The sequence below is a fragment of the Phacochoerus africanus genome, chromosome 15 (assembly GCF_016906955.1).
Source record: "Phacochoerus africanus isolate WHEZ1 chromosome 15, ROS_Pafr_v1, whole genome shotgun sequence".
Taxonomy (NCBI): domain Eukaryota; kingdom Metazoa; phylum Chordata; class Mammalia; order Artiodactyla; family Suidae; genus Phacochoerus; species Phacochoerus africanus.
The window spans coordinates 70,012,938-71,037,670 of record NC_062558.1 but is presented as its reverse complement, the minus strand read 5'-3'; the positions used below and the strand labels follow the sequence as shown (position 1 = coordinate 71,037,670).

At 35.4% G+C, this 1,024,733-nt stretch overlaps 1 protein-coding gene and 1 non-coding gene across 2 annotated transcripts; both read left to right on the top strand.

Annotated features, from left to right (window-relative positions):
* Positions 1–135,972: 135,972 nt before the first annotated feature.
* LOC125116320 (catenin alpha-3) lies at positions 135,973–965,599 on the top strand (the record flags this gene model as incomplete). The annotated part of the gene is made up of 11 exons (XM_047761436.1): positions 135,973–136,050; positions 147,221–147,373; positions 304,581–304,673; positions 383,339–383,495; positions 493,177–493,377; positions 591,366–591,517; positions 758,628–758,720; positions 803,435–803,616; positions 887,898–888,003; positions 900,810–900,944; positions 964,240–965,599. Coding segments are annotated over 11 exons (1,638 nt in total), but the record flags the coding sequence as incomplete, so codon positions are not given.
* Positions 822,731–822,837, top strand: LOC125117168 (U6 spliceosomal RNA). The gene has a single exon (XR_007132526.1). It is a non-coding gene; the product is annotated as a U6 spliceosomal RNA (small nuclear RNA).
* Positions 965,600–1,024,733: the final 59,134 nt, after the last annotated feature.

Sequence of the window (1,024,733 nt, the reverse complement as noted above, 5' to 3'; positions counted from 1 at the left end):
TTCCCTTACAACCTGAAAAATTTTACTCTGAGGGCACTTTCATTTGTGTCTGAAGGCAGTGACCTTGTAGTCACAAAAAAACCACTCCTTGTTTGGGGTTGTTTGTCAACATGTGCAGGGGCCATTTGGGGACAAGCTTCTTATTTGGGGCTATTTACTCCTTCTCCTTACCCTTCATATTATCTCACGGGGGCCTTTTGCCTTAAGTGGGATTTCATTAAGAAATTTACTGGAATAGCTGTAGCTTAAAAACAAACTTGTCCACAGTGTCAAGAAGATTAGCTTTAGAAACCAGCTTGAAGAAGCCTGACCTAAAGGGCTAGTTGTAATCTGGCCCTTGTAGGTCTATTTTGTGTCAGTTCCCATTCTATGTATTAGAGGCAGAATTAAGAGAAAAGGCAGGAATTCCCATCGTTGCTCAGTGGGTTAAGAACCTGACATGGTATCTGTGAGGATGAAGGTTCAATCCTTAACCTCGCTCAGTGGGTTAAGAAACTGGCATTGCAGCAAGGTGTGGCATAAGTTGTGGGTGCAGCTGAGATCTGCTATTGCCGTGGCTACGGCATAGGCCTACAGCTGCACCTTCGACTGGACCCCTTGCCTGGAAACATCCATATACCGCAGGTTTGGCCATAAATAGAAGAAAAGAGAGAGAGAGAAAAAAAAGACATTTACTATACTCACAGTGTTTACAATCCAGAATGGCATACAGATGAAATACTTGTTACAATGTGGGTAGTGAGTGCTAAGCACAGGGTGCTATGTGACTTCACAGGAATGGCAGTTATCCAGGCTCAACTTGCAGAACCAAGAACTGAATTAAGTTCCAGCAAAGAAAAACTATAGTGATAGAAGTGCATTTTTTTTAAAGAAAAGAATGATTAATACATTTAGTCAGAGCAATATCGAGAATACTTTCTTATTCATTTTATAAATTCTCAGTTATACTCTGTAGAGATGGTTTGGATAAGTTACAAAAGTTAACCTAACTAGTATTCAACATGACCAGCACTTCTTAGTGAATACCTGTATCATATCAGTGAATGAAAAACTTGGCAAGAATGATTGGTCACTATCTTCAAAAATCCACTTCAAGGGATCTTTGGGAGTCTGAATCATCCATTCATCCTAAACATTCTTTAAAACAGATGAGGTTACAATGGTGACAGCTTGGATGAAATCCTTGTCCACAAATAGTCTAACTTGACTGAGACAAATGTGGACCTGTTGTCAGAAATAATTGTGCCTGGCAGCTTGTATGCTGCAAAAAAAAAAAAGCTCCAAAAAACTGGGATGGAGTCACATTGTCACGGCAGAGGCTTGAGGTCAAACCAAAAGCACTTAAAGTTGGTTGTGAGAGGCAGTATGCCGAAGGAAAAAGTTTTTATCCTATAATGCAAAATCAATGTAGGATCCTGATCCAATATTTTTTTTAAGTCTTTTCCCATGGGAAGATTAGGCTTCTTAGGCAGTTTATGCCAAGCAGCCTACCGTGTAGCATGCACTAACTTCCTTTAGACTTTTCAATATTGGAATCAATTTGAGGCCATCGGATAGAGCATCTAGCCAAAGCTTTCAAGCAGACAATTCCCACATGTTCTGTGTGTAGTGAAGCCAAGATAAAAAAAATCTTCTGGAATCAAAATGTAACTTTCCTACAAAATACATCCCTTCTGGTTAACACATACACACACCCCTCTTTTTTATGTTTTAAGATTGGCTTCAACATTTTTAGTCAGTTTCTCTGAGTCTTCTCCATATCCACTTTGTAACAAAAGAAAACTTGGGTTCATATTAATTTAATCATATTTCATAAGCCTGAAAATAAGAGTTAAGGAAGCCGTGTCTTAACTAATCTTCTGGTGGTAGTGACACCCATATTTTGATATGTGTTGGGGATAGATATTCTCAACTACTGGGTATTGATGGTATTCTCTGAAATACATTTGATGGTAGAGGATGAGTTGAGAATGTCAATCATTGTGCAAATCCATCAGCTATATTAATCTTGGAGTTCCCTATGTGAGTTATGTATGAAAGCTCCAGGTTGGTAGGAACATAGTACAAGTTTCCATTGGCTTTAAGATAGAAAACCTCAGAGTTCCCACTGTGGTACAGTGGGTTCAGGATGCAGCATTGCTGCCCCTGTGACGTAGGTCATAGCTCCAGCTCAGACTAGGATTCCATCCCTAAGCCCGGGAACTTCCATATACTGCAGGTGTGCTCAAAAAAGAAAACAAAACAAAACAAAACAAAAAAATAGTTCTGGTTGTGGCGCAGCAGAAACGAATCCAACTAGTATCATGAGGATGCAAGTATGATTCCTGGCCTCATTCAATGGGTCAGGAATCCAGAGTTGCCGTGAGCTGTGGTATAGGCTGGTAGCTGTAGTTCTGATCCCACCCCCTAGCTTGGGAACATCCATGTGCCATGGGTGTGGCCCTAAAAAGCAAAAATAAATAAATAAATTAAGCTATAAAAAAAGATAGAAAAAGCCTCTAAATATAGATCTCAGGAAACAACTTCAGGGGTATCAACTCTTTCAGTGCAGACCACAGCACAGTATTCTTTATTTGTACATTATGAATTATCCACCTGAAATATGAGATTAGATTAGATTAAAATTAGATATTAGATTGAAAATTATTAGGACCAGAAAGACAGTATCGTAACCAGAAAAATTAAAAAGTAAATATACAAATGCAATTTCTTCCTTTTTGTTTTTCTTTTTGTTTTTTTTGTTTTGTTTTGCTTTTTAGGGCCACACCTGCAGCATATGGAGGTTCCCAGGCTAGGGGTCCAGACGGAGCTACAGCTGCCGGCCCATGCCACAGCCACAACAATACCAGATCGGAGCCTTGTCTGTGACCTACACCACAGCTCACGGCAATGCCAGTTCCCCAACCCACTGAGAAAGGCCAGAGACCTAACCTGCAGCCTCATGGTTCCTAGGTGAATTTGTTTCTATTGCGCCATGACGGAAACTCTGCTTCCTTTTCGTTTTCAAACAGATTTTTGTTAGCAAAACAGAAAAAAAAGAGACTTGGAAATTATGAATTATCTCCAACTTACCTTAAGCAATGTGTACAATCAATCCTGGGAGAATAGATGCAAAAGTGAGATAACAACAACAAAAATGCCACCGAGGGACAGAATGGAGAGAGACACCAAGTTTCTGGACTGGATGGCTCAATGGCTTAATGGATCAAAACCTCAGCAGGAATTATTGTGTTTCATTCCGTGCCTTCATAATATTTTTCGTTTATAAGCATTCTATTATGTAAGTTTCCAAAGGAGACAAAAGCAGAGAGAATAGGTGTTCCCTGGTGGCTCAGCAGGTTAAGGATCCAGTGTCATTGTTATAGCATGTGTTCAATCCCTGGCTCTAGAACTTCTTTGTGCTTCAGGCTTGGCCAAAGCAAACAACAACAACAAACAAAAACAAAGTAGATAAAAAAAGGTGATGTACTTTACTGTACCTAAGACCCACATTCACAATTATTAGCACACGGCCAAACTTTGTTTATTTATACCTCTACTTAGCACTCTATCCTAGATGGATTGTTTTGAAGCAAATTCCAGATATCATATAGTTCACCTATATGTAACTCTAGAAGATAAGGACCCTTTAAAAAAGTACTGCTATGATGCAATTATCTCATTTTTAAAAAGCAGAAATTTGTAACTTCCAATCAAATACCAGTCAACATCAAATTCAATATGCATGCACACACACACACTCATATATGCATACATGAATGGTTAGAATTTTAGAATCAGGATCCAAATAAGACCCTCACTTTGCATTTTATTAATATGAGTCTACAATTCCTTTGAAATTCCCTATTGACCTAGTGGTTAAAGACTCAGAGTTGTGTGGCTTGGATCATTGCTGCAGTGTAGGTTAGAACACTGGTCCCGGGAACTTCCATGTGCTGTGGGCCTAGCACCCCTCCCCCCACAAAATTCCTTTTGGAGTTCCTGTCATGGCGCAATGGTTAACCAACCCGACTAGCAACCATGAGGATGTGGGTTCGATCCATGGCTTTGCACAGTGGGTTAAGGATTCGGTGTTGCCATTAACTGTGGTGTAGTTCGCAGGTGTGGCTTGGATTGTGCATTGCTGTGGCTCTGGTGTAGGCTGATGGCTATAGCTCCAATTGGACCCCTAGCCTGGGAATCTCCATATGCAGTGGGTGCAGCTGTAAAGAGACAAAAAGACAAAAAAAAATTTCTTTTCAAGTTAAACTCTCCCCTCCATTTTCCATTTGCACTTTATTGTAAAAGAAACTAGTTTACTTTCCTGTAGAACTTCCCATATTCTGTATTTTGCTGACTACTCAAACATTCCTCTGACCCCTATTTCCTATAAACTGTATCTAGACATAGAAGTTTGATTAGATACCGATTTGCTGTTTTTGGCAAGAATACTTCTTTCAGAATATTGGATCCCTCCCTTTGCACCACATTAGGAAACCCATCAAGTTTAGTATCTCTTCATTATGATAAGATTGATCCATAGATTTATGTGTGATCGGCTTGACTCATCTATTAAAAGTTTCCCTATTAAGTTTTCACCTAATGTTTTAGTTGTCACTGATAATTATTACATATACTATTTGTTCAAAAAGTATTGCAAAAGGGTAAGATTATAACATTCCTTTTTCACTTAATATAGCTGAAATTCTTCTCTAGAAAATAATCTTACTGCATCATTTGTTTATGTTGTTTATGTTGAAAGCCTGATTCTCTCCTTTAATTATAAGTTTTCAGTATAATAGTTTGTTTCTCTAAAATTCTCTAGATATGACTATTGAGTTGTGTTTATATGTCATTATAACCTCATGGATCTTATGTTTTATATTTTTCAATCCTTTGGTGTTATTATTCTTTATGCTTTTTAATTTATTTCATTTTTGCCAAAGGGAATCTGTTTTATTTTGCTCCCAGGTCCTTTGAAATCATCCCGGTAGTCATTGATACATCCTCAGTTTCTGGCAGGACAAGTAGTCCCAGGCTCTTTTATATTTTCAACCCAGACCAGGGTAGGTGATCTCTTTAATTCATTCAACAAACTTTCACTGCGAACTCAGTAAAAGTAGGTATAATGCTTTTATAATAATAAGACACAAAAACCATAGAATCTGTCACAGTGGAGCTTAGGATCTATTATCAGAGAGAGAGGCTTTTTATTTATTTATTTTTTTTTTAGGGCTGTACCCACAGCATATGGTTCCCAAATCAGAGCTCCAGCTGCCAGCCTACACCACAGCCACAGCAATGCAAGATTGAAGCCACATCTGCGACCTACACCACAGCTCATGGCAACACTGGATCCCTGATCCATTGAGAGAAGCCAGGAATTGAACCTGCATCCTCATGGATACTAGTTGGATTCAATTCCACTACACAACAATAGGAACTCCTAGAAGGAGACACTTAAACCTACAATTACTCTATAGTTGTAAGTGCTGATGGAGGTGAGCACAGAGTGCTGCCAAAGGAGCCCACAGGAGGGACACCAAAACCAGGGAGGCTTTGAGCTGAGTCCTCAAGAATGGGTGGGAGTTGGCCAGGTTAAAGGCGTGGGCAGGAGCATTCAGGTAGAAGGAGAAGCAGACATGGATTCCCAAGGGCCAGAAAATGAGAACCTGGACCCTTGAGAGATAATGCTAGAGAACAAGGTAGAGAAGGTCCTGACCAGTGGATTCTTTGTACTCTGAGCCATGGAGTCTGGATCTGGTCTTGAAGGGTCTCAGTAGCCTAGAAAGAATAGGACTTTAATATGGAAGTGTGGAGGAAGGAGTTATATTTTAGAAAGACCACTCTTCATTTGGTTGTTTACCAACATTATTTAAGAAATGATTTATAGTTCATGTTACTGCCAAGTGTGTTCTTAAATGTCACAACATAACCTATCAGATGTGTAAAATTTGTATGGGAAGTATGAAACTTTAATAAAACATCATTATTAAAGTCAACCAACCAACCAACCTGTGACCCAAGCACCTACCATCTGGCCAACCCCCCCAAACTTGTTATCTAAGTATAGATTCAAAGAAATAAAAATACGAATTATGTTTCATAGGACCCTTTACTATATAATATAGTCGTAGTCATTTAGACCTCGAAGGCAGGGTATGTTCAGTTATAAAGAACCTTAAAGTTGTTGTATTCTTTGTGGAGCAACATGCAATAATTACATTTAAATTTAAAAACATATATCTGATCTGGTGCTAAACTTGTTCCTACTGATTGTTACTGACTGAGTTTTGGTGTCACTGTTCTAGGGCTTTATATGTGCCACCTTCATTAATCCTCGTGACTTCCATATAAGGAAGCAGTTGTGCCATTCCCACTTTATAAGTGAGGAAACTGAGGTACAAAGAGATTAATTGACTTTACCAGAGTTATAAGTTGTTAATGGGCAGGGCTGTATTCATACTTGGAAGTCTGACTCCAGGGTCAATGCTATTAATGACTATATTATACTGCCTCCCTCTCGTGGAATACAGAAAAAGGAAGAAAGCAGCCAAATGAGATAACTTTATTGAAGAAAATATATGAAAGAACATTTTATATTAAGAAATGTCTATTCATTCATATTTTCCCAACTTAATTAACAAATCTTATATGAGTTTAAGATGTGATGATACATTTTGATCTACATCACAAAAAAATGTGAATATTCTTTAAGGATGTAGATGAAGGTCTGTTGATACCCACTGCTGGATCAATGAGATAGCTGACGGCTTGCAAGAGGTAGCTGGTTGGTGACAACGACAGGCCACAACCACATGCCCTCTGTTTCACATAATAAAGTGCGTACATTGGAACAGAGCCTTAGGGCCTTCAAGACCCAAAGAAAATTGTGATCACTCTGAAAAGACCGTATTTATTTCTAGACCCTTCTAAGTCCCAAAGAAGTGAAAAATGGAACTGAGGCCAAATCTGCTTCTGATGGTCACCACCATACATATTTCCAAACAGGTCAGCCTCACTCATCTCTCATGTTTCCCTCTTTAGCTGTCACAGATGGCACACAATTATTCAGAAATGTGGCTGCTCAATGAGCTGCTTCCAAATTTATTGTGAATTTCTCCATTTTTTCCAATGTTTATCAAAGCTCTGATCATTGTTCTAATTCTCTTGCAAATAAAAATCCTGTATATGTATGTGTATATGTAAAGTACAGTATTTGCAAAGACCTGCTTCAAAGGAAACAGGCTTGTTTATTTGATGCCACAGTTAATTGACTTCAATTATGTATAGAAACTGGAAACTGCTGAATCATATGTCTTTCCTTTCTTTGTTGAGAGGATGGTGCTTTAAAACAATTTCCATAAAAATATAAAATGGACTCAAAGTAATAAATATTATCAGAAAAATAATTGTGAGTCTTAATTAAAATATGAATCCACAAAAATACGGAGATTAAAAACTATTTTTTTGGTTACTATTTAAATAGGATCATAGTTTTTTATTATTATATATATTTTTTAATTCTCTGGGTACGAAAAGTTCATTTATGATAATATTAAATTGTCCTTGTTTTACATGTTTTTATGTCCTTCTTGTGTCTTTTCGATGACTGTCTTCATTTTTAAAAGTTTTATTGAAGTATATTTGATTTACAATATTGTGATTATTTCTGCTGTGCAACAAAGTGATTATTATAACATATACCTATATCCATTCTTTGATGACTTTTTAAAAATCTAATCTATGAAGAAACAAGCTTGACTAAAGTTAAACCATTATGTAATAGTTATTTGTACTTGAGGGAAAGGGTGAAGGGAAGGAAACATAAAATATAATAAATACTCATGAAGAAGACATAAGAAAGAAAAACTTTAACCTACAGAAAATCAGAATTATGGATAATCTTGATTACCTAGAATGCTAAAATAGGTAGAATATGGTTTCTGGTACCCAGCAGTCATGAGTTCTTTTCAAACTCCTTTACCCTTTTTTTTTTTTTTGGCAGCCCCAGAGAGGCAACAAACTCCTTTACTTTTAATACTCTGCTTAAATTATTAACTGTCTCTGGAACCCAGCTTCCTTATTTCTAAAAATTAACACATATAAAGTGCCTTTCCATTTAAGAACATTTGATGGCCAAATAGTAAATTCACGAATAAAGTATGTTCCTAAGTAATATTTTTGCTTTATTTGTATAAATTTCATCTAGAAATGATTTAGGTAACATTCAAAACTTTTTTTCTTTCTCTTATAATTTATTCTGCAAACACACTTTGTAGGTGATGCCACTTAAACATAAAATTTAAAGATGCATGCATATGTTAAACACCTACTGCTTTTCCCACAGCGTTATATGCAAAGAATATCAGGATGAATAAGAGAGCATCCTTATTGCAAGGAACTTGGCAGTTTTTTTTCTATCTGCCTTTGTCAGAGGGCCTGCTTCAACTTCATTTTGATAGGTTGTACTTTCAGCAATACCTATGTCAAATCAGAAAACTTAATATGTAGTCTTAGAGGAAAATAATTGCAGTATCTCATTCAGTACTGAAACGAGCCACCTTGTATTAGATTCTAGTATATTAGATTTCCACTATTTTTCTTTCCAATGTTTTCTTACATGGAACAAACTTAATTCTCTAATTTTATCCCAGAAATCTTGCTTTTCTTAGCCTTTATCATCATCCCACTTATTAGCAGCTAGTAAGGTAGATACAAGTCACTGCAGCTCTCTTGCAGTTACAAGTATACATTCCTGTCAGGCAGAGTGATTATGATTTTTATTTCTCCATAGTGCTTGTTTATAGTTCTGTTCAATTACTTTTCTGCTTTGAAATTTTTGCCTGCAATATTCTCTTGGACCATCTCCTTTAGAAAGTTCGTGCATTAATCGATCTTTATACTGATTAAATTCATTTTGTTCTTGATATTCTTATTGTTAAGATGGTTATACATAATTATTTGGAACATTCTACAAGAACCCAAAGATTCTTTTAAATTAGCATTCCTGTTAAAATGCACCTTCTTGGGAATCACTTGTTAAATCATTTATTTAGTTACTCTTCTGTATAAATGCACAATCAATGTATACAGTGAAAAGGTACCGGACACCTTGGTTCCTTCTGAATTTCAGAATATTCTGATGTCTTTTCAGATCATTCTACAGAGCATTTTAAAGATTATCTGCAATAGAAAACTGCATGCAAGCACCCAAGGGTCAAGCCTTTCCTCACCTAAGCTTAATGCTTTTGCTGTGTAAGCTAAGATCATTTATAAAACTCACAGAAGAGCCAATTCATCTGTTACCATGTATAGTAACATCTCAAAGAAACAACTGAACATGACAGTTGAGGGGATTTGCAATTGAAAGAGAAAATAACATGAGGAGAGTTGGGAGCCATATAATTATCCTCATTCACACTGTGACTCGATTTAAAGTGATTTATTCAAAATGGTTACCCATGTACTCTTAGTCACCTCCCTTTCTTGACTACGTGCTAATTCTGATCTTGGCATTTGTCTATAGAATACATTTGTTCTTCCTCTTGTAAGGGAATTGTGCTGCATTTTCAGTAGTGTTTAAATCAGTTAATCATATTTCCCAATTATCCCATAATGTTAGTTATTTGAATTTTAAGTTGCAATGTTCTTAGAGAAGGCTTAATATCTTCATTATATATACAGTCATGGTTAGCTAATTAGCATCCTGAATGTTGCAGTTTAACCTTGGATGCCACTATTTCTGGCTTCAAGCATATACTGAGGTTTTTTATTTTAAAAAGTTTAGAAGGAAAAACACCATTGTTGAATTCTGCTTAGTTTTTTTTTTTTTTTCAAATAAGAAACCCCCTTTGAAAGTGGCCAGACAATCTAAATCTATTACTGTTCCCATCTATTGGTTTATAAATAAAGCACTCTTGAATGTTTTCCAAAAGAGTAATGCAATTTACAATATAGTTAATGAAAATTAAGCTATATTGGTTTTCCTGGAGGAAAATTGCACCACATAATTAATTTTAAAAATCACTGTTTATTTCTTCAGTTTATTGGGAAACAAGAAACAGATTCAGAATAATGAAGCTAAGAGAACACATTGCGTTTTGACATTGTCTCTAATTAAAAGATCAATGCTTCGGAAGCAATTTCATCCTGTTTGAGTTGCCTTCTTAGTTGCCATTGTACTTAAAGTTTTTCTTCTCCTTTCCTTAAATAAGTGTTCCCAGCTTTTAAATAAAAGATGTGAAGGAACGGCAATTATTTCTGGTATAAAAATAAGTGTCTTATAATTTTATTAATTTTAACATACTACTTTTGATATTTTTATTTAGTAATTATAATACAGTGTGCAAAACCATAAATCAATATAAATCAGGGAGGTGCAGCGATGCACAAAAAGTTACACATTTGGCAACAGCCCAACTGGGTCTAACCCTTAGACCTCTGGATATCCTGTCTAAGGCTATTTTCCTTATTTGGACTTTTGGTGCCTTGAAATGTCCTGATTTGTGGAATCCTAGAAAACAGGAACATAAATTTTCTAGTCCAGGAGCTCTAATGAAATGGAAACTTCTTTGTATAATTCAGTGGTGACTTAGCCTGAGCTGTATTTACGTATAATTATGCCACACATTTGTGTAGCATTCTCTGATTTTAAAGTCTCTCTCATTACTGTCTCTGTCTCTCTTCTAACTCCTTTTCCCCTATCTCTTGCCAATCTCATTTGAGCATCATATAGTATTACAAATCTTTATGTGAGCCATATAATAATATTAATAGACTAGGAAAATTCTTAGAATCTCTTTGAATAGATAAGTAAACTGTAGTTCAGGGAAGGAGTAAAGAATTTTCTAAAATTGTGTAATTAGTAAATGGCAAAACCAGGATTTAAATCTGGATATTTGACTCTTAGTGGCTTATTCCATCACATGTTATAACCCAGTTATTAAAATATGCAGAAATAGGGTCTTTTTCTGAAACTCATGCAAAAAAAATCAAAGAGAGATTATGGAAAATGCACAGGAGTTCCTGTTGTGGCTCAGCAAGTTAAGAATCTGACTAGTATCCATAAGAATGTGGGTTTGATCCCTGGCCTCATTCAGTGGGTTCAGGATCTGGCAGTGCCACAAGCTGTGGTATAGGTTGCAGATGCAATTCTGATCCAATCCCTAGCCTGGGAACTTCCAAATGCCACTAGTACAGTCCTAAGAAAAAAGGAAGAAAAGAAAATGTACAAAAGTTATTATATGACATCTATAAAGGAGAAATGGTTATACTCTTTCAGGGAATTTCATATTTATTGATCTCTTACACTGAAGAAAAAGTTTGAAGTTTTTCAGAATAGGATTCAAAATTATAAATTATATGATCAAAATACTCTTCAAAATTCTTTTCTATATATTTGTATAAAAGTTGACCAGGCTTTCCATGATGAGAGTTGCTGTTATTAGACCCGTCAGACCCATTTTTCATGAAATTAAGGTGACTTAGGCTGACTTCTGAAGTAATACCTAATCCAGCATTTATTTCAAGTTCACTTTACCCTTTCATTGTCTCCTAAAATGTATAGTGAACCTTAATAGGTAAAAATAAAGTAAAATATATTTGTTCCTATGATAATAAATTAGATGGGCTACCATCTTGGAATGCACAATCAATGAAATATAAGCTGAAAAAGAAATACTAATTTCACTGGGATAAGTAATTTATTGTAATTTTCTACTATATCTTACAATATAGACTGGAGAAATGGTATCCCTTCTATTCATAAGTCCACGGAAGAAATATTGGAGGGTTAAGGGGTAGGTTTTAATTCTAACCTTAGGTTGGAGAAAGGCTTAGGGTCCGGCCAGAGAGCTCTTTCAGAACTGAAGAGGGCAGATCATGCAAATGGCTTTTTTCCTTCCCCTTCTTTTTTTTTTTTTGTCTTTTTGTCTTTTTGGGTCTGCACTTGTGGTGTATGGAGGTTCCCAGGCCAGGGGTCCAATCAGAGCTACACCTGCTGGCCTACACCACAGCCACAGCAATGCCAGATCCAAGCCGCATCTGCAACCTACACCACAGCTCACGGCAACACCAGATCCTCAATCCACTGAGTGAGGCCAGGGATCAAACCCGCAACCCCATGGTTCCTAGTCGGATTTTTTTCTGCTGCGCCACTGTGGGAACTCCCCTTCCCCTTCCTCCTTCCCCTTGTGCTCTGAATTTCACACGTTCAGTCTTTTACAAAGACTTCTGCATTCCTTCATTTGTGGCTTCTTCTTTGTGTCACTATTCCCTTCTACTGAATTATTTACATTAATATATCAATAATCTTCAAAATCTTACATCTTAAAAAAAATAGCCCATAGCCTTCCTTTGGACCTTCCTTTAACTATGATCCCTCATCTCTATTTTCCTCTATATCATAACCTTTTTGATGTTCCTACATCAACTCCATTTCTTATATATATTATTCACTCTTTGAACTACTTCCAATCTGTCTTTTCCCCACTGCATCAATGAACTTGTTCTTTTTGTCAAGATCTCCATGCTACCAGATCTAATGGCCACTTCTTTGCCTTCATCTTACTTCATCTTTTAGGTGTTTTGATACAGTTGCCTACTTTTTCCACTTTGAATCACTCTCCTCTCTTGCCCTTTTAGACATCATCCCATTTTTACAAAACATTTTATCAGTCCCCTTCTCTTTGATGTTCTTTTCCACTAGCTGACCTTTAAATCTGTTAATGCCTCCTATTCCTTCCTTTCCCCGTTGCTTCTCCTCCTCTCTTCTCCTCTTTTCTCCCCCCCGCTACACATTCTCTTACATTTATGTAAATAGGTGATATCATTCAGTTCCATGGGCTTAAAGCCACCATGTTGCTCAGCATTTTCTCTATAAGGATGCAGGTTTGATCCCTGGCCTCACTCAGTGGGTTAAGGATCCAGCGTTGCCACAAGCTGTGGTGTAGTTTTCAGATGTGGCTCAGATCTAGTTGTTGCAGTGGCTGTGACATAGACCTCAGATGTAGCTTTGATTTGACCCCTGGCCTAGGAATTTCTGTAAAAAGAAAAAAAATAAAGAAGGTATTGTTAATGAAAGAGGATGAGAGTGCCACTTTTCAGACAGAAGTTTGTTTTAAATTATATTTATCTACGTCTTAAGGATTTCTTTCCCATCAAATGTTAAACTCTTACGTGTCCATCTTTGCATGGAAAGTGAGCAAATATATATTGCATAACTGTTAACTAGCAAACCAGCAAAGCATGTGGAATTGAGCCAGTGGCATGACAGCTCTCCTGGTCTTGTGAATCTCCACAGATATCCATAACCTGGTATTTGAAGATGCCGTACAGTCTTTAGAAATGTCATTGCTATTTGGGACTGGTGAATCAATTAATCAATCAAAGTCCCTCTTTTAAACAGTAGAAACTTTTTTAAAAGACAAAAAAATTTGCCTCAGGATTTGATGTTTGATGGACTGAAGAAGAAAAGCTTTTCCCTGTTTATACTGTGAGAAAATGAGACTTTGGTTTGAATTCCATTACTTCACACTGACTAAGGGAAATGTGGTACCTCAGGAAGTGGCTTGATATAATATCAGTGGAATGAGACACCCTAAAATGGGGTAAGATCTGGAGTTTCCAATGTGGCTCAGCAGGTTCAGAACCCGACACAGTGTCCATGAGGATTTGGGTTCCATCCTTGGCCTTGCTCAGCAGGTTAAAGTTGTCGCATTGCTGCAAGCTGTGACATAGTTTGCAGGTGTGGCTCAGATTCCGTATTGCTGTGGCTGTTGTATAGGCTTGACGTTCAGCTCAGATTAGACCCCTAGCCTGGGAAATTTCATATGCTATAGGTATGGCTGTAAAAAGAAAATAAATAAATAAATAAATGGGGTAAGATCTGAAAGTTAAGGAAATGGGATGCAGGTGTGGGAGGAGATGAGGTTAGGATAATTCTAGCCTTTCTGGAAAAGCTAGCTACTGACAGCTGTGCTTGTTAAGTCTGTTGATTAGCTGAGAATATTCACAGAATAAAAGTGAATTTTGCCTGGTCCTGAGAGGAAAAGCCAGTGTGTTGATGGGGATTCAATGAACAGGCAATGGTGAGGAACAGACATCTCTACTCACTGGAAGTGGGGACATAGGTGAAGTGAGGCAATACTTTGCTTTTGAGGTTCTAAACCCAGAAAGAATTCAAGTATCATGAGTGTGATCCAAGTGGAGACTGGTCTTGGGAACAGGGTGAGGATACCTGACTACAAAACCAAATAACTTTAGGTTGACTTGCTGCTCAGACACAGATCATTGAACCTGATCTTCTTCAGTCCCTTCTTTCTGAGGCCATACATGGGTTAATCAGAGTGATATTATTGACCTACAGATGAAGGCCAAGGACCCCAGCCACAAGAAAATGAAAAAGCTATTCCAGAACATTCTCCAAAACTCTTTCCTTTTTCTTTTTCTTTTTTTGGCCAGACCTGTGGCATACAGAAACTCCTATGGATTGAATCTGAGCCACAGCTGTGACCTACACCACCACTACAGCAATGCCAAATCCTTAAGCCACTGCTCCAGGACAGGGATGGAACCCATGCCACCTCAGAGACAACTCTCAATCCCTAACCTACTGCGCCACCATGGCAGCAACTTCGAACTCTTTGTTTTTTGTTTTTAGGGTTTTTTTTTTTTTAACAAGAACACCTTATTTATATTCCCTTCTCCTCTACAATCTTATTTTTCAGCCCGTTTCTGTTCTTTCCTTTCCTTCTTTCATTCATGGTAAAAAGATTTAGCGGTTATGAGAATGGAGGCTGTACGAAGCGTATAAAAAGGGATGCTTCTCTTTGTTTTTAAACTTTGTGAAATCCTTCCACAGACATTTATATATATTTTTGAAAAAGTGTTGTTATAAATGATCACCACGTGAAGAAAGTTCTATTAACCAATGGCAAACAGAGATTGGATCGTCTGTCACTGATGTGATCAATTCATTTTCTTAAGAAAACAGGATGCATCTGCTCTTTACAGCATCAATTGCAATGCCAGAGGTGCATTACAAAGAATAGTTCCAAATTATTTTCTTTTCCCCATTGTATTATCCTTTATTCAGCAGGAGTTTATTCTATTTTTTCCTCTTCCTTGTGATTTTAAAATCTGTACTGAATGCACAAGAGGGCTAAAATACAACCTTTTCTTGGCATAGAGACTTGCCACCCAGCTGGCATTTTTATTATAAGGACAGTTACCTGGGGAGGTGATTTACTGGCAAGAACAAAATCAGTATATCCTGTTATCTCCCCAGTGTTTCCCTAACAGACTCGTTAGAACACAGTATATGGAACTGAGAGTCTAGAATCTGGACATTCCCCAACTGAAAACCTGAACAAGGAAAATTGAAATGCTGAACCTCAAATATCTGTATCTCTTTGTAGTAGATACAGTTATTTGTTAAGATGTAAATACCATTTTGCTTTAAGGTAAATGGGTATAGGGCTGAAGGTAAATAGGAAAAGGGCTGTTACATGTCATTTTTCACTCAGGTCAAAGCAGTCCACATTAATTACATCATATTCTTGTGAACTTAGTGAACTATATACAATAGAAAAAGGACTTTAGAAGTCCTGCTGTTTCAACCTTTAAGTATCATAATCCAAAGAGGACTATTTCTGAATCCACACTGATTTCAGAAACACAAACCTTGCCCGCAAGTGATTTTGACTTTCCTGCCTTATGTTTCCGTATACTGAGGGACATTTTTGATCCTCTGTGATTCAGTAGTCATATCTTGCTAGTAAGTAAATTGCTTGACTGGATGATGCGTTATTGCTTCAGGTGCTGGGTGCCTTTTAGTATGTCATACGAGTGCTGTCAAACTCTGTAATAATCCAGGAAAAGGAATTCACCCTTAAACCGGTATTTCTTTTTTCCTTCAAAAAGGAGTTACTATAAATAATTGATGACCCTTCTCACCCTTTCTTGACACCCACCCTTTCCCATGTCCTCATTCAGTGACCCAGTGCTCCCCTGGGATCTCTGGGTGCTTGGGATTGTTCATTCTTGTGCATCATTGAGCCTCATAATCTAGACATGTATTATCTGCCTCCCTCCATTTTTTCCCCCATTTGTTATCTTTTGCTATATAACAGATAATTCCAAAACCTAGTGGCTTAAGGTAATGCATATTTTTTTCAAAAAATTATTTCATAGTTTCTGTGGGTTGGAAATTTGGGAGTGGCTTATCAGGGTGTTTCTAGCTCTGGATCTCTCATAAGGTTTCAGTCAAGCTTTTGACGCAGCCTGTAGTCATGTGAAGGTTTGAATGGGGCTAAATGATCTGCTTCCAAGATGGTTCATTCACATGGCTGTTGGCAGAAGGCCTTTTGATAGTGCCACTGGCTCTTCCCAGAGTGAGCGATGCCTTTTATCACTGAGTCTTGGGAGTCATAGCACTGTTATTTCTTCCATATTCTAGTCATTGGAAGCAAGTCACCAAGTCCAACTCACACCCCAAAAAAAGAAAGTTAAACTTTATATGTTGAAGGGAGAAATATTGAAGAATTGGTGGATATAATTTGAAACCGGCACATCCCCCACACACACTTGCCTTTAATTCACCTCTCTCATATTTTATGACTTTAGTCAATGATGAAACTCTTAGCTAAATTCATAGTTGACAGTAGTTATGTTAACATATTTAACTTCTTTGGACAACATAATATAAAAATTTTTAAAAAGGCATACAGCAGATTTATATCGTGTCACTGCCATTTACTAATTATATGACCTCGGGAAAGTTACCTTACCTTTAAAAACTTCTTTTTCATCAAGGTTGAAACACCCTGTTGGATGAGTATTTTGATATCTGACTTGCAGAATGTAAGGCAGAGTCAAAGTCATGCATGTGAAACAACTAAGAGAGTTTTACATGTAACAGGTTCACAATCATCAGTAGCTGTAATAGCAATAACACTGATTATTATTTAGGGGGTGTGGTAACCTTGGTGTAACTCAAAGAAATTTCTGAATAGTGGGAATCCTTGTGGCAGATGGGTGTGAAGCAATGTTTATTATAAGAGCTTTCTTGAGTTCATAGGTGCACCTCTATCCCCACTCAGCCAGTCCCTAAGAGATCCTGCCTAGATGCTTCAGTGCATCTTAGTGAGAATGTCACCCAATAGAGAGTCCTGGCTCTGAACCTCTGCTCTACTGCCTATGAGCTGTATGACCTTAGGCAAACTTTTTGCTCTTTTAAAGTCATCTTTCTGCATATATAAATTTAGGGATACTTCTTTCTTTCTTGCAGCACAGTGAATGAGCTATAGTAGAAACTACAATGCTTCACACATTGATACCTCATCCTTTGGTACATTGTAATCTCCAGGAGTACTTAAAAAACAAACAAGCAAACAAAAGTTGATGCCTAGTTCCATCCCAGAGATTCTAATTTAATTAGTCTGAAGACCAGGTGATACCTACCCATCTGGGGTTTTAAAAAATTCCCTGGGGAATTCTAATATGCCAAGAACTACTGGTTTAGACAATAATTTTCTCTCTTACAACAATCATTAGACCAAATGATCTAAATTGATAAGATCACAGTTAGAATAGTCTAAAAACACTTATTTAAATCTTATCCTTCCATACTTTTGATCTTTTTTTTCTCCTTGATAAATTATCTTTTTTTTGTCAATTATACATTTGATCTGTTTGTTCCATAAATTCTTATTTTATTGTTTTTATTTTGTCTGAACCCCAAGCACCTTGTATGAAGGTCACATAGCATACATTTTACAAATAATAAGAAAGGAATATAGAATGTGTACATGCATGTTAACTGGGTCACCATGCTGTACAGTCAGTAGGAAAAAAAAATTGTATTGGGGAAATAATAAAAAGAGAAAGGAGTAAGCAAATATAAATTCATCTTGTTGCTTTTAGTTAGGTTATACTTCTCAAAGAAGAGATGATACCATATTGCTTGGGTAGAGGCATGTAGGTATCCTGATTGCCCTGTAAGAACCGCCAATGCACAGAGCTATTGGCATACTGGCCTATGTATTGGCAATGGTGTGAGTAACAGATGGGGACTGAGTGTAGGCAGTCAAGTGTTCAAACTCTGTCTCTGAATTGACTAATGGTTTTGATGGCAGAAATTCAAAGCCAAAGCACTGGGATGCCAGTCTATGTGTTGTATTGAATGTCTGCAATTAAAGCTAGAGGACCACTCCCTTTCTGCTCTAACTTAAACTTAATTAATTTTGAATTGAAACAAATAGTTTCCATGACTGCATGAGGTACAGTTTGGGCTTGGCTGCTCAAGATTAATGTAATGATGTCTCCACCCCTTGATTATTCCCCACAAAAGACCCCTAAGAAGCCAGTTTCAAATGCCGTCCAAAGTGGCATGCCGCTGCTAAATATTTTGATATGTATAGGACATTTTCATATCTGTGTCCTATGTAGAGAATCTGTAGGTGTCCTGTTGGAAAATGCCAGTGACCTAATGTGGCATAGAATCAGCCTGGGCATCTGGCACCTGACAACAGCTCCAAGAAGGTCATTTGTCAAGGCTCTCAGAACTGTTTCAGACCAGGTCTGGGTGTAAATTGAAGATATAGTCCAGATGCACTTTTCAGATGGAAATTTTAAATACTATCTTATCTGGTTATTTTTATCACAAGTAGCTCTATTGGTTAAAGCTCAGTCCTAATACATCCAAGATCATGGATTTAGTTTCCACGAGGTGATTTAGCTTTATTTTATTGCAGTATTACATATTGTTCTTTTAATCCTGCAAGGTGCCTTGCGATACCTTCTGTCAGGCAAAAAAAAAGTGTACTGTTGACTTTTGAATGACACACATTTGAACTGCATGGGTCCACGTATATGCAAATTTTTTGAAAAAAAATAAACACTACCTTTTACCACACAAACTTTGGTTGATTTAATCTGTGGATGTAGGACCTCAAGAATGTATAGGGAGGGCCAACTCTAAATCATATGAGGATTTTTGGCTCTAAGGGAGAGTCAGTGTCTCTAACTGCCCCCATTTTTCAAAGTTCAATTGTATATAATTACTCGTGGATGTTGTATGCCACATGCCTTGCATTCCCTACATTGGAAGACCAGGTCACTCAGATGACTTGGCTGATGTGTGGACACCAGTGTTTGATCTTGAGTAATATTAGAAGTGAGATAGTACAACTCTTACTTGTGTTGTTTTCATTGTGTATGCCTCTCTTAGAGACTCCAAAGGTAAAAATATTCGTGGGTATAGGAATTGGGTCATTATAATGATTGAGAAAACTTGCCAGTAGGTCTGCCAGAAGGCTGCCTGAGAATGTGTGACATGATTGATATAGAGTTGTAAACTGAGTGGCAGGATGAATCTCTACTTGCTTAATTCAATACCCCCTTGTACTGATATAAGTTGAAGAGGGTCTTGCAGCCTTCTCTTTCTATTCTGCTACCAATCTGCTATTATAGGCAGAAGACAGAAATAAATTTCCTAAGAGTGGTGAGTCTATGATGTCAGGCCTGTATGTGATTCTTCAGAGCCTCCAGTTTAGCTTTTTAGGGCAACTGCTCCTGTGCTGCTATTGCTGTATTGAAAGGAATTATATGTTTTGTTAATTAATTAATAGAATATTATGATTTACTAAAAAGACATAGTTAATCTAATGAAATAGCAGTGGAGGAAAAAAGTTGTCATGGCTTTCACTGAACAGCAAGTATTCTGTAAATATAATGTGTTAGTGCCATTATGTGCATCATTGGCAAATTCTGGCTTCCTCCTATTTCTAAGTTTGCTTTCAAGGCCAGGGTCTTCAGAGTCACTGAGCACAGCTATCAATTTTGACCCAATCATCTTTGTATTAGTAAGAAGAAATTAGGCTCTGTGTGAATAACAAACCCTAAAACATGAATAGCTTAACATACATAAATCTAGTCTATTCTCATGCAAAATCTGCTCTCCCAGGCAGCTCCCTTCAAGCAGTGACTTGAGGATACACTGCTGCTGTCTTGTTGCTCTGTCATCTCAACATAAGTAGCTTCTTGGTCCCTGCAGCAGGGAAAAGAGAGAGACTCGCAGAGCTTGTACCTATTTCTGCTTAGAGCTTGTAGTCCACAATGAAGTAGGGAATATGTGTCCTGCAAGAGGAGGATGGAAGAGGACCAGGAGTCACAGAAAAGTATTGCCATGCTGTCACTGTGGTCTCTTCACTTGCCTTCTATGGACTTCGCCTTGTATTCAAATGCTTGCAGTTATCTACAGGTCAGTCTTCCTGGCTTTAGTACATTTTCAACATTGCTGCCAGACTCATCTACCACTGCTTTCATCAGATCAATTCTCTGCTGCAACATCTTCAATGCTTTCTCTCTCACCATTAATTATGAACACAGTCTACATTCCTCAGTGTGTATCACGTAAGACTTTACAGGTTCCTCCTAGGCTATATTTACAGACTTACTGTGCATGTCCAACATCAACACCCGAATTCTCAATTCCAGCCACACTCATGGCCTTTTAAACGCACCTGGCCCAGCCCTACCTCTGAGTGATTGTTTTCACTGTGCCTTCCACCTTTATTCCTAAAATCCCCTCATCCAGGAACCCAAGGAGAAGGTTCTCTCTCTCTGCGGAACTCTCATACCATCTTTTATTTGTGGCACTCAGTTGGCATATGCATCGCTGATTGTCCTCATTATTTAATTCTTTGTGGCTATTTGTTTTATCTCTTCTATTAGGTCACTTGTAAGACAGGAGTGGTATCTATTCCTGCATGGTCCAAAGATCTAGGAAAATGCTAAGAACATAATAATGTATGATAAGATTTGTTGAGAAGATGATGGACTGGGAAGCTCTCATTTGCTTTATGTGATCCATAAGCTGTGGTTTCACATAGCAGTGTATTACCTTTATGATAGGATTTATATTCTTATTTCTAGTGCATGATGACAATGGGAAGTTGGTGGCTTAGAAGTCTTAAGATGGCTATTGCGCTTCCTAGAGATAATATCTTTGCCCGATTTTATATAAACAAAGTTTTAAAATCTCTTCATTAGTGATCCAGTGACTATTATGATTCATGATAGTGAAAGTTTGGTGCTAAATTCTGCTTTAAGTCAATGAAAGATTACCATAACTTGGAAGTGACCACACAGTAAAGAGTGAAAAGCTTTTAAGACAGTTTTGTGTTCAAATTGTAGGACTTGCAGCATAGGGCCGTGTGCCTTGGAGACTCAGCTTCTCAAAAATTAAAATAGTTATAATAGCTACTTGTATTACAGAGCTGTTGAGATGATAAAATGACAGTATCCTAGACACTGAGCACAGTGCCTTACAGATAATTCTTGTTCAAAAATAGTTAGCCCTACCCCTGATATTTATGCTATATATGAAAATATGTCAGAATTCCTATTGCTGCTCAGTGGTTTAAGAACCTGACATAGTGTCTGTGAGGATACAGGTTCAATTCCTGGTCTTGTACAGTGGGTTAAGGATCTGGCATTGCTGTAAGACGTGGTGTAGATTGCAGATGTGGCTTGCATCGGTGTTGCTGTAACTATGGTGTAGGCCACAACTGCAGCTCTCATTCAATCCCTAGCCTGGGAACTTTCATATGCTGCAGCATGGCCATTATATTGATATATATATATATGTATATATACATGTATATATCACTCAGGGTCTAAAAAGTAACACTGTTTCTGATGTGTATCTTCCTGGAGTTTCTTTCCAAAACCTATGCCGGTGGAAGAGTAGATTTATAGAGAAGGGACCATTCAGATGGATTTTGGTAGCAGGTGCCACCAAAGTTCATGTGGTGGGGTCACTGCACAGGTAAGAAAGAGCCTCCTCTTTGTGAACCACTAGGCTTCTGGAACTTTCCCTGCAGTGACTCCAGGGCTGGGTGGTTATAAGGGGGTATAGTTAATTGGAGGAGGCATCTGGGATGGAGCAAGGTTGACCACAGTTTCTCTGAGTTAGGTAAAACCATAATGGCAATTGACAGACAGAAGTCAGCTCCATTTACAACAGTGAAATAAATAGTCAGAAAAAGTAATAAAAAGAAAACACTTTTGGTTCATGCCCAGTCTTGTTTTGTTATGCTTCCTAGCAGAACAGCTGAATGATAATTTAATTCGTTGTGAATACTGGCAGTGTGCAGGAAAAATGGAATTTACAAATGTTTTGAATTATTGGGAAGCTTGTGAAATTGTGTGCCAATCCTGTTTCATACATTTTTATGTGTGTAATACCTTGTTTCAGCAGTGGGAGTGGAGGCTTCTATGGGTAGGATTTGAAACTCCATTGCTTTCTTAAAAATTCTACAGACTTATCTCAGCTCTAAGGGACAAAAGACTTCAGCAAATACATGAAACAAAAAGTGGCAGATTAGATCTGATATCAAATCCAAAATGTGCGTTCCCAGAAAAGGGAACATGAGATGAGGGGATGGTAGGAGTGGTGAGTGGCAGTGCTTTCTGCATCTAGTTTATCCCAGCTTCTGTTTTCCTTTCCTGACCTTTAAAAACCTAGTGTCCAGTGAGAACAGTCAAGGATTTCTTAAGCTACATTTTCTCTATCCACGATAAAAAGCTAATAATTCCTATAGTGGGGAAATTATTCAAAACACTAGTACCTTAACAGCTTTAACTATTTAAGCTTATATATATATAAATGTTTAAGTTCTAAATATTATAAATCCATACAGACTTGAATTATAAACAAACTTTCTTAATCTCTGGGTCAGATTTTGATGCAAAAATAGAATCAATTTTCTTGCATTTTTGGTAGGACTTAAAATTACCTACCTCAGGTTGGAACTTTATGTTTTTCCAGATCAAGGCAAGAATATAATTTACAGAAACAAATTGTAAAGTGAGTTCAAAGAGTCAGTAATTGAGAAATGATCATGAGGCTTAGAATAGGAAAGCTGGATTTATTTTCTTAAAACTATTTCCCCTCCTGCTATAGAGCCCAGGGTACTATATCCAATCACTGTGATAGAAGATAATGGAAGATAATATGAGAAGAGTGTATACATATATGTATGGCTGGGTCACTTTGCTGTACAGCAGAAATTTACAGAACATTGTAAATAAACTATAATAATAAAAAAATTTTAAAAATGGTTTCCCCATTGCTTTTCTAGGAGCCATATAAGTGGGTCTCTCACAGATAAATGATGAAAGACCCTTATCAGACTTCTATCTTCCTACCATCTAATATTGCCCCACTATCTTCCAACCAGTGCTCTCACCTATGTGCGTGATGGTTCATGAGACAGTAGAAGGGCAGCAGGCATGGATGAATGAGGTATTGGGGCTGGCCTCAGGGCTGGAGCAGACCCTGAGCCCCAGTCCATTACATGTCCACTTGAAGAACACATAGGAACCGTGCAAAGGAACCGTTTCAAGTGGGGCACTGCAGCTTCCCTTTTTGTGTCCCCAGTACATCCTGTTCTAACTCTTTAAAAATTCTGGAATTGGCATTACCTTTGGGTCTTTCTCAATCTATGGTTAAGACTCACTAAGAATAAGCCAGAACACAATGCCTTAGTCCTAATGTGCTAAAGTCTAGGCAGCGGTCAAGATGGGAAGGGAGGCAGGGTGTCTTTTCAAAATAAGCTGGCTAGCTGAGAAGTAGGGGCAAAAGAAGGGAGAGGTAGGTATCAGGTGAAGCAGAGGCAACAAAACAATCAGGCAGCCTAATCTGGGTCTCAGTCCTGAGCATCTTCAGAGGGAAGGCAGAGAGCAATCATGCCCTCTAGATTCTGTGTCTCAGAGCTTCCCAGGAGCCCCACCCTAGTCTTTAAAACAACAAAACAAACAAACCTGTTCCCTAGAAAAGCACAGGCTTATGCAGGGAACTTACTAAGAACAGGTCTCCTGAGTTCATTTGTCATAGAACAGCTGCTTATAGATTTCTCTTTTCCTCTTTATCTGTGCCTGGAGACTTTTCTTCCTTTTCTCCTTTTTCTTCCTACTCTCTTGCTTCTGCTTTCTTGCCTTTATTTGTATTTCTTCTCACCTAACAGCAACCATGGACTTTGCTGACCTGGCTAAAGTTAATATTGCCAGGGCTGAGTGTAGGGTTGTGCTATATTAGAAAAAGATTCCTGATATGTCCCAGATTTCAATCATGGCTTCAGGTGGATTGAAAACTAATATTTTCTATTTTTTAAAATTTTTTTCTTTTTTCCTTTTATGGTGGCACCAGTGGCATATGGAAGTTTAAAGCCTAGGGGTTGAATTGGAGCTGCCAGCCTATACCACAGCTGGTGTCAATGTTGGATCTTTAACTCACTGAGTGAGGCCAGGGATCTAACTGCATCCTCACAGAGACAACACCAGGCCCCTAATCTGCTGAGCCACAATGGGGACTCCCTGTTTTCTATAATTTGCCTTGCATAAGTATAAATGTGTATGAGAATATATCAAACATTATATTCTTTTTAAAATGATTTTTATTTTTTCTAAAACATATTCTTGATCAAGGTCATGGTAACGCATTACTGAAAGAACTATCTTAAATAAGGGTTATATATGATGGGGGCAGAGGTATCTTGAAATGGAACTATGACCCTTAGAAATAACTAGTGCCTCTTAGTAAACACCTGGTTTTCCCAAAGCTTTGAAAACAAAACTAAAAGCAAAGATACTTTTCAAGTGTTCCTTATCTCTTTTTTTTTTTTTTTTTCCTTTTCTTTTTTTCCCTAGGGCCACAACCGTGGCATATGGAGGTTCCCAGGCTAGGGGTCTAATTGGAGCTCTGGCTGCCGGCCTAGGCCACAGTCGCAGCAACACCAGATCCGAGCTGCATCTGCGACTTATGCCACAGCTCATGGCAACACCAGATCCTTAACCCACTGAGTGAGGCCAGGGATCAAACCCACAACCTCATGGTTCCCAGTCGGATTTGTTAACCACTGAGTCAGGACAGGAACTTCCAGGTGTTCCTTATCTTAATGACATTTATTTTCTTAGAAGATTTCATGACTGGCCTAGCATTGTTTGTTTCTTTGTTTCATCTAATACCTGCTTAGTTTTCTACTTTACTAGTTTGATGTTTTTGTTTTTACTAGTTTCTACTTTACTAGTTTGTTTCTTTGTTTCTTTGTTTCATCTAATACATGCTTAGTTTTCTACTTTACTAGTTTGATGTTTTTGTTTTTGCTAGTTTTCTACTTTATTAGTTTGATTTTTTTTTTTTACTAGTTTTCTGTTTTTGTTTGTTTTTATAAACAAGTTTGCAGCATGGATTTCTTGGGAATGTACACTGCAGCCATTCTGAGGTCCATCTTATCATGATCCAGCTCTTTCCCTGAAGACATAATAGTAAGGAAATTAGGAAAATCATACATATTCCTTCTTAAAGAAGATGGATATTTATTACATATCCTGTTTAGTAGCACCTCTCCCTGATGGGACTGAAGGCATGATCTCAATTTATCTTGAACAAGGTTCAGCCCTGCCTGATGTAAACTTTGGGGAATCTAGCACATCATCCAAGGAGCCACATACCACAAATCTACAACCACTTTAGCAGTGAAAAATAGCTAAGAGTTTATAGTGTATAAAAAGCTCTTAATGTGCTTTTTTTTTCTTTAAGGACTCTTTTGATCCATAGGGTGTCTTAGCAATGATGGTCTCTAAGCCAGTGATTGATTTCCTCTTTTTATTGTGCTTTCTCACCAATAACTGCAATAGCCCCATGATTGTGCCTCAGGCCCTGAAATAGGGTATAATTGTGGGTCAAATGACATTTTTATTCTTCTGCTCTGTGAGATGGGATTAACAAATTATTTAGTTGTATTATTGTAAAGCTTTATATTATGTTGTCATATTACTGAATAACCACCTTCCATATAGTCCAAAAATTAAAGTGGATATTGGATATTTCTACAGATAGAATCAACAAGAGGCTTAAAATAACACATTTTGGTAGTCTTGGTCATATTTGGAATGCTATTTAAATGCTGTTAGGTAATTTGCAACTAGTCAATTGACATTTTCCATTACTATGTTTCCTGTTATTTGCTTTCCTTTTTAAAAAAATCAATGATTAAAAGTAAAGATGACAAACTAGACAGTGATTATTCACTGAGTGTGATGGAAATCCAGGAGTGGGATTTGGGTCAGTTTTTCAGGTGTGGTCCTTTGGGGTGTAATCATTATATTCACACATGGCCCCTGCTAATTTTTTCAGCTGCTTAAACCCACTGTGCCAGGACAGAGATTGAACACAAGTCCTGCTGCAGAGACACTGCCAATCCTGGACAGCAGGAATTCTACTCCTACTTTTCTTCTCATGTAACTTCTCCCATTTCCTTCTTGCCACTGCTGGACCTTGCATATAATTTATTTCCTCTGCTTGGAACATCCTTTACTCTCCTCCCTACCTTATAAACTACTATTCCTTTATGGCTTAATATCATGATATCCAGAAAAGCCATTAGTGACTGTCCCACCTGCATCCATTCTGCCTGTGATGGGCTCTCATTATACATGGGACTTGTCTTTCATAGTACTGTGAAGATCACAGTTTCACATTTATTTTTTTTTTTTTAATTATTTTTTATATAATGATTTTTATTTTTTCCATTATAGCTGGTTTACAGTGTTCTGTCAATTTTCTGCTGTATAGCATAGAGATCCAGTTACACATACATGGATACATTCTTTTTTCTCACATTATCATGCTCCATCATAAGTGACCAGACGTAGTTCCCAGTTTTACACAGCAGGATCTCATTGCTAATCCATTCCAAAGGCAAGGACCTGCATCTATTAACCCCGAGCTCCGAATCCACCCCACTCCTCTGACTCACCCTTGGCAACCACAAGTCTGTTCTCCAAGTCCATGATTTTCTTTTCTGTGGAAAGGTTCATTTGCGCCGTGTATTCCAGATATGTGATATCATATGGTATTTGTCTTTCTCTTTCTGACTTACTTCACTCAGGATGAGAGTCTCTAATTCCATCCATGTTGCTGAAAATGGCATTATTTTGTTCCTTTTTTTTGGCTGACTAGTATTCCATTGTGTATATATACCACATCTTCCTAATCTGATCATCTAGCTATGGACATTTAAATTGTTTCCATGTCTTGGCTATTGTGAATAGTTCTGCAGTGATTATGCAGGTGCATGTGTCTTTTTTAAGGAACATTTTGTGTGGATATATACCCAAGAGTGGGATTGCTGGGTCATATGGTAATTCTATATGTAGTTTTCTAAGGTATCTCCATTCTGGTTGTACCCAGCTTACATTTCCACCAACAGTGCAGGAGGGTTCCTGATACTTTGGTTAATGTCTTTCTCCTTACTGGAATATAAACTGAATAAAGATAGGAGTGGTTTCTGCTTCCTCAGCATAGTGGCCTGGCATAGAATTTTGCATAACTTGTTTAATGAATATATAAATGAAAGAATGACAGAATGAATGAATGAATGCAGAATGTAAAGAAGTTTATATTTTTATTCATTTTTTAAGTTTTTTATTAAAGTATAGTTGATTTACAATGTTTCTTCAATTTCTGCTGTACAGCGAGGTAACCCAGTCATATATATATATATGTATATATATGTGTGTGTATATATATATATATTCTTTTTTAATACTGTCTTCCATCATGTACTAACCCAAGAGATTGGACATAGTTCCCTGTACTGTTTGTTTGTTTTTAAGAGACATGACCTATGACCTGGTCAGTCTAGTACCTTTACTTGTTCAAGTATCTCTTTTGGTAGAAACAAAGCAAATAATATTGATTGGTATATACCAGGAAAAATGTGTTTCAAAGACAAAACATGAAATTTAGTAGAATGATTCTTTAAATTCTAAACAGAGAAATTGAAACAAAATTCTTTTTATAGATGCATGTAGGTACAAGTTCATACATTCATGTATTTATTTGTACATGTACACATAGAATAATTTTGAAAATATTATTAAGTACCTACTATGGGCAGGTAATCCACTGAATGTTAGAGAAGATACAACTAAGTTTTTGAATAGTTCCTGCAGTAGGTATTTTCATAAAGTTTCTCATATTTAATTCCTTTGACATTCTAATTTTACAAAATGTCTTAGAGAGATTCAATAATGTTCCCAAGGTGATGAATCTTTTAAGTGGCCCAGTTGGGGATTCTTCCTTTTGTCAGTCTTAAGAATTCACCTTGCAATCTTCCAATTATGAGGAACCTAATTAACCAGGGTACTCACTGGACCAGGGTTTCCAGCTGCTTTGCTCTGAAACCCATTGCCATGTTTGTAACCATGCTCTCCAAGGACTGCTCCTAGCCAGTGACTGAGCCCAGAAGAGATTTTAATGTAGACCTCTTCCTGGGACACATGGGTCTCTTCATTGACTGATTTGGCTTGAGGACTCCCCAATGGTTTTATTAAGCCTTCTTTAGACTGTGCAATCTAAGAAGCTTCTACCTAAACTTCCCTCCCTGCCTCTACATCAGATGTGATGTCTGACAACTCTTCTAGCCTTTCTTCCCCGATCATAATTCTTACATGTTTAACCATATCTTGACATCTGCTTCTTGAAGGATCTAGATTAATACATCCTTCCATTAAGAAGCCCTTAAAAAAGGAAAGAACGAACATATGCAGAAACTATTGGAAGAGGGAAGTGAGGGAAGCCAGAAACTATATTTTCTAGGGGTAGAACTTCAGGACAGGGTTAGAATTTTGAATTTTCCTTTGAGAATTGGCACCTGCCTAGCTGAGTGGGAAAGATAACAGGAAACAGTATGGGGAAAAGAAGAAAATTTGCAAAACTTCTATTTGGAACATGGGGAATCAGACACTTTGACTAGAGCATAAGTTTGGTGGGGGAGGGAAGATAAATTGAAAAAGAGGAAAAGTGAAGCTCTGTTATATCAACTCAGGAGATGACATATAGTAGAGATTAAGAACCTGAGTTACAGAATCAGAAATATCTTAATTTGAGTTCTGGTGTTTGTAACAATAGCTGTATGAAATTAGAAAAGTTTTAACTTCTGTGAGTCTTGTTTTCTCATACATAAAATGCATTTAGTAACATATACATCATGGATTAAATGAGATAATATATGCAAGAGCAAAAACAAGAGAAATTGCTTCCTCAAATAGAGACAAATCATGAAGTTTAGGATTTAGGAGTTCAAGTGGGTATTTATTTTTCAGGTGGATATACATTTTAAGGGTATAAAACAGTAAGATTTTAAAAAATCATTTTCATGTGCTACAAAATTGATTTGACTGATTGTGTTTCAGTGGAAAATATAGTGTCAGAATTTGATTGCACAGTGCTAGAGTAGAGAACACTGCATACAGTTGTATGCAAAATTTATTGATTTGGATATTTTTGTGAAATACTTGAATGGAATTTATCATATAAAATGGTATGATAGTCATGTAATCGAAGGAAACTAATTTTCCTAAACTCTTGTACTTATGATTATTTCAGAATCCCCAGTAAATTCCAGTGTTGGGTGACTTACTCCTTCTGACATTTATCATTCTGTAGTTTTTCAGTATGAAGATTCCAAAATAGTACAAAGGCTTCCATGGCAAGCTATTCACTTAACCTTGTGGGTTTGTCCTTTTTATCTCTAAATTGTAATGGAAATTTTTTGTTCTTTTGTTTTTTTTTTGTATTGCTATTGCTTATTTTATATGTACAGTTATTCATTAAAGTGATTCATGATTGTGTATCTTGTATTCATAGAGAACAGAATTCCCACTTGAATTGAGTATCATGACTACAGATGCTAATCAATAAGACAGATAATAACAGGGAAAATTGTCAGAAAGAGAGCTAGTGGGGATTTTTTTCCCTTATTATAGAATTTTGATGCCTTGTGCTTGATGTAATGGTTCATTAATACTCAGGGATTATGGATATGGCATTGTTTTATCTATGTGAAACACCCCATACCATTAAATTAATATTGGGAACATTTTGTTCTTAGTTTTTCAGAGTATTTCTGTCTATGTATCAGAGCAGAACACCTTGTTTACTTGTTCTTTCATCAGGCCACTGTGGACTGAAAGTGTTCCTGCAGCCACTATCTTGCTAACATCTTCCTAGAAGTAGTGTTGATATATATTTTAAAATAAAGATGTGTACTTATTTATATTTTTATAAAATCATATTTTAAGTTTATATATTTTCCTTTAGAAGTTCAAGCTTCTCCCAGAACAATTTCTAAAGTTTTAACAATTTTAGTTTTGAAATAAAATGTTTCATGTGTGAGAAGGGCCAGGCAAGGGTGTCAGTGTAGGGTTCTTTAACTAGTGATCAGCTAGCTCCTTAGTCATTGCCTAATTTTTTTTCTTGCTCTCCAAATGCAAATACAATATAATGAAACCATTAAGCATAGATTATTGATGGTAATATAGAAAAATATGATCATGATTCTCCCTAGAAAGACACAGATTTTGAAACAAAACTCTTTAAGAGCAAATGTGCTCTTACAGCTTTCCTGTTCCTCAACCCTCAGGAGACCCTACATGTTCTGCAATCATCTTTAGATAATTGAAGCAACAGGAAGAAAACACCCATCACCTTTTTGTTTATACGTTTGTGAATTGCATGCCTGGGAATGGGAACTCTTACTCTTCTTGTTTAGCCTAAATTTGGAAAAAAAAAATTGTTCTTTGTAATTTTTTCTTCTTACTTTGGTAGATTTGTGGTATGTGCAATGTAGTAATCAATTTAATTAAGGCTATAGATAAAATTATTAAATTAGAAAGACAATATTTCAGATTTTATGTCTCTTTTATAATATTTTATCTGATTATATAATTCTATGTTTCTTTTAGGATGTAAAAGTAAGAAGTGGTTACATAATATATTTTGGAATACTTAAGAAGAGTAAAAAGAATTCATGACAAAACTTCAAATTATTACATTGGAAAAATACTATATTTTCTTCATTTAAACAGATATAAAAATGGTTTATCCTCAGTCATTATTGTGTCTTATAAATGGCTACACTAAAATATTATTTCAAAACCAAAATTCCAAATAGCTTTCTAGATAATCATATGGAAGGTTTGTCTTCATAATGCCTCCATTTGAGCCTGAGAAACACATAGACATGTCCGATATATTAAATAGCAAGGTGGGAGTTCCCTAGTGGCTCAACAGTTTAAGGATCCAGTGTTGACACTGCTCTGGCTCTGTTTACTGCTGTGACGTGGGTGTGATCCCTGACCCCGGAACTTCCACAGGCCATGAGTGTGGCTAAATCAATCAATCAATCAATCAATAGCAAAGTGAAAGTCCTAGTCTTCTATCTCTATTGTATAATACAATTTATTAGAGGAATCCAGATAGCAGAGGCTTGGATTTCTCGTGTGGCTCACAACAGATAGCAGAGGTTTGCCAGACGATTGTTTGGGAATTTCTCTAGTGAACACTTGTGTATCTTTCTTCTACTAAGGGAAGTGAATTTGTTTTTCCCTGAAATGAGAGGAAAATGCAATGATTTAAGTTTTCTATATATTTATGACTTTTTTGCGCCACACCCACAGTATGTGGGAGTTCCTGGGCCAGGGATCAAACCCAAGCTACAGAAGTGACCTGAGGCACAGCAGTGACAGTGCTGAATCCTTAAGCACCAGAGAACTCCCTATTTTTGACACATAACACCAATTAAAACTTCGTAGTTGTTGGCAAACTCCCTATGAACTTATGTCAGACAAGCTTAGTTTTGAATAAACTATTTGTATGAAGCAGAACAAAAGTTTAAATCAGAGAATGAAAATTATCTAATGATGCTTTCTTGATGTTTTTCAAGAATTTCTTCAGTAAAGGAGGGTTAGCTTTGCTGTATACTTCTGTTTTTGGCTCTGTGTTTTCTACTAATGAGTTTTATAAAAGTACTTTGGATTCCTAAACAAACAAACAAACAAAACCAAATAAAATCAGCAAAGGAAAGCAAAATAAACAAACAAAACCCTGTTTATAAAGTATGTATCAAACAGTTTTGTTGTTTTTTTTTTTTTTTTCTTTTTTAGGGCCACACCCATGGCATATGGAAGTTCCCAGACTAGGGGATCAAATTGGAGCTATAGCTGCTGCCCTACACCATAGCTACAGCAATGCAAGATCCAAGCTGTGACTTTAACTTATATACCACAGCTCATGGCAATACCAGATTTCCAACCCACTGATCGAGGCCAGGGATCATATATGCATCCTCATGGATGCTAGTTGGGTTCGTTAGCACTGTGCTACCACAGGAACTCTTTAAACAGTTTTATTAACATGTGAGAAATCAGCCAGCAGCTTCTGTCTTTAGTTCAAGACACTTCAAATGTGTGATGTGGTTTTCCTTGCACTTTTTTACATATTAGATTTTTAGTTCAGGACAGACACGTAAAGGATATTAGTGAGGGTGTCCCAAACAGAACCACTTATTACCTAGTTGTTGAATTTATGTAGCGGAACCAACAGGCAAAGAAACCTACAAATAAAAGCATAAACAAGTGTGCAGCAAAGGAAAAAAAATGAACTACACAGTTACAGTCATGGTTTCTGACATATTTGCTACCTCTGGGGTAGGATTTTGGCATCAATGTGTGAAGTAACAATAGGAACAATCAATGAACAGAGGAGAAATGCTAAAATTAGATTGAGCAGAAAAGCATGGCTGAAGCTTAGAATGTTCACCAATATTGTAAAAACTAAAATTTCTTCAATTTTCCATTGAAAACTATAAATTGTCTCACAGCTCTTGGGGTGACACTGAATTTGACTAAATATTTAATGAATGGGAAAAGTTTGGGCTCAAGTGAATATATTTTCAACATGGTTTTCCTTTGTTTGACTCATAGGACAAAGGAAATTGAATTATATTCGATTGTGTAGGGTAATGTATGCTATTGTAAATTCCCAGGTTTTGCAGTAAATTTAACATCACAATAAAATATTGCCCATTAATAGCAGTAGCAGAACATCCGTTGGTAGATTTTATTGCATTATTGCATTTTTGCAAATCTGAAATGGAGAACAAGATAGTAATGACTAGCATCAGAAGTAGTTTGTTGCTAATTTCCTAATTTACATAATGTATCTCTTACAAACTGGATTGTCAGTTTATAGGAGAGACACCAAATGTTCATATAATGAAGTTTAAAAAAAAAATTCTCAGCTGAAACACAGCCCTGTTGCCTGGCCAAAATGGGTGGCACTTTGTTTGCTTGGTATATTGCCGTGATAACTCTTACTCACGTATTTAAATACCTTTAATTGGAAAAGGTATTTAACCTTTTATATTAACTAGCCAATAATGTGTTAAAAGTGAATATAATGTTAGAAAATATCAGTATAGTCTTGATTTTTTAAATCAATACTCCATGATTACCAGAAATGTAAATTTAAGGAACAAACTAACAAAGCATCATTTCTTTGAGGTCTTCATGTGGTATTTGGCTCCTGCCACTTCTGAAACTCCTAAAATTGCATGGATTATACTTAGCAATTAAACTTTGGCAAAAAGATTCATTTCAATACTAAGAGAAATTTGACTTTATTCAAGGTGATGTACTTTAGGAGTTCTACTGTGGTGCAATGGAATCAGCAGCATCTCTACAGCACTGGGATGGTAGGTTCGACCCCTAGTCCAGCATAGTGGGTTAAAGGATCTGGCATTGCCCTAGCTGCAACATAGGTTGCAACAGCAGCTCAGATCTGATCCTGGGCCTGGGAATTCCATGTGCCTCAGGGTGGCTAAAAAGGAAAAAAAAAAACAACAAAAAAACATAATATACTTTAAACTCTCATAGCTTTGTACCTACAGCACTCTTTCTCTAATCTGCCTTCAGAATAAATGTAAATACTTTTGTTCATATCAGAAAATCAACTCCGATCTAACCCTATTTCATCTCTTCTACCATTTATCTCCTTCACTGGGCTTCTGATTGCTATTTTAAATTAAACTATATCTAGTGTCTCCACATTAGCTCACATAGGGCCTCTTGCCTTCTCATCTCTGCTCCTTTATTTGAGGAAATGACAAAGAAAATAAACACATGCAGTCCATCAGTATATAGTGTTTTATTGGCCTAGGTAGCATTTCATTTTTTTTTCAATTGAGTTAATTGACACCATTTCAAAAGTCAGGTTTTGTAACATGTCAAATTGGAATTCCAGATTCTTCCTACTCAGCAGTATTCAGCTGACTTTGCAGGCATTTGAACAACTTATGAGTCTATATTTTGTCCCTTACTCAAGGTCCACAATAAGTTTCATCTCCTCCAGGAAGTTTTCTTGTTTATCCTAGCTTTTTTTTTTTTTTTTGGTCACCCTGTGGAATATGGCATTTCTGGGCCAGGGATCAGATCTGAGCTGCCGTTGCGACCTACACCCGCAACTGTGGGGTTCTTTAACCCAGGGTGCTGGGCCAGGGATGGAACCTGCATGCTGGAGCTGCAGAGAGGCCTCTGAGTCCATTGTACCACTGAGGGAATTCCTATTCTAGCATTTTTAAAACATCATTAACAAGTCAACAAGAAACCAGTTTTGGAGAGTGTGTAGAAAAGGGAACCCTCCTTCACAACTGGTGGTAATATAAATTAGTACAACCATTATGGAAAACAGTATGGTGGTAATGAAGAAAACTAAATGTAGAACTACCATATGATCCAGCAATCCCTCTCCTGGGCATATATCCAGACAAAACATTCTTTCAAAAATATACACGCACCCCAATGTTCACTAAAGCACTATTCACAATAGCCAAGACATGGAAACAACCTAAAAGTCCATGAAGAGATGAAAAAGGGTTAAGAAGGTGTGGTACATATACACAATGGAATATCACTCAGCCATTAAAGTACAAAATAATGCCATTACAGCAACATGGGTGCAACTAAAGATCCTCATCCTAAGTGAAGTCAGTCAGAAAGAGAAAGACAAATACCACATGATACCACTTATATGTGGAATCTAAAATATGGCACAAATGATCCTATCTCCAGAAACAGATCATGGACATGAAGAGCCAACTTGTTGGTTACCAGGGAGAGGGGAGAGGAAGTGGGATAGATGGGAAGTTTGTGTTTGGTTGAAGCAAACTGTTACATTTGGAATGTATAAGCAGTGGGGTACTACTATATATAGCCCAGGGAATTATGCCCAATTTCTCAGGTTAGAACATGATAAAAGATAGTACCAAGAAAAAAAAAAAAAAGAAGGTACATATATGTTTAGCTGGGTTACTTTTCTGTATAGCAAAAATTAAAGGAACATTGTAACTCAACTATACATTAATAAAAATTTAAAAAACCCTCCTATGTGCTCATTTCTATCTTTTACTTCCTTTTCAATGCCTCAAAGCATTGTATGTATTTTATATACCATTTGGTCTCCCTGATGATTATAGCAAGCTCTTTGAGGGCAGCGACTATGTTCTGACAATTTGTATGAATGTGTAGTATATGCTAGTGTACTCTGCCTGGTGAACAAAATTTTTTTTGTAATTATATCATTATCGTGAATACTTAATATCTTCAAGGTACTGAGCAAAGCCAATCCTTAAAAATGTATATTTTAAGTATTTAAAAGCCTTTAAATTTAAAACAGCAAAGCATTTAACATTTTGCAATTCTTCCTACTGAGTTAAAAGACATTTTTAGTAGCACCTTGGCTTGGTCTCCAGCAGTGAGAGATTGGTGTGTGGCAGAAATGTGGAGAGAATGAGAATTGGAGCTATTCTTTTGAAATGTAAATACACACTTCAACACCAAAAAAATATTGACTTTCAAAAATGTAGCAGATGCATATTGCATGTTCAGAGTATTTTATTTTGTTCATTGTTACTTCCTATGTGTTCCCACTAATGACATGATGAGGCTTGAACTTAATCAAGGGATCTATTTTATATTTTGGTTTTGAGTAAAATAACTACCTACCTTAAGAAATACAGAGAAGAGAAATCAAAATTCCTTGAGTCTTCCCTAACCTGTAACTTCATCCTCTGAAACCTAAAGGGCATATGGAATGTGAGAGCTAGTGGAATCTTAGTTTATTCCTCCTTCTGTTTACTGTCTATAATGTCCAGAGTAATGCCTTATATATAATTTGCAAATTCTAGGGCAAAATGCTGTTAAGGGCTTCAAACTTGTCATTGATTTGGCACCAATCAATTATTAACTTTTTTTGTAAATTTCTAAATAGAAACCAAGTAAAAACAAATCTTCCCTGTGGAGCTTCCAGAACAGAAACTCCGAAGCATTTGATTAATATCCCAGTGCTAAGACACATGTGGTTTTAAATAGAGTTCTTTCAAACAGAAAATGTTGATGCTGCAGCTAATGAAAATACATATAGTAGTGTTAATATTCTACCAATTATACTATTCTTTTTGTTTTACGTCACTAGGGTTTGAGTTAGGATAATTTTGATATAAATAAAAGTTCATCATTTAAACATTTCTGCCGTGGAAGTGCCAAAGAATTTATAATACTCTCTTGCTTCTAGGAATACCCTATAATTGCCATCCAGTGTGAGTTTAGGGTATGTGTGCACATAGCAAATTGTTACATTTTATGAAGGCACATAAGATACAGTTCAAATACTTAATGTCTATTGTACAATAAGGTATTCAGTCAGCTGTCATTAAGCCAGTGTTTACTGTGTACCCACTATGATAGGTGAGGAGGCAAATTTTTTGTTTTTAAAGGTCAAGTTTGGAAAAAAAAAAAAGGCTTTGGAGAGCTCTATGTTGAGCAGTTGTGACTGTGTTCCGGGTACTCGGGCTTCAACAGAAAACAATGATGAGGATCTAACCTCTGTCTTCAAAGATGTCACAATCAAGGGAAAGACATACACACAAAAACAATCATTTAAATATAATAATTTAAGTGCTAAACTGAATATCCTTTTGGCATAGATGGAAAAAGCTCTGAACTGGCAGGCAGGAGTTCTGAGGTCAGCCTAAGCCCTGCTGCTAACTACCTTTGTGACCCTGTGAAGTTACTCGGGCAGGACCTCATTTTCTCAATGTGTAAAAACAGGTGGATATGTCCTAGACAACCTTTACATTTATTTTAATTTCTTTGATTTTTCTGGCTCCATGATTCTCAATTCAGATGGAGATAATTAAAGGTATAGATAAAACAAGAATGTGTATGACTAAAAGTGAAATGAATGTATTAAAAATCAATAGTATTAAGGGTAAAAGGAAAAAAGAAATTGTATTTTCCCTGAATACAAAACCTGAAAAAATTTGCATGTAACATAATTTTTCTTAGAATCTTCAACATATGGTATATGTTAATAATATATGATACCTATGGGAAATTGCTGTTAATTTTCATCTTAAAATTGAAAATCTTTAAAAAAAAAAAAAAAAGGAGGTCTTTTGTGAGCACAGGGTAAGGATCCGGCATTGTCACTGCAGCTGCTTAGATCATATACGATCCCTGGCCTCCTCCCCCCAAAAAAAGTTGTTAAGATCAGTACTAAATATATGGATAACTGGAAGCAGAAAGGAAAATGTCTTGCGTTAATACATCTTCTATGAATTTTTTCTAATGTTTATAGCTTTTACATAGTATAATTGCATATGGCAATTATTTGATTACATAAATTTTGCTAGCTACATAATTAGGTATAATTATGAAAGTATGAAAATTATATGCATAAAGTGACTAATTAACAAAAATTTATTTAAAGGAATAGAGACTATTCAACAAGAAAAATCACATTAATGAAACACTGTGGTTATGATAAAAGCACACATGTCAAAAATTACTATTCTAGACTGAGTATGTTTAGTTACTGATGAGATGCTAGAACCTATGTATTTATGCCTTTTTTTACCCTGATAACAGAGAAGCCTACTCCTCACCATATTTCTGATACATAGATTGCATAAAATATGGTCAATGAAAAATTTCCAAGAGTAAAATGATGCTTCCTTTCAGATCTGCACTAAAACCATACACACAAATATGTACTCATATTGAATCATAACATTCTTTTGTTGATGGTCTTGGCCCCTCCTGCAGCATGAAGAAATTATGGGTCCAGGGATCAAACCCAAGCCACAGCAGTGACAACACCAGATCCCCACCAGGGAATCCCTGAATCATAGCATTCTTTTTCTTTCTTTCTTTCATTTCTTTTTTTTTTTTTCTTTTTAGGGCTGCACCTGAGGCATATGGAAATTACCAGGCTAGGGGTTGAATCTGGACCTGTAGCTGCTAGCCTACACCACAGCCATAGCAACCCAAGATCCAAGCCACATCTGTGACCTACACCACAGCTCACAGCAATGCTGGATCCCTGACCCATGGAGCAAGGCTAGTGATCGAACCTCCATCCTCATGAATACCAGTCAGATTTGTTTCTGTTGTGCCACAATGGGAACTCCCTGAATCATAGCATTCTTAAATGTTAGAACCAGAAGGAACATTAGCAACTATGTATTCCTTTATTTATATTTTATAAATAAGGAACAATTATAACTTAAGAGGTTAAGGGAGTTTTTGATATCATATCAACAATGGCATAGGTGGGGCTCTTAGCCCTTTTCTCTTTCTACTGTTTTATAATTTCTCCTAAAAATATGCTATTCTCACTTCTAGGATGAAAAAGTAGAAAAATTCTATTATAGTAGAACTATAAAATATGTAAATTTCAAAAGTCCCACATTTTAGTATGGCAGTCATTTTTATATTAGCATTATATTGCACTTTCAGATATAAATGTGTTTTAGGTTTTCCATGTATGTTAAGAAGCTATTTAATTTGTCTATATCCATATGAACTATCTAAAAATTACCTCCATGTTATGCAGGACTTTTAAATCAAGAGTTTGGCTGTAGTAAAAACATATTGCAATGTTTATAACTTTGCTAAAAGAAACATTTTGTATAAATAATAAAACCAAAATAAATTATTTTAGATCAAGATAAAAATAGAGTCATATTACAAGTCAAGGTTAGCCTAAAAAGCATTATTATCAGAATAATTTCTTCAGCATATATTAGCATCAAGTAAATGTGTGTTAGACCCTTATAATCTGAAAACAATAATAAAGAAAAATTATAGTAGGTCTATTAATCCCATACTTGAATAGCTTTATTATGTCTCATAAAATGAGTGAAATGACCAAGGAAACAGTAGGATTTTGGCAGGAATTAACACAAAATAAATAGAAAAGCCATCAACCACCTTGATGTACATCAAGATGGTTCCTGTATTTTTTACTGAAATCTCTAAGACTATATTGTGTTGAGTGTTATGTTGAGTGTTGCACTGAATTATGAAACACTCCCTCCACCCATGTAAGATTACTCCCATTTTTGAAGGAATCTTCCATGTCTACATCATATCACTAGGAGGCCGCCCTGAGCTCTCTGGCTTTCAATGTTGTCTACATACTGATTCCAGCTAAATCCCATCCCCCATCCCTAGCTTCCTCTCTGAACTGCTGACTAGCCTGTCTAAGCACCTGTCACACCTTTCTGCTTTTGGGGGTCCAATAGATTTCTCAAAATAAATGTCTCTAAAGCTGGACTCTTGAGTTTTCCCCACAAACCTGCTCCTCTCCAGCCTTTCCATCTCAGAAAATAGAAACTCTATTCCATCAGTTGTGGCTTGTAGACAAAAACTCTGGAAATCATTCTCAAAGTCTCTCTTCTGCCTCTACTCCTCATCAGCAGATTCTGCTGGCTCAATCTTCAAATAGGTATGGAATCACTATTTCTCATTATCTCCACTACTATCACCCTCATGAAAGCCACTGTGTTGTTTCTTGCCTGGATTATCCTAACAGCATTTTAGTTGCTCTCCTGATTCTACCTTTGTCACAACACAGTCTGACCATGTGTATAGAGGGTCATCCTTTTAAATAGTTAGTAGATCATGTCACATCACTCTTAAACTCCTAAGCTGCTATTTTAGGCAGGATTCTCAAAGATAGATGATAGATAGATAGATAGATAGATAGATAGATAGATAGATAGATAGATGATAGAGGAATTAGCTCTGAGATTATGGAGGCTAAATCCCAAGAACTGCAGGGTGAGTCAGCAACCTGGAGCCTCAGGAGACCCAGTGGTTTAGTTCCAGTCTGAATCCAGAGGCCTGAAAACTAGGGAAATTGATGGTGTAGTTCCAGCATGAAGGCTGGCAGGCTCAGACTTTGGATAAGCCAATATTTCAGTTTGGGTCCAAACAAACACAAGAGAAAGCTCTGTCCCAGATAAGGCAGTCAGAGAGGAGGAATTCTCCCTTATAGGGGGTGGAGAGGGTCAGCCTTTTTGTTCCACTCAGGCCTTCAGCTGATTGGATGGGACTTGAGGGAGGGCAATTCTCCTCACTCAGTCTACCAATGGAAATGTTAATCTCATCCAAAAAGAGTCTCACAGAGGCATCTAGAATAATCCCCCAGGGCTCAGTGATGTTGACACATAAAATTAACCATTAATAGATCCCAAACTCTCTAGTTCCTTCTTTAATTACTCTCCTCCACTCTCATTCTGTCTTGGCCACTCTGGCCTCCTGCCTTCACCTCATTTTCTCTTGGTACACTTTAATCTCCAGGTTTTCTGTCTACTTTTACATTTCTTTCTGGAATGGTCTTTCCTTTGGTAATGGCCTGGATCATCTTCTCCCTACCTTCCCATCTCTGTCCCATGACCCCTTCTCAAAGATACCTTCCTTAACTGTCCTTGGAGTAATATACCCTGTCCCATTCACCATCTCCCTTAATGTGTTATTTTTCTTCATAGCACATATCTGACTTCTGTTTATTTATTGTTCTCTAGAAAACAATTTCTTTTAGTACAGTGACTTTGCCTTTGCTCATCGTGGTATCCTTAATATAGTCCCTAGAATAAAACTTTGTTGTGTGAATGACCTACCTTATAGCCCAATAGGGGAAAAAATTGCATATGATAGTTTAAGAAGATATGACTGCATTGATTTCCTCGAGACCCCATTTACAGAATATCCTTAGCCTCTTCCATGAGAGAGGAGAGGGCTAGTAAGTCGGCCAAACCGAGAAAATTAGAATTTGATCATTGCATTCTCTTGGCTGTGATATGGGCCTTTTAGCCAGACTGGCTTGTTAATGGGAAAACAACAGACAGGGTTTACAATGTGGTTACATTGAGGTATACACGAGTTTGAATATTTACAGAAGATTTATCTGAGAGGAAACCAGAGAGATGCAATCCTAGATTGTGCCTATAAAAATTTCATGTACTCTCAGGGTAAACAAATAATTTATGTAACCACAAGGGGAAAGGATTAGAGACAGTTTAATGGTTGTGATTGTCTTATGTATAGTAAATACTATGATGGCATAGATACTCATAAAAAGGTGAGGGCTGCTTATACACAAAAATAGAGAAACATGGCTTAGAAAACAACAAGCATCTGAGTAGACACCTGTCAAAACAAGAGCCACTGGGGAGCCTGATGGTAGCATTTTAATACCCCCATTACTTCTGCTGACTATAGAATTTGCCATCTGTTTGTTGAAGTTTATCCTTATACGTGCTATCAACCCATAAAGATATAAGGAGATATCCCCCATATCTAGGCCTCCATGTTGGAGGCAAGTTTTGATGTTTCAATAAGTTTTTCAGTATTTTGACAAGAAGCAAATAGATTTTTTCCTTCAGTATGATATTTCAGGAGGAGGGGAATTTCCTGCTGTTGGTGACATATTCTCTTAGACCATCTAAATTCCCTTAAATTTCTAAAAAGCCAGGGTGATTCCATACTCATTCCTTAGCAAACTTCAATATCCCTTTATTCATACTTACTATGAACCAAAGCATTTTTTCTTTTAGGAACATTAGCCAATTTAACTGCATAACTGTAGTATATCAATCATGTTACAAAATAACATGGTAGGACTATTGTAATGAACATGATAAAATTTTTTACAGTGTATTTCTATGTCTAAGATCTAGGTAAAACAATCTAGAATGTGGTTTTGAATATTAAAAATGTTGTTGATACCATTGCTTTGATATGGTTGGTAATAAGTCTGAGGATTATGTTGTCAATTTTGAATTTACTCTTGCCTGTTTTGCCTATGATCTTAGTTTTCAGATGTAGCTGTGCTTTGTTTTTCTCTTTCTTTCTTTCTTTCTTTCTTTCTTTCTTTCTTTCTTTCTTTCTTTCTTTCTTTCTTTCTTTCTTTCTTTCTTTTTTGTTTTCTTTTTATGGCCACACCTGCAGCATATGGATGTTCCTGGGCGGGCCAAATCACAGCAACAGCAGATCCAAACCTCATCTGTGACCTGAGCATCAGCTTGTGGCAATGTGGGATGCTTAACCCACTCAGCAAGGCCAAGGATTGAACCCATATCCTCACAGAGAGAGTCGTGGATCTTTAATCTGCTGAGCCACAATGGAAACTCCAGATGTAGCTGTTTACTCATTATTACTATGCTTGTGAACATGATATAAATATTAACTTTTAATAAATGAGACAGCTTTTGCAAAAGAAAACAAGAATTAAAGAATAAATATTTTAAATATTGCTATGTAGTATCCATCTAATATTGTTCTTCAGGTTGTCACTTTTATCTGTGGGGAATGGGAATAATATCAGTCAAATTTGCATTAATTCAGTAAACATCTATTTGCTCTTTACCATATCAGGTCCTGTGTTAGGTACTGGACAGGTCTTTGGACAAGCCAAAGAGTATGGCAGAGAAACAAAGACAGACAATCTGAAAACTGACATCTACTAATGTAGTTAAAGTAAAAATGATTCAAGTTATAATCATTAACTGTATTTTGCTGGACTTCTATACTTCTCATATTAATCGTAACAACTTCTCTCTAAAGCAATAGTGCTTTTCAACTCTATGCTTGCAAAATCCTGGGACACTTTTAAAAAAATACCATGCCTAGGCTCTAGGCATAGAGATTCTGGTTTAATTGGACTAAGGTGAAGCCCAGTCATGCCACTGTTTACAAAGGTCACCAGGCAATCCCAATTAAAAAGCATTAGTTAGCTCCCTGCCTTATTTTCGAAAAAATTCTTCATTCAAGATACTGATGACTTTGTGGTATTTTCCCATAGTTGGTATAATAAATTCTTGCCCAAATGTTCAAAATTCTTAGCCTATAATTCAATGTAAATTAACACAATAATAGGTATCATTTATTCAGCATCCGTAATGTGCCAGACATGGTGTTAGAAAATATGCATATATATATTTCTCATTTTTACAATGACCTTTTCAAGTCAGGTAAGTGTTTTTTTTTTTAGACTTGCAGTCAAGACTTAAGTTGTCCTAGTTTACCCAGATAGTCAGTATCTAGGGCCAGGATTCTAACCAGGACTTGTCTAAATCCAAGACTTTCTCCCAGACTACACTGCTCTCATATTCTGACCTCCAGCCAAATCTCTAGACTTAGCTAAAACTTGCTGCACTTAACACATCTAAGCTAAGAGTGAACAAATATCATTTTCTTCTTTACCCACAGATTTACCACATTCTCACCTGTCATTTGCACACCCTGTTAGTTTATGGAATGCCCTTGCCAGTCAATTTGATTTACCTTTCTTAACCATCCTTTAAGGTGCAGCTCAAATGCAGCCTCATCAATAAATCCCTTCTGGATCTTCCCAGCTGGAAGTAATCACTTCTCCCTCTGACCTTCCAAAGTGTCTTATCTATACCTCTCTCAGGTGCACTCATCATTTTCTACCTTGCAGTTATTTGTGCATATGATTAATACCGTTACATGTTTATGAGATCCTTGAGATCAGAATTATTCCTGATTCATCTTTTTTTTCTCTCTGTATAACACCCCGCACAATACCTACTCCACTGTAGATGCTGAAAAAATATTTGCTTAAGGGATACACAAGAAATGAAGCAGTTTGATTAAGGTCACCTACAAATCTATACTTGGGACAGGAAAAGAACCCAATTGCATGTATAATATGAAATACAGTGCAAGACACTCCTATTTTTGGAAATGCTTCTATTTTGTGTAAAATTGTTTGATTCTCAAATGTGTCAACTTTTTGAAGGGATTTTATGGTTGCTTCAATTTTACAGGTAAACCAAGAAAGTAAGTGACCAATAAATAAGAAATAAGGGCATTTCTCTATTTCTGGTCATTTGTTTAAGCAACTGGAAAGAGAACAGAAAAGTGTATATATGTTTGATGGTGCGGGATGATAGAATAATTGCAAATGGTTTAACAGTAGTAGTCTTTTATTTAGAACATCTCCTTTTCACATTTATGCAGAAGAATTTCATATTCAATGCATTTAAAATGCACTTAGCACATCTACAACTTGTATTCATTAAGAAAACACTAACGTAGGTTGCATACTTCTCAATATCTAGAAGAAACAATGCTTAGATATCTTCTACCAGCAAAGTAGGGAAAAAAACAGAAAACAAAAATATTGCTTAGGATGTCCTTGGTAGCTCTGAAGAATTTTTTTGCCCTAGAAGTTATTTAGAAAATCATTCTGATTCCCACAATGAGTGATTTCTTTCTATTTGTTTTAGATAGCATCACTTTGTACCTGTTAGAGATTATACAGATCAGTGATTTTTTTCCTGACCAGTGGGTTGTTGCTTGAATTACAGGTCACAACTAGTATGTGATATCATTTGTGCTGGTTTGTATTAAACGCAAAACAGTAAATGTTGTGAAAAAATTGGTCTTAAATAATGTTGTTGAATTATGAATTATAAGTTGAATATGTGCTTAGTTGTTTGGGGAATATATGTAACTGGAACATAGAATGTTATCTAATTGTACATAGAAGAAAGTCATTTGAAATTCACAACCTATTCTATAAAGCTTAATTATTTTGTTTTTCTTTTTCAGAAGTCAGGGATAGACAGACTTTTTCATGTGTGCTTTTTAGGGCCACAACTGCTGCATATGGATGTTCCCAAGCTAGGGGTCAAATTGGAGCTGTAGCCGCTGACCTGTACCACAGCCACAGTGACGCCAGATCCTTAACACATTGAGCGAGGCCAGGGATTGAACTTGTGTCCTCATGGACATCAGATTCACTTCCACTGAGCCACCACGGTAACTTCTCCTAGGGAGACTTTGTCTATAAAAGACTGGATACTAAATACTTTAGACTTTGTGAGTCACACACTTTCTGTTGCAAGTACCCCATAGCACACAAGTAGCCATAAACAATATATAAATGAATGAGCATGGCTCTGTTCCAATAAAACATTATTTATGGACATTGAAATTTGAATTGTGTATTTTGTTGACATGTCATGAAATATTTTTCTTTTGATTTTTTCTTTCAATTCTTTAAAAATGAAAAAACCATTCCTAGTTTGTAGGCCACACAGAAACAGATGATGAGCCACTTTTGGCTCTTAGACTATCCTTGTGCCACTTCCATTTAAATTCTAACTATATGCCCCAAAGCTGCTTTTTCTTGTCCTAAGATGATTTTGATTAATGGTAGATTTTTAGAATATTATAGGGACATGAGCTGAGCTAACAAAAATATCATTGCAAATATAATGCCTCAAAAACCCAGTGTAAAATTTTGAAAGATTATAAAACAAACTTAACCAACAGCAGGAGTCTTTTTTCTAGGAAAAAATTGAAGTTTACATTTAACTGCCAAGTACACTTATAGTTTATAAACTATAAGTGTTGGTAAATTTAAATTATCCATTTTACTGGTAACTATTCACATTAGAAAATAAACTACAGTCTATTCTGCAAAATTAATGCATTTTATTATTCTTCACATGGCTCCCTAGTGTTTTGCTTATGTTACTTCACTTTAAAAGTTGGTGACAGCACCAATGTGTTGAAAATCATATTTATCTTCCTTCTGAGACTGTCCAATTTGTTCCTGTACCTATGGCCTTTTAAGTGTGTGTTGGTAGTACAGCGGTGAGCATAGCTGCCTACCTATTGCCTTTTTAAAAATTCTATTTGGCTTTGTTGAGGTATTATTGACAAAAAACATAAAATGTTTAACTTGCACGTTGTGATGACTTGATAAACATATACATCGTGAAGGGGTTCCTTCCATCTAGTTCATCATCACCTCACATGTTTATATTTTTCTTTTGTTTTTTCTAAGAGCATTTCAGCTCTACCTCTTAGAAAATTTCAGTTATATAACACAGAATTATCAACTACAGTCACCATGTTATACATTAGAAACTAAGCTCTTATTTATCTTAATACTGAATATTTGTATCCTTTGGCATATTTCTCCCTATTTCCCCCACCCTGGCCCCTGATAACCTCTTTTCTACCCTAGTTTTTATGAGTTTTTCTCTTTTTTTAGATTCCACATGTAAGTGATACCATGCAGTATTTGTCTTTATCTGGCTTATTTCATTCAGCATAATGCCCTCAAGGTCCATCCAAGTTGTTGCAAACAGCAGGAATTCCTTCCTTATCATGGCGGAATAATATTTCATTGTGCATGCATGTGCATGTGTGTAAGTGTATATATGTATGTAAGTACATATATCACATTTTTTCTTTATCCATTTATCCACTGATAGATACTTAGGTTATTTCTGTATCTTGGCTTTTGCAAATAATGCTACAATATGGGAGTACAGATATATCTCTAAGAGATTTCGATTTTAATGCCTTTAGATATGTGCCCTGAAGTAGGATTCTGGGATCATATGGGAGTTCTATTTTTAAATTTTTGAGGAACCTTCACACTGTTTCCAAAAGTGGTTATATCAGTATACATTCCCACCAACTGTGCACAAGGGTTCCCTTTCCTCCTCACCCTGGCCTATACTTGCTATCTCTTGTCTCCTTGATAATAGCCAATTTTTATAGGTGTAAAGTTGTATATCATTGTGGTTGTGACTTGTGTCTGTTTGATGATTAGTGATGTCTGACACCTTGTTATGTACCCGTTGGTCATTTGAATGTCTTTTTTGGAAAGCTCTTTATTCAGCCCAGTTTTAAACTGAATCGTTTAGCTTTTTTGCTATTAGAGTTGTACTTTATATATTTTGGATATTGACTTCTTATCAGATATAAAATTTGCAAATATTTTCTCTCATTCCATAGATTGCTTTTCCCTTTTGTTAATAGTTTCCTTTGTTATGCAGAAGCTTTTAGTTTGATATAATCCCACTTGTTTATATTTGCTTTTGTTGCTTTTGTTTTTGGTGTCAAATAAAAAGCGTCATTGCCAAGACCAATGTTAATGGGCTTGCCCATATGTTTTATTTTAGGATTTTTCAATTTCAGGTCTCAAATTTAAGTCTGTAGTCCATTGAGTTTCTCTTGCATTCTAAAGGATCCATCCTTAAAATTTCATTTTCATTTTCGTGTATTCCCAATTGCAAGCACATTGTTTTCTTTTGGATTTGCACTCACTTTCCTGAACTCTAAATAGCTAATACCTATATTTTAACAATAAGTAACTCATGGTTTTACAGCTACAGATGGTACCATACTGAAAAGTATAGGAAGAATCAGAGAAAGTGTCCTCCATCAAGTTTTTTATGTTCAAGTTGTTCTATTATCGGCCATCAATTTCAGTAATGATATGTCACATTTTAAGAAATAACAGAAGATATCAAAATAGTATGTAGTCAAAGCCGTATAGTTTTCACATGGCTATTAGCTTCTTTGTAGTGGAAGCTGTTTGACCTAGCCAGTTCAAAATGCAAATAAGGATATTTGCAAGAAAATACCTAGCATATCTTTTCCTATGCTCCATCTTGACTTGGTCCCTCATATTCATCTTTTACTCAGTCTTTGAGTCCTACCTTGTCTCCTGTCTTTGGTATTTCAGTTGCCCAGTTGATCAAGCATGGGGTGATGGTCAGATGTAGAGGGAGTCTCAAGCAGGCAGTGAAAATATCTATTGTAAACATTAAATGCTAATAATGAATGATATTTTCAAATTTTTGTGAGCCCAATGTGATTAAATGTCAAATTCTGGGGCCAAGTATTAAAATCTGTGCATTCAAAGACAGCATAAGGATTAAAGGTAGGGAAACTGGGTGAATGCAAAGGGAGGCCAAGTTGAAACAGTGATACACATAGGGTGTTTTAGAAATAGTAAATGGGTAAGCTCAACATCATGGAGAATAGGGCTTGGATATGCAGTTCTAGAAGAGGAAATTGGAAAAACATTTTCTGTTCCAGGTTGTGGAGTTTGTCTTTGCAATAGTAAATGGAGTTGGCATTTTCTTTCATGATGCATTAGAAGCTATGTAGAGTTTTTGTTAGTAAGGGACAAGATGAAAACAGAATATAATTGTTCAGAAATATTAATTTAAATATCTGAAATGGTCATAGAACATGTTATTTGGCTGATTGAGAGTTGCTATGATGGCAAGAAATTTCCTTTTAATAATCTGAAGGAAATTTGAAACTCCCTTTGGAAGTAGAGAAGGAAATTGTAGAATTCAGAGAAAAGTTGTTTACCTGAAACTATATGACAAAGCATAATTTACTTTGTCAATGGCCTGAGCTCCTTAAAACTCAGGACTTGATAGGTTTTCAATTTTCAGCCTTGATCTTAATTGACTTCTTTCTTGTAGTTCACATACTCTACTCAGCTAGAAAAATAGAACAAAAATGGTTACCTTGCTATCTAAGAATAGTAACCCAAAATACAATGGTATTAAGGAAGTGATAAAAGAAAAAAGCATATATGATATGCTATTGCACTCAGATATACACCTAAATCCAATGCTAAGTGGTATTGCAAATTGATTAACAAAACACACCCGAGGAATGAATGAATCAGTGTAGAAGAGATTTTGACCTAATGAAAGATTAAATAAAATTTAGATTTTGAAAAAAGAAAACAAGCTTGCTGACTCTTAAATTTGCAGGGTAAAGTTAAATGTAATGATTCTTTATGCTTCTCTCCCCATCATAATCTTCTGGCTTCTCATAGGCAGGCAACAGTTTTTAAAACAGAGACTAAGGTCAAGTATTGATTATTATATGTTGATTGTATTAATTAATTTCAAACTTGAACTTAATGCCCTGTGAAATAAGATGAAATATTTAGATCAGCAAGGAAGCAGTAAAAGATTTTTTAAAATCTTTCTTTCTCCCTTCCTTTCTTTCTTTCTTTCTTTCTTTCTTTCTTTCTTTCTTTCTTTCTTTCTTTCTTTCTTTCTTTCTTTCTTTCTTTTCCACCATGGTCTATCCCAGGAGATTGGATATATTTCCCTGTGCAGTAGGACCTTGCTGTTTATCCATTCTAAATAGAATAGTTTGCATCTGCTAATGCCAGACTCCCAATCCATCCCACTCCCTGCCACTTCCTCCTTAGCAACAGTTACAAGTCTGTTCTCTATGTCTGTGAGTCTGTTTCTGTTTTGTAGATAGGTTCATTTTGTGTCATATTTTAGATTCCATATATAAGTGATATCAAAAATAAACAAATGGTACCTAATCAATTTACAAGCTTTTGCACAGCAAAGGAAACCATAAAAAAAAATGAAAAGACAACCTACAGAATGGGAGAAAATATCTGCAAATATGCAACTGACAAGGGCTTAATCTCCAAAATATACAAACAGCTCATATAACTCAACAAGAAAAAACAATTAAAAATAGGCAGAAGACCTAAAGATATTTTTCTGAAGAAGACATGCAGATGGCTAGAAGGCACATGAAAAGATGCTCAACATCAGTAATTATTAGAGAAATGCAAATCAAAACTACAATGAGGTACCACTTGACACCTGTCAGAATGGCCATCATTAATAAGTCTACAAATAACAAATGCTGGAGAGGGTACAGAGAAAAGGGAGCCCTCCTACACTGTTGGTGAGAATGTAAATTGGTACAACCACTATGGAAAACAGTGTGGAGGTTCCTCAGAAAACTAAATATAGAACTACCATATGATTCAGCAATCCCACTCCTAGGAATATATCCAGAAAAAACTGTAATTCAAAAAGATACATGCACCTCTATGTTCATAGCAGCACTATTCACAATAGGCAAGACATGGAAACAACCTCAGTGTCCAACAACAGATGAATGTATTAAGAATATGTGTAATATACATACAATGGAATACTACTCAGCCACAAAAAAGAATGAATTCATGCCATTGGCAGCAACATAGATGCAACTAGAAATTCTCATATTAAGTGAAGTAAAGGATCTTAATATCAGATATTAAATTTCCAGTTATTCCTTCTGAAATGTCTTTGGAGAACATTTCTTTCTCATATCTTATTTTTAAAAAAACTTTTAAATGGTTGATTTTGTCAAAATAGTGCCTAAACCCATTTTGGGTAGTTCAGGAATGTGGACTATGTGTAAATTTTTTAATGGGTTTTTCTTATGAGTCCAATTTAATTTACATTTTCTCAGTGCAGAAAAAGTTTTCATATCTTCAAAATTCCATGAGTTGAGTTTTTCCCAAAGTCAAGAGTTTAAGCTTTCAAAAGATTTCAAATTTTACATTCAATATATTTTACTGGCTGCATTAGTTTCCTAGGGCTATTTTAATAAATTGCTACAAACTAGGTAGATTAAAACAACAGAATTTTTTTCTCTGTGTAGAAGCTAGAAGTCTGAAATCAAGATGGCAACCTGGCCATCCTTCCTATAGTTCCACCAAATTTCTTTTAGATTTTATCTCATAATTGAATAATATTTCATTACTACTCTAAGATATTGACATTGCACATTGTTCATAAAATCCTGCACCAAATAACTCAGGAAAGCATGAACAAATTAGGAGTAATTCTTCCTTACTTTTTCCTAGTTTCTGTTGGTTCCCCATAATTCTTAGCATTTCTTGACTTGCAGCTATATCACTCCACTCTCTGCCATGGAATTTATTTCAAAATAATGTCATATTCTGAAGTTCCATGTGGATATGAATTTGGGAGGACACTTTACATCCACTACACCAGTGGATTTCAACATCTTAGTTCAAAATTACCACATAGGGAAGAAGTATAATAAGAATAAACTTTAAAAAAATACTAATGATTTGGCTACTATATTATAGGATTTACTACATTTTTATTACTTTTTCTCTTTTCCTTTTGCCTGATTATTTCTCAGTTATTTGAAAAATTTTCATACTGTGAATATTCAACCAGACTTTGCTAAACCATTACAAAAGAAATTATGCTTTTTGTCCTTTTCTCCTCATGAATGAAATATTCCATTATAAATGTGTCTGCTTTTTGGTTTCTTGATTTGAAGGTATGTAAATGTGTAATGGTTAAAATAAATAAAAAGAACAGATGGCAGGACCTTGAAGATCAAATTAGCTTTGTATCCATCTGGAATTTGGGGATGGCTTCATGATTTCCTTCTAATTTGTTCATCCTTTCCTGAATTGTCTGGTGGAGGATTTTGTGCACAGTTGCACAGTTGTGCAATATAGGTATCTTAGAGAAATAATAAGATATGAATCAGTTATGAAATAAAATCGAAAATAATTCTATGGTTCTCTAATAGTATCATTGTCATTATAGTTGCATTTGGTGGTTCTCCAGAATTAATATTGCAGTACAGATACTCCTCAAGGACACACCAATAATCTATTTAGTGTTCAAGGTATTTCAACATATATACTGATAACTTTCAAAGATGTCTTCAGCAAGTACTAAATTGCTGAACATTAACAGTGTCAACAGTTCTATTTTATTACTCTGATGAGAATCCTATAGAAGCTCATAAGTTGAAGTATATTTTATCTGAAAGAATTTAGCATTTGTTTAACAGCATGCATTCTTTTATTTTTTGCAAATTTTTTTTTTTCAATATAGCTGGTTTACAGTGTTCTATTATTCTTTAAACAATACTTAAGTCCCACAGATTGAGTATGGAATATTTTCATTGGTAATAATGCAAATGTATTTTAATGATGTTATCTCTGAAACTGTACTTCTCCTTTTTTTAAGCATTTTTTCAGTTGATTTATTTTTATTTCTTTAACTGTTATTTCCACAATACAATTTTTTTTTGTACTGTACAGCATGGTGACCCAGTTACACATACATGTATAGATTCTTTTTTCTCACATTATCATGCTCCATCATAAGTGACTAGACATAGTTCCCAGTGATACACAGCAGGATCTCATTGCTAATCCATTCCAAAGGCAATAGTCCTGCATCTATTAACTCCAAGCTCCCAATCCATCCCACTCCCTTCCCCTCCCCCTTGGTAACCACAAGTCTATTCTCCAAGTCCATGAGTTTCTTTACTGTGGAAAGGTTCATTTGTGCTATACATTAGATTCCAGATATAAGTGATATGTATGGTATTTGTCTTTCTCTTTCTGACTTACTTCACTCAGTATGAGAGTCTTTAGTTGCATCCATGTTGCTGAAAATGGCATTATTTTGTTCTTTTTTTGGTTGAGTAGTATTCCATTGTGTATATATACCACATCTTCTTAATCCATTCATCTGTCAATGGACATTTAGGTTGTTTCCATGCCTTGGCTATTGCGAATAGAACTACAATGACCATGCGAGGTGCATGTGTCTTTTTCAAGGAAAGTTTTGTGTGGATATATATATACCCAAGAGTGGGATTGCTAGATCATATGGTAGTTCTGTGTATAGATTTCTAAGGTACCTACATATTGTTCTCCATAGTGGTTGTATCAGCTTAAATTCCCACCAACAGTGCAGGAGGGTTCCCTTTTCTCCACAACCCCTCCAGCACTTGTTATTTGTGGACTTATTAATGATGGTCATTCTGACTGGTGTGAGGTGGTATCTCATGGTAGTTTTGATTTGCATTTCTCTAATAATCAGTGATGTTGAAAAGACCTACTACATGGAGACTAAACAACATGCTACTAAAAAGGCAATGGGTCAATGAGGAAATCAAGAAGGAAATTAAAAAATACCTCAAGACAAATGATAATTAAGACACAACTGCTCAAAATCTATGGGATGCCACAAAAGCAGTGCTCAAAGGGAAATTCATAGCAATACAGGCCTTCCTCAAAAAAGAAGAAAAGTCTCAAATAGGCAACTTAACCCACCACCTAAATGAATTAGAAAAATAAGAGCAAACAAAACCTAAAGCCAGCAGAAGGAAGGAAATCATAAAGATCAAAGAGGCAATCAATAAAATAGAGGTTAAAAAATAGATAAAAAATCAATAAAAACAAGAACTGGCTCTTTGAAAAGATAATCAAAATTGACAAACCTCTGGCCAGACTCACCAAGAAGAGGAGAGAAAATACCCAAGTAAACAAAATAAGAAATTAAAAAGGAGAAGTCACATCTGATACTACAGAAATACAAATTACCATGAGAGAATATTATGAACAATGTATGCCAACAAATTTGACAACCTAGAAGAAATGGACAACTTTCTAGAGACTTACAGCCTGCCAAAACTGAATCAAGATGAAATATATCAACTGATCAGACGGATCACTAGAAATGAAACTGAATATGTCATAAAAATACTCCCTACAAACAAAAGTCCTGGACCAGATGTCTTCACAGGTGAATTCTACCATACGTACAAAGAGGAACTTATACCCATCCTCCTTAAACTTTTTCAAAAGTTTGAAAAAAAAAAAAGGAACACTCCCAAAGACATTCTATGATGCCACCATCACCCTAATTCCAAAACCAGACAAAGATACCACCAAAAAAGAAAACTTTTCCTTTTAATGTGTGAAAATAAAAACTGATGGGAATGTGTCCTTCACTATCAGATAAGAGAGAGAATCTGGTATAGTGTTCTTTCATTTTACTCACACATTATTTATACAGGGCTGACTAGATCATTCCTATTTTAAATCAAAAGATGCTGGCACACAAACTTGTAGTTGCCTGGGTGTAAAATTATATCTATGGCCACTAAATAGTCAGATGATTTCTCAGCAACACTGGATACCAGAAGAGGGACAACATAAGTGCTAAGTGAAAGCTTGAATTTGTATTTTAATAAACCAAAACTAGTTAATATTCAGAAGGCCAAAATAAAAATATTTTCATACTATAACATGAGAGTATTTATCCCATAGAATCCACTTTCCTAAAAACACTATTCAAGATGCATTTAAGCAAGGAGAAAAATACAGATTGAAATCACGGGATGCAAGAAATAACATGGAGATCAAAAATTGAAGTTAAAGTCAACTACTATCTGAAAAATAAGAATAATTAGGGGTTTTTGGTTTAAAAAGTATTAACATTCAAGATAAAAATACAAAAGATCCAACAGTGTGTAAGTAATTTGAGCTTGGGTCCTACGTTTGAATGAAGAAAGAAATACTGAATAACTTTAGATACTTTGCTAGGAGAAATAAATTTATATGATGTTAAAAATTAAAGGCAATAGATATAGTCTTTTGATCCCAAATACACTGGGAAAAAATTATAACTTTATTAACCAAAATGGGAAAAGGAGAATAAAGGAAGGAAACAAGAAATTGCAAATCAGATCATAGAATTAAGTCCAAATATATCAACAATCATATTTGTTGAATATGAATGAAAAGACAGATAATAAAATTTAATTTTAAAATATCTAGTTATATTCTGCTTTTAAGGATCTCACTTGCAACAAGTCTACCCAGAAAATTTAAAAATAAATGGAATAAGATATAGCATGCAAATATCAATCACAGGAAATATTTTGTGTCTGTTATTAAAATATTAATATGATGATTATTAATATTATTAGTATTAGAAAACATTTAATTTATGAAAAACCTCTATAAATAAAGAGTAATTCAGCATAATAAAAAGGAAAAAACTTTATCAGAAAGATATAACATTGATAAATTTGTATGCATCTAGTGACATAGCTTTGAAATATGTAAAGCAAAAATTTACAGAGTTACAGGGCGAAACTGACAATAAACCATCAGAAGGGGAGAGTTTTAGTATCTTCTATCAGAAAATACTAGAAGTGGAGTTCCCATTGTGGATCAGTGGTTAATAAATCTGACTAAGAACCATGGGTTTGCGGGTTCGATCCCTGGCCTTGCTCAGTGGGTTAAGGATCCGGCGTTGCTGTGAGCTGTGGTGTGCGTTGCAGGCGCGGCTCGGATCCCGCATTGCTTTGGCTCTGGTGTAGGCTGGCAGCTATGGCTCCGACTGGACCCCTAGCTTGGGAAAACTCCATGTGCTGTGGGAGCAGCCCGAGAAATGGCAAAAAGACAAAAAAAAAAAAAAGAAAGAAAGAAAGTAAATGATAAAATAAAATGATCAATAAACAATAAGAGCTAGAGAATATTTAAGCAGCAAAAGTAGTAGTTTTTGATCTTGTATTTATTAAGAGAATATATTAGTAATGTTAGTCATTATTTCATATATAGGTCATGCCCACTCCTCATTTCTGTTTTTTTTTTTTTTTCCCTTATCCTTGCCTGGTATGTATATCACTTACTTCTCCATATCAGTGAAAACACTACTTTTTTAACAAAGCCTACCTCAAGTTTTATCTTAAAGAAAGTGTATCTCGTTGTTTATATGGATCTCTCTCTTTTTAAAAATTAAGGCAGCATAATCTGTATATTATTTTGCCTACTTAATTGCATTTTCCTGTGTGTGCTGCTAAGACCTGCGAATTTCTTAGTTCCACAAAATGCCTGTAAATACTATATTCAAAACCTTTTCTAGTTCTCATTCCACTCTTCCAGAACCCAACATATCCCTACTGTTTGAAACCAGATTTATTATGAACCAAATATAGGACTTAGGGGGAAGGAAACTTGACTCCTCAAGATGTTAGAACTAGTAAAGCATTATCTTTAAATAAATGTTGCAAACAACTGTTTGTGAGAGAATATGAATTTAGTCTCTGTTCTGCTACCAGAGAAAGGGGGGGATTACATTGTAAATCATGGACTCTATAATGTAATGAAAAGGAACAGCATGAAAATGTTTCCACTGACACACATGGTTTGATTCATGAAACAATTTCTTCATACCTCTTAGGCTACTGACTGACTTTTCAATATAAATCTTTGTGAAGATTTCATAAAGGAGTAGCCAATCACAGAGATGAAGAAAAACCTTTATATAAAACAAAATTCCAAGGTTTAAGCAAGAAACTGTTGCATGTAAAAGCAAGTGACATAAAGACAATAATTTGCAAGCAAAATTCAAGGAACTCTGGGAATTTCATTGAACACTATGAAGCTAAGTGGCTTTCTCAGTCATTAATTTTACAAGTCTTCACCAATCAATATTCTAGTCTGTTACCAATTAAATGACTTAGTGTTAAACAGCAGAAAGAATACACTGTTTTCACTCAGGTATCGGCTAACAATAACCAGGGAACAGAAGCATCCCCTGTAATTGAGTTGCCTAATGAATATTATTTGGGAAAATCATAATCTATTGAAAAGAATAAGAGTAGTGATTGGGAATAAATAAACTGAGGAAAGAGCCTCAATCCCTTTAAACAATGAAAATCAAGAGTAGACAGTAAATTCTTATTTAGAAGAAATTTAATCTAATTAGAAGAATTTATGCCTAAATTCAAACCAATGGCAGTTGGAAAGACTACTAGCCGGGTACACAAACTTGGTATTTTCTGACAAGAGGCAAAGCCAGGCTCTCCAGATCCTGCGATCTATAGCTATAAATTAGATTGTGTTATTCTCCAACATGAATGCCCTATCTGATATTAACAATTTATCAAACCAGCCAACCTACCAACCAACAAGCTGTTCTCTTACCTTCATCCTCCATTTGTGAAAATAGAATATTTCAAGTTCTCTTTCTAAATCAAAACACTGACCACTGCTGCACACCCTTCTCTACACAAATCAATATTCCGGAAGTAATCCATGTTAGAAGAAGAGAATGAATAAGAAAATAGCCTGGAAACCTGGTTGTCTGGAAAGAACAAAGTGAAGTAAAAGGGTCTTATCCTTCTCTATTAGAAAGTAATTTCCTGACTATGAGGCTAGGCATTTTAGAAACATACCCAAATTCTAGTCTCCTTTCATTTCTGTGATACTGCCTCATCATGGTGCTCTCTCCACCCTAAAATGCCCCTCCTTTGTCTCATTTATTGATCTCTTTCTATCCTCTGTGCTCACATCTCTTCTGTACATCCTCAGAAGTCTGCTCTTTTCTATGAACTCTTTCCTTTCAAAGAAATCTGTGTTCATGGCTTAATCTCATAACCCATTTGATCAATGACTCACAAAGCACAGTGTACTCCTGAAAAACAAATGTTGTTTGTCAGCCATGATATGTCATGTTGTCTGTCCTATCTTTTGCTCTGGATTCTTATGCCGTGATGTTTTTACAGCTATCAAGATGTTCCCTCGTGGTTCACTTTAATTCCACCTGCTTCATAAAACAGTATGCAGTTAATAGAAAGAACATGAACTTTGGAATGAAAGAGGTTTAGGTTTGAATCCTAAGAACTATGAATATTATGTGATCTTGAGTCTTTAACCTCTTTGAGCTTTGTTTTTTCATTTGTAAAGTAAGGATATCAGTTTTTTGACTCTCTTTCCATTCTTTTTAAAGAGTTTCTTATCTCACTTTTCATTTCACTGACTATTTAGGGCTATACCCACATCTCAGCTACTACAGAGAACAGTGGCTTCCTGACATCTATTTTTGTCTGGGGTACACGGCTCCCGCATAGAAAACTTCAGTCTGTCTAGCAATGGAAAGAACTAACTGGACACTAAGAGGTTCTTTAGTAGCTTCTGTTATGAGATCTTGCTTTCATCATAGCATTAATCACTGCTACCACTAAGCAGTGATTGGAAATTTGCCTTGCTCCTCCCCCTTAGCCAAGCTCTTTCTGCTGTTCTGGTCCAGCCATATTCAAACCTCTTAGGGCAGGCAGCTTAAATCATGTTTGGGTCTCTTCAATGTTTTCATCTCTTTTCTATAGACATCATCTTTTTTTTCCCCAATTAATTTCTAAAAGGTCAGTTATACATAGCAATTTCCCAAGTCTCTGATGCTCTTGGGCATAACATTAAAAAAAAAAGTTTAATTAAAATTAAAACACAACAATGACCAGAAGAAATTACCTGAGGCTACCCTTTGTAGTCATTTTCCCCATTATTAATGCCTAACCATCACTAATTGATTCTCTATCCCCATAGTTTATTCTTTTCTAGAGAGTAACATAGATGAAATTATACAGTATCTAGCCTTTGGAGAAAAGCTTTCTCTTAGCATAATACATTTGAGATTCATCAATATCTCATGTGTATCAATAGTTCATTCCTTTTTAATTGCTGAGTGGTATTTCATTGTATAGATATACCATAATTCATTGTCTATTCCCCAGGTCAAGGGCATATTTTTTTTTCAGTTTCTGCTAATACTACTAAAATTGTCTTAAAATTATTGAGTATTTGTGTGAATATAATTTTCATTTCACCTGGGTAAATGCCAAAGTGTGGTATTCCTTGGTAATTGCTGTGGAAAGCATATGCTTAACTTTGTAAGACATCATTTTCTAGAGTGGCTTTGCCATTTTGCATTCCCACCAGCTATGTATGAGAGTTGCTCTTGTTTAGTATCCTTGCTAGTACTTGCTATTCTCAATTAAAAAAAGGTATCCTATAAAACAAACAAAACACAATGACCCTACTTCTCTTCCAAGTGCCAATTAGATCTGCTATTCACAGCTTTTTGAACCCTCTTCCCATCAATCACACAGCACTTCAAATATCATCTTGCTCACCTGTAGCCCCTAATCAACAAAGCCAAGTACATTCTTCTCTACTTTGTGGTTACACAACCACATACTAACCGGTGTACCTTTGAGGAAATTTTCCCCATCTTTGCTTTCTACCTGGATCACTGGCATTTATTCATGATGTGATCCTGTTCTCTTCCATTTCTCAATATGGGACCTTCCCAGTTAAGCTTTCAAACTATTCCTTCCTGATTCTTTATGTCTATTCCTTATCCCTGCCTCCTATTGCTAGCAAGCTATTACTGTTTCTCCTTTCTTTTGTCATTCTTTCTACCTGACTGTATTTTAAATTTATTCTTCATTCCAATACTAATACATTATTTGAAAGGTTAATGTTTACATTAAGAAAAAAGTGCATGGGAAACTCTGTAAAACAGCTTGGCATATGGCAAAAAAAAATGGCTTCTAGTCCTATTTTCTGGCAGAAAGGTACAGTCTTTCCTAACTCTAAAGCTCATCATTGAGCTTTTTTCCATATATATCTTATGTCGATTCAATTATTGTGCTTTATATTATACTTGCTTATGTAACTGTTTAATTGTAAATTCCAAAAAAACCTAATTATCAGTGTATATTCCTATGCATTATACAATCATAGAAACTAGCACATTTTAGCCCTCAGTACATGATGATTGTTTTGAAATACTTTATTTACTCATCACATAAATAATGCTCCTATTCAACAAAATACTGCTATGAATGGATTTGTGTAGACAGACTTAAATCATGACAAATGCCCATTTTGTTGAGCTCTCCTTACATTCTGGGAAATAAGGATTGCCTATCTAATGCTCTTATTGCAATCCTGGAATTTTGATCTAATGGACATTATATCAACATTCTTATATTTATCATAGCTACTTTTTTCCCCAAAATGTTTTCATTTACCGTTAACATAATCAATTCTCCCTAATTTGAATGAATTAGAAGGGAAACTAATTAAATTGGTGAATACTTGCTTTAATTTGAATCCCTTTAAGGACATATAATAACTGCAACTGTTATAACTATTCAGACACTGCCTAGTGGAGTTTTAATTAATAGATAAGCATGATCCCTAATTAGCTCATCAAAACACTAGTCTGAACAGTGTCAACCCTACATATGTTGCAATTACATTGTTTATAAGTAAATAAATACTTCTAAAAACACTTAAAGACCAGTTTGCATTTTTAGCAGAATAGTGATGCCCTCAACCTTTTTTATTATATGGTTAATTTGTTTTGCTAGCCTTCTCTTCTTCTTAAGGGAGTAAATGAACAAATGAAAGAAACACAATACAGTAGCTTTGTCTCAGTTGATATTAGGACACATTCCAAATTACTGTAGTTCAAATTACTGTAGTTTCTTGAATAGATATCATATAACAGGTATAGTACAGGACTGTAGAAATACAAAGCTAGAGGAAAACCTTCCTCTTGGATCAATTATTCTAGCTATCTCATTTTATAGATGAAGGAGAAATTTATTTATTATATGGCTCCTATGATTAGTCTTGGGCCAAGCCAGGCTTCCTTCTCTCAGTGTCTTTGGAGTCCTAATTCCATGCTTATTGAAAAGGTAATGTGAATAATGTGAGTTAAGAAATAAAATAAAACAGAAAGAGAAATAGAGGAAGAGAGAGTTAAGTATCAATTTGATACAGTGACCGCATGCAATTCTAAATTAAAAGCAAATAAATTCAAAATTCTAATTCATGCATTCAATGAAAAAGATACTGTTATTCTGCAGAATATTTTGGCATACTGTGCTCAATGCTTCACCCATTCATTCAAATTGATTAGGATTTCTGTTGTTTCTTTGTTTTTCCAAAAGTGTGAGTTACTTTCAGCTGCTGGGGATAGAAAACAGATAAAACACAGGTGGTATAATAGAAGTTTGCAGAGAGTGTCATGGTGGTACTGAGGAAGGACTCCTAACCAAGGCTGGTGTGTTTGTGCATGAAAGGGGGCTTTCTGGAAGAGGCAATGGAGGAACTAAGTGCTTAAAGGTAAGCCAGAGATGGTCTGACATTGTCTATAACAGAGAAGGTAATATTCCTGAACCCAGGTTTGTATGCCTAGTGCACAGTGAGGCCAAACAGAAATATTGGAGTTTTGAGCAGAGAAATGTTTACTGCAGGGCCAAGCAAGGAGAATGGGCAGCTCCTGATCAGTAAAATCCAAACACACTGAAGGTTTTGGGGAAAAGTTTTTATAGGCAAAATTTGGGGTGGGGGGTTGCAGGATGTGTGACTGTCTTCTCATTGGTTGGTGGTGAGGTAACAACGCAGTGTTCCAGGAATCTTGTTCCCCTCCTGAAGTTACCATCCTCCATCTGGGGGCCTTACTTCTGATGAAGAACTCAAAGGTATTGTTCCATATGTCCTTGAGGAGGAACCAGGTCCTTGCCTCAAGGCTGCACCTTTGTTACTTGTTGCTTAACTGCTTCTCTCGCTTCCCTGATTAGCAACTGTTTGAACCTGCCCTTTGAAATTTAGAAAAGGTTAAGGAGGCTGAATAAAGCCTATTTCCTACACAACAGAAAGACTTTTGTGCCCAGGAGGTCCCCTTAGGGTCCTGATTGGTTTCAGAAATGCCAGTTGAAAAATATTTCATCTGATTTAGTTGGTCCATTGTAGTCGGAACACTGTTCAAAGAATTCTTCAGCTTTGGCTTCCCAAGTGGTCAATACTTAGCCTATTTGGGATAGTGTTTAAAGTAACATATACGTGTTCTCATCAAATAGTATGAGAGAGTTTCATTACAGGATTGCTTAATTAATAGATAAAACACCTATCAGCCCAAATTAGACACTTCAAACATCTAAACTTCCCAGACAATTGTGAATGAGGCTTAGGGCTGACATCTTCAAAATTGCAGGAGCTGCTTGCTGAGGAATATTGTCTGTAGAATTTTAAGACAGAGAGCATTATTTTGTGTTAATATGTGGAAAGAAATCCTTCTATTATAATTTGCTCTCTTTCTCTGTCCATATGTCTCTTTATTTTGTTTTTCAGTTAGAGCTTTCCTAAATGTTCTTTTTTGAGATGTTTGAGGAAATTAGGAGATTGACATCTGAAGAGTCACCATAAGCGCTTTCACATTTCACACTTCTTGCCATATGAGTGTCATGGAACAGTTGTCTATGTACACTTTTTTTATGGAACATTAAGTATTATTTTGGATTCTAGCCTAGGTAGTAAGAATGGATGAAAAATTTTATTATTGGGTTTTGTGTCTTTTTGCTTTGATAAGACATTTATTAGATTGCATTTCACTGAATGGCATGCTTAGTAGTTCCGTTCATTTTTATGACTTCTCTGTAAAAAAAATTCATATCTGTAAAATATGTCATCTGAGAGCTAGAATTTTTACCTTTTTTCTCATCTTCTAGGTTATACTTTCCTTTCTCTAGTCAATTTCTGACAGCTCCCCTCTTCCCTCCCTTTCTAATCACCAGTATAAACCTCTAGCTCAAATAGCATCAAGCAGGTGATCAGTAGTGGTCATTGACAAATGTCACAGAATGAGGAGAATCAGATTTGAGAGGCTCAGCTCTAAAAATGAAGCCAAAGATCAGAGTCTTATTTAAAATCTCTGTGGCCTTATGGCATTATCACAGTCCATTTTATTTCGTGCTTTAATAACTTTCAACTATTTTAAACATCAAAACTTTTCAGAGCTTCCTAAGTTTGGGTGTATTGACATATATTGATAACATAGGTCACAATTGTCTTCTTCAAATAAAAAGGAAGGCACAACGAAGTGATAGGTTTTGAAGCTGCAAAAGGACTTAGAAATTGTCATCCTGTCTAACCTTATATTTACACTGGCCCAGGATAGTTCAGTCATTTGTCTGAGGTTACTGATACTTGCTTTCATCAGCAGGTCTGCAGAACACACACCTCCTGCATTTTTTTCCAGCATTTATTCAGCTACATTTTAGTGCTTCTACATCAATGATTTCAATTTTACTGAAATTCACGAGGAAAGTTCCATGCACCAAGGATTGATAATACAGAAGTGTAAAACACGCCGGCACACACTTGCATATGTGTATGTTTATGCACAGTTGCTCTATTAAAGAAACTTAAAGTCTATCTAGTATCTTTGCAGAAGAGGTGAAAATGCATAACAAACACACTCTCCATTCTTACAGTAATTATCTCTAATTAAAGAAGGCATTCTTTTCCCCTGCTGAGTTTAGACATGGCTTCAGCAATCTGCTCCTATGTAACTCTCTGGGTGTTCACTATAATCTTTGAATATTGTCATGTACATTGAAACATTTTTTTCCATCAAGGAGTCAGTAGTTTCCTTAAAGAATTACCTTTTAGAAGACAAAGGAACCCAATATTAATAGTACTACTAATAAACACCATTTATTACTAAGTTGTAGGTTCTAAACACATAATAATTAAAGCAAAATTGATTATAAGTGAATAGCCTATCATCAACTCAGTGTGTTCTGAACTTTGGAAAACAAAATTCCTGTGATCTCTGCGTTGAGTGCTCTGTAAGTGATTTTGGCTTCACTCCTTCTGTTGGTTCTTGGGTCTTGACCTGCTTCATATTCTTGTTTTTAAAATTTGTTTTATTAAAGTGTAGTTGATTTACAATGTTCTTTGAATTTCTGCTGTACAGCAGTGACCCAGTCGTACACATATACATATTATTTTTCTATATTATCTTCTATCATGTTCTATCACAAGTGATTGGATATAGTTTTCTGTGCTATACAGCAGGACCTCATTGCTTATCCATTCTAAATGTAATTGTTTGCATCTACCAACCCCAAACTTCCAGTTCATCCCACTCTCCTTCCCCTCCTTCTTGGCAACCCTAAGTCTGTTCTCCATATCTGTGAGTCTATTTCTGTTCTGTTCATTTGTGCCATAGTTTAGATTCCACATATATGTGATATCATATGGCATTGGTTTTTCTCTTTCTTACTTCGTAAGAGAATCTCTAGTTGCATCCATGTTCCTGCAAGTGGCATTCTTCTGTCCTTTCTTATAGCTGAGTAGTATTCCACTGTATTAAGTCATGCATCATAAAAGACTTTAACTTTTGAGTTTTATATTAGAATCTCTACGTAAAAATAAACAAATCAGGTCTTATATTCTCTTGAATGTTTTGAAAAGTTTATCCTTGGTTTGGGTTTTGGATTAAGGAAGGGAATGATTCATATGGGTTTAAAAATCTCTGAGTAAGGATTAATCTGTAAGCAGAGCCATGAACAAGTGGATGCAGAGAGTAAGTTTTTAGGCCTGTACTAATTATATCTGCTTCAGAAACACAATGATATGGACATGGCACATAATGGTATGTGCATTGGAATCCAGTGACTCTTTCTCTTCAATGGGGCCTCCAAAGGAACTAAGTTCTCAGGATTCTAGCTTTCTCTGAATCTTTTGGAAAAAGAGAGGAAGCAAAGGGAATGAATGGAAGTGTAGTGTGAGCTGCTGACAGGAAATACATTTTATAAAACTGCTCCTTCTTGAATGGCAATTGAATCAACTTATTGTCATCAAGCTTTAAGTAAATGAGTCCTTGCAGTTGGCAAAATTGAATAGGAAATACTTTGATTTTGTTCTGGCTGTGGTCCCTTAGCTCTTGATACAAATATGGGTCAAAATTAACTATGTTCATTAGTACAGGGAGAAAATTATTATTCAAAGTGGGTGTCATTTTGCCTGCAGTTAAAAGGGCTTTTGATGGTTATTCATAATGGTAAAACTTCCAGCTGTTACATTTTCCATAAGTTTTACTGGAATTCATGGTCAGAAGAATCTGTTGGTAAGCAGATTTGAAGAAAAGCACTCTTTTAAAGGCACTTGGTCTGCTGATCCATGCATCTTAAGATCTTCTTCATCTTAATCAAAGAAACTTCTACCTTCACAAATCAAAAAAGACCTGGGGCATACTTTACTTTTATACTCCCATTTTGATTATTCAGTGTGAGTCATGCTTTTGACCAAACTGAAGTATTGGTCAGTTAGGGGAGCACAAATGGCATTAAAAAAAAAAAAAAGCTGTATGGGGGTGAAGGAGGGTGCCATGATTTCAAAGAATTTTTTCCAGAATGTATGTTTGGTTGGTTCAAAAGGAAAGGAAAGCCGAATATTGTTGTTTTCCTTTAAACTTCTCTTACTGGATGTTATTTAAGGTTTCCGAGTGTTTAATTCTAGGAGAATTTAATTACATATTTAAAAGGAACTGGGTTATTAGCTATATGCCACAGAGCAGTTTGACCACATTAAGTATTTGAGTTATTCCTTAGATGTTCATCACCTTCATTTTACTTTAGAAACCCCACTATAGGGCTTGCCTGGCAACACAGCTTTTGTATTTTCCCACTTAACTTTTATACTGTTCTCATTTTCTTTCTTCTTTTGTGACTTTTTAGGTCTGCACCTATGGCATATGGAAGTTCTCAGACTAGGGATCAAATCAGAGCTGCAGCTGCCAGCCTAGGCCACAGCCACAGCAATGCCAGATCCAAGCCATATCTGCAACTTATACCACAATTCCTGACAACACCGGATCCTTAACACATAGAGCATGGCTAGGGAACAAATCCACATCCTCATGGATACTAGTTGGGTTCTTAACCCACTGAACCACAATGGGAACTCCCCGTTCTCCTTTTCTAGTGAACAGTCTGCTGCCACGGCTATTTCCAAATAAATTTCTGAGTATAAATACTCAGGATGATCAGGATGATGCATCTCCATTTGGGGAAATTTTGTCATGAGAGATAATTCTTTCTATCACTCCCTTGCTGGAGTCAGTGACTCACCAATCAAAGAAGCGGAATTAACATGGAATATGTTGGACCCAGCAAATTCCTTCCTTGAGGAACTGTGGGATTTAAGCAGAGTGGTATTGTCATTTTCACGTGCAGCAAGCCCAGAGACATGTGAGGAGCAGTGCACTGGAGCTGGCTGGTGGAAGTGGACCTTGCTCTTCTCTTCCTCCTGACTCTGACCCTGACCTTGGTGACATCACATTGGTAGCTTGATGCTGGCTGTAGTTGGAGTATTTATACTAGAACCTTGGTAAATGCTACAAATAATTGCTGTTGTTTTAATCTGCTCCCTGGAGAGCAAATTGTTAAATGTTTACTAGCACAGCCCTGGGCCAGTGTACCTAAAATGCTGATTTTTTATTGTTGTTGCTGTTGTTTTCTAGAACTGGTGATCTCAGAGAGGGTTCCTTGGACTGTAGTGTCATCCTCACCTGGGGACTTGTTAGAAGAGAAAATTATCTGGCCCCACCCCTAACCCACTGAATTAGAAACTCCAGGGTTATGACTCAAGAAGCCCTCCGTTCCAGGTGAATCTGAGGCCAAAAAGCAAGAGATGTGAGTAAGTATGCTAACTAGCTTACCACATTTCTTCACTGGCTAAGAGTCAGGATTCCCTAGAGGGCTTATTAACTCACAGATTGCTGGATCCCACCCCCAGAATTTCTGATTCGTAGGGAGGGGCCTGCTAATTTGCATTTCTAAACATCTTCCCAACTGACGCTGAGGCTGCTGGAACCACACTTGGAGAACCACCCGCTCTGGAACATCTATTGAATGATGTGTTTCTGTGTGAGTTTCTGCTTCCTGGCTTTTTGTTCTCCCTTGTTCTACATTTAGCTTGGCTGTGATTTCTCCTCCGAGAAGGTAACAGCCCACATCATATGGGGCATGATTTTTAATGTGCAAGAGCCTGCTGAGCCCTCCATTTTCTGTCAAGATATTATTCAGAGTCATAATGCACTTTGTCATTTTCCTTCCTTCTCCTACTAAGTTTTTACAGCCTTGGCACTTTGCTATTGTGTCAGGATGAAGCTCAGCTGCTTCCTCATTGCTGTATTTGTGGCCTTATGATTCATACCTTTCACTGCCATCCGGATCACTCACTAGGTTGAACAGGGTATTTTTCCTCTTCTTTGAATAGAATTTATTTATTTCCTTGAATAGAATAATTTAATCCACCTGAGTTTCACCCTCTTCTTATTGACTCTTTTCAGCAGAACAGGAGCTCTTCCCAATGCATGAAAAACACGATTTAAAGTGTTTATGGGTTTAAACCATGATCTGGGGTTAAAGATTTAAAAGACTATGATGACAACAGCTCTGGGAGGCTTGTGTGTCTTATTGTTGAGATCAGGTGGGGTGCTGACATCTTTTTACTGAACTCTTATAAATGCAGCTTTTGAATAGGGGTGGCTAATGTCATTATCTGACTGTTGCCTTTTTTTAAAAGTCAGATTTTTGAATTACTTGTACATTTTCTCACTAAACTTGAATGAAAAGACTTTTAGTTTAAGATACATCTCGGTCACTCAAGTAGCTCTGTGACCTTGGGCAGATCATTTAGTTTCACTTTCTTCATCTGTAAAGTGGAAATAATGGCATCTGTGCTGTTTATTTGTGTGAGGATCACATTGATATCTAGGAGAATATTTTGTAGATTCTAAAATACTCTGTAACTGTGAAGCATTATATGTGCTCCTAATAATACTCAGCTTGGTCAGGGCACAGAATAGATCATTAAGATGTAATATCTGGCTTGTGTATGTGTGCCTGGGAATCTGCAGAAGCTGATCCTCAAAATGGTATCTGACACTAAGCCAAAAATGGGGTGCATATACAAAATTAAGTACAGAAGCTGGTTATTAGGTAGGCTTTAGGAAGCAGGAAAAACTAAGGATTGACTGCAGCTTTTAGAATTTTGCTTGATATTTTCATCCTGGAAACTAGGGCAATATCAAGAATTTGAGTGTGTCATTTAAATAACAGAAGTAATAGGGAAATGATACATTCTGTTGTTGCTGTTTGAGTGTCTTCCAATAACTTCTTTGGCCTGACAGATAGGTCTTTTTTCTTTACTGTAAAGGTATACTTACTGGGACAAGGGGCAGGATTGGTGGGCTCTATTAAGTGTGCAAAATAGGAAATGCCAAACTGGAGTATGTGTGTGTTTGTGTCTATGCCATTATGGTAAATATTGGAAACAGGGTTTGTGAAATGCTATAGAACCCATCTAGAGAAAACATGTGGACATTTTCTAAAAGATTCTTCTCTCCCTCTTGGGCTTTCGTAGTGTTCAGAAAATCAGATATATCATGCACTTGAGAGTTTGTAGTACAGTACACTGAAATTTATGTTAATCATATATTTAACAATCACCTATGCTCTCTAAATAAAATAGCATTAAAAAATACTGGCACAAGAGGATAGGGAAACTCTGCCTCAGTAGTGATTAGCTTGCTGATGATGGATAAATCAATTAACCCATCTGGGACTTAGTTTACTGATCTACAAAAAGGAACTAATAGTTATGGACTCATTTGCCATCACTAAGTTGCAGATGAAATAATAGATACAAAAATACTCTTGTCAACTATAAAGCATGCTAGAAATGAAAGATTTTACTTTCAAAAAGCTTATAGACTATAAGGCTTCATGTGTAGTCAATGCAATAGCATTTACAGGCTAGAAATACAGTGATTGAATGAAAGGATCTTTAGGTGACTTCAGGGCCTACTGAATAGCCACATGAAGTATTAGGTCTTGATTCATGTATCAGTCTCCTGGCAGGCAGGCTGGCTGCAGTTCTGCCCTCTTTGCAATGTCTTTTCTGTGACCTGAATTAAGACAGAGAAGGCATGGTCTTCATCCTCATGGGTGACTAGGGAGGAGTAGTTAATACCATGAAAACAGATCCAAAATTCAGATTGATCTCAAAAGGCAGGAACAATGATCTGAAAGCACCAAGATAAAATATAACATGGATATAAATAAAGTTCTTCTTTTTAGAGTAAAAATAATCTATTGCGCAAATTCAGGATGCGGGTGATTTGCCTTGGAGGAAGTTGATATGAAACCATCTGGGGGTTTTAGATGATGTCTACAAGCTCAAATAGAATGTGATGCATTTGCTTTGAAAAAAATACTGAATAGAAAAATACGGGTGCTCACTAGAGTGATCTGGTGTTCAGAAATCCAACCTCTGAATTATTAGGGTTCTGGTTCACACTGTGTTAATAGTTCACAATGTGACCTTGCTCAGGTCATTTAATGTTTCATGTTCAATTTATCTAAAATATAAAAAAGAATTTTGACTTAATTATTCAAGTTTGCTACCACCTATAGGTATCTGATTCTGAGTTAGGTCATATAAAACTTTTTTTGGGGGGGCGTATTGAGAATTGATATAGCTAGTTGAAATAGAATTCAATTACCGTGAAATAACTGAGATTTAAAATTATAATATATTTGTGTATATCTTTTTATTTTCTTAGTGATTGTGACTTTTAATATTGTTAGCTCAATCAATAGTCTTCCTAAAAATAATGCATTTATCAATTTATTTTGCTTAACTGGTATGCCTTAAGAATTTTTTTTCTGGAACTTCAAATTTTTCTGTGACTTTCAGGTACAAATCCCAGCAGGGTCCAGCTGGCTCACTTTCCTTCCAAGGCAGATAAATTGAGCCGTATGTGATTTTACAGTGTGTGGTCTTAGATGTCTAGCATGAGACTTTCAAAATTAAGGTCCTGTCTCCTGTTTATAGACATATACAGGGTCCCAGACCCCTCTTGGTTGAAATAACAGTTTATCATCAAAACTAAGGGGTCATTTTTGCTGCCAGAAAATGAGTGTTGCTTCTAAGTTACAGAAGTATTATTTCTTTAATGTAAGTTTTAATTGAGCAGTGAATGACTTCATAGTTTACTGTACCTCTTGAGTTTTTGGAATATGTTATGTTTTTGAGGAGGAATGGCTTCATGCTAGGCCTGTTGTGCAATGTTTTAATGCACCTGGTGACGTTTGCTCATTTCGTTATGTTATTCGTTGGATAAAAGATTTGTGCTATCTTTCATACAATTGAGTTTCTTGTGTTATTTTTATCTGTATTTGACTGATTCTCATTAATTTTAGAAACCTTGAATTGTGTTAGTTAATTAAGTGAATGGGAATTAATCAGAATACCTATTTTCTAATCATAGCAGATAACAAAAAGAATTTGTCGTATTAAGAGTGTTGTGTTAGGAAAGACAGAAAGTGAGGCTTCCTTCTCTCCATTCCTCTGCTTTCCTTCCCCTTCCTCTCTCCTCTTTCTCTCTCCCCTCCTTCTATTGTCCCTTTTGTTCTGTCCATAAGTATTTATTTAATTACCATGGTGCACTAGGCAGGCTGAGGATTTATCCCCTAGTAAGGTAGTTGCCTTCATGGTGCTGACATCCTGGGAGAAGAATCATTTAAGTAAAACATTTAGAATGCAGAGTGGTAGAGCAACCAGCTCCACAATGAAGGCCAGAGAGGATATCCCAGAATAGATTTCAAATCTGAGAGTTGAAGGTTGGTTTTTAGTTAGTTGAACCAAAAGTTGAGCTTGGATTGGATATGGGAAATGTTATAGAGGGAAAGTATTCAGTAAAAATTGAAGATGAGAAAACATATAGCACAATTAAGGGACAAAAAAGTCAACATGGCTGAAGCCTGGCTCACAAGGGGAGATTGGCTAGAGATAGAATTGGAGGGGCAAGACCTTAAAAAGCCTTTTGGATTATGGACCCAAAGAGTAATAGGGAGTCTCTAGAGGGTTGAAGAAAGAAAACAACAAGATGAGTTTTCCATTTGTAAAGGGCAACTTTTCCTGGATGTCCCTGGTGGCTCAGTGGGTTAAAGATCTGGTGTTGTCTGTCTCTGCTGTGGCATACCTGGCCCCAGGAACTTACATGTGCTGCTATGGGCATGGCCAAAAATAAAAGATGACTTTTCCTGCAGGCTGGACACTGAAATGGACTTGAAAGTCTCCAAGCTTGGTTACAGGATTATTGTTATTGTCCAGGTAAGAGGCAGTGATGATGGCGGTGATGATGCAGTTTTGGACTCTGTCTACAAGGTGGTAGATAACTGGAGTATCAGTTTCATCTGAACAAAACTCTGGAGTCTTTATTTCATTTTCAGGTAATTGTCTTTAAAGCTCTTGTTAAAAACAAAAATCTTTCTTTTCTCCTTCTTGATTTCTATTTCTGGTTTGAGGACACAAAGACTGCCCCCTCCCCCAATAGATTTATCACAACAGCTTTAGGTGTTCAGAGTAAATTTCTAGATGCCATGGCTGTGTTAATTTGAGTAGCAGAGGGTCCACCAGGATAAGGGTCAAAACCCTGAATTTGAAGTTGGAGTTTTGCTGCTAATGAGCTCTTTGACTGTGGGTAAAGAACTTAACCTCTCTAGGCACGCCTTTCAATTCTAATGTTCCATGATTCTGTGGATGCCTGTGTAAAAGAACTCTAGGGAGGAAAAGCATATAGGTGTTTATTTGCAGTATGAACATCTTAATACTGTTTTAATCCCCATATCAAAATTCTAGATTCAACAAATGAGAAGCCTTGCTAACAGTATCAGAAATCTGAACCTATTAAATAAGTAAATCTGGAACTAAAAATTAGACTCTCTTTCTCAGAGTTCCCGTTAGGGCTCAGCGTTAACAGGCTCGGCTTGGATACTAACGAACCTGACTAGTATCCATGAGGACTTGGGTTTGATCCCTGGCCCCGCTCAGTGGGTTAAGGATCTGGCTTTGCAGTGAGTTGCACTGTAGGTCACAGACATGGCTCGGATTTAGGAGGGCTGTGGCTGTGGCATAGGCCAGCTGCTGCCACTCGGAGTCAACGTCTAGCCTGGGAACTTCCATGTGCTATGGGTATGGCTCTAAACAAACAAACAAACAAACAAAAAGCACTGTCTTTCTGTTTTAAACCCTTGCTTGGAGACATGAGAGGAGCTTTTAAAGTTTGTGAAAGATGAGCCAGAGAAATTCTGAGGATAGAAATCTGTCATAATGAGAAGTAGGAATAAGTATATAGCTGCTCCCAAATGTGAGTCCACTGACTGCTTCCCATTTGATACAAAAAAGAAAAAGAAAATCCCCTGTAGGAGCTTGTTTAAAATTAGGGAGAGTAAATTGTAGAAGTTCTCATATTAAGAGGAAAAAAACTGTAACTTTTTGTGTTCTGAATGACAGTAACTAGACTTATTGTGGTGATCATTTTGCAGTGTGGACAAATATCAAATCATTATGTTCTATACCTGAAACTAATATAATGCAATATGTCAATTATACCTCAATAAAAATAAATAGTAAAAAAATTTACAGATCCCTGGTTTTTACCTCACTGCTTCTGATCAGTAGGTGGAAGTTTAAAACAAATTGAGAATGGGTGCTATATTCTAGGGCAGTGTCATTGGGAGTGATCCATGGGGATTACACTAGTATTGTAAAATGTTTCTTAAAAAAGTGTCTGTGGTAAAATTTGAAGAACACTCAAATATAGTCTTTCATAGATTAATGTGTTAGCATATTATAGGTTCTAAGATATCCTAATTGAAAGATTTTATTTAACTTTTTTTATTCCTGTGTTTCTTCGATTCAGTTGGTTCCTCAACCACTTTTGTTAAGTATCTATTAACAGCCCGAAAAATGGGAATTCCATGATGGAAATTCACAAGATATAAGAGAGTCATTTTGTTTGTTTTTTGTTTTTCCTTTTTTTTTTAGGGCTGCACCCTTGGCACATAGAAGTTCCCAGGCTAGGGATCGAATTGGAGCTGTAGCTGCTGGCCTATACCACAGCCACAGCAACGCTGGATCCGAGCTGCGTCTGCGACCTATGTCACAGCTCACAGCAATGCCATATCCTTAATCCACTGAGCGAGGCTGGGGACTGAACATGCATCTTCATGGATACTAGCCACATTCATTCCCATTGTGCAACAACAGGAACTCCTGAGAGTCATTTTTTTATAGTCACTGAAATATACTTATCCATGAAGTTGTCCAAGAATATTAACCTTTGTTTAACCAAAGGCACACATTTGTGAAATCTCTGAGGAAATAAGGATAAATATTTTGCTTGCAAAATAGGCTAATTTCATCATAACAAGCTACCTGACATCAGTACTGCTGTGTGGGTTGTACCTATTGCATTAAATAAATGACTATTAAAGTTTAGTCTAGGTGAATAGGACCTCGATAGAGCTGTGCAGTATGCAACCTGCCAAACCTGTGACTTTTCTGTCTGACAATTGTGAAAGTTAACCTTGCGACTTTGCTTTCACTGGCATCAGAAATCAACCATGTGAATGATCTTGCCCAGATATGACTCTGCGAATAGTAGACCCCTAAAACTCTGTCTAGAATAAGACTGTACAAGAGAATTGGGTTTCAAAAAGATAATGAGGTTGTTTCCATAAGTCTTGCATGAACATTTAAGTATTTTAAAATAAATGCATCTTTATTTGCTGTCCTGAGTGAAAGATGAGGTTCATCATCCGATATATTACTGGCCAAAGTGTAGTCCCTGTGTCATTTCATTACAATTTATTGATCACCATGTGGCAGGTGACATGCTTGGTACCAGGAGACACAAAGGAATTAAGGACGTGCTTTCTGATTTTCCAAAAGGGCAGCTTAAGTGGACCTGGCACATACATAGATGGTCATAGCACATTATGGTAATAGTTCCAATGGAGATAGGTTCAAGGGACAATTGGAGCATAAAACGCAAAGTACCTAAGTTGGCCTGGGGAAATCAAGAAAAAAATTCACAAATGAAACTGCTTTGGTTCAGTTTGGTTTCTGATTTTCTTCTGAAACCCTATGCTGACTCTGCTATTCAGTTACCAAGAGAAAGTTTAGATTTTGCTGCCTTGCATGTGCTCATATGCTTTTCCAAAATAAATTGTGTTTATGTAATAATTTTTACCTTTTCTCCTCACTCATCATTTCCATCCTGATATTACTTTGAATTATACCCCCCACAATAGTCTTAGTTTCAGCTGAGTATTCACATTTCTGGTACAGGCTAATAGAATTTTTCATTTGCTTTGGGTTTGCAGATGTTGAACACATGGCTCTTAAGCATAGCATTATTCTTAGAAGGATGACAGTCTTCAAACATTTTGATTAGTACCTCAATTTTATCCACTTCTCCATATTGAAGTGAGCTTGTGTTTTATATCTTCTCAGCTTCATCTCCGACATAAAGCTCTGGAATTCAGAAAGGCAATTTTTGTCTCTAGTTTTATATCTACCAAACTACTGTGAGGCTTTCTGAAAGGTTTGATAGCTTTTAGTTCCAGAAATGGAATGTTTTACCTAAATTTTCACAGAGCTCAAAGAAATAGACCTGCGTCAAAAAGAGATGCACATTGTCTATTTGCAATATCGTGCATTTGTATAGCATTTTACAGCTTGTGGGATATTTTACCTGCATTACTTAATTTAACTCTCACATTGCCATTTGAAATATGAGGGAACAGAGATTAGCGACATTTAGTGAGTTACTCCAGAGAATACAGCTAGTCAGTGACAGAACCAGGGCTCAGAGTCTTCAGCTTTCAATTATGAAGCCCTTTCCATGAACTTGCACAGCGTACTAGTCTTGCTCTGTAAGAGTTATAAAAAAAGACCAAAATGGACTGGAATTTTTTTTTTTTGGCAATGGAAATGAAAAAAATTGTAAGTGTTATTTTAAATGTTTTGGGTGAATGAGGTTATATATGGCATGAAAGAAAGTAATTTAATAACCATACTAGGTTGAATGTGGTAGGAGAGTTTGGTGAAGCAGGACAATAAAGCGGAGCTGATTTAATGTTTAAATGAGGCAGCACTGCAGCCAGCAGGACAGGTTAAAAAAAAATGTTAAAGGCACATGAGGCAGCAGTAGAGAAGATGGGGGGCACTGAATGGGGAATGGACCTGGATAGGAAGCTGGTCAAAGAGACTGAGCCCCAGTGTAGAGACTGTCACTGCCACCTTCACCTGAGGTTGGAACCTCTTATATTACTGATAACCCAGAGTCAAAGTTGATGCCACAGGTGCTAGTCAGTGATGAACCTGCAGTCAGATCTAGCCAGTTTTTGACAAATGATAAATTATTTGGTACAGTTCAGTCACATAAGTTAGGTCATTGTTTCCAGATAAAAACACACCAGGAGTAGTCACTGGAAAGCAGTTGAAAGTTTAGGTTAAGTTTCTTGAGGCTGCTATATGACTCTATGGTTCAGAATTGGTATTATGCCATACACCCATAGCAATGATCTGATTTGCTAACTTTTTAAAGAATTCATGCAATGTTAAGATAACCAAGAAAGCATAGTGGTACATGACTTTAAATTTCTCAATCCTTAACAGACCAATGGGATAAAATATATGTCTCAAATTACTTAATCGTAGAAAACAGTCCTTTTTTTTTTCACGTGGTATGTAATATTTTCAGAAGTTAAAATTTATTAGGTTTATTTTTGGCCTAAAATGCAAAAAATAATACAATTCATATTTTCATGTAATACCATAAATAAATTAGAAACCAAAACATTCAATCACATAGACATTTTAAACTACTTTATCACTTTATAATTTGCGACGAATTGCACATATGTAAGGTGAACAGTTTGGTAAGATTGATATACAGCTGCATTCATGAAACCATCACCATAGTCAAACAAGGAATGTATCGATCACTCTTCAAATTTTCTTTGTATCCTTTTTTCATCTCTCATCTCTAAAAAACACTCCTAAATGACTTTTGAATCAAAAGGGAAACTAAACATACGTAACTTTAGGCTGATCATTCTAAAGTAATTTTATATTCATATGTTATCTCTTCATGTTGAACTGACAAGGTAAATACTAGGAGCTCAGAGAAGGAAGATTTCAGGAAAATACAGGGAAACAGGGAGCCAAGGGATCTTGAGTTCAGCCTGGAACAGGTGGAATCAGTTGGAGAGCATTTTAGCTTTGGAACAAGAGGAGTACAAAGACAAGTTGGGAATGCAGGCCACATAATGCCGGGAGAGTGAGAAGACTGTATTAATTCAAACAGAAATAATATGCCGACTATCTGTGGAAAATAGAGTTTGACTAGTTTGTAGGGGCTCTTGAAAATGAAGCTGAGCATAGATTTAAAATATGAAGAACAGGAAGTTCCCTGCCAGACTAGGGGTTATGGATTGTCACTGCTGTGGCTTAGGTTCAATTCCTGGCCTGGGAACTTGTGTATGCCATGGGTGAGGCTGGGGGGGAAAAAGGGGGTGGGGAGAAGAATCACAATCCAAGACTTTTAAAATGATCATGATTTTTTTTTTTCCATTATAGCTGGTTTACAGTGTTCTGTCAATTTTCTACTGCACAGCAAGGTGACCCAGTCACACATAACATATACATTCTTTTTTCTCACATTATCATGCTCTATCATAAGTGACTAGATATAATTCCCAGTGCTATACAGCACAATCTCATTGATTATCCATTCCAAAGGCAATAGTTTACATCTATTAATCCCAAATTCCAAGTCCATTCCACTCCCTTCCCCTCCCCCTTGGCAACCACAAGTCTGTTCTCCATGTCCATGATTTTCTTTTCTGTGAAAATGTTCATTTGTGCCATATATTAGATTCCAGATGTAAGTGATATCATATGGTATGTCTTCTCTTTCTGACTTTCTTCACTTAATATGAGAGTCTCTAGTTCCATCCATGTTGCTGCAAATGGCATTATTTTGTTCTTTTTATGGCTGAGTAGTATTCCATTGCGTATATATACCACATCTTCTTAATCCATTCATCTGTTGATGGACATTTAGGTTGTTTCCATGTCTTGGCTATTGTGACTAGAGCTGCAATGAACATGCAGGTGCATGTGTCTTTTTCAAGGAAACTTTTGTCTGGATATATGCTCAAGGGTGGGATTGCTGGGTCATATGGTGGTTCTATAAATATTTTCTGAGGTACGTCCTTAGTGTTTTCCATAGTAGTTGTACCAATTTACATTCCCACCAACAGTGCAGGAGGGTTCCCTTTTCTCCACACCCTCTCCAGCATTTGTTATTTGTGGACTGACTGGTATGAAGTGGTACCTCATAGTAGTTTTATTTGCTTTTCTCTAATAATCAGGAATGTTGAGCATTTTTTCATGTGCTTGTTGGCCATCAGTGTATCTTCTTTGGAGGAATGTCTATTCAGGTGTTTTGACCATTTTTCCATTGAGTTGTTGGTTTTTTTGGTGTTGAGTTGTATAAATTGTTTGAATATTTTATGAAGTTCCTGTCATGGCTCAGTGGTTAACGAACCTGACTAGCATCCATGAGGATGCGGGTATGACCCCTGGCCACGCTCAGTGGGTTAAGGATCTGACATTGCCATGAGCTGTGGTATAGGTTGCAGATGTGGCACAACTCCCATGTTGCTATGGCTCTGGCATAGGCCAGTGGCCACAGCTCGGATTTGACCTTAGCCTGGGAACCTCCGTATGCCGCCAGTGTGGCCCTAAAAGACAAAAAGACAAAAAAAAAATTGTTTGAATATTTTAGAGACTAAGCCCTTGTCAGTTGCATCGTTTGAAACTATTTTCTACCATTCTCTGTGTTATATATATATAATATATATATATTATGGTTTCCTTTGCTATGCAACAGCATGTCAGCTTAATTAGGCCCCATTGGTTTATTTTTGCTTTTATTTCTGTTGCCTTGGGAGACTGACCTGAGAAAACATTTGTAAGGCTGATGTCAGAGAATGTTTTGCCTATGTTCTCTTCCAGGAATTTGATGGTATCTTGTCTTACGTTTAAGTCTTTAAGCCATTTTGAGTTTATTTTTGTGTATGGTGTGAAGGATGTGTTCCGGTTTCGTTGATTGGCTGTCCAGTTTTCCCAGCATCACTTGCTGAAAAGGCTGTCTTTTTCCCATTTTGTGTTCTTACCTCCTTTGTTGAAGATTAATTGACTGTAGGTGTCTGGGTATATTTCTGGGTTCTCCATTCTGTTCCATTGGTCTGTATGTCTGCTTTGTACCAGTACCACACTGTCTTGATTGCCATAGCTTGGTAATATTGCCTGAAGTCTGGGAGAGTTATGCTTCCTTCTTGGTTTTTGTTCTTCATGATTACTTTGGCAATTCTGAGTCTTTTGTGGTTCCATATGAATTTCTAAATTGTTTCTTCTAGTTCTATGAAAAATGTCATGGGTAATTTGATAGGGGTTGCATTGAATCTGTAGATTGCTTTGGGTAGTATGGCCATTTTTACAATTTTAATTTTTTCATCTCAGGAGCATGGAATATCTTTCCATTTCTTTGAATCCTCTTTAATTTGCTTGATTAGTGTTTTATAGTTCTCTGCATATAAGTCTTTTACCTCCTTGGTCAGGTTTATTCCCAGGTATTTGATTTTTTGGGGGTGAGATTTAAAAGGTATTTTATTTTTATATTCCTTTTCTAATATTTGATTATTAGTATACAGAAATGCTACTGATTTCTGAATATTAATCTTAAATCCTGTTACTTTGCTGAATTTGTTAATCAGTGTGAGTAGTTTTTGGGTTGAGTCCTTAGGGTTTTCTATATATAGTATCATGTCACCTGTGTAGAGTGACAGTTTTACCTCTTCTCTTCCAATTTCCATACCTTTTATTTCTTTTGTTTGTCTGATTGCTGTGGCTGTGACATCCAGTACTATGTTGAATAACTGTGGTGAGAGTGGGCATCCTTGTCTTGTTCCAGATTTTAGTGGGAAGGCTTTTAGCTTTTCTCCATTGAGTATTGTATTTGCTGTGGTTTTGTCACAAATGACTTTTATTATGTTAAGGTATACCCACTTTGGTAAGAGTTTTTATCATGAATGGATGTTGGACTTTGTCAAATGCTTTTTATGTATCTGTTGAGATGGTCATGTGGATTTTTACTTTTCTTTTGTTAACGTGGTTTATGATGTTGATTGGTTTGCATATGTTGAACCATCCTTGTACACCTGGGATAAATCCCATTTGGTTGTGGTGTATGATCTTTTTTATATGTTGTTGGATTTGGTTGGCTAAATTTTTGTTGAGAATTTTTATGTCTATATTCATCAAAGATATTGGCTTATAGTTTTATTTTTTGGTGATATCTTTGTCTGGTTTTTCTATGAGGGTGATGGTAACATCATAGAATATCTTTGAGGGTATTCCTTCTTCTTCAAACTTTTGGAAAAGTTTAAGGGGTATAGGTATATGTTCCTCTTTGTATATTTGGTAGAATTCACCTTTGAAGCCATCTGATCCTGGACTTTTATTTGTTGTAAGTGCTTTTATTATGTATTCAATTTCATTTCTAGTAATCACTCTGTTCAGTTAATCTATTTCTTTTTTGTTCAGTATTGGTGGGCTGTGAGTCTTTAGAAAGTTGTCCATTTCTTCTAGGTTGTCAAATTTGTTGGCATACAATTGTTCATAGTATTCTCTCATGGTATTTTGTGTTTCTGTAGTATCAGTTGTGACTTCTCCTTTTTCATTTCTTATTTTGTTTATTTGGGTTTTTCCTCTCCTCTTCTTGGTGAGTCTGGCCGGAGGTTTGTCAATTTTCAAAACTTTTCAAAGAACCAGCTCTTGGTTTTATTGAGTTTTTGTTTTGTGAATCTCTATTTTATTGATTTCCTCTCTTATCTTTGTGATTTCCTTCCTTCTGCTTATTTTAGGTTTTGTTTGTTCTTCTTTTACTAATTCATTTAAAGTCGATTTGAGATTTTTGTTCTTTTTTGTGAAAGGCCTGTATCACTATCAATTTCCCCCATGCACTGCTTTTGCAGCATCCCATAGATTTTGAGTGGTTGATGTCTTCATTATCATTTGTCTTGAGGTATTTTTAAATTTTCTTTCTTGATTTCCTCAAAAACTCATTGTTTTTTTAGTAGCATGTCATTTAATCTCCCTGTGGTTAGTTTTTTCTCATTTCTTTTCTTGTGGTTGATTTCTAGATTGATGGCATTATGGTCAGAGAAGATACTTGAAATAATTTCTATACTTTTAAATTTGTTGAGGTTAGTTTTGTGCCCCAGTATGTTATCGATCCTTGAGAATGTTCCATATGCATCATTACATCTGATTTTTTGGATGTAATGATCTGAAAATGTCAATGAAGTCTAACTTTTCTGTTGTGTCACTTAGGATCTCTGTTGACTTATTGATTTTCCACCTAGAGGATCTATCCATTGATGTGAGTGGGGTGTTAAAGTCTCCTACAATTATTGTATTTCCATCAATTTCTCCTTTTATGTCTGTTAGTATTTGTCGTAAGTATCTGGGTGTTCCCACATTAGGGGCATATATGTATTGATGATTGTAATGCCTTCTTCTTGAATGGATCTTTTTATTATTAAATAGTATCCTTCTTTGTCTTTTGTTGTGGCCTTCATTTTAAAGTCTGTTTGTCTGATACGAGTATTGCAACTCCTGCTTTCCCGTATTGTCCTTTGGCGTGAAATATCTTTTCCCATCCCCTCACTTTCAATCTGTATGTCTGCTTTGCCCTAAGGCAAGTCTCTTGTAGATAGCAGATTTTAGGTTTTTCCTTTTTTATCCAATCTGCCACTCTGTGTCTTTTGATTGGAGCATTCAGTCTATTGACATTTAAGGTAATTATTGATAAATATGTATTTATTGACATTTTAAACCTCATTTTCTAGTTGATTCTATGTTTCTCCTTTCTTCCTTTTTTTTTTTTTTTGGTTGGATGATTTCCATTTATTTTACACTTGTGTACTTTTCTTTTTAGTTTTTGTGAATGTAATGCTTAGTTTTGATTTGTGGTTTCCCTGTTTTTTAACCCCTTTAACCCTGTATATTGACCCCTTCCTGTATCTGCTTGCTTTAGCCTGGGAATCATATATGTTCAAACACATTAATAAAAAAAATAGTCTAGATTTTCTTATTTTCCTTCCCCACATTCTATGATTTCAAAGTCCTTTTTTAACATCTTCATGTTTGTTCTTTTGTTGTTTCTTGTGTTTATCATTGCTTTTACAGTAGTTTTTTTTTTTCTTCCATTTTTAGATCTGTATGCTGGTTTATTTAAGTGATTGCTTTCCAACTGTTGTTTCCTTTCTTCTTATTTCACAATCAAATACTTTTTTTAAAAAACTAGGGTAATATATCCAGATCCATTTTGTCCACTTATCATTCATTCAAAGATATATTCATTGAATAGTCACTATATTTCCAGTATTATTTAAAATGCTTACAAATATGCTTATAAAATGTGACCATTTGGAAGAGCACTGTGTGTGTGTTTGTCTGCGTGTCTGTGTTATATATTTGTTTTCATAAGCTTTAGTTCAGGAAATTTTAGAATTATAGAAAGATTGTAAGAATGTTAGGGATTCTCATATACCCTTCATCCATTTCCCACCATTGTTAATATGTTATATATTTATGTTGCATTTGTCAAAGCAAAGAAACCCCAATGTTATTATTAAACAAACTCCAGACTAACACTGTATTTGCTTAGTTTTTATCTAGTGCTCTTTTTCTGTTCCAGGATCCTATTCACGAGACAATATTCCATTTAGTATCATGTCCCCTTAGGGGCCTCAGACCATGATCATGATCATGCTCATCTTCCTTCTCTTTGATGATCCTGACAATTTGGAGAGTTACTGGTTAGGTACTTTGTAGAATTTCCTTCAATTTGGGCTTGTCTGATCCTTTTGAAATAACAAGTGGAAGTTTTATCCACAAATCAAAAGTTTAATTAACTTAATGTTTGGATTTTGCTAACTTTGAATCTTTTTTAAAAGATAAGTAACATTATCCTCAAATTATTTTCAAAGCATCTATTGCCTTAGCTATTCATCTTAGGTGTCACATTTTCCCATTCAGTCTACCAGGATTTCTTGGAAAGAGGAATTTCTAAGCAAATCAGTAAGGATTTGAACGGCAGATTTCAAGAAATTCTTCCAAGACCTTAAGGCCTTTGATAGTCACCTCTATGGTTCAATAACAGAGGCTAAATGCTTAGCTGTCCTCTGATCCATGACTCAAATCATCATATAATTTACATTGAACTTTGTGCAGATTTCTGGCTGGGGATAAAAGTGCACATATATGGCCACACAGGCCACTGTGCCATTTTTTTATGTATTCTCAAAACTTCCCAGGAATGGAAACACCCAAAGTTGAGTTAGGAGATCTTGAATAAGAACCCTGTACTGCTTTTCTTTGTTGTTGTTGTTGCCATTCCTACAGCATGCAAAAGTTTTCAGGCTAGGGATTGAACTTGCACCACAGTGGCGACCTGAGCCACAACAGTGATAACACTGGATCCTTAGCCTGATGAGCCACCAGGGAACTCCTATTCTGCTCCTTTTACACAACATTCCTTAACTATTAAGAAATGGACTTACATCCACTCCCAGGAAAAATAGGGTCCTGGTATATCCATATTTCTTCTGGGACTAAAGAAAGAACGGTCACATTTTCTTCCTATCTGTCCACTGTTTAACTTTGAACTAATTGTAACTTTCAAGACCTTTGAAGACAGCATGGTTACTTTTGAACTTTTTATTTCTGGATGAATATATCCCCTAAATTCAGACTTCTTAGGTTCTATCCCACCTACTCTGATTATTAGCAGTGTGGCCTAATATGTGTCACCTGGCCTCTTTAAGCCTTGGTATTTGGGTCCATCAAGGTTATAGAATGATGTCTACTTGCTAACTTTGATTTAGACTCAGTTGGGATAAAGTGCGCAGCTCAGTGTCTGACGCAAAAAACAGCCTGAATAGACATTAGCTGCTCTTATTATGGTTATTCCTAGTACCTGGCATGACAGAATAGTTTTATGCAACTGGATGCACCAGCCATGACTTTACTAATTGCCGATGGTAGCCTGACTGCCTTCCTGCCTCAGATCCTGCTCAGACATTCTGTCGACCAGTGTCCCACTGTGCCAGCCTCCACCTCCCTCCACAACTCCACACTAGCCCTTCTTGCAGATGAAAATGAATGTTTCCACTGTTTTAAAGAACAAATGTTTAAAAATGTTTTTAAAAATCCACATAAAACCTCTATTTGAATTATGAAATTAATCACAAAAGGCTTTTGAGTATAGGATTTTGCCTTGATGGTCCCATGGAGTTTATAAGGAAGTAAAATTTTATGACCATCAGCTTCGTCTTTCTCTTCCTCTTCTTCTCCTTCAAACCTGCTGGAGCTAACTTCTACCACTGACCTTCTCTGAGTCACCGTTCAGTTCTTACCACAAGGAAGGGGTGCAGAAAAGTTGTTGATGAATTGATTTTTCTAAAACCTAGATACAATTCTGTACTTGTTGGAGGCCCAGAGAGACTGGTCTGAGACTGTGCCACTACCAGAGCTGTGGCAGGGCCCCCTGCCAGGACACACAAATCTGTTCTTTGCAGGGAATAGTGATTTTAGTTGTCTTCTCAGTAAGCCCTGCCATAGAGCCTTTCTTGTTCTGTCTGGTACTGCCTCAATTAAAGAATGCATCTTTCTTTGTGCTGGCCTAAGGATCAGATGTTTCATAGCAGCAGAAAGAAGATAATCCCACACCTGGAGGAATGCAAAGTTTTTTTACTTGCTAAATCTATCAGCAGGACTTGTTCTGCACAGCCAAGGCAGCAACTTCTCTTCTGGCAGGCCTTGCTGACAAAAGGATTGTTCAGGAGTGCTCATCTACAAAAATTTATGTTTCTTTCCCCCTTTATCTTCCTAGAGGTGAAAGTAGTAACTTTATTTAATGGGACCTGTGCTTATGGTTTAAAATAGTGAGTGTTAATAGTCTCATACTGAAAACATTTAATTACATCCTACAGGAAGCATTGCTGGAGCCTCATTTAACGTGGCCTGGCAAAAGAAGGATTCTAGGGTGAATCAGGGCTATAATGGTGTGTTTTAGCAAAATCTTTTTCTTATTTATATGTTTTTATTTTTTTGCTTTTCAATTCTGCACTTGGGGCATATGGAAGTTTCCAGGCTAGGAGTCAAATCAGAACTGCAGCTAGAGCCTACGCTACAACCACACAAACCCAGGATCTGAGTCACGTCTATAACATACATCACAGCTCGTGGCAGCTCCAGATTCTTAATGCACTGAGAGAGGCCATGGATTGAGCCTGCATCCGAATGGATTCTAATCAGGTTCTTAACCTGCTGAGATATGATGGGGACTCCTATTTTTTAATTTGTTTAATTCAAGTATAGTTAGTTTACAATGTTGTGTCGATTTCTTCTGTACAGCAGAGTGACCCAGCATATGTATATACATACATATATATATATGCACACACACACATATTCTTTTCCTCATATTATCTTCTATCGTGATCTATCACAAGAGATTGAATATTGTTCCCAGTTGTATAAAGCAGGATCTCATTGCTTATGGAGAATTATTGATAGGTACAGGTTAAGGATTAAGTTTCATTAATTGCACTTGGAACTCCTGAAAAGCGATAGGTTTTGAAAGATATTCCTGAGAATGTTCAAAAGATCATGCAAAGCCAGCTCCACCTGATCAGTGGTAGAACTTAAGGACACAGGATGAGGATTCTGAAGACCCATTCTAAGTATAGAAAGAATGCTGTTATTGATTAAAATTTCTGCAATGTGTGTGGGACAAGGAAATGACAATTTGTATATTAAATGTTTATTATTTATACACTGCGCTGGACCAAAGCATGGCAACTATACTTATTTATACTGCAGACTGTGAACAATTTAAACATTGTGCTTCACAAACTATATAGGACATACATGTGAGTTACAGAGATAATACTCCACTAGTTTTTTCTTTCAGCTATTATTTGTTTAGGTACTACTATGTCCTAGATGCTATGGATCTAGAGCTAAGTAAGTTCTTGTGACTGTCCTGAAGAGCTTCTGTTGACTAGAGGAGATTGTGTAACAACTATTTCAGAAACAATAAATACATTATAATAAGTACAATAGTTATGGTATGTACTAGATTGAGTGTTCATTGAAAGAAGAAACAGAGGTAATAGTTAACTCTGCTTATGTCACAAGAAGTGCCTTCCAAGGGTGGCAAATGTGGTGTCCTTTTGGTCTCCAGAAATGATAAACACTTAGGAATCATTTTCTTTTACAGTGCAAAGCAACCCTAGTGAAAATGGATAGTGCCCTTTAGTATGTAGTAAAGCTCTGTGATTAAGGATGCTATTGCTTTTCTATTATTACAAATTGATACCCCTTTGAATTTTGAGTTATGGTGAATGCATAAATACTTGGGTTTCTCAGCTTATTTCTTTCTCTCACCACTTTCCCCAAATCAATTCTTATTAAATTTCACTTCTTTATTTTTTATTGATCTTTGTTGTCCAAATTCTTGTACTCACTTAGATATTTATAGTTGGAATATGCCAATAAGCATACAAGACCTGATGGCAAAGCATTATACATTTGGAAATAATTTGACACACCATACCTTGTATGGGCTTCTTGGTTTTCAAAATGGTTAACCTGTCATGTTTATATTTCCCTTAGGTTTAAAATGACAAGCACACCTAGTCACGGATTTTTCCCCCCCAAGTATGTCATAATAACAAAATCTTCGTGTTTGCTGCTTCTAAGTCCAGGAACCTATGTGTACAAATAGACACAGCTGTGTGTTTATAATTGTGTGCAGACATACGTGTGTATACAGATTTACATTAGCTTCAGCTGTATCTCAAAGTAAGTCTCTCTTTGCAAGCATATGTGCTGTTAATGTTCAAAAACACTTTGTAGTGGATGAAGATAGACTGAAGTAAGTTAATCATGGTGGAATTGAGACAAAATATAAATGAATGCTTTGTAGGAAAGATATATTCCCTTTTTTATTTGCCCCAATATTTGGACTTTTATTCCTAAAACTTGTTCCTTCCAGAAGATCTTTTTATACATACATTAACATTATTTGGGTCATAGCTAAGAACTGGAAGAAGTTTTATAAATAATTTTAAATCATACTTATTTGACTTTTTCTTATTATGAAAGTAATAAAAATTTTGAAATAGAAAACCATACCACAAACAGTAGAAGCTACTTATAACCCCATCACCAATCTATAACTAACATAGACATTTTTTTTTACTTTTTGTTTCCTCTTTGATGTATGTTTCACATATTTGTTCCTTTAGCCATTTCAGCCAACTTAACCAGTATTTACTAAGCATCTAATAATGCCCAGGTTTTATGTATATATTATGTGTTTGTGTGCATATTTATCTTTTATTTTTACTTGAAAGAAATAAAATTCACATGCCATGAAATTTACCCTACTAAAATATATAATTTGAGTTTTTTTTCCACAAAGTTGTACACCTGTCATCACTATCTAATTCTAAAATACTTTCATCACCTCAGAAAGAAACTCCATACCCATTAGCAATCACTTCTCTTCCTCCTTCCTCCACCTCCTAACATCTAATAATCTGTTCTGTCTGTATGGAATTGCCTATTCTAGGCCTTTCTGTAAATAAAAAATGTGGCCTTTGTTACTTGCTTCTTTCATTTAGCATCGTATTTTCAAGGTTGAGCCATAATGGCACATGAATCAAATTTCATTCCTTTTTATGCCTGAATAATATTCCATTCTGTGGATGTGCTACATTTTGTTTATCCTTTCATCAGGTACTTCTATGCTTCTGCTATTATATGGAGTGCTGTTATGAATATTCACATACAGCTTTTTGTGTGGACTTGTGTTTTTAATTTTCTTGGATACATAAATAAGAGTAGAAATGCTGGGTGTGTTGATACCTGTACGTTTAACAACTTGTAAGCAGCCAACCAGGTTTTCATAGCAGTTGCACCCTTTTATATTCTTATTAGCAATGCGTATGAGTTCTAATTTCTCCATATCATAGCCAACATTTGTTTTTGCTGTCTTTTTTTATTATAGCCATCCTAGTGGTTGTGAAATGGCATCTCACTATGGTTTTGACTTGCATTTTCCCTGTGAACAGCAGTGTTGAATATCTATTCATGTGCTTATTGGCCATTTGCATGTCTTCTTTGAAAAAGTATCTATTCATATCCTTTGTACTTACTTACTTACTTAATTAATTTTTTATTTATTGGCCATGCCCGTGGCATATGGAAGTTCCTGGGCCAGGAACTGAACCTGCATTGCAGTTGCAACCTGTGCCACAGCTGTGGTGGAAGTTCCTGGTGCAGGAACTGAACCTGCACTGCAGTTCCAACCTGTGCTGGATTTTTCACCTGCTGTGCCATAAGGGAACGTCCCTTTGTCTATATTTTAAATGGGTTATTTTTTATCATTGAATTTTTTAATGATTTTTATTTTTTCCATTATAATTGATTTATAGTGCCCTGTCAATTTCTACTGTATAGCAAAGTGACCCAGTTTTATATATATATATATATATATATGCTCCATCACAAGTGACTAGATACAGCTCCTTGTGCTATACAGCAGGATCTCATTGCTTAAGTTTGGAGTTATTACTGAATTTTAATAGTGCTTTATACATTTTGTATTATAATAGATCCTTATCAGATAACGACTTAAGTATTTGTTCTGTGCATTCTTTCAGTTTCTTCATAGTGTTGTTTGAAGCACAAAAACTTTTAAATTTTGAAGAAATTCAATATATTTATTCTATTGTTGCTCATCCTTTTACTCTCATATCTAAGAAACTATTAACTAGCCCAAAGTCATAAGATTTACATTTTTGTTTTCTTACATGTGTTTTATAGCTTCAGCTCTTATATTTAAGTCTTTTATATCTTTTGAGTTGACTTTTGTATATGGTGTGAGGTAAAATTACAATTTCATTTCGTATATGGATATCCTGTTGTCTCAGCCTGATTGGTTTAAAATAAAATTCTTTCCTCTTTAAATTATTGGTACCTACCCTTGTCAAAAATCAATTGACCACATAAAGTTCTTTGGTGGTCTAGGGGTTAAAATTTGATGCTTTCACTGATGCGGTCTGGGTTCAATCTCTGGTCTGGGAACTGAGATCCCATATCAAGTGACTACACACCATGGCCAAAAAGAAAAAAAGAAAAAGAAATGAAAATAAATTGATTGTAGATATTGGGGTTATTTTTGCACTCTTAATTTCATTTTATTCATCTATACAGTTGACTCTCAAACAACAGGGTTGAACTGCCAGGGTCCACTTATACATGTTTTTCTTTTTCTTTTTCAACAGTAAATACTACACTGTAACACAATCTGCACATTTGGTTGAATCTGTGTATACTGAACCATAGATATGGAGGGACCATGTGTGTGGAGGGTTAATTATAAGTTATACATGGATTTTTGACATCACAGAGGGTCTTTGTTCCTAACCTTTGCATTCAGTGGTTGACTGTGTACTCTTATGTCAATACCACACAGGTATTGTTGTCTTCTTAATGGACAAGAGTCAGAGTACCTAACATTTATTTTTAAATTTTTTTTTGTCTTTTTGCCTTTTGAGGGCCACTCCTGATGAATATGGAGGTTCCCAGGCTATAGGTCCAATCGGATCTGTAGCCATTGGCCTACACCAGAGCCACAGGAACGCAGGATCCGAGCCGCATCTGCAACCTACTCCACAGCTCACAGCAACGCTGGATCCTTAACCCACTGAGCAAGGCCAGGGCTCGAACCCACAACCTCATGGTTCCTAGCTGGATTCGTTAACCACTGAGCCACGACAGGAACTCCCACACAGTCTTAATTGTTGTTGCTTTTTAGTAAGTTTTGAAACTAGGAAGTGTAAGTACGCCAACTTTGTTATTGTCAAGATTGTTTGGGTTCTGGGTCTCTTGAATTTTCTTATGAACTTTAAGATCAACTTGTCAATTCTGTGAAAAACACACGGCTGGACTTTTGATCAGGATTGCATTGCCATTATAGATCAATTCATGGATAATTGCCAACATAACAACAATGTTTTCCAATCCATGATGTATAATGTCTTTCTGCTTATCTAAATCTTCTTTAATTTTTTTCTGTGATGTTTTGTTTCAGTGTACATGTCTTGTATATTTGTTAAATTTGTTACTAAATGTTATTTCTTGATGCCATTGTAAGTGGAATTTGTTTTCTTAATTTTATTTTTCAATTTTTCATTGCAAGTATGTAGATACACAATGACTAGCATATTGATCTTGCATCCTGAAACCTTGCAGAATTTATTTGCTAGCTCAAATATTTTTTGATAGATTCCTTAAGATTTTCTACATAAAAAACTGTGTCACCTACAAATAAAGATTTACCCTGGTTAGACTTTTAGTATGATGTTGAATAGAAGTGGCAAGAGTGGACATTCTTGTCAGGTTCCTAATCTTAGGGAGAAACTTTCAGTCTTTCACTGTTAAGTATATTCTTAATTGTGAACAGTTTTTGTGGATACCTTTTTACAGGTTGAGAAAGATCCTTCTATTCTCATTATTCTGCTTTTTTTAAAAAATTATGAAATTGTGTTGGGTTTTGTTAAATTACTTCCTGTGTCTATTGAAAAGAGCATGTGGTTTGGATCCTTTCTTAATATGTTATAGTGCACTGATTAATGGTTATGTTAAACCTTGCATTCCTGGGGTAAATATCACTTGTTCATAGTATAGAGTCCTTGAATGTTTTGCATGATAAAATTTGCTAGTAATTTGTTGAGAATTTTTACACTTACATTTTAAGAGATATTTGTAGTTGTCTTATGATATTTTTGTCTGGTTTTGGTACCAGGATAATGCTGGCTTCATAAAATGTGTTGGAAGTATTTTCTCTTCTTTCTTTTTATTTTTTAATAGTTTGTGAAGAATCGGTATTAATTCTCTAAATGTTTGGGAGAGTTCAGCAGTAAATCTATCTGATCCTGGGCTTTTCTTGAGGGTTATTTTTAAAAAAGTACTGATTCAATATCTCCATTTGTTATAGGTCTATTCAGTTTGTTTATTCTTGAGTTTATGTCTTTCTTGGAATTTTCCATTTTGCCTCTGTTATCTAATTTATTGACATGGTTGTAGATACTATTCACTTATAATCTTTTTCTTTTTACTTTCTGTAAAGTTAGTGGTAATCTCCCTGTTTTCATTACTGATTTTAATACTTTGAGAATTCTCTTTATTTTTCTTGTTTTTCTAGCTAAAGGTTTATAAATCTTGCTGATTTTTTTCAAAGACCAACTCCCCCCCCCCATTTTTAAAGAAGTCTTATTGAAATAGAGTTGATATACAAGTTGTGATAATTTCCTCTGTACAACCAAGTGATTCAGTCATACATATATACACATCCATTTTCTTCCAGATTCTTTTCCCATATAGATTATCAGTGAATACTGGGTAGAGTTCTCTGTGCTATACAGTAGGTCCCCATTGGCCAATCATTCCATATACCTCAGTGTGCACATGTCAATCCCAAACTCTCAGTCCCTCCATCCTCTCCCCCCTGTGTGTCCCCTTTGGTAACCGTAAGTTTTTCAAAGTCTGTGAGTTTGTTTCCTTTCTGCAAATAAGTTCGTCTGCATCTTTTTTTTTTTTTTTTAAGATTCCACATATAAGTGATATATTCAAAGACCAACTTTTGATTTTGTGATTTTTTTTTTGTCTTTTTGCCGTTTCTGGGGCTGCTCCCACGGCATATGGAGGTTCCCAGGCTAGGGGTCGAATCTGAGCCATAGCCGCAGGCCTACGTCAGAGACACAGCAATGGGGGATCCAAGCTGCGTCTGCAACCTACACCACCGCTCCCGGCAACACCGGATCCTTAACCCACTGAGCAAGGCCAGGGATCAAACCCGCAACCTCATGGTTCCTAGTCAGATTCGTTAACCACTGAGCCACGATGGGAACTCTGATTTTGTGATTTTTAACTATAGTTTTACTTTATATCATTTTTTTACATTCTAATCTTTATTATTTTCATTTTCTTGATTTGTGTTTAGTTTGCTTTTCTAGCCTCCTAAGGTGGAAGACTGCTATTGATTTGAGATCTTAATTATTTTTTAACATAAATATTTATAGCTCTAATTGTCCTTTGAAAAACTATTTTAGATGAGTTCCCATTGTGGCTCAGCACGTTAAGGACCCGTAGTGTCTCTGTGAGGATGTGTGTTCAATTCCTGGCCTCACTGAGTGGGTTAAGGATCTTGCTTTGCTGTATGCTGTTGTGTAGGCTGCAGCTCTGATTGCCACATGCTGCAGGTATAGCCATAAAAAGAAAAACAGAAGAACTATTTTAGATGCATCCAAAAAGTTTTGATATTATGTTTTTATTTTAATTCATCTGAAAGTATTTTAATTTCCTTTTTTATTTTTTCTCCTTTTGGTTATTTCATGTTATGTTTTTAATTTCTTCATTTGTAATTTCCCCAAGCTCCTTCTGTTATTGATTTTTAATTTTATTCTCTTGGATAGAGAATGTATTTTGTATGATTTCAATCCTTTTAAGTTAATTTGACATTTTAAAATTTGCAAACACACGGTCTGTCCTGTAGTTGTACATGTACACATGTACTTGAAAAGAATGTGCATTCTGCTGTTTTTGGATGATGTATTATATAAATAGCTATTAAGTCCAATTGTTTTATAATATTTAAGTCTTCTATTTCCTTTTTGGTCTTCTGTTTAGTCCTATCTCTTATGGAAAGTTGAAGATTCCAACTATTATTTTTGAATTCTCTATTACTTCCTTCAATTCCATCAATTTAATTAATGTGCCTTTATATTGCTTCATGTATTTGGTGCTCTTTGTCTATTGTTTACAAGATACAGTGACTCCTCCATATCTGCAATTATGCAATAGCAGATTCAGCCAACTCTTTGGGAAGAGTTCCTGCTGTGTCATAATAGGTTAAGAATCCAACTGCACTGGCTTGGGTCACTGTGGAGGTGCAGGTTTGGTCCCCCAGCACAGTGAGTAAAAGGTTCTGACATTACCACATCTGCAGCTAGGTTGCAGCTGTGGGTCGGATTCAGTCCCTGGCCCTCGAACTTCTGTATGCTGTGGGTGTGGCCATGAAAAAAGAAAATATTTGAGAAAAATTCTAGAAAGTTCCAAAAATGTAAGACTTGAATTTGCTGTGTAGTGGCAGCTATTTACATAGCATTGACATTACATTTACAGCTGTTTACATTGTACCAGGTATTATAAGTCATTTAGAGATATTTTAAAGTATATGGGGAGTTCCCATTGTGACTCAGCAGGTTAAGGACCCAGTGTTGTCTCTGAGAGGATGTGGGTTCCATCCCTGGCCTCACTCAATGGGTTAAGGATTTGGCATGGCTGTCAGCTATGGCAGATGGCAGATGAGGCTTGGATCTGGTGTTGCCCTGGCTGTGGCATAGGCCTCAGCTGAAGCTCTGATCCAACTCCTAGACAGGAATTTCCATAGTCCACCGGGTGTGGCTATAAAAAAACAAGTATATGGAAAGAGGTTGGTGGCCAACATGGCAGAGTGGAAAGACCTTGAGTTTACTTCCTCCCATGGGCACACCAAAATTACAACTATTTACAAGGAAAGTATTAATGATTAAGACTGGAAGACTAGCAGAAAATATCTTCTACAATTAAAGATATAAAGAAGGAATCACAAAAAGATGGATGGGAGGGGCAGAGATGCAGTATAGTCCCCTGGGTTGGTGACTCACAAATGAGACAGTGATTACAATTGCAGATGTTATATCCAGGGGGAGAAAGGAGAGAGCCCCATATCGGGCTCTTCATTCCAGGTGTCCTGCACCAGAAAGATGAACCTCCAGAACATTTGGCTTTGAAGGCCAGAAGAGCTTGGTTTTGGAGAGCCAGAGGGCTTTGGGAAATACACTTCACTCTAACAGGAACACATAAAATCTCACATGCTCTGGGACCCAAGAGAAAAACAATAATTTGAAAGGAGACTGAGTTAGATCTACCTGCTGATCTAGGAGAGTCTCTCAGAGAGGTAGGAGGCAACTGGAGCTTTCCCTGGGGACATGGACACTGGCAGTATCAATTTTGGGGGAGCTTAATCTATACTGATGCGAGCAAGTGCCATTTTGAAATCCCCCCTCTAGCTTATTAGAATTGGAAACTGGCCCCACCCACCCACTTGTTGGCAACTATCTGGGCAGGACATGGCCATGCTCACCAACAGCTCAGCTGCCCAAAGGCCCCCTGAGCCCACAGCACAAACCCCAGGGTCTCCAGGGTCCTGTACCCAGAAACCCCAGGAACCAGCTCCACCCACCAGTGTGCTGGCAGTAGGTCCAAGAGCTGGATTCATCCACCAGTGGGTGGGCACCAGCCCTGTAATCACCTGGGCCACAGCTCCACCCACCAGCCAGCGGACACTAGCCCCAGGACCACCATGGTCCCATGGTCAGGAAATAGCCCACCCACCAGTAGGCCAATACTATTTTGGGGGCAGTTTGGGCCCCAGAGCTAGCCACACAGAAACTGGCCCTATTTGCCAGATGGCTGAGGCCAGCTTTGCAACACTATTGCCCCTGAAGAATAACCAGTAAGCTCAGAATAATTTATTTAATTTATTAACTAGTTACATAAGATTTCCCCCTTTTATTGAAGTTACTATTTCATGCTGAATGGAATAATTCATATAAAAGCAGAATTTGTAAGTTAAACTTTCCTAGATCTAGTGGAAGTTCAGATGGTTGACAAGCATGACTTAAACCATAGATTTCCTATCATTTCACAAATTGAGTAGACACTTGTTATCACCAAATAAAATACTGAAATGCTTTTAGTGATAATGAATAGGAGGGGGAAAAGATACTTGTATGCTTTATTAGACAAGATCCCAAAGAGGGAGCTGACAGGATAAAATGAAGCAATTGGAGTGTAGATTTTGCAGAAAAAGCCGTCTTAGATTAAGACATGAAACAGGTATTTCATGAGCAAGTCTCTTAGAAGCTCAACAAATTGAATATTTCAAAACTCTGAACATGTTGTACTTGCAAGTATTACATATTTTCCCCTTCTTATTAATCAAACAGCAATGGTAGCCAGTTTGCACTTTGTGTTCCTTGGGTGGGCAGCTACAAAGGCTAAACCATGAACAATAGTCATAAGGTGTTAACAGAATCAATTAGTTCAAGGAACAACCAAAAATAACTACTGCTTAGGTGTCAGCAAAACAGTGATGTAAGACAAAGGTTCTATAAATGTTCAAAAGGAAATGTGCAACTGATTATAGATGTCTTTATTTTGATGCATCAGTGAGATATTACACAATGAAAATTATTGGAATACAAGAATTGTGATGAGTTTGTATTTATAAAACTATAATTTCTTTTTTTTTTGTCTTTTTCGTCTTTTTGCCATTTCTAGGGCCGCTCCCACAGAATATGGAGGTTCCCAGGCTAGGGGTCGAATTGGAGCTGTAGCTGCCAGCCTATGCCAGAGCCACAGCAACAAGGGATCCAAGCCGCATCTGCAACCTATACCACAGCTCACTGCAACACTGGATCCTCAACCCACTGAGCAAAGCCGGGGATCGAACCCGCAGTGTCATGGTTCCTAGTCGGATTCGTTACCCACTGAGCCACGATAGGAACTCCTAAAACTGTAATTTCTGAACTGGCTCTTTTGAACCATTCTTTGGTGACAAGGAAGAAAACAGAGAAATAAAAAATTTTCTCAAGATAACAAACAGCAGAATTGGAATTATACAGTTTCTTTGAAATAACAGTTAAAGATCATAGAGAACTTTTAATAGTCTAGAAAATATTCCAAGTACTTTCTTTTTCCTTTAACATTTTATGGCCGCACTCTTGGCATTTGGAAATTCCTGGGCCAGGAATTGAATCTGAGCCACAGCTGCAACCTATACCACAGCTATGGCAATGCCAGATCCTTTAACCCACTATACTGGGCTGGGGAAAGAACCTGTGCCTATGCAGCGACAAAAGCCACTACAGTCAGATTCTTAATCCACTGCACCACAATGGGAACTCCTCTAAGTACTTTTAATGTATATATTTAATTCATACCATATAAAGTAGGTACCACAATTATCCTATTTTGCAATGAGGAAATTGAGGTATAAGAGGTTGAATAACTTACCCAGAGTCAAAATTAATTAATGGTCAAGCTAGGATTCTAACTCATATTATCTATCAATAATAACTATCAATTCATGAATATTTAAGCATTATATTTTCTCTTTTGGCTCAATAAATTAAGATTTAGCATGATTTTCAAAGCAGAATATCATTTAATTATATTTTATGGTAACCAAATCTTGGACTTTCATGGGCTCTCAGTACTTGGCAATCGAAATTAAGATATTTTCCTAGAATATTACATATAACCAATAAACATTTCCTTGCACAAAACTAAAATATGACTCCCTTTATCCTCCATTTATTGATTTCAGTATTGGCGTGTATATGACATCAGCTTTCTTGGGTGGAGCAGGTCTCTGCCTGTGGCACATGAAAATTTCTGGGCCAGGAATCGAACCCAAGCTACAGCAGCTACCAAAGCCACAGCAGAGACAATTCTAGATCCTTAATTCACTGTGCCACAAAGAAACTACTGACTCCAGCTTTATTTGCTTTATGATCTTTGTCAAGTTGCCTCACTTCTCTCTACTTAAACTACTTGATATATTTTAATAAGGAGGGACTTTTTGCATGCTGTTCCATGGTAAGGCTGATCTATAGTGAGGCCAAGCTAGGGATGAGTGGGACATCAAAGTAGTTCATCAAATTGTGGTAGAGCTACCATAGGATATATATTCAGCTCAGAAGGCAAAAACCTGAATGTGAAGAGTATGGTCATTGAAAATACTTGGAAATAAAACCAATAGTTAGTACCTCAGAAACTTAATACATTCTCAGCTGAATAGACAATGAAATCTATGAGAAATCTGAAGGTGTTCTGTTCAAGACAATAAACAGACAATCCTTCTTTCTTTCCTTCCTTCTTTTTTTGTCTTTTTGGAGCTGTACCCACAGCATGTGGAGATTATGGAGGTTCCCAGGATAGGGGTCAAATCAGAGCTGTAGCTGCTGGCCTATGCCATAGCAATGCAGGATCTGAGGGGTGTCTGCGACATACACCACAGCTCATGGCAATGCTGGATCCTTAATCCACTGAGCAAGGCCAGGTATTGAACCTGCATCCTCATGGATGCTAGTCAGATTTGTTTCTGCTGAGCCACATCAGGAATTCTGCATTTCTTCATCTTAATGTGGAAACAGTCCCTTGCTTGGTTATTGAGAGAATTAAAGGATATATTAAAAATATCTTGCATACTTCTAAGAAACAGTGTAAATTTCAGGGGTCCTTAAGTGAAAGCATTTGTAAATAATTGAGAAAAAATTTTGAGGTAGAATTGGTATATAACAATATACAAATATCATGTGCACAATATTATAATTTGAAATATGTACACATTATAAAATGATCACTACTAAAGATCCAGTTAGCATCCATCATTGCACAATAGACCTTCTTTTGACCACCTCCCCCAATCACCTTTCTCTCTGGCAACCACCAATCTGCCTCTGTATCTATAAATTAATTTTATGCATTTGCTTTTTAAATTTTGCATGTAAATGAAATCATATGGTATTTGTCTTTCTCCATCTGACCTTTTTTGCTTGGCATAATACCCTCAAGGCCAATCCATGTTGTTGCAAATGCAAAATTGCATTCTTTTTTATGAAAAGTAGTATTCCATTGTGCATATAGAATCACATCTTTTTATCCATTCATCTGCCAGTGGACATTAATGTTGTTGCATACCTTGGCTATTTTAAATAATACTGCAATGAACATAAGGGTGTATACATTTTTTTCTAATTGATTTTTTTTTTCTTTTTTTGCTTTTTAGGGCTGCACCCACAGTATATGGAGGTTCCCAGGCTAGGGGTCCAATCGGAGCTACAGCTGCTGGCCTACACCACAGCCACAGCAATGCCAGATCTGAGTTGTGTCTGCAAACTACACCACAGCTCATAGCAACGCTGGATCCTTAATGCACTGAGCAAGGCCAGGGATCAAACCTGCAACCTCATGGTTCCTAGTCAGATTCGTTTCTACTGCATTATAATGGGAACTCTTCTAATTGGTATTTTTGTATTCTTCAGATAAATACCAAGAAATGGAATAGCTGGATCATATGGTAGTTCTGCTTTTTAATTTTTTGAGGAATTTTAATTTTTTGAGGAATCTCTATACTGTTTTCCATAGTAGCTGCACCAATTTAATTCCCACAAGCAGTTCCACATCCTCTCCAACACTATTATTTCCTTTTTGATAATATCCATCCCAACAGGTGTAAGGTGACATTTTATTGTGGATTTATGTGCATTTTCCTAATGATTAGTGATGTTGAATATCTTTTCATGTGCCTGTTGCACATCTGAGCCTCTTTTTCAGAAAAACATCTGTTCAGATCCTCTGTACATTTTCAAATCAGATTATTTTTTTGTTGAGTTATATATTTTGGAAATAATTTTAATTTTAATAATGGTTTTCCTCACAATGCTGAGCTTTTTATTTTTTTATTTTTGGCTGCATCCAAAGCATAAGGAAGTTCTGGGCCAGAGATCAAATCTGAGTTGCAGCTGTGACCTACACCATAGCTGCAGTGACGATGGGTCCTTAACCTGCTACGCTGGCCTAGGCGTCGAACTCATGCCACTTCAGAGACAATGCAGGATCCTTAACCTACTACACCACAGAAGGAACTCCTGAAGCTTTTTATTTTGATGTAGCCCTATTTATTTATTTTTTCTTTTGTTTCTCTTGCCTTGAAGTCAGGTCCACAAAACCATTATTAAGACCATTATCAAGGAGGTTATTGCCTATGTTTTCTTCTAGGAATTTTATGTTTTCAGGTCGTACATTCAAATCTTTAATTCATTTTGAGTTACTTTTTGTGTACAGTGTGAGACAGTGGTCTATTTTTATGTATTTATTAATTTTTTGGTGTGGGGCTGTCCGGTTTCCCCAACACCATTCATAGAAGAAACTATTCTTTCTCTATTGTGTACTTTTGGCTTCCTTATTATAAATTAATTGTTCTATATGTTTGGGTTTATTTCTGCACTCTCATTTCTGTTCCCTTGAAATTTGTGTCTGTTTTCATGATGATACCATACTATTTTGATTATTGTAGATTTGTAGTATAGTTCAAAATAAGGGAACTTGGTATCTTCCAGATTTGTTTTTCTTTTTAAATGTTACTTGGTTTTCAGGGTATTGTGTATTTCTAGACACATTTTTGAATTATTTGTTCTAGTCCTGAGAAAAATGCTCTTAGAATTTTCATGGGGATTATATTGAATCTGTAGATTGATTTGGGTAGTATGGACATTTTAACAATATTAATTATTTTAATTCATGACTCCTCATTTATTTTGCCTTCAATTACTCTAATCAGTATTTTATAGTTTATAATGTACAGGTCTTTCACCTCCTTAGCCAAATTTATTCTTACATATCTTATTCTTTTCAATGTGATTGAAAATGAGATTTTCTTAACTTTTCTTTCTGATAGTTGTTATTATAGCATAAAAATATCACAGATATCTGTGTATTAATTTTTGTATTCTGCAACTTTACTGAAATCATTCATTAGTTCTAATACATTTTTTGATGGAATCTTTAGGGCTTTCTATATATATTATCATGTTGTCTGCAAACAGTGACAGTTTACTACTTTTTAAATTTTATGTTTTATTTTCTTGCTATATCTTGGATGTCTGATACTATATTGAGTAAAAGTGGTGAGAGTAGGCATCCTTATCTTTTTCCTGATTTTAGATGAACATCTTTCAACTTTTCAACATTAAATATATCAGCTTTGATTTGTCATATATGGCCTTCATTATATTGAGATATGTTCCCCCTCTAACCTCTTTGTTGAAAGTTTTTATTGTAAATGGATATTGAATTTTGTCAAATGCTTTTTTCTGTATCTATTGAAATGATCATATGATTTTTGTTATTGTTAATGTGGTGTATTATGCTGGTTGATTTGCAGATGTATTAAACCATCCTTACATCTCTGGAATAATTTACCCTTGATCATGATGTATAATCCTTTAATGTCTCTTTGAATAATGTTTACTACTATTTTGCTGAGGATTTTTACATCTATGTTCATCAAGGATATTGGCCTATATATTGTGTGTGTGTGTTTGTGTGTGTGGTCTTTTCCTTGTTTTGGTATGTGAGTAACACTGGCTTCATAAAATGAATTTGGAAGTTGTCTTCTATTCAGCTTTTTGGAAGAGGTTGAGAAGGATAGGTATTAAATCTTTGAAGATTTGGTAGAATTCACCACTGAAGCTGTCTGATCTTGGACTTTTGTTTGTTAGAAGGTTTTTGATTACCAACTCAATCTCTTTATTAGTAATCAGCCTATTCAGATATTCTATTTCTTCGTGACTCATTCTTGGAAAATTGTAGGTTTTTATAGGAGTTGATCTATTTCTTCTAAGTTGTTCAATTTGTTGATATGTAATTGTTGATAGTAGCTCTTGCAATTCTTTGTAGTTCTGTGTTATCAGTTTTAACTTTTCCTCCATTTCTGATTTTATTTACTTGAGCCCTTTCTCTTTTTCTTGGTTATCTTGGCAAGTCTAGCTAAAAGTTTATCAATTTTGTTTATCTTTTCAAAATAGCAGCACTTAGTTTCATTGATCTCTTCTATTGTGTTTTTGGTCTTTTTAAAAATTTTGTGTATGCTTTGTTCTTATTTCCTTCCTTTTACTAACTTTGGGCTTTGTTTGTTCTTCTTTTCCTAATTCTTTCAGATGTAAAGTTTATTGGAGATTTTTCTTGTTTTTTGAGGTAAGTCTGTATTGCTATGAACTTCCCTCTTAGAACTGATTTGTTGCCAAAACAGATTTTGGTATGTTGTATTTCTGTTTTCATTTGTCCCTAATTTTTTTAATTTCACATTTGATTTCTTCATTGACTTACTGGTTTTTCAGCAGCATCTCAGCTATGGTACTTTCTTACCATTTCTAACTCTTGAAGTTCTCGCTGTGTTCATCCCATTCTTCTGAGCATTCTGTGAGCATTTTATTACCACTACTTTGAACTCTATTAGGTAGATTGCTTATCTACATTTCATTAAGGTCTTTTTTTGGGGGGAGGGTTGTCTTGTTGCCTTATTTGGAACATATTGCTCTCTCTCTTCATTTTGTTTGACTCTGTGTTTGTTTCTTTATTAAGCAAGTCACCCATCTCTTCCAGTCTTGATGGGGTGTCCTTGTGTAAGACATGTCATGTGGGGTCCAGAAGTGCAATCTCTTCTGACCTTTGGGATTTGGCACCCAATAGGAGTCCCCTATGTAGGCTGTGTGCACTTGTCTCCTGTGGTACAGGGGCGGGTGGGGCTTTTTCTCAGAAGTGAGGGCATTTTTGATTGTCCCAGTGACCTAGGACCACTAGAGGATTTTTATGTGTGGGAATCTGAGATGTTAAGTGTTAGGAAATTCACTTCTATTTAAGAAATACTGGGGAAAGCTAAAAAAATATATAGCTATTTTATTACTATGAACTTTGTTATATGGATGAAAATTCCTTAAATTCCTTTTGCCTAAGATGAGAATGGTTCTTCATTCTGTGATCTGTGATTCTATTCCTTTTCTTCTCTTCAATTCTACATTGAAGACTCTAAGTATTAGAGACAATTATTCTGTCTCTTTTATTTTTTTCTTTTTTCTAGGCTTAACAACTTAATTTCCTGAAGCTGTGTTGTTAGTCCTCTGTTGATGTGAAGCATCTTGAAAAGCTTGTTATGTGCCCTTGTTGGCCGAGTCCTCACCATACTGCCTTCTCTGGACATAATCTAATTTTTCACTGTTTTGTTTAAAATATATGTGCTTATTCTAGTATAGTATACCACATGGAGTAGCACCTGCCCAGTGTACTGTGACTTTGTTTATTTTGACCTTTAGTACTAAGTTGGAAATAATGACAGTCATTGCTAAATTTAATTTGTTCATCCAAAGTTACAATATGTACATTCAAACCCAGTTGAGTTTCCAAATTGCACAATATGCTCTTCCAAAGATTGAGGATTCAGAGGTGAAATGAAAAGGAGTAGGAAAATCACTAAATTAATGGTCTAAGAGCAGCTTATTCTATGAGAGTGGTAATCAGGAAAGATTTCTTTCAGGGAAGGTTACAAGTGAGTGGAGGCAATTTGAAGGAGGAACAGGCAGGAGGCTGATTAGCAAGGAGGATGAAAGGACATGAAGCTGCTAGGGAGCACTTGAGATCATGGTGAGTATGGCGAGAATACTAACATATTTTCTGTCCCTACTGCATCCATGGTTTTACATGCATGGGGAATAGAATAGAGGCAGATACAGGCAAGGGTGAGGGGCAGATTATCCAATGCATTATGTACCACTTTGAAGAGTTTGGAAACCATCTTATTTATGAGGAAACAATGAATAATTTTAAGCCACAATATGTCATACTCAGTTTCTAACTGAAGTGTAGGAAGTATTTTGGGGGTGTGGGAGCAATATGGGAGACCACAAATCCTGTTAGAAATCTCTAGCCAAAATGGTAGAGATATTGAGGGGCTAAATAAATCAATAGATGGGGGAATCTGGAATGATAGATGTTTAGGAAGTAGAATAAGCATATTGTGTGGATAGATTGGATGTGAGAGTCTATGAAATAGAGTGATCTAATGTAACTATGATGTTCTGGTGGCCAGAGGTTATCATATTTCAGAAAGGTAGGAAGGAGTGGTTTTAGGGATGTAGGGGAACTGATGATTTAGCAAGAGCTGCTGCTAGGCCTGAACACCTCCATACTGTATTTGTACACTTAGTTCTTAGAACTATAATTCTGACTTTGTTTAAAATGGTATATATGCAATTGGTGAATATACTGATATTATTATATTAAAAGAGAATTACAGAGCAAAATCATATGATTGTAAAAACACAGACATGAAAAACATGTGATAAAAATCAGCAGCCTTTCTAGGTAAAAATATTTGTATATAAAACAGGAATTGAGGAGTTCCTATTGTGGCTCAGAGGAAATGAATTTGACTAGCATCCATGAGGACACAGGTTCAATGCCTGGCCTCACTCAGTGGGTTAAGGATCTGGTGTTGCCATGAGCTGTGGTGTAGGTCACAGACGTGGCTTAGATCTGGAGTTGCTGTGACTGTGGCATAGGCCTGTGGCTATAGCTCCAATTGGAGCCCTAGCCTGGGAACCTCTATATGCCGCAGGTAGGGCCCTAATAAGACAAAATAAAATAAAATGAAATAGCAGTTAATATAAACATATATTAAATAAATAATATATAAAATTATCATATTATATAGTATAATGTATGAAATAGGTGTATAATATATAAAATAGGAGTAGAAAACTTCCCAAGTTTACCAAAGATCTTCTAACACCAAACCAATAGCATCATATAGTATGAAGAAATATTAAGTACTGATCCTTTAATATGACACAAATCAAGGATGCTTTCTATCATCATGATTATTCTACATTGTTTGGCACATATGGTTAATAACAAGTAAATGAAATAAGACGTAAATAATGGAAGAAAATAAATCAATCATTGTTTCCAAGTTATGTGATGGTAAATCTAAACAATTCAAATAAAATCTATTATGAAAACAAAAATAAAAATTGAGTGAGGAGCCCATATACAAGAAAACATTAGGAAAGTGTTACTAATTGAAAAAGAATGTCTCTTAAAACTAGCAACAAAAACATAAAATAACTAGGAGTACTTGTAAGAATTACATACTTAAACCTATATTTTAATAATCATTCATGGAGATAAAATAAGAATTATATAACTAGATATAAATACTATATCACTACATGGGAAGACTTAATATCATGAAGATATCATTCTTTGCCAAATAAATATATAAATTTATTTCAGTCCCAATCACATACATATCCATGTGTATACATACACACACACACACACACAACACAATAATTTTATGTAGGAGAATAAATATTTGAGAATTTCCAAATGATATCAAAGTCAATTTTAAGAATGAAGATTTTATAAAGTTCAAGCAAGAATAATATGAGGGTTCCCTGACATAATGCATTGTGGTTTAGGTGACCAAATGCTAATGACTTGTTATTGTAACAGCCAGTAGAACCACACTCATGCTGCAAGAAATAGTTTGATTTCAATAAAGTAGCCTTGTTTATCAATTTAAAACATCACATTTTTTTCAAAATAATATTTGCTTTAAAATTTTGCCTTTGTTGTCTTTTTATACTTTTAAATGAGTTATAAGCAAATAACTCATTATACATTTTTGGTTATAAGTAATTATGTAACTTTTATACTTAAAATAATTAAGCGAACACTGGGAGTACTTATGAAATTTTTCTCTATAAAGTAGCCTACATATTGTTTGAGTAACTATTTATTAGAAAGTAACACTTGGTCTTGAGCAGACACGTGTCTTTGTAATCTAATATTGATTGTCTACCATGAATCTGTCCTTTTGCTAAGCACTGAGCATACTCGAATGTCTGTAATAGACCTAACCCTTCTTCTAGAGTTTACATTCTGTGGGGGATCTTCCAACAAATAGATAGACACATATATAAATTGTGTACCAGCATTATGTTCTGTGGGGAAAATAAAACAGGCTGGCAAGACAGAGGACAGTGTGCAGGGGAACAACTTTCAGTCTATGGATAGGGAAGGCTTGTCTGAAAAGGGGATGTTTAAAGCTTAAGCAATAAGATAGAACCAGAGAAGCAGCAATTTGGAGAAATACTTTGCAGGCAGAGGCCTTAGCTCAGACCAAGGCCCTAAGGGAAAAATTCTGTTATATTTGAAAACAGTGAGAATGAGTCAGGGTGGAGCCTAGTGCACCCAGGAATGATGATGGCATGGTATGAGATAAGGACAGAAAGTTCTGGACCATGTAAGGTATGGTAGAGGGTTTCGATTGTATTCCAAGTATAATAGAAAACCACTGGAGTGTTTTGTCAGGATGATCATTTAATCTGGTTTACATTTTTTATAGATCACTCAGGTTGCTTCGTAAAGACTCTGAGTTTTATAGGAAGAGGGTAAATGTGGGAGTAGCAAGGCCATTTGGAGGAACTGGCATATACATGCACCTCAGAAACCACCATTAAAACAGAAAAACTAATGTTTCTAAATCCCTTGAGTTCCCTCATGACCCTTTGTAATCCATTTCTCTTTCTAACCCCACTCCCAGGCAACCACTGATCTGCTTTCTATCAATCACTATTGTTTAGTTTGTGATTTCTGGAATTGTATACAAATGGAATGATACAGTAGGTAATTTTATTTTGGGCGGGCTTTCATCACTTAGCATAATGCTTTATAAATTCTTCCATGTTTTTACATGCATCAATGTATGTTCCTTTTTACTGCTGAATAGTATTCCACTATATAGATTGAACATAATTTATCCATTCACCTTTTGACAGATGTTTGGCTTGTTTCCAATGATTATTACAAATAAAGCTGTTATGAAAATTTATTTACAAATCCTTTTGTAGACTTGAATTTCATTTGTCTTAGATAAATAATCTAGGAGTGAAATGGCTCAATTACATGAGAGGTATATGTTTAACATTTTAAGTAACTGCCCAACATTTGACAAAGTGATTGATATTTTCCATTCAGATCAGTAGTGTCACATATTTGCCAACACTTGATATGGTTAGATATATATTCTTAAAAGTGAGATTTTACTCATTGAACACAATATTCCATGTGTGATATAAAGAAAGGGGTATCTGATTAAATTTATGAAACACTTGTTGCCTGGCTGGTCTGCAGTGTTCTGAGTCCTTCACTACAGATGCATCCTTTGTTAAGGTAGGAAGTATATGCCTTTGAATGCAGACTTTGTTGTTTTTCTTACCTTTAATTAGAATGTAGTTGAGCACACTTTTTACGGAGTCACAGAACACTATTTAACCACATTGAACTTACTGTCTAATAAAGCCTGTGTTTCTATTTTTACACATTTTTGTTGATGAGATGCATCTTTTTTTTTTTTAATACTCAGTTAAGGCAGTACATTTCATAAACCTTTTATATTTAATATATTACAGAAGAGAATTTGCAATGGCTTATCATGAGATCACCAAATACAATAAAATAACTAAATTAAGCATACTGAAGCCAGAACCAAGCAAGCAAGAGTGATGAATTGATACTAATATAAAACCTAGACTAAAGGAAGCTTCTAAAAATAGTTTTTTCTTCATAGCTTAAGTCAAAATGGATATGAGAGGTCATATAGCTCCTATTAACAAATGCAAGAAAGCATATCAGAGCATAGGAAAACTCAAACTTCTTTCTAATTCAATGCTTTAAAAAAAATTAGGCCCAGAAATAAAGTTGCCTGATGCCTGTTTGGCTCTGTATTTTTTTTTTTTCTCTTTAAAGAAATAGATCCTGAGATTTCACTCATACTGAAAGAAAAGTGTTTTTGGCTAATGGAAACAGGTCTAATTATTCCATTGAGCTAAACATGAGTCCTCCAAGTACAGGAACAAAATTTTGGCCTTTATTGCCAATGGGGATGGGTGCCAACCTAAGATTTCTGGGTCTAGAAAATAGATTTTAATATTTATGAAAATTATTTTTGTTATCCTTTCTTTTTAGCTTTTCTGCCTGCACTGCTTAGTGTTTGTTGTTTTTCTTACCTTTAATTTTAGCCCATACTTTTTCAGACCACCTCTCTCTGTATGTCTATGTTTTGGTGGTTTGGTCTGTATCAACATAGACACCTCTAGTTCATGAAATGTTTCTCCGTCAACCCTAAGTAACTATGACCATTCAAAATGCTTCCAAATCATTCGAAAGAGCCATAGAGAATGTGGTCTTAGGAAAGCCTTAGGTTTTTCTTGGCCATATCTGTTGGTGGAAGGAACAGTATTTTGTTCTGTGAGAAAAGTTAGAATAGTTTAGTTTTGGTTGCTCTACCCAGTTTTAGAACCTTATAAAACTACAGATTTGGTAAACAAGCCCCAATTTTTATCATTATTTTGAGAAATATTTGTATAAGTCTTGTCTTTAAGTTATAACATAGTATAGCGGTTAAAAATTTGGATTCTGTTGTTGGATGACCTGGCTTTGGATTCCAGTTCTCATACTCAGTGTATGATTTTCAATGACTTTTATTTATCTCTCTGAATCTCTGCTGAAATGGGCTTTATGATAATATCAACTGTACCTTGGGGTTGTTGCAAAGAGTAAATGAGTTAATACATAAAATAATGTCTGGCATGTCATACATACTATGTTGTCAGGAATTGTTATTTATGCCATGTTCTAACTTCAGCATTTAATACTTTAGGACACTTTTGTCTTGCTCCTCTATTTCCCCAAAACACTTGTATAATCAAATATGTGTTTATTTGATAGCTCATCATCAAACATTTCATGATACTTTATCAGAATGATCTTTTCTCCCTAATTCTCCATTTTATTGCTTTGAAATAGTCTAAATTACCCTTGTGAATGGTACAAGATGAGGCATGTCACTTAATCCATTAAATTAGAAAATGAAGAGTGTGTAGGAAAGCTGAAAAAAATTTTTTTCGGCACTCTCCATCACTCAGTTAATACAGTTTTCTAGTTCCCACTATACTGATAACATTTCATTCTTTCTCGCTGAGCCTGGTACCAACACACAAATGTATATTCCTTTTCTTGGAAAATAGATATTATAAGTCCCTCAAAGCATTACTTCCTACTGAGAATGATGGTCATTTTCAAGGAACCAACTGTTGAGAACTCCAACTAGTATTTTCTGACTGTTAGCTGTATTTGTTGATTCCTCTTAGCAATTTGAGTTACCGATGAATAAGTGAAAGTGGTGGCTTGTATTTTCTGGTAAAAATAAACATCTCAGAACATCTTATATTTTACTCCTCCTTAAATTGCCATTATTACTTAATTGAATTATGAAGGATACTGTGGAAGAGTATATTTTTAAAAAAGCAATCTAGAGACAAAGAGTAGAAAAAATACAGCAAAATAATTGTCTTCAAAGGAAGGACATTTTAAACTAAATATGATCTATGTTTTTATTTTTTATTTTTTTGAAGAATAAGACTGAAGACTAACTGTGTTGAGGATCCTCAAGACCACCCCCCCAGCTGGGACAGTTTGCTAGGAGGACCCACCAGAATTAGGATATGGTCATATTCATGGGCTATGCCTTATTACACTGAAAAGACACAAAGCAAAATCAGCAAAGGAAGAAAATGAAAGGAATAGAATTTGAGACTAGGTTTAAACTTCCAGAGGTGGAGTGAGACAGGACACATTTAATTTTTCCAGCAACAAATTGTGGAGATATGTATGAAATATTATCTATCGGGGAAGGCTGGCTGAACCTAGAAGTCCACAGTTTTTATTAGGACTTACATACCAAAATTCCAGACTCCCAGAAAGAAAGCAGGTCTTCAGTATAAACCGTACTTTTTGTACAAACACTTGGGAACAGTGAACTACTCTTTATTCATTGGGAAAAATTCAATATTGGCCGGGGGGACTGTTTATCATTCAAGTTCTTAGATTCAAGCCAAAAGTCAATCTTGCAAATAGGCCGTTTTTAGGGATTGCAGTCTCGGGCCTATGTTAACTCTTCTTTTGCACAGGAACTGAATCTAGCATATTCTAATTCTGTATAATCTTAGAAAATTTTGTATTCATGATAATTGCTATGGAGCAGGTTTAGGTCTGAAAAATAACTGAGGAGAGCATTCTAGATTTTATATTAAGGAATTTTTTTTTTTAATGCTTTTTAGGGCCGAACCTGCACCATATGGACATTTCCAGGCTAAGGGTCGAATTGGAACTGCAGCTGCTGGCCTATGCCACAGCCACAGCAACACCAGATCCAAACTGCATCTGCAACCTATACCATAGCTCAAGGCAATGCTGGATCCTTAACTCACTGAGTGAGGACAGGGATTGAACCCACATCCTCATGGATACTAGTTGTGTTTGTTTCTGCTGAGCCACAACAAACTCTTTAAAGAAGTTTAATAGAGTTCCCATTGTGGCTCAGTGGGTTAAGAACCCAAACATTATCCATAAGGATGCGGGTTCGATCCCTAGCCTTGCTCAGTGGGTTAAGGATCTGCATTGCCGTGAGCTGTGGTGTATGTCACAGGTATGTCTTGGATCCCGTGCTGCTGTGACTACGGCCTAGGCCTGCCACTGCAGCTCAAATTCAACTCTAGCCTGAGAACTTCTGCAGGTGTGGCCTTAAAAAGACAAAAAAAAAATGTTTAATAAAATTTAGTATATTCATTGTCCTTCTGGGAAAAGATATCAATTCCATGATTATCTCCCTTTAATTTGATAATAAGGAGTGATCTTTTTAATAAGCTTCTCAGAGATTCTACAACAGGAAAAAAAAATAGTTTATATATGGGCATAAAAGGGCCACTATGGAGTGTGTGGAATATAGGACAGAGGATTTGATGTTCATTCTGTTACTGAGAGAGCAGGGAACAGAATGGTGCCAGAAGAGACGCAGAAGGAAAGGACATAGATGAGAGCTTGTAGAGATGATGCTCACATTCACTAATGAGAAGTTAGGGCAGCTGGAGACACCAGGGCCAAATTCACAAAGCCCAGTGATGTAATAAGCAAAGCAAAACAAGCAACTCAAACGGATCTGCTTGAAAAATGAAACCAGAGAGTTTTGGGATAATCAAACAGGGTTTCAATATTTTGGAAGCAAGTTTAAGAGCTTGTAGTATATTCTTTCTGTTTCTTTGGGTGAACTGCAGAAATCTAGCTAAGATACAAAACAGTTTTCATGTATATACACAGTTAATTAAAACAGGTGGTAGATGAGAAAAATTAAATCAGATGAGTGGAGGGAGGTCTGAGAGTACACTTTTACCTGAATATAGCTACAAATGTCAGTATCAACAGATGAGAAAGAAAAACAATACATACACAGTCTTGTTTAAAAAATTAAAAAAATACATTTCTGGCATCTGTGATTGAGAATGGCTTTTATTCCTCAGTGTCATAAGGAATACACAATTTTTTTTGCCAGTTTAATGCAATTATTGTTTAATGTCTGTTATTTTTTCATAGGGGATCTGGGAGATGGTTAATCCTAGACAGTGATTAAGAGCATGGATTTTGGAATCAGAGGGACCTTAGCTGAAAGTTTATCATTCAACATGACTATTGAGGGGCAACCCATTTTCTCTATGCCTCAATTTGATCATCTTAAAATGAGAATTATGCTGAAATTTAAATAAGGTATTTAGGAGAGGTATGTGTGTCTGCTTCAGGCATAAAGTATCTATTCAATAAATTGTTCATGTTGCTGTTGCTACTAAATGGTAGGTGGTATAGGTCTAGTCCCTACCGGTAAAGTCTATATGCAGTGAAAGAGACATGCAAATAAATTATTGAGATGTTCAATATGCAGTGATAAAAGCTGATGTGAGGTGCAGAACTGAAGTAAATGTTATTACTCTGCCTTTCCAAAGCTATTAACTTCCTCACCAAAGCCTTTCGTACATGAAAGACTTTGGAAAAGAAGTGAAAACTCACTGCAGTCTTAAAATTCACAAGTGAAACTTCTGTAAGTGAAGGAGGAGGGAAAGGACATTTTAAACTGAATTCATGTGCAAATGATAAGCAGTTGATATTGCTGGGTTGTAAGATATGCAAGTTAGAGGCAGGAAAAGAGATAAATGGAAAACCAGAATCACACCAAAATGAACTAATAATAATATCCCTTCTTGAAAAAAAGAATAGAATATGTATTGTAAGAAAATAAATTTTTTTTTTTTTAATTTTTGCCTTTTAGGGCCACACTTGTGGCATGTGGAAGTTCCCAGGCCAGGGGTCATATCAGAGCTGCAGCTGCTGGTCTGAGCCACAGCCACAGCAACACCATATCCTCAACCTACTGAGTAAGGCCAGGGATGGAACCCACATCCTTGTGAATACTAGTTGGATTCGTTTCCACTGTGCCACATGGGAACTCCTAGGAATGGACATTCTTGTTTTATAAATTTAGAAGAAAACAAAACATTTGGTATTAGCTTAGGTTTATCTTTGACTTGATGAAGCTTACTTCTATTCATAATTTGCTGGGAGATTTTATTATGAATGGGTATTGAATTTTCTCACGTATTTTTTTCTGCAAATATATAAATGATCTTATAATTATTTTCCTTTATTATGTTAATGCAGTGAATGATATTAATTCTGAATATTAAGCAAATCTTGCATTCCTGAGATAAACCTTACTTGGTTAAGGTATCTTATCCTTTTTATATAGTGGTAAATATGACTTGCTAATATTTTGTTAAAAGTTTGGATAAGTATAATTAAGAAACTGGACAGTGTGGTTTTGATATTAGGGTTATGTTGGCATCATACATTATTTAGAGAATATTCCTTCTTTCTGTGTTTCTGAAAGATTATAAGATTAGCATGACTTTAAATTTTTGGTATAATTAATTCACTAGTGGAGCCATCTCAGTCTGAATTCTTTTGTGTGTCTGAAACATGGTTATATTTTATTTAGGAATATTTTACATCTGTTTTCATAGATGAGATCTATTATATCTTTTTGGTTGTTGTTTTGGTGGTACTTTTATCAAATGTTCTTTAACAAGCTTATACTAGCAAGTAAAATGAATTGAGAAGTATCTCCCTTTTTTCTTATTCTATAACACGTTAAATGATTTAAGAGGTTTTTTTTTTTAAATATTATTTCTTAAAAGTTTAAAAGAAATAACCCATTAAGCCTCCTGAGCTTAAAGTCTACTTGGATTACTTGGAAATATTTTGGCTACTTCCCTAATTAGCCTATTCTGACTTTTAATATTAAGTTAATTTTGTCGTTTTTTCCCATAATGTCATCTGTTTTATTGAATTTTTTAAATAGTATAGACATAATTGCATATGTTACAGTACTTTAAAAAATTCCAATTTTCTATATTCTGAAAGAAATTCAGAGCCTAAGGATTATATAGTATATAGAATTTGTAAAAGTTAATGTATAAATCTGTAGAGGAATAAGTTATAGCATAGAAGATTTAATATAATTTAAGAAATCTTTATTCATTCAATTTTTATATATTTGTAGTTGCTTGATTATATTTGTAGCTGCTACCTTTTCATGACAAATCGTTTTTTTCAGAAATTAAAATATTTGATAATCAAAAATTTATTAGGAACATTTGAAAATGACTTATTTATTCCACTTTTTTTTTGGTCTGATTTATTTCCATTTTCTTATAGCTAAACATTTCAAGTATTTGTCTATATCATTGTTTTATATCCAAAGAATTTTTCTTACATTTCTCTCTTAATTCTACAGTTAGAATTTTTAAAGTATTGTTGTGTTTTATCAAACCTATGCTTCAATGGACAATATGATACATCATTAACTTATCACAAAGAAAGTCAACAAAACATTGCCAAATAAGTTATGATACAGTGCTTCTTTTACCACTTAGGCTTTTTATATTTATTGAAAGAGCCCTTTTGAGTAACTTAGCTTTTAATTTATTTATTTTTTAATTTTTGGCCATTCCTGGGCCAGGGTTTGAATCTGAGCTACATCTGCAACCCACTGAGCCAGGCCGGGGATTGAACCCACACCTATGCAGTGACCCAAATCACCATAGTTGGATTCTTAACCTACTGTGCCACAGTGGGAACTCTAATTTAGCGTATTTTAAAAATAGTTATCACTATTTTGTGTGTTATCCAACTTCTACAGCTTCTGTTAGAAAGGCAAACAACATAAATATAATGTCTTTATTCTCTGATTGCTTTTAAACTTCTATCTTTAACTTTGTTTTAGTGAAATTAGACTGTGATGTACCTTGTTCTGATTTTCTTGAGTTTATTCTGGTTTGGGCTAACTGAAGTTCTTGAAACTCAGGGGCTAGGGGCTGGGGGGTTCTTCCTTCAGATTTGTATAATTACTAGCCATCATTATTTAAAATATTGCCTCAGTCTTATTTTCTGTCTACTCTTGTTTTGGGACGTCTATTAAATGTAAGTCAGACTTTGAGATCATATCCCACATTTCTCTTATGCTCATCCCTCTGCCCCTTCCCCCAACTCCTGTACTTCAGTTTATATATTTTGTATTTACTTTTCTTCAGGTTTATTAATCCCATCTTCTCATATTTTATCTGCTATTAATCCTGTACAATGAATTCTTAACTTCACATATAATATTTTTCAGTCCAAAATGTTTATCTGATACTTTATAGACTCATTTTCTGTGGAGATACTCCATATTTTCATACTACTTATTGTGCTTGAAGTACTAATCATAAATATTTTGAACTATGTGTCTGTTAACTCCATTACCTGGAAAACCTCTGGCTAAAATCTATTTCTAATGGCTACTTTAGTTTTTATAATTGACCTTTCCCACTCCTTCTACATGCCTATTTAGGTTTTTTTTGTTTTTGTTTTTGTTTTTTTTGTTATTTCCCCAACACACCTCTTTTTTTTTTCCCCACTGTACAGCATGGGGACCCAGTTATACATACATGTATACATAATTTTTTCTCCCATTGTCATGCTCTGTGTTATAAGTATCTAGACATAGTTCTCAGTGCTACACAGCAGGATCTCATTGTTAATGCATTCCAAGAGCAATAGTTTGCATCCATTAATCCCAAACTCCCAATCCCTCCCACTCCCTCCCCTTCCCCCCAGGCAACCACAGTCTATTCTCCGAGTCCATGATTTTCTTTTCTGTGGAAAGGTTCATATGTGCTGTATATTAGATGCCAAATATGAGTGATATCATATGGTATTTGTCTTGCTTTTTCTGACTTATTTCACTCAGTATGAGAGTCAACATTCTGGGTCATATATTTTAGAGGCTCTGGATTATTTTATTTTCCTTTAAGAAGGTTGAATTTTCTTCCAACAGTGAGTTAAATCACTGGCAAATCATCTTGATTCTGTCAAAACTCGGTTTATGCTCCCTCTGTAATTTTTAAGCCATACGTATTTTCATTTCCTTTTTACTCCATGAGCAAGGAAATCTCTATAGTGGCTTAATGTTTATTAAGAAACAATGTATTAGTCCCTTTGAATTATCCTCTGTTTAATTGTACACTTTTCTAAGCTGGCAGAGTCCCCCTTCAGAACTAAATACGAATGACAGATTAATACATCATGTTTATAAAACAATTATAGATGTCTAGTAGGCTTTCGTCTAATGTGTCTTAACAGGCTTGAAATATTTTTATCACTATACTTTGGCTTTCTGAGAACTTGAACAGGTAATGTAGCAAAATACTCACTAGAATCTTTTTGTATGACCACTCCACTTATAGTTTCCCTGTTTGGCCTTTAATCCCTAGATTTCCAGGTACTATCTCTAGTTCCCTCCATTTTCTACCCAGTATTTTCTGAGATGTGGAATCTCAAAGTCGATGTAAAAAAAGCTGTTATTTAAATTGTATTAGACAAAGCTTTGCCTACCTAAAAGAGTTATATCTACAATGAATTACAGTTTCCTAATTGATTAAGCCTAATACTATTCAGTAATTTTAAACATAGGTTAACTGCAAGACATGCCATGTTTATCAAAATTGTTCTTTTCAACTTCTTTCATATGTTTTCATAGGTATCTTAGTGAAAACTTAGAGACTGAGTAATATGTGCTAGCTAAATGAGATTTGATCTTTCTAAGCTTTAATTTCTTTTTAAATATAATTTAAAATTTTTATGCAAGCTTTCATTCTTATTTGACGAGATGTAAGCAATTTTTGAAAGTTCCACTCTGCAAGTTTATAGTTCGTCTTTACTGAGCTAATTATTAAACATATCAAGAAGAAAGTAGGTAAAGTGTACAGTGTTAATAGTCTTTTATAATGAGATATGTATCAGAAGCCAATCTAAATACATATATGAATAAAATTATAATAATTTACAAGGGCTCTAATAGCTGGCCTGTTAACCTTACAAGATTGAGGGAAGTGTTAAATGATGTAATAATATGAAATTATTATGAAAGTTTACATTTCAAATAATGGTTATGTTAATTTTCAGCTTAACTTACTTTGCTTACTCCCTGAGCTTAATTTGTAGCTGAGGGAAATACAAATTTCCCTGCCCTCTTTTTCCAAATTGAGCTGCAATAAATAACCTGATGCCTAGGACAGGGACAACATGGAAACTTTGAGGAGAACAATCCCCAGATCTTGGCTGGCTTTCCCTTAAAAAAAAAAAAGTTTTCAAAACAGGAAAATTACACACACACACACACACACACACACACACACACACACACACACAGAGCTATTGACAGTGTCAATATGTATTGCTTGCTTTATACCAAATTCAAGGTCACAATGGCACTGTTCTCTCCCAGCTTTACCTAGGGAAAAAAAGTTATTAAGAGGAACAAATAAAAGGAAATTGAATGGTTCTGGGTTAAACTGCTGGAAAGCACTTAAAGGGTTTCCTTTATTTTGCCATTTATTCATGCACAATGGCTTTAGTATTTAAATGTGTTCCTTTTTATTGCTGAATCCATTGAGGCAGTGAACTGTATCTTTGCGGGGCCGCTTGTGTGGTGTAAATGCAGGATTGTCATCCCGGGAACCATAATTTAACCACCATATAGGCATCATCTAGCTGAAGGCATTTTGCCACAATGCAAGTATTGAGGTGATATATTTAAATTATTTTCTAGCTTCAAGAAATATACCTCCTCTGGGACTTTGTTTGGGTCTGAGGAATTGGGAAATACAGAGAATAAAGAAAGAAAAAATAATCACTTGAGGCACTTCATGGTCAACAAATTGACTTTGTTGCCCTTGCTATTCAGTAGGAAATAACATATTTCCAAACTCCACCAATTACAGTTGATTTTTCCTTGAAATCGTGTCAACAGATTTTAAACCCAAAGAATAGTTATAGGAAATACAAGAGGGAAAAGATAATGATGAAGGATAATAAAATGACTATAATGAAAATACCTAGATAGCTTAGAACTTGTGGGCTAGTTAAGCATTGACACTTTGGCCGGATCCCCCTGCTGTAATCAGTTTTACTTTGTCAGATGGCTCATGACCTCAGAAGTCTTTGTGCTTTTGGATACAGCTAAGGTTTCATTCATTCATTCATTGTTAATATTTACTTGGTCTTTCAAACTGCTATCATTTAGATTTGCTTAACACTTGATTTTGACCTATGACATTTCCCCAACACATTCAAGTAAGGAGTGGATGTTGTTTAAGGCCTAAAAGTTGATGCATTTAATTGGAGTTGGGGGTAGGGGTAGTAAGCTCTTCATTTCTGGTTCTTTTACCTTGTTATCTTTGTGCCCTTCTAGGCCATGGCCTAATTTTACTTTAACCAGGTTTTTCAGAATCTATTTCTGGCTATGAAATTTGATCTTAAATGCTTAGTGTTAAAATGCACTAGCCTGCAATTACATAGTTGCCTCAACAGATCTTTAGTGACTCAAAATTCCACATTTGCCTGTGTATTACTGTATTTGTGATTAATGTCTCAAGAATCAAGCTTGATAAAATTCCATTAAGGGGAAAGATCAGGAATGTGATCCCAATACAGGGAATACATATATGTGCTCTTTATGTGGTTGCAAAAATATTATTGTACTGACACATCAACAGATCAGAGTCAGATGTCATAAACTTATTTAATAGGCATGTAACAGCTCAAGTTCAAGGAATGCTACAATAAAAATATTGCAAATGCTGATAAACATTTAAAATAGGTAGTATATAGTATAAAGAATGTGGACTCTACCACTCATAGTTTTTTAAAATGTATTTGACTTAATGTCATCTTTTTTAAAACATAAATAGTCATATTCTACCTCAGAATGGCTACTGAAGTATATTAGATACATAATTAGAGATCAGCACATTTCCTGGGACACAGTGGATACCTGACAATTAGGTAATAATTTTTGTCCAGTTCTTTTTAAAATTTTATTTATTGATTGATTTTTTTTTTTTTTTGGTCATGCCACGTGGAACTTCCCAGGCCAGGTATTGAACTTGTGCCATAGCAATAACAATGCTGGATCCATAACCCACTGAGCCACCAGGGAACTCCTGGTTCTTTTTTTTTGTAATTAAAGTATAGTTGATTTACAATGTTATGTTAGTTTCGGGTATACATAAAAGTGATCAATTATATATATATATATATTTCAGATTTTTTTTTTGTTATAAGAAATTTCCTCACAAAACATGGGAAGAATTAGGGTAAAAATTATCCATTAGCTTAGAGAAATTATATGATGTAGGGAAACAAATAAACCAACAAAAAACATGAACAAAATATCTGTGGGACTCAATGTTGAGATTCAGTGAAAAACAGTGATTTTTTTTAAAGATTATTTTCCATTATAGATCATTACAAGATACCACCTATAGCTCCATACAGTTAATCCTGGTTTCCTATCCATTTTCTGTGTAGTAGTTTGTATCTGTTAATCTCATACCCTACTTTATCCCTCCTCCACTGTCCTTCCTCTTTGCTAACCATAGTTTTTTATCTATATCTATGAATCTGTTTCTGTTTTGTATACAGATTTATTCGTACCATTTTTTAGATTCCACATATAAGTGATATCATATAATGTTTGTCTTTATCTGACTTACCTCACTTAGTGTCCATCCATGTTTTTGCATATGGCAGTATTTCATTCTTTATTATGGCTGGGTACCTTCCACTGTATGTATATGCATATACATACCACATCTTCCTAGGTCAATCATCTGTTGATGGGCACTTGGGTTATTTCTATATTTTGGCTATTGGAAAAGAATGTTGCTATGAGCATTTGTGTTTATGTGTCTTTTTGAATTATAGTTTTCCTCTTTTTTGGATATATGCCCAGGAGTAGAATTGCTGGGTCACATGGTAGCACTAATTTTAGTTTTTCAAGAAACCTCTTTATGTTTTGCACAATGGCTACACCAATTTACATTTCCGCCAATGGTATAGGAAGGTTCTTTTTCTCCACACCATTTCCAATGTTAGTTTTGGGGCATTTGAATGATGGCCATTCTGACTGGTGTGAAGTGATACCTCACTGTGGTTTTGATTTGCATTTATTTGGTAATTAACAATGTTGAGCAACTTTTCATGTGCCTATTGGCCATCTGTATGTCTCCTTTGTCCATTTTTTGAGTTATTTTTTTTTTGTTATTGCGTTGTATGAACTGTTTGTATATTCTGGAAATTAAGCCCTTGTCACTCTCATTGATTATATTTTTATTTTTCTAACTTTTAAATTTTTATTTTTATTATAGTTGATGTACAATGTAGTGATATGCTAATTTCTGCTATACAGCAAAGTGACTCAGATATATCTAACTTTTTATCTATCTTTCCATCTATCTATATACATATATATATATATATTCTTTTTTATATTATTTTCCATTGTGGTCTATCCCAGGAGATTGGATATAATTCCCTGTGCTATACAATAGGACCATATTTTTTATCCATTCTAAATGTAATAATTTGCATGTGCTAACCCACAACTCCCAGTCCATCCCACTCCTTTCCCTCTCCCACTTGGCAACCACAAGTCTATTCTCTGTCTGTGAGTCTGTTTTGTGAATAGGTTCATTTGTGCCATATTTCAGATTCCACGTATGAGTGATATCATATCGGTATTTGACTTTCTGACTTACGCAATTTAGTATGAGAATCTCTAGTGCATCTCTGTTGCTGTGAATGGCATTATTTCTTTCTTTTATGTCTGAGTAGTATTCCATTCTATATACATGTACCACATCTTCTTAATCCATTCATCTGTTTATGGACATTTAGGTTGTTTCTATGTCTTGGCTTTTGTGAACATTGTTGCAATGAACTTAGGGGTGCATGTATCTTTCTAAATTATAATTTTGTTCAGATATATGCCCGATAGTGGAATTGCTGGATCATATGGTAATTCTATAGTTAGTTTTCTGTGGAACAGCCATACTGTTTTCCACAGTGGTCGAACCAATTTACATTCCCACCAACAGTGTAGGTGGGCTCCTTTTTCTCTGTCCCCTCTCCAGCATTTGTTATTTGTAGTCTCATTGATGATGACCATTCTGATTGGTATGTGGTGTTACCTCATTGTAGTTTTGATTTGCATTTCTCTAACAATTAGTGATGTTGAGTGTTTTTTTTCATGTGCCTAATGGCCATCCTTGTGTCTTTGGAGAAATGCCTGTTTAGGTCTTCTGACCATTTTTTGTGTTGTTTATTTTGTTGTTGTTGAGTTGTAGGAGTTATTTTTATATTTTAATATAAAGCCTTTGTTAGTTGTATTATTTGCAAATATTTTCTTCCATTCTGTAAGTTGTTTTTTTATTTTTTTCCCTTGGTTTGCAAAAACTTGTAAGTTTGGGTCCTGTTTGTTTTATTTTTGTTTTTATTTCTATTGCCCTGGAAGACTGACCTAATAAAACATAGTATGATTTATGTCAGAGAATATTTTGCCTATGTTTTCTTCTGAGAATTTTGTGTTGTCATGTCTTATTGTGTCACGTCTTATGTTTAAGTCTTTAAGCCATTTTGAGTTTATTTTTGTGCATGATTTGAGGGTGTATTATAAGTTTATTGATTTATATGCAGTTGTCCAATTTCCCCAGTACCACTTGCTAAAGATACTGTCTTTTACACATTATTTGTAAATATTTTCTTTCTTAGTCCATAGATTGATTTTTTCATTCTGTGTATGGTTTACTTTGCTGTGCCAGAGCTTACAAGTTTGATTAGATGCCATTTGTTTATTTTTGCTTTTATTTCTATTGCTTTGAGATTTTTTTTTATCATGAATGAATGTTGCATTTTGTCAGATGCCTTTTCTGCATCTATTGAGATGATCATGTTTTTTTTTTTTTTTTCCCCCTTTGGCTTGGTATATATCACATTGATGGATTTGTGTATGGTGAATAATCCTTGCAACTCTGGAATGAATTTGACCTGATTATGGTATATGATCCTTTTTATTTATTGTTGGATTCAACTTGCTAATATTTTGTTAAGGATTTTTGCATCCTGTGTTTGTCAAAGATATTAGCCTGTATTTATGTTCTTATAATGTCTTTATCAGGTTTTGGTGTCATGGTGATGGTGGCTCATAGAGTGAATTAAGGAGTGTTCCCTCCTTCTCAATCTTTTGAAATAATTTGAGAAGTATCAGTATAATGTCTTCTTCATATATTTGATAGAAGCCCCAGGGAACCATTTGATCAATTTCTCATTTATAAATGAGGGAATTTATGTACCCATTTACTAAGATACTTTTGCTTTATATATTTTGTTGATGAATGGAAAGCAATAGTAGGAGAACCCTTCAACACTCTTGTGAACTTGTAGAAAAGATCATTACCTAGGTAGAACAGCTTTTAGGCAAACTCCTGTTCATACTTGGATGATGAGGCAGTCTTTAAAATCCTGTTTTAGAATGCTGTAATTACTTCTCATAATATCATCCATGATTTTGCCTAATATTATAGCTACTATTTCAGGATAGATTTTTATATTTCAACAACAGGTGGGATAGGTTGCTAAGTGATGATTGACCTTTGATTTTTGGTATTGATAACATTAATTTGATTGTATATATTTGTATGCCAGAATTCAAAGCAAAAAGGAAAACAGAAAGAAAATGTTGGGTATCTGAGCGGTGTGGGATTTAGTTATGGGTATTTGATTTACTCTATATCATTGCTATTCAATGTATGGTTCATGGACTTCCTGTATCAGTATCACGTGGGAGCTTGTTAATGCAAAATTTCAGGTCCCACATAGACCTAAAGAATCAGAAGCTACATTTTAACAAGATCCATAGGCAGTTCTTAGGGACACTAAAGTTTGAGAACATTGTTCTGGGGTTCTTAAAACTTAAATTTATGCCTTATATGAATTAGCAATACTGGGTCACAAGTTAAAATAATGAAATATGAGGAATATTAATAGATATCATGACAATACTTGTTCTTATAAATGATTGTTGACTTCAAGAAACTTTTTTAACCTTGAAACAGAACAAATATAAATTATGCATTATCAGAAAAAATAATTACTTGATAAGCTAAATGTTAAAGAGGTTTTATATATATAAAATATGTAATATAATATATACAATATAAAATTAAATATATATATTTTTAGAAAATAAGATATTTTAAGTCAGCATTTGGCATATAAAAGCTACACGGGCAACTGGTGAAATAAAACTAAGAGGTAAATATGTCATTATAATTTATCATTTCTGAGTGTAAAGTTATCAGTCTTTTAAAATTATTTCACAAAATAGCTCTATAGAAGTATTATTTTTCCTTTAAATAGTGTGCCATCTTCCCAGTGAAATCTTGCATATTTTGCATGTGCAAGTTAAAAATGTGTCAGTTTATATAGCGGATTAATATAAAGTGTAGCCCACCCATATGGAAATAAACATTGGTAAGATAGTATTTTTCTCAGAGTACTTCTTAGACAAAAAAATATTAATTGTAATGGGGTCCACTCGGCCTAAATAGTCTTATAAAACACCTATTATTTTAAAAATATGAATAATTAATTCATAATTATTCATAATTCAATGAATAATTAATTCATTAGGTTATGCAATAGTAATTATTGCACATTATAAGTGTCAAGCATATACTAAGTGCTTGGGAGAGTGGTGAACACAAGTGACTCAACTTTTTGCCCTCTAAGTATTTCCAGTCTATTTACTGGGGGAGATAGACAATCGATTCCAAAAAAATGAATAGGCTATAATAAGCTGTACAATGAGTCTTGCAAGGCTTTCTGGCAAAAGCAGCATTAGAACTGAGCTCTCAAGGATGAGTAGGAAATGCCCAGGATATAATTACAGGGGGTAGTGTGGGAAGAGAATTTTGAGTTGAGAAAACAATATGAACAGAGTGTCCAGTGGAGAGGGAGGAAGTGATGTTTAAGAATCTGGAAAACATAATGGTTGGAACATAAATAGTAAAGAGGGGCCTGAGACAGAGCTGGAGAGATAGTTAGGCAGAGGCCAGATCATGGCCTTAAGATATGAGACTTCAGGACCTTTAGGATGCAAAGATTTGGGTCCCTGTTTAAAATCTTTTAAAGGGAAATCATTGCTAGATCTTAAGGTGGAGGATGTGATATGAAGGCAATTTCTGATTATTTACTTCAGAATCACACTGAATGTAGATTAGAGAATGCATTGGCCAAGCGTCTGGGAGGGTGAAAAGTTATAAGTGGATCAGTTAGAGAATGGTAATAGCAGAACAGGGTTATGGTAGTGGCAGTGGTGGAAGTAAAAGTGAATGCCTCCCAGCATTCTAAATAAAAGGCCTTGATAAACTATTGGCAGTAGAAGGAGGAGCGGGGGTGGTACTTGCCTTTCCAGTGTGTGGCCCTTCATGGCTGGTGGTAAAGAGATCTAAGTTTGAGTGGACAGGTTAGGAGTTTTGGACTTGAAGGTGTTCTTTTGTGCAAATTTTATTCAGACAATAAAATTATTTGATTAGGTTGACCAATCTCATAACTTTAAGGTGAGAGTAATATATATTTAATTGGATATTAATTATGGTATATCACAAAATGTGTAAACTTTCCAGTGGTTCTTTGATATTTAACTCACATTGCTTTGCACCAAGGATGCAAAGAAATTAACTTTTATTTTGTATGAGATTGTGTCCTCCTTCCATTGCCTGGTGGTCCTCTTTTTTTGATGTTGTTATTTGGCTGCCCCATAGCATTTGGAGTTCCTGGGCCAGGGGTCAGACAGTTCTGAGCCACAGTTATGACCTGCACTACAGCTGCGGCAATGCCACATCCTTGATTCTTAACTCACTGTGCCAGCCCTGGGGATCGAACTTGTGTCCTAGGGCTCCAGATAGGTCATTGATCCCATTGTGCCACAGCAGGAATTCCTGATGATCCTCTCTTATGTCTGTCACTGCTCTTGTCAAGCATATTCTTTGCTTAGGTATGGCTCTTTGCATGCAGGTTCTTTTTAGTCAATATCTGCTACTCCAATAACTTAAGTTGCATTTTAGAACCATGCTTTTAGCAATATATGAGAAAAGTAACATGGGAATTGAAACCTCAGGAGTCAAACATATCTGTGTCCTAAGCCTGGCTCTATCACATAGTAGCTCCGTGTTCATGAGGAACAATTTGCTCCTCTAAGCCTCAGTTTGCTTATTTCAAAAGCAGACAGTAATTATTTAATAGGGTCATTGAGAGGATTCTATAAAATAATGTCTGTCAATCCTGTCCTTGGTACATTATAAATTATTAATGTTGGACATTATTGTTGTCATGTTATTGGTATTAGTTAAGATTTACTTCTCTTCCATATACTCTGTAAAATATTGGCCATGGGGAAAAAAAATATTGGCCATGGCTTTACTTTTTACTTTTGAAATAATATTTTTGTCCATTAGCTCTCTTTCTCTTTAACTTGAGTATTTCTAGATGGTAGGGTGAAGGAGATGGGAGTAGGAAACATTCTTTTGGGTAGGGATGCCTCCTAATTGAGGCACAATGCCTGTAAAATGTCACCAGGTATGCCTTGTAATTGCTATGTATCAATTTTAGTATCTTTTCTCCTTTCCCTCTCCAGAACAAGTGCTGCCAAGCTAACATTCAGTGTCCTGCCCCAACCAGAGTACTGATTATTTAAGTATGTAGGTACTTTCATACCAATAAGCAATAACTCGCACTATGCTGCTTCTGGCCCCAAAGTGCCCCTGCCACCATGCTGAAGTGCTTGTGCGCATGCATTCCTCCTTGTCAAATATTTTGAATAATGCCACTCCTATCCCACCACACATTAATGTTTATAACTGCCTTGTGAACACCATTAGCCCATGTCACCACAGAAAATATTCCACTTCATTGCAGTACCAAGAACTCACAAGAACTTTTGTTCTCCCGCAAGTCATTATAAAAATTCTTGGTTTAGTGGATTGTATACTTACATTGATTTAGCAAAAGTAATTCAGAAATTTAGATGCTACTGATCTATAAACCTTGGCTTTAGTTTGTTGTCATAAGGACAAAGCAAATAAATAGAGCAAACATATTTTATTTATAAAATGGTAGAAGAAAAATATTTTTCACATACTTGTAACAAGTAACGCACTTATTATTTATTATCCCACTGAACTCTAGATGTGCTCATTACATATGATTCTTAAATATTTAATTAAGTGCCTATTAAACCCTTAAAGTCATACATCAGTTTCAACACTATATTTGCAATGGAGTTCCCACTGTGGTACAATGGATTAAAAATCTGACTGTGATGGGTCGGGTCACTGGGGAAGTGTCAGTTTGATTCCCAGCTCCGTGCAGTGGGTAAAGGATATGGTGGCGGCAGCTGTGGTGTAGGTCAGATTTGATTCCTGGCCCAGTAACTTCCATACACCGTGGGTGCGACCATAATACAAACAAAAAATCAACCAGTGTATCTGCAGTTATGCTCAATTTGCTCCAAATTGATTAACAAAAATTTTCATGAAAGTCAACTTTTATTTATTTATTTTTATATATTAAGTGTGAGAGAGTGATCCAGGTAAATTATTTGAGCTCTTCCCTTTAGTGCTTGCTCAGGTGGTTCTTTAAATGCAGTATGTGTTCTGCTTTTTTGTTAACCTGAAATGTTCCTGCTGCATCATGTTAAATCTGTATTTGATGCCCTATGATTTCCAGCTAATTCATTTAGTTCTGTTTCCAGAGATTGATAGAAGGAGGAGTTAATATCCTTGGTTTTTTAGCAGCAGACATTGAAAAGGATCACTCCTGTCTGTAACGTTCCCAGTTCCCTAAGCCACACGGCAAGAAATATTACAGGCAAGATAGTTTCATTTTCAATTTAGACACCCATTATTTGCTGTTTACAGGCCATTCCTAATTCTGAGTCCAGAATTTATGGTTTGTTCTGGGGATTATCATCACAGCAATCTCCTGCAACTCAGCTGTGCCTCATTGGAGTTTTGCACTGCTTTATCAGTCATCCCTGACATTTGGAACAGATATATAGCGCCATGTCCAAATCACCCCCGCTCAGAGAACCTTGCTTTATGATTCCCCAGATGTCGGCCTCTTCCAGTTTGCACAGTCCCAGTGAGGGCGAAGGTTGACCCTTGGGAAAGAGAGCAATGGTCGTTAAATAAAACCCTAACATTTAAGTCTCCAGACCCCTCTGAACCAAACAAGGTGACATCATTAAGTTAAAACTACTGAGTTTTCTACAGGGCTAAATAAGAATGAAGCAAAGGTGTTACCCAGTTCTGTCTTGCAAACTCAACCGGGGAGTTATGTAGGAATCTCCTAAAAAGATGGTACAATAGTGGAGGTAACTGCTTTAGATTCATAAGCACACTTCACATGATGATTTTACAGTTTCCCTTTTGAATATAAAGTATTTAGTTTTGCCTCTCAGACATTTGGGTGTTTCCAAGCCTCTGTATGATAGCATTCACTAAAGCTTAGAGAAGGAACTTGGAAATCTCTGTGTGTTGATCATCCACAGAAGAATCACTTGCTAACTCTGCATTTTTGAAAAGGTGTGGTAGCTCAAGTATCTGTTACACATGACATAGGCCAGAAAACATTTCATTTCATTTTCAGTCTTTCTAGACTGAAAATGAGGGTATCTTTTGCCACCAGTGCCCATCTACTTTTGTGCATCTGCTGTGGCCTGTCCCTTGTCCCTCCTTCCCTTTGGGAGAACTAGAACTAACAAAACTAGACAGGAGACTGGGCTTGGTCACAAAAGAGCTTCCTGTTCCTTCTTCCCTAAGGGAAGGACTGTTCAGCACTTTCCTGAGAATTCATCTTCCGCCGTGGAGGAGCCACAAGGCAGAGACAAAAACGCATACTAGAGAGGGCTGTGAACGAGTCCTCCCCACCTTATGTATGAAGAAGCCTGCCTGACAGGAGCTGTGTTTTCAGGAGAGGAACTTAGTCGACTTAGAGAAGCCCCTCAGAAGAGCAACCGGAAAATAAACACCCCAGTCTTAAGTCTACTCCCATCTTCCTTGGCCTTCTATTGGCCAAACCCACTTGAAAGCAAGGAACAAGAGAGTATCTTTATATAATCTGGGCTGTGGGCTTAGAGAGTGTGATGAAAAAGGGTGGTGAGTGGAATTAGAAGGGAAAATGGACAAAAAAAGAATCTGGCATCAGCAATTTCATGGGCTCCTTAAATGTTCCCATTTCACCTGCATTTCCCTTAATGTGATGGATACTTCTGCAACTGACTGCAGAATAATTATTTGAGAATAATTCTCAAATCTCAGTTTCTAGAACTCTCTCAGCTTAGCTTTATTTACTAATGAAGGCAATAATCTTGAACTAAAACCAAGCTGACCCCACACCAGCTTTCTTTTGCAAGAGGCTCATATCTGGACCTCAGAAAATGGTCAAACATTACAATTCAGTCACCTCTTCTTGTCTACTCATCAGCAATTACCCAGCTATCTCTTACCAGGTAGATTTCTCAGGAGTGAGTTTACACTTGCCCACTGAACCTCAGCTGCCAGGGACTCATATCACATTTCATAAATGATCCTATTTAAACCTGAGTAAGTGAGGATGTGGGCAAGAGGGATGAGAATCTCAGATTAGCTTTGACCGTATAAATCCCCGCCAAAAAAACTTCCCTAGTCTCCACACATTTTGACCTTTGTACTTTCATTATATATGTAAGGTTAATTATTTCTTTTGGGAATCATTACAAAATGATGTAGTGAAATGCCTATGTATATCCTGGTGCTTTAGTTAAAGGCAAACATTTTAAATGTGATAGAGAAATGGAAAAATTTCATATATTTGGTAGAGTCTAGGAGTAGGGGCTTGGGAGGGAGAGAATATTTTCAAGCTCAAGCCCTTGGTGCCTTTCAAATTGTACCATATAGCTCACTATTTTTTATGACTACACATAAATTAGATATTCTGAAACTTTTTTCTGTTAAAGATTTGTGTACAAATCAAGTTTTAGAACAAATACTATTTACAATAGAATAACTGGACTTGACATAAAAAAGAATATGCTTATTGTCTTTTATTTGTAAGGGAATTTGAATTGTAAAGAAAATTATTACCTGTGAATTAATTTTGATGAAAAGGAATTTTATATTCCAAGCGTCTTCAAAGTGGAACCTATCTTTAATTTTCTTCAATGCTGCAGAATCTGAAACTTTTTTTTGTTGTTGTTGTTGTCTTTTTGCCATTTGTAAGACTGCTCCCACGGCATATGGAGGTTCCCAGGCTAGGGGTCTAATCGGAGCTGTAGCTGCCGGGCTACACCAGAGCCACAGCAACGTGGGATCCGAGCCACGTCTGCAACCTACACCACAGCTCACGGCAACACCAGATCCTGAACCCACTGAGCAGGGCCAGGGATTGAACCCGCAACCTCATGGTTCTTAGTCGGATTTGTTAACCACTGAGCCACGACGGGAACTCCAGAATCTGAAACTCTTTGGATTGTGAACTTTGAAAGTTTTAATTGAAGGTAGCAGTGATAGAAAATATTTATTTTAATCAATAGAGATATATCAATTCTATTACTAATTTAGTGTTAAAAATAAAAATGTCTGCAAGACATAAATTGCTGTTGATGGTGATAGTGAAAACAGTAATAGAAATGGAGCTTCTCAGACTAAGCGAAATAAGTTGGAAAGAGAAGGACAAATACCATATAATATCACCTATGTGTGGAATCTAAAATATGGCACAAATGATCCCATGATTCAATAGAAATAGACTCATGAAGCTGGAGAACAGACTTGTGGTTGTCAAGGTTTGGGGGAGGGAAGAAGTGAGATGAACTAGGTGTTTGGGGTTTGTAGATGGAAACTATTACATTTAGAATGGATAAACAATGAGGTCCTACTGTATGGCATAGGTAACTATATCCAATCTCTTGGGGTAGAACATGACGGAAAATAGTATGAGAAAATGAATGTGTGTATATATGTATGGCTGGGTCACTATGCTGTACAGCAGAAATTGACACAATGCTGTAAATCAATTATACTTTAATAAAAATCAAATAAACAGAAACCCCCCCCAAATAACACAAAAATGATAGTGATCTCTCTAGTCTAGATTTCATACTATGGGCAATGGAAAAACTTAGACTATGACAGAAACTCTGTAAAGCTCACTGTTGGCTGAAGTTTGATAGATTGAATGTAATTAATCTATGAAAACTTGGCTTAGAAAACAAAATGAGTAGGAATTGAACTTAAGAAACGGGAGGAAAGGAGTTCCTGTCCTGGCTCAGTGGTTAACGAATCCAACTAGGAACCATGACGTTGCAGGTTCGATCCCTGGCCTTGATCAGTGGGTTAAGGATCCGGTGTTGCCGTGAGCTGTGGTGTAGGTCAAAGATGCAGCTGGGATCCCGTGTTGCTATGGCTCTGGCGTAGGCCAGCAGCTACAGCTCCAATTGACCCCTAGCCTGGGAACTTCCATATGCCCCAGGAGCAGCTCAAGAAATGGCAGAAAGACAAAAAAAAAAAAAAGAAAGAAAGAAAGAAAGAAAGAAAGAAACAGGAGGAAAGACAGGTGATGAAATTTTAATGAGATCATTGTTGTTCTTCTAATAGTCTACTTCCCAAAACAGAGACAGAAAAATTGCTAGAGAACAGTGGTTCTGTTTATGACAGATAATAATTTATTTGGTGTATGTATATAATGCTGTATCATTGCATATTAAGTTCTGACAGTGGTTTTGAATATCATAAAAAAGCCTTGGCTGTAAGAATTCAAGGTATAATTGACAATACAAAGTATTGCATTCCTCTACTTTCTTACAGCCGCTTTTATTTTCATAGCACAGCTATTTTCTCAATGGATAGGCACTGTCCTGAAGATGACTACTGGGTCAGGCACCACAAAATCAAAAGGATTTCTAGAATGAACCAGCTCTCCTTCTGAAATATGCTAGCAACTTCGGAAAATGATGCAATAAAGGGATTTTGGAAATTTTGGAAATTTCAATGTCAGTAAAGACATAATGCACAACTTAATCATTAACTGAAATTAGAGGATTTTGTGTACTTCAACCTAAATAATGATATTTTGTTTACATTGACTGTCCTGAAAATTATCCTATTTTCAAGGGCTCAGTGTCCCAGGTAGCAAGATCTCTTACAATCTTTTTGTTGAAAATAGGAAAATATTACTCAGATCTATGCCATGGTTCACATGTTCCTTCATTCATCAGTTCAATAATTTTTTTATTCATTCAAATCAATCAATACTGAGCATCTAGTATGGACAAGGACTGGAAATATAGCAGTGAACAAAGTAATTTGTTCTCTCTACGCTCAGCGATCTAACAATTATTTTTATTGCTGATAAGTTACTGCCGTAGATGTTTTATGTACATTATCTCATTTAAATCTCATGACAACACCTAAAGCAAATATTGTCGTCCTCACTCTGTGGATGAGGAGACTAAAGTTCAGCTTACATAACTGGATATTGTCATCTTGCTAATAAGTTTTGGCACTAAGATTTGAAGAATATCTAAGTCTACTATTATACCAACTGTAATAGCAGTTTAGCATAAATGCTATTTTCACTGCAATGCAATTTACATAATATGTCCTAAACAAGCTGATTAAATGAGTCCAGTTTCAAAGCACAGAAATCATTTTTATCTCTGACGTTATTGGGCATGTTCAGGGTGGTATGGCCATAGACTAGAAATTATTATTTTTATCTCTGTTTAAATGCCAATAGCATAACTAGCTGAATTTTGATTGTGATATTAGGCAGATTTCTAATTTCATTGTTTTAAAACAATGATTCTTAAAGCTATTTTATTTATTTAAACAGAAATAAAACCAAAGCACATGCATGCACACACATGTACGTGGGTGTACACACACACACACACACACACACACACACACACACACACACACACACCCTATGAGACTGGCCAAAGGTTTTCTATTATTTTGCTGTCAACTAAAAATATTATGTGCCATTAAATAAAACCAACATTTTATAAAAGAAATGACCAAAACTTTAACATAAAAATGGAAATACTCTCAGATTAGATAGTTCTTATTGTTAAATAGATTACCTCTATTTTGTATTTTCAATGCATGAGCCTGAGACATACATTTAGGTACAATTAATGTACACAATATCTTTGGATTCTGCTCTGAACCTAAGAAAACCTTTAATTCTGAACATATTTCTTTTATTTCATTGTAACCATAGCATGATTTATAGAAATAGTCACTGACCTAGGAGCTGGCAAGATCTGAAAAATCCATTAGAACAGGAGTCACAGCAAGTTTAGTTTAATGCTGAATCACTGAAATTAGTAAACTCTGTCTTTTCAATTTCTTATTATTAAGAACAGTGTCAGTTCCAGAGTTTGCTGGTCTTTCGTGGAGGTCAAAAAACTCTAGTAGCAGGAGAGGAAAAATGAGAGGCAGAGATCGAGGCAAGTTATCACAAAACAGCTTGAAGTGAGAATAGTTTTACTGTTTCTGATTTTGTCTGTGCCTGTGACATGCATAAACTCCTGAGCCAGGGATCAAACATGTGCCAAAGTAGTGACCTGAGCCTCTGTGGTGACAGCACCAAGTCCTCAACCCCTGAGCCACACGGGAACTCCTCCAGTCACTTTTAAAGTTACGTTTTGGTAACTGGGGTAAATCTTTGCATCTGCACTTGCCTGTATGTAAGATTGATTTTCAATGGCAGCGTCATTAAAAGGGAAGGCCATGGTTTACACCCATGTCTGAGATTCAAAGGAAGTAACATCACCAGTAAAATGATTTGATGTTACTACAGTACAAACCGAAGAGTATTTCTCTCATGCTTGGGGCATATCAGTTGAAATCACAGGATCTGGCATAAGATAACTGGTCTGAGAACACATCCAAACACTGTGTTCAACACAGTGAAGTGTTATGTTCTCTGTGCTTGACTGGATACTTACTAGACTATACATCAACAGAGAACCCTAGAACCACTTGTTCTTAGAGCTAGGAGGGACTCTGGAGGTCGTTTAGTGACCTCCTTTCACAGATAGAGAAGAGAACAAGAGAGGTGTTTCAACTTAGTTAAGGTCACCCAGATTGCTTATTTCAGAACTCTCATTTTCTGATCCACGCATTAGTTTAATCCTCATGCCAAATTTGTTTTACCTTTTTGTAGAGAATAATGATAACACTATTTGAATAAAAACACCGATTGAGTGGAATATCTGACAGCTATTGGGATAATTGCTAGTTTCATTTAAAAGATAAAAATGTTTTTATTAATAAAACATCTGAATATTATTTACTATTAATAAAAGTGTGGTTAATCGCTTTTCTCTTTATGTATCTCATCTGCAGCTATTAATTGAGTGCCAAGCTCTGAAGTGATATAAAAATTATAGACTTAATGATATAAAAAATTGTGTCAGAATGTAAATAAAAGATGACAAGAAGCTTCACAGGTAGTATAATTGAAATATGCAGAAAAATTAGGGGAAATGAAAATGAGAGGGGGTTTAGTTTTTATATCTTACTTTATTATTGTAGTGTTTAGGTTGAGGAGAATCAGGAAAAAATGATTAGGTGCTTGGACTGAGTTAGAGTTCTGAATGAAAAATTTTCCTGTTGAATAAGAACTGATCAGGGCATCCCAGCATAAAGGTTTAGTATCTGGAAAAGCATAGGGAAAGCAGCAGGGTGGTGTAGTTCTGGAAAAGCAAGCGTTGGTAACAGTGGTGACACTGTTGATACGTACGGTGACAACTGCTTAACCTGCCTTGAGCCTTACTATTTGCTAGAACTTGTACACCCTTTATTTCTGGATTCCTTGTAGTAACTATGATGTAGTTGCTATATTATCTTCATTTTAGAGGTAAGAAAAGGAAAATGCGGAGAGGTTAATTAACTCATCCAAGGACACATAGCCGTCAAGAGATGGAGCGCAGATTCAAACAATTTTCTCTGACTCCACAAACTTCTATGCTACTCTGCTCATTATTTTTAAGATATAAATTTATATAGAATCCTTTGATCCCTTCCCCAAGAACTTTCATATACTGAAAGTGCAGCAAAAAAAAAAATCTTAAAAAATTAAAAATAAATAAATTATTTGGGTTTACAGCTCATTCAAGTAGAGTAGATAAAACATGAGATTACAACTTAGCTCAATTTGATCCTATCACCTCCTCTATTTCCTCTTGGGGTAAGTATTTAAACTTCCTGAGCGTCAGTATCTTCATGTGCAAATATGTTGAGTTGTTGGTGAATGACATTTGAGAAGATATATGGAAAACAGCTGTGGTAGATATTTGACAAAATTGGCTCCCCCTCAAGGACTTCCAGCTCTATGACAGCAGGCAACTACACCAGGAGCAGAAAGCTTCCTACTTTCCCAAACTGTATGAAAGTTCAAGACACTTGCCATTTTCAGCCTTTTTCCCTCATAGCAAAGTCGTTTTGTTCTTCAAGAGCTATTTTTAAAAACCTCCTCATTTTAAGTTTCAATGTTAATTTTTTGTTTGTTTTAATTTCATTTTCAGAGCACAAACCTCGCTTCAGGAAGATTATTTAGGATACCATGTGAATATCATGCCATTCAGCAGAGTGGCAGTCTGGAAGAGAATTCATTTTTTTATGCTTATCTATTTGTATGTCTTTCATGTCTGAAAAATATAAACTGGAATCTCTGCTCTGCTGTGTGTTAAGCATAAAATATTTTTAAAAGCTATTTCTGCAGAGAGGAACTAATTTAAGGATATCATAATTCATCTTTACCATGAAATAAAGATTTCCTTTTTAAAGGGAAATGTGTCATTTTAAAAGGTTGAGTAAAATGGCTCACATTAAAAAAAAAAGAAAGAAAACATGACAAAACAACAAAAAACATTTTTTCTTACTTTTTAAACTCCATACATGACTCCTCTCTGCACTGATAACATTTTCTTTTGACTATCAGTTAGATAAATTGTCATTTGCTTTAAACCTCATCCCTTAGTAACTTCATAGGTTTTGTGCAGTCATCATCATGGCTTTCCTAGTTCAAATGTCTTATTTGTACCATTGCAGATTTATATTATGTGTGTATGTTTCCAACACATTTTTAACAGCTGTTTATGCAAGAAACTGTACAATAAAAGTAACATATTATTCTATAATTACTTTTTAAAGAGAACATGGGCCTTTTATAGAATTTTAAATTTGGTAATATAGGAACAATTTAGGGGAAATCTTCATTTTGTGGGTGTGGAAGTTCTAGAAATGTTAGGGGGTTTGCCAAAGATTATCCAGTCTTTCTTTTCTCTATTTATTCTACAAATGACTTGAGCTTCTACTTTGTGCAAAGCAGTTTTAGATGCTATGAGGAACAAATCCCATGTAAGAAATTTCTCTCCTTCAAGTACCATAGAGTCTAGTGAGAGGGATTTTTCGTTTCTTCACCCTCAGCTCTGCCGGTTGTCATCCTACCCACTTTACCCTTTTGGACTCCTTAAGTCTCGTTCCCTCATACTGACTGCCACTGCATTCATTTTCACACTTTTCATCTCTCTAGTGGACTGTTGCTGCAACTATCTAACTCTTCACATGTGTCTCTATTCTTAATCTCCTCAATTACATTGTGCTGGCTCCATCCAGCCAGACTGATGTGTTTGAAATAAAGGTCTGTTTGTGTCACTCACCTGCTCAGAGTTGTGGCTGTACTGCCTAGAAAATAAAGTACCCATTAAGGTATCTCATTCGTGTTCAATAAGTAAATATGGGAGTAGATCTTGTAGGGCCTTAAGCAAGATGATCGAGAGTTGGTTTTTAATCCCAGTAGCAATAGGAATACAGGGGAGAGTTTTAGAACAAAAAAAGGACAGAATTAGATCTCAGATTTCCTTACTAAACAGCTTGAGGATTGGGAATTTTTTGTTTGTTTCTATTTTATTCTCAAATGAAAGTGACGTGTTAAAGTAGGAACTCATTATACATTTGAATATACAAAGATAAATTTTAGAACAGTGCTGTTCAATACATCCTTCTTCCCCCCCCCCCTTTGGCTGTACTTGTGGCATGTGGAAGGAAGTTCCTGGGCCAGGGATCGAACCTGTGCCACAGCAGTGATTCAGGCTAAAACAGTGATGACAGATTCTTAACCACTATGCTGCCAGAGAATTCCACATCTTTTTAAGATGAGATAAATATTCTGTATCTGTGCTGTTCAGTGTAGTAGCCACTGAACACATGTGGCTATTGCTCATTTTGAATTAAGGAACTGAGGAATTGAATTTTTAACATTGTTTAATTTTAATTAATTTCCATTTCCATGTAAATAGCCACATATGACTGATCACTATCATGTTGGACAACTCAGTGTTAGGGAGTTCTCCCTAGGAGGGTCCCAACAGGAAACAGATGGAATGCTTACATTCAGATAACTCAAGGAGAGCTTATTTATAAAGAGACTTTTTCCAAATGTGTGGGCAGCTTGAAGGGAAACACATGAGAGAGTGCAGTTAACTGTGATAATTATATGGGAGAGATGGCGAGGCAGACTTGATGGAAAGACTCATAGTTAAGATTTATAATCTGAGATCACACTGGGCTGGTATTTATAATATGCAATAATAATTTTAATGAAATTTCATTGAATAAAATCTCTGCTTAGAAGTGTTCTTTTAATATAGTCTTTCCTGGCAGTATATTTACTGATGAAAAATGTGATTGCTTTCCACATACAGTGCTGATCTGTGCTGTGTTTTCTGAGTTTTTTTCCTGGCCCTTTACTGTAAGTGGTACCTTTTCCATTAGCAGGGCTGTGCTGACCTAACAACGGTGTCTGTTAAGGTTTCCTTTGAGGAGCGTCTTCTCTTCCGAGCACCTAGAATGTAGGCAGGCTTTGACTGTTATCCCTTTGCGTCCCTCACCTCAGCACACAGAGTCCTAGCTCATTGCCTGATGATTTGTTAAGTCTTTGAAAATGGAAGCAATGGGGGCTTTTAAGCAGGCTGGGGCTATTTCTCCTTGCTTTATTTATTTTTATGCCACACAAAAGGAATAAAGATGCATAAAATGGCTTGACTGAAGCCAAATAAATCTGGATAAATAGAGCAAGGACCCAACAAAAAGCTGGAGATAAAGAAGAAAAGGGGAGGGGGACAGGGAGAGATGGAAGAAAGCAGGGAAAACTCTATACTTGAAATGAGAGCGACTGTTTTTTATTACCTGGAGAATAAAATATCTTTGACCCAGTGAGACCTTTAAACTAAGGTTAAACTGGGTAGAGATTAGGAAATCATCTTTATAGTCCTTATTGAATCTCTTCCTGCTGTCACCCCCTGTCATCCTTCATTAAAGTTTTGCTGTTAGCTCTGAGAAGGTTGACATCGTTTCATTGTTCTGATGAATCACATCACAGAAGCTAGTGAGTTTTTAGAACCAACACAACACGTCTTTCCTGTTATTTCTGATGCTCTGTGTGTGTTGTAAGTGGGAAGTTTCTCTTTGTCCTACTCCTGCCCCCTTTTGACTATGGAAAGAGACAACCAAGAGCTAATGCTGCATGAGTGGAGGATAAAGTAAAATTAGAAACTGTCTTATAGCCCATTGTGTATCGGTGGCATTCTGAGTAATTATCACTGTTGCTTTATTTCTCTGACATGCAGAATTTTATTTCTTGCTTCTTTTCTCCCTCTTCTCCCCTCTTCCTTTACTAGACTCAGTCTCCATCATACACACAGTGCATTTTCACTCTCATAAGAAAAAGGTGGTGAAGGACTTGACACCCCTCTGCTGTGTTCCCCCTAGGAGGTATCTGGAAATGGGTGGGGCCACTTTTTAGCTCTCATTGTGCCTAGGTGTTGTTATTGGAATTTAGTAGATAGGGGTCTGTGGATGTGAAACATTTTGCCATGTACAGAAAGGGCTCAAATGATGGTGATTTTCCAATCAATATCAGTGATGCTACCGCTGAGAAAAAATAGGTCTAGCTGAAGTTTAGGTGGGTACCAACAACCTCAGTTAACAGAGGATTTTAGCTGTGCCTTGGTGAGAAAATGCTAAAATCTCTTTGAGAATTTGTAGGTCCTTAATAAAACTATGTTGTGTTTTGAATCAAGTTGTTCATTTATAAACAAGTCAACACTATTTAATAAGTTCTATACAAATCACTTTCAGGAATAAAAACAAATAAAATATACTTGCTAACATGATTCTAATAGTATTATAAGTGCAATGAACACATACAGAAACAGAATGAATATTTTAGGAAATTTTCAAAATACTATTGGAACAAGGAGAGGTGAGGATTGACTTGAGCAATCAATGGGAGGTAGAGAATTCTTTGCGGAAACCATTGAGAAACAGGTAGGATTTTAATAGGGAGTTACATGGGAAGACACTTTTTTCAGTCAAAGGTACATTATAGGTAAGATGAGAGGAGAGAGAGAAAGGTGTAGAAATATCATTACTGTAAAGGATAGCACTTGAAAAGAAGTAGCAGAAGATAGGACTGAAAACATAGATGAGGGTGGAGTATAGATAGTCTTGAACATCTTGTAAAGGAGCCTTCCCGTTTAAAGGTGTGGGCTGAGTGACTGGGAGTAATATATGGCATGCCACCCAATGGGCTACAGTTCATTTCAGTGTCCTTCTTCAGATTCCATACTGTAAACCACCTCAGGTTATCAGATGCTTAAACTTGCCTTGCTGATTTTCAAGGTCTCCTCTCAAGAGTTCTTTTCAGTTTATTATTTTAAATAGTAGCAATATTCCTAGAGGTGAATCACATAATGATTTTTTTCAATCTCTTTTATATAAGATATCACTGGAAGAAGTATGATTAGATTCAATTCAGTTGTCTCCCACAAAAGTAATATGTGGAAAATACCAACCAAGGTGACTCTCTGTGTGCTTAATAGCCTACAGATGTAGGTTAAGGATGTAACAGAGAGAACTGTTCTGCTTAAAGAATGAAAAGGTACTGCACAAATTATCTCAAAGAGCCAAAAACAGCGTCCAGTTTTTACTTGAAACAATTTGTTCTTGGAATATTGTCAGCTAAAATTGTGGTCAACTTTTGCAAATTGTATGAATTTGCACTGCATATTTTATTGAGTGTTTAGCAAAACTCCAATATGGTTCTGCATAACTTACACAATACACCATGAAAATGACTTCAGAAACTCCCACAGAAGTTGACAAATTGGGCATCTAATGCTTTTAAGCTAATTGCATTTTTAGCAGTTAAAGAGTCGCCTTGTTAAGAATGAAGATTAGACTATCTTGGAGATAATGGTCTGCCTACTGCCATGATGAATGCAGCCCAACCCTGTATCAGAAATATTACAGAAATATAAAGAAGAAAACAATGTGAACTTTAATCACCATTTGTGAAATATTCATGAATCATATGCACTATCATACCAGTTTTGAAGCCTATTCTTGAATTTTCAAGCTGTTATTTTCAGGAAATTTAGAAAGCAAACTGCTAAGTGATAAAGAGTAATTCAATACCATTGCTTATGACATTGTTGTTGTTGTTTTTTTCCTCCCTTGCAGACTGGAAAAAAGGAAAGAAGTAACACCCTGAATATCGCAATAGAAAACATGTGCAAGAAGACAAGAGACCTTCGCAGACAGGTAAAGGAGGAGAGAAATATGAACCAAGCAGAAGAGACATTTTTATTTTTTTTGGAGCTAATTTAGAACACAAAATAAGAATAATAAATATATACTTTCCACATTTACACACCTTAACCTTTTTGTGGCAAATGTAAAATAGAAGAAAGGCAGTTACATATCAGGCAGTTAATATCAGGCAGTTACATTCAAATGCTGGCCATGCAATCATCAGCTCTGTGATTTTGGGACAGATTTCATCTTTCTGAGCCTATAAAATAGGAAGAATAATACACAGTATACCCGTGAGGTGTAAATGAAATGCCTTTCAGTGCTTGGTACATAGTAAGGTTTTGGAGAATGTTGGTAAATTAATTCTATTACATTAAAAACTGAGTTTATTATCCAAATGATCAGAGCAAAGAGCTCGTAATTCAGAGACACTACCAATTTCCCCTTCTAATTCTTTCCAGGATTCTTCAAAAATTTAGTTTCTGTGTATGTGAAGGCTATTTCTAACCTTAGGTCATCAGGAACATAGGATTAGAAAGGATTTCATTAAATAATTTCGAAGTTTAGTATTATGCTACAAGTTAAATTTTCCTCCAGAAATATGAAGACATCTATTTTCAATGACGTTTGCTTTCCATTCCTTTCCCCTATTTAATAACCAGAATTCTTTTTCATGCCCAACTTTGAATTAGTTACTATTACCTCATGAAAGAGGGACAAAAACTTTTCAACCATAAGGTTATTTTTTAGTTTTATTGAAGTGCACTTGATTTACAAGGTTGTGATAATTTTTGCTGTACAACAAAGAGATTCAGTTGTACATAAACACGTATCCATTATTTTTCAGATTGTTTTCCCATCTAGGTTATCACAGAGTATTAAGTAGAGTTCCCTGGGCTATACAGTGGATCCCCATTGACCATTCATTCCATGTATGATAGTGTGCCTATGCCAATCCCAAACCCCCAAACCCTGTCTCCCCCACACCTGTCCCTGTTGGTAAGACTCCTACTGTCAACCATAAGTTTTAATGAAATATATTATTGTGCTTTAATGGGGAGATTTAGTAAAATGGCCTAAGGAATCGTTTAATTCAGAAGTAGATTTGGAAATGGAATAAAAGAGGAATCCCTAGCCTGGTTATATTAGCTATGTAAAAGCACAATTTTTAAGGCTGGGAAAATTCCAATTTCTCAACTTTATGGCCTTAAGGCGAATTCTATTTCTGCTGTGAGCACTTAAAATCACAGAATGTAAGAGCTGAAAGGAGCTTAGTACAACCCATCTTATGATGTAGACAAGAAAGCAGGCCAGTGTGGTGAGGTATCCTGCCCATGGAAGAAGGGGCATTGAACCTACACCCAACTCAGGAGTTCTCACCTTTAGGTCTGTCCTTTTGGTTAGTTGTGGGGTTTTTATTCTCTACCTTCTTCATATTTCTATTACATCTGCTCCTCCCAGGACTTGGAAATGTTGTTACTATGAGCTAACAGAAAATAATCTGAAAAAAAAGAAGAAATATATGTGTGTGTGTGTGTGTATATATATACACACACGCATATATATACACATATATATATATATAATCGAATCACTTTCTCTATACCTGTAATTAACACAACATTGTAAATCAACTACACTTCAATTAAAAAAAATAGAACTGAAAAAAAATTACCTAATTGTCAAGTATCTACTATGTACTGGGAACTGTGCTTTTCTCTGGGTATGTATCTTATCTACTTCAGTAGCCACTCTGAGGTAGAATATGATTATTTACACTTTAAAGAAGAGGAAATAGAATGAAATACATTTTTTAAAATGATGAGTGTTGAGTGGTAGAGTCCCTATTCTTTATAGTATATACCAACCATTTTATTTTACTCTATTTTTTAAGGTTTTTATTTTTCTATTATACTCGATTTACAATGTTCTGTCAATTTCTGCTATACAGCAAAGTGACCCAGTCATATACATACATACATACATATATATGTGTATATATATATATAAATACTGCTTTTCTCACATTATCCTTCATCATGTTCCATCACATCCATCATCATGTTCGCTGTGCTATGCAGCAGGATCTCATTGCTTATACCACCTATTTCAAATGTGTATCAATTTTTTTTTTTTAAATTTTATTGTAGTACCCTTTGAACTTAAGCTGTTATTTACATGCCTGTTCAATAGGCTCTTGACATATGGCTCTGCTCTGTTGATGTGTCAGTACAGTAATATTTTTGCAACTACATAACGAGTGCTTCTATTTATTCCCTGTATTGGGATCACATACCTGACCCTTCTCTCTACTGAAGTTTTATCAAGTTTGGATCTCACATGAGACATTAATCACAAATACAATTGTGTCTTTCATTCCAGTCGCATCCCTCTGGACCGTCTTCAACAAAGTTATGCACAATGAGCTGATGTACATTTATACCTCCAAAGCTTTTGAAGTCATTATTTTTCTTAAAAAATGAGAAAAAAAAATAAAGCAATCCTCTGTGTGTAGGATTACCAGATTTAGCAAATCAAAGCACAGGATGCCCAGTTAAATTTGAATTTCAGATTAACAGCAAACAAATATTGCATAGGACATAATTGTGTTTATTTGAAATTCAGATTTAACTGGGAACCTTGTATTTCATTTTGCAGTCCTACTTTTATTTTCATGTCATCAGTGAGATATAGAAAGAGCAGGAGGGATTACTAATACTTTTCTTCATAGTGAGGCTATGTTTCTAGCCCAGAGAGAACTGCTGTGTTTCAGGGTTATGAAAATCCCCCATGGTTTCACAGGTCAACATCTTCATTTTCTTTTTATTTGGTTAAGTATTGCTGCCTAACAAACTGCCACAAACAATAGCAACTGTTTTATGATTCCATGGATTGGCTGGGAATAGGAGGGCCAACTGGTCCATTTCTATAGTATATTTACTTGTGGTCTCCAGGCTAGTGGTGGATCAAATGGTGTCTGGGTTCAGGGCTCAGTGTTTGAGGGCTCATTGCTTCCTCTTTTCCCCTCTCCATGTGTTGTATAATCTCCTGAGGTCTCTTTGTGAGGCTTCTGTCTCTAGCAGGGAAACCTGGATTTTTTACACATTGGTGCAAGACTCCAGAAAGGAGATATGGAAGCTGACAGGCCTTCTTAATGCCTAAGTTTCAAAATCACTAATATGTTGTTTCCTCCACATGTTGTAAATCAAAAGAGTCACAAACCTCGTTCCAGTCTATAGGTGCAAGTAAAAACACTATCTTTTGTGGGGAAAGTAGCATGTGTGTATAAGATGGGACTGTTAGGAACGGTCTTTGGAGACATCCATAGTCTTCAGTGCAAGTTGAGGTAGTTGCTATGATTCATTCTCATTATCCTTACTTGCCCTCCCAGTTACTTCATTTTCCATTCTGATTATTATGCTCGTGACAATAATAAAATCTAGTTTAGGAGTTCCCTGATGGCCTACCAGTTAAGGAGTTATCACTGCTGTGGCGGGTTTAATCATCCCTGGCTTAGGAATTTCTGCATGCCGTGGGCATGCACCCTACCCCCCCAAAAATCTTGAACTTTAAACAAAAGCATGAATCATCTCTACTTCATACTCTTACTAATTTTTTTTTTTTTTTGGTCTTTTCTAGGGCCGAACCCACAGCACATGGAGGTTCCCAGGTAGGGGTCTAATTGGAGCTGTAGCCATCAGCCTACACCAGAGACACAGCAATATCAGATCCGAGCTGTGTCTACGACCTACACCACAGCTCATTGGCAATGCTGGATCCTTAACCCACTGAGCAAGGCCAGGGATGGAACCCGCAACCTCATGGTTCTTAGTTGAATTCATCAACCACTGAGCCACAACGGGAACTCCACTAAATTTATTAACCAGTTTGTTTTAAGCATCTTCCTTACACTTTTCGTACAGGAAGGAGAAAGTCTCTACCCCTAAAGTATTTTTCTTTGGAATGTTTAACGTTCTTTTCTTGTTCTAGATCTGTGTTTATTTGTTGGTTTTTAGTAAAAAATCAGCAAAGTCCAGACTTGCTCATTCATCTTAATCCCTTTGCGTACTCATGGCTTGTCTATCAGAAATGCAGATATATTTCAGCTTTAACTTAGAGAATCAATGAACTTCATCTGTGAGAAATGAAATAAATTGCTTAGACACAGCGAGAAGAAGCGAATTATACATTTTTGGGGCAATGAGATAGAATATTGCACAGGTGACTTGTGGGTTTTTTTTGTTTTGTTTTGTTTTGTTTTTCAAATAAACAATTGTTTTTTTCTAGCTCAAGGACCTCTGTTGTACTAGAGAACAAAAATAAACGTCCTTGTCATGGTGTTTCAGATTCCCTGTAATTTGGTTTCAACTCAATCCCCATAATTCTTTATGTTCCTTCTCCTTTCACTCTCTTCCTCAGTTCTTCCTCCTCGCCATACCACCACGGTAACCTGTTCTCTGACTAGAGTCTATTTACTATTTATCAAATTTCCCACCATTCCCCACCCCACCTCCAGACACACGTGCATCTTTGTACATATGGATTATTCAACTTGGTGCTTCTCCTGTTCCCCTTACTCCCCATACCCAACCCCTAATTGACTGAGGAAGTTCAAGACTAATGGAAAATGCTCTTTCTCCCATGAAACTTTTGCCGTTTTCACAAGCTGGAATAACTCTTTTTCTTCCTGGGGCACTTACAGTAATGGTATTCTGCTTGTCTTTTCCTTTTTTAGTGAAATTTTCTTCACACTGATTTAAATCCTTAAAAAGATAGTTATGACCACACCTTCCATGTAGTAAATACTTTCCATAACTCACTACCTAATGTTGCCCTTACATTATTGGTTTTTAGTCCTGACACACGAAGTAACGCCACAGTATGACTGTATCAATTTTTTAGGTGAGTCAGTTTACTGAACATCACTCTTTTAACAGGTTTGAGATCTGGTCCTTTTAAGTCTAGCCTAAATTTGTAACCACTATGCCAGGAGCCAGGGATAATGGACTGTTCACCTTTACAATTTCTAGTGTGTAATACAATGATTTTTACTGTTAATACAGTTTTTTTCTTCCTTATTATTTTTATACTTTTTTGTTTCAGTTTTCTTTTTTCTTTAATCTCTTTTCTCATCATTTATTTCATAACAGCATACCTACTGAAATTCTTAAGGAAGGTGTTTCAAACTCTTTTACTTCATTAGAACATTAAAACAATCAACTATATTTCACTTCTATATTATGTGGATTGAAACAGACATTGTGTTAAAGGCAGATGATTGTGTTTGTTTGTAGATACTGAGAAAGAGTCATGTATTTCATAAATGCCAAAATAAATACTCAAATAAAACATGATTCTGGTGAAAACAAAGAAAACAAAACTTAGTTTAGTTGATGAATTTGCTATATTCACCTTTTCTCCTTGCTGGTAGCACCAGTGACACCCTCAGAAAAAAAGGTGTAGGCTCTTATACCTCCTTCTCTTCTCTTTCATCATCAAATAATATTAAGTATCCATAAGATATACATCTCATTAAATTAACAGAATAGGTATATGCAAAATTAATTTTTAGGTGACTTAGTTCCTATTAGTTGAGTTTTGAAAGTCATATTTTGCTATTTGACTTAAAATTAAAATGACATTAATGTACACAAATATATGTTTTTATAGTTCTCTGAGAAACCATAAAACACTTGTTCTTCTTCCCATTTTTATTACACTCACAGTTTCTTTTTTTTTTCTTCCCTCATTTGGTGGGGGTGAGAGAGTGAGCAGGACTTTCTTCCAGTTTTCACATAAAACAGCTCTCACTTTTGGGTTTCCATTGTAGAGAAATGTGTTCTTTTATTTGAGATCCCAAACCACTTACATCAGTGGGAAATAGAAAAATTGATGTCTCAAAGTCTTTTATTAAACTGTAGTGAGAAAAGATGGAAAGCCCCTCGATTTGGTTTTGTGCCTGACAGCTTTCATGCCTGGCCACAAACTGGTATTTATTGAAAATACCTCCAACTCCTCTTGTCCTCCCACAAACTTCAGATTTGAGTGCTGTGGCTTGTAAGTTAGTCCTATTTTTACATTGGCATGTTGGGTTCTTCTTTACAGTTTTTTGAAAATCACTCAAGTGAAAGGAATGAGTTCCACTGGGTAGGAAAATAATATAGAAATGAATAAAATAGAAGCTACTTTGTTATTATACATGGATATAGATGACTGTACAATTTAAATAAAAAAAACTTATGAATATGTCAGAACATATGAAGAAATTTACTTAGCTTTGCATTCAGAGTCTTCTGTATCTTGTACCTATGTTCATTTATCATCCTATCTCATAATTCCTCTTTCACAGTCGGAATAATCCAAGAGATTGCAGGGTTAAACCCAGTGGTGTACAAAGCATAAATGTCAAAGTGTGATCATCATTGGGTAGTTTATGGAAGACATCAGAGTTGGTTGCTTCCTACATGAGTTTATCTGGTGTTACTGTTGGTAACACTAGATAAATATGTCTACTTTATATTGAATTTTTTGGAAAGTAGATCCCGAGACTGGGGCCTTTATTCAGGTTGTTTATTTGAGAGGAGATGCCCAGAAGCAAGTGTAAGAGACCATCAAGCATATGAGAAGAGGCAGGAAAGGAGGGAAGGATATACTACTGTGGTCGCCACTGTAGGTGATGGGAGCATAAGGACTTCTGAGAAGGGACAGAATGCCCCCAGAATTTTCTGACCAATGGATGGAAGTTGAGTATTTTATCCAGTAGCTCCCCTTCCTATTGGATGAGGGTTACTCCCAGTGATGTTGATGCTCCAGAACTTTCAATCTGTTTGTTTTTGAGCTGAGACTCTCATAGAGTCTTGGAGCAGGCCTTGAAAAGAATAACCAAAAAAATCCAGAAACCAAAACCAAACAAACAAAAACATTGAATGCCCTAGAGGTGGGATGTTTTGGGAGGACTTGGTATTGTCTCCATGGCAACAGTTGAAATCAGGGACTGGTCCAATGAATGGGATATAAAGGACAAAAAACCTCTAATGTAGGCTATAATAGCTGTGAATATTATGGTAAATGATCAGGGATCAGTAAAAGAGATAATCTGGTGAGAAAGCCATGGGTTGATTGTATTAATTGTACTCTTTTGTTGTTTGCATGAGCTTAAGATGCTTTCGAAGGGGAAAAAATATCTCCCTGCCTAACTATATTACCTCTTAAAGGCATCACTCATATCTAGCACAAGTCACAAACTTCTAGCCACTCCCTTCTGTCATCTCTTAATCTTTTTGTCTCAGTTTTATCCTTTTTCACTTGATAAACTTTTCCTTACTTCCACTGTGCATAATGAGATCTTATTTCGATCTTTACCACCATGTTCCAGTCATACTAGATACTTGCAAAGTCTTGAGGATCCCTCTGTTTTCTTTGCTTATGATCACCTCTATTCCTAGAATGCTATACTTCTTGCTTCCCAACTCCAACTCTTAACATCCTATTCACCTTTTTAAATGGAATTACAAATGTCTTATCCTTACAGGAGTCTTGTTAAGCATGGCAATAGATTGTTTATTTGTTTGCACTTCTTTGTGCATCTCTGATTCCCTAATATTTACCCTGACTTTGCTGTCCTGGCATTCCTCAAGTTGCCTAAAATGATGTGTTGCCCATTAGCTTCGATAGAAAGATCAAAATACATTTGTTAAATTGAATGAATATATATACAACTACAGAAGATTTGTTTTGCTCATTATATTTGACATTATCTTATGTCAGGTAATTTCAGCTCATTTTCCAACAGTATTATGAAAATATTGGCATAGAACTTATTTGAAGGCACATTTTCCAGTCCTTCTGTCTTGTCCTACAAAACACAATTATCACACATCTGTGATACCTTTTTCTCATTTACAATGTTATGTCGTTAGCAGCATGCCTTAGGAAAAAGCAAAAAATGTGTTCCTAATTTGATTTAGTTTTTTTTTAAAGAGTTAGAGAGTTCATTTATTTACTCAATTATTTAGTAAATCAGCTCTACCTCAAGCCTCAACTTTGCCATGTATCTCACCATTTGTGTATGGGATGTTGGACTCAATGAATAGTAGGAAAAATATAGTTGAATGCCTTGAAGAAATAAAGAAAGGACAAGGGAATAAATATCATTAAAATGAAGAGAAGACAACAGGTGGAGCCACTGAGGAGAGGTGCATGTGCCAGAACAAATATATTTAATGCTGGAAGAAGATGGCTATAATTATTCAAGTATTTACAAAAATTGGCACAATCCAAGACAGTAATTATTTTTATCTCTATTGATTTTTATATAGTTGTAAAATGTATTTTTTTCTATTTAATTTTTTTTTCTTTTTAGGGCCACACTTGTGGTACATGGAAGTTCACAGTCTAGGGATCAAATCGGACCTGCATCTGCCACCCTATGCCACAGCTTGTGGCAACAGTGGATTCTTAACCCACTGAGGAAGGCCAAGAATGGAACTGGCATCCTCATGGACACTATGTCAGGTTCTCGACCCACTGAGACACAACAGGAACTCCAAAATGTATTTTTTAAAGCATGAGAGGACAGTCTGACTTTCCAAGTTTAGATGTAGATGGGTACATTAAAGTCTTTTATATGGGAAACGATCCTTCTTTAAACCTCTGTCCCAATGTAATACCAAGTCTTACTTCTTCATGTCACAATTGAATTACTAGAAACAGGAGTTTATTCTGTCTCCACTTTACTCTTAACTCCCATTCACTCTTCAAACCACAGCAACAGGACTTCTGCTCCCACTTTTCCACCAAATAACCTCTTAGTGTTCAAATTCAATAGAGGAGTCTTGGTTCTTTTAATTTTCCTTTAAAATAAGATTCCAAACCCTTTTATCTTCTTGAAATTTCTTTGCTGTCAGTCTCTAGTTTTCCTTTTTTTTTTGTAGTATTTAATTACTTTCTCTCCTCTGCTGGATTATAAGGGACCAGGTGTTTCCAAACTTGATGTTTCCCACAAAATTCCCTTGGTATAAATGTAAGGAAATGGTGTTCAGAGATATTTGTGGAATTGAATTAAATCAAACGCACAGCAAAGATTCAACACATCTATAATATGGGTATTATAATTGTGTTTGGTACAATAAGATCATTTGAAGAGCATTGATCAGAGAGTTATTTGGAAGTTTCTCTTTTAGCTGTTGATTATTCATTCACTTTGATTCTTGGCCATCATCTCAGTCTCTTCTTAGATCCTCCTCTTCCATCTAATGACTCCCATAAATGGTAGTATTTTCTAAGATTTTATTCTTGAACATCTCAATGCGGACCTCCCTCTATATGATTCTATTCACCTCCTTGTCTTGAATTACCCCCTATAGGTAGGCTGGCTTTCAATCACATTATCTCTAGTGCAAATCTCCTCTTAGCCTTCCTTCTTTATGTCCTTGTTACAAATGAAAGAAGTATAAATGGATGTATGGAGAGATATGGTCATTGAAAACAGCTCCCCTCTGAGAGATTTTTTTCTACTTTTGTCATGTGTATCTGGAACTAACACAACTTGTACTTCCCAGTTCAGCCTTAACTTGTGATCTCTTTCCTGACTTCCCTGGTCTACTCTTTATGCATGTCAAAGAGTTCATTCACTCAGGGTCTTCCCCTTACTTTGTAAACACTTTGCATTCTACACCTTGTCCTCATAAATGCTCAGGAAATATTGATTAGCTGATATTAGTGATTTGCCTTTCTGCATACCAAGCAAGATCTTTCCTTGAGAATCTTCCTATAGCCTTTGTGAAATTGTTGGTAGCTACAGAATTTCATACTTCTTTTGAAAAAGCTCCACTATCTCCAGCAAAGTTATTTTTCTCCCCTATATCTATAACCATCATTGATTTATTATCCTATAATTGTTAGAGGAGGAGAGTGTGTTTTTTTTTTTCATGTAGCTGCTTCAAAAATTTGAAATGTATTATTCTCATATAATCTAAAACTGTAAAAAATGTCTACTGGTTTTAAAAAATACCCTAAAATAGAGTTCCTATTGTGGCTCAGCAGGTTAAGATTCAACATAATGTCTGTGAGGATGCAGGTTTGATCCCTGGCCTCACTCAATGAGTTAAGGATCTGGCATTGTCACAAGCTGTGGCTAGGTTGCAGATGCAGCTTGGATCTGGTGTTGCTGGTGTTGCGTAGCCCTGAAGCTGCAGCTCCAATTCACCCCCTAGCCCAGGAACTTCCACATGCCGCAGGCGTGGCCATAAAATAAAAACAAAAACAAAGCCCAAAAATATAATTTTCAGAGACGGCAAATTACAAATTTTCTGTCTGATAGCTATTCATATCTTTGTTTTATTACAGAGGTTATTAAATTAAGTGAGGGGGTTGACCAAATGTGTTGGAGCTATTCATAGTCATTGACATTGTTAATAAAACATTTCAAGATATTGTGATTCTTAAAGACTCAATATTATAGAAATACAATGCATTAATTTTCCAATTCAGTTTTATATTTCAGAAATATCTGCTGAGTAGAGTAATTGCCTGATTGTCATTTATGAGTTTACATATAATCTAATTTAAAAGAACTAATTGTAGCAGAATGTTATACTTGTTCAATAATTTAAGGTGTGAGGGCAAGAGCAATTAATGCAAATGGAGAAAATTGGACATCAAACTCATTTATTATTCTCCTTGCTCTATTAATCTGTTATCAGCTGGCATAATCGGTGATCTAACTTGGTTTAATTACCATGAAGTCTACAATTTAGCTAATCAAAATTTACCATGAGTTCTTCTAACAAGGTAGAAAACATTCTATAATTTTGTAATTATGAAAATATACGATGTACAATGTTGTCTGTACACATGCATAAACATTATAATAGTGCGGTTTCTTTGAAGGAAAAATGCTGTACTATCACTTATAATCTGACTTCTGGGTAAGTACAATTTAATTTAAAAAAAAGTATGTTTTGAAAGCAAAAGAGTTATTGCTCAATGATATTTTTTTCTTGAACCTTTTGCTGGCTTTAAATTTGTAAATGATATTCATACACAGTCTTAAATATGATTTTAGAAACTGTGCAAAAATATATAACATTAGTTTTGTAATTACCAGGATTATAAAAATAAGAAATAATATGAACTATTTCCTGAGAAAAAGTAAACTAATTTTTTTATTTTTTCTCAGCTCCGTAAGGCTATTATAGATCACGTGTCAGACTCCTTTTTGGATACAACAGTCCCACTTTTGGTTCTCATTGAAGCTGCCAAAAATGGCCGGGAAAAAGAAATAAAAGAATATGCTGCAATATTTCGTGAACACACCAGCAGGCTTGTAGAGGTAAGTGTGCTAGAACTGAAACTACTCTAAATCCGGAAGAATAGGGCTCTCATTCTCCATTCGCAGCTGAATTGGACTCACAGACAAATCTTTGCCCACTTATTGCAAATGAGGCAGAGCTGGGTCCAAGTAATAGAAAGGTATATATGTCAAATTTTATGAACTATCCACCATTGGCTTGGAAAAGGAGCAATATATTTAGAAAGAATTATGAAAATGTGATCAATATATTTTAATGTGTATTTTTTCAGAGCTACACAAAACACCTGGTTAGATTCATGTTTTATCTTTATAAATATGTTCTTGCCATTCTAACATAAAGGTATGAAATGCTCTATCTCATACAATTTTATTGTTTCTCCACCATCTTTTCATGGTATATTACTCCTTTAGTCTTTTAAATCATAGTCAACTACATACCATGACTATAGAACAAGAATATAGGGTATGCAGGGATAGAGAAGTCCAGAATAATTTCCAGAATAATTAAGTAGGGATAGTGGATTGGTCCATGTCCCAGTCGATGCAAGTGGAAATGATAATAATGATTAATTCTGTCCTGCTTAGAAATTGGAAATAGGGAAATGCCCCATGATTGTGGGGGGGCCAGGTAGCCTGTTGCTTAGGGAGTCATGAATGGCTGGCTGATTCCTAAAAGATAGATACTGAAATACCTTGTATTGTGGGCATCAGTAATGCAGCTGTAGTATAAGTGAAAGTCTGAATGAAAGAATGCCTAACACCAATAAGGTGACAAGTAGTCACAAGGCCAGAAACCCCTGGCAGAAAGGGACCAATGTGGTTGACCAGATTTATATACCAGGGCTGAAGCATTGCTGGTACCCATTAGTATGATCATACCAGCTGCTTATGGCTGGTTCTACATTCATTTTCAGTGCTTATGTGATGTTTATTAACGACATGAACTGGGTGGTGAAATATGTGTTTGGGGGGGGGCAAATTGCTTGTAAAACTTGTGTTAGAAATAGTCATCATCTGAATTCGAATCACAGCATCCTATACAACACCTATGAAAATAGAGGACTTTTTCCAACATCTTTAATGTGGATCCACTGGGAAGGAAGTTTCCAATGGGGCTAGCACTTTCTCTATAAACTTCCTGGATTCTAATCTTCACATCTAGAAAATGAAAGGAGTGGATAAAGAAGTGATAACTAAAATCACTTCAGTCCTCAAACTACCCCACCTCCAACCTTTGAAATCTTTCTTCGTTTTGAGAACTCTGAGACAGGGCAACTGTCATCATTCACATTGGCCTTATATGGAAATAAAGGTAAAAAACCTGAACCAAGCTAGAGAGTTGGAGTTGATTTTGAGGTTTACATTGTTAAACTAATTAATTCAATTATTTATAACTATTTGGTTTTATTTATTCCTTCTTATACTTATTCTTCAAATACTTATTAGCCATTCCCCAGGAAAATGTTAAAAATTAAGAGAGCAGAGCAGAAACAACAGGTCATTAAAGGCACCTAACTAAGTATAGCCCCTGAGAATTATAAATGCTTTGTCTAGAAATGTGTTTTCTAGCCAAAGGCACACCAAATTATGAAAACAACTTTTTGGTGAAATATTCTGAAATTTCAAGTTGGTTTCTACTCATAAAGTTGCATCCTCATTTCTAGTTTTTAGTTTAGTTTCTAATGAAATATAGATTTTATGACGTGCTCATTAAAGAAAGACTCCTTAATCATACAATTTTGGGAAAAATTTCTATTTTTCTTCTTGGAAATTTTACATTTCTCAAAAATCCAGACCTCTTTAATTTAACTTAAGTCAGAATCTCCCCAAATACTCTTTTCTTTCATGACACTTATTACTAAGGTACTGCCTTCTAGGAACACTTGAGAATGCTACCTTAATTTATTACTAAATGATGTTTATTAGTGTAGACAGAGCTCTAAGAATCTATTTTAAATGTTTAAAAGCTTTGAAAATTCTGTATTTCATGTGACTATGAAAAAATAAAAGATTTTGCAATTTTGAGCTACTAGGGGACTAGAATAGGTCTTATTCAACTCTCTTTGTTCCCTTAACACATTATAATGTAATTATGCTGGCTTTGGTGTCTTCCAGTTCTCTCACTCTGGTATTACTCAGGAACTTGTCTTTGGTTCCAGTTAGCTTTTACTGCATAACAAGCTATTGCCAAATTTAGTGGCTTAAAACAGTCCTTTATTATTCTCTCTCTAATCTGTGGGCTGACTGAGAAGCACTAGGCTGTTCTCAGGTAGGGTCTCTCATGTGCTTGCTGTTAAATGTTGGCTGAGGATGGAGCCCTATGAAGGTTTGACTAGGTTAGACATACAAGATGGCACATTCCCATCACTGAAAGTACATAGTAGCTGTCACCTGGGAGCTTTGCTGAGGTTGCCGACTGGCATGCCAACCAATACGTGGCATTTCAACTTGACTTCAGCTTCTCACAACATAATTTCTGGGTTCTGATATAAGAAGTTCAGAGAGAAAACCAGAAATAGGAAGTAGAGCTGACATTCTTTTAAGGCTTGGGCTCAGAAATTAGCACAGTGCAGCTTCCACTGTATTTTATTGGTCGAATCAATCAGAGCCCGCCCAAAACCAAGGCGGGAGGAGGGGGCGTGGGACTCCATCTCTCAATGGAAGGAATAGCAAAGTATTTGTGCCCCCTTTTAACCACTCTATTTCTCTTCTCAGGGCTTCCTCTCACTTAGCTATAAAGTGAAGGGTAAACAAGTTAACGTCTAAGGTCACTACTGGTTTCGAAAAATTGTATGATCCCACAGATACTTTTTACAACTGAGACACTTCTAACTTTCTAAGAAATAAAGACATCGGAGAAAATAAAAACGGTTTTTAGGTATCCAGCATAAACCTAGGTTGTTTATATATTTATCAAGAGAAAAAAAAAGAGTACTACATTTATCTCCCAGGAACATTTGTTTTTGAAAGCAAAGTCTAACCAAAGCAGCAGAGAAAATCATTAATTTCCTACAAATGTTGAGACAGAAGTATCTGGGACAGAGTCTGAGGAAATAGGAGAGCTTCAATATATCAGTTGCAGAGGACATTGTAAGTTCACTTTAATGGATTACTTACCAGTCTTCCACTTCCCTTTTCCAGACAGCCCCCTGCACAGACATGCACATAGACCCATCTTATTACCAAGCTGTTTGACTTAGCAGGGCAGAAAGTCTTAGATTCTAGATGACTTCAAGAAAAAGCTATTTTCAACATGTCTGGGTTTGATGCCCAACTATGTTTGTCAGAGAAATCTAAAATCTAAAAGTGAACTTGTTGAAGTCAGAGTTAAATGGAAAAAAAAAAAAAAGTCCATTTTGAAAGAATTCCTATCAGACCTTTGAAGAAAAATTCCATGCCGTTAAAGGAATGCTTTAGATAAAAATTAACGTATAACTTTTACAAAAGGGATGGTAAAAGGTAGAACTGAACACAAAGCAAAAACACAAAACATTAAGAAATTCTGTGGGAAATAGTTAGAAAACCAAAAGGATTTGGGGTGTTAGAAGAAATGTCAGTGAGGATCAGAGTGACCAATAAATTGGTCCTGAACGTGCCCATTCTTGAGTGAAGTCATGTCTCTTTTATTACCATGCAGTAAATTCAGCATAAAATTCCCCTAGCACTGGAACTCTGTCTAGTCACTTATGATGGAACACTTAATGTGAAAAAAAAGAATGTATACATGTATGTGTAACTGTGTCACCATGTTGTTCAGTAGAAAAAAATGTATATATAAATAAATAAGAAAAATAAATAAAATAAAATTCCCGTGGATGAAATGGTTGTAAAAGCCTGGACAGTGCCGATAACTAAAGAATTATGTCCTCGTGGCTACTTTTACTTTATTTATACTGAATGAAGTAACTATTATGCAAAGTTTTTCCTACTTTGAATATCCAAGTTACCCTGTGTTTTTAGATCCACCAAGACACAGGGGGAATGAGAAGCAGGAGTCAAGACACTGGCATTTAAAAAATTAAGTTCACAGTAGGATTAGCAATTAATGACAGATTGTGATCATTGAATTATGCTCTCCAATATTTTGTTCTTTAACTGATGGTGTCTTAGGGCACCTTTAACTCTACTGGTTCCCACCAACAATACCTATTAAACAAGAAATATAAAATATTAATTGTACTTTTAAAATGTTCAGTAATTCTAGAGAGTAAGAATTTTATTTTTTTGAAATTGCTTTGAGCCTCCTCTAATAGCAGTCTAGAAGCTAGTTCTCAATAAATCTGCACTGAATGAAGAAATGCATTCATGACACCAACTCAGTTCTCTTTCTCTCTAAAAGGTTGACTTTGGGGTTTCTAGATACTGGACCTGAAATGTGCACCTGATCCCAATTATTTAATAGAGTACCTCCCTACTCTATTAGATATGAATACTTTAAATTAATATTTCATAATGAAACTAGCAAATGCCTTTGTCATTAAATATCCAGAGCAGACACTGTAAACCCTGATCCAGATCCCCTTCAGAAGGAGTTTGTGACAATTCGATAACATCTTTAAAGAACGCTGCCCACTTCAGAGATACGTAGTTTGTAACTTTAATGAGGTAATACAACTATTATTCAGGATAGTGCTATTATATTCAATAAATGTGTTATTTTTATAATAGATATTATTTAATATTTCTCTAAAATTTCTTAAAATGCTACTTTTATTTTTGAATCATGTTTTCATTTGTTCTCAACAAGTCAGTTCAGGCTGAAGACTACAGTTGCTACCAATTAAATGGTAAAATCTCCTTATATGCCCTTGGTTTTATCATATTAATTATTATTAAGCATGCCAGTTAATGATCTAGGCCTGAATATTTTCTATGAATTAGAGAAGTTTCTCTATGTAAAAGCCAGCTTTGTCAGTGCTTTGACTTATTCATCAAAAATTCATCTGTCTTGATGCAACTTATTTTAGTAAGTTTCATGGGAGCCTTTCATCAAAAAGGAAAAAGTGGGTGGACATTTAATTATAATACTTCCCTCCAACCTACAAAGCTGATTGTTCCCACTCACAAAATGGCGAGCCAGATTTAGCAAAGCCCCAGCGCCAAGAGAGCAGACTTTAGAGGGGACTCTTGCTGTTTGCAAGAAGTGCTCGTTGCTGTCAGCTCCACTAATACTGTTGCTTTTGGACAGAATGCTGTTCAAGCATCACATGTTGCTTTAATTGATCATCTGTTATCAAATAAGAATATGTTAGGTTACAAATAAATAAAGCTTTTAGAGCCCCATCCCATTCTTCCTCCTCCCCTCACCCTGAGAAGAAAAAATGAAAAATAAAAAGAACAAACCATATTTACACTCGTACACAAAGCAACAACTGTTCTTATTGAGCATCTTGGCAGCTCTCATCTTTTGGTGGGGAAGGGATGTGATAGCTAAGTCAGAAATGCTTTTGCATCTATAGAATAAAGCACACAGGTGGGACTGCCCACTCCCTGCATTAGAAACTGCTCAGCACTTTAATCTTCTTTTAGCTAAAAGATGTGATGGACATGATTCTTAAAAGCCCAGCCTCAAAACACAGTGAGTGACCTTTTTGTGTTTTAGAAGTTTCTTTATAAATTTTCTATTCGCGGTCCTAGGAATACAGAGAAAGGTTACTGATGCAATTACAGACAAGTCAGAGACTTTCTACAATTGAGTGTAGGTATTTTTGAGTGAAATATTAGTGTTTTAGAATTAAGAGAAGGGAGAAAATTTTATGAGGTTAGAGTAGTTTGGAAATTCAGTATGAAGTAAGCAGTGTTTACATTAAACATTGAAAACTAGGCAGGAGTTGGGTTTGAAAAACTGAAACTCCAAGTGGAGATAATGGCATGAATAAAGGCAGAATTCTCATGCCTGTTTGGCAAGAATGCAGAAGAAATGAAATCTTTATTGTTAAATTGGCGGAAGCATGAAGCAGGATAGCGGTGGTTGATGAACATCCTTGAATATTTGAAGGCCTGGGTGAAGAGGCTAAATTTCATCTTATAGAACTGGATGCAGTAATGGATTTGGAAAGCAGTAGTTGCCTCTTACAAGAGAAGGATCTCAAGGCAAGTCATATTTTAGGAGCGTTTGCGTGTGGACTCTTTTGCTTCTGAATATAAAAATTTCTAACCTCCAGTAATTGATTTGAATCTCATGAACATAAACTCGTGTTTAAAAATGACTGCATTTAAAACCTAATTTATTATCATACTTAGAAGAAAACTAGTTTTAATAATGAAATTGGATGGAAAAGTAAGTGTCCCAGGACTTAACAGCACTATGTTGATGTCAGTGAAAATAGAAGGCAGGCCACATAATACAACTTTAAATTTCCTAGGTGCCATTATAAAAATTGTAAAAACAAACAAGTGAGCTAATTTTAATAATGTTTTATTTAATCCAGTGTACCCCAACATTATTATTTTGACATGTAATCAAGATAAAAACCATACATGAGATATATCACTTTTTTTTTTTTGGTCCAAAGTCTTGGGAATCTGGTGTATGTTTTATAATTATAATCTATCTTAATCTCAACTAGCCACATTTTAAGTACACTATTGACATATATGGCTGGTGGCATGTTTTAGACAGTGCAGTTCTAGATAGATGGCTATCAAGTTGAGGACAGGAATGTATTCATTTGTTTACTTAATAAACATGTCTTCAGGGCCTATTGTGTGCTCTGTCCTGATATACAGTAAGTGCAGCATTCAATAAATCATTGTTGGGTGAATTCGTGTATAAACAAAAAAAGTAGAATGTCTGTCAATCCTCTAGGAAATCTCAAAGGATGATAAACAGTATGACTCATTGAATAAAGTGTGAAATAGGGAGATTTGCTTAATGTTCTGGGGAAAGTCATTCAGGATCTCTTGTATCTGCCCTGTAAAGGACATGTTGCATTGTAAAGTAGTAAGTTTGGATAGGTTGACACATTAAAGTACTACATGATATGGATATTATTGTCCAGTGAATATTAGTTTTCTTCCCTTTCCTTTTTTCAATATTTTTTTTTCAAAATATTATCTGGAAAGAGTTTCCTTTAATCCCAAATACCCCTGGTGGGCAATGAAAATTTCCTTTTGAAACATTCATTTTACAAGGTAATTGTGAATATGCTATATTTGTTCAGCCTTTGTATACAACTTCCAAATATAAATAAAAATGTTTTTCAAGAACATTAACAAGCCAGAAAAAATGGCATGTGTAAAATATCTCCTGCTGAAATTGTGTACCCAAAGTTTTGACATATAACTGATTGATGTGTAATACTTCTCTGAAAATGAAAATTTCAGTATATTACTCTCCATGATGGTATTTGGCCAGAAGTTAACAAGCAAACATGCTGACAACTATTCCTGAATAATCCCAGGCTTAGAAATCGAACTTTAAAAAAAAAATCAGCAGTCTGATTATGCAAGTGTGTTTAATCAATTCACTCTTCCACTCAACTGAAAAAAACAAAACAAAGAAAAAACAAAAGACTGTATAGTAAGTCCCTACAACATGGACCTATAGATCTCATCTATACAGAGCTCTCCTGTTTAAAACTGACTTTATTTTTGTCTTTTCTGGTTTGAAACATAGGAGTTCTACTCCCCTGCTTAGATGACTTTAGCAACTTAACCTTTCTGGAATTCAGTTTCATTTTGTTTAAATGGAAAATAAACAAGTAAATAATCCTACCCTTTCCTGACATTCAAAATTATAGAAACCAGTGAGAAGACTTCTTTTATTAGATTTATTACACATAGGTAACTTGGTGGTGGATGGAGGAGGCTGGCTAAATAAAAGCATTGGAGGAATGGTTATTTTATGGACTTCACAGGGCAAGAATAACTTTTTTTAATCATAAGAAGAGAAAAATGTGGGAAGAAAATAAAGGAAAATAAATATTTAGTAATCTGTGCAAGCATGATGCAAAGCACTTAAACTTATTTATTTCACATCATCAGTGCTCACAATGGAATTGATGCAAATATTTTTATAACCATTTTACTGATACAGTAACCCAAGCTGAGAGTAATTAAGCAACTAGCCCAACGTCACAGATCTAATAAATGACAGAGTAGGGAATCAACTTGCTTTTGTCAATGGTAAAGATCAAAGAAAGAGAGGTAGCATAATAAGTCTAAAAATGGAAAGTGAGTACAAGTTTTCCTTATTTAATTCCTTAATGGAGAAATGAGACACTTTTCTGAATGCTGTTATATGAGAGACCTGCTAAGTGGCTCAAATTGCAAAAGTTCCAAGAGTTGATTTCATTTCTTTCCCTGAGACTCATTCTCTATCTTACTCCACTTTCCTTAACTAGAGAAGCAGAAAGCCAGAAGCACACATTTTTATCCATGAAATTCTTCTGCATATGCTCATTCTTCATGACCCTTAAGCAACTGCTTAGCCAGTGCTTAGTGGTTAGTCCAGGACATAAGACCTAAGTGAGATCACACATCATCTTTTTCTTTTTATTAAAATATAGTTGATTTACAATATTGTGCCAATTTCTACTGTACTGCAAAGTGACCCGTCATACATATATATACATTTATATATACACTTTTTTTCACATCATCCTCCGTCATGTACACAGATATAGTTCCCTGTGGAGTACAATAGGACCTCATTGCTTATCCATTCTAAATGTAATAGTTTGCATCTACTAACCCCAAACTTCCAGTCTGTCTCACTCCCTTACCCCCTTGGGAACCACAAGTCTGTTTTCTATGTCTCTTGAGTTTGTTTTTGTTTTGTGGATAGGTTCATTTGTGCCATAGTTTAGATTCTACATATAAGTGATATCATATGGTATTTGTCTTTCTCTATTTGACTTCCTTCATTTAATATATGAGAATCTCTATTTGCATCTATTTTGCTGCAAGTGACATTATTTTGTTCTGTTTTATGGCTGAGTAGTATTCCATTGAATATATGTACATCTTTTTAACCATTCATCTTTTGGTGGACATTTAGGATGTTTCTGTGTCTTAGGTATTGTGAATAGTGCTGCTCTGAGTATAGGGGTGTATGTATCTTTTTAAATTTTTTTATCATTTATTTATATATATATATTTTTTTCTACTGTACAGCATGGTAACCCAGTTACATATAACATGTATACCTTCTTTTTTCTCACATTACATGTTCCATCATAAGTGACTAGAAAGCGTTCCCAGTGCTACACAGCAGGATCCCATTGCTAATCCATCCCGAAGGCAACATTTTGCATCTATTTAACCCAACCTCCCAGTCCTTCCCACTCCCTCCCACTCCCTCCCCTTCCCCCTTGGCAACCACAAGTCTATTCTCCAAGTCCATTATTTTCTTTTCTGTGGAAAGGTTCATTTGTGCTGTATATCAGATTCCAGATATGAATGCTATCTTATGGTATTTGTCTTTCCATTTCTGACTTACTTTACTCAGAGTGAGAGTCTCTAGCTCCATCCATGTTGCTGCAAATGGCATTATTTTGTTCTTTTTTATGGCTGAGTAGTATTCTATTGTGTATATATACCACTTCTTCCTAATCCAATCATCTGCCAGTGGACATCTGGGTTGATTCCATGTTTTGGCTATTGTGAATAGAGCTGCAATTAACATGCAGGTGCATGTGTCTTTTTCAAGGAAAGTTTTGTCCAGATATATGCCCAAGAGTGGGATTTCTGAGTCATATGGTAGTTCTGTGTACAGTTTTCTAAGATACCTCCATACTATTCTCCATAGTGGTTGTAACAGCTTACATTCCCACCAGCAGTGCAGGAGGGTTCCCTTTTCTCCACACCCTCTACAGCACTTGTTATTTGTGGACTTATTAATGATGGCCATTCTGACTGGTGTGAGGTGGTATCTCATGGTAGTTTTGATCTGCATTTCTCTAATAATCAGGGATGTTGAGCATTGTTTCAAGTGCTTGTTGGCCATCTGTACATTCTCCTTGGAGAAATGTCTCTTTGGGTCCTTTGCCCATTTTTCCATTGGGTTGTTGGCTTTTTTGCTGTTAAGTTGTATAAGTTGCTTCTATATTCTTGAGATTAGGCCCTTGTCAGTTGCATCATTTGAAAGTATTTTCTCCCATTTGGTAAGTTGTCTTTTTGTTTTCCTTTGCTGTGCAAAAGCTTGTAAGTTTGATTAGGTCCCATTGGTTTATTTTTGCTTTTATGTCTATTGCTTTGGGAGACTAACCTGAGAAAACATTTGTAAGGTTGATGTCAGAGAATGTTTTGCCTATGTTATCTTTCAGGTGTGTGATGGTGTCTTGTCTTCTGTTTAAGTCTTTCAGCCATTTTGAGTTTATTTTTGTGCATGATGTGAGGGTGTGTTCTAGTTTCATCGCTTTGCATGCAGCTGTTCAAGTTTCTGAGCAATACTTGCTGAAAAGACTCTCTTTTTGCTCATTTTATGTTCTTGCCTCCTTTGTCAAAGATTAATTGACCATAGGTGTCTGGGTTTATTTCTGGGTTCTCTATTCTGTTCCATTTGTCTGTTATGTCTGTTTTGGTACCAGTACCACACTGTCTTGATGACTGTGGCTTTGTAATATTGCCTGAAGTCTGGGAGAGAGATGCCTCCTGCTTGGCTTTTTTTCTTCGGAATTGCTTTGGCAATTCTGGTATATTTTTAAATTATAGTTCTGTCCAGATATATATCCAAGAGTGGAATTGCTGGACCACATGGTAGTTCTATATTTAGTTTTCTAAGGAACATCCACTGTTTCTGTTTTCCATAGTGTTTGTACCAATTTACATTCCTACAAACAGTGTAGGTGGGTTTCCTTTTCCCCACGTCCTCTCCAGAATTTATTATTTGTAGACTTATTAGTGATGGCCATTCTGACCATTGTGAGGTAGTACCTCATTGTAGTTTTAGTTTGCATTTCTGTAATAATTAGTGATGTTGAGCATTTTTTCATGTTGCTGCTGGCCAACCGTATGTCTTCTTTGGAGAAATGTCTATTCAGGTCTTCTGCCCATTTTCAATTGAATTATTTGCTATTATGTTGTTGAGTAGTATGAGCTATTTTTGTATTTTGGAGATTAAGCCCTTGTCACTTACATCATTTGCAACTATTTTCTCCCATTCTGTGGGTTGTCTTTTTATTTTTTTAGTGGTTTACTTAAACATCATCTTCTGATGAGATAGTACAAGTAGTTCATGTGTAAGTGATTGGTTGGAACTTGACATATAGTTTGCCTTATAATCAGTGTTATTTACATTATTTAGCTCACTTAGTCCACAGGAGCCTATTAAATTAAAAATTGCAGAGCATTTTAATAGGAATATTCTTCCTAACCTAAAATGCATTTGGAGGTGGCTTCCTTCACTCAGCCCTTCCTTCAAAGCATTGTGTGCAAAGCAACCCTAAGGTAGGGGCAGAAAATTCAAATGCTTACAGTAGGGGACAAACAAGCAATGAGTAAAAGGTCTTCATATAATGAGGTTCTGATGAAATGGCGAACATAAACCGTATCTGAAGGATTGACCTCAACTTATTTTTGGTTAATTATTGCTGTGCATGAATTCAGGCCCCGTGTCCTCAGACATTGCAATTTCTTAAAACAAACCAGAAATACATATTTTTAATGTAAAATCATTTGATTTCTAGGTATAGACAGCTATATCCATTTCGAACAAAATAAAAGCAAAAACACAATCCCATTGTTTGTACCGAAACATAATGTCAAGGACCACTAGTTTTTCATTCTCTGCTCTGAGGTCAAGTTTTGAAGGGCAAGCTTCAACAATATGGATTTTCGTAGGTGACGTACATAAGATCTGGAGGATGTCCTGACTGTAAAAATCAGGTGTTGAATCTAGATGATAAAATATAGGAAAGGCAGTTGCTTTGGGTAAGTGTGTCCTTCGAATTTTCATTGCTATATTGGTTAACCTTGAAATAGGAAATGAATTGAAAGGGGTTAAGAGCACAGAGTAGATCAGCTATTTCCTCTTATTTCATCTGCTGCTTGGAAGCAGTTCTAGGGTAGGAGTGGGAAAAGAGAAAAACAGATGTTGTCAAAGGATATTTCCTATGTATGCTAGACCCAGTAAAAGCTATAGCTGTGTATATTCAAAAAATTCCTTTCATAAGAAGTTGGTTAGGCTTGGCATTTTCTTCAAGATGGAAATGTTGCATTTGATGCTTTTAAAAAAATGCTCCCATTATTGAAAAACAAGTCACATTTACTCTGCTTTACTTTGATCACTTTGTCTGAAGTATAAGGAACATGAAAAGAGACTTAGGTTTTATAAATCATTCTTTGACATGTTTTTGAAATTATGCATGGGGTTCCAAAAGAAAAGTGGAACATCCTTAGAGCATTTGACTTAGAGTATCAGTCTGGTAAATGACTGCCACAAATTCCTTTTCTCTCCTCCCCCACATTTCTATCATTTTAACTCTCCCTCTCAGCCTTTCACTCCAACTATATTGGTATAGTCTATTACTCATGTCAAAGTAGAATAACTAGACGCTTTAGTTTTCCTTTACTAGCAACATGCTATCTAAAGAGGTTGCATTGTGTTTGAAAAAGGCCATATGTGTGTGTGTGTGTGTGTGTGTGTGTGTGTGTGTATACATATATACATATATATAGGTATGTGTGTGTGTGTGTGTATATATATATATATTTTAGGAAAGGGGCTATGCTTGTGCTGCGGATTCATCACAGAGAGAGAAAAGATAGACTCCATCCTGTTGGAGCTTACCATTTAGGAGAAAATAAAGAAAAGTAAATGGAAATTATGTATAGTTGTAATAAATAATGTTATGGTAAACCATTGGATCATATGGGCATGTTTATGGTTATTAGGTGGTTTAGGATAAAAGCATTAGAATGTTGAGGAATTGGATTCTAAACTATAAATTTATTTATTTAATAGTTTTTTTAAATTAACGTGTAGTTGATTTATAATGTTTCTTCAGTTTCTGCTGTACAGCAAAGTGACCCAGTCACACACAGTAGTTTGATCCACCTTCTAGAACAAGCTGTAAATTTAAAAGGATTTTTTGGGTTTAAAAGTTGAATTAGGCAAAAGAGATGGGAAAGGAAGGATTTTTTTTTTTTTTTTTTTGCTTTTAGGGCTGCACCCAGCCACAGGCTAGGGTCCAATTGGAGCTATAGCTGCCAGCCACAGCCACAGTAACGCAGGATCGAGCCACGTCTGCGACCTATACCACAGCTCATAGCAACACCGGATCCTTAAACCCATTGAGCAAGGCCAGGGATTGAACCCGTATTCTCATGGTTCCTAGTAAGATTCATTTCTGCTGTGCCACAACGAGGACTTTGAAAGGAGAGATATTTTAGAGACAGAAGAAATGGCACATTTAATGTGCTAGACATGAAAACTATAGATTTTTCATGGAGTATATAGGTAGTCATATGGTACATGCACATTTAATTTTGTAAGAAACTGTCAATTTTTTTCCCCAAAATGGCTGGACTATTTCATATTCTTTTCAGCAATGTATGTGAGTTCCAGTTGCTCCATATTATTGCTAATAAGTAGTACTCTCAATTTTTTTTTGTTTTATTCTTGCCATTCTAATGTATGTAGTATTATCTTATTATGGCTTTAATTTGCACTTCCGTAATTACCAAAGATGTTGAATATCCTTTATATAACGCAGTTATCAGGATATAATTAATTCATATACCATACATTTCACCTATGTAAAGTATACATTTCTTTATATATATATATATATATAATGTTTTTTATTTTTTTTCATTATAGCTGGTTTACAGTGTTCTGTCAATATCCTACTGTATGGCATGGTGACCCAGTTATACATACATGTATAGATTCTTTTTTCTCACATTATCATACTCTATCATAAGTGACTAGATACAGTTCCCAGTGCTACAAAGCAGGATTAAAGTATACATTTCAATGATTTTTAGAATATTCACAAAGTTGCACAACCATCACAATCAACTTAAAAACATTAGTCAATCACTAATTTATTTTCTGTCTCTATAGGTTTGCTTATTCTGGATGTTACATGTAAATTGAATCATACTACATGTGGTCTTTTGTGACTGGCTTCTTTCACTTAATATAATGTTTTTAAGGTTTATCATATGTAGCTTGTATCAGTACCTCAATCTTTTTTATGGATAATTCTGTGTATGGATATATCACATTTTATTTATTTTGTGAGTTGATGGGCATCTGGGTTGTTGCCATATTTTGCCTATTATAATAATTTTGACAACATTTTTATACAAGTTTTTGTGTAGGCATATACTTTTGTTTTTCTCACGTGTATGCCTAATGGTGGGATCCCTAGGTCATATGATAACCCTATATTAAACATGTGAGAAACTGCCAAACTGTTTTCTTGTGATACTAGGATATACCATTTTTATATTTCCACTGGCAGTGTATGAGGTTTTCAGTTCTCATTCTTGTCAACATCTGTTATTACTTGCCTTGTGAATGTATGTCATTTTAGCTTTGATTTGTATTTCCTGATGGCTATTTATGTTGTATGCAATTTCATGTGCTTATTGCCTATTTATATGAATTTATAAGATAAATATTAGTTTGGATCTTTGGCCCATTTAAAACATTTGATTTTGTCCTTTTTTATTCTTGGTGTATGGTAGCCCTTTATAGTCTAGAGGCAAGTCTCTTATCAGATATGTGATTTGCAAAGTTTTTTCCCATTATGTGGGTGGTCTTTTTATTTTCTTGATGGTATCCTTTTAAGCACAATAAGTTTTAAATATTGAAGTGCTATTTACCTTTTTTATTTTGTTCCTTGCACTTTTGATTTCATAGCTAAGAAACAATTGCTTAATTAAAAGTTATGAATAATTTGATGTACAGCAGAAATTGTCAGAATGTTGTAAATCAATTATACTAAATTTTTTTTAAAAGTTGTGAAGATTTTCTTTTATGTTTTCTTCTAAGAGTTTTACACTTTTAGCTCTTACATTTCTGTACATGATGCAAAGTAGAGGTAAAGGTTTATTGATTGATTGATAAATTGATTGATTATGGATGTCCAATTGTTTCAATATAATTTGTTGAAAAGTATATCATTTCTTCATTGAATCATGTTTGCACATTTGTGAAATATCAGTTGACCTATAATGTGGGTATAATTCTGGCTTATCTGTTTTATTCCATTGTTCTATGTGTCCACATTTCACCAATGACAACCTTGTCTTGAAAACTGTAGTTTTTTAAATAAGCCTTGAAGTCAGGTATTGTGAGTCCTCTAACATTGCTCTTTAAAAAGAATATTTTGGCTACTCTACTTCTTTGCCTTTCTGTGTAAAATTTTGTATGATCCCATCAATACCTACAAAAATGGTGCTAGAATTAAGATTGTGATTGTGCTGAATCTATAGATCAGTGTGCACAGAATTGACATCTTGATATTACTGAGTCTTCTAATCCATAAACATGAGATAGCACTACAATTATTTAAGCTATCATTGAGTTTGTCATCAATATTTGTAGTTTTCAGCATCTAACCACTTGAATTACTGAATATTTAAATAACAAAAAGTTTTAACTTATTTTTTATATTAAAGCAGCCCATTGTGAGTTTTTCTACTTATTTTGTTAATTTATAGGGGTTTTATGTGTACACGTTTGTGTTTGTGAGAATTCCAGAAAATGTACCTATTAATTAGCTTACCTGATTTGTAAACTAAATAAAAACTTTGGTGTACTTTTAATATTGAAACTTGTAAGGATCTTAGAAGACGTTAAAGACTGATGCAGTAGGAAAGAACATAGAATCCGACAAATTCTGACTTCAGTACCTCTCTGGGCTTCAAAGCGCTCATTAGGAAGATGGATGTAATAGCATCCTTATTCATAAAGATTTTGTGAGACTTCAGTAAATTAGTTTCAGTAAGTCTTTACGAAAAGGCCTGACAATAATGTTGCAATAAATATTAGCTTCAAATTCCAGGTAAGAAAGGTGTAAATAAAACTGTTTTGTTTCACAGATGACAAAATTATCTATGTGGAAAATCTGAAATAATTTAAAAATACCTCCTAGAACTAATAAGCCTAGTATAAGTATTAGTATTATAGTAGAAGTATAGTACTAATAAATATAGTACAACTTCAAGTCAAGAAATTTGATTTTAGCAAAGTTAACATACAAAATTAATCATTTTTCTATAGCCAGGAATGACCAAGTGGAATTTGAAGTTAACATTATTAAATTCAGGTGCCTAAATATATAAACAAATATTAAGATACCTGAAATGAGAAATAGACAGCAACATAATAATAGGAGAGGACCTCTTCTTTCACCACAATTTCAAGAATGAATAGATCATCTGGACAGAATATCAATAAAGAAACATTGGACTTAAAAGTACGCATTACATCAGATGTGTCTAACAGATATATGCAGAGAATTCCATCTAATAGCCATAGAATCCACATTCTTCTCCAACACACATAAAACACATAGAACATTCCCTAAGATGGATCATATGTTAGGAACCAACAAGTCTCAATACATTTCAAAAGACTGAAATTATATCAAGCATGTTTTCTGACACTAGTGATATAAAACTAGAAACCAATTACAGAAAGAAAACTGGAAGTTTTACAAAAATATAAACAAATTTTTAAAAGAATAAACAACAGGAATTCCATCATGGCTCAGTGGAAAAGAATCTGACTAGGAATCATGGGCTTGCAGGTTCGATCCCTGGCCTCACTCAGTGGGTTAAGGATCCAGTGTTGCCATGAGCTATTGTGTAGGTCACAGACGCGGCTTGGATCTGGCATTGCTGTGGCTCTGGCATAGGCTGGAGGCTCCAGTTCTGATTTTACCCCTAGCCTGGGAACCTCCATATGCCATGTGTACAGCCCTAAAAAGACAAAAGAAGACAAAAAAAAAGAATTAACAGGATACTGAACAGGTTACTCAATGAGTCAAAGAGGTCAAAAGAGAAATAAGGATTTTGAGACAAATGATAGCATATATACAATATGCCAAAACTTAGGGGATGAGGCAAAAGCATTCTAAGAGGAAAGTAAAAAGCAATAAATGTCTACAGTAAGAAAGGAGAAAGATTTCAAATAAATATCCCAACTTTACACTTCAGATAACTAGAAAAAGAGTAACAACTAAATAATAACTAAGTCTGAAGTTAACAGAAGGAAGGAAATAACCAAATATTAGTAGAAATATATGAAATAGAGACCATGACAATAATGAAAAGATCAAAGAAACTAAGAGCTTTTTTTTTTTTTTAAAGAAACAAAGTAGACAAGTCTTTAGCTAGACTCACCAAGGAAAAGAGACAGTGGACTCAAATACATGAAATTATAAATAAAGGAGGAAACTTTACACCTGATACCACACAAATTCAAAAGACCATAAAAGACTTCTGTGAACAATTGTATGCCAAAATCTGAACAACCAAGAAGAAATGGATAAATTTCTATAAAGATAAAACCTAACAAGACTGAATCATGAAGAATTAAGGCGATTGAATCATTATCAAAAACCTCCCAACAATGAAAAAAATCAGTCCCAGATAGTTTTACTGGTTAATTCTGCCAAACATTTAAAGAAATAATACCAGTGCTTCTTAGACTTTACCACTAGAGGAAATGAGATCATTTTTAAACTCATTTTAGGAAGCCAGCATTACTCTGATACCAAAACCAGTCAAATTCAACATTACTTAATGATAAACCTCTCAAACTGGTGTAGAGAGAACAAACCTCCATATAATAAAGGCCACCATAATAAAGGCCATATATGGCAGGTCCACAATGATGCACCACTGAAGCTTTTCCTCTAAAATCAGGAATAAGTCAAGAATGCCTACTTTTTCCATGCTTGTTCAACATAGTAAGTCCTAGCCAGAGCAGTCAGGCATAAAAAGAAATAAAAGCCATATGAACTGGAAAGGAAAAAAAGTAAAATTTTTCTACATGCTGATGGCATGATATTAAACATAGAAAACCATAAAGATTCTATCAATATTTGTCACAAATAATAAACAAATTCAGTAAAGTTTCTTGATACAAAATTGATATGCAAAATTAGTTGCTTTTCTATACACCAACAATAAAACAGAAATTAAGAAAAATCCTTTATATAAGAGCATCCAAAAGAATAAAATACTTAGGAATAGATTTAACCAAGGACCTGAAAGATGGTACTCTGAAAACTATAAGATATTATTGAAAGAAACTGAAGAAGCAACAAATAAATAGATACATTGTGCTTATTGATGTGAAAAATTAATATTGTTGAAATTTCCATGCTACTCTAAACACTGTATGAATTCAATTCAACCTCTATCAAAATATTAATTCCATCTTCTAAAGAAATAGAAAAAAAAATCTCAAAATTTGTTTGAAACTACAAAGACCCCAAAAAGCCAAAGCAATCTTGGTGAAGGACAGGGCTGGAGGCATCACACTTCCTGATTTCAAACTATATGACAAAGTTATAGTAACCAAAACATCATGATACTGGCATGAAAACAGACATATAGATCAATGGAATAGAACAGAGAACACATAAATAGATCCACATCTTTACGAGGAACTAACTTAAGACAAAGGAGCCAAGAATAATACAATGGGGAAAGACAGTCTTTTCAACAAATGGGTTAGGAAAACTGGACAACCACATGCAAAATAATAAAAGTGGACCATTATCTTATACCATAAACAAAATTTAACTCGAAATGGATTAAAGATTTGAATGTAAGGCCTGAAACTGTAAAATTTTTAGAAGAAAACATAGCCAGTAAGCTAATTGACATTGGCCTTGTTGATGAATTTTTTAAAATGACACCCAAAGAAAGGCAACAGAAGGAAAAATAAGTAAGTGGGACTACCTGCAACTTAAAAGCCTTCTATACAACAAAGGAAACCATCAACAAAATTAAAAGGCAACCTACCATTTGGGAGAAAACACTTGCAAATATGGTCTTTTTAACAAATGGTGTTAGAACAACTGGACGTCCACATGCAGAAAAAATGTATCTAGAAACAGCCTTATAACCTACACAAAATTATCTCAAAATGGATCATAGATCTAAATATAAAATGTGCAACTGTAAAACTCCTAGAAGATACTATAGGAGGAAGCCTAGATGGCCTTGGGTATGGTGATGATTTTTTAGATACAAAACCAAAGGAACTATCCTTTTAAGAAATAATATGATGGACTTCATTAAACTTAAAAACATCTGCCTTTCAAAAGGCAGCATTGAGAATAAGACAAGGCATAGATTTGGAGAAAATGTTTGCAAGAGACATTTCTGAAAAAAAGACTGTTATGCAAAATGTACAAAGAACCCCTAAAACTCAACAATAAGAAGATAAACCCTATTAAAAATGTACAAAAGGGCAAAAGAATGAACAGACACCTAAGCAAAGAAGATGGACAGATGGCAAGTAAGTAAATGAAAAGATGTTAACATATTATTAGGTAATTGTAAGTTAAAACAACAATGAGATACCATTACAAATCTATTAAAATGGCCAAAATCCAAAGTACAGACAACACCAAATGCTGGTTAGGATATGGAACAATAGTAATTCTCATACATTGCTGGTGGGTATACAAAATAGTATAGACATTTTGGAAGACATTTGGCAATCTCTTAAAGAAGTAAATATACTCTTTTACCATAAAAATTCAGTAGTCATGTTCCTTGGTATTTACCCTAAGGAGTTAAAAATCTGTGTCCATCACAAAAACTGCACATGGATTTTATAGTAGTTTTATTCATAATTTCCAAAACTTGGAAACAAACAAGATGCTCTGCCATAGGTGATACACTCAGGCAATGGAATATTATTCAGCATTAAAAAAGGAATGAGCTCCAAGCCATGAACACCATAGAGGAAATTTAAATCCTTATCGTTAAGTGAAATAAGCCAATATGAAATACTTCATGCTATATGATTTCATCTATATGATATTCTAAAGAAGGCAAAACTACAGAGACAATAAAAAACATCAGTGGTTGCCAGGGGTTGGGGGAAAAGATGAATAGGCAGAGCACAGAGGATGTTTAGTTCACTGAAAATATTCTGTATAATACCATAATGATTGATACATGTCATTATACATTTGTCCAAACTCATTGAATGTAATACACCATGAGTGAGCCAAAATACAGAATGTGGTTTGCATTATGATTTGTGTAATAATATATGTCTGTGAAGGTTCATCAGTTATAGCAAATGCACCACTCTGGTGTGGGATGTTGGTAGTGGGAGAAACTATGCATGTGTGGGGGCAGGGGTTATAAGGGAAATCTCTGAACTCCACTCATTTTTGCTATGAACCTAGAACTGTTCCAGAAAATAAACTTTATTTTGCTAATTACTAGTTATTTTATTATTTTTAAAAGTCCCAGGTAAAAATAAGAATATGGTAATATAAAAAAGAAATTCTAGCGAGTTCCCACTGTGCTGCAGCAGGTTAAGGATCAGGCATTGCCACAACTGTGGCGTAGGTTACAGCTGGGGCATGGATTCGATCCCTTCCACGTGCTGCTGGTGTAGCCAAAACATTTTTTCCTAAGATATTGTCTTATTTTAAAATGTCTTTTCTTGGTGAAAATTTTCATTTGTCTCTGATCAACAGTTGATTAATATTATTTAAATGTTTTTGTATACACACTATAGCCAGAATTTCCAGAATATTAATTAGACAGGAGCTGTAATACATCTGTCAACTAGCAGCATATCAGATATAAAGTACACCTAGGAAAGCAGCCACAAGGGAAAATTCACATTCATATTAGCAGATTTATCTGATTTCAAAAATTCACGTTTTTAGCAACATTGGCAGGGACCAGAGGAAAAATATTGAAGATATATTCTTCTTTAAAAAGATAACTTGAAGTCAGTGAAAATGGCCATGGATTTGCTTTTGTAAGTTTGGAGAAATACAAATGGATCTGGCATTCTTGTTCTGAGAACTGCAAAGGCTTTTAATCCTTAGATGCATGCATTTTATATCATCCCATTTTTCTGCTTTCCAAAGCCCCTTAAACGTTAGATTCTCTTATTTAGGTTTGGCATGAGGTGGTGCAGATTGCTTTGATGATCGAGATACTTTGATGAGCTCTGTGGTAAGAACTGACAGCAGGAGGAAGCACAGTCAGCAGCTTCCTTTAAGAAATGGACTGTCACCATCAATTCTTCTGTGTAGACATCTGGACTGTTGTCAGGATAAGCATCCCATTTGACCTATGAGTTCATGCAGGGAAAAAAGGAACACCCTCACTGTATACCAAATTTTATTATTTTTATGGTTGTTATAAACCTTTTTTTAAAAGCAAGAGGAAGATAAATGAGAAAAAGCATAGGGATCACCCAAGACCCATCTATTTTTGTGATTGTTTCTAGGATACCTTCCTCCCTAAGAATTGTAGCAGAACAACCCACACTAGAGTAGTTATTCATCAAGGGAGTCTTTTTTTAGAGTCCTGTTTTCTAAATCTTCCAGAATATGAAAAGCACATTTCATGACAAACCACAATGTCACTTCTGGAATTTGTGGTCAGTTTCAGACATTTCTGCAGGGAGCTAATAAAGATTAGACCTCAACTGTGACTGGCAGACAGCCAAGTGATGGTGTGTAGATCAGTTTTCCATAATTGAATCCGTGTTCAAAAGATTCACAGCCACAAATCTACCTGCTAAATTAAAGAAAAGGACTATAGTGCTATGCTGACAGTGTGACCTGAAGGCTGTTTTACAAGAGCCAAATAGAGAAGTTTCAAGGCTTCATGGTGTGATCATTACATAAATGTGGATTTATCAATTTTCTATTCACAAATGTGGCATGATTAACCATTTATTCCTTAAGAATTTCTACCATTTGTATTATTTTTTAAGAATGGGAAGGATTTTTTTTCACCTTATTAACAGATTGAATGTGATCTGTCTCCAAGATGTGGACCACAAAAGAATTTAAGGCCCCAGGTGGTAGATATTTTCTAACATTGTAAGCAATGTTCAAGTGGTGTAACATAAAAACATTTCAATGTGCTTCTATTCCTGACACTGCCAGTGGACTCTGGACACTATGATATTGGGTACCAGAGTTTTGTTTCTGTTGTGACTTTTCTACCCTCATCATCTTAATGAAAGGAAAGTTTTTTCCTTTGGATAATTCTTTGAGATTATAAATCAAAAATGTACAAAATAGGCAATTGACAACCCTTCTACAAGTCACAATTCCATGATAATTTTTAAGCACATGTACACACATGCTCACACACCACAGTCCATCTACTTTCAGCAGTGTGTAAAGGGGAGGTATTTAAAGTTGTGGTAATAGGACAAACTTTTTGTAAAATTTAATTTTTATTACAGTATGGTTGATTTATAGTGTTGTGCCAATTTTTGCTGTACAGCATAGTAACCCAGACATATATACATATACACATTATTTTTCTCATACTATCTTCCATCATGTTCTATCCCAAGAGATAGGATATAGTTCCCTGAGCTGTACAGTAGGACCTCATTCTAAATATAACAGCTTGTATCTACCAACCCCAAACTCCAAGTCCATCCACTTATTTCCAACAAGCTTTTAAATATAAACTCTATTGGGATGCAAATAGTTGTGAAAAATTTGACACTCTTAGGGAGTTAGGGAACTTTCACTTTAGACTCTCTCTACCTCCATTTTTATCCAGAGAGATACAGAAGTTTCCTAACATGCCCTGTGGCAGTGACTGAACTTCTTTGTGATTCAGTTTCCTCAACTGCAGAATGGGATTGATGCTGCCTTACCAAGTATTGTGAAGATAAAATTATATGGTTAACATGCAAGGGCTTAGAAAAGAAAAAAAATGTGTATACCATGAAGATAATACTTACAGTAATAGTTATCCTATATAAGTGCTTTTGTGTGTCAGGAAATATTAAATGGGTTATCTCCTTTAGATATTATTTGTGTCATTTTACAGAAAGGAAGTTTCAGAATAGTGAGTCAGCTTACCAATGTCACACAGTTGTAAGACAGCAGAGAGTGGATTCAAAGCCCGTATTTTTAAAAAACTCTATTATACCTTTTATAAAATATCCTTCTTTGTCTTGAAAAATGATTTTGGCCTTGAAATCTCTTTTTCTAAAATTACCGTTTTAGAAAGATGTCATTTATTCCAAATGACAAAAATCAACTTTATTATATCTGACTAAACAGGAGACAGCCAAATAGAAGAGGCTAGGAGAACTTATAGTCTGTATTCTTTATTTTGCAAATGGGAAAATTAAGGAGCATACCTAAGGCATGCAGTTAGCTAGTACAAGGGTGATAACCAGAGCCCCCTCTTATAATGCGTTAACATGACTCATGATCTCATCTCATCAGAGAGTGCATTTCTGTGTCTTTTCTATCTAGCTAAGTCATCAGTGTCTAGAATTCTGGCTCTATGCATTACCAGATCTTCCACATGTGGGGCATATTGTCACCATTCTGTAATTTAATTGAATGAGTGAATAGATGTGAACACATATGGAGCACACCCTTTAGCAGTTGGCCTAGCTTTTAAAGGATGGTGTGCAGATACTCTAGTCTTTTAGATATTCTGTGCATCTTGACAATGTGTTTCCAAATGGTAGAGTTAATGCCAGCAGATGATCATGACTGTGATCGTTCTATGGTGTGATTGTTACCAAGTTTACTGGTTCACCTTGAGCGACTGAAGAATAATTGAATACAAGATACATCTGGATTTTTTTTTTGGTAAGTTTTAAAATATTTAGGAGCTAATGTTGATATTTCTGCAGATGCAAAACTAGAAGAGGGATTGAACTTGATGATAACAAATGATAAGATACACTGAAAGGAGAGCCACAGCCCTTGTTGTGACTGATTACTAGGTACATGGAGATGACAGTATGGTGAAGGAGAGCCATGGGGTGCTGAGGGCAGAGCTGACTGTGAGCAGATGACTGAGTTTGTGCTGATCCATATAAACTAACGGAGGATTCCAAATTGTCACTCTTGACTTTTAAAGAGCTTCTGCGCTAGATTGATTAAAAGAATTTAGCACTTAGAATTGAAGTAATATATTTCAGAGGCCATTAAACAACCACTTGGAGGAGATTATTTCTGAAATATTTTATTGTAATTCATTTTGCAATGTGAAGGAACCCTTAGGACCCCTAAAGACAGAGTGGTTTTACCTAGGATTCAAGAATAAAATCAAAGGAACAGTTTCATTTATTGAAATACAAAAGAAGCTTAATTATGCTGATTATTTTTCTCTGTGTTACTTAGTAAGCATTTTGTTTGGGGTCATGTGTAAAATAATCCTATTTTTATGAAATGGTATTTGAGATTTTGAACTAAATAAACTGTTTACATAATAATATGATATCAAATTTTAAAAATATAAATCCAAAGCAGATAACTTTTCCTTACTAACCTTTGAGCAGCCAATGACCACTAGATAATAACTAAAAAGAGGTGATATGGAGCAGTAGAGTGTAGTGTTGAGGCACAAGACAGACCTTCTGTCCTCACCACTTCTCTCACTAACCAGCTGAGTGCACTTGATCAAGTATTAACCATCCCACTAGATAAAGATGTGGTGATAGATTATTTATAAGATGATTATAGCACTAAAACTCTACCACTTAATTATGACTCAAGGAAGAATGACATATGCAGATGACATGATTTTTTTTTTGTCCTCCATAATAAACTTTCTCTTTTTGGAATTGAAACATAGAATCTTTCAAACCTGGGGACCATATGTCTGTGAGCCTCATGGATTCTATGTCGGTGTGGCATCTTTGTATATATTAGGTTTTTCATTGTCACTAAAAAACTATTCACATAGCAGCCTCAAGTATAATTTCTTTAGTTTTTTAAAGGGTATGCTGTTCTTCTTGTTGATTGAGTAAATCTCATCACTCTTAGAAATGGAACTTTCAAACATGGGCAGGACTGAACAGCACTGTTTTCTTTTTAATAATGTACCAGGGGTTTTCTTTAGTACCCAAAGCAATATATAGAAATAGTGATGCAATGTCCCACAGTTCTGCCCTTGAGACATAAATTTCCAAAGGGTAAGAATCTTGCCAGCCTGGAATAAGAGGCCTTTTCCACCCAATTCTCAAGTCTTCCCAGGCATGCTTGTTGTAGCCTCAGAAAGGCTGGGTTCTTTCTGTTTAAACACAGCCAGAAATTAGAATTCTCCTTTGTGTCTTCCTTTAACAACTTTCATATATATAAATCATATATATATATGTGTGTGTGTGTGTGTGTGTGTATATATTCTTCTGGGCTGAATTTTATCTTAATGTAAGAACTTTTTTTTTTATTTTGCCCCCCACTGCAAACCAGTTTCCTCCAGATAATACTGACCCCAGAAGTAGTTTTGAAAATTAAACAGCCTTAACAACTTATGTTGATGGCTCTAGCAGAGAATAAAACACAGCATTTTGTTTCAAGCTAGTCCCTTTATAACAATATATATGATAATTTAAAAATAAACTTAATGATAACTTAATGAAAATTAAAATAAGAATTATAATTCTATATTTTAACTAAATCACTAGCTATGGATGGTTAATTCTCCTATCCTTACCTGAACATGGAAATGCCTGTGAAATTACACATGCTGATGCAAAATTGAAAACATTTTTTAATCGCTAATTGACCAGTCCCTTGGGAGAATTGCTCTAAATTAGTGATTATCAAATGTGGTCCTCAGAGTAGCAGCATCAACATCATCTTGGATTTATTAGAAATGCAGACGATCAGGCCCTATATCAGTCTTATTAAATCAGATGCTCTGGGAGTGCAACAATAATCTGTTAGGTTTTATTTTTGTCAAGCCCTCCAGGTAGTTCTTATGCACACTAAAGTTTGAGAACTACTACTTTAAATGTAATAGAGATGGCATGGATTAATATGTAATTAAGTGAGTGGTAGACATCTGATTGGACACCTGAAGTGTTATGGTCCAGTAGGAATTCGATAGATGTCTTGCACTCATCCCACTCTGGTTCTTTTGTTCAGAGATTAATCATTTGTGCATGAATTCGGAGAATCTGGTCATCCAGGTCTATAAGTGATTTAGATAACTGAAATAGTTTTCTATCTACTTCCATATCCCCCAACCACATCAGCATCACTTTTCTATATTCATTCTGGAAATTGTAACTCTGAGGATACCTCATGATCCAGTGTGAAATGCATTGAGACTTTAATGCTTTAATTCATTTTGAGTTGATTATTCTGTATGGTATAAGACAGGGTCCAGTTGTATTCTTTTGTGTGTGGGTATTTTCCCAACACTATTAATTTAAAAATATTTTACTTTTTCCATGTGTATTCTTGGTACCTTTGATGAATATTAGTTGATTGTATATTATTGGGTTTATTTATGGGTTCTCTATTCTAGTCCATTGGTCTCTGTGTCCACTTTTATGCAAGCATTGTAGTGTTTTAATTAGTATAGCTTTGTAATATAATTTGAAATCAGGAAATGTGATGCTTCTAACTATGTTCCTCATCAAGATTACTTTGTTCAGGTTCCATATGAATTTTATTTATTTATTTATTTATTATTTATTTATTTATTTTGCTTTTCAGGACTGCATGTACAGCATATGGAAGTTCCCAGGCTGGGGGTTGACTCAGAGCTGCAACTGACCTATACCACAGCTCACGGCAATACCAGATCCTTAACTCCCTGAGTGAGGCCAGGGATTGAACCCAAATTCTCATGGATACTTGTTGGGTTTGTAACCCACTGAGCCACAACAGTAACTCCAAGTTTCCATATGAATTTTAGGATTGCTTTTTTGATTTCTGTGAAAAATGCCTTTGGAATTTTGGTAGGGATTATGTTGAATCTATTAATGCTTTGGGCATAATGGATACTTTAAACTGTAAATTACTTTGGTTAGTATGTACACATGAGCATGGATACCTTTCCATTTAATTGTGTCTTCAATTTCTTTCATCAATGTCTTACGGTTTTCATTGTGTAGAGCTTTCATCTCCTTGGTTAATTTTATTCCTAAGTATTTTATTCTTTTTGGTAATAACCTAAATGAGTTTTTTTTTCCTTGATTTCATTTTCTGATAAACCATTGTTGATGAGAAACAAAGTGATTTTTGTATGTTTATTTGATATCCTGCACATTTGCTGAATTAACTTATCTGTTCTAATAGGTATTTTGTTCATTTTTGGTGTGGATTTTTTTAAGGTTTCTTATTTATAGGATCACACCATCTTCAAACAGAGATAATTTTACTTTTTTCTTTCTGATGTGGATTTATTTTATTTTATTTTTATTTATGTATTTGATTGCCTCTGCTGCTAGTATTTTCAATACTGCAATGAATAGAAGTGGCCAAAGTGGGCATCCCTGTGTTATATCAGATTGTAGAAGAAAAGCTTTCAATTTTCCCTACTGATTGTGATGTTAGCTATGAGATTTCATAAATGGTCTTTATTGTGTTGAAGAAATTTTCTTTTAAACCTAGGTTTTAGTAAGTTGTGTCTTCATTTTTGTCTATCTTGAGGTAGTTTTAAAGTTCCTTTTTGATTTCCTCATGACTTAAAGGTTGTTTGAGTGGTTGTTAGTTTCCTTGAATTTGTAAATTTTCCCATTTTTTGCTCTTACTGATTTCTGCTTTCATTCCATTTTGTTTGGAAATGATACTTGGTATGGTTTTAATCTTTTAAAAATTTTTAAGGCTTGTTCCGTGACCTAATATGTGATCTATCCTGGACGATGTTGAGAATGCTTGAAAATAATGTCTATTCTTCTGTTGAGTGAATAATTCTATATATGTCTGTTAGACCTTAAAAGCATAAAACTTCTAGAAGAAAACATGGAGAAAAATCTCATTGACATTGGCTTTGAACATAATATTCTGGGTATACCACAATCTCAGGCAACAAAATTAAAAATAAGCAACTGTGACTACGTCAAACTTAAAAGCTTTTGCACAGCAAAATGAAAAGCAGACTAAGTATTGAGGGAAAGTACTTGCAAATTGTGTATCCTGTAGTAGGCTAATATCCAAAATATATAAGTATAAAAATCAACAGCAAAAAAAACAGCCTAATTAACCATCTGATTAAAAATAGGCAATGGACAGGTATAGATATCTTTCTGTAGAAGATATATAAATAGTCAACACATATATGAAAAAATATTCAATATCACTAATTATCAGGAAATGAAATTAAAAACCATGATGAGATGATACCTCATACCTCTTAGGATGGCTACTTCAAAAAGATAAAAGATACAAGTGTTCGTAAGGATGTATAGAAAAGGGAGCTGTTGTACACTGGTTAATAGGAATATCAATTGATGCAGCCATTATGGAGAACAGTTGGAGGTTCCACAAGATAGTAATACAGAACTACCATATACTCCAGCAATTCCACTTCTGGGTATATACTTAAAGGAAATTAAATTAGTACGTGCAAGAAGTATGTGTGTGCCCATATTCACTTTAGCATTAGTCACAACAGCCAAGAAGTGGAAACAACCTGAGTATCAACTGACAGACAAATGGATAAATAAATTGTGAAACTGGCAGTTTCCATTGTGGCTCAATGGTAATGAACCCAAGTAGTATACATGAGGATGTAGGTTAGAATCCTAGCCCTGCTCAATTGGTTAAGGATCCAGCATTGCCATGAGCTATGGTGTAGTTTGCAGACACAGCTTGGATCTCACATTACTGTGGCGGTGGCATAGGCTGGCAGCTCCAGCTTCATTTTGACCCCTAGCCTGTTAACTTCCATATGCCGTAGGAAAAAATTTGTGAATACGTGAGATATGTATCTTCTCAACAAAGAAGACTCTGCCATTTGCAGCAACATGGATGAATCTGGAGGTCATTATGCCAAGGGAAATAACAAAGAAAAAAATCCTACTTGATCTCACTTATTTGTAGAATCTAAAAAAACTTGATTACATAGAAGTGAGTTCAGCAGTGAAAGGACCTTGGTCCTTGTCTTCCTTGGGGAAGGAATTCAGGAAGGAGACCAAGACTGTGAAGCAGGTGCAGAGTTTATCAAAAACACAGTATGTGTGAAAGAACACACATGGGCAAGCTTACAGAATGAGCTGTGTGCAATAGGGGTGGCTTAGTTTCCTTTTATGGGGGGAAGTCCTCTGGATTGTCAGCATGGGGGGTTGTCTTTAGCCAACTACCTTGTTTGTAACCATATTTGGTTTGACTCATGGTCCTTCCTGGTGGGTGTGCATATCTTTTAGCCAAGATGAATTTCAGTGTGGTTTCTGGGAGGTTGGCAGGACATATTATGGGATGACAACCCTCTTTCCTTAGGCCCCCTCCCTAGACTGAGGACCTCTGCACATGTACTGAACTGGAAAATCCCTCTGAACCAAAGTATGGTGAGAGGAAATTGTGGTCACCTTCCTTCACCTGACTGGGGAGCCTAATGCTTCTGAAGTTTTATCTCAAAAGTGTCATTGGGAGACTGACTGCAGCTGCTCAGCCTGGGGCTCAGCAATATCCTGCCTCAGAAGCAGAATAAAAAAGATGGTTCCTAGAGGCAGGCAGGGAGTTGGGGGAAATGGGAGTATACTGGGCAAAGTTTACAAAGTCGGAGTAATTTGAGATGAATAAGTATAGAAGTATAATGTATAGTATGATGAGTATAATTAGCAATGCTGCAATGAATGTTAAAAATGTGCTAAGAGAGTAAATTTCAAGTACTCTCACCCCCCCCAAAGGATAACTATGTGAGGAGAGACATTTTCATCAGCTTGACTATAGTAGTCATTTCACTATAAACACATAGCAAATCATCATGTTGTTCACCTTAAATACGCACATTTTTTATTGAAAATAAAATGATTTTAAAAAATAATTTGGAAAAACATACAACACATTAAATGAAATAAATTTTAAGGAGAACAGTAAAATACTACTGCTATTGAAAAAAAATAATGCTGCTCAAAGTTATTCAGAAATAAATTCACCAATTTTTCTTAAAGGATTAGGGAAGCAAGAGAAGATACAACCTCTGTTAAGCTGGGTTTCATTGATGGGATCAGAAGAGAATATCAAGCTATACTCTGGTAAATAGTGATGGAAATTAAAGGAGCATGTATATCCGTTAGTATGAAACATGTTGGACTTGGATAGAGATCTGCTCATACAAATTGATAAAAACCTAATTAGTCTATTGAAAGAGTAACATAAGAAGGATTTTGTACCTAAAGATTACAAAAATAAATAATTATTTTAGTAACAGAATGTATATTCCTTTACCTTCTAAATGAAGAAACAGAAAACACAGAATCACTGAAGAGATGAAAGATGATATAAAATGGTAATTGGCACAAGGTCTCTTATAGTGCAGCAGGTTAAGGATTTGGCCATTGTAACTGCTGTGGCTTGGGTTGCTGCTGTGGTGCTGGTTCAACCCCTGTCCCTGGAACTTCTGAATGCCATGAGGGTGGCCAAATAGATAACATGATCATTTGCAGAGATAAAGTTTCTAGCATAAAAAATATTGTTTAGGGAGTTCCCATTGTGGCTCAGCAGGTTAAGAATCTGACTAGTATTGATGTGGATGTAGGTTCAATCCCTGGCCTCACTTAGTGAGTTAAGGATCCGGCATTGCTGCGAGCTGTGGCATAGGTTGTAGATGCTCCTTGGATTTGGTGTTGCTGTGGCTGTGGTGAAGGCTGGTAGCTACAGCTCCAATTTGACCCCTAGCCTGGGAACTTCCATATGCTGCAGGTGTGGCTCTAATAAGAAAAACTATACATATAGTCATATATATATGTATATATATATGATAAAAGGAAAAATTATAAAAATAAAAATACATGAAAATGATAAAAATATTCATTGAAGCTGGTAAAAACAGAAACGGTTAAAATGAGAAATTCATCTAATGACTTAGAGAGACAAGTTAAAAATGCAGATTGATCAAAGATAAAATTAGATATGTGGGAGAGAAAACAAAGATGCAATTTAGAGATAGCTGACAGTCTTTGAAAATTGAACGAAAACAAACTGATCAAAAAGAATAATGAAATCATAACAACTATTTTCTGAACTAATAAATTTTAAGTTTCTAAGTTTAAAGGATCACTATGTATGAAATATATGGAAAATCAATGAAAAAAAGACCCATGTCTAGAAATAAACTACTAGATTTAAAACTCCAATACTAAAGACATACCCTTCTTTATGGGGGAGTAAGGGATGTTATTTAAAAGGCACACAACCATTAAGTCAGTATCACATTTTGTTTGCACTGTAACAAATGTCAGAAGAAAATAGAGGCACTTACATGGGGTCTTATAGGAAACAAAAAATTGCATTTCAGTAATTTTTCATGTAGCCATGTTGTCATTTGTATGTGAAGATAGTCTTTAAAATGCAAGGATTAAAAAAACATATCACTGATGCATCACTTTTGAATAATACTGCCTGAAAGTATTCTCCAAGTGAATGTAAAACAAAGAGTGCTTGACAACTGAAAAATGGAGAATTCGATAACATATAAATACTGGTGTGGGCATGATCCTAGTTCAACATTAAGAATTAATTCATAGGAATTCTTTGTAAAACTAGGCACTGAATATATTGCAAATGTTTAAAAAAGTCCAAGTAACTATATGATTATTTTGAACATAAAATAATCATAATAGTCATAATCAAAACCTATAATTCCAAAATATATTGTGCAATATTAAGATTCCTGGAAATTAGATATTCTTCTATATTCTTTATTTTACTTTGAGTTAGGGCAGGGGCATGTACTGGTAGGCTAATATTATTGTATTTTTCTTAAATTTGCTAATCAGCTTTAAGATGTGCTTTAAAACATAGGGTGATATGAAAGTTTTATTTTGTATCTCTAAAGAAAATGAAAACTAAAAAAAAAAGAAAGAAAATGAAAACTAACAATGCAGAATTATTTCTAACTTGTCAGTCATAATATTAAAGGCAATTGATCTGTCTCCTCAGTTAAATCCAGGTTTTTAGATTAAGTTAAAAAATATCTAAATAGAAAGTGTCCCTAAAGGAAAATAAATTTTATTTTCAGCTATTTATAAAAACAGTTTTAAAATATATTGGAGGCCACAAAGACAACCTAAATCTATTCAGAAAGAAAACTCATAAGGCCATATGTCTCTAAAAATATAGTAATAATGCTATAAGTGAATAATATTAAAAATAACACACATGTAAATTTTAAAAATGTATTTTAAGTATCTGTTAGGACAAATAGAAACAATAACTACAATTTCATACTTTTAAGTTTTATAAATGAGAATATAAAATTTCTAACATGTTAGCAAAGTTAGGAATTCCCGTTGTGGCTCAGTGGTAACCCAACTAGTTCCATGAGGACATGCGTTTGATCCCTGGGCATCATTCAGTGGGTTAAGGATCCGGCATTGCCATGAGCCGTGGTGTAGGTCACAGACAAGGATCGGATCAGGTGTTGCTGTGGCCATGGTGGTGTAGGCCAGTGGCTACAGCTCCAATTCAACCCCTATTCAACTTCTATATGTTGTGAGTGTGGCTCTAAAAAGAGCGAAAAAAAAAAATGTTATGCTTAGTGTCACAATTTTTGTTTTTATTTTACTAAACAGGAAAAATGGAACATAAATGAAGCAAGGGAGTTCCCTCGTGGTACAGTGAGTTAGGGATCCAGTGTTGTCACTACTGTAGCTCAGGTGGCTGGCTGCTGTAGTGTGGGTTTGAACCTTGAGCCAGGAACTTCTGCACACCATGGGTGTGGCCAAAAGAATAAAATAAATAAATGAAGTAGGATTTCAACTTACTGTGATAAAAAAGTTAATATAAAATTGCATCAGTCACTTTTCACTGGGTCACTTTGCATGGCAGCCTGCAATCTCAGTGGCTACCCTAAAGATGTATTTCACTGCAGGTTGAGGAAGCGAGGTTGGATGGTGGTCAAGAGCTTCAGCTCAACTCCAGTCTGCAGGATAAGTTCTCATCTTCTCCATGCACCCTCTCTTTTATTTTTGTTCTGGTAACTGAAGGATTACCCTCTATGTGGAATATATGTTCCTAAGGCAGAGGGCAGACCCCAGGACACACAAAGAGGAACACACAGAATGCTTCCTAAAGCCCCTGCTCAGACCTGGCATACTTTCTCAGTTTCTCTTCTACCTACATTTTATTGCTAAAAGCAAGTCTCATGGTCAAACTTAAGTCAGTGGAGTAGGGAGTTGACTCTGCCCACAGTAAACCGTGGCAAGAACGGGAGTAAAGGAGGAATCCGAAGAAATGATTTCATCTTCAATCTCCTCTCTCATTGGAAAAAAAAAAAATGAAGAAAAGAATATGACAGAGATAAAAGCAGGTATTTACTTATTAGAAACACTCTCAGAAGAATTTATATATACATTAAATCTGGTTATTTAAAGCAAAGACTGACCCACAGCAAATCAAATAATAAAAGCTAAATATATAAAGTTATAAATGTGATAAATTAAAATAAGACTATTTTGAAGTTTATTTTTTCTGAGGTAATACTATGCACAACTAAATTTTAGTCTATTTGAATGTCCCATAAGCAATTTTATGAGAAAATACACATTAATAAAATTGAGCCAAGAAGTAAAAACATTCTACATGTCATTAGTCATGAATAATATTAAATATTCTCAAATAATTACATCCAAATAAGATATATGGCCCCAGAGTTTTTAGACTTCTAAAATAACTTATTATTCCTATGCTACAGAATTTGTCACAGAGCATGAAAAAAAAATGCTACCAATTCATTTAAATATCCAGACGTAATTCTTATAGCAGAGCCTGACCAAGATAGTACAAAAGTGATAATTATGGAAGATATTTCTTATGATTATAGATGTCAAGATCTGATATAAAATACTAGAAAAATGAATCAAAAATATTCAGGAAACTTTTACCATTTCTTAGTCAAACAGAAGAATAATGCTTTAATATTATGTAATCAAAAATGCTAATGTATTATAGCAATAAGAGATAAAAGTTAAAAAACTGATCATTTTTGTAGATGTCAAAAAATATTGATAAAATAGAACATCCATTTCTGGCTATAGATGTAAAAACTTATTCACTAGCACCACCAACAAAATACTTTTGAGAAATATAAAACAAAAGGGTATTTCCTTAAAATGCTAAAAAAAATTGCCAACCTTACATTAACTAAAGGTAACTGCTTCTGTTTCCTCCTCCTCCTCCATTTCCTCTTCCTCCTCTCCCCGCCTCCTCCTCTTTTTCCTTGCCTTTCTTCCTCACCTTTTTATCCTTCTCCTTTTTCTTCTTTCACATAGTTAGGTAAGTTTGAACTTCTGTGAGAAGAAGAGAAATAAGAAAGATAATTACAGTGTTATAAAATGTTGGCTATGTTCCTCGTGTTGTATAGTGCACCCTTGAACTTATCTTAGGGGTGTGGGAGGCATAGTTTGTGCCTCCCACACCCCTACCCCTATATTGTGCTGTATTTTAATTATAAATATGAGAAAATTTAAAAATAACTGACAATCAATAATTTTCCTATTCATTAACAAAGTATACATATACCTGATTAAAGTATATATTATATCTATGTATACCTGCATGAAATTAAGTAAGCAGGCATTCTCCTATTAGATGGAAGGCAATTTGTTTCAACCCCTGGGGAATAGACTTTGACAGTTCAAATGAAGCATCTTAAAAATATATTTATTTTTTGACTCAATAATTCTATTCCTAGGAAAATATTATTTGCAAAGATGATTATCTACATTATAACTCCTGATGAGGAAAATAATTAAAAATATCATGGTATATCCTGCTATTTAATTTTTTATGAGAAGTTGGTAATGACACTGAGAACAAATGAACAGAAATAGTGTAACTGCAACTCGATATGTGTTAAAAAAAAAAAAACTACACACAAGAAAACAAAAAGAGAAACTATCTGAAAAGAAATAAACGTCTTAGCAGTATTTGTTTTAAGGAAGAGAGAGAATATTTGTTTTTCTTTCCAAATTTTATTTTAAAGAATATGTCTTAGGTAAATATAATAAGAAAGAATATTTAAAAAGATAAGGTTTTGCTCGAGGTACAAAGCTAAATAGATGGCTTATCAAAGGCGGATGCTCTGAATTTGAGTCTGTGAGTACCGTGGCAAATTAGAGGCAATTTGTTCCTCCTTTGCTAGGACAAGATTTTAATGATAATTTACAGAAAGAGCAAGGTCTGTCTTTTCTTCTGTGTAGCTGCCCAGCTTCAACTTCATAGAGGGCTGTTCACTGCTTTTGTTGAGTGAATAAATGCCTGGTCTAGCTGACTCAAGTCTGTGGAACATTTTTGTGAGACAATTTCTCAAAGCCCCCTGATGGCACAGGGAAGGAAGAGGTAAACTAGAATCAAATATTTCCCCTGAAGTTAAATTCAAGATGCTATAAGCAGCTCTTATAAACTTTATTTAAATTTAACCTAGTAGCAGGATGAGCGTAAGAGTTAATTTCTGAGCTTTACCTCTTGCTTTGAGGAGAATATTATCTCTTATTGACTGGATAACTTACAGTTAAGCTCATCTGAATCCTAGCCAATAGGAAAGCAGAGCTCTCTACAGGAACATATTCTTTAGTTTGGAATGTCATGCTGAAATGTTTCTTTCCTAATGTAGATTAACTTTGATAAACAATTACTGGTAATCAAGTGCCAAATATAGTCCCCCCCCCGTTTTTTTTTTTGCTTCTGCAGAGCACAGTGTATCTAATAGCCTATGATAAAGCAATTGGATAAGTATTAAAGCTTGAGAAAACACAGCTTAGGTTTTACTCTATCTCTGAAAGCTAAATTAAAAATTTCTCATAAAACTGTTTTGTCAGTATTAGTATGTTTGAAGAGTTTTGTAAAACAAAACACTGTAGGCACTTACCTGTTAAGGACTGTAGCAGCAATTTGCAAGTAAATGGAGACTGGCAACTTAAGTACCAAGGTAATGTTCAAACGCCCCCATTTGAAAAAGGGCTGGCAGGAAGGAAGGAAGTTGGGAGGGATGGAGAAGGCAGGAAGAAGAAATTAAAGGGAAGGAAAAAAAGTGGGAAAAAAAGAAAAAAGAAAAAAGAGAATACTCCACTGGGAATTTAAGAATATTCACTGGAGCTTGCTTTAACTTAAAAGTGCTAATTGAACTAAGCCAAACTGTCTTCTCTCTCAATTCATTAGCAATATTGTAATTAAAAGAGCACCTTCAGTTCCAGAGGGTAATGACCTTTTTAATTGAACTTAGGGATTCAGATTGCTGCTGAATAGTAGTGGATTTAAATGCTGAATTCAAATGCCAAATTTTCTTCTGGTAGATGTACAATTAGGAGTCAAATATGAATTGCCCTAGCAATTTGCTTCTGTTTTAAATATATGGCTTTTCTTGGATTTCAGAGGAAGATAGAATCTATTGAACTATTATTTTATGTTCGATTGATACTTGGCTGATCCATAATAGTTGATTTCCCCAAAGAAATTTTGTTGAAAATATTTATCTACTTGATAAAACATTACCTGAAGCAGTCACTATTTATACGTTCCTAAGGCATCTTGTCATTGTATCATTATATAAATATATTTTTCAATTTTTATTTTTTAAATTTTTTAAATATGATTTTTATTTTTTTCCATTATAGCTCGTTTACAGTGTTCTGTCAATTTTCTACTGTATATTTTTTAGCATAGTTCTATTCATTTATTTATTCTTTTTGTCTTTTTAAGGACGTACCCATGGCATATGAAGCTTTCCAGGCTAGGGGTTGAATCAGAGCTATAGCCTTTGACCTACACCACAGCCACAGCAATGCCAGATCCAAGTCACATCTGCAACCTACACCACAGTTCACCGCAATGCTGGATCCTTAACCCACTGAGGGAGGCCAGGGATCAAATTTGTGTTCTCATGGATGCTAGTCAGATTCATTTCCATTGAGCCAAGAAGGGAATTCCTGCATAGTTTTTTCTAATCAGAGTATTTTGTTAGGCTCAAATGCTAAGCTGCTGTAACAATAACCATAAAAATAATCCCTTGGACTTTTTTGTTTGTTTTTTTAGGGCCGTACCCATGACATATGGAGGTTCCCAGGCTAGGGGTCTAATCAGAGCTGTAGCCGCCTGCCTACACCACAGCCACAGCAACTCCAGATCCCAGCTCCGACTGTGACCTACACCAGAGCTCACAGCAACGCTGGATCCTTAACCCACTGAGCAAGGCCAGGGATGGAACCCGCAACCTCATGGTTCCTAGTGGGACTTGTTTCCACTACTCCACAATGGGAACTCTAATCCCTTGGACTTTCCTGGTGGCCTCAGTGGTTAAAGATCTTGCATCATCACTGCTGTGGCTCAGACCACTGCTATGGAGCAGGTTTGATCTCTGGCCTTGGAATTTCCCCATGCTGTGGTGTGCAGCCAAAAACAAAAGCCTCCAAATTCAGTGGTTTAAACAAGAGAGATACAAATGTAGTTTTCTTACATAACAGTCACAAATGAATATTTCGGATTAGTGATGCCTCTGCTCTACACACTTAGGCTGATGGTGGCTCTGCCTTCTTTACTGTGTGGTGTCTAAGGCCAGTCTGGTTTTTAACCTTGCAGTCTATAGGAAGGGATGAGGGATGTGGAGTAGATAGAGTAAGTCTTAAATCTGTCAGTGTCATGCATCACTTCTGCTTACGTTCTATTTATAGTAATCACAAATCAATTACTAGTGAGGAAGGAAAGACTGGATTTTATGGATAGCTACTGGTTGGCTCTCTCATAATGCATATGCAGTTTTATCTTTTTCTTTCTCGTGTAATATTGTTTTATAGTCCCTTCATTTAGTGGAGGATATGATGCAAGGGCCCTACTATTCTTTGATATAAATTTTCCTCACATATGTATAGTTAAATTTTAGGGAGGTTCCCGGGCCAGGCCAGGGATTGAATCTGAGCCATAGCTGCAGCAGCTGCAACAACATTGCATCCTTTAATCCACTATGCCTGGATGGGGATTGAACCCACACCTCCAAAGTGACCAAGCCACTGCAGTTGGATTCTTAAAGCAAGGTGCCACAGTGGGAACTCCATATAATAAAAAATTTAATGAAAAAAGTAAATGACTTTTTCATGGTCTGAATGAATCTATAATGTCTCTTGTATCACCTTTGAATTAAAAGTTTTCTATTTGTTGGAGTTCTTTTGTGTTGCAGCAGGTTAAGGGTATGGCATGACTGCTGTGACTTGGGTCGCTGTTACGGTATGGGCTCAGTCTCTGACCGGGAACTTCCACATGCCACAGGTGCAGCCAAAAATACCAAGCAACCAAACAAACAAAGATTTACATGCATTATATAAACCTCATACCTCAATTTACTTTTGAAATTTCATGATAAATATTATGTACCGTTCAATGTACATAAGTTCCTAACAGTCTGGGCTACTGGTTAACAAGCTATTTTCTCTTTTTTCTCCATGATATATAGTAGATGAGTCCATGGCATAAATCATAGACACTGGTGAATTCAACATTCCACTCATTTGTTTACTCAAACTCCTTTCTACGTTTTGCTCTACATCATTGCTTTCTTGAATTTATTCTATTAGTTAATTTTTAGAGTAATCATTTCTTAAAATAAATATATCCTTAATATAAGTATCAAGGAATGGGATAAGTAAGTTGTTGTGTTTGATTATTGTCAGTGTATCATCTGAAAATGTAGAACTGGTCAATAACATCTGGGAAAGGAAGATAGGTTTGTTTAATGTAGCATGATCTGCATTGCATTGGACTAATTTCAATTTTCTCTTGACAAGTGTAAAATGGACTACTATATACCTTGACTCTGATGGGAGATAGAATAATTTTCCAAATATTTGTCAATTGGGGATTACTCTTATAAAAATATTTATTGTTATTCCATCTATTCTCCAAGATTTGGGTTTTGTTTGTTTGTTTAGAATCAAAAGATCTGAACATTTAGGGTTAGAAGGAATCCTGAAAATAAACTAATTCCAGATTGTAAGCTGTGCTTTTGTCTCTCATGTTCTGCCAAGTGGTTATTTAGCCTTTACGTAAGCAGTTTCTAGGATGGGAGAATCACTGTTTCCCTCAGTTAGCACTCAATTCATCTGTGAGCATCTTTGACACTGGACTGTCGGAAACAGAAAGAGATTCTCATTAAGCATCTATTAAGTTCAAGGCACTGTGCTAGTGCTTTTATACATCTTCCCTCACTTAATCCTTATGCCAACCTTATTAACATTCTTTACAGTTTAGAAAAAGAAACTCAAAGACATTTAACATCCAGTCACATTATTATTTAATGGTACCTGAAACTTTCTACTAGATTTGTTGGTTCCCTTATTTAGTCTTTTTGCCAAAAATATGACTCTTCTACACTTTAATACATTAAAAAAAATCTGTTGACCCACTATTACTCTATTGCTTATGTTTTTTCCCCATGATGACCTTTAAGATATCTGAAGTCAGCTTTCCTCTGTTTTATACATACCCTCTTCTCCAGGGTAAAAATTTATGGTCCCTTCAGTGGTTACTTATAGCACTTTTGTTGTCAGAACCACTCTTCTCTGAATACTTTCCAGTTTTTTTTTTTTGGTGGTACCCGTCTATGTGAGTCTCAGAATGGAATGAAATATTCCTGGGTGACCCAAGTAGCATAATAGAGTGTGTGACTATCATCTCTTAGATGGGCACTTAATTAATTTAGCCCGATTGAATTAACTTTCAAAACCATGTTATAATATTCATTTGTATTAAGCTTAATGCCAGTATATAGTTTTTTATATATTAATAAGCTTTTGAATTACAGGCTTTAGACGTTTAATTATAGCATATTTATTTTTCCTCGTGTCCTAGTTTATTCTATGAAAAATGCCTGTAAAATCCTTTGGCGAGTGTCTAATTTTTGTGTCCTAAAATTTCTGTCACTGCCATTAAAACAACAATTAAAGTATGGTTCCACTCAAGAAAGGGAATATCCCTAAAATAATAAAGCACTTTGCTAAAGCATTTAACATATATTATTTCTAGCTCTTATGACTACACTATAATGTGGGTATCAGTGTATATATTTTATTCATTGAAATGGAGTAATTTGTCCAAGTTCATAAAGAAAGAAGATTAGAAAAAATATAAATCTAACCATGTCTGTTTTTTTTTTCCCCCGCAATGTCATAATGCTATCAATGAATATATTTAGTCTGAATGCCTAGCTAATCAGGAAAAAAATAATAGAAGGGACTCAGTGGTATTTCTTAGCTGAATTTGAAAGGGTCTTATACAATGCTTATACTAAAAGTGAGAGAGGTTAACATTGTTGTATTATCAAGTCTCAAATAAATATGTCTGTGAATTGTAAAACAAGTGGGATTTGCTTTCCATATCCACTTTTGAATGATTATTTCCAAACATTAAACTATCAGGTACTTTACTCAGCTAATGGACTTTAAAATCTTCATATCTTCCTGGATGACTAATTGTCTATATTTGTCTGAGGTGTCCAAAGTGGAGTAATTAAATGATATGACTATGCCAATTTACTTATTTTAATTTATTTACTTTTTATTCATATTGATTTTATTAAAGTATAGTTGATTTATAGTGTTGCATCAATTTCCACTGTACAGTATAGTGACCCAGTCATTTATATATATAAATATAATAATTATATATATATATAATTTTAGAACTGCTAGAAGATATTGTTACTCTTAATTCTAAAATGAGGGAAGAGAGGTAAAGCTCCACTTCATGGTGCTTCAGCAAAGATACACGGGTCTATGGTGCTTATAAACTTCATTTACCTAAAATTCAGATACCCTATCTCACCTTCCTTGACTTTGTTCAAAAAGGAACCCATAATTACTATTGTCTCCCCCACATCAGCAATTTAGTTCTGTAAGAGATATTATAAGAGAGTGACTATCTATAGAAACAAGGCAGTTATCAACTAGAGCACATCAGGAATGGGTCTCTTCATAGTTCTCCCTCCATATTTTTAGATCTTAAGACAGAAAATAGATTATATTTCTTCAAAACCTTTCACAACACCAAGTCCAGCACTCAGCATAAAGTATGCACTCTACATGTGTTTGTTGATAAAGGGTGGTTAAAGGTTTAACTTTTTAATTTATTAGTCTCAGGAAAAATGCTTCTCTTTATGTTCTCATTATTGTTCTTTTCAGAGAAACAATGATAATATGAATTAGCTGGTAGATGACAAAATTTTCACACATAATTTTAACTCTTATTTCCTCATATGTTCAAGATTTTTATTCTAAATGTATTTACAGTGGCAACACACATGCACACAAATTATTCAGGGAAGCTTTTAAATTCCAAGATGATTTTCCCTCATCACTTAGCATATTACTTCTCACTGTCAATGGCTGTGTGCTAAGGGAATGCAAATTAACTGTATTATTAATTTAAGTAAGACATAATTAGTAAGGTAAATCTTCTGCCAAAAACCACATAACACATTCCAAAGCCAAATATAAATGAGCTATGATTAGCCTGCTGCTCCCCTTTATTAGTACAGATTAATGGTATATTTGCTGTGGGTATAGAGATGCATATACATGTGTGTTTTCTAGGAGTTTTAGGATCATTTGTGAATTGCAAAGGGAATTCACATCTCACTATTTTGTGGCAAAATCCCAGTATTTATTCGATGTAAGGAATCAGGTTTGGTTGGACAAATGTCAATTGATTAAAAAGCATGATTAGCTTTGGTAGGCAGAACTTTTAATGAGCTAAGTAACTTAATTTCTCTGTCAGTCAGTGGCAAACATGTGTTCTCTTTATGCAAGTATCTCAGTGTTTGTGCTTCTGCCATGGATCATTATCCAGACTGTGTGTAGCATTGTTGCCAAAGAATACTTTTAGAAACATTCTTAACTAGAGGAAACACAGGGAGTAGCAGCAATCCATTAATGAAGCAGATTCACAGGGATTAATCACATTCCACTTCCTCTGTTCAGGCCTGAAGTACAACTCCAGGAGGGAAAAAATATGATGCAAGGAAGAGAAAAGCCCTCAAATTAAATTTTCAAGTCTGATTTATGAGACCACTTCCACCTCTGAAAATCTAGGGGTTTTTTTGTTTGTTTTTGTTTTTTAATTTCAATTATTTGTTTCCTGCTTCCCTGACTATACTTCTATCACAACTCAGTTTTTGGCTTTTTGCCTGTATTATTCCCTTCTTGGCTTGTGCTCATTACAGCATTCTGCCTGATTAGAGTGAAGACCCTTGAAACTGGGAATCCAGACTATGTAGAGCAAAACCTATTGCTGGCAATGGGCAGTTAAGAGACCACACAGGCTGTTAACTTATGCTGTTGTTTTATGGTAGCCATTGCAGGGCACTGCATGCATGCCCTTATTCACAATCAGGGTCACCCTTCTGGTCCCTGGTGGGATTTGTTTTTATCAGGAACTAGTAAGTTTTCTGTAGAACGTTCTTTGCAGTGAACTGGCATTTAGGATGCTTCTGATGACCTTGGCTCTTTGCAGTTGTGTCCTGTGGCTATAACGCAAAGTGCTTTAGGCCTGTGCATGTGCACAATGGCAGAATTTGAAATATTAGCTATAGTGCTATTGCTTCTATTTGTAGAGGATTGTAGGGTTTAGAAACATGAGGCATTGGGGAGAGTGGTAGGAGGGTAAGGCAACAGTAAAATAAATAAGTAAACAAAACTACAAGAGCAGTGCAAAGAGAAAATTTATGAGCTTAAACTACGAGTAGTAGGAAATTCACTCTAACTGAAGAATAAAGTAAATGCTAAAAAAAAAAAGTGAGAAAGAGCTCTAGAAATGTAACTAAAACCAAATTTTGGAGGGCCTTTCTGAAGAGTTTGGAGTGTATTTTATAGGTAATGGGGTCATTATGAAGATTTTAGAGGAAGGGAAGTGGCAACACTAATGATGTACTCCAGAAAAAAATTATTTCTCTCAACAGGAGGTAAGGAATAGTCAGTTCAAGAGATAAAATTCCAGTTGGGAGTGATTGCAGAGTGGAAAGAAGTTAACAGTAGAGACTGAAGAGAGGCACTGACAAGATTACACAGCTAATTTGGTGTTATTGAAAGAAGAGAGGAATTCAAGATAACCATGGATTTTCAAATATGGGTGACTCAGGGTATCATGACTTCATTATCAAATATAGGAAAGCAGGAGGATGTACAACTTAGGAAGAAAAATGGTAGGTTTGATTGAAACATGTTCAATCTGAAACATTAGTGTGATACAGATATATATTAAGTCCCATGAAATAATTGATTGAAACATACAATAAATGGTGAGGGTCAAAACACAGATTTATGTTTCATTCATTAAGTTAGATGCTGTCATCAAAGGAAGGAATGCAAAGATAGAAAGGGAAACTTCTCAGGACAAAACAGGGTATTTAGCTGGTGGTAGGAGCATCAAAACAGGGAAGAAGGGGAACAGTTAGAGATGGAAGAACAAGGGACTCAGACACTGAACTAGTTTCAAGACAAGAGATGGCCAATTATAACAAAGATGTGGCTCTAAGGTCCAAGAGTGGTGTGGTCCTGGGCAGATGTTTGAGGATTCTGAGTTTAAGGAAGTAGTCACCAGTTTTGGTGACTGAAGTTAGGACTTTTGACATTAGAGGGTATTGACCTAGGAGATCCAGGTAAGGAAGGAAGGCATGTTGGATGGGTTTTATTCATTTACCCAATCTAGAAATACTTAGTGATGATCTTTTATATGTTAGGCAATTATCTAAAGTCTGTAAAATCAGCAGTGAGTAAATCAGGTCCAGCCCTTTCTCTCGTGGAGGTCACTGTCTGAAGGGAGAGGAAAGACAGTCAGTGTCAGTGAGAGATAGAAGTAGTTCCAAGAAAGTCTGGTGGATCAAGATTCAAAGGAGCTTTGGGGATTTGGAGAAGACTATAAAACAATATTTGGGAAGTGACAAGAAGGAGACAAAACCCACCCAAGAAAAGTTTGTAGGAAGTATCTTTAAGGGGAAATCCAGTATCAGAGCAAGATGTTGAAAGAAATGTTCAGATTTTGCTAATGATTTCCAGAGAGTATGGTGGAAGGCTTGTGAGTAGTTAAGTAGGGGTTGGAAACTGGATCAGATTAGAGGATCTGCATAGCATGATGAGTCCTGGCCTTCGCATGGTGTCTAAAATAAGCAAGGACAATAGACATTTCTCCAAAAAAGACATATAGATGGCCAGTAAGCACATGAAAATATGCTCAACATCACTATGAGAGAAATGCAAATCAAAACTACAATGAGGTACCACCTCAGACCAGTCAGAATGGCCATCATTAACAAGTCTGTGGATAACAAATGCTAGAGAAGATGTGGAGAAAAGGGATCCCTCCTTCACTGTTGGTGGGAATGTAAGTTGATACAAACACCATAGAAAACAGTATGGAGATACTTCAAAAAACTAAATATAGAACTACCGTATGACCTAGCAATCCCACTCCTGAGCATATATCCAGACAAAGCTTTCATTTAAAAAGATACATGCACCCATATGTTCATAGCAGAACTATTTACAGTAGCCAAGACATAGAAACAACTTAAATGTCCATTGACTGATGAATGGATTAAGAAGATGTGGTACATGTATACAATGGAATACTACTCAGCCACAAAAAAGAACAAAATAATGCCATTTGCAGCAGCATGGGTGCAACTAGAGATTCTCATACTAGGTAAAGTAAGTCAGAAAGAGAAAGACATATATCACATGATATCATTTATATGTGGAATCTAAAATATGACACAAACAAACCTATCTACAAAACAGAAACAGACTCACAGAAAGAAAAAAGACTTGTGGTTGCGAAGGGGGAGTGGGGAAAAAATGGGATGAATGGGGAGTTGGGGGTTAGTAGATGCAAACTATTACATTTAGAATGTATAAACAATGAGATCCTATGGTTTATCACAGGTTTATATATATAACTGGTTCACTTTTCTGTACAGTAGAGATTGACCCAACACTATAAATTAACTACACTCTAATAAAAAATAAATTATAAATTAAGCAGGGACGAATGGTTTTAGGAAGTTAATCCTTAAGTTTCCTCAGGAAGTTTGGGTGATAAGGATTCAGTTTGAGTGAGGAGGATTGACATGAGCAGGTATAATTCAGTCTCTAGTGATGTACAGATACGTAGTATGGGTGCTTTTACTGACCAAGGGTGACATAGAACCAGGTGAAGATTCAGTTAGCTCCATTGTGACATGAAGATAGAAGTGAAAGAAAAAATGAAATTAGTGAGATGGGTAAGAAGAAGATGTAGATGGCCTGTAGAAGAGGTAAGAAGTTTATAAATGCTTTTAGAAGCTAAGTTGGTAAGAATTCCCTCCATGAGAAAGTGAGGTATAAGGTGATAGAGAAAGGCAGAGCCTGTGGCTCTTTGAATATATAGAGAATGCAATTTCATTTCCTAAAGAAGTATTTCCTAGAAAACCAATTAATATTATACCTAATGTAAAAATTAAGTAAGATTTGAACAGGAACTTATTATTGATTCAGATACATGTGGAACACCCTTATCAGAAGAATGGAGAGAATGACACAAAGATTTTCCAAAGAGCATGGACTCGGCCTCAAGGCATGTTGGCGACAGGTTGTTGCCAAAGATGAGGGAATGTAATGCAGCTGCAGAGCCTAGCTGTGACAAGCAGTTGAGACATTATGGTCAAGTTGAGATAGTACAGTCTGTGGGTAAGGCACACATGGAAAGATGCCAGGAAGTAAATGGGGAAGAGATGAAACAGTTTTATGGTATCTGTCTGTTGGTATCTGGGACTCCAGACAGTGATCTGGAACTTGGGGAAGAGATTCCTCCACTCCATCCCTGGGATCTTCTCTTGTACAGGAAAAACAAAACAAAGCAAAAAAAACCCCCACAAAACTAGACAAACTCTAAGACCAAAGACAGAAAGACTGAGTTAAATTTAGGCTCTGATTCTACAGAAAGAAACTGGGCTAGGAGGAAGTTATGGACTAGGATCAAGGCAGATACTGTGGCCTGAAACCTGGACCCAGCTATGGCTGAATCCTAGAACAGTGCAACTCAACCACTCCATGGAAACTCAGGGCTCATTGATGGCACTGTAAATCCCAGATTTAGTTGAAATACAACAACTTAATTGCAAGTCCTGCTGATATATTTGTTAACCAAACCCACCATGATGCTCACTGAAGCAGTGAGGAGTAACTAGAAGCCTGAAATGGTCCTGGGTATGCAGGTGAATTTCAACAGTCCAGCCACATTGGTAGAACTGTGGAGGAGAGAGACAAGCAGGGGTGAATTGAGGTGAGGTGAGATGAGGTGGGAACTGAAGAGAAGAATGAAGGCAGTAGAGGGATGGAAGGAAGAAGTTCTGATAAACCCAGGCAAAATTTTCTTGGGTTTAAAAAAATCTGCTCATAAAACATTTTTATTTTTTAATTTTTTAACTGGGAGAGGAAACATCAGATGCTCACTGTGTGTTAACTTGACAAACCAACTTGCCCACGTGAAGTCTGTTTCTCATATAATCTCTTTTTGTGTCATGGGAATATGGATATTGAAAAGATAAGTTGAAATGTTCGCGTAGGACTTGAAAATTTGTAGCTTTGAAGATACATACACAGATATTCCATTTGAGAGTAGAAAGAACTGCTAAGGTTTTTCCCTGCAGGTCTGAATAAAGGCACTAAGCCAGAAGCTCTCAGACTGGCAGATAATTTCAGACAGGAAACTTCTTTCGACAGTCTCTGTGCTTCTTTCCTTGAAGAGACACCTTTTGTTCCTCTAAGAGCAAGATCTTTGTGTCTTTAGGCTGTGTGATGCATGGAATTTAAGCAACAACAAAAGTCACATTGGCAATATCAACATCTTCCCAATGGTTTTAAAAATTTCAAAAAATTAAAAAAAAAATGAGAGAGTGTCTCTAAAAACAAGTGTCATGTAGCTAGCTATATCCTGCATAAAGAAAGAAAGAGCTGGGAGTTCCTGTCATGGCGCAGTGGTTAACGAATCCGACTAGGAACCATGAGGTTGCGGGTTCGGTCCCTGCCCTTGCTCAGTGGGTTAATGATCCGGTGTTGCTGTGAGCTGTGGTGTAGGTCCCAGACGTGGCTTGGATCCTGCGTTGCTGTGGCTCTGGCATAGGCCGGGAGCTATAGCTCCAATTCGACCCCTAGCCTGGGAACCTCCATATGCCATGGAAGCAGCCCAAGAAATAGCAAAAAGACAAAAAAAAAAAAGAAAGAAAGAGCTAATTTTATATGCAAATAGACAAGTAATGATCAGTTTGGTCAGCTCTTTTCCATGCCTTACTTTTCCTTTTTAAAATTAAAAATAAACTTTTTTTTTTTCTTGCTAGACCAGAGCAGAACAAAGAGAAAGTACATAAAAATCAAATGGAATGGCCAAGAACCTAGAATGTTAGAGCAGAAAAAAAAACCTCAGGCTGGCAGATAACTTGATCTCACTCCACGATTAGACAGAAAGAATGTAGACCTTGCTGAGGTTACACTTCACACCTGAACACTGAAGCCAAGTCTGGATCTATTCAACAGTTGCATTGTTCCCTCAGGACACATGTGACCCTTATTGCTCTGCTGACACTTAACATTCCCTTCAAGTTCACTTTTTGTTGTTGTGCCTATAAGTAAAGGCTTAAAATGAAGATAGCCCTGGAGAAGTACCCTTAGGAGTTCACTGTTGCTATCAGTGCTTTTAGAACCACAAGTTTGGATGGAGGGTCCTGAAAAGGGTGAACACTGGTGCAGAGTGCACTTAAAAATGTGTACATGTTTGGGAGAGGGGATTGATAAACTTGGCTTTCCTCTGTAATGGAAAGAATTGACTTTGGCTGGAGGGCCCAAGTCTCATAGTGGATGTCACACTTCTCCTAATGTGGATGTCATACTTAACAATTGAAGCAATCTAGTCTCTTGACTTGATAGCTTAGGAAGCCAGCACCAGTTCCCTTGTTACAAAGGCATTGGACAAGGTTTAGGAATTTACTTTTTATTGAAGTATAGTTGATTTACAATATTATATTAGTTTTAGTTGTACAGCATAGTAATTCAATGTTTTTATAGATTAAATTCCATTTAAAGTCATAAAATATTGGCTATATTTCCTTGTTAACTATTTATTTTATACACAGTAGTTTGTATCTCTTAACCTCATAGAACTATCTTGCCCTTTGCGTCTTCCCTCTCCCGCTGATATCCGCTTTTTTTTTTCCTGTATCTATGAGTCTGCTTCTGTTTTTTTACATACATTTTTTAATTTGTTAGATTCCACATATAAATGAATATATACAGTATTTTTCTTTCCCTGTCTGACACATTTCGCTGAGCCCAATACTCTCTAAGTTCATCCACATTGCTGCAGAATTTCATTCATTTTTATGGCTGAGTGATATTCCATTATGTATATATACATATAAAACATTTTCTTTATTCATATATCTGTTTATGGGTGCTTGGGTTACTTCCATATCTTGGCTACTGTAAATAGTGCTGCTATGATCATTGAGGTGTATTATCTTTCTGAGCTAGTGTTTTCATTTTTTTTTCAGATATGCGCCCAGAAATAGAATTTCTGAATCACATGGCAACTCTATTTTTAGTTTTTTGAGAAACCTCCATACTGTTTCCCACAGTGGCTATGCCAATTTGCATTCCTACCAACAGTGTAAAAGGGTTCCTTTTTCTCCACATCCTTACCAACACTTATTTGTAGAGGTCTTGATGTTAGCCATTTTGACAATGTGAGGTGATATGTCATTATAGTTTTGATTTGCTTTTCTCTAATAATTGGTGATGTTGAGCACCTTCTCATATGTCTATTAGTCATCTGTAAGTTGTTTAGGATTTTAATTAAAAGAAAATATTTCTGATAAACATGAGTTGGTCATGTTATAATGTTCTGAAGGACTATGATATGTATTTGTTCTCACAGAGTGTTTCCTAATATCACTCATGACCTGTGCTTTTGAGACAGCATGACGTAGTATTGAGAACATTGGCTTTAGGGTAAAGTATCCTTGTTGTACCACTTACTGTTTTGGAGCTTTTTTTTCTTCATCTGTAACATAAGCATGTCCTCATGAGGATTAAAGCTGGAAAAGTTGTTGGCACAATGCCAGACCTTACCAGGCGTTAGTTGCAATTGTTTTTTCTGTTGCTATTGTCCATAGTAGTGATACAGAGGCCCTCCTGCTATTTCCATGATCTCACCACCATTCCCAAACACATCTGACTCTTTTGCCATCTTTGGGCTTATGGTTTTCATTTTGTTTCTTTTTAATAGAAATTCAGGATATTTATCATTCTTGCCAGACACCTGGGTGGAAGAATCCACCAATTCCTCTCTGAATTTGACCAGTTTTACAGATTTATGAGCAGATGACATTATGGAATGATGGCCTTTCTTCAGAACAGTCGTTTCCCAACTTTTAAAATTACTTATGCCTATAAATATAATATTATCGAAGATATATCTTAATACATAGTTTTAAAGTTTGTAAATAATATATATATGTATAGTGCTCTATTAGTAAGTCAGGTATATCTTAAAACACACACAGAAGGAAAAATGTTAATGGGAAGAAAATATAAATAAATTCACTTATTTTCTTCCATATTCTCATGGGTCATCTTGCACAATCGCTGGAGTGCTCACCTTGAAAACCACTGTTCTAGAAATGTATCACTTATTTTGTAAATCAAACCACCTCACTCATAAAACAAGTACCTAAGTCACTTTTTAGAAAATTCATTTCACCAACTGGGATTTCTTTCCACCAGAAAAGCCAATAGCCTTGCTCTGCTTTGTGGACCTGATGCCTGAAATCCGCCTCTCCTGCTGCCCTATATCCCAGTGTTTCTGTATCTTGTCTGTACATTTGACTAACCTAGGGAGCAGTTAATAAAAGTCTAGGGACCCTATCTCAGACCAAGTAGATAAAAATCTCCATGAGTCTAGCCTTGGCTGATGAGGAACTCCTGATTTCTTCAATAGCTTTGGCTCTGGGGTAAGCACTTTATTCACCAAAGGTCCTAGTCAACCCCATGCTGGGAAGCTAGGGCCTCAGAGGCTCCTGGAGAAGATCTGCTTTGCCTTCCCTTCCTTCAGGTGTCCTCAGTCCCTTGAGGGAGGGAGAGCCATGTTCTGAATTCTCATTCAGTGAAGGCAGCCTGATGTAGTGTTTTCCTCAGAAGCCCGTCCAGCTGCCCAGCAGCAACCGTGTCTGCTAGCTGCAGGTGAAAGGATGGCATGCCTTTGTTCTTCCAAAGATGAAGTTTTGCTTTGTTCTCTAACTGTGTAAGTAAACTGTGGGATCCAACCAAATACAGTGGATGACTGTCAAGAGGAATGGAATGAGAAGAAACACTCAACATGAGTTAGGGATCACGCTAAGCACAACAGATACAGAAATTGGTAGACAGATAGATACACACTTAATACAAGTCAGACACTCCATACATGTCTATCAATACACCAGGCTCTGTGCTATGGAAACAACTATCAAAGAGGTATAGATTTTATACTCAAGGATCTTAGAATCTGATCAGGAAGGAGACCACAAGAAAATAGTGAAAATGCAATACATTTTAAATGTTAAGTAAATATTTAAAATAAAGGGAAAATAAAGTTCCTTGAGAAAACCTGATACCTGAGTTGGCTTGAGGGATCAAAGTCCAAAAATATAGATGTAGATGAGAGCACAGCATTTGTGGACAATGTTGAGTGATTTGATGCTCTGAAAGCATGCTTGATAGCGTGGATCATGAAAGATTATATATAGTGTTTAGAAATAAATGTAATTTTACTAATGAAGCATCACACACAGACTTAATTTATGTTACTTTGGTGGTATATATGTTGCTGAGAGAGAAATTTAATTTTTTTTTTGACCATACCAATGGCATGTGGAATTGTTCCTGGGCCAGGGATTGTGCCTGAACCACAGCAATGATCAAGCCACAGCAGTGACAATGCCAGATCCTTAACCAAGATAACTCCTTTAAATAGTTCTTTAAAGTGATTTTCCCTATTCATTTAACAATTATTCATTGATTGCTGTCTATAGGCCCTTGGGGTACATCAGTGAACAAAACAGATGAAAATCTCTGCCCTCATGAAGTTTACATTCTCTTTATAATAGATTTTAAATCACTATGTACAGAGATACATACATTAATATTCAGGGTTTATTATATAATAAAGAATGTAATATATTTATTTGTTGGGTGAGTTAGGACATATTTAATATTAATTTTGAGTAAAATGTGATTTTTTTCCTTTTTCCTTAAAACTTAACTCTGAATAAGATTAGACTCTACCACATTCAATTACCAACTGGAAACATTTATTTATTCTTTATTTTGTTTTTTAGGGCTGCATCTATGGCATATGGAAGTTCCCAGGCTAGGGGTCAAATCAGAGCTGCAGCTGCTGGCCTATGCCACAGCCACAGCAACGTGGGATCTGAAGTGCGTGTGTGAACTACACCCCAACTCATGGCAATGCTGGATCCTTAACCCACTGAGTGAGGCCAGGGATGGAACCCACATCTTCATTGACACTAGTTGGGTTACTTACTGCTGAGCCATGGTGTGAACTCTAGAAACTATTGAAAATTTTGAACACAGGAGTGAAATAATATTTGCATTTTGCAAAGAGGACACAAGCAGTGATGATCTTGTTACAGACTAGGTTATGCCTAACGCTGGCACTGGGGAGACCCATCAGGCTGCCGCTGCATTTAAAAGAACTAAGTAAACAAATAGGATATAAGGCAACCCTTAAGGATGACTTATATAGGGGAAGGAGGACTTCAGAATCAGAATTCTGCCTTAGGTAATGGGATAATAAATACAGAGAATTAAAAAAAAAGGACAAGCTAGCAGAGGTAAAAGCATTTTTACATCCCTTCATTCAACAAGCACTTATGGAAACTCTAATGTGTTGTGCCAATGTGAGCATTTACCACTTGTTGGCTTATGCTTTTATTCATAACTTGGAAAGACATTTTAGTGCTATTCATAATAGATGATCATGCCATAAACCTGATTACAAGTTTCACTGTTAAAGAATCACACTCTGGCTACCTTCTCATTCATTACTCACAGTCACAGCCTGGGTTCATAAGGACAAAGGTTATAGCCATGTCTAAGTAACCAGACAATCTAGAGCTGCTCTCAGCAAATTGACTTGTCAGCATCCTTTTAAGGAAATCACCTGCTAGCTTATTAAAGTTAATTGTTTGCAAGTACTAAGTTCCTTAGCCAGAGTTATCAAAAGCACTATGAGAAAGGTGCTTAAGATTATGCTGGGACCTTGGGAAAGCTGGCTGAGTACCATCTCATGTGGTATCTTAACTCTAGGGAGAGTTTCTTTCCTTCCTTCCTCACTTCCTTCCTTCCTTTCTCCCTTCTCTCCTTCCTTTCTTCCTTTCTCCCTTTCTCCCTTCCTTCCTTCCTTGCTTCCCTCCCTCTCTCTTTCCTTCTCTCTTCTCTCTCTTTCTTTCTCCCTGCCTCCTCCCTCTCTTCCTCTCTTTCTCCTATGCTCTACCACATGACAGCTGATCTAGGTAACATTAATTTTGCTCATCTAATATTTGGCAAACATTTATTTAGCATTTATTAAGTGACTGTCAATTTCTAGCCTTGAGAAATATAATCATGAAAAACACAGCCTCTGCACATAAAGGAACTTACTGTCTAGAATAGGAGATAGACTTTTAAATCTACTATTACACAGCATATTGCCATAAATCCTAAAGAGAGTGTTTGTACAAATACTATGAAAGGTAAAAAGAGGAGGTAGATAGTACACAGATATGTTTACATTTTCTTAGTTATTAAGTAATTTGGAGATTAGAATAAAACAAGAGGATGGAAATATCTATACCAGTCAGGGTTCTCAGAAGAGATTAGTTTATGTGATTATAGGCAAGTCCTAAATCTATAGGACAGACTGATTAGAAACTCAGACAGGAGTTCCTGCTGCAGTTTTGAGTCTGAAATTTGTAGGGCAGGCTGGAAACTTAGGCAGGATTCCTGTCTTACAGTCTTGAGGCAGAATTCCTTCTTCTCAAGGAAATCTGCTTTTGCTAGTAAGGCTTCCAACTAATAGAATGAGGCCCACTCACATTTTGGAGGGTAATTTCCTTTATTTAAAATGAACTGATTGGGAATGTTAATCATGTCTACAAGAAATACCTTAATAGCAGCATCTAGAAAATTGTTTGAGCAAACAACTGGGGACCATAGCTAGCCAAGTTGGTAGATGAAGTTAATCATCACACTTCCTATATGTAAAATTATTCCCCTAAAAATTTCTATATCCCTTTTATATTCTTTTCATATATATGGCCACAGGGATATGAAAGTCAGAGAGTGATGATGCAGAGTGATTATGTTTTGGTTTAAATATAATGAATCAAATGATAAATGTACCAAGGCCCTTAATTACAAAACTATGCTATTTTATTAGACATGACCATTTTTATTAAACATATTAAACATAAAGCATTAAATATAAATCTCTTGGGATATAATGAGATATTTCTTCTCCACCTTAGAGGACAGTTAAGTAAAAAATGAGACTCCCTCATTTGATATCACCATCTTTTAGGATGGGGGTGAATAGAAAATAAAAGCTTATTTTGCTCCAATAGATCAAAGGTGGAGGAGACCCAGCAAATGTATAAAAGTTGTAACTTCTAGATGAAGTGGAGTTATTCCCCTAGAATAGCACCTTAAAAATCAACCCTACTCACTCTTCTGATGGTGGCTGGAATTAAGACATCAAACACCTAAGTAGTACCCCACTTAGAACCAAAGAAGAGGGGTCTCTGTCCTGGGCCCCATGTGTTAGATGCCCCTCCATATGAAAGACACAATAATATAAATGCCTCTGTCATTTATATACGGCCTTTAGAACTGGCTCAGTGCAATCTGGAACTCTAAGCCGAGCCTTCGTGATTAACGTAATACAGGCCCCAGGAAAACTCTCTGTATCATTTCCTCCATCAATGAAGCAAAGGACAACAGAGCTCAAATGCGAAGAAAGTGTTCAGGTTGAGATTCTGTGAACATCGATTGGAGAGAATTGCTTTGGAGTCTGGGGAAGTGGTGAGGCAGATTTGAGCAGTATAAGAGAGATGATAAATCAACTTTGAGATTCCTTGTCTTGGGATAAATGCACAAAATCTTTGCATAACCAAGAATCATTTCCCTTGGTAGAGCTGATCATTGATTTGCTTGCTCTGTTCATGTTTTGTTGGTAGATTTGAAAGTATATGCAAATTATCTTAAGTATTTTCACATGGTGACTAAGAGATATTGCATTATTGAAAAATTCATGTTACTCTTATATTTGTTTAAGTGTAAAACTAGAGAACAAGAGAAGAAATGCAGGCAACATGCTATCAGTTCTTTATATTGGCAAGCAGGTGGCAAGCAATGCTAAATGAGACTTAAATATGAAATTCAGCTTTTTTTTTTTTTTTTTTTTTTTTTAAGGACTGCACCTGTGGCATGTGGAAGTTCCCAGGCTAGGGGTCAAATCAGAGCTGCAGCTGCCAGCCCACACCATAGCAACTCAGGATCTGAGCTATGTCTGCAACCTATACCACACCTCATAGCAATGTTGGATCCTTAACCCACTGAGTGAGGCCCGGGATGGAACCTGCATCCTCATGGATTCTAGTTGGGTTCATTTGTTGAACCACAATGGGAATTCCCTGAAAAGATCAGCTTTAATGAAATATTCTGGAATGAAAATTTTATATTTGTTATATATATCTTTTTTATTTAAACTTTATATTTGTTACATATATATTTTATTAATAGACAATTTTAATTTTTAAGAAAACAGAATTTTAAAACAATTTTATTTTTCAGTGTTTATTTTGATAAAATATTTTTGATAAAATATAGTTGCATTTTCTGCCTCTTAGATAAAATTGCATTTTATTTTAAATTATTTGGATTATCATTGTAAATAATACACAAATTAATTGAAAATCTTAATTATAACTAATATTTTGATAAAATAAAGAAGTTAAATTTTATGAAATACACACACCTAATAGTTTACGAACTGTTCATTTTCATCACTCATATGAATATTGCCATCTCATCAACAGAACACCCAGATATGTACAATGAATATTAATTTTTTTTTATGGTCACACCTGTGACATACGGAAGTTCCTGGGGCAGAGATTGAATCTGAGTCACAGCTGTGACCTATGCTGTAGCTGTGGTAACACTAGATTCTTTATCCCACTGTGCTAGGCCAGGAATTGAACCCATGCCTCCACAGCAGCCTGAGCTGCTGCAGTTAGATTCTTAACTCACTGTGCTACAGTGAGAACTTCCTTATATTAAATAGACTATTGGATTTAGTGTCTTTGATATTTTCTCAGTTTTAAGCATCTAAAAAATCATTGCTTTACATGTTTTGTCATTAAGGAATTACATTTTTAAGGTAATTCAATGATAGAATGTATTTTGAATGTCTTAATTTTATTTATAACTTTCAAATATTGAGACATGTGGTATGTGGGTGTTCATTTGTCCTCTTGCCTGGGGTCCTGAGAATGTAGATATGTGATCACTGCTAAGCAGTTGAGCCAATGTCTTGGAGAAGCCACCAATATTCTCAAGGAAACACAACTATTTCAAGAGATGGATGACAATCTTTAAGTCTTGAACCAAAGTGTGAGTGGAAGAGGAAATAAACACTATGTTTCTATCTCTACCTTTGTCTCTTTGTATCCAGTAAACAGACTTTATTTCTTTCTTAAGAGGTGGATATCTAAAAATGTTAATTCAGGAAAATTATGTAGGTAGGCCTAAAAGAATTGGAATAGGCTGTAAGTTATTAAAATTACTCCTCAGAAATCATTCTACCAGAGAGGACATTTTGCTGGATCTGGAAAAATGAATAGAATTCCTCCAGGTGGATAAATTGTGTGTGGGAAGAGGTGCACTAGGAAAAGGCATACAAAGCAGGGTACATTTAGAATATTTCAAAATGTTCAAATGACTAAAACACTGGGTGGGAGGGAGGAAGTAGAAAGAGAAGGGCTGAAAAACTAGAACAGAAAAGGGCATTATACATCTTCCTAAGAGCATGGACTTCATCGTTTATATGGGAGGGAATCGTTAAAGAGTTTCAAGCAGGCAAGTGACATGATTGGCTTTTCCTTTTTAAAATACCACTCTAAAACCTTGGTTTTCAAGTTTTATCATGCATGGTAATCACTTGGAGGACTTGTTGGGACACAGATGGCTGGGCTCCACCCCCGAGTTTCTGACTCAGGAGGACTGGGGTGGAACCCAAGAATTTGCATGTCTAACAGATTCCTTAGTGAGGCTCTGCTGCTAATATGGGAACCATACTCTAAGAAGCCCTGCTCAACAAGAGAAGGATAGATGGATCATTCAGCAAGGTGGAACTAGAGAGAATAGATGAGATAAGGGACGATTACAGTGCATCAGGGAACAAGGATAAGGATTTTATTATAGAAGTAGTGATGAGGGGTCTCAAAGAGTTTTAGGATAGTGACTTGACTTGGTGACTGACTGACTCTGGAGGTAAGAAAAATAGAGGTTTTGAGGATTACTCTGTATCTGGCCTGTTGGGCTTTGGATGTGTGAAAGAAGCCAAGTTTGCAACTTATGTAGGGAGACAGAGAGAGAATAGATTTCTATTTTCATTCCACTTCATTAGAGTAAAGGTAAATTTTTTAACTCAATGAATTTTATTACGTTTATTGTTTTACAATGATCATCACAACCCAATTTTATAGCATTTCCATCCCAAAGCCCTAGCCCATCACCCCATCTCCCAACCTGTCTCCTTTGGAAACCGTAAGTTTTTCAAAGTCAGTATCTGTTCTGTAAGGAAGTTCATTGTGTCATTTTTTAGATTCCACATGTAAGTGATAGCATATAACATCGGTGTCTCACTGTCTGACTAACTTCATTTAGCGTGATAATTTCTAGGTCCATCCATGTTGCTGCAAATGCCATTATTTCTTTCCTTTTAATGGCTGAGTAATATTCCACTGTGTATATATACCACTTCTTCTTTAGCCGCTCCTCTGTCGATGGACATTTAGGTTGTTTCCATGTCTTGGCTATTGTATATAGTGCTGCAATGAACATTGGAGTACATGTATCTTTTTGAGTCATAGTTTTCTCTGGATAGATTGGGATTGCTGGATCAAATGGTAGTTCTATTTTTAATTTTCTGAGGAATCTCCATACTGTTTTCCACAGTGGTTGCACCAATTTATATTCCCACCAACAGTGTAATAGGGTTCCCTTTTCTCCACACCCTCTCCAGCATTTATTGTTTGTAGACTTTTTGATGATAGCCATTCTGGCTGGTGGTAAAGGTGAAATTTTACCAAAGATTTTACAACTCTGGATCACCTAGCTTTGGGCATGCTAAGCCAAAAGAGAAGGAAGGTCACTCAACTACAGAATACACTGCTCTGTGAGCAGAGGTTGAAGTAAATACTGTTAATTTGTTAATACTTTATTTATGATAGTCAACATACCTTCACAATGATATCATTTTTAGTGTGGTTAAGGATTGATCTCCTTTTGACACTGCCTTAAGTCTGTGGCATATTTCTTCTAAGATGCAGTTGTCACACTTCTAGGACAGTGTGTCTTTCTCCTTTTTTTATATTACTTTAGGTTTAGTCACATTTAATATTATTCTTTTCTGCAGGAGGAGGGAGATAAGCTGGCTCACCCTTAACATTGGAATGGATGGGGACAAAAGTATAAATGGAGGCTCTTTGTTTGTCTAAATATGTAAATGTTATAAACCAAGCTAACACATTCTTAAATAAAATATGTTCTAGTTCTCTACCTTTGCATACCCTCACACACATAGATTTATACAACACCAAATTTTAAAACTATGTGTAAGTTACTGTTTGTTGCCAGTCTCAGCCTATCAATAACCTGTGTGGTTGAAATGGCCCTTGTGGATCTTATTATGATTGCAGATGCCCTTTCACAATAACCATCAGGAGACTTTGACAAAAAATAAAGGTTTATTACTTACAGGATGTGGAAATTACATGGCACACCTGGGGCTACACAGGTATGTGGAGAGTAGAAAGTGTGCGTGGGCATGGGGTTCTGCTTTTACTGGAAATGAGGGTAGGGCCTAAGGTTTTAAAGGTTCACATTTTATTGGTGAATTTAAAATGTAAGAGTGGGAACTTAAAGCATATGAGGAGAATAAAACAAGTTACCCATATGGTGAGTTATTAAAACCAACCAACAAAGGAGACTCACTAGGGGAAGGCAGCCTGGCTTTTTATCTAGTTGTGTGGCTGGCAATGCGCTTACTTGAGATAGCCATCTTTGATGTTGATGCCCTTTCTCAGCAGATATCTTGAGATTTGGGGCTTATACTACAGCTATGCCTTTTCTGTGATTTAAAATTGGAAGTACATCAAAGATGAATGAATTTGCTTATCATTATCATCTCTCTGCAGTTTTGACTGATGGGCTTGTGGTGATTGTATGAAACACAAAATGTGGACAGGAGTTCCTGCTGTGGTGCAATGCGATAGCCTGTATCTCTGGAGAGCTGGGACGCAGGTTTGATCCCTGGCCTGGCATAGTGGGTTAAGGATACAACATTGCTACACCATGATATAGGTTGTAACTGCAGCTTGGATCTGATCCCTGGCTCAGGAACTTCGTATGCCACAGGGCAGCCAAAAAAGAAAAAAAATGTGGACAAACATGATTTGATTTGCACATGTTATAACTTAATTCCACAGTATTTTTTGTCTTTTTAGTGAAATTACTAGATTTTATTAACAAGCTTTTATATAATTTGTATTCTATTGACAGTAATGTTTTAAGGGATTGAAGTAGAAAACAGTTTTATTCAAGTGTGAAAACTTTAAATATACTTTAAATGAAAATGCCTACTTAAAAATGTAAAATTAAAAAAATTAGGATTATTTTTCACTTGTTTCCTAAGATTTTTCTTTCAGTATAACATTTGAAACAGTACGAATTATAATTAATGCATGGAGTTCCCGTAGTGGCACAGTGGTTAACGAATCTGACTAGGAACTATGAGGTTGCAGTTTTGATCCCTGGCCTTGCTCAGTGGGTTAAGGATCTGGTGTTGCCGTGAGCTGTGGTGTTGGTTGCAGATGCGGCTTTGGTTCCACCTTGCTGCAGCTCTGGTGTGGGCCAGGAGCTACAGCTCTGATTGGACCCCTAGCCTGGGAACCTCCATATGCAGCAGGAACGGCCCTAGAAAAGGCCAAAAAAAAAAAATGCTATCGACCCTTAAAATTACCTAAATAAAACTGAAGCTTTATCTAAATCACTTAGTACTTTTATATTTTATAGTGTTCAGTGTTCATTGAATAGCTTACATAAAAATTTGATACCAGAATTCATGAATTATATATCTGTATCTATGTAGTTACATGTTTGAGAGGCATATGAATTAATATTGAAAAATATTGCTTAGTCACCTCCTGGCACTGTTGTGACTACTGTAGGGACCTATGAAGCAAAGAATTAGAGCAAGAGGAGAGAAAAGGAAATGGATTCCCTGTTCACCTGGGAAACAATACTGAACAAAGTATTGCATTCATCTGAGAGGATGATTGGACAAGGTCATTCATTTATCTTTTCTCTTCCCTAAGCACTTCCATTTCTCATATTCTCTTCACACCTGGGGAGCAGTGTCCTTCTTCAACCTAGACAGCAACAAAATACACTTCATGTCCTTTAGGCACACTCCTTTGTTTTAAGTTTGAAAAGACATTAGTGAAATGGGAAATATTTTGGAAAACATTTCTCTGAGGCTTCAGTGTTACCATGGAGGGAAGCCAGTGGGTAAGCACACAGAGGTGCTGTTCCAGAGAGCAGGGATGGAAGGGCAGAACGGACTGGAGTGGCTTTACATTTCAAGTACTAATACCATTATTTTAGATACTTTAAAAGGGAAACATACTGAATTATGATTTTCTTTTTTTTTTTCAGCACCTTCCATTTGGCTCTCTTCCTCTCCACCAAGTTTGATCTCCTAGAAGTATCTGTTATTTGGTGGAACAGGTGCTCTCAGTAGGGATTCAAATGAGAGAAGTCAAATAAGGGATACATTACTTACACAATTACAGTGTTTTTGTACCAGCACACAATTAAAGACAGGCCCCAAGGAGGTAGAGCTGAGAGCAGGGGAGGGAATTGGAGATACCGGCCTGAAACAGGAGAGTGTAGTGAGGAGGAGACCTTGACAGGGTGTCTAAGGGGACTGTGAGAGGGGAAAGAGGGGGAGGACCATGGGAGTGGATGGAGACAGAGAAGGAAAGAGGAGGAAATGAATAGGAGGAATATAAATGGAGAGGGGTATGGAGAAAAAGGCAATTAGGAATTTGTGATGTATGTTTAAGAAACCAGAAGGAATCCAGTGTCACTGCAAAGGAGTGAATGAAGAGAGAGTAATAGGATTTGAGGACAGAGAGATATATCAGGGACTGGGTGAAAAAGGGCCCTATACCAGTGCTGAGTACCTGGAATGATACAGGATGCCATTGGTGGGTTCTGTTGAGAGGAGTAACTTGGTTTTAAATGATGATTCAGAAACTGGGGGATAGAATACAGGTGGGAAATGTGGAACCAGGAAGACTGGCTTAGCTTGAGTCTGGAGTCCAGACATAGCAGTAGAGTGAGACTGTGGTGAACTGAGGGTACTCCAGGGCAGTTTTGTGACGGTGTAGAATGACAATGTGGCCAGGATGCAGTCCATTAGCAGAGGATTGATCACCCACTCTGTCAACGGAGCTTCTAACTCAGGACAATGTTTTCATTCACTTCTTTTAGATCTTGAAGACAAAGTAAACAACAGAAATCCCTGCCAGGAACCAAACTAGAAAACACTTAGTATACCAATCTCTTCCATATTGTCAAATAAGAGAGATTCTTTGGTTTGAATTACTTTTGGAACCAAAATCCAAAAGGAAAATAGCCACTAGTGATTTTGAAGAAAGAAGGTGAGGCAATTGTGGGAACTAAGGTGAGGCTCCCACTGGTTAATATTGATAGAGATACAACTAATTTTAAACATTTGGAATTTAGTTCTGTCTAATAGGGAGAGGAAATAAGATATGGGTGGGCAAGAGAGAGAGAGAGAGAGAGAACTGCAGATCATAGCACCCTGCTAGCTTGGAGGTTCTCAGGCCTGCTGAGTGGAGTTAGAGTTCTGTTGTGTTGAGGGTTTTGGAGAAGCATATGGAGGACTCCTTGGTTAAGACAAGAGTTTCCCAATAAAATTTACCTGGAGTTTCCTATTTGAGCATCCAACTTTTCCCAGTATCCCCAGGGAGATTGCCCTGAGAGTGGTTTCTAAATTTTAAACAAAAGTGGAGAAATAGGAAGGAACAAGTACACAGATAATTCTATGCTTTCCACAGTTGTTATTATCATATAGACACATGCTAAAAGTACGTGCTTATCTGGGGTGCAGTCTAGCATAGGAATCTGAATGTGAGATGGCTTTTCTATTCGCATCAGAGGAAATGTAAAATAAAGTCATTCAGCATGAAAATGTGTTGCTCAACTTTAAACAAGGTTTTCATTATGCTACCACCGAGCTCCAGAGGGAAAGAACCCACTGTGGTGTGTCATAACATTTGCAGGTAAAGAAGAGGTGACGTTGTCCTCAAATGTGTTTTGCCAAGGTATGGGGTGTGTGTGTGAGTGAGAGAGAGAGAAAGAGACTTTTATTTATTGTTTACTTTGATGTGTTAATAACTCCTCCACATTTTTATATCTGGAAAAAATGCTAATAACAACTTTATTAGATAAAGTTAGACATTTTATAAAACTGAGACTAGCTACCTTCTTATGCAGTATTGACATATCAGAGCTAAAGGCAGCTCTTTGGGACAATAAAATTCTTACATAATATATAGGTCAAATGTTTACCTTTAATATATTTCCTTCATCTTTTCTTGTTGGGAATTAGAAAATCCTGTGCTTTAAACTTCCTATGGAAAATTACTGATTATAATTTTTAAGTTCATATGTTTTTGGACATTCCCTGGATTGCAAATATCAGTTTATATTACATGTTTGCTATTTAGCATTTGAACATCTTCAGAGAATTCACCACCAGTCGTTTCTTTCTAAGATTTGTGACTAATAAGCACCAAGTTAGAGGATATAAGTAACAACACTGGCTTTATTTCAGCTATACCAGTATTGTAGGCATTAAGGAAACTTATTTTTGGTATAAGGAAGGTTGTGACTTTGTCAAGATAGATGAGGCCAGAAAAGGTGGCTGAGTGTGGGGTTGGTGAGAAACAATCAGAAAGAGTAAAATCTATCAGCCAATCTAAAGAGTAAAAATATGAACAAACTAAAATATTTATGTAGAAAGTAAGGTAGACCAATAATTCTAAATTGTATTGAACAGGAAAAGCAACATAAACAAGGAAGACAAGAGCAGATCGAATGACAAAAGATGTGACTGTCAGACACTAAACCTCTGTTGTTAGAAGGGTCAAGTGCTTAAATCTGTATAATTCTTGAATTTCATGATATATAGCTGGTTTATTTATACTGTTTCAATCCTTTTTGAAGTTTCTGAAGCTAAAGGTTAGGAGGTGTTTATGTTCTTTATCTTGTTAAAGTTTCTTGAAGAGACCCAAGTCCCATAACTTGACTGTACAAAGAATGTGTAGTTCTAACAAATAAATCACTTTGAGGTTTGTGTTAATTGGTAGAAAACAGTACTATCTGCTTCCACTACAACTGTCTTTCAGAGTAGGTTTACGCATTTTCGCCATCAGGTAGCTAACCCTGAATTCATTTATCTACAACTAGAAGAAAAACATTTCAACATGAACTGTTAAAAACTTTTACAGGTTCTATGATAAAGGACAATAAGATGAATAGTATATTAAGTGACATTCTACAGATAGAAAGTGGTAAATATTTGAAGTAGTATCATTTACAACATATCAGATGTAAAGAGAATTCCAAAACTAATAATCAGTGCAATTACATAACTGATTTTATAATTTGTTTCAAACTTGAACTACAAGTAACTCATAGTTACTTTGTCTTCATCTCAAATTATTTCATTATATTTTAAACCTATTTCAAAGATACATATTTTAAATTATATATTCAAAACACACTTTCAAAATATATATGAAATTATCAAGAGGTAACATCAGGAAAAATACATGTATAAAATCATTTACATTTCATTATGAATGCTTTGGGAGCTGCAAAATTTAAATAGGTAAATGTTTAAAAAACACAACTTATACTTGAGGTTTTTTGTTTTGTTTTTTTGTTTGTTTAATACAGAGTTCATTATATCCTAAACAATCTGTGCCATTCCACGATTCTGTCAGCAGAGCATGTCATTAGTGATGAAAACTGAAAAGCCAAAGTTTTTATCAGAAAATCTTTTCTTAAAAAAGGAAAGCTAAACTTCTGGGATTAACAAGTGTCTTATTTTCTCCTTCACAATCATAAATCATTTTAAATAGTTTGCATGAGTGTCGATCATGAAATTGCCCTTGTAGAAGAGTAAGAAAACTTTGAAGAAGTGATTCTATTCTGACCTTGAGAAAGGTATGCAGAAAAAGCAGGGTGTGAAGACATTGTCTTTAAGACTGGATCTTCCAGCAACTGCTATTGACCCAAACAAATCTTTTAATGTTTCTGGATCTCAGTTCTAAAACTTGTTAATGTGAGTCTGACCAGATTGTTTCTAAGAATCTTTCTAATTCCAACATTCTCTGTTGCTACTGTTGACATTAATCTCAGACACGTGTACTTTATTTTTATAACAGCTTTATTGACAAAGTGAGCAGCATATTGTATTATTAGATTTCTTTTTAGTTTTTAATACTAGGCATTTCAATGATCGAAACGTAATTTTCATCCTCATAATAGTGAAATTTTACACATTAGGGTTTTGATTAGGTTACTAAAGAACACATTGTTGAGGCTTTTAATTGCCCATGTTTGTTGATTTATTTTCAAACCTCTTAATAGATAGGAAGCTATATTTTATCAGCCTAGGAAGCCTTAAAGAATAGGCATTGAAATGACTGTGCAATACCCATGCATGAGCACATATATATATATACTTTTTGCAAATATTTTCTCCCGTTCTATCAATCATCTTTCCCTTTTGCTTATGGTTCCCTTTGCTGTGCAAAATTTTTTAAGTTTAATTAGGTTCCATTTGATAATTTTTATTTTTATTTCCATTACTCTAGGAGGTAAAATCAAAAAGATATTGCTGCAATTTTTGTCAAAGTGTGATTTTCCTATATTTTCCTCTAGGAGTTTTATCTGGTCTTACATTTAGGTTTTTAATCCATTTTCAGTTTATTTTTATATATGGTGTTAGAGAATGTTCTAATTTCTTTCATATATAGCTGTCCAGTTTCCCTAGCACCACTCATTGAATAGACTATCTTTTCTCCATTCTATATTCTTGCCTCCTTTGTCATAGATTAATTGACCATAGATGCAAGGATTTATTTCTGGGCTTTCTATCCTGTTTTACTGTTGTCTGTTTTTGTGCCAGAACTATACTGTTTTGATGACTGGCTTTGTGGTATAGTCTGAAGTCAGGGAACCTGATTCTCCAGCTCTGTTTTTCTTTTTTAAGATTGCTTTGGCTGGAGTTCCCAATGTGGCTCAGTAGAAACGAATCTGACTAGTATCCATGAGAATACAGGTTCGATCCCTGGTCTTGCTCAGTGGGTTAAGGATCTGGCATTGCTGTGAGCAGTCACAGGCACGGCTTGGATCCCATGTTACTGTGGCTGTGGTGTAGGCCGTGGCTACAGCTCTGATTAGACCCCTAACCTGGGAACCTCCATATGCCATGGGCGTGGCCCTAAAAAGAAGAAAAAAAAAAAGATTGCTTTGGCTATTTGAGATCTTTGGCATTTCCATACAAATTTTAAAAATGCTGTTCTAGGTCTGTGAAAAATGCCATTGATACTTTGATAGAGATTGCATTGAATCTGTAGACTGCCTTGTGTGGTATAATCATTTTAATAGTACTTATTCTTCCAATCCAAGAACATGGTATATCTATCTTTCCATAGTTTATGTAGTCTTTAATTTCTTTCATCAGTATCTTATAGTTTTCAGAGGATAGGTATTTTCCTTCCTTAGGTAGGTTTATTCCTAAGTATTTAATTCTCTTTCATGCAATAGTAAATGGGATTGTTTCTTTAATTTCTCTTTCTGATCTTTCCTTACTACTATATAAAAATGCTAGATATTTATGTGTATTAAATTTGTATCCTGCAATTTTACAGAATTCATTGATGTGTTCCGGTAGTTTTCTGATACTATTATTAGGGTTTCCTATGTATAGTATCATGTCATCTGCAAACAGTGACAGCTTTCCTTCTTCTTTTCCAATTTGGATTCCTTTTATTTCCTTTTTTTTCTTCTCTGATTGCCATGGCCAGAACTTCCAAAACTATGTTGAATTAAAGTGGCGAGAGTGGACATTCTTGTCTTGTTTCTGATCTTATGGGAAATGCTTTTAGCTCTTCACCATTGAGAATGATATTAGGGGTGGGTTTGTCATATACAACCTTTATTATGTTGATGCAGGTTCCTTCTATGCTCACTTTCTTGGAAGTTTCTTTTTCTCATAAATGGATATTGAATTTTATCAAAATTTTCTACATCTATTGAGATGATCATATGGTGTTTATTCTTCAATTTGTTAATGTGGTGTATTACACTGAATGACTTGCAGATATTAAAAACATCTCTGATTTCCTGGGATAAATCCCACTTGATCAAGGTGTATGATTCTTTAAATGTATTGTAAAATTCACTTTTCTAGTATTTTTTTGAGCAGTTTTGCATATATGTTCATTAGTAATATATATTTTTTTCTTTTTAGGGTTATATTTGTGGCATATGGAATTTCCTGGCCTAGGGGTCAAATCAGAGCTGCAGCTGCCAGCCTATGCCACAGCCACAGAAATGCCAAATCCAGGCTTCATCTGTAACCTATGCCAAAATTCATGGCAACACTGAATCCTTAACCCACTGAGGTAGGCCAGGAGTTGAACCTGCATCCTCATGGATATTAATCAGGTTCTTAACCCATTGAGCCATAATAGGAACTCCTCACCAGTAATATTAGCCTATAATTTTCTTTTTTTCTTTTTTTGTGGTATCTTTGTCTGGTTTTGGAATCAGTGTGATGGTGGCTTCAAAGAATGAATTTGGGAGCATTTCTTCCTTTGCAAATTGTATTTTCAAGAAGTAAAGGTGTTAGCTCTTCTGTAAATGATTGGTAGAATTCTCCTGTGAAGCCATCTGGACTTTTGTTTGTTATGATTTTTAAAATCCCAGATTCAATTTAAATATTTGTAATGGGTCTATTTATATTTTCTATTTTTTTCTGGTTTAGTCTTAGGAGATGGTACCTTTCTGAGAATTTGTCCTTTTTTTTTTTTTCATTTTATTGGCTTGTATTTTCTTACGATTCTTTGTATTTCTTTTTTCATTTCTAATTTTATTGATTTGGGTCCTCTAGTTTTTTTTGTTTTTTTATTTGTTTGTTTTCTTGCTGAATCTGGCTAAAGGTTTATCAATTTTGTTGATCTTTTCAAAGAACTGTCTTTTGTTTCATTGATCTTTTCTATTGGTATCTCCAACTCCCTTTCATTTATTTTTTCTCTGATCTTTATGATTTCTTTCCTCCTACTAATTTTGGGTTTTATCTCCTTTATTTAGTTGCTTTAGGATTAAGGTTAGGTTGTTTATTTGAGATCTTTCTTGTTTCCTGAGGTACAATTGTATTGCTATATACTTTCCACTTGGAATTGCTTTTGCTGTGTCCCATAAATTTTGGATTACCATGTTTTCATTTTTATTTGTCACTAGCTTTTTTTTTTTAATTTCTTTGATTTCTTCAGCAAGTCATTGGTCGTTTGGTAGCATTTTGTTTAGACTCACTATGTCTGTGTTCTTTGCAGTTTTTTCTTATACCTGATTTCTAACCTCATAGAATTGTGATCAGAAAGGGTACTTGATACAATTTCAATTTTCTTAAATTTAGTGAGGCTTACTTTGTGGCCCAACATGTGATCAATCCTGGAGAATGTTACATGTGCACTTGAAAAGAATGCATATTCTGTTCCTTTCAGATGAAATGCTCTATACATGTCAATTAAGTCCATCTGGACTAATGTGTAGTTTAAGGTCTGTGTTTCCTCACTGATTTTTTGTCTGGATGATCTGTCCATTGATGTAAGTGGGATGTTAAAGTCTCTCACTGGTATTGTGTGAATGGGAGAAAAAATTTACAAATGATGTGACTGACAGGGGATTGATTTCCAAAACATACAAAAGCTCATACAACTCAATAAAACAAACAACTCTATTGAAAAATGAGCAGAAGACCTAGAGAGATATTTCTCCAAAGAATATGTACGGATGGCTAACAGGCACATGAAAAAAATGTTCAACATTGCTAATTATTAGAGAAATGCAAATCAAAACTACAATGAGGTGTTACCTCACATTGGTCAGAATGATCATCTTCAAAATGTCTAGAAATAATAAATTCTGGAGAGGGTGTGGAGAAAAGGGAACTCTCCTACACTTGAAATGTAAATTGTTACAGCCACTCTGAATAACAGTATGGAAGTGCTTTAAAAAACTAAAAATACAGTTACCATATGATACCACAGTCCCACTCTTGGGTATATATCCAGGGAAAACTATAATTTGAAGAACTACATGCAGTCCAGTATTTATTGCAGCACTATATATAGTAGCCCGGACATGGAAGCAACCTAAATGTCCATTGAAAAGGAATGGATAAAGAAGAAATGGTGCATATATACAATGGAATACCACTCAGGCTAAAGGTGAATGAAATAATGCTGTTTACAGAAACATGGATGCAATAAGAGATTATCATAGTAAGTTAAGTAAATCAGACTGAGAAAGGGAAAAATCATATGTTATCACTAATAGGTAGAATATAAAAAAAAATGATCCAAATGAACTTATTGAGAAAATAGACATAGGCCCACAGACATAGGAAACAAACTTAAGGTTACCAAAAGCATAAAGGGAAATAGGGATAAATTATGAGTTTGGGATTAACATATACATATTACTATATAAAAAACAGTTAATCAACAAGACCTACTGCATAGCAGAGGGAATTACAGTATATTTTGTTATAATTTATAAGGGAAAAGAATTTGAAAATTATATGTATATGCATATATACATATATCTGAATTACTGTGCTATCTGCTTGAAAGCAACACAATATTGTAAATTAACTGTACTTCAATTTAAGAAATATATCTAAAAAATAACATATATGTATACTAATTAATCTAATTTAATTCTTGCTTTTAATAACCATTGATAACTTTAGTATAATCCACACTTTTATAGCAATATAAGTTAGTGGAGAAGTATTGAGAAAGACAAATATTTGTTCACATAAAAGTACTCATAAACTCAGGTATTCAAACAACTAAATTTTTCCTTCTGTATGGCATTTGTTTTGAACCTAAACGGCCAAAATTAAACCTCAGCCATTTTTGAACTCTCTCTACTTTTCCCCTATGGTTCCAACTAATTTCTGGGAGTTTCTGTAGTGCCAAGGGATGAGGATTCCTGGTCTCAGATTTCATGTGACATTTGCTAGTTCTTAACCTATGCCAATTGTTGCTGGGTCAACACTTATTGATGTCCTCAGAGATCACATTAGCTTACATCAGCTATTTCAAAGCCCCTGCTGGGTAGACAAGAATCATGTTCCTGTGCCACAAAGAGACACATAAAATTCTGTCATGACTGTTAGGTTCATCTGAGAAGGCACAGATCCCAGCCATGCTACCCTGAGATCTTTTTACTTCCCTATATTCTTCCTCAAGTCTATATAAGGTCTCTGCAACTGATGTTTATACTTTTGGGAGGAAATGTGGCCTATGAGACCACATATGCCAGGTCCTTCCTGATGGCCACAGGACCTAGTCTTTTTGACACTCAGCAGTGACTACTTTGAACTTTACATCATCTCCCTGAGTTATGTTTAGAATCAAGGCTAAGTATAGTTGGAGAAGAAAGAAAATATCAGAGATAGAAAAGGGAAAATGAAAAAAAAAAAAAAAGCACATTGGTTAATAATTCCAAATACTATCTCACCAAATAAATAACTCTCTACATGAATGGCATTTATTTTATGGGAGTGGTAAATTCCCTGGTTAAGGAAGCAAAAGCTGGCACTAGTTAGGGAAGCTTTAAAAGAGATTTCTGCAGTGCTTAAGTGGTTAGAAGATAAACTTTTAGGTGTTTTCCAGCTCAAAATTCAGTGATATTAAGTAAAAATATTATCTGAGAGAATTTTATCTTTCCTGGAATTTCCTGACAGCTCTCTGGCCTCTTGTTATGAAATGAACTGCGTGCTCTCCAAATTCTTATGTGGAAGCCCTGATCCCTAGTATCTCAGAATGTGACTCATACACAAAGCATATAAAGCCTTTAAAGAGGTGACTAAGGGAATTCCCGTCATGGAGCAGCAGAAACGAATCCGACTAGGAACCATGAGGTTGCAGGTTCAATACCTGGCCTTGCTCAGTGGGTTAAGTATCCGGCAGTGCCGTGAGCTGTAGTGTAGGTTGCTGATGTGGCTCGGATCCAGCCTTGTCGTGGCTGTGGCATAGGTCAGCAGCCGTAGCTCCAATTCAGCCTCTAGCCTGGGAACGTCCATATGCCATGGGTACGGCCCTGAAAAGACAAAAGACAAAAAATAAATAAATAAATAAGTAAAGAGGTGATTAAATTAAAACGAAGCTGTTAGAGTTGGCCCTAATTCAGTACAACTGGGGTCCTTATAAGAAGAGGAAATCTGGATACACAGGGACACTGGGAATGTGTATACACAGAGGAAAGGTCATGTAAGGACAGAGTGAGAAGGTAGCCGTCTGCAGTCAGGGAGAGAAGCCTCAGAAGAAACCAAACTTACTGACACCTTGATCTAAGATTTCTAGCTCCCAGAACTGAAAAAAAAAATACATTTCTATTATTCAAGCCACTCAGTCACTGGTTTTGTGCTATGCAGTTCTGTAAAACTATGACACATGTGTATAATGGTCACATCCTTATATTTCTCAGTTTAAACCTTGTATACACCAGACCCCAGAATAGAGTCTTGCTAGGGTTAACGTTCAGCAATATTGTGTATGCTTTCTAGTTAGTGGCATTATCATTTCCATTACATGCTTGGGATGTTTCTGTAAAGCTTATTTTTACCTTTTATAGTTCTACAGAAATCAGATACCTGGCAAGACCCTAGGTTGTATGACTTTGACATTATAATATATGGAAAGTTTGTTATTAAGTAAATGTAACATGATTAACATTTTTGAGAAGGTGTAACTGCATTTTTAGTATGCTGGCTACAGATGTTTTTCTAAGTAGGTACAATTGAAGACTTGAAGAGTGTTGTCTGTAGTGGTTGTCTGCATCCACAGTAGTTGCTGAGTTAGTTAACACCAGCTGTCCCATGGAATATATTTCTGAAATAAGCAGCTCACTCTTATACACTTTATTGCTTCTTTATCATCCATGGACTTTCCTCCTAAGTGATTGATACTTTGAGTTAGTTTCTTTTCTACTAAGGGAAATGTTTCTGTTATAGTCTCTAATTCAAGGATGTAGTCTTAAGGATACTTGGTACTCTCTATGGGCTGGAATCAATGAGAAGAAATGAGTGAATGTCTGCAACTAAGATTAACAACTACGGAATAAATCCACAAATCTTTATTTAATATCTACTATGCCAGATGCTTTATTTAATATCTACTATGCCAGATGCTATATATGGAAAAGAGAGCCCCAGTCTCAGAGCTTAAGATCTGGCTGGGAAAAGAAGGTAAAAACATTAAAATGTAATTATGACATAATGCTATGAATATGGTTATAAGCAAAATGCATTGTGCCCCTCCTTGTTTAGACATCCATTCCGTAGCTCCTATTTTTCTCTATATTTCATATATAAGGTGAATACTGACCTAATGAAGATGAATCCAGTCTTCTTAGACATTAATAAAATAATCAAATGGTGAGCTGGTCTAACTGAAATAAACGACAATAAATAAGTACTTATGTATTATTTATATACATAAATTAAAAAACTAGCTGAATTTTTTTTATCAATATGAACAATACCTCTATAATGTTCTTGGAACTTTAAAATGAAGAAGGGATTTTTCTTCCTTTTTATGGCTTCACCTGTGGCATATGGAAGTTCCCAGACTAGGGGTAGAATTGAGCTGCGCTTGCAGGGCTATACCCCAGCAACACTGCATCCGAGCTACTTCTGTGACCTACACTGCAGCTTGTTGAACACCAGATCTTTAGCCCACTGAGTGAGGCCGGGGATTGAACCCACATCCTCACAGAAACAACATGGGGTCCTTAACCCGCTAAGCCACAGTGGGAACTCCAAGAAGGGATTTTTAAATAATAGTTTATTCTTTATTTAAGTAGGAATCATTAAATGCTTAAGTTGGACCTATCTGCTTATTTATTCTTATTTATTTTAAACATTCTCTTCTATTGATGTCTATTTTTATCATCGATCTATGTGTCTCTTGTCATCTCTACTAGTTCTGTCAACTATGTACATTATAGTCTTTTGTAATATCTTTTTCTTAATTTTTTTTTTTTATATCTCAAAACTTTGCAGGTTCTCCTCCTGCAAATTTCACACTTGATTCTACCGCCCTGTCATTACTGTGGCTTCAAAACTTTTCTTCCTTTTTGTGTAGGCATCTGCAGACAAACTAAACCTTTTCTTCTATTTATGCTTTGGTGAGCTCCCACTTTTCATATGGACACTGCATGGTGGGAAGTTCTATTTATTTATGTATTCCTCATAATTCATTATTGTTTTTTGGAGAAAAAGATTATCTTTTCTACCAGGGCTGTAATGAAGACAATTCCCCTGAGAAGCAAACAGTCTTTTCTCTTCCTATTTTCATCACTTTAAAAGTCAGATTCTTGACCATTCTCTCATAATTAATAGAGGCGGCAGTAGTTTCTGTATTTTTCCTTTTTTAACTCACTGTTTCTCAGTGTCTTTGTGTACACAGACAATATGCTCTGTCTTTGAAGACAGAAAATCTTCATCCAGAAGCTGGGCTAAAAATGAGTCTTGCAGGAATTTCATTGGGAAAGAGATGAGCTCACATGGTCTAAATAGAAAATATAAGCTATTTTCTGAGGAAAAAAGAGTAGATTATTTACATAGAAGCAGATAGTTTTAGAGAGTGTCAATATTTGTTGAAGGGAGAAAATAAGGAATGGAAAAAGGAAAGATGGAGGGAGAGCAAGAGAGAAAGAAAGGAAGAAAAGACAATTAGCTTAGAATCTGAATAAAGACTGAAGAGTTTAGTCCCTGCTTTGTAGGCAATGAGGAACCTTGGAATGAGCGCTGATGGTATGCATATTACTTTTATAGGCACTGAAGTAGTTTATCATATAGCTTAAGATGTCACAAATGAATTAGTCATGCACTGACAGCATAATGGAGCGCAATACACTAATTGAAGATTGAACTAAGGTGTATTTTATGTAAAAGGGTGTCACAGGTGACTCTAGCTTGAAACAATTTGTGTTTAGAAGGATTGTGTTACTTATGATTGAGAGGGATGCCCATTTTATTGAAAAGAATGAGGTATTTTGTTTCCAGAAGGAGGTAGAAAGCCCTAGTTGGCCTAGAAATGAAGAGATGAGGAATTAAAAAAAACAAACAAACAAAACCAGTATAACCAGAGGTGCTATTTAGTACTACCAATATCCTTAAAAAGAGCAAAGAATATGATGACAAAAATAGAACAAGAGAAGATAAAATAATTTTTTTAAAGGAAGGAGACTTTTTTTTCCTTCCAAATATAATGGAGTAATAAACATATCTCTATTGTATTTTGAGATTTTTAACAGCTTACTCTCATTAATTAATAGAACACTTGGGGGAGCTCCCGTCATAGCGCAGTGGTTAACGAATCCGAATAGGAACCATGAGATTGCGGGTTCAATCCCTGGCCTTGCTCAGTGGGTTAATGACCCAGTGTTGCTGTGAGCTGTGGTGTAGGTTGCAGATGCGGCTCAGATCCTGCGTTGCTGTGGCTCTGGCATAGGCCGGGGGCTACAGCTGCGATTCGACCCCTAGCCTGGGAACCTCCATATGCCGCGGGAGCGGCCCAAGAAATAGCAAAAAGACAAAAAAAAATAATAATAATAAATAAATAAATAGAACACTTGGACCAAAAATTCAGTAAGGATTTATTTGACTTGATTGACACTGTCATCCAACTTAATCCAACTAATTTTTATATAATTGTGCACTCAAAACAGTAGAATATAAATTATTTTCAAGTGCCACAAAATATTTACTGAGATAGGCCATATTTGAGGCAATAAAACAAGTATCAATAAATGTAAAATGATTTGTGTCATATAGAGTATATTTTATGAACCAAGCTAGAAATCACTAGCAGAAATTTTCTTAGACAAGCTATAAACATTTGGAAACTAAATAACATACTTTCAAGGAACCTATGAGTCAAAGAACAAAGCAAAAGAGGAATTAGAGTATTTGGAAATGAATGAAAATTAAAAAATATCAAACTCCAAGAAAAACTTAGAGGAACACTTGTAGCTCTATATTAGAAGGAGTTCTCAAATAGATGACCTCATCTTTTACCTTAAGAAATAAGGAACGAATGTGCAAATTAAATCCAAAGTAAACATAAGAAAGAAAATAATGAATATCAGAATAGAAATCTATGAAATAGAAAACCAGAAAACAATAAAGTCAATGAAACCAAGAGCTGGTTTTTTTAGAAAATCAATAAAATTGATTAACTTTTATCCAGACTTATCAAGAGAGGGAGAAAGGGGGGAAAGGGAGAGAGAGAGGGAAGGGAGGAGAGGAGAATGAGCTAGCCTTATCAGGACAGAGAGAGGGAAAGGAAGAGAGAGCAGAGAGAGAGGAAGAGCGAGAATGCAAATTAACAATATCAGAATAAGGGACAGTATTACAGATGCTACAGGTAGTAAGAATAATAAGGTAATATTTACAATGGCTTTTTGTCAATGAATTTGACAGCTGAGAATAAATACCTTGAGAGACACAAACTATTGAAGCTCATTCAAAAAGAAATAAATATTCAAATACTTTTGTGTCTATTAAAGAAATTGAATTCGTAGTTGAAAACCTTCACACAGGAGTCCCTCCTTTGACACAGTGTGTTAGGAATCGGACGCCAATGACTCTGGTTGCTGCAGAGGTGTGAGTTTGATCCCTGGCATGGAAACTTCCATATGCCATGAATATGGCAATAAAAAAACAAAAAGCCAAAACAAAAAACCTTCATGCAAAAAATTTCCAGGCTTAGATGGCTTTGCTGGTGATTCTATCTAACAAGTAAGAAAGAAATACAACCAACATTATAGAAACTCTTCTAGTAAATTAAGAGGAAATACTTCCCAACTCATTGGTTGAGGCCTGTATTATCCTGACACTAAACCCAAAAACATCACGAAGAAAGAAAGAAGAGAGAAATACAGAAAGGGAACAGTATCTTTTTTGAACATAAATGTGGAAATCAAAGCCAACAATGACTAAGAAAGCTGGTGCATCATGAAAAAAATGTGATTTATTCCAATAATAAAGGTTAACATAAAAAATTCAATGCAAGTTCACCGTATTAACGAACTAAAAAAAGAAAAACCATTTGATTATCTTAATAGACAAATACATGATCAAATTCAACATCAATCCTTGAGATCAAAAAACTAGGAATGGAGGAGTTCCCGTCGTGGCTCAATGGTTAACGAATCTGACTAGGAACCATGAGGTTGTGGGTTCAATCCCTGGCCTTGCTCAGTGGGTTAAGGATCCGGCATTAGCCGTGAGCTGTGGTGTAGGTCGTAGACACGGCTCGGATCCCACGTTGCTGTGGCTCTGGCGTAGGCCAGCAGCTACAGCTCCAATTTGACTCCTAGCCTGGGAACCTCCATATTCTGTGGGAGCGGCCCAAGAAATGACAAAAAGACAAACAAACAAACAAACAAAAAAACTAGGAATGGAAAGAAACTTCATGTTGAAAAGAGATATGTATGAAAGGATGACATCAAACGTATTTAATGCTGGTAGACTGGATACTTTCCATCTAAGACAGAAAACAAGACAATGTCCATTCTTATTACTTCCATTCAACATTATATCAAAGGGTCTAGCTGATGCTATAAGGTAAGAAAAAGAAATAAAGACTTCAGGATTGGGAAATAAGAAGTAAAACTTGGTATATGAAATGATTACATATGCAGAAAATATGATAGAATCTGTTAGTTCTATATACTACAATCACAGACTGCGTTTTGCAAGGTTTCAGCATATAAGATTAATATATAAATATCAGTTGTATTTTTATGTACTATGAAGGTAAATAAATTAAAACAATAGAACCATTTGAAATAATATAAAGTATGAAATATAAATATGAAAAATTAATAAGGCTTGTACACAGAAAACACTGTCAAGAGAAATTAAAGAAAACCTGAATAAGTTGAAAAATTCACCCATTAGGTGACTTAATAGTGTTAAAATATTCATTCCTTCCAGATCAGTCTTTAGATTTAATTCAGTTACAACCAAAATCCCAGAAGGCATTTTTGTGGAAATTGAAAATTTGTTTTTAAAATTTATATGGAAATCATGGTATTATCACCATCAAAACAACTTTGGAGAAGAAGGATGAAATTGGAGGGTTAACAAGACATGATTTTATCATTTATATAGTTACTGTAATCAAGATGGTGCAGTGTGAAAGGAAAGTTAGAGTAATAGATCAATAAAAGAGAATAGAAGGTTGGAATAGATAAGTGTATGTAAACAATGAAAGTGAAAAGATAACTCAGTGGATAAAGCCTCATGATTTCAAAAAATAGTGCTGGAACAGTTGATTGTCTATATATAGAAAATGAACTTCATGTATCAAACTGTACACTTTAAATATGACTAGTTTATTGTATGCAAATTATACATTAATAATGCTGTTAAGAAATAGTAGGAAGGTATGAGAATGGAGCCAAAGTACATGACAATGAAAAATTGAATGAATTCACTACATCATGTGTTATATAAGGCCTGAGATATATAATATGGCTCCACTACATCATGTGTTATATAAGGCCTGAGATATATAATATGGCTTCTGGAGTTCCCATTGTGGCTTAGTGGTTAACAAATCCTACTAGGAACCAAGAGGCTGCAGGTTTGATCCCTGTCCTCACTCAGTGGGTTAAGTAAGGATCCAGTGTTGCCTTGAGCTGTGGTGTAGGTGGCAGACGTGGCTCGGATCTGGCGTTGCTTTGGCTCTGGCGAAGGCCAGCAGCTGTGCTCCAATTAGACCCCTAGCCTGGGAACCTCCATGTGCCATGGCTGCGGCCCTAGAAAATACAAAAAAAAAAAAAAAAAGGCTTCTGCTCTAGCACGAATTAATGTATTCTAGATTACAGGTATAGAATTAGGTAAGTGATGTTGCAAAATGGACAACTTAAACTAAAGCATATATTTTCACTCTTATAATCAGCTTAGAATCACTTAACACATTTAAAATAAAACCAAGCCTGAAAGCTCAGCCGGTTAAGAACCTAACATTGTCTCTCATCTCACTCAGTGGGTTAAGGATCTGTCATTGCTGAAAGCTGAGCATATATTACAGATACACCTCAGATCCAGTGTTACTGTGGCAGAGGCTGGCAGCTGTGGCTCTGATTCAACCCCTAGCCCAGGAAGGCTGTGTGCCTTGGGTAAGGCCATAAAAAGAAAAGAAAAATAAAAAAACAAGGCCACCCCCAACAACGAAACAACATAGATTCATAATTCCTGATAACCTCTATACCATTTGAACATTCATTCTTAGTTTGAATTTTTTTTTTGCTTTTTTATCTTTTTAGAGCCATACCCATAGCACATGGAGGTTCCCAGGCTAGGGGTCCAATCGCAGCTGTAGCTGCCACCTGTGTAGCCACAATAAGGTGGGATCTGAGCCATGTATGTGACCTACACCACAGGTCATGGTAATGCCAGATCCTTAACCCACTGAGTGAGGCCAAGGATCGAACCTACATCCTCATGAATGCTAGTCAGGTTTGTTAACCACTGAGCCACAATGGGAACTCCCATTAGTTTAAATTTTTAATCCTGAAATTAAAGTAACATATTCTAGGACTTTTTTATGTGCAATATTTCTTTTCATCAGAACTCTTCAATGTGGTTTTGCAGGCCTTTTCATAGATTGTTTAACTGAAAATTCCCAGCATTCTGAACATTATTTCAGAGACATTGTTTGTTGTTTGCAGGCCTGAAGTTGCCCAGTCTCATGTGTGTTATTCTTGAATATTTTCTAACTTGCTTCTGATATGAGTACCTTCAGGCTGACTACATAACCTAGCTGACTGAATCTTTATTCACTGCTGCTTCTCTAGCGCTGCTCCAGGAAATTGTTTCCAGTGTAGACCACTAAGATATGCTCTTGGTTTAACAAGGATTTGGGACAGAAGTATCCTGGAATAGTCTTTCATGCTGATACCAAGTTCAAGCCTATAATCTTGGTTTGCTGCCCACTCTGTTGTTCAAAGTGTTTTGGAAGAGTGGCTGGTGTTATCAAATGAGTTTTGGATTATATTTTTAACATGACCCTATTAGATTTCCCTTTAGGCCACAGCAAAGGAACATCTATTTGATTAAATCCTGAAATTCTTATTTGTTAAGTAAAGAAAGAGCCATTTACCAAAGCTTAACCCTTCTAGTATTAATCTGTATATACCTTCTGCATCACAGTATATTCTCTCACAATATTTTATATTATTTCTTTGATTTTTTTTTTAAGCTTGAGAGGAATATTTGAAATCTGTTCAGTTTCCTCCACCTTCAAATCCTTGTCCTTCTTTAGGGCTTGAATAACTCCTACTCTTTATTGCAGCTTTCCCTTCAGTTGAGAGAATGTGTAGCATGGGTTAAAGCACAGAGCTTTTGTAGTCTGGCTGCTGGTACTCAGACAGTTGCTCTACCAGCTACAAAACTGTAATGCTCATCAGGTTGCTAAAACTCTTTATGCCTCAGTTCTTTTATCTATAAAACTGGGTAATACATGTATAAATCAAATTTGTTGCAAGGATTGTCAACATATATAAAGGCCTTTGATTGAGGCCTGGTTCACAGTACTATAAATTTTGGGAAAAACAGGCCTCAATTTTATTTATTAAAAATTAAATCTTAGAATTACCCATGTGAAATATAGATGGACCAGAGTATATTGTATATGTGATTATATGTGTGTGTGTATATAATATGTACTTTATATATAAATATACACACATACATATATATGAAGTATATAGTCTGCTACTCAAGCCAGTTATTTGATTTCAAAACAAGTGGAATTCTTAAAATGGTCCAACAGAATAATAATGCTTTTATTAGTGTCCTCATATCTAGATACTCTCAGACATCAGTACATTGCTTGAAGCATAAATCTTGATGAGTTTCTTGGATGTCTTTCTTTATCTCTTGTGCATTTTTCTTTTTAGCTAATGTAATCATGAATTTAATGCAAGGCTCTATCTCTAAGTTTCTGTCTCCCACCTTTTATCTCAGTAATATGAGCTTTAAGGCCTGATATCAGTTCACATCTGTTTGTTAGCTCAAGGTTTCATTTTGTCAGAAGATTTTGCATCTTAGGTAGACTAGTTTTTGCTCTTTCTGGACAATTTCTTCTGTTATCTCAGAACAGTTTTATCTTTTGAGATTGATAACACTTGTGATACCGATGAGAATTATGAACCTTAAGCAAGAATCTTCACAGCCCACCACCATATGAAATGCCACTTAACATTTTTTATAATTGAGCCACAGGCATTTCAGATTTCATTTCTCACGCCTCCTGCGGGTAATTCAGGTAGGTGATAGATTGAAGAGTTAAGGATATACACATTATAAGACTGAATTAAGTGCCTGGACAAATATGTCAAGAATATCAAGTCACATCAAAAGTGGGATGTCTATGTGAACAGAAGCAGATGTATTGTTTCTCAGTGTAACTGCTTATGCCACTTACAGAGAAAAATACCTCACCATGTCTGGAAAGCTCAATTCTTACTAGACCACTTCTCATTTTTTCTTGGGGCATTGCATCTGGAAGATTTTCACATTAAGAACATATGTGAATCTGTTTAGCGAGTGTTTACAGAGAGCAAGTTCTATTTACTAAAAAAAATGATCATTAAGGCCTCAATAAGACACAAGTAAAAGGTAGAGCTGTTTTCCATATATCTTTGGATTTTTTTTTTTTTTGACTTGTAGATTTTCAAAATCAGAAGACCCATTTCCTTGTAATGGCAGTCAAAACAGTCAACTGAAACTCTACAATGTGTTATGGTTCTAAAAGAATTAATGTTTTAGGGATAAAAACATCATATTAAAAGAACCATCGGCTTGAGCAAGTCTAGCAATTCTTATGATGATTGGAACCAAAGATGCTTGATATGGTAGCAGAGTTTATACAGGCAACTCTCTTGTGCAGTTTTATTGCTCACAGTATTGGTTCATAAACTTTTGAAAGTTACTTCAAATAGGTGGTCTCAAGACAATGTCTTTTCATGTTCAGGGAATGCAACTTAAAAAAAAAAATAATATATTTTTGGAGTTCCCATTGTGGCTTAGTGGGTTAAGAACCCAACTAGTATCCATGAGGATTCTGTTTCAATCCCTGGCCTTGCTCAGTGGGTTAAGGATCCAGTGTTTTTGCAAGCTGCAGACTAGGTCACAGATGCGGCTCAGATCTGGCATTGCTGTGGCTAAGGTATAGGCCTGCAGCTGCAGCTCTTACTCTATGCCTAGCCTTGGAACTTTCATATGCTACAGGTACAGCCCTCAAAAGAAAAATATAATATATTTTAATTTATGCTCAAATTAAAATTCATAGGGGAGCTCACTGGGCTTTTTTAAGTCATAGCTATCAGCTGTATAATGTGCTACTTTCTGCAAATTTTTCTGAAGTAGTTTCCAGGGTTTGATTAACAAATGTATATTTTCATTCTTTCTATACATATACACACATATATATTATAGATATATAACATAGACATATAGAATATCTATATCTATCTATCCACACATACAACTCATCATATTCTGTGTATGGATATTGTGTATATATTTTTTCTACAAATTATTTAGGAGATTATATATATACAATCACTTTTTCTAGAATTTATTTTTTCATACCCAATACAATTTCCTCAAATTTCCATCTGACTAATGCAGGTAAGTTTTGCATTCTGATGTTTATGTATATATGTATATGTCATATATAATTATGTGTGAATTATTATATAATATATATAAGATTAATTTTTTTGAAGGGAAGACTTTTTTCTTTTTTTTTAAATATAGTGAATTAGTGAATGAAATATCAGGTTCTCCAGGTATATTTTTGTGAATGAGCAATTTTTTTTTCTAATAATTCCATCTGGGTGTTGGAAAGTTGAACATTAAAAAAAACCCTGAAAATTGCATAGTTGAATTGATCTAAGCAGAGAGAAATCTGACCCCCAAGAACACTTTAGATGATTAAGAGGCTATCTTATCATTCCAACTAGAATTAATAAAATTTTTCCCCTATCACTGTATCTTTTGCCCAAAGGAATATCCCTAAAATTTCACTTAGTAATGGGATCACAGCAGGAGGTAAGCTAACAATAGGGAAAATAAGTTAGCCTTAGAGGTGTTCTCATATTTATTACATCATTATGTACCAAGAGGTTTTTATGACTTATTATTTAAATACGTATTACCAGCCTAGAGGTTTAAATAGTAAAAAGTCTATGAGATATTATATTATCAATTTCTCTGTCTCCTTCTGACATTATTATATGCCTATCAGAAAGGCTAGAAAGTGATGTCATGAATAACATTTCTTTACTATAAAACGAAAGGAAAAGTTCGTTTCTAAAAAGGTTAGAAAACTCACACATTTTGATATTTTGTACTTAAAAGTTGTGTTGGTTTCTCTGCTGAAACCATGATTTCCATTTTGATGTAATTGTTTACCTTTTCCCTGAGATTTCAAAAATGTTACCCATCTATTAATTTTCTTTACGATGTAGTTCAGAAGTGGCCATATTTTTTTATAAGTGGTAGTGCCATCCCAACTTCTTAATGACCTGGCAAAGATACTGCTCAATTTGGGAGTAAGGATGCTTGAAAACTAGTTATTTTTAGAAAAAATATGTTTTTATCCCCACCCCAACTCACTTCTCTTTCACTATATTTTTGAATGGACCAAACTGTTGCTTTTAGCTTTGAACTACACAAAAAGACCCCAGGATTTGCATTGCACTGGTTCTCTTGAGAAGAGAAAACCTCTCCTGTTTCATGCTATGAGTTAGTACTGGATTTTTAAGCAGGGATCTAGTTTTTAGGATCAGATGAGCCAATAACATATTAAAGGAAAAATACTTTGTTTTCCCTTCTACTTCTTTCTATCTCAATATGCTTGTGATGGGGTCACTTCCTTCCTTGCCACAGATTCTGGAAATGAGTTTTATTATAGGTTCTAGAGCCGTTCTCAATCAGCTCCTAGGCTGCTGGGTCATCTATGCCTATTCCTCCTTGTATCACAGAGGCTATTTGAGGAATAGTAATCAATTCTACACATTGTGCTGGCTATGTGAATATTACATATACTTCCTCATTAATTTTATTTAAACCTCTCATTTCTCCTGGGAATTAGAAAGTTTAAAGGTGAGGAAACTAAGTCTAGTTTTCAGTGGAGAAAAACCTAAGACTCCATTTTGCCCAAGACACATGCTCCGTAAGTAGTAGAGCCCAGGTTTTGCCTGATTCCCAGCCTTGCTTCTTTTATTTTCCCGCCACAGTTCCAGGAAGGCAGAAGCCAAACATGCATCTACTTGCATTTCCTTTTTGGGGAAGAACAGATAATGTGTCCAGCATTATATAGAAATCTATTTAATTCACTTCTTTGGAAAGGAAAAGAAATCCCTTGAAATATCTCTGGCATTTTTTCAATGACATTGATGTATGAGGACATTTGGGAATAACAAAATAGCCAGCTTTTTTTTAATGCTGAAGACCTTTCACTGGTTGTGTATTTTGTAGTTAGTACCTAGCCAAATGCATTTTTTTTTTGCCACAGTTCAAAATAAAATCACTTCAATGAAGAAATATCATATTGAAACAATCTTTGTACATTAATAATAAATGAATTCTGAGAGAAATTTAAAATAATTTCCAAGGAGCGCAGAGAAGGAAATATCAAATTTCAAAGCAGCATTTCCTATCTGTTGGCAATAGTAATAAGAAGTTATTGTTTCCTTATTGCTCTCAGTTCCCATTGCACTTTGCCTCTTTGTGATCCCTTGATGTCTACACTTGTAGATGATGGAATGCTATTGTTTATAGAAGGAGCAATAATGGCCTGTGGGGCCCAATCCACCTATTTTTTCTAAGTCTTGCAACCTAAGATTTGTTTTAATACATTTTTAAATGGTTGAAAAAAAGTCTAAAGAGTAATATTTTGTGACACATGAAAATTATATGCAATTCAAAGTTCAATATCCATAAGTGAAGTTTTATTAGAATGTAGCCTACATCCAAGTCCCCCCTACAACATAATTCTAAAGCCATTGATAAACCTTTACAGTTTCATTCAACATGTGACTGTGCACATACCCCCACCTGTACAACTGTACATGTATGTGCACATGCAAATTCCCATGTACACCTAGTGTTCCTTATTCTGGAAGAATATTTTGCAAAGCTTTGAGGCTCTTTTGTCTAAATTCCCTTTTAAAATTTTCTCTCAGCCTAGTACTCATCAGCCTTGTCCTTTTATCCTTTGCAGTTTCAGTGCTCTCCTCATTCCTTTAATTTCTTATTTTTGAGTTCCCAAAGTTTTAAAACAATGGTAAAGAAATGCGGATCAGTAAAATTGTGCCTTCTTGGTGTTCTTTCTACAGTTGATCCTCCTTATATGTGGGTTCTACATCACAGATACAACCAACTACAGATCAGAAATATTTTAAAACTTCAGAAAGTCCAAAAAGCAAAACTTGAATTTGCTGCATGCTGGAAATGATTTACAAGGCATTTTCATCATAGTAGGTATTGTACATAATCTAGAGATAATTTAAAATATATAGGAGGTTGTGCTTAGGTTATATAGGAGGTTGTGCCATTTTATATGGGGGACTTAAGCATCCTCAGGTTTTAGTATTTGCAGGGGTCCTGGAACCAGTTCCTCAGGGATACCAAGGGACCACTGTATATTTTGTTTGTGGGACTAAGTCACAACTATTGGAAATCCTGTGAAACTCCAGCTGCATTAATGTACTTACTTTCTCAGTTTTTTTTCTCTTTACTGCATTCTCTTTTATTGGCTATCTCATTACCTTTTGGCTACAGCAGTTACTCTCTTATTATTTAGTTGATTCCACCTGTTATTTATGATTTTGGAAATTATTAGGGCTCTTTGTTAGGACATAAGGTGATATTCAATATTATAATTTATCAAAGAGCTTCAAGATATTCTAAACAGTCAATTTTCTTTAAATTGCTCCAAGGACAATTGGGCCGCTGGAAGACTGACCACAATGTTTTAATATGATCCAGTTCATATCATATAAGTTTCTAGGAGATAATCACTTTTTTCCATATGTTCTGATTTTTGGAGTCTAGCTTAATGAATATTATATGAATGTATTAATGAAAACAGGAGATAAGGATCATGGTTTTTCGGGTGAGAAAAGAGGGAGAAGAGTTTAAGATAGTTCATGTTCTCCTGGCCCTCTCCTCTTACTTCCATTTTGTTACCTGTTTGTAATTCATTTAACAATTATTTTACTATGCTCTTTTTTAGTCTAGGGACTTAGCATAATAATGTAGGATATACCTTAGTAAACAAAACAAGGATCACTGAAGTCATATTGCTTACATTCCAGCAGAATGGGGAAAGAAGAAGATTTAAATGTATTTAAAATGTTATTATTGTATTAGGATGGGTGTTTACCTACTGAAACTCACTGGGAAGAAGGGAGAAAGTAGAGAGAATGAGGTAAGAAAGAACATACAGATCTTGAGTGTTTTAACTTTGAAATAGATCATTTTTTCCTCTTTTCTGCATTAAGTACTTATATTTTCCTCTCTTTTTCTCCCATATTCAGATTTCAAGTGCACTTAGCCCTTTCTTCTTACTATTCTCTTAGTACACACACACATTTTCCAATTCTGTGTTCCACAGTATTGAGCAATACATATTTACTGAGTATTTGTTAACCAAAAGTATTGTTGAGTTCTTTAAACTTAAAATCTTTCACAGATCTGAATGTAGTGTATAATTATAACATATTAGGCACTGATTATGTTATGATAGAAAAACCAACCTAAAGTAGCTTAACTAAGCAAATAAAGGGGATTTATGCATTTATCTTCCATAAAGTCTCAGTTTTCTTGCTGTTATTTTTTCAGGGACTCAAATAGTATCCTTGTTATTTGATATATTTCCATCTCTCTGCCCTGATTGCTGGTTTAGTCCTACAAATATACATCATGGTTTCCTGTTGTTCCAAGCACTCCCTTCCCAGTAACTTAACTGGTTTCAGGGGAAGACATATCATTCACACCATTTGAGTCTGTGTATCACATTTCCTTGACTATAGTCATTGGTTCAGAGAGGTGCCTCTTATCTAATCAAAGCAAATGGAAAAAGAAGCTGACTTTTGCTAGGACAGTAGTAAGAGAAAGACATGTTCATCTTTTTGCTGGAATTTGGAACTGAGAAGACTTGTTCTTACAGCAACAGGGAACCACTAAGTACATTTTGAGGATTAAACCAACAAAACATAAAACAGAGTTGAGAGATGATGAGAAACCAAGAACTGAGGATGCCATTTGCATCTGTGGGACAAGATCTAAATAGTGATAGAGAATTTTTGGAAGACAGGCCAATAAATCCCATTATTGGCTTCAGTAAATTTGAGTTATTTTTTTCTGTCATAACATAAATTGCCCTACTGAGATAAAAATTATAAACTGTTGTTTATAATTTATAAATTATAAACTGTTGTATCCTATATGCACATTAAAAGACTTTGAAGATCAAAGTTTCATAAAATCATAAAAAAGTATAATTGGGAGAGATTTACCTTTAATCCCCACTATTTACAGATAGGTGGATGTGGAATCAGTGAGGTTGAGTAACTTACTCAACATCTTAGAAACAGCCAAGGCGAGCGGAAGAATCCAAGAGTCATGACTTCCTGTTCTGTACTGCTTCCAGTTCTCCATACTTTAATTTTGGTAAAAAGATAAGCCTATGGATATATAAAAATCATTCCTGCTCAAGTTCCCCCCCCCCTTGGTCTTGTTTGCAGTGGCAAAATGCAAAAGCCATTATTCTTTTAAGAATGTCTTATTTTAAACTCTCCCTGCTTTCCATCTGAATATTTCATTTCACTCATTTTCTTTTAGAAAAATTTTAAAGGTAGCAAATGCAATAATTCAAACCATCAGTTTGCAAAACATGTACTATTAGCCATGATAGAAAATTTATGAACTACATTCACATTACTTTTTTTCACTTATTTTTCTTGCAAATGTCAACAAAGATTATAAAATAAACTTTTAAAAATTGTCACCACATGTCTATTCCTATCTAATTATTAATATGTGCCAGTTCATTTTTTTTTTAATTCTATGTGGCAAATCAGATAAACTTCAGTTAGAAGAAGCAAGGAAATGCTTTGTAATAATGTGCCCTGATTCTTGTATCATTCATAATGCTACTCTAAAATTTAGAGAATAACATTCTTGTTTTAGAATGATTTATTAGTTATGTGAGCTGGTTTATGTTTATGATGAACAAAAATCAATTTGGAAACTGGGCATAGGGAGACCTGGGATTTAGATCTGATTCATTGCATGGCCTTGGCTCTTAGCTACTTCCTCTCACTGACACATTCAGAAAGAAACTCTTCAGCACTAACATTCCATTTTCGGCACGAATAGAATAACTAGCCTCCAGAATTGTGCATATGTATTTTTAATTTTATTTCAGACTTCCAAGAAATGTTTATAAATAACATCTCTGAGGGAGAAAAACCTTCTAAATTCATATCCGACAAATTTTTATCAGAAAAAATTAATAATCTCATTGAGCTTTATAACTTCTTCTGAAAAGTTTAGGGAGATAGTTCATTTTTTTGCATTCATTATAAGAAGGCCACTAAATGTTAATTAATTGAAAAAAGCCTATTGCAATAGAAAGCACTAAGTCTATTATATAAATTAATCTCATTTTTATGCCAAGTGCTTTATAATTAAAACAAAACTCATGTGGAAGAGAAGCTTAAGCAAAACAATAATGTTAATAAAATATTTATTTTTTTACACTGCTCTCACACTGAAGGTGACTAAGTCTTTATTTATCCCTTAATATACTTTTAGGGTAGTTTCCGCTTAAACATGGTTTTTTGATCTCAGTATTACTGACTATGGGGCAGATAATTCTTTGTTGTGGGGGAATGTTCTATGCATTGTAGGATATTTAATAGCATCCTTGGCTCCTACCCACTAGATTCCAGAAGCACCACCCTCCTCCTATCATGACAAGCTAAGTAAGCCAAATATTCCTGGTAAAATTACCACCCCCACTCTCTATCCAGTTGAGAAATATACATATTAAGACAAAATAAGAGAGGCTGTTTTATTTTATGGTACGTCAGATGACTAGTCATTAACACAAATATTTTTAGAAGCCATGTCTCATATCTCCAGTTCTACAAATTAACTTTACTACTGACCAAAATTCTTTTTCTATTTTTTTCTTTGGGTGTATTTTATTTTATTTTTTAATTTTTAATTTATTTATTTTATTATTATTTTTTAATATTTATTCCCCCAATACATTTTTTTTCTACTGTACAGCATGGTGGCCCAGTTGCACATACATGTACACATTCTATTTTCACACATTAATCATGCTCCATCATAAATGACTAGATATAGTTCCCAGAGCTACACAGCAGGATCTCATTGCTAATCCAGTCCAAAGGCAATAGTTTGTATCTATTAACCCCAAGTTCCCCCAACCACCCCACTCCCTCCCCCTCCCCCTTGGCAACCACAAGTCTATTCTCCAAGTCCATGATTTTCTTTTCTGTGGAAAGGTTCATTTGTGCCCTATATTAGATTGCAGATATAAGTGATATCATATGGTATTTGTCTTTCTCTTTCTGGCTTCACTCAGTTTGAGAGTCTCTAGTTGCATCCATGTTGCTGCAAATGGCACTATTCCATTCTTTTTTACGGCTGAGTAGTATTCCATTGTGTATATAAACCACTTCCTAATCCAATCATCTGTCAGTGGACATTTAGGTTGTTTCCATGTCTTGGCTATTGTGAATAGAGCTGCAATGAACATGCATGTGCATTTGTCTTTTTTAAGGAAAGTTTTGTCCAGATATATGCTCTTGTGGTGTATTTTAGATCTACTGTGTATGTTTTAGTTATTGTGGTCCTTTACTTAAAATCCATTGATGCTAGAGTTCCAATATGGCTGAATAGGTTAAGAATCTGACATAGTGTCCTTGAAGATATGGGTTCAATCCTTGGCCTTGATCAGTGGCTTAGGGATCCCTCCAGCATTGCTGCAAGCTGTGGCATAGGTCACAGCTGTGGCTTGGATCTGGTGTTATAGTGGCTATGGTGTAGGCCTGAAGCTGTAGGTCTGATTTGACCCCTAGACTGGGAACTTGCATATGCTATAGGTGTAGCCATTAAAAAAAAAAGAAAAAAACAAACAAACTGAAACACTGATGCCTTCTCCTATCTATTCCACCTTTGTCATACAGCAAGGAGTTTTGTCAGATTATCATTGACTTTAGAGTATCCTAAATCCCTGTGCCTACCCTACATTTCCTATCCTCATTCAAACCAGCTCAAAATATACAAGAATTGCTTTTTTTTACATCAGCCTGTCATTCTAGGTTTTACCAAGTGTGACAACTTAGCAGTTTGCTCAAACTTGAATGAATTTCACTTGAAAGAAAAAAATATGCTCTCATAGTATGATGCTTATTAAAAGTATTAAAAGTTTGATTGAGCATTCCCATAGTGACAACTTCCCCAGCACATTACTGCATTCATGCAAATATTTTTGCCTGTTATGCATTAAATATGGAAGAGATCTGCAGTATCATTTGGTTCACTTTGCTACCACTGAAGCATTGCTTCTCCGTAATGCATGCTGGCCTACTGTTCCCAGTCCAATTTAAACTCTAAGTAATGACTGTGTATTTCTACTTCCTTTGGGAAAGCATTACAAGATTTAATTTACTATTTCCTAACCAGTTGTAATAGTATTGGTAGTTAATCTTCTTGAATTCTGATGGTGGAATTTTCTGCTAGTCTATTTTTTCTCTCTTAGGGGTGAAAATTTTAATATCATCAGGTTTTTTCCATACCCATCAGCTTTATTTTCTAAGATTATAGAATGTGTCTAAAGTTTTGCCATTTCTAGTTAACCATAATCTTTCTTTTCTTCCACAGAGTTGTTTGAATAGGTTTGAAAGCTTTATTTTTGATGGTATCTTATACTTCAAAGAAGATGCTGAAATCACCTTTCTTGGTTTTTATAAGATCACTTTGGAAGTAGGTAGGCAGCAACAGAGCTTTATTTTGTAGATGAATATATAGAATCTCATCAGAGTTAAGTAACTTTCCTAAGTCACTAATATTTATATAGCTCTTTAAGAGGTGGAGATGATTGATCTATACTCATTACCTCATTTGTTCCATAACCCTATGAAGCAAGGTCAGATATTATTATTTTCCAGACAATAGAGAAAACTGAGGCATAAAAGAGTGAAGTGACATAGCAAAGCAGTTATGGTAGCAAACAATTTACCTCTTTTATTATTGAAAAGGCTTTACAGTACAGATGTGGGAGAATGAGAATTACACCTGCATTCATAGATAGTAAAATTCAATGATTTAGTGAAAGAATCTTCTGAGAAAATGACTTTTTACTCAACTTGTTTGTTGTTTGCATAAAAAATATATAGTATTACAATCATTCTCATAATCCTTTCTTTCCTTTTTTTTTTTTTTTTTTTTTTGGTTTTGAGGGCCACACCTGCAGCATATGGAAGTTCCCAAGCTAGGGGTCTAATCAGAGCTACAGCTGGCCTATGTCACAGACACAGCATTGTGGGATCCGAGCCATGCCTGTGATCCACACCGCAGCTCAGCAACACCAGTATCATTTGGTTCACTGAGCGAGGGCAGGGATCAAACCTGCATCCTCATGGATACTAGCTGGATTAGTTTCTACTACGCCACAACAGGAACTCCCAATCCTTTCCTCTTTCCATCCTTTCTTCCTTCGTATTTTAATCTGGGGCCATCCGAGACTCACTTTTAAGGAGAAACCCTCTATATTTATTTTGCATTAATTTTGACATAGTAACATTTGTTCTTCTTTTTTAAATTCATATACATGTGCATTATATAACCCTACATGAAAAGACTGGTTTGGGAAGAGGAGAAGAAATACTTGTAACAAATCCAAGGGGTCCTTTTAGAGCTGTCCCTACATAAAAAGTCTGACAGTGCCTCTTCGATTACTCACATTTCATGGAGTCTCTTACCATGAACGGACAAATGGGCAATTCTGGAAGAATTTTCATCAAAGCTGAAGAGCTGACATACTCTGTGAAACTTACTGGGATCAAGCCTCCTCTCTGTCCACTTAGAAACTAGGCTCATGCAAGTGGTACTGACACCCAGGACCCAAGCCTCCTTCTGGTGGCCAGTTGCAGAAGTCTTGCACTACTGCCATGCTGCTGTGGAGAAAATTGCCATTTGCCTGGGAGGGAACACACTACAACGACAATTAAAAAAATGATACACTTTATAAAACAAAAACTCATTTTTAGATTAAAATGAATCTTTGATAAATAGGAAAATGCGAATCTTTTCAGAAACCCCTGAAGGTTCCGCTTTCAACTACTGGCAAAAATTCAGTTTTATTTAGAATATTGGGATGCCTGGCTAAATGAAAGGTACAGAACATCGTGTCCTTATTGAATCTTTTAGCAGCAGAAAATGATAAAAGTCCTCCTACTACAAGAGCCTGGGATGATTGAGGAGGCATGCAGTAATCAACTACTTTCTTTAAGCAAGGGCATCAGTAGCCTTCTGTTTTTTAGTTCTGAATATGATTTTTTAAATAAGTTCACTTTTGGACCACCTATTCCAATTTGGCTTTTGTAAGGACCAGTCAAGTTATGTTAGATTTCATTTTCTGGAATATATATTCCTACATGGAATAGAATGATCAGTTTAGAGTTTGGGTTCCCTGGTATTTTCCCTTAGGGTCTCAGAATTTAGACCTGCCAAAATCAGGTTCAAGTGGGTTGAAACTGGGCAGTTCTCTAAAGAGGACATTGCATATCAATGTGAAACGAGTCAAAATAACAGGTAGCTGTGCATCAAAGTCTAATTTGGAGGAAACACTTAGAATAAACAAGTGGGTAGGAGTTCCCGTCGTGGCGCAGTGGTTAACGAATCCAACTAGGAACCATGAGGTTGCGGGTTCGGTCCCTGCCCTTGCTCAGTGGGTTAACGATCCGGTGTTGCCGTGAGCTGTGGTGTAGTTTGCAGATGCGGCTCGGATCCCACATTGCTGTGGCTCTGGCGTAGGCCAGTGGCTACAGCTCCGATTCGACCCCTAGCCTGGGAACCTCCATATCCCACGGGAGCGGCCCAAAGAAATAGCAAAAAGACAAAAAAAAAAGAATAAGCAAGTGGGTAATTTCTTCTAAAAAAACACTCATGATATATTTCAAATATAGCATCTGGTATATCAATAAATCAATATGTATCCAATTTGTCCAGCCATAATTAAAATTATTTTATCAATGAAGTTGCACAAAATTTACATAGACACTGAAGATTACCTCTGTGGCATAGACACAACTTAGGTTACATATGATACCTGCCCCTGGGAATATTAAATTTATTTGCAGAGATTAGGGATATCGATAAAAATCCTTCAGTGTTCTGCTTATCTCTTTAGCCTCTTCTGTCATCATTCCTACGGACTTATCATTTACTTTGTAGCCATGGTATATTGTCTGCACTCAAAATTTTTCTTAGCTTAGTTTCTTTGTGTATCCATCTGTCTGGAAATGTTTCTCTTCCTATCCTGTATCCTACCTTGTCTGTATAATTTCTAAGCATCCTTTATGACTGAGTCTTCCATGAGTCCTCAGTTCTTTTTATTTTTTATTTATTGAATCTATATGTCACAATCACTGTACTTACCATTAGAGAAAATTGTGTCATTCCTTAGTTCAGAATTTTCAGTGGTTCTCCATGACACTCAAAGGAGAAGCCAATGTCCTCACAAAGACATATAAGTCTCTGGCAATCACCAACCTACCACCACCACCATCTCTGACCTCATCTCTTACAACTTTGCACTAGAAATAGTTCATTTTTGCTTCACTGCCTCAGGACTTTTGCACTTGTTCTCTTTTGTTGTTGTCTGAACTAATCTTGCCCAAATATCTAGGTGACTTGTTCCCTCATTTCCTTTTTTCTATCAATCAATCAATCATATACATATATACACACATATATACATATATGCCCACATATGCATATATTGTATATACATATATATATATATTATTTATACAATTTTTGAATCTCCTCCTGTGAAACATAGACTCCAGGAGTACATCCCATCTGTTTTTTTTTTTAATGTTTTGTCTTGCTAATGCCTAGCAGAGTGTCTGAGCCCCAGGGTAGGTACTCAATTAGTATTTATTGGAATAATGATCAACTCTACTGTTAGTCTTTAAATTGTTAGTACTTGGAGGGCAAAAGCACTATCTCAATTTTTTATATCACTAGCCTCTATATATCATCTTATTCAATAAATTGTTAATTTGTTCAAAATATTTGTTAATTACTTTCCACCTTGTCATTTAAGTCACTGGATTTAAAGGCTTTATTTAAATAGTGTTAATTCCTTTATAAATTTTAATTTTAATTCAGAAGGTCATTGAATATTGAAAGTGTCTTGAATAAGATTGTGGATCTTCAATAGTGAGAAGGTGGGTGAGGTCACACCAGTCCTAGTTTGTGACATAAAAATATTTTTAGATGTATTATAGATGAATACTTGAAGGAAATGTAGCTGTCCACTCCTACATACCACCATACCTAGGCTCTAGGGGTGAATTGCACTATTTGCCTTTCTCCTTCCTTTGAATCGCCTTTACTGTAGTTATAACATCACCCTCCATTGATGGACATAATCATAGTTATATGCTTCATCTTTTATTCACTGTGAGGTTTTATTAAGAACACTGCTTATAATATTACAATGTTTTTCTTTAGAGGACGTTTTTCTAAATTCTTGGTACCATAAATAATTACACTTCTGAGAAATTAGTTTACTTTTATTTTACGGGTTTTATAAAAATATATAGTTTGCAACATCCCCTTTGAATTGCTGATTGAAAATCCTGAGCCAAAAACGTGACCTCACCTGGGAAGTAAACAGTATCTAGTGGCGTGTACCTTGGGTGTGAATCTCAGTTGAGCTTTAACTTTATTGTTGACATCATTTACCCATTAGCTTATTTTCCCACTTAATTTTTTAAATAAAAAAGTGCATGTTTTTCTATAACTCTTATTACCCTTTGGGCGAATAAAAGGGATAAAAACCATCTATCCCCTCGCCCCTTTTTTTTAATTGAGCTATATTCACCCATTTAAAGGGTATAATTCAGTGTTCTTAGTATATTCACAAGGTGGGTAGCCATCATCACTTCTCAAATCAAGAGCACTTTTACCAAAGAATCCCTATACCCATTAGTTGTCACTCCCCACTCCAGTCCCTCCAAACCCCTCAGCCTCTGGCAACCACTGTCTCTATGGATTTATATTTTCTGAACATTTCATGTAAATAGAATCATAAAGTATGTGACCTTTTTTGTTTGGTAAAAACCACCTATTATGGAATAAAATAAATTGTTTTGGAGTGGAATGAATTTCCTCAGGCAAGGCTTGTCAAAGTGACCACACCCATTTCATGTCTACAATTACTGCTGACCAACTTTTCTCTCTCCAGCCCAGAACTATCTCTGAACTACAGACTCCTATTTCAAACTCCCTATAGACACCTCCATTTCAACTTTCTACAGATACCTTGAATTATTGAACATATTCAATTCTAAACTCTTTTGCTTTCTACTCTTCATCTTGCATCTAAAGTGGAATTTTCTCTTTCAGGTAATGAAATCACTAACCTCCAAATTGCCCAAGCCAATATCAAAATCATTCAACTGTCATTGCTAGTAATTCTGCCTTGTTGGTGTCTTGTAAATATGCCCCGTTCTTTACATTCCTAATGGCTACTGATTCCTTCCAGGACGTTATGATTCCTCATCTGAATTATTAGATGAATCTCTTGGCACACTCAGCTGCTCACCTCCTAGATATCCTTCACAGAGCTGCCAAAATGTTCTTTTTAAAACAAAATATTGATTTATCATCTCTTACTTAAAAACCTTTAAATGAATCTAAAAGACCTCTGGATGAATCCAGAATCCTTAGGAGGATATACAAGAAGCTTCATGACCTGGCCCTTAGTGTTTCCAGCCTTATCTCTCACCACTTGCCTCACCCTCCCTACCACATTCTCTGATAAATGTGTATGTCCTCATACCTTTCACCATTCACTTTACCTGAATGCTCTTCCTGAGTCTTTGCTTATCTCCCACCAAACATACAAGATTAACACAAGTATATACACACACTTTCTTTTTTGGTCAATTAGTGCACTCTTAATCAAAGAAAGATCTACTCTCTGGGAAGGATATACTTTTTAATCAGACATGTAGCAATAAAGAAGTGGTGAGCTACAAACACTAGTCCAATGATCATACTAAACTTCTCTGCTATTAGAGCACCAAGTAGTCCTGGCTCAAGAAGAAATATTAAAAATAACTTATGAAAAAACTTTTGTGACCTTCCATTCTAACTTTGCTGTCTCTTCATGGAGTTCCTATTGTGGCTTAGTAGGTTAAAAACCCAACTAGTATCCATGAGGATGTGGGTTCGATCCCTGGCTTTGCTCAGTGGGTTAATATCCAGGGTTGCTGTAAGCTGCACATAGGTCACAGATGCAGCTCAGATTCTGGCATCACTGTGGCTGTGGGGTAGGCCAGCAGGTGCAGCTCCTATTCAACCCCTAGCCTGAGGAACGCAGGTGCAGCCCTATAAAAGAAAATGACAACAACAATAACTTTGCTGTCTTTTCAACATTGTCCCCTCTTCCTTCCTCAGTTGTGATTCTTAGCACAATGCACTTATAAAAACTATTATGACCTGAACAACTTGAAAGCAGGGGCCCATAGTTTTTTTCTTTTGTTCCTTTCCTGGATAAAGCAAGCTTTGAGTGCCTAATAAATGCAATGAGGAGTCTTGCATAAAGCTGTAAATATAAAATTGTGTAGAGGTTGGTAAAGCCTTTCCAAATCTGGGTAATCAAGTGAATGGAGAAGCATAGATGAGGGAACTAGTAGGTCAGGTAGCAGATGGTTGGGCTCTGTGATAATTAGTTCTACGGGCTTTCCCTTCTCTTTACCCTTATTGTTCAGAGAACATGAGTAATCACAAGTGACTGGGGGAAACATTTTGTTGTTGTTGTCATTATTATTTATAATCTTTTCTTTCTATGGAAGACAGACCTTAATTTTGTTCTTAGTGCGATAACATGTTGGGTTGTATGATTTGGGCAGGAGGAGCTAATGCAGAATGGATGTGAGGAATCTAGATTTCATATGGAAACTTTCAAAGTTAGGACTGGAAGGAACCTTAATCCAGTTTCTACCTAAAGTGTGGTTTGTGAAGTAGTACTGGTCAGTCCATAACAATTGACCTCAGTTGATGAGAAGCACTTAGAAATTTTTAGTGACTTAACAGCAATTTTATATCTTTAATATAAAAATGTTGAGTTCTTTGTTATATATATTCATTTTATTAATTCATATATTGTATATATTTTTAAAAGCACTGGTTCATAACAGATTGGAAATTTAAAAGAACCAGTTCTTCAGTCCACAGAGGAGCACTACTTGAATGCATATCTTTTCAATAAACCTTAAAGGATCTGATGAACAAAATTTCCCTTACAATTCGAGTCTCTTTGCAGATCCTCATCAAAATCAAATGTAGACCCCAGGTTAAGGATTCAATAGAGCTAAAACCAGTCATCTATAAACAAGAGAACTAAACTCAAGAGAAGTGATATTATCTATCTAAGATCTGATAGCCAATTGGCACCCAATACTTAGTTTCCTCCACCAAAATGATATCGTCTTCGTGTTTTTAAATGCCCCATTTATACAACTTAATACCCCAGAACAAAGTTTATGTTTTTGCCTCTCCAACTTTGTGGGGCACTGTACAGTGGCATGGGACTTTGGGGAGAGTAACCTACTCTAACCACCAGCTTAAAATAACATAGGCAATGCACTTATTATGACACTGTAGCAAAATGAAAGCATGTAGGCCAACCTGTGCTGCTGGTTTAACTATTAACAGTTGATTGCAAACCTGTTTTTGATGTAGTTTACTTAAACCTTTATTGAAGAATCATAACTCTTGACTGGCAGTTTTGTTTGTGGCAATTGCCTTTAATCTAGAGCTTGGTCATACTACCTAGAAAATATAGACATTGCCAACATTTTATTTTGTTTTAATATGTCTCATGACTATAAATGGTTGCTACAAAAAAAAAAGGAAACAATGAGAAATGGTGTCTCTGAAGTTTGAAGTCTGATGTGAGAGGAACTCTGCAGAGTCACAAATGAAAGCATCCAGACAGAAAAGTTATCTTTGGCTTCCTTGTCATGCATGATTGATGCTTTCCCTTTATCACCTCAGCTCATGTGTCCTAGCATTTTTTTTCTCCTGATTCCACAGTCATAATTAATGATTAAGGTACATAACTAGTATAACACCTGGCTCTTAATTTCAAGAAGTAGATTGAGGTGCACAGCATTTGACCTCCCAGACACTCAAGGCAAGTTTGTAGAGCTTCTTTCATTGCATAAAGCTGAATACCATCACTTTCCCCATCCCAGATACAGGTTTGACGACCTGCCCACACTTGAACAAGTCAGTCTAACCTCTCTCTGTGTCACTATTTTTTCTAGTCCATTTCACAAGCTGGAAGGAATAAGATAAATTGTAATTGGGTGTGTGTATTAAAGGTGCTAAATACAACCTGTATAAATGCCATTATTTATGTTAACAGTAAATAAATCTTTTCATTGGACCAAATGTTTTCTACCAATGATATAGATGTGACTGCTTTTATGTAAACAGTGTCTCTGAAATATTGACCTGGGAGTTCCCATTGTGGCCATTGTGGTGCAGCGAAACAAATCTGACTAGTATCCATGAGGTTGCCAGTTTGATCTCTGGCCTCACTCAGTGGGTTAAGGATCTGGTGTTGCCATGAGCTGTGGTGTACGTCACAGATGTGGCTCGGATCTGGTGGTGCTGTGGCTGTGGCGTAGGCTGGAGGCTACAGCTCCGATTAGACCCCTAGTCCGGGAACCTCCTTGTGCTTCGGGTGCAGCCCTAAAAAGACAAAAAGACCCCCCAAAAAAAGAAAAAAAAATGAAGTCTTGCATTTTTCTTTGGCCCCTTTGGTTTTAAGTACAGTTAACCTCTGACCTCTCTGTTTCTAGATTTTAATACTTGGCTGTGTGGCCTTTTTTTCTCTAGATATTCCCTCCTGGATATTCTGGGTAATAGGCACTATGATTTAAATTTTATTTTCATTAAAGCCTGTAGATAAACATAATTAGAAAATCAACTGTAACCCAAACAATCACATAATGGGGGTATTTGCCAATAAAAATGATTTGGGGTGATTTTCTTTTTGAGTAGTCCACGTCACTACCCTTGACCATAAGCATAGACATTTTAGAGATGAACTAAATCTTACTAATTAAGTGGTTAAGAGGCTGAAGGAAGTAAGACTATGACATAGCTCTCAAGTTAATTAAATTCAGATTGCCAATAATTTTAATCATGTTGACAGCTATTTACTTTGCATCATTTTAGTAAAGTAAGCAACTTAACATGACATTACTCTGTAGATTCTGTTCCTCAGCTAACTTGACTGCCACAGTAAAAATGAACATCTCAATTATTTCAATACCTGAAATAGATTTCCAGCTTCAGGATGGGAAGTAGCCCAACCATATTCCTTTCTTTCCCTTCATCCTCTAATACCATGGAACTGACTAAAGAAGGACCAAATGAACAAAAGAAAATCTGTAACCATGCTGGAAAACAGGGTTGGGTGACAGCAATGAGCAGATATTTTCAGGAATTTACTTTTTTAAAATGAGGAATTTGGGGATTTACTCAGGAGCTGACAATGTTTTTGTTTGTTTTGTAAGCCCACTATCAGTGAAGTAGGAACTCTGGGAGACAAGCAGGCAGATCTCTCCAACAGAAAACTTGTGGAAACCCAGATGTGGGAAATTATAACATTATTTAACCCCTGTATGGAGAGATGGTTATATCATGACAATCACAAAGTAGGGCTCCTAGAATTTATCAGAGCTCTGCAGAAAGATCTTAAATTTTTTTTTTTTTTTTTGCTTTAGGTCTTCCTCCAAGTGCTGTTATCAGCATCCTAAATGCAGTTAGAGCTTTTCTTACCCACCTCACTCTTGATTTTTCTCTTTGGAACAAGTTGGTTAGAGTTATTCCCAGTACATGCACCTGGAAGGAAATCTGACTTTATGATTCTTTCTGTTCCCTGAACCCACTGCAATTTCATATCAAATGTTGGCCCAATCATACGAAGACATGCCAGCCACAAACCTATAAACATAAAAAGATCATGAAGTAGCCAGTCATTAGGGAGAAAAGAAGGAAAGCTGGAAATAAGAGCAAATGTTCCCAATGGAACACATGAAAACATAGATATTGCATGTGGGTAATCAGAAGAGCAGTATTTACATTTTAATTAATGTCCTCATTGATATTTGAGAAGTTGACTATTTTGTCTCCTTTCACTCTATAAAATAATACAATGCTAAGTAAAAAAAGCAACGGGATGATTTTATTGAAAGATTACTATTTACCATGCACTGTTCCCTGATATTTACAAAGACTAGCTCATTCACTCCTCACAAAGACCCTTTGGAAAATGTGTTATTATTATTATCTCTATGGAATGAGAAAACTGAGGCATAGTTAATGTACCTTGAATACTAATTAAGTTGCTAGGCCAAGGCTCAAAAGAATCTAAGTCCTGACCCATGCCTTTAATTATTACTCTGGAATGTAGCTATTGTTTTAAAGGAAAATAAAAAGGCAAACATACAACCTCAAAAGAAAAAGTAAAAACAAGAACAGCTACCAGTAAAAACCAGAATCAACTCACAGTATTATCCTTATACCTTAGATTTGAGAACAAGGAGTTGGAAGATCTTAGTAAATATTAGAAACATGGAATTTAGATACAAAGATCCAATACATAAAATCTTAGAAAGATAAAATGAGTTGATTGAGAAGAATCAATCCTCACAGGAAAGTATATCCCTGAGCCAAAATATATCCTTGAGACTACAGACTTAAAAAATTAACAAAGAACTGAGTCAGTAATAATGAAAGAAGACTCACACCTAGATATTATTGTGAGGTTTCTGAATTCCAATAATAAAGAAAAAAGCCTGTAAATTTCCTGATCGAATGCAAAAATATTTACAAAGGCCAGAATCAAACTGGCATTGAACTTGCAGTCTGGCACTCTAAACCAGACAATGTTCTTTGAAAGTGCTTGAAATAAGCAGAAAAAAATGCCCCTGTTAATTTTTTTCAGTTGTCGTTTGATGATTATTTTGAATTATGAATATAATGAGGTCCATGTGTAATCTGCACTGCCTTCAAGATTTCTGCAGTCTATTCTTTGATGATATAGCTGTATTTGTTTCATCTAATTGTAAGAATTTAATTTTTGAATAATTGGAAGCTTACTTATATCATTTTCCATCAATGAAGAGATTCTTAATAAACACGTGTCTGGAAATTTTGTAACCCAAATGAAAAGAAAAAAAATCAATATTCAATCAAGCCTGTTTTATTAAGGTGTTGTCATTTTATTTTGTGGCCATTAGTTTTATAATGTTGTAATGTGATTGTTTCTTTTGATTTGAGGGGAGAATAACACAGACTGACATAATTTAGCAACATTTAATGAATCTTTTATTCTTTTTCCAATAATTTTTAGTGACTTCCACCCCCAATATCAAGGTTTAATTTCACTAATGTGTGTAATTCGTCTATATGATGGTTCAGTGAGCAAAAATCTTTAACAAATAAAAAAGCATGAAATACATAAACAAAGGTAGTACACAATCTTATTAAAGTGATGGTAAATGATGATAAATTCAGTTTTCAAATATTTTGCATGTTATTTGTTATCAGCTGTGGACATTTAATGCCTCATTAGCCATGGATTGACTCACTAGGTTAGAATCTATTCTCAGCAATAGTAAATGCCCATTACATCCAATTAGGATACAAACCAATGTGGAAAGAAGTCAAAATAGGAATGGGAATTAGGGTCCAGCTCTGGCTTTGCAGCTAGCCACTTCTGTGGCCTTTGGAAAAGTATTCAAATATTAAAAAAAAGAAATAAAAAGAAAATAATTATATTAGATATTAAATTTTACTTCCAAGCTTGAAATTCTAAGGTTTTCAGAATATAGGCTGCATGAGAGAAAGTTGATCAATCCTAGGAGAGTTTTGAGATCTAATCTGCTGATCTGAAAGGAGTGTCCTGAGATCTCCTGAATGTAAGTGAGTTCGTAATATGGTACCTGGTATTGAGATACTGTTAAGGCTAGGATAGGGAGAGGAAGGGCAGATGTGATGGAGAGTCTTTGCAGGAATGTGGGAAGAAAACGATAATTTGTTTCCTCTCCCCATCTATAACCAAGTGCTTTGCAGGAACTTGAGACACTGTGTGTTCTCTCTGTAGATGTCTTTTGAATTTTTCTGTTTTAATAAAAATGTGAATGGCTATGTGGTAAGAAGAGTTTTAAGGCATTTTGATATGATTCTGCGAAAACATTGATAGCATCTCAACTTCTATATCTCATGATATAATTTTCAATATTTTCACCCAATTTTTTATTATTTTAAATAGAAAAATGGCTATCTTGTTAAATTCAAAAAAATGAGACAGAAAAGAAGGATGCCTTGGGGCTACCAGTGTGTGTGTGCAAGACTATGAACTTCATGAGGGCAGAACATTTCATACTCATATTTGTATCTCCACAAAGTCTGTGACATCATACATGGTTATTAGTTTGTTGATTAACAATTGAATGACTAAAATGAGTGGTTATCAGAATGAGGGCTGCAACACCAATAATATCTTCTCAGCAATGCAAACATAGCTGGCTAGTAGGAGTGTAGAACTGGTTGTTCTCTTCTTCTGTCTTCTCCATTGACCAGGTGGGTTCATGACAAGAGCATTTCACTGAGGCCAAGGCTGTGCACTTGTGTATTCTAAAGGCAAATAGATTTGAATAGTGTAGGTCTTGTTCCCAGTCTGGATCCTAATGATGGACATCCCTTTAAGAATAATAATAACTAATTGACTAAGCCCACTTTACGTGCCAGCAGTTTTAAAACTTTATGTGTATTTTCATAGGTATTATTTATTTCATTCTTGAAACAATTGTAGGAGGAATATGATACAATTTTTTCCCAATCTTATAGCTGGAAGTTGAGACAGAGACAACCTGAATAATTTCCTTCAGGACACTCTGGTGATAAGTGACAGAGCTGGATTTGAATCCAAGTAGTCTGAATTTGGAGTCTTATGAACTCCATCATTTCCTTCTGCTCCCTGATGTATCAGCAGAATATATGCAACTGTGAAACAGTTCCATTGCCACTCTTGTGGAGGTCACTGACTAAGAGCATTTTACAGCTTTTTTAGCTAATTAGAGTTTAACGAGATAAGATTAATTTGATTGATCATTCTATATTTTAAATAGAAAAATGGCTATGACTACAATAAGTAAATTCATTGCAAAGGAGAATCTGGAGGCTTAGTATCTTTACTTAATTGATATTTCAAAAAATTAGCTTTCTCTTTCTTTGACAATACATAGATCTTGAAAGAGGCAACTTAATGCATTCCAAATATTAATAAAGTAATTTCAATAATGGTTTTCAGCAGTTGTACAAAATTAATATTGATTAGATCTTAGCTAAAACTTCTAATAAAAAGATTTATCGTTAGCCTTGAAGTTACCCACTCGTGATCAAATAATATTTTGAATGTATTCAATAAACTTTAATATTTACATATCAAAAACATTACATATATGTATATATGTGTGTGTATATAAATGTGTATAGTATATGTATGTGTGTATATATATACATATATATAAAATTCAGTTTTCTAAATGAGAGTTTGTCGAAATGAACGCAAGATCAAGTGCCATGTTTTGTGTGTGTGTTCATCATTTATAAATCCCCATTTATAACAGGCAAATATCTATTCAAGTGTATTCCACTGCTTGTAATTATTTTTTTTCTTTTTATGACCACACCTGTGGCATAAGGAAGTTCCCATGCTAGAGGTCATATCAGAGCTGCAGCTGTAAGCCTATGCTACAGCCATGGCAACACTGGATACTTAACTCACTGAGCAAGGCCCAGGATTGAATCTGCATCCAAAGGACACTAATGTTCTTAGTCCACTGAGCTGCAATGCAATCTCCCACTGCTTGTAATTCTAATTTGCTTTGAACCTGGTGGGCATACTCTGTGGTAAGCAGACCTCTGAAGATGTCCTCTCAAGAGTCCCATTTCTGGTTACAATCAAACACTAATAAGGTACCACTGTAAAGGAATTTTGCAGATGTAATTAAGATTATTAATTCATTGATTTATTTTTTTATTTTTTAAGGATTTTAAAAATTATAGTTAATTTACAATTTTTTTTCAATTTCTATTGTACAGCAAAGTAACCAATCATACACAGTTCCCTGTGCTGTACAGTAGGTGCCCATTGCCCATCCATTCCAAATATAACAGTATGTACCCAAAACCCCTGAACTGCCTATCCATCCCACTCTCTACCCCCTGGGAACCATAAGTCTGCTCTCCTTGGCCATGATCTGTTTTCTGCTTTTTAGAAAGGATCATCTGTACCATATTTTTGATTTCATATTTTACTATGTCATTTAGATTTCACAAATAAGTGATATCATGTGGTATTTGTCTTCTTCTTTCTGGCTTACTTCACTTAGTATGAGAATCTCTAGTTCCATCCATGTTGCTACAAATGACATTATTTTATCTTTTTTATGGCTGAGTAGTATTCTATTACATATATGTACCACTTCTTCATAATCCATTCATCTGTCAATGGACATTTAGGTTTTTTCCTTGTCTTGGCTATTGTGAATAATGCTGCAGTGAACATACAGGTACATGTACTTTTTTCAATGAAAGGTCTGTCCAGATATATGCCCAGGAGTGGGATTGCTAGATCATGTGGTAGTTCTACATTAGTTTTCTAAGGTACCTCCATACTGTTTTACATAGTGGTTGTATCAATTTACATTCCCATCAACAGAGAAGAAGGGTACCCTTTTCTCCACACCATTTCCAGCATTTGTTAATGACGGCCGTTCTGACTGGTGTGAAGTGGTACCTCACTGTAGTTTTGATTTGCATTCCTCTAATGATTAGTGATGTTGAGTGTTGTTTCATGTGCCTGTTGACCAACCATATATCTTCTTTGGAGAATTGTCTATTTAGGTCTTCTTCCCATTTTTCAATAGGGTTTTTTGTTTTTTGTTGTTGTTGAGTTCTATTAGTTGCTTGTATATTTGGAGTTTAGGCCCTTGTCTGTTGCATCGTTTACAAAGATTTTCTCCCATTCTGTGTGTTGTTTTTTCATTTTTCTTTTCATTTTTTTTAATGATTTCCTTGAATGTGCAAAAGCTTTTGAGTTTCATTAGGTCTCATTGGTTTATGTGTATCTTTATTGTCATTATTCTAGGAGATAGCTCAAACAAGGCATTGCCATGATTTATGTCAAAGAGCATTCTGGGAGTTTTATAGTATCTGGCCTTATATTTAGGACTTTGATCCATTTTGAGTTTATTTTTGTGTATTGTGTTAGATAGTATTCTAATTTCATTCTCTTACATGCAGTTGTCCAGTTTTCCCAGCACCATTTATTGAAGAGACTGTCTTTCCTCAGCTATTATGTTCTTGCTTCCTTTGTCACAGATTATAGACCTTAGGGGCTTGGGTTTATTTCTGGGCTTTCTATCCTGTTCCATTGATCTATATTTCTGTTTTTGGGTCAGTACCATAATGTTTTAATAACTGTAGCTTTGTAGTATTATCTAAAGTCAGGAAGCTTGATTCTTCCATTTTCATTTTTATTTTTCACTATTGCTTTGTCTTTTTGGGGTATCTTGTGTTTCCATACAAATTTTTAAATATTCTCTTCTGGTTCTGTGAAGAACATCCTTGGTGATTTGATAGGGATTATATTGAATCTGTAGATTGCCTTGGGTAGTATAGTCATTTTGACAGTATTGATTCTTCTATTCCAAGATCATGGAATATCTTTCCATCTGTTTGTGTCATCTTTGATTTCTTTCATCAGTGTATTATACTTTCAGAGTATAGGTCTTTTGTCTCTTAGATAGGTTTATTCTTAGGTGTTTTATTCTTTTTGATGAGGTGCTAAATGCGATGGTTTCTCTGATTTCTCTTTCTGATCTTTAATTATTAGTATATAGAAATGCAATTGATTTCTGTGTATTAATTTTGTAGACTGCAACTTTGCCATATTCATCGATGAGTTCTAACAGTTTTCTGCTGTTTCCTTTAGAGTTTTCTATGTATAGTATCATGTCATCTACAGTGATAGTTTTACTTCTTCTTATCCAGTTTGGATTCCTTTTGTTTCTTTTTCTTTTATTGCCATGGCTAGGACTTCTAAAACTATGTTAAATAATAGTGGTGGAAAAGGACATCCTTGTCTTGTTCCTGATCTTCGTGGAAATGTTTTCAATTTTTCACCATTGAGAATGATGTTAGCTGTGGGTTCCATTGACTTTAAAAAATGGAGATTATCCTGTATTTTGCCAATGGGATCAATATAATCACATGCACTCTAAAAGCAGAAGAGCAAGGCAGAAGAGTAAAAGAGATGAGCACAGACAAAAGGAGGTGGAAGAGGTCAGAAAGATTCAAAATGTGAGAAAGATTCAACCCATTGATGCTGCCTTTGAAGATGTAGGAAGGGGATGATAATGCAGAGAATGTGTGCTGTCTCTAGAATGTGAGAAGGTCTTCCAGCTGAAAGCCGCAAGTAAATGTAGACCTCAGTCTTGCTTGACATGAAATTGAAGCCAGATGATAACCTGAATGAATCTAGAAGTGGGTTCTTCCTCTAAGCCCCCAATAACAGTCTAGGCTGGCCAATATCTTGCTGTGGGCTTTTTTAGGGAACCTCCGTATGCCATGAATGTAGCCCTTAAAAAAAAAAAAGGTGCAGTGCATAAATAGAGCAGTTTAGCAAAGGAATAAAACTTTAGAATTTTTTGTTTCTTTTTAGTATCATAAAACCCTACTGTAATACTTTATTAAGAAATATTTTAGATATAAAACAAGGTTTTTACAAAAATATATAAACACTGTTGTTATCACCAATCTGAGTAAGAAAGAAAACATAAACATAATGGTAGCTCCAATTTTTTTCTTCCTAGTCATTATTTAATGCTTTTATTATTTTTCTCCCCGTTTAATTGAGATATATTTGACTTAAAACATTGTGTATGTTTAAGACATACAAAGTATTGATTTGATACACATATATTGAGAAATGATTACTATCATATCATTAGATAATTCCCCAATTACATCACACGAGTATCATTCTCTTTTGATGAGAGCATTTAAAATCTGCTCTTTTAGCAACTTTCAAGTATGCTTTGATCAATATCTCCCCATTTATATCATCTGTATATATATTACTTGCAAATATTTTCTTCCATTCTAAAGGTTATTTCCTTTGTTGTGTAGAAGTTTTTTATTATGATGTAGTTTCATTTGTTCATTTTTGCTTTTGTTGCCTTTGCATTTTGTGTCAAATCCAAAAAATCATTATCAGAATCAATTATAATTTTATAGATGGACTTCATTACATTAAGGTACATTTCTTCTATATCAAGTTTGTCAAAATATGTTAACATGAAAGGATGTTGAATTTTGTCAAATCCTTTTTTCTGCATTTATTAAGATAATATGATAATTATCCTTTGTTGTGTTAATGTGGTGTATTGCATTGGTTAATTTTTAGGTATTGAAACATTCTTACATCTCAGGAATAAATACCACTGAATTATAGAATATGATCCATTTAATTTATTGTTGAATTTAACTTGCTTATATTTTGTTGAGGATTTTTTGCATCTATGTTCATCAGGGATATTGTCCTAATATTTTCTTTTCTTGTAGTGTCCCTGTCTGGTTTTGGTATGATAGTAATTCTAACCTTGTAAAATGAGTTTGTAAGCAATCCAAAAAAATTTATTTTTTTTTTTTTGCAAAGCTTGACAAAGATTGGTATTAGTTCTTCTTTAAATATTTGGTATAATTCATCAGTGAAGTCATCTGGTCCTGGACTTTTTGTTTGGAGGAGATTTTGGATTACTGATTGAATTTCCTTACTTATTATTGGTCCAATTAGATGTTCTATCCTTTATGATTCAGTTCTGATAAGTCATATGTTTCCAGGAATTTATCCATTTCTGCTAAGTTGTCCAGTTTATTGGCATATAATTATTTATAGTATTCTCTTATGTTCCTTTGTATTTCTGTGATATCAATTATACTATCTCTTCTTTCATTTCTAATTTTATTTGAGTCCACTCTTTTTCCCTTCCTAAGTCTAGCTCAGGGTTTATCTAGTTTTTTCTTTTTCATCTTTTCTAAAAAAGCCCAGATTTTAGTATCATGAATTTTTTCCATTATCCTTTTAGTCTCTGTTTCATCTATGTCCACTCTGATCTTGATTATTTTCTTTCTTCTACTAACTTTGAGCTTATTTTGTTATTCTTATTCTAATTCCTTGAATTATAATGTATGTGCTTATTTGAGAATTTTCTTTCTTTTTGATTAAGGTAGGCAATTGAATTATAGTGAATCACAGTGTGGGTTTCTTGGATTCATCTCCTTTGAAACTTTCTGGATTACTACATTTGAACATTTGTTTCTTTCCCAGGTTTGAGACATTTGCAGCTTTTATTTCCTCGAGTAAGCTTTCTGTTCCATTTATCTCTCTTCTCCTTCTGGTTCTCTTATAATATGTATGTCAGTCTGTTTGATAGCAGCTACAAATCCCTTAAGCCATCTTCACTCTCTTACATTCTTTTCCTTTCTGCTCTTCACATTGGATGAATTCCACTGTCCTGTCTTGAGTCTGTTGTTAAACCCCTCTGTTGAATTCTTCACCACAATTACTATATTATTTAGCTCTATGGCTCCTATTTGGAACTTTCTTAAGTTTCCTATCTCTGTTGAAATCCTCACTTTGTTAATCAACTCTTCTCCTGACCTCAGTGATCATCATTATGACCATTAGTTTGGACTCTTTAGGCAAAGCACTTACCTCTGTTTCTGGATTTTTGTCTTGTTCTTTTATGTGGAGTGTATTTCTGTTTCTTCCTTTTCCTTGACTCTCAGTGCTGGTTTCTATACATTAGTAAAACAGCCACCTCTCTCAGTCTTGAAAAAGTTCTATACATCCTATTCAAGATGAACCTTGTCAATCAGCCCAGCCATGCCCATGTGGTCTCTTAATCCTTTGTAACTGTTGAAGTTGCCATCACTGTTCTTAGTGTCTCCCAGTGTTTGAGGGTGTGCCAATCCCTAAAGGGAGAGAAACTCAGTCAACACTTAGATGCAGGCCAGCTGGAAACTGAACCTGCGGGCAGTAGCTGGGAATATGTGTAGTTAAGTCCTTCTAGGGAGAAACTCAGAGTTGGGTACTTTTGCCTGCTCCTTCTGTGCTGCGCCTGGGAGGAGAGTCATTACTTGGTGTTGGGAGTGGTGGGATGCTCCTGGGGCTATTAACTCTTATATGTTTGCTGCAATTTTATGGGACTTCTGAATTCAAGCTCATTGGCTATCAGAGCCAGGTAATAAGGGAACCATCCTTCTAATGACATTCACAAAATCTGGAGTGCAGATGTGTTTACAAGCTCTTGCTTGGGAGATACTGGTGACTTAGGGAAGGAAGAGGAGGTGTCTACAACCGTCTTGGTCTCTGGGGAGTATTACAGTCAACCCCTAGATACCCGGTCGAATTAGAAGTTTGACCTTCAGGCTGCAGGTTTGAAGTATTATGCAAATATACTCCTTTCAGGAAAGATTAGGAGATGGATATTCTTGCCTGCTTCCTCTGTATTGGGGCCCAAGGTGTAATCCACAGGGAGTGCCAGCACCCATTAACAGTTGCTTTTTTGTTTTTTATAGTGTTGCGGATCTCAGGGATATAAGAACTGTTGTCAGCTTTCAGAACCAATTATCTTGAGACTTGTGCGTTGGAAGGGACCTCTAAAAGTTGGGACTTTAGATATGGGGTCCAAACCCTTCACTCCTCAGGAAGAAGCTAAGAGTTGAGGGTTCTCTTCCAATTGTATGGTGTTGTCTTGGTGGTAGGGTTTATGGTGAGAATATATCTCAGCCTTTCCTATCCATTTTGATATGGGTATTTTCTTGTTCCCTCACTCAGTGTCTAGGTGTTGCTCAGCTAGTTTCTACCTTTCTTTCAAAGGAAATTGCTCTGTGTATACCTGTTCACTCAGTGTATATATAGGAGAAGAGGAGTTCAGGAGTCTTCTATGTTACAGGCTGCCACCCACCTGACCATTTACTATCTTCTTTCTAATAATTATATGATGTCCTAGATTTAGACTATCAAAACATGTACATGCAGAATAATATATATGACATAAAAATGCACTATCACCAAATGGCAAACAAATTGCTTATTTAGGTAATTTGGTACACCATTTTTCAACTAAACAAAGTGTTTTTAATGTAGTCAAAATATTTAATTTAAAAGCCTCACCCCAGAGCTGTATGATAACTTAAATACATTATACATACATACTTAATTTTAGTCAAAAAGGTATTAGGAGCCTTCCCTGATATGTCCATTTTTATTTATTTTTATTTTTTATTTTTGTCTTTTGTGTTTTTTAGGGCCGCACTCATGGCATATGGAGGTTCCCAGGCTAGGGGTCTCATCAGAGCTACAGCTGCTGGCCTACACCACAGCCACAGCCACAGCAACAGCAACACCAGATCTGAGCTATGTCTGCAGCTCACAGCAATGCTGGACCCTCAACCCACTGAGTGAGGCCAGGGATCAAACCTGAAACCTCATGGTTCCACTGCACCATGACAGGAGCTCCTGATATGTCTATTTTTAAAAGATATTCATTTGTTAACATGTAAGGAGGTTCCCCACCCTAAGGAAATATCCTATATTTTTTGCATATATGATCTAGATAGTTTTCTTCTCCTTTCCTGCAATCAATTTTTAGTTGCCCTATTATTTAGTAAAAATGTTATTTTCTAGTGAGAAATTAGTAAGCTGAGAGTTAAATATGGGAGGAAACTATTTTCATATTTTCTTATTAGTGCAAGACTCTAAAACAATCTAAACCTAGTCTTAAAGTGTGGGTATGGTTTATGAGCTTTTCATTTGGTCTGATTTGACAGTGAGTAGAAACCAACTGTTTATTAGTCAATTGAACAGTATATTTGTATTATCATCTAAGATACTTTGGTGGGCAACCATGGGGAATATGTCTTCAGCCCGAGGCATTTATAATCTTTTTGAAAAGCTAAGACATATATCCATAAAAACATAATAAACAGAGTAAGAATCAACTGAAAATAACTGACAAATGCTATTATTACAAGAAAAATAATAGAATACTCAACCCCTGCTGTACAGAGGTAGCTTTATAGATTATTATTAGAGAAAATGAAGAAGTAATCATCATGAGCTAACACAGGTTTATTAAGGAAAAAATTTAAAAAGCTAAACTTATTTCTTCTTCTCTTTCTTCCTCTTATTTTTGGGGGGGAGGGGGTTAAGGTTACTAAATTGTCAGAAAGTATAATAGAGCCAGGATATCTATGAGACATTTAACATAGTTTCTCACAGTGTACAAAGGAACAAAACAGAAAACTGTTGATTTTGTGTTGGAAATATACAACTAGTCACATTGATAAGTGCATGAATAAATGTTTATTAAAGTGTAGTGATTAGTACTTTAACACAAAATGGAAGAGCTGTGTGTAGGACAATATTCTCAGCCCTGTCCTTTTCAACATTGTATCTGTAAATTATTGGCATGAGTAGTCTAGATGATAGGAGATACAATATGCAAAAAATCAAAGCTTGAAAGAATAATGACTGTATTAGTTGTTCTAAAATATCTGGATAGACAGTAAGAGACAAAACCTAACAAAGACAATTTTATCAGGAGTAAATTTAAACTTTCAGTCTTGTATTAAAAAAACAAAACAAAATCAGCCACTCCCTAAAAACAAAAACTAAACAAATTAAAAAAAAAAAAAAAACAGCAAATGCTCTGGAAACCACAAAATAGAGGAGATACCTTTCAGCAGCAGCACAATTGAAATTATCTTAAGGATTTTGTCAATAGATAAGATGTGTGTGTGTGTTTATATATATATACACACATAACCATACATATATATGTATTATACACACACACAATGGAATATTACTCAGCTATAAAAAAAGAATGAAGTAATGCCATTTGCAGCATTATGGATGGATGCAGAGATCATCATACTAAGTGAAATAAGTTAGAAAATGACAAACATCATATAATATCACTTAGAAGTGGCATCTAAAAAAAGATACAAATGAACTTATTTGCACACAGAAACAGGCATACAGATTTTAAAAACAAATTTATAGTTACCAAAGGGGATACATGGGGGGAGGGATGCACTGGGGATTTGGGATTGGCATTTGCACACTGTGGTATATGGACTGATTGGCCAACAGGGACCTGCTGTATAGCACAAGAAACTACCCAATATTCTGTGGTAAACTGTATGGAAAAGAATCTGAAAAGGAATGGATGTATGCATGTGTATAACTGAATCACTTTGTTGTCCAGCAGAAATTATCACAATATTGATACTATACTTCAATAGAACTTTAAAAATAAAAAAGTTAATAGTATGATAGTGTTATAAAACAGCTGGTGTGGTCTTAGGCTATGTCACTGTTTCTTTTTTTTCTTTTTTTTTGGTCTTTTTGCCTTTTCTAGGGCCAATTCCTGCAGCATATGGAGATTCCCAGGCTAGGGGTCTAATTGGAGCTGTAGCCACCAGCCTACGCCAGAGCCACAGCAACGTGGGAACCGAGCCGCGTCTGCCACCTACACCACAGCTCATGGCAATGCCAGATTGTTAACCCACTGAGCAAGGGCAGGGATCGAACCCACAACCTTATGGTTCCTAGTCAGAGTCGTTAACCACTGAGCCACGATGGGAACTCCAATGTCACTGTTTCTTAACCTTTTTTTCATTATTGTCCCTCTATGGAGTACTTTCAATTTTTTTCCTAATAATTTTCCCAATGAAAATATAATGGCACAGGCATACTCTATTATCTCTTAATGTACTATATCTATATCTGTGCTTTCTACATAAAAAAGAGTATGATTTTTTTTTACAAGAATTAATGTTCACCTTCTTATGGGCAATATCACTGTCATTGAGCATGGATAGGTTTTATTAATAGGGAATATCTACTGTTCTTAGCTGTGTTTAATGTTTTTACTTCCGAATACCACATTTTAAAGACATATTTCAAAATTAGATGGTATTCAAAAGAGAACAATTAGGATAGTATGGCATGAAGGAATTTTAAAGGGCAAGGAATTGTTATTATTAGGGAAAGTGAAAGAGAGCTAATCCCTATACATATCTCTAAATATATGAGAAGACATTTTATGACAAAAGAGACCAATTACTGAGCAGTTACTTTAGAAAAATGCATTTGGCTAAATACTATAGTAAGTTACCTAGTTCCCAAGTATCCAAAGATGGAAAGGGTTGTTTCATTAGGAACTTTTTTTTTTAAGGGCTGCACCGTGGCATATGGAAGTTTCCAGGATAAGGGTTGAATTGGAGCTACAGATTCTGGTCTACATTATAGCCACAGCAACACGGGATCCGAGCCACATCTGTGACCTATACCACAGCTCATGGCAATGCTGGATCCTTAACCCACTGAGCAAGGCCAGGGATCGAACCTGCATCCTCATGGATACTAGTCTGTTTTGTAACCCACTGAGCCACAACAGGAACTCCAGGAATGATTTTCTTTATCACTGGATGTGTTATGTCATGCATAATCCTGTATGCATATATGTATATAACCATGCAGTGACCCTGTAGTGGTGGTCATGGAAGAAAAGCTTCAATCCCTACATTTTTAGGATTAGCATCTATTTCATTCCTTATTTAATGATACTGGGCAGTAGGAGATGAATTGAAACTTGAAGGAAAAGATGGATATGTTTAGATTATAAAATATTCCAAAAAAGACATTCTGTCTTCTTAGACATGAAACTTAGGGCATGCAGAGGACTTCTGCTACTTGCTTTTTCTAAAAATCACTGTCTGGTCCTAGTAAGTCACTAATACCCTTACATGCAATATTGTAGACATAGGTGACCTTTATCTTCTTAGTTCTAGAAACTAGATTCTATAACAGTAATTTATGATAGGAAGATAATGTTTCTAGTGCCCAATCTTCTCCATCAGCTTGAGCAATTCAAAAAGTACTTAGAAATCATAAATTACAAAGCTGGGACCTTGAGTTGTCATATGAGACACACATATCATATTTTAGAGTATGATCTCAGGGAGAATAGGAGGGAAAGAAACTTCATTACCCCAAAGAGGTGTTTTATGGTAAAAGGTGGAAGTTACTGTTATACAAAAACATTGCTAATCAGAGTCTCTGCCATTATCATCTCTCCATAATTGTGTGTCTTTTATACTTCTAAAACATCAGGCATTTGAGGATTTTTTGGACAAAGGTAATTATCGGCCTATGTTGGCATTAACCTAGGTTGCTCAGGGAGGTTAGACAGGGTTTAGAAGATTTTTGAAACTAATAATTGAGTTATTCTCAGATGTATGCTCAGTAGAAATCTTAGTGTTTGTGGCTCAGCAAGTTAAGAACCTGACATAGTATCTGTGAGGATATGGGTTCAACCCCTGGCCTCCCTCAGTGAGTTAAGGATCCAGTGTTGTTGCAAGCCGTGGTGTAGGTTGCAAATGTAGCTTGGATCCAGTGTTGCTGTGTCTGTGGCTCAGGCTGACAGCTGCAGCTCTGATTTGACCCCTAGCCTGGGAACTTCCAAATGTTACAGGTGTAGCTATAAAAAAACAAAAAAGAAGAAATCTAACCCTATGCATAGAATGTCTGAAATAAAAAGTTGTCATTTGAAAAGACTAGAATAAAGTTGTGTGGCTTTTGCATTTGTGGGAATTGTCGTTGAAATTAAAGTTTAAACAGGGGTTTCATGCACACAGTATCAAAAGCATTGTTTTAATTTTTAAATTGACAGTAGTAGTGGTAGTAGTAATAGTAGTAGTAATGGCAGTAGTAGTGTTTGCCTGATCTTCTTGCCTCAGTTCTGAAAGCCTGAAGTATCTGGTAGCTCTCTAACGCCAACTTAGGCTGTCAGAATTGGGTGACTATAACATAATAATGAATTAGTCTTCCTGAACCATTCCTACTCCTGCTTTATTTCCCTTTGCTTGTATTTGTCTCCTCTGAACTCAAGTGTACTTCATTAGCTGAAAAGGAAGAAAAGATATGTGTGATGGGGGTGACTGGGGAGGTTGGAAGGGGCACCACGACATAACTGAAAGAAAATATCTTGTGTTGGCCATGTGACCTTGGAAAGCTTACTTACTCTCTGTTTATTATCCATACACCAGAATAACAAAAGGGTGCAGTCCACCTCTCTTACATGATTCTTAATCCTTATTGTATGTTATTGTGCACTGGAATCATTGGGAGTGTCTATAAAATAGAGACATGTATGCCCTAACCTAGTTTGTAGAAGGGCCTGGATATTTATTTATTTTAAAAAATCTCTTTAAGTCATTCAAATGTGCAGCCAAGTTTGAAAACCAAAGCTCTATAGTATTGTTGTGAGGACAAAATTGAATAATAATGTAAATGAGACTTAAAACGGACTATTCAAATGAACATTTCCCAAGGGAAAGTTGGGTGAAAAATTTTTCCATGGGATTTTCCTTTCTAATAACAGCAGTGTTTCAGCCGATTGATGTTTTCTACCCCCACCAGTAGACAGAACATACTTAGATGATTCCACTCAGCTAAAAATCATGCTCCCAGATACTGGGCCTGTCATAGTCATGGCAACAAAGATGACCATTCTGTGCTTGTGGTTTCCCAAAGGGTCTGGCAAGGCTGAGAATTACCACCCGTCTCCATTGACCTCACAGATGGATCAGAGGCCAAGAGATATTCCTCTCTGCACAGAAATGGGACCAATATCCATAGAGGTCTCTACTAGTTAACTACCAATTCCAAACATTCCAAACATCACTCCTTTATGATTGGTGAATTTAGGGTTCTTGAGCTACATTGAAACATAAGACTTGATTAGAGCTATAAAGCTGATTGACACATTTTTTTTAACTATTTGAGATGTGACGGGCAAGAATATTATGGGATTTCATTTTATCACTCAATGTCAACCTTATAAATATTCACGGAAAAATATCTGGGGGAGATTAAACTTCTGATAAGTATTTAATAGGACAGAGACTAAAGATTAACCTTTTGTATAAAAGATTAACCTTTTGCATATGATAAAAGTTTAATATAAAATATAAAATTAGTACCAAAGACATTTGGCAGAAGAAGTATAAGCTGAATTTGCATGCCGAAGTGACTATACAAGTTGTAATCTTCTATTAAGGGGAACAAGAAATGAACCAGCAAAGAACGTCACTTCTTAAGGTGAGAGAGAAGAGAATATATAAATAGGAGTTTTTTTCCAACCAGAAAAGATTCATTGGAAGCTAATAATAATTTTAAAAAATACATATATTTAATTACCATAGTACAATGAACTTTAATGACTTCATAAGTTTTGACAGTTTTCTGATTTCTAAATTACAAATTTTATTTATTTTGTTCAGTTTAAGCATTGAGTGACCATAAGACACTGAATTTGGTATACAGCATGGAACTCTGTTTAACTTTTGAGTTTCTAAAAGTTTGATTCATTGACTCCTTATTTCTACAATAGTGGTTGGGGGAAAAAAGACAAAGATCTTGATCTTTTTAGAATTTATTTTCCAGGAGAGAGGATGCTAATATATCAGAGATGTGATTTTATTAATTTGTGGTGTTTTGGATGACATTAGGAATACTATGAAAAATAGAACAGGAAAGGAGTGGTAGGGGTCCTGGTAATGGGTTGCTTTTTTTTTTAAAAAAAAAAAAGGAAAGTTTTTTCAGTGAAGACCACACTATGTGGGTATTGTTTTAGGGAACTAAAGGGATGAGCAAGGGAGAGGGAGAGAGAGAGAGAGGCATGAAGTTATCTGGAATGAATGTAGAGGAGAGTCCTCCAAAATGGGAAGAGTAAGTGGTGAGGCATGCAAGGGGAATAGCGTGTTGATTTGGAGGTCAGTGGTCATGGGGGAAAGGGCTTTTAGGCCCTGGTAAGGACTTTGTTAATTACTCTGAAAGAATGGGGGGGTAATTAGGGCATTTTAGGCTGAGTAGTAATGTGATCTGGCTTTTTCAAAGGATGCTTCAGGGTTCATTGTTAATAATTGTGATACACACACACACACACACACACACACACACACACACACACAGTGGAATACTACTCAGCCATAACAAAGAACAAAATAATGCCATTTGCAGCAATGTGGATGCAACTAAAGATTCTCATACTAAGTGAAATAAGTCAGAAAGAGAAAGATAAATATCGTATGATATCACTTATATGTAGAATATAAAATATGGCACAAATGAACCTACCCACAAAACAGAAACAGATTACAGATATAGAGAACAGACTTGTGGTTGCCAAGGGGGAAGGGAGAGGGAGTGTAATGAATTGAGAGTTTGGGGTTAGTAGATTCAAACTATTCCATTTAGAATGGATAAGTAATGAGGTCCTTCTGTACAACACAGGGAACTATATCCAATCTCTTGGGATAGACTATGATGGAAAATATAAGAAAAAGAATGTACGTATATATATGACTGGGCCACTATGCTGCAAAGCAGAAATTGACTCAAAATATAAATCAGCTATACTCAAAAATAAAATAAAATTTAAAAAAATGAATGGATTGTAGTAAAGTTAACCTGGATGTATGGAAACCTATTAGAAGCTATTATATTGGTTTAGGGAAGATATCCTGTGGATGTGGAGAATGTGTTTTACCCATGAATAGCACTGCCATAAAAATATAGGACACCTTGTCAATTTGAATTTTAGATAAATACTAATTGTACTGCATGTGTTTCCTATTTGCTAACGTTCCTGGATTTTCCATCTGCAAAAGTAGGGGGGGGTCACTTCTGGTGACTAGACTCTTACTAATTTTGTGGTATGTATAGATGGTAGGCAAAGTACCACTTTTTGAAGGAGAGTCTTTGAAACTGTATGATTTTTCATAAACTAATTTCTGGGATGAATTTTAAATCTGCCAAATGTTAATTCAACTATTCAACATTTTCACTAAGAAATAATAAGAAGTGTAGATTAACTGATATATATTACCATGCTGCTTATACCATCTCTCTGGAAGCAGACTTTTAGCAATTCTGTGTTAATCTCTTCAGTGATAAAGGTTGCATTAACAACCTTCAGGCTAATAAAAGTTAGTCCTATAGCAGAAGTGGGCAATGTATGCATAGGTTTTCTTTTGAAGCATTTATCTAAGCCCTGGAGACAAAGCAGCAACGTTTTATCCCTGAACACTTATTATTTTCTGCCTTATGAAGTTATTTTTGACCAATATAAATCTTTACAAATTAAAAATAAAAACAGAATTAGATCTTAAATTGGAACTGTGAAATTGATATGAAGGATCTAATAGGACCAATTGTTGAACACTAAAATATATAGATATATTTATATATGCACTGATTCAGTTGGTTCTTAAGTAATATCATATCCATGATTTATTCAGTAATTACTGTGTACAAGATTCTGTATTGAACATTTATACTAAATTCTAACAAAAATATAATGGAAACTAATGAGTTAATTCAACAAATACTGGTTGAACTAAGGCTTGGAAATAGTGAAAAATAGATACAAAAATCTCTGACCCCATGGAATTTACATTTTAATGGGTAAGAGACAACAAAAATAAATGAGTAAATAAGATAACAGACAGTGAGAAATTCTTTGGATAAAAATAAAGCAAGAAATGGGAATATGGGATAATGACAGTAGAGAGATCAGTTTTAGACAGGGAGCTTAAGGAAGACTTTATTGACACTGGAGCCAAAATATGAATGGGGTAAATAAGTGACACATGTGGTTATTTGAGGAAAAAACATTACAGGGAGAGGAGACAGCTAGTACAAAGGCCCTAGGAGGAAAAACATACTGGCATGTTGACTCAATAGGCCAGGTATTCAAAGGAGGATGAGCAAAAGAGAGATAAAGAAAATATTAAGTCAAATGGAGGAGGGAGTACCACTTGGGGCTTTTTTGGTCACTGTAATATCTTAGTTTTTACTCTGAATCAATTGGGAAGACACTGAAAGTGTTGAATAGCTGAGTGAACTGATTTAAGTTTAATTTTGAAAAGTTCACTCTGGCAGTTAAGAATAGACTGCTGGGTATCAAAATACCCATGACATTTTTCACAGAACTAGAACAAACAATTCTAAAATTTATATGGAACCAGAAAAGACCTTGAATTGCCAAAGCAATTTCGAGAAAAAAAGATCAAAGTTGATATCACCCTCTCAGACTTAAGAATATACTGCAAATGTACAGTAATCAAAACAGTATGGTACTAGCACAAAAACAGACACATAGATCAATGAAACAGAATAGAAAGCCCAGAAATAAACCCATGTACCTATGGTCAATTAATCTACAACAAAGGAGGCAAAAATATACAGTGGATTAAAGATAGCCTGTTCAACAAATGATGCTGGGAAAACTTGACAGCTACATCTAAAACAGACTAAAATAGTTCCTCAAACCCTATAAAAAACCAAAAAGAAAACAAAAAGACAACTTACAGAATGGGAGAAAATAGTTTCAAATGATGCAACGGACAAGGGCTTAATCTTTAAAATATACAAGCAACTTATACAACTCAACAGCAAAAAAGCCAACAACCCAATGGAAAAATGGGCAAAAGACATGAATAGACATTTCTCCAAGGAATAAATACAGATGGCCAACAAACACATGAAAAAATGCTCAACATCCCTGATTATTAGAGAAATGCAAGTCAAAACTACCATGAGTTACCACCTCACACCAGTCAGAATGGCCATCCTTAATAGGTCCACAAATAACAAATGCTGGATGGGGTGTGGAGAAAGAGAACCCTCCTGCACTGTTGGTGGGAATGTAAGCTGGTACAGCCACTATGGAGAACAGTATGGACGTACCTTAGAAAACTAAATATAGAACTACCATAGGACTCAGCAATCCCACTCTTGGGCATATAGCTGAACACTTTCCTTAAAAAAGACACATGCACCTGCATGTTCATTGCAACTCTATTCACAATAGCCAAGACATAGAAACAACTCAAATGTCCATTGACAGATTGGATTAAGAAGTGGTGTGTGTGTGTATATATACACAATAGAATACTGCTCAGCCAAAAAAAGAACAAAATAATGCCATTTGCAGCAACAAGGATGGAACTAGAGACTCTTATCTTGAGTGAATAAGTAAGAAAGAAAAAGACATACCATATGATATCACTTATATCTGGAATCTAATATATGGCACAAATTAACCTTTCCACAGAAAAGAAACTCATGGACTTGGAGAATAGACTTGTGGCTGCCAAAGGGGAAGGGGAGGGAGTGGGATGGATTGGGAGCTTGGGGTTAATAGATGCAAACTTTGCTTTTGGAAGGGATTAGCAATGAGCTCCTGTTGTGTAGCACTGAGAACTATGTCTAGTCACTTATGATGGAGCATGATAATGTGAGAAAAAAAAAAATGTATACATGTATGTGTAACTGGGTCACCATGCTGTAGAGTAGGGAAAAAAAAAAAAAACTGGGGAAATAACAATAAAAAAATAGAGAAAAAAAAGAAAAAAAAAGAAACTCAAAATGGATTAAAGACCTAAATATAAGACCTGGAATCATATAACTCTTAGAAGAGGATATAGACAGAACACTCTTTGATATAAATCTTGGCAATATTTTGTGAATCTGTCTACACATGCAAATGAAATTAAAAAAAAAACCAAATGGTACCTAATTAAACTTAAAAGCTTTGGCACACCATTGACAAAATGAAAAGACAATGGAATGGGAGAAAAATGGGAGAAAATATTTTAAAATGATATAACCAACAACGAGTTAAGATCCAAAATATGTAAACAACTTAACACAACTTAATATCATAAAAACAAACAACGCAATCAAAAAATAAGCAGAAGACATGGGTAGAGAAGGCCTACAGATGGATAATAAACACATAAAAAGATGTTGAACATCACTAATTATTAGAGAAATGCAAATCAAAATGACAATAAGATTTCACCTCACATCTGTCATAATGGCTGTCATCAAATGACTACATATAACAGATGTTGGAGAGGATGTGGAGAAAAGAGAATGCTTGTGCACCGTTTGTAGGAATGTAAATTTGTGCAGCCACTATGAGAAACAATATGGAGGTTCCTTAAAAAAACTAAATGGAATATTTAGTTCCATTCCATTTAATATTCCAAATTATGTGGAATATTACACAGCCATAAAAAGAATGAAATTCTGCCATTTGTAGCTACATGGATGGACCTGGAGAATATTATACTTAGTGAAATAAGACAGAGAAAGACAAATAATTTATGGTATAATGTATACCATCTTTAAATTAATATAAACGTATACGGAAAAATGGAAATAGAGTCACGAATATAGAAAAAAATACTAGAGGGGAAAAAGAAAGGTGGAAGTAAAATTAGGAATATGGGGCTAAGTATAAAATAGATAAGTAACAATGATATCTTTTATAGCACAGGGAAATATAGCCACTAACTTGTAATAACTTTTAATGAAATATATTCTATAAAAATACTGAATCACTATTCTGTACACCTGAAACTAATATGATATTGTAAATCAACTATACTTCAAGTAAAAAAGATAGACTGCTAGGGAATGGGGGGAGGTAGAAAGGCCAGGTTGAAGGCTGTTTTAACAATCTGTGAGAGAGATACCATAATCCAAGGCGGGAACCAAAGAATAGTGAAAAGTGACTGGATGCTGAATGTATTTTAAAAGCATACTGTCATATTAGTTGTTTTATTGAGTGAAGGGTATAAAAGAAAGAGATTTGATTGACTCTTTAAGTTTTTGACTTGAACAACTATAGGGCCAGGAATTGCTATTAATTGCAATGAGGAAGATTTCAGGGGGAGTGGGTTTGTTAAAGACAATCACAGATTTTTTTTTCTCTTTCTCTTTCTTTCTTTTTTTTTTTTTTTTTGGCTGCACTGTGGAGTATGGAGTTCCCAGACCAAGGATCAGATTTGAGCCAAAGTTATGACCCACATGCAGCTATGGCAATGCCAGATGCTAAACATACTGTGCTGGGTTAGAGATAAAACCTGTGTCTTGGTGCTGCCGAGATGCCCACTGATTCCATTACACCCTAGCAGGAACTCCAAATCATAGATTTTGTTTTGAACAAAATGAGCTTAAGTTGCTGTTAGCCAAAAAGTTCAGGAGATAGCTGAACATCTAAATCTGGAATTTGTATTGTAAATATAAATTGGCGAGTTTTATTTAAAACTGTAATATTGGTTATTATCAAGAAATTAGTAAGAATAGAGGAAAGAAAGCTTAGATATATAGCTCAGCCCTGCAGGAGTCCAGTGTTGAGTAGGAAGATCAAAGGGAATAAATAAATGAGACTGGGGAGAAGCCAGCAAATATCAAAACTGACTGGGAACAAAACCAAGTTTGAACCCAGGACTCTGGGTGCCTCTATTAATATAGCTTTAAACACTATTCTGCATGGCCACATTTTGTTGTGGTGAATATTAATCTATATTACTTTAAAGCCCTATTCCACTTCTAGAAAAAAAAATTCTAATTGGTACTTAAGATACCAAAATGAGTTAAAAACTCCTCAAAAAACTAAAATATGAGAATAAAAGTGATAGGTATTAAGAGCTTTATTTTGTATGGCAAGCATTATGCCTGGGTCATTGTAGATAATATTTCATGCTCATTTTTGGTATTATGTTCCCCATTTTGCAGAAGAAGAATTTGAGGTCAGCACAGTAAATGGCAGAGTTGGAATTTCTACCCAGTTCTTTCTGATATTTTCTACTTACCTGCATTTCATGATCCATACCATCTTGACTTGAAGAGAAAATTTTGCTGCAAAAAACATCAAAAAGTATAATAGATATACACAGTAACTGTTTTATAGAAGAGGCAAACTCTTCATGTGACTATTGCTTGTATCATCCTAAATAAATCTGGCATTATAAAACTAGATTATAGTTCCCATCATGAATAAAACATGCTTGGATTCTAAATTTAGAATAAATTTTCTATGCATTCACATTCTCTTATCAGGGCCCCTTTGTAACCAACGACTTATTCCTGAGATGGCAAGTTTGTCACTGATTTCTGCAAGCTTCATCCCATAACCTTTCCTCATGATCACAGGTCTGAGAGCCATAGCACTCTGAAGACTGTCCCTAAGGGATTATAGAGAAGAACTCAGCTACCCTTACCTTTCAGACTAGCAGTTAGGAGCATATCACAAGGTAGCCAACAGTGACGATCTCATGAATCAAAATACACATTAAAAGAATATCAAGCAATATTTGAATATTTCAAAGCACCACACTGGTGCCTTGAGATGTACAAGTCGACAGAGAAAGAGCTTCTCCACTACTTTAGTCAATGCTCAGTTACCATGTATGTGGCCAGGGAAGGTCCTAGAAGCCAAATGAATGGGCTAAATCTCTATTCTCTCATAGAACCAGGAATACTACCATCATATTTTTGTTCCTAGAGGTACTCTATTTTTGTTAAATTCTCTGGTGTCCATTCATTTAAATATACCTTGAAAGTGCACACTCAATAAGTCTAACACCAAATATAGAAAATATAATGGGAGCAAAGATTTCAGTCAGTAAGTTGACAAAACTTAAACTCCTTCCAGAAATCTTTCTGTGATTCTTTCTTTCCCTTCCTGTAAGTCTCTGCTCAAAGTCACCTTCTTGGAGAAACATTCTCTGTCTTTATCTAAATAGCCTCTCTCCTACTCAGTATTTATCTCATTATCCTGCTTTAATTATTTTTAGGCATTGTGTATTTATCTGAATTAAACTATATATTTAAGTATTTTCTTAATTATTAGTATTTTGCTTACCTAGATGTAATTCCACAAAAGGTGAGGAATTTTCTTGTTCAATAGCATATCCACAGTTTCCAGAAGAGTTGCATTTACATTGTAGGTATTCAAGAAATATTTGTTCAATGAATACATATTGAATGAATGAAAAGAGGAAGGGAGGAAGGGAGAGAGAAAAAAAGATACTGTGAAGAAATATATTCAGAAATGGTCAGGTTGCAAATGCTCAGGGTAATCTCCATTTGTCACATTTAGTCCTTTAAGAGCTTTATATCCATTTCGGGTTGACATGTTAATTCCCAAATGCTGGCACTTGGCTGGACTAGTCCATTGACTTGATTTGCCAAAAAGATACAACACAGAAATTACCTTTCTCTCATATATTCTCAGTAAAAATTCCCTCACTGAATTGTTCAGGGATTTAAAAAAGATAAATTTATTCTCCCATATCCTTTCAGGTAAATATTCCTGATTATCATATCACTTACATATTTATTTATTTATTTCCTTATTGGTCATCCAGAAATTGAATCTCATAGAAACAGAATTTAGAGAAGGATGGAATTTTAGGGATTATCACATCCCACCTGATTTCACAAATGAATAAATGGAGACAGAGAGAGGGAGAAAGAGGATGCTTTGTTAGCACATGTTGACAGTGACAGAGACAGGATTCAAGCTTTCTGATAGGTCACCCAGAATAAGGTAAAAATGGTAAACATACCAAAACAAAACAAAAAGAAAAAGAAAAAAACAGTACACATCTCTCTTCCTATCCATTAGACAGATTAATGTAATTTGAAAGGGATACATATCTCCGTGATGCATATATGCATCTCCATGTTTGTTTTCTATAACAGTTACTCAGTGCCAAAATTCCTGATTTGATTTACTTCCAACAATTGGCAATAAAAAGGATAGGAACTCAAATGTAAATATTTCAGTTGTGATGTTACGACGGGAAATTTCCCTCTAGAAATTTTTAATAACAAGGGCCTAATTGCATGACTGTCTCTACTATAAATAGCTTTGTAATGATTTAAAGGAAAGAATAATCTGATTTCCAGGTAGCAAAATGATGGAGATATTTAACATTATTTTATGACTCAGATGACTATATAATATGTTATTGATAAATGCGTGGAAGTCTATGTTCAATTAAAATAATATGCAGGTGTATTGCTCAACAATGTAGGGGCAGATTTGAGAGGAATTGCAAAGATAACAGCTTCTGGAGATGGAGCCAAATGAAGGAAAAAAGTTCTCTGTAATGTCAATAGTTTGTCGTTTGTTTCTAAATATGGTACTCATTTTTGCAAGATTTACTTACTATACACAGTAGTGGTTGCATATAATGCCTCTGGGTCATGATGGATTGGCAAGATGACTGTGTGTAACAGTGGTGTCCTAACATCCTAAACAAACAGATAAACAAATGAAAGTCTCCACACTAAAGAATAGAAAAAAAGAACCCAGTAATGTGCTATAAGATTGAAAAACAAGATATATTTTATAAGGAAAGAGTATCTAAAGGAGGGCAGGGTCAAAAACTCAAAATTTGCTATCTGGAACCTATAGAGAATGCTCATTTGTTCAGTAAAACTTGCAGCCAATTCAAGGCTAAAAATGTTAAATAAAATATAGTATTGGGCATTCTCTTGGCTTCAGGTCTAGGCAGAGAGCATCTTCTTTGCATATAGCTTCCTTGTGTCATCTCCCAATAGAGAAGGAAATCTCATTAAAACTGGCACTGGGCCAGAAACACTCACCTCTGTTCAGAGAAGAGCTTCAAAACCTTTAATTTGAGCTTTTGGGCAAATATAAATGTGCAAGAGTATGAAGAAGTGCAATATGGATTATCTTTTAAAACTTCAAAAAGGATGATTTTGGCAGGCAACGGTTTTGCAATTGTCTATAGAATACGTGCTTGCTCTTGGGAAGAATCCTTGCAAGCTAAAAGGATTTTTTATTTCTCTCTCTTAATCTCTTTCTTTCTTTTCTTCCCTTTTCCCTCCCTCCCATGTCCCTTCCTCCCTCTTTTCTCCCCCCATCTTTTCCTCTCTTTCTCATCTGAATTATTAGGGCTTTTGAAGCACTTGAAAGCCCAGATCTAGCAGACTTGGCACAGCAGTATTTCGTATCTATTATATCCAAATGTTGTAACAGTGATCCAAATGTTTTATGTATCTGCCAAATGGTCTTACTCAGGGGAGAAAATAAAACAGTAAATGTGTATCGTGGGTTAATAAAATGCACACTAGAGGGAGACTTTATGTGTTAGGGTGTTGGGCTTCATCTAGACCAGCCTGTCCTGTCTGCCCCTAGATCTGGATGCCTTCCCCAACACTTCTTCGCTTGGCTATAATGCCTGCCACTAGAACTTCACTTGTGGAACTACCCCTTCTTTTTCACCCATATTTCCCATGGCAGCAAAAATCTTAACTCTTTCCAGCTGAAATCTACCTCCTTGCAGCTTCTGCATATAAGTTTAAGTTCTGTTCCCTGAAGCTACGTAATATTGAAGTCTAATTCTTCTTCCGTATGGCAACTATTAAAGTACTAAAGTAAGACTTATTTGCTGCTGCCTGTCTTATTTAGGGAAAATATCTTCAGTTATCACATTCTTCCTCATATTTTGGAGATTCTGGACCCTTTGATGTCCTGTTCATTTTCCTCTGAGCATGACTTATATTCTCTGTTCTAAACTTCTGCCACTTAGTGGACGCTTTACCTTAGGAAAGTTAATCATATTTTCTGTGCTTTTGTTTCCTCGTGAGAACATTGCAAATATTAACAGTCATGACCATCTATGTACTATAATTCAAATAATACAATTAAAACAAAAAAATTAAGTTTACTACTGCTACTACTATTCCTATGGCAGATATGAGCCATATCTTTGCTTCAGTGATTGTCCTTCTATTCTGAATATTGCGGAGACCAGCTCAGCAGGATGGGGCTGAAGAACAGGTGCTGTGAAACTTAAGGAATAAAGTTAACATAAAACAAGACCCAGAGACATTTATCTTAAGTAAAGGTGGGAACCAGGGGACTCAAGGTCTCAGGGACCAAGACCACCGCCTCAAAAAACCACACTGCTTTTATTGTGCTCTTTTGGATGAGGTCAAATCAGAAGGGGCTATGGGCGGAGGATATAGGGTTTGTTTACTATTTTATAAGTTCTTTTATTATTTTAAAAGCCACTTAGCTGGTAGAAAGTTAAGCTTTTACTCTGACCTTTAGGCTCATAACAATCATTAGCATTTGAGTTAGCTATGCATAGCATTCCAGAGAAGCCTCACTGTGCTTCCTCAAATGGCATGCCTATTTGTGGCAATCAGGCATACCTAGGTTTACACCTTGATTCTCGTTGCTAATGACCACTCATCCACTCATAAACCACTTGGCCATGAGGTTCCTCTTTGTCTTATCCCTTAGAGGACATATCATGCTTGTGCAAACAGTATGCCAATCTGCACAGGTCCGGTGTGCCTAGACCAGCATTATGTCCTCATTCAGCTGACCCTATGAATAGCTTATGCCTTTAGGTCTTTGTTCTTAAGCTTAAGTTGTTTAGCAGCACTGTGAGTGTATTTCAAGCAGGAAGATGGAGTTTTCAGCAAAGAGGCTAAGAAAATACTGTAGAGACATGTCTCGTGACAGAATACCATTTTCTTTTCTGTATTTTCAACATTCTTTTGGTTGGAAGAGAACATAAAGGTAGTCCATGCTATCTGCCATCACTATTCCTAACATTGTACTCAGCGTTCTAATTCGGGAAACATATTGGGGCTTAGATGTCCCTTGGTGACTCTTCTATAATTCCCAATCAGTTTTCTCTCTCACATTCTCCAGTACTTTCAAATCTGTTCCACTCTCTCAAAGTTTGAATTCTATTATTACTTCCTTAGTTTCAGACTTCTCCTCCTTCAACAAGTAAAGCCATTAGACAAGAGCTACCTCCTTACAGTATCATCAAACCTCACCTGTCACTGCATCCCTTTTCATGCTTTCTTCCCTTCTGCCTATTATTCTGAAATTCTCCCTCCTCATAGAGCAAAGCTCAGGTTAATTCTTCTACCTTCCCTGCTTCCATTGCAGGTACCTTGCCATATTTTAATAATTACCATTTTCTCTCTCATTTAGTTTTCACCATCTTTCTCTTTCCTAGATTCTCTTTATTAGAACTAAAGTGTTGACATTTCTCCCTTCTTAAAAAATATCTACTTGAAACTAACCCACCTTTTAAGTCAACTATGCTTCCATAAAGTGTAATAAAAAAATAAAAAAGGAGGGAAGATCAACCCGATTTTCTGATTAATCATCGTATGCTACTTATGAAGAGGCAGTATTTCATGGGCAAAGGCCATATATTTTATCTTGCTATATATGTGGACCTAGAAAAATTAAACTGAAAAATAGCAACAGAAAAAAAATATATATATATAAGTTCCCTTGTGGCACAGTGGATTAAGGATCTGGCATTGTCACTGATGTGGCTCGTCACAGCTATAGCGTGGGTTCAATCCCTGGTCCTGGGAACTTCTGCATGTCATGGGTATGGCCAAAAAAAAAATCTAAAGTTTAGTACCATATCATATGTATATTATGTTTCAAAAAGAAAGAGAGAAAGAATCTTCTTAATCAACCTTGCAAATGTCTTTAAAGGGGTAACTGTATTTACTTTACCTGCTGTCCATACCTTAATCTATTATAATCAGATTTCTCCCTTACCCTCCATTAAAACTGTTGCAACATTTGACAACTACTGTTCAGTCATTCCTTTTATAAACACTCTTTATTCTTGACACCCTTTATGTCATACTATCCTGGTTTTCTTCCTACCTGATTCCTATTAATCTGACTGGTGGATATTTTTCTTATTTCCATTTTTAATGGTCTTCTAAATTTTTTCCTAGACTCTCTTCTCTCAAAGAAATGTCTACAAACCTTCCCATTCCTGTGACTTAAAAACCCAGCTCAATGCACATAAATCTCAAATACATATCTCCCATATGTTTTTTTTTTTCCTCCTCCTGAAGTACTCCAAAGGCAACACATTCACATGTGACCTTGTTATGTTTCCGTCCAGTCTCACTGCCAAGACGGTGCTTTTTCTTCTATTACCTTTCAGTAAATGGTATCTATGTTCAGGTGGTTTTCCAAATACAAAAAGGCTGGGGATCATCTTTGTCTTTCTCCAATCTTTCTTTTTTGATACAACTAGGATGATTATTATAATACACACATCTTAAATTGTTAGTGCCACCCAAAAAATTTCTCAGTAGTTTCCCATTACACCTAGTATAAATTTAGAGTAAGAGTTATTTGTCTCCAATCTTTAGGTGGTAGCATTCACATGGTTAAAAGAACTTTGCTACAATGTACAGAGCTATTTTAGGTGAGTTTTTTGTTGCATGATGTTATGTGACTTATTAAGTTCTGAACTCATGTGGAACCCCATGACATTAATTCTTTCTTTCTGATATTTGTTTTACCCTCTTCTGTCAGACATTCATTCACCATGGCAGGCCAGAGTGATTTCCCACAGAGCTTTTTAAGAGCATCAGTCACTGTGGGTGGCACAAGGGTCCCAACCCAGATCAATTGCATCAAAATGCCTGGAGGATCGACCCATACAAATTTTTTTTGTAAAAGCTCTTCTAATGAGCTGCCAGGGTATAAAAACCACTGGTTGAGAATTACTAGGCTAGAGGAGGATGCATAAAAGCAGTCAAGGGGGTGGAAATGTGGGATGGAAGGGGACAAGGAGAACCACATCAAAGGTGAAATATTTTTACCCTTTGAAGTGTTAGCTATCCCAAATTCTTATAGGGTGCTTGAATCTCTGGACTTGGCCAAGGAGGGTGCAGTTCAGCTCTCTGAAATCTATGTGGATAGTTTATGTGTTTGCGATTTCTCTGACCTCATTAACATTTCACCAGTGGTTTTTTAAACAGCATACACCTTTCTTTTTATGCTGTGAGCTTAGCATAAGTAAGTAAATAACCCATTCATTATTTTACCAAAATATGAATTGAGCACATTGTATATGTGATGTCCTTATATGGAGTTAGCAATGTAGCCATGTCATTGAACTTGTGTTTTCCTGCTTATGATGACAGATTTTTTTCGAAAGCCTTTGAAGCCTCTCAGTCATCTTTTATAGAATCTGAGGCCATGAAGTTATACCTACCTTTTTCTGAACTTTTTAGAGTCCACCATTTCTGTATTTCTGGCTACTATAGACTTTAAAGTAACAACGTCACTTTGCCCAGGGTTTCTACTGTTTCAATCACAATTTTTTTTTTTCCTGATTTGAATTTCTCTTGTTTCTGTCTTTCTATCTGAGCAGAACTTGTCAAGGACACTTTTTGCCAATGGGAAGCCAGTGGCTGAAGCTCATATCTCTGCTCTGTGCTACCTTTTTTCAGTTGCAGAGTCTCGATCAGGAAAGCCACATTTTTTCCCCTCATTTTTGCCTGAAAATTGAGAGTCCACTCTAATAAGATCACTTAATTTCCTCTCTCCATTGCCCTTTAGAAGTAGATGGCTTTATACTAGTTGAACAAGAACCCTCCATTTCTTTTTCTGTTATGTAAGATGAAATCATTCTACAGATCTGCTGCACAGCAGAGTTCCTGGAGTCCCCGTACTGAGGTGTGTCCCTAAACACTTGTCAAGAGGATAGATTTCAAATTAAATGTCCTTACTCAATACACATAATACACATGATAGAAGGAGACTTTGGAGGTGGTGGATGTGTCTATTTCCTTGACTGTGGTGATAGCTTCATAAGTGTGTTCATTTCCAAACTCATCAAATTGTATACATTAAATATATACAGTTTTTATATATCAATTAGAACTCAACAAAGATGCTTTAAAAATATTACCCATACCCTTGAGGTAATAAAAAAAGAAAAATAGATGGCTTAGCAGACTACTAACCCCAAATGAATGTATCTGCTTCCTACCTTCCTCCCATCACTGTCCTTCCCCCAAAAAACGTGAGTCAGTACCTTTATAAAAGAGCCAAGCCTTCTATTGCTGTATTTGAATTAGAAGTTTTATTCCAACACTCTACTGACTACAGTAACTTTTAACTCTTTGTGCAAAGTCTCATTTATTCGCTTGTTGCTGACGAATTCATTGTGCTTTGGTATACTGCCTCCCCATGCACACATCCACAAGTTTGATTTAAATAGCTGTCCTATTTTCCATATCAATTTTTTTCATCCTGAATTAGTTTATCAGTGTTATTCCAATGCTATATCATTTTCTGTGTCTGCTGTTTCCTTCTCCAATTTCAATTTATAGTCCCCATATGGATTCATAGGTTTAATGCAATAGCTTAGAAATCCCAGCAAGTTTTTGTAGACATAGATAATATTATTTTAAATTTATATGGAAAGGCAGAAGCCTTAACATAGCTCACAGACTCTAAGCAAAGAAGAATCAAGTGGGAGGAATTATTCTACCTGATATTAAGTTTTTAGTATATAGCTACAACAATCAAGACAGGTGGCACTGGAAGAAAGATGGATATATAGACCAGTAAACAGAATATAGGATCCAGAAATAGACCCACATACATGCTTAGCTGATTTTTTGACAAAGGTGCAAAACCGTTTCAATGGAGGAAGGATAGCCTTTTGAACAAATGGTTCTGTAGCAATTTGATATTCATAGGCAAAAACTTGAACCTTGAACTAAGTCTCAAACCATACACAAACATAAATTCAAAATGGATAATAGTAAAATGCAAACAAAACTTTTAGAAAGAATGGTAGAAAATCTTTAGGCTCTAGAGCTAGGTAGCATCCTTAGACCTGATGCCACAGCCGTGAGCCATGAGGGAAAAACTGATAAATCTGATAGATGTGGCAAAATTAAAAACTTTTATTCTGGGAAATCCATGTGAAAAGGATAAATCTGATAGATGTGGCAAAATTAAAAACTTTTATTCTGGGAAATCCATGTGAAAAGGATAAAGCTACAGAATGGTAGAAAATATTTGCATTGAAGTTCAAACATATCATAGGATCCTAGTCAATAACAATTAATGGACTGTTGAGTCACATAACAATTTGATGAATCTCCAGGGAATTACGCTATGTAATCCCCCCAAAATAAACCTAAACAAAAATAAAAAGAAACAATCCCAAGAGGTACATAGTGTATGATTCCATTTATATAACGTTTTGATTTTTTAAAAGTTTATTTGAAGTGTAGTTGATTTACAATGTAGTGATAATTTCTGCTGTACAACAAAGTGATTCAGTTATACACATATTAAAAAACATTTTGAAGTAATAAAATTTAGAAACGAAGTACTTATTAGTAATTTGTGGAATGTAGGGACAGGAGGGGGATGTGTGTATTTGTCAAAGGGCAGCAGGAAAGATTCTTGTGGTGTTGGAACCATTAAATATTTTGACTATAGTTGTGAATATACGAATCTACCCAGGTGACATAATTGGTATAGAACTTAATTCATAGCTATGTACCCATTGCCTACACACAAAGAGTACAAGTAAAACTGAAGAAATATGAATAATATTAGTAGATTATATCACTGTCAATATCCTGGTAGTATAGTTTTATAAAATGTTACCATAGAATGAGGAAAGTTGACAAAATGTCTAAGGCACATCTCTGTATTATTATAACTGCATGTAAATTTATAATTACTTCAAGAAATGTTTCAATTGAAATTTATTTTAGATAGTTGTATGAGCACATCGTATTTTTTTTCATTTTCTTTTTGTGGAGCAGTTGAAATATACTCTACTGGGGATAATACTTTAAAAAAATTTTTGGAGTGTAGTTTATTTACAAAGTTGTGTTAGTTTCAGCTGTATAGCAAAGCAAATCGTACATATATTCATGCTTTTTCAAATTATTTTCCCATATTGGTTATTATACATTATTGAGTAGATTTCTCTATGCCATATAGTGGGTCCTGGTTACTTAAATTTATTTGGTATATGATAGTGTTTATATGTTAATGCCAACCTCTGAATTTATCCTTTACCCCTCCCCCTGCACTTTGGTAATCCTAAATCTTTGAGTCTGTTTCTGTTTTGTAAGCTCTTTTGTATAATTTTTATTATATTCCACACATAAATTATATCTCATATTTGTCTTTCTATGACTTATTTCACTTAGTATGATCATTTTTATATACATTTTTGTTGCTGCAAATGGCATTATTTCATTTATTTTTATGGCTAATATTCCATTTTATATGTGCCACATCCTCTTTATCCATTCCTCTGTTGATGGGCATTTAGGTTGCTTCCATATCTTGGATGTTGGAAATAGTGCTACAGTGAACATTGGGGTACAATAGTCTTTTGGAATTATAGTTTTCTCTGGATATATGCCCAGGAGTGGGATTGCTAGGTCATAAGATAGTTCTATATTTAGTTTCTTTTTCTTTTCTTTTCTTTCTTTCTTTCTTTCTTTTTTTTTTTTTTTTTTTTTTTTTTGCTTTTTAGGGTTGTATCTGCATCGTATGGAAATTCCCTGGCTAGGGGTCAAATCAGAGCTATAGCTGCTGACCTATGCCCCAGCTACAGCAACACAAGATCTGACTCACATCTGCAACCTACACCACAGCTCACTGTAATGCCAGATCCTTAACGCACTGAGTGAGGCTAAGGATCGATCCCACATCCTCATGGATCCTAGTTGGGTTCCTTATCACTGAGCCACAATGGAAACTCCCTATATTTAGTTTCATAAGGAACCTCCATACTGTTCTCCATAGTAGTTGCACCAGCTTACATTCCCAACAACAGTGTATGAGGGGTCATTTTTCTCTACACTCTTTCCAGCATTTATTGTTTGTAGAGTTTTTCATTATGGCCATTCTGATTGGTGTGAGGTGATCATTGTTACACACAAAGAAAAAAAGTTGACGTAAATTTTTCTTTGTTCTTTGTATGCAATTTATTTGAATATATCATGATTTGTGAATAAAAATATTTGGAAGTAAAAAAAAATAGATATAACCAGTGTGGAATAAAAACAATGGACTCTTTATCTTTTTTATGGTGGTCATTTTTTAATTTATGAGGAGCGATAGCAAATACTTTTAATTGTTAATGAAGTGAACTAATAAACATTAATTTACAACAGATAAAAGAAAGGTTAAGATAAAGGTTAGACTCTTATTAATTACAACAGATGAAAAAATAGAGCATAGGAACTTGGGAAATTGTCAACCAGTTGTAAAAGGAGATGATTTAGACTTGATACCTAATTCCACCTACAAGGTTTAGTAATACTGATACCACCTCTTCTAGAAATAAGAAGATGCCCATAAAGTGTCCTGTATAACTTATGATGCAAGTATAGTTATGCTTAATTTTTTTTTAAGTTCGAAATCAAGTGTTGTCAAGGAATAGATTAATTTAAGGAACGAGAATTTTATTTATTTTATTTTATTTTATTTTATTTTTTGTCTTTTTGCCATTTCTTGGGCCATGCCCGCGGCATATGGAGGTACTCAGGCTAGGGGTTGAATCAGAGCTGTAGCCACTGGCCTACACCAGAGCCACAGCAACATGGGATCGAAGCTGCATCTGCAACCTACACCATAGCTCACGGCAATGCCGGATCCTTAACCCACTGAGCAAGGCCTGGGATCGATCCCGCAACCTCATGGTTCCTAGTCGGATTTGCTAACCACTGATCCACGATGGGAACTCCCCAGGAAAAAGAATTTTAAGTACATTAATATTATGCCTTGAGTCACAAACAAGTTTATCAATTACCAGCGGTGCAAAGGTAATATCATGTCATAGACTAGACGTTCCATTTAGATCACCATAGAGTTAAGAAAGAAAATATTTTCTACTTGAGAATTAACTTTTATTTGAATATGAGGATAAGGTGGACTCCCAACTGTTATTGGTAGGATTTACAAGTTCATTTCATAAATTATTTGATGATTATTGTTACTATTATTTTAGCTGCACCCACTGCATATGGCAGTTCTCAGACCAGGGATCAAATCTGAGCCATAATTATGGCCTTGACCCAGTACACCAGGCCAGGGATCAAATCTGCACCTCAACTGTGACCTGAGCTGCTGTAGAGACAACACCGGATCCTTAACCTGCTGCACTACACCTGGAACTCCCAATTATTGCTGTTTAAATCACTCAATTTGGGAATTTTTTTTTTATTCTTCATTACTTGACTGGAACACCTATGATTTAGTGTGATCTTTAGTATCACCTGATTATCTATCAATCTACCTCTCTATCTATCTATCAGTAAGGCTTCCCTTTACATCTAAGATTTGAAAAAGTCTTTTCAATGGTCTGCTTAATGAGCTGGGTATAGACACAAGTTGTTCCATGAATAATCACTAGGACTTGGGTGGGTATGCCCTGGGGATTCTAACTCAGGGCCTTGAACAGCTGAGATATTGACATTTTCATGTTATTGAAGAAATCCTACAAGGACATCACTGCAGAAGTAATAACTCCAGTACTTAAGAGCCTGCTAATAATTTTCCTGGCCCGTTATTCTCTAATCCATGTACAAAAAAGCTTATTGTTAACCATAGGCTTTCAAGGTATTTCAGGAATGTTTATTACATGTACTTTTGAAAATGGCAAGAATTCATATTTATCACTATGTTTGGAAATATTTCTAGCCAAGGGAATAGTTGAGCTCAGGTGAACATGCAGGCACTTGCATTACAGTTATAGTACACTGAGTAGCTGTGGTAGGTTAAGTGCATCGTAGCAAATTGAAAAGTGGAGATATGCCAGTGCTGAATATCTTGGCAGTGATTCAGACTCTGCCACATTCTGTACAACTGGTATGTAGGTGAGTAATTTTCTACTTGACCTGCTGATTTTCTGTGAATAGATTTGGCATTGCTTAAATGAACTAGTCATATTTTCTGGGTGGAGGGAGTGTAAAATTTGATTTCAGGTGTGTGTGTGTGTGTGTGTGTGTGTGTGCGCACATTTCAAAGAAATATCAACAGTTTTATTGGAGATTTTTCTGAAGGAAAAGGAGAATTTCAGTTTTCTTTATTTTACAATGTTTTAGTTTAAATGACATGTGGGAGGTTGGGGATAGATGAGTCTGACTGCCCCCCCACCCCAAAAAAAGTCTAGAAGTAAGCTGCTTTCTTGATCTTTGTTGCATTTTATCTGACAGTGTGGCCTTGAAGTGTAGGATATCTGCTGCCCATTTACCTACCAAGGTGCTTTTTCACAGAAGGAGGAAACAGGCTCAAGTAAGTTCTGTAGTCTCAAATCTTAGGCTAGAATTACCATTTTTAAAGTTTTACTTATAAATCCAGTTGTATTCTACTGTAGTTTTCCATTGTTTACAGAGTTCCTGTAAGAAATGAGAAGTCTTTTGGTTAGAAGAAATAATAGGAGTTCCCATTGTGGTTCAGCAGGTTAAGAACCCAACTAGTATCCATGAGAATGTGGGTTTGATCCCTGGCCTCTATCAGTGGGTTAAGGATCCAGTGTTACTGCAAGCTGTGGTGTAGTCCTGCAGCTATAGCTCTAGTTTAACACCTACGCTGGAAACTTCGATATGCCTTAGGTGTGGCCCTAAAAAGGAAAAAAAAAAAAAGAAATAATATATTTGGGAACAGATTTTTTTTTTTTTTAGGTATTTCTTGGGCCGCTCCTGTGGCATACAGAGGTTCCCAGACTAGGGGTTGAATCAGAGCTGTAGCCACCTGGCCTACACCAGAGCCACAGCAACTCGGGATCCGAGCTGCGTCTGCAACCTACACCACAGCTCACGGCAACGCCGGACCGTTAACCCACTGAGTAAGGGCAGGGACCGAACCCGCAACCTCATGGTTCCTGGTCAGATTCGTTAACCACTGTGCCACGATGGGAACTCCGGGAAAAAGTACTTTTAACAGAGGGATGATAGTGTTGATCATTACAGTTTTGCCAGATGCAGTTTTAACTGTGAAGACTCAGTCATAATTCTAGGGTAAGGGAGTGCCCTCTGTTGCTTAGCAGAAACGATCTGACTAGCATCCATAAGTATGCAGGTTTAATCCCTGGCCTTGCTCAGTGGCATAAATTTACCCGGCGTTGCCGTGAGCTGTGGTGTATGTTGGATCCAGCGTTGTAGTGGCTGTGGTGGAGGCCAGCAGCTGTAGCTCTGATTTGATCCCTAGACTGGGAACCTCCATATGCTGCAGGTGCAGCCCTAAAAGACAATAATAATAATAATTCTAGGGTGAGGGTCATGGGTTCCCCCCCCAACAAGCTAATCTTAAGGTATTTTTCATCACAAAGAGCAATGCCCATATATTAAATATGTTTCAAATAAAACTATAAACTTTTCTGCAGTTTTCAAGTTGAAAACAAAATCTGTATTTTGAAAGATTAGGTAATAACTGAGATAATCCACAGACATTTTTGTTATCTAATGGTGCATAACAAATCATTTCCAAAAGTAGTGGAGACAACCATTTATTGCCTTTTTTGTTTTCTGTGGGTCAGGAGCAGTCACTGGGATTCAAGGTGAGGGAACATAGGCCCCACCCCTCTGTAGAAAAAAATCATAGACTCATTCTTAGAAGAACAAATGAGCTGAGATATATGTTACTGTGGCCATCTTTAGAAAATACAGTATGTCGCAGCAGGCAAGTTTATTTTTCCATAAAGAAGCTTCATAAGATTTCTGACTTCATCAAGCATGAATGCGTGTATGTGTATAATGGGACTTATTTCTGTACATTTATTATGGCATCCAGAACATTACTCAACAACATTAAATCAGTCCTTAAAGGAATTATTTAAATGACCATAATTTTCTTCCTAAGGTTAGGCCAAAATTTACCATTTACAGAACTGTTTCATTTCTTTGTTGTAAATAACACTTGACTACATACATGCATGTATTTCTAGATAGAGTGATTCCTTAATTGTAATATTTAAGAATTGTATTTGGCTACAAGTAACAATTGACTTTAAACAGAGGGTTTTCCCCACGTATCTGAAAGTGTAGGAGTTGGCGATTCCTGGCATAAGTTCTTTTACTCACTGGTGTGTTGAAAGTCTGAGGTCTCTTGCAATGTTTGCTGTGTTAGCTTTGATATCACTGCCCTCCTGTTATCTTGCCTATATCAAGGGTGAGAGGAGGACAAAAGGGAAAAAGTCAAATACTGCCTAGTGAATCTTGATTATGAATGGAGGGAAAAACAATTATTCCCTGGGAAATTGTGCCTAATCACACTGGCACATGACCAGGCTGAACAACAAGGAAGATATAAAAAGTATTTTGTTAAGAATTTTAGTTTTCTTAAGGTAGGTCCCTTGGACATTGACTATGATGCAGAATATTGCGCACAGAAGTTTCCTGGGGGTGTGATCCTGAGAGATAAACCTATAAGCAAAGGAGGAATAGAGAGAGAAGCTAGATTACAGTGTGGTTGCAAGTGAGACCTCACTTGATCTGTTGGGAGTTCTAGAACTCAGATGGCCTTTGGGAGTTGTCACAAATGAGGCAAGGGGGCTGAACTTTCTATCTGGCTCAAGCTGTCATTAATTGCGAATGCCTCTGGGAAGGGGCATTGCCTTGTGAAAGGTAGTTTCCTACAACCAAGGGCCTGTTTCTACTGAAGGACTAAGCCACTGATGGTCAATAGCAGATACTCCTGGCAGCTGGGAGATGGGTGCATCCATTCTGATGAGGACATCTGGCTAGAGATCCACACTGTGCACTAGAGTGGTAGAAATGCAAAAGGAAGGAGGAGTTGAGAATAGGCATTGAGTGAGCCAACTTATCCATACTGATAGTGTGTGTTTATTCTGCTATATTTAAGTGTTTCCCAAATAGTTTATATTAAGCCCATATTAATTTTAAAATCATTACTCCTTGACTATTTAAAGTAATATGTATGTTTACATACACACACACTCACACACACACACACATATGTATATATGCTGAGTTCATCCATAATGTGATAAGTATTATAGCAAAGAAGTCTTTGAAATATCCAGAAGTTTCGTGTGATCACAGTGATACATTAAAGGTGACGTATATGAAATAGAAAATTTGACTTGGCGAAATTTATTAGGTCACTTTTTTTCCACATATGTTTTTATTTAACCATTAAGTGGCACACAATATTGGAATGATTCTTGTTCCAAATTATACCTCTTTCTATATGAAATCTCTTGGGATAGAACATGACAGAAGATAGTATGAGAAAAGAATTTATATATGTATGACTAGGTCACTATGCTGTACAGCAGAAATTGACACAACACTGTAAATCAATTATACTCTAATAAAAATAAAATTAAAACCAACAGCAGCAACAAAAAAAAAAAAACAGTTGTGAACTCCCAAACTATTATATGCACAGTGACTTCTAAATAGATGCTTCAAAATTATTTTTTTAACTGGCGATTTTGGAAGAGCGGTGAGTTGGAAGGATTTGAATTTATATTATTGAGTAATGCCCTAAGAGATAGGATGTGTTGCCGCTAACTTAATGTAGGGCATTACATGAGGTTGAACTTTATGTAGGGCATTACAATAATGAGATCTTTGAGGTTAGTCATCTGCATGGCAGATGATAAAGTAAAATACCAGCTAATAGCAGAGAGAGTTCAGCCTCTGTATCCCAACATTCTTACTGCTATTTCTCCTTTTTAAAGCAGACTGCTTCATTACAGAGCAACCGCTATTTCATCTATACCTATTAACAGAATATCAACAAACCCAAGTACTTTACTGGACCCACTTAAAAAAAAATGTCGTGTCACTAGGATGCAAGTCCTGCAATAATATATTTTTTTTCAAAACTAGCTAAAACAGGATAACTCATAGTAATATTTAACTACATAAGCAATTATAATTGGTTACTTCTTCTACAGTTTAACCATTCTACCATAGCATTTGCGTCTTGCCCCTCAGAACTTCATCACTCCCAAAAGAGTGATTTCCAGTATACTTAATGCATTATGACAAAATATTCTACTATTCAATTGACTGAACACTGATGTAAAACTAGCCCCTGGCTCACAGACTCTATTAGCAAAACAATAGGAAATGAATTATTCACTAAAAGAGAAAGCAGATAAATATGGTATTTTTAAAGTACAAAGAGAAAAGACTCCATATAGAGTATATATTATATTTCCCTTACCATAGAGATGGTAAAGTAAAAGAGCAGAATGAAAGGGAAATTGTGAAATAATCTGGAAGATGGGAGAATTGGAGAGAATGGGAAGAAACTGTGTAGAGAATAGGAGTTAGGGGAAATAAAAGAAAGAAACAGAATAATAGTCAGAGCCCAGAAATCAATAAAGGTAGCTCAACTGTGATGACTGGACATTCCATAATGAACCAGGTGTGATTGTGGCTGTTCAGTTTAAGAAAAGAGAAGATGATAGGGTTGGCACTCGAAAAAGAAGACTAGGTGTACAAGATGAATGAGGGAAGCTAACAGGGTCTGGCATTAGGCTACTTATGAGGGAAGAAAGAGCAGTAGATTTCGAGGTCCATCGCAAAAGGAGGAAAGGAAAAATACTATATCTTTTTGAAATAAATAGGTTGAATAGAATGTATGGGAGATAAAGAATAGCACTTGAGTTGCCAGTGACTCTGAGAGATGTCTGAAAAGCAAATGTAAAAGTAAGTCATTTTCAGAAGTGATTTCTAGTTCTTAATATAATTCAGCATTTAGGCAAAAATTATGGACAAAGATCACAAGAAGGATTTTGCTAGCTAAAACCCGCTGTGGAGGAAGCTTATAATGGAATTACTTCGATATAAGCTTTTTCTTGAAAATGTTAAGAAGTGGTGCAGGTGACAGTCTGGTCTTGTTCCTGCACTGGTGGAGGTGCTAATGAGCAGTAAAAGTCCCAAGGGGAAGCTGCTGGAAGAAAGAGAGACACCGTGCCTGGACAAAGAGCATAATTAGCCCTCAAGTTATCCTGTGACGGGGCCATCACTTAATGCAGGGAGGACAGCTGCCCATTAGTGTTAATTAACCAACAGGAGAGAGAGAGAGACAGGTGTGGGGGTGCTTTCTACAGCCTGGCAGCCTGAGGTGGGAGGAATCCACAGTATCAGAGGCTGAGGTAAAGTTGGACTCTAACGGTAGCAGCAGAAATTGGACAAGGCTTTTTATGTGTCATTCTCTCTCTCCGGCTACTAAGGGCTTTGTCCTCTCCTTTCAGTTCCATGAGGGTGGCACTCATTAAGTTTACTATCTCATAAATGAGAAAACCCATTCTCTGCCCTAAGAGCCAGGAAAGGAAGCAAACTGTCTACTGATTTCTGGAACAAAACTGTCTACACTGAGCAAGGCCAGAACACACTGGGATTTCATTCTTCACAGGCTGAGTCTGACAATATTTAGAAAGGCTCCAGGTGCAGTACAAGCAAGCCAGCTTCCCAAAGCAGGGTCAATAACTGGACGAAGTGTTGCAAAACGCCCTTCAATTCCTTCGGCTGTGATTGAAGACCTAGAAGCCATGCTGGTGAGGAGCCAGCCCTGGCTCCTCAGCCATGGGGAGCCATAGAGCTGAGGTGCTCAGAGCTACCTTCAGTGCAGCACTGTTCTCTTGAATTTGATTCAAGTTTTATGTTGCTTGCTATGAAAAACAGCTAAATACATAGGAATTACTCCATTTCTATCTTCATAGCAATAGAAACATTAAACTTCGGGTTTTTGGAATAATGCGAGCTTTCATTAGACCATTCATTAGTTAATAGTTTTTTAAATTTTATTCAGAAATTTCTGATTTTTATTATCCAGAAATCCTCTGATACTGAGATTTGTTAAAAATTTTGTCTTCTATTAACACACACCCTTTAACAAGCTGGTTCTATTCATAGTTTAAAAAAATAATTTGTTTGATGTAGAAACTTTTTTAAGATTCTTTAACATAAACCAGCTAAAATTTTTAAAGCTTCATTGCATTATTTCTTGATTCCGTAGCCCATTAGCAATTAGTTTTTCATTCATTTGTTATATTGTTTTGTGTATTTACATCTCAACCTTCCTTTTCTTGAACCTTAGAAACTATTTTTTCCCCAATCTTCTATTCTCCTTTAAGTGTTGTTAGCCCTCCGTACACAGTAATCATGAACTTTGTAGAGAAGGCAATATGAAAAATACTTTATTTGCAATGTTGGCTTGAATTCATCCATTTTGACAGATGGTATATGAGCAACCTTGCTTTCAAAGTCTTAGAACTACCAAGAGGGATAAGATGATTTCTGCTGTCAAGTATTTCACAATTTAAATTTGTGCAGATAGAATAAACATATTGGTTTGCCCTAATTAGGGAAAGTTAGTAAAATAATGTTACCATTAACTTTCTCCTTGGATCTTCCTCCTCCCTTCTAGAGGTATGGGAAACTTCAATTAAGGGGTAGATAAGATAAAACCTATAGTAACTCATATCTTTGCCAAATTGATAGAGGCCTAAATCTTTTATTTTCTTTTCATACTATATCACATCCTTTAGTTTAACACCTCTATTTATCTTGTAATTTAAATCCAGAGAGCATCAAAGAGCCCTCATAAGAACTCGGGAAACCAAAAATGAGGGGATATAGAAATCATGATATTTAATACTAGCATGCTGATTTGCATATTTTATTGGGACTGTCCCACTCATATACACATATACAAACATGCTACCCCACTCTCACTTCTCTGTACACCTGTATACACACACTCTCTCACATGAGCATTGTGTTCTTTCAATTTGTCTTATTCACTATGAGTTATTTATGCTGAGATAAGTCTCTCTCCAGGTATATGTAAGTCTAGTATTTTTTTTTAATTTACCCAATACATTATTTTTTTTCTACTGTACAGCACAGTGAAAGTCTAGTAATTTTAAAGCTTGTTTGCCTATTGATCCCAAAGTTAAATTTAATCATAAACAGATACCTGCAACAAAAAAATGTAGCTGCACAGTTACTGTTTTGATATCTTCAAAAATAAAAGCTGTCAGACAATTGATTACCAACTGTCACTGTACTGAGAGATTTCTTTTTCTCTCTTTTTTTTTTTTTGGAGATTCCTTCTTTCATGAAGTAAGGAATGTGTCTGAATGTGAATGTCTTGAATAGTTGGGGAATCAGTTAGTTTTGACTGTCTCATACATATACTCAGAGTTTATACAATACAATTCAACTAACTTTGCAGTGTATGACAACTTCTGTTTCCATCATGGCATTTGAATAGAGTGATATGTACCCAAATGTTGGTTCAGAATTAAACTAACTGAAAACTTTATATTAGCTGTAGCACATTCTGTCTCTCTTTAAGAAAATCAGGAAGTCCCATTGTGGCTCAGTAGTTAATGAACCTGACTAGTATCCATGAGATTGCGGATTCAATCCATGGCTTCACTCAGTGGGTTAAGGATCCAGTGTTGCTGTGAGCTGTGGTGTAGGTCACAGATGCGGCTTGGATCCTGAGCTGCTGTGGTTGTGAAGGCCAGCAGCTAAAGTTCCGATTCAACCCCTAGCCTGGGAATCTCCATGTGCCCTAAAAAGATAAAAGGCAGGAAAAATAAAAAAGAAAAATTCTCATTTAGGGTAGAACATGGTAGAAGATAGTATATGAAAAAGAATGTGTGTGTGTATATATATATATATATATATATATATATATATATATATATATGTATGATAGGGTCACTATGCAGTATAGCAGAAATTGACACAACACTGTAAATCAATTAGATTCATATAAAAAAAAAGAAAGAAAATCAGTTCTCTTTCTGCCATTCGAGAGGTCAGGTCACTGGCTATAAAATTGCTTTGAAATTTGATGTCAATTTCAGTGATAATGAAGACCAATTATAATATTTTTGGACATGTGCCCTTTACAAACTGATCTTGTTAATAAGGACTTACTGGACTTGCATGCTTCATTCTTATGCTTAATCCTCAGCAGACAACAAAGTATATCACTAGTTCAAGAAATAACACTTGATCTTGTCTTTAATTTATAGTTTAGATTTGTTTTGTCTCTTTGGTAGTTAAATAGATTTTATTTGGTGTCATTTTTTTATATTGCATTAACTTGGCAGCTGGCACATACTTTTATTCTTTGGGTGGTGATTCTGAGGTGAATAATAGCTTAATTTACAGAGAGACCTTGGGAAAACTGTCTAGCTGGTTTTACCCTTATAATTTACATTGTATATCAGTATGGTATATCAGTATTCATATATAGTTAGATATTGTTCCAAAATAAAAGATGAGAAATGTTTTTGGTAAAATAGGACTCTTAAAGCAGTATACATTGTGGTCCTCAATTTAGGCTAGGTAACACATACTTCAGATAAGTTATTAAAGACAATACTCTTAAGATCCAAGTCCTGTTTTCATCTCATTTGTTTCTTTCGTGATGGCACATTCTGACACAGCATTCTAATGCCTGCTTTTTAGAACAACATTGACATGTGTCCACTTATACAGATGAATATTTTCATCTTTAATGACTCATTGGAGGGGAACAAGAAGTTCAGATACAAATTTGAACAGAACTGGAAAGCATGGGTAGGATAAGAAAAAGAAAGAAATCTAGGATTTATAATCCCTTAATCATAAATCATCACCTCATATCTATTGCATATACACACAGACACATGCACACAGGCACGCACATGCCATGCATGGAATGACTTTAGCATTCCAAACAAATTGAATTTTAATTCGTTGTTAAGATCACTTTTGTGTGGTCTGATTTTGTCATTGGCAATGAGTTTTGACTCACTTGATATTTGCCACTATGTTAAATAAAACTTTAGGTAAATAAAACTAGTGTCTGTTTTCCCTATTTTGAATTACCAACCATATTTGTGAATCATCCTTTTAAATAAAACAGTTATGAAACAATACAAGCTACTTTCTCCCTTGTGGCCCTTTAACATTATATATTTGCATTTTCTGGAGATTTTGTTTTTAAGTGGTTTCCAGTCCTCAGATTTTGCAGTGTCATGATTAATATGATCCTCTTGATTGTGGTATTAAAAGTTCATATATAGATATAGAAAAATTTTATTTGAAATGGAAATTATTATTTTTTTCTGCTTATACAAATGATTCATTCTCATTATAAAGACCCAAACATAATAAAAATTTTAAGGTATAATAAAATAAATTTAAAATTGTCTTGAATCTTACCCCTCAGAGATGACCACAGATACTATTTTGGCGAACAATCTTTTTGATATCACAGTTGCATACACACACACACACACACACACACACACACACACACACACGTGTGCTCCCATTCATCTTCTTTAATAATATCATGTTATACATTTTATTTGTCATTGGCATGTTTCCAAGTCAATACACATAAAACTATTTCATCAATCACTTTTTTTCCCTAATTAGATAACTATACAATGAAAAATATACTTGGAAAAATTTCAATGTAGAAACATACAGTTAAAGTGGGCTGCCTCTCTTCATAGCGAAATTGATCCCACTTCTTTTCCCATATAGAATTCATGTTAAGAGTTAGGATTTATCACTGCAGACTTTATTCTTTGCACTTACACAAATGTGTACATACATATTTCATTTAAATAGGAACACACTTTACATACATTTCATAGTATTTTTCATTTAAAATTATGCATTTGAGATGTTTTATGTCAAAAAAGGTTTTTTTCTTTTTTTCTTATACAGAACTGTAGTATTGCATAATTTATTCTTCATTAATAAGTATTTAGATTACTTTTTACTCTTGCAGATACAATTGCAATGAACCTCCATGTGGCTGTATGTTTGTTTACATAACAAAGTAGTTCTGAAGAATGGATTACATTAAATTGAATAGTGGCAGTTTTGCCAATTTTAAATTTTCATAAATGAGACTGAATTTCCCTTTGAAATGTTAGCCATTTACTTTTTATTTGCTTCCCCATATCTTTAGCAATACTAGATATTATCAAACTGTTTAACTATTGATAAAATGACAAGGAAAAAATGTCATTTTCTTGCTTTAGTTACATTTCCTACACAAAGATCAAGAGGAAGACTGGGAGTCTTTTCATGTACTTATTAGTCATTGTATTTCATACGTGAAATATCTGTTTAAATGTTTTGTCCATTTTTAATAGCATCTTTTTCTTTTTTTTTTTTTCTTTTTCTTTTTAGGGCTGCACCTAAGGCATATGGAAGTTCCCAGGCTAGTGACTGAATCAGAGCTGCAGCTGCTGGCCCTATGCCACAGCCACAGTGAAATAGGATCCAAGACACATCTTCGACCTATGCCACAGCTTGCAGCAACACTGGATCCTTAAGCCAGTTTTGGAAGAGGCCAGGGATTGAACCTGCATCCTCATAAACGCAATGTCGGTTCTTAACCCCCTAGGCTACAAATGGGAACTCCTGACCTCTTTTTCTTATTGATATTTAGGAGCTATTTATACTTTATGGACAATAATCTTTTAGAGGTTATTATATCTAACAAATACTTTTGCCTATCTTTTGAATTTTGACTTTATGTTTTCATTATTTTGAAATGTAAACACTTTTCATGTAGTCATACATTCCAGACTTTTTATATACATTGAACTCTCCTTCCCTCCACCCCAAGAGTAGCCATTTGAGCCATCATCATTATTTTTGTTGTTAAATTTGCAAGTTTTAGTTACTTACTCATATCCTTTTCTTCATTCTTTTTTGTATATTGTCTTTGTTATTCTTTCACATATTCTTCCAAAAGTACATTAAAATTAACCTAAGTTCAATTAAATCTATTAAATTGGTAGACAAATTTAGTGAGAGTTGAGATTTTAATTTACAATTTTGAATACTCCCATCCAGGAATATGATATTCTCCCCATGCATTCAGTTATTATTTTATGTCATTAATTAAAATTTAACATATGCACATATGTATAATTATATGCATATATAATACAGTTATATCTATTTCTTAATAGGTATATATACTATGACATTTATAACTTTAGTTGCTATTATCACAGAGACTGCATGATTAAAACCTTTATTTTGGTGTTAGCTCCTGCATAGAAAAGTAATATTAGTCATCCTGTATTAAGCTGTGTTATTGAACACTCAGTAGTAATAACAGCTTTTCAGATACATCTTTCATTCAGATATAAATATTTCCTCCTTCTTTACAATATTTGCAGCTATCATTTCTTTTCTAGGTTTATTTATATTGACTAGAACCTCTAGTAAAATATTGATTTACCTCAGTGATAGAGAATGCTTATCCTAATCTTGACTTTTGAGCAGAATTCTGCAATTTTCTTTAATTTTCTCTAGTTTGTACTGTTTCAGGTTAAGAATAATTTAATTATATTCATAGCTCACCAAGGTTTTTGTTTTAGTTTTGTTTTAATTTAGTTTTGCTTTGCACTGATAAGAAGAGGCATAAAACTTTATCAAATGATTTTATAAATTCTGTTAAAGTATAGTTAAAAAAAAGGAATTTTTATGGGTAGCGTTTTTCAATCATGAGCCATAGGTTTATTCCTAGGATAAACTACATTGTCTTGCTGTATTATTATTCTTTAATTACATAATTGGGTTTAATTTGCTAATATTTTATTTAGAAATTTGATGCTTAAATTAACAGGAAAATTGCCTGATGGCTCTGCCCCAGTCTATTCTTATCTAATTTTGTCATCAGACTGCATAATCAGTAATATGTGATTATTGAAATGGGAGGGGGACTAGCAGTCAAATAATTAATCAGCTTCTTTCATAGATGGATAACCAAGATGGAGACGTAAATGATTACATTAATAAAACTAATACCAGAGATAGGATTGTGTGATTTACGATTTGTAAAGTTTGGGAGGCAACCTGAGAAGCAAAGACCAAGAGAATATGGGTTCCTTGGCAATAGCTTATTTCCATGAAACACTCTGACTGCAGTTACCACTAGGAAATTTGCCTACTTCTAGCTTTCTACTGTACATAACAACTACAGTTTTCTTCTCTCTTACATGTTTCCCATTAAATAGTTGTTTTGTGAGGTTTGCTTGTATTGTCTTTGAGTTCTCTGGCAGTTCCCAGACCACATAATAGGTACATAATCCATATTTGCTACTTGATGAAACTGTTTACGTGAATCTTGCCGTGCACTTTTATAGCACCCTTTTATTAGTTAAATATTCTGCAAAACTCCTAATTTGTGGTCATTTCTTATTACTGCAAGGAACATCATTGTTTCACCAGGAAGAAGAGAAGGGCTGGCATTTCTTTAGCCAGAGATTGCTTTGATGCCAACACTAAGAGATCACAGACCCCCTTTTACATTTTCACACTCAGTCCCAGCCTCTGAGCTAGGCTTTCCTGGAAACAAAGCATGCATTGTATTATGTTCTGCTGGAGACATGAAAGCTCCTGGGTTTGTTCATGGGAGTTATGTGCCTCTTTCCATCTGCCATACTCACCAGCATTTGGCAGCCAGCTTGGGTCCTTTGAAGAGTTAGTTTGCTTGATTAAAAATAAATAAATTAAAAAGCTAAATTGGGAGCTAGTCAGTTATTCCCAATTTGACGTCTTAAGTGAAAGTAAAACTTGAAAGAACCTTCCCCAACAAGCTTTGTTAAGTATGATGACCAGACTAGAAGAAAAGTGTATTACTTTTCTTTGAAGTCCAGCTGTCTAAACCTTTGTGGAATATTGCAAATGAATTTCAAAGGGAAATTTCACTTCTTTTTCTCTCTTGTCCTAAATTTCTGCTGCTGTCTCCTCCCTCTAAACTCAATTTTCCATTCTCTCTTTGGGGATAATTCATGCATTTATTCATTCACTGAGGAATGGTTTTTTGTTTGGCTACCACATATTAGGTGTTAGAAAATGAGAGTCCAAAGGTGAGCAAACATAGGTAAGGGCCCTGCTTATATAAAGCATAGGAAATGGTCAGTAATCAAATAATCTCCTCAGTAAATGTATAATTACAAACTGAGAATCAGGCTCTGAAGGAGAAAACTGACTTGGGTATGAGGAGGTCTCACACACACACATATACACATACCATGTACATACTCATACCTGAGACTGGGTCCCTATGCTGTCAGCAGAAATAGATGCAGCACTGTAAAACATCTATACTTTAATAAAAAAAAGTCTGCAATCAGACAAAAAGATAAATAATGAAAAAAATTACTTTTGAGTAGAGACCTGCCATTAAACATATCTAAATGGTATAAAGGTGGCAGTGAAGAAGAAAGAGGAACACATTACATGCTAATATTTAAGAGCAATAATACTCAACACTTAAGAGCATATGCAAATATCCTGTGGCAGAAGGAAGCATGGATATCTGAAAATAGGTTGATAAAGTTGAAGTAAAGGGAGAAGAAAGAACTATGTATGATGACCCTTGAACAAGACTCTACAGCACCTTGTAGGGAAGGGAATATGGAGTAAGGATGAGAGATATGATGGAAACAAATTTGGCTTTGAAAACATTGTCAGCTGCAGTATGATGAACGGAGTGGAAAGAAGTCACAGTGGCTAAGATAAAAGCTAAGACTTGACACAAGAATGACAAAATAAAACTGAACAGTCAACTTGACTAGAGTGGGTGGCAAGAGAAGGAGATGATTCAGGAGATATTTGACAGACAACATAAAACAAATGGATTGACACAGGAGTGGGAGTGGGTATTTTCTAGGCAGCCTCTAGCTCTCTGCTTTGAGTCACAAGCCACACGGGTTTTCCTCACCACCTACACTGTCCTCTGTCCACACTAGGTGAGTTTGACCATCATCATTCTTCCCAAACGAACAATGGCCCTCAATGTGCCTGAATCACTGAGTGATTTCAATTTCACTTACTTACCCTCTCATTATTGGACATTTGAGACCTTCTTGAAATTTCCTCTTCTCCCAGCCTCTATGACATCAGAGTGCTGTGGCTAACCTTCTCTACCTCTGACCACTTTTTCTAAGACTCATCATAGGTTTCTCTTCTTTTAGCTGTCTAGTAAATACTGGTACCTTAGCTACTCTTCTAAGAATATTCATTCTCTTCTTAAACACATCCAGTTGCTATTAATAAGCTAGTGACTTCCTAACTAATATCCTCTGTAGACCCTTCCTAGCCACCTGTTGGTTAAATCTACTATATGTATCAATAGCCACTCAACTTCAGAGTATCTAGTTCAACTCTGAATACCTACCAAAGAACTATTAGTGTGCCTTCAATCAGTGATTTGGCCAGTGACTTATGATTTTGCTATATACTGACCTGGCCAAAGGACACAGGCTTTTCTTTTCCTTCTTCATAACTCTTTACAAGCTGTTGTGAACCTTTATATTTTTCTAAATTCAGAAAGCAATCCAATCTTTTTCAAATGCCAAGTCACAAATAAATAATTTTTGCTGTACTGTTTCTGTATCCTTACTCAAAGTTTGCCTGTATTTATTTGTATCTTTGCTACAGATTTGTCAGATTTTGATGTTCCCAGTATGCAAACACAGTCAGACTGAAATCAACTCAAGGCAATTAAGTTTAATGACCCATGGGCTTTCTTTCCTCAAGCATTTTTCTTCATAACTTAAATTAATGATAGTTACCTTTATACTCATATGATACAGAATCAAAACCTTTTTAAATGAGGAGGCAGAGGAAGAACAATTTTCAATGAATAAATTAAATTCTACTAAGACCTCTAAGAAATACAGTTCAATGAATGTACTAGTTTAAGACATAATAGAAAATCATATCTGTTCATGATAATTCAATTTCTAGGTGAACAAAAATAAACTATTATTTTTATTTATTTACAAGGACTAAATTCTATTTTTAGGATGCTTGGCCTAATAAAAAATGCTTTTTAAAAAGATTACATTATTGTCTTTACCTTCCAGCAGTTTACCATCTGAAATTTAGGTAAGTGAGTCTAGGAATAATGAAGTATATGTTACAGTTGTGGGAGTATGAAAGGCAGAGGTGTGAATTCTGATTTTGGGTGTTTGAGAGGGGTCTGTGGAGGAGATGATATTTGATCCAGGCCTTTATGTATAGACATGAATGTAAGAGAGCCTATGGAAGGACTACTTTCAGACATAAATGACAAAAGGACATTCTCTCACGCCATACCCACTCAAAAAATAAACTCAAAGTGGATTAAAGACCTAATGTAAGCCCAGATACTATAAAATTCTTTGAGGAAAACATAGGCAGAAGAACACTCTTTGAAATAAAGTGTAGCAATATCTTGTTTGATCCACCTCCTAGAATAATGACAAGGGATCAATCGCCAAAATACACCAACAGCTCATACAACAGAACAACAAAACAGCCCAGTTGAAAAATGGGAAGAAGACCTAAATAGACATTTCTTCAAATACATACAGATGGACAGAAGGCACATGAAAAGATACTCAATATCACTAATTATTAGGGAAATGCAAATAACAACTACAATGAGGTACACCTCACAACAGTCAGAATGGCCATCATTAAATCTACAAATAACAAATGCCGGAGAGTGTATGGAGAAAAGGGAAGTCTTATACACTCTTGGTGGGAATGTAAATTGGTACAACCAATTACCAATTGGAAAACAGTATGGATATTTATCAGAAAACTAAATATAGAACTACCATATAAGCCAGCAATCCCACTCCTGGACATATATCAGGATAAAACTGTAATTCAAAAAGATACCTGCATCCCTATGTTCATAACAGCACTAGTCACAATAGCCAAGACACAGAAACAACATAAATGCCCATTGACAGATGAATGTATTAAGAATATGTGGTACATGTATACAATGGAATACTACTCAGTCAAAAAAGAATGGATTAATTCCATATATAGAATGTAAATGCAACTAGAGATTTTCATACCGAGTGAGGTAAGCCAGAAAGAGAAAGACAAATACCATATGATATCACTTATATGTGGAATCTAAAATGTGACACAAGTGAATGTATCCTTAAAACAGAAACAGACTCACAGACTATAGGACAGACTTATGGATGCCAAAGGGAGAGGGGGAGGGAATGGTATGGACTGAGAGTTTGGGGTGACCAGATCTGAGCCACAGCAGTCAGATTCTTAACCCACTGTGCCATAGTGGGAATTCCATTTCCTGAGGATTTTTAGTTTTAGACTTTTCTTTATTTGATACAGACTAAATACTTGTGTCCCCCAAAATTCATATGCTGAAATCATAACTTCCAAGGCAATGGTATTGGGAGATGGGAACTTTGGAGGTGATTAGGTAATGAGCGAAGAACCCTTCTAAATGTAATTAGTGCCCTTATTAAAGGAAGCCTCAGAGAGACATCCTCACCTCTTCTGCCATGTGAGTTTACAGCTAGGGGACTTAGGGTATAAAGCAGGAAACTGGTGCTCTCCAAACACTGAATCTGTCAGCACACTGATCCCAGACTCCCTAGCCTCCAGTACTGTGAGAAATAAATTCCGTCATTTATAAGATAAGCAGTCTATGGTACTTTTGTTATAGCAGCCCTCGTAGTCTAAGCCCTATTTCCCAAGGAGTAAAATGAATCATTATTTCTTAACTCTCATTTGTTATGCCTTTTCTATAATTTCCTAGCCTCTTCCATATTATTCAATTTATACTTCTCGTAGATTTGCACTGCTTCGCATTAATCTCTGGGAAGGAGTGTCTATCAAACAAATGAAAATCAACCCAAAGTCTAAATATGTTTCTATATTTTATGTGTTTGTGTGAAGGGTGGTATATCAGAATCACCTGAGACACTTTTAAGAATTGAATTAAACATATATTTTATCTTTTCTAACTTCTACCCATAGACATACTTAATACATCAGAATATCTTGGCAAAAGGAAATTGGACTTTTAATAACTATACTGGTGATTATATTATATTCACCATCTAACTTATCCTTCAGATTGAGGACTACTAAAATAGATTTCCTATAGACCTAACCTCATTTCTGTTATTGAAGATATTTGACATTATAGATTCTGTGACTATTATGAGAAGGTTGTTGAGAGAAAGATTTTACCTTTTTATACAGAAGAACTTCTTTTTTTTTTTTTTTTCTTAATGTATATTTTTGACCACTTTGTAGCATATGGAGCTTTTGGGTCAGGGATCAGATCCAAGTTGCAGCTATGGCATATGCCACAGATCCTTAACCAACTATGCTGGGCCAGGGATTGAACCTGTGCTCCAGAGATTGTGCCGATCCTGTTGCACCACAGTGGGAACTCAAGAAAGAAGTTCTTGGAGTTCCTGTCATGGCGCAGTGGTTAAAGAATCCAGCTAGGAACCATGAGGTTGCGGGTTCGGTCCCTGCCCTTGCTCAGTGGGTTAACGATCTGGCATTGCAATGAGCTGTGGTGTAGGTTGCAGACGCGGCTTGGATCCCGTGTCGCTGTGGCTCTGGCATAGGCCGGTGGCTACAGCTCCGATTCAACCCCTAGCCTGAGAATCTCCATATGCCGCGGGAGCTGCCCAAAGAAATAGCAAAAAGACAAAAAAAAAAAAAAAAAGAAAAAGAAAAAGAAAAGAAAGAAGTTCTTAACTTGTGTAACTTTCGACTACCCTGCAATGAGAATAGGCTGCTCTGCAAAGCAGTAAATTCTGTCTCTGAAAGGTTTGCACAGGAATTGCATAACCATCTGCCAGAGAGGAAAATGAGTGAAAATGAGACAGTGACCTTTCTCCCACACTGAGAGTTAAGATACTTGGTGACAAGATATTACAATTAACTATCTGAACATATATAAACAATGAGTATGCAATGATGGCAATCTCACCAAATATTGAAGTTTGCTTCATGTTCTTGAGAAATCATATCCCTGGTAAATATCTGTATGAGAACTCCTCAGTGACAGAATCAATGATGTATGATGAGCAGCTGTCCAAACAGTGAGCTTATTCCTAGAAACAATACCATTCAGATGTCCAAGATGCCTGAGAGAACAACTAGTGCTCCTGAGATGTCAAATAACACTTGATATTAGAGTGCTCAAACATACCATGCTCTGGGATTCAGTATTTTAAAACTGCAATATATTTACCAGCCCAGAACAGAGTAATGATAAAAAAAAAAAAAAGCAGGTGTAAGCCTATAGCATGGTAGACTGATTTAAAGGCCACTAAAAATATTCCCACTCCCCAAATATCTTGTTTATAGCTTTTCTTGGCACTGCCATTAGTGAGTCATTCTTTGGGGTCAAGTCTGGCCATCTCCCTGACCTTAATAGAAAGTGAGGGACAGATCTAGCCTAGCCAGCAGGTTTTACAAGACCAGTTTCCAGAACAGGGAATTTCTCATTTAAGAACATGGGTAAAGGAGGGAGGAGTACCATGTTCTTTGCCAGGTGAAAGGGAAGGACCACAGTCCAAAAGGTGGCAAAGATGGCAGGAACTTTCAAAATTGGTATACATGATTTGAACTCGGAACCAGGAAGAAAACAAACATCAATGGTGGTAATCGAGGTGAATTCGTTCCCGAATTGTCTGGCCAGGCTTTGTTGTCTACAACTTTTTTTTTAAACTAATCTGAAAGGGTGGTAAATTCAAGTGTCTAGAATGGGATAGACATTTATTTCAGAGGGCAGAAGTATGATGTGAAGGAAAGAGGCTCAAAAAAAATGTGCTGATGTTAAAAAATCCCTCCTCTTTGAGTAGCATGACAACATATCCTAGTAGGAAGATTTTTTTATTTGACTTTTGCAAATCTTAGAGGATCAGTAATGAATTTAACCTTTGGTAAAAATAAAAGAACATTGTGTTCTGGCCTTTTGTTGTTGATAAACTTATGAATTTACCTGAATACCTTTGGTCCCATTTATTTAGGATAACTTAGACCCTGATTTTCTTGGTCTTGGCTAAGAATATAACACAATATCAATAAAAAGTCTGTCATTTCATTTCAATGCAGAACACTTCATAACAATGATTCAGGGTGGCATAAATAGCATACACACATAGCCCTGGTTAATAGTCTCCCTGTCATTGGATGGTTTAAGTATGCTTCTTACCTCTGTTTGAATTTGTTTTCCTATCCATGCAATAGAGGATTAGAGAAAGGTATCAGAAACCATGAACTAGTGAACATTGAACTACAGTAAGCCAGTAGACTGTTAGTTTGGTCAAGGCAGAGAGTTTTTCCTTATATTCCAACTTGTCCTAATGAGTTTTAATGCCTTTAGGCAGGACATACACACTTCTGTTTGCTTGGGGACCCAGCACCACACCCCACCACTAAGTCACTTCTATATTCCATATTTGTATTCCCTGCATCAGCCATGAAAACATTTGAATCTGTGGCTCTTTGATTAGATATTTTTTCAAATTTGTTTAGGCTCCTAAGTTTTTAAATCTATAAAACTCTTGAGAGAATTAATGTTTTTTCTCATTCCCTCCCCCCCCGCCCCATTAGTAGAGCAATAGATGAGCTGGAAGGGAATTCATGTATGGCCAGGGCTCCCTAGTATCAGGCCATCTTAATGCAGATACTATCACACCCATCTTATAGGTGACAAAATTGTTCTCAGAAATGTCAACTTTGCCCATGGTTAGAAATCTTATGTGGGAATCAGGTTAAAACCCATATCTGTTTGTTTCCCAAACCTCTCTATGATTTATTTCCCTTAGTGGGCAGATGTCTTTCACAAGGTTGGGTGGAATAATGAAACTTTACAAAGACCTTTGAAAACATTATTAATTTTAGGTATGTAAAAATGTCAGAGGAGTTCCCTGATTGCAAGATGGTTGTCATTGCTGTGGCTTAAATTGCAACCGTGGTGTGGGTTTTATTCCTGGCCCAGGAACTTACACATGCTATGGGTGCAGCCAAAAAAAAAAAAAAAGTCAGATGTCCAAATATGTCAGACTCTTTTACAAAATATTTTATTTGTATGCTGCTTTCTTTGACTAATAGTGAGCTGCCTTCATCCTTGGTACTTATTTGACTGTCTGAAGAACCACACAGTATTTAGGAATATTGTATAGAAGAAATCTGGCTTTCATTTACACAGTGATGTGACTTAGAAAATATGTCACAAATCACTCAAATTAGAACTGTAAAGTGATTTTATTCCTATCACATAACTTCATCTATTTTGTCACAGAATACTAGCTATCCTATAAATTCAAATTTGTTTGTACAAAATATTACAAAGTCTCCACAGGAAATTGTATGTGATTGGGTCTCTTGGTTATACAACAGAAATTGAAGAAACATTGTAAATCAACTATACTTTAATAATAATTTAAAAAAAATTCCACATGCTTCAATCTGGAAATAGTCCTGGATCATCCAGAAAATCTAACAGACTTAGAAGAGTTCTGGGAAGAAGTTCAGATATGTCTGAATATAGGAAGACAGAAAGAGTGAAAGAGTATTACTACAGTCATTAATTGAGCAGAAGACTTTATTGTGTTATATTTCAATTGAGAGTTTTGTAAATTTTAAGTCTGTTAATATAAAAAAAAATTGTGTTTAGGATGATTTTCATGTTTCATTAGTCACCGAATTGGCTACAATAAACATGGTGGCCAGCAAACATCCAGAACAAGAATGTTTGTTTTTAAAAGGGAAAAAAAAGAGAAAGATGATACACTAAAAATAAATAATGTTGCAGTTTCCGTCCTGGCTCAGTGGAAATGAATCTGACTACCATCTATGAGGACGCAGGTTCGATTTCTGGCCTTGCTCAGTGGGTTAAGGATCTGACGTTGCCGTGAGCTGGGGTGTAGGTACAGACTTGGCTCAGATCATACCTTGCTGAGGCATAGGCTGGCCGATACAGCTCCAATTTGACCCTGCAGGTGTGGCCCTAAAAAAAAAAGACAAAAAAGACCAAATAAACAAGTAAATAAATAATGTAAAAGATTGTCTATATGGAGAAACTCTCTGTAATTTTTTAAACTTTTGATTAACCAGCAATTCATCTGATTTGATTAAGATTTAATTAATAAAATGTGCCTTTAATGTGCCTTCATGGCGCAGGGGAAACAGATCTGATTAGGATCCATGAGGAGGCAGGTTCAGTCCCTGGCCTCGCCCAGTGGGTGTTGCCCTGAGTTATGGTGTGGGTGGCAGACATGTCTCAGATCCCCCGTTGCTGTGGCATATGCCAGCAGCTGTAGCTCCAGTTCAGTCCCTAGTCTGGGAACTTCCATGTGCTGTGGGTGCATCCCTAAAAAGAAAAAAAAAGTTGAATGAATAATTTGAAAATTTTACTTAAAATAACAAAGGCTCAAATTTACAGATAGATATTCTCTGCAAGTGTGGTGCAAATAATTATAAGATATATTAAAGCAATTAGGCTGCTAAATTTTACTTTCTGGGATTGGGGCCTTGGGGGGAGTCACCGAAACTGCTGCCCTTTTCAAATAATTCACAAATGTGCTAATTATGTGTCAGATGTGAAACTTGAGGCATTGTGACCTTCAAGCCAACAAAAGACCTTTTCAAGTAAGCCATTTCCACATACATTAATAAAGTGAACAATGTCCTTCCACAGCTAAATAATGTATGGCTGTTATGGCTGATATTTTATTACATGTAAATGCAAACCAAGGAGTTGTTTCACTATCAACATATTAAAACTCATGCTATAAAAAAGGCAAAGTCTATCAATCCATGTAAGTAACATTTTGTGTTAGTTTACAAATGGTGATCCAAGGATATGTTTGTGGTTTGCGTCCATTATCTGCTGTTTAACTGTAGTCTCTCACAGCTGAATGCATATGGGATTTGACCAGTAAAACCTGCCATGTGTTAAAGTATGTAACACCTAACAGAGACATAATTAGGAAAATGATTGTTGGAAAAGTGATCTTGTATTGATGAAGACAATAATGTATTTTGAGGATCAGAGAAAACACCGCCTCTGTACATAAGCACACACATGCTAGCAAGGGAATGGTGAATAAGAGCATGATTCAAAGAAAAAGAAAGGAATTCCATGATCTTTCTCATGGTTCTTTCATTTTACAAAGAAACAGTTTATAAATATTACATTTAGGGAATGGACATGAAGGTAATTATTTAAAAGGGCGCTCACTTCTCTGGAAAAGAACAGCAACATGGATGCAACTAGGGATTCTTGGAGGTGAAATAAGTCAGAAAAAGAAAGACAAATACTATGTTATCACTAATATGTGGAATTTAAAATATGGTACATATGAACCTATCCACAAAACAGAAACAGACTCACAGACATAGAGAACAGACTTGTGGTTGCCAAGGGGGAGGGGGAAGGGAAAGGGATGGACCGGGGATTTGAGGTTGGTAGATGCAAACTATTGTATTTAGAATGGATAAATAACGAGGTCCTACTGTACAGCATAGGGAGACATATTCAGTCTCTTGGGATAGAACATAATGGAGGATAGCATGAGAAAAAGAATGTGTACATATGCACGACTGGGTTACTAGCGGTAGAGCAGAAATTGACACAATACTGTAAATCAACTATATGTTAATAAAAATTTTTAAAAAAGGGAAAAAAAGAGTGTGAGTTTCAAAAGCAATAATGTATAAAAACATGTGGATGTAACTAAGGCTTTAAATCAAACTGACCCCTGGAATGTCAAACAGGGTCTTTGAAGTTGTAGTAGAAAATCATGAGCAGGATGAAGAATTTAATTATCTTATATTTGTCCAGCTTTGTAGTGTATTTGATGCTGAATAAAACATGAACAAAGATTCATTCATGCTTACTGAAACAAGTATGTGTAATAGATCTCTGGGAAATAATAAACCAATTACAAACTTAAACCACCATCATATGCGATTCTAAGAATCTATTAGCATTTGATCCGTAGATGAACTTTTTTTTTCAGTCCCATAGGAAACTAATAGTTAGCATCTTATTGTGGATTAGACGTTGATATCAAGAGACTATATAAGGTTTACCAATTCTCTCATTATTCTTACTTTTGGTTTTAAACAATTGTCTATGGCCCTTTGTTGTTATGTAATAGATTCTCTGAATGTGTCCATAAAACAGATATCAGTGACATTTATGAAAATGCTGTTGTTTGTCACTGAGATTCTCAATGAATGTATACATGCTCTTCCTTGTTTAGGATAACACATATTCCTGCATTTCCTTGGTAATCCAAAATAATTTCCATAATTTTGGATTGTATTTAAGGTGGCAAACCTTGCTTGTTCCATGTCCACAAATGAAGATGGGATTAAAATTGTCAAAGTTGCAGCCAATCACCTGGAAACCTTGTGTCCTCAGGTATGATAAGTTACTGTCTCTTTCATTAAACTTATAAAAAATATATGTAATGTTTCATATTTTTATACATATAGAAATGTATTAAAATATTTATTTTAAATACAGAATATGACTCACCCTAAGGTCACAGTTTATTTTTTTACTAAGCACCTCGTTCTTTATTTAACACCTGGTTGTTGTAATATTTCCTGAGAGACTATATAATAATTTTGCGAGAGAAAGGTATAGTTTGAAGTCAAAGCAGTACTTCATCCAAAAGATCTGATTTATTTTTAGTCATTATTTATTCTGAAATCTCAAATCATCTGAAGGGAATGGATTTTCCCTCATATAAAAAGAAGGCATGAGTTTGAAAGAAGCAAGAAATGTTATGTTGTCTTAAATTCAGGATTTTTTAAAATCCAGAGAGCAACACATTTTTTAGAGATTTATTTCTAGGTGACATTGTCTTGAAGTCATGAATTTGGTTATGCATAAGGTCAATTTTAAACATCTTCCTTGTCTTAGAATAAGCAATAACTAATGTGGATAATTATTTCCTATTAAAAACCACACGTTGTAAGGATGTGAAATATAATAATGATTAGAAACTTCAAGTCTCTGAACATCTGCTGAGATTTCTAATTTTACTAAAAGTAGAGTATGTGTTAAATTCTTGATTTGCCCTGCTGACAATTTCATCTCTAAGAATACTGAGGAAACAGTAAGGGAAGCTGCTTCTTTAGATTTAATAATTATCAAGTGAAAACTTGCTGAAGAAATGCAGCCTAGAGGACCTGCAACTGAGATCTCTGAACTCATACGTCAGTTTTCTATGATGTTCCACAGAACAGAACGCTACAATGAGGTCTCTAAAGTGGCTGAATAACTTACACTCCCCTCAGTAGCCTACGAGAGTTCTCATTTCTCTACACTATGGATAACACTTGATGCTGTCACTTTTGAAAATGTCTTGAATATGAATAGTATTCAATATATCTCATTGGTTTCAATTTGTAATTTTCTGATTACTCAAGAGAACATTTATTTCAAACATTTATTAACCATTTGGCTTTTTAATTCTCTGAATTACCTAAGCACTTTGGCAATTTTTTAGTTTTTTTTAACTGCAATTACTTAGGTTTATTAAAAATATCTTCTGTTGGAGTTAGCATTGGGGCTCAGAGGGTTAAGAACCCAACGTAGTGTCTACAAGGATGAGGGTTCGATCCCTGGCCTCACTCACTGGGTTAAGGATCTAGAGTTGCTGCACGCTGTGGTGTAGGTCACAGATACTACTCAGATTCAGTATTGCTGTGGCTGTGGTATAGGCTGGCAGCTGCAGCTCTCTGTAGACCCCTAGCCTGGGAACTTCCATATGCCACAGATATAGCCTAAAAAGAAAAAAAAAATCTTTTGTTGACTATGGCTTTTCTTTTATCTTGGAAAATACTATTTTAATCTTAAAGAATTTTAAGAACTTTAACGTGACCATATGATCCCATATTTTAATCCTTAAATAGATATTTGAGCACCTACCCTGTGCCCTGATTTGTTGGTTTGTGCTTTGTCCAAATTTTTTTTCCAACAAAAATGTTATGTAGTTCCCCACATTTTCTTTTTAAAAGGTTGAAGTATTGTTATTTGACATTTAGATCTCTGTTTCATCTGAAATTTATTTTAATGTCTAACATGAGGTAGGAATCAATTTGTTTCTATAGTGCTACCCATTGGTCAACCATCATGTGTTAATTAGTTGATCCTTTTTCAATTAATGTAAAATGCTATCATTTCTCACACACACATACACATACAAACACACTTTTTAAATGTTTCCATTGTTTTATATGTATTTGTGTATATATATATATATAATAAACTATAACATGCATAACACATGTATACATATACATTTTTTTAAGGTATTATATATGATACATACATATCAAATTGATATATTTTTTTACTACTAGTTTATATGTAAATGTAGATTGATAGATAACTTGAAATGTATTCCAAAGTATACAAGTTTCTGGGAGCTCTATTTTACTCCAATGACTCATTTCTTTACCCCTACAACAGTATTGTGGAATCCTTTTTTTTTTCTTTCAGTTTTATTCCAATGTAATTAACATACAGAACAAAGTTTAAATTATACAGTATAATAACTTGACTTAGATACATCATAAATGATTACCACAGTAAGTTTAACGAACATCCCTCATCTCATATAGATAAAAATAATGAGAAAAAATATTTTTTTGTGTGATGAGAACTCAGGATTTACTCTTTAAAAACTTTTATTTATAATATACAGCAGAATTAATTTTATTAACCATTTCTGTATTACAACCCTAGTACTTATTTATCTTATAACTGTAAGTTTGTAACTTTAGACCACTTCATCCAATCTCTCTCCCCACCTCCCACCTCTAATAACCACAAATATTGTTCTTTAATCTGTGTTTTTTTGTTTCTGAAGTATATTGATGTACAACACTATGTGGAGTTCCTGGTATATGACATAATGATTGAATATTTCCATACATTTCAAAATGATCTCATGATAAATCTGATTACCATGTATCACAGTACAGGTATATGACATTATTACTAATTCCCCACACTGTATATTTCTTACCCGTGGCTCATTTATTTCATAACTGGAAGTTTTCACCTCAGTCTTCCTCACCTATTTCTCTTATCACCCCATCTCCTCCCTTCTGGTAACTACCTGTTTGTTCTCTGCAGGTGTCACTCTGTTTCTATCTTGTCATGTTTGTCCATATGTTTTGTTTTTTAGATTCCACCTATAAGTGAAAGCATATTTGTCTTTCTCTGCTTGACTTACTTCATTAATCCTTATAGGTCTATCCATGTTGTCACAGATGATAAGATTTAATTATTTTTTTGTGGATGAGTAATATTCCAGTGTGTGTGTGTGTGTGTGTGTGTATATATATATTTCACATCTTTATCCCTTTGCTTATTGATGAGTACTTAGGTTGCTTTCATATCTTGGCTATTATGAATAATTTTGCAATGAACATAAGGGTGCCTATACCTTTTCAAATTAGTGTTTTTGTTTTCTTTGGGTTAATGCCCAGGAGTGAAATTGTTGGATCCTATGGTAGTTCTGTTTTTATTTTTTTGAGGAATCTCCATACTATTTTTTATAGTGGATGCACCAATATACATTCCCATAAACAGTGCACAGAGATTCCCTTTTCTCTACATCCTTGCCAACACTTGCTATTTGTTGTCTTTTGGATAATAGCCATTCTAACAGATGTGAAGTGATATCTCATAGTTTTGATTTGCATTTCCCTGATGATTAGCAATGTTGAGCATCTTTTCATGTGCCTTTGGGCCATCTGTACACCTTCTTTAGGAAAATGTCTCTTCAAGTTTTCTGTCCATTTTTAAATAAGGTTGTTTCCTTTTTCATGTTGAGTTGTATGAATTCTTTGTATATTGTGGATATTAACCCCTTATTGAACATATTGTTTGGAAATATCTTCTCTTCTCCCATTCAATATGCAGCCTTTCCATTGTGTTGGTGGTTTCCTTCACTGTGCAGAATCCTTTAGGTTGGATATAATCCCATTTGTTTATTTTTGCTTTTTTTGTTGTTTCATGATGAGAGATATCCCCCCAAATATTGCAAAGGCTGATATTAAAAAACGGTCTGCCTATATTTTTTTCTACAAGTTCTATGGTATCAAGTCTTACATTTAAATCTTTAATCCATTTTGAATTTATTTTAGTATATGGTTTGATAAAATTGTCCAGTTTCATTCTTTGGAATGTATCTCTCCATTTTTTCAAGCACCATTTATTGAAGAGGCTGTATCTTTCGCATTTTATATTCTTGCCTCCTTTGTTATAGATTGCCATATAAAGGTATGCTCATTTTTCTGGGTTCTTTAATATGTTCTGTGTCTGTTTTTGCTCAGGTACAATGCTGTTTTGATTATCATGCTTTGTAGTATAGTCTGAAATCAGGGAGTGTGATACTTCCAGCTTTGTTCTTTCTCAAAATTGGCAATTTGAGGGTCTTTTGTGTTTCCATAGACATTTTAGAATTATTTGTTCTAGTTCTGTGAAAAATGCCATTGGTATTTGGATAGGGATTGCATTGAGTCTGTACTGTATATTGCCTTGGGTGGTATGGTCATTTTAACAATAATTCTTTCAAGCCATTAACATGAATCTATTTGTATCACCTTCAGTTTCCTTTATCAGTATTTTATAGTTTTCCTAGTACAGAACTTTTACCTCCTTATGTAGATTTATCCCTAGTTATTGTATTCTTTTTGATGCAATTGTAAATTAAATTGTTTTCCTAATTTCTCTTTATGATAATTTGTTGTTAGTGTGTAGAAACACAGCCAATTCCTATATATTAATTTTGTATCCTGTAACTTTAATTCATTGATGAATTATAATAGCTTTTTTGTCAACATCTTTAGGATTTTCCATATATTATGTATTGTTGTCTGCAAACAGTGACAGTTATACTTCTTACCATACAGGTTATATTTCTTTCATTTATTTTTCTTGTATGAATGCTGTAGCTATTTTTTCCAATTGTATGTTGAATGAAAGTGGCAAGAGTGGAAATCTTCATCTTATTCCTAATCTTTGAGGAAATGCTTTTAACTTTTCATATACTGCAAATTATGTTAGCTGTGGGCTTGTCATATGTGGTCTTTATTATTTTGAAGTATGTTCCCTCTATACTCACTTTATTGAAAGTTTGGGGATTTTGTCATAAATTGATATTGAATTTTATCAAAAGATTTGCAGCATCTACCGAGATGGCCGTGATTTTTATTCTTCAATTTGTTAATGTGATATATCATGTTGATTGTTTTGGAAATATTGAACTGTCTTTCATCTCTAGGCTAAATCCTACTTGTTCATGGTGTGTGACCTTTTAATGTATTAGTGAATTCAGTTTGCTAATATTTTGTTGAGGATTTTTTTCATCTATGCTCATCAGTGGCATTGATGTGTAATGCTTGTGTGTTTCTTTAAACTGTTGCTGTTCTACTTTTTGCTCTTTTATATAACATTCATGATCTACCTATAAAGTTTTATGAAAATACATGTTAAATTTTTTATTAAAATTGTTTAAATGTTTTAGATTTTGGATTATTTTAGGGAATAATGGCCCCTTCAAGATATTAAATATTTCCATTAATCAGCATGTTTTATAGATCTTCATAACCAGATTTTTTCAATGTCCTTGAGGGAATCTTTAGTATTCTTTTTATTATTAATTATAATAAATTTCATGAGTACATACTGATGGTATCAAAATTTTTCTCTTCAGGTCAGACCTCTTTCCTATAGACCAGACTCAAAAATTTAATTTCCCCTTGACATTTCTAAATTGCTATCTAGAAGACACCTAAAATTTATAGTCAAAATAGAATTCCTGATTGTTCCATCCCCACCTCATTCTGCTGCTTCTTCAGTCACCGATTTTAGTTAATGGTGTGTTCTTTCACCCATTGCTCTGGAGAAAAACCTGGAGATTTTCATTTCTTTATTCAGTAAATACTTATTGAACATATACTTTGCTAGACATTGCTTATGCAAGGGGAAGTAAGTAGTAAAGAAAACAAAAATCAGACAAAAATCCTTGCCCTTGTAAGACTTATATTCAAATAAGTAATGACTGCTTTTCCTATTTAATCCATTAACAAGCCCCATTAATTTCACCAAAAGTATTATCTTGAATCTACGTACTTTTTTCCCACCTTGTTTGTCAATAAAATATCTATGCTGCCATAGTCTCCATCTTTGACTACAGAAATATCATCTTAGAAGGTTTCCACGCTTATACTCATATCTCTCTAATCTACTTTTTATTTAAAAGCCAAAGTAAAATTTAAAAAATATTTATCATAGGAATTTCTTTCCTTAGCACTTTACTATAAGATGCAAACATCTTTTAATGGCTTATGCATATTTATATGAAATTCCTCCTGCATAACTTTCAGCCCCACCCATAGTATTTTTATTTTTATTCATTAGATCTCTGCACATTGGCCTTTCTGTTTCTAGAACACAATAAGCTCCTTCCTACTTGAGGGAGTTTGCACTTGGTAATTACCCAGCACTCTTGTTTCTTTTTTTTTTTTTTTATGGCCATATGGCCAGCTTCTGCCATGTTCAATTTGTGAGAACTAAGCTCAAATATCATCTTCTCAGACATCAATCTCCCTGTAACCCCTTCAGCTATAACCTATTATGTCACTATATTTATTTCTTTTAAAGTCTCTACTACAGTCTGAAATTATATTTTATATTATTCTGTTATTCTACATTGTCCACACTCAAATATAAAGTCCATGAAGGCAATGATTTATTGTTCCTTGTTCACTGCTTATATCTCCCATACCTAGGAGAAATGCAGCATATATTGCATGTTCAATAATTATTTGTTCAATATGTAAGTGAATGATAGAGTTTCTAGAATGTTGAATCATTCTGTATTCATAGAGGGTAGTGAAAATCTTTGCAACATCTTTTATGATACATTTTCTAAAAGGGCATGTCTTTTTTTTTTGACAATGTGAAAAAAAATATCTTATAATTAGTTTGAGTTGTAAATGTTGAAAAGAAATCCTTAAAATGACTGATTAATGGATATTTGCTAACCAAAGATGAAAGCTCTATTGGTGGACTCTAATTTGCTTTTGATCTAGCTCATTTCAGTGTTGTTTAAGTGACAGGGATAAAATTATATTCTTAAATTATTCAGTTAAAAATAAGAGTATCAAGGAACTGTATTAGCTGAATGAGTTCATTCACAAAGAATCTGAATATTTAAAATATGGACTAGATACCAGTATCCAGATGATGTATAATAAATATAAATATTAAATGACATATGTTGAGTGCAGTTAAACAAATTTAAAAATAAAGAATGTAGTAAATAGGCTTAACAAAAATTTATTCTCCAAAAGGCTTAGAAGTTTTAGTTGATAGTAATCTCAGTGTGAATCTCAGGGTGGTGTAGTTGTCAGAAAAGACTAATATGATTTAACATTTTTTCATCAAAGAAGTTCTAAAACTTATTCTCAGCCTTTTATTTTCAACCTCAAAATTAATTTTTCAAACTGTATCTTTTTTTATATGGCACATTTTGAAATTGGAATTAGTGAGTCTTGAGTGCACCCCAATTTTGTGTGTGTGAGTGTGTGTTGGTGCACATGTATGAACTTGTGCATGTCTGCATAAGTTCCATTTTGACAGTATCTATTGAAATGAAATATGCTAATATACTTATATCCACTAATTCCACTTCCAGCAATATATAGGACAGATATATTTGTGCATATGCACAAAACCTTACAAGCAAATTTAAAAGAAATTTGAATTGAATTACATTGGACAGAGAATATTGTATAAGTTTCAGGTACACATCTTGGTGATTTGGCATTTTTATACATTATGAAATGTTCATCACAATAAGTCTAGTTGCCATCTGTCACCACACAGAGTTATTACAATATTATTGACTATATTTCCTATGCTATGCTTTATAGCCCTGTGACATTTATTTTACAGCTGGCCATTGTAACTCTTAATCCCCTTCACCTATTCTGCCTATCTTCCCTTATTTCCCCTCTGGTGACCACCATTTTTTTATGAGCAAGGTTTTATGCAGTCTTATCTGTAATGGCAAAACCTAGAACCAACCTAAATGTTAGCAGAGAATGTTAAAAGTTGTTTAAAGTAATAAATTTGTTCAGTATGTGTTTTGGTAGGGAAAATGCTCAAGATAATTGAAAAAGGTGTTTTTCAATGAGTATCTATATTATCCTATTTATATTAAAAAAGGAAGATTGAGACATACGTTTATATAGTCATAGGAAATGTTTCAAAAACATGCTCATGGAAATTTAGTAGTGTTACTTCTAGGAAATGAGTCTAGAGACAAAGAACAGGAAGAATACTTTCACATTTCATTTTATTTCTTTAAGATCTCTTAGTTTACCTGAAATAGGTATTTTTTAAATTTCTAAACAAAACCCAATACATATTAATTGTGAAATGTGTCAGGTTGAGAAAACACAGGGCCAGAAAGAGCTGTTGAGAATGCACTTAATTCCTGTTTGTTAAATACAAATTGAATTCACCTAGGTTTTATTTTATTTTTATTTTTTTTTTTTTGTCTTTTTGCTATTTCTTTGGGCTGCTCCTGTGGCATATGGAGGTTCCCAGGCTAGGGGTCGAATCGGAGCTGTAGCCACTGGCCTACTCCAGAGCCACAGCAACTCGGGATCCAAACAGCGTCTGCAACTTACACCACAGCTCACAGCAACGCCGGATCATTAACCCACTGAGCAAGGGCAGGGACCGAACCTTCAACCTCATGGTTCCTAGTCGGATTCGTTAACCACTGCGCCATGACGGGAACTCCTCACCTAGATTTTAAAATTGAGTCACCCTGGTTCTTACCTTGTTGAGGACTGCAACCATTATTATTTGCCTATTACTGATGTCAGAATTTATAAAGAATTATCACTTGCAGCAGACTTAGCAGAGAATATCTGAAATAGTGACATGACTTGAAACTATGCCATATAGAAAAAAAAAAAAAAAACTCAGAAAATCAACCGGGAATTTTTAGCCAGGAAAAGGTAAGACATGGACATTTCACTGTCATTAAATCTTCGAAGGCCCATCATGGGAAAGACTTGTTCTGAAAATCCTTAAGGAGCAAAACTACAGTCTATGAGCAAGAGCTAGAGGATGCAGGAGTTCCTGTTATGGCTCAGCAGGTTAAGGACCTGACTGTGTCTCTGTGAGGATGCAGGTTCAGTCCCTGGCCTCACTCAGTGGGTTAAGATCTGGCATTACTGTGAGCTACAACATAGGTCACAGATGCAGCTTGGATCCAGTGTTGCCATGGCTGTGGCATGGGCTGGCAGCTGGAGGTCCAATTCTGCCCCTGGCTCAGGAATTTGCAGACACCACAAGTGCAGCCATAAGAAGACAAAAAAAAAAAATAGCAAAAGATCTAGAGAATACAAATCCCATCTCAACATAGAAACAGAATTAATTTTCCAAAGGAGCTATCCTGAAAGAAGTTAGACATTGTTGAGAAGGAAGGATTAGGAGTTTCTCAATGCCACAGACATTTAAATATACAAATGTTGACCTTTAGACCAAACTATTGTGTAGAGGGCAAGAGGTTGGCCTACAGGCTTTTTAATGCCCAATTCTGAGATCCTTTAATGGATCTGTCTTTTATATAAAGGAAAGGAATGTGATCTGGAAGATAGCATTGCTGGAGTACCACAGCTATTTGAACTCAAACCTGTCAGAAAGATAAAACTATCACTGTTTATAGGGCTTAATCTTTTTTTTTTTTCTTTTTGGGGCCACACCTGCAGCATATGGAAGTTCTCAGACTAGGGGTCAAATTGGAGCTGTATCTGCAGGCCTAGGCCACAGTCACAGCCACAGCCACAGCCACAGCCACAGCCACAGCAACACTGGAATCAAGCTGTGTCTGTGCCCTACACCACAGCTTGTGACAAAGCCAGATACTTAATCCACTGAGCAAAGGCAGGGATTAAACCCTCATCCTCATAGACACTTCATAGGGTTCCTAACCTGCTGAATCACAAGGGAATTGCAATCTTTGTTCCATATAACATTTTGGAAGTAACTTTTTATATTTGTGTATAGCAAAAAATGAGATAGAACTCAAGGTTCTAAAATATGTTGATAGTTTGGGCTAATGTTTGAAAACTCAAACTGAAATTTAATAAGGGTAGATATAAATTCAGGACCTTAGGTTAAATAAAATCTATTGTACAAGAGGATACCCCAGAAACACCTGGGGTATCAGGAGTTGAATGAAAGGGACATTTGTTATCTACTTCAATGAATTCCAAACACTGGTCCATGAAACCATTTTCATGGCCTATAATGATATTAGGTCAACAGGGTTAGATTTTTTTATAAAGTAAATCTTATTCAACATTTTATTCAAAATATGTATTTTCTACTTGTTGGATATTCATGAAAAATATAATTTAATTTTATATTGGAGGATAGTTTATTTACAATGTGTTAATTTCAGATGTACAGCAAAGTATTTTATTCATATACATATATCTATACTTTTTCAGATTATTAGATTATTACAGAATAATTATTAGAGTCTTCAGTTCTAAACAGTAGGTCCTTGTTTATTATCTGTTCTATATGTAGTAGTGTATAAATGTTAATCTCAAACACTTAATGTATCCCTCCTATCCAACCTTCCACTTTGGGAGTCATAAATTTGTTTTAGGAGACTGTGAGTCAGTTCCTGTTTTGTAAATAGGTTCATTTGTATCATTTCTTAAGATTCTACATGTAAATGATATCATATAGTATTTATCTTTCTTTTTCTGACTTGTTTCACTCAGGATAAGAATCTCTAGTTGCATCCATGTTGCTCCCAATGGCATTATTTCATTCCTTTTCATGGCTTAGTAAAATCCATTCTATATATGTACCACATTATCTTTATCCATTCCTCTGTTGATGCACATTTAGGTTGCTTCCATGTCTTGGCTATTGTAAATAGTTCTGCAATGAACATTGTGTTTCATCTTTTTGAATCATGATTTTCTCTAGATATATGCCCAAGAGTGGGATTGCTGGATCATATGGTCCTTCTATATTTAGATTTTTAAGGAATCTTCATACTGTTCTCCATAGCAGTTGTACCAGCGTACATTCCACCACCAGTATTGGAGGGTTCCCTTTTCTCCACATTTATTGTTTGTGGACTTTTCAATGATGGCCATTGTGACTTGTATGAGGAGCTATACTCCACTGTGATTTTGATTTGCATTTATCTAATTAGCAATGTTGAATATCTTTTCATGTGTTTTTTGGTCATCTGCATATCTTCTTCAGAATAATATCTATTTAGATAGTCTACTCATTTTTTGATTGGGCTGTTTGTTATTATTTTTTTTTTTTTAGTCTTTTTGCTATTTCTTTGGGCCGCTCCTGCGGCATATGGAGGTTCCCAGGCTAGGGGTCGAATCGGAGCTGCAGCCACTGGCCTACGCCAGAGCCACAGCAATGCAGGATCCGAGCCGTGTCTGCAACCTACACCACAGCTCATGGCAACGCCGGATCGTCAACCCACTGAGCAAGGCCAGGGATCGAACCTGCAACCTCATGGTTCCTAGTCGGATTCGTTAACCACTGCACCACGACGGGAACTCCCTGTTTGTTATTTTGATATTGAGCTGCATGAGCTGTGCAAAAGCTTTTAAGTGTGATTAAGCTTTATTATTTTTATTTTTTAAGCTTTATTTTTGTTTTTATTTTCATTTCTATAGGAGATGAATCCAAAGAGATATTGTTGCAACTTATATCAGTGTGTTCTGCATTTGTTTTCCTCCAAGAGTTTTATATGGTATCTGGTTTTATATTTGAACCTTAATCCATTTTGAGTTTATTTTTGTATGTTGTGTTAGAGATTGTTCTGATTTCATTCTTTTACCCCTAGCCATCCAGTTTTTCCAGAACTGCTTATGGAAGAGATTATCTTTTTTCCATTTTCCATTTTTGCCTCCTCTGTTTTAGATTAATTGACCATAGGTACGTGGGTTTATTTCTGAATTTTCTACCCTTTTCCATTGAAATATATTTCTCTTTTTGTACCAGTACCATATTTTTTTTTTCTTTTTTGGCTGCCCCAGGGCATATAGAGTTCCTAGGCCAGGGATCAGACCCAAGCCATAGTTGTGACCTCTGTCACAGCTGTGGCAATGCTAGATCCTTTAACCCACTCTGCCATACTGGAGATTAAACCTGCATCTTAGGTCAGCAGAGACACTGCAGATACTGTTGTACAATAGAAGGAAATCCAGTGCCATATTATTTTGATAACTGTAGCTTTTTAGTATAGTCTGAAGTCAGGGAGCATGATTTCTCCAGCTCCAATTTTATTTATTAGGATTGCTTTGGCTATTTGGTGTTTTTTGTGTTTATGTACAAATTTAATTTTCTTTGTTCTAGTTCTGTGAAAAATGTCATTGGTAATTTGATAGGGATTGCACTCAATCTGTAGATTGCTTTGAGTAGTGTAGTAATTTTGACAGTATTAGTTCTTCCAATCAAAGAACATTGTATATCTATCTGTGTGATCTTCAGTTTCTTTCATGAGTGTCTTATAGTTTTCAGAATACAGATATTTTGCTTGCTTAGGTAGGTTTATTCCTAGATATTTTATTCTTTTTGATGCAGTAGTAAATGGGATTGTTTTCTTAATTTCTCTTTCTGATCTTCTGTTGTTAGTATATAGAAATGCAAGAAATTTTTGTGTATTAATTTTGTATCCTGCAACTTCACTGAATTCTTTGATACACTCCAGTAGTTTTCTGGTACAATCTTTAGGATTTTATATGTATATACATTTGTAAACAATGATAGTTTTAGTTCTTTTTTTACCTGTTTGGATTCCTTTTATTTCCTTTTCTTCTCTGATTGCCATGAATAGGACTTCCAAAACTATGTTGAATAAAAGTGACTAGAGTGAACATCCTCTTCTTATTCCTGATCTTAGAGAAAATGCTTTCAGATTTTCACCATTGAGTACAGTGCCAGCTGCGGATTTGTTACATATGGCCTTTATCATATTGAGGTAGTTTCTCTCTATGCCCACTTTCTAGAGAGGTTTTGTTTGTTTGTTTTTAAATCATAAATGAATGTTGGATTTTGTCAAAAGCTTTTTTTGCATCTATTGATATGATCATTTGGTTTTTATTATTCATTTTGTTAATGTGGTGTATCACACTGTTGATTCACAGATACTGAAAAATTCCTTCATCCTTGGGATAAATCCCACCTGATCATGGTGTATGATCCTTTTAGTGTATTGCTGTATTCTGTTTCTAGTATTTTGTTGAGGATATTTGTGTCTATGTTTATCAGCAGTATTGGCCTGTAATTTTCTTTTTTGTAGTATCTTTGTCTGGTTTTGGTATAAGGATTGATGGTGGCCTCAAATAACAAGATTGTGAATGTTCCTTCTTTCCAGTTTCTTGGAATAATTTCAGAAGAATAGGCAGTAACTCTTCCCTAGATGTTTAATGAAAGTCACTTGTGAAGCCATCTGGTCATGGACTTTTGTTTGTTGGAATTTTTTTAAATCACATTTTCAATTTCAGCACTTGTGATTGGTTTCTTCAAGTTTTCTATTTTTTCAGTGCAGTTTTTGGAGATTGTACCTTTGTAAGAATTTGTCCATTTCTTCTAGGTTATCTATTTTATTGGCATATAGTTACACATAGTAGTGGTTTATGATCTTTTGTGTTTCTGTGTTGTTCATTGTAACTTCTCCTTTTTCATTTTTTTAAGATTTTTATTTTTTCTATTATAGCTGATTTACAATGTTCTCTCAATTTCTGCTGTGTAGCAAAGTGATCCAGTCTTATGTGTGTGTATATATGTATACACACACACATATGCACACATATATACATATACATGTGTGTGTGTATTCTTTTTCTCACATTATCCTCCATGATGATCCATCACAAATGACTAGATATATATCCTTGTGTTGAGCCCTCTCCCTTTTTTCTTCATGAATTCTGGCTAAAGTTTTATCTATTTTGTTTATCCTTTGAAAGAATCAGCTTTTAGTTTAATTGATCTTTTCAATTGTTTCCTTCTCCTCTGTGTCATTTAATTCTGCTCTAACATTTACTTTTTTTTTCAAGGCTGCACCTGAGGTATGTGGAAGTTCCTGGGCTAGGGGTCAAATTGTAGCTACAACTGCAGTCTAAACCATAGCCATGGAAACATGAGATTTGAACCACATCTGCAGCCATAGATTGTGGCAATGCCAGATCCTTAGCCCAAGGCGTTTGAATCTGCATCCTTATGGGCACTATGTTGGGTTCTTATTCTGCTGAACCACAGTGAAAATCCTCTGCTGATACTGATGACTTCTTCTTTCCTTCTACTAATTTTGGGTTTTGTTTGTTTTTCTTTCTCTAGTTGCTTTAGGTGTAAGCTTAAGTTCTTTGTTTCAGATTTTTATTGTTTCTTGAGGTAAGATTGTATTGCTATAAACTTTCCTGCTAAAAGTGCTTTTGCTGCGTCACATAGGTTTTGTATTCATGTATTTTTGTTTTTCACTAAGTATTTATTTGATTTCTTCTTTGACTTTTTCAGTGAGTTGTTTGTTTAGTAACATATTGTTTAGTATTCATGTTATTTTTTGAAAATTTTTTAATAGTTGATTTCTGGTCTTATAGCATTGTGGTTGAAGAAAAGGCTAGATACAATTTCAGTTTTCCTAAATTTCCTGAGACTGCTTTATAGCCAAGAATGTGACCTATCCTAGAGAATATTTCATGTTCACTTGAAAAGTTTATGTATTCTGCTACTTTTGGATGGAATAATCTATGCATGTCAATTAAGTCCATCTCATATAATGCGTCATTTAACAGTTGTGTTTCCTTATTGATTTTCTATCTAGATGATCTGTCCATTAGAGTGTGTGGGTTGTTAAACTCGCCCACTGCTATTATGTTACTGTCAATTTCTCCTTTTATGGCTGTTAAAATTTGCCTTATATATTTAGTTACTCCTATGTTGGATGCATATATGTTTACAATTATTATACCTTCTTCTTGGGTTAGTCTCTTGATCATTATGTAGTGTCCTACTTTTTCTTTTGTAACCATGTATATTTTGAAGTCTATTTTTTTCTGATATAAATATTGCCATCCCAGCTTTCTTTTGATTTCCATTTGTATGGAATACTTTTTTTGTCCTTGAAGTAATGCATTTTATTTTTTAAAATTTTTTATTATAGTTGATTTATAGTGTTCTATCAATTTCTACTGTATACAAACTGACCCGATTATATACACACACACACAGACACACACACACACACACACACATATACACACACATTCTTTTTCTCGTATTATCTTCCATCAAGTTCCATAGTTCCCTGTGCTATACGGCACAACCTCATTGTTTATCCACTCCAAATGCAATAGTTTGCATCTACTAACCCCAAATTCCCAGTCCATCCCACTTCCTTCCCCTCCCCCTTGGCAACCACAGGAGGGTTCTCTACGTCCATGAATTTGTTTCTGTTCTGCAGATAGGTTCATTTGGGAAATATTTTAAGTTCTACATATAGGTGATATCATATGGTATTTGACTTTCTCTTTCTGACTTAGTTCACTTAATATGAGACTCTAGTTCCATCCATGTTGCTGCAAGTGGCATTATTTTGTTCTGTTTTATGGCTGAGTAGTTTTCCCTTGTGTATAGGTACCATATCATCTTAATCCATTTACCCATCAATGGACATTTAGGCTGTTTCCATGTTTTGGCAACTGTGAATCATGCCACAATGAACATAGGGGTTATGTATCTTTTTGAATAAAAGTTTTGTCCAGACATGTGTCCACGAGTGAGATTGCTGGATCATATGGTATTTCTATATTTAGTTTTCTGAGGTCCCCCTAGACTGTTTTCCATAGTGGTTTACCAATTTTCATTCCCACCAACAGTGTAGGAGGACTCCTTTTTCTCCAGTATTTGTTGTTTGTAGACTAATTAATGATAGCTATTCTGACCAGTGTAATGGTGCCTCATTACAGTTTTGATGTGCATTTCTCTAATACTTAGTGACGTTGAACATTTTTTTTTCACATACTTGTTGGCCATCTGTGTGTCTTCTTTGGAGAGGTGTCTATTTAAGTCTTCTGCCCATTTATTAATAGGGTTTTTTGTTTGTTTGTTTGTTTTGCTGTTGTGTTCTATGAATTGTTTGTATATTTCAGAGATTGCACCTTTGTCAGTTGCATCATTTAAATTTATTTTCTTCCATTCTGTAGGTTGTCTTTTCGGGTTTGTTGTTGTTGTTGTTTTCTTTGTTGAAAGTTGGATTAGGTGCAATTAGTTTATTTTTGTTTTTATTTCTGTTGCCTTGGGTGACTGCCCTAAGAAAATATTTGTATGACTGATATCAGAGAATGTTTGTCTATGTTCCCTTTTAGGAGTTTAACAGTGTCTTGTTTTATGTTTATGTCTTTAAGTCATTTTGAGTTTATTTTTGTGCATGGTGTAAGTGTGTTCGAATTTTCACGATAGCTGATTTACATGCAGCTATCCAGTTTTGCCAGCACTGCTTGCTGAAGAAGCTGTCTTTTCCTCTTTTATATCTTGCCTCCTTTGTCAAAGATTAATTGACCATGGATGTCTGGGTTTATTTCTAGGTTCTTTATTCTTTTTTTTTTGTCTTTTTGCCTTTTCTATGGATGCACCTGCAGCATATGGAGGTTCCCAGGCTAGGGGTCTAATCGGAGCTGTAGCCACCGGCCTACACCAGAGCCACAGCAATGCCAGATCTGAGCCACATTTGAGGCCTACACCACAGCTCACAGAAACACTGGATCCTTAACCCACTGAGTGAGGCCAGGGATTGAACCTGCAACTTCATGGTTCCTAGTCGGTTTCTTTAACCACTGAGCCACTATGGGAACTCCTCTCAGTTCTCTATTCTAGTCCATTGGTCTGTATGTCTGTTTTTGTACCAGTACCATGCTATCTTGGTTACTGTAGCTATGTAATATTGCCTAAAATCTGGAAGAGTTATGACTCTTGCTTGGTTTTTGTTCTTTAGGATTGCTTTGGCAATTTGGGGTCTTTTATGATTCAATATAAATTTTTGGATTGTTTCTTCCAGTTCTGTGAAACATTTCATGGGTAGTTTGATAGGGATTGCATTAAATCTATAGATTATTTTGAGTAGTATGGCCATTTTTGTTTGTTTGTTTTTGTTTTTGCTTTTGTTTGCTCTTTAGGGCCACACTTGTGGCATATGGAGTTTCCCAAGCTAGGGATCTAATCAGAGCTACAGCTGTAGGCCTATGCCACAGCCACAGCAACACAGGATCTGAGCTGTGTCTGCAACCTACACTACAGCTCATGGCAACCTGTATCCTTAACCCACTGAGTGAGGCCAGGGAATGAACCCTCAACCCCATGGTTCCTGTTTGGATTCATTTCTGCTGTGACACAACAGAAACTCCAAGTATGGCCATTTTAATGATATTAACTCTTCCAATCCAGAAGCATGGGATATCTTTCCATTTCTTTGAATCCTCTTTAATTTCATTGATTAATGTTTTTTAGTTCTCAACATATGTTTTTCACCTCCTTAGGTTTATTCCTAGGTATTTAATTTTGGGGATGTGATTTTAACAGGTATTTTATTTTTATATTCTTTTTTTAATATTTCATTGTTAGTAGACAGAAATGCAACTGATTTCTGAATGTTAATCCTGTATCCTGCTACTTTACTGAATTCATTGATCTAGAATACCTTTTTCTTTCTTTTCTTTTCTTTTTTTTTCTTTTATTTTGCTTGTTAAGGCTGCACCTGTGGCATATGGAAGTTTCCAGGCTAGGGGTAAAACAGCTGCTGGCCTACACCACAGCCATAGCAATGCCAGATCTGAGCCACATCTGCAGTCTACACCATAGCTCCAGGTAATACCAGATCCTTAACCCACTGAGTGGGGCCAGGAATCAAACCTGCATCCTCATGGATACTAGTCAGGTTCATTTCCACTGAGCTACAACAGGAACTCCAAAGATTGCCTTTTTCTATCCCCTCACTCTCAGTCCATATATGTCCCTAGATCAGAAGTGGGTTCTTATAGACTTATATATGTTTGTGTGTGTGTGTATGTGTGTGTGTGTGTGTGTGTGTGTGTGTGTGTGTGTGTAGTTTTTGTAGCCATTCAGAGAGTGTCTGTCTTCTGGTTGGAGCATTTAATCCATTTATATTTAAGGTTGTTATTGATATGTGTGTCTTTAGGGCTATTTTGCTTTTTTTTTTTTCTGGTCTTTTTAGGGCTGCACCCTCAGCATATGGAAGTTCCCAGGCTGAGGGTTGAATCAGAGCTGCAGCTGCTGGCCTATGCCACAGCCACAGCAATGCCAGATCCAAGCTGCATCTGAAACCTATACCTCAGCTCAGAGCAATGCTGGATCCTTAACCTACTGAGTGAGGCCAGGGACAGAACACACATCCTCATGGATACTAGTTGGTTTCATTACTGCTGAGCCACAGTTGGAACTACCCATTTTGCTGTTTTTGATTTGTTTTCATATTTTGTTTTTCTTCCCTTCCTCTCTTGTCATTTGCTATCTTTAGTGTTGTGTTTTGATTAATTCTTCTATTTTTTATGTGTGTCTACTGTAGATTTTTGGTTTGTAGGTACCGTGAGGTTTTGTTATAGCACTCTTTCTCTCTATACATATAAACACACAGAGACAGACAAGTTGCTGGTTTCTTAGTTTCAAATGCATTTCCAATATTGTGATTTGTATTCTCTTCTTCTCATGATTCCTGGTTTTGATATCATATTTGTGTGTGGATGATTTCCTACCTTTACTGGGGAGCTTTCCAATTCATATTTTTCTTATTTCTAGTTGTGGCTTTTTCTTATCTTCCTAGAGAAATTCCTTTAGCATTTGTGGTAAAGCTGGTTTGGTGGTGCTTAATTATTTTAGCTTTTACTTGTCTGTAAAATTTTGATTTCTCCATAAAATCTGAACAACAGCCATGGTGGGTAGCATAATTTTGGTTTTATATTTTCCCTTTAATCACTTTAGGTCTATCATGTCACTCCTTGCTGGCCTGCAGAGTTTCTATTGAAGAATCAGCATATAACCTTATGGGGATTCCCTTGTATGTTATCTCTTGCTTTTCCCTTGTTGCTTTTAATAATTTCTCTTTGATTTTAACTTTTGTCAAGATGATCAATATGAGTGTCAGCCTATTCTTCTTTGGGTTTATCCTGTATAGGACTCTCTGCACTTCCTGGACTTGAGTGATTCCTTTCCCATGGGAGGGAAATTTTTTACTATTATCACTTTAAATATTTTATCAGGACCTTTCTCTCTCTTTTCCTTCTGAGACCCATTTAATATGAATGTTGGTACATTTAATGTTGTCCCAGTGGTCTATTAGACTGTCCTCTTTCCTTTTTATACTGTTTTTCTTTATTCTGTTCCAATGCAATGATTTCCACCAGTCTATCTTCCAGCTCACTTATTTGTTCTTCTACTTCATTTATTCTGCTAATGATTCCTTCTGGTGTATTTTTCATTTTACTTATTGCATTGTTCATCTCTGTTCTTCAAATTTTCCAGTTCTTCGTTTACCATTTCTCTGTCTATTCCTCCAATCATTTTCTGAGATATCAGATCACTTTTACTATTATTATCCTGAATTATTTTTCAGTTAAATTGCCTATCTCCACTTCACTTAACTTTTCTTCTGAAATATTGTCTTGTTTATTAATCTGGAACCTATTTCTCTACCATCTCATTTTGTCTACCTTTCTGTGTTGTGGTCTCCTTTCTGCAGCCTGCAGGATCAAGGTTTCTTTTTTTTTATTATTACTCAAATGAATTTATCACATCTGTAGTTGTATAATGATCATAACAATCTGATTTCACAGGATTTCCATCCCACAGCCCAAGCACATTCCCCCCCCCCCGCCCCAAACTGTCTCCTCTGGAGACCATAAGTTTTTCAATGTCTGTGAGTCAGCATCTGTTCTGCAAAGAAGTTCAGTCTGTCCTTTTTTCAGATTCCACAGGTCAGTGAAAGCATTTGATGTTGGTGTCTCATTGTATGGCTGACTTCACTTAGCATGATAGTTTCTAGGTCCATCCATATTGCAAAAAATGTTGGTACTTCATTCCTTTTAATGGCTGACTAATATTCCATTGTGTATATGTACCACCTCTTCTTTATCCACTCCTCTGTCGATGGACATTTAGGTTGTTTCCATGTCTTGGCTATTGTATATAGTTCTGCAATGAACATTGGAGTACATGTCTCTTTGTGAGTCATAGTTTTCTCTGGATAGATGCCCAGGAGTGGGATTGCTGGATCAAATGGTAGTTCTATTTTTAGATTTCTGAGGAATCTCCATATTGCTTTCCACAGTGGTTGCACCAATTTACAATCCCACCAACAGTGTACTAGGGTTTATTTTTCTCCACACCCTCTCCAGCACTTATTGTTTGTAGACTTTTTGATGATGGCCATTCTGGCTGGTGTAGGGTGGTACCTCAGAGTGGTTTTGATTTGCATTTCTCTAATAATGAGTGATGTTGAACATCTTTTCATGTGTTTCTCGGCCATCTGTATGTCTTCTTTGGAGAACTGTCTGTTTAGATCTTCTGCCCATTTTTTGATAGGCTTGTTTGTTTTTTTGGTATGGAGCTGCAGAAGGTGTTTATAAATTTTGGAGATTAATCCCTTGTCAGTGGATTCACTTGCAAAGGTTTTCTCCCATTCTGTGGGTTGTCTTTTTGTTTTGTTTAGGGTTTCCTTTGCTGTGCAGAAACTTTTAAGTTTGATTAGCTCCCATTTGTTTATTTTTGTTTTTACTGTCATTACTCCAAGAGGTGGATCTGAGAAGATGTTGCTGTCATTTATGTCAGAGAGTGTTTGGCCTATGTTTTCCTCTAGGAGTTTGATAGTGTCTGGTCTTATATCTAGGTCTTTAATCCATTTGGAGTTTACTTTTGTGTATGGTGTTAGGAAGTGTTCTAATTCCATTCTTTTCCATGTGGCTGTCCAGTTTTCCCAGCACCACTTATTGAACAAGCTGTCCTTTCTCCATTGTATATCCTTGCCTCCTTTGTCATAGATGAGTTGGCTGTAGGTGTGTGGGTTTAATTCTGGGCTTTCTATCCTGTTCCACTGATCTATATGTCTGTCTTTGTGCCAGTACCATGCAGTTTCGATTATTGTTGCTTTGTAGTATAGTCTGAAGTCAGGGAGCCTGTTTCCTCCAGCTCCATTTTTCTTTTTCAGGATGTCTTTGGCTATTTTGGGTCTTTTGTGCTTCCAAACAAACTTTGAGATATTTTGTTTGAGTTCTGTGAAAAATGTCCTTGGTAATTTGATAGGGATTGCATTGAATCTGTAGATTGCCTTGGGTAGTATAGTCATTTTGATAATATTAACTCTTCCAATCCACAAACATGGTATGTCTTTCCATCTATTTGTGTCATCTTTGATTTCTTTCATCAGTGGCTTATAGTTTTCAGAGTACAGGTCTTGTCTCTTTAGGTAGGTTTACTCCTAGGTATTTCATTCTTTTGGATGTGATGGTAAATGGGATTGCTTCCCTAATTTCATTTTCTGCTGTTTCATTGTTAGTGTATAGAAATGCCATTGATTTCTGTGTGTTGATTTTGTATCCTGCGACTTTGCCAAATTCGTGGATGATCTCTAACAGTTTTCTGGTAGAATCTTTAGGATTCTCTAGGTATAGTATCATGTCATCTGCAAATAGGGATAGTTTTACTTCTTCCTTTCCAATTTGGATTCCTTTTATTTCTTTTACTTCTCTGATTGCTGTGGCTAGGACTTCCAGAACTATGTTGAGGAGTAGTGGTGAGAGCGGACATCGTTGTCTGGGATCAAGGTTTCTTTTGCTTCTGGTGTCTGCTGTCTAGTGGGTTACATTGGTCTAGGAAATTATACAGGATTCCTGGCAGGAGGGACTGGTACCTGCCCACTAGTGGGTCAAGGTTGTCTTGTCTCTCTGGTGGGCCAGCCCTTATCCAGAAGTGCATTTAGAAGCAGCTGTGGACTTGGGAAGACTTTAGACAGCTTGTTTTTGATGGGTGAGGTTGTGTTCCAACCTGTTGATTATTTGGCCTGAGGCATCCCAGCACTGGAACCTGAAATCTGTAGGGTGGGGCCATATCTGGGTGCCAAAATAGTGACCTCTTAGAGAGCTTATACTGATAAATATTTCCCAGGGCCTCCACCATCAGTGACCTGCTCCTAAAATGAGCCACAGGCCTATCCTTCCTTTCCAGGAGAAACTCCAAAACTAATAGGTAGGTCTAGCCCAGACTCTGTCAAGTCACTGCTTTGTGCTGGGTCCCAGTGAACATTATAGCTTGTCTCTGTCTTCCAAAATTGGAGTCTGTATTTCCACTAGTCCTGTGGATTTCCTGTACTCAAGTCTCAGTTGCCTCAAAACCAAATGCCCTGGAGGTCCTCCTCCCAATTCCAGACCCCCATGCTTGGGAGCCTAATCGGGGGCTCACACCTCACCTTGGGAGGAACTATGCAATATAATTATTTTCCAGTTTGTGACCCACCCATCCAGCAGGTAGGGAATTTGATTATTTCACAATAGGGCCCCTTCTACCATGTGGTTGTGGGGTTTTTTGTCTTTGGATGTAGAATATATTTTTTGGTAGGTTCCAGTCTTTTTGTTGGTGGCTGTTCAGCAGTTAGATGTGATTTTGGTGTTTGCATGAGGGGAGATGAGCACCAGTCCGTATACTCCACCATCTTGTCTCCTCCTGAAAAGCATTTGATTTATGAAATAATAATGAAAGTACATAAGAGCTTTTCATATGGTTATGTCTTAATTGGCAAAGTTAAAATATCCTAACCCCATGTCTGTTATTTTCCTTCCCCCTCAACCTACTTATACTTTCAAAAATAGTTGTGGCCTGAAAAATCCAGAAAATTAAAAGTACAAAGTGACTTTTGCATAGGTGACATAACTATGTCAGTAGCATGACATGGGGACCATTGTACATCTTTAAAGTGGTTGCAGTGCTTAGATTATGAAATATGGAATACTCCCAGTGAACTTCACATGATGTGTACATGTCTTAAATGTCATGTGGATTCAAGCCCCATAGTTTAAGGGCTGGGTAGAAAAATAATTAGTTGTTTTAAGTCATAATGAGCTATTACCTAATCATTAAAAGTGATTTTTTAAGAAGCAAATTTCAAATAGTCTATGCCATGTTAAACATATTGAAAAGATACTTTCATTATTGATCACTAAAAGTATTAGGTAGTCTTAAATAAAATTCTTTCATTAGTAAAAAACATGGGAGAAAATCTTGGTTATTTTCCCTTATGGTAAACACACTTAGACTCAATTGGGCAGACTCTCACAGGTGCTTAGCTTTCTCAAAACAAAGTCAAGTTTTCGAATCTCTGTCATGCTTGAATTAATACATGGTACAGATTTTTAATATCATCTTCTGTTTATCACTTTCATCAAATGGTACCCAAAGACCTGACAACGATCACCTGAAACAACCTGCAGAGACATCTAGTTTACTTTGCCATATACTTGGGGATATATTTTCATGAATTGCTTATTGGAAATCTGTAATTACTTTCTAAAAGATTTATGTATTAGGTATGTTGAAATGCAGGGAGGTAAATCAAGACTGCCCACATAGAAGCTTATTAAGTATAAACATAACAAAATACCTGGGCGAGTGTGTGCACTGAAGAGCACCTTATTTGCATTTAAACATGGAAAAGTTAAACCTCAGTAAGGGTAGGAGTTTTTGTTCCCCTGGCATAGCCTCAGAATGATGCCTGACACATAGTAGGTACTCAGTACATATTTGTGGAGTGAATGATTATATCTGCTTGAACTTATTTTCCTTTGTAGATGTTGCTAAATAGATAATGAAAGCCAACACTTTTCCTCATACTTATTTGTTTTCTATTTGTAGAAACTCCCAATTTATAACTGCTTCTAACCAAAGTGATAAAAGGTCCCAATATGACACTTTGTTACTTGAAATACAAGTCATGTGGAGTGACTGGCATTATCTCTTTCTGCATGGACAGGATTTCTTTTTTATAACAGCAGCTTGTTCTGATTAAGTTACGATGTGTGCTGTATTTAGTACATGCTTCGGTAAGAGCATTGGGATATCACTTTCAAATGGAAAACCATGTCCTGATTTGTATGGTTTTTTGGGTTATTGTTGGCTTTTTTATTTTTTTATGAATGAGAAGCTATCATATCTATGAATTGAAAACACAATTTTCTAGGTATCATACTCTGAGGAAACACTTATGTTTTCTTTCATCTTCTATAGATGATGATGATGGATGTTTTGTTTGCAGCTAAATAATGTAAGACACAAATAATTTTTTAGGAATCCTAGGGTATACCTATGGGAGTTGTTACAGGATTTTTACGATTATACCTGATTTATTTATTTGCAGATAATAGCAAAAAAAAAAACAAAAAAAAACAAAAAAAAAACACACTCTAAAATTTTAGAAGCCAAGAGTCATGAAAGACTATAAAAAGGCTGAAATGAGGTGATCATTTTTAAAAAGCCAAATTAGGATTGGCTTGTTGATCCTTAAGAATGTCGAGGGTGATTTCAATCTGGAAGCATTAGGATCATCTGTTCCCTGCAATGCTGTGATATTTATATGGAGAGACAGTGCCTGAGAAAGCTTTGAACACTTTTGCTTTGTAAGCCTGGACATTAAGCTGTGTATTATTGTAGTACCATTGTTTTATATCCTGTGCTTATTACACAGTCAACCATACTCCCTCATTCCAAGGATCTCTTCATTCAAGAAATATCTGATCACCTACCAGGAGCATCTGTGAAACTAGAGAAAGGCAGGAGCAAGGGGTAATGATTCATGAGGTACCCACTGGAGCAGTTTTCAGGAGTAACAAGGTTCAACTAGGCGTGATTTAGCTAAGAAAATTGGGAGTTGCGTGTTCCCTGTAAAAAGAAACAGAAGTTGTAGAAGTCATAACCATTAAATTTAGTGGGGATGTGGTGTCAGAATGTGATAATGACTTAAATGTAAGTAGTCATAACAAATTATGATTAAAATTGAAGTCTGAGAAAATAATTTCAGAATTATTTACAAATCAGAGAGTCTATGTTGGAGCCCTCATTTACATTCATGGTGTGTGCTGTAATATTAAGCCTGTGAGTATAAAGGATCTGTACAAGCCTCTACAACATTCTAGTCATAGGAGAAAACAAATGTGGAGCTTTATTTACATTACATTTCCAATGAGAAGGCAAAACGTATTATTGAGGTAGAAACAAAATAATGTTAGAGAAGAATATATGAAATGCCTTGAGAGTTAGAGATTCATGTCAGGGGATTCAGGGAGGGCTCTCAGAAAAGTGACATTTTCTATAGGACTTAAAGGATGAGCAAGATTTGGACATTTGGGAAAATATGAAAAGGGCATTCTAGGCAATGGAAAAATACATAACAGAAATTGAAAAAAAAGTAAGTAATCAAATCTGTCTAAGGCACACTCTTTCTTAATGTAAGTTCCTGTCATTTTGAGTGAGACAGTTCTTTACTGCATGGGATGCTCACAGTGGTGGGGTTCTACATGTGAGAAATCTCAGAATCTAGGGCACTAAATATACTACCACCACTCCCCCAGCCCAGTCTTTGGGATAACCAAAACTACCTCCACACATTTCCAAATGCTTTCTAAGAGACATTGCCTCATTCAAGAACTCGTTGGGAGCTATAATCTAACGGGAGTTTGGATGCATGATTGAAACAAAGGTTGGAATTGTTACTGCCAAGTGAAAGAATTTAGATTTGGAATTTTAGTAGAGGATGGTGAGTTATTACAGTTTTAAGTGGGAGAATGGCATCATCACAGCTTTGTTTCCTTGGAATTAATCTAGAAAATATGTGTCAGTTGAGTGGAAAAAAGGATATCAGGACCAGTTAAGAGGTTACTGAATATTATATACAGAGGTCAGAATTTGAATGAGATGTAAGAATAAAACATTACAGATTTAAAGAAATTGTAAATGGACTATGTAAGTTGAACAGAAATTGAAAACAAATTAGATAATGGTGACTATGAAGGAAAAAGAGGATACATTTTTTAGCTTGTGCCTGGGGGGATGATGGTCTGTTAGAAAAACGAAATGCAATGGTAAAGGAGTCACTTTAGGGCAGAAATTAATATATTTAAAGTACTTCCAGAATACCCAGGTACTACTTTAAATATATTTAAGGTACCTTCAACCTAAGGTTGAGATTATAGCAAACAACATGTGCAAGAACTTGAGATAGCACAGCTAGATATGGTCACCATTCATATAGAGGTGATGGCTAGAACCACATATGTAGAACAAGATTGCTAAAGGGCAAGAGAAAATAAAAGAAAGGCAGAATCTTAAGAAAACACATTAGGAGATAAGAGGAAGCTGAGAGAAAGCAATCATCAAAGTAAGAAGGAATTTGGAAATAATGGCTTGGTGGAAGCCTGGCACATCAGCACAATGGACAGCACTGCAGCATGCTCCAGACAGCAGTGGAATGAATACTGACAAGTCTCTGGTGGGGTTAGAAATTAGAAGTCAGCAGTGAACCTAACAATAAGTCCTAGTGCATTATGGGAAAGGAGGAGAGAATGGGGGCTGGAATATGTATTTCCAGATTTTTTTTCCCCCTTAGGAATTGAGAAGTAAAACTAAATGGGGGGGGAAGCCCCACTTTACCGACTTTTACTATAGAGTCCTACCATACCTTGTACTTTCTGTTAATTTTTCAACATCATTTTTCATCCCCAGAATCTATAAAGTGAACTAGATTTTTAAGCAATTTCAGTGATGTACTCTGGATTATGCTTTTATTCAGTGGGCTAAGGCTCATGGAGCAAAATATTAACAGGATCTATCACAGATTTTTGGTAAGTAGGAAATAAGATTCCTATATTTATAGGTAATTAACACTTAAGTGATCTTAAATACATAGATTAAATAAAACAACTTCATAGCTTAAGATAGTACTATGCAATTCAGGAGGTAATATTAGTGCTGAAAATATTTGGTTGGTCATACTATTTTTAAATGTGAGTCTGAAATAAATATGTCAGTACCAGGATATTTAGCCAAATGGATACTATCTGTGACTATTTCTTTCTAAGAAGTTTGTCTTGAGCATTAAATGAGCATTGCTTGTAACTGTGTGTCCTGAAAACTGTTGCACCCTCTCATGACAACCTTAGTGGCCAAAGTGCCATGTACAGATCTCCATACAGATCTAAGCAATCATTCATCCTTGTCCTTGTGCTGTGACCAAGATTCCAACTTATAGTCCTATAACTGAAAAACTCTAAGTGCTCATTTTCTGCTTTATAATTGGCAATGCCATTGACCCCTACATCCTGATTTAGATTTAGAGGGATTTTCTGCATTCTTGTCAAGATAAAAGTGTTCCACTTCCACACTCAATCAGAAGCTTGGGACTGTCAAGTGACCCCCAGTCTCCTGGAATATAAAGAGTAACTGAGTAGAGCAATGACCTGGGAAAGGCAGTTTTAGGAGAGCAATGGAATAGACTTCATAATGAATGTGAGAAAAATATATGTAGACCAACAATTTTTATTTTAAAATTTTGATAGTTTCTGTTCTAAAGCTACCTTTGCAGACAGTGATCTGTAAAATAAAATAGTGTGTTATTTTGAGTGACCCAGGGAGAATGGGACTAGGAAAACTGGAAACAATTTGAACAGACTTACTATTATCTCATGTACTCATTGTAAATGGAAGTATGCAGATATTAGATGAAGGGAAGGGAAACACAATTGTGTTGAGGTCTAGAAGTTATAAGATCACTGCTCCATAAGATAGAATGAACTAGGTTGGGGAATTTATAAGTCAAAATGATGTTTCCAGTAAGTAGCAAGATTTCAATAAAACATTAAATAGTTTATATTTTTGAAACTAGATTCAATCCCTGTTTTGTCCTACTCTTTCATAAATAAGTCACTGTACTTATTTATACTGAAATAAAATTGTACTCTTCATCTAATGAAGACAACATGAGTTAAGTATCACACAAAATAAACATGCCTTTTTTTTCCCTAATTCCTTCTCTTTGAAAACTACATTAAAGCCCTGGGTCTGCTTTTGAAGATACATACACCTTCTGAATATGTAATACTTGATAGCAAAGTCCATTGAGGAAGAGATGGTTATCTGTCATGTATGTCATGTATCTGGAAGGTGCTTTACCAGGGTTTTCCTACTTAATTCTTGTGACAGTCTTGTGACATTGAGTTATTTTATAGGAGGGGGAAGAAATGGAGATGTTAAGTAAATTGCTCAAAGTGAAGGAATAAAAAAGTGCTTTAGGACTTAGATACTAACATTCTTCTTGGTTTTAGAGGAATTATTTCAATAGTCAGAGTTTTTATCTATTCATATGTGTGTAATTATCCAAAGAACAGATATTTTTTTCTATATCTCCTTGCTGTAAAATAGGTGGTAAAGAATGTTTCCTAGGAATCTTTATTTTCAACAATGCATTTGTAATACTTTTTGACTCTCATGTATTTAGGGCTTACTATTTCAGAATTCTAGCCTTGGCCTCTTCACAAAGAATAAAAATGCTATTTCATATTGTGTATCATTTTATTATTTAAAACAGGCTTTGTGATTTCTTTAAGCTATCCCACTCAATTAGGTTCAATTCGAGAGAGTATGACTAGAGAGTTTGTAAGATTACACAGTATACTGGGGGAATAAGTTATACTATAGTTCTTATCCTCTAAAATCACTCAGTTAACTCTTTTTCTTAACAGGATGAGCAAAAAAGGGTAGACCAGTGTGTTAATCTTGTCTTCCTGCTATAGTATTTTCAAACATTTAATAGTCAAAGCTTTTAGTTGAAAATAAAAGGATAATTTCTATGGGCAGGTACCTGGGTATAAATGTATTTAAGATAATAGAACAATATTTGGTCCCTTTGAACCCATACATGGATAGTGCCAGAAAGAATAATTTGAGTTTAAATGAATTGTTTCAAGACATATATTCTTATTTTCTTGGAAAAATACTCTTATATTTAAATCCCTGGTTGAGGGTCCAGTCAATATACTTATTCTTTAAAGAAATTACTCTCAGAGTTCCTGTCGTACCTCAGTGGCTAGTGAATCCAACTAGGAACCATGAGGTTGCGGATTCAATCCCTAGCCTCGTTCAGTGGGTTAAGGATCCAGTGTTGCCGTGAGCTATGGCGTAGGTTGCAAATGCAGCTTGGATCCCACATTGATGTGGCTGTGGCAAAGGCCGGCAGCTACAGCTCCGATTAGACCCCTAGCCTGGGAACCTCCATATGCTGTGGGTGCAGCCCTAGAAAAGGCAAAAAATAGAGACAAAAAACAAACAAACAAAAAAAGAATTTATTCTCATAAAAACTCTTGAGCATTGGCTCTTTCACCAGTTAATGAAATTATGTAACTTCATGTATTTGCCTTTAAGTAATGATTATAGGTGAGTTCATACCAAATTGAAGGTTTATTTTCAGTAACTAAGTTAGTCTTGATATTGGTTGAATTTGCTTCTTCTTTCTGCTTTGTTAGTATTATTTATTTCCACATCAACTGTGACTTTGTACGCCTATTATTTTGAGCCATTTCAAATCATTTTTCTAATCTGGAAAGTTATTAATTACAAATGAATATATGAATAAGACATAAATATGTCCCAAAGGCTTTAGCTCCATTCCTAGATGTCATTGTGACCCAAAGACAACATACTTACTGTCCCTCACATACAAGTGCTATTGAATATTTTTGGTGGTGATGCTGAAGATATTTAAATGACATTGGTAGAAGGTAGAGGTCAGAAAAGTTACATTAATATACAAACAGGCAGGATGTAATTCTGGAAGAAATGATGGCAAACTGGAAATGCTTACTTGCTACTAAGGATTTCAAATTCATTTTCTAAAAGTTTTGAGGCCACCCCTACAAGCACTACCCCCACGAAAAGGGAAGAAAATATAGAAATGCACTTGTAGCCAGTTTTTAGAACCTTATTCTAGTAGAATATTTGATTTCTATTTAGAATCTGGTTTGTTTACTTATTTGTTGGTTTTTCCTGTTCAACAACTCTGTAGTTGGCAATAGGTATTATTGCATTTTCCAAAAAGCATTGTGTAAATGTAGTTCATGGATAATACAGTTGTGAGATAAACCATTTTAAGGAAAGAGGCTTTGGTCTCCAGATAGGTCTGGTACCAATGTGAGAGTAGATGCCCTCAGGTAGAAAAGCAGACTGTAGTCTGAGGCAGCTTAGGGGAAACAAGTCAGAAATATGAGGGTGTATCACAGATCATGAGTGCAAGACTCCCTGTCCACATTTCAAGAAGAATTCATGGTTGTGCTCTCAAGCAAGTCGGTGACCCGGGAGGAAAGTGCCTACTATCCAAGCTTTACTGATAAGATAATAAAGAGATGCCACCCAGCTGCCTGTTGAAATTCTTGCTTCCTTGTGCTTAATAAGTTATCAAAGGCCAATGCATACCAATTATGATTTCATTTCTTACCAGATATCTCCTATATATTACAAGATGCAAAAACAAATATTTGAAAGCCATTTGGATAAACAAAAGAATGATCGAAGTGAGGTCATTTGTTAGTTTTTCGTAGTACTTCTTAAGAGAGTTTTCATAACGATAGTAGAAAGATTTTTAACTTACTTTGTGTGTAGGTAAACAGGTTGTGTCTTTTGGGAATCATGCCACTTAACACAGAAGATCCACTGATTCATTCTACAGATGTTTGTTGAGGACCTGCTTCATATTAGGCACTTTTCTAGGCACTGAGGATACTACAGTAAGCACAATAGTCAGAGTACCTGTCCTTTTGGAGCTTACATCCTATAGGAGAGAGAAAGACAATAAATATGGAAACAAATGTATAAATGAGATAATTTGGGGATAATAATAGCTAATATGTAGCTTTTGTTTGTGCCACACTAATTCTAAATACTTTTTATATATTAATTCATTTAATTCTCACAATAAACCTAAGTGGCAGATATTATTTACACATTTTTACTGATTAGGAAACTGATGTCCAAACATTCATGTAACTTGTCAAGTCAGAGAGAGAAGGAGGTAGGGTCTAGAATTCAAAACCAAATGGCATTATCTAACCCATGTTGTTACCCACCGTGCTGCATGCTACACTATGTGGTAAATCAGATAAGTTGGGGTAGAAAGGGACTATGGCAAACAATGCCTTGATGCAGAAGTGATTTTTGAGTTGATAGTTTCACAGTAAGAAAGAACATGCCATGTGAAATTTTGAAGACCTTTTCAGAGAGAAGAAACAAGTCTAAAAGCCCCTGGATGTGGATTAACTCAACCTGTTTTTTTTTTTTTTTTTTGTCTTTTTGCCTTTTCTAGGGCCGCTTCCACGGCATATGGAGGTTTCCAGGCTAGGGGTCTAATCAGAGCTGTAGCCACTGGCCTACACCAGAGCCACAGCAACTCAGGATCTGAGCCATGCCTGCAACCTACACCACAGCTCATGGCAATGCCAGATCCTTAACCCACTGAGCAAGACCAGGGATCGAACCCGCAACCTCATGGTTCCTAGTCGTATGCATTAACCACTGTGCCACGACGGGAACTCCTAACTCAACCTGTTTGAGTGAAGAGATGAATAGCTATGTAGGAAAGAAAAGGGAAGGGCAGGCTTAGATCTTGTTGGTTCATGTTAAAGAGGTCCTACAGTAATACTGGAGGGATTTAATCAAATTAATGGCTGATGTGTGGCAAGTGGATTCAAGAGATACAAGTGTGAAAGAAAAGTAATGTTAGGACACTGTCATAGTTGTCTAGGAAAAATAATAATGGCTCAACCTATGGATATGTGATTGAGACAGTGAAAACTATAACATTGAGAAAATATTTTGGAAGTGGTAGTGATAGGGTTTATTGGACGTGGTAGATGAGAAAAGAGCATAATTAGGTATGGACTCTGAGGTTTGAGGTCTAAACCACAGAGTGAATAGTGATGTCATTTACTGAGCTGGGAAGTATTTGGGGAGATGTCATGTGGGAAGGTGAAAAAATGGGTTCTATTTAGGCAATACTCAGAATGAAAACACCAGGTGTAAGTGTGAGGTGCAGGAGAGACATCCAATGTGATGTCTAGAGAAGAGGTTTAGGGAGAATAATTGAGAATTATCAACATATAGGTGATATTTAAAGCCCTTGGATGGGATGATATAACACAGAAGTAGAATTTAGTTTTTAGAAGGAGGAAATAAGGTTAAAATTATGGGGTGCTGTGACATTCAGCTTAGGGCAGAGGAGAAACCTGCAAAAAGCAACCGAGAAGAAATAACCTGAGAAGCAAGAAGAAAACCAGGAGATTGGCATTCCCCTTGCGGCTCAGTGGGTTAAGAACCTGACATCGTGTCTGTGAGGATGTGGGTTCAACCCCTGGTCTCTCTCAGTGGGTTAAGGATCCAGCATTCCCACAAGCTGCAGCATAGATATATCACAAATGCGTCTCAGATCTGGTGTTGCCATGGCTGTGGTGTAGGCCTGCAGCTTCAGCTCCCATTTGAACCCTAGCTCAGGAACTACCATATGCTGTAGTTGTGGCTAAAAAAAAAAAAAAAGAAAGAAAGAAAGAAAGAGAGAGAGAAAGAAAGAAAGATAAAAAATAGAAAATGTGAGATTGTGGAGTAGTGGAAAATTAGAGAATCAGTTTAGAAAATGAGAAATACTAAAATTCTGTTTAACTTATGTCATTTATTGCTTGAGACTCAGGGAAGTTGAGCCCTGAAAACCACTCTTTAGATTTTGGTCACAAATGGATGTAGTAGACAAAACTTGATTTGATAGGATTTTAATAATTAAGACTCTTTCTTGCTTGCCAATTACATTTCTGAATAAAGTGATCCAAGGGACCTTTAAAGTAGTGACTCTCAAAGTGTGGTTCTTAGACCATTAGTATCAGCGCTACCTGTAAACTTATTAGAAATGCAATATTTAGGCCCCACCCCAAACTAATAAATTAGAAACTATGATTATGTGGCCCAGTTAAGTTTTGACAAGTCTGAGAATGATTCTCATACATGGTACAGATTCACCTAGAACAGTATGGTTTTGCTGTAGTCTAGTACAGGGCCTGGAGAGCTGATTATGTGTATCTGGCACCAATTCCGTGTCCCTCATGGCCTGAAATTGGCTATGGTCAGAGTATATGTACCAGAGAGATGAGAAATCTCAAATGCTACAAATCAGGGCTTTCCCCCCATACCCCTCCCTCCATTTTTTTTTTTCTTAAGAGCTTATTATTAAACATTTACCAGCAAACCACTACTGGTAAATTCAATAGATTGGGGGTGGAGCCTGCAAATTGGCTTTTCTAACAAGTTCTCGGGTGATGTTGATGATACTGGTCCTGGGCCCCCACTTTGAGAGTTATCAAAACTAAATTTGTTTTATTCTTTCATAAATCTCAAATGTTCTTTGACTGATAGTTATGCATTTCTAATTGCATTACCTTCAAAATTCTCTTTCAATTTGTTTTCCACTTTATCTGAATTCAGAGTAAATTTTCACTCCACTGTCATTACCATTATTTCAATCTCTGTTACTTCTGGCCTCTGTTACTTACCATAGCATATTTCTTAGTTAACTGTCTAGCATTGTTACCCTGTGCTGATTCTTCACTCCTCCCACCTTGGACATAAGGCCATGCAGCAGCTGCTATTGCTTCCTGCATTAATTTCAATTTCCTTTTGTGCTTGAAAACCAAGCACTAATTACCCATGTTTTCTACCTCATACAAACATATAGCAATGCCTTAATCTTTTGAAACAACTTACTATATTCCTATGTCTAGGCTTATGTTCATAATCCTGTGAGACTGGACATGCATTTTTTTCTTTCTATCCCTCTCGATCCTCTATGTATATTCTGTATTTCCTACACATCACATTCTACCTCAATGATATATTTTACCAACATGTATTTGACAAGGTCTATAATCATGTCTCTGTGTCCAACACAGAAAAATGGAAGCTGAATGTTGGTATAATTAGGGAAAATTGTCACAGGTTAACACAAAGAGTTTCAATAAAGAGGTCAGTTTTATCTCCGAGGTCCTGTACTTCTTTATGTCTATTTCAAATATTTATTTTCAAGAGAAGAAAAGATCTAAAAACATTTGTTGAACAAATATTTTCTAAATATTAATATAAGCATTTTCCTTACATTATCTCATTTGTATTCTCACAATTCCATGAAGAGATATTATTGTAGGGTCTCCTAAAAACCCAAAAATGTGTTTATCAAATGTATTGAGTCACCATAAATGTATTGTGAGTCACCATCTCTTGTCAAGAGATTATGAGTCACCATCTCTTGTCAAGCTAGAACAATGAGTCAAAAAATCAATAAGGGATATTTAACAGCAATAACTATAAAATTTACATTCAAATTATAATGTGTACACACACACACACAGAGATTCTTATTGAATTTGCTTTACTGAAGTTTATGCGATATGTCAAAGAAAACTCTCTAAAACTTATTTTGAGCTGTTGAAATGCTATAGGTACTAATAAAGCTAATATACTGTTATTTTTGTAATCATTGAAATATAGCATCCAGATCACGGAAAATTATTCTTCCTTATGTTCTCACTAGCTAATACTCATTTGGAGTATTGTGTCACTTTTGCATAGTACGTTTAAGAGGATTTTGACAAATTATAGAGCATAAAATGAAGAATACTGGAATGGTGCGTTTATCATAGTTGGCAGGATAAATGGTGAGTACTGAGTGGCAATATTATTATTTGCATTGAAATTCTGCAGCATGGAGGGGCTGAAACAGCTGTGACCTGAAGATAGGCAGGTCAATGGAAATGAAAGAGGGGGAGATTTCAGCTTAATGTAAAAAGAAATTTTCCTAGCATCAGCCAGAACAGCCCAACAGTGGAACCGACAGCCTCAAGAAAGAGATGATGTCACATCATTGAATGTGATCAAGCAAAGTATTTTCTATCTTTAAGATTAATCTTTAAGATTCTGGGATTTTATTCTCTTTCATTTGCCTTCAGGCTACTCATTCAAAATGATCTTTCCTCTTTCTGATTTGTCATTGCACCCGATGAACCACAGTCATTAATTAAAGCACTTAATTACACTTTTATCCATGTGCATTGGAATTATTTTTCAACATCTCTTCTCCCACTAAAGTCCTCAATAGGGGGAAACAACTGATTATATTTTATAGCCCATTCAGAGCTGTTCTGAACACATACCTAGGATTCAAAAAGTTTTTGTTTGACTGACCAGTAATTTTCCAACCTGCTGAGGCTGCTCTCTTTAGCAAGGGCAATTATAAACATTTTTAGGAGCCAACTCAAGTTCTTAAAATGATATGGATGATGTTCTATGCTTTCCTACTTGAGTAGCAATCACACAGCAGAAACCACTGTCAGCAAAAAGGGACAAAACTGTTATTTTGATTTCCTTAATAAGAGAAGACAAGAAAATAATTCTCATTTAAAACTGCTCCCATTCAGTTATAAACTGTATTAAATTGTACTCTGCATGCAGAACCAAGTCCTGTGTTTTTAGCTTCCACAAACAACTTAAGTGCTTCAAATGTATTAGCAATGCCATCTCTGCACACACATAAGCCCTTTTTCCTCCTTTTCTCTATTAATCAAATGCATCATTAATCAATGGTATATTCTACAGTCCTTATAAGTACTATTTCTTAATACTATTTTTTTCTCTGTCTTTAGAAGTGTGGCAAACTGCATCTAATTTTAACATCATCCCTGTATGTTACATGATTATGTTAATGAAGCAGCAATTTTAATGAAAGAAATTGGTCTCACTGATCAGATACAAGATTGGCTTTCTTATTCATTGTCCTTGTTTTTCTCATTCCTGTACGTTTTCTTCATTTATTTTTTTTTCTATTTTAAAAGAATCATAACTAGTAGGTTTGTATCAGGATGGATGCATACAACTTTATGTTCATGCCTTAATAAGTGGTAGAATAACCTATATTTCATTTTTCTTTCTCAAAATGAAATATGTAGCATGTCTTTTTCTCTTATCCACCTATCCTTTATGGGTGATTTAATATTTCATGTATGTCAAAAGTAGGAAAACAGTGGTTTCTAGTCTGGAAAAGGGCACTCTAGTCTTCAGCACTGATTAACTGTGTGGCTTTAGGCAAGGCGTTTGAAACTTAAACTCTGAGGTTTTTAGTCTTTCTGTTGTGAGTGGGTAGATTTAAACTAGATTTCTAAGATCCCTTCTAGATCTAAAATCCTACAATTTCTGGAAGATTTTAAAATGTTGTACCAGTATACCATGTCTTAAACATTTAGCAAGTATTTTACATTACAGTTTTTAACATAATGAAACAACATTCTTCAATCATAAGTTCATAACCTTCAATATGATTTAAACATTTTATACTACTAAATTTTTTCTTCAGAAATATGACCCCTTTCAATATTTTTTGCCTACTTTAAGAAGAAAGTAATTTTGTTCTACTTCATTGTTAAAAAGTAGTTAGGGAAACATTTGTGAGGAGAGAAACAAAAATCATGTAACGTTAACACTAAGCTCACTTGTTTTGTTCCTTTCTTTTAATGTAATGATGACTGTTCCCCATAAGTGTTCTCTAAGGGCAAAGCAGGGAAACAAATACTAGTCAAAGCATGTTAAACCAGCTGTTTTAGAATAAACAGCTGCCATTCTTTCCGTTAATATTAACACATCTCACCTTGTATGCTATTTCTTAATTTCGAATGTATATCCCACTCTTGAAAATAGTAAAACGGAATCTCTACTTTTTATCACTAACTGATTAAACCCAGTCATACATGTGTTCTAGTTTCCCCTCCCTGAGGGAGAGGAAATTTCTGCTGTTGTTGTTGTACAGAAATCTATAAAGCAACAGCATATGTGTTTATTGTAGAATAAAAAATATTGATGTAGGAAATAGTTTTCTCCCATACCCATTCCATCCCTTTCCTCAGTACCATGGGATGTGGAGGGACTGATTCACTCAAATAAATAATTCCCTGCTGGGCATGTGATGTATATTTTCACAATCAAAGTGAAACTGAAAAGTTTCATTAGCTAGCTGGTGGACTTCCCTCCTCTGCCTTCCTCCCCAGCCCTCCTCTTCCCTCTCCCTCTCTGTCTCTGAAAGTGATGTGACCAAGGATACTTAATAGACCTAAGAGCTACCGACAGCCTTTTTATAACCACAAAGAAAACCACCTTAAGGACAATGTGAAATTCAGAAAGCAAAGTACAAATCAAAGGAAGAGAAAAAACACACTTTCAGTGTCATTGTTGAACTGCCAGATCACTCCTCACTTGAAAACCACTCACAGCTAGAATTTTTTTTTTCAGTTACATGAGCCAATAAATTTATTTAGTTGCTAATCTTTTTAAGTTGAATTTCTATTTGCAATCAAACACAACTTAACTAATACAGCTTGATTTAGAAAAAGCATTTTTTCTTTTCCACTGCCCTCTCATTCCAATCCCTATAACTCAGTTCATTAAAATAAATTGCCTTTCGTGTCCTTAGAAGCAAACTTTTTCCCTTCATGCCTTGAATTACCTAAGATTCATACCCATAATATTTGATGCTCAAGAACTCTCTCTTCTTTATTTTCCATCCAAATCTGCTTAGGCTCCTCTCTGCCTTTCTTGCCTCTGTTTTGGGGATTATGAAAGAACTAATGTGATAATGAGACAAATTAAGTAAGGCTAATGTACAAGTTAATCTTCAAGCCTATACTTCAATATCAAGCTGCACTAAAATAGTGTAATGAAAAAGGATGCCAAATTGCAGGTGTTTTAAGAATTTTATTAACAGAAAAGAACTTGCCTGTGGATTTAGCTACTTGGCTTAAAACAAACAAACAAACAAAAAACAGCTTCTCTTTTTATGTCATTCATTCATATGGCAAAAGTTTGTTGAAACCACACTGTATAAGATGACATATTTGAGAAGGATGCAACAGAGTCAGGGTCTCTGCCCTCAGGAAACCTATACCCTATCAGAGAAGACAGATAATGAACTGATATAGATGATAGTACAAAACCCAGGGTACAATGGGCAGAGGAGCAGAGGCAAAGCATGACCCAGATAAGGGATATGGAGAGGTTTATTAGATGAGTGGATTATAAACTATATGAGCACAATAAACACATCTTATTCAACTTCATAAACCTTATTTTTAACTAGGACTTAAATTAATTTGCATATTAGAATCAATTATTGGGTTCCCTGAGCCAAGAAAGAAGCCATGGTTTGGGGGGTTTCTCCCCACAGAAAAATTTTCCTTACTAACAGATTAGAATAAGGTTTAAAATCTGTGGAGTTTTCTTGTGGCACAGTGGGTTAAGGATCTGGCATTTTTACCACAGTGGCCCTGTCACTGCTGTGGCATAGGTTCAATCCCTGGCCCAATAGCTTCTACATGCCACAAGTATGGCCAAAAAACTAAAATAAAATCTGATAATATTTACTAACCAAGCACTGTCAGAGCCTGGTGTGGTATCCTCATTGATAATGATGAAACTGAAGTAATTCATTAAAATCGCCTACCACAATTTTACTTCCAGGAAAGATAGAATAGATGTATTTTTTCATATTAATTCTATTGTGTTCAAATAAACACACTGGACGTTATTATATAAAGCAAATATAAGAAGACTCTGAAAGGAAAAGAGAAGGCGGCAGTCTTTCTAGGGATCCTGAGTCCACAGGAATGACATGGTGGTAAGGATCCCTGGGTTTTCTTTTTACTTCACATATCCCGCAAATGGAACTAAGGAAGTGAGCAACCCAGAAACAGGCAAACAAAAACAAACCAACACAACTGCCGTAAAAGCCTTATCTTTCTAGACAAAGGATCAGGAACAGGACAGCTCAGGAAGACAGAAAACTTTTAAACCACTCTACTCCAGAAAAGAAATGCAGAATAAATGGTGGCCCCATTCCACCTGTACCAGCAAAGGCCGAGTGGGGAGCCTGGTCTTCCACCCAAGAAGTACAAAATAGAAATATTAGAACAAATATTACAAAAACTGAAATAATAATTTAAAAAACCCTCAGTAGATGGTTTCAATGACAGAATGGAATGGACAGAGGAAAGAATCAGTCAACAGAAAAAGATAAAACAATAGAAATTATCAAACTTGAATAGGGAGAAAATAGACTGAGAAAACACCTGTGTGCATGCACACACACAGAGTCCTAAGAATATGTGGAACTATAATGGAAAATCTTTTTGTGTCTTTGGAAATGCTGGAAGGATAGGAGAAAAAGAACAGCTTAAAAATCACTTGAAGGAGTTCCCACTGTGATGCAATGGGATTGATGGTGTCTCTGCAGTGGCAGGGACCTGGGTTTGATCTCCAGGCTGGTGCAGTGGGTTAAGGATCCTGCATTGCTGCAGCTGTGGCCCAGGTTGCAACTCTGGCTTAGATTCTATCCCTGGCCCAAGTACCCCATATGCCACGGGGCAGCCAAAAAAGGGAAAAAATAAAAACATTTGAAAAAATGCTAGCTGAAAACTTCTCAAATTTGGCCACAGCCCCCATAACTTAGAGACACAAGAAGACAGGAAAACCCCAGTCATTGTAAGCCCAAAGATATCCACACAAGATTCATTAGAGTCAAACTTCTGAAAACCAAAGACAAAAAAATAAAATAAAAGCAGCCAGAGGGAAGTATCCCATGTCATACAGAGGGACATCAATTTAAATGACATGGAATTTCTCACTGGCAAACATGGAGGCCAACAGAAAGCGATGCAACTTTTTTTCAGGTGCTGAAAGGAAATAACTGTCAACTCAGAATCCCATCTCCAATAAAAAGCATCCTTCCATAAGGCAGGAGAAATCAAGACATTCTAAGATGCAGGTACACAAAAAGAATGTGTCATCACCTGAACTATGCTAAAAGAATGACTACCTTGTTTATTTGGGAATTTAATTAAGATAATTCATTATATTAGGTTTGCTATAATATAGGGGAAAAGTAAATACTTTCTGGTGAATGTAGCAAATTGATTCCTTATAAGGTATTTTGTTTTTACATCGCTGGACGCCCAATAATGAATCTGTAGTGTATATAAGCAATATAAATGGCAATATAGAGAAGTCCATTCTTCTGACTTTTAAGACTTCATAAAACAGGGCACACATGTATCACAGTCTGTCATGGTTATGGGAGTTCACTCTATAGCTGAGTTTGAGCGTAGCCAAGACTGCCTTGGACCCAAGTCAAGGGAATTAAGTTACTGAGTGTTGAGAATCTTGTTACAAAGCAGTCTCCTTTTTTTTTTTTTGATTTTTTAGGTCCACACTTGCAGCATATTTGAAGTTCCCAGGTTAAGGGTCAAATCAGAGCTGCAGCTGAGGCCTACACCACAGCCACAGCAACACGGGGTCCAAGCTGCATCTGTGTCCTACACCATAGCTCATGGCAATGCCAGATCCTTAACCCATTGAGTAGGGCCAGGGTTCCAACCTGCATCTTCATGGATACTAGTCTGGTTTGTTACAGCTGAGCCACAACAGGAATTCTAAGACTTTAACTTGTATTGTGCATTTTTCTCACCAGACTTAGTTTAATGTTGGATGCTTAACCCTAAAACTCCCTCTTCTACTAGATCGGGGTCCTTGTAATGGCGTCCACAGACCATTTATGCCGGAATCAGCTGTTACGTTTATAAAATGCACATCCTCTTGCATCTTCCTGGACTTACAGGATCAGAGTCTCAAATGATGTGGCAATGACACTTTATTATTAACAAGCTCCCAGGTGACTCTCATCCACACCAGAAACAGACCCGAAGCACGAGATTATACAAGGGACCTTTATCAGAACCGCCATCCTTGGGCTGAGGGGAAGGGTTTCTTCATCAGCATATAACACTGCTTTGAGCTGGGCTTCCTCGCACCCCTCTCTGACTTTTCTAATGGCATTCCTTTGCTGTTCTGCCCACTGCAGCCTAGCACCTTCCGACAGGTGAGGTATCCAGCTGAACTTCACTCTGCTTAGCAAGTAAATACACTGTTGTTTTCACAAGGGTATTTCTGGGCTGTGTATTCAGCCTGATTCAAGGCTCCCCAACCTTGGATTCCACAGCTGTGATGGCAGGTTTAAAAGTGCAGCTCTGTTTCTTTGACAGGCACCCATTTTTCATTCTTGTTCATTAACCTGGTCCACAGGGTACAGAGGCAAGAGACTCAGAAGTCAGATGGGCCTGGATTTGAGTCTCTGCCTGGCCGTGTTCTAGTTAACAAGAAGCATTCTCTCTGAACCTATGTTCTCATTGAAAACAGAAGAGATTCCTGAACTCAGAGGTTGTTAGGACTTGTGGAGGGAAGGCAGAATGGAATAGTGAGGAAGGGCTCAGGCTCTGGAATTCAGAGAGAGCTGTTGACAATTTCGCCTCTGCCTCCTGCCAGATGTGGGATGTGGGGCAAATGATTTTTACCTCTTTAAGCTTTGTTTTCAAAATGAGGATAATACTCCCTTGACCAACATTGTTAAGACTAATTGATTCAGACAAACGGTAAGTGCTCAGTGTTATCACAAGTCTTATTATTTTCAATTTGGGGAAAGAACTTTGCACAGTGGCAGGGAAGCAGGAGTTTTTGCCTATTAGTATTAATAATATTTCAAATTTCTGATCAGAATTATCAGCTGTCCCCCTGTGAAGTGGACTTCAGAGTCATGCAGACTTGGGATGAGTACCTGCCCTAGAATCTATTACCTCTGTGGCTTTGGCACAAGTTGCTTAATTTTTCTTGGTTTCATGTTTTTGTAAAGAAAAGGTATAGTGATATTTACCTCAGCACTGGTGTTTTCTTTAAAAGAGTTTACTGTGCCTTTTTTCCTTCTTTCCTATCCCCCTCTGCCTCCCCAGTCCTCTTTGCACAAGAAAAAGAGAGAAAGAGAGATAGCAAGTCGCAGGGGTGGCAGGGGCGGGGGGGAATAGATACTGGCTAGGACAGTGTATGGATTTTAAATCAAGTTCTGGTTAAAAATACTGATATTTAATTTATGACTAAGTCATGATTGGGGCTTTTAAATGATAGAGACCGAGGACTCTAATCTTTTCTGACAAAAATTGATATTGTGATTTTTTTTTTTCTGGAAACCTGTTCATCATGCTTTCTAGGTTTTTTTTTTTAATTATATTTTATTTTTATTAGAGTATAGTTGATTTAGTGTTCTGTCAATTTCTTCTGTACAGCATAGTCACCTAGTCATACACTATACATACATTCTTTTTCTCAAACCATCCTATCATCATGTTCTATCCCAAGAGATTGGCTATAATTCCCAGTGCTCTACAATAGGACCTCATTGCTTATTCATTGTTTTCTAGATTCTTGAATTGACAATCACACATTTAGTTGAGTCTCTTCCTAGGACATCAACCCATGTAATATGGTCACCATTAGAAGAATGAATGTGGTTAATTTCAGACTCTAGTTCAATCTAGAATACAGACCAAGAGTCCTTTCTTGAGGATAAAGTGTGGAATGGGCATCCTTGCATCCATAAACGGCACGGCTGTTTTTGGAGGGAAAATTCATAATGAAAAACTTGTATTTGAGGAAAACTCAAAGTAACCATGGAAAATAATATTTCTTATGTTTCTTACACTTTACCTAGTACTCAATAATTTGATTGCTTGGGGTAGTATCAAGCTAGGAGGAACATTATTAGATTACTTTTCAACTGGATTTCTCTTCAGATGAATTGGAAAATACTTTTGAATGACAGATCTATGATTTGCATTTATAAACTAAAACATATTACCCAGATAAAAGGAACAAGACATGTCCTCTTTCTTCTGTTCTAATTTCTTCTTTTTCATTTCTTTTATTTTTCCATATTTTCATTGGTCCTCTTGACTCTATTTCCCTCTAATCTTTCAGTGAGCTATTCTTTCTGCACTAAAACCAAGAAGAAATTTTGCTCTCATTCCATAACTTACTGGATTTTTCAATGACAGGTGACTAAAACAAAGTAGTGATTGCATTTTCACTTTCCTCTTGACTATGTCATAAATCGTTGTTGTTTATCTTTTTTTTCCCCTTTCTTTATACCCTGTTCCACTGCACCCTGGATTATCCCTGTAGTAGTATGGGGGTTATCCATAATATTATGGATTGTCATCTTCATAGTATGCGGACACTTTTTTTTTTTTTTGATCTTTTTCTAGGGCTGCTTCTGTGGCATATGGAGATTCCCAGGCTAGGGGTCCAATGGGAGCCATAGCCACCGGCCCACGCCAGAGCCACAGCAATGCGGGATTCCAGCCGCGTCTGCAACCTACACCTCAGCTCACGGCAATGCTGGATCCTTAACCCACCGAGCAAGGCCAGGGATCAAATCCGCAACCCCATGGTTCCTAGTGTGATTCGTTAACCACTGCACCATGACAGGAACTCCCGGACACTTCTGATTTAAATTTACATCAGTATAACAGCAGCAGGAAAGAGAATTAAACTGTGTATGTGGGTACTAGGTTCATTTGTATTCAGGTATCTGAATTGTCTTGAAATCATACATGATAATCTTTCGAGGAAGATGTTGATATTTGAGATCCTGCTGTGTAGCACTGGGAACTATGTCTAGTCACTTATGATGGAGCATGATAATGTGAGAAAAAAGAATGTATACATGTTTGTGTAATTGGGTCACCATGCTGTACAGTAGGAAAAAAAATAATGTATTGGGGAAATTAAAAAAAAAAGAAAAGAATGATATTTACTCTGAATAACCTCCCCGAAGTTAAAAAAAAAAATCCTGAAATGGTATTAATTTCTATTATGTCTTATGAGCATATTACACATTATACTATTATCAACATAAAGTACACTAGTATTACAGTTCTTTGAAGAATGTTATTCAATTGATACTGTTGATGGTGATCCAGTGCCCAATGTCATCCAAAAAAGTATTACCTGAACTAGAATTAATGGTGTTATCTATTTACTAATGAAGTGGTTTTTGTTATATAGAAGAATATAATTAATACCTAATTCATTATGTCAGGAAAATTCTAAGAAATTAAATGACTAAACTGTATTTTTTAAATTGAGAGTAGGGGGTATGAAAATAGAAAGGGTATTTTTATTCCTGTTAATATTCATCTTGCTAAAAATTGTAGATTCTAGGCAGGCAAAAATGAATAGGCAATTCAGTAGAAGAAAGTCTTAAAGAAGAATTTCTCATATGTGTTTTTTATGCAATGATTTTGTTGAATTTAAGTAAAATTTTGTGAAGCACTTTGTGTGAAACACTTAGAATTTTTCCTGTAATCCTGGAGTGTTACAGTTATTAATTTTAAATTGAAAATGCTGTCTCTTTTCTCATTAATGGTGAGAGACAGACGCTGTACCTGAAGTTACGGGATGGGAACAACCCTAGTAGTCAATCACATCATTCCTATTAGGTTGGGATTGTGCTTTTGACATTTGCTTATTCAGAAATAATGCACTTCATTAGAATTTTTACTGTGATTGCGTTTTTAGTTGATGTACTCTGCTAGACCTAACACTGAAATACCGTGCATGGAACATCAGTGGATTCTCTAAATTTTGTGAAATATATATCACATTCTGAACTAAGAGGTTTTATTTTATAGAAAGTACTTTATCCTTTTCTTTAACCAATGTAAGATATATAAGGCATTTCTCTTATAATCACTGTTCCTATGACTTTACATAAGAATGTGGTATCAGTCCAGTGCCTGTATACTTGTCATCAGAGCCCTGTCTTTCCATTTGTCATTAGAGGAAACACATGGGAAACTGTGCAATTTGGACTCCACACATCTGATAACCAGATGGTAAGTTAGCCTCCATGTACTGCAAACATTGTCTGTTTGCAAGGCTGATATTTGCACACACATCTTTGGCAGATGACGGTAAAGCATTGCACAGAAGAATCATGTCTCTTGAGTCACACAGAAGGAACATCTTCCTCAAATCTATTTTCTCTTCTCTTTTTGCAAAGGCTGATGGATTCTTTTAGATACAAAGATATTTTGAGGAAGATTTTGAAAGTTAAATGTGGAGAGGTATGTCTCCAATCTGGGTAGCTTTTCTTTTTTTTTTTCCTCCCCAGTTAAGGCTTAGAATATCTCACTCATCTAGGTTTGTTTTTTTTTTTAATGGTCCAAATGAAGTGATATCCATACCCAATGAAATCCTCAGTCATCCTCAAGTCCCATTGTATAAGATTATGTAAATATATAGAGATAGATAACTTACATCTATGCCTCTGCATGCTATGTATTTTCACAGACTCTTGTACATTTTTTATTCATATTTTACTATAGGAGGCCATGCAGTATAATGAGAAATTTTCCATGGGATTTGGACTCTTCAGAGGCAGTAGGTAGAATGGTTAAGAACATGGACTCTGAAGTCTAAATTGCCTCTTGATCTTTTACAATTTTAAACTCAGCTTCCTCATCTGGAACATGGCAATGACGAGTACTACCCCATAGGCTTGTTATAGGATTACATGAAATAAATGTATGAAGTTCCTACAAAAGAGGCTCTCAGATAAAACATGCTAGAAAGTTAGCTTTCTATCTGTTAGTCTTCTACCTGTACTCTACGTTTCAGCCAAAAGACTTCAGATTGTGATTTTAAAGCACTCGACCAATATGTGTCTTCCTGAATGGGGCCCAGTTATGAGTGAGAGGTCCATAACTGTTCACCCAGGCCACCTTAAGTAAGCTGCATTAACTCTCCTAAGCCTGTCTCCTCATCCATGAAATGGGAGCAATAATTGCTGCCTTGTTCTCCTCACAGCGTTATTATATAGACTGAATGAAACAGTTGGTATGAAAGCATGTGTTTAGTTTGTAATGCAAAGGAGAGAGTTGTCATGCCTCAGGGGAAAGTTTGTCTACAAAAAGGAATGAGGTGGGAGTTCACATTGTGGTACAGCAGAAACGAAAATGACTAGGAACCATGAGGTTGCGGGTTTGATCCCAGGCCTTACTGAGTGGATTAAGGATCTCGTGTTGCCATGAGCTGTGTTGTAGGTTGCAGACACGGTTCGGATTCCGCTTTGCTTTGACTGTGTCCTAGGCCGGTGGCTACAGCTCCAATTAGACCCCTAGCCTGGGAACCTCCATATACCTCAGGTGCGGCCCTAAAAAGAGCAAAAAAAAAAAAAAAAAAAAAGGAATGAAGTAACTGATTTAGGATTGCTTCTAGCTGTATTAAAGTCAGAACATGCTAACACATCAGAAAGTTCCAGAACAAGAGCTTTGGTAAAACTCAAAATCTGGAAAAATTATTTCTGACTGAAAATGTGGCAGAGAACACTCATCAGCCAATCCTAAAATACATGTTCTGATGTAATTTTTGAAATTCTCTGTTACCTTGATTATTATCTCGCTTAAATAAAGTTTTATTTAGAGCTAGATCCATTGGGAACATACACTTAAAGCAAAGGCAATCGCAACACTGGGAGGGATTTTATTTCTTGATGTATTTAGAGAACATCAGGACACTTTTTTGAGAGCTCCTCCCTTAAAACTGTTTTTATCTGAGAAAGTTAAAAATGTATGCTCACAGACACTTTGCTCAAGGCATTTTTTTTTTGCAACTAGGAAACATTTGGTTCTTTCTTCTTTTTAGGATAAAAGATGTATTTTACAAACTCCTGTGGTTCATAATATTTCCATCAGATTATATAAACTCTTGTCTATAATTCAGGTAGGTTTTAAAAGTAAGTCATCTATTCAGATAGTTTTGGCCTTCTTAAATCCATATTTTAGAAAGACTTAGAAGAAGAAATAGTATCTGTTGCCTTTAGTTTAAGGCTGTGTTGAATTTTCTCCAGGATCTAGCTAGGTGTCAGTAGCAATGTGTAGGTATACCAAACCCACACACACTTAACCTTCTGATGACAGTATCCTTAAAAGAGTCTGTCTCAAGACTTCTATTATATTTGAGTCAATTTTAGATAAAGTCCATCATAGAATATGATACTATTTTTGCACTGGCTATAATTACTTGGAGAGGCAAGAAATTAGGGTCATTCTTAACATCTGCATGGATTGGTGCTAAACCAAGGAAAGATAGGCATCTCTGAGGTTGCAGATAGTTTCCCTATATTCACTTTTCTCTTCATAGTTTTGTCCTTAGAAAGAAAAGAAACACAGTTTTTGAGATTTCTACCTATATTATTTTACTAGTAATGCCTCTGCATTGAATCGACTCTTTGAACTCTGTTTTATTACTGAGATGACTTTTACACTACCCACATCTGATATCATTCATAGTATCTTACTGAAGTGCTTTTAGACATCACATCAGGCATGGATGATTCACAGGCATAAACAACTGTTGATGTAGATAATAGCTGACTATACAGGACTGATGTGTTTGAGGTCTTTTAGCTAGCACGTTTAATATGCAGAGGTTCATTCTCTGAGACTCAACAGGACAGTAATACTTACCATCAAAGTTCATGTTCTGGGAATAATGATGTCTTATTATAATTTTTGAATAACTATCCTGCTTATTCATTAAAATTGTTCTGGACACAAAACATACTATTACTCGGTTTTCTTCCAGTGAACAAGTCATAAGCCTGAGGTGATTACTTTTGAGATTGATCATTTTTAAATATTGCAGATTATATCTGTTGCTTATTGTACTCCACATACAGACTTCTATTATATTTGAGTCAGTTTTAGATAAAGTCCATCATAGAATATGATACTATTTTTACATGGGCCATCATTATTCATTAACCATGGTAATTTTTGTCTCAGTGAAAGAAAGTAGGGGATGGTAAGGAAGACAAAATTACAAAGCAAAATTCTGGTCCGGCTAAGGAATGTTGTACTGGATATTCTTCATTAGCTTCTCTTTACCTCCCCTTTCTGCCCTCCTATGAACCTCAGAGAGCTTCAGTGGGGCTCCTTTGCCTCCTGGCTTTTGTTTGGGCAAGACCAATAGGAGGCACTAGTAGAAGGTTGGAGGGTCGGAGAAAAGCAAGGTCTGTTTTTTTTTTTTTTTTTTTTTCCCCCAGTTCCTTCCTGATAGAGATACAGTTTATCAGAGGCTGTGTTCCTTTCCAAGGCCACAGTTCCTGCAGGCCCTTTACTTAGATGCAATTTTCCCCTCTCCTTACTCCTTCAAAGTTTATACAGGTAGGAGGCAAAGCCCTCCTCTACATCCAGACCTGGGCGGGCTCATCTCCTGCAATGATTTTTCCCTTGCCTCTCCCTCATGTCTATAAATCCTGTCATCACTTTCTCTTTGGTCACTGTTTCTGAGGGTTCCCTCTGTTCCTGCTAGTGTTTGATTGTTACAGGTAAAATAGTGCAAAAAGAGAGAACAAGATTATAGCCAGCACTTGCTTGCTTTTAAGCTTGTTTTGCTGACTTTCAAGCAGTATGACCTCAGGAAAATCCTTTACTCTTCTTTTACTCTTCCTGGACTTTAATTTATTCAACTGTGCAGTGAAGGAGAGTTGAACTAGATTCTGAGTTCTAAAAATTCTATATGCTGTATGCAGCTCATTGTAGAAATGGCAACCCCATGGTACGTCATGAATACATTTTTTAGTCACTTCCAGAGGAGGGGAAAAAACAACTCTAGTGGAACTGATGTCAGCATTTAGTAATGTTGTCCATGAACTGAGGAAATATAATTCATACATTGAAAGTGCCCGATTTGGATATTTCCACAAGTGATTTCTTTCTTTTTTTTCTGTACATAAACATTATCAAAATAGAGGTATATTTCTTGTTAGTTCTGTTGAAATGACTCTATGATCAGGTTAGTCTCTGACTGTTTTTAAATAAAGCACTATCAGCTGTTACTTAGGCACCAATTTGGATATAAAGGGTCTTTTTTATTTTAGGTCCCTTTTCTACTTCTGTTTGGAGAGGATTTTTTTTTTTTTTGGGAAGCATCACTTTTCTGAATGTGCATATGCTCTTTCATGGAGCCCTATCTACTACCTACTTTTACTTGATTACATAATTGCAAGATGAAGGAAAATAGAGTGACCTATGGAAGTAAATCTGCAGTGACTACAGTGGGAAGTATAGGCATACCTCATTTTGCTGCAGTTTGTTTTATCATGCATCAAAGATACCAGTTTTACAAACTGAAGGTTTGTAGCAACCTTGCCTAGAGCAAGCTATTGGTGCCATTTGTCAACAGCATTATTTTTATTTGTGTATTTTTTTTTTCTTTTTAGGGCCTCACCTGCAGCGTGTGGAAATTCCCAGGCTAGGGGTCAAATTGAAGTTGCAGCTGAGGCCTGCACCCCATCCACAGTAACACCAGATAACAGCTGCATCTGATTTTGAATTGTTTGTATATTTAAGATATGATGATTTCACCTCACATAGCTAAGCTGCCTATGGATCTGAGCAAACATATATCATCATAATGTTTGTATTGAAAAGAACCAGTCCTTTCTTAAAATGTCAAATCATTTTGTGTTCACTGACATGGTCGAGGATGCTAGTGATGATCATAACTGACTCTTGCCTTTGCCACGACTCCATCAGTCACCAAATCTTAATGATTTGAAGATATGTCCCTCATATCTTTTCACTGTTTTGTTCCAAGTCCAATCACCATTCTAGTTTGGGACCTTATTACCTCTTCGTGAGAATCCTGAAGCATTTGTTTAATTGGTCTCCTTGCCCTCAGGCTCTGTTCTCAGCAACCAGTCCTTCACATGGCAACCAAAGTTAACCTTTAAAGCAGCCTTAATCATGTTCTCCTCCTGCTGGAAAACTGAGGGGTTCCCACTGTCCATTAATCTCTTGGTATTCCGGCCCCTACCTACTTATCTCATCTTTGTGATTTCTTTTGACGTTTATTTATTTGACTTTTTTGTTCTTTTGAGTGCCTGCTAATATGTTGGCTGCTGTGCTAGGGATAAAAGGAAGGACAATACCAGATGGGATTCTTCTTCTCACAATATTTATTGCCCTTTGGGTTTGGGCATATAATCAAATTATACAATAATTATACACAAACAAAGATCAGTGCTATGAGAGGAAGAAGCTCAGAGCTAGGAAAACATATCTGAGGGGCCTGACTAGTCTTGGGACTCAGAAAAAGTGACCCGAGTTGGTGTTGGTAAAGCAGAGGTCTGGAGAATGAATTGCAGTGACTTCAAGTGAGACCTCACACCTTCTGCACCAGACAACCTGTGTCCTTCAGTCAGTTGTGAGTTTTCCCAGGCCTTTGTCGCAGGCTTTCACTACTTCACTTGATATTTGGGAAAACTTATTATTTTATTATCTATTCCTTTTCTTTTGCTTTATGAAGTTGTCACCCTTCAAGATCCAACTCAAATACTATAGTCATTCTTCCATATCCATGGAGGGATTGATTCTAGGACCCTCTTAGATACCTGAGTCTTCAGATGCTCAAGTCCTTTATGTGAAATGGCATAGTGTGCACACATAACCCACTCAGTCTTCTGTATACCTCAAGTCATCTAAATAATCTCTAATAGTTAAATGCCATCTAAACAGTTGTAAATTCAATGTAAATGCTAGGTAAATGCTTGTCAGTGTGTGGCAAATTCAAGTTTTGCTTTCTGGAACTTTCCGGATTTTTTTTCCAAATATTTTTGATCCTCTGTTGGTTGGATCCCTAGATGCTAAACCTATGGAAACAGGGCTGACCGAACTTCTAAAGATGTTCTTCCCTGCTTAAGGGCCTACTTAAGGCCCCTGTTCTTGAACCCCCTGACATCAAAGAATGAATAGCTATCATCTCTCACCTCCCACATGATTTATATGGGTTAGTTTACTGCTTGTCATTTTTCTCATTGTTACACACATTTGACTATATTTCTCTCTTGTATCCTTTGTATTCAGAACAGGAAACACTTAGTGTATCCATTGGATCAAGTAATAACCTAACAGAAAATTGATAGTGTGATTGTTTTATAGGTGCTGTCAATTTTATTTGCTTTAGAGAATAAATATTTACGGATCATCTCTTTTTTACAATATCATTAATACAAAAAGTTCCCTTTATAAGGAAGTGAAATATTTCATTTATTGCTCTATGACTCAGTAATTTTGAACTTGAAATGAATTTCCCCAAAAAAGAAAAAAATGGAGAATGTATTTGATTCTCAGATATGTATCAAAAAGGCAGAGCTGCTCAATTGGAATAGCCAAAGATACACAAGCTCTCATGCTATAGTTCCCTTGATTTTTTATGGAATTGAATATGTAACATATGTAAACTACCCAGTTCAAACAATACAGGTTTATTTTTATATGACAGTTCTTCTGCCTGTCCCTTCCTCTTTTCTTTTATCTTTCACTACATTGGCACGTTAGGCAATTCTGTTAGGCTATGTGTGCATGGGCAGGTTACTGAGAATAAAGGGTCCTATGCTTTATAGGCCCCTGGAAATCAGAAAGGGAAGACTTCAGACTTCCTACCATGACAGCCACTCACTAACTTGCTTGACCGATGTTTACCCAGCACTCTTTATTTGCCAACTATAGATGAGCAGTGTGACAGTCACACCCTAAGGACATCATCACTCCATTTCCAGAGGGGCTGAGCTCCATGCAAGAGAATTGGATTCCGAATGAAGTTCCATGAGTGGGAATGGGGAAGTGTGGCTCTGGAGACCCCAGCGCACCTGACCCCCAAATGACACTGAGGCCTTTTCCTGTACCCTGGTCATTGTGCACCTGATAGTTATGGGCTCTGGCTTGAGGCCTTGCCTATAGCATTATTACAGGCATAGCAGTGAAGACCTTTATCACTGTGTAACTGAGCCAGTACAAGGCTTGCAGCTCTGAAAGCTTGAAGACAGGAGGCAACTTTTGGTCAAGTCTCTAAAGACAGAGGGATGATTAGCCAAGGACCTCATTGTATGTATGGGTGAAATGGTACCAGTTTTTCTTGTAAGGAAGAATGTAAAACAACTAGAAAAGTTATTATGTATTTAGGTCTTTACAAAATCTTTTTTTCTGGAATGCAACATTTTTTTCTTTCCTCATCTTTTTAAATGAATTGCAAAATGACAGCATGTTTCAGCATAGAAAACCAAATCAGGATTTGGAATGCCTGTATTCATAGAGGAAAATAAATCTTTAGTAAGAAGAATTACTTTTAATTCTTCTGTAATTTGCAAAATAAAGGAGCTGTGGTTATTTAATTCGATTTGCTCCTCTGTGTTTGTAAAACTGTGCTTCAGTCTAAAACAGCTGTGCTGCCTAATGCATTTATGGCTGATGTGGAGGGCTGGGATGTTTATTAATGATAGGGACTTGGAAGAAAAAAGTGATAGTTATTCTATATTGTGTTATTTAATATAATTATGAACTTTGCAATTATAAAGCTTCTGTAATCTACAGAAACACAAAGGAATAATGAGTGTTCTGAGGTCACCTGTTATGTTCCATTGCAATGACAGCTCTGCACCAACACATAAAAAGTGAAAGCAATAGATAACATATTTATGGGGCCATGCTCCCTTAAAACATGTGAATATGGATCAAACTCATGTTTCCTATTTTCAAGAGAAAGTACTTTAATTTTTGATAAATGCAGTAAAAATTTGCATTAATAGGAGTTATATTACAGCTCGAATGAAATGTAACTGGGTGTGAAATATGAATTGATTGATAAATAGGGTAAAGTTATTTTCAGTGAAACACTTTAAGCTTTTTTGGAGGATAAAGTTCTTTTTCTACTTAAAAATTATTTTTTGATAAAATAATAACTATTAGAATATTTTATAATCAGTAAACTAAAAGAGATGGTGTAAAGTGATCTCCTCTCAGTACACATTCACAAAATGCAATGACAAAATACTGAGCATCTTTTATGCTGCAACCACTCAGCAGGGCTATTATATACTGAATATTATTTAATGTAGTCTTAAATATTGTGAAATGATTGATGTAGTAAAACTTGATGTGCTATTGATAGTTGTCCTTTAAAATTTCCTTCAAACGGTGTTATGGAATCTCAGAAGGGTAAAGGATAAAGAGGACTTGACTATTTCTTAAGGGAGTGAAAATACGGTGTGGGGAAATTTACGCTGGATTTGGAGATAGACATTCCAGTGGGGCTGTCTAATTAACTGAGTGAACTTGATCCAGTTGCTTAATCTGTTTCAGCTCAGTTTCCTCTTTTTAGAATGAAGATAATACTATCTGCTTATTAAGACCATAGTAAGGATTAAAACTAAAGTTTATAAAAGCCCTTGTGAATCAGCTTACGGATGATAGGAAGACCGAGCTTTTAGCTCAAGTTCTTGACCATTGAGATTTCAGTAATATTGACATCAGAGTCCTCTCTAACACCTGCATTCTGTGAGACGTGCAGTGTCCTGTGTCCTCACGAATATGTATGTACAAATATAGATATAACATGCGTACATATTTGTTTATTAAAAAATACCAAGCCTTATGTTTTCATGGTAATTTGTGACTCATTTCTGTACTATTTTCCCCAGCTTTATTGAGATATAATTGACATATAACATTGTGTAAGTTTAAGGTATATACTGTGATAATTTAATAAACATGAATTGTAAAATGCTTACTCTGATATGGTTAGCACATTCTGCAACTCTCATGGTTATCATTTTGTTGTGGTAGTGATGGTGGTGGGATCATTAAAGCTCTACTCTCGTAACTCTTTTCAAGTATCCAATACCGTATTGCTAATTATCATTAACTATTGTTAACATTGTTAACTATTGTTAACATTGTTAACTATTGTCCCCAGAACTTGTTCATCTTATAAATGAAAGTTTGTATTCTTGACCAACGTGTCATTGACCATTTCCATTACCACTCAGTCCCGGGAAACCTCTACTTTACTCTCTGTTTCTATGAGTTCAACAATTTTAGATTCCACGTATAAGGGTTATCATGCAGTATTTGTCTTTCTCTCTCTGGCTCATTTCGCTTAGCATAATGCCTTAAAAGTCCATCCATGTATCCATGTTGTTGCAAATGGCAGAACTTATTTCTTATGACTGAATAATATATATATATACACATAAAATATTTGTATATACATGTGGATATATATAGATGTATAGAAACTATTGTATGATTCAGCAATTCCACTTCTGGGTATATATCCAAAAAAGATGTAATCACTATCTCAAAGAGATATCTGCACTCCATGTTCATTTTACCATTACTCACAATAACCAAAACATGGACTCAACCTAAGTGTCCATTGATGGATGAATGGATAAAGAAAATGTGTTCTATATATATAAACCCAAATTCCCCAAAGGCTTTCTGGGATAGGTTTTTAAAGACAGAGTGGGAGGGGGTTGTTGGGTGCATGATCAGCTTGTGGACATTCTTGATTAGTTAGTGAAGCAATCAGGGGTCAACATCATCAAGCTTCTGGTTCTGTCCAGTGTGGGATCTATGTGTTTGTGGTTCGATAACAGTAGGGGTCTAATTCATTCTTTTGCATGTGAATATCCAGTTCTCCAAACACCATTTATGGGAAACACTATCCTTGCCTTATGTAGGGACTGTATTGAATCTATGGATGGCTTTCAGACTCTTCAGATTTTACTCAATGAACTCTTATCTACACTTAGATCTTATCTCTACTTCTGTTCTTTTCTGTCTGCTCTGACTCATTCCATATTTGTACTGAATTTCTCATCTTTGATTCCCCTCGTCCAAACCAAACTCACAAGATACATAACAACTTTGAGTAAAGGCTTTAGACAAAGTAGAGCAATGCAAACTATATAAGGATATAGATATAGATAGATATATAGATATGTATACCATAGAATAGTAGAACACAAGGAGGGAATTCTCATTATGGTCTCTTTAGCAGAGGAAATATTAGGGAATAATTCCCATTTGTTGATTTAAACTTTTAAAAAGATGAAAAACAAATTATGGCTTTTTTTTCAATCAAATATTTCTGAGAAGTCTCTGTGAGTCACAAAATTCCTTCTTTCCTGCTTTCTTCCTGCAAGTCTCTATTTTGTGCCTATTATGTGTCAAACACTGGATTAGGCACTGTGATACAATGGTGAACTAAATAGGAGATTACATTGTAGAGGTGGAGACAGATATATCCAAATAGTATTCTAATGAAAGTAAAACGGGGTAATAGGAGCACTAAAAATGAAATGCTGCATGGTGCTATAAAAGTTTCAAAGCTCAGGTAGGGGTGGGATTTTGCTCTAGTCGCAGAGGATAGAAGATTCTTAGATATTTAAATTTACTCTAAAGGATGAGTTCCTGTTAACCAGATAAATGACGAAAAAGTACTTCATACAGAAAAATGAGCATGTATAACGGTCCTGAGACCTGAGATGGGAATGCATAGTGACAAAAAAAACTAAAAGAACGTTAGCATAGCAGACTGAATTCTCCAGAGAGCAGAATCTGATTAGAGTGTAGGTTATTTGTTAGAGAGTGTGCTTGGGATTAACACCTGGGGATGGAAATTGTAAAGAAGCAGAATTAGGCATAAGGAGAAGCCAGGCTGACCTTATGGGGACTAAAGAGATTAAGTGGCCCATCAGAGGATGCTTCAGGCTGAGATGGCCATATCTAAATTCCCCTACTTCCATTAGTCATGGGATGCAGGCTCTTCTGGGAAGGGTGCCATCTTGTGTGACAGAGTTCTCTTTAGCTGAGGCAATAAATCTCTGACACATCTGACAGATGAATCTATTTGATATGCATTCCCAACAAGTCCTTCTTTGCAAGATGATCTAAATAGGGCATCATGATATTATTGATTATAGGCATTATGGCTAAAATCCATAGGGCAAGTTTTCTTGATCTCAGCACTTTAACATTTTGGAAGGCTTCCCCCCCCATTCTTCCCATGATGATGATTTGGTAGAGGATTTCCTGTGTATTGCTGGATGTTTAGCATCATCCCTGGCCTCTACTTCTTAGACCCCTATAGTGAATCCTTCTCCCCAGTTGTTAAAATTGAAAAAAAAAAAAAATGTCTCCAGGCATTGCTAAATTTCTCCTGGGAGGAGGCAAGTCACTCCTCCTAGAAGACAAAGTTGTAGGATGGTGTTTGAGGTGTAAGTAATAACGAGATAATTCACTGCTTTGAAGGCCAAATGAAGGATTTTCATCTTTATTCTAGAACCAGAATCACAATGAAGTATTTTTAAGAAAGGGGGCAGGAAGACCAGATTTGTGTTGAAAGTATCAGTGTGAGTGCAAGTAGAAAATATAGTGCAGGATAGATACCAGAAAAACTGTTGGGAGGGAGCTATTTGAATAGGTAATAATAGAACTTTATAGGGAGGTTCTGGTGTAAATGCAAAGTTCAAGGTAGACTTGAGAAATATTTGAGCAGGATAGGAAGAGTCTGAAAGAAAAAGAGGTATCAAAGATGAATCCTCAGTTTTGCTTTCCACGGATGAGTAGAGAATAGTGTCATTTACTGATGTATGAAACAAAGAAAGAAAACCAGATGTGGAAGATGAAGACTATGCTATTTTTTAATGATTTTGCTAAAATTTAAGTTCACATATCAAAAAGACATTTGAATATGGATCTAGAGTTTGGAGGAGACATTGAAATGCAAACAAATCTAGAGTTTGGAGAGACATTGCAAGGAGATTTTAAAATTTACTAATTAAAACCGTGGATGCGAAAATATCTTTGTCCTCAAAGAAGTTGTAGTCATAACCAGTAGCCTTCCCCATAGAAATTTACATTTCTTTCCATACACATGCTCTCAAGATTGTCATAAACATTGATGAAGTTGCCAGATATGTTAAATATTTATCTATGTTTATTCATTAATGGAATAACGACACAAAGCACAATGCATACACATGCATGTATGTACACATGCCAATACCACACCCATACACACACACATACTTGGAATGTGAAAAATAAAAAAGCAGAGATTAGCAAGATCAGTGAATTTGGGGTTTTATTACATGTAGGAATATATTATATACCTACTTATTATCTTAAGGTAGAAATATTGGCTAAATTGTTCACCCAGAATTCTGCAGACCACTTGTGAATCTTGGAAAAGTATCAAAGATATCCAGAGTATCCAAAGTTTAATATGCCTCTTTAAGCAGTAAAACAGTTATTTCTTACATTTCCCAAGAGATAATTATAACATGAACAAAATCCTGGCACGAGTAGGAAAGAAAGACAGTTAAATTAAAAACATAACTCATATGGAAGAGTGGAAGCGCTTTAGCATTTTGTAAAGGATTGTAGTTGGCAGAGACAGTCGCTACATGCAAAACTGAAGGCTTCATGTCTGACAGCAGGACCTGGGAGGTCAAGGCCAGAAACATAGTGCTCTGGCCAAATGTACCCAAGCTTATTCCAAATGATGGCATTTGCTTATCCATATCCCAGGGTTTCCCAGTGCTTATTTTCTCATCTTACACCTATTCTTAGCTCTCTGGCAGCCTGTAGTGTGTCTGACAATGTCATTCTCAAGGCTAAGGAGGATAATTGGTCTTGAAGGTCAAAATAATTTTATTACTAATGTATATATTGGAACTATTTAAATGGATTCAACTACTAACTAATTGTTATAGCTAATGTCTATTTCTCTGGGGCTTTAATCACCAGAAGTAAATGAATAAAACAAAACCAATTCAAATTGGTAATAGGAATAAAAGTGATTTAAAAGCAATATTTAAAAAATTACAGGAGGAGTTCCCATTGTGGCTCAGTGGTTAACGTACATGAGTAGGATCCATGAGGATGCAGGTTTGATCCCTGGCCCCACTCAGTGGGTTAAGAATCCTGCATTGCCATAAGCTGTGGTATAGGTCAGAAGCAGCTCAGATCTGGCATTGCTGTGGCTGTGGTGCAGGCTGGCAGCTGCAGCTCCAATTCCACCCCTAGCCTGGGAACCTCCATATGCCTTGGGTGTGGCCCTAAAAAGACAAAAGACAAAAGAAAACAAAACAAATTACAGGCGTTCCCATTGTAGCTCAATGTTAATCAAACAGTATCCAAGAGGAGGCAGGTTAGATCCCTGGCTTTGCTCCGTGGTTGGGTTAAGAATCTGGGATTGCTGTGAGCTGTGGTATAGGACAACAGCCACAGCTCTGATTTGACCCCTAGCCTGGGAACTTCCATATGCCATGGGTGCAGCCCTAAAAAAGACAAAACATTAAATCAAATTAAATTAAAAATAAAAAATAATAATTATCTGATACTCAGCATATTCTAAAGCTTAATGTTTTATAAAGAAGAAAGACTAAGACTGTTTTATATATAATGAAGAAAAGGAGAAATTCAAAGATTTCAAAGGCCAAGTAAAGAGATAAATATAGGAGATGCAGTTTTGACAGTGCACTCTCATATGTGAACAGCTAGATAGAACTAAGGCCTGTGTATTACTTCACTTAGATGTTGCTATCAGAGGGCATGTTGAGAACAACAAGAAAGCCACTGTTGCAGAAAATTTACCCATCATTCTCTGCCTTTATCATCATTTTAACAAACCCTTACTGTGCAGCATGTTTCACATATTCCTACTGTGTTTCTTGACCAGATTCTAAACATAGACCGTATCAATTTTTGTATCTTCATCATATAACTTTGGGAATAATGGAAGAGAGGTAGATTATGATTATTTATTCAAAGGAATCACTTAGTCATCAACTCTGATGGATCCTGTTTATGGTGATTTTATGTTTCAGAGAACTTGTGGCAGATTGATCTGCTAAAAATAATGATGCATATTGTTTTCTGTCATTTTATCCTATTAACACCCTTCATCCCTATATGAACACTCAACATACATGTGTCCAATCCAATGAAAAATAGAGAATGAATATTCTTTTGGAAGTTAAGTTCTGAATTGAGCAAATCATAAAGTGATGTTTATTACATAATAGTAAGAATAAGAGATACAATTATAAAAATGAAAATAACTACAAAGCATCGTATTCATTTATAATGTTAGAGCTTCTTGATATAATTTTGGATATATTTGACGGATTTGGTGAATTTAACACCTAGAAGATGGGATATTAACTTTCTGATTCTGCTCATATTAGTCTAGATAATTTGGACTAAACTTCTCACTGAAAATAATTAAAATAACTAGATAAAATATAGCTTAAAATATCTTCTTTAGAGCATCAAGAGTAATAACATGATGAATTTGACTAAGATCTAGATGAAAATAGAAATCCAGGGAAATGATTCAATTATATGGTCACTTTTGACCTGGGCTAGTGTTATCATGTGAAACACCAGAGTCCCAGTGGTTTTGATTTTCATTTCCCTGATGATTAGTAATGTTGAACACCTTTTGTGTGCCTGTGGTTCATCTGCATGTCTTCTTTGGAAAAATATCAGTTCAGGTCCTCTGCTGATTTTTAAAAATTGATTTTTTTCCATTATAGCTGGTTTATAGTGTTCTGTCAATTTTCTACTGCAAAGTGATGCAGTCACGAATACATATATACATTCTTTTTATCACATTATCATCCATCATGCTCCATCATGTGATAGATATAGTTCCCAGTTCTGTACAGCAGATCTCATTGCTTATCCATTCCAAAGGCAATAGTTTGCATCTATTAACCCCAAATTCCCAATCCATTCCACTCTCTCCCCCTCCCCCTTGGCAACCACAAGTCTGTGGAAAGGTTCATCTGTGCTGTATTAGATTCCAGATACAAGTGATATCATATGGTATTTGTCTTTCTCTTTATGGCTTACTTCACTCAGTGTGAGAGTCTCTAGTTCCAACCATGTTCCTGCAAATGGCATTATTTTGTTCTTTTTATGGCTGAACAGTATTCCATCATGTATATATACCACATCTTCTTAATCCATTCATCTTTTGATGGACGTTTAGGTTGTTTCCATGTCTTGACCATTGTGAATAGTGCTGCAATGAACATTCAGGTGCATGTGTCTTTTTCAAAGAAAGTTTTGTCCGGATGTATGCCCAAGAGTGGGATTGCTGGTTCATATGGTAGTTCTATTTTTAGTTTTCTAATGGTACCTCATAGCAGTTTTGACTTGGATTTCTCTAATAATCAATTGGTTTTTTGGCTTTTTTGCTGTTGCATTGTATAATTTTTTTTGCATATTTTAGACATTAAGCCCTTGTAAGTTGTATCATTTGCAATTATTTTCTCCCATCCTATAAGTTGTATTTTTTTTATGGTTTCCTTTGCTGCACAAAAGCTTGTCAGTTTGATTATGTCCCATTGGTTTATTTTTGCTTTTATTTTCGTTGGTTTGTGAAACTGACCTGAGAAAACTTTGGTAAGGTTGATATCAGGCAACTTCTACAAAATATACAAAGAGGAACTTATACCCATCCTGCTTAAACTTTTCCAAAAGGTTAAAGATGAAAGGACACCCCCAAAGACATTTTATGAAGCCACCATCACCCTAACACCAAAACCAGACAAAGATACTACCAAAAAAGACAATTATAGGCCAATATCTTTGATGAATATAGACACAGAAATTATCAAAAAAATTTAGCTAACCGAATCCAACAACATATAAAAAAGATCATACACCGCAATCAAGTGGGATTCTTCCCAGGTTCACAAGGATGATTCAACATATGCAAATTAATCAATGTCATAGTCCACATTAACAAAAGAAAAGTAAAAAAAAACACGTGATCATCTCAATAGATGTAGAAAAAGCATTTGACAAAATCCAACATTCGCTCCTGATAAAAACTCTTACCAAAGTGGGTACAGAGGGAACTACCTTAACATAAAGAAAGCCATTTATGACAATCCCACAGCAAATACTCAATGGAGAAAAGCTGAAGCCTTCCCAGTAAATCTGGAACAGGACAAGGATGCCCACTCTCACCACTTTTATTCCACATAGTACTTAAAGTCCTAGCCACAGCAATCAGGCAAACAAAAGAAATAAATGTTATCTAAATTGGAAATGAAGAGGTAAAATTGTCACTGTATGCAGATGACATGATACTATATATAGAAAACCTTAAGGACTCCACACCAAAACTACTTGAACTGATCAAGGAATCCAGCAAAGTAACGGGATGCAAGATTAACATTCAGAAATCAGTCGTATTTCTGTATAATAACAATGAAGTATTAGAAAAGGAATACAAAAATATAAAACCTCTTCCCCATTTTTAAATCAGGTAGTTTAATTTGTTGATGTTGAATTGTATGGGTTCTTTGTGTATTTTTATCGGTCATATCATTTACAAATATTTTCTCCCATTCATTAGGTGGCCTTAATTTTTTTATATCTCATTGCCATTGATTTCTGATTTAACTATGTTATGGTCAGAGAATTCTCTTTAAATGATGTTGCTCTCTTTTCAGGTTATTGAGACATCTATGCACTTACCTAGGCCTAATTTGTAAATGCACTATACACATGTGAAAAGAATATATATTCTCCATTTGCATATAGCTTTCTAAACTATGATGTTTGTACATGCATATTTATGCAGTACAATTACATAGGAAATTAAGATATAGGCACATGTGAATCATGTCAGCATTTCTTTCTCATATTGAGTGTTGTCATGATGATTTTAAAGCTACACATTCTGTTTCACATATTTTTATTCTGTTTTATTTCACTATATAAAGGCTTTAAAAAAAAAGATATCCTACCCATCTCTAATGCTTTTTCTCAATATTTAAGATTCATATATAAATGCATTTTGCAAGTCACTGTAAGAGAGGTCTATACCATAGCATGATTAATTACAAGAACAATGTCTTCTTCTTTTATGCTTTCTAAGTAGAAGACAATGCTTTGTTGTATACATTTTTTCCCCAAACCAGTAGAAGGGGATGGAACACTGTTGGTCTATTTGGTCCTAGACAAATTTAAAATAATGAAAAATACACAAAATACATTTTCTCTTTACATGAAATGCAAGAGAGTTGTAGATGTTATTTAATAATATAGCTTTAGATATTTTACTACATTTTCTTCTGATACCTTCATGTTTATTAGATTGTGGACTTCAGATAAAAATCAAATCAAGCATGATTATCCCACAAAATGAAATTGGGTGTTGAGTTCATTTTTCCTGAGATGATAGCCTATGCATTCATATGACATGCTCATAAAAGCTTAGTGTATGGAATACTCAAGAGATTTATTAGTTTGAACATAGACTATATTACTAAACATAAATTAAGGATTTTCAAATATTTTCTACAAAAGCAATCTCAATTTACATTTATTACAATGTTCCTCTGGCTTGGTTTTTGAGTTACATACTCATATAATCATTGAAATAGAAAACAGAACAAAATGACATTTGTAATCTCAGAAACTCAAAGTTTGCTTGCAATAAATAGTTATCCTTTCCACACCCCTGAGACAGGGTCTTTACAAGTTTTAGAAAATGTTTAACATCAAGACTTCAAAAGATTTCCTGCCCATATTGGAGGAAAAGGGATTTTATAGGTTAATAAGCTACATGGTACAAAGGGGGAGAAGAAAATTTACTAGGATGCTGGTCTTTCGCTGGGAAGCTGGCCAGCCTGTATCTTTCATGGTTAGTATATTGAAGTATTTAATACCAAAAGGGACATTATAGCTGATGAAACCTTGGAACCTTTTTCTATGTGAAGTAAATCCTAAGATATCATTAAATCTTTGCGTTATGTTGTTTCAAGGGCTGAAGCAGTAAATAAAATTACTGATGGAGCTGAGAAATAGTCATCCATTTAGCTCAAAAGTAGAATAAAATTTAAATGCTGATGAACAAATACATAGCTCAAAAAGGTTTAGCTGAATTTTCAATAAGGGTAATTCAGAAATTTTCATTGATTCCTCTGTTTCACCATGAACAGTAGGAGACAAAACTTTTTAAATCCCCTCATAATTGTGAACTGAATGTATTTACATGCTACTCATGATTTCTCTCATAATTGAAATGAGCTTGAAAGATAAACTGAGGTGCTGAAAAGAAAGATTTTGAATAGCTCTAATAGAGTTTCCCTCTTACCATCTTTAGAAACGTAATTCATGGGTTTTTTTGACAAACAAAAATATATTTTAAGGAGTTCCCGTTGTGGCTCAGTGGGTTAAGAAACTGATTAGTATCCATGAGGATGTGGTCTTGATCCCTGGCCCCACTCAGTGGGTTAAGGATCTCGTGTTGCCACGAGCTGCAGTGTAGCTCGTAGGCATGGCTTGGATCCCATGTTACTGTGGCTGTGGTGTAGCCCGGCAGCGGCAGCTCTGATTTGATCCCTAGCCTGGGAACTTCCTTTTGCTGCAGGGGCAGCCCTAAAAAGAAAAAAAAAAAAATACATATACACTCACATATTTATTTTTAAAAAACTTCTTTTAATTTCTCTACCTGAAATAATAGAGAAATACTTTGGTGTACATCGTTTTAGATCATTCAGTGATAGGTAAATAATTCTATACATAAAACCAAACTGTATCACACTCACATTGTTAATCTTTTCTTTCATTTAAAATGGTTTGAGGGAGTTCCTGTCATGGCTCAGTGGAAATGAATCTGACTAGCACCTATGAGGACGCTGGTTCAATCCCTGACCTTGCTCAGTGAGTTAAGGATCTGGAGTTGCTGTGAGCTGTGGTATAGTTTACAGCACAGACTCATGGCTGAGACCTGACATTGCTGTGGCTGTGGCGTAGGCCAGCAGCTTCAGTTCCAATTCGACCCCTAGCTTGGGAACCTCTATATGCTGCAGGTGTGGCCCTAAAATGCAAAAATAAAATAAAATAATAAATAAATAAAATGCTTTGAACCCCTTTCCATGTTGTTAAACTTTGTTCTGCAATATAATTCTTTGTGGCTGTGTAGTATTTCAGCTATATTATAATTTACTTAACCAATCTCCATTTTGGTCATTTATTATGTTCTATTTATTTATTAAACACTACTGTGATGTTGTTAAGTTAAATTTCAATATATATTTTTGGTTATTTCATTAGAGTACATCTCTACAAGTGAATTACAATTGCAAAGTCTGCATATTTATAATTTTTAAATATGCATTGCAAAATACTCTTCGCACATAGAAATAGGAGCTCCTTCAATTAGTCTTTACCAGCCATTTGAAAATATCTCTTAAGTACTGTGAAGTTAGAATCCACTGAGTAGCAAGGGGAAGAATAAAGAATCCTCTCCCCTGGGATGAGAACATGTTTTACAACCTAACAGTTCACCCACTAAAAAAAAAGTCTTGACTTTGTACAAGGTCAAGATCACTTTTAAGTCTTTGTATCACAGAGTATTGAAGGAACCATATGTTTGTTATTAGGGGAAAGAAGAAATTTTGCCTAACTATAAGTTAATATTTTTCATAGATTAATAAAAGATTGAGTAAGAGGTACATTTGTTGTAAGGACATTTTTATAACATGTGCAAATAGCTTAGATGCCAAGAACAAATTTAAGAATTGATAGAAAAAAAATTATTAGGATTCTAATACGCTAACATTTTTGCAAGGTATCTGGAAGTGGAAATACAGAGTGAAAACACCAAGGAGATGCCAAGTTGATGTGATTAAATTTGAGAAAATATTTCTAGTTCTGAAGAACTGAACAGAAATGAAAGAGATCAGGTTATTTTATGATAAATATGCCATAGATTTAATTTTTTTTTGTCTTTTTGCTATTTCTTTGGGCCGCTCCCGCGGCATATGGAGGTTCCCAGGCTAGGGGTCCAATAGGAGCTGTAGCCACCGGCCTACGCCAGAGCCACAGCAACGCGGGATCCGAGCCGCGTCTGCAACCTACACCACAGCTCACGGCAACGCCGGATCGGTAACCTACTGAGCAAGGGCAGGGACCCAACCCGCAACCTCATGGTTCCTAGTCGTATTCATTAACCACTGCGCCACGACGGGAACTCCCGATCAGGTTCTTTTTGGGTGTGTGTGATAGTAACAAATAAAGATGAAAGAAAGGGAGCTTTCTAAAATGAATTGGAAATGGATTAATCTGTTTTTCTGAGCTAGTTAAGAAAGGGAAGGAAACATTTATTAAACATCAACCAGAAACTATTGTAGGATTTTACCTAAGTAACTTTAACCCTTCAGATTAGAGCTTTTAAAATTTAATTGGGAGTTCCTACTGTGGCACAGTGGGTTAGGAATCCAACTGTGGTAGCTTATGCCACTGCAGAGGCACTGGTTTGATCCCCAGTCCAGTGTAGTGGGTTTTGACCTAGGAAATTCCATATGCCTTGGGTATGTCCATAAAAACAAACATATAAATATTTAATGTGCCTATTAATAACCTAGGGGTCTTGTTAAAAATGCAGATTCTGATTCAGTAGATCTTATATGGGACTGAGATTCTGCAGGTCTAACAAGTTCCCAGGTGATGCTGATGGTGGTAGTTGGCATATGACACTTTGAGCTGTAAGGTTTTACATGGTTCTATGAGGAATGTAATTATGATGATAGTACTGATAATGATAAAGTAGCCAATTAAGCATATACCATCTTATACAAACAGAAGTTCTATAGCTTGGTAACACACTGAGAACAAATAAAAGTGGCAAATTGGGAAATAGTGAAATAACAGAGTTGGGGGAAAAAATGAAAGTAGGTTAAACCTGAATAATAAACTACACTAATGATCTCTAAAAGTGCTCCTTTCCTACTCAGCTAAATTCTAGCTAGGATGGACCTTGTTTACATTAAGACAATATTTTGAGAGAAGACATTTATCTTTTCTATATATCTATAGCACCTCCTGTCAACAGGATGCTTAAAATCAGCAGTTTTCTTCATGCTTTCAATGGTTAGTCTAGCAGGTACCATATGCAAGTGACCTTTTGATAATTATTTAAAAGGTTTGTCAGGAAAGTTTCAAATGCCTGATTCAGGAAAGTCCTACATATGCTCTAGAAGCACTCAGGCTGAAATGTCAGAAAAGCAAGAACTTTCCTTCTGGTTATGTTGGTTACAACACTGCCCCATTCTTAAAATTTGCCATAGGCAGGGCCTCAGAAGCTCAAATCAATACAACATCCAAAGTAACTAAATACTTCAGCTCCAAAAACAAGGGATTTACAAGCACTGAGCTCTGGAAACCTGTCCTCCCAAAAAGAGCAAGGCTGCCATGCTAAGTCTAATGAGGTGAATTACCGTAACAATTCTAAGGCCACTGCCTTGAAAGTGGTGCAAGAGGGACTTCTGAGGACTTTTATGACAAAGCTCTTGCTTTAATCACTGAGCTGAAAAACTGCCCTGGTCTGCTTAGGGAAAGAATTCAAATGTGTTACTACAGAGTAGCCAGTGAGGAATTTATTATCTAGAGGCAATGAGACCATGGGTGTGTTCCTACACTTCGGGGATGATCTGTAAGAAAGAGCATGTTCTCTAATGTTAGGAAAACATCTATATATCTTTTTGAATTATAGTTTTCTCCAGAAATAGGATTGACCTCCTGAGAAGCTGGTTATCAATCCTTGTGCTGGTCGGGCTGGGGGTGGGGGGGACTCTATGATATGCTCTTAAAGTTACCTTTCCTTTGACTCTTTCAGTACAGTAAATTAATCTTATAGAAAGACCTGAGAACATGGTACTCCTCTTTATTTTTTCTGCTTTGAAGAGAATATTAACCCTTTTTTTTGCTGACTTTAATAACATCATAGAAAATACTCCATTTTTCAAATACTCTGAAAAGGGCAATGAATGGGGCCACAAAAGTATGTCTTGAGTTTAATCTTACAATGACTGTTGATAAACTAAGAAAAGTCTGACTTTCAAGGCTAGATGTTCCAATGAATTAAACCCTTGTAAGGACTGGGTTCTGTATTTTCATCTACTTTGTCTTACATTCAGAAATATTTAACCTTGAAAGTTAGTGAATTCCATGCCCTCTGACACAAAGATGTGGTCTGGTCTTTGTTACTGTGATCTCAATACTGTTCTCCATTATTGTTGACCATTCATTTCTGTGATTTGCATAAGTTAATGGTCAGATCAGAATATGTAAGCTGATTTCTACTTATACACATGTGTTGCAGACTTGTTTTTATACCTATTTGTCAATTCAAAGAAATAACTCATGCTTTTGGAAAGTGAAAATGATTTCTATAAAAGAAAAAAACCCCACCAAATACAACTAAATGAGCCATCCATAGTTTTAAATTTCATGTAAGTCTTTTTTTTTTTTTTTGGTAAAAATTGTGTTCTAGGAATTTGCATTGTGGCGCAGCAGAAACAAAGCCACCTAGTATCCATGAGGATACAAGTTCGATCCCTGGCCCCACTCAGTAAGTTAAGGGTCCAGTGTTGCCGTGAGTTCTGGTGTAGTCACATAGGTGGCTCAGATTCCCCGTTGCTGTGGCTGTGGCATAGGGTGGCAGCTGTAGCTCTGATTCAACCCCTAGTGTGGGAACTTCTTCCGTATGTGGGTGCGGCCATAAAAAAGAACAAAAAAAAAGGAATTCCACATGAGATGCTTTGTTTTTAATTTAGTCTTGAGCTTTTGCAATTTATAATTTTCTCTGCTAAATCATATCTTCTATTTTTTTATTACTGGAACCACCATTGAGTAACTCAAGCAAGAGACTTGGGAACTAGCTTTGACTCCTTAATTTTTATCCCTCACATTCAATTGGTCATAATTCTGTGAATTTTGCATGTTAATTGCCCCTCAAATTTTGCTTTTGTTGCTATTATAGCCTCAGCTGATGATGAAGAAATATAGACCTCTCCCTCCCATTCCTCACCTCTGAGGGCTGAAAATGAGGCTAGAAAATCAAAGGAAACATAGCATCTTTTATGTCAAAAAAAAACCACTCATCATAAACATTATGCTTGGCCCACATCATGCAGACCATCCAGTTCTTCCTCATCCATTATGTGAAATGATATTGGCTCTTCAAATAGACCCTGCCAGATGCTAAAAGCCATTGTAAGTTTGTCACCCATATTTCCCCAGAGAATTACCTCCTGTTCAAAGCTTTGTGTCCTGCTACTCAGTCTAATTTACATAGGTCCAATTCCCAGGAAGCAGTAGTACTTTAATCCAGAGTTCTATACATAGCCCAGTGTATTCAAGTCTGTAATTAAAAAACACAGCCTTATTTATCTTTGACTATGCATGTGATGGCTCAGGCAAGGTGAGCACAAAATAAATAGCCCTTTAAACTTAAGAATTTCAGGTCTACATTCAATCAAGAGGGGCTATTTTCCAGTGTAGAGTATCATCATGTCTCCCTAGGGTAATATCCATCTATCAACCAACTCGCTTATAGCTGAGAATTCTGATGGTTTGTTTGTTTTACTTAAGAAGCATCCTCACAAAGAGAGTTCTCCTGAATGTAGGCCATTGCTTCTTCAGTGTGTAATTATTCCAATAAATAGTGCATTACTGTGGTAGTTCACATGCACCAGTGAATATGTTCAGCAATTAAGGACTCCAGGTCCTGGAGAGTGAAATCAACATCCAGAACTTTTACAATCTATAGTGATCAAGAAGTAGTCTTCTTTAATATAGTAGTAAATTTTAAACAATAATGCTTATAATTACTTGAGGGGGAAACATGATCATTTTTTTTTCAGTTTTTAGAATGAAAATGACTTTATCCTCAAATTCTTAGTCTTACTGACTTAAAAAAATCAGGATTTTTAGGGAGTATAATAATACCTTAAGTTTATGTAGCTCATTTATGTTTTCAGGTTACTCGTAATGTGCTCTTCAATTGAGGTCTAAATAATCCTATAGGTTAGATATTGTATTCCAAATTTGACAGATAAAAAAAAAAGATACAAAGATTGAGTTGCCCAAACTATATGTATCTTCTAATTCAAGAAAGGCAACTCTACTTCATTCACAGGGAATTTGTTTGCTTATTTTTTTTTTTTCAGATTATACATATAAGTGATAATATACAACATTTGTCTTTCTCTGACTTACTTTATTATGCATAATGCCCTCTAGGTCCGTCCACATTGTTGCAATTGGCAGAATTTCACATTTTTATGGCTGAATAATATTCCATTGTATTTGTGCAAACATATATATTTATATACTATACTTATATATGGTATACAACGTACTGTGTGTGTGTATGTACATGTATATATATACACATCTTCATCCACTTATCTGTTGATGGACACTTGGATTACTTGGATAACTTGGATTACTTCCATAAACTAGCTATCGTAAATAATGCTACTATGAATATTGGAGTACATGTATCTTTTTAGTTAGTATTTTCACTTTTATGAATATACCCAGGAGTGGAATTGCTTCATTGTATAGTGATTCTATTTTTAGTTTTCTGAGGAATCTCCATACTATTTTCCAAAGTGACTTCACCAATTTATATCCCCACCAATAGTGTACAATGTTCTCTTTTTGCCACATCCTTGCCAACATTTGTTATTTGTGTTCTTTTTGATGGTAGATATTCTGATAGGTGCAAAGTGATATCTGATTATTGTTTAATTTGTAGGGTTTTGTTTTTGTTTGTTTGTTTGTTTGGTTGGGTTTTTTTTTTGCTTTTTAGGTTTGTAACCCATGGCATGTGAAGGTGCCTAGGTTAGGGGTCTAATTGGAGCTACACCTGCTGGCCTGTGCCACAGCCACAGCAACAACAGATCTGTGCCACATCTGTGACCTACACCACAGCTCATGGCAATGAAGGATCCTTAACCCACTGAGTGAGGCCAGGGATCAAACCTGCAACCTCATGGTTCCTAGTCGAATTTGTTTCTGCGGCGCCACAATGAGAACTCCTGTAGTTGTTCTAATAACTATCAATATTGAACATCTTTTGATGTACCTGTTAGCCATCTCCATATGTCTTCCTTGGAAAAATGTCTATTCAGGTCCTCTGCCCATTTTTTTTTTATCTTTTTTGTCCTTTTAGGGCCGCACCTGCGGCATGTGGAGGTTCCAAGGCTAGGGGTCCAATCGGAGCTGTAGCCACCAGCCAACACCACAGCCACAGCAATGCATGATCCAAGCCATGTCTGCAACCTACACTCCAGTTCACAGCAATGCTGGCTCCTTAACTCACTGAGAGAGGCCAGGGATAGAACCCGTATCCTCATGGATGCTAGTAGGGTTCACTAACCACTGAGCCACGACGGGAACTCCTGCCCATTTTTTAATTATGTTGTTTTTTTTGATATTGTGTTGTATGAGCTTTTTATACATTTTGGATATTAACCCTTTATCAGTCATATCATTTACAAATATTTTCTTCCATTCAGTATATTGTCTTTTCATTTTGTCAGTGGTTTCCTTTGCTGTACAAACACTTTCAAGTTTGACTAGGTCCCATTTATTTACTTTTGCTTTTATTTCTATTGACTTAGGAAACATACAAAAAAAAATTGCTATGATTTATGTCAAAGAGTATTCTCCCTGTGTTCTCTTCTACAAATTTTATGGCTTCAGATTTTACTTTGAGGCTTTAATCCATTTTGAGCATTTTTTGTATATGGTGTGAGAAAATGTTTTACTCTCATTCTTTTAAATATAGCTGTCCAGTTTTCCCAGGATCACTTATTGAAGAGACTATCTTTTCTCTATTATATTTTTGCTCCTTTGTTGTAGATTAAATAATTGACCATAGGTGTGTAAGTTTATTTCTGGGCTCGCTATTCTGTTCCTTTGATTTATCTGTCTGCTGTTGTGCCAGTACCATGTCGTTTCGATTACTGTAAGCTTCATAGTATAGCCTGAAGTCAGGGAGCATGATACCTTCAGGTTTGTCCCCTTTTCTCAAGATTGCTTTGATGATTCAGAGTCTTTTGTGGTTCCATATCAATTTTAGGAATATTTGTTCTTGTTCTTAAAAATGTCATGGTTATTTTGATAGGGATGGCATTAAATCTGTAGATTGCTCTGGATCATATGGAAATTTTAGCAATATGAATTCTTCCAACCCAAGGACATGGGTTATCTTTGTATTTCTTTGTATCATCTTCAGTTTCCTTCATCCATGTTTCATAGTTTTCCAAGCATGGATCTTTCACCTTCTTGGTTAAGTTTATTCCTAGGTATTTTATTCTTTCTGATGTGATGTTAAATAGGAATTTTTTTCTTTTTTGGCTTCTCTTTCTGGTAGATCATTATTAGTGCATTCTGACTATTTTTTCTTAATTTTATTTTTATTTTTCCATCTACATGTTGGTAATAAAAGACTTTATATTTATTGTCTCAGGGAAATTTGAATAGATTATAGATCACTCCCTTACTTATCTTGAATGTGTGGTAAAATTGTACAATACTGAATTTCCGTTTTGGATGCCTTCTTATTTTCCTTTTCTGGCCTCTAGCTGCATAATTCAAATCTGAAGAACTAGAAAAAAATGGCAAGTCTTTGAGATCTCAATTCAATGGGGAAAATGCCATTTTAATATTTACCTTTCCCTAACTCTAATTATTGCTAACATTGACATTGGGTATATAAATAGGGAAATCCTGGTGATCAGTCCATTGACAGATGTTCCTCAACTTGGCATGGGCCTTGAAATATCAACACATTTTTTAGTTGAATACAGACCTTATCATTGCCACTATTTTTATCCTGTGATTCTAGTATTTAGTTATAAGAAAACCCATGAAATTAAAAAAAATCACTTTATATACTAGTATTAGAGTTCCTTAAAAGGATGCATTTATTCACTCAGGAAAAGGCTTTATTAAATGTGTACGTCCACCAAGTAGAAAGAACTGTAGACTGGAGCCTCAGTTATATGGGAAGGGGGTTCTACTTGACACTTTCTATAGTCCCTGGAGAAATAACATTGAAAATGATGTGTAGATCATACATTTATCAAATGAACTCAATGTTCAGTCTAATGAGCATCCCATTACATAGTGAGATAAATACTCAAGAGGAAAAGGACATTGCTTTATGGGAGTGTACATTCAAGAAACCTGATATTTGATACAGCTTCCCTGAGGAAGTTATGCTTGATATGAGCTCTATTAGATGAATTAGAGTTATCTAGAAAGAGGTAGAAATTTAGGGGGACTGATAGTAAATGATGCTAGAAACATAAAAATTTGTCAAATATGTCAGGGCTTTAGGCCAAAGTAAGTACTTTTGGATTTGTCCTCAGATAAAAAGCAAGATGGGAACTTCATGAAATTTGTAATTTGGAAATATCAGTTTGTAGAGAGTGGCTTTGAAGAAGGTTAAAATTACCTCAGTTGTAGCATTGGGAGATAATGATAACATAGAGGAGGCTTGTGTCAATGGACATACTGCCAAGAAAACCAAAATGGTAGGTCAAGGACATTAAGGAACTTTCTCTTCAAGGAACCCATTAGAGGGAGAGAGAAAGTCAGACAAAAGCAATTAGAAAGAGAGAGAAAGTTGTCTTGACCATTTTAACGCAATTTATACCGTATACCTTATATACTTATCTTCCTAACACATCTTGAGAGCTCAGGGAAATGCTTTATATGATCTAGATTTTATATATCTGTTAGCCTTTATTAGGTATGTGTACATGACCTTTATTCCTTAACACTCTTAAAGTATTTTCTGAATTTGTCCTATTTTTTGGTACTTTACATAAAAAGTAGATAAATACCAAATATGCTTTGACAACTAAAATAGTTAAATTTCCTCTTGTTGCATGAACTCATTTCACTTCATAGTTTTAGGTAAGACCAAATTGAAATTCCAAATGTGTGCAGAAAATGTCTAATCTCTAGCATTCAGACATTGCAAATATAAGCTTTTTCTTTCTTTTTAAATTTTGCCAACCTTTTATTATAAAACACATTTTGGCAATTAACAAATCTAGCATTTGCCTTTATATTTATATGGAATTGGATGATTCATTAAAAGGAACTTTGTAATGTATCTGACATAAAATTCCTTTTTTTTTCCAAAAAAAAAAAGGGATTTATTTATTTGGCAAAGATATCAAATTCACTTTTAATTCCTCCACTTGAACACAAATGATTTGAAAGATAATAGGTATTTCTTTTACTCAAAATTCTAAATGTATTAAATACTTGAGTGGTAGATTATAATGGATCCAAAAGTCTGTTGTTTCTTCATTTTCATCAATAAAGTATTTTCCATTACTTTAATTTGTAATATACAATATTGGTTTCAGAATTTTTTTCTCTTTTAAAGAAAATTTTCTGTTATTTTAGTTTTATATTACAGGTAAATCATAAAAGTATAGTGTTCCTGTAGATACAGTTTTTGTTTTTTTTTTAAATTTATGTTTGTTCAACCAAGGGACATTTTTGTAATTAACGTATCAATGATTGTTGAACCTATCAAAATTATAAATTTTGTGTGTCTGTGTATTTGTATATATAGTAAATTCCTGAAGTATTCTTTGTATTTTTTCCAAAATTATCTTCATGGAACCAAACATTCATAAAATGTCAAAGTCTGTGCTAAGTGAGTATTAGTAGTTTTATTTAGTTAACCTAATTTAATTCCTCCAACAACCTTTGAAAAAGTAATTTTTTATAACCACTACAGATAAGGGGTTGAGGCTCAAAGAGTAAGAAATTGATCTAAAATCGTACAAAATTTTAATAATGGAGATGGATTAAAATGTGGGCTTATACCCCAAATTCCATTTTCATTTGTCTTTATAGATGAATATATAACCTACTTATTGTTATTTTATGCCAACTGATTCATTTGATATTCTTTTTCTTGCTCATTTATTATTTATTAGATTGTACTGTCTTAATAGTGTAGAAGACCAGAAAACAGTATTCTGATTTTCATGTAAAATAATTGCCTTTTAAAGACCTTCTAAGGTGCATTACATTTTCCATAACCTAAGTAATCCTAGGTTGTATTTTTCATCTTTTTTTTAGCAGTATGGATTAAGATATACAAAACCTTATATTGGAATATATGTAAAAGAAATGTATAGACTTTCATAGAATGCCATTTATTCCCAAAAATCAGCTTTGCTTCCCTCCCTTTTTAACAATTTCTTTTCAGCCCTAGAGTAGGTTATCTCAGCTTCTTGTCTATGTGTATCCAAAGGCAAGTTAAAGCCTCATGAAAAAATTCATGTGACTAGATATACTGTGTTTGGATCATCCCTTCATGGAGGAAAGAGTTTACAACATTGTTAGGCCAAAGTTGAATCCAATCTAATCATTTATAAACCTATGAGACTCCATGACAAGCTATGTCTTTTCAGCACCATCCCTCCCCAGCCTCCAAATACTTTTATTATTTAACATAAAGATGTGATTATGGAGATTCTTGATGACAAATATTACATGGTTTACTCTAAAATGCAAGGATAAGTTCCCATAAATGAAGTATAATATGAAATAAAACCAAAAAGAAAAAGTCATCAAAAACAAAGGAAATACAGAAAAAACAATGTAGAAAGTGAGAAACATTTGGTAGGAGAACGTGATTTAAGCAAGTATGAAAAGAATGCACACAATTGGAGCCTTGAATTTGATGCCATTGCCGTAGTTTCTATGATTCCAAAATTATGTCAGTGTTACCAATTAAAGTGGGTGTCCTATAAATTCCTCTCACATACTGCCTTAGATGTATTTGAGGTATCATATATCTAGCTATTTTAATTTTCTCTACATGCCATGACACTGAGGTAATCAGACCTATAGGTACTCACACATAACTCATCGTTTTTAATCCACAAAGTGCTTTTGTTATATTCACTATGATTTTTAAGATTATTTGTATCAATGCCAATACTGAAATATCTCTGAGGAAAATTAAATTACATAGATTTATTTCCACTTTTAAAGTAACAGTTTTCAGGAATCTTTCAGGAGAAGTACATACATCTGATGATAGCATTAAGTCTGTGTTCAAATCTGAAAGAAACGGAAAGGTAACAGCTAACTCAAACACGACCCCCAACCCCTACCCCAGGGCAGACTTGCCTGTAATTTCTGAGAAAATGAGTCCTGTGAGAGTTACTTTGACTTTTCTGTGTACATAAAATTGGTTTGGAGCAAGGTGAAACTCTAATTTAAGCCTCTTGCCTTACAATCTAGATTTCTCTTATAACTGCATAAATTATTCAATCTCTCTATTCCTTCATTGTCTGACCAGTAAAATGGGAATATGGTAGGGCATTCCTTTTTTTTAGGTCCACGCCCATGGCACATGGAAGTTCCCAGGCTAGGGGTTGAATCAAAGCTGCAGCTGCCAGCCACAGCCACAGCAATGTGGGATCCTTAAACCACCAAGTGAGGACAGGGATTGAACCAGCCAGGGATCAAACCTGCTTATTCATGGACATTATGTCAGATTCTTAACTGCTGAGACACAATGGAAACTCCCCATTTTCTTCTTTATGTTCTTATTTTTAATCTTTCTTCCTTCCTTCTTTCTTTCTGATGCACACTGCTTATCAACTCAAATAACAATAACTTATTTTGTAATGTCACTTTTTATAGAGAAACTAAGTGGATGAGAACATCATCCTTTTATGACATAACATGATTCTAAATTTTAAGATACTATTTCATAAGAGAACTGACTGAGAAGGTGATTCACAGGGTCAAGGGCGATTCTGACATGGATATATCTCAACCATAATCTAAAGAAAGATGCCTTTGAAAGCAACATCATTCATTTCAGATTTCAATCACCTTTAGTCTTGCATGAAGAGGATTTAAGAATAGTTTCCACCTGCTGCCTAGCTATGTATCTAAAATGCTAGGAGTATGACATTGGGATGAAGGTTTCTTCTGCCTTAAAGAGGGTTTGCTCATCTTCTCACTTTTGTCTGCTTTTCAATTTAAGCTGAATATCATGAGTCAAGTAGGATAAAGTTTTCTCATAGTGTGCAGTGTTGAGTCAAATCAGTTGGATTAGCCACAGAATTAAAAATGTTCTTATGAAATATAACCTGCCTTATACTCATGATTCTATATCCCCACTGAGGGATCTGCACGAGTACTTTAAAAGTATGCTGAGTGTGAAGACATAATGTCAGCATAACCGCATGTGTGCACAGTTGTTCAATTATAGGAAGGATGAAACATTAGAAACCAGAGCCTCTGCAGTGTACACAAACATACCTTGTAAGTTAGTAGGTTAATAAAATTCTAAAACTAAAGTCCAGGAATACTGCAGTTATTACTTCTAAAGGTAGTGTTTGTTTCCTTAAAATTCAATGTGTTTCTCTTTCATAACAAAAAAAAAAATAAGAGAATATCAACATATGATTTTTCAAGCAACTTTCTCCCCTCCTTTACCCCCAATAATTTCTTGAAGTCATGTGAGTAAGGCACAGCCTTTAGATCACTGAGGAGGAAATATTCTTTTTATTGTTGCCATTATATTTTGGTGAAATCTGAATCCTATATCCCATATTCTGCTATACCAATGAGTCCTGTTTTCCAAAAGTCCTTATTATTCTCAACTCTCCTATAGCATTTGACCTTTCAAAAAGATTTTCTTCCTCATCTTGACTCTTTAATACCTTACCTTTCTACCTCTGTGATGATTCTTTCTCTCATTTTTATCACTTGCACGTTATCTTTTCTTCATACATGTTGGTACTTTCCAAAATTGTGTTCTCTCCTCCCTCATTCCATTGTCTTTGGTTTTCTTGCAACTTGATTACCATCTCCTCTCTGGTGAACATTCCCCAGGAGGTGGGATTAGGCTCTACCTTGCTTCCAAGTCATCATTGCTCAGGTTATTGCCTTTTCCTAAATGGATATCACCTTGTACAGATTCAGTCCTTAGAAACATCTCTTTTTTTAATGAAGCTGAGTACCTCTCCCATGTGTTTTAGGGCATCTTTCACTTGCCCTTCCAATATCTCTGACATTAGAGCACTTACATGTTGCAGTGGTTCTCAAAATGGGAGTCCCAGACCAGTAGTAGCACTATCACCTGGGAACGTGTTAGAAATGCAAACTCTCAGGCCCCCAAAGAACACCAACTGAATCAGAAACTCCAGGGTGTGGTCCAGAAATCTGTTTTAACAAGCCCTCCAAGGTGATTCTGATACAGCCTAAAGTCTGAGAATCACTGGAATGCTGTAATTTCCTGGCTTTTGGCTAATTCCCCTTCTAGATTATGGGCTGTTTTAGAAACTATGGTAGAATCTTTTTCATTGTCCTGTCCTTAGTATGTACTGTAGAATCTGACACATTGCTGCTGCACAGTACTAATTTCTTTCAATGCATGAACAAATAAATGCCAAAATGAATGACAACTTTTTTATGAGCCCCAATTTCACATCTCTGATTGGCTACTAGATGATGAGTATACAGAGCCGAGATTATGGAGAGCCAACCTCTGTAATAGGAAAGCTGACATCTAATAGCATTCATTAACAATGTGCTCCAAAACTGTTGCACACATCTGCTTCTACAACTCTGACTGACTCTTTAACTCTCAGATGGCTCATTTTCTGTCAGTACCATAATCTTTCTCTTCATTACTCATGGAAAGACCTTAGATTTCACCTTTCTTGGAAGAATAAATTCATATACTATGAATATACAATTAAAACATATTCACTGTAGAAAACCTAAAAAAAGTAAGTTATGCAAAATCAAATAAAAAGCACTGGAAATTCTACCACACTGAGGAAACCAATGTTACTTGTCGCATAGATTATCTAACTTTCAGCTCTAGCATATTTGCTAGAAGTGGCATTCACCATGTTGTGTAATCTGCTGTTATTATAGTTTCATGGATAGAATTCCATGTCCTTGAGCATTGTTTTCCACAGATTAATTGTCTACATGATATTTTTGGCAATGATTGATCTATCTTCATCTTCCTTTAAATTACTGAAAGTCCTTTCAAAACTTTTTCATTTACCTCCACGTTTTCAGCAGAAGCTTTCTTACTCCTGTTACCCATTGCAATAGCTTCCTTTTCCAAATTAATTTTTCTAAAGTATAGCTCTAAGCAAATCACTCCAAAGTTAAAATGGCTCTCCAGTACCTTTCAAATAAGGCCACAGTTCTGAGCAGTCAAGGGCTTCTTACACATGCAGGCTCTAGGTGAGACTACTCATAATTTTCATGGCATTTCCCCTGTTTTGTCACCTTTTGGGTATTGCCACTTCTCCGTCCCCAAACTGTTTCGATTCATTATTTTACTCCATTTCAATGTGAGAACCTTGCTAAAATTGCAAACTCCCCATCCCTCACTGTCATTCTACTCCTTACCCTCCATCTCTCCTGTTTTTTCTCCTTGGTTCTTAGAACCATCAAACAGATATTTAACCTGCTAACTGCCTGTCTCCCCTAACTGGAATGTAAGCTCTGTGAAGACACTGAATTCTTCCTCTCTTGACCATTGCTATAGTCCTAAAACCAAGAGCAGTCCTTGGTATATTAAAAAAAAAGAAAAAAAAAGAGAGAAAGAAAAGAAAAGAAAAAAGAAAAGAGAAAGAAAAGAAAAGAAACAAAAAAGACCCACTCAGAATATATTTGAAATATTGTATGGTGAATGGATGCATAAAAAAATGAATGGGTAGATAATGAGTATCTACTGGTAAAATTCTTCAAGTCCTCAAAGCTGCTATTATAATTTGCATATAGTGGGATATTTGTTACCTACTTGCACAATACAAATCCAAATGATCTGTTAAATGTTACTCTTTCCTGAAAATTTTTCTTAGAACTTCTGTTGAAGGTGATCTCTCTGCTCTCTAAAGACAATCCATCCTTATTTGTCATTATGGTATGTACTGCATACCAAACTGAGCTACAGTTACATGTTGCCCTTCCCATGAAGTAATATACAACCTACTTAAAGATAGATACCAATTATCTTTGTATCTCTTATAGTTCTTACTGCATTGATGCTTAATAAACAGTTCTAAAATTAACTAAATTATTAACCAAATATAAAATTATTACCAAAAGCAAAGGAGTTATCCGTGGGGGCATTTTATGTGTTGTTAATGATGAACATATCTTTTTTTTAAAGGATACCTATGGTAACTATTCCCAAATAAATCACTATGTGAACATTCTATACCTTCACAGATTATTAATGCTGCCCTTGCTTTGGCTGCAAGGCCCAAAAGTCAAGTGGTCAAAAAAACCATGGAAATGTACAAGCGCACATGGGAGAATCATATCCATGTCCTCACTGAAGCTGTTGATGACATTACAAGCATTGATGACTTCCTTGCTGTGTCTGGTATGTGTTTAATCTTTTAATATACACATTTGCTCTTTTTTCTGAATTAGGATAATATTAAATATAATTAATCTTAGGAAATATTATGAGACTCTTTAGAAACAAAAGCCTTTCTGGAAGCAAAGCGCTGCTACATATGATCTACTCCAGGATGATGAACCTCATGCCTTGTAATCCATACAATTCAGCACACTATTTCTAGAAGAAATTGCTATTCACGGGTGAAGCGTGATCAAAAATAGTAGCTGAAAATCTCAGTCATGTCCTGGATTTTCAAGTGAATTGTCATTTCCCCCACTTTAATATACTTATATCTATTTATTTCGCTGTACTTTTTTTCCAACCAAATTTTTCTCCACTCAGAAAAACAATATATATTTACGGGAAAACTCTTCATTGATTTGAAATATAATATGTACTTCAACTACAATTATGTGTATTTTAATAGTGGTGATCTGAAATCAAATAAACAAGTCTAAAAATCTAGCTACATCAATAAGAGACAGGTTTGAGATGCCATGTCTAACCCAGATGATTCTTTCATCACATTTTAGAAGAGCAGCCCACAAGACTATAGAATTATTCTCTTAAAGTCATATCCTCAGAACATAACTCGAATTTTGATTATAGTGAAAGCAAAGAAGTAAATACTTTTTTTTTAATTTTAATTTTTATGGCTACACCCGTGGCATATGGAAGTTCCCAGGCCAGGGGTTGAATCCAAGCTGCAGCTGCAACCTGTGCCATAGCTGTTGCAACTCTGGATCCTTTAACCCACTGAGCTGGGTTGGGCACTGAACCCACACCTACACAGTGACCTGAGCCGCTGCAGTTGGATTCTTAACCCACTGTGCCATAGTAAGAACTCCAAAACTAAGTACTTTTTAATTCTTTTAACAATTAAGCTTCTCCTTTAAATTATATACTTTTTTTCTGAGAGAGAGATTTTCTTGGAATATGATAAGATTCATTTTTTAGAAAATACAAATTCCCATGGATATTCAGCATCACTTTATCTTTTTGAAAATTTCTTGATTATATTTTTGTCTACCCTATTGATTTCATTACTTTCATAAATGTATACTTTCTCATCCTGAATAATAGTTTCAGAAACCTAATGTATTTTCAAAACACTCTAATGAAAAGAAAATATGTACTCATTAACTATTTTAAAATTGCTTTATCTCTTTGGAGCTAAAACTTTGAAAATAAAAGAAAATGAACAGGAGAAATATTAATATCCCTTGATACCATTATATATAATTTATTTCCATTGAGTATATTTATATATATGTATATATAAATTTATGTTTTAAAATAATTGTCTCAAATATTGCTTTTTTACATGTAATAGTTGGCTGAATTTTCCCGATTATTATATTTTCTTTCAAAAAATCATTCATCTTCTCTTCTTTCATTATCATTTAGATAATTTTTAACTATTATAGGCAATGCTGTGTTAAGCATATTTTTATCTGTTTGCTATCTTCTTAGTATAGACTTTGCAAGGTGAATCCAGTAAACATATTGTGTCAGTCTTGTAATTTCGTTGTTAAATGCTAGGTTCTCTTTTTTAGTTGGTTCTTTTGGTTGCAAGGCAAAGAAACCTGTTAACACTTGATATAAAACTAGCTTGTTATAAGCAAGCTGATCACATAGTAGGGGGAATCTCCTCGGCATACAACTACAAGAGGTATAATTGGCCAGACCTTACATGTTTAGAGCTGTGAGGAACCTGGGATCTAAGCAGCAATGTGAGTCCTCAGAGCAGGAGCTCATGGTTTTCTTTTTAGTGCTGGATGAACCTGACCTAGCAAACTTCTGAGTCTGTTACTTTCTGTGAAAAACTGGCACTTAAGAATGTTTTATTTGCGTGTAAAAGAAAACTCATATGAAATTTGCATAGATAACAAAACCTTTTAATTATCTTATGCGACTAGATGTTTAAGATAGTTGATTCTAGACATATGAGCCCTATCATACCAGAAGACTTGGATAGGAAGAGTTCCTATATGTGAGGAGAATTATCTTATCACTAACATTTTAGCATTGCCACTACAGGGTAGTAATAAAAGTGGATTAATATTTAATGTGTTTCATTATTGTTTTTAAATTCTCTACTAACAGTGAACTCCATGATTATCTATATCTGGAGTGTACTGTTCTTACTTTCTTGCCCTTTGGTTGCCAGGTTGATTGTTGTTTCTTAATGACCTATGTAGACATCTCTGGATTTCTATTGACCTTCCCTCATGGTTGCATCTCAAAGCATTACACAATATCACTTAAAACAGCAAGGCTTTACCTTATCAAGGAGGAAGTCTTTCCCTGATGCCTCCCATCAGATTTTTTTCTCTTGTCATGATCAGAATTTGGTCCTGTACTTATTCCTGGACCAATTGATGGCAAAAGGAATTGGGATTTCCATGATGGGCTTAGAGTGCTGATAAGTGGTTATCAAGTAACCAGGGCCAGAGAGAATAGCAGTCATAATTTGTAGCACTTGCTGACTTCTCTGATATAAACATCCCAACTCTGGCAGATTTCCAGCTACCACTGAACCCTGAATTGGGACTTGTGAACCAATATAAACTTATCCTTGCAGACCAATGGGCTTAAACCAATTAAAATTCAACGCTTCTGACTAGTCACTTACTATATGAACAAAATCAGAGATTTTATCCATAGAAACGAATAGCTGTTGACTAGAGAAAAAAAAAATGTGTTTGCCTAAAAACTTTAATGGCATCCACTGCTTTATCAAGTTTCTGTATCATCATAAACTTACCCTCTGATAAGTTAGAATGAGCTCCAGTGATGTTTCCTTATTACATCGTAACTTTTCAACATCTGTTCCCATAGATAATGGCTTCTCCTCTCAGAATCTTCCCAGTCAAATAGATGAGAAATAATCTGTCTGGCCCTGTGCATCTTTTTCATACCAGACCAGAAGTCCAAAGTCCAACCAATAGATGGATTACTTATTCTCAGATAGCTAACCATGATCACAATCTGGCACCTTTTGTGTGGGACATATTTTCTTATAAGAAGTTACATGCATGATCAGCAGTGAACTTCATCTCTGGTACTACTTTACAATATATTTTTTTTTTTAGAATATGCTACTTGGATTTGCAGGCTTCTAGTTTCTCTGTTTGCCAGGTGGAATGACTGACAAGTTAGTTCATAGGATAACAGAATTATGGATTGCCTTGAGAGTATTATGCTTTCACATTTCTTAAAAACATTTCATCTTTGTCTTGGGCTTCTTTCAGTAGTTGATAGCATGATCATTTTTTTTTTTGTATAAGGATAAAAATAGGGGTCCTGAAAAGTTTTTCACTTTCCCCTGAGTCAGTTGTGAAAATTTGTGGATTCTCAGAACATCAGTTCTCCATATTAAAATATAAACAAAAATTAAAGCCTAAAATCAGTGAGAAAATATTCTGGGACTTTGTTATTTTCTTGTCATTAGCAAAGGTAGGGATCACATTAGTAAAATGTTTGCCTTTGATAAAGTTTTAGCATGATTAGATCATCTAATATTGACTAGTAGCTCTTGGAATAATGGCATTGTCTAATAACAAATGTCTTATTTATCATATTTCCAAGTATATATATATATATATATATATATATACACATATATATATATATCATTAGTGATTTTAAATATAATCATCAACATTCTCATGACACAGAAGTCAAAATACCAACTTTCAAGTCATTTGTTTCCTGCTCTATGTAGACTATTCCAAACATAAGTGCAATCAGTTCTTTCTTGAAAATCATAAGGAATATAGCTACCTCACACATTTATTTTGTATTTGAAACTTTTATGTGTAAAAATAAAATGAAACAGTGAACCAAACCTACTTCCCAAAGCAGAGTTTGTTTGGCAAACTGTTCTCTGACATTTTGTTGTCCAAAAGAGGCTCTTTTTAGTTTAATGTTATTTATGTAATACTGTCAGTGTCATCTGGCAAGTAATTAGAAAAAACCTCCAAAATGCATTGGTCCCCAAACTTTTTGTCTTATCACTGACTGAAGGACTTATCCCCATACCACTCACTGTTCTTTTTTGTCCCTATCTGAAAATAAATACAGCAAAACACCTGTCAGAAAGTAGCTGGTCTACAGATCCTTTGACAACAAGGTCTGTCTTATGTATAGATCGAAGATGTGTATATGTGATAAGATTTGAGAACTCTATTTTTCCAGCCTATTGTAGTGGCTGGAATCCCCAGTATTAGTTATCCATGTGCATAGAGAAATATTTAAGATCTTTAAAAGACAAATTTGGAAGAGGAAACATATTAACACATGGGTCAACTTTTTGAACTAGATCATTAATTGACTCTTAGTGAGCCATAATCCCAAGGAATTGAATTTAGAATTAAACCTTAATAGAGAAGGGAATAACTTGAACCATAAGAGCTACTGAACAATAACTAAGAGTTGATTAAGTTACCTGTGTTTCACTTATTCATTCATTCATTCATTCATTAAATACTTATTGTATAATTTTAAGTGCTAAACCTCAGGAAAGGTCCTGGAGATTAAACAATGAGTAAAAGTTAGTGGAATAGATAACTTTGAAGAGAGGTGTGATGATGGAGATTATTGGAGAGAGGGAACCACAAGAGGAATGGAGGAAGCCACTGACAATGGTTTGGAATTTCCTAAATGAGAGATTGGCTACTTGCTGAATATAATTAGCACTATTGCTCCTTTACTGTAAAAGGTTTTCTCATTTTAAAGATAACATTATATGGAGTTTCAGTGTATTATAGCGTTGGAGGATGCTTGAAGACTTTCCTTATTCCATGGCCTGCATTTCTCTGTGATGTGTCTATTTTTCTCTGTGTCCATTGCTATCATTTCAGTTCAAGCCACTATCTCTTACTTGAATTGTCATGCAATCTTTCTAATTGACCCTCCTGCTTCCAAAGTTTTGCTTGAAGTTCCTCAATAGGTATTTGCCTAATGAAAATAAAAGTATTTATTTCCTTTTCTATTTTGTACAAGATTAATTTGGGGGATTTATATCTTAAGCTTTCATTAAATGTGTTCTGCCTTACAATGAATATTTTAAAAAATATTCAAATTATGAGAAGTAACTTTAAGCATTAATCATTAGAATGTTCTATGACCTTGACTTAGTGACACAAATATCATTCTGATATTGCCATAAAAAATGCCCTAACAAAGGCCTCTGTGTTCATGAAATTGTTGTTAACTTGATCTTTGGCTTTTACAAAGTTGTATCTGAATCCTCTGACAAGGAAAATAAAAATAGATTTTCTTTCCCTTCATAAGTTAATACTATGTAAATACATAATAATAGTATCAAGATCCAAATTTTAAATTAATTGCACACAAATTAAGCCTTAAATAAATCTCATATAATGTTTATGGGATAGGTGTTTGGATAAAAAAATGACCCCTAGTGCATATCTATGCAATTATAAATTATGTAATATATTATAACCACATATCTATTATCATACATTCTCTTACATATCTCTTCAACATATATCTACTTGAAATTTTAATTGATATAAGGCACCAACACATAAAATACATTTTTTTAAACTGAAATTTAAAATTATATTCTATAAAAATGAATTTTGATAAAAGTGTATTGAATATCAACTATGTACAAGGCAGTATACTGGGAAATGGAGGAGGATTCAAAGAAGGAAAAGGCACAATGTTTGCTTCCAGGGAACTCATAATCTAGTGTATATAAGACAGATTCTGAAGGGTTATAATAGTCATATAAACAAAATGCCCCGTGAGTAATGCTGCTGGAGTGTCAAGCTATTGAGGGAAGCATTTTTAAGGAGATAGTGGTTGAGCTTAATTGTTGAATCAAACCTTGAAATAATATACCAGAAAGAGAGAAATGCATGTGAAAGTGCATAATTGGTTTGAGGAATAGCAAGTTGGCTAGTATTATAGGAACAGAAGGTATATCTGGATTTGTACTGGACTCAAAAAGTCAACAAGTGACATTACATGCAGCTGTGAACATTTGTAAATGTAAATTGTCTAAAATTTTGTCAGTATCTTTAGTATTTCAGAACACTAACTCTAGATGCTGAAAAATGTTCTTATAGAAGTACACAGTATAGTGCTAAATAATACTTTAATTGCTCTTAAAAGTGAAAATAAAGTAAGCCCAACTTTTCCTTCACTCTCTTTACCCTGCCTCCAAGAAATGAAAACATAAGACTGACACATACATCTACATAACAATAGGAAGATGAGGTCAGAGCCAGACTGATGACTTACACCTAGCTAAGGCTGAATAACCAGGTGTGCATTAATGAGAAAATAAGCTTCTCCTTGGTGTGCCCTGATGGCCCAGCAGTTAAGGATCCAGCATTGTCACTGCTGTGGCTAGGATCACTAGCTCTGGCTAGGATCACTAGCCATCGTGAGGATTCGATCCCTGCTTCATGCCATGGTACAGCAAATAAATACATACATTACATATATATATATATATACACATACTCCTCATCAGAATAGTCCAGTGATGACTTGGAGCCAGGCTATTCTAAACCGTGGGCTAAAAACCACTGGCTAAAATAGAGACAGTATTCTTGTGGTTATAGGTGTTTTCCTCTGGGTCCTCTGTGATTACATTTTCATGTGATGGTATATAGCTCAGGCACTGTAAAAACTCAGAAAAATTATACACACGGCTTTATATAAGTCATGGGAAGTTGGGGAGAAAGTGTGCTTTTAAAAATAACTGAATAGGCTCCCACCAAATAATCCATTATTGCTCTGGCAATAATTATGTTTTGAATTACTGCCTGAACTTAGATGACTGAAGGGTAGTTTGGGCATGTGAACTGGAACTTAGCATACATGATTCCATGGACTAACAGACAAATTCACTCAAAATGCTCTCATTTGAATCAACAGTTAAGTATACTGCAGGATCACTATTTAAATATTATAAATTAGATCTTTAGGAAAGTCATAATTAGAAGTTATTTTTTTTGATTTTCTCAAAATCAGTCAGATTTTAGAATTTTTACCAGAACTTTAAGATAGAGCTCTAGGAATCATCAATAATATTGCTGATGAAATAAACAGCACAAAGGGCTTATATTTTAAATTTATATGAACAGATAAAAAAATTTCCCAAGTTCTATAGATGCACCAGCTATGTACTTATAAGGGCTCTGATGAAACAGATCTTTAATAAAGGATTTGCTTAAAATTGTCTAGTGAGTATATGTACATTATTAATAACCATATCATTTGCTGTAGCCAGACACATTGACAGAAAATTTTAACAAAGAAGAGAATCAAAGTGAGTCTCATAATTTCATTATTTCTGGGCAGTGTTTCAACTCTAAGCACATGCATTTGATCAGTGTAATATGGATGATAAAAAAATTCTTGATATGTTAAATCCTATGGACATTTTATAGGTCAGACAAGATATTAGAAGGGAAGTTTGTCATACAACACCCACTCCTGACCCCCACCATAGCTAATGAGTCCAAGAGCTACTCTTTTTTAAATTTGTATTATTATTTTTTTTCTGGCTGCTCCCTCAATGTATGGAAGTTCCTAAGCCAATGACTGAATCTGAGCCACAGGTGCAACTTACATCTCAGCTGAGGCAACCCCAGATTGTTTAACCCATTGCACTGGGCTGGGGATCAAACTCACACCTCCATGGTGACTGGAGCTGCTGAGTCAGTTCTTAACTCACTATGCCACAGCAGAAACTCCCCTAAGAGGTGCTCTGGAGCATTCTGAAAAGACTTCAACTAGAGATAAAGGGTGCTGAAAAAGTAGGCTGATTGTTCCCTACATGCTTTCCAAATATCTTCCTCCAGACCTGGATTAAAGCATGCCCCCTACTACCCAGGTGGGTGTAGATTACAGGTTAAGAACCCAACTAGTATCCATGAGGATGTGGATTCGATCACTGGCCTTGCTCAGTGGGTTAAGGATCTGGTACAAGCTGTGTCATACATTGCAGATGCAACTTGGATCCCAAGTTGCTGTGGCTGTGGCTGGCAGCTGCAGCTCTGATTCAACCCCTAGCCCAGGAACTTCCATATGCCCCAGGTACAGTCCCCCCAAATTAATTTAAAAAAAAAAAAAGATGAGTTCTCGTCGTGGCGCAGTGGTTAACGAATCCGACTAGGAACCATGAGGTTGTGGGTTCGGTCCCTGGCCTTGCTCAGTGGGTTAATGATCCGGCGTTGCCGTGAGCTGTGGTATAGGTCGCAGACTCGGCTCGGATCCCGCATTGCTGTGGCTCTGGCGTAGGCCAGGGGCTACAGCTCTGATTCGACCCCTAGCCTGGGAACCTCCATATGCCTCGGGAGCGGCCCAAGAAATAACAACAACAACAACAACAAAAAGACAAAAGACAAAATAAATAAATAAATAAATAAATAAATAATGAGAATAAAGTCTGATGAAAATCAGACTCTATTATTTTCTAAGATAGATTATTTTCTATATTTTATTACAATTTCTACATTTCTTAAACTTCTATAATCAAAATGTTAGAATGGGCAGGAGAAGTAAATAGCAACATATAAAAGTAGGCAGCATGGTGGACTGTGTGCCTGGAGTAACAAGGTCTTCCCCGGCCACCCATATCAGCACCTGAAAGTCAAAAAATAATGATCAGTCAGTATTATTGAGCTTGCTTGTGAATCTCAGTAATACAGCTTAAGAAAATGCTTTGTGAAGGTGAAAAATACCTAAACCTTTATCACCCAGTGTCAGTCTCTGATGGAATGATACCTTACGAGATTTTATGTCATTTTTAACATTTCTTTTGTGGTGAAGGTGGGGAAAGGATGGCTAGATGTTTAAAAATATTTTTATTGTGCAACATTCAAGCATCCATTAAAGACTAGAGAGTATAGAATGATAAACATTATAATTTTACCATAAAGCCTTACAGCCTTAACTTTTGTCACACTTGTTATTATATGTATAATTAAAGTCTCCTTTGTAACCTTTCCTAGGATTTTATAATTTTCCCTTTGCTAAGGCTTTCGATGAAAGTTCTTGCCTCCTAATAAGCATATCTGCATGACAGACAGTTTCTGTCTATTGGATTAGCAAATCTAGGGCATCAAAATAATCAGAACCTGCCTCAGGCAATAGAAACTTTTCACTTTGGGTATATAAAACTCAAAGCTGAAGCTGAAAATTTTCCCACAGGAGCATGACAGGCTTTAAATAATATTCTGTGTTACTGTCTTTTTAGCAATTGTGATGGTAAGTAATGGAAGAATGAATGTTCTTGAAGCAAGTACCCAATGAACACTTTGGTATTGATAAGTTGATCATTTATTGATCAGTTTCTATCACCTTAGAGTTATAGTGGTAAATAGTACACATTACACTTATTCACAGGGGATCTGTAGTCTAATGGCAGAAACAAGCCCTCAAAAGTCAATTACAATCTGGTAAAATTCTTGGGAAAGTCCCTAGATTATCTTTCTATAAGCAAAGGAACTGTGTGATAGCCAGTCTTTGAAACCTCATCATTTTTTATTGTTGCCTGAATTTATGATATTACTTTTTCATATTAACATTTAGTAGCTTATTATTGTTACTGAATCAGGTCCAGCTGCTCACCATTCAAAAAAATGATACTTGAGAGAAAAATAAATGTTGGTAGAAGGCAAAGTTGCTTTTAATCAGAATGTTGGCAATCTGGGGAGATGGTGCCCTCAGCTTCCCCCCAAACCACCTCTGAAGATTCTGCACAGCCGTGAATGCTTATAAAGGGAAACAGGGAAGTCATCTCAGTTAATCATTGAAATATGGAGTCATCGTCATTGCCATCCCCCACTGTGTGTAGGCTCTTTGACTCTTCCAATAGGTGTCATCGTATTCACCCAGTTTGGTCACACAGTTTGTTCAGAAGATTATTGAAGCAGAAACTAGGGAAGAGAACTGGTCATCTGTTAATTACTTATTCTTCATGTCTTCTTTGATTTATATGGAGAGAACTGATATGTTAAGCAAGGTATTATGTGATTAAAAGACCTGAAGTGTGTGGGTGGGTGGGAGATGAGTAGAGCATGGGGGTGTTTGGTTAAAAGTTAGTTACAATATAGCTTTCCTAAAGTGACAAGGAAAGGGGCTTCCTGCTGAGGGTAGTTTCCTGCAAAGAGCTGCTCACAATCCCCACTTGACAGAACATCACTTCATTTCTATGGGATTAGGGGCAAAAGTCTATCTTCTGTGACTTCTTCATGATGACATAGGGTACTGTATTCCCAGAGGGGAAGATGTTGACGTGAGTCTTTAGCATCTCTTTACTGATACTTGTAATTGCTATTTACATACATGGGAAGAACAAGCTGCAATTATTTTGATGCACACAAAGATATAGATTATTATGAGCGGTAGCATTAATCCCATTCTTTTAAGTCTGGTTCTTGGAATTGTGCTAGTCATAGATTCAGTACTGCTCAAGGTGGAGCAGTTTATATCATGGGTGCGGTCAGGTCATCATATAGTTAGCTTTTTTCCTCTGGTCGCAGTTACAGATATTTGAAAAATAATTCAGAAATGTGCATCAGATATTGAGTTTATGACTCTGTTGTCCTAATCATTATCTGCTTGAGTCTCCACTTTCTGACTCAGGGAGGCCTGGGAGAATTCAGCTTTTCTATAAATAAAGAGCAGGAGAGGATTTCCTGCTATAGTACATAGAGGATCTGCAGAGTTTCTGGAGCACTGGGACACAGGTTCAATCCCAGCCTGGCAAAGTGGGTTAAGGATCCAGCATTACCACAGTTGAAGTGGAGGTTACAACTGTGGCTCAGATCTGATCCCTGGCCTGGGAGCTTCATATGCTGCAAGGTGGCCAAAAGGAAAAAAATAAATAAAAGGCAGGAAGCATTGAGGGGCCTTTGTACTTGTGGGGGGGTATACAGGGTTCTGCTTGGTTCCATTTTAAGGATTTATAAGACTTAATTCAAAAGCATTCAAAGCATAATCCAGGTTCACTACAATATTATTTCATTCATCTCTATAATAATTACAGATGTACAATAATCAGTTTTCATTCTGGTTCTCTGTAACAGTTTTTAAAACTTAAAATTTAATTTACAAATAAATTCATAGTTTACACCCATTTATAGATAATTTTATAATTTTTTTTTCTTTCTGCAGCACAGATTTTATTGGAGGGAATCAGTGGCTCTGAAATTTCAGGTTTTCATGATACATATGCACTACCAGTTAAATATTGCTATTAAAAATCTGAATAAGCAACAACAAAAAACATTGAAAGACTTGAAACTACCAAAATCCTCACACTTAATTGTGATGTATTACTTTTAAATACTCAGTTCAATCCAAGCCAATTACCATGCATACTCTCATAGCCTTTTCTTTGTTTGGGGTTTTTTTTGATTTTTTTTTTTTTAGGGCTACACCTGTGACATATGGAAGTGGGGTCTAATTGGAGCTACAGCCCCTGGTCTACACCACAGCAACATCAACACAGGCGCACTTTGTGAACTACATCGCAGCCCTTGGCAACGCCGGATGCTTAATCCACTGAGAGAGGCCAAAGATCCAACAAGCAACCTCATCATTCCCAGTCAGATTCCTTTCACTGCGCCACAACAGAAACTCCCCCATAGCCTTTTCAATTTCGTCAATTTCAGGAACTTTCCTACATAGATTAAATGTAATTTTTTGGATACAACTCACACTATATGTAGAAAATGGGAACAGGAGGAATGAAAAACATGCTTTTTGTGTATCTTAATAATTCAATATATTATAGCTATATTTAAATTCTCATGGCATTATTTAGAATCTTCTTGAAAATTTGCATCTACCGTCTTGATGATGACCTATGTTCTTTATGCTTTCATAAGTTGCATATAAATCCTCTCCACCTAACTATATGCAGAAGTTCATAGAGACAGAAATATTCAGCCTTGTGACTCTACTCTTTGTGAATTATGTTATAAAATCTAGTTATTAAAAAAAATTAAGTTGTCACAAACTACTGCATTTTTAGTTAACATCATTTTCAAAGTATAAAAACCTGCTAAGGAACAATGGAAACTTATTCTAAAATTATAGATCAGTATGTTTTTGTCTATTATATTTAGCAAGAAATGTGTGGTTGCTGTATTAAAAGTACTTTATTTTTTAAATATGATAACACATTTACACTGTCACTGTTTAAATACATAAATTTATAATTTATGTATCAATATTTATATGGTTCTAATAGCTATTCCATAGTGTGTATGTATATGTTTACTTTGGTGCATGGCTTTTTTAATTTTTGTTTTTCTTAAGAAATGCTATTATTAATATGTATGAAGTCATTTAGCCCAAGAACTCTAAAAGTTCCATAGATATTTCTTATTTATTGCTTCCTCCTAAAATGAATTTGGCTAGTAGGATCACATTTAATATAAAAGAACCTGTCACAGAGAATTCCTGGATTGCTCAAAATCTCTAAGACAATAAATATTAACTGTTCTTTTTAGGTATCTGCTAGACAGGTCAGACAATTATTCTTTATTAAAAATTATCTTTTCAAAATAGTTTTGCCTATTTTCTTTTAATGTCAAGATATGGAGGTGATGTTTAGACCATAATTCTGAGTTTTCCCATCTAGAACTTTCTTGAATCAGGGAGAAAGATATACCTAACTCTTAAGCCTAACTCTTGTTACTTATTCAGCTTTTGAGAGAAATAATTAACAAAAGCCCAAGTTGCTTCCTCTATAAATCTTTAGTTGTCTATGTAGACACAGCTGGGCAATTGTTTTATTCAATAAATTTTATTATATTTATAGTTGTACAACCATCACCACAAATTTTAGAACATTTCCATCTCAAAGCCCCAGTCCATCCCTCGCCTCCAATCTGTCCCCTTTGGTAACCATAAATTTTTCAAAGTCTATGAGGCTGCTTCTGCTTCTATCCTGCAAATAAGTTCATTTGTATCCTTTTTTTAGATTCCATATGTAAATGATAGCATATTATATTTGTCTCTCACTGTTTAACTAGCTTCACTTAGCATAATAATTTCTAGGTCCATCCATGTTGCTACAAATACCATTATTTCATTCTTTTTTATGGCTGAGTTATATAAATAGATAGATAGATGCCACTTCTTTATCGATTTCTCTGTCTGTAGACATTTAGGTTACTTCTATGTCTTGGCTATTGTAAATAATGTTGCAATGAACATTGGTGTACATGTATATTTTTGAGTTATGGTTTCCTCCAGATAGTTGCCCAGGACTGGAATTGCTGGATCATATGGTAATTCTATTTTTGGATTTTTTAGGAATCTCCATACTGTTTTCCATAGTGGTTGCACTAATTTACACTCCCACCAACAGTGTGAGTTCCTTTTTCTCCACACCCTCAGGGCAATTTTGTATGATCATGATAATGCAAAATAAATATCTATTTGAGCTAGACTAAATATGGTTTGAGAGGAAATATGAGATCCTTTTCTCCCTCACCAGAAGTTAGTGAGACTCTGGAGAAGAATTTAATGGTAAACAACAACAGAAACCTTCCAAAACAATACTACTCAAAAATCAGATTAGTAAGAAATGAAGTCAAAGAAAGAGAAGCAGCTAAACACTGTGAATGTGCACAGATTGTTCAGTTTTCCTTCATTGCAGCACCTTGCACACTGTTTGATGTACTTCAGATATTTAACACTTGTTTAAATATGTTTTACTTAATAACCTCATCTGATTTCTATAGGTGTAACCTCCAAGTGATTGAAGGCAGATTTCATTTTGTTTATGTTTCAGAGCCTCCCAACACAAGCTTTGGGGCAAAGCCAGAATATATATGTAGCATAACTATTTTAGGCAACTGCAAAAATTAAGCATAGGTATGCAAAGTGATTTTCTTTTTGGAATAGTACTGTATCCAAATCAAGTCTTCGTCTAGCTGTGTAATTGCACAGAATGATCACTCTGTACCTTTCACCAGTGGAAAAGATGAAGCTCATTTCCTGCAGGGCTAAAGGTTTACATGCCAAGATCTTTATTTCCTGATGTAAAATCTGATGAATTTTAATTTTGGTCTTATAATTCACTGAACTTAATTTTATTCTGCTTAATTAGGCACTCATAAGTGATAGAAAATGTGGAATTTAGATGTCTTTCAAACATTTTATGACACTAAACCTAAATGATTGCCCCGACAGTAGAGGAGGGAACTAACATGCCTTGGAAAAAATATCTGAAACAAAATGAAAAGCCTGTACTTTTGCCACATCGTTAATGTCATTTGGCTAAGTGTTATTGAATTGTCATAATTTTAAGTAGTAAGTAAAAATGCATTATGTCTGCCAGTGGCATATGTAAGAAGTTATAAGGAAGCAAACATTTATTATGACTCCATTGAAAGCTCAGCATTTTTCTCTTCTGAAAATATAAAAAAAGGTGTTTTGTGTAGGTTCCTTACTGTTCTCTTCTGCTTTTTAAATAAAGTTAATTAAAATTGAGAATATTTTATTATTGTCAGAATATCACTTATTTAGCAAACAGGACTAAGAATAATGTGTTGGGGAGCTAAACATAGGTTGTAGTCACTGGTAATAAAACATCACAAATTCGCTTTTTTTTTTTTTCACTCAGTTAGTGACACTTTATTATAGGCAAGAATTTAAAATCCTGTTGCAGGACATAAATTTGGGTATTGGCCCTCAGAACAAAGAGCTATAAGCATAGTTTTTTGATATATGGATTTCTCACAAGGATGATCCAATTGTTATTGGACTTTTATTATCCATATCTTCTGGTTTACAGTAGATACAATTCTAATTCTCTTCTTCTATTTCTTTAAAAAAAAAAATGTCCACAAGTGCAAATGATATGTTGGAGGTTAAAATGAAATGTTTCATTTGTCTTGATATTGGCCTGCACTGTATTTTACATAGGAAACTGAAGAAAATAAAATGATGTTGTGTTGCTCTTTTACTATCAGCAACCAAATGACTTTTATCATTTTAAACATGCCAAACAGAGTAAGGTTTGATTATTAAAAGAAAAATTAGGCCTACACAGTGCCTTTTCCAATCATGTCACTTCCTTCCTTTTTCACCATATTCATCTTTATTTGCTGAAATCCTGTGCTCAGAAAACCACCTTAGCTTTTAAACCTTTCTTCTCCTTTAAGCCTTTCTATGCTCTTTTGTAAATTTCAATTTGTGCTATAACCTTATTCAGTTCTGCCATATAATTACTTTTATATTTTCCTCTATTATTTTAAAAGATATAGGGTGGGGCTGCAGGATTGCTATTGTTTTGGGGTGAATTGCACCCCCCCCCTCCCAAATTTATATTTTGAAGCCCTAACCCTCAGTACATCAGAAAGTGACTGTACTGGAGATAGTGTTGCTGAAACTCTTTGGCCTCTGTCCACCAGTGCCAAATAGAAACATAGAGGGGTTTGGGTAAAGGAGAAAAAACATAGCTTTTATAGCTTTGCCCGGCAAAGGAGGCTACAGCAGACTATTAAAGACTGTACCCTCCCTTGGGAGAGATTAAGAAGTGGTGTTATAGTTCAGGAGTAGAAAATATGGCCACAGATAAGGGTCAGGGTAGATGCAAGCTTTCATTCTTCTTCAAAGTTGGTGTTTAGTGGGCCCAGACTGGTTCTGGTGGTCCTCCTCTCTGGTTTTCATTTTTTGGGGGTTTTAGTTCTGCAGAAGAACTCAAAGACATTGTTATATGTATTCCTGTAAGAGGAGCCTGGACCCTGCCCTAAGGCTACACTATTGTTACTTGACTGCTTCTCCCAGGTCTCTGCATCTCCTCCTTTCCTTGATTAACAGTTGAGGCCCTTGGAAATTCAGGGAAGGTCATGAAGGATGAAGCTTATTCCCTAAGAATAAGAATTGAATGACATAAGTTTTTGTGCCCAGGAGTCCCACAGTGCCCTGCTCTGTTTCAATAGGGTCTTTAAAGATGTAAATAAGTTTTTAAAAATAGAGGTGACTAAAAGAAAATGAGGTCATTAGAAGGAGCCCTAATCCAGTATGACTGTTGTCTACATAAGAGGAAATGCACAGTGGAAGGAGACCATGGGAAGACATAGGGAGAAAATATTATCTACAAGCCAAGGAGAGACTTGAGAAAGAACAAAACCTGTCCACACCGTAATCATGAACTTCCAGCCTTCAAAATGAGAAAATAAATCTCCATCCTTTAAGCGACGTAGTCTATGGTACTGTGTTATGGCAGCCCTAAAAATAATACAACCATGATTCACTTATGTTTCCAGACCATTTAGTACAGTATCTTGTATCCAATAGTATCTCAATAAAGGTCATTAAATTGATTTCTTACATGGTTTATTCACTGTAAGCTAAAGTTTTGTTTCAGTGAAGTACAGGAACACTGAGACAGTTTCCTCTTTGATCCGTAACATTGAAGAAATAAACGGAAACCATGCTTCAGTGATCCAGCCTGACTTTCTAACATTGTTTTTTTATTGTCTAAAACTGAAATTACTTTTGGCAATTGAGGAGCTCTGAAATTGTTGCCAAAACTCCACCTCTGTCCACTGGTGCCAAATAGAAATGCAGAGACAGTTTTGGGTGAAGAAGAATATTGCTTTGCCAGGCCCAGGAGGACATAGCAGGATAATGCCTTAAAGACTTGTGACCACATTAGAAAAATTGTGGGGAGTTTTGTAGTAAAAAGGAGAAAAACATCTTTCCAGATAAGAATCAGGGTTGAGGGCAAATATGTATTCTTCTTTCTTTGGGGAAATCTTTAGTCATTGAGGTTGGGAGTGGAAAACAGGGCCATGGATAAGGATCAGGGTAGGTATAAGCTTGCATACTTCAAAGCTGGTGTTTAGTGGTCCAGGACTGATTCTGCTGGTCCTACTTTCTGGAATGAAGAATGCTGCATCAAGTAGTTAATGTTTTTCATTTGTTGGGGGTTTTAGTTCTGTAGAAGAGCTCAAAGATATTGTTATGTGTATCCCTTGAGGGGGAGCCAAGACCCTGCCCCAAGGCTTCACTATTGTTTCTTGACTGCTCCTCCCTTCTGTCAGCATCCACTCTCTTCCTGGATTAGCAATCATTTTAACCTATCCTTTGAAACTCAGGGAAGATCATGGAGGCTCAAGTTTATTCCCTAAAACAAGAAATGAGGGACACAAAGGCTTTTGTGCCCAGGGACCCCACAGGGCCCTGCTTGGTTTCAAAATTCTATAAAAATCTTCTCATTTGTCCAATGGTTTACTTAATTTGATATGTATCATATGGTAATATTTATAATTTTGTTCCTTTATTATGGCAATAAAATAGTGATTATGATATTTAATCAAATTAGAAATCACTTCATTATCATACTTTATGTAAATGCACCATTTTAAAATATAGTTTTGTTAGTATATTTTTATTTTGAATGCTGGATAGTAAAATAATTTCCTTATGATATCTACTAACACACTAGATTATTTTATGGATTGGAAAAAAAAAAGCAAGGTTCATATTTTGGTATTAGCATGGTTTTCATGGTAAATATGGTGAAACTAAAAACTATTTCCAGGGAATTTAGTGAAATGTTTTCATTATGACTTATATGCCATATGACATATATGGCTTAGCTAAGTGTCCAGTTAACTGAAGGAGAATATGAAAACATAGAACAGAAAAAGAAAAAATCAAATGGTCTCTTTTTCTGTTTCAGTCTGTGCTATGTATTTGTTAGGAAATTTTCCTTGATTGCTGTCATTACTGCCTGGTGGAAATAGTTTTTATACATGAACTAAAAAAAATGACTTATAGTATATTTTTCCTTTTTTCTGTAATGAAGTGTAACTGAATTTCCCAATTATATAGGCACTTTTATATACTGTTACTGATTAGTGAGACGTAAGGAACGTAGCCCTGTCATTAATGACTACATTGATCTCTGCATCTCCAGATACTAATGAAGTATTATGTAAAAAGTAACTTTTTGTTTTTTATCCTTAATCACAGTTCCTTTAAATTTATGTCCCACTGATTGCAAATTTAAGTCTAAATCATTGCAGTTTGGGGGGGATTTTTATTTATTTTTTTTAATTTTTAAAGTTTTATTGACGTATAGTTGGTTTACAAGGTTGTGATAATTTCTGCTGTACAACAAAGTAATTCAGTTATACATATATATGCATCCATTCTTTTTCATATTTTTTCCCATATAGATTATCACAGAATATTGGGTAGAGTTCCCTTTGTTATATAGGAGGTTCCCACGGGCCAACCATTCCATATAAATGGTTGTGTAAGTGCCAATCCCAAAGCCCCAATCCATCCCTCCCCCCCCCCAGTCTGTCCCCTTTGGTAAACATAAGTTTATTTAAAAATGTATTCTAATATCAACTTCCCTTACATTCATTAATCTTATTCTTAATAAATTTGGTTACTTTTCTGTCCTCATGGGAAGCGATCCTCCAATGTGATTGTTAAGGTCATGGGGTGGAAAAAGACCTCTGAGGGTTTAATGGGTAGACCAGGGATAATTTTATCATCCTGAGTCATATTGATAGATGCACACAATATGCTACTGTGGCCAACATATTAATACACCATAAAGTAGACACAGTTTAACTAGAAGCTAATGGGTTATAGCATGGCAGATATTTGCTACAGATTGGTGACCCAGCACGGAATGTGGCCACCATTCACAACTTCTCTGCTTTTGCCACTCTGTTACCAAGTCCAGGTTTATTCTGCTCAGCACATGCTAGGCCATGATAGGCCAAGTTGGGAGAGGAGATACTGGGGCATGGAATAATGACTATTCAGAAAGCTGGGAGTCCTAAAAGATGGTGGACTAGTGTCCTAGTGAACCATCTTATCAGAGGTCTGGATGCTAGTCTTTTTATAGTACAGAGGAAGGGAGAGATGAGGAAGTAAAGTAAAAAGTCGTAAGTTTTGCAGATATCTCTTGATTTCACCAGATTCAGGGGAGGATGTGTTCATTTCTCCTATCCTGTATCCATTGACAGATGAGCGGAACCAAGATGTTTCCTATGAGCTGAACAAAGGTATTCTAGTTTCACATTCAGGCAGAGGGGAGCAGGTTTCCCTGAGAAGGACCCTTATGCATGCTGTAAACTATAGGCAACACTGTTTTAGTGACTAGCTGTAACAAAGGCAAAAGAAAGCTAAGGTTAGAGAAAAAGAAACAGACCTAGTATGGAGTTAGTTTTTCTTTCTTTTTTTTTTTTTTCTTTTCTCCTTTCCCCCATTATAATTCAACACACAACCATACAACCTGGGAGATCTCTGGTCCCTCATCTTGAAAAGAACATCACTGTTTATCATGAATCCTCTCTCACTTACCGGTTATGTGGATTTGGGCAAATTGCTTAATATCCTTGTTTCCTTATTCTATAAAATGACAGTAATAATTCCCACCCGATGGATAATTTTTGAAACTAAATCGGCAGTGGTTGTGAAATTGTATAGCAGAGTAATTGTGATACAGTTCTTTCAACAAATTTGGCTGACTCTAAATTGAAGTTACTTAAAAATGAATGCCTTGAGCTTTCCTTCCTTCTGTAAATAAGATTTATTATATCTCCTATTTCTTAACCTTCCTATCTCTTAACAATCCTACATCTGATAGAATAATTTATATTCTTCCATCTCCTATTCCATTACTTCTACCTGTGTTAAGAAGAGTTTTGGAAGATATTACTCTCAGTGGCTTGTAACCCAAAGTCACATTCCTTTGTTGATTTAAGTGTAAACCATAGAAATAAGATTGTGACTATTTTCAGTATGAATAGGAGAAATATGAATCATAAATTTTAAAAGGATATTTATGATATTGAGGTTTTTAAGCACATTCCTCCCTCTCTGGAAATGTATGAAATAACCATTATCTGATACCCTGGAATACCACCTGGCATTATTTACTTCATACTGCTTTCTTGACCGGTTGGCTAATAGGAACTAGTTTTCCTTTCTATCATTTTTAAATGCTGGTTTTATTTAATATTTAGAGAGTCTGCTGGGCATTGAATTGTCTCTCCAGCTCTCTGTGGAAGAACTTCTTGAGTTAATAATAGTGTAGTAGTATTTGTAGCCAAAACCTAAGGGGAAAACTTTTAAAAGGACCAGGTGGATTTAAAAGTTCACAAACACTTAAACTTCCAGAAGAATTAAATGACGGGAGATGCAAATTACTGCTTTCTTAACCTTTTGAGCATTTCAGAGGGGAGAGCAGATGGAGAAGGTTTAGGAGGATTTTTAAAGCTCTTAGGGTTTTGGAAGACTATTAAGGTCTCTTGTCATTGTATTGCCTTTGTTGCAAGCTTTCCATCTCTTTAGTCTGTCTTTCATTGTGGTTTTGCAGAAAAAAAGTGAAACTGACATTATAAAGCTATTTTATATAGTGCAGCACAATGAATTATTATTAATTGAAGGAGAAAACAGGCTTTGGTTAGAACATTAGCTTCCTGTTTTATAATTATGTCTCCATTGATCTTTTAATTGTTCCTAATGAATATTTCTGTCTCCTTGCCTCACTTCTGTCTCCTCCTTCTTAGTAAATTTGATCTAGCAATTAGTAGTATTCTCGCTATATTTCCCTAAAGACAATCTGTGCTTTTCAGTACAATTTGGTATGTTCACAGTCATTTTCAATACAAGTTATAAAACCTTTTCATGTCAAGAAGAACAAGGAAGGGATAAACCCAAATGCTTAGGCCAGATGGTAAAAAATTAGATGATGGGGGAAAAAATCACAGAGCCACTCAACTCCTATTTTTTTCTGCCTTTTCTATCATGAGAATGATCTTTAAACTAGATGGGGTATAACAAATGTGGTTAAAGGGATCGAAGCCCAATTGATGGTATGACAAAAGTACCTGGCTGCTTTAAATTGCACCAAGCCTCCAGGCTAGACAAATCACATCCCAGAATTCTGAGGGAACTGCCAGATGTTGATGTAGAACTACTTGCAGTAACTCAGCAGAACCACAGGGAATATAATATTGCTATAGGACTAAAGAAAGGAAAATGTTCTTCCATTTCTCAGAAATGTGGAAAACAAAGGCAGTTACCATCACGAATTGTTGAACTCTGGCAATTTTCCAAAACAGAAGTTTAAAAAATTTATAATTATATGCAACAAAGAAGATTATGACTTCACTAAGAATCAAGCTTCCTAAATTAAGGGTATATCAGTCTGTTAGAGATGCTACAAGTAAGACATGAAGGGAATTATGCAGAAATTGATGGTGCACAGGGATTTACAAGATATTTTGTATAGTCATGATTTCCTTGTGGGAAACATTGAGAAATGTAGAAAATGGGGGTCTGTATTTTCATAGCCAGTGCTAATTAACAAGTCAATTTCTGTTTGGGGAGCAGAGGCTAATACTCTAGTTTGAAAGAAGTAGTGAACCATTAAGGGCTAAATATGTTGTAGGGAGGACAGGATGACACAGAGAAGTTAAGAGTGATTCCTAGTGGACTGATTTGGAAACAGTTCCCAAATGGAATTTGAATGGTCCTTCATGGCTAGATGCAACAGAAAGACCAAAATAAGGAAGAGGAGAAGAGGCTTTCAAAATAAAGAGAATGGCATTGTTATCATTCCTGGTACTTATACTGCTTTTCATTTATTTGTGTTCATTTTATTTAGGGGGTAGTGAAATTAGGGGTCTTTTTCCTTTGAGATCAGACCATACTTAGATTCTTTTAGTTGCAATTTTTCAAATGCCTTTTATTTTCTATGGTTTCTATAATGTGCATTATTCAGATATTATCTATACTATTTTTAGCCTTTGCCTGAAGATAGAAATTTCACAGCAGTCCCAGAATTGTCCCTGTGGTGGCCAGGAATGAAAGGCAGAAGTTTATGTGTAAGCCTCTGTATTTCATGCAGGCTGACAGTCTAAAAAAGAGGAGAACTCTTTCTAATTCTTTTAATAACTCTACTTATAATAAAATTAGGCTACCACTTGAAATCCGATTGTAATTCCTTTTGCCTCTTTGAGACAAAGAGACAGGTTTTGACCTAAAATTCATTTAAGGATGTCTATTTATCAAAAGTTTCATTGGATTCCTAAATAAAAAGACTTTAAGTAGTCAATCAAAGACGAAACATTTCCCACAGTCAAATATGTAGCTTTCTAGAGACTCTAATGCTGAGTAAAGTCAGTCAGAAAGAGAAAGACAAATACCATATGATATCACTTATATCTGCAATCCAATACACGTCACAAATGAATTTTTCCAAAGAAAAGAAAATCATGGACTTGGAGACTAGACTTGTGGTTGCCAAGGGGGAGGGGGAGGGAGTGGGATGGATTGGGAACTTGGGGTTAATAGATGCACACTGTTGCCTTTGGAATGGATAGGCAATGAGATCCTGCTGTATAGCAATGGGAACTATGTCTAGTTACTTATGATAGAGCATGATAATGTGAGAATAAAGAATCTATGCGTGTATGTGTGACTGGGTCACCATGCTGAACAGTTGAAAATTGACAGAACATTGTAAACCAGCTATAATAAAAAAAAATCATTATATATATAAAAAATATGTAGCTTCCTTTCTCAGCAGATTGATTTGAAAAATTTAAATAGTCATTATGCTTAATTTTGTGCATTCTCTTGAAAGTTAATAAATATGTCAGAAAAAGAGGCTTCTCCTACCACATTTGGAAAAAAAATTAAAGAAATTTTATAAACTTTTATAGCTAGACTCTATAGTTCTGGAAAATAAGAAATTTTACTTCTTAAATATCCTGCAAAGACCTATAACTCATTTTGGTATGTGGTAGGTTCTTATCAAATATGTGTGGAATGAAACATAAAGCTATTATAGGGAAAGATTATGGTATATAATTTAGTATTCTGACTAAAATAGGAATTAAAATCTTATCCTTGGCTATAATGGTGCATATTTTTTTTTTGAATGGGAAATTGGGAGCAACAGAACCTTCTATATAAATTAGTTAGACATTTGGTAGCTATGATTGAAGACTCCAAGTGTTTAAAGTGCTACAATAGTTCCTTAACTCTATCTCTTTTCTGTTACCTATTGCTCTTTGTTTTAGGGTCTTGAAGACTTTGAGACATTACAAAAGGGCAAGGAATAGAGAACATGAAAACTATACACATGCTTCTGCAAAAGTAGAGCATGGGGACTACATATATACTTCTACTAGGAAATGGCATTTTGCTTACATTTCATGACCATGCTGCTTGAATTCAAATGAGTTCTCTTTGTGAGAGAACTGACATTTGAGAGTTGCCCTCATGATACCATAGGTATGTTTAAAAAATATTCTGTTTCCTCAATAATAATTCACTTATCTATGGTTCATGAATTTATATAAATTCTTAGATTTGCATTTTTAACCTATATAAGATCATAGAAAAATAAGATTATATGCTGTAACTCTGTATAGATAGATAGATAGATAGATAGATAGATAGATAGATAGATAGATAGACAGACAGACAGACAGATAGATTTCACTCTGTTAAATTTCCTTCTATATGTTGAAAATTATCTACTTCAGGTTGAAAGGATTCAAGTATTCTGGATTGAGTGAACATGTTTTTGTCTCTCTTCATCACATCTATTTTAAAGATTGACACAAATTACTCCTAAACTTGTCTTACAAACTTGAAATAAATATTAAACATAACTTACTTCCCGTTTGCAAAATAATATGCAAAAATTATTATTCAACTCATTCTAGTAGAGGAAATAATAGAAATTCATAAAATATCATTAAATATATAAAATTAAGAAATTAAATGATAAAAACGTCAGAGGTCAGAAAAGAGACCCCACAGAGTGAGGCTCCAAAAGATCAGAATCAGAGTATTTATATTTACCTATGTAAACATGGTAAACTGCAAGATCATTAATTTTTTAATTCCCACTTGATATAAACCATCAAAATTAATGTCTTTTACTCTATGCTGACAACCAAATTTCTCACCTAGGATGTTTACTCAAGAAATGAAAACCAGCATTTCCTATGCCTACAGAATGTTCTGTGTATTTGTCAATCAATAAGAGGCCATTTGTCCAAGTTTTCATTTCCTAGTTGGGTTTATAGGTGATGACAACTTATATTTGACTTTTATAATCCATTGCCCCAGTATCTCATAATTGCCTGTCATTAACAAAGAATGCAATGATTCAGAGGTTCTGGTCTATTCCTGTAGGAACCACAGTACAATAAAATTCTCCATGATTCCCAAAAGATAAATGTACATAAAGCATTATGAAGGAATAAAAGAGGTGAAAAGCTTCATGTAGGAAGTGTCACTTTAGACGTGTGAGAGTGTGTGTGTGTGTGTGTGTGTGTGTGCGTGTGTAAAGATGGGGAGTAGTAAGAGGAAGAAATAGCATGAGTAATTGTTTTTAATTCTATACTTTTGTTTTTCTTCCCTTTATAATTTTTTTTTTACTATTCTTGTTGGCTATTTATTGAATTTTTCTTATTCTAAATCTTCTATTCTCATGAATCACAACCCAGAATCACACAGAATACTTGAGTATTTAAGTTGTCCTGATAAACTCTTAATATATTTTCATGCAATAAATATTTTGAAAAAGTAACTAAACCCTCTGATGAAACATTCATGGATAAGACATTAGCTGATAATGGCATTTGCAGTGTTGCATTTGATTATTTATAAAGTTAGGTTAACAGCTTCTGAGCAATACTTTGATGACCTGCCCTCTAAATTTTTTCAAACTCTTGGGTCAGTCATCAGAACCAGTCAGTTCTGATGAGCAGTCTACTTTGGTTTGTCAATACAATATAGAACATCTTCAAATGTAATTCTCTCTGATCCAATATCTCTGTTCTTTCTACTATAACGATCAAATTAATTTTTTTGTATAAACCAAGATGAATGAAATTTCTTTCCTTATAGCCTTTGAACATAACTGTTGCTTCTCGATAACTCATACTTCATTTGTCTCTAACTACCCTCTTTCCCTAATACACCTGAAGAAATACTTTTATAGATCATATACTTCCCTGTAAATTGTTTTATATATCTCTTGGATATTCTTAATTATGTTTTTCCCTCTACCTCTCTCTAGGTTTTCTTGTTTCTTTTTCCCATTTTGATATGGTTAGTTAAAAAAAAATCCTTTAGAGCTTTTAATGGCTCACATGACCCCTTCCTGTGTGCCAGTTACTCATATATAACTTATAAGATTTTTTTAATATTTTCATTGTCATGGTACCTATAACTTAATTTAACATACTTTGGCTCAAACTTTGTGATATGTGAGTGTGACTGGTTTATGTCACACTGTAGTACAATTGTTTGTTTAATCAGTAATTCATACTGGCATTCTAATGTGGAATTCTCACTCCAGAGGAGCTAATAAAATCCATTCAGTTGTTATCTTTAGCCAACATAAAAAGCTTTAGGAATTAGCAAAATAAATCTTAGAAATGGGTTTTCATTGGTAAAATTAGTGCCTTGTCAGTTAATAAAATGGATTTGAAAAATAGGCTCTCATTGATAAAATAAGTGTCATTCGAAGTATGTGGAAGACATTTGAAGTATGTGTTCACGCATGATGCCTATAACCTGATGCTTATGGATATTTACTCAGGCTTGATCCTAAAATGATCTTGTGTCCAAGCATATAAGAAGATCCCTGAGTTCTTGGTGCTTACTATAAAGGTAATGAAGGGGGTGGGATCAAGATAGCAGAAGAATACAACGTGGTGCTCACTTTCTCCCACGAACACATCAAAAAAAAATCTACATGTAAAATGATTCAAAAAGAATATCTATTGAACACTGGCAGAAGACGTTAAACCTCCAAAAAGGGCAAGAAACCCTCTATAAAACTATGTAGAATAAAAGGAAAAAAAAAAGAGAGAGAGAAAGAGAAAAGAAAAAAAAATAAAAGGAATCAGGATGGGACCAGCACTTCTGAGAGGGAGCTGTGAAAGAGGAAAGGAATCCACACTCTGGGAGACCACCTAACTGATGAGGGGATCAGCCAGGATGGATAGGGCACCTCAAAGCTTTGGAGAAAAGTGCAACAGCCAGACTGAGGAGGGCAAAGAAGAGAGAGAGAGATGCATGATCCATTGGTACCACTCCCCCTGAGCACCAGCCTGAGACACTTGGGTGGGAGCTGGGTACTGAGACTCAGGCTCTGGAGGTCCATTCCAGGGATGAGACTAGAGTTGGATGTGTGGGAACAACCTGAAGAGTTAGGATGCAGTGTGCCATGGACTGGGCAGCAAAGCTCCATAGCAGAGGGAGCACAGGAGGAGGCCCTGGCCTCATAGGAGAAGCAAGGTGCCATTGTTGGGGAGTTTGAGAGGAGGAGGGGTGGGACTACCACAGGAATATTTTTCTCAGCATATGTATGTATATGCTCTTGGGGACCAGGGTGCCTCTTGCATGTGATATGGGCAGAGGGGGAAAATCACCACAGCCATCTCACATCCCTCCAGAGGTGGACGTGGCCTGCCACCACTAGGGGTCCATGAACAGGCACCACCTGTGGCCCCAGTCATCTCAGGGGTCATTGCAGAGGAGGGTATGGCAACCAAGCACCACCTGTTGTTGCTCTCGCTCCCTGGGAATGCACACTCCCTGCTGTTGCCATTGTCAAAGGCCCTGTGTACCACCCACTCATGCCTGAGGGTCACTGTCACTTTCCAAGGCCCTTTCCATGGGTCCACACCACTGTCAAAGGCCCCACAACCAGATACTGGTTTCAGGCCCTGCCCACAACCTTCAGCTCCCTGGAAGCACATGCAGGCCATACACCAAAACACCCCCATCAACAGGGTAACAGCCTGCCCACACTTAGGAAAGAGACAGCAAGCATCTAAACCAAAAGCAGCCCTCATGTCAAAATAAATAAATAAATAAGAAATAAAAAGTAAGCCCCCATAAACTATCCAGGGGCACTCTTGCATTTAAAAAGTGCTCCAAGACTACCGGAGATATTTTCACTAAACTCACAGAATAAGAAAAATATAAGCAAAATAAGGAAGCTCAGGAACCATTCCCAGTTAAAAGTACAGGAGAATTTCCCTGAAGGAGCAAACAATGAAACCAACACCTGCAGTCTAACAGATGCTGAGTTCAAAAAGGGGGTAGTGAAAATCCTGAAGGAATTAAGAGCAGATATGAAGGAATCAAGAGTGGATATGACCATTAATGCAGATTACTTTAGAAAGGAAATAGAAAATATAAGGAGAAGCCAAGAAAAATTAGAAAATTCATTTACAGAGATGCAAGCTGAGTTAAGGGCACTAAAGAGCAGAATGAATATTGCAGGGGAACAAATTAGTGACTTGGAAGATAGAATAATGGAAATCACCCACAATCAGGACAGCAGATAGAAAACCAAATGAAAAAATATGAAAGCAATATAAGAGATGTATGGGATGATATCAAGTGGGCCAATCTATGCATAATAGGGATTCTAGAAGGAGAAGAAAAAGAAAAGGGGATTGAAAATATATTTGAAGAAATTATAGATGAAAATGTCCCAAATCTAAAGGAAACATCAAGATACAGGAAACACAGAGGGCCCCAAACAAATTGAACCCAAACAGGTCCACACCAAGACCTATTATAAGAAAAATGGCAAAAGTTAAAGATATAGAGAGGATTCTAAAGGCAGCAAGAGAAAAAAGAGTTTATTATTAAGGAACCTCCATAAGGCTATCAGCTGATTTCTCTATAGAAACACTATAGGCCAGAAGAGAGTGGCAAGATATCTTCACAGTTCTAAAGGGGAAAAAATTATAGCCTAGAATACTCTACCTAGCAAGATTATTATTTAAAAAGGAAGGAGAAATAAAGAATATCTCCAACACACAAAAACTAAAAGAATACAGCAATACTAAGCCCATTCTAAAAGAAATACTGAAAGGTTTCCTCTAAATAGGATAGAAGGAAGAAGATATAGGAGGGAAAAAAATCACAATTGAAAAGTAATCACTTAAATAAATCAGTATACAGATCTAAAATGAAAAAAAAAAGTGAACGACTTAAACATAAGACAAGACATTATAAAACTCCTAGAAGAGAATGTAGGTCAAACATTCTCTGATATCAACTGTACAAATGTTTTCTTAGGTCAGTCTCCTGGAGCAATAGAAATAAAAGCAAAAATGAACCAATGGGACCTAATTAAACTTACAAGCTTTTGCACAGTAAAGAAAACCATTAAAAGCAACGACAACAACAACAACAACAAAAAACACAACCTGTGGAATGGAGAAGATAGTTGCAAATGATGCAACTGACAAGGGCTTAATCTCCAAAATATACAAAACCACACACAACTCAACATCAAAAAAACAAATAACCCAGTTGAAAAATGGGCAGAAGACCTAAATAGACATCTCTAAAGAAGACATACTGATGGTCAACATGCATATGAAAAAATGTTCAGCATTGGAGTTCCTGTTGTGGCTCAGTGGAAACAAATCTGACTAGTATGCATGAGGATGCAGGGTAGATCCCTGGCCTTGCTCAGTGGGTTAAGGATCCAGTGTTGCCGTGAACTGTGGTGTAGGTCACAGATATGGCTTGGATCTGGCATTACTGTGGCTGTGGCATAGGCCAGCAGCTATAGCTCCGATTCGACCCCAAGCCTGGGAACTTCCACAGGTGCAGCCCTAAAAAGACAAAAAAAAAAAAAAGATGCTCAACATCATTAATCATTAAAGAAATGCAAATCAAAGCTATGAGCTACCACCTCATTCAGAATGGCTGTCATTAATAAGTCTGCAAATAACAAATGTTGGAAATGGTGTGGAGAAAAAGGAACCCTCCTGTACTCTTGGTGGGAATATAAATTGGTACAATCTCTATAGTATGGATGTACCTCAGAAAATTAAATATAGAACTACCATATGATCCAGCAGTCCCACCCCTGGGCATATATCCAGAAAAAACTTTGATTCAAAAAGATACATATACCCCTGTGTTCATAGCAGCAGTATTCACAATAGCAAAGACATGGAAACAACCTAGATGTCCATCAACAGGCGAATGGATTAAGATGTGGTACCTGTACACAATGGAATATTACCCAGCCATAAAAAAGAACAGAATAATGCCATTTGCAGCAATGTGGACAGAAGAAGAGATTCTCGTATGAAGTGAAGTGAGTCAGAAAGACAAAGACAAATACCATATGATATCACTTACATGTGGCATCTAAAATATGGCACAAATGGGAGTTCCCGTCATGGCGCAGTGGTTAACGAATCCGACTAGGAACCATGAGGTTGTGGGTTTGGTCCCTGCCCTTGCTCAGTGGGTTAATGATCCGGCGTTGCCGTGAACTGTGGTGTAGGTTGCAGACATGGCTCGGATCCTGCGTTGCTGTGGCTCTGGCGTAGGCCAGTGGCTACAGCTCCGATTCGACCCCTAGCCTGGGAACCTCCATATGCCACGGGAACAGCCCAAAGAAATAGCAAAAAGACAAAAAAAAATATGGCACAAATGAACCTTTATACATAACAGAGATAAACTCCTGGACATAGAGAACAGACCTGTGGTTGCCAAGGGGAAGGGGGAGGGAGTGGGATGGACTGGAAGTTTGAGGTTAGTAGATGCCAACTATTGCATTTGGAGTAGATATCATGGTGTCCTGCTGTATATCACAGGGAACTATATCCAGTCAGTTGTGATGGAACATGATGGAAGACAATATGAGAAAAAGTGTATATGTATACACACACACACACACACACACACCCACACACACATATATATACAGGTATATATAGCTGGGTCGCTTTGCTGTACAACAGAAATTGACAGATTATTGTAAATCAACTATAATAAAATATTTAAAAATACAGGTAATGGAACTCTTCCTTTGGAATATTATATTAGTTATTTCAAATGATTCATCATGCAAGATGTGGTCCAGTTACTTCAAAAGATAGATATCTGGGACTTCATCAACCTACAAAGAGTTTTATGAAAAATTTTGTGCCCATATGATAATAAATATTCAGTTTATAATTATCTACAGGAGTGGCAAGATTTAGATGGAGACTTATTAAAACAGAATTTGTGTTAGGGCTATGGGAGGAGACACTCCATTTGCATAAACTTTGACTATGACTATTGATGGCAGTGATTCTATACCTACAGATTCCAGTGACTCTGTTGGATGAAGTTGGTTTATGCTACTTACCTTGCCAGTTCTTTATATATAAAACCATCCCCATAGCATGCGAAAATTCCTGAGCCAGGGATTGAACCCACACTGCAGAAGTTACCAGCATTAACTTCAGAAGTAACTAGAAGTCAACAGCAGTAACAACACTAGATCCTTAACCCACTGAACTACCTAGGAACTCCCTTGATATTTTTCTAGATATTTTAAGGTAGGATTAGAGAAAGTCATCATGCTTCATAAAGAAAATTTATCAATTTATCCTTAAAATAAATTTCTTTAAAAATGTCTGTATATTTGCTTTATTCCATAATTTGCACAGGTCACGTTGCTTCTCAGAAATTGACATCACCCTATGTCTGAGACACTCAGTTATTCTGTCTCTCCTTTCTTTCATTCTTATATCCTAAAAGATATGGTTTCAGATACATACATTAGAAAAAGACCACCTTTTCTAAAATCCATGCTTTCACTTATCCTCTTTAGCTACTTTCAACTTTTTTTTGTAATATAAACTGAAATTACTTCATAGAAGAAAATTTGGGGTAGATGTATTTATTTTTGCATATTTTAAAGACAATAAAGCAACGTGGTTTGACTTTAGAGGAAACAGAATAAACTAAAACACTTTGTTTTTCATTTCATGGCATTTCAGGAATGTCTTTTCCATGTATGCCTCAGTCTTTCGGACCAAAGTTTTTTTTTTTTTTTATGTTCCATGAACTCAAATTCCGTAACAATATGGTTTTTTTGTTTTGTTTTGTTTTGTTTTTTTAATTTGGTTTTCAGGAGTGCCAAGTGTAAGGCATTAGCAGATTTGCTTGTAGCACCAATAGGGAAACCAGGGTAATCTTAGTTCTTTTGAGACGTGGTTCTTATTTTCCTCCCTTTTCCATATTTTAATGGAGTGAGACAAGGAAAAGTTGTATCATTGGATGACAAGGAATTAAGTATTGTATTTACTATCACAGTGGGATTTTCAAATAGACCTTTTTTGTCTTCTTTTTTTTGATAAAGTTTGTCCAGTTCTTTGAAATGGAAACCAGCGTTCATTAAGCCATTATGTGTTTCCATAAAGATTCCTAATAGTGGGTGGAGAGTGACAAATGACCATTGGTGTTGGAATAATTTAAGGGCAAATTAGCCTATTCTTGAACTACAAGAAGCGAGAAAGGATTCCATGAACCCAAGGGTTTCTTCAGGATATAAACCAATAACTCCAGTATCCTGTGGATTACATCTCTGTTTACCTCTCAAAACTGAAGAGAAGTGTCAGAAGTAAGTATAACTAATAAAGAAGCTATTTTTTGAGTTGTAGTAACTAGGGTTACATTTTAGTAATAAACTGCAAACTCAAAAAAATAATTATTAAAAAGTAACTCTAGTTAAATGGAATATTTCCAGAGGTTTTTTTTTTTTTTTTTTGGTGGGGGGCATGTTTTTAGCAATGAAGAGCTATGATTGGTGGCAATATATATGTATATATATATATATGCATGCTTTATACATATATATATATATATATATATATATATATATATATATATGCTTTCTTGGGCACTTCATTTGTGTTGGATGCTGTGCTAATTTATCTAAACCATGATATTTCATTCTCTCTGGAGTCCAAAGAAGAATTCTTATTTTCTATAATGTTGAGAAGGAACTTAGTCTCAAAAGAAGTAATTAATTTGCTCAAGGATATAGAATAGTACATGGAGGAGAAGACTATGTACTCAAGCTTTGTAAATTTAGAATCCATCTTAACTCTCAGGCTATCCATCAACTCTTTAAAAAAAAAAATGTAGTTAACCTGCAAGAGTTTCCCCAGCTATTGCAGAGTGTTACCAATAGTGCCATCTCACATTTGCTCAGGAAAAGGGCCTCTTTTGATCAGATAGCTCTTGTGCTCCACACTGGATGCTGCCTGTCATGGAAGTGCTGCTCCATGGGGTTCAAATTGCCTTTGCTGGCTCTATGCTGGCCTAGGATGAAGCAACCCCATTCTGCTCTTGGTTGACTCAGGCCTTCCTCCTTAATTGTAAAATAGCACATGAAGGACTGGCACAAATGATTTTTGTGTGTGTTTAAATATCATCAATAAATTCCAAATGAGCAATATTTTTATACTAAGCCCAGCTAAGCTCCTTTTGATCTTTCCTTCAGTTTACTGGAAAAAAAAAAATTAGACCTGCACATGTTTGCTGAACTTTTAAAGGTTTCTATGTCCTTTTTCCTGTGAGAAAATGCTCAGACAAGAACACATATGTGTATTTTCTTAAAAAAATGTATACGGTAAATTAACTATTAAGGCATACTTAGGGAAAATGGAGTATTTTCTTTAAAAAAGTTTTTATAATAAATAGTTTTATTCTCTTTTTTTTGTATAATAACTTGTTTTAAAGCATCAGTTCATTGTTCTTCTGCTTAAAAGTAGTATAACTAAAGAAGTTCTCTGGTGGCTCAGCGGGTTAAGGATCTGGCATTTTCACTGCTGTGGCTCAGGTCACTGCTATGGCATGTGTTTGATCCCTGGCCTGGGAACTTCCACATGCTACAGGTATGGCTAAAAGGAAAAAAAAAAAAAAGTGATGTGACTAAAGATAAACTGAAACTCCCCTTGAAGTTTATTCTCGTTGTCTATACAATGCCTAGAAAAATAGTGGAGAGATGATGTCAGGGTTAAATGGAGCATTTCATTTAAAATCTCAGTATAATGTACATTTAATAAGCACTTAAGAAATCTTAGCTACTGGAGGTCCTGTCATGGCTCAGCAGAAGTGAATCTGACTAGTATCCATGAGGATGCTGATTCCATCCCTCGCCTCGATCAGTGAGGATCCAGTGTTGCTGTGAGCTCTGTTGTAGGTTGCAGACACAGCTTGGATCCTGTGTTGCTGTGGCTGTGGCGTGGGCCAGTGGCTACAGCTCCAATTCGACTCTTAGACTGGGAACCTCCATGTGCTACAGGTGCAGCCCTAAAAAAGACCAAAAAAAAAAAAAGACATGTTAGCTACTGGTGGTAGTACTAGAGGTACTGGTAGTAAAATCAAAGGTATATAGATACACTCAAGTTATATTGAAAATAAAACAAATTTTCAGCCATGAGGTCATGTTTCATTTTTTTAGATTGGGAAACAACAATCTTGGAAGAACAATGAGTGCTTGTTTTCTGTGTATATAATATGTCAGGTTGACTGTGTTGGTTTCCCAGAAGAAAGTGACAGTCTATCTCAGAGGTAACTAAAGTTCCCAGTCTTAGAGGATACAAATTGTGGGTAGTTTCTATTCTGAAGTTCCTTCAAGCTATAACAAAAAAAAAATCTTATGTTGAGCTAAGACACCCATCCCTGCATTCCCTCCCTCCACTCTTTCCACTAACTCACATTTATGCCTAGTTTTAGATGGGCATTGCCTCTTTTCATCCTTAATTCCTCATATCTTTTTTTTTTGTCTTTTTGCTATTTCTTTCGGCCGCTCCCGCATCATATGGAGGTTCCCAGGCTAGGGGTCAAATCAGAGCTGTAGCCACCGGCCTACGCCAGAGCCACAGCAACGCAGGATCCGAGCGCGTCTGCAACCTACACCACAGCTCACGGCAACGCCGGATCATTAACCCACTGAGCAAGGGCAGGGACCGAACCTGCAACCTCATGGTTCCTAGTCGGATTCGTTAACCTCTGCGCCAAGACAGGAACTCCCCTCATATCTTTCTAATGTGGACATACTTATGTCTGTGTTAGTGTGGTGATGTGAAGATGACATGAGAATGAGTACATAGATCAATAAGTATGGCTCCTGGCAATAGTCCAACAAACATTACTTATTTTTTTAGTGTTTAATGTGTAAAACAAGGGAGTGTTTTGTTATGTTTCTGTATCCGCAATACCTAAAGCAGCAGAAGGCTTATAGTAGATACTCAGTAAATGTTGATTGAATGGGTGAATAATGGATACAGTAGGTTTGTCAATAATGTCTAATTTTTGACAACTTAAAGCTAATCAAATTTATGAGAAACTTTTGCATCTTTTTTAATTCTAAGGATTTTTTTGTTATGTCTAAAAGCTCTGTTACTGCTATATATTTGTAAGACATTAAGCCACAATTTGTGGTGAAACCTGGCATCCCTTACTGACACACGTATATTCACATATATATGCATATACATATATACATGCAAATATATACATATGAACTCTATAAATCACATTATTTTATCTTATTTTCTAATTTTTGTGTTCTTCATTCACTGTACATATTTTGAAACTAGTTTTTTATCAATGAATTTGTTAGTAGAAGTCAATTTATTCCATGAGTTACTTACTACCAGAATAAAGATCATGGCATGCTTCTCAAATATTACTTAAATACGCTTAGACAATATTTAATATTTTCTGCCAACATATGTGAATTACATAATGCTATTTGTATGATTGTGAAATCTGAGCACAGAGGCTAAGATTATATTTCACATGCACATAGCTCCAGTGCTGATTTTTTAAAATAATAACTCAATGTTTGAATGAATGAATAAGTGAATAAATAAATGAAAGAATAAATAAAATGTACTGAATGAAACATACAGACATACACACACAAAAAATATACAATTGATTGGAGGAGCTAGGAATATCAAAGTTAGCCAATAAAAAAAAATCCATTTATTTTCGCAATTCCCAGGAAAAGTACAAACCATAAAATTTAAATAAGTCATAGGAACATGATGTTTTATCTCACCACTTCCAGAATTCTGTTTGAAAGTGACCAGAACTGTGAGATATAGCTAGATGAGTTATTGAAATAGAGACAAAATTGAATTTCTCTGGTTGATTCACTCAAACAAGGAGTAAATAGCTTTGGAAATGAAAACTCTCTCCAAACAGAGATATAGTTTCCATTTGGGGCTTATTTCAAAACCAGTTCTAGTTTAGCCTGTTATTTCCAGATTGATATTAGATTTCAGTTCATTAGCTTTACTTAGTAATTTGCATAATCTTGGCTGAGTTGAAGTTCTGCATTGTGTATGTATTGATATTTTTAAAAGTTCTTATCTGTGCTGAAGTTTTTCTCTTTATGACTTCTTGATGAGAATGTACAGAAATGAGGCTATATTGGCATAAGTATTTTCTAGATCAAATGAAACACAAACTAGATAACAAATTTGGCTGAAATATTTTGAAAAGAAATAATATGCAAAAATGTTGCAGCATTAAAACACATCTGAATAACACCATCATAATAAACATGTTTTTCCTTAACTGCATACCTTCATCTTAGTATAATGCTTTATAATATGGTAAGGTCTCAACATGGGTGTTGAATTTTATTTCTTCCAAAGTATTTATCATGAGTCACAGTTTTGATATTTTTCTGATATATATTTGGGACTAAGAAATGCTGGTATAGACATTAAACAAAATAAATTAGCATATCATATTAACATTTAAATATTTAATATTGTAAAGATATAAAATTTCTCCAAACTTATGCATAATTCAAAGTATTTCTTTTTTCTTTTTTTTTTTTTGGCTTTTTAGGGCCACACTCACAGCATATGGAAGTTCCCAGGCTAAGAGTCTAAATAAAGCTGTAGAAGCCAGCCTACACCACAGCCACAGCAATACGAGATCTAAGCAGCTTCTGTGACCTACACCACAGCTTACAGCAAATGCCAGATCCTTAACCCACTGAGTGAGGCCAGAGATCAAATCCACATCCTCATGGATCCTAGTCAGCTTTGTTAACCACTGAGCCACAAAGGGAACTTCAAATTCAAAGTATTTCTAATTAATATTCTGAAATTTTCCTTTGATGTAAAAAAATGATGATCTAATCCTAGAATTTTATATGAAAGCACATATTCAGTAAACTCCATCTAAAAAACTCTTGAAGAACAACAGGTTGAAGAGAATTACCCTATCAGATAGCAAGAGATGTAGTATTTAGTATTTAGCAATGTGGTAGTAAAATTATATAGATATATATAATTAGATGTGGCTATAGATAATGAAATGGAATGAGAACCCAGATAGAGATGCAAATATATATAGACAATAAATGATAGAGGTTTTCCAAAGGGATTTTAAGAAAGAACAATGTTTATAATAAATAATTCTAGAAATATTAAAATATAATTGGATGTATATTTTAAAAACTGCATAAAATTAATTTTACATGATTTAAAGTTCTAAATAAGGACTATAGAGGAAGGAAGGAAGGAAGAAAGAAAAAGAATAAAAAAGTATCTCTATGACCTTGGAGTAGGAAAGGATTTCCTCAACCAAATATATGACCTATAAAGGAAAAAAAGGATAAATTCAACTATATTAAAATGGAGAAATTCTGTTTATCAAGAGATACATGAATAAAACGACATGTCACAAAGTGAAAGTTGTTAATGCATATAAATAGTAAAGCAGTTGGCTACCTAAAATATATAAAGAGTGCCTACCATATTATTTTTTAAAAGCTATGCCAAAAGAAAAATGATTGTAAAAGAGAAAGTATGTCAGATAAACCTTTGAAAATGTCTTTAATCTCATTAATAAAGAACTGCAGATAAAAATGGTAGTAATACACCAATACTAACCAGATTGGCCAAAAGAATCCTTATTTTTGAGGATAGGCAATAACTGGAACCATTACACATTTTTTAATAGTAAAACAGTTTGCCAGATCTAAGTTGAAGATCCACATACCTTACAAGTTAAAAATTTCAAACCAAGATAACTTAGATAAACTGTTTGGTCATTGAATGCTTAAGGAAATATGCATGTTAGGGTTTTATACTAAGTGAAGGAGTTGTGAAAAAAAAAGTCTTTCTTTTGTGACATGTGAAAAAAAAACTATTAGTTTCTGGAGAGATATACTTTTTCGGTTTTGTGCTTCTTTGGACATATTTAATAACCAATAATTTTCAAGAAGTTCAAAATTAGTAAAAAATTTTTGCAAAAGGAAGCCTATATTAAAAAAATTAATATTTCCTTCAGGTTACCTTTAGCCATTTCTTGGAATCTTCAAATTACTCTACTATCACGTAATGTGGTAACACTTCTGATCCTGTTAATTTTGGTCTTCCTAATAGAAAAGTTCTTTTCTGATCATTGTTTCTCTCTGACCTCAAGACATGAAGTGTTGACTTCCTGTCTACCACTGCTTCCTCACCCAAATATAAAACAATGTTCACCAATTCTCACCCTAAGGGGGGAAAATAGAATGTCTCTCCTTATCTAAGTCTTAGGAGCCCCTCCTCAAGTCCTCCCTTCTTGTTTCATGATGATACTTGCATTCTTTTTATAATTGATGATGAAACTCCAAACTTATATGTACGTGTTGCTGAGTTGTGTTGACAAGAATCCTCAAACAGCTAGTGACTGTAACAAAGATGGTCTTCTTTTTTTTTTTTTTTGTCTTTTCTAGGGCCACACTCATGGCATATGGAGGTTCCCAGGCTAGGGGTCGAATCGGAGCTGTAGCCACCGGCCTGCACCACAGCCACAGCAACTCAGGATCCAAGCTGTGTCTGCAACCTACACCACAGCTCATGGCAATGCTGGATCCTTAACCCACTGAGCAAGGCCAGGGGTCGAACCTGCAACCTCATGGTTCCTAGTTGGATTCGTTAACCACAGAGCCATGACAGGAACTCCCACAAAGATGGTCTTCTTTACACATTTAAAAATATCACATGTGAGAGTTCAGTAACCCACCCCAGATGGGGCTATATCAAGTTTAGTTTTTTCCTCCATGTTTTCTCATCAAAAGTTCAAAATATCACCGGGTTCAGTTTCATCCATAGACCTTAGTGATTTTTACATTGTAGTAGGAAAACATTAATTGTTGTTTCTATTCAGGAAAGAAGATATGTAAATAGAAGACGTTGGTAAAAAGTAACCACTTTGGGATAATTATAGGGGATTACAAGCTAGAATAAGAATAGATCTCTATTTAGGAATCTGCTCCTTCCTTGGCAGGATATTTAAATCATCAATAAATTTTTTCCTTGGAAGGGTTTCATGTTTATCTTATTCTGATAGCTGAAAGTGTTGTTTAATACAGAATTTATTGTAAAAAATAAAACATATAGATGGCTTAAACCAAAGTATAGATATGCACCAGCTTACAGTGAACCTAAGCATACTCCTCCTTCCCTCCCACCCAACACACATTCAACTCGATGCCAGACACTGTAAATATCTGGTGGTTCTTCTGACAACTTAATTATCTCTTCACTAATAACAATAGGTAGCATATTGCAAACATCAAATAAATATTTGTTAAATAAATGAATGTAACACTGATGAAACCTTGATACAAGAATAGTTAAGACAAATTTCTCATCTGGTTTTGTTCTAGATCTGTCTCTTCTATCATCACCTTTCATGTCATCTACTAATCTTCTACGTCTAGTGTAGACCTTGGTCCTACTTTAATATGAGCAACTAAAAAATGAATAATCAATTTCCCTAGAAATTGAGGACTGACTATGTTCTCTTCTAGGAGTTTTATTGGTTCAGTTTTGACACATATTTAATCCACTTTAAAAGTCAATATTGTCAAAATGATTATACCTCCCAAGGCAATCTACAGATTCAATGCAATCTCTATCAAATTACCAAGGACATTTTGCACAGAACTAGAACAAAACATCTTAAAGTTTGTTTGGAAGCACAAAAGACCCAGAATAGCCAAAGACATCCTGAAAAAGAAAAGTGGAGCTGGAGGAATCAGGCTCCTGGACTTCTGACAAGAAATCTGACTACAAAGCTACAGTCATCAAAACCCCATGGTACTGGCACAAACACAGAAATATAGATCAGTGGAATAGGATAGAAAGCTCAGAATTAAACCCATGCACAAACAGTCAACTAATCTATGACAAAGGAGGCAAGAATATACATTGGAGAAAAGACAGCTTGTTCAATAAGTGGTGCTGGGAAAACTGAACAGCCACATGTAAAAGAAGGAAATTAGAACACTTCCTAACACCATACACAAAAATAAACTCAAAATAGATTAAATACCTAGATATAAGACCATATATTATAAAACTCTTAGAGGAAAACATAGGCCAATCATGCTCCTACATAAACAACAGCTACATCTTCTCAGATCCACCTCTTAGAGCAATGAAAATAAAGACAAAAATAAAAAAATGGGACTTAATAAAACTTAAAAGTTTCTGCACAGCAAAGGAAACTCTAAACAAAATGAAAAGAAAACCCACAGAATGGGAGAAAATATTTGCAAATGAAGCGATTGACAAGGGATTAATATCCAAAATTAACAAACCCCTCCTTCAGCTCAATACCAAAAAAAATGAACAACCCCATCCAAAAATGGGCAGATCTAAACAGACAATGCTCCAAAGAAGATATGCAGATGGCCAAAAAACATATGAAAAGATGTTCAACATCTCATTATTAGAGAAATGCAAATCAAAACCACCATGAGGTACCACCTTACACCAGCCAGAATGGCCATCATCATAAAGTCTACAAATAATAAGTGCTGGAGATGGTGTGGAGAAAAAGGAACCCTATTGCACTGTTGGTGGGATTGTAAATTGGTGCAACCAGTGTGGAATACAGTATGGAGATTCCTCAGAAAACTAAAAATAGAACTACCATTTGATCCAGCAGTCCCACTCCTGGGCATCTATCCAGAGAGAGCCATGACTCGCAAAGACATATGTACTCCAGTGTTCATTGCAGCACTGTTTTCAATAGCCAAGACATGGAAACAACCTAAATGTCCATCAACAGAGGAGTGGATAAAGAAGAGGTGGTACATATACACAGTGGAATATTACTCAGCCAATTAAAGGAAAGAAATAAAGGGACTTGCAGCAACATGGATGGACCTAGAAATTATCATGCTAAGTGAGGTCTATCAGACAATGAGACACCAACATCAAATGCTATCACTTACATGTGGAATCTAAAGAAGGACACAAACTTTGCAGAACAAATACTGACTCACAGACTTTGATAAACTCATGGTTTCCAAAGGAGACAGGTTGGGGGCTGGGGGGATGCACTGAGGGTTTGGGATGGAAATGCTATAAAATTTGGTTGTGATGATTGTTGTACACCTATAAATGTAATAAAATTCATTAAAAAAACAAAACAAAAACATATTTAATCCACTTTAAATTTATTTTTATTTATTTTACTTATGGGACCTATTCTGTTCTACTGATCTATGTGTCTATTTTTGTGCCAGAACCATGCTGTTTTGATTACTGTAACTGTAGTATAGTTTGAGGTCAGGAAATGTGATTTCTTTAGCTTTGTTTTTCTTTTTTTCTCAAGATCATTTTGACAATTCAGGGTCTTTTGTGGTTCCATATAAATTTTAGGATTATTTGTTCTTGTTCTGTGAAAAAAGCCATGGGTAATTTGATAGCGATTGCATTACATCTGTAGATTGCTTGAGGTAGAATGGCCGTTTTAACAGTATTAACTCTTCCACTTGAAAAGCATAGGATATCTTGCCATTTCTTTGACTCATATTCACTTTCCTTTATCAGTGTTTTATAGCTCTCAATATATAGGTCTTTCAGCTTTTTTCGGTGTGTCTTTTTAGGGCGCACTCGTGGCATATGGAGGTTCCCAGGCTAGGGGTCAAATCAGAGCTACAGCTGCTGGCCTACATCACAACCACAGCAACTCCAGATCCTTAACCCACTAATCAAGGCCAGGGATCAAATCCCCATCCTCCTGGATGCTAGTTGGGTTTGTTAACCATGGAGCTACAATGAGAACTCTGGTCTTTCCCCTTTTTGATCAGGTTTATTTCTAACTTTTGTATTCTTTTTGATACAATTTTAAAGGGATTGATTTTTTTCTTTCCCTATTATTTCATTGTTAGTGTACAGAAACAGAACACATTTCTGTATGTTAATCTTGTATCCTTCTACCTTGCTGAATTTATCAGCTGTAGTAGTTTTTTTATGGAGTCTTTAGGGTTTTCTATACATAGTATCATGCCATCTGCATATAATTACAATTTTATCTTTTCCCTTCCACTTTGGATGCCTTTAATTTCTTTTCCTTTTCTGATTGTTGTAGCTAGGACTTCCAATATTATGTTGAATAAAAGTAATGAGAGTAGGCATCCTTTTCTTGTTTCAGATTTTAGTCAGAAAGCTTTCAACTTTCTACCATTGAATATTAAGTTGGCTGTAGATTTGTCATAAATAGTTCCATGTTGAGATTTGTCCCCTCTTTACTCACTTTGGTAAGAGATTTTATCATGAATTCTTGTTGAATTTTGTCAAATGCTTTTTCTGCATCTATTGAGATGATCATGCGGTTTTTATAATTTCTTTGGTTGATATGATTCATGACATTGATTGATTTACATATGTCAAACCCTTCTTGTGACTCTGGAATGAATCCAACTTGATTGTAATGTATGATGTTTTTTTATACATTGTTGGATTCAGTTTGCTAATATTTTTTTGAGATTTTTTTTTTTTTACCTCTACATTCATCAAAGGTAATGGCCTGTACTTTTCTTTTTTTTTGGTAGTGTCTTTGGTTTCGGTATCAGGTTGATACCGAAGTGGTGGTGGCTTCAAAGAAAGACTTTGGGGATGTTTCCTCCTCTTCAATCTTTTGGAAGAGTTTGAGAAAGAATAGCATAAGTTCCTCTTGTATATTTGGGAGAATTCCCCAATGAAGCCATGTGGTCCTGGGCTTTGATTTACAGGGAGTTTGTTGTTTTTAACAGATTTTATTTTATTTCCAGTGATCAATATGTTCAAATTATATATTTTCTTCTTGACTCAGTTTTTGTGGGGTATATGTTTCTAGAAACTTGTCCATTTCTTCAAGACTGTCAAATTTGTTGACCTATAATTATTCATGGTATTCTTTTACAGTTTTATGTATTTCCGTAATATTGGTTATTATTTCTCCTCTTTTGGATCCTCTTTCTTCTTTTCTTGGCAGCCTGGTGAGAGATTTCTTGATGTTGTTTACCCTTTTAAAAAAACAGCTTTTGGTATTATTGATTTTTTTCTATTTTGATCTCTATTTCATTTATTTCCTTTCTGATTTTTATTATTTTTCTTCCTTCTACTGACTTTAGGTTTTGTTGTTCTTCTTTTACTAATTCTTTAAGCAGTTGTATAAGACTTTCCTTGTTTTTTGAGGAAGGCCTGTACTGCTATGAATTTTCCTCTTAGGACTGCTTTTGCTACATCCCATAGATTTTGTGTGGTTGTGTTTTCATTGTCATGTCTCAAAACATTGTTTAATTTCTCTTTTATTTCATCATTGACCCATTATTATATTTATCATTATTATTATTTTTAGTGGCATGTTGTTTAGTCATTCAATGACCTAACAGTTTCTCTAAGTTATCTTGGTTTGAAATTTTTAACTTGTAAGGTATGTGGATCTTCAACTTAGATCTGGCAAACTGTTTTACTATTAAAAAATGTGTAATGGTTCCAGTTATTGCCTATCCTCAAAAATAAGGATTCTTTGTGCGGTTTATTTCTAGTTTCATGACATTGTGGTCAGAAAAGATACTTGAAATAATTTCTATCCACTTAAATTTGTTGAGGCTTATTTTGTTTCCTAGTGTGTGGTCTATCAGAGAATGTTACATGTGCCCCTGAAAAGAATGTGTATTCTGTATTCTGTTTGGGGGTGATGCAATGTTCTAAAAATATCAATTAAGTATAACTATTCTATTGTTTCATTTAGATTTTTTGCTAAGAAAATCTGTGCATTGATGTCAGCAGTATGTTAAAGTCTCCTATTATTATTGTATTCCCATCAATTTATCCATTTATATCTGTTAGCATTTGTTTTATGTATTTAGGTGCTCCTATATTGGGTTCATGCATGTTAACAAATTTTAAAATCCCCTTCTTGCATTGATCCTTTTATCATTATATTCTGATCTTCTTTATCTTTTTATGGTCTTTTAAATTTTTATTTATTTATTTATTTATTTATTTATTTATTTATTTATTTATATTTTAGTTTTTAGAGCTACACTTGCGGCATATGGAAGTTTCCAGGCTTGAGTTTGAATTGGAGCTACAACAGCTGGTTTACACCACAGACACAGCAACCTAGCATCTGAGCCATGTCTGTGACCTACACTCCAGTACCTGGCAAAGTCAGATCCCTGACCCACTAATGAGACCAGGGATTGAACCCTCATCCTCATTGATACTAGTCAGGTGCATTTCCAATGTACCACAACTTGAACTCCTGGTCTTTTTTTTTTCTTAAGTCTAATGTGTCTGATGAGTATTCCTACCTTCACTTTCTTGTCATTTCCATTGCATGGGATATATTTTTCACTCCCCTCACTTTCAGTCTGTGTGTCCTTTGCCTTAAAGTATCTCTCTTTTTGGTAGCATATTATAGGTTCTCCTATCCAATGTTTCATTCTAGTCTTTGGATTGGAGCATTTAGTCCTTTCACATTTAAGATGATTATTGATAGATATATATTTATTGACCTTTTAAACCTCAGTTTCACATTGATTTTATGTTTCTCCTTTGTTCCTTTCTTTTTCTTTTTTTTTTGCCTTTGTGATTTGATGGTTTCCTTTTGTATTATTTGTGTTCTCTTCTTTTTGGTTTTGTGAATCTTCTTTATATTTTTGATTTGTGGGTAGCTTGTTTTTCAAGCATGTTAACATACTACTCTATCTACTTGCTTTTGAATGGTAATTATGTAGATTCAAACACATTCTAAAAAAAAAAAATCTACATTTTCTTACTCCCCCCCACCATATTTTGTGGTTATGATGTCTTCACTGACATCTTCATGTTTATCCTTTTTCTTCTCATTGTAGTTATCATCATTTTCACAAACTGTTTCAAATATATGTACTGGATTAAGTGATTTACTGTCCAACTCTATTTTTTTCTGTATATTCCTGTTTCTTTTCTATGAAGAGAACACCTTTTAATATTTATTTTAGGATAGACTCAGTTGTGCTGTATTCAGAGGTACAGCTTCTGGCCTACACCACAGCCACAGCAATGCAGGATCCAAGCTGAATCTGCAACCTATACCACAGCTCATGGCAATGCCAGGCCTTAACCCACTGAGCAAAGCTATGGATCAAACCCACATACTCATGGATCCTAGTCAGGTTCTTTAACCACTGAACCACAAAGGGAACTCCTTCTATATCTCATTCTATTCTAAATGATAATCTTGCCAGATAGAGTGTCCTGGGTTGCAGGATCTCCCCTTTCATGACTTTGATTGTAGCTTGCCACTTCCTTCTTGCCTGCAGTATCCCTGTAGAGAAAGAGAAATCAACTGATAGCTTTATGGGTGTTCCTTTGTAGCTACCTTTTTATTTTCTCTTGCTGGTTTATAAATCTCTTGTTAACTTTTGCCATTTTGATTGTAATATGCCTTCGTGTAAGTCTGTCTGGGTTTATCTTGTTTCAGACCTCTGTGCTTTCTGTACCTGGATATTTGTTTCCTTTTTAGTTTTGAGAAGTTTTCAGCCATAATTCTTCAAATACATTTTTGATCACCTTTTCTCTTTCTTCTCCTCCTGACATCACTATTATGCATAGAATGGCTTGCCATGTATTATCCCATAGGTCTCATCTATTGCTTGCTTGCTTGCTTGCTATCTTCCTTTCTTTCTTTCTTTTGTCTTTCTATCTGCTGTTCTGATTGGGTGATTTCCATTATTCTATTTTCCAGATCACTTAATTGTTCTTGTATATCATTTAATTTGCTATTTATTTCCTTTAGCTTGGCTTCTGTCTGAGCAAAAGAATTTTCTAATTTTAATTGCCACCTCTTTAAAATTTATAGATCCTTTTATAGTGATCTACAGTTCTATTTTAAAAGAAAATATCTACTAATATTTGCTGCAATCTACTGTGAAGTTCTTATCTAAATACAGAAAGAAATGCCACATTGGTTACATTTGTAGTCTCTGCCAATGCTTATATTTTCCTAGAGATAATGATTGCTATTTAAAGTGTGCCTTTGAATCTAAGATTAAAAATCAAAAATCAAGTGAGCTAAGGTATGTGGCAGAACTTTGTAAACAATAATACACCATGCAAATGTTAATTGTTATTTTTATATAGAACTGAAAGAAGCAAACATATTGCTTTAACAGACTTTTAGTGAATTTTACTGGCTTTAGTTTCCATAATAATTGAAAGGGAACGATATACAGGTTATTCTTCAACTTGAGAACTACACAAAGTCCCCCACAAAAGCTTTTATGAAATTCTAAGGTTTATATTTAAGCAGGATCTCAAATATGTCATATGTCCCATAATTATATATGTCTCTTCAAGTACATTTTCTTAAATAAGAAGGAGTTAGAAGGTACTGATAAGAGTTTACCTGGAGTGAGAAACAAGTTTGGCTATGAAAACTTTGGCTTTAGCAATGATTGCTTTCTCTACTCATCTAATCTATCATTCATTACATCATTGTCTGTTCTCTAATTGCAATAAGGCTTTGTGTTGTACTCATGAATATTGATAAAGTGTTTTTTCATATATTAGCTCTAAGTCTTTCATGCTCAAAGTGATTCTCAGGTTTTATAATAACGGATAACCAGTAACTTCTTATACAAGAACTCAATAATTGCTGTTATTCCTTATTTAAAAGTTTGAAAGTATACTGTGATTTTTATTGCAGCCAATACCCCATTAGAATTCTAAAATTAACATATTGATTTTTTTTTATTCTCCTCATCAGAAAGGTTACAAAAAAGTCCTTTGAGGTACACTGTGATGTTTACTTTGTTTATATTAAGAAACTAATACTCTAAATTTTAAGCATGCTTCTTTCACTGAGGCTAAATAAGTTTTTCCCATTAATAGAAGTAATTTAGAAAATATGGGTAAGGAAGCACATAACTATTTTCCTAATACTTTATGTAAGAAAATTTATTTTTTCTCTTAAAGAATGGATTTAGTAAATAGGCTAGTTATTTTAATAGCTAAATCACATTTTGTGAATTTTTTCTTAAATTTTAACCATGTATCAACTTTTTCATCTCATACATTTCCCATCTCAGTAAAAGATAACTCTTTACCAGTTGCTTCTGCCCAAAACAATGGAGTTATCATTAATGCTTCTCTTTTTAAAAAATATTTTACATTTCTAATTCATCAGCAAAAGGTAAAAATATACTGAAAATATATCAAATATATCTGGAATTCTTCAAGTTTTTATCACTGCTAATGTCTTTTTGCTTCTAATATGCCATACAAATATTGGGAAGTTATTACCTTTTTTCACCTTTACCCTCCCCCTCAACTAGCCCATTCTCCATACTGAATCTGGAGTTATGCTCTTAAACTACAGAGAGTAGTTTTAATAGTCAGATAATATCACCCCACTGCTGAAATTCTTATACCAGCTTCCAAAACAGTAAAAGCCCCAAGTATCTATTTAATATAGAATGGATTCATATATTGTGATGTAGCTACACCATACAAAATTATACAGGAATGAAAATGGATAATTATTGATAATTGCAGTTAGATAGGATAGCCATAAACATAGTGTTATGTCAAAGAAGGTTAATGCAGAAGAGGGCATAGTTAGATTATTTTTACATAAAGTGCATATATAGCCAAAATTAGCCCGTATTGGAGTTCCCTCTGGTGGCTCAGCAGATTAAGAACCCAACAAATATCCACTAAGATGCATGTTCGATCCCTGGCCTCACTTAGTGGGTTAAGGATCTGGTGTTGCCACAAGCTGCAGTGTAGGTCACAGATGCAGCTCAGATCTGTTGTTGCTGTGCCTGTGGCGTAAGCCAACAGTTGCAGCTGTGATTTGACCTCAAGCCTGAGAACTTCCATATGCCACAGGTGTGATCCAAAAAAGCAAAAGATAAATAAGTAAATAAATTGACCAAAGTTAGCTTAGTAGTTAGATTTGGGGAGGTATAGCCATAACTGTAGGGGAATGTGAAGGGTGTCTGAGATGAAAGGTGTCTGGGTGATGGTTAAACAGATATGTTCACTTTATCAAAAATAATCAATACACATTTGTGATTTGTTCATTTTTGAATATATCTGTTAATCTTAAAAAAGTGCTTACTTTTATCAAGAGCAGATTGTTACATGTGGCTATGTATCTCTCTATACATGAGATACAGATAATTACAAAATAATTACATAATAATTACAACATAATAATTACAAAATTATTATGAAAGTACAAAAAAGTTATAACATTTCTGGCCTTTATATAAATAAATCATTTTATATTTCCAAAGTATTCATTTTGTGCTATAGAATGTTTTACAGTATGAAGTCATGCCAAATATATTCAAGATAATGACTCACACAATTTATTCTTATTACTTTAAAATTTAAGCTAAGAAAATTAGTTTTATAAATAAGATATTGGATGATGATCAAAATTGTGATAAAATCACATATATTTGGAATAATTTACTTCTTCTATTGCTGAGTAGGTAATTATAACTTCATATTCTATATATCTACTATAGCATTTGTCAGTCTCTTTTTCAAGAAAAATGAAGAAACAGTTTGCACAATGAGAGGCATGTGTTAGATTTCTTTTCTGCCACTGTCACATTATAAATACTTATTTCCATTAAGCTACATGATTGAATAACAGTACAAAACATTAAATTAGATATTGTTTAAATTGTTTTGAATTTAAGCAGCTGAGGTAACATTAAATAATTTATTGCTACATAGTATTTTTGTGCCTTGAAAAAAATTACTGCAGATTCCTAAAATAGTTTAGTAACCTATTACCAGGCAAGAGCTTGCATACTGTGAAAATTAGGCTATTTCATATAAATATTTTAAATCCTTTTTAATGTCTCTGGAAGACTAGATTTTTTGAGTGAATATATATGGATCATATTACATTATAATTGACCTTGAGGCTATATCCTGATTATGCTGTTGTGAAGAACAGATAAAAAATTATTTTAAAAGGTTATTTTTTATATAAATATGATTTTTAAAAAATATTTTCCAATAACAGGAAATACTATTCCAAAAACCCTCTTTCAGCTAAAGTGGGAAAATTATTCACATTCCCTGTATTTGGTTTTAACCATCGTTTTCTCATTCACGCATTTACTGGTACAGTAGACTGTTACCTTCCTGATTTCCCTCCCCCATCACCATATGGCTGGTCATCTGTTACATTATAAGATACTACAGCCTGTTCCAGAGTCTACAGGAGAGATGTCTTTGCTGCAGAATGTACTGTCCAAATCTTAACCAACCTGGGCTGGATGATTCTTCAAGTGTAAATCACAATTTGCTCTCACACAAAAGTAAATTCATCTCAATTTTTTCTGTTCACTAGGATAAAAGCACCCTTCCTTCTGCCAAAGTATTTGGCCAAATTCAAGCTTTCATGATCTCTGTGTAGGCTGGCATCTTATTCTATCTTCAGCTTTTCCCATGTGACTGAGTGATTAGTTAAAAGCCCACAGAGGATACTTTTGAAGCACTAAACAACTTGCTCTTTTGCACATAACGGACTAAACAGCAAATTCTTATTGTACTTTTACATATGTCAGTGTGAAATTGAGCAAGAAAGAAAAATCCAACCTCTAAAAGATTTGGAATATATTCAAAATGAGTGTATGAACATTTCCAGCAACCAATAATATTTTCTAAGTTTTCTGTCTGAGTCAGATAGAAAGAAGCAACCTTGAATACAATCGGTATAGGGACAATATAGAAAGCATTTTATTCATCTTCCATTATTGAATAATGCTAGTACCAATATATTATAAAATTTATATTATAAAAATTATAATTGCTTTTTATAATTACAAAAGACTACTTTCCCAATGAAAATTTTTCAAAAAAAAAAATAGAGTAAACACTGTGTGCTCTTTCATATTTGCAACCCTATACATCTGTTCAGAAGTTACCATTATTATCTGTTTGATTAAAAAACAATTTTTTTCTCTTTTCATGTTTTCTGTATCCTTAAAGGTTGAGATGTAAAAATGAGAAAGAATCCATTCTAAATAGGTGAAAGTTAAGATGATAGTAATCATCTCTTACTCTTTTCTTTCAAGTTCAAACTTCAGGAAATTATCTTCCTCAATCTTTAGTTCTTCAGATATTTTTGTCTATCTTATACAATCTATTCTTTTCAAGAGAATTAATGATATTCTAATGGCATGTTCAATGCTTATTTTGTTATTTTAATTCACCTCCCCTTTTCATTGACACTGCTGATTAATTACCTTTGTTGACTCTTTTACTCCATTCTGCACGATTTTGGATTCTATTGGCTGTATTCCCACTTCTGTTTATTTCTCAATCACCTTGGTTGTCTTGTCCTACTCTGTTTCTTTCTTAACACCGATTTTTTTTTCAGTATTTTTTTTTTCCTTTTTCTCTATTAGGTTATACTTTCTCCTTGAAAAATATAATTAATTCTCCAGGTTTCCATTAAAATCCATGTTTATAACTGTCCTTGCAGTGTTTCATTCAAGTATCCCAGCTTTGTCTGCTTCCAACCACCCACTGTTTCCATGTCTAGATCCAGGTGGCTGAGAGTTACTAAGAAAAACACCACTGTAGGAAAGATTGATATCACTGTAAAATAATGGTTTTTAACATAATTTGAACAATTAATATTGCTTACAAATCCTACATATTTTTGTTCTGTCTATTCTGACCGCCCACTCTTTGTAATTACAATTTGAAACCTATGTACTCTTCAAACTATCTATGAGTGCATTTCCCATTAATGCTTGACAGATGACTTTGCCTCCTGCTATACAGATTAAGAACAGGGAAAACAAACATTAATACCCTCTATCAAACTTATATGCCTTGCCCTTCTAATATATTCTGGGGTCTTCCAGTTCCAGTAGAAGAGTTATTCTTATAACTCAGAGCCAACACCTCCAAGTTTTTCCAGGCTTGTTTCTTCCTGTCTTCTCAAGAATCTCACTCTATTTGTTATATTTATATTTATGTAAATATATTTATATTATATATGTATTTGTGTTTATTGTAGATTTATATTTTTTACTCACATGTGTGTTTTACTTCTTAAATGGATTCTCCCCCACATATTTTATACATGCACAAGTCACACTCATTTAAGCGAAAATCATCAAGATATAGGCTCCCTCTCTCTCTTTCTTCTTCTGTTTGTAGTGTAGTCAGACTTCTCAAAAGAAAGGATATTATCTTCATATCCCCTCTTCCTGTTCATTTCTTCAATTTAGCCTGGCTTATGTCTCCATTACTTCATATAAATGGCTCTTCTTGAAATTAACAATTATTTAAATACTACTAGAGCTGATATACATATTTCGGTCTTCAGTTCATACAATTTCTTAACATTCTGCAATGTAGGCCATTTTTTTCTTGGGACAATTTCTTCCTTTGGCTTCTATAAATTTCTTTTTCCTGGCTATCTTTCTGTCTTTCTTGGCCTTCCCTTCCATGACTCCTTTACCAGTTCATTTTCTTCTTTTCAGGGCTTTACTTGTCTTTCAACATTCTCCTCGCTTTAAATCCATTCCTTTATCCCTTAGATTTGTAAGGTAATCTTATTCATTCATTTTTAAGATAAAAAAAATCTTATTTTGATCCCTAATTAGATATGTTATTCAAAAATCTGTATCCCTATAACCCTCTTCTGTGTACCTCAGATCCCAGCATTCAATTGCCTTGATGATATTTCTACTTAGATATTTCAAAGGTACTTTCAACTTAGTATATCCAAAATTAAACTCATGGCCCTTTATTCCAAATCGCCACCCTGCCCACCACCTACACTCTCTTTATCATTCCTCTGCTTTCAAATCCATTAACCAGATTTTACGGATTCTTTCTCTTAAATACCATTTTCAATTGTCTTAATTTTCTTTATAATCTGAGTTAAAGCTTCTATTACCCCTCATTTTTAGATCATAGTAGTAGTCCCCAAGTGGGGTACCTAAATTTGTTTTTGACCATTCCTATTTTCTTGTTCATATGGCAGAGTGTTATTTCCAGAATGCAAATTTTAATTTCTTCTATACAGACTTCAGTCCTACTCTTCTTTTGCACCCACTGCTTAATGTCATTTAATATTTTACTATTGTTCTTTGGTTAAAGAAGACACATTAACATAATTAATAATGAATTTCATGATCTAATAACCTATTACATTTTCACATATTTCTTACGCTACTTTCAACTTCATTCACTGAATTCTAACTGAAAAAGTCATTATTTCCTCATAGTCATTCATTTACTATGAATTCTCCTACCTTAGGACCTTGGCTAATTCTGTACTCTCTGATTTAAATATCCACTCTCCCACATCCTTCTAACTTCTCTTCTTCTTTTAGATCTCAGACTTCCAAAATAGTACATGCTAATTAAAAATCCTTTGATAAATGCTTGATTGTTTTCGGTAACTTATTTTCATACTTAACAAACATATATTTGCATTATCATTTGATTTTTTTTCTCCTCTAATCTGTGAACCCCATAATGTTAGAATCTGTTTCTGTTTTTGTTCACTATTGCATTTCCTATGTCTAGTACTGGACACTAACATTTGTTGAATGAGTGAATGGACACATAGAACTACCATTTGTACATTGGATCCACATTTTTGTTGGCTCTCCTTTTAAATCTTTCATTGAGTCAAATCACAGACTTTTAAAGAAAAACTATCTGTGTTATACTGATTTCTCCTTCAGGGAATAATCTTCTCTTTAAAATATGCCATCTTGTTTATGCTGTTTCTGCACAGGAATGTGTAACAATTAGTCAAGTGCATGATCATTTGGTATAATCACTCTGTGCACTTACTTCTTGAAATACATCCCAATTAATTACTATTTTTTGGTCTGATATCAGATATCTTGAATATTTCAACATCTGTACTGATTATATCACTGTTTAAAGAATTTAAGCAAGCTGTCTAGAAATGCTCTTCAGATAGCTAAAAGAAGTAAGAATTTCTTGACTTCTATTTTAAGTTAAAATTGATTTTCTCTCAATTACAGTATAATAGCTATGCAATTAGTAAATTCTTATTTATTAATGGTCAGTAACAAGTAAGTTATATAAGTTCAATCTTTAGCTACTTATCATTACACTATAGAAGACTTTTCTGCTACTATTTAATATTCTGGTTGGGGAAGAAAAAGAATATGTGCACTGATAAATACTATTATCACTCTTCTTTTTAAACCACTATGAAGGTATATAAATTAATAGATCACCAACATAAAAAAATTTACAGATTCAAGTCATTCAAATCTGATCTCCTTCATCTTCAACAGGGACAAAAATCCCAAAGGTAAGGCAGTCTAGGATGATTCCATTTCTTGGCTGTTGTCTTTTCTAAACACTTTCATTTAGGTTAGCTTCATTTTTAGCTGCTAGCAAGATGTCCACAGTATTTTTGAGTATTATACCTACATACCAACATTTTCCAGAGGTAGAAAAAAGTTTTATCATGTTGAGTCCCTTTCTGAGCACCTGGATTTGGACTCATGTCTCCTTACTTAGTACCAAAGCACATGTCCCTTCTTAAACCAATCACTGGCAATAAAAAAGGGACTTTATTTTTATCTTACAACTTAGATTCTACTCTCTGAGACTGGAGAAGGTATGTAGTTTGAAGTACCTGGTCTACGGGAGGAGATTGGTTACCTACACAAAAATACAGTGTTTGCTTAGGGAAAAGTGAGTAGAGAATGCTGAAAGGTCATTTAAGAGGTATCTGCTAATCAGTGTTCATCCACTCATTAACGCCTTGCTGAGGACCTACTGTGTAGGTATTCTGATGATGCAGTACATGGACGCACAGCTAAAGGGCCCAATCAACACTATAGGAATCAAAATTTTGCCCAAAAGAAGCACTGTCTTGGTTAAGACCTAAGTTATGAGTAAGAGTTAAGGGAACAAAGAGTTCATGAAGAATGGTCTAGACAGAGAAAACTGGATGGAGAAGAAAACTCTGCCGTGTCTGCCATTTTTCATCATATATATATATTATACTAAATTATATAAATGAAATGAGAAGGATGGGAAGTGACACTTTGCATCTGTGCTTCTCAGACATTAATGTGTGTATGAATCACCTGTGGATATTATTAAAATTTAGATTTTTACTTGGTTGACTTAGGACAGGGTTTATGATTATTTCTGATAAGCCCTTGGGTCTTATCAAAGCTGCTAGATTATGAACCCCACTTTGAGTTGTGAGGCTTTAAGGGTGATATCTGAACAGAGACCTGAGTGAAATAAAGGCCTGGGCTCTTGTAGGGAATAAAATTCCACAAGCAAGGGCTATATGCAGAGGCTTGAAATGGAAACTGACTTAGAAAATCATTGTAGCTGGACATAGTGAATGAGGGGAAGAAAGATAGTAAATGAGATAAAAAAAAATCCCAATAGTCAGATCATGGAGAGTGTACAGGTCAGGCTAAGGATTTTAGATAATTCTTGGTGTTATGAGATGCTCTTGCAAGATGAAAAGTATATTAGTCAGTGTTCTCCCGAGAAATAGAACCAAATAGAGCAGAGAAAAAGAAAGAGAGAGACAGAGAAAGATAGATTTTAAAGAATTGGCTCATGCCTCTGGGGAGGCTGGCAAGTTCCAAATTTGCAGGGGTAGACTGGCAGGCTGGAAACCCAGGAAGAAATGACAATATAGCTTGAGGCTAAAAGGCTGTTTGTTTTCTTCAGGAGGGCCTTAAGTATTCTTAAGTCTTCCAATTGATTTGGTTTAGGTCTACCCATATTTGGGAGGGATTCTGCTTTACTCAAAATCTATTGATTTAAATGTTAATCTCATCTAAAAAATACCTGCACTGCAACATCTAGATGTGTTTGATTGAAAAATCTATGTACCATGGCCTTGCCAAGTTGACACATAAAATATAACCATCACAAAGGACATGTAGGTATGTGATCTGGTTGTATCATCTCCATCTAATAAATTTTGGTCATGTCTATAATATGAATGGGTCAAATTATATGATTTCTAATAGTCCCACTAGTTCTAAAATCCACAATTCTATGATATCCCATTAGATAATTCTTTAGACCATGTATAGTTGGAACAAAAATTCTAAATAGAAACCGCATTAGGGAAATGAACATGACTAGTATCCATCAGGATGCAGGTTCGATTCCTGGCCTCACTCAGTGGGTTAAGGATCCGCCATTGCCATGAGCTGAGGTGAACGTTGCAGATAAGGCTTGGATCCAGTGTTGCTGTGGCTGTGGTATAGGCTGGCAGCTGCAGCTTGTCTTTGACCCCTAGCCTGGGAACTTCCATATGCGATGGGTACAGCCTGAAAAATAAAACAAACAAACACAAAACAAAACAAAACCAAAAAAAACCACAGTGATGCTCAATGATGTGCCAAGTGCCCTTTTAGCATTTTTCTGAGCTATTCAGCAGACCCCAGATCACCAGGGTTATGAAGCAGGTCAATAGTCAATTCAGAATGGATAGAATATGCTACATGAGCCTGATTCTCAACCCGTAGAACAGTCTCATTAGATTTGGCTTTGTGAAAACTACTTGCCTTGGAATCTCAGAGGAATGGAAATAAACAATTTGCCTTCAAGTACATTAAGATCAAAGAACCTACTCTAATGCCAGTCTTAAACAGATGATCACTGCAAAGCTACCATAATGGGACTTTCTAACTTGATACAGGATTTTTATATGGCATGGGCCAAGGTATTGGCTAATGTGAAATGTATTTTGTCACATCAGAGGTGATTCAAAGTCTGAACATTTACCTTATGTAAACATTTGGAAATTTTACCACCAAGTGCAAATCTCAGGAGATGTTTTCTTCCCCTAAGAACACACAGTTTTCTCCCAGGAGGGAGCTTCGATGGCATATCAGTCTATTGATTTGACGATCAGTCACTATTGTCATAAGCCTTAAAATGAGTTGTCTTATACTGAATGTGTTCTGCATGTGATTGATTTTTATAGTATATCTCTTGGGACATTTTGTTAACTCCTGACAGGCAATTTGTTTGTAGCATAGCAGTAGCTCTGAAATCTGTTATAATCATTAGGTAGTCGTTCCTGCTTCAGAAATTCTGCAGCTGATAGTACTGTCTGCATCCTATTTCATTCATTCATTTCTTTTTTTTTTTCCTTTTTAGGGCCATGTCTGCACCACATGGAAATTCCCAGGCTAGGGGTCAAATCGGAGTTGAAGCTGCCAGCCTATGCCACAGTCACAGCAACACTAGATCCAAACTGCCTCTGTGACCTACACTGCAGCCTGTGGCAATGCCGGATCCTTAATCCACTAAGTGAGGCAGGGATCAAATGAGCAACCTCATGGATATTTGCTGGGTTTCTAACCTGCTAAGCCACAACAGGGACTCCTATTTCATTCATTCTTAATACCAGTTATCACATAGAATCAAGGAAGAAAAAGGTGAAATTTCCTCCATTGAAAGCCCAGATTTGGAATCTAGTTGAGTCAGGAGACTATGTTTGAAAGTATGTTCTACTTGAGACTTATTTTTTTTTTTAATATGGTTGACTACCTTCAGAAAAATTCTCCATCCCAATGAGCCTACAAAAGGCAAATCCCTGTTTGTTGTTAGTTCTAGTTTAATAATCTTATTTTCCTAAGTCTGAGAGAAAAATCATGACTTTCCATCTTCATGTGATATATTCGCTCCCCAAGGAAGAAAGAGCAGTCACATCAGCAGAATAATGGCTCAAAGAGAAGCAAGTGACTGAGTGAGAACATGGTGGGAAAAGAATGAATGGGTCCAATAGCATGAAGCCCTGCTGAGTAAGAGATGGAGTTTAGAATCTTTAAAGAGGAAACTGAGACCTTTATCATGAACTTCTTGGAAATATTTCAGTTGAATTATTTCTATTTCAAAATAATGCATATTCACTGGAGGCCTGAAACAAAAGTCAAAATTCTCCAGATATTTAATTTCATGTGATAACATACTCCTGCCCCCTTTTTTTTTTAACTTTTTGGAGAATCTAAACTAGAGATACTAATAAGATTAATTAATAGAAAATACTAAATCATTTTCCCATTAAATATAAGTATATAGTTACACATGGAACCTGAAAGATCCTGCCCCTAGTTAAGTTTCTACTCTCTTTACCTACTCTCTATGAAACTTGTTCCTTCTTTATCATGATTGTGAAAAATAAGGACGTGGCTGCTCCTCCATTCAGATGACATAGTTTCTTTGCTTCTCCAAAACACCACTCCCAGTTCTGATTTTCAGCTCTTCCAAAGCCTTAGTTGAAAACTTCCCCCCACCTCCAGGCTGCCACAAGGGAGGGAATGGCTTATTTTCCTGAGCTCTTTCTTGTCAGCATGTAGAATTATTTAATTTCGTTTCAAATCAGAGAGTAGACATGACCCTCATAACTTTCATAGCTTATTGTAGACTTTTCATATATTACTAATGCTTACCTGGTCATTTTCTATTGGGTTTTGGAAGTAAGTTTTTCTGCATGTTCTTCTACCCATATCTCAGCCTCGAAATCTTACTTGGAAAATTTTCAAGTTGAAAGAAGAATTTCAGTTATGTTATCTAGAAGTAACAAATGCAGAGGAAAAGACATGTGAGCACAGAAGCTAGGAGAAGTGCAGTAAGAAATGATTTAATGCTAGGAAATAGCAATTTAATTAAAGAGGCTGCCTTGTGTTAAATCATGCTCCACGAATACAGATGCATTATTTTATTTTGCACTTTAACTTTAGAAAAGCATCCTTAAAATTTTGGAAAAAAAATTTTGTAGGCAATGAGTGCTATTTTAAGTACAAAGTATAATTTTAATCTCTAGTGACACTACCTCTGTATTCAGTCAGATCTTAGTTCATGTCCTGATTCTTCCCCTTTAAGTCACTTAAGACCTTGATGAAACTACCCAGCCTTTCAGCCTTTCAGCTTCAGATTTCTCATAAACAAGAGATATCATTAGTACCTTACTATAGGATTACTGTGAAAAGGGAATAATTTACATAAGACTCTAACATGCTTAAATATAAAGTTTAGTATATGATACACTCTTGATAAAATGTTGCTCTTGCTATTATTAGTATCCTTAACAGGTAAATGCTTACCTGATATTTAATTATGGGCCTGTGACAAAATAGGAAAGAAACAGTGGAAAGGATGGTAATCATGAATAGAATAGGGAGGAGCCTGTATCCAAACTCTGAGATTATAATTATATTGATATTACACATGAGAAGGAAAATGGCAGGTAATTTTCTACACCAAAAATAAAAAGGAATGTAATATAAGAAGTTCATGTAAAAAGTTATATTCATATATAAAGTTGACATTTCAAGTCATTCTGTGTTACAAAGAAAAAGTAAATTAAACCTTATAGAAAATTATTGTACATGGTATTATACCATACTCCTCAGCTTTGTCTGGAGCCTATCTTATCAAGTGCATGTGAAATCAGTTTAGTCCATTCTTTCTCTTTTAAATGTATATTTCTTAGCAGTAGAGAGATTATTCATGTTGAGGGAAGTGCATTAAACTTTTTTTATCTGCAAGTAATAGTGGAGACATACAAGAATATTACCTGGAAAAAAAAAAGCAGGTGAAGAAATGATAATACTTTTGAAATATCACAACTTGTTGTGAGAGATAAGCTCCAAGTAGAAACATAAGCTGAACATGTAAAATACTGAGACATCAGACCTGTCCTGCTAGAGGGTCTGTGGATGGATCACCGCCCCAAAAGCAGGGTCACACCCTGCACTGTTTTATTCCTCCGCTCTTCAATTGCATAGAAAATCCATTTCATAGACAATCAGTTTTTCCAGAAAATGTGTGACCTAGTAACTCAGCAATATATTCCCTATAAATTTTAAAGTTTTTTTTTGATTATGTCATATGTAACCCCAGTAAAGGGACTGTTGTTAAAATATATGCTACATATAAGGGTTTACTATACATATGGAATCTGAATACCTATAACTTGTTTATTAGTTGGGGTCACCCATCTCTTTAAGGTTCATCTAAAATATTCTGACTGCCCATGATGCATCTTCCCTGAATGTACAATGTTCAGGCTGCTTATAAGAGTCTTGCCACAAATTTTTCATCTCCTTGGGAAATACTTATGTTCTATAGTATTGTCTGATTTGTGCTTGTATTCCTCTCACTCTCTTCTCCAACTCCATGCTCCTCTGGGGGTCAGTTTTTGCCAGTTTGTAACTGTTTCTCTATGCTGCTGCTTTTCCCTCTTTATCACTTCAATCTTAAGCACAGCCCACACCAGACTAACATTTAACAGTTTTTTCTTTGTTTCCTGAAGGGCTGAGGATCACTTAAGGAATTTAAAACACACAAAGAAAAATGTTTTAGGACAAAAAACCAAAACGGTAGTCTAGGCACCAAGACTTTATTATAAGAAGTGAGCTTTCTTGAAAGAAAAAAAGAGATTTGTGAGTTCCATGGAGCCAGAATTTATTATAAATAACAGATTAGAAAAGAAAAGAAAATTTGATGCCAGAGCAATTTACCCATGACTTGTGAAGAAAATAAAAGTCTAATCATTTTCTGGGAGTTTGTGCTGTAGCACAGTGGATTAAGAATCTGATTGTCGTGGCATGTGTCACTGCAGAGGACAGTAGCCCAGCATGGTGGGTTAAAGAAGCTGGCATTGCCTACAGCTGTGGCATAGTTCACAGCTGCACCTCCAATTCAATTCCTGGCCCAGAACTTCCATATACTGTGGGTGTAGCCCCTAAAAAAAAAATCAACCATTTGGTAAGTGAGAGATGATATGCGAGATTTTACCTGGAATTGTATGCTCCCTAAAACCTTGAGAAAGTCTAAATTCTATTTATCTGGACCTCAGCCTGGAAAAAAAGTCAACAGAATCACTGAAGTGGAAATGCCAGAAAAATGGAGACTTATGCCCTATTGTGAACTGATTTTAAACCCCTAGATCATGGGAATTCCCATTGTGGCTCAGCAGGTTAAGAACCCTAAATAGTGTCTCTGAGGATGCAAGTTTGATCTCTGGCCTTGCTCAGGGGGTTAAGAATATGGCGCTGCTGTGGCTGTGGTGTAGGCCTGCAGCTGCAGCTCCAATTCGATCCCTAGCCTGGGAACTTCCCTATGCCACAGGTGCAGCTGTAAAAAAGGAAAAAAAAGGTTGTAAGTCATACATGAGTCCCTGGCTTAGATCATTCATGGTCAAGAACATTCCAACAATGTTAATATAGTGAGGTCCACCAATCAGCAACTTGTATGAATGGATAGGTTTTTTCTCCAGTTCATTAATAGAGTGTATCAGAATATAAATCAATGCACTGGTTTGGTTATGGAAAAGGCCCTATTATGAACACTGCAAACAGTACAGTATGTATTACACTTAATTTACATTTTGGCACAATATTCTTACCTCGTGAACAGCAGTTTGAATAGCATTTGTCTAAATAAATGAAACTCAAAGCAGCATTAAATTGTTTAAGAGAATTTGACAGGAGAACATAAGTGAAGACTTATTGTACCAGTTTTTATACTTTTAAACAAAGCATAAGAACTACTATAGTTAAAACAGTATAGTACTGGAAAAGAAATAATGCGATAGATCAATGTAATGGAATACAATAGTGAAACCATGATCTGATCCATATGAAATAGGAATTTAATCCCCCCAAAATGGCATTTTGGATCATTTGGGGAAATTTTTAATACCCTTCTTTTTGACATTTGGTTGTTTATTTTGGCATAAACAAATTTTAAGTCCTTTATTCAACTCATAACAAAAAAGTAAATTCCATACTGTATTAACCTGCTAGGGCTACCATATTGAAATACCACAGATTGAGTGTCTTAAAAAACAGACATTCATTTTCTCACAGTTCTGGAGCCTAGAAGTCCAAGATCAAGATTCTGACAATGTTGGTTTCTGGTGAGACCTCACTTCCTGGCTTGTCATTGGCTACCTTCTCACTATATCCTAGTGTAAGTGTGGTCTTTTCTCTGTGTGTGAGCTACAAAAGAGAGCTTTGGTATCTCTTAGTATAAGGACACCAGTCTTATTGAATTAGGACCCTGCCCTTATGATTTCATTTAACCTTAAATCACCTCCTTCATGGCCCTATTTCCAAATACGGTCACATTGGAGAATAAGCATTCAACATATGAATTTTAAGGAAACACCTATCAGTTCATAATATATGTGAAAGAAAAAAAAGCAAACATTTTGTTTTGATGGAATTATGAAGATACATTTTTTAGTTAAAAAAATTCTGCCATATAAAATACAAATCTAGAATCCCTAACACAGTACTTTCATCCAAGTTGTTGAGCATATCAGTGATTATTTCCTTAAGTAGAATGCCACTCAATGGATGTATCACATTTGTTCATCCCTCTGTCAAAGGACATTTGGAATATTTCCAATTTGTATGATTATGAATAGAATTGCTATAAATATTCATGTACAGATTTCTGTGTAAACATAGTTTTTCACTCTCTAAGGTAAATAGCCAGGAGTGGAATTTCCGTGGCATGTAGTAAGCATCTGCCTTGCATGTGTCCACATAGATTACGTGGGAAAGGCTTAATTACAGTAGATCTAAGTCTTGGTCGGATCCCCTAGGATATTACTGGAACATAAGAGCATGATTTGCTTGTGAACAAGACCGTTTTCTATCTGCTTACCTCTCTTCCCAGGAGGATATCACCAGGCAGTTTCATATTACCTCCAGAGTTTTTCTGAGATGTGAGAAGTTTTGCCTCACTGACATTAGGGTACAGCTACAGTCTACAAAACAAAACAAAGAACTTACCTTCAGAATAAAATTAGTTCCTCAGTAAGTAGCAGTTTCCCTTGACATTCATGTCACATCATCATGTTACTTGGCCCCTTTTGTCAGTGTCCTGGGGGAGAAGGGACATGGGGAGCTGGCACTTTTGCTCATCTTTCTTTTGCTTTCTATGTATTCATAAAGTATCTGGATCTAACAGAAATTTGTTGTTTCTTTAAAGCCAAATCAGTCCTTTAATTTCTAGAACTTTGAATTATTTCCATTTTAAAGAAATTATGAATAGAGCTGATATAAATATTCATGTACAGATTTTTGTGTAAACATAAATTTTTATATATATAAAGTAAATTCCCAGGAGTAGTCTTACTTAAATATATGGAAAAGAGGAAACTTCCCACTAGTAATGTATGAGATTTCAAATTGTTCCACATTCTCACCACCACTTGGTATTGTCAGGAATGTTTAAGCTGAGTTTTTGTTTTCTTATTACTGAGTTTTGAGAATTCTTTATATATTCTGGATACATGTCCATTATGAGATATAAGATTTGCACATATTTTCTCTAATTCTGAAATTTATTTTCTCAACAGTGTCTCCTCAAGAACAAAAATTTTAAATTTTCATAAAATCTAACTAATCATTTCTTTTATGTAATGTTCTTTTGGTATCATGTCTAAGAACTCTTTACCTAACATCAGATCATAAAGGTTTTTCCTATTTCCTTTTTCTTTTTGTCTTTTCTAGTGCCGCACCCACAGCATATGGAGGTTCCCAGGCTAGGGGTTGAATCGGAACTGTGGCCTCCGGCTTACACCACAGCCACAGCAATGCAGGATCCAAGCCACCTCTGCAACCTACACCACAGCTCATAGCAACGCCAGATCCTTAGCCCACTGAGCAAGGCCAGGGATCGAGGAATCAAACCCGCAGCCTCATGGTTCCTAGTTGGATACGTTAACCACTGAGCCATGAGGGGAACTCCTCCTATATTTTTATCTAAATGCTTTATGGCTTTACGTTTCATATTTAGATCATGATCTGTTTCAAACTAAATTTTAGATAAGTCATAAAATTTAGGTCAGATTATTTTTCTTTCTTATGGATGTTGAATTTTTCCACTATTATTTTTTGAAGAGTATCTTTTCTCCATTGGATTCTTTTGCATTTTGTGAAAAATCATTTAACCATGTATTTCTAGACTCTCTGTTCTGTTTCATTGATCTGTGTGTCTGTTTCTTCACTAATACCACATTGTCTTGGTTACCTCAGCTTTACAGTAAATCTTACATTTATTCCTTTATTCCTTTTTAAAAAATAATTTTAGTCTAGTTCTTTTGAATTTTCTCATACTTTAAAAATCAGATTGTCCATATCTATGAAATCTTGGAATTTAATTGGGATTGCAATAAATATAAACGTAAATTTTGAAACAACTGATGTTTTTACTATGTCAAAACTTCCAACCCATGAACATGGTGTTTTTCCTCAAGTTATTTAGGTCTTGGACCTCTTTCAGTCAGCATTTTGTTGTTCTTCATTGTACAGATCCTATACATGTTTTTCTAGATTTATATGAAAATATTTTTGAGGTTTTGTAAATCATATTACTTTTTAAAATTTGCTTTCAGTTTTACATTAATATCATGCAGAAATTAAGCTTTTTTGTGTGTGTTACCTTATATCTTGTGAGTTGCTCATATTAATTATTTGTTTTAGGACTCTTATAGATTCCTTGGGATTATCTATATAGACAATGTTATCATTTGTGAATGGGGATAGTTTTATTCATTTTCAATTTGTGGTTTCTTATATTGCTTTTCCAAGCCTTATTGTGATGATTAGAACTTCTAGCACATAGCTGAACATGAGAAGTTAAAGGAAATGCCTTCGTTTTGTCCTCAATCTTAATAGTAATAAACATATGTTTATTATGAATGGTGATAGTCATAGCTTTTCTCATAGATGCCCTTCATCAAGGTGAGGAAGTTCCTCCTTATTTCTACTTTGTTGAGTTTTTAATATCATAAATGGATAATGAATTTTGCCGTATTATATTCCACATCAATTAAAATGATCATTTCATTTCTCTTCAGGAGGCTAACACAATGGAAAACATTGATGTCTGAATTTTGAACCAACTTTGCACTCCTGAAAGAAATCCCATTTGGTCATGGTGTACTTTATACACATACAAACTTTCTCTCTCTCTCTCTCTCTCTCTCTTTCTCACACACACACACACACACACAAGTGTATGTTATACACACTAATATTGCATTAAAGATTCTTACATAAATCTTCATGAGATAGTGCTCTCTTCAGTTTTCCTTTCTCTCTCTCTTTTGCTGCTTCTCTTTGGCTTTGACATCAGGATAATATTGATATCTTAAAATAAATTTGGAAAAGTTACATCCTCTTCAGTTTTCTGGAGCAGATCATATTAGCAGTATTAATGTTATACATAAATATTTGATAGAAACCACTGATGATACCTTTTATAGAAGGATTTCAACTGTGGATTCAAGTTCCTTAATAGTTATAAAACTATTCTTCATTGAGTTTTTCTAATTTGTATCTTTAAAGAAATGGGTCCATTTCATTTCAGATGTAAAATTTATAGTCATAGGATTGTTTTAGTTTTCCACACTATCTTTGTAATGCTTGTGTTTCTGTGGTGATAATCCTCTATTTCATTCCTGATGTTGTAATTTGAGTGTGTCTCTTTTTCTTTGACTGTCTTTTTAGAGTTTTATCAATTTTATTGATATTTAAAGTACATAGCTTTTGATTTTATTACTGAGGTAATAAATTATTATGCATTCAGTGGTTTAAACTATACACATTTATTATCTTATAGTTCTGTAGTTTCTAAATCTAATACCAGTAACCCCAGGCTAAAATTAAGGTGTCAGCAGGGCTGCATTTCCTTCTAGAGGATCTAAGGGAGAATGTTTTCTTGCCTTTTCTATTTTTACAGCTCATTTTCATTTCTTTGCTCCTGGTCCTCTTTCTCCACCATCAAAGCCAGAAACGATGGGTTCAGTTCTGCTTTCATTGCATAACTCTGACCTCCTCTGTTGCTTTCCCCTTCCACTGTTGAGGACCCTTGTAATTACTGTGGGTACACCCAATATCCAAGATAATATGCTTGTCTCAAAGATCATAACTTTATCATATCTGCAAATCCCCTTTTCTCATGTGAGGTAACACATTCACAGTTTCTGAGAATTAAAATGTGGACGTCTTTGGATGCAATTATTCTGCCAGAGCATCCTTCAGATTTTTACTATTACATTGAGAGGTTGTTGTTTTGTTTTTTTTAGCTCCTATGGAGGATTTTTATATTTTTGTTTTGGCAGGCAGTTGATCTGGTTAGGTTCGGTCCACAAACTCCATCTTGCCTTTTATTGGCTATGGTTCTAATGTCAATTTGCTTTTTAAAGGCTTTCCTGTGCTGTTCACATGTGCACAGTGTTTGTGCTACCTAGGGGTTAATTTCAGATGATATGGCCTGTTTGTTCAGTTATGCAGTTTAAGAGGAGGTCTATACAAGCATGGCTTGGAATTTAGACTGGGGCTTCACAATCAAGCCTACAGGGTCATTTTCCCCAGCACTTCCCTCTCCTCCATCTTCCTTGCTCTTCCCTATTCAGTTTTTCAACCAAAAGTCTGGGGCTTTAGTTACCTCTCTCAGCTAAGGACTTCCTCAAGGTGGCCAGATGATGGGAGGATAGAGAGACATAAAGCAATATGGGTTCACCCAACCCTCTTGGGTTTAGATGTCCATTTATTATTGCTAGGTTTCAAGCTACACTGACAAATAGTAAAGTAAAAACATATGCAAAAGTATACAAATAGGATATGAATAATACTAATTGTGAACAAATATACAAATATAAAATTTCCCAATGCTACAGGGATTGAAAATACAGAGAAATTGCAAATATCGTTCAATAGCAAAATCAATGAGATACCAGTTTTCACCATAAGTTTGGGCCAAAAAAAAATGCATTATTTAACAGAGAATAGCAGATATTCTTACTCATTTTGGTAGGATTATTACCTTGTTGTGTGGATTAGTGAAAATATTCTCTGAGGGCAATTTGATAGACTCTAAAACTGAGAATGTATTGATCCAGAATTTCTAGTCTTAAGAATCTGTCTTACAAAAATATTTTCACATTAGAACAAGGGTATGAAGATATTAGTTACACTGTTTGTAACAACAAAAAATATATATATAATTTCTTTATAAAAGGATATAAATAACTATGATTAAGCTACATAATGTGTTCTTATGGCCATTAAAAAAGTGTGAAGTTGATCCGTTGGTACTGACATAATTGACAAGTAAAAACAAAGCATGTCACAAATAAAATATATAGCATATAACATTTTTGGTGTGCTTTATTATTAAGAGAACACTACATAGAAAGAACTGGAAGTATATAGATAAACTGTTAAATATAGCTACCCATGACATCAAATGGAAATAATTAAAATAAATTTGAAATTTTACATGATATGTCTATATTTTTTGACTTTTTGTAATTAAAAATGTAGGCATGCAGGAGACATTTTCTAAATAAGAGAGTTTATAATTTTATTTTTTAGACCTTTGTAAGTCAGGAACAATTCAAAGTGGGATTGGAATAAGAAATTTTGAACTCCCATGAAACTTGGTTAAAATAATATTCTGGAAAATCTGACACATTTGGCCTTGGAAAGATGTTTAAGTGATGATAGGAGTTAGCATTTTATGTGTGTTATCATGAAAGTTTTAAAACTTTTCTGGAGCATTATCAGCCAATTTTTTTAAATTTAATTTTTGAGTAATGTGTTATTAAAAAAAGAACTTATGAATCTAGGAGTCCAATAAGTCAGTATTTTCTTAAAGTCTTAAAATATTTGCAATTATATTATTCTTATTAGTTATTCTTCTGATTCGGATTTAATAGATTGCCTCTGAATCTAGACCATTTTTATATGTTCTCTTAGGCATCTAGAAAATATATTTTCTCTTCTAGCTCTTATTTTATTACCTTCTAAAATATATCTACCTATCTCTCTCTTGTGTTGCATACATTTCTCTGATTCTCTATGCCTTAGTTTTCCTCATCCATAGAATGGAGCTGAGAATTTTATTTATCTGATTGTGCTGTTTTCCTGGTTACATAAAGTGATATAAGTCAAGCATAATAAAATTGTTTGGCACATAATGACTGCTTGCTCAATATTATCTATAGTTACTCATGTGATCATAGTCTTAATCCATGCTACTATAACCATCACTATTATCATTATTATAGTCAGTTGTTAATTAGATTTGCTTAAGGATTATCACATACAAAGCAATGTACTAAGTGTGTGTATGTGTGGTTATTTAATTTTCGCAAAGCTCTCTGTGGTATGTACTATTGCTAAGTCCCATTTTACTGGAGGACAGACACAGAGAGAACAAGTGGTCAACTCATAGTCACAGGGTTGATGACAGCTAAAATTAGAAAAAGCTTTCTTATTTTATTTTCAAAAGAGCTAAACTTGTGACTTGGACCAGGGAGCTATGGTTGGAGTGATTAGGTTAATTAGAAATCTTGATAAATGTATTTCATGAATATTTACTTGAAAAAAAGGAATAATTAATTTTGAGGGAAGTAATGTCTCTAGCTTGTGAGAAAATGAGGCAGCATTTAAAATACTACTACACCAGAATCTTATACCTGGTACATTTTTCTTCTATTGCTGTTGCTCCTTTGAGAGGTGATACAGTAGAACAAGATTTTCCTTCTAAATGTAAATATCCTAAGAAATATTTTCTTAGCTGTTGCAAAATGCAATTGCTTGCTATCATCTATGATATTCCTTGATATCATCCCTATCTACTCATTAGCTATAAACTGAATACTTACCGCTTTATTTCTATAAAACCTGAAATGTAAAGCTCGCTGTTTGGTGGCCCTTTAACATTAATAGAATAAAGTGAGGTCTAAAGCCTCTCTGTTTTACTCAAGAAACAATGGACAACAAACTGTTCTTCATATACATTAGCTTCACTTTGAACTTACAGGTTGTTTATTCAAACTGTGTTTATATTAGCACTTCAAACAAAGTGCTTTTTAAAAAATCTCTTGGAAAAGAATACCAAAATCTTCTAGATTTACAGTATCACTGGAAAACCAATAAATGAGAAAATAAGCTTTAACTGCCTGAGTTTCTAAAAATAGCTTATCTATTTAAGGTATTTGGCTGACATCTTGCATACAATTATTTGGAGGTGAGTTGGGATTCAACTGCTTTCTTTATTTTTCTGAATGTGGAATGGAATTCAGAGAGGTCAACATTTTCACTTTCTGATGGTAAGGATGAGTTTGATTTTAAAAAGTGGTTTGTTATAAAAATAATGTTAAAAAATGAGTGTAAATGTTGTCTAAGACCTGAGATAGCGAACAAGATAATTTCATTTATTTCCCAATAGGAAATCTGATAATCAAAGCCAATGATATCTTCTATTACAAAAGAAATCCATTATGAAGTTAGGCAATTTTAGTATTTTAGTGTTATTTGTCAACTCAGTTATTTCCATTTTTAGGTAGAAGAGGATCAAAAAGAAACGTATGTGTTCTTGCCACAAAAATACCAGATTAACACTCTTTAGCACATGTTATTATTTTAAAAGGTATATTGTTGAACTCAGAGTTATTAAATGATCTTCCTAAGATGATGGTGTTCTCTGGAATCTAGATTTTCTGGACAAATGCCCTTTGGTAATGCAGTAGTTATTGCCTTTTGCTAAAGGCTATAATTTATAGGAGCCAAAAAAGTACAGTCTTTCCTGGAAATGAAAAAGCTTTCCAAAGGCATTCATTTATAATTTTTTACTTAATATTATTAAGCTAAAACTTTAACTGCTAAAAAAAAATCTTATTTCAGTTGTCGAAATGTCCAAATGAAGCAATTGAAAAACAAAAAGACAATGTGCTTCATATTCTTTTAATTTCATTATAGTGCCTATAGATAAGGGCCCAGTATAGTGCCTGTGGTCTCAAATACGTCAATTCCCTTTTTCTCCTCCACTCTTACTTCTTTATAGGTTGGCATTTCTATACACTGCAGATTTCCAATTAATACTAAAAATGCCCCAAAGTTGTGCAATGAAATTTTCACTGAGTTCCCATAACTGTGGATAGAAACACTGCATGTTGGTATATGCAAACCTAGTACTTTTATTTCTTTCAATTTACTTCTTTTCATCTCTCATTTTATTACCTTTTCAGGGATGTATATTCCAGAATTTTTTGAATTTGTTTATATATATATATATATATATATATATACACACACACACACACACACTGAAACATTGTATAAAGTTTCTTTATAGCCTGGAAAAATTTCAGAATTTTTCTAAAACATAAAATAGGTATGCCTGAAAGAGAGTAAACTAAGAAAAATTAAATTTAAGATCAGTATTTCCAAAAGTACTCCATCCTTTATAAATGTTTACATTATGTAATTTACACAAATAATTGGAATTGTAGGAGTTCTTAATTATTTAATCTTTGAATAGCAAAGCACTATTTAGAACAATTTATGAAATAGTGATTTTTTTGCAAGAGTAATTTAAAATGAGTTAAGAATATAACTTTATTAATTTATCAAGATAAATTTGTATGAATGGCCTGTCTTTCCCTTTTCCCCAGAGTAACTTCTTATCATTTAGATTTCAATTTAAGCATAACTTCCTTAGGGACATAGCTTCCCAAATCTGAATAGGTCAGACTCATCATCAATTTTTATCTTTCTCCACAATTGTAATGATGCAATTTTATTCTCTCCCATATTACACAGTAAGAACCATGAAAAAGGAAACAATTCATACTTACTAAGTTTTTAACACCTAGTTTTGTGCCAGAGAGGTACATAGCAGGCACTTACTTACATGAATAAATGAATTAATGAAATTAATGCTAAAAACTTGAATAAAATTCTAATATTAAAATTGCATTGTTGGGATTTCCCATAGTGGCTCAGTGGTTAAGAAACCCAACTAGGATCCGTGAGGACATGGGTTTGATCCCTGGCCTCCCTCAGTGGGTTAAGGATCCGGCGTGGCCATGAGCTGTGGTGTAGGTTGCAGAGACAGTTCAGATCTAACATTGCTTTGGCTGTAGTGTAGGCCGATGGCTACAGCTCCAATTGGACCCCTAGCCTGGGGACCTCCATACGCTGCTGGTGCATTGTTAAGAGTTCATACAGAGGCATTTACTTAGAGTAACAAACATGTTTGGAGTGAAACAACTATATATCAGTAAATATTTATATAGCACTTTGAGCCGGGCCCTATTCTAAGCTCTTTACATTTATTGATTCAGTTTGTAGATGAGAAAACTATACACATAAGGAATTTGAGTAACTCATTGAATGTCACGAAGATAGATAGGGTGGCCCAGGATTATGTGCTTATTCTTATCTCAAAATCTTTGAGATGGGTACTGCATAGTGATTAAGGCCACCAAAAGATTGTTTTTTTAATCAAAATATAAGAGCCAGAAGCCTATGAAAAATTTGACAGAATTTATTTTATTAGCATTTAAACTTTTATATAAGCAAGATAATATAATTATTGAATGAAGAAACAAGCTACAGACTCAGACAAAATACTTAGCGTGCATATAGCAGGCACAATGGTTGAAGTATTTAAAGATACTTTTATATAAAAATTATTTATTTATTTATTCATTGCCTTTTTAGTGGTGCACATACGAGATACAAAAGTTCCCACGCTAGGGATCAAATTGGAGCTGTAGCCACCGGCCTATGCCACAGCCATAGCAATGCCAGATCTGAGCCACTTTTGTGACCTACACTACAACTCCCCACCACGCCAGACCCTTAACCAACTGAGCAAGGCCAGGGATCGAACCTGCGTCCTCATGGGTACTAGTCAGATTCATTTCCACTAAGTCACAATGTGAACTCCTATATATAAATTATTATTACAAATCAATAGAAAACAATCCCTAGAAGAACAGGCATACATGAACATACAACTCACAGATTAAAAACCATAAATGCATACAAATAAAAGCGTATCTCCTCAACATAATTAATAACCAAACACAAATAGATCAAATTATAAAGAGATACCATTTTCATGATAGTCACATTGAGCCCAGTTTGTTCTCTAATCAGTTTCATTTCAGAAATATATGCTAGAGATCTATGAAAGATATATTTACCATGATATTTATTGGAATGTTGTTTTATTTAGCACAAACTGGCAATAATCTAAATTCTATTAATATGAAACATCGATAAGAAATAAATTATGTGGAGTTCCCATCATGGCTCAGCGGAAATGAATCTTACTATTATCCACAAGGATGCAGGTTCGATCCCTGACCTTGCTTAGTGGGTTAAGGATCTGATCCAGCATTGCCTTGAGCTGTGGTTGGGTTGCAGATGCTGCTCACATCTGGTGTGGCTGTGGTGTGGGCTGGCATCTGCAGCTCTGAGTCAACCCCTAGCCTAGAAACCACCATATGCCAAGGGCACAACCCCCCCCAAAAATAATAAAATAAATAAATAAATAAATAAATAAAGTATAATTCCAAAATATTGAGAAGCTTCCCCAAGGTTATATGATTTATAATATTTAACTATACTTTCATTTGATTTTATAAAAATGAAGTAAGGGATTTAGTAGGAAGAATATTGTCTTGTTCCAACTCTGATAAGGATTTATTTGAAGGTTTGGCCACTATCTGTTTCTACGAAACTGTGATAATTCTCATATTATTTATAGATATTTTATAAATAGGCTTTATATATTTCTTACTAACATTTCCTCATAAGCCAGTGCAATCTAATAGCCTGTGAACTCTATTATTATTAAGGTGAAAATTAATCTTCCATTTTGTGATTTTTGTATCTTTTCCTCTAGTAACATAATTGAAGCTATTTTCACACTGATTATTTTGGCTTATTAGCCAAATACTCTTTTATTACAGCCCATTATTCTAGCCCAATGTTCAGCATACGTGATGTACAACAAGTTACAATGTTATTTTTATTTTCTGCATTTTAAATTTGGTTAATTATTTTATTTATTACAAGGAATCCCTAAGAATCTAAGTCATGAATCTGAAAACCAAAATCTACAGAAATATGTATACTCTAGCACCCATATCACAGTTCTTTGGAAATAACTACAGTCTAAAAACATCCAGACACTAAAATTTCAAATCTCTTACTTTATTTTAGGGCATACATGTGGCATATGGAAGTTCCTAGGCTAGGGGTCAAATCAGAACTGCAGCAGCCAGCCTACACCACAGCTACAGCAACATAGGGTCTGAGCTGCATCTGCAACCTACACCACAGCTCACGGCAATACCAGATACTTCACCCACTGAGTGAGGCCAGGGATGGAATCCACATCCTCATGATTAGTAGTCAGGTTCATTACCACTGAGCCACAATGGGAACTCCTCAAATCTTTTACTATTATCATAGTAACCTATCAATTCTTTTCTTCATGAAATCATTATCTTAAGGATAGAAATAGTATTACCAAGTTTTAATTTTTTTAGAAAAAATTAGAAAATTTCCATCCATAATCTCACCCTTCAAATACTCAGTATTATTTTGTTATACATACTTATTGGGCTATCCCTAGTGAATACATTCCATAAAGATAGATTTCAAGTATGGCCATTATATTAAAAAATACATATAAGGGTTCACGACAACAATGTAGGAAAATCCTGAACTTACCTCCTCCTATAAACACAATGAGTCTACAGCTACATATGAAACACTTTCCTCTTAAAACAAAACAAAACAAACAAAAACATTAGTGGCTGACTGAGTGATGATTACACTGAAAAACAATACAATGAATCAAAGCAGGTAAGAGAAACTGGAACACATAAAACTCATCTCAACATAAACCTCACTCCTGGTTTATGAGAAAAATCAAAATCCAGAGCTTCTTTACACAGGGCTATGCATTTGAATACCACATAGGGAACCTCAACTTTACTCTCTTTACCTGAGAGATGAGCCCCCTAAACATCTAACTGAAAACCCGTGAGCTCATATCTCAAGACCGTAGTGATTTGAGAAACAACACAAAAAGCTCATGCTTTTGAATCTACCCACCCCAGGACAGATTGGTGGCAGCCCACTGTTCCTGACTTATACTGAAATTGCTTACCTGATTGTATTAAAGCATTGGCCTCAGGCAGGCATCTAATTTAACATACACATCTAGGAGCCTGCTAGAATACTCTCCTGGAATACTCCACAGTGATGGAGAATGACAGGTGCCATTTGTGTAATTTCTCTTTGCCTTGCTCCAGAACACAGGTATCTCCTGGAAGAGGCAAGCATTATCCTGATACCAAAACTAGACAAGGATGCCACAAGAAAAGAAAATTATAGGCCAATACGTCTGATGAACATAGATGCAATAATTCTCAACAAAATATAACAAACCAAATTCATCAATACATTAAAAGGATTATATACTATAATTGAGTGGGATGTATTCTAGGGATGGAAGGATGGTTCAACATTTGCAAATCAGTCAATGTGATACACCACATTAACAACGTGAAAGATAAAAAAACTTATGATCATTTCAGTAGGTACAGAGAAGGCTTTGAAAATACTCAGTATTCATTTATGAAAAAAACTCTCAACCAAGTGGGTATAGAGGAAGATACCTCAAGATAAATGCAATCTATGACAAACCCACAGCTAATATCATACTCAGTCATGAAAAGCTACAAGATTTTCCTCTAAGATAAGGAATAAGACAAGGAGGCACACTATTTCCACTTTTATTAAGTATAGTATTGGAAGTTCTAGACACAGCAGTCAAACAAGAAAAAAAATTTAAAGTATCCAAAGTATAAGGGAAAAGGTAAAATTGTCATTATATGCAGATGACATATTACGTATAAAAAATCCTAAAGACTCTGTTAAAACAGAACTAACAAATTTAGTGAATTTATAGAATACAAAATCAACACAAAAATTGATCACACTTCTATGCACTAATAACAAACTATTAAAAAGATAAATTAAGAAAACAATCCCATTTATAATTTCATCAAAAATAATAAAATACCTAGGAATATAAACTTAATGAGATGATAGACCTGTATATTGAAAACTATAAGACACAATGAAAGAAATTGAAGAAGACAAAAATAAGTGTAAAGATATTATGTGCTGATGGATTGGAAGATAAACATGGTGAAATGCTTATACTACTCAAAAGCATTCTGAATATTCAATGCAATCACTGTTAAAATTCCTATGGCTTATTTCATAGGAATCAAACATCTAATCCTAAAATTTGAATGGAATCATAAATAATCTTAGATAACTAAAACAATTTTGAGAAAAAAATAACCAATCTCTAGGCATAATGCTCCCTGACTTCAAATTATATTAAAAAGCTGCGCTAAGTAAAATAGTATTATATTGACATTAAAAAAAAGACACATAGAGCAATGAAGGAAAGTATCTCAGAAATAAACCTATGGTCAATTAATTTATGAAAAACAGGACAAGGATATGCAATGGAAAAGAGCAGTGTTTTCAACAAATGATGTTTGGAAAACAGGGCAGCCATATGCAAAATAATGAAACTTGGCCACTACCTTACATTATACATACACTAAATTTAACTCAAAATGAATTAAAGACCTGAAGGTAAGGTCTGAAACCCTAAAACTACTAGAAGAAAACATATGCAGTAAGCTTCTTGATATGTCTTGGCAATGATTTTTTTTTTTGCACCTGCCATCAAAACCAAAACCAAAAATCAATAAATGGAACTACATCAAACTCAGAAGCTCATACCCATCAAAGAAAACCTACAAAAAACTGAAAAGGAAAGCTACTATTGAGGAATTTTAAATGTTTATACTGTGAGTTCTTTCTTCAAATTTAAACTTAGAAAATACATCTACTTATGTATTTGAAATAGTTTCTAAATTTAAGTAACAAATATTTAACTCATTTTGGTGGTAGTTGTATTGGTATAACATGAAGTATGAGGATAAACTAAATCTTTTTTCTTTTTGATTGTCAATTTTTCTTAAACCATTTTTTTTAGAAAAAAACTTGATCATTTGCTTAGCTGTACATCCTTTATGATTATTAAAATCTTTTCTATAACAGGGCCTTTTTCCTGGTTAATTATTTTTGTTCTACTATTGAATAATTTTAAGGATGTATTAGTTCCTCCTTCTCCAAAACAATATACTTTTCTTTTCCTCAAATGTTTGTTAACTATCCTTACCTGTCTTTTGTTGTTGCTATTGTTTTTAAATTTCAAATAAAATGATTACACATTTGGGAACTAAAAAGACTAGAGGTCTGAATCCATTTCTGCTCCTTCAAACTATATTGAACATGCCTATTCATTTTAGCATAAAAGTAGTCTTATTTGTGTCACTTAGTTTACATCATCAGGACCTAATAGTCTAGGAGAGGAAGGTGAAAAATAAACAGACATTGCAATAAGAAATACAGGGTGTTCACAGGAATAGCATATAGTACACACTATTTCTCCATGAAATCAAGTTATCTTTCACAACCCTTAACAAAATTTGGCTCATTTTTTATTTCAGATTATTAGAAACATTCAGTATTATATGAGAGTCTAGAAAGGTTTTTATTTGCTAACAAATTCCACATAATTTGATAATTTATAAAATGATTTTCTGACATATCTTCTGTTGTAATTTCAAAACAGGTTAGAACAAGAGCATTATTCCCATGTTTCCTATGAAGGAATTCAGACTGAGAGAGGCAAAGGGACTTTCCTTATTCTACCAAGTTATAACCAACAGAATTTTAGCTGATTTTAAACTCCACCACTGATTATATGATGTATGACTCGGTTATCCTAATGCAATTTGAGAATTTCCAGCTTTACTTAGACTGTGAGAAGTCACATTTTCATGTAGAAATCTTTGGATCAATAATTAAAATACCATATCATATTATGTTGTAACTTGTCATTTGAAAGTTGTATTTGCACTTGAGATGCCCAATAATCCCAATGGCATGTGACTACCTTGGTTTCTGGTGTGACACCACCTGTGTTGAAATCATGGTTCTACCACTTACTACCTTTTGAACCTCCTTGTGTTTCAGTTTCCTCATTTATAAAACAGAAACAATACTAGCGTCTACACCAAAAGGATCTTAGCAGGATTAAATGTATTCAATTCTTAGAACAGTCTTGGCATATGGTAAATTCTATATAAGTGTTAGTTATTATTAATATTGTTATTATATTGCTGATTAGATATCAACACTGAATTAATTTTATTATTATCAAAATAAATAGTACTTTGTTTTCCTTATAAAGATGCTTATGAAGTTACCAAGCAAAATGCAATATTGAGGGTTCCCCAGAGGCAGCAATTAGTTCATAAAATCCATGGAAAACATATGTCTGTACTCAAAGAGCATATATTTAAATGTGGCACACTACTTTTTAATGTGGCATTAAAAACACACTTAATAATTTTAGTATTTTACGCAAAGACTCCTCATTTAACATGACACTTAAGTTGTCTTAAATGAAATTGTTAGCAAATGTCACTTTATGAAATTCATTTTCACAAAATGTATTTACCTAAGTTACATAATTGACAGATCATGGCAATACTTATAAGAAAAATCTATAGATGAGAGTGATTATTTCATTTCTGAAATTGATCTCATGTTATTTTCTAACTCCAGAGATGTGATCTTAGAGATGATGAAATTTCTATCTCAAGGGGATAAAAGTCCTCTCTTTAAAATAACAACTTACATTTAAATAAAATACAATTATTCAGGTCATTCACTATTTACCTAAAGATACATTAAAAGAGAAATTTAATCAGTCAAGGAGGATTTAAAGGATTTTCTTACTGTGAGACTCCTTTGGAAAACTTAGGACTTGCTTTTCTTAACCTTGGCACATCACTGCAGATTCATTTATGTTAAGATTTACAGCATCAGGGAGTCAGTGCACTAGAATTATTTGAGGTTAAGCTTCAATACTTACATTTTTTGGTCATTAAATTCTAGTGTGTAGATAGACATATTTTAAATTAGTTAAAACAGACTTATATAATAAAAGAAAATTCAAAGTAATCAGAATTTCAGAAAATACCTTGCATATTACAATTTAGATATTAAGTCATTTGTTGAATTGATTTTTTTAATGGCTGCACCCATGGCATATGGAAGTTCCTGGGCCTGGAGTGGGATCTGAGCCATTGCTGTAACTTACTGCAGCAGCTCCAGATCCTTTAACCCACTGAGCTGCGCCAGGGCTCAAACTTTCACCTCTGCAGCAACCCAAGCTGCTGTAGTCATATTCTTAATTCACTGAGCCACAGTGGGAACTCCTTGAATTGATTTATTATTGCTTTACCTTTACTTAAGTAATAAAAATAAAACTACTTATATTTCCTCAGATTTCCATATTTTCAATAGAAATGTGGGTATACTTCCTCTAGTTAAACTAAAATTCAGTGATCAAATCAAAATATTTGATTGCTTATTGTATAAATTTGCAGTACTCAGTACTGGCAATATGAAGATGAATAACAGTTTTAGACCAAAGTGAGCTGAATTGAAAGCTAGTATAAAGCACAAATATAGTGAGAGGAACATAAGCCAAGGTAGCACTACAAGTTCGTATTTTCATATTTAAAATACAACAGTAAAGGATTAAACAGAAATAATATACAGTAAGAATATAAAAATCAAGACAAATATCTTTGTGCATCAGAAACTGAAATAATTATGTATATATACAAATACATACATACATATAGCAATAGGAGGGAACTAAGACCAAGAGTTGATTAAACTCCAGGATAGAGATTTTACTTGTTTTCACTCCCCCTCCTTAATTCAATATTCTCCCTGTTACAAAATGTACTGGAACAAAGTACATTGTATCAATCTGTTGGCTGGAGCTACAGCTTTTAAATTCCAATGGCTCCGTGGTAGGGGGAGGTGGGGAGGGGAAGGCTAGATGGACAAAGGGGTTCTGAGAGAATAACATTAGAAACAGTAAAATAAAATTATCATAAAGTGAATTTAAAGCACAGCATCAAAGAGTATTAGGGATTTGAATGATAAAACTGAGGAAATGACCAAAAAAATGCAATATAGAGAGATAAAATAAATGTAAAATATGTAGGGAAAAAAATATGGGGAATAGATTAAGAAATTCCAGCACATATCTCACAGGAGTCCCACAAAGAAAATAAATAAATAAAAAGGCAAAAGAGATAATGAATTTATGCAGAATTGAAGAGTGGGGTAGTTCTTCAAGTTAAAAGCTCATACTGAGAACCAAAGAGGATAAATATATACATTCTTTAACTGGTCACATCATGGAGAAAACAAAGAAGTTCATGATAAGAGAAATTCTAAAAAAAAAAACCAGAAAGGAAAAAACAGTGCTTATGTGGAGTGACTAGGATGGGGAGATTTACATTAGACAAAAGAAACTAAAAGGAGTAATGGCTTAAAAGTTTTATGCAAATTAGCTATTAGCTTAGAATTTTATATGTAGCTAAACTATCCCTAAATATTGAAGGCAAAATAGAAATATTTTCAAATATTTAAACGTTAAAGAACTTACAACCAACAGATTCTTGTTATTTTCTTCAGCAAGAAGAATAGAAAGAAAGCATGATAATCAGAAAATGTTTTAATGCACTGGCTAATATAACTTATTTTTTAAGAAAACAAGTTAAAGTACAAAACATTTTAGCACTATTAATTATAACTGAATATATATGTGCCCTATGATCTAGTTATACACTTGAGAGAAATATACATATATGTATGCATATTTATGATCACCAAAAGCCATATAGCAGACAGAGTTGGAAATAGAACACATTTGGAAAGAATTATCAACAGTCTTAAGTAGGAAATATCTTAATTTATTAATTATCAACAAGAGAATTAATAAATACTTATGTATTTATACAATGTGATATTACAAAGCAATGAGGATGAGTGAAACACCACCATATATTTTCACAAAAATAATGTTGAATGAAAGAAGACTGAAAAGAATGCCTAGTATGTGATATAGTTGATATTAAGCAAAAAAATATATTCTGGTAGAAATCAGGATATGATCCCCCTTGGAAAAGGAATAGTTTAGAGATAAATATAAGAGAGGCTTCTGGGGAGCTATTGATGTTCTGTTTCTTAATCCAGGTGCTGGTCACATATGTCTATTAGGTTTGTGAAAAGGTATAGAGCTGTAAAGCCATAAAATGTGCACCTTATACATATACTTTGATAAAAAAATTAAAAATAGGAAAAAACACAAAAGGTAGAATTGAAATTATTGGAAACAATAACTAGGTAGGAGGGTCAATGTATAGTTTAAATTTGTTAATATTCTTGTTTTATTTGGTGGGTAGGTAGGAGTTACTTAACTTTAATCATAGGTAGAAATCATACTTGTATGTGTATATGCATGTATATGTATAGTTGGCTATGCATCTTAAAATGTCAGGGCAAATATTAAAAGAATAGAAATACATACCAGAGCTACACAATTTGTAGAAGGAAGAAAGAGCACATGAAAATCAGTCTCAGAAAGCAGGAGAGGAAATCAGACCAAAAAGCCCCACCAAAACCAATGTAACAACAACAAAAACTGAAATAAAAGGCACACTAAGCAGAAAAATGAAGACAATAGAAATAAGTCCAAATATTTTCAATAATTATAATCTAAATTTATTAAAGTTTCCTAATAAAAGGCCAAAATTAAAAGTTCCCTTGTGGTGCAGCCGGTTAAGGATCTGACATTGTTAAACATTTATAGGAAAAATATTAAAAGCTTGTGTGTGTCTAATTACTAATATCAAACAAAATAATTTAAGGGGAGAACATCAATAGGGATTTTTTTTAAAGATTATGATATAAAGGACAATTTACAAAGAATAACTTGTAGACAGCTTTTAGTATAGATAAAGCAAATGAGAATATAGATTGAAATAGACAATTTCAAATTCATGATGGGAGATTTTATTTTATTTTTTAAAACTTTATTGAAGTATTGTTGATTTACAATGCTGTGCTGATTTCTTCTGTATAGCAAAGGGATTTTGTTATACATATTCATTCTTTTCATAATTTTTCTATTATGGTTTATTGCGGGATATTGAATATACTTCCCTGTGTTTTACTGTAGGGCCTTGTAGATTTTACTACACATCTATCAGAAATTGAAAACTCAGACAAAAATTAAAAATGGTTGTATGTGATTTGAAGAAGTCATCTCAAAGACTTTACAAGTACAGAATGTTTTAAAATTTGACCACACATCATCTAACAAAGAAAAAAATGTCTTGCTCGTTTCAAAGAATCGGTCCAGTACAAACTACATTATTTCACCATGATATAATTAGAGAATATTAAAAATACAGAAAAATATGTTTGAAAACAGAAACATATTCTTAAGTAATGGTTAAAGGTAGAACTTTTATAATGTAAAATACTAAATACATAGGAATTTCCTTGTGACACTGTGGGTTAGGGATCCAGCTTTGTCAGTGCAGTAGCCCAGATTGCTGCTGGAGCATGGGTTCCCTCCCTGGCCTGGGAACTTCCACATGCCCCAGGTCATGCCAAAAAAAAAGGAAAGAAAAAAAAATGAAATGCATAGACCTTAAAGACAATGAGAATCCATTTCCTAATTTATGAAGTATATCTAAATCTGTAATAACTGAAAGTTATGTTAAATTTATTTATTTAATTTTTTTTTTAAATTTTTGTTTTTGTTTTCTTTTTAGGGCTGCACCTGGGGCATGTGGAAATTCCTGAGCTAGGGGTCAAATCAGAGCTGCAGTGGCCAGCCTACGCCAAAGCCATGGCAACACCAGATCCAAGCTGCATCTGTGACCTATGCTGAAGCTTTCAGCAAGGCCAGATCCTTAACCCACTGAGTGAGGCCAGGGATTGAACCCACATCCTCATGGATACTAGTTGGGTTCTTAACTTGCTGAGCAATAATGGGAATGCCTATTTTTTTTTTTAATGAGGAAAAGAATTACTTAAGCATTCATCTCTAGAAACTAGCTAAATGGTTAATCTGGAAAAAAGAAGAAAAAAATAGAGAGTAGAGAAGAAATTAATAGAAAATAGAACATATGGAGATTTTGAAGCTGGTTCTCTAGAAGCTTTGTAAATGAAACAAAATTCTTACAGGACAGACTACATTTTTTAAAGAGCACAAATAGTATTTAATCGTGAAGAGGAATCAGCTATAAATAGAAGATAAGTATCTTTTGAAAATAATATGAAAAATATTAAGTAATTTTGCATTTAAGGAATGCAACTTCAGTACATTTGGAAATTTAAATGAGCAATTTTCTTGAAAGGAAATTTCGTAATTATATTACTGAAGTAAACATAAATAAAATGAAATACCTGAGTAAACTTGCAAATAACTCCTCCACTTTTGTCCCTGGTAAGATACCAGACCTTGATGTTTTTTCCAAGAGAATTCTTCTCCTTTCAAGGAGAAAGTTATTCGCATGTTTTACAAATTATTTTAAGACCACATAGAGATATAAAGTCACATGATTAAATCTATCAGTATAATTTTAACATCCACAGAAGTCAGAAATATAAAAATAATTATAGGTCCATTTCATGCATAAACAAATATTCAACATGAGCCCTTAAAAATTAAAGCAAATATGAAATGGCAGCACATTTAACGAACACATCATGGAGTTCCCTTGTGGTGCAGCAGGTTAAGGATCTGCCATTGTTGTTGCAGTAGCTTGGGTCACTGCAGTGGCACAGGTTCAAACTCTTGTCTAGGAACTTCCACATGTTGCAGAAATGGCCAAGAAAAAAAATTTAAAAACCATCAAGATCAAGTAGGATTATTACTCTTAAAAATGGTTATAATCTAAAAGCATTGTAGCTCTAGAATGTCCATATAGGAGAGGATTATGATTTGATTGTGGGGTGGAGGGTGGCACTAGTTGTGATTGATGAGATTGTGAAAGGATTGAAGCTCCCCCAAAGCCACTGTTGACATAGCAAATTTCTTTTTTTTTTCTTTCCTTTTCTGTTCTTTCTTTTACAGATTAGACTTTGATTTGAGAATTATATACCCTCTTCTATTGTAAGAGATACAGAGAAATAGGAACAACCTTGGAAAAATAAAACAATGAAAATGAGAAAATAGATTTACAAAGCATCTGTAAGAAATCAGACTTTTTTATCTAGCAAAGATTAAAAATAAAGTATTAGTAAACATTTTCAAGTGTCCTATTCAGTTTGATTTTCCACAATTTGTGACCACCATTTAAAAAAATAACCTACTGCAAAAAGTCATTGACTGTGCAATATACAGTGACAATATACAATAGCAATGACAATACAATAAAGAGTGTATTTGCATAATGGTCACCTCTAAAGATCATTTGAGAAGTGTCAATATTGAGTAGTCTGTTTATCTGCATGAGTCAGGGCCCCAGAAATGGCAATCTCTAGAAACTCCATTTGGAAAAAATACAAGCCATGCCCCACTTACTTCTTACAAAGAATTGAAACCCAGAAGGGTTCATTTCAGCTTTGTATTTCTGAGCTTATTTTTTTTCTCATATCTATATTACATTTACCATGAATCTCTTATGAATTTTAAAATCTCTTTTTGGACTAAATTGCATGACCAGAGCACCATTTGTTTTTAAAATACTTATATATTTAAATGCTTTAATAATCCTCCTGTTTCACCAATGAACAAAAAAGGTTGAACAAATATAGGAAAATAAGAGAATTATTATTTTCTTTCTCTTAAATAGTGTAGTTTGAAGGAAAGAAGGGCTAGATTGATTATATCAAACATCAGGATTTACCTATGAAGATTTAATGTATGGGAAATATCTCTTTATTTTCTTTTCTCTATCTTCCCCTTTCATATTTTAAAATTCTACATTGGTAGATAAAGCAGCACCTTGTGTTGACTGTGGGTATCTGGATATGGAAAATTGCTGTCAGACATAAATCTCTGAAGGAAAGACCTTGTATTCTGTTACTACGAATCAGCACTCTCATTTATGGGATACCCGGGCACTGCCATTTCTCTCTAACCTTCTAGATAATGGGATTTCATGGCTGTTTAATCTTTTAAAGAAATATGAAGACTTCTGAGATTACATTCCAATGCCTTTGTAAATCATACCTTAGTAATATTAAGATACAAGAGGATGTCTCTTCTTCCAGCTCTATAGCGTGCACAAAATAATTTGTGGTTAATACCATTTTACTGTTATTTATTTTATAAAAGTGTCAGAACATTAAAAGAACTAATTCCGAGCTATGATTAAGATCAGTTTGAGTCAGCATAAAAATTCGGGGGCAATTCAGAAGAATGTTTGAAATTATTGAGATTGTCTGGCAACACATGATGTTTTTTTCTTTTAAAAGTGTAGAAATTAACCATATGACCTTCAAACTTAAATGTGACACAAATCATTTGTAATTTTCTAAAAATGCAGATTCTGATTCAGTATATCTGAAATGGGGCCTAAGATTCTGCATGTCTAACAAGCACTCAAGTTGGGCTCATGGTGCTGGTTAATGGACCAGACATTAGTAGCAAGAATAGAGGATAGAGGTTTGTTACCTAGGTTCCAGGGAGGAGTCACAAGGTTTGTGTAAACTTTATAATGCTATACACAATGTGTGTGTGTGTATGCGTGTTTATGCATTTTCAGTGGAGAGTTCCCATAAGTTTTATCATATTCTCAAGACTTGTATAACCTAACCCTCTAAAGTCTTGATTAGTATTTCCTTGGTATGTTCTTGTAAACATATGCTAGTCTTATAAGATAATCACTGAAAAAGGAAGTTGAGTAAGTTTGGAAACGCCATATACTTTATCTCACTTTTGTATATTTAAAATAAATGTTAATATGGTAAATACTTCAAATAATCCTAAAGTTATTTTACCTTCTTAACTTTCTTAAACAATTAGTAGTGGAATTCTTTTTCTCAAGTTTACCAAATAATGCACCATAAACAATAAGAAAAGATACTGGCTTATATTAAACAAAAATTAGCATATAAATCTTGGATTTCCTTTCCATTGTTTTGTTTTGTTTTGTCCTGATTTTGTGACTCATATTTATTCAAATGAACTATCTAGTACCCTAGCCTCTCAATCTCATAGCCTCTTTACTTTCGTTGATTTTTTTTTCTTCTGTGTTATTACAACCACCCATTCCAGTAGTCAGCCTGCAGCTTGATGACTCCCAGCTGTTGTTAACATTGGTCTCAACCTTTTCTCTTGGCTGGGGCTTATATATCCAATTACTCTCTAGACATAGTCACTTACTGGCATCTATGTAAGAACATTTCAGAATTAACATGATTAAACAAGAACTCCTGATTTCCCTTTCCCTTCTAAAGCTACTCTTCTCTCAATCTTATTCATTTCATTTAATAGTATTTCCCTTTACTTACTCCAGCCAAGTAAACAAGTAAATAGAGTTACTGTGTGGGTAGAAGTAATTAATCCTGATTTAACAAGAGGTGGTAAGACTATGCTATATATCTGAGGCAAAAAACAGTATGCTTGAAACTTGACAGATTTTTTGACACCTCTTGATATTTTTATACCAGGACGGGTCCTAGTAGGAATAATCTGGTAACAAAAGGTAACCAGAGGTTTGGACCTCTAAGGCTTTAATTGGGATCATCTCACCATCCAAACTGGCTAGATTAGCAGAGATGCTGGCTAAGGATTAGAATACAAAAGAATGAATAATGGTGGAGACAACCTTGAGTCCTGGTTATAGCTTCAAGACCAGCTATAATGATACAGTCTGTGATTTGTCTCACTAACTCTTTCCATGTAAGTTACCCAGAAGAAAAACCAACCAGGATCTTGGAGAAGCTATTCCCAGATGTAGAGATTTTACAGTAAGAAACAAATAAATCTGAGTGGTACAAGGGGTAGATTCTCATATGTCCCACAGTACTCCATCCTCTTGAGGGACTAGGCAGTAGTTCTCTAGCCACTAGGAACATCAGTTGCCAATGACTCATGATTGTGTTCCTCAGTAGGAGCCCCATTTCACTGCAGGAAACTTCCTTGCCCAAAGTTACGCCGCCTTCCAAGTGGTAGCCCACAGTCAGTGACTGGCTTATATTTATATGAGGATATATTAATTCTTTGCCTCAATTTGTGAGAATTCTAATGGGCTCCAGGGTGCCTCAGAGTATCACGTAAGAACTCAGCAGTCAGCTTCTCCTTTGGCAGAGTTCTACCTTCCTCACTTTTTTCTAGATCTATCTTTAGGAGATCTCCTCAACAGATCTGCATGCAGTTTCTCATGTAAGAATCTTTTCATAATGGAGTTCCCTGGTGGCCTAGGGGTTAAGTGTTTAAGGATCTGACATAGTCACTGCTTTGGCTCAGGTTGCTGAATTGGTGCAGGTTTGATACCTGGCCTAGGAACTTCTGTATGCCATGGGCATGACAAAAAAGAAAAAAAAAATCAGATCCTAAGAACCAATCTAATATATACCCTATTTAAAATTATACATCCACCATATATTCTCAGTTTATTTACCTGGCTTTATTATCTTTATGGTATTTACTATCATCAGAAATTACTATACTTATCCATTCCTCTGCATTTTTGTTTTTTTTTCCTTTGTTGTTGTTGCTGTTATCCCTTTTTAATAAAATGTAGGCTCTCTTGGGTGAGGAACTTTGCCTTTCCTGTTCATCACTGTGTCTCAAATACCAAAATTCTTCTTCTTCTTTTTTCTTTTTTTCATTTTGGCCACCCCACAGCATATGGAGTTCCTGGGCTAGGCATCAGATCCAAGATCCAAGCTGCAGTTGCAACCTATGCCACAGCTGTGGCAACGCCAGATCCTGAACCCACTGTTCCAGGCCAGAGATCACACCTGTCACCCAGCCCTCCCAAGACGCCACTGATTCTATTGCACCACGGCAGGAACTCTACCAAAATTATTCTCAACTGATGATAAATCTAGATTCTTCTTAAATGGATTTTTGAATTCTATATTTATTTTAAAATATCTCCAGAATAATGATTACATTTATAATTATTATATAGAAAAAGTTTTTAAATTACAGATATAAGCAATGGTACACATTTATTTCACTGATGAACACAGTTTTGACATATCAAAAGGAAAAACATAATCAAAGAAAAACACGAAATCAAAATACATTAAAGAGTATGGGGATACTTTGTTTTATTATATGTTGCTTTATTATGCTTTGCAAATATTGAGTTTTTTACAAACTGAAAATTTGTGGTGACCCTGCAAGGAGCAAGTCTATAGGAACCATTTCTCCAACAGCATTTGCTCACTTTCTGTGTCACATTTTGGTATTTCTCACAAATTTTTAAACATTTTTATTATTATATATTTGTTACAATCATCTGTGACCAGTACAAAGTTAGATATTACTACTGTAATTTTGTGGGGCTTCACAAACCAGGCTCATACAAGGCAATGCACTTCACCATAAATATTGGATGTGTTTTTGACAAGTCTACCAACAAGCCTTTCCTTCATATTTCTCTCTCTCTCTCTCTCTCTGTGTCTCTCACCAGGCCCCCAAGGCCCCTATTCTCTGAGACAATATTGAAATTAGGCCAGTTAATTACCATACAATGGCATCTAAGTAAAAAGAATGGCTACACATCTCTTAAATGAAAAGCTAGAAATATTTAAACTTAGTGAGGAAGGCATGTCAAAAGCCAAAATAGATGCTAGTCCTGTGGTTCCAGTTAGCCAAATTATGAATGCAAAGGAAAAGTTCTTGAAGGAAATTAAAAATGCTACTCCAATGAACACACCAATGATAAGAAAGTGAAATAGTCTTACTACTAATACAGAGAAAGTTTACGTGGTATGTGTAGAAGATCAAAACAGCCCCAATATTCCTTCAGCTAAAGCCTAAGCCAGAGCAAGGCCCTAATTCTCTTCAGTTCTGTTAAGGCTGACAGAGGTCAAGAAGCTGCAGAAGAGAAGTCTGAAACTAGCAGAGCATTATTCGTGACATTTAAGGAATGGAACCATCTCCATAACATAAAATGGCAAGTAAGCGCTAATGTAGAGGCTGCAGCAAGTTAGCCAGAAGGTCCAGCTAAGATCATTAATTAAGTAGATACATTTAACTACAGATTTTCAATGTAGACAGAACATCCTTCTTTTGGAAGGTGTCATCTAGTAACTTCATAGCTAGAGAAGAGAAGTCAGTGCCTGGCTTCAAATATTCAAATGGCAGGCTGTCTCTCCTGTTAGGGACTAAAGCAGTTGTGACTAAGTTGAAACCAAAGCTCACTTAACCATTCAAAAAATCCTGAGGCTTTTAAGAATTATGCTAAATCTATTCTCTCTGTCCTGTATAAAGGAAATGACAAATCCAAATATGGATTACACTACATCTGTTTGCAACATAATTTATGAATATTTTAAGCCCACTGGTGAGACCTGCTTCTCAGCAAAAAAAAAAAAAAAAAGGATTTGTTTTCATTGACAGTGCACCTGATTACTCAAGAGCTCTGTTGGAGAAGTACAATGAGATTAGTGCTATTTTCATGCCTGCTAACACACCATCCATTCTGCAATTCATAAATCAAGGAGTTATTTTGACTTTCATATCTTATTATCTAAGAAATACATTTCATAAGGCTGTAGGTGCCATAGATAGTGATCCCTCTGACAGATATGAGCATGGTAAATTGAAAATCTGGAAAGACTTTACCATTCTAGATACTATTAAGATTCATGGGAAGAAGTCAAAGTGTCAGAAGCAACAGGAGTTTGAAATAAGTTGATTCTAATCCTCATGGATGCCTTTGAGTGTTTTAAGACTTCAGGGGAGGACATAACTGCAAATGGGGTGGAAATAACAAGAGAAGTAGAATTAGAAGTGGAGCCTAACAATGTGACTGAATTGCCGCAAACTCATGATACACATTAACAGATGATGTGTTGCTTCCTGTGGGTGAGGAAAGAAACTGTTTTCTTGAGATAGAATCTACTCTCAGTGAAGATGTTGTGAAGATTGTTGAAATGACAACAAAATATTTAGAATAGTACCTAAATTTAGTGATAAAGCAGGGACAGAGTTTGAGAGGATTAACTCCAATTTTGAAAGAAGTTCTACTGTGGATAAAATGCTGTCAAACAGCATTGCAAATATAGAGAAATCACTTGTGAGAGGAAGAGTCAATCAATCTGTCAAACTTTAATCTTGTCTTGTTTTAAGAAATTGCCATAGTTGCCCCAATATTGAGCAAGCACTACCCTGTTCAGTCAGCAACCATCAACACTGAGACAAGAACCTCCACCAGCAAAGAGATGATGGCTCCTTGATGACTCAGATAATGGTTGGCAATTTTTAGCAATGAAGTATTTTTGATGAAGATGTGTATATCATCTTTTTTGAAAAATGCTGTTGCACACCTAATACATTGCAGTGTAGTGTAAATATAACTTTCATATGTTCTGGAAAACCAAAAAAAATTACTACACACTTTACTATATTCCTCACTTTGTTGCAGTGGCCTGGAACTGAAACTTCAATATATCTGAGTATTTTTGTATACCCGACAGCTCCATTACTATAAATATTTAGAGAACTTAATCATGTACACACATTGTTTTACATTATTCTGCTTAATATTCTGGACTATATTTTAATAATGAGTGATTTTACTCAAGATACAGGGAAGGATTTAGCAAAAGATGAAACCTATTACTTACTGAAGGCCTGCTTTATAGCAGACAAAATTTTACTCACATAAACCATCTTTTTAAATTTTCAAACATTATTTGCAAATATGACGTTATTATTTACAAATTGAGAGAGGAAGAAATTGAAGCCGAGTGAAGCAAAATATTTGCTTAGGGTTACACATCCTATAAATTAGGATATCCAAATTAATACCTTCTCCCTCTTCAAAGTCAGGCAAGTCAACATGTTTATTTCCACCTCTTTATATAATCTTAGTTGAAGAGTGGCATGGCATCGGCCTGTCATTGATCAACCAAAATTGTGTGGAGAAAGGAGTCCAAACGCTAGGAGTTATGAGATTAGGATTCTATTCTCAGCTCTACTAGTTACAAACTATGCCATCTTGGGTAATTCCCCTCACCTATTAGACCTCTGTGCTCTTATTTATATGAGAAAAAGAAAGCTCAGTTGTCTTTAGGAGTCCAGCTTATCCTCACTGTTTACTAGCATAGTATAGGCACTGGTACCTTAAGGCCAACACTAGGATGAGAAGTAATCGTGGCAACACAGGGCATATTCCAGATGCAAGAATTACCACTCTGGCAGACACAGCCTTGTATCTGCTGATGCTAGAATAAGGTACAATCTGAAAATATGGGTAAATGGTCTTTGACAAGAATGTTCTGACAGTGATTATAAGTAATTATTCTAGAAATCAGGGGAAACATATTGACAGAGAACCAATGTTCAGGTAATATGTAGAAAGGTAATAGGAGGGAGATCCCATCATGTCTCAGCGGGTTAAGAAACCATGAGGATGTGGGTTCTATCCCTGGCCTTTCTCAGTGGGTTAAAGGATATGGCATTGCCATGAGCTGTGGTGTAGGTCATAGATGTGGCTTGAATCTAGCATTGCTGTGGCTGTGGCCTACACCAGGAGCTGCAGCTCTGATTTGACCCCTTTCCTGGGAGCTTCCATATGCCTCGAGTGTGGCCCAAAAAAAAGGAGAGAAAGAGAGAGAGGGAAAGAGGTAGAAAGAAAGAAAGAAAGAAAGAAAGAAAGAAAGAAAGAAAGAAAGAAAGAAAGAAAGAAAGAAAGAAAGAAAGAAAGAAAGAAAGAAAAAAGAAAGAAAGAAAGAAAGAAAGAAAGAAAGGTAGGTAGGTAATGGGAAACCACTAGAGCAGACTATCAGTTCTTGGGAGGATTTCAGCCCAAGGACTGAGGATTGGAAATAGAACCTCATTCTGGAGGAGAAACTATACAAGATAAAGACATGGGGCCAAGACATAGAAGCCTAGGGTCTGATATTAGGGTGGGACTAGCCTACCCTTGATCCCAGTACCGGGTTGCTAAGTTAACCTTAGGTTTTCCTAGCATAGATTTGGATAGGTGCCTCAAGGATACTGACACTGCTGGATGGAGGCAAGTAGTCCGATCTTTAGATAAAGATATTTTGTGAGGAGCAGGCAGGTCGGGATCTTGACTCCAGCTGAAGGATAATTATTTTCACCAAGGTTTGTCCCAAGGCCAAGGCTGATCTTTTTCCTTTTGATCCGATTCTTTCAACAGGGTCATCCCTAAATGAATTCACTTACTTATAAACTTTTCCTCAATTGTCTCTCTGTAGCATTTTGTAATTAGGACATTCCCTTTAGGAGTCTTTTTAAAAATAAAAATGTATTTATCTGCATGTACATTTGGGACAGATTACTTAATCAGAAAAGCAGGAAGCAATTCAGGCTGCTGAAGGCATGGAAACTTAGGTGGCAGGGAGGGAAAAGTGGGACAGAACTGGGGCACTTAGTGCTCCCTGAGTTTGGCGGTGTCAAAGGGCAGAACTGACTGTATCAGAACATTCTAAAAGGGCTTACTTAGGAGAAGGTAAACAAAAGAGAAGGTCTCAATTAGAATTTTGTATAATTAAGTTCTTGCTTTTAAGTGTTGTATTTTTAAATTTTTGAATGTGAACCATTATCTTTTTAAGAAGAAAACTATCAATCTTCAATCTTGCTTTGCTATTTTTATACATAAACCAAATATCTCTTTAAGAACTCCAGCTAGAAGACAGAGATCCATTGTACAGTTATGATCTTACTGCTGTCAAAGTTATTACTGAGTTCTGGATTCTCCAAAGTGGTCTCAAATCAAATTGTAAAACATCAAATGTTGTATGTTTTATTTATTTTTTTATTAAAGTATAATTCATTTACAGTGTTATGACAGTTTCTACTGTATAGCAAACTGACCCAGTCTCACACATATACACACATATATAATATATATATATGTATAATATATGTATACATGTATTTTACAAAGGAATATATATATATTCCATCATGGTCTGTCCCAGGAGAATGAATATAGTTTCTTAAGCTATATAGTAGGATCTTGTTTATCCGTTCTAAATGTAATAAGTTTACATCTACTAACTCCAAACTCCCTGTCCATCCCACTCCCCCCTCCCTCCCCCTTGGCAACCACAGTCTGTTCTCTATGTCTGTGAGTCTGTTCCTGTTTTTTACATAGCTTAATTTGTGTCAGATTTTAGATTCCACATATAGGTGATATCATATGGTACTTGTCTTTCTCTTTATGACTTCGCTTAGTTTGAGAATCTCTAGTTTCCTCCTCATTGCTGCAAATAGCTTTATTCCATTCTCTTTTATGGCTAAGTAGTATTTCATTGTGTATATGCACTGCATCTTCTTAATCCATTCATCTCTTAATGGACATTTAGGCTGTTTCCAAGTCTCGGCTATTATGGATAATGCTGCCATGAACATAGGGGTGCATGCATCTTTTTGAATGAAAGTTTTGTCTGGGTATATGCCCAGGAGTGGAATTGATGGGTCATATGACAATGCTATATTTAGTTATCTGAGATACCTCCATCCTATCTTCCATAGTGGTTGTACCAATTTACATTCTATGAGGATATGTTTTGTATCTATCATACCATACCAGTGTGTCTATCTGTACTATTTTATTGTGATCATATCATTTCTCCTGGTTTCTTTATGGGAACAATTCTAAGTCTAGAAGAACTCCAAGTTCATGCATGATGCTTTTGTACATGTGTAGAATTCAGATTGAGGAGAATGGGATGAGGGTAGGTGTGATTTCAGGAAATATATTAGGTTGAGCAAGAGCATGAAGAAATGTTGGGGCAACAAAAATTCTCAGATCCAGAAAATCTCCCTTTGGCCACTTCTCATTTTTCAGAGTTTCCCAGTATTTTCCCATTTGAAGCTGTCCTTATTAACTGTGTTTCTAGAAGCAAGTTAACTATTTGGTACATAAAAGACACACAGAATCTCAGAAAATACTAGAACTAGTCTTGATGTAGTCATAATTAGGTTGATGAAATAGTACCAGAAATTACATAATTTTGTTGTGGAATAATGTGCTTATTAGCAAAAGAAAAACATGAAGGAATTCTGAAGTTAGTCTGTATATTCTATTTCTACTTACGGGTCAGGAGTCCATTGGCAGTGTTTGTTCTTCTGATGTGTCAGTAGTGTGAGATAGGTGTTTGTGGCCATGCTTATATAAATAAGGAATAGCAAGTATAACTCTGATTGAAAAATGTCTCCTCATTCCCATCTGCAAATAAAACATTCATTTTCTGTGAGGTTACCACACTGTTCTTTTAAAATGTTTAGTATACTCATTAAACATCTGAATTACAGTCATTACATTTTACCTTGAATTTCTTTAATCTAAACACTGATTACCAAGGTCATTTTTACTTAAGAGTGAGAGTATTACTAAAAGAATACATGGGGATTGGGAGGAATACCTTTACATCAAAGAGATCTCTATGGAAGGCCTAGGTTGTACATTTGATTAAATTTGGGTTTTGGAAGAAGAGACATTAGAAAGTAAGACACAGAAAGAAGGCGACATTGAAAAGAATCTTTGTCCACTTCTCAGTCTTTGCTGATCCTTTGTGCCAATGTGAATTATCTGGGTACTTGCTCTGTTATGTGCTGTGGAGCTTCTAATTTAAGACTAAAAGATGACATGTACTTTATCAAGAGAAAGAAATGGTTGAATGAACTATCATTTTACATTTGAGAAAGAAAAAAAAAGGCCACCGTTTAAAAAATGAGAAATATATACAAAATGGAAATTTAAAAAGCAATTTGAAAGTGTTAGATTAGAAAGCTCAATAATGAGTGAAAAATTTTTGAATATCTGAAAATTGTTAGAGTGTTTTTTTAGCTTCAAACAAATACATGCTTGGTGTTAAAGCCAAAGCTAATTAGAGATCTGAGAGAGAGAGTGAAAGAGAGAGCGAGAGAGAGAGAGAAGGAATATTCAAATATTAGGATTGGTCTATAAAAGACAATGTTCAAAAGTTTATCCAGTTCTTCTTATTATTGATGCTAAGTATTCCTCCTACATTATGTGATACATATTTGTCAGTCCATCCATTTAATATGTGAATAGGCTGTTTTAAATGTGGAGTGGTGAAGTAGTAGTAAATGACACTGAAATATGGTTTTAGATATGGTTTGGGTAGAGTTGAGAGTACATAATAAAAATGATGAATGAAATAAAAAATCTTCCTTTCCTGTTTTCTTTGTTTTAAGCACAGTTGTTTAAATTTCCTATATGTTTAGAATGCAAGCACTTTTAAGAAAGCATTCTGCTGAAAGTAATTGAATGTATTCCACTATCATATAAATCTTTTAGTAGGTATTTGATATTCTTGGAAAGTCAGATGGTAGGCATTTATTACTATCGGGGGCTCTCTATAGAGCAAAGTCATAGATGTTTAACAAAACAGGGCAATTTAATGAGTTTAGATAAATAAAGTTCATTGACAGTAAATTTTGTTCAGGAAGCTTTTAAATCTTAAGGAAGTAAAACATATCAACACAATCTACATTTTCTGTGTGGGAGATGCATGCTTATTTCACTGAATAGTCATGGAAAACTTGTGTATATCATTATTTTAATGAGATAATTATACTAGAGTAACAGCATCAAACTTCTAGTAATTTGGAGCAAAAGCTCTTAATTTGGACTTCCTCAGTTTAGTTACAGCTCTACCATTTATCAGTATTTGAAATTGGAATAAGTCATTTGATTATTTTTTGCCTCTGTTTCTTTGATAAGAATGAAGGTAATAAAAGTAATTATTTGTGTTCTTTGGACAAGTAAAGGATATAATATATGAACAATACACGTGCCAGTATACGTTTCTTCTATACATGTATGTACCTTGTACCTACAAGTGTTTGTACATATGTTTACTTGTACACATGTACATACGTTAAACATATCCACACTCAAGATTAGGGGCTTTTTTTTATAACTATAATGGCTTTTCTTTATACTGTTTTAGGTTTAAATATCTGAAGACCAACAAAGAAAATAAATTCACTCAAATTTTGACATTTTCTCTGTCACACTGGAAATCCATATAGCCACAAATCTCAGAGATTACACAGGTGATGTTAATGGAGATACAAATAGTGGGGATAAAACCCCCACAGTATTTTGTATTCTATCCTCATTCTCTGTGTTAATGAAGGAGAGTACCTAAAAATGAAGAAATGAAGGACAAAAGTCTCAGTCATGACCTCTCCATCACACCAATGAGTTATGTCTCTGATCCATTCTAAATGGTGATCCTCGAAAGGCGATGCAGGCTTTCTTTGGGAGTCAGAAGGATGTATATAGTTAGAAAATATTCTTCAACATCATTATCATATGTTCTTAGTCTCTTTCCTATTCAGATTAGCAGTCATTAGATAGTATCCTTTTCTTGGGCTGCTTGGAGGGGTGGTACTGCTAACACTTGCAGAGAAATCTGTTTTTATATTCTCAAACCATGATGTTAGAAAAATATCACATTCTACTGTGTAGTAAAAACTAAAAGGTTAAAATATCTATTTAGGCAGAAGGTTCAGTATGAAAAGATAATTGCTTACAACATGTGACTGACAGAGCCATGGTGGTTGGGATGGCCAGGAGGAACAGGTAGAACAAATCCGTCACCGATGGTCTGACCAGGAGAGTAGAGTTGGAGCAAATTACAAAGACAAATAGATTAATTAGAAACACAGATAATTAAATTCAGTAAGTTCTCTTTAATACTATGTACCTGTTGCCTTGGTGATTACATTCTTATGTTCCCCAAATTATCAATAACTTTAAATATAGTATGAAATAATAACAGTGGATTATGTTAATCAGATAAATTTTATCTGAGGGACTCCACACTCTTGTCAGATGAAATCAGTTACTCTTTTGTTGAGAAGTGTTTTAATTGCCTCTATTAATGTACTTCCAAATGGAATAATGATAATATGCACATTGAGTGTTTTCCGTTAAGGGTGTTTTACCCTCAATACTGTGATCAATAAGTGAGTAAATGATGATAGGGTAAAAAGATTCTTGAGGAGGGAAAAGCCTTCTTGACATTGGTCTGGGAAAATTTTTTGGATGTGAACAAAAATCACAGACAACAAAAGCAAAACTTGACATATGGGATTTCAAACTAAAAACCTTCACAACAAAGGAAAGAATCAACAGAGTGAAGGGACAATCTGCTAAATGTTAGAAAATATTTACAAAATATATATCAGATAAGGGAAGGAATTAACATTCAAAATACTTAAGGGGCACAAGCAACCAAATAGTAAGAAAACCAACAATGATCTTAAAATGGACAAAGGATTTGAATAAACATTTCTCAAAAAAGGCATGCAAATGGCCAACAGATATATGAAAAGATTATCAACATTAACAATCATTAAGGAAATGCAAATCAAAACCATAATGAGATATTATTAACAAGCAGCTTGTTAAAATGGCTAACATCAAAAAGACAAAAGATAGCAAATATTGATCAGGATGAGAAAAGGGAACTTTGCACACTCTTGGTGGAAATGTAAACTGATATAGTTATTAAGCAAAACAGTATGGAGTTTCCTCTAAATAAATAAATAAATAAAATAAAACTACTGTATGATCTAGCAGTCTCACTTTTGGGTATATATTCAAAGGAAATGAAATCAGGATCTCAAATATATATCTACACGCCAGTGTTCACTGCAGCATTATTCACAAGAGCCACGATATGGCAACAACAAATGAATGGATAGAGAAGATGTGGTATATGTGTATACAATGAACTACTATTAAGCCATGAAAAAGAAGAAAACCCTGGCCTTTGTGAAAACATGGTTGAACCTGGAGGACGTTATACTAAGTGAAATAAGCCAGAGAGAGAAAGGCAAATACTGCCTAGTATCACTTATATGTGGAAAATTATTTTTTTTAAGTTGAACTCCAATATAAAGAACAGAATAGTGGTTAGTCACTAGGAACTGGTGGGATGTGGTAAATTGGGAGAGGTTGGTTAAGGGTGAAATATTGCAATTGTGTTGAATAAATAATCCTAAAGATCTAATGTACAACTCTGGTGACTGTATTTAATAATATTGTATTGAACACTGGAAAGATGCTAAAGGAGTAGATTTCAGGTGCTTTCAACACACACAAACACTTCTGAGGAAATACGTTAATTTGCTTGACCATAGTAATCATTTCACTGTGTATATGTATATCAAATCATCATGCAATACACATTAAATATATACAAGTTTTACTAAAAATGTCTGAATTAACAAGATAATAATAAATACATTTTGTGTTCATAAAAGTGAAAAATTAGACAGATAGGTTTGGTTATTCTATTTACCATTAGGACAAAAAGAAAGGTATTAATTTAGGAATGGGACTTATTTGCACAAATAAATCAAAATAGAAACGCTAAGTAATACAGATGACCCTTGAGCAATCCAAGGCTTAGGGGTGCCAACCTCTAAGGAGCTGAAAATCCACATGTAACTTCACAGAGGCCCTCCCCACCCCCACTGTAGCCAAGATTCCATGACCACAGATTGCATGGTCCCATACTATGTATTTGTTTTTTAAATCTGCATATAAGTGGACATATGTAGCTCAAACCCATGTTGTTTCAGGGTAAACTGTGTTTGCATGTTTACTAGATTCCAGGTATTGTGCTTTTTGTGTATATTTTTAACAGTTTCAGATATTGTTAATCTTACTGATTCCATTTTATTAATGAAGAAACTAAGGCTTAGGGCTATTGCTTTTTCTAATTTTATAGAACTAGTAGATTACAGAACCCAAATGGTAATCTAGGACTCTGATGATAAGGCCACAGAAATTATTTGTGCTTTAATGACTCTGTGTCCTGTTGCTGTTCTATGTTTTGATATGCCTTGTGGTCTATTCAGAATGGTGGTTGTCTCTGATTTCTGATGCAGAATACTCCTAGAGGTTTTCAAATAGTAAGTGATGGTTTTCTTCAGATGATGGCACGGGTCTGTTGTATGGTAGGTTAATGAGCAAAGAAATAATGCATTTTGGCTTGATATGTTTTGGTAACAGATGACACTTTGTAAATGTTTTGTCTAAGGTTTTATATTAAGTATGAGAAAAACAGTTCTTATTTAAGTCCCCTCATGTCACTTTGTGCTATCATGTGACACCCTGCTTTTTCACACATGTAGCACAAACCAAAATTATGATGAATGTGAGGTTCCATATATTTGAATTTACTTACTTGTGATTGTCAGTCAAGTTTTGTTTGTATCATTTCAATTATATTATTCTATTCCTCCTGTGGGGTTTTTTTGTATTAAAATGATATTGTTTGAAGTGATTAGATTTTTTTTTTTTTGGTTAATGTTGAAAACTCTAGGACAGAAGAAACAAGAGACAACCAGCTGCAGGAAAAGAAAATTAATCATACTACACAGATACATTGTATTGAGAAAATATTCATGGGCGATTTTAACTCAGGTGTTGCATTGGTGTAGGCAATACTATAAGAAAACAAAACTTTTACCAAATTTCTGAAATTGCTCAAGAGCAAGGGTAATTCTTCTCCCTCAAATTATTATGTTAACAGCTAATATTAAGCAACAAGATAGACCGCTAACCCTAAAAATAGATAGTGAGATAAAGATCATAGGTAAGAGTGAAAATTACTATTTGCAACTCAACAAACATGATTGGAAAGGAAGTAAAGTGGAAAAGGCAACAAAATGAAAATTAAAGGAGAACGAAATCAGACCAGATGTTGTGAATCTGTTTTTCATGCAGAGATGCTTAAATGCGAGGAACGGCCTTCCAGGCAAGGTTGCTGAGATAATAACACTGAATTTGTTCAAGATGGTTTGATTAGATGTTCTGACAGTGGAGGTTTAGAACTAAAAGGAGAATAAGTTGTATAGGCCAACTGGGATGTGTACATTTTTAAAAAAACCTCTCATATCTTTATTTAAGATCTTCAACAAAGATTATATTTTTTCTGCTTTTTATTTTCTGCTTTTTATTTAGACTTAGCATCAAAAAACCCCTGCAACATGTTTGTTTCACATTTTTATTCATTCTTTTTAACAGCTTACCTCTCATTCCTATGAGCAGTTTTTGCTGTCGTTATCTTTCTTCTTGATTTTATTATCATAGACCTCATTATAGTACCTCCACTAGCTTCCCCTACTGTGATCTTTATTATATGAATGTTTGTTCTATGTGTTACTATCTTTCATCATGTTTGAATCTTAGCAAAACTTTCTTTTAACTGTAATACTTTGTAGGTAGATTGTACTGATCCCAGGCAATTATTATAATTGTTAGACATGATTGCTATTCCTACCAATTTTTACTTTGGAAGTTTTTGTATAATACAAAAACTTGTTCTTGAGAACAGAAATAGGAAATGAAAAGCTAACTCTTTTTCTAATCTTTAATGAATTTTCATGTCTTTTTTCCTATGTTGAATCTAGCTGAACTAAGATGTCTACACACAAAGGACATGGATTTTATTTTGCAAGTTGTAAATGAAGCACCTGAAAGCAATTAAAATGTGCAAAGAAAAAAAAAAGATGTGGGCATTAAATGAGCCATCTAATGAAATATTACTTATAAATTGGTTATATAAAAGTCTCCCAAAAAATACCTTTTGAGAATTTCTTTAGTTTTTATACAGCTATCATGCTAGTAATGAATAGGACAGTATATCCGTTACTTATCTTCAAACTGTCATTGTTGGAGATGTTAGGGATTATTAAACATATACATATAATTTTGATAGGAAAATTATAACACCCTCCCACTTTCATAGTCATCAAGTAGTGTGTAAATACACAATGAACTTTAAAAAAGTATTTCCACAAAGACCAAGACATACTCATTTGATCAATCTGATCTCAGTGGAACAATTCATGGTACATAATCCAATGATGTACAAATATAGAAAGAGGAAATGCATTGTTAGAAAGGACATTATCTAGCCATTCTTACTCATGCACAGTGTGATACTCATCGCATTTCTTGTAGTTTTCCGTTTAGGTGCTTGTTTCTTTCGTTAGAGTGTGAATTCTTTTAAAGCAAAGTTAGTGACTTATTTATCTTATCATCCTCTTTACCTGACATAATACCTAGTGTAGAAACTGTCTAAATACTCGTTGAATGAATGATTTTTAAAAATCAGTTTACAATGACTACTAGTTTTCAGGCAGAAAGGGAGAGGGAAGAAAAATAATCCTAATAGAAAGAAGGATATTAAGATTTATTTGGGGACATCAGGTGTATATTTACCTCAGCAATATGTTGTTCTTCACATTTGGTGGTGTGCTTAGTTATCTAAGCACCTATTGTTAATTAAGATAGAATGAATATATATTAAATGGTGATCATTCAAATGGTTACTTATGTGTTATGACCTATAGTATTATTTTACAAAAATTAATGCTTTATAAAAAATTTAAATTATCTATAATGCTGCTACCTGTTAAAAACTACTATTATGAACTTGGAAATGTCTTCCCATATTTTTTCTATATGATAAATAAAATTACATGATTTTAAACAAAAATGTGATTTTAATAGATATAAAACCTGATTTTTCCATCAAAATTGTCATAAGCATCCTTTTATTCAATTTAAATGTTTTATTCACTAATGTTTAGGTTGCATTAGGTAACATACCCGTAGATAGTTATTTCAATCAATGGCTACAGTTTAAATTTTATTCTGACATAGAGCCATAAATCTACATATGTATCAGAGGGCATCTTGGTTTACTAGAAAAAGAATTTCTTTGAGAGTAATAATTTTGGGATGGTCATTTGCTGACCTCATTCCACCAATACACTGTATAGGTGGAAGAGTAAATTTGTTTCTCCAAAATGTTTAATAGCTATTTCAGTGACTTTTTCTCTGCTGCTGCTAAATGGCTCCTAAATATTTCTGTATCTGTCAGAGAAAAAATTTTTTAAAAAATGTTATTTTACCTTTTAGCTAGGTAGCTCTTCCACAACATTTCCATAAACTGGGGCCATTCACAAGGTGTTAATACATGTCATCAACTTTTATGTGGATGTCATCAACTTTTATGTGGATATCCAACTTGCAATTAAGGTGAAAACCTTTATAATCATTCTCTTGAAATTTGACTTTGTGATGGTTTCACTTAGTTTAGTGATTTGAATACTTTTAAAATCAAGTTCAATAAATTGCATTGTTAATTATTTTTGCCTGATCACATGTTACCTGTTAGGGGGGAAAAAGGTGTTTTATATCTAACCAAAAGAGATTTTTAGTATCCTTCTTTTAATACCTGAATAAAACCATGCTTATTCAATAAGTTTTTGGATCCAGTGTATGTTTTCAGAGGTAAATTAGAAAATCAAATAACTGGGACTGCCTGTTGTGGCTCAGCCATAACGAACCTGACTAGTAACGGTGAGGATGTGGTTTTCATCCCTGGCCCTGCTCAGTGGGTTAAGGGTCTGGCATTGCCTTGAACTGTGATATAGGTCACAGACATGGCTCAGATCCTGTGTTGCTGTGGCATAGGCTGTCATCTGTGGCTCTGATTCAACCCCTAGCCTGGGAATGTGGGTGGATCCATGTGTTGTGAGTGTGGCCCTATAAAGAAAAAAAAAAAAATAACAGTATATAAGTACTTAAAGCAACAAGAAAAGGAGAAAAATTACTGATACTGGTGAAACTGGGATTTAGTTCCGAGGTTATACGATGGCTATGAGTAGGGTCTATTATACAATCTTCTAAAGAGCTTTGTGGGAATTTCATGGAGGAACTCCATAGAGAGTTAAAACTTGACGGAAGTTTTTAAAAATCTGAATAAATACAAAGTGTATTGGGTTCTCTGGAAAGTGGTACCTATATTTTTTAATCAGTATATTTTACCCTTCACTTTTTATGAATTTCTATAATTTGCCGAGCAGTTAGTTACATGTAGTTTTGTAGGGATTTCAATATTGTTAAAAAAAATCATGTTGATCCAGATTATTTTGTAAATTACACTGATTTGAGGATCAATCATCATACCTTGGGTTTGCTTCTAACCAGATGAAGTTCTTTGTCATGTGTGTGACAAATTCCAGATTTTAATAGGTTCCTTGAAACAATAACTAATATCTAGTCTCTGAGACTAAGACAGAGACTTTATCTCACAGAGAGGGGTTACTTTATGAATTTTTGTGTATCTGAGAGCAAAATTTAAGAGAAATATGAATTTCAACAGGAGAACATCATGAATGAGTTTAAAATAAGTTTGACCAGGGAAATGAACTTTCCTAAGCATATATCTAATAACAGTCTTGTCCAATTTTTTTTAATTTTTTATTTTTAGGGCCATACCTGCAGCATATGGAAGTTCACAGTCTAGGAGTTGAATTGGAGTTGCAGCTGCTGGCCTACACCACAGCAAAACGGGTTCTGAGCCACATCTGCAACCTACACCACAGCTCACAGCAACATTGGATCCTTAACCACTGAGTGAGGCCAGGGACCAAACCCATGCCCTCATGGATACTAGTTGGGTTCATAACCCACTGAGACACAACAGGAATTCACAGTCTTGTCCTCTTTAATTGTTAGCCTTTTTTTTTTTTTAATGGGGAAAGATTTTGTATTTTAAAGGTAATTGAAATAATAAAATTTCATACTTAATATTCTGGGGAAAAAGGAAAGAAAATACATTTTCCAGATTATAAAAAACTCATTTGTGATTAATTTTATCTGTATATTTGCCATTTTATGTTCTTTATGCTTTAGGTTTCTGCTCTACTATATGTGTCATATACCTCAAGGAAGTCATTAAAATTAGTGCCAGGACTTGCTTATCTCTGTGCCCAAATGAACAAATTTCATAATGAGACACCCACATTGTTCTCTAGTTTGAACTATAAGCAAGGAAGAGCACCCAAATGCGTACTGACTATTTTTTTTTATAAGACTATCCAGCAACAGAGGCATCCAACATTAGCATCCAGTGTGCAGAAATTGAATGACTTTATTGCATAATATGGGAGAATTGCTCACTACTGTCTGTTCCTGCTGACAGTCCTGATGTTCAATCTGGTAATATCCTCAGAGCTTTTTTTTTTTTTTTTAACCCAGTGCTTTGATACTATTTGTTAATGGGTTCTTGGTTTATGGAGAGGAAGCAATGGGACAATTAACATGAAAGAACCCAGTATAAGAGGAGTCAATGGAAGAAAGCATAGGCTGAATGAGAATGCCTAAGGTTTGCTTTGTTTTTTCTGTTTGTTTAATTTGTTGAGATAAGGGCAGCATAAAATCCAAAAACCTAGACTTTTGCTCAGACATCAGAGTAGCTAAATAGCTGAGGCATTATACTCGATTTGCTAATTTATTCTTCTATAACCATCTTCTCTGGTGATGTCTCTAGGATACTTTAGATTCCCTCTAGGTATGACATCTCTGTACAGATCCAAATTGTTGGCATTACTAGAGCACTATCCATGTGAGCTTTGCAGAGTTAAAACTATTCCTAAAAAAATAGGCTTAGATGATATTTCATGCTCAATTAACATTAATGTAAAAACTTATAGTGCATTCAGCTACATCATATTACAAACAATTGTTTGCACCATTTTTATAAAATTTAGAAAATATTTTAAACTCACTCTTTCTCTTTCCCACTATACATTTGGGACAGCTGAATAATTATGGAATCATCATATTTTACAGCCACATGGGATCTTAGGATCAATAGAACCTTAGTAGGTGAGACAAATTGATTTTGAGTTATGGCTCAACTACTGTGTGAATTTGGTAAGATACATTTCAGCCAAAAGCCTTGATTCTTCATCTTTAAAACTGATATTTAAGAGACCTATCTCCTAGGATTGTTATGAGAATTTAATGAAATAATGTACATATATTGCTTATCACAATGTTTGGAAAACAAGTGCTCCAAATTATTTGTTAAAAATTCAAACAAGTCAATGATCAGAGATGTTTTGTGTGAAAGCAGAGATGGGGAAAAGATCAAACTTTTTCTTAGTTATATTCTTGGAAAACTGAAGAATGTTCAAAATTCCTACAGCATTAATTGTAGTTATCTATAAGTAATGAGAATGCTATTGAATATGTAAGATTAAACATTATTTTTCTTCCAGTTTAGAATCTAAATATAGTGCTTGTTAAAGGTCTAAATTGAACTGAATGTTTGAAGAATCTCATTTGTTGTTATAGTTGATGAACCAACATTAATTCATTAACTACATTCTGTAACTCATTTCAGTGTTCACTATGTTGTAAATTCTATGGATTTTGTAAACTGATGGATAATGACATATATCCATTGAGACAGTACAATAAAGAATAGCTTCACTATGCTGAATATCCCGTGTTCCATCTATTCATTCCTCTTTTCTTACCCCTGAATTACCGCCAACCACTGATATTTTTACTGGTTCCATAGTTTTGTCTTTTCCAGAATATCGTATAGTTGGAATACTATAGAATGTAATCTTTTCATATTGGCTTATTTCAGTATTACTATGTATTTAATTTCTCTTTTGTCCTTTTTAGGCTTGATAATTCATTTCTTTTTGTTGTAGAATATTTCACTGCATCAAGGTATAAAAATTTGTCCATTTACCTATGGAAGGATGTCTTGGTTACTTCCAAGTTTTGGTAATTATAATGAAAATTGCAATAAATGTTCATGTGAAGGTTTTGTACAGTTAAAAGTTTTAAACTCATCTGGGTAAATACTGAGGAACACAGTTGCTGAGTCCTATGGTAGGAGCATGTTCAGTTTTATAAAACTGCCAAACTGTCTTCCAAAGTAGCTGTACCGTTTTGCATTTCCACTAGCAATGAATAAGAGTTCCTATTGTTCTATATTCTTGTCAGTACTTGGTATTCTCATTGTTCTGAATTTTGGTCATTCTAATAGATGTACAGTGGTATCTCGTTGTTTTCATTTATAATTCCCTGTTGATACATGATGCTACATATATTTTAATATGCTGTAGACTTTTACTTTTCATTTGTGTGTCTTCTTTGTTGGGATGTCTGGTCAGATCTTTTCCTAGTATTTATAGTTTTTTTTTTATTGCTGAGTTTTAAGAATTCTTTGCAGATTTTGGATACCAGTCCTTTTGCAAATATTTTTTCCTGATCTGCGGCTTGTCTTTTCATTCTTTTAACAATGGTTTTACAGAACAGAAGTTCTAACTTTTATATGGTCCCATTTATTAATTTTTCCTTTGATGTTTTTTATCCTTTCAGTGTCGTATTTAAGAAGCCATTTATAAATTCAAGGCTACCTAGATTTTCCCTTGGTAACTTTGAAATTTTGCATTTTACATGTAGATCTATGATGGCACATGGTTTTTCTTTACATTTTCCCCCCAGGTGTAAAAAATACTTGAAAAACCAGTAGCTTCCAAGCCAAAATACATAGCCAAAAAATAAATTTCCAAAGTTGAAAGCAAGATTTTTACAAACTTAAAGTGAACATGTTTAAAAAATCCATTATCAACAAGATGATAAGGCTTGTGTTTAAGGAGAACTGGGTAAAGAAAGAATAGTTAAATACAATTTCTAACTTAGAAAAAAAAACTAGGTAATTGTCCTCGAGAGTAGTAAAAATGTAACCTTTAGGGTTATGTTTTCTGTAAAAATATCCCCGTCTTTCTCAGATAAACATTTATTTGCATTACTATATGACAAGAATCATTTACACAGCTATCACTTTTAATAAAATGAGAACCTACAGAATTATAAAACTCATACAGTTTGCAAAACATCCTAGACAATAGGAAATAGCACATATGGGAAAAACATACACAGTGCTGGAGATGTAGATATTTACCAGATAGGCCTGATTCACAAGGTCTGTACAGCAGGGTGAGAAAAGTCAAGCAACAGTACCTTTCTGCCTATTCTAAGCTTTTGATAAATTTCTTTACGTCACAGAGGAAACTGTTATAAAAACCTACTTCAGACTTATTAAAAGAAATAGAAAGCCTTCCTTGACTTTTTTATGTATGTGTGTGAATACATATTTTTTTAATTTCTATAGAATTGTGTCTGCATGAACACTGCAGAATTCTGCTAAGTATAGTTACATAATATTTACACCAACTATAATTCAATTAAAAATTAACATTTTTAATAAGGAAGTAATTATTTCTAGTTACTAGCTTGTAAATCCTTTATAGACACAGATCTTATTTATATTTTATATCATCTACATTTTCTAACACATAGCAATACTTAGGTTCAAGAAAGGAGATTGAGGAAAGATCACAGGATGTAGAAAAGGGATGCAAAATTTCAAAAAGTTTTACATACATGTTCTTTATTCTCAAAATAGTACTTTCCTAGATCTATATGTAGGATATTAGTTAATTGGGTGATAATAATTATGATCATCTTCTTACAAAACAGAAATTTTGGCCACCTTTAAGTAGATACATAAACAAAAATTAATTTAGGAGTTCCCATTGTGGCTCAGGGATTATGAATCTGACTAGCATCCATGAGGATGCAGGTTCGATCCTTGGCCTCGCTCAGTGGATTAAGGATCCGGCGTTGCTTTGGGCTGTGGTGTAGGTAACAGATGTGGCTCAGATCCTGTGTTGCTGTGGCTGTGGTATAGGCCAGCAGCTATAGCTCCTATTTGACCCCTAGCCTGGGAACCTCACGTTTAACCTAAATACTGGTGCATCCCATTGGCTTTTTAGCTTCCTTTGTTTTTGTTCTGTTTTTTTTTTTTTTTGCTAAGAGAGAAGGAAAATTACTATGTAGTTACCTATGTAATGAATTTTAAGTTTACAGGTATAAATCCAGGTGTTCAAAAATGGAAATGTATTTTCTTATAATTAAACTTAAATAAACCTCTTAGCTCATGTACCTTAATATCCCTAATTTAAGAAACTCAACTTCTTTTGGCTTATAATACATTCTCTTTAGAAAAAGAAAAAAATTTTTCTCTTTAAAAAAAAATCCTTTTCTTTCGTCTCTCTTCCCTCTCAGAATTTTGTTCAAATATGCAGATATCAGATGATAAAACAGTTGGTGCTATATTATTCCCCATTCAATGGACTACAGCATAAACTCTCTACCCTTCAGTTTTTACCATTGGTATATTCAAAGTCCAGCTTTGGGAATTAAAGGAAAATCTCTGAATTAAGTGTGGCTTTTGCAAATAAAATGTGTTTCCACTTAAGGGCTGCTCTTTTGGCTATGGGTTTAAAAATTCTGCTTTGGAGATCAAAAGTCAATGCATTAATTTCTTCTCACTGGACTTTGTGTTTTACTTTCCCTAAGGCTAACTATAGTTTTAATTGTGGAAAACTGAAGACTTAAGAAAGAAAAAATTGCAGGAAAAAAAATTTAAGTACATTTTGAAATATTGTTGCACTGCAATAGCTGCAAGGATTAAAGATGGAGTCACCCAGAGAAGTTTGCAACAAATGAAGTATCTTGTATAAGTTTAGTTCCTTTATTACCCTGTTTAGTACTGTTTTCCAGCATAATAGAAATCACCCTTTGCATCTCAGGATAGCTATAAAATGATTGATAGAAATTGCTAGTAGTTGCAATTCTCTGCTCTTAACGTACTTCCGGATTGGCAGTAACACTCGACATTCCACAACTAACCCCAAATCAAATGTTAAACTGATACTCTGAAACTATTAAGACAAATCTTCAATCAATCCTTCAAAATGTATAATATAGTCGACCCTTAAACAACATGGATTTGAACTGTGCAGGTCCACTTATACAAGAATATTTGCCAATAGTTAACTATTGCAGTACTACACTGTCTGTGGTTGATTGAATCTGCTGAGGAACCAAGAATAAGGAAAACCAACTATAAATTAAATACAAATTAAACCCAGCATTATTCAAAGGTCAACATTTTTCTGAGTGCTTGTTTTATAACATATTTTCTTTCTTTTAAACCTCACTTAAAAAATTATGTAGTTGTTGAATCCCAGTACATCTGCAGTTGAGAAAAAAAATAAATTGAGGAGCTCCTGTCGTGACTCAGTGGTTAATGAATCCAACTGGGAACCATGAGATTGCAGGTTCGATCCCTGGCCTCGCTCACTGGGTAAAGGATCCAGCTTTGCCGTGAGCTGTGGTGTAGGTCGCAGATGCTGCTCAAATCCTGCATTGCTGTGGCCCTGGTGTAGGCCAGTGGCTACAGCTCCAATTGCACTCCTAGCCTGGGAACCTCCATATGCCACAGGTGCGGCCCTAGAAAAGACAAAAAGACCAAATACATAAAAATTTAAAAATAAATAAATAAATTGGAGGTAGAGCTCTTAATGATCTTCGTATGTCTAACAAGTAAACTCATCATCAAAGACTTAAAAGATACATCAGCAAAGACTTAAGAGACACATCAGTAAAAATTTTATATGTGGTATTTGGCATTTTATGTCTTTTCTAGAGGTTTGGTGTTATATTGCTAGACATAAAAACTCAAGCTATCATGAAGGCCTTTTTAACTACTTAAATTCACCTGAAATATGAATAACAAAGAAATAACTCTTTTTAAAAAATTAACTTAATGTTTAGTTGTGTATGTGGGAGGTGCCCAGCATTTTTATTTTCTTTTTCTGGCACTCTATGTTTAGAATTTCATGCAAATAATTGTTGCTGGCATTTTGAGAAACATTCAGCATAATGGGAAAGTGTCATAATAATGGAAATCTTGCAAACCTTTCCTAATGCATCTGTGCTATATTTAATCTCAGTAATTCAAAAGATCATTTAGTCATTATCTCCAAACATCTCAGTATAGCTCCTTCAGATAAACTCTGGTTATATGCTTCTTTTCATTTATTCCCCTTATTTTTCTAAAATCGCTTATGTTCATATAAGATTTTTATTTCCATATTTGACCTTACCCCTATAATTCTTCAACATAACTGACCCCTTGTCTTCTGACTGTGTTGCTCAATATAAAGTAATAACCCCACAAACCTTTACAAGGCCAAGCAAAAAAGAATCGGAAAAATTATTATTTTATTTTTATTCTCTACTTAAAATAATAAATTGGTGAACATATATATCATTGTTTTATAGAAGTGAACATTCAGTCATCATTAGTGAATACTCTTTGTATATTTTTTTCCTGTGCAAAACTCACTAGGAAAAAGTTTGTGGCAGCTATGATTTCACCTTTAATTTAATAGAAATATCTGAGTTTATTTGATACTTAATCTTCCAAGAATGAACATTGTTTTTTTCTTTCCTAAATATCTTTTCATTTTTATAGAACTGAGCAAAAACAGCTCTGTGATCTAAATTAAGCACCTTTAGTGACTATAGACTAACCATTTGTTGAATATATATATACATATATATATGTTGTGTTTGTTTAAAAAAATTAGCAACATACTTAGAAAATAAAAGCTTCTTCATGTATCATTAAAGTACACATCTGTAAATTTTTAAAAAATGATAATTATTATGACTTCTACGTTTAAACTTGTACTTCAGTTCCAGGAAAAATATGATGGTAATGATAAACATGTGCTTTCTGTTGAGATGAAACTGTACCTGGATTTATTTCAGGCCTTAATGACACATTCGTAACTGAATGCTACAAATTAGGTTAAAACCGTAATGATGAATTTACAATGATGGTTTTCAGATCTTAAGCTTTTTCATGCAAATGAACTTACTGTCCTTAATATGTGTTAAATTGACTAAGACTATGGAAATGCATCTCCTAATGTTCACAACCCATGATTTGGGATTAAGACAAAATAATTTACTATTCCTGGGTGCATCTTATACAAAGACTTCATTCATTCATTCAGCAAACATTCTTGTTAACCTAACTGGTGCCATGTACTATACTAAGAACTAGATACCTCAAGGAAGAAGATAAAATCCCTGCACTCATATATATTTGCCAGTGTACCAGAGAGATAGTTTTATTAGTACAACATTAAAACATGGGAAAAGCTCTAAGGAAAACATATAAACCATTTTATGGGACTCCTAAATAACATAGAACCAAGTTTGTCTTGTTCTAGATCGGCGTGGATGTCTTGGGATCATTTAACTAGTATCTTGAGAGAATGACAGGAGTTAAGTCAACAGACCAGAGAGGATGGGGAATTGTGATACTGTGATTTATAATAAGAGGTATATATTTGGTCTTTTCCTGTTTCTGGCAAAGAGCTCCTAAAACCCTTGGAATATACCTTGTGATGAGGGTTTTAGGTATATTCCAAGGGTTTTAGGTGTATTTCAAGGCTGGTCTTGCATAGATGACATGCAAATCCAGAGAGGGAGAGAGAGTTAACAATATGTTCTGGAATTACCAAGACCTTTTTGTTTTAGTTGTTTTCCATATGTGTTAAAGATTTGGGGTGGAGATTCACGTAATAAAGACAGAAACCATTTTTTTAGTATTCTTTTAATTTCTTAGAAATATTATCACCCATGCTTGTTGCTATCCCATATATTTACTCAGCTCTACTCGTTAGTTTTATCTTGGAGTAGTAATCATTTTATAGAAAAAGAAAACACTGCTGTGTGATACTAATAATTCCCTGCTGTCTTTATGCCCTAATCATATAAAGAAGGAAGTAGAGAAAGCAGTCTGGATATACTTTTCAGAATGAGTAAATTTCTCCAGGATTCATTTGCTTTAAGTCAATCTGTTTTTTTTTTAAAGCCCTCCTACCTTTTTTTTTTTTTTTTTTTTTTTTTTGCTGTGTCCATGGCATGCAGAAGTTCCTAGGCCAGGGATCAAACCCAAGCCACAGCAGTGACAATGACAGTTCCTTAACCACTAGGTCACCAGGGAACTCCTTAAAACCCTTTTTAGGTATGTGTTTTCAGAGATGTAGTAAGGTTACTATTTTCAATATAAAACATATATTTCATACTTTTTTTCATTTGCTAATATGTGGGATTTCTATAATTGTGTTAACATTATACCTCAATGAACATTAGTTGAATGGAACACCACAGTTCTATTTTTATATCTGTTTAGGACAGGTGATACTTTTTAAGATTTTCATAATCTACGTAGTGTTGCTTTTAATCAGAATTAAGAATTCTATCACTATACATTTTATTTTTGTTTTAATCTTTAGAATCTTAATTTCCATCTCTATGTTACTCAAATCTAAAATTAAATCTACTGGAACTAGACTCTAAAATAAAATTGTATCTATAAAAACTGCTGACAAAAATTTAAAAATTTACATTTCACAAGTTGGGCTATGAAAAGACGAGCAGGAGTTCCCAGTGTCCATGTGGGTTAAGGATCAGGCATTGTCATTGCTATAGCACAAGTTCAATTCCTGGCCCAGGAACTTCTGTATGCTGCAGGCCTAGGAAAAAATAAAAATAAAAATATAAGCAAAATCACATCTGTATTTTTCCTTCTTAGTTATCAATGTTCTTCATTCCCCATGTGCACCTTCTCTACCATCAGAAATCAGCATAAATCATAACATGTTTGACTCATGTGATTTCAAACAACAACAACACAAAACTAATTTGATCTGTTTACTTACAGAGAGCCATATCCTAGAAGATGTCAACAAATGTATCATAGCCTTGAGAGACCAGGATGCTGATAATTTAGACCGCGCTGCAGGTGCTATCAGAGGACGGGCAGCAAGAGTTGCTCACATTGTCACAGGGGAAATGGACAGTTATGAGCCAGGGGCTTACACAGAAGGTGTGATGAGAAATGTCAACTTCCTGACAAGTACTGGTAAGTCTCTTTCCCCAATAACAGCTGCTCTCTTCCTGATGTTTCCATCTACATAGCTACCATATATTCCCACATATGGCAAGAGGATCTCAGCCAGTGTGGCTTGTTTTGGAGTAGATTGCTATATGGTCTGAAAGGTGCTTTCATCCAGTGGTGATGCAATTTGAAATTTATCTTCGGGAACTAAATATATTCACTGGAGGAAAAAAAAAAAGGTCTTTTATAAATATATGTATGATATAAATTTCCCACAGACCATTAGCCACTTATGGATGTTTTTTTAATGCCAGAAGTTGTTAAGAGATATAATTAGGCCAGATGTGATACATATGTAATAGTTTCCAAACCCTCTTTTGGCCCTAATGATTGGTACCCCCAGGTTTTTGTTTATGTTACTCAGAGTAAACTATGTTTCCAGATAAAGGTTTTCTACCTTCTTTTGAAGTCTGTTTGCAAAACATCATGTTGTTCTTTCATATAATCTTTGATTACTTAAGAAATATGGAACCAGGAGTTTGTGTTGATTGTAGAACCCAAGGTGATATTTTCTAAAACCAGTTAGTAAATGCATAGTTTTTGAACCACTCATTAAATGGCATCCTTATTTTAACATTATTATTAACATTTATCCAAGAAGCTCATAGAAAATCCAAAGAAGCATTTGAAATTGTATGAACTGAGAAACAATGGGCACAATTCAAATGAGGTCAGTCAACTTTTTATTAGTCATCATGGCAGTTTTTCTTGTGAAAACCCTTTGTGACCTGTGAAGTTCTCAGGTTGAATTTTTCCTGTTAAGTACTTCCTAACACTAAAGTGACAGTGGACTCATGATTCCTACGATATTTGAAATTCCATACTCAAATCATTGGTCCTACCTAGAGAATTGCCCTTCATGTTATGCAAATGGCATATTGAATTTGTACTTACAGACATCCTTTAATGAGAGGGGTAGAAGGGATGAAGATGGGTGATTTTGGGGGAGAAGAAACTGCTCCTTGAAATTAAATAATGAAAATAAACTTATCAAAAGTCAAATCAGAGTTCCTGTCATGGCACAGTGGAAACAAATCCGACTAGGAACCATGAGGTTGCAGATTTGATCCCTGGCCTCGCTCAGTGGGTTAAGGATCCAGTGTTGCCCTGAGCTGTGCTGTAGGTCACAGAATGCGGCTTGGATCTGGCATTGCTGTGGCTCTGGCATAGGCTGGCAACTGTAGCTCTGATTGGACCCCTAGCCTGGGAACCTCCACATGCTGTGGGTGTGGCCCTAAAAAGACAAAAGGAAAAAAAAAAAAAGAGTGAAATGATCTTTCCAGGAACTAGTTTTGAAGAGCTATACCACAAGGTAAGTTTAGTGAGTTTTGTAGTAAAAATGATTAGCGTTGCTCTTTTTCTAGCATGTTGCTTCAGAAATCATTGATGCATCTTGGCACAAACTTTCCTTATTAAAAAAAAATTTCTAAAACATTGAAATGCTTAAGAGATCTGAAGGAAAGATGGAGGAGGGACATCTGCAACTTTTGATATTAAATTTCTATACTAACTATTCAAAAACCACTGGGTTTCACAAATAGGGCACACACACATTTATCAATGAGGTGTGCTGATATATTTACTTGTTTAAGGAGATAATTGTGTTAGAGTAGTTCATCATCTTCTCTCTAAATAGGTCCTCTTGTTGGTCATAATCAAGTACAGAATAATTTTTTCTACCTTCTGGGAGTAGAACTGTAACTAGGAGTAGAACTGTAACTAAAGAGAAGAATGGATCAGGGGTTTTCTTTTTAGCCAAGTGAAAATACTTTATAGGGCATTGATTGAGTACAGTCTACCAAAATTTTACCTACATCTTGTCTCTGTCTCAGTGTGGTAATCATAGTAGTAATGTCTTAAGGACACACTCATAGAGTCACAATGTCTGTATGCCATACTAAGTTTATGTTTTACTTTCCATAGCATAGAGTCCATATCCGCCATATGCAAAGAAGTGGAAGTGAAATTCTAAAGTGTCCAGAATGTGAAATGTGTTGTATGAACCATTTGTAATCAGTTCTTATAATGTGAAATCAGAAAATAAAAATGAAGGGGGTTCCCGTCGTGGCGCAGTGGTTAACGAATCCGACTAGGAACCATGAGGTTGCGGGTTCGGTCCCTGCCCTTGCTCAGTGGGTTAACGATCGTTGCCGTGAGCTGTGGTGTAGGTTGCAGATGCGGCTCGGATCCCACGTTGCTGTGGCTCTGGCATAGGCCGGTGGCTACAGCTCCGATTCAACCCCTAGCCTGGGAACCTCCACATGCCGCAGGAGCGGCCCAAGAAATAGCAACAACAACAACAACAACAATAACAACAAAAGACAAAAAAAAAAGAAAAGAAAAATGAAACAGTTAGTTACACCTTTAATTGCAAGTTTGTAAATACCCCTATGATTTATAATGACCTTACAAGGTAAGTAACCAATATGTCTACATTATTATTGAATCAGAAGAGAGAGAAATAATTTTATTCTAATTAGTGGTATGTAAGTTTAATTCTCTAAGTAAATTATGTCCTATGCCCCAAATATAATAAATATAGAATAATCCTGGGTGATTCTGTATAAGTCACATCTTATTATTAATGTCACAATATAGTTTATGACTTTCCAATTTTGTTATTGTGGGGTTTTTTTAGGTAATTTTTTGGCTTATCTTTGGAAAAGGCTTTTCATTTTTTGTTTTATGTGTCTAACTTCAAAATTTTCTCTAAATAGCTTTCCTTGAAATTTATCAAAAGAACACTTCACTAGAGGGAATTCTGAGCAATAAATTAGAAGAAAATGCTAATTAGATCAGTTTGATCCTAACCAAAACTGAAATATGTGAGCATTTTCTCTTCCATACAGATATTATCCATGAAAAATACTTCCAACTATTCTTTCCTCTACAATTAAGTAATGGAAGATGTTCATCTTTGCTCACATCTGCTCCTAACTTGGACTTATGATTTATAAATAATCATCAAATTAAGTAATTTGAAATGTCATGTTTTATGTTATGAAGGCCAATAGTTCATATTTTAGCAAATGAATGGTCTGCATATATCTGGCCTGCTTTTCATTCTTTTCTTTTTATACAGTTCTTAGGTCTTTACCCCAATGCCTGAAAATAACGTAATAATAAGCTATTATGAATTGTTTTTACTACTGAGACTTTCTTATCTTTGCAAAATTTGCCTTTAAAGTGCTATCATCAATGATGAAACCTAAGCAGTACTTATCTAAATCACAAAGAATGTTTTTGGAACATTACACCTTTGATTTTAATCAGAGTTTGTGGCTCATTAGCACATTTTCAAGATTTGATGATCTTCTAAGCGTTTTCTCAGTGTTAGGCAGCAGGATTGCACTGTTACATTTCAGGAATTTGCATTGTTCATAAACTCTAGCAGTTGGTTTTCAGGGAAACGTAGGCAACATCTGGAATCCTGTGTTTCATTCAGACTTAGGCGTAATACTGTAATCCCCATGGGAAATTTTTTATTCTGACAATTCTTTCCTTATTCTAAGCTCCTCCACCTGTCAGGAATTTCTGATAAGGGGAGAGAAAATGTTGGCTTTTTGTTAAATATCAAACCTTGATATTGCAATGTGAAGGCCTAGAAATTATATTTTTAACATCACTTTCAGTTTTTCATACTAGGATGGAGGAAAAACCTAAACCAGAGTGGATTAACATAGCATTTTTTTGTGAGTGATTTATGAACTTCCTCAATTCAGAAATTAGCAGGACTCAAAGCATCTATTGCAAACCCCTACATCCCACTTGGTTTAACTGTCAGCCAGGCTCATAGACCAAAAAAGAATAGGCAGAAAAATGAACTTGAGCAAGACACACTGTGACATCCACACTTGGCAGCTGGTTAGTGATGGCAAATAAAGGGTACTTCAAGTACTTCAGGCTCATACTTGAATCTGTGCCTGTTAGAAGGGAGAAGAATCATAGAGATGCAGTTTTTCTTCTTAAAGGGAAATGAGACAGTTGAAAAGAATTTTAAGCCAATAAATATTTCCAGATTTTGTTGTCAATTTATTTTGTGACCAGTTTAAACAACAGATAAACTTTTAAGATGAATTTACTGGGAGTTCCCTTCATGGCTCAGCGGTTAACCAACTCGACTAGGATCCATGAGGACACAGGTTCAATCTCTAGCCTCACTCAGTGGGTTAAAGGATCTGGTATGGCCATGTAGGTTTCAGACACAGCTCAGATCCCATGTTGCTGTGGCTGTGCCGTAGATCGAAAGATGAATTTACCTAAAAATCATTTTAAAAACGCTGATAGCAGCCAGTTAATGCCTATCAATTCCCTTTCATTTAATATTTTTGTATATGTAAATAGCCTGCATTTTTGTTGCCTGATTAAAACATGCTGCTTTCTTTATTTTGCACTGTTCTATAATCTTAAATGGCTATAGAAGAAAATATAAAAGCTTTAGTTTCAGCAGCCTCTGTCCTTTACAGCCCAGGACAGATTGAAAATTAGTGGTCCATATACTAAATGTGACTTAATACAACTCAATTTTTATGTCTCCAGTAGACTTTTAACCAAAATTTTATGTTTAGTCCTAAGAATTAGTTTCTGAATATATATATATATATATATATATATATATATATATACACACACACACACACACATACATATGTGTGTGTGTGTATTTCTCCAGGTTAATGGCATATCATAACAAATGGGAAGATCTAGAGCTCTAGGGCAGAGTTCACTATGGAAATGGAAATGGCTTGAGTTTAGTGGTGTCTTTCTTTTGGCTGAGCATGGGCCACAGTTTCCTTTAGTCCTTTCCATTATATACCCAATCTGCTTTGCTCACTTAATTTACCTACCTGAACTTTGTAGGCATTTGAATTTACCTAAACATGAATTTTTTTCTTCCTACTGTGTACCAAAGGCACCTTCTACTCCATCTAAGTTGATGCTTTCACAAATACATGGGCCTGCCAGGATCATTTTTGCCTTTAGGTCTTCTCCATGCTATATCTGATATTTTGAATATCCCACCCTTTATTTATCCTGTAAAATTTTATCCATTAGTGAAGAAACAGTTCCATAAATCCATGTTCTCTAGAAATCTTTTTTTGCTCCCTCTGGAAATAGTGGGTTCTTTTTGGTGTCATATGGTATAAATTTTAAAGGACTTATGTCTCAGTTACATTGCTGCAGGCCATTGTATGCTCTTGATGAACTCTTCAGATATATAGAAATGCCTTTTCTTCCAAAATAGAACCTAGGTACAGGAAAAAGAGAAAACTTGTGTCATTTCTCTCCCAGAGCCTGTCGTAGTGTCTTGCATGTGGCAGATTAAAAGAAAACAGAACAAACAACTCTTGAACTGAACCCATATGCCTGTGCTAATTCTATTTCAACCATGAAACACCTTTTCTTCTCTACTGCCCCTCTAAAATTATAATTATTCTTTATAACTTTCACAAATACCACCAACTCTGCAAAGAAGTTTGATTCCCTTTCAGGTGGAATTAATTGCTCCATTATCTGTGTTACCATGGATGAGCTTGTCCCCTAGTAAATGCTATTTCACTTTGCCTTGTATCATAAACAGCCACTTACGTACAAGATTCTCTCACTAGATTATAATGCCCTTAAAGGCAGATACCACACTTTATATTTCCCAATATAATTTTATGCATATATATACACAAATATATAAATTTACATATATATACAAAAATATATTTTATGTATAAAATGTATATAAAATATACATTTATAGAAGTACTCCAGTCCCTCTCTCAATTTTAAATTTAAAATTCACTACAATATTTTACTGTGTCGCATTCTACTATAGCTAAGCAAAAGAACAAGTTATCATCCCAGTTTGGAGAAAAACAAACCAACAAAAAACAAAACTATAAAAGCAGCGGACTATGTAAAAAGCCAGGGCAGAGGAAAGATCAGAAAGATTCACTACTGTCCAGAGTCAGATATTAGCCATTTTCAGCAAACATGGGGTCAGATTCTTAAAAGCTTCTTTAGTAAGCTTTTGAACAGAGATCATGACTTGTGTGTACTCAGTTGTGCATAAGAACCATCCTTGAGCTGCATCTGTTGCAAGATCCCACTGAACCCAATTTCTGAATCCCTTGGAATTCAGAAACAGTTGCTGGCAAATTTCCTTTCCCTGGTACCAGTCTGAGACAGGTCTCTGAACTTTGCTTTTTCTTAGTTTTGGTTTCAGCCCTAACATGACACTCTAACGCAGTCACAGAGCATTAATAAGCTGCCTCTGTCTGCAGATCCAAGACAGCCTGGATCACCAGTGTCTTCTTGCTGGTGATGCCCAAATCAAAAGTTAAATGAAAATTTAGCCTCTTTAAAGAAGAGTACGATCCTATGGCCTCAGAGTGCTTCTCTTGCTGAGGAATTTGGGACTTTGAGCTAACATCGTGAATTGAAGAAAGCAGCTACTAGAACTTCTCCATGGAAAACCTGCTTTCTGTCCAAAGAGAACTGGATTTAAATAGGACGTAGATCTAAATAACAGGATGCGAGTACTTCCTTGTTTTGCCATTTTAAGTTATTGGAAATAGAAACTTGTCAGGAAAAAAAAAATGTGCCGTAAATACCAAAATCTTCCATCGAGGTCCTAGGTGATGCAAAGGCTTTTTGACCTTTTAATATGGTTATATCCCAAGAGGGTACATGAAATAATCCAAAAAGCCACTGTTAGTAGTATCTTTATTAATAAAAAGAATACATTCTGGCACATTGGTAGACATGTTATTGTCAAGGAAAGAAATGATATAGAGGGCTTACAGGTGGATTTCAGAGAAGCCTAAAGCAAGGCTGACACATTCCCATAGCTGGGAAATGTAAACTATGGAACCGTGAGGTTGACGCCAAATGAAAGATAGATTAAAATAGAGGAGATTGATTGATGTGGGCTCAAAGGAAGGGATCATCGGGAGAGGCAGTGGAGAATCTGGACCTGCTGTGTGGATATGCACCATGCCAAAAAGTGGTAGAGCTCTTGTATCTTCTTTAACCCTATGCCTCCTATTACCAGCCTCAGACGAATGTTCTCCAGGCAAAGAAAGCATTATCTAGAAAGAGAAATAGGTCACCCCTTTCCATCTGATGCTATTTCCACATACTCTCTATAAAAAGAATAATTCAGATTTATTTCATGGCCCTTTATGTGATAGGAATAAATGGGAAATAAAATAACTTCTGTCTAAGAGGTTTAGGCCTGAAGTTCTAGTTTCAGCTCTAGATTGCAAAAAACATAATCTAGCTATAAATACGCATGCATGTGCACACGCACACACGGAGGCTAGAGAATAAGAAAATAGACAAACTGCAAGGGCCTCTGCATACAGAATCTGATTGGTCATTCCCAAGGAGTATCCATTTGAGCTGCCATTCTAGCCCTCAGTGAACATCTAATGTCATCGGGATCATAACATCATAAACACTGGACCCCATAGATGGTACTTTCATTTGCTTCCACATTCAGACACTTCCACCCCTGGAATAAATACAAAGCTAATCCATGCTTTTGCTCCACTTGGCATGAATTCAACTTCCAGGGCTGATGTATGCTATTAGGAGAATTTAAATCATATGCCTAAACCTTACTGGTCTGTAATGGAGGAGGGGCTTCTTTGATCCTCTATGGAGACAACATTCCGTCTCAGTAAGACTCTCCTGTGGAGACTGCCCAGCACCAAAGGGGCTTTGGAGTCTGTGAGCAAAGCAGGGCTGGGGGTGGTGAGGGGCAGGAGAGGAGGAGCATCAGCATGGGAGTAAAAGGATCCAGAGAAGGGAATTTCAGGACTGATTTTTTACCAGCCTGGTTGGTTGTCACCCATACTGGGATGAAGGAAATGCTTCCACCCTTATCATTAAGATATTAGGTTTTAAACCTAAAGGAGTGGGCAATTTGATATCAGTCATTTTAAAGTGTACTAATTATGAGACATTCTTTGTAAGAGTACAGACTAGCTCCTTCTGAAATCATAGTATTTCCATAGCCAGTGGGAAAAGCAGAGTGGCTATTCAAGGACAGAGAAGATTAGAGGATCTGGGGTCAGAAGCAGTCTTAAGACTCTCCCAGCCATTCTGAAGGCTATGGGTACCAATATCTCAACAACCCAATAACCTTCTAAAATACCCCATTCCTTCACAGCACAGCTGTTAGGAAGCTCTGGAATAGGCTTTATCACTTGAATAATCTAACAATTAAGTCTCTTCATAATAGCATTCCAGCAAAATGTTTTATAAACTGTAACTGCACGTGTGTGTTCCAAATGTAGCCAATATCTGTGAGGAATTTCCTTCCTTCTGCTCCATCTTCAAAGTCCAATTTATGAAACTAATGAAATAGCTCCTTTTAGTTGTTACAAGTATCTGTTTCATGTGTTAATAGTCCTCTTTGAAAAGACAGTTAATTTTACTTTTTTAGAGATCTTTATGTGTGACCTGGAAAGTCTAAGTCTATATTCATTGATGTGAACTGGTAAAACTTTTTATATACTCATCTGCAAAAATTTGAGGTTCAAGGTCATCACTGACTCTAGAAAATTAACTGAGATGGTGCTTCTCTCAGATTTTATTTTTTTCTTCTGGCTTTGGAGAGAGTGTAAACTATGTGAAGTTAAATGTGTGAATCAGACTGCATTCCTTTTGGGGTTAAGTAATTGGCACAGACAGCAGAGCTTCAGTGGCAATAATTTTAGTCATTTTATTCCCAGCCTCTCCTTTCCAGCTGTCCCCCATGTCCATTTTTCTGTGAGTCCTCAAATGTAGTCCTGGTTGTATGGAGGTGGTCACAGTGGATGTGATGCAAATGCCAAGTTTCCAAGAGCAAGTGTAGTAAGCCAAGAATGAATCATCTCTAAAACGAACAGTACCCATAGCTATTGCCAAAATAAGGCAACCTTGCGTTTACACTATTGGTAGGCCAAAGGTTTCAAATGACAGTGTTATCTACAAACTTGACTGATAGATGTATTTTCTTCAATAAAGTCAATATGTAAATTGTTTATCATAATTGGGTGAGTTAAAGATTATTTCACCTCTTGGTGAAAACTATCAACTTGGGGAACTCTATAAACTTAGTGGATAACAAGATATGTAGTGAAGGAAAGAAGGATTGTTTGCCTAAAGAAGGGAAGTAAATTTTAAATAATAGCCACAGTTGGAATATCAATGTGGGAGTAGAAAAAGTAGAATTAAAGAACATCTGGAAACATTGCTGAGGTGTCCAGTTTAACCAGCTCAGTAAGATACAGTTCAAAAAAAGCCAGAGATTATAGACAAGTGGAAAGTTTTTCTCACCATGGGCCCATACTGATTTCTGCTAACATTTATTTTCATTTCACTTATTACATTTTCTAGGTCATGGTAGATTACAGCTTCCTCTCTCATCAATTACAGAAGAAACTGTTACTGTTTAACAATCCCACATGGCAGGCTAAGGACCTGGGAATAAGTTTCTCCTCCTGGAATATATTACTAACTCAGTAGTATCTTAGAAAGTATAATGTATTCTGGTGATCATCCACCATTTAATTTTACTGTCTGCCAAATTCTGTAGCAGTTAAAGTTAAGTGAACAATTTATATTATAAAATTTCTCTGCTGATATAGGGATTTTTAAAGGTATCATTTATTATAAACACTGCTGGCAGTATTTCTTTAAGATTCTAGATATTCTAAAGTCTATCTCGATTGTAGGTTATAATCAGTTAAGAAAGGTTAAAGGCACATTCCTTTACTACTTGCCACAAAATTCTTCTGTAAGTAGAAGGAGGAATTAGAATACAGATATATCGAAAAAATTATTTTTGAGAGAAGCAGTAAGTTAAAATATTGTACTTCTTTTACCTTCTCCCCTACCTTACTTCTATAAACTACTTCTACCGACTCCCGCTACTACTTTTGGCCAACTACTTCTATATGTAAAGAGTTATTGTTTCTTTATAATTTGTGTTCATTAATGTATTCTCCTGGCTTTACAATTACAGTCGAATAATTTTAAGACCAGGGACTAACAATGTGTTTTTTTTTTCTTTTTTCATCTATTTAAAAAGTTATAAGGAGACAGATTCACAAGATGATTCTTCCTCACTCTAGTTTAAAAAACAGTAAAGGGAAACAAAAGGGAATGAGTTCATAATGGCAAATTCATGGGTGTTGGCTCATTAGAAAAAAACTCAAATCCAGAAGATAGAAAGCATCTGGAAACATACGGATGGATAGAAAAAAAACAGTGAACACCTCAATGCAGAAAAGGCACAGCAGAGGCCTTCAGGGAGGGAGGATTCCACCTTGCCTGATGCTAACTTGTTAGTGTTACTGGATTCTAAAGAATACAGTGACGTAATTTCTTCATATTGCACGAGAAAACTAATTTGAAGTTAGAATACTACATTCATCCAAAATGTGTGGCAAAATACAACATTTTTGTTTGCATCAGGACCCAAAATATTTAAGTTACACAAATCCTTTCTGAGAAATGACTTGAAAATGTACTCACACAAAACAAGGGAGGAAAAAACATAAGTAGTAAGAGTATAATGGAGAACTGAAAGAGTGAATTTAATTAGGAATGTAATGAATAAACTGACAAGATGGCAGATCTCTAGCATGTCTAGATTTTTCAACTGATACACACTGGAACGGAAAGTCAATGGGATCCAAGAAAAAAAAATCTAAAAGGCACCTGAAATACATTAAAATAGAATCATTAAATTAGTGACATAATAAAGCACTTACTGCCTTCTTTAAAAGATGTCAGTAAACAAGTCCCACCCATCTAGCTTGGAATATCATGAACCTAAGTCATAATCCTGAAACTTTAAAACTCTGGAGGTATTGTTATCAGTTTAGGCTTAATACTTGTATTTGTTTATTGTCTATACTTGTCGTGTCTTTTGTCATTGTTTAGAAACTAGATTTCATGTTACATGGTAAACATTACCTATTCTGAATATTATGAATAGGTATCTGTATATATTTATGTATAAATGATATGTATATATAAATGATATATACACACATATATGCATAGGTTTCTATCCATTTATAGTAGTAGTATGTTATATACAGACACTTTATTATATAGCTTATTATATTTAATATTAGTATAATATATATGTATAGCACATGCTATATACAAAAAATGGATTTTTTATTGCTTGTGTATTTAATAGTCTTTGTATAAAGCAGAGTTATAATACAGTATGTCTGGGGAAGATCGCTTCTTATCTCCGGGGACATCTGGAAGTCTAGTATTGACTTTGACTATGATAAAGATGATGGACTGTATAGTAATTTATAATGCATTGTCTAAAATATGAAATCCTGCTGTGGCACCCAGGGCCAGTTTGTTTACATTGTTTAGGGATGTTTAGATTGATGGCTTATACCTATTTCACTGGTTTCACAGCTCAGCTTGGATGTATGACCAGTGGGGCATAAAAGACACTGCAAAAATATTTTGCCTTAACTTTTCTAAAACAACAATTTCTTGAATATAACTTGATGGTTCATAACCCAGAGATGAAGTGCATCCTGTGTGACTAAGAAAAGACTCTGTGTAGGCGTGCCTGCAAATCTCTCAGGCCCCACTGCTGGCTTGCACATTCTTTCTCCTGCTTTGCTGTATTCTTTATGTTGAATAAGGTTTATGTGATTGTGCTATATAGAATTTTGCAGAACCTTTAAATTGTTCAACCTTGTGTAGTTGTTGTAGTCATAACTCATTTAATTACCAAAAGAAAAAAAAAACTTGAAGGTACCAAGAACAAGACACATACATCCACATGTGTACCTCAATTATACAGAATAAGGCAAGTGGTCATATTTGGTTTTGTTGTTATGTGCTTTTTTTCTTCTTTTTTGAAGGTCCTTGGTAAGCTTCCATAATTGGATATTATGCAGCATAAAGTCCTGGATCATGTATTTTTCCCTTCAGTGGTCTTTCTAAGCTCTGAAGTCTTAGTGGTTCAACTTTCTTTTTATTTAGAATAACTGATTCACACAGTACATATCAACAGTGAATGGACAAACATTTTTTATTAGTACTGACTCAGTCTTTTACGGTCTGTTTTCCCCAGTTGTGTTTACCATTTCCAACCCTACCCATATTGAAAACTCAAATTATAATGAAGCTTAGCCTCTCTATATTAATTATTTTATTTATGCATTAAAAAATTACCCTAAAATTTAGAAAATTAGGACAACAGTCAGGGTTTTTGAGATTAGGAATCTAGGAACAGTATAACTGGGTGGTTCTGGCTCAAGATCTCTCATGAAGCTGCAATCAAGCTGTTGGCCAGGGCTGCCCTCATCCAAGTCCCAGCCAGGGCTGGAAGATCTGCCTCCAAGCTCATTCACCTGGTTGTTGGCAGGAGGCTTTAGATTCTTGCCACATGGGCCTCTCCATATGCTGCCTGTGTATTCTCCCCAGACGGCACCTGGCTTCCCTCAGAGCGAGAAATCCATACCAGGGAGAGAGTGAAAGAGATACCCTAGGGTGAAAGCCAGCATTTGTGTATAATCTAATCTGAAGTGCTATACCATCATTTTTGCTATATTCAATTTGTCAGAAGGGAGTTACTATTTTGAAAGGGTTACTAAGATTCTTAAAGACAGGATATGCCTATCAAGAGGCAAGGTCATTGAGCCATTTTACAGTCTGCTTGCCACAGCTTCTAAGTGTTTTGTGTTCTGGTTATGCTCAGTATATTTCCATGTCCACAAGTCAACTCCACTTTTTTGAGTGCTTAAATCTCTCAACGCCCCTGCTTTCTGATCTAACCTCTAATTTTGCAAACATAGCAAAGAACCTAGCATACAGTAGACAATAAAGATATGTTAAATGGATGAGTAAATAATACAATGCATAGCTCACTGGGGACCTTAATAAATTTGACTGATTGACAGAGCTGAACAATTTGATCCTCTCCATGACTACTTCATGTTGAGTGGTTTTATAGTCTTAGAGACATCAGAGACAAGTTCACAAATGTTCCTCTAAGTATTACTTTGAGTGTCATGACGAGGGTGAAAAAGTGTTAAATAGAGAGTTGGAAAGTCGAAAGTTCTTGACTTTGGTTTGCCACAATACAAATAGTAAATGCCCCTTAGACTATATGGATGCTGTCTCTTCAGCTTCTAAAAGAAGAGTGAACTAGAAGATACCCAGTATTCTTGTTTATGTTCTCTAACGTACCTTTTTTTAAAAAACTCTTAAATAATTTGTTTGCATTCTAAAATTGATATGCCCGGATAGATTTACTATCTAGATGATTTCAGACTCTCAAAATCCTACATAAATCCTAATCCTGATAAAATTTGACCTCCAAAAATGCTTTCACTTCTGGAATTTTTTTTAGGTTTGCTTTTTTTTTTTTTTAGATCCATCAGTTTCTATCTTTTCTTGAAGTTAAAATCATTTTGAAGACAAAAACATTTTAAAAATTCAAATTACAAGTAGTAAAAGATGTAGCAAGGGATTTTTTTGCTTAATATTTAGCAGTTCAGCTTAATTCTATTTGTTAAATATATTACTAGTGCATATGCTTAAGGAATACAATGGTGAAAGACAAATAGTACATTTTATACAAAAAGAAAACAATTAAATCTAAATTGTCTGATCCATGAGAGATTGTGAAGGCATTTATTTAAAGAATTTTTTCTTCTTTTCAAAAATAGTAACACTTTCAGAGAATTAAAAAAGCATCAAGAACACCTAATTAATATGAAGTCATTTTAATGACAGTTTAACCTGTTTAAATGTGAAAGACAAATTTGAGAGCTTTTATAAAAGGGCTTAATCTCCAAAATATATAAAATAACTCATACAACTCAACAACAAGAAAGAAAAAAAAATCCAATTAAAAAATGGGCAAAGACCGGACTTCCCATGTGGCTCGCAACATAACTACTCGGTGTTGCTTCTACAGTGGCTGTGGCTTGACCCCTAGCCTGGGAACTTCCATATGCTGCAGGTGCAGCCACCTGTTTAAAAAAAAATGGGCAAAGACCTAAATAAATATTTTTCTAAAGACATACACATGGTCAGTAGGCACATGAAAAAATGTTTAACATCACTAGTTATTAGAGAAATGTAAATCAAAACTATAATGAGGTACCACCTCATACCAGTCAGGATGGCCATCATTAAAAAGTCTACAAGTAACAAATGTGGGAGAGGTTTCAGAGAAAAGGGAATGCTCCTACACTATTTGTAGGAATATAAGTTGGTAAAACTACTATGGAAAACAGTATGGAGGTTCCTCAGAAAACTAAAAATAGAACTACCATATGACCCAGCAATCCCATTCTTGGGCCTTTATCTGAACAAAACTATACTTCAAAACACCTGTGTGTTCATAGCAGCACTATTCACAACAGCCAAGACATGGAAACAACCTAAATGTCCATCAACAGATGAATTGATTAAGAATATGTGTTACCTGTACACAATGAAATACTACTCAGCCATAAAAAAATGAAATAATGCCATTTGCATCAACATGTGCAACTAGAGATTACACTAAGTGAAGTAAGTGAGAGAAAAACGAATATCATATGATACCACTTATATATGTAATATAAAATATAACACAAGTGAACTTATTTAAGAAATACAACAGATTCACAGACATAAAGAACAGTCTCATGGTTGCCAAGGAAAAATGGGCAGGGAGAGGCATGGACCAGGGATTTGAGATTAGTAGATACAAACTATTACATTTAGAATGGATAAATAACAAGGTCTTACTGTATAGCACAGGGAACTATATCCAATCTCCTGTGATAGACCATGATGGAAAATAATATAAAAAAGATTGTGTATGTATATACATAAGTCACTTTGCTGTACAGCAGAAATTGACACAATGTAAACCAACCATACTTTAATAAAAATTAAAGTAAATTAAAAAACATTCAGTTTTCCAAAAATAAATATTTCACACAACTATCAGAAAAGATATTTAGAGGGATTCTTTAAAGCTTATAAATTACCTACCAATCAGCTTTTTTTATATAATTCTGAGATGCTTCATGGTAAATAGTAATTTGAGCAAACTAGTGGTGGTTTCTAACTCTTTGTTAAAAATGCGTATCATCACTCAAATCTCTTCTAATCTACCATAGGTTATAAACTCTCACTCTAAAATATACACCTGGTGCAAAGATGGGATGCATTTAAAACTTTATTAAAGAGGAGTTCCCATTGTGGTTTAACAGTAACAAACCTGCCTAGTATCCATGAGGATGCAGGCTTGATCCCTGGCCTCACTCACTAAGGACTTTGGGTTGATGTAGTGGTGTGGTCTAGGTCACAGATGTGGCTGAGATCCAGTGTTGCTGTGGCTGTGGCATAGGCTCAGCCTATTCTGATCCAACCCCTAGCCTGGGAATTTTCATATGCTCCAGGTGTGGCCATAAAAAGCACACACACACAAAAAGACTTTCTTAAAGAAAGAAACATAAAAGTGAAAGAAGATTATTAAGGTGAACAGCATTAAAGAGGACCCTCATCTCAAGAAGAATGGTTAGTTTATAATGTCCTTCAGAAATGAGTTTCCAAGGCTTTTCTCTGTCCTTCTTGGAAAGTAAATGGCAGTCCAAAAATTTTAATTTAATCTGGTTTTGGATTAATCCCATAGTGGGTTTTTTTTTTCTTGGTTTATTTTTTGTTTTTTGTCTTGCCATTTCTAGGGCCACTCCTGCGGCATATGGAGGTACCCAGGCTGGGGGTTTAACCGGAGGTGTAGCCGTCGGCCTACACCAGGGCCACAGCAACACAGGATTCGAGCCGCGTCTGAAACCTTCACCACAGCTCACGGCAACGCCGGATCCTTAACCCACTGAGCAAGGCCAGGGATCGAACTGGCAACCTTATGGTTCCTAGTTGGATTCGTTAACCACTGAGCCATGACGGGAACTCCAATCCCATGTTTTTAAATCAAATTTTATGATAACTTTCTTATTTTAATGTCATATTCAAATATTCACCTGTATTTTTGTTCATTTATGGGCAACATCCATTTCCCATAGGAAGATGGAGAAGAATGAACTTCAAATAGTTATCCCTCCTGTAACAAAGATACCCACATGATGAGTTATGAAAGAACCTTCTATGTGAAGCTTCCCCCATCCACAGGCAGGAACAGGACACCCCCCTTTTCAATGTACAGATACTGAAGAAGGTAGAGCTGTGTCATTAAGGGGATAAAAATTGACCAAATTTCTCTAAAAAAGTTCCTTTTACCTATAGGTATAATGTTTTAGAAATCTTTGAAAATGCTGGGCACACAGATGATAATGTTTATGTACAGTAGAATGATAACACAAGGACATGTAATTAGGTCACAGGTAGGAAATCACTTTAATAAACCTATATTGAGCCACACTTATTCTCAAGCATTGTAAAGACGAAATTCCTCCTCTTTGGAAGCCGGGGGATAATGCATAGGAAATTATAATGTAAAATGGAGCAGAGATGTATACAATATCTTGTTCTTGATTTTGTTGTCTGAGGATGGTCCAAAAATCCAGGATACATGAATTCTAGAAAATTGAGAAAACCACTCTGAAGCTAAATCTTTGAAAAAAATTTTTGAAGCTAAATATTTAATCAACCAACTTCTTCATCAGTTCTACAGTGTAATTATAGAAGACTACTATCCCTGATAGTCTCAGAAAATTATGAGGTCTAATTTGGTTATCACCAGCTTTTCTTATGCATCATTATTGGATGAGAGGTTAATCAATTAATAATTCCTGTCCTTAACCTATCCCCTTCCATTCATCCCATATCCATCCATATTTTTTAAAAAAGAAAGCATTAGGCTTTAACCCCTGAAATCAAATGCGACTCTTTCTCTGTTTCTTCTTCACTACCTCCTATCAACATATATCTACATTGAGCCTATAAAAATTATCTTCAGCCTTTTTTCTACATATAAGTGCCTGGATGTAATGCTATCCCCTCTGCTATTTTACAGCCAGAATATAATGAAGGATTAAGCTTCTTTCACTTGTTTTTTCAGTCATAACTTAGTTCGTTTTTACTTTCATTGGCTACAGCATTAAGCTAACTGCTAGAAAGTAGAGCATAGTCTAAATCTTCCAGATGTTTAACTATAGTTGAGAAAATATTAATAACATGATTATTTTATGATCCAAATCAAGAATACATTAAGAAGCAAAATGAATAACACAAAAAGGAATGGATTAGAGAATAATAAAAGTAGTAAGTTTTGGAAAATAGTAAGTCAGGGAAAATCATATGTAAAACATAGGAATATATGAACCAAAACATTATTTGGTAAGAATAGTCTTACTGGAAAGAAAGCCAAAATAATTATAGTCCATTAAAATGTGATTAGAAACAACTGAGATTATACTCAACATAATTTATTCATCTTTCAATTGAGAAGATATTTCAGGTTCTTGTAATGCTTCCAGATCATCCTTAGGGCATTATGTCCTTAGAACATTATAAAAGTGAGTTGATTTCCATGAAAAGACAAAAAGAGTTTAACTTGCCAATAAATTATAGGCAAGCCTGGCTAGGTGGTGGCACCAGTCCCAGTTAAAATGGAGTTAAGTGGGAGTTCCTATCGTGGCTCAGTGGAAATGAATCTGACTAGCATCCATGAGGACGCAGGTTCAATCCTGGCCTCATTCAGTGAGTTAAGGATCTGCCATTGCCATGAGCTGTGCTGTAGGTCACAGATGTGGCTTGGATCTGGTGTTGCTGTAGCTGTGGGTAGGCCAGAGGCTACAGCTCCAATTCGATTACCAGCCTGGGAACCTCCATATGCTGTGAGTGAGGCCCTGGAAGGACAAAAAAAAAAAAAAAAAGAGGAATAAGTGTACTTCTCCCTATCCCTCTCACCAATGACAATTGCAACTTTGGATATAGTACCTAAAGCAAATCTTTTATTTACTAAAAAGTAAATAATAGATTGGAGAGGAAATCTGAACTTGAAGAATGACCTTGTATAGTGTTAAGCTCTCTGTAGCCCCATTTTTTTCTTTCGTATTTTCTGGTTGACACTTGGACAATCTGAATCTGGAAAGTTTGCACCAGGAGCAGATAGAAAAGCTCCAAGGAAAGCCCATTTTCTTGGGTCAGAGGACAGGCAAGTGGGGTGAGGTTATGGGATAAAACTCTACTTTCTTAGTCTCGGCCAAGGCAATTCTGTTCCTGAGGTGAGGCAGAAATGCCCCTGAAAACTGAACAAGAGAAAAGAAAAAACACAATTTACTAATAACAGGAATGAAAGGGAATATCACTACAGAACCATCACCATTAAAAGAATAATAATAAAATACTAAGAACAACTCGTGTACATAAATTTGATGAACTAAATGAAATGGACCGATTTTTTTAATTGAATGAATTTTATTGCATTTATAGTTATACCACGATCATTACAACCCAATTTTATAGCATTTCCATCCAAAACCCCCAGCCTACCCCCCCACCCCCAACCTGTTTCCTTTGGAAACCGTAAGTTTTTCAAAGTCTGTGTGGACCAATTTCTTAAAGGATATAAACGTTTAATGTCAGGTAACAACAAGTGTTGGAAAGGGAAAGAATGAAATCCTCATACACTACTACTGGGAATGTAAAATGGTGAACCTCCTTCAGAAAATATTCTTACACTTTTAAAAGAGTTAAACATATGATTTACAATTTGATCCAGCAATTCCATTCCATTCCATTCTTAGGTATATACCCAAGAGAAATGAGAACATATGTCCATGCAAAAACTTGTATATAAATGCTGAGAGCTGATTTAATCATAATAGCTCAAAAGTGGAAAAAAAATACCTCAAATGTTCACCAGTTGATGAATGGGTAAATAAAATGTGATATATGTATGTAATGTCATATAATTTAACAGTAAAGAAAATAGAGTACTGTTACAACACGAATGAATCTTGCAAATATCATACTAAGTGAAATAAACCAGTCAAACAATACATATTGTCTAATTCCCTTAGTATTAATGTTATTCCATATTAGGCAATAGGCAAATATATAGACACAAAAAGTAAGTTAATTGTTTTCTAGGGAGAATGGAGGGATTTGGGTGTTATGCATAAGAGCTCTGGAGTTTCTTTTTGGGGTAATAGAAATGTTTTAAAATTGAATATGGTGATGGAGGCACAACTCTGTGGACATATTGAAAAACATTGAATTTCACACTTCAAGTGGATGAATTGTATGGTATATGGATTTTATCTTAAAATTGTGGAAAAAATCATTGAAGAAGAAAGAGATATTATCTGTATCTATTAAAGAATTTGAACTTGTAGTTTAAAACTTTAAACACATAAAACTCCATGCCTGGGTGACTTACTTTCCCCAATGATGAAACTAACTAAAGAAATCACAAGAAAGCAATATTTAAGATTAGTCTCTCTCATGAACATAGATGCAAAAATCCACAACAAAATACTGAGAAATATGACCCAGCAATTTATAAAGAATAATACCTGCGGAGTTCCCGTCGTGGCGCAGTGGTTAACGAATCCGACTAGGAACCATGAAGTTGCGGGTTCGGTCCCTGCCCTTGCTCAGTGGGTTAACCATCCGGCGTTGCCGTGAGCTGTGGTGTAGGTTGCAGATGCGGCTCGAATCCCACGTTGCTGTGGCTCTGGCGTAGGCTGGTGGCTACAGCTCCGATTCAACCCCTAGCCTGGGAACCTCCATATGCCGCAGGAGCGGCCCAAGAAATAGCAACAACAACAACAACAAAAACAACGACAACAACAACAAGAATAATACCTGCATGACCAAGTTCAGTTTATTACAGTGACATAAAACTAGTTCAACACTTGAAAGCCAAATATAGTAACACACCATATTAAAAGACTAAAGGAAAAATAATGTAATCGTATCAAAGATACAGAAAAGATATTCAATAAAATCCAAATTCCACTGATGACAAAAATTTCTTGTAAACTAGAAATAAAAAGGGACTCCCCTAACTTGACAAAAGGCCTCTACAAAAAACCTAACAATAAAAGAATGAAAGCTTTCTTCCTAACAAGAACAAGACAAGGATACTTGCTTTAGTATTGCACATTCAATTATTAAAAGACTCAATATAGTTAAGATAGCATTTCTTCTCAAATTGATTTATAAATTTATTATAATACTGGTCAAAAACTTAGGAGAATTTTTTATAGCTCTAAATAAGCTGTTTACAAAATGTATATTGGAACACAAAGCAATAAGATTAGTCCAAATTATTTGAAAAAAAAGAAAAAGGTAATCTACTGTAGCTGATTGAGATGTACTATAAAATTATAGTAATTAAGAGAGGTATCTGCAAAGAGTATACATATAGGTTAATGGGACAGCTTATAGAATCCTGTTCTTGGCAGAGGTGTGAAGACAATTCAGTGGGAAGGACAGCCTTTTCAACAATGGTGCTGGAATGCTACCCATGTACCAAACAAACAAAACTTTGACTTACACATTTACCAAAATTAAATTGGATGATAGACTTAAAATATAAAAGATATAAAACTATAAAACTCTTAAAACAGAAAATGTGTGTGCTCATGGTTAGGAGTATTAGATACAACATTAAAATAAGGCAGAAAAAATGTTAGATTTCACCAAAAAAATTCTTTGAAAGGCACAAAAATTTGCCTATCATGTAATCTATGAAATTAATTATATGTTGAATATATGAGTCTCCAAACTCAAAAATAAGATATTCTATTATACTCTCCGTCTGTGTGTGTGTGTGCACGCGCACGTGTGCACATGTACCTGCTGCTAATGTTTTGTTCTGAAGGGCTATAGGGAAATTGCATTCATGGAGTATTAGTCTATGTTTTCTCCTGGTAACAGCCCTATGGTCATGATATTATTTTTATTTTAAAGACTAAAATTCTAAGACTTGTATTTAGTAATTTTCCCAGTGTGACTCAGTTAAACAGTGGGTACAGAAAATGGTGGGTCCCACCATAAAATGAGTATGCTAAAAAAAAAAAAACACAGTGACCAACACAGTGACCAAAGAGTACCCTCAAATGAGAGTTTTATACATAGTGGTTCCTCAAGAACAGACCCCAAATTTGTTATGTTCCTTTTTTTGAAATTTCATGTGCTACTTAACTGAGTTTGCTTTATCATGGTCTTCAGCTCAGTTGGATGATAATCTCCACTTCAGCATTAAATGTGTGAAGTATGTGTTCATGCCTGACTTGGCTGAATATTTGATGATTCATTGAAAATAATATTAGCTGCAAATATCTGAGGCTAACTTTCTGGAAATTCCACATTGGAAATGATTACCATAGATTATGCTGATCCTTGAATTACTCTACACTAGGATTAGCAACATTGGGAACATCTTTTCTGTTTCAGTGCTTTTTCATTCAGCAAATATTTACTGAGTATCACCCATGTGTCCAGCACTATGCTGGGTGTTGACATTCTGTTAGGGACAGAGCACACATCCCTAAAGATCTCACGCTTAATACGGAGAGCAGAAATAATCAACCTGTCATGATTATACAGACTAATGGGTATCTACACCTTAATGGAATAAGGACCAGAATGATTTCCCAGAGAAATGAAGTATAAAGCTAAATCCAAGGTTGAGAAAGAGTTACAAAAGTGAAGAGAATGGAAACAGAGGGAATTTTCAAAGATCAACACACTCTGAAATACAGACTTAAAACTCAATTATCACTGAATATATTGTTGCAGATATTAAAATTTAGATGACTTAGCCTCCAACTCAAGTCAGAATAATTATTGTTATTCATATTTTTAAACAGTTTTGGACACATTTTTGATATGTCATGGGAGTTTATGACAGTGTCTTTTATAAAACAGAAGAAATAAGACGTGAATCTTTTCAATGTTTAAGAAGCGAGCACCACAGTTTCTATTTAGATACTAGACTACCAGGGGAATTTTTCACTTTCACTGGCATCACAGACAGTCCAAAATGATTGGATAATTATTTTTCTTCACTATTCACAATTTTTAGGTCTCTTTCTTTTCTTTTTATTCCTTTTTTCTGTTTTCAGTTGTGTAACAAACAAAACAATATGTTCTGAAAATATTCCTTTAAAACTAAGTTTCACCTCCTGAGATTGACCTTCAGTGCTCCTTTTCCCCTGTTATAGGAACTGCTCCTGGGTTGACTCATCTCCATTTCCTCCTCCCTCCTCTGAACTCCCTTTTTTCTACATCAATCCCTAAAAATTAAAAGGAAACAATGTAAAACAAATAGGATATCTTACTTTTGCTTCATTGTTCCCTTAGCAGAATGCATGGGCAGACTCTGACCTGGTATCTGTCCTAATTTATGCAGATAACTCCACCTCCATATCCTTTTCTGTGTGGCAGAAAAACACGTCACATTCATGTTTATTTTCCTGCATTTTTCCCACAGGCAAAAGCTACAAGTTGATTTTCTGGGTATGAAAAACATAACAGCAGGAGAAAACAATATTTTATTTTTGTGCATAACGGATGTCTGATTTAACACAGTGAACCAATTTTGTGAGCCCTGAGATAGTCTGTAGTTTTATAATAAAGATTAATCTGATGCCATAGCTTTGACAATTAGGAAAGTAGCAAACAATATATATAATGAGCCTTAAAATTGAATTATTTCCAATAATTAAAAATGCTTTTTTTCAAGGGATTTTTAATGATACTGGGAAATCTTCAGAATATTTTATTGAGAGACATAAAGTAGAGTACAGATATAGAGAAGGATGTGCAATAATTTTTAAGGGTAGAACTGGCTACTATTTTATTTGCTCTGTAGTGCTAGTCTTCTTCTTCCATTACAAGTTTTCTTTCTTGAGTATCTCTTTAAGATTTGCTTCAGTCAGATCTTTGCCAATTTATTGTGAACATTTTTGTCTATGCTTTGGCCATAATTATTTATTGTATACATTGCCTCACCAATAAATGGCTTCACATTATAAATTAGTCTGTGAATTTGGATATAGTTAGAGGGTATGCCCTAAGATCTCAAGCTATGTAAATCTGAGTCTTCATTCTGGTTCAATTAGAACATTGTTACCTACTAAGTATAATGATGGAATATCACTCATTGAATGAACACTTCCTTTCTTGATTATTCAAATTATACTCATTCCTAAAAAAAAAAAAAAAAAAGGAAACAAACAAATAAGTGGCATTTATTCTTGGAATCCTTCTTAACTAAGTCAAAGTGAAATCCTCCATATGTTTAGTACTCTTGCTTTCCACTTTGGTATTCATGATACTTTGATGATGATGATGAGAAAGAGGATATTTATTATCTACCTCCTAGATGGCAAAATTATCATTTGAATTCATCTCAGACTTTATATTGACTAATATAAAATAGGTGGCCTCTAAAAGGTTGCTAAATTGGATTGTTTGTATTATTTGTGTGACAGAATTATTTATCTTTGCAGACCTCTTTTTGTGCAAAACTGTGAATGGCAGGTATTTAAGATATTTAAGAATGCAGATCATAACTTTCCTTAAGGAAATAAAAAATGATGAAAATGAGAAGATCTCATACACATATTTAGGAAATATTACCTTATCAGTCTGGCCTGGCTAGAAAATTGTCTTGGCATCCATGCACAAGATCTACTATATCCCCAAATATGACAGCATACAGTTTTTGGGTTTGTTTTGTTTTCGTCTTTATAATTACCTGCAGTGTATTCATGTTGTCAACCACCTACTTGTGACAGAGCAAAAATCTAACTTAGGAGTTGAATTTTATAGCATTTGATTGCAGAGAAGGTATGGACCTCATTAAACTACCATCTTCTTAAATATTCCTGGATGGATTTAAGATGAGGTTTCTGAGTTTTCAACATTGACCTGTAGATATTTCCTGAAAAATAGTTGTTATTTAACAATAAAAACTTAGGAATCTTATTTCCTGCAGTAAAATCACAACTGTACTTCATACTGTTCTGCCACCTTGGGCAAATTCCTTACTATCTCCCAGCCACACCTTCCTTATCTGAAAATTATAGGAAATAAGAGTACCAACCTGAAGAATTGTTTTAATAGCATACACAGACACACAGACACACACACACACACACACACACACACACACACACACACACACACATATATATAATAGAGATCAGGGCACTAGGCACATAGTAAATTCTTCATAAACAATAATTGATTTTGGAGTAGTCATGATGATGGCATCCTTGGGAAGATTTAAATTTTCAGAAAATATGTGCCCTGAAGCAGGTCGACTTATGGAATCAAGAAACATTGAATTCTGCCATAAATGGGAATTGAAATCATTGGGACTTTGTATAAAATCATGAATAATATATTTATTTTTTGTTTGTTTTCAGAGTAAGTAATGATCTTTACAAAGAATTTGGTACAATGTATTAATTCATGTTTACTTGGGAAATCCCTAAAGAATGGCTTTTTGTTACTGAGTTATCAAAGAGTTGTTATCTAAGGACTGTTTTATCTTTAATGAAACTCCTGAATCTTTCCCAGAGTCTTGAGGAGTCCGTTTGTAGATAGACAGACTTTGTTTTCTTCTAGAGTACATTAAGTAAAATCTCAAAAGGGGAGATTTGTAAACAGTGTAAAATTCAGGATACTAGGAGACCAAACACATTCCTCCAACTTGTGTTTTATACATAAATAAACCGTCTAGACACTGAAATCTCCTGAGATGTCATTGATTCTTTCTTCTATTGACCTGAAATGAGAGGGAAATAAACATTTTCCAATTGATTCCTCAGCAATTTCTCCACCAGACATTTTTTTTTCTCAGTAGCACCTTTCCCACTTCCCATTGTTTTTCAATAAGGGTGGGGATCTCTTTATTATTATTTTTTGTCTGCAAATGTTTTGGGAGTCATTTTCTATTCATTGACTTGGAGGCAGCAATCTTCTCTCTTGTCCTCACCCAGATAAATTTGTTCAACATTCATTTCCTTGATGGGGAAGAAAACTCATTTTTAAGCATTGCCTTTTGTTTGTGGGCAAACTCTAGGAAGTATAATCAAAGTTTCTTTCTCAGAGCAAACTGAATGCTTCTTTTATTTGCTTAAGCAATGACAGTCAAAAAAACAGCATGTTCCCCTCCATCTCTCTGCCCTGAATCTTTCCTCCATGGTTCATCCCTCCATGTGATGAGCCCTAAGGGTCTCTCAGTGGAGCAGCTAAGAATGCTCACAGCAGAGCCAATTAAGACACTTTGAAGTACCTCACAAAAGAGGGTATGTTGCGCTACTTGGACTGCACATTCTCCAAAAAATACCCAATTTATGTCTGTTAGCTAGAGCAATTTACACTAAAAACAGAATTATTCTATACACTGAATGTCACAATCCCATACCACCAGTGTCATATATTGCTGTGGAAGAGGAAATGAGGCTTCCTGGGGAGGTAAAGAATATCATTAATTGTCTACTCAGGGCCTCTTCATTTGGCTGTTACCAGTGGGGGAATGATTTCTGTGAAAAAGATTACTTTTAAGGATTATTTTGATAATGCAATTTTTAAAACATTATAACTATTGCAAAACAGAAGTTTGCATGGTCATAGAATTTGGTTCTGTAAAGAATAACCTGCCCTTTCTTTTCTCTCATGAGCCACTGTGCAATGAATTATCTTTCTCTTTCTAGTCATATCAGGTCTATAAGTAACAATATTTTCCAATAATCGCTAAGTAAAAATATTACAATATTACCAGCTTAAAATGATACAATTGAGTTTTCATGGGTTAGATATCCAGGCAAGGCTTAAATGGATCTTCCGCTTGGGATCTTACAAAATATACATCAAGGTATCAGACAGGATTGTGAACTTATCTCAGGCTTGACTAGGGAAAGATCCTCTTTAAATCTCAGTCAGGTGGTTGGCAGAGTTCAGGTCCTTGTGGTTGTAGGACTGAGGGATTCAGTTTCTTTTTCTTGACTATCTATCTACTAGAGACCACTCCTGCGTTCTTGCTGTGGAATTTTCCAGTATAGTTGCTTGTATTCTGGATGTCAGAGAGAAAGAGACACCATCAAGTCAAATGCTATAACCTTATACAATATTATTCCCTAATCATGTGGACATAATCACATATGTTCCATAAACTTTCCCAAATTTTATTGCTTATAAACAAGTCCTAGTTTCTGCTCAAACTCAAAATAAGAGTATTATGGTGGCTGCCTTGAGGTCTGTTTGACATACCAGGGAAATACTTTTTATCTTTCAATAAAATGTATGCCCAAACTTAAACAAGTAGACATGCATAGAGTAATTCCTACAGACCTTAATGGACAAGGTTGATTCTGACCTACTTCTTAACATTTTGAAAAATAGTTTGGCTCTTCATTGCATATGAATTTAATAGCAAACTTGATTCTTTTTCTAATCAAAATCAGATTTATTTCTAATATTAAGTTGGCCTAAATATAATAACTGATTTTCAATTGTTTTGACTTATAGTTTTATATGCATCAAACTAATACTTCCATTGTATTTTGTTTTCTACATTCCAGGGAAAATCTATAAACAGTATTATAATGGAATAATACACATTGTATTGATGAAGAAATTGAAGATCTCAGGGATTATGTGACTTGCCTAAATTTACACACTAAACAGCTAATTAGGAGATAGGATCAATATTGATATACAAAGTCTGTTGTTCAAAGCCTTTTCTTTTTACCCTTATTCTAGGACTGATTTTTAAAAATAGATTGAGTGGATAATTGTTAATTAATTAATTACCTCAGCAATTTTATATAAGATAAAGTTAGTCTTCATTTCCATGTAATAAGCATTGAAGAAAGAGTAGACATGGGGGATAAATGATATAGTCAGCATTCCTTTCTGAGTCTGCTCCCAGTCTGTCTTTCACTTTTAGGTACTATTGGTACTTTTAACATTGTTTTATTTTTTGTCTTTGGCATTATACAGTTTCACTATGATGTGTGTGAGTGTGGATATATATTTATTTTTATTGCTCAATATACATTGTGCCTCCTATCTGTGAAATGATGTCTGCAAAATGTTTTAGAGAATTAATAGCTATCCTCTACTCAAAAGTCCCTTCCATTCTCTCTATTCCTTTTATTTTCTTAGAATCTATAGTACACATGATGTTATTATTATTATTATTTTTTAAGTTCTTTCCCCAATACAATTTTTTTGTATTGTACATCGGGTTGACTCAGTTACGCATACATGTACACATTCTATTTTCTCATATTATCATGCTCTGTCATAAGTGACTAGATATAGGTCCCAGTGCTACACAGCAGGATCTCATTGCTAATCTATTCCAAAGGCAATAGTTTTTATCTATTAACCCCGAGCTCCCCAACCACCCCACTCCCTCCCCCTCCCCCTTGGCAACCACAAGTCTATTCTCCAAGTCCATGATATTATTTTCTGTGGAAAGTTTCATTTGTGCCTTATATTACATTCCAGATATAAGTGATATCATATTGTCTTTGTCTTTCTCTTTCTGACTTACTTCACTCAGGATGAGGGTGTCTAGTTCAATCCATGTTGCTGCAGATGGCATTATTTCATTTTTGTTTATGGCTGAGTAGTATTCCATTGTATATATATATACACCACATCTTCCTAATCCAATCATCTGTCAATGGACATTTGGGTTGTTTCAATGTCTTGGTTATTGTGAATAGAGCTGAAATGAACATGCGGGTTCATGTGTCTTTTTTAAGAAAAGTTTTGTCTGGATATATGCCCAAGAGTGGGATTGCTAGGTCATATGGTAGTTCTATGTATAGATTTCCAAGGTACCTCCATACTGATCTCCATAGTGGTTGTACCAATTTACATTCCCACCAACAGTGCAGAAGGGTTCTCTAATCTCCATACCCCCTCCAGCATTAGTTATTTGTGGACTTATTAATGATGGCTATTCTGTCTGGTGTGAGGTGGTATCTCGTGTAGGTTTGATTTGCATTTCTCTAATAATCAGTGATGTTGAGCATTTTTTCATGTGCTTGTTGGCCATCTGTATATCTTCCTTGGAGAAATGTCTCTTCAGGTCTTTTGCCCATTTTTCCATTGGGTTGTTGGCTTTTTTGCTGTTGAGTTGTATAAGTTGCTTGTATGTTTTAGAGATTAAGGCCTTTCCAGTTGGATCATTTGAAACTATTTTCTCCCATTCTGTAAGTTGTCTTTTTGGTTTCTTTTTGGTTTCCTTTGAACCAAGCAGGAAGCTTAACTCTCCCAGACTTCAGGCAATATTACAAAGCCACAGTCATCATGACAGTGTGGTACTGGTACCAAAACAGACATACAGACCAATGGAACAGGATAGAGAACCCAAAAATAAATCCAGACACCTATGGTCAATTAATCTTTGACAAAGGAGGCAAGAACATAAAATGGGAAAAAGAAAGTCTATTCAGCAAGAATTGCTGGGAAACCTGGACAGCTGCATGCATGTCAGTGAAACTAGAACACACCTTCACACCATGCATGAAAATAAACTCAAAATGGCTTAAAGACTTAAACATAATACAAGACACCATCAAACACCTGGAAGAGAACATAGACAAAACATTCTCTGATATCAACCTTATAAATATTTTCTCCAGTCAGTCTCCCAAAGCAACAGAAATAAGAGCGAAAATAAACCAGTGGGACCTATTCAAACTCATACGATGTTTATTCCCATTCTGTCCATCTTATTCTTGCCCTCTGGTTTATATTTCCATATCTTTGCTCCACTCTCTATACTGAACATCAAATAATTTTTTTTATCATATTCCCAATTCACTATTTTTCTCTTTGTTACTTTTGTTTTTAAAGCAATATTAGTTTCACAGCAAAACTGAAAGGAAGGTATATATATACATATATATGTGTGTATATATATATATATATATCATATATGTGCATTATATACAAGCACATTTGTTGTAATTGATAAACTTACATTGACGCATCATTATCACCCGAAATTAACAGTAGAGTTCACTCTTAATGTTGCACATTCTATGGATTTTGACAAATATATAAAGAAATGAACCTACCTTTAGAGTATACAGAATGGATTCACTGCCCTGAACATCTTTTCTCTGCTTTATTTATCCCTCCCTTTCCCATAGCCCCAAGCAATGGTTGATCTTTCAATGTCTCCATAGTTTTGCCTTTTCCAGAATATCATATAGTTGGAATTACACAGTATGTGACCTTTTCAGATTGGCTATTTTCACTTAGATATAAGTTTCCTCCATGTCTTTATATGGCTTGATAACTCATGTCTTTTTAGTGTTGAATAGTCCATTGCCTGGACGCACCACAGTTTATCTATTCACCCACTCTAAGGCATCTTAGTGGCTTCCAAATTTTGCAATTATAAAACTGCTTTGTGCAGGTCTTTGTATGGACATACAATTTTAAGTTCTTTATGTAAATACCAAGGAGCACAAATTCTAAGTCACATGATAAATATATGTTTAGTTTCATAGAAACTGCCAAACTGTGTTCCAAGGAAGCTTTACCATTTTGCATTCATTTCCACCACCAACAAATAATGGAGATTTCCTGTGGCTCTACATCCTCACCAGCATTTGGCATCAGTGTTTGGATTTTGGCCATTGTAATAGGTGTGTAGTGTTATTGTTGTTTTAACTTGTATTTCCCTGATGACATATAATATGGAACCTCTTTGAGAGTGCTTATTTGGCAACTGTATATTTTTGGTGAGGTTTCAGTTAAGGTTTTTTGCCCATTTATTAATTGGCATTGTTTTTTTTTTATTATTGAGTTTTAAAAGTTCTTTTTATATTTTGAATAATAGCCCTTCATCAGATGTATCTTTGCAAATATTTTCTGCAAGTCTATGGCTTGTCTTCTCATTCTCTTGATAATGTCTCTCAAAGAAGATACATTTTTCATTTTAGTGAAGTCTGATTTATCAATTATTTCTCTCATGGATTGTGCCTATGGTGTTGTATGTCAAATGTACCCAAGGTCATCTTGAATTTCTCCTATGTTATCTTCTAGGAAACTTATAGTTTTTAATTTTACATTTAGATCTATGACCCACTTTGAATGAATTCTTGTGAAGGATGTAAGGTCTATGTCTAAATTATTTATTTTTTTTGAATGTGGATGTCTACATGTTCAAGCACTAGTTGTTGAAGAATTTGTCTTTGCCCAATTGTATTTCCTTTATCCTTTTTCAAAGAACAGTTATATATATATATATATATATATATATATATATATTCATACATATATGTCTGTACATTTATTTATTTTATGAATTTATTTCTTCGCTTTCTATTCTTAATTATCGCTTCAGTCGTATGTAATACAATCCATTCTTTGGGGTTTTCTAAATACATGTAATTGTAATTTTTAGACATTCTGGTAGATTCTTGCTGTTTGGCTTGGAACAAACATAAAACTTCTTTATACTTCACTCCTCTCATATGAAAAGTGGAAATATGAAAATTGTTTTAACCTCAGACAGTTGTTGGATAATTTAATCTTTTAATGTATTTAAAGCCCTTCTTAAAATGTTCCTAGCCTGTTGTAAGTGACACAGATATATATGTATATATTTCTAGCCCATGAGAATCTCATTCCTTGAGACTCTAAATCTGATGTTTGTTGTTCTATGAATTCTTAGGGTGAACTCATTAATTTTTTTTCTAGAGAAAATTTACATTTGCTTCTGTATACCTCAGACTGCATTAACTCCATTGCAGGGTCCCAACTATAATCACAATTCTTTGCTTTATCTCCTCCATTTCTCTAATACCTAAGTCTAAATGCCCAGTTACAGTCCTAATATGAACATGTACCCGAAAAGGCAACCTTGCCTTTCATAATTGGTTACAACCTTTTCTTTTTCCATTTAAATCTTATTTAGATGCCAGAAATGTGATTAAAATGTTTTATAAGTCACTATGTAGTGATCAAGTAATTCAATTTGTTTATTCTACCATAAAGCTGTAAGCAAAAGTCTCTAATCTAGTCATTACCAGTCATACAAAACTATCATGAGAGAATTTGCCCAGCAAGAATTTGTAGTTGTTACCAAATATACTTACTATCCAATTTAATTTGCTGCCTTGCAACAGATTAGAAGATGTTTTCTACACTTTTTTTTTTTCTAATAAGAGGATAGGAAGCTATGGTTTCAAAGTGAGTATTATTTAAATTTTTAGTTTAGATGTTGGATATTTTAATATGATTCAGAAGCTTTCATCTGTTTTACTTTTTTCTTTGGTACATAGCTTGTCTTTATATAAAGGATTTCATTATTTCATGGAAAACTCAACCAAATGATACCTACAAAAGTGAATTCATACCTTTGTTCTTAAAGCCCATACCAAATTCCCAAACTTCAAGATTTTTGAGTACATGTTTTCTCAAAAATATGTATTTCTTATATTTATTTAAAGGGAAAAAAAAGTCCTTCCAGAGGCTTGAAAATGGTTCCTAACTACCACGTATACAGTAATACTTCTCAGAATTAAGGAATAATGACATAGAGGAAAAGAGTCCACTGACATTCATATTGCTTGATTTAAATTTAGTAATCAGTCGATATATAAATAAATATTACTATCTTTGATGTCTTTGGTTAATATCTTTCAGAGGAAATGTGGCTTTGGAGTTTTTATGATGCTATAGGTTTCCTAGCATTCTAGCCTTTATTGTGTCTTCTGGCCTTTTGCTTTTGTTCTCCTCCCAAATTGTTATTTAGTGACAACATTATCTCAACACCACATCTGTGATTGAGAATGCCAGAAAAAATTGTATACCTGAAAATGTGAAGACTGTGCCATATGTATGTTTTAAAGTTTTTAGAAAACTTTAGCCCTTTATCCTGCTCTTCTGCTTCAGCTGCATCACTCTCCTTCTCTATTTTGAAACATATGTATTTTTAAACATAGATTACCTTTAATATATTTCCTAAAACATCTCTTAAATGAAGTTAGTGTAGGACTAGAATTTTTGACTCTTTCAAGTTTCCACAAAAGGAACATGGGTTGCTGTATACTAACAGGCAAGAAAGTATTCATGTTTCTATTCGGGTACTCTGAAAATTCTAAACCAAGAGGGGTAGAAAACGAGAAGCCTGTATTCATCCCAACTAGTTTTCTAATCAGATGCCTTCTGGCAATGGTGCCAGCAACATCTTTCCTTCTATAGAAATCATAAAGTTTTTGGGATTTCCTGTTGTGATGCAGAGGAAACAAACCTGACTAGTATCCATGAGGATGCGAGTTTGGTCCCTGGCCTCACTAAGTGGGTTGGGGATCCAGCATTGCCATGAGCTGTGGTGTTAGTCACAGACATGGCTTGGATCCCCTGTTGCTGTGGCTGTGGTATAGGCTGGCATCTACAGCTCTGATTTTACCCCTAGTCTGGGAACTTCCATATGCCATGGATACTGTCCTAAAAAGCAAAAACCAAACAAACAAGAAACATAAGTTTTAATCAAGGAACTGTTTGGTTTTGTAACCATAGATAGAAGACATTAGATACACAGGGTAGTGGTATCTGAACCGAGGTTTATGTAAGTCTTTAAACAATGATATGAATTTAAATTTTTTTCTTTTTTTTTTTTTTTTTTTTTTGCTTTTTTAGGGCCGCACCCACAGCATATGCAGTTCCCACGCTAGGAGTCGAACTGGAGCTACAGCTGCCGACCTACGCCACAGCCACAGCCACATCAGATCCTGGTCGCATCTGCAACCTGCACTGCAGCTCATATCAACACTGAATCCTTAAACCACTGATCGAGGCCAGGGATCGAACCTGTAACCTCATGGTTCCTAGTTGGATTTGTTTCTGCTGCACCATGATGGGAACTCCTGAATTTTGATATTTGATTTTTAAACTTGAAACAAAATTCACAGAAATTTTTATTAAAGCATCATGGCACAGTAAAATTATTGACTTTGAGGTTTACAAGTGCTTGTCTTGACTTCAGATTTCTCTACTGACTGGTTTTGTGTCCTTTGGTCAAGTATTAAAGCTTTCTGGGAGTTCCCTGTTCGCTTAGCAGGTTAAGGATCTAATGCTACTGTTGTGGCTTGGGCCACTGTTATGGCACAGTGGTCCTTATCCTGGCCCTGGGAACTTCCATATGCTGTGGGTATGGCCAAAAAAAAAATTCTGAAATGCAATATTTATATGTGTAAAAGGGAAAACTCATGGTGGATTTGTTGTCAGAATTAAGTAAAATAAAATTACAATGAAAATCCTATGATATAATAGTACTTCAAATAGTCCATTTCTTTTGGTGAATAAGTCAAAGAATTAATAAGTGACATGACAAATATTTATAACATAGTTATCATTTGGTTGAGTATTTCATGAAACAGTAAGATTAATTTTCAGAAGTCCTTTATATAGTGACAAGTTACGTAAAAAAAAAAACAAAGCGAAATAGAAGAAAGCCTCTGAAGTCTGTATGATCTTGGATGGATTATAAACCATCCCTGTACCTCAAGTTCATTATTTTGAAATTGACATGAGTGTGCATGCGCACAGCACACACACAGACACATACACACACATAATGATGCCCACTTTATGATGGTGATAGGAGTATTGATTTTCCTGACATGATTTCCAAAGACTATTCCATTCCATTTCCACAATTTTTCACCCATCGAGCGTAATACCCATGACAAGAAATAATCCCCTGACTAGTACTCATACTCAGCAGCCATTTTCAATTTACCTCAAATTGTTTTTGAGTTCATGTATTATCGGTTTTTTTAAATTAAATCACCCAATTCTATACGCTTAATAGAATATAGAAAGTGTTTTCTATTGGAATTTTAATTTATGAAGCTCATTTAACCATGCATCATTGTAAAAACAAGTATGAAAACGTAAAAGGCAAAAGTAATGGTGCATTTTAATGTCAGTGTGTTTACATTCATTTTCTTAGATTTTATTGTGTGACTCAAATAGAAAGATGACCTCAAACATTTTGCATAAAGACAAGTCTACAAATGCAATTTTCTTTGTCCATTATTTATGCCAACTTTAGTAATAAGTACTGATGAGCCACACATTTAAGATATACAGCCTAGGAGGCATATGAGTATCCAATTAATCCTATTTCTTCTTGGAACCAACAATACTCTTTTATTTGTAGTTTTAATAGCTTAATTTTGCTGATGTTATAATTTGAAATGAGCTTAGTCAAAATAGCCTCTGACATCCAAAGATATCAGGCTTTCCTTCCACAGAATTTATTTATTTATTTATTTATTTATTTTTTATTTTATTTTTTTTTGTCTTTTTGTTGTTGTTGTTGCTATTTCTTGGGCCGCTCCTGCGGCATATGGAGGTTCCCAGGCTAGGGGTTGAATCTGGAACTGTAGCCACCGGCCTACGCCAGAGCCACAGCAACGCGGATCTGAGCCGCGTATGCAACCTACACCACAGCTCAAGGCAACACCGGATCGTTAACCCACTGAGCAAGGGCAGGGACCGAACCCGCAACCTCATGGTTCCTAGTCGGATTCGTTAACCACTGCGCCACGACGGGAACTCCAGAATTTATTTTTTTAAATCCCTTATTATATCAAGTTACAGCATAGCATCTGACAACTTTATTTGCATTCAGTAAACTTTCAGAATGTGTTCAGTTTTGATGGCTCATGATTTACTAGAATGAGGTCATAAGGGATTTAATGGCTTCTGAGGTATTTGGAGTTTCCTAAAGGGAGTCTGGTTTTATCATCTTGTTTCATCTACTTTTAACTCATCAGTGAGCATGTTTGGTTTCACAAAAACTTCTCTGACAATAACCATGAGAATAGATAAGACTCTGGGAGGACTCAAAATTCATATTCTCAGTGGCATTTAATGTTTCTCCACTTTCCCATTATAAAGACATCTGGAGTCCTTTTCCACAACAAAGTTACACTTGCTAAATTGATTTCATTTAGCTTAAGCTCATATAATCTTGACTGGCCAACTGGGGACCTGCTGTGTAACCTAGGGAACTTTACCCAATATTCTGGGATAATCTGCATGGAAAAAGAATCTAAAAAGAATAGATATGTGTATATGCATAAAGGAATCTCCTTGTTGTACAGAAGAAATTATCACAAATTTATAAATAAACTGTACTTCAATAAAACTTTAAACAATGAAAAAAAATCATTGTAGAGGAAGTAGTGTAATTTCTTGGAAATTTATAGATTCTAAAAGTCTTTAGCTATAATTACCCAAGGGACTTGTTGTGTACCATTAGCCTTTCTGCCTCTTTGAATCTAAAATTTATTTCTGGAGCTGGAAACGTTAGCTGCAACAGAAAAAATCTCCTAGTGGAATTGAAATTTTTTATACTGGACATGAATTTGTGGATGCTATATTTGTGTTTGGAGAAACAGATATAGCAACCAATATCATAAGTCAAGAAAGCCAATCAGGCAAGGGAAGTTGAGATTTTTCAGAATGTGGTGATAGCTAATGCATGGCAATTTATGCATGCAGTTAATGGTAAGCAAGATACACAAATATAACCCCATCCTATACCATAAATTTGTAACAGGTTTGCACAATCATTGTTATTATTAGTATGTGTAGTATTAACTATAGAGTCAAATAGTCAGCATAAAGGAAGTCCAAAAGGCTCTGGCCAGTGGGTTATGATATTTCAAGGATGAAATCCATGGAATTCCAAGACAGATCCAACAAAGGACTGGTATATTGAGCAGGAGATCCCTCTGGCAATGAAGAATCCAAGTTGCTGAAATAAAGTAGAAAACATTACATTACTCTCATGAGGAAACAAAAAAATCCAGTTCCTAGAATTAGCCCAAGGTCAGAGCTGGACTAATTCCAAGATTAAATAGATTCTGATTCTTCTGATCATTTATTTTTTTTATTTTTTTAAAATCCCCTTTTTACCAGAGAAGGGATAATAGTTGGGACATTAGATTGAACTCAACATCAGAAGGGCGTCTATGGAACTGTCTGTGGAGGTAAAAATAAATCTGGGAGTTAGGAAACTAAGAACATGATGATCTATTCTGTCTGAGCTTAGTTATCTTTCCTTTACTATCTTCATCTATCTTTTTATTTTAGCTTATCTTTCATTCTTTTTCCCAGTCTTTTTCTCTTGTCAAGGAGAAAAATCAAAATTGGTGAACCTAAGAAAGATCCCTACAGACTCTATGAAAAAGATTTCTGAAATATAACATTTTTTATGTTTACATGACAGAAATTAAAGTTTGATTTAAATATTGATCATACCTGTTCCATTTTTCTGTCACTTGCTTTGAAATAAACCTAGCTAAATTAGGTTTCTCTTTTGCTTCTTATTACTCGAGTCTCCTATGGGTCAGTTGATTTCAATTAATAAAAAATGTTAGCCTTAAATAATCACTTAATATGTGTCATCTACCATGTTTAATAGTTTATGTTTCATATCCTAGCTCCATTTACTTATCTCAACAAGAAACACATTATTTTTGTTGGAAAAGGCAGATGCTAGTGTTATCTCTTTTATAAATAAGACGCTGAACATTAGTAAGGGTAGGCAAGAACCTCAGGCTGTACAGCCAAGTCATTCAATTCCAAAGACTAAAACTGTTTTCCTTGCCTATCTAAAGGCCCTCTCTCCCTAACTTAAAATAAATTATTGGCTAACATAAATAGTTTTTAAGAAATCTTAATGAATAATGATTTCTTTAACTCCATTAGTAGTCTCTTCCAAGTTTGAATGAACTTTCCTGTAGAGTAAATCCTTATCTAAAATGTCACTACTTCATTGTGTATATATACCACATCTTCCTAATACAATCATTTGTTGATAGACATTTGGGTTGTTTCCATGTCTTGGCTATTCTGAATAGAGCTGCAATGTACATGCGGGTGCATGTGTCTTTTTCTAGGAAAGTTTCATCCAGCTATATGCCCAAGAGTGGGATTGCTGGGTCATGTAGTAGTTCTGTATATATTTTTAAGGTTCCTCCATACTGATCTCCATAGTGGCTCTACCAGCTTACATTCCCACCAACAGTGCAGGAGGGTTCCCTTTTCTCCACAACCTCTCCAGTACTTTTTATTTGTGGACTTATTAATGATGGCCATTCTGACTGGTGTAAAGTGGCATCTCATGGTAGTTTTGATTTGCATTTCTCTAATAATCAGGGATGTTGAGCATTTTTTCATGTGCTTGTTGGCCATCTGTACATCTTCCTTGGAGAAATATCTCTTCAGTTCTTTTGCCCATTTTTCCATTGGATTGTTGGATTTTTCACTGTTGAGTTGTGTAAATTGCTTATATGTTTTAGAGATTAAGGCCTTGTCAGTTGGATCATTTGAAACTATTTTCTCCCATTCTATAAGTTGCCTTTTTATTTTCTCTTTGGTTTCCTTTTCTGTGTAAAAGCTTGTCAGTTTGATTGGATCCCACTGGTTTATTTTTGCTTTCCTTTCTGTTACTTTGGGAGACTGACCTGAGAAAATATTCATAAGGTTGATGTCAGAGAATGTTTTGCCTATGTTCTCTTCCAGGAGTTTGATGGTGTCTTGTCTTGCATTTAAGTCTTTAAGACATTTTGAGTTTATCTTCATGCATGGTATGAGGGTGTGTTCTAGTTTCATTGACATGCATGCAGCTGTCCAGGTTTCCCAGCAATTCTTGCTGAATAGACTTTCTTTTTCCCATTTTATGTTCCTGCCTCCTTTGTCAAAGATTAATTGACCATAGGTGTCTGGGTTTATTTCTGGGTTCTCTATCCTGTTCCATTGGTCTGTCTGTCTGTTTTGATACCAGTACCACACTGTCTTAATGACTGTGGCTTTGTAATATTGTTCGAAGTCTGGAAGAGTTATGCCTCCTGCTTGGTTTTTGTTTCTCAGAATTGCTTTGGCAATTCTGGGTCTTTTGTTGTTCCATATAAATGTTTGGATTGTTTGTTCTAGTTCTGTGAAAAATGTCATGGGTAATTTGGTAGGGATTGCATGGAATCTGTAGATTGCCTTGGGTAGTATGGCCATTTTTACAATATTAATTCTTCCAATCCTAGAGCGTGGAATATCTTTCCATTTCTTTACATCTTCTTTAATTTCTTGACTAATGTTTTATAGTTCTTGGCATATAATTCCTTTACCTCCTTGGTCAGGTGTATTCCCAGGTATTTGATTTTTTTGGGTGAAATTTTAAAAGTTATTGTATTTTTGGAATACTACTCAGCCATAAAAAAGAATGAAATAATGTCATTTGCAGCAACATGGATAGAACTAGAGTCTCTCATACAGAGTGAAATAAGAGTGAAATGTCAGAAAGAAAAACAAATACCATATGATATCATGTATAACTGGAATCTTATGTAAGGCACCAATGAACCTTTACACAGAAAAGAAAATCATGAATTTGGAGAATAGACTTGTTGTTGCCCAGTGGGAGGGGGAGGGAGTGGGAGGGATCAGGATCTTGGGGTTAATGGATGCAAACTCTTGATCTTGCAATGGATTTACAATGACATCCTGCTGTGTAACACTGAGAACTATGTCTAAATACTTATAATCACAAAACGACAATAGGAGGAAAAATTATGTATGTATGTATGTGTAACTTGGTCCCCATGCTGTACAGTGGAAAAAAATAAATAAGTAAAATTAAAAATAATAAGTAAATAAAATGTCACTACTTCTTTATCTTGTTTTAATAAATCTTATAATAACTGAGAAGATCTAGTGTTGCTTTTTTTTTGCCTCTACCTACATGTGCTTTCAGGCAATGAAATATCTCCTTGTACTCACCTATATAAACCCTGATTCCTTAAGTCCCTTCCCTCTAAAACGTGTTCTTCTTTTTAAATTTCTTTTAGTTTTAAATTATTATTGGGCTATTTCTCCAGACCTGCATTAAAAATAGAAACCTAAACTAAGACAATTATTCTGTTGGGGCTCAAGTTTGAAATCTGTGGAAATATAATTTAACAGTGTATCTTTAAAAATACATTTTAAATAAAAAATTTTCATTGCAAATTCAATACATATCAATTTAAAAAAAACCTAGTAATCCCTCCCCCCCCCAAAAAAAGATTTAAAAAGAAAAAAAGTAACAAATCACGTAAACTCCCAGGACTCAGAAAAAATAACATTATCATTTCTGTATGATGAAATATTAAAATGCGTATTTTGGCATATTAAGTTTCAGTCCATTTTCTATGTCACTTTATTTAAGGCCATAGTGCATATAATTTTTTATTTTACTTTTTATTAACCATTTGATATAAGTATTAGTATTTATCACAATTTCATTTATAATATCAGTTTAATTATTGCATAATAGTTCATATGTGAAAGCAGTAATTTACTTAAATTATTCTTCTTAAAGAATTTAGAGGTTCTTTTTTTTCACCATTGCAGAAAAGGATTTACATTTTAATTATTGTGTGTAAAACATTTGTTTCTGTGGCTAACACAATTTCTTTAGCATAAATTCCCATAGCAGGAATCCCAGAGTCAAAGTAAATAAAAATTTTGGAGTCTTTAGGTCTGTTTTCACATTGCTTTGTTTGTATAAAGAGTGTTCTAATCTGGCCAGTACCAGTTTGCCCTCAGAATTTAAAGTAATGGTATCAATTAAGTCCCTTGTCTTTGCTTTTTTATTCTCACACTTATTCTTGTTTAAGTTTTTGTCCCTATTTTTATTCTGTGTTGACCATATACTTGTATTGTCTCCCTATTTTCTATTAGGCTTTCAGTCACTGTTTGTACCTTTTTCTTTACTGTCACTAAATGACTAGGTTTTATTTCTGTAACTATTACAAATGTCTTCAGGCATTAGTAATAGGAGACCTTTTCAAATAAATGTCAATAAAACTGTTTAACATTTTTTTTTGTCTTTTGCCTTTTCTAGAGCTGCTCCTGCAATAAATGGAGATTCCCAGGCTAGGGGTCCAATCAGAGCTGTAGCCACTGGCCTAGCCAGAGCCACAGCAACGCAGGATCCGAGCTGCGTCTGCAACCTACACCACAGCTCATGGCAATGCCAGATCCTTAACCCACTGAGCAAGGCCAGGGATCGAACCCGCAACCTCATGGTTCCTAGTCGGATTCGTTAACCACTGAGCCATGACGGGAACTCCTGTTCAACATTTTTTGAAAAAAGAGCATTATTGAGGCATTGTCTATATATCATAAAATTCACCCATTTCAGGTATACAATTCAATGCTATTAAGTATCTTTCCTAGTTGTTGCAACTATCATCCTAAATTGGTTTTAGGGCAATTTTATATGACCACAATACAATTCCTTATGCCTATTTACTGTTACTCCTTGCTCCCACTCCTGGCCCCAGTCAACCACTTAATATATTTTTTTCCTTTTCTTTTTGTCTCTTTAAATTCCCCTTTTCAAGACATACATTATAAATGAAATCATATAATACATAGTCCTATGTAACTGGCATATTTCACTTTACATAATGTTTTTGAGATTTATCCATGTTGTGGCATGTGTCAGAACGCCATTCCTTTTTATAGCTGAAGAAAATTGAATTGTGTGGATATGCCATATTTTATCTGTCCATCAATTAATGAACATTTTTTTTTCTACTGGGGTTCTTAGGAATAATGCTGTTATCAACATCTGTGTACAGGTTTTTGTGTGGATATATGCTTCCCTTGCCTTGGCTGTACCCCTAGAAATGGGATAGCTGTATCATATGGTAACTCCTGCATATAACTGCCTGATAAACTACCAGACTGTTTTACAAGATAGTTGCATAACTTTACATTCCCACTAGTAATATAGGAGAGTTATTAATTTCTTCACACCCTCACCAGTATTTATTGTTGTCTGGCTTATTTATTATGGCCATTGTAATGGGTATGAAGTGGCCGCTTCTTGGAATTATAATTTGAATTTCCTTAAGGACTTATGATAGCAGTATTTTCATGTGTTCATACAACAGGTCGTTGAGTCTTTATTGAAGTTGAGGAGCGTAATGGTTAAGAATTTGAATTTAAATATAGTCGGACACACTTTAAAGCCTAGTACTTCCTCTTACCATCTCTAGGTGAACACCCTAACCCTCTTGAGCTTCAGATTTCTTTCTCATCAAGAGAGGAGAACAAGACTTGGCTTATGCTGATGTGCAGGAGCTAATGATATAATGTGTATGAAATAGCTAGCCAATAGGGCAAACTCAATAAATGATGGTTACTATTCTTTTTTGGTTACTTCATCATTATTTACTCTTTTGAGAAATGCTTAAAAGCAGCAATTCTCAAACTTTGGGAGTTTAGAACTGCTTTGCAGTCTTGAAAATATTAAAAGCTCTAAAAAACTTATGTTCATTATACTTATTGATATTTATTGTATTACAAATCAAAGCTGAAGAACTCTAAAAATATTCATTCACCTATTTTTAAAATGACTATAAGTTGTTGTAAGTCAAATAAATAATATTTTCTGGAAAAGATATTTTCAGAAAAAAATAGTCTACTGAGAAGGGTGTCATTGGTTCCCATTTTGCAAATGTATTTAATATTAGGCTAATAGAAGACAGCTGGGTTCTCATATGGATTTTTTTACATTCAGTCTGTTGTCTTATCACAGCATGTAGCCCCTGGAAAAAAATCCATAGTAAACTTAGGAACAAATGAGAATTAAAAAGGCAAATAAAGTCTTAGTATTATTTTGAAAATAGTTTGACTTTATAGAGCTCTTAATCGGTTCTCAGCCCCCCCACCCCTGAGGCCCTAGACCACAATTTAGAACCATTGCTGAAAGGGATAGAAGGGAGTTTTCCAACCCAATTAATTAGATTCTGTTTATACTCAGTACTATGAAAATATGAATGATTTTGGAGTTATTTTTGAAGAGCTTAATCTATTGTTGGAAATGAAATGTGAAATTTCTTAAGCTAGGTACTTAGATGATAGATAATATTGCAAAAAAAAATACTTTGTGAAAAAAGTATTTTGGGCAACTGGGAAAAAATTGTGAGGTGTTGATGAGTTTTTCCTATGACCAATTCCTCAGAGAGGCAGTTTCGTGGATTTTTAACCCCCCTTTTTTTTTTATTTGGTATGACCACAGCTGTGGCATATGGAATTTCCTAGGTTAGGGGCTGAATCAGCGCTGCAGCTGTGGACTATGCCACAGACACGGCAACACTGTATCCTTAACACACTGAGCAAGGCCAGGGAAAGAACCCACATCCCCTCAGAGACATTAGGTCCTTAACCTGTTGAGCCACAATCATAACTCCCCTTACAATTTTTAGCATAAATAATAATTCAAAAGTTATTATTAAATAGCTAGACAAAAAAAATTTGCTTAATTTTAGATAGTCAGAAATTGGAGAAGAAGAATATATCTGTTCACTTATCTTCCATACTTTATAACTAATGAATGAAATGGCTGTTCTATATTCTATGTATTTATTTTATTTTGAGCTTGGAATCATGTCCCATTTAACCAGGCATGCAACATTTATTTCATGATAAAAATAAATTCCAGAATATCATAACAGTGTTTGATATGAAAACTGACGTGAGGAAATAACTTGTTGTGAATACAAGTAACTAGTAATTTAACTTACAGTCAAATTATTTGGGTTTAACTTACAGTCAAATTATTTGGGTTTAATGATTCACAGTCAATTGTATTTGATAAAACTTCTTTACTTTGGGAATAAAACTGTTAATTTTTTGTCATCCAACTGGGTGTATTGCACAGTCGCTCATTCATTTATCTTCTCATTCATTCTTTCATTTTTATCTTGACATATTACAGGCTTTTCTAAGTTTTTTGATTGTTTGTTTTATTTTCTAAAATATGATCAGATTTAGGCTTTATATAGGGAAAGGTAAAGACTAGTGGCAGACCCAGAGCACTATTGCATATTTTATTGTTACATACTTAGGCAAAATGGACCGTGACATTGCAGAAATCAAGAAGGATTTCTCTATTGAGAATAAATCTGAGCTGCACTTACAGCTGAACTATAAAGGAAACATGAAACTTTTTTTTCCTCTAGTGAATAAAGAGTTTGGATTTACATGGGTTCCCTGAAAATGGCAGGGAAGCAGCATGAGATGCCATCTGGGTGCTCTTCTTTATGTTCAAATCTCCGGTCTCAGCTGTCGCTGGACACCACTCTCAGAGCAGCTGAAGACAATGGATTCTTAGGTTGGAATATCACTTCCACTACTTATTAGCTTTATAACTTGGGGAAATGATTAAGACTTGGCTTGTCATACATACAATGGGAATAGTTCTCCCCTCGCAGCTCTATTAACAATAAAATAAATAAATATAAGGAATAAATATGATAGGTGGAAAGCACTCAACACGCTGCCTAAACAATAAATGATGGCTAGTGCTACCGATCCTCATGTGCCAGTTATCTATCTTCTGGCAGAGAATGCACTGAAATACCATTGACATGGTGCAGTGCCAGAATTGGAAGAATGGTTCGCTGGAAAGGCAGTCTTAAATTCTTATCATTGATATTCTCTTAATGGAAATAATCCCCTCTTCCATGTTTTTTAAATCTCTTTCTTGAGCAAATAACTATGATGTCAGTCTCTTAAAATGATTTATAATAACAAAACAAGGGTAACATCTAAATGATGGGATATCGATATGTTCAAAAATGCTTTTAGATAGAAAATCTTATCATCTTTATAGTGCAGGAGAGCACAATGAAATAACATTTATCAATCAATGCATAAAATGTAAAATATGGCAGTTATTTTTGATAAAGTTTTCATAGTTTATGTTTAAAAGCTAAACAATTCTCTTCACTTTTTCTTTCTAACCATCAGACAAGGGAAAAATGGTATTTTTGAATTTCAATAGAGGTTTCTAAGAGGTACACTTGAGAACTTTTAAAGGATTGAATACGATTAGAAATGTTGGAGTTCCCATTGTGGCTTTGTGGTAACGAACTCAACTAGTATCCATGAGGATGTCGTTTCAATGCCTGGCCTTACACACTGGGTTAAGTATCTGGTTGCTATGAGATGTGGTGGAGGTTGCAGAAGTGGCTGGGATTCCGAGTTACTGTGGCTGTGGTGTAGGCCAGCAGCTGAAGCTCTGATTGGACCCCTAGCCTGAGAACTTCCATATGCTGTGGGTGCGGCCCTAAATAATAAAAGAGAGAGAGAGAGATTAGAGAATGTTTTCAAGAGAAAATGAGTATTATAAGAGAATCTATTCTAGAATACAACATTTGAACTAGAATGGTGATGAAATGCATGCCACATATGTAGAGAAATTTCAGGTTCCCCCCACCCCCACCCCCCATCCCTGCTGAAGAACACTCTCAAATTCTTTAGGTTCTTAACACTTTAATGTATCTATTTTGCATGGGTATTTGATAAACAATTAATATCTCGGTGTCCTTTGAAATGTGCCAAATATTTTTCTTTTCACTAAAAATGAGAATAGAAAGTAAATTTTCCTATCAAGTTTAAAGTTTGCAATAAATGCCTGTTTTCCCACTGTGAAGAACATCAGTTCCTTATGTAACAGTTATTCACTGTATACATAGAAAATTGATGGTGGGAACATTCTGATTTGTCACGTTCACAGTTCACAGCTTTTAAACTTTTAATTTCTTACTGTTACTTTGCAATCAAAGTTAGTTTCGTGGCTTTGAAATAAATGCTAAGTCACATTTAGTTAGTTGGATTTTGACATTGTTTTCTAAGAATCAAGAGGTGGCTGAAGTTCCTGAGGGTCTAAAAATAGTTCCAAAACAGAAGTGTACACCCTAGGGGCATGATTATCTTTGTGAGCATGCAATTGTATTTTCAACACAATTAGCTGCCTAACTGTGTGACTAAACTTTTCTATGTATTTGCACATATAAGTAATTATGATGGAATTAAAATCTAAAGAGCTCTCTGCTTACTTTTTTATTTTATGAATCAAAATTAAAACATATATTGAAAACTTGATTTTGTGAGCTCATTACTTTGAAATGAACCAAAGTATAAAAGAACAATTTTTTTTAATTTTTAGCCCCAAAACGAGATACTAGAAACTATGAATACGCATAAAAGAACTTGTAACAACTCCCTCCCACATACAAGTTTAGATTACAGATATAAATATGAATTATAAATTATATTAACTTAAATATTAATTACTTAACAATTATTTATTTATTTATTCATTTTATTATTACTATTTTTTAATAGTTATTTCCCCAATACAATTTTTTTTCTACTGTACAGCATGGTGACCCAGTTACACATACATGTATACATTCTATTTTTGCACATTATCATGCTCCATCATAAGTGACTAGACATAGTTTCCAGTGCTACACAGCAGGATCTCATTGCTAATCAGAAAAAATGTATAGTTTTTACCCTCAATAATCTATGTTCCCAAGTAGCATTTGAGTATTTTATGTTAACTTTTTGTTCAGTTTTTACTTTATACTGTATTTTTTTCTAAATTCGACTCTGAAGAGAAACATTGCATATATTACTTGGTACACTCTTTGGATATGAATTTGTCCTTTATACCAATCCCATAATTACAGACCAAGTTGTAAGGTACCACCTGTGCCAAATATCAAGGGCGCATCATCTGCCTTAGGAGAAACTTCTAAATAGATGAAGGATGTGCATAAAGAACAAGGAGCATATTGTAAGAAAATAGTGATGTACAGCAGATAGTTCAAGTATCAATTTCCTTTTTTCTACCCTTTTCTATTTGAGATAGTCTCTTCTAAATGTCAAAAGAATCTCTTAAATCATTCTCTATTGCTTGGTAAAGTATCATGAGTTGCAGTGTAGTCACTCACATCCTAGCATTATTTTTTAAAATTATGAATACCACTCTATATTTGGATTGAGATTGTTCATTTTGCAAAATTCTGATTGAGTTCTCCAAAGTTTGAATCAATTACTTTGAACAAAGCAGGCATTTCAAATTGAGTAACAGCTTTTTCAGCCATCTTTTAAGGGTGACTCTTTTCATGAATGGTTGAGTGTGCTTTTGGCTGATAAATCCCTCTGCTCCACTTAAATAACCACTTTAATTCGGCAATCTGAACATCTTCAATAATAGACATTGCCTTACACTTTTACTGTCACCACTTCAAACAATTTGGGTGTCTCTCTCTATTTTTTTTTTAAGTCTTTATAGGGCTGCACCACAGCATATGGAAGTTCCTAGGCTAGGGATGGAATTGGAGCTGTAGCTGCCAGCCACAGCCACGGTCAGAGTGTTCATGGCAATGCTGGATCCTTAACCCACTCTGCAAGGCCAGGGATCGAACCTACATTCTCATGGATAAGTCGGGTTTGTTACCGTTGAGCCACAACTGGTACACCTTGGTTGTCTCATTTTTAAGGCTGAGCCCTTAAGTGTCTCAAGCAGATGGTTGTCAATCTGGTTTAATGATTTCCAGTAGCAAGACCTTGTTTATACACCCTTTAGTAGTTCTTGTTGCTAAACATTTCCCTCGTTACTTGATAGGAACTAAACTCATTGCACTTGGATTTGCTTGCAGGGTAGATTCGGAACAGGTGAGAATCTTTCTCAGAATCCTCCTTCATTGTCTTCTTTGAGACAGTTATTAAACTTTTTTTTCTACAGATAAAATGCTAACAAATAACCGTTATTCCTATTTTCTATTTTCTATCCTTTGAAATGAGAATCATTTCTGTCACTCAAGATTTGCACATAGAAGGTGCGCAGCATAGTTTTAATGTTTCGTTTTCTTCTATCATTGGTGGTTAAAATACAGAAAGCAAAACTATCAAAACCAAGCAAAAAAAAAAAAAATAATAAGATGCATATAGCTGAGGAACTACAGTCACTCCTGATTATGATAAGGTAATTTCTACTCCTAATTTTGGTATGCCTATTCCTATTTTAACATTGTTTTGTCGGGCACCAAAGACACAAGAGGATTTTTTGGAGGTTTCCAGAGCTCTTGTGTAGCTTCTTCTTTTCTGGTACAGGGTTGCACAAGTCCAGGTATCTCACTTCTTCCAAATTTGACCTCTCTCCAGAGCTGAGTAAGATTTCTATGCTTGGGTTTACCTTTCTACAACTAGGTCCAGAAAGTGCCTCCACTGTTTGGTTGTAAAATTATAAAAGGTTTGTATTTTTTACTTAGAAAATATTTTCTTTGTTTTTTATTTTTTTTAATTTTTTTATTATTATTTTTTTTTTCCCACTGTACAGCAAGGGGGTCAGGTTATCCTTACATGTATATATTACAATTACATTTTTCCCCCAGCCTTTCTTCTGTTGCAACATGAGTATCTAGACAAAGTTCTCAATGCTATTCAGCAGGATCTCCTTGTAAATCTATTCTAAGTTGTGTCTGATAAGCCCAAACTCCCGATCCCTCCCACTCCCTCCCCCTCCCATCAGGCAGCCACAAGTCTCTTCTCCAAGTCCATGATTTTCTTTTCTGAGGAGATGTTCATTTGTGCTGGATATTAGATTCCAGTTATAAGTGATAGCATATGGTATTTGTCTTTCTCTTTCTGGCTCATTTCACTCAGTATGAGGTTCTCTAGCTCCATCCATGTTGCTGCAAATGGCATTATGTCATTCTTTTTTATGGCTGAGTAGTATTCCATTGTGTATATATACCACATCTTCCTAATCCAATCATCTGTCGATGGACATTTGGGTTGCTTCCATGTCCTGGCTATTGTGAAGAGTGCTGCAATGAACATGCGGGTGCACGTGTCTCTTTTAAGTAGAATTTTGTCCTGATAGATGCCCAAGAGTGGGATTGTGGGGTCATATGGAAGTTCTATGGATAGATTTCTAAGGTATCTCCAAACTGTTCTCCATAGTGGCTGTACCAGTTTACATTCCCACCAACAGTGTAGGAGGGTTCCCTTTTTTCCACAACCCCTCCAGCACTTGTTATTTGTGGATTTATTAATGATGGCCATTCTGACTGGTGTGAGGTGATATCTCATGGTAGTTTTGATTTGCATTTCTCTTATAACCAGCGATGTTGAGCATTTTTTCATGTGTTTGTTGGCCATCTGTGTAGCTTCCTTGGAGAAAAAAGGTCTTTTGCCCATTTTTCCATTGATTGATTGGCTTTTTTGCTGCTGGGTTGTATAAGTTGTTTATATATTCTAGAGATTAAGCCCTTGTCGGTTGCATCATTTGAAACTGTTTTCTCCCATTCTGTAAGTTGTCTTTCTGTTTTCTTTTGGGTTTCCTTTGCTGTGCAAAAGCTTTTCAGTTTGATGAGGTCCCATGGGTTTATTTTTGCTCTTATTTCTATTGCTTTGGGAGACTGACCTGAGAAATATTCATGATGTTGATGTCAGAGAGTGTTTTGCCTATGTTTTCTTCTAGGAGTTTGATGGTATCCTGTCGTATATTTAAGTCTTTCAGCCATTTTGAGTTTATTTTTGTGCATGTTGTGAGGGTGTGTTCTAGTTTCATTGCTTTGCATGCAGCTGTCCAGGTTTCCCAGCAATGCTTGCTGAATAGACTTTCTTTTTCCCATTTGATGTTCTTGCCTCCCTTGTCAAAGATTAATTGACCATAGGTGTCAGGATTTATTTCTGGGTTCTCTATTCTGTTCCATTGGTCTGACTGTCTGTTTTGATACCAGTACCACACTGTTTTGATGACTGTGGCTTTGTAGTATTTCTTGAAGTCTGGGAGAGTTATGCCTCCTGCTTGGTTTGTGTTTCTCAGGATTGCTTTGGCGATTCTGGGTCTTTTGTGGTTCCATATAAATGTTTGGATTGTTTGTTCTAGTTCTGTGAAAAATGTCATGGGTCATTGGATAGGGATTGCATTGAATCTGTAGATTGCTTTGGGTAGTATGGCCATTTTTACAACATTGATTTTCCCAATCCAGGAACATGGAATATCTTTCCATTTCTTTACATCTTCTTTGATTTCTTTGATTAAAGTTTTATAGTTCTCGGCATATGGGTCCTTTACCTCCTTGGTCTGGTGAATTCCAAGGTATTTGATTTTGTGAGAAATGCAATTTTAAAAGGTATTGTATTTTTGTATTCCTTTTCCAATATTTCATTGCTGGTATACAGAAATGCAACTGACTTCTGAATGTTAATCTTATATCCTGCTACTTTGCTGAATTTATTAATCAGTTCAAGTAGTTTTGGGGTTGAGTCCTTAGGGTTTTCTATGTATAGTATCATGTCATCTGCATACAGTGACAGTTTGATCTCTTCTCTTCCTATATGGATGCCTTTTATTTCTTTGGTTTGTCTAATTGCTGTGGCTAGGACTTCCAAAACTATGTTGAAGAGCAGTGGTGAGAGTGGGCATCCCTGTCTTGTTCCAGATTTGAGTGAGAAGGCTTTCAGTTTTTCCCCATTGAGGATTATATTTGCTGTGGGTTTCTCATAAATGGCTTTGATTATATTCAGGAATGTTCCCTCTATACCCACTTTGGCGAGGGTCTTGATCATGAATGCACGTTGGACTTTGTCAAGTGCTTTTTCTCTGTCTATTGAGATGATCATATGATTTTTGACTTTTTTTTGGTTAATGTGGTGTATGATGCTGATTGATTTGCATATGTTGAACCATCCTTGTGAACCTGGGATGAACCCAACCTGGTCATGGTGTATAATTTTTTTGATATGTTGTTGGATTCAGTTGGCTAAGATTTTGTTGAGAATTTTTGCATCTATATTCATCAATGATATTGGGCGATAGTTTTCTTTTTTGGTGGTATCTCTGTCTGGTTTGGGAATGAGGGTGATGGTGGCATCATAGAATGTCTTTGGGAGTATTCCTTCTTCTTCAACCTTTTGAAAGAGTTTGAGGAGGATGGGCACCAATTCCTCCTTATATGTTGGGTAGAATTTGCCTGTGAAGCCATCTGGCCCTGGACTTTTATTTGTAGGCTGTGTTTTTATGACCTCTTCAATTTCATTTCAAGTGATGGGTCTGTTCACTTGGTCTGTTTCTACTTGATTCAGTTTTGGCAGGCTGTAAGATTCTAGAAAATTGTCCATTTCTTCCAGATTGTCAAACTTGTTGCCATATAGTTGTTCATAGTATTCTCTTATGGTTTTTTGTATTTCTGCTGTATCCGTTGTGATTTCTCCTTTTTCATTTATACTTTTGGTTATTTGGGTTCTTTCTCTCCTCTTTTTAGTGAGTCTGGCCAGGGGCTTGTCAATTTTGTTTACGTTTTCAAAGAACCAGCTCTTGGTTTTATTAATTTTCTCTATTGTTTTTTGAGTCTCTATTTTATTGATTTCTTCTTTGATCTTTATAATTTTCTTCCTTCTGCTGACTTTAGGCCTTTTTTGTTCTTCTTTTTCTAATTCATTTAGGTGGAGGGTTAAGTTGTCAATTTGGGATCTTTCTTCTTTTTTGAGAAAGGCCTGTATTGCTATAAATTTCCCTCTGAGCACTGCTTTCGCAGCCTCCCATAGGTTTTGAGCGGTTGTGTCTTCATTATCATTTGTTTCAAGGTAGTTTTTAATTTCCTTCTTGATTTCCTCATTGACCCATTGTTTTTTTAGTAGCATGTTGTTTAGTCTCCATGCAGTAGGTTTTTTCTCTTTCCTTTTCCTATGGTTGATTTCTAATTTCATGGCATTGTGGTCAGAGAAGATACTTGAGATAATTTCTATGCTCCTAAATTTATTGAGATTCGCTTTGTGTCCCAATATGTGGTCGATTCTTGAGAATGTTCCATGAGCATTTGAGAAGAATGTGTATTCTGCTTTTTTTGGATGTAGTGTCCTGAAGATATCAATGAAGTCTAACTTTTCTATTGTTTGCTTTAGGATCTCTGTTGCTTTATTGGTTTTCTGTCTAGAGGATCTGTCCATTGATGTGAGGGGGGTATTAAGGTCTCCTACTATGATTGTATTCTGATCAATATCTCCCTTTATGTCTGTTAATATTTGTTGTATGTATCTGGGTGCTCCTGTATTTGGGGCATATATGTTGACGATAGTAATATCCTCTCCTTGGATGGATCCCTTAATCATTAAGTAGTGTCCTTCTTTGTCTTTCTTTATGTCTTTTGTTTTAAAGTCTATTGTGTCTGATATGAGTGTTGCAACTCCTGCTTTTCTGTCATGTCTATTGGAGTGAAATATTTTTCCCCACCCTAGAAAATATTTTCTAAAGTATAATTATTCATATACCTCTAGTATTTGAATCCTAAGTTCCAAGTTAGTTCCTTTTAAATCCCCAAATCTGATTTAAGAACAATACTAAATTTATTGAGGCAAACTGATGACTAACAGCATGCATCAAGTTAATTGATGGCTTCTTAAAACATTTGCCCACACAATGAACAAGACCTTAAGTGTTGAGAAAGAAAGACCTTAAGTGTAACACTTTTTTTTTTTAATTTAATTTTTTTTTTTTACAGAATAACATACATATATTTAAACACAATTACATTCACACAGATTATTATATCATGGATCTTAAGAAAGAGATTAAGTGACTCCCTCTGGAGAAGTGGAATGGAAAATATGCTGAGACAAATAGGAAATTTATTGTATACTTTATCCCATTTTGTATGGCTTTCATCTTTACTATTTAGTATTAGCTATTACATTTCAATTTTTCTTTAAAAATTAGCGTTATATTAAAATCGTGTATATTATGCAACTAAAGTTATAAAGAAAGCCTTATATACCATTAAATATTTTATATAGCATAATAAAAAGAATAACAACTGGTAAGAATAACAAAAATAATACACCCTCTAAAAATAAGTAAAATATAAAATGCATAAATTGGTTAAAAAACAGTGTAACTATATAAATATGTCCTCACAATTTGTTACATCTTATTGATTCTTCAATATATGCATTAACCACTCTAGGTGATGTGATAAACAAGACATTATAGACCTTACATTGTATCATGGAGAGAAATGGTTCTTAATAATATAATTGTAGAACTGTATTATTTAATTGTACGGTTGCATTATTTAATTATAATTATCATAAATTCTTTGATGGAGAGAAAATCAGAAACAGATCTAAGAAGACTTCAGCATTCCAAGAATGATGTCAAATGACTCCCTTCATGGTGGATTATGCACTTATTTACTATGAGATATATTTCTTCTCCAGAGATTCCTTCTTTGTGTATCAATTGTAGATTTTTGGTTTGCAGTTATTCTGAAGTTTTGATATAAGAGTGTATATGTATATGAGATTGTTTTAAGTTGTTCTCTTAATTACAAGTTCATCTCCGGTGTCCTGCATTTGTACCCACCTCTTCTCATGATTTCTGATTTTGGTGGTATAATTGTACATGGATGATTTTGTATCTTTACTGTATATATACCATTACTGGTGAGCCTTGTCATTTGTGGAATTTTTGTTTCCTGTTGCTGTCTTTTCTTTGCTGCCTGGAGAAGTTCCTTTAGTATTTGTTGTAAGGCTGGTTTAGTGTTGCTGAATTCTCTTAGCTTTTGCTTATCTGTGAAGGTTTTGATTTCTCCTTCAAGTCTGAATGAGAGACTTGCCAAGTAGAGTAATCTTGGTTGGAGGTTTTTTCCTTTCATCACATTAAGTATATCATGCCACTCCCTTCTGGCCTGCAGAGTTTCTGTTGAAAAATCTGCCAATAACCTTATTGGGGTTCCCTTGTATGTTACTTGTTTCTTTTCCCTAGCTGCTTTCAAGATTTTCTCTTTGTCTTTAATTTTGGTCATTTTGATTAATATGTGTCTCTGTGAATTCCTCCTTGGGTTTATTTTATATGGTACTCATTGTGCTTCCTAGATTTGAGTGAGTGGTTCCTTTCCCATGTGAGGGAAATTTTCAGCTATTATCTCTTAGAATATTTTTTCTGTCCCCTTCTCTCTCTCTTCTCCTTCTGGCACCCCTATAATATAGATGTTGGTGCTTTTAACATTGTCCCAGAGTTCTCTGAGACTCTCTTCATTTGTTTTCAATCTTTTTTCTCTTTTCTGTTCTGCATCTGCAATTTCCACTAATTTGTCCTCCACATCACTTATTCGTTCTTCTGCCTCCTGTATTCTGCTGTTAGCTGCTTCTAGTGCATTTTTATTTCCGTTATTGTATTTTGCATCTCTTCTTGTTTAAGTTTTATATCTTGTATTTCTTTGCTCAGTGTTTGCTGTAAGTTATCCATCTTTGCCTCCAGTTTATTTTCAATGTCTTGCATTATCTTCAGCCTCAACAATCTAAAGTCTTTTTCCTGGAGGCTGAGAATCTTCTCATTGCTTAGATGATTTTCTGGGGTTTTTCCTTTCTTCCTCATCTGAGTTATAGTTCTCTGTCTTTTCATTTTGATAGGTTTTTGGTGTGGTGACCTTTTTACAGAAAATAGAGTTGTAGCCTCTCTTACTTCTGGTGTCTGCCCCCCTTGGGGATGAAGTCAGTATGGGGGCTTGTTGTAGGCTTCCTGATGGGAGGGGCTGATGCCTGCCCACTGGTAGGTGGAGCCAATTATAATTCCTATGGTGGGTGGGGCTTAGTCTCTGGATGGGATTAGAGGCAGCTGTGTGCCTGAGGGGTCTTTAGGTAGCCTGTTTACTGAGGGGTGAGGCTGTGATCCCACCTGGATTGTTGTTTGCCCTGGGGCTTCTCAGTGCTGATTGACAGGTGGGGCCAGATTTTCCCAAAATGGCCACCTCCAGAGAAAGGCACACTGCTGAATATTCCTGAGAGCTTTGCCTTCAATGTCTGTCCCTCACAACAAGCCACATTCATCCCTGTTTTCCCAGGATGTCATCCAAGAACTGCAGTCAGGTTTGACCCAGATTCCTATGGAGACCTCGCTCTGCCCTGGGACCCAGTGCATGTGAAAGTCTGTGTGTGCCTTTTAAGAATGGGGTCGCCATTTCCCCCAGTCCTGTGGAGCCCCTGCACACACGCCCCACTGGCCTTCAATGCCAGATGCTCCAGGGGCTCTTTCTCCCAGTGCCAGATCCCCGCAGGTGAGGGTTTGATGTGGGGCTCAGAACTCTCACTCCTGTAGGTGAGTCTCTGTGAACCAGTTAGTTTTCAGTCTGTGGAACTTCCCACCAGGGAGGTATGGGGTTGTTTATATAGTGAAATCGCTCCTCCTACCTCTTGATGTGGCCTCCTCTTTTTCTTCTGGAGTAGGGTATCTTTTTTAAGGTTTCTGGTCCATTTGGGTGGAGATTGCTCAGCCTCTAGTTGTGAATTTTGTTGTTTTTAGGAGAGAAGTTGAGCTCCAGTCCTTCTATTCCACCCTCTTAATCCTCTCTCTCCAAGTGTAACACTTAATGGTTAAAAAGATTTTGTTTGAATTTAGAGAATGTGGTGATTTAATTTATTGAGACATTAGTTTGTATTTTGCTATTTCTTTTGTTAGGTTTACTTTTGCCTCTCATGTCATAAAAAATGCATTTTTAAAAATTAAAAAGATCCCAGTTGTGTTGTATCTTACCTCAAGAGACTTTTGTGCTACAAATTTGAAAGTAGAAGTTACCAGGAACCCATAAGCAAGCTAACGCTTGGCTTTTGTTTATGTCTGGACTGTTAGGAAAATAAGGATGGGTATTTTTGGAAGGATAATGAGAGTGCTTGGATTTTAGAAGATGGAAGTGATCAGACAGGAGACAGGTTTTTGAGAGTTCATGCCAACTTGTACAAGAGCTGTGAGAGATTTCAGTTTGAGAAAGAATTTCTCTGCTAACTCACTGTCCTCTTGGTAGTGGTACATTGAGAGAGACATACAGCCTCTACTTCCAGACAAGTGACCAAGACAACCTTAACATTCCCCTCAGTTTGACTATACTTTAGACAGGTTGCTTTTGTCTTTTTTTTCCCCTTCATTTTTAAAAATTTTATTGACGTATAGTTGATTTACATTGTTGTGATAATTTCTGCTGTACAGCAAAGTGATTCAGCTATACGTATACACACGTCCATTCTCTTTCAGATTCTTTTTCCACATAGATTATCACAGAATACTGGGTACAGTTCTCTGTGCTATACAGCAGGTCCCCACTGGCCAGTAATTACATATACCCCAGTGTGCATGGGCCAATCCCAAACCCCCAATCTACCCCTCTTTACTCCCCTACCCCCATCCCCTTGGATAACCATAAGTTCTTCAAAGTCTGTGAGTCTGTTTCTGTTCTGCAAATAAGTTCATTTGTATCCTACCTATAGATTCCACATATAAATGGTATCATATGATCTTTGTCTTTCACTGTTTTTTCTCAGAGCATTTACTTTAGAAAACCTACCCTTTGACGTGTAAATTTTCTCCTAGCCTCCAGATGGTTTCTGGCAAACACTAGAGAGATAGAGGTTGTGTGACTCTTTAGCAAGTTATTTTTTTTTCCCTACTGTTCAGTATATAAAGATATGGTTTCTTTTTATACCAGAGGTCAGGTATACTTACTGCACATTATAAATTATTTGGTTTCCCTCAGCTCAGGCTCCCTTTCCTGTGGTGTGATTCATTGTGTGTGTTGGTGTCACCTGTCCCTCTGTGTTGCTCTGTGGGAATTGGGGCTTGAGAAACTGCTTCATTGCTGATGCCCTGGGTACTGTTATTGCTCTGAGCAAAAACTTTCTTCATATCCTGTCAGACTTAATAATCTAGGTCTCCTGCCAGTAGTATGAAACTATGATGGACTAACTTATTAGTTTTTGAAGAGTGTAAAATCTGAGACTTTCCAGTGCTTGGCACTCTATACTTCACCTTCAGAATAATTTTTCCTGAATGGAAATATATGCTTATGTATTGCTTTGATGCTTGCCCACTGTTAGGTAAGCTTGATAGGATCAGGAATTGTTTTATCTTTTATTTACAACCATATGATCAAGATTTCACTATAAGAGATCAGTATGTTTGCTGAATGAATAAAATGAGTTGAATGCTGTATATGTTCTCTCTCAGGATTCTTTATTTTGAAAATAAAAGTAAATAATTCTGGGAAGCATTATGTAATCAAAAGTTCTATACAAATATGTTAATCATGTTTCCTTTTTTATAAAAAACATGGCTTTAGAAGCTGATAATTTGGTTCTAAGTTTTGTTTCTTTCTAAGCATGTGTTTAATTCTCAACCTTTCTGAGTGTTTTTCAAATACTAGCACTGCCTACTTCAAAGAGCTCTTATTTAGAGGCAATAACAAGTAATTAAAAACTGAGTAGTGAAGTGCCATGCTCAAAACTGTTCTGTAATAAAGTTATTGCAGCAGTTATGTGATATGCCAGTTACATTAGTTTCTTTGACTGGAGTGGAAAGATAAGATGTTCCTATATATATATATATATATATATATATATATATATATATATATATATAATGTTGTTCCTATATATATATATATATATATATATATATATATAAACAATGGATAGCTTGGTTGAAAACAATAGAAACTAAATGTTTTTAAAATTTTTTAAAGTGTAATAACAGTTTATATAAAATAAAAGAGGGAAATAACTAGGAATTTGTCAACCTCCTTTTTTGTGAAGTTCAGTCAACAGTATTCACTTCATAATGGACTTTCAGTTTGCTTCTACATTAAATGTAAATCCTTGAAAGAAAAAGTCTAATCCAACTTGGGTTCTACTTCTGTGTCTTTATTTTGTGTTCTGGGTATCAGGTGTCTACTTCTGAACTATTCCAATTTGGACAAAAACTCAAGATCAGATATTATAGCCTTGGCCCTGGAAAACATAGCATATGCACATTTCCACTGGTTCAGCATAATCAAAGAGTATTACTTGGAGGTTTTTGATAGCTATGGGCAAATGTTAAAATGTAAGAACCATTTAAAAGTTCATTATGTACATAAAGTACTTTGATAAAAGAAAAAAGCAGTAGTTTCCCTTGTAGATCAGCAGTAGCAAACCTAATTAGTATCCATGAGGATTGGGATTTAATCTCTGGGCTCACTCAGTGGGTAAAGATCCGGAGCTGCTGTGAGCTGTGGTGTAGGTCACAGACATGGCTCAGATTCCACATTGTTGAGGCTGTGGCATAGGCTGGCAGCTGCAACTCTGATTCAGCTCCTAGCCTTGGAATGTCCATATAACACAGATGTGGCCTTAAAAAGCAAAATCAAACAAACAAAAAAACATACTCTGCGAAAGTAAACAATATGTTATTACATTTTTGATCATGGAAATTTAAATTTAAATCTTGGCATTTAAGAAGTTCTTATAAAAGAGTATTCACTGCAAGCTGAAAAAAAACTATATGAAATTAACTATTGATAGAATAAGAAAATATTAAGAAATAAAAGGAGAATCATTCATAATGAGCTGAATGACTAACAATAAGCTGAGAGTTTTATATCAGTTTTCGCTTTTTGATTTTGCCAATATTTCACTCTACACTGTAAGTTACTTTTAAGGGTTACCAGCAAGTCTACCCCTCTCTGCCAACAACCTTTAAACAAAGCAGTCCACCAAGGCATACTACCTATCCCTAATTATCATTTTATTTATCCATTTACTTAAGGAAATGGATAAAATCCTGATCCTAAAAAATTAAACATGTTTTTTTCTGAATAAACATTTGCAGAAAGATCTTCCATTATGAAATAACTGATTTTTTTTCATCAAATCTAAATTTCACTGTCTATCTCATCAACAAAGATGGCCCTACATCATTAAAAATCATTGAGGTAGAGTCTGGAGTTTGGCCACGATGTAAAATGACTCCAGGGACACTGTTCACATCCTAGTCAATGTGAACAGGACTCTCTCCAAAAAAACAAACAAACAAAAAAAAGGAATCTCTCCAGCTGTGCAGAGGAGGGCCTGGCCAGCTGTTCACTATGGCCTTGGTCTGGAAGGCAAATCCATTGCTTTCGGAGACAGAATTATTTACTTGAATTCTTGATGCTAGAACAATAAATAATTTAAGCAGGATTTTTAAAAGTCAAAAGCTTGGAGTTCCCGTCGTGGCGCAGTGGTTAACGAATCCGACTAGAAACCATGAGGTTGCGGGTTCGGTCCCTGCCCTTGCTCAGTGGGTTAACGATCCGGCGTTGCCGTGAGCTGTGGTGTAGGTTGCAGACGCAGCTCGGATCCCGCGTTGCTGTGGCTCTGGCGTAGGCCGGTGGCTACAGCTCCTATTGGACCCCTAGCCTGGGAACCCCCATATGCCGCGGGAGCGGCCCAAGAAATATCAAAAAGACAAAAAAAAAAAAGTCAAAAGCTTGAAAGATGGATATGTTTGCCCACTTCTTTGCACAAAAGAGGATTTTTTTAGCTATTTTATCCAAACATATAGGTAAGTATATAAGCTTCATTTGATATTTTTTATTTCTGTCTGTTCCCTCCTTTGCTTGCATTTACAGTATTTCCTCTTTTCTGTGATGTTAAATCATGAGGTCAAAAGTATTTTTACAGGTATATCAAAACACATAGAATATTATATATGAAAGGGAAATGTGTGTGTGTTTTGTTTTGTTTTGTCTTGGGAACATAATATCTCAAGCTAGGAAAAGGAAGAGGGGGCCAAAACCTGCCCCAAAATTTTAGTGATATGCACAGATCCAAACTGTGAATATACCATGCTTCAAGGGGCCACCGATGACCAAGGGCTGTGGAGATAAGGCTATAGTTCAAGTGACAAAGAACTCCAAAATCTAAGACAAAGATTTGCAAGGTTCACATTCAATTTACATTGGTTGAATATCTATTTTATAAAGATGGTATACTTTATAAATAATGTTACATTATTTAAAGCTAAGATATGCATAAAAAGAAGCAACGTTGCCAACAGGTTAGAAGCAGGGAAAATTAGAATTGAGCAGGCCTGACAAAGAAGGGCATAAAAGGTACAAGGTAAAGCAAACCCAAAAATTACAACTAGAAAAGGTTTGAAGGAATTAAAATGACAGCCTCAAGCCAGCAGGACAGCTTGGACTCATAACTGAAAGGATTTTCATAATGATGATGGTGATAAGGATGATCATGACTTTGGTAGCAAATACATATGTATCAAGTGCTAGACTAAAATTTTATCTTATTTTATTTATTTATTTATTTTTTTTGTCTTTTTGCCATTTCTTGGTCCACTCCCACGGCATATGGAGGTTCCCAGGCTAGGGGTCCAATCAGAGCTGTAGCCGCTGGCCTATGCCAGAGCCAAGCAACGCTGGATCTGAGCCGTGTCTGCAGCCTACACCACAGCTCATGGCAACGCCGGATCCTTAACCCACTGAGCAAGGCCAGGGATCGAACCCACAACCTCATGGTTCCTAGTCAGATTCGTTACCACTGAGCCATGATGAGAACTCCTATTTTATTTTACTTTTAAATTTTATTGAACTGTAGTTAATTTACAAGGCTGTAATAATTTCTGTTGTACAACAGAGTAACCCAGTCATACATGTGCACATATCCATTATCTCTCAGGTTCTTTTCCCACATGGATTATCACAGAATAGAGTTCTCTGTGCAACACAGCAACTCCCCATTGACAAAGCACTCCACATACCTCAGTGTGCATATGCAAATCCCAAACCATAAATCCAGCCCTCCCACCCCACCCCCTACCTGTCCCCTTTGGTAACCATAAGTTTTTCAAAGTTTTGAGTCTATTTCTGTTCTGCAAATAATTTTGTATGTATCCTTTTTTAGATTCCACATATAGATGATATCATATGATTTTTGCTTTCACTGTCTAAGTTCACTTAGAATAATAGTTTCTAGGTCCATTCACATTGCTGCAAATGGCATTATTTCATTCTTTTTTATGGTTGAGTAATATTCCATTGTGTATATGTACCAGATCTTCTTTCTCTATTCCTCTGTTGATGAACATTTAAGCAGACTAGATATTTTATATTCAATGCTGCTTTAAATCACAAAATGATCCCACAATGTAGATAAGATGCTGGTTTGATAATGGGTCAAAATACCAACTGTATTACTGATAGCTGCATTTGCAAATGCAATGACTCCATGAATAAACTTGATTCCTATTGGCATTCTTGATAAAGTCCCCTAAGAATTAAACTCATCACCCAGCTGCAATCTCAGGCTGGACATCTACTCTCACCAAACAGGGAAGAAAAACTAGTCGATGTGTGTATATGCTATTTTCTCAGGCTTACAAATATATACAGACACTTTTCATTTGAAGAGTAGGAATAAGGAGTGGAAGAAAATTGTTTCAGTTAGACAGTAAATTTGAGTGCTAGTAACTGACATTCCCAGTGACATAAACATTGTGGTCATTTCTTTGAAAGTCGTGAAAGACAAAAATTTTGGAGGTAGATAGTTACTGGCTTTAGAATATCAAGGTAAGGACATTGTGATTCTTTTGGAATTGTCATAGAAGTTAGAATATGGCTGCCTAAATAATCATGTTCATGTTTCAAGCTATAGGAATTTTAAAAAGACAAAGGCAAAATGGTACAAGTGAGCATAGGGCTCCCAGGACCCAAACATCACTACCCAAACCCACGCCCCCCCCCTTTTTTTTGGTCTTTTGTCTTTTTTTAGGGCTGCACCTGCGCGGCACATGGAAATTCCCAGGCTAGGGGTCTAATCAGAGCTGTTGCTGCCAGTCTAGGCCACAGCCACAGCAATGCAGGATTCGAGCCTCATCTGTGACCTACACCACAGCTCACAGCAATGCCAGATCCTTAACCCACTGAGTGAGGCCAGGGATAGAACCTGGAATCTCATGGTTCCTAGTCAGATTCATTTCTGCTGCGCAACGACGGGAACTCCATCTATCTGGAAGGTGGGCATGCTATGTAGACTTTAATTTCAGATGGATATATTGCTTCTGGGTATATTAGGGTTCTGTTACTACAGAGGAGAGGCTGAATATTGAGTTAGTGAGTAGCTATAGAGGATGGTCAATGTTACTTCATTAGTGTTTCTTCTCTAAGTAAAGGTCCTTGATGAAAATGCAAATAAAGGAAAATAGAACTCTGATCTCTGAAATTATTATGGTCATCAATTTATAAATTAGCTATCTGAGGCTTAGAAAAGCTAAGTAACTTGCCCAAGTTTATACTTCTTTATTTTCAGACCTGGAAGTGCCTTTTCTAAGAGCCTAGTTTCTTAAGCATTTGCTACCTCTTTTCTTCTTTTCAGGAGTAACTCAAGAACTTAGGGATCACAAGTTAATAGGGAGAGAATATTGAGTTAAGAAAAAATAGTTCTTCTTTTAAGATGCAGGGATGTGAAGTTAAAGTACCACTGGTGCTTAGAGGAGGTTTAAGCTAGTGATTTGTTTTCCCAATATGTTATCTTATTGCATGCATCAGAATAATTTCACCAAATACCTAGGGATGAAGCCTGATAACTGCATTACAGGGGGCTCCAAAGTGCATTCATGTATGCATGCTAAAGCTTAGAACTTATCAGAGAGGATGGCATTACTTCCATGTAAGTATGGAAACATTTTTGGAGGAGGAGGTGTTTAAGCTAGTTTTAGAGAATAGGAAAGACTTAGAAACATGGAAATACAAGTTCATGTGAAGGGAATAGGTTGAGGAAAGATAGATGAAAAAAAGTGTGTGATACATGGAGATCAGAGAAGAAGCTTGGAGTGTACAAAGGAGAGCTGGAAGCAACCAAATTGACTTGAGAGGAGACCAGAATTACTGGCCTCATTTGATCACAGGGCAGAATACAAAGAAAGACAGGTATCTGGGCTGCACACAAAGAGTTCCCATTGTGGCTCAGCAGGTTGGGAACCCAACTAGTCTCCATGAGGATGTGGATTCAATCCCTGGCCTTGCTCAGTAGGTTAAGGATCCAGTGTTGCCATGAACTCTGGTCTTTGGTGTAGGTCGCAGATGTGGCTTGGATCCCACGTTGCTGTGTCTGTGGCATAGGCTGGCAGCTGCAGCTCCAATTCAAACCCTAGGCAAACTTTCCATTTTCTATGGATGTGACCTTAAAAAAAACAAAAGCAGAAAAAAAAGACATGCACACAGGTGTGGAAATCATTAGTAACAACAGGAATATACAATATAAATTACTTAAGAAGAAAATATCAATCATCCAAATTAGCACAGAAATATCTTTGTATTTCTATTCATATTCTTATATAATTTTTTTTTTTATCTCAGCAACTAAATCTGCAAATGACCTTACTCAGCTGATTCCACTAACTATTCATAGGTGACTTTGGTTCTGGGACAAAGGGCAAAGTAAAGAACTGATATCCCACTGGGTCAGCTGCAAAAGAAGCTTCATAGGTAAAAGAAACAAGGGCCTCCATACAGAGATGGGTTTGTAGGTGAGTTTAAAACTTTCCAAGGAGTATTTCCACATGTATTTCACAATACTTACTATCTTTTTTTACATTTCTCCTAGTATATGGTCTATATAGTTCCTAAAATTTACTTACTTAATAAATATCAAGCTTTATGAAATAAAAGGAGAATCTATTAGTGAATATGATTAAAAACCACTCCATATTGTGTTATTTGATAAAAATTGCTGGAGCTTTTGGAAATTGTTTTCATAACTTTGGCAAATGGAGAATTCAAATATCCTTTCCTACAAAGCTCCTTGGAAATAAATTTCTCTACATTCCTAGGCTGTTTATGTCATTGACATTGAGCCAAACTAATTTGATCAATTAAAAAGGAATTTAACAATGTTTACAAGTATTTATACAAAATTGTGTGATGAACAACCCCAAATGAACTGAGGATTAGGTGGAAAGGGCAAAACTTGATGAACCAAAGATTTATATTGAGAAAAAATAATAAGTTATTCAAAGGCATGCATTGGACAATCAGATTTTAAACTACTGAATACTTCTTCAAGGCATTATCATTTTCTCCTTATTTTAATATATTTAACATAGTCTTTCCATCATTGAAATTTGATGTGTGAATTTTATTTCATTGTCTGACTGATCATTAGGATATACTAATAAAATTTTACTGTTCCTTAATGTAAGTGTGAATTTCTGAAAGAAATAAAGTTCTATTTTGAGAGTGATGCAAGAGTGAACTGTTCTATTTCTGATAATAGGTTCATTTTATGAGCTTTTATCTATCTCATCACTACTTTTAAGGTCACTAATCATTCTGCTATTTAATTCTGTTTAAGGTTATATATAATTTAGTTTATTCTGTTGTTACCAGTTTCATAAGAAAGTTCACAGATTTTGGTAATCCAGACAAAAAAGTAAATTTGTATATAATCTTTTTAAAACACTTATCTTTCAACAGGATAATTGAAATCTGAAGTGACTATTTCAAGTTAAATAGCTTGTGATGTTAAGATGAGAGGAACAAAATGGTGACTGACTTCAAAATCTTTTCAAAGACTGGCTTAAGGAAATCATTTACTTGCATTTATTTATTTGTTTGTTTGTTTATTTATTTATTTTTAGTGCTGCACCAACTGCATATGGAAGTTCCCGGGCTAGGTGCTGAATCAGAGCTGCAGCTGCTGGCCTATACGACAGCCACAGCAATATGAGATCTGAGCCACTTCTGCAACCTATATCACAGCTTATTGCAACACAGGATCCTTAACCCACTGAGCGAGGCCAGGGATCAAACCCTCATCCTAATGTATACCTAGTTGGGTTCATAACCCACTGAGCCACAATGGGAACTCCCATTTTTTTGGTTTTATGTCTTAGATTTTTATCATATTGTTGGGAATATAGGCTTTAGCTTTTCCAGTACTTGGAAGAATGAACTTGTAACCTTTGTGTTGAGGGCAGAATGTTACCCTGTAGCTCAGAATGTGAGTTAATAAGAAACTCTTAACAAGTTGGTTTTTATCAGCCTCACCCTTTCTTATAACTTCTGGCCTGAGAGTTAAGCAAGTTAATAATAAGCTTTGTGGTATATATATCTGAAATACCAGAAATAATTAGCAAGTTGAATATAAATACAGGCCTACTTATATTCAGTTTTTAAATAACAATGTGAAACACAAACACACACATAAGTGTAAAATAAGATGTGGAGCTACTTAGCTCTGAGTTGGTTCAAATACAGATTCCTTCAAAATGTATCATTCATCTCCTTTGAAACTCTTTGTCCATAAATAGAGACTAAGCCCTACCTGTGTGGTTGTGGAAGAAATTATAGGTAGAATATACAAAACCCCTTGTACAAATTTGACCCATATTTTGCACTTCATTCAGGTAGCTCTTATTAGTAACAATAAAATGGGAACAGGGTAGAGGATTCCTTCTTTAAATAGTCATCAGAAGTCCTGAAACTTTCATAAACCAAGTATTTACTTATAAACTATTTGTAATTAAGAGGGAAATTACTTCTTCATAAAAGAAATGCAGCAATATTCTGTTTTCAGTAAAACTGATCAATAAATTATCATAGTATGCTATTAATTACCTTTGAAAATGTTGACCTTTTCTGTCTGCAGTTCTTTACATATCTACTTGAGATGAAAGTACTGCCCATGAAAAAGTGAAAAAGGAACACACTGCTCACCCTGTTTAAGAATATCATTTTTCTTCCCTCGGTATGGGGCCTCATTTTTGCACAGACATAAGTATTTGATGGCAAGAACAGATATTTATGGAGTTCCTACTGTGGCACAGTGGGTTAGGAATCCAACTGCAGCAGCTTGGGTCACTGCAGAAGCATGGGTTCAATCCCTGGCCCAGTTCATTGGGCTAAAGGATCTGATGTTGCCAGAACTGTGGTGCAGGTCTTAGCTACAGCTAGGATTCAATTCCCGGCCCAGGAACTTCCATATGCTGCAAGTACGACTCTAAAAAATACAAAATAAAATGAGTAGATTTTATTATGATATTTATTTTATTTTTATTTTTTTATTTTTTGGTTGTAGCATGCAAGGGCTTGATGTGGGATCTCAGTTCTCAGACTAGGGAATAAACCTGGGCAGCAGCAGTGACAGCACCAAATCTCAACCCCCAGGTTGCCAGGACACTCCCTAATTTTTTTAGTTTAGTTGAACTTTTACAGGCTTTTTTTTTTTTAATTCTACTTTTATCTAAGAACTTCCAAAACTGGTTTGAAATTTATATATAAATATTGTTCAATCCTGAAAGATTTTGAACATGAATTGCTTTTTCTCTATACAATAAATTATCATATGATTGTATTCCCTGTGAGAAAGTTGGACTGTAATTATTTTACTTTAACTCAATAATATTTCAAGTTTTATAAGAAACTAAAGGTCAGAGAAGTTGAAAACTGTTTTGAAGGTTCTGTATTCCAAATGAAGGCAATCCAGATCTTCCCCAAAGTACATTTGAATTTACTTCTCTCCTGTATAGTTCAAGAAGTTCTGGATGATAGAGAAGGAGCAGAAAATGGCATCAGATAATGATGATTAGGAAAACTGGTGGTAAGTGAAAGCATAGCTCCATTGAGTTTTTTTCACACATGATATTTGAATTTTTTAAAATTGCGGTATATTTGATATACAATATTATATTCATTTTATATGTAAACCACACTTATTCAAATATTTTATAGATTATCCTCCATTTATAGTTATTATAAAATATTAACTATATTCCCTGTATTACAAAATGTCTCCTTGTAGATTATTTATTTTATACATAGCAGTTTGTACATCTTAATCCCCTACACCTATCTTGTACCTCTACCTGTCCCTTCCGTCTCCCCACTGGTAACCACTGCTTTGTTCTTTATATCTGTGAGCCTGTTTCTTTTTGTTTTAGTCACAAGTTTGCTGTATTTTTTCAGATTCCATATATGAGGGATCACATATAGTATTTGTCCTTCTTTGTCTGACTTATTTCACTAAGTGCAATATCTTTAGGCCCACCCACATTGTTGCAAATGGCAAAATTTAAATTTGTAAAATTAATCTTTATTACCTGGCATTAGAAAGATTCTTCATAAAATCTAATGTCTAGCCTCTTAAAACAAAAATGGGATTTCATTGTGGCTCAGCTGGTTAAGAACCTGACATAGGGTCCGTGAGGATGTGGGTTTGATCCCTGGCCTTGCTCAGCGGGTTAAGGATCTGGTGTTGCCATAAGCTGTAGCATATGCCACAGATGTGGCTCAGATCTGGCATTGCTGTGGCTATGGTATAGGCTGGCAGCTGCAGCTCTGACCTGATCCCCTAGCCTGAGAACTTGAACTTGCCTATGCTGAGAAAACAAAAATCTCTTAAAAGCAAACAAACAACAAAACCCCACAGAATACTTGGCAACAGTGAGCCCTCTTCAACCATGGCATCATCACCCAGCAATAGCTGGGATTGGGGTGAAGCTGTCCCCTTTATGTGGAACTTACAACTCCTGTAATCAGTGCTGTCCCTGGGCTTGCTCATGTTACCTGTTCACCTCCAGGAGAAGTTACAACAGGTAAGCTATGATTAAACAAAAGTCCCCAAAAGTGATGTGTCCTGTCACTGATGGAGGCTGAGAAGCCCGCAGAGATGCCTGACCCTGTTTGTGTATGTATTTATGTGTGTATTCATTTTTGCTTCATTTCTCCTTTAGATCTTAAATCTGGGGCAGGGAAGATGAGAATATTTGTGTGCATGAATCTCACACTCAAGAATTGAAGTAAGGACAAAAATGCAAGGGCCTTTCCTTTTTAAGCAATTATACATAGTAGACAAGGGAAATAGTCAATGATTCATTATTTTGCCAAATACTCTCTGCTTTCTTAAAGTGACTGGAGAATAGAGGTAATTAATAAGTATGACTGAGTTGTATGCAAGGCTCTGATCAGATTTTTTTGTTGTTGCTACTTGTTTATTTTATTTATTCATATATATATTGAGGGTCTTTATGTCAATATTATGACAGATTCTAGAGGTATATGTGTACTTACCATTGTGTACCAAGGCTTGTGAAGGGGATAAATAGTAATCAAGTGAATAAATCATTACTTATGCAAAGTGTATAGGTATTTTAGAAGGTTGCATTCTGGGAAAGAGACAAATAAGTACCAAGGCCTTGAGGCTAAAGGGTTTTGTCTTCCAATTTTAGAAAGGAAGTTCACTGTGATTGTACTATACTTGAGTAAAAGGAAGATGATTTTGATGAAGGGAGCAGGCCAGGGTGTGGAGTTTGGATTTATTTTAAGTCCATTGAGAAACTCTGATTCAATCCTCCCCAAGCCTCTGTGAAACAGCAGCAAATCTTAGACTTTAAAACCAGGCAGACCTATTACTTTCCAACCTCCCAGTCTTGAGCCTGGTCTCTATCTCCTTTGAGCTTCAGAGATAATGATACCCCATCACAGATGCTTCATCAGAATGAGCTGGAACATGCTGTGCATTGTTTTAGGACAGCCCATAGAGAGATTTTGTCATTTAAAAATAGGGGTGATAGAAGGTGCAATCCCTCTTTCCTTACCCAACTCTCTGTTTCTCTTCCTTCATCTGGTAATCATAAACATATACTTGTTTGTATGATTTCATTTTAAAGTCCATCGTGGCAAAGGCCGTCTCTAGTAATTTTGGGAGGCAATATATCTGTGCTCCCTCCTTACCTCTTCCCAGCTGTAATATCAGCTGTATCACCTCCTCCACATGCCAAGCAACTGCTGACTTTTGAATGGATTTGCAGTCCACAGGCTCCGAGTTTGTGAGGTTTTAACCCTTCAATTCTTACAACAGCCTTCGTATTCAGCACCACTAGCATATTTATGTGTGCGTGCATGCGCGCGCACACACACACACACACACACACACCACTGTATTTCTAGACTGGGGTGAGAATCATGAAGGATCTAAAACTGCTGCTCAAAAATGTCTGGGAAAGGTTAGTAAAGGCAGGGTAGGCATGATTACCTCAGGCTTAACTACATGGAAAGATGTAGAAAAATTTTCAGATTCAGGACCATTGCCTTTTACTGAATGAGGCTGAAGAGTGCCCAAAGAGACAAATTGTGCAAGCAAATGAATCAGGAGAGTGTATCATGGATATTAAGCAGACAGTTTGTAGATATTAGAGAATTAAGGAAAGAGAAAAATCCATTTGAATTAATTAGATGAAAATAATTATAATTACACCCATTATTAAAATGGCTTATATATGGCTAATGATCATATATACAAAAGCTCTTAGGTATGCCTTTCGTAGTGATACATAGCAGCTTTGTTTAGTTGTAAGTTTTAATAATGACAATATCAAACTGTATTCAGCTATGCTTCAATTTCTGTTGGTTAAGTAGCAGTCCATTTACTAAATATTAAAATTTAGTAGATACAGCATGGCTTTTAAAACACTTCTTATGCCTCTAAATAAGGTTCAGGGGTTGGAAAAGATTATAAGTTAGGCCCCCAAATCCCTCATGAAGGTAATTATTGGGGAACAATGAGAAATAATGATTTTCCTTGTTGCTGCTCCAGTTCCAAGAGTTCCATTCAAATAGGGGCCACATAGAAATTTCTATTTATGGTAGTCTTTCTGAGTCTGATACCGAAACTCCAGGCATTGTTGTGTGCCTAATCCACAACTGCGTATTACCATTGTAGCTGAAATTGTAATACTTCAAACATATAATGAAGTCAAGGCTCTATCACTGTATTAGGTAAAATAAAGCACTGCACTATTAGACAATCTTATTCTTGTGGCCTCTGGGATCACTGTCATTGCTCTCTATGTGACTGGCTTAACTTGAGTACCTGGTAGCTGCAGATGTTTCATCCTCTGATTCCTTCACTGACTGCTACATCCCAGTGTTGTGGAGTGTGGGGTTTATTCTAAGTTCATTGGGAATACTCATTTAACCCTCTCCAAAGCCCTATGAAACAGGAGCAAATCTTAGACTTAAAAATCTGGCAGACCTGTCACTGCAAAGCTGTCCAACCTTAAGCCTGATTTTTATCTTCGAGTTTCAGAGATAATGATATCCACAAGGGCTTTAGAAGCTCAGCTACCTAGCTTCACCTTACACCTGGGCATGATTCTACCCATTCCATTTTTAGGTAGTGTGAGTTATCTACAGCGGAAAAATGCTAAAAACCTGAAGTGACAATAAGAGGAACATACTCTTTGATGTTTGCGTTCCTTTTAAACAGGAAAAATTCTGATGTAGCTACTTATGCTTTTCAGTTGCTACTTAGTCATTTGCTCTGTAACATCTATAGAACAGCCCTCTTTGTGTATCTGTGCATAAAATATTCTGCATAAGGTGGACATGCATTTATTTGATGTTAGGAATTCTGGGATGCGGTGTACCTGTATTTCGGCAGAATGGGGACTGTCATTACATTTGGAACAATAATCTCAATAACAATCAATGCTATTTCCACAAGAAAAAGTTAAACCTATAACCAATATTATTACTCAGGTGGAATATGGCCTGGAATAATCAGGCAAAATTATTTACTTTTTGAGTTGCTCTCTTTAGACTATGGTGGGAGAGGTTACAGTAAACACATAATAGAGCATTTGAGAAACTGAATTTGCCATGGTACAGATTTCCAAGTAAAGCATGACAAATGTTATTCAATTGCATGTGTGATGGAATATACCCAGTTTTCTGGGGGGAAAAAAAATCACGATTTAGAAAAATACTTTAGCATCCAGAGATAGATGGTGGTAAGGTACTCAACTAAATTGAGAATTAGAAGACCTGGGTTCAATCTGTTAGAGGTTGAGCAAATCAACCTCTGTAGGCCTCAGCTCTTTCTGATTCTGTTAAATGGGAATGATACTTCTATACATAAATCACAAATTACCATGAAGCTCAGATGATGCTATGACCATGTAAGTATTTTGTAGATTAAAAAAGTGGTGGAGTTCCTGTCGTGGCGCAGTGATTAACGAATCCAGCTGGGAACCACAAGGTTGCAGGTTCAGTCCCTGGCCTTGCTCAGTAGGTTAAGGATCCGACGTTGCCATGAGCTGTGGTGTAAGTTGCAGACATGGCTCGGATCCCACGTTGCTATGGCTCTGGCATAGGCTGGTGGCTACAGCTCCGATGAGACCCCTAGCCTGGGAAACTCCATATGCCGTGGGAGCAGCCCAAAAAATGGCAAAAAGACAAAAAAAAAGTGGTAAAGTCATGAAAGATACCATCATAGCTTTAAGATCTGCAAGAAAAAAAAAAAGAAAATTATTTTTTTGCAAGTCCATGGTCTATTGAGAATATGTTGGGATACTTTATTTTTTTCTGTCCTTAGTTCTTACATCTATGTAAGGTTGAAATCTAGCATTGATGACAGATTCTTGAGCTCCAAAAATTTAAAAAAAAAAGTATTACTATGGGGTGTGTGTTTGTTACTGCCATGCTGACACACTTAAGTATTTCAAACAGCACTGCAAACTTTTGGTGAAAAGTTATGAAGATTTTCAAATGAGAACAGAGACTAGTTCTACATCTCATTTTTTTTTTTGCTCAGAAATATTCATAATGTTATACCTAAAAAAATGTAAAATTCTCTTTAAAATGCCTGCATGAGCATGTTTATACACAGTGGATCTTTTGTGGTTCTCTTTAAGCAGATGTGAATGATAGCCATATCACTTTTGACAAATGTAGTGATTTGTACAGAGATATTTCCTTAGATTAATTGAGAATATGGGTCAAGTAGAAGAAGTATGAAGGGGCTAAAATAGAATATTAAGCTATTTGGTTGTTTAACTTTTAGATAATTTGCTATTTCCCATGAGAAGAATAAATAATAGTTACTAAGGAAGAACATATGTTGACTTCAAATTCAGGGGAAGCCAAAGCATTTTGATGAACTTCAAGGCACCCTAATTATTTTGTTTTAGAGCTTTGAAATAAATAATAAGGCATACATTTTTATGAGTGTTTAAAATATAAGTAAATTAATCTTTACAAGGGCTGGCCAAGAAAATTATCTTCACTGACATAATTCGCTTTTAAAAAGACAGATGATGAAGATGTTTTAATACAGAATGAAAATGGTTTTAACCGTGTACACATTTATTTAAATATTACAAAAATGCAAAGGGTAGTATTTTATAGTATTGGAGATCTAAATAAAGATTTGAAGAGTTATGGTTTCATAGGCTTAAATTTTTTTTGGTAAGTTTTTGTTTTGTGATCTTAAATTGCTTTTTTTCAACTATTAATGGCTAAAATGATATCTCATTTCAGGAATAAACACACCTAAATCAATAATCTTTTTTTTTTTGGTCTTTTTGGGGCCGCACCCATCGCATATGGAGGTTCTCAGGCTAGGGGTCCAATCGTAGCTGTAGCTTCAGGCCTCCACCACAGCCATAGCAACCCCAGATCCCAGCCGCATTTGCGACCCACACCACAGCTCATGGCAAGCTGAGGCCAGGGATCCATGGATCGATCCCGCATCCTCATGGATCCTAGTCGGGTTCATTAACCGCTGAGCCACGAGGGGAACTCCTCAATAATCTTTTAAATAAAGTCATTTGGGGAGTTCCCCTCGTGGCTCAGCGGTTAACAAATCTAGCATCCATGAGAACACAGGTTTGATCCTGGCCTTGCTCAGTGGGTTAAGGATCCAGCGTTGCCGTGAGCTGTGGCATTGGTAACAGACATGGCTCAGATCCTGTGTTGCTGTGGCTGTGGTATAGGCTGGTGGCTACAGCTCCGATTAGCCCCTAGCCTGAAAACCTCCTTATGCTGCAGGTGCGGCCCTAAAAAGCAATAAGTAAATAAATAAATAAAGTCATTTGGAATAATTGATTAATTGCAGATATAAACATTTTCAAACCTAAAACAGGAATAAGTTCTATTTTTAAGAGTTGCAATAATTACTGCTTTTAAGTTACTGAATAATTTTCAAAATTTAGCAAAAGACTGAAATTGCAAGATAGAAAAAAAAAAATGAAACCTATAAGACCAAATAATATGTATTAGTTTAGGAACAAGAACAAGAACAAAAAGCACCCACCTTCAAGGGCTTGGCCACTCTTTCTGGAACCATGTGGATATTTTCATGAAACATGAACCAATGGGTAAGACACCTTAATTTTTCATTTGCAAGACAATACAGGGTTATGACAAGATGTAAAGTATCAAAATCCTGCCACCTACAGTAAAAACAAAGGTATGACTTAGAGAAGTGCTTCCAATGAAAGTCTGCTTAGATAAGACTTCAGTCCTGCAAATTCAAGAGGCTGCTTGGTGATCCTATCACCCTCTGTTCCAGGTGTGTCTCACACCAGTGCCTGCCACTGAGAACGTTTAACCCAGCAGACTGACTGCTTAATGGAGTTGAGAAGCAGCATGAATTTCTTGCCACATTTGACAAGGAAGTTCAGCCTTAGCTAGTAAACCTTATTTAGGAAACTACTATTATTCATTTAGGTATTTGCAAAGGAATTGCTTGAGGCAATGCCACAAAATGAATTTTCAGAAAAAATCAAAATGAAACTCAGGTCTCCAGACCAATCAGTTAGAGTGCCTTTGATTTTTATGAACTTCATAGCAAATGTAACAATCTACAATTGAGAATCAACAATAGACTTCATTTATTTTCATTTTAAATCAATTAAAATACTTTTTTTCAGTTTAAGGAAAAAAAGAGCTAATGGGAAAGTAAATCAGGATCTAAGGTATCACATGTTATCTCTTTGAATAAAAGGAAATTTTGGAGATGATTGAAGACATTTAAGATGAAGTTAAAATATACAATAAAAGCATTTGTAAAACTGTCACTAAAAATTAATTTGTTTTGGAGTTCCCACTGTGACTCAGAGGAAGCGAACCCGACTAGTAGCCATGAGGATGCAGTTTGATTCCTGGCTCAGCTCAATGGGTTAAGGATCCGCCAGTTGCCATGAGCTCTGGTGTAGGTTGCAGACATGGCTCCTATCTGGCATAGCTGTGGCTGTGGTATAGGCTGGCAGCTGTAGCTATTATTCAGACCCTAGCCTAGGAACTTCCATATGCTGCACCTGTGGCCCTTTAAAAAAAAGTTTTTATTTGTGAAAAAAAGACTTATTTTAAGCTTCAGTATACCACCATTTAAAACAGTTAACTTCACCTAGAGAAGCAATATGTGAAATTTTTGAGACAATGTATTGAAGAAAACCTGAATTTGAGCTTTTAAAGTTTTTTTTTAGTTTTATAATCATAGAAGTGTGTATACTTCAATGTGTCTGCTTTATGAGCATGTAAAAATCACATGTTAAATATTCATTAACATGGCTATTTTATATATAGCAAGAAAGTGTCATGTTTAACTGAAGCTATTTTTGCTTCCTGTTTTTCCCTGTGCTAGTTATGTAACTCAGATCTCTGTTTATTCATATATAAACTGAGAATAATAGTAGCATTTACTTCAACAGCACATACATGCTCAGTAGGTATGTGTTCCTAGGCATATTATTTTTGTAGTTTGGGGCCTTGAAATGGATAATATTTACTTCATTTAGCAGTTCTTTCCAGCCCTGTGTTTCAAGCTTATTGCTAACATCCCTTCAGTGCAAAGTCCCTTGAGTACAAAGTTGCAAGAACTTTTAGAAGTCCAATTGTCCTTCTTGTTAATAAGGGTCAGTCACATGTACCTTTGTATGCAGATTTTTCAGACATATGGGTAAACAGTCTCTATTTTCTTTGTTGTTGTTAAACTCTGCTATTTTGTACCAGATATTATTGTCAAGCAAGAGCAGACGAATACACATTTTTTTGCAGCAGTGTAAATACTCAACAGTCTTTATGGTGAGATGATTTTATAGCATCATCTTTCACTTTTACCCTTGCATGTGCTGATAGGAAATCATGACGTTTTGCCCTTTAAATCTTGTTTTATTATGAAATGGAGTCTGTATGAGGCAGCATGGCTCAGTAGAAAAACAGTAGATTAGGCACAACCATAAATTCTAATCTGGCACCACCTCTGATTCACTAAGGTCCTCTGTGCTATAGCCTGAAGTGCATTGTTGAGAAACACCTGTGCCTGAAGCTGCCATTAGGCTCTATATTGGCAGTGGTCAGAAGATACTGCAAATTTGTAGGGAAGGGCTTTATTGAATATTTAGTTAAACTACCTCTGTTTTCAGATGAGGAAGTGAGGAGGCTGAAATTCAGGGACATTGTATGATTCGCTAAAGTTCAAATCATAAAAAAAAACAAAATCCAGGTGGTTGATGGCCAATTTTTTGATGTGTCCATTATGTGTGATACCAGATGAGAGTTGGAAAAGAAAAATTAGTTAAGTATCTGGACACTGTCTAGAAGTATTGCTTAAAGTCTAATGTTTTTTTCTAACCCTCTAGATATTTTTATTTTTTATTTGGAATTAGATATCATGTGATAATCCAAATGTAGTGGTACTTAGCAAGTGACAAATTGGCCAAATACATTTAGTTGTGTGAAGATAGGAAGAACCACTCTGTGACTTTGGATACTATCAACTTGACATTCTTGCTAAAACTTGGGATCTATATCTCAGAACAGTCGCTGCAAGGAACTGATAAATCAGGCAAAATGGAGGCGGTGGGAGAGAGAATTCACCTTTATTATGAAGAATTTACTATGTGCTCATCACTGTAGCAAGTGCTTTATATAAAGTGACCCTTTTAAAGAAGTAGACAGTTCTCTCTGAATTTGTGGCATCAGTGTCAGTCATTATTGACTGCTCTAAAACCTCAGATGAATCTTTTAACCTACCTGGACCTTGGGTTCCTTATTTGTAAAACAGGCAATACCTAAACTGACTACTTCAGGAACTCAAAGACTTCAGCTCTGAAAGCTGTAGAAAAATATAAGGCACCATCAGAATTTAAAGTCATATGTGATTTACTTTTCTTTCACTGATTATTTTGGATAGTATATTTTGCTTAAGGAAATTTTAACTTATAGTCACTGATTTCATATTGGATGATGGGAGGAAGGAACACAACAGAGAATTAAAGATTTATTAAGGATAATTAGCCAAAGTTGTACCACAGTTGAGAAGACAAGGTTGACTCTGCTTCACTTTCTTTTTCTTTGTTCTTTTTTTTTCTCCCTGTGTCTCTCTATGTTGACTACACTATCAGAACTGTTTTTTACAAATTATTTTCTAGAAATCTGCAAAAGTATTTGGAAATTGATAAGGTGTAGACAATAACATTAATATAAATAATGAAACTTAAATACCTAGGGGCATAATATTTCTCATTCTAAGTTGAAAATGTTATTTTCATGTTGTATTGCGGACAGGATACTTGCATGCAAGCAAGAAAAGGTAATTTAGTTATCTTAAATCAGGGCTCAGCTACTAGGCAGGAGGTAAGGCTCAGGCTGCCAGAACAGGCGGGGACCAGGGAGAGGCAGAAGGAAGAGGTGTAAGAGCCATAAAATATTAGAACCACTTAAATTTTTGTTTTCCATTGAAAAATACATAATCTAATCTCACATGCTGGAGTAAATGTAACATATGTGTTACTTAAATGATATTAATGATAAATCAAGTAAGTATCTATGTACTTACCCTTACTGTATCATCTTTTCTTCTCTCTTAGAGTTAATCACTATCTGAATTTTGTATTGATGATTTCCTTACCTGTTTTTATGATTGTACAAACTTAAAGTAACATAGTAATATAACATTTAGGTATGCGTTTGTGTTCAAACTATGAGGATACACTTTAGTATTACTTTATTTGAGGATCAAATCTATTTTCTGTTCCTCTGCAACCTACATTTTTGAACATTTTATTTTCAAAACACTAATGCATTCCTTAATCTATTATAAAAATATATCAAAATGTATTTATTGTGCTCTAAAAGGAGCATAGAGACTATTTTTTTTCCTTCTTTGTCTCTCCCTTTCTCTTTTTCTATTATGCATAAAGCTGCTATGAACATTTTAATTGTGTCTGATACAAAAGTTTTCGAGGATCCATATTTAAGAACAAAAGACTAGGGAGTTCCCGTCGTGGCGCAGTGGTTAACGAATCCGACTAGGAACCATGAGGTTGCGGGTTCGGTCCCTGCCCTTGCTCAGTGGGTTAACGATCCGGCGTTGCCGTGAGCTGTGGTGTAGGTTGCAGACACGGCTCGGATCCCGCGTTGCTGTGGCTCTGGCATAGGCCGGTGGCTACAGCTCCGATTCGACCCCTAGCCTGGGAACCCCCATATGCTGCGGGAGCGGCCCAAGAAATAGCAACAACAACAACAACAACAAAAAGACAAAAGGCAAAAAAAAAAGAACAAAAGACTAGGCTATAGGTTATATGATCATTCAGATTTAAGGAGCACTATAAAATTGCTTTCCAAACAATTTTTTCATGTTAGGCACTACCAAGCAGTGAAGGTGGAAATTAGGTGTGCATCAACTCTCTGTAAACTGAGATTTTGAATTTTTGCCAGTCTATAAATGTGAAATATCTAATAACATCCTGCTTCCAATTTGAATTCTGTGGTTTCCTATGAGAGAAAACATTTTTTAAACATGTTTTTCGACAACTCCTTTTTCTTCTTCTATGAAATATCTTTTTGATATTGAGTCATTTTCCTATTGGGTTGTTTTATTGGTTTTATGTATTTTAAGTTTTCTCATTTTGGATTTGCCTTTTCATTCTCTTTAGGCTGTATTGATAAAGAAAAGCTCAAGGTCTGTCATTTTATGTCCTCTTCACAACTAAGGGCTTAAAAATATTCTTTTATATTTGCCTTTGAATGGTTTAAGCTTTGCCTTTCTCAGTTGAGATCTCAATACATTTGAATCTTTCGCTATTGTAAGAGGAGGATTTTATTTTTGTTTTCACCACATGCATAAACAATTATACATGAAATTTTTGTTAAAATGCTCTCCCTACCCCATCAGTGTGCTAAGCCATAAGTACTGTATTTAAGTTTTCATAAATGTACAGTCTGTGCATAGAACTTTGTTTTGTACCAGTAGGCTATATGTTCATTTCTATTATTTTACAATGCATCTTAATTATTCTAAATTTAAAATACCTTGATAAGTGGTGGGCAAAATTTCCACACCCATGCTTTTCTTTTTTCTGGAGCATATTGTTTAGTCTTACCTTTGATCTTACACATTGTTGTGGTTGATTTGCTTCTATTCTAATATTTATGCTTTTAATTTGATTTTTTCTCATAGTAATATATAGGCAATGAAAGAAAGACTATGTACTAACATAGTCTTATTGTTTTTATTTTATTTTGTCTCAAAATTATGCTTGCAGCATTTTACATTTGAAAATGATATTTGCTGTAGATCTTTGTTAATGTGCTGTGCCAAACTAAAGATGTTTCATTCTACTACTAGTTTGATAAGAGATTGTGTCATGAATTATTATTGTTCTTTGTATCTGTTGAGGTTATATGTAATTTCTCCTTTCATCTGTTAATGAGGTGAATTAGAAAATTAATAAATGTCCTAATGTTATAACAATCTTACAAAATAAACTTCCTGAAGTGGATCTAACTTGGGCATAGTATATATCTTTCTTATTTAATGATAGGTTTTTTTGCTAATATTTTATTAGGGATTTTCCATTGTGACTCAGTGGGTTAAGAACCTGACAATAGGGTTAAGGATCAGGCATTTCTGTGGCTGTGATGTAGGCGAGAAGCTACAGCTCCGATTCAACCCCTAACCTGGGAATCTCCACATGCTATGGATGTGGACCTAAGAAGAAAAAATAAAATAAAATAAAATAAAATAAATGAAAACATTATCTTTAAAGAAAAGGAAAAAAAAAAAAAACCTGACATAGTGTCTGTGAGGATGCAGGTTAGATTCCTGGCCTTGCTCAGTGGGTTAAGGATTCAGCATTGCCACAAGTCAAGGTGTAGGCTACAAATGTGGCTCAGACTTGGTGTTGCTGTGGCTGTAGCTGTGGTGCAGGGCAGTAGTTGCAGCTCCAATTTGACCCCTAGCCTAGGAACTTCCGTATGTCATGGTGTGGCCTTAAAAAAATTTTTGGTAGGTTTATACTTAAACATTTCTTTTTGGGGAGTGCTAATGTAAAGGGTATTATGTTTTCAATTTCTTTCTTTTATTTATTTTTTTTAAATTTTATGGCCATACCCACAGCATATGGAAGTTCCCAGGCCAGGGATTGAATCTCAGCCACAGCTGCAACCTACATACACTGCAGCTGTGGTGGCACAGGATCCTTTAACCTATTGCACAAGGCTAGGGATTGAACCATACCACCTCAGCCATCCAATCTGCTGCAGTTGAATTCTTAACCCACTGCATCACAGCAAGAACTGTTGTTTTTAAGTTCAAATTCCAATTGTTCATTGTTCTATATGAGCAACCAGTTGACTTTTGTATATTAGCCTTGTACACTACAACCTTGCTATAATCACTTTTTATCTTAGGGAGTTTTTGTTTGCTTTTTTTGTATTTTCTACAATAATTGTCATGTAATCTGCAAATAAAGACAGTTTTGTTTCTTCCCAATCCATATGCTTTTTATTTCCTTTTCTCATTTTATTTTTTCCCTAGGATTTCCAGTGTGATGTTGAATAAGAGTAGTGAGAGCAGATATCCTTGATATATTCCTTATCATAATGATAAGGCATCTAGTTTCTCACCATTAAGTTTGTTGTTAAATATGGGTTTTTTGTAGATGTTCTATATTAAGTTGAGGAAGTTCCTCTATTGCTAGTTTGCTTAGTTTTTATCATGAATGGGTGTAAGATTTTTTCTAATTTTTTTAACATCTATTAATATGATCATGTAATTTTTTTTTCTTCCATCCTTTAGCACATTGGATTAAATTAGCTTACTTTTAAATGTTGAAACAGACTTTCATACCAGGAATACATCTCAACTGGTTATGGTACAGAATTATTTTAATGCATTGTTGGATTTGATTTGCTAATGTTTTGTGAAGAATTTTTGTTTTTGTGTTCATCAGACATATAGTGTTATAGTTTTCCTTTCTTGTAATGTGTTTGTCTGATTTTAGTAATAGCATAATGTTGCCTTCATAGAGTGAATTAGGAAGTATTTCCTTTGCTTCTATCTCCTGGCAGAGATTGTAGAGAATTGACACAATTTTCTACTTACTTTGAGTTCAATCTTTTCTTTTTATGGTTTTCTAAGATGAAAGCTTAGATTATTGATTTTAGCTCCTTCTTCTTTTGTAATACATACCCTACTTTGTTACTATTAAACAGCACTGGTCAGGTATTGTAGAAAATAACTCTCAATTTGGGTTTATCTAAATTTTTTTATTATTACACTGGGGCTATTGTTACTGAATCTAAGCTCATACTGGTTACCACATGATAGGCCAATAAATTAGGAGATAAAGTGTTGAGACAAGAAATACTGACTTTATTTGGAAAGCTAGCAGACCAAGAAGAGATGGTGGACCAGTGTCCCAAAAAAGAACCATCCTACCCAAGTTAGAATTCAGGCCTCTTTTAAGAGGAGAAAAGAAGAGAGGAGAAAGAGGAGAGGGTGTATCTGGTTGTTACAAAGTTCTTGGTACAGGAATCCTTTGTTCTTACAGCCCTCCATGTAGGTCTGATCACAATGTTCCTGTAAACCCCCAACAAGACAAATGTTATTTTCTGTTTTGCAACTTTTTTACCTGGGTAGTAATGAAAGGTATTATACTTTTAAAAGTCAAGCCTGAGAGGTGGAGAGCCTTGAGAGTGGCAATCATGTATATTTCAGGCTATAGGCACATTCTTTTGCAAAGACACAGAGCCAGAATGACGAAGCACAGGCAACAGAGCACAAAGGAGTTAAAAGAATACATCCAGTATGGAGTCAGGGTTGTTCATCATGTAGTCATGCAGCTGTAAGCCTGGGGATAAAAGACAACACTCTGACGACTGCAGAGTGAGCACAGGAGACGGGTTTGGATCTTGATTGATATTGCTGAGCTGCTGAAACCTGCTGAAACCAGCTGCTGAACCTGCTTTTTAGGACGCTTCTTTCCATGTTCATGCTTCCATTATTCTTCCATAAATTAAATTATTTTGTTTTCTATTTCAAGGACGAACTTAAATGATTCTATTTTTCTCTTTCATGTGTGTGTAAGAATAGATTCTGTCTCATTCCTAAACTTACAGCCTCTCTTTCATGTCTTGTGTTAAGTTTACACCTAAATTCACAGAATCTATCTTCTCACACATACTTCATTAATGTTTTCAGTTAACTGAAATGATGTAACACTATGAGTCTTGTTCAGAACAGACAAAACTGAGAATGTCAATTTCCAGGAGAAAATAGACAAGAAAAAGAAAAGACAGTTGTTAGTATTTTTGGCATGGATTTTCAGTGGAGCAAGAATGACATGCCTGATTCTTTCTCTGCCTTCAATTTAATACATCCACTTTTTTTATATATATATATATTTCTCCCTGAGTAGTCCCACTTTTCTATTTATTTTGTTTGTTAATGAAGCTTTCAAGCCCTCTTGGTTTGTGAATTTTTAAAGCTGGAGGGAAAGCATGACTCTTAACCAACATTTTTAAAAACGTCACAACATTTAGGGATGAAGGATCTTCTTGAAACACATACAGATAACCCTCTATTGGATTATAAGAATTTTATATTTCCCTCTACTTTCTAAAATCAATCAATAGGCAGGACCACTTATGGAGTTTTGTTTGTTTTTCCCTTGGTAATTCCAAATTTAACTATTTTAAAAACATAGGGATAAACAGAAAATGTGATGTCCATGTAAAAATGTCCTTTCTGTGCAGCTAGTACTAAGAAAAGGAAGCAGAAATTCATGCTTTTGTTTAGAAGGCTGCATGGTCATTTAACATGGTGATGAAGCAGAATATGAAATTCCTTTATGGTTACAATCAATTTGCATAACAGCTTAGAAAGTACAACAGAAATCATGCAGTTTTACCTTTATCCCATAAAAATCATGAAATACCCTGACAGGGCCATGTCATCTATTTGCCTCTTCCTATAAATCTTTTAAAATCTCTTTTTAATAATAAGCTGATTTCCTACCCGTAACCCTAAATTTATCTTAATGGATTTGGAACTTACTTCTGTGTTTATTCTGTTTTGGTTGAAGTAAAAAACACAAAATTGAAAAAAATTCAGTGTTGATTATGATAATTCTCAATGTAGATATGCCTTCCTTACCTGCAAATTTAGAAATAAATCCCCTACATGTAGAAATATTTTGAAAAAAACAGCCCAGTACTACAAAATGTTACTGCCATCTCCAAAATGTTTCCTACTGAAGTAAGGGACGGTAAGAGATAATATTAATAAGAATGTACTATGTTCCATATTACTGCTTCCTCAGATGACTGGGATTTTTGGCTGACAGAACTTGGGACAATTATCTTGTCCTTTGTGTTCAGAGAAGATGTGCTGACAGGTTATTTCCTGAGTAATAACTGAGATATGTGACCTGCTGTCCTTGCCAGGAGAGAGCCTATTTTGTAGTTGACAGCAGCAGTCACCGAGGGAAGAACTTGACATTTGTGGCCTTGTAGCCTTTTGGTCAGCTGAGTCTGTTTTTGAATCATTCTGGCTGCTATGCATCTTTTCTGTCTTGGTGACTTTTGCTGATGCTGCCTTGTTGCAAATGGTCTCTACAGGCATTCCTTCTGTCCTAGCCCACTATATATGCAATTACCTCCCATGTTGTGCAATGATGATCTCTCACTTCTGATACCATACCCCCCATACTCTTCTTTATTTTTTCTTTATTTTTGTTGGAGTATAGTTGACTTACAATTGCATTAGCTTCAAATGTATAGCAAAGTGAAAAATATATATATATATATATATATGTTTATGTATATACACACACACACACACATTTGTTTTCAGATTCTTTTCTTATGTAGGTTATTATAGACTATTGAGTGGCTTTTCCCTTGTGCTATACAGTATGTCCTTGTTAGTTATCAGGTGTTTTTTGTTTGTTTGTTTTTGTTTTTTGTCTTTTTGCCTTTTCTTGAGCCGCTCCCAAGGCATATGGAGGTTCCCAGGCTAGGGGTCTAATTGGAGCTATAGCCACCGGTCTACACCAGGGCCACAGCAACGCGGGATCCGAGCCGTGTCTGCAACCCACACCACAGCTCACGGCAATGCCGGATCCTTAACCCACTGAGCAAGGCCAGGGATCGAACCCACAACCTCATGGTTCCTAGTCGGATTCATTAACCACTGAGCCACAACGGGAACTCCTATCAGTTTTATATATAGTAGTCTGTATATGTTAATTCCCATCTCCTAATTTATTTCTCACTCCTAAAGTCTCCCCTTTGGTAACTGTAAGTTTGATTTTGAAATCTTTGAGTCTGTTTCTGTTTTATAAATGTTTTATAAATGTTATTTTTTATTATATGTATTAAATTCCACATATAAGTGATATGATATTATATCTGTCTTTCTCTGTGTGACTTCATTTAGTATGATAATCTCAGGTCCTTCTGTGTTTTTGGAAACTTGGTATTACTTTGTTCTTTTTATGGCTGAATAATATTCCACTGTGTGTATACACACACACACACACACACACACACCACATACATATATATACACATACACATATATGCCACATACACATATATATATATATATATATATATATATATATATACACACACATACCACATCTTCTTTATCCATTCCTCTCTTGATGGACACTTAGGTTGCTTCTATATCTTGACTATTGTAAATAATGCTCCAGTGAATGCTGGGGCACATGTAACTTCAAATAATGATTTTTTCTGTATATATGCCCAGGAGTGGGATTGCTGGATCATATGGTAGTTCTATTTTTAGTTTCTCTGAGGAACCTACATATTGTCCTCCCTATTGTTTGTACCCATTTACCTTCTGACCAGCAGTGCAGGAGGGTTCCTTTTTCCGCACAACCTCTTCAACATTTATTGTTTGTAGACTTTTTGATGAAGACCATTCTGACTGGTATGAGGTAATACCTCAGTATAGTTTTGATTAGCATTTATCTAATAATTAGTGATTTTGAGTATCTTTTCGTGTGGTTTTTGGCCCATCTTCTTATCAGTGAAATGCAGTAAGCTCCATTCCAATGCAGATAGGATCTGTGTTACTCATCTCTCCCTAATGGAGAGTTGGTCCCACTACTATTTCCTATAAAGAGATTACTAAGTCAAAGAGTAAGCATTTTTAAACCTATTTTTAGAGTGCCTGAGTAGGACATTGCTTTTATAATGGATTACATAAATGCAGTTTCATTAATGATTGCTGAGAAAAATAGAGGTCTTAGGTTTAGGTTGATAATGTAATAGTAAAAATACCAGTGTCAAGAAATATTTATATTTGAACAATCATTTTGATTTCTGTGGCTTTTTCACATCCAAGTACAGATATTCCTGCATTATATACAGCTAATCACCTAAAGGATGAAACACCTTCTGTCTCAAGTCTGTGAAATACTAGCAGTACAAATATATTTAATTCTGACTACCAAGTTCCTATTTGAAATTATAAGAATATTAGCATGACACCCAAACATGTGTATATTAATGTACATTTTTTAACTTTATGTCCTGATTCTCCTCTCTCTCTCAGCTTAATATCTGTCACATTGGCCAAATCCACATCTATGTATTTCCCCAAAATGAATATCTTCTTCAAAGTTCTGTGATTTGGCCTACTGCCACAGCTCCAAATGCCGTGTCTATGCAAACACTTGTCAAATCTCTCTCTCTGTTTCTCTCTCTCCCCCTTCCTCCCTTTCTCCTTACCCTTCTCCCTCTCTCTGTTATCTCAGTCTCCTTCCTGACTGTCTGGTTGCTATCTGGACTTGAAGGTCATCATGAATAGACTATCCTCTTTCTAAGAATTATTTTCCTCCTAGATTCTTTATTATAATACTGGTTCCCCCTATTTCTTCTAGACCTCCAGTATCAATACTTTAGTTGTCTTGGGTCCTTTCCTTTCTATTACTTCTTGCATATAGTCAAGAATAAAACCTTGACATTTCTCAGTACCAGATGTCTCAACCTTTCCATTCTCATGCCAAACATCCTCATTAGAATATTTATAAACTTGTACCAAGTTTGCTCTAAGTCTCCTAACTTATCTTCCTGTTTCAGTGATATAGTACGATTTGATACACCACTTCCAAATTAATTATGTAAAGCATTACTTCTCAAACTATCTTTTTAGTGTTTTGATCTTTTATTCAAATGAAAGGGAACCCAAATATATAGAATAGACTTGCTTTCTTTGGAAGCAGAGGTTGAGAATAGGAACTCACACCTGGTCCATTCACACTTCTCTTTACCCTCTCTCTCCTCTGCCACATAATGCTTCCTGAGACACTCTTAAGGGGGTGGAGTAGAGAACCACTATTAAAGTCTTCTCAAACAAAGTAATTATAACTAGATGATAAGATTGTATTTCAAATATGCTGCAAGGGAAGAAGCTTTAGAAAAACTAACTTCAAATATATCACCTTAGTAAAGATGGTTCATAGGGTGGAAAAGATAGATAAACATCATTAGATTGTATACAATTGTACTAAAAATTTAACAGGCTCTTAGCATGATAGTTATTTAAGTCAAGTTGAACTGCCTAGAAGAAATCATCTTCTCCTGACTATCAGAAAGTTACACTGGTTATTTTATCAGGAACATTTAATTACTTGCCAGAAAAAGTTATGAATTATATTATACAAGAAGTTTTGTCCCAGATCAGATATGAAATAATAGTCATTCTCACCAATAGTCATGTCAGAATCTTACTCAAAATTTCCAAAGGGCATTAATTATCTACCCAATGAAGTACATATTCTTTGGCTTAGAATTTAATCATAACCTGGTATGAACTTAAACTAACTATGAACATTTTTACTATTTTACTACTTTGACAGTTATTACAGTGTAAACTCTACTTTTTCTAATCTCTTAACCCTAAGCATAAATTTCTCTGTAGTTTCTTGTGTTCTATTCCTTTTGTAATATAATTCTCCCTCAACTTGCCTTCCTATGTTTTTTCTGTTTATATCTTAGTTGTCCGACAAAGCCCAAGGTTTTCCATGTCACCTCTTCAATGAGAAATTTCCAAAATATCTTTCATTGGATATAATCTCACCATTCTTTTAATGTCTCTGGAGTTTTATATGCTTCTCTTATGGCAGTTTCCTTTTGCTGCCTTGTTTTCTACAGGTAATGGTAAGCATTGATAAGCATATAACAGATGACTGATTGATATCACATATAATACATGATCAAAACCTGAACTTGTGGGCTCCATTTGGTTTGCTATCTACTTGTTGCATCACCAAACAAAATGTTAACCTTTAAAGGTGGGCTTTCAAAGGATAAAGGGTAAATGTTTGTTTTTAGAATTATTTGGGGTGCCATCTGATACTAGTTATGCAATTCTAAGCATATGTATTTAATCTCTCTGAAACTTAGTTTCTTCTTCTTCAGTTAATTATATATGTAAATTTATATCTATTGATTTTTTTTTTTGCCCACAGTAGAGAAAAAAAAAACAATGCCCAAAGATAGCCTGAGATATGAGAGTTTACTGACCATCTCTGTGAATCCTGGGGACAACAGACACCTAAGCATAGTGATGAGGTCCTCTGAAGAGAAAGAAGTAGATAAATCTAAGTTGATTAAGAATAAAAACAACAAAAATACTTATATATACTTTCTCTTTCTAATTTCCTAAAGGTTCCTGATAACTTTTGGAGCATTCCAGAGGTAAAAAATAATAAAGGGATATGTGAGAGGCTTTTCTTGCCTCAAATGAAAGGTTTTCAGAACATTTTTGCTGACCCATAGAATTGGTGTTAGCTCTGGGTATTTCAGGTTTTATCCTAATTAATCCTCTTAACTTCAGAGCTTTGCCCATCAGTAATGCACTAAACGTATTGTGTGTGCGTTTATAGAGGCAAAGGCACACATGCAGTGGCAGAGCTTTAGTGAATAGGAACAGCAAGTTTTGAAGAGTGAACTTTCCCATAGGAAGAGACTCAAGTTAAATCCTCTGCTACTGATTCAATAATTATTTTAACTAATGGTAAAGTTAGTAAGTGTATTATTTCAAAACAAATTTATTACCAGTTCTGACTGTAAAATTAGGTGATATATGAAGTACTTTCCCAGCACAAGAATACATAGAGGTAGGATCACTGAATTATAAGAAATTGAGGTAGTAGTTCTCTGGTGATGCAGCTGGTTAAGGATCTGGTGTTGTCAATGTAGTGGCTTGGGTTGCTGCTGTGGCACAGGTTTGATCCCTGGCCTGAGAACTTCCATACTTCCATATGCGGTGGGCACAGTCAAAAAACAAAAACAAAAACAAAAACAAAAAACAAAGAAAAAGAAAGAGAAGAAAAAAAAAAGAACTTGAGCTATAAAAGCATATTTACTCATTGTGCAGTTACTGACCAACTACTATGTGCCAGAAACATACTCGAGAGGCTAAATCTGCAGGCTTAGTGATTGAATATGGAGGGTGAAGGATACATGAGGAGAGGGAGGATAAATTTGATGAGAGAAGCTGATGCCACCAGACATTTAGGATAAACACACACACACCTTCTAAGTACCTTATCTTTGTAGAATATAAAATACAGTGAAAAGCAATAGTATATGAAGCACAGAATCAGAATACTAACCTAATCTGAGCTGTGGGTGGAGAAAAGGGAACATCACAATAGTCTCCCTGAACAAATATGAATCTGTACTGACTCTTTAAAGAGGAGGAAATTACTGTTATGAGGTATATGAAGAAGGGCATACCTTAGAGAGGAAATGATGAACAATGATAAAGAGGTGTAAATAAGCTGGCATGTTAAGAAAGCCATAAGCTGTTTGAGGCATACAATGACAGATATGAAATTATTAGAGATGAAGCTAAAGGGGGAATAATGAGTTAAATGGACGCAATGAAGTCTATGGCTAAACATTATTTCCTTCGACAAGGGTGCACCAAGAGGGTTTAGCAGGTCAGAGTTATGGTGATCATTGATGGTTATAATGATGATTGTGATAGTGGGTGATGGATAAATCTGAGGACTACATGGGGCAGAAGACTTAGGGAGGCTCTCATCTAAGTCGCCATGAGATATGGTAGGGAAAGACCTGAACTAGAGCAATGGTAATGGGATTTTAGAAAGGATTCCAATTCAGGAATTATATAGGATATAAAAAAATAATCCTAACACCAGCTTTGGAGTTAGGAGAACAGAGTATAAAAAGTGGCTATATTAATTATTAAGTATAAATATAAGCATCCAACAAAGACTAACTTTTCTTATCTTTAAAGTGTGTTTATTTTATGATTAAATTATATTTTATCAATTATACCTCTTTGAACTATGAATAACAAATTTTTAAAGGTTTATATATCAAGAAGTCCAGGGTTGTTTAATTCAACAGTTTGTTAACATTAGTAGAGATACATACATTTTTTCCCCTTTGTATTTTGATAGGACAGCTTTCTCTTTGTTACAAAATGATCACTGCAGTTCCTAGGAGTCACACCCAGACAGGAAAATGTTCAGAGAAAGAAGAGGGACCATTTCTCTTGTATTTCACTTTGATCATGAAACCCTTTCCCAGAAACCTTCCTCCAATATATTTCCCTAACTCTCATTGGCTAGAACAGAGTGACTGGTTCTCTTTAAACCAATCACTGACAAAGGAAGTTGTTGAGTAGTAATAAGAATTTGCCTCTAAGCTGAGAACGACATCATTTTTCTGCTGTTTGGATGCCCAATAAATTCTTGTTTCCTTTAACAAAGAGGTTAGTGTTGAGTATTGAGGAGCCAACTAATTCTGCCTGCTACATGTGATTCTCAAAGTTTGATTTCTAGACCAATGGCATTATATCACTTGAGTTTGTGCTGACACCTCCAATGCAATACCATCCCATGGTGTTTTTTGTCTTATCACAATCCATGCATTACCTCTCTTTTTCCATAATGAGAACCTTGGCTCTCAGAAATATATGTTTTCTCATTGTTTCCATGCTACAACACACAGAAATTCCCCTGCAGTATTTTTTACACTGCCTTTCCAACTCCACTATTTCTTCAGCCCTATGTCTTGCTTTTGTGATTCACTTTTTAAGAATCTATTGACAAGTATCTCCTAATGAGTTCATGGAAATTAAATATTCTGTGTACTTGTATGTCTGAAAGAATTTTTCTCCCACTGTTCATTTAACTAATGAATTGGCTGAGTATTGATTTTTAATTTTAAGATAATTTCTCTTTAGAATTTGAATGCATAACTTCTTATTTTTCCTTTCAGTATCCAGTGTTGCTCATGAAAATCTAATACCAATATGATTTTAATATCTTATAGAAGAACTTTTATCTCTTGAAGATTTAGTTCCTCCCTTTATGCTCTGTGTTTTCTTTTAATTTACTTTATGGCCATGCTCCTGGTATGAGGAAGTTCCCAGGCCAGTGATCTAGCCCATCTCACAGCAGTAAATATAGCCACAGCAGAGGCAAATCTGGGTCTTTGAGCCACTGAGCCACCAGCGAACTTCACCTTCAGTGTTCTTTAATGTTGGAGAATATGTTTCAGCACGGTCACCCTCACATACAACAGTAAAACATGGTGGTAATGGGTACAGGCTCTGAGTCCGAGTACCCGATTTTGAATTCTGACTCTGGTACTGACCACTTTCCTGAGAAAACAAAGGTAACTTGACAGTTTATGATTTTAAGAGCTCTCTGTCAATTTTTAGAAGTGGCTGAGTATAGGGAAACACACATAATTGGAGACACAGGATCTTTAGAATATGTACGTCTGAAGTGTCAGCAAGTCCACGACACAAGATTGCCAACCAAGCAAGAGACATGGGTGAGGGTGGTGATCAGGGAAACACTCACAGAAGAACTGGTATCTAAACTAAATGTGAGGAGTGGGTAGAAAGTTAATAGGCAGACAGGGTTAGGGAAAGGGCTCTAACCCTCAGGCATGTAATCACAGACAAATGGACAGAGAGAGCTGGACATTGGGGAACTGACATCATCTCTTTTTATCCTTACCCAAGGATTCCCCAGCTACATGTGAAGGACCACCTCAACAGCACAGGTTAAAGAAAGATGTGTTTCTCCCACTATATGACTTCCTAGTCTATGTACACACCTCAGCATCTTTAAAGATTTTCCCCTATATGTTTCTATTAACCTAAAAAATTAAGACAGTACCAGCAAAATGGGTTTATTTGGGAATAGCAAAGAATTGCAATTCAGGACATGAAATCTATGGCAAACCACAGGCTACCCTGGAGAACAACGGAGAGAAACATTCTTTTAGAGAAAAGGAAGAGTTGAACAGGGCTGATACCACATGTCCATGGGAGGAAATGGGGTTTTGAAGATAGTGGCTTTTCATTGACAGAGATTTGACAGTCTCTCATTGGCTGGGCTATTGCCAGGCAAAGAGAAATTTTTTCTTTCTGCTTCTGGGTTGTCTGGGTAGTAAAATAATAACCTTCCTCCTTTCACAGATGCAAAAGTATGTCTTTTCCTTTTGGGTCTACAATTGATGTCAAGAGGCAGGATGTGAAAATTACCCCTTCTGGCTTCATAAATCCATTTTAAATGAGGTTTCTGTTTATTATTTTTCACATTCCTCTATTTCTATGGTCCAAGACAGCTCCTGCACACTAATCTGTGTTTGGCTAGCGATACAGACCATAGAGCTCCTTGCTTCTCTATTTTTCTTTCATTCTTTCCCTGTATGTATTTTTATTGATGATAGATACTAAGAGATTAAAGAATGATCTTAAGCAATAGATGGTGAGTAATCATAAAAGAAGAAAATTTAACTGTTCAAACTTAAAAACAAGAAAGTAGATGAAAAAAATGAAAGTAATCAGAGGCCTAACCAGCAGAACACACACACACATACACATGATTAATGCATTAAAAAGGGAAGAGGGAAATATGGCTTCCAGAAAGGCTAAAATGTAAAAGCTGTAATATGCCAAACATGAGAGAGGATATAAACCTACCAGAACTCTCAAACTTTGTTAGGAGAAGTAAAATGTATTCCAACCACTTTGGAAACTGTCAGTGTCTACTCACATGGTACAAAAAATATATGCTGTGACTCAGAAATTCCACTGATAGTTATATTCCCTGAAAATATGTATGTAAATTCCCTGAAAATATGTAATATAGTCCCAGTACCCAAAGACATACAATATGTTCATAGTATCACTATGTATAATAGTCAAAAACTCAAAGTTATCTAAGTACCAAATACCCATTAACTGTAAGAGGAATAAATTGTGGTAGAATTGTACAATGGAATACTATACAGTAGTAATAATGAATGATCTAAACCTACATACAATGTGAGTCAAACCACGTAAGTTTAACATTGAGTTAAACTTGATACAAAAGAATATATACAGAGGTTCCCATTGTGGCTCAAAGGTAATGAACCTGACTAGTATCCATGAGGATGCAGAGTCTACCCCTGGCCTTGCCCAGTGGGTTATGGATCTGACATTGTGGTGAGCTATGGTATAGGTTGCAGATACCGCTCAGATTCTGGGGGGCTGTGGCTGTGGCATAAACTGGCAGCTACAGCTCCAATTCGACCCCTAGCCTGGGAACTTCCATCTACTACACCTGCGGCCCTAAAGAGACAGAAAAAAAAAAAAAAAGGAATATATACAGTGTGATTCCATTTGAATAAACCAAAACAGGTAAAAACTAATGTATTCTCTTTGAATTTCCAGTCTCTTAGTGTGGAAGTTATCCACTGCGAAACAAATTACTTCAAAACTTAGCAACTTAAAAGAGTGAATATGTATTTATCTTGCCCATTTTCTGAGAGTTGGAGATCTAGGAATGTCTGAGGTGGGTGATTCTGCCTCAGAGTCTCATGACATTGCTGTCAGGATGGCATCTGAGGCTGCAATTGTTTTGAAGACTTTACTGAAACTTGAGGATCTGCCTCTAAGCTTACTCATACAGCTATTGGTCTGAGGCTTCACATCCTTGATAGTTGTTAGCTAACAGCCTCAGGTCCTTTCTATGTGGGCCTCCCTATAACAGTCTTCACAGCATAATAGCTAAAGTTCCCCAGAGCCAGTAATACATGAGAGAGAATGACCAGGATGATATTCTGAAATTCTTTTTTAAGTAGCTTAAGAAGTCACACACTATCATTTATACTCTATTCTGTTGGGCACACAGATCTGGCGCAATGTGGGGAAGGAGTGGACAGAGACATGAACAGAGACATGAACACCAGGAGGCTGAGATCATTAAAGATCATATTGAGTGCTGGCTATCACACCTGGTAAAAAGTTACACTGATGACTTTTGAGAAGTTTGGTAGTGTAGGAAATTCCATTAGTAATGTAAATATTTGAGAATTCATACTAAGAAATATAAAGAAAACTAACCAATGAAATTTTAATAGGAATTTGTTAACTCTGTTGAAATAATGTGATACTTTATGTACAGGTCATCATAAATAATTTGTTTAAACAATTAGTGTGATGTAAGCAAATTTGAAAATGACGTGAGGAAAAGTGTAAAAGAGCTCAATTTTATATTAAGTAGTCATGAACAATTTCTACATTACTGTATAAAATAGATGAATGAGAACCTACTGTATGGCACAGGAAAATCTACCCAATATTTTGTAATAACCTATATGGGAAAAAAGAATGGATATATTCATGTATATGACTGATTCACTTTTCTGTGCAACTCAAACTAATACAACACTATAAATCAACTATACGCCAATAAAAGTAATTTAAAAACATTTAAAGAAATAAATTGTATGTATTAATATTAACACATCATTAAGAAACATCAAGACTAAGCTCCCAGGAAAAGAACTAAGTCTCTAAGTCACTGGAGCTACCCAAAGCTGAACACTCAGACTAATTATGTGATCCAGAATCCAGAATTTCATTTATAGAAAAAAGATCTCTGCCAAAAGGGGAAAAAAGTATCAGTATCATCAAGTGATGCAAAGTCTTTTCTCTCTTATTTTATGGTTTGTTTTATTTGAGCTATTCCACATGTTTGAAAGGTAGGTGTAGAGTAGAATTGTGAGGTCAGAAGAATGGCTCTTGTTAACTCTTCAATGTGTCATAAAGCATTTACCCTGATCCTTGATTCCATCATTTGAAAAATAGCAAAATTCTGTTATTGACTTTTATGATTCATGATCTGTGTAGGACCAAACACAGTACTATTACATAATATTGTCTGCCTAAATCTTAAAAAAAAAATGTATGAAGCTTGATAATCAATGTTTGTTCAATAAGTTTTAAAAATGAAGAGTATTTATGAGGCATGTGTAGAAGTCTTGCATATACTTAATTGCACTTTCTATTATTTTCTTCCCACTTAGCGTAATGTAAAGAAATAATGACAGCATTTTATGTGTTCTCAAAGTTAATCCCTCTATCACTGGTAATTTTCAAAGATCATATTATAATTATAAATATTTTAGTCTGTATCTTATTAATGAGAGAAAACATAATTTGGTGATATCGTTTGGGATGATTACCTGTAATGAGTTTGAATTTTTTCTGACCTACCTAATTCAATAATTATGTACCCTCACCTACTTTCAAAAGCACATGATAAATTTAGCAAGAATTAAGAAGGTATAAAATATTCTTGAGTTACTTCCAGAGAGAGCCTCAAGACCTGGGAGAAATTGGCTCTATTGCCAGAAAATTAGCATTAATTTCCCCAAGAGCATTGAAATTAAGAAGCCCAAAGGGTTTTACTTATCAAAAAGAGGCAATGCAGTGTTGGAGTTCAGAGAGCAAGCTCTGGAGGACTCAGTTACCAGCCTTCTACTTATTAGCTGTTTGGCCTGTTTCCTCATCAGGAAAATCAGGAAAGTAATAGCAGGGCTGCTGTGGGATTAAATGAGACAATGCATATAAAATACCTTGCACAGTGCCAAGACGAGTAAGCATTCAATAGATATTACTATTCTGAATACTCTGAATACAGTTGGTAGAGAAAGTACAGATCTCCAATGAGGTCAGGACTGGCTTAGATTTTGGAAGTATAAAATAGACAAGATACTTTTTAAGTTTGAAGCTGACAATGTATTGACCCAAAGGCCACTTTTGTTTAATAAATCTACACTCCAAAGTTCAGAACAGTTTATTTTACCTGGCATTTCAATTGATTAAAGTGAATTCATTTCATGTGTCTCCCTTCTGATCAATGATTGGATAACATGACAGTATTTTATGGGTAAACCTTGTTTTCTTGAAACTTAGGTATATTAGGTGTTTGATATTGGTTTGTCAATTTGTTTTTCCTTCTAAATTACCATGAACTGGCTACTTAATTATACTCATTCTGTATTTTCTTGAAAGCCTTAAAAAAATTCACTCCTACTCTGATCCAAGCAACCATATGTCCATAGTATGAATAAAGCACACCCACAGCTGATGTTTAAGCTAATGAAATGAGAAATGTATTACATATCAGCTTGAATAGTTCATTTACTCTGTTAGAGTGAAAAAAGGAGTAGTTTCCATCTGTACTTCAGAAATTAAGCGTTTACTTCTCAAAGATTTTATTTGAATTGGAGCTAATATTTGTTCATTTGTAAGAGGCTCCAAAGGAGTTAAAATGAAATCATGATGCAATAATGAAAAGACTCTGCTGTATTTTCCATAAAATACACTAAATCTTTCTCACATTATCTCACACGACAGTGAAAACTATACCTTTACATGATTTTATGCTTGTCTTTTTTTTGGCCAAGATTGACATAGGAAGATGATGGGAGCAGTTTCAAATTACAGAGACAGTAGAAACAGATTTAAGCTATTTATAGGAACAATTAAATTATTATTGTATGGCATACTTGTTTGATAAATTTAAAAAACATTAAAATTTTTAATTTAATTTCAATTTTTGTACCTCATCTGCTACATGCAGAAGTTCCCAGGCCAGGGGTCAAACCCACATCACAGCAGTGACCCAGGCAGCTGCAGTGACAATGCCAGATCCTTAACTTTTGCTGTGCCACAAGAAAACTCCCAATAAAAATATTTTTTAGTGAGAAAGATTATGAATGAAGTCTTGTCAATGATAGACCACCACAGGTTTTGAGACTGCATCTCTTTGTATTTATCTATGCTGTTAGGGTTAATAGAGGCTGTCACAGTGACTAGGAGCTTCTTCATCATGTTCTTTGGAGCAGAGGTTTTAGTGGGGGGGGGGGGTTGCAGTTTACCCCAAGAACCTGAAGGTAATGTGAAACAACTAGGCATGTTTTCTTGAGTTCTCTCCTTTGTCAACTCCATAAAAAGTAAAGATTAACTCATTAAATATGCTGAGTTTTCTTATAAACCCACATTGGTATATTTTTGGAGAATCTGGAGTATGAACAAAACCAAAATCATATTGAAATGCAAGCAGAACATGTTGCATTGTACCTATATATTTGTCTGGGTTTTGTATATTGTTTTATTTCTTCATTAACTCATTTGATTCCTTAATTCATTCAATTACTTATCTGCTGTGCCAAGCTAGACACGTGGGATACAAACAGGAAAAAGTTTCAAGGAACCAAAGAAGCTTTTTGAACAGTACAGTGATATGACTCATTCATAAAAATAACCTATCAAGACTCTATTTTGTGGCAGATACTGTTATACTTAATGCTTAGAGTAGGTTTTGTCAGTAAGACAATACTTAACATGAGACTGAATGTTGAGAAGACCTTAGGCAGGAGGACTGTGGTGAGCACTCAAGCAGGAGATGCTGCAAGAGGCAGTGGGGCAACATTGGCAATAGATTTAAAATATATTTATATGGTTGAGATAACACTTAGTGGACACTTATATATAGAGGGTAAAAAAGTGGGAAGTAAGGAGTTCTTGGTGTGGCACCATGAGTTAAGAATCTAACTGCAGCCGCTCAGGTTGCTACAGAGGTGCAAGTTTGAGCCCTAGCCCAATGCTGTGGGTTAAAGGATCTGGCATTTCCACAGCTACAGCACAGGTCACAACTGCAGCTTGGATCACATCCCTGGCCCAGGAAATTCCATATGCTCCGGGGGCAGCGATTAAAAAAAAAAAAAAAAAGTGGGAAGTAAAGGAAAACACCCCCCCCATGGGTGACTGGGCACCATGGCAACAAATAGTAAAAGAAAAAGAAAATTAGGCATTCCAGTGTTCTATTGTGGCTCAGCAGGTTAAGAACCCAACTAGTATACATGAGGGATAGAGATTGGATTCCTGGCCTCACTCAGTGGGTTAAGAATCTGGTGGTGTTGTTTTGTGCTGTGTGGTGTAGGTTGCAGATGTGTCTGGGATCTGGTGTAGGCTAGCAGCAGCTCCAATTGGAACCCTAGCCCAGTAACTTTCATATGCCACAGGGGATGTATACATATATGTGTCACTGGGTCACCAGGCTGTACAGTAGAAAAAAAATAATGTATTGGGGAAATAAAAAAAAAAATTTAAAAAGAAAAAGGAAAAAAAGAAAAAGAAAATTAGACTTTCCAGATAGAAAAGAATGTTTAGGTTTAGATAGTCTGGATTTGAGGTGATAAGAAAAATTCAGGTAGAATACTGTAATGGATAATTAGATATATATTTCTGGGGAAAGTTCTAGATTAGAGATATGCTTTGGGAGTCACACCAAAATTAGTGGCAATTATGTTTTGGGACTTTTTCTCCTAGGCAGAGTGGTGTGAATTAGCTTTCTTCTTGGCTTTGCTGTTTCATTCACTAAATGGAACAGAGATTTGGTGAAATCTCACTGTGGAAAATATACTCCAGGGGAGTTCCCATTGTGGCACAGCAGAAATGAATCTGGCTAGGAACCATGAGGCTGTGGGCTTGATCCCTGGCCTCACTCAGTGGGTTGAGGATCTGACCTTGCCATGAGCTCTGTTGTAGTTCACAGACATGGCTGGGATAAAGCGTTGCTGTGGCTGTGGCATAGGCCAGTGGCTACAGCTCCGATTTGACCCCTGGCCTGGGAACCTCCATATGCTGTGGGTGCACCCCTGAAAAGAAAAAGAAAAAGAAAAGAAAGAAAATATACTCCATAGAAGTTTTTGTGATGATAGAAATGTTCCATCTACTCTCAAAACAGAATTCAATAGCTGTATATGTCTTTCAAGAATTTGAAATGTTGTAAATGTGATTGAGGAACTGAATTTTAAATTTAAGTTTAATGAAATAAATGTTTAATAGCTGTATGTGTCCCTTTTTACTGGATGTTTCACTTAGTGAATGGGCAGAAGAGAAAAGCATAGTGGATAATCCTGGTGATTATAGAAACTAAGAAGTAGGGTATAGATGATATATTTTAGTAGGTGGATGAAAGAAGGGACTAGATAAATTATGAATACCCATGTATATCACCAGCATTACCCCATATCAATAACACGGCAGATCAGAGGGCAAGAAATGCTGTGCCATATGTGAAGATTTGAATGTAGAATGTAGAAGATAGAAATGTATCAATATTTTTGTATGAGATAAAGTACGTACATTTCCAGGCTTAGAATCATTGCTCTAAAAATTTGTCTGCTTTTATCCTGCATCTTCACATGGAGCAGAAGCTTCCTCAATATGATACAAGATAGTAGTTAAGAGTGTAGACTCTGCATTCCAGCAGTCTGAATTTAAATCTCTGTTCCTCTATATATATTAGCAGAACGACCCTGAGAAAAAATCTTGATTTCTCTATGCCTTTGTCATTCAATAAAGTATTAATGCCAGGTTATTCTGAGGTCTTTTTAAGATTTAAATAATAGCACTTAGAAAAGTGCCTTGAATCTAATAAAGAGTTTACTAAGGTTATTTATTGTTAACTTAAAAGTAAAGTTGGAAGGAGTTCCTGTCGTGGCGCAGTGGTCAGCGAATATGACTAGGAACCATGAGGTGGCAGGTTTGATCCCTGGCCTTGCTCAGTGGGTTAAGGATCTGGCGTTGCAGTGAGCTGAGGTGTAGGTTGTAGATGTGACTGGGATCCCACGTTGCTGTGGCTCTGGCGTAGGCGGGTGGCTACAGCTCCGATTAGACCCCTAGCCTGGGAACCTCCATATGCTGCGGGAACAGCTCAAGAAAAAGGCAAAAAGACAAAACAAAACAATAACAAAAAAAAGTTGGAGACATGTTTTTTGAGACTATTTTGAAATCGTAATAAAATAAGGGTATTCTATGCACTGGCCTTATTGTTGATATACCCCTACACTCTTCCGATATTCTATTATTTTAGATAGAAACATTTAGTATGTAAGATCACCAAGTTCTTTGTATTAATCTTTATGATGATAGGGAAAATAGTTTATCAAAAAAAGTTTACAGTATTTTTATTATTTCTGTGAGATAGAATCAGTTCCTTTAGTTAATTTTCTTCTATTTAGGAATTCAAATGCTTTTTTTTTTCTTTATATCTTTATGTTGATATTTTCAACTGTTACTTATACCAATTCTTTTTTGTAATTTCTTTGAGTTTACATTCGACAGTAGGAGAAATGATTATATGGTCTCAGATTTGGTAAAAAAAAGCAATGCCATAAAGGAGGAAGATAATCTTTTAAAACATTTCCATAAAGATGCCTTTATTGTCTTTGGTTCTCTTCACATTTCAGAGATTCAAGATTATCCTGCCAAGACGTTTTGTTCCTCTACATTTAAAAAATAGATGAAATTTATTAATCAAATATTAGTTTAAAAATATGTTTTGCAGGAGTTCCCAGTGTGGCTCAGCAGGTTACGATCCCTGCTAGTATCTATGAGGATGCCAGTTCATTCCCTGGCCCTGCTCAGTGGGTTAAAGATCCAGCATGGCTGTGGGCCGTGCTGTAGGTCACAGATAAAACTCGGATCTCATGTGGCTGTGGCTGTGGCTGCGGTGTAGGCCAGCAGCGGTAGCTCTGATTCAACTCCCTAGCCTGGGAACTTCATATGCTGCACATGTGGCCCTAAAAGAAACAACAACAACAAAAAAAAAAGGGTTTGGTATTTCCTTCAAATTCCAGAAATCTTTCTTTCTTTTTTTTTTTTTTTGGCTACACCCATGGTCTGTGGAAGTTCCTCAGCCAGGAATTGAACCTGTGCCACAGCAGCAAACTAAGCCACCATGGTAACAATACCTGATCCTTATCCCTCTGTGCCACAAGGGAACTCCAATTAACTCCAGAATTCTGAAAATACAAATAAGACCATTTTCTCTTTCTTATTAATTTTAACAGCAATTCCTGAATTTGTCACACAAGTGAATGTTGCCTTGGAAGCCTTAAGTAAAAACTCTTTGGATGTGTTTGATGATAATCAATTTGTGGACATCTCAAAGAAGATCTATGATACAATTCACGACATCAGATGTTCGGTCATGATGATTCGGGTAAGTTTGCTTTACCTTCCATTGAATTATTGTAACACTCTTCACCATCTGGAATGCCTGGAATGAGTGCAAGAAATGCTTTATTTCTATGCCATAATGTCATTCCTGAAATCCATTAGATCTTTAGAAATTCATATGTATCCCCAAAGTCAGCTCTCCTGTCACGAACAACACTTTTACTTACGTATATGATTATAACTTATGCAAATGAGTACACTTAACTGCCACATGTGCAGCAATGATAGAATTTGGTGTTTGCAGGATTCTTTACAGTGTCATAGAGCGTGATCAGGAGCCAAAGAACTTGTGAAGTGATTTGCTTTCTTGAACAGAAAGGAAAGGATCTTTCTCATCACTTTACTGAAGTTTATAGGAAAATGTGTTTTAAGAAAGGGAATTTTGGAGTTCCTGTTGAGGCTCAGTGAGAACCTGATATAGTGTCCATGAAGATGTGAGTTCAATCCCTGGCCTTACTCAGTGGATTAAGGATCCATAATTGCCACAAGCTGCAGTGTAGGTCACAGATGTGGCTTGGATCTTGTGTGGCCATGCCTGTGGCATAGGCCGGCAGCTGCAACTCTGATTCAACTCCTAGGCTGGGAATTTCCATATGCCACAGGTGCAAACCTAAAAAGAAAAAAAAAATAAAAACTTAAAAAAAAAAAGGGAGAGGGAATTTCTATGGCTGAACCGTCTCATACTGGATCGTAGAATTGAAGTGTTCTTTAAGAAATCTCACTTGGAGCTTCCAGGATCAGCACACTTGTGACCTGTCTAATCTAGAAGCTATCTATTGGGAAGAATATACGACATCTTCCCAAGTGTGTGAGTCATTTGTTCTGGGCACACTGCATGTATAGAAACCAGGATTATTTGTTTTTCCTCAAAATGTTAAATGGGGTATCTTTTTAATGTCATAAAAAATAGAAGTTTTTTGGAAAAGGCACATATAAAGGTGGGTGGATAGATTATTTTAGGATTGCTTCACCTGGAGTATTTGTGTTGTCATTAGTCTATTTAGGAAAAAGAGAGACAGAGACAGTGAGGCAAGGAGGGGAAGAAATCAACTAGGCATAATTATGAGTCACTGAAGACAACTGGGGCTTGAGCCTTCTGGGGAATTCTAGGAGGTACTACAGAATTTGCCTCAGAATTACCTTATCTCAGGGGAACAAAATCCAATTTATTTACCTATTCATCCTTGGTTAAAGGCTACCTCTCTTCATAGTGTTACTGGAGCCTCCTGCTGGGCCAATAAAGCTTTTGTGGCCAAAAAGGCCACCCTCAGGCAGAGTAACAGGTGATTGCAATGAGAAAGAATCTGCAGGGCTGCAGGGCTGGTGAGTGCAATTTGTAAGTAAGAGTGGACTTCAATTTCAAAGCCTCCAGATTTAACTGTCAGTAAGACCCTGTGCTTGAACTAAGATGTGCTGAGAAGATATTGGTGGATCAAAGGTATCTGAACAGGTCTGAATGTCAGAGTTTGTTTACATGGAGCAGTCCAGGAAAATGGAGTCATTTGGGGATCTTATAGGGAAAAAGGCCAACAGAGTTTGAGGAACCTGGCAAGGCAAATGGGTATTTTTGGAAGAAAGTGTAGAGATGTCAAGACGTGAGATCTAGCAGTTCTGGGAAAACCTGCATACAAACCAGTTATATGTATAAGAGAACCCTCGGAATATATATTTATGGACAGCCTAGAAGGATTTGTTCCTATGTGACTGGGAACTGTGGCACTGTGCTAGTGCTTGTCTGAACTGCAGAGTACCTTTGCAAAATATTTTCTTCTCCTAATACTGTTTTTTTTTTTTTTTTCCGTTGATGTTGTTTGTTTGTTTGTTTGTTTTATGCCTAACCTTTGTGGACTATGGGGCAAGTACTAATTCAGAGCTGAGAGGCTAGGTAGAACCAGAAGATAAACATTGAAAGTATGAAAAAGACATGAATTTCAGGAGATAATTTTACAAGAGTGAAACACCATTTCCAGTATCCCTGGGTGGATATTTGAGAAGAAAAACCAGTGAAATAGAATAAGTGAACCAGGGTAGGGAATGCATTTTTTTCTGCAAAAGCTATCTAAGGATAAAATCTTATAACCTCTCCCATTTGAATATTCTAGTATTTAAAATTTTTCTTATTATCAAAATGGTTTACATATAGCAAAGCCATTATTTCTACATATCCTTCATACCCAGCCATCCTCTTTAGGGCAAGAAAACAATTTATTGTAATTATTAACAGCTTTAGAAGGGAGTAATTTGGCCATATAATCATCTCTTTTTCAAGGTAAATATTTTCAATTTCTTTTAACTTTTCCTTATAGGAATAATTTAGTATTTTGCGTTCTGGGCTAGTCTTTATTTTAACTTTTCAACAAATTTCTCATATGAGACTTTCAAAAAGCATATTCTAGAAGTTCCCTGATGGTACAATGGTCCGGATTTTGTGCTTTTACTGCTGAAGCCCAGGATTCAATCTTCACTCACTGTTCTGGGAACTGAGATTCCACCTCACCTCAAACTGCTCTCACTTCAATCTGCTGCACACTGTGGCAAAACAAACAAACAAACAAAAACACCAAAACAAACCACTAATTGGTGCCTGTCCAATGTCAAATAAAAAAGATGCATTCTTATGTTACTAGTATGAATACAGCCATCTACTATTTGCCTATTTTACTTTCCCTTTTAAACACCTTGATTATTGGATAGACAATAACTTCCTTTTGTTTTTATTTTTTATGCTGTTGTTGCCTGCATATCCCTTCTCCATTTTGATTTGATGTGTTTGTCCTTGGTCCCAAATCCTAATGCTATTAAACTTCATTGTTTCAAATGATTCTTCATGCAATGTATCAGGCTTCTTTTAAATGTGGTTGGGAAACATATCTAAATTAGTATTAATTAGAAATGTAAAGTTATATCTCAGTTCCTTCATCTAGATGACTAATAAAAGTATTAAATCATATTGGCCTTTTATCTGAATATAATCGCTACTGTATAGCTCTCGTTAAGGGAATTTGTGTTAAGATCCCTTAGAATTTGATGGTCCAGTTAGCTGAGAACATACTAGTTAAGTGTATGGATTGAAAGAATGTTTTGTTAATGTGATGTAGAGATAGTCTTTCTTCAAACACAATTGATGACCAAAAAAGTGAAATAAGATAATGGCAGAGCTCCTGCACTTGAAACCCAGAAGGATAGTCTAGAGGTCTACCATTTCCTCTCCATCCCTGCACCCACAGTCTCCTGGACAGCCTCTAGGGGTGCCTGCACAGAACTTCTGCAGGAATTCCTTGGTGGGTGACCCAGAAACATTTGTACTTAATTGGATTATAGAATGAAAATAGAAGCCAGACTCAGGCATAATTAATGAAAACCTGTCATTTTCTTTTCTGTGAGGTTTGTCCCTTTATCATAGAAGATAATAAAATTGATCTAGTATAATCTCTTTAAAGGGTCAGATGTAATGCAATGCTGACCAACATCCTGACCTCAGAACTGCAAAGCATTTGATGCTTTATTCAGAGTATCTAAAGAGTGCCAACATTGGAGTTCCCGTCATGGCACAGTGGTTAACGAATCTGTCTAGGAACCATGAGATTGCGGGTTTGATCCCTGCCCTTGCTCAGTGGGTTAAGGATCCAGCATTGCCGTGAGCTGTGGTGTAGGTTGCAGATGTGGCTCGGATCCCGTGTTGCTGTGGCTCTGGTGTAGGTTGGCAGCTACAGCTCTGATTAGAACCCCTAGCCTGGGAAACTCCATATGCCGCGGGAGTGGCCCAAGAAATGGCAAAAAAAAAGAGTGTCCACATTAAAGCAATACGTGTATAATTATGCAAGTTTAGGGAGGGCTAGACTGTCCTTTTGAGAATGTGACTGTTAACAGAATCCTGAATTTTCATGAGTGCTCTTTAGTACTCTTGAGAAAATAAAACACTACTTTAGGATCAGCACCCAGTATTTTAGAGTTTTATGAAAATATAATTATATCTGTGTTTAATATTTATTTTGGTGAATAACTACATTACTGATTGTTTAGATTATTTAAAAAATTCCTAAGTCAAATATTATGATATTTACTCTTACTGTCGCCACTGAATTCAGTGTATGGACTAATGAGATTGTAGAATCTCATTCATAACTTTGAAGAGTAGGTAGTATTAACATTTTTATCTGTTTCGTGTTAAATATATATGTGCAGATTTTATAATTACTAGGAGCCTCTATAATATAGTGGTTAAGTCTAAAGCAAATAACAAATCTCACGAAACCTGGGTTTCCTCCTTTAAAAATAAGCTTGGTATTATACCTACTTCAAAAGATCATTATGCTGACAAAATGAGTTACTAGAAATGAAGTACCTAGTAAATAATAGTACTTATAAGAAGATAGTTACTGTTTCTATTACCACTGTGAGTACCACCTGCAGCACATATGAGTAGTACTAGTACTACTGAGGCTGCTTATTATTTTGTCTCTCTTGAAGAATGTTAGCTATAGAAGCTATAGAAATATCCTATTGTATAAACAATATCTTCTCTTTGAAGGTATTTCACTACTGGCCACCCATGTTATTCTCTCACAATTTATTTACATTGTCCTTTTAAAATAGCCTTTGTTTCTGGATAAGAACTTTTTTTATGTTTTGTTTTTATTTTTTCTAGGGCTGATCCTGTGGCACATGGAGGTTCCCAGGCTAGGGGTCAAATCAGAGCTGTAACCTCTGGCCTACGCCAGAGCCACAGCAACACAGGATCCGAGCCAGGTCTGCGACCTACACCACAGCTCACGGCAACGCTGGATCCTTAACCACTGAGCAAGGGCAGGGACCGAACCCACAACCTCATGGTTCCTAGTCAGATTCGTTAACCACTGTGCCACAACGGGAACTCCTGGATGAGAACTGTTTAAAAAAATGAAAATGATGAGCCATTGAGCCTTCTTATGTATTTCAAGAGGTTAATTTTTAGGAGTTCCCCTCGTGGCTTAGTGATTAACGAATCCCACTAGGAACCATGAGGTTGTGGGTTCGATCCCTGGCCTTGCTCAGTGGTTAAGGATCCAGCGTTGCCATGAGCTGTGGTGTAGGTCGCAGATGCAGCTCCGATCCCGCGTCACTGTGGCTCTGGTGTAGGCCGGCGGCTACAGCTCCGATTCGACCCTTAGCCTGGCTCCATATGCCACGGGATCAGCCCTAGAAAAGACAAAAAAAAAAAAGGTTAATTTTTAAAAAATGCAGAATTATAAAGCTAGCTTAAGTAATAAGGATTCAAAATCAAAATTTGCATTAAATTATCCATAATTCAGATACCTAATATTGATAAACATGGATATCCTCTTATGGAAACAATATCTTGAGAAAAAACATAATTATTTTTTAGAACTTCACCCTTTCAAATTTCTTTTTGGATTTTGGCTTTATATTGTGCTAAGTTAGTGGGAAGAAATTAATATGGAGCAACATGAAGCCAAGTTTGTTGTATAATTTTATATTTCAGGTGACAGGAACATATTTTGGATATCTCATTTGATGGAAATTAATTTTTGAAGAAACAAAGGAAAATAAATCGAAAACATTTACATGTCCCAGTTTACATGATCTTTACATGAATCATTTAAGGCTTCTAGAATTGGAACAGAGTTCAATATAAAATTTTAACTTATATAGCCAGAAATATTTTTTATGTCTGATTCTACTGTACTTATAGAAGCGGATATATTTGTAGCTTTCACTGGAATTATATATAATTTTGACAAATTAGATTACTTGCACTGTCATTTCTCTTTGAACTTCTTTCATTGTTTTTTGTAATTTCTTTTCTCCATGACTTCAAAAAATTATGTTATTTATATGTCTTCTGGACAGAGCTGATGTTTGTCTCTTTGAAGTCTTACTCAAACTGCCAGAGAGACGGACCGTGACAGTGTCATTTAGCAGCTAACTAGTGTAGAATGTTATCTTGTACAATTAGAATTCTGTGTAATTCAGTTTGAAAATGAAGAAATAGTGAAAATAATATTGTGAAAAAATCAAGACATGCATTCAAGTCCCTGTTTTATTTATTTGTCTTTTCTAGGGCCTCACCTCGGGCATATGGAAGTTCCCAGGCTAGGGATCTAATCAGAGCTGTAGCTGCTGACCTACGCCAGAGCCACCGCAGCTCAGGATCCGAGCCACATCTGCAACCTACACCACAGCTCATGGCAACACGGGATCCTTATCCCACTGAGTGAGGTCAGGGATCAAACCCTCAACCTCATGGTTCCTAGTCACATTTGTTAACCACTGAGCCACAAGGGGAACTCTGCAAGTCCCTGTTTTAAGTTCCACTTATATTGTTAGTTTACATGACAGCATTAGTTTCTTCAGTGTAGCCAGAAATGAAAGCATACCACTGAATTCCTACTTTTACCTAGTAAAGTAGCTTAAAAATTGCACTTAAAATGAAGGACAAAACACTGTTCCCTAAGATAAAATGCGAATAAAATGCGAATGTCCATGTTCTAAAGCAGTGTAATGTCATGGATGTTCTGGACAGAGTAGTAAATCCATAATGATAATAGTATCACTGATTATAAAGGAAAAAGTTAAACTATCCATATTTGTAAATTATATAACCAACTATATTGAAAATCCTAAAAAGTTTAGGATCCTAAATTCTAAAACAAAACAAAAAAACTCATTCTAGTAGAAAACTGATAAATAGATTTAGCAAGATAACAGAATACAATGTCAATATTCAAAAATAAAATTTCATAATGGAATGAAGGAAAAAATAAAAGTAAGGACAAAATTAATGTAATAAGAAACATGCAATAGAGCAATACAATGAAACTAAAGTATATATTTCAATATAGTAGCAACTAACAATTAGAAAATACATCTTTTAAAAGTACAATACATTTCAGCCCTACAAATAACAAAATAAAATTAGTGTCTAAGTTAACAAAGACGTAAAAGATCTAAGCTGTGAAAATTGTAAAATATTATTAAGAAAAATTAAAATGACTTAAATTTTTGGAGTGTCATCATATTCCTAAACTGGGAGACTCAATATTGTTAATGAATCAATTATTCCCAAATTGATTTATATATATATATATATTTTTTTTTTGTCTTTTTGCTGTTTCTTTGGGCTGCTCCCGCGGCATATGGAGATTCCCAGGCTAGGGGTCTAATCGGAGCTGTAGCCACTGGCCTACGCCAGAGCCACAGCAACGCGGGATCCAAGCCGCGTCTGCAACCTACACCACAGCTCACGGCAAAGCCGGATCATTAACCCACTGAGCAGGGGCAGGGATCGAACCCGCAACCTCATGGTTCCTAGTCGGATTCGTTAACCTCTGTGCCACGACGGGAACTCCCCAAATTGATTTATAGATTTAATGCTATTCCAAACAATTTATCAGCAGACTTTTATGAAGACTAATAATCCAGCGTGATTATATGGGTGTACACATTAGTAAAAACTCATCAAATTGTGCACTCAAAATTACATGTAGATTATATTGATAATGGTAATTTTAAAAGTAGTAATATTTTGGAGTTCCTTCTGTGGCATAGCAGGTTAAGTCTCCAGTGTTGTCTCTGTGGGTTTGATCTGCCCTTTCAGTGGGTTAAGGATCTGGTGTGGCTGTAGCTGTGGCTTAGGCTGCAGATTTGGCTCAGATTCAACCTCTGGCTTGGGAAATTCCACATGCTGCAGGCGGGGCCGAAAGAGAAAATAAATAAGTAATGATAGATAAATAAATAAAAACATGTTTTACCCAATAGAGAACACCTTAGTTAACCAGCAATCTTAGTTGGATAAAGTCCTACCAAATTGTATTAATTTGGACTAATTAGAAAGGCTGCATGGACTTCTGAAAATGCTGACATTTCATTTATAAAATTAAATCTTTTTACTTAACTTTAACTGGCTGCTTGTCAAATATTTCTAATGTGTGAATCCTCTTTTGTTGATTTATATTCTTTCTGTTTGGGATTCATTGTGTATTACCTTAGATCAGTGATTGGCAAATTTATGGCCTATGGGCCAAATTTAGTTCAACATCTATTTTACATGGCCTTTGGGTAAAAAATGATTTCAACAAACGGTTGAAAATTTCAAAAGAACAATAATATTTCTGACACGTGAAAATTATATGAAATTCTAATTTTAAGAATGCAGATACATCCATATATATCTATTGCTTCTTGTTCTACAATGACAATGGAATCTATATGGTTTGCAAAGCCTAAAACATTTACTCTTTGGGTACTTACAGGGTAAATTTACTTACCTTCATTTTACATATTCTGTTTTAGCTCTTTACCAAAATCTTAAATGACTTGTCCAAGTATCCAATCTCTCCTTTATTAGTTTTCCTTATAAATCCAATTGTCCTAAACATTTGAATATTAGGATTGCCTTTTTTTTCAAGTTCCTTGAATCATGTGACCACTTAGAGTAACTTCTGCTAAACGTCCCTCTTCTCCACCCTCCTTTCCAATCTGTTTACTATTCTCCAAAGTATTCAGATTTCCTCACCTCTTCTTTTGTGGGTCAAACTATCTGTGCCTCTGTCTTTGCAAATTTTATATTCATGCCCTGATATTTTGCAAAGAGAGTCCTTTAATTACTAGGACTCACCCTTCTCCAAAGGCTGTAAGGAATTTTTTTTTTTTTTAACCTTCTTGGTGTATTCATTCAGCAGGTAAAATTAAATTTTAGCCTAGCCTCTGATGATCATACATTTTGAAATTTAGTTGTTGAGGTTTACATGATGTTGAAATTCATCAACTTTACTCACCTGCTACTTTTTATTTCCTTTATGTTAAAGTAGTAACAAATTTTCCAAAGTTTATTGGATTACAGATATTGTCATAAAATAAATATTTGCTAACTAAGTTTAAATAGGCAATGAATTAGGGTGAGTATATGCCTTGGTTTCCTTTGAAGAAATCTGAATTGTCCCCCTTTTCACTCTCAAAAGTGTCAAATCCAGATGATATATTATGTTCACCCTAGTTTCTGGGTCTCAAGTGTATGGTCTGAGGCCCCGTGGTGCATCATTTTCACTCAACAGGCTACATTCCTGGCACTAATGATCATTGTTCCTTATCAAGACAATTTTCCAACCTCAGGGACCACTTTCTTTCCAGAGGGTTAGCTTCTATCAAATTCTACCTTCCTTTCTTCATGCTCTGTAGACCTTTTGTTGATTGTGGAGAATCTATCTAGGCTCTTATTTCAAGCATCTACTTAATGTACAGAAATTTGCACCTTTTCATTTTTCAGAGTAAAACAGTTATCCTGAATTCATTTTAGTCACTCTCCATTCTCACAGGAGTCTTGCCAGGGAATAGCAGTGAAAAAACTTTGTCCTTTTTAGAAGTGATATGACTCCTTTCTAGTGTCAGGACCAGTTTATAAAACAGCCAATTACCAAGGACCTTTCTGAGGGAGCTTAATAAAAGGCCTGTACCAGAATACCCTTAGCTTTATATGCAAATTTAAATCAAATATTACTGGGAAAAATTGTGTGGTGTGGTTCTTGCTGTTTCCTCTGAAAACAAAGAGTTTTAGGCAGGGAAAAGCAGAACCACCTGCTAGCGATGGTCAGCAAGAACGGAACTTGTATGCACTGTCCTGTATGCATGGCCTTGTATGCATGGCCTTCCTCCTGTGTATGACATTTGAAGAGACTTTTGACAAGGGAACAGAGGTGACTAGAGTAGGACACAGTGTTCACTAGAAACCTGTTGATGAAGCTACAAAGCAACACTGGCCAGTGATGTCTGTTGCTCATGCTGGGAGAACGATGTTCAGCTTGAAGTCATTCTGGGAAGTGCTCTTTCACCAAAGGGTCAAAGCCGCTGAACTGGCAGGAAAGTCTATGGTCCAAAAGGGCTTTGATGCAGACAAGTCCTGCACTCAGAGAATTCTAAGCAAGTGCTGCATGGAGCCTCCAACTCAAAGTAGCTGAGTTGAAGAAGCCAGGCATCTCTCTTTGAAAATAACTTCAGAGGAAATAGCTAGCCCTGTGAATAGAAAAATAATACACAGAAGATATTTAGTCATGGTATCTTAAGGGATGTTTTTGTTGCTGTTTGTTTCTGATAAGTTAATTATTAAATAATTTATTTAAATTATTATACTAAACCTGTATTAGTAATTAAATAAATGAGGAAATATACTGTGGCAAATCTAATAAGAAGTTTTTATTATTTCCCATTTTTGTTTTCATCCTAAGAACTCTTACAGGGTGCTGATCGCTTACCTCAGATATAATGCTTAGCTGCCTACGTTTCAAAAGTAACTTTTGGAGAGTGGAATAAGCCTTCTAGAGAAAATACAATTTATGAAATGATGACTTTTGGCAACACACTTTGGGATAACTAGTAGAAGGAGGGATATTGAGAAGTTTGTATTTTCAGAATCTGTAAAAAGGTTGTAGTTTCAAAGGGAGAAATATTTTGAAGCCTGATAGCAAAGGTCAGTGAGGGAGCACTTGAAGTCACTCACTGATGGGGAAGCAACAGGACAAGATCCAGAGTCTCTGAGGATCTGGTTCAGGTGATTTTCCTATACCACTGGAGAAGGAAACAGCCCAATAATTTTTACACAATGAGAGCCCTTCTAGTTCATTGACTGCCCTTTGTTGATGGGCCAGTTATAAACATAGAAACCCTAAAAACCACTTTTCAGGCAAGTTATTGAAGAACACTTACCCTACAACTCTCTTCCCTGTTCCTTCAAATGCAGATACATAGCCTTCTCCGTTGTTCCTTCAGTTTGCCACATTTACCTGGTTCTTCTACCATCTTTCCACTTCCTGCCCTCTCTAACCATGTCCTTTCTACAAGAATTGCACAGCAGTCTTCTTCAGGTCTGATTATTACCTTACATAACATCCTGCATAAATCCTATATCCAATCATAAAGAAAAATAGCTTCTCCCACTTCACCCACATTTTATCTTCTCACTCAAGTTTATGTTTATCATGAAAAATGACATATCATATTCACATGAGTTTATTTATCAATTGCCTGTCTCCTCATACAAGAATGTGGGCTCAATGAAAAAAGTTTTTAGACCTTTAAACTAAAATAAGATGTTATTATTTTACAATGAAATGAAGTGATCGATTTGGTTGCCTATTTTGATAGTCGTAATATTATCACTGGACCTCACAGAATTAAGGGCAAGAAAAATGTTCCTTTATTGTATATTTTATATTACCAAAAGTGACAGATAGTAGGAAACTACCTTAATAGATATTTTCATGAAGAACTAAAATTTGCTTGATCTCTGGATTAAGATCATTTTTAAAGTGCCAGGGATTTTTACTAAATATTTGTACTTTGCAACCACTAATGCTATCACAAATACGTATACATGTCTGTGTCAATGTTATTTGTTTCAGTATAAGCTTTTGTAAAGTATGGTACATGTAGCTATTTTGAAATATCCTTTAGTTTGCCTTGTGCAGGTGACAAGATTCCTCTTTAAAGAGGGGAGACTTCCTGATGGTATGCATTAGCTGTTGGGCTCTGAAAGCAAGAAAGATCTTTGAGGATGGTGTTTGTGGAACTTGCTGAAGTGTATTTCATGTACATTATCTTCTATTATCAGTCCCCCTTGGTATTATAGTCTCTGAAAACTATCACAAAATTATCCACAAATTTAATGATTAAAATGTGTTTTATGCTGTCTTATATTGCAATGTTTGGAACAGAACTCAGAAACTTAATTAAAGTCATAAAATATAGAAGGATACTATAACAAAAACTATTTCTAACTGTTAAAAATGGCTGTAAAATACATTTTAACCAGTGCATAGTGGTCTGTTTACTACAAAATATAAAAATAAAGCCAGGGTTTTTTGCATATCCTCTATTATCACAAAAATTAATCATTTGGGAATATATTCAGAGGACCAGTTCAACAAAAATTTATATTGACAATGCATTTATAGGTGGCTTATCTCTTCCAATGAGTTTTGCTAATTTAACTCTTGGAAGACAACCTTATTTTAGGTTTGTCTCACAGTGCTCCATCTTCAAGGAAATTCTTTTTCTTTGGAATATCTTTGTGCCCATGAGTAAGTCAGGTCTTCTTACAACTTTGGATTTGCATTTTTAAAACAGGGAAAACAAACATACCTGCATAGTAATAAAAATGATTTGAGTTTAAATGGGATAATGTATATACAGAACTAAGCAAAATTTATAACCCATTATAAGTACATAATCATCAGTATTAGCATTACAAGTTAGTAATACCAATAAAATAAATTTGCTGTGTGTACTAGCGTCACAAGTGTTAGCTGCTGTAATACAACCCCTAAATCCCCATAGCGTATCTCAGTGATGGTTTATTTATCATTCATACGTTGGTCTGATGGTAGCCATCTGGATAGGTCTCTACCAGATGAAGACTCAGTGGTTCACAAACCTCCAATCTTTTGATACTGCCATCTTTAACATGTGGCCTCCACTGTCACTGCAGAAAGGGAAGAAACAATAGATGATTAAACAGGAAGTTTGATGACCAGACTTCAATGTGGCACACTACCCTCTGCATCCCATTGGCCTCCACTCAGTCAAATTGGACCCAAATCAATCACAAAGGAGCTAGTAAATGTCTTCTGCCTTTATTTCCAAGAAGAAGAAATGGGATTGGTGAACATCTGACTGTTTCTTGTCACTCACTCTTTGTTCCAGTAATTACTGCTGTGCAATAAACTACCCTAAATTTAGTGACATGAAACAACAACCATGATTCTATTGGTCAGAAATTCACAAAGGGCATAGGCTTGTTCATTCATGTGTCTATGGACTGAGGACTGGAAGACTAAGGAAACTGAAATGTAGCCTCTCATGAGGCTTGCCTTTTTCACAGCATGACAGCCAATGGATATTGAGCTTTTTGCAAAGCATTTCAGGAATCCAAGAATAAGTGTTATAGTTAACAAAGGATATATAATACATTATTTTATAACCTAATCTCTGAAATCCTACACTTTTTTTCACTTCTGCCATAATCTGCTGGTTACAAGCAAGTCAAAAGCCTCCCCAATTCAAGAAGAGGAAAGAGGTGAATCCCACCTTTCAATGGAAGGTGTACCAAGGTCAAAAGGAGCACATAGGGTAGGAAGTAAAGTAGTACCCATTTTTGGAAAATGCAATATGCCTTACTTATTATAATATTCTTATTGCTGTCATCAACTTTTATCAATAATAATCTTTATGTATTAACTTCATGACCATAGGTTTAATTTAAACAACCTTCTACTTATTAAGTAGTAAATAAAACAATAGAAATTGCTTAAACTATTGCAAGTCATCTTTGTTTAATTACAAAGTTTTGTGAGATCTGATTAATCAAATATTCTAGTTAAAAGGGCTTTAAATTGTTTCACTTTAATATCTTGTCTAAATTTGTCCATTGCTTATTTAAGACATTAAGCTATACACAATTTTTTGATACTTTCTAAAAAATTCCTTTGAAATAATAATATCTAGTAGATACAAAATCAAATAAAAGTCTGGAGAAGTATATGCCCAATATAAAATTATTGGAGTTCCCATTGTGGCTCAGCAGAAATGAACCCCACTAGTATCCATGAGGGATGTTCAGTGGGTTAAGGATCCAGTGTTACCATGAGCTGTGGTGTAGGTCACAGACATGGCTCAAATTCCACATTACTATGGCTGTGGTGTAAGCCAGCATTCAACCCCTAGCCTGGGAACTTCCGTATGCCATTGGTGTAGCCCTAAAAAAGACAAATATATATATATATATATATATATATATATATATATATATATAATTATAATACCTCAAATTGCAGAAGGTGTCATATTAAAGAATATTTTCTGGGAGTTCCCGTCGTGGCGCAGTGGTTAACGAATCCGACTAGGAACCATGAGGTTCGGTCCCTGGCCTTGCTCAGTGGGTTAATGATCCAGCGTTGCCGTGAACTGTTTTGTAGGTTGCAGACATGACTCGGATTCTGTGTTGCTGTGGCTCTGGCGTAGGCCGGTGGCTACAGCTCCGATTCGACCCCTAGCCTGGGAACCTCATATGCTGCGGGAACGGCCCAAGAAATAGCAAAAAGACAAAAAAAAAGAATATTTTCTGTTATATAGTTCCCCCAATCAACCCCTTGAAAAATATTTGAGTACATTCTATCTTTCAAACATTATGCTAGATTTCATTAAGAACATATACATGGGAGTTTCTGTTGTGGCTCAGCAGTAAAGAACCTAACTAGTATCCATGAGGATGCAATTTGACCCCTGGCCTCAATCAGTGGGTTAAGGATCCTGTGTTGCTGTGAGCTATAGTGTAGGTCCCAGATGTGGCTTGAATCTTGCATTGCTGTGACTGTGGTGTAGGCAGGCAGCTGTAGCTCCCATTAGACTCCAAGCCTGGGAACTTCCATATGCCATGGGTATGCCCCCCCCCAAAAAAAAAATTTACATGAGTGAGGATTGATCCTTGTTTCAGATAACTGTCATTCTCATTGAGTAAAGAGATATGTAAGCAAATAATAAGAATTTATTGTGTGTATATATGTATGTGTGACTGGGTCACCTTGCTGCGCATTAGAAAATTGACAGAACACTGTAAACCAGCTATGATGGAAAAAATAAAAATCATTTAAAAAAAAGAATTATTCTGATGAGTGCTATAATGGAAGTATACAGAATTGTGGTTGGAAATATAGAGTTTTTAATTCTTCCATAGAGAAACTTATGCAAAGATATAACTGTGTGGTGACATTTAGGTTGGACTTTTTTGAATGGGTGGGAGTTGTGTTGTTGGAATTATGGCTTAGGACTTTTCCGAGGATATAGAGGTAAGGGAATGTTTCGAGAATTGAAATTAAGCTAAGATGCCTGGATCCCAGTATACAGGTGGAGGAAGACTGAAAATTAAGATGATGTAATATTATCTTACATGATCTTAATATTAGATTTTCAATATATTTTATGCACTATCAAAGACACACGAACTGGCCAAATATTACTAGGCTTGGCACAGCTTATTCAAAATACTTTCCATAGGATTTGGGTTGGGGAGTAACATTCTACCTCATCTGCCACAACATCTACTTCAAGCTGCCTAATGTTTGAAAACTGAAATTCTTTCAGCAAGAGAGAAGGGAAAAATTAGAAACTGGGTGAATAACAACAAATCCCTTACAGTATATTTACTATTAGAGGAAGGTAGGAATTTAATCAAATGCTAATTTACTGTTTATGCCTCACTGAATATATTGATCAAATGTTATTGTCATGAATTGCTCTCTCCCTTAGAACATGAAACCTGTCCAAAAGGGAGTTTAGAAGAGTGATAAAGATAATACTATTATTAATGATGATAATAATAATCATAGAAAAGCAGTGAGGCTTTCATTTGGAACCAACCAGCCTTTTTGTATTTACAATGAACCGAAGCCAAGCATATGCCAACAGCATCTCTGACTGCCTAACTGTCTCTGAGGAGAGTTAGGAAATCAGCCTGACAGTCAGGCATGTTCACCACTAGAGCAGCCAAGGTGAAGGGATTAAAATGCTGTCTTGCCAGCTTCAGGGACTCATTGTGTCTGTTCCAGATATAACATGCCACTGATTACAGAGGATTCTAGTGTTAAATTGATGGAAGAAATTGCTAATCAAAATGCAAGTGGGAGATGTAAATGCAAAAAGATATGATCTCACCAGTTAATGCACAGAGAATCATTTTCTCCTTCAGATTCCTTGTTTCATTATTAAACCTGAAGCTTTACATGTTAGCTTCAAAAGAACCACATCAGTCAGAAAAGGTTGAAAGACAGTGTGTTATGCTGTGATGAGCACTGGATTAGAAATCAGAAGACCTTGATTGTGGTCTCAGCTATATTATATAGTAGCTGTGGAGTCCCAGTTCTTTCCCTTTAATGCATTGTTACATGGTGCCCTAACATATAAGGGTGGTAATCACACTTGTCTTGCTTATGTTACATACTTCAGGGTGACTTTCCGTTCTTCATTCCTTCCTTCTTTCCTTCCCCCACCTCATTATTTAATATATTCATGGAATTATCTTTATTCATTTAGGTTGAAAGTTGTTATTGAATACCCCTGTGTCAAATTATCAGATATTTAGGCATATAGAGATGGTAATGTTAGATGAGATCTCTGTTTTCAAGAAGTTTATATTCCAAGGGAAAGAGAAAGTAAACAATTAAAGAAAGTTATAGACAAGGCAGTTATGTTGAGTGATATGACAGAAGTAAGCAGAATGATGTGATGGAGAGAAAATCGACATAAGAGATAACAGCACCTTCAATACAGTAGTCAGGGAAAGCCTCTCTGGGGAGATCAAATTTGACTTAGTTAATATGAATCAGGATGAGTCAGCAGTTTTAAGACAGGGAAGAATGTTGCAGGCAGCATAGAATAAATGCAAAGATAGCAAGACTGGGAAAATGCTAGTTACACCTAAAGAAAAAGAAGAAATCACTGTTGTCTATAACTTAAGAGGGGAGTGACCCAACATTATTTTAGAGAGCTAGCCAGCAAATAGGTTATTTTGGCCTTGTCAGATTTGTTAAGCAGTTTGGATTTGGTTTCAGAGAACTAAGAACTTTTGAAATAACTTTAATGGGTGAGTGACATGAACCCATTTGCCTTTTAAGAAGTCCCTTCTTGTTTTGGTGAAGGTTGACTTTATAAAAGACCTCCAAAAATGTGTTAAAGCAAAACTAAGTTTAGTAGACTTAGTGCAGTAAAAGAGCACATCACCCTGACATCACTACTATTTCAAAATGGGAAATTAGGGAAGGCTTTTTATGTCATCATAAGGTCGGTCTGTCCTGAGAGATTCTTACACAGTGTATTTCAAGAGAGAGAGAGAACCGGTGGGACTTGGTGGCCTCATAGATTTGGATAGGTGGACACTATGAACTGAGAGTCATGAAATGAATCTGGGTAAGTTTTTAGTCTTGATAATTGATGAGTTTAAGTGGATTGTTTTTTTCTTTGAGGAGCAGGTATTTCCTGGGGAATGCAGCATCTAAATTATGATTGCTTAATTTATTATGAACATAAGAATAGTTGAGTCTATCCAGTTCTATTATTATTTGATGCAGAAACAGGGAACATGTTGTTTTCATTTCTCACCAGTCCATGAAAATATGGTATTGCAGGTGGGGGTCAGCAGGAGTAGAAGTGAGAATGCCATCCATATATGAATCTGCTGTTATCTTCCAGGCCATGGATGGCGCAGACTTGGTAGATGAGCACTATGCTCTCCAATGCAACAGTTACATGTGCTTACTGAGCACCTGAAATTTGGCTAGTGTGATTTGAGGTGTGCTATGTAGGTGTAAAACCCACAACACACTTTGAAAGCTCAACAAGAAAAAAAGGAATTAAAAATATTCCATTTCTATATTTTTACATTTGTACATGTCAAACTGATGTTAATAAGGTATTTCAACCAAATACATCAAAAATATAAATTTGACATGTACAAACTATTCTTATTTTATTAAAATGTATATAGCAAATTTTAAAGTATTCATTATATTTGCATTGGACAGTGTGGACTAGAGAGTTGGCAAAAGAGGTAGATGGATTTGAAATTTGTCTTGGAAATAAAACTGACTGGATTTTCTTGGGTTTCATGTGAAGTTTAAGGAAATAAGGGAACTACATTTAGCTCTTAGGTTTCTTGTTTTGGGCCATTGTGTGGACGTGAGTGACTTGATTAGTTAAGGGAGACTTGAAGAAAAGAGTCTGTACTAGAAGTTCGATTCCATTTCAGTGGGCTCATTAGGTGTTAAATTCACTTATTTTACAAATAAGTTGTATGAATCATTGAATATATGATTTTGAAACATAGAGAAAACAATTGGGCCTGCAATAAGAATTTGATTTCCCTTAGCATGGGCTGCACTCACACTTAGAGAAGGTATATTAGAAAGAAAAAAAAGATATAGAAACAGACGTATTTACAATTCCTTGTTAAGAGATAGCAAAGGAGACTGACAAGAAATAACAGGAAAGTTTGGAAGAAAATCAAAAGAGTACTATCTCAGAAACCAAGGCAAGAGTTTTTCAATGGTGTAGAATGTTACTTAGAGGTAACATTCCTGATAAAATAAGATGTGTTCTTTGTATTTGGAGACAGATGATCAGGTAGGTAATGTAGGTTTAGATATGTGGTGCACTGGTGTCTTGGTTTCTTGAAACTGATGACTTAGGCTGTAGCTGGGAAAAGGAGCTAAATACTCCAATTATAGGTTGAGAAAACTACCAGTCTTCTGGGACCAGTACACTTCCACAGAGCTTAGACATAAGGAGGGATTTGGGACTGGGAAAAAGAGATTAGATTGTTTGAAATGTGTAGTGCTCTAAAAGAGAGGTAAAACAGTTCTCTCGTTTCCCTCTGCAGTGCCCTTGGGACACTCTATGAGGTCTTTATAGTATAAGTAGAGAAAAATAACAAAATAAGCATGATTCCCTGATGATGACTGAACCCACACTCTGAAAGTCAACGTTTTATGCTTCACGTAGGCATAAAGTTATATGACTGCAAACATTATATATATAGGCTTTTGGTAAGAACTATAGTTGTTGTTAATGACTCAATGTGTCTCTGTCCTAAAACCCCCCCCCCCCTTTTTGCTATTCTTATAGTTTTTGCTGTGGAAACATGCTCATTGCTTGAAAGGCCTCTTCTTTACTCGGCTTTTACAAATATCTACAGAGTCATTAGTCTTTGTGTACTTTTTGAAACAATTGTCTTTAAACACCAGTTGTTTCTATTGATTTGTTAGGAAAGATTTGTTTTGCTACAATATGTTCTACAAACATCTACAAAAAGATGTTCTACAAAAGCTTGCTGTGACCAATTCAATTTCAGCTGTTCACCACTCAAAAGCCAATATTTAAGAGACAAATATTGGTTGGAAAGAAATGACTGCTTTTGTCAGGAGGCTGGCAACCTAGGGAGAAGACAGACTCCTATTCAAAAAACAACCCCAAAGATTCTGCTGACCATGAAAAATTTTAAAGCAAGAATTATTTGGAAAAGGGATTGGCACCTTCTTTATCCTCCACTGTGTACAGATTTCCAATTGCTGGTGGTGAGGCAACAGGGTGGTATTCCAGGAATCTTGTGCTCAGCGTGAAGTTACCCATCCTCCACCTAGGTGGGGACTTTAGTTTCCACCAAAGAATTAAAAGATACTATGTTTATTCCTTAAGGAGGAACCAAGACCTTGCCCCATCTCTGTGCTATTGTTTCTTGATTGTTCCTCCTTTGTTTCTGTATCCCCTCCCTTCCTGGATTAGTAACTGTTTGAATCTGCCCTTAGGATCTCAGGGAAGATCAAGGAGCCTATTTTCTCCAGACAACAGGGGACACAGAAAGGATTTGAAGGTGGGAGGGCCCCAGAGCCTCCTATTCTATTTCATCATTGCCCTATGCTATTCTGATAATTCCAATATTGGCTTTTGCTTCACTCTCAGTATCTCTTCTAATGTAAAGATCCAATATGTGTTTCTTCTTCCTATTATATTTTAATTACCATAATTATTTTTTCTTACCCTAGATGCAATGAAAACAGCAGTCTCAATTCACTTGTAGAAGAAAGTATCAGTTCTTGCTTGGGTCAGAGCTGAAAATAGATTCACCCACTGGCTATACTCAGGAATTTCCTGTGTTATTCTACTGAATATCTCTTCACTTCAGCTATCTTGTTAATAATTTCATACATAACATGGTAAACTACAAAGCTAGTTAAATTTAAAAATATTATAAAAATGAAAATCACTATTAGTAAACAATAGCATTTTTATTACAAAAATAACTCATGCTTGTGATATGAAATTAATGGAGGACAGTTTATAGTAAAAAAAAAAAAAATTAAGCCCTTACCGCTATTATTCTTCCAGGGCTAATTGCTTTTAGCAGTTTTGTATGTATCTTTTAAGATAAGTTTCTATATAAATCTTAATACATCTACTTGTTGTCTGTGTATATCTTTTCTTTGTTTAGTTTTATAAAAGTAAGACCATTCTATGCCTACTGTTTGCAACTTGATATAATTTTTTTTTAGATATTTATTTATTTATTTTATTTTTAAATTTTTTTTATTTTTGCCATTTCTTTGGGCCGCTCCCACGGCATATGGAGGTTCCCAGGCTAGGGGTCAAATCGGAGCCATAGCCACTGGCCTACGCCAGAGCCACAGCAACGCGGAGCTGAGCCGCGTCTGCAACCTACACCACAGCTCACGGCAACGCCGGATCGTTAACCCACTGAGCAAGGGCAGGGACCGAACCCGCAACCTCATGGTTCCTAGTCGGATTCATTAACCACTGCGCCACGACAGGAACTCCAATTTTTATAATTTTATAATTTCATGCATTGGTTTCTCTTATTTTCAATTCAAAATAAAAAATAAGGACCCATTCTAATTGTCAATGATGAATTTTTTTTTTGTCTTTTTTTTTTTTAAGCTATTTCTTGGGCTGCTCCCACGGCATATGGAGGTTCCCAGGCTAGGGGTCGAATCGGAGCCATAGCCACTGGCCTACGCCAGAGCCACAGCAACGCGGATCCGGATCCGAGCTGCGTTTGCAACCTACACCACACCTCAAGGCAACGCCTACCACAGCTCAAGGCAACGCCTACCACAGCTCACGGTAACGCTGGATCCTTAACCCACTGAGCAAGCCAGGGACCGAACCTGCAACCTCATGGTTCCTAGTAGGATTCATTAACCACTGCGCCACGACGGGAACTCCTCAATGATGAATTTTGAAACGAAGCAGGACCCTGTGAGTTTCCTGGGCACAGAAGCCTTTCACCCCCATTTCTTGCCTGTAAGAAATAGGCCTCATTCAGCCTCCATGACCTTCCATGAGTTTCAAAGGGCTAATCAGGGAAGAAAGAGGATGCAGAGACAATAAAGGAACAGTCAAGAAACAGAAGTGCAGTCTTGGGGCAGGGTCCTGGTTTCTCCTTAAGAAATGTACATAACAATATCTTTGAGCTCTTCTGCAGAACTAAACCCCTAACAAATAGATGATGTTAACTACCTGATCAAGTCTTCTTCATAAGAGGATCACCAGAACAAGTCCTGGGGCCACTAAACTCCAGCTTTGAAGAAAAAAGAAAGCTTGCATCTGCCCTGATCCTTATCTATAACCTTATTTACCAATCCCCAAACTACAAAACCACCTCCTATTCTCTCCCAAAGAAGGCACAGTCTTTAGGGCATTAGCCTGCTGTGGCAATAAAGCTGTTTTTTTCTCCTTCACCCAAAACTCTGCATTTCTGTTTGGCACTGGTGGACAGGGACTGAGTTTTGGCAACAGTCTCTTTCTTATAAGCTTTTCCTGTAGGTAGAAAAAGAATGAAGAACTGGGAAAGATAATCACAGACAACTTACAAGGAACAATAGAAGCAAGTAGTTATTTAAGGCAATGGGTTAAAAAATATGGAAATCCAACATAATGTCATTAATGGAGCATTGCATTGCTGCAAAGTTGAATCATAAAACTCTGAAATGATAGAGCAGAATTGAATGAAAAGTCCTTAGAGAGCTTTGAGGCCTATAGACTTGAAGTGACTTACCTACATTCATATAGCTAATTAGTGTCAAAAATAAGGATTAAAATTCAGGTCTTCTGATTCTGAATTCAATGCACCTTTGATGTTAACAACCAATAAGTGCAAATTAAGAAAAAGACAAGCAAACACATTGTATTAATCAAATATTATTGTAATGTGTCTAGTACAACATATTCTATTAATTAAATGCATTTTAAAAAAATCACTGAAGAGACTGTATTTGCAATCATTGATTAAGAACAGGTTTATATTAATATAAAAAATGAAGAAAGGGACAGGTGACAAGCAGCTTGTAGGGAAGGTCAAATTTGCTTCTCTAAGAGGGTGGAAGATCAAGTGAAATAATTTAAATGTATTGAATTTGCTTAAGAAGTGAAGTGAGGAGAAAATGCCCTTCAGTTTAAAATAAAATTCCCAACAGAAACTGAGAAGATCAAGTAGAGGTAAAAGTTATATCCTTGAGCTGCTGATAAAGAAATCTAGCCTGAGGGAAGGAAGTTTTGTTGGGAGACCACTGTCTGATAGGAACTTTACCTACGTTCTCTCATTTCACCCTTAAAGAAACCCTTGAAGAAGGGATTTAAATAACCATTTTTTTTTGACAGGAAAGGAAACAAATAATTTAAAATTACTCTTCCAAAGTCACTCTGATAGACCGTGGTCCAGCAGTGTTCAGAATCACACACTTCTGTCTGGCTCCAAAGCCTGTGTTCATTGTCCTACTCATGCTACCTTTATTCATCACTAAAGTGAAATTGCTCTTTAGTTTTTGTTTTTGTATTGGTTTGGTTTGGTTTGGGCTTTTTAGGGCCATACCTGTGGCTTATGGAATTTCCAGGGCTAGGAGTCAAATCGGAGCTACAGCTACTGTCCTATGCCAAAGACACAGCAACATGGGATCCCAGCCGCACCCACGACCTTGAGGTAATGCCAGATCCTTAACCCACTGAACTAGGTCAGGGATCGAACCCACATCCTCACAGAGACCAGTTGGGTTCTTAATCCCTGATCTACAATGGGAACTCCTGCACTTTAGGTTTTGTCGAGAGTCCTGGATGTGGAGGTGTGAGAGATTACTTTTAGTATTTCTGAACTACCCTTAAAAAATTACAAAACATAATTAAATTCATATAAAGAAGTTAAGATTAAGGGGAAAGAAATGGTGTTATGTGAGACATTGCACATTGCTTTACAAAGATTTGTTGAATACAAACGTCCTGTCATTTACCTCTTCTGCTTTTCCCTGTTTATAACTCTGATTTTTTGGAGCCTAAAGAAATTTGAGTGGGTTAAGACAGCAATTAATAGTCAAGGAAATAAGCTAAGGCTTGAAAAGCTGTTTTTCTCGCTGAGATTTCTACTTGCAGGTCAAGTCTTTCATATTCACTGTCTGATTTTAAAGATTGGCCCAGATATAGAGACCTGGAATCAGTAAGGGGCAGGGAGAGACTCTAACACAGAACTTTTCTATTTTCCCAGAATCCGGCTCATATTTGATTTAGATATGGAGTTGCTCTGCCATAAGATAGGCCTCATTTGGTTCTACTCTTTGCTAATTTGAATTCATATCCCTTTTTAAGAAATCACTTTAAAGCTAAAACGCAGTGGGGAAAAAAAAAAAAAGACTCTTTTGAAAAGCAAAAGAAGTCTGGGAGTTCCTGTTGTGGCTCAGCAGTTTAAGAACTCAACTAATATCCGTGAGGATTCAATCTCTGGTTCAATCCCTGGCCTTGCTCAGTGGGTTTAGATCTGGTGTTGCCACAAGCTGTGGCACAGGTCACAGATGTGTCTCGGATCTGGGATTGCTATGGCTGTGGCTTAGGCCAGCAGCTGCAGCTCTGATTCAACCCTTAACCTGGGAACTTCTATATTCTACAAGTGTGACCCCTCCACAAAAAAAGCAAAAGTCTAATCTTAAAAGGATATCAAGTTTATAAACAATAAAAAGAGTTTAAGAGAAATTTAGAGAAAGAGCTAAATCCCTTTATACCATGTGGAGAAAGCAGAGAAGAGAGCTAAGGCTCCCCAGCCTCTTTTAGAATGGATACTTTCTCAGTGAAGCCAAGGAGCCAAGTATAAAGGCAGGGCCAATACCTGCAGTGTGTCGATCAACACTTAAGTGATAATTTGTCAGCTAGACTGAAAACCTTCTTTCTTCTTATTGCTGTTCAGGAATAGCAGCCCACATGCGGCCTGGATTATGCAAACGTGACTCTTCTGGTGTCTCTAGACTTTGCTCCTCTGTATGGTAATTGCTGTCAGGCCGACTGGCTCTCTTTTTAGGGAGCAAAGACGCTTAATAACCTTCCCTGATCAAAAACAAAGGGAAAAAAAAAAAAGGGAAAAGAGAGAGCCAACAACAAAGTATTTGAACACCAAGATGAAGCAAAGCTATTGTGGAAGAAAAGTTCAGAGCACTAGCACTATGGTGAATGCCATTTAACTAGTCTGAGGCACCTGCCTCAAGCAGAGCTAGGGCAGGGGTAAACTCCACCAGCATTTCAATAAGATAGCCTCCAAGTTAGCCTTATGGCTTCTGAGTTCTCATTGGCTATTTCACTTGTATCTAAGTTCATAAGGGGTGATGTAGGTACCTGGAGCTAGAACTATCAGAAAGGGGGTCCTGTGACCATACAGAATATTATAGACTGTTTGAATGAGTTTTATATCTTAATTAGAACATATGAGCAGAGCTTGCTACATGTTAATGTACATTCGAAAGCAGAAGGGAAGGTGATAAGATAAAGGGGAGGCCTGCAGACCTCTTCCGAAGAGATGTATTGACTTTCTGCATCTGTTTGGGCGTTGCACTGAATATTAATGTGCATTTGCACTTGGTGGTAATGATAGGGGTGTTGACATGGTTGATCAAAATCGTTCCGCCAGTCGCAATGTGACGGTGGCAGATTGCTCCTGTCAGGACAGCCGGTTAGAAATTTCTACATTAGATCCCAAAAGGGATAATACAACATAGACCTGAATCCAGATGACAATCTAGATTGAAAGAAGACATACTGTATTTTAGACAGTAGAATTAGACTTGTGTTCTAAAAATGAGTAGAAATGACAGTAAAAAGTATTTATTCTCTGTGCTTTCCATTAACAACTTTCCCTTCAATTGAGATTTTAGAAACCTTGTAAACCCTTTATATTTCCAGCTATAAAATACCCTTGTATCCCCCCCCCCAAGTTGTTCTTAGATTTAGTACAGATGGTGAGAATGAAAACAGTTTACAAATGCAGATTTAAGGAAATATTAATAATTACTCCATCACTCGAGCCAGAAACTTGGCCATCATCCTCTGACAGCACCTTTTTCAAATTATTAATCAAGTCCTGTCATCTGTGGTCACTCAATCACTTTGTCATTATCTCTGACCTCTCTACCCTTTCTCTACAATAATTTTTATTCAAGATTGGGTATCTGCTTGTTTTAACTTTCTTCTGGAAGGATTTTTCTCAAAGCTATTTATGAATTAGGTACTCTAATATATCCATGTAATACCTCATGTCTGCCAGTTACAATGCTGATCACAACTGTTTATCCTATTTTCCCTTAGAATCTAAGCTCTAGGGAAAACCAAGACTATGGCTTCTAATATCTTTCCTTCACTATGGCATCATGATGCTTGGTACATGATAGATACTAAGTAACTAGTCTTTGAGTAGATAAATGAATGAGTGGCTTGTTCCTAAATTTAAAATTAGAGAGGAATATTCAGATGATAAATGACAAGAGTAACATTTTAAATTAAGTATTGGAGTTCCCATAGTGGCTCAGTTGTTTAAGAACCTAACACTGTCTGTGTGAGGATTCGAGTTCGATCCCTGGCCTTGCTCAGTGGGTTAAGGATCTGACATAACTGCAAGCTGCAGCTTAGGTTGCAAATTTGGTTAGGATCTGGTGTTGCTGTGGCTGTGGTGTAGACTGGCAGCTGCAGCTCTGATTGGACTCCTAGCCCCCTGGGAACTTCCATATGAAAAAAAAAAAAAAGAATTGATTTTTTTTTTTTTTCTTTTTAGGGCTGCACCCATGTCATGTGGAGTGTCCCAGGCTAGGGGTCCAATCTGAGCTACAGCTGTCAGCCTATGCCACAGCCACAGCAACATTAGGTCCAAGCCACCTCTTTGACCTACACCACAGCTCTTGGCAATGCCAGATCTTTAACACACTGAGCGAGGCCAGGGGTTGAACCCACAACCTCATGGCTCCTAGTCAGTCAGATTCATTTCCACTGTGCCATGTTGGAAACTCCTGATTAGCTTTTTTTTTTTTTTTTTTTTTTTTAGGGCCTCACCCATGGCATATGGAAATTCCCAGGCAGGGGTCGAATTGGAGCTGCGCTGCCTTCTTACACAACAGCCCACAGCCACAGCAATGTAGGATCCGAGCTGTGTCCATGACCTATAGCACAGCTCACAGCAACACTGGAGCCTTAACCCATTGAGCTGGGCCAGGGATCGAACCCGAATCCTCATGGATACTAGTTGTGTTCATTACCTGTTAGCCACAATGGTAACTCCAATTTTTAAATATTTTGATGTCCAGGAAAATAAAATTTATAATGTGCCCTTAAATTAGTAGGTTGGCTTTGATGCTTTATTTGACAATCATAAATATTTAGGGAATATAAGAGATGTATTACTAATATGTACTGATTTTTATTCTCACAAAATCTTGCATTCTTTTTAAGCGTCCCATTAACATATATAAAAGTTGATATATGTAATGAAGAGATGCTTCTGCTCTATTAAATTGATGCTTTTCATATTTCATAGATGGATAATAGCAGAATATTTAAGAGTTTATTTTAGATCAACCTGTTTAGAGTTCAAATTCTGGTTCTGTTACTTAATCTATGTGGTTTATTAAGCAAGTTGCTTAACTTTCTGTTAATGTTTTGTCACTTGATAAATGGGGTTGTTAAGCCCCCACTCAGAATTAAACACTCCACACACTGGAGCCACTTGGAACTCTGGGACACAGTAAAGTCTTACTAAGTAGTTATTTTATTATTACTCAAATGATGTTATATTTCTAATTTCGGAACTATGTTAAAGAGTAATTAGCATCATTCTTATATTTTTAAGCATTTTAATACATGGAAATATCACAAAATCTTATGTAAATAATGAACTACATTGCCAGTCATATTTTCCTATTTAGTTTGTTGTTGTCGTTGTTTTGATTTTGGGGCCACACTTGTGGCATATGGAAGTTCCCAGCCTCAGGGTCAGATCGGAGCTACAGCTGCTGGCCTATGCCATAGCTACAGCAACATGGGACCTGAGCCGTATCTGGGATCTACACCACAGCTCATGGCCACACCAGATCCTTAACCCACTGAGTGAGGCCAGGGATCAAACCTACATCCTCATGGATCCTAGTCAGGTTTGCTACCACTGAGCCCCGATGGGAATTCCCCTCTTTAGTTTTAATTTGCCAGGGTGGAACTACTGGAATTTCTATAAGAGTTTGGTTCAATGGATTTTATTCTAATCTACTGCCTTGGTGGAAAGATTCAATATTTTAGATGCTAATTTAAATAAATTTCATAATTTGAATAACCTATAAAAAATGTAGCTCCAACCTAATTTTCAAGGGAGAGTGTTTGGAAATGGATAAAATTATTCTAAAATTAGTTCCTAAGAACAACAATAACAATTAACTACGTGGTTAAGAAAATTTAACAAATTTAGGAAATGAAGAATATGAGGGGACATTTTCCATGATCAGAGATTGAAAGAATTTCAAAAGTATAGTGTTAGTGATCTGGCACTGCTTCAGCAAAGACAAATCAGTAGAATAAAAGAACCATATACCTTAATAAATTAATATATTGGGGCAGGCCATGCAAGCTCACTTCTGGCTACGACCTTTCAGAGAGCTTCTGTAGGCCTGGCATTTTCTTGACTCCTTTCTAAGGGATTTCTAATGCATGTATTACTGTGTTTAGTCCCACATGGCTCTGCAAAACTAGCTGTGGATAATTGGAGCAGAGATCACTTCTCATCCAATATCATTCATGTAGGATGATCAAAGGCAGACCAATATGAGAGATCTGTAACATCCAGTACTAATGTTCTTTGCCACATATGGTAATTGGCCAGTTCAGTCAGGTTTTTTTCTGTGGGTGATATGAAAAAGTCACACAGAAGTAGCAATAATACAGAAGCAGTTACAGAAACCAGAAGACACAAAAATAAAAGGCAGTAGTGAGGTGACATTACTAAACCCAAAAAAATCTGAATGAGTGGAAATCATTTCTTTCAAGAATATAAAGTTTAGGGAGTTCCCGTAGTGGCTCAGTGGTTAACGAATACGACTAGGAACGATGAGGTTGCGGGTTTGATCCCTGGCCTTGCTCAGTGGGTTAAGGATCCGGCATTGCTGTGAGCTGTGGTGTAGGTCGCAGACACGGCTTGGATCTGGCATTGCTGGGGCTCTGGTGTAGGCCAGCAGCTGTAGCTCCATTTCAACCACTAGCTTGAGAACCGCCATATGCCGCAGGTACGGCCCTAGAAAAAGGCAAAAAGACAAAAAAGAAAAAAATATATATATATATAAAGTTTATAATGTCAGAAAAAGAAACAACAGAAGTGCAGATAGACAGTAGTTGAGTCCTCATAGACCACTGGATTAAGAGCAATAGACATTGCTGATTATTAGTAAAATAGCAATTTAGTATTAAAACATCGTGTTTATTATAGCAGACAGTTTGCACCTGCCATTTTGAATCCACTACCATGCCCCTGAGAGTATTTTGATTCCAAGATTATGAATTAGTTTTGCGTTGGTGTTCTATACTTTGAACTACTGAGACCTTTGCCCTGTCATTGTAATGGATAGTGAGATTGTAGTATATAAAACTTTCAGAAGTAACCAGAGAAATTTCAGTTTAGTAATTTTAAATGCTGTAATCATTCTCGTAGATAAATACAGAGTTCTAGAGTTGAACAATTTGCAGAAATATTAATATTTTTGTATCCTGTGTAAATAGAAAATGATGCAGCATCACTGGCATTAAGCTGGATTTTAGAAAGTTCATTTCAATGATCACTTGTACTGCTTTTTGAAAATAAACCTAGATAAAAATCAATGTAGAAGTTTGAGATTGGTATGGATTCTGACTAGAGAATCCTGAGGGCTAATGAAAATCTGAGGATAATTGTTCATTATCTTCTCACGAACAAGCTGAGCTACAAATCCAAAGGGTCTAATAAGTCATTTCATGATGAATTTTATACATTATGAATTATTTATTTTTGTAGGTGTATATCTCTCTCCTTTTGGTTGAGCATAATGGACTCATCCATATTGTTGCTCATATCAACAGTAACTTTTTATTGATAAGTAGTATTCAACTGTATTAATAGGCCACAAATTGTTGATCTGTTCTCCTATTAATAGGTTTTAGGTTTTTCTTATTTTATGAGCTATTTTGTAAGAGGATACTGTGGGATATTATTGTTCACATTATTTTGTAGAATTTTTATTTCTCCTTCACAAAGTCTGTTTTTAGAAGTGAAATTACAAAGGCATAAGGTAAGTATATGTTTAACTTTTTGAGAAACTCTTGAACTCCTTTCCAAAATCTTTGTACCATTTTATACTCCCATCTGCAATGCGTGAGACTTCTGAATGTTTCACTCCTCAGTATTCATTATTGTAAGTCTTTTTGATTTTTTTCACCCTAGTGAATGAAAAATTGTATCTCCTAATGGTTTTCATACAAATTTTTCTGCTGATTGTGGATATTGAATACCTTTTATTTGTTTATTGGCTGTGTATTTTCTTTTTCAAGTATCTGTTCAAATCTTTTGCTCATTTATTGATCTTTTATCATATTTTTATTGCTGACTTGCAGGAGTTTTTAATGCATTCTCAATAGGAGTCCATGGTTGAATATGTGTATTGTAATGATATTTTGTCCCCAGTCTGTATCTGTGGGTTATTTCCTGTTTTCTTAAGAATGTCTTTTGATAGGCAGAAACATTTAATTTCGTAAAATAAACAATTTTTTAAGGTTAGTGTTTTTATATTTTTACATCTTGTATAAAGTAAAATCAAATAAATGAATTAAAAGGAACTTTTTTCTAGGAGTTTCCTGGTGGCTCACTGGGTTAAGAATCTGGCATTTTCTTCACTGCTGTGGCCGTGGTTACTGCTGTAGTATGGGTTCAATCCCTGGCCCAGGAACTTCCACATGTCATGGGCATGGCCCCTCAAAAAAGAACTTTTTCTTCTTCACGATTGTGAAGACAGTCTCCCACATTTTCTTCTTGGAGCTGAAGGGTCTTGAATTTTACACTGGGGTTTATTATCTATCTTAAATAGTTTTTGAGTATTCTTGTGTATTTGGAATTTTAAAATGTTATTTCTTATTTTTAATTTTACAAAAATACTTTCCTATAGTTAATATTTAAATAATTAAATATTTTGGTTTCCTCCCCTTTTTATTTTGATTAGTGACCTCTGGTATTTTCATTCCTGGTTTCTTTCTTTAGCTGTATGATTGCTCACTTAAGCGGCTCACTAATTTTTCCAAGATTTATTGCATTGTTCTCTTCAGACCATAGTCACAAAAATCTCTCATTCTTTCCCTCTGATTTACCTTTGATTATTCTCTTAGTTCACTAATTTTACATAATTTCCTACTATATTAGCTCAAGGACTTAGTTATAACCTCAAAAAGTATGAGAATATTTAAAGGAATTTTTAAAGATTAATTTATAATTGGAATAATAACTCTGATATGATTATACTGATCATCCTTTGTTTTTCTTTATTTTTTAACCTTTATTTTGAGATACTTTTAGATTCACATGAAGATGTAAGAAATTATAGAGAGATCCTGTGTACCCTTCAACTGTAGTACCTTCTTAACTTGATGCATTTTACACAGGAAATTAAGTATGAAGCAATCTGCTGGGGGGTGTGCCCCCTCATCAAAAAAAAAGCAAAGCAAACCAACAAAAAGAATGAAGCATTGACCTTATTTTAATTTCACCAGTGTTCCTTGCACTCCTGTATGTGAACATGTCTTTTACTTTTTTAACCTTTTTAAGAAGATTAAAAAAATATAAGGTTTCGGTTTTGTTTGTGGTTTATCTGGTACAATATGAGTGAGTTTGAAAAACTCCTCACTTTCCCTCAATCTCCATAATATTTTCTCATTCTTTGTTATAAAGTAAGGCGTGGGTCACTACATGTTAAACATCATTTTTGTATTTATTTGTATTTGAAATCCTTAGATTACCTTTTCCTTAAAATTAGGTGCTTTTAACCTAACAAACAATTTCTATATTTTTAAACAAAGATTATATAATAGCATTGTTCTTCAATAATTTAAAAAAAAACTATCGTTGAGTTTTCTAAAATAACTTTTATTCTTGTTATTACATATTTCATCTTTGCCAACATGCATTATATTTATTTGGTTGAAATTCATCATTTGGTTCCTGATATCTGTCTTCTTTGTTACCGAAGAATAGTCCTTCATCTTTAGTGTTCTCATTTTAACCAATCAATCATTTTTCTCTTTTAAAATTCTCAATACTTGGAGATATAAGGTTTCTGGGTTTTTCTCCCAGTCTCTATTTTGAAATTTTGTTTATTTTTTGTTAGAAAATAAGGTTAACAAAGAGCATCTGTTCCTTTAGTTTTGTAGTACTACAGTGCATCTGGTAACCCAGTAGTCTGTTTATTTGATTCTTACAGAGATCTGTATTATAAAGAGTATTATTTGTCTTGCTTGGCTGGTATATATTCAAAAGCCCAAAAATGGAAACACAGATGGATGATACAATGCTTAAGGTTAAGATATTTGTGTTTTATAAACAGAAAAGTCAAGTGTGATAATTGCAGATGGGCCACTTGCATAAGTTAATGTTAATATCAGAATCATGATTTGCATTTCCTGAGTTTGGTTCTTCAGTTTAAAATGTTAATGATTCATTTTCATAGGGCTTGACTTTTAGAATCGTGGAGTTCCCTAAGGGAACAGAAAGGCAGAATGGGGTTATTACAACCCAGATTTTCCTACTAAGCAGCCTTGAGTGGAAAAATACACCCAATGTATAAGTTACCATTACAGGGAATACACAGAAAGATTGCATATGTTAAAGTATTTAAACAAGGAGGCCTTTAGACAGAGGTCGTTCTAAAGCCTTGGCAACCTATGTAAGCAAACTGAAACATAAACCAGAGTCAAGGCTGAAAAACTGAAAGTTGAGAACGACCAATCACAAATGGCCAACTTAGGCTTTCCTAAATAAGGCAGTTGCTTAAGCTATAGTAAATCATGTTTCGCTTCTATGTCTGCTTTATAAAAGCCTATTCTGTAACTCCTGTCAGGGAAGGACTCCTACCCATTTTTGGCATTGTGTTTCCCAGGGTTTTTTTTAATTACTTAATAAAATTTATTACATTTATAGATGTATAACAATCATCACAATCAAATTTTACAGCATTTCCATCCCAAACCTTCAGTGCATCCCCAACACCTCCAACCTCTCTCATTTGGAAATCATAAGTTTTTCAAAGTCTGTGAGTCAGTATCTGTTCTGCAAAAAAGTTCATTGTGTCCTTTCTTTAGATTCCACATGTAAGTGATAGCATTTGATGTGGGTGTCTCATTGTCTGACTAACTTCATTTAGCATGATAATTTATAGGCCCATCCATGTTGCTGCAAATGCTGTTATTTCTTTCCTTTTAATATCTGAGTAATATTCCATTCTGTATATGTACCACATCTTCTTGATCCACTCCTCTGCTGATAGACATTTAGGTTGTTTCCACATCTTGGCTATTGAAAATAGTGCTGCATGAACATTGCAGTACTTGTGTCTCTGTGAGTCATGGTTTTCTCTGGATAGAAGTCCAGGAGTGGGATTGCTGGATCAAATGGTAGTTCTATTTTTAGATTTCTGAGGACTCTCCATACTGTTTTCCACAGTGGTTGCACCCATTTACAATTCTACCAACAGTGTAATAGGGTTCCTTTTTCTCCACACCCTCTCCAGCACTTATTGTTTGTAGACTTTTGGATGATCGTCATTCTGGCTGGGGTAAGGTGGTACCTCAGAGTGGTTTTGATTTGCATCTCTCCAATGATGAGTGATGTTGAACATCTTTTCATGTGTTTCTTGGCCATCTGTATGTCTTCTTTGGAGAACTGTCTGTTTAGATCTTCTGCCCATTTTTTGATGGGGTTGTTTGTTTTTTTGGTATGGAGCTGCAGAAGGTGTTTATAAGTTTTAGAGATGAATCCCTTGTCAGTAATTCATTTACAAATATTTTCTCCCATTCTGTGGGTTGTCTTTTTGTTTTGTTTAGGGTTTCCTTTGCTTTGCATAAACTTTTAAGTTTAAGTCCCATTTGTTTATATTTGTTTTTATTGTCATTACTCTGAGGTGGATCTGTGAAGATGTTGCTGTCGTTTATGTCAGAGACTGTTTGGCCTATGTTTTCCTCTAAGAGTTTTATAGTGTCTGGTCTTATATCTAGGTCTTTAATCCATTTTGAGTTTATTTTGTGTATGATGTTAGGGAGTGTTCTAATTTCATTCTTTTACATGTGGCTGTCCAGTTTTCCCAGCACTGCTTATTGAACAAGCTGTCTTTTCTCCATTGTATATTCTTGCCTCCTTTGTCATAGATTAGTTGACTGTTTGTGCATGGGTTTAATTCTGGGCTTTCTATCCTGTTCCACTGATCTATATTTCTGTGTTTATGCCAGTGCCATGTGGTCTTGATGACTGTAACTTTGTAGTATAGTCTGAAGTCCGGGAGCCTGATTCCTCCAGCTCCGTTTTTCTTTTTCAGGATGTTTTTGGCTATTCTGGGTCTTTTGTGCTTCCAAAGAAACTTTAAAATATTTTGTTTGAGTTCAGTGAAAAATGTCCTTGTTAATTTGATAGGGATTGCATTGAATCTGTAGATTGCCTTGGGTAGTGTAGTAAATTTGATAATATTGACTCTTCTAATACAAGAGCATGTTATGTCTTTCCATCTGTTTGTGTCATCTTTGATTTCTTTCATCAGCATCTTATAGTTTTCAAGTACAGGTCTTTTGTCTCTTTAGGTAGGTTTATTCCTAAATATTTTATTCTTTTTGATGTAATGGTAATGGGATTGCTTCTCTAATTTCTCTTTATGATCTTTCATTGTTAGTGTACAGAAATGCAGTCAATTTCTTTGAATTAATTTTGTATCCTGAAACTTTGCTAAATTCATGGACAAGCTCTAACAGGTTTCTGGTAGTCTTTAGGATTCTCTAGGTATAGTATTATATCATCTGCAAATAGTGATAGTTTTACTTCTTCCTTTCCAATTTGGATTATTTTTATTTCTTTTACTACTCTAATGGTTGTGGTTAGGTCTTCCAAGATTATGTTGAATAGTAGTGGTGAGAGCAGATATCCTTATCTTGTTCCTGATCTCAGTGAGAACTCTTTCAGCTTTTCACCACTGAGAATGATATTAGTTGCGTGTTTGTCATATATGGCCTTTATTATGTTGAGGTAGGTCCCCTCTATGCCCACACTCTGAAGGGTTTTTATCAGAAATGGGTGTTGGATTTTGTCAAAGACTTTTTCTGCATCTATTGGAAGGATCATATGGTTTTTATTCTTTAGTTTGTTAATGTGGTGTATCACACTGATTTATTTGTGAATATTGAAGAATCCTTTCATCCCTGGGATAAATACCACTTGATCATGATGTACAAACCTTTTAATGTATTGTTGGATGTGGTTTGCTAGTATTTTGTTGAGGATTATTGCATCTATGTTCATCAGTGATACTGGCCTATAATTTTCTCTATTTTGTGTGTGTAATATCTTTGGTTTGGGTATCAGGGTGATAGTGGCTTCATAGAATGATTTTGAGAGTGTTCCTTCCTCTGCAATTTTTTTGGAAGAGTTTCAGAAGGATAGGTGTTGATACAATTCGCTTGTGAAGCCATCTGGTCCTTGACTTTTGTTAGTTGGAAGTTTCTTAATCACGGTTTCAATTTCAATATTTGTGAATAGTCCTTTCTTCTTTTCTATTTTTTCTTGGTTTAGTCTTGGAAGATTGCTCTTTTCCAAGAATTTGTCCATTTCTTCTAGGTTGTCTGTTTTATGGGCAGATAGTTGCATGTAGTAGTCTCTTTTGATCCTTTGTATTTCTGTGATGTCTGTTGTAACTTCTCCTTTCTCATTTCTAATTTTATTGATTTGAGTCCTCTCTCTTTTTTTCTTGATAAGTCTGGCTAAGTGTTTATCAATTTTGTTGCTCTTTTCAAAGAACCACCTTTTAGTTTCATTGATCTTTTCTATGGTTTTCTTTGTTTCTATTTCATTGATTTCTGCTTTGATTTCTTTGCTTCTAGTAACTTTAGGTCTTGTCTGTTCTTTTCTCTCTAGCCTCTTTAGATGTAAAGTTAGGCTGTTTATTTGTACTTTCTCTTGTTTCCTGAGGCAGGCTTGTATTGCTGTAAGAACTGCTTTTGCTGCAACCATTAGATTTTGGAGTCTCATATCTTTGTTGTCATTTGCTTCTAGGTATTTTTTAATTTCACCTTTGATTGCTTCAATGATCCATTGGTTGTTTAGTAACATGTTGTTTAGTCTCCATGTATTTGTGTTTTTTGCAGTTTTTTTCTTGTTCTTGATTTCCAGTCATATAGCATTGTGATCAGAAAAGATGCTTGATATGATTTCAGTTTTCTTAAAGTTACTGAGGCTTGATTTGTAGTCCAGGATGCAATCAGTCTTAGAGAACATTCCATGTGCACTTGAGAAGAATGTGTATTCTGTTGCTTTTGGATGGAATATCCTATAAAATCTATTAAGCCCATCTGGTCTAATGCTTCATTCAGGGCCTGGGTTTCCTTATGATTTTCTGTCTGGATGATCTGCCCATTGCTGTAAGTGGGGTGTTAAAGTCCCCCACTATTGTTGTGTTATTGTTGATTTCTCTTTTTAAGGTGGTTAGCAGTTGTCTTGTATATTGTGGTGATGCTATGTTGGATGCATGTATATTTAAAATTGTTATATCTTCTCGGATTGATTCTTTGATCATTTTGTAGTGTCCTTCTTTGTCTCTTAAAATATTCTTCATTTTAAGGTCTATTTTGTCTGATATGAGTATTGCTACCCCAGCTTTTTTTTTTTTAAATCCCTTTTTGCATGGAATATTTTCTTCCATCCTCTCACTTTCAATTTGTATGTGTCCCTAGAAGTGAAGCAGGTTTCGTGAAGATAGAAAATATATGGGACTTGTTTTTGTATCCATTCAGCCAGTCTATGTCTTTTGGTTGGGGTTTTTAGTCTGTTAACATTTAAGGTAATTATTGATATGTATGTTCATATTGCCATTTTATTAGTTGCTTTGGATTAGTTTTTGTTGCTCTTTTTTCTTCCCTTCTTCTCTTGTTCTCTCCTTTTTGGCTTTGATGTGTTGTATTTGGGTGGATTTTTCTTATTTTCTGTGTATCAATTGTAGATTTTTGGTTTGCAGCTGAAGTTTTAATATAGGAGTCTACATATATATAAACAAGATGGATTTTTTTTTTGTCTTTTTGCCATTTCTTGGGCCACTCCTGCAGCATATGGAGTTCCCCAGACTAGGGATCTAATCGGAGCTATAGCTGCCAGCCTATGCCAGAGCCACAGCAACGCAGCATCCGAGCTGCATCTGCAACCTACACCACAGCTCACGGCAATGCCGGGTCATTAACCCACTGAGCAAGGCCAGGGATCGAACCCGCAACCTCATGGTTCCTAGTCAGATTCGTTAACCACTGCACCACGACGAGAACTCCCTATACAAGATGGTTTTAAGTTGTTGGTCTCTTAATTGCAAGTGTATCTCCATGTCCTGCATTTGTACCATCCTCTTCTCACAATTTCTGATTTTGGTAGCATAATTATGCATAGATGATTTTGTGTCTTTACCGTATATATGCCTTTACCGATGAGCCTTGTCATTTGTGGTATTTTTGTTTCTGGTTGCAGCCTTTTCTTTTCTGCTTAGGGAAGTTCCTTTAGTACTTGTGGTAAAACTGGTTTAGTGGTGCTGAATTCTCTTAGTTTTTGCTTATCTGTAAAGCTTTTGACTTTTCCTTCAAATCTGAATGAGAGCCTTGCCAAGTAGAGTAATCTTGGTTGGAGGTTTTTCCCTTTCATCATGGTAAGTATAGCATGCCACTCCCTTCCTGCCTGAAGAGTTTCTGCTGAGAAATCTGCCAATAACCTTATTGGGGTTCCTTGTATGTTATTTGTTTCTTTTCCCTAGCTGCTTTCAATATTTTCTTTCTATTTTTGTCAGATTGATTAATATGTGTCTTGGGGTGTTCCTCCTTGGATTTATTTTATATGATACTTGTTGCACTTCCTGGATTTGAATGAGTGGTTCCTTTTCAATGTTTGGGGATGTTTTTGGCTATTATCTCTTCAAATATTTTTTTTCTGTCCCTCTCTCACTCTTCTTCTTCTGGCACTCCTATAATACAGATGTTGGTGCATTTAATGTTGTCCCAGATTTCTCTGAGACTCTTCATTTCTTTTCAATCTGTTTTTCTTCCACCTCACTTATTCATTCTTCTGCCTCCTGTATTCTGCTCTTGGCTGCTTCTAATGAATTTTTTATTTCAGTTATTGTATTTTGCATCTCTTCATGCTTAAGTTTTAAATCTTGTATCTCTTTGCTCAGTGTTTCCTGTAAATTATCCATATTTGCCTCCAGTTTATTTCTAATGTCTTGCATCATCTTCAGCATCAACAGCCTAAAATCTTTTTCCTGGAGGCTGAGAATCTCCTGATCACTTAGCTGTTTTTCTGTTTTGTTTTGTTTTGTTTTGTTTTTTTCTTTATCTCTCCTCTGAGTTATAGTTCTCTGTCTTTTCATTTTTATAGGTTTTTGGTGTGGTGTCCTTTTTGCAGACTATAGCGTTGTAGCCTCTCTTACTTCTGGTGTTTGCCCCCCTTATGGCTGAAGTTGGTACAGGGGCTTAACTGTAGGCTTCCTGATGGGAGGGACTGGTGCCTGCCCACTGGTATGTGGGGTTGATTCCTATCACTCTGATGGGTGTGGCATTGTTTTTGAGTGAGATTAGAGGCAGCTGTGTGCCTGGGGTGTCTTTAGGCAGCCTGTTTACTGATGGGTGGAGCTGTGACCCCACCTGGGTTATTGTTTGGCCTGGAGCTTCTTATCTCAAAATGGCCACCTCCAGAGAAATGCACACTGATGAATATTCCCAAGAGCTTTGTCTCCAATGCCTTTCTCCCACAACAAGCCACAGTCATCCCCTGTTTTCCCAGGAGCCTGCAGTCAGGTCTGACACAGATTCCTATGGAGCCTTTGCTTTGCCCTGGGACCCAGTGCACACGAAAGTCTGTGTGCACCTTTCAAGGATGGGTTCTCCATTCCTGAGCACAAGCCCCACTGGCTTTCAATGCCAGATGCTCTGGGGGCTCTTTCCCCCAGTTCCAGATCCCCAGGTGTGGGGATTTTACATGGGGTCAGAACTCTCACTCCTGTAGGTGAGTCTCTTTGATACAGTTACATTCTAGTCTGTAGGGTTTCCCCTCTGGGAGGTATGGGGTTGCTTTTGTCACATAATTGCCCCTCCTACCTCTTGATGTGGCCTCCTGTTTGTCTTCTGGAGTAGAATGTCTGTTTGAAAGTTTCCAGTCCATTTGTTTGAATGTTGCTCAGCATTTGGTTATAATTTTATTGTTTTTTATGAGAGAAGTTGAGCTCTAGTCCTTCTATTCCACCATCTTAATCCCTGTAATGTTTCCCAGTTTGAATTGATGTTTGTTTAAATACCATAAATTCTTCAAAATTTTACTTCAGTTTATCTTTTAATACACTTGTCATAATGCATTTGTCAAACTTCTGTATGTATAGCCATGTCTATATATAGCTATATGTTAAATTGGCCGTACTTTATTATTATTATTCTTGCTTTAATATTTATACCCTTTTTTCTCAAAATAGCAGGCAGAGGAGTTTAAGTTGAACATACTGGCCAAAGGTAATTACAGCATTTTTTGTCAAGAAAAACTGTCCAACTTAACAGTAAAGCAAATATTTACTTGTCTACATTACAACACCAGGTCTGGTCCCAAACAAAATACATAATTGAGGAGAATATGAGCAAAAAACAACAAACCAGTATCAACACTAGCTAAAGTGCATAAAGGAAATTTTTTAAATGTTTGATGAAAAGCAAATGTGAAAGAGTATTGCCTCAAAGCATATTTCTGAGTAATCTGTAGAATGCCACTGGTGATGAGACAATTGCCTCATTTTCTTTCTAAATGATGACAAAGTACTTTTGTTGTTGATGATGATGATATTGCTATTGAGAGTTCCTGGATCTATCAGATTTTCTCAACAAGGTTTTTGAACCAAAAAAGACTATCAAAAAGCAATGATAGTATTAAGCCTTTTCAAATGTGAACCCTCCAATTCATTGATTTTGATAGCAAAATACCCCAGAGTGAGGAGGCTGAGGATGGGGCAAGGCAGATGATACCTTACCTTTTTTCACCCTCAGGGTTAAGTAATAAAATGTTGAAACAGAGTATGAGTATACTTTATATTTTAGAAAAAGTAAAATATGATTAATAATAAAACTGCCATCTTTTAAAAGAATTTCTTATAATTACAGTTATTATTTATTTTCTATTGCCATGGATCAGCTCTTGGACAATGTTAAACACCTTTGATATATACTGTTATAAAACCCTGTGTCGATCATTTCTTTGCACTTGCTATGTGTTATTAGAATTTCTTTCTTGATTCCCTATTTCTATTAAAATATGAGCTCCTCCTGAAAAGGAATTATATTTATCTTCCTAACCAATGTAATAATGACATCTACCAAAATATATTTCATGTCATAAAAAATGATTGCTTATTGCATGGTTAACTGTTTTAATTATGAAATTTTTAGAAAAATAATGCATATTTATAATAGAAATATTAGGAAAAAATAGTAAAAAGCAAAAAATATATTAGTTGTCTTACCACCCAGAGATAACTATTCTGTGTTCTGTCAGAAATTTTCTATGTGGATATATACAAATAAATGTTTCTAAATTTATTAGTATTCCAAAATGGGATCAGATACTGTTCTTGAATCCCTGTTTTTCACCCCCAACTTAAATCTTCCTACACAAAGCCTCATTTATTACTGCTTTCTAAACTAGCCATGTCACAGTATTTTAGCATTACATTTCAGACATATCGTAAAAGTAATCCATCTGCGACTAGCTGTATAGACTAACCAATAACTTTACAGACCCCCTTTTGTTGCTAAAACCCTCAAGTTAGTGCTTAAGTGACACAAACCTTCCTACCAGCATTTTGTTAACAGTGTTCCCTTTACCAATATAAAAATGTGAATTCGTATTCAGAAAAAAGTTTTAGATAGCAATTCTTGGACCACCAGTACTGCAGATCAATGTTCTAAATACAATAATACATATTCATAACTTTTTTTCTTTTGCTTTTTAGGGCTGCACCTGCAGCATATGGGTGTTCCCTGGCTAGGGGTGGAATTGGAGTTATACCTGTTGGCCACGGCCACAGCAATGCCAGATCTGAGTCGTGTCTATGAACTACACCACAGTTCAGAGCAACACTGGATTGTTAACCCACTGAGCGAGGCAGGGATCGAACCTCATGGTTCCTAGTTGGATTCGTTTCCGCTGCACCACGACAGGAACTCCCATACCTTTTTTTTTTTTTTTTAAATCACAAAACTTCAGTATTCACCTCAAGAAAATATTATTTTCAGAAAGTTATGAAGCAAGTGTTGACTATGAGGTTAATCATGCTTTCAAATTGCAAAAAAAAAAAATTATATCCTGTATTCAGTAGTTAGCATATCACTCAGAGAAGATAGACATACAAAATATGCAAGCTACGTCACATAAACCATTGCTTGATTATAGCAATTGTGTTTTTACTCCTGCAAAATACAGTAATTCTCTTAATATCTCCAGTAGCAAGCTGCAGAAGGCTATATGAAATTTGGGTAGGCATAAGTGTTTGCTAGTATTGTAAATTACTTTTCCATTGGTAGTAGGAAGACTGCCTGACTCTATGTAGACATATACATTTATTAAACATAAAACCTCTTTCCTGGTTTCATAATTATGGAAATAATCTAGGTATTTGAGGTTCCTATCAACTACATGAACTGTTGTGCATGAGAAAATAAGTTTTCAAAATCAGCAACTGAACAAAGGACAAATGATCACAAGTATGTTAGAAAGTTAAACCTGGATAAATACTTCCTTTGTATCTACTGTGTGCTTTTTGCCTGAAAATTGGATAAACTGTCATAGAATGGGTGAGAATGGGGGAACCATTTCAGAAAAAAAAAAAAATGAAGAACTCATGCTAGTAATTTTACATTTTTATTGAAAGTTAAGAATAGTTCTGATTTTAGGTTCCTCAAGCTCTATATACTTTACAAAGACTAGCAGGTGACATTTCCTCTAAAAAGGAAGAAATTATACATCCTCACTCAACCCCATAAAAATATCTTAAAGATAAACATTACTAAATATTTAGATAATTAGCAGATTTAAAAATAAGTTAGATCTGTCTAGATTTATTGACACATATCTAGTTGTAAGTGTCACTTTCCTATGAATTTATACTCATGATATACATTTGTGGTTTACTTTACTATTAGACAGCCTGATTCTTTTATGAGTTACTTACCTAAAGAAAAATCAATATAAACTAAGAAGGCAGACTTGATTATTATAAAAAAAAAAAACCCTTGAATTTAGTTATGACTGCCTATCTAAGTTTGAGCTCTTATGTGCTTAATTTCCTCCACCTGTTCATCTATTTTCTCATCCATAATTTCCCCTAATTTATGGGGTTTATGGGAAGATAAATGATATAGACACGTGCAGTAGTACACCCTTAGCCAAAGTTTTGCTTTCGGTGGTTTTGGTTGCTCATGGTCAACTATAGTCCAAAAATACTAAATGAGAAATTTCAGAAATAAGTGATTTATGAGTTTTAAATTGCATGCTTTCTGAGTAGTGATAAAATCCCTTGTTGTCCTGCTTCATCCCATCTGGGACATCCATCCAGTGTGTCCACAATGAACATGCTACCCAAGCATTAGTATCTCTAGGAAAAAACAGCATCTGTAGGGTTTGGTACTATCTGGGTTTCAGATATCTACTGGGAATCCTTTAATAAAGAAGGAATTTCTTTTTGGAAAAAAACCAAGCAAACAAACAAAAGAAACAAATGAGAGTACAAACAACTCAAGGAGAGAAACCTAAAAGTTTCTATTGACTTTTCCCTAATTACACTGATGGTACTTTCCAAAACCAAAATTGGGAAATAGGTATGTTAAATGTACTAATATGAGTAAATAGAGAATAGACAAGGAGAAACAATATTTTAAGTTAAATATGCTTTAAAAAAGGATAGGTCATTAATTTATTCAGATATGCAACACAACTATGGATGTATAGCTGATAATAAATGATCATCAGTAAAATAATGCATAATCTGAAATCCTTACTAAATCGGTCCTACATATTGCCAGATTAGTTCCCTGGTTTGTTTTTCTTAGATTTCTCTCACTCCTTACCTTCTGTATATGTTTCTTATGGATTTGTTTCTTTGTTTCTAACTTCACAAAATTTGTGTCTAATCTACTTATAACTATCTAAAGAAATTATTATAAATATACTTAAAAATAATTGACTAATCTTTGAGTGTCAAAATGAAGAAAGAAGGTATCAGATAGCTTTGAATATAACTTATTAAGATTATATATGTTTATTTTTAATAATAGGAAGAAATAAAATAATCTTATATTATATTAAGATGTTAATATATATTACTACATATAGGTATATTCTGCATATAAATATATACTTATATATAATAAATATATATAATCAAAAGTTTGTACAATTATAATTGTGTGTAATCATAATTATATAATTATATCAAAAACTAAAAATTAGAAATAAAAATTATAAATAAAATAAGGAAACAGAATAGTTGGGGCTATTGCATATTTGTTTCTTTCTATGTAACACATTACCCCCAAATTTAGTGGTTTAAACAGAAGTATCATCTCTGATTTTCTGCAGGTCAGGAATCTGCACATGGTTTGGCTTGGTCCTCTGGTTGAGGATCTGTCCCAAGACTCAGCCATGTGGTCAGCTAGGGCTACAGTCTATCTGAAGTCTTATCTGGGGAAGGATCTGTTTCCAAACTTACATGGTTTTTGGCAGGATTCAGTACCTCTTAGGTCATTAGGCTGGTCAGTAGACAAAGTCCACCCTCAGTTCTTTATCATGTGTGCTGCTCCCAAGAGCAGCTCACAATAAGACAGCTGGTTTAATCAGAATGAGCCAAGTGGTAAAGCCGCAGAAGGAAAACAAAAGGCCCAGTTTTTTATTACCTAATCTTGGAAGTGACACCTCACTTTAGCTGTATTCTGTTCATGAGAAGCAAGTCACTAGATCCAGTCTACACTCAAGAGAAGAGGAATACACATAGTTGTATAATGGAGGAGGAAGAGATCATTGGGGCCATTTTAGAACTGATTACAACTCACTGCAAAATGACTATCTCTCCTCATGATAATTTTTACCAGCCTGGAAGACATAGGTCATGAGATAGAGGTTTCCCATTTTACTTAGGTCAGTCTCAATCAAATACTTTCAAGACAGCCTTATAAAAATTAGACCTTAACATCAGACAAAGAAAGTATGATAATATATGGACTCTGTGGGGGTGCATAATAACCATGATCTTCAAATGTCTGTGTTACGAGTGGTCATTCACAAGTGTATCTTCACTGTAACAATATTTGGAGAGTGTGTGTGTGTACATGTGCACACACATGTGCATAACTCCACAGGGGGCCCCAAAAAAGCAAGTTCTCCTATTTAACAAGGAGAGATGGATTCATGTGGAAGAATTATACCTGATTCATAACAAATCCCATTTCCCACTTTGTATAGACTTGTACAAATTATTGTATCAGTCATTTTTCCCACTTCACTTCAAGGTCAGCTTCATCATAAATGAAGTAATGGTATGTATGATGATCTATTTTTGAACTAACTTAAGGAGAAATGACATTTTCACAATACTTAATCTTCTAATGAATTAACATGGTAATTGTATTTGTTGTCTATTGCTGCATAGCAAATTACCACAAATTGAACAGCTTACAATAAACCACATTTATTATCTCATGGTTTCCAGGAGTTGGTAGTCTGGGTACAGATTAGCTGGATTCTTGTTCAGGGTCTCACCAAGCTGAAGTCATGGTGCTGGCCAGGATTGCTAACTCACCTGAACCTTGGGAAAGTCATCATTTTCTGTAGGGTTTAACTCTGAAAACCTCCTACTACACAGGGAGAAGCACATGTTGCAAGTTGTATTCTTTTTGATCTCCCTGGATCCCTCTGTTTAGATGGTCCCTGAATCCCTCTGTTTAGGTGGTGAAATCAAATTTTCTGTTTAAATGGTAAAACATCATTTCTTCCCTAGAAGCAGTAGTATGGCATTAAGATAATTCATTCAGTAGTGCTAATTTGTTTTTTTGAAATCTGAGAGTAAGGAGGAGGAATAGATAGGAAATGGGGGCTTTGTCAGATAATTGTGAAACTCTGAACTTTCTCATTGTTGGCATCTTTACAAGTAGAGCTGAATCACACATGTTCATGGATAATTGGATAATAATTGCTAGTTTATTTACTTTAGTTTGGCATGAGCTTCTCTAGTAAAGGAGGAGGATCAAGTAAAATAACTTTATTAACTTATAGTATACACCCATTCCAGACATTTCATTTTTGTTTGCCCTTTATGCTGAAATGAGTGTGTGACTAAAACCACTAATCATATTGCATAAAGCTGTCTTAGTGTATAATGAGGGAAAACAGCATTAACATCAGGAACCCAGGAGTCAAGCTCCTGTTATATCAAGTTACATTCTTAAATCTTCATAGTTGGGGAAATTTCTCTCCTCCCATAAAATGTTTCAGAGGATGACTGCTGGGTGTTAGGACATTTCAAATGACTTCGTCAGAAATGAAGAAAAGTACCTGATGATTCAGTAAATCTTGTGAGTTTTGTCCATTATGAATTTTTCTCATTATGCTATATGGAAAGACTTTTTGGAATGAAGTTGGATTCAAAAAATAAAGATAATTACAATCGGGAAATAAATTGAGACAGCTTTTAGAAAACCATTAGAACTACAAATTTAAGTTTATAATGCCATTTAATTGCTGCATAATAACTAACATAATAACATAAAGCATCAACTTGCAGTTAGCTCGTATCTTAGAAGAGCTCCCTACTCCCCTCTGGAGTTAGAACTTTCCTTGAACTTTAATTAAAACATATCAGTTAACTTATAAATTCCTTCATTCACTGCATCCTCTTCCTAATTATATAATTTAGGCCTAACTGAGCAAGTGAGAATTCCATCAGTGTCTGGTTCTCATTTATACCCATCTGTGGGAAAAAAAATTGAAAAAAGAAAGCAAATATGTTAGAATAAAATTGTACTCTATTACATTATTATCATGGTAAGCAGCAATATGCCTATATGACATTTCCGATACCAAGTCTTGTGGAGAAAGTATTTTATACTAATTGGCGTTAGTGGAAAAACACGGCCTAAGGAATGTGGCAGGCATGATTTTGAATGCTCACTGGATGAATCCTTATTGACCTGAACACTTTCTACTAAATATTAATGTAGTAATTTGAGACATTATATCTGGCCAGTAATTGACAGGCTGGATAATTTATATATTTAAGCTTCAGGTTCATCATCAATAAAATAGATCAAAACTTGTAATGTATTATAAGATGACTGATAGTCTTTGAAATCTTATCTAGAGTGAATTATCATTACTTTTTGAACCATTATATAGTAGAAAGAGAAATGAATGCACTCATTTTCTAAAATCAAATATATATAAATATATATAAATATATGTATAAATATATTTAAATATAAATATAAATATAAATATATATATATATATATATTAGTTCCACAACATATTTTGTTCCAAAGAGTTTCTATAAAATATTACAGACATGTACTTATTTTATAAATAACACAGTGACTAGTATACATAGGTAGATAAAAGAATGCTCACTTCCTTTCTGGTACTTGGTATTATTCTTTGGACATGTAGATTTTTATTTCTTACTTGTTTTGCCTGGCTTACATTGATTTTTTTTTTCTAAAACCAAGAAACATTAGAAACGAAAAATTGCGAGCCAAAGATAAATTTTAGGGATGTTCTAAAGATCAGGTTAAGGGAACTATAGACATTTTGTAAAGGATTTTCTGTTTTGTTTTGTTTTGTTTTGATCTCAGAGCTGAGAGCAGGGATGATAATGTGAGTTTTATAATCCATATATATAATTATCTAGATCTTAAATGCACCAAATCAAATAAACAAAAAAGGTTAGGAGGACAGTTACTACCAACTAACTTTAAAAAAATCAAGGACATTTGACCAGATGGACGTTTTCTACAAGAGAATACCCATGCAGAAAAGAAGGTGCTTTATTTTGAAATATTTGCTGTTATATGAACACCTGTAACATTTTAGAGCTCTCATTTGTTTTCATGTCCTCCTGCTGGATTGTAGGACATTTGAGAGTAGTCTGATTCCTTCCTCTCTTCCTTCCTCCCCCCTCCTTCCCACCTTTTCTCTCCCTCCTTTGTTCCCTCTTCCCATTCATTTTGTTTAGTACACAGTAAGCACTGATTTTTTTTTTTGTCTTTTTGCCATTTTTTGGGCCGCTCCCACGGCAGGTGGAGGTTCCCAGGCTAGGGGTCGAATTGGAACTATAGCCACAGGCCTATGCCAGAGCCACAGCAATGTGGGATCCAAGCCGTGTCTGCAACCCACACTACAGCTCACGGCAATGCCAGATCCTTAACCCACTGAGCAAGGCCAGGGATCAAACCCACAACCTCGTGGTTCCTAGTCAGATTCATTAACCACTGTGCCACGACAGGAACTCCAAGCACTGATTTTTTTAAAAAATAAGTAAATAATACAAGAATGAAAAGTAAAAAAAAGTTGTCACTATGACAGTATTTGAATTAAAATATCTTGAAGCTAAAATGCAGATCTAAGTAGCAATGCAGGGAATGAACAGACATTTTGAATCAGCAGGGGCCCTTTCTAAATCTGTTAAGTACAGAGTGGTTGTGACTCCTGGTTATATAATGTTGAGGGGGGTGGGGTGTCATCTTCATAAATTTACTCAGGAGCATGAATAAAAAGAAAAAGTCATGTAAAAGTAAAATCAAAGCAGAAAAGAGAAATCAGCCCAAGAAAAAGAGACTAAATAGAATAATAGGTACCCTGAGAAAGGTGTAGACTGCTACTTTCTAGCAAAACTTTCAAGACTCTCTAGATAATAGCCCAAATCAATCTATTTTATGTCATCAAAGTGAACCAATTTTAATTAAAATAATAAAGATTCAATGACCTATTGATTGGACAATAACCAAGGTAATAAAAATTGCAAGACCCTATTTCATAATTTCTGTTCCACCCAGAGGCTTCTGGCCTTCTTTCTGTCATAAAGCAAATCCCAAAATGCAAAATAATTACTTTCAGGTACTATGATTCCTGATAGATGGGCTTTGTAAAATTGTGGTCGGCTGACAAAACCGAAGCACATACCCATACCAAACATCATGTCATCTGATGTTTTTTCCCCCTGGCAGGTGATGTTGCTTGTAACTATATCCAAGATGCCTGCTTTGAACTAAGAGTTCACAAATTCATTTGGCCTACCTTTTATTCATTCAACTTTTTTAGTTTTGCTTTGTTAGTAAAACATTCAATGGAAACATGTTCATAGTTTTCTGAAAGCTATTAAGTGCTATTTGGTTACATAGGTGATACAATGAGATTTAATTTAGAAACAATTTTTTTTCAAGGTATCCAGCATGGACCAGGATGGTATGGTATGGTAACTGACTTGTGCTAACATGGCCACAAAATGCTTAAATTTTAATCAGAATGTTTATTCATTTATGATTTTGGTCACAAGTGCAAACTAGCATAGAAATTAATATCAGCCCCCCTCTAGGAACATTTATGTATTAAGCCAGTTTATAATTAGAACTGGCTTGGTGAATGTGGAATCAGATCCAGGTGAGTTGGTTAGATGATGTCGAGTCATCAGTTGTATGCAGTCCTTGATAAAGGGAAACACTGGTCAAGTAAATTCACATTTCCTTGTCAGGGTATATGCTCTCCTTAATAGTGCAGGAGACACACTGACAGGCTCTTTTGTTTTGTATTTTCCTCAAAGAGCATAAGCTGAAATGTGTTAGAGGTATGTTTTCTAAATTAGAAAAATTCAGCTCTGACTTTTTGAGATAACATCCTGGACATTTTTGCTGCCCTTGAGAATCATATTTTTACAGAAATTTACTCAAGTTATTCCTGCATCTGGTAATCCATGTTTCTCTCTTAACCTAATTCTTAAGTGTTATCAGCAACAACTGCAACTGTCAATTGCATTAAAAAAAAAAAAAAAAAACTACCTCAAACTTTAGTGGTTTGAAGGTACATCGTTTATTATCTCAGTTTCTGTGGATCAGGAATCCTGGAGTGGCTTTGCTGGATGGTTTCCTCTCTGGTTGTTTCATGGGGTTTCAGCCAAGGTCTTGGCTGTAGTTACAATATATGAAGACTTGATAGGACTCAGGAATCTCCTTCTAAGATTGCCCCTATGGCTTTTGACAGGAGGGTGAAGTTTTTTTTTTACCATATGCGCTACACAAAATACAACATTCCCCATAGGAAGTGACAAGAGAAAGAGTGAGCAGGTGTGAGCGAGCAAATGAGAGAACATAAATCGCAATTCTGTATAACCTAACCTCAGAAGTGACACACCATTAATTTGGACCATATTCTGTTGGTCACGTAGACCAGTCCTGGCACAGTACGGGGCAGAATATCAAAAAAGCGTGAATGCCAGGATTTGGGGATCTTGGGGTTTTTTTTCCTGCACTTGTCCCTCTTCTCCACAGTTATGTATACCCTTGCACATTCAAAATATAATCACCCTCTCCCAAAGCTCTCACAGGCCTTATCTCACTACAACATCAGCTCAGAATCTAGAATCTCATTGTATGATCAAGTCCAGGTATGTGTAGTGGGCCTTGGGCATATTGTTATAGGTATAGCTTCTCAGTACCATTCATCTTCATTTGTAGACCTGTACACTAAGGAGATATGTGATCTGTTTCTGCATACTTAACATACAAATGCACTCTAGGCATAGGAAAACTCCCATAGATGTTGCCATAAAAAAGCAGGACAGTGGAAGACACAAAAGGTTCTTTCCTACCTAAATGTCTTTAAATCTGGCCAGAAAAATATTGGACATTTCTTGATTAGGTCTCTGTCCTACTTCTACCCAGGAGTTAATCTCCAAGGAGTGTGGCTCCATTTTACCTTTACCACAAGTCATACTTTCTTCTTAATGAGAGGTAGTACATGTTTCCAGCTCAGTAATCTGTGTATTCTGATTTCTGCTTTTAAAAGTTGGGTGGTCCAGGAAGTTCCCGTCATGGCTCAGTGATTAAGGAACCCAACTAGTTTCCATGAGGATGTGGGTTCAATCTCTGGCCTCGCTCATTGGGTTAAGGATCCTGCATTGCTGTGAGCTGTGGTGTGGGTTGCAGACACGGCTTGGATCCTATGTTGCTGTGGCTGTGGCTGTAGCCAGCAGCTAAATCTCTGATTCGACCCTTAGCCTGGGAACCTCCTTATACAATGGGTATGGCCCTAAAAATACAAAAAGGCAAAAAATAAATTAATAAAAAATCAAATAAATAAAAGTTGGGTGGTCCAAAGCATCTTTTAATTTTTGCTGTTTTTTATTCCTTTCATCATAAGCTGTTAGTGTTTCTGCTGATATAATTCTTTTAAAAATAATGTAGGTCTCCTGTTCATCTCTTGAGGGCTATTCCTTTAGACCAAAGCCACCTCCCAAAGTCTCTTTGAGATATGCCCTTTTCTGTCTAGGTTTTCTGCTGAAATCATGAAGATTGATCCCCTAAAACCTTCTTAAAACACTATCAATTGTTTGAGAGGATTTGTAAGGCACATTTTTAAGAAGGGCCTTTGGTCTGAGGCATACCCTTTGATTTTTCTCAGGTCTTACAGACACACTTTTGCTTCATCATTTTATATGCTTCCTCCAGAGTTCCCTGGATGCGTTCTTTGCTCAAAGGCCATTTCCTAATAGAGCTTGGGCTAAAACTTTTTTAAATTATTAGATTTTATTTATCTCTCCCCATCCCCTTTAAGCTAAACTTTCCCTTATTGCATTTCATTCTAAAGACTAAGACAAAACTAAATGGCATTTCACTACTCTCATTGGAAATCTCACTGACTAGATTACCCAGTTCATTAGGCATATTTTCTATTTGCATGTGACTGTTTGGCTAAACTTTCTGTCACTATATAACAAGGATGCTCTTTCTGCCAGATTCTAATAAGATTTTTCCTTACTTTAAGTCCTCAACCCCAGCTTCTCAAAAAGTAAAAATTCTATAAATAGTGTGTTCAAGGTCCTTTAAGACCACACTAGTACTCTCCTCAAAATTCTTACAGTTTATTCAGTTCCATTGGTTACCTGGTTACAAAGCTATTCCAACATTTAAAATTTTTAGTATGGTAGTGCTGCACATTGTGGATGAAAATATACATTTGTTATGTTTATGATTGCATAACAAAGTACACAAAACTTGGTTTCTTATAGCAATAAATATCTGCCATCTTACAGGTGTGTGTGTGTGTGTGTGTGTGTGTGTGTGTGTGTGTGTGTGTGTGTTGGGAATTGCGGAGTGTCTTAGCTGGTTGGGTTGGGCTTAGGGTTTCTCATAAGGTTGCAGTCAAAGTATTGGGCAGAGTTGTCCTTTCTGAAGACCTAAATGGGGCTGAGGGATTACTTCAAAACTCTTCATGTGGTTTTAGTAGGAGGCTTCTGTTCTTCACTGCTGGGCTTCTCTCAGAGGGCTTCTTACAAGATAGCATCCTCTAAAACAAATGAGAGGAGAGAAAAGGCAGTTTTTTATAACCTAATTTTGGAAGTACATACCATGACTTCTGTCATAATCTCTTGTCCATACATTCCAACCTTATTAAAATGGGGAAGGAGATTTTGCAAAGTTGTGAGTATCAAAGGAGGCAGGCCATCACATTCCTGGGTTTTTATTTCAGAGAAGTGAACATTTATGTCCACACAAAAATATATGCATGATCTTTTTATAAGCAATTTTGTTTATAATAGTACAGAAATGGAACCGTTTAAAACAACCATCAACATGTCAATGGTTAACCCAACTGTAATATGTCCACACCATGGGCTGGTTACTACTCAGCAATAAAAAGGAACAAACTATTGATAGATTCAACAATGTGAATAGACTTGAAGAGCATATACTGAGTGGGAAAAAAAGTCAACCTGAAAAAAATCACTTACTGTAAAATTTCGCTTATATATAGAATTATTTTCTTTCTTTTTATGGCCACACCTACAGCATATGGAAGTCTCACAACAAAGGGCTGAATGGCTGCTGCTGCAGGCCAGTGTTACAGCCACAGCAATTCCAGATCTGAGCCTCATCTGCAACCTACACCACAGCTTGTGGCAATGTCAGATCCTTAACCCACTGAGTGAGGCCAGGGATCAAACTTGCATCCTCACAGAGATTACACCATGTTGTTAACCCACTGAGCCACAATGGGAACTCCAATATATAGCATTCTTGAAATTAAAAAATATAAAGAACAAATATGCAATGGTCAGGGTTTAGGGATAGATGAGGTGATAGCCTGTAAAACAGAGTATGAGGGAGATCTTTGTGGTATAAAATGTAACCATGAGAGAAACTTGGAAGAGAATACATGGGATCACTCTGTACTCTCTCCCCACTTCTTGTAGATAAAAAATAAACACGGCTTCTCAAAGCCGACAGTGTTCGAATTCTAGTGCTATCACATATTAACTGTGTACCTAGGTTTATATTGCTTAACCTTTGTTTAAAAAATCCCAGTTAATTTTTCAAGATAATTTGTGATGACACAAATTTTATGCTGAGGTGAGTAAGGAAACAACTCGAAGTCAAAGCACATGAGTTTTGAGACTCTGCTTTCCTTTTCTTCCTAATTTTCAAATCTGTACAAGAGAGGAAGTATGGAAGAAGCGGAGAAGGAGGGTCCTTTTAGAATTTAGTTGTCAGCATATAAGTCACCACTTATGTTATTCCTACCATAGAGTAGCATTCTTAAAAGGTTTATTATTTTTCTTGGCTGTAGCCATGACATAAGCCTTTGACACCTTCCTGAACTGTAAGTACCAGCTTTTATGATATTCATTCCCTGTTCAGCCATCTGTGCTTCTTATTTAGTGTTATTAATAATTCATTGTGTCTTTTCTTAGACCTTAAATGATAGTTTCATTTTAAAATTTTAAATCATTTATCGCTAATAATCTCTCTGCCACCATCCTAGGTGTATGTATAAACAGTTACCATATACTGTTTTATTATACATTTTCATTAACGCTATTGCTTTCCACTTTTGGTCTTCTAATGTTGATTTACAGTTCAACATTTTCATTGCCAGAGACCCTAAGGATGGGGTCATTGCATGGTTTCACATGTGAGAGGAGGATGGTACCCACAAGTGGTTATTTTTCTCAAAATGCCTGTTCTTAAAGACCTTCCTTATTTGCAAGATGGGGATTAAAATATTTAATTTAAAGACTTGCTAAAGGGATCAAATTAGATCATGGTTGTAAAAGGCATGAATAAACTGTAACTCAGTATGGCAGCATGTTTTTATTCCTCTGCTGTGTTTCCTTCAGATTTATTCATGAACATTCTCGTTCCTGCACTGCTCCATGATGGCAACCATTAAGTGTCCACAGTTGTGTCACATTTTATGGGTACTTTCATGTCCCAGGGGTTCAGTCTCCCCAGCTATTTCTTGCTCATGACTCAGTACCCATCAGATTCTACTAGGGACCAAAGCCAAATTGAAAAGAGGTTTTTCTTCCATTTTGTTCTTTTCGGGTATTGCTATATACTCCACAGCAGAAAGTGTTTTTTGTTTTATTTTGATTTGTTTTTTCCTGAGACTCACCCATGAGTCATAAGTCCACAGGGAGAAGTTAGGGCCTACTTTGAGGAAAATCATTACACTCCACTGAGGATCTCCTGTACCCTCAGGCAGTCCCCTTGCATTTTAAGCGCAATTATGCACATAACTTCTATTTCACATGGAATGGATTCCTTTCTAGGAGGTTGCTCTCTTCCTCAAGCAAATAGACTTCTTTTTCCAAGGGACAAGGTTATTATGCCTCTTACAAAATCAGAAGGGAACACACTTTTCTTTTGCTTTTGTGTTCAGAAAATGCACTCATTGAGCATGTGTATCCTCCCTCCCCTCATCTTTTCTTGAAAAACTTAAATTTGGCATGCCATGTAATAAATCACATGATAGAAAATTAGAAGCTATTTTAATCAAATAACTGTGTTGTAAAAGATGGTGAGAGACAGGAGGCCACACTCACTTCTAGGAACAATGAAGAATACTTTTGCTTTTTTTACTTTTCAGGGTCACACCTGCAGCATATTGAGGTTCCCAGGCTAGGGGTCAAATAAGAGCTGCAGCTGCCAGCCTGTACCACAGCCACAGCAACACAGGATCTGAGCCACATCTGAGACCTACATCATAGCTCACAGGCAATGCCAGATCCTTAACCCACCCCACTGAGCGAGGCCAGGGATTGAACCAGTGTCCTCACATACTAGTCAGGTCTGTTACTGCTGAGCCAGGACGGGAACTCCCAAGAATACATTTTCTTGAACTTTCCAGGCAGTGCCTTCCCCCCCAACCCCAACAAAGTAGCAAAAATAAATCTAATGCAACAAGGCTCTTCCAATATACAATTGCAAACAATACAGTGAAATACACTTAACTAAGATTTTATGTCTTTATTATCATGTCAAAAATTAGCATGCTATTTTTTTTTTCCATTCATATGCTAGGTAAAGATTTAACCTCCTGCCAGCAGATACACAAATGTTTCCTTTGAAGGAAAAGCAAGCACAACTTAAGCAAGTGTGAATGCAGGCTGTGGATTTCAACAGGCGCCTTTTCTTTGATGGGGAAGAGTAGTGTTACTCTAAAGACAGTCATGGAGGCAGAATAGTTGCCACCTCTGTGTGTTTGGCTGGCGGCCAGTGTCCCTGGCAATGGTGCTTGCTAAATTTTTTTTTCTTCATTTTTGCTCATGTAGACAGATGAATACAATGCATAGAAACACAATCCTTTCAAAATTACCCAGCCTCCAATGTGCTTTACAATGTTTTTCGCTGCTATCAACCCAAACCCCAGTTTCTGCTGGCTTCCCATTTTAAATGACTTAAAATAATTCATTGAATTCTACTTACATGAAACAGTTCTAAGGGAGGAAATGTATTTACCCCCCTGAAAAGTTTGGGTAAATATGACCAGGGGCCAAAGCAGAATTGCTTTGCAAGGCAGTAAGTAGCCTGCCATTTCTTATATACTAGAGTCATTATTGTGAATTGGGCATTTTAGTCACCTTTCTCCCTTAAATGTGTCTTAGAGCTATAGGCACTTAGAAACACTGCGAATTAAAAAGTTTGGGAGTCTCAAATTAGTTCATGGTCTGTGATGGGTAAGTTTAGGACTGATTTAGGAGGTCAAGGTGGGTTAATATAACTGATGTTTGCAAGATGGTTTCAGTATTTCTTTTCATCAGCATAGCTCATACCCTATTATGAGAAAATAGTGAAACTGTGCTGGAAATCATCTGCTTAGTTCTATTTTAGGTACTTCTACAATGCTATAATTTTCCTTTGTCACAGAAAGGAGGTAAGTTTAGTCAGTAATTCATCTAGCTAGATGAGATATAAATAAGTTACTATATACTTTTAAAATTTTCAGATCAGTAATGCTGTATCCTATGTATCAAAGCAAATAAAGACATTTGGAATACTATAGGGGGCATTACAGTTTATGAGGATTTCTTTTCTATCTTCAAATATGAGGATACCTAACATGAAAATAAAGATTTCTTGTCTATTTAAAGATCATCTAAATATCCAGTGAATTATAAGTAGAAACTCAGTAAAAGAAAAATATCCTGGGAGTTCCCGTCGTGGCGCAGTAGTTAACGAATCCGACTAGGAACCATGAGGTTTTGGGTTCGGTCCCTGGCCTTGCTCAGTGGGTTAACGATCCGGCGTTGCCGTGAGCTGTGGTGTAGGTTGCAGACGCGGCTCGGATCCCGCGTTGCTGTGGCTCTGGCGTAGGCCGGTGGCTGCAGCTCTGATTAGACCCCTAGCCTGGGAACCTCCATATGCCCCGGGAGTGGCCCAAGAAATAGCAACAACAGCAACAACAACAACAACAAAAAGACAAAAAAAAAGAAAGAAAAATATCCTTAATTTAAAGGCAAAATCATTTTAATTGAACAATTTGGAAAGAGGGTGTGCTAAGCAGTAATGTTTGTAGGTGTACACATGCCCTATTTGTACACCAAAGGGCAAAAAGGACATTTCTTGTCATTTGTGATATTTTCCTGAGAAAAAGCTAACAAGTATAAAGATAGTATGCAAATAGATAATGAGAAGTTATCACAACCACACACCACTGAAAGTCTTAGCCTCCCATGACTTTGGTTGCACCCTGCAATTCTTCCCTTTTGGTCTAGAGCATATATTCACAGCACGACTCTCTCTAAAATAACATCTTCAGAGAAGTTACCCATGTCAGTGGTCCCCATTTCTGAAACCCTTCAGAGGTTTGGTGTGGCAAGTTCTGAAGAGTAACTTCCTCGTTTTTACTATTTCAGTTTTCATATTCTTAACTCCTCCTTTGGAATTCAGCATCTGTCATATCTTTATGCCTGGGCCCAAGCTTCCTTTTTTTTTTTTTTTTTTTTTTCCTCAAACAACTGCTCTTTCTCTGTCGATGGTGTTACAGTCGCGGCTGCGCTGCTACTTAGAAGCATTCTGGGAAAGGAGCCAGATCCAAATTTACATTGGTTATAAATCAGGCAATTCATTAATGGTACTGCATGCCCGAAAGTTCCCAAACTGTTGCTTCCCTGAGAGTAACCACGTAGTCCTGTAGATGCCCCCAGAGAGCTCTGTGTTTATGGGAATTGTTCTTCTGACAATGTAAAATCTGAGAACATTTCTGCCTGGGTAAGCCTCCAAGAACTGTGACTTCCTGTATTTACAAAGTGGCCTGGGTCCTAGAAAGATGTTGTCAACAATTGGGCCATTTTCAATGAGATGTTTTAAACATACTTTGTAAAATATGTATGAATTGTTTGGGGAATCTTGTATAGCTATGTTGGGTTTTTCTCTTTGTTTGTTTACCCCATCTGCTTAGCATAGAATTATAAATATGTTCAGAAAACAGTGATGTCTTACTTGCATTACAAAAGAATTTATTGAGTGTACTTTTAAGTGACACATAATGTCAACCTCAGCTCTGTGAAAATAGCAATGTACCCAAATGCATGCATTTATTTGAGCTAAAAATAGAATTTACTGGCTACCTAAAAACATTAGCATTATTGTAAACATCCACCTAAATAAATATTCATATCCAATTATTTGCTCTGGAATTATAAAATATGCCTTCCTTAAAAAATTTCTTATTTCTAAACCTAATATATTACATAATAGGTGGAGCTTCTTTTTTCCAATCAGGATAAAAAATTTGTGCTCCCTTATTTCTAAGGCAAGTACCCTCACCCAATTGAAGTGTGATTATTTGAATAAGCCAGGATTCAATGCTTAAGCCAGTAACCAATGCTTTTATTTATTTATTTATTTATTTATTTATTTGCCTTTTAGTGTCCCACCTGTGGCATATGGAAGTTCCCAGGCTATGGGTCCAATCAGAACTGCAGCTGCCATCCTATGCCACAGCCACAGCAAGGAGGGATCTGAGCTGCATCTGCAACTTACACCATAGCTCATGGCAATGCCAGATCCTTAATCCATTGAGTGAGGCCAGGGATCGAACCCATGTCCTCATGGATAATAGTGAGATTCATTTCCACTGAGCCACAATGGGAATTCCCCCAATGCTTTTATTATCTTGTTTATTTTATGAAATTATAGAAAAAGAATTCAGGATTGTGGTCATTTTCCCTATATAACAGCTGTATATAGATATGATGCTTGCTGGCATACCTAAGCCTTTTCTTCTCATGTATGACATAGTTTGTTTTTAGTGTCTAAAAATCCTTTCTCGTATTTATTCCTTTTTCTCACAAGTTTCTTTGTACAATACCATTACTTTAAATAGTCTATTAAAAATTAAGTTAACACACCTTGGATGTCATAGGCAAGATGAATTTTCTTACAAATCTATATCAAGCAATACATTTGACTGTGTTTTTAAGATATGAAAGCCAGAAAGGGGACCAAGAGAATCACCTTCTTTTTAAAAATATTTATTTATTTATTTTTATGAAGTACCATTTTTATTCATTAGGTTTTTGTTTGTTTTTGGCCGTGCCCATGCCAAATGGAAGTTCCCAGACCAGGAACTGAATTCAAGCTGCAGCAGTGACCAGAGCCCCTGCAGTGGCAGCACAGGATCTTTAACCTGCTGCGCTGCAAAAGAACTGAGAGTCAACTTCTTAGCTACTACATTTTTTTTCTGGCTTCTCTCTCTTTCTCTTTTCGTGTTAACATTTTAATTCACAGTATCTCTAAGTGCCTAAGTCTCTCTTAATTTCACATATAAGTTTCTTGGAGAACAGACTGGAATGTTTAATAATAAATCATTTATCATGTGGCTATCTGCTGCTTCATATATGTATTTCAACCAAAAATGAGAGACAAATGCTAATGCCTTCCTGGGTCTACCGAATTTACTCTCCTATAGCCCTGATTTCTAAGCAGAAGTTTATTTATAGTAGTTTAGTACTGTAAGATATGAAAATAAGGAAAATGGGCTTATACATGACTCATGCTTTTTTCATGCCTTTAAAAAAAGTATTGCCTTCTAAGATCCCTGTAGTCTCAGACTGCATTTTCTAATTTCCCTTCTCTATCCACCACCTTTGCATACTCACTTCCTTCCTATTCCCCAAACATGGCAGGTATGATCCTGCCTGGGGACTTTGGGGCTAGCTTTTCTCATGGCATGGAATATTCTTATCCTAGATGTGTGACTGGACCTCTCCCCACTTCCTTCAGCTCTTTTCCCAAAATTACCTTATTAATGACATGTACCTTAAGTTCCCTATTTAAAATTGTTGTGTGCTCTCCATCCTTCTTACCCTGTTGTGATTTTGTAGCACTTCTTTCCTCACAGAATACAGTATCATTAACTTATTCATTACACTGTTTGTCTCTCCCTCACTGGAGTGTGAGCTTTGGGAAAGTAGGGATTTTTGTCTTTTTTTTCCCCCTTTTATGTGTCCCCAAATCTTAGAATAGCGCATAGTGTTAAGTAAACTCTTCACATAGTTATGGACTGTTAAATGTATGACAGTAGAATTATGTTGTTAATTTAATTGGAAAACTATCTTATTATTATATCCAGAACTTATAAACTCCAATATAAATCTCTCCATCTCCTTAGCAGACTTAGGGTTGAGAATTAAAAAAAAAATAGATATACATATATTTACATAAAATAGATTTACTTAGTATTCTTGGTGGTCTTGGCAGAGAGCAGGGTGGATATTGGAGTGGAGACTAAAGCCAGTCTCCTTTGGCATTAATTCCTCTGACGACTGGGAGGTGAATCCTCCTATCTTTAAAACAATGGGCATGTGTAGTGTGTGAAGTGTGTGTGAAGGAGATAGTGGGATTTAATTATATAATTGAACAAAATTATATATGTAAACATAAGGGAAGGCCATTAAATGTTACTTTTCAATGTAAATTGACTCTACTTTCTACTGATTTATAGTCTTTATATATGTGTGTGTGTGTGTGTATGGATATTCATGTAAACTGTATGGCATATCAGAAATTAATTTACAAATTGGATGGTACTGTACAAATTCTATTTCTTTTAGTTATTATTATTTAGTTGCAATATATATTATGATTTAGTTAAGCTTTACTATATTGTTCTAGAATATTATCCTTCTAGGAATGCTCATAGAAGTCCAGTATCATTCGTGGTTGGACTTTCTCTCTGTAATCTTTTTCCTATGAATATGTAAAGGATGAGACATTGGCAGGTTTAAAATTCTTTTCATTTTTCCTTCCCATGTTTGAGTAGCTACAGAATTACTAAATCCTGTAAAATCTCCCTCTCCATTTATCTACCTAGTTCTTTCTCCAGAAATGAGAAACCAAGATCATTAGCTATTTTCACCTTTTCCTGAGCCTCATCGACTGCCTAGGAAATCTTGAAAACTGTAAGTGGGGTGGAAAATTGAGTCCAGATAAAAATGTTTTTGATATTCTTTCTCCACATTTTCTCATTAAACTTTTCAGAGAAGAGGTTCACTGATGCTGACAGAGTAGCTGATTGTGCCTGGAAGAAGTATTGTGGTGGCAAGTATAAATTAGATCATCCTGAACTAGCTTGTGTTTTGCTGTTTCAGCTGTTATGAATGACTATAGCAAAATACTTTTTATTAATGTGAATAAGTAAACCAGGGAGAAAATTACTTTAAAGGCAGTGATTTTGGCACTGCAACATGACTTCAGTCCAAATGAGAACAACAGAATGACAAGAGCCATGTGATTATCCCCAGCTCTCATCTTTTTAAAATTTGAATTCATACATTTAGAAAGCAATGAATATACCTAGAACTAAATAAATTAATATGTTCAGTAAACATTTTGCCTACTCCATTTCTACAATAAATAGTTTTAGAATATAAAAGTCAACAGTATTCAGAAATTGTTTTTGGCAAAATAAATAAATGGCATATCTAGAAAATGGACTTGTATTGAGGGTAGAAATAAAATCAAAGTGAAATATATGGCTAAGACATTTTAGAAAATATCCTCTAGCTATTTAATAGTTATGCAATTATCTCAAACATGGGATAGTTGTACATTGTCTATTTTCAATAATGTTCTTTGGAAAAAAAGGAATACTTTTCTCTTTGGTTGCACGTTATACAGAGGACACATACTGACCCCATGTAGCAAAGTAACTTCCTTAGAAGGCCTAGACACTTTTTTTTTTTCATGAAATATAATGTGTAAGTTTCAGGAGTGCCATATAATCACAGTGTGACCTTTAAGGATCAATATACATACCTTTTAGAAAAATATATATGAAATAATAACATCCCAAAGTATATATTACAAAAGCCCATTATTTTCTTCATTATCTATTCTCTTAATCTTTTTCTGTTAGGGTGAACTGTGGTTAGATATTATTTATTTGCACTCACCAAAGTATATCAAGTTTTGAGAAAGTACACAACAAGTAAATATATGCGTCCTTTTCCTCTGTCAAGAAGCTGATTTTAAAAAGTATTAAAGACTACCAATGCTTAATTTTATTTTATTAATTAGTATTTAAAAAGTTTAGAGGAAGGAAAGTAGATATATATTTTAGAATATACACATTTTGAGTTAAATACCCAGGCTGTGGAGGTGGGCAGCCTTTAGTCCATCTCTTTCTACACTTTATTACCTGTGTAATGGTGACTACATTCTAATACATGCCCTACAAATTTAAAGCAGCCCATAATATAAGCTGGTCTTTCATTTTACAAAGGAGAGAACTTTTTAAAATTAGTCAATTTGGCAATATAAACTTTCAAGAGTGCAGATGGAATTGTCTGACATCTAAAAATTAGGTAATGTATTTATTTAAATTGCATGTATAATACAAATCAAAACATCTTCATTTAGATGCTATTTGGTCTTCGCTCAGGTGTAATGAAACATGATTTTCATTCTTCATATGCATCTTGAGACCCCAGCAGCTTAATCTTTAAGTTTTTGAGTCCTCTCAAATAATTGTCCGAAGCAACATCACTCTGTTTGAAATACTCAAGTCTATGAACCTATGGGTAATGTTATCACTGGAAAATTTATTTCTCAAGTGTTTTCCCAGAAAATTAGGCCATTTCCACCTATTCATTTAGTCTTTAGGTCTATAGTCATGATTTTCATAAGGTAACCACTTACTTTGATACAGTTATTTTCAAAACGTTTTCTTAAAATTATATCTAATAGTTAATAGTTGTGAGAAAATGTCCTCAGGCATTATTACTACATTTGTATTACATTTATTTTTTTTTCTTTTAAACTTATGTAGGTGACCTCTATAACTAGTCCAAATTAAAATTAATTCCCTAATCATGTGATCAAAATAAAATAATTGAGAACATACCTAGTAAAATGTCTAAATATGTAAAGAATAAAATATGAAACAACCACATTTTTTCTAAGTACTAGTTATGTAACAAAGTCCTTCTTTTACAGTTGGATATATTCATTAAATTTGTATGTCACCTTTTTTTTTGTGGTCAAATTAGGGCTAAATATTACTGAACTTTCTGGAGAATAATGAGGTATAAATTAACAATGTGCTTAGTTTAGTGCCTTACATGTAGCTAGTACTTAATGTGGCATATAAGTGGCAACTTCTTATATTTATATAAAGAATTTCCAATTGCATATGGTCTTTTTCTTTAATGTTAATTATTAGAAGTTCTGTTAAAATATATACACATAAATAAATCATCAACACATAATGACAGGCCTTGTACATAAATTTATCATTTTATATGTATTTGTAAACTGAATCTAGATAAAATTTAAAATTTTAAAAATTATGATGCAGCTATGCATCAACTAATATATATTTGTCATTTTAAATTTTTGTTTAAAATATTTATAAGGGAGAACATGTCTATGACCATATACTAACTTCAAATTTATAAGTTGATTCCACCTCTCATACAATGACAAGTCTTAGTTTTGACACTAGTTAGATTCTAGACATCTATTTCTAAATTGAAACTTGAGAACTTGGAATATGTTTAGTTGTAGAAGCAATGTGATTGAAGATGTTTTGATTCCCAGAATAGTCTTCCAAAATCTTCTTAGTTCACATTATTTTCAAAATTGTATGTGTGTATGTGATGAATAATACAGAATATGGTTGTGTAAAAATAAAACAGAATGGACTAAGAAATAGATACTCATGTTTAAAACCATGCCTGAAAGGAAATCAGGTTTAATTAGTGCACAAGAAAGAAGAAAATAGAAAAAATTGTGAATATTCTAAAGTGGGATTATCAACATGTTCAGTGAGCTTGAGAGATGGCTGACACTGAATTTTATGACAAATTTCATCTCAAAATTTATGGCCTTTTTTACATTAATATTCATAGATCCTTAGCTTGATCTTATGGGCTCTTAAAAAAAAGCATAGTATTCAAATTCTGGCATTCGTTATTCTCTTACTAATGTACGTGTTTCTTCAATTGTCAAGTGCTTCTTGGGCCTCTACTGTGTCCTGGTACTTGGAATAGGCATTAGTAATTCCAGCAGGAGCTATGATCCCTACAAGCCACACCATTCAAACTAAGAGGAGGGGACAGATGTTTAATCTGAAATATCCCATAGTGTTAGAAGTGCAGTAATAGAGGACAAGTCACCTCTGGGTCAGTGAGATCACAGGAATACTGTTCAGAGGTGACTGGGAACAGAAGACTGTGATGAGATACACATCTGGAAAGGAAGGTAGAGGTGGAATATTGGAGGATATTTATAGCATGTCAAGACTTTGGAATGTTTATAACACAGAGCTATTGAAAAGTTTTGATTGGGAAAGTGCTCTTGCAGTTGAATGAACTTTTTTTAATATTCTGTAAAATAAACTAGGAGATTAATTTGGTGCTATCAATCCCTTTTGTTCCAAAATTTTGTGATTTATTAGCTCAGTTGGGTTATTATTTTGTCTGACAGGTGTCGAAGCTGAGAGACAGAATGAAAGAGGTTGAATGAAAAATTTAGGTGTGGTGATTGTTTAGGCAGCCATAATGTAGTGTTTTTTGTTTTTCGTTTTTTCTTTTTAGGGCTACACCTGCAGCATATGGAATTTCCCAGGCTATGGGTTGAATCGGAATGCAGTTGTCAGCCTATGCCACAGCCACAGCAACACTGGACCCAAGACACATCTGTGACCTACACCACACTTCCAGGCAATGTCGGATACTTAACCTACTGAGCGAGGCCAGAGATCAAATCTTCATCCTTACGGATGCTAGACAGGTTCATTACTGCTGAGACACAAGGAAACTCACAGCCACCAGGTAGTACTGACAACCAAGGAAAAGTTGACTGTTATGTGAAGTAGCCAAGAAGTAAAGAGATAGAGCAGAAGGAGTCTTTGACTTTCATTCCTTTATTGAAAATAACAATTTTAGGGAGTTCCCTGGTAGCCTAGCAGTTAAGGAATTGGCATTGTCACTGCTGTGGCTCTGGTCACTGCTGTAATTCCAGTTGGATCCCTGGCCTAGGAACTTCTATGTTCTATAAGCATGGCCAAAAAAAAAAAAAAACAAACAAAAACAAACAAACAAACAAACAAAAAACAGAAAACCATTTACAAAAAACAATTATTTATGCAGGAGCTTCTACTGAGCTTTCATTGTGATGTAGATTTTTGCTTTTCACAAATGCTTGGTAGTTTTATTAACAAAAAGAATGAAAATGAGTCTGTGAAATCAATCTTAATGCCATCTTCAAACTTCAGTTCTTTGGCTAAGAATTCGGGGTTTTGATGCAGAAGATGTCTTAGTAATTGTGAAAGATTATGGTCCCTACTAGAATTTATAATCTTCGAAGGGGTATAGCGATAGAACAAAAGTAATTTGATATGAACGCAAGTGATATTCACCAGTTAGGTCTTTATAGGGTACTGAGATTTAGTAAATAAAAATATAAGGCAACTGCAGATCAAAACTACAATAAGATTTCATCTCACATCAGTCAGATTGGCCATCATCAAAGAGTCTACAAACAATAAATGCTGGAGAGGGTGTAGAGAAAACATAACCCTCCTTTACTGCTCTTGGGAATGTAGGTTGGTGCAACAATTATGGAGAGCTGTGTGGAAGTACTGTAAAAAACTTAATATAGAACTACCATATGATCGAGCAATCCCACGCCTGAGCATATACCTGGAGAAAACCATAATTTGAAAGTATACATGTATCCCAATGTTCATTGCAGCATTATTTAAAATAGCAAAGACATGAAAGTAACCTAAATGTCCATCAACAGAGAATTGGATAAAGATGTGGTACATATATACAATGGAATACTATTTGGCCATAAAAAAGAAGGAAAATAATGCCATTTGCAGTAATATGGATGGGTTTAGAGATTATCACACTAAGTGAAGTAAGTCAGGCAGAGAAAGAAAAATATAAGATCACTAATATGTGGAATCTAATGAAAATGATGTAAAGGAACTTATTCACAAAATAGGAACAAATTCAAATATTTTGAAACCAAACCTATGGTTACAAAAGGGAAAATTTGGGAGAGAGATAGATTGGGAGGTTGGGATTGGCATATATATATACTACTATACACAAAGTCAGTAGTAACAAGGACTTACTATACAGTGCAAGGAAATCTTTTCAATACTCTGTGGCAGACTATATGGGGAAAGAATCTGAACAAGAATGGATGTATATGTATATGTATGGCTGATTCACTTTGCTGTACACCTGAAACTATCACAACACTGTAAGTCACCTATACTCCAAAAAAATTTATTAAAAATATGCCAATTTAAATTTTAAATTCAGACAAATAATGGAAATTATACTAAAAACATGAAAGTAGTTTTTGATTACCTGAAGTTCAAATTTAACTGGATATATTATTTTGCCTTAAAAACCTATATTTTCATAATCTTTCTGGTGGGTTAATAAAATTAGGCTATTTTAATCCAATTTTTAAAATATATATATTTCTGGTGTATAGCATCTGTATACACTGCCAACTGATCACCACTACATTTCTAGTTACCATCCATCACCATAGTTGATCCCTTCATGTTTTGCTCACTCCCCAACTCCCTCCCTCTCTTGTAACACCAATCTGTTCTCTTATCTGTCTGTTCTTTTGTGTTTTTTTAAGAGACCATATATGAGTTAATTCATACAATATTTGTCTCTCTCCATCTGACATATCACTTAGCATAACATCTTCAAGCTTCACCTATGCTATCAGAAATGGCAGGATTCCATTCCTTTTTATGACTGAATAATATATATTTCTCCATTATATATAGATATAAATCCATTCATCCATCAATGGACATTATGATGTTTACATATCTGGCTATTGTAAATAGGCTGTAATGAAGATAGGGGTGCATATATCTTTTTAAAGTAGCATTTTTGTGTTCTTCAGATAAATAACCGGAAGTAGAATATCTGAGTTGTTTTTTTTTTTTTTGTCTTTTTGCCATTTATTGGGCCGCTCCCGTGACACATGGAGGTTCTCAGGCTAGGGGTTGAATTGGAGCTACAGCTGCTGGCCTATGCCAGAGCCATAGCAATGCCAGACCTACACCACAGCTCATGGCAATGCCGGATCATTAACCCACTGAGCAATGGCAGGGATTGAACCTGCAACCTCATGGTTCCTAGTCGATTCGTCAACCACTGCGCCACGATGGGAACTCCTGTTTTGTTTTTTTTTTTGTTTGTTTGTTTGTTTGTTTGTTTTGGGGGGGGGAGTTGAATTTTTTGGAATTCTTTTTTGGGGGAAAAATAATTCTGAAAAAAAGTGTTCATAGGCAAAATATATTTATTTGGTGAATTTTTAAAATTTGGGATTATGTCTAGTGCAAAATTATAGCCTGCACATCTTTTATTCACTAGGATTATTCTATGATATTTCCATGATCAATCATTTGTTTTTTGAAAGAGCATGAGATTACCTAGGTCTTCTTGAAAATTCAGAAAGTTTATTTCAGTAAATTTGTGCTTATTACTATTCACAGACATTTTTATGGTATCCCTTAAAACATAACAGCATTTTAAAGCATCATTTACTATTGTTAGTTTATACATACAACTTTGCCAATTTTATAATTAAAATTCACTTTGTTTTTGTTTTGTTCTATAAATGTATAGAATTGACTCAAATACTTTACCATATCAGCAAATGTCACAGTGATTCCTTTCTCTGTTCTGAGAAATCTTAATGAATTTTCCAAATGTGGTGTTAATTATGATTTTTCACCAGTGATTGGAACCTCCACTAGAAAAGAGTGATGGGGGTAGATTTGTACACTCACTAAACTACAAACTTACTTGTAATATCCAATGATTTGTCTCATGAGGCATAGCCTAGACCTCAGCAATAAAGGCCCATAGAGACTTTCTTTTTTTAGATATACACTTGTTGATACAAGTATAAAAGAAGCTCCCATCAAAGGGCAAGAACCTGGTTAAATTTTATTCTGCTGAGAAAAATCTAAAAATTAATGCATGTTAAGTAAACCATTTGTTGCTAATTAATTTTACACCACCTTAAAATAGCTTAAATTCTTACCAAGAAGACCAAGACTTGAATCTTGGGTAGAACTCACAGAAAAAGGTGAAACTAAAGAACAAGGGTATGTTGGAAGAGCCAGAGTTTCAAGGAAAAAAAAAAAGTCCTACAACAAGATAAATAGTACAAAAAGCTCAAGGAAGGTGTAAACATATAAATAGTTTAACAGAAAATTAAGAAAAATGTGATCACTTTAAAATGCTGGAAATCTAAATTTATGATAGAGGCGAACAGGAGATTGTGTGGAACTATGGAATGCGGATCATTTAGGAAGTTTGAAATCAAAAAAAGAAAAAGAGTAACTTAAATGTTAAATAATAATTCCTTCGAAGTTTTGAAGTAGATACAGCAGCTTTGTTTGAGTAAAAATAGGTAAGAACCAAAGAAATATAAACAACCCAAAGAGATGAGATAGCAGTGGAGTCTATTACAAGTCTAGAAGAAAAAGAAAACCTTGGGAAAATAGAATGCATTCTTTCAAGCAGAGAAGTAAGTGCATTACAGTGACAGATATTTTGAAATATGGAAAGAGTATATGGAACTACTACTGCATAGTGCAAGTCTTTGAGCAACATCTACTTTACAGAAAATAAAATGTTTTTTTAGTTTGTTTGTTTACAGAGAAGAGATTGGATATAGACTAGAGCATTCAGCAGAAAATCAATACAGAATGAGTAAAGGAATACCAATCAATAATGAAAGCTTGGGTGAAATTGGCTATCAAAATTGACAACAGGGCAGTTTTTCTGATTTTAGTCAAAAATATTAACACTAACGAGAAAGGTTTTAGGAACGATTCAGGATAAAAGATTAACAACCCGAAAAATTGGAGATAGAAACAGTGACAGAGGGAAGGAAGGCTATTAAGGAAAGCAACAATGACAGAATTAAATTGAATCTTAGTCTGGATAGTGAGTCAAGGGTAGTTAGAATTATGTAAAGAAATAAATGTTAAAAGAACCAAGGGAGATTTTGATGTAGAAATTTAATAGTTTAATGAGAATAGAATTGATATCACCTAAGAAGTTTCTAGATTTTGAAGATGGGGAAATACTGGATGATAAGTTCTGTATTAGAAGTCAGACTGTATACATGAGATAAAGAAACTGAATTTCAGGGTGTCAGATGAACTGCCAACCCTGGTTTCAAAGGTGTCAAGAACAATGGATAATAAGAAAAATTCTAATCCAAATGCTGGAGTCAGGAGGAATATGGGTGATTTGGATTTTTTAATTTTTATAGCCAAAATGGTTTCTACAAACTGCAACTAAAGCAATTTTGCCTTATGGCAAAATACTGCCTGGGTCTTAGCTATTAAGGTAGATTTTACATGCTGAGTAATATAAATACAACAAGATATCAGGGATGTGATCCATATGCATATTTTAGAAAGAGAAAGATTGAACAGAAATATGAAAGGACTGCTCATGGTTATAGATTAGAAATTACTTCAAGAAAATTTTATTGGACACATTTGCTATGTGATTCTAAAAAGAAATCCAGTCACTGTTAATACTCTCATCCATATATTATATTGAAATTCATCATGGAACTTAAATCATCACTCCAAAACTAGCTAGTATATATTCAGCCTGCTTCAATACATTTAATAGACCCATTCTATCTCAAAACTTGTATAACCCTTGTAGGAAATGGTGGTCAAGTAATCATTCCAGATTATTTTACTTTTGTTCATGCTTGAAAAGCTGTTCACTTCAATTTATTGACCTTGTTTACAGATCCCTTTGCTTCTGATTGTATTCTTGTCTTTCTGCCCATCTCCACTGAATTTGATGTGAAACAGTTTCACATTGATTCTTAACCCTGTCTCTATAATATCTTCTCTTTTCCTTTGAAACCACTCTCAGTCTATATCTTGGAAACTCTGCCCCAGCCCAACTCTATATGATACAATGAGTGTGTGCATGCGTGTGTGTGTTTGTGTGTGTGTATTTGTATGCCTGCTTCTGAATGGATCTTCATTATTTAAAACTTGTAAAAAGGGTTTTTTATTTTATTTTATTTTTCTCTTTCAATGGCTGCATCTGTGGCATTTGTAGTTCCCAGCTAGGGGTCAAATTGGAGCTGCAGCTGCAGGCCTATGCCACAGCCACGGAAATACCTGATCTGATCCACATCTGTGACCCATGACAGATTTTTGCAGCAAAGCCAGATTCTTAACCCATTGAGCAAGGCCAGGGATCAAATCTGATCCTCACAGACAATATGTTGCATTCTTAACCCACTGAGCCACCGTAGGAACTCCTATTTTGTTTTACTTTGATGAGACCACTTAACATTTGGTTTACCCTCTTAATAGATTTTTAAGGATATAATGCAGCATTGTTAACTATAGGCACTACGTTTTATAACAGATCTCCAGAACGTATTCTTCTTGAATAAATGAAGCTCTAGACTCATTGGACAACTCCCCATTTCCTCCAGCCGCCAGCATCTACTGTTAAACTCTCTGCATCTATGAGTTTGACTGTTTTAGATACCTCATATGTGTCACATCACGAAGTATTGGTCCCTTTGTGACTGGCTTACTTCACTTAGCCTTTTGCCCCCAGGTTCATCCCTGTTGTTAAATATGGCACGATTTCTTTCTTTTTTAAGGCTGAATAATATTACATTTTATGTACATAACACATTTTCTTTTTCCACCCAGCCATTGATAGACATTTAGGTTGTTTCTGTATCTAGGCCATTGTGAATAATGCTTCAGTGAACAGGCGAGTGCAGACATCTCTTAGAGATGCAAATTTCAGTGGATGGCTGCATCTTATAGTAGAAAGAAGTTTAAAATTAAGTTGAAAATGTGTTTCATTCCTAAGTCCTATTTCTTGTATTTGGGGCCTGTAAGTATTTAACTAAACAGTAATGGATTAAAGGGCAGTGAGCTCGTGTGGTTGTAGTTTCTTGATCTTAAAATTCAACTAGGAGTAGATAACATGGCGCTAAGTGTTTTTCAACTCATTAAAATGTTTGTTAGCATAGGACATTTTGGTTAGTCTATAAAAATGGAATCTTTTTGAGTGATTTAAAAAAAAACAGCTACTGGAAGAGAAATATAATTATTTGGGTAGTTAGTATTTCTTGATATAAAGTTAAAACCAATTTAATACGTTATAATATTTTTAATAAGTTAATCATTTAAATTTTTCCTTAAAATTGGTGCTGCTTCCACTAGTTTCCTGCTAAATGATTTGATAAAAGCAGCTAGGCTCACCTTTGATTTCAGGCTCCTCAGAGGAAGGGAGCCAAAGATATGGTGCCAACTTTGAAATTTTAGGTCAGAAAACAAAGTAGGCAGTCATGTTAGTAGCAGGGAACATTATTCACATGATGAAAATAGTGCTTCAAAAAAAAAAAACAAAACATCTTTTATGATCAGGATGAAAAAGGAAGATTTCAACTTCACGTGCTGGCTCCTAACATTTACTTCTAGAGCAGCTATAAATCTAATGTCTACCATCATAATTATCTGGAAACCCAGCTGAATGAAAAGACATTTCTTCAGAATCTTCAAAAGGAAGATAAAGGCCCAGGACTATTACTTGTCTCACTAAAGTGATGAAGATAATGCAACAGACAAGGGGTTAAAGACCTCATACAATGTAATGTATTCTCTGTATTTATCGATAGATGGATATAGACATATATTCTCTAAGTTTTTAGATGAATAATTTTATTAGATTAAGAATGTTTTATTTCCTATTTACTAAGTCATTTCATCTTCAGTGAATATTGAATTTTATTGAATAGTATTGAGAAGATAGATTTTTTCTTTAATATATGAATAATACATATTTTGATGGATTATCTTATGTTGAACAATTTTGCATTCCTGTGAGTATTATTAGATACATTTTGGAAGATTGAATTTGATAGGATTGTTTTATTTAATATTTTCCTTATGCATAAGTGACATTCACCTATGATTTTATTTTTTTGCTCTCTTTTTATCTGATTTTGTTTCCAAAGTTAAAGTTTCACCAAGTCAGGCAGTCATCCTTCTGTTTTTTTGTTTTTTTTGTTTTCTTTTTAGGGCTATAACCCCTGCATATGGACATTCCCAGACTAGGGGTTCAATTGGAGCCACAGCTGCCGGCCTACACGAGATCCTTAACCCACTGAACAAGGCCAGGGATCCAACCCGAACCTCATGGTTCCTAGCCAGGTTTGTTTCTGCTGTGCCACGACAGGAACTCCAGGTAGTCATCCTTCTTATAAATCTTTCATGAAAGAGTTGCATAAGGTAGGCCTTATCTTGCTTCTAGTTATAGATGGCAAATTATATACAGATTATACTTTCTTCTTTCTCCAGGATCTTACTAAACATGCTTATAAAATATACATATAAATAAAAAAGGACAGAATTCAGGGAGAGAAGTTACTTCAAATGATAAATGCCAATACAATTTTAGATAACTGTATAATTTTGGATAAAGTTTTGAGTAGTCCTGACTCAAATAGAGAGAAATGAATTGAAATTTACCTTTAAAGAGAAAAGAAATCAAGGATCTAATAAAATTTGCTTTCCCAAACCTTGGAAAAACTTGGAAATTAGAAACCTAAGGAATTCTAATGATGGAGACTTTATTCTCAAGCCAGTTTTCATCCTCCTAAAAAAATATTCTCTAGCTAATACTTATTATTCACCTTTGTCTCCTTAGAATTATTTTTCCTATGTAGTTTCCTTACATGTTACTTTTTTCCCATCATCTCTGAACCAAATCCTCTCAAGTTGGTAAACATAAGTTACTTTCTTTTACCTTAACTCAAGGAGGCTTAAAATAAGGTGTTTTGCCATTGTTTTGTTTTAGAAATACCACAAACTGTAGGTCATTACTAAGCTTGCTTTGTTACTATAATTTCTGTATCTCAAATATAACTAAAATTATCTGTGACATTTCCCAAGAATTTCTCCTTAAGATCACACCTTGTAGCTATACTTGAGCTTCCGTACTCCAAGGAGAATAGAAATCTTCTGTACTGTCCAATACTGATGTAAATTACAAGCTAATGCGGTGTTTTGTACATTGGCCCAATGTCTTTGAATGGCGGCAGTTTCCCAGAGTTGGGTAGCAGCATGTCCTCTAACATCCTCCACCGTTTCTAACTCTCCTTATGATACTCTGGTCATTGGGAATGAGTGTTCATTGTAATTTGTCCTGCTTAATATCTTAGGTCCAATTATGAACCTGCTCTGATTCACTCAGTTTCACCTATCTACTGGGCCCTTGGTCACCAGTCCACGGAGGATCCTGGCTGATGCTGCCACCACTGCATCTGAATCTGCCTCAGCTTCTAATAGCAGTGTGTGTCTTGGCTTCCTCTGGAATGAGTTATGGGCTCTCATATGGCCTTCACTGTTCCATCCTCCCTGGCAGGGCCACAACAGCTCTGACCAGACTGCCTAACCTAATCAAATCCAAAGAGGCTCTTGTTCCTTCCAGGACTTCTAGATTCATGCAAAGTGTCCCTCAACAGAAGATGGGATATGGTTTCCTCAGAAGCCACCCAAGAAGCCAGGAGGTATAACCTGGAATCAAGACTGTAGTACATGCAAATGCAAATCTGTGAGGAGCAGGTGATCTCAGGGAGATAGCACATAGATCCCTCTCCTTCTTTCCTCTTTCCTCTGATGTACAGCAGTATGGAGGTTATCTAAGGCTGCCCTGGAGATGTCTTTGGCCAAGCATCCAACTGGATCTATTCATGAAGTCATGGCCAGCTTGGTAAAACACCTTCTTCCTTAACTTTGCCTGGCTTTCCATGCCTCTCCTTCTTTCCCCTGTGCTTGCTGTTTGGGGATTACAGCTTTCAATAAAGTGTTAGTACCTGAGCTTTTCCTTGGACACTCTTTTCTAGGGAGTCTGGGCTTGCCATCTGCTTCTCTCATTAATGCTATCTGGCTGGCCTACACATAGACTTTAACATTTTTAACTCCTGCTGCACATTTTCTTTCATTCTTTCTTTTTTGTCATTTAACAATATATATCTTTCCAATTTGGAAACTGAAAATATACCACATTCTTTTAACATTTACATAGAATTATTCAGTTTAAATATTATATGGCTTTGTTTTACAAATCCTCGTCTTTGGAGGATTTAGAATGCTTCTAATATCACAGAATTCTTGCTAAAGATGCCCTATGGTTAAGCGTGTATGTGTGTATATATGTGCGCCTCTCTCTGTGTGTGCCTGTGTGTGTGTGTGTCTGTGTGTGGAACTAGGAGATAGTTATAGGTAGATATTTTTACAAGATGATCTCAGTATTTCAGAACCTTAATTATAGTTCATTAATGTGGTCATAGCTAACATGTGTTCATCCAGCAGGATTTTACTTTTACTTTTTTTCAGAATCTGCTAACATTCTGTGTATATTTTCATCTCACTATAAAAATAACTCTTTTGCCTAAGGCATCAAGGCAATACAAATTAGAGAAGATATTGATAATGTTCCATTAATTTCACACTGCCTTAGATAGCATAGTGACTTAGTCCAGTTGAAAGTTTTCTCTAGCCAGTTAGGAAAAATTTAAATAAAATGCAATCAAAGACTTGCCAAAGTTGTCTCTCCTCTGGGGAAACTTGTACATCTTGTTTGCTTCTGATGCAGCACCTGCTATATTATTGGCATTGAAGAAATATAATGTACTGATAATAGAAAGAGGGTTGTATTCACCTCTCCCAAAAGGATTTGATCTCAGAAATACAAATGAATTCATATTCAGTTATGTTATTCTTAATAATATTATTAAGTTATTGGTGATGTCCAAGAGTGTTAACAGTCTTTGCTTAATGTAACCGTTGCCTTTTTTCCTTTTTATTTTCTTCCTTCCCCTCTCCTTCCCTCACTGGTGGTATATGACATAACAGCTCAAAGATTGCATTTTAGATATAGCTGATTGATAGAAAAGTCTTAATGAACCTGTTTTCAGCAGTGTTATCTGTAGAGAAAATAAAGGGTCATCTGAAAAAAAATGATATAGGGAAGATCTTGATCTGTTTCCTAATTCTCAGTGGTATCTAGTAGCAGTGGAATCTGTAGACTCCATTTATCAGTGGCCAATATGATAAAACACCTTTTGTTCTGTTAGGGATAGTCCATCTAAAAATTAAACTTTTGTATAGAAAGGTCTATCTAAATAATTTAATGTCATTTTTAAAGTGTGTGTGCAAATACACCATTAAGAGGTTGTTTGTACTTCACATAACAAAATAATTTTGCTCCTAAAACAAAGTCTATTCCTTTGAATCACTTAAATAACATATAAAATGCATTCAAGAATTCTCCTTACCTCAGTGGGGGGAGAAGGCAGAATAGAGCCTGATTCTAAACATAAATTTAGTTAACTTGGTCTTCCTAATACTGGTCGAACATAACTAGGCTTCAGCTGGTGAATAGTGAGACATTGCAGAACCATGTCACAGGGATCATTGTAGAAGGATAGATAATGGGATGTGTGTGCCTTATAAATCTGAAAAGAAACAAAATGGGTATTGATGTCCTATCTCATGTGTCTGTTTTGAATTCTTGACACAAGTAAATTTCATTCAGTAGCAGGTTGGTTTACATTTTAAATCTATTTTGGCATATCCAATGTTTAGTGAGAATATTAGTTGCAATTCTCTTATGGAAATCTTTCCCTAAGAAAAATGTTAATTCTGATATTTAAGAAATTATCTCCAGTCATACCTATAGTCTAATATGATGTACTCTTCACATATTGCTCCCACATAAGAATAGTTGTCTACATTCTGACCATCAAGCTGTGAAAACCCCTCTGGCTATTCCATAAACACACTATTTACAGAATATACCATGTTTGATTTTCTTTTTCCCTGAGAGAAAACATATAATAGGTTTTATTATAATTGTATTAGCAGGACATCCAAGTGCTGCTTGGCTGTCTATGGACATTATACTTGAGTATTAAAGACTCAACTTCTGAGTCCATAATTCTCCTTGTATATACCCACAAGAGTTTTGAGATGGTTTATTAGAAAATAGAGAAGAGCCCAGTACATATTGCCATGCTTTTTGGAAAGAAATCTTCTGTGAATTGTGCTTTCATATGAAGATAAATAAGATAATGCATTGAGAAATAAAGATAACAATTAATTACTCATATGTAATCACATTGAGAAGCTTCTATCAGCTTCACATTTGATTTTAGACAATACAGCATTATTTTTACAGACAACTTTTGGGATGATAATTCCTTCAGATTATGTCATTCAGCATTGGCCCTGAGGTTTGTTGATATGTTACAACTTCCATTGTCATCAAGCCATCACACCAACTTTCACTTTGGACACTAGTGACCTCTTTGCCAAATCCAGTGGATCTTTTTAAGTGTTTGCCTTACTTGGTCATTCCATAGCCATTCTCTTTCCTTGCTTCTCTAATACCACAGTCTTAGGGTATTTATCCAACACTCTCTCTACGTCCTTTCAGACTCCTTCTCTGCAGCAGCACCCTTCTCTGCCCAACCATTATGTATTGAGCCCCTCAAGTTTTTTCTAAATTCTCTTCTCACTGTACTTTCTCCCTAGACCTAGTAAATGATAATAGCTTTCATTACTGCCAATAAATAGAGACATACACCTTTCTATTTCCTAGGGAAAACGTTCTCAGATTTATTCACCAACTTTATTCACAAAAAATGTATTGAAGATCTATTCTTTGAGAAGCATTGTACTATACACTAGAGATGAAATAGGGCACACACACACACACACAAAAACTGTTGACCCTTGTTCTCAGGGAACTGCAATGCCTAGTGAAGTCTATATAATCAATCAAATAATCACCCAAACAGTATAATTTCAACCAGAGTTAAACATTTGAAATAAAATAAGCACAATTGTAAGACAATTTATATGCAAAAACATACTTATCAACCTGAGAGATGTAAACCATGTTTTAGGCAATGGACAGAGGAATTACAAACACCCTAAAATTGGAAAAGATATTGTTCTTAAAGAAATAAAGGCAGACTGGTTTGGCTAGAGTTTAAAGCCCAAGTGTAGTGATGCTAGGAATGAGGCAAGGTCAGATCATCAAGAGTTTTAGTTTTTCCTGTTAAGCATTTTAGTATTTATATTTTAAATATTAAGAAAAGTAGTTCTCTTGTGGCTCAGTGGGTTAAGGACCCAGCATTTTCACTGCAGCAGCTCGAGTTTCTGTTGTGAGGCTGGTTCCATCCCTGGCTCAGGAATTTCCACATGCTTTGGAAGCAGCCAAAAGATAAAAATAAAATAAAATTCTAGGGGAAAAGAATTTTTAATTTATTTGCATGTAGTCATTACTTATACCCTAAAACTACTGAAAATATTATGAATTTATGGAGTTCACTTAACTTAAACATTAAGTTTTCTTATCAACTTAAAATTACCAGGATATCAAAAACAGGGTAAATCTTTGGGATGATTTTTCACAATGTTTTTTTCTATTATGTAGCAGCAAAATATTTTCTGAATATGTAGATAGGGTATGAAGTTCATTATTTTAAACTTTTTTCTATATGCAGTTAATCCATAGGCAGTATTTCACTACAGAAAATATGTGTATGTCCATGTATGTATATCATGTAGCTTGGTTGAGAGAGGTGGAGGTATTACTAAAATTTAGAACTTTCTTTCTCAAAAATTATGATGCTTTTGGAGACATTTAGCTGGCAGGATTGAAAGAATGTAATGTTAATTAAAGAGCTAAGGAAAGATGCATTAAATTTACTCAGGAACTAAACACTATGCTTCTTGGGAAGATTTTAGAATGAAAAGGTTTAATTTCTTGATGGACAAGTGGCGGTAAATGGGATTCCAGATAGAATTGTGAAGTCTCATAAGGTATTTGAGACCTTATGATATTACTTATATGTGGAATATAAAATATGGCACAAGTGAACCTATTTATAAAACAGAAACAGACTCAGGGACATGAAGAACAGCCTCGTGGTTGCCAAGGGGGAGGAAGGAGGGAGTGGGATGGATTGGGAGTTTGGGGTTAGTAGATGCAAGGGATTCCATTTAGAATGGAAAGACAACAAAGTCCTACTATTTAGCAAAGGGAGCTATATGGCTGGATCACTATGCTATAGAGTAGAAATTGACACAACACTGTAAATCAACTACACTCTAATTAAAATTTAAGTTTTTAAAAAATAATTGGATATTCTGACCTTTGAAAATGAGCCTAGAGAATGAAGAGGTGACTCCAACTGCCTCACAATGAAGCCCCACCCAATGGCTTCAAGGAATAGCCATCTCAGAACTTGACTACTCTGGGGACTTTAGCACTCAGGCTCATTATGTGTGGTCTGCACCCCCCCCCCCCAAAAAAAGAGACAGAAAATGTCAGTAGGCAGAAAATGGGACACAGCTTCATGATTAGGAAATCATGAACCAATATTTCCAAATCTGAGCATCTAGTCTAAGACAAGAAGAGAGAGATGCATGGATGTCAAGTGAGTGAGCAAGAGTCAGAGTTATTCAGCTCATGTTGAGGCAGGACCAAGGCTTGGGCAGCACTACAAAGCAGAGACTGTGATGGAGGGTAACTGTGGAGATTTAAAGAATACATTTGATATCTGCATGGTTTGGATTTCTGAACAAATAAACTTGCTAATTAGGTTATAGGATAACCCTTGGAAGTTAAAGGATGCTATGAGACTGAGAGACTATCTGAAGAAATTTATCTTCCCTGACATATGTGTTTACATTTTGGGGACCTTTTAAAGGATATAAACCTAGAGATTCTTGTCTTCTCCTAGAGACATTTATTTCCATTCCAAAGCATCAGAACACAAGAATCTAGAACTTCTCCAAGAAAATTTGTTTATAGTAGGGATCAAAGATTTTTCTCCATCTCTTAGGACGCGAGTAGGACCATATGTATATAAGCTCTATAGTTTATAACCTCAGAGTTACTCTTCAATAGTAATAGAATCCCATTTTGTATATTCAGTCCTGTTCATCTGGCTGTCATCGCAATATCCCAGGAGATATAATACTCTGATTTGATCTAGAAATCTCATTCTTTACTGTTAATATAATATGAGTAAATGTGAATATTGAAAACTTATTAGTGGCCATAAACCAGGAATACAATTGCAAGAGGTCTTGTTGGATAGACTTTTGAAGGTTGTATGCATTAGTGTCATTGCAGTTTGCATGCAGACTATCCAAGGTAAAGGGTCCTTGTCTTTTAGGAATAGTCTTCCAGTGGTAGGTGGGATCTTTAATTTGATTCACTCAATTCTCCTTGTTCTGGAACTATAGAGAGATGATGATGAGCCAGTTACTCTGCTCAGAGATTTCCTACATCTCATGAAAAAGATGAAAAGGTTAGAAGATGTGGAAAGAACGCTAAAAATAAAACAAGCATTAGAGATAAAAAGAAAGAACCAATTAGAACTTAGGTTTTTCTGATGAAAAAAGGACACTTAGCTCAGATACTGGGTGTGCCTAACTAGAAGAGTGATTCATCAGAGATTCCAGGAGACTTTGACTAAGTTAGGTGTTTGTGGGAAGAGTGGGTAATGGGAAAATCACTGCTGAAAGAGATCTGTACCAAAGGCTCTGTGACAGGAGATTTTGTACAGCATGATAAAATATCTTCCAGTTGTCTCTTAGTAGTCAGAATAATGATACAATTCACTCCATCTAATGTCCACAGCACTCTACAACTAGTACTAAAGCACTCCCAGGCCCAGAAAGCCACTCTTCCCTATGACACTCTTCAGTTTCTATCAGTAGAATTGTATGTCTACTAAGAAATAACAGTTTTTGTTCCTAAAACTTCTTACGCCTATTGCATTTTGTTATTGTAATTTAGAACAATGTTATATTAAGCAGTGAAATGAGAGTACAAAAATAATAATGGTTGTTTCAAAGTAATTGAATTGTTCGGAAAGACTGCATAAAAGGAAGTCAGCTGAATAATTATAATCATATTTGGTAAGGGTGAGACAAAAATAAATTATTAGGAAAAAAGAATTAAAAGCTTACAGGCATATATCCTCATTTATTTTTTTACAGATTGAAAAAATTCTATATTTTCTTTAAAGAAACAATTGGAAATATTGTACTATATGCCATACTTGTGTCTTAAGCAAGATTGAAGAGTGGGACTCCAAGTAGTAATTCTATGCTAATTCAAACAGTTTGAATCCTAAGTCTAAAGTTTCTCAAATGAATGTGTACTTATGTTTGAAACTTTATGTACTCATTTTAATTAAATGTTTTAATTTACTGTAAACTACTACTGTTAATAATCAGGCTAAAGTGTGCCTAATATATTTAAAGGTATGTGTTTACCTTGTTTATTAAGAATCACTTGGGATGGAACATGGTGGAAGATAGTATGAGAAAAAGAATGTGTGTGTACACACACACACACACACACACACACACACACGCATGCCTGGGTCACTATCCTGTACAGCAGAAGCAGAAATTGACAAAACTGCAAATAAACGATACTCTAATAAAAATAGAATGCAATTAAAAATACTTTTTTTTTGTCTTTTCTAATGTTGCTCCTTCGGCATATGGAGGTTCCCAGGCTAGGGGTCTAATCGGAGCTGTAGCTGCTGGCCTACACCAGAGCCACGGCAAAGTGGGATTCCAAGCCGTGTCTGCAACCTACACCACAGCTCACAGCAACACCAGATCCTTAACCCACTGAGCATGGCCAGGGATCAAACCCACAACCTCATGGTCCTTAGTTGGATTTGTTAACCACTGAGCCACGATGGGAACTCCTTAAAAATACTTTTAAATAAGTTATTAAAAGTAAGAAAAGAGGAATCACCAATACAGCAATTAATTTAATTTCAAAATTATTGATGAAATTATGTTTCAGATACTGTGGCAGACTAGATGCTCAAATCGACATTTCAAACAATTTATAATATGAGGTGTAATAGAAACAAACTTTTAAAATAAATTTATGAACAATTCAGAATATAAGTGATTTCTTAAGTCTTAGTGGTAAATGGTAGGGGAAGCTCTAAGAAGTACACCACTCTAACAACACCTGCCAAACTTAATGAATAGCAGTTTTTATAGTTCAGTAATAGAAGGCCAAGCCTTAGGGTTGCCCAAGTTAGCCAGTCTAACAATTGATCACAGACATAAGTGTCTGCCAAAATGCTATTTTCTTTAAGTGATAGTGAACTAGAGATAAATCATGTTTGGGCCCACCACTTCCCCTCCATAGGAGTCATCAAGTGAGACTACCTTAGAACTGATTGAAAAGCCAGATAAAATCTGGCTCAAAAACCTAAACACATTATAGCCTAAGTTGTTTGCTTGTTGTCTTGATTGTTTGCTTTGCAGCTTAAATGTGCAGTACTTAGAAGGTTGTTCCAGATTGATAGTGTCTCTTGGTAGAAGAAACAGCATATCTTACCTGAAAGAACTAATCTTTAACCTGGCCCTTAAAGAATTTATGTAGATAAAGCCCAAAAACAAGGGAATGAAATAGCATGAATGACTGAGGAAAACAGGAGAATCAGATTGGTCAAGACCTCAAATATTGGAATTATCTGATACTATAAAATCAGTATATTTTCTATGTTCAAGGCTATAAAAGAAAGGATTATTATTACACATAAGGCCAATGAAAGGAAAAATGTCTAAAAGGATATGAAAAATAAAGAGATTGCTCATTTATATCAGGGGTTGAGAAACTTTTAAAAATAACTTTTTATTTTATAATGGATTTAGATGTACAAAACACCATTTCAGAAATTTGGGTAGCTAGTGCAAAAGCTCCCATATACCTCCAACCCAGTCTCCTCTATTGTTAGTACCTTATATGAGTCTGGTACCTTTGTTAAAGTTACAAAACCAGTACTGCTACCTGATTATTAATTAAGTACATTCTTCATTCATATTTTCTTATATTGATTCATGTCCTTTTTCTATCCTGTCTCCTTAGGCTCTTCTTAATTGTGAGTTTCTTAGACTTTCCTCATTTATGATTAACTTGACAGTCGTGAGAAGTGCATGTCAAGCATTTTTTAGAATGTCCTTCATTTGAAATTTCTCTGATGTTTGCCTCATGATTAGGTAGAGTTTGCATGTTTTGGAGAGGAAGACTGCAGAACTAAATTACCATTTTCATCACATCATATCAAGAGTGAATACTGTCAACCTAACATTACTGTTGGCGTTAACCTAGTCACCTGGCTCAGATGGTGATTATCAGGTTTTTCCACTAGAAAGTTATTCCTCCCTGCCTTTTCATGCAGTATTCTTAGGAATACTGAGGAGACAACAGCTTAGGAGTAAGGTGTTATGTTTAACTTTCCTGAAAACTAAGTATCTACGTAAATTACTTATAATTCTTTTACATGAAAGATTGGTTTTTCCCCTATCATTGATTTGTTTATATGGGAATAACTCATTTTATTACCCTTCACTTTATTGCACTTTGCAGATTTTTTTTTTTTTTTAACAATTTGAAGTTTTGTGGCAACGCTGCCTGGAGTAAATCTATTGAAGCCATTTCTCCATTGGTGTTTGCTCACTTCATGTCTCTGTCACATTTTGGTAATTCTCACAATATTTCATTTTATTATTATTATTATATGTTTGTTATGGTGATCTGTGATTAGTGATCTTTTTTTTTTTTCTTCCTTTTTTAGGGCTGCACCTGTAGCCTATGAAAGTTCCTAGGCTAGGGGTTGAATTGGAGCAGCACCTGATGGCCTATGCCACAGCCATAGCAACATGGGATCCTTAACACACTTAGCCAGGACAGGGATCGAACCTGCAGCCTAATGATGCTAGTCAGACTCTTAACCTGCTGAGCCATAACAGGAACTCCAGTGATCAGCAATCTTTGATATTGTTGTTGTAGCATGGCAAATTTCAATCAATAAATATTGCACATATTCTGACTGCCCCACTGGCCATTCCTGTCTCTTTCCCTCTCCTTAGGCCTCTGTATTCCATCAGACACAACAATATTGATGGTAAGCCAATTAATAACCATAAGATTAACTCTAAGTATGTGAGTGAAGGAAAGAGTTGCACGTCTTTCCCTTGAAATCAAAAGCTAGAAGCAGTGACAGTTAATGAGGAAGGCATGACAAAAGCAAAGCTAGGCCGAAAGCTAGGCGTGTTGCACCAAACAGTTAACCAAGTTGTAATGCAAAGGAGAAGTTTTGAAGGAAAATGAAAGTGCAACTCTAATGAACATATGAAAGTTAGGAATGCAAAACAGCCTATTGCTCATAAGAAGAAAGTTTTACTGGTATGGGTAGATCAAACTGGCTGCAACATTCCCTTCCCCAAAGCCTAATCCAGAGCAAGACCCTAATTCTCTTCAAGTCTGTGACATCTGAGAGAGATGAGAAAGGTGCAGAAAAAAAAAAAGTTTGAACCTAGCAGAGGTTGGTTTGTGAGATTTATAAAAAAAAGCCATGTTTACAACATGAAAGAGGAGGGTAAAGATCAAGGCCTAACATAGAAGCCACAGTGAGTTAGCCAGAAAACTAGCTAAGCTAACTAATGAAGGTGGCTATACAAAACAACAGATTCTCAGTGTAGACAAAACAATCTTCTATTGGAAGAAGATGCCATTCATAACTTTTATACCTGAGAGGAGAAATCAATGCTGGCTTCAAAGCTTCAAAAGACAGGCTCTCTTAAGGGTTAATGTAGCTGGTGACTTTAACTTGAAGCTAAAGATTGAAATATAAATATATTTTGAGAGAGAGAATATATGTTTATGTATACGCAATTTAGGTTACAATCTAGATCTGCTTTTCTTATTTCATTATTCAAATTTTCCAAAGTTTAACATATGGAGCTCTTTCAATTTACTCCCTTCAATATGCCTTCAATGTACTTCCATCATTTGTGTGTGTGTGTGTATCTCTCTATCTCCCTACCGCCCCATCATTTATCTATCATCTATCTACAGAACACATTCTTATATTTTCTCCATAGAAGATACTCTGAGATCATTTTGTATGTTTCTTCTATATTCCTTTTTTTCCCCCCCGAGGAGGCCTGATTTCCTTTACTATAACATGTTATAGAAAACAAAAATCTAGGTTCTAGATGTACTTGTTGATACCAGCACAACTATAACTTTACTGCCAAATTTTCCATAAAAAAGTAGAGAGGAGACATTGTGATCCATGCTGTCTCTGTCACAACTACTCAGCTCTCCTTGTATTGAAAAAAAGTCACAGCTAATATGGACATTGCTGTGTTTCAGTGAGCTTTGCTTACACAAACAGGATTCAGGCTAGATGGGTCTGTAGGCCCATAAATATTGAATAAATATTGAATAAATTCAATATATAAATATTGAATTTATATAAAAATTACAAATAAAATATTTACAAATATTTAAATAAAAAATTGTCTTCTCTCTTGTTTTCACGGTAATTTTTATATTAGTTTTTATGTTCAGAACATCTAAAGATATTATGATTAAGACTTTTAAATGATCATACCACATTTTTTTTAACTTTTTTTGGGGGTCTTTTTAGGGCCATACCTGTGGCATATGGAGGTTCCTAGGCGAGGGGTCCAAATGGAGCTCTAGCCACAAGCCTACACCACATCACAGCAACACAGAATCTGAACTGCATCTGCGACCTACACCACAGCTCATGGCAGTTCTGGAATCCTTAACCCTCTGAGCGAGGCCAGGGATCAAACCCATATCCTCATGGATGCCAGTCAGGTTCATTAACCGCTGAGCTACAATGGGAACTCCCAAATTTTTTTAACTTTTAAAAATTCATATATTACTGCTATAAAATTCGCTCTTCTAAGGAATACAGTTGGATAATTTTTATTATATTCACAGAGTTGTGCATCTATAATTACTACCTAATGCTAGATGTGTTCATTGACCTCAAAAAGAAATCCCATTTTCATTACCAGTTGTTTCTTATTTTTCCTTACTCCTCATCCCTTATCCGTAATCTACTTTGTTCTATAGGTTTATTTATTCTGTAATTTCATGTAGATTGAATCATACAATAAGGGGTGAATCATATAAGGGGCCTTTTGCAGCAGACTTCTTTCACTTAGCAGATTTCTTTCACTTCTTTCAATGTTTTCAAGGTTCATCCACTTGTCGCATGTATTAGTATTTTGTTCCTCCTTATAGCTCAGTAATATTCTATTGTATGGATGCACCACATTTTGTCGATCCAGTCATCAGTTGATAGATAATTGGTATGTTTCAACTTTTCAGCTACTATGAATAATGCTGCTGTAACAACATGTGTAGAAGTTTTTGTGAAGCTTTGTTTTCAGTTCTCTTGAGTAAATACCTAGGAAGGAAACTGCTAGTCATATGGTAACTATGTTTAATTTTTTTTTTCTTTTCTTTTTTCTTTTTCTTTTTTGCTTTTTAGGGCTGCTCCTGAGTCACCTGGAGGTTCCCAAGCTAGGAGTCGAATCTGAGCTGCAGCTGCCTGCCTATGCCCCAGCCTCAGTAATGCAGGATCCAAGTCGCATCTGCAACATACACCACAGCTCACGGCAACACCTATTACTTAAAACCCACTGAGCATGGCCAGGGATAGAACCTGCATCCTCATGGATACTTGTAGAGTTCATTACTGCTGAGCCACAACAGGAACTCCTATTTTTAATTTTTTTGAGGATCTACCAAACTGTTTTCCGTAGTGCTAAGACTATTTTATATTACCAACAGCAATATTATGGGGGTTCTAATCTCTCCACATCCTCACTTAGCACTTGTTATTGTTTGTCATTTTGATTATAATCATCCTAGTAGCTATGAAGTGGTATCTCATTGCAGTTTTATTGTGCATTTCCCTAAGGACTAATGATGTTGAGCATCTTTTTATGTGTTTATTGGCTCTTTCGGTATCTTCTTTGGATAAGAGTTTATTCAAATCCTCTGCCTGTTTTAAATTTAGGTTATTTACATATTTATTATTGAGTTGTAATAGTTATTTACATAACCTAGATACGTGACTTCAGACATTTTTTTTCCAAATATTTTCTACTGAACTGTAGGTTTGATTTCCATTACATTGATGCTATCCTTTGAAGCATATTTTTTATTTTAGTGAAAGCTGATATATGCATATTTTTATTGCTTTTGCTTTTGATATCATAAGTAAGAAAACATTGCCAAACTCAAGGATGTTTTTATACTTCTCTTTTTCTCTGAGAGTTATTGTTTTAACTATTGAATTTAGGTCTTCACTGTATTTTAATTTAGTTGTTGTATGTGATGTGAGGAAGGGATCCAATTTTAATCACTTGTAGGTGGATATTTGCTTGTCCAAGTAGAATCTGAATCTTTCCCTATTGAATTATCTTGGCACCTTTGACTGTAAATACAAGTGCTCATTTCTAAATTCTCAATTCTACTCCACTGAGAGAAATACATACACATATGTGCAGAAATGCACAAACACACCCTCATGTATTTATGACTTTATCACATAAACTATAGTACTATATATACCATAGTTCTATAGTAAGTTTTGAAATCACGAGTCATAAGTCTTCCAGCTTTGTTCTAAAATAGTTTGTGGCATTCCCTTATGAATTTGAAAATAAAATTTCCAAGATCTTCAAAAAAAGAACTGCAATATTGGTAAGAATTGTGTTGAATCTATATAATAGTTTGGATTGTATTACCATCTTAACAATGTTAAGTCTTCTGATTTATGGCTATGGGATGTCTTCACATATATGTAAGTCTTCTCTAATTTCTTTCAATGTTCTGTAGTTTTTGGTATACTAATCTTATAGTTATTATGCTAAATTTATTCATTATTTTTTTATTCTTTTTGATATTACTGGGAATGAAATTGCTTTCTAATTTTATTTCAGATTGTCCATGCTAATATATAGAAATAAGATTGATAGTATATTGATTTTGTATTCTGCAACCTAGCTATATTTGTTTGTTATCTCTAATTTTGTGTGTGTGCATGAGTGTGTGCATACATGTATGTTTATTACTTAGAATTTTCTATACAGAAGACTATGACATCTGCAAATAGATACAATTTTACTCCTTACTTACCAATCTAGATATTATGTATGTGTATATATATATAAGTATGTATGTATGTATTTAAAATGAACTCTGATTAGAACCTCCAGGACAATGTTTAATAGAATAGTGAGCGTGAATATTCTGGTCTTGTTCCAGGATATTAAAGAGAATATTTGAGACTTTCAACATTACATTTGATGTCATCTGTGGTTTTTCATGGATGCCCTTCACCAGGTGGAGTGATATTAATTCTATTCCACTTTTTTGAGTCTTTTGATCATAAAAATGGCCTTCAATTTTGTCAAATACTTTCTCTGTTTCTCTTGACATGTCTCTTGGCATGTGTGTGCATATGTTTACTTTAGCCATCAATATAGTACATTACATAGATTTTACTGAATCAGCTTATATTACTGGGATAAATCCCCATAAATAATGGTGTATAATTTTTTTAAAATTCTGCTAGGCTTAGTATTCTAGCATTTTGTTGAAGATTTTGTTATATATTTTCTTAAAAGATATTATTCTCTATTTTTTCTTTCTTATATATATATATATATTTTTTTTTTTTTCTGCTTTTGAGTAATACTGGCCTTATGGAACACAGTGGAAAGTGTTTCTCCTTCTTTTATTTTTTGAAATTGTTTGTGAAGTAGAATTGGTATTAGTTACCTTGACCCAGGGAACTTCTGCATCATGCTGCTGGTGCAACCATCCAAAATTAAAAAAAAAAAAAAAAAAGGAGTTGGTATTAATTATTTTTCAAATATTTGGTAGATTTCCCTTGTGTATCCCTCTAGTCCTAGACATTTCTTTGTGGGAAGATTTTTGACTGCTGACTCAATTTTGAGTTTTTAAAGATGTCATATTTTCTATTTCTTCTTGAGTTATTTTGGTATTTTTTGTCTTTCTAGCAATTTGTCTTTTTCTGTGTCCATTTATTTTTTGGCTTATTTAAAATTGTTATTTCTTTATGATCAATAGTGTTGTCCCCCTTTTCCTTCCCTATTTCATTCATACGATTTTCTCTCTTTTGTTCTTTATCAGTCTAGTTAAAGTTTTGCTAATTTTCTTGACTTTTCAAAGAACCAATTTTTAGTTTCATTGATTTTCTATATTGTTGTTCTCATCTCAAATTCATTTATTTTGTCTCTAATCTTTATTATCTCATTTTTCTTCTTTGGGGTTTTTAGTTTTACTTCCTTTCTAGTTTCTTAAGTAGAAATATTAGGTTATTGATTTGGGATCATTCTTCTATTTTTTAAATATAGGCTTCTGGGACTTCCCATTGTTGCATGGCAGAAACAAACCTGACTAGTATCCATGAGGATGCAGGTTCGATCCCTGGCCTCACTCGGTGGGTTAAGGATTTGGCATTGCCATGAGCTGTGGTGTAGGTCATAGAGGCGGCTCAGATCCTGCACTGTTGTGGCTGTGGTGTAGGTCATAGAGGCGGCTCAGATCCTGCACTGTTGTGGCTGTGGTGTAGGCCAGCAGCTGTAGCTCTGATTCTGATGCAACCCCTAGCCCGGGAGCTTCCATATGCTGCAAGTGTGGCCCTAAAAAGCATATATATATATATATATATATATGTATATATATATATTTATATTTCTTCAGCTGTACAGTCCTCCCAAATATTGCTTTAGCAGCACCCCAGAAGTTTTTACATATTTTATTTTCATTTTCATTGATTCAATAATATTTTCAAATTCCCTTGTAATTTCTTTGACTTATCTATTTAGGAGTATATAACTTAATTTCCAATATTTTTGAATATCTCAAATTTCTCTAATATTATTTCTAATTTCCATTGTGGTCAGGGAATTTTCTGTACTTTAAATATATTGAGATTGTTTTATTACCTAACGAATGATCTATCCTGGATGATAATCTATATTTCCTTGAAAACAATATATATTCTCTTCTTATTGGCTGGAGCGGTATACAGATCTAATCTATTAGTTCTAAGTTGTTTATAGTTGTGTCCACTATATGTTGATCTTTCTATATAGCTGTATCTATTATCAAAAGTGAGGTTTTGGAATCTTCGACTGTTATTGTCCATTTCTTCCTTTTTAAAAAGGTTTTATTTAGTAAATTCTGATACTCTATTTATGGGATTATTGTATTGGTTTCCTGTGAGTATTGTAACAATTTACCAGAATCTTGGTAGCTTAATGAAATAGAAATAATCTCTCACAGTTTTTGGAGGCCAGAAGTCTGACATAGTTTCACTAAGCCAAAATCAAGGCATCCACAGGGGTGTGATCCATCACAGAGGTTCTAGGGGAGATTCAATGACTTGCCTTTTCCAGTTTTTAATTACTTCTGACATCCCTTGGGTTGTGGCCACATTAATCTTCAAGACCAGTGTCGTCAAGTCTCTCTTTGGTTCATTTTCACATTTCTATCTTCCCTAGGAGTGTCAAATCTCCTCTTTCTCCCTCTTATAAGGACACGTGATTTCATTCAGGGCCTGCTCATATCACTCAGGGTAATCTTCTTCTCTCAAGATCCATAAAGTCATCACATCTGGAAAGTGTGATTAAGTAATTTAAAAAAAGCATCTGCCACATAAGATACCATTCACAGGTTTCATGGATTAGAACATGGCTATCTTTGGGTGGGGCAAATTTCGACAGACCACAGGCTTATATGTTTGTGGATGTATCTTATTGATGAAATGATGTTATTATCATTCTCAAGTGTCATTGATCATCTCTAGTAACACTTTTTTTTACTTAAATTCCTGTCCATTTTGTCTGGTATCAGTATAGACTCTGCAGTTCTCTTTTGGTTATTATTTGCAAGATATATTCTTTACATCCTTTAGATTCAAAGACACAAATAGTTTAGTAATATTTTGATGTCTCCCTCATCTTGTAGGATATTTTTCCTAGATGCAGAACTGTTTGACTGTTCCTCCCTTCCCCTGTCACACATACTTTGACTATGTCATCTCATTGACCTCTGGCCTCCATAGTTTCTGATGACAAATTGGCTATTAATGTTATTGAGGATCCCTTAAGTTACATTTCTTTTGCTGTTTTAAGAATCATTCTTTTTCCTGACTTTGGATGGATTTGATGTAACTCAGTGTGTATGTCTTTGGTTTATATTAGAGATTCTTAAGTTTGGGGATATGTATGTTCATGTATTCTATTAAATTTGAAGATGCTGGGATATTGTTTCTACAAATATTATTTCTATTCCTGTCTCCCTCATCTCCATTTGTGGAACTCTCATTATAATTGTGTTTGTACAATTGATACCGTATAGATTTCTGAGGCTTTGTTCATTTTCCTTCCTTCTTTTTTTATTTTGTTCTTCAGACTGGATTATCTCAATGGATTTATGTTTAAGTTTGCTAATATTTTTCTTCTGCTTATTTAAATCTGCTATTGGGTCCTTCTAGTGATTTTTTTTTTTTTTACTTTAGAGACAGAAAATTTTAATCCTTAAATTTATGTAGTATTTTTAATGTAATTTCTTTTGTTTATTTACAGTTTTTCTCTTTGAACATATTTAAAATTTGGTATTTAAAGTTTTTGTCTATTAAATCCAATGTGTGGATTTACTTAGGGACAATTCTATTGACTGCTTTTTTTTTTAATGTGCACTGTTTTTTCTTTCTTTGTATGCCTTGTAACTTTTTAATTGAAAATTGGATATTTTATTTATTTATTTATTTATTTAAAAAAATTTTTCCCACTGTACAGCAAGGGGATCAAGTTATCCTTACATTTATACATTTTTCCCCCACCCTTTGTTCCGTTGCAATATGAGTATCTAGACATAGTTCTCAATGCTACTCAGCATTGAGATCTCCTTGTAAATCTATTTTAAGTTGTGTCTGCTAACCTCAAGCTCCCTATCCCTCCCACTCCCTCCCTCTCCCCTCAGGCAACCACAAGTCTATTTTCCAAGTCCATGATTTTCTTTTCTGTGGAGATGTTCATTTGTGTTGGATATTAGATTCCAGTTATAAGTGATATCATATGGTATTTGTCTTTGTCTTTCTGGCTCATTTCACTCAGTATGAGATTCTCTAGTTCCATCCATGTTGCTGCAAATGGCATTATGTCATTCTTTTTTATGGCTGAGTAGTATTCCATTGTGTATATATACCACATCTTCCGAATCCAATCCTCTGTCGATGGACATTTGGGTTGTTTTCATGTCCTGGCTATTGTGAATAGTGCTGCAATGAACATGCGGGTGCATGTGTCTCTTTTAAGTAGAGTTTTGTCCGGATAGATGCCCAAGCGTGGGATTGTGGGGTCATATGGAAGGAAGTTCTATGTACTACAGATTCAACACAATCTCTATCCAATTACCCATGACATTTTTCACAGAAGTAGAACAAACAATCCAAAAATTTATATGGAACAACAAAAGACCCAGAATGGCCAAAGCAATCCTGAGAAACAAAAACCAAGCAGGAGGCATAACTCTCCCAGACTTCAAGAGATACTACAAAGCCACAGTCATCAAAACAGTGTGGTACTGGTATTAAAACAGACACACAGACCAATGGAACAGAATAGAGAACCCGGAAATAAACCCGGACACCTATGGTCAATTAATCTTTGACAAGGGAGGCAAGAACATCAAATGGGAAAAAGAAAGTCTATTCAGCAAGCATTGCTGGGAAACCTGGACAGCTGCATGCAAAGCAATGAAACTAGAACACACCCTCACAACATGCACAAAAATAAACTCAAAATGGCTGAAAGACTTCAATATACGACAGGACACCATCCTACTCCTCGAAGAAAACATAGGCAAAACACTCTCTGACATCAACATCATGAATATTTTCTCAGGTCAGTCTCCCAAAGCAATAGAAATTAGAGCAAAAATAAACCCATGGGACCTCATCAAACTGAAAAGCTTCTGCACAGCAAAGGAATCCCAAAAGAAAACAAAAAGACAACTTACAGAATGGGAGAAAATAGTTTCAAATGATGCAACCGACAAGGGCTTAATCTCTAGAATATATAAACAACTTATACAACCCAGCAGCAAAAAAGCCAATCAATCAATGGAAAAATGGGCAAAAGACCTGAATAGACATTTCTCCAAAGAAGATATTACAGATGGCCAACAAACACATGAAAAAATGTTCAACATCGCTGATTATAAGAGAAATGCAAATCAAAACTACCATGAAATACCACCTCACACCAGTCAGAATGGCCATCATTAATAAGTCCACAAATAACAAGTGCTGGAGGGGTTGTGGAGAAAAGGGAACTGTCCTGCACTGTTGGAGGGAATGTCAACTAGTACAGCCACTATGGAGAACAGTTTGAAGATACCTTAGAAAATTGGATATTTTAAATAGTATCCTGTGATTACCCTAGAAATTGGACTTTCCTCATCTTTTTCCATGGCTTGTTGTTGTTGATGCTGCTGTTTATCTGTTTAATGACTTTTCTGAAGTAATTCAGCAAAATCAGTATTCTTTTAGTATGTGGCCATTGAAGTATCCAGTTAGTTAACTTATCAGTCAGGTAATGATTGACAGAGATTTCCTTAAATGCCTGGAATGAATAACACTCCTGCCTTTTTTTTTCAGCAGCTCACTGTGCATGTTGTAGCACACCTTCTGTGATCACAGAGGTAATTTGCAACTCCACCTTAGCCCATAATTCCCGTTTGCACAGAACCTAAGTATCCTTCAGAAGTGACAGCTTATGGGCTGCCCAAGTTTTTCATGGGCATGCACACAGCTGTGGACATGAGCATGACATCCTAGACTCCCAGGATTATGTCAGAGTTTTTCAAATTCACCTATGAACATCTCATTCCCAGCCTTTGCTTTTATTTTTTGGCCAGTTTGTTTTCTCCAGCTGTTAACACCACTGCAGCTATCTATAATATTTAACAATTGCTGATGATTCTTCATGACAAATGCCCTTGGGAAGAAGGTTGTGTTCAGAATGTTCTGAGTCAATTAAAGGGATGTTTTACACATGAAATTTTCCAGGGAACTTTCAGGCAGATCAAATGATGACAGTTAAATGGAAAACAGGACTTGGAATTGTTCTACATTCTTTCTGCCCCTTGCAGACATTGTTAGACTTCTAGTTTTTCCTCTGATTGTGTGGAGTTATTGGTTTTCAAGGCAAACACATGTTTAGAGAGAGAAGGCTGGTATTAGGACAAGTTTAAATATCATAGAGGTTCCTGTTTCTTACCAAGATTCAGCCATTTTTTTCTCAAATAAACACTACCTGTATTAGTAAAAGCTTTTCCTTGGTTTTGATTTTTTAAAAAGTTGATTTTGGAAATGTTGCAAATATTCTTATTGCTTTTATGGAAGAGAAGAATTTATGAGGTCCATCAACTATTCTTGATGAGATCAACCAACCAAATTCTTCATCATCTCCATTGGGAAAGTTAATTTGTACAAGCAGTTGATAGCAAATGCCTCAAATGTTTCTCCTTGACTGAAGGAAACCATATTAAGATCAATCAAGATAATTTTGTTCTTTAAATTGTATTTACATGTATGAGAATTTTTATTTATTTATTTTTTATATATAATGATTTTTATTTTTTTTTCTATTATAGCTGGTTCACAGTGTTCTGTCAATTTTCTATTGTACAGCATGGGGACCCAGTTACACATACATGCATTCATTTTTTTTTCTCACATTATCATGCTCCATCACAAGTGACCAGACATAGTTCCCAGTGCTACACAGCACGATCTCACTGCTAATCCATTCCAAAGGCAATAGTCTCCATCTATTAACCCCAAGCACCCCATGCATCCCACTCCCTCCCCCTCCCCCTTGGCAACCACAAGTCTGTTCTCCAAGTCCATGGTTTTGTCTGTGGAAAGGTTCATTTGTGCCATATATTAGATTCCAGATGTAAGTGATATCGCATGGCATTTGCCTTTCTCCTTCTGACTGACTTCACTCAGGATGAGAGTCTCTAGTTGCATCCATGTTGCTGCAAATGGCACTATTTTGTTCTTTTTTAATGGCTGAGTAGTATTCCATTGTGTATATATACACACACCTCTTCTTCCTAACCCAATCATCTGTCGATGGACATTTGGGTTGTTTCCATGTCTTGGCATTTGTGCATAGTGCTGCAATGAGCATGCCGGTGCACGTGTCTTTTTCAAGGAAAGTTTTGTCCAGATATATGCCCAAGAGTGGGACTGCAGGGTCATACGGTAGTTCTCTGTGGACTTCTCTAAGACACCTCCATACTGTTCTCCATAGTGGTTGTACCAGCTTACATTCCCACCAGCAGTGCAGGAGGGTTCCCTTTTCTCCACACGCCCTCCAGCTTTTGTTCGTTGAGGACTTATTAATCATGGGCATTCTGTCTGGTGTGAGGGGGTATCTCATGGTAGTGTTGTTGTGCATTTCTCTGATAATCAGGGATGTTGAGCATTTTTTCATGTGCTTGTTGGCCATCTGTATATCTTCCTTGGAGAAATGTCTCTTCAGGTCTTTTGCCCATTTTTCAATTGGCTGTTGGCTTTTTTGCTGTTGAGTTGTATTATCTGTTTGTATGTTTTGTTAGAGATTAAGGCCTTGTCAGTTGGATCATTTGAACCTGTTTTCTCCCATTCTGTAAGTTGTCTTTTTGGTTTCTTTTGGGTTTCCTTTGCTGTGCAAAAGCTTGTCCGTTTGATTAGATCCCATTGGTTTATTTTTTGCTTTCCTTTCTGTTGCTTTGGGGGACTGCCCTGAGAAAACCTTTGTAAGGTGGATGCCAGAGAATGTTTTGCCTCTGTTCTCTTCCAGGGGTTTGATGGTGTCTTGTGTTGCATTTAAGTCTTTCAGCCATTTGGAGTCTATTTTCACGCAAGGCGTGAGGGTGTGTTCTGGTTTCATTGCTGTGCATGCAGCTGTCCAGGTTTCCCAGCAATGCTTGCTGAAACGCCTGTCCTTTTCCCATTCTATGTCCTCGCCTCCTTTGTCAAAGATTAATTGACCATAGGTATCTGGGTTTATTTCTGGGTTCTCTATGCTGTTCCATTGGTCTGTCTGTCTGTTTTGGTACCAGTGCCACACTGTCACGATGACTGTGGCTTTGTAATATTCCCTGAAGTGTGGGAGAGTTATGCCTCTTGCTTGATTTTTGTCCCTCAGGATTGCTTTGGCAAGTCTGGGTGTCTTGTGGTTCCATATAGACTTTTGGGTTGTTTGTTCTAGTTTTGCGAAAAATGTCCTTGGTAATTTGATAGGGATTGCATGGAATGTGTAGATTGCTTTGGGCCGTATGGCCATTTTGACAATATTAATTTTTCCAACCCAGGGGCATGGAATATCTTTCCATCTCTTTCCATCTTATTCACTTTCCTTGGTTAGTGTTTTATAGTTCTTGCCATATAAGTCTTTTACCTCCTTGGTCAGGTGTATTCCCAGGTATTTGATTTTTTGGGGCGCAGTTTTAAAAGGTAGTGTATTTTTTGTATTCCTTTCCTAGTATTTCATTTTATGTATCCCGAAATGTGATGTTGATATTTATTGTGGTAATTCAAAGAGTTTTAATTTATTTCAGTTGAAGTTTTTCACATTACATATTTAGGATAATGATGAAGATTTTCCTTAAGCATACACAGATGAGGCTGCAACCATCTTCATAATCTATCTTTAAAATTTAAGTTAGAACACTGACTAAACATCATTAGTGAATTTTTGTTCTTAGTGTATACATTTTGGAATACTTGCATGTGTATTTTTAATATGTGCATATGTATTACCATACAGATATGTGTTTTTAGAGATAGATATATAAATATAGATATATGTGTGTGTGTGTGTGTGTGTGTATGCACACATGTGTATATAAGTGTGCACACACACAAACTCAATGTTCATATTGCCCTTATATTTTATTCAGGTTCTATTAAATAACAGTTACGTAGACCTTTTTTTAAATCAAACTAAAATAGACCTTTTTTAAATTTTTTAAAATTTTTCATTTTTTTTATTACTCAAATGAATTTATCACATCTGTAGTTGTATAATGATCATAACAATCTAATTTCACAGGATTTCCATCCCACAGCCCAGGCACATCCCCCCACCCCCCAAACTGTCTCCTCCAGAGACCATATGTTTTTCAATGTCTGTGAGTCTGCATCTGTTCTGCAAAGAAGTTCCGTCTGTCCTTTTTTCAGATTCCACATGTCGGTGAAAGCATTTGATGTTGGTGTCTCACTGTATGTCTGACTTCACTTAGCATGATAGTTTCTAGGTCCATCCATGTTGCAAAAAATGCTGGTATTTCATTCTTTTTAATGGCCGAGTAATATTCCATTGTGTATATGTACCACATCTTCTGGATCCGTTCCTCTGTCGATGGACATTTAGGTTGTTTCCATGTCTTGGCTATTGTAAATAGTTCTGCAATGAACATCGGAGTACATGTGTCATTGCCAGTCGTGGTTTTCTCTGGATAGATGCCCAGGAGTGGGAAAATAGACCTTTTTTAAATCCCTTTTCTCTGTAGAGCATAACTCTCAGTTTTTTTTATTGTTTAACTCAAAAACATCAGTCAAACTTTTTCTCTATTAAACAATACAAGAGGCATTTAATTCTAGTTATTTATCTGAAGATGAAAACATTCAAGACTCAAGGACTTTGTATTTTTTAGATTCACTAATATGATATCATTTTAATTATTAAATCTATGGGAAAATTCTACATAGGAGGATGAGCTTCTCTGTGAATAAAAATATATTATTGAAATCTTAAGATTTTCAACAACTTCCTGATATAAAATTTTAGTCTTTTTTCCCATTTAAGGTACAACATCAGTATTGTATTTATATGTGCAATGCAATTTGAAAATGTATTATTTGTTTTCATAAATTCATTTACTACTTTGAATAACTCATTTCCAATGTTTTGGTTTGTTATTTTCTTGCAGAACAATTTGTATTTATTCAAGTGTTTGTTTCAATATTCTAAATATTAATATTAGGTGGTCATAATTATATCTGTGTAGTTATCAATCTGCTGTGAACTTTTGTTTTAAATTGTTCTTTATTACAGTTATGATACTGACATCTGCCATCTTATTAGTGTGTCTACGAAATTATTCAAAGTGATGCTTTTTCTGTTTCCTTACTTAATTTTTTATTGATAAAGCAAAACATTGATTAGTAAATTTCTTCTTAATTAATAATTATACTGCCTTCAATGGGAAGGCTAGGAGAAAACATTATATATTGCACCTGGTAATGAGCTCTCTCTAGCAATGGGTGCTATACAGAATTGTGTGAGGCATGATGATAATTATCACATTCAGAAAGTTTATAGAAAGACCATGCAAAAATGGATTTCAAATACTTATTCAAGAAGAGTATAATTCATTGCAAATCAGTTTACTCCTCACTTGTGATGGAATATGATGGAAGATGATATGAGAAAAAGAATGTGTGTATATGTATGACTGGGTCACTTTGCTGTACAGCAGAAATTGGAAGAACATTGTAAATCAATATAATAAAAATAGTAATAATTAAAAGAAAAAACAACAGTTTGCTCTAAAAATAACATTCCTCTGCAGACAAAGATTGAAAATTAAAAGATGATTAAAGATAACCTGGTAGTTCCTTTCGTGGCTCAGTGGTAATGAATCCAACTAGAATCCAGGAGGATTATAGGTTCAATCCCTGGCCTCGCTCAGTGGGTTAAGAATCCAGTGTTGATGTGAGCTGTGGTATAGTTTGCAGATGTGGCTGGAATCTTGTGTTGCTATGGCTGTGGTATAGGCTGGTAGCCATAGCTCCGGTTCAACCCCTACCCTGGGAACTTCCATATGCCACTGTGTGGTCCTCAAAAGCAAAAGCAAAAAAAAAGAAAGAAAAAGATAGTCTGGAGAATGTTCTTCATAATAATACTCATAGTTTTATTTTTATTTTAAAAAACTTTAGAGCAAAATGCATTAGTAGAAACAAAGAATATGAATAAAGAGAGTCAATACGTAATGACAAGAGGTCTGATTTGACTGAAAGATATAACAATTTTTAATGGTGACATAATATTGATTCAAAATATGCAAAGAGAATATTAACAGAATTAAAAGACTAAGACATTTTTTATCTTGTTCCAATGAAAGCAGTATGAAATAATAGAATCCAAGAGGCCTTTATCCATACGAAAACTTGACTTATAATACAAAGTTAGCATTACAAAACAATGGATAAAGACTTTGCAGTAAATGATACTGGAAAAAAATGGTGTTTATATAAAAATGGAATTATCTCTCATCTTATGTGCAAAACTAAAATCCAGATTACTTAATATTTTTAGGAGATAATATAGAACAATACATACATGAACTTAGTATAGGGGAAGTTTTACTTTGTTTTTTTCTTTTTGGCTGCATCTGAGACATGTTGAAATTCCTGGGATCAAACCTGTACCATAGCAGTGACCCTTGCCACAGCAGTGATCTGAGCCACAGTAAGTGACATGGCCAGATACTTAACCTGCTGAGCCACTAGGGAACTCCTCAGGAAGGTTTAAATAAACAAGATATGAATTTGCATACCATACAATAAAAATAGGTAATTTCAACTATATGCAAATTAAGAATGTTTTATAAAAGGCCTCATATGCAGAGTGAGAAGAAAGTCCACAAAATTAACAAGACATTTATAATATATAATCAACAAAAACTAATATCCACTATATAGAAACAAAATCACCTTCAATTCAATAAAGTGCAAAGGTAAACAAAATGAAAGGAAAAAAGCCAAACACTTAAATAAATAGACTTTTCATGGAAGAAACATTAATGTTCATTAATAATCCTATCTGAAAAGATACTCGGTGTCATTTGTAATCAAACAACAAATGCAAACTAAAACCACAAAAGACTGATTTACTACTGATCTAAAAGGAAAACAAAATAAAACAAAAGTAACCATATCAAATGTTTTACAACTATGCTGGGAATTAAGCCAATACATAGATATGTTCTTTACTCAAACTGTTGCACTCGTAAATCAGGAGACATGTCCGAGAGCATTCATACATACACTACTGAACAGAAATCAAAGTTTTGGACCCAACCCAAATGCCCACTAAGCAGTAGCAAGAACTTATTGTAGTTTACTCATGTAATAGAATACTCTATAATGGTTAAAATTAATAAACTTGATATTGAATGTAACAGCAAGCCTTCAGGTGATATATGCAATTTGATTTCTTTTATATAAAGTTCTGCCTTGTAGAGTAGTTTAGCTTTTGCTGGACTTGGTAAGAAAAATGAGAGTTTCATATGGAGAGAATAGTGAACAACAAAAAAGAGGCAGAAAAGTATAAGGTGTGTTTGGAGAATGACAAGTGCAATTGCTAACTGGATAAGAGTTGACAAGGTTTTTCTGTAAAAAGCTAAATATTTTAGGCTTTGTGTACTGTAGGGATTCTGTGGCAGTTACTCAGCTCTACTCTTTATTGCAAAATAAGTTATACGTGATATGTAAATGTATATGGAAAGTAAAACTTTATTTATAAAAGCAGTTGGAGCACTGGATTTCGTCCTTGGATTGTAATGTCAGAACCCCTTGCTGGTGGGTGGGCCTTCTAAAGATTTGTGCCCTGCCTCCCACTCCCCTACCTCTGAGTGTTTTATTCTCTATGATATAGGGTAGCCATCTTGTCTTCTGGAAAATAAATTCCCTTTCTTGATGGATTTTTCTCCTGAGTAGTGTAGGCTTTTCTAGGGAGGCTTCTAAGCCAGACTTCCTGGTGAGGGCTTATTTTATCACACTGTAGTTTTTGAAAAAAGGAACATTTAGTATTACATTCCCCTTCATGAACCTGGCCCAGTATAAGTCTCTGACACATCATAGAGTAATAAGGACTTTTGATTAAGTAGAGACCATGGTTTTAATCTCGTGTCTGACTTTGCTATTCTATGAATATGTGCATTTTGCTTTCATTTGGAAATCTGGAATTATTTTTTTTTGTAAAATTGCCTTCCTTCCCTGCTTCCTTCCTTCTTTTTGGCTTAAGATCCTGGGAGTTTGGCCACATTGTTAGAAAATATGCACATTGAATAGCAAAAGAGAAGTCCCACACCTCAGGGGACTTATTCTCAAACAGAGTGAGTCTTGACAGAAATCATCTCAGAAATCAGATGAGATATTCCTTCTTAGAAGTTAAGTTTATCTACTAACACTATATAACCATTCATGACTTAAATTGGAGTTTATTGTTACTTTGAGTGTCCCATACTTGACTGTAAAATGTTATATTTATGAATTAAAAATAAATGTAGACCCTTTGAAGTCAAGGATTAAGCAGTTTGGAGATATTATTATTATTATTTTGTTATTTTGTCTTTTTGTCTTTTCAGGGCTACACCTGTGGCATGTGGAGGTTCCCAGGCTAGGGGTCGAATTGGAGCCGTAGCCGCCGGCCTATGCCAGAGGCACAGCAATGCTGGATCCAAGCAGCATCTGTGGCCTACACCACAGCTCACAGCAACACCAGATCCTTAACCTAATGAGTGAGGCCAGGGATGGAACCTGCAACCTCATGGTTCCTAGTCCAGATTCGTTTCTGCTGCCTCACGACAGGAACTCCAGGAGATATTATTTTATTATTTTGCTGGCATTTTTCAGATACTTGTTTGAGTGTCAACAGCATGGAATATAGGTTTGCAGATTGTGCTAGTATATTTTTACACAGTATTAGCAATTGCAAGATTACCTGTATTTCCAGTTTGAACAATGTGATGCCAACTTGTTATCTCAAGCAATAATGAGCTTAAGAGAAGATTAACTGGATGCAACAATAATGAGAAACGTGGTTAATGGCTATTGGATTTTTTGTATTTTCAGTTTGAATGCCCTTACTATAACTGATTAGAATGTCAAAGGACTATAATTTGCATAGACATACCAACCCAGAAAACAAATTAAGATAACAATTATAACATTGAAACATAAAGGTTGGACATCTAGCTGATGGATTTAGCTTATAAATACTTCTCAGGGTGTATTCAATATACTTCTCAGATCGGGTGCAAGTGTCATTTTCAGTCATATGAAGAAGCCATTTTAAAATATTGCAGGTTGTAGAAAACAACCCATCAGCTTAGTACTCAGGAAGGAAATGGGGGTGGACGTGTGTAGCACTGGACAAACAGCTCTTAAAATTATTCCATGAGAATATGTATGGAGGGCCTAGATTTATCTCTCACTTCCACTAATAAATAAATCAAAATAATACTAGGGTTTTTGTTTGTTTGTTTTTTAAGCCCAAAGTCTACTTGTATCATTTGAAGGTGAAGAATATCATATTTACATATTTAAGTGTTCAACTTTTGACGCTGTGTTTATGTTTTAGTTTATAACTTGATCCTTTGGCAGATTAGCAGATAGTACAAATCCAAATACTGAAGAACATTTTATTTCATTGTTTAAGAAGTAGGAAAGATAAACATGTGGCTAAAATAAAAGATAACTAAGTGCAAATAATTAACACAACAGTTTCTTTTAAGCTCATTGAAATTTTATGAATATAATTTCTTCTTTTGAAGTCAGCATAAATATTTGAAAAATTACTAATTTGGTTTGGTACACACAAAAGCAAATTTTAAATGTTTTAAGTTAGAATACTTACATTTAGCTAAATCCTGAATAAAATTTTTCCTACCACCAGTTGAATTCTTTTGGTCTGTTTACACTTGGACCTGAAATAGCCCATTTGGATGACCTAATATTTTCCTGTAATTATTAATTTATGATGACAGCTTGTATTTATTTATGTGGCCACTAGATGGCAGACCTAACACTAAACAGAATTTAGGCACAAAGTAAATTCCTCAAGTAATTTGAATCAAAGAGCAAAGCAAATTTTATTTCAAGCCTAGCTTAGCCTTTGAGCCTAATCCCACTCTGTAGTTTTAAGGGGGCATTTATACATTCGTGAAAGATTGAAACAGTGTACAAATGTATGTTCTTTCTCCCAATAATCTTTTAAATTAAGACTGATAAGCGCTGCCATATTGATAATGAAAACATGGTTTGTCAGGGCATATGGCAAAGGATACTTCTTTAGAGGACACCGGGGAGTTAACTTGGAAGAATCTTGCTTAAGGGCTCCAAACTTTAATTATATTACAGTTTGAGATGATTCTGGGATAATGATTAGTTCTCTGATACATATTTTCAGCTTATACCTATACCTTTATGTGTCCAAAAGTTCAATCCCTGTAGGAGACTATAGAATCAATTATAGCTACAAAACCATTCACTCCTTAGTGATACCAACCTTTACTTTCTTGATTTTCTCTTGCCCTTTGGATTCTGCAACCAAATTATCTTTATCCAGCTTCCTCCTATTTCATCTTTTGTGTTCACTGAAACCTTCCATCACCATCACTTAAATAGCCTTTTGATTTCTGAAATTGAACACTGGATTCCAGCTTATGTTCAGCTGTTGAAAATGGGCCAGTGGTTTTCTAGAAAAAACTAACAGGAATCCTTCACGGAAATTAGAAGCTTGTGTATATGTTTGTGCACACATACTTTTCCAGCCAGGGCAAAATGATAAAGTGATATGAGATGATACCCAATGCTGCTTTATATCCTTGGCAGCATAAAGCTGTGATATACAACCTCTCTAAGATTCATAACACTTAAATTCTGAAAGAAAATTTAATTTTGATAATGGATCTAAGAGCACCTAAGGTAGAAAAAAATTTAAGGCCATCATTTGAGAATGATCAACTCCTTCTCTTTATTCAAATTAGAAGTATTTTTTCTCATCATAAAATATCATGACATTTTTAATAATAGAGGATGACTTTTTTTTTTAATGGCTGCACCAGTGGATATGGAAGTTCTCAGGCCAGGGTTTGAGTCAGAGCTGCAGCTGTGACCTATGCCACAGCCATGACAACACTGGATACTTAACCCACTAAGCCAGGCCAGGGATTGACCTCACAACTTCACAGGGGATCCTGCAGGTCCTTAAGCCACTAGGCCACAAAAGAAACTCCAACAGAGGATGAATTCAAAGTTTCTTCTCAGTTTTATAACCATATAATGATGTGAACAGATGGATGTGCTTATATGTAAAATTTAGATTATGAGTACTGAATTTCCTCTTCCTTATTAACAAAGCAATGAAAGTTCACTGTAGAAAAAAAAAAAGGACAAAGGAGAAATAGAAAAAAAAATCCTCAATCTAGAGATCCTCTTTGTGACCACCTTTGTGAATATTTTTTCAAAGTGCAATTTTATTATTTATGTAATTTTAGATTAAATGACTTACTTGAAATAAGTATAGATTCCTATGCTTTGAATGAAATTATATGGTTAGATCTCAAGTGCCCTTTGCTAGTTTCATTCAATGATAACATCTTACAAAATTATAATAAATATTACAACCATAATTTTTGTATTGATATAGTCAAGATACAAATCTTTTCCATCATCACAAAGATCCCTCCTGTTGCACTTTATATCCACCCTTCCTTCCCTCCCACTCCTATCCCCCTCTGTAATGGGTGACAGTCAGCCATTACAGACTCCATCTGTTCTCAATTTCTATAATTTTGCCATTGGAAGATTGCTATATAAATGGGATCACAGTGCATAAACATTGGAGATGGGATTTTTTTCACTAAGCATAATTAGTTGAAGATTCACCCAGATTCTTGCATGCATCTATCAGTAGTTAGGTCCTATTTTTGCTAAGTGAGAGTCCAAGGTATGGATATAACACAGTTTATTTAACCAGTCACTCATTAAGGGATGCCTGGGTGTTTCTAGTTTGGTGCTATTATGAATTGAGCTACTATAAGTATTCATTGTAACTTTTTATATGAACATAACTTTTCATATCTCTGTAACAAATTTTAAGGATCTCAGTTGCTGGGTCATATAATCATATATTTATGTTATTTGGTTTGTTCATTTTTATTTTAAGTGTCCAACTGTTTTATAGAGTGGTTGTACCATTTTATATTCCTATTAACACTGTACGGGTCATCCACTTTCTCTGTGTCATCACCAGCTTTTTTTTTTTTTTTTTTTCCCATTATAGCTGTTTTACAGTGTTCTGTCAATTTTCTATTGTACAGCATGGGGACCCAGTTACACATACATGCATTCATTTTTTTTTCTCAGATTATCATGCTCCATCACAAGTGACCAGACATAGTTCCCAGTGCTACACAGCACGATCTCACTGCTAATCCATTCCAAAGGCAATAGCTCCATCTATTAACCCCAAGCACCCCATGCATCCCACTCCCTCCCCCTCCCCCTTGGCAACCACAAGTCTGTTCTCCAAGTCCATGGTTTTGTCTGTGGAAAGGTTCATTTGTGCCATATATTAGATTCCAGATGTAAGTGATATCGCATGGCATTTGCCTTTCTCCTTCTGACTGACTTCACTCAGGATGAGAGTCTCTAGTTGCATCCATGTTGCTGCAAATGGCACTATTTTGTTCTTTTTTAATGGCTGAGTAGTATTCCATTGTGTATATATACACACACCTCTTCTTCCTAACCCAATCATCTGTCGATGGACATTTGGGTTGTTTCCATGTCTTGGCATTTGTGCATAGTGCTGCAATGAGCATGCCGGTGCACGTGTCTTTTTCAAGGAAAGTTTTGTCCAGATATATGCCCAAGAGTGGGACTGCAGGGTCATACGGTAGTTCTCTGTGGACTTCTCTAAGACACCTCCATACTGTTCTCCATAGTGGTTGTACCAGCTTACATTCCCACCAGCAGTGCAGGAGGGTTCCCTTTTCTCCACACGCCCTCCAGCTTTTGTTCGTTGAGGACTTATTAATCATGGGCATTCTGTCTGGTGTGAGGGGGTATCTCATGGTAGTGTTGTTGTGCATTTCTCTGATAATCAGGGATGTTGAGCATTTTTTCATGTGCTTGTTGGCCATCTGTATATCTTCCTTGGAGAAATGTCTCTTCAGGTCTTTTGCCCATTTTTCAATTGGCTGTTGGCTTTTTTGCTGTTGAGTTGTATTATCTGTTTGTATGTTTTGTTAGAGATTAAGGCCTTGTCAGTTGGATCATTTGAACCTGTTTTCTCCCATTCTGTAAGTTGTCTTTTTGGTTTCTTTTGGGTTTCCTTTGCTGTGCAAAAGCTTGTCCGTTTGATTAGATCCCATTGGTTTATTTTTTGCTTTCCTTTCTGTTGCTTTGGGGGACTGCCCTGAGAAAACCTTTGTAAGGTGGATGCCAGAGAATGTTTTGCCTCTGTTCTCTTCCAGGGGTTTGATGGTGTCTTGTGTTGCATTTAAGTCTTTCAGCCATTTGGAGTCTATTTTCACGCAAGGCGTGAGGGTGTGTTCTGGTTTCATTGCTGTGCATGCAGCTGTCCAGGTTTCCCAGCAATGCTTGCTGAAACGCCTGTCCTTTTCCCATTCTATGTCCTCGCCTCCTTTGTCAAAGATTAATTGACCATAGGTATCTGGGTTTATTTCTGGGTTCTCTATGCTGTTCCATTGGTCTGTCTGTCTGTTTTGGTACCAGTGCCACACTGTCACGATGACTGTGGCTTTGTAATATTCCCTGAAGTGTGGGAGAGTTATGCCTCTTGCTTGATTTTTGTCCCTCAGGATTGCTTTGGCAAGTCTGGGTGTCTTGTGGTTCCATATAGACTTTTGGGTTGTTTGTTCTAGTTTTGCGAAAAATGTCCTTGGTAATTTGATAGGGATTGCATGGAATGTGTAGATTGCTTTGGGCCGTATGGCCATTTTGACAATATTAATTTTTCCAACCCAGGGGCATGGAATATCTTTCCATCTCTTTCCATCTTATTCACTTTCCTTGGTTAGTGTTTTATAGTTCTTGCCATATAAGTCTTTTACCTCCTTGGTCAGGTGTATTCCCAGGTATTTGATTTTTTGGGGCGCAGTTTTAAAAGGTAGTGTATTTTTTGTATTCTTTTCCTAGTATTTCATTGTTAGCATACCAAAATGTGACTGATTTCTGAATGTTAATCTTATATCCTGCTACTTTGCTGAATTTGTTGATTTGTTCAAGTAGTTTTTGGGTTAAGTCTTTGGGATTTTATATATATAATATCATGTCTTTTGATGTTACTATTATTTACTTTAGCCATTTCCATCTGTATAAGGTAATATTTCATTTTGTAATTTCCTAATGGCAGAAACTGGTGAAGATATTTTTGTGTGCTTATTGTCATCTACACACTCTCCAATGAAGTGTTAGCTCATGTTTTTTACCCACTTTCTAACTGAATTGTTTTTAGTGCTTGACTTGGGGAGTTCTTTATATTTTATAGATACCAGTCCCTTGTTAGTTATGTGATTTGCAAACATATTTTCTCTTACTAACTTTCAGAGTTTGGAATTCTTACATACTTTTATTCCAAGGTTTTTAGTTGGACATTGTACTTAGTTGGAGGAATAAAGAAAAATGCCTACTCCATCTTCACAGATGTGGAAGTCTTGAAAATTAATTTTTATTTTACAATAGAGGATGCTAATTTGTATTTAATTTTTCTAGTATTGTCTTATGTGCTTAACTAGAAAAGATAAGCTGAAAAAAGGATTCAAAGTTAAATACAATGCAAAGAGGTTCATAAAATCAATCAATATTTCTAGTATTATATACTCAAACATTTGTTAGCTCAGCATAAACATTTCTTCATAGAAATATGCCTGCCTCAAATAAAAACGTTATCAACAACCAAATTTAATAGGTTTTTAAAAATAAATTAATAATGGAAAATGTGTCTGTACCTATGGGTATTTAAGATGCTTAGATATACATAAATTTTAAAGTATTCATGTATGTTTTAAAGACCCATTTTTTAAAAATATCTTGTTAGATATTTGATACATCATTGAGATTTATAATATATATATATTTATATAGGTAGGAAGTAGACATGATTCACATTCATATAAATCATTCACTTTTTTGTATTTTAAGCGTTTTAGCATAAAATAATTACTACAGCTTATAAATAAAATTGTAATATTCTGCTGTAAGTCATACCAATATAATGTGAAGCTCATCTTTCAAGGTGGTTTAAAAAGTGATCACTTAAAAGGAATCATTTATTTTATAATTTGGCTAGAATTCAAAAAGATAAATTATAATTATTTCTGTTTCCCCCCAAAATTCATGATGTCTTTCCCTGGAAAGTACAAATCTCCAAAAAGGCAGTGTTATTACTAAAATAAGGAGCCAATTTTAAAAAACGGTTCTGGTTTTATGGTGGCTTTTGGAGATATGCTTCTATTTATTGAACCTAATCAAATTGGTTCTTAAGTTTCTCTTTCTTTTGATTCTAGCCTTAAAATAATCCAGAGGATTCAGAAAATTCTAAATTGATTTATCTTCCTCTGGTTTATGTAAACAGACTGTTTTTAATGTATCTTCATTTCAGTGACAATAAAGAGGTTAAGAAAAGTTAAAAATCCTTAGAGTTTTCTGGTACACTTCCAAAAAACATTCAGATTTTGAGCAGTAAGTGCTTAGATTTAGGTTGTGCGTGGGAGCATATTTATTCTGCACTGTGACTTTTATATGGATTTAATACTTTTTGAGAATTATAAGGTACTGTCTGATCTCTCTTTTGCTCAGTTCTCTAAGTTCAAGAGTTCCTTTTTACTAAGAACACCTATTTTTCATAGGAAATTACTTGCAGTTTCTGAAGACTTCAGTGATTTAAAAATACTTCATAAGCATAAGGTCAGAACAGGGTTTATGTAAGCTTCCATCATGGTACATAAATGATTATTTTCAGAAGCCTTCTCCTTGTTTTTACTTTCACATCATTATCTGTCACATTCCCTTAAGAATTTTTCTTCATCATCCAGTTGAATATACATTCCTTTACAAACATACCCACACCCAAACACATACACACACACACACACATATACACGTATCTACTGAACTTTGTATTAAAGATGATAGGGCAGTAACAATGAAATCTCTCAGGATATTTCTTTACAATTATCATGATTATCACAAATTAAGTTTCCCAAAGTTCAGAAAATGAAACTGTCCACATTATGTGATTAGTTTCCAGCTGATCGTGATAGAGAAATCACCTAATTAGAGAAGCTGAATGCAACTCCAAAGAATCCTTCAACTCATCCTTTTGTTAGACTCTTGGAGAGTTGTCGGTATAGACAATTTTCAAAGTCTCCTCTCCCTCAGGGTCAGTGTTATCACAGGTTTAACCCTGCTCATTCTCTTGTGATTAGGCACTTTCATGAGGAATTTCTATAAAATGGCATATTTACCATTTAAACAAATACTGTTGATAAATCCTGAGTTCTACTATCCACAAAAGGCCAGCACCTGGGAAATGAATCGGAGAGTGGCAGAGATTAGCCAACCTATAAAATCATATTGCCTTCAGGGCAACCAGCAATTATGAAGAATTTGGACATAACAAAATCCTGTACATTTTCAACACCTTCCTCTCGCTGAGGGAGTATCTTCCAAGCTTCTCCCCTGTGTTATCTGTTGACTCAGAAGCAACCCATCTCCCTGCGTTTTTGGAAGTGCCCATAGTATGGCCCATCATCCCTACCTAGTCAGTGTTGGTTGACAACAACCCTCTCTTCTGATTGAATAGCCCTACACTGCATTCAACTCCCTTACCTTTACCTTATTTGCCTTGACACAGCCTTTCTTCTTAATGGGAGTTGCTCTTCCTAGTCCTCATATTCTATATCTTTCCCATGTTATTCTGCTAATTCTACCCCCTTAGTTGTAGAGAAAAAGAACATAGACTCATTTCATGAAGTTCTGGAAGAAATAAGTATGTGAGCAAGTTACTCAACCTCTCAGAGCCTCAGCTGTGGAGTATGTGGGGGGTGGGCAAGGAAGAGAATGGGTGTGTTGACTCTGTGGGGTTAGAATAACAGCTGTAACAGTGATCATTGTGGGAGTGAAAATAGGTAGCCTATAGCATCTACCAAAGGGAGTGGAAAGTGGCACCCAATAAAAATTAGGCTCTCAATAAAAATTAGGTCCTTGACTTCATTTCTCAGTCTTTGTGTCAATAGCACCCCAATACCCCAATACTCAATGCTTATGTATATTTTATTTAACTTGGCATTCTAGGCCAAGTACTATGACCGTTTATTTGTGTAACTTTAGTCAAATTACTTATATTCACAGTTTGAATTTCTTTCTCTCTCTCTCTCTCTCTTTTTTTTGTTTGGTCATGCCTGTGGCCACAGGAAGTTCCCAGGCCAGGGATTGAACCCTCACTACAGCAGTGGTTTGAGCCACAGCAATGATAGTGCCAGGTCCTCAGCCTGCTGAGCCATCAGGGAACTCCCAATTAAGAAAGTTCATCTTTTCTACTAGAACTACACTGGAGAACAAAGGAGATAATGCACATGAATGCACTTTTTAACATACAAAGCACTATGTAAATATGTAAATATAATTAAAATCATAAATGTATAATAAGATTGCACGTACCTATTGAATGCCTACTATGTATTAGATGCAGAGCTGATGTTTTACATATATGGACTTAAATTGATAATAACTCATTTATCAGTTATTATATAACAAACTATCATGATGTTTAGTGGCTTAAAATAATAATTTATTTTTATCTCACATGGTTCTAGGAATTGACTGGGCTCAGCTGGAAGACGCTTGTTTGAGTTTTCCCATGTGGTTGATGTCAGATGGTATCTGTATCTGAAGCCATCTGTATTCATTTCCCAGACCTGTTGTAACAAAGTACTACAAACTGAGTGGCTTAAAACAGCAGAGATGTATTGTCTCACAATTCTAGATGCTAGCAATCTCAAATCAAGTTGTCAGCTGTGTCGGGCTTCTTCCAGAAGCTCTAGGGAACATCCTTCCTTGCCTCTTTCAGCTTCTGACTTTGTCAGAAATCCTTGGTGTTCCTTGTCTTTTGCAGCACTCCTGTCCTACCTCTGTCCTTGTATGGTTTTCTCCCTCTCTGTGTATGTCCTTATAAGGACACAAGTCATATTAATTTAGAACCCCCCCAATCCAATATGACCTCATCTTAATTTGATGATATTTACAAAGACCATCTTTCCAAATAAGGTCACATTCACAAGTACCAGTTTTAGAGTTTAAACATCTTTTGGGAGAACACACTTCAACACACATCTTCATCTGGGCTGGTATCTAAGATGGCCTCTCCACATCCACATCTGGCACCTCTCCCCATGTGCCTGCCTCCCCGTGTCCCTCACAGTAGAGCAGTATAAGAGTAGTCAGAAGTTTTCTCTGTTGGTGAAAATCCCCCAGAGTCAAGTTCCAAGGGACGCAAGAGGACACCACAAAGTTTCTTGTAATCTAGCCACGGAGTCACACAGTACCCCTACCACTGCTTTCTCTGGGTCAAAATCAAACACATTGCCAGGTCATATTCAAGGGGAGGGGGCTACACCAGGGTGTGAATGTCAAGAAGAGCCTGAATGGAGAGTCATTTGGAGAAATTAGCTACCACACATAATGCTATTATGGTTATTTTGGAGATGAGGAAAGTTGAAACTTAGTGACTTAAACAAAATGTCAGTTATGACACAGTTAACTGTTGGTCCATTTGAGACCTGCATGCCTGTCTTCAAAATCTTTGCTCTTTCTACGGAACTGTGTCTCTACCTTTATTACCAATATACTTTGGGCATCCTCTCCACACATCTTCTAGTCTCTAGGTATTTTCCAACTTCCTTAGTGACTTCAAATATGGCTCAAATTCTCTTTACCGGGGTGTTACTTTTATTAGAGTCAATTTTTTTTGGTCTTTTGTCTTTTTAGGGCCGCACCCGTAGCATATGGAGGTTCCCAGGCTAGGGGTCGATTCCGAGCTAAAGCTATTGGCCTACACCACAGCCACAGCAAGGTGGGATCTGAGCCATGTCTGCGACCTACACCACAGCTCATGGCAACGCCGGATTCTTAACACACTGAACGAGGCCAGGGATCAAACCTGCAACCTCATGGTAAACTAAACCTGAAGTTTATTATTCAGGTTCGTTAACCACTGAGCCATGACGGGAACTCCTAGAGTCATATTTTTATTGACCATCTCTACCTTGGCTATAGTTATATGAGGAGTTAGAGGATTCTAGTAAACTCCATCTATGCTGCCATTTCAGTAGGATGCTCTCTTGATTACACTTTCAAAAAAATTCAGTGTGTTTTTAATTCCATACTTCAAGATTTAGATCTCTGAAACTTCTTTTTGAAGCTTTATCAAGGTAAGCTTGATATATTAAAAATTGTACATATTTAGTACATACATTTTGATGAGTTTGAACATACGCATACAACTGTGATACCTTCATCATGATTGAGGTACTAAACTTATCCACCACTCTTACCTTGTGTTCCATTATTCTTGTATGTATGTGTGTGTTTGTGTTAAGAACATGTAACACGGGAGCAATCTTTGTAACACTTGAAAGTAAAAAATACTGTATTAACTGTGGAAATTTCTATGAGCCTATCATTTAGATGTGATAGTCAATTTCATGAAGATTGCTTCAGCCTTGTGGAAACTAAGTTTTTATCATCTACAGAATTTCTAAAATCCTCTATACTGTTTTAAAGGACAACTGCATTTCATCGTGAAGAGGAACACTCATTCGCTCTTCTAGTATTTAATGAAAAACATGTTTTAATATACAATGTCTTTCCTATATTGACTGTCCTTTAAAATTCAGATATTCCTTCTTGAAAAAAGATTGGCAAATCAGCAAAACACCTGACTGTCCCTTGTAGTTTAAGTTTTTATTATTAAGAAATAGTTCATAGTGAGAGTAAAAGTCAAAGCCATATACTTTGTGGCCAAAGGTGATTTATAAATAACTTTTTATTTGTACCATATTTTTAAAAAATGAATGGAAATTGCTTTCCTATATATTTATATACTTGTATGTAAATGAATATTTTCTGTCCCACACCCCTACACACGCACACACACACACTTCCATTTCTCCCTTCCTCCTAGCCCTTGGCAACTGCCTTTCTATTCCCTACTTCTTTAAGTTTGAGTATTTTATGTACCTCATATAAGTGGAATCATGCAATATTTTTCTTAGGTAACTGGCTTATTTCACTAAGCATAATGTCCTCTAAGTTTATACATATTTTGCAAATGGTAGAATTTTCTTCTTTTTCAAGGCTGAATGATATTCCATTATCTATACCTCACATTTTATTTAGGCATTAATCTATTCATCTGTTGATGGGCATTTGAGTTTTTTCTGTATCTTGGCTATTATACATGATACTGTCATGAACATAGAGTTTAAAAGGTGTCTTTGGTCTAGATTTTAATTATTTTGTTACCTGGAAATAGGATTGCTGGATGTTATGGTGGTGCTTTATATGACTGTAAGCTTAATTTCTTCTATTCCTTCCGCATTCCTAAATGAATAGGAACATAGATTCTGGAGGCAGACTACGCAGATTTCAATCCTGGCATCTTTACTTACCAGCTTAGCAAGTTACTTAAAGTTATCTTTGAGCTTCAGTTTCACATTTTCAACTTTTGTGAAAGTGCTTGGAACATACCAGTTGCTTGATAAATATTGAATGCATGAAATAATGATAGCGGTGATTGTTTTATTTAAATATTAAATTTAATACATGTATCTAATATCTACAAATTTCTAAACCATTCCTTTATAGCCTCTGATCCCTCAATGTCCTTGAAAATCTTGAAGTTCACTCAATAATTTTTGTTGCCACTTAAATAATATCTGCCATATGAATCCTTATTGATCGCCTTGAATGTGTGACATTGCTAGCTATCTCCTCTTACTGAATTCTTGCAGTTGATTTCTATATCTATGTTATTTCTTGGTTTTTCCACAAAGTATCTCATACCCCACTGTGTCTGTTTCTGCCCCCATTTTTCCTGAATACACACATACATGTTCCCCCAAGTTTCTAAAATTCATTTACTATCTTAAATGTTGAAATGAATATCCTTAGTATTTAATAAAGCCTTTCTAATTTATTAAGATGCATGTGAAAAGATGTTACGCTTTCTCATAAAATTTCCTTTATTTCTCTTCATCTAGAAGTGACTATCCTATCACCACCTCTGAATTTTCAGTCTTTAATGTCTCTTAAGACCCTTATCATAGACCACCTGGGTTATGTGTATTCTTTTACTCTTCCTTAAAATGTGCATTGTTTTAGGGTTGAAATTTTTTTTCTTATTGATCTTTATGTTCCCCAAAATGACTGTTATAATGTCTTATCTAAATTAGGTACTGCCTGGTTGTTATTGTTGTTTGCTTGTTTATGTGTTTGTTTCATATAAGTTATCTGATTAAGTAATGAACTCCTTTATTTGATCATGGTTTAGATATGAATATGAGGACAGAGTGCAGCACAAGGTTCTAGGGTGTGTCCAACTCTTGAGATAAGTGACCCTTTCTTTTACCTTAACCCTCTGATTTTTCCTGAAGTTTGATGGTGTGATTAAACATGTCTTTCTTTCCCAAAAACATATATCATCAATTTAGCATATATATGATGAATTAAAAAATACTTGGGTTTTTTTCTTAAATACTGTTCATCAGTATTAAAGTGTCATCAAAATATAACCGAATGGCTGAATGGAAAACATTCAAGAGAAAACTCTATTTTATATCCATCCGTAGATATGTATATGTGTGAATATAGATAAAATAAAAATAAGAATGTTAATGCAAAAATTAAGAAGCACAATTATATGGTATCATGGAAAGCATGTCCAACTTCTTAAACTCCAAAAGTGTCAGAACTGACAGGAAGAGAGTTAATTGAGCCAAATACTAAATTAGGTTCTGGATTTATATAGTTATGGCAGAAAGACAAAAATTTTGCTAAACTAATAGAGTGAATATTGCATAAATGTGCACTCTGTATCAAATATAGGGACTCCAACTCAATTTTTAATCATTTCTTTCACATTTATGATAAAGGAAAATTGTGTGCTTTGCTGCTGTCCCCTATTTGGTCCTATCTTTAAACTTTCAGGAAGCATGTAACATTAATCATATAAATTAGCTTTCCATCTCAGAAGGGATGCATGTAATTCATGCCAATGAAAGATAAGAAAATTCTCATCTACTGTGGGAAGAGAGCAAACACTGCCAATGTATTTCATTAATAAGGGAGCTTTCTATTCTTTGCCACCTGATTGTGTTCCTAATTTCATTAGTGGAATCCATATGAAATATTAGAGCATGATATAGATATTGACACTGATAATAGAAGTTAGGTCTCTAATGTGAAAATGTTTCCAGCTACCAAGCAGCATAGATTATATATTTTTAATTTTTATGTTCCCTCATGATCTCATGGTTTAATTGTATTAAGTATATAATTAAATTTTCATTATATCCAAGGCCTGCCACTCTCTGGTACACCACCTGCAAAAATCATTGCTCCATGATTCAGCTAATTCAATCATTCCAGACTGTACCAAACTAGTTCTCTTCTATAATAGGCCAGTATGACCCCGAGTGAGCCTAACCAAAGACAGTTTTTAAGAAGCATTTCTAACAGTATACCATAAAGAGGTGAAAGTCTTTGGAAGGTGCACATTCAATTTATGTCATTTTTGTTGGAGTCAAGTGTTTTGTTTATTTATTTTTAAATCAAGTTTAGCCTGGCTTATAGGAACCTGCACAATATGGTTCCTGTTGATCTGGCTGGCCTCATTTTCTTTCAGGTACTTCTGAATTATATTTCTTTTAGGTTTTGTTACACTTGCTGTTGCCTCTGATAAAAGACCCTTGCCCTCATCCCCTCCCTACTTGACTATCCCTCAATTTTGCTGAGTTAATTTCTCTTCATTTTCCAGATCACAGGCCAAACATTACTTCCTCTGGAACAGCTTTCCTGATGTGCATAACTAGACAAAGCCTTTATATTCATTCCTCCCTCCTTTGTCTTCAAAAGCCCTCTCTTATTTTGTGATATTTATTTATGTGCCTATTGTGTATGTCTCTCTTTACTGATACACTTTGAACTCTCTGAGGCCTTTTTCTATTAGGATCTCCATTTTATCTCCAGTACTTCAAACAGTTGGCCTTCAACTGAAATTTTTTGACCAAATATATTAATGACCTTTCCAAGAAAATTCTGAAGGATCCATATAAAACAAAATTTTCCAGACGTGTGACACTAATGGTTTATTGTTCACAAGTTTGTGGAAGCAAAATTCTATATAAATAGCCTATTGAAAGTATTTACCCACCAAAAAAGATATTGAACTGGGCCATTAAAATGAGGGCCTGCAGCAGTTGTAGGGATGTCTTGTTAGGAAGGCCAGGACAAGTCATTTCTAATTTACTAGATTATAATCTCAGTGAGAGAAGTAATCCTACCTTTAAATCCTCAGACACATTATAGCACCTTAAATATAGAGGACTTTCTTTGTCAATTATTCATTCAACAAACACTTAGTGAGTTGCAGGGATCAAGCAGTATTCCAGATACTAATTATACAGCAGAAGAGCACTAGCCATATGATTTTATTGGAACAAAAATCTACAAAGGCTGGTGAACAACAAAACAAGACTATTGCAATTACTAGTAAGTACTCTAAAGTAAATAAAACTAGTAACAGGACACACTAGTGAGTGACAAGGTGCTTATCCAGATGAGATGATCAACCAAGGCTTCATTGAAGTAGTGCACTGAGGTTTGATAGTGTTAATGAAGCTACCATGTGAAAACTGAAGGGAAGAACGGTCTAGGCAAAAGGGACCACAAGTGCTAATATTCTGAGATTGGAAGGTGTTCAGCCTGTATAACGACTAGAAAATGTTCACTGAACAATAGATTTTAGTGTGCAGTTTGCATAGTATGGAAAAGGTAGTTGGGAAATTAGACAGGGGCCAGACTGTATTTCTTTTAATTTAATAAGTGGATAGATTAAATGGATGAATGGATGGATGACACAATGGGCTATCAGAAGGAATGGTTCTCTGCCTGCAGCTATGGCTCTCACTATTTTTCAAAATATAATTTGATGATGTGGTACAAGGAGTCTCAAGAAACTTCAAAATGACTAAGTTCTGGTAGAGTTCCCAGCTTACAATTATATTTTGTCCATTAAAAAGGAACCCAGAAAGGAGTTCCCATTGCGACTCAGTGGTTAACAAATCCGACTAGGAACCATGATGTTGCAGGTTCGATCCCTGGCCTTGCTCAGTGGGTTAAGGATCTGGTGTTGCCGTGAGCTGTGGTATAGGTCGCAGCTGTGGCTAGGATCCCATGTTGCTGTGGCTCTGGTGGAGGCCAGTGTCAACAACTCCGATTAGACTCCTAGCCTGGGAACCTCCATATGCCATGGGTGTGGCCCTAGAAAAGACAATAAATAAATAAATAAATAAATAAATAAATAAATAAATAAATAATAAAAATAAACCCAGAAACTCCTTTTAACATCACATGAGAAAATGACCAGCCTTAAGCAAAGTGACCATGGCATCCATGGGAACACCCCTTCAGACTTCCAGCTGCAGGGAGGGAAACTGACCAAGCCTTCTAGCTGTTGTTCTCAGAAATCTGTTGATACATCTATACGAAGACTGTCTGCACCCCATATGAAACATGGGCTGTAATTCCTTGATCCCTAAGTGATCTGTGATACTAAGGCAGACCTGTTCCTGGATACACTGGATGCTTCTGATTGCTACCTCTGGCTTGAGGACTCTCTAGTGACTTTCCTCATTTTCCTTAAACTTCATATTGGTCTAGAGAGTTTTCACTTCCTTCCTTGACTCTTACACTCAGATTCATAGTTTTATTGGTCTGACTCCCTCTGTATTTTCCAGCTTCCTCTTGATTTTCTCTAGCAGATATTTCTCTTATAAATCCTTGCACATTTAATCCTATTTAAGGACCCAGAGAGGACCCACATCAACAAAGAGTTAAACAAAAAAAATTTGCCTTTGGCATTTTTTTTTTTTGGACATTCTGACTCCTTTCTTTCCAAGACTAAATTAATATCCTAAGGATTCTTATTTTCAGTGATTTTAATTTAACACAATCGCTTGTCAATTAAAGTTTCTTCAAATGTTTAAAACTTATTCTATTGTATATAAACCTGCAGCATATGGAAGTTCCAGGGCTAGGTGTCAAATGAGAGCTGCAGCTGCAGACCTACACCACAGCCATAGCAACACCACGTCCAAGCAGCATTTGTGACTTACGCCGCAGCTTGCATCTAAGCCAGATCCTTAACCCACCGAGTGAGGCCAGGGATCAAACCTGCATCCTTGTGGAGAAAACCTTAGGTCCCTAACCCACTAAACCAATGGGAACTCCAATTCTTTTGTATTTGATCGTTCATTCAAACCCAGTAATCTCTAGGGCAGGGGCAAAGACACTTCACAATCTCACAGGGAGCTTAAAATTTTGCTGCCACATTTGTAAACTATTGTATTTCTCTCACTCATTCCAATTCTTCCAGAATTTCAATTTAAGAATTGTTATATTTCAAATACTGTAATTATAATTGTTTACTTTAGTAATCTGACCTATATAACAGGATTTTTTTTTATTACTAACCTTTTCTTGTACAACAATAATTTTGGTAGGAAGATGGTATTTTTTACTTTAAAGGTGGAAAACAAAGCTTAGTCAGTCTGGATTTTCTCTTGATGTAATACAGAACCTTGTGTCTCTCCATATTCATTGTATCTTTCTAAGAAACACATGTAGTCAACACTGGGTGGGACAGGGCATATTACATACTATGATACATATGTTTTTATGAGAAAATAGCATTTCATCAGATTAAGCTTCCCTGCCTGACTTTCAGAGTTGTTTTTGTTTGTTTGTTTGTTTGTTGTTGTTTTTTTTTCCAAAGTAAAGCCACCTTGGAGTTGTCTTGTGGTGAAGTGGGTTAAGGATCTGGTATTGTTACTGCAGAGGCTCAGGTCACTGCTGTGGTGCAGGTTTAATCCCTGGCTGGGGAACTTCCATATGTCATGGGCATGGCCAAAAAACAAAGTGAAGCTACCCTTTTTATTCATAACCTCTTAACCTCTACTGTGCCCCCTGAAGGTCCTCTCAAATCCCGATCCTCTGCTCCCCCAGCACAGGTACCAAACCCAAGTTTGTGGAATGCCTTTTAGCATTTTATTAACCTTATCTAATATGTTCATATTTCACATATCTTTAGAACAGAATTCATATTCTTCTTTTTCTTCCGTATAACTAATTCTGATCTTGCTTACCTGCATTTACCCCTCCACTTTAATCATCTATTAACTTCCATCACCTTCTTAGTTATGAGCTATATTATGCATTACTATAATATTATTCTAATAATATAATTATTAATGTAATAAGTATATTGATTTATTATAAAATTATGTTATAACTTCACTGGCTCATGAATTATTTTGTGTTTTCATATTTTGGTCATGCCTTCCCCATTATGGATGTGCAAGTTTAAGAATATGTGCCTGTGACAGATTAGGAAGTATCCAAACCAGGGTTAGTTTCCATCTCTATACCTTTCCAGTTATTGACTTGGGTGGATTATTTAATCTCTCTGGTCTTTTATTTTCTTATAAAATAATGAAATTACTTCCTTTTAGGTTTTGTTTGTTGTTCAAATTAGATAATTCTTTAAAAACACATTTTCTAAAGTAACTTTCCCTTTATAAATAAATTCTACATATTTCACTGTTTTTCTTCTACCCTTAATATGAGCTTTTAAAAAGACTAGGATTATGGTTCTTTGAGTTCTTAAAAATGATCATGAACTAGTGCCATATAACTATTTAGTGAATATTTTACATTCATAGTGTTAAATCCTACATTTGACCTTGACTAATATGCCAGGCACGTATTGGAACAGATATTTTCCCCTTTTTCTTTCTTTCTTTTTTGAATAATAAATTAGAAACTACCCTTGAATTTAATGTGATCCACAGAATATTTATGCAAAGACAGCAAATTACACTTGTCCCTCTTCAAAATAATGCAATTTCATAGAAGGACCAAGGCTGGAAGGTGGAATGCAGAGTTATGTATCTATGTATGACTAATTATGTATGTATGTATGTAGTATGACTAATTTGATTCATTGTTTGTATTATACCAAGAATAAAGTTCTAATTTCATATAGAACAGAATCAAAGTCTCATTCATTTTATTACATTCTCCAGAATTCAAGTGTGTCTATAAGGAATCACTTTCTTTTTCCTAGCTCAGCTTGTATCTATTTAACTTAATTTGCTTCAGATTCTCCCCAGCTTGGCCATTTGGCCATTATGGCTCTGGATCTGGGAGAAAGAGAGACCTTTAGAAGACCAGTGTTCCATGTTAGTTCCTTGGTAGTGTCGTGGTTAGGACTCAGTGTTTTCATCTCTGCAGCCTGGATTCAATCCTTCAACAGCTGGTCTAGGAACTAAGATCCCACATCAAACCACTGTAAGGTGTGACCAAGAAAAAAAGAAAAAGAAAAACAGTGTACATGCATATCATTTCTGGAAGAAACTCTGATTAGCTCTTATTGGACACTCTCCTATTCATGAGTCAATCATTTTGGCCAAGAGAATAGGACTTTAGCAACCTATGATTTTACTCCACTCAATATATAAAGAAGAAAGGAGACATTCCCCAAAGGTACATATGTAGGTTAGAAAGTAGAGTATGCCCACTAAATACCTCCCATTTAAAAAAAAATGGAGATCTCACTAATATGGTAACTTGGTAGTTAATAACTGCCCTAGATATTGTCTTTGTATTTTACAATTGCAATAAAGCACAATTGGCCTAAGAATTATGCTTAATGTGATTTATTTTGGAGTGACAGACAAGTTTCGTAAAGCTTTGTATCTACAGTAGCTGTAATTGCTGTAATTGTGTCAATAGTATACATCTGAGCAAAATCAACATTAGCATGCTTTTGAACATGTCTTTCAGAGTCACTAATGTATGGGCCCTCTTAAGGAAAAATACTTTATGCCCTCTCTCCTACTGACCTTGTTTTTGTTTCAGGGTTACTCAAATATGTTCTGACACAGAAATGACATAGCCAACGCCTTGCAGTGCTTACCATGCCTCAGACTTTAAGAGTTTTTCGTATAATAACACATTTCATCCTGAGAGGAAGTTTTTGAGTTGAGTGCTATTATTACCTCATTGAGACAACAGGTGACAACATTGAGAAACAGAGAGGTTGGGTAACTTGAATAGGAACAAGCAACTAGTGATTGGTGGTCTGACTCTCTTGAAGCCACGTGCTTAAGTGTTCTGCAACACTGGCAGTAAATACAATCTCCTTATGCAGAGAGCTTAGCACATCATTGTAAAACCAAAACTCATTACAAATAAAACACAAAGTTGAAAATCAATAAAGAGCTTCCTAACCATTCTTCCTACTTCTCACTTGCTCTCCTTCCTGTCAGTTTCTTCTCATCATAAAAACCACAGTAACCATGTATAAGTCAGAACATGTCAAAATTGTATATTATCTTTTTCCCCCAACACACACTTAAAGTTGAAAATTATTGTTATGATTTGACTTCACACTAACTCAAGATATTACCACTTTGTCATATGGCAGACCCAGTCCAGATGCAATGGCTTAGTAACTTACTATTCGTTGGACATGCCAGGACTGCTTCCATCATGGGCTTGGCTTTTGGACTAGTTGTCCTTCCTTCCAAGTTTTCTCTTTCCCTAGAAACCTGCATGGCTTTATTTCTTTGCTTAAATACCACCTTCTGGGAGTTAACATCTCTGAACCTCAGCTATAAATAGCACTTCCTCTATCTTTCTTTATGCCCACTGCTGTCTTTTTACCCTTCATTTTCACCATTTGACATATTATATACTTATGTTCATTTTATTTTAATGTTGATTTCACTATCTAGATCACAAACTTCTTAAAGAGAGGATATTTTTGTTGTTGATGCTATTTGCTGCTATTTCTTAGGTTCTATACTTGTACTTGGCACATAGCAGGCATCCAATAAATGTTTTAAAGTCACCTTTTAATTTTGAAATAATCGCAGACTCACAAGCAATTCTAAGAAATAATACAGAGAGCTCTTGTGTATTCTTTGCTGGTTTCCCCCATTGGTAACATTTTGCAAAGTGAGAGAGTCAAGATACAGAACATTTCCAGCATCACACGGACTCTTCCTGTTGCCTTTTTTAGACAGTTGCCTGATTAGTTAGGCCTGTTGCTAACTTCTTCAGCTTCAGTCTGGGCTGCGAGGCAGAGTAATAAGCCAATAATTTACCAGCGTGTGTCTGTTGGGTCTCAAGATGACTGGCCTGCTTGCATTTTTCTCTGTATCTTTCAAAGTCCTTTAATGTTTGTTGTATATAAGATGCCCAGGGTTTTTAGTTATACTTAGTGGAAGAGAGTAATATGTCTCCTTCTTCTACTGGCAGTGGATGTACCTCAGTAAATATTTTTAGAATAAATAAATATTAATCTAAGGTTTTTAGTCAACATTTTGGACCATGTGTGGACCCTATCTTAACAAGAGATCCAGGATGTGAATGGGTCTCCCCCAAATTCATTTCCAAAGTAGGTTAGTCCAATTTCCAAAGATTGACACCTGTCTCTAGAATAACAGGTGCATACTACAGAGCAATTTTAAAGAATATTTTGAGTAGCTTTTTTCTTTTTTCAGCACATAAAGTTTCACATTCCAAGTATAAAGGTCTTAATAAAATCTGGCTGAATACTTCAAATCAAGTATGCTTTTCCCCAAACCATTACATAAATGATGAACCATCTTTATTTCTCTATTGATATAATTTCTAAACAATAGTGGGCATATAGAGTGCTATCCACAATGAGGCAGAACAGTATAGAGGTTTAGAGCCCGCCATCTGGTTCCAAATTCCAGCTCTACATTTTTCTATTTGTGTGGCACTGGAGAATTTTAACTAACTTAAAATGTGCCTAAAAATTTTCATGTGTAAAATTTTAATGATAATATGTAAATAATAATAATAATAATAATAACCTCCCAATGCTGTTATAAGAGTTAAGTAAATGCTTGTAAAAGATTTAGGACAGTGCCCGGCACTGAAGTTCTATTCATCTATGCCCATATATGTGTATGTATAAATTAAACATTTATGTTTTGTTATCCCTGAAGATGAAGATGAGAACTATCAATAGCAACCAACCAAGAAATAGCACTTATCTTCAAAATATGTTTCTTTTTCAGTTTTAGTAAGTTTCATGTTGACAATTAGAAACACAATGTGTTTCTGTGTGTGTGTGTGTGTGTGTGTGAGATCACAGCTATTTATGAATGTTTTATATACACCTGATTACCAAGATCATCTTAAAGGGTGGAATTCTATTTTATTATCCAAAAAAGAAGCTTTATATAAATGTTTAATAGAATTATACTTTCACTTTAGAGACATGTTCATTAAACTATAATTCTAAAGATAGCTGAAGTTTCATGTAAAGACTATGTGCATATCTTCCCTAAGATTTTTTTTAGTTTGAGTTATCTCTTTATGAATCCACTAAAAAAAGAACTTAAGATAGCTCAAGGAGAAAAAATTATGTTTCAGTGTTTTCACATTGTTTTACTTCTCCATTTTATGGCATCATCTCCCCCTGATAACTGCTGTTTTATAGGTATGATCATTCTCTGGGGACCATAAACACATGGGAGAGGTGCCTCATGGGTCAACTAATCCATCTTCCAGTATGTGGTTTCAGACATTTCACTGCCAATATTTTACTGTTAACCCTATAAACCATATATATCACTACTAGAAAGGACAAATATACATATATGTTTACTATTAAATTATTTTATAAGCAAAATGCCTACATAGTTTAAATAAATATGTGGTATAATTATTTGTTTTGGGTGACCCTGATAATTACCTGGCCATAGGCTTCCATTAATAGCGTCAAATTTCTAAACTTTAGTCATTGGTAACATATGGAAGGAACATCCGAGTTTCATCAGTAAATCTTATATCTCTGATTTGGCCTGCAGCTTAGTCACCATAGGCAGACTAATGCCCTGTGTACTGTAGGTTAATAAATACCATTTTATAAATTGGTCTAGAGTAGGCTTGCAAATACAGGTTTGTTAGGTCTCCAAGTAACAGCATGGGAACTGACTTTGAACATCTACAATGTGTGTATATATACAATTATGTATGTGTATATGTGTGCTTGTGTGTGTACATTATTTTGTATTATGGCTTCTTTCCTTGAAACTTAAGTTTGTGAGATTCATGTCTACTGTATAGCTGCAGATTGATTGTGGTATTGTATGACGTTGTATAAACATACCGCAATTTACGTATCCATGAAATCCTTGATGGAGATAGGAAGATTTAAGTTTTGGATTACTATAGGTACTGCTATTGTGAACACTTTAATCCATGCCTTTGGGTGATCATATGTATTTATTTCTGTTGAACGTACACACATGTACTCACAAAAATTAGTTTGGCTGGATCAAATTTACCATAGGTAGGGTTATATTTATCCCTTTGATCCAGCTTTCACATAGACTGTCAAGGTTTTTCACATAGACTGTCAAGGTTTTTCCAAAGTGTTTGCACTAATTTAAATGCCATCAGTGAAATATAGAATACCAACTGTCCTATTGTTTCACCACCACTTGAATTTTCTTTTGTTTATTAGTCATTTTAGTGAGTGTGTAATGATAGTCTCATGATTTTAATTTACAACTTGATAACTAATGAACTTGAATCCTTCTTAAGATATACTCTTCTGGCCATTTAGATATCTTCTTTTGTAAAGTGTCTTTCCAAGTATTTGGTCAAATTTTTTCTATTATTTTGCCATTTTCTTACTGATTTGTGGCAGTCCTTTATATATTTGTGGCTGTGAGTTCTTTGCAAACTTTTCTCACACTATGGGTTGATCTCACTTTATTAACACTTTTTTGATAAACATAAATTTTTAGCTGTTGTGTAGCTCAATGTACTGAATTTTTTGCTGCAAAGTTATGAAAACATTCTCTCATGTTAGTTTCTTAAAAGCTTTATTATTTTGTATTTCACATGTAGATAATTTTCTATGGAACTGACTTTGTGTTTAGTAAGGAGAAACCACCTATGTCATTTTTTTCCCAGAGGATATTCAGTTGACCTAGTTCAGTTTGTTAAAATGACCATTTCTTTCCTGTAGTACTACGGTGTCTTTTAAAAAAAATTTAGCCATAGATCAGTAATATATGTCTATTTCTGGACTTTGTCTTTCCTTAGCTGCAGGGGTCTCTTTTATCTCTTAATTAAAATTTACTACTATAGGGTGATGTCACTTTTAAAATCAAAACATGATGTGAATTTTTTTTTTTTTAAGTTTAGTGGGACAAATTTACCATAGGTACCTTATTGACCAGTGGGGTAGTAGAGTAAAAAACTAATAACATGTGTCTTTTGCCAAGTGTGCTAGTCACTTCATTTATGGCACCACCAAGAAAAAATAATGGGTTCCCTATGCTGTGCAGTAAGTCCTTGTTAGTTATCAGTTTTATACAGAGTAGTGTGTATGTTATTCCCATGGTCTTAACTTACACCCTCACAATTTCCCCTATGATAACCATAAGTATGATTTTTAAATCTATGTGTTTGTTTCTGTTTTATAAATAAGTTTTTTGGTGTAATTTTTCTTAGATTCCACATAAAAGTGATACCATGATATTTATCTTTATAACAGGAAAATCTACTCAATACTCCGTATTAGTGCATATGGGAAAAATGGATATATGTATATGTATAACTGATTCACTTTGCTATACACCTGAAACTAATACAACATTGTAAGTCAACTATACTCCAATATAATTTTTTTGGGGGCGGTGCCACACTTGTGGCATATGGAAGTTCTCAGGCTAGGGGTCAAATCAGAGCTGTAGCTGCCAGCCTACACCACAGCCATAGCAACACAGGATCTGAGCCATGTCTGTGACCTACACCACAGCTCAGGGCAACACCGGATACTTAACCCATTGAGTGGAACCTGCATTCCTGTGGACACGAGTTGTTACTGCTGAGCCACAATGGGAACTCTTCCAATAGAATTTTTTTTAAAAAAAAGACTTCAATGAAAAGAAAATAATGGATTCCTATATCAATATCTAAGAAGTCACTGCTAAGATATATAGGAGTTTTTTCTTAAGCATAAGGGTTTACAGACTTGGGTCTTGCTTTAGGGAACTGTAATAGAATACTGCAGAAATTCTAGGCCAGCCCTAAGATGACCCTGATCTTGGAATTTCGTTCAAAGATTTTTATATCAGCTAACATAGATACATGATAAACCTAATAAATCAATGATAGGAAATCCTAGCAGAGAAAGTGAATATATAATCTATAGAAATGAAACATACATATCTGGAAAAAAATCATTGGATTGGCTTAATAGAAAAATGGAAATGGCAAGGGAAATATTCACTGAAATTGAAGGTAGATCAATGTTAAGATGGAGAAATCTATGAGACATTATCAATGATATTGAGACGAGACAATATAAAAATATTTTGATATTGCTTTGATCTATGAGACAATATAGTATCCATGATGATATGGGTTTGATCCCTGGCTTCACTCAGTGGGTCAAGTATCTGGCATTGCTGTGGGCTGGCAGCTGCAGCTCCAATTCCACCCCTAGCCTGGGAATTTCCATATGCTACAGTGCAGTCCTAAAAAAAAAAGCAAAAATAATAACATATATATATTTGGGGTCCAAGATGAGATGAGAATGAGTCAGAAAAAAAGCTTTAAAGAAATAATGGTTAAAAATCCAAATTTGCAGACAATTGAAAACTATTTACAGATTCAAGGAGCTTGGCGAGTCTGGTTACTTACACTGAAGAGAAAGGACAACAAAGTTTCCCCTATAGCAACAGGACACTTTGGAAACCTAGGCTGTTTTAAATTTCAGTTCATGGGATTGTACAGCATTACCAGGGAAGATCATACTATTAGAAAAAAGGCATTTTTCATGTTTTTTTCAGTCTCAAAAAAGTTGGGAGTCATAAGCTGTGGTTTATATAGCATGCTTAAATCGCCAAGAATCTCAGTTTTACAAAATTTCACACTCTTTTCGGTCCCCAAATCATTTCTAGGAATTATTAGATTTGGTTAATGTCTACAACACATTCTGAAATAATTGTTCCAGAATACATCTTCTTATTGTTGCTTTTCTTCACAGTCAAAATATTAATGAAAATTATATCTTATTATCAAAACATTTTTAATATGTATTATTTTAAGTTTGGTCTCTCCATGTATATCTTTGTTTCCTGTTTTGGAAACTCAGTTTAGCTAGAGAGCTGCATTAGTTATTTACTTCTTTTTCAGTCTATCTTTTACAATTAGTAATTATTACCAATGAGTGTATCTCCATTTCATAGTATTTTTCCACTTAATTTTTATATTTAACATGTACTGACTTTCTTAGTAGCATTCTGGTTATTCATAATTTAGTACCTTGAAGAAATTTTATACTGTCTTAACTTTCTGTCAAGTTTGGTAGAATGTCTTTGAATGGTATTTATTTTTCCTCCTATTGCAGCAGGAATGAAATGATTCTGTGCCAGTTACATAAAAATAATTTGCCGTGGTTATAAAAACAAGCATATCATAGATACAATATGACTTCCATGTTCTGGATTACCAAGACCATCAGAAGTAGTGATTTATAGGATTTAAATTCTCTGATGGAAATGATGTCACATAAAGTGTACTTATGTAGCAGTCAGTCTATACGTTCCTATACTAGTATGTATGAGATGGTTGTCATTTCTTGTTAAATACATAATTAAGACAATTCAATCCGATTTTGAAAATAAATCAAAGTATATGTATGAAAAGTGACTGAGGACTTGATTAAGGTTTTTAATTCTGGATTAGCTCAATTCAAACTTTAATATGTTGAGACATTTAAGGTTATAAGAGGGGTGAGTGATATCATCTTTAGGGATGAGCCTGAGCTTGCTTCCCTTTAGCAGCTGAAGAGCAGAGGGAGTTATGCTTCTTTTTACTAGATATTTACAGGAGATACCCCTGTCTTTAGCATATTAAACAAAGCCAAGAATTGGGAGACAATGAAATTCTTTCTTATAAAAGTGAGTCACATTTGGTTTATTTTTTATGAAACTTTTAAGTTTTGTCTTTTTAAATTTCATATAACCAAATAAAGGAAACAAACTGAAGAACCTCAGAAAGAAACGTCCTCAAAATTTATGAGTATTCCATGTGTAGTTGTAACTTCTGGCATTAATACATATTTTTAATATTAGTTAAAACATTTTCCCCCTTCTTTCTCTCTTTGGAAAGTCCCTGAAAACCATTTCTGTGAAACCCTCTTCATACATCTCAAACCTCCTACCATATTTCTCCCAAGTTACGTGAAATGACTCCTTCATGAGTTGTCCTCCTAGTATTTTATCTAAACAATTCAACTACTTGCCATTCTGAATTACAATTAATTATTTCCCTATTTCTACTGTAAATTAAGTGTATGTTTATGTAAGGGAAGATGCCATATCCCCTTTTCTACCAACTCTTAAAACACTTATTGACATCTAGTAAAGGAATAACAAATATTTGCTAAGTAAATAAATTTCTCAACAAACTTAACAAATAAATTTAACAAATAAATTTAAAAGTAAGTAAATTTTATAACTACTTTTAAAAAGTTTATTAAATTAGAAGAGATATGCAAATATTCTAATTAGAGAAAGATCTAATAATGGAATATTTTTTTATCTTAGACTACAAGTGTCTTCACTTGTCAAAATATGTTAGGAAAGGTTATGTGCCATTTTGACACAAAATAAATATACTTATATTGTACAGGTAATAATATGAATATATCAGAAGATTTAATAGTATTTTAATTAAAATAAAAATTTATGTTAAGACATAATAAAAAATCCACGTGAAAGTTGACTGGGAATTTTCACATTGCAATAGGATAGAAAATTTGTTGATTGAGTTTTTGAAGTTGGTTGAGTTTTTGTTGGTTGAGTTGTTGATTGATGGCATTTGAAGAAAAATCAGTCTTTATAACTTACTAAGAAAAAGAGTTACAAATCTTAAATATAGGATCTAACTTCTAAGAATAGGATTTTTTTTTAATCTCACAAATTTCAATCCCAACACTTAAAGTTATTAATCTTAAAATCTTTGCTATTTTTTACAATTTTTTTGGCAAACTATGTTAGAAACAGTATGTGAAAGTATTGGATTTAATGAATTATAAGCATGGAACTTTGTATTTCTTACATATAAATTGAGAATAAAGAATCACAGACATATACACATTAATGCCCAGAAAAGATTAAATAAATTTTCCTAAAAAGAAACTTTAAATAACATTTTCTGAATAAAATCAAATAAATATAAATATAAAAAAAATAAACTATTCTTCTAAATATTTCAGGATCAAAGAGAAAGTAAATCTAAAACTATAAATTTTATAAAATATGAAAAACATCAAAATCCCTAATAACAAGACCCTAAGGAAATAGCAAAACTGAACTCCAAGGATTAACTGGATAACTATTGTTATCAATAATTTAGGAATAATTTTTATAAGTACGATTAAAAAAAAAAAGTTTCAAGTCAAATGGTTTTCTGAAAGGAAAATGAAGGTAGAGGTCATTTACAACCTGCAATCAAAAGTTAGTATAAAGCTAAAGTATTAAAGATAGTGAATACTGGTATAAGGATGGGCATATAGATCAATGGAACAGAATTGAGACTCTAGATATAAATTTACACATTTATGATCAGCTGATTTTTGACAAAGATGGCAAAACAATGAAATAGGGAAAGGTTTTTTTTTTTTTTTCAACAAATAGTAATAGGATAACTGCCTGTGCATAAGCAAAGTAAATTTAAATTTTTACCATCTTGTGCAAAAATGAATTCAAAATAGATTATAGCTAAAACTCAAAAATTTGGAAGAAAATTAGGAGAAACATTTCAAAACATTGTGTTAGGCAGTGATTTCTTATGTAATATCCAAAAGTACAAGTCATAAAAGATAAGCTGTACTTATTAAAATGAAAAATGTTTATACCTTGGATGATATCATTAAAAAAATTAAAAAGACAAGTCAAGGACTTGGAGAAATAATTTTCTATCACACACCTGATAGAGGACTTGTACCTAGAAAAATAACTCATTATTCAATAATAATACAATCTAAAATATAACAGTCCAGTGCTTTAACAGATATTTAACAAAGTTATACCAAAGAGAAGGGCATGAAAGGGTTCTCGACATTATTAGTCACCAGAGAAATGCAAATTAAAATAATGAGATGTCATTACTCAGCCACTAAAATGGCTATAACTTATAAGACAGGCAATAGCAAATGTTTGGGAAAGAAAAATTGGATCCCCATGCATGAATATTGTAGATATAAAATGATAGGGCTATTTTGAATAACAATTTGACAGCTTCTTAATGTTAAACATCTACTTACCATAAACCTAGATTTCCACTCCTAGGGATCTCCCCAAGAGAAATGGAAAAACTATGTACACACAAAGGCTTATACACAAATGTATATAGCAGAATTATTCGTAATAGTTGAAAGTGGGAAAATAACAAATATTCATTAATTCACAAATAGATAAACAAATGTAGTATATTCAAGTAATGGAATACTATTAAGAAATAAGAGAAATAGAATTCTGACACATATTTCAAAATGGATGAACCTCAAAAACATATTAAAGAAAGAAGCCAGCACCAAATACTAAATATTGTATAATTCCATTTATATGAAATATTTAGAAAAAGACAAATTTATAGAGAAAAAAGATCAATGTTTATCTAGACCTTGGGTTGGGATTTTGAAAGATTACAAGAGGGCTTGATGGAATTTTGGGGAGTGATGTAAATATTCTAAAATGAGTTTGTGGTGATGGTTGTTAAACTCTAGGAATTTATTTTAAATTATTGTTTTATATACTTATAATGATACTATCAAATTTTTCCTCCAAAACTGTTAAAGAATGAGTTTATATCTTAATAAATTATATAAAAATAAAAACATTCAATCATAATAAAAGAATTAGGAAGTCTGAGCTGATAAAGTTGAATTAAATATAAAATATTTTAAAAGATGATTTTGACATGTAACTTTGTAAGCAACATTAAGGGAAACAACAGTGAACCAAAATAAGCTACATTATGGCTTGGTAAGATTTTGAAAAAAATAATGTCCTGGTATAAACCCATGAAGACTTAGAAGCTAGGAAGAAGGAAGAGTACATCAAATTTAATAGTGCAATAAGATTGCTATTTTTATAATGATTTTTATTTTTTCCATTATAGCTGGATTACAGTGCTCTGTCAATTTTCTACTGTACAACAAGGTGACCCAGTCACACATACATGTATACATTCTTTTTTCTCACATTTTCATGCTCCATCTTAAGTGACTAGATATAGTTCCCAGTGCTATACAGCAGGATCTCATTGCTTATCCATTCCAAAGGCAATAGTTTGCATCTATTAACCCAAAATTCCCAGTCCATCCCATTCCCTCCCCTTTCCCTTGGGAACCACAAGTCTGTTCTCCAAGTCCTTGATTTTCTCTTCTGTGGAAAGATTCATTTGAGCTGTATATTAGATTCCAGATATAAGTGATATTATGTGGTATTTGTCTTTCTTTGACTTAGTTCAACTAGTATGAGAGTCTCTATTTCCATCCACATTGCTGCAAATGGTGTTACTTGCTCTTTTTATGGCTGAGTAGTATTCCATTGTATATATATATACCACTTCTTCCTAGTCCAATCATCTGTTGATGGACATTTGGGTTGTTTCCATGTCTTGACTACTGTGAATACTGCTGTAATGAACGTGCAGGTACATGTGTCTTTTTCAAGGAAAGTTTTGTCCAGATATATGCCCAAGAGTGGGATTGCAGGGTCCTATGGTAGTTCTATGTACAGTTTTCTAAGATACCTTCATACTGTTCTCCATAGTGGTTGTATCAGCTTACATTCCCACCAACAATGCAGGAGGGTTCCCTTTTCTCCATGCCCCCTCCAGCATTTATTTGTGGACTTATTAATGATGGCCGTTCTGACTAGTGTGAGGTAGTATCTCATGGTAGTGTTGCTGTGCATTTCTCTGATAATCAGGGATGCTGAGCATTTTCTCATGTGCTTGTTGGCCATCTGTATATCTTTGCAGAAATAACTATTCAGATCTTTTGCCTGTTTTTCAGTTTAGTTGTCAGGTTTTTGGTGTTGAGTTTTATAGTTGTTTGTATATTTTAGAGATTAATCCCTTGCTAGTTGCATCGTTTGAAATTGTTTTCTCCCATTCTGTATGTTGTCTTTTTTTTTATGGTTTCCTTTGCTGTGCAAGAGCTTGTCAATGGACTAGGTCCCATTGGTTTATTTTTGCTTTCCTTTCTGTTGCTTTGGGAGACTGACCTGAGAAAACATTTGTAAGGTTGATGTCAGAGTGTTTTACCTATGTTCTCTTCCAGGAGTGTGATGGTGTCTTGTCTTACACTTAAGTCTTTAAGCCATTTGGAGTTTATTTTTATGCATGGTGTGAGGGTGTGTTCCAGTTCATTGATGTACATGCAGCTGTCCAGTTTTCTGAGCATTACTTCCTTAAAAGACTGTCTTTTTCCCATTTTATGTTCTTGCCTCCCTTATCAAAGATTAATTGACCCTAGGTGTCAGGGTTTATTTCTGGGTTCTCTATTCTGTTCCATTGGTCTGTATGTCTGTTTTGGTACCCAGTACCACACTGTTTTGATGACTGTGGCTTTGTAATATTTCTTGAAGTCTGGGAGAGTTATGCCCCCTGCTTGGTTTTTGTTCCTCAGGATTGCTTTGGCAATTCTGGGTCTTTTGTGGTTTCATATACATTTTTGGATTGTTTCCTCTAGTTCTGTGAAAAATGTCATGAGTAATTTTATAGGGATTGCACTGAATCCATAGATTTATTTGTGTAGTATGGCCATTTTTACAATATCATTTTTTCCAACCCAGGAGCTTGGAATATCTTTTCATTTCTTTGAATCCTCTTTAATTTATTTGATTAATGTTTTATAGTTCTATGCATATAAATCTTTCACCTCCTTCGTCAGGTATATTCCCAGGTATTTGATTTTTTTGGGGTGCAATTTTGAAGTACTGCATTTTTGTATTCCTTTTCTAATATTTCATTGTTACTATACAGAAATGCGACTGATTTCTGAATGTTAATCTTATGTCCTGCTACTTTGCCCTAAGGTGAGTCTCTTGTAGACAGCAGATTGTAGGTTTTTGCTCTTTTATTCAATCTGCCACTCTGTGTCTTTGATTGAAGCATTCAGTCCATTGACATTTAAGGTAAATTTGATAGACATATATTTATTGCCATTTTAAAAGGAGTCTATTTTCTTACTTTATTACTTTCCTTCCCCTCATTCTATGATTTGAATTCCTTTTTTAACATCTTCACGTTTGTCCTTTTGTGGTTCCTTGTGTTTATCATTGCTTTTATAGTAGTTTTTTTTTTTTTAAGATCTGTATGCTGGCTTAAATGATTCTTAGGCAATTGTGGTTTCCTCCATCCTATCTCTTTTTGCTTCTTTTTTAATTTTGCGAAACCCTTTTCAGCAGTATTTCTTTTGGAATGAGTTTAGTATTGCTGTACTCTTAGCTTTTGTTTGTTAGAGAAATTCTTTATTTCCCCTTCTGTTGATATTCTTGCTGGATAGAGTATTCTAGGCTGCAAAATTTTCCTTTCAGAACTTTAAATATATCTTGCAACTCCCTTCTGGCCTGTCATGTTTCTGTAGACAAATCAGATGATAGCCTCATGGGGTTATCCTTATAATTAACACTTAGTGTTTCTCTTACTGCCTTTAGAATCCTCTCTTTAACTTTTTCCACTTTTATTGTAATATGTCTTGGTGTGGGCCTATTTGGGTTCAACTTGTTTGGGGCCCTCTGTGCTTCCTGTATCTAGGTATCACTTTGCTTTAGATTTGGAAAGTTTTCAGACATAATTTCTTCAAATATATATTTTCAATCCCCTTTTCTTTTTCTTTTCCTTCTGGAGTTCCGATTATTTGTAGATTGGCCTGCTTTGTATTATCCCATAGATCTCTATATTGCTTTCATGTTTTTTCATTTAGTTTTCTCTCTGCTGTCATGATTGGGTGATTTCCATTATTCTATCTTCCACATCACTAATTCATTCCTCTGCATTATTCATTCTGCTCTTTAGTGCCGTTAGCTCAGTTTGCATGTCTGCAAATGAATTTTGTAATTATTCTATGCTCCTCCTTATATTTTCTGGTTCCTTTCTAAAGGAATCTGCATTACTATTCATATCTTCTCTTAATTCCTTGATATTCAGCCTTAATTCCTTCAGTATTTTCACTATCTCCCTTTTGAACTCAATGTCAGTCAGGCTGCAGAGACTGTTTCATTGTTTGCTATTTCATGTGAATTCTGTTCCTTTAATTGGGAGTGGTTTCTGAGCTTTTTCATTTTGCTTAAGGTTTTCTTTTTCTGTGAGTTTAGGGAAGCCAACCTGTAGTCTTGGAGGGCTACTTCTATGCAAGAGCACACCTTCGTATTTTGTGGGGGTTACTATTTATTTTTGGCATGGGAGTGTTAATATTTGCTGTCCCTTTCTCCAGTGTGAGCAGGCTTTTATCCTCAGGGTGCTGAGTGTGTTTCCAGGGAGAAGGAGGCAATGGATAGGGCTAGCAGTCAGTGCCTGGTTGCTAGGCTCTTAACAGCAGCAAAGACCTTCAGGAAGGTGGTGCAGGCTACTCCTAGTTTCAGGACCCTGGGAAGAGGTAATGAGCCTTAGGGAGATTTACAAGGTGTCCAGAGTATTTGGCAGTGGAAGCAGCAGTGTGTGTGAGTTCCCAGGGGAGTGAGAGCAACAACAGGTAGTGTTCAAATGCAATGCCCTCCTCTGAGGTGATTGGAGCCTCAAGCGGTACCTGTTCAGCCACCCCTTATGGTAGCAAGCCATGCCCACCCCTTTCACCTGCAGACCACACAAGCACCCCATCTCACTTAGCCCACATAGGAGGTGCTGCACATGTTGCTCCTAGTTGCAGGATCCTGGGAAGTGACAGAGATCAAGCATGTGGGCACTGCCTGGAGCATTTGGCAGTGGCAGCAGCAGGGCTGGTGTGCTCCCAGGGGTGCAAGAGCAACATCAGGTGGTGTTCAGTCACATTGTCCTCCTCTGTGGTGCCCTTGATGTGTTTGGGGCTGCACATGGTGCCTGTTCATGGACTCCTAGTGGTGGCCAGCCATGCCCACCTCTGGAGTCAGAGATAACCATGGTGGTTTGCCCCTGCCACCTGTAGACCATGCAAGAAGCACCTCATCACACTTAGCCCATGTAGGAGGTGCTGCACCAACTTCTCCCAGTTGTAGGGTCTTGGGAAGGGACAGTAATCAAGCGTCTGTGTGCTACCTAGAGCATTTGGCAGTGGCAGCTGCAGGGAGGGTGTGTTCTCAGGAGAGTGAGAGCAACAACGTGTGGCACTTTGTTGCAATGCCTTCTTTTTATTTTTTTTGCTGACCCTTGAGGTGACTGGGACCTCATGTGTAGCCCACTCACATGCCCCCAGTAGTGACAGGTCACACCTCCTTTTGGCCTCTGAGACAACCACCCCAGTCCATCCCTGCTGCCTGCAGAAAACCAAGAGGCACCATGTTGCACTTAGCTACCCCCCACTCCCTGCTTCCCTTAGCTCACTCAAGAGGTGCCTGGCCACCCATAGCCTGCACAAGAAGTGCCTGGTCTCCCGTAGCCCGAGCATGTGGTTTCTTGCCACCCAGAGCATACACCAGAGGCGCCCTGTCCTCTGAGAGTCTGTGGGCACATGCAGGAAGATTCCTATGGCGGTCTGCCCCTCCTCCTCTTGCCCTCCCCAACAATGGCACCTTGCTTCTCCTTCAGGCCCAGACCTTCTCCCGGTTCCCTCTGCCATGTGTTGCCATTCCCTAGCTCATAGCACACCACTCCTCCACCTGTGGCATACCACTCTGCCTCTCAGGCTGTCGCCACACAGCCAACCCTAGTCCTCTCCCCAGAGCTGATCCCCTCTGGAACCAAAGTCTCAGAGCCAAGCCCCTGCCCTAGTGTCTCAGGCTGTGGTGTCCAGATGGTTCTGCAAATGATCTATGTGGCTCTCACTCTGCTTTCTCCTCCTCGGTCCAGCTGCTGTGCTTTTCTCCATGACTTTGAGGTCCCTCTGGCTTGGATGATTTCCCTGTCAGTTAGTTGGCTTCCCAGAATGTGGGTTTCTTTTCTCTTTCACAGCTCCCTCTCAGGAATGCTAGTCCTGATTCCTTTTTTTTCTCTCTCTCCTTTTCTTTTGTTCTACCCAGTTATGTCAAGAGTTTCTTGCCCTTTTTGGAGGTTTAAGTTCTTCTGCCAGCATTCAGTAGATGTTCTGTGTACGTTGTTTTACATGTAGATGTATTTTCTTGATGTGTTTGTGAGAGAAGGTGAGTACATCTTACTCCTCTGCCATCCTGATCCTCCAGTCTAAAAATAAGTTTTAAAGCAAACAATTTATCAGTAAAATAGTGTAATTAAGAGAAGCAAAATCTTTTGGACATAAAGATATGACTTCAAACCTCATATATGATCAGGAATATAGAAAATAAAAAAAAATGGGTTTCCTTGCTGGGCCTATAATGGGCCACTCATGGGAACTCTTTAGTAGAACAAAAATCAGGAAAAAATGAGTGATAGCATTATGTTATTGAGTATATGGAGATGTAGATTGTGAGAAAATAAATTGGCAGTTTCTATTTAAATTAAAATTCAACACAGAATTTCACCTTTGAGCATATCTTACAGAAATAAAAACCACTTCATATTCATATACATTAAAAAATTTGGGGAAGTTCCCATGGTGGCTCAGTGGGTTATGAACTCAGCTATTGTCCCTGAGGATGGGGGCTCAATCCCTGGCTTCACTTAGTGAACTGTGGTATAAGTCACACATATGGCTCAGATCCCATGTTGTTGTGGCCGTGGCTTGTCTAGCAGCTGCAGCTCCAATTCAACTCCTAACCTGGGAACTTCCATATGCATAGGTGTGACCCCAGAAAGAACAATTTTTTTTTCTGATGCTAAATAAATTATTAGAAAATAAAATAAAATGGAAAGCCACCTGAGTATCCCTCAAAAGGCTGTCAGAAATACATAATACAAGTCTGCTATGGACTACTATGTAACCCATAAAAAGAGTAAATGAAATTGCAATCTGTTTTTCCATAGAGAAAGAGATGATATTACAAATACTTAGAACAACTGTGAAAGCTACATATCACGCTTATTACTTAAGGGAGTAAGTAAGGGCAACCAGTAAAAGGTCAACTTTTCCTTTAATCTTTTTAAATTTCATGAAAGAGAACATGAATTATAGTTGTACTTTAAAAATCTAACAATGGAAATTTTTAAAAATGAAGAATATTGTATGTTTAATTACATTTCATAGAGTTACTCTCCCTGAATCTCAACACTGCTACTACACTAGTATAGAGATTATATCTTAATATTTAGGTGTGAGCCATTTCCTTCTATTTTTAAGATTAATTCTATAAACTCATTTCCAGTAACGGCACTCTTCTTCACACCAAAGATTTAACAAGCTAGATGCAAGTGGAATATTAATGAATACACAAAGCAACACAACAAAAAATTCTAACTAACAATTACGACTCAATTTAGAAGGTTTATATCCTTAGAACAAAAGCATTCCTCCTTGACTTTCTAATCAGTCAAAAATCTGTATATTCTACAGAAAACCTAAACATTATTTCCAGAAAACTACCCTTTGCTGCTTCTGCCTCCGTCAGATTCCTAAGCACTAATGTTTTTCTGTATCCTGGTTAGGAAAAAAAAATTCTAATGCAATTTATTAACTGAGGGCTCTTTGTCTTATCTTAGCATCTATAATCTTCTCTATTCCTAGACCCCAACTAATATTCTTTTAGGTGCTAAGTAATGTCAAGAGAGTATAAGAGCTTTAATAAATATCTATGTGAAACATTGGAGTCCTTCCTATCAACTAAAGTGCCTGTAATTCAATGGAAATCAGTTGATATTTCTCTTAAGTAGGTCTATTTCCTTTTATTATTTTGGATTTACACAATTTTATTTTATTCAGTAGAGACTGTTGCTACTCCTGGCTTAATATTTGTAAATGGCTTAGAAAGGCCAGTATTTTGAATTGTATTAAGACTCAAATTGGGATCTAATGTAAGGTTGAGATACAGGAAAGAGCCCCTTAGTGAGTGAACTCAGCTAATGACCCAGCACGTACATTTCATTTTGATTCTGTATTCTCTACCCAGCTGCAAATAGGCCTCAATGATCACGAGAAAATAAAAACACTTGGTGAAGAGAGACAGACTCAGAAAGCCCTGGAGCCCCCGTCCCTTCACCCTTTAGTAGTTTTGCAACAAGGTGACTCAGGAGATGTGAGTTAGCACTCTACAAAAATTGCTGATAAGGGCCTTGGAGACCCAAAGGTTACATCTGTCTATGAGACCATTTCCTCCCCACCAAGAGGCATCTATTTTCACATAGTCATTTAAGAATTGCTGGCCCAATTTCCCTACAAGTAATAGATATATTTGTGGGCCAGGGCCTCTTTGCTGGAGCTCTTTCAATGGTGTATATAATGCAGCATTTCCTGTCCAGCCAAGCAGATCTCTGTGGTATTAGCAGTGCCTTCGGGATCATGTTTCTTTTGGTTGCTTCCGTATCTGTACAGTGTGGTGGTACTCTGTCGTCTGTTTTATCTTTGTGTGGAAAATGGCCTTTGGAGGAAAAGCCAAGTATTAGAACTGAAGAGAGGAATTTACAGAGGTTAGATTTTGAATAGCATATGACTAGACAGCATGGAGAAAGCTAAAAGTTTATTTTTTTCTATTCCTGGTAACAAGTAGTAAATTGGTTCCCTTTTATAAATGAGGAAGATATTTGTGTTCTGAGATGAGGTGTTCTCAAGGATATACTAAGGGAAAAAAGGTCAGGAGGATAAAAGTGTATACAGCTACATTTTGTACAAGAAGTGGGGAAGTGTCATATATATACATATTTTTTGCATTTTCCTAAAAGAAATACTATAAAAATAAACTAAAATATAGAGTTCCCTAAAAGTGTGTGTGTGGGAGAGAGACTAGAAATATGTATCAATAATGGTAGTGAGATTTCTCTGTGTAAACTGTTCAATGTAACTTCAACTGCTTAATTCTTTGAATGCTTAACCTACTAAAAAATTAAATTAAGACTGAAAAAACCAGCACATTTTCTTGTTCATATGATAGTCTAGGCTAAAGAATAAATAAATGATTAAGTTCCCAATATTTTCTGAATTCAGTAATGCATTATTCTAACATGAATATTAAGTTAGATAAAAATATAAAAATATAAAATAAAATAAGCAAAAATAAGTCCTGTATAAAGTTGTGCAATTAACTGAAAAACTATTTTCTTGCATAACCATGGAAACAAGAATTAAATATTATGTGATCTGATCTCAATTTAAAAAAAAAATGCTTGGCTTACTTGTAATAAATTCCATTTTGCTGTCAGTTCTATGCACAATTGTAAGTAGATGCTTTAGGGATACTATAATTTCAAAAGGAAATCACAGTTTCATAAGAAAAGGCAATGAATTCATTGACATAAAAATAGATTGCATTAACAAAAAAATAGGATTTTATCAGGGTATAGAATGATTTTGTTTTTATGCATTAAATGTCCCATAGTGGTAAAATAATACTATCTCAGAACATACCATAAGACATATTTTAAACTTGTAATTAAATAATTAATTTACAATTTAGCCATCTTTTACAAATTAGCCATCACTAATTATAGTGAACATTACATTTCCACATTGGTACTGACATGTGGTTTAAAGTTCAAGAAAAACCAGGCTGTAACAATTGTATTCATATTAAAAAGTTGAGAAAAACCAAGGGAATAGAATAAGTGGAAAGAACTGGTCCTGGAAGCACCTGGGGTTTAAGGCATTATTTCATGGATTGTTAATTGGGATCCCAGTGGTCAACCCCTCCCTCTCCACCCTAAGACTTCTGTAGAAATGTTTTAAAAAGAATTAGAGGAAGTAATGAAGCATAAGAAAACCATTCCATTTATCTTTGTTTAAGTTATTATAGCCATTTAAATTAAATTTGATTTGTAGTAGCTTTAAACATTTTAGTTTTACTTAATTAATTGCAAGTAAGAAACAAGATTTGTGACACATACTATGCTTAATTGACAGAGGGAGGATATATTTAACTACCAAATCAAAAAGTGGCAGCTTTACTTTATCAGTTGCCATAAATTGCTTTCTTGGGACTTATTTCGGCTTCTCAGAAAGCAACTTAAAAAATTATGGAGTAGTAAGCTCTCTGAACAAAATTGAAAGTGTGGATTTAAGCCTTTAAAGCCCCCTTGTATTTTAGGAGCTATGATTTGATATCTTCACATCAAGCTTTTAAAACATCCTTAATAAGGTTTTGATACTGTAAGCATGTTTCAATAGATAATGTATATATATTCCAAGTTTTAGGATAGCAAATTTCTGTTAAATGATTCCTCTTTTTATAACTGAGTTTCTTAACATTGGTGGTAGTGTATTTTATTAGGGAGAAAATGAGCACTGATGTATTAAATTTTCTAAATAAAAATACTTAATATATAATAATATATTATCAGAAACTCAGGTGGCTTAGCTGCTTAATTTGCCTTGCTATTCTAGCAGTAAAGCCAGTAATTAGAAGGATTTCAAATAATTTACTGTGTTGTCACCATGTTAAAAAGAAACATTTTTTCTAATTCTCCTTTGCAACTAAGTTTTTCTTTCAATAAGGTTAGTTTATTTTTCTACGCTTCTCTTTTTTCTAAACATTTTCTGCCAGTAGTATCTATAGAATTAGACTTGAATGGGGAAAATAGTACCAAAAAACCCCAAGTGTTATACATTGTTGTCAGCTCTTTAATCCTTACATGTCATTCTCTACTTGTGATTTATAGTGGTTGAGTTACTATTACAGTGTCATAGAAAGAGTTCCATGTTGGAGTTGGACAGACCTGTATAAGTCCTGCCTCAAAACTATCTCTGCTAGTTCTTAGCAGAATGATATAGGATAAATTATCTGATATTCACTTTCTTGTGAGTTTGTAATATGGAGATAATGCTATCAATGACTGGTACATAACAGATAACCAACAAAATTGTCTTCCCTTCTTCTCAATAGTTTAATAAATTGATAGCTGTCTAGAGGCTGTTAGATTGCATGCCTGATGTTTGTTAAACCTGGCACGGTACTAAATAAACACTGCTAGTCTGTGATAGAGAAAGCATAGTATCTAGACAACTGCATGAATAAGATAATCATAAATAAATAACTTATTTCCTATGATATAGTTTATATATATTTGAAAGAAGTCAGGACAATTTCACAACATTGTCAAAAGGTAGGTCATGTGGTTTTAACCCTTTTAAGAGACAGCATTTTGTACATTTAGGAAAAGAAAATCTTGTTAGTTCTTCATAGACATTGTTTTCTTAATGGGATACTGAATATTGATAATTAAAGTCATCAGAAAATAAGTGGTACAAACCACAATTTTATATTTTAATTTATAATAAGAAATGTAATTCTCAAGAAGACTTATAAATTCTCACAAGTTTCACCTAAATGTTTTCCACCTATAGGAAAGTGACACAGAAAGACAAATTATTAGAAGGCTGATGAAAACAGAAACACATTAAAAGCAGTTGTTTATATGTATATTTTATTAATTATGTCAGCTTTAATAATCTGTGATGTCTGTCTTCTCTGTAAGGAAACATCTCCCTTAAAATATACATAGTTGTTAACTTCTAGGCAGTACTTAAACTGGAAACAATGTTTTTTTTTTTCAATGACTCTCTAAGTTCAATTTAAATCATCTCCCCTTATGTTGGACATTATTTTAATTCAATATTTTATCGCTATCAGATAAATAAATCGTCCCAACAGTTACCTGATCATTTGCTGGAATGCTAGAGAAAATTATAATGCTTTAATCTGCATTTATCCATACTTCATCCCTTAAAAATCTTACTTTATGTATGTGTCAAGCTAAGCTAAATTTGTTTTAGTCTTGAAATTTTCTTCATAACTAACAATTTATGCCTCTAATCTGAGCAATTAAGAGTTTGTTTTACAGTTTAACTATATGTTAAACCACCTTTTTTTTTTTTTTAAGTCTCAAATGCTGGGAAATTGTATCTTTGATGCTTTTTATGTCAGTAACAGTATTCTTTAGTGTAAATTTATAATCTATTCCCCAAATTGTAAATGTTAAACTAATTACCATTAAGCAAACTATACTGCAAGTAAAAGCTTTCTCTTAAATTTTTCTATCTAAATGCTCTTAGACTATCATCTCTCCTAACCCTGGCCTCTCCTCAACTACCATCACCACCAACAGCAACAAGAATAATAAATTCCTTTAGAACATACACACACAACACACACAAACAAACCTAAAAGAAGGGGATACTCCCCATCAATTATCCAAGATACTGAAAAGGCAAAATTTACTTCTGTTATACCAACCACTTAATAATATCAGTTTACACTTTCTTACATAGAAGTTCACAAAATGAGCTGGTTATACTCCTGTTCTAACCATGCAGTGTTAGAACAGTCTTTGCAAGGTAGAACAGAATGTTTTTAGATGCCTTTTCGGGTTTGTTGTTCAACAGTGACCAATGAACAATGGTTATTTCATTGTCAAAGAGGACAAATACATGAAGACCAGTGTAACCCTCCATATCTAATGGCTTTATGAGTCAGACCTGAATCATTAAAAAAGAGAAATTTATACAAAGTGTGATATATATCACTTGGAAGTCATTATACTAAATGAAATGTCAGAGAAAGATAAATACTATACATCATATGTCAAATCTGAAAAAAATACAACAAATTAGTAAATATAAAAAAAGGAATCATATACACAGATATAGAGAGAAAAGTAGCCTAGCAATTACCAGTGGGGGAGGGGCACCATAGGGAGTGGGGAAGTGGGAGATAAATTATTGAATGTAAGATGGCTCAAGGATGTATCTACAACACAGGGACTACAGCCAATATTTTGTAATGACTGTGAATGGAGTTTAACCTTTAAAACGTGTATAATTTTCTTTAATAAAAAAAAAGAAGTGTGGTATATATCTCTGTTCCTAGGGCACATTGTGGGTATTATAAAATGTGAGGACACTGAATTTTTGTCTTTATTCTCTGCCTTGCTTTTGGATTATTCACACCCTTAAAATATCTCTAAAAAATTAAATTTCCTTGTCAGAGTTGATTGGTTCTCACTATACTTCTCTGGAAATAATTGGAAATAGGAGGGGATTTAACTAAAAAAAAAATCACACTTCTTCTAGCTCTCTGATTTTGGTGTGAAAATTTGAAAGATAGGCATAATATATAGGACCTCTTTCTTTAGAAATCCAAGTGTCTTTTTGTATTGCCTGGCAGTGAGGGAGCGGGAATATTGGTCTGTATCCTGCTCACAAAGGAGTAACTGCTCAGAACATCAATTCTCCTAAAGGCCATCAGTACTTTAAGGATTGTTAGGCAACACCCTGGACATGCATCACGTAATTGCAGGGTCCTTGTATTCACTAATAAGGCTCCTTTCAGAACCATAAAATCCCCTATTGCAACATGCCCCTTCCACCTTCACTAAATTACTAGGTCCCTCACTAAATTACTATGAAAAAGATTAGGAAGAAGATGAAACATCTTTTCCAGAGTTCAGCCCAGGATATCCCATCCTTGCGTGATCCAATCATCAACTCAGGGATGACTCAAGACTGGTCCTGCTGTCTCTGAGTTCCACCTAGAGCTGTGAGATGCTTGCAGTGTCTCTCCATGACCTTTGCTTGCCAAATATGTGACCACATTGAGAAGGACCATTATGCTTCTCTATTACAGCATGAGAAATATTATAATATAATTGTTTTAAATATTCTTTACAGAAACATAGATAGGGAAAATGGAACCTTTCATTCTCAAAATTTAAAACTAACATAAAACCCAGAAAACCTAAATTTGGGTAAACTCTGATCACTTATAGACAGATTTTCTTTTAATTCATTGGCATGTTTGTGATATTAATAGTAAATCAAATTGAGATAGTCAAAGGAGTGTTGCTGAAACTCAGCCTCTGTTCACCAGTGCTGAATGGAAATGTGGAGACTGGGTTTTGAGTGAAGTAGAAAAGAAGAGCTTTATTGCTTTGCCAGGCAAAAGGGGGGCCACAGCAGGCTAGTGTGCTCAAAACTGTGCTTCACTGGGTGGTGGTGAGGGGGTAGTGAGGATTCTTATATAATGGTTCAAGGAGGAGGCTGTGATCAGCTCATGGACATTCTTCTGATTGGTTGGTGGTGAGGTAAATGGGAGTCAACACCATCAGTGTTTTTTTGCTTTCAACCAGTCTTGGGTAAACCTGCTTGTGGGTAGCATACTGTTAACTTGTCCAACTGGTAGGGGTTTCGTATCTGTAAAAATTTCCAAGGACATGCCTCAGAATATTATCTATAGTCCTTGAGGAAGGACTAAAAGTCCTTGAGTTTGTTGAATGGCTAAATTATTATTATTTTGTCTTGCTTGACTGTTTTCCTTTCTTTCTGCATTTTCTCACGTCTCTGATTAAATTTATTCTTTGACTAAATTTTTGTTGTTGTTGTTATACAGACAAAGGTGGAGGACATGGCTGGGGGTCTATTCTGGGAAAGCCCCATAGGGTCTGGCTCACTTACAGGAGGACCTTTCGTTTCAGAGGAAAATCTAAGTCAGTACATGCTGTACACCATTCATATGAGATATGACTGGCTCCAGGAACTGGAACAAAATGCCAGCAAGGTGTAAATGGCATCAGGGGTAGTCTTGCCTATAAATATTTTCAGATTTATAGCTTTTGGTCTGAAGAACATATTGTGTGAGGAAATACTGTGTGAATAAATGGAAATTGTACTCCACTGAAGTAAGAAAGGGGAAAATACAGTTTTATTTCTTGCCCAACATTTCTGCATCATGATATCTCTAAGTGTATGGCCATAAATCTGAGATGAATCTCAGGAAATGGTGTAAAAGGTTTCATTGCTAATCTGTCAGATTTTAGAATTTCTTTCTTTCAGTCAGGAGGGAAAAGATCACACAGGGCAGAGGAAAACAAGGAAACTGAGGGAAACTTTGCCTCTTCTGGTCATTTAGTAGAGAAATTAGAAACTTTAAATAAATGAAGATTCATTTTAAATTATTTTCATTAAGAGAGAGAATAATATGTAAAGATCTAAATGTTTGAAGTTCCTCTTATGGCTTAGTGGTAATGAACTCAACTAGTATCCATGAGGACTCAGGTTCAATCCCTGGCCTCGTTCAGTGTGTTAAGGATCTTGCATTGCCATGAGCTGTGTTGTAGGTCACAAATGTGGCTTCAATCCTCAGTTGCTGTGGCTGTGGCATAGGCCAGCAGCTATCACTTCGATTTGACCCCTAGCCTGGGAACTTCCATATGCTGTGGGTGTAGCCCTAAAAAAAAAGACCAAAAAAAAAAAAAACCCAAACAAAACAAAATCCAAGGTTTGATCATTGTATATAAGTTCTGGAAATGAAGCTCTTTTATAATTAAATTGGTAAAATACATAAAGAATTATCCTAAATAAGCCTACTATTATTTTCTCTGCCTTAAGATTTCCCATATAGCTCATACCCAGTTTCCCTTATTATTAATATATTAATATCAAACTTATTAAAATGAATAAATTAGTATTGCTACATTATTATAATTTTTTTTGGTCTTTTATCTTTTTAGGGCTGCACCTGTGGCATATGGAGTTTCCTAGGCTAGCGGTTGAATAGGCGCTGTGGCTGCCAGCCTCTGCCACAGCCACAAATACTGCTACATTTTATTGTTAATTAAAGTCCACACTTCATTCAAATTTCCTAAGCTTTTACCTTGCCTTTCTTTTTTTTTTTCCTGTCTCAGTATTATATCTAGGATAACACATTACATTTAACAGTCATGTCTCCTTAGGCTCCTCATGGCTGTCACAAATGTGGCTTCAGACTTTCTTTGTTTTTAGAGGATCTTGACAGTTTTAAGGAATACTGATCAGGTGTTTTGTAGGATGCCCCTTTGTTGGGATTTTTCTGAGGCTTTTCTTATGATTATGCTGGGGCTATGTGATTTTTGGAGGAAGATCGCAGAGATAAAGTGCTGTTTTCATCACATCATTTCCAGGGTCCATACTATCAACATTATGCATCCCCGTTGATGCTGGCATTTATCCCTTGGCTGAAGTTGTGTTTTCTCCACTGTAAACTTCATTTTTATGTTAGCCTATTCTTCACTTTTTCTTTATTTAGACCTAAGTTTCAATAAATATTATTTCCCTTCTCCCTGACGGAATTCTTTTAACATTTCTCAAACAGTAGATCTGCTGGTAATGAATATCCTATTTTGCTTGTCTGAAAAACTTTTTATTTTTTCTTCGTTTTCAAAGGATAATTTTGCAATGTGTAACATTCTGGGTTAGTGGAGTTTTTTTGTTTGTTTGTTTCATTTTTATTTTAGTAAATAGCTTAAATGTTTCACTCTCCTCTTCCTCACATGATTTCTGAGAAGAAATAAGTTGAAATTCTTATCCTTTTTTCTTCTATAGAGAAAGAGTTTCATCCATTTAACTTCTTCAAGATTTGTTTTATTTACTTTTGGTTTCCAACAATTTGAATGTGACATGCCTAGGTCTATCCTGTGTAGTGATCCCTAAGATTTTTGGTTTGCTCTATAAATTTTTTTTTTGGTCTTTTGTCTTTTGTCTTTTTAGGGCCACACTCTCAGCATATGGAGGTTCCCAGGCTAGGGATCTAATTGGAGCTGCAACTGACGGCCTATGCCACAGCCACAGCAATGTGGGATCCGAGCCATGTCTGCAACCTACACCATAGCTCATGGCAACACCGGATCTTAACCCAATGAGCGAGGCCAGGGATGAAACCCACAACCTCATGGTGCCCAGTTGGATTTGTTTCTGCTGTGCCATGACAGGAACTCCATCTGTCATTAATTATTGAAAATTCTCAGCCATTATCACTTAAGATGTTTATTCTGCTGTTTTCTCTTTCTTCTCTTTCTCTAATTATCTGCTTATTTCACCTTTTCTAATTATTCCTCAGTTCTTGGATGTTTTGTGTTTTTCCTCAAATTTTTTTCTCCTTGCATCTTAATTTGGGAAGTTCCTTCGGATATGATTTCAAGCACATTTGATTCGTACTTCAGCTGTGTCTAATCTACTGATGATTTCATCTAGGGAATGCTTCATTTTTGTTATGTTTTGAATTTTTGCATTTCCTTTTCATTCATCCTTAGTTTTCATCTCTCTGCTTACATTTTCCATCAGTTATTGCACCTTTTACTTTTTAGATAAGAATAGTTATTTTAAAAATTTTTTTAAATATTTATTTTATGTTTAAGGCCACACCTGTGGCATATGGAAGTCCCAGGCTAGTGGTTGAATCAGAGCTACAGCTGCTGGCCTATGCCACAGCCACAACAAAACAGATCCGAGCCACATCTGCCACCTATGCCACAGCTTGCAACAACGCTGGATGCTTAACCTACTGAGGAAGGTCAGGGATAGAACTCAGATTCTTATGGACACTGTGTGGGGTTCTCAACCCACTGAGCCACATTGGGAACTCCAGAATAGTTATTTTTTAAATCATCTGAATCTGGTTTTGACACTCGCTTTGTCCATTCAGGTTATGTTTTTGGTTTGCCTTTTATTGTGCTTCATAATTTTCTACTGAGAGTTTGACATGGGTTTAGGAATTGAAATACATGGGTATTTAATGTGAGGTTTTATGTTCATCTTCCAAGAAGTTGTGCTGTGTTTATCATTTGATGTAGTCTTGGTGCCAGCGCCTTGTTTCCTCTGTTGTACCTGTTATGTCTTTGTTGTCACTGGATTTCTTACTAGAGTCTGCCCTTTGCAGTACTCTGATCTGTGATCCACTGTTATTATATGAAGCCTTTATTTTAATGTAATGGTATAGGGGTGATTAAATCTGAGTCTTTTAGTAGGCCTGTACCTGGGAAGTGAGCTTCACAAGTGTTTCTAATTCCTGACTCCATACTAGGTGATCCAGGAAACTTAGAGGGAGCCAGAGTTCAGTAACTTCCCTTCTTCCAAGTTAAAGAGCTGGAGAGAGAAAGCACCTAACAGATTCTCTAGGAATACTTCAAAATGTTTTTTCTTCTCCCTCTCCTCCTAAAGACCTGAGGTTTTTTTTTTCTCCCTTAGAGTTTCACCATGAGAACCAGATAGAGTTTTTGGAGGTAAAGCTCTTGAAAGTGTATTGGGCCCCTTAAGGCTATGACCCCCAGGAATTTCTCACTTTCATGGTAGTTCCCCCTCAGCCTTCAGCAACTGATAAAAGTTACCATGAAAGTGTTTCTACCAGTTACAACTCCTGCAGCCCTGCTCCAGGTAAGCTTTTCTTGGTTGAGTTTCTCTTCATGTTATTTACCTTTCTTTTACGGTTTTGGAGTAGAAGTTTGTCCTGTGACCTCAATTTTCTGATGAACCTAGGAAAAATCTGTTGTTTTCAGTTTTGTTTTGTTTTTTGTTTTTTTTTTTTGGCCTCGCCTATGGCATGTGGAAATTCTTGAGCCAAGAATCAAACTCACACCACAGTAGCCACCACCCAGGGTGGCTGCAGTAACTGGCAGATCCTTAACCTACTGTGCCACAGTGACAATTCCATATTCTGCTTTTTTCTTACAGTGAGGGCAACTTATAAGGTCTTTGAATATCAGAAGTCTCATGAGTTATTTTATTTTGTTGATTAGGTATTATTTGAGTCTCTGGTTTTCATGTTATAACAACATCATATTACTTGTGAATAGAAAGTGTTTATTCCTAATCTTGCCAAATAATTATGATTATTTTCTCACTGTTAAGTAGTAGAGACAATTGGCATTTCACCTTGTTCCTAACTTTAGTGGGAATATCTGTGGCATTTTTAACCTGTATGCCAATTTGAGAGCTATAGTAGGTGTAGCATATTAAGGAAGTAGTTTAAAACTTTGTATTTTATTGAATGCTTTAATTAGGAAAAAGGATTGGATTTTGTCAAAGGCTTTTCAGTGTATCTGGAGAAATCATTTTTTTTTACTTTTATATCTGGTAATATGGTGAATTATGTTATTGTAATTCCTAATATCAGAATATTTTAGAATTCCTGGAGTATATTCCATTTTGTCTTGTTATTTGTGTGTATGTTTGGGTGGGTGTACTGTTTGTGAGTATGGAGTCATGATCTTCAAAAATAGTTTTCTATTTCCATTCACTAAAAGGACTTGGGACAATGATGCCTTAGCTACAGTGAGCACACCTAGTTTCTGTTCTTGGATTTTTAAATGCCAGGAGTCATTTAGAAGAATTGGAACTCTTTGGAGATGTGCCATACAGAGCAGATGCTCTGACTGGAATAAAAATTGGATTTAGGTTATTGGCATAGAAAGAAAGATAGTATCATATTTAAAATCAATTCTTTGTCATTCATGGGCACTTTTGTAACAAAAATATTGAAGTCTATAATGTTGTTTATGTGGTTAATTAAAAAACTATGACATATACTAGATTCTAATTTGAAATGGATGGAGAATGACCATGTAAATCCTTTGTAATACAATTTCACTGGTTTTTGTAGGGCAAATATTTCAGAGTTATTAAATTTCAACTTTTTTTTTACATGATCGTTCCAAGAATATTAATCTCTTCTGAAATGTGAAGTAACAGTCATATTAAGCTAGTATATGTAATGTGCATACAAATATATGTTTGTATATATATGTGTGTGTTGAATAAAAATTAAACTGAGGTAATACTTAAGAAGACGTGTAATCAAAGAACTTTGAAGGTTTTTGTTTTTGTTTTGAAGTTAGAGCTGAAAGAAGTCCCTCTATCTAGGTGCAACCAGCTGTGTTTTAACTTAGATGTAGAGATTTATAAGCAGTAATATTTAGTGATTTTTAATCTCCACCGTTTAACTATGAATTACCAAAATTAGGCCAAAGGCTAATAAAGATCTTTGTTCAATTAAGAAACCCGACATAATTTTAACTGTTGACCTCTACTTCTTGAACTACTGTGTTTTACTGAGTCTTCCAAAGAAATAAATCTGGCTGGTGAAAGAGAGGACATTAGTGGTTGGGGTTTCTGTTTTCTCACCTCAATAAATCATGTCTGCATGTCATGTCCTACATGTGATATCTGAGTTAGGTGTTATATGGAAAATGTACTCCATAGAGAGAAGAACAAAATGTATGAAAACTATTGGCCTTTTCACTTAGGCTGTTTTCAGTTTCATTTGCATACTTCCACTTGCATTAGGTGATCATGAGTAGGTTGCAATTCCTCCTATTCTGAACCACTTCTCACATCATTTTAGGTCTCTGATGCTTTCTTGCCCTCTCTGGAGTCTTTTTTCACCTTCAGTATGCCTTTTAAAGAGAAGCTATCTTTTTTTAAAATTATCTCAAATTTTCTCAGTCTGAGCCCAACTTAGTTTCTTTAGAAGTTGGTTCTTCTGAGTGTTTTCAACTATCTAATAAACTGTGAGGGAACGTAGACGGTGATGCAACTTAACAATATTTTAATAATATTCACAGCTGTCTTCTGATATTTATAACATACTTGAATAATTTATTATACTTTACTCATTTAGACTTTCAAGTGTTTTCAGATAAAATGAATTCCATTTTGTAGAATAAAGGATTTTGACTCTAGTGGTTAAAAATAACATGATTGATATTATCTAGTCAGTAAGTGATTGAGCCAGGACAAATCTTCTAACTCTTAGTCTAATATTCTTTATTTAGCATTTCAACACAATATTAATTAGGCATAATAGCTAATATTTCTTGACAAAAGTTAGCATGGAATGATATCTAGTGTTTATTTGAGTGTTTATTGTCTTAACATTATTTCAAATACTTCATATTACTTCCTCATATATTTCTTATTATAGCCTTATAAGATAGGTACATCAAAACTGAATGAGTTTGAGGGGGTTCCTGTTGTGGCTCAGTGGTCACAAACCTGACTAGTATCCATGAGGATGCGGGTTCAATCCCTGGCCTTGCTCAGTGGATTGAGGATCCAGTGTTGCCATGTGGGTTGCAGACACAGCTGGGATCTGGTGTTGCTGTGGCTGTGGTGTAGCCTGGCAGCTGTAGCTGTTACCTAGCTGGTAACTTCCATATGCTGCAGGTACAGCCCTAGAAAGAAAAAAAAAATTTGAGGGGGTTTGATAGACTCTCCCAATACCCACAACTAACCTATGGTGTATATCAGGCCTGGAATTTATTTATTTTCATTCCAGTATGCATGGTTTTAATTTTTAATTTATTTCCTATACTGCATCTTAGGATAGAGAGAAGAAAGAGAAAGTTTTAGTGAAAACCTATGATCTCTGAAAGTGGCTTTATAAAACTAGTTTCACATAAAAATGAAAGGAATATTTTACATTATGTATACAGATTTAAATTTGTAGTCCTTACCTGAGTTGACCATAAAAGCATCTCAAAGATAATGAGAAGAAAATGAAGAAGGCAAGGGAAGCTATCTCTAGTACATGAAGCCCAGTACCAAATAACTTTCTAGGGTCACAGAATATATACATATTTTCCTAATAGATGAGGCAATACCTTTGGCATTTTAATGAATTACTTATTCAGTGAGAACGTAAATGAATGAAGGACAAGCAAAGATGAGAACCTAGTTTTTCTGACTTATTGCCCCCAAATGCTGAACTTAATTCTCACTCAGTTTAAAATATAATACCTAAATTATTATTATTTTAATTATACAAAGTATTAGAGTTGAGCTCTAAAGTGAAAGCTGTATTTAGAAGGAAAAAAAGTATCCTGTCCATAAGATCATGGAAAATCTTGCAGAGCATCTGTATGATTCACTTTAGTAGGAAGCAATCTGTAAATATTAGTGAGAGTGTAATAAGTGTCTGCTTGTAGTGTTACTGTCCTGGGGCTCTCGGCTTTCTTAATCAGTAGAAATTGATAAGTGGGCAGACAGGAAATAATAGGCAGTGCTTTATGGGGACCCCAACTGCACGGGATGCTGGCGGTGGAGAAGCAACAACAAACAGGTTCTCTTGGTTGTTCCCTCAGAGAGGCTTACAAGCTAGTTCTTTTTATGGCACAAAGGTAGGGGAAGGTCCAGGGATCTGGCCAGAGGGGTGGCCTAGGTGGCCTGCCCACTCCTTTGGTGGTATTGTGTGCAGGGTGCATGTGTAGTACCCTGCTTTTGCTTCCAATACTCTGCTTTTGCTCTTCGCTTTTTGTAAGTGGCAGTTGGGTTTTTAGGATTTTTGTATCTTCTTGCCAATAATTTGCCCCATCCACACATGTATGCAGTTATTTTTAGTCCCCTATGGTTTCTTTGTATATTGTTTTTTGAGATGTTTGTCCAGGTGCAAGCGTTGAAGCCACTGCAGCAAAGGGTCCCAGGTCCTGGCCATCTCAGTACCATCTAACGAAACAAATCAAGCAGGGCATTTTGTATGAATCAAAGTTTTTCCACTGTGCAAATGCGTATGTTGATATGAGAATGGGAATAAAATATTTCAATACTCATGAAAATTTGACTAAAACTCAGTACACAGACTTTAGACTATATCGCCTTAGTTTCATGAAGATGGTAACCTCATGTAATTTATAACAGTCCCGTAACACCTCTCTCTGCTGTACTTCATACATAGTAACCCGTAAATATCTTATGAATAGAATCTCTATTTCAAGTTTTTCCTTTTAAATTTTAATAAAAAGTAATGTTTGTTATCCTATACATTTATAATGAATAGTGTCACACACACACCCCCAGACACACACACCCACACACAACCCTCGCAGTCATTGTGTTCAATTAAATTAAACCTGGCAGATTCTCTCAGAACATGCATACTTTTTCTTATTGCCACCTTGATAACAGGGATCCTATTCTAAAGTACGTCTTCTCTCTCACTGTAAAACTATTTTGAAAATGATTTTACCTGTCCAGAGACCAAAGGTTATTTCTGGTTTCTGGCTGGTGGATAAGATCTACAGGGAAAAGTTTTTAAGACAGAACTATGTTAGGGAAAAAAAAAAAAAAAAAAAGACCATCATGCTCAATTACTTTGAATAAGTGAGAAGATAAGAATAAAAGGTGAGGAGTTCCTGTTGTGGCTCACGAGCCCAACTATTATGCATAATGATGCAGGTTCGATCCCTGGCCTTGCTCAGTGGGTTAAAGGATCCAATATTGCCATGAGCTGTGATGTAGGTTGAAGATGGCTTGGATCCTACGTTGCTGTGGCTGTGGCATAGGCCTGCGGCTATAGCTCTTATTCAACCCTTAGCCTGGAAACTTCCATATGCTGCAGTGTGGCCCTAAATAGATAAAAATGAATAAAAAGTGAGAGTTGAAAACTAAGAAAAATTGTTCTGCTGAAGAGTACTTAGGATTTATTTTCATCAGGCTATAAAAAGAATTATTGGCTTTATATATAGCACATGCTATTCTTAGTTTTAGTTAGCATATAACTTCAGTCTTACAAATAGGTGAGACTTGAATATTGTTCATTCAAAGACAGCCTGAGTAGGTTTTGAAAACAATATTTTTACCTACATATGTGCAACATGACCGTGGTGACATATAAGACTACTCCCAGATAAATTCAGAGGGAGAAACACATGAGTAAAGTACATGAAATACAGTAGATGTCCCCGTATTTACTGTAGTGAACATTTGTCATTGCTATTTTATTTTACTGTTGTATTTTTAAATGAGCTAAACATATAGTCACATTAATCATATTCAAGAGGAAGTGAAGGTATATAATTAATTATCTTCAATTCTGTAAGGCTAAACATGGGGGCTTAGACTCTCTAAAGTCAAAGCATAGTGGTACCTAAGCTATGATTTTTGAGTGGTAAATGTGAGTAGAATTATTCTCCAGACTGTGTTAAAGATGGGCAAAGGGGAGGCCTGACTCTCCAGGCTTTGCACTACTACGCATGTGTGCGTGTGGGCCTGGGTGTGGGCATGTGCGAGCACACACACCCCTTCTTCACTGCTTTATGCTTTAGTCAGAATCATTGCATACTGCCCCTCTGTATTGTTGTTAATATTAGCATTCTTTACACTCATTTAATAAAGGAATTTTACTACAAAAGTTATTTTGAAAACCATTACATTGAATAAAGTAAAAAAAAGTATAAAGCTTAGTTTGATATTATATAAACACAGTTAAATGATAGAAAAATCACCTTGCTGTTATAATATCTTACCATTCTTATCAGCAATCTTTTAACATTCAGAATCTATGCTTAAAAGCCTGCAGTTGGTATTATTCTTACAAAAGCTGTGTTTATTATTTCTAAGCACCCCTAGAAATGACCCCTGGATAAGTTGTCTGTGAACTGAACATTTAACATTGATAACAAAAATTTAACTTTTTTATTAAGTATGCACTCCCTTACTAGATATTGAAGTCCATTTTATTAAACAGCAAAAAAGAAAGATATTAACTGATTAAAACTGAATTTGCAGTATTACTTCTTTCATGTATGTATTCAACAGAACTTCACATTATCTGGTCTCTGATGAAATCATAGTCTTGGATTAAGCAAACAATTGTTACTTTACGTGGTATATGTCTAGATATGCATTTGAATAATTAGATGCAAATTCTGACAACATTGCCAATGTATTATTGATGTTTAATAAACTGTGCATATTAAAGCATGAATTTTGATATGTATTATAGACATACATATTTAACCCCGAAGCTATCACCACAATCAAGATAAGGAATATATACATCAAACTCTAAAACTTACTTATGACCTTTTGTTCTAATCACTCCTTACTGAAGACCTCAATTGGTTTCACAGTCCAGTTTGATTTGTTACTATAGATTGATTTGAATTTCTAGAATGCTGTATACATAGACTTGTATAGTCTGTACTCTTATTTGACTTTCTTCACTCAGCACAATTATTTTGAGATCCCTCCAAGTTATTAGTTGTATCAGAAATCCATGACTTTTTTTTTCTTTTTTTTCTTTTCTTTTCTTTTTTTTTTCTCTTTTTCTTTTTTGGCTGGCCCACAGCATATGGAGTTCCTGGGCCAGGGTCAGATCAGAGCCACAATTGCAACCTATGGTGCTGCAGCAATGCTGGATCCTTTAACCCACTGTGCTGGGATGGAACCTACATCCTTGCTCTTGAGATGCTGCCAATCCTGTTACACCCCAATGGGAACTCCATCCATTCCTTTTTCTAATTGAATAATATGCCATTGAATGGCCATATAATCTGCAATGTCACTCCATGTTGATGAATATCCGGGTCATTCCTGCTACTTGACGATTGCAAAACAAGCTGCTCTGAAGAGTTGTGTGCAAGTATTTTACATACACTATATGCTTTTATTTCTCTTGGGTAAAGACTTAGTAGTGGTGTGACTAGATTCCGTGACATGCATATGTTTAGCATGTTAAGGAGCACATGCAATTTTTAAATCTAATTCCCCCACTAGGTTTGCTTCTACCTCTTTTCCTAATTTCATTGATCAGGACAGGGCTGTGTAGAAACAGGAGAATGCATTTTCCATGAGCTAGTTGCACAGCCTCTTACACCTGACTACATCTTCAACAATGATGTATTCACTTGCTTCTACAAACAGGCCTTTTAGTTTGGGGACTTTAAAAAAAATCCCTTTTATAGAGTGCATAATTCTTCCTTAGAGGTTGTCCAAATATTTGTTTTGCTGCATTCTAGTGTTCTATTATATATATAAGCTGCCAACTTAGGCAACTTTATTCTACTAGTGTAGGGAATTCTTATGTCCCATAAAGCAAACTTCAATCCAATAGCCCTGAATAATATGTTCAAAAGTCAAATATAGATCTGAATTACTGTTTTATTGAGAAACATCTCCTTAGTAACATGTAACTTCTTTCAGATTTTCCCATTTTTTTAGTTCAGTGTGAAATAGGAGTGTCATTTGTGGATATCCTGCTTAGCCCTACATAATATCAAAGACTGGAACATAGCAAGCTTTATACTTTATGACTTTATGACTATGTCTGGGATCACTTTGCAAATCTAGATGGATGAATTTGGTTAGGGCCATTGATATTACACCTAGCCAACTAACAATTTCTAAAAGTAAAAGATTTCTATAGGTTAAAAATATATATATCCCTGCTGGAAAGTCATACAAAAATCTTCTTTCATACAAAAATCTTTATTATAGAACATTTCTGTAAAACGGGTTTCCAGGACACTGATAAAGTGATGTATGAATAAAACAGCTGCTTTAATGGATCCACAGAGCTGAAAAGGAGACCACGCAACACGCGAGAATAGCATAGAGCCCCAGTAAGGGATAGTTCTCCATATCGGCTATCAGTCTTAAGTGTATGCTCTGATAATAAAGACATACACTGCAATTTTCCTCTCACCTATTGAAAGCTTTTATCTGTGTCCACATCAATTTCAAATTGATAGACCTATTGCAAAGTGACAAGGCCAGCTCTGCTCCTGTGCAGTGAGTTTTGCAATTTTTTTTTTCATTGTTACCATGTCCTTGAAATGGCACATTCAATCTTAAGCAGATTTTCCTTCTTTTATTTTTTTGTCTTTTTAGAGCCACACCTGCAGCATATGCATTTCCCAGGCTAGGGATTGAATCAGAGTTGTAGCCTCCAGCCTATGCCATAGCCACAGCAAAACCAGATCTGAGCTGCATCTGTGACCTACACCACTGCTCACAGCAGTGTCAGATCCCTTAACCCACTGAGCTAGGCCAAGGATCAAACCTACATCCTTATGGATACTAGTTGAGTTCATTACCAATGAGCCAAAAAGGGAACTCCTTAAGCAGATTTTATTTTAATATTCATTGTTTTTTTTTCCAGATGATGAACATAATAGATATATATCATAAAAATTTAGAAACAAATCATTTATAAAGAAAAATCACATATAACACTCTACACTTTCTTTTTCTCATATATATATGCATTATGTTTTATATAAGTAGAATATATATGAATGCATACACTCAGTTAAGACTATTGAGTGCGTTTTCCTTGCTATTAGGTATTCTCTGAAACTCTTATTTTAACATCTTTAGAATAGTTTTTTTGAAAAAAAATTTTTTAAGTAGATAACCTCTCTTTCACTGTCTATTCCTAGAATTAGAACACACAATCAGGTCTGTAGAGGTTGTCTGGCATAGAGTTTGAGAAAAAAGGTGATATTTTCCTCACTTATGGAGGAAAATTTGTCTGATATTCATGGTAATGGTGTTTATACCTAGGAGTTATTAGCTGTCTGCTGCCACCACTGCCACCATTGCAGCTGCTATTTCTATTGCTGTTAATACCACTGCTGGCACCATCATGATCACCTCTACCTCTACTACTGCTCCTAGTTTTATGATTGCATTGTTTCCAGCCACAGCACACCTTCCATCTATAGAACAATGAGAGTAATTGCACTGCCACTATTCTCAATGGTGTCCTCAATTACTACTTATGAAGAACCCTAACATTTTCCTATGTATTCTCAGACAAAACAAGTTTAGAAGGTAGTTTCTAACTTCCTCAGAGGTTAGTAATTCAAAAGAGATTTGTGACCTAAAATTGTGTTCAGCATTTTAAAAGAAAAGTCTCATGCAAATTCAAAATTTTCTTTAAAAAAAAAAAAAAGTTCATTCTCTCTCCAGGTACATTGTAACCAAACCTACCATAGACTTACAGAGCAAATTGTAAAACTTAATGAAATTTTATAAGTCATTGAGTTCTGTCCTTTCCTTTCCTTCTGAAGAAGCTGAGTTCTCAACAAGTGAAGTACAAGGAATATCTTCCCAGATTAACTGGGAGTACTTGACACTCACTCCCAATTCCTGCCAGACAATTCTAGGGAAATTTCTCCATGTCGCCTCAAACCATACAACTCTAGGGAGGTTTTTTGTTTCATTTTTTTGTTTGTTTTTTGTCTTTTTTTTTGTTTGTTTGTTGGTTGGTTTTTTTTTATTTCTGTCTAATATCTTTACCCCGTATCTCTCCTAAGGGTAAAAATTAGGTTTTATTTGTCTCACAATCCCCAGAATCTAACATAATAAGCCCATTTTTATATACATAAAAATAGCTACTCAAATATGTTAGTTGAGATGACTTTTTACCCCTAAACTCTTAATTGCTGATCAAGCAAACTTGGACTATCACTGTATATTTTTAGGTCATAATTTCATCATTATGAATAAAAGTCCAAGTACTCCAGAATTAAAGCAACAGTTAAGTGCTGCTGTTAAGGCTGTAACAAAGTTTATAATTTTATTTTTATTTTATAATTTAATATGGTTTCTTCAGTTGTTTGGTTAATACTAAAGTGAATAAGGAGTGTCCTCTTCTGTCTTAAAACCGTAGTAGTATTATATGGGATATGGATTTCAGTTCATAAATTCAGATGTACCAGAAAAAAAATCCTTTTTATTTTTATAGTCCTTAAGTCAACCAAGTTTTTAACTTTGCTCTTGGGAAATTTAAACATAGTTATTGAGCCTCCCCCTTACCCCTTGCATAAGGTCACTTACCCCTACCATCTTTGATGGGCCAGGTGAACCCATGTTCTGGAGATGCAGTTCTCAAACAGGGATGATTTCCTGCCCTTTCCACCAGGGCACATTTGGAGATGTCTGGATACACACACACACACACACACACTACACACACACACGTATTTTATACATGTATATGTTGTATATGTATTTTTATATATATATGTGAGTGTGTGTGTGTGTGTGTGTATATATATATATATTTTTTTTTTTTGACTGTCACAACTTGAGAGCTTCCTATTGCATGTGGTGAGTAGAAGCTAGGGTTGGTACTAAACATCCCACAAAATACAAGACAGACTCTTAAAACCAGAATTAGTCAGAGAAAGATCTCAATAGCGCCAAGTTTGAGAAACTCTTTTCTAGAGACTTAGACTTATATCAGGGCATCAGAGAGACCCAACAATCTTTTGTCATTTTTCCACACTGATTGCCAGTGAAATGCCCATGGTCCTAGACTGTATAGCTCCTTTAGGTTTAGTACCTACTGCTTCCATGACGAGTTTGTGGCACAGGGTCCTGGTGAGACTTGAAACTGTGGTCTGAATTTAGATAATGACATTTTCTTTCAAGTCTTAGTTATATCTGTATTACACGCCTAATGGGATATTCCCAAGATTTTCTCTGACATTAATACCAAAGCTTAGAGTTCCCGTTGTGGCGCAGTGGTTAACAAAACCGACTAGGAACCTTGAGGTTGCGTGTTCGATCCCTGGCCTTGCTCAGTGGGTGAAGGATCCAGCGTTGCTGTGAGCTGTGGTGTAGGTTACAGACACGACTCGGATCCCTCGTTACTGTGGCTCTGGTGTAGGCCGGTGGCTAAAGCTCTGATTAGACCCCTAGCCTGGGAATCTCCATATACTGTGGGAGCGGCCCTAGAAAAAGGCAAAAAGACAAAAAAAAAAAAACAAAACCAAAGCTTACTTGTTGTTAAGTCATGTATTCCCTTATTCAGTTAGAATATTTTTACTGAACACCTAGTATATACTCTTTTGGGTGCTCAGAATGGTAAACAAGACAGACAGCATCCCTATTGTTATAGATGTTATGTTCTAATAGGGCAAGACAAAAACATTTCTCCTCTCCAAAAAAAAAAGGAAGAAAATATATTTTCAGGTTACAATCATAACAAATGGGCTAAAGAAAAAGCATAAAGGGTATATAACAAATGAAGTAGAGGAGATGGTTTATTTTATTTATTTTTTGCTTTTTAGGGCCACACCTGTGCCATATGAAAGGTCCTAGGCTAGGGGTCGAATTGGAGATGCAGATGCCAGCCTATACCACATCCACAGCAATGCCAGATACAAGCCTATCTATACTACAACTCATGGCAATACCAGATCCTTAACTCAATGAATGAGGCCAGGGATTGAACCTGCATCCTCACAGATACTAGTTGGATTCATTACCTCTGAGCCACAATGGGAACTCTGAATTTTATTATTATTTTTTTTATTAAAGTGTATTTGATTTACAATGTTGTGCCAAATTCTGCTGTACAGAAAAGAGACCCAATCATAAATATACATACATTATTTTTCTCACACTATTTTCCTCCATGTTCTACCTCAAGAGACTGGATAGTGCTGTGCTGTACAGTAGGACCTCATTGCTTATCCATTCTAAAAGTAATAGTTTGCATCTACCAATTTCAAACTTTCCACCCATCCCACTTCCTCCTCTCCTCCCCCCTTGCAACTACAATTCTGCTCTCCATGTCCCTGATCTGTTTATTTTTGTAGATAGGATCATTTGTGCCACATTTTAGATTCCACATATAAGTGATATCATGTTGCATTTGTCTTTTCTCTTTCTGACTTCATTTCATGAAACATTCTCATAGCATGCGTATTGCTGTAAATGGCATTGTTTCATTCTTCTTTATAACTGAGTAGTATTCCATGATATATATGTATCACATCTTAATCCATTCTTCTGTCTATGGACATTTAGATTGTTTCCATGTCTTGGCTGTTGTGAGTAGTGCTATAATGAACATAGGGGTGCATGTATCTTTGTGAATGAAAATTTTCTCCAGATGTATGCTCAGGAGTGGGATTGCTGGATCATATGGTAGTTCTATATTTAGTTTTCTGAGGAACCTCCATACTGTTTGCCAAAGTGGTTGTAACCATTTATATTCCCACCAATGGTGTAAGAGTGTTCCCTTTTCTCTACCTCCTTTCCACCATTTGATATTTGTAGATTTATTAATGATGGCCATTCTGACTAGTGTAGGTTGATATATCATTGCAATTTTGATTTGCCTTTTTCTGAGCATCTTTCCATGTGCCTACTGGCCATCCATATGTCTTCTTTGGAGAAATGTGTCTTTAGGTCTTCTGCCCATTTTTTAGTTGGGTTGTTTATTTTTTTGTTGTTTGTATATTTTGGAGATTGAGCCCTTGTTGGTTGCATAGTTTGCAACGATTTTCTCCTTTTCTCTGGGTTGTCTTTTTTTAATGGTTTCCTTTGCTGTGCAAAAGCTTTAGAGTTTACTTAGGTCTCTTTGTTTTATTTTTGTTTTTATCGTCATCATTCTAAGAGGTAGATCAAACAAGATATTGCTGTGATTTATGTTAAAGTGTTCTGCCTGTTTTCCTCTCAGAGTTTTATAGTATCTAACCTCACATTTAGGCCTTTAATTCATTTTGAGTTTATTTTTGTATGTAGTGTTAGAGAATGTTGTAATTTCATTCTTTTACATGTAGCTGGCTGATTTTCCCAGCACCACTTATTGAAGAGCCTGTCATTCCTTCACTGTAATTCTTGCCTCCTTTGTCATAGATTAGTTGACTATAGGTGCTTGGGTTTATTTCTGGGCTTTATATCTTGTTCCTTTGATCTATATTTCTGTTTTTGTGCTAGTATCATATTATTTTGATTACTGTAGCTTTGTAATATAGTCTAAAGTCAGGAAGCCTAATTCCTTTATTTCTATTTTTATTTTTCAGCATTTCTTTGATTTTCAGGGTCTTTTGTGTTTCCATGCAAATTTTAAAATATTTTGTTCTAGTTTTGTGAAGAATGTCATTGGTGATTTGATAGGGATTGCATCAAATCTGTGGCTTGCCTTGGGTAGTATAGTCATTTTGACAGTATTGGCTCTTCCAATCCAAGATCATGGTAGCTTTCCATTTGATTGTGTCATCTTTGATTTCTTCCCACAGTGTCTTAAAATTTTCAGAGTACAGGTTTTTTTGTCTCTTTAGGCAGGTTAATTCCTAGGTATTTTATTCTTTTTGATATTATGGTAAATGGGATGGTTTCCCTCATTTCTCTTTATGATATTTCATTGTTAATATATAGAAATACAATCGATTTCTGTGTATTAATTTTGTATCCTGCAAATTTCACAAATTTGTTCATGAGCTGTAACAGTTTTCTGGCAGTGTCTTTAGGATTTCCTAGGTATAGTATCTTATCATCTACAAACAGTGATAGTTTTACTTCTTCTTTTCCAATTTTGATTCCTTTTCTATTTTTCTTTTCTGATTTCCATGGATAGGACTTCCAAAACTGTGTGGAATAACAGTGGTGAAAGTGTAGATCCTTGTGTTGTTCCTGATCTTAATGGGAATGCTTTCAGTTTTTCACCATTGAGAATGATGTTAGCTGTGGGTTTGTCATAAATGGCTTTTATTATGTTGAGGTAGGTTCAGTCTATTCCCACTGTATGGAGAGTTTTATTTTTATCAGAAATAAATGTTGAATTTTGTCAAGAGCTTTTTCTGCATCTATTGAAATGTTCATATGGCTTTTATTCTTGTTTGTTGATGCAGTGTCTCACACCAATTGATTTTTAGGTGTTGAGGAATCCCTGCACCCCTAGGATAAATCCCACTTGATCATGTGAATGATCCTTTTATTATATACTTGGGTTTGATCTTTTAATACTTTGTTCAGGATTTTTGCATCTATGTTCATTTGTGATATAGGCCTGTAATTTTCTTTCCTTTTATTTGTGGTATCTTTGTCTGGTTTTGGTATCAGGATTATGGTGGCCTCAGGAATGAGCTTGAGAGTGTTCCTTCCTCTGCAATTTTCTGAAAGAATTTCAGAAGAATAGGCGTTAACTCTTCTCTGTAAAATTTGCCAGTGTAAACATCAGGTCCTGGGCTTTTGTTTTTTGGAAGTTTTTATTTTATTTTATTTTATTTTTGCCTTTTGTATTTTTAGGGCCTCACTCTCAGCATATGGAAGTTCCCAGTCTAGGGGTCTAATCAGAGCTGCTGCTGCCCGCCTACACCAGAGCCACAGCAACACGAGATCTGAGCCACATCTGTGACTTACACCACAGCTCACTGCAACACCATATGCTTAACCCACTGAGTGAGGCCAGGGATCAAACCCTCAACCTCATAGTTCCTAGTTGGATTCATTTCCACTGCATCACAACAGAAACTCCTGTTTTATTGAAGTTTTTAAATCACATTTTCAATTTTAGTACTTGTGATTGGTCTATTCATATTTTTTCTTTCTTCATGGTTCAGCTTTGAAAGCTTGCTTCTTTGTAAGAATCTGTCCATTTCTTCTACTTTGTCCATTTTACTGGCATATGGTTGTTTATAGTAGTCTCTTATAATACTTGATATTTCTGTGGTGTCACTTGTAACTTCTTTTTCATTTCCAAGTCTTTTGATTTGAAACATCTCCCTATTTTTCATGTTGATTCTGGCTAAAGTTTTGTCAATTTTGTTGATATTTTCAAAGAACAAACTTTTGGTTTCATTGATCTTCTCTATTGTTTTCTTTATCTCTATTTCATTTTTTCCTGTTCTGATCTTTAAGATTTCTTCTACGATTTGGGGGCTTTTCCTGTTCTTCCTTCTCTAGATGCTTTAGGTAAAGGTTAGGTTGCTTATTTGAGATCTTTCTTGTTTCCTGAGATAAGATTGTATTGCTATCAATTTCCCTCTCACTACTGATTTCGCTGTGTCCCATAGGTTTTAGGTTGTTGTCACTTTTCTCTATGTATCTTTTGATACTGGAAAGTGTTAACTTTAGATGGCCTGGCTAGAAAGACTGGATACAGTTGCTTATAGGACATCTGAACCCTATGGTGAGAAGGATCTAGCTCTATAAAAGCTGAAGGAGGAGCATGCCAGGCAGGGAAAGAGTAGATACTAGGAGCCAAAGAGCTTTCTCTGGAATGAACTGATGAGTGAGCATATTTGAGGAGTAGAAAAAGTACATGTGCACATGGATGTGGATTCAACCAAGAGCATTTTTTATTTTCCTATTATTTTATTTGTATTATTGACATATCTATTCCTCTTTGTTTTATTTTTTCATTGTTAAAGTTTTATTGAAGTATAGTTGATTTACAATGTGATAATTTCTTCTGTACAACAAAGCATGCAGTTATACATAATACACATATCCATTCTTTTATTCCTCTTTTTAAAACATGTTTTAATTCTGGACTCTCCACCCTGACATTCCAAAATCATCCTATGTTATTAGCTCAGCTAGGATAATCCCACTGACATGTCATTGCAGCTCCCTGTTTCAGAAGACTATTCATAGCATCCTTCTCTGAGTGTCAGACCACTACTATATGGCAGTTATTTGATTATAGTAAGACATTAACAGATAATCAGAGAAGTGTGATTTATGATTAAATTACACATACTATTTAGAATTCAACCTAAAGTCTAAGGAGAAAATGACAAGCATAACTCCTATTTCCTAGACTGTTTTTTATCCTTTTTCTTTTCTTTTTTCTCTTCCTTCCTTCTTGTCACCTTCTCTCCTTACCTTCCTTCCTCCATTCCTTTTTAAAATTTCTCTCTTTCCCTCCTAAGTACATGTGCACTCTCTCTCTACCTCTCTTTCCCCTTCCTTATTTTTGCTGTTTTATGACTCACACTTACTTTCATATACTTCATTATTAAACCTTCTGTGCAAGTGAATTTTAAGGTTTAATAATACTGCCTGCCTATCTCACAAAGGATGCTGAAAGAATTAATGACAAAAAGTCTGTTAAAGCATTGAGATCCTCAGGGTGAGGGGGAGTAATATAAATGCACATATTTACACTTTAGTAAATAAATATATATTTAATATAATATAGATATCAAAACACCAATTCATTGTGACCCTGAAGTTTAATGTACCACTACTGTATATTGCAGGCTCTGTTTTTATACAAACATTAGCTTAAATATTTTCAAGTTCTATACTGGTTTCTGTGCTCTTTTACATAAATAGAGATCTTAAAGTACTGTAATAATAATTTATAATAAACAGTATTTAACATTCAGTATTTTATAGTCACTAAATAATATTCCAGTCCATTATCTCATTTTAGCTTCACAAGAATTAGGTAATATTTTTGGCATTTAAAGGTGAGGAAATTAAGCTTACTTCAAATCACTATAGGTTGCCTAAGGAATGCTTCACAATAAGCAAGAATTAAAATAGGAAAAGATGAAATGGTCATCTTGAATTCTGATATTGATAAATAAATGAGTAATAACAAGTTTATTATCACTTTTTCCACTGGGGGGGGGCAGCTTCCTATTGGTCTGATTTAGAGGCAGTCCAGCTTAGAGAAGGATAATTAATTCCATTTCCCTCAGAATCTATATTAGAATATATCTTCATTAGAGGCAGCTTAAGAGATATTCTTACTCTTATACATGATTAAAATCAGGTCAAAAGATATCTTTACAGAGTTCCCATTGTGGCTCAGTGGGTTAAGAACCTGACTACTATCCATGAAGATGAGGGCTCATTCGCTGGCCTCACTCAGTGGATTAAGTATCTGGCATTGTCACACGCTGCAGCATAGGTCGCAGATGCAGCTTGGATCTGGCAGTTCTGTGCCTGTGGCAAAGGCCGGCAGCTATGGCTCCAATTTGACCCCTAGCCTGGGAGCATCCATATGCTGTGAGTGTGGCCCTAAAACTACCAAAGAGAGAGAGAGAAAGAGAAAGAGAGTCAGAGAGAGAGAGAGATCTTTACTTGGAATTGAGAAGAAAGAAGTGTATAGGGAATTATATTATACCCTATCAGCACAATGACATTATGTACTCACAATCAGGTGACTGTAACTAGAGGAAGCTAGTAGGGATCAAGTCAACCCAGAGTAGCAGATTTGGAGTAAACTGGAGGTATTCAAATTGCTATAAAAGTTTTATAAAAAATGCAGTTTTGTAATGGGATGAAAGATAAGTGGTGGAGGAAGAGGACAAACACTAGACAGAAAGAAACAACTTTTGCTGAACCCCAGCTGTGTCTATGGGCTTATATCTTTCTCAAAGCATCTAAGTAAAGCTGAGTCTCACAACAAATTTCAGGGTTAGGTTGTTATATAAAATTTTTTCCTAGGGAAACTAAAGTTTAAATTGGCACACAAATTGTCCAAAGTTCCATAATTTCTAATTGGAGGGTCAGAATTCAAAAGCAGGTTGGTATTACTCAACAATATAGTGTCTTTCTGCTATAGGACATTGATCTAAGATAGTTGGTCTCATGGATAAGCAATGAAGTCCTATCAGATAGCACAGGGAACTACATCCTCTTAGGATAGACCATGATGGAAGATAATATAAGAACAGGAATGTATATGTGTGTGTATGTGTGTATATGTATATATATATGTATGTGTGTGTGTATACACTTTGTGGTACAGCAGAAATTGATACACAGCATTGTTAAGCAGCTATGTTACTAGATGAGTAAAGCCAGCTATTTTTATGAGTGTTCGATATAGGGTAGCAACTCTCCCTCCTTCCTATTAAATACTTGTTCTTTCTATTATTGTCTTCATCAAGAAGGAGTTAATGTACACCTTAAAAGTGATCAGAGTACTCCAATTTCTTGTTTCTTAATCTTCCTTTCTTAATTTAAACTATAACATTGTGTATTTAACTTTTAATTTTACAATACCATCCAACTGCATGACTTACAGAATACAAAATGCTGCCAGCAAATCTTTGGGACACCCCCTACTGATTTTGTTGATGAAAAGAAGAGGTCAGTTGTGGTGGCTTTGCAAAAAAAATCTATTAGCCCCATGTTAAAGATAAAGAAATGCACAGAAGTATGTGGGCGAGAATGGCAGGCTTATCTATTCCTTCAGTATCACCAACTTTGTGACTTGTGACAGAAGCAGTTGCTCTTGGTTTCTAAGTCAGTTTATTTGAGTTGAATAAACTATTGGAATTGATGAAGTTATATGTCACCACATGATAAAGTATACCCCAAGACATAAACAACAGGTATTTACAAAGAAAAGATCACAGCAGGGGCACCAGACAGTCTTCAGTTGCAAAACAACAAGACCCAGGAAAAGGAATTTGATCAACTGAACTTACTCAGATGTTACAGGGGTTGGCGGTATAGCAAGAAGGGAAAATGTAAAGATCCTTTCAGAAGAATACACAAAGATGGCTAATAAAGAAATATGTAATTGTGTAGAATCTCCCTAATGGTGAACTCACGCTATTAATACCTAAGAGAGAGTGAATGATCCTGTGATCATAATTGCACATACTTGCAGCAAAGAAGGACTGCACATAGAGATGAACTCATAGGTAACAATCACTCAGCACATTGGAGGCTTTGGTGAGAGAGAGGATATTAGTATCCAATTAGAGTCTGTTGAAATCCATGCAAAAGTGATGGATGATGCTCAGTGTGAGTGTCAGAGAACAAAGAAAGTGCATGTTAAAGACTCACGATGGGAAGGAATCTGAGGCTGTTAGTGGTTAGGACATTGGTAGTTGTGCTCCACAGTGTGAGCTAATCATTGCAAGTATCCATGTCTGGAGCAGCCCCAAGTGAAAGAAGGATCTTCACTGCCCTGAAAATAAACAAATAAACAGGCTGTGTGCAGCCTGGAGTTTAAGGGAAACTAGAGATGTTCTGAAGAGGCAGGTCCTCCCCTTTCCATTCTTTAACAACCAGGTATACCCAAGAGACCTTCCACTTTGCTTTTTGTTGTTTTTCATGAAACTGAAATGTTTTCATTTTGGATTTCTCACCAGAGCTTTATAGCAAAGGAATGATTATATATATATATATATATATATATATATATATATATATATTTTTTTTTTTTTTTTTTGGCCTCCCTTGGGCATATGAATTTCCTATTCAAAGCCACAGTTGCGACCTACACCTCATCTGCTACATCAGTGCCTCATCCTTTAACACACTGTGCCCAGCCAGGGATGGAATCTGAGTCTTGGCACTGCAGAGATGCCACCAGTCCTGCTGTGCCACAGAAGGAACTCTGGAATCATTATTTTAAACTGAAACTCCATAAACTAAAATATTAATTTTTGTTAAGTATCTCTGCTTGTAATAATAACTGATGTTTAAATTATTGCCCCAGTGAAACTAAGGGAGTGAAACTTTGAACTGAGAAAAACAATGAAAAGCAAATAAAACATTTTAGTTTGAAATACAGAAGGTGGGAGTACAGTTGAGGTACAGTGAAGACAAGTGTATCTTGCTGCTATCAGTATGTTTTGTTTTGCTTCTATCCAAGTATATTTTGGGCCATCAGTGATCATTTTGCTTCATTCATTCAAAAACATATATGTACTTGATTGTGGGGAAGTGATTGTCAGCAGAGCAGCACTAGCCTTACCTCAAAGAATAGACAGCTCAACAATTGGCTTCCTAATTTATCAAACAATGTTATAATAAACAGTTCTTTTTTTAAAAAATAAGTTTTTATTCAATAATTTTTCAAGACAGTCTGATGACTCAATACTATAGGAAATGAAACCATCATTTCTAATTAGATCACATTACTGATTTAAAACTCCAATTTGTGTGTTCCAACAGTGTGATCTTACAGAGATTCTAATTTTAAAACATAGTGGCTAGCAGGACCCATTACAAGATTTAACTAGACACATGACATTCCCACAGCCCACTTAGGGGAACTCTGGGAAAGCTTTACGGAAACATGAAATATGGACAATTCAAAACAGAACACAAAAGTAATAACTATAGAAATCAGCACAGGCATTTTCCTGGGTTTTTCCCTTAAAAATAAAATATAAATGATAAAGTATGATAAGTCTTAAGACAGTGAAGGTAGAAGACATCAGGAAATGCTTGTTGGAGGAACTTGATCTGGTTTAGGGTAGATGTTCAAGGCACCTCCCTGAGCAAGAGATGTTTAAGCAGAAAAACTGAAAAAAAGGAATGGAAGTAGGGTAACTATTTAGAATAGACACTATGATTAAGGTTAAATTACTTATTACTTAAGGTCTTAGAACATTTAGTTTCTCAATTTTTGGTGTTTTGATATCATTTAGTTTTAATGGTAATTATTCCATTCATTTATGTATCATCTGTCAACACCTAGGTTTGTGGTACACACCTAGTGGTTAGCCAATTAGCTACTCAGAGAAAAGCATCCTTCTGATTATTTTGCTTTCTTTTTCTTTTAAAATTTATTTGGATATAATTCATATACCACAAAATTCACCATTTTAAAGCATAAAATTTAATATTTTTAGTATATTTATAAGATCATGTGACCATTACCACTAATTGCAGAACATTGTTATTATCCCTAAAAAAAATCACATATACCCATTAGCAGTCACTCTTCCCAACCCCTCCCCCACTTCCTCCTTTAGGAACCACTAATCAATGCCTATCTATAAATTTGACTATTCTAGAATTTCAAGTAAATAGAATCATAAGGTATTTTGTGATTGACCTTTTTCATCTAGCATAGTATTTTCAAGGTTTACCCATATTGAAGCATGTATTAGAAGTTCAATGCTTTTTACACCAAGTAATATTCCATTGTTTGCATTTACCACATTTGTTTACCCATTCATCACTAGATATGCTTTTTGGCTATTATGATTGGTGCTACTATGAACACCTGTTTACAAGTTTTTATGTATACAAATATGTCATATCTCTTGGTCACCTACCTAAGGCATGGACTTTCTAGGTCATATTTGTAACTCTATGCTTCCTTTTTGAGAAACTGCCAGACTGTTTACCATTTTACGTTTCTACCAGCAGTTTTGCTTTCTTTTTATAGACTCCTGAAGAACTTGAGGATGTTTCTGACCTGGAAGAAGATCATGAGGTCCGCAGTCACACCAGTGTTCAGACCGAAGGAAAAACTGACCGGGTATGTCATCTCCCTAAGGAGAAAAACATTTGCTATGCACTTTCCTTGTCAATACAGGCAGCCTTTCACAGATGGGACTGCTGGATCTGGAGCTGGTTTTGTAAATCACAGGGAGAAGAGCATCAGAATGCAGTGGAGGCATCTAGAGGGGAATGGTTTCCTCTACCTTGAGACCTCACAGTGAGGGCATTTCTGGTTGGGCAGAGAATCACTGCATACCACTTTTGGTCTTGATATTAGTCATGGAATTATCGAAGTAAAAAGGGTACCTGTTTGTTTAGAGTAGAAAAGTGAAATTAAGAAGTGGTAAATAAACTCTGAAATTCTAAGGGTGGGAGGAACAACTTCTGAGGCAATATTCCTCTACTTTTCTTCTTTTCTACAATGCTTTCTTCTGCCCCCACCCTCAACACACACACACACACACACACACACACACACACACACACACAAACTCTTCCAAAGATGTTAATTAATTTCTGAATTCTGAGATGTACTTCATTTTATTTTTATATTCAATGCTTGAGAATTGGTAAAAGTTTGATTTCCTAGATGCTCATAGCTTACATCTGCAGAACAGACTGTAGAACATGTGTCTGAAAGCCAGGCAGTGAAGCATGGTGGCTAAAGCTTCTTAGGAACATATCTGAATCAGCCAGTTCCTTGCTGAGTCACTGGGAAACTCACTTAGACTTTCTTCACTTCTGTTCCAAACTGTAAAGCGAGGATAGTAATGGTATCCTCGGTATAAGGATTACTGTGGGAATCAACTAAGTTAAAGAATAGAGCACTTAAGACATTGCCTACCTCTTAGTGAGCTCTCAATAATCACTGCTTATTATTACTGAAAAGTTACTAAGTAACAATAGTATAATTTACATCATTATACTTACTACCATTACTTAATTACGTAAAGTCAGTGTCATAAAATTTGGAGAGGTGTGTTAAAGATGAATTTAAGAACTTAATTTTCAAAATTCAGATTGTATGGAACTAGCATTTGTCAGTGACAATACCTGTGTTTATTAGAAATGTTGATTTTTCTTGAAATTCCATTTATTACTGATTATTTATTATAGTCCTAGCCTGGGAACTAGCTGGGGACACACTGCACCCAGAGTTAGTTTCCTTCAAATCAGGCAGGCATTCTAGGTAAGACATCAAATCTTACAAATGGCAGTGGAATTGGAAATTAATCTGTGCAACGGTAAACATTGCTTATGCTTTAAGTGAGGTGAATGATTGATTCACTTAGGCTACTTATGCACCACTGCAGGTGGAAGGTATGTGTCAGGGCTTGTAGAATAATTGATAGGAGGAAATTGTCTTACCATAAAAGCATGGTTTATGATGCTAGGATTAAGGGAAGCATGCCCTAGTTCTCACTCTGGCTTAGCATATGTAGAAAATGAAATCTTTATGTTAAATCTTAGATGAAGACAATTCTTCATCTTAAAAATGAAGAATACCTTCTTACTGCCCTGTTGGTAACTTCAAAGAAGACATTGCATGTGACAGTGCTTTATAAACTTTATAATTTAATGCTAAGAATATAAATTTCTTATTACTACTGTTATTATTTATATATTTTTTCTCTTGGAAAAAAGGTTCATCTAGATGACCATTTTCCCATTGGAGGTTATGCTGCAGATGCTGAACATGGTCCCAGATCTTAAGAATCTTTCATAGAATCCACTGCTTCTAACTTTATGGCAATCACCCTGAAAGCACTCTGAATCCCAGAGGTGTGTTCTGTTGTGCACAGTTCCCTGATAGTCCATTTCATTTGGAATGCCTGTGGGCTACACCTTCACCACTGTCTAGTAAAAGACAGATCTGTCACCATTAATTCTACTGGAAGCAATATTATTCAACCCTGTCACTCTCTCCTTTTGTAAGTCTCCCCTGCATGATTTCTAAATATGTTGGACTTTATTCACTTCTTGCCTTGAGGCTTTCCTGCAGTTGCTATTCAGAGTCCTTCAGGAAGCTTCTCAGATATTCCAAAACACACACAACCTTATGTGTTGCACCAACACTCCACAGCACAACTCTTGACTAATATTCTTCTGTTCCCTGAATGGACCACTTTGAAGTACATTTTCTTTAGGTTCTCAAAAGGTCTCCCAGGGACCAAGATAATTCAGATATCAATGACCATCTTGATCATATATCTTTCAGTTGACTCTCCTTTGTTTCCTGATTCATTCTTAGGCTCCAACTTCTGTTCCCTAAAATCTATTCTCCAAATAAACTGTGTTCCATTCTCAGGTATTGCTTTTGGGGTAAAACAAGAAAATAGTCACTTCAGATGTACTATTTATTTATCACATTAACTATGCTATATTGATATTATTATCTCCAGCCTTAGATTTATAAAACTTGTCTAGTAAATGGATAATATTTTCACACTAAGGACTTTGGTGATTACCACATGTCAGTTGACTTGGAACACTAGAGTTTGCAAAACAAATCCTTTACTAATTAAAAGAAAACCACTACAACAACAAACAAGATATGTCATTGATGGACTATAAGGGAACAGAATAAATGATGCCACAGCAGCCTGGAAAAGAGGAAGAATACAAATCTTCTTTAAAAATTTGAAGAGGACTTCCCATTGTGGCTCAGCAGGTTAAGAACCTGAATAGTATGCATGAGGATGTGGGTTTGATGCCCAGCTTTCTTCAGTGGGTTAAAGATCCAGCCTTGCCATGAGCTGTGGTGTGGCTTGCAGATGCAGCTTCAATTCTGCATTGCTGTGGCTATGGCATAGCCGGCAGCTGCAGCTATGATTTGATGCCTAGCCCAGAAACTTTCATATGTTGTAGGTGTGGCCCTAAAAAGAAAAATAATTAAAGTGTAATTATTGTCCAATGTGGACAAATTAACTTCAGTAATACCCTCTTATTGATTATCTATCTTGTGAGTTTATTATAACAGATCCTGCTTTCATACCAGCAACCAAGGTGGATGGCTCAAACCTGTCCTCTACCCAGATCGTCTGGCCAGAGCCAAGCTCATGTTTAGACAAATTTTATGATCTCTGCCAGGAATCTTATATCCATAATAATCCTGTATTTCTTATAACTACATCCCTATGCTTAGAATATATTCATGGGTTCAGTCTTATAACCATTTGAGACTGTGTACTCTATCCAGCATGTCCTGAAGTTTGTGTCCATTGAACTGAGTATGTCTTTTGACATATATCCCAAGAACTATTAATATGAGAAACACTGTAAGGTTTCAAGATGGAAACTGTCAAGATTTTTATAAATACTCACCCTATGCTCAGTGAAGAATTCCTAGTCACTGCCCATGACATGTGTTTGGGTTCTATTTTGTTTGCAGCTTTTTGGGTTCTTGGATTATGCATATTCTGCTACATCAAACATATAGTAGAACCAATTTCAGACACTGTTTAGTGATGGAGTGACAGTTATTTATTATCATTTCATTTTCTGCATTTCACTCCCAATAGCTTTGGCTCAACCTCATCTGTTATTGCTGTCATGGGTGGTAAATGCCACTGGGCATTGAACAAAAACAATGATTTGGAGTCCTCAGTCAATGAGAGAAAAATAAAAGACCAATAGTGCATGCCTTATGAAGTAGCAGAGGAACAGCAGTGGAGATTAATGAATATCTTAATTATTATACATGGATACCAACTGGACTGATACTGTGATTATATACAGTGATTAAGCATGCCACAGTGATACATGAGAGTGGGTTTACTATAGATTTATAGAACAATCTTCAGAGCTCATTACTTATTCTGTGCATGCCCTTAACAAGGATTAAATAGGAATTTTTTTAATTTTAAAAACTCAAATTTGAAAGAGAAATTAGGGAGTGGAAGTGAATCTGACTAGTATCCATGATGATGCAGGTTCAATCTCGTTCAGTGGGCCAGAGATCCAGCATTCTAGTGAGCTGTGGTATAGGTTGCAGATGTGACTCAGATGCTGCGTTGCTGTTGCTGTGGTGTAGGCTGGCAGCTCCAGCTCCAGTTCGACCCTTAACCTGGGAACTTCCATAGGCTGTGGGTGTGGCCCTAAAAAGCAAAAAAAAGAAAGAGAAACTAGAATAGACTCCTGTTAACATAATCAAATTCTTATATTTATTGAGAATAGGATTTTTTGCTAAGTCCTAAAGATTTTATTAAATATAAGCTAAGCCATATTTTCTATTTAAACACTGCTGTACCAATTATCATGAACACTGTATAGTTTATAGAACATTTCCAAATTTGTGTTTAATGAAAACCCTTAGAGTTTGGTTTTTATTTTTTTCTTGATTTTTACTAATTAGGGAATTAAGTTCAAAGAATTTGAGTAATTTATTCAAGCCATGTAGACTGGGACAAAATCTCATGTCTTTTGGCACCAGCCTCACTCTTTCCAAAATAGCATGCTTGTAAACTGGGTAAAATTTAATAACCCTTTAATACCTCATTGCCTTACTTTTGGTACAGACAGCATTATGGAGTTGATATTGTAATTCCTCTAACAGAAAAATGACAAGTGCAACTAAAGACAATAAACCTTAGTATCAGATCTGTTCAAGCCTCACAAGTTTCTAAATGTCCCAATACTAGAGTCTCCATTGATAACAAAATCAGTTTATTAACTACTATTTGGAAACTACATAGTGATGCCCAAACTCTAATAGTCTCCTTGGTGGATTATTTTGCCTTGATGAGATGGAGTACTGTACTACTCGACTAGAATCATAGAGTGGAGGACCTTGTTGGACAACAAACTGAGGTCTCCAAGCCTTGAATCCGGAAGAAAGAGGTGGTTACTCCATAGTCAGCGTTTTATTGGCTGCTGTGATGTTTCAACATACGGAGCATTTTAATTTCTAGAAATTTCCCCTGGTTTGTCGTCTGCAATAAGGGAAACAGTGGCAATAGATACTTGAAACCTTTTAATGTTAGGAGGGTTATAGCTAACAATATACTTCATAGGCCTACCTAGGGACAACTGTGGATTTAGAAAGACTCAGTAAAATAGACTGAAAGACTTTTCTGAATAGAATGGATGAGCCAGTGACTTGCTTTTTTTTTGGTCTTGATATATAAATATAATGTGGAAGTTAATAGAATGAACTTTGGAGTTACATAAACCTTGGTTCAAAGCTAGGGTCCACCAATTCCTACCCATATGACCCTGGGAAAGTTAGTTCATATTTCTAATTTTTAGTTTTCTAATCTATAAAATTGTGATAATGATAAGATCTATTATTACCAATAGATGGGATGGGAAAAAGCATCAAGGGGGTAAAAAATGCTCAAAATATGGATTTAGAAGTATATATTTTATAGTTGTTTTTGAAGATTACACTATATACATGAAAAAAATATTTCTCACACAAAGGAAGTGCTCAATAAATTTTGATTTTTTATTATAGTTGATTTACAATGTTCTGTCAATTTCTACCGTACAGCAAGGTGAAACAGTCACACATATGCATATATATATATACACACATATATATATATATATTCTTTTTCTCACGTTATCTTCCATCATGTTCAAACACAAGTGACTAGACATAGTTCTCTGTGCTATATAGCAGGATTTCATTGCTTATCCACTCCAAATTCAGTAGTTTGCAAATACTAACCCCAAATTACCAATCTATCCCACTTCTTTCCCATCCCCCTTGGCAACTGCAAGTCTGTTTTCCAGGTCTATGAGTTTCTTTCTTTTCTGTATAAAAGTTCATTTATGTTGTATATTAAATTCCAATTATAGGTAATATAATACGGTGTTTGTCTTTCTCTTTCTGACTTACTTCACTTAGTATGAGACTCTCCAGTTCCATCCATGTTGCTGCAAGTGCATTATTTTGTTCTTTTTAAGGGCTGAGTAGTATTCCATTGTGTATATATACCACTTCTTCTAAATCCGTTCATCTGTCAGTGGACATTTAGGTTGTTTCCATGTCTTGGCTATAGTGAATAGTGCTGCAATGAACATAGGGGTGCACTATCTTTTTCAAAGAAAGTATTGTCCGATATATGCCCAGGAGTGGGATTGCTGGGTCATATGGTAGTTCTATATTTAGTTTTCTGGGGAACCTCCATCCTATTTTCCTTAGTGGTTGTACAAATTTACATTCTCACCAACAGTGAAGGAGGGTACGCTTTTTCCCACACCCTCCCCAGCATTTGTTATTTGCTGACTTGTTAATGATGGCCATTCTGACCAGTGTGAGGGCATACCTAATTGTAGTTTGGATTTGCATTTCTCCAATAATTAGTGATGTTGAGCATTTTTTAATATGCCTGTTGGCCTCTGTCTGTCTTCCTTGGAGAAATGTCTATTCAGGTGTTCTGCCAATTTTTCAATTTGGTTGTTTTGTTGTTACTGTTGAGTTATATAAGTTGTTTGTATGTTTTGGAGATTAAGCTTTTGTTGGTTGCATTATTTGAAACTGTTTTCTCCCATTCTGTAGGTTGTCCTTTTTTTTTTTTTATGGTTTCCTTTGCTGTGCAAAAGCTTGTTAGATTAGGTCCCATTGGTTTATTTTTGTTTTTATTCTGTTGCCTTGGGAGACTGACCTAAGAAAACATTTGTAAGGTTGATGTCAGAGAATGTTTTACCTATGTTCTCTTATAGTAGCTTATGGTGTCTTGTGCTTAAGTCTTTAAGCCACTTTGAGTTTACTTTTGTGCATGATGTGAGGGTGTTTTCTAGATTTTACATTGATTTACATCCAGCTGACCAGTTTTTCCTGCACCATTTTCTGAAAAGACTGCCTTTTTCCCATTTTATATTTGTGCCTCCTTTGTCAAAGATTAATTGACTGTAGGTGTCTGGGTTTATTTCTGAGTTCTCTGTCCTGTCCCATTGTTCTTTATGTCTGTTTGTACCAGTACCACACTGTATTGATTTCTGTAGCTTTGTAATAGTGTCTGAAATCTGGGAGAGTTATTCCTCCTGCTTGTTTTTTTTTTTTCCCCCCCTTCAGGATTGCTTTGGCAATTTGGGGTCTATTATATTTCCATATAATTTTTTTTGGGTTTTTTATTCTAGTTTTGTGAAAAATGTCTTGGGAACTTGATAGGGATTGCATTGAATCTGTATATTGCTTTGGGTAATATGGCCATTTTTATGATATTAATTATTCCCATCCAGGAGTATGGAATGTCTTTCCATTTCTTTGAATTCTCTTGAATTTCCTTAATTAATGTTTTATAGTTCTCAACATATAAGTCTTTCACCTCCTTGGTCAGGTTTATTCATAGGTACTTGATTTTTGGGGGTGCAATTTTAAAACATATTGTATTTTTATATTCATTTTCTAATATTTCATTGATAGCATACAGAAATACAACCAATTTCTGAAAGTTAATCTTATATCCTGCTATTTTGCTGAATTCATTGATCAGTTTGAATAGTTTTTGTGTGGAGTTCTGAGGGTTTTCTATATATAGTATCATGACATCTGCATACAGTGACAATTTTACCTCTTATCTTCCAATTTGGATACCTTTCATTTCTTTCATTTGTCTGATCTCTGTGGCTAGGACTTCTAATACTATGTTGAATAAAAGTGATGAGAATGGGCATCCTTGTCTTGTTCCAGATTTTAGTGGGAAGACTTTCAGCTTTTCTCTCTTAAGTATATTATTGGCTATAGATTTGTCATTAATGGCCTTTATTGTGTTAAGGAATGTTCCCTCTATACCCACTTCATTAAGAGTTTTGATCATGAATGGATGTTGGATTTTGTCAAATGCTTTTTCTGCATCTATTGAGATGATCATGTGTTTGTTGACTTTTGTTAATGTGATGTGTAACATGGATTGATTTGCCTATGTTGAAACATCCTTGTGAACTTGGAATAAATCCCATATGGTTGTTGTGTATGATCTTTTTTATATGTTGTTGGATTCAGTTGGCTAAAATATTGTTGAGAATTTTTGTGTCTATATTCATCAGATATTGACTGATACTTTTCTTTTTCAGTGGTATCTTTGTCTGGTTTTGGTATTAGGATGGTGGTGGCTTCATAGAATGTCTTTGGGAGTGTTCCTTCTTCAATCTTTTGAAAAATTTAAGAAGGATAGGTATAAGTTCTTCTCTTTATGTTTGGTAGAATTCACCTGTGAAGCCATCTTGTCCTGAACTTTTATTTGTAAGGAGTGTTTTTATTACATATTCAATTTTGTTTCTAGTGATTGGTCTATTCAGTCAATCTATTTCTTCTTGATTTGGTTTTGGTGGGCTGTATGTCTCTGGAAAGTTATCCATTTCTTCTAGGTTGTCAAATTTGTTGTCATATATGTGTTCATAGTATTCTCTTTTTTTTTGTATTTTTGCAGTATCTGTTGAGATTTCTCCTTTTTCATTTCTTGTTTTATTTATTTTAGTTATTTCTCTTCTCTTTTAAGTGAATCTGGCCAGAGATTTGTTAATTTGTTTACTCTTTCAAAGAACTGGCTCTTGGTTTTATTGATTTTTCTTTTCAATTTTTGTATCTCTATTTAATTGATTTCCCCCTTGATCTTTATGATTTCCTTCCTTTTGCTGACTTTAGGTTTTGTTTGTTCTTCTTTCTTTTTTGTGACAGGTTAATTTGTTGATTTGGGATTTTTTTCTTCTCTGAAATAGGCCTGTATTGCTATGAACTTCTTTAGTCTAAGATGTGTATAGGCTTATGTGTGCGAATGTTATACTTTGCTTCCTTTGTAGTAACTCCAGGAGCTCTGTAAATACATATCTCTCAGTTTTTGATATGAGTATCCTGATTTTATGGGTCTAAACATTTAGCACTTTATGCCAAAAACCTTTTGAGTTTTTTTTTCCTTAAGAGGAAGACTTAGCAGGCACTGTCTTAAGAGGGTAAAAGGAAGATGGTATTAACATGATTCTTAATGATGCAATTTTATGTACAGTTGTATTCATGTGAATAATGTCAAACTGAAATAATGATCACAAAAGGCAGTTTTTGAGAGTGGGAACAAATTTTTACCCAACAGTTGTCAAGTTCTTATTTTCTTCAGTGATGTTGGAATGCCTAGTCCTGCTCTGGGAGTTTTTCTTCTCTGAGGAATTGTGGGAACTTGCTGATCTATTAGTTACTTTCTTTCGCAGGGTCCTCGATTATAACTTCACCAAGGTATATAGGGCTTAATTTCCTGGTTTTATGGTACATACTTGTAAAAAAAATTTAAAAAGCCATTCTGCTATTTTATAGGATGCATGTTGGAAACAGTTTTGAATGTCGTCATTTAAATTCACCTTTTGTTTCTCTACCCTGTCTATGAAGGACAGATATTCTAGTGTTTCTTCCTCTGCCTAAAAGCTTGAAAGCCAATCGGGTCTGAAAATAAAATCAGACTTTTTTCTGCCTCACACTATTTAAACTTTGATCATCATCTTGTCTTGTAGATGGGGAGTGAAAAAGGGAACTTCTTTGACAGTGCTAGCTAAGCTTAGATTTTTCTTTGATAGTATTTGAAGCTGTTGTCTCTCATTGCTAAAATTCAATGTAGTGAATATAACATCAAAAAAAATTTAAAACTTTATAATTTCAACTCTAATCATATTATATTTCAGCATGGTAAAGTCATGACAACTTTTTTAAAGATACATTATTCATCATATTTACTGGTGATCCAAAATTAAAGACATGGAAACTTGTAGTCATTTTGATGACTAATATTTGTCCCATCTTTAATATTTTACTCATCTAAGAGCATAGAGTTTGTAAACCTGCTCTGCCTTAAAGAATTTCTTGGAGGCCATTGGAGCTATATATGCTCTATAAATAGAAGCAAATTAGGACAGAAATAAGAACAGTTACCTAGGTTACTGGACACAACCTCAAAATGTCAACAGCAGCAAATGAGTTGGAGCATATCAAATCTTAAAATACTGGAGATGACTCTTGCTATTAAAAAAAAAATGTGTGCTCTAACTTCATGTGGGTGATAGGGAGAACACTCTCACTGCTGTTTTTTAATGTGCAATCTGCTGACTATCCTCCAACATGAGAGTAAAAAAAAAATCCCATGAACGGATGGTTTATTTCAAAAATTAGAAACTTTTTAATAGGTCCTATTTATTATCAGAATCCACTCTCAGTAATTCAAATTTATACTGAATTACCATACAGAATAGGGAGACATGACCTCATTACCCTCTTCATGATATAATTTGGCTAAGGTTGCTGTGAGAAAACAGCTCTGAGAAGCTTGGAGGAAATGACATTTGTCAGCAGCACTGCTCTAGGCAATGCATTTCCTCAGCATTCCTCTCTCTAATATCACTTGTGCATTTGGTGACAACTGTGTTTTCCTGCCTTTCTGGGTGGTCTTTCTCAGTGCTGCATGCTTTCCTCTTCCTCTGTCTATATTGATCCATTAGGGTTTACTAAAGTTCTGATTTAAGCTTCAAGAACTATAGGTCCTCAAGTTTTGGCTATTTTTCCTGGACATTCTCATACAGTCCCAAGACTTTAAATATCATGTAGAGGTACATGACCTTAACCAAATCCTGTCTCCTGAGTTACAGCTGCTTATATTGGTAGGCCAGTTAAGTTTCCTTGCCCCATGTAGCTCACAGGCACTTGTGGAACTAGTTTCCAAGCCTAAATATTTCATCTGATCCCCAAATCTGCCATGATTCCAATATTCCTTATGTTGCTGCTGTACATTCTGCTGCAAAAGTCTGAACGTTTGAACAATTTATTTACTTCTTCTCACAGGTAATCATGCACTATGTTCTGGTTTTACTACCTTCTACATATTTTCTGAATTGCCTATTGATTCACCACTTCCACTGTCACTATGTTCAAAGAAAATGTGCACTGGATAAAGTTCAAATGGAAAGGAAGGAATCTCACCTAGATGTTCTATAGCAGGCTCCTAAATTGTCTCTTGCTTTGAGTTTTAAACTTTCATTCTCTCACTTGAACTTGTGTAATGTTTCTAAAGTGCAAGGTCAATCTGTCTTTTGTCTTCATGTGTAAAGCTCCTTTTAGGTCTCAATGTTTCCCTTTGCCCTTAGCATGAAATCCAATCCCGCATAGCCCCATGTCAGAGAGTTTCAGGATCTGTTCCTTGCATCTCTCTTTTGCCTCATATTTCATCGCTTTCTCTCCAACCCTAAACCCTTGTATGGAAATCATCCTTTGTTGAAGTCACAGGCTCACCCCTCCCATCACTCTCCTTCAACTCCTTGTCCTCCCCTTCATTTTTACATAGTTTCTCATCATTAAGACTCTGGATTAGTTTAGAGTTCTCAGAAACACAAGTCTACATGTAGTGTCCCTGCATCATTCAACCATAATATATGGAGAGTCCTGTATCATGACACTGATGGTACCTTTATAATTTCTTGTATGATGGCATTTTTCTCCATTTGCTAAATCTCATAAGTATACAGAACATGTTTTTGTATCATTTAGTATTATGCTTACAGATCCTCAAACACTTCCTGGTACAGATTAATATCTAGATGAAAGAAGGTAAGGATAGCCTTCCTTTTATAATACATCTTGCCTCAAAAGTACACTAGATCCTCTCTCTCTCTTTATATATATGTGTGTGTCTGTGTGAGTGTGTGTGTGTGTCAGTGTATATATATATATAGTATATATATGTATGTGTGTGTGTGTGTATATATATATATATACACACATATATAGATATATATATATTTTTTTTTAATGGCTGCACCTACAGCATATGGAAGCTCCCAGGCTAGGGGTCAAATTGGAGCTGCAGCTGCTGGCCTATGCCACAGCCAAAGGGGCACCAGATCTAAGCCGTATCTGTGACCTATGCCACAGCTTGTGGCAACACAAGATCCTTAACCCACTGAGCAAGGGCTCATCCTCACAGCAGCAACATCAGATTCTTAACCCATTGAGCCACAACAGGAACTCTGGTCCTTAATAAATTAAGCCTAGGGAATTACATTCATTTCTTTCTTGATCTTTCTCCCTTTGAACAGTGGTAGGTACTTGAGCCAAATACATTTTACTATAAATTTCTAGGTCACTACTGTGAAATATTCAGTGGCTCCCCACTACTACTACCTGATAGTATAAATATTAATTTTTCTGATTTTTTGCCAAAGTCCTTCACAATGCCTCCTTGCTCTTGGCCCTCAAAGACATACAAATCCAAAAACACTCTTTATTGATTAAAATTATTCTGGTCTCCTGGTAGTAGGACTATCTCTGAGGCTATCCTCATGATTTTTTATTCCCATATGTCTAAACTGTCTATCTTTTATTTTTTTAACTCTCAAATACAAAAGTTCTTAAAGATGAGCTCAACTCCCTTTATGTCCTAGAAATTTTCTTTACACTTAGCCATTATTGATTTAATGATACAAAAACTTCTGCTGAGAAGCAGGTCTAAAGGACAATGTACTTATTCCTTTTAAATTTTTATATGCTAAAGGCACTAGGTTTTATCTTTATCTACTGTAAAGTTTTGTAACTGGAAGTTTCAACTGCCTTTTATTTAAATTATTTACCTTAAGTAAATTTAGTGTCATTCTTCTGATTTTATATGTTACTTGTTATGATCTAGGCAGAGAAAATTAAAGTTTAAAACATTGTTATTGTTTTATCTAAAACTTTAGAGACATTTTAATAAACAGTTCTTGAACCCTCAATCCAGGAAAGATTGCTACTAACTATCTTAACATACTCTAATTTAGCAGACAATGCAACTATTTTAAAATATATACATCTCACTCTGCCTTGATTGTTGGGAAGTTCTAAGTTAAAATTAATGCTTATTAACTAATCTTAAATGCCTGGAATATTTGTTATTTCTAATTGATTGTTTTATTTATATTTAGAAATAATCTCAATTATTATGAGTTAGTGATTCTAGTCTTCCATCAAGCTTTAAATAGACTATTTTTCCACTCATTCATAGCAGAGGAAATAACAAATAGAGAAGCCTTGAGGAGGAATGTTCTTTGAAGCAAGTATTAGTGTGGTGAGGGGAGGTGTATGTCTTAAAAACAAGTCCTGACCTTGTAGGGCACATAAACGATTGTAAGACCTTCAGCTTTTGTTTTGAGTAGGATGGGAAGCTGTTGGATAATTTTGAACTGGAGAGCAGAGTTTGACTTTTATTTTAAAGGGATCATCCTGAATATTGTGTTGAAAACAGTGTGAGTAGTGGCTCAAGAGAAAGCAGAAAATTAGAAAACTCTTGCTGTTATCCAGGTAAGATATGATGGAGGCCGACATTGTGGCTTAAAAAATAGAGAGGTGGAAAGATGTTGAATGAGCATATATGGAGATGGGTGAATAAATGAATTTGCTGAAGATTAGATGCTGAGTATGAGAGAGAAAGGAATCAAGGACAACTCAAGGTTTTTGTCTTGAGAACTGAGGATGTGCACCTACTATTTATACTGTTATGGGGGAAATTGAATTGAGCGGTTTGGAGATGGTGGAAGGTCAGAAAGTAATTTTGGGTATATTTAGTATCAAAAGTCTATTAGACAACCAATGGAAGATGTCAAGTAGGCAGATTTGAAATTTACAAACTAGGCTGAAATTCATTTCACATGCATGACTTTGTAATATGATTTTATGATCTTCTCAATTTATAGTGAACTTTTATATATTATGTGGTGACCATTTTTTTTTATTCCTCAAAGAAACTGATATTTTAGTTTTAAGTCTAGTTTCACTCTACTGTCAGACCTCATCCTCCCCAATTTCCTCTTTTCTGACGCAGTTTCTCTTTTTTTGGAATACTTCCTTGACCACCTTGCTTAAAACTGCAGTCCCATCCCCACCCCATATAAATCTTTTCCATTCCTAATTTTCCTCCATAGCACTTCCTTTCACTATCTGAATATATTACATCTTTGTTTAGCCTGACTACTATACAGTGTATTCAATGAAGACAACAATTTTAATCTTTTTTTTTTTCCCATGAAATGTTCCCATACTTAAGTGCTGGGCACATAATCAATATGCTATAAATATTTCTTGAATGAATAAGTAGTTAAATGATGTTGATTATAATTGTGTTTTGGGAAAAGGAGCATGTGCAAAAAATTGGGGAGGAGGGGAATTTTTTTCAGATATAGCATTTGTATCCAACTAATAAGTAGTTTATCTACAAAATAAATCATTCTTATTTTTCAAAACTAGTGTTTTAATAGATTATTACCCAAACAGTAGTCATTTGGAAAAATCTTTCTGGGACTAAAAAGTTTAGGTGATTCCTTGCCTTTTTGAGTTTAGAGGTGTTTGTGATGGATATTTAGTTAGAAAGGGCTGTCCTTTGTCCCATTCTTTTAATTATTGTCATTGAAAAAGACCTGTATCTTTTCATGTTGAAAATTTTACATATAGAAATTAAATAATTTTGAATTAGTAGTCTCTGGTGGAATATAAAATATATGCTTATTTGCTTACTTCTTTTCCTATTAAAAACTGTGTGTATCAGGCGAGTTCCCATCATGGCTCAGCAGTAATGAACCTGATTAGAATCCATGAGGACATGAGTTTGATCCCTGACTTCTCTCAGTGGGTTAAGGATCCCGTATTGCTGTGAGCTGTTGTGTAGGCCATAGACACAGCTCGGATCTGTCATTGATGTGCCTGTAGTGTAGGCTGACAACTTCGGCTCTGATTTGACCCCTAGCCTGGGAATTTCCATATGCTGGGTGCGGCCTTCAAAAGACAGCAACAACAATAACAAACCAGTGTGTATCGAGTAATAGTTAAGGTAGTAAAAAAAAAAAAAAAGTACTTAAAAGCAAATCCGATATTCTAAAAATTACCTTTGCAGGCTAAAGTACCACAACCTAAACCTTGGGTTCTTAAGTACCTCTTTTTAATCAGTGAATGGTTATTAACCTACATTTATTTTTTAAGTAAATTTGAACTTGTATTTCTTATAATGAGGCATCTGAGCTGTAGCCTAAGGCTTGGTTAAAATCCTTTGTATATATGAATGGACATAGAACACAAACATTTCCTTCAACACAGTATCATCACTGCTATGAAGCTGATGTACTTGTGAGATGCAAGGCTTTTTAAAAATGTTATCCCCAAACATGTCTCCTCCTTTCTGATTCTAATACAATTTAAAGAACAAGAATATGTTTTCTAGAGTTAGACTCCCAAGCCTGAATTCTGATTCTGCCACTTAAAGCTGTGGATATTCAGCAAGTTGCCTGATTCGTCTATGTCCCAGTGTGCTTATTTTTTAAATGGACCTACGCACATCATAGGGTTATTGTGAAGCTTGTGAGTTAATATCTGTATGAAGTGGTGTATCATTGTGTTCAAACTTAAGTGATCATCATGATGATGATTATCACACCAATACTACTACCATTGTTGCCATTGTAAGCATCATTATTGTTTATTGAATGGGTTCATATTGTTGACATCTCTGCTCATTCTGTAGGTTGGCAGCATTCATTTTCCTGATTAGTCCTTTTCAAATTTTTCAGATCAATTTGTCAAGAGAACTGGCCTGTTGCCTAAGCTAAATAAAGTCCCTCCTACTTGCAAAGCCTTTTGCATAGGATTCGTTCATGAATTTTTAGTTAATTTGTGATTAAGTAGCCTTTAAATCAGGGTAGGTGGTATATTCTTCAGCTATAGCTCTATGTTTTTTCCTTGAGTAGAAAGTTATAGGAAGGAAGTCATACCATGAGGGAATATTAAGTGTGTGGTATGTTAAGATAGGCCACGCAAAGTATAATACCACAAAAAATCAATGTCAGACTATTGTGAAGGAAGGTAAGAGTCATCTGCCTCTGAGAAATGTAAACGAAGCACTTGCTTGTATGATTCATGGTCCTAGGTCACTTGGAACTTACATTTAAGGCATACATAGTAATTAAAATGTGTACAGGGACTATATAGTCAGCAGAATTGAAATGTGAAGACATCACCACTTGGCAAACAAAGTATTCACCATCCACACTAATAATCACAACCACATTGTACAAGTAGGAAATTTGAGTAGGTTCTAGAAGTCTATGACTTGAGAATATACAACCACTCTCTATCCAGGACAGGTATGCCCAGTGATATACTAAAAAATTTCTTCATCAGTCCAAGGGATTGTCAGGTAAGGTGTCAATTATTTATTTATAAAGCAACAATTTGGAAGGTTTTGATCTCTCTGCTCTCCAACTACCATAGGCCCATATTTGAAATTTAAAGTCACAGAGCTAATTTAGTCTTCTCTTCTTGCTCTTAGGCTTAACTAGAGATAAGAGGTCCAAACTTTTCTACAAGCAAAATCCTGGGTGCAGAGGAGAGTAAAGAACCGAGGTAGTAACAGAGTGCTTTATAGTTTCAACTGACTTGAAGGTTAGAATTTTAAAAGAAAGGCTTTAAAAATGAGCTCTAAAACATATTTACCTTTTTAGTAGTTCTTTTAAAAATTGTGAATGGCATTGATCTTTACTGGCTTCCTGATGGAACGTTGAAGTTTTACCTATTACTAAAATTGAATTTAATAATGCCAATTTAAAAAGTTCCTACACTGTCCAATTGTACTAAAATTACATGCTTATTCCTCTTTCATAGCTATGTCCTTTTTAGTAAGTGTGTCTTCTAGAACCTATTAAATTAAGAAGAAACTCTATACTTGAAATTAGATAGGTGTAACTTTTAAGAGACCAGGATCATAGCATCAATAACTGACGTATACTTTTAGGGAAGTTGGAATTAGCCCAGCCTTCTATGAAGGAGTCATTGTGACAGGAAAATAGCCTCCCCAATTAAAAAAGATTTCCAAACTTACTATCAAATTATGCTTTCATCTGTAAAATAATAGAAGTGTACCCTTGATTATCAGAGTTGCTTACTCTGATAATGATGATGATAACAGCAAAGACAACTGTTATTTACAACTGTTATTAACTGTTAATGCTTATCATGTTTAAGTTTCTCCAGGACTACCCTTTGAAGCAGATATTACTATCCCCACTTCAAAATATAGAAAAATAGGAGTTCCCTTGTGGCACAGTGGGTTAAGGATCTGCTGTTGTCACTGCAGGGGCTTGGTCACCCCTGAGGCACAGGTGCCATCTGTGGCCTGGGAACTTCCACATGCTGTGAGTGTGGCCAAAAAACATAGAGCAAGAGACACAAAGAGGTTTTCCAAGTACCCACTATCATGTAGCTGGAAGGGACACAGCTGAAATTGACCCCAGTGCACCTGCCTCAAGGACCTGTCTGGGCTCCTACACAAAACAGCCCCCTTCCTGCAGACCAGGCTCTAGATGGGACTGTGTGAGTAAAACCTGGCTCCATACTCTTGGAAAAATGTGCTAGATTTATGGGAAATTGTGACTAACATACAAGCATAAGTTTGGCCTCCAATCTCACTCAAAATGGCAAGAATCTACATTTTGAAATTGAGCTGTAGAGAAGCAGAACCAGGGCTGTTATTATACTTGTTGCCCACATCTATTTGCTTGCAATTGTACAGCCATGAATGTAGCATTAAATTAGTGTAGTTCTGTGAAATGATGACGTTAGAAACCACTGTTACTGAGATTTCCTAAAATTATATAAAATGATGTGATAGTGAAAGGGATTTTTTTTTTCCCAAAGCATAGTTTCTGAAAACATGCAAAACTCCCTTGGTTCTGTTTGCTTTCATTTTTATAAGAGGCCCTAAGAGGTAAACGAAAAGCTCTGGCTTTAGAGCCACCATCTCTAGGGTGACACTTAGCTCCTTTTATTAGTGGTTACATGACAGTAATTTATTTATTTTTCTGAGATTCTGATTCCTTATATTTCAATTTAGATAATACCTATCTTGGAGTATGGTAATTAGAAAGAATATTTGTAAAGGATTTAGTGCATTGATAGAAACATAGTATGTGCTTAAACAGGTTCAGTTTGATTAAAATAATAGTGTTTATGAAATGCAGTAATGTCTAATCATAAGAGACTGATATATTGTGCAGAGAATTAAACATGAACCCTTTCAGTCATGGTGAACCAGAGTAAGCTAATAAAATAACACTTTGTATTTTAATTTTCAGGGGAGGAATTGAGAATCAGGCATAAGGAATGGGAAGGGGTGGAGGGAAGGAAGGAGGGAATTATCTTGGGGCAGGGAGAGCTCTGTTTCCCAAGAGTGATAGTGTGCAATGAACTGCAGAATATGACTAACACAGTCTGTACTAGATAAAAAGAATCAATATTTATTTTTGTGAGCTTGGGATGATAAAGAGCTTTCTGTGATATCAAGACACACATACACAAAAAAGAAGACAAAGGAAAAAATCAGGCAAACTTTATTCCTGAGAACACAGAAAAAAATAAAATAGAGCTACCATATGATCCAGCTATCCCACTCCCAGGAATACTCTGAGGAACACTCTGGAGAAAACTCTGATTTGAAAAGATACAATCACCCCAATATTCATAGCAGCACTATTTACAATAGCCAAGACAAGGAAACAACATAAGTGACCATCAACAGATGAATGGATAAAGAAGATGCGGTATATTTATACAATGGAATATTACTCAAAAATGGAAAAGAATAAAATAATGCGATTTGCAACAACATGGATACATCTAGGCAGTATCATACTAAAAAGTGAGATATATCACATACCATGTGATACTGCCTATATGGGAAATCTACACACACACACACACACACACACACACACAAACTTATTTCCAAAGCAGAAAGAGATTCGCAGCCATAGGAAACAAACTTATGGTTACCAAAGGGGAAAGGGAGGTGCATGTATAAAATAAAACAGATAACCAACAAGGACCTACTGTATAATACATGAAATTCTACTCAATATTTTGTAATAACCTAAAAATAAAAAGATTCTGAAAAAGAATACATATATATATGCATATATATATGTAAAACTGAATCACAATGCTATATGCTTGAAATTAACAAAATATTATAAATCAATTATACTTCAATAAACAATTTTTAAATTAGATAGCAGAAAGTATATATAAGATCCCATTTTGTAATAATATTTGTATAAATAATTACATCTGTATGTAGTATCGAAGGACAGCCACTGAAATCTCATTTTCAAAATCTTTGGTGTGTAAAATAGTATTTTATAAATACGTAAGTACTTTGCAACAAAATACAGAGACAAAAGAAAGTCAACATACTGTTTACAGTTATATGCATAATTTTTTATACCCATAAAGTCCAAATAAACTTAAGGAAAAAAGCTACCTATCATTTTACTAACTAGAGTAAGTCATTGTTATAAATTCATTCCATTTTCCCAATCTTTAAGAATTTACATTAATATAAAAGAGAGTCTCTTTTACTGAGTATTTAACTCAGCATGAATAGTTAAAACCTGGTGTAAGAAGAGATTTCTGGAGTTCCCATCGTGGCGCAGTGGTTAACGAATCCGACTAGAAACCATGAGGTTGCGGGTTCGGTCCCTGGCCTTGCTCAGTGGGTTAACGATCCGGCGTTGCCATGAGCTGTGGTGTAGGTTGCAGACGCGGCTCGGATCCCTCGTTGCTGTGGCTCTGGCGTAGGCCGGTGGCTACAGCTCCGATTAGACCCCGAGCGTGGGAATCTCCATATGCCGCGGGAGCGGCCCAAGAAATAGCAACAAGAACAACAAAAAAGACAAAAAAAAAAAAAGAGAGATTTCTCTTCCTTTCTTTTGATGGAGGCTGCTGATCTCTATTCAAAATATCCTTTTACCTCCAACAAAACAGAACCACTTACAAAAAGACTCTCTAGCAAGTTGATATTCAGATACCAACTAGCAAATAGGATCTACCGCAAAATGACAAACTACAGCAGTAGTGACAATGTTTCAGTTTGGTCCCAATTGGTAGAGTACAGATTCATCTTTGCAGTTCTATTGCTAAATTACTATTAAGAATGCTTGCCAGCAAAACAAATTAAATATCACTGATACCGAAATCTTGTCAGCACACCAGAATCCAGCACAGCCAGCATCTGCTGACCCTTGGCCAAAGGCAGAGCTTCTCAACTATTGCCCTAGTGGCATTTGGGGTCCAATAATTCTTTGTGGTAGAGAACTGTGCATCTTTAGCTTCTACTCAGTTCATACCAGTAGCACCCCACTTTAGTCATCACAACCAAAGTCATCCCAGGAAATTGACAAATGACAATAAAGTGGGGTGGGAGAAAGGTAACACCAACCATGGTATCACCCATTCTTTCCTGGAAAAGTTTGTCTTTTTCAATAGGTCCTTCCTAATTATTTTTATGTTAAAATGTTCTTTTTATAAAAAATAAAATGATAACTATAATGTATGGTAATTTCTCTGTGTTAAAGTTTTTCTCTCCCTCTCCTTGTTTTGTTTTCCTTTTTTTTCTGTCTTTTTTTTTTTTGTCTTTCTGCCTTTTCTAGGGCCACACCAGCGGCATATGGAGGTTCCCAAGCTAGGGGTTGAATCGGAGCTGTTGCCACCGGCCTACGCCAGAGCCACAGCAACGCAGGATCCAAGCCGCGTCTGCGACCTACACCACAGCTCATGGCAACGCCGCATCCCTAACCCACTGAGCAAGGGCAGGGACTGAACCCGCAACCTCATGGTTCCTAGTCGGATTCGTTAACCACTGCGCCACAACGGGAACTCCTCCTCTTTTTTTTTTTTTTTTTTTTTTTTTTGACAGTGATTGTTCAGTTGTTAGTTGTGATTTTGGCATCAGAGGAGGCGAACTTGAGTCCTTCTACCTCACTATCTTGTCTCCTTCCTCCCCTTTCTCTTCTCTTCTCTTTTCTTTTCTTTTCTTTTTTGTATTTTTAGGGCCAGACCTGTGGCATATGGAAATTCCCAGGCTAGGGGTTGAATCAGAACTGTAGCTACCAGCCTACATCATAGCCACAGCAACGCAGAATCCAAGCTGTGTCTGCGACCTGTATCACAGCTCACAGCAACTCCAGATCCTTAACCCACTAAACAAGACCAGGGATTGAACCTGCTTTCTCATGGATACTAGTCAGGTTTATTACCACTGAGCCATGACAGGAATGCTCCCTTGTTTTGTTTGTTTTGAATATGTGTATATGCAGGGGTGTGTGTGTGTTTGCATCTTATGACCTTCCTTGGAAAAACAGAATAATTTGCACAAGTTTTTCATCAATTAAAAAAAAAATGCACAGTCCTGTGCAATCCCATACTTGAGTACCTTTGGCAAAAAGCATTCTGTTTCATCTTTTACTTTGAAAATGGTCCTAAATACTATAGATTTTGTTTGTTTGTAAGCTATTTTGAGGCTGCAGTAGAAATAGTTCTTCCAAATCCCCTGGAGTTTTACCTTGGAAAGCTTGACTCACTGAGCCCTTCATTTTATTATCTGCTTGTGCTCATCCATAGGCACAGCTTTATCTGCATCCTGTCTTCAGTGCTAAGTTAGGTTCATGCATCAGCTGCTGCCTCTTGAGCAGAGAATCTCATTTCTGGTTCCTGAATGGAATTTTATGGGGAAAAACCTCATATGCTGCTAAGTGCCTTTCTAATCCAGATGTTTGCCTCTCCAAATTCACATTCAGAGGACAGGAAGAAGTATGTTTCATTTATTTAACTTTGGTGTGTGTTCAGACCATAACGATTTAGCTTATAAGCATTCAGTGTATTGTTAAGGCTCCTGATATGGAATAGGTATTACTATTAACCCTGTGTTTTCAATATTGAAGAAGCAAAGGAGTTTTACCCATTTGTAATCTCAGGCAGTGACTGTACCTGACTTTGGCATCAATGCCCATGTAAAATAATATTTTTGGAGCTGCATAAAAGAAAGAATTAAATTACCCACATTTTGTATATATGGAAGAGGTCTTTAATTGAGATCTAGCAATGTAATACAAAAAGTAGATATTTTGAGACTTGTGACATTTGTTTGGAGAATTATGAATACTATTACATTACTATGTAATGAAAAACATAAATATATAAAAATAATCTAGCTGTTTTGCAGCACTTACACTTAGATTCACCAAGCTAGCAGCTAACATTTAAAACAGCTAGCATTTAACCTTAGATTCTTTGGAAACTGCTGAATTGTTAGAATAACATATCAACATTGTGCCTCTTTGAGAACACTCTCTTGTATTCTCTGCCCTTTCCCCTTCTTGATTGTATTAAAAAAAGAATAAAATGCAAACAATAACTTTATGTTCTAAATAAGGAAACAAATTATTCAGGACACTGCATTATTAGCTCATTCTACAGACAAACTCTTATCTGTTCCAGGTACACTTGAACTTTACTCAGATTTACTATGGTTCAAGTGATTGGATAACAACAGGTTAAATTATGACAGCAGACACAAATCTCAGTTTTTTTTTTAAATATGGAAATCTCAGATTGATACTGATGATTTGCCCAAAGTAGACTAGCAAGCTAATGAGAGACCCATTTTCGTCTTACTCTGTTGTGTCACATTTCTTTTGCCTTTCACTTTACCCATCCGCCCTTCCTTCCCACTCACTTATCACTAGTATAATCATTTTGTTATTAATACTGAGTAAAAATACGATCTTAGAGTTTTAGAATGAATATCTCATTTCATTTTTGTTTGGCAAATAATTTTAAGCTTCTTTTTTTCTTTGTATTCTTTGAAATATTTTAAGATTCAGTCTTGGAAAGAGGAGTTAGTTTGATGGAATTTTGTGGATAAATTCTTCTATCTTGATTTTTAACATATTGTCTCACTTTATAAGTTCTCACAAGCAGCACACTTTCTGTGGGAAGAATACTTGATGATTCATATCTCATCAGGAGAGTCTAGAATGTCTTGGCATTATGGAAACTATTCTTAGTGTCCAAGTGTTCTGTGTTATAAGATTCCAAGGAAGTTTGGTTGTATTGTTACACATAATCTTAAATAAGTAAATGTACAAATAAATTTGTACATATGTATGCACAAGTAAATATGTATGTAGATGATAGATAATGTAACATTGAAACATGCCTTTGAAACTTGCATCTTAAAAATTGTCCCAGGAGTTCCTGTCATGATGCAGTGGTTAACGAATCCGACTAGGAACTATGAGGTTGCGGGTTCAGTCCCTGCCCTTGCTCAGTGGGTTAACGATCTGGCATTGCTGTGAGCTGTGGTGTAGGTTGCAGACGCGGCTCAGATCCCACGTTGCTGTGGCTCTGGTGTAGCCTGGTGGCTACAGCTCCGATTAGACCCCTAGCCTGGGAACCTCATATGCCGTAGGAGCGGCCCAAAGAAATAGCAAAAAGACAAAAAAAAAATTGTCCCAAACACTTTATTTTTTAATTATCAGGTCCTGTCTCTGGGAAAAGAGTTCATAATTCATATGGGGATTTATTAAATTAATCTATAGCCTAAGGAGGCTTAGAGAAAATAGAAACATGCAGTATGCATACACATAAAACATTCAGCTCATCAAATGAGTTATTTTTCTAAGAATAGTTTTTTGCTAATCTCAAACAGTCTATTGAGAAAAATGTTTATGTAGAAAGCATTTATTTTAGGTACCACCCTTTTAGCCAATTACATGTATTTACTTAATAAGTGTACCCACATTTTTATAAGTAATCTGGAATTTTAAAAGTCATATTCAGTCAGATAAATTTCAAGGCATTGAAGTCTGCAAGATAGTCTAAACTTAATAACATTTTAGTGGAGGATTTATACTTATGGGAATAGTCTAGTATTGTGTAGTGTTTTATGTAGCAGCTTGATGAGGCACACACTTGTAACCTATAAAGATACATCTTTAAAGTATATTTGTTTGCTTAGATTCCATATATAAGTGAAATAATAGGATATTTGTTTTCTGTCTGCAATTTCACTTAGCATAAAACCTTTGTCCATCCATGTTGTCTCAAATGTCATGATTTTACTCTTTTGTGTTTGAGTAATTAATACGTATTGTTAATTATATATTAATTATAATATAATTATATACACAAACACCCCCCTCACATCTTCTCTATATATTCATCTATCGATGGACATTTAGCTTATTTCCATATCTTGACTATTATGAATAATGCCGTAATGATCATAAGGTTTTATATTTCTTTTATACAATCTTAAAAAAGTAAAACAAATAAATATAATGAAACAAATACAGAATCATAGAAACAGAAAACATTCAGGTTCTGGTGGCTTCCAGAGGAGTGGGGGTAAGAGGATGAGTGAAATAGATGAAGGAAATTAAGGTCCAAATTTCCAGTTAAAAAATAAATGTCATAAAAAACAGCAGCATGAGGAATATAGTCAATAATACAGCATGAGGAATATAGTCAATAATAATGTAATATCTTTGTATGGTGGCATATGGTAACTAGACCTACTGTGCTGATCATTTTATAGTCTATAGAAATGTTGAATCACTATGCTGTATGCCAGGAACTAACCCAGTGTTGTAGGTTAATTACACTTGAAAAAACAAACTTAGAGAAAATGAGATCAGATTTGTGGTTACAAGAAGTGGAGGGTGGAGGGAGGGGAAATTGAATGAAGGAGGTTAAAAGGTACAAACTTCTAGTTATACATAAGTAACATTGCTGTATGTTATACTCAAAAGTTAAGAAAGTACATCCTAAGAATTACCATCACAAGGAAAAATATTTTCGTTTTAATTAATTGTATATCAGTATGAGATGATGGATGTTCACTAAACTTACTGTGGTTATAATTTCATGACGTACCTTAAGTCAATCATTATGTCATACACCTCAAACTTATACAGTGCTGTATGTGAACAATATATCAGTAAAACCAGAAGAAAAAAAAACAAACATGAAAAGAAAGTGCACTTGGTGTCTTCTGGAGATTCACCACCTTTCCTAATGTCAGTCAGTTTGGGAAAAAGTGGGTGCTCAGGTAACTTAAAGAGAAAAATCCTTTCTCTCTAGGACTTGGTCACTTAAAATTATATTTGGGACACAATGATGTCCAGTCATGTGCCTGTGTGGTCAGCAATGGCTATTAAAATGACTATCAATATAGAGAGCGAGCAATAACTGGGATGAGATAATAAACTATTTTTAAATCCCTCTTTGCCAAGACCACTATATTACCTGAATCTGACTACCATTTTAATATTTAATATTTTGCCTAATGTTGATAAATATATATGTATATATATATATGTATATATATATATATATATATATATATATACATATATATATATACACACACACACACACACACACACACACACACAATCTATTCCCATGTTAGCTGACCATAGGTGGTTAAGAGAAGTTTTATTTGTCCACATAAGCAAGATGCTATGTAGGAAGTACATAGGAAGAAGCCCACTGGTCCTCAAGTGAAAAGAAGGATATGGTAGCAGTGATATTAGGAAAACATACTCAGTGGGGAAGAGGATGAATCTAGGGAAAAGTAACATGGATTGCTTTGTCCAGCCACCTTACTCTCATGGAGATCCTCTTAGCAGGAAGAAATCTGAACTACATCTTATTTTGTGGTGACATGAAAACCCATTTGAACATTCTACATCACAAGTTGATTGTCATTATTTATTTATTTATTTATTGTCTTTCTGTCTTTTCTAGGGCCACACCGCATCATGTGGAGGTTCCCAGGCTAGGGGTCTAATCAGAGCTGTAGCCACTGGCCTTCTCCAGAGCCACAGCAACACCAGATCCAAGCCATGTCTGCGACCTACACCACAGCTCACGGCAATGCTGGATCATTAACCCAATGAGCGAGGTCAGGGATGGAACCTGCAACCTCATGGTTCCTAGTCAAATTTGTTTCCACTGTGCCACGATGGGGAACTCCAACAAGTTGATTGTCATTTAATGACAGTACTCTAGCTTTAAGATTTGGGAAAGCTTTCTTTAAGAAATAGTGGTGTTATCCAAAAATAGGTGGACTTTTACAGATTCTCATTTGTAAGTAAATGTTCTGATTTGCTTTGGTGGGTATCTAGAATCTTAGGATGATTATTCTTTTATAAAAAATTCATCTAAAGTAAAATACAAAACAAAACAGTTCATACATCTCTCTCATCCCCCACCCTCTACCTTTGGCAAGTATTTTTAAATTTCAAGAGATCATATGGTATTTTTCTTTTCTCTGTCTGATTTATCTCATTTAACATAATGTCCTTAAGGTTGATCTATGCATATTGCAGTAAACAACAGGATTTCCTTCTATTTATGGCTGAAATAGATTCTGTTTTCATAATACATGTTTATATACCATGTTTTCATGTCTTCTTTATTCACTGATGGACACAAATTTTTTTCCATATCTTGTCTATTATAAATAATGCTATAATGAACATTGAAGTGCATATATATTTTGAATTAGTATTTTTATGTTCTTTAGATGAATACCCAGAACTGAAATTTCTGGATGATACGGTTATTCTATTTTTAATTTCTTTAGGACCCTCAATACTGTTCTCAAAAGTGGCTGTACCACTTTACATTCCAACCAACAGTGTACAAGTGTTGCCTTTTCTCTCCCTCTTCACCAACGCTTGTTATTTCTAGTTTTTTTTTGATAGTAGCCATTCTAACAGATCTGAGGTGATAGTTCATTGTTCTTTTCATTTGCATTTCCTTGATGATTAAAGATCTACAACACTTTTTCATGTGCTTATTACCTGTCTGTATGACTTCTTTGGAAAAATGTTTATTTGGACCTTCTGCTCATTTTTACCCAGATTGTTTGTATTTTTGCTATTGATTTGTATGAGTTCTCCTTATAATATGGATTTTAGCAGGTTATCAGATATATGATTTGCAAATATCTTCTCCTATTCAGTATGTTGCCTTTTCATTTTGTTGATGGTTTACTTTGCTATGCAGAAGCTTTTTAGTTTGATGTAGTCCCACTTGTTTTTTACTTTTGTTCCTTTTGCTTACAGTGTCAGATTAAGAAATATCATTCCAAGACTTATGTTGAGGAGCTTGTGTTTTATTCTAGGGGATTTATGATTTCAGGTCTTAGGTCAACTCTTTAATCCATTTTGAGTTAATTTTTGTGTATTGTATAAGAGAGTGTTCCATTTTGATTCTTTTGTTTGTGGCTATCCAATTTGTCAAGCACCATTTATTGAAGAAACTCTTCTTTCCCCATTATATATTCTTGTTTCCTTTGTTTAAATTAATTGACAGTGTATGCATGAATTTATGGATTCTTTATTCTGTTTCATTGAGCTATGTGTCTGCTTTTATGTCAATACCATATTGGTTTAGTTACTATAGTGCCGGAGGCCAGCTGCAGCAGCCAGGGAGTATACATCCTGATTGGAGATGGACAGCGTTGGCCAAAGAATGGAGACAGCCTCTTTGTCCCTTCTTTCAGGGCGCTGGACTGCTCAAACTTTATTGGCATAAGTGGTTAATTGTATAGACAGTTTTTCACTACAGATTACATCATAGTGTTAAAAGTACATTGGTTAACTATTAGGCTTTGTTTTTTGATCACATGGTACAGTAGCAATACGTCATGTTTTAAAATCTTTAGCCTAACTAAATTTAGTGAGTACAATTCAAGGACAAACAAACACAGCATATCATATGGGAAAGAGGAGACCCAGCACAAACCATCTCATGACCAGCCAATTCCCACAAGCTGAAGAAGTTACAAACACAAAAAATTCTGTCTTTAGACTAGTGTCTATCTTCAAAGTGTCCTTGGCAGGGAGACCGTGTAAGAAAATACAAATCAACTTAGCTAGCTACTGCTAAAAGTTTCTAAAATCACAAACAAAACTCACAGCTGGGTTTCTTGGATCAAGAATAATATATGTCTAACTTCTATGGACTTCATTAAAATCATAACTCTAAAATTTACTGTAGAACTAGTTAGTAGATAAACACTATGTTTTAATTAAGTTGGATTTAAATAGGGGAAAGTCCTTTAGAATGAAATTCTTATTATACTATTATTGTAATTTTGTTAAATCACAAAATCACCACAGGAAAATAAGAATGGAAAATAAGAATAATAAGCAAATAATCAGGAAAGACTGAGGAAAACTGAATAACAAATCAAACAACAGGAAAGACTAGGTCACCCGAGAAACAATCCATGTTCTCCAGCCCAAACATGGAAATTGTTTTCCCAGGAATGCCCCAATTCTTTCCCATCAACATCAAAATGAGAGCTGTATAACTGAGGCCTGCCCTCGGCTTGTACCTTACAGGCAGGCTTTCATCCTGACCAGAAGCCCACCTTCAGCATGCACCATTCAGGTGAGCTCCCTTCCTTGGTTAGGAACCTGCCTTCAGGTATTTTTTGCCATCAGGCAAGGTCCTATTTTTTTGAGTCCTTGCATCTCCTCGGCTCCCCGCACTATAGTAATATAGTAACGTAGTTTAAGCATGATGCCTCCAGTTTTGTTCTTCTTCCTCAGTCTGCTTTCACTATTTGTGATCTTTTAGGGTTCCATACAAATTTTAGGATTACATGTTCAATTTTTTTGAAAAAATACCATTGGAATTTTGATGAGAGTTGCATTGAATCTGTATAATGGTTTGGGTTAGTATGGACATTTTAACCATATCCTTCCAATTCACGAGCATGAAATACCTTATCATTTATTTGTGTCTTTTTCAAGTTCTTTCAATAAATTCTTATAATTTTCAGGATACAGGTCTTTCACCCCGTTGGTGAAATTTATTCCTAGATTTTTTTTTTAATTTCTAATGTAATTTTAAATGAGATTTTTTTTCTTAATTTCTCTTTCTGATAGTTCATTATTAGTGTATGAAAATCCAACATATTTTTGTGTTAGTTTTGTATCCTGCAATTTTACTGAGTTTCTTTATTAGTTCTAACAGTTTTATCATGGAGTCTTTAAGGTTTTCTGTATCTAATACCATGTCTTCTGTAATAGTGATAGTTTTGCTTGTTTCATTCTAATTTGAATGTTTTATCTTTTTCTTGCCTAATTGCTCCAGGTAGGACTTCCAATACTACCTTGAACAAAAGTGATGAGAGTGGGCATTCTTGTCTTGTTCCAATCTTAAAGGAAATGTTTTGAACATTTCATGGTTGAGTTCATGATGTTAGCCATGGGCATGTCTCATATGATTTTTAATATATTGAGGTACATTCCCTCTATATGTGTTTATTTAGAGTTTTTATCTTAAATGAATGTTGAATTTTGTCAAATGCTTTTTCTGCATACCCTGAGATGATCATACAACTTTTATCTTTAATTTTTTAATGTGGTGTTTCACATTCACTGATTTGATGTTGAACTGTCCTTGCATTCTTGGAGTAAATTCCTACTTGGAATAATAATTTCATGTTTATTTTTGCCCTCACTCTGTTTTACTTCCTCATCAAAAAGAATTCTCACAAGGCAAGAAAAAAGAGATATTTTAATATTTTCTGACTCTTTTTTTAGAGAGGCTTTTCTTTAGAAAAATAAACTGTGCAGTGATAGAAGATGAGACTCTGATGATATGTGATAATACTTTAAAAGTTTCCTTAAAAGTATAAAGTATTTTTTGTAGGAGAACACATAGGAGTGGAAAGGGCAAACTAAGATGACCCTTAAAAAAAGTGACCTTGAAGAAATAAAGTCTTGTGGTTTCTGAAGTATGTTTGAGGATTGGGATATACATTTTTTATTGTTTTAACACTTTAATTTGAATTAATTTTAGAATTAAAATAGTAATTATAATACACTGAGTTCCCGTATACCCTTCACCCAGTTTCTCCAAAGGTTGCCATCTGGCATAACTAAGGTTACTTGTCAAAACTAAGAAATTAACATTGGTATTACACTATTAGATAAACTATAAACTTCATCAGTTTTTCTACCAATATCCCTTTTTGTTCTAGGATTAAAGCCAAGATCCAACATTATATTTGTTTGTCTTATCTCCTACTCTCCTATAAGCTAATTCAATAACTTTCTTTGTCTTTTATGATCCTGACACTTTTGAGGAGTACAGATTAGGTATTTTACAAACTACTCCTTGATTTGGATCTATCTGATGTTTTTCTCATGATTATATTGAGTTTATGTGCTTAGTGAATCAAATTAGGATGTACAAGATATCCATATGTCACACTCCTAGTGATGTAGGCCTTTATCACTTGGCTAAGGTCTTGGTTGCTGGATGTTTCTACTGTAAAGTTATGGTTATTTTTTCTTTGTAATTAATAAACAACTTAGAGAAAATGATTTAAGGCTATTTAAATATTGTTTCCTTTCAACTGCTTATCTACTAATTTTAATGTTCATCATTTAATCTTGCCACAGATATTATAGTGATATTTTCCTGTAGTCACTTGTTTATATCCTTTAGTTCTGCTGAATTTATTAGTTAGAATTGTAAGACTTGACTCTATTACACATTGTTTACTCAGTTTATTTCTACCTCTGTGGACTCATGCAAATTTGTTTTATTCTTTGGAGTTTAACTCTATTTGGTTGACCATTTGTCCAATCTTTGGTATTGGGAGCTTTTATTTTATTTTATTATATTTTATTTTATTTTATTTATTTTTTTGTCTTTTTGTCTTTTCTAGGGCCACTCCCATGGCATATGGAGGTTCCCAGGCTAGGGGTCTAATTGAAGCTGTAGCCGCCAGCCTACACCACAGCAATGTGGGATCTGAGCCGCATCTGTGACCTACACCACAGCTCACAGCAATGTCAGATCCTCAACCCACTGGGTGAGGCCAGAGATCCAACCCACAACCTCATGGTTCCTAGTTGGATTTGTTAACCACTGAGCCATGATGAGAACTCTGGTATTGGGAGCTTTTAGAGTTTGGCTCCCTTTTTCTTTTTAATATGTCTTCCCTTTTTGTTTTTTTGTTTTTTTTTTAAGGAATTGCTTGCTTTTTGGCATCACAAGATGACCCCAAATCAACCAATTTGTCAGCTCTTTTAACTGACTTCCTACTAGTTTCCAGTGGCACTTACCCAAGAAAAGCAAGCATTTGCATAGCATTTCTTTCAGCAGGTCCATGTCTCTCCTTAGAATTCAGGTTAGTTGGTTCCTTTTGAGTTCTAAACAAGATGACCTTATTGTTCATTCCAGGTTGACTAGGCTTTAGACAGGTTTCTTCCTGACTATATAGGTCACTGACTTTCCTTTTTTTAGAGCAATTACTTTAGAAAACTTGTAATTGTTGATTCCTCCTCTGTGCCTTTGAGATGCAAATATTCTCCAGACTTTCCTAGGTGTACAATTCAGGAATATTTTTTGCACCTAAGAGCCACTCCTTTGAAATGTAATAATCAAGAAAGATAGTGCCTCTTATTGACCAGCCTTTGCTGGATAGTGGGAACCAAACTTTAATAATACAAAAATACAGATGGCCTAATCACATTGGCCAATCTTCCCTTTAATGTCCTTTAGTACTTTTCTACTAGATGACTCCAGTGCTTGAAAACCCTCCCTATTTTGTTTCAGCAGAGTTAAGTTCAGTATCTCTCCTCATTGCATTTATCTTGAAAAAATAATTTCCCTGCATTTTTAATTTAGTCAGTGCATTTTTTCATTGATATCTCTAATGGATTAGAAAAAAACATGAATTTTTATTCATTTTTTAATGTTTTATTGAAGTATAGTTGATTTACAATGTTGAGGTAATTTCTGCTATACATTGATTTAAAATGTTGGGATAATTTCAGTTCTACATACACATACGTACCTTCTTTTTCAGATTCTTTTCCCATATAGATTATCACAGAATATTAAGTAGAGTTCCCTGTGCTGTATGATGGGTCTCTATTGCCAGTCATCCACACACCACAGTGGGCATATGCCAATCCTAAACCCCGAGTACATCCCTATACCTCTCCTGCCCCATTTTGTAACCGTAAGTTTGTTTTCAAAGTATGTGATTCTGTTTCTGTTAGTTTCTGACTTGTTCTTTTCAATGTGAAGCAAAGTTTTCTCCAATTTACTAAATACTCAGATAAAGATAAAAATTCGATTATAATTTTAAATTATTTGCCTTTCTACCCTACAAAATCCCATATTACCCCTCAACAGCTTCATTTTTTTCCTTACACTAAAATTATGTGTACAGATGATTTCTAAGGAGTTTAAAAATGTTGGTGCTATAACAGAGTGAGAAGGGGGCAGTTGTAAAAGGTTAGTTGCAAATATAAGTAATAGATTAGTAAGGACAGAAATGCAGAGTGAAAAGGTGGTCTATGGGGATATAAGTCCTCAGAAATTTTTAGTGCTCTTAAAGGAATTTTGAAATCTCGAAGAATATATGATAAAGTATTTGACAATTTTATTTGTTTTAAAATATGGAAACTTTAGTAACTGTGGGTCACAACAGAAAAAATGTAGTTATCCCGTAATGTAGTCACAAAACTATATTTGTAGATTTTCTAATTCAATATAATTTATTTTCTTTTTTCAACACCTAGCAAGTTGTAAACAAGCTCCATATTATACAAAAATAGAACCATTAACTTTTCTTTAGGGATTACATATCCCATATTCAACTGACAATAATCTAATGAGATTTTTATATTTACCATGTGTATGTGATGAAAGGCATTATCAGCATGTTTATATACATCATAAACATATTAAATCATAGTAATATAGTTATACATAAACATATATGTGCAAGAAAATATCATACATATTTGCAATTCTGTGCTGCATTCCTCAGGTTTTTATTTTATCAAGAAATATATTGTTGGGACGATGAAGTGCTTTTAAATTCCATAATCTTTTGGGAGGAAATCTGTTAATTTTATCTCAGTTACATATTTAACCCATGTACAAATTTTATAATATTCATTATAAAATTATAATTAAGAAAGAACTGTGCTATCAGTAGACATATAGAAATTTTTTTCAAATTATATCTATTTTAGTGGTACACTCTTCATATACCTTGTCGATATTCTATCTTTGACAAAAATTTTAAGTAGTTATAAATGAACATTAAATATTCTACCAATAATGATACTCGAAAACCATATTTAGTGAAATTCTTTATTGCCTAGATCTCTTATAGAAGAAGTTATTTTTGACCAAGTTATTTACTTTTAAACTTAAAAAATAATGTCTACTGGAATATTAGTTTTTCAAATTGTATCCCATGCAGTTTAACTTACCAACAAAAATTTCTAAATACAATTTAGTATTTTCTGCACAAAAAGATTTTAAGCTCTTTGAGGGCACAGATGGTTCCATACAATTCTGCTGTGCAGTAGAAGATGAGTAAATGCTGGGTGATGATGTTACAGATGACACATTGTCAGTATTATGACCAAACATAATTGCACTATGCTATGATACAATGATACTATGGACATGTCCAGATATGAGCAGGAAAGTTTACTCATAAACTGAAAGGCCCCCAATTATCTGAGCTTTCTATCTCCTCTTTGATAGATTTTCTTTTCCTTCCTTGGGGTCAGACTAGCATTCTTTCTGTCTACTTCCAATTTATTATAAACGGGGGCATGGAATTCAGGTAACCAAACATTTATATTATATGCAAAGTAAAATTTACTAGGCTTTGAGTCACATCCTAAAGGCACTCTTACAAATAAAATGGGCTCCTAAGCTTCACTGAGTTTCTCACAGACTTTATAATCTTTATTTATTGAATTGGTTCTTTTTTATATGTAGCTGCATGGTTTCAAAAGTTGAGGATTTTTAGATTTTTCAGTTTTGGGAACACTGAAAAATGAAAAGTATTACACAAACCTAGAATGAAGATCTAAAGAAAACTTGATGAAATTGAATTTAAACTAGTCTAAATCCTTGTAATATTTAGATTTATATATATATATTTCTATATTAATATATATGTGTATTTGTGTATATATATATATAGTACTATTTAGATCAGAAGACTCATATAAGCTTGTTAAAGTATGTTCTTCCCTTTGAAAGTCTATTTTGGAAAACAACTTACAATAACCCACCTATTTAGGTGAGAAAGGAACCAGAGGAAAGCTTTTAAAGGCTTAGTGTTAACTCTAGAGCTAATATATATATTGAAAAATCTCTAAGGGCCATGGTAGGATTACATCTGTCAAAATGATTGAGATTCTGATGTCAGACTTTTAATACCTCCTCCCACCAGCATGACTTTTGGGAGCCTCCACACCAATCACCAATTCTGAATTAGTGACTTTTCAGAGAAAACTTTATGCTGAAGTCACATTTATTTAAATTTCAAACATGTAATACACACTAGGATTCTGAATGAAAATTTTTCCTATGGATCTTCAGGTAGACTTTGCGAAGATTATTTTGCAGGTCACAGATCTTATTCACTGTTCTGCTTTTTACTGGTGTAATTTGTATGGACTACATTATCTCTTAGTTATCTCAGAGATCCCAACATTGGGCCTTCAGATATGTCCAAGGAGAGGCTGAAACACCATTGGTCAGCAGTATTACAAATGGAATGGCATTTTAAGATAACAGAATAGAATGCGTGGCCTATAAAATCCCTGAGGCATTGACAAAATAAGAAAATAGAAAACATTAACTACTGTATTCCAGGTTGTTTCAAAATAATTCTTTACTTTTTTTTTTTTTTTTTTTTTTTTTTTTGCTTTTTAGCACTGCACTCATGGCATATGGAGTTCCCAGGCTAGGGGTGGAATCAGAGTTATAGCTGCCGGCCTACACCACAGCCACAGCAACATGGCATCTGAGCTGTGTCTGTGACCTACACCACAGCTCATGGCAATGCTGGATCCTTAACCCACTGAGCAATGCCAGGAATTGAACCTGAAACCTCATGCTTCCTAGTTGGATTCATTTCCCCTGCGCCATGACCAGAACTCATTTTTTTTTTAATTTTTAATTTTAATTTTACAATTTTAATTTTAATTCAGGCCAGAGATCGCAGGAATTGAACCCACACCACAGAATCAGCCTGAGTCATTACAGTGACAACACCATATTCTTAACATGCTGAACCACATGAAAACACTCAATAGTTTTTTTTAATTTCTGAACCATTTCAAAGCAATTTTCAACATCATTTAATTTTAATACAAATTTTAAAAATAACCTCAGAATATTACCATTTATTTCCAATGGTATAATTTTTCAGATAGCATAATTTTCAGTAGTGCTTAGCAAAGTGACTGGCATGCAGAAGGCATGAAAAAATGTTGGTTTCTATTATTATTACCATTAGAAAATACACAATCAAGTAATCCTGTTGATTTAATATTTGACTCTGTGTGTATTTCAACACTGAAGCCTATAAAATTTTATAATAAAATGAGATAGTTTTATACCTGATAAGGATCTGTAGGTGTAACCCACAAGGTTTTAAGTGTTATTTTTTGACAAATGAGGAAACTGAGAGCTTTTTTAAAGCTAACAGGTTTATAAATTTGATTTAACAGACTAATATAAAACATAGAAATGTATATAATTCCTTAAAGCAGAGTTTAATTCCAATCCCTAAGCATTATCTTAAAGTGTTAGGGAGTTACCTGATAGCCAAGCGGTTAAGAATTTGGCATTGTCCCTGCTGTGGCTCAGGCCACTATTGTGGCATGGCTTCAATCCCTGGCCTGGGAACTTCTGCATGCCATGGGTACAGCTAAATGATTAAAAAGGTAAAAGAAAAATAAAAAAACTGTTATGGGAAAAACTTTTCTTAGTTATTTCTCGAGAATATGTTTGAAATCACAATTTAGTATGCTTAAAACCACTGTTTATGAATCTGTTCTTCAAATTTTAATTAATTTGAATTTCTGCCAGCAGCACTTTAGAGTTTCTAAACTCTGGTGAAATGTTCTACTATTTATATTTTTGATATATTAAAAACATATCCATTCCCAGTAGAGGTAAAAACAAGAATTCTTCTTTTAGAAATATTTATCCAGTTTGCATATGCCATGCATATATTTTAAAAGCCTATAAAACATTTGATTTTGAATGTAGCAGTCTAGCTACCCACCCAAATGAGTAATACTATTTGATTAGGAATTCCCTAATATTAGAAAATAGTAATTGTGGCTCACTTGTTAATGAAATACTGTTTCTGTTCCTTCCAGGAATATGGATAGGAAATGTAGCAATTATGTGTCTTACATGAAAAAGTTATACCTAAGTAAAGCAGATGATTTTGTAGGAAGAGAGAACTATTAGCAACAAGTGGACTTAAGTACCAAATCTGTCATTAACCAGCTGGGTAATATCTTCAAGTAATTTCTCATTCCTGGGACTCAGTTTCCTTATCTGCAGAATAAGCAGTTTGGATTCTTGAGTTTGTGAAAGTAAGACAATTACAGTGAGCTTATATTATTATATAATTTAATTGCTTATGGAATGTATTTACTCCAAATATATTACTTGATCTCTGCCTAAGTGCCATGAGGAAGCTAGGTAGATACTTTAAACTGTCCTTTCCCATAATATTTCAGAATGTCTTGGATGCCAGGCTATAGTATTTACATACATTAATCATAAGCACCATTTACTAAATCACTAATATATCCTAGGTATCATTGTTTACAGACATCACTCTAATTGTCAGAAAATCCCTAATAAGATTATCGTCAATTAATGTGATGGAATTGGCTTCGAGGATGGTTAAGTTACCATCCCCAAAGCTAGTACTTGGCAGAGTAGGGAGTTTGAATGGTGGTCTGAATGACACCACTTCTTGCATTTTTCCTAATCACTTTTTCTCTCCTTTTTATCTTTTTTTAAGCGGGTGATGAAAATCATTTAAAGTGTTTAAGTAAAGAAATAATGTAAACATGTCAATATTTTAAATAGTACTGATGGAGTTCCCACTGTGGCTCAGTGCATTACGAACCTGACTAGTAACCATGAGGATTCAGGATCCCTGGCCTCACTTAGTGGATTAAGGATCCAGTTTTTCCATGAACTGTGGCATAGATTGCAGGTGCAACTAAGATATGGAGTTGCTGAGGCTATGGTGTAGGTCAGCAACTGTAGTTCCTATTTGACCCCTCGCCTGGAAACTTCCCTATGCTGCAGATGCAGCCATAAAAAGCAAAAATAAATAAATAAATACACATTAGTGATGAGCATAAAAATAAAAAGTGGTAAAGACAATGAGAATATCAGTTGTGCTATTAATACAGTTTTATACAAATAAAAAAAACCTGAATTTGAAAGTATATAGGAAAGTATACAGGAAAAATAAGAGAAATCAGTTTTGACCTTGTATAAATATAAGCTTGGAAAATATATAATTATGAGTAACGGGGAAACTGCAAGATTAATGATGTAAATATTGATCCCAGAAGCCTATCTTTTTTATGTCTTGACAATTTGTATTACTGACTGTAAACAAAGATTTATCATATACATGTATATTTGTCATGTATATGTCCCTACTTTCAGGAGGCTTAAAGTCTAAGAGCAGAAGACCAAAAAAAAAAAAAAAATAGACAAACAAGTGAATAAATATAGACATTGATAGATATGTTCACCACTATTATTCTGAAAGCTTATTCTACTTTCAAAAACCTTCCCTCCAGTAAATGAGATAAGACAGTCATATTCACACATATTTAGGTTCCAAAAAAGAACAAGATGAACTTTTAAAAAATTAGATGTTATTATTGTTAGTTTTTAAAGTTTTATCAAGTATAGTTGATTTACAAAGTTTTGATAATTTCTGCTGTACAACAATGTGGTTCAGTATATGTGTAACAATATGAAAATCTTGAGGGAAGAATTGACAAAATGCTCTGAAAAATTTTTAATAATTACATATATCTGGAGAAGAAAGGGGAATGTACTATATAAATTTGGCTTGGAACTATGATTAAGATTGGACAGAGATGAAGAAAGGGAAGAAGATGAGCAAAACATTTGATGGGTAATACCTCAAGATGTTTACCTACAACAGAAAATATCTTAGTTTAGCTTGAGTGTACAGTGGATGAAAGAAAGATGAAGTGACGTTGAAAACTCAATAGGGGCAAAGGTTATGGTGGTGCTTGTGACCTAGTAATTCCACTCCTGGATATAGATTCAAGAAGAAAGCACACATATGTGCCCCAAGAGAAAAGTAAAAGAATATTCACTATTCATAATAGCAAAAGATAGAATGACTCCCCAAAGATCCTTAATAGAAATATATATAAATGTTGTATGTTTTCTCAGTGGAATATTACCTATATAGAGCAATGAGAATTAAGCAGACTATAACTCCATGCAACACTATAGATGTATTTCAAATATATAAATATTGAACATAATAAACCAGGCACAAGAGTACATGATTATGATTTTATTTTTCTAAGATTCATAAACAGTAAAATCTATAGTTTTAGAAATAAAGATAGTGATGTGATTGTTCTTGGGAGATAATGACTAGAACAGGGCACAAGGAGGCTTATGGGTGCTGGTAATTTTTTCATTTTTTGATATGGGTGCTAGGTACATGGATTCAACTCAGTTTGTGAAAATAGCTTCAACTGTAACTGTACATTTATGATTCAAAACTTTTCCTTTTTTAATTGTTTTAACATATAGCTGATTTATAATGTTCTGCCCGTTTCTGCTATATGGAAAAGTGACATATATATATATATATATATGTATATATATATATAGAGAGAGAGAGAGAGAGAGAAAGGGGAATGTACTATATATACTTGGCTTGGAAATATGATTACATTTGGACCAACAGAGATGAGAAAAGGGAAAAGATGAGCTATATATATACATATATATATATATATATATATATATTCATTCTTTTTTGTTATTATTTTTCATCATGGTCTATCCCTGGAGACTGAATATATAGTTCCCTGTGCTCTACAGTAGGACATCATTGCTTATTCATTCTAAATGTAAAAGTTTACATATACTAACCCCAAACTCCCAGTCCATCCCACCTCCCCCCCCTCCCCCTTGGCACCCACAAGTCTGTTTTCCTTGTTTGTAAGTCTGTTTCTATTTTGTAGATATGTTCCTTTATGTCATATTTTTAGATTCCACATATGAGGATTATAATATTGTATTTGTCTTCCTCTTTCTGACTTACTTCACTGAGTATGATAATCTCTAGTTGTTGCATCCATGTAGCAAAAGGCATTATTTCATTCTTTTTTTATGGCCGAGTAGTATTCCATTGTATACATGTACTACATCTTCTTTATCCAGTCCTCTGTCAATGGACATTTAGTTTTCTGAGGAAACTTCATACTGTTTCCATAGTGATTGTACCTGTTTACATTCCCACCAACAGTGTAGGAGGGTTCTCTTTTCTCCATGCCCTCTCTAGCATTTGTTATTTGTAGGCTTACTAATGATGACCATTCTGACCAGAGTGAGGTAGTACTTCATTTTTGCTTTGATTTGCATTTCTCTAATAACTAGAGATGTTGAGCATCTTTTCATGTGCCTACTGGCCATCCATATATCTTTGAAGAAATTTCTATTTAGGTCTTCTGTGATTTGGGTATTTTTCTGTATGAATTTTATACTTAAATATAATGGTGATATTTGAGAAATTTATAATCTTTACTCAGTAAGGAGATATGGAAAGTGTTTTTTGTAGCCTAAGAATTGCACAGTTCTATCAAAGTGAGAAAGTTTGAATCAAGCAGTAATAAGCCAAAAGAAATGAAAATGAAAGGGAAAATTAAGATAGGAACTGTATAGTAGTGAAAATAATACAAAGAAAAACATGGATATGATAAAAGTATTAGTGATAAAATGGGCAAATTTTGTGTCTAACAAAATGGAATATATAAAGAAAAGGGATTTTTTTTTTAATGAGATTTCAAGACTGAGTGTCAGGTAGTACTACTGACAAACATGAAAATAAAAAAGATTTGTCAAACTACAGCCAGCAGGTCAAATCTGGCCCACTGACTCTTTTTCAATAGCTTATGAGCCAAGAATGTATTTTGTTTTCACATTTTTAAATGACGGAAAAAAATCAAAATAGATATAAGGAGGATACTATTTGTCACACATGAAAATCAAATGAAATTTAAATTTTAGTGTCCACATAAACTTGTATTGTAACACAGCCATGCTGGTCTGTTTGCACAGGGCCTATGACTGTTCTAATGCTATAGCAACAACAGAGTTCAGCAATACAAATAGAGTGGTATGGTACGGCCTGCAAAACATATATTGTTTATTAACTTTCCAATTTAGAAAAGGCATGCTAATTTCTGTTTTAGGAATGAAATTATAAATTATATATGTAAAATTTATAATTTATATGTATACTTCTGAAAGTATATATATAATATGTACATATATAAGTACTATGTGTATACATGAATATGTATACTTGTACTATATGTATACATATGTATATATACTTGAAAATGCATATATGCTAATAGGAGAACACAACTTTTGTTGAAGAGAGATTAAAATTCAAAACAAAATTCTAAGGTTCACCACTGTGGCACACTGGGTTAAGGATTTAGTGTTGCCTCTGCAGCGGGGCAGGTTTGTTCCCCTGGCCCAGCACAGTGTGTTAAGTATCTGGCATTGCTGCAGCTATGACATAGCTTGCAACTTCTGCTTGGATTCAATCTCTGGCCCAGGAATTTCCATATGCCATAGGTGTGGCCAAAAAATAAATTAATTAAAAAATAAAATATAAATAAAATTCTGAGGATCACTGTACAGAGTGAAGAACTGAATCTCTTAGTATAACTAACAGTTGTGATTTAAAAACAATTAGGATTAGTTTATTTTTTAAAGCAATTTAGTGAATTTTATTATATTTAAAGTTGCACAACCATCATCACAACCTAATTTTAGATCACTTCCATCCTAAACCCTGAGTTTACCTCTCCTTTCCCCCCACCTGTCCCCTTTGGTAACCATAAGTTTTTCAAAGTCTGAGTCTGTTTCTGTTCTGCAAATAAGTTCATTTGTATCTGTTTTTTAGATTCCACATGTAAGTGATACCATATATGTTACAAAAGATGTAGTACACATATAAATTGAATATTACTCAACCCTAAAATATTGCAGTACCATGGATGGACCTAGAAATTATCATACTAAGTGAAGTTAGACAGTGAGAGATTTAGGATTATTTTAAAAAGCATATTCATATACATTCACTCATTTGATCTCTAAAATAACCTGTGAGGTGAATCGCATTTTCCCCTAGTTTATAAGTGAGGAAATTTAGATTCTAAAAGATATATAACTATATTTTGGAGAATATTGAATTCAAAAGTGGAAGATGAGAGGTCTTGTCGTGGTGCAGTGGAAATGAATCCAATTAGGGACCGTGAGGTTGTGGTTTCAATCCCTGGCCTCATTCAGTGGGTTAAGGATCTGGCGTTGCTGTAAGCAGTGGTGTAGGTTGCAGACACAGCTCTGATCTTGTGTTGCTGTGGCTGTGGCATAGGCCGGCGGCTACAGCTCTGATTAAACCCCTATCCTGGGAACCTCCATATGCCACTGGTGCAGCCCTAAAAAGACAAAAAAACAAAACAAAAACAAAAGTAGAAGATGCTTGGGAGTTCCCATTGTGGTTCAGCAGTAATGAACCTGACTACTATCCATGAGGGCAAGAGTTCAATCCCTGGCCCCTCTCAGTGGGTTAATGATCTGGCATTGCCACAAGCTGCAGTGTAGGCCACATCCATGGCTCAAATATGACATTGCTGTGGCTATGGCATATGGCAGCTGCAGCTCCAACTCGAACCCTAGCCTGGGAACTTCCATATGTCATAAGTGTGTGGCCCTAAAAAATAATTATAATAAAATAAGTAGAAAATTACCATCAAGGAAAACATAGATTTTTGGTATATGGTGGGAGGTATGCCTCTTGTTTGCAGGTATGGTAATAGAACAGAAACTTGAGCTGAATTTCTGGGTTTTTATCCTGGATCTACTATTTACTAACACTACAGTCAGGTAAATCACTTAACTTTAGAGACTTGGTTTCATACTCCATAAAATTAGAATAATATTCTTCCCTCAAAGGGCTACTATGAAGATTAAATAATACACACACACACACACACACACACACACACACACACAGTGCCTAGAATAGTGTTTGGTATTTATAAATGTTAGGTATTTCATTGTCTTTGGGCATTTTGAGATTTGAAAATCAGTTGACATGAAACATAATCTAATTTGGATGGCAGTGATTCAAAAAGCCTTTACTAGCTGTTCATATCAGAGTTTTATTCTATAAATTTGAGCAGGAACAGAGACACATAGCCAGCCAACAATAATATCAGAGATTACACTTACCCGATTTGTCTTAAGATTGTACCTCAGTTTCTTTGCTTATCCTGCACAAAATCATGTGGTGTTTGCACCCAGAATTTCTAAATATCAAATATTCTCTTAAATTCTATTTAGTTATTTGCACAGTGATGGAAATTAATTGATAGATTGTTATAAATCATTCACAGAAGCACTAAAAACCTTCAGCAAAGTTGTCAGTCAAAAATTTAATGCTTTTTTGTTCTTGTTCCTCCTGTGAAAAAGAGTCAGAATTCTCCAGAACTTTTAATTTTGTAAACTGTTGCCCAACTCTTGGCCCTTATCTTGTCAGAAGTAAATATCTGCCAATTGTAATGCACCACATGAGTTGAGATGTTATTAAGGAAATTGAATGCAACCCTTGAGATTCTTGTCCACGACAGGGTCATTCTCAATGTTATCCAGTAATCGACGCTGTTACCTGCATGGCAGGTGAATAGCAGTTACAATTATTGTCACTTTGTGTCTGGGGAAACATAGACAAGGGGGTTAAGTGACTTACTCAAGGTCATGCTGGAAATCAGTGACATTCCAAGGAACAGAATTTGAAATACATTTACAACCAGAACACCTCTGAATAGTTTTAACTTTATCACAAGGATAGTGGGGAACACATGCAGATGTTCACTTCAGATTTTTTTCTTAGATCCAGAGTATGTATTTATTATCTTTGAGATGAAGAAAGTAAAAAAGGGCCCCACTAAATCGATCTATAGCTATTGTTATTTGAAAGTTTAAATATTATTTTTATGAAAATGGAGAGAATGATAATGACCAGTAGTTTAAAAGGAGAAAATCCACTCCTATTTTTTAACGAGTTTAATGGGTTGGTAGCTTATAACTTTCTTAATGGACTTCTATAGATTTCAGACACAAGTGAGCTGTATCTTCATTTACATGCGTTGCCATATGCCATCAGCTGTAAAAGCTGCTCTTCTTTTAACATATCACATAGGCCACATATCCTGAGAAAAGAAATTACAAACTCTTCATATTCAAAGGAAGAGTCATCTGTACAGTCCATCCATTAAAAACTTAGACTCATAGCTTTAAGTTTTTTTTATTTTTATGGCTGCACCTGTGGTACATGGAACTTCCCAGACCAGGAATTGAACCTGAGACAGAGCTGCAACCTAAGTCATAGCTGCAGCAGTGCTGGATCCTCAACCTACCGCACCACTGTGGGAACTCCAAATAGGCTCATAGCTTAATTTAGCTTTTCAAATCAAATAAAATTAATAAATACTGAAAAGGAAGCAAGTTGTAAGTGGTAGATATGTGATATTTTGAATTTTTTATTGAATAAGAAATACTTATTGAGCACTCAATATGCATCAAGCCTTATGCTAAGGAACTTAAAGAAAAATTCATATCAGAATGCTTCATTGTTTATTTTCTTTAATCGATTAGAATTGAAGCATGGATAATTATTCCTGAGACTTTACAAATGCCCAGTTATTTTAGACACTGAGTTAGGCTTATGATAGATAATAAGTGACAGATAGCTCCCACAATAAACTACTGATTGTTGTGAATATGTAGGAGTATATAGGTGGTTTTCTACCATTCATATATCTTGAAAGGATAAATCATATAAGAATTTACTTATTTAATTATTCACATTAAATATGTGATTACAAAGCTTATGTGTTTCCAGATTTCTGGACACCTATGGGTGGGAAAATAAGAAACTAGCTCAGAAAACTTTGCAAAAAAGTGGTTACTAGGGTCAGGAAACTGAAAACACACTTTATTGAAGCACTGGTATACAATAGCAATAAAATGTAAATATATGTGTATAACGTATAGAAAGAATAATACTGTGCTAATGCATTAAGTCTGCTGTGCATGAGAAAAATGACACCTCAAAACTCAGGGTGCTAATTAGAGAGGCTTGTCTTAATAAACCTTGCCCAGAACATTTTATTCTTCCTCCAAATAATTTTTATACACATAAACAATTTGTTTATAGGTACAACCTAATATTAATACTTACAATTTTATATATGTGCTTATCTATACATATATGATTTATAAATATATATTGTATTGTTTACCAATGAGTATTCAGTGTTTATATAAGGGTCTATCAGTGTGTATATATATGTGTAGATAGACATAGTTTCATTTCAAAATGTTTTGTTATACTTCTTCCTTTTGAAGCATACTATTAATACAATTAAAAAGGGTATATGCTTTTCTAACATATGTGATATATTTACATGAAGTTCAAGTTAATTACATTTTAATATGTTAGAAATATGAGATTTAACATATTTTTAATAAGGAGTAGATTATACTTTGGTATTCTTCAATTTAGCATTTTAGTTCTAGACAAAACAACTATAATTCAATATATATTTTCATATGAAAAAATTAAACCTGGAAAGTTTTAATTACACAACTTTAAAAAACTGATATACCTCTATTCTTAAATGAACAAGTTCTACAAACATTCTATAATGACCGCTTCTTCCTAAACTGTATTTTGACATAGTGGAATGATTAGAAATCTAATTATCATGTTTTAGGCTAAGATGACTCAATTGCCTGAGGCAGAAAAGGAAAAGATTGCTGAGCAAGTTGCTGATTTCAAGAAAGTAAAGAGTAAGCTGGATGCTGAGATTGAGATATGGGATGATACAAGCAACGATATCATTGTCCTGGCCAAGAGGATGTGTATGATCATGATGGAGATGACGGACTTCACAAGGTAATTGTGTGGGAAATGATGTTCAATATTTATAATGGTTAGACACATTTGTCACATTAGCGAAACCTCAAGTTTCTCTGAGTGGCAGGAGCTAAAATTAAGTGGTACGGGAAAAGTAAATAATATAAATCAGAAAGTTGGAAGTAGGTCCTCGAGAGGTTTTAGCAAATAAACATGGCCCAATTTCTCATAAAATGCTGAGAAATAAGTTAAGAAACCACTTTATAATCTCACCCTTAGGAATCTTCTCTGCGTGCCATATTAGCATTTCTTTTATGAAGAAATTGGTAAACCAAGTTATGATCTCCATTGGAGCTATCTAAATGATTGATTTCCATAGCCACATACTGATACATCAACTATATATATTTGAAATTGCAATGACTTAATGTTAGACACAAAGGAGTCATGCATTTTGTGTATATTCTAGAGGTAATGAACACATTCATTATAGCATCAAAATGTTATTTTATAGAGCTAGTTAAAAAGCAGTAATATATTTATGGCTTGCCTTACCAGCTACTAAAATGTATAAAACTACAACAATTAAATAATTTAGTCTTGGTGTAAATATAAAAGCTACAGAACAGAAGATTACTCTGAAGCAGAACTAACACACTTAGGAATCCATTCATTTGAATCCACCGTACATTACATAGAAAAATAACTTTTAGATGAAGCAATGAAATAATGTAATTCTAAAATAACAATGAATGGAAAAAAGTACATGAATCTTTTACTTAAATTAAGACTGAGAAAAGCTTTCTAAGATTATAGACGAAGAAGAACTCCTGAAGAAGACTTACTAAATTAAATTACACTAAACATTCTAAACATCAAAAGAATGTCCTAAGCAATATCAAAATATAAATGGATAATTTGGTAAACATCTGTAATACAAAATAGAAGTAATTTGATGTCATTTACAAAAAAAAGAATACAGGAATAAAAAAAAGTTGAAAAATGTCCCAGTAGAAGAATGGATAAAAGACAAGGGCAGGTACTTTACCATTTTCTCCCCATAAAATATATGACCTATTAGTATGTGAAAATATTTAACCTAAAATATTTAAAATAACATCTTTAAAGGTTATAAAATTATCCAATACTTTAAAAATAATCCTGGCACAGGGAGGGTATGGGGATGAAAGCATCATATAAGCCTTATAGTAATTTGGCAATATGTATAAACTACAAAGTTATCAACTTTTAATGTCTATATATTTATCTCCATATCTATACATTATATATACAATTTCATAAAAATACCCTTTAGATATCAGTTTGTCTGCCTTTCTTAGTTCTTGCATTTTTTCCTAGCCTTATACATGATTTCTAAATGTTTTATTTTTACCTTTTATACATAGAGTAATTCAGTTTTAACCTATTGCTCATTCTCTACAAAGATTCTGAAAAACTTTTCTCTCTCTCTCTTTAAACACCCACACACACATATGAAACATAGACTTGAATGTGCCTGTGTATAGGAAACAAACTATACTACATTGATATTAGTAATGATGCTTCAGTAGTTTGGTGGTAGATAAGTTAATTACTTTTAATTTTCTGTGATTTGTTAATTTTCTTTGATAAACATAGCACAAATAAAAATTTAAATGATGTCAACTTTCAACATTACTAAGATACAAAAAATAGTGTGAATTTCAGAGTACCTTTAAATAGAGAAATAAACATCAAATTCCAGTAGAGCTACTGGTAGCACTCTGTCATTGACATAAGCCTGTGCATCTGGACAACAGGGATTGAGAAAATTAAAACACCCAATAGAAATGGAAGGAATGTAAAAAGGCAATACATAAAGCAACAACAACAAAAAACTGGACAAAAATGAGAACCTCTGATACCAAGGGCTAAAATACTGAACATAGGTCTGGGACTTGGCATTTTACAACATCAACTGTAGACATGGAGCTTAAAATTGAATGGGGCTGGAACTGGAAAATTTAGAGACTCTTCATTTTTGAGACAAAAATGAAAATATAGAACAAATGACACTGGAGATATGCCAGTGTTTGAAAAGTACATAAATAGGAAATAAAAAAGAACCTAGAGAAATGAAAGAGAATCATAGTATAGATCAACCTCTCCCCTTCCCCATCACCACCAAACATATTATCTGTTAAGGAAAGTATACTTCATAAAGAATGCTTTTGACCTAGGACCCCTGCCTAAAAAGAAAAAAGATTCATACCATTGATGTGCAAACCTACTGTAACAAGATATAAAAAATGAGCACACTTCTGGGTACATATGCAAAGGGAATAAAATAAGTATCTTTAGGTCATATATGTATTTTCATGTTTACTGGAACATTATTCACAACAGTTGGAAACAACTGTAGTGTCAATCAATGGATAAATAAGAAAAACTGTGATATATAAGGAAATGAATTTATATATATGATAAATTTAAATAAACGATGGAAGGAATCTTTCAACTATAATAATGGAAATCCTGCCCCTCCCACTTGGGATCCATGGATGTCCCTGGAGAGGATTATGCTAAGTGAAATAAGCCAGACCGAGAATGACTAATACTGGATGGTATCACTTATATGTGGAATCTTAAAACAAATAATGTCAAACTCATAACAGAGTATAATGGAAGGGGTTGAATGGTGGGAAAAGTGGGGAGATGGTCAAAGATTGCAAACATTCAGTTATAAGATGAATACATTTTGAGAATCTAATATGTAGCATGTTGACCATAGCTATTAATACTGTATTTATGAGGAGTTCCCACAGTGGCTCAGTGGGTTATGAACTCTACTAGCATCCATGAGGATGAGGGTTCCATCCCTGGCCTCAGTAGTTTAAGGATCTGATCTGGTGTTGCCCTGAGCTGTGATGTAAGTTGCAAACACAGCTTGAATCCTGCATTGCTATGGCTGTGGCTTAGGCCAGCAGCTGCAGCTCCGATTGGACCCCTAGCCTGGGAGCTTCCATATCATAGGTGAGGTCCTAAAAAGCAAAATCAAAAAATAAAAACAAACAAAAAATCTTTATTGTATATTTGAAATTGGCTGAGGGTAAATCTTAGAGTTCTCATGCAAAAAAATGGCAATATATAAGATGCTGGATGTGTTTATTAACTTTGCTGTGGAAATCCCCAGTGTTTACCCATGTCAAATCACATTGCACACTAATAAATATATTACAATTGTGAAGTTCCTGTTGTGGTTCAGGAGTAACAAACCTGACTAGTATCCATGAGGATGCAGGTTCAATCCCTGGCCTCGCTAAGTGCGTTAAGTATCTGACATCGCTGTGAACTGTGGTGTAAGTTGCAGAAGTGGCTTGGATCCTGTGTTGCTGTGGCTGTGGTGAAGGCCAGAAGCTAAAGCTCTGATTTGACCACTAGCCTGGAGACTTCCATATGCCATAGGTGCAGCCCTAAAAAAAAAAAAAAAAAAAAAGAAAGAAAGAAAAGAAAACCAAAACTGTACTGTATACTTGAAATTTTCTGAGGGTAAATCTTAAATGTTCTCATGCAAAAAACAAACAAACAATCAAACAAAACAGTAACTGTATAAGGTGACAGATGTGTTGACTGGAAATCATTACATACAGTTTACATATATCGAATCACATACACTATAAATATATTACAGTTCTGACAACTATGTCTCAATTAAACTAAAAAAGGTGAGAATCAAAGCACTTCGGCTAATGAAAACCTTCCATCTCAAAAATGAGACAAAATTAAAACTGCAAGACAGTATTCCAAACTAAAATTAATTTAAAGAAATAAAGAGTTGGAGATAGACATTTCTCAAACCAGGACTCAGAAAATTAAAAGCTAAGATAAAATTAAAAAATAGAAAGAAATGAGGAATGTAATGAGTTAATTTAGGGGAAAATTAAGGGATAAATATATTTAAAAAGGGAAAAATTGTAAACTGTCCAAAGGAAAATAGATTCAAATAAAAAGTCTATAAGGGAAAGACAAGCAAGACATTAATAAAGAGAAAGACTGTGAGATAAAGATTAAAAAAAGAAAAGGCTTAGAGAAAAAAGCTTGAAATGGAAGAGAAACAAAGGATATGTAATATGCATATATTAGACCATTTGAAGAACAAAGAAATAATAAGAACTAATATTTAAAAGTATACATCAAAAACGTTTTCCACATATAATACTAAAATTACCATGTTGAAAGGTATTACCATATACCTAGGAAGTTTAACCCAGCACCACTTAACAAACACACAAACACACACACACACACCATTTTCTTCATATAAAATATATAATTGTAAGTAGCAAATCCTATATTACACATGTTATAGATATATATGTGGAAATAGAATATAGAAAAATAGTGAAGTGAAACCAATTGAATACTAATATTTTATGAAAAACCAGTCCTTACCTCCACAAAGAGGAGGCAGGTATTTTTAATCTTGTATGATTTCTTTCCACGTGATTATCTATATATCTCTAAATAAGATACTTTCTAAGTTATGATTTATTGGCTTTTCTTGCAGATGAGATTGTGGGTAATTTATATGACTGTTGATCTTTTCTTCTACCTTTTCCTTAGTTTTATGAATTTATATATTTTATTGTTTATATTTATAGTCCTTGATAATATTATTTTACCTATAAAATGTTTATCATATGTATATTAGTTATAGATCAACTTCTCACTCTCTATAATGAAGAAATACCCACTCTCACCCTTTCTTCTACCTGTTACTTCTTCCACTTCTTATCTCATCTATAAGCCAACTTCTTTCTACTATACCTCTTTTATATTAAAATAGGTAACATAACATTTATATTCTTCAAAATAATTAAATCACCCATGCTTATTCTATTGGTTGATTCTGAGAGTGAAGACTAAATAATGAAATGTTTATTGTTATGACACTGATATAATTAACCTAGATAGGAAACAGACGTGCAGGAAACATATTTCCAGTAGAAAATTGGATTAGAGTTTAGACATGTTTAAAGTGTCTATACATTTATATGGCAAACAGTAGTACATCATAGAATGAAACCTGAACTATGAACTCTGTTTAAATATCAGATTGATAAATGTGTCATTGAGTTCTCATAATCTTTCTTAGTGTATAGTTTACAGAGCATGTGTGTGTATATATATATATTATGCAGAATCTAAAACTAGAAGGAAAAACAATCCAGGATAAAGTCATGAGAAACAAAAGCTTTTAAGAAGTGGGCAGAAGGATTCAGCCTTGTCACCGCTGTGGTTTGGGTTTTATCTCTGGTCCAGGAATTTCTACATTCTCTGGGTGAAGCCAAAAAAAAAAAAAGTGCACAGAGGAAATAGAATCCCATAAAGACAGAGCACTGAAAGGATATGATGATTATGAAGTTTTATAATATGCAAAGAAGTATTTTGGGGCCATAGTTAAGAAAGTTCCAGTGAATGGTCAATTTGGTCAATTACTTGTTTTATGTGAAGAAATCTTAATTAAAATGAAGATTGAAAGTATAGTTTTGGTAATTCTTAATTTATGCTTAATTTTGATTGAGCAGCTTCATTAAATGGTAAGAAAGAAAAAAGCCACTTTAGTTCACTATGAGGTAGAGAAGGAAAGGCACATGGTAAAGCAGATGCTCAAATTAGTATCTTAAAAGAGTGGTCAAGACAAGACTTTTTTTTTTTTTTTGGTTTGAAAAGTTTTTCTTTCTTTTTTAAAATTTTTAAAATTTTTTTTGTCTTTTTGCCTTTTCTAGGGCCGCTTCCCATGGCATGTGGAGGTTCCCAGACTTGGGGTCTCATCGGAGCTGTAGCCACTGGCCTATGCCACAGCAGCCACAGCAACGCCAGACCTGAGCCACGTCTGTGACCTACACCACAGCTCATGGCAACACTGGATCCTTAACCCACTGAGCAAGATCAAACCCAGGGATCAAACCCACAACCTCATGGTTCCTGGTCGGATTTGCTGACCACTGTACCACAACAGGAACTCCTCTTTCTTTTTATTTTAAATTGTTATTTCCCTAATACAATATTTGCTTTCTACAGTACAGCATGGTGACCCAGTTACACATACATGTATACATTCTTTTTTCTCACATTATAATGCTCCTTCATAAGTGACTAGACATAGTTACCATTGTTACACAGCAGGATCTCATTGGTAATCCATTCCAAAGGCAATAGTTTGCATCTATTAACCCCAAGTTCCCAATCCACCCTACTTCCTCCCCTACCCCTTGGCAACCACAAGTCTGTTCTCCAAGTCCATGATTTTCTTTTCTGTGGAAGGGTTCATTTGTGCCATATGTTAGATTCCAGATATAAGTGATATCATACGGTATTTGTCTTTCTCTTTCTGACTTACTTCACTGAGGATGACAGTCTCTAGTTCCATCCATGTTGCTGAAGATGGCATTATTTGTTTACTTTATGGCTAAGTAGTATTCCATTCTGTATATATACCACTTTTTAAACCAATCATCCTTTTGCTGACTTTAGGTTTTGTTTGTTGTTCCTTTTCTAATTCATTTAGGTGGTGGGTTAAGTTGTTGATTGGAGATTTTTCTTCTTTTTTGAGGAAGCCCTGTATTGCTATGAACTTCCCTCTGAGCACTGCTTTTGCTGCATCCCATAGATTTTGAGAGGTTGTGTCCTTATTATCATTTGTCTTGAGGTATTTTTTAATTTCCTTCTTGATTTCATCATTGACCCATTGGTTTTTTTAGTAGCATGTTGTTTAATCTCCACGTAGTCAGTTTTTTCTCATTTCTTTTCCTGTGGTTGATTTCTAGTTTCATGCCGTTGTGGTTAGAGAAGATACTTGAAGTCATTTCTACACTCTTAAATTTGTTGAGCTTAGCTTTGTTCCCCAGGATGTGATCAGTCCTTGAGAATGTTCCATGTGAACTTGAGAAGAATGAATATTCTGATTTTTTTTGGATGTATTGTCCTGAAAATGTTGATTCAGTCTAACTTTTCTATTGTGTCCTTTAGGATCTCTGTTGCCTTATTGATTTTCTATCTAGAAGATCTATTCATTGATGTGAGTGGGGGTGTTAAATTCTCCTATTATGATTGTATTCCCATCAATTTCTCCTTGTATGTCTGTTAGTATTTGTTGGAGGTATCTGGGTGCTCCTATATTAGGGGCATATATATTTACAATTGTAATATCCTCTTCTTGAATGGATCCTTTAACCATTAAATAGTGTCCTCCTTTGTCTTTCTTTATGGCCTTTGTTTTAAAGTTTATTTGGTCTGATATGAGTATTGCAACTCCTGCTTTCCTGTCTTGTCCACTAGCATGAAATATCTTTTCCTATCCCCTCACTTTCAATCCATATGTGTACTTTGCCCTAAGGTGAGTTTCTTGTAGACAGCAGATTGAATGTTTTTTCTTTTTTATCCAATCTTCCACTCAGTGTCTTTTGATTGGAACATTCAGTCCATTGACATTTAAGGTGATTATTGATAGATATGTATTTATTGCCATTTTAAACCTTGTTTTCCAGTTGATTCTACGTTTCTCTTTTCTTTTCTTTCTTTCTTTTTTTTGATTGGATGGTTTCCATTTATTTTATGCTTGACTACTTTTCAGTTTTTGTGAAAGTAATATTCGGTTTTGATTTGTGGTTGCCCTGTTTTTTTAAGTATGTTAATCCCTTCCTGTATCTGCTTGCTTTTGCATGATAGTCCTATAAGCTGAAACACATCATTAAGATAAAGCAATGAATCTATATTTTATTTCTTTCCTCACTTTGTATGATTTTGATGTCTGGTTTTTGTTTTGTTTTGTTTTTAACATCTTCATGTTTAGATCTGTATGCTGACTTATTTAAGTGACTGCTTTCCAATTGTGGTTTCCTCCATCCTAATTCTTCTTTTTTTCTTTTCTCTCTCTCTATTTTTTTTTTAATTTAGGAATGCCCTTTCAGTATTTCTTTTAGAATGGGTTTAGTATTGCTGTACTCTTTTAACTTTTGTTTGTTGGAGAAATTCTTTATTTCCTCTTCTATTTTAAATGTTATTCTTGCTGGATAAAGTATTCTAGGCTGCAGATTTTTTCCTTTCAGTAATTTGAATATATCTTGCCACTCTCTTCTGGCCTGTAGTATTTCTGTAGAGAAATCAGTTGATAGCCTTATGGGGGTTATGATTAACACTTTTTCTCTTGCTGAATTTAGAATCCTATCTTTTTGCCATTTTTATTATAATATGTCTTGGTGTGGACCTATGTGAGTTCAAATTGTTTGGGCTGTGCTTCCTGTATCTTGATATCAGTTTCCTTTAGATTTGGAAAGTTTTCAGACATAATTTCCTCAAATGTATTTTCAATCCCCATTTTTTTTCTTCTCCTTCTGGAACTCCTATTATGCATAGGTTGGCCACCTTTATATTATCCCATAGATCTCTTATATTTCTTTCCTTTTTTTTCCATTTAGTTTTCTATCTGCTGTCCTAATTGCGTGATTTCCATTATTTTATGGAAAGTAGCAGAAATTCTTTATTCCCCCCCTTTTTTTTGGTCTTTTTGCCTTTTCTAGGGCTGCTCCCCATGGCATATGAAGGTTCCCAGGCTAGGGGTTGAATCGGGGCTGCAACCATCGGCCTATGCCAGAGCCACAGCAACGTGGGATCTGAACTGCATCCGCCACCTACATCACAGCTCATGGAAATGCTGGCTCCTTAACCCACTGAGCAAGGCCAGGGATGGAACCTACAACCTCATGGTTCCTAGTCAGATTCGTTAACCACTGAGCCACAATGGGAACTCCTCCCCTTCTATTTTAAATGATATTCTTGCTGGATAGGGTGTTCTTGATTGCAAATTTTTTCCTTTCAACACTTTAAATATATCTTGCCACTCCCTTCTGGCCTGTAGTGCTTCTGCAGAGAAATCAGCTGATAGCCTTATGGGGGTTATAATTAATGGTTTGCTTTTTTTCTTGCTGCATTTAGAATCTTCTCTTTATCTTTAACTTTTGTGATTTTTATTTTAATATGTCTTAGTGTGGGCCTGTTTGGGTTCAGCTTGATTGGGGGCCCACTGTGCTTTCTATATCTTGATAACAGTATCCTTTAGATTTGGAAAGTTTTCAGCCACAATTTCTTCAAATATATTTTCAATCCTCTTTTCTTTTTCTTTTCCTTCTGGAATTCCTATTATGTGTAGATTGGCCTGCTTTTTGTTATCCCATAGACCTCTTATATTTCTTTCACGTTTTTTCATTTGGTTTTCTGTCTGCTGTCCTGATTGGGTGATTTCCATTATTCTATCTTCCACATCACTAATTCATTCCTCTGCTTTTCATTCTGCTCTTTATTGCTTTAGCTCAGTTTGCATCTCTGCAAATGAATTTTGTAATTATTCTATGTTCCCCCTCGTATTTTCTAGTTCCTTCCTAAAGGAATCTGCACTACTATTCATATCCTCTCTTAATTCCTTCAGTATTTTCAGTATCTCCCTTTTGACCTCAATGTCTGGCAGACTACAGAGGTCTATTTCATTGTTTGCTGCTTCAGGTGAAACCTGTTTTTTTAACTGGGAATGGTTTCTGAGCTTCTTCATCTTGCTTATGTTTTTCTTTTTCTGTGAGTTTAGGGAAGCCAACTGTAGTCTTGGAGGGCTACTTCTATGCAAGAGTACCCCTTTGAATTTGTGGGAGGTTATTATTTATTTTGGGGCTGTCTCTTTCTTCAATGAGGGCAGGCTATTATTCCCAGGATGCTCTGTGTGTTTTCAGGGAGAAGGAGACAATGGATGGGGCCAGCAGTCAGTGCCTGGTCATTGGGGTCTCAACAGTAGCAAGTACCTGGAGGAAGGTGGTACAGGCTACTCCTAGTTGCAGGCCCTTGGTAAGTGGTAATAAGCTCTAGGCGGATCTTCAAGGAGACCAGATCATTTGGAAGTAGCAGCAGCAGGGTATGTGAGTTCCCAGATGAGTGAGAGCAAAACAGCTTATGTAAGATTGCAATGCCCTTCTCCGAGGTGATTGGAACTGCAGGTGGTGCCTGTTCAGGGACCCCTGTTGGGAGCAGACCATGACCATCTCTCGAGTCAGTGATAACTGCAGTGGTTTGTCCACGCCACCTGTAGACCATGCTTGACGTAACTCGTTTCACTTAGCCCATAGGAGGTGTTGTACAGGCTGCTCCTAGTTGCAGGATGCTGGGAAGTGACTGAGATCAGGGGTGTGGGTACTGCCCAGAACATTTGGCAGTGTCAGCAGCAGGGGTGTGAGAGCACCAACAGGTGTTGTTTGGACACAGTGCCCTCCTCTGTGGTGCCCTTGAGGTGAATGGGGCTTCAAGTGATTTTTGTTCAGGTATTCCCAGTGGTGGCGGGCCATGCCCTCCTCTGGAATCAAGGGTAACTGTGGCAGTTTGCCCCTGCCACCTGCAGACTATGCAAGAGGCACCCTGTCCCACTTAGCTGATGCAGGAGGTGCTGCACCAGCTGCTCCTAGTTGTAGGGTCTTGGGAAGGGACAGTGATCAAGTGTCTGGGCAACACCCAAAGTGCTTGGCAGTGGCAGCTGCTGGGCAAGTGTGTTCCCAGGGGAGTGAGAGCAATATGGTGCTTGGTTGCAGTGCCCTCTTTTTTGCCAACCCCTGAGATGACTGGGGTCAGGATGGAGCCCACTCACAGACCCCCAGTGGTGGCAAGCCACACCTCCCTCTGGCCTCTGAGACAACCATCACAGTCTGTCCCTGCCACCTGCAGCTTGTGCAAGAGGTACTATATCACATTTAGCCCCCTGATGCTCTTAGGATGCACAAGAGGTGCCTGGTCACTGGTAGCCTGCACAAGAAGCACCCAATCTGCCCTAAATAAGCAAGAGGCTTCTCACAGCCCTTAGCCTGTTCCAGAGAAGCCCTGCCCTCTGAGAGCCCATGGGCATGCACACGCCCTGGTGCAGGGTTTCCTATGGTGGTCTGCCTCTCCCTCTCTCCCCTCCCCAACAATTGTGCCCTGCCTCTCCTGTGGGTCTGGACCTTCTCCTGGGTTCCCTCTGCCATGATGCTCCCCTCCTTTGCCTGTGGCGTACCACTCTCCCGCCTATGGCACACTGTTCCTTAGCCCCTCAGGCTGTCCCCACACAATGGGCCCCAGTCCTCTCCCTGGAACTGACCTTCAGAGCCTAAGTCTCAGCACCCAGACCCCACCTGAGCATCTCAGGCTGTGGTGTCCAGGCCAGTAGTTCAGATGATCTGTGCAGCTCTCACTCCGCTTTGCTGTTCTCAGTCCACCTGGTGCACTTTTCTCAGCGAATTTGAGATCCTGCTGACTTGGCTGATCTTTCCATCAGTTAGGTGGCTTCCCAGGATGTGGGTTCCTTTTCTTCTTCACAGCTCCTTCTCAGGAGTGCTAGTCCTGTCCTGATTCCTTTTCTCTCTCTTTTTTCTTTTGTTCTACCCAGTTATGTCAAGAGTTTCTTGCCCTTTTCGGAGGTTTAATTTCTTCTGCCAGCATTCAGTTGATGTTCTGTGTGAGTAGTTTTACATGTAGATGTGTTTTTTTGATGTGTTTGTGGAAGAAGTTGGACCTGACCTCTTACTCCTCCACCATCTTGCTCTGCCTCCAGGACAAGATTTAGAGGTTTCTGAATTTTGAATACATTCTGGGTTGAAGGAAAGAGGATGTGATCAGGGATGGAATGAAATTGTAAAATGTGAATAGATAAAGCCAAAAATTAAACAAAGGAGTAGAGCATAAATGCTGAGAAATAGGGAGACAAACAAACAGAAATAGATGTAAGGATTAACCTGCATGAGTTTACATGACTGTTGCTTCTAGTCTTAGCTAGAATGTCCATCACAGAAGCCTTTCTTGGCCATGTGGTATAAAGACTTCCTAAAACCTGCTTCTCTAAATGCCAAGACCCTGTTACTTTCCACTTTACAGTTTTCAGTTCTTGGATTACCTAATTCATCTTTTTATATATTTTCTGCCTTTACATCCTAGCAGAATGTAAGTTGTGTGAAAATATGAAACTTGACTTATTTATCGTTTTATACCCAGAATTTATAAAACCTAAATAGAATGCATCTATATGGTTGTATATACTATAGTGCATACACATATATAGTATATTCATATGCATATATACAGTATACATTAATAATTTTTGAATGAATTGACATTTAACAATTTTGATTAATTAATTAAACACAATCTGAACTCAGAAGAAACCAGGCACTAACAACCATATACCCAAACAAACAGAAAAACAGTGGAGTAACTTAAATTTAAGCTCTTGATACCCACTCTTTCTGTTTATTCCTTAACCTATAAATAGATCATAAGTGTTGAACACAAAGATTTAAATTTTAATGCCCATATGGCATTAAGAGGAAATACATAGTCAGGGACGCTAAAGAGGAGATCCTTGGAAAACCTAGAGTTGTGCCTCTAAAAAGGAAACTAGAAATATTTCCATTCACCAGCTTGAGGGAGCATCAAGAAAAAAAAAAAAACTTTTTTTTTTTTTGGAGTCTGGGTCAAATAAAAAAGTCTTTAAGAAATCTAAGCCCTGCTAAACTGATGAATTTCAAATTACATAATCATAAGCTGTAATTTTTAAGGAAGAATTCATATAGGAGAAGTGAGGTAAACTATGAAATCATAAAATATTAGTGGTATAGTCAAATAAGCTTTGGCAGAACAATAGTGACAACACACATACAAAAAGACTATTTGATGTAATGGTATTATATAGGGAACATGTAAATGTTTAAGATCAGAGTTAAAATGTTCTGTTTTTATATTCAGGGAGAATTTAGAAATATTAATACTATAATTTTCTGTGTAAAGAATGCTTATAATGCCTTTTAAAATTTTCAAGGGATATATAAAATAAAATTTTCATATTGGTTAAATTAATATGATGCACTAGAAGTTACAAAATAAGAAAAATTTAGAGAAGAAAATCTGTGAGTATAAAAATTCAATCATTTTATAAAATATGCTAGATATATCAGTATTTCTAATGTGTAAATGTAGCAAACTTAGCAGTTTAAAAATACATAAGTACAAATACCCTCAAAAATCATTTAACAGAGGCATACAGGAAACCTTTTTCAGAAACCATGGGGAAAGATGAAGGACATGTATGAATAAATGTGGGAATTTGAGGAAACAAATGCCTTATAACTTCTCTTTGCTAAGTGACATCAACTGTGGAAAATGTGAAGACTTGAAAAGACAAAAGTAGAATGAGAGCTGGGGTAGCAGAAGAGAAACAGATCTGGGAATATAACAGGTAGCCCACCTGAAAGATTATTCATTTGTTCATTTATTTATGTTTTTTTTAAACAGTTCAAAACCTAATACTAACCCTAGCCCTAACCCTAGTAGCAGAGTGAATAGATTATCTTTACCTGTTCTGAGATAACTAGGGAATTAGATTTACCTAAAGTCCTTGGACATAAAGGATTTGTAGCAGAATTGAAGGGGATGAGAGAATTGAAACAGCTAGAAAGGATGTATTGAAATAACTGACTGGGCCCAGACCAGGACAGAAGGGAAATAAGGTTGGAAAGTAAGGTTGCACAATCTGTACACTGCAACTGAATTGTATCTTGAAGACAGTTTTGGGTGAAGTAGAAAAGAGAAGTTTTATTTCTTTGCCAGGCTAAGTGGCCCACAGCAGCCTAGTGCCCTCAAGACTGTGTCCTGGCCTGGAGGGGGTAGTTAGGGGTCTTATAGAAATGGTTTAAGGAGTAGGGCATGATAAGCTCATGGACATTCTTCTGATTGGTTGGTGGTTAGTTAATTGGGAGTCAGCATCATCAATCTTCTGGTTCCAACTAGTCTAGGGTCTAAGTTCCTATAGTTGGCAGCTATCATCTGGAGGGGGGACGGGTTCTGCTTCCAGTACAAACAGTTTAAGAATGTGTGTCAGCCTTTTATCTGTATCTTTCAGAGCCCTGGGAGTTCAGTAATTCTGCTATGTAGCAGATTTAGAATCTAAATTTTTACCAGTTCCCCAGATGAACAGCTATTCTTTGTTTTTACATCTTCACATTTCCCAATCATGAACTCTTGAGTCAGATTTTTACTTCAAAAGACAAGGACATAGGGGCTTGTACATGATTTTATCAAGACGAAAAGTGGAAATGTAAGGATCTGTTACCAACAGGCGATGAAGATACCAGACTCTAGTACAGTTCTTCCTGCTCTGCAACTGTTTCCCTCCCAAAGGAATTAATGTTTGACTGTTGATGTACTTTGAATTGAGTGGGAAAAGGTTGCTGAAATATGACTTTGGAAAGGATGTTCAGTGACTCTGAGGGTGTCATTATCTGTAACTAGGGTGTTAGAAGAAGATTTACAACTCCACAGAGTGATAACTCATTGGAAAGTAGACACATTTCATATTTTGCAATAGCTAAACCATCCAGTATTCTCACAATCTATAGGTGTCACTGCCAAATGCATCCGTAGAACAGGAGTAGTGTGTGTTCAGCTCACAGTAAAGGTAGGGTGGAGGAACTGAATTTCAGATTCTGACAATTTTTTGCACTTGAACTTCATCCACATTCAGTTTAATTTCAGCTCATATAAACTGTGATAAATCTCCAATTGTTTTAAAATGGAGGAAACCTTGTTCTTATTTTCCCTTCTGATTCTGTTTTATGAGTTTTTCTCAGATACTACACTGTTTTTTGAGCTTAGCAGCTTTTTATTTTTTTTTAATGTAGCTTATTTCTTAGTTCCACTTGTGTCATATTTTGTCATTGTGGGTGTTTTAGCTTATTTGTAGTGGGACCTATGACAATGGGGGGTCACAGCTGCCAGGACAGTATTTGTCAACAAGTACTGGACCATTTGGTAGTATATTCTCTCTCCCACATACAGATTTTAAAAAAATAGTCATATATTTGTGAACAGTAAATAGAGAAAATAATAAATTATCCTTTATAAATTGTTACTGAATGTTCTGTTCACTCATTTTCTTTACTGTTTTATTTTTGATGAGAGGTATAATAGTGAACTTTGAATGCTTAGTATGTACTGCACTATAATGAATATTTTTTTTTCTCATCTTATTTTTGGGACAGTTTGATTATTATATTTTCCATTTTATTGTTAAAGAAAGTGAGATTCGTGGAAGACAAATAAATTGCTCAGGGATACACAAATGAGACTGAGTTTGAATTGGAGTTGGCCCAATTTCAGAATCTTGATACTGACTCATTGTATTACAAGTCTTTACCCTTGTACTAAACACAAGACAAGACCTAGTCCTTGAAGAGAAAGAAAACTGACACATTAAAAATAACAATGTATTTAATGCATTTTATGCTTCTATATGTAAATACATTAGGATTTCAGAAGAGAGAGATTGGCAGTAGAGAATATAGTAAGCAGAGAACCAACCAAAAAAAATAAAAAAGTGGAAGAAGTTTGTATGAGACTGGGAGTGAGGTGTGGGGGTTAGATTATGGAGAGAGATAAGTGTAAAACCCACAGGGTGGAGGCCAGGAAGTAGGAATGAGTTAGATCCATTTGGGGGATTTCAGAAAACTATATAAATACAAGAAGTTAAGATGCGCATGCCATAAAAAAGAACAAAATAATGCCATTTGCAGCAACATGGATAAAACTAGAGATTCTCATACTAAGTGAAGTAGGTCAAATAGCATTTGATATCACTTGTATGTGGACTCTCAAATATGGCACAAAAGCATCTATCTACAAAACAGAAACAGTCTCACCGACATAAAGAACAGACTTGTAGCTGTCAAGGGGTTGGGGAGTGAGATGAACTGGGAGTTTGGGGTTGGTAGATACAAACTATTCCATTTAGAATGGATAAGCAATGAGGTTCTACTGTATTGCATAGGGAACTGTGACCAATCTTTTGGGATAGACCATGATGGAAGATGATGTGAGAAAAAAATAGGTATATATATATGTATGACTGGGCCACTTTGCTGTACAGCAGAAATGGGCACAGCATTTTAAATCAACTATGATTTTAAAAATGAGAAAAAAGATGGGCATAAAGAAAGTGATAGATTATAAAAGGCATTAGAAAATGGGCAGGAATTTTTTTGTTTTAAATGCAGCAGGAAATGGGAGTCCATTCAAGATCTGTAATCACGAGTGTAGGACAGCAAGAAAATTAATCTAAGTATGTCATGTGGTAAAAATAACAGGCACTTTTGGGTGGCACTGCTGGCAGAGACTCAACCTATGAGGTTCTAGGCACAGTTAAGAGATCCAGTAGTTAGATGGGATTTGGCAATTCCGATCTAAGCTAATAATAGCATCTTCATAAAGTTTTAGAAAGTATTATAGGGTATATTTGCAGGGGGTAGAAAAATTACTTCTATAAAACTTGATGTGACATGGAGCAGGTTTAACTCTGGTTGTGCACAGTTATAAATAAAGAAATGTATCTCTGTCACTAGCACTGTGGTACACTCATTCCATGGCAGAAAATGTTAGGCTTTAGGGTGTTAAATACGATTTTTCCTTGATGAAGAACCATCCGCACAGTCACATGGGCTATGTTAACATTATTTCGCTGAGCCTGTGGCATCTTCTAATAATTCAGCATTATTTTACTGGACTCACACTTAGGACTTAAGAAGATTTGCTAGAGGAAAGCAAGTCTTTCCCCTTGTAATGATGAGTTTCCCAGGGAAGCATCTGCCAAATTCTTGCCTGAAACATAAGGGCTCTGGGGAACACAGGTGTCAAGTGGCTAATAATCTTTACATTTATTATTAAGTATTCACACATTCACGTAATATCCCTGTTGTCAGTAAAAGATACTACACCTTTAAATAAGTCTTAAAAACATCTAATGCAAAGACTATTTTATTCTCCTCAGAGAATAAACAAACTTTTCCTGGGATGAGTTAGAGGCAGTTATTGCATAGTATGGAAGAGAGGAAGGAATCAAACTGCCTCATTAAATCTCTCCTTCTGCCCCAAATTTCAGTCATACATGAACTTTTCTGTTTAAATCAGTTTGATTCTTAGTTTCCCCACCACTGATGTGGACCATGACTCTGTCAGGTTGAGTGTAATATTTCCCAATTGGCATCTGTTTTCTAGTTCTCTAATGTTTCTTGCTGTTGTCTCTTCTCCAGTTTTTTCCCTCTCCATTCTAATGGATTTAGGTCTTTGAAAGAAGAAGTAAAATGAAAGAAAAGAAAAAGAAAAGAAAACAAACAAAACCTGCTCAGTTGTAGTTTCAGTGGTACTTGTAGAAGAAGGAAAATTATGTATGTGTGATAATTTGCCATCTTAACATGAAAGCCCACTAAGATTTACTAGAGTTGTGAAAGTTTTCTCTTCATCAAACTTGGAGGTTAAAATATTTAATGTTTTCTTCATGAATTATGCCCTCCTTTCCTTTTTACCTCAGGTAAATTCTGTCCAAGTAGTATCTTGACTGAACTTAGTTTCTGCATTTCATGGTTTATGTTAACACTTGACAACATTTAATTCTTTAACCTCATCTGAACAGAAGACAGGCTTTAGGTAGAACGTTCTAGTTAATTAATGATATCTTTTACGGTCACTTTAAATGCATTTTTAAGGTTGCTGAAATTTTATTGTAAAAAGACAACAAAATGATATTTGTTCCTCTAGTAAGAAATATAAAGCATCATATTCATATTTTGTCAAAACATGATTTCTAAGAATGAAGAATGTACCAACTTTAATGTTACTATTAAAACAGTTTTTTAAAAAAAACCCTTAAAATACCTAGTGAAAAAAAGTTTCTTAAACACTAATATTTTTAAATTTCATATTCAAAAATATACCAAGGTAGTGTATCTATCCTTATCAAATTTTATATTTTAAGATGCCATGCCAAGTCAGTTTTGCTTGAAAAAAAAATGATGTATCAGTTTGTAGGTTTTCCTAGAAGTTGAGGGGCGTTCATTTACTGAACATCTGCTGAATATCAGGCACTATCCTTGGTATTAAGGATATACCAGTACCTACAGTGGAGAATTTTGAACTAGGACAGCATAGAACAGAACAAAAGAAGAGGTTAGGATAACAGGAAGATGTGTAGCAAAGCAGAAGGGTGAAAACAGATCTTAGGGAATGATAATATAATAGGAGTGGGCATGGTGACAGCAGAAATCCACCTCCAAGAGAGACTGAAGAAACTTGCTGGGAGTTGAGATATAAATAGGGAAAGTAAAGGTTTCGAAGGTTTTCTCACCTGGGTCTAGTTAACCCAGGCACACGAGACTAACAGATGCTGAAGGATCTCTGTTAGCATGTTGATCTAACTATAGAAGGATGGGAAAGCCCTGCATTTTTAATTGCATTCTAATGGCATAACTCTGTGTTTGTGAGAACGATTTCCTGAAAAATTTGGAGAGAAAAGGTTGCAAAAATTGTGTTGGCTTATGTGTCAAATTATGTGGATGCTGATTTCCTATCAAAGTGAAACAATTCCTCCCTGAACATTTTTTTTTCCTTTGGCTGTACCCTGGGCATGTGGAAGTTGCAGGGTTGGGGACTGAACTGGTGCCATAGCAATGACCCGATTTGCTGCAGTAACAATTTCAGATTCTCCTGTTGCACCACAAGAGAACTTCACCTCTGAACTTTTCAAGATTGATATTTTTCAATAAGAGAAGAGAACTGCTTATGAATACTAAAACATATTTTGATGACGTAAATTGAGATAATCTCTTTGTTCATAGGTATTACTTTCCTGATAATGGACCAAAGTTCACTGGCCAAATGTGGTTAATCACAAGGTTATTCAAATACCCCTAAAATATTGGAACTTGAACAAATTCAATTAAAATTTTACCATAAGCCCAATCATATGTTGAATAAGTGTGGGCACCAACTTTTTGTTTAGTTTTGTCAAGTTACCCAAGAGAAACTGTGTATGCTATATTTCCAAACAGGCTGGAACTGGCTGATCCTGTGTGGTTGATAGCGCAACCAGTAATTCTTCTGGTTTACATTTATATTTATAAGCACATCTGTCTGCAAATGGGCCAGTTCTCAGGTGTTTTGTCACTTTAACTGTTTTAAGCATGGCCTGCTACACTCAAGAGGTAACCTAACTATACTTCAACAAAATGTTTTAAAAGGGAAAGAAAATAAGATAGGAGAATTGCATTTAAAAAGGAATTAACCTGTGCTCACTTCAGCAGCACATATACTAAAATTGGAATGATACAGAGAAGATTAGCATGGCCCCTGCTCAAGGATGACAGGCAAATTCATGATGTATCCCCCCTTTTTTTTTTTTTTTTGGAAGCTTCCAGACCATGTATGACTGTGTCACTTTGCTGTGCAGCAGAAATTGACACAATATTATAAATCAACTATACTTTAATAAAAAAAAAGTTTTAAAAGGAAGTAACCTAGAGTATGGAGGCGTATGTGACCATAAAAGGGTTTTCTGTAAAGCACTGAGCTCTCAGCTTTTTATATCCGGGCAATTCTAAGTAATGACGAGGCAATGGGAAGAGGTTCTTTAAAGGCTGTCTCATGGAAGAAAAGCACAGTCATGAATACTCAGGTAGAAATCACATTGCATTCATCTGTAGAAAAGGAGTCCTTAGGTGAGTCAGCTGTAGGATGATGGTAGATGGGGAGCTAGATTTGGAAGTGGGGTATGTTTGTTCTCACCCTTTGTGTCCTTCCTACTGCACAAAGGCTTGTCTTTAAGAAACATTTTTACCCAACCTCCCTTTTCCAAGATGCAATCTTGAAAAGTGAATTAGAAAATAAGCAGAGGAAGGGGTAGAAACTCACCTTGCCTCTATCCAGCTAGGACCTCAGAATTAAAGCCTTTTCAGAAGCATATTAGAACTACATGAAATTTATGTGTTCTATACCTCGCATCATTCTGTTTGTTAAATACACAGTCTCTTTGCACCTGACTTGTTTTGCTTTCTGAGGTGAAACGTTTATATTTGAATATAGTGTGTTAACAACAATAGCAATTTAAATGATTTAGCCCACACAGCAAAGAGAATGAGAAATATTGGTTAAGTTTTATATTTCTCCCTTTTAAAAGCAGTCTTAGGTCTTATGATTTAAACTATAAGGACAGAGAAAGGTAATTTTTGCTTTACTTTATAAGGCAACCTAATTCTCTTTCTCATGTGTATAAAAAATATACATACATATATAGCAAATAATTGAAAATATAAAATATGAGATATGTAGATCTCTTAAGATTTTGAAAAAGCACTTCTGGCTTTCCAATTTATAACTTTAAGAAGTCATTCATTTTTATATTTGAAATAAATATTCTATCAGGGAGGAAGAATTATTTTTCTGGTTCTACAATGATGACTCTTTTATTCTCTTAGACAGTGTATTAGAATAATTATGAGTTTTTATTATTGCCTTTTGCATGAATATTCTCCTTGTATAGAACTGGTTTGTTTTACTTTGTGGAGCCTTGACTCACTGGAAACATTATTTAGTAATGCCCATGAGAAATACTTTAACATAAAAGAGAATAATTCTGTCTCCCAGTTATTTTTACATGGTCAAAATTTGCATATGTTCCAACATGATAACTAATGGGCAAAGCTCAGCTTATATAACATCTTAGAAGTTGTCAATATTAACTGAGAGCGAGGGGGAAGACACCTTTACCTGAAATCTGGCATTTCAATGTCTGCAGTGAATTTATCAGAGAATTTGATGCCATGACTATGCCAATTTCCAAGTAGCAAAATAGCTCTGTACTTTGTGAATCTGCAGAGATTTCAGGATAGAATTAAATTATGCATTGTCTTATAACATTGGAAACTAAACTTAGAAATGTAGGATAAAACAAAGACCACCCAAATGAGAACATACAGAAACTATTTTTTCAGAGCTCACTATATCAGAAAAAGTCTGCCATCATCACTTTCTTTTGGCAGGGACACAAAGGCAGACAGGGAAGAGGAAAAGCCCTAAAATGGAAAAAAAAAAGCAGGAAAGACCTTATGTATTTCTGATTGGAGATTGTTGACACAAGATGAAGGTGGGGTAACTAGAAGCAGGGCGTGTTATGTAATTGGTTGGGGTGGCACATTTTGCTTTATCTGATTGTTACCGAATTTAAAGCAGGGACAAATAGACTTGGGCTGGCTGTTTTTGCGCAAGTCCTGATGGTTCTGAGTCAATAGCTATTGGCGGTGGCTTAATTTCTTGACTTAGCGCAGACATTGTGGGTCAGAGTTGTATTGTAGTATTAACTGATAATCATTTATTTGAGATGGTGATGGATAATTATATAAACAGCATTGAATTAATTTAATATTTAAAAACAAATTATTTATTCTTATAGGAAAAAAAGCAATCTGTATCCTAAACAAATGGCCAATGAGTTTAAAAGTAACTGGTTAAAAGAAAAGTACATCCTTGTCTTGTTCCTCATCTTAGCAGAAATTCTTTAAACTTTCCACTATTGAGAATGATGTTAGCTGTGGGTTTGTCATATATGACCTTTATTATGTTGAGGTATGTTCCCTCTATGCCCACTTTCTGGAGAGTTTTTTGTTTTTTTTTTAATCAAAAATGGGTGTTGGATTTTTGACAAAAGCTTTTTCTGCATCTATTGAGATGATCATGTGGTTTTTATCCTTCTGTTTGTTCATGTGGTGTATCTCACTGATTGATTAGGATTATCATACTAAGTCAGAGAAAGACAAACATCATATCATATCACTTATATGTGGAATCTAAAAAAAAGAATACAGGAAGTTCCTGTCTGTCGTACTCAGCAGTAGCAAACCTGACTGGCATCCATGAAGATGTGGGTTGGATTGCCTCGCTCAGTGGATTAAGGATCCAACATTGCTATGAGCTGTGGTGTAGGTCCCAGACATGGCTCAGATCCCTTGTTGCTATAGCAGTGGTATAGGCCAGCAGCTACAGCTCTAATTTGATCCCTAGCCTGGGAACTTCCCTCTGCTGCGGATGTGGCCCTAAAAAAAAAAGACAAAACTAAAAATAAATTTAAAGGATATAAATGAACTTATTTGGAGAATAGAAACAGGCTCATAGACTGAAAACAAACTTATGGTTACCAAATGAGATAGGTGATGGGGGAGGCATGGACTGCGGGGTTGGGACTGACAATATGCACACTGTGGTATATGGAATGACTGGCCAATGGGGACCTGCTGTATATATAGCCCAAGGAACTCTACCCAATATTTTGTGATAATCTACATGAGAAAAGAATCTGAAAGGGAATTGATATGTGTACATGTATAACTCAATCACTTTGTTGTATTGCAGAAATTATCACAATGCTGTAAATCAAATATACTTCAATAATTTTTTTTTAAAAAATTTAAAAAAGAAAAAGAAAAAACAATGGTTTATTCCAATAGATGAGCCTTTGTAAGTATAACTAATTTTATCATTCTGATTCCTGCTGTGCTTCAAGAACCCTTAATTAGTGCAGTTTGGAGTTTATTATCCCTTTGACAGTACTTTGGTAAGTATAGTCTACAAATAGGCTATTTTTTCACATTTAAAATCTTAAATTCCCACACCTATATCTAATTATCTCATTTCTAAAAATTTTAATGCCTTATCCTAGATCTTATCATGTTCCCTTGCCTTAGATACTTTCAGTTTTTCCTCCACCTTTAGTCATTTCACTTTTCCTTTTTTTTCTTATACTGCCAAGACTGCTTGGCTCATACTGTAACCACCACTCTCTTGATCTGTTTGTTTTTCTTGACCACATGACGTACAAAATCTCAACTCTGCTTTTATCCAACCACTGCCTCCTTCTGTCCTTTTCTTGGGCTTCAGATTGTGCACTTCACCTATTCTTTCCTTCTGATCAGGGGTGTTTTTATACTAGGAGTTGGTATAGAGAGGAAGCATCAAAGAGATACTAATACTGACTACTCTGGCATGTAGTTGCTTAAGTCACTTTTAATGTTTTTTTTATTTTTTCTGTCATAGTTAGTTTACAATGATCTGTCAATTTTCTACTGTACAGTCATACATACATTCTCTTCTCAAATTATCATGCTCCACCATAAGTGACTAGACATAGTTCCCAGTGTATACTGCAGGATCTCATTGCTTATCCATTTTTAATTTGGGTCAGAAGGATCCTTACTCTGATAGACTTTCTTACTTTCTTTAAGTCTTTGGTTTCTGTTGAGCACTCTACATTGATTACATATAATTCCCTCTACCTGTCTTATCATTCACTTGATCTAAGTATCCACCTTGAAGGCAAGCTTCAATACTTACATTTTGTGACCATGTTCTCTGATGGTGGCTAAAAGTTGATCTCAGTGCCCTTACATTGATTGTCATAGACTCATTAGCTAGGTCCTTTCTGTGTTGTCCTGCCAGCAAGAGTGCTGGTAGATTGCATGCAACTCTATAGATATGTATTATCATTATCATTATAATGACCATGACTTTTAGTGTGTGATGCAGCCTTTCTTTGCTCATAATATGGCAAAGCAGCTATTCAATGATTTTACTATCTCCATGGAAGCTTACTCTCTGCTTTCAAATTTTTATGTTTATTTTGTTAGACTCTATTTTTATTATAAAAAATGGAATTATCTTACAGATATTAATCCATGGGTTTTTATTAGATTAAAATATTTTTGTCTAACAACAAAAGGCAAAAAATAAAAATGAAAGAAAGAGCATCATAATTCCATCATTGTGGAGGCCAAAACATCCAAAGTTATAAATTAAATATTTTTGCAATTGAATGTTTTCAAAGGGGGAGAATATACTTCACGTTTTCCTTAAGAAAATACCCTAAGTTTCCAAATTCTATATTGTTTGTGGAAAATATTTTGTTATGTCCTACAGGGAAAAACTAAAACTTCAGGAAAGGTTACTGTCAAATTTCTGATCTGATGAAATTGAAAGTATGTAGGAAAGTAGGAATAAAAATGAAAGGAAATGATTTGTAGGCATAAAAACATTAAATGTATTATTTTCCCTTTGAATATTAAAAACTTATTTTGTTGTTTATAATAATTTGCACACATATGTGGGGAACTTATTCACAGTTGGCTTATGGAGAATTTATAACTAAATGTTTTTAAAGGTTATCAACATACTGTGAATTTGGAAAAAGAAGATGAATTAATTCATTTAACATATTTAATGGAAGTTTTGCCTTTTTAGTTTAAACAGATATTAACTACCTGAGGAATTATATTTCAAGTAAATAAGATAAAATGAAATGCAGCGATATAAAGTTTACAAAGATGCTAAGTGAAAGATTTACATCGTTTTTTCATTCATGTACTCATTCATTTATTTATGCATGCATTTAAAAATATTTAGGTGAGTACCTATTATATACTGGATTCCATTCTTCATATAAAAGGTTAAATCTAGATTTGGATTTTCTTTCTACCTTCAAGATTATAGAAATTAGAGGAGGAATAAATGTAACTATAGGAACCCAGGGAGTAACCAGCTATGCCTTAAGAATTAATAAAGACTTTACAGAATAGAAAATATCTGAGCTCAGTCTTGAATGAGTGGAGGAATGAGGAGGAGGAAAAGCACCTCAGCAAAGGAATATGAAATACAGAGCATGATTAGAAGAAAGAGAAGCAGGAGAAAGTACTGATATGGAGTTGGGAGCAACATCATGAAGGGTTTGGAGTAGGAATTTCAACTTAGAAAAACTTATGAATGCCAAGTGCTTAAGAAGACTCTTGTGCTGTAAGTAAAAATAGGGGGAGATAAAGGTGCTTTTTTTTGTGGTATGAATTTTGAAAAAAAAGATCGTTTTGAGGATAATGAATTTAAATACCAATATTTTGGATATCAGATAAAATGTGTACATGAAAATAGCTGATTTTCTATTGGGAAGAGGAATACGAATTTGGAATAATATTGGGTATTGATATAAATCTGGGAATTATTCTCAAAGAGATAATTGTTAAAGGTGTTAAGAGCCAATGAGCTTCTGAAGATAGGCTATGTCAAGAAAGAAGAAAACTGTAGCCTGGGTATGAAAATATATTTAGAAATTTAAAATATTATAATATCAAATACTCATTAGCCTGCTTTTCTTTCACAAATTATTAAAAAGTTTTTGTACATGTGATACAGAACCATCTTAATGGGCTCAGAAATGGGAATATTTTTGTGTCCATGGATCCCTTGCAGACCCAAGTAGTCACGTCTCTATTGAAAAAAAGAGCTGCACTTAATTTCTTTATTCAGATTGGAATTGAATAGTCTAGCAAATATGCTTGTACTTTCAGTAGTTCTTCAATGTAAAAGAAAAAAATGGAAATTTAAATTTGAATCTGGTACCATAATACTCTCAAATGAGATGGGGTAGAAATATATAATAGCAATATCAATACTTGCTTTTTCATTTTATTTTTAAGCATAGCCAGAGCATCTTTGTTGTTAAAAGGAAGCTTTAGTAAAGATATCATTAGAAATATCAAAATAATAAATACATAAATATACATTAAACAGAATATTTTAATGTTATAACACTTAGTAATATTTTAATGTAATATCTTTTACCTTATGTTTTGCTTTTTCAGGGTGATTTAGGAGCAGGGTTTGTAGTGCCACAGCAAATTTTCAAGTGTACATTATTTGAGCAGAAAGCAAAGAAGCCACAACAATTTTGCATTTAGGTAGAAGAAACCTAGAGCTTTGTCGTGAACGCATATTGACATGACTGACTTTTCTTCCTAACATGGAGTATGGAGTACCTTGGCTTCTGAGATGTTTCTTTTAGCTCATAATACACAGGAAACCTTCTAATATCTGCTTAATTAAGATAAACAGTGTCAACAAAATTCTATATGTTTAAGACTTTCCTGTTGTTGTTTTTTTTTTATTGTTTTTTCTTTTTTCCCAGAACATTAACTTATTGAATTTTACCAGGCACATATGAAAGTACTATGCACAGTGGACAATGCCAGAAGTTACCATTTGTTTGGTAAATACTGGCTTCTGAATCCAACACACCATATTTGAATCCTGACTTGGTTACTAGATGCTTTTTTTGGTGTGGACACATCATTTACACTCTCTCAACTTCATATTTTTCTATTATTTTTTTCTTTTTTTTCATCATTAAAATGAGGAAAGCAAAACCCACCTTATGGGCTTGCTGTGATAATTACATAAATCATGCATATAAAATTGTTCAGTGTAAAGTAGGGACATAAGAAATCCTGCCTATTATTTTCAAATGTTTCTAAATTCTTTAAAAAATTATGTGAATAGGCAAGAGAAAGGCCCTAGGAAAAAGCTAATGTGGAATTTTAAATTCCTGACAGAATCCCACAAAACTTAGAATGTGAGAAATGCCAACAGAATGCATGGTGGGGAATGAGAAACCTTATAGTCAACAGCAGATGGTAGAGACAGGTTGAAATAATTTGGCCACAAAATGGCATGGCTCAATCCTCAAGGATCCTGATTCTTGGTTAAATAATATTAAAAAGAGAGCTAAAGGATGAAGTGCAGTAGCTAAGGGAATAAATTATATTCTGCATTGCCAGAAATGAAGAGATGAAATATCCTCAGATAGGAATGTCTAATAAATTTCAAAATAGGCAATTGTTAAAGGGTATTGTTTAAAATAGCTAGAAAATTTGGTTTGGAATCCTCCTGGTTTTTCTGGGTAAAGAATGTGATTCTAAAGCATTGAGACTTTATTTTTAAAAAGTTGCCATTTTTAGCAAAATGTAAAAATGTGCATTTTGTTTTACATTTTGTTAAATAATGTAAAAATATAAAAAACTTTGTATTTTTTTTACATTTTAAAATGTAAAAAGTTTACATTTTTAGGCCATAACTTACACCATAACAAACATCATGATATTCCTTGAGATCTACCTCCTACAAAATATTAGATTAGAAGGGACAGATTCACGCATTACAGGACTGTCAGCTTGCCAGCTGGCCACCATAAGTTAGAGTACTCTTTAACAATGAGTATTGGCTGACCCATGCTGAAGAACATGGCTAGCACCAGGGTACCCGAGGCAGTTGCAACCCACAAGTGAAAACACACTCTCTCAGATTTGTAATAGAATACCAAGAGATGTCAAGGTGAGTCACATCACATATATGTCACCTGTTGTGACAGCATTCAGGACATCTGCCCGCGGGGCTTTTCTTCAATTTTCTCCTTGTATAATGAAGCAACTCCCAGATGCCAGTGGGAACTGGTAGTCTTGTTCAGTGTGCTGATAGGAAAAAACATTTTATATTTCAAAACTGGCTCATTTGTTATAGCTAAGGGCAGATACTGAATCATGATTGCTCTTGATGAAAGCAGAACTCATTTAATATAACAATGTGGAAAAATTAACCAAAAAAAAAAACCGCCTAGGTAGCTCTGCAGTACTCTCTTAATGACTGCATTGTCAGTGGAATTGTTGATTTGGAGTTTAATATTTATCCTTTGTTTTAAATAAAGAAAGATACATTTAAGTTACTGCTTTTTTTAACAAATTCCATATTCTAATAGACACATGGTTTGGTATGTAAAAAGATTATCTCTAATATATTTCAAAGTTATAATTTCTAGGCTTTCTTTTCTGTTTATATTTTATTTTATTTTATTTTATTTTATTTTATTTTATTTTATTTTATTTTATTTTATTTTAGTCTTTTTAGGGCTGCACCCATGGCATATGGAACTTCCCAAGCTAGGGGTCAAATAGGAGCTGTAGTTGCTGGCCTATGCCACAGCCACAGTAACACGAGATCCAAGCTGTGTCTGAGACCTACACCACAACTTACTCAAGGCAGCACTGGATCTTTAACCTACTGAGCAAGGCCAGGGATTGAACCTGCGTCCTCACGAATGCTAGTCAGATTTGTTTCTACTGAGCCACAAGGGAACCACCTGTTTGTTTACTTTAGATGTTGTTTCCTTTGTATTAGTATTAGATCATTTATATTTAATTGTTCTGGGCTCTCTGTTTTTTACTTCTATTACCCAGATGGCTACTTTATATTTGCTGCTTTCCATAGTTATTGCTTATCAACGTACTTTCTGGTTTCTTCTATTTCTCTGGGCTCGCATAATTGGATTTTATTTGTCAATTTTGCCTTTTCTTTTGCAGTCTACTTCTCTTGTTCTCTGATAGCACTATTCTCCATCTAATTATTTTTAATTTTCTACCCTTGTCCTATTTCTCCTTTCAAAATTTGCATCTTCCATATATGATCCTTCTTATCAATATCTCATTAATGATTCTTCCCCTTTGTCTTTGCCTCTTTCATTTTTTGCCTCTTTCTCACAAATGGCTGACTTCTAATCTTTCTATTCAGCCTTTCTCCTTACGTTTATATAATTATTTCCATTTCGTTCTTTTTCATTGAGCTTTCTTTACTTACACTTATAAATATATATTTATCAAGGTTCATTATGTGCCTGCAACATAGGGACTGAAAGGTAATATGACAAAGACCTGGCCTTTAAGGAGTTCTCCATCTGGAAGAGACAGGCACATAAATAAACCAGATAAGATAAAGATGTAGAAAGAGCAGGAATACAAATAGATACAGAGTTTTATAGGAGCCCTAGGGAATTTCCATGGGCTGGGAGAGGGTGGCATCAAAAAAAATTCCCAGGATAATGTGTTACCTTGACCAAGTCTTAAGGGAAGAGTAGTCAGCAGCTTGGCATTGCTGAACATATATGGAATGCAGAGAACATGGAAAAGGAGCTTAAAACAGAAAATGGTTTTGCTGTGGATGGCATTATCTGTCATACTGACAAGCATGAACATCAACAGGACTCTTGGATGCATTTGAAGCAGGAAATAGCCATACCTGATAGTTATTTTGCCCACCTCTTCTGTCAGCTACTTACAGAATATATTTGAGGATTATGTGAATGAAATTAGGGATATATACTAAGATCACTTTATGAGAATCTAGATCAGGGTGGTGAGAGAGAAACACCAGAGTGGATTCAGAATGATTTACCTGAAAAAAAAAATGGACAGAATGTAACTGCTGATTGAATGTAGGTAACAAGTGAGAGTATGATTCTTAGATTCCACATTTAGTAACGAGGTGGATGATGATGTCAAAAGATAAAAGAGGAGGAACAGGGCAGGGGAACCAGATCATCTTCTGGTCTCCCTCCCTAATGGGGTCTTCCAACAATACTGATATCTTGCATTTTTTTTTTGCTCCCCACCCACACCCCATACGCAGAAGTTCCTGGGGCAAGAATGGAACCCTAGCCACAGCAGTGACAAGATCAAATCTTTCACTGCAAGGCCACCAGGGAACTCTGATAACTTGCATGTTTTTTAAAACTGTACCATAAGTTTTCATTTTTTTTTTTAATTTTCCCACTGTACAGCAAGGGGGTCAGGTTATCCTTACATGTATACATTACAATTACATTTTTCCCCCAGCCTTTCTTCTGTTGCAACATGAGTATCTAGACAAAGTTCTCAATGCTATTCAGCAGGATCTCCTTGTAAATCTATTCTAAGTTGTGTCTGATAAGCCCAAACTCCCGGTCCCTCCCACTCCCTCCCCCTCCCATCAGGCAGCCACAAGTCTCTTCTCCAAGTCCATGATTTTCTTTTCTGAGGAGATGTTCATTTGTGCTGGATATTAGATTCCAGTTATAAGTGATATCATATGGTATTTGTCTTTGTCTTTCTGACTCATTTCACTCAGGATGTGATTCTCTAGTTCCATCCATGCTGCTGCAAATGGCATTATGTTGTTCTTTTTATGGCTGAGAAGTATTCCATTGTGTACATATACCACTTCTTCCGAATCCAATCATCTGTCGATGGACATTTGGGTTGTTTCCATGTCCTGGCTATTGTGAATAGTGCTGCCATGAACATGCAGGTGCACGTGTCTCTTTTAAGTAGAGTTTTGTCCGGATAGATGCCCAAGAGTGGGATTGCGGGGTCATATGGAAGTTCTATGGATAGATTTCTAAGGTATCTCCAAACTGTTCTCCATAATGGCTGTACCAGTTTACATTCCCACCAACAGTGTAGGAGGGTTCCCTTTTCTCCACACCCCCTCCAGCACTTGTTATTTGTGGACTTATTAATGATGGCCATTCTGACTGGTGTGAGGTGGTATCTCATGGTAGTTTTGATTTGAATTTCTCTTATAATCAGCGATGTTGAGCATTTTTTCATGTTTGCCGGCCATCTGTATATCTTCTTTGGAGAAATGTCTATTCAGGTCTTTTGCCCATTTTTCCATTGATTGATTGGCTTTTTTGCTGCTGGGTTGTATAAGTTGTTTATATATTCTAGAGATTAAGCCCTTGTCGGTTGCATCATTTGAAACTGTTTTCTCCCATTCTGTAAGTTGTCATTTTGTTTTCTTTTTGGTTTACTTTGCTGTGCAAAAGCTTTTCAGTTTGATGAGGTCCCATGGGTTTCTTTTTGCTCTAATTTCTATTGCTTTGAGAGACTGACCTGAGATAATATTCATGATGTTGATGTCAGAGAGTGTTTTGCCAATGTTTTCTTCTAGGAGTTTGATGGTGTCCTGTCATATATTTAAGTCTTTCAGCCATTTGGAGTTTATTTTTGTGCATGGTATGAGGGTGTGTTCTAGTTTCATTGCTTTGCATGCAGCTGTCCAGGTTTCCCAGCAATGCTTGCTGAATAGACTTTCTTTTTCCTATTTGATGTTCTTGCCTCCTTTGTCAAAGAGCAATTGACCATAGGTGTCTGGGTTTATTTCTGAGTTCTCTATTCTGTTCCATTGGTCTGTCTGTCTGTTTTGGTACCAGTACCACACTGTCTTGATGACTTTGGCTTTGTAATATTGCGTGAAGTCTGGGAGAGTTATGCCTCCTGCTTGGTTTTTGTTTCTCAGGATTGCTTTGGCGATTCTGGGTCTTTTGTTGTTCCATATAAATGTTTGGATTGTTTTTTTCTACTTCTGTGAAAAATGTCATGGGTAATTTGATAGGGATTGCATTGAATCTATAGATTGCTTTGGGTAGTACGGCCATTTTTACAATATTGATTTTCCCAATCCAGGAACATGGAATATCTTTCCATTTATTTACATCTTCTTTGATTTCTTTGATTAAAGTTTTATAGTTTTCGGCATATAGGTCCTTTACCTCCTTGGTCAGGTGAATTCCAAGGTATTTGATTTTGTGAGGTGCAACTTTACAAGGTATCGTATTTTTGTATTCCTTTTCTAATAGTTCCTTGCTGGTATACAGAAATGCAACTGACTTCTGAATGTTAATCTTATATTCTGCTACTTTGCTGAATTTATGAATCAGTTCAAGTAGTTTTGGAGTTGAGTCCTTAGGGTTTTCTATATATAGTATCATGTCATCTGCATACAGTGACAGTTTTATCTCTTCTCTTCCTATGTGGATGCCTTTTATTCCTTTTGTTTGTCTAATTGCTGTGGCTAGGACTTCCAGAACTATGTTGAAGAGCAGTGGTGAGAGTGGGCATCCCTGTCTTGTTCCAGATTTGAGTGAGAAGGCTTTCAGTTTTTCCCCATTGAGGATTATATTTGCTGTGGGTTTCTCATAAATGGCTTTGATTATCTTCAGGAATGTTCCCTCTATACCCAGTTTGGCAAGGGTCTTGATCATGAATGGATGTTGGACTTTGTCAAATGCTTTTTCTGCGTCTATTGAGATGATCGTATGATTTTTGACTTTTTTTTTTTGTTAATGTGGTGTATGATGCTGATTGATTTGCGTATGTTGAACCATCCCTGTGAACCTGGGATGAACCCAACCTGGTCATGGTGTATAATTTTTTTGGTATGTTGTTGGATTCAGTTGGCTAAGATTTTGTTGAGAATTTTTGCGTCTATATTCATCAATGATATTGGGCGATAGTTTTCTTTTTTGGTGGTATCTCTGTCTGGTTTTGGAATGAGGGTGATGGTGGCATCATAGAATGTCTTTGGGGGTGTTCCTTCTTCTTCAATCTTTTGAAAGAGTTTAAGGAGGATGGGCACCAATTCCTCCTTATATGTTGGGTAGAATTCGCCTGTGAAGCCATCTGGTCCTGGGCTTTTATTTGTAGGCTGTGTTTTTATGACCTCTTCAATTTCATTTCAATTGATGGGTCTGTTCAGTTGGTCTGTTTCTTCTTGATTCAGTTTTGGCAGGCTGTAAGATTCTAGAAAATTGTCCATTTCTTCCAGATTGTCAAACTTGTTGCCATATAGTTGTTCATAGTATTCTCTTATGGTTTTTTGTATTTCTGCTGTATCCGTTGTGATTTCTCCTTTTGCACTTGTAATTTTGGTTATTTGGGTTGTTTCTCTCCTCTTTTTAGTGAGTCTGGCCAGGGGTTTGTCAATTTTGTTGACCTTTTCAAAGAACCAGCTCTTGGTTTGATTAATTTTCTCTATTGTTTTTTGAGTCTCTATTTTATTGATTTCTTCTTTGATCTTTATAATTTCCTTCCTTCTGCTGACTTTAGGACTTTTTTGTTCTTTTTCTAATTCGTTTAGGTGGAGGGTTAAGTTGTCAATTTGGGATCTTTCTTCTTTTTTGAGAAAGGCCTGTATTGCTATAAATTTCCCTCTGAGCACTGCTTTCGCAGCATCCCATAGGTTTTGAGAGGTTGTGTCTTCATTATCATTTGTTTTGAGGTATTTTTTTAATTTCCTTCTTGATTTCCTCATTGACCCATTGTTTTCTTAGTAGCATGTTGTTTAGTGTCCATGTAGTATGTTTTTTCTCTTTCCTTTTCCCATGGTTGATTTCTAATTTCATGGCATTGTGGTCAGAGAAGATACTTGAGATAATTTCTATGCTCCTAAATTTATTGAGATTCGCTTTGTGTCCCAATATGTGGTCGATTCTTGAGAATGTTCCATGAGCATTTGAGAAGAATGTGTATTCTGCTTTTTTTGGATGTAGTGTCCTGAAGATATCAATGAAGTCTAACTTTTCTATTGTTTCCTTTAGGATCTCTGTTGCTTTATTTGTTTTATGTCAAGAGGATGTGCTCATTGATGTGAGTGGGGTATTAAAGTCTCCTACTGTGATTGTTTTCTCATCAATATCTCCCTTTATGTCTGTTAATATTTGTTGTATGTATCTGGGTGCTCCTATATTTGGGGCATATATGTTGATGATAGTGACATCCTCTCCTTGGATGGATCCCTTAATCATTAGTAGTGTCCTTCTTTGTCTTTCTTTACGTCTTTTGTTTTAAAGTCTATTGTGTCTGATATGAGTGTTGCAACTCCTGCTTTTCTGTCATGTCTATTGGCGTGAAATATTTTTCCCCACCCTTTCACTTTCAATCTATATGTGTCCTTTGTCCTAAGGTGAGTTTCTTGTAGGCAGCATATTGAAGGTTTTTGCCTTTTTATCCATTCAGCCACTCTGCGTCTTTTGATTGGGGCATTCAGTCCATTGACATTTAAGGTGATAATTGATAGATGATTATTTATTGCCATTTGAACCTCGTGTTCCAGTTGATTCTATGGTTCTCCATTCTTCCTTTTTTTTTTGGTTGGATGGTCTCCTGTTATTATCTGCTTGAGTGTTTTTTTTTTCAATTTTTGCAAATGCAATATTTGGTTTTGGCTTGTGGTTGCCCTGTTTCTTAAGTATGCTAACCCCTTCCTATAATTGTGTGTTTTAACCTGATAGTCCTGTAGGTTCAAACACTTCATTACTGTATTTAAATTAAGAAGAGAAACATACAAACAAACAAAAAGGGTATATTTATTTCCTAACATCCCTTGCCCACATTTTATGGTTTTGATGACTCTTTTTTATTTTTTTCTTTTTAATTTTATTTTGTTTGAAGCATGTTCATGATTAAATCTGTATGCTGGCTTATTTGAGTGACTGCTCTCTGATTGCAGTTTCCTCAGTCCTAGTTCTTTCTCTTCTTTTTTTTTCTTTTCTTTTTTCTTCCCTTTCCTTCCTTTTAGGTTTAGAGAAGCCCTTTCAATATTTCTTTTAACCTGGGTTTTGTGTTGCTGTATTCTTTAAGTTTTTGTTTGTTGGAAAAAATTTTTATTTCCCCTTCTATTTTAAATGATATTCTTGCTGGATAGAGTATTCTAGGTTGCATATTTTTTCCTTTTAGCACTTTAAATATCTCTTGCCATTCCCTCCTGGCCTGTAGTGTTTCTGTAGAGAAATCAGCTGATAATCTTATGGGGGGTTCCCTTGTAGGTAACATTCTGCTTTTCTCTTGCTGCCTTTAGGATCCTCTCTTTATCACTAACTTTTGCCATTATTATAATGTGTCTTGGTGTGGGTCTGTTTGGGTTCAATTTGTTTGGGGCCCTCTGTGCTTCTTGTATCTTGAACCCAGTATCCTTTAGATTTGGGAAGGTTCCAGTGATAATTTCTTCAAATATATTTTCCACTCCGTTACCTTTTTCTACTCCTTCTGGAATTCCTATTATGTGTAGATTGGCCTGCTTTATATTATCCCATAGGTCTCATATTGATTTCCTGTTTTTTGATTTGGTTTTCTGTCTGCTGACCTGATTGGGTGATTTCCATTATTCTATCTTCCATATCACTGATTCGTTCTTCTGCATTATTCATTCTGGTTTTTACTGCCCTTAGTTCAGTTTGCATCTCTGCAAGTGAATGTTCTAGTTTTTCTTGGCTCCTCCTTATATTTTCTAGTTCCTTTCTGAGGATATCTGCATTACTGTTCCTATCTTCTCTTAATTCCTTCAGTATTTTCACTATTTCTCTTTTGAACTCCAAGTCTGTCAGACTGCAGAGATCTGTTTCATTGTTGACTGTTTTAGGTGAGTTCTCCTGTTGGTTTGGCTGGGGGTAGTTTCTCAGCTTCTTCATCATGCTTGTTGTTTTCTTTTTCCTGAGGCAGTGTTTGCCTTGTCACTCCCGTGGAATGTTTCCTGAGGTCTGGCGTTGTTGGTCAGTCTTTTTTGAGGCAGTGTGGCTTTTCTGGAGTGTTGATGGGGCTAACAGGGTCTCTTTGAAGCAAAGGAGGACTTCCTGAGGGCAGACAGGAGTGGGAGGTCCACACCACGATGGTAGCAGATTTCACTTGGTCATGCAGAGCTTTCTCTGGTGTTTTTAGGTTGTGGGGTTCTTGCAGGGGGTTGGCGGTGTTGGGAAGCTGTTCCTCAGGAGTGCAGCACCCCCTGGGGGCTGGAGCAGCTATCTGGGTCACTGAGAACCTAGAAGGTTCTTCCCTAGGGCAGCCCAACTCAGAAGGGCGGCCTGAAAATGTAGGCAGATCTTTTCACAGTCTGGCCAAGCTTGTTTTAGCTTTTCTGGGCTGCAGGGGCTCTTCCAGGGGGCTGGTGGTGCTGAGCAGCTATTCCACGGGAGTGGGGCACCCCCTAGGGGCTTGCGCGGCTAGCAAGGCCACTGGAAACCCAAGAGGTTCCTCCCCAGGGCAGCCAGACTCAGAAAGACCGTCTGAGATCTTTTCATGGCTCAGCCAGGCTTGTTGCAGCTTTTCTGTGCTGCAGCGTATCCTGCCTGGAGCTGGCAGTCCTATGCAGCTTATCTGCTAGGGCTTGGCACCCCCTGGGGGCTTGGGCAGCTAGCTGGGCCACTGCCAACCCAAGAGGCTCCTCCCCAGGGCAGCCAGACTCAGAAAAACCATCCGAAAATTAGGCAGATCTTTTCATGGCCTGGCTAGGCTTGTTCTAACTTTTCTGGGCTGCAGGCCTTTTTTCGGGGACTGGTGCTGTTTGATGCTACTCTGCGGAAGTGTAGCCCCTCCAAAGGGCAAGCGGGCCTGTGCAGGGACAGCCCCTGCAGTGGTAGACTTCAGGCAATTGTTGAGACCAACCCTCCCGGATGGCAGGCAGCCCCAGGTCCAGCAAGAGTGTATGGGGTGGCGAGGGTGGGGGGAGGGGATGCACTGGGAAGCACAGCTTTCTGCTAGCTAGAGGGCCTGTAAGCTTGCTGTGGCGTGGGGGTATTCTATGGGGACCCACCCCTTCTTCTCTCCACTCCCCAGCACGGGCGCAGACCAGGCTCTTCTCCCAGGTTCCCTCTGATGTGGCTTTCCTCTTCCCTGCCCCTAGAGTATTGCACCCTTCCTCTGCAACAGCTTTGTTTTCTAGTCTCCCAGGCAGTCTCTGCCCCATCAAACTTGACAGACTGGTTTCTAGACCTCCCAAGCAGTCTTCCCACCCCCCCAGCCCTTTCCCGGGGACTAACCTTTAGGAGCCAAGGTTTTGGTGCCCAGCCCCCACTCAGGCATCTCAATTTTTGGTGACTGTGCCCATAGTTCAGATGGTCCGTTCGGTTCTTGATCTGCTTTTTAGAACTCCAACTTACTGCTACACTCTTCTCTGCATCTGGAGATTCCTCCGGTTCGTTTGATCTTTCCCCCGAGTAGGTGACTTTCCAGGGTGCGGGATCCCTTTCTCCTCCTCAGTTCCCTTTTGGGAGTGCCTGTCCCACTCGGATTCACCTTCTGTCACTCTCCTCTTTTCTCTTGTTTTACCTAGTATTGTCACGAACTTCTTGCCGTTATTGGAGTTTAGGATCTTCTGCCAGCGATTGGTTGCTGTTCTGTGCGAGTCATTTATACTGTAGATGTGCTTTTTTTGTTGTGTTTGTGGGAGAGGGTGAGCATGTCCCCCTACTCCTGCACCATCTTGTCTCCTCCTGAGTTTTCAAGCTCTCTCCCATCTGTTACTTAGTCATTCCTCGTGAGAATTCTCTCAAATTGTGCAGCTTATAGCCACAGTTTACAGATAAGCACACTGAAAAAGCCTTTTCTCCCATGTCTGCTCTAGTGACAATAGGTCATTTAAATGCTCGAGATGTTTTCAGTTAGGCGGCTTTGGATTCTGTTCTGCCAATTCGGCTGCTAGGATGTAACTGGAGGCCCAGTTACATGGGTGGGTTATATGGGTGATGCTGCTGCCACAAAGACTCTGCCTTTACAGACATGAGAGTTTAGAGAGGGTGATCCTCATCAGGCATTTCCTTAACCAGGGACGCTGCCACAGTAGAGCATAGTGTTCCATTCCTCCCACATGGAAATTTTCCATCACTTGAAGGACCTTCAAATGCAAGGAAGCTACCAACTGGATTAGAATTCATCCTTCATAAGCAGATAGTTCATATACCCACAATAGGTTGCATACCATGTTTTTTACACGTGGTACATATAGACTTAGGGCTGTATTAATAACTCTCAGGTTCATTCTATTAATCTCTTCACATCGGCTGCACATTTGTCTCACATTCCTTTGGAGTTTCTATACAGATAGAGACATTATTTTTAAAGTCAGGTTGCAAGCAGCTGGTATAAAAGAAAGACTTCTGTGTTCTTCCCACCCAACCGAGACCAGAGAAATTGCTTTTCTAGTAGATAACAGTAGAAGAGAGGTGGATGATAACAGAGGTCTTTCTTGTGCTGCTCTCATATTCCTTTCAGATGATGAGGCAGGAAACCACCAGAAACTGATCTACTATGTGAATGTATGATTTCATCATGCTTCATCTCCTTTAGGTTTCTGGGTGGTATGCAAGGATAAGGGTCCTTGAATGAATTTAACCCTCATTCTTCATTCCCAATATTATTAAAGCTGTGATTAGCCTTAAGGTTTAGGTTTAAGATGAGGGTTCATTATATGAATTAAGTATTTATTTGTTCAGGAGGCAAATAAGGAAGACACAATGGATTGAATTAAAATTCCTCAGAGGAGCTTGGCAGTGGCCAAACCTCATAAACTAATTGAAGGAACTGTCATATTATACTTAGCAGTATAAAACCTTGGGTTGCAAGGGAGAGTTAGATCTGAATTACTCTGAGAGTTGTTTACATTAACCAGTGTTTATTCTTTTAACTAGATTTGTTTCTGAACTGTTCTGACCTAGAAGGGCATAATACTCTAGAAAAGTGAGATTATCAAGCAACATTTTTTTTCTATAAAGATACATAGTTTTTCTAATATGATTCAAATCTGAATCACTTTAAAATTTGGAAACTGTATAAATTTGATGCATGTCTATGATAAGTCTCTGTAATATAAATTTGGACAAATAATTCTCTTTTCTAACATCTTAGATGACTTTAGCTATATATATGTAGATAGTCTTAACACATGTAAATTCAGGAGTTAGAACAGTTGTTCTCATGGCATATGGAGTTCCAAGGCCAGGGATCAGATCTGAGCACGTGTAGCAAATAGGACCCTTAGACCATTATGTTGGGCCAGGAATTGAACCTGTGTCCTTGGAGCTGCAGAGACACTGCAGATCCCATTGCACCAGAGTGGGGACTCGTGGGGAGATTTTTAAATGTACATTATTTTTGTGCCTTCTATAGCCTTACTGAGTCTGAATGTCAGGGTGCAGTGCTTGAGAGTATTTTTAGCTTCCCAATTTATTCTGCTGTGAACTGTTTGAAAAATACTGTCTTAAAGTGCATGTTTAATATAATTCGCCATCATCTGGATAAAATAATGACAGTAATTCTTTGTGTAGAACGCTGCCATCCATGTGTGTTAATACTTAATGTAAGCATATGTGCTTATATATTTATAAAACATCTTTGGATGTTTTTCTCCAGAGGACTGGGGATGAGGCAGGGGTGGAAGAGATATTTACATTTTACTTTATAAACTTTATCCATTTAAACCATTTGAAACTATTTCTCATGAGTTTCTAGGTTATAAACATGCATGTGTGTGGAAGGGGGTTGTGTGTGGGAGATGAGCACATGCTGTGTGTATAAAGTCAAAGGATCTAGAAAAATACTCTGTTGCATTCATTTGAATACCAGGCAGATTTTCATTTCTCCTAAGAAAAAAATCTGTTCTCAGTTTATAAAAATCATCAATTAATATGTCCATTCTTCATCTCTCCCCCATCCCTAAACCCTACCACATAAGTATTTACAGAGTTCTCCTATGAGCCAGGCCCTATGCTAGACTTTGGGAATATAAGGCAAGTGACATGTGGTTGGCAACCTCAAATACTGGCAGTTGAAACATAAGCATATAAAAATATGTGTCATATAAATCCATCTCCAAATACCTCATCTAAAAGATTGAAGTGTGAGTCAAAAATTTCTACTGAGAGTCTAATATGTTTATTGCAAAGGATAAGGTTGAAAATACTGTTTATTGCTCTATTGCCCTCTCTTCCTCTCTTTTGTGGGATAATCACCTATTTCCTCCCAATATTTTATGTTATTTTATTTTATTCCGTGTTTCTTCCATAGTGCCATAACCTTGTACTTTGTTCTCAGATTAAATTCTTAAGCTACCAAGATGCCACCCAAAGGAGGATAGAGGTAAAAGGAAAGGATATTTTGAGGACTCCATGTTATATACCCAAACTATTCCATTTTCCTGGAATGTCCCCCTTTCCTTCTCTTCCTGTACCCTTTTCTGCTGTATAGATTTGTCCAATATACACTCATTTCCTATCTGTTCATCTAAATATCCTCCCTGCTAATTTGGAAATATATTTATGAATTTTATTTATTTATTTTTATTTATTTACTTATTTATTTATTACTCAGTGAATTTCATTACATTTATAGTTGTACTTACAATCATCACAACTAAACTTTATAGCATTTCTATCCCAAACCCAGCAGTGTATCCACCCACCTACCAATCTCTCTCATTTGGAAACCATTAAGTTTTTTAAAGTCTGAGAATCAGTATCTGTTCTGCAAAGAAGTTCATTATGTCCTTTTTTAGATTCCACATGTAAGTGATAGCACTTGATGTTGGTGTCTCATTGTCTGACAGACTTGACTTAACATGATAATTTCTAGGTCCATCCATGTTGCTGCAAATGCCATTATTTCTTTCCTTTTAATGCCTGAGTGATATTCCACTTTGTATATGTATCACATATTCTTTATCCACTCCTCTGTTAATGGGCACTTAAGTTGTTTGCATGGCTTGGCTACTGCATATAGTGCTGCAATGAACATTGGAGTACATATGTCCTTTCAAGTCATGATTTTCTCTGGATAGATGCCCAGAAGTGGGATTGCTAGATCAAATGGTAATTCTATTTTTAGTTTTCTGAGGAATCTGCATTCTGACATCCACAGTGGTTGCACAAGTTTGCCATCCCATTAACAGTGTAATAAGGTTCCCTTTTCTCCACACCTTCTTTTTTTTTTTTTTTTGGTATTGAGCTTCAGGGGATATTTGTAAATTTTGGAGATTAATCCCTTGTCAGTTGATTCACTTGCAAAGATTTTCTCCCATTCTGTGGATTGTCTTTTCATTTTGTTTAGGGTTTCCTTTGCTGTGCAGAAACTTTTAAGTCCTTTTTTTGTTTGTTTGTTTGTTTTGTTTTTATTGGCATTATTCTAGGAGGTGGATCTGAGAAGATGTTGCTGTGGTTTATGTCGGAAAGTGTTTGGCCTATGTTTTCCTCAAAGAGTTTTATATGATTGGATCTTATATTTAGGTCTTTAATCCATTTTGAGTTTATTTTTTCTGTGGTGTTAGGAAGTATTCTAATTACATTCTTTTACATGTGGGCTGTCCTGTTTTCCCAGAACCAGTTATTTAAGGGGCTATCTTTTCTCCATTGTATATTCTTGTCTCCTTTGTCATAGATTAGTTGACTGTAGGTATTTGGGTTTAATTCTGGGTTTTCTATACTGTTCCAATGATTTATATTTCTGTCTTTGTGCCAGTAAAATAGCAGTTTTGATGATTGTAGCTTTGTAGTATAGTCTGAAGTCAGGGAGCTTTATTCCTCCAGCTGCATTTTTCTTTTTCAGGATGGCTTTGGATGCTCTGGGTGTTTTGTGCTTCCAAACAAACTTTAAAATATTTTGTTCTAGTTCTGTGGAAAATGTCCTTGGTAATTTGATAGGGATTGCATGGAATCTGTAAACTGCTCTGGGTAGTATAATCATTTTGATAATATTGATTCTTCCAATCCAAAAGCATGTCTTTCCATCTGTTTGTGCATCTTTGATTTCTTTTATCAGGGTCTTATATTTTTCAGAGGAAGGACTTTTGTCTATTTAGATAGGTTTATTCCTAAGTATTATATTCTTTTTGATGCAGTGGTAAATGGAATTGTTTCCCTAATTTCTCTTTCTGATCTTTTCTTGTTAATATGTAGAAATGCAGTCGATTTCTATGTATTAATTTTGTATCCTGTGACTTTGCCAAATTCATTGATGAGTTCTAACAGTTTTCTGGTAGAGTCTTTAAGATTCTCTAGGTATAGTATCATGTCATCTGCAAATAGTGATAGTTTTACTTCTTCCTTTCCAACTTGGATTCCTTTTATTTCTTTTACTTCTCTGATAGCTGTGGCTAGGATCTCCAAAACTATGTTGAATAGTAATGGTGAGAGCAGACATACTTTTCTTATTCCTGATCTCAGTGGGAATTCTTTCAAGTTTTGACCCTTGAGAATGATGTTAGCTTTGGGTTTGTCATATATGGCATTTATTATATTGAGATAGGTTCCCTCTATGCCCACTTTCTGAAGGGCTTTTAATCTGAAATGGGTGTTGGATTTTGTCAAAGGCTTTTTCTGAATCTATTGAGAGGTTCATATAGTTTATATTCTTCAGTGTATTCATGTGGCATATCACACTGTTTGATTTGTGGATATTGATGAGTCCTTTCATCCCTGGGGTAAATCCCACTTGATCATGATGTACGATCCTTTTAATGTATGTTGCATTAAGTTTGCTAGTATATAGTTAAGGATTTTTGCATCTATGTTCATCAGTGAAATTGGGCTGTTATTTTATTTTTTGGTGGTATCTTTGTCTGGTATCAGGGTGGTAGTGACTTCATAGAATGAGTTTGGGAGTGTTCCTTCCTCTGCCATTTTTTGGAATAGTTTCAGAAGGATAGGTGTTATCTCTTCTGTAAATGTTTGATAGAATTCTCCTGGAAGCCATCTGGTCCTGAACTTTTGTTTGTTGGAAGTTTTTTAATGACAGTTTCAATTTCAGTACTTGTTATTGGTCCATTCATCTTTTTGATTTCATCTTCATTTGCTCTTGGAAGATTATACTTTTCTAAGAATTTGTCCAATTCTTCTGGGTTGTCTTATTTATGGGCAGGTAGTTGCATGTAGTAGTCTCTTATGATCCTTTGTATTTCTGTGATGTCCATTGTAATTTCTCTTTTTTTGTTTCTACTTGTATTGATTTGAGTCCTTTCTCTTTTTTTCTTGATAAATCTGGCTAAGTGTTTATAAATTTTATTGATCTTTTCAAAGAACCAGCTTTTAGTTTCATTGATCTTTTCTATGGCTTTCTTCATTTCTATTTATAGATTTCTGCTCTGATCTTAGATGTCTTTCCTTGTGATAACTTTAGGTCTTGTCTATTATTCTCTCTCTAGCTGCTTTAGATGTAGAGTTAGGTTATTTATTTGCACTTTTTCTTGTTTCCTGATGTAGGCTTGTATTGCCATAAATTTCCCTCTTAGAACGGCTTTTGCTGCATCCCATAGGTTTTGGAGTGTTGTATCTTTGTTGTCATTTGCTTCTAGGTATTTTTTTTAATTTCTGCTTTGATTTCTTCAGTGATCCATTTGTTGCTATTAGCATGTTGTTTAGTCCATGTGTTTGTGTTTTTTGCATTTTTTCTTGTTGTTGATTTCCAATTGTATAGTGTTGTAGTCAGAAAAGATGCTTGATATGATTTCAGTTTTCTTAGTTACCGAGGCTTAATTTGTGGCCAAGAATGTGATCGATCCTAGGGAGGGGATGTTCTGTGTGTACTTGAGAAGAATGCGTTTTCTGCCTCTTTGGGATGGAATATCCTATAAATATCTATTAGGTCCATCTTGTCTAATGCTTCATTTAGGGCCTGTGTTTCCTTGCTGATTTTCTGAATGGATGATCTGTCCATTGCTGTAAGTGGGGTGTTAAAGTCCCCCACTATTATTGTGTTATTGTCAATTTCTCCTTTTAAGGTTGTTAACAGTTGCCTTATATATTGAGGTGATCCTATGTTGGGTGCATATATATTTACAATTGTTATATCTTCTTCTTGGATTAATACTTTGATCATTATATAATGCCCTTCTTTGTCTCTTATAATATTCTTTATTTTAAGGTCTATTTTGACTTATATGAGTATTGCTACTCTAGCTTTCTTTTGATTCCCATTTGCATGGAATGTTTTCTTCCATCCTCTCACTTTCAATTTGCATGTGTCCCTAGAAGTGAAGTGGGTCTCTTGAAGACAGGATATATATGGGTCTTGTTTTTGCATCCATTCAGCCAGTCTATGTCTTTTAGTTGGGGCAGTTAGTCCATTTACATTTAAGATAATTATTGACATGGATTTTCTTATTGCCATTTTACTAACTCATTTGGGTTTATTTTTGGTGCTCTTTTTTCTTCCTTTCTTCTCTTGAGCATTCATCTTATGGTTTGATGGTGATCTTTAGTGTTGTATTTGTGTTGAATTTTCTTTTTTTTTGTATCAATTGTAGATTTTTGGTTTGCAGTTACCCTGAAATTTTGATATAGGTGTCTGTGTGTATATATGTATATATATATGATATATACACACATATATATCATATATATATGATTGTTTTTAGTGGTTTTTCTCTTAATTGCAAGTGCAACTCCAGTGTCCTTCATTTGTACCCTCATCTTCTCATGATTTCTGATTTGGTTGCATAATTGTGCATGGTTGATTTACTATTTTTACCATATATATACCATTACTTGTGAGCCTTGTCATTTGTGGTATTTTTGTTTCTAGTTATGGCCTTTTCTTTTCTGCCTAGAGAAGTTCCTTTAGTATTTGTTGTAAAGCTGGTTTAGTGGTGCTGAATTCTCTTAGTTTTTGCTTATCTGTAAAGCTTTTGATTTCTCCTTCAAATCTGAACAAAAGCCTTGCTGGATACAGTAATCTTGGTTGGAGGTTTTTCCTTTCATGTTAAGTGTATCATGCCATGGCCTTCTGGCCTGGAGAATTTTTGCTGAAAAACTGCCAGTAACCTTATCGAGGCTCCCTTGTATGTTGTTTGCTTCTTCTCCCTAGCTGCTTTCAATATTTTCTCTTTTTCTTTAATTTTGGTCAGTTTGATTAATATGTGTCTTGGGGTATTCCTCCTTGGGTTTATTTTATGTGATACTTGTTGTGCTTCCTGGATTTGAGTGAATGGTTTCTTTCCCATGTTAGGGAAGTTTTTTATCTATTATCTCTTTGAATATTTTTTCTGTCCCTTTCTCTCACTCACCTCCCTCTGTCATCCCTATAATATGAATGTTGGTACATTTAACGTTGTCCCAGAATTCTCTGAGACTCTCTTCATTTCTTTTCACTATATATTTTTTTTCTCTTTTCTGTTCCACATCAGTGATTTCCACTAGGCTGTTCGCCACCTCACTTATTCATTATTTTGCCTCCTGAATTCTGCTCTTGGCTGCTTCTAATGAATTTTTTATTTCAGTTATTGTGTTTTGCATCTCTGCATGCTTAAGTTTTAAATATTGTATTTCTTTGCTCAGTGTTTCCTGTAAATTATCCATCTTTGCCTCCAGTTTATTTCCAATGTCTTGCATCATCTTCACTATCATCAGTCTAAAGTCTTTTTCCTGGAGGCTGTTATTCTCCAGATCACTGAGCTGCTTTTCCGAGGTTTTTTCTTTGTCCCTTATCTGAGTTATATTTCTCTGCCTTTTCATTTTTATAGGTTTGTGGTGTGGTGTCCTTTTTGCAGACTATAGAGTTGTAACCTCTCTTACTGCTGTTGTCTTTCCCCCCTTGAATACCAAAAGTATACAAAATCTGAAAGAAGTGAACTATACAAGGCAAAAGAAGAAAAAGGATTTGTTCATAAAATTTCATTGAGGCTCAAACATAAAATTAAAAATCCAGGAGTTCCTGCTATGGCACAGTGGGTTAATGATCCACTTGTCTCTGTGAAAGCACCAGTTCAATCTCCAGCCCAGAGCAGGGGGTTAAGAATGTGGTGTTACTGAACTTGTGGTATAGGTTGCATCTCTCTCTGGGATTCATTCCCTGACCCAGGAACTTCCTTATGCTTCTGGGGTGGGCAAAAAATAAATGAATAAATAAATAAGAGAAAGAAAGAAAATCCAAAATACTTGTCAAGAGTGGGGCAGAAGTTTGATTCTAAGATGTTTAACTAAAAGAAAATGACTTAAAATAATAAAATGATTTAAGAATATAATTGAATGTTCTCGGAAAGGACAACACTTTCTGATTGGCAGGTACACAGAACATTTGTACTCTTAACCCATGGTTAAGTGTTCTCCTTAACTGTTTTCCTTTCATAAGTTTTGGCTAATGTGTATCCCTTCTCTTTCAAGTGAATAATGTTCAGGCTGCAGGAAATTGGAAGTAAGAGGCCAGTTTTATAAATTAATTAAAGCTAGGAAATGGTCAAAATAATGTGCAGTTGGAGATTATGCAAATGAAGTTAAGGAGTACAAGCAAGCTTTTAAAATTATCTAAATAAATGTGTTATTTTCCCATCACTACTCAAATGATCCTGATGCTGCTGGTTAGGACTGGAGAGGGTGTAACCTGGAAAGCATGAGCCCTAGAAGGACAACAGCAAAGGCTCCCTCTTGATTTCCTTTCTCAGAATTCTATTCCACCATGAATCAGAGATTGAAGATAACTGAATTGAGAGGAAGTTCTCTGAACCTCATACTATCAGTCAGCCCTTATGAGAAAGCATTTAATTATTTCCATGGAGTGATTAAGATTGAGTCATTTAACACTTTTTAAGCTTGTGAATTTCATTTGTTGTTCCCCATACATACGTGACTTAGAGAATTACTAAAAGGAGTTTTGAATCATTTTCACATGCATCATCTAATCTGATTATCCAGCTCACCTGTGAGGAAGACAAACTAGCAAATAATGATTTATTAAATTCCATTGTGTTTCACACACTGTTCAAAGTTATTAAATTAACTTATTTAGCCTCTCCACAATCCTATGAAGTTTAAACTGTTATTTTCTTAGAGATGAAGCCATTGAGGCATGGAGAAAATATATTAACAACCCCAAGGCTATAGCTGGTGAGTGCTAGAGGATGGAATTTGAATCCATCCGGTTTGACTCCAGAGTCAGCCCCACTAGTCTTTCCCCACATGTTTCAGACAAGGAAATGGAAGCAAAGAGGTCATGCATTTGTATGAGTCCTAATACACATTTCTATGTGACGTAGAATGGAATAGAAAAAAAAGTCATGTTTAGGTCTGAAGTTATATGAAATTCAGGCTTTAAGCTTTTAATTAGTCAGGATCAGAAGTTAAATTTCTTCTAGTCTAAGCCTGAGTAATAGATACAGCTCTGTGAGGCAACATAGGAGCTAGTAATTACATGTCACTCTTCCTCCAAATGATATTCAAGCACACTGAAACAATAAGATACATGCTATTACACACACAAACACACACACACACACACACACAAACACCAAGTTTGGAATCCCAATAAAGAAGCAATTACTGCTGCCTGAATTGAAGCAGTGTACCTTCCTCGAGAGGAGCACTTGATCTGTCTCAGAATAACCAGAAAGATGACACAAACTTGTCCAACTCAAGCATTAGAATGATTTAAAAGTAGGTGAAGTGTGGTGGACAGTGTGATGCATTTGGGTATTTGCCTTACCTCTTCCAAATACGTGACCTTATGCAAATCCTTTGCCTTCTCTGAGCTTAGTCACTCCTCTGAAAATTAGGAAGAGAAAACCACCAGCTATGCAAGGCTATTATGAAGCAAAATAATTACTGTATGTGAAGATCCTTTATAAACTATAAATTGATATGTAATTTTAATATATTTTAATATATTTATATTGATTTGTATTAAATCAACATAAATATATGATTTCATTTGGTGGCTATGGCTTCTCAAATTCTTGAGCTGTGGCTTTAGTTCATGATATAATTATCCTTGGAAATGAGATAATGATACTTAGAAATGAGAAAGTGGCTGTAAGGGTTTTCTTTCAAAAAGTGGTACACAGTGCCTAGACTCTAACAGGTGCACAGTATATATTTGAAGTTTAAATGAATGATTAAATGTGTGAATTGTACAAATGAATGAATATCAAGTTCAGGTTTTCACCAAGTTTTTCATTGTTCCACCTTAAAGAAACTATGCCTTGAACCTCTGGACTGTGGAAAAAATACAGTATTAATATTAAACCTATTATTCTGGCCTGGGTCTCAGAATGAATGGCTAACAGCAGGGTTCCCATTTTGATTTTATTATTATTTTCTGTTTTTTGTTTTGTAGTCATGATTTGTTGCATTTTACCTGAAAAACACCTCTATGTAATAAAATTGTTCATTTTTCACACATACAAAATGAAAAGAATGTCTACTGGATAATAATTATTAATATGTATTCTCCTGACTGCTTTTCATTTCAGTTATTTTAAAAACTTTGTCAAAGAAATACTGAAAACTAAAAATATCTAATATTATGAGAACATTTTTTTAAAAGTCTCTTGCACACACGCCTTCTATCTTCCAATCTAAATTCCAAGATTTCTTTACTTTTAGCTACTGTTATCACAGTAGGTCTTATTTGAGCACAAGCTGAAGGATATGGGGAAGTTAAGCATGTAGATGTCTAGGAAAAAGTATTTTGAGGCAGAAGGCACAATTAGAGAAAACCCTAGCTGGAGGTGTGTCTGATCTTGGAGCTTGAGGTAAGCAGTGTGAGAGAAAATCAGAAATGTGATGGGGAGTGCAAGCCAGAGTTTGAGAAAACTTTGGCTTTCTCTCTGAATGTAATAGGGATATTTGCGAGCCTTGAGTAAAGATATTTACTGCTTTGTAGTACTTTTTAAAAGGATCATCACTGTGTTGAGGGGAAAAAAGTGTAAGAGATAAGAATAAAAGAAGAGACCAATTAGTAGCTCTACCTCCAACTCTGAGAATTTCATGTCTTATGTCTTTGAAATTTTCAGCACTTTCCTATTTTCTACCTTTCTTAAACACCTATTAGCTGAATGTTGGATCTTCTATATTGATGCTATATATTTCTTAGTTTTTCTCTTCAAAGTTCTGCCTCCTATTCTCAATTTTATTTCATAATTCTTTCACTGAAATTATTTTATTTGTTATTTAAATGCTTTTATTTTTTCCAGAGTGTCCAGTGGTTGAACTGTAGATACACTGTATCATAAATCATTTTATTTTATTTAGTTTTGAGAGTTTTACTTTGATTGATTCAGCTTAGTTTTATTTTTCCTATTTTTTTGAGTAATCTGAGCCTCTTCAATGGTCATTACTCCCCTATTTATCTTACTACTTCTTTTCCATTTTTACCTGTCCTAAAATATATGGTAATTCTTGGATCTCTGTTTATATCAAAGAATAGGCCAAAGAAAATCAAACTTAGAACCTTGTGCACTTGGGTGGGACTTTCTCTGTCTCATTTGACCACGAATAAGTGGAATGAATCTGGCCTTTAAGCTGGAGGGCTTTAGACACTCTAAGTTTGGATGCCAACATTTGTATTAAAAGTTAGAAAACTAAGAGTATATTTTGAATATAATTATTTTTTAATTGTATAAAGGAAGCATCCACCTTTCGGCCTTAGAAATATTTGACTGTTAGTCTTCTGTGAGTCAGGGTAGTGGAGGATTGACTATCTGTGAGCAGAATTTCAGTCTCCCAGTTTGCTATAACTGGTGTTGCCAAGTCTCCTGCTTGTGTATCTGATCCTAGGTTGAGGCTTCTATTACTGTGAACCATAAGCAAAAACAATGTTTTGCAAGCAATAATTGTTCTTATTTTGTTTTGAAAATATCACAAGTTCCTTGAATTAGAGAGGTTGAAAATATTTACCTGAGGAAGTGACAATTATGAGGAGATCTCAGTTATAAAAAGGTGGAGTTAACAAGGTGAAGATGGTAGAAAGCATATTCTTTTTCTTTTGTTTGTTTGTCTTTTTGCTATTTCTTGGGCCGCTCCTGCGGCATATGGAGGTTCCCAGGCTAGGGGTCGAATCGGAGCTGTAGCCACCGGCCTACACCAGAGCCACAGCAACATGGGATCTGAGCCGCGTCTGCGACCTACACCACAGCTCACGGCAACACCGGATCATTAACCCACTGAGCAAGGGCAGGGACTGAACCCGCAACCTCATGGTTCCTAGTCGGATTCGTTAACCACTGCGCCATGATGGGAACTCCATAAAAAGCATATTCTTGTCATAGCATGTTCAAGTTTTATTTTAGGAAGGAAAACAATTAAGTGAGATACACATTTAAGCTTTTTGGTGGTTATTTTATTTTGTTGTTATTTTGTTTTCACATTGTGGTTCATTCTCCATAGCATCTTATGAAATAAAACCATAGCTCCCACGGTATTTTTATATAAGATAAATAAGCTAAAAGGATTTATTGTATCCCACAGGAAATATAGCCAATATTTTTAAACTTTAAATGGAATATAATCTATAACAATTTTGAATCACTGTTTTGTCTACCTGAAACTACTTTATTATTATAAATCAACTGTTCTTCACTTTAAAAAAAAGAAAAAAAATTGCAAAGATGAGTAAGATAGTCTTTAAAATTTCTGGGCTTGTATGCTGCTGACTTTGAAAACAAAAATTATTTTATCAGCAAAAATTGATTTATTTGGAAATAGCAGAGAATTGTAATTAGGGACAAGAAAGTCACGACCAAAACTATAGGCAAGTCCAACAAACAAAGGAGAGAAACACTACTTCATGGAGTAAAAGGAGGAGATGGGAGAAATTGTCTTGAAGGAATGGAAATCCACTAGAGAAAAGGGTAATGATGGCCCCTCATTTGATGAATTGCTTGGATAGTCAGTTTCTTGTAGGAGATGCAGTGTTGGAGGGGTCTATAATAGATGATTCTTCCTGAAATTTACATTGAGTGGTGCTGCAAGAGCTCCCATTCTGGTCTCCCAACTCCATTTTAGTAAGACTTCTCTTTATTTTTATCATATTTATTTGTTTCACTTTATTTTTTCTTATTTAACATGTCAATATTTGGAATAACGACACAAAACTGAACTCAACAGAAAGACAAAAAAAAAAAACATAGAAATGCTATATACGGGATCAGCATTACTGTTAGAACTTCACAATATCACTTAGAAGCATCACTTTATTTTAGTATCCTATTAACTCTGATAATGAAAGCCCAACCATCAAAGCTTTTAAACTGATTCTCTCCTGACTTATTGTATGATTTCAAAAGCTTATGTCTGCATTGCTAACAAGATAATAGATTCATGAAGTTTGTTAATAAATGACCAGGGTGAAAGCAATAATAATAATAAAATAGAGAAACTCTAGACAGAATTTGATGCTAAATATTAGAGGAGACATAAATAGAGGGGGGAGTACTTATCAGTTAAATATGATCTAATAGAATGCTAAGTTTTTAGCAGTTTTATACTTCATTTGAAGAATGACATTATTCGTCAGATGTTCCTAAAGAGTCTAATGATACTGGTCTTTTACTTTGCTTAGATAAAAAATTTTAATATGTTCCTTTCCTTTCCTGTTCTTTAGAAATCAATCTAAACAAACTGCAAGAGCAAGGTGCAAAGTTTAGGAATAATAGAACCTTACTCAGTGAAAACATTGATTAAATACCAATACCAAAGCAAAAGTTAATATGGAAAGACTTTTTGGAATGGAGGGGATTACATACGGGGATTTGTATAATGACTTACCTGTTGAGTCAATTCTTTATTTTTATTTTCTCCTACGTGAAACAGATGCCATGGTCTTTTTCCTAAAGCACATATAAATAGAATTTTCTACTCAATAGAAATTCAGTAGCTTAACTAGAAATCAGAAGGAGATCATTTACTTTCAAGAGTTTATTCCATTGGATTTTAAAGATCTTCAATGATAAAGTCTTACAAATTTGATAGACGACTCATAGGGAGATATAAAATAGATTAACATTAGATGATATGTCTCACATTTTGATTTTTGATGTCTCTGTGTGTATTTGTGTGTGCATATGTGAGTGTGTGTGTAAGTGTCCTGGCACACACATATACAACTGTCCAGTACGTGTTGCTTCTAACATTTGGTGTGGTTGTACAGAATCTTTTTTTTTTTTTTTACAGCTGATGTACTAATATGCCACATAGACTCATTTTTAAATCTTTATTATTTTATGAAACAGGGTGCTTCCTGCTTTTATTAGGAGTAGCAAAATGCCTCTTATTAATATGGTTCAATATATTCCATTGCTAAAATCCTCCACTAAATCTGTGGCTCAGAAATGTTCTCCATTTTACATAATTATACCCTTGGAAATCACCATTTATGACTGATGAAAGTTGAATGTTGCAGCTTAGATTGTATGAATTATTCCTTCATTACAGTTAGACAAACCACCTGAAACAGATAGTAGATCATGTGCAAAAATACATTCAACGATGTAAAGTGTTTCTGACCTTATATCTTCTATCAGTGTTCAAACTAATCAAAATATGAAGAAAATAAATTGTGTCATTTAGAGAAAGTATACAATTTAATATACAACTTATTTGGCATTTTTTAAGCAGACTGTATGGGTGGGTTCTTTTGATCACCTCCCCTGTGATCCACACTATGCATTTACAGTTGGGCTTGCTGAAATAACAGCTGGAGCTTTTGCAGCAAGTTGTTCTGTCAAGTTGACTGGACTGAATGGTGATGAAATCTGTGACCTTGTCCACATCAACCCATTCCTCTACCCAACTGAGGTAACATCTCCAATTCACTTCAGAGTGTGTGTGCTTTTTCTGGCAGCAGATGAACACAAACAGGGTGTGTACCATGATGGACATTGGCAGGATTTTCTGCATTTCTGTCATAAAATGAAAGGCTTTCTTGAAGAAGCTTAGTAATTAATCACAATTAACCAAAGCATTTAGCTAAATACAAAGCTTCCACTACTAGACTTACATTGAAAAACATAGGAGATAATGCTGTTAATGTAAGGAATATTATTACGATGTCAGTGGTTTAGAAATGGTGATCTATGAAAAATCGGCAATCTCCTTCCTCAGGCCATGTTGTATTATCAAGCCAGATGCTGTCTAAAGAGAATATAGTCTTTTGCTCTCTGGAAAACCTAACTTGTACAACTTTTATTTATTCATAAAACTTGTCTTCGTCTGTCTGAGGCTGGTCATAGATCAGTTTCATTCTTTGACTCAGTCTATAATTAGCTCACCAAATCTTCCACTCATCTCTGAAAGCAAATGTGCTACTTCTTAATTTTGTCCATTTTTTTACATTATCACATAGCTTAGTGTCAAACTAATATGTTAGCTGGGGAATAGGTTTGATGAATGTTTCTTTTTTTTTCTTTTTTTTTTCTTTTTTCTTTTTAGGGCCAGGGATTGAACCTGCAACCTCATGGTTCCTAGTTGGATTCATTTTCCCTGTACCACGATGGGAACTCCTGATGCTTGTTTCTTATTTTTATTTGCCAGTGAAAGTGTATAGCGATATATAGATTTTATGACCTGTACATCCATCTTTATACAAGATGGTATCATTTTACTAAAGGCTCAACACCAAAGTATGTACATTTTCATAGCACTTAGTCTTAGAAACTGTCTTAATGGCTTTGGGAAAATTTTGTTTGCTTGGTTTTTTGTTTGTTGTTTTTTTGGTTGTTGTTTTTACACTTCTCATCTATCAGTTTCTTACATTATTGGAAGAGTTGCAGATCTTTATTTCCTGCTAAACTAAATTGTGTTACTGGAAAACAATCTAATTCTTTCCCATTTGTGAGAAGAAATGTTTCTGAATAGTCACCATAAACCTGAATTTGTTAAAATAATAGCAGAACAAGGTATATGTAGGGTCTATATATAAATATTTGTGATTTTTCTCTGTAAGAGGATATTTTGGAGACTGAAGCAGTGATTTAGCAATTCAGCTGTTGTATAAGTTATCTTATTTATCAGATGTTATACTTCAAATATTTATAAGGCCTAAAAGTTTTTGCTGGCTGTTCATCTTCTTATTTGACTGGTGAGGAAATGAGAATCAGAAAGGTTTCAGGAAACAATTTTATAATATATCTGGAATAATCGTATCCTTTACTCAGGCAACATTGCAGTGTGAAACACATTTGTGCTGGTATTTTTAAAGTAGAATTTATTGTAACATTCAAAAGTATACCTTAGTTAATTCATCTGATGTCTATATATCTACAATACACATCACCTCCATCTCTTTCATTGTTAGAAATAGAGAAGCTTATTTCTGTGGCCCTGGCTTAGGCCGGTGGCTACAGAAAAAAAAGAAATAGAGAAGCCAAGTGACTAAGTCAAAATATGTTGATGTCATTATGAGTCAACATCTTGCTTCGAATACTGTCTCTCTGTTTGCTACTTTAAACTCATGGGTTGTATATGGTAACCAAGTACCAAGTTCAAAAGCTTTCTGTGTTTGGCAAAATACTTTACAAATGCAAATTTGTATATTATTTCTCTGTTGCATGTAAGAAAAAATAGTAATTCCACAAACTCTGGAAGCTATTTTAACATTTGTTTCAACGTTGTTTTTGTAGATTAGGATTTTAAGCAAATGGAAAATAATGTTTGGTGAAAGCCTTTCTTAAAACATCTGTGGAGCACCTAGTTCACCATAAATTCCATTCTAAGTACTACAGATGGTCAAAAAACTTTGCTCCAGACTCTGATGCATTCAAATATCAAAGAAGCAAATATTCAAAACAACAGTAAATATTATATAAAACAATAACAATAAAATAGCTGGATATATTCTATATTAAGTGTTATGGAAAACAATAAGGAAGTAATATTGTTTTGGGGAGGGCTATATATTTTTTTAAAGAACAGGTAGAAATTAAGCTTTAGCTGCCAAAGGATGAACTGGAATTCATAGGTGGACAAGTGAGGAAGGAGATTATAGCCTAAGGAAACAGAGTGATGGAGATTAAAATACAAAGGGATATAAGGAAAAGGGAGTCCACATAGTTAGCACAAAATGTGAGTGGTGAGGAATGGTTGAATATGGTAGGGTATGGCTTGAACCCAGATGGTAAACAATCTTGTATGCCTGGCCAAAAAAGTTTGCTTGCTTTTGTTGTATGCATGTGTGTATATTTCATATCGGGTCATATGATTGTCTCTGGGTGCTATGATGTTAGGTAGGGCATGTCTGTGTGGAACAAGCACAGCCCCCTTTCCCTTCTTTTCTAAAATAGTTCCTATCATATAATCTTTCATGCATCTCAGGTCATAGAGCCATGAATACTTTTCTTGGTAAATATTAATACTGAAGAATTTGAAGTGGATCATGAGTAGAGTGGTATTTCATCAAAGCAAAAGAGAAGTTCTCCTCAACCTTCCATATAGGTTGAGGATAATTGCATACATTATTCATTTTTGAAATGGCTTGTGTTCAAAGCTACTAGATATTGTTTTATCTGGGGAGGGTAGTATGAAATTAAGAACCTAGCATGTAAAGGTTGAATATTTTACTAGCTAGTCCAAGGATATTCAAGGTCAAATATTAATTCCTTACCTTTATGAAAGACATCATGTAAAAGAAAACATAGCAAAGATACTGTCAAAGAAGTATCTTGAGAATGAAGTCAAGTATTCATTCAATCAGGATAAATATATGTTTGTTTTCCTTTAATATTGTTTTATTTTTCTCAATTTTTGTCATTAATATTGTGCTGTGTCAAATATGGAATCTTAAAAATCTGGGAGCTTTATGAATATTTGTTATTTGTTCTTTATTAAATTAGAGCTCTTATTGAGCATCATATTTAGAGTCTCTTTTAGAGTCCAATTAGCATCTTGTAAATAATGCAAATACAAATGAATCAGTGAGTAAAAATTCTGCCAAAGTTCACTGCTTGTTTTCAACATAGTGCTATTTACAAATTTCTCAAGTTAGTTTTAATGTAAACTCTTTTCCTAGTACTATTATGATTACTTAAGGCAGTAATTCACATTTTAAATTACACAGAATAATGTCAAATACAAATTGCCTATAGATAATTGTTACAATTTTCTCCAGTTTGACAATCCTCTTATAAGAAATGAGTCTGCATTTTTCCTTAGTAACACAGATTTTCTATCACACCAAGAAAGCAGATATATTCAGCCTCTAATTCTTTCAGTAGGTTTTATACAATCAGATTAATTATTGACAGTGTTTGAGCATTTCACAATCCTTGTGTTTGGGAGTATGCAAAAAATATGTAGACCAGACTTTTTGTCTTTGAGTAATATCCATGACAGAGAGAGAGGTAAACCATAGCCATAAAAATATTTAAGAAAGTAAAGTTTAAGTGGGCAGAGAGAGAAGGGAGAAATTTGTGAGCTATTGGTGGTTAGGCAGAGGGTCAAGAAAGAGTCAGTGATCAACCATAAGTAAAATTCAGATCATCATGAAATATTTAGGCTTAGGAACCACATTCCTGAGAGTACATGGAAGACCCAATCAACTGGCAAATCATCTCTAAGGCCAGCCAGTGCTCTCTGAGCACTAGAGCTTACCGGTTACATAGAAAGAAAAATTAATGCTACTAATACCGCTTCTTTCTTCTGCAGACATGTCTGATTTTTGTTGAAGAGTGACAAGAATAGATGTGGCCCAAACATGTCAGCATTCCAGATTTTCCAGATTTAGTCTTATGTACCCTCCTATTTCTTTCTTCAACACTCTACTATGGAAATTCTTTGGTCTGCTCAGATTAGATGCTTTTTCCCAGCACAATTTAATAACTAATATGTGCCAGCTCCTCCCTCCTTTCCACTTGGCAAAGCCTTCCTCCATTTTCTTTCAGCTCAAGTTTATACTCCTGAAATTTTGCACTTAGACTTTTGTGATAGATGTGTGCACACTATCTCCTTCTTCTAAATAAAAAAAAAAAAAGATCTTATAAGCTTTAAAATTATGGTAGAATTTGTTTTGGTGTCATTTGCCATTTTTATTGAAATAATTGAAATATAAAAAATAATGTTCAACTACTTTGCTGCTGAGTATTTTGCAACGGAGGGAAGAATAGCTTTGAAGTAAATGTCTTATCTTTATTAAATTAAGAATGCTTGAAAAATCCAGTAGGATTAGTTAACTCAATCCATTTCGATTGTAACTCCTCTAGGGAAAATATGCTGGTTTCAGATCTATAGTAAATGTAATATTGTGTTAATTACAGTACTACAGAGATAAAATGGAGGAAACGCTGAAGAACTAATGGACTAATTATGCTAAAATGGTTCCATTTCCAAGCAGAGATATAATAATATAATCGAAATTCCTATCTTACCCTATTAAGTTTAGAGACAGAGGAAATTCCATCAAATTATACTAACAAATTTTAAAATATATTTATTATGCTTGCTTATTTTCTTTAAATATCTATTTCCCCTTGGCTATTTTTTTTTGTCTTTTGTCTTTTTGTTGTTGTTGTTGTTGTTGCTATTTCTTGGGCCGCTCTCACGGCATATGGAGGTTCCCAGGCTAGGGGTTGAATTGGATTTGTAGCCACCAGCCTACGCCAAGCCACAGCAACGCGGGACCCGAGCCACGTCTGCAACCTACACCACAGCTCACGGCAAAGCCGGATCGTTAACCCACTGAGCAAGGGCAGGGACCGAACCCGCAACCTCATGGTTCCTAGTCGGATTCATTAACCACTGCGCCACGACGGGAACTTCTCCCCTTGGCTTTTATCAGTTACTCACTCTGTCTCATTTTTTATTCTGTAGTCCTATGTTTAGACCATTAAATATAGTATTAAAATATTTCACTAACGCATAGGGGGAGTTTAGGGTTGGTAGATGCAAACTATTGAATTTAAAATGGGTAAGCAATGAGGTCCTTCTGTACAGCACTGAGAATTATAGCTACTCTTGGTATAGAACATGACCTGATGGAAGATAGTATCAGAAAAAGGATGTAGATATATGTATGACTGGGTCACTATGCCGTATAAGCAGAAATTGGCCAGAATACTATAAATCAACTATACTTTAATAAAAATTTTTCTAAAGTATTTGAATCTTTTAAAAATTCAGAACCATAGATATAACTAAATCATACAGGTAAAAATGAAAGAAGATAAATTAGGATACTGTAGTGAGAGGCATGAGATCTCCCAATTTGGCATCCTTTCTAGTTCTCTACTTCCACTCTATTTGCTTGGACCTCCCTCAGTAGAAGATAGTTTGAATGGTAGATGCAGACTTTGGCCTTTGGAATGGATTAGCAATGAGATCCTGCTGTGTAGCACTGGGACCTATGTCTGGTCACTTATGATGGAGCATGATAATGTGAGAAAAAGGAATGCATACATGTATGTGGTCACCATGCTGCGCAGTAGAAAGTTGACAGAACACTGTAAACCAGCTGTAATGGAAAAAAATCATTATATTAAAAAAAAGAAAATCATTGATCTTCCTAAACATTGTATATATTTAATTGTAGTGATTGTATTCTCCATTGCACCTTCTGTGAGAATACTATTCATAGAGCTGATGGAGTCATTTTTATATAATTATGGATACTTATATATTCCCACATATATAAGTGAATGTGGATGAAAGATAATTCATCTTCTTTAATCTGTTTGAGAAGTCCTCATAAAATAGAATGGTTGGTCCTATGTTAATTGTAAATTATGACACAATTCCTCTGAAATAAAGCTTTCAACTAAATAGGTAATATATGGCATTTTCATGAGTTAGTTTATCAGTTTGGTTAAAATATAAAAATGTTTCCTGTCTGTCTTGGTTATACACGTATTAATGCCATATGGCTGATCATCTGTGTGGCTCTCTTCCTAAATGGTTTCAGATAGTTGAAAATGAAGACATATTTGCTTTGTAACTAATGTAGAAAATAATATTTTCCACTTATAAATATACATATGATTGTTTATCAGTATAAAGTATATTTTTAAGCCAAAAATGTGGTCTCTTATATCTGAGGAATTATTTATTGAAAGGGAAAAAGACATAAAATTGTAAGATCTAAGATCTGGAAAGTCAGAGTTCCTATTGTGGCTCAGCAGGTTAAGAACCTGACATAGTATCTAGGAGGATGAGGGTTCTATCCCTGGCCTCTCTCAGTTGGTTAAGGATCTGGTGTTGCAGTAAGCTGCTGAGTAAGTCACGATGCAGCTTTGATCTGGTGTTGCTGCAAGCTGCAGCGTAGGGTGACTGCTAAAGCTCTGATTCAACTCCTAGCCTGGGGAGTTCCATATGCTGCCCTAGAAGGAAGGAAAGAAAGAAAGAAAGAAAGAGAGAGAGAGAGAGAGAGAGAGAGAGAGAGAGAGAGAGAGAGAGAGAGAGAGAGAGAGAGAGAGGGAGGGAGGGAGGAAGGAAGAAAAAAAAACCTGGAAGATCTTGGAAGATTGTATTTTCCAAGTCTCTCATTTTATAAATAGGGAAGATAATTTCTGTTTTTAAAAATTCAATATCCCTTCTAGGGTGAATGGTTTGAGAAATAGTTGATATTTCTCTGAAGGCCAATGAACTTCAGGGCTTTAGATTTAACGTGACATTTCACACAAAACTGAAGTGTTGATTGTGTAATAAGTGAATCATACTGCAGTGTGATTGCTCTACAGGAGTTGTGAGTGCCTATAAAGAATGACTTTGTTAAAATAGATCCAAATAACTTTGATCATTAAGCAATCTGAGTTGCATTTATGTGACTGATTATTTTCTTTCAAAATAATACTGATGATATATTTGAAAAAAAATTCCCAAATCTTCCCCATTGTTCACCTGGATAATATCCATACTTATATGTGATTTTTTGGATGCAACCTTTACTAAGTAGTGTAGCGCTTCATTGAATAAAACTAAAAAGCGGTGAATAAGCATACTTCTGCTGATTCAGAATAGGCTATTTTGTCAAAGAGCGTGTATATGTGTGTGTATTTTGATTAACTTTATCTCCCACTATAGTTAGATAAACATGTGAGCCCCAAGACCATGGGTGTGTATGTCCTTTGCAATTTGTATATATTATGACAGACGTTGGATCATGTCACACTTGCTTCTGGGATAAAATTGATAAAAATATCTTTAGAACCAGTCATCCTCTTGTGGACAAGGAGTTAAGATGATACATATTGTCCCAAATACATGTGTTTTCACAAACCTAACCATGATAATATTAGTGTGATAAAGAGGGGCATAGAAGATGAGAACAAATCATGTATGTCTTTGGGAAAAATGAATTATTCTTCAGAGAATTGTCCAAAACAACTCCACCTCAACAGATTCTAAGTATCTCTATAATTAAGAATATATCATTAGGAACTGCAACCACAAAGAAAACCCATTTGCTCACTTGTCAAACCAGAAATTTGATATATAGCATCTTGTCAATTAATAGTTATTCTGTTTGGCACCACAGTTAGGGGATATTTGGGATGCTGCACATTGTCTCCTGTTTATGTGTATGGTCAACAGAAGAGGTTCAGAAGTTCTAATGGATCAACCCACTTTCATGGTGTAAAATGGCTAAATTTTCACAGCTATAGCACTACCTGTAGTGATTTCACGTTACCTTTTCTCACAAACTCTTAAAACTTCAGAGTTCATTTCATTTGGTGATATAAATAACTTAAAGATTCTATGGAGATCTTTAGTTCTCTTTCCCAACAGAAATGATGGAGGTAATGACTGAAGGCTCATTGTGGATAGTACTTACTACTGGTTATCCAGAGCTTTACTGGAACCTCTCCATTAGCTGCTAAGGTCAGATCTAACCCTAGAATAATGAAATATATAGATGAGTCTTTTTTGTCATCTTAATCCACACATGGCTGATGTCATAGGACCAATAAGGCATCACAATAGAATAAAACAATGATTCAGAAGAGTGTAAGAAGCATATTCTAAAATATCCTTGATAGTACAATGTAATGTAATTGAAATGAGTGGTTGGATCTATTTTTGAGTACCTCTGCATTTTACAATCCAATCAAAGTTCTAAAGCCATACACATTGCTGAAAAAAAAATGTAGTTCAGGCATCTACATAGTTCAGATTATGTTATGCACTTTAATGCATTATGAACCCAAAATCCACACTTTTAGACTAAAAGAAGAGGCGGAAAAGTCCTAAATTGAGATAATAGTTTTTACTTAAAAATCTGGTAAAGGTTCTCTACCAATGAAGAATTTGAAATGACTGTTTCTGTCATTATATATTAATTTGAATTTATAACTGCTTTCTTCCACACTGTCCAGACACATATAATTTTAATTAATTTTTTATGAAAGTAATGCCATTCTATTTTACCTTAAAATTGATGCCAAATAAATATTTCAGATTATATTTGAGTAGAAGCATATTGTCTTATTATACACTTCCTTTAAAAAGACTGAAAAATGAGTTCCAGTTGTACTGAGGTCAGAAAGTAAATTCTAATTCAAGGATTTTTCCTAACAATGTATGTAATTTTAAAAATAAAGTCCAATGAAATCATACCTGTTTTTCATACAATTGTAATCCAAGGAGGGTTATCTCTATTTGGGTTTAAGTCATCAGGATAATTCAAAATTACTTATGAGTGAAATAAATCCTAAAATATGAGTGCTTAAGTTGAGCAATTAGAGTCTATCTTCTGGGATAGAAAATTCATTTGTAGTTGCCAATTTTTTCTGTCCTTAAGTGAAAAAAAACAGAAGTGTTCCCTTGTGCGTGCCACTCTCCTCTGTGATCTAATGTTAGGTGATGGCATGGAATATCCACTCCACAGAAACCAAGATGGGAATTTCATTTGAAGGCTGTCTAACTTTCCTATTGGATTGAGATGAGAGGGCATATGTCATATATGACACAGTCACAGTGACAACTCATAGGGTTTCCCTCCCAGGCTACATGAAGAGCTCTTAAAGTACTATGTTTCTGAATTCTGCATAGCACATAGGCTTAACTGGGTGGTTATATCAGCAGATGTGTCCCAATAAATGAGTATTGATTAACTGGTTATTATCTCTGTATGTCCTTAGGCATATTACAACTTCTTAGGCTATTATCTTTAAAATGAGTTTGAAATGCATTTTATTTTATTTTATTTTATTTTATTTTATTTTTATAATTTTTTTTTATTTTCCCACTGTACAGCAAGGGGGTCAGGTTATCCTTACATGTATACATTACAATTACATTTTTTCCCCCACCCTTTCTTCTGTTGCAACATGAGTATCTAGACAAAGTTCTCAATGCTATTCAGCAGGATCTCCTTGTAAATCTGTTGTGTCTGATAAGCCCAAGCTCCCGATCCCTCCCACTCCCTCTCCTCCCATCAGGCAGCCACAAGTCTCTTCTCCAAGTCCATGATTTTCTTTTCTGAGGAGATGTTCATCTGTGCTGGATATTAGATTCCAGTTATGAGTGATATCATATGGTATTTGTCTTTGTCTTTCTGGCTCATTTCACTCAGTATGAGATTCTCTAGTTCCATCCCTGTTGCTGCAAATGGCATTATGTCATTCTTTTTTATGGCTGAGTAGTATTCCATTGTGTACATATACCACATCTTCCGAATCCAATCCTCTGTCGATGGACATTTGGGTTGTTTCCATGTCTTGGCTATTGTGAATAGTGCTGCCATGAACATGCGGGTGCACGTGTCTCTTTTAAGTAGAGTTTTGTCCGGATAGATGCCCAAGAGTGGGATTGCGGGGTCATATGGAAGTTCTATGGATAGATTTCTAAGGTATCTCCAAACTGTTCTCCATAGTGGTTGTACCAGTTTACATTCCCACCAACAGTGCAAGAGGGTTCCCTTTTCTCCACAGCCCCTCCAGCACTTGTTATTTGTGGATTTATTAATGATGGCCATTCTGACTGGTGTGAGGTGATATCTCATGGTAGTTTTGATTTGCATGAAATGCATTTTACATTCCATTCTAGCTCTGAAATTCTCTGATCACCAAGATTCTTGACACAGACATGTTAGCTCACCTCTTTTTCTTAGATTAAACAAGAGATGATATAAATGGGGGCATCAAATATACCATGAAAATGGATGGAAAAACCTAAGATTTTATTTGAATATTTAATTTTATATATATATATATATGTGTATAATTTTAGAATCTCACTTGCTAAATAGATTGATATATGTTATGTATAATATATTACATGAATAGAATATATTATGTATGATATGTTGCATAGGGTGAATGCACTGAGAAAAGTGTATTTCTCCATAGGAGAGATTTATCCTACCGTTTTTCACACAACCATTCATCTAGAGATTGGCAAACTTTTTCCACTTGGGGCTGATGGGAAATATTTTAGGCTTTCCAGGCCATATGGTCTTAAGAATAACTACTCAACTCTGTGGTTGTAGCACACAAATAGTCATATACAATACCTAAATAAATGTGTGTGGCTGGGTTCCCATAAAGTTTTAATTTGCAAGAGCAAGTAGTAGGTTGAACGTGGCTTGTAAGCTATAGTTTGTCAACTCCTGATGGAGGTCATGTGGAAAAGATTCCGAATATATTCACATTCTAGTGAACTATGTTCATTGCTATTGTAGCTTCATTTCTTCTACTGCAAAAGAATATTTAGAAGAGTCCCTAGTCTATTAAATGCTGATACTGTTTTCTTTCGCATACATAAAAAATCATGGAATTTCAGCACAAGTATCTCTGCATGTAATTTAGCATTATTCTGAATTTTATTGAAGGAAATTTTATTAAATCACTACATTGTCACATATAGTAACCCTTAGACAAGTGAGAATATTTAAATAAGTAGAAATTTAAGTTGACACAATTGAAAATTCAGTTTTTTAATTGCACATGACACATTTCAAATGCTCAGTAGCCACATGATTCTAGTGGTTACCATATTATAGCATAGGGGGCACGTTCATTATTGTAGAAAGTTCTGATGGGCATTGCTGATACTGGACCAAGAACACTTACTCAACCATTAAAGATAAAAAGGCACATATTCTCATATAAATGATAAAATTACTGTGTTCCAGAAGGAAATAAATTTTAAACTTTCAAATCTACAATTTTTAAGTTTAATACTGGCAAAGACTCCCATTTGATATTATATTATTGTTACAGAAATTTCATAGAAATGTGTGTCATAACCTTGTATATTGAACAGGAAATTTTAGCTCAGGGTCTGTGATCTAAATGCCATCCATAGAAGCTATTCAACCAAATTTCTAAGGACCACCAAACTGCTTCTTATTGATTTATATTACTCAGAATTTACTAAATAATTTTAAGAAATTTTAATTTAAAAATATGAGCTTAAGTGTACCCTAAAAGGGAGTTTTCTGTCAGTCTTTCCCTGAATGTATGTGTATGTATATGTGTGTATGTATGTATGTGTGTATATGTATATATATATATATATATCTGTTTATACATACACACATGTATACATATATACATACATATATATATACACATACATATATGTGTGTGTGTATTTAGAACTGTATTACTTTATTGCTTCCCTTCTACGAGCTCACTTCTAGCCGAAGACATTAAAAATAATTGATTTGTATTTGTAATGAACAGCCTAAAGAAATTTGAATAAACACACATCTTAGCTTATAGAAGGGTTTTATTTCTTCATAAGTTCTCATTACGGAAATATTTGAGAAATTTCAGAAAAATATTGAGATTCTAAAGGAAAGTACACAGGATAGGTTTTAATTTTTTAATCTAGTCAAGGGAATCTGCCTTGAATCAATTATCTACAGTTTTCAACATATAATCAGGAATTTTGACAATATTTAGATGTTAAATTGCCATGCTATTAGCAGCTGAGAGAACTAATTAGACATCCATATTAATAAACACCTGTCATAATAGCATAACAGATGTTCTAGAAACACAGCAAACCCAAAATGTAAATTTAAAAATTGTGGTCAAATTCCTTTACCATGCGATACCTAAATTAAATTTCGTAACTTTTATTTGTTTTATTAAAATTCAATTACTGAAATAATTTCTGCCATAGAAAAATGTTTATTCTAAATTAAAAGGTTTTCATTAAAATCAAAACCTATTGTACAAACATTTGAAATTATCAAAGAATATTAATAAAATACTGATGAGGGGGGTGTGTGTGTGTGTATGTATGTATATATATATACACACACACATATATATTACCTGATTTAGAGACCACTGTTTTAAAATCTGTGATAGTACATGTAATTTTTAATTGATACTAATGTATGTAAGTTACAGAGATTAATAGTTTTTGACAAAAGACTTTTTTGTTGAATAGAGGTCTACACAATGCAATGGTTTTATAATATTCTAAACTATGGAAACTAATATAGTCTCTTCTAGGAGCATAGTTCATGAAAATAACATAGATAGCATTTACAAAGCAATATTGATTATTTGAATAAGTTTAATAAATAAATTATGTATATTACCAAAGAAACAAATGCACTTACAGGAGCAAAAATAGAGTCTATCTGCAGTTGAGCAGAAGAGTTATTTTATTGTATAGATATGCTTATTTTTCTCAAGACAATTACAGATATGGAAAATTTTCTATGCACACTTAGATAATATTAGGCAAAAAACAATTTAAGAGAGTATCTACTAGTTAATTATGCCAGATTATTGAAATATTTATCTCAAATAATCCCAACATCATATGCAGATATTAATAATACGATTCCTATATCTCTACAGAAATTTGAAGTATGCAAAGTACTTTCATATTCATTAAGCCATTTAACTCCAGAAATTATTCCAGGAGATGGTCAAGATTATACCTTTTTTAAAAAGAGGAAGATAATACTGCTTGTAAGTGGTTCCTCTCCCCATCTTCCCCCTGAAGATGTCAGCAAACTGGCATAGAAATCCAGACGGCTGGTATTTACAGCATCAATTGTGACAGAGTCAGAAACTGATAGTCAAGTGGAGTAGTATAAAAACCCCAGGATGGTGATCAAAACAAACAACTGCGGGAGAAATGTTAAGGGTGTTACACAGGCAGAACATAAGCTGAATATTGTGTGTAGGGAGACAAAACTTTGTCTATATAGATGAGAGTTAGACATAGATAGATACATACTTTCAGGTGATGAAAAATTAACCTTAGTGAATGTTTAAATTTTGATATGACTTAGTTTACTCAGTATGAGAGTCTCTAGTTCAGAAAATGGACAGAACACTGTAAACCAGATATAATGGAAGAAATAAAAATCATTATGAAAAAAACAAAAATCACTATACAAAAAATGATATGGCCATGAGATTTATACTTATTTCTGTGTATTAACTGATGGATTTTTGCCATACTCACAGTTAAATGCTAAAACATTGAGTTCTGTGTTAAAGCTCAAAATTCATAGTACTATAAATTTAGTTCTAACTGAAAGTTAAAATATACAAGTTCATGTTTCTCTTTCCCCCCTTCTTTCTTCTCCTTTTTCCACAATGCCACCAGATTCCACAGCTTCTTTTGCACGGTGTCAATTCTGACACCTTAGTTCTTCACAGAGACGTAGCCTTAAAATTTAAAAAATTTTCCCTTTGTTAGCTGCTGTCTGTCACTGTAATTATCTGAGGGAGCTCAGTTTGCTCTTCCAACATTTATGTTCTCTTATCTCTGTAGTGGAGGTGAGTTTTGACAAGAACACTGTGGAACATGTGCTTCTCCAAATCTGCCTGAATCTTGACTGTGGCATTACGTGTTTTTCTCCACTCTTTTCTTCTTCTCTAATTTGTGTTTAATGAGCAACCATTTTGCTTTTTACTTTTTTTTTGTCAGTCACCCCTGTGGCATGTGGGAGTTCCCAGTACAGGGTCTGGGGATCAAATCAGAGCTGCAGCTCAGCCTATGTCACAGCCAGGGCAACACTGGATCTGAGCCACATCTGAGACCTACACCACAGCTTGCCACAACACCAGATCCTGCTAAGTCACAATGGGAACTCTTAGGTTTTACATTTATGTATACATATATTTTCTTTTTCTTCCTTCTCTTTTTCACATTGTGTTTAATTTTTAAAATATCCCTTTTCATCCTCAGTGTTCTAGACGCTATTCTTCAGAAAATAAAAGGCCGTCTGTTACAAATATGCCAAATATCTGAACCTAATCCTTCATTGCCTTTTAAATTTCTTAATTCTTTGTAAGATTTTTATTTTTTCTATTATAGCTGATTTACAATATTCTGTAAATTTCTGCTATACAGCAAATTGACCCAGTCTTACATATATGTGTATATACATTATTTTTCTCATGTTGTCCTCCATCATGTTCCATCACAAGTGACTAGATATAGTTCCCTGTGCTATACAACAGGATCTCATTGCTTATCCACTCCAAATGCAATAATTTGCGTCTGCTAACCTGAAACTTCCAGTCCATCCCACTCCCTCCTCCTCCCCGTTGGCAAACACAAGTCTCTTCTTCATGATTTTGTTTCTTTTCTGTAGATAGGTTAATTTGTGCCATTTATTAGATTCCAAATATAACCTTCATTCTTTCAAGATACACCTTCTGTGTTATTCCAGACAGTAGAGTTTGCGTCATTGTGAGGAATTCAGCAGATTTTTTGCTCAATTTGAATAAATAACTACTGGTTAAAGCTGCCAGTCTAACAAAAAAAAATCTATTCTATGGTGTTATGGACCCCCATGTGGAAATATGAAGTCAGAAATTAGCTGTTAGTCATGGAGGTTGTAGGAATTATATCCATAGTTTAGAGAACCCAGACTAATTAGCCATCAAGTTCCTATTCAACTATTAGTTTCTATAATTGTATAGTCCAAAGGAATTTGTGATTACAGAGTATCATTATTCATGTCCACTCTGATTAGATATATTTCATTCACTTGTCTCATTTTACTTACTTTTATCCTTTAATATCATTGTGTGTGGTTTATAGTACTTGCTGAAGAAAGAAATTAGCTCCTTTGAAAATAGTCTGAGGATCATTTTCACAATTCCAGCTAGACTTTAAAAATGTAAAAATTACATCCTTTTACTTATTCACAGTTATTTTTTGTTATATGATTTCTCCCGTTAATTTCTAATCTTAGTAATATATTATTTACTTCTTGAACTAGTATTCCCTGCTGCTCCAATGCTGAGGAAAAATTCTGATCCATAGTTATATTTAGTGAATAAATTCATGAATAAAAAATGATTAAATGAACTACTTTTCTCCTTTTACATTCATGAAGCTTAAAATATAACAAGGAAGATAGCCGTGCCCGAATGGTCCTTCCATTAGAGTAACATTTCCACTTTGTCTTTCTATGTTGCAGAGGACAGGGGCCATGCCTTATTCATCTTCCTGTGTGTCATACTGCCCAGCAAAGCACCTCACACACAATCAGTAATCAATAATTATTTGTCAAATATATGAGATATTAACATCCTTCATGGAAGTAAAATAGCTTTTTATAAGAACTCTTAGAAAACTGGAATCTTTTATGATTAGACACGGGAAAAGAGGAACTATTTGTCTTTGATCCCCAAGAAGAATAAAAGAAATTGGCATACTAGGATAGCACGTGGATAGAGAAAGAAACAGAAGCATCGGGTTTGACTGATGTTTGACCCCTGTTGTACTAATTCTTGAATGTATACATCTGATTGAGCTGCTAGCTTATGTGAAATCAATATTTTCTTTTGCAATTGGGGTTTATAAATGTGGTCATTATTATCCTGCAGGTGTGTTCCATATATCAAAATTTAAAAATCATGGCTCATTGGATTAAGGATCTGGCATTGTAACTGCTGTGGCTTTGGTTATAGCTATGATGTGATTTGATCCCTGGGCCAGGAACTTCTGCATGCGGTGGGTACAGACAAAAAAATTTTTGTACGAATTATCTTTTTAAATTGTAAAATGCCATGCAATTGAAAATTACCATTATGGGTAATATTAAAACTTCTCTGAAAACAAGGGTTAGCAGTCTTCTAGTCAATGAGTAAGATGAACAGACATCTTCAGTTTTAACTAACAAGGAAATGGGTGGGAAGGATAGGAGAGAAAGAGAGGAGGCAGAGAATAAAAATAAAAGTAGCAAAGATCAAGAAAGAAAAGATAAAATACACATGATGAAGTTGTAGGGAGTGGGTATGACCAAGAGGTAAGCAGAGAAAAGGTAGTAGAACCAGTAATAGAGACTCGAGGAACAAGGAAAATCCCAAGGAAACAATCTAACCCATCATCTAAAATAATTAGAAAAAGGATCAAACAAAGCTCAAAGTCAGCAGAAGGAAGTAAATGCTAAATATCAGAAAGGAAATAAATAAAATAGACACACACACAAAAACAATAGAAAAGACCAGAGTTCCTGTCATGGCTCAGTGGTGAACAAATCCAACTAGGAACCATGAGATTGTGGGTTCAATCCCTGGCCTTGCTCAGTGGGTTAAGGATCTGGCATTGCTGTGAGCTATGGTGTAGGCTGCAGACGTGGCTCGGATCCCACATTGCTGTGGCTGTGGTGTAGGCCACTGGCTACAGCTCCAAATAGACCCTAGCCTGGGAACCTCCATATGCCATGGGAGCAGCCCAAGAAATGGCAAAAAACAAAAAACAAAACAAAACAAACAATAGAAAAGACCAGTGAAAACAAGAGCTGATTTTTTTTGAAAAGATAAATGAAATTGGTAAATCTTTAGCCAGAACAATAAAGAAAAAAAGAGAGAGGGTCCAAAAAGATAAGAAAGAAAATAAGAGGAGAAATAACAATGAATAATAAGAGATACAAAAGTATTATAAGAGTACTGTGAACAGTTACATGCTAATAAAATGGACAACCTAGGAGAAATGGACAAATTTCTAGAAACACACCCATCCAAGACCGAATTAGAAAAAATAGATGATCTGCACAGATTGATTACTAGTAGTGAAACTGAATTTATAATAATAATAATAATAATAATAATAATAATAATAATGAACTCCCAGCAAGTCTAGAACCAAATGGCTTTGGTAGGGGAATGCTACCAAATATATAAAGAAGAGCTAATACCTCTTCTTTCAGAGTTATTCAACAAAATTGAAGAAATTCCTTCCATGAGTTCATGATTATTCTGATATCATAAGTAGACAAAGACAATTTATAAAAAGAAAATTATAGATCAATATCTTTGATGAATATAGACATAGACTCCTTAAAAATATTAGCAGACCAAATTCAATAATATATAACAAGGATTATATATCATAATCAAGTGAGGTTTTTTCCTGGGTTCAAAGCTGTTTCAATATCCATAAATCAATCAGTGTGATATACCACCTTAACACAAAGAATGAGCAAAAATAAAAATATTATCTCACTAGCGGCAGAAAAAACATTTGACAAAATTCAAACTATTCATGGTAGAAAATTCTCATTAAAGTTGGTATAGAGGGAACATATCTCAATATAATGAAGGTGTTTAAAAACACACACGCACACACATACACACATACACACACACACGCACACACACACAGAGCTAATATCATACTCAACAGTGAAAAGCTAAAAACCCTTACTCTAAAATCAAAAACAAGACAAGGATACCTTGTCTTGCTACTTCTATTTAACACAGTATAAGAAGTCCTATACTATGTCCAAAACAGCCAATAAAAAGAAAAAAATGGCATTGAAATTGAAAGGGAGGAAGGAAAACTATAACTGTTGCAGACGACATGATACTATACAAAAAAATTCTAAAGTCACCAAAAAAACTGTTAGAACTAATTATGAATTCAGTAAAGTTTCAGGATACAAGATTAATACACAGAAATACATTGTATTTCTATATAGTAATAATGAACTATCAGAAAGAGAAAGCAAGAAAACAATCCTATTTAAAATTGCATCAAAAAGAATAAAATAAATATGAATAAACTCAAACAAGGAGGTGAAAGATTTATACTCTGAAAACCATTAAACATTGATGAATGAATTTGAAGATGATATAGAAAAATGGAAAGATATCTAATGTTTATGGATTGGAAAAAGTAATAATGTTCCACACAACCCAAAGCCAGCTATATATTTGATTTAATCTCTATCAAAATACCCAGGACGTTTATCACAGAACTATAACAAATAATTCTAAAATTTACATGGAACCCCCAAAGACCCCAAATTGCCAGAGCAATCTTAAGAAAAAAGAACAAAATTGGAGGTATCGAAATCTCTGACTTCAGACTATACTGCAAAGCTATGGTAATCAAAATGGTTTGTTTCTGACACAAAAACAGACACATAGATCAATGAAACAGAACAGAGATCTCAGAAATATACCTACATACTTATGTTCGAATAATTTACAATAAAGGAGGCAAGAATATGCAGTGTAGAAAAGAAAATCTTTTAAATATATGCCACTTATAAAATTGGACATTTATATGTAAAAGAAAGAAGTATAACATATTATCATACCACATACAAAAATAAGCTCAAAAAAGATTAAAGCTCTAAATGGAAGACCTAAAACCATAAAGCTCCTAGAAAAGGACATAGGCACAACAGTCTCACAATTGTAGCAATATATTTTTTAATCTGTTCCCTAAGACAAACAAATGGGACCAAACTTTGAAGTTTTTTTGTGCTACATATGAAACCATGGACAAAAACAAAAGATAGCATACTGAATGGGAGAAAATATTTGCAAATTATATGACTTATAAGGGGTTAATATCCAAAATATGTAAAGAGCTCATACAACTCAAAATCAAAAAAACAAAAACAAAAACAAACCCAAACAACCTGATTATAAAATGGACAGAAGACATGAACAGACATTTTTCCAAAGAAGATAAATAAATGGCTAACAGGCACATAAAAATAGCTCAGTATTTCTAATTATCAGAGAAGTGCAAATCTAAACCACAGTGAGATGTCACCTCAACCTTGCCATAATGGCTATCATCAAAAGGTCTACATATAACAAATATTGGTGAGGATATGGAGAAAAGGGAACCCTAACACACTGTTGGTGGGAATGTAAATTGGTACAGCCCTGTGGAAAACAGCATAGAGATTCCTCAAAACTAAAAATAGAACTACCATATAATGCAGCAATTTCACTCCTGGATAGTAGAGTATGGCCTTTAGAATTCTCAGTATAAGCAGCTATGTGAATGACTTGACTCCCCTTTACTTTTGTCCAATTTGCCCCCAAGAAATGTCCACAATTTTATCAGCTTGGCCTGGTACACTTTCCCCACAGTTAGTTATTATGTGCATGGTTTAATGAAGGGAACATAACCTTTGAAAAGAAAATTAAATCATTAATCTCACTTTGGTGATCCTTGGGAGTTATCTTAATATGTGGAAAATTATAAAGAATGCCCAAGTTCAGCTCTCAGAAAAAAGAGCAGAACCTACAGTTTTCAGCCCTTCAAGTGTTTGTCAGATTTCTAGAAATAGTAGCTGTGCTTAAAAATAAGTTGGTCTTTTGTTTCTTGGACTTATTTTCTTATTTGTAATAATGTCTTCTGGTTTTCAGTTTGAATTCACCCTTCACCTTTAGTTCTTTGCTGCTTGAAAAAGTCCCTAAAAATAATTCCTGTTGTCTTTACTATATAGCATCTGTACTCACAGGAATAAACTGTTTTTAGTTGTTCTGTAATTTACATAATGATTCCTTCTCTAACACCCAGTATCTAAAATGAGGAGAAATAAAAACATGTCCTTCTGGTCATTTATATTTTCTATTTGGAACTAATTTAAAAAAGGAAGTTATGTTATAGATAATATTTTGAGTTTCCATACATGCACATTGAACATTTTATAATAAGAAAGTCATCCATTTTATCATCCATTGCCTAATTTCAGTTATTCAGGGATAATTATCCACTGTGTGAATTTGGCATTTATTTTGAACCTTTTTTAAAACTACTGTTTTTCTTATTTCTAACTTCACTCTTGCATGCCTTCTAGTAGTCTGTAGAGGCAAGAGTATAAGGCTGTATATAAGAATATAATGCTGCTCTTCCAGCCTTTAGATACCCTGCAAAACCCAACATGAGTCTGTATCCCCCAGTAAGCTTAGAGACTAGATCAAGAGCTAAGCCATGTGTATATAGAACTCCATAGCATAAAGGGTTGAGGATCCTAAAAAAGGTACAGGTAAGATGGTAGGAATGTTCAGATGAACCAAATATTTATTTCCTGCTTGGGCAACAGGAAAGTTTTTATGGGAAAGATATCATTTGAGATCTACCTTAAATAGTAATGTCCAAATTAGGGCTGTGAGTTATTCTACTGGCCAAGGTAAAGAAAATATTTGAAATTTTAGTTTTGTTAAAAAAATCATACCACCTCTATGCTTAATAGTATTTAATGTATGATCAACACTGGTCCTCTCCTTTACTGCACCAGGCAAGAGATTTCTGCAGAGTTTTCTACACAATCAGAAGGACCAATTATGATGCCTTCTCTTGTTCAATTGCTTTCAACATATCACAATTAACATGTACCTGGTTAACTGGATTTATGAATTGTATTACCTAGTTTTAACTAAGCTAACCTTCATTATTAGGATACATTGTTTTAAATTTTCCAGAAAACAAACAAAAAAACACAAACAAAATGAAAATATGGATTGAGGATAATTAGAAAAGAGACTCAAAAACAATATGTCAGAGTTTACAATTCTTACTCCTGAGAGGAGATATTGGTGAGCCATATTAAAGGGTGAAATCAATGGTGATCTAATCAAAACTGACAAGAACTGGGCCAATGAAATTAATTATCAAAAAAGACTGCTTGAGTTAGAGATTTACATTCTCTAATACTCTGGTTATATTTCTCCTTAAGGGAATATAAAAACTTTAGATTGTTTTAATGGCATTATCATTAACAAGATATTTAAAATAGTTTCTTTTATCTTTAACTGATCTCTTTAACAATTTACATTTCTATGTATGTTTTATAATATATACACTTTATTAGCACAGTAGTACACATACTGTAACATAATGTTAACATAGGATCTGTGCTTGATAGAGCATGATGCATAAAGCTCCCAAAGCAACCTTTTGGTTACACTATCAATGTTTTGCTAATTAAAACACTAAAAGTTCAATATGAAGAGGGGATGTCTTCAGAAGGCTAGCTCCTAGCAGAAGTATATTAGCCTTCTTGGAACTAAGTCCATGGAATAGGCACAATCTTAATGTTTCAGCCTCTGGGAAAAGGTCATTTTTTTTCCCCCACTGGGGAAAAAAGTCATTCAGCATCAGAGTCTAAGTCATAGAAATGAATTCTGTGAGCTTCCTCTTGAGAGCTGAACATATGGGTTTTACATAGTATAACCATCCTATCATATGGCCATTGATTTCCTTATTTCCCATTCTTTTTTTTTCTAAAAGAAAAAACCCCACTTAATTAGAGGCCCAGTGTCTCATATTTCAAAAACATTTTTAAGGGAGAAATACTGGGGTTTGAAGCAGAGGCCTAGGCCAGAGAGAAAGGCAGCTATCTCAGTCAAGTTCAATATGCTCTCATGTCATCATTTAAGTTTTCAAAAGAATTTTGAGAAACCTTTGAGGCCTATTTTCAGAAAGAAGGAACTGACAGGCTTTGAATGAAACAGACCCCCTGTAGAGAAGGGCAGAGGAAACCTGTGGTTCAGCATATCCTGACACCATGACCCAAAGCACACTGTTGGGCAGAACCAAAGCATTCACACTTAATAAAGAGCAGCAGTCTAGCAAGTTAAAAAAGAAAGAGAAAGGAAGGAAGGAAGAAAAATTTAAGCCCTGACTTCTTCTTTTCTATGTCTTTCTATTATAATTTTGGTTTAATAAGAAATACCTCATTAAGCATACAATTCTAAACTAGGTTACAGTCCTTTTAATAGGTTGCATCTGCTATTACATGTAACCTTCCAAACTGAACCATCCAATACAAAAACAGGTCCAAATACCTAGGTTTTTATCCCAAGGGAAGAGATTTTTTGGGCAAAAGCCAGCACATACAGATGATGGCTGCTCACACAGCTGGACATGACGTTGGGTGACTACTGTTTTACAATAATATTGTTTTAACTTCTCTTACCTGAGGAGGCATTAAGTATGTTGCCTCAGGTAGCATTGGCTAAATAGATAAGTAGTAGGCCTGACAGGGTTAGAAAGTAAAAAATAATGTGTTTGTCTAAACTAGAGCTGGTTATTTCATTCAGGTTTTAATATAATAGACTCTACTTAAATAAAAGTCAACTTTGGGTCACTGTGCAATAAAATAATTCAATAAAGCATTTAAATCAGTGGAGAGCAGCAATAGAGGCACATTAACATGAAAACTAGCTGCATAAAACAGTATATCTCAATCTGAATAAGCCCAGTGAAAATGGTAGGGCTTACAGTGTACTAAAACTGAATAAACCACAGCTATATCTGACCAGACTAGGGAAGGGAGGATGTGCCAAAGATTTACTGGCAGTTTTTATCATCTCCAAAACATTAAGGCCAGAAACTAATGGCAAGCCAAACTCTTAAACCACCTCTGTACTCTATTAACTGTGATAAGTCTTGACTAAGTTAGTGGCCCTTTTACCCCCTGTATTTCTTCCACTGGGCCTTAGGATAACATTGGGCCATAACCAGATTAAGACTTGAGCTTATGTGTTGGTTTTCAGAAGGTCAAATGCTAAATAATGAAAACTAAATTATATTATTTTCATCAATTGAAAACGATTATTTTCTGAGCCCATAAAATTTCGTCTGATACTAAAGAATGAGAGCAGCCAGTATATCACAGTAGTTTAAGGGGAAGCTGAAACAAGTGCCCAGGCTCTGTAAGAGATCATATACATGATTAATGCCCAGGCCACTGCCAACAGGAAAAAAAGGAACTCCCACAGTCAGAGAGTGCCATTGTATTTATTGTACATTGGCTTTGATGAATGTGTGTGCTCAAAAGAGGAATGTGAAGGTGAGAAAAGACCTGTTTTCAAATGTTGGTGCTGAGTACAGATTTCCCATTACATCTTGAGAAGGTGCTGATGAATAATGGCTAACAGCCTTATTTTGGGCTATTGGGTGGGGAGGGGGGGCTGCTGCTGAAGGGGTTACTTTCCCATGCCCAAGGGAACATACAAATAGATTTCTTTGTCAGTTTTCACCACCCATGTGACTCTGGAGAGAAATGAGAGAGAAGTTTATCTCTTATTTCACAATTCCTATTACCAGTTACTTCCAAGAGGTTTCTTAAAGGATTTCAACCATACTATCCCTAAAAGATTGCATTAAATAAGCAGCAGGTTTAGTTTCTGAATGTCTTATAAAAACATGCTTCAGAGTTTTTAAGACCTGTAGGTATGAAAGAAAAACTATTTATAAGAATCACCCAAAAATATTCCTCATGTTTCCCAGAATAAAATTAATAGGATTTCTTCCCTCGTCTTGCCCAATGCTAGACCTTGCCATGCTTTCAGGCAGTGGTTGTGTGTGCTTCATGTGCAGCTCCACAAGGAGAGAGAGACAGACATGCTAAAATCAGTGTGTTCTGGATGGAGGAAGGAAGCAGCTTAAGGAACATAAATTGTCTAAGTACCTCAGGTTTTATTAGAGCTCCAAATTTCTTCAGGTCCCATCCTTTGAACCATAAGTAAAGGAATATACAGCTATCAAAACATTAAGAACTAAGAACCTGGAGCTCCATTGTGGCTTAGTAGGTTAAGGACATACCATTGTCTCTGTGAGGATGCAGGTTTGATTCTTGGCCTCATTCAGTGGGTTAAAGATCTGGGGTCACTGCAAAGTACAGAATGAATCACAGATGCAGCTGGGATCTGGTGGTGTTGTGGCTGTGGCATAGGCTGAAGCTGTGGCTCCAATTAGAATGCTGGCCTAGAAATATCCATATGCCACAGGTGCAGCCATTAAAAGAAAAAAAAGAACCAAGAACCTGAAACTTTAACTGGCAGTTGTTTAAATAAAAGAGAGAGAAGAAGAAAGAGAAGGATAAGAACTAGCAAGCTGAATAAGCAAGCAGCAGAGCACTGTCAATTTGTTCAAGCTGATTTTATCTAAGTCCAGGAAAACCACTGACCCCTTCATGGCAGTCAAGTCTGACTAATTGAGTCTGACTAGTTGGTAGTGACACTTGAGGATTGTGTGGCTTGAAGGCCCTCCAAGTGTCCACCTCCTAATCCTCAGAACCTGTACATGTTACCTTCTATGGCAAAAGGGACTTCGTAGATGTAATTCCATTAGGGTTACTGAGATGAGAAAGTTTTCATGGATGATCTAGGTGGAACTGATGAAATCCTGGAAGTCCTTACAAGAAGATGCAAGACATCAGAAAGGAGAAAACCATGGATGTTTTGACAGAAGGAGCATTTGCTGTGATGAGCTTATAAGATGGAAAGAGGAAGCATAAGCTAAAGTATATTGGTGGTCACTAGAAGCTGAAAAAGGCAAAGGAATGGATTGTCTCCATTCGCCTCCAGAAGGAACCAGCCCTGTCAACACCTTGACTTTACCCTGGTGAAAGTTCTTTTGAACTTTCTACCTCTAAAACTGGAAAATAATAAATACGTGTGGTCTTAAGCCTTAACCTGACAATTTGTTAAAGCAGCAATAGGAAATGGATACAAAGACTATTATGGGAAAAAGGTGAAGAGAACAATTGATAAAAGAGTGATAGCAGGTGTGGGTGTAGAGGGAGCTGTGAAAATCAGTATGCAGGCAACTACCAACTGGAATTTCCTTTTTAGGTTGATGCAAGAATCTCTTTATGCTTGGAAAACTGATTGATGTTGGCAAGGTTTCTTAGCTGTATATGGTCTTTAGATGTGATATTAAAACCACTTATTGAATTAATCAAAAATTGGGCTAAGCTTACTAGAAAATACTCCTACTTATACACCACAGTTTCCAACCATGCTACAGTTCTCAAATGAACACTAATGACTTAATTTTTGGTTCTAGAAAACTTCTGATGGCCAATCATGGGCCACTACTACTAGGCTACATCTCTCTCTCTGAACCAAAACTCAAAAGTCCAGTTGAGGGTTAAAAAAAAAAAAAAAAAAAACAATTGTGACTTTCTTTTCCCCTTGGGTATATCTGCTTTCAGCCCCAAGTAGTTTTTGTTTGTTTTTTGTTGGTTTTTAAGGGAAAATAGAAGGTAAATATTAGGTTACTGATTAAAAAAAACCACATTAATTGAAAAAGAGGTTACTATTCCATAACCCTTGGAATTGTTCAAATAGACAGATAATGATACTTAAAAAGTCCCCTCTCAGAACAATGGCTAGGATCTTTGTTCTTGTCTATGTCTTTGCAGAATATGAAACAGTCCACTGATTCAGAGCTATCCATTTAATTTCAGTGCTTCAAGATGCATACTGACAGAAAACTTATGATGATGTTTCCATCTCCATGATTTCTTTTTAATTGGCTCAGAGAGTACTAATGAATTAAATTCCTTTTAAATTTAGATCAACCAATATTCATATATCTTGGAGAAAAGGAACTTTGAGCTTCTAATCTTCTGTTTCTTATTGATAGAATGAAGATAATAGGTTTTAGGAGCAGAATGAGCATGTAAGGCTGCATAAATTGTGATAGGCAAAATTATGGGAGTATCTTGTTATAAATGGCAAATCAAATTTGTGCAGTGAACAATCTGCACAACACTATGCAGCAGTGCTAGGTATAAGAAAACTGAGCAACTTCACAGTGCCTGGGACATAGTAAACACACAAAAATTTGTTATATAGGTTTTAAGTACAAAATTGCAAAGGAAAATACTGAAATCTACACACCTAGGAAAAACTGATGAAGGTTGTCTATTTTACTAAAAGACAAAAATAAAAATATCTGGCTAAGTGACCTCTTCTTTGCCTACAAATTAAAAACAAATGAACTTTACTAAAGAAATTCTAATTGACATATAATTATATAGAATTATAATTAAAGAATGCTAATTCTTTTTCTGCTTGCATAAGATCTCTAGCTTTTTTGTCCTTAAAGTTACACCATGAAATGGCCTCTAAATTTTATGGTCTTTCTAGGATTTGAAACAATACTAGCAAGTGGAAAATAAATTAGAATATTCGAGAGTTAAAGAACAGAAAAATTTATTACGTCTCAGTGGGTTTTTTTTTTTTTGGAAAATTAGTTATTTGCATACACACCTAGGCCATGTTCACACAAACAACAACAACTGCAACAGCAACAAAAGTTGAAGTAATTTAAAAGTATTCTCTCCAGGCTAATCCTCAAAAGATCTCTAAAATAAGCCCTGTCCTTGTTTCATAAACAAACACAACATTGGACATGAAAACCCATGCGCAAAGTAAAACTTATGTAATTTTCATTTTTAATAATAGACCATTTACATTGTGACAATTTAAAACGAAAAAATAGAATTGGTCTTCTGCCCAGGCGAAGTGTATCTCTTATAATTTCAGCTATACTGGTGAAGAGTCTTGGTATTTTCCCAAATTTTCCCACCTACTTGGTGACATCCAGAATTTCCTTCACAGGAGCACAGATTTTGTTGTTAAAATGAAAAAAGATAATATAGGATTTTAGCACCCCCAAGAGTATGTGTAAAAGAAATGTTATTAGTTCATAAAACCCTGTTTTATTGTCTTCCTGTGCCCTAACAGATTACTTTCCCAGCTTTCTTTATAGGTACATGAGTCTATATGGCTGGATTATGGAATAAGGGTGGGAGTGATGGGTTCTGATTCTTATCCTTAAAATCTTCCATGAAACTCTTGCTCATTTCCCATGTCACATGACCAGATAGAATAGATCCTTCTGATGGCCATGAGGCCTTAAATGTTAGGATATCTTACAACAAGAAGGAGCCTGAGTTCTTAAATGGTTGTGTGGTATATGGCCTATCACCCCAGAATCCAGCTTGACTGTGATATGTTAGAGGAAGAAACTTTATTGGGTTAAGCCCTTAAGATATTTGATGTTGTTCTTACAGCAGCTAGGCTACTCTGAATAATACTGAACGAGATGAACAGAAATGAAAAATAACATTTATGCAAAATTCAAACAATATTTTCCCTCTTTCATGAGGCAGTCCCTTTTTGACTTGAATCTCAAAGGTTCCTCGGGATACTGGTTCCTTGGGATACTAATTACTCAGGATGATTGTTAGCTGATAATTCACTAGCTCATTTCCAAGGACAATTATAGGGTCTTCAAAACTTTAGAATGACAATTTACAAGAGAAAGTAACATCCAGAGGGAAAGGGTTGCCTAATTGGAGCTTCATGTTTGAATAGTAGAGAAACAGTATGTCTTTGCTTGAGCCTCATACCTCTATTTATCTCATCATTTTCAGCATTTCCATGATAATTACTTTTTTCTTTTGTAACTAGAGCTACAAGTAAGAGAATTCTGACAGTACACTCGTAGAGGTAAATCATTAATCTTGGGATGTTTATAGCATCAAAAATACCTGTCATTAAATGCAATTCAACTCTTCTTTTGTTTTTTTTTTGTTTTTTTGTTTTGTTTTGTTTGTTTGTTTGTTTGTTTTGCTTTTTAGGGCTGCACTTGTGTCATGTGGAAGTTCCCAGACTAGGGTCAAATTGGAGCTGCAGCTGCCAGCCTATGCCGCAGCCACAGCAACTCAGGATTCAAGCCATGTCTTTGACCTACACCACAGTTCATGGCAATACCAGATATGTAACCCAATGAGCAAGGCCAGGGATTGAACCACATCCTCATGGATACTAGTCAGATTTGTTACCACTGAGCCACAACAGGAACTCCTAATTCAACTCCTTAGAAGAAGTTAAAGAACAATCTTGACCAACAATAATAAGTATATGCCCAGTTTATATGTGTATGTATATTGTTTTTTCTTTATCAAACAAATATGGACGAGGCTATACAGCAGTTGTCAGCAGTTGTAAGAAGGAACTTGATTTAATTAATTGAGTTTATACAAATTGTCTGGCAAGTGCTATAATCATTAAATATAAATACCACTTATAAAGGGATTAGGAAAATTAAAGAAATAACATTTTCTGAGCACCTAATATGTACCAAATATTGTGTAAAACATATGACTTCATGTATGCTTGCCATGTGCCAACTAACACAATCATTATTTAAATAGAAAATAAACTCAGACCAACAAAGTCATTTACATAAGGCTTACATGGTTAATAAGTGGCAGTATTGGGATGCAGACCAAATGTACTGCTTGAGTCCACATCCATTGCATTCTGCTTTACTGAAGCACTAAATTTGAGAGTTAGAATTAAATAACTATGTCTTTAAAATGTGGCACATTTTTATTTGTTTGAGACTGGAACACAGATTTAGTTCCTGTTCCTTGAGACTGTTGTATATGAGCAAGTCATTGCTGGTGGAACTCCTTGGCACCTAGTGCCTAAATCCAACCCTCCTCTTTGCTCTCTACTGCATTTGTGCTAACTCCCACCCATGTCTAGGGAGACCTTTTTTTTTTTTTTTAGTATTTTTAATATCATGTCAGTATATTTGATTGGAACTAGTATTAGAATGGTGATTAAAAATAGATTCTGTGGCCAGATTGCCCTAGTTCAAATCACATCTCTATTCTCATATCTGTGTAACTTGAAAAAAAAAAGTATATTTAATATCTCAGATTTCTTACCTGAAAGATAATGAGAATAATTCAAAACTCATAGGGTTATAATAACTACATTAATTTGTGTATGGACTACTACTTAGCACATAAGTAATACTAAGTGTGTCAACCACCATTCCAGAACAGAGCATATGCTATCATTGTTTTCATCTCTTAAGTTAAACACAATGTCATAAATTTAAACTATATAATAAATATCAAAGGAAAAAAGGATTAAGGGGGGAGTTTTCAGTCTTAAAAAGGGGAGTAATATTATGTTATCAAAGATTTAGGGCCGATATAGGACAAAAGATATAATTTAACTTTTTGTTTCATTTTTAATCAGTAACAGAAAATACCAGATCATATCAAAGACATTCTCTGTCTCTAAAAAGATAAAATAAATCCATGGAACTTATTTGATAATTTATATTATTAAATCAGATCTCTAAGCAGTTGAGCTATTTCTGGTCTGTTGTATCATCTTGTTTCTTGTACTGATCAAGAGAAAAGAAGGGAGGTGTGGATGCCAGAAATTGGGTGAGGACAGGGAGAATTAAGGTTGGGGCAGTGTCAAAAATGGCTGAAAGTTTTATGTTGCACCAATAAATCAAGCTTCATTGGTACCCCTTTCACTTGTATTAATAAAATTGTCTATGGCATCAACATCACTGAGTTATTACAGCTTTTCTCATTATACTTTCTAATCTATAATTTAATGATTAATTGGCAGACTGTCTACTCCAGAGCTTGATTTACCCTGCCTTTGGGAGAGAGAGAATATTATTGTAACCACTATTTATGAAAGATTTCTGGCCTCTGGCTTCTTGAAAATATTTCCAAAGTGTACCTCCTCCTCTTCTGGGCATCTTTCTCTGAAGGACCCAAACTGAATGATTTAAGATACAATTTGCTGACAGGAGATCCTGAGAACCCATTATGAAAATGAAGGCAGAAAACAACCTTTGAATTCATCTTCCAATTTTAAAAGCCTTCATTACATAGCACATTTCAGACTGAGAATGTTAAAAAATTTATCATAGTTTCAGTAATTGCAGTTTCCTCTGGAAGCTTGGAATAATACTGAATAATTTGTAAAACGTACATTTTGTTTGGCACTCAGTAGGAAGCTTGCCAGGCAATACATTTAATTAGGAGCATGAGGAAGAGAATAACTGTAGTCTGTGATAATATATTGTTACTTTTAAGATCTACATATGTTTAAGATAGTGGTCTCATAACAAGGTATGTATTTAAAGCTAGAGGTAATTTCCTTTTCATCAGCCCAGGGTTTTTTATATGTAGAACGATATTATTTTGCAGGGAAGGGTACATTAGCTACATCCCTTAGATATAACTCTTTGTTCATTGTTTAAGCTAAGTGAGCATTAGCTGTTCTCCTTAGAAACAACCTTTGTCCATTGTTTAAGACCTTGAAAATTGATGCATTGCCTTGTGGGAGCTTAGACAGCTTTATTTAAGTTTAACTTTCTCTAGAGATGCATAGACATAATGAAATGCCGTGCCTTTCTTGAACATAACCATGTTCTGCCTGATGCATAAAAAAATTTGATAAGAGCAACTCAAAAGAACCCAGTAATGATTAATGTTGATGTTTTTAGAAAAATTGAAAGCAACTTGTGTCAGCAGATTCAAAGAGAAGTATGATTATAACCATCTACGGAGGCCAGACTGTCATTGCCTTTGACGTGATGTCCCACTTTTACAGTAAAACTTGCTTGTAATGAATTGGAGAAACACCATGAATAAAGGGCAGTGAAAGGGCCTTTTTTGACATACAGGGCAATAGTATTTTAATGTTTACGTTTTCAGGTACAGAATATCTTGATTATTTACCCTCATGAACCTTTTTGTCTTTTATTCCCATGTAATTGATAGTCTCCTAGGTGAACAGATTTTCCTCTAACAACAAATCTTGTTAGGTTTACATTTGGGCATCTTAGCCTTAGGACTGGTCCAAAATGTAAATAAGATATTGGATGCAAATTGTTTTCATTCCTCTTCTTTTCAATTCCACTGTATTTTGGCCTCTCAAAATCTCCCTTTCCTTGCCTTAGCCAGCTTATTCCTTCTTCCCACCTTCCTTGCTCCTCCTGCTCTCCTCGCAGCATCAGAGCAATGGCGTTAGTGAGTGATTTCTTCAGGGTCCTCTTCTCTGCTAGGAACAAGGAGCAAACTAAACATACCTGGAACCATCAGTGTGTTGATGCTCAGTAGAGGGTTAGGAAATAGACATAGGAAATAAGGAGAGGAGGAGTTCTGGGTGGATGGAACAGTTATATTCATTCAGGTCATTCATTCATTTATTTTATTTTTTAGATTTTATGGAAATATACATACAAAGTTGTGTTAATTTCAGACATACGGCAAAATAAACCAGTTATACATCCAAATATATCCATTTATTTTTGAGGAACAAGAAGACAGAAAAATATCTCATTATGTTATCCTGCTCCAACAATATAAGTAGTGCACATCTTTCTTCTTATCTGCCTTGCAAGTCCCTAAATAAACCCAACTTTTTTTGGTCTTTTTAGGGCCACAACCACAGCATATGAAGGTTCCCAGGTTAGGGGTCCAATTGGAGCTATAGCCACTGGCCTATACCACTGCCACAGCAACACCAGATTGGAGCTGTGTCTGTGACCTACAGCATAGCTCATGGCAATGCCAGATCCTTAACACACTGAGCGAGGACAGGAATCGGACCTGTGTTCTCATGGAATCTCACTAGTCAGATTCATTTCCACTGGGCCACAATGGGAACTCCTAAATAAACCCGACATTTGTTCCATGGCACTAGGAACCAAAACTACCTTAAAGTAACCACCACAAACAACAACTTATTAAATGCTTACTTCGTTTAAAGCAATGTTTGAAGCACCTTATAGGAATTGACTTGTGCAGTCCCTAGAATGACTCCCTGGGGAACATGCTGCTGTCATCCATCACCAAGAAAGTTGGAACATAAAGTGGGGATTTATCTTGCTTGACTTACACAAATAGTAAGAAGTGGTCTGTTTGGGGAAAACAGTCCACAATAGTGTGATTCCTGATCCATACTCAACTACTCTGATATTACTATGAACTAATTATGAGGGAGAGGTAATGCGATAAAAACAAAATGCAATTAACCAAAAGACCATTAAAAAATGATTAAAAGAGGAGGATTGAAAGTATCCCTGCTAGGAATTCTCCTTGTGGCTCAATGGTGATGGGCCCAATTAGTATCCATGAAGATGCAGATTCAATCCCTGGCCTCACGCCGTGGGTTGAGGATCTGGCATTGCAATGAGCTGTGGTGTAGGTCTTAGACATGGCTTGGATCCCATGTTGCCATGGCTGTGGCATAGGCTGGCTGCAGCTCTGATTCAACCCCTAGCCCAGGGACTTCCATGTGCTGTGGGCAGCCCTTAAAAAAAAAAGAAAAAAAGAAAGAAGAAAACATCCCTGCTAAACAAAGTACACTGTTGAACATGTAAAATATTCAAAATTACATGTTCCTCCTGGAATGAGAATCTACATTCTTCAAAAGTATTGAGGAATATATCCATCAAAAGTTTTTTAGGCTGAGGTTTACTGTAAGAAATACCTGGGGATGAAGATCAAATGGAGTCCATCTTCTTGGTAGAGTATCCTAAATCTTAACATAATAGGTCTTCATTTTTTTTTCTTCATTTTATAATTGAATTTAACCAGGACGTCTTTAAAACTGAAGTAGGTAAAGTCAATTGCTTATACTCTGCGGTGCAAATCTTGTGTGTCTGTCTGTTTCTGTGGGTGTATCTCAGCACAAACCACTGCAATAAACATGTATTCTTTTATTTCAAGGGGAAAAGGGCCACTAAAGCATACAACTGATGTGATCTATGCAGCTAAAATGATATCGGAATCTGGATCAAGAATGGACGTCCTTGCTCGGCAGATTGCCAACCAGGTGAGCTCTCTACAAATGGATGTGCTGAATGTCCAGGCTATTATTCTCTGCTATTTGACACTAATTAGAACAAAGTTGAATTTTTACTCTGTTGGATTGTTTTTTTGCTTAAATGATTATTAAACATTTGAAATTTTGTTTTTGCATAATTAATAAACAAGTGGAAAATTCACTCTAAGGAATCATAATTATTTCATGTGGTTTCAATATTATTACTAGTATTACTATTATTGTCATTATTATTGATATTATTAGAGCTTGATTATTTTATTTTGTAGCTTTAAGTATATACAAATTATTTTAAATATCAGTTTTTTGAGTTTCAAATATACTCAAATTATTAATTGGCTGTAATACCCAGTTAATATTTTTTCTTAATTACCTTACATTTCTTATTTTTGCTCTTTAAAAATCAATGCTTTTCAAAATTCTTTTTCTTAAATTTTTTTGTATAATGATTTTTATTTTTTTCCATTATAGCTGGGTTTACAGTGTTTTGTCAATTTTCTACTGTCAGAATTCTTTCATGTTAGGTTTTCTGCTTCTACTGTATGTTCTGGCATTCTATGTAAAACTGTAAAACAAATAGTGATTAGTAGAATACTAAAGTGAAGACATAAAATGTAGGAAATATATAACCCTTACTGATGCTCTAAACACTTCCTTTTCTTTCTTTAGATTTCTCATGTCTCTATTCCAATTTTCTAAGCAGAAGTTACAATATAAGTGTTACCTTTTGCTTAACTTTAATTGAAAAATCTGTTAGTATTTTTTTTGGTTAATGTATTGAGATATTGAATTAATATCTTAGAAATAGTATTCCTTTTCAGGTTTTATATTGTTTGTTTTGTTTTTTTTTGGTTTTTGTTTTGTTTTGTTTTTTCCTTTTTAGGGTGGCACCCATGGCATATGGAGGTTCCCAGGCTGGGGTCTCATCAGAGCTACAGCTGCTGGCCTATGCAACCTAATGTCTGCAACCTACACCACAGCTCAAGGCAATGCCAGATCCTTAACCCACTGAATGAGGCCAGGGAGTGAACCTGCATCCTCATGGTTCCTAGTTGGATTTGTTTCTGCTATGTCACTACAGGAACTCCTGCTAGTTTTATATTATTCAAGCCCATAATACATATTTATCTCCCTTTGGAGAAAAAAAAGAGAAATTCTCTTTTTGAACCCACAACTATTCATATTTTTTTTCTTGCATATATAATTTAAGGGAAGCTATATTGGGTTCTTTCTTATCACTTCATCATTTGTCCACTTTTTCTTGGAACATGAAGAACTTTCTCTAATTAGCTATTATATTTTAATATAAGGGAGGAGAAATAAACAAGGAATAATAATAACAGAAACAAATATTTTAAAGCAGTCTTGAATATATATATATATATTCATACATATGGTCATATAAATATATATATGTATATTTCTAGTATCTTGCTACTTTAAGCATTATAAACATTTTAATAATCATTTTAGTATTTAGCATTATAATTAAAAACAAACTCTATCCAAATATAATTCAAAATCTATTTTGAAAAAATGACTGTCTCAAATCTCCCCATTGATTTCCTTATTTTAGAATGTTATTGAATTCACCTTTATGAGACAAAAATAGTAGTAGAATAAGTGAAATCATAATACAATAAACATATTTGTGTTCCATTAGCTTTTTAAATACTTAATGATTCCCACCTGTGTGATTCTATTTATTTTAGAATGCACAATTTTCAAAGTTCAAATAATTGTGTCATTTTGAAGTTGTCCTTTTTTCTTAGGCTCATATTCTTTAACTGGATTAGGTCACATTGTGGTAGGTGCTTTATAACATGGCTTTGTTAAATTATGCTATTGTTTTTGGCATTATTCAAATTGCAGGAAGAAAGCAAAAGTGTTGTCTCACTACCACATAATTTTGACACTTTAAAAGAAGCTTAAAGGAACAGTCACTGACTAATGAAGGATTATGGATTACTGTTTTGGCCTTTTTCATTTTGTGTAATAAAGTAGTTTCAGATGATGTAATTTTGAGCTGAATAAATAGGGTTCTAAAGAATCAGAATTGGGAGAAAAAAACTGACTCATTATTAGTGATTATCTGGGAAGATTGTCTATGACTGTGTGATATCATTTGATACATTAACATAAAAAATTTAGACAAAAATAATATCTGAAATTGATTGTAGAATATAACTGAATAATGTAAGCAAGGCGATTTTTATAGTGACGATGTATATTATGAAAAAAGTCTTCCAGAACATTGGTTGCTTTCAATTTTGAACAACAGCGCAAAAAAATTTTGACAACTTTTATTATGCTTTCTAGTCTGCTTTTTTGTTAGAGTGTCAGAAGGTTTGAACATCAGTCAATTTCCACTCCCACTCAGCATGGACTTATAATATATATATATAATGTGTGTGTGTGTGTGTGTGTATTTAGACAATACGTTTCATTCTATAAAGTTGCAGAGTCAAAGTTCATATGTAAAGAGAATGAAATGAAATCAGATTAGTTGAAGCTTCTAATACTGCCTTCCTGAATTTTTTTTTATCCTTTTTCCCTGCCTTGCTTCCTTGAACCTATGTCTATTATGTATAACCACATACAATTCACTACTTTGCCATTGCCATCAGATGCTAGGAAGAGATGAATGACAGCCTGTTTTAGCATACAGAACCGTATATAACTTCACTTGTCCCAAAAACCTAACATCTCTTGGGTTTTACAATTGTCTTGAGAGAGTGTAGTAGATTTCATATGCCATCCAAGATCATATGATTTAAGTCCTATAGAACTCTAGTATAAATCTTGTCTCCATTAGACAGTATATTCCTGAGGGAAAGGATATTAAACATTCTTAAATATTTTCCTTATGAATAAAGAGAATGACAAATTAGAGAAGTATCCTTCTTACAAATCTAAGATTCCAGACGCTTGGTACACACCTCTTTCTATTTATGACTCCTCACTATAATTTATCATGTTAGAAGATACTCTAACTTAGATGAACTGGATAATAACTCCTGAGGTAGGAAGAATACAATGAAGATATGAATTATTTGTAGAAGCAACCTGCCCCAAATAGAAAAGTGATGACTAGGAAAAAAAAAATAAAAATTAACATCTACTAAATTTTTTGCACAAGAATAGGACAAAATTAGACCTCCTGACTCTTGGGTGTTGTGTCTGAATCCTAACATGCCTTCACTGTAATTTTTTCCAAATCAAAGATATCTAGGTTATTAACTGGGTATGCCCTCTTAATCATAATTGGTCACAATTAAAATGAATTTTCAATGTTAAATACATTGAAAGTCAATACTAATTTAAGAAAGGTGACATTTAAAAAACAAGATATGGAATTACAACCAAATCACACACAGTGCACTCAACAATGAACAAAATAACCCACAAGTGTACTTTATAATGATATTTTGACAAAATATTGTTGGTGGCTGGCCCGATTTGAATTGGTTCCTGCTGGTGTTATAAGAATTTTAAAAATGTTTGATTAATTCCCATTGGTTTATTTTTGCTTTTATTTCTCTTGCTTTGGGAGAATGACCTGAGAAACATTCGTAAGGTTGATGTCAGAAAATGTTTTACCTATGTTCTCTTCCAGGAGTTTGATGGTGTCTTGTCTTGTGTTTAAGTCTTTCAGCTATGTGGAGTTTATTTTTGTGCATTGTGTGAGGGTGTGTTCTAGTTTCATTGCTTTGCATGCTGTTGTCTAGTTCTCCCAGCACCACTTACTGAAAAGATTGTCTTTTTTCCCATTTTATGTTCTTGCCTTATTTGTCAAAGATTAATTGACCATAGGTTTCTGGGTTTATTTCTGGGTTCTCTATGCTGTTCCATTGGTCGGTCTGTCTGTTTTGGTACCAGTACCACACTGTCTTGATGACTGTGGCTTTGTAATATTGCCAGAAGTCTGGGAGAGTTATGCTTGGTTTTTGTTCCTCAGAATTTTTGTGGCAATTCTGGGTCTTTTGTGGTTCCACATAAATTTATGGATGGTTTGTTCTAGTTCTGTGAAAAATGTCATGGGGATTTGATAGGGATTGCACTTAATCTGTAGATTGCTTTGGGCAGTGTGGCCATTTTTACAATATTAATTCTTCCAACCTAGGGGCATGGAATATCTTTCCATTTCTTTGCATCTTCTTTAAATCCTTGATTAATATTTTATATTTCTCAGCATATAAGTCTTTTACCTCCTTGGTCAGGGGTATTCCCAGGTATTTGAAAAAACTTTTGCACAGCAAAGGAAACCAAAAAGGAAACAAAAAGACAACTTACAGAATGGGAGAGAATAGTTTGAAATGATGCAACTGATGAGGGCTTAATCTCTAAAATATACAACTTATGCAACTCAACAGCAAAAAAGCCAACAACCCAATGGAAAAATGGGCAAAAGACCTGAATAAACATTTCTCCAAAGTAGATATACAGATGACCAACAAGGACATGAAAAAATGCTCAACATCTCTGATTATTAGAGAAATGCAAATCAAAATTACCATGAGATACCATCGCACACTAGTCAGAATGGCCATCATTAATAAGTCCACGAATAACAAATCTGGAGGGGGTGTGGAGAAAAGCAAACCCTCCTGCAATGTTGGTGGGAATGTAAGCTGGTACAATGATTGTGGAGAACAGTATGGAGGTACCTTAGAAAACTATATATAGAACTACCATATGACCCTGCATTCCCACTCTTGGGCATATATCCGGACAAAACTTTCCTTGAAAAAGTCACATGCACCCACATATTCCTTGTAGCACTATTCACAATAGCCAAATGTTCCTTGTAGCACTATTCACAATAGCCAAATATTCCTTGTAGCACTATTCACAATAGCCAAAACAACCCAAATGTCCATCGACAGGTGATTGGATTAAGAAGTGATATATATACACACAATGGAATACTATTCAGCCATAAAAAAGAAAGGCATAATGCCATTTTCAGCAACATGGATTGAACTAGAGACTCTCATACTAAGTGAAATAAGTCAGAAAGAGAAAGACAAATACCATATGATATCACTTATATCTGCAATCTAATATACGGCACAAATGAACCTTTCCATAGACAAAAAAAAAATCATGGACTTAGAGACTTGTGGTTTTCAAGTGGGAAGAAGCGGGATGGATTGGGAGCTTGGGGTTAATAGATGCAGACTATTGCCTTTGGAATAAATTAGCAATGGGATCCTGCTGTGTAGCACTGGGAACTATGTCTAGTCACTTATGATGGAACATGATAATGTGTGAAAATAGAATGTATGCATAACTGGGTCACCATGCTGTACAGTAGAAAAAAAGATAATGTATTGGGGAAATTAAAAAGAAAGAATTTAAAAAATGTAATAGAGCTACCCTAAAAATAAACTTCTGAAGCATTCAACTTGTGACAATATTTGTATTTTGGTGGTATTATCTGTCTGGAATTTATTTTGAGCAGATAAGTTGATATCTAGATTTGTTCTCCAAATTAATGAACCCCTACTTTATAAAAATGAATGTATAGCAGATTCTCAGGAATTAAATAGGAATAGACAAATACTGAAATATTTGATCTGCTTGCCTCCTTGAAATAATAGTCTCCCGATAAAAGAAATGCTGTTTTACTAGTTTTCTTTTTGTATCTTTATCATTTTCCCACTAAAAAATGCCTTAAATGCTTTAGAGTGATAATATATTCAGTTTCAAGGTTAGGGCCATTATAAAAATAGGCTATTTTAAGGTCTAGAAGAAGGGGCTAATTGAAATGAGCTAAGAGGGAAAGAGGAAAGATGAGGAAAGTTTCTCCTTATATGTGTCTGGCTGACTTTAACCAAAAATTCCAAATAATCACAATTTGCCTAAATTACTTCTCCACCATCCTTTCTACATCTATGTTATATAGAGAAGGTAAAACGTTTTTATAAGTTTATTTCAACCCAAGTAATTTTTCAGTTGAAAAGTTTCAGATTTCAGGGAGGGAGATGATGTTTTTTGAGTTGTAATCTAATTCATGAGGAAGTCAATCCCACTTAGAATTTCTCATGGAGGTCAGTATGGAGCAAAAAAAGTAGGTTGGGCTAAAATTTTACACCTAATCAGAGAGAAGAGCTTTGATGAAAGTGAAAATCATCTTTGTCTTAATGTGTATTTTGTTCAAAGTGTATGTTGCAGATATATTTTATCAATGGTTGTATGTCTGACCAAGGTAAAACTAAAAATGAATTTGACGGTTCTTAAACTCAACACAATTCTAGTCTAAATAAAAAAAATATGACAAAATTTGAAAATATATATAATTTTTAGTAAAACAACATATGCATTGAATAAATGCCACGCTATTATTTCCCAAATTTAACTCTAACAATTCAGACCGTAAGAGTAAGTGTTCTCTACCACATAACATCATAAAAGAGCTCCATTATATTTTTACCATACTTTGATAGATAAATTTTTCTTCTCTGTTTTAGATACCTTAGTTTGCTAAAGAGCAGAAATGATAGGCATAACAAAGAAGAAGAATGTTGAAAGTATACTGAGATTTCTGGGTGCAGAATCATCTCAAATTCATGACCAAATTTAACAGACGAGAAAGCACTCTTAGATACTAGAGTGGATAAACTGGGGATTTTTTTTAATAATTTTTATTTTTATCCATTACAGTTGGTTTAGCTTATTCTGTCAATTTTCTACTGTAGAGCAAAGTGACACAGTTACACACACACACACACACACACACACACACTTATGTATTCTTTTTCTCACATTATCCTCCATCACATTCCATCACAAGTGATTAGATATAGTTCCCTGTGCTACACAGCAGGATCTCACTGGTAATCCTTTCCAAAGGCAATAGTTTGCATCTATTAACCCCAGACTCCCAGTCCATCCCACTCTTACCTCCCCCTTGGCAACCACAATTCTGTTCTCCAAATCCATGAGTTAGTTTTTTGTAGAAGGGTTCATTTGTGCTGTATGTTAGATTCCAGATATAAGTGATATCATATGGTATTTGTCTTTCTCTTTCTGACTTACATCACTTAGTATGAGAGTCTCTAGTTCCATCCATGTTTGCTGCAAATGGCATTCTTTAGTTCTTTCTTAGGGCTGAGTCATAGCGCATTGTGTGTATATACCACATCTTCTTAATCCATTCATCCATCAATGGATATTTAGGTTGTTTCCATGTCTTAGCTATCGCGAGTAGTGCTGCATTGAACATACAGGTTCCTGTATCTTTTTCAAGGAAAATTTTGTCCAGATACATGCCCAAGAATGGGATTTCTGGGTCATATGGTAATTCTATATTTAGTTTTTTAAGGTACCTCCATACTGTTTTTCCATAGTGGTTGTACTGGTTTACATTCCCACCAACAGTGTAGGAGGGTACCCTTTTCTCCACACCCTCTCCAGCATTTGTTATTTTTTGACTTGTTAATGGTGGCCATTCTGACCAGTGTGAGGTGGTACCTCACAGTATTTTTGATTTGAATTTCTCTAATAATTAGTGATGTTGAGCATTTTTATGTGTCTGTTGGCCATCTGTATATCTTCTTTGGAGAAATGTCTATTTGGGTCTTTTGCCCATTTTTTCAGTTGGGTTGTTGGTTTTTTTGCTGTTGAGTTGTATAAGTGCTTTGTATATTTTAGGGATTAAGCCCTTATCAGCTGCATCATTTGAAACTATTCTCACATTCCATAGGTTGTCTTTTTTTGTTGTTAATGGTTTCCTTTGCTGTGCAAAAAACTTGTCAGTTTGATTAGGTCCCATTGATTTATTTTTGCTTTTATTTCTGTTGCCTTGGGAGTCTGACCTAAGAAAATATTTGTAAGGTTGATATCAAGGAATGTTTTGCCTATGTCCTCTTCTAGTAGTTTGATGGTGTCTTGTCTTTCATTTAAGTCTTAAAGCCATTTTGAGTTTATTTTTGTGCATGGTGTGAGGGTGTGTTCCAGTTTAATTGATTTACATGTGGCCGTCCAGTTTTCCCAGCACCACTTGAAGAAAAGACTGTCTTTTCCCCATTTTATATTCTTGCCTCTTTTGTCAAAGATTAATTGACTGTAGGTGTCTCGATTTATTTCTGGGACCTCTATTCTGTTCCATTGGCCTATATGGCTGTTTTGGTATCAGTACCACACTATCTCGATTACTGAGGCTTTGTAACATTGTCTGAAGTCTGGGAGGATAAACTGGTTTTGTAGTAAGCAAAATGGAGTGTGAGATAGTTGAGGGTTATAGGTGTTGAATGTCAAATGTTGATAAGATAATGAGGTGGCCTGGGCAAATAGATATGTGGGTTTTCTGAAGACAGGGCTAGATGACAGATATTTAGTCATTTTTATTTTGTGAGTGATAGAATGAAGTCAGAGTGGTATATACTATTATCCAATAAGAGAGTAGGAATGAAAAGATGCCAAGAATGAAAACTGAGAACACCAATAGGAACAGCATTGAAAAATTTTAAAAAGCGTGTTTATGAACAAGAAGAGATACAAATGAGATTATAGGATTGAGGGAGGAGTTTTGCTTTGAGAGATTGATGTTGCTAGATTCAAAGACAAAAAAAGACATTAAAAGTGCAGAGAACAATGTGATTATTGATGACCTGTGACCCTGTGGAAGGTGAAAGAAGACAGCCTGGACTGTAAGTGGAGGAATGAGCCTTGTGGGAAGGGAAAGGTCACAGTCACAGAGTCTTTCTGCCATCACTGATTGCTTGAAATTTCTGTTCTAGAAATTCACAATGACACCTAATTCTTTCCCTTAACCAACTTTGCAAGCTTAGCAATATTTTTCCTGTTCTGGAGTATAAACTTTATTTAAGACACATTTAGAATGACTTTTGCAATTACAGACAACAGTTTAAATTCTGTGGTACAAAGCATCTTACTAGAAGAGTGAAAGTCAGTTTAATATGAGAAAACCACTTAGGCTGGCATGCAGTCTTCTTGCCAATAGTGAATGTCCTGGTAGTTATAATTTTCTTTTTTTGTCCTTTGTCCTTTTAGGGCCGCACCAGTGGCATATGGAGGTTCCCAGGCTAGGGCTCTAATCAGAGATACAGCTACCAGCCTACACCAGAAGCCACAGCAACACCAGATCTGAGCCGCATCTGCAACCTACACCACAGCTCACTGCAACACTGGATCTTTAACCCACTGAGCAAGGCCAGGGATCAAACCCGCAACCTCATAGTTGCCAGTCGGATTCGTTTCCACTGCGCCACCATGGGAACTACAGTTATAAAATTTAATTTTAAAAATCCATGCATTAAAAAGCTAACCAGATGCCCTGGTTAATATCCCCTATCTTATTAAACTGGGAAATAATAACCAAAATGTGTTATGCTATTCTACCACTTGATTTACCTAAAAGTCCCTACCAGTGTTCCTTTGAAAGTATTTTTTATGCAAATTTTACTTTTAAAAAAGTAAAGGACATGAATTTCTACAAGTCTAGGTCCTAAACTTTTTCGGTTAGCTTTATGTGAAAATATAAAAAGTGGGAAAAACATAATTTGATTTTAATAAGAAGCTTTGGCATACAGCAGAAGAGCATTGTTAAAGTGGGAATGATTCATTCTCCTGATTTTGCTTCTAGGAAGCTAAAACTGACTCAGAAAGGCTTTCCAAATGTCAATAGGAAAGAAGGCTTTAATAAATTGTATAGTATGGAATTTACCAATCATTATATTTTTTATACTTCAGTTATAAAATTGGCTAATATCTTTAGGTGCAACCGACATTTTCATTAATTCTGGGAATGAAGTAAATTCATTAATTCTGGTAAATCGGGGCAGGTCATTCTTACTTTCAAAAGTACAACTTCGAATTTTCCACTCAGTTGACTTAGTCTTTCCTTAACAGAGTTCTAGACTCTTCTATCATAGCCTTGAAAATCTCTTGAGAGAGACTGTATATTTTGCTTAAACTTGGTTGATTGCAACATTGGTTATCAGTTAAGAATCTATTTGCAAGTTTAATTTTATCAGAAGTTATATAATGGTGCTGGTCTTTAAGAAACAAATCAGCACTAATCCTGCTTGAAATATACAGATAAGAGTGTCAGTTTAAGAAACCAATTTACAAATCAGTGGCAATTTACAGTTTGCTATGTAAAATAAATTTGGCAAGAATGATATTGTTCCTAGACCTTAGAGGTAGGGAAGAGAGCTGAAGCAAGTGATTTTGAATACCAGCTTTACCATTTATGAACTGGGCGAGTCAGTTAACTTTTCTATGCCTCAGTTTCCTCCTTTGCTAAATGGAGATGATGATAGAACCTGCCTCATAGAGTTGTGTGATTATTAAAAGAGTTAATATAGGTAAAGCACCTAGAATAGTTGATGGCAGATAAAACATCATATATGTCAAAAAAATATCATTGAGTTCATCCACAAGTGCAAAGAATAGATAAGACCATTCATTACTCAGGATAAACAAAAGAATGTTTTGAATGAATGTCATATAGATCTTTGTGCAATGAATGAGACAGAAAAAAAACTAAATTTAAATCTTTATGCAAATCATATACTCTGTCCAGAACTTAGCTTACAGATGTACAATTTGATAATAATTACATTTAAGTAAAGTGATGTCGTGAATACCAACTTAGAATTATGCATGTAAAGTATATGGCACAGTGTCTGACAACAGGTAATACTTAATAAAGAATAACTTCCAGAGTTCCCTGGTGGCTTAGAAGATTAAGGTTGTGATATTGCCACTGCTGTGGCTCAGGTCACCTCTGTGGCATGCATTCAATACCTGGGAACTTTTGCATGCTGTGGTTGCAGCCAAAAGGAAAAAAAAAATCTAAGCATGCTTCACTTTAATACAGATATAGTATTCTCATAACTTGTTTTCCTTGAAACTATACAACACACAGTATTATTCTGTGATTAAAAAAAAATTCGCTCCAAATTCTTTTATGTTTAGTGATCATAGATTGAGTGAAAATGAAATGGGTTTGAAAGCAAGTAGAGATAGATTAAAATACTGACTCCAGCATAAACTCCCCAATCCTGGGAAAATTATTATGCATTCTAAACTTCTAATTTCTCTTCTGTAAATTGAGGAAATCCATTTCTCTCTTTTTGCTTCTCCCTTCTGCTTCTGCCTTCCCCTTCTTCTCTTTATCTTTGTCCCTCTCCTTTTCCTTCTCCTCTCTTCTTAGTTAAATTTAATCCTGCTGATATTTGTGGAATTAAGCTTACTTCCTTGTTTAAATTTGAGAAATGCACTTGATATCAAGGTCTGTCATCTTACCAGATTGTTTCTCTGGCTGGTTATCTATGTATCCATTCATAGGTCCATGGCTGTCTAGCAGGTTGATAGTATTTCCACAGAAGGATATATGTCATTGCTACCTTCCTTGACTAACCTTTACTCAAAGGTCACATGTTCTCATCTTGTCCACATGTTCTGGAGTTATGTAGACTAGTCTATTTAGCAAATATAAAAGAGAACAAGATTCTCAGGAATTTTCCAATAACACTTCAACTTATTAACTACTACATAAAATCAGAAATGCAGAAATGCTTTCTGGCCTTTCATCTCACTTTTTAATTTTCATTTGATTTTCAGCTATTAGAAGAAAAGCTTTTAAACTAATAACATTGTTGTTACTATAGAAATAATATATTTTAAGTAATAAATATATATGAAGATATATAAAATATGAAGAAAGTTAAAATATTGATTATATTAATGTATTGATGACATTGCTTACCATTTTCACATATTTATTTTCTACTATATCTTAAACATAACACATATTTCTTACACAATTTGAGATAGTATGTGGAATTTTAAACACTGTTTTTTTACCTTCCCAAAACATTTTCCTTTGAAATTACTGTGCTTTGAGTCTATATAATATCACATTATATAGAAATGTATCCTTATATAATCTTTCCACTATTATAGGGCATTTATTTCCAAATTTTGCTATTATAAGTAATGCTGCAATGAATATCTTTGCATATAAATTACTTTTCATATTCCTATGCCCTTATGAATATGTATTTAGAGTGAAATTAAGTTATCAAGGATTTTAAAAAATCTATTCTAATTGCCTATGAGAAAGAACACAAAGATTAAACACTGACCACAGATATTTATCATATTATCATGAAGCTCAAAGCTCTACTTCAGGAAATCCCTTACAGAAGAAAATATAATGTGGGAGATTCTTTTTGGTAAAGAAATTTAATACATCTCTGAAACATGCATGCTGCCTGTTTCTTGGCTCTTGGATCCACATCTGTTAGCCAAGGTGGAAATGATTTCTTTGTAATAGCTAAGAACATTAAATGCTGAAAGTAATAGAACATAGTATATGTTCTGCTGCAGAATTTTTTTTTAAATTCACGTATAAATAACAAAGGACAGGCAGAGCACAACTATGGGTTCCAAGGAGTATTCTAATAGCAACTTTAAATGAAAGGAATAATTACATTTTAAATACTTCTTCAGATTTACTTAAAAATGAAATCCAAAGGCTTTTTACCTTTTTCATAAATTAAAGGCAGTTCTTTTGTGTACCTTTTAACATCTGGAAGTTCCTTTGCTATTTCTTCTATGCTAATGTAATTAAGGTTGGATCATAAATAATTCTTCTAATGGTGGAAGCATATCACAATCTATATGGGCTTGGCCTGAGATATGGCACTCAATGAAAATAAAGTTGCTGCCTTGTAAAGTACTTGTAATCTCAAAATTTACTCAATCCAAACTACTTATTCTTTATCTTGCTATTTCCATTTTTATCTCTTCTGCACATTTAGTGCCCAGATCCATCATGCAAACAGGACTTATTGGCGTACCTGGAACAGATTAAGTTCTACTCTCATCAACTGAAAATATGCAGTCAAGTTAAAGCTGAGATACAGAACCTGGGGGGAGAGCTCATCATGTCAGCGGTGAGTACTGCCCTGCACTTCTGCCATCACGTGTGGAAGATGCCTGAAACAAAGGAGCCATACCCCCCCTAACCCCACCCAATCTTTTAGGTCCAAGTAGGTTAGAGAAAAAACTCAACGGCAGAATATAAAACTGCAATGAAACTAAACTAGTAAGAAATCTTGCCAGACTTCTTAAAGAAGTGTCAAGTCAGTACAGCTTATCTTTATTTACTTCAGAGAGGTTTTTTTGATTTTGTAAGCCACTTGTGTAAGAAATAGCTGTTTAGAGCATGGTTTTCTGATTTCAGAAAGTGTACAGATTGAACTCTGAATTGAATCCTATAATTTTTATAAAAATAAGTGAATGTAGAATGGCAAATCAATGACATATTTTTTGCTATTAATTAATATTCATATTCCCATTATTCATTTCTTGATCATAGAAATTTAGGTCTTGAAAACTGTTATCTCCCTATGCAATTGAAGCAGTGGAGTATGATAGAACATAAATAGATTTAGAGCAACTTTCATAAATTCTTTGGTGACCCTGAGTTTCAAACTGCTATAAAATGACCACGGTAGGAATAATGTATACTCTATCTACTCATCTTTTAATAACAGTAGATCATTTCTCTAGAGTGGATATGGTAATAAAATAATATTTTAGATATATATTAGATTCAGTTTTCAGTGACTTTGAGAAGGACATGGACCAAGGTAATAAATTTAAGCTAAAGTAAAACATTATGGACATTCTAGGAACTTATTTTCATGAGGACAAATTTTTAAATATGATAACAGCATACTTACAATGCTTATAAATGTGTAAATGTAAGAGCTCTATAGCCTGACTTCAGACTTCTCCCAATAAACTAGTATTCTTAAAAAAGTACATAGCTGGAAAAAAAAAAAAGGAATCGCTATCAAGAATAGAGGGCTAGGAACTAATTAATCCTTATTGACTCTGTTTCTCTTGCCTATATTTTGTCTCATTTAATCCTCACAATAACATGCAAGATAGATTTGCTTTATGTTATTTAACCCTTGAAAAAATTAAACTCAGAAATTTATAAAGGTTCTGAGTTCAAACTAGTAAATGTCAGAACTTGGGTTCACCTTCAAAGTACTATGCCTCCTCTGTTTGGGTGGACAGTCTTGAATCTTTGATAAAAATGAAGAACAAAAGTCAAAAGTAAATAATTTGGAAATTGTGCCAAAGTAATTATTAGAGATTAAAAAAATAGTTTCCTTGATATTTAATTTTTTAAAAAATCAATAATGCAAACCAACACAACTGTGCTGTATTGGTTCCCTGTGACTTTTAATAGGAAGATGCATTTTAAGCAGTCACCATCTATACACACAGAAACATGTGTGGGTGTATGATACCTGCCTGACTACATAAATGCATTTCTACAAACACTATGCATATCTGTATATACACATTTTAAAATACTGTATCTATTTTTGATTATTAGACAATCATTTTCTCACTTAACACTGTATGATTTTAAATGTGTAAAAAATTTATTTTTAAGCAATATATGTCTTCTGTAAACGTTTATCAATTTCACACATTCACCATCAGTCACAAGGTTTAAATCCATATGAATTTTATTTCTAATTATATATTTACTTCTTCATGGTGTCTGAAGCTAAGCTTTCAAAGAAGTTGATAGAAGTTCAGTCAGTACATTATGTTAGAATGTTTTACTGTTTATTGTCCCTCCAAATATAATTTCCTCCTGATGTGCAGATTTTTGTATCCCTTCCTGTTTTCCATGATGATTCAAATTCATGAACTTTACATATTTTACAGATAGATTAGGCATGAGCCATTTAGAATCCATGATTTAAAATTTAGAAGTTGAGTCATTATAAAATGAGGGAATAGCACTGCAAATGCAAAACTATTTTGTCATCATTTCCCATTAGAAAAAATAAATATGAAGGAAGTGTGTGTACTATGCCCCAGTTTATATGACTTTGTGCCGTCTGCCTGCAGGTAGATCCTGGAAAGCTTTTAAAACACAGTTCACTTGTAAGCACCAAGCACAATTGCTTTATTTTCTCAGTGACCCTGAGTTCTCAGTTCTCAACTTGTCTTCTTATTTAAATTGAGGAAAAGTTCTAATATTGGTCATAACTTTTCTATGAGATCTTTTGAAGACTACTAAGCATGATTTTAAAGCAGAGAAACCCATTAAAAATGAAGAAATTTGGTATTCAAAACTATAGACTCTTAAAAGTTTGCATTCCAAAATGAGGTTCATGAAAAATTCCTTTTTTCCCCAAATTAAAGCATATTTGATTTACAACGTTTTGCCAATTTCCACTGTACAGCAAATTGACCAGTCATACATAAATGTACACATTCACTTTCTTATATTATCTTCCATAATAGTCTATCCCAAGAGACTAGATATAGTTCCCTGTGCTATACAACAGGACCTCGTTGCTAATCCACTCCAAATGTAATAGGTTTACCTCTACTAAACTCAAACTTCCAGTCCATCCCACTCCATCCCCCCACCTCCTTGGCAACCACAAGTTTGTTCTCTATGTCTGTGAGTCTATTTCTGTTTCATGGATAGTTTCATTTGTATCATAATATAACAGAAACAAACTCATAGACATGGATAACAGACCTGTGGTTGTGAAGGAGGAGGAGAAGGGAGTGAGATGGACTGGGAGTTTGGGGTTAATAGATGTAAACTATTTGGAGTGGATAAGTAATGAGGTCCTGCTGTATAGCACAAGGAACTATATCTAGACACTTGTGATGGAACAGGATGGGTTTTATGGGGAAAATAATGGGTCATTTTGCTGTACAGCAGAAAATGACAGAACACTGTAAATCACACTGGGTCATTCTGCTGTACAGCAGAAAATGACAGAACACTGTAAATCAAATATAATAAAAATTAAATTAAATTTAAAAAGGAAACTATAGTTTCTTTAATGTTTGAATTCCAAAATTAGGTTTCTGAAACATTGCTTTTAACAAATAGGTTTGGTTTTAAAAAAATAGATATGAATTGAATGCATTTATGCAGTGAATGGGCAGAGTGCTTCTGGGTCTGGGGTGTTAGGGTTAGAATAAAGAAGGAATTTGAAATTATTCTCATAATAGACTCTTTCACTAAAATTATCTTCCAATAATTTTTAGATCTATCTGCAAGCATTTATCCTGAAGTTACCTGTTTTATTTGTAGAGAATCCAAAATGTATTTAGTCCAAAACACCAATCATGAATTGAACATCATCTCTATACCAGGCATCAAGAACATCTAGGAGATGCAAAGATTAATATAGGATGCCTCCTTTAAGATGTTTGAATATGTGCAAACTTAAGATACATAAAATTACTTTAATATACAAAAATAAATTCAAAATAATGTCATAACCCATATGAGAGTTGAATGAACAAAGTACATGGTAAGAGGTGAAGAAATAATTAATTCCACTGATTGGCAAGTGAGGACGAGAAAGCTCCTAGAGTGGTTTGTCTCTCATTTGACTGTTAATGTATAAGTAAGACTACAACTGTATATTTATGAGGGCAGAAGAAGAAAAAGATTTGACATAGATAGGACAGGTGAAGTAGAAAGAAATAGGGAAAGATCAGGAATTTTATAGAAACAGCAAACAGTCTGAAATGGATGGAAAAATTGTACTTGGCATTGTTGATATGTGTTATGAGGGGTAGGAAGTAGAAGGAAACTGAGATTGATTAAAAAGTATTGGTATCAACATTTTAACTTTATTCTGTAGGCAACTGAGAGTAATTGAAAAATGTTAAGTTTGAGATGGGCATAAACAGATCTATGTATCTGAAAGATATCTTTTTTTTTACAGACTCTATACCTAACCTTTTATTTTCTTTTTTATGGAACTATAGTTGATTTGTAATATTATATTCATTTAAGGTATACACATAGTCATTCAATATTCTGGTAGATTATATTTCATTAAGACTTATTAGAGAATAATGGTTATATTTCCCAGTGTTGTGCAATATAGCCCTGTAGTTTATTTACTTTATACATAGTAGTTTGTACCTCTTAATCCCCTACCTCTATCTTGCCCACCCCCCACTACCTTGTCCTCAGTGGTAACCAGTAGATTGGGTTCTAAATATGCAAGTTTGTTTCTGTTTTGCTTTATTTATCATTTGTTTTATTTTTAAGTTTCTATAAGTAATAGCGTGTGGTATTTGTCTATCTCTGTCTGACTTATTTTACCAAGCATAATACCCTCTAGGTCCATCCATGTTTGTGCAAATGGAAAAAATATTATTCTGAGAATTATTATCTGCGTGTGTATGTATGCATTTCCACAGCTTCTTTATTTTGACAGGGTAGTTATAGTTGGAAAGATGAGAGACTGGAAGATAGAAGATTATTTAGGAATGATATTTTTAAAATAATAGTCCAAGAGGGTAACAGCAAGAACCTGGGTTAAGGCGCCATTAATAAGAATGGTGATGTGTGTATCCTTGCAAGAAAAAAACTATGAGGTAGAAATTATTAGAATCAATGATCTATTGAATGTTAAAAATGAAGAAATAGGAAGAATTAAGACTTACCCCAAACGTTTTGAGATTTGATAGCTTTCTTAGTCAAAATTGGCATCATTAACCAAGATAAACATATAGAAAGAAGAGCAGATTAGGAAGGGTAAGGCAGCTTATTCAGATTTTAGTCATAAGTGACTAAGAGTTATCCAAAGAGAAAAGTCTAGGGGAAGCTGGGTACATGGCTCTGGTACTGAGGAGAGAGATATAAAGAAGAAATAGATCAGATCTAGTGGAAGCAAGCTGATTAAGACAAAAATAGCTGAGACAAAGATCCAGAAAGATATTTCTTCCTACACACATGATTCTAATATGCCTGTTTCAGATGCAGAGACTTAGTTGTAGCAATTTAAACAAACTAGGAGTTTACTACCTCCATAAAAAGAAAATCAGGGAATGGGTAGTCCTGAATGTCAGCTTCACAAAGTCATCAGGAAATCAGGCACTTAGGTCTTTCTGCTTTATTATATTTAGCTCCTGGTTTTCATTTTTATCAGGGTTGAAATATCACTTCTTTTGCTTGAGCTATGGGTTTTATATTCCAAACAGTAAAAATGAAGGGAAACAGAAGCAAATATTACTTACATCTTTTTAAGTCTCTTCCAAATGCCTTCTCTTATATTATTGGCAAGATTTTAGCTATATGTCTATATATAACTTCAAAGGATACTGCAAAATGCAAAATGTGTTTGCTTCTGTGTGTTTTAATCTAGACACATTGCTTTCCCCAAATAAAATCAGAATTTTATGTCTGTGAAAAGAGAGTAGATATTAGGTGACAACCAGCAATTCTACATATCCTTCTGTGATGGCCAAAATCACAGCAGTACTCATATATATTCTAACTATATGTTTTTCATACATTTTCTCCTTTATACTATAAGGTCCATGAATAGATTTGAATTGAATGTACTATAGCCAATGATTATAAACACAGAAAATTCTGATTAACTGAACTTTAAACTTCATACTGGAGTTTACACCTATAAGGTATCTTTTCATCTTTTCTGAGGCAGTATCAGTAATACGATGAAAGCAAAAATTGGACCAAAGTGGGCTGAATACTAAGTATGCAGTGAGAGAGAAAATATGGTAGTTTGCAGTAGATTTTCCAGCAGTTTGTAGTTGAAAGGAAAGGGAAAGTATTGGATAGGGGTGAGAAGAAGAGACAGAGAGATTTGAGGTGCAAATGGAACTGCTAGAAACTTCTTAATCTTTTTTTTTCTCTCTTTCTCTTTTTGGTTAGCATATTTTTTTACATACTTTTTAAGATGGTGGTAGTTGGGAAAATGTCTAGATAAAGAGCAAGAAGCCAGAAAAGAGTGAATCTATAAAAGAAGACTATACCTGATAAAGTCTTAAGCAAGAGAGAAGGAATGGAATTAGGAAAACAGGTAGAAAGACTAGGTTTGGAAAAAAAAATTTTTCCTGAACCAGAGATCCAGATAAATGAAGATATAAACACATTGAGATCCAGATGAATGGAAAATTGTAGAGTTTCTTGTACCTCATGTTTTGGTAAAATGGGAGGAAGGTTTTCCCATTAAGATTAAGACTGGAGGGGTCTATCCACAGCTTTATTTTAGCAAAGGAGTAAAGTAAACATGTCCATGTCTTCACTAACTTTTTAATATTGCTTAGAAGAGAAAATAACCTAATACTAATGATTTGAGATAGTGATCCTATTGTATAATACTGTATACTAGATATTTTTCTGCCAGAACTGAGCTCCAGGACTTTGCCTGGATTGTGTAACCTGACTCACCTTCACTTTATCCTTCAGTCACATGAAAGTGAAATAAATGTGGCCTTCCAGTGGCTATCCTCTCTCACAAAAATAGGGGTGGTATATAAAAGCTTAATTTAAAATAATGATAGCAAAACATAATGAAACTATGTAATTAAACATACTGTTTTAGATCAGTTTCCATAGCCTCCCTGATTTATTAATGTACTAATTAGGAAGACAATATAAATATAAATATAAGAAGATTAAATGTACCTGGATTATCTAAGGCCGTCCCATAAATTCTCCATCAGTTTTTCCTCTTGTGTCCTTATTTACGGTGCCAAGTGAGGAAACTATTTTACTTTGTGAAAGGAGTCTGGGTCTAAGAAAAAAAATAATGTTATGTTCTAGACTGTGTATATATATATATATATATATATATATATATATATACACAAAAGAAAGAAAGAAAATTATTAAAATGGTTTTAAATCCTTAAAGTTACCCTTTCTCTGAGTGTTAGGCTTCTAGGCTAGCAAATTTTTTTATACTACTTAAAACTGATTAATTATGCAGTTGCCATGTTTTGTGTATTTCCTTTAATGTGTTTAATTGTGCACTCTTACCCCAAGGCAGGTGTGCCAAAGACACAATTTTAAAAATTGGATAAACAATAAAACTAATCAGTCAGAGGGGAAAGATCAGCAAGATGGAAATTTTGCCAAGCAACAGCAATTCAGCCATAGCTGAAATCAAGGGGCAGTGTGCATTCAACTAGAAATGAGAGGGAGTAGCAACAATACAGCTTTTGACCAAAAGAGCCACTAGGGCCTACAAAACTCAGGCAATCAAATATATATACTCAATGACTTAGTAGGTTAATGTGCTTGCCATGTTAAGACATTAAGGGAATTAGTTAATGAGCTTTTTGAACCTACTGCAATCATTGGTAGTTATCAAGAAAATTGGGGAAACTAAAAGATTTGGAAAATTAAAGTATTTAGAGATTGAAAAAAGGTTTAATTTTTAATTTTTAAAAAAATATCCAAAGATTTCTTTAAAAGATTTAAAAATTTTAACAAAAGGTTTAAACATTTTTAAGAAAATGTATGAAATGGAATGGGAAGAGATGAAGAAGTGAAGAGGAAAGGAATGGGGAGAAGAGCAAGGGGAAAAAGTAAAGAGAGAGAAGACTTGAAGCCAATAAATTTAACTCTCAAGAATGTTGGGGTGTTTCAATTTGTTTTTAACGCTATATAGGAGGTAAATGTAAGGAATAAAACTTAGTAATTCAAAGAATATGTTTTTAAAACAAGAAAAGGTGTGAGAGTATTGTTTTCATTCATTTTTTCTCTCTTTTTGCTTGCATTGTAGTAAAGTGGACTATGAAATTCTCTTGACATTTAAGTAAGTTGATATGTCAGTGGATTTTCTTGATTGTGCTAGGCATCCAGTTTAAATAGCACTTGAAGGGATCTTAGAAATAATCTATTCATTTTATAACTATCTAGCTCAAATTAACCTTTACAAACAATAAAAGAAGTCAAGGACTTTCTGTGACTTTCCTTAGTGCATGAGGATATCTAACAGCAGAACCAGGGCCAGAACCTAACTCCCATGTTCTTCACCCCATCACTACTGAAATCTTTGTAGCCTCCCAGTAGGGTTAGTGGCAAAACAACAGTAGTCTGGGCATTCTCAGCTGGGATGGTTGCTGTAGATATCAAGAAATAAGGACTATTTTAATTAAAATATGTAGAAAATACTGAGAACATGGTATTAATCGAACAAAGTGATGATTGAATGATACCTCCTGACCAGAATAGACAATTCAGCCCCAACATGAGAATCTAATAGGAGGGGAAAAGGAAAACTACTGGACTCCAAATCAGGAGACTCAGGTTGTAGTCTAGACATTAACATCTTTGGGTCTGTTTCTTTATCTATCTCTAAAAGTAAGGTTAAGGATTAAATGGACTCTATGATTCCTTCCAACTCAGAATTTCTGATCTTATTCTCTTTTATATTCAATGTTTAAATTCCTTTCTCATTTCCTCTGTGTATATCCTTTAGCTATTTTCTTTGTGATGACCGTAGGGATTATATTTAACATTCCAAAGTTATAAGTCTTTTGTTTTGTTTTTAGGGCCACATGTGTGGCATATGGATGTTGTTCCCAGGCTAGGAGTCAAATCAGAGCTGCAGCTGCTGGCCTACACCATAGCCACAACAACTCTGGATCTGAGTGGCACCTGTGACCTACACTGCAGCTCACAGGCAATGCTGGATCCTTAACCCACTGAGCAAGGCCAAGGATCACACCTGCATCCTCATGGATCCTGGTAGGGTTTTCTATCACTAAGCCACAATGGTAACTCCCAAAGTTATAAAATTATAGCTTGAGTTTGTACCAGTTCAACTTCAATAACATACAGATTACTTTCTCCTTAATAGCTCTGTCCTCTGCCCCTTTCATTTGTTGATGTTACAAAGTTACACTTTTATACATTTTGTCATAAAACATAATACACATTTTAATATGTTATCATCTTAGATTATATAAAAAAATGTGTAGTTAAAAACCAAAACTACCTCAATACTATCTTTTAGACTAATCAGTATTTAAAAAAAAAATGTTAGCTTCATAACATGTGGAAAACAAAAATTGGAGTGACACCCCATTGATACAATAATGCTAGCTTTTATAATTGCCCATGTATTTACTGAGCTCTTTATTCCTTCATACAACTTTGGGTTACTGTCTAGTGCCTTTTAATTTCAATTTGCAGGACCCCTTTTAGCATTTCTTTCAGGGCTGAACTTGTGGTAATAAACTCTTTGAGCTTTTGTTTATCTGGGAATGTCTTAATTTCCTCCTTACTTTTGCAGAACAGTTTGCTGGATATAGTATTCTTATTTGACAGTTCTTCTTTCAGCACCTTGAATATATCATTCTATTATCCTTTGTTATTCAAAGTTTACAATGAGAAGTCTGATGATTATCTTACTGAGGATTCCTTGTAAATGATGAGTTACTTCTCATGGCTTTCAAAATTCTCTTTTTGTCTTTGGCTTTCAACAGTTTGATTATAATGTGTCTTGGAGTGAGTCACTTTGTTTTTTCTAGTTATAGTTCACCAAGCTTTCTGGATGTTTATATTTCTGTTTCATCAAATGTGGGAAATTTTCAGCCATTATTTCCTCAAATATTATTTCTACCCCTATTTTTCTCTTTTCTTCTGGACTCTCACGATGAGTATGTTGGTCTGTTTGATGTCTCACAAGTCCGTTAGGCTTTTCTTCACTTTTCTTGAGTCTTCATTCTGTCTGCTTCTCAGATTTGTTCATTTCTTTGTACTATCTTCAACTCTTCCAATTATCTCTTCTGTCTGCTTAAATTAGCCTTTAAGGAGTCTCCCCCATGGCGCAGGCACAGTAGATTAAGAATCCAACAGCATGCATATGCGTTCTTAGGGTAGTTCCTATAAACTACCATAATTTCTGCGAAAAAAAAAAAATCCAACTGCAGTGACTTGGGATGCCATAGAGGTGTGAATTCGATCCGCATCCTGGATCAATGGGTTACAGGATCCTGCATTGCCACAGCAATGACATAGGTTTACTTGTGCCTTGGATTCAATTCCTGGCACAGGAACTTCCATATGCCATGAGTGCAGCTGTAAATTAAAAAAAAAAAAAAGGCCTTTTAATCCCTCTAGTGAATTTTTCATTTCAGTTATTTTTTCACTAAAGAAAAATTTTGTCTTCTGTTTATTTTGTTCATATATCATTTCCTTTATTTCTCCACATCTTTCTTTAGTTCATTAAACAGCTTTAAATCAGTTGTTTTAAAGTCCTTGTCTAGTAGATATTCTATTATGTCTTTTCCAGGGATAGTGTTTTTTTGTTTGTTTGTTTGTTTTTTGTTTTTCCTTTGAATAGAACACAATTTCCTGCTTATGTGCTTTTTTGTTGAAAACTAGTCATTTGAATCTAAAAATGTGGTAACTCTGGAAATCAGAGGCTTCTTCCTTCTCAGCGTTTTCTCTGTGTGTATGTGTGTTTGCTTTTTGGTTTTGCTTTGTGAGTTTTGCTTTGTTTTGCTTTTCGACTGTTGTAGGTTATCTCTGTGTCAGTGATCAGCCTGAAGTGTAACCTAGAAATTTTCTTAGGCCTTTTATGAACTTGTGCCTTCCACTGGGCATATTCAGTGATGTTCTAATTTTCCATGTATTTGTAGCTACTTTTGAATGTTCTTGTCTTCAATATATGGCTTGCAAGGAGGAAAAAAAGAAAAGTGAGGGCTGAGTTCCTACTATGGCTTAAAAATCCAACTGCAGTGGCTTGGGTCACAGGTTCAATCCTGGCCCTTTGCAGTGCATGAAAGGACCCAACATTGCTGCAGCTGCAGCTTGGATTCAATATCTGGCCAAGAAGTTTCATATGCTGTAGGTGTGGCCTTTTAAAAAAAAATGAGGGTCAGGAGTTCCCATCATGGCTCTGTGGTAATGAACCTGACTAGGATCCATGAGGATATAGGTTCGATCCCTGGCCTTGCTCATTGGGTTAAGGATCTGGTGTTCCCATGAGCTGTGGTATAGGTCACAGGTGCAGTTCAGATGTTGTGTTGCTATGGCTGTGGTATAGGCCAGAAGCTGCAGCTCTGATTAACCCCTAGCCTGGGAACTTCCATATGCTATGGGCGTGGCCCTAAAAATAAATACATATATACATACATACATACATACATACATACATACATACATAAATGTTAATAAAGGTGCCCCTAGAAGTCACTTCAGCTAGAGTATGAAGGGTTTTCATCAGTCGGGGTAGGTTTAACAACAATGGTCACTGCCTCCTTGTACCTTTGTGATGAGAAGCATCACTCAGTGATAAGATCACAGATTTGTGATATTGAGAGAGGGTACTGTTTTTCCCCCAGCCTGGCTCTCACAAATTGCATGCAAGTTACTCCAGGTATGGGTGCACAGCTCCCTGTCAAGTGGTTGAGTTGGGGGATAGACAGCTGTTACTGTGCTAAGAGTCAAAATTTACATAAGTTAACCATAATGTACCTTCCAGACCTTCTTCTGAAAGTTGCAAGGCTTCAATAGACTCTAGTGTTCCTAAATAGTTACATAAATCAGATTGTACAACTGTAAATAGTAAAATTGAATTCTAGCGGGGAGATAGATTTCTGGTGCTTCCTATTTCACTATCTTTTTAGAATCTTTCTCTTTTTTCCTTTTGCTATCCCTTTCTTTTCCCAGTTGCTATCCAAAATTTTCCTCTAAGCACCAATTGGCAAATTATAACATAGCAAGATGGTTTTGTTTTGTTTTTATCTGTTTTAAAAGGGTGCTCCTACAATTTTGCTTAAACAATACCCATCAGTTAGAGTGAGATCAGATGCTTTAGGAATTGCCTGTTAACTTTAGGAAAGTGAGCACTTGTATCAAATTGCTATAAATGTATTGCCCATAATTATACAATTCATTTGACATGTCTTTACTGAGACTGATGTGGTATCTCTCATAGAACAGCCGTGATCTATTTTGTGAAATTAGATCTTTTTTTGTGAATTTAAGAGATGGAGAGGATAAAACATCCAGATGATGCATGCAGACAGACAGACAGACACACACACACACACACAGATGCACACACACACATTAAGAAGAAAAGAAATGGAGAGGGAAAAGAAAAAAAAATAATTGTGATGTGAGAATCTCTATGGTTAAATTTACTTATAATTATTACCATGTTCTTCTTACTGTATGGCAAATAGTTCCATATTATGAAAAAGGAAAATATTGGAAGAATTTAAAACTTAATGGAAAAGACTATTTCTATATTAGAAAAAGAATTAGCTTTCTTGTCACAATGCTTAGAAAAGGAAGAGAGCAGATTCATTATTTCTATTTTGTGCTAAACCACCTGTCCCATAGACCTTCAGAAAGATGGGAAGAGAGGCCATGAAAACAAGCACAATGTATTTGACAGCTATGGGATGGTGCCAAATTCCTCATTAGACAAAGTACTGCTGAAGGTAAGAGCATAGATGGGTGCAAACATCCTGATGTTCACCAGTTCAGTTGCAAGACAGGAGAAAAGGCACAGAAGAAAAGGAAATAGAAGGAAAAAATCAAAGAGCCGAATTTTCTAGGACAGGAAGCTTTTGGTGTCAAAACCCATAAAGGCATGGACAAAGGCAGAACTTGAAAGCACATGTGAAAAAAAGGCACAAGGCAGTATGGGTGGCATTTGCAAAAGTAGTCATTACAGCCTTGGACTCATGCTGAATTTATGCTTGCTGTTGCAGATTATGAACTAGTTATAGTCATAAGATAAAAAGTTCTCATGTGTTTTTGGTGTGTTTGTGTGTGTGTGTGTGTGTTTTCTCTAGAAAAATCAATCCAGTGTCTCCACCTCCCATTTTGGTGACTGAAGTCTGAATGAAATTAATAGCAAATCAATGTTAGTAATAAATATTACATATTGAGTCTTATATTTTTGTTATTCCGGATTTCTCAGGTTTGGCACTCTTGGCATTTGGGATTTGGGTCTGGGTAATTGTTGTTGTTGTGGGGGGAACATCTTATGCATTGTGAAATGTCTAGCTGTATCCCTGCCCATTTACCCACTTAATGCCTGTGTTTATCCCCTAACCCCTCACTCAGTTGTAATAATCAAAAATGTCTTCAGATACTGTCAAATGAAAAACTGCCCCTGGTGGAGAACTGTTGGTCTAAGGGAAGGTAGAATCAAGAACAAGCTGATAGTGCTGCTGTTGACACCGCTGCTCCTGTCAGAATCCCCTGGCTGGCAGTTTACCCACCTTCCAGCTACTGCAAGTTTTAGCTGCTGACATCTCTCAGCTGCTCTCCTCTCTGGATAATTTTTCTCAGTCAAAAAGGAGTCACCCTGTCCCTGTGGTTATGTCCCCACACCCTCACCCCTAGAAGTCTATAGCCAGTGACTGACCAAGAAGACAATACCATGGATCAGGCTTCCTGCCTCAAGATGGAACCAACTCTGGTGTACGATTTCACAGCACCCTGTGCACTCAGGACAAAGCTGGCCTCAGGCTGAGACTAGTAATGTTTTTACTTAGCTCCACCCAGTTCTTCTTTCTCCCCTACCTTTTTCCTGAGAACAGGGCTTCAGTAAACCACAAGTGCAAATTGCTTTCAGGATCTCTCTGTAGGTACCTACTCCAGAGACAAATGATAGCATCATTTTGTTCTTTTACTGTCAGCTTTTATGGGGGACGGAAGATAGGTGATGGGAGAGTTGGCCGAATGTGAACACACAACTATTATTCACACATTTTTACATATTCTCTTATTCTCTCAACAATGCTACAATGCTGCAAGTAAACTTGCAGTATCTTGTGGACAAGAAAACTAAGGCTAATAAATGTACATGTAAGTGACCGACTGAAAATGTGTATCCAGGCTCTAGTTTCAGAGCTTTTTGTGTCATTCCACACTAGTATATTTATGCTCATTTTGCTGCTCTGAAGCAATATGCAGATGAGTCAACAACCGTTGCTCTCAAGGAATTCAGTTGGAAAGGAAAGACAAGCAAAAAAGAAAAAAAAATTAGTAAATGCTAATTTACAAATAGAATTTGTACTTTTCGTGCTTCTGAAAAACTGTAGCAGTTTCATAAGTCCAGAAAAATGTAAGAATTAGAAACAAAAAATTAAAATAGACCCTAAAGAATATTTAAAGAAAAACACAAAGAAATGTATATTCCCAAGCTTTTGGGTAAATTGCTCTAGTCAAGTAAATTCACCTGGAAATTAATAAGTAACTGCATTATATAATTTTCATTGCTTGATGATAAGCAGTATAGAAATTTCTTTAGAGGAAAAAAATGTTTATTAGGCTTTAAATTTTAAAAGCAATTTATTGTGTGTGGTCATTATTTGAATAACAATTGGTAGCTAACCTAGTGGTCTGCAGAAGACAGAACTGTTTGAAAAGGCATTTCTTACATTGACCCTCAATAAACCTAAAGCCTCAACCTAAAGTCTTACATTAAGTCTCAATTTAGTCAAAGCTTTTCAGCAGGGAGTTATAATAATATGGTCTAGAAATGCTGTTTTTTGATTATGTAGCTGATCACAATAATAATGCTCTGATAACCCAAGAGAAACAAGTGCTTTAAGTCATGTCTTTGCAATAGTAGATGTCTTGGGAAAGTTTTTGGCCAAGCCCTAGTTCACAAGCAATTCATGGTTGAATTTTATGAAAAAGAGCTTTTATTTTTTTTTTCCAAAAAGGTACGTATAATTTTTAAATTTGTATAGAAGTATAGTAGATTTATAATGTGTTAATTTCTGCTACACAGAAAAGTGGTTCAGTTATATATATACTGCAAACATTGAGCAACTACTGTGTGTATGTGTGCTTGATTTCATGTCTGTGTGTATGCATACATGCATACATGCATGATATTATTGCTCATTACAAAACTGGCATCCTTTTATGAATGTTTTAGGACCTACGCTTGTACTTTCAACTAGATGTACAGTTCAAATTCACTCTTCTGCAAAAAATAAATCAATTTTAGTCTATCTTCAGCTTCTGCATCACATTACATACAAAAGAATATAAATGAAAAGAAAAATAAAGGAAGGTTTTTCTAGTCAACTCAGCATAGAATTAGTCAACTTAAGTTAGAGTCTTCTGTCATAAAAAACAACTTCTGATTCTTAATGACTGAAAACAATGAAATTTTTTGTTTTTTGCTCACATGTAACTGTGATACAAGTTGTTAGAGAGCTTTTTTTTTGTCTTTTTTGTCTTTTCTAGGGCCACACCTAAGGCATATGGAGGTTCCCAGGCTAGAGGTCTAATCAGAGCTGTTGCTGCTGGCCGATGCCAGAGCCACAGCAACACCAGATCTGAGCCGCATCTGCGACCTACACCACAGCTCACAGCAATGACAGATCCTTAACCCACTGAGTGAAGCCAGGTATTGAACCCACAACCTCATGGTTCCTAGTTGGATTTGTTTCTGCTGAGCCACAATGGGAACTCCTAGAGAGCTTTTATCTAGATAGTTATTCAAAACAAGTGTTTATATACTTCCTCAAATATCTCCGAACTAAGAAAGGAAAGGCTAGAAATGTTACCTACTGCCTGATAAATAGATTCCAGGAGGGAAAACAAACTACTGCATATCAGGTCTTAGCACAGTATCTAGCATATAGCAAGTGCCCACTAAATATTAACTGGTAGTGGCAGCAGCAGTAGTAGCAGTAGTAGCAGTAATATTAGTCATAATATTAGCTAATGTGGGCTAATGATAGCTTTTCATAATGTCACATTATTCATTGATATGTTTCATCTAATTTTTATAAATGTTTATTTCAAATTACATTTAAGGAGAAGCCTAGGAAAATGTTCTCTTCATAGTGAGATAATTCCTCTGCATATCATAAGTCTGTTTATTGCTCATTCCTTTTGTCGGGAGTAATTGATATGGCTTTGAGGAAGAGTAATCATCTTTGTTTCTGAGACACGGTTAGAGTTTGGTCCATGCAAGGCTGATGAGTAATGGAAGAATTGTACAGAGTGAGTCTAGGGCAAACCTGAACTGTATTCAGCAAAAAGTAAAAAATCTTCGGATAGATATTTGTTTAATCTACTTGTTGCCAATGCAAATAGAGGCTTTAGAGTTGAAGATCAGGGAAAGAATTTTTATTCCATATTAGGGTGTTTATGCAAATGTACTACATTCAGAATTATTCAGTTGCAACATAGACCAGAACTTAAGCCACCCCAAAATTCAAGGGAGTCATCTTGGAAAGACTAACATCTATCTGGATTAAGAAATCATGTAAGTATAAACCCATAAACATTTTCCCTGCATAGTTTGTGTGTGTGTGCATGTGCATGTGTGTATACACCTGCATGTATGAATGAGAGTGAGAGAAAGAGAAAGATGCTAACAAGAGCCAGAATGAGTGATATCACTAATCTCATCAAGCTAAAATATTCTTTGATTCCATTTGGAGTTAAGGGAATAAATGATGGTCGTTTTGGTAGAGGTGGTGGTGTGTGTGCGTGTGTGTATTTGTGTGTAAGGATAGTTCATATATCCAAACCATACATGCAATATATGGATATGTCTTCGTATGTACATGATATTGAGTGCTTAATGCTATACATTGTCCTAAACATTTGAAATGTATTTGCATAGTTGTTTTTACAAGTAAGATATTTTCTTGTTATTTTATAGACTTGGAACTGACGCTTAAAGAAGTTGAACAACTTCTTCAAATAACAAAGCTATTAAGAGGCAGGACAAGATCTTAAACCTAATCCTCTGATTCTAGAGTGTATATATGTAATACCGAATTGCCCAGCAGAGTAGCACCAGAGTTTTAATGAAAATGGATACTGAGCAGATTCAAGGTCCACATCTCAAAATTTGAGCAGATGGGTACTTTTTTAAGGACAAGCTTCTTCCTATTCACTTCTGTGGTAATTATGGGAAGAAGAATGATAGCAACAATAACTAACATTTACCATGCTCTTAGTAACGACCAGATATTTTAAATCCCTTCATATATGAATGTTTTTTTTTTTATTTACAAACAATGCTTGAGGAAAGTCCCATTATTATCTCAATTTTATAAATGAGAAACAAAGGCTCAGACAGCTTAGGTACAAAGAAGGAGGTCTCTTCCTTCTCTTCCACCTCTACCCTCCAGCTCCCTCTCATCTAGGAGGAGCTCTGCTATCCCCAGTGTCCAGTCATAGTAGCTTTGGGTCATAATACTTCTGTATCTGTCTGTGTATTCACATACAGGCTAGCCCATATTTATAATGCTGTATTCTGAAATATCCAATCCCAACTACACTAGAATCATCCTCATGTTCCTTTACATAATCTCCTTTCCAGAATAGAACTTGAAACACAGCATTTTTAGAGCTCCAAAATATTATACCTCTCTTCCATAAGCTCTCAGTTAGGTCCTTCCCAGGGAAGGGCATTACCCTAAGGTATTGCTGCGTATAGCTAGTCATTAAAGTAAAATTAAAACTAACATGCTGCTGCCTGTGTTAGTGCCAGAATTTACTTAAAAGCCAGCACTAGTTACTTATGTTCATGACAATATCCAATCATTTTTCCCAATTGAGTCCTTAATAGCCTCTGAAATTTTGTCCCCTTCTGTGCTCATGTCTTCCCAATGTATACTGTCTATATCTGCCTGGTTGTTAGTATACCTTTTTGACCTTTATTTGGTCTCTTTTGAGCTTTAAGCAATTACTGGAGTCTATGAAACAACCCTCCCCTTTTGCTATTTAATTTAATTAGGCTTCTCATTTGAGGTCTTGCTGAATCAATATTTAGTTCTTTGTCTACATCCCTGGGACAACCTGAAATGTTCCATATACTGGCTAAGTGGCTTAATGAGCATGGACATACGAGTTGAATGCCTGAGTTGGCATTCTCTTTCCCTGCACAATATCCAGGGGATGCTGGTGCTACAAAACCCCTTCACTTTGCCTTGCCCCTTAATTGCACTCCTCTGTGTTACCTGTTAGTTCCTTTTTCTGGATGATAAATTATGATGGAACAGAAGGAAGGCAAACCTCGAGCATTATCTCACTAATTTTGTTTGTAGAGCTGTTTCTCTAATATAGCATTTTCAAATAGGTCTATTATACATCTGCTTCTCCACCTGCGAATACCAGCCAGGCCAGGTGTGATGCCATCAGTGGCATACTTTTGCCTAATGACCTTAAGTCCCTGGGAGTGAACTGAAAAGAAATGGGAAGGTGATGAGCGAAGCTCCAGAAAAAACACGGTTTGTTAATACTTTGCAAGGGTCAGTGTCAATATTTGGACTGTAGTCTATGTTGAGAAAGGTAATTTGAAAGCTGAGACAGATGGTCTACTCATTCATACAAGAGGACCTGAGAATCTGCTGTGGCTGACCTTTCTGATTTAGAGGGCTTCTCAGGTGAAAAGGACTTTGTTTTAGCCATAATCTCTGGGGATATGAAGGACCTTTGCCTAAATGTGAAAATATGTACATATGTATACATATAAAAAATTAGTTTTTTTAAAGGTAATTTCTTGATTTTTTTGGATTTTTGTTTTTGTTCTTGTTTGTTTAAGGCTGCCCTCACAGTATGTGAAGTTCCTGGGCTAGGGGTCTAATCAGAGCTGCAGCTGCCAGCATATGCCACAGCCACAGCAACACAAGAGCTGAGCCACACCTGTGACCTGTACCACAGCTTGCTGCAATGCAGGATACTTAAACCACTGAGTGAAGCCAGGGATTGAACCTGCATCCTCATGAATACCAGTCAGGTTTTTCACCTGCTAAGCTACAGCAGGATCTCCTGTTCTTGATTTTTGAATTTAAAGTATAGATATAGTAATATAAAAATAGCTTACTTGCTAAAGCCTCATTACATGGAAGCTGTTATATTTTACATACATCTTCTCTTTTAGTTATCATCTGCCTAGTCTGTATGTATTATAATCTCCATTTTACAAACATTGGGTCTGTGTCTCATAGAAGTTCAATAATTTGTTAAAGTTCACACATCCATTGTAAGATAAAGCCAAGAGGAGAACTCAGGTTTTTCTGACTCTTAAAGTTCACAAGTATGCTGCTAAAGAGGTTCCTGTTCTTTAAAGAAATTAAATCGGAAAGTAGTAACCTGTCCATGATGCCAAAATCCTCCAGGGATCCCATAGCATTCATGTCTGTAGATCCATGAGCCAGTGTAAATGAAAATCCTGATAGAAAGGTATGTTTGACACCCTACTATTCATCTGCTTAGCTGCTTGAAGTAAATGGGTTTCATGTAAAGTCATTTGGAGATTTTGTTTTTCCTATATCATTTCCTATATTGTTTCTCATTAGAATATCCTATCAGTAATATTTGAGAGTATGAAGTTGTGATTTGCACAGATCTCTGTAAAACTATCACTTTACCATCTAGAATACCATGTATATTAAAAAATAACTTTATAGATGGAGTTTATGTTCTGGCTCAGTGGGTTAAGAACCCAACCAGTATCCATGAGGATGCGGGTTCAATTCCTGGCTTCACTCAGTGGATTACAGATCCAGCATTGTGGCAAGCTGCAGTGAGGATTGCAGATGTGACTCAGATCTGGCATTGCTGTGGCTATTTGATCTCTAGCTCAGGTATGTCCATATGATGCAGGTGTAGGCCTAAAAAGCAATAACAATAATAATAATAAAAAAAACAGTATGGAATTCCTGCCATGATGCCTTGGGCTGCCACAGCTCTGGTGTACATGGGTTGCAGCTGTGGAGTACGGCTAGCTTTGATCCCTGGCCCAAGAACTTCCACATCTTCAGGTGTAGGCAAACATAAATAAATAAATAAATTTAAAATGTGACTTTTACCCGCTTACATTCTCCGCATTACTGCAAGTCACAAACATATTTATAACATCTCAGGACTCTGTGTTTGATTAGGTTTAAGCAAGGTAGACCAAATCACAATCATATTTGGAAAGATTAGAATCAATTTAATAAAGATATTAAATACAAGATAGGGAGTGATGTTTAAATTATTTAAACACAAGTGAAACTCTTTAATAATGCTTAGCATATAATAAGTACTGTTGATTGTGCATTTAAACTGTGTAAATATCAGCTATAAATTTTGACTAGATTTATGATCTTGGAAAAGAAAATAAACACCCTTTACCTAATCTATTTTGGTTTCACATAGTCTATTGAATTTGTTTGGTTCATCTGTAGAAATAGATGTGATAATGGATATAATATTTTTGTTATTATAATCAGTAAATACTAATTATTATTTAGGGATTCAAGATAACCATAAAGTTAAGTACTATATATATCTATATATAAAACAGGAGTTAAGAAAGGTTTAATAGATAGTCTGAGAAAACATACTACTACCATGTACAATACTGCTTTCTTTTTGAAAAGTGGCCTAAATTTTATAAGTTGATTTATGAATAAGCTATAATGCCAAAACTTGACTGGGAATCAGTGAATGCTAGTATTTTGCTATATATAAGACTAAAATGCTTAGACTCTCATCCTTAAATCAGATAAATTTTGTTGCACTGCAAAGATAGAAATCTATGCATCTAAATTCTGTTTTTGTTAAAATCCCATGTGTATAAAACCAAGGTCTCAAAGTAAAATGAACCCACAGATTTTCTGAGTGAATATTTCAGTACTATTCCATTTTTCCCAAGTCTAATCTAATCTTATTTCAATGATTTGTTGTAAGAAGGTCAGTGTAGTTACCTAAAAAAATCCATAGTACCATAGTGTATACTGGACATGGATATATAAAACACATTGTAAAATGCTGTTTTGCTATTTTCCTGACATGTTGGGGTGAGGCCAAGAGCTGTAAATGTCCATATTCTTGATTATTAATGTTTTGGACTAATCTGGGACTAGATACCATCAAACATAATAACCCCCTCTCAATAACTAGCTGCCAAGTTCCCTCTTATTATGAAATAGCATTTAATATATCTTTTAAATTTTTTTTTGGTTAGAAGTGCAGGGAACAAGTATATTCCATGTTTGATAGTGCAGTCCTTCTGGATTTTTATACCACACCGATTATTTAGTGTCCTTACAGATTTTGAAATGATTTTTATGCATTAAAGAATGCATCAAGTTCCATGAAACTGAAATTGAATTGCAAAAGAGAAGTGGATGTCTTGTCTTTTGGTTGGAGTATTCTCTCAGGTATTAATTTTATGAGGTAATAGGAGTTCAGATTCAAGTTGACCCATTTTTCCATGAACAATAAGCGATCTTGGTGTTGCCTCTTTTATTGACCAAGGTTAAAGCTTTGGTCTTCAGGTTGCTTTTATTTCAAACACTATCCTATTGTGTTTTGTTGCAAGTAATCTTGGTAAAGCAGAAAGGATCATACAGTTACCCAGTTTATCAAATAATCACAGTCTAGGAGTTCCCATCGTAGCGCAGTGGTTATCGAATCCGACCATGGAGTTGCGGGTCCGATCCCTGGCCTTGCTCAGTGGGTTGGGGATCTGGCGTTGCCATGGCCTGCGGCGTAGGTTGCAGATGCATCTCAGATCCTGTTTTGCTGTGTCTCTGGCGTAGGGCAGTGGCTACAGCTCCCATTAGACCCCTAGCCTGGGAACCTCCACATGCCACGGGAAGTGGCCCTAGAAAAGGCAAAAAGACAAAAAAAAAATCACACTCTAACACATTCTTACTTGCTTACACTACCAAAACCGGGCTACAGTAATAGTAGTTTGAAAATCTAATGTATATGTGAATAGATGATATTTTGTTAATTGATTTGCTCATTGAGAATTTGGAAGGGGTACACCAAGGAGCCTAGAATTGGGGGATAATTCAGATGCATAGAATTCCATTAGGCTAGGGTGTAGTTTCTAGCAAATTATAAGAGTGGGCAAAATACCCATATAGTATAGGATTTTGTTCCAAGCATCTCTGCTAAATCAGGAGAACAAGTGACCTGTGCCATGTCTTAATTTGTTTAGGTGCCATAACAAAATGCCAGAGACCAAGTAGCTTAAACAATAGAAATTTATTTTTTCATAGTTCTGGAGGCTGATATGTCCTTGATCAAAGTGCTAGCTGATTTGGTTCCTGGTGAGAGTTTTCTTCCCTGCTTGGAGATGAAGCAATGTCCCTTCTTGCAATGTCCTCACTTGGTAAAAGGAGAAAGAGAGAGAGACTTCTTCTTACAAAGATACTAATCCTACCCAATTAGGACCCCACCCTTATAGCTGTATTTAATATTTTTTTAAGATTTCAGATTTATTGAGATGTAATTGACAAAATTATGCATATAAAGTGTACTTCATGGTGATTTACTGTACATGTACATTGTAAAATAATTTCTCTCCATCTAGTTAATTAATACATCTATCCCACACAATTTTTTGTTGTTTGTTGAAAATATTTACCTTTTACTCTCTCAGCAAATTAGCTGTAGTCACTGTTTTATTTAATATCTTTAAATTAACCTTATTCATCTTATACCTGAAAGTCTGTACCCTTTTATCAACTTCTCCATATTTTACCTGGCTCTCAAAGTGCCTGGAAGTCATATTTCTCTGTTTGTTTGTTTTTTTTTAAGATTCTAAATATAGGCAATATGATGCAGTATTTCCCTTTCCCCATCTGCCTTATTTCATTTAGCATAATGCCTTCAAGTTTCATTCATGATAACATAAATAGCGAGGTTTTCTTTTCCTATTACTGAACAATATTCCATTGTACATATATTATTTATTTATTCATCCATTGTCAGACACTTAGATTGTTTCCATATCTTGGCCATTGTGAATAGTGCTGCAGTGAACATGTGAGTGCAGACACATCTTTGATATGCTGTTTAATTTCCTTTGGAGGTATATTCAGAGGTTGGATTTCTGGATCATACAGTAGTTCTTTAAATTTTAAGAAACCTTCAGACTGTTTACCACAGTGGCTGAACTAATTTAGACTCTCTGTGATAAACAAAGGTTCTTTTTTTCTTTATATCTGTGAAAATGGTTATCTCTTATTTATTTATTTATTTCTGTCTTTTGTCTTTTTTAGGGCTACAGCTGTGGCATGTGGAGGTTCCCAGGCTAGGGGTCCAGTTGGAGATATAGCTGCTGGCCTACACCACTGCCAGAGTAACATCAGATCCAAGCAGTGTCTGCAACCTACACCACAGCTCACAGAAATGCCAGATCCTTAACCCACTGACCGAGGCCAGCAATCGAACCCATAACTTCATGGTTCCTAGTAGGATTTTTTTCCACTGCACCGTAATGGGAACTCCTCGATTACTTTTTTAGGTACCTACCTGTTTGCCATTTTTTGTGTCTTCATTGGCAAAAAATATTTATTCACTTTTCCTGTCAAATAATTTACAAATATTTTCTCCCATTCTACAATCGACTTTTCACTTTTTATGATTTCTTTTAATGTATAGAAGCTTTTTAGATGGATGTAGTCTCTTTTGTTGATTTGTGTTTTTACTGCCTTTGTTTTGGTTGTCAGATCAACAACAACAACAACAAAATCATTGCCCAAAATCAGTGTCATGTTTACCCCCTTGTTTTCTTCCAGGAGTTTTTGGTTTCAATATCTTATGTTTGTCAAAAAAAAAAAGTTTTTTGTCTTCATGTCTTCATCCATTTTGAGTACATTTTTGTGGATGGTACAAGATGGTAATCTAATTTCATTCTTTTGCATATGACTGTCTAATTTCCCAAAACCATTTTTTTAAGAGACTGTCATTTTAAAAACAGACGTTTGTCCGAACCACCTTCTTTGTTCTTAGTGGCTTCCAGAATTTGAGGTTGTACATCAGAGTACCAAAGGAGAGGATCATAGTCTGCACTTGGATACTGGCTGATTGAAAGCCAGGTAGTCAGGCAGCAGCTTTTAAATTATGCAAATAGACATTTTTCATGTAAAGATTAGCAGGTGAGAGTTTCTCTCTGTTCCCTCTGGGGCAAGTGTATAGCTGGTTAAAAACTGTTTCTTTGTATGCTACAGTTGTGTGGAATAGGTGCACACAAGCCAATTAGAGCCTAGAAATCCAGGGGTATGTCCCCTGAATGTCAGCTGCAAAAGCCATGTTTCAAGATACGTGTACAAGCTCCTTCTTGGGAGCTATCAGCAAGTTACTGAGGCTGCAGGCAGAATGTGGAGATGGTGTCTGCTTGCTTCCTTGGTCTCTGGGGAGCATCATATTTGGCTGCTAGATGTGTGCTAAATTAGATGTCTGACCCTCAGAAAGGTTTTAAGGTATGTAATTAGGCCTTCTTTAGGGGAATATTGGGAATTAGGAGTCCCTCTGCTCCCTCTGCTCTGAGCTCTGGAGGGATAGCTGGTTTAAAACCATTTCTTGATTTTGACAGTCCTGTATGACCTGGAAACTTAAGCTTCACTGTTCACTAGAGCCAAGCAAAAAGGCATTCATACTTTGGGTGGCAGCTACAAAACCTTGGATGATAGACATGTGTCTAAGGTCCTTTCAGGGAAGTTTCAGTGACCTGGAATTGTAGGAAAAATAGGGCACAAGAGTGCAATTATGTCCAGGGTCTCCAGTGAGTCCCTGGCACAGGCAACCTAGTGAGGGCCCTTGGCTTTGCACAGGAAACAATTCAAGAATGAGCCATAGCATAGTGAAAGGAGGTTTACTGAGAGAGACACACACTCCACAGACAGAGTGTGGACCTTCTCAGCCCTGGAACATGAGGTCCTCTGGGAGAGAAAAGGCTGCCATGAGGTATAGGGGTGGTTAGATTTTATGGGCTGGGAAATTTCACAAGCTAACAAGTTTGAGGAATATTCTAACTTGGAGAAGGGGTGGGAATTTCCAGGAACTCAGGCACCACCCACTTTTTGGCCTCTTATGGTCAGCCTGGGAACCAGCATGGAGCCTTTGAGTATGTCGTTTAGCTAATGCATTGCAGTGAGCATATGGTGAGGCTCAAGATCCACAGTAAGTAAAATCTTCTTCCATCTTGGGTCTAGTAGATGATACTTGGTTTTTGTGGTACCTCAAGGAGAAAGTGTGAGTTGTGAGTTTCTCCCCAGTTGTTTGTCTCTGTGCCAGGGATGGGATTTATGGTGAATGTGTCTCAGCCTTCCCTATATGTTTTGCTGTGGGCATTTTCTGGTTAACCAGATGTGCAGAGCTTGTTTAGCTAGTTTCTGAACTTCTTTCAGAGGGAACTGCTCCATGTGCAGCTGTAGATTCATTGTGTCTGTGGGGAAGTTGAGTTTGGGAGTTTCCCATGTCACTATCTGGGACCAGAAATTCCCCATTTAATCTTAATTACCTCCAGAAGACCCTATGTACAGCTATAATCACATTGTGGATTTAAGATTCCATATATGAACTTTGAGGGAACACAATTTAGTCCATAGCTTGTGGGTAGGCAGATAATCCTGTGTACCAAGGGACTAAGAATGAGAACAGAATTTAAGGAAAGTAATTTAGTCACTGATACTACCCATCATGATTTTTCAAGTGTCTATGGGAGGACCTAGAGAAAAAAATCAATAATTAAGATTCAAAATGTTGAGCCAGATGAGACCTTATAATTCATTCTATCCAACTCACATACTGCACAAATGAAGAAATTAGTGCTCTAGAATAGAATTATTCAGTAGTCAGCATGAACATTGAACAGTCTCTTGACTTGTGCTTAAAAAGTTATTTCCATTCTATGTTGGCTTCCAGTTACAGATGAGAGGTCAAAATAAAACTGTAAGAAATCTAGGGGGCCAAGTCGACAGTACACTGGAAGGGAAAGAGATTCGACGCCAAGCCAGTGAGCTACCTGGTAATGATACCTTTTCAGCCCCTGTGTTTGTACAGGTTTGGTTCTAGACCCTGAGCAAGAAAGACCTAAAACATGTGGATAAATTGGACACTGCCACAAGGGTTAAATAAATTCAAGTCTAGGATCCAGGAAGAACATTAGATAAAATTGTTTTGAAAATCATAGATGAGAAAGGTTATAAATGAGTCTTCTTTCTGTCTTTACCAAACCCTTTGAACCTCCAATCATTCAACTGACTACTTTTTTCCAGTAAATAGTGTCAAGGTTATACATCTGACCATGAATTGGCATCAGTCATGTTTTGCATGGATACAACATTCAAGTAAATTCAAGGAGTTATTTCTTTTTCAAACTCAATCTAGAGATAACTGTTACCTAAATTATAGCATTCTTATGAGACTGCTCACAACCACTCTTTAAAAACCTGTTCTTCCTTGAGAGAGGTTTTTTTTTTTAATTTTATTGGAGTATTGCTGACTTACAATGTGTGTAGCTTAAGGTATACATCAAAGTGAATAAGTTATACATATACATATATCCATTCTTCCTCAGATTCCTTTCCCATAGGAGGTTATTACAGAATATTGAGTAGATTTCCCTGTGCTGTGCAGGAAATACTTGTTACTTATCTAGCTTATATACAGTGTATAGTGTATATATAGTATACATACTATATAGTGTAGTATATAGTATATATAGATATTATATGTGTATAGTGTATATATAGTGTATATATTAATTATACACTACTAATTTATCCCTCCCCAACTAAATTCCCCTTTGATAACCATAATTTTGATTGTGAAATCTGCGAGTCTGTTTCTGTTTTGTGAATAAATTCTTTTGTATCATTTTTATTCGATGCCAAATCTAAGTCGTATAATATATTTTTCTTTATCTGTTTTACTTCACTCAGAATGCTAATCTCTAGGTCCATCCGTGTTGCTGCAAATGGCATTATTTAATTCTTTTTACAGGAGAGTAATATTTCATTGTATATATGTACCACATCTTTATCCATTCCTCTGTCAATGGTCATTTAGGTTACTTCCATGTCTTGGCTATTATAAACAGTGCTATAATGAATACTGGGGTGCATGTATCTTTCTGAATTTTGCTTTTTCTTCAAATATATACCCAGGAGTTGGATTGCTGGATCATATGGTGTTCTATGTTTAGTTTTATGAAGAACCTCCATACTGTTCTCCATAGTGGTTGTACCAATTTACATTCTCATCAACAGTGTGGGAGGGTTCCCTTTTCCCCAACCCTCTCCAGGATTTATTGTTTGTAGACTTTTTGATAATGGTCATTCTGAATGGCATGAGGTGATAACCTCAATGTAATTTTGACTTGCATTTCCCCAATAATTAGCAATGTTGAGCATCTCTTCATGTGCTTTTTGGCCATCAGGCAGTCTTCTTTGTAGAAATGTCTGTTTAGATCTTCTGCACATTTTTTGACAATGGTGTTTTTTTGTTCTGTTTTGGTTATTTGGAGTAGTGCTGCATGAGAGGTTTGTATATTTTGGAGATTAAACTCTTATTTCAGTCACTTTGTTTGCAAAGATTTTCTCTCATTCTGCCCTTCTGGGGGCTTAATTATTTTTTATGATTTCCTTTGTTGTGCAAAAGCTTTTACATTTAATTAGGTCCCATTTGTTTATTTTTGTTTTTATCTTCATTACTCTAAGTGGTGAATCCTAAAAGATATAGACTATTCTTCCTCTAAGGGGTTTATAGTATCCAGTTTTACATTTATGTCTTTAATCCATTTTGAGTTTATTTTTGTGTATGGTGTTAGAGAATGTTCTAATTTCATTCTCTTACATGTAGCTGTCCATTTTTCTTAACACCATTTATTGAGGAGACTTTTTCTCCATTGTATACTCTTTGTCATAGATTAGTTGATCATAGGTGTGTGGGTTTATCTCTGTGCTTGATATCCTGTTCCTTTGATCTATATTTCTGTTTTTGTGTGAATACCATACTGCTCTGATTACTATAGCTTTGTAGTACAGTCTGAAGCCTGGGAACCTGATACCTGATTCTTCCAGTTCTGTTTTTCTATTTCAAAATTGCTTTGGCTATTCAGAGCCTTTTGTATTTCCATTAAAATTTAAAAAGAAAAGTTATTCCAGTTTTGTGAAAAATTCCATCGAATTTTGAATTACATTGAATTTGTAGATAGCCTTAGGTAGTATAATCATTTTGACAGTATTGATTCTTTCAACCCAAGAGCCTGCATGGTACATCTTTCCATTTCTTTGTATTATATTTGATTTCTATCATCAGCATCTTATAGTTTTCAGAATACAGGTCTTTTGCCTCCTTAGGTAGGTTTACAACTAGGTATTTTATTCTTTTTCATGAAAAAGTAAATGGGATTGTTTCCTGAATTTTTTTTTTCTGATTTTTCATTGTCAGTGTTTAGGAATGCAAGAGATTTCTGTGAATTGATTTGTATCCTGTAACTTTACAAAATTTATTGATGAGCTCTAGTAGTTTTCAGGTAGCATTTTTAGGATTTTTAGGATTTTTTAGTATAAATCATATCATCTGCCAATAGTATAGCTTTACGTCTTCTTTTCCAATTTGCATTTCTTTTATTTCTTTTTCTTCTCTGATTGCCATGCTAGGTCTTATAAAGCTGCATTGAATAAAAGTGGCTAGAGTGGGCATCCACATTTTGTTCCTAGTCTCACAGGAAATACATTCAGCTTTTACCATTAAGAATGATGTTAGCTGTGGGTTTCTCATATACAACCTTTATTATATTGAGGTAAGTTCCCTGTATGCCCAGTTTCTAGAGAGTTTTTATCACAAGTGAGTGTTGAATTTTGTCACAAGATTTTATGAATCTATTGAGGCAATCATATGGTATTTCTTCTTCTGTTTGTTAATGTGGTTTATCAGACTGATTGATTTGCAGATGTTTAAGAATTTGTGCATCCCTGGGAGAAATCCCACTTGATCATGGTGTATTATACTTTTAATGTAATGTTGGATTCAGTTGACTAGTATTTTGTTGAAGATTTTTACATCTAAGTTCACCAGTGATATTGGCCTGTAATTTTTTTTTTGGGGGGGGTATGTTTTTCTGGTTTTGGTATCAGGGCAATGATGGCCTCATGGAGTGAGCTTGGGAATATTCCTTCCTCTGAAATTTTTTGGAAGAGTTTCAGTAGGATAGGTGTTAACTCTTCTCTGAATGTTTGGTAGAATTTATCTGTGAAGGCATCTGGTCCTGGACTTTTGTTTTTTGGAAAAATTTCAATCAGTTTTAATTTAGTCTTGATTGAGTATTTTATTTAGCAGCCTTCTTTCCTTTTTTTAAATGTTCTTTGTTTCTATTCAGGCAGTATCAAAAGATCCTGTAAGCAGGTGTTTTTAATTTTATTTTATTTTATTATTTATTTTTTGAGTATGGGACAGTAATTCTGAACATGCTTTGACTAACCAGTGTTTCTCTTCAACTCCCTGTTTTGATTGTTTTACTATGTCATCATGCTTTACAAGCAAAGTGGCATGATTACTAGATCTACGAAATCAAAGAAAATGATACTCATCTCTCTAGGATCTTTTAAAAATGTAATTAACATTTAACCGTGAGCCAACAAACAAATAAAATTAGAATTTGGTTTATTTTACATTTTTAGTTTTATATCCCTTTTTTCCCAGTGAAGATCAGGGAAAGTAAATAGCAGTTCATTATAGTAAGTGCTACTGTAGAAGTATGTGCAAAGTAAAATAGGGAGCACAAAGAAACTAATGTTGGTTTCTATCTGAAAGAGGAGATTGGTGTAGGAGAAAGTGTGACCATCTCTTGGGAGAATTATTAGCATAATTTAGCTGAGTCTTGAAAAATAAATATCAGTTCATGAAAAATTCTTGAAATAGAGGCAAACATCCACAAAGACAAGGGGTCTTGGTTTTCATTTTAAGCTATGAGAAAGGAACTGTGGATAGTTGGATTGGTGGAAAATAAGGCTCTAAAGTCATTTGGAAGTATGACAGACACAATACTCATGACTTTATTCTGTGGTTATTTACGCTACATTGAAGTCTTTAAACTGGAAAGTAATTATCAGAATTACATTTTAGAAAAATAATTCTTTAGCGTACCATTTGGAGGAAACTTTAAAGGAAGAAAATTCTAAAAGACTAATTGGGAGGCTTGCTCTTTCTCTCCTCTCTCTTTTTCTTTCTTTTTCTCTTCTCCAGCCCACCACCATGGCATGTGGGAATGTCTGGGCCAGAGTTTGAACCAGCATCACAGTTGCAGCCTGCACCACACCTGTGGCAATGCTAAATCCTTAACCCACTGTGCCACACAGGAATTTCCAGGAGGCTATATCACTGGCACACATAAAAGAGACATTGACCTGAGTTAATAAAGCAAATGTGAAGTCCAAAGTAGGGATTTAGATTTAGAGAGATTTAGGAGAAAGAATGAATACATTCTGGTGATTCTGAGTAGAAGAGGAGAGATTTGGAGGCCATTAAGATAGTAGTTAAACACTTTTATATATTTGTGTGTGTGTTGCATACTATGTGTTAGGCACTATTTCAAGCATTTAATATACATATGTAATTTATAGTGTATTTAGTTATCATGTCAACTTTAGTAGATATAACTTTTGTGTCTTTTCAGATGAGAAAACTGAGGTACACAGAGACTAAATAAATCATCCAAGGTCACTCAGTTAATATGTGGCAGAGACAAGTTTTGAGTTTGGGTAATTTGCTTCTAAAAATATGTTTTTAACCACTGTTACCATTATGCTGATCTACCTAGGAAGAATTTGGGGATTTAGGAGTCAGTTGCATTTGAGGATCTTAAAGCACATCCATGTGTAAATGTCCAAGAGGTAATTGGAGATATGATAATGGAACCCCAAAAGATGTCAGGCTGAAGATACAGATGTGAAATGTTTCAGTGTAGGAATGTTAACTGAAGTCATAGATATGTTAAAGAAATTGTGCGTACTTCCTTTGACCCAAATAAATGTAGCAGAGAAGTAAAAATAGTTTGATAGTATCAGGAATCTCTGTATATAGACCCTTTCTTAATGTTAAAACAATAGCTACATTGTTTCATGAATAAGTTTTGGTTTCATGATTTGTATATATTTGAAACAGTTGCTGGACCAAAGTTTTGGGGAATATATAGTACACATTGATACTCTAACTGTATTAATTGCAACTACGAAGAGCTAATTTAAATCAAATGAGTATATTTATCAATATTAGCTATTAATGAATCTAGATTTCAACAACCAGAGTAGTTCTGCTTCTAAATCCAATTGCCAACTCTCTAAACAAAGTTTTACTATTGTTACAACTATAAATAGTCATTTATCTTTCCTGGTAAATGAACATTTTTGAATAATAATTTGTATAGCCTGAGGCCAACATGTATCAGATAATCCAGACAAAGAAGCAGGATTGACACTTTATTTTCCACAGTGTTGTAAAACTTCATTATCTAAACTCTTGATTGTCTGTTCCACAGATCACCTCACTTCTTTGTCAGTTCTGGTAAAATATGCATTCATGAAGGCTGAGCTATAAATGTGTCACATCATTACCCATAAAAGTTCACCCACTGGCGATATCCCTAGACTTCCATATTCAGTTCAAAAGTTTTTTCATAAATTGAAATGGATGTTGCCCCGACCCTAATATACACCTGATCACTTTGTTGAATTGAGGACAAAAATAATTAGAAACTATGAATTGGAAGCATCAAGTAATTTTATCATACTTGAGCTGCATTTTCTGTACCATTGTTAAGACAGACCTCTCTTACATGAAGTAAAAGTTTGAATAAGAATTCTGTAAAATGAAAAACAAAGCATTTTTAATTTGCCAAAGTTCTACTACCAGATAAGTTACTTTGTCACATCTTCTGCTTAATTCAAATAAATCAACACGATCAGACATAATTACCAGACAGCTTAAAAGCGAACAATTCAGAAACAGGACATGATTATAAATGGAGGTACAAATTCAAGTTAATACAAATTATCTTTGCGGAATTGGTAGATCCATCCCTGAGAATCCTGAAAGGAAAGGGATCCTAACAAAATACATTTCATCATCTCCTTGCAAAAAAAATTATTCTTCCTTTGAAAGGTAGAGTTTATTGAAGAATTGGGCATGTTCTAAGATTTCTTCTTAGGACAAAAGATTAGTGTTGTAGCCCAAGACTGTCTAGGCCTTAACAACTCCACTGTTACAGTGTTTATCAACAGGAATAACTCAAATATAGCTGTTTTTTAAAACCCTTGTGACTCCAGCTGTTTATGGCAGTGTACAGGGGCATATTTAGATGAGTTCAAAAAGAAGTTCGACTCTTCTGGCATTGCTGTTTGTCTGCTTGGCAGTCCCTTCTCTCTGTGTTGATGTAGTTCTCTTAGGTGGTGAAATAGCCATTCTGCAAGGCTAGGTCCCAGACTCTAAAAATCTTCATGGTCCCTAAAATGGATGACCATCTCTTATAGGTCCCCCCTTCATGTTTACCTAAGGTGAAAACTGACCTCCTTGTACTAAAATATTTCACTTCTAAGTGAGCTTACCTTAATGCAATGTTTGTGTCTTGACCTTAATACAACATTTTGACTGGACCTCTTTCCGTTTTCTCCAGATTTTATCCTTTCCCTTTTTCTGACTTTTCTGTCCATGTTTTTGTGTTTTGTTTTTTTTCCCCCCCTCAGAATCTTGTTAAATAAGGTCTCAATACCATGTTGGTTAGAGCCATACCCATAGCCACTGTGTTCATTGAAATGATAGACTACTTTGCTTTAAAACCTGGATTTTAAATGTGAAAATAGATATGAATTAGGTTACTCTGTTGCAGTTCCATAGGTAGAAAGTTTTGGGGTTCAAATAGTGAAACAGAGTGAACTAGTTGTAGATGAGCAGCAGTAAATGCTGAGGTCATGCTTAAGCAAAGATATAATCTGGGAGACTAGTAAGAAGTCAGAGCAAAACTGAATTACCCAGAGTATGAAACCCACAGTAAAGAGTGTCTATATATTCTTAAATAGACACTGCAGCCAGAGTTTCCATTGTGGTTGGAATGTGAAATACCAGCTAGGAGAATGATGGTATCATCTTCCTCTGAACTATTTTGGGCTGGGCATAGAGAATTGGTAATAGGATGTGAGAAGAAGAATGATTTTAATCGCAAGTAACAAAAGTTACTGTCAGTGATCTAAATCATAACAAGAAGTCCAGATAATGGTTGTTACAGTATTTTATAATGTTAAAATTAGATTCTTTCCATATCCCCTTCTACTATCATCTCTTATAATTTAAAGTTGGATAACATTAAATTATAATGTCTCCTTATAATTTCAGAATGAATGCAGCAGCTCCCAACATCATGTTTTTATACTACTTTTTAAGGAGTAAAAGAATGAGCTTTCTATTTATATGACATGATTTTTTATTGCAAAAAAAAAATCTTTCCTAGAACCATCCCAGCAGATTTTCCCCTACCCAGATGGTCAGGCTGGGTCACATAAAATGCCCTTAGACCCATTATTTGTATATGGGATGAGACTAATGCTTCACCTGTCAATGCTGGGGTTTATGCCTGAATAAAATCAGAGTTTATTTACTAAGGATAGAACAATGACTGTGGGTACCCAGCTACTAAGGTTTGCCACAGAAGACGTAGTGAAATATGAACAAAATTGAATACTTAATGTATAAACCAGATATTATTAAAAATAAATTAGACCTTGATTCTTAGAAGATGACCATATTATTATTTCATATTGGTGTTATGGGGAATATCTTTGAAGGGGAACAATCTGCTTAGTCTCAGAGGACAATATCTCTAACTTTGTTTTTTTGCCATGGCACACATTCATATGCAGAACACATTTCTTATGAGCAGGCCCACTTCACTGAACAATGTGTTGATAAAGTGGGCTTCTAGCTTAATTGCTAGGAAACTAGTTTGAGCTCTTTTCTTTTATTTTCCACTCCAAGAAGTATATCAGAATGCAAGTGAGTGAAAGGATATAATTAGAGGGATAACCTTGAAGTCACTCTAATTTATGAGAAAACAATAAATCATTTTCCAATCTCAGTATCTGAACTACTATTATTACCACCAAATCATGGACCCCGTGACATATGTCACAAGTAATTGAAATGCACCAGTATATCTGGACTCCTGGGTTAAGAGCTTTGATCTGGAGGACAACCCTCTTATTTCTTTGTGACCACTCTGTTATTGTCATTACATTGTTGTAATTCTTGGGCCTGTAGATATTCAAATTGAACAGTGAGATTAAAAGGGAAAAAGAAAATTCTGACATATGAAGGGGGAAACACACATACACACCATTCAGCCCATTGTTAGGCGTGTAATAGTCAAAAACCAGGGTCTATAGATAGAGAGCTATATATTCAAACAGTTTTTATCACAAAATAAATCTTCCTCTTGAAGAAGTACGATTAAAATGCAGTAAGAGGGTTATGAACAATCACATTTGGCCCGTGTTTCTGGAGGAAAAGATTTAGTTAGATTGGGAAGCACCATGCAGAGAAACTTAGTGGAGATTATTAACAGAGTTAAATGTTCAGGTATTAAAACAAAAAGACTCCCCATTTAAAGTGGAGGAATAATTGGAGTTCCCTGGTGGCACAGTGGGCTAAGTATATGGCATTGTCACTGCTTTGACTCAGGTCACTGCTGTGGCTCAGGTTCGATCCCTGGCACTGGAATTTCTGCATGCTGCAAACAGATTCCAAACAAAACAAAAAAGCAAACACAAAAAAGTAAAAGCTTTGTCAAAGCAGCTGGAAAAAAAAAATTAAAAAGAGGAGGAATAGTTCAGTGCAAAACAGTCTCAAGACTTTTCAATAAATGACAAAATATTTCCTTTTCTTGAAAAAATAGCAGCACAGGATGTTTAAGCCAGAAGGGAATTTGGAGTTATATACCTCTTACTATGGATAAGGTGCTGAAATTCTCTGAGTCAGGGTTCTTAGATACCTTGTGTGATAAATGAGAAAAATAATACCTATCTCATAGGATTATTCTTAGAACTATAGATACTGTTTTAAAGCATATGACCTTGACATAAGTTTACAAAATAGGGGTAATTATTACAACTTCATTTTCTTTATCCTTTTACTTTTTGCAACAACCAGTAGGAAAGGAATGTTGTTCTCAAAACCTTGCTAATCATGTTAATGATAGCGAATCAGTAGCTATATAATGCATTGTGCTGTATATGTTATCTGACCCTGTGGCAATCCTATGAGGGAGGTCTTGTTGGTTTTCCACTTTACAGAGGAGAAAACTGGGACCCAGAGAAAGAATTTGTTTGGATTTAAGTCATTTGTCTCTAGTATCCATATTTTTAATCACTTGGCTCTACTTCCTTCTTCCTTTCTCCCCCACACTTGCATACTCATACAGTAACCCACTGACCCTGTGGGCTTTATTCTTTAAAAACACACAAAGGCTAAGATCACAGTGATTAAAAAGCACACGTGGCTTCTTGCTCCTGCTGCCTGCTAAATTCCAGCGTCAAGGGGTTAGTTTAGATACCTACTGCTTTGGGGTTGGGACTTGCTGCCTATGAAGTTTCCCATTTTCCACGCAGCTGGGAGGGCAACAACCAGCTGCTCTGAAATGTGTTTGGATCTCATCCCTTCAACTCAAAGACAGCTGTGCTTATCTACAGAAAGACTCTGGAAGATTGTTTTGTGTTTTATAAGACACATTAGGCAGGATGAGAGAGATTTCTGATTTGAAAAGAGACTAAATTCAAGAACAGAACTCTTTAGTATTTCCCCATCGTGGATGCATTTCTAACCTCTGATATTTACTCAGATACAAAGTGTGTGAGTCACAGATAAATAGGAGACGGTCGTTTTAAAGACACTTTAATTGTTTTCCTCAAGGTTTGTTTTTTACACCTGACATATTCCATGCTTCACATCTGAGATAACAGGATTTTGTTGCTCCAGGCTTTTCCCAGAATAATTTCTGAAGCACTGTTCTGTCTTGTTACCTGCTGCCCTTTCCTTCCAGTCTGTGGATGAAGCAATAATGGTATGAGTTAATGCTGCTCCTTCTTATCCTAGATTCACACCACTGACATAGAACATAATTGTAATGTCTGTAGGCCATATTACAGACATCGTGGGTATGAGATTGAAGTAGCACCCAGATCTACCATATAAATGAGACTACAGAAAGCATGATATTAAAAATGTACACAAAAGTCCAGAAAACTGGCAGCTTTACCATAGATTTTATTCTTGCAATTATCTAAGGCTAAGTCATGTTTTCAGTATAGCTCTTATTTTACAGATAATTGTAAAATTCAGTTTCCAATTTAAAAATAGAGACTAGGAGTTTCTACTGTTGTGCAGTGGGTTAAGAATCCAACTGCAGTGGCTTGGGTCACTGAAGAGGCACAGGTTCAATCCCCAGTCTAGCTCTGTGGGTTAAAGGATCTGGCATTTAATCCCTGGCCTAGCAACTTCTAATGCTGTGGGGTGGGTATGGCCATAAAAATAAATAAAATATACAAAATAAAAATAGAGACCCATGGCATATTGTACAGAGTTATATTCAAGAGTCAAATCATCAAAAACTCTAGAAAAGCTGGGTTACAAAGGAAGTTTGCAACATGAGATGGCATTTCATATATACTTCAAAATAATAGGAAACTTGATAGTTTACTTAAAATCAGAAAACTATATTCTGCATATAAGTAAATTATTATATACATAAGTACAAACATTGTATATAGAGTTCCTTTGCTCCTATAGCCTGTATTTTTTCAACAAACTACCAAACATTTTCTAGAGAAGCATAGACATGTTTGACAGCATTTTAAAGATCATAAGTATGTAAAAGCCTTGAGAGCTAAAGAAGCCAGCATTCTCCCATATTTTATTTCACTAAGAACACAGGTAAGAAAACACCTGATTTTGTATAAACATTTTTTGATTTAATGAGAGCATAGAAATGAACTCTTTTTCAAATGCATGTAATATCATAATTACAGAAATGGAATGGTGGTTTCTCTGAGATTTTTATGGAACCCTGGTATACTGAAATTGAGGGGATGTGTTTGCTCAGGCAAAGTTTATTTTGCTAGTCATGATTACTTTTGCTCTCAGGACATTTCCCTACCCATGATTTTTTTCTACTACAGCTTTTCAGTTAGGTTTAACCACTGGGAAACCATTGGAAATCTATTGGCAAGCAATCATCTACTTTTGGTGTTTTAGCTGCTTGTCAGAGCTTCATCTTTTTCATTTCATTTGGTACACGGAGTGGTGAGGAGTTCATACTGATGGTAAGTTGAGGGCTGCCTCACAGCTTTCAATTTTCTGTATTAAATTCCAGGTGTTTGAAACACCTGAAATAGTTTCTGTTCTTCTCCATAGTGTCTCTCTTTTTCACTGGACCCTGACTGACACAGTTACAGAAGGGATTGTGATGAGCAGATCTGATCTCATGCTAATTTGAGAAGTGAGTGTGTCTGTGTGTGCTGCAATGAGAAAGATTCATATCATTTGCCCCTTCACCTCTTAAGAATGTTCTTGTGCTATTCATGCCTTGCAAATGTATGTAGACCTTAGTTTTGTTCCATCAAAATCTCCAAATTCTATGTCATGTTATTTGCTACTTGACTTTATACACTTACGTAAACCATAGTTTTATTATGTTCATGTGTATGTATATGAGTAAAATCCTATCTAAGTGTGTTATATTTCACACTTAACCTTAACAACCCTATCTGAAAGGAAACAGAAGCTCAGGGAAGCTAATTAATTTCTTCCCAGACTGCATATCTAGGATGTGGTAAGTTGGGGTTCAAATATAGGTTATCTACTACAAAAATTATTTTATTCTTGTGCTCTTAAACATAGGTTATTGATATATTACATCAAAATCATTGAGTGATAAGAATTTAAATGTAAGAATTTGGAATTTTATGATCAGCATGTTTTTCAATAGATTTGAATTTTAAACATAAATAATAGGGAGCATCATTTAATCAAGGATTTTTATACCATTTCTAGATGCCACAAATTTTGTTTTATCAAGCTTGGGTATGCAATGTCTGGGAAGTATTGTTTGGGGGAAGAAGAGAAGATAATAATTGAAATAATGTTTATCTTTGAAAATATTTTGTGTATGGTTCTGTACTTACAGTTCTACAACTTATACAAATATTTTGACTAATTTATTTGTGTATCAAATATCTCCTAAAACCTGTGTCAAGCAATTAGGGTGAAAATGAGAGTTATTTTCTCTTCTATATGGACCTCATTGCCTTACAATGACTCTAGTATTATATGAACTAGAGATTGCTATAATAACATATTAAAAAAAGTATTCCAGCCTAGTCTCAGTCTCATGGAATGCTTTTCTGAGAAAGATATATTAATATTAAGACCTAAAGGAGTTACCCTAATGAAAAAGGAAGATGTTATTTCTAGGCAGAGAAAATGTCTTGTGACAAAGTTGAGTGAGGTGAGGAGAAATATGTGGTATATTTAAAAACTGAAAGATTTTATTTAGTATAGTTTCATTGTATGGAAGAACTGTATAATGTAAAAGCAAGAAATAAACTTGATTAAGCAGGAAGAGACGAGATCGTGTAAGGCTTTGCAATCTGTAGCAAAAAGTTTAGGATCAAGATACATTTTAAAGTCCAATGAAAATCCATCAATGTACTATAAAACATTTTTTTTAAGACATCACTTTTGGTGTTAATGTAGAAAATGGACTAAAGGGGAGCAAAAATGCTTAGCTAGAGCTCCAAAACATATTGCAGTAATTCAGGTTCGATAATGTCCCGTTCTAGGGTTGGGGTAGTCTAATACTCTCAATATCTTCCTTTTCAACTAAAGGGTCTAGGGCGTTCCCATCATGGCTCAGAGGAAACAAATCTGACTAGCATCCATGAGGACACAGGTTTGATTCCTAGCCTTGCTCAGAGGGTTAAGGATCCAGCATCACTGTGAGCTGTGGTATATGTTGCAGATGTTGCTCAGGCCCTGCATTGCTGTGGCTGTGGTGTAGGCTGGCAGCTGCAGCTCTGATTTGACCCCTAGCCTGGGAACTTACATATGCCACAGATGTGGCCCTAAAAAGACAAAAAATAAAAATTAAAAAAATAAAAACAAACAACTAAAGGGCCTTGGTGATTGACTAAATGTTAATGGTGAAAGAGAATGGTGATTGAAAGGTAATTTATAGTTTTTGCTTAGGTGATTGGTTGATGTTACCTTAACTGAGGTAAGTAATTTTTTTTCAGAATTTTTTTATTACTCAATGAATTTTATTACATTTATAGTTGTACAATGATCAACACAACCAAATTATAGCATTTGCATCCCAAACCCCCAGTGCATCCCCCCACCCCCAACCTGTCTCATTTGGAAACCATAAGTTTTTTGAAGTCTGTGAGTCAATATCTGTTCTGCAAAGTTCATTGTGTCCATTTTTTAGATTCCACATGTTGTTAGTGTCTCACTGTCTGACTGACTTCACTTAGCATGATAATTTTTAGGTTCATCCATGTTGCTGTTATTTCTTTCCTTTTAATGGCTGAGTAATATTCCATTGTGTGTATGTATCACACCTTCTTGATCCACTCCTCTGTTGATGGACATATAGGGTATCTTCATATGTTGGCTATTGTATATAGTGCTGCAATGAATATTGGAGTACATGCATCTTTTCAAGCAGTGGTTTTCTCTAGATAGATGCCCAGGAGTGGGAGGTTAAACCAGCAGCTACAGCTACAGCTCCAATTCAACTACTAGCCTGGGAACATTCATATGCATTGAGTGAAGCCCTAAAAAGAAAAAAAAAAAAAAGATACATTTTATCTTACTTTTAATGAATTTTATTACATTTATAGTTGTACAATGATCATCAAAACCTATTTTTATAGCATTTCCATTCCAAACCCCTAGTCCATCAACCCATACCTCATCTTGTCTGATTTGGAGACCATAAGTTTTTCAAAGTCAGTATCTGTTCTGCAAAGAAGTTTCTTGTGTTCTTTTTTTTATATTCCACATGTAAGTGATAACATATGATGTTGGTGTCTCACTGTTGGTGACTTCACTTAGCATGATAATTTCTAGGACCATCTATGTCGCTAAAAGTGCTGGTATTTCATTCCTTTTAATGGCTGAGTAATATTCCATTGTGTATATGTACCACAACTTCTTTATCCACTCTTCTGTCAAGGGCACTTAAGTTGTTTGCATATCTTGGCTACTGTTATAGCTGAAATGAACATTGGAGTACATGTACTTTTTTGAGTCACAGTTTTCTCTGGATAGATGCCCAGGAGTGGGATTGCTGGATCAAATGGCAATTCTATTTTTAGTTTTCTGAGGACTCTCCATACTGTTTTCCACAGTGGTTGCACCAATTTACATTCCTACTAACAGTGTAATTGAGGTTCCTTTTTCTCCACACCGTCTGTAGCATTTATTGTTTGTAGAATTTTTCATGATGACCATTCTGGCTTGTGTAAAGTGGTACCTCAGAGTGGTTTTGATTTGCATTATCTAATAATTAGTGATGTTGTACATCTTTTCATATGTTTTCTGGCCATCTATATGTCTTCATTGGAGAATTGTCTGTTTACATCTTCTTCCCTTTTTTAGATGGGTTGTTTGTTTTTTTGGCATTGAGTTGCAGGAGGTGTTTATAAATTTTGGCGATTAGCTCCTTGTCAGTTGATTCATTTGCAAATATTTTCTCCAATTCTGTGGGTTGTCATTTCATTTTGTTTAGGGTTTCCTTTGCTGTGCAGAAACTTTTCAGTTTGATTAGGTCCCATTTGTTTATTTTTATTTTTATTGTCATTACTCTAAGAAATGGATCTGAGAAGATGTTGCTGTCCTTTATTTTGGAGAGTGTTTGGCCTATGTTTTCCTCAAAGAGTTTTATATAATCAGTTCTTATATTTAGGTCTTTAATCCATTTGGAGTTTATTTTTGTGTATGGTGTTAGGGAGTGTTCTAATTTCCTTCTTTTCCATGTGGCTGTCCTATTTTCACAGCACCACATATTGAAGAGTTTGTCTTTTCTCCATTGAATATTCTTGCCTCCTTTGTCAAAGATAAGTTGACTGTAGGTGCATAGGTTTAATTCTGGGCTTTCTATCCTGTTCCACTGATCTATATGTCTGTCTTTGTGCCAGTACCATACGGTTTTGATGACTGTTGCTTTGTAGTATAGTCTGAAGTCCGGGAGCCTGATTCCTCCAGCTCCATTTTTCTTTTTCAGGATGGCTTTGGCTATTCTGGGTCTTTTGTGCTTCCAAACAAACTTTAAAGTATTTTGTTTGAGTTCTGTGAAAAATGTCCTTGGTAATTTGATAGGGATTGCATTGAATCTGTAGATTGCCTTGGGTAGTATAGTCATTTTGATAATATTGACTCTTCCAATCCAAGAGCATGGTATGTCTTTCCATCTATTTGTGTCATCTTTGATTTCTTTCATCAGCATATTATAGTTTTCAGAGTACAGGTCTTTTGTCTCTTCAGGTAGGTTTATTCCTAAGTATTTTATTCTTTTTGATGCAATGGTAAATGGGATTATTTCCCAAATTTCTCTTTTTGATCTTTCATTGTTAGTATATAGAAGTGAAGTTAATTTCTGTGAATCAATTTTGTATGCTGTGACTTTGCCAAATTCATTGATGAGCCCTAACATTTTTCTAGTAGTCTTAGGATTCTCTAGGTATAGTATCATGTCATCTGCAAATAGTGATAGTTTTACTTCTTCCTTTCCAATTTGGATTCCTTTTATTTCTTTTTCTTCTTGATTGGCATGGCTAGGACTGCCAAACCTATGTTGAATAGTATTGGTGAGAGCAGACATACTTTTCTTATTCCTGATCTCAGTGGGAATTCTTTGAGCTTTTCACCATTGAGAATGATGTTAGCTCTGGGTTTGTCCTGTATGGCCTTTATTATGTTGATGTAGGTTCCCTCTATGCCCTCTTTCTGAAGGGTTTTTATCAGAAATGGGTGTTGGATTTTGTCAAAGGCTTTTTCTGCATCTATTGAGAGGTTCATAGGGCTTTTATTCTTCAGTTTGTTAATGTGGTGTATCACACTGATTGATTTGCGGATATTGAAGAATCCTTGCATCCCTGGGATAAATCGCACTTGATCATGATGTATAAACCTTTTAATGTATTTTTGGATTTGGCCTGCTAGTATTTTGTTGAGGATTATTGCATCTGTGTTCATTAGTCATATTGGCCTATAATTTTCTTTTTTTTTGTGGTATCTTTGTCTGGTTTTGGTATCAGGGCAATAGTGTCTTCATAGAATGATTTTGGGAGTATTCCTTCCTCTGCAATTTTTTGGACGAGTTTCAGAAGGAAAGGTTTTATCTCTTCTCTAAATGTTTGCTAGAATTCACTTGTGAAGCCACCTGGTCCTGGACTATTGTTGGAATTTTTTAAATCACAGTTTCAATTTCAATACTTGTAACTGGTCCTTTCTTCTTTTCTATTTTTTTCTTGGTTTAGTCTTGGAAGATTGTACTTTACTAAGAATTTGTCCATTTCTTCCAGGTTGTCTGTTTTATGGGCATATAGTTGCATGTAATAGTCTCTTATGATCCTTTGTATTTCTTTGATGTCTGTTGTAACTTTTTTCATTTCTAATTTTATTGATTTGAGACCTCTTTTTTCATGATAAGTCTGGTTAAGGGTTTATCAATTTTGTTGCTCTTTTCAAAGAACCAGCTTTTCATTTTGTTGATCTTTTCTATGGTTTTCTTTGTTTCTATTTCATTGATTTCTGCTCTGATTTTTATGATTTATTTCCTTCTGCTAACTTTAGGTCTTGTCTATTCTCTCTCTAGCTGCTTTAGATGTAAAGTTATGTTGTTTATTTGAGTTTTTTTCTTGTTTTCTGAGGTAGGCTTGTATTGCCATAAATTTCCCTCTTAGAACAGCTTTTGCTGCATCCCATGGGTTTTGGAGTGTTGTACCTTTGTTGTCATTTCTTTCTAGGTATTTTTTTTTAATTTCTGCTTTTATTTCTTCAGTGGTCCATTGGTTGTTTAGTAACATGTTGTTTAGTCTCCATGTATTTGTGTTTTTTGCAATTTTTTTCTTATTCTTAATTTCCAGTCATATAGCATTGTGATCAGAAAAGATGCTTGATAAGATTTTAGTTTTCTTAAAGTTTCTGAGGCTTAAATCATGGCCCAGAATGTGATCAGTCCTAGAGACTGTTCTATGTGCACTTGAGAAGAATGTGTATTCTGCTGCTTTTGGACGGAATGTCCTATAAATATCTATTAAGTCCATCTGGTCCAATTCTTCATTTAGGGCCTGTGTTTCCTTGTTTTTCTGACTGGCTAAACTGTCCATTGCTGTAAGTGGGGTGTTAAAGTCCTCCACTATTATTGTGTTATTGTCAATTTCTCCTTTTAAGGTTGTTAACAGTTGCCTTATATATTGAGGTGATCCAATGCTGGGTGCACATATATTTACAATTGTCATATCATCTTCTTGGATTGATCCATTGATCATTATGTGTAATGCCCTTCTTTGTCTCTTAAAATATTCTTTAAGGTCTACTTTGTGTGATATGAGTATTGCTACTCCAGCTTTATTTTGATTTCCATTTTCATGGAACTTTTTCTTCCATCCTCTCACTTTGAATTTGTATGTGTCCCTAGAAGTGAAGTGGGTCTCTTGAAGACAGGACATATATGGATCTTGTTTTTGTATCCATTCAGCCAGTCTATGTCTTTCAGTTGGGGCGTTTAGTCCATTAATATTTAAGGTAATTATTGATATGTATGTTCTTACTGCCATTTTATTAATTGCTTTATATTTGTTTTTGTTGCTCTTTTTTCTTCCCTTCTTCTCTTGTTCTCTCTTCCCGTGGTTTGATGATTATCTTTACTGTTGTATTTGAGTTGATTTTGCTCAATTGCATATCAATTGTATATTTTTGGTTTGTAGTTACCCTGAAATTTTGATATAGGAGTATACACACACACACACACACACACACACACACATATATATATATAATTGTTTTAAGTGTTGGTCTCTTAAGTGCATCTCCAGTGTTCTACATTTGTTCCTTCCTCTTCTCATAATTTCTTATTTTGGTAGCATAATTATGTGTGGATGATTTTCTACCTTTACCATATATATGCCTTTAGTGTTAAGCCTTGTTATTTGTGGCATTTTTCTGTCTGGTTGCCGCCTTTTCTTTTCTGCCTAGAGAAGTCCCTTGAGTATTTGTTGTAAAGCTGGTTTAGTGGTTCTGAATTCTCTTAGCTTTTGCTTATCTGTAAAGCTTTTGATTTCTCCTTCAAATCTGAATGAGAGCCTTTCTGGGTAAATAATCTTGCTTGGAGGTTGTTTCCTTTCATAATGTTAAGTATATAATGGACTCCCTTCTGGCCTGCAGAGTTTCTGCTGAAAAATCTGCCAATAAACTTATTGGGGTTCCCTTGTTCATTATTTCTTTTCCCTAACTGCTTTCAATATTTTCTCCTTTAATTTTGGATAGTTTGATTAGTATGTGTCTTAGTGTATTCCTCCTTGGATTTATTTTATATGGTACTTGTATTTTATATGGTACTCGTTGTACTTCCTGTATTTGAGTGAGTGGTTCCTTTCCCTTCTTGGGAACATTTTTGTCTATTATCTCTTTGGATATTTTTTCCTGTCCCTCTCTCTCTCTCTTTTCCTTCTGGCACCCCTATAATACAGATGTTGATGCATTTAACATTGTCCCAGAGTTCTCTTAGACTTCTTAGACTGTTTTCATTTCTTTTCAATCTTTTTTTTTTGTCTTTTCTGTTCTGCATCAGTGATTTCCACTAGGCTGTCCTCCACCTCACTCATTTGTTCTTCTGCCTCCTGTATTCTGCTGTTTGTTGCTTCTAATGAATTTTTTATTTCAGTTATTGTATTTTGCACCTCTGCTTGCTTGTTTTATATCTTATATTTCTTTGCTCAATGTTTGCTGTAAATTATCAATCTTTGCCTCCCAGTTTACCATCATCAAAGTCTTTTTCCTGGAGGCTGGTAATCTTGAGATCACTTAGCTGTTTTTTCTGGAGTTTTTTCTTTGTCCTCTGTGTTATAGTTCTCTGCCTTTTCATTTTTATGTGTTTTTGGTGTGGTGTCTTTTTTGCAACAACAGAGTTGTAGCCTGTATTACTTATGAGGCTTTGTCTCTGGATGAGATTAGAGGTGGCTGTGTGCCTGGGGTGTCTTTAGGCATCCTGTTTACTGATGGTTGCTGTTGTGATCATACCTCAATTATTGTTTGGCCTGGGGATTCTCAGCACTGATGTGTGGGGCTAGATTTTTCCCAAAATGGCCACCTCTATAGGAACACATGCTAATGAATATTCCTGAGAGCTTTGCCTCCAATGTCCTTCCCCCACAATAAGCCACAGTCACCCCCTGTTTTCCCAGGAGACCCTCCAAGAACTGCAGTCTGGCCCAACCCAGATTCCTATGGAGTCTCTGCCTTGCCCTGGGACCTAAGGCACATGAAAGCCTGTATGCACCTTTCAAGAATGGGGGTCTCTGTTTCCCCCAGTGCTGTGGAGCTCTTGGGCACAAACCCCACTTGTCTTCAATGCCAGATGTTCCAGGGGATCTTTCTCCCAGTTCTAGAACCTCTGGTGTGGGGCTCAGAACTCTCACTTCTGTAGGTGAGTCTCTGTGATAGTTATTTTTCCATTCTGTGAGCTTCCCACCCAGCAAGTATGGTGTTGCTTATATCATGTAATCGCCCCTCCCAACATCTTGATGTGGCCTCCTCTTTGTCTTCTGGACTAGGATATCTTTTTGAGAGTTTCTAGTATATTTGGTTGAAGGTTGTTCAGCATTTGGTTGTAATTTTGTTGTTTTTATTAGAGAAGGTGAGCTCCAGTTCTTCTGTTCTGCCATCTTAATCCCATTCTAAGATAAGTAATTTTAAATCTCAGATGAAGATTTTTGAGAATCATAATCATAAGCAAATTAATGGTAACTGTAGCCTTGGAGTCCATGAATGAGCTTAGATTGGGTGGTTGGTGGTGGGGGGGGGGCTTAAAACCAAATGTTTAAGAAACATCTGGAGAAACCATCTTACACATGAAAATGCTGCATGGAACAAACTGAGAGCTAAATAGATAAATTAGACTATGTTTATTTGAAACTAGGAAAGAATGTTTTTGAAAAGTAAAAGTGTTTAATAGTCTTGAACATTAAAAATTAATGAAAGATGTAGACTAAAATGGAATGGGATAGTCTCTATTGCTGGGTAGAGTGTAGTGGTTTAGTGGAACCTGAAAAGCCAGATAGGAGCCATGTATAATAAGCACAAAATATTTAGCATGTATGTATTTGGACCTCCAAAAGAAGAAGAAAATAAAGGATACGGAAGCAATATTCAAAGGACTGCTTGCCTAGAATTAATTGCCAAGAATTCTTTCTGAGGAAAAGTTCAAATCACAAGGTCAAGAATCTTGGTGGAGCCAAAGCAGAATATATTATAAAAAAGTATGACAACGAAGTACATCACACTCAAACTGCTGATTTAAAATGTAAACTAAAATCCTTATGTAAGCAACCTGACAAGAGAGGGTTCTTACCCTCAAAGGAGATTCATGAAAACTTCTGAATCCTCAAAAGAAATAATGTAAACTTGAAGAAAATTGATATCTTTAAAATGAAAGAAAACAAGTGTCAACCTAGAACTCTATAACTAGCAATAATATAAAGTAGTCCTGCTTATCTGCAGGAGGTACTTCCTCAGTGGATGCCTGAAAGCATGGGTAGCACCAACCCTATAGATACTATGATACAAAAAATCCTCAACAAAATATTGTAAACCAACTCCAACAATACATTAAAAAGGTCATACACCATGACCAGTTAGGGTTTATTCCACGGATGCAAGGATTTCTCAATATCCACAAATAAATCTATGTAAATACACTACATTAACAAACTGAAGAATAAAAACCATATGATTATCTCAATAGAGGAAGAAAAAGCTTTTGATAAAATTCAACATCCATTTGTAATAAAAATTTTCCAGAAATTGGGAATAAATAGAACCTATCTCAACATAATTGAGGCCATATATAACAAATCCATAGATAACATCATATTAAATAGTGAAAAGCTAAAAGCATTTCCTTTAAGATCAGGAACAAGACAAGGATGTCCACTCCAGCCATATTTATTCAATGTGGTTCTGGACGTTCTACTACAGCAATCAGAGAATTACAATAAATAAAAGAGATCCAAATTGGAAAGAAGTAAAACTGTCTCTGTTTACTGATGGCATGATACTATACATAAAGAATCCTAAAGACACTGACAGAAAACTATTAGAGCTCATCAGTGAATTTGGTAAAGTCACAGGGTACAAAGTTAATACACAGAAATCTGTTGCATTTCCACACACTAACAGTGAAAATTCAGAAAGAGAAATCAAGGAAACAATCCCATTTTCCAATACACAAAAATAAAATAAAAAATAAAATTCCTTGTTATAAACCTACCTAAGGAGGCAAAAGATCTGTACTTGAAAACTATGAAACACCTAATGAAGGAAACTAAATGTGACACAAACAGATGGAAGCTATAGTGTGTTCTTGGATTGGAAGAATCAATATTGTCAAAAAAATTATATCATCCAAGTCAATCTACAGAATAAATGTAATCCCATCAAATTACCTACCAATGGCATTTTTCACAGAACAAAAAAAAAATCTTAAAATTTATATGGAAACACAAAAGATCCCAAATACACGAAGTAATCTTAAGAAAGGAAAAACAGAGCTGAAGGAATCAAGCTCCTGAACTTCATACTGTACTATAAAGCTAAGTAATAAAAACAGTATAGTACTGGCATAAAAACAGAAATATGGATCCATGGAACAGGATAGTAAGCCCAAAAATAAACCCACACACCTATGGTCAGCCAACCTATAACAAAGGAGGCAAGAATATACGATGGAGCTTATTTAAGAAGTGGTGATGGGAAAACTAGACAGCTATATGTAAAAGAATGAAATTAGAACATTTTCTGACACCACATAAAAAAATCAACTAAAAATGGATTAAAGACCAAAACATAAGACTGGATATTCTAAAACTTCTTGGGGAAAACATAGGCAGAAGACACTTTGATGTAAACAGCAACAATATTTTTTTGTTCCATCTAGGAACAAAGGTTATTGTAAATAACAACTATAAACAAATTGGACCTAGTTAAACTTAAAAGCTTTTACACATCAGAGGAAACCATAAACAAAAGAAAAAGACAACCTATTGACTGGGAGAAAATATCTGCAAACAACCAAAACTGACAAAGGATTAATTTACAAAATATAAAAATAGCTCATACAACTCAATCTCAAAAGGAAAAAAACTCAGTCAAAAATTAGGCAGAAGATTTAAACATGCATTTTTCTGAAGACACAGATGGCCAAAGTTCACAGGAAAAAAATTATTAAAGCAATGTAATCAAAACTTCAATGATATATCACCTCACTCTGTTCAGAATGGCTGTCATCAAAAGGTCAACACATAATAAATGCTGGAGAGCAAATGGTACATCCACTATAGAGAACAGTATGGTCGGTCCTTAAAAAAACTAAAAATAGAGCTACCACATGATCATGCAATACCATGACTGGACATATATCCAGAAAATATCATAATTTGAAAAAATGCATGCAGCTCTATTTACAATAGCCAAGACATGGAAGCAACCTCAATGTACATGGTTGGATGAATGGATAAAGAAGCTGTGGTGTATATATATATATATATATATATATATATATATATATATATATATATATATACATACATACATACATACATACACACAGTGGAATATTATGCAACCATAAAAAAGAAATATTGTAAATAAACTATACTAAAACAAAATCAAACAAAATATCATCTCCTCTTCTTTACAGGTAGTTCTATCTAGAGTAACAAGAAGAGGGAAAAAAAGACAATATAAATGAATAAGAAGGTATACAATTGCCATTATTCATAGATGACATTCTTATGTACTTATAAAATACAAAAATCTAGAAAAATACTTAGGAATTATTAAATGAATTTTACAAGGTCTCTAAATACAGGTTAGTATAAACATGATAATACGCTAAGCTTCATTAGTTATCAAGGAGGTTCCCATTAAAGTTTTAAATATAAACCTGTTAAAAAGGGCTAAAGTAAAAAAAATATGGGGAAAATTCATAGTTGAAGATATGTTGCAACTGAAACTCTCATATACTGTTGATGGGAGTATAAATTTACAAGAGTACTTTGTAAATCTGTGGAAATCACCAATAAAATTGAATATTTGCATTTTTATGACTGTAATTACACTCTCAGGTATCCACCCAGCAAAATTTCATATATTTGTTCACCAGAATATATATAACAGAATATTTATAAATTGCTATTCATAATAGCCCCAAACAATGTAAAGATCCATCAACAGTAAAATGGCTGTTTATATAATGAGATACTATAGCAGAATGAGAATTAATTGATCTTACAAATGAAATTTGGTTGAAAAAACCAAAATTACAAAATTATATATTAAATTACTTAGCATATATGTTGTGTATTTAACACATATATATGTTAGATAATATATGTAAGAATATATAACATGTATTAATTGTTAAAGTATATGTATTTAATACATATATATTTATTAATATCTATCAGAATAAAAGGGAAAAATATGTGAAAGTAAGAATCTGATTGCTTAAGAAGTAATATGTAAAGAAAATATTGTCAGGGAAAACAGAAAACCTTTCAAAAAATCTGACTGTATTTTAAGATAGGATTTCAAGAATATTTCAATACTGCAATGAAGATGGAGAGATCAAGATGGAGGAGTGGGAGGATGCTGGGCTCTCCTCCCCTCAAAACACATCAAAACTACAACTACATTTACAGCAACCATAAGTAAAACCGACCCAGAGGCTAGCAGAATAGCTCTTCTACAACTAAAACTGTAAATTAAGATTCACAAAAAGAGCCTGTTACAAAGGAAGGAAGAAGTGATCTGGTTGGAACCTGCATCCCTGTAAAGAGCCTGTTACAAAGGAAGGAAGAAGTGATCTGGTTGGAACCTGCATCCCAGGGAGATATCACAGACTAAGAGATCTTTCCTGGGGAAAAATGGTTCAAGACGTACGTTAAGCACACTGTCCCTGGAGTCTGACACTGGGATGAGCCCTTTAGCTGGTTTGAAAACCAGAGGAGATTCCTGGAGGTAAGAAACTAAGACCCTCCTCTTGAAGGACACACACACAGACTTGCTTATTCTCAATCACAGCACAGAGGCAGCAGATTGAAAACCTCCCAGAGCTCTGTGCCCCCAGCCTGCACCAGTCTCCTGCCCCACACCATCTTGCACTTGTTGCTTCTCCCCATTTATGCAAGGCAGCCATTGCCAATGAGAGTGCACATACCTCGAGGGAATGGAGGGAGCTTAGACCCTGGCCCTGCGTCTGACCATGCATAGGCAGCCATTCTCAATTCTCACAGCTGGAGGAAGAAAAGTAGTTCCAGAGCAGAAACCACCATCATTGCAGGAGCATGCATCTCTTCCATATTTGGGAGGAATGAGGCCAGCTCAGCCACAGCACCAACCCTCCAAATCTGACCCAGCCTGTAACCAAGGAATACATACAGGGAAGAAAATGAAACCAACACAGAAATGCAGCCCCAAGCCCTTAGGCCTTGGACATTTCCTAAACTAAGTCAGAGACTGTCATCACACCTGGGAGAAAGCCATCTCTCTGATGGTCCAGCTCCAGTCCCTTGGGTCTTGCTCCCAACTCCAATAGAGCCACTATAGCCACTGAGCATAGAATAAGTTTCAGCATCCACATGGATCAGGCTCTGGTCCCTCCAACTCCAATCCCATTTCCCAAATGATTTTAAGAAAATTTAAATCATACCAAGAATATTTTTCCAACGATAATTCTCTGAGACTAGAAATCAACTACATAGGAAAAACATAAAAAAAAAAAAAACACTTGGAGGCTAAGCAACATGCTACTGAACAACCAGTGGTTCACTGAATAAAATAAATTTTAAAAATCTGGGGAGAAATTGAAAGAAAATGGTCTAAAATCCTTGTGATGCAGCAAAAGCTAAGAGGAAAGTTTATAGCAATACAAGACTAATTCAAGAAACAAGAAAAATCTCCAATAATAAACCTAAATTTACACCTAAAGGAATAAGAAAAAGAAGAAAAACAAAACAAAACTCAAAGCTGGTAGAAAGAAAGAAATCATAAAAGTCAGTGCAGAAATCAATGAAATAGGGACTATAAAAATAACAATTAAAAATCAATAAAAGTAAGCAAGTTCTCTTTTGTAAAATTTTTAAAGTCACATTTATTGAAGTAGAATTTGTATTCAGTAAAACTCACTCTGAAATTTGACAAAGAACTCACCACCATAATCGAAGTGGAACCCTTACCCCACCCCTTTACCACAAACTCATCCCTGAGCCGTAGGAATCCATTGATCTGTTTTCTGTCAGAAAACAGATATGCTAAAATGATCTACAATAGAAAAAAATGTAAGCACAAAACCACAAGTTTTTAAAAGGACTCTAAAATATAAAATCCTTAGAGTATTCAAAAGAATGAGATAAACCTTTTTGAAATTAAAACAGTTGACAAAGTTGTCTTAAGGTAGTTATGGAATAGTCTAGTTACTTTGTAAAGCTTCAGGCTGGAGCTGGTTGGTAGAAAATCTATTTCAATTAATAGAATTGAATTCTAAGTAAATCTATGGAACAGATATATCTTCTTACAGATTTTTAGCACTTTCTCAAAAGTTCACCCCTGCTACCACCATGAAAGGGACACAGAAAGCAAAAATGTCTGTTCTGTATACATCAATCATTACATGTTCAAATATAATTTATCTCACTGAAAAACTTCTTTTCATGCACCACAGTTCTTTCAACCACCATCCCTGAAGTTTGTAAATATCTTGAACTGGACTGAGCTGAATTGCACGCCACAGCCAAAAGAAGAATTGGCTACTTAAAAAGATAAACAAAATGATAAACCTTAAGTAAGACTCACCAAGGAAAAAATAACATGGGCCTAAATCAGTAAAATTAGAAATAGAAAATTATATCTGATGCCACTGAAATACAGAGGATCATGAAAGATCACTAGAACAACTATATGCCAATAAGATATACAATCTAGAAGAAATAGAAAAGTTCCTAGACTTACAATCTCACAAGAATGAATCAGGAAGAAATAAAAACATGAGCACAAAAACTGTCAGTAATGAAACAGAATCAGTTAAAAAAAATCCAACAAACAAAACTCCAAAACCATAAGTCTTCATAAGTGAATTCTACCAAATTTTTAGAAAAAAGTTAACACCTATTCTTCTCAAACTATTCAAAAATTATGAAGAAAGGAATGCTTTCAAACACCTTACGTGAGGCCAGCATTACCTTGTTACAAAAACTGATAAACATGTCACAAAAATTTTAAAAATAAAATTACAGGCCAATATCACTGAGGAACATAATGCAAAAATACTGAAAACATTAGTAAATAAAATCCAATAATAAATTAAAATGATCATACACCATGACCAAGTGGGATTCATTACAAGGATGCAAGATGCAAAGATGGATCAATATCCAAAAATCAGTGTGGTATACCACATTAACAAAAGGAACCATAAAAATCACAATGGATATATGCATATGCATAATTGATTTAATTTGCTGTAACCCTGAAACCAATACAACTTTGTAAGTCAACTACATTCTAATAATTTTTTAATTAAAATAAAAATCACATGATCATCTCGATAGATACATAAAAGGCTTTTGATAAAAATCAACATCCATTCATGGTAAAAACTCTTCACAAAGTGGGTTTAAAGCAAATATACCTTAACATAATAAAGACGATTTATGACAAACCCACAGATATTATACTCAGTGGTAAAACACTGAAAGCAATTTCTGTATAATCAAGAAAAAGATAAGAATGCATACTCTCACCACTTTGACTCAACATAGTGTTAAAGTCCTAGTCACAGCAATCAGAGGAGGAAAAGAAACAAAAGGAATCCAGATTGGAAGAGAAGAAATAAAGCATGCTGTGGCTGTGGTGTAGGCCAGCGGCTGCAGCTCTGATTCAACCACTAGCCTGGGAACCTCCATCTGCCATGGGTGTGGCCCTAAAAAGACAAAAAAAAAAAAAAAAGAAAACTGTCAATATTCACAGATGACATGATACTATATATAGAATAAAACTGTCAGTATTCACCAAAATCTTTTAGAACAAAAAAAAAAAAAAAAGAATTCAATAGATCTGTAGGATATGAGAGTAATATAAAATTTTGATGATTCTATAGGCACAAATAAATGGGCTATCAGAAAGAGAGGTGAAGAAAATAATCCCATTAACAATCACATCAAAAAGAATAAAATACTTAGGAATAACTTAACCTAGGAGGTGAAAGAACAATACTCTGAAAACTATAAGTTATTGATAAAAGACACTGTAGAAGATACAAGTAAATGGAAAGATCTCATGTTTATGGGTTGGGAAAATTAATACTGTTAAAATGTCCATACTACCCAAAGCAATCTACAGATTTAATGCAATGCCTATCAAAATACAGATGACATCTTTCACAGAGCTAAAATAAATAATCCTGAAATTCATTTGGAACCACAAAAGAACTCAAATAGCCAAAGCAATCATGAGGCAAAAGAACAAAGGTGGAAATACCATGTTCCCTGTCTTTAGACTATACTACAAAGCCACAGTAGTCAAAACAGCATGGTACTGGCACAGAAACAGACACATAGATCAATGGAACAGAATAGAGAGCAGACGTATAAACTCATGTAGTTATGGTCAATTAATCTATGACAAAGAAGGTAAAAATATAAACAGGGAAAGACAGTCTCTTCAAGAAGTGATGCTGGGGAAACTGAATAACAGCTATATGTAAAACAATGAATTGGTAAACATTTTCTTATATTATATATAAATATAAACTAAAAGTGGATTAAAGACCTAATTGTAAGGCCTAAAAACATAAAACTCCTAGAACAAAATGTAGGTAGTATACTTTTTGATATGAGCCTTAGCCTTTTTTTGTGGAACTGTGTCTTCAGGCAAGGGAAACAAAATAAGAAATAAACAAATTGGGATCTTATAAAATGTAAAAGCTTTTTCACATCAAAGGAAATCATCAACAAAACTTAAGTACAACCTAATGAATTGGAGAAGATATCTTAAAATGATATGTCAGATAAGGAATTAATATCGAAAATATTAAGCATCTCATACAACTAAACATCAAAAAAAAACCCCATAAAAAACAGGCAAAAGACCTAAATAGACATTTTTACAAAGAAAACATACCAATTTCAAACAGGAATATGAAAAGATGCTCAACATCACTAATAAGGGAAATTCAAATCAAAACCTCAATGAGATATCATCTCACACTTGTCAGAATTGCCAACATCAAAAAGATAAGAAATGATAAATTTTGGTGAGGATATGAATAAAGGGAACCCTAGTTCAATGCTGTTTGGAATGTAAATTGGTTTATAAAAAAACAGTATGGAGATCTCTCAGAAAATTAGAAATAGAACTACCACATTATCAAGCACTTCCACTCCTGGGTGTATATTCAAAGAAAATGAAAACACTCATTTGAATAGATATATGCAGCCCAATGTTCACAGCAGCATTAGTTACAGTAGTCAAGACATGGAAGCAGAACTAAATGTCTATTAAAAGATGAAAGGACAAAGCAAATGTGGGGGCTGTGTGTGTTTGTGTATGTGTGTAAAGAAAATAGAATATTAGTCATCCATAAAAAAGAATGAAAGTTTGCCTTTTGCAACAACATTGAGGGACCTGTAGGACATTATGGTTAGTGAAGCAAGTCAGACAAACAATGTATTTCTTCACATGTATGTGGAATCTAAAAAATACAACAAATGTGAAATATAACACAGAAACAGATTCACAAATATAGAGAATAAACTAGTGATTAACAGTGGGGAAAAATGTGGGGGAGTAGCAAAATAGGGGTATGGTATTAGGAGACAAAAAATGAAATGTGTGAATAAATTAGATACAGGATGTAATGTACAGCACAGTGAATACAGTCAATATTTTATAATAACTTTGAATGCATTACTATCTATAAAAAATCACTATTTATTATATCTGACACTAATATTGTGTATTAACTATATATTTCGATAAAAACATTAAAAATACTACATGAAAAAGACAATGGAAAGGAATAGAAGAAGATGCATTAGTAGAAAAGAAATACAAATTGTGCAAAATCTCCAAGAAGACAGAGAAGGCATAGAATCCAGAGTATTATTGGAAGTATTGGTTACAGAGAGAAAAAGAGATAACTTTTATTTTAATAAAAATCACTAAGAATTAAGGAAAAGTTCATTTTGCTATTTCTGTTTATTTTGCTGTTGTTTACTTGCTTGCTTTATATCTATTTTAAGTGAAGTCATCTAAGAACAAGTGAGAATGTGAGGTGTCCAAGTTTTGATTAGATTGGAAGTTTGAAATAATATTTGGGTAGAATAAGTACAAAATTGGCTAAAGACACAAAACATTGTCAGCTTCATGTTGGTGCCCATAATTTACCTAGAAAGTCATTTGTCTAGTGAAGGGACTCTCTAAAAGAGAAAAACTGGTGGATCACCGCTGGGAACATGCTCCTCTACTGGATGTCTGTAGCTGAGAAAAGCAAGCTAAGTGATTAGTACTGGTAATAGAGGGGTTCAAATTATATAATAAAGATGAAAAACAATAGGAATGTGAAAAGGTCTGTGGAATGGAAGTCCTTGCATAGATTGGAAAATTGATACTATTTTGATTTTCAGTTTCACACAACCTAGTTTTTCCTTACCTGGGGTCAAGCAAGAAATGAGTGTAGGATCCAGGTCCAGTATCAGTCCTTTCTTAGCCCAGAGTTCTTGCAACATCATCAAGATGTCAGCTTGAATATCATTCATAGATGTCTGTGGAGAGGGTAGACCTCAGAGCCCTTGTGTGATGCAGGAGAGAAGAAAAAGCACAAGTTGAAACACTAATGCTCAGAGAACCATGCCAAACCCAGCCCACTACTCCTAGCACTACTTAATAAAGAATATACTAATTTTTTGGAATCTGTGTAAATAGTAGCTGGGCTGTAATTGTCATATAAAATTAGTTCTTCAGTTAACCATATGCTTTTAAGCCAACACTACTGAAGAATAACCAACCATTAATATTACCAATTATATTTGTATCAGATACCATTTGAAATAGAATTAAAAGGCATTCTGAGTAGCCACCTGAATTTGTGTTATTTTTGTGATTATTTCAAGATCACAGAAAATGTTTTTGGCTTGGAGTATGTGCCATAGAAAACAGCAAGATTTAAAAATTTTTTTGACAGGAATATATTACAACTGAATAAATGTCATATTCCATGTCTGGCTCTTTCAGTGCTAAATTTCTTTCGTTATTCCATTGATTTTTCCCCTTTCAACTTAAGTTGTCCTTTTCTGTTGTCATGCTCTAATGGAGAGGTGGCAAAGGACAGGTTTTCTGAGAGACTTCAGATGAAGCCTATCAGTGGCCCATTAGAATAACTCCATATTCAAAGGAGCCACCTTATTGATTTAATTATAAGCTTGACAATTTCAATTTCGATGTGTAACTCCATTTTTACTAGCTTTAAAAAAGCCCGTTATTTGATTTTCGCATTAAGCCAGCCTGGCTCTTTATCCTTTTTGAATGCATCTGAAAAAGGATAATGTTTTCAATACAGACCATACTTCTAAAAATCTGTTCAGAAACAAAAGAATGTGTTAAGCAAGTATTGGGATAAAATTAGTCCTGAAGGAAAGTTCAGAGTGAATGCTAAAAATATACTGAATTGGATGATTTATTCATTTATTTATTTATTTTTTGCTTTTAAGGGCCACACCTGTGGCATATGGAGGTTCCCAGGCTAGGGGTCGAATCAGAGCTGTAGCTGCCGGCCACAGCCACAGTCACACCAGATCCGAGCCATGTCTACCACCTACACCACAGGTCATAGCAATGCTGATCTTTAACCCACTGAATGAGGCTACGGATCGAAGCCACAACCTAATGATTCCTAGTCAGATTCATTTCCACTGCATCACAATGGGAACTCCTAGATGACATATTTTTGCTAAAAAATATATATTTAAACATATCCTACAGTGTACAACTCTAACCATTAATCATAAGTTAGAAATACCACAAAAGTGTTTAAGTTTTTAGGAAATAGTTAAGCTGTCACTTGTTATCTATCAACACACATACATAATGCCCTTTTGCATTACCTATGTTAATCTTATTTCCAAATAGTTTAAAACTATTAAAACTAAATAAAGTTTAAATAGAAATTCCAGGATCAGGGGACCAAATCCTGGTTTCTGTTGCAAAACTAAGGCAAACAAATTACTTTTTTTGAGAATCAGAAAATACTTTGCTTTGTTTTTACACTATCATGCATTTTAGAGATGAAATAAATATACAATTCCATGTCTCAAAGCTGTAGTATGAGTTGTTTATGGTTTATATTTGTCTTGTTGATGCATTTATTGAGATCTACATTTTAAAAATTTTAAAGATTTTATTAGAAAACACCCTTAACCTAAAACCGTTTGAGGCCTATGAGGATGACTGAGTATTTCTATTTACTATTTCAAAAAAGTACTGCTCGGAAGATGATAGAGTATAAACATCAAACCACCATCCTAAAAAAATACCTTGACAATTAAGATACCCTCATTTTTCTTAGTACCAATATGCATTGCAAACGTTCTATAATCTTCCTAAAAACAGTTATTGGATCTTATTTTAAATTTTAGATATTGTAAAAATGTTGGTATAATTTCTTCAACTATACAATATCTGAAAATAAATACACCGTGGAAGTGACATATTACTGAGAGGCAGGGTTGTGCAATGGGTAACAAAAGCACCAGGTACTTGAACAAGACTGCCTTGACTCAAATTCCAACTCTACCCTTTAATAGCTGTGTTGCCTGAGCAAGCTACCAAAACCTTCTAGTTCCTTTGTTTCCTTACCTTTAAAATGGAGATAATAATAGTACTCATAGAATTATTGTGAGTTCATTTATTTCAACTATTTAGAATAACACCAACATACAGGAAGCACACAATAGATACTAGCAATTATTATAGGTTGTTATTGTACTTAGAGACAAACTTTACACATTTGCCTTTCAACATCCACCAGGTGCACCATCCACCAGGAGTTTTTTAAGTTCAGCTAAACATTGAGGCTCACATGAATATCATAGACTATACTTGGTACCAGTTTACCCGGAAGGATATAGGACAGGAAATATTTTTTTCCAGGTAACATTAGGCTTTTCTTGCCACAGGGGTTCCAGCAATAGTAGTTGGCATGGCAATTCACACAGGGGTTGGGAAGCTATCTATGCTTCCCTGGGGTGACAGCCCAGGTGCAAGGGGATGGAATACACATCAGTGGGAGTGAGTCTCACTTCAGCTTAGCAACCTCATGCAAAACACATACCTGACTATCAAGGTTTTATATTCAGACCATAGGGAGTTACAGTAGTGTAGAATAGTACAAGACATTCTGGTATTATGGTGTTCTGATGTAACATAGATGTGGAACTCAGAAAATGTAAAGAAGGAATAACTAGCATGTCTTTTTGGATATTCTTCTTGGCTATCAAAAATTACAGTAAGATGTGGAAAAGGATTTGCCAGCAAACATTCCACCTTGATATAGTTGCTGAGGACTTATATTACAGGTATTTAACTTGGGTGTTTGTAAAAATCCAAACACCCATCCTATGTATACTAATCAGATGGACAAAAAGTTGATATTGGGGGGGTGCATACACTTTATTGTTAAACTCCTTCACTTTTTTTTTGCCTTTTTTAGGGCCACAGCTGTGACATATGGAAGTTCCCAGGATAGGGGTTGAATTGGAGCTGTAGCTGCTGGCCTACACCACAGCCACAGCAGCGTGGGGATCCAAGCTGCATCTGCAAACTACACCACAGTTCACGGCAACAGTGGATCCTTAACCCACCGAGCAAGGAAAGGGATCAAACCTGCTTCCTCATGGATACTAGTCGGATTTGTTTCCACTGAGCCATGGTGGGAACTCCTAAACTCCTCCTTTGCCTTAGCAAAGGGTTGGAGACTTATCTCTAAATAGGAGCAAGCCTTTCATCTGAAAACATTTTTAGAACTGGACAGATTAGTGCTGTAGCTTAACTTAAATTACAGAGTACATACCACAAATCACAGAAGAGACATTATAATAAAATAAGATTCCTATAGAATGATAAAATTGAGAAGGACTCTTTTTAGATGGTCATAATTTGGATTATTTGCAAAATACATTCTGCAAGTTAGATTAAGAACTAATGCTGGACACAATCTCTGTATTCATCTAGATCCTCAAAAAAAAAGCAGAATTTATGAATTATGTTCAATTTATGTTTGGGCATAGACAATATTTAGTAACTTATGGTGACAGTGATAGACCAACAAGCTCAGTTATTTTGAAACCACACCAGTGATATAAGACTAAGCACAAGTCACCACTGTAAGTAGGATGGCTATCTTCCTATTTACTGTGGTAAGAGAACAAACTTATGTAGATCATAGACATTTAAGTCAAAATCCTCTTTGATGAACTTTTTTTTTTTTGTCTTTTTGCTATTTCTTGGGCTGCTCCCACGGCATATGGAGGTTCCCAGGCTAGGGGTCCAATTGGAGCTGTAGCCACCGACCTACACCAGAGCCACAGCAACACGGGATCCAAGCTGCATCTGCAACCTATACCACAGCTCATGGCAATGCCGGATCGTTAACCCACTGAGCAACGGCAGGGACCGGACCGGCAACCTCATCGTTCCTACTCGCATTCGTTAACCACTGCGCCATGACGGAAACTCCTGATGAACTATTTTTAATCCTTTCCCTTTTATGGAAAGAAGACAACAAGAAACTGCTTGCACGTACTTGCATGAAAATATTTACATATAACTTTAGGAGGTTTGGGGACATTAGAAGATATTTTGGTTCTCAAGTGAAACTTTGATCAAGAACACTTTATCTATATTATATTAAAGGATTAAAATGTATGTAAATTAAATAATAAGCCAGTCCTGTCATGGCTCAGTGGTAACAAACCCGACTGGTATACATGAGGATAGGTGTTCGGTCCCTGGCCTTGCTCAGTGGGTTAAGGATATAGTGTTGCTGTAAGCTGTGGGAGAAGTCACAGATATGGCTTGGATCCTGTGTTGCTGGGACTGGGGTGTAGGCCAGCAGCTGCAGCTCTGACTTGACCCTCCTAGCCAGGGAACTTCTATATGTTGCGAGTGTGGCACTAAAGAAAAAATAAATAAATAAAATAGTGTAATAGAATTGCCTCAATTATGACTCCCCTTTCTTTAGGAATAAAGGAATTTTAATAGAAAATGGAAAAAATAAAGCTAAGTTATTAACACATATTACATCTCCCTTCAGATTGTTGTCAGTATGTGCACAGATATATATTACATAGTTAGAGGTGACACTTAGAATCTATCCAGAATTTTTATGTTTCAAAGCACTCATTTCCAATTAAAATTCCTTTATTGATGAAAAAAAAAAAAAAGAATACTTCATCTAGGCCAGAGAAGCATGTTACCAGATTTTGGGGAAAATAGCTCCTTCTATGGTAAACATTTTAAGTTATATTTGCCTAGAAGACTTTCTGGTTGATAAAAGTGATTCATAAGGGTAAGAGAATTCTTCCACCTGAGTTTTACACTCTGATTGGCTTACTCTACCAGGCCTTTAGAGTAAAATAACACACTTTGCACAGGTACATTTGTGAAATTCAGAAAACTTTGTTCAATAAGTTGAACATAGAGACCCCAATGTGTTACTTTACTCAAATTTGCTTTGTTCTCAAAAAGGGATTCTTTTGAATCCTTTCCTTGGGGAATTTTTCATTAAAGTAGGCCTGGATGAGAGGATTTATAGTACTTTTTTGGCAGACATGAAACTGTGTAGTTATTCTCTATGAATAGTCCTGAAGCACTGCTTGGGCTTCGAGCAAAATTCCCTACCATTTTATGGGCTTGTCTGCCCCTTAAGGCATGGCCTGTGATTTGGCTAATATTGGAAAGTCATGTCTCTTAGTGCACATAGCTCTTAGACCTCAAAGTTCTTCATGGAAGGTCTTAAAAGCTTTCCTCATGAAATAACAGTCTTCTTGCAGCAATTGTCCTCATCTGTCTGCAAAACTAGTCTTCAGGCTCTCCTAGGGGGATGATTTGTCCTATGTTATTTTTTTCTCAGTCAACCAGAGGAGAAGGTCTACTCTAGTCATTTGGGATTTTAAAATAAAAGGATCTGTCAGAGGCTACTGTAAGAGATCACAATTTCACAGACAGGGCTTCGCTGATTCAGGGAGGAAAGAAGACAAACCAATTTCCACATTTTATGGCATGAATTTAACATAAACATCTTTTCTAGACTACAGATACACACAGAGACCACTTTTATGGAAAAATCAAAAAGACATAAAATAAATACACTTATACATGATAAGATTACAGAGTCAAAAGGAGGAGACAATAATGTAGGTTTTATGGTGGGAAGGCCAGTGCCTCTGCTGAAATCCTAAATGACAGCAGGTGCCTTTCCCCCTTCTACAGAAGATTTAATGATAGCATAGAGCCCTTGGAATAAACCAAGTATTTTAATTTGAGACAAAACTACCAAGGATCCTTAATACTGTTCATGTCAATTCATAACTTAAAAAATAGTGTTCTTCCTATCATGAGACTGGAAGCTACTTTTAGTATCTAACTAGCTCCAGGAGGTTTTTAATGAAAGTCACTAATTATTAAACAACAGATTTTAGGCTGTAATTTGTCCATAGAGTAACATTAATAACAAAGTGTGTTATTCTATCCAAGGTCTAGTTCTTTTTTCTTTTTTTAAAAGTTGCATACATATTCAGAAGCTCTATGTGTTCTCTGAAATACATGTGAGTGCTTCATGAAATCCTGTTTAATGTTTATAAAAATTCTGTCATTCCTGCCACATGCGCAAATTTTACATTTCTGGCTTCAATAAGTCCAAAGACTTAAAACTGTGCAGTTGCCAAGTATTACTGCCTTTCAAATTACATATTTTTCCATGTTACCTTTTCAAGGATTTCAGGTTTGGCATATAATGGAGCTAATTAAATTTTCATCCAAGGAAGCAGCCAGCTAGACCACTGCCCCAGGCACATAACCTCAGCTTACAACTTTCCTTGGCTCATTTATTCTATGAGATGAGACTCCTCGTCTGCAAAGGAAGAGTGCTCAGGCCAGGCAGCTGCTGATGGATTTGAGTAACTCCAGAGCCAGTGTCTGAGCCTCCATCCTGACAGCACACATCACAAAGAGGTGACAGTGGTGGAGGCACATCTCCCTGTAGGAGTTGGCTGTGGATGACAATCTGCCAAACTGAAATAATAGAGGAGGCATTAGTTATATAAAAATGAACCAACTTGGCTGAGCTCTAAAGGATTTTGCAAGATTCTAGGAATACCACCTCATTTTGCCCAGAGATTGTTTTTGAGAACAGCTCAGAAAATGTAACAATTACAAAACAGAATCATGAGGGGAAAAGTGTCTTTCCATAATTTCATTAGGATATCTTTAGAATTAAGCAATTTTGTCAGCCTTAATAAGAAACAAAGAAAATGTGTAACAACAATCAACTATATGTCAATCACTCTACTAGGTTCTTTACACATGATATTTAACACTAAGATGCACTCTTTTCCTGTTTAACATCTGAGGAAACTAGAATGAAAATAGTTAAATGATTTGTCCATGTTACTAAACGGCAGACCTGGAATGTAAACCAATTCATTGGACAGAAAAGCCTTGGCTTTATCCATTTTAACACATGGCATAATAGGTTTGAACATTATGTGTTTTTAAAAAGGAGACTCTTTTAGGTGGAATTATTCAGCAAGTATTCATGAAAAGAGTGGTGTACATGCATATGTGCATGCATATGTGTGCATCTGTTTATCTTAAACTGTGAATTCCCTGAGAAGAATTTTCAGCTGTTGTTCTTATTAACTATACATAGTATAGCTTTTATTATACACAATCCTCTCTTACAGAAGGGGTCAATATTAACCCTGGACATTCAGAGATCCATTACAAAGAATGCGGTGACTGTCTGGACCTTGTGATATGATATAGACTAAAATAATATATTTCACTGAAAACCAAGAGAAAGAAATTAAGACGTCCTCCTAGAAGATAGAATAAGGGTCTATGTATGTATTATATAAGTGGATAATTGACTTAAAATAGACTTATGTGTAAAATGAGCATTAATTCATCCATTTTTGGGGTAAAAACAAAGTGGAGCATTTCATTTTCTTTAACGTTATATATCTTCGACTTCCTGATTATATTTTTGAATAATAGCTTTTTTCCCCCCTACAGTTGGATAGTGTCACCTCCTTGATCCAAGCAGCCAAAAATTTAATGAATGCTGTAGTGCAAACAGTGAAAATGTCCTACATTGCTTCAACCAAAATCATCCGAATTCAGAGTCCTGTGGGGCCCCGGCACCCAGTTGTAATGTGGAGAATGAAGGCTCCTGCGAAAAAACCCTTGATTAAAAGAGAGAAGCCAGAAGAAACATATGCTGCTGTAAGGCGAGGCTCAGCCAAGAAAAAAATCCACCCTGTGCAAGTCATGAGTGAATTTAGAGGAAGACATGTCTACTGAAACCACTATTCTACTCTCGTGTTTATATTACAAAGTCATGGCTAAATACCCTGCTCTATTTTTTACACTTGATTATTTGCGTAGGTTCACTAACTTAGAATTTAAGCCACCAATAAGGTAAAATATTGGAAGCCTAACCCGCATGAGCGACATATATTTGGGATCATGTCATGTCATTTATGTGTGGCCGGCACCTAATAAGTAATCAATACATGCTTGTTGAATGAATAAAATCTTCAGGTCTCATTCAGCCTTTCCCATCACAGAGAATATCTTACATTCATTAGTAAATGCACACAGGAGACTCAGTTGAGTCCTGTTCATCTCTAACAGCTTAGTATACACACCTTTTCCATTTTGAATTAAAACATTGACATGAGCTTTTGACTTGGTTTTCAATGGAAACAAAAGACTTCATAAATTATGTTCCTATTTAATCTCCATATTTCCTTTATCTGACCTAGTCTGACAGACATGAATGATTCCTGCTACAGGAAAAAAAGTCAATTTATGGATATTTATGACTCTTGTCAGCTGATTGAGCTAACATCCATCTGAAACTAACCAAGCTTGAGCAATCAAGCTATTTTCTGGGTTTTTGAGCTCTGCCTTATTTACTCATGAAGAAATTTATTAATATTATAAAGGTTACAATGAGTTTTGATGCCACAAATATGCCTTTTAGAGTCATTGTGTCCAGCAGTTCTGCACATTGAGTTTTAGATTTAAAAGCATCCATGAGAATACATATATCAAGGAAGAGTTATCATGCATTTGGGAAATGGACATCTAACTATATCCCCAAGTGAGCTATGATAACAGAAGTATAAAGAGTTCTGCATGACTTTAAAACTCCATTTGTATCATCTTGAAAGTATAATTAACAGGAAAAGGCCAATTTGAAAACCCTTTTGGCATTGAGTAAAATATAACTCAAAAAATATAGGTGAATTATACCATTGAACTATGAAGCAGAGTTAATGGCAATAAAGCTGGAGTGATTTTAATAACATTTAAAAAAATAAAAGTCACTGAGGTCATTTTATAACTATAATCATCAAGCTCCTCCCTAGTTGAGTTCATAATGGACTTTATAATAGTTTCAGAGTCTAATGCATGCTTCTGTCTACTTGTCTGTTTTTCTTTGGAGGAGTTAAGTTTCAATTTCACTTTTTCTCATGCATAGAGTTATCATTCACAGGATTTTAAACATGCATTTCCTATTCTACTTGATCAAAATTATACTATAATTATAACTTTGTAAAACATTGTCATTAAGAGTTGTTTTAACAACAATGTCATCTTAGTTTGACTAGGTAAAGTTCAAGCATGCAACAGCAATTAATGTTCAGAATACCTGGTTGAGTAAAAGAATGTGTGAAACATAAGAATGTGTAAAGGTTGATAGCGTAATGTGTATGGTATCTTGAGCAAAGTGGCATGGGAAAGAGATTTAATAGGCTGTTATAAACTATGGGGGAAATAAAAACTCCTTATTACAATGTATTATATTTTTCATCCAAAATGCTAGGTTACCTGGGCTAAACACATAACATTCAATGAGGTAAAGCAATAAATTCCTCTCTGCCTTGCACTGGCCAGTAGGCACTGGTCCACACTAATTATTCGGGACAGTGTCCACTCCCTAAAAGTAAAGGTAGTGCACAAAGGAATTCTAGATGCCAGATAATTCAACTTTCCAGAACTAGCTAGCTAATGGAAGCAAAATAGGGAATTACTTTTGTTGAAATGCTATCATAATTTTCTGCTCTAAGAATAGACGTTACAAGAATTACATCTATGACACTTCCTTTTCTCAGGTAGAGTGTCAATTTATAATTTAGTTGAGAAAAAATATTAATTACCAGACTCTTGGTGTATCTTATTGCCTAAAGCCACATGCTCAAGAATGTTAAGAGTCTCATTTAGAAAATCTAATATCTGCTTGATTGTACATCAGCTTTCCACCGGATGGAGTTAAAAATGCAGCATTGGATGCCAAAAGAACAGAAATATCTTGAAGTTACACAATTATCAAATAACCTTTGTATCTATCTTCAAAAAAAATCACTCTGACCCCAAATAAGATGTGAACAAGTCCTCCTCTTCAATGAAGATAGATTTTCAGCTTAGCTCAAAACAAACAACTATAATTAAGCATAACTTAATAAACAAATTAACTTGGAGAATGTCCCAGGAGTAAAGTCTGCTGTAATAATCAAAGGTGCAATAAGAACAACATGCATAGAGCTGAGAAAGACATCTGTCCACCTGACTGAATTCCTGCAGTGGGCAGCGTTTTAGGATTTAATTTAATTCAAACCTGCTAATAATATAATACACACAAGAAAAATTAGCAGAAAATATATTAACAAATCTTCACATTATAAAACATAGTTAAATGAATCTAATCAGTCAGTATGAGGGTGGTGTATATTTATAATTAAGCCCTTCTCCAAGGGAATTACAGAAATCTCTTAATGAGGATGATCACTTGGTAGCCCATCTATGCCCATTTTAAAATCGCATCACAGAGATCAGAGCTTCATCTAATGATAACATTGCTTTATCTTGCTAATCAAGACACACATTTTTCTTTTAGTGAAATCAATTGAGGTTAACTTATGTAGGAAAAAAAATATTTCAGAGAAAGTAGAGGGTTTATACCACCTACAAGGATAGTTCCATCCTGGTTCATCACCAGCACCACTGTCAGATATTAGGCTGAAATTGGAATGATGAGTTGGAAAATATTTGCAAAATCCCTAAAGATTCTTTTTTTTTTGTCTTCTTTTGTCTTTTAGGGCCACACCTGCAGCACATGGTGGTTCCCAGGCTAAGGGTCGAATTGGAGTGTAGCTTCCGGTCTACACCAGAGCCACAGCAACACCAGATCCAAGCTGCACCTTCGACCTACACCACAGCTTATGCAATGCCAGAGCCTTAACCCACTGAGCAAGGGCAGGGATCGAACCCACATCCTCAAAGTATGCAAGTCAGGTTCGTTAACCAGTGAGCCACGATGGGAACTCCCAAGATTCTTTTAATTAGAAAACTTGAAAGGTTTTCATCAAATATGAAAGTTGATCAATATAAATCTCTTCCTTTTACTTATCTCAAGTGGAAATTAATGGATTAAAATATTTATTTGTTTCTAAAGGGCTCGATGAGTAAGTATGGGAAAAAATTCAAACACTTAAATTTCTAAGGTAATTTGTTAATTATTCTCTTTCTGCTTGTCTTCAGACATGAATGAAAACTATAAATGTATTAGAAACAATATTTTAAAATTTGCCTTCTGGTCTTTAAAAAATCTCTTAATTTATTAACATAGCATATATGTTCCCCATAAAATTCCTTCCGTATGGGGGTAAGTAACCCCACAACTATACCAAAAAGCCCACTTCTGTGGGCTGGCATTCTTGTACACTTAACAGCTTTCAAAGACGTCAGTTTTTGAATCACTTTAAATCAAGATAGTTAAAATTGTGAACACAAAGTTGAGTACCAAATTTGGACCACAAGCCTAATAATTAGTGATCCTCAAATTCAATGAGTTGCTGAAAACACTAATGTCTGATAATAAAGTATTCCCAGTGCCTTCCTATGCCTTCACTTTCAGAGTGGTCTTTTCGTCTCACCACCCCGGAGCTGGATGTCTTCCTTTTAACTGCTGTCAATTTGCTACTAGAATGATGCAGTCAGGCCTGCTCTTCCCAGCCAGTTACCCTCAAATAATGTCCCTTCCACTTAGTCTATGCACAAAAAATCTCTGTCTTCCATCTCTCATCCCCTAAGGAGTCTCCCTCACATACAAATTGACTAATATATTTTGTAACATTCTAGTTTAAAATTATTGATTTTTATTTGCAATAGCATTATCCTTTTTTTTTTTCTATTCCGGAAAACACTCTTATCTTTTTAGATATCAAATTCACACTTCCATGCTAAGCATTGTGGTTCCTATGGATACGCATTTCTGTATAGTGACAGAATGCGCAGAGTGAGATTGAGACTTTTGCTGGTGATATTTACCCTTCTCTAGTGAACTCATTGCAGAACTGCTGGCCTGTTTCACTATCACTCTAAGTAGTTCTCTAGGTCAGCAAAGAAAGCACCAGAATATCAAGTTGAATAAAATCTGTACTTTCTTTTGTCAATCCATCTATTAAGACAGCCTGTCTATTGCATATTTAGTTATCAAGCAGTCATTTCTCTGTTTGGAAGGTCAGGAATATTCTTGTTTGATTTGATCAGAAAATGTAGGGGCAGCCAGTTAAAATACTATAACTTGAAAATTATGATAATAATTCATTTTAAGTCAACTAGCAAAATGTCTGTGAGGTTTATATTTATATAAACCTGAGAACCTGATACATTTATATTTATATACCATTTCATTTATATATCACATACCAGAAAGCAATACTTAATCAGATAAAAACCCATAGCATTTCCTTTGTTCTTTCTTCCCATATCATTATAATATCTGTAATATTAGTATTTTGCATGTTACTACCAAATAAACAAGCCAGACCTAATCATGGAAGAGTCTACACAAAAAGGAGTTTAAAGTTTTCATTTTGGTTCTTTAGGTCAACCAGGAAAGAAAATGTGGATGTTATTAAAACTAGTTGTATGAAGCTAAATATGCCCTAATCAAGGTTTTAACATTATCCTAGACATCTAAGAGAGAGAGGAAGAATTAAAATTTTAAATGCATTTTTGGCTATTTTAACCATTTTACATGAACAATAACCATTTTTCTATTAAAGCAAAAGAAAGAATAATTTACAATATTAATTCTTTTATGTGGATTTATTCTCCTATTAAGGTAGATTGGACCTATTCCTGAACACTTCAAAAGAAGATAATGCTAACTGGAAGAACCACTTCCAAATGGAAACCAACCTTATCAGAATCCCCTCCCCAGGCAGTAGATGGTTCGTAGGGCTGGCTTATGTGTAGATCCTAGGACAAAATATTTCATGGCTACAAGCTGGCTTCTGGCATTCAACATCCAACACTGGTTTACAGGAACAAAACACAAGGATTGACTTTGAAAATGAATTTAACAAGTTGGAGGAAAAAAATCAGTAAATACAGAGAAGTTTTAAAAGAAAGTGGGTAAGAAAAGTGACAGAGGTGGAAAAAGGAATAGAAAAGGAGTTGATGAAGAAGATAATTTTTATACCAGAGAGAGGAGGGTTCTTGGTTCTGTGAAGATTAGGCAGCCTCCTTCTGAGGAAAGTTTCAAGGACTGGATGGGGCACTGGTCTTTGGTGGTTTGGGTGAAGTCATATCAGGGCAAGAGTGTGAACTACACAATGTTTGAGGGTCATTTAGTGATATGGTTTGCAAGATGAGCAAGAGAAATTCAGCCATTTTTCTAGGCTGATGATGGGTGAAATGCTTTCCAATATCACATTTAATCAGGGTGTTATATACATAAAAATATTTGTTGAACAAATTTGAAGTTCCAGCACTGTTTCAGGTTTTTAGGCTATACCAGATAACAAAACACAGTAACCATTGTCCTTATGAGCCAACTGTGTCAAATCTATGACCTTATTTAATCGTCTCAATAACTCTATGGCATAAACATTATCAGCTGTATTCCTTAGATAAGGCAAATGAAGATATGGATCTTGCTTGAAAAATCACTGCTTTAAAATTTGGCTAAAAATTTGGTTGCCCTCTAGAGGGTGAACTTTTAACCACTACACCATCCAGATTTCCCAAAAAATGGACTGGATTTTTCAGTAGATAATGAGATGCACATTTAAAATGCTTGCTGGCTTCCTGTGTAAGAGAAGAAGCATCAAAACTTTTTTTAAAGATGTGTGTGTGTGTGTGTGTGTGTGTGTGTGTATCTCCAAACCTACATCATTCAAAGCAGACATTTAAAGCTACCTTTCAGTAATTACATCAATAGTTCAAAGCCTGCAGATAATTTTTTTTTTCTATTCAGACAGCCATGTTATCACATATTCCCAGGCCAACCCTTGACATGACATATCAGTTTCCCATCTTTCTGAATTATCTGAACCTCTAATACTGAAAGAACCTATTAGCAGTAAAAGCCTAGCTAATACTCACACATTTCCTTGGCTTCTAACATCAAATTTTGACTGGAGTGTTTATTCACAAAGCAAAGACGCAAATCTGGGATCATGCTCTCAGTTAAACAGAACTTTTCTTCTTCCTGAGACTTTAAACATAAAATTAATTTTAAAAATAGTGTAGAGATAATATTCCATTGTTTGTCAAATCTATGCCATTATAACTCTCTATTCTTATGTGTTGGTACACAAGGACATAAATATATGAGAATTTCAGCAACTGTCTTGCAGGGTTAAACTGTGCTTCTTATTGATTTTGAAAGCTTATATGGTAAAAATCCCTCCAAAGAAAATTTCCCTGGACCTGAATGACAGCATAATGATTTATCTTTTGTATCCATGACTAACAAATCCCTACAAATAGAAATAGCCTATGTTATGTCCAATTTAGTGCCTAATAGTTGCGTCTTTAAAACAGAAATTTCTTAGGTTTGTGTTAGGTTATTAAACATGAATTAAAACTTCCCGTGCAAGATTTCCAGAAGCCCCTGCTTTCCATTTTATGTTTTTAGTTTCATAGTGATTTAGCAAAAAAAAAAAAAAACAAAAAACAAAAAACAAAAACCTTACTTTACCTTATGTACTTTCACAGTAATAACTTTGACAGTTTAAACTCAGTGACTTTTCTGAAGGTAATATGCACGTTATACTTCAGAATGAAGGCAGATTTAAAATAAGAAAGTCTGAGATCAAATAAAAGTGAGCAGCTGATAATTGTCTTGTTTATTCCAGAGATATCTTGAGAACTTTAGTGGGATTTGAGGTATTTAATACTGCCTTGTCTGTACACCTCACCCTGCTGTGCAGAAGGCAGAATGGGGCTCAGTGAACCACCTACTCTGGTAACTGCCAATTCTAAGTAGTTTTATGGCTTGGCTGTAGATAAACCATGACCAAAACACTTGTAGAGCTTTCTGGTCACTATTTATTCTTAAAGTCAATTTTACCAATCAGTGAAAAGGAGTTATTCAGGAATAGATGAAGCTCTTTAATACCCTCATGACATTGACATAGAAGGCCACATATTCCTTGTTTGAGATTCTGCATGCCTTTTGTGCTTAACTGAATCAATTTTTTTCCATTGTGTTCTTGATTATTTCACACATGTAACACTGGTTTTGTATTGAAATTATGCAGTATTATTTGAAACTGTGTATTTATTTCAACTCGTGTCACTGGAGATTATTAATGATTGGCTCAACTGGTAAGTAAACTATGTATGTTAAAGCAATAAAAATGAAAGAACTGTCTATTTATTTGGCATTTATTTTTGGTGGTATGTGTCTTGAGTGGAACAAAAATAAAAGAGTTAATGAATTGCTGAGGAGTCCAACCAGTAGTGTAGGTAACACCTTCATGCATATTCTCCTTCAGTTACATATGTTACAGTTTGGGATGGTACTTTTACAAACTACTATATGAACACAAGGTAACATAAACTATATCTTCTAGAAATTAATTCAGGGTTTAAATGATATTTTCTGTTCAATATGGACATTAGACTTTGATTTTAATATTTATGTGTATGTAGCTGAAAAGTTGTTCTCTAACTTAGGACTTTATGAAAAGCATCAATCATTTTTCTGAGACTGAACACACACTTCACAGAGAGCATGGAATACAAGTGGTTCTACCAATGTTTTTGCCTCTGAATACTGTTAAGTTCTGAACATCCAATGTGTTTTCCTCATCTCTAGGTTGGTGATACATTTTTTTCAGTATGAATTCCATGGAGATAGTCTCTGGATCTTCTGCCAGGGTTTATAGACATTGTTGCCTATTCTGGGACATCATCTTCTTTCCTCAGGGATCCTCCTGCTTCAGAAAACTTACTGCCATGTCTCCATTTGTTTCTGTATCTTCTTGAAATGCATTCTGTAAGTTTGGAATTTTTGTGAGTTAATTCCTATGGAAAACCATGCTTCCCCTCATTCAGTTCTGCTAGACAACAGCCACCACTTTGTTAATGAAAATGCCAGCATGGGTTGCTTTCGTGCGTCAGTCTGTCCAGGGCCCCAGGAGCCCACATTTGCTCTGACAGCAGCATTCTCTCCACCTTGATCTGTTGTCACGCTTGCTCTGGGGGTGGAAGTAGAACTAAAAGCACTCTTGGCATGAGGAGTCTATTCCTGCCTGGAGGCTGAGCTGATTCTCTGACATTTCCTGGGCAAAACCATTAAACATTCCATCCAGGAGCTGTAACTCACAGATGTAACTTCCAGTCACCACATGTCCAATATCCTGTAGCTTGTGAAAAAAAAAGCTGCTATACTTCATTGTCAAGGAACTGGCTCCCTGTCCTGTCTAACCCCTCTGTTTTCAGAAAGGGAGAGATGTTTTTTGAGGTCTAGGTCCGGAGAAATGTGTTCTCATGAAGGCAAAAGGGAATGTCAAAGCCAGGGGTGATGGTGAAGGGAGGGGTGTGGGTAGAGCAGCTCACACCCAGGTTTATACCAAATTGCCCTTTGTCCCTGACAGGAACAGGCAGGAATTAGCTAAAGTCCAAAGATGGGTGAAATGTCAAAGACAGGTGAAAGAAATCCCCTGGTCCCTGCAGCTTTTCCTGCCTTCTCACCACCCACTCTAGTTGATGGTGGTGACAGAATGTTAGGTGTGTTGCTGAAGTCGACATGTCACCCTTTGTAATAGTTGAAAGGACAAACCCCAAAGGACACAAGTGAGCTGTCCTCCTGGATACAGACTTAAGCCTCTCACTCTGCAGGCAGCGATTAAGAGAGGTATGGGCAGAGAACTCACAGGTTTATGGTTGTCCTTTGTTTTTATTTGGTTTCAGAAGAAGCCTCTGTGACAATGCTGGGAATCCACAGCTGGTTTATGGAATATCTCCATCCTTCCATTACATGTTCATAGCATTCCCCTGTCTACTGGGCACTTAGTTACTCTGAGACTTAGTGCTATGAGGGCTAAATTTTGAAGAGGAAAATGTGAATGCTCTACCAAGCCCAATGCCAGGGAAATGCTTGCCCTCCTTAGCTCTATTTTACTCTCTCCTTTGGGGAGCAATGATAATTTTGTGTTAATTTCTGTTTCCCCAACCCTAGCACAGTGATTGGTATAGGAGTTGCTCAACTGATATTTTTGGAAGGAATTAGCAAATTCATGAATGAGTTTATATCAAATGAATCAATGCAGGACTCCACTGATATGTGATTTGGGCCCTCTCTGAATGATCAAATCTAAAATTCTGAGAGTTTGCTAACCCTCAAGTTTACAGATAGAGTAACTAGCATCAGGACAGGATCTGAAAACTCCTAGGTTTCCCTGTCACTCTTCAAAAATCATCACTGCCACCTTAGATAAATGAAAGTCACTGATGAGGAAAAGCCATGGGCTGTTTTTCCTCATTTGTTTATTTAACAGTCCAAAATATTTCTTGAAGATCTATCATATGCAAAGATGTTATAGGTGATAAAAAGAAGCATGAATACTTTGGAATCAAGATGTGGACTGATCAAGTTAATTAGATAGCAGGAGAAGGAAAATAAAAATGCAGCTCATGGCAATCTCACTCAGTGTACAAGAAAGCAATGCAAGTTTCAGGACTCAAGGGGGACTTTTGTAGAAGTTTGAATAGGAGTGCATGGTTTAACAGGATGAAGAGAGATAATGTTCCAGGGGGATGGAAATGAGCCAAGACACAAAAGTAGGAATGATCATGTCACACATGGAGGTCAAGTGACTGTAGTGAAGTGTTCTGGATGGCTACAGTAGGACAGGAGCTTGGAAAGACAGATGTGGGCTAAATCACGAGGATCTCAATGACAAGCTAAGGTGCTAAGGCTTTAGTTTGTAAGTGGGGAAAATACTAATGTCTCCTAGCAATCAAGTACCCTAATACAACCACAGTTACAGGATGACTAGTTAGACAGTAAAATGTAGGGTTTATAGGTTAGTCAGAAGAAGAAAGGTAAATAGGAAAACTCAGTTAGAATGATCCTGTATGATATAAACATGCTCCTAGGTGAAATGATAGGATTAGGAATTAAAATAGTATTTTCAAAATCAACTATAAATTATCAAGCATAGCAATCTCAAGTCTTAGGTTCTATCTAAAACTTGGATACATTTTACATTCTACTATTTAACATACCTATGTTTTTTTTTCTTTTTACCACAGCACCTGAAGAATATGCCACAGCCATAGAAACACTGGATCTGAGCCCCATCTGCAGCCTATGCCAGATCCTTAACCCACTGAGTGAGGCCAGAGATCAAAACCACATCCTCACAGACACTATGTTGCATTCTAAACCAACTGAGACACAATGGGGACTCCCTATTCACCTTTATTTTAATAAATGATAGTTTATTTTACTATAAAAGTTATTTCATATTTTCCTGTCAAATAGTAATAGTCAAGTATGTGGCACCATGCTTATCCTATGGCTTCACACGCCCTCTGAGATCTACTGTGGTGGCTGTATCTGATTTGAGAAACGCAGAAACAGCCCAGATGTGTGACTCTCATTGTGTGCAAGATGGCACCATGGCCAAAAGCATGGCCTCTGGCATCGTATTGCTTGGTTTGAATCCTCACTCCACCATTTTTAACACCAGCCTTTCTTGGGCAAGTTTCTAAACTTCTGAGATCTTGAAATTCTCATTTGCATGAGAGAGATGACATTTAAGAATGCAACTGACAAAATAATGTTGTGTTTTACAATCAATACCCCCCATATTCAATGAAATGAAATAGAATCTACCACATAGGACTGTTATAAATATTGAATGAATTAGTGAGTGCTCATAAAATACTTTGATAGATGCCTGGCACAAAATAAAACTAACATAAAATTTAACTATTATTACTACATATGCAATATATAAGCTTCTGGATTAAAACACACAAAATAGACTTCTGAAAGTTTCTTTATGGAGGGAACACGGAAGAAGAAATGTCTGGAGCAAGAGAGCATGAGCATGCCAGGGAATGGCAGAAAGTAGCTGACATATTAATTCAGCAGCAGATATTGAATACCCATGGGCTGGATATTCTACTAGGTACTAGTCAGCAAAACCAATCTTTCCTTTTCAAAGATTTAAAGACTAGCAGAGGACATAGGAGTTAATTAAATAACAAGTCTGAAAGTGCAAATTTGCATTTTTGATAATGGCTGTGGAAGAATCACACAGGTACCATGAGCCTAAAATGAAGGGCTTTGGCTGAATTAGGAAAATCTCGAAAGGCTGTTGGAAGAAGTGAGGCTTAAGTTGAAACAATAAAGGATGAGTAGAATGTCACCAGATGAAGTGGGATGGGAAGACCATGTAAGCAGAGGTGCAAAACTCCTGCTTGTGGGCAGGGGAGGCCAGCAGACAGTGTTCTGAAAGCTGGCTAGTGGAAAATGTGAAGGTTGGCCTGAGGGTAGAGGAAGTCGCATCCAGGTTACAGTTGGCAATGGAGGAGGAGGTGGAGGGGGGGGAAGTGATGAGACAAATCCTGCCCACATCATTTCCCAAAGGGCAAGCAAGACAAGAGGCAAATTCTTCAAGGAAACTCGGCCACTGCTCAGAGTCCTTCCTCCACCCCAGGGCACTACCCTCATTCCAGCCCAACAGGCTCTCCTGGAAAAGAAAGAAGGACCCTATTTTGCCTATTTACAAATGAATAAATTACATGGGCTTTTTTTCTGCCATTCATTTATGGAATATGAGAGAGATTTCAAACCCAAAGAAAGCACAGCTCCTCAGCTGCAAACTGTCTATGTGAGATGGGTCCTCACAGCCTCTGCTGGGGACTCCTTTCTCTGCTCAGGGCTCTGCCTTGTCTACACTATCTCCCTGCTCACCCCAGAATAAGAGCTCCTCTCATGGGTGAATTAGAAAATCTCCAGTCCTCTTGTGAAAATAACATTACAGGAGGACTTAGAAGTAGCATTTTTAATCCTTAGGAAGAATTTATAATGAGAGGTCCAAAAAAGGAATAGCTCTTTGGTCCTTCATTATGAGGTATTTTAAGGGAAACAGAAGAGAGAGAAGAAGAAGGAAGAGAAGATGTGAGGAATTTGTAATTAAATATACATACAAAATAAGCTCCATTTATATATATATATATATATATATATATATATATATATATACACACACACAATCTTTCTATATAATGTCCAACATATATATAAAATGCCATTTTTGCATGCATATATGGATATTAAAAATCTCGTGTGTGTATGTATAATCCAAATGATTATAAAAGTGAAGATATCAAATTGTTCATAGATATCTGGTTAGTACCTGGGTAGAAGGTTGATTTTAGATGGGTCCTTACTAGAGAAGACAGGAAAATGATGATGAAATGCAACAGACGCTTTCCGCATAGGGACTCTGGTGAAGGACAGCACAATGGTTAGAAGTGACGACTCTTAGAGTGACAACCAAGTTTTACTTATTTATTATCTCTGTTTCATTATCTGTAAATTGAGTACTTATTGCTTAGATTTCTAAAAGACGTAGGTACATTGATATATTTAAAAGCATTTAAAACATTGCTTAACATGTAGAAAGCTCTATATATCTATTAACTTTTCATGGCTCAAACACAGGCAACATGGGCTCAATAAAGAGCTCTTTTTTTTGTTTTGTTTTGGTCATGCCTGCAGGCATCAATCAAACATATGCCAGAGAAGTGACCTGAGCCACTGCAGTGACAATGTCAGATCCTCAGCCCACTGAGCCACATGAGAACTCCTCTTCTTATGTTTTATAGCTGCAGGTTGTTTCATTCTTATAACACAGATTTATTTTATAATAATCTACACTGATGAAAAGAAATTATTCAGCATATCTCAGTTTAGGAATATATGCTGTCACATATGCTAAATATAAATACAAACTACTAAGTTAGATAATTTTATGAACGCTTCATAATTGGATATTATCATCATCCACATTTTACACTGAGAAAACAGGCTCAAAATTTAAATAAATTGTTCAAGAAAGACAGATGCTAAGGGGCAGAAGAGTCAGGTTTTACATATAGATCTGAACATAATATGCTCCTTTAAAAGATGCTATATAGTAGAGTTTCCTGGTCATCTAGTGTTTAGAACTTGGTGCTTTCACTGCTGTGGCCTATGTTCATGCCCTGGTCTGGGCAACCAATATCCCACATCCAGCCATGGCAGGCTATGGCAAAAAAATAAAATAAAATAAAATAAAATAAAATAAAATAAAATAAAATAAAATAAAATAAAAACACTGTGTAGCAGTGATGATTAAATGCTCTGAGTGAAGTTAACTGTGTTCGAATAGCACCTCCTCAAATTACTAATATGAAGATAGGAATTTTATTTAAGGTCCCTGAACCTCATTTCCTTCATCTGTAAAATGGAGATAGTAACAGTCTTATAGGGTTGTTTTAAGGATTAACTGGAGCTACATTCATGAAATATTTAGCGCAATGCCTAAATAGAAAGTTCACAATGAAAAACAACATGATGTCAAATATATATTATATTATTATAACATATATGGGATGTGTGTGCCATACACCTATTTCATCCTCTTCCACTTTGCTGAGATCTCTTGTTGCTTGGGTAGAGTAATAATTCTTCAGCTTTCAGGAGGCTTCTGAAGTTACTGTGATCAACATCCCTTTGTACATAATCTAATACTATATAATCAAAAACACCTTAAAAATAGAGTCTGAGTTGTAAGTGACCTTTGAAGAGAAGCTAGTAGATAAAATTATGTTGTTATCATAACTACTCATGTTGAGTAGTTGATTATCTCACTCCTCTGTTGCCTCCACTGCTAGCTTTCTACTTTCAATATTCACATAAATGAAATGCATAGTGGAAATTCTTTCAGGCTTTCAGCATTGAGAATGATGTTAGCTGTGGGGTTTTCATATATGGCCTTTATTATGTTGAGGCATGTTCCCTCTATACCCAAATTCTAGAAAGTTTTAAGGACCTAGCAGGGAAATCTACTTAATATTCTGTGATATCCTATATGGGAAAAAATCTGAAAAATAATGGATATTTTATGTATATCACATATTTATATGTATGTGTGTGATAACACTGTAAGTCAACTATACTCCAATAATTTTTTTAAAGAGATGCAATAGCAGGTAGCATTGTTGACATCATCAAAATCATCATCAATATTATTCTGATGCTAACCATCAGTGAATTGTTCTCCCACACCAGGCATTGTGCTTCATGTTTTACATGTTTTATCCTACTTCTCACAAAATTCTAATAAAGCAATTTATCTTATCCACACCAGATGATGAGAAAATTGATGTTAATAAAAAAAACAAACTTACTCCATATGGTTATGACCAGTGATGTTACAGCAGCAAGATTCCAATGCATAACTCTCAAATGAAGGAAGTACATAAACACACATACACACACACACACATATATATATTCATACATTTACATTTCCAATAGGTATGTGTCTTAGGAACAAACTCTGTTTGTGAATCTCAGCAGTAGTGTTGGATATTAAATTACTGCAGGTGGCACTTACATGTTTTTTGAATTAGCCATTTTCCAGTGGTTTATTACTTGTGTTTTGTATGCTTGCTGGGATTGATTGGATGGTCCCAATTCTCCCACTACTTGTGAACACCTGCAGTTAAGGCAGAACATTTTAAGTGTTCACTGAATGTTAATTGAACAAATGAGTAACTGGATGAAATTAAGTTCCAGCTGCACTGATGTAGCTGCAGGGTCTGTATATAAACGACACTTTTAAATAATTGGTGCAACTGATAATGAAATAGCCAAGTCTAGAGACATGTTTTTTTTTTCCCATTACATCAAGACATAAGGAGAAAACACAATTCATGTACCATTAGATCTTTTACTATCAGATCCCATAATTCTTTTCTGATGTGCTGAGATCTGGTAAAGAGGGTGAGAAGCCAAAGAACTTTGTAAGTATCTCTATTACTAGATCATTCTTAAGTTGTGTATAACAACATTATAGCAAGACAATCATTTCAATGGGTTTTGCTAACCAGGAATATGATGACTTCATAGGCCTCTGTGAAAGTCCATGTCAATGAAACACTTTGATTTCACATTTCATTTTCCCAATCCCAAATCCATTTTTCCTGGGCAGAGCCTGTGAGAGATTTAGCAAAACCCATTGACTGAAGAAAATTGTCATCTCCATTTCAGCTTTAAAAAGGTGATAAAATTTTATTCTATTGACTGAAATGATATGTAGCTATATTGTTTTGTTTTGTTTTTATGGCCATGCTTGTGGCACATGAAAGTTTCCAGAGCCAGGGGTTGAAACAGATCTGCGCTGAGACCTACACCATAGCTATGGCAACAATGGGTCTGAGCCATATCTTTAACATATGCCACAGCTGGTGGCAAAGCCACATCTTTAACCCTCATAGCGAGGCCAGGGATTGAACCCACATCCTCACAGGGACTAAGTCAGGTTCTTAACCCACTGAGCCACAATGGAAAGTCCTATGTAGCTATATAATATATTCTTGATCACAAACATACAAGTGATATACCTTTCTCACCAGATTATGAGAGGATAACTGAAAGACTGTACATGTAAATGCTTTGGGAAGGGTAGGGTATAGTCTTCACTTACAATAAATCTGATGAAAGAGTCTTGAAAATCTGAATAAAAGAGCACCATCATCTAAAAGTCCTTTGTAGACTCCAAGCCTTGCTAATATTTGTGTAACTACAGTATGAATGACAAATTAAATGTAAAGCTGCTTGAGTTCAAGAGAGAAAGTCTTCACCTTGGGCATTTCAACCTGTTTCCTCAGAGCTAAGAGGGTGGTCAGAAGATAAGAAGCTCTAGATGAAGGCTGGGATCTGAAATCTGACAGCTATCTCCCTTCATTTATATTTTACTTTGCCTGAATTATAAAACCATTTGAATCTGAATACCTTTAAGTTCAAACAACCTTTAGTCCTATCAACCCATTACTTACCACTGTCTTGCTCAAGGATGATGCTAACACTTATCAATTTGGGTACTTTTGTGGACCTTTTGTGACTCTTAGTGCTTTTAACCAGAATCCCCTTTAGATTGACTGCTTCCTATTTTGTCCTTCCAGAAAGTATTCAAGGAAAGGAAGAAGGTGAAACTGTATGGAAATCCAGATCTATCTGGAAAAAATGGTGGTGAAGCAGAGGAAAATCCAAAGAGTATACCAGTTCAAGGACTAGTCTGTCTTCAACACCTTGGATGAGAAAAAACTAAAAACAACCATAGGGCCATATGTGACCAGCCAGGTCCCAGAAAAAAAATATATCAATAGCAAAGCTTACCTCTAAATTTTGTTTATACTCTTACTGTATCTTTACCAACCATCATCTACTGAAGAATTCAAGATATTAGATGCTGGAGCAACATGGACTGACTTTGTACTGCCTTTCCTCATTGCTTTTAACCTGAAGATTTTAGGGAATAGGTGGCTGGGTAATGGTTGTTGAGTGCCTACCATAAAGTAGACAGAATGACAGGACTTTACACAGATTATCTTATTTGATCTTCACAGTAATATTGTTATCTCCAATTTACTGAGGTTCCTGGACTGACTTGACTAAGACATCAAGGTAATATGTGTCAGGACAAGTATTTAAATTATCTTCTTCATAGGTCATGATTTTATTGCCACCTAAGTATGCGTATTTTCCTAGTCCCATAACACAAACACACCCAAACCTAATTTCAGTTCTCCTCTTGCCATCGCTTAATGTCACACGTTTTTCCAATTGACTGTTTTTCTTTTCATAAAAAACCCTTCTTTAATTTCTATGTATATGGGCATTTTAATTCATTTTAACTACTTAGCATGCAAACACCTTTTGATATTTAGGGTTTCTACAATTTTAGAGTCTGACTTGACATGGGGAAATCTGTCTTGAAAGAGCATATTGCCAAACAATAGTTTATCTAGACTCTCCTGAAGTTTAGCCCAGGCAGAATCTTTGGGTGTGGCACTCAGATACATACATTCTGGTCTTTATCTCAGGAGATAAACACGGTAAAAACCAAGGACTTAGGTGGTTACTTCCTGGTAGAAGTAGTGAAGGGAGAAGAATTTTCCACGTTAAATATCTTTTGAGATGTGGTTTTGGCCATTTCTCTTGAAATTCCTGTTCTCACATTGATTTGAGCTGCCCAATATATTTACAATAAATTTATTTTATGTTTAACTCATACTAGGTCAGCTTCTGTTTCTTGGAATTTTTAACTTGGGAGAAAGGGAGATGAAGATGGCAGAGTAGGAAGACATGGAACTCACTGCCCCACATGAACATGTCAAAAATGTATCTATACGTGGAACAAATCCCACTGAAAACTAACTGGAGATTTGTAGAAAAACTCTGTACACCAAGGATGTAAGAACTGTCCACAGAGACTCTGTAGGAAGAGAAAAGATGCAATTAGGTCAGGACCTGTGCCCCAGGAATAGAACTCAAAAGAAAAGGAAAATAATACAGTTGGAGATCATTTTTAGGGAATGAGCAGCTCAAGCTACATATTGGGTGCCCCAGTCCTAGGGTCCAACATAGGAAAATCTAGCCCCCTTGGCTGGGTGGAGGATTAAGAGAATTAACAGAGGGCTGTGGTAAGCCTGGACTCTTATTTGTGAGGAGCACACATGAGTTGGCTTGTACGCAACATAGGCGGAGAGAGAGCAGATTGAAACTGCAGGTGGCTGACTGGATTCCCACAATTTCCCCAGCATGTGCCCCAGCTTGAGCTGAGCAAATGTGCCAGCTCTGTTTACTTCACTTCAGAGCCCCATACTGAAGTGAGATCTGCCTCGACTGAGAAAAGAGTTGACCATGAGACAAGCAGCTCAGAAAGAAGCAAAATCCTAGCAGGGCAAGAGCAGCCTCTACTGGTGTATGAACAAGCAGTGCATCAGAAGCAACCCCAAAATCTTTCTGTAGCCAGACCACTGCAACGTGCACCTCATTACACACCAAGAGCCCGCAAATGCCCTGTGGTGACTGCAGCACAGCTGAACACAAGGGCAGGGCAAGGCAGCAGAAGCAAAATTTAGAGATTGGCTTGAGGAACAAAGGAGACTCAGGCCAGAGCACTGTCTTAGTAGGGCAGGACATAGGAAGCTTGTAAAGGCACTGGCACATGCATAGGCAGCACATCAGATGCAGCTCAGCCTTCTGTATATGGCTCAAGCACCACAACTCTTGTCTCAACACACACCAAGTGCATGCATAGGTCCCTCTTGCCCCAACACTTCACCCATCTGGAGCAAGTGTGTTAGTCCTAGGAGGGTGGGAGGCATACATTTAAAAAGAATAGAACCAAACTTGATGAAACATTGTAAATAAACTATACTTTAACAATGATAAAAAATAGAGTTTCCAATGTTGCCCACAGCATAACTACTGGGCATTGTTTCTACAGTGGCTGGAACTTACATATGTTGCTGGTGCAGCCACTTGTTTAAAATACTAATAATAAGAGAGGAAGGCAAGATGGCAGAAGAGTAGGGGGACATGCTTGCCCTCTCCCACAAACACGACAACAACAAAAAAACCCACAAATCTACAGGTTAAACGACTCACACAGAACAGCAATTAATCACTGGCAGAAGAACTTAAAAACTCCAATAATGGCAAGAATCTCGTGACATAACTAGGTAAAACAAGAGGAAAGAGGAGAGTGAGAGAAAGGGAATCGGGGCTGGACAGGTGCTCCTGAAAGGCAACTGTGAAGGAGAAAAGGATCCCACACCCTGGAAAGTCACTTAATTGATGGAAAGATCAACTGAATCGGAGGGATCTCCAGATGCTGAGAAGAGCGCAGCAGTAATTCTGAGATCTGAAAAGCAGAGTGAGAACCGAACAGATCATCTGAACTACTGGCACGGTCACCAAAATCTAAGATGCTTGGGTCAGGGCTGGGCACCGAGACTTTGGCTCTGGAGACTGCCTGGGGGACTAGGATGTGGTCCATCATGGTGGAGGGAGCAATACGCGAAGGGCTGGGGAATGGAAAGCCACATCAGAGGGAACCTGGGAAAAGAGCTGGATCTGCGGGAAAGATGAGGCGCCAGTGTTGGGGGGGAGAGGAGGAGGGGTGGGCTGCCATAGAATACTCCCTGTGCCACAGTGAGCTCATTTGCCCACTAGCTAGCAGAAAGCTGTGCTTCCCAGTGCATCTCCCCTCCCCCTACCCCACGCACATGCCAGACCTGAGGCTGCCTGCCATCCCTGAGGGCTGGCCTCACTATTTGAAGGAAGATGACCACCACAGGGGCTTTCCTTGCCCTGGCCTGACTGCCCTCTGGAGGGGTTACACACCTGCAGAGCAGTGCCCAGCACTGCCAGGCCCCTAGAAAAAGCCCACAGCCCAGAAATAATAGAGCAAGATCTGCCTGGCTGTGCAAAATCTGCTTCCATTGTGGGGTGGTCCTGCCAGTTCTGGCTGCCCTGGGGAAGAGCCCCTTGGGTTCTCAGTGGCCCAGCTAGCTGCTCCTACCCTTGGAGGTTGCTGCACTCCCATGGAGCATCTGCCAAGCACCACCAGTCCCCTGGAAAAGGCCCACAGCCCAGAAAAGCTAGAGCAAGCTCTGCCCAGCCATGCAAAATCTGCTTCCATTTCAGGGCAGTCCTGTCAGTTCTGACTGCCCTGGGGAAGAGCCCCTTGAGTTCTCAGCAGTCTGGCTAGCCACTCCCACCCTTGGTGGCTGGGGGATGCACTCCCGTGGAACTGCTGCCCAGCACTGCAAGCCCCCTGGAAGAGCCCCACAGCCCAGAAAAGCTAGACAAGCTCGGACCGACCATGCAAAGTGTGCTTCCATTGTGGGGTGGTCCTGCCAGTTCTGCCTGCCCTGGGGAAGAGCCCCTTGGCTTCTCAGTGGCCCAGCTTGTCCCTCCCACCCTTGGGGGGGTGCTGCACACCTGTGGAATAGCTATCCAGCACCGCCAGCCCCTTGGAAGAACCCCACAGCCCAGAAACACCAGAGCAAACTCTGCCTGGCTGTGAAATCTGCTTCCATTATGGTGCAGGCTTCCCAGTCCTGTCTGCCCTCAGGAAGTCCTCCTTTGCTTAGAGAGACCCTGTCAGCCCCGCACACCCTCAGGAAAAGCCATGCTACCTCAAAGAAGACCGACCAACACCACCAGCCCTCAGGAAACATTCCACAGCAGTGCCAAGGCAAACACTGCCCAGCCATGGGGAGTACACTCCACCAAGAAAAAGAAAATAACAAGCATGATGAAGAAGCTGAGAAACCACCCCCAGTTAAACCAACAGGAAAACTCACCTAAAGCAGTCAACAATGAAACAGACTTCTGCAGTCTGACAGACTTGGAGTTCAAAAGAGAAATAGTGAAAATACTGAAGGAATTAAGAGAAGATATGAACAGTAATGCAGATACCCTCAGAAAGGAACTAGAAAATATAAGGAGGAGCCAAGAAAAACTAGAACATTCAGTTGCAGAGATACAAACTGAATAAGGGCAGTAAAAACCAGAATTAATAATGCAGAAGAATGAGTTAGTCATGTGGAAGACAGAATAATGGAAATTACCCAAAAATACAGCAGACAGAAAACCAAATCAAAAACTGGAAAGCAATATAAGAGACCTATGAGATAATACAAAGCAGGCCAATCTATGCATAATAGGAATTCCAGAAAGAGTAGAAAAAGATAAGGGGATGGAAAATATATTTGAAGAAATAATCGCTGGAAAATGCCCAAATCTAAAGGATACTGAGTTCAAGATACAGGAAACACAGAGGGTCCTAAACAGGTTAAACCCAAATAGACCCACACCAAGACACATTATAATAAAAATGGCAAAAGTTAATGATAAAGAGAGGATCCTAAAGGCAGCAAGAGAAAAGCAAGGTGTCACTTGTAGGGAACCCCCGTAAGGTTATCAGCTGATTTCTCTACAGAAACACTCAGGCCAGGAGGGAATGGCAAGAGATATTTAAAGTGCTAAAAGGAAAAAATATGCAACCTAGAATACTCTATCCAGCAAGAACATCATTTAAAATAGAAGGGGAAATAATTTTTTTTTTCCAACAACCAAAAGTTAAAAGAATACAGAAATACAAAACCCAGGTTAAAAGAAATATTGAAAGGGCTTCTCTAAACCTAAAAGAAAGGAAGGAAAGGGAAGAAAAAATAAAAGGAAAAAAAAAGAAGAGGAAGAACTAGGACTGAGGAAACCACAATCAGAGAGCAGTCACACAAATAAGCCAGCATACAAATTTAATCATGAACATGTTTAAAACAAAGTAAAATTAAAAAGAAAAAAAGAGTCACCAAAATCATAAAATGGGGCAAGGGAAGTAAGGAAATAAATAGATTCTTTTTTATTTTTTTTCCTTTTCTTTTTTCCTCTCTTTTTTTTTTTTTTTTTTTTTTGTTTCTCTTCTTAATTTTAGTATAGTAATGAAGTGTTTGAATCTATAGGACTATCAGTCTAAAACACACAATTATAGGAAGGGGTTAGCATACTTTAAAAACAGGGCAACCACAAGCCAAAACCAAACGTTGCATTCGCAAAAAAAGAAAAGAAAAACACTCAGGCCAAAAAATAATTGGAGACCATCCAACCAAAAAAAAAGGAAGAATGGAGAACCATAGAATCAACTGGAACACGAGGTTCAAATGGCAATAAATAATCATCTATCAATTATCACCTTAAATGTCAATGGACTGAATGCCCCAATCAAAAGACACAGAGTGGCTGAGTGGATAAAAAGGCAAAAACCTTCAATATGCTGCCTACAAGAAACTCACCTTAGGACAAAGGACACATATAGATTGAAAGTGAAAGGGTGGGGAAAAATATTTCACGCCAATAGACATGACAGAAAAGCAGGAGTTGCAACACTCATATCAGACACAATAGACTTTAAAACAAAAGACGTAAAGAAAGACAAAGAAGGACACTACTTAATGATTAAGGGATCCATCCAAGGAGAGGATGTTACTATCATCAACATATATGCCCCAAATACAGGAGCACCCAGATACATACAACAAATATTAACAGACATAGAGGGAGATATTGATGAGAAAACAATCACAGTAGGAGACCTTAATACCCCCCTCACATCAATGGACAGATCCTCTTGACATAAAACCAATAAAGCAACAGAGATCCTAAAGGAACAAATGAAATAGACTTAATTGATATCTTCAGGACACTACATCCAAAAAAAAGCAGAATACACATTCTTCTCAAATGCTCATGGAACATTCTCAAGAATCGACCACATATTGGGACACAAAGCTAACCTCAATAAATTTAGGAGCATAGAAATTATCTCAAGTATCTTCTCTGACCACAATGCCATGAAATTAGAAATCAACCATGGGAAAAGGAAAGAGAAAAAACGTACTACTGGACACTAAACAACATGCTACTAAGAAAACAATGGATCAATGAGGAAATCAAGAAGGAAATTAAAAACTACCTCGAAACAAATGATAATGAAGACACACCGCTCAAAATCTATGGGAGCTGCGAAAGCAGTGCTCAGAGGGAAATTTATAGCAATACAGGCCTTTCTCAAAAAGAAGAAAGATCCCAAATTGACAACATAACCCTCCACCTAAATGAATTAGAAAAAGAACAAAAAAGACCTGAAGTCAGCAGAAGGAAGGAAATTATAGAGATCAAAGAATAAATCAATAAAATAGAGACTCAAAAAACAATAGAGAAAATTAATAAAACCAAGAGCTGGCTCTTTGAAAAGGTAAACAAAATTGACAAGCCGCTGGCCAGACTCACTAAAAAGAGGAGAGAAAGAACCCAAAGAACCAAAATTATAAAGGAAAAAGGAGAAATCACAACGGATACAGCAGAAATACAAAAAACCAATAAGAGATACTATGAACAACTATATGGCAACAAGTTTGACAATCTGGAAGAAATGGACAATTTTCTAGAATCTTACAGGCTGCCAAAACTGAATCAAGAAGAAACAGACCAACTGAACAGACCCATCACTTGAAATGAAATTGAAGAGGTCATAAAAACACAGCCTACAAATAAAAGTCCAGGACCAGATGGCTTCACAGGTGAATTTTATCAAACATATAAGGAAGGATTGGTGCCCATCCTCCTTAAACTCTTTCAAAAGGTTGAAGAAGAAGGAACACCCCCAAAGACATTCTATGATGCCACCATCACCCTCATTCCAAAACCAGGCAGAGATACCACCAAAAAAGAAAACTATCGCCCAATATCATTGATGAATATAGATGCAAAAATTCTCAACAAAATCTTAGCCAACTGAATCCAACAACATCTAAAAAAGATAATACACTATGGCCAGGTAGGGTTCATCCCAGGTTCACAAGGATGGTTCAACATACGCAAATCAATCAACATCATATACCACATTGACAAAAGAAAAGTCAAAAATCATATGATCATCTCAATAGATGCAGAAAAAGCATTTGACAAAGTCCAACATCCATTCATGATCAAAACTCTCGCCAAAGTGGGTATAGAAGGAACATTCCCGAACATAATCAAAGCCATTTATGACAAACTCACAGCAGATATAATTCTCAATGGAGAAAAACTGAAAGCCTTCTCACTCAAATCTGGAACAAGACAGGGATGCCCACTCTCACCACTGCTCTTCAACATAGTTCTGGAAGTCCTAGCCACAGCAATTAGACAAACCAAAGAAATAAAAAGCATCCATATAGGAAGAGAAGAGATCAAACTGTCACTGTATGCAGATGACATACTATACATAGAAAACCCTAAGGACTCAACCCAAAAACTACTTGAACTGACTAATAAATTCAGCAAAGTAGCAGGATATAAGATTAACACTCAGAAGTCAGTTGCATTTCTGTATGCCATCAATGAAATATTGGAAAAGGAATACAAAAATACAATACCTTTTAAAATTGCATTTCTCACAAAATCAAATACCTCAGAATACACCTGACCAAGGAGGTAAAGGACCTATATGCCGAGAACTATAAAACTTTAATCAAAGAAATCAAAGATGTAAAGAAATGGAAAGATATTCCATGTTCCTGGATTGGGAAAATCAATATTGTAAAAATGGCCGTACTACCCAAAGCAATCTATAGATTCAATGCAATCCCTATCAAATTACCCATGACATTTTTCACAGAAGTAGAACAAACAATCCAAACATTTATATGGAACAGCAAAATACCCAGAATTGCCAAAGCAATCCTGAGAAACAAAAACCAAGCAGGGGCCGTAACTCTCCCAGACTTCAAGAAATATTACAAAGCCACAGTCATCAAAACAGTGTGGTACTGGTATCAAAACAGACAGACAGACCAATGGAACAGAATAGAGAACCCGAAATAAACCCTGACACCTATGGTCAATTAATTTTTGACAAGGGAGGCAAGAACATAAAATGGGAAAAAGAAAGTCTATCCAGCAAGCATTGCTGGGAAACCTAGACAGCTGCATGCAAAGCAATGAAACTAGAACACATCCTCACACCATGCACCAAAATAAACTCCAAATGGCTGAAAGACTTAAATATAAGACCAGACACCATCAAACTCCTAGAAGAGAATACAGGAAAAAACACCATCTGACAACAACCTCATGAATATTTTCTCAGGGCAACAGAAATAAGAGCAAAAATAAACCCATGGGACCTAATCAAATGCAAGCGTTTGCACAGCAAAGAAAACCAAAAAGAAAACAAAAAGAGAACTTAAATTGAGAGAAAATAATATCAAATAATGCAACAAAATAGGGCTCAATCTCTAGAATATACAAGCAACTTATACAACTCAACAGCGAAAAAGCCAATCACCTAATGGAAAAATGTCCAAAAGACCTGAATAGACATTTCTCCAAGGAAGATATATTCAGATGGCCAACAAGCACATGAAAAAATGCTCAACATCGCTGGTTATAAGAGAAATGCAAATCAAAATTACCATGAGATACCACCTCACACCAGTCCGAATGGCCATCATTTATAAGTCCACAAATAACAAGTGCTGGAGGGGGTGTGGAGAAGGGAACCCTCTTGCACTGCTAGTAGGAATGTAAGCTGGTACAGCCACTATGGAGAACAGTTTGAAGATACCTTAGAAATCTATACATAGAACTTTCATATGACCCTGCAACCCCACTCTTGTCCATATACCTGGACAAAAGTTTCCTTCAAAAAGACACATGGACCCGCATGTTCATTGCAACATTATTCACAATAGCCAAGACATGGAAACAACCCAAATGTCCATCAACAGATGATTGGATTAGGAAGATGTGGTATACATACATGATGGAATACTATTCAGCCATAAAAAAGAAAGGCATAATGCCATTTGCAGCAACATGGATGGAAATAGAGACTCTCATACTGAGTGAAATAAGTCATAAAGAGAAGGATAAATACCATATGATATCACTTATAACTGGAATCTAATATACAGCAGAGATCAACCTTTGCACAGAAAAGAAAATCATAGACTTGGAGAATAGACTTATGGCTGCCCTGGGGGAGAGGGAAGGAGCAGGAAGTATTGGGAGCTTGGTGTTATTGGATGCAAACTATTGCTCTTGGAAGGGATTTACAATGAGATCCTGCTGAGTAGCATTTAGAACTATGTCTAGATACTTACACTGCAACAGAACAAAGGGTAGAAAAAAAATGTATACATGTAAGTGTAACTTGGTCCCCATGCTATACAGCAGAAAAAAATAAATAAATTAAAATTTAAAAAATATATAATGTTCAGTAAAAAATTATAATAATAAATAAACAAATATAAATAATAGAACCATCCTGGATATGACACTCAGGGCTTCTGCTCCAACAACATGGGAAGCACCATGCCCCTGATAAGGTAATTATGGCCACTGAGAAGAGGAGAAGTCTTGGCATACATATGATTCTGGGCCTAGCACCCCCTTCTTCATCCTCACCTCCTAGCAAGAAGATTATTGCCAGCAAAATAGGAAATATATGACTTGTGTTCATGTCAAATCCAACTCTTTCACCAAAACCACAGAACACAAGCAAACTAAACAGTGATGTTTCCACATAAGGACATTCTTTCAATATCTTAATAGGAAATTGTCTCACCTAATTTTTTAGCAAAATTTGAACAAAATGAGAAAGCAGAGGAATTGGTCTCATCTGAAAATAGAAGAAGAAATCCCTGATAAAACAAATAATGAAGAGAAATAATTTACCAGATAAATAATTCAAACAATACTAATATGAATGCTAACTGAACTTGGGAAAATAATAGATGATCACAGGGGAATTTTAACTAGGAACTGGAGTATATAAAAAAATGAACTGTCAAACTGAAGAATACATTAAATTAAATGAAAAATACAGTAGAGGGAATTAACAGAAGACCAAGAAATAGGGAATAATGTATAAGTTATCCAAAAGAAAAAATCATGGAAATCACACAACCAGAACACATAAAGAATCAAAAATTTAAAGATGGGAAAAATTTAAAAAATCTTAGAACAAGATCGTGTGTATCAGCATGCACATTATAGGGGTCCCAGAAGGTGAAGAGACACAGAAAGTAATTGAAAAAGTATTTGATGAAAATATGGCTGAAAACTTCCCAAACCCAAAGAATGAAATAGATATGCAGGTACATAAAGCATGGAGAATCTCAAACAAGATGAATCTAAATAGACTAACACCAAGATATATAAACAAAATTTAAAGAGACAGAGAATTTTAAAGGCAGAAAAAAAAAGTGTCATAAAGGAACCCCCGTAAGAAAATACGCTGATTTTTCTGTAGAAACTTTGTAGGCCAGAAAGGAATGATATGATACATTCAATGTGATAAGTGAAGAACCTACAGTCTGGGATGATTTACCCACTAAGTTTATCATTTAGAACTAAAGGAGACAAAATTCTTAGACAACTAATAACTAAGAATTCATCAATATTAATCCTTAGAGAAATGTTAATGGGCCTTCTAAGTGGGAAACAAAAGGCATTATTAGAAAGAAAGAATCTACCCAAAAGAAAAAATGCCACTAGTAAATACTAATATATAGTAAAGGGTGAATATTAACAAATTAAATAAGCTAGCACAAAGATCAAAATTAAAAAAAAACTATAAATGCAACTGGAAATAAAATTAATAATAACATGATAAATCTGAAGATATAAACTATGACATCAAAAGAACAAAATGTCTGGAAGTAGAGAAAAAATGTAGATCTTTTAGAATGTATTTGAAGTTGAATTTCTAGTTGAAAACTTAGATGTAGTTATACATCAATGTATATGAGCTCCATGGTAACCACAACTGAAAACCTACAAAGCATACAAAAAACTACAAAGAAAGGAACACAAGCAAACTCCTAAAGAAATTCATCAAGCCACAAATAAAGAAGAAGAAGAAATGAACAAAGAAGTATAAAAATAAATAATCAAATGGATAACAAATAATAAATGGCAATCAATACATACCTATCAAAAATTACATTAAATTTCAATAAGCACAGTACTCCAAACAAAAGACATAGGGTGAGTGGATAGAAAAACAAGAACCATCTATACACTGCTTATGACAGACTCACTATAGAGCTAAGACACACACATAGACTGAAAGTAAGGGATGGAAAAAGATATTTCATGCAAATGGAAATGACAACAATCTGGGGGTAGCAACATTCATATCAGACAAAATAGACATTAAATCAAAGTCTATAACAAAAGACAAAGAAGGACATTATGTGATAATAAAGAGATCTATAAGAGGATATTATACTCATTAACATACATGCACACAATAGGGAAGCGCCTAAATTTATAAAGCAAATATTAAAAGACAAAATGGGAGAAACTGGCAACAGTATAAGAATATAGGGGAATTCAACACCTCACTGACATCAATGCACAGATTATCCACACAGAAAATCAATAAGGCAACTAAAGTCTTAAATGATACAATAGATCAATTAGACGGAGTAGATATCAGAAGACATTCTACCTAGAGCTCTCTGGTGGCTCAGTAGGTTAAGGATCTGTCATTGTCACTTCTATGGCCCTGGTTACATCTGTGGAGTGTGGTTCTGTTCCTGGCCTGGGAACTTCCACATGTTGTGGGTGTGGCCAAAAAAAAGAGAGAAGAAATTCCATCTAAAAACAGCAGAAAACACATTCTTTTCATTGCATTTAGAACATTCCGCAGGACAGATATATGCTAGGCCTAACTACCATCTAAAGGAATCAAAAAAAGAACAAACAAAGCACAAACTCAGCAGAACGGAGGAAATAATAAAGAGCAAAGAGTAAGTAAAATAGAGACTAAAAAAAAAAAAGATAACATTAATGAAACCAAGATCTGTTTTGTTTTAAAGATAAACAAAATAAAGTTTAAACCAGGCTAAAGTAGAAAAGAGAGAAAACCCAAATAGACAAAATAAGAAATAAAAGAGGAAAAATAACAACCAATACAACCAGAGATACAAAAAATAAGAGATTACTACGGTTATATGATAACATATTGAAAAATTTACAAGAAACAGACAAAATTCTAGAAGTGTGCCATCTGCCAAAACAAAATCATGAAGACAGAAACAATCTGAACAGACCAATAACTAGAGGTGAAGTTGAATTAATAATTTAAAAAAATCCCAGCAAACAAAAGTCCAGGACTGAATAGTTTCACAGAGGAATTTTGCCAGACTTATAAAGAGGAAATAATACCTTTCATTCTCAAATTACTCCAAAAAATTGAAAAGGGTGGAACACTCCCAAATTCAGTTTATAAGGTTACATTCCTTTTTACCAGAGGATGCTATGAAAAATAAATTGCAGGCTAACATCTTTGATGAACACAGATGCAAAAACTCTCAACAAAATATAGGCAAAACAAATCCAAAGCTATCTAAATGGATCAGATACCATCTTCAAGTTGGTTTTATTTCATGGATGCAAGGAGGTTCAACAGTCACAATCAATCAATGTGATACACCACATTAAGAAAACTAAAGGAAAACTTACGGTTTCTAAAGGAGACAGGTTGTGGATTGTGAGTATGGGCTGAGGATTTGGGATGGAAATGCAATAAAATTGGGTTGTAATGATTGTTGTACAACTATAAATGAAATAAAATTCATTGAGTAATTAAAAAAATAACTTTTAAGCATTCTCTTATTTGTCCCTTTTTATTTCTATAAATTTTATATTTTTATTGCTGTTATGAATACCTCTTATCCTTCATTATGTGATTTACTTGATTTTCACTAGAATGCTGATAGTCTTTCTAACATGAGAATACTTCCTTGTTTGTCTCTTACTGTACTAATATTCTGTCTGTTAAATCTGTTGTATTGTCTTTTCAAGTGATAATACCAGTTGGAAATAACAACAGTTTTGTATGTTCATATAAAATGTTTATGTCTCATCTCTTTTGTTTGCTTGTGTTGCTGGAAATTTCAATATTTTGTGAATAGCAGCAGCATGAATAACTGTGTCTTATTTCCAATTTCAATGAAAATAATTTAGATTTTTTTATTTAAGTATTATATCTGCTGTAGGTTTTTTGTTTAAGACAAACCCAATTAGTTTAAGAAAACTGTCATCTGTTACTGGTTATGAGAGCTTCTTGACAAACGGATGTTAAAATATAGCTTCTTTTTAAAATTATAGATTTTCTTTTTAATGTCAAGCCATAATTGCCTATCAAACTCTCTAGGTGAATCATTTATTGCCATCATATAGGACTTGGAGTATATGCTTTCTTACTAATTTAAATTATAACAAATGTTTTTAATTTTTATTTCTATATACTTGAGTTACATTTTTTGATATTTATGTGATTATCAAATATTTGGTCAGGAAAGAAATTCTTGATTTGCTTCCCTATGGGAAAATATGCCCTGCTTTTCTATGATCTACTGTGCAGTGGACACATCTAGCAAACGTGGTTAAAAGTGCCTTACATTTTTCTTTTCACATAAACTATTATCACAAAGTCCTTTAGGTGAATGGGTTCTTTCTTCGGATCATCCTAACTCTGTCAATCAGATTCTTTTTGTTTTCTTTTCTGAGAAATTAAAAGATACGTTCTTCATGGGAAAAGAAAATGGGTGCATTAAAAAACACAGTATGGTGCATGCACAAAAAAGAAACACATAGATCAATGGAACAGAATAGAAAGCCCAGAAATAAATACATGAATTTATGGTCAGTTAATCTATGAAGAAGGAGGCAAGAATATACAATGAAGAAAAGACAGCCTCTTCAACGAGTAGTGCTGGGAAAACTGGATAGCTAAATATAAATGAATGAGATTAGAATATTTTATCACACTATATACAAAACAAACTCAAAATGGATTGAAAACGTAAATGTAAGACTTGAAACTATAAAACTCCTAGAAGAGAACATAGGCAGAAAACTGACAGAAATCACACTAATAGTGTTTTTTTTTTTAATCTGCTCTAAAAGCAAAAGAAGTAAAAGTGAAAATAAACAAATGGGACCTAATTAAACTCAAAAGCTTTTGCACAGGAAAGGAAACCATCAACAAAATGAAAAGACAACATACTTAAAGGGATAAAATATTTTAAAGTATTTTAAGGGATTAATATCTAAAGTATACAAATAGCTCTTACAATTCAGTATCAATAAAACCACCACAACCTGATTATAAAATGGGCAGAAGAACCTGATTAGAAAGTTTTCCAAGAAGACATATGGATGGCTAACAGGTCCATGCAAAGATGTCCAACATCAGTAATGAGAAAAATGCAAATCAAAACCACAATGACATAAAATTTCACATCTGTCAGAATGGCTATCATCAAAAGGTCTATAAATAACAAATGTTGCTGTGGATGTGGAGAAAAGGGAACACTTATGCACTGTTGGTAGGAATGCAAATTAGTACAGCCACTGTGGAAAACAGTACAGAGTTTCCTTTAAAAACAACCATACTTTAATAAAAAATATATTTGAAAACACAAAAAAGTAACTATCACATGATTCAGCAGCTCTACTCCTATGTACATATCCAGAAAAAAGAAACAAAAACACTAATTCAAAAAAATACATGTGCCCCAATTTTAATAACAGCATCATTTATAATAGACAAGATATGGAAGCAACCTAAGTGTCCATCAACAAATGAATTATGGAATATTATTTATCCATAAAAACAAATGAAATTCTGCCATTTATAACAATGTGAGTGAACCTAGAGATTATTATGCTTATTGAAATAAATTTGCCAGAGAAAGACAAATACTCTATGTTATCATTTATGCGTAGAATCTAAGATATAAAACAAATAAATGTATATAACAAAACAGAAACAGACACAGATATAGAGAATGAATTAGTGGTTATCAAAGGGAAGTGGGAAGGGGTGAGGGGCAAGGCAGGGTTATGGAATAAAGAGATATAAATTCTGTATAAAATAAATAATAAGTACATATTATACAGAACAGAAAAATACAGACACTATTTACTAATTATTGTAAATAGATTATAACCTATGAAAATATTGAATCACTATGTTGTACACCTGAAACTAATGTACATCAACTCTACTTAAAAAAAAAGAAAAAAATGCATACATATGAAAGAAAAAATCTTTCAATTTGGACAGGTATGTTATTTTTATAGGTATGTTATTTTTATAGCAGTTACTTTGCGGCAGTTATCTACCACAAAACTCCAAGTAAACATACATGACATATGCAGAAGTACATATATCCAAAGATAAACACAGGCATGCTGGAAGTCTAGAGCTGATAAGTAAGCATCTTCAACTTGATACCCATACTCTCACTCAACATTAGATGCCTACATCACAGTGCTATTTTAAAATTATATCAGCCAGGAGTTCCCATCATGGCACAGCGGAAACAAGTCTGACTAGGAACCATGAGGTTGTGGGTTCGATCCATGGCCTCACTCAGTGGGTTAAGGATCTGGTGTTGCTTTGAGCTGTGTTGTAGGTCACAGATGCGGCTTGGATCTGGCATTGCTGTGGCATAGGCTAGCAGCTGCAGCTCTGATTATACCCCTAGCCTGGGAACCTCCATATGCTGAGGGTGTGGCCCTAAAAAGATAAAAGATGAAAAACCAAAACAAAAAATAACACACTGAAGATTTTAAAATGAAATAAAATAAAAATGTCAGCCCAATACTCAAAAGACTACTGTGGTCCATTTTCTCTCTATGTGAAATTTATGGCTAAACTTTAAGTCTTTACCAGTCCCATATCCTTAACTAGGAATCTTAGTCATCTCATTTTCATAACCTAAAGGGTCACATGCCAGGAAACGCTCTCCACTCTAGGCCTCCTTCCCATACCTCATTTTCCTCTACCTTTATACATAACCCTTTATATTATAACCTATTCATTTCTTTTAAAACCACTGCTTGAGCTCACCTCCTCTAGGATTCCCTTTCTGATTTATTTTCCTAAACTTGGGACATTTTCCTAGACTTGGGATAAAGTGATCAGTTATAAAGAAATTAAAATGTATCATTTCCTTCCATACAAGTATCATATATCCCCATCTCATTGAACCTGTAAGTGATCATTTGACTTACTTTGATATAGAATGTGAACCCCAAGGACATGTATAATTTCCAGGTAGAAATTTTAAGAAAAAGCCTGCCTTGCTTCACTATGTTTCTTTTAACACAATCCGAGCAGTATTCCAGATAAGGGGTGCTTCCTCAACTTGGATATGAAACAAGACAATTTGTGGAAATTGGAATGAAGACAATTTGTGGCAGTATATATATACACACACATACAGTTTATCCTGGGGTTAGGAGCACCCATTCTATGCACAATCAAAAAACCTCTGTATAACTGTACAGCCAAACCTCTATAACCATGGTTCCATATCTATATTTTCAACCAGCCAGGAGTCATGTAGTACTGTAGTACATGTTTGTTGACCAAAAAAACTTCCACTTAAGTGGACCTATGTGTTCCAAACCCATGTGGTTCAAGGGTCAACAGGATTAATACCTTGAACAAGAAATGATCCTATGTTGTTTTAAATTCCTGATATTTTAGTTTCATTTGTTACATAATTAACTTGTCCACACAGTGAAGAACAGCAAAGTGCTCTAACCTTTAGGAAAGATAAAAGTGTAGTGAAGCAAATTAAACCACTGAAAAAAATGAATTCTTATTGACATAAGAATAAAGATGTTAAGGAGTTCTCTCATGGCTCAGCAGGTTAAGGATTCTGTTTTCACTGCCGTGTCTCTGCTTACAGATGTGATGGGTTTGATCCTTGGCCTGGAAACTCCTGAATGCCACAGGTATGGCCAAAAAATAATAAAATAAAGATGTTAAAATTGTGAGGTGAAATTCAAAAAGCAAAGCAGGGAGGGAAAGTCAATTTTACAGAGAAAGGCTGAAAATGGAAAAAAAAATAATGCCACTCAGAAAATACCCATTGGTTGATATGGGATCCATGTTAATGAGAAATATAAGGGATGAAAAACTTAAATTTACTTTAATACTGTTTTAAAATGAAAAGTTAATTGTAAAAAAGATCTATTGGTTTGAAAGGAAGAGACAGCAGTGGCTTTATTACTGCTTAAGCAAGATGGGTTCTCAGAAAATATTTAAAGATGAATCATTTCACTGGCACAATCAGGTTCTGCCTTGACACATAATGAAGTTAAAAAAGAAATGTTTCTCAGAAAGGCATCAGTGATTTTATTAGTATTTTTTTTCCTTTACTGTTGGAGTTTTTTTAATTTGTTCATTTGTTTTTGGGGAAGGGGAACTCTGAAACTGACAAGAAACACAATCATCCCTATAACAAGGAAGTAAGCAAACAGAGGGAGTAAAAGTCTTAAAACTCAGATCCCTAAAATGTATGTATCAACTTCCACCAAAAGCAGAAAGAAGAAGAAATGTATAAATGGGGGAAGGTGATGTTCCAAAATTAATTCTAAAGAAAGGAAAAACTTAGAGCCTATTTTCAGTTTGTTTTCAAAATAAGGCACTATATCAACCAGCCATCCTTTCAACACTGTTTAAATTAGGAAAATGGTAATCAAAACACAAGAAATAATAGTCCCAGGAGTTCCCATTGTGTCACAGTGGGAAAGAATCCAAATCGTATCCATGAGGATGTGGGTATATCCCTGGCCTCACTAAATGGGTTAGGGATCTGGCATTGCCGTGAGCTGTAGTGTTGGTTGCAGAGATGGTTGGGATCCCGTGTTGCTTTGGCTGTGGCATAGGTCAGCAGCTGTAGCTCCAATCTGACCCCTAGACTGGCAACTTCCATATGCCATGGGTTGCAGCCCTATAAAAAAGCCAAAAAAAAAAAAAAGAAATGATAATCTCTTTCAGTACAAAGTTTTTAGTTTTCCATTTTTTCTGTTATTAAAATTGTTCAATTTTAAGATGTATAAAACAAGGAAAACTAGGGGAAAAAAAATGACTCTACCATTCAGAGATAACTTCTGATAACATTTGTTCTATATTCCTCAAATGGTTTATTTAGTTCCTTCCTTTTTACTACCCCATCCTCAAAGAAAAATGGCTATATATAATCTTCTGTAATAACCACTTTTTCTTTAACAAAATCAAAACATTTAATGTATGACAACCGAGATTTACAGTATCAATGTATATAACTTCATAATTCACTATATATTTAAAATATCATCTATTTTCTTGCCCTAGGAGTTTGGAAAGGAAATTTGTTTTTGTGTTGTTTTATTTATTGCAAATAAATAATGATATTATCCCTAATCCCTAGCATAGCACACAGTAAACAGAAAGCAACTAATAAACTTTTGAAAGAATGAAGAAAAAATGACTGAAGGAGAAACCTACTAACTATTGTAAATGGTACAGTTAGGGAAGAAAAACAAGAAAGAAAAAGAGACAGTTAACTTCACTGTGGGAAGAGCATCATAGGAAAACAAAAAAGAATGCAAAGATTCTGAAAAAGGAGCTTATTTGAAAAGGGAGTAAGTTTGTTGGGGAATGAGTGAGAAAAGTAGAAGGAAATAATTCTAGGAAGTTATACTGTATAGGATCTTGTAGGACTTTGGCTTTTTCCTAATTAAGTATTCACTGAAAAATTTTAAGCCAAAAAAAATAACCTTATCTGGCTTATATTTTTTGTTTTTTTTTAATTTATTACATTTATAGGTGTACTACAATCATCACAACTAAACATTATAGCATTTCCATCCCAAACCCAGCAGTGTATCCACCCACTTACCAACCTGTCTCATTTGCAAACCTTAAGTTTTTCAAAGTCTTTGAGTCGGTATCTGTTCTGCAAAGAAGTTCATTTTGTCCTTTCTTAGATTCCACATGTAAGTGATAGCATTTGCTGTTGCTATCTCGCCATCTGACTGACTTCACTTAGCATGATAATTTCTAGGTCCATCCATGTTGCTGAAAATGCCATTATTTCTTTCATTTTAATGCCTGAGTTGTTGGAGGCATGAATAAGGGATATGACAAAGAATGGAAAGAAAAGACTGGTGCCATAGAGTGGCTTAGAGGTCAGTCTATACCTTACAAAGTCTTGCCACTCTCTCATGACCCTTGAGGCAAAACGAATGAGAACAATATCAAAAAATGGCATCTTGAAAACAAGATTGCTTAAGCACTGATGTTGCTAGTAGAAAACCATCAGCTCTAAAATTCTCCGGACTGGAGCCTTGGGGATTTATGGGAGAGGCCATAGATGGCTTGAAGCAAACAACAAATTATGGCCTGGGAGGGCTAAAACATTTATGATTATTTTATGTGCTCAGGAATGACTTGTTCTAGCATATCTTGCTTCCAATAAGTCTGAAGTAAAATACTGATGTATCCCCTGCATGTACAAAGTAGAAAATAGTAAATAAAAACCATGAGTTGGCTCAGAGGGTTGCTATTGCCTCTTGAAGGTGGTAGCCCCCTGATATGCACTCTATATCTGTGTCTCTTTCTTATTTCTGTGGCACTGCTGACTTGGGACCTGGGTTGACAATAGGCCTTGTCACTGAGTAATATTCCATTGTGTATATATACCACATCTTCTTTATCCACTCCTCTGCTGATGGACATTTAGGTTATTTTCATGTCTTGGTTATTGTATATAGTGCTGCAATGAACATTGGAGTACATGTGTCATTTTGAATCAGTTTTCCCTGGATAGATGTCCAGGAGTGGGATTACTGGAGCAAATGGTAGTTCTATGTTTAGTTTTCTGAAGCATCTCCATACTGTTTTCCACAGTGGTTGCACCAATTTGCGTTCCCAACAACAGTGTAATAAGTTTCCCTTTTCTCCACACCCTCTCCAGCATTTATTGTTTGTAAACTTTGATGATGGCCATTCTGGCCAGTGTAATGTTGTACCTCATAGTGGTTTTGACTTGAATTTCTGTAATAGTTAATGATGTTGATCATGTTTTCATGTGTTTTTGGCCATCTGTAAGTCTTCTTTGGAGAATCATCTGTTTATATCTTCTGCCCACTTTTGGAGGGGGTTGTCTATATTTTTGGCATTGAGCTGCAGTAGGTGTTTATAAATTTTGGAGATTAATCCCTTGCCATTTGCTTCATTTGCAAAAATTTTCTCCCATTCTGTGGGTTGTCTTTTCCTTTGTTGAGGGTTTTCTTTGCTGTGCAGAAACTTTTAAGTTTAATTAAGTCCCATTTTTAATTTTTATTTTTATTGCCATTACTCTAAGAGGTGGATCTGAGAAGATGTTGCTGTTGTTTATGTCAGAGAGTATTTGGCCTATGTTTTCCTCTAAGAGTTTTATAGTATCTGGTCTTATATCTAGGTCTCTAATCTATTTTGAATTTATTTTTGTGTTTGGTGTCAGGAAGTGTTCTAGGTGTTCCTGTCATGGTGCAGCCATAAACAAATCCAACTAGAAACCATGAGGTTGAGGGTTTGATCCCTGGCCTTGCTCAGTGGGTTAAGGATCTGGCATTGCAGTGAGCTGTGGTGTAGATTGCAGATGTGGCTTTGATCTGGCATTGCTGTGGCTCTGGTGTAGGCCGGCAACAACAGCTCCGATTAGACCCCTAGCTTGGGGACCTCCATATGCTCCTGGTGCAGCCCTAAAAAGACAAAACACAAAAAAAAAGTGTTCTAGTTTCATTCTTTTACATGTAGCTATCCTATTTTCTCAGCACCACTTATTGAAGAGTTTGTCTTTTCTCCATTGAATATTCTTGCCTCCTTTGTCATAGATAAGTTGACTGTAGGTGCATAGGTTTAATTCTGGGCTTTCTATCCTGTTCCACTGATCTATATGTCTGTCTTTGTGCCAGTACCATACGGTTTTGATGACTGTTGCTTTGTAATATAGTCTGAAGTCCGGGAGCCTGATTCCTCCAGCTCCATTTTTCTTTTTCAGGATGGCTTTGGCTATTCTGGGTCTTTTGTGCTTCCAAACAAACTTTAAAGTATTTTGTTTGAGTTCTGTGAAAAATGTCCTTGGTAATTTGATAGGGATTACATTGAATCTGTAGATTGCCTTGGGTAGTATAGTCATTTTGATAATATTGACTCTTCCAATCCAAGAGCATGATATGTCTTTCCATCCATTTATGTCATCTTTGATTTCTTTCATCAGCATCTTCTAGTTTTCAGAGTACAGGTCTTTTGTCTCTTCAGGTAGGTTTATTCCTAAGTATTTTATTCTTTTTGATGTAATGGTAATGGGATTGCTTCCCTAATTTCTCTTTCTGATCTTTTATTGTTACTATATAGAAATGCAGTCAATTTCTGTGTATTAATTTTGTATCTTACAACTTTGCCAAATTCATTGATGAGCTCTAATAGTTTTCTGGTAGTCTTTAGGATTTTCTAGGTATAGTATCATGTCAACTGCAAATAGTGATAATTTTATGTCTTCCTTTCCAATTTGGATTCCTTTTATTTCTTTTACTTCTCTGATTGTCATGGCTAGGACTTCCAAAACTATGTTGAATAGTAGTGATGAGAGCAGACATCCTTGTCTTATTCCTGGTCTCAGTGGGAATTCTTTCAGCTTTTCACCATTAAAAATGATGTTAGCTTTTGGTTTGTCATATATGGCCTTTATTATGTTTAGGTAGGTTTTCCCCTATGCCCTCTTTCTGAAGGGTTTTTATCAGAAATGGGTGTTAGATTTTGTCAAAGGCTTTTTCTGCATCTATTGAGAGGATCATATGGCTTATATTCTTCAGTTTGTTAATGTGGCATATCACACTGATTGATTTGTGGATATTGAAGTATCTTTATATCCCTGGGAGTAAATACTACTTGATCATGATTTACAAACCTTTTAATGTATTGTTGGACTTGGCTTGCTAGTATTTCATTGAGGATTTTTGCATCTATGTTCATCAGTGAAATTGCCCTATAGTTTTCTTTTTTGTGTGGTATCTTTGTCTGGTTTTGGTATCAGGGTGATAGTGGCTTCATAGAATGAGTTTTGGAGTGTTCCTTCCAATGCCAATTTTTTGGAATAGTTTCAGAAGGATAGGTGTTAGCTCTTTGTAAATGTTTGATAGAATTAACCTATAAAGCCATCTGGTCCTGGACTTTTGTTTGTTGGAAGTTTTTTATCACAGTTTCAAATTCAGTACATGTTAATCATCCATTCATCTTTTCTATTTCATCTTGGTTTAGTCTTGGAAGATTGTACTTTTCTAAGAATTTGTCTATATCTTCTAGGTTGTCTGTTTTATGTACATATAGTTCATGTAGTAGTCTTTTATGATCCTTTGTATTTCTGTGATGTCTGTTGTCACTTCCCCTTTTTTGTTTCTAATTTTATTGATTTAAGTCCTTTCTCTTTTTCTCTTGACTAGTCAGGCTAAGGGTTTATCACTTTTGTTGATCTTTTCAAATAATCAGCTTTTTGTTTCAGTGATCATTTTTTCTGGTTTTCTTTGTTTCTATTTCATTGATTTCTGCTCTGATCTTTATGATTTCTTTCCTTCTACTGACTTTAGGTTTTGTCTGTTCTTAACTATCTAGCTGCTTTAGATATAAAGTTAGGTTGTTTATTTGAGCTTTTTCTTGTTTCCGAGGTAGGCTTGTATTGCTATACATTTCCCTCTTCGAACAGCTTTTGCTGCATCCCATAGGTTTTGGACTGTTGTATCTTTGTTGTCATATGCTTCTGGGTATTTTTTAATTTCTCCTTTGATTGCTTCAGTGATCCACTCATCCTTTAGTAGCATGTGTTTGTGTTTTTTGCCTTCTTTTTCCTTGTTGTTGATTTCCAATCACTTAGTGTGGTCAGAAAAGATGCTTGATATGATTTCAATTTTCTTAAAGTTACTGAGGCTTGATTTGTAGCCCAGGATGTGATCAATCTTAGACAATGTTCCATGTGCACTTGAGAAGTATGGGTATTCTGTTGCTTTTGGATGGAATGTCCTATAATTATCTATTAAGTCCATCTGGTCTAATGCTTCATTCAAGGTCTGTGTTTCCTTATTTATTTTCTGTCTGGATGATCTGTCCATTGTTGTAAGTGGGGTGTTAAAGTCCCCCACTATTACTGTGTTATTATCAATTTCTCCTTTTAAAGTTGTTAGCATTTGCCTTATATACTGTGGTGATGCTATGTTGGGTGTATAGATATTTAAAATTGTTCAATCTTCTTAGATTGATCCTTTGATCATTATGTAGTGTCCTTCCTCTTAAAATATTCTTCATTTTAAATTCTATTTTCTCTGATATATGTATTGCTACTCCAGCTTTCTTTTGATTTCAATTTGCACGGAACATTTTCTTTCATCCTCTTAGTTTCAATTAGTACGTGTCCCTAGAAGTGAAATGGTTCTCTTGAAGACAGCATATACATGGGTCTTGTTTTTGTATCCATTCATCCAGTCTATGTCTTTTGGTTGTGGCATTTAGTCCATTAACGTTGAGGGTAATTATTGATATGTATATTCTTATTGCCATTTTATTAACTATTTGGATTTGTCTTGTTGATCTTTTTTCTTCCCCTCTTCTGTTGTTCTCTCCTCTTATGATTTGATGACTATCTTTAGTGTAGTATTTTAGTTGATTTTTCTTATTTGTTTGTGAATCAATTGCAGATTTTTTTGTTTGCAGCTGCCCTGAAGTTTTGATATAGAGGCTATATATATATGAGATTATTTTAGGTTTTTGGTCTCTTAATTGCAAGTGCATCTTCAGTGTGCTGCATTTGTACCCTCCCCTTCTCATGATTTCTTATTTTGGTAGCATGATTGTGCATGGATGATTTTGTATCTTTACTGTATATGTGCCTTTACTGGTGAGCTCTGTCATTTGTGCTATTTTTGTTTCTGATTGTGGCATTTTCTTTTCTGCCTAGAGAAGTTCCTTTAGTATTTGTTGTAAAGCTGGTTTAGTGGCACTGAATTCTCTTAGCTTTTGCTTATCTGGAAAGCTTTTGATTTCTTCTTCAAATCTGAATGAGAGCCCTTCTGGATAAAGTAATCTCTGTTGGAGGTTTTTTCCTTTCAACATGTTAAGTATATCATGCCAAGTATATCATGCCACATCTTTCTGGCCTGCAGAGTTTCTGCTGAAAAATATGCCAATAACCTTATCAGGATTCCCTTGTATGTTATTTGTTTCTATTCCCTAGTTGCTTTCAATATTTTGTCCTTGTCTTTAATTTTGGTCAGTTTGATTAAGACATGTCTTTGGGTATTCCTCCTTGGGCTTATTTTATATGGTACTCATTGCACTTCCTGTATTTGAGTGAGTGGTTCCTTTCCCACGTTAGGGAAGTTTTCAGCTATTATCTCTTGGAATATTTTTTTCTGTCCCTTTCTTTCTCTCTTCTCCTTCTGGCACCCCTATAATACGGATTTTGGTGGCTTTAACGTTGTACCAGAGTTCTCTGAAACTTTCTTTTCAATATTTTTTCTCTTTCATGTTCCCCATCAGTAATATCCACTAGTCTGTCCTCCACCTCGCTTATTTGTTCTTCTGCCCCTGTATTCTGCTGTTGGCTGTTTCTAAGGATTTTTTATTTCAGTTATTGTATTTTTCATCTCTTCTTGCTTAAGTTTTATATCTTGTATTTCTTTGTTCAGTGTTTCCTGTAAATTATCCATCTTTGCCTCCAGTTTATTTCCAATGTTTTGCATCATCTTCAGCATCAACAGTCTAAAGCCTTTCCTGGCTTTAGAAATCTCCTGTTCACTTAGCTATTTTTCTGGGGGTTGTTCTTTCTCCTTTATCTGAGTTATAATTCTCTGTCTTTTCATTTTTATAGGCTGTTGGTGTGATGATCTTTTTACAGATAATAGAGTTTTTAGCCTCTCTTACTTCTGGTGTCTGCCTCCTTGTAGCTGAAGTTAGTATGGGGGCTTGCAGTAGGCTTCCTAATGGGAGGTACTGGTGCCTTCCCACAGGAAGGTGGGGCTGATTCCTATCCCTCTGGTGGGTGGGGCTTTGTCTCTGGATGAGATTAGATGTGGCTGTGTGCCTAGGGTGTCTTTAGGCAGCATTTTTACTAATAGGTGGGGCTGTGATCACACCTGGATTATTGTTTGGCCTGGGGATTCTCAGTGCTGATGGGTGGGGCAAGATTTTTCCAAAATGGTCACCTTCAGAGAAACACATGTTGATGAATATTCCCAAGAGATTTGCCTCCAAAGTCCTTCCCTGACAAGCCACAGTCACCCCCTGTTTTCCCAGGAATTCCTCCAAGAACTGAATTCAGGTCTGACCCAGATTCCTATGGAGCCTTTGCTTTTCCCTGGGACCCAGTGCATATGAAAATCTGTGTGTGCCTTTTCAGAATGGGGTCTCTGTTTCCCCATTACCATGGAGTTTCTGTGCACAAGCCCCACTGGCCTTCAATACCAGATGCTCTGGAGGTTCTTTCTCCCAATGCCAGATCCCCAGGTGTGGGGATTTGATGTGGGGCTCAGGACTCTCACTTCTGTAGGTGAGTCTCTGTTAAAGTTACTTTCCAGTGTGTGGGGCTTCCCCCCTGTGAGGTATGGGGTTCCTTATAATGCATAATCACCCTTCCTACCTCTTGATGTGTCTTCCTCTTTTTCTTCTGGAGTAGGACATCTTTTTGAAAGTTTCCAGTCCATTTGGTTGAAGTTTTCTCAGCATTTCTTTGTAATTTTGTTGTTTTTATGAGAGAAGTTGAGCTCAAATCCTTCTATTCTGCCATTTTAATCTCATCTCTCTCTGGCTTATATTTAAAAGTACATTTTTGACTACTGTGCTGAAAATATACTGAACAGAAATAATGGCAGAAACAATAAGACAAGTTGAAGAATTATTGCCATATATGAATTAAACATTATGGTGTTTGCACAGGTGACAAGAAAAGCAGAGAGCTGACAGGATTTCATCATGAGCCACCTGTGCATCGTGAATGAAGTATATATGGCAAAGATAATCTCAAGACTTTTGGCCTGAGCATCTAGAAGGTAGAATTGCCTGTTGCTGCTTTCAAAAAGACAAAAGGAGAATAATGATTCATGCTGAAGGTCAAGAGTTCAGATGAGGACTATCTGGAATTTGAAATACAGTTTGGGCTAGAAATAGAAATTCAATAAACATCAAAATATAGATAAAATTAAAGGCCACGAGATAGGATGAGACACCTAAGGAAATGAATGTAGGTAAAGAATGTTGAATCTTCAGTACACCACACTGGAAACTGTAGAGATTAATCAAAACTAGATAATAAAAACTATGGCCAATGATGGAAGCAAAAAAAATAATAATAAAGAAAGACATCATGTTTTCCTGAAAGCCAAGTGTAGAAACTGTTCCAAAGAGGGAGAAACAATCAATGTGTTAATGTTGTTGACATTAGAAAATATTTGACCATTGAGAATAGGCAAGACTATGTGACAATGTGAAGACATTAATTAAGCCAATATGATTTGACCATCTGCTGAATGTCAGGCTCTCTGTTATTACTGTGGAAGATCCAGGTATGGAAAATATCTGGTTCTTGGCTCTCAAAAATCTCAAAATTGTGAGCAATTGATACATAGGATAAAGTGTTATAGAAGCTAACTTAAAGTGAGAGACAAAGCTGTCCCTCAACCTAAAAAAATAATGTATAATTCCAAATGGATTGGTTGAAGAAAGCTATAAAAAGTACTGCATTGTCTGGAGAGATGAAGATGGCAGAGAAGAAAGATGAGGAACCCACTTCCCTCCATGAACACATCAAAAATACATCTACATGCAGAACGATTCTCACTGAAAACTGATGGGAGACTGGAAGAAAGACTCTTGTACAATCAAGGCTGTAAGAAGAATTTACATGGAATTAGTGTGAAAAGAAGAGAGGCAATCAGGTCAGGACATGTGCCCTTTCCAAGGGGACACAGGAAAAGGGAGACTATATAGGACAAGACTCTCTTTGGGGAGTGAGCAGTTCAAGTAACATATTGAGTGCCCCAGAACTGGGTCCAACACATGGAAGCCAGGCCCAATTAGCTGGTTGGAGGGCCAGTGGGAAAGTGGGAGGGCTCTGAGAACCCTGAATTCCACTTGCTATGAGCATATGCTTGCCTGAATCCTCATTTCCAACGTAGGGGGAGGTGGCAGATTGAAGTGGCTGTCTAGTTTCCTGCAACCATACCAGGGTATGAACTAGCACAAGTGGGGCAAATGCTCCAACACAGCTTGGGAACACTGCTGTCAGACACAGCTATAGGCAAAGCAGTTGCATCAATTGCTGGCACTTACATAGGTAGCTCATCAAAAACAGCTCACTTCTGTCTGTGGTCCAACCTCTACAGTCTGCATCCCAACAAACTGACTGCCCAAACAGGTTCAACCTGACATGCAGCATGACCTACTCTAGGGCAAGGACAACAGATGCTAGGTTGAAAACTCAACTGAGAAAGACAAAAGAGGCTCAGGACCAAGATGGCATCTGAAAAATGTAGGGGAAACTATGGCTGGTACTTACACAGGCAGTATATCAGAAGTAGTCCAGATCTTTGATCTAAGCTGGGATCACAAACACCTGCACCCAGACACAGGCGCCTATTGCTCCATCACTACCTCTTCTGGTGAGGAGGTCCCAAAACTAGGAGAGGGAAAAATATACTTTAAAAGGGACCAGACACTCAGAGGTTCTGCTACAGTAACTTGAGCACTGCCTTAACTCCCCAATAGGGCTATGACAGAGAGCAGAGGGGAAGACTTGGCTGACACCTGACTCCAACCAAGACTCTCCATCACCAACCCCACTTCCTAACAAGGAGATAACTGCCAGCACACACTGAGGTTCTCACACAAAATGAATGAGCACACACAGACTATAGAGAAGATCCCACATAAGGGCACCCCTTCAAGATGCACTAGGCAAATTATTTCACATAATTTCATATAGATATAGAAAATTAAGAAAAACATGTCAGAGGAATTTGTGTCAACTAAAAGACTATGAGAAAATTCATGAAAAATAACTAATGAAACAGAAATAAACAATTTAACAAATAAAAATTCAAAGCTTCAGTCATAAGAATAGAAATTCAGTTAGGAAAAAGAACAAATGAGCACAGGGGAATTATAACCAGAATTATAATACATAAAAAAGAGCTTGTCAGAAGTGAAGAATACCATAAATGAAATGAAAAACACACTAGAAAGAATAGCAGACTAGGTTACACAGAAGAATGCACCAGTGATCTGGAAGATAGAACAATGGAAATCTCTCAACCAGAACAATAAAAAGAAAAAAGAAATTAAAAAATAAGAATAGATTCAATGACTTGTGGGACAAAACTAAGCATATCAACATTTGCATTATAGGGGTTCTAGAAGGTAAAGAGAGAAAGAGGTTGAAAATATATTTGATGAAATTATAGCTGAAAACTTCCCAAATCTGAATAATGAAACAGATATCCATATACAGAAAGCAAAGAGAGTACTCCAAAAATATGAAAACAAATAGACCACATGAAGGTATACCATAATTAAAATGGCAAAAGTTAGAGAATTCTAAAGGCAGTAAGAGAAAAACAAAATCATATACAAAGGAATTCCCACAAGGCTATCGATTGATTTTTCTGAAGACATTTTGCAGACCAGAAGAGAACGCCATTATGTATTCAAAGTTCAGGAAGAAAAACAAAAATCCTACAACCCTGGATATGCTACTCAATAAGTGAAACATAGATCTTTTAGAATATGTTTGATTTTTAAAGACTTTTCTGTTTAAAACTATATATAGTTATAGGTCAACATATATGAACCCCATGACAAACACAATCAAAAACTTACAACAGGACTTCCTTTCTTGGCTCAGTGATTAACCTGACTAATATCCATAAGGACACGGGTTCAATCCCTGGTCTGGCTCAGTGGGTTAAATAACTGGTGTTGCCATGAGCTATGGTGTAGGTCGCAGATGCAGCTTGGGTCTTGCATGGCTGTCACTGTGGTGTAGGCCAGGGGCTATAGCTCTGACTGAACCACAAGCCTGGGAACCTCCTTATGCTTCTGGTGAGGCCATGAAATGACAAAAAAAAAGGCAAAAACTTACAACAGATACATAAAAACTAGAGAGAAAATAAAACACATACAGCTCTAAAGAAAATCATCAAACCACAATGGGAGAAAGAAAAAGGATATATGAATAGAGAAGAGCTACCAAAACAAGTAAAATGCAAGTTCTAAAATAGCAATGAGTACATGCCTATCAAAAATTACTTTAATCGTCAATGGTCTCAATTCTACAATCAAAAGACATAGGGTAGCTGACCAGATCCAAAAAAAAAAAAAAAGAGAGAGAACCATCTATATGTGGCTTATTTACAAGGGAGACTTACTTCTGGACTAAATATATAAAAAGAATCAAAGGAAGGGGATAGAAAAAATGTTTCATTAAAAACAGAAATTATAAGAAAGTGGGGATAGCAATACTCAGACCAGAAAAAATAGATTTTAAACCAAATCCTATAATAAAAAAAAGAGAAGGGCCATATATAATTATAAAGGGGTCAATACAAGAAAGAGAATATTACACTCCTTAATATATGTACCCAATACAGGAGCACTGAAATAGATAAGGCAGATACTAACAGATAAAGGGAGAAATTGACAATAATACAATAGTAGGACAGAATTTTAATACCCCACTGATGTGAATGGACTGATTATCCACACAGGAAATCAATAAGACAACAGTAGTCTTCAGTGACATAATAAACCAGTTAAACTTCATAGATATCTACATTATACTACATACAAAATCAGCAGGCTATACATTCGTTTCAAATGCACATAGATTGTTCTTCAGGACAGATCACTTATTAGGTCACAAGAAGTCTCAACAAATCCTGAGTAAAGAAATTATATCAAGCATTTTTTTTTCTGATCACAGTAGTAGGAAATCAGAAATCAAATACAGGGAGTTCCTGTTGTGGCTCATTGGTAGTAAACCTGACTGGTATCCATGAGGACATGGGTTTGATCCCTGACCCCACTCAGTGGGTTAAGGATCTGGCATTGTGGTGATCTGTGGTATATGTTGCAGATACAGCTCAGATCTGGCATTGCTGTGGCTGTGGTGTAGGATGGCAGCTGCAGCTTTGATTTAATCCCTAGCCTAGAAACTTCCATATGCCATGTGTGTGGTCCTAAAAAGAAAAAAAATAATAATAAGTCAAATATAGGAAGAAAATGGAAAAACAAAAAATATGTAGAGGCTACTATGCTACTGAAAAACAAATGGGTCAATGATAAAATCAAAGAGGCAATCAGAAAATACTCTTTGACAAATGACAGTGGAAACAAAACTTTCCAAAATCTATGGGATGTAGCAAAAGCATTGTTAAGGAGGAAGTTTTTGGTGATACAGGACTACTTCAAGAAAGAATAAAAATCTCAAGTAAACCACCTAACCTAACATCTAAAGGAATTAGAAAAAGAAGAGCAATGAAAGCTTGAAGTCAGTAGGAAAAGGAAATAATAAACTGCAGAGAGGAAATAAATAAAATATTTTTTAAAAAACAATAGAAATTATTCAAGAAACTAGGAGCTAGATTTTTGAAAACATAAACAAACTTGATTAACTTTTACCCATGCTCAACAAGAAGAAGAGAAGGCCCAAATAAAATAAGAAATGAAAGAAGAAAAATCAAATCAACATCACAGATATGTAAAATATCATATACCATAAACAGTTATATTCAACAAACTGGACAACCTAGAAGAAATGGACAAATCTCTAGAAACATGTGTCCTGCTAAGACTGAATTGAAAAGAAAAACACAATTTGAAAGAACTAATCACTAGAAATGAAACTGAATTTGCAATTTTAAAAAAGCCCAGCAAATGAAAGTCCAAAACTATAAGGCTTCATATGCAAATACTAACATATAAAGAAAAGCTAATGCCGAGGGGGAGAACCAAGATGGCAGAGGAGTAGTACTCACCTTCTCCCACAAACACATCAAAAAAACACATCTATATGTAAAACAGCTTACACAGAACATCTATGGAATGCTGGTAAAAGAACATAAACCTCCAAAAAGGGCAAGAAACTCTTGGCATAACTGGGTAGAACAAAAGAAAGAGAGAGATAGAAAAGGAATCAGGATAGGACTAGCATTCCTGAGAGGGAACTGTGAAAGTGAAAAGGAACCCACATCCTGGGAAGAGAGGGAGACTAGCCAAGAAAAACACAGCATCTGGGATGAGGAGGCTGGAAGCTGCACAGATCATCTGCACCATCACCCCAGATACTACAGCCTGAGATGCTCAGACAGGGGCTGGGTGCTGAGACTTAGGTTACAAAGGTCAGTTCCAGGGAGAGAACAAGTGTTGGCTGTGTGGGGACAGCCAAAGAGGCCAAGGAGCAGTGTGCTGCAGGCAGGGGAGCAGTGTGCTACAGGCTGGGGAATGGAATGCCATGGCAGATGGAACCCTGGAGAAGGTCTGGGCCCACAGGGGAAGCAAGTTGCCATTGCTGGGGAGGGCAAGAGGAAGAGGGGTGGGCAGCCATAGAATCTCCCTGAGCAAGCACAAGTGGGCTCTCAGAGGGTGGAGCACCTCTGGTGCAGTTTCTGTTTGGCAAGAAGCCACTTGCTTGGGTGACAGGAGACCAGGTGCTTCTTGTGCAGGCTGCAGTGGGCTGGGCATCTCTTGTGTAGGCTAATGGCAGTGGAGAGCTAAGTGCAACATGGTGCCTCTAGTGTGATCTACAGGTTGCAGGGAGATACTGTGGAGGTCAGAGGGAAGTGTGGCCTGCCACCACTGGGGGCCTGTGACGGGCTACATGTGTGGCCCCGGTCACCTTAGGGGCCAGCCAAAAAAAAAAAGGGCATTGCAACCAAGCACCACATGTTGTTGCTCTCACTCCCCTGGGAATACACCTACCCTGAAGCCACCACTGCCAAATGCTCTAGGCAGCACCCAGACACTTGATCACTTTCCCTTCCCAAGACCCTACAACTAGGAGTAGTTGGTGCAGCAACTCCTGCATGGGCTAAGTGGAACAGTGTAGTTCTTAAGTAGTCTACAGGTGGCAGAGGCAAACCACCATAGTTATCTCTGACTCCAGAGGTAGGCGTGGCCCGCCACCACTGGGGATCTCTGAACAGGAAGCACTTGCAGCCTGAACCACCTCAGAGGGCACCACAGAGGAGGACATTGTGATGGAACATGACCTATTGTGGTTCTTACTCCCCTGGGAGCACACCCCTTGCTGCTGCCACTGCCAGATGCTCTGGTCAGTGCCCAGACCCTCGATCACTGTCCCTTCCCAAAAACCTACAACTGGAAGGAGCTGGTGCACCACTTCCTGTGGGGGCTAAGCAGGGTGAGGTACTTCTATCATGGTCTACAGGTGGCAGGGGCAAGTCACTGCAGTTATTTCTGACTCCAGGTGTGGGTGTGGCCTGCTACCACTAAGGGTCCATGAACAGGCACCACTTGCAGCCCCAATCACCTCAGGGGCAAAACAGAGGAAGGCACTGTGACAGACCATAGCCTGTTGTTGCTCTTGCACCCCTGGGAGCACACTGGCCCTACTGATGCCACTGCCAAATGCTCCAGGCAGTGAACTCTGTCACTTCCCAGGATCCTGCAGATCTCTGTCACTTCCCAGGGTCCTACAACTAAGAGCAGCCTGTGCAGCATGTCCTTTGAGGGCTAAGGGAGATGGGGTGCTTCTTGCATGGTCTGCAGGTGGCAGGGGCAAGCCACCGCAGTTATAACTGACTCCAGAGGGGGGAGTGTCCTGCTACCAGGAAGGGTCTCTGAACAGGCACCGCTTGAGGCTCCAATCACCTCAGAGGAGGGCACTGAAAAAAAAACACTACCTGTTGTTACTCCCACTCCCCTGGGAACTCACATACCCTGTTGTTTCCACTGCCAAATGCTCTGGACACTTTGTAAATCTCCCTAAGGCTCATTACCTCTTCCCAGGGCCCTGAAACTAGGAGTAGCCTGCACCACCCTACAGCAACCAGCAGCCTCTGGTTGCTGGGTAAGAGCCCAGCAACCAGAGGCTGGCTACTAGTCTTAACCATTGCCTCCTTCTCCCTGGAAACACACTCTGTACCCTGCGGATAAAAGCCTGCTCACACTGAAGAAAGAGACAGAAAATATCCAAACTCCTATGCAAAAAATAAATAGTAACCCCACAAAATACAAAGGGGTACTCTTACATATAAGTGGCCCTCCAAGACTACAGTTTGGCTTCCCTAAACTCATAGAAAAAGAAAAAACATAATCAAGATGACAAAGCTCAGAAACCATTCCCAGTTAAAGGAACAGGAGAATTCATCTGAAGCAGCAAACAATGAAACAGACTCTGCAGTCTGACAGACATTGGGGTCAAAAGGGAAATAGTGAAAATACTGAAGGAATTAAGACTAAATATCAACGAATTAAGAGTGGTATAAATAGTAATGCAGATTCCTTTAGAAAGGAAATAGAAAATATGAGGAGGAACATAGAAAAATTAGAAAATTCATTTGGAGAGATGCAAACTGAGCTAAAGGCATTAGAATTACTAATTACTAAAGCTGAAGAATGAAATAGTGACGTAGAAAATAGAAAAATGGAAATCACCCAATCATGACAGCAGACAGAAAACCAAAGGGAAAAACATGAAAGCAATATAAGAGATCTATGGGATACTATAAAGCAGGCCAATCTATGCATAATAAGAATTCCAGAAGGATAAGAAAAAGAAAAGGGGATTGAAAATACATTTGAAGAAATTATGTCTGAAAACATTCCAAAACTAAAGGAAACTGATATCAAGATAAAGGTACCACAGAGGGCCCCAAAGAAGTTGAACTCAAATAGGCCCACAAGACATATTACAATAAAAATGGCAAAAGTTAAAGAGAGGATTCTAAAGGCAGCAAGACGAAGACTAAGCATTAATTATAAGGGAACCCCCATGAGGCTATCAGTTGATTTCTCTATAGAAACACTACAGATCAGAAGGGAGTGGCAAGATATATTTAAAGTCCTGAAAGGAAAAAAAAATGTGCATCCTAGAATACTCTATCTAGTAAGAATACCATTTTAAATAGGTAGGGAAATAAAGATTTTCTTCAACAAACAAGAGCTAAAAGAGTACAGCAATACTAAACACATTCTAAAAGAAATACTGAAAGGGCATTCCTAAATTAAAAAAAAAGAGAGAGAGAGAAAAGAAAAAAAGAAGAATTAGGATGGAGGAAACCACAATTGGAAAGCAGTCACTTAAACAAGTCAGCATACAGATCTAAACATGAAGATGTTAAAAACAAAACAAAACAAAAAACCAGACATCAAAATCATACAAAGTGAGGAAATAAAGTGAGAAAATATAGATTCATTGTTTTATCTTAATGATGTGTTTCAGCTTATAGGACTATCATGCAAAAGCAAGCAGATACAGGAAGTGATTAACATACTTAAAAAAACAGGGCAACCACAAATCAAAACCGAATATTACTTTCACAAAAACTGAAAAGTAGTCAAGCATAAAATAAATGGAAACCATCCAATCAAAAAAAAAAAAGGAAAGAAAAGAAGAAAAGAGAAACATAGAATCAACTGGAAAACAAGGTTTAAAATGGCAATAAATACATATCTATCAATAATCTTCTTAAATGTCAATGGACTGAATGTTCCAATCAAAAGACACTGAGTGGAAGATTGGATAAAAAAGAAAAAGCATTCAATCTGCTGTCTACAAGAAACTCACCTTAGGGCAAAGTACACATATGGATTGAAAGTGAGGGGATAGGAAAAGATATTTCATGCTAGTGGACAAGACAGGAAAGCAGGAGTTGCAATACTCATATCAGACCAAATAAACTTTAAAACAAAGGCCATAAAGAAAGACAAAGGAGGACACTATTTAATGGTTAAAGGATCCATTCAAGAAGAGGATATTACAATTGTAAATATATATGCCCCTAATATAGGAGCACCCAGATACCTCCAACAAATACTAACAGACATACAAGGAGAAATTGATGGGAATACAATCATAATAGGAGACTTTAACACCCCACTCACATCAATGAATAGATCTTCTAGATAAAAAATCAATAAGGCAACAGAGATCCTAAAGGACACAATAGAAAAGTTAGACTGAATCAACATTTTCAGGACAATACATCCAAAAAAAATCAGAATATTCATTCTTCTCAAGTTCACATGGAACATTCTCAAGGACTGATCACATCCTAGAGAACAAAGCTAAGCTCAACAAATTTAAGAGTGTAGAAATGATTTCAAGTATCTTCTCTAACCACAACGGCATGAAACTAGAAATCAACCACAGGAAAAGAAATGAGAAAAAACTGACTACGTGGAGATTAAACAACATGCTGCTAAAAAACCAATGGGTCAATGATGAAATCAAGAAGGAAATTAAAAAATACCTCAAGACAAATGATAATAAGGACACAACCTCTCAAAATCTATGGGATGCAGCAAAAGCAGTGCTCAGAGGGAAGTTCATAGCAATACAGGGCTTCCTCAAAAAAGAAGAAAAATCTCCAATCAACAACTTAACCCACCACCTAAATGAATTAGAAAAGGAACAACAAACAAAACCTAAAGTCAGCAAAAGGATGATTGGTTTAAAAAGTGGTATATATACAGAATGGAATACTACTTAGCCATAAAGTAAACAAATAATGCCATCTTCAGCAACATGGATGGAACTAGAGACTGTCATCCTCAGTGAAGTAAGTCAGAAAGAGAAAGACAAATACCGTATGATATCACTTATATCTGGAATCTAACATATGGCACAAATGAACCCTTCCACAGAAAAGAAAATCATGGACTTGGAGAACAGACTTGTGGTTGCCAAGGGGGAGGGGAGGAAGTAGGGTGGCTTGGGAACTTGGGGTTAATAGATGCAAACTATTGCCTTTGGAATGGATTACCAATGAGATCCTGCTGTGTAACAATGGTAACTATGTCTAGTCACTTATGAAGGAGCATTATAATGTGAGAAAAAAGAATGTATACATGTATGTGTAACTGGGTCACCATGCTGTACTGTAGAAAGCAAATATTGTATTAGGGAAATAACAATTTAAAATAAAAAGAAAGAGGACTTCCCGTTGTGGTGCAGTGGTCAGCAAATCTGACCAGGAACCATGAGGTTGTGGGTTTGATCCCTGGGTTTGATCTTGCTCAGTGGGTTAAGGATCCAGTGTTGCCATGAGCTGTGGTGTAGGTCACAGACGTGGCTCAGGTCTGGCATTGCTGTGGCTGCTGTGGCATAGGCCAGTGGCTACAGCTCCAACAAGACCCCAAGTCTGAGAACCTCCACATGCCGTGGGAAGCGGCCCTAGAAAAGGCAAAAAGACAAAAAAATAAATAAATAAATCTAAATTAAAAAAAAGAAAGAAAAACTTTTCAAACCAAAAAAAAAACAAAAAACAAAAAGTCTTGTCTTCACCACTCTTTTCTTTAAGTTACTAATTTGAGTATCTTTGCTTTACCATGCGCTCTTTCCTTCTCTACCTCATAGTGAACTAAGGTGGCTTTTTTCTTTCTTACCATTTAATGAAGCTGCTCAATCAAAATTAAGCATAAATTAAGAAGTACCAAAACTATACTTTCAATCTTCATTTTAATTAAGATTTCTTCACATAAAACAAGTAATTGACCAAATTGACCATTCACTGGAACTTTCTTAACTATGGCCCCAAAATACTTCTTTGCATATTATAAAACTTCGTAATCATCATATCCTTTCAGTGCTCTGTCTTTATGGGATTCTATTTCCTCTGTGCACTTTTTTTTTTTTTGGCTTCACCCAGAGAATGTAGAAATTCCTGGACCAGAGATAAAACCCAAACCACAGCGGTGACAAGGCTGAATCCTTCTGCCCACTTCTTAAAAGCTTTTGTTTCTCATGACTTTATCCTGGATTGTTTTTCCTTCTAGTTTTAGATTCTGCATAATATATATATATACACACACATGCTCTGTAAACTCTACACTAAGAAAGATTATGAGAACTCAATGACACATTTATCAATCTGATATTTAAACAGAGTTCATAGTTCAGCTTTCATTCTATGATGTACTACTGTTTGCCATATAAATGTATAGACACTTTAAACATGTCTAAACTCTAATCCAATTTTCTACTGGAAATATGTTTCCTGCACGTCTGTTTCCTATCTAGGTTAATTATATCAGTGTCATAACAATAAACATTTCATTATTTAGTCTTCACTCTCAGAATCAACCAATAGAATAAGCATGGGTGATTTAATTATTTTGAAGAATATAAATGTTATGTTACCTATTTTAATATAAAAGAGGTATAGTAGAAAGAAGTTGGCTTATAGATGAGATAAGAAGTGGAAGAAGTAACAGGTAGAAGAAAGGGTGAGAGTGGGTATTTCTTCATTATAGAGAGTGAGAAGTTGATCTATAACTAATATACATATGATAAACATTTTATAGGTAAAATAATATTATCAAGGACTGTAAATATAAACAATAAAATATATAAATTCATAAAACTAAGGAAAAGGTAGAAGAAAAGATCAACAGTCATATAAATTACCCACAATCTCATCTGCAAGAAAAGCCAATAAATCATAACTTAGAAAGTATCTTATTTAGAGATATGTAGATAATCACGTGGAAAGAAATCATACAAGATTAAAAATACCTGCCTCCTCTTTGTGGAGGTAAGGACTGGTTTTTCATAAAATATTAGTATTCAATTGGTTTCACTTCACTATTTTTCTATATTCTATTTCCACATATATATCTATAACATGGGTAATATAGGATTTGCTACTTACAATTATATATTTTATATGAAGAAAATGGTGTGTGTGTGTGTGTGTTTGTGTGTTTGTTAAGTGGTGCTGGGTTAAACTTCCTAGGTATATGGTAATACCTTTCAACATGGTAATTTTAGTATTATATGTGGAAAACGTTTTTAATGTATACTTTTAAATATTAGTTCTTATTATTTCTTTGTTCTTCAAATGGTCTAATATATGCATATTACATATCCTTTGTTTCTCTTCCATTTCAAGCTTTTTTTCTCTAAGCCTTTTCTTTTTTTAATCTTTATCTCACAGTCTTTCTCTTTATTAATGTCTTGCTTGTCTTTCCCTTATAGACTTTTTATTTGAATCTATTTTCCTTTGGACAGTTTACAATTTTTCCCTTTTTAAATATATTTATCCCTTAATTTTCCCCTAAATTAACTCATTACATTCCTCATTTCTTTCTATTTTTTTAATTTTATCTTAGCTTTTAATTTTCTGAGTCCTGGTTTGAGAAATGTCTATCTCCAACTCTTTATTTCTTTAAATTAATTTTAGTTTGGAATACTGTCTTGCAGTTTTAATTTTGTCTCATTTTTGAGATGGAAGGATTTCATTAGCCGAAGTGCTTTGATTCTCACCTTTTTTAGTTTAATTGAGACATAGTTGGCAGAACCGTAATATATTTATAGTGTATGTGATTCAATATATGTAAACTGTATGTAATGATTTCCAGTCAACACATCTGTCACCTTATACAGTTACTGTTTTGTTTGATTGTTTGTTTTTTGCATGAGAACTTTTAAGATTTACCCTCAGAAAATTTCAAGTATATAGTACAGTTTTGGTTTTCTTTTCTTTCCTTTTTTTTTTTTTTTTTTTTTTTTTTTAGGGCTGCACCTATGGCATATGGAAGTCTCCAGGCTAGTGGTCAAATCAGAGCTTTAGCTTCTGGCCTTCACCACAGCCACAGCAACACAGGATCCAAGCCACTTCTGCAACTTACACCACAGTTCACAGCGATGTCAGATACTTAATGCACTTAGCGAGGCCAGGGATTGAACCTGCATCCTCATGGATACTAGTCAGGTTTGTTACTCCTGAACCACAACAGGAACGTCACAATTGTAATATATTTATTAGTGTGCAATGTGATTTGACATGGGTAAACACTGGGGATTCCACAGCAAAGTTAATAAACACATCCAGCATCTTATATATTGCCATTTTTTTGCATGAGAACTCTAAGATTTACCCTCAGCCAATTTCAAGTATACAATAAAGATTTTTTGTTTGTTTTTATTTTTTGATTTTGCTTTTTAGGACCTCACCTATGATATGGAAGCTCCCAGGCTAGGGGTCCAATCGGAGCTGCAGCTGCTGGCCTAAGCCACAGCCATAGCAATGCAGGATTCAAGCTGTGTTTGCAACTTACATCACAGCTCAGGGCAACACCAGATCAGATCCTTAAACTACTGAGGCCAGGGATGGAACCCTCATCCTCATGGATGCTAGTAGAGTTTATAACCCACTGAGCCACTGTGGGAACTCCCCATAAATACAGTATTAATAGCTATGGTCAACATGCTACATATTAGATTCTCAAAATGTATTCATCTTGTAACTGAATGTTTGCAATCTTTGACCATCTCCCCACTTTTCCCACCATTCAACCCCTTCCATTATACTCTGTTATGAGTTTGACATTATTTGTTTTAAGATTCCACATATAAGTGATACCATCCAGTATTAGTCATTCTCGGTCTGGCTTATTTCACAAAAAACGAGGTAAGAAGAAATAGTATGGATGAAACCACAATTGGAAAACAATCACTTAAATAAGACAGAATAGAGATCTAAAAAAACAAAAAAATTAAAAAAAAACTATTGTAAAAGCGATGATAAACACAAGGAACAGAAAAGGGATACACATGAAGATGTTAAAAAAAAGGACTTCAAAATCATAGAATGTTGGGAAGGAAGGTAGGAAAACATAGATTCTTTTTTTTTTTTAATAATGTGTTGAGCCTATATTACTATCAGGCTAAAGCAAGCAGACACAGGAAGGAGTTAACATACTTAAAAAACAGGGCAACCACAAATCAAAACCAAACATTACATTCACAAAAACTAAAAAGAAAAGTACTCAAGCATAAAATAAATGGAAATCATCCAACCAAAAAAAGAAAGGAATAAAGGAGAAACAGAATCAACAGGAAAACAAGGTTTAAAATGGCAATAAATACATATATATCAATAATTACCTTGATTGTCAATGAACTGAAAGCTCCATAAAAAGATATAGAGTGGCAGATTGGCTAAAAAAGCAAAAATCGTCAATCTACTCTCCACAAAAGACTCACCTTAGGGCAAATAACGCATATAGATTGGAGATGAGGGAATTGGAAAAGATATTTCATGCCAATGGACAAGACAGGAAAGCAGGAGTTTCAATACGCATATCAGACCAAATAAACTTTAAAACAAAGGCCATAAAGGAAGACAAAGAAGGACACTATTTAATGGTTAAAGGATCCATTCAAGAAGAGGATATTACAATCATCAATATATATGCCACTAATATAGGAGCAACCAGATACCTACAAAAAATACTGAGAGATGTAAAAGGAGAAATTGATGGGAATATAATAATATTAGGAGACTTTAACACCCCCACTCACATCAATGGACAGTTCCTCAAGACAGAAAATCAATAAGGCAACAGAGATCCTAATTGGCACAATAGAAAAGTTAGACTGAATCGATATTTTCAGGACATTACAGTAAAAAAAAAAATCAGAATATTCATTATTCTCAAGTGCACATGGAACATTCTTAAGGACTGATCACATCCTGGGGCACAAAGCTAAGCTCAATAAATTTAAGAGTGTAGAAATGATTTCAAGTATCTTCTCTGACCACAACAGCATGAAACTAGAAATCAACCACAGGAAAAGAAATGAGAAAAAACTGACTACATGGAGACTAAACAACATGCTACTAAAAAAACAATGGGTCAAAGAGGAAATGAAGAAAAAAATTTAAAAATACCTCGAGACAAATGAAAATGAAGATACAAACATTAAAAATCTATGGGATGCCACAAAAGCATGCTCAGAAGGAAGTTCATAGCAATACAGGGCTTCCTCAAAAAAGAAGAAATATCTCAAATTGACAACTTAACCCACCACCTAAATGAATTGGACAAAGAAGAACAAACAAAACCTAAAGTCAGCAGAAGGAAGGAAATCATAAAGATCAGAGAGGAAATCAGTAAAGAAGAGATTCAAAAAACAATAGAAAAAAATCAATAAAACCAAGAGCTGGTTCTTTGAAAAGGTAAAGAAAATTGACAAACCTCTTGTTAGACTCACCAAGAAGAGGAGAAAAAAAATAAACAAAATAAGAAATGAAAAAGAAGAAATCACAATGGATACCGCAGAAATACAAAAAAACTGTAAGAGAATACAATGAGCAATTGTATGGAACAAATCTGACAACTTAGAAGAAATGGACAACTTTCTAGAGACTTATGGCCAGCAAAAATTGAATCAAGAAGAAATAGATCAACTGAACAGACCGATCACTTGCAATGAAATTGATTATGTAATGAAAAAACTTCCTACAAATAAAAGTCCAGGACCAGATGGCTTCACAGTCGAATTTGACCAAACATACAGAGATGAACTTATACCCATGCTCCTCAAATTTTTCCAAAAGATTGAAGAAGGAACAACTCCCAAAGACATTCTATGATGCCACAATCACCCTAATTCCAAAACCAGACAAAGATACCACCAAAAAAGAAAACTATGGGCCAATATTTTTGATGATTAGAGATACAATAATTCTCAACAAAATTTTAGCCAACCAAATCCAACAACATATAAAAAAGATCATACACCATGACCAGGTGGGATTCATCCGAGATTCACAGAATGGTTCAACATACACAAATCAATCAAAATCATACATCACATTAACAAAATAAAAGTCAAAAACAACAATGATCATCTCAATAGATGCAGAAAAAGCATTTGACAAAGTCCAACATCTATTCATGATAAAAAAAAATCTTACCAAAATCGGTATAGAGTGAACATAATAAAAGCCATTTATGAGAAACCCACAGCAAACATAATACTCAATGGAGAAAAGCTGAAAGCAGTCCCACTAAAATCTGGAATAAGACAAGGATGCCCACTCCACCACCATTATTCAACTTAGTATTGGAAGTCCTAACCACAGCAATTAGACAAACAAAAGAAATAAAAGGTATCTAAATTGGAAGAGAAGAGGTAAAACTGTCAATGTATGCAGATGACACGATACTATATATAGAAAACCCTAAGGACTCAACCCAAAAACTACCTGAACTGACAACAAATTCAGAAATGTAGAAGGATATAAGATTAACATTCAAAAATCAGCTGCATTTCTGTATACTAACAATGAAATATTAGAGAAGAAATACAAAAATTTAACACATTTTGCACCCCAAAAAATCAAATACCTGGGAATAAACCTCCAAGGATGTGAAAGATTTATATGCTGAGAACTATAAAATTTAATCAAGGAAACTAAAGGGGATTCAAAGAAATGGAAAGATATTCCATCCTCTTGGGTTGGAAAAAATTAATATTGTAAAAATGGCCATACTACCCAAAGCAAGCTACAGATTCAATGGAATCTCTATCAAATTACCCATGACATTTTTCACAAAACTATAACAACAAATCCAAAAATTTATATGGAATCACAAAAGACCCAGAATTGCCAAAGCAATCCTGACGAACAAAAACCAAAAAGGAAGCATAACTTGCCCAGATTTCAAGCAATATTACAAAGTGACAGTAATCAAGACAATGTGGTACTAGTTCCAAAATAGACATACAGACCAATGGAACAGAATAGAGAGCCTAGAAATAAACTGACCCACCTATGGTCAATTAGTCTTCAACAAAAGAGGCAAGAATATAAAATGGAAAAAAAGGCAGTCTTTTCAGCAATTGGTGCTTGGAAAACAGGACAACCACTTGTAAATCAATGAAGTGGAATACACCCTCATACCGTGCACAAATATAAACTCAAAATAGCCTAAAAACTTAAATGTAAGACAAGGGACCATCAAAAGAACAGAGGCAAAAAATTCTTTGATATCAACCTAAAAACTATTTTCTCAGGCCAGTCTCCAAAAGTAATAGAAATGAAAGCCTAAATAAACCAATGGAAAATAATCAAACCGATAAGCTTTTGTACAGAAAAAGGAAACCATAAAAAAAAAAAAGACAACTTACTGAATGGGATAAAATAGTTTCAAATGAAGCAACTGACAAGTTCTTAATCTCTAAAATATCCAAACAACTTATACAAGTCTACAGCAAAAAAGCCAATCACCCAACGGAAAAATGGGCAAAAGACTTGAATAGACATTTCTCCAAGAAAGTTATACAGATGGACAACAAGCACATGAAAAAATGCTCAACATCACTGATTATTAGAGAAATGCAAATCAAAACCACCACAAGATACCACCTAACACCAGTCAAAACAGCCATCATTAATAAGTCCACAAATAACTAATGCTGGAGAGGGTGTGGAGAAAAGGGAACTCTCCTGCACTATTGGTGGGCATGTAAATTGATATAGCCGCTATGGAAAACAGTATGGAGGTATCTTAGAAAATATACATCGAACTACCATATGACCCAGCAATCCCACTTTTGGGCATATACCCGGACAAAACTTTTCTTGAAAAAGACACTGTACCCACATGTTCATCGCAGCACTATTCACAATAGCCAAGACACGGAAACAACCCAAATGTTCACTGACCGACGATTGGATTAAAAAGAAGTGAAATATATACACAATGGAATACTACTCAGCC